Raw genomic sequence first — 1,153,433 nt, forward strand, 5'->3', positions numbered from 1 at the left:
CAATTATATCGGAGGAACCACACGTGGGCCTAAGACAACCCAGTCATTTCATCCACCACCTGATGGCCAATCACAGATGACCGGAGGATGGAAGAATTGCAAGATGCTTATCCAATAATTAAACAATACGTTGTATCTATGTAATCTTTTGACCTGCCCAGATGTTAAACTCTTAAAAGAGGCTACACGCCCAACATTAAAGTTAGAATTGAGGAAGCTATACATGCTGAACCTTGTGTCAGTGTGAAAACTTCTTATGCGCATTATCAATTCAGAGTTAATATGGAAGGGTGTAAACATTCCAAATTGAGTAAGCCGTGGTTCCACAAAGGAATTCCACGTCACTCCTCAGATGCAATTTTTCCAGAAAGCCACACGAGTACAACAAATCAAGGATGGGCATTTAAACATATGAAATCAGAGACACAGAAATTCCTCAATTATGCATTTGTGAGAGTGTTGCAAACATGATTGTACAAACCATGCAAAGAGAGGGAGGAGGAACTGAAATGTCTCCATTACCTACTGTCAACATTGTTACCTTTCATGGGATCCTGCCCTTAGATTATAATGGGATGACTGCTGACCCTGTTCTCAGCGGAAACAACACTCAAGAAAAATCATAAAAAACATCGCCAGATTTATTTATTTTATCTTTTTAAACATGCTTAATTTAAAAACCTGATTTAAACAATAGTTTATTGTCTGACAGTACATTCCTTTTAACAGAATCTAGAGTTGGAACAGATAATGAAATTGTTTCCCTTGACATCATTGATTTATTTGAAGGACTGCTGTTCTTATCTGAGCAACATTAGAAATAAAAAAGGAATAGTTGTAATTTAACACTTTCACAAAACAATCTGTAATAAGAATCCAAGAAAGGAAGAAATCCTCCAATGGAAGACCTGTGGTTTTAAACATCTACACAAATCGATATATAATATTGCCAGCTGATTACATATCTAGGAAGAAGTAGTTTTCAGGATGGGACTAGGATTGAGTTGATACAGTTTGCCTATGATGCTGTGCTTGTATTAACATTCATCCAAGAGTCGCTATCCCAGCTAGCAAAGATTGATGACCTCTTCTAAGGCCGGGCTCACACAGCCGTATGTGGAATCCGCTGCGGCTGCATGTTCTGCGCATGACCATGTACTCATGGAGGCGGTCATTCGTAGTACACTTTTTTTTGTTTATATTTCCTGTGCTGTCACTTAGGGATAACACAGATACCCGGAGCATAACCACAATATAACTTTGCATGGGCTGTGGGTATATTCACGACTGTAAAGAACAATGGGCTCTATGTTGCGGATATCTGTGGTAAAATAGAACATGCTGCATTCTGTTTTCTGTGAGCAGATTACGCAATTCCGATCTGCTAATTTGAGTGGAAATCTGTAATCCAATGCAATTGATTGATCTGCATATTACCACGGATCAAATGCTCGCAGAATCCGCAATTCCTATCTGGTTGTGTGAGGCTGGCCTAAGGAAGACCTAGAAAGCCCTGTTAAGAGAATGAGGGGAGGATATTACTCGTCCAAAAGAAACATATTACAGTGGCAAGGAAAAGTAAGCGAACCCTTTGAAATTACCCAAATTTCTACAATGAGTACTAACAATATGTGCTCTGATTATGATCGAAGTCACAGTCCTAGCAAATACAATCTAACTAAACTAATATCACATAAATGGTTGTACCTTTCCCGTATTTTAATGAGAACTGCTGCCGACACATTCCATTGTTCTTCTTGCGGCTAGTATAAACATACTGCGGGGAGAACATCCTGCAGTCTTTTGACAGATGAGCCAAATACATTCTAACGGAATGTACTTGCTCAGTCTTTCAGCAGCCGAACAATGGATTTTAAGTGAACTAAAATCCATAGTTGAAACAAAAAGTGCACGATGTCTGGGTTTACATGTAACGATTATCACTCATTTGCTGCGTTTTGTACAAATTTTGAGCGATAATCATTGTGTGTAAAAGGATCTTTAGTGAGTGAACTTCTGTGTTAATGACTTATGTATTAGTTAATTAGCAAAATGTGTTTTAATTAATTAGATTAGATTGGAAATGTGATCTCACAGTGGCTTTGTCCATCAAATAAAGACACATAAAGCCTGGTTTATGAGAAATCTATTCTTCTCAAGAAACATTGGTTAGTGTGATGCAAACAACTTTCAGAGGACCTCTGTTAAGTGATGTAACATGACAATGACCCAAAGGGGCTGTGTATGCAAGACATCCCAGAAATATTGATGGCATGAAACATATTTTCAGGGAAGAATGGTTCAAAATACCTCCTCAACATTGTGCAAATCTTATTTAGATAATCAATAATCAGATCACATTTTATTAGTAATCAATGTAGAAATCCAGTTAATTCTACAGGGTTTACTTGCTTTTTCTTGCAATTGTAAGTTAAATTAAATATGTGTTTATTAATAATGCTTAATAGCCATGCTGCAAGCATCTGTTGTAGTTGTCCTCTGAAATCCTTATTTGTCTTGTTATATGAATACATATTATAAGATGATTGTAATTTAGAAGAACATATCCAGCTTTCATGCTCACAAATAGCTGATTATTTATAGACAATCAGTTGCTAGTACTAACTGATTCACATTGATTTCTCTGTAGGCAAGCTCATTCTTTCAGCGTCTTGCTTTTCTTAGTGTTTCCTCCATGGACTTCTCTTAAGATGCCCATACACATTAAAATAAAGTTGATGAAAATGGACAATTTCAACAAAAGCGATCGTCCATCAGGGAAATTTTAACAGTGAACAATTGTGTTAGCTGACTGATAACAATCATACGAAAAGAAGTTGCCACGTTTGGAATTTTTGTCTGATTTTTCATTCAGGAATTATCTTTCCCACAAAGATTGCTCAGCCATCGAACGGATGATCAACTGTACTGGCCAATATGGACTGAAAGGTGTATGGATGTGTTAGCCACTAGGTGACTTAGCAATAATTGTTGATCAGCCATCCATCTAATTTAGTATAGCCAGCTTGAGTGGGCAGGTTTTAAGAGAATGTAAATAACTGTGTGTGCTCACAGTTTGCCACCTAACTGTATGAGGTGTGCTCAAAAAGTATCCAACCTTAATTTTTTGTGCATAAACAAATAAAGCTAGGGAGGTGTGGTTTGTTGCACATATTTAGGTGACCCATATGCGCATGCTTGGATTTTTTTATTGCCTGTACAAGCGGAGTGAGGAAGTGTAAGTGAGCGCCATCTGATTTTCTTTTTTGACAAGATGACAGAAAAATTTAAACAATGCTACTGCTTTAAATTTTGTGTAAAGCTTGGCGATTCCCAAGTGGAAACGATCCACAAGATTCAAAAGGCCTTCAGGGATGAAGCAATGGGCACAACACAGATAAAGGAGTGCTACAACCACTTCAAAGATGGGCGCACATCAGTGGAGGGTGAAGCACATGGTGGAAGGCCCTCAACATCCAGAAATGAGATCGTCATTGAGCAAGTGAGGACCCTGGTGATGCAGGAGCATCGAATCATGATCGGAGAACTTACAGATGAGGTGAGCATCAGCATTGGATCCGTTCATTCCATTTTAACTGAAGATTTGGGCTTCAGGAGAATCTCAGTGAAGTTCATGCTAAAGCTGCTAATGATCAAGCAGAAGCAATTCCATTTAGAGATTGCACAGGACATGCTGCAGACTGTGAACAATGATCCCAAATTCCTCAACACAGTGATCAGTGGCAATGAGTCCTGGGTTTATGGGTATGATCTAGAAACCAAGTTGCAGTCATCACAATGGAAGCATCCAACATCCCCGCGGCCAAAAAATCAAGATTGGATCAAAATCATGCTGACCGTCTTCTTTGACTCCAGTGACATGGTTCATCACGAGTATGCAACACAAAGCACAACCATAACCAAGGAATAATACCAAGAGGTTCTGCATCACCTTTGTAACACCGTGAGAAGCAAAAACAGCTGTACCTGTGGGCAGTGGGCAATTGGCATCTCCATCACGATAATACACCCACCCATTCTTCACATTTGATACGCAGTTCCTGGTCAAAACAAAACGTACCTGTGCTTTATCAGGCTCTCTACTGTCCGAACATGGTTCCATGTGAATTCTGGCTTTTCCCCAAGCTGGGACTGACAGTGGCAGAAGCGTTTTGAGAAGTGTGTGGCTGCCCAAGGGGACTGCTTTGAAAGAGATTAGTGTAAGATTTTTGTATATAAATACAAATATTTTTAATGAATAAAGGTTGGATATTTTTGAACACTTTGTATGTGTACAATCTCTTTAAAAAAATGTGAATTGTAACTAGACTTGCAGTGAAGGTATCTAATAAGACACACATAAGACTGTCGAAAACAAAAGAAATCAAGTTGGATTAATCAAAGCTTTTTATTCCAACATAGTAGGCATTACGGCATACAGACCAGGACTTCAAATAAAATAAAGAACTTATGTAAACCACTTCAGCTTGTCTGGAAACAAATGTTCATTTATTACCTCAGTTGTAATAGGGAATTAACAGCTAGAATGACATCTACGGAATCTAAAAGACTAGCATTAAAAAATCTAAACCCAATTTTATAGAATGGGACTTGGATGAGTTCAGAAACATTAAATGGGGCTGTCTATGACTTTTTTTTCTATTGATGACCCATTTTCATTATAGGTCATCAATATGTGATTACGAGGGGTCCGCCACTAGCGATCCTTGAAAATCAGTTGATTGCTGGCACTGCTGTCAGTATGGACAGTAGAAGATGCAGATTGTATCACCTGTACTGCAGTGGCCATGGTTGGTGGTGTAGGCACAGCTCCCCTTGAATTTAATAGGAGCTGCTCCTGCACTACTAGCTCAGGGCTGGTCTATACTGACATAGAATACAATAAATGCCCAAAGTCCTAGACAACCCCTTTAAATCAATATATACTTAAAGCATTTTAATTTAAGTTTTTAGTTATTGAACTGAAAAGGTAGAACCACTTATGGTATGTTCACATATATGCTGCATATTTTCTGCTGCAGATTTCTTTTTGGAAAAAATGCAGCTCATTACAGTACAAGATAAGTGGATAAGATTTAAAGAAACCTTTTCCACATGCTACAGTAAAAATAGTGTAATTCGACCTGCGGTGCAGATTTTAAATTGGGAGACTGAAATCCACAGCAAATCCTCACAAAAATCCACCCAAATGCACCTGTAAGGCTGGGTTCACACAGGGCGGATTCCCGTCGGAAATCTCGCGGTTTGGCCGCAGCAAAAACCGATTTCCGCCAGGAGAACCGCTGCGGTTTAAGCCGCGGCGGCTTTGAAGCGGCTCAGCCGCATGCTTTTCCGTTGCAGCCGGCGCTCCCATAGAGGAGAGCGCGGCCGCGACGTAAATAAACAAAAAAGGAAAGGTAAACAGACATGCTGCTTCTTTTGAAACCACGGCTGCGGATTTACCGCAGCGGATTGGCTGTCCCGTGTGGATGAGATTTCTGAGAAATCTCATCCACATGGCTGGCTAATCCCGAGATTAGCGGCCGTGGGCGGATTTGCTGCGGCAAAACCGCGGCAAATCCGCCCTGTGTGAACCCCCCCTAATGCTTGTGGATTTTGCTTCAGAGTTGTTGTGAATTATACACTGCAGATGAACGATACATTCTGTGTGGATACACCCTTAAAACTCCTTGTCCATGTTTTAAGATAACCTTGAATTAGAATTAAAGCGCATTTCTACCCATGCCTGCCTCAACAATATTTCTATTTCCTTAAAGAGGACCTGTCACCAATCTTCACATTTGTTTTTTTCAATGGTTTTATTTAATTTTACCCAATTTAAGCAGAGAATACAATGGTGTTTACAAAGTCCAGAAATGTTTCAAAATGAGTTAAAATACTAGGTCATAATAAAAATGAATAATAAATATTGATATCTCCTATAGTTTGCATTGTTCGGGGAGTAAATTATCAATACATTAAGTTGGATAACCAACGGGTCTTTTGTTCTGTCACAAAATTCGAAAAAATAATGTTCACTCACGGAAAAAGTCCAGTATTAGGAAAAGTTCGGCTGTAGTGTATCAGGTTTACCAGATTTTATTATAGGTCTGAACTAGACAATATCCTTCATAGCAGGATGTCCTAGTAAATATTCCCTTCACTTTTGGAGCTCTTTTCTCTTAATGCTGCATTGTGCCATTTCTCTTATACCCCTGAATATTTATGAATAAGTCGAATACTGGGCATTACCATTCCCTTTGTAAGGACGGTTTATCCATACATAGATTTATACTATCAGCACTGTTTGAACAATGGCAGACTATGTAGGGATGCCTCCCAACTGGTAACACACAGATGGTAATTTATTCATACATTTCTAGTTAGAATTACAGAAAAAAAAACAGTAAAGCACAGAGTTCTAAGAAAAAGGAAATCTGAAAATAAACTGAATGATGAGTGATGAGCTCATCAGTCACCGTTTATGCAGCATAAAAGATCAGCGAAGAGCTCATTGCCAATCGTTCAATTTAAACAGCGGACGTTCAGTAGTGAACGGCTGCTGTGTTATCTCAATAGAGAGGGGAGGGGGAGTGAGAGGAGAGAAATCTCCTGCACTGCCCCGCCCCCCTGCTGGCCACTCCATGAGCGAGACAGCTCTGCTAGCTCCTGTGCAGGACGAGTGTCACAGGGACGAGTGTCGGGCATCGTTTGCCCGACATTCGTCTCCAAGTAAATGGACCTTAACATTTATTTACTAAATCCTGTCAGGATAGCTACACAGTTTTTCACGTAGAACAGCTCCCTCTATAGTAAGTGTGTACACTAGTTGACCATTTTGCTGCCTTAGAGCTAAGTTGTCTGCTCACTGTTTTACTTATCTTCATACAAATTTAACAAAACAATTTTCTGCTTTCTCCTCTCTATTTATTTTTATGTCTGTTAATTTTATGTATTTCACTCCCATAATAATGCCCTGTGCCTATATAATCAGGGCTCAGTCACACGGGCGCGGATCCGCCTGTGTTCCTGCAAAATAAGACGTCCGCACCATGTGTGGACGACTCTCTGCATGACCGGCTCCATTGCCGGCCATGTGTTCTTTCTTCCGGTGGTGGGGAGAGTCGTCCGCACCTGCAGTGCAGCGGTCTTAATCATGCAGGAACACGGGCACATCGGCGCCCATGTGACTGAGCTCTCAGAAGGCACGCCTACACCGAGGTAGGAACATACAGCACATGCGAGAACTCACATGTACTCTGGAATTCAAGCTCCTTCTCTTAAGATTTCCATTAATTCCAATGGAAGGCACTGCAACAAACAACTCTTGGAAGTTTGGAAAAATGTAATGGAAAAACACATTAAATGTGTCACATTCCAACTATCTACCAAAAAATGACATCAAGCTGTCCGAACTAGTTATTTTTCGACAAGAAAACAGCTCTTCCAAGATGAAAGTATAGCCAAATCACTGAAGATAACAACAAAATTAATGGCATGCTTATGAAGAAAAGAAAATGCTTGACGAACCATCAGTGGGCATCCAGCTAATTAAAATTGAGGGATGGATAGGAATGAACACCATGACTCTGTTCACACAGGCTAAATTCTCAGTAGATTTTTCCGACATGTATTTAAATAAAAATCGGCATCAGAAATGCATGTAGTGGTTGTGGATTTTTCATTTATTTGATCTATGGATTTGTACGCAGGTTTAGCCTGGTCAATGGGTTTTTCTGACAGAGAATTAAGCAGTAACACGTCGTTTATTTTTATTATGCACGTGGATTTCAAGTCTGTTTGCAAGAAAAAGGTATGCCGCATAACCTACGGTATGGATTCCCATTAGAAACAATGGGACACTTCAGATGCAGTGGATTTGATGCGGAATTATCACAGAATCCATGTCAAATCCACAGCAAAAAACACTGTGTGAACATAGCCTTAAAAGTGAAAAAGTAACTTTTAAAGTACCACTCCAAAAATTCATCCTGTATACACTATGGTGTGGATTCTCATTAAAAGTAATGGAACACTTCAGATGCAGATTTTATACTGAATTTGATGTAGTATTACCATGGATTCCCCATCAAATCTGCTACAAAAAAACTTTCTAAGAACACACCCTTAAAAGTGAAAAAGTAATTCTTAATGGGCCACTGTCAGAGAAAACATTTTTCTATCCCTACTCCCTCAGGTAATTCCCTGTCACACAATGGATGTCTCCTATGCACATTGCATTCACCTCCATGCAGTGCAGCTTCCTGTCTGACACTCATCAGACACCATCTTGAGTTTTAGATTTCTCCCTGCTTTCCCTTTCTCTGTGCTGTGCTAGTAATCCCATGATGCATAAGCACAGTATCACATGACCAGCTAGAGCCTGTACCATCTCTGCCTGCTGGGAGGACACTGCTATTATCATTACCTTCTGTATTCGCCTAAATAAGCTGCAGACTTTAAGAATACAGTCAGAAGGCTGAACTATCATCTCCTTCATTGTAACTGCGTGACAGGAGCCTCTAGTCATCAACAGAAATCGTGATAGGAGTTTACATCCTCACCTGTGAAGAGCCTGTGTGGTACAGTCCATGCAATTTCATCATATAGGAGGTGACTGAAATACTGACTCATGGACAATAAATTGAGACACAATAAATCTCAGATGGTACAATGAGATCACATTACCCAAATGAAGAGAAGAAATCCAGGGATTTTCAGATAGAAAAAAAAATAACTAACCAAAGTCATACTAGGTGACATAATGAATGAAAAAAAAAACACCGAAGGGGCCCTTTAAAAATAAAGCAATGACAAATCCAATAATGCCAGGTCTTTAATCTTGCATGCAAATCTTCAGTGCAGCAACATGACCCAACTTCTAGCTCTTAAAGTCATTGCTAGACTTATCTAAGGCATCGTAGGAGAAATCAAGGAATGAAGCATTTTAGGTTTGTGCCTATATTTGTAGTTCTTACTTGTGCTGGTTAATGAGAGACTTGAAGGTGATCATTTTTTCTACTCATTCTATTTGTGTCTCTGAGAATGTTTCTATTGCTGTGTTTCTAAATGAGCAAATCATCAATTTAACTGGACTGATTGGGAGCAGTATTCAGGGACATTGGAATAACATCAGCATTAATATTGTTGGGATGTGACTTTTTAGCAAGGGTATTTACAGTTCATAAAAAATGAAACAATCTAAAACTGCATAGATGCCTGTGTAGGTCCGCTAGATCAGTGTTCCCCAACTCCAGTCCTCAGGGACCGCCAACAGGTCATGTTTTCAGGATTTCCTCAGTACTGCACAGGTGATGTAATTATTGTCGGTCCTCAGACATTGCTACAGGTGTTCTTACCATAGGATATCCTGAAAACATGACCTGTTGGTGGGCCCTGAGGACTGGAGTTGGGGACCTCTGCGTTAGATAGATCTAGCAAATGGGGAATTTCATGAACTGAATTGCAGCAAAGTTGGAATCTTATGGCAGTGTCAAGTTTAATTTCACCGAACCCTTCAGTATGACCCATAGTGCCACCAATATATGGAGATGCATGGCTGTGTGCTTCAATGCATATGTCTGTTTGCAATGGGTGTGGTAAAAGGACCTGAACGCAATAATTGGAAGGCTGTTCATATACTTTTGGCCATCCTTGAATTCTTGTTATGACCTATGAAGCATGCTGTATTGTATAACTACACATCTGAAATTTAAGTGGTGAGGCACAGTCATGCCAACCAGGTCTATTTGATTTCTCAGATTGCATAGCATCTGGCTATCTTGTCTCCCTTTATCCAAATGCAACTATGCATATTATGGCCTAATTTGTGCTGTGGACCTTACATCAATGAATTCTACCTGTATACTTATGCAGCACTTGCTTTCAGCAAAATGACATGAGGAAATTCCCCAGTCTCATGAGTATCTTGCATTGTAGTGATAATGAATACATTTTTTTTATATTGAGCTCCAAAGAATTGGTACAAGGGTAAAGTAAGTCAGTTTTGAAACAGTGAAATGTAGATCACTGTTTACTGGTACTCAAATAGCGAGCGTTCTACCTTAGTACTTCAGTATTCCACTTTTTGTGCTGTCAGTATTTGTCGGCTAGTAATAATGACAGCAACCATCCCATCATTATCCATCCTGGCCTTATGATCTTCAGAAAGCATGCTTTGAAATATATGATGTATAATATAACACATCAAGTTGCCTCCTACAAAGCTCCCTACACCTCAGTATAAAATAATACAGTCATAGGAAAGGGTTTTAAGTTTATCCTGCAAACCAAATATGGTCAAAAATAGTTTACCTGCTAAATTCACCATTCAAGTTGCCATTTGTTTGATTCATGAGACATGATATTAGACCATTCTTTGGCCAATCACAAGTACATCACAAACTTTGCATACCATTTGGAGAGGCAGAGTAGTTCACACAATCTACTCCAAGGATCCATCACAATGAGTGATTCATAGATCACGTGTTAATGCACTTGGTCCAAAGTATGTCTACAAAATGGTACCGACAGTAATAATAAGACCCTTTTAGATAAAATAGTGAGATAAATAACCGATAAATTATTGAAAATGCACTTTATCTTCTACAGGGATTTCTCAGTTTTCCGTCTGAAATCCCCGATCTCTGCCTTCATTATAATTCATCTTTCTTGAGTGCACTGGGTGCAGATGACTTGATGACCCAACTTTCAAATTCCAGTTCACATTGTCTCTGTAGTCAATAGCCTTCTGAATGTCACTAGAGGATGCACGAGCAGTAGATGGAGTCATAGCCACTAAACACCGACAAGGGCTGCTGGTACTTCTTGCACGGCTCAGAGGAGTAGCTGGAAAACGTCTGTGCACGAGACATCTTTGTTGTACTGAAACGGTTACCTAGAATGACCAGAGAGGAAAAACAGTTTATACAAGACTATATATCAGTAAGCAAATGAATACCATGTATGTGTGTTTATTATACAGTCCATTTCATTCTCTTTTGTTGTCAAAACTACCAAAAATGCAAAAGAGAAGTTAACAAGACTTTACAGACAAGGCTCATTACTATTGCATTTATAACCACACTAATGAATTTGTTTACAGATGTATACATCTGTTATGTCTTACTATTATATTAAGATCGATGTGTAAAATGCCAGTCTTAATACATTTACTCCACTGAATTGTTATCAATTGCTTCTACTAATCTTGCAAACATATAACATACTGAGCAATATTTTCAAGCTTGGATTGAGTCTTCAGGTCTTATAATTTTCATGTCCTATCCTCGGGGTAGGTCATCAATATCAGAACTAGTGCTGGACTGTCACTCAAGACCCACTGCCGAACTGCTGATATGAAGCAGCCGGGGCGTAACCTCAAAGCTTGTTCGTTGTACAGTGGCCCAGAAGGGTACTGCAGCTCTTTCCCATTAAATTGAATTAGAGAGTGAGAGATCTGCAGTAGGATTCCAGGCCATTGCCCAATGGACATGGTTTCGAATTTTATGGCCAGAAGTAGCTCCTTCAAGTCAGCTGATTTTTGATGGTCCCGGATGGCTGATCCTTGCCTTTCTGATATTGATGCCCTATCCTGAGGATAGGACTTCAATATTATAGGACTGGAAGAAAACTTTAATTGTAAAAAGTGATGTTTGCATTTTTCTGAGAGGTCAGACATATATTATATAATTTATTCGAACTGTTGCATTTTATACGCTTAGTACTATATGCTTATCCTGTGGATAGGTGATAAATATATATCATGAGCCAAGCATATTATGATGCATTGTCACCATCTTATGTAGTTCCATTCCATTTGCTTCAAAGTTTATCAGGACAGCACAAGTTCATCTTAACATGTAATGCCGAGTTAAAGTAAAGTAATGGGTGCATATCGGATTTACACCAAGAACTCAGCAACACCTTCACTACATGTTGATTACTTTACTTTATGGGGCTCAGCAGGTGTCAGAGTTCCTTTAAGGGTTAAATAACATGATGAATAACCTCATTCCATTCAGTTGCTGCTTCAGTAATTCTACACAAACCTTTAACTTTCAAGATGTTGGAAGTTTGAAAATTGTTTTTATATAGATTTAATAAAAATGGAAATTTCCTACCCAGTTAGACACTTTCTGCATTGTCTCACTGATTTCAAGTACTCTTCGGGACTTTAGAAGCACCTATACAGTATTATTGATTTAGATTACAACTGCAGTATGCTCATCGGAGGATGGCATTTTTACTGCATAGAATTATAATACCAAATTAATCTGCACGTAGAACTATTTCTCCATTTTAGAGCCTTGTAGTGCTGTCGGCTACAGTACATTTATGCACATACAATAATATAAATGTCATTTTACAAATATAATAGGCCTCATTCATCCAAACTGTCTAAAAGAGAAACTGCCTTTGTTGTTCATAGCAACCAATCAGAACTCAGCTTTTATTTTACTAGAGCAGTTTAAGAAATGAAAACTGAGCTCCAATTTGATACTATGGGCAGCAAAGACTGTTTACTGTTTTGATAACTTTGATACATGAAGTCCATTATGTTCTCCTCTAGATACGTATGTGGAAGCAACAAAGCAAAAAAGGCAGTAGCAAATAAAATAGATCCAATTAGGGTGCATTCACACAAGCCTGTGCATACATAGGTGCGCACAAAACTATGCATCTATTAAAACCATTGGTTCTCTATGGTGTGTTCACATGTCCGTGTTTTACAGGTGTGCAAATGCACATACCGGCAAAACATAGGACATGCGTGCATCCTAGGTCCGTGGTGTGTGTCAATATTCCCTGCAGCGAGTCCCCTCATCACTGAACACTGTGACATTACTGTCACAGTGTTCAGTGACAAGGGGACTCCCCACGGAGAGTAAAGAATCCCCTGTGACAGCTGTGACAGAGGATCACAAAGCTCTCCGATTGATTTCAATGGGGCTGCCGCTGCTGGCGGGCCCATTGAAAGCAATAGGATGGCGGCACCCCCACAGTGATTTTTGGAGAAGGGCTTTAAATATAAGCTCTTCCGTGAAAAATCATTCCTATCTGGTGTAAAAAAAATACATACCTCTCTGCAGCAGCCGGGGCTCAGGCGCTTGTGATTGGCTGAACGCTGTGACTAATCACAGGCAGCAGTCAGCTGTAATTCAATGAATGGCTGACCACTGCTTGTGATGGGCTGAGTGCTCAGCCAATCAGATGCAGCCCTTTAGGCAGGCGGGGATTTAAAATCCCCGCCTGCTGAAAGAACTTCATTACAGTGATGGGACTCAAGCTGCTAGATGTGCCTAAGCCCCGACAGTGGTGGAGAGGTGAGTATTCATATTTTTTTATTTTTTACACCACATAGAAATGATTTTCAGGAAAGGGCTTATATTTAAAGCCCTTCCCTGAAAATCACTGCAGGGGTTGCCGGCAGACTATTGCTTTCAATGGGGCTGCCAGCAGCAGCCACAGCCCCATTGAAAGCAATGCTACCTGGATCTGCATTCACGCGTGTTTGTGCACATACGTGGGTGCGCGCTTTTGTGTGCACCTATGTACGCACATGCTCGTGTGAATGCATCCTTATGGTTTTAGATTGATATTCAGATTAGGATTTAGAATTTTTAGTTTTAGAGTTTAATCTCCAAATGTATACACTAAATACCAGTACCAAGTATTTAACCTCAATTTTTCAATAAGTAATGAGTAATATACATATTAACATAACAGTATGTAAGGCTAGTTTCACATGTGCGTAGTACAGCATGCCCGTAATTGCATTTCATCAATATATGATGAGAATTTGCCTCCATATTAGCTGTCTGTTTTATTTTCTATTGGGCAAAAGCAGATCAAATACTGATGTGGATGCAATACAGATACATCCATATTTTAATCAGTTTTCATGGACTGTAATGGGCAGTGGATGTATTGTCCACCAAAAAAGAACAAAAGTAGCACATGTTGCCCTTTAAAAACATAGCTGTGAAAAATTCACCCATGTTATCAGATTTATAGTTTTTCATTAGCTCCGTATTATGGATCAAATACGGATTAAAAATGTACTCAACTGAAAGCGGCTTCATAATGTAAAAAGACATTTGCCCATGCAGTTCAGTCTATAACCCCCCGATGTTGACCCAGAGAAAGGCATCAAAAAACGATGAGGAGGTAAAAGACAATTTTCTTCACCTCAGGAGAAATAATTCCTTCCTGACTCCAATCTGGTAATCAAAATAATCCTTTCGAAGCAGTCAGTGACTATGACATATAATATTGTCATGCTCAAGAAAGGCTTCCAGCCCCTTTTAAACTCTTTTAGCGAGTTCGCCATGACCACATCCTCAGGCAGAGAGTTCCATAGTCTCACTGCTCTTACAGTAAAGAACCCCTTCTATATCGGTGTACAAACCTACTTTCCTCTAGATGTAGAGAGCGCACCCTTGTTACAGCCACAGTCCTGGGTATTAATAGATGATGAAAGAGATCTCTGTATTGTCCCTTGATATTTTTATACATAGTTATTTGGTCCCCCCTCAGCCTTCTTTTTTCTAAACTAAATAACCCCAATTTTGATAACTTCTCTGGGTATTGTAGTCCACCAGTTCCGTCTATTACTTTGGTTGTCTATCTTTGAACTTTCTTAAGTTCTGCTACTGGTGTGCACAGTATTCCATGTGTGGTCTGACCAGTGACTTGTAAAGAGGAAGAACAATGTTCTCATCATGTGCATCTATGAAGACAATCCTGATCATCACTCAGTCTCCAGTCAGTTTTCCAGCTGACAAAACATAGACAAATATTGTTTTATTGTGCACATAAAGTTAATCACCAGTTAGGTCATGTCCACATAGTGTAAGGACTACTTCTCGCATGACGGAATCACTGCGGGCAGTCCACAACGGAATACCCGCAGCAATTCTTAAAAAATGATGCTGATTTGGCCACATTTTCACTTGTGGGACAGCTATGGAATTTAACCCTTCTATTTCAAGGACTCAATTCCACAGCATAAATAGACATGAGAATCAGAATTCACAGCATTTTATAAAATCACTTCCACATGGCTTGTTCTGTAAATGCTGCGTAAATTCCGCTGCAGTTCCTGCGTGTGTGAAGAGAAACTAAATGATGCAAATTTTGCACAGTTTGTGTGCAGATAATCCCCAGTGATTCACAAACTATCTGCATACGATTTCAAGAAATCTCATCTACATGTTGATGAACAAATCTGCATCATTAACTGACCTGCGGTGCGGATTTTAAAACTATTGCGTCGTAATTTATGCTGCAGATTTTCAGTGTGGATTTCACTCGTTGCAATTCAAGTGGTGAAATCTGTGGCAAATCTGCACAAAAATCTGCAAGGCATTTCCTTACTTGTAGTTGTATGTAAAGTTATTTTTTTATATATTTTTTTATATATTCTTGTTATTCTGCTCTTCAACATTTGAAATTAATTGGAATGGAAAAAGCCAACAGAAAAAAGAACATCAGCACAGTGCAAACAGATATGAATAAGTTCCTTCAGGTTGGAACAGACTGTTCTGTGTCATTTATAGAACACACTAGAATTCATTCTCATCACAGCAGTACAAATATAAAGTATCCCAGAGATCCGAAGAAATCATGTTCTCGTAGACATAACAAGTATTGGGTTGTGCACCTGAAATTAGCAGCAGCAGGCTTTTTAAGCCTTACAAATAGGCATTGGGTCTTCAACAGCCTTGGCTAACACTAGAAACACTATATCAAATCATATAGGACCTTAAGGCCACATTCACACTCACCGCTTTTTATAGCGTTCAGCACAGCGTTTCAAACACTGCTGTACAACGCCTCCATTAATTTCAATGGGGCTTCTCAGATTAGCGTTCAAACATGGTAATCAAACTTCTTTGGGTTTTAAATGTACTGGCACCTCATGAGCACTGCAAACACAACAGGGCGTCTGAAAATGATTCCAGCAAAATCTGCATTCCAAAAGCCAAATAGCGCTCCTTTCCTTCTGAGTCCTGCCATGTGCAGGACTGCCAAGCAACAGTTTACATCCACATATGGGGCATTTCGACAACTGCAGGATCCGGGTAATAAATTCTGAGTTTTGTTTCTCTACTATTTCCTGCTGTGCTAGAGGGCTAATAAACATCCTAAATGCCATTTTTATTTATTTATTTATTTATTTTTTGTGGGGGGGGGGGGGTAATCAAGGGTGGTTTCTCATATATAGACTCTTAAAATCAATATCAGAACTGAATTGGTCCCTTAAAAATCAGTTTTTAAAAAATTATGGCTAAACTTATATACGTTGTGAAGTCCTAAAAACACTTAAGAATTATTATAAAGTAGGCCTATGCTAAATGTAAATTAATAACTAATTAGTAGTGTCTGACTATCTGTCTTAGAAACTGAAAAAATTAACATTTTGAAAATTGTAAATTTTTCCAAATTTTTAGTAATTTAAATTTTTTTTTTATTAATAAACACAAAGTTATTGATGAAAATTTACCACTAACCTAAACTACATGTCATGAAAAACCAAGCTCAAAATCATATTGATAAGTAAAAGCATTCAAAAATTATAACCACATTAGGTGGCAGATGTCACATTTGAAAAATAAGACTTGGTCCTTAAGGCCAAATAAGGCTATGTCCTTAGGGGGTTAACATACTTTTGAACCTTCCGGCCCTGACTAGTGAGGTCGGATATCCACAATGGTGGTTAGGGGCAGAAGTGTAAGAGAAAGGCATTGCTCCCATGCTCAGTGGGAGTGAAGCCAGCTATTACACTTCTGGCCTTGACCACCAATGTGTACGTCTGGTCCCACTGCGCTGGCAGTGGGTTGGATGATCATCTGATTGGTGAGGATCTCAAATGGCGGATCCCTGTCATTCCGCAATTGATGACCTATCCCAAGGATAGGTCATCAGTAGAAATAACTGCATTCTCATCCGAGCAGGCTTGGGGGGGGGCGACGGGGGGTAGTGGGGGGGGGAGAGAGAGTGGGATCTCTCTTACTCTCCCCCCTGCTCCAACCCGCTTCCCCCGCCGCCCCCCCCCCCCCCCGAGCCTGCTCGGACGAGGATGCAGTCTCTCGAGAAGAGCGATTCTCACTCGAGTAACCGCCTTATCTGAGCGTGCTTGCTCATCTCTAGTCATCAATAGTAAAAAGTAGCAAGAATCCTTTCAGGCAAAGTTTGCTATTTCTAGCAAAACCAAGGCACAAACTGTAGCAAAAGTCATGACAAAATTGCTGCATGTGAGCATACATGCCTGTAGACACCACAAGGAGCCCAGAAGATTTCTGCATCCTGTTTTATTGGTAAGTACATTGTACAAGTACTGTAGTATGCAGTAAGTTCCTAGGCTCACCCTGTTGGATGCAGAAAGTCACAGTACCAACTGCTAGAGGGATATATATGGAAATCAACTAGCACAGATGCATTAAGGGCTCATGTCCACGGGCAAAAGAAGAATTAAAATCCGCAGCAGATTTTAACTCTTCTCCTGCGCGCGGATCCGCACCCCATAGGGATGCATTGACCACCCGCGGGTAGATAAATACCCGCGGATGGTCAATAAAAGTGATTTTAAAAAAAATGGAGCATGAAAAAATCTGGACCATGCTCCATTTTCGTGCGGGTCTCCCGCGGGGACGGCTCCTGCGGGTTTCTATTGAAGCCTATGGAAGCTGTCCGGATCCGCGGGAGACCTAAAATAGGAATTTAAAAGAATTTACTCATCCGGAGCGGGCGGGGAAGGTCTTCTCTTCCTCACGGCCGGATCTTTCTTGCTTCGGCTCGGCGGATGTGCCCGGCGTATGCGCGCGGCACGTCGGTGACGTGCCGGCGACGTGCCGCCGGCGTGACGAGTTCATCCGCCGGCCGAAAAAGAAGATCCGGCCGTGAGGAAGAGAAGACTTTCCCCGCCCGCTCCGGATGAGTAAATTCTTTTAAATTCCTATTTTCAGCGCTCATGTCTGCGGGGCAGGAGGGACCCGCTGCAGATTCTACATGTAGAATCCGTAGCGGGCCTGATTTTCCCCGTGGACATGAGGCCTTAATATACAAAACTAAGCTAGAATTGTGTAGAAAAGGGGTCACTTTAAATAAAAGTTGTTCTGAATAGAATACAGTAGAGTCACAAGAGGAATGGGGTAAAATTGGTCACAAGAGCAAGTAATAAATTACATATGTTGCTGAACCAACTAAATGAGGATTACCCCTTTACCGAATAGGCAATGGAAATTATTTTTTGCCGTAAGAATGCCTGGCCATGTTAAACTGACACATTCTCCAATATTTTTTAATGTTTAAAGATCTGAAACAATTAATTGTGGCAAATAACTAGCAACATCTATAACAATCATGGCAGCGTAACATAAGTTTTATAGACAGACATGAGTTACGTTATGACAAACTGCCCATCACAATATAACACTTAGGAAGGAAGCAGTTAACATAATGCCTAGTACAAATCCCCGGGACTTGGCAAACTCTATTTTCACTTAACAGATTGCTTACTTGCTCTGGATGTTATTTCCCCCCTATCTCTCATCTGCTGTAGTAACATCTATGGGAAATGCAAATAGAACTCTCCAGGTCATCAATGAGATTTTCGTGCCAGCATAGTGGCTTACTGCAGACAGCAAAACAATTCTACAATATACAGCAGATTAATTTCTAGGGTGTCTCTTTTCATCTCTTAACAATTAACTCTGTAATCCTGTTAAACGACCCTCACTGAACAATTTCTATGTAACAAGTATAATCCAATTCATTCAGTGGTTTTTAGAGAGTTTTAATAAGTTAATAACTTTTATGAAACATCTATCTTTATAGAAAAATAAAATTGGCAGCATTTCTATGTTTTCCCAAGGTACCAGATTTGTTTGAATTTTTAATTACGCCCTACATTTACTAATACTCGGAGAAGAACGCTACGTAATTTTCCTATCAAAATTAACTGATTACTAGGTATGTTGGTAAATGCAAATGGAAAATGAATACAGATGGATATTATTGGCCTATCTGCATGATCATAATTTGGCTATACTAATAGACCCTGGGATGCTGGACAAAACAGAACTGCTTACTTCAGGCCAAATATCTAAATTCAGTCTAATGTTACTTATCCTAAGTGGTAGGATAATAGGGAATGGACAGAATATAAACATACAATTATGTGAAAACAACTGGATTGGTGAAACAAGCCACAAGAGCAGCCATATATCATAATGGTCAACCAGACTAATGTTTTTTTTAATACTTTCATAATGCATAGTGAAGCTGCGGGGATTTACATGATACTTATGATTCTAGCGGTCTATTTCTAGAGTCTGGCACATATGCAATGCTGGTAATATTGCTTTGATGAGTCACAGGACAGCGTTAAACTGTAACATAAATTGATAAACGCATAGAGTTATTGTAACCTCAACAGTTTTCCTAGTGTATTGGTAAACATGGTCATTAGACGCGTACAGTCCAAATCTCCCGCTTCTGATCATAATTAGAATCATTGCACAAATGCTGCATCATTAGAGTTAGTGTGCCTGGCGCAAGTGTGGAACTGCCCATAAGAATACCAGTGCAGCCTACTGGGATTGGTTGAATGTATTAAAATTAAATGCAATAAAGTTACAAGTGACTGCACTAACTTTTCTCCCCTGAAGATGGCACTGCGGCTATTTTGACACACAATGGATTAAATGCTTCATCTTACATGACAGTGTTACACAGAGTAATTTGCAAACCTTTGTGGAGAAGTTTAGCCCAAACCACTGTGTTATATCACCCACTAGACTAAAATGCTGTTGACTTTCTTGATTTAATAGTTGTTCTGGTACCTTTTGGTTCCAGATGGCTTCTAAATATAGCTGATACTTCCAAACAATTTTATTAGTTTGTGCTGATGGCTGGCACTAAAGTCGCATTAATTATGTTCGATGATTCAAAATGATCTAAACTCTGTGACAACCATATAAATAACTAAGCTAAGCTATTAGTATCTTGAACAGTCAGCCTTCATTTATTGGGTCAATCAAACAGTTGAAAGGAACCAATACTGATGTATGGATCATAAAGGTGATATTACTAGTGTCAGGCATCTGGTACATTAATTACTTACACAGGTATTAGATCATTTTACCATTAATGGGATAACTCATTGCTAGGGTTCAGACAAATACAGCTCTGAACTCCAGGACGAAGTGCTCAGTTAGATGGAACGTCAAGAACTGAACTCATCACCACACTATATTCTGACTATACTGATTGCTAGAATAACCCTAATATATACCATTGAAAAACCTTGTTGTTAATTCAGGGTGTGTACTTGGGTATGGTACAGGAGATAGTTAATTTGTGTGAATGCACAGCTGAACTTTTGTAAACTGTTGAACAGTATACAATGTAAAATGACTATGAAGAGCAGGGGCGTAACTATAGGGGGTGCAGAGGTAGCACTTACTAACGGGCCCAGGAGCCTTAGGCCTCATGTCCTTGGGGAAAATCAGGCCTGCCGCAGATTCTTCATGCAGAATCCCACAGCGGGTCCCTCCTTTCCCGCAGACATGAGGCCTAAAAATAACATTTACTTTCCAGTCCGGACGCTGCGGATCTTCCCTCCGTTGCGGCCGGATCTTCTTTCTTTGGCCCGGCAGATGTGCTCAGCACGCCGGCAGCGTGCGCCGCGCATGCGCCGCGCACTTCAATTTTTTTAAACTCCTGAGCTCCCATGCTCCCGCGCCGGAGAGCAGAAATTCAGGTGCGGGTGTGCAGTGGATCCGGACGGCTTCCATAGGCTTAATAGAAGCCTGCGGGAGCCATTCCCGCGGGAGACGCGAACTAAAATGGAGCATGCTGTGGGGGTTTTCCCGCACACGCAATCCACGCCTCAAGGGAGAATGACATCCGCAGGTATTTAATTACCTACGGGTGTCCAATGCATCTCTATGGGGCGCGGATCACACGTGCGGAACACCCGCTGCGGATCTGTCCCCGTGGGCATGAGGCCTTAGGGGTCGCAAAGACTCCCCTGTTACATACCAGTATTATAAATGGCACATGGCAGACAGGGGGCCCTGTTAGAGATTTTACATCGGGGCCCAAGGGCTCTTAGTTATGCCTCTGATGGAGAGTAATGTAGTTCTACAGTAACTCAATATCCAAATGGGTGTAGACAAGGCCAGATGGTTTATTTGACATCAAACCAAACCAAAATGGGAAAAAGATGGGATCTAAATAATTTGTTTGGCCAGCTGTATTTAAAAACTAAGTCTCTGAGACATAGAGGGGGGCCTTTGTGATGAAGAGCAGGGGACCATATACTGTTATTGCGCAGGAGCCCACTGTTGTTTGTGTCTACACTTGGATAAGCCGAAGAGCATTTCTGATGTACAATGCCTCAAACCTTGGGCTACAGCAGCAGAAAACCACACATGGTTCCGCTCCTAAAAACTAAGGCCGCACTTCTGTATTTGCATCCCCATTGGAGGCTCCATTTGGTTCCTGTGGTGCAAGTCTGGCATGAAATCCCAGATGAAATAAAGCAACACGGTGCACTATTTCATCAAGGAAAATTTCAAGTGGCATGGAGTAAAAGTGGTTTGGCGTTGTCCGGGTCTGGCATGTGCTGGAGCTGGCCCTTCCAGTTTATTCATACTTTGACTCCGATAACATAGCCAAACAATGGAAGTCATGCCAGAGTGTATAAAGGCTATGTGAATGTGGCCTAAGAATATTCAATATAGTAACACTGGACTATTGAAGGCTGGAAAAACATTGCCTATTCTGCTAAATCTATGCCGCATAATGCAGATGGTACTCTTGCTGCAGGATTCAACATAAATCACATTTATTTGTGGACCTATTCTGCAGTGTGTTATCAGGACTGGCTGCTGGTGATGTAATGGTGTTTGGATGGTTTCTTTGTGCACATTAGGCGCCTTAATGCCAAATAGGCATTGTTTAAAAGTCATAGCCCTCGGCTCAAATATGCAATATACAACAATTATACTTGTTTATAAATTGCGTAATTATCAGGGATTCTCAACATATAAATATATTTCCAAATACATGTACAGAGTTTCCAGCATCTTTATTTATCATCTAAGAAAAGGATTGAGAACATTTTCACAAACATTAAATTCTAAAAACCCATATCCCCTCCTTAAAAAAACAAATCAAACAGGTCCCTATAGTAAAAACTATTGGTCCCTATAGTAAAAATAATGGGTTGCATTTATGCAATATTCAGTTTAGGTTGTTTTGTGCTTCTTTAGTTGTGCCATCACCATATTTGGTATACGTTGTAATTACAAAGGATTATGATGTCATCTTTTTAATATTTTAGTAAATGTCTCAATGTTTTAAATGTCAGTCTACATTGATGGAGATCCTTGGTTTTCCCAAGCAATAGTTTACTAATATTTCACATAATGAAGATTAAGAGTATTTGATATCAACTCTTAAAGCTTTTAGCCTTTATGTGCTACTTTTAAGAAGGTTGCTTAGTGACACTTCTGGGCTTACAGCCAAACATGTAACCACAATTTATCATTGAGCGGGCAATTGACAAAGCATGACTGCTTACTTTGAGGTTTCGGGTCTAGGATATATTGTATAATTTCACTTTTTTAAAACCATGTATGAGTTAAATAACATTTTGTAGTAATATGGGTGGAAAAAGAGTGAGTTTAAAACACAAATGTTACAACTTGTAATAATTGTTGCTCTGATAAACTAGGAGTTTGACAAGTGAATTACATATTTTTATGTTTTGACGTACAATCTGTCTATTGTTTTGGAACCGTACTTAGGCCAACGAGTTTACAAAAGCATAAACATTTTAAAATCAAAATAATTTCTAGACAACATGTACAACGACAGTGTTAAATATCTAATTATAAAGAGGAAGGACCAATGTACCTATCAACAAGAGTATGACCTTGGAATGACGTTATTGGGTAATGCAATCGCGCCACAATCTTGAGTTACTAAAATCGCTGTTCCGTACAAATAAAAAGTAGTGTAGGTTTAGACTCCAGTACGTTATCACGTCATGTGGGGTGTTGTTTGATTTCTCTCAGTGAGTTCTACAAGTATACATTGAAAAAAAGCAAATAGGGGACATTTAAGAAAATTGTAATGCGAAGAAGTGTGAACATTTTTTTCTTACGTAAAATGTCGTGACATATGACTAATAAATGGCTTCAAATTGATAGAAAACACATTTGAAAGGATAGAGCACCTTGTGAAAATTACAAAAAGCCTAAAATCACTAATGCTAATGTCAGAAGGCTTATGGAGAGTGTCTCAAAGTTAAGTTATCCGACAGTCATGAGGTGGATTCCGAGCTACTGGAGCCACAACTGAGCACATCTAGTGCCCCAGGGATGTGTCTGGAGTTGGGAAATCATTTGGAATTCATGGATGTGGATACTAATCACCCTGGTGATGATGAAGAGGTTCCAGTGCAGTTATCATGAACATTCAAGAGAAGTGGTGATTATAGTAGGATATGGTGATCGACAACTACACATTTTAACACAATGTTCTACAATAATGAATTTGGATATACTAGCAACATTTTTGGTTTGAGAAGGATGTGAAGTAGGTCATGGGAAAAGTGATTCCACAGCTTTGCCAAGAATTTCCCAAATGCTATGTCAAATGTTTCCAATAATGATGGCTTACGGCTGCAGGACGGACGACTCACCACAGCGCCGGCAGAAAGAACACATGACCGGCTCCATTGTCAGAGAGACGCCCATCCTGCAGTGTGGCTGTCTTCTTAGTGCAGGAAGATGGGCGCATCGGCCGCACGGATGCTCCCGTGTGACTAAGCCCTTACTCTGAGACTACAAAGAAGTCTCGATACACAATTGCCCATCAAACTGGTTGTAGATTTCAATTGGACTTACGTGATTTAAGCTTCATGAAAACGCATTTTAATCTAGATTTTCTGCCTTCGAATTTTCCACAACTCCAGGTGGTAAAAATATAGATTTAACTTTTGCTTGTAACATTGACCTTGATCTCTTACCATATGAATGTTACTTCTCATATCACAGATCCATTGTACATCAACTTTGTAGAAAGATGTGTAAATTTGTTTAGAATGAAATGAAACTTCAAAAATATAATTTCAAAACCTATACTGCCTGGATAATTTATATCGACACTAATATGGAAAAATCTATATGAAGTTTTTGTGCTAGGCAGCCATTCACCCCTCCCCCTTTTAATATAGGTGTGTGAGTGGTTACTTGTCAGTGTTTTGCACTTTTGCAATGCTCCTCCATTTGGCGCTTTGCCTGTCTACATGTTCATTTTTATCAATATTTAACAGTATCTTCTGTAATGTGCAGTATGGTTTTGGGTGCTGGGAAAGCCTGGGGTGTCCTGGCACCCTTTGAATTATTATTGTTTTACGTATATGCAGGTGTGGCACAGAGTAGCCACTCCTCTCTTTGTAGGGAGGTCATCTTAGCAGTTGTTCATCAGTACTTTGCGTCTGTTATAAGGTCCTTCATTTACCATTTGGGCTGTCTGCATCTATTGGAAGGTGGTGTATTTGCCTTCCCATCTATGTCCTACTAGTACTTTGGTAAGTAGATATGCCTAGATTTTTTTCTGTGATTTTGGAATGATTAATTCAATTATACACTAATCACTCATAACATTAAAACCATCTCCATAATGTTGTGTAGAGCCTCCAAAACAACTCTGACCAGGAATGGACTCCACATGTCTATGGAGATGTCCTGTGATATAAAGCACCAAGATGGAAGCACCATAAAATAAGTAATAGTGCTTATAGGGCAGGTCCTGCGAAGTCCAGGGGCTTATTTTTTTTCTTACTGGTCTCCCTGTTCCCACACTGTCACCCGGGAGGTTGGTGCTCCATCCATCACTATGACTCTTTTCCTTCAGACCATGCGCACATACTTTACTGTTCTATATGGGAGTCTGTGTGTATGGACTGAATAAAAAGGGCCACATTGGCTGACAGCATGTCAACTTTCCAGGATGACAGAATGGGAACAAGGAGTCCAGTAAGTATAAAAATTATACCACTGGACTCCACAAAAACTGCCCTATAAGCAGCATAACTTAGTTTACGGTGCTAACAGGAGATTCCCTTTAAGGCATTGTTTACATCTGATTTTTAGCCTATGTTAGAAGTATACCCCAGGACGGTGCTGAACATATACCTCCAGAGTAATTCTGTTACGTATCCCACCATATAGGCACACAGTCCAGTAAGTCAACTACATGCCAACATCCCAACCAATCTTCTCACTTGCATATTGTCCTTGTCTCTCCATATCACTCCATTATTCCACTGTTCTCCTCCTCTATCCACTTAGATGTCTCATTTTGCTTTTCCTCCTGCTATCCAGTTTTAGTTGGATACATCAATGCAATACTGCAATCTTTCGTCTTGTGTTCACAAGTTACTTTGTAGCTTTTTTCTGTTATTAATGAATTAGCCACAGCCCTTGACTGACCAAAAACTCTTTCAGTACTTGCAAATTAGCATTTATGAGATAACCAAGACTCTACTGCAGAATTTTTGCCTTCCAGTTCAGTATATTACGCTATTTTGCCTGCTTTAAAGGGGTTTTAGTACTAGAAAATGTTATCTGCTTGTTCAAGATGCATCTTTTATATAACTGCCCAATAACTCACTACTTAAACCTCAATATGTTGCATAGTGTATTATAAATAGTATCAATACAATAGATTAAAATATCTAATAGATCTACTATAGTCATTTTATTCATTTTATAGAATGTTAGCATTGCATAAATACATATTTGATAAACAGAAACTACACAATATGTAACGACGATCATGATTTAAACTATAAATATGTAGTGCCTTGAAAACTATATAAATTCTGCTTTATCTTCTATAGTTGATGTGTTCCTTGCTCAGTAATGCTAAAGTGCTCTTCTTTCTATGTTTTTCCTTTTTTTATTACTCAAACTCATACGGCTGCACAGCCGAAGGGCCTATTCATTATTTTATTCTCTGAATCTCAATTGCTGCTCTTATATGAGTTTAAGTATTACACATCAAACATAATCATTGCAAAACAAGGAATAGATCTCTGAAAGTTTAAAGAGGTATTTGAAGACTTTTACTTTGGCCATATTGAGTTTTTACTTAATTTCCTTTGGGAAGTATGAGAGAAACTCTTATTGCAATGGTAAAGACAGGGTGAATAAATATATTGTTATTGCTGGAATGAACCAAGGTACTTTTATGATCTTCAGGGCATGACAAAAAACAATGAGTGGAAATGAGTTCTGAAAATATGTGGCTACACTATAGCTTGATACATTACCAATTGGGCTGTACATACATATATATCTATACACAGTATGTCACAATTGGTAATGTATTATGCTATAGTGTAGCCATATGCCACATATTTTCAGAACTCATTTCCACTCACTGTTTTTAGTCATACCCTGAAGCCTCAATTTCTGACCATTTGACTGGGAATGAAGACCAGATGATAAACTGAGAGAGCCAAGTGCCGTGCAAAAATTACGCCAGAATCCAGATGTAATTTAGACTTCCCAATCAGAAACAACTTCATCTGGTATCAGGGGTATAGCTAAAGGCTCATGGGCCCTAGTGCAGAAGTTCAATCCTAACCCCCTGCCACAGCTACTCTGCCAGGCTACTAGCCATGGTCCAATCCCAAAAAATATATATAAGTGTACTATATACATCAATAAATTAAAAAAAAAAAAAAAAAGATATATATATATATATATATATATATATATATATACACACACACACACACACACACGCATATATACAGTATATATGGTGTCTTCTCTGAGCTGGGTCATCCACTTTCTCTTTTCTTCTCCATCCAGACTGCCATTAAGATTTTTTTTAAAGCTATGAGGCATCTCTGTACACTTTTCCCATCCTGCCACTACCTCAAAGTCTGCCTGACTGCTCGGCTAGACAGAGGTTGCAGGGGCTGTGGGTTGGAGGCACCAGCCCAGCAATGTGTTTATTTTAGTTAGGGGGACCCTGTTAGCTTAAGGGCTTGCTTGCAATCAAAACTCTGTATGAACCCTATTGCTATACTACTGTCTGTTACTTCATGAAGACAAAAGAAATTAAGAATCATACAATCTATTCAGCAGAAACTGTCTTCTATATCTTATTTGGGGACATGAACTTGTGATGGTTTTATCGCTCCTGCAATATAATGTAATACCATAGTATTATACTATACTGTAATCTGACAGGCAATCTGCAATGACAGCCCTAGGGACTCAGAAGGCCCCCGGCCCCTTGGCAAGCAAACCACACCTTGCAATATCACTGGGACATTTAGATGCTGCTGTCAGATCTTTGCTTGACAAACTCTTTCTGACAACTCAGGAATCAATTACAGAGATTGACATCAACATTTAAAGGGTTAACAGTCACAATTAGCAGGAGTGCTGATCACAGCTGTTGCAGGCTAGTGTCAGCTGCAAGAAAAAGCCTGCACCCATATTCTGTGGAGTGGGATCTGCTCCCAATTACCCTCAGTACAAACCCTGAACCCCCATAACGTAACTGTACATCATTTGGGGTTAAAAGCAATATCAGAAATTTTGCAAAGGACAATTCGTCTCTGGAGGACTGAAAAGTTGAGAGAAATAGGACAAGGGCATGGTTCATATTGCACAATCTTAAGCATTCACTTCAGCAATAAAGGCACGTTCTAGGTCAGGATGAACCAGTATAGGGACTTTTGTGAAATTTTCTTTCATGCAAGAAAAAGCATACTGTGCCTGGGAAGACCAAACAATAGCTGTCCTTTTTGTTAATTATGTAATTGGTGCAATTATTCCTGAAAAGTTTTTAATGATATGTCTGTAAAAATTAGCAAATCCTACAATTCGTTGGACCTCTTTCACATTTTTTTGAGTTGGCCTATTTGTAACTGCTTGGATCTTGCTAGCACCTATACATAATCCTATGGAAGAAATTATATAACCCAGGAGCTGGATTTCTGTTTGATGAAATTCGTATTTCTCCAACTCGATATAGAATTGATATGCTTTTAGACACTCCAGTACAATTCTCACATGATTCTGCTGTTCTGCAGAATTGGAAAAGATTAATATGCTATCCAGGTAAATGACCACAAACAGATGTAACAAGTCTCTGAAAATGTCATTAGCAAAATGTTAGAAGGTTGCCGGGGCATTACAAAGTCCAAAGAACACGACTAAATATTTGTAGTGTCCTTTACGTGATCTGAATACTATTTTCTATCAGTCACCTGGTTTAATGCAAATCAAATTACTGTATATGCACCTCGGAGATCTAATTTCAGGAAGATCTTTGCTTCACAAACTCTTTCTGACAACTCAGGAATCAATTACAGAGGTTACTGCTTTTTTATTGTACTTTTGTTCAATTCTCTATAAATAATGCAAAGACTCAATGCTTTTTTTGGACAAAGAATATAGGTGTGCCTGCTGTGGATGATGATGAACAAATAAACCCTTTAGCTAAGTTTTCAGCTATATGTTCTTTAAGATCTGTCAGCTCAGGATCTGCCAATGGATATATGCCTCCAAGGGGTATAGGTGCTCCAGGTAACACTTCTCATTACGCCGATGTGGAAAAAGCTTGTCAACATTCTTTTTGTCACATACATCAGTAAATAATTCATATGCATGTGGTAATCTTGCTTATACCTCAAGGCCCTCCACAACGTTTTAAGGAGCCTGTTTTGATAAATTCTCAGGATCTCTGGTTGAAAAAATGCTTTCTTGGTTTCCTAGTCAGTTGTGGGGTTCTGAGTCTGCAGCCATGGCAATCCTAAAATGATAGGGAAGTGTGAAGGTGAAATTAACAAGAAGGACAAAACCTCATGGTGATTAGGCTCCATAAGGATCTCCAAAGGTTCAGTCTCTTGATCAACTGGCCTTGAGCTCAAAGGGGATCCATCTACAATTTTCATAATAGATGACAGGTTCTCTGGAAATTTCACCCCTTATTTATTTCAAAAGAAATGTTCCATGAATTTCCCATTTGCTCGATAGTCCACCATGGCAGGGATGGGTATTCACTGGGATTTAGTTTGAAACTTGATGGGAATAACACAATGAGAGTCTTTATTTTCCTTTTTAATGTTAAATGCAATGGAGGAGATGGGATGGATGACTAAATTCATTGGTGACATTTGTTCAGAAGCAACTGATTCTTTATCTAAAAAGTTAAAACCTGCTAATACCACCATCTTACACAGATGACTTGGACAATCTTGGTTACATGAACTTCTAAATTCTTTTTTCAGGCAGATTCAATGGATTTAGCTTAAACATCCTGCTATGACACTGGTTGGTCACGGCTGGAATCTATTTGCTCGAGAAAGTGAGCGGAGCACAATTTAGAATATCGATAATGGTCTTCAGAAAAACTGTTTGTGAGAAACACAATGTGGTAGGCGGGGGTGGACTAGTGTTTAAAAAAAGCCCTGGCACACAAGCCCCACCATTCCACATGTAATATGGTCCCTCAATATTGCAGAATAATAGCCGTGTACAATGCATGTTGGAAAAAAACCGTGCTTAAGGGTAGATTCAGACTAGCGTATCACCTGTAATATGGATGGGTTGTCCCAGGTCAAACACAAGTCTACGGACTCAAACTCACAGCATGATGGGGATCAGTAGACATGCAGTCCATACCATTAGCGCATAAATGTTTCTATAATATGCTCATCTGAATCTGGGTTTACTGTAGTAGGTGAATAGGAGTCCAGGAGTGAAGATGGTATTATCTGCTGTTATGTACTGGCTTAATCCAATAGATTGGGGCTTCTCAAATATTTTCTATGCAGGTCTCACCAACCAATCCTTGGTGATGACAGGACCTCACCAGAAAACAAATATTACCATGCAGTGCTAAATACCATCATGCAGCAGCCATATCACCCCCAGCAGAGCCAAACAAATGTCACCATGCAGGGCACATACTACTAGCCCTGAGCTATATTGAATACTACAGTGCAGCAGAAAATATCACCTCAGCAGTACCAAGCAACACAAAATAATGCCCTGATAGTGCCAAGCAACACAAAATAATGCCTTGGCAGTGCCAAACAAATATCACAGTGCAGAATAAAATATCATCCCGGAAAGGTCAGATGAATACTACAGTGCAGCATAAAATATCCTTTAGCAGCGCCAAACACCACAGTGTAGCTTAAATAGCAGCAGCATTTTAACCCCATCCCTCCCCCACTGGTGACAGCAACAGCATTTACTCGTCATTCCCATCCTTTCCCCACTAGTAGAAGAATTGTACTCCCCCTTCCCACCACTCTCCCACTAGTAGCAGCACTTTACTTCCTCTTCCTTCCCCTTCGCCACTACTAGCATTTTACGTCCTAACAATCCCTCCTTTTGACACTGACATTGTCATGGGACTGTGATGTCATCACTGGCCCTTCATTTAAGGCCCACTTACACGTAACGATTATGGCTCAAAATTCTTTCAAACTTCCAAAAATGAGCGATTATTGTTACATCTAAACATGGGCTTCGTGCACTTTTTGTTTTAATGATGATTTTAAGGTCAAATTAAAATCCATAGTTCAGGGTGCGTTCACACGAGCGTAGGCGTATTTACGTTCGCACGAGCGCAGCGTATAATCGCCGGAAAGAACGTTTTTTGCCGATCACGACCAGAGCTAGAAAGCGTATTTTCGTTTGTTCCTACTTTTCAAACGGTCTTTTCGGCCATCGAATATGAGATGGCGCGTATTTCGGGCGCATATGTTCCGGGTTTTATTTGGGTTGTCATTTTTACGCGCCGTAAAATTGCCCGTGCGCACGAATACATTGGAAACCAATGCCTCAGATGGTCACGTTTATACGATTGGGCGCAAAAACGCGCCGTTTATGCGCTCGTGTGAACGCACCCTCAGACATTGTGAGATAAAGTGTCTCTCAATAGATTGCATGCTGTTATCTCCACGGGAGATGGCAGATAACATTGTAATTTGCAGGCAACCACTAGAACAGAACAATGCAGCTGTTTGCACAGCTGGGCATGTGATTAATCAAACAGCAAACAGCTCCTGTAGGCCCCTTTACATGCAAATGAAGATGATAGAGTGTTAACGGCCATTAACACTCTATGCAAATAAATCGCTGAATCTTTCAATCTTTCAGTTGTTTGAAAAATTATCTTTGCGTGTAAATGGGCCTTTAGTCTAGTATTGGTAATTACACTGATAACACAGGACAGTAATATCAGTGCAGTTTGTATTGTGTTGTACACTGACATTGCTATTGTCTGAGTTAGAGCAAAATGCATTTGCAAGTGAACATCAAAATTGATTCCATGCCCATGGAATTCCATTTTGATAAAAATGCATCAGTTGTTATTTTGTGTGCCAAAGGACATTGTTTATAGTGGACAAGACAACTCTGCATGTGCAAAACTGTCTGCTTGTTTTTAAACATTGATGTCAATGGGGCAAGCAATGTGATTGAATTGACAGATATAAAACATGTACAATTTTACATTTCCATCTTCCCATTGACATAAATTTTAGAAACATCGTATTGAAAAACTGATGTCCCAAAACATAGCAGTGATGGATAAACTGGTGTTTTTCAATCTATTGCAGTAAATGTTGTGATGGAAATAAAAACTAATGCAACGCATTATGACTTTTTTTTTTTATTACTGGCCTCAGTTTTGCATTTGTTTGTCATTTGTTTCATAAAGTGTTTACAAACTCTTACATACCCTCACATAAAGGAAACAAATCAGTTTTTGATATATAGTTATATGCTTATGTTGAGAAAAGTCACATATTCATCCAATTTAACCTTTCTCAGATTATTTATATATCATCCAAATGAATTATAACCCTTAGGCCTTAGTCACACGGGCGTTTTTTCACGCGATTTGCGCATCGCATGACGGATGCGCATGCGCAAATCGCGTGACCGGCGCCGAAAAATCGGCCCAAAAATCGCCCGAAAATCTGCTCCTAGCCGCGTTTCATTAGAAACGGGCCGGAGCTGTCCAGCGCATTGCATTCAATGGAGCCGGCAATACAGCGGCTCCATTGAATGCAAGCGCTGCGGGCGAGTGTGGGATGAATTGTCGGGAAGGGGTTAAATATATAACCCCTTACCTGCAATGCATCCTTAAATGTGAAAAAATAAAAAAAAAGGATGTACTCACCTGCTCCCGGCAGCTGGAGATCCCGGCGGTCGGCCTGCAGTGGGTGTGAAGGAGGTGTGACTCAGGCTTGCCCCTGATTGGCTCAGCGCTGAGCCAATCAGAAGCAAGTCTCAGTCACACCCATTCATGAATTCATGAATGGGTGTGACTGAGATCAGCCTCTGATTGGCTCAGGCTGAGCCAATCAGGGGCAAGCCTGAGTCACACCTCCTTCACACCCACTGCAGGCCGACCGCCGGGATCTCCAGCTGCCGGGAGCAGGTGAGTACATCCTTTTTTTTTATTTTTTCACATTTAAGGATGCATTGCAGGTAAGGGGTTATATATTTAACCCCTTCCCGACAATTCATCCCGCGCACGCCGGCAGCCCATTGCTTTCAATGGAGTCGGCTGTATTGCCGCTCCATTGAATTTAATGGGCAAACATTGTTCTTCTCTGCCACAGCTGTTACAGCTGTGGCAGAGAAGAATGATTTGTCTTCTGTATGTTCTCAATGGGGTCGGCGCTGCTGCCGCCGGCCCCGTTGAGCGCATATAGAGAAGAGAACAGGAATCGCAGATCGCAGATAGGTGCGATCTGCGATTTCTGTTCTCTAATTTATCGGACGAGCGCATAAAAAGCGCTCATGTGTCCGATACCATTGCAAAGCAATGGTTTTAAAAAGTCGCCGGACGCATGCGCATGCGCAAATCGCGGCAATAAACGCCCGTGTGACTAAGCCCTTAGGGCTCATTCAGACAATCGCTGTTTTCACGCACTATAGCTGCGAGAAAAAAATTGTGGCTATAGTACTGTAAGGATCGCGTGAACAGGCTACTTCAAGCTATTTGAAGTAGCCCATTCACATGAACCAAGGTGCGTGCTGCATTCTTTCAAGGCTTCTATAGGAGCCTATGGAAAGCACGCAGCAAAGATAGGACATTGTTCTATCTTTGCGCGCACCTCGGAGCCGACATGCAAGTTTGCACTCACTTGACCTATCTTTTGTTAGGTGCGCTGATTCAGCACACCTAACATTCTCTCATGTGAAAGCTTCTATAGGAATCTATTGGCTCCTATTAGAAGCACGTTCTGTGCGCTGCTAACAGCGCAAAATCAGCGCTCGTCTGAATGAGCCCTCAATAGTATTTGTCAGCAGAAAGACATTTTTGAATGCTGTGTGTGTACTTGTCAATGTTACCACTTAGGGTATGGCATTCAATAGTTTGACTATGCTAAGTGTAAAAAACTTTTTAGCTCTTTTTATACACCCTACAATAGTACTTAGTTCCGCAGCTACTAATTGAAATTGAGTACTACTGGTTAGCTCACTTGTAAAGTATGTAAGTTCTCCTCCTGCCCTGCCATTCATGGATACATCCCATTTGAAGTGAATTTTCCCCCTCCATCCTTGGCAATCACTTCACTCCTCCATTCTTCTTGTGGCTGTATACAAAAGGAGGGCAAATGGGAGATGGATGGGAGATGCATTTCCATACATTAATCAACACTAATTTTATCTGCCATGTTATTATTAATTTTTACCCTTGCAAGAAGTAAAAAAAAACAAACAAAACAGAGGCATATCTCTATATATAAAATTGAATGTATGTCTGTGTGTGTGTGTGCATGTGTGTCTGTTTGTCCTTTATGCGCTACTACACCATTCATCCGATCGCCATGAAACTTTGGGAAGTTGTTGAGTACATTCCTGGGAAGATTATAGGCATAGTACATTTATGCTATGATAAATGGTGCGCGTGCTAGTGTCGTCGACAGTTACACCCCCCCCCCCACGTAGATCGTTCGATTTCCGTCATTGCCACTAATTCTCTCACTTCCCGATGTCGTAGAAACATGAAATTTGGCACGAGCATTGATTATGTCATAAATAGGAAAAGCTAATGGGTTCCAACTCGATTATTCAATTCTAAGCACAAAAGAATTAGCGTCCAAATTTTACGTACGGAATCTAATTCTCTCACTTCCCGATGTCATAGAAACTTGAAATTTGGCACGAGCATTGATTATGTCATAAATAGGAAAAGTTAATGGGTCCCAACTCGAATATTCAATTCTAAGCGCAAAAGAATTAGCGTCCAAATTTTACGTACGGAATCTAATTCTCTCACTTTCCAATATCATAGAAACTTGAAATTTGGCACGAGCATTGATTATGTCAGAAATAAGAAAAGTTAATAGGTCCCAACTCGATTATTCAATTCTAAGCACAAAAGAATTAGCATCCAAATTTTACGTACGGAATCTAATTCTCTCACTTCCCGATGTAATTTGGCATGAGCATTGATTATGTCATAAATAGGAAAAGTTAATGAGTCTCAACCCGATTATTCAATTCTAAGTGCAAAAGAATTAGCATCCAAATTTTACGTACGGAATCTAATTCTCTCACTTCCCAATGTAATAGAAACTTGAAATTTGACACGAGCATTGATTATGTCACAAATAGGAAAAGTTAATGGGTCCCAATTCGATTATTTAATTCTAAGCGCTAAAGAATTAGCGTCCACATTTTACGTAATACGGAATCTAATTCTCTCACTTCCCGATGTAATTTGGCATGAGCATTGATCATGTTATAAATAGGAAAAGTTAATGGGTCCCAACTCGATTATTCAATTCTAAGCGCAAAAGAATTAGCGTCCAAATTTTACGTACGGAATCTAAATCTCTCACTTCCTGTTGTCATCTATATATATATAAATGAATGTATGTCTGTCTGTCCTTTATGCATTACTACACCATTCATCCAATCGCCATGAAACTTTGGGAAGTTGTTGAGTACACTTCTGGGAAGATTACTAGCATAGTACAACTATCCTACGATAGGTGGCGCGCATGCGAGCATCGTCGACAGTTATGCCCCCCAGACAAAGATCGTTTGATTTCCATCTCAAGCACGAAAGCAAAAGGCATTATGAGCAACGGGATGAGTGTTCAACCAGAAAATGATGCATCCGCCGAACGTTTCACAAGACAATTGCTGGATATTGAGAATGCTAAGGTAAAATGAAAGCTGTGCTGTGATTGGTTGCTATTTCTTATACTGCTGAGGTAACATGAAAGCTGTGCTGTGATTGGTTGCTATATTTTATACTGCTGAGGCAACATGAAAGCTGTGCTGTGATTGGTTGTTATATATTATACTGCTGAGGTTACATGAAAGCTGCGCTGCGATTGGTTGTTATATATTATACCACTGAGGTAACAAGAAAGCTATGCTGTGATTGGTTGTTATATATTATAGCGCTGAGGTAACTTGAAAGCTGCGCTGTGATTGGTTGTTATCTAGATATATAAAAACGAATGTATGTATGTATGTATGTATGTCTGTCTTCGCAGCAACGCGCGACGGGTAAGCTAGTCTAATATAAATAAGCCTACATGCTTTTTCTTGCACCACACTTTGACCCCTTTGCTTTACCTTTGGTGTATGATGTTGGTGTCATTAGATGACACACATGCTCACCGGTGCTGTAAAATCATCAAATGTGAGTTCAATACATTCAGGGACCTGTCAGGTGGGGTGAAAGTTATAATGTTAAGTCTATGGGCGGCGCTGCTGTGCTTCAGGCATGCACTGAAATGAGTGAAGCATTGCTAAGCAACGCAGCATACACTGCTAAGCTGCACCATACACTGTCCAACCAAGAGTAGTAGAGAGTCAGAAAGAGAGAGAGAGACAGAGTGAGAGAGCAATAGAGACAGAGAGCAATAGACAGTGAGAGACAGAGGGAGAGACAGCGATAGAGAGACAGAGTGAGAGAGCAATAGACAGTGAGAGACAGAGAGAGAGACAGTAATAGAAATACAGACAGAGAAAGAGAGGAATAGAGAGACAGAGTGAGAGAGCGATAGAGAGACAGTGAGAGAGAGTGATAGAGAAACAGTGATAGAGAGAGACAACGATAGAGAGACAGACATTTAGAGAGAGCAATAGAGAGAGAGTGAGAGAGTGATAGAGAGAGAAATAGTGAGAGAAAGAGAAAAAGAAACACAGAGAGAAAGCAATAGAGAGACAGAGAGAAAGAGTGATAGACAGAAAAAGAGAGATAGATAGTGAGACAGACAGAGAGAGAGCAATAGAGAGACAAACAGAGAGAGAGCAATAGAGAGACAGACAGAAAGAGAGAACAATAGAGAGACAGAGAGAAATAGACAGAGAGAGAGAGAGTGTAGAGAGACAATAGAGAAAGATAGCAATAGAGAGACAGAGGGAAACAGAGAAAAAGCGTTAGAAAGAGAGCGATAGATAGACAGAACAAGAGCGATAGACAAACAGAATGAGAGCAATAGAAAGACAGAGAGAGCAATAGAAAGACAGAGAGAGATCGATAGAGAGACCCAGAGAAAGTGATACAGAGAGAGAGCAATAGAGACAGAAAGAGAGTGCTATGATCACTGAACCAGAGCACAAAGTGCACCAAAATGACATCAGTTGTGCCAGCTTCAGTGTGAAACTACTGGCCAGACACAACTGATATTTGGGACCCCAGCCTTCCAATATATGCATGGATTTTCACACATTATATGATATATTCATATAGTTTTACTAATTATAATAAATTGCCAGAAATGTATATAGCAAGTAGTTGCTTTGTGCAATGTTTGAGACAAATGTATGCCAAGCTGAGAAAATCAATGCTATTTTCCATGAGCTCAGGCAGTCTGAAGTGTGCCAAATTAATCACAGTAGCTTATGCTGGATGATACATTTTTCACATATTTAAACACTTTTGTCTATCGTTACACCTATTGATTGGCTCAATTTACATTAAAATTGTGTGCCAAAATTTTGACCTATTTGCCCTTGTCGAATCAGGCACAAAAAGTGTCTAAAGATTAAAAAAAAGTTGGTGTAAGGCATGTGCACCAGTTATTTTTGCACAAATTGAATTTGGGCAGATTTAGGCTAGTAGATCTTTCACATGATCTTATAAAATTGATAAAGACTAAAGCAAGGTGCCTTAAATATTGCAGATTGTGATCCAATATATATTACGTACTTGCATTTATTTATGTTTATTATATACAGTATTTTCTGAACTGTACTGGGCTTCTTCCTCATCACTTTAGTACAACTAGCCTTTTCCTTTTGGAATATTTTTTTTGCAACCTATGTTCCCACTATAGTTGGATATTGAAAGATTATCTAAGCTGAGCCATTCCTTCAGGCTATAAGACATCTGGAGCCCTGGAGGTTGTTTTCAGTAATGTAGTGGTTGTTACAAAGTTGCTGATTGTGTACTAATGGATGGGGAACAGCAGAATTTAAAACAAATCAGTATTAGGACATGAATGAATGAATTTGATGAACTGAAATTTCTGGTGAATCAGGTTTATTGTGTTCTAAACTATAAGAAAATGCCTGCAATCATTTAAAGTCTAAATGAGTATCTCGATGTATATTTAGATTTCCTCACATACTGTATTTTAATTCTATTATCATTTGTTACCACATTTTCTCATTTAAATACATTTCAGATGCCATGAAATACAATTAACATTCGGGTTCCATAACCTTGCTATCATTACTATGTGATTATGACTGTTCATTTAGTCCTAAAATAGAAACATAATTTTTGTTTTATTTGCCTTTGCCAGATTGCCTCACACATTATCTGAAGGTGTTTATTGATGATAAGACAATTAACTTAGATAAAACAATTGTGGTCAAGATCAACACCATGAATATTTTATGATACATTGTATATGCTAGTTAAGCTAAGAGTAATTGATGTAATGGAGGAGACACAAATGTTCATGTTTTTTTATTTATGAGTTTAGCATTGATCAGTTAAAGGGATTGTCAAACTTAAAAAAAAAAAGTTTAACTAGCTGCCCATGCAATAAAATAACAAAAGTAGCCAAACTCACCTCTCTTCTTACCCCAGGAAATGGTGCAGCAGTTTCTATGACAAACACGGTCTGCACTGACAGTGGAAGTCAGGTGACCACTGTAGTCAATCAAAGGCCACAGCATTACCGCATTATCTCCTGACATCAGCACTCACATCCTAGGTGCCATGTTGCCTGGGGTTCAGATTGGTGGCGCTGCAGCAGGACCTGCTACACCCTTTCCAGGTGAGAAGAGAAGTGATTATGGCTTCTTTTGTTATTTTATTATATGGGCAGCTGGTTCAAAAAAATTTTAAGTCAGACAATCCCTTTAATTAAATGAGCTTTCTGATTTATATAAGTAATGCGTAAAGGAGTTATACTGGCGTGTCACTACTAATGGCTGTTGTGCCAGCCCAAAGCACTATCGTGACACCACAAAGCACTATGGTAATTTTATTATTATTCTTTGTGGCTGGCAATTAATTGTGATTTGTTTTGGTCGGACGCCAGTGCCCTTGGGCACAATTTGTAATTGTGAGTGGTGAGGTGTGGAATAATACACGGAGCCAGATATTTTGCTCAATTTGTTGTAAAACGGTATTATTAAATAAAACAGTGAGCTCAGGCCATGTTCTTCATCACCTTCTTTTTTCCTGTCGGGTGCTTCTTTTACTGGCGCTTTCTCTTTGCCTCTGACGCATCTCACTCACTCCCTCACTGGCGCACTCAGGCGCACTCAGGCGCACTCAGGCTCACTCAGGCTCACTCTCTAACTCACTCTGGCTCCTGTGACCTTTTGTCCGTCTATTTATAATCTCTGTCACCTGACCAGTTTGTCTGCAGCCAATCACAGCCTATCTGGTTGCTAGGCTACATGCCTCATCTGAGTGCATTTTTTTCTATCTTGTACAGCTGGCTAATAAACGTCCTAACTGGTTGCTAGGTTACCTGCATCCCTTGTGTAAAATGACTCAGATTAAACCCCTAGGGTCGATAATTATATTACCGGTCCCCATAACTAAACAGCGCAATGTAGTGCCTTTTTCCAGGCCACTACAGTACCCAGATATAAAATTATCCCCTATCCAGTGGACAAATAACTTTATGATCAGTGGGAGTCCCAACGTCCATGCATGAACAGACCAGAGGAGATACATGTGTGCTTTTGTTCCATTCATTTTAATGGCAACACTGGACATTGCTGAGCACTATCATTGAAATGAATGGAGTGGCAGCGCAGTATGTCTGTCCTTCATTCCATTTGTGCAGAGACCTTCTGGGCCCCCATATTAGTTTCTTATCAGTGAATGAGAGCACGTTTGTTTACCTGCAAAGTTTGGAAATCCCATAGATAGTGCTACTCTCAGTTGAGAAGGGGGTAGATTTGTATCTATCCAGTCTAGACAGTGCTCTCTGTTGCAGAACATTGAAGCAAACAAGCAAATGGATTTATATAGCTGCTGCAGGTTTTTCTTAGCTCACAGAGCATTGCGTAGAATTGATACAATTTAATCTACTTATCATATGATGACAAAGCTACAAGAGCTATGTACTGGTTTTCAGCCTCTGTGTGTAAATGACTCCGTCACACACAGCAAACTAACAACATAGTGACATAGTATGTTAGGCTGAAAAATGACATATGTCCACATAGCTCAGCCTATATTTCCACCTCCCATGTTGATCCAGAGCAAGGCAAAATGAGTGAATGCACATCAACTTGACTAGAGATGAATGGGAGCATGTGCTCTGTCTTCTGAAAAGAGTCAAGCTGGCTGTGCAAATGCTGACTTTGTCAGGGGGCGCTGCAAGAATGGGGGACCAGGTGTGTATGAAAATAGCAGCCCCCTAGACTGTACAACACCTAAACTATAAGCACTATAACTTAGATTACCGTACTTATAGTCGGTGACAGGTTCCCTTTAAGATAAATTGAAATACTAACCAAGAAGTAGAAATTGTGTATCGAATTCCTATAACTGCAAATGAAGTTCATGACAAAAAGTTACAGTAAATGCTTATGTTTAATGAAATGAGATCTAATAAACCTTTAGCTCCTGTACAACAGAGATCAATAACATTTGTTAATACACTTTTCAGACCCCGGCCAAATTCAGTGCTCGTTGGGCCATGTTAATAGAAAGCCACCAGATTGTCCATGTGTTACATTTTAATTGCAGTAAGGAAAACATAATTACATTTAATTAAATTTCGTTAAAATTGATTATTTAAACTTTATAAATCCAACCTTTTCTCTTTGGGGGGTTCAATCCAAATCCCTAGTATATTTTTCCACCTTCTTTGTCACACTTTTGTACAAAGTGTCAAAGAAGGCCAAAAGTAAAGCAGCAGACATTGATCACAGTGAATTATGCAGAGAAACATTAACTACGCACATAAGGGAATGCTGAAAGACGAAAGAAGGGAGCAAAGGTCATGCAGAACCAAATCAAGATAATCCATTTCTTGAATTCACTTGCTAGTGTAGGTTAGGAGACTTAGGGACCTTTTCCAAATTTTGGAGCCCCTACATATATTAATTGATACTGCAAACAAAATAACTTGGCAAGAGTTCTGATGAGGAATGAAAGTTATAGGGTCCATCTCTGGGACATAAACACTGATAGTCCATCTTTAGCTGTCCTTAGCAGAAATGTTCGAGCTTTGAACAGTGGTAATCCAGCGTCTCAGACTTCTGTTGATCAGCAATTAAGGGGTCAGAGTAATAGGACAATAAAGGGGTCACAGCACTCCAGTGAGCGTAAATTGCTCATTATTGTTTACACAGGCCCAGCATTTCATTAATACAGATGGCTGTTTCAGATATTATAGTTCCACCCCCATTCTAACCCTTTCCAATTCCCTGTTTGATGTCTGAAGACATTCTAATTGAAGGCTGTATAGCTCCAATGTCGGAAGACGTCTAGCAGGGTATTCTTAACTGTATATTACTAGCCACTCTGTTGTCGGGGGTCTCTCCAGCATGTCACATACTGCATAGCCAGCAGATGGCCCCATTGTATAATGGCGGAAAGAGAAAGCCCCCTAGGAAACCCTGAATCCAAAATTGAATTGCAAAGGGTTAATTGCCTCTTTTCATACAAATTCCAATCTTTTCCAGCATTTTTCCTGGCATTTTATTTCCAGCATTTTTTCCCCCAAAATACTGCGGCAAACGCAATAGAAAATTACTGTTATAAACATACCACAAACCGCCTACCAAAGAACAGCTTTTAAAAAATGCATGAAATTTGTGATGTTTTAAATACATAAAACACTGGAATTAGCCATGAATTACTCTGAAAAATGTTTGGAATAAAAAAATCCTACTGTTCTGTGTTTTAACCCCCATGCAGATGTTGACCCTTTACTCTCCGTAGAAGTGGTAATAGATAGAAGAGAGTAGCATGTGACTATAGTATCAAACTAGACACAGTTTGTTTGTATTCTGTAACCATGGAGACACATAGGTCTGTATAGAAACGACACACACATCATGGTAGTATATTTTTGATGAAGACTATTTTGCAACATAATTTATATGCATTGAAGCACCTTATACGGAAGCTACATCTTTATTATTGGTCTCCTGCAGTATATAAACCAGAACAACTGTCTTGATACCCACAATTATCAATAATGGCCAGAAAAATGTTGCAAAAACAAGGAACAAACTCATTAGCTGTACCATTTCCTTCAGTTAGTGGTCAGAGAATGTGTTTCAGGGGGCTAACTCTATAGGATTTACAGTGTCTGCAAATGCGGGTGTCGGATCTTGCCTATTACTATTAAAGAAGTGATGTACAGCATGTATAAGGAATGTTGGTATATTTGGGGATGGAAAACATTAGAAACACATATAGGACACCTTCTGCTAACTCAGAATGTAGCTGCAGAATAAGCAAAGGGAATAGAGATGTACTGAGTTAAAGGGAATAATTTTGATAGTTCACAGCAGAAAGAAAATAACTACTTAGAGATATCTATTATACAGGGTCTTTATAGCGACAACAATCATTAAAATTTAGTTCATTCAGCAGAAATCTGTTCCCAAGCTGGCAGGACCACTTTATTTATTTGATGTAAAAGGTCTTTTATAACACAATCCATGAAAATACTTCCTGATTTACCACTTATTTTAAAGATATAATAATCCCGTCATGTGATGAAATTGAAATAACATTGAACCTTTGTCTGCAGTCATCTTGCTATACTTTAATTAGATTCAATAGCTTTAAAGTGACATGAAAGTAAATGCATAGATAACAGGATGTCTACTGCAATCTATGAAGCATTTTTAAAGAATGTCCAGATCTAATTGCTGGCACTGAAAAGTATAGGTAGATTTACAGAATCAAGGTGCCAATTTTATTAAAGAGCGATGAGAGTAATATTATTCAAAGGTTATGACCATGTCAACTACAGGGCTTCTCTGTTTATGAACTAGAAGTAAGGCAAGCAGTCAAAATTAATAAATGCTGTCTGCAATTTTTATGAAATTTGTAGTAAAGGATCAGCAAAACCAAACATAAAGGAAGATTTTGAGTTTAAGCACATGCACTTAGAAAAGTTTCAAGAACATGGTGCTACAATTTCATACTAGTGTTATCAGTTAGTCTAGTAACATTTTATATATGTGTGTGTGTATATATATATATATATATATATATATATATATATATATGCAGATTTAACAACTGTGTTTTAAAGTACTAGACTACCATAGAAATCCTGGTAGGCCTCCTGCAGATGGCCGGCTCAGATCCAGCTGCGAGAATTCTCGCAGCGGGATGGGAGCCGTTCCCTATAGTGACCCCCTCAGCTCACCTCCTCCGATTTGCTATGTGTCAGCTGCCGCCCAGCTGGCACATGCACAGAGCAGGGTCGGCGTGTCAGAGGTGACGTTTCCATGCAGGCCCCTGCGAGGCTCGCACTGAAATCGGACATGCCGTGATTTGTTTACTGTGCGAGTTTTCACATGGTCAAATCGCAGCTGTTTGCATAGGATTGCATTATCTAATGCAAACCTATGGCAGGGGGCAAGGGCGAAAAGTCTGCAGGAAATCCAGCTGCGCAATTTAGATGTGCGCATGTGCATTTACCCTTACTCTGATAGTTTTTCTAAACAACAGAAACTATATATATATAGTAAATGTTCTCCAAAGGCGTCACAGGACATATGTTACAAGGGAATATAAACAAACATAAGTTTTAAAGAGCCACTCCAGTGAAAACACATTTTTCTATGCCTGTTCCCCCTCATCAGAGTGTCTATAACACTCTGGACGTCTTCTCTATGTATTCTAGCAACTTTCCTCCACTGCAGCTCCCTGTCAGGCAACATCTTGATGGTGACATTTTTTACTTTCACTTTCAATCAATCCCATGATGCATCAGACCAACATTATTTAAGGCTATACCATTTTATCTGCAGTGAAAGGACAGTTTAATTATCATTAACTTTTGTATTCACCTAAATAAGCTACGCACTATAAGTATACAATCAGGAGGATGAGCTGTGATCTCTTCTATTATCTCGGGAAGATGGAACAATGCCTCTACAACAGGTGCTGGCTTATATTCCCAGTCATCACTGCATGTCTTCTTCAAAGGTCTGATATTCGGATACCGAAGTCCTGACCCTAGTTCCCCCTACTGTCTTTCATAGTTTTATTAGTTCTAATCTTGGTTTCACATTTCCCTCAAAAGGAGAGAAAGAAGAACTAAAAGAGAGCAACAGAAATACATGTTAGATTTCCTGTAAACAGTGTGGAAGTTAATTGGTAAATTGTTTTGTTTTTATTGTGAAATTTCTTTATTGCACCCCCTGAGAGGTACATTTTCTAGCTGATCAGCATGTAATAATTTGCAATTTTTTTATCAATAAAATCAGCTGACAGTAAAAAGTCTGATATTGACTTGCAGGAATACTGCCTTCCAATAGGTGACACTGTTGAGGCATTGTTTCATCTTCCCATTTACATACATTTCCCAGTAGAGCATGCATGGCCTTATAAGTCTCCTCACACCTTCTAGGTGCTCTGCCTATAGTGAAATGATATCCTTCCTGACCCACATCCATAGTCCTCTCACCTAGCCAAGCCAGAAACCTACTGCATGCTGAAAAATCTCTGAATAAGTTTGTCTGTGCATAGTTATCTTTTTATTCTAGAAAAGACTCTGGCTTTGATTCATATTCCCAGTCATTGTTACAAGTCTTGTTAAAAGGTCTAATATTGACTTGCAGAAATTTCGAACAATACCAACATGGAAGGCTGAGTTGGTCGTGGCTCAGAGCATGATAGGAGCAGTAGAGACATACCAGGAGAGCTCCCACCAGTTATGCTAGCTTGCTAGCCTTTTCTTTTCCTGAGGCAGTGTTTTTAATTCTGCTGTGCAGGCTGCCTTGCTGGTAACTGGGCCTTTGGTTGTGCTGTACCATCGTTTCTGTTGTGGGGGAACAGAAGTGTGGAGAAATGGAGGAGCAGTGATAGCTGAGGTTGGTTGTGAGGCCTGTCTATCATTTAACCGAGTTGCGATTATGACGAGGAAAGAAGCTGATGACGCACATGCGCTTCATTATGGTATTCACTGACTGGACAACAATAAAATATAACTTTTAATAATGCGATTAAAATCTATTAAATTAGACCAAACAAACATCTAGTAATGATATGTTCCTACAAGAATCAGGTAAGTGTCGGGGTGAACACACTTGTTATTTTATTTAATAAATGAACTGAACTAGTTTAAACTGTAGATATTGTGTCCCCGATGGTTTATGGGGAACATAAACCTGTCTCAACACCAACAATCCTTAGGGGAGGCAGGCAGCACTTAACACATCAGAGTGCTATCAATGTCTTCCTCAGAAACTAATGTATAGAGAAGGTGGACAATGTATCATCCCTACGTGTTTCACCCGAGGTAAGTTCTCCAGGGGTTAAGATAACCTCAGATGATCTAATGTACAAAGTGCAATGGCATCAGGTGATGGCTAGTATTATCACGTAAAAGTGTCAACCTCTCATGAGGACCAGAGGAAGATGCAAGACATACCCCAATCTAGTGTGTGTTCACAAGGAGGAGATAGCCAATTGACCAGTGCCGTCTCTACTCTAGTGGATTTATCATTCTCCAGTTAAAGGATGCAACTGAGGAGTGCTGTCCTGAATCTAACTCCTATATTCTAATGGTTAGACACTCAAGTAAAATTCTTTCTGTCTTTTCTCTCCTGGTCCTTCCTAATTTCTTTTCCCCTCTTTGGCAAGTTCTACCTATCTTTAGCCACCTAGATAGTAGTTGCTATTCTCGTTCAGTAGTTTGTCACCAAGGGAAAAATTGAGTCATACAGTAACACACCATTTTCCAAATTAGATCAAGATAAACCAAAAATAATAAAAAGATGGAGCCGACAGCCCAGATGGTGGGTTATCAGTGCAACCTTTTTTCAGATTAGTATTAGCTCTTCCTTAGTGTCTGTAGTGTGGGATGCTATGAAGACATTTACAGGGAGTCATTATATACAGAAGATTAGCTTACACAAGTCTAAATATATGGATGTCACTAGGGTTCTTCAGTGATGAGCTTTGTATATATTGAACAAATGTATATATATATTTTCTCACTCAGTCGAGTGGAAATTATTTGAAAGAAACGCAATCTCAACTTGTGGATCATCTGAGAGGTGTTACAAAAAATAAACATCTTTTATGAAGCAGACGATCTTTGAGGAAGGGAAAACAGAGGGTCATTTTTTGGCTTATATAATTGGAGCACATGAATCATCATATTGTGGCAGCATTGAGAAGGCATGATAATTCTTTGGCTATAAAGGAGGATGAAATTTTGGAGACATTTTTTTCTCTTTTTTTGGAGACATGTTTTCTCAATTTAAAAATCTGTATGCTTCTAATTTAAGGGCTTAGTTAGATGAGCTTTTTCTGCTGCGCATTTAGTTGCGTGAAACAAACGCAAAACGCATGCTTCAAAAATTTGTGTGACCGAAGCAAGCATCACGTTGTAAAATTCGCACTTGTGTGTGGTCACACGATGGCAAAATTCACATCTAGGGGTTTCACCTTGTGACAGCATCCAGGGGTTTCACATCCAAGGAATCCCCTGCTGCAGCTGTCACAGCCACAGCAGGGGATAGCAATGGCACCGCACTTTATGTACGAATTTTAGTTGCATTTTGCAATTTAATGTCCTATTTTTTAACGGTGCAAATTTTTTGCGCATGTAAAAATCATACTTGTGACCGCTACCATTGAAAAGCATTGGTTCTAATAGATGCGAATCACAAACGCAACAAACATGTGCAACGAAAATCTCCTGTCTGACTGAGCCTAAGTGTGGATTGTGAAGGTCTTTATGAATATTTGGCTTGAGCACAATTGTCAATTTGGTCTGATGATCAGACAGTGATGTCAGAAGCTTTTTTGATACTGAATGAGTTAAAGGATGTATTAGCAACACTTCCTAATGAAAAGTCGCCTGGGTCGGATGGCCTTTCAAATTGCATGAAAGCATACTTAAGCGATGCTAGGATTAACTTAACTCCTAAAGCAGGAAAAGATTTGTCTGTTCCTGATATCTATTGTCCAATATCTCTGTTGACCACTAATGGTAAAATCTTGGCAAAGGTACTTGCAAATAGACTACTTTTAGTAATGGCTCATTTAATGCATGATGTTATTCATTTAAGGAGGTTATGTCTGAATCTTCGGGCGGATCATTGGTAGAAGAGCTGTTTTTTCAGTGGACACTGCCAAAACTTCTGACATGGTCAAGTGGAATTATTTGTAGGCTGTTTTACATAGGATAGGTTTTGGTGAGAAATTTTTAACAAGGTATAAACTGCTTTAGGGCTTAGTCACACGGGCGCATCCGGGCGTCGATGCACCTATCTTCCTGCAAGAAGAAGACGGATGCACTGCTGGTGTGGATGACTTACTGCAGCACCAGAAGAAAGAACACATGACCTGCAATAAGACGGGTGCATCGGTGCCCGGATGCGTCCGTGTGACTAAGCCCTATTCAATGCCAATGGTAAGAGCAAAGGTAAATGGTCATATTTTAGGACATATGGTATTAGAGAGGGGAACAAGGCAGGGTTATGCCCCATCCCCTCTTCTCTTTGCCTTGGCAATCAAGCTGATTTGATAAGGCAATCACCTGATATAGTTGGATTGCAGCATGGAGAAATTGAGGAACATATCTCACTATATGCAGATGATTTGTTGTTGTATACAGGGGATGTGAGTAGATCAATGAGTCCTATTATGTCCATTCTTGATATATTTCGTAAGATATCGGGTCTAACTATCAACTGGTGGAAATCTGTATTTTTTCCTTTAGATCACTTCCCAGTGGACTATTCATTGAAACGTATGCAATTACAACTAGTGAAGGATTCCACAACTCCTTTACATATTTCAAAGCTCACTGGTTTGGATTGCACCACTATATTTTTTTAGACTCCATAGGATATTTAGGAGTTTATTATGGAATAATAAATCTGCTAGAATTAAATTGGAGACCCTCCAAAAGAATAAACAGTCTGTAGGGTTGGCAATTCCAAATATTTGGATACATTTTTGGTGTCAAAATTTCAACAGTTGAAGGGGTGGTAAGAAAGAAATGGGGTGAGGTTGAATGGCAGGTTGTAACCAGCTATAACGGTATGCGAGAGAGGAATGAAAAGAGGAAAACAAGGGACAATATCTGACAATTATTTTAATAATTAAATTATTGAATAAATGTAAACAGACTTTGCAATTGAAGATGGATTTACCTGCCCCTCTGTTTTTTTAGATTGGAGGGAATTTCACCTTGAGAGAAGTGAGGGGGAATCATTTTGGAACTGGTACATTCTGTTTTCTTTTTATAGTTTTGAACAATTCAAAGAACTTTATGATGTTCTCCATTGTTATATTTTCTAGTTCCTTCAGTTACGGCATTTGTTTGCTGCTCAGGCCAGGTCAGCATCTGTGCTTATGGTTCAACACTAGAGATGAGCGAGCACACTCGGAAAAGACAGTTACTAGAGCGAGCCTCGCTCTTCTCGAGTAACTGCATTCTTGTCGAAGCGTACTTGGGGGCGTGGGGGGATTAGCTGGGGGGTAGTGGTGGAGAGAGTGAGAGAGAGGCTCGCTCAAGCAACTGGCTTTTCCGAGCATGCTCTATTCAACACCCTTTGATGAATTTTCCTAGGCGTTCTGGAGCTACAAAGGTGTAATATCTTATTTGTGTAGACTGATGTTTTTTTTTACTATTTACAAAAATTCCTAAAAAAGGTTAAAAAAAGGGTAAAAACATTTAGTCCATGCTAGCGATGATGAATGGGCTATAGTGTTGTGTATGATTCCAATGATATCTCTATCTGAAAGTCAACGACTATCACAATTGTATTTAGTGCATAGAGTTTATCGTGCTGCATTAAAGATGCTTGATATTGGTATTAAATTAAATTCAGACTGTCTGAAATGTTATATGGATGGATGCAGATTTTAGGCATATGGTCTTGGATTGTGTAAAATTCCATTAATTTTGGAATAGGGTATTAGAGATAATTAAAAATATATTTCTGGTTAATATTGGTTCATACCGAATGCTAGTTACATTGAGGTATTGTAGTAAAGTTGATGGTATTTAAAGAGGGTGAGGGAGATAGATGAGAAGGTGGAAAGGAGTAAGTTTATGTTTTGTTCTGGGGAGATTATGATTTGTTAAAATATAGTTATGATTAATCATTGTTTGGGTGGGTAGTGATTAGAGATGAGCGAGCACCAAAATGCTCGGGTGCTCGTTACTCGGGACGAAATTTTCGCAATGCTCGAGGGTTCGTTTCGAATAACGAACCCCATTGAAGTCAATGGGCGACCCGAGCATTTTTGTATTTCGCCGATGCTCGCTAAGGTTTCCATGTGTGAAAATCTGGGCAATTCAAGAAAGTGATGGGAACGACACAGCAACGGATAGGGCAGGTGAGGGGCTACATGTTGGGCTGCATCTCAAGTTCACAGGTCCCACTATTAAGCCACAATACCGGCAAGAGTGGGCCCCCCCCCTCCCAACAACTTTTACTTCTGAAAAGCCCTCATTAGCATGGCATACCTTAGCTAAGCACCACACTACCTCCAACAAAGCACAATCACTGCCTGCATGACACTCTGCTGCCACTTCTCCTGGGTTACATGCTGCCCAACCCCCCTCCCCCCTGCACGACGCAGTGTCCACAGCGCACACCAAACTGTCCCTACGCAGCCTTCAGCTGCCCTCATGCCACACCACCCTCATGTCTATTTATAAGTGCGTCTGCCATGACGAGGAACTGCAGGCACACACTGCAGAGGGTTGGCACGGCTAGGCAGCGACCCTCTTTAAAAGTGGTGGGGCGATAGCCCACAATGCTGTACAGAAGCAATGAGAAATATAATCCTGTGCCACCGCCATCAGGAGCTGCACACGTGGGCATAGCAATGGGGAACCTATGTGCCACACACTATTCATTCTGTCAAGGTGTCTGCATGCCCCAGTCAGACTGGTAATATGTACCTCAACAGTAACCGCGTTGGTGGTAATGTGGTGGTGACTGCGGACCTAGTAGCGCGGTTGTATTTTGTTGGTTTTCGGAATGTGGCCAGTATTAAGTTGGCCGTGGCGGGGGATGTTTTTGAGACACTACGTGTCCTCTCCACGTGTCCGTGGTTATATGCACCTTAAAAGTAACCGCGTTGGTGGTAATGTGGTGGTGACTGCGGACCTAGTAGCGCGGTTTTATTTTGTTGGTTTTCGGAATGTGGCCAGGATTAAGTTGGCCGTGGCGGGGGATGTTTTTGAGGCACTATGTGTCCTCTCCACGTGTCCGTGGTTATATGCACCTTAACAGTAACCGCGTTGGTGGTAATGTGGTGGTGACTGCGGACCTAGTAGCGCGGTTTTATTTTGTTGGTTTTCGGAATGTGGCCAGGATTAAGTTGGCCGTGGCGGGGGATGTTTTTGAGGCACTACGTGTCCTCTCCACGTGTCCGTGGTTATATGCACCTTAACAGTAACCGTGTTGGTGGTAATGTGGTGGTGACTGCGGACCTAGTAGCGCGGTTTTATTTTGTTGGTTTTCGGAATGTGGCCAGGATTAAGTGGGCCGTGGCGGGGGGATGGTGGGGGGGCTCTCTTGTTGTGTCGGTAAAGGTGAAATTCTTGGACTGCCACCAGACGAACCAATGCAAAGGCATTTGCCAAGAATGTTTTCATTGTTGGAGGAGGAGGGGGATGTTTTTGAGGCACTACGTGTCCTCTCCACGTGTCCGTGGTTATATGCACCTTAACAGTAACCGCGTTGGTGGGAAATGGCCTCGCCGCCATCATGTCTTTGTTTCCACATCCCAGAGACATACCATTAGCAGCGGTATAGGCAGAGCCGATAATTCGTAACATTTCAGCCGTAGCATTAGGACAGTCCCCACTAACATATCACTAACAGCATTATAGGGGGAGCACAGTATTAGTTCCATTTCAGTAATAGTAGCACTCAAGACAGGCCCCAGTAACAATTCCGAAGCAGCAGTATAGTGGGAGCGCAGTCTTCGTTCCATTTCAGTAATAGTAGCACTCAAGACAGGCCCCAGTAACAATTCCGAAGCAGCAGTATAGGAGGAGCATAGTCTAAGTTCCATTTAAGTAATAGTAGCAGCCTACACAGGCCCCAGGAACAATTCCGAAGCAGCAGTATAGTGGGAGCGCAGTCTTAGTTCCATTTCAGTAGCTGCAGTATAGCCAAGGCCCAAGTTACATTTATGTAGCTAAAGTGTAGGCCAACCCCACACACCTTTCTGTACCATGAGTGCAGGCGAAGAACATAGAAATTGCTATGATTACACTGTAGGTGAGGGCCCAAAAAAATTGGTGTACCAACAGTACTAATGTACCTCAGTAAAAATTGTCCATGCCCAACCAAGATGGCAGGTGAAACCCATTAATCGCTTTGGTTAATGTGGCTTAAGTGGTAACTAGGCCTGGAGGCAGCCCAGTTTAACGAAAAATTGTTTCAAGTTAAAGTTCCAACGCTTTTAAGAGCATTGAAACGTATAAAAAAATTTTAGAAAAATTATATGAGTGAGCCTTGTGGCCCTAAGAAAAATTGCCCGTTCAGCGTGATTACGTGAGGTTTCAGGAGGAGGAGCAGGAGGAGGAGGAGGAATATTATACACAGATTGATGAAGCAGAAATGTCCCCGTTTTGGATGGTGAGAGAGAACGATGCTTCCATCCGCGGGTGCAGCCTACGTATTGCTTAGGTATCGCTGCTGTCCGCTGGTGGAGAAGAGAAGTCTGGGGAAATCCAGGCTTTGTTCATCTTGATGAGTGTTAGCCTGTCGGCACTGTCGGTTGACAGGCGGGTACGCTTATCTGTGATGATTCCCCCAGCCGCACTAAACACCCTCTCCGAAAAGACGCTAGCCGCAGGACAAGCAAGCACCTCCAGGGCATACAGCGCTAGTTCAGGCCACGTGTCCAGCTTCGACACCCAGTAGTTGTAGGTGGCAGAGGCGTCACGGAGGACGGTCGTGCGATCGGCTACGTACTCCCTCACCATCCTTTTACAGTGCTCCCGCCGACTCAGCCTTGACTGGGGAGCGGTGACACAGTCTTGCTGGGGAGCCATAAAGCTGTCCAGGCCCTTAAAGACTGTTGCACTGCCTGGGCTGTACATGCTGCTCGATCTCCGCACCTCCCCTGCTACCTGGCCCTCGGAACTGCGCCTTCTGCCACTAGCGCTGTCGTATGGGAATTTTACCATCAGCTTGTCCGCCAGGGTCCTGTGGTATAGCAACACTCTCGAACCCCTTTCCTCTTCGGGAATGAGAGTGGGAAGGTTCTCCTTATAGCGTGGGTCGAGCAGTCTGTACACCCAGTAATCCGTAGTGGCCAGAATGCGTGTAACGCGAGGGTCACGAGAAAGGCATCCTAACATGAAGTCAGCCATGTGTGCCAGGGTACCTGTACGCAACACATGGCTGTCCGCACTAGGAAGATCACTTTCAGGATCCTCCTCCTTCTCCTCCTCCTCCTCAGGCCATACACGCTGAAATGATGACAGGCAAGCAGCATGGGTACCGTCAGCAGTGGGCCAAGCTGTCTCTTCCCCCTCCTCCTCATCCTCCTCATGCTCCTCCTCCTCCTCCTGAACGCGCTCAGATATAGACAGGAGGGTGCTCTGACTATCCAGCGACATACTGTCTTCCCCCGGCTCTGTTTCCGAGCGCAAAGCGGCTGCCTTTATGGTTTGCAGGGAACTTCTCAAGATGCATAGCAGAGGAATGGTGACGCTAATGATTGCAGCATCGCCGCTCACCACCTGGGTAGACTGCTCAAAGTTTCGAAGGACCTGGCAGATGTCTGCCAACCAGGCCCACTCTTCTGAAAAGAATTGAGGAGGCTGACTCCCACTGCGCCGCCCATGTTGGAGTTGGTATTCCACTATAGCTCTACGCTGCTCATAGAGCCTGGCCAACATGCGGAGTGTAGAGTTCCACTGTGTGGGCACGTCGCACAGCAGTCGGTGCACTGGCAGATTAAGCCGATGTTGCAGTGTCCGCAGGGTGGCAGCGCCCGTGTGGGACTTGCGGAAATGTGCGCAGAGCCGGCGCACCTTTACGAGCAGGGCTGACAAGCATGGGTAGCTTTTCAGAAAGCGCTGAACCACCAAATTAAAGACGTGGGCCAGGCATGGCACGTGCGTGAGGCTGCCGAGCTGCAGAGCCGCCACCAGGTTACGGCCATTGTCATACACGACCATGCCCGGTTGGAGGCTCAGCGGCGCAAGCCAGCGGTCCGTCTGCTCTGTCAGACCCTGCAGCAGTTCGTGGGCCGTGTGCCTCTTATCTCCTAAGCTGAGTAGTTTCAGCACGGCCTGCTGATGCTTGCCCACCGCTGTGCTGCCACGCCGCGCGACACCGACTGCTGGCGACGTGCTGCTGCTGCTGACACATCTTGATTGCGAGACAGAGGTTGCGGAGGAGGAGGTGGAGGAGGGTGCTTTAGTGGAGGAAGCATACACCGCCGCAGATACCAGCACTGAGCTGGGGCCCGCAATTCTGGGGGTGGGTAGGACGTGAGCGGTCCCAGGCTCTGACTCTGTCCCAGTCTCCACTAAATTCACTCAATGTGCCGTCAGGGAGATGTAGTGGCCCTGGCCGCCTGTGCTTGTCCACGTGTCCGTTGTTAAGTGGACCTTGGCAGTAACCGCGTTGGTGAGGGCGCGTACAATGTTGCGGGAGACGTGGTCGTGCAGGGCTGGGACGGCACATCGGGAAAAGTAGTGGCGACTGGGAACTGAGTAGCGCGGGGCCGCCGCCTCCATCATACTTTTGAAGGACTCCGTTTCCACAACCCTATACGGCAGCATCTCAAGGCTGATAAATTTGGCTATGTGGATGGTTAACGCTTGAGCGTGCGGGTGCGTGGCGGCGTATTTGCGCTTGCGCTCAAACACTTGCGCTAGCGACGGCTGGACGGTGCGGTGCGAGACATTGGTGGATGGGGCCGAGGACAGCGGAGGTGAGGGTGTGGGTGCAGGCCAGGAGACGGTAGTGCCTGTGTCCTCAGAGCGGGGTTGGATCTCAGTGGCAGATTGGGGCACAGGGGGAGAGGCAGTGGTGCAAACCGGAGGCGGTGAACGGCCTTCGTCCCACCTTGTGGGGTGCTTGGCCATCATATGTCTGCGCATGCTGGTGGTGGTGAGGCTGTTGGTGGTGGCTCCCCGGCTGATCTTGGCGCGACAAAGGTTGCACACCACTGTTCGTCGGTCGTCAGGCGTCTCTGTGAAAAACTGCCAGACCTTAGAGCACCTCAGCCTCTGCAGGGTGGCATGGCGCGAGGGTGTGCTTTGGGAAACAGTTGGTGGATTATTTGGTCTGGCCCTGCCTCTACCCCTGGACACCGCACTGCCTCTTGCAACCTGCCCTGCTGCTGCCCGTGCCTCCCCCTCTGAAGACCTGTCCTGTGTAGGCGTTGCACACCAGGTGGGGTCAGTCACCTCATCGTCCTGCTGCTCTTCCTCCGAATCCTCTGTGCGCTGCTCCCTCGGACTTACTGCCCTTACTACTACCTCACTGCAAGACAACTGTGTCTCATCGTCATCGTCCTCCTCACCCACTGAAAGGTCTTGAGACAGTTGCCGGAAGTCCCCAGCCTCATCCCCCGGACCCCGGGAACTTTCCAATGGTTGGGCATCAGTGACGATAAACTCCTCTGGTGGGAGAGGAACCACTGCTGCCCAATCTGAGCAGGGGCCCGAGAACAGTTCCTGGGAGTCTTCCCGCTCCTGAGCATGTGTCATTGTAGTGGAGTGAGGAGGCTGGGAGGAAGGAGGAGTAGCAGCCAGAGGATTTGGATTTGCAGCACTGGACGCGCAGAACTGTGGGTGGATGATAGCTTGCTCGAAGCACTTTCTGCCATCCACGACAGGACCTGCTCACACTGCTCATTTTCTAATAAAGGTCTCCCCCGTGGACCCATTAATTGGGCGATGAATGTGGGGACGCCAGAAACGTGCCTCTCTCCTAATCGCGCAGCAGTCGGCTGCGATACACCTTGATCAGGAGCTCGCCCTGTGCCCACACCCTCACTTGGGCCTACGCGTCCTCGGCCACGTCCACGTCCTCTAGGCTTACCCCTACCCCTCAGCATGCTGTATTACCAGTGATTTCGCAGGCAGGAAATAAATTGGCGCAAGCCTGCAGGACAAATAGAATGTTTCCCTTTTTGGGAAACGGAGGGCCCACTGACTATATTCAATCAGATAAGATATGTGTTGCACAGAAATGCAGTTATATGAAGTGCAGCAGAGCGGTTACTTTTCACAGGCAGCAAATAAATTGGCGCAAGCCTGCAGGACAAATAGAATGTTTCCCTTTTGGGGAAACGGAGGGCCCACTGACTATATTCAATCAGATAAGATATGTGTTGCACAGAAATGCAGTTATATGAAGTGCAGCACAGCGGTTACTTTTCCCAGGCAGCAAATAAATTGGCGCAAGCCTGCAGGACAAATTGAATGTTTCCCTTTTTGGGAAACGGAGGGCCCACTGACTATATTCAATCAGATAAGATATGTGTTGCACAGAAATGCAGTTATATGAAGTGCAGCACAGCAGTTACTTTTCCCAGGCAGGAAATAAATTGGCGCAAGCCTGCAGGACAAATAGAATGTTTCCCTTTTTGGGAAATGGAGGGCCCACTGACTATATTTAATCAGATAAGATATGTGTTGCACAGAAATGCAGTTATATGAAGTGCAGCAGAGCAGTTACTTTTCCCAGGCAGGAAATAAATTGGCGCAAGCCTGCAGGACAAATAGAATGTTTCCCTTTTTGGGAAACGGAGGGCCCACTGACTATATTCAATCAGATAAGATATGTGTTGCACAGAAATGCAGTTATATGAAGTGCAGCAGAGCAGTTACTTTTCACAGGCAGCAAATAAATTGGCGCAAGCCTGCAGGACAAATAGAATGTTTCCCTTTTTGGGAAACGGAGGGCCCACTGACTATATTCAATCAGATAAGATATGTGTTGCACAGAAATGCAGTTATATGAAGTGCAGCACAGCGGTTACTTTTCCCAGGCAGGAAATAAATTGGCGCAAGACTGCAGGACAAATACAATTTTTCCCTTTTTTGGAAACGGAGGGCCCACTGCGTATATTCAATCAATAATATATGTCTTCTGGCCCTGCCTACACAATTCTCTCCCTGTAGTATTACTGCAAGGCGCAATGCTCTGCAGACAGCCGATTTTGAAAAGAAAAAAATATGCAACACTGCTAACAGCAGCCTGCACAGTACTGCACACGGATAGATGTGGCCCTAAGAAGGACCGTTGGGGTTCTTGAAGCCTACACTCACTCCTAACACTCTCCCTGCCTAACCACCACTTCTGTCCTTGGACTATTACTGCAAGGCGCAATGCTCTGCAGACTGCCGATTTTGAAAAAAAAAAAATTTGTGCAACACTGCTAACAGCACCCTCCACAGTACTGCACACGGATAGATGTGGCCCTGAGAAGGACCGTTGGGGTTCTTGAAGCCTACACTAACTCCTAACACTCTCCCTATAGCAGCTCCGGCACCAACAGCACTTTCCCTCAGCTAACTCACAAGGCATCTGAGGCGAGCCGCGGGAGGGGCCGACTTTTATACTCGGGTGACATCTGATCGCCCCAGCTACTCACAGCAGGGGGGTGGTATAGGGCTTGAACGTCACAGGGGGAAGTTGTAATGCCTTCCCTGTCTTTCAATTGGCCAGAAAAGCGCGCTAACGTCTCAGAGAGGAAACTGAAAGTAACCGGAACATCGCGTGGTGCTCGTTAAGAGTAACGAGCATCCCGAACACCCTAATATTCGCACGAATATCAAGCTCGGACGAGTACGTTCGCTCATCTCTAGTAGTGATATGTTTTATATATATTATGCTTATGTATATATAAAAATGTTGAAATTAAGGGGTAATTGTATTCAAAAATATTATTTCAATAAAAATAATTGAATTAAAAATAAAACAAAGATTTCTGAATAATAAAAGATGGCATCAACAAATATAACAATGCAGTTCCTAATGTATAGAACAATGAAAATAACAACATGGTAACAAAATATTGTCAAACAAGTTATTATCAAACATTTTTGTTGATTGAGCTTGCTTCTACATAGGACGATCTGTCGGGCACAGGTTATCCCAGTGAATTGCTCCCGTGGTTTTACACAGGAATGAGCATTGCTGACTGAATGGAAACTGAACAGGTTGGGGATCTTCCAGTCTACCTGCCTCCATTAATAAAAAAAACAGGCAGTCATGAATGACTGCCTGTTTATATGGAAAGATCCAACCTGTTTTCTGCATGCAGAAAGTTTAATAATATTTGAGGGGCCATCTGGCCCAGGTGATTGGATTTTAATGAACATATGGAGTTAATGATTTCAGTACTAGTAAATTCCCTGTAAAGAATTTATATGTCAAACTAGGGAGACAAATATGATTTTTTACAAATCATTAATTCCATTGATGTTTGGGTGTGGCTGATTAATATGATCTTTAAAAATAATAGAGAAAGATGTAGTAGGAGGCAAATTTCCTCTGATATTTTTTGAGGATTTAGGATTTTATTCCTGTTAGAACCTAATAAATGAGGAATTTTTGTTCTTGCCTCTCCAGATTTAATTTTATTTGTAGAGTTTTGATGATTTATTGTCCTTTGTGTAGTGGGATAGTTTCGATTTGTGTAAATGCAGTTCTGATTTGTTTTGCATTATGGAATTCAATTGGAATTGGGCTCTTTTAAGCTCAGAAAGAGTTTCACCTGAAAACATATTCTTATTTAGGTCTTCTGGGTATTTAGTTGTTTTTAGAAGGACCTTAATACGATTTTTTTCTGCGGCTGCTGCTCTTGAAAGCGGATCCCTCAAGAGAGTCATATTCAGTTAAATTGATCATATTTCTCTAATATGGTCTATAACTCAATAGAATGGTTAATATCATTAAGGGGAAAATTATTTAGTCTCCATGCGGAGGATGAAGAGGTAGTGAATTGTTCAACAATAGATATTGAAATTGGTGTGTCATCTGACCAATTCATTAAATCTATCTGAGAGGAGGAATCTTTCTGTAGGAGCCATCTGTCTATTAGAAAAATATCTATACGAGAGCATAGTTTATGTGGATTAGAGAGAAAAGAATAGTCCTTCTCATTGACATGTTGAATTCTCCAAACATCAAAAAGGCCCTCCTTAAAAATTAAATCCTGAATATCAGATGATCTAGGTCTGCAGACAGCATTGTTTCTGTCAATCAAAGAGTTAGGGGCTGTATTGAAATCTCCACATATAATTAAAACACCCTGCTTCATGGACATCTGCTCAAATAAATTTCTCAGGAAAGAAACTTGGTGTCTGTTAAGTGCATATTATGCAAGAATAGTATATGGAGAATCAAAAAAAGTAAAATTGCAAATCTTCCATCAGCATTTGAAATCAAATTATGACATTTGAAGGCAACTGGATTTCTCATTGCAATGAATGTACATGTGTGAAGATGTGAGGAAAACTAGAATTTTGAAGTCTAAGCAAATCAGCCTCATTTAGATGTGATTCTTGTAAGCAAAAGATGTCACATCTTTCTGATGAAGTATGTGTACATTAAAATAAAGAATCTGCCTCAAAATGGACACTAGATACAAAATGGAGCATTATAAGATGTGAATAGGCTTGGGTGTATTAGAACAATAATTCAAAGCAGAAATAAGCTTAAGGCAGGAAAATGCGGTGCAGTGTCTCGTGATCTGTTTCTGTTTTTCCGAGAACCATATCTGGATCCCTGGTCGTTTTGGGAATAAAGATTCTTTCTACTGAAGACACATGGATTGTGCTAGATTTATCATGTGATTTTTATAATATAACATCGCCTGGTGCTGCTCTCTTATATACTGCATATATGGATCCCTGATGTGTAGCTGTTCTCAGTAGAAGCTCACCCACGCCTCCAGAGAGATTTGGACAAGGAACTAACTGTACCAACAATAACGACTGTCTAAATCACAAGGGAGGAACCAGATCATGCCGGATAAACAGAGCCTTGAAGTACATTTCATAGACTCTCACGCTATGCGGTTGCCGAACAATGCATAATTCCTAATCTGTGCTTAATCCAATGAAATGTATGCTGTGACTAACAAGACATTCCTTTCCTGTATAGAAGGCTATAAAAGGAGAATAAACGCTCAGTACGTATCGCCTCCTTACAGAGAGAACTACTTGTTGCCTGCCGTGGTTCTTCTCTACGTATCTGAGGAAACTGATAACTGTCTCAGTGTTTAGTTCTTGGTTTCCGTGGTGCACCCTGATACGGGATTAATTTGGACCTCTTGACCTAAAAGGTTATGTGACTGGGACCGGTCCTCAACATTTCTAAATGAGAGCATTCCTGGATTGGCAGTATTGTCCTATATAAAATGTTAATTTTACCAAAACTTTTATATCATTTTCACACTTTAATTCTTCCCATTCCTTACTTAACTATTGACAAATTTCATAACAAATGTCAGATTTTATATGGAATAATAAAAAAAAACAAGTGTTGCATCTTCTTCCCTCTGGTCATCTTCGAAGGCTGCAGGAGGCTAAAGAAGAGTGTGTAGGTCCCTCCTCCCTGTAGCAAGTTACTTGAGCTGCTGTACTGCCTCACTCAAGAGCATTCAGCAATGCCCCCCTAACGATTTGTACATCTTATCCTTAATAAAACTCAAAAAAATATTAAAAAATATATTATACACTGCCCTATGTGTCATTAAAAAAACGGCGAAAAATTTATTTAATAGCCTCAGAAATAAAAAAAAACATGTTAGGCATGTTAAACCACTATGTTCACAAAATCATTAAAAGTGGTCATTTTAAAGCTGAAACACTGAACTATAAGGGCTTGAGAGAATTTTTCTGGCTCTTTTAAAAGTAAGAATTTATGTAGTCAGATCATAGAAAAAAATTTTCTACAACTTCAGGACATTATATTTTATTACATATTTTAGCTGCCGGGCTTCATGCTAATATTTCCGACAAGCACCTGGTATTAATAAATATCTACTTGCCCTAAAAGGCATCATAAATGTTGTTCACAGACGTGCTGGAGCTTCCTTCTATTAGTTACATTTTACGTTCTTCTGTGGTTTTGTGCTGAGCAGCTGGACCAGCAATTTATAAGAGAACCTGTCAACATGATTTATCATTCTTTGATTGGAGACTACATAAAAATTACCATCAAGTCTTGCTTCGATTAATTACATAAATGCTTGATTTTACTCGCTGCATCTATTTGCTTATTTCTATCACGCAACATCTCAACATATTTGTGTTACTGTGCCAAAGTATTCAACCGCCACCCCTCACAGCTCCCCAGAAAATACATTACAATTTAAGTTTAGCTGGAATGTTATTGTCATGTTTAGTGCACATATACATACCACTGTAAATACATTTTCAAATAACAAAAAAGTTTGCAAAATCACATAAAAAATTCTGATATCCCACATGCTTTTATTCTCATATGGTTCAAAATATGTTGTCATACTACAGAATGTAATATGTAAGCTTCACAGTGACAATTGTTATATTATTTGCAGATGGGCTGTTTTTGTGATGGATATTTTTTTTCACTTTTTAGTACTTATTTTATATAGTAGTTACATTTTTTGATGAAGTAATATAAAAATCTCCTGCTGCTTTCTGTAAACTAATCTGTTATTCTTCATAATTGTATTCATCTAATAATAATGATACACTCCGGTCAACAGACTACAGTATGGGCATGATTTGTTTGTTAAAAACAGTACAAAAGCTAAGAAACATGTGATATAAAAATGCTACCTACTAGAGATGAGCGAACGTACTCTGTTCGGGTGTTTTTGGACTCGAGCACCGCTTTTTCCGAGTAACTGACTACTCGGACGAAAAGATTCGGGGGCGCCGGGGGTGCGCGGGGGGTTGCAGAGGGGAGTGGGGGGGGGGGGGAGAGAGCTCCCCTCGTTCCCCACTGCTACCCCCCGTTCCACCACACCGCCCCCCAGGGAAAAAAGCGGTGTTCGAGTCCAAAAACACCCGAACTGAGTACGTTCGCTCATCTCTACTACCTACCTATAGAGCCAGTTGCCTTAAGTAGCTGTATGCTAGAACAGACTGTTCATGTTCATTTCTTATATTCAACAGTAATGTTTTTACAGGGATAAAGTTATTTTAATGAATGTTTAACTTTTACAGTTTTGAACTTGTATCTCTCCATCGCTTCTGTACATATTAGCTTTCCCTGCTTTTCGCTGATTGAATTTATTTGTAACACTTATTGAATTTGTTATGCTTTTTTAACAGAACACTGTGTTCTGAAACTTGTTTATCTTGTTTTTCTATCTAAGTTGCTAACGGCAACACATTTGCTTTCTCTGTAGGCTGAAGTGCAGTTGTATCCACTTTTAGCTTTCACAAATTAGGTTTACTTTGCCTTATATGAAGTTGTGTTTTTGCTTCTAAATTTCCTTATTTATTTGGTTTATCTTTTTCACGTTTTTTAAACTTTGTATTAACCTTACGTTTAAAAAAAAAATTAATCTGCTTATGATAAAAAATACGTACCTGTCTAACTAAACTGTATTAATGTATGTAGTAAGTGTATGTACAGTATTGAATAAAGCTTTGACTATACAATAACGTATTCATGTTCTCGCACATGAATCATAGTAAAATCAATGTTCTGTAGATTAAGTTGTGATTTCTTTCTTTTGTAGGAAATTATTTCCTTGGAGGAACGTATCATCTCCATTTTTTAACTAAAGCCTGATGCTGTAACCTCACCTGCTCTTATTTTCAAAATTTTCACTTTAATTAAAATTTTTTTTTACATGATTATGGGGATAGCCATGTTGCCTGAGCTGCTGCTCTAAGCTGTGAACAGCAGTTCAATGAATTGCCTTACAGCAGCCACATGGACATAAGGAACCTAGGTCAACAAATGACCCATTGAGTTATATGAGAGATCTCACTGCACAGGGAGGGGGTAGGGAATGAGATATCTCTATTACTAATTATTAATGTTGGATCTTGTTATTTGCCTCCAGCATTACAATAGAATAGTTACCTTTTATTGTGATGATAATGACATGACTGCTGAGAACTGATCTCTAAGGAACAGGATGTGTCAGTCTATTGTAAGGTCTAGTTGCCAGAGTGAAACTGCAATATGTTTGAAATTTTAATTAATATACTTAGTGACATAAAACAAAAATCCTACAATCAATTATTTTACAAAGTGTTAAACATAAAAACTTGAATTAAAAAATATGTCAGTTTCTGATGATACATTCCTTTCTTTCCACAGATTAAATTAGATTTCCAATGATACAAAGTACATTTGTTGATGGCAGCTACATGCCATCTTATGCCTCAGCAATTAATTTACCTAAGGGCTTATTTACATAACTATACTACAAATCCTTCACGTATATATTTGCAATCGCAATTATTCAACCCCACTGCAAATTAGGTTTATTTGCCAAATTTAGGAACTTTTAGCTGTTTGCAAAAAAACAATCAAACAAGAACAATTTAAATAACTCAACACAACTAATATAACAAGTGGTTTCTCCAAATTCAACACAAAATGCCACTTTTATTGACTACTGCAGCCTTAGAATTATTCAACCACCTGAACAGAATGCTTCATAACGGCACACTTTTGTAAATCAGATGTTGTCCCCAGCGCACGTTATGCAACTAATCAAAAGCTTCATTAGTTGCATCAGGTGTGCTTGAAATAAAACACATCAAATACCTGGACTGGTTAGGGCTTTGTTGACTGTAGCATTTGCTTGCATGTTAGAAATATTGCTTAGTCAAGAAAGGGGTACAAAAATTAGTAGAAGAGATCATGCACAAACAAGGGAAAGAGTACAAAAGAAAGCAAAGGCACTGAATGTTCCTAGAGATACAGTTGGAAGATTAGTTCACAAGTTTTAAGTTAAAGAACTTGGTTTCAGAAGAGGTGCTGGAAGATTCTAGAGTGGCCATCACTGTCACCTGACTGAAGCCCCATAGAAAATCTATGGTGGAATTTGAAGAAGACTGTTGCGGCACACAAATGTCAGAATATTATTGAACTGGAGGCCATTGCCCATGAGGAATGGGTCAAGATTAGAGATGAGCGAACGTACTCGGTAAGGCCGATTTCGCAATCGAGCACCGCGATTTTCGAGTACTTCACTACTCGGGTGAAAAGATTCGGGGGGCGCCGTGGGTGAGCGGGGGGTTGCAGAGGGGAGTGGGGGGAGAGGGAGAGAGAGAGAGCTCCCACCTTTTCCGCGCTGCTACCCCCCGCTCCACCACGCCCCGCCCCACCCCCGGCAACCCCCGAATCTTTTCACGTGAGTAGTGAAGTACTCGAAAATTGCGGTGCTCGATTGCGAAATCGGCCTTACCGAGTACATTCGCTCATCTCTAGTCAAGATCACTCAGAAAAGCTGTAAGAAGCTGTTCTCTGGCTATGCATCATGTTTACAGCAGGTAATAACAGCAAAAGGGGGCTCTAATAAGTTCTAAACACTCTTGTCATGTAGGGGGCAAATAATTCTGAGACTGTGACATGATTAAAAGTGTCATTTTATGATAAATTTGGACAAACCACTTGTTATATTAGTTGTGTTGAATTATTTAAATTGTTTGATTATTTTTTTGAAAAAACAGATGAAAGTTTGTAAATTTGGCAGATAACCCCAATTTGCAATCGGGGCTTGAATAATTTTGATTCCAACTGTAGACCCATGCTTAGCAGGGTTGGTGACCTGTGTTTATGATTTTTCTGGAGAGCTTTCACACAACAATCAAACATATACAATTCAACAAGCAAACTGGTAAATCAGAAATGAATCCTAAAGATAAGTCATATATGTATGTAGATCAGAATGCTAATATGAATTAAAATGGTAAAAATTACTATCAGAAAGATACGCACAAGTTCACTGACTTCCAAAGAATCATCAATGCCCACTGGCTGAAACTGCTTCCCTACTTTTATGAAATGTCTCCGTGATAAGAGACCGTAGCTGACAGTTATTCTACAAGCATTGCAATACAAAAAAGTGACCATTTCTGTTCTGCTGTCAAGGAAACAGTGGGATGGTGCCGACTAGAGATGAGCGAGCACGCTCGGATAAGTCAGTTACTCAAGCGAGCCTCACTCTTCTCGTGTAACTTCATTCTTGTCCGACCGTGCTCAGGGGGGGCGGCGGGGAATAGCGGGGGGTAGCAGGGGAGAGAGTGAGAGAGCTCTCTCTCCCTCCCGCTACCCCCCACCGCCCCCCTGAGCATGCTCTGACAAGAATGCAGTTACTGGAGAAGAGCGAGGCTCGCTCGAGTAACTGACTTATCCGAGCATGCTCGCTCATCTCTAGTGCTGACATAATAGTAAATGGCAGATATCAGGGCGATGCATTCATTTTCCAGCATGTATAGACCACCTCGCAGTCAAGCTCAGATGACTTTAAAAATACATTTTGAATCTGACCGTGGGTTATGCTGGCTCTAAAATATACAAGACAGATTATCCACTACTGAAATAAAGTAAAACTTGCTTTGTCATGCTTTTTATTACAGTTATAACAAGACCAAAATTCAATTTTACTAAACTTTTTTTGGATAATGTTGGCATGACAGCAAGCAAAGCAAGCAACTAAGATGAGATCTGTGTAATTCAATCACTGGGAAGCAAGCCATAATCTTAGTCAGCTTTCTTCACACTTTCTACAGCCAAATAATTGGTGTGACATTTCATTTCTCCTTATTGTGAATGATTCCCTGTGAGAAGCTACACTATTTATTAAAGTTTTTTGGATATAGATATTCTTTTAAATTCCAATACAATATTAATAAATTGTAAAATTGTCAGAGCAATCATGTTTTTATCAGTATGATTATAACATTTGTGTATATTGAACAATATTGTCCATATATTTATTTTATTAGAGCAAATATCACCAAAATGCTCTAATATCTTTAGTGCAATTATTATAGACTCATAAGATAAATATATGTTGCATCTTGTGACTGTAATTTTCTTCCAGTTACTTATCCTGCAGCTGTCCTGAATTTAATCTATGTATCGGAACAAAATTACAGTTCATGAATATATTTTCGAGGTTCTGCCCTTGTCCATCCTTCTTAGTATTTAGCAGCTGGTTGGAAAATATTGACATATTCAATATTTGACATATTCTGCTGAATCTAACTGATTAGAGTCCTCGCTTCACGTCCAGCCTTTAGACTCAAGCTGGTTCTTTAGACTTATTCAGTTCAAATTAAAAGTTTTTGAAAAACAGATGAAAGAGACACTTAGAATGTACCTGAATATTTACCAAGGGAATATGTCTTATGAAAATAATAATTACCCCTTTGAAAATTGGTTAAAAAAAAAAACTTTAAGGGCACTTGCCATGGGGCATTTAATGTTGGAATTCTCACTGAAAACAGCAAATTAGGGCCAGAGGCGTAACTATAGAGGATGCAGGGGATGCGGTTGCACCCAGGCCCAGGAGCCTTAGGGGGCCCATAAGGCCTCTCTTCTCCATATAGGGAGCCCAGTACTATGAGTAAAGCATTATAGTTGGGGGCCCTGTTAGAGATTTTGCATTGGGGCCCAGAAGCTTCAAGTTACTCCTCTGATTAGGGCTATGATAGTTCCATGTACACATGGCCACCAACAGGGAACAGAGCAAGAAATTGTTCACCTGTCAGAGTTGCTTAGTTTTTTAGCAAATACTTATGCATCGAACAATCGCCCTGTGTAAAGGGACCTTATGAAATTGAACTGGTTGCAAGATGAAACATGTAAATTCCTTGATTCCTAGAATCTTCTCTGATCAACAGAGGACACATCATGACGACTTAATTGTTTATAGGTACCTTTACCAAAGTGATTATCAGCTGAATAATCACTTGAAGCAGCGATTTTCAGTAACAGTCATCTTGTGTACAGACATTGACAGGGCACTGAGTAAGAAATTGCTCAGTAATCACTAGTTGCTTTGCTTTAGCTCACTAAAATGAAGCATCTAGTGAGCGACCTATCACTCAGTGCAAACAGGAGCTATTCAATCTTTGAACGACTGCCTGTTTGCTGTTTGCAGTAAGTGGAGGTGGGTAAGAGTTTTTCAGAACTTTCAGCCTCTATTCAATGAATGACTATCACTCCTGTGTGAAACCACAGGAGTAATAGTAGTTTGTATAACTATTGAGAGCTTATGCATCTACCAGTTGTCTCATGTAAAGGTACCTTATCTAAGCACAGAACCAAAACTATGGGTGAGGATGCCTCTATTACTAAAGTTCAGCCACATTCACTTTAATGGGTCTTTGCTCAGCTTGTCCCTCAGCCCATGTCATTTGTAATGTCACCTTTGCTACTTGTCATACAGTGCCATATTAGCCTTGCACTGCTTTTGACCACATGCTGTTTTAATATTCTCTTCCTCTATTTTCTGCTTAGAAGACCTTAAAAATGTAATTTTAGAATCCATCATGACATACAAAATTTATGGTTGTTCCACACTTTCTAATGGAGATATTTGCCATTGGGTATCAGTGAGCTCAACTGATAAATTCTGTACTCAAGATCGCTCTATAGCTTACTGTAAAGCTAATGTTTTGACTTGTATAGTACTTTGAGACCTAGAAAAGTGTGATATCTTTTTATTATGATTATAATCACAGTAACTTAAAGTTAACAGTTTCTGGTGTTTGATCAGAGTGAAAGGTTTGTAAAAATTCCACCTAAAGGAACACACTAAGGGACACTTTGCAAATGATGCATGAGACATGTCTCTTTGCATTTTAGGATCTAAGTAAAAAAGGAAGAATCTTCACGCAAGCATCATGAAAATTTAATGTGGACAAGCAAGTTCTAAATTAATTATTAACAGGGAAAAGTCCACTTTTATAAACATTCAATAAAAAATGCTAAGAACTGGTATCTTACTATTATGGATACAGTACATACTATACATATATTGGCTATAAATAGGGGCAGATTGGGAAATCAAAATGGCTCTGGAAAAAAATGACATAGTAGCTCCATGTTAGGTGAGCCAAAATTGGCAGGAAGATGATAGCAGGGTGATAGCAAGTAGTCAGGGGTCAGCAAATCACCTGACACAGCCATGGCAAGGTGGTAGGAGAGGAGCAGCCTTTGCAGCATGCATAGTTTGCAAAAACAAATTTATTATGAAGCACAGAACATATTAGGGCTGGAGGTGTATATTAGGGTGCCGCCTATTTTTAACCCGTTAAGCCTCCTTGACGGAAATGAACCTCATAGTGCCCCAGATAGTAGTAATGCTACTTGGGATAACTCAAACAGTAATATTATACCCTGTTTTGTACTACCTGTAGAACCTCCATGTTTAGTGTTGCTTTTTGTGTACCATACACAGTAAAACTGTCCCACTCAATAATAATGCTCCTCTTATGCCCCCTCTCAGTGATAATGCTCCATATTGGCCCCCAACTCCCTAATAATGCTCCATATAGCCCCACAACCAGTAATAATGCTCCTCTTATACTTCTACTTAGTAAGGCCTTACTCACACGGGCGTTTTTTCTCGCGATTTGCGGATCGCATCCGCAAATCGCGTGACCGATGCCCAAAAATCGCCCGAAAATTGGCTCCTAGCCGCGTTTCATTAGAAACGGGCCGGAGCTGTCCAGCGCATTGCATTCAATGGAGCCGGCAATACAGCCGGCTCCATTGAAAGCAATGTGCTGCGAGCGAGCGCGGGATGAATTGTCGGGAAGGGCTTAAATATATAAGCCCTTCCCTGCAATTCATCCAGAAATGTGTTAAAATAAAAAAAATATATATACTCACCTTGTCCCGGCAGCCGGAGTTCAGCGCAGTTTAGCACTGAGCCAATCAGAGGCAGGTCTCACTCACACCCATTCATGAATTCATGAATGGGTGTGAGTGAGTCCTGCCTCTGATTGGCTCAGGCTGAGCCAATCAGGGGCAGGTCTGAGTCACACCCCCTTCACACCCACTGCAGGTCGGCCGCGCTGAACTCCGTCTGCCGGGACAAGGTAAGTATATATATATTTTTTATTTTAACACATTTCTGGATGAATTGCAGGGAAGGGCTTATATATTTAAGCCCTTCCCGACAATTCATCCCGCGCTCGCTCGCAGCACATTGCTTTCAATGGAGCCGGCTGTATTGCCGGCTCCATTGAATTCAATGGGCAAACATCGTTCTTCTCTGCGGCAGAGAAGAATGATTTGTCTTCTATATGTTCTCAATGGGGTCGGCGCTGCTGTCGCCGGCCCCATTGAGCGCATATAGAGAAGAGAACAGGAATCGCAGATCGCAGATAGGTGCGATCAGCGATTTCTGTTTTATAATTTATCGGACGAGCGCATAAAAAGCGCTCATGTGTCCGATACCATTGCAAAGCAATGGTTTTAAAAAATCGCTGGACGCATACACATGCGCAAATCGCGCGAAAAATTGCCCGTCTGACTGAGGCCTTATAATGCCAATTTTAGACCCCACTCAGCAATAATCCCCTTAAAAGGCCTCCCTTCAGTAGCGATGGCCTCACAGGCTCCCACTCAGTTATAATGCTCCATATAGGCCCCATTCAGTAATAATGCTCAACATAGGCACCCACTCAGTAATAATACCCCATATAGGTTTCCACTCAGTAATAATGCCCCATATAGGCCACACTCACTACTAATAATAAATCCACTTAATAATAAATCCACATATAGGCCCCACTCATTAAAATGCCCTCACAACCCCCTCCTCCGTAATAATTCCCCATATTGGCCAATATTTGATAATAATGCCCCATATAGACCGCACACAGTAATAATTCCCCATCACAGCCCCCCCTTCAGTAGTCATGCCCCTCATAGGCCCCAGCCCCTACATTCAGCAACAATAGCCCTCATAGTCCATAGCCCCCCCCCCCTTCCCCGACCACACTCAGGACCAAAGCTAGAATTTTCTCAGTGGGTGGAATAGCCAATATGCCCCTAGTTATAAATATAAGTGGTATAGTAAATTATGTGGATAATTCCATACAGTAAAGATGTGATTTTGAAGTTGTATGCTTGTCAGAAATCCATTTTAAGCCTTAAGGATAGATGTAGTGGTCTCCAGAATGGTTAAAACCTTTTAGATTTGGTGATATAAATCAAGTATTTACCATAAGAGAGTTATGCAAACATATATTTCAACTTTTATTGTATGTTGCCTAGTTTGGATAGCTCCTTACCACCAAACAGGGCATGAAATAATGAGCTCCTGTCACTGGGAGAAGCAGCGAGAGGTTCAATCTTTACCCTGCAGTAATACTGGAGGAGAAATGAAGCATTGTATTGTGCCTATTAAAATCAGTGGTCCCTATCAGCAAGGTTCTTCAGAAGGAAATATACTTTTTTGACACAGCATCCCCTCTATTACATCCTAACATAGCATATGGGAAGAGGGTGTCAAAATCAGACAACCCCATTAAGTATTTTACAGCCTACAAATATTTGCAGCAATGTAATCATACAAGATAAGAACATTATTGAAATCAGATGTTGATTGTGGCAACTGCAATTGCAATTTTCTGTATATCAGATTAGTTAAGTCTTATTCTTGACAAATATAAAAGATTGTGTCTGTGATAATGTTCATCAAATCTCTCAGAGATAGGTCCAAAGTAAAAGCCCATTTAGACAAAACAATTATCACTCAAAATTCGCTCAAAAGCCGTCTTTTGAGCGATAATCGTTGTGTGTAACTGCACTGACATCGTGCAGTTTTTGTTAAGCAGTCCCCCTCCATCGAACACCCAAGATGTCGCCGCATTCCACCTGAAACCACGTGATGTTGGACGCCCATGACGACAGAAGCACACGCAGGACCAGATGTAAGAAGACCTTAAATGGTCCACCCAATCAAATGCTTTCACATATTGCTTACACAATTTCCGGCATGCCCATAATGGGCAGTTAACTCATAATGCTATAAAAGATGCTATTCACCTACTAATAAAACAGAGTCCACGAAGACTTTCTACACTGACAGTCTGCCTCTGTGTGATTTCTTCCATTGTGCGCACAATCTCTGAACGTAAATCAGGAAGGGTGCAAACATTCCTATTGATTGCGCCGTCGATCCCAAATAAATCCATGACAGCTGGCGCCCAACTAAAGCCATGGTCGATTTGGGTCCGGATGTGACCGGACCTTGGAAGGACACGGACACGAGGCAATCCTAGGACCTGGTGGGCCCAACCAACAATTTGAACATGGTAAGATAAATTAATTATCTATACCTGTGTGGCCAGTTCCAGGCTTGTCTGTGTGCCTCTGCCCGATCCGGTCAGTCCAGCTCCATCAGACTGGTACCTTAAGTCTCGACCACACAATACAGAACATGTCATATTTTAAAAGGAATGGTTTGCATGCCTGTTGTCTGAGAGTACTGGTTAATGGGCAGAGTCAACAGACTGTCCAGTGGGAGGGTAAAATTTATTGTATTTGTCTTGACAGACTATTCTCCAGGGAAGCAATAGTTGACTCTGGGGAGATAGAGGGTGCTGAGGGATGGTGTTACCGTTGAAATAGATCAACCTGGTTGCTCCTGGGAGGGCAGTGAGACAACCCCAATTGTACCAGTGCTCCGTCTATGTGTATGTATGTCCTGCTCAAACTGTAAGAAGGGATTGTTGATGGCAATAGGTACGCATTGGCTGGGTTATAGCCAAAATTAATGCACTGTACACAGCGGCTCATTGTTGGTTTGGACCACTGGTAGAGGACTGTCCTCAGATCAAAGTGTATAGGTTAAATGTGCAATATTGGATCCCTTCTAGTAAAGGCAGATTGCTAAACTGTGTTGCTTCTGAATTGTTTTAAAGTACAGGACATGATATATTGTGCCAGGCATCGGGAGAGTGTCAACTGAACGTTAATGTGATCGCCCTACAGGAGATAGGCTATACCTTGACGCCTCGGGGGTGAGAGACCCGCCCAGTTGCTCCTGAGAAATATGGGGAACAAGCATAGTGGAGAGAAAGGTTACAAGGCATGTGATTTGGTGGCAGAGAGAGAAAAGATCAATAATAAATATATATACACTGCAAGAGTGTGATTGTGTCACCTATAGATAAATAGGAAAAGGCGTATGATACTAGTTAGATAGATATGGATATATATGTGTATATATATCCTTGTCTCCTCAGGGTCTCATGAAATAAGAATGGAGAGAAGAATGCGAAACTAACCTTGGAGAGTAGCTTTGTTTGCTTTAATCGAATAGAAACTCATAATGAATCCTATGAATTATACTGTCTTAGAAGGCAGGAAAGATAGGAATTTTAAGGTACATTCTTGCTGGGGTCTGAGGTCATAAATGGATGTTCAGTGATGTACTAAATTATTAGAGCAGGTGGGGTATCAGTAAACAGGAGCATTAGACCCCAGCGGTAGCAGAGGAAGCAAGTTTATGGAGAATCTGTGGACAATTATGGGACAAATAACCACTACTGTTTGTCTTGTATGTCTTTTTTTGTTTTAAATAATTAATTTTTATTGATCTCATGGAAAATTACAAGTACAAAGCATATATATGTATCTTTCAGAGAATTTCAAGCCTTAACAGCAAATATGTAGCATTTCTTCAAAATGTGATTCATCTGAAAATTTACAAATACTACACAACATTTTTAGTTACTGAGCAAGAGGGTGTAGCGGAGGGGTGGGTAAGAGGGTAAGAGAATAAAGATATCAACCTTGAAACTTTAATAACAAAGTCTACCAGAATCTTTGTTTAGAAGGAAGAAAAATTCAACCACAAATTCCTTATTTTTTTTATACAGCAAGATGTCATTATTACAAAGGGCTATAATCTTCTTGTATATGCTGTGTTCGGCTACCAGTTGGATTAGATCTATTAAAGTAGGTAATGTATCAGATCTCCATTTTTTAGCAATCTAAGATTTAGCGCCTAATAAAATATGTCATATAATTTTTTTAAAGGGAGGGAAATTTTACCAGGGTCTAAAATGCAATAGAACTATTTCTGGAGTGAAAGGGAGATTTAGGCCTGAGACCTTATAAATGAGCCAATAGACATCCCTCCAAAAAGGGCGCAACTGTGGGCATGACCAGAAGATGTGTAACAGAGGGCCTAGATGTCCACAACCTCTCCAGCATTGGGTATCAGCGGTTATGCCTCTTCTAGCCAATAGGGAGGGAGTGTAGTACCAGCGCGTCAATAATTTTAAATGGGTCTCAATCAATTTAGCACCTTGTCCTGCCCACCTAAAAGCTTTAAGCCAGTGAGCAATGGTGATTTTTTGACCTAAGTCCTTTTCCCAGTTGATAAGGTGACATTTCCCCGTCGATCTCAGAGTTCCTGAGAAAGTATCATAGAATACTTGAGTAGAAAGCTTTATTTGGGAAGAGTTTAGAAAGGAATAGATTATATCTGGAACCCTGAGGTCATGGATATGGTAGGTCTGCATAAAAGATCTCACCTGTATATGTCTGTATGCTTCTGCATTTGATAGCTGGTATTTAAGCTTCAACAGCATGAAAGGAAGAGGGCTGCTTGTAGAGAAAAGATCAGATATATAACATAGGCCAGATTTGGTCCATGATTTAAGTTGTAGATTGGGAATGAAATATTCTAGAGTTTCAATAGGTATATTTGGAAGGGGCCGAAATATATTTTTGTCGGATTGTCGGATCAGGTCAAACCAGGCTTCCAGGGAGGCTCTCATCGAGGCAGGCATATTTAGAACACTCAGGCACTTCACAAGAGCGGGATGAGAGGCGCCAATAGATGCTGCATACAGTAGAAGTTTTGACGATTTTTTTTTTTTATGTTCCAATTCTATTGAGGGCCAGCTTAGCTTTTGGTTATGTCGAATCCAGGGTGACAGATGGCTCCACACAGTGGATTTGTAAAAGGATTCTAGATTAGGGAGACTTAAACCTCCTTGGTATCTGTTTAAAGATAGGCTTGATAATGTTATTCTGGGTCGTTTGTTTTGCCATATATAGTTAGAAAGTTGTCTTTGAAAAGAGATTAAAGTTTGCTTTGGGATTGGCACAGCAAGTGTACGGAAGTAATGAGAGAATTTTTGGTAGTATTATCATTTTATAAATAGAGACTCTGCCTAGCCAGGAGATAAGATAGGTTAAGAACGTGTCTAGTTCTATCTGAAAATCCGCAAAAAGTGGGGGAAATTTGACGATAATCAGATCTGAAGTGGGGAAACAAAATTTATCCCCAAATAGGTAATGCTCTTGGTTTGCCATTGAAATGGGAATTCTGTTTGTATGTTTTTTTGTAAATTGTCTCCAAGATGTACTCCCAAGATCTGTGATTTATTTATATTTAGTTTATAGTTGGATATTTCAGCAAATTTAGTCAAAGTTGTTTGGGTTTTCCACAGGGACATGAGAGGATTAGTTAGTATGAAATAAGGTTGGGACATCGACACAAAAATATCGACTATCGCTGAACAAACAATCGATTATTGTAAAATATCGGTGGAAAACTATCGATATTTCGATATATTGACTTTTTAAATGCTGTATAAAAATAAAACAGGTCTAGGGTTAATAAAGCAACCTAATCAGCAAAAAAAGATATAGTTTGTTGAATTTATTATTAACCTATAACTATTAATATCAATCACTGCGGCAGAGGGATCCACAAACCAAAAATAGTAATCACTGAAAAGATCCCCTTAACCCCTTGAGTGGCGGGTTTCCTACCACCCTGTCGTGCCCACCAGGGCAGGTTTTTTAAAATGGTCTAATCATTGAATTTCAACTAGTTTTGCAGTTGCGTCTCAAGAGCCATAACTTTTTCATTTTTCCATTGACACGGCCATATAAGGGCTTGTTTTTTGCGGGACAAGTTGTGATTTTTTTAAACGGGGGAGGAAAAAAAGAAATGGGGAAAAAAGAAAAAAAGGGCCATGTCATTAAGGGGTTAAATAATGTATTAACTTCCTTCTCTGGGTCATTACGACGCACATGGATACCACATGTGTGATTGTATTTTTGATTTTTTACAAAGTAAAGGGAGACAAGTGTTTTTTTTATTTTTTTAATTTTTTTACTTTTTTTTTTTTTAATTTTTTAAAATTTTTTTACTTTTTTTGGTCCCTTTAGGGGACTTCCACAGGCACCCATCAGGACCCCTGATCACATTCCAGGGGTCCGATGGTGACAGCCCTTTACATGCTGCAGTGACAGCCCTTTACATGCTGCAGTCACATAGACTGCAGCATGTAAAGGGTTAACACAGCAGAGATCGGAGGTTTTCTCTGATCTCTGCTGTAAGAGCAGGTACCTAGCTGTCCTCTGACAGCTAACAACCAGCTCTCCCTGCCACAGAGACCATCAGCTTGCTTCTGACAAGCCGATGGTCTCTATGGCAACCTGTAAACAAACCAGTGCAGGAGGTTGCCGACATGTCGGCAATATCTTCTGCTGGTTTTTCAAAGCCCTTGCTTTGTTCTCTGTGGGTCTGTGCAGGCAGAGCACACTGTCACAGCTTGTGGCATTGTGCTCTGCAGCTCCCATAGTGATACATAGCCCGGAAATCTTCCGGGCTATGTTGCTATGAGCAGTGGAGCTCGTCACGGAACTTTTCCGGGCGTGCCACTCAAGGGGTTAAAATATAACTTTTATTAAATATTTATTAAAAACGTGCCAAACTACCCTAACAAAAAAACACACATAACACGAAAAACGAAATCAATCACTAATGATATGGCTCCACTGAATCCTGGGGCCAATTAAGATTACTAGGTGGTGATGCACAAAGTGGGCCCTAGCAATCTTTGTGCATCACCACCTAGTAATCTTAATTGGCCCCAGGATTCAGTGGAGCCATATCATTAGTGATTGATTTCGTTTTTCGTGTTATGTGTTTTTTTGTTAGGGTAGTTTGGCACGTTTTTAATAAATATTTAATAAAAGTTATATTATAACTATTAATAACATCATGAAAATATATATTAAAGTTACAAATCAAAATAAAAAATTACAGATGAAACATATAATTAATATTAGGTATATGAAAAGAAGTTTTTCATCATTGGCCCCAATAATCGTTATCTAATGAGCCAACAAATACACTGAAACAAAGTCCTGGCAGCTACAAGGAAGCCAGAAGATGGACGCTGGACCTGACGTATGTGAGCATGATCTGTGTGTGTGTGTGCTTGCGGGGTTGCGTGCCCTGCATGTTTTTAAGTTGCCACTGAGGGACCAACGGTCTGCATGGCAACTTGTAAACAATGCAGAGCCTGGTAACGCAAACGCAGTGCCCCAAACGCAATTCTAATTGCGTTAGATGGGTCTCCTATCTTTTCTATGGGCACTGCGTTTGTGTTAGACATGTCGCATCTCCTTTTCTGGACACGACCTTCATGTGTTTAGCGCAACCCTCCATCTTTCATTTAGAAAGCATTGCCCACAGCCATCGCGTTAGACGCAAGCGTTCAGAGCCTGTGTCTAAAGCGATGAACAAATGCATGTGGAGAAGGGGCTTAAGACCCCACTTTTTCTGAGAGTCATTTTGACTGGAGCAAACCTTATTGGTGACAAAGAGTCACCTCACACTTTCCAAAAGTTTCTAGAACTTGTATAAGTTCATAAGTGCTGAGAGCAAAACTACATCCTGTACCAACACAAAGGAAAAGGCAGAATGTAAAGAAAGAAAATCTGGTCACTAGACCGCAAGACACGTTTCTTCTTTACAAAAATCGATATTATATTGCTTTAAACTATCGATGTTACTGATATATCGGACATAACAATATTGATGAACAATATCGCCAAAGCATTAGCGATATATCAATATTTTGATATATCGGTTTTTGATGTCCCAACCTTAGTATGAGAAGAACATCAACAAATAAACTGATTTTATGTTGTCTAAGTCCAGCAACAATTACCTGTATGTCCGAATTAGTTCTTATGGTTTCCGCGAGAGGTTCCATTATCAGAGTAAATAATAGGGGTGTTAGAGGACAGCCCTGCTGAGTGCCGTTGGATATGGAGAAGGAGTTGGAAAGTAAACCGTCAGCTAGAACTTTTGCTGAAGGAGAGGTATATAAAGCTCGAATAGCTTTAAGTATATCCCCTGAGAATTCAAATTTATTTAAGGTGGCAAATGTATATCCCCAATGTAATCTGTCAAATGCTTTTTCAGCATCAAGGGTAACCAAAACTGCTGGATGGCATGCATGTTCAAGTTTGTATAGGAGATTTAGAATTCTTCTAGTTCCATCAGAGGCCTGTCTTCCCTTTGTGAATCCTACTTGATCCGAGTGTATAATGCCAGGTAGGATACTTAAGAGCCTCTGGGCTATCACTTTAGCATAAATCTTAATATCGCAGTTTAAGGCCGCCTGCAGACGGCCAGGTCGAATCCGGCTTCGAGAATTCTCGCAGCGGGACCCGACCCGAGTGCCTGCAGAGAGCAGCCTGTACTTACCAGCTCCCGCAGCTCCGGCTCTTTCATGTGCCGGCTGCCGGGCAGCCGGTGCATGCGCACACCGGAGCCAGTGGCTGGGGAGTGACGTTCCTGTGCGGCGCTCTGCGAGCCCCGCACAGAATATGAGCATGCCGCGGTTTGTTTGCTGCACAGGATTTTGCGCAGACAAACCGCAGCCGCCTGCATAGGATTGCGTGTTGTAATGCAATCCTATGCAGGCATGTACAGGCGGAAACTCTGCGGGGAATCCCGCCGCGGAATTTCCGCCCGTCTGCAGGCGGCCTTAAAGAGAAATAGGTCTAAAATTGGAGAGTGAAGTAGAGTCTTTTCCTGGTTTAGGGATTGCTACGATTGTTGCTTCTAGATTTTCTTTAGGGAAAGAACCACATGTGATTCCTTGGTTAAAGGCATGTGACATATGTGGGACAAGTGTGGTAGAAAATAGCTTATAGTATTCATTAGAAAAATCATCAGGGCCTGGGGCTTTTTGAGGTTTTAAGGTTTTAATAGTATCTATTATTTCTTTGGGTAATATAGAGTCGTTAAGAATTTGTGGTTGGGAATTCGAGAGAGTTGGAAGTTTAATATCACTCAAACAAAATTTTAATCGCTTCACTAGAGGGTTGAGGAATTTTTTTGTTATCTTTTAAGTTGTAAAGTTTTTCATAGTACTGGCGAAAGGTTTCTATGATGTGAAAGGGATGGTATAGTTTCACTGTTTGGATTTGGGGGTGAATTATACATAGGATTTTAGATTTTTGTACCTTTTTTTTTTACAAGATTAGCCAATATGCGTGAAGGTTTGTTGCTGGACACGTAAAATGGCACCCGTTTAGCTTGCATTTCTTTGTCAAAGTTGTCCATCAGCATAGATCTAAGTGCCTGTCTCAAAGTAAATAATTCCCTATTTAGGGATCCAGAAGGAGCATTAGAAAGTTGGTCTTCAATAGTAGAAATTTGTGTTATTAGTATGTTAATCTGTTGAGTTTTTTCCCTCTTGTGTTGGGCGCTAATTTTAATAAGAACCCCTCCAATAACAGCCTTACGTTCATTCCAAATAGTGAGCGGAGATATTTCAGGGATAGAGTTATTTTTGAAGTAATCTTTCAGAGAGGACATTATAATAGAGTGATATTTCGGGAGTTTTATTAAAAACTCGTTGTTCCTCCAGGTTTTAGGTTGTTCACCGAATTCTTCCAAAGAAACAGAAATTGAGATAGGAGCAGGATCAGACCAAGCTGCTATCCCAACTTGTGCCGATGTAACAAGGGAGAGGGCAGCTCTATTCACCAGAATTAAATCTATTCTTGAGAAGGTTTTATGTCTTGGTGAATAGAAAGTAAATTCCCTAGAGGAGGGATCCAGGCATCTAAAAGTGTCAAATAGTGCTTCTTTATGAAGCCAGGGGGACAGGGAAGACGTCGTTCTCAAAGGTTCCCTAGTAGAATTAAACAACCGATCTGGTACAGTAGTAAAGTCATCACATATGATAAGGTCGTGTGTCCTTACTTTTTTGATAGTTTTATTTAAGAAATGTATTTGGGGCGTATAAATTGACCAATGTGAAAGGCTTATGGTTTAAGATCAAGTATCTGCCATTGACATCTATTTCATGTGACATGATATCAACCTGTAGGGAATCTTTAAAAGCGATCACAACTCCTGCTTGTTTTTTGGAGAAATATGCTAGATAATTTTTTGGAAATTTTTTGTGCAGAAATTTTGGGCATGTGGAGATTGCAAAGTGGGTTTTCTGTGCACATATGATACCAGCATCCATAGATAGGGCCTCTTTCCACAGTGAGGATCTCTTAAAAGGCAAATTCAGCCTATTAGGATTTTGAGATAATATTTTAACCAACATCTTGATGTTTCATAACACAAGCATAGGTATGTGGACATTTCAAAAAGACTGGTAGATCATATTTAAGAACGTAAACAAGAACAAAAAACAAAATATGCATTGCATTGCAGGTTAAACAACATGTGTTCCAGAACATATGTGGAAAAATTTAACAGGCTACTGGGCCCGATCAATGGAGGGGAGGGGGACAAAAAGTTCGCCTGTTAGGGAGCTTCCAGGATCACCTAGTATAGGTGCAGTTTGGGATCCAGCATAATAAGATGAGTAATTTTTGGATCCAATCTTGTGCTTGCTTTCTTGGAAATTTTGGTGCCGACTGAGGACGTTGTGAGCCAGGCAAATTAAGTTCCCAAGATTTGAGTAGTGGAATAGCATCCTGAGGCTTGAGAATAACATGGGTGGTGTCATCTTTGCGGATCAACATTTTAGTAGGAAAACCCCATCTATAGGGAATTTTAGCTTGTCGCAGGGCTAGAGTGAGTTCAGAAAATTTTTTTCTTGCAATCATAGTAGCTTGGGATAAATCTGCATATAGGCGAATGTCCGAGTAGGGAGATGGTAGATGATTTAATTTGCGAGCAGCTGACATTAGAGCATCTTCAGCGTGGTAAAAATGAATCTCTTGGAGTAGAGTCGGCAAGAAATTTAGGTCTAGTTAGCCTGTGAGCTCTATCTATGATTAGATCTTCTGGATTCGCGTCATGAAGTAGTGTGTGCATAAGTTGTTTTATATAGTTGGTTATTTCAGATGTTGTGATAGATTCAGAAATCCCTCGGAATTTGACATTGTTACATCTATTTCTATCCTCCAGATCTGCAAGTTTTCCATTAAGCTGGTTAACTTTGTCGACCAAATCATAATGTGCATTGATCAGGGCATTGTGTGACTGGGTGATTTCACCCATTTTGTTTTCCGTGTGGGCCACTTGTTCACCTATAGCGCTACGGTGATGTGTTGAGAGATTTAAAACTAATTGGAAGGAGTCACTCAAAGCCATCACCATATCTTTTATAAAAGACTCAGAAGCTGGCTGGGATGATGATGGCATAGATTTAATATAGTCCCTTAGAGAGGGGGATTGAAATGCAGAAAGGTCAGTGTCTTCCTGTCTGGGACGCTGTTTAAGTGGACTCGCAAAAGGAGAGGGACCTTGTGATCTGTGGGGTGAGGTTGATGCTGCCATTTTGGCTAATAAGTGAGAGTGCGAGCTTTGCCTTTTCCCCCCAAGGTGATCACGTACTGGGGAGATGCATAGATTACTCACCCCTCCTTCTTGTGTCTGCTTTAGCAAGGATCCTTCAGCGGAATCTGTAAGTGCCGCTTCATTCTCCTTCATGCCTGTCAGTGAAGCGGGAAGGGGAATCACATTGCGGAGCCTCCGGTGCTGTAAAGAAATCATCCAGCCACCACGTCTGTGAGCGGGAGGCTCTGCATCTCAACATCTCCACAGTGAGGGCTAGCAGGAGGTATTCTTTTGAAGGATAAGAGTCCCAGTATGTCACTATGGAGTAGCTGTTAGGTGGATTCTGGCACAGAGCTCTGAGACTACATCACCATGTTCTCTCTTGGCCAGGCCATGCCCCCTGACTCATATGTCTTGATGTTATGTAATATAATTTTTGTTGTGCATCGTGGTCTCCTTCATACAAGTGTAAGAAAGTTATACCCCACTCACATCCTGTAGGGGCTTTTAAGAATACAAGGGTTAAAAATGCTGAAAATGTTGCGTTGTCAGAAGCTCCTTGCATATGTTTTCTTTTCTTTACGAGTTTAACTGCAGGGAATAGTAAAACTAAAACAACTTGTTCAGTCTGTGTTTCATATTCACAGAGAGATAACAGAGTTTTTTTTGAAAAGGTGGGGGCTGTCATTCTCGGACTTCTCTCTTTGTTCAGGGTCACAGACAGAGAAGGTAACCAGCTGCATAGTCCACCATGCCCACCGGAAAATACATCTATGTTTGCCAAATCCCCAAATTCAATTGCAATCACATACAGTGTTAAGTAGTCACAACTGTCCATAAATTTACAACATAGTAGTTACATATTAGACGTTAGAAGCTCCCTGTCCTGTCAGGAATGTCAGTCAGAGGAAGGGGTGGGGGGCTGAAACATCACCAATACCCAGGAATTCCAAATACACCAGCATTTAATATAGCATATAACAGCTTCAGTAAATAAGGAAGATAGAATAATATCTCAGTCACTGAGCAAACTTTTTCACACAATTTGTCAAAAATAGCACTCATTCACAATCTCATCCCAATAGAATCATGTACTTTATAACACTCACCTCAATGCCTTTCAACTGATGTCTGTTGGCTTATCACACTCCTTTTCTGTGTTCTGCCTGTTACAGGCATATCTGTATGTCCTGCTGTGCATCTTACTACGTGAACTGCCCTTTTGCCTGCAACCAAGGGTCAGTTCCCCTTTCCCTGTCCTGTGTGTGGTGTTTGTGTGGGGGGGAGAGACAGACTTGACCGCATGGATGGATAAGAGTTAATGACCCATGTTCAGGCTGTGATGAATGTAAAATGTGTGATGCAGATATTGACTAGGGATTAAAGTTTTTCTCCTCCCTCTGCATAAGACTTTACTTGTTTGTGATGTGAATTTGAAGACTGCAAATTCCAAACTAAAGCATAAAGAAGTATGTGAACAGCACGGATCAAAGGGGTGGAGCTAGATATTGCAAAAGTACATAATGGGTCATCCCTCTCTTGTCCACAAAAGAGGGGGTGAGAATCTTGGGCGGCCATGAAAAGTTTTTGTCTCAGATTTGATGAGACATTGCAGGCAGGATCAGATTAATAATAAATTTGCTTAAAGGATATCACATTTAAATATGGATAGATGATTGTGGATTATTCTGTCCTGTTGTAACTCATGTCTCTAGCCTTATCTGCATCCATCAAATTCTCAGTAGATGGATCAGTATGGGTTGAGACCTCAGGTACCAGTTCAGAAGAGTTTTGTAAACTAACTGCTCTCTTGGTGGATCCGGCTCGTGTGTTTGTCCTGACAAATTGTTGGCCACCGCTAAGACAGACATAGGGAAATTAAATGTACCCCCTATGATGGTATATCTGAAACCAGGATACACACCCCGGGGTCAAACAGTATCCCTTTAGTTTCCCACAAGAAAATGTTTTTGGGGGACAAGTGGGAGACTTGGTTCCAATGGGGTTTTTACATGAGATACGTTCTCCGGCAAACACCTCTCTTTTTCAGTCAAAAAAAAAAAAAAAAGGTCGGACACCTACCACATGGTCCATGACCTTCGCGAGAGGAACGAGGTTACAGTTCTGGCCTACCCCCTAGTGGTCCTCACCCCTCATGACATCCAGAGCATATGCACACAAGTGCAACCCAAGCACTTATCTCTGCCCTGTCAGATCCGGCTATAATGGACCCTCTTCATGCCTCATAGCATCTCTTTCCAATATTGTACTTCTTTGAACCTGGCTACTCTTCTTCCAATTGAGTATCCTGGCTCAAAGGGGAAGGCATAGGTGATCTAAGTATTTCAGATCAGCTATTTTTAAATTTTTTTTTATTATCGGCATAATTGTCTAGCAGTGATGCAACAAGAAAATTCAGGTTTTAAAAACAGCTTCTGGAACTCCCTGTTGCCAATGCATATTTTGAGCTTTTTGTAGATGGTACCAGGGTGAGGATTGACAACTCCACACCGGATATGCAGTGGTCACACAACAAGATGTCCTAAAAGCAGAAGTTCTGTCTCCGCTTGTCACAGGTCATGCTTATGGCCCAATACGGAAGGCCAGACAGTTTCTTACCTCAACAGGACAACCAATTAAGAATGGTGCAGCGGTGCAGAGTCTCATGGAGACCCTACTTCTACCTGACAAAGTGGAGAGCTCACACCATTTCCTACACTGGAGAAGCAAGAGGCAACACCATCATAGAAAACAAAGCAAAGGCAGTGGCCCTCAATCGTGGAAGAAAAGAAGATACTGACAGCATAAGTCAGAGACAAAAACTTTGGACATTGACAAAACGTTGGACATTGATATGCTATGGACTTTACAGTTACAAGCCAGGAAGGAAGAAAAGGAAAAATGTACTAAAATGGGAGCAACAGAATAGGATGGCATATGGCGAACAGTCAACAGAACTTACCTACCACGGTCCCTGTGCTCCATGATGGCCTAGCTGATGCACAGAAAGACACACCTATTAAAAGCAGCAATGATGTTGGCGCTTGGATGATGACGGGTGACTCCTGGGTTCTCTGTAGCTGCTCCATCATTTGTCCAGTCTTGCATGATCTGTGCCATAGGCAACCCAGGGCAGAAGTAAAGGTGCCACAAAAACACTTGCCTAGACCACTCTACCCATTTCAGAGATTTCAAATTGACTACATTCAGCTCCCACCTGTTGGGAAGTATGAATATGTGCTTGTTTTTGTTGATGTTTTTTCAGGTTGAGGCCTACCCTGTTACAAAGATAAATGAGCAGGTAACCGCAAAGAAGCTCATGAATGAGGTAATCTGCAGATACGGGTTACCGGAAGTGATTGAGTCAAACAAAGGTACACACTTCACAGGTGAAATAATGCAACACATCATGTCTGTTCTGGGTATATCCCAGGCTTTTAACACACCCTACCATCCACAGAGTAGTGGGAAAGTAAAAAGGATGAACAGTACCCTGAAATTTAAAACACAAAAGGCAATGGAGGAAACGGGCAAACCTTGGACTGAGTGCCTTTCATTAGCCCTTTTTTCTTAGTTAGGTACATACCTAGCAGCAGAGAAAAAAAATCTATTTAGAGCACTGTCATAGGTTATCACTCAGACTTTGCTTCACTCTTACCTACAGTGCACCCTGCTCATGCCACTCAATGTGCCAGCCTTACAACGTCCCCAGTCTAGCTACCTTGCTGCCTCTGGAGAAAGGGGGGGAGTGGGAATAATCACCTGATAGTTTTTTTCTTTCAGATTGATAGACATGACTATGCACTAGCTAATGGCCCAGGAGACAGGGGATTCAGTCATGTTGATCAGTCATTAGATAACCCTGATTTTGCACTCTTTGGGGATGGATCGAGGTATGGTCAAAAAGGCAACTTCTATACAGGTTATATTATGCTCTCCTTACATGATGTAGTCAAAGCCGAACCTCTTCTAACTTAACGTCTACACAGACTCCCTATGGCATTGCTCATGACTACGGACCCATCTGGAGAGCAAGGTCATTCTTGAAAATAAAACAATTAAAAACAGAAAAGGTGATGGAAGCCCTCTTGCTGCCCGAGAGAGGGGCCTAAAAATGCAACAAAAGGGCACTCCATGGATAGCACCTGAGGCAACCGTAAATCACCTGGCTGATCAGGCTGTGAAGACAGCCACACAGAAGCCTAGGCTTGATCCTTCAGGGGTTGGGGTGGTACAAGTACCCCCTCAGACGTCACCCCCGGTGAATTATAACCTGTTGATTTAGTTACAAAAGCAGGCAACTAAAGGGGAAAAAGGAACAATGGGAACCAAGAAGAGAGGCAGAGAGACACCTGGAAATAAATGGATGGTATCTAAAAAGCCTTGTCTCCACAGGCCCCTATTCCATCATGGCCATCGCTTCGGCCTCCCATGGAAATACACACCTGTTACAAACAGCTGTGTTTGCTAGTCACTGGTCTGCCTGATTTGTGCACAGAACAACGTGGGTAAGTCTGTATAGGCTCCCATGCAGTGCACCCCTCGTCTTGACTACCCGTTCCAGTGTCTTCAAGTAGACTACCTCCAACTGCCAAGGGTGGGCAAGTACAAGGTTGGTCTGCCTAGAGTAGCTCTCAGGGTAGCCAGTCTGGCATACCCGCCTACAAATGCCACCAACAAAAACTGACCTGCTGGTACAGAGTACTGGAGACAACTAAGAGTGACCGAGGTACTCCCTCCATGGGAGAAGTGATGCAGAAAGTAATGAAAGTGTTAAGTATAGAGCTGGCTTTTTATGCTCCGTACCATCCACAAAGCACTGGTGGAGCAGAAAGTTTAAATGGTACCTTAGAAACCACTATCCAGAAGGCCATTGCAGAGCGCAATAGACCATGGACCGAGTGCCTCCCCCTGGTGCTCTTCTCCAGAAGGTACACACCTGACAGAATAGGCCTCAGCTCATATGAAGTACTTTTTGGGTCGGCCCCAAGGTTAGGATTGCATTTACCTTGATAACTCCAGATGCAGCATGGTAGCTTGACAAACTATGTTATTGCTCTCACAAAACACCCAACTAATGTATATTCTCGAGTGTTTACTTCCCTTCCAGATCCAGAGACTGACACGGAGAGCCATGACCTGCTCCTCGGAGATTGGGTCTATGTGAAGAAAATTGTTAGAAAACACTCCTTTGAGCCCAAATATGATGATCCTTACCGGGTGCTACCGACCACTGCCATGTCAGTGAAACTAGACGGTAGAATCTCCTGCATCTAGGCCTCCCATTGCAAGAAGGCTCTGCCTCCTAAGGACACAATGGCTATAGAGACAGGCTATTCTGACCGCAACATGTGGTTAAAATGGAGGAAGTACAACGCGGGCACACACAACCAGACTGGTTGTTGTGTCTGTGGCAGTGCTAGGCCCCATCTGGGAACTGTCCTTCTTGTGCTCCCAGAGGACCATGAGAATTGCTTTCTCAACCTCTATACCAACACCAACACCAATAGGACAGGTTGTGAAAGATGGAAAAAAGAGTACCCTATTATTAGTACAGTGCCCAGGGGAGGGGGTTGTGATATACCCAGGAAACTACACCTGCTTAGTCAATTATGGCAATGGTAGATTCCTAGGGAACTTCACAGATGGGTACTGTGCCGTCTGGAAGGATGGCACCCCAGCACGGAGACAGGTTCAGTCCCAAGGAGATGTCAATTGGGTGTGTGGCGACGGGAAGATATCCACCAGACTTGAAGGGGACTGGACGGGAGAATGTGCCCTTGTAAAACACTACCTGACAATGCCGCAGAGAACAAATCCCCACACCGAACAAAAAGAAAAGTCGAGACCCCAGTAGGTAGCTTTGACACCCACGTGTACATAGATGTCATAGGTGTGCCTAGAGGCGTACCAGATGAGTACAAAGCCAGGGATCAGATCAAAGCAGAATGGGAGTAATTAATTACCATTGTCACTGTTAATAAAAATGTAGATTGGATAAAATATATATATTATTACCAACAGAGATTTGTCAATTACACCAGAGATGCTCTACAGGGAATTGCTGACCAGCTAGGACCCATGGTAGCAGAGCCCAAGTAGGGATTGCTGTTTTATGTGTATTAATTATCTTTGTCATTGTAGCTTGCTGTATAATCCCCTGTGTCCAGAGGACCTGTGAAACTGCTGTTGTCAGTGCTGCCCCCACCATGAACCTGCTGAACGTGTCCTCAGAGAATGTGAACTAGCCTCACACCCCCTTGAAGCCTCTGACCCAAATTTACAACACACTCCACCCTTAGGGCCAGATCACCTTCCTTGGTATTTCTATTGTCAGTGGCTACGGGGGACCAAAGGGTTAGCTGTGGTCCAGTCGCAAGGGCTGTGAAGAACCCGTAGTTAGCTCGGAGAGCTTGCTGTGGTTGGCTCGAAGTGCCTGCCTAGATTTGGGTTGCCGAGGAGGATCCAGCGGTGAGGACTGTGGGAAAGTGTAAGGACAGTTAGTGAAACAGACATTTTCAAGGGGGGTTTGTGGAGGATATACATATACGGTAAAATGTCTATTTCACTGTCTGAGCCAGCAGAACAGAATGTTCTGGCCACATTCTGTTCTGCCAATCGTTATCAGAATATGCAGCTTCATAGAGATGCACGGACATAACCTCAGGGCACATTTTAGTTTGCTCGCATGTAACCTCAGGCATCATTTGACGACACGCTGCTCACCCTGCCCCTGCCCCCTCCATCAAACACCCAAGATGTCGCCGCATTCCACCTGAAACCACGTGCTGTTGGACGTCCATGATGACAGAAGCACACGCAGGACCTGATGTAAGAAAACCTTAAATGGCCCACCCAATCAAATGCTTTCACGTACTGCTTACACAATTTCCGGCATGCTCATAAAAGGCATTTAACTCATAATGCTATAAAAGATGCTATACGCCTACTAATAAAACAGAGTCCATGAAGACTTTCCACACTGACAGTCTGTCTCTGTGTGATTCCTTACATTGTGTGCACAATCTCTGAACGTAAATCAGGAAGGGTGCAAACATTCCTATTGTTTGCACCGTTGTTCTCAAATAAATCCATGACAATGTGACATGGTAACATAGCATGCAAAGCTAAAAAAAAGACAAATGTCCATGCAATTCAGCCAGTTCTCACTCCCCCCACCCACCATTGATCCAGAGGAAAGCAAAAAAAAAGTATGAGGCAGAAGCCAATTTATCCCATTTTTGGGGAAACAAATTCTTCCTGACTACATAGTGACAGTCAGAGTAATCCCTGGATCAACATTTGAAAGTTCCTGCCTAACTCTAAGCCACGGATCAGCAACCCCTCTGGATATTTAATGGCTATATCCTGTAATGTCATAGAACTCCAAAAAGATATCTAGTCTCCTCTTACACTCCGCCATTGATTTTGCCATCACCACGTCCTCATGGAGAGAGATCCACAGTCTCACTGCTCTTACATTAAAGAACCACCTTCTATGTTGGTGATGAAACCTTCTTTGCTCTAAACGTAGAGGATGCCCTCTTGCTACAGTCGCAGTCCTGTGTATAAACAGGTCATGAGAGAGATCCTTGTATTATCCCCTAATGAAGGCAACACACCGTTTGACAATCCCAGTCTTTGTGACAGATGGCCTGTCTGTCCCCCTAATAATTGAATCCCCCACCACTAGGACCTGTCTAGTCTGCCCTGCACTCCCCTTCTCCTTCTTACTGGAGCAATCATCCCTCTGGCAGTCTTAGGTTATGTCATGCTGCAGCAGCGCTAACCCTGTAATTTCCCTATGTTTCACTATTTGTTTTAAATTCCACTACAGAAATATAGGTGATATATTTCCTTTAACCCATTAATGACACAGGACATACAGTTACGTCCTGTATGTTTGGGGTTTGTATGGAGGGGGATTGAAAGCCCAAACCGTTCCATACAATGCAGGTGTTAGCTGTTTCTCACAGCTGACAACCACTGGAAACAGCCATGAGCAGCATTAACCCTGATCACGGCTGTTAACCCTGTAAATGCCTCTGTCAGTTCTGACACTGGCATTTCAATCCCCCGATCGGTTTTGCGGGATATGTTCTGTTGGTATTAGGTAGAAAAAATAAATTTTGCCATTTGCTTTTTGGATTTCATTTTTAAGGCGTTCAGTGTGCAAAATAAATAATGTCAGCATGATTCCAGCGCTGCCAAGGTTATACAGTTTTTTATGTTTTACTAGACCCTTAACATTTTTTTTTGTACATGGTGCTGTGTGAGTTTTTTTTGTGGGATGAATTGTATTTTTTAATGGTACCATTTGTTGATCCATGTGACATTTTAATAATTTTCTATTCTGTTTTTTGTAAGGTGAGGTAGACGAAATTTGCCTTTTTCGTGATTTTTTTGCATTTTTTTTAATGTCGTGCACTTTTTGGGTTAAATTATGTACTAACTTTTTTTCTGGGTCATCATTGCAGCGTGGGATTTTTTAAAATTTTGCTGTATTTATTTTTATTATTTTTTACTATTTTTAAAAATTATTTTCAAACTTTTTATTTTTGTTCCACCTGGGGACTTGAATATCACCATATTTCATCATTTTTCTAACGCATAGAATAAAGTTAGCATGTAATTGTTGCTGCAGAGTGTACACCGCAAAAACAAGATCCACCCAAAGATGGGGAATGTTCTTTTTTTTCATTCCATTCTATTTAGAAATGTTTAAAAGGCTTTCAGTACATTATATGGTACATTAAATGGTACCATTGAAAAATAAAAACTCACCACGCAAAAAGCCCTCAAACAGCAATGTTTATGGATAAATAAAAGTTAGAATTTTTTTGAAAGTGGGAAGGAAAAAACAAAAATGAAAATGTGAAAAGGGCAACATCTTTAAAGGGTTAAAAAGGTTAAAGCTAGTGAGTAAACAAAACAACATGAATGTAATATTAGGGAAGCTACAGTCTGATGTTCCATGCCATGTTCAAGCATATTAAAGCATTTTCTCTGTGGAAATGATTTAGAATAGAGCATCATTATTCTTGTCCCTTTATTACAATCTGCTAGTGTTGCACATGAAGATAATTGACTAAATTAAACTATTGCAGCCAATTTAAAAAGCACAACTAAATATAGATGCCCTTTATCTTTTACTTTCCATATTTTACATAGATTGTGTGCTCTATTGTTATAATGTCTACTCTTGTATTGTTCTAATTTGTTAATGCTATTCTAATCAACTATACAGACTTAGAGACAGTATCCCTTATTATGTGTCTCTCTTTATGATGAAATATAACAATGACAAATTCAAAACAGATGCAGACCATAGTGTCATACTGCAGTTCCCTACGACTTTACAGATTATAAACAAACCAACATCCCACTGTCATCATTCATACGATTATTCATTATAAGAGTAAATTGCGCAATCATTGGCAGCTCAATTACCAATGATGAATGTTGTATCCATTTTTAGGTATCTCATTTTGCTTCCAAGAAGTTGGCTCACCGAGCAAAATCTGCTGTTTTGACACTAATGTTAATGTTTTTCTAGGCAGATTGAGAAATGAGTCTGCTACCTTGCAGTGCACCAAGCCATCTATTGACATCCACATTATTGTGTTACTGTAATCTACTTTGTCAGTTACCTTAAAAACATAATAGCGTCTAGCATTGATGCTAAAGATGTGTGAATATTTATGATCATGAGTAACTAAGGGTATGTCCTAGACATCAACAATTCTTCTGGCTTTATGTATGCTTTAACATTGTTTTTGTTCATTTAGTAGTGCAGAATAAAGACACACTGAGACTTCTTTATCCATTTACAATTTACTTTAGTCTGCAACTTAGTAAGATTTTACATTGGTGCTAATACTGCAAGCACAGTATTTGGAATCTATTGGTACTGCCTCTGTTCATGTCTACTTTGGACATTGTTTTTATAATTGTATCTCTTAATTTTAAGTTAAGAACAGAAACATTGAATACTTAAAAATCTTGTAGGGTATAAGTATAAAGTGTCAGACTGGAGTGCCTAGGACCCACCAGAGGAATTGATTCTTGGGGGCCACTTTACTGCTACTTGAAAATCAAAATATCCATTCTGGGGAGAAATGGAATGTTAACTTGGCTTCATCCTGGATACAATTGTATCTATTTCCATAATATCCTTGTGGATATCAAGCTTTTTTTATGAAAACTACAACTAGCTCTACAAACTACTCCTACCTCACCCCCTTAAAAAAAAAAAGATGTATATAGGAGACAGCATAACTATGACACATCCTTTACAACATGGTGGGTCTAGAAACAGCAACCCAACTCTAGTAAACCTCTAAATTTTGCAGTTACTAAATAATTGTCAGATAGCAGCTCTGGTGCTTACACTGCAATTACTTCCACTGATCATAGTTGAGCTCTTGGTGTCATCCATTTTTGCTTTTTTCTCTCTCTCTGGGCACAAACCTCTCAAGCCATGACTCATCTCTGCACAACTCATCATCATGCTGCTACCCCTACTCCTCCCAGTGCCACTTTCACAGTATTAATGTTCCTGTTCTCTACACAGTACAACTGGTCCCTTATGTTCCCTACATATAACTGGTACCTCCATTTGTTGCCCACAAAGTGATAGTGTCCCCACACATTAATATTTTCTCCTCTGTGCCCACCTCAAAACAGAAACACTTTTTATGTCCCTTGTAATAATAATGCCCGTTTGTAACCCCCACAAGATAATAATAGCAACTTTGTGCACTTGAAAATTTAAAACACCCCCTGTGCCCGCACAAATCAAATTTGCCCCATCTATTCCACAACAAAGCAAATGTGGCCTCTCTGTGCCTCCAGTAAGCAGATGTGGCCCTTCTGAGCACCCCAGAACAGATGTGTCCCCTCTTTGCCCTTAAAAAGTAGATTTAGCTCGTCTGGAATCTCACAAAGTAGACATGCCCCTGAAAGTTTCGCTCCTTCACTCATTGTATTACTTGGTCTCATGCAGCTAGCTGCCTTCCATGAAACACTGTGTTGCATCTTACAGATGCTGGATTGGAGCCACTGGTGTAGTAGCCAAGCTGGTCACTGGAGAGTAGTCTGAATAGCCGAGAGTCGTTATAGGGAAGTTACAGTATGCAGTACAAATGGGATGAGATGGAAGCGTAGTCAAATGGAATCCAAAGGTCAGCAGCAGGAGGTAATGGTATGCTTGTAGAGGAGCAGGAGGAAAAGGAGCTTGATCAAGGTGGTTGAGCACAATAATTATGCAGTGAGGGAGTGGCAAAGCCAGGCTTTTCTAGGAGATACAATCAAGGCAAGAGGCTTGGTCAGGAACAGGAGGCAGGAGCTAGACAACTGGGATCAGAGAACAAGGCTGAGAGTTATGCAGGAAAAGTGTTCACAAGCTGGATAGCTCAATAAGAAGGGTCAGTTCTTGCAGTACAAGAGGTCCCGGTTCAAGTCCTGACACACTGTACCTAACTTGACTCCTTTCCTGTTCCTTCTATACAACATTTTACTGAACTTTGAGATCTGGACAAAAGGAATGGTGGAGGAGTCAGACTGTGTACTTCATGGAGGGAATGCAGCAGCATGAGTAAATGAAGAGCATGGAATTATGGGAATTTAGCAGTTGCACACTGCTCAGAACCCATCAATCAGTGTGTAATCATAAAAACAGTGAATGATGGACTGCAGCCCACTAGAGATTTCTCTGGTGGGCAAGTCCAATGTTGTACATACATCAAATAGGAAGGTCTTCAGCATTCAGTCTAAACAAGTGTAAAGGGGAAGCAATGTTCCGCTCTTCCCTCTACAATTAAGCTACTCATAACCACCATGGAAATCGGCCAAGCTAGGCTTTATCTCCCTGCCTGTGGATGTGGTTGGGCAGGAAAATAGACATTCTGAGGATCAGTGGGGTGCTCTTCCCCTCCCAGTGACGTCACAACTACAGGAACCGCTCACACTGTAGAGTGATAGCAGCAGGGGCAAGCCCCATCCCTGGAAAGTGCCTAAATGTTCCAGGCTCTATGTAAACTTCTGAGTTTCAAAAGGGATGCAGAGATTTCATAGTGGACAGCTGGGGACTGCATACATCTGCCAAGGGGCTACAACAGTAAAAGGAGAGTACACCAACCTTCGACATCAAAAGAGAGACAGGACGATGCTATGCCACTAGACCAATGGAACTAGTCACCCCAGAAGACAGCAATGATTGGAGCCACAATCTATTGTAAGTGAGGTCAGCCTCATTAAAAGCCAAACAGAATATACACTAATAGGGAGTTTTAGGGATTAGCAAGCATGATATTAGGGTAGTAAAATAACATTAGTTATTGGCCACATTTGTTAGAGAAGGAAGGCTTGAGTAATTAGTGACAAAATCTGGACTGAGACTTACAATTATATTTAACCTGACAATTTCTGACTAACAGTGTTTGAGCATCTGAAACTTGCCACAGGATTACACTGAGTGTGGGAAGTGTTTTGTTAGTTATGAACTGTGTGCACTAGGTTGCGATTGACTGTTCCATTACACTGTATAAGAGTTTGGGTTACCTTATTATTGCCATGCATTGCCAACACAGAAACTGTTTTATATGAAGCATACAAAGCAATATTGTTATTTTAAAGTACACAAGCAGCAACCATTATTATCCTAAGTTAGATGTAGTTGGGTTTATTTACAGTACTATGACAGTTTATTCTTGCCTGAACTATTTTCTTAAATTGCATGACCTTATTTCTTTTCAGTTCGTTGGTCTAAATAAAAGTTTCTATTTTTGTAACTCCATGGTCTGCATTGTGTTCCTGTAACTTGTGTCACAACCACGACCCGCAACACAGGTATACATGGTTGCCGAGGGACAAGTACGAGTGCATTAGAAGAGATTATTGTGATATCACTGTGACATCGTTCAATATCTCTATTTCTTTAGAGTTATGGAGGAAGCCTCAGTTTAACTTAAAATTACAAAGTTAGTTTTGTAGAAATGTTGGGTGAATTATGGCCTTGCATGTAAATGTGTATTATTTAAAAAGGGTATAATTTTAAAGTGTTACTTATCTATAAAGTAGAAATAGTTTCTGTACAATTTACTGTAGTAAATTAAAAGATACAGCAAAATACTACAAAAATTGCTTTTTATATAACTATTCCTTTAAACTTCAGAGGTTATGACAGTTTTATTTTATTTACAAAATCTAAGCAAAATTTTGTCAATGACAAATCTTTTAAAGAAAGCTACTAAACACACCTTCTTAAAGGGGTTTTCCAATTTTTGAAAATGCAGGATTATTTATCACTTATTATTATACTTTCAACTCTCTGTGAAGTTAAGGAGTAATTACTGTACTTCCTTAAGGCCCTTTTACACACAAAGATAATCTTTCAAAGGACTGAAATATTGAAAGGTTTAGTGATCTATTTGCATAAAGTGTTAATGTCCATTAACACTTTATCATCTTCATTTGCATGTTAAAGGACCTCCAGGAGCTTCAGAGGCCAGCGTGTTTAAACACACACCCAGCTGTGTAAACAGCTGCCAGCACATTCCTTTGCTCTCCTCCAGGCTGCCAGAAGATTGCATTGTTCTCTTCCAGGCCAGTCTAAACATGCTGCGGGGAGAACATTCTGCAGTCTTTTAAAAAAATAGCTAAACACATTCAAATGGCATGCAGTTGCTCAGCAGCTGAAGAATGGATTTTAAGTTGAACTAAAATCCATCATTCAAACGAAAAGTGCATGAGGCCCGCGTTTACATGTAATGATTATAGACCATTTTTGGCAGCTTGGACGAACTTTGAGCTATAATCGTTGCGTGTAAAAGGGCCTTTATACCTCGTGGTAAGGAGCCCACAGGCTGCTGAAAATAGAGGCAAAGTCTGTGATGGTGGGAGAAATCAAGAAATGCAGTCATTTGCATTCGTAATCGCACCCACAGTAAGCTTTGACTGTCTGAAGAACATAAAATTCCTTCCTATGGGCTCTATTTGACAGAATCTGTGAGCATTCAGACACATTTAAGTGCTTTTCTATATTTTCTATAAGCTCAGAAAACCCTTTGAATGTACACCAATACCTAAAGAAAAAAAAACATGCTCATGAATATTCTAGCTCTCTTAAACATCATCAGCATTATTAAAAGCGATAATTTGTGCTAATGAGCTGTTCTTGTAATTATAATAAGAAGTCAGCCATTATAGTTTAGTTTTTTAGTTACCCAATTACACAGTGTGCATTGAAGTAAATACAAACACTTTTTTACTCAGTCGTCCCTTCAACACCTATCCTCTTCTCCATTCCTAACAGTCTTCTGTACATTAACTGATCTTTCTATTTGAGAATGGCTCTATTACATCTTGAGATTATGTCACAGTTGCAATAGTGGCACTTGAGATAATATGCAGATAAAGAGAAAATGAATTGTAGTAAATATCAACAAATTCTAGAAGCTAGTGCCCCAGAAGCACTGAACAAACTGAACCTAAAATAGATTGTATATTATCATAAAACCACAATCAACATACTTCCCAAAAAAATACACTTCAAAATCAACCTGAAACTGCTACAAGAGACAAAAGATCAAGGTATTCAATGATCTTCACGGCTCCAATATTTGAATATTATGGGAAATCTTATGTTTCAAACATGAATGCAAGACACCAACAAATAATTCCGAACTACAAGCATTCTGTAGGGAAAAGTAGGAAAGAAACTTTAAAACAGTAACACAGTACAAATTCTGTAAGTGTGTTAGAAAAATATTTGGAGGCTGTGATTTCTTTCTAAAGGGATGTTACCCTGTATGGACCAAAAGCTTGTACCAAAACTGCATGTTTTGTATGATTTCATAGGCAAGTTGTAGAAATGTCACAGTAACATTTTTTCTATGCTGATATTGTGTTAACTTCTTTTCAATCCAATTAAATCAACAGAACATGTCATTCTTTAGGGGTGCCAAAACGGTTTTATGACTGCAACGGCAAAGCAATACTAAAAATATCAAACATTCTCTTCCAAGGACTGCGAATTATAAGCGCTTCACTTCAAGCAATGGTCCCATTCTTTACATAAGAATAAAACAATCCATTGTATACAGGTACCTGCATCCCTGGCTTGATGTCATCAGTCCTTGACCATGAAACCAAGAAATCTGAAGAATCTCCCATCAGACATCCTAATGGCAGCAAATAAAATTATTTTGTGAATCTCTCAGAAATTGCAGTTATGTATACATTATTAGTATTACTTAGTTGGATAAACATTGTTGTGTGCCTCTATGAAGTTAAACGATTTGTGGAAGTGAAAACACTTACTGTCAAAAAAATCAAGCACCTAGAAGGAGTTGGTGTTTTGCTTCAAAAGTCAGCATGCAGTTACATCTCAGGCAGATATGCAAATGATTAGAGTTGAGGCGTGATGAGATGAACGGTCTTGCCACCTGAAGCCCTAAAAGAAGTGGTTCCACCCTTAGCCTATAAAAAGGCTCTCAAAGACTATTTGTGTGTAGTGGGCCTCTATTTCTGCTTGTGTAGAGCTTGTTGACTGCTAGACGCCTCTACGACGCAATTTAAGAAATTTCCCTCAGTTAAAAGATTCGTGGAAGTGAAAACACTTACTGTCAAAAAAATCAAGCACCTAGAAGGAGTTGGTGTTTTGCTTCAAAAGTCAGCATGCAGTTACATCTCAGGCAGATATGCAAATGATTAGAGTTGAGGCGTGATGAGATGAACGGTCTTGCCACCTGAAGCCCTAAAAGAAGTGGTTCCACCCTTAGCCTATAAAAAGGCTCTCAAAGACTATTTGTGTGTAGTGGGCCTCTATTTCTGCTTGTGTAGAGCTTGTTGACTGCTAGACTCCTCTACGACGCAATTTAAGAAATTTCCCTCAGTTAAAAGAGTTTGAGAAGGGGGCACTTTATTGGAATGCGAGAAGCTGGATGGTCATATCTACAAATTGTCCACTACCTGGGCTGTTCTGAACAGACTGCTTGGAGGTGCTGGGACCAGTGCATGTTTGAGGGCATGCAAACACGCTGACCTGACTCAGGATGCCCTCAACAGACCACCAGTAGAGTGGATTGTTTGACTGTTCGACAAGTACTAGCAGCTGCAATTGTTTCATTGTCTCTCATCTAGAGACAAATGGCACTATCATTACAGGCCCCTGTATCTGTCAGAACCATTTTAAGGCACTTATCTGAAGGACGTTTGGTCTCATGGCGCCCATTAACTGTACTGCTTTTGACACCCACCATCAACTCAGTTTGCAGTGGTGTCATGAATGACAGAACTGGACTGCTATGGAGTGGAACCAGGTTATCTTTAGCAATGAATCCAGATTCAGTTTGGGCACTGATGACAGCCGTGTTTGTGTCTGGAGGCATAGGGGTGAGTGCCTCAATCCTGCCTTTGTTGTGGAGCTACACACTGCCCAAATTAATGATGTAATCATATGGGGGGGCATCATATGTGATCTCTTTTTCCACTTGTATAGAGCTTGTTGGTCACAAGACATGCCTCTATGACACAATTGAAAAGATTTCACCCCTAGTAGTGATACGAGGTACAATGAAAGCTCACTAACATGTGTTTCCTCTCATGGCAGGACTTCCAATAGGCACTTTCCAGCAGGATAATGCTCAGCCGCACACAGCAAGGGTGTTACAGTAATGTCTCCACAATATCACCACACTTCCGTGACCTGCCCAGTTGCCAGATTTATATTCTACAGAACATGTATAGGACCATCTAAGACACCAACTTTGGTAACCTATGAGTTTGCAAGATCTAGAGACTCAGTGACAGCAAATGTGGACTGATATGCCTCAGTTTACCATATGGAACCTGTATGTCTCCATTGCCACCCATATCACATCTTGCATGCAAGTTAGAGGTGGTACAACAGGGTACTAGAGCTTCACTTTTAGTGTTCAATTTTCCCAAATAAATGATCCTTTTGCTCTGATATTGTAATCATTTACTTATATCAACATTACAATCACACATATAACACGTCATTACATTCTGAAAATTTATTCTAGGTGCTTCATTTGTTTGGACAATGAGTGCAAATTAAATGCATTTATTTGACATTTGATAATAGTTGCTTTTTTTTTTAGCTTTCTTGTATAACTAGTAAGCAGTGGAAAGGATCACAGGAAATCCTTACTATCAAAGTTGCTGTTTATTTAAATGCACACATTTTAGTAAAGGTTTGGGAAAGACATCTGCCTTAATTCTTCCCATGGGACAACCACATATGTGCTATGGTTTTGTTTGCAATTGCAATGCGGATGCTAGGGACATCTGTATTTTGGCACTAAATGAGTGATTGTCTACTTGATATGGGTATGTGCTCCTTATTTTATATTTACAATGTATATTTTTATGTGGATTGTCTTCTGTAGACTTAATATAAGTTTCCTATTTTAAATGCAAATCACAGTGATGTCTGAGTATAGTTACTAAGATGATTAATTACTGATGATATATGCCTGCATTTTGACCCATGAACTGTGGGGGAATGGTATTTATATCTGCACTTTCCACTTTATGCCATGCTTAAAAGGGCAATTTTCTTTGCTGAAATGTCACATTTTACTATGGATGCATGAATATGATTAAAGAGCTACATTGATATCATTGATTTCCTGTGTTGCTTTGATCCTTTTTACTGCTTGCTTGGATTCTGGGGAAGCGGCACCTTGTGATCACCTGCAGACCAGGATTTTGCCTTGGTGCTGACATTTACTTTGACATCACAATTTGTAAACCAAGTTGAAACTAGTGGGAAAATGTATGAGCATTAGAGATGAGCGAACACGTTCGGCTCCGCCCCTTTTTCGCCCGAACACCGAACTTTGCGAACACTTCAGTGTTCGGGCGAAAAAGTTCGGGGGCCGCCGTGGCAGCGCGGGGGGGTGCGGCGGGGAGTGGGGGGGAGAGGGAGAGAGAGAGGGCTCCCCCCTGTTCCCCGCTACTGCCGCCCGCGCCGCCGCGCATCTCCCCGCCCCCCGGCGGCACCCGGACACTTACGCGCGAACACTGCAGTGTTCGGCAAAGCCGGTGTCCGGGTGCGGATGTGTCCGTAACGGACACGTTCGCTCATCCCTAATGAGCATGTTTTAATATTATGATTATTATTGTAATTACATCTTTATCAATGTTAATTGGAGTGCAATATATAAATATTTCTTAAGGTACCTTTACATGGGAAAATAATCACCCGAATTCCCGCTGGAAGCAGCTAATTAAGGCAATTATCATCCCATGTACATGCAGGTACTGATAAGGCAATGAGTGAGAAACTGCTCACATGTTGGAGTCACTTGTTTTTTAGCCTAATTAAAAAGTAAGAGACTGTCGGGCCGTGTAAACAGGAGCCGCTCATTGTTTGAGCAACTCTTGCTTGCTGTGAATGAAGGTGGGCAGGCTGGAATGATCGCCGGCTGCTCCACCACTATTCACTTGAATGACTATCACTCATGTGTAATTCAGTAGTCGGGCAGTACCCATGGAATGGCTGTTGGACACTTATACACCAACAATTGCCCAGTGTAAAGATACCTTTAGTCCATTGTATTTAATAGGAGTATCTCTATCTACAGTTGCAATCAGAATAATGAAGCCCCCATTAGATGGCCACTCCAGGGATTTTTTTTTATTCCTTACATAGCTATCTCCCAGTATATATCAGTGAGTTAGTGTTGCCTTGATAAGTTATTTCTTTTGGTCTGAAATTCCCAGCCTGTTTTTCCTCAGATTGTCATGTGATCTCAATTCTGACTAGCTCAAATTCACTCAGGGTTATGAATTCATTTTCTAATCAGATTCTCAGTTTGTGTGATGATGTTACATTGATCTAGTACTGAAACTGCCTGCAGAAAAACACTTGCACTCTTATCACAGTTACTGATGATGATCACACAGCTCCTGTCACACAGTTATAATAGAGGAGATCACAGCTCACCCTAATAACTATATACTTATAGTCTATATAGGTGAATACAGAAGGTAATGATAATTAAACTGTTCCCTAAGCAGGCAGAAAGGTATAAGCTTAGCTAATGCATCATGGGATAGATGTGAAACTGAAAGTAAAAAATCTCAGCCTCAAGATGGTGACTGACAAGCATCAGACAATTTGCATTGCATGGAAGCAATTGGAATACATAAAGGAGATCTCCAGAATGTGACAGGCAATCAGGTGAGGGGGGCAGGCATGGAAAAATGTGTGTCTGGAGGAGAAAGTGTGTCAGCAGTGCATCTGGAGGAAGAAGAATTAAGCATATAGGGAAGCATGATAGCAGCTTAGGGATGCTCTAGGGCTGCTTTGCTTTTTCTGGCATTGGAAACAAGCAATGCATGGCGGACGAGATGGATTCAATTAAGTATCAGGAAATCATAGGAGAAAATATAATGCCTTCTGTGAGGAAGCTGAAGATTGGGCATCATTGGACTTTCCAACAGAATAATGATCCGAAGTATACTTCAAAGTCCACCAACACTTGGTTTCGAGAAGATGTTGTGGAAAATTCTAATGTTTGCCATCACAGTTCCTTGACTTGAACTCCATATAAAATCTTTGGTGGGAACTCAAGAAAGCAGTTGCAGCATGCAAACCTATGAGTATTAGTGAACTGGATGCTACTTGCCATGAACAACAGGCTAATATTCTTTCAATATTTCACTGTCAGAAACTGACACGTTTGCAGCACGTGATAACAGAAAAATAATATTTTACTAAATACTAAAGACAAGAGATGAGCGAGCGTACTTGGAAAAGCACTACTCGCTCGAGTAATTTGCTTTATCCGAGTATCGCTGTGCTCGTCCCTGAAGAATCGGGTGCCGGCATGGAGCGGGGAGCTGCAGGGGAGAGCGGGGAAGAACGGAGGGGAGATCTTTCTCTCCCTCTCTCCCGCCCACTCTCCCCTGCTCCCCGCTGCGACTCACCTGTCAGCCGCAGCGGCACCCGAATCTTCAGGGACGAGAACAGCGATACTCGGATAAAGCAAATTACTCGAGCGAGTAGTGCTTTTCCGAGTACGCTCGCTCATCTCTACTAAAGACACTTCTCATGTTGAATAATAATAAGAAAGGGATTAACTCTGAGGCTGGGCTCTCAAAAGGGGCGGATGCAAATTTCAGAACCAGTGATCAGTGTCCACGCGAAGGATCCGCAGCAAAAGGTGGCCATTGAAAAGCATGTAAATTTGTTTTTTCGCTCATACGAATTGCGTATTCCATAGGAAAAACCACAGTATGCTCTATTTTGCTGCAAACTCCACTTGGACGGCCTTCATTGAAGCGATGGTGGGGAAAATTTAAATATTGAAAGAAAACAAACTGTACAGTGAGCCGCCGCAGTCATATGCATTACAGGAAAATAAGGTACGCAGGGTTGGCAGCTGGGCTCACAGCCGGAGTCCGCTGTGGGCCTCCCACATGCGGAATCCGGCCTGCCCGTGTGAGCAATGCCTTAAACTGCAGTTGGTAATTAAAGTAGCACTTTGTGTTGAATTTGAAAAAAAACACTTGTTATATTGTTATAAGTTGTGTTGAGCTATTTAAATTGTGTTTGATTGGGTCTTTTTTGCAAAGAGCTAAAAGTTTGTAAATTTAACAAATAAACTTTATGTGCAATGGGGAGGAGGTTAAATAATTTTGGTTGCAACTGTGATGTACACCTATATACAAATAAAATGAGCGCTGCATCTAAATATCAAAAATAGTTACATTTAAAGAAAAATGCGTTAACTTGAGATCTTGATACATTCTAGAGGGCCAAGGTTGGACATAGCATGTACAACCTGTGCAGCTACACAGGGGCCCAGTAGATAATGTGGACCATATGAAGCCAACAGTTCCCTAATGTTTCTTATACTGCAATGACAAATTCCACTGTTGCTAGTGGATTATTTGTGAGTTATAGGGCTCTTGCACACTTGCGCTTTTCTTGCGTGTTTTTTCACATGATGTTGCTGCATTTTTTTAAACGCAAGTGTCAATGGGACTTTCTGATGTTAAAAACGCATTGCATAAAAATTGCAAGTTTGTGTTTTGCGACTTTTGTATGATGCGTCTTTAATAGAGATGAACGAACGCACTCGTCCGAGCTTGATACTCGTTTGAGTATTAGCGTGTTCGAGATGCTCGTTACTAGAGGCGAGCACCACGCGATGTTCGAGTTACTTTCACTTTCATCTCTGAGATGTTAGCGCGCTTTTCTGGCCAATAGAAAGACAGGGAAGGCATTACAACTTCCCCCTGCGACGTTCAAGCCTTATACCACCCCCCTGCAGTGAGTGGCTGGAGAGATCAGGTGTCACCCGAGTATATAAATTGGCCCCCCCCGCGGCTCGCCACAGATGCATTCTGACAGAGATCAGAGAAAGGGCTGCTGATGCCGGAGCTGCTATAGGGAGAGCGTTAGGAGTGATTTTAGGCTTCAAGAACCCCAACGGTCCTTCTTAGGGCCACATCTGACCATGTGCAGTACTGTTGAGGCTGCTTTTTGCAGTGTTGCACATTTTTTAAAATTTTTTTATATATATCGGCCGTGCAGAGCATTGCGTCCTGCAGTAATTTTACATAGTCCATGGCCAGTAGTGGTGGTGAGACAGGGACAGTGAAAGACATATCCAGTCTATATACGCAGTGGGCTTTTCAAAAAAAATTTGGGAAAAAAAATCTATTTGGGCTGCCTGTGACCGTCCTGACTGTACTGCGTCTCTGCTGGGGGTAGTTGTCCTATTTCATACGCAGCCAGCTAAGTGTTACAGCAGGCTTGCGCAAAATTCTTTCCTGCCTCTGCTGTGCGTTCCGTAAGCGAAGTCAGCCTCCAACCACAGGCCAATAAGCGGCACATTTAATTACAGCGTTCTGTTTCTGCACTACTGGTAATACAGCATGCTGAGGGGTAGGGGTAGGCCTAGAGGACGTGGACACGGGCGAGGACGCGGAGGCCCAAGTCAGGGTGTGGGCACAGGCCGAGCTCCTGATCCAGGTGTATCGCAGCCGACTGCTGCAGGATTAGGAGAGAGGCACGTTTCTGGCGTCCCCACATTCATCTCACAATTAATGGGTCCACGCGGTAGACCTTTATTAGAAAATGAGCAGTGTCAGCAGGTCCTGTCGTGGATGGCAGAAAGTGCATCCAGCAATCTATCGACCACCCAGAATTCTGCGCCGTCCACTGCTGCAACTCTGAATCCTCTGGCTGCTGCTCCTCCTTCCTCCCAGCCTCCTCACTCCATTACAATGACACATTCTGAGGAGCAGGCAGACTCCCAGGAACTGTTCCCGGGCCCCTGCCCAGAATGGCCAGCAATGGTTCCTCTCCCACCGGAGGAGTTTGTCGTGACCGATGCCCAACCTTTGGAAAGTTCCCGGGGTCCGGGGGATGAGGCTGGGGACTTCCGGCAACAGTCTCAATAGCTTTCAGTGGGTAAGGAGGACGATGACGATGAGACACAGTAGTCTATCACTCAGGTAGTAGTAATTGGAGTAAGTTCGAGGGAGGAGCGCACAGAGGATTCGGAGGAAGAGCAGCAGGACAATGAGGTGACTGACCCTACCTGGTTTGCTACGCCAACTGAGGACAGGTCTTCAGAGGGGGAGGCAAGTGCAGCAGCAGGGCAGGTTGGAAGAGGCAGTGCCGTGGCCAGGGGTAGAGGCAGGGCCAGACCGAATAATCCACCAACTGTTTCCCAAAGCGCCCCCTCGCGCCATGCCACCCTGCAGAGGCCGAGGTGCTCAAAGGTCTGGCAGTTTTTCACTGAGAGTGCAGACGACCGACGAACAGTGGTGTGCAACCTTTGTCGCGCCAAGATCAGCCGGGGAGCCACCACCACCAGCCTCACCACCACCAGCATGCGCAGACATATGATGGCCAAGCACCCCACAAGGTGGGACGAAGGCCGTTCACCGCCTCCGGTTTGCACCGCTGCCTCTCCCCCTGTGCTCCAACCTGCCACTGAGATCCAACCCCCCTCTCAGGACACAGGCACTACCGTCTCCTTGCGTGCACCCACACCCTCACCTCCGCTGTCCTCGGCCCCATCCACCAATGTCTCTCAGTGCACCGTCCAGCGGTCGCTAGCGCAAGTGTTGGAGTGCAAGCGCAAGTACGCCGCCACGCACCCGCACGCTCAAGCGTTAAATGTGCACATAGCCAAATTTATCAGCCTGGAGATGCTGCCATATAGGGTTGTGGAAACGGAGGCTTTCAAAGGTATGATGGCGACGGCGGCCCCGCGCTACTCAGTTCCCAGTCGCCACTACTTTTCCCGATGTGCCGTCCCAGCCCTGCACGACCACGTCTCCCGCAACATTGTACGCGCCCTCACCAACGCGGTTACTGCCAAGGTCCACTTAACAACGGACACGTGGACAAGCACAGGCAGGCAGGGCCACTATATCTCCCTGACGGCACATTGGGTGAATTTAGTGGAGGCTGGGACAGAGTCAGAGCCTGGGACCGCTCACCTCCTACCCACCCCCAGAATTGCGGGCCCCAGCTCGGTGGTGGTATCTGCGGCGGTGTATGCTACCTCCACTAAACCACCCTCCTCCTCCTACGCAACCTCTGTCTCGCAATCAAGATGTGTCAGCAGCAGCACGTCGCCAGCAGTCGGTGTTGCGCGGCACGGCAGCACAGCGGTGGGCAAGCGTCAGCAGGCCGTGCTGAAACTACTCAGCTTAGGAGAGAAGAGGCACACGGCCCACGAACTGCTGCAGGGTCTGACAGAGCAGACCGACCGCTGGCTTCCGCCGCTGAGCCTCCAACTGGGCATGGTCGTGTGTGACAACGGCCATAACCTGGTGGCGGCTCTGCAGCTCGGCAGCCTCACGCATGTGCCATGCCTGGCCCACGTCCTTAATTTGGTGGTTCAGCGCTTTCTGAAAAGCTACCCACGCTTGTCAGACCTGCTCGGAAAGGTGCGCCGGCTCTGCGCACATTTCTTCTAGTCCCACACGGACGCTGCCACCCTGCGCACCCTGCAACATCGGTTTCATCTGCCAGTGCACTGACTGCTGTGCGACGTGCCCACACGGTGGAACTCTACGCTCCACATGTTGGCCAGGCTCTATGAGCAGCGTAGAGCTATAGTGGAATACCAACTCCAACATGGGCGGCGCAGTGGGAGTCAGCCTCCTCAATTCTTTACAGAAGAGTGGGCCTGGTTGGCAGAATTCTGCCAGGTCCTTGGAAACTTTGAGGAGTCTACCAAGATGGTGAGCGGCGATGCTGCAATCATTAGCGTCACCATTCCTTTGCTATGCCTCTTGAGAAGTTCCCTGCAAAGCATAAAGGCAGACGCTTTGCGCTCGGAAACAGAGGCGGGGGAAGACAGTATGTCGCTGGATAGTCAGAGCACCCTCCTGTCTATATCTCAGCGCGTTGAGGAGGAGGAGGGGGAGGAGGATGAGGAGGAGGGGGAAGAGACAGCTTGGCCCACTGCTGAGGGTACCCATGCTGCTTGCCTGTCATCCTTTCAGCGTGTATGGCCTGAGGAGGAGGAGGAGGATCCTGAAAGTGATCTTCCTAGTGAGGACAGCCATGTGTTGTGTACAGGTACCCTGGCACACATGGCTGACTTCATGTTAGGATGCCTTTCTTGTGACCCTCGCGTTACACGCATTCTGGCCACTACGGATTACTGGGTGTACACACTGCTCGACCCACGGTATAAGGAGAACCTTTCCACTCTCATACCCGAAGAGGAAAGGGGTTCGAGAGTGATGCTATACCACAGGACTCTGGCGGACAAACTGATGGTAAAATTCACATACGACAGCGCTAGTGGCCGAAGGCGCAGTTCCGAGGGCCAGGTAGCAGGGGAGGCATGGAGATCAGGCAGCATGTACAGCACAGGCAGGGGAACACTCTCTAAGGCCTTTGACAGCTTTCTGGCTCCCCAGCAAGACTGTGTCACCGCTCCCCAGTCAAGGCTGAGTCGGCGGGAGCAGTGTAAAAGGATGGTGAGGGAGTACGTAGCCGATCGTACGACCGTCCTCCGTGACGCCTCTGCCCCCTACAACTACTGGGTGTCGAAGCTGGACATGTGGCCTGAACTCGCGCTGTATGCCCTGGAGGTGGTTGCTTGTCCTGCGGCTAGTGTCTTGTCAGAGACGGTGTTTAGTGCGGCTGGGGGAATCATCACAGATAAGCGTACCCGCCTGTCAACCGACAGTGCCGACAGGCTTACACTCATCAAGATGAACAAAGCCTGGATTTCCCCAGACTTCTCTTCTCCACCAGCGGACAGCAGCGATACCTAAACAATACGTAGGCTGCACCCGCGGATGGAAGCATTGTTCTCTATCACCATCAAAAATGTGGACCTTTTAGCTTCATCAATCTGTGTATAATATTCATCCTCCTCCTCCTGCTCCTCCTCCTGAAATCTGACGTAATCACGCCGAACGGGCAATTTTCCTTAGGCCCACAAGGCTCAGTCATATAATTTTTGTAAACAATTTTTATACGTTTCAATGCTCATTAAAGCGTTGAAACTTGCACCTGAACCAATTTTTATTTTAACTGGGCTGCCTCCAGGCCTAGTTACAAATTAAGCCACATTAACCAAAGCGATTAATGGGTTTCACCTGCCCTCTAGGTTGGGCATGGGCAATTTTTCTGACGTACATTAGTACTGTTGGTACACCAATTTTTTTGGGCCCTCGCCTACAGTGTAATCCAATTAATTTTTTGCCCACCTGCATTAAAGCTGACGTTACCTCAGCTGTGCTGGGCACTGCAATGGGATATATTTATGTACCGTCGGTGGGTTTCTGGCACCCACCCATGCTGTCGGTCCACACGGAGTTGTAACTGCATGTGTCCACTTCTAAAAAACCCCAGTCTGACTGGGGCATGCAGTGTGGGCCGAAGCCCACCTGCATTAAACATGACATTACCTCAGCTGTGATGGGCACTGCAATGGGATATATTTATGTACCGTCAGGGGGTTCCAGGGAGCCACCCATGCTGTCGGTCCACACGGAGTTGTAACTGCATGTGTCCACTTCTAAAGAACCCCAGTCTGACTGGGGCATGCAGTGTGGGCCGAAGCCCACCTACATTAAACATGACATTACCTCAGCTGTGATGGGCAATGCAATGGGATATATTTATGTACCGCCGGTGGGTTCCTGGCATCCACCCATGCTGTCGGTCCACACGGAGTTGTAACTGCATGTGTCCACTTCTAAAGAACCCCAGTCTGACTGGGGCATGCAGTGTGGGCCGAAGCCCACCTACATTAAACATGACATTACCTCAGCTGTGATGGGCAATGCAATGGGATATATCTATGTACCGCCGGTGGGTTCCTGGCATCCACCCATGCTGTCGGTCCACACGGAGTTGTAACTGCATGTGTCCACTTCTAAAGAACCCCAGTCTGACTGGGGCATGCAGTGTGGGCCGAAGCCCACCTGCATTAAACATGACATTACCTCAGCTGTGATGGGCACTGCAATGGGATATATTTATGTACCGTCGGTGGGTTCCAGGGAGCCACCCATGCTGTCGGTCCACACGGAGTTGTAACTGCATGTGTCCACTTCTAAAGAACCATAGTCTGACTGGGGCATGCACTGTGGGCCGAAGCCCACCTGCATTAAACATGACATTACCTCAGCTGTGATGGGCACTGCAATGGGATATATTTATGTACCGCCGGTGGGTTTCAGGGAGCCACCTATGCTGTGGGTCCACAGGGACTTCACAATAGGGAGTTGTACCTGCCTGTGTCTATGAATTAAAAACCCTGGTCAGGTTGGGGCATGCAGTGTGGGCCGAAGCCCACCTGCATTTAATCTGACGTAAGCTCTGCTGTCCAGGGTACTGCAATTGGATATATTTATGTACAGCCGGTGGGTTCCAGGGAGCCACCCATGCTGTGGGTGCACACGGAATTCCCATTGCGGAGTTGTACCTGCCTGTGACTATTTAAAAAAAAACGCGTTCTGACTGGGGCATGCAGACACCTTGACAGAATGAATAGTGTGTGGCACATAGGTTCCCCATTGCTATGCCCACGTGTGCAGCTCCTGATGGCGGTGGCACAGGATTATATTTCCCATTGCCCCTTTTAAAGAGGGTCGCTGCCTAGCCATGCCAACCCTCTGTAGTGTGTGCCTGTGGTTCCTCCTCATGGCAGACGCACTTATAAATAGACATGAGAGTGGTGTGGCATGAGGGCAGCTGAAGGCTGCGCAGGGACACTTTGGTGTGCACTGTGGACACTGGGTCGTGAGGGGGGGGGCAGCATGTAACCCAGGAGAAGTGGCAGCGGAGTGTCATGCAGGCAGTGATTGTGCTTTGTTGGAGGTAGTGTGGTGCTTAGCTAAGGTATGCATTGCTAATGAGGGCTTTTCAGAAGTAAAAATTGTTGGGAGGGGGGGGCACTCTTGCCGCTATTGTGGCTTAATAGTGGGACCTGGGAACTTGAGATGCAGCCCAACATGTAGCCCCTCGCCTGCCCTATCCATTGCTGTGTCGTTCCCATCACTTTCTTGAATTGCCCAGATTTTCACAAATGGAAACCTTAGCGAGCATCGGCGATATACAAAAATGCTCTGGTTGCCCATTGACTTCAATGGGGTTCGTTACTCGAAACGAACCCTCGAGCATCGCGAAAATTTCGTCCCGAGTAATGAGCACCCGAGCATTTTGGTGCTCGCTCATCTCTAGTCTTTAACATTGGAAAGTCCCATTGACATTCGCGTTAAAAAAACGCAGTGATATCGCGTGAGAAAATCTTGCAAGAAAAACACAAGTGTGCAAGAGCCCTTACATGGGAACTCTACTGTCTGTGTCAATCTACTACATTGTTACTAAATCCTCATTTCTGTTTCACATTATAAGGCCTCAGTCACACGGGCACCCATACACCGGCGACAATGCGCCCATGTGACTGACACCAGCAGACGGCCGTACCTGAAGACGGCCGTCTCTCTGCAGTGCCGGAGGAAAGAACATGTGACCGGCTTCATTGCCGGTCATGTGTTCTTTCCTCCGGCGCTGCAGAGAGTCGTCCGTCTTTAGGTACGTCCGTCTCCTTCCTGCAGTCACACGGGTGCATCGGCGCCGGTGTACGGGTGCCGATGCGCCCGTGTGACTGAGGCCTAATTCATACTTTGAATGCCATCAAAGGTCTTTCCTTTCAACTTACAAAAACACGATTCATTGTCTTATGCCTAATGTAAGGCCTGAATAGGCAGTGCAATTCTTCTAACTTTACCAAAATGTTTGAGAATATATAGCTGTATAAAAATCCATTATTTTTTCAAAAAATCTCTGCTATCTTTGCTGTCCAATTATAAAGAAAATCTTTATACACACAACGATTATCACTTGAAATTTGTTCAAACAAATGAATTTGTGCGATAATCGTTACATGTAAATATGAAGCCTTCATGCATTATTCACTTGCTGAGTTTCAGCCTGCATAAAAATGGACATTAGTTTGTTTGCTTTTTGCTTCAATTAAATGGCATCCCTTCAAGGGGTTGTCTCGCGAAAGCAAGTGGGGTTAAGTACTTCTGTATGGCCATATTAATGCACTTTGTAATATACATCGTGCATTAAATATGAGCCATACAGAAGTTATCCAGCCTCCTGATTGGCTGGAATCGGCACATGTGATGGGGGCGAAGCTACGCGATGACGCGTACAAGGGGCGGAGCCAAAACGCCACTGCTGCCGAGCCGAGCCGAAGGGAGAAGACCCATCTGCGCAAGTGCGTCTAAAAAAGCAAGAAGACACCGAAATTAGACGGAGCCATGGAGACAGGGACGCCAGCAACGGAACAGGTAAGTGAATAAGTTCTGATAACTTCTGTATGGCTCATATTTAATGCACGATGTATATTACAAAGTGCATTAATATGGCCATACAGAAGTACTTAACCCCACTTGCTTTCGCAAGACAACCCCATTCAGTCTTTCAAAGACTGAACAACTTGTGTGGAGGGGTGATTGTTTGCCTTGGATAAACACAATGACTACTTGTTTGCTCATGCTGCAGAAGACAATGACATCTTCACACTAATTAAAAATCTGCAGGCCAGATATTCCTCATATAAACATACACCCTTCTAAGAAAACATATACACTGTGTACTTTAGCTAATGAAGAAAATGGAGAGGATTTCACATGATTATCTGTACATTAAAATGCTGTGCATTTCAATGAAAAAAAGTCATTAATTCGTTCAGTCTTTGGTTTGTTCAAACGATAATTGTGTGTAAATGGACCTTTGGACAGGTAGGTCTTTGTAGATTTTTTTTTGTCCCTTACCATTTATAACAAGATTTATGTCCCTTAGCTGTTCTCATCGCTATTTATTTCCATTTTGACAATAGGTACTGATATTATACCCTGGTATGTACAAGTAGATGTTGAAGCTGAACCTCCCACGTACGGTTCCCAGAGCTAACAAAGGGAGGAACCTCTTATCTCTAACTGCATACTTTCGGTCCAGATTGGAATATTAATAAAATCTATGCTACTTGGGTATATAGGAATTACATGTTTACCTAGCGACATACCTTTGGGGAGTAAACATATATTAATCATTAGCGTCATTACATACTAGGCCAATCATGATTTGTTATGATGTTGGGGGCGTGCATGTAATTGGTGCGTCATATTCAGTATATTTGTATTGCACTTCCTTTGAATAAAGCAGAAGAGTACTGGGGGCTGACGGATAACATCTGTGAGTTCAAATACATGTATTTAAGCATGAAGCTTCTCATTATAACCAATCTGGAGCAAACCAGTGAAATCTTCTGGAATATTTTTTATTCCCATAACAGTACCAAAACATATGGGAAGACTAATCAGTCACATTATTGAATGCATACATTTACAAATCAGCTAACATGGAGCAAAGTGCATCAAAATTGATCAAAATGGCACACGTGACATAATATATTTAGGTGCTAGACATGTTACACACATCTGTCTACCATGTCACATTATAGCTCGCATACAGTTCCACAAATATTTTACACAGAAGAATGAAACATTTCTTTCATAGCTTTAGCAACGACTTCTCTGTGCCAGCCTCATGTTCTCATCACTCTTGAAAATGATTGATGTAGGCATAAAAATTGATCAAAATATATAACAAATTTCGCCCATGCCATGTACTGGTACAGTTTGATAAAATTCAGACTCATTTAGCTTTGTAAGATTCTCCTACTGATTTCACCAGCAATGCAAAACGCATAGTCCTCTGCCACATAATATCATAGTTTCCATCTGATCCTTTGTAGCTTTCTAGGTTGTCTTGTTCATCTTATTCAATGACTGTGCACCATCTCTATCCTTTCCCTTCCTCTCCTGAAGTGTATCATGGACCAGTTCATTGTACTTTATTGAATAACTACATATGACCACAACTGTACCCCACTTAAAGCAGTCTCAAAACAGTTTATATAAACATATAATGCGAATGTCATTTATAGACATGGTGTATTCTTCTACATTCCATACTGTGCAAGAAACCTAAACTGTTTGCTTTTAATATACCTCATTAGATTGTTGTATGCCACTGGCTACTATATATTACAGCTCTCTGGTATAACCCAATAATTGACAGATACCTTTATTACCTCTTCTCATTCCCATATGTCTCATACAACTTTCCTAACCTCTCAAAAAATATTTCCTCCAGTCTAAAGAATATACGATGTTCTATTCTTTTCATAAAGATTCTAAAAATAAGCAGTTATGTTATATTGCCAGCATTTGCTATATTCTGGACTGTGAAATTGTTTTTTACCAGTTTAGGTGCAGACTTGTGTGATACTAGTACTAGTACTAGGTAGCACTTGACATTGATCGAGATCCAGCAACCCTGTATGCCTGAAATATTTTGCTGACTGCAAGTTTAGTTTAAAAGACTGTTTAATAAAAAGCATTAATTTCTAAAGACAACATCTAATATGTTTTAACTACATATGTATTACAGGCATGTCACAAGAAGAGCTCTCTTCCATCATTCGTATGTGCAAGCAATTGGTATCAGAAAATACTTTGATTCCCATTTCTTAACTCAACTCATTTAACAGTAATCAATTCAGATTATGGAGCTGACAGTGGGCATAATCAAGCCCCAGAACTGTGCAATAATAATGCCTGTTAGGGCATATATACAGTGCATCAATATTGTAATGACTACAGGACCTCATATAGTTATGTAGTTATAAAAGTAAAACCCAAAAAAACTATGGCTAAGAAAATGCAGGCAAAACCTAAAAAAAAACGTTAAAGTCCTTAAAGGGTTTTTCAAAAGAAAAAAAGGGTCTTTTTTTTTTTTTTAAACAGTGCCACATCTTTCCATAGATTTTGTCTGGGATTGCAGTTCAGTCTCATTCACTTGAATGGGGAAGATTGCAATGCCAACACAAATCATTGACAGATTTGCTGTTGTTTCTAGTAAAAAAGCAGTTTTTAGTCTAACCCTGGAAACCCACTTCAAAGCCCAAATTGGCTCAATCCTTAAGGAATTAATGTATATTTTCTTCCGGAAAGCATTTACCAAAATTTGCAAAATTATAGTTGCATTTTTATTTAGTATTGACAATCCAGGTTAAAAAAAACGCAATATTTTCATTTAAATATAACCACTTTAATAATCTAGATTTTTTAAAGTTAATAATGTAATTCATCATACAATTCAATGACAGGTCCCTTTAATCTAAAATATTTGACATAAAGGGAAAACGTTATTAATGCCATCTGTCACGAGTTGCACATTATAAAATATGTTGGACCTTTTTTCAGCTTGTTTTCTCCCCTGACATTGGCTGCCAGTCTGTACTACTTCTATTAATGAAGCTGCCAAGCTAACTTTTAGTCTACAAGAAACAAATTAAACTCGCCGGCAGCAAAGAACGAATGGAAAGGATTGATTATTAGATTTCATTTCACATTATACTTCTATTAAAAAGTAATGTATGTTTTATACGATTTAAGTAAAATGTGAAAACAACACATAAATAACCTGCATTATTTATTAGCTCTTTTCTTTAGCTGGCATGAATAAGTATTAAAAAACAAATGGCATTGGCTCTCATAGAAAAGAGGAGGCCCAATAGCAAAGAGCAAAAGGGGTATCCCATCATTGTCTTAGGTTTTGACATTAAATACATAAATGCCTTTGTTTGTTTTACCCTCAGCATCCTTTCTATTATCTTTGGACACATTTTTCTTCCAATTTTTCGCTAGTACTTCAGTTTCTTGCGAGACGCTAGTCCTGTAGTGGTTTTTGCCTGCATTTCTGTATTGATTACTAATAAAATGTGCTCTGATTGTTTTCTATAGTCACAATCAAAATTATTCAAATGCCATTGCAAATTAGACTTATTTGACAAATGTACAAATCTTCAGTGTTAAAAAAGAAGAATTTAAATAGCTCAACACAACTAATATTTGGTTTCTCCAAATTCAACAAAAAATGCCACTTTTAGTGACTACTGCAGTCGCAAAATTAGGGCTCGTTCACAGTAGTGTGGTTTTAGCGCAGTATAGGTGCGCAAAAAGATTTGTGCCTGTAAAGTGCTAAAAATCACATGAACGGGCAATATTTAATGCGCAGAAGACCTGATCTTCATGCGCATGAAAATCACCCGTTCACTGGAGCAGTGTGTTGCTTTAAAAAAGTGCAGCCACTCTAGGAGGAGAGAGAGATAAAGCCCAGCAGGGCTTCGGCATTTTTCCATAGCAGGGAGAGAGAGTGGGGCTATGGGGAATTAACAATGAGGGATATCCCCATAGTGCAGAGAGAGTGGCCTGGGCTAGGCAGAAGGGGTGGTGCTATAGGGTTTCTCACAAGAATTCCCTAAAGCAAAGAGAGAGGGGTAGGGGTTGAGGGCAGATCCCTTTAGCCCTGCCCTGTCCTCCCAAGCTCTCAGGGAAGCCCTGTTACCCCACACCCTCTCTCTACACGCTATAGGGAAATCCTTTGGGGAGAGAAGTGGAGGGAGTTCTCTACTGTCCCCCATTGCTGGAGAATTGCCCAGCAGCAGGTCTGGAGGAATACCCAGCTGCTTACAACAGGCATTGTCCTTTCTTTGTATCTTTGGAAGGCGCGAGTATTTTGTGTGTCTAAAATTTGCTTAATATTAACGTTTCCATAGGAAACCATTGGTTCTTTTAGAAGTGCTCTTTTCACATACCTATTCTGCTCTAAAAGCATGCTCATGTGAAAGAGGCCTTACTTTGTGTCCTCAATAAATTCCCTCATAAGAACATACATTTGCAAATCAGCTGTTGTCTCAAGCACACATGATGCAATTAATCAAGGACTCCATTAGTTGCATCAGCTGTCTTTGAGCTAAAGCACATTAAATACTTGGACTGACTAGGGCTTTGTTGACTGTGACTGTGATGTTTGATTGCATGTTAGAAATATGGCTAAGCCAAGAGAGTGAGCGAAAACATTAAGAGCAGAAATTATTGTCTTGCACAATCAAGGCAAAGGATACAGAAAGATAGCAAAGGCACTGAATGTTCCTTGAGATACAGTTGGAAGTGTAGTTCACAAATTCAAATTTAAAGGAACCATGGCTACACTATCCAGACTTGGCAGAGAGAGGAAGCCATCACCAGCTGCCACCAGATTTCTGAGGAAGCAGGTAGTCAAAAACCCTTGAGTAACTGCAAAAGACCTGCAGGAAGATTTGGCAGCAGCAGCCACTGAGGTTTCCATTTGCACAATGATGCCCATACTGAAATCTTTATGCCCAAACTCCAAGACGTACACCTCTAATAACCTAAATGGACAAGAAAAGTGGGCTCCAATATGCTGAAAACCATATAAATAAGCCACAGAAGTTTGGCGATTCTGTTCTGTGGAGTGAAGCAACAAAATAGTTACTTTTTGGTCTTATAGCTCAGCAGTGTATCTGCAATAGAAAGAATGGAAAGAATGGAGTGTACACTGAAAAGAACATCCTGTGTACAGTGAAGCATGGCGATTGCTCGAAGATACTCTAGCCTGTTTTGCTTCCTCTGGCAGTGGAAATCTGCAGTGCGTGGAGAACACAGGAAATCCTAGGAGAAAACATCATGCCTTCTGTAAGGAAGCTAAAGACTGGGCATCATTGGACCTTCTAACAGGACAGTGATCCCAAGCAAACCTCAAAGTCCACAAAGGCTTAGTTTCAGAAGAAGTCCTGGAAGATCCTGGGGTGACCCTCACAGTTTCCTGACTTGAACCTCATAGAAAATCTTTGGTCAGATTTGCAGAAGGCAAATGCAGCATGCAAACCAAAGAATATTAGACTGGAGGTCATTGCCCATGTGGAATAGTCAAAGATTCCTCAGCAATGCTATCATAACGTGGTGCCTAGCTATGCATCATGTTTGCAGCGGGTCATAACAGCAAAAAGGTGCTCTATTAAGTACTAAAGATGCTTATCATGAAGGATTGAATAATTCTGAGACCTTAGTAATCAATAAAGCGACATTTCACATTGAATTTTGAAAAAAAAAATTCTTGTTATATAGTTATGTTGAGCTATTTAAATTGTTTGGGTTTAATTGTTCTTTTGTAAATGGCTTGAAAGTTTGTAAATTAGGCAAATAAACGTAATGTGTATTAGGGGTTGAATACAGATGTAGCAGATGTTAATTTGGCTAAAGGCTTATTTACACAGGACAAGTGTTGGGCAAACGATGCCCGACACTCCTCCCTGTGTCTCTGCACAAAGCTGGCTCACACAGGGAGTGGCCAGCAGGGGGGCAGGGCAGTGCTGGAGATTTCTCTCCTTTCGCTCCCCTGCCCCCCTCCATTGAGATAACACAGCAGCTGTTCGCTGTTCACGGGGGAGCGAGAGGAGAGAAATCTTCTGCATTGCCCTGCTGCCCTGCTGGCTGCTCCGTGACCCAGCCAGCTCTGCTAGCTCCCGTGCATGAGCACGGTAGCACGGAGACACGGGGACGATTATCGGGCATCATTTGCCGAACACTCGTCCTGTGTAAATGGGCCTTAAGATATCTTGTTGCAGAAAATTATTTTAACTTAAGCCATTAAAAAACTATTGTTCTCTTAACTTAAATCATCAAAAGTCTTTGTAAAGTAAATGAACAATTGAAAAAGGTAAATAAACTGTGGCACATTTTCAATTTAAAACTTGTGAATGTTTTTTCATAAGTTTTCACAAGCACCATAGTGGCATATTTTTTCTAATAAAGAACAACTTCTAAAATGCTTTTCACTCCACTGTAGGACAAAGAATATTTGCATACTTGAAAGTCTGATCACTCGACTTCTACACTGAAGAATACCGTAAGTACTTTTTCAATTTTCCAGTTTTGTTTAAAAAAAAAAAAATCTAACCAGCAAAAAAATTAACCCATTAAACCATTTTTAAGCTAAGAAACCATGTTTAGGTAACACTTAATCTTTTCTTATTTTTTAGAAAGGCAAAAAACAGATTTTCATGTAATCTACCAAATCAACCATTCAATGATGAAACATTCTTTTGTCTAGGACAGTGTTTCTCAAATGGGGGATGGTGAGTATACCTGTGTGTTCTCTTATAGAGTCCTATGGATTATTAATAACAAAACATCCTCCTACTTCCTGCACAATGTCCTATTTCCCTGTGGCTGCTATGAAGCATATCTCTAAAGTCCTGTTCACATCTCAAAGTAAAAGCTGAGGCAAGATTGTGGCTTCCTTAAGTAATGTATTAAAAAGATGTTAAAAAATCTATAGTCCGAAAATTAAAAAGGGTTTGAAAAAAAAAAATGCTTTGGCACTGGATGTTAATTAGTAGAGATGAGCGAACACCAAAATGCTCGGGTGCTCGTTACTCGGCACGAAATTTTCACAATGCTCGAGGGTTCGTTTCGAGTAACGAACCCCATTGAAGTCAATGGGCGACCGGAGCATTTTTGTATTTCGCCGATGCTCGCTAAGGTTTTCATCTGTGAAAATCTGGGCAATTCTACAAAGTGATGGGAACGACACAGTGACGGATAGGGCAGGCGAGGGGCTACATGGTTGGCTGCATCTCAAGTTCACAGGTCCCACTATTAAGCCACAATAGCGGCAAGAGTGGGCCCCCCCCCCGCACTGTCAGCGTAAAGATCGTTCTCCTCTGGCACAGCTGTAACAGCTGTAGCAGAGAAGAACGATGTTTGCCCATTGAATTCAATGGAGCCAGCAATACAGCAGGTTCCACTGAAAGCAATGGGCTGCCGGCGTGCGCGGGATGAATGGTCGGGAAGGGGTTAAATATATAACCCCTTCCCTGCAATTCATCCAGAAATGTGTTATACTAAAAATATATACCGGCGTATAAGGCGACGGGGCGTATAAGACGACCCCCCAACTGTCACCTTATACGCCGGCAATACAGTGGAGCAAAGAATAAAAAGCATTACTTACTTCTTCAGACGATCTGCGCCGCTCCTGCAGACTGTCACTCCCTCCTGGTGTTTGCAGGCTCTTGCTCGCTCCTGGTCCACGGCAGACTAAAGCTTTCTCTACGAAAGGCTTGAAATCCCCGCCTCCAGAAACACAGCCAATCACAGCAATTCAATGACATCACTGTCATTGGCTGTGATTGGCTGAAGGCACGTGTGTTTCTGGAGACGTGGATTTAAAGCCTTTCGTAGAGAAAGCTATAGTCTGCCGTGGACCAGGAGGGAGCAAGAGCCTGCAAACACCAGGAAGGAGTGACAGTCTGCAGGAGCGCCGCAGATCGTCTGAAGAAGTGAGTAATGCTTTTTATTCTTTGCTCCACTGTATTGCCGGCGTATAAGGTGACAGTTGGAGGGTCGTCTTATACGCCCCGTCGCCTTATACGCCGGTATATATTTTTAGTGTAACACATTTCTGGATGAATTGCAGGGAAGGGGTTATATATTTAACCCCTTCCCGACCATTCATCCTGCGATCGCCGGCAGCCCATTGCATTCAGTGGAACCTGCTGTATTGCTGGTGCCATTGAATTCAATGGGCAAACATCGTTCTCCTCTGTCACAGCTGTTACAGCTGTGGCAGAAAAGAAGGATTTGTCTTCTATATGTTCTCAATGGGGTCGGCGCTGCTGCTGCCGGCCCCATTGAGCGCATATAGAGAAGATTTATGGCCTTTAGAAGGACCGTTGGGGTTCTTGAAGCCTACAATACACCTAACACTCTCCCTATAGCAGCTCCAACACGATAGCACTTTCCCTGAACTAATGTCAGAATGCATCTGAGGCGAGCCGCGGGAGGGGCAGATTACAATACTCGGTGACACCTAATCTCCCCAGCCACTCACAGCAGGGGGGTGGTATAGGGCTTGAACGTTGCAGGGGGAAGTTGTAATGCCTTCCCTGTCTTTCAATTGGCCAGAAAAGTGCGCTAACGTCTCACAGAGGAAAGTGAAAGTAACCCGAACACCGCGTGGTGCTCGTTAAGAGTAACGAGCATCCCGAACACCCTAATATTCGCCCGAGCATCAAGCTCGGACGAGTACGTTCGCTCATCTCTATTAATTAGTATAAAAAAGGGGGTTATATATATATCTGCTTAATGGTTTTGCAAAGTGAGAAGTCCCTTGCCATAAATGGATAAGATTTACAAAAGAATTGTACTTTACCTACAGTACTGTAACATTAAAGCACACCAATTGTTCTTCCCTTTGCAAATAGACTGCAGAGCTTAAAAACAGGAACATCAATAATCATAAACGAGTGTGACAAAGTCAACTGGTTTTCTTTACTGGTAAAATAGATTTCCAAGAATCAATAACACTGAAAACAAGTAGGAGATAATTATGCTTTTTTGATGGTTTTATGAGCATGCTTCCGTTGTCTATTGTAATCAGTCTACTGTATTTAGAACTTAACATCTGGAGAACATTTTCCACTGGTTAAATCAATAGTTTCTTCATTTGATTTTCCTAAAATTCTGGGAGAGATTTCCTGTGTTTCTAGTCAGACTTTTGAAGACATTTTGTAATACGCACATTTCGATTCTGGTTGTACTGGACAAAAATTACTCTGAATAGAAGAACCAAAAATGCCTATCTCCACCCATGTGAAAACTTACGTCTGTGTTCTTTTCTCCATGGTACTTCTCTTTTAAGTTAAAAATTCTCAATTTTAAGTCATAAAAAGAGCATTAGGCTACATTCACATGGGTAAGCGCCATATTGGGCCGAGAAACTAATCCTGATATCGCGATTACCAACTTGTGATTTTCAAAGTGACGCAAAGCTTTTTTGATTAAAAAATCACATTGCATCACTTTAGTGAAATTGCGATCCTCAAACACGTATTTCTTGTGCATGCTAGGATCGCAAGTTTTTCTCGTCAACTTCAATGGGAAACATTGCATCGCACTTGCATGCACGTTGCACAACATGCAAGTGCCATACAATGTCTTTACAGATCCAAATGAAAAAAATGAGGATGGTGTTCCAAGAGAACGCCCCAAAACATAAAATTCCTATGAATTAATCAATTTAAAGAAATGGATTTCATATTTGTGCGAGTTTTGTGCACACTGCATCGCACAAAACTCGCGCAAGAATATCACTTGTGTGAAAAAGCCCTTAGGCCTCTTTCACACAGGCTACAAAATTGCGAGATTTTGTAGCGATGCGACATCGCTACAAAATGCATGTATGTGGAGCCCATGGTTTCCAATAGGTTCTTTCACATGAGAGATGTTTTGTAGCCTGAAAGAACCCATTGGAAACCATAAGCTTTACATACATGTGTTTCGTAGCAATGTCACATCACTACAAAATCTTGTGATTTTGTACAGAACAATGCAGCTGTTTACACAGCTGGATCTGTGATTAATCACAGGCTGGGTGCTGCTTCCAGCAGCTCCTGGAGGCCCTTTTACATGCAAATGAAGATGATAAAGTGTTAATGGCCATTAACACTTTATGCAAATAGATCGCAAAATCTTATAATCTTTCAGTTCTTTGAAAGATTATCTTTAAGTGTAAATGGGGGTAACTATTGGTAGAATAATCAATTGAAAGCGTGAATTGAAACCATAGTTGTTCAGTGTAAACATGGCCACAGACAGGGTGATGAGTGATAACTTGCTAGTTGCTTCATTTCAGTTTACCAAAAAATTAAAGCCCATTTACGCACAACGATTATTGCTCAAAAGATGTCTTTTGAGCGACTTTTGAGGGAAAATTGTTGTGTCATTTACAGTGCAAGATGATCGTTCAAGATGAGCGATCACCTTGCTCTGTGAGCGGAGGATGCAGAAGACAAACGGAGTGTCCCCGCTTGTCTTCTGCATCAAGCTGGTTTCTGCATGGAGCGCCCGGCTGTTATACAGCCGAGCACTCCGTGCGTGGCATGGAGAACATAGCTGGACCGCTGTGTTCTTCATACCCAGCCTGTGATCAGGGAGCAGGATACAGCTGAAACAATATTATCAGCTGTATCCTGCTGTGAATCCCTGATAAGGCTCATAGTTGTCTTTCAGCACGCTGAAAGACAATGATGAGCGACGGCATAACGAAAACTGCACGATGTCAATGCAGTTACACACAATGATTATTGCTCAAAATATGGCTTTTGAGCGAATTTTGAGCGATAATTGTTGTGTGTAAATGGCCCTTTAGTTGGTGATTGATTAAAAGTCATCTTGTGTAAATTCATAGTCGTTTGCATTTGAATGACTTGCGAAAACATTTGTGTGGAAATCCTATCTATGAATAATATCTTAGCAAACAACTAATGAACAATCATCAGTCTGTGTAAAAGCAAATGAACATTTGTCATTTGTATGCTTTAATGACTTTCCTGAGCGACTATCTTAATTATAGTTGCAGTATGTAAAGGTACCTTAAATGTCATACCTGCCTTTCTCTTACCATCAAACAACCTACCTCAAGAACCCTCTTACCTACTAATTAGCTTTCTACCATTCTCATCCTTAATGTTACTGAAATTCAGAGATTGCCCTCACATCTGGTATTTTTTCTTCCTCTTTCAAACATGTCCTAATTATGTCAGTACTTAAAAATCCCACCCTTGATCACCTCTTCCGCTATTGACCTATATCTAACCTACCTTTTATTTCTTTCTCTAACTTACCTTTCCATAGCAGACTGACTAATTATCTCATTACTCACACACTTTTCTTGACTCTCTTGAGTCTGGTTTCCATTTATTGCACTCTATGGAAACTGCTCTCAAAGCTTCTGATGTAAAATACTTGAAAATACAGTTTTTTACTTCTGTTGCTGTTTTAGACATTATCTTTGGTCTAGGCTGCTATGTTCTCTTGGCAAAAAAGGGGTTTAGTAGTTTTGAAAACACATTTAATGTACTGCATCACAGAAGGGGAAATCAAGAATTAAAAACAATCACAGAAAATGGCCGTTACTTACTGACTGAGGAGTGCATATAGATGTATCCTCCTCTCACCATGCAGGTAGCTGACTACCAAATGGAGGAGCCAATAACACCTGTTAGGGCACCGATAAGACAACCACTCACACTGCCTCCTGATAATGAGGGGGGAGGATGCTTGGCGTACATCTTGTGCCATCTATGCAATCCTTGAACAGTCCTTCGAGGGTGCGTATAGCTGCCTGATATGTGTGCATGTTGCACGTATGGAAGTCCAGATCCACTGGCAACATGTAAAGGAGTTTGCTGCTCACTGAGTAGAAACTTGTTGAGGCAGATGTATTGGTGGAAGGTAGTATAGAAGTTCAGAATAATCAGGTGTCAGGGAGGCTAGTCTCTAACTGGCACACCTCAACAAGTTTGCAAAGTTAGCAGATGAGTGTAATGCCATGACAGGGCTAGCACTGCTGCAGCATGAGATGCTCTCTGACTGACAGGGGGATGTCTGCTCCAGTAAGAAAAGGAGTAAGGCCTCGGTCACACGGGCGTTTTTTCCTGCGATTTGCGGATCGCATGAAGGATGTGCATCCGCAAATCGCGTGACCGGGGCCAAAAAATCGCCCAAAAAATCTGCTCCTAGTCGAGTTTCATTAGAAACGGGCCGGAGCAGTGCAGCGCTGTCCAGCGCATTGAATTCAATGGAGCTGGCAATACAGCCGGCTCCATTGAAAGCAATGGGCTGCGGGCGATCTCACGATGAATTTTCGGGAAGGGCTTAAAAATATAAGCCCTTCCCTGAAATTCATCCAGAAATGTGTAAAAAGTAAAAAAAAAAATATACTCACCTTGTCCTGACAGACGGAGTTCAGCCACGGCTGGCCGGCAGTTCTCCTGAACTGCTATGAGTAGTATTCAGCAGCTGGGGATTTAAAATCCCCGCCTGCTGAATGAGCTGCCTCTGATTGGTCACAGCCCTCACCAATCAGAGGCAGCTCTCACTCACCCATCCATGAATTCATGAATGGGTGAGTGAGTGCTGCCTCTGATTGGCTCAGCGCAGGGACCAATTAGGGGCAGCTCTCAGCTGAATGACAGCTGAGAGCTGCCCCTGATTGGTCCCTGAATAACAGCTGAGAGCTGCCCCTGATTAGTCCCTGCGCTGAGCCAATCAGAGGCAGCACTCACTCACCCATTCATGAATTCATGAATGGGTGAGTGAGTGCTGCCTCTGATTGGTGAGGGCTGTGACCAATCAGAGGCAGCTCATTCAGCAGGTGGGGATTTTAAATCCCCAGCTGCTGAATACTACTCATAGCAGTTCAGGAGAACTGTCGGCCGGTCGCGGCTGAGCTCCGTCTGCCGGGACAAGGTGAGTATATATTTTTTTTTACTTTTTACACATTTATGGATGAATTTCAGGGAAGGGCTTATATTTTTAAGCCCTTCCCGAAAATTCATCGTGAGATCGCCCGCAGCCCATTGCTTTCAATGGAGTCGGCTGTATTGCCGGCTCCATTGAATTCAATGGGCAAATATCATTCTTCTCTGCCACAGCTGTTACAGCTGTGGCAGAGGAGAATGATTTGTCTAGTATATGTTCTCAATGGGGTCGGCGCTGCTGCCGCCGGCCCCATTGAGCGCATATAGAGAAGAGAACAGGAATCGCAGATCGCAGATAGGTGTGATCTGCGATTTCTGTTCTATAATTTATCGGACGAGCGCATAAAAAGCGCTCATGTGTCCGATACCATTGCAAAGCAATGGTTTTATAAAATCGCACATCGCATGCGCATCAGCAGATCGCACGGAAAATCGCCCGTGTGACCAAGGCCTAAGAGTGCAGGGAAAGCTAGACAGGTCCTGGTAGAGGGAGACTTAATTATTAGGGGGGAAGACAGGGCAATATGCCCCAAAGACCATGATCGTCGAACAGTATATTGTCTTCCTGGTACTCAAGTTTCATACATCACAGATTTTGATGACAAATTACTGGGAAGGTCTGGTGAGAACCCAGTTGTCATGGTGCACAAAGTTAGAGGTAGGTGGAAGATCCTTGAAAATTATTTCAGCAACCTAGGATGTAAGCTTAGAGCAAGGACCTCCAAAGTAGTATTTTCTGAAATACCAACTGTTACCATATGCCACACCAAAAAGGCAGTGGGAGATTAGGGAAGCAAATAAGTGGCTTAAGAGCTGCTGTAGAAAGGATGGATTTTGGTTCCTGGAGAACCAGGCTGAGTTTGCTTTTGGCTACAAGTTGTATATTAGGGATGGGCTGCATCTCAATGGGGAGGGTGTAGCTGTGCTTGGGGAAAAGATGGCTAGAAGGTTGGAGGAGTGTTTAAACTAGGCATAGAGGGGAGAGCAACCACAGAGATAGAGGGGAAGGTAGTGTAGACAGTGATCTGTAACTAAGTAATGAAAGTGGGGGTGGAATAATGGGAGGGGTTAGTACAATTAGCACTGGCAGAACGGCTGAAATGGACACACCTAGAAAACAACCAAAAACCTCTAAACTGCATGGTGACTAATAAGGTTTCTAAGAGATGCTATCCTGGAGTACCTCAAGGATAATAGCTCTATAACTCCATATTAACATGCATTTATGAGGGGTTGCTCCTGTTAAACCAACCTGATCAGCTTCTATGTGGAGGTAAATTCTAGACTTGACCAGGGAAAGTCATTGGATCTTGTACTGTATATCCTGATTTTTCCAAAGTGTTTGATACTATATAGCATAAAAGGGTGGTATATAAAATGAGCATTTTTGGTCTTGGTGAGAATGTGTATAAGTGGGTAAGTAACTGTCTCAATTATAGAAAGCAGAGGGTGATTGTTAATGGTACATACTCAGTTTTGGACACCGGTACTCAAGAAGGACATATTAGAGCTTGAGTGGGTTCAAAGATAGACAATGAAATTAATAAATACCCAGGTTATCAAAATTGGGGTTATTTAGTTTAGAAAACAACAACTAAAAGGGAACCTAATAACTATATATAAATATATCAGGAGTCAATACAGAGATCTCTTTCATTATCTATGTATTCCAAAGACTGCCTGAAACAAGGGGGCATCCTCTACATTTACAAGACTCCAAATCTAGCAGTGAGAATAAATCAATGAATCAATGATCCTTCTAAAATAAGCTAGTGACTATACCATGTAATATTGTTGCCCTCTAGAAAAACATAGAGACCCCTCTTGACCTCTTTTAGTGAGTTTGCCATCACCATATTCTCATGCAGAGATCTCCACAGTCTAATCACAAAAGAAATTCTAACTCATAAATTACCTTGATACCAAAAGAGCAAAGCATGGAAGTGTTTGCACGTAGACCAGTAGCACTAAGGGGAAAATCCAGCTCAACCAATGATACAACAAGAAATTTAAAAAGTACCTTTTATTACAAAAAATATTAAAAATATAAACATTAGAGCTTGCACCACAGTACATCAAAAAATGTCATTTTTGCTGATGTGTTTCCGGTGCGAGCCGTACCCTTAGTTGTAGCAAATAAGTTAAAACAATGGAACAAAGTTAAAACCAAAGTTACATCACAATTGACATAACTAACTTGAGATCACATGATTTCAAAACGTCATGCCTTAATGATAACATTCAAATACATGTCAGCATCTGATGTTTGACAACATGTGCATGCATATACGATATGCCTGCACAATATATGTGTTATGTGTACTGAAAGCACGCAATGCCATATCCACTGTAAATACATCACATCATGACTAGAGTTGAGCGAACGTACTCTGTCGAGCTTGATGCTCATTCGAGTATTAGCGTACTCGATGGTTCTCGTTACTTGAACGAGCATCAAGCCGTGTTCGACACCGCCCCAGTTTTTGCCTCCTCCCCGCTGTGACGTGCCTGTTTTGGCCCCTACCCGCCGCCACGCAGCGTGCGTCAATCGCAAATTTTTTGTCTGTCAAGAAGAGGAGAGAGAATGAACCAAGAAAAAAAAAAGCTCGGCACCCGGCGTCCCACATACAAAAATGCTCGGGTCTCCCATTGTAGTCAATGGGGTTCGTTACTTGAGTAGAGCTCTCGAATTTTACAAAAAGCTCGACTCGAATAACGCAGACCTGAGCATTTGGGTCCTCACTCATCTGTAATCATGAAGTGTTTAGTGACAAACACAATCAAGCTACGATGTAAAATAGTTACAGCTGTTTTTGTTTATTGCATTGTAAAGTGATAATATTAAGTCATAGCATATATTGAATTTTTTGTACTATTGACGTTTGCTGACATCAACATTAATAAATTTATAAGAAATCTGACAGCTAAACGTCATTTCTTTTCTTGAGATTACCCAATTTCTCCAAAATTGGATTCCACATTGGATTCTAGTTTTTCTTGGTCACTACATGTCTATTGGACTTACTAAATGGGTTTGAGGGCAGTTGGTCCAAGATTTCTTGTCCTTTTTTAATGAGTTTGTCCAAGGAAAAACTCATCCAGGTGGACATCATGTCCAAAATTGTCTTGTCCTTTCATAAGTTTGTCCAAGAAAAAGCTCATCCGGGCGGACAATTCAACCAATCTCAATTTGTCCTATATATCACTATGTCCAACCTAGATTTTATCTACTTAGTATTGGAAATGTCAGAGTGATTCTGAGCCACTTGTTGTAACCCCTCAGTGACCAGGCCTGTTTGCTTCTTATGACCAAGCCAAATTTTAGAAATCTGACATGTGTCAATTTAACATAGAATAACTCCGCAAATTCTGACACTGTTTTTTCACCACATATTGTACTTCATTTAGGTGGTATCATTTGTATGATGACTCCGCTGCAGAATTCCACTCCCCCCGCCCCCCGTATGAAAAATATGTTTTATGCAACCACATGACAACTTTACACTGGTTTGTGACAGGAACTCTGGTCCTGGGACACTACATTTGTTTATGAGATTTGAATACCACAGATGTACAGTACATCAGTTACTTAGTGAACTTTGTCATGGCTGGGCCCTTTGTTTTTGCTTACTTCTTCATTTGAAATTTCTGTCGATCTGTGTATAATTGATGTCATCACAGCTCCTTCAGCGCTTGCACTACAAGGCCTGTGATGATGTCACCGTCATGTGATCAGTTAAAAATTTTTGAAATTACAACTTTTTTAACTACAGTATTAGTTTCGTAAACCTTCAGCAAAAAACATGATATTCGGGGGCTAATAGCAACCATCCATATCACACTACAAAAGCTATACCAGTGGGTGAAATAATGAGATAAAGGAGCAACTGTTCCTGTGAGAGTGATTATATTTCAGAGCATAATGATATTTGTCAACGACATGTAAAGAGTGGTTATCTGCCTTGGATGTTACAACGTGCTATCAGTATTGTTGATGCCAGGACTCATGTTGCTTTGGTAGACAGGTCCTTGGATAGTAATGAGCATGGTCTAAATAAAAAATCTGATAAGCCAGTTCTAGTTTTTTACTGTTCTGTACATGCCAGGTGGTTCTTAATGATTATTATGTAAAAACATTAATAACATGCAGTGACATTACGATATATTGCGCCAAAGGACAGTGCGCTGTATCTGATTAGCTCAGCTCTGCTACATCATTAAATGATGATTAATAAATAAAAAATTATCTAAAAGTAAATAGTGATAATATATGATTTATGTATACTGAAAGTATGCTCTGTAGCCTCAGGTCAACGAAAACGCAAAATAGAAAGAGGAAGCTAATTTAAAAGTAGATCGTTGTAATTTTATTTATAAAGTGCCTGGCACACTTAATTTCTAGCTAGCTACACTGAGGACTAGTTATCAGTGATTAAGAATCTTGTGCATTCTCAGATCATCTTCTTTGGTCTTACTGGTTAACCAAGCAGTCATTATTAATACATTTAACGATCTTACAGACACTGCCTTAATATACTGAATGTAGATGCACAGTGTCTCTGAAGAATGTACAGCAATAAGAACAAAATGGCTAATATATATTTTAGGATTATTGCAAGTAAAAGTCTCTATACTGGAAAAGTAAAACAATCATTTAGGAAAAAGGTTGTTTTAGTTCACATACTACATTTTAAAGTGTGATTGGCCCTTTCAGCAATGTAAATTTGCTAATGAATAATTGTAAAGGTTTTTTTTTTTTAAAGCAAAATCTATAGTTTAAATTGAATAATTGATTTTTTTTTGCCAAGAGTGTAACTCTTGGCAAAAATATGGAACTTTATAAATGTTCAAATAGCTTTTTTTTAACACAAGTCACACATGTGACACAAAGCAGGAAGAAGAAGTTATGGAATCACTCAGTGTAGAGGAAGAAAATAATCATAATTTCTACCCATTTATACATGGTAAAGCATAATATACATAGAGCATAGCGTTACTCCATCCTAACAATAAAATCCTAACTATATTTAAACAAATCATTATCTCCACACCTCCCCCCAAAATATATATATATTTGAACACATACAAAGTGTAACTGTTCTCAACCTTCTCACCTCTCTCCCTCACCTCCTCTAAATCCCAATAGTTTTTCTACGATACCTCAATGCAACCCGCACTCGATGTGAACTATCAATTTTATACACGGGTATAGCTAGAAGTAGTGTAAAGGTAGCAGTTGCTACCATGCTCTGGACCTTTATGGGCTCAAAGGCCCCTCCATCACATAAGCAGACACTAGAATTATAAACAGCACATGGAAGTTAGGGGGCCCTGTTACAGATTTTGCATCAGGGCCCAAAAGCTTCTAGTTACACCTCTAATTATATATAATTAGACCATCTTCCCTAAATTTCCTCAAACATAATCAAACAGCCTCTTATTTGATATATCTCCTTTTCCAAAGGTATAACCTCTCTTGTATTTGTGATAAAATCTTCTGTGGGCGAAGGGGGCAGGCTGCATCCAATAGGCAGTAATCAGCATCCATGCCTGAGGGCTCAGTCACACGGGCGTTTTTTCGTTTGCAATCCACATCTATATAGACCCAATGCTTTGCAATGGGAGTGGTCACATGTGCGCATTTTTCATGCGCACAAACGCATGTGGTAAAAATTATAGGACACAACGATTTGCAGAACGCATGTAACTGCGTTCTGCGCAAATCGGTGTTCCTGCGTATGTGCGCTCAATGGGGCCGGTGGCAGCAGCACTGACCCCATTGAGAACATATACTAAAGATCATTCTCCTCTGCCACAGCTGTCACAGCTGTGGCAGAGGACGGCGATGTTCTCCTATTGAATTCAATGGGCTGCCGACAATACAGCCAGCTCCATTGAAAGCAATGGACTGCCGGCAAGAGCTGTATTAATTTTCGGGGAAGGGCTTCAAATATAAGTCCTTCCCTGAAAACCATCCTAAAAGAGTGCAAAAAATTAAAAAAAAATCAATACACACCTCTCTGCAGCTGCCGGGGCTCAGCTGCATCCAGCTGGCTCTTCTCCTGAATTGCTTTCAGTAGTATTCAGCAGGCGGAGATTTAAAATCCCTGCCTGCTAAATGGGTTGCCTCTGATTGGCTGAGCACTGTGGCCAATCAGAGGCAGCTCTCAGCTATTGAATGACAGCTGAGAGCTGCCTCTGATTGGTCACAGCGCTCAGCCAATCAGAGACAGCACCCATTCATGAATTCCTTTGGGTGGATAAACGCAGCGTTTTTTTCTGCCATGCCGCTGGCTTCGGTCACGTAATTTTTTTGAGCGCCCATGTGACTGAGCCCTGATACACTGTTTTCTGAATTCCCAAATGAGTTTACCCATCAACAATACACAAATTCTGTGATGAAGACCAATATTGACTATATATATATTTTTTAAATTTTTTAATTATCTCTAGATCCCCATTTCAATATCTCTGCAATTTTACACAATCCCAGACCAAATGCATTAAATTTGCACCATCCATATAAGATTTCAGACAGTCTGAGTTTGATCTAATACCCATGTTAAACAACTTTATTGGAGTGCGATAAACTCTATGCACTAAATAGAATTGTGATTTTATTGATTTTCAGATTGCTGTAATTAGTGAGAAACCATCTGTCTAGATAAATGTTATACCCTTCATCGTTCCAGAACACCCCCCAAAATTAGGAACCTCATAAAGCTCTTGAAATTTTTCAAAACTATAAAACATAATCTCATAGTGTATCTGTTCCAAAAACATTACCTCTCTCTTCTCTCGTGGTGAAAAATCCCTCCAACTTAAAAAACTCAATTTAGGGTTCCTCCAGAGTGGGGTATATATAGGAAATCCATCTAGTTTCAAATTCTGCTTACATTTATTCCAAAATGTAATTATTAGAATAATTGTTGGATATAGTCCCTTATTTCCTCCTTTCAACCCTCTCTCACAACCTGTCATTTTAGAAACTAATCTACTATTCAACACCACCCCATTTCTCTCTCTCCACCCCTTCCATGGGAGATGATTCCAGACCTTGACCCTATCCTTAAACTTCTGTAGCAATGGAAGCAAATTGGCAGAAATATAGTCTTGAGGCTTAGAAGACACCTCAACTCCCAAATATTTGAATTTCTTCACTGTTTGTAATTGTGTACGTTCCAATGAATAGTCCACCAACAAGGGATCTAAAGAAAGAATTACAGATTTCTTCCAGTTAATAGTGAGACCTGACATCTTACCAAATATATCAAAATGGATAGAACAGGACTCATTGATCTTTTCACATCCCTCATATACAACAACAGATCACCTGTATATAGTGAAATACGTTCTTCTTTTTCTCTATGTTGCAATCCAACTATATCAGGTGATTGTCCTATCAAACCAGACAGAGGTTCAATTGTCAAGGCAAAAAGAAGTGGGGAAAAGAGAAACCAGACAGAGGCTCAACTGCCAAGGCAAAGAGAAGAGGGGAAAGCGGATCCCCCTGCCTTGTTCCCCTCTCCAACACCATTTGTCTCTAAATATGACCATTTACCCTTACTCTTGCAGTAGGCAGAGTAGGCTCATTTTGTGTATCATTTTGTATATCCCACTAGCTTGTGCTGAAATAGCCCGTATAATAGTATTAACAAAGGCAGATGTAGCATATAAAACAGGGCCTCTTCTCAGCAGAGTGAGATAACGTATTAAAAGTCCAATCAGAGGAGGCAAGTACAATTATAGATGTTTCGTTAGCATTTTTTACCGGGGTTACAGGAGGAATTCAGTGAGAAAATTCCGCCAACCTGCTTGCCGCATTGTGGCATTTCTGAATAAAGCGATCAGAATGGTCAAAGCATTCTGTGCATTCTGCATGATCACCCTGCTCAATATTTGATATTACTTCTAATGTTACACAGGCAGCCTCCTGATACAAAGTATTTGCAGTAGTGTTAGCAGATGCCTACAAGTGATCGACATCATGAAGCACACATGCATCGCTGGCTTCTTTCCTTCTCGTTATCATAATTTGGTTAGCAATAGACGGGCCTTACAGCAGACTAACGTCTGATATCATTGATTCTCCGCTCCTCTATTTTCCCACAAGAGGAACTGTGATGTAGCAGAACCAAACCAAAGACCCAGGGTCCAGCAAGGTAGCCAGTACAGCAGAGTCAAAAAAACACCTCAGAAAGAAAACCAAGCTAGGAAGCTAGCAGCTGGAAGCTCTCCCGATATGTCGCCACTGCTCATATCACATACTATGCCACGCCCTTACATCATATCCACCATTCCATTTCTTGGCAATATAGATTTGTGATTCGTCAGTGAATATCCAATCCCCTCTCCATGATAGCTTCTCTTTAGACCACTGTAACATTGTTTTCTCTTGCTTAGGTGTCTGTGCTGGTTTTGATTTGGCTTTTCTATATGTAAATCCTATTTCATTCATTGATTTCTGGTTCTGCCTACTTGTTTTTCTTTGATTTTGTTGCGCGTTTTCTATGTTCATTGCAGATTGTTTTAAGTTTTTTTTATCTCAATGCTTGACATGTTCATTGTTATACATATAGGATTTAATTTTATAACCTTCACAGTATACATTTTGTTTATACTGTACCAAATTGTACACACAGATGAATGGGAACAATAGGGGGCCCTTTACACACAGAAATTCCTGTCTGCAACAAGCTTGCTTATACTTTCATTTCCAATGGTGAACTATTGGGGGAGGTTGAAATGAATGATCATTCATAGAATGCTCATTCCAACCTCCTCTCATACACCGGATGCATGGTCTAAAAGATTGCCTGTCAGTGTAATAATGACAGATCATAATGTTCTGGAATACTAAGTATTTCAAACCATTATGAATGCAATCAAATGAGAGCCGCTTCAAGCCCTCTAGTAGGACTTTAAAAAATGGGATAGTGTTTAATAAAGTTTAGTGAAAAAAGTCCTCTGCCAAAAATAAACCATTTTTTTCTATAAAATAAAAAACAATATAGATCACGGTTGCAAAAGTAACGATTAGTAGATTTAAAACATTGCTACAAAAACCAATATGGATTAAAAAATGTATGACTGTGTTGCCATAAAGATGGTTGACCAGACAATTGTTTGTTCACTCAATCACCAGTAAACGTCTATCTAATGCGTGTGGTCAACTTGCTTACAACAGGTTGTAGCAGACTGATTAAAATTAAATATTGGAATACATTATGCTGTCAGCTGTCCAAGGTCAACATTAACTTTTTAAAGTCTATTTTTATTCACTTTTACAAGTATATAACAACACAATATAGATAGCACAAATGTAATGCAATTAAAAGGCATATAATCCAATTGTCTTTTAATTTCAATAGGTGTCTCAAGCATTTTTTAATATGCTATATTTCCCTTGATGCTATATGTCAAAATAAAACAAAACTTGCTCACAGTAATAAAAAACACAATGAGAGAACAGTAAAAGAACAAGTTACCCCTCCCCCACCTTCCCATGGACAACAGATAATATATGTAACAGTTTTGGGATACCTATTCTCCCTGCTAAGTGATTTCTATTTTCCCCAAAGATCTTGAATTCTCCAGAGAAAGGTACAATTTAGTAGTTGGAAAGGTATTTCTAGTGTGTATAAGACTTCTTCTATAAATGTTCTCCATTTTTGTAAAAACTTAAGGACTCCTTATATTGTTCCACTTCCAGTTTCTCTATGTGTAACAAAAATGTAATTTGCATAATCCCTTCTTGTGCTGCTGGAGTGGTAGGCTGAAGCCAACAATCAGCAAACACTGTTTAGCTACTAATTAAATGACATGTATTATATGTGCTACCTTATGATTATTCAAAATATTATCAAATAAATCTAGTGTTCTGGTGGAAGGTTTGATTTTCAAGCTCTATCTAATAAGCTTTTTATTGTTCCCCAATATATTTGGGAGTAAGGGCATGTCCAAAAACTATGGAAAAGTGGTTGGTGACACTTTGGGAAGCCAAGTATTTAATTTTAGGATCATAAATGTTACAGATTATGGATGTGGACCCACCTGACTAACAAACCAGCCTGGCTTTTGGACTGGACTGGGTGACTGGCAGCTGACCCCAGCAGAAGTAGTACCTACAAATGGGTAACTGTCCTTAATGTAAGCAGAAAGAAGGAAGGGGCCCTGCCTACAAGCAGGGTAATCTCCCCGATAAGGGCGGCCCCGTGCTGGAACCTTGGTACTGACTAGCCGTGACAGAAAACAGGGATGAAGTGCAGAAACACAGAAATGAAGAAACTGCACAGCACTACTGTAACTTACTACAAAGATGAGAATGAAGCACAGACAGAAAGGAAATGGACACACATACAGATATAAGGCACTAGGCAAAGGAACAAACAGGATAAGCAGATAGAGGTCAAAATAGACTTGAACAGTCCAGAGACAAAAGACCTAGCAGTGGAGCAACACATAGGAAACCAATACTGAGGCAACAAGGAAGTGCATCAGCTCACCTTAAATAGGGAAGTGATTGCCCATTAATTTCACAGCTCAGCTGCGAACCAGAGGACTGGTTAACCCTCTCAGTGCTGGATGAAAACAGACAGATAGGGTCCATATGTACAGAAATAGCAGAATGATGCTTTCAGCTGCCCGAAAGCGCAAGAGGGCAGCAGACATGAGTAGCAGGCCATACAGTAAGCATCATGATTTCTCAGTGAAAACCATTAGATGTAGTAGCATCCTTTCTCAAGAGTTTGCCAACTGCATACTAATTTCAAACTTTTTTTAGTGTGGGAGGTAATTAATCAGGGGAGTTTCCTAAAGTTGATCATACATTTAAGATGCAGACACTACCACACATGAAAATGGGTGATCAGGAATTCACTTAATAAAATGACTCCCTGAGGCTAGAACAGTATGGCAAATGACTGGTTGGATGTGGCTAATCATGCCATAGACTTGCAAAAATTCTAACAGGATTGATCATATCTTTGGAGAGCATTCTCTTGTGTGTATGGCCACTTTTAGCACTGGAGGCATAGAGACATGCAGAGACAATACTCTGCTAACATGTAGCTGATTGACTGATATATGATTAAACTATGCCTAGGGAGGTGACTTGTTGAGTGCCTAGAACAGGAGCTGCTAAAAAAACAATACTGTAACTCTCAGAAGTATGTAAAATAAAATCCTGATTATTTTCCATAAATCTGGTCCTAATTTACTCACATATTATATGCATAAAAGGCCAGTTTTGTTTTCAATTACTTACTACAAATGTAAAAGGAAGTTTGGAGTCTAATTGCCTTACAATTATTTTCATTAAGTAATATAAGACTATGGTCCCTTTCCCATGAGCGTATATCAACTGGCCGTTTTTTTACGCTGTGCATTGGATTCCAATGCATCAGATCACATGCTCGTATTCCTGAGATGTAAAAACACCCGGCCAGACCAATATAGCGCTGGGCGTTTTTACGTCAGGCTCAAAAATAGTCCTGGAACTATCTTTTGGGCCAGAATATGTAAGCCACTGCATGGGCTCCTATGGGAGCCCATGACAGTGGCCAGAGGTAGGAGGGAATTTAGCAGCGTGGCTGCTACACTCCCTTCCTCTGCTCTCTTCCCTGCTTGCAGGCTCACCTCTGCTTTCCTCCCCGCTGGCTCTTTGCAAAGGGAGGGGGCAGGATGGGGGCAGACCTAGGCTCTCCCCCCCCCCCCTTGTCCACAGCCAGCATTGGGAGGAGGTGGGATGGGGCAACGCTTAGCTCCTCCCTGCCTCACCCCCTCCCATTGCAAAGAATGAGCTGGGAGGAGAGCAGAGGTGAGCCTGTGAGGGCGAGGGAGGGGAAAGGGGCGACAGCATGGTGACCTTGGCGTATATGCGCCAGGGCCCATGCCGTGTGAACGGGTGCACAAACGGTAGACTTGTGTGCCCGTTCATGAGCTTCAACGCCCCAGATAATAGCGTATATAGGCTGACTGTGAAAACGCCAGCTGATATACCCTCGTGGGAAAGAAACCTGTGTGGCTTCTCACGGTAGAGTAACACTTCTCATGGTAGAGTATCTGGTAGTAATACTAAAAAACACAGGCAATTTATGAATAAACTATTATTATAATAAACCAAAATATTAGACCCACGAATGTGAAATAAGCTTAAAGCCCAGGACCAAGTGCCGTATAGTTACAGCGCCTGGTCCTTATGTGGTTAATATACTTTTACCAGTGCAGCTGATTCTGATGAAAGTAATGCATATACAAAAGCTTGTTGATTAGAAACATATATGAGGATCAATATGTGAGGATTGTCTATAAAAAGAACTATATGAGGCAAACATATACTACGCAAAATTGTTCATATTAATTCTTATCTTCCATGCTCTTCATGCAGCCAGTATAAAGTAAGGCACATTTGAGTTCTTTGGGTAGATGAGATTGAGGATAAGGAATTTAATTAGACAGTTGCTATGCGGCTATAGAATAGAGAATATTTACTGTAAGAAAAAATACAGAATATTTACATGTTACTCTCTGGCCATTGGGAGCAAAGATCTTACAAAAAAGCATTCAATTACATTTGTCCACTTTATTCAAATCAGAATATCCTATTTAGTAACATCTAAAAATCTCATCAGGAGGCGCACTATAAAAGCATGGTATAAACAGATATTTTGATGATAGCAATTTGCATTGTAAAGTTCAAAAAGTCACCTGCAAATTGCCTGAGCTGAATACACAGTGATTTGCCATCACTTGCTAAAGTGATAACAAAAAATGACAATTTTAAGATTCAGAGTTCCCACAGAGGTTTATGACAGCTGATAAATAGAAAAGAAAGGGAGACAAGCAACCCAAAGAAAATGGCAATTGGAATGAGTCTTGCTCAGCATAAAATAAAAGGCACAATGTTTTATTTTTAAACTACTTGCCTTGTAAGCTGTAAATTTCCCCAACGCTATTTTGTCTGGTGATATGATGCCAGTATGCACTCCGAGGAAGGGATATGGACTTGGACAATGTCATTGGTTCAGTTAAACTAGTTTGCAGCTGAAAAGTAATAGAAAATAGAAATAATCCGTTACTTTTATATGAAATAATATACAACACTTTAGTGGTTAATGATAGTCATAAAAGCAAAAAAACAGGCAAACAGATATCAGCATAACATGTAAGCCAACAGATGTCATCGCAGCTCAGGCAGGTTAAATAATTGTTATACGCTTCACTTTTTGCTGTCTTAGGAGAGGCTGATTTCTCAAAACCCTGTGAACAGTCATTACTATTCCATATTTTAAATGCAAATGAATATAATCCCTCATTTCTCTGGAGTCACAAGTCTTTAAGTGACAAAATGCAGAGACATAAAGTGAACTTTGAGTATATCTGAGGGATAGCAGTGTTCTATTTGGATTAGCAGTTTAAAAGGTTTAAAGGAAGAATGCATAATTATCTGCTGACACTTCTTATATGGTGAAGTAACCCAGGAGTTAACAAGATGCAAGTAAAATGCAAAGCAAATAAACATATTATCCAGATATTTTGGGAGAAAGGGAATTCTCTTGTTATTTAACATAACATATATTCTAATACAATGATTCATATGTGAAATATCGGATTTTTGTGTCACTGTCAGGTCACCTAATTGCAGCACAGCTCTAAGACCACTTCATCCTTTCATCTACCTTATAGAAGGATGTAGAAAGTCTTATCCTCAAGGAGGAATTGTTTTCTTGCCTACTATTCAGGTGCAGTCTATGTACCTGTATAATACAGCATGGGTGGGAAATATGATTATAGTTAATTTAAGTTAGGAGAGGGAGATATGGTAGTTACACCTTTTATTCATACCTTCTTAAAACAATTTACAAATCAATTGGAAGTTAATTAGGATTAGGACTTCTCTTATAACTTTTCTATTCATGTTTTAGCAAAATCCACTGGATATACACATCAAGAAATAGTCTTTCGGTCTGAGTGTATTTTAAATTTATACTGACTGCAATAAGTGCAATTTGTAAGCTACTGTCCATGATGGTTTGTGGAAGAGATCCCAAATGAGGACCCATATCTATAATGTTCATATTCCCTAATAGAAATGTTTGCCCTAATAGACCTATGTAATAGATTCTATGCTTCTTTTAATACATCCCAGAATTGTGCTTTCCATTTTTGCTGCTCATCACACTGTTGACTCATGCTCAGTCTGTGATCTATTAGTATACTCGTCTTTTTTTACATGTGCTGCGATTTAGCTCAATTCGTCCCATGCTGTATGTGTTTTTTTATTTGTCTTGCCAAGATGTAGGAGTTTTCCTTTCTCCCTGTTAAATACGATTCTGTTAGTCGCTGACCACTGTTCAAGCTTGTCTAGATCTTTTTGCATCTTCCCTCTTTTTTTCTCTAGCTATACCTTTTAGCTTTGTGTTGTTGGCAAATTTGATCACTTTCCCCTCAATTCCCTCATCTTGATAATCTATAAAAATGTTGAACCTCACTGGGTCCAGGAAAGAGCCTTGTGGTACCCCACTTGAGACATTGTTCCACTGGATGTGCAGCCATTTAGGATCACTCAGCCAATTGTGAATGTTCCTAACAGTTGCCTTATCAATCCAATATTTGGTCATTTTTTAAAAATAAGAATGGTATGCTTCAGTAAAGTCAAGATATACTATATCCACTGTACTTCCCTGATCAACCCAGTCTGTGATTTTGTCATTAAAAGCAATTAGATTAGTCTGGCATGACTTGTTTGTTACAAACACATGCTGGGTTTGGTTAATTACTCCATTCCCCTCCAAGTACTTGCATACATGCTGTTTAATAACACAGGTCTGCAAAAAAAGAATTTTTAAGAGCTGTTTTGGTTATTCCACATAATCTTTATATTTTTTGGTATGCTGAATCCAAAAATGACCTCTGTTTTGTCATAGGACATCACGTTTCCTGACAATTCAGTTATCTATGTTAAATAAGGCAATACCTCAAAATAAATGAAAATAGACTTATAAAATCAATTTTTAATTACAAATTTTACATTAAAATCATTTTTGAACTGAAATGAGCTCACTAAAACACACTAAAATCGTTTCTTCTTCCCTGTGTGGCTCCTCTTGGTACATTTAAGCTTGTAAGTAGCATCTGGAATGTCTTCCTAAAGCAATCAACAGTAGTCTGCCATCATTGTAATGCTCCATTTTCCCGGGTATCTTCTTTCCATCTCTTTAATGTCCTGGTGGAATCATTCACTTTGTTCTTCACTCACATCTCCCAAATTTTCATGAAAGTAGTCAAGGTTGGAATGGAGGAAATGCACTTTCAAACTCATCGGGCAACCTAAAGCTTGAAATGCTTTCAGCATTCATCCGACGATCTTTTTGTAGTCAGGATCTTTCTTATTGCCTAAAAATTTCTCTACGATCTCTTTAAATGCAATCCACCCTTCTTTTTGAGAATCCTGGTATTGACAAACTCTTGATCAGCTATAAACCTTCTAATGTCTGGTCCCTTGAACACACCTTCCTTCAATTTTGCCTCCGAAAGGCCTGGAAACTTGGTGACCAAATATTTAAAGCATTCTCCATCTCTTGGAAGTGATTTCACGAATTGCTTCATCAATCCCAATTTTATATGGAGAGGTGGTGGAAGAACTTTATGTGGAGGTACAAAAGTTTCTTGCAGGACACTTTTTTGACCAACTGTGAGCACCCTTGGCTGCAAACTCTTCTTGGTCCAATAGAAACAAAATCAAGGGTATTTTTTATATACAGCTTTTTGCCCGAGCAGCATGCACAAGACCTTTAAATCCTCACACACCTGCTAGCTGTGGTCCTCATATTTAAGTTTATGAAGAACCAATTCCAAGTTCTAGTAGGTTTCCTTCAAGTGTACGGAATGACCTACAGGGATGAAAGCATAAAAACCACCGTTGTGGAGCAAAACTGCGATGAGACATCTTTTTGAAGAATCTATGAAAAGATGTCATTGCGTTGAATCATATTACATTTTGAATTGACCCATCAAACCTTCGACATCGATGCAATAAACCAATTTGCCTTACTGGGCAAAGTAAGGAACGAACTCGTTTTCACGATGTTTGAACCATGAAAAAGACACTCCTGGCAATAGTAAATTCCTGCTTTTGAGCCTTGAACTGAGTAACTCATCAGCATCTTCTGGGAAGATTCAAGTCTCTTACCAAATCATTGATCTCCTCCTGGGGAAAAAAAATTGGTCTTGTATCATCTTCAAAGTCAGAACTTGATTCGTCATCTGGTTCAAGTATGACTCCACCTTCATCGGAGCTAGGTATCTCTTCTTAGGTAGCAGGGGACTTGGATACTGGTACATCTGTGCCTTTGGGCATAGGATGAATTGCTGAGTGAAGATTGGAGTATGAAATGGAATGCTTCCATTTGGAATTATACCCTTTCACATCGCATGAACAAGAGTAACAGTAATCACTATGGTTCTTTTGCTCTCGCCATACTATAGGAATCCCATAACGGAAAGCTTTTTTCTTACCCTTAAACGAATTTCAGAGGTCTTCAACACAATGTTTGCACACTTTATGAGGCACCCAAAGTTTATCTTGATCTCTCAGTTTTAGTTTGAAGTATGCGAAGTATACAAGAGTAACAGTAATCACTATGGTTCTTTTGCTCTCGCCATACTATAGGAATCCCATAACGGAAAGCTTTTTTCTTACCCTTAAACGAATTTCAGAGGTCTTCAACACAATGTTTGCACACTTTATGAGGCACCCAAAGTTTATCTTGATCTCTCAGTTTTAGTTTGAAGTATGCGAAGTATACTTTTTTCACAAAGTCTGTAATATTCAACTGTTGCTTCAACACTGTAAATTCACCACAAATGAAACAGAAACTGTCAGGCAAATGAATACACTTTCGCTGAGCCATAACGCTAACTTGGGGAAACACGATTTAAGAATAACGAGCTGACACAAAGAGATTGTGGGAGTTACTTCCTCTCTTTGCGTTTGTCAGTGGCCACAGCAGCAGAGAGCTGGCGTCACTGGCAGCAGAGGCAGACGCTGAGTGGGGGAGTGAGCTGTCAGCGGCCACAGCAGCAGAGAGTCGGCATCTGGGACAGAGCTGAGAGGCTGAACAGTGGCACAGACATATCTACGGAGGGAGCTGTGAGGAAGCAGATGGCCGGGGGAGCACAAGGGCTTTGCCAGGGGAGATGGGAGGGCACAGCTTCACAGCAGGGGGATCCCTAGTGTGGCTGCAGTATCACGCTGCCTAATGTTTTGCCATGGGGAGAAGGAAGGGGGATGGCTGCTCCGAGGAGAGTGATTGCTGCGGCAGGCTAGGACCTTGCTCATGGCAGCCAATCAGCTCCTGGGTGCGTCACTGCCCTGTCAAGCGCCCTGTATCTTGTCTCCACCCATACTTCCAGTGGCGTTAAGATACAATAGTACTACAGATGAGAACCAAGAAAAAAAATTGAATCAAGCCCAGTTCTTTTATTTGAAAGTTATGTTTTTTGGCATTTTATATCTTAAATGCACTGATGTGAATTAATTAAAAGTAATTTTGACTTTAAATTTAGTTAAAAACCCTAAGATAAAAAATACCAAAAATTGAGAAAAATTTGCTAAATGTGAAGAGAATTTTGCATTTTGTGGTAAATCCTGATGTCTGAGATTTTTTTCAACTTTTTTTTTCGTTTCGGCACACCAAAATGCATGGAACTAAGTTGAAAATAATCAAACAGCTTTTTAGTTGCAGATCTGTGTAATTTGTTCAAAGATATTTCCTGGTATAAACGATTACTGGATCCATCTCATTCCCTTTTTCAAAGATTACTGCAAGTGGTCTAGCAATTACCTCTGCTGCTTCCTTCAGTACACTGAAATGTAATTCATCTGTACTTGGAGACTTCATTTAAGTTAGCACATTTATTAGGTTGCCCATCTGCCGTTTTTTTTAATATAAGCTCAATAACCCTAATTTTGATCGTCTCTCTGGGAACTTCAATATAGTCTCCATGATAAGATGGATTACAACGCTATCCCAAATAAACTAGGGTGCGACAGGGGATAGTATCTGTGTGTATAGTGTACCCAGCCCTTTAATTATAACTAGATGACTTTTCTCCAGTCTACAGAGTTGAGAGCACAGGAAATGCTGCAATGGAATATTTGTAAAACTTCAGATATTATATTATGGTTGATCACATGAAATAAAATAAACCACAAATTATTATAAATACTGGATGTTTATATTAAAAGGCTGTTTAAAACATGTAATTTTCTAATGATACATTCCCTAGAGTTGTACAAATTTGTTTAAAACTATTTAGTACTTGTGGGTTATCTGTTACAACTTTTTTAATTAATTTCACAAATTTTTCAGCAATACATATGCATAAAAAACACTATTTATTTCTTAAACTATTTTTATTTCTCCAAAGCATTGATGTTAATAATAATGATATAAAAGTGGGAATAGGCTGCTAGATAACGTCGAATGGGTCGACTCCATTTAGTGGTGACTAGAGATGAGCGAGCATACTCGACAAGGCAAACTACTCGAGCGAGTAGTGCCTTATTCGAGTACCTGCCCGCTCGTCTTTAAAGATTCGGGTGCCGGCAGGGGGGGAGGGGGGGAGCAGCTGGGGAGAGCGGGGAGGAACGGAGGGGAGATCTCTCTCTCCCTCTCTCCCTCCTGCTCCCCCCGCTCACCGCTGCAACTCACCTCTCACTCGCGCTGGCAGCCGAATCTTTAGAGACGAGCGGGCAGGTACTAGAATAAGTATGCTTATCGAGTATGATCGCTCATCTCTAGTGGTGACAGATAACACACAAGTACCAAACATTTTAATGCAGTACATTATGCTTGTATATATATTAAAAAAGTGAAAATGTAAATTAATTTAAATTAAATAATAAATCAGTGTCACTAATATTTTCAGGAACCTGAAAATGATAAGAAAACATAATAACACATTTTCATATACTTGCATAGCTTACTTAAAGAGCACCAACCACCATATTGTGCCTAGGGATTTCCAATCATTAATAGTCTCTCCCACCCAAAAAATATTTTGTAAATATGACCCTTTAAACATTTTTTAAAATAGTTCAATACTATCATGAAAATACCAGACTCTCTGCAGCAGTTTTCCAATCCTAGCCGATCTACACTTCTCCACAAGCCACCGTGGAACCAGACAGACTGAGAATGCAAAATATCATGTTTTTGCTAAAAGACCGCTACTGACTGCCTTAGGGCTTATTCAGATGGGCAGAAGTGCATTTTAGTTGCATAAATATGCTGCATATTTATGTGATCATATTTCGCCTGCTCCTGCAGGTTTTTGTGCGTGCAACTACAGTACCTATTTGTGCACGCAGAAAAATATGCAGAAGTGCCCATGTATATGGATTACTGCTTTATTAAGGGTTTCTACCCACTTGGGTTTTTTTAATTAAAATCGCAAAGCAAAAACTCAAGTGGGTAGGACCCCTAAGGCAGGAAAAACACTTGTCTTTCAGTCAAAAAAGCTTACTGTGTCTGGTGCTGTGTAGCTGGTGGGTATACATCATAAGATAGTAGGTTAGGCTGAATGAAGACAGTGTCCATCTAGTTTAGCCTGTTTCAACCCCCTTGTTGATTCAGAGGAAGGCAAAAAAAACCAAAGGGCAGAAGCCAATTAGCCCATTCGGGAGAAAAAATCCTTCCTGAATCCATCATGGCAGTTAGAATAATTCCTGGATCAACGTTTGATAGTTCCTACCTGAATGTAAGACCCGGATCAACAACCCACTGGTCACCTCATGTCTATAGTCTGTAATAACGCTCTAGAAAGACATCCAATCTTTTCTTAAACTCCTCAATGGATTTTGCCATCACCACGTCCTCAGGCAGAGAGTTCCACAGTCTCACTGCTCTTACAGTGAAGAGCTCTTTTCTGTGTTGGCGATGAAACCTACTTTCTTCTAGACGTAGAGGATGCCCTCTGGTTACCGTCACAGTCCTGGGTATAAACAGATCATGGGAGAGATCTTTGTATTCCTCCCTAATGTATTTATACATAGTTATTTGATCGCCCCTTAGCTGTTTTTTTTTCAGGGTGTTCTTATCCAACTCCTACAGGTAGTTTGGCATCTTTTTAGGGGTCATTTTTACAAAAATATTTATTTTTTGTGTAAAAATCCAAAGGCACAATGTGGTGATAGGGGCTTTTTGAGATTTTCCCTCAACCTTTAATAGATTCTTAGTACAATATAATTTTTAATCCAGCTCAGTATTTGGTATATCATAATCATTAATCGGTCTATATATAGCAATTCATTCTGAATTAAGGTTTATGTTGCATTTTATTGATTTGTTGGTCTCCATACTGCAGTTTTTCTTCCGTTGTGCTGCATCCTTTTCGACAACAATAACCTGCTTCTAAAAGTGGAGGAAACAACTCTTCAATGCAGGATAGAACTAATTTACATAAGCAAACACAAGTAATAAAATCATGGCACTTGCTACACAATGTGTTTTCTGATTTGAGGTTTTCATTTTTTATTTGCAGAAAGTTAGTTTTTATGGAATAGTCTTTACAATCTTTTATAGAAGGGAATAGAAGCATCTGGCATGCTGCATTAACAGAACAGAATGCATTTTAAACCCTATATTTGGCCTGAATTCACTCCATTTCTTTTTAGTGAGAAATGTTCCTGCTCATTTAATGTTTTTATATTTCTAACACAACTGGGATAGACTGTGCCTCACTGATTGTATAGACTAGTAAGAAGACAAAATGCAGAATCAATGGGTCATATTATTACTAAAGAAAGGCCATGGGTTTAGTTTTTTTGTGATGCACAACCCACACAATCTAAAAATAGAAAAGTAAGAGAAAATTGTAAACTTTCTTTGCACAAAACAACTAATACTGTTGTGCGTGAACATGCCTTAAAGGGGTATTTCCACCTTGGAAATCCTACTTCAGTGTGTTTAATATTGCAAAACAATGCACTTACCCATAAAATGTTTATTTCCAAAATGTTCCATTCTCCAGATGTTGCAGATATTGATTCCTCTGCCCTCTGGTTGTTTACTGCTCGTTGCCATGGAAACAGTCCACCTCTACTATGGAAAAAAATAGCAGAGCACAACAGTAGCTGGTGGCCAGGTAAAAGTCTAGTGTGCATACGCTCCTGAGATCTTGTCTATCAGATTTAGATGAAAGAAGTGTGCAAAGTTTGGCCTCCTTTGCTTATCTGCTATTCCTTGCAATAGAAGAGGTGGTCTGTTTCCTTAGCAACAAGCGGTAAACAACCAGAAGGCAGAGAAATCAATACCAGCAATATCTGGAGAACAGGAGCATATTGGAAATAAACATCTTATGGGTGAGTGAACTGTTTTATGAATTCGAACACATTAAAATAGGATTCCTGAGATGGGAATACCACTTTAAGGCTCACAAACATAGAAGTATTATGAATCCACTTTGTATGAAGCCATAATATTTCTTCTATAGAGATGCATCTACTGTACCTCTCTATGACTATGGTTTGGGGTAGAAAAAAATTGTACCATGCTCTATTCGACTCTGTATGTGCAGAAATATTATCCCCTAGAACCTCTGCTTCTAGGGGAAAATATCCCTACAAACATTGTCAACTGGAGCATGTATATCAGTGCACAGAGATACTATATGGATGAGCCCTAACAGGTAATACATCTGTAAAGAAGCCTGACCTTAAAGGGGTTGTCCCGCGGCAGCAAGTGGGTCTATACACTTCTGTATGGCCATATTAATGCACTTTGTAATGTACATTGTGCATTAATTATGAGCCATACAGAAGTTATAAAAAGTTTTTTACTTACCTGCTCCGTTGCTAGCGTCCTCGTTCCCATGGAGCCGACTAATTTTCGCCCTCCGATGGCCAAATTAGCCGCGCTTGCGCAGTCCGGGTCTTCTGCTCTCTTCAATGGAGCCGCTCGTGCAGAATGCCGGCTCCGTGTAGCTCCGCCCCGTCACGTGCCGATTCCAGCCAATCAGGAGGCTGGAATCGGCAATGGACCGCACAGAAGAGCTGCGGTCCACGGAGGAAGAGGATCCCGGCGGCCATCTTCACCGGTAAGTATAGAAGTCACCGGAGCGCGGGGATTAAGGTAAGCGCTCCGGTAAGCTTTCTTTAGGTCCCTGCATCGGGGTTGTCTCGCGCCAAACGGGGGGGGGGGGTTGAAAAAAAAAAAAACCCGTTTCGGCGCGGGACAACCCCTTTAAGGCATCAGCATTCCAAACATATGATTCATATCTAGGAAGCACATAGCATTCACTGATCGGCCAAGATGCAGCCCCAGTGCAGCTGAAAACCCATCTGTCAGCTGGTTTTACCACAAGTCAGCGCATTTTTTAATTGCTTATTAAAGCCTTGCAATCTTGGCAGGTAAAACTGCTGTTTATCTGCAAAAGCATTTGAAAACGGCAAAGATTAAAATGTATTGTAATGCCTTAGATGCAAGCTAATATTCCAGAATTTAGGCCACCTCACTACACAGTAAAGGTTAGCGTCATCGGTGCAGAATAATTCCACTTTTTTTCAAATGTGAACTGAACTTAAAATACAAGGACATGGTAATGAAAAGACTTAACATTTCTAAGCTCGAAGAACTGAGTTTATTACTTCTCTTCAGTTGTAGTATTACTGTTTGTCTTTGAGAGTTTCTTTAACGATTGCTGTCCAGTGTTTGATTTCATAGATCAATAGAATGCAGTTCTTCCTCCCGAGCACAAAGTATCTGCCATGTTGAGAACAAATGTCAACATTCATTTGATATGTCATGTTGAGCTCCGGCAACGTGTTCAGTTCCTGTTGGTTTGTGGAAGTAGGACTTGGACAGCAAGCTGTTATAACTATTCCAAATGCAGGCAGTAACACTGCACTAATTAGGTAAATATTTCAGCAATCAAGAAGTTCTCGGGAAACAAAAACACAGACTGAAACCAAGCATTAAATTGCTAATTATCTTATAAATTGCAGAGGACTGTTCTAATTCCCTTTTTTTAAACAGAATAACATATGGTATGTAAGATAAGTCATCCATAACAAATACTGAGATTATGCATTAACATTAATGTGTCCTTTCATGGGTATTCATACAAAAGATGATCAACTGATATTTATATTTAGATCCCTCAATTTGCAATACTATTTATTTTTTTTTCCTATGTAGAATATTAAAAAAGGAAATATGGTGAAGCCAGGCGATAATATCTATCAAATATTAAGCAATGTACTTTAAGATAATAACAGAACATTACAAATAGTAATTAAATACACTATAGTACAATATCACAGGCATAGGGCTCTTAAGAAGTATATAGAAACACACTACAAATGACTCTGTGCATTAATGTCAATTAATTGCTCCAGTTGTTCCTCCAGATAGGAGATATTTTGTTTTAAATTCAGTATTTCCTCATGTTATAAGAGTCCAGTAAGGGCAGTGGTAAAATGAACTTTTTATAAATTATGTTTCTTCATAGAAGACAATGCAGTCTGTAATATAAAGTAAGGATCTCTATTTGAGTGCATAGTAAATTATATGAAACTTTATGATATGCATCTTCAGTATTGATTGATTATAGATAAAATTGGTGGAATTAAGAGATTCAATTAATCCATTTCAACTTTATCTTAGGGTTTATTTAGACAAAGTGAGAAATCGTTCAAATGAACGAATGATGACAGAGTCGTTTGCTTTACAATGCATTCAGTTTACACACGTAGATAGTCATTTAACATTTTTTGTTAATTGCTCTTTCACTCAATCATTGGTCTTTCAGGGGACTGTGCTAGTGAATAGAAAAACTGAACAGTTGCGAAAGCAAATGGGGTTAAGTACTTCTGTATGGCCATATTAATGCACTTTGTAATATACATCGTGCATTAAATATGAGCCATACAGAAGTTATTCACTTACCTGTTCCGTTGCTGGCGTCCCCGTCTCCATGGCTCCATCTAATTTCAGCGTCTAATCGCCCGATTAGACGCGCTTGCGCAGAAGGGTCTTCTCCCTTCTGGTCGGTCCGGGCACGAGCGGCGTTCTGGCTCCACCCCCTTCTACGCATCATCGCGTAGCTCCGCCCCGTCACGTGTGCCGATTCCAGACAATCAGGGGGCTGGAATCGGCAATGGACCGCACAGAGCCCAGGGTGCACCATGGGAGAAGACCCGCGGTGCACCTTGGGAAAGGACCGGCGGCCATCTTTGGAAGAAGTTTTATAAGTTGATGAAACGCTAGAACGGTGAGTAGATACCATCTTTAAAAGCCATTTACACTTGTGCATAGTAATGTTTGCTTTAGAAGGGGGACTGTGCAAAAAAAAAATTCACTTTTGCCTAGGGACAACCCCTTTAAGGACCCGCAAACAACTGAACAATGATTTAGGTGTCTGCATAAAATCAACAACAAGCAATAAGTGAACACATTAGCATTCATTGTTCATTAGTTGGCTGCGTTTACACAGACCGATTATCATTCAGATTTGCACAATCCGACAAGTTTGTTGTTTAGTGTAGTACAAAATAATTTACTAAAAATTAGACACCGGTGCTTCTAACTTCAATGCAAAGGGCATCAGACAGCACATCCAAAGTGGAAGGAGTATATAAGGCCTCAGTCAGACGGGCGTTTTTTCGCGCGTTTTGCGCATCGCATGTCGGATGCGCATGCGCAAATCGCGTGACCTGAGGCGAAAAATCGCGGGAAAAATCTGCACCTACCCGCGTTTATCGTCGCTGCAAAACGCCCGTCTGACTGGAGAAAAATCGCCGTGCGCATCAAAATGCGCATGAAACTTCGTCTGACCGGCGAAAAAAATGATTTTGGTGCGCACATAAAATGGCGAACGCAGATAGGCGCGATTTGCGAATCGTCGTGTCCTATAATTTTTCGCAAAAGCGGACATGTGACCGATATCATAGCGAACTATTGGTTCTATATATGTGCAAAACGCATGCGCATGCGCAAAACGCGCGAAAAAACGCCCGTCTGACTGAGGCCTTAAGGTGTATAATACTATGCTACAAATTTAAGGCTGACACTAGACAAAGAGCTGTTTGCTATCACTTGTTACCAGAGAACCTCAGATGGAGAATGAAAAACACCACATGCCATTCTCCCCTAATGCTATTGTGATCCCTTCTTGAGTATACCGTCTACTTTGGTAACAAAATACATCTGCTACTTTTATCAACTGAGGATAACTTGTATCTCAGTGTTTTTAGTGCTACAGGTTTTGGGACAGGGGCTGGAGGGAAGCTCGGTACCAGATTATCTGTCATCCAAGAACCATTTCCAAAATCAGGAACTGGCACTTGGGGGTAAAGAGGGATAGAACCAGGTTGCTCAATTTCTCACATCTCATAGTAGAGCAGACAACTGCTTCTTTGACAGTCCACTGTTTATTATGTATCTTACACCATGATAATTGTTAACTTCTAATTGCTAATTGGTTTTAGTTGTGATGTGCAAATTTATTTGCCCATGGGATAAAAGGACACAACTATAACAAAATGCAGAAGTTTTGCTCAACCATGGAGCGCCGATGTTTACTAATTATTATGAAATAGTTTTTATTGCAATTTCCTGACAGACTATACAGGCTACTTTAAACTGTTGTTGGCAGTCTGTAGTTGGCAAGGGATAGGTAGCCATGGGAGTTTGTTAACTGCTACAGATGCCAGTTCATTAATAGCAGATAGTTCTGCTAATGAAACATAGCATATTGGATATTACAAGTATATTAGAAAATTTATAGAAATGCAAAGCCATACCTAAATAATACTTGTGTATATGATCCAGTCATGTAACTCAGTGCCCACATAACTAGTTATACATACACACTGCTGGTCAAAAGTTTGAGAACATCTCAATTTTTATTTATATTTGCACAGTTAAATGTCTCAAATATACTTTGAAATGAACACATAGAAAAAACAAACACGTTAAGATAAATGAAAATGATGGATTAACTTTGTTTCACCAAATTAAATCTAGGTTTTTGACTCTTCAAAATAGTGATGGCTAGCTCATATAACAGCTTTACAAAATTGAGGCATTCTTTATACAATTGCATTCAGATATTGTTCAGAAATTTCTTCCCCACATTGTTACATAGTGTGTAAGACTGAAAAAAAGACATATGCCCATCTAGGTCAGCCTTCAACCCCCAATGTTTATCCAGAGGAAGGCAAAAAAAAAACATGAGGTAGAAGATAATTTTTCTATATAATTGCAGAGGACTCTGTATGTCCTTCTTGAATACTGGTGCCCAAAACTGTACACAATATTCCATGTGTGGTCTGACCAGTGATTTGTAAAAAGGAAGAACAATGTTCTTGTCATGTGCCCTAGACATTTTTTGATGTACCTCATGATTCTATTTGCTTTGACAGCAGCTGCCTGACACTGGTTGTTTCAATCTTCTAACAGAGGCTGGACAAACATCTGTCTGGGATGACTTAGTGAATCCTACATTGAGCGGGGGGTTGGTTTAGATGACCCTGGATGCCTCTTCCAACATAAGTTAGGTTTACAGTTAATTAAACCCCCCAGGCCCTTTCCCATGTCCATTTTAATCAGTGTCTTCCTATAGTGTGTAATGGTGTGTTTTCCCTGTACATGTCTATAACTTTACATTTATCAGGGATAAACTTAATTTGCCACTTTTCTGCCCAAGCCCCCAATTTATCCAGATTCATTTGCAACCCTTTACTGTCCTCTCTTGTATTAATTACTTTACATAGCTTTTACATAATTTGCAAATGTTACTATTTTACTGCAGAATCCCTCTACAATGTCATAAATAAATATATTAAAAAGAATAGGGCCCAATATTGACTCCTGTGGTATGCCACTAGTAACAGTGACCCAATCAGAGTATGCTTTCTATCACTGACTAGTTACTTACCCACATACATGCATTCTCGCCTAGACCAAGCATTTTCATTTTATATACCAACCTTTTATGCAGCACAGTATCAAACACTTTGGAAAAATCAAGATATACAAGATCCAATGACTCTTCCTGGTCCAGTCTAGAACTTAACTTCTAGAAGCTGATCAGATGGGTTTGATAGGAGTGACCCCTGCTAAAACCATGCTGATATGAAGTAATACATCTAATTTCCATGAGGTACTCCAAAATAACATCTCTTAGAAACCCTTCCAAATGTTATTCACAATAAATGTAAGACTTACTGGTCTGAAGTTTCTAGGTTCACTTTTTGACCCCTTTTTGAATATCGGCACCAGATTTGCAATGCACCAATCCAGTGTAACAGACTTTATCACTGTAGAGTCCTTAAATATTAGAAATAGGGGTCTGTCTATCACATTACTTAATTACCTTAGAACCTGCGGGTGTATGTCATGAGGACCTGATGATTTGTTTTTATTTTAATCTTTGTAAGGCAGTTCTGCACTTCCTCCTGAATTAAACTGGTGACTTTTAATGGAGAGTTTACTTTATCCCTCTGCATTTCACCTGACATTTCCTTTTCCAGAATGAATACACTGGGAAAAAAACTAACAGATTTGCTTTCTCCTTATCACCATCTACTATTTTTCCCTCTGTACTTTTTAAAGGGCCAACACTTTCTATTTTAATCTTTTTGCTATTTATATAGTTGAACAGTTTAGGGTTAGTTTTACTCTCTTTGTCAATGAGTCTCTTTGTCTCTACTTTTGCTGCTTTTATTTGCTTTTGCATAAGTTATTTTTTTCCATAAAAGATTTTCAATGCGTCTTCACTGCCTTCTTTTTTGGAGTTGAAATGATTAAGTTTTGTTGTTTATTGGCCCCTTTAAATCTTTATTGAGCCATATTGGGAAAGCTAATTATCTTTAGCTATTGACAGAAACTTACTTCCTTTTTATTTTTTTCTCTTAGTATAGCTCTATGCTTATCCCAGGCATGCTTGAATTCATTTTTTGTTAATTTTCCAATCATGTCTGCTGGAGGTTTGTTCCAAGCATTTACTACTCTTTTAATAAAAAAAATATTTCCTGATGTTGCTTCTGATTTTTCCCACAACTAACCTCGGATTGTGCCCCCTTGTTCTACTACTTAGTGTTCTAATGAAAACACATCCCTCTTGAACCTTACTTATACCTTTAACATATTTCAAGGTTTCATTCATGTACAACCTTTTCTTTCTCTCCTCCACACTATGCAAATTAAGCCTTTTTCAGATATGTTTTGTTCTTGAGACCTCCCTCTATTTTTGTAGCCCGCTTTTGGACTTGCTCTATTTTGTTCTATTTTATCAATATCTTTCTGCCCGCCCTGAGATACATCACCTAGACACGGCCCACTACAGCATAAACAGCAATGAAGCCTCATATAAAAGTAAACCTCTACCCTTGCTTTGTTATGCTTGATTAAGGGGTCCTCTGCGTGCCAAAATATGTTGCCAGGCCACTCACTTTGTTAGTTTTATGTTTTTTGTATTTTCTTTATTTTATTATTTATATTATATGCTCTTCTTTTGTACTTATTCACCACTAATTTATCTGAATCAAATAGCTAAAAACAACCTATAATATCTCGCGGTAATCTCTTACTGGCAAACCTTGACTGGGGGGATCTGGTAGCATCCAAGTTCCCTCTGTGAAGTAAGTTCTACTTTTTTATTATTGCACTTTCAAGCACATTCAGTAGCGCAGGAAGATTTTATCTCCACTTTGTGATTTTCTACATTTCTGTAGGTGATGCCTCCAGAACTGAACACAGTATTCTAGATGTGCTTTAAGCAGAGCTCTAGGTGCAGCAGAATTACAATCTCCCTCTTTTCACTGATAATATCTCCAGCTATGGAGATGAGCATCCTACTAGCTTTCTTTGCTGCTTGACCACACTATGGACTCATTTTGAGGCTGTCAGAAATCAGAACCTCTAAATCTTTCTCTTCTAAAGTCCTGAATAAGATAGAACAGCTAATCGGATACTCATTAGCTTGCTCACGGAGTGGCCAGCAGGAAAGAGGGAAGGGTGCAGGAAATTTCACTTCTCGCACACCCCCGCCTTTCTCCATTGACTTAACATAGGGGCCGTTCAATACCGAATGGCTGCTATTTACACTGAATGAACATCGTTCAGCTTATCATTTATGCAGCATACTCGATCTCGTTCCTGCTGTGAGCCAGCGATACTAGCTCCCATATAGTAGCACGAGAGAGAGTGTGTGCGGGGACGAGTGTCAGGCATCATTTGCCTGACATTCGTCCTGTCTAAATGGGTGTTAAAGCAGCCTGATAAGTAGAGAAAAGGATATTTTTCTCTAACAAGAAATATCAAAGGTGTTCCTTACATTCCCTTGTACTATTGATTTACTGTATGAAAAGTGTCTTAAAAAGACAATGACTATTTACATGTGAAAGCTTATAATTCACAAATGTGCATCAACTATAAAATGGTATTATGTCAACATGAACCAGAATCCTCTAGCACCTTATTAAAGAGAATTTGCCATAACTCCTGACATCTGTTTTAGTAAGTAATTGTATCAACCATAATTTAACTGTTTAGAAGCATCTTTTCTTATAACTGCATTATACAGTTCCTCCATTATTCCTACTAGAAATGTATTAATAAATTGTCATCTGGGTGTTATCAGTTGGGGTAAGTCCCAATGCAGTCTGATATTGTCCAATCTCTGCTGACTGTGTCAGATTGTGCAAGGACTAGAGATGAGCGAACGTACTCGTCCGAGCTTGATACTCGTTCGAGTATTAGCGTGTTCGAGATGCTCGTTACTAGAGGCGAGCACCACGCGATGTTTGAGTTACTTTCACTTTCATCTCTGAGACGTTAGAGCGCTTTTCTGGCCAATAGAAAGACAGGGAAGGCATTACAACTTCCCCCTGCGACGTTCAAGCCCTATACCACCCCCCTGCAGTGAGTGGCTGGCGAGATCAGGTGTCACCCGAGTATATAAATCGGCCCCTCCCGCGGCTCGCCACAGATGCATTCTGACATAGCTCAGGGAAAGTGCTGCTGATGGTGGAGCTGCTATAGGGAGAGTGTTAGGAGTTATTTTAGGCTTCAAGAACCCCAACGGTCCTTCTTAGGGCCACATCTGACCGTGTGCAGTACTGTTGAGGCTGCTTTTAGCAGTGTTGCACATTTTTTTGTTTTTTTGTATATCGGCAGTGCAGAGCATTGCGTCCTCAGTCTGCAGTAATTTTACATAGTCCAGGGCCAGTAGTGCTGAGGCAGGGACAGTGAAAGAGATATACTGTCTATATAAGCAGTGGGCTTTTCCCAAAAAATTTGGGAAAAAACATTCTATTTGGGCTGCCTGTGACCGTCCTGAGTGTACTGCGTCTCTGCTGGGGGTAGTAGTCCTAATTAATACGCAGCCAGCTAAGTGTTACAGCAGGCTTGCGCAAAATTCTTTCCTGGCTCTGCGTTGCCCGTCACATCACCGCTGTCATCCTGTCCAAAGGGAAACAGTCTGCAGTAATTTTACATAGTCCAGGGCCAGTAGTGCTGAGGCAGGGACAGTGAAAGAGATATACTGTCTATATAGGCAGTGGGCTTTTCCAAAAATATTTGGGAAAAAACATTCTATTTGGGCTGCCTGTGACCGTCCTGAGTGTACTGCGTCTCTGCTGGGGGTAGTAGTCCTAATTAATACGCAGCCAGCTAAGTGTTACAGCAGGCTTGCGCAAAATTCTTTCCTGGCTCTGCTGTGCGTTCCGTAAGCGAAGTCAGCCTTCAACCAGAGGCCAATAAGCGGCACATTTAATTACAGCGTTCTGTTTCTGCTCTACTCGTAATACCACCAGCATGCGCAGGCATATGATGGCCAAGCACCCCACAAGGTGGGACGAAGGCCGTTCCCCGCCTCCGGTTTGCACCACTGCCTCTCCCCCTGTGCCCCAACCTGCCACTGAGATCCAACCCCCGGCCTCAGGACACAGGCACTACCGTCTCCTGGCCTGCACCCACACCCTCACCTCCGCTGTCCTCGGCCCCATCCACCAATGTCTCTCAGCGCACCGTCCAGCCGTCGCTAGCTCAAGCGCAAGTATGCCGCCACGCACCCGCATGCTCAAGCGTTAAACGTGCACATAGCCAAATTGATCAGCCTGGAGATGCTGCCGTATAGGCTTGTGGAAACGGAGGCTTTCAAAAGCATGATGACGGCGGCGGCCCCGTGCTACTCGGTTCCCAGTCGCCACTACTTTTCCCGATGTGCCGTACCAGCCCTGCACGACCACGTCTCCCGCAACATTGTACGCGCCCTCACCAACGCGGTTACTGCCAAGGTCCACTTAACAACGGACACGTGGACAAGCACAGGCGGGCAGGGCCACTATATCTCCCTGACGGCACATTGGGTGAATTTAGTGAAGGCTGGGACCGAGTCAGAGCCTGGGACCGCTCACGTCCTACCCACCCCCCGAATTGCGGGCCACAGCTCGGTGGTGGTATCTGCGGCGGCGTATGCTTCCTCCAATAAACCACCCTCCTCCTCCTCCAACGCAACCTCTGTCTCGCAATCGAGATGTGTCAGCAGCAGCACGTCGCCAGCAGTCGGTGTCGCGCGGTGTGGCAGCACAGCGGTGGGCAAGCGTCAGCAGGCCGTGCTGAAACTACTCAGCTTAGGAGAGAAGAGGCACACGGCCCACGAACTGCTGCAGGGTCTGACAGAGCAGACCGACTGCTGGCTTTCGCCGCTGAGCCTCCAACCGGGCATGGTCGTGTGTGACAACGGCCGTAACCTGGTGGCGGCTCTGCAGCTCGGCAGCCTCACACACGTGCCATGCCTGGCCCATGTCTTTAATTTGGTGGTTCAGCGCTTTCTGAAAAGCTACCCACACTTGTCAGACCTGCTCGGAAAGGTGCGCCGGGTCAGCGCACATTTCCACAAGTCCCACACGGACGCTGCCGCCCTGCGCACCCTGCAGCATCAGTTTAATCTGCCAGTGCACCGACTGCTGTGCGACGTGCCCACATGGTGGAACTGTACGCTCCACATGTTGGCCAGACTCTATGAGCAGCGTAGATCTATAGTGGAATACCAACTCAAACATGGGCGGCGTAGTGGGAGTCAGCCTCCTCAATTCTTTACAGAAGAGTGGGCCTGGTTGGCAGACATCTGCCAGGTCCTTGGAAACTTTGAGGAGTCTACCCAGATGGTGAGCGGCGATGCTGCAATCATTAGCGTCACCATTCCTCTGCTATGCCTCTTGAGAAGTTCCCTGCAAAGCAAAAAGGCAGATGCTTTGCGCTCGGAAACGGAGGCGGGTGAAGACAGTATGTCGCTGGATAGTCAGAGCACCCTCCTGTCTATATCTCAGCGCATTGAGGAGGAGGAGGAGGAGGAGGGGGAGGAGCATGAGGAGGAGGGGGAAGAGACAGCTTGGCCCACTGCTGAGGGTACCCATGCTGCTTGCCTGTCATCCTTTCAGCGTGTATGGCCTGAGGAGGCGGAGGAGGAGGAGGATCCTGAAAGTGATCTTCCTAGTGTGGACAGCCATGTGTTGCATACAGGTACCCTGGCACACATGGCTGACTTCATGTTAGGATGCCTTTCTCGTGACCCTCGCGTTACACGCATTCTGGCCACTACGGATTACTGGGTGTACTCACTGCTCGACCCACGGTATAAGGAGAACCTTTCCACTCTCATACCCAAAGAGGAAAGGGGTTCGAGAGTGATGCTATGCCACAGGACCCTGGCGGACTAACTGATGGTAAAATTCCCATCCGACAGCGCTAGTGGCAGAAGGCGCAGTTCCGAGGGCCAGGTAGCAGGGGAGGCGCGAAGATCAGGCAGCATGTACAGCGCAGGCAGGGGAACACTCTCCAAGGCCTTTGCCAGCTTTATGGCTCCCCAGCAAGACTGTGTCACCGCTCCCCAGTCAAGGCTGAGTCGGCGGGAGCACTATAAAAGGATGGTGAGGGAGTACGTAGCCGATCGCACGACCGTCCTCCGTGACGCCTCTGCCCCCTACAACTACTGAGTGTCGAAGCTGGACACGTGGCCTGAACTCGCGCTGTATGCCCTGGAGGTGCTTGCTTGTCCTGCGGCTAGCGTGTTGTCAGAGAGGGTGTTTAGTACGGCTGGGGGAATCATCACGGATAAGCGTACCCGCCTGTCAACCAACAGTGCCGACAGGCTTACACTCATCAAGATGAACAAAGCCTGGATTTCCCCAGACTTCTCTTCTCCACCAGCGGACAGCAGCGATACCTATATATATACCAATACGTAGGCTGCACCCGCGGATGGAAGCATCGTTCTCTATCACCATCAAAAACGGGGACCTTTTAGCTTCATCAATCTGTGTATTCTATTCATCCTCCTCCTCCTGCTCCTCCTCCTGAAACCTCACGTAATCACGCCGAACGGGCATTTTTTCTTAGGCCCACAAGGTTCAGTCATATAATTTTTGTAAACAATTTTTATACGTTTCAATGCTCATTAAAGCGTTGAAACTTGCACCTGAACCAATTTTTATTTTAACTGGGCTGCCTCCAGGCCTAGTTACAAATTAAGCCACATTAACCAAAGCGATTAATGGGTTTCACCTGCCCTCTTGGTTGGGCATGGGCAATTTTTCTGAGGTACATTAGTACTGTTGGTACACCAATTTTTTTGGGCCCTCGCCTACAGTGTAATCCAATTAATTTTTTGCCCACCTGCATTAAAGCTGACGTTACATCAGCTGTGCTCGGCACTGCAATGGGATATATTTATGTACCGCCAGTGGCTTCCTGGGACCCACCCATGCTGTCGGTCCACATGGACTTCCCATTAGGGAGATGTTCATGCCTGTGTATGCTTATAAAAAACTCGAGCCTGACTGGGGCATGCAGTTTGGGCCGAAGCCCACCTGTATTTAATCAGACGTTAGCTCTGCTGTCCAGGGCACTGCAATGGGATATATTTTTGTACCGCCAGTGGGTTCCAGGGAGCCACCCATGCTGTCGGTCCACACGGACCTCACATTAGGGAGTTGTACCTGCCTGTGTCTATGTATTAAAAACCCCGGTCTGACTGGGGCATGCAGTGTGGGCCGAAGCCCACCTGTATTTTATCTGACGTTACCTCAGCTGTGCAGGGCAATGCAATGGGATATATTTATGTACCGCCGGTGGGTTCCAGGGAACCACCCATGCTGTCGGTCCACACGGAGTTGTAACTGCATGTGTCCACTTCTAAAGAACCCCAGTCTGACTGGGGCATGCAGTGTGGGCCGAAGCCCACCTACATTAAACATGACATTACCTCAGCTGTGCTGGGCACTGCAATGGGATATATTTATGTACCGCCGGTGGCTTCCTGGCACCCACCCATGCTGTCGGTCTACACTGAGTTGTAACTGCATGTGTCCACTTCTAAAGAACCCCAGTCTGACTGGGGCATGCAGTGTGGGCCGAAGCCCACCTGCATTACACATGACATTACCTCAGCTGTGCTGAGCACTGCAATGGGATATATTTATGTACCGCTGGTGGCTTCCTGGCACTCACCCATGCTGTCGGTCCACACGGAGTTGTAACTGCATGTGTCCACTTCTAAAGAACCCCAGTCTGACTGGGGCATGCAGTGTGGGCCGAAGCCCACCTGCATTAAACATGACATTACCTTAGCTGTGATGGGCAATGCAATGGGATATATTTATGTACCACCGGTGGGTTCCAGGGAGCCACCCATGCTGTGGGTGCACACGGAATTCCCATTGCGGAGTTGTACCTGCCTGTGACTATTTATAAAAAACCGCGGTCTGACTGGGACATGCAGACGCCTTGACAGAATGAATAGTGTGTGGCACTTAGGTTCCCCATTGCTATGCCCACGTGTGCAGCTCCTGATGGAGGTGGCCCAGGATTATATTTCTCATTGCTTCTGTACAGCATTGTGGGCTATCGCCCCGCCCCTTTTAAAGAGGGTCGCTGCCTAGCCATGCCAACCCTCTGCAGTGTGTGCCTGCGGTTCCTCCTCACGGCAGACACACTTATAAATAGAGATGAGGGTGGTGTGGCATGAGTGCAGCTGAAGGCTGCGCAGGGACACTTTGGTGTGTGCTGTGGACACTGGGTCGTGCGGGCAGCATGTAACCCAGGAGAAGTGGCAGCGGAGTGTCATGCAGGCAGTGATTGTGCTTTGTTGGAGGTAGTGTGGTGCTTAGCTAAGGTATGCATTGCTAATGAGGGCTTTTCAGAAGTAAAAATTGTTGGGAGGGGGGGCCCACTCTTCCCGCTATTGTGGCTTAATAGTGGGACCTGGGAATTTGAGATGCAGCCCAACTTGTAGCCCCTCACCTGCCCTATCCGTTGCTGTGTCGTTCCCATCACTTTCTTGAATTGCCCAGATTTTCACAAATAGAAACCTTAGCGAGCATCGGCGATATACAAAAATGCTCGGGTCGCCCATTGACTTCAATGGGGTTCGTTATTCGAAACGAACCCTCGAGCATCGCGAAATTTTCGTCCCGAGTAACAAGCACCCGAGCATTTTGGTGCTCGCTCATCTCTAGCAAGGACACACCCTGATGACCAAGGCTATTCAAACATCCAGTTGTCAATTTATTTATACAGATATAGTATAAATAATGCAGGAATGCCATAACCCACAGTTGTAAGGAAAATATGCTCCAGTTTTATTGTTTCATTGGGAACATAAATATTTACTAAAAGAGAAGAGCTGACAGGTCCGCTTTAAAGGGGTTGTCCCGCGCCGAAACGGGTTTTTTTTTTTTTAACCCCCCCCCCCCCCGTTCGGCGCGAGACAACCCCGATGCAGGGGTTAAAAAAACAAACCGCTCAGCGCTTACCTGAATCCCGGCGGTCCGGCGTCTTCATACTTACCTGCTGAAGATGGCCGCCGGGGTCTGCTCCCTCCATGGACCGCAGCTCTTCTGTGCGGTCCATTGCCGATTCCAGCCTCCTGATTGGCTGGAATCGGCACGTGACGGGGCGGAGCTACACGGAGCCGGCATTCTGCACGAGCGGCTCCATTGAAGAGAGCAGAAGACCCGGACTGCGCAAGCGCGGCTAATTTGGCCATCGGAGGGCGAAAATTAGTCGGCTCCATGGGAACGAGGACGCCAGCAACGGAGCAGGTAAGTAAAAAACTTTTTATAACTTCTGTATGGCTCATAATTAATGCACAATGTACATTACAAAGTGCATTAATATGGCCATACAGAAGTGTATAGACCCACTTGCTGCCGCGGGACAACCCCTTTAAGTCAATATCACAATTAATTTAGGCTGTTGTGATGACAAGCAGAAAGCTCCTAGGTGAAGGCTATACTTAAGTACCCAATGTCGACACAGGATGACTTAAGTTGTAATAATTACATTTATGAAAACCTGTGTCACGGTTATTATCTTAGATCTAAAGGCCTATTATAGAAAGACATGCAGCAGTTCACATGACAGCTGAAAATATCACTGATGCAGTGGTGTATTACAGATTGAGTAAACCAATTTCTGATGTTTCAAACTCATAGATGAGAAGGGAGCATGACTCATTCAGCTAAAATAATAGTTGTTAAAATCTCATGTTTATGTTCACATTCAAAGAGAAAACTTTTGAATTGATATATTCAAAACGCACAATTTAAATAGGCTTCAAAGTATCTCATTTGATTAAACTGTAATATTTACAGTCATCTCAATGGAGCAGTTTACATAATCGAAAGAGCTAGTGCATGCTGTCAAAGCTCCAAATACAATTTCATGATTGTTAAAAGCACAGTGAGTTAAAGATTAAACATTTACTACATTGTAAATTGGTACATTAATTTAATTATCTTTAATTAATGTGGTCTGTGTTATGACTGTATAGTAGCAGTCATTGACCCTGGGCTTGCTAGCTCTTGACCAGTGACATATCTTGATTGGTAGATTATTCCAAGGACTATGCTGAAACTCTAACTTGGCCTTGGAAATGTCAACTGTTTCTTTCAACAACAAACATGAGCAGTTTTCTATTTTGACATATGTCTTCAATATAGTTGTTTTGTCTTAACATTTTCTTTATTTCTATTGTTTCATTGTTGCTTTTTTTACTTTGCACAGTTTTTTTTTCTTTTATGACATTTATCAATAATAACATTTTTCAATTGGTCCACACACATACAGAATAGCCCTCATATGTACAAAGTGTTCTAATAAACATTGTAACCAAACACATTCTGTTTATTAAACAACTGTTGGTCAGACATAATACAGCTAGATCCAGACATATGTGGACAGTGACACAATTTTCGTAATTTAACTTCTCTTTACCACCACAATGGATTTGAACCAAGCTATCAAGATGTGATTGAAGTGCAAGCTTTCAGCTTTAATGTAAATGATTTTAGAATATTTTATTAACTGCATCAATGATGTTTTATTGATCATGTGACCGCAAATAGATGAAGGAGGATAAAAATCTGAAATGTATGGCACTAGACATTCTGCTCGGATTCAATTAGATGCTGCAAAGCTATTAGGATGGTGCTTCGTAGTACAGATGGATAATGACATAAAACATACAGTGAATGCAACACGGGGACATTTTAAGGCAAAAAAAATGAAAATTTCTCATTGGCTGAATCAGTCATCTGACTTCAACCTCAAAATTGAAGACAGAAAAAACCACAAACAACAACAAGAACTAAAATAATCTGCAGTAAAGGCCTGGCAAAGCACCTCAAGGAAGGGAATTCAGTATGTGTTGATGTCCATATGTTTCAAATGTCAGTCATTGACTTCAAAGTACTTGCATACATATATTGTTATGGCTCAACGGCTGTGTAGTATCAGGATCAGGGTGACTTCCCAGTGTCAGCCCCAGTCCACATGATCTGCATGCTAACATATGCTTTGTGTCATTTCAGCAGTGGATACCAACATGAGCACTTCTCTGCTGGTGTGCGTGTGTCCCAGCAGGCCAATCCATGCTCGTCTATACACATTTATTCTGACTCCTCCTCACAGAGGACACCTGTTATACTTTTAGTTTGAAAGTGTTTCTGGTCAAGTCAGTGGTTTCTGTCCTGTTCCATAGTTCAAATAAGTTTGTTTGGCTTTGAGTGTAATACATGTATCATCATTGTTGGATGTCTCGCAAGTCCTGTTTTCAGATCACTTAGTTGTGGTGCTTGGAGTGGTGTCCAAATCCTTCTGGAGTTAGAAGTACATCTATCAGTTAAGTTACAGTTTGTTTTCCACACACTGGATTATTTATACTGTGGTTCAGTTTTCTACCATACCACCTATTAGGGTCAGGTAACAGGGCAAAAGGCGTTCAGTAGGTTTGCACTTTTCAGAGCAGTCTATCTGCTTTCAGGTTGTGAACAGGGTCAGTTTTCCCATTTGTCTAGTGTTGACACAGTCTTTCATCTGTTCTGGGCGTGGTGTGCATTGCACCTAGGACGAACTTGACATTTGCATTTACTGTTGCACAATCTTAGTAGACATTTCCCCTGTTTCCACCTATGTAGAGTCAGGGTTGCCTAAGGTTCTTGATGTTGGGTTGCTCTCATCAGGGTGAGGACACTGCTTTTAGGTAGGGTCTTCTTGCATTAGTAGTTTAGGGTTAGATTTCACCATTTCCTCACTTTTTATTATATATAATATATATCCCCTTAAGGACTAAGCATGGTAAATATGCAGAGCTTATTCCTGGACTTTAATTCTGGCCAATGGTAGAAGTACAGCGAGGGACTAAAGCCTCTGCTCCTACAATAAAGCAGGAACAGGTCTGGTTCTCAACTGTCAGACACAGCAGAGGACCTGAAGGAGAAGGTAGAAGCATTTTTTAACTGCTTCTGCCTTCTCCTTTTCCAACTACATAGTGCTCAATGAACACTATGCCTTAAAAAGTGGAAGTTTTTTTTCTAATGTGTGACCCAGCAATCACATAACCACCAGGTGCCCCTGTCACAGCAAAGCTGCAGAGTCCAAGCAGACCCTAATGAGCTCTGTTAGTGACTTATGTAACTACAGGAGGGTGTTTTCCCCTGTAACTGGGACTCCTGTGAATTCCCCAGCTACAGAGCGAAAATGTGATATAATAAAAAAAATACAATGTGAATGATGCTTAGATGTTTTATATGATGTCATGGGGTTAATAAATAGTTAAAAAAATGGTTTAAGTTTAAAAAATTACAGAATAAAATAAAATTATATACATAAAAAGAAAATAATGCACCGCCGACACCAACCAAAACCGTTGACACATGCGCCCTGTAATCCAAAACTATACATAATATATATAAAAAAGTCCGAAGCAAAATGAAGAATCCATTCCCATACATTATTTTAGTGTAAGTATACTAATTTAAAAAAAAGAAATGTAAATTTAAAAAAATATTTTTTTGGTCTTTTTACCCCCAATAAAACTAACAAACGGAAAAAAAGTCAGTGAAAAAAAATATAAAAAATAACCCTAAATGTCACAGGAAAAAAATGCAACAAAAATAATATTAGTAGCTGAAGGAAAGCGAATAGGGCAGTAAAGCCACCACATGGTAAAAGCCCTAACATGTTTTAGAAAAATTTTGCATTTAGGAATCACAATCAGGGCTTAGTCACACGGGCTCATCCAGGTACCTATGCGCCCGTCTTCCTGCAGGATAAGACGGCCGCACTGCAGTTGCGGACAATTCTCCGCACCACCGGCAGAAAGAAAACATGACCGGCTCCATTGGTGCGGTGTGGCCATCTTCTTCGCGCAGGAAGACGGGCGCATCAGCGCCCGGATGCGCATGTGTGACTAAGTCCTCTATTTTTTCAGTCTTAAAAGTAATTGGACATTTTAAATGCCTGTTACACCTCCTTCGGTTTGGACATAATACTTTGTCCTAAAGGACGAACTTACACACAATATATTATGCATGATCGGTCTGACATAACTTTACAACATTGACCTTAGTATAATAGTTAAAGGGGTTGTCCCGCGAAACAAAGTGGGTCTATACACTTCTGTATGGCCATATTAATGCACTTTGCAATGTACATTGTGCATTAATTATGAGCCATACAGAAGTTATCAAAAGTTATTCACTTACCTGTTCCGTTGCTGGCGTCCTCGTCTCCATGGTGCCCGTCTAATTTTCAGCGTCTAATGGCCAAATTAGATGCGCTTGCGCAGTCCGGGTCTTCTCCTTTTCTCAATGGGGCTCCGTGTAGCTCCGCCCCGTCACGTGCCGATTCCAGCCAATCAGGAGGCTGGAATCGGCAATGGACCGCACAGAAGCCCTGCGGTCCACCGAGGGAGAAGATCCCGGCGGCCATCTTCAGCAGGTAAGTAAGAAGTCACCGGAGCGCGGGGATTCAGGTAAGCGCTGTGCGGTGTTCTTTTTTAACCCCTGTATTGGGGTTGTCTCGCGCCGAATGGGGGGGGGGGGGGGGTTGAAAAAAAAAAACCCGTTTCGGCGCGGGACAACCCCTTTAACAAATCTTCACATTAAGACGTGGTCTTTAGTTAGTGCACTTGCACCTCCCAATTTAGAGGTATGACTTCAAACCCATACAATTCTATATATATTAATTTACAATATAAAGGCATGCTGACCTCATAGTTACTATTAAGATTGTTCTTAAAGTAACCCAGCTTGAGATAAACAGACTCATCATTAATATTTCAATTAGAATTTATACTAATGTAATCTTTGCTGGAGGATGATTATTAAGTAGTGAGTATTACTGATGATCCCAGTGAGAAAAAAGCATGGCCTGCAGACATTAGAAATGTTTCTTATTCATTAGTAATCTAAAGTTACTATCAACTGTATTACTTTGAGTCTTCAACATAAATCCTTACAGAATTCAGTCTTGCTTTATCTTATTGACATTGCATATACCGGTGAGTTCATACACTGAAAATATGTATTGCACGTATGAGAACTAGAAGTGATTTATTGCAGGTTTACTGCCTGAAACAGTGATAGATTGCTACATGCAAGTAATTGCATGAACACTCTCATTTTGTACCTATTAAAGTAAGAGAACATGTATTAAAAAAAATATGTTCTTGTTATTGCTAACATCATCTGAGGAAACATGGGTGAGCCAAGTCAACATTTAATCAGAAGAAAGAAACTTTGATGACTGAATAAGGTATTACAAAATTATGTTAATGTGAATAAGGTAAGGGTACCACCATATAATTTACTATATTATCTGCAAAGGTATTAAAATTAATCCCTCGAATAGAAACTTCATCTGTGTTGTGAAACAATTCTTAAAGGGAATGTCTAAAATATTTAAAAGTGTTGTCCAAGACATAAAAAAAAAAAACTGCATAAAAAAATACTCCTCTGTTCTTTGTTCAAAACATCCAGCGCTGACGCTCCAGCAGTCCTCCTGGTCTTTGTATGGGATGATGCACACTACAGTCATCCCAACAACTATCGCTCTTGTGCTTTTACATAGGAGTGATAGTCATTCTGTGAATGGAGGCAGAGTGGCTGAAGATCCCTTTAGGAGGTGAACGACTGCCTGTTTTTTAAAGGCTGACAGTCACTTGGTTTTTAGGTGAGCTGTACACCCAGCAAATCAGTGATTTGTCCCTCAGTGCTTTATCGGCAGCTGCACAGGGTGACTATTGCCCAAATTCACTGTTTCCAGTGATTATTCGTATGATAAATGCCCCATGTAAAGGTACTTTTACTAGAGATGAACGAGCACGCTTGGATACAGCAGTTGCTCGAGCGAGCATCGCTCTTCTCGAGTAACTGCTTACTGGTCCGAGTGTGCTCGGGGGGGCGGGGGGGGGGGGGGGGTGAGCGCGGCGGGCAGCGAGGGATAGCGGGGGAGAGAGAGAGATCTCTCTCTCCGACCACAGCAGCATGTTATAATTGGTTGGAAAGAGAGGGCTGATGGGAGAATTGTGTCCAAGAAAGAAAAAAATGTATTGATCGGTTTTAGTATAGGTAGAGTAGGTGTAGTTTCAGTGCAGTGTGAGCTGTCAGTATATTAATAAAGTGTGATCAGTCATTATATTAGTGTAGCTAGTAAAGTGTAATCAGTGTGTCAGTGTAGCGTTACTTTACTTAGTATATTTAGTGTAGTATCTGATTCTATCAGGGTTAAAAAAAAACCCACAAAAACAAAAAAAAAGTTCCTGCTGTGTTTCCATCCCCATCTCCCTGTCCCATAGTCACCCATCCCATGCTCAGTCAGTGTAGTGTAGTGTGGGGTTAGTTGATTAGAGACGAGTGAACACCAAAATGCTTGGGTGCTTGGTACTCGAGTCAAACTTTTCATAATGCTCGAGAGCTCGTTTCGAGTAACGAACCCCATTAAAGTTAACGGGGATTCAAGCATTTTTGTATGGGACCGATGCTCCGCATAGGTGATGACTTGTGAAACACCAGAAAACATCAGAAAGTCATGGAAGCACCACAGAAACGGATAGGGAAGGGCAGGGGCAGCATGCATGGCTGTATCTGAGGCTCCCAGGTCCCACTATTAAGCCAAAATGGGGTAAGAGTCTAGTGTCACCCCCCCTAACAATTTACTTTGGACAAACCCTTATTAGCAAGGCACATGTGCTGGCACATCTTAGCTAAGCACCACACTACCTACAACCAAGGACAATCACTCCCTGCGGGTGACACCGCTGCCTTTTTTCCTGGGTTACATGCTGGCATTGCTGTCCAACCCTCCGCACGACCCTGCGTCCACAGCGCACACAAAATTTTCCCTGCGCAGCGTTCAGCTGGCCTCATGCCACACGCTCATTTCATAGCCACACCACCCTCATGTCTATTTATAAGTGCGTACTGGATGAGGAGAAACCGGAGGCACACACTGCAGAATGTTGGCAAGGCCAGGCAGCAACCCTCTTTGAAAGCGTGGGCAATAGCCCACAATGCTGTTGATAATTGATGATAAATTGACGTATGATCATCATTCCAATCCCGTGCCACCTCTGACACAAAATTGTCAGGAGCCACAAACGTGGGCATAAAGTGGACTCAGGTGCCAGCACTTCTACACATCTCCACAATGCAGCAATACTCTGTGTGGGAAGCACGTGAGCGGACCCAGGATCACGCTCGGTCCCAGCCTCCACCTTGTGTGACCCAAGGTGCTGCGAGTTACATAGCAATGGGAAATCCATGTGTCCCCACACAATTCATTCGGTGTAAGTGTCAGATAGCTCAACACCACAGTGGGAAGTCTTTGAGTTCCTTGGGCTCGCCTGTGCTGTCGGTGCACAAAGATGGTATTACATAGGAAGAAATCAGAGTGCCCAAACATGTCAGAGTTTCACCCCACCGAAGACCTCGGCCTCGGCCCACAATTTTGCCCTAGTCAGTGTATTTTTGCCAGACAGGTAAGACACCGCAATGGGAAGTCTTTGTGCACCCACAGCATAGGCGAGGCCAAGGAACTAAAAGATGGTATTACACATGAGGAAAACAGAGTGCCCAAACATGGCAGAGTGTCACCCCGCCAAGGGCCTCGGCCCACATTTCTACCCTAGTCAGTCAGTGTATTTGTGCCAGACAGGTAAAACACCGCAATGGGAAGTCTTTGTGTACTCACAGCAAGGGAAAGCACAAGGAACTCAAACATGATATTACACATGAGGAAATCAGAGTGCACAAACATGGCAGAGTTTCACCCCGCCAAGGGCCTCGGACCACATTTCTGCCCTAGTCAGTCAGTTCATGTGCGCAAGACAAGTAAAACACCACAATGGGAAGCCTTTGTGCACTCACAGCATAGGCGAGCCCAAAGAACTCAAAGATGGTATTACACATGAGGAAATCAGAGTGCCCAAACATGGCAGAGTTTCACCCCGCCAAGGGCCTCGGCCTCGGACCACAGTTCTGCCGTAGTCAGTCAGTGTATTTGTGCCAGACAGGTAAAACAACGCAGTGGGAAGTCTTTGTGCACCCACAGCATAGGTGAGCCCCTGGAACCCAAGGAATGTATTACACATGAAGAAATCAGAGTGCCCAAACATGGCAGAGTTTCACCCCGCCAAGGGCCTCGGACCACATTTCTGCCCTAGTCAGTCAGTTCATGTGCGCAAGACAAGTAAAACACCACAATGGGAAGCCTTTGTGCACTCACAGCATAGGCGGGCCCAAAGAACTCAAAGATTGTATTACACATGAGGAAATCAGAGTGCCCAAACATGGAAGAGTTTCACCCCGCCAAGGGCCTCGGCCTCGGACCACAGTTCTGCCGTAGTCAGTCAGTGTATTTGTGCCAGACAGGTAAAACAACGCAGTGGGAAGTCTTTGTGCACCCACAGCATAGGCGAGCCCCTGGAACCCAAGGAATGTATTACACATGAAGAAATCAGAGTGCCCAAAAATGGCAGAGTTTCACCCCGCCAAGGACCTCCGCCTCGGCCCACATTTCTGGCCAATTCATTCTTTATATGTGTCAGTTAACTGAACAATGCAATGGGGAAGCCTTTTTGCCCCCCACAGTATAGGCGAGCCCATGAAACTCAAAGACAGTATTAAACATGAAGAAAAGAGAGTGCCCGAACATGGCGGAGTTTCACCCCGCCAAGGACCTCAGCCCACACTTCTGCCCTAGTCATTCAGTGTATGTGTCAGATAGCTGAACAATGCACTGGGAAGCCTTTGTGCACCCACAGCATAGGCGAGCCCATGGAACTCAAAGACAGTATTAAACATGTAGAAAAGAGAGTGCCCAAACATGGCAGCGTTTCACCCCACCCAGGATCTCGCCCCACACTTCTGCCCTAGTCATTCAGTGTATTTGTGCCAGATAGGTAAAACAACGAAATGGGAAGTCTTTGTGCACCCACAGCATAGGCGAGCCCATGAAACTCAAAAATGGCATTACACATAAAAAAACAGAGCGCCTAAGCAAGGCAGTTTTACCCCGCCAAGGACCTTGGCCTCGGCTTGCACTCTCAGTAATCGTGGGCATAAAGCAAACTCGGATGCTAGTACAGCTGTGAATGTCTCTTTAAATCAGTTACGGTTGCTTTCATCGCTCCAAAGATTGAATGAACCACAAAGAAGTTCCACAGGCCATACCTGGCGCAGTTGATTCTTGCCCCCAGGACCTTGGCCTCTGCCCACACCCTCAGTAATCGTGGGCCTCAAGCGGACTTAGATGCTAGTGAAGCTGTGAACGTCTCATTAATGCAGTAACGTTCCTTTTGTTTGGCCCGAACCACTGTCTCAGATAACTGTGGTTACACGCGAGAAAATACATGTTGCCCACTGCTGATCCTCAGACCCCAAGCGGAAGGAGGAGGTGGCATAATAAGGCCGAGAAACCATGACCGAGGTAGGACCCACAATACTCTGTGTGGGAAGTACTTGAGCGGGCTCAAGGTGGAGGCTCGTTCCCAACCTCCACCTTCTGTGACCCAAGGTGCCATGAGTTAAATAGCTATCGGAAATCCATGTGTCCCCACACACTTCATTCTGTGTATGTATCAGGCAGCTGAACACCGCAATGGGAAACCTTTGCGGACCCCAGTAACATTTCTGTAGCAAGAGTATAGGCGAACCCCTCAAACCTTTCACTAGCAAGTGTATAGGTGGACCCCAGTAACATTTCTGTAGCAAAAGTATAGGTGAACCCCTCAAACCTTTCAGTACCAAGTGTATAGGCGGACCCCAGTAACATTTATGTAGCAAGAGTATAGGTGGACCCCTGTAACATTTCTGTAGCAAGAGTATAGGCGGACCCCAATAACATTTCTGTACCAAGTGTATAGGCGGACCACTGTAACATTTCTGTAGCAAGAGTGTAGGTGAACCCTGAAACATTGGCGTACCAAGAGTATAGGCGAACACCTGAAAAAAATTGGTTACCAAGAGTGTAGGCAAAGGCCGAAAAAACTTAGTTAGATAACAGTATAGGCAAGGGCCTGGAAAATTGGTGTACCAAGAGTACAAGTGTACCACTGAAAAATTGCTCAACCGCGAAGGCAGGTGAAACCCATAAAAAATTTTTAAAGATACAGCTCGCTGTTGCTTAATTTGTAACAGAGCCTGGAGGCAGCCCTGTGAAAAAAAATGGTTTCTGTTAAAGTATAAATACTTTTGAAACATTGTAAAAAACTTAGATAGATCTAAGATCTTAGAACTTAAATAGAGCCTTTTGGGCCGCAGAAAAATTGGCAGTTCAGCATGATGACATGCTGTTTTAGTAGGAGTAGAAGGAGTAATAATATCCAAGAGTGATTGACAAAGCTAATTCCCCCTTTTTTGTGTTGATAGAGGATGCATTTTTTCTCCTGTTGCAGTGAAAAGAATCATTAGGTTCCGTTGCTTTCCACCGGTGGAGAAGAGAAGTCTGGGGAAATCTAGCCTTTGTTCATCTTTATGAGTGTAAGCATGTTGGCACTTGCAGTTGACAGGCGGGTACGCTTATCCGTGATGATTCCCCCAGCTGCACTAAACACCCTCTCTGACAAGACGCTAGCGGCAGGGCAGGCCAGCACCTCCAGGGTGTACAGCGCAAGTTTGTGCCACGTGTCCAGCTTTGACACCCAATAGTTGTATGGAGCAGAGGCATCACGGAGGACGGTGGTACGATCGGCTATGTACTCCCTCACCATCTTTTTAGAGCGCTCGTTCAGACTCAGCCTTGACTGGGGAGTAGTGACAGAGTCTTGCTGGGGAGCCATAAAGCTGGCAAAGGCCTTGGAGAGTGTTCCCCTGCCTGTGCTGGACATGCTGAAATATAAAGCGATTGCAGCATACACGGTGGTTTCAAGATGGTTTTTCCTTTTATTTCCTTCACAGATGGTAATACCGAAGGTGAAATATAAAGCGATGGCAGCATACACGGTGGTTTCAAGATGGTTTTTCCTTTTATTTCCTTCACAGATGGTAATACTGGACATGCTGCCTGATCCACGCGCCTCCCCTGCTACTTGGCCCTCGGAACTGCGTCTTCTGCCTCTAGCGCTGTCAGATGGGAACTTTAGCATCACTTTTTCCACCAGGGCCCTGTGATATTGCATCACTCTCGTACCCCTTTCCTCTTCAGGAATGAGAGTGAAAAGGTTCTCCTTATACTGAGGGTCAAGAAGGGTGTACATTCAGTAATCCGTATTGGCCAGAATGCGTCGAACGTGAGGGTCACAAGAAAGACAGCCTAACATGAAGTCAGCCATGTGTGTCAGGGTCCCAGTACGCAACACATCACTGTCCTCACTAGGAAGATGACTTTCATGATCCTCCTCCTTCTCCTCCTCCTCTTCAGCCCATATACGCTGAACAGATGAGAGGCAAGCAGCATGGGTACCCTCTGCGGTGTGGCCAGCTGTCTCTTTCCCCTCCTCCTCCTGCTCCTCCTCCTCCTCCAAAATGCGCTGAGATATAGACATGAGGGTGGTCTGGCTATCAAGCAACATACTGGCATCCCCCATCTCCTGTTCCAACCGCAAAGCGTTGGCCTTTATGTTTAGCAGGGAACTTCTCAGCAGGCAAAGCAGCGGGATGGTAATGCTAATGATGGCCACATCGCCACTCATCATCTGGGTAGACTCCTCAAAGTTTCCGAATACCTGGTAGGTATCTGCAATACAGGCCCACTCCTCAGTAAAGAATTGCGGAGGCTGACTATTACTCCGCCGCCCATGTTGCAGCTGGTATTCCACTATTGCTCTACGCTGCTCGTACAGCCTGGCCAACATGTTCAGCGTAGAATTCCAGCGTGTGGGCACGTCGCACATCAGTCGGTGCTCTGGCAGCTGAAACCGACGTTGCAGGGTCCTCAGGGTGGCAGTGTCCGTGGTGGACTTGCGGAAATGTGCGCAGATATGGCGCACCTTGCCGAGCAGGTCAGACAAGTGGGGGTAGTTTTTCAGAAACCACTGAACCACCAGGTTGAAGACGTGGGCCAGGCATGGCACATGTGTGAGGCTGCCGAGCTGCAGAGCCGCCACCAGGTTACGGCCGTTGTCACACACGACCATGCCCGGTTGGAGGCTCAGCGGCGAAAGCCAGAGGTCGGTCTGCTCTGTCAGACCCTGCAACAGTTCGGGGCCGTGTGTCTCTTGTCACCTAAGCTGAGTAGTTTCAGCACGGCCTGCTGACGCTTGCCCACCACTGTGCTGCCGCGCCGAGCCACACCGACTGCTGACGACGTGCTGCTCACACTTCTTAATTGAGAGGTAGAGGTTGTGTAGGAGAAGGAGGAGAGAAAGGGTTTAGAGGAGGTGGCATACACCGCCGCAGATACTAGCACCGAGGTAGGACCCGCTATTCTGGGTGTGGGTAGGACATGAGCTGTCCCAGGCTCTGACTCGGTCCCAGCCTCCACCAAGTTCACCCAATGTGCCATCAGGGAGATATAATGTCCCTGCCGGCCAGTACTTGTCCACGTGTCCATGGACCTTCCCAGTAACCACGTTGGTGAGGGCACGATTTGTGTTGCGGGAGATGTGCTGGTCTAGGGTGGGGACGGCACACTGGGAAAAATAGTGGCAACTGGGGACCGAGTAGCGCGGGACCACTATCATGTTTTTAAAAGCCTCCGTTTCCACAAGCCTGTACGGCAGCATCTCCAGGCAGATTAATTTGGCAATGTGCACGTTTAAAGCTTGTGCATGCGGGTGGGTGGCAGTGTATTTCTGCTTTCGCTCTAATGCTTGTGTTAGCGACAGCTGAACGCTGCGCTGAGAGACATTGCTGGATGGAGTGGAGGACGGTGGAGGTGAGGGTGTGGGTGCAGGCGGGGAAGCACCTGGGAGGGGAATTGGATCTGTGTGGCAGGTTGTGGCACAGGGGAAGAGGGAGTGATGTGACCTGGAGGCGGTGAATGGCCTTCGTCCCACCTTCTGGGGTGCTTGGCCATCCTATGCGTGCGCATGCTGGTGGTGGTGAGGCTGGTAGTGGTGGTTCCCCGGCTGATTTTGGTGCAACACAGGTTGCACACCACTGTTTGTCGGTCATCCGCGCTCTCACTAAAACTCATCCACACCTTTGAACACCTAGCCCTCTGCACGGAGGCTTGCTGCGAGGGAGTGCTTTGAGAAACAGTTGGGGGATTCTTCGCTCTGGCTCTGCCTCTACCCCTGGCCACTCCACTGCCTCTTCCAACCTGTCCTGCTGCTGCACTTGCCTCCCCCTTTGAAGCCCTGTCCTCAGTAGGCTTAGCAAACCATGTGGGGTCAGTCACCTCATTGTCCAGCAGCTTTTCCTCCGAATCCTCTGTGCGTTCCTCCCTTGGACTTACTGCCCTTACTACTACCTCACTGACAGACAACTGTGTCTCATCATCCTCATCCACAAAAAGCTCTTGAGACAGTTGCTGGAAGTCCCCAGCCTCATCACCCGGACTCCGGGAACTTTCCAAAGGTTGGGCATCGGTCACGACAAACTCCTCAGGTTTAGAGAGGAACCGTTTTTTCCCACTCAGGGCAGGGACCCGAGAACAGTTCCTGGGAGTCTGCCTGCTCATCAGAATATGTCATTTTCATGGAGTGAGGAGGCTGGGAGGAAAGAGGAGCAGCCAGAGGATTCAGAGTTGCAGTCTCTAGGCCGGGAGTAGTGGAGTGCGTAGAAGACTGGGTGGTTGAAACATTGCCGAATGCGTTTTATGCCATCCATGACAGGACCTGCTCGCAGTGCTCTGTTTGTAATAAAGGTCTACCACGCGGACCCGCAAATTGTGATATGAAGCTGGGGAGGCCAGAAACTTGCCTCTCTCCTAATCCCTCAGCAGCCGGCTGTGATTCATCATGCCCAGGAACTCGGCCTGTGCCCACATCCTCACTTGGACGCCTGCGTCCACGTCCTCGACCCTTACCACTAATCCTCATCATGGCAGATTAAGAATAGAGCAGGGCACAAATAAATTACCCCACTGTACAGCGCTGACAACTGTGGCTAATTCACTGCACACAGAGACTTGTAGATAGCGGAGGCTCTATGCTGTGACTTGAAAAAATTAACCCGCTGTCTTGCGCTGATACCTAGGAGTAATTTATCGCTCTTAGAATCTTGTAGATAAGAGAAGCTGTGTGGAGTGGGAGAAGACTCTAAAGCCAGTGGATAGTACTGGTAAATGCAGCTATCTCAACCCCCCTCAAGGAAAGGGTATTGTGAGATGCTCTGCACAGTGGCAGAGCTGAAATACTTTGCAGTGGCCAAGAAAATATTAGAGTACTGTTTCACGGTGAGAGCTCGTTGTAAGGCGCTGCAGGCTGAAAACTCTATAACTGAAAGGCTGGGAACAGGCCTAGATGCGTAATACAAAAGTTGGTGCACTACTGCTCCCAGCCAACCACAACTATAATGCACACAGTGAGATGTAGCCCTAAGAAGGACCGTTGGGGTTCTTGCAAAGAGGATCAGGACTGTAAAACTTTCTCTATATGCTGCTCTGTCCCTAAACTCTGCGTAATGCACTGCAGACTGAGAACGCTATAGCTGAAATGGCCTGCACAGCCCAAGATGCTTAAAAAAAAAATCGGTGCACTACTGTTTCAAGCCAGCCACAACTATAATGCACATGATATGAAGTAGCCCTAAGAAGGACCGTTGGAGCTCTAGATGAAAGGATCCTGCGCGAACACTATCCCTGTATAAGCAGCAGCACTTTCCCTAACCTCTGCCAGCATGCGTCTGTGGCGAGCCGCGGGCAACACCAGTTTAAGTACTCGGCAGTTACCTGATCGGCCCAGCCACTCACTGCTGTCGGCAGGCAGAGGGCTGGCACGTCACAGCAGGAAGTGGTAATGCCTTCCCCGTATGTTTATTGGCTAGAAAATTACGCTAAACATGCGGGGAAGGAAGTGCAATTGACTTGAGTACTGCGTGGTTTCGTCTCGAGTAACAAGCATCTCGAGTACCCTAATACTCGAACAAACATCAAGCTCGGACGAGTGTGCTCACTTATCTCTATAGTTCATGTAGTGTCAGCATATCTGTCAGTGTAAAAAAAAATAGCAAAAAGAATCCCTGAAATAGTCTCTGCTGTGTTCCCATTCCATAGTTATCTATCTTGCTTTTAGTCCGTGTAGTGTGTGGTTAGTCGGTGTATTGTCAGCAGATCCATCAGTGTAAAGAAAACAAATAAAAGTTCCGACTGTGTTCCTGACCCCATCCTCTGGTCACCTCATCCCAGTGATTAGCCAGTGCCCATTGGTTACTCACCCAATATTTTTTTTGTGCTTTTTTGGGTGCATAATAAATTTATATATCTGTAGTATGGCCCACAGAGGAGGCCTATGCAATAATTGTGCCTGAGTCAGACTCAGCTAGTGAGGATGACCCCACTTTTATGGCATTATCCTCTACATCTTTAGGCAAATCTGAACATCCCAGTAACCTTAAGAAGGCATCCAAGGATTGCCAGTTCAGAGGAACCCAACTCATCTGATGCTCAGTGGATTAACTCAGAAAATTTCAGACCCAAGATCCCTGATTGTACTGGGAGCTCAGGGATACAATTTAATACAGCAGGGCTCAGAGATGTGTATTTTTAAACTTTTTTTTCCAGATTATTTTATTGCCCACGTTGTTATCCAAACTAATTTATATGCCCTGAATTACATCCGAGAAAACTCCAACTCCAGTTTTGCAAACCCCACAAATGGACTCCTGTGGATGCATTAGAAGTAGCTACATTTTGGAGCATTGTATTATGTATGGGGCTAGTAAAGAAGCCCAAGCATTAGGTCCTACTGGAGCATGGATAATTTATGCTACACACCAATGTTCCACATGGCTATGTCAAAGACACGTTTTAAAGCGATCCTAAAATTCCTGCATTATAATGACATTATGCAGTGCCCACTCAGTGATAACCCCAATTATGAAACCTACTTATTACTGGAAAAATTTGAATTTTTAGTTTTCAAATCAAAACATAAGAAAAATTCACAAATCCCCTGTGGGGTCAAAACCCTCAATACACACCTCAATGAATTTCCTGAGGAGTCTAATTTTCCAAAATGGGGTCAGTTCTTGGGGGCTTCAAATGTACTGGTACTTCAAGAAGAACTGCAAACACAACATGGCATCTGAAAATTATTCCAACAAAATCTGCATTCCAAAAGCCAAATAGCGCTCCTTCCCTTCTGAGCCCTGCCTTGTGCCCAAACAGCAGTTTACATCCACATATGGGGCATTTATAAAACTGCAGTATCCGGGTAATAAATTCTGAGTTTTGTTTCTCTGTTATCTCTTGCTGTGTTTATAGAAAAAATAGTTTGAAATTGCAAATCTGCGCAAAAATTTAACGGTTCTAATTTCTGATGTATTTTTCTTTATTTTCTTAATAAAGTGTTAATAAACCTTTTTAAATGCCTTTCGAAATATTTTGAAGGGAAGCAGTTTTTAAAATGGAGTGATTCATGGGGCTTTACTGATAAATAGGCTCCTAAAATCCATAGCAGAACTAAATTGGTCCTTTAAAAAAATCAGCTTTTGAAATTTGTTAATGTGAAAAATTACTGCTAAACTTATATACTTTGTAAAGTCATAAAAAATTAAATAACACTTAAAAAGGATTAAAAAATAAAGTTGGCCAATGATAAATGTTAATTATTAACTACTTAGTGGTGCTTGACTATCTGTCAAACTCCGAGAAAATCTAGTTTGAAAAGAGTTTTTGAACAAAATGTTTAAAAATTGCTAATTTTTCCAAAATTTGCTGTAAATTTAGATTTTTTTGGTATTAAGAATGACAACATTTATTGATGAAAATTTGCCAACAACACTATGTCATGAAAAAAAAAATCTCAGAATTGCGTCTATAAGTAAAAGCATTCAAAAGTTATTACCACAAAAATGATAGATGTTTAGATTTGAAAAATAAGGCTTGGTACTTAAGGTCAAAATAAGCCACATCCTTAAGGGGTTAATTACGTATGCTGTATCTTGTTTGCTAATGCTACAGTGGCTATACGCACAGGCTTTCACTGCCCATTAAAATAAAGGATGCAGCTAACCTTGGTTGAGTTCTCCCTTCACAAAAGTCCTATAGTAGCTCCAAAGGTTTTCTCTACGGTGTGTACACCCTTGGCATGAAGCCTTTCTGTATGGCTTTTGTTTTCCGTTATAATAAATAACAATTGAGGCAGAAACACATAATGAAGCTAACGGGAAAGGTGAATTTTATGTTAATTGAGATAGTGATAATGATAGAACCTAGTCATCCAAAGCCTGTGCGATCCCAGAAGGCTGAGGTATACAGCAGTAAAAAGCATTATACAGAAAAAATAAGTATGTATTAGTAAAATCTATGTAATGTATTTATAAAAAAAAGATGTTTGGATACAAAATAAAGTCCTTCTTGTATATTTCCTGACTCTCCACATTGACTATTGAAAGTAGTGCAGGTGCTTTGAAATGAGAATCCTATAAAGCTTTGTGTGAGGTCTTAACTGGCAGACACACTGTCTTTGTGATTCAGTAAATTAACTTAGCTTTTACATTACTTAATAGAACATATTTGATATAATGGAACCAAAATGAAAACCTTTCGAAACAGGTTTTGTTTTGTTCCTTGTTGCCAAAAGGTGTGAGTTTACTGCGCTGGCTTAATACATTCACAGATGTTTTAAAAGCCTGGCAAAAAAGATAATGCTACAATCCCAATGCCAACAAGCACATACTGCTTTCATCAACATATTGAACATGTTTATCAAGACCCAAAACGGAAAATCTGTAAAGTGACAACTCAATTCACATTTGCTTGGGACAAATCCATTGCAGTAAAATACAAAAGCAAAGAATAAAAGGTTAGAACTATAACACAGATTGTTATTCCAGTGCAAAACACATCATATTGAATTGCAAAATGGGCCTTATCTGCAGGCAAAGATTATAAGGGAATATAGGATAAAAGGTCTAGGGTTCACCCTAGTTGAAGAGTAAATTAATCTGGAAATATGGACCACTGGAGAGCATTGTGATAATAGATGAGTGTGCCATAATTTGGCAAACCTTGTTTTGGACTATGAAAATGAAATTGGTCATTAAGAAATACACATTTTACATTAATTGAGACTGTGTATGTATGTGCCTGGGAATAACACTGCTATAAACAGCCTCAGTCTGTTCTGGCATCTAGACACATCTATCAGTGCGACTACCATGGTAGCCCAACTTCCTCTTATGGAGCCTACAACAACTAAGGGGGGCTCGTTTGATAAGGTGCATTTAGTGACAAGAAAGGATAATTGAAGGAGGGGTGGATAACTGAATGCAGACCAACTATAATGTTAACCATGCTGTGTGCTGTGTACTATATTACTTTCTGCATTATTTTTATGCTAAAATATCACTGCATTAGCCTTTTATTTTGACATCTTATGTAGCTTTCCAATACAATAATGTTAGTATACATCGTAACCTTTCTTATGTACATTATTCCTCTGTAATGTTATCATGGTGTGCATTATCCTTACTAGAAATGATTAGGAAATTATAGTACCAGTGTTTGGTGGCGCCATGCGCCACACAGCTCTGCTACATGCATGCTACACACACAACTCTACTACATAGCTTTCACATATGAGCTGCATGTGTTTTAAGAACTTCAGCTGGTGGCTAAGGTGAAATTGTGGTTTGTTGCTGTGTCATGTAAGCTACATTAGCTTAAAGGTGGCGTTGAACCCTCTGAGGTGGCATGTTTGCATGACAGCAATGGTTACTTCCAACACTGGACAACGGTTGACAATTAGATGAAAGCTGAACTGGTGTTGGCGGCATTAGCACTTGAGTTGATATGATATTAATTTATTAAGCAAGGTGAGGATTTTCTTGACAGAGTAGAAGAAAGTATTCAAAATGTTGAAGGAAAAGAAATGTCCAGTGGACCTGCAGAAGCGGAGGAATGGAAGCATGTCACTCAAAGAAGCAGGAGGATCAGGAGTCAGCCAGCATCCATACTGTTCGGGAACCAGTACCAGATTTTCAGGCATGGGGGCCTGGTACTGGTTCCTGAGCAGAGAAGAAAGAGGTACAGCAAGTAATGACTTTACCCACAAAGAACAGAGCAGAGGAGAAAGAAGTGCAGCAAGAAAAGACTCTACCCACAAAGAACAGAGTAGAGGAGAAAGAGGTACAGCAAGAAATGACTTTACCCACAAAGAACTGTGTAGTAAGCACACAGCGTCCTCTTGAATGGAAAAAAAAGTGCTACTGTAAAGAAGAAAAGGAGAGTGGTGGTTATGGGGAATTCCCTTATTGAGAGGAACAGAAGCTGCTGTCTGCAGACCTGACACCTCACGAGAGGTGTGCTGTCCTCCAGGTGCACAAATCAAAGATGTGTCTGATAGGCTCTCAAGAACTCTTTAGTCCTACAGAACACCACCCATTCCTACTAATACATGTAGGGACAAATGCACTGCAAAAAAGGACCTTGCAACTATCTGCAGAGACTTTGAAGACCTCAGAAAGAAGGTAAAGGAACTAAGAGCACAGGTAGTCTTCTCATCCATCCTCCCAATGGATGGCCATGGAATAAGAAGATGGAACAGGATTAGAGATGAGCGAGCACCAAAATGCTCGGGTGCTCGTTACTCGGGACAAAATTTTCACAATGCTCGAGGGTTTGTTTCGAGTAACGAACCCCATTGAAGTCAATGGGCGACCTGAGCATTTTTGTATATCGCCGATGCTCGCTAAGGTTTTCATTTGTGAAAACCGGGGCAATTCAAGAAAGTGATGGGAACGACACAGCAACGGATAGGGCAGGCGAGGGGCTACATGGTGGGCTGCATCTCAAGTTCCCAGGTCCCACTATTAAGCCACAATAGCGGCAAGAGTGCCCCCCCCCCACACTGTCAGCATAAAGATTGTTCTCCTCTGCCATAGCTGTAACAGCTGTGGCAGAGAAGAGCGATGTTTGCCCATTGAATTCAATGGAGCCAGCAATACAGCAGGTTCCACTGAAAGCAATGGGCTGCCGGCATGTGCGGGGATGAATTGTCGGGAATGGCTTAAATATATAAGCCGTTCCCTGCAATTCATCCAGAAATGTGTTACAATAAAAATATATACCGGCGTATAAGGTGACGGGGCGTATAAGACGACCCCCCAACTGTCACCTTATACGCCGGCAATACAGTGGAGCAAAGAATAAAAATCATTACTTACTTCTTCTGACGTTCTGTGGCGCTCCTGCAGGCTGTTGCTCCCTCCTGGTCCACGGCAGAGTATTGCTTTCTGGACGCAGGGCTTGAAATCCCCGCCTCCAGAAACACAGCCAATCACAGCCATTCAATGACATCATTGTCATTGGCTGTGATTGGCTGAAGGCACGTGTGTTTCTGGAGGCGGGGATTTAAAGCCCTTCGTAGAGAAATCAATGCTCTGCCGGGAACCAGGAGGGAGCAACAGCCTGCAGGAGCACCGCAGAACACCAGGAGGGAGCAACAGCCTGCAGGAGCGCTGCAGAACGTCAGAAGAAGTAAGTAATGATTTTTATTCTTTGCTCCACTGTATTGCCGGCGTATAAGGTGACAGTTGGGGGGTCGTCTTATACGCCCCGTCGCCTTATACGCCGGTATATATTTTTATTGTAACACATTTCTGGATGAATTGCAGGGAACGACTTATATATTTTACCCCTTCCCGACAATTCATCCCCGCACATGCCGGCAGCCCATTGCTTTCAGTGGAACCTGCTGTATTGCTGGCTCCATTGAATTCAATGGGCAAACATCGTTCTTCTCTGCCACAGCTGTTACAGCTGTGGCAGAGAAGAAGGATTTGTCTTCTATATGTTCTCAATGGGGTCGGCGCTGCTGCCGCCGGCCCCATTGAGCGCATATAGAGAAGATTTATGGCCTTAAGAAGGACCGTTGGGGTTCTTGAAACCTAAAATACTCCTAACACTCTCCCTATAGCAGCTCCAACACGATAGCACTTTCCCTGAACTAATGTCAGAATGCATCTGTGGCGAGCCGCGGGAGGGGCAGATTTCAATACTTGGGTGAACCTAATCTCGCCAGCCACTCACTGCAGGGGGGTGGTATAGGGCTTGAACGTTGCAGGGGGAAGTTGTAATGCCTTCCCTATCTTTCTATTGGCCAGAAAAGCGCGCAAATTTCTCAGGGAAGAAAGTGAAAGTAACTCGAACATCGCCTGGTACTCGTTACGAGTAACGAGCATCTCGAACACCCTAATACTCGAACGAGTATCAAGCTCGGACGAGTATGCTCGCTCATCTCTAAACAGGATTCTAGAGGTTAACAACTGGCTACATCGATGGTGCCATCAGCAAAGATTTGGATTTCTAGAGCATGGAGTGAATTACCCATATGATGGACTGCTTGCTAGAGATGGGTTGCACCTTACAAAAACAGGTAAGCATATATTTGGTGGGCACCTTGCTGCACTCATTAGGAGAACTTTAAACTAGAACAATATTGGAAGGGAAGTGAAAGGCCAGGTAAAAATATACAGCTAGTTAATACATTTGAGAATCTCACTATTAGAAGTGGAAGGAAAGAACAAAGACAAAAAATTCAGAAGGAAAGTAGAGTATCAAGAGACACCGATCACATGATACACATGATTGAAATACAAGGCTTGAAGTAAAAAATTTATTTATAAGAAACAGACCTAAAAGAAGGGGAGGAGGTGTTGCATTGTATGTTAGGAAGACATTCATCTCCACAGAGATTCAAGCTTCAGAGCATGGTAGTTCTGTAGAAACTGTTTGGGTAAGAATACAAGGAGAGAACAACAGAAAGGACACTATTGTAGGCATTTACTATAGGACACCTGGACACGCAGAAAATATTGCCGAACTCTTTCTACATCAGATGGCCAAGCTCCCAAAAAAGCATGACATCGTGATTATGGGAGATTTTAACTATACAGACATTTGTTGGGAATATCTCTCAGGTAAAAGTAATGGATCCAACAAATTCTTATCCGCTCTTGCTGACAACTTTATCTTCCAAAAGGTAGAAGAAAAAACAAAGGGATCTGCTATCTTGGACCTAATTCTTACCAACAGGGAGGAAATGGTTGAGGAAGTAATGGTTGATGGGACCTTAGGGGCAGTGATCATGCTATCCTTTAATTTTGGATAAAAAGGGGAGGGAAGACCTGAGAAAACTCAGACCTCAAGGTTGGATTTCAGAAAGGGAGATTTTAATGAACTCAGAAAGAGGGTAGGAAGAATCCAATGGCTGGATTTTCTTAAGGACAGAAGTGTCCAAGAAGTTTGGGAAATATTGCGAAATGACATTCCCAAAGCACAATCATTAACAATCCCTAAAAGATGGAAAAATGGAAAGCATTTAAAGAGATGGATGAATACAGAACTTGGACACATGTTAAAAACAAAGAAAAATATAATTATTAAATGGAAAGAGGGGGGAATATCTAAAGAAGAATATAATGCCATCTGCAGAAACTGTAGGGCAAGTATCAGAAAAGCTAAAGCTAATAATGAATTGAGGCTTGCAACAGAGGCCAAAAGCAACAAAAAAGGATTTGGGGGGGGGGGATGGCAAAGGCAAAAGGAAAGTTAAAGATGCTATTGGATGCTTACAAGATGAAAATGGTGAATTAGTTAAAAATGATGTTGAGAAGGCAGAACTTTTATATTCCTATTTTGTATCTGTTTTCTCTCAGAAGGAAGATGGAACATCAACTAATCTTCCTTGTGCTGTTGGGGGAATAAAAGAATGCAGGCTATCTTTTAGCATAGAGATTGTGAGAGAATACTTTACTAACTTAAATGAATTCAAGTCTCAAGATGCTGATGAATTACATCTTAGGATACTAAAGGAAGCAGACGAAGGTAATTGCTGAACCACTCGCTATAGTTTTTGAAAATTCCTGGAGAACAGGAGAAATCCCAGAAGATTGGTAAAGGGCAAATGTTGTCCCTTTCTTCAAAAATGGGAAGAAGGTTGATCCAGGAAACTACAGGACTGTGAGCCTGACTTCTATACCGGGAAAGATCTTTGAACAAATTATTAAACTGCATGTATGCAAGTTCTTGGATAAAAATGGAGTAATTAACCAGAGCCAGTATGGTTTTATAACAAACAAGTTATGCCAGATGAATCTAATTTCCTTCTAAGACAGAATCGCCAACTGGGTGGATCAGGGAAATGCGGTGGATATAGTATATCTTGACTTTAGTAAAGCTTTTTACAAAGCATCCCATACCACATTTATTGAAAAAATGACCAAATATGGGATTGACAAGGCAACTGTTAGTTGTATTCACAATTGGCTGAGTGATCATAAATGGCTGCACATCCAAGTGCACGAATGTATAAAGTGGGGTACTACAAAGCTCTGTCCTAGGCCTAGTGTTGTTCAACATTTTTATAAATGATCTAGAGGAGGGAATTGATGGGAAACTGATCAAAGTTTTATGACGACAAACAGCTAGGAGAGATAGCTAACACTAGGGAAGAGAGAGAGAATATTCAAACAGATCTAGAAACATTTGAACGGTGGGTGGCGACTAACAGAATGGTATTTAACAAGGAGAAATGCAAAGTTCTACATCTGAGCAAGAAAAATGAAGTAAGCACATACAGAATGGGAGGAATTGGGCTAAGCAGCACATGTAAAGAAGACTTGGGTATACTAATAGACCATAGACTGAACATGAGTCAACAATGTGATGCGGCAGCCAAAAAGGCAAACAATTCTGGGATGTATTAAGAGAAGCATAGAGTCTAGATCATGTAAGGTAATTATCCCCGTCTACTCTTTCTTAGTCAGACCTCATTTGGAATACTGTGTCCAGCTTTGGGCACTCCACTTTAAAAAAGACATAGACAAACTGGAGCAAGTTCAGAGAAGAGTTCCAAGATGGTGATCAGTCTGCAAGTCATGTCCTATGAGGAATGGTTAAAGGATCTGGGAATGTTTAGCTTGCAAAAAAGAAGGCTTAGAGGAGAGTTAATTGCTGTCTACAAATATCTAAAGGGCTGTCACAGTGCAGAGGGATCAGCCCTATTCACATCTGCATAAGGAAAAACTAGAAGCAATGGGCTATAGCTGAAAGGGAGGAGACACAAATTAAATATTAGAAAAAACTTTTGACAGTTAGGGTGATCAATGCATGGAACAGGTTACCACGCAAGGTGGTGAGTTCCCCTTTAATGGAAGTGTTTAAACAAAGGCTGGACAAATATCTGTCTGGGATGATTTAGTGAATCGTGCACTGGGCAGTGGGTTGGACCAGATGACCCTAGAGGTCCCTTCTAACTCTACCATTCTATGATTCTGTGCTATCAGGTTCAGAAGAAGTGAAGATAGTGGTGAAGGATCATACTTCAATGTTGTTGGTCAGTATGCACTGTCAGCTATGTATGTGTAAAAGACCTGTGGTGACGTCACCATTATATGATCAGGGGGTGGAGCTAAGAGTCGGCATGTGTAAATTTGTGAGGTGTCATTTATTGGAGCAGCAGTCTGACAACCAGTTACAAACTGGCAGACTGAGTAGGGCTGTATCCATAGCAACTGAGGCCGCAGGGGTTTGTGGGGGATGTAGTCTGCACATAATTTCTCATTCAGTGCAGAAGGAGGATAAAAGACCTGTGATGATGTCACCGTCATGTGATCAGGGGGCAGAGCTAAGATGGTAATAACTGACATCACAGGTATTGTCAGGCTCTGCATGTAACTCACACGTCACACACACAAATTGAGCGGACAAGTGGTCGTTAGTAGTTTGATACTGTACCATTACTGTTTGCATAATTCCTGTAGTGTAATTCCACCGAGTAAAATATCCCGGTATGGTGACATCACTGTATCACTGTGTACATTATCCCTGCGCTGTAACTTTACCGTACTTGCTATTCTATTTTTATGACATTGCTGTGTGCGTTATCACTATACAATAAAATCACTGTGTACATTATCCTTGTACAATGACATAACTATGTGCATTATCTTTCTGCATTAGGGCGATGAAAACAATCATAAACTTTTTATGGTCTGAACTTTTTGCTGATGGTGGTTTTGGTAGGGTGGGGCCCCATTACAGGTTTTAAAGAGAAAAAGGACATCTAAATAGTTTCTTGCTGTATTCTAGAAAACATTCTCAGTCTGTACATAGAGAGAGCTCCAAACAATTGCTGCATCCAACAGTACCAAATCTATTAGCTGTACAATGCATTGTATGTGTTGCGTCTAATGAACAGGATATTACTTTTAATACAGAATTATTAGAGACATTTGATAATAGCAAAACAGCTTCTGTAATTATGGCCAAAACAAAAAACAGCATAAAAGTTAAATCCCTTTAATTTTATTTTTTAAGTATAATCTACACCTACAAAATGCTTTGATTGAGACTGTGTCAAAATAGTGTCTTCTGATAGTGTCTTTGTTAATGAGTTCATAAACAATTGGGTTCAACTGTACACTCATTTTAAAAATAAAATCAAGCACCTAGAAGGAGTTGCCAGAATCAAACGAAACTTTATGTGATTGTTGATATAAGTAAGTGATTACAATATCAGAGCAAAATGATAATTTATTGCAGAAAACTGACCCCTTGTAATGAGACTCTAGTACCCTGTTGTACCACCCCTAGCTTGGATGCAAGATGTAATGCAGGTGGGCATGGAGACATACAGGTTACGTATGGTATCCTGCGACATATCGGCCATTTTTGCTGTAACAGCCTCTAGTTCGTATGAATTCAAAGACTGTTTAGGTTGTCATCCCAGATGGTCGCATACATTTTTTATTAGCAATAAATCTTGGGAACAAACAGGCCACAGAAGTCTGGAAATGTTGTGGAGGCATTCCTGTGACACCCTTGCTGTGTGCAGTAAAGCATTATACTGCTAGAAATTTCCATCTAGAAGCCCTGCCATGAGAGGCAACACATGTGGCTGCAAAATGTCCTGAGCATAGTGCTGAGCTGTCATTGTCCCTTAAACCACTATGGGGGAACCAACTGTCATATGTGATGCCCCCCTAGAACATCACACCAACAATGGGGGCAGTATGCCACGCCACAGCAAAGGCAGGATTGAGGCACTCACCCTTAAGCCTCCAGGCACACACACAGCCATTGTCAGTGCTTAAACTAAACCTGGATTTGTTGCTGAAGAGCACCCGGTATAACTATGAAGCATACTAGTTTTGCAGTTTACCATTGCAAACAGAGGGGACGGTGGGTGGGTGTCAAAGACAGTACATGTAATGGGTGCTGTGAGACTAAATGTTCTTCAGCCAAGCACCTGGAAACAGTTCTGACAGGCATAGGGGCCTGTAACAATGGAGCCAGCTGTCTTTTGATGGTGGACATTGGAGTGGAGTGTATATAAAAAAGTTTTTCTCTGCACTCCAATATCTAGGGGTATATTGTAAAACAGACCTGATCGTGCAAAATAATATTATATCTTTTATTGAAATTAAACTACATGTTTCGGCGTATACAGACACCTTTTTCAAGTATACGGTATTAAAACAAAAAATTCACATATTTAAGATATGAAGGAAAGCATTGGCAAGCTCAGCAACAGCAAAATGTCTGGAAGATATCGGAAGATAGTTTTTTTTTGGCAAACAAAAAAAAATCACAACATTTAACCAAGGCAAGAACACTCCTAAGAAAGTAGTCATATGACTATCACTGTAATGATATTGTAAATACAGAGGGTTTATCTCAAAATGCAAACCACTGGTAACACTCAAGGATAGAAAGGCCAGATAAAAATTGTTGGAAAACATATAAAAAGCAGCACAGTTCTCGAACATAATTATTTTGAGGAATAAAACCAAAACTTGTACTAGAAAGATAAGAAGAGAACGGGATGGAGACGGAAAGGTGAGATTTGTGATTTAAAAGTAGTGTTATAGCATGGGCATATATGCCTGCCAATGGAAATAGCTCTCTGGTGTTTATTGATGATGTAACATGCTTTTCACTAACTAATGACAAAATTGGTAGCATTCCAACATGCAAACAAGAAGAAACTAAAGGCCCACTGCACCAAGGCCCAGAAAAGCATCTCCAGGGACAACACTATATTTGATGTCCATGCATTCCAGACTTCAGGCAGTCATTGACTACAAAGTATTATTAAAAATAATCCTTATATTTAGAATTATGTCAGCCTTTATAATTACTTTTGAAAATGGAAGAACTATGAAAAATGTGTCTGTAATTTCTAAATGGTTCATACAAAACTTGTGCAGATATACAGAGGGTAGATTAGGGAAACTGCACCATTGTAAAAATATTTCTGGACCTAACTGTACATTGAAACTTTTCTATATTAGATATTACACTTAAAAGTGAGGATACTACTGTACATCTTTATGAGCGGAGTGTGAACAAGTCTTTCTTCACTACTTCCACAAGTAAATTGTAGATCCCCATTAGGATGAGCTCCATGTCTGGCAATGTCATCCAGTGTGCTACTTGTGCAATGTATGCGGTCCTTGATCAGCCGATCGAGGGTGCATATTGTTGCGCAAGATGCGTGCACGTCGCACATTTAGAAGCCCAAATTCTGGATCTAAATGGGCAACTGGCAACACTGAGAGCCATTGACATCATGGAAAGGAGTTTGGTGCTCACTGAGCAGACACTCGCTGGGGTAGAGGCGGGGGCAGATGGTGGTACGGAAGTGCAGGGGGAGCAGGCAGTCAGCTGGGTGTCAGATAGAAGGAGGCGTAGAGGGAATAGATTCAGGGAGGCTAGTCCTGAACTGGCACAACCCAACATGTCTGCAACGTTGGCAGATGAGGGGAATGCCATTACAGAGCCAGCACCGCTGCAGCACGACATGCCCTCTGAACGCCAGGGGGATAACTGCTCCAGTGAGACGGGGACGGGGAGAGCAGGGCAGGCTAGACAGGTTCTAGTGGTGGGGGACTCAATTATTAGGGGGACAGAGAGGGCAATCTGCCATAAAGACCGGGATCGTCGAACGGTGTGTTGTCTTCCTGGCGCTCGAATTCGACACATCGTGGATCGGATTGACAGATTACTGGGAGGGGCTGGTGAGGACCCAGCGGCCATGGTGCACGTTGGCACCAATGAACAAGTTAGAGGTCAATGGAGGGCCCTCAAAAATGATTTCAGGGACTTAGGGTCCAAGCTCAGGGCGAGGACCTCCAGGGTAGTTTTCTCGGAAATACTACCTGTACCTAAAGCCACACTAGAAAGGCAGCAGGATCTTAGGGAGGTAAACAAGTGGCTCCGGAGTTGGTGTAAGCAGGAGGGATTTGGGTTCCTGGAGAACTGGGCTGACTTTGCTGTCGGCTACAGGCTCTACCGTAGTGACGGGCTGCATCTTAATGGGGAGGGTGCAGCTGTGCTGGGGGATAAGATGGCTAGAAGGCTGGAGGAGTGTTTAAACTAGGGACTGGGGGGGAGGGTAAAATGAGAAATAGTGGGGTAGCCAGTGTAATTAGCGATCCGGGTCCAAGCAAAGGGAATGGGGGACGAGCAGGGGGTGGGGTTAGTACAGTTAGAACTGACAGATCAGCCATAAGTACGAATAGCAACAAAACAAATTTAAAAAACAAAAAAAATGATATAAATTGTATGACCACGAATGCAAGAAGTCTGATCGGTAAAGTGGGTGAGCTTGAAGCGAGAATGATTGATGAAAACTATGATATAGTCGGAATTACGGAAACATGGCTTGATGATAAGTGCGATTGGGCGGCGAATTTGCAGGGGTACAATCTCTTCAGAAGAGACCGAAGGAACCAGAAAGGGGGAGGGGTATGTCTGTACGTCAAATCAAACCTGAAGCCGAGGCTACGGGAGGATATAGGGGTAGTAGACGAACAGGTGGAATCTCTGTGGGTAGAAATACAGGGAGGAAAAAATAACAAAATCCTGATAGGGGTCTTCTATAGACCACCAAAAGCGACAGAAGAAACTGAGAACTTACTACTAAGGCAGATAGAAGAGGTGTCAAAGCGAAACAAAGTAATTATCATGGGGGACTTTAATTATCCAGATATAACATGGGAGAAGGAAACCTGCAAATCTCATAGGGGGGATAAATTCTTGAGAGTAATTAAAGATAATTACCTGAACCAACTTGTGCAGGAACCAACAAGAGGGAGGGCCATTCTGGACCTAGTGCTAACTAACAAACCGGACCGAATAAAGGGGGTACAGGTTGAGGGGCACTTGGGGAATAGTGACCACAATATAATCAACTTCCAGCTATCAATCAATAGGAAGCCTTATCAGGGAGTGACAAAGAAACTAAACTTTAGTAAGGCAAAATTTGATGAGCTTAGAACTACTATCGGTAACATTAATTGGGACAACATCCTCAAAAATAGCAGTACGGAGGACAAATGGGAAAAGTTCAAAAGGATCCTAATCACCTCATGTGAGCAGTTCATTCCCTTTAAAAATAAAAGGAACTCAAGTAAAAGGAAACCAATGTGGCTCGACAAGACGGTAAGAGGGGCAATAAACGAAAAAAAGAAAGCGTTCAAACTACTAAAGCAACAAGGCAGCGAAGAAGCGCTAAAATCATACAGGGAAAAAAACAAAATATGCAAAGATATGATCAAAACTGCCAAGGAGGAAGCAGAAAGACGGATCGCCAAAGAGAGCAAAAACAACCCGAAGCTATTTTTCGACTACATCAACAGCAAAAGGATTTGCAGGGAGAGCGCTGGCCCTTTAAAAAACAATGCAGGAGAAATCATTGATGATGACGAAGGGAAAGCAAATCTACTAAACAGTTTTTTTCTCAAGTGTATTCACAAAAGAAAAGGAAATGCCACACGAGATGCAGGGGAATAAAACGAACCCCTCACAAAATATCTCATACCTAACGCAGGAGGAAGTGCGGAAGCGTCTAAAGAAAACTAAAATTGATAAATCGCCGGGCCCAGATGGATTACACGCAAGGATACTAAGGGAACTAAGTGACGAGATAGCTAGGCCGCTATACCTAATATTTCTAGACACTATCAAGACCGGTGTAGTACCATTGGATTGGTGCATTGCCAACGTGGTTCCAATTTACAAAAAAGGGAGCAAAAGTGAGCCTGGAAACTACAGGCCAGTAAGTCTCACTTCAGTAACGGGAAAAATCATCGAGGGGATTCTGAGAGACGCCATCGATGAGTACCTCAAGGAAATTAAGGGAATAACTCCTCACCAGCATGGATTCATGAAGGGTCGCTCATGTCAGACAAATCTGATCAGTTTCTACGATGAAGTAAGCTCTAAGCTGGACCAGGGAGAATCTATTGATCTTGTATATCTGGACTTCTCTAAAGCCTTTGACACCGTGCCACATAATAGGCTAATATACAAAATGAGGCAGCTCGGACTGGGCGAAAACGTGTGTAAGTGGGTAAAAAATTGGCTCAATGATAGAAAGCAGAGGGTGGTAATAAATGGTGCGTACTCTGATTGGACCACAGTCGCTAGCGGGGTGCCACAGGGTTCAGTATTAGGCCCCACTCTGTTCAACATATTTATCAATGACCTGATAGAGGGGCTGCACAGCAAAATATCAATATTTGCAGATGACACAAAACTATACAATATAATTAATGCAACGAAGGACAATGTACAGCTACAAACGGACCTGGATAAGCTGGGGGCTTGGGCAGAAAAATGGCAAATGAAGTTCAATGTTGAAAAGTGTAAGACTATGCACATGGGCAGGAGAAACGGATGTCACCAATATTCATTTAATGGGGTACCGCTGGGGAAAAGTGATATGGAAAAGGATCTGGGGGTATTAGTGGATAATAGACTAAACTGGAGTAACCAATGCCAGTCAACTGCTGCAAAGGCAAATAAAGTTTTGGGATGCATTAAAAGAGGTATAGGGGCGAAGGACGAGAACATCATCCTTCCATTATATAAGGCACTTGTCAGGCCTCACATGGAATACTGCGTACAATTCTGGTCACCGGTGCTCAGTAAAGATGTCACAGTGCTTGAGGGGGTTCAAAGAAGGGCAACTAAACTAATACATGGAATGACGGGACTGGAATACCCAGAGAGGCTATCCAAATTGGGATTATTTACTCTAGAAAAAAGAAGGTTAAGAGGCGACCAAATAACCATGTATAAGTACATGAGGGGACAACACATGGATCTCTCCCGCGATCTGTTTACACCAAGGACCACGACGGTAACAAGAGGACACCCGCTACGATTGGAGGAAAGTAGGTTTCATCACCAACATAGAAGGGGATTCTTTACTGTAAGAGCAGTTAGACTGTGGAACTCTCTGCCTGAGGAAGTGGTGATGGCAAAATCCATAGAGGAGTTTAAAAGGGGACTTGATGTCTTTCTGGAGAAGAAGGATATTACAGGATATAAATATTAGGTTAAGTGTCAATCCTGGTATATAGGCAGGTAGGAACTATTAGGGGTTGATCCAGGGAACAGTCTGATTGCCATTAGGGAGTCGGGAAGGAATTTTTTCCCCAAAAGGGCTAATTGGTTTCTGGCCTTGGGGTTTTTGTGCCTTCCTCTGGATCAACACAGGAGGATAAACAGGCTGGACTAGATGGACATTGTCTTCATTCAGCCTTACATACTATGTTACTATGTTATGTTATTGTTTATTAAATTAGACTTGTTTAAAAATGTTCTATATGTGTACTTATTATTCAATATATATACCTAGAATCATAATTCTTAAGATTTATTTATTTACTTTTTTCATTTATGATATGCATTCATTTATGATACTCCTCTGTGCAAAGGAATAGATTTTCAATTATTTCAATAGTAGAAAACATGCTTAGTATTTAATTCCAGTAAGGATTAACTGTAATCCAATTGGATTGTGTTTAATAAATAATAGGGCACTCATGAATAATCAGCCGGAGAATCATGGATAAATCTTTCCAATTAATTAACATTATGATTCATGGTGAAAAAAATATTTCAAACACATTCACTAGATTTTCTTTTGTTTGCCTTCCGGAGGTTATTTTTAGAGAAAATGTTTACTTTTCTGCAGGTTAAGGGATTTCATTATATTGATAAATTAAATTACTTGTTAAAAACTCCTTGCTAATGTAATTATTAAGAAATATTGTTAATAACTTTTTGACCCTTTGCAATACAGATATTTCTCTTGTTGGCTTTAATTTATTTAAAAACAACAATAGGCAGAACTATTATTTGAATTGTGATTTTGCCATTAAATACATTCAAGTTTGGTGTTTTTTATGGATGAAAACTTTTGGATTCAGGGTTTCCTAGGGGGCTTTCTCTTTATGCCATTATACAATGGCACCATCTGCTGGCAAGAGCCAGTACTGTGGTATGGGACATGCTGGAGAGGCCCCTGAAAATAGAGCGGCCAGTAATCTAAAGTAAGAATACCCTGCCGGACGTCTTCTGACATCGGAGCTGTACAGCCCTCAATCAGAATGTCTTTAGACATCAGACAGTGGATTGGAAAGGGTTAACATTAAAGGCATATTCCCATTTGACACTTAGATGGCATATACACAGGGAAATTGAGGGCCCCCTTTTAATTCCCTTGATGTCATAGTTAGTATTGAGAAGTAGTAGTTGAAAGCAGCTGACACCAACTGTGTATGGAGTGGTCTTGACTCCTGAGCTCGCTCCGTAAACCCCTGTGACTGTATGACATGTAGTTATGTTATGTGATCTGAAAGGGCTTAATCTACTTTTGATCAGATTCTATTTCATACTGCAATTACAGATGTGCAAATTATATAGTGCATTCTACTATTTGGGCCATAGTAGAATACATTACATTTGTCCTTTTATAAACCTGTATCTAGTTAAAAGGCAACTAGCTGCAGAAGTATAATTCCCCCAAAGTTGAGTGTGTAGTAGGAGTTTAAGGACACTAAACTATCCACTTAAGCTAAAACACAGTCATCTGTCAGAATACAATGGAAAGGAACAGGAGGTGATTAAAATCTGTGTTTATGGATATAATTATCCTTATAGAGACAAAAGTAATTACTATTGAAGCCAACAACTAAGGGTGTGCATATCCACTCAAAGGTAAGGTAGGCTTTACATGGGATGACAGTCAAGCACAAGAGCGCTTGACGGTTGTCCGAATGACTATCACTCCTGTGCTTCCACACAAGGGCGAGAGATGTTTAATGAATGGAGGAGCATGCTGTAGATCTCTTATGGCTGCCTGCCTCCATTCACTGTTTCATTCAAAATCGCAAAATCTGTTAAATATTTTTTTCCAATCTGTTCACTAAGGAAAATGAAATGTATTCACTGAGGAAAATAAGGGTGATGAGAAGAAAGCAAATCTGTTAGTTTTTTTGCAAGTATATTCACTCAGGAATAGGAAATGTCAGGTGAAATGCAGAGTGATAAAGTAAGCTCTCCATTAAATCTCACCAGTGTAATCCAGAAAGAAGTGCAGAGCTACCTTATGGCATACACTCCCATATTCTAAGGGAATTATGTAATGTGATAGACAAACTATTGCTTCTTATATTTAAGAATTCTATAGTGATTGGGTCTATTTGACTGGACTGGCACATAGCAAATATGGTAGCAATATTCAAAAAAGGATCAAAAAGCAAATCTAGAAACTATAGGCCAATAAGTCTAATTTCTATTGTATGTAAAATGTTTGATGGGTTTCCAGATATTATGCTGGAGTATTTCAATGAAAATAGCTGTATAGCTCTATATTTGCATGAGTTTATGAGGGGTCGCTCCTGTCAAACCACCCGCTTCTGTCAGGGGTTAATTTTTAGACTGGACTTGGGAGAGTCATTGAATCTTGTATATCTTGATTTTTCTAAAACATTTGTAACTGTGCCACATAAAAGGTTGGTATATAAAATGACAATGCTTGATCTGAATGAGAATGTGTGTAAGTGGTATGGTAAGTAACTGTCTTAGTGATGAAAAGCAGAGGGTGGTTATTAATGGTACATACTCTGATTGGGTCAGCATTACTGGTGGGGTACCATTGCTCACTACTGGGCCAAATTCTTTTTAATACATTTTTAAACATGATGTAGGGGGACTGCACAGTAAAATATCAATATTTGCAGATAATGCAAAAACTATGTAAAATAATTAACACACGAGTAGAGATGAGCGAGCACCAAAATGCTCGGGTGCTCGTTACTCGGGACGAAATTTTCGCGATGCTCGAGGGTTCGTTTCGAATAACGAACCCCATTGAAGTCAATGGGCGACCCGAGCATTTTTGTATATCGCCGATGCTCGCTAAGGTTTCCATTTGTGAAAATCTGGGCAATTCAAGAAAGTGATGGGAACGACACAGAAACGGATAGGGCAGGCGAGGGGCTACATGTTGGGCTGCATCTCAAGTTCCCAGGTCCCACTATTAAGCTACAATAGCGGCAAGAGTGGGCCCCCCCCTCCAAACAATTTTTACTTCTGAAAAGCCCTCATTAGCAATGCATACCTTAGCTAAGCACCACACTACCTCCAACAAAGCACAATCACTGCCTGCATGACACTCCGCTGCCACTTCTCCTGGGTTACATGCTGCCCAACCCCCCCCCCCTGCACGACCCAGTGTCCACAGCGCACACCAAATTGTCCCGGCGCAGCCTTCAGCTGCCCTCATGCCACACCACCCTCATGTCTATTTATAAGTGCGTCTGCCATGAGGAGGAACCGCAGGCACACACTGCAGAGGGTTGGCACGGCTAGGCAGCGACCCTCTTTAAAAGGGGCGGGGCGACAGCCCACAATGCTGTACAGAAGCAATGAGAAATCCAATCCTGTGCCACCTCCATCTGGAGCTGCACACGTGGGCATAGCAATGGGGAACCTATGTGCCACACACTATTCATTCTGTCAAAGTGTCTGCATGCCCCAGTTAGACCGCGGTTTTTTATAAATAGTCACAGGCAGGTACAACTCCGCAATGGGAATTCCGTGTGCACCCACAGCATGGGTGGCTCCCTGGAACCCACCGGCTGTACATAAATGTATTGTAGTGCCCTGGACAGCAGAGCTAACGTAAGATTAAATGCAGGTGGGCTTCGGCCCACACTACATGCCCCAACCTGACCGGGGTTTTTAATTCATAGACACAGGCAAGTACAACTCCCTATTGTGAAGTCCCTGTGGACGCACAGCATGGGTGGCTCCCTGGAACCCACCAGCGGTACATAAATATATCCCATTGCAGTGCCCAGCACAGCTGAGGTAATGCCATGTTTAATGCAGGTGGGCTTCGGCCCACACTGCATGCCCCAGTCAGACTGGGGTTCTTTAGAAGTGGACACATGCAGTTACAACTCTGTGTGGACCGACAGCATGGGTGGCTCCCTGGAACGCACCGGCGGTACAAAAATATATCCCATTGCAGTGCCCAGCGCAGCTGAGGTAATGTCATGTTTAATGCAGGTGGGCTTCGGACCACACTGCATGCCCCAGTCAGACTGGGGTTCTTTAGAAGTGGACACATGCAGTTACAACTCCGTGTGGACCGACAGCATGGGTGGCTCCCTGGAACCCATCGGCGGTACATAAATATATCCCATTGCATTGCCCATCACAGCTGAGGTAATGTCATGTTAAATGCAGGTGGGCTTCAGCCCACACTGCATGCCCCAGTCAGACTGGGGTTCTTTAGAAGTGGACACATGCAGTTACAACTCCGTGTGGACCGACAGCATGGGTGGGTGCCAGGAAGCCACCGGCGGTACATAAATATATCCCATTGCAGTGCCCAGCACAGCTGAGGTAATGTCATGTTTAATGCAGGTGGGCTTCGGCCCACACTGCATGCCCCAGTCAGACTGGGGTTCTTTAGAAGTGGACACATGTAGTTACAACTCCGTGTGGACCGACAGCATGGGTGGGTGCCAGGAAGCCACCGGCGGTACATAAATATATCCCATTGCAGTGCCCAGCACAGCTGATGTAACGTCAGCTTTAATGCAGGTGGGCAAAAAATTAATTGGATTACACTGTAGGCAAGGGCCCCAAAAAATTGGTGTACCAACAGTACTAATGTACCTCAGAAAAATTGCCCATGCCCAACCAAGAGGGCAGGTGAAACCCATTAATCGCTTTGGTTAATGTGGCTTAATTTGTGACTAGGCCTGAAGGCAGCCCAGTTAAAATAAAAATTGGTTTAGGTGCAAGTTTCAACGCTTTAATGAGAATTGAAACGTATAAACATTGTTTACAAAAATTATATGACTGAAGGCCTTGTGGGCCTAAGAAAAATTGCCCGTTCGGCGTAATTACGTGAGGTTTCAGGAGGAGGAGCAGGAGGAGGAGGATGAATATAATACACAGATTGATGAAGCTAAAAGGTCCCCGTTTTTTATGGTGATAGAGAATGATGCTTCCATCCGCGGGTGCAGGCTACGTATTGTTTAGGTATCGCTGCTGTCCGCTGGTGGAGAAGAAAAGTCTGGGGAAATCCAGGCTTTGTTCATCTTGATGAGTGTAAGCCTGTCGGCACTGTCGGTTGACAGGCGGGTACGCTTATCCGTGATGATTCCCCCAGCCGCACTAAACACCCTCTCTGACACGACGCTAGCCGGAGGACAAGCAAGCACCTCCGGGGCATACAGCGCGAGTTCAGGTGAGTTCAGGTGAGCGGTGACACAGTCTTGCTGGGGAGCCAGAAAGCTGTCAAAGGCCTTAGAGAGTGTTCCCCTGCCTGTGCTGTACATGCTGCCTGATCTCCGCGCCTCCCCTGCTACCTGGCCCTCGGAACTGCGCCTTCTGCCACTAGCGCTGTCGGATGGGAATTTTACCATCAACTTGTCCGCCAGGGTCCTGTGGTATAGCATCCCTCTCGAACCTCTTTCCTCTTCGGGTATGAGAGTGGAAAGGTTCTCCTTATACCGTGGGTCGAGCAGTGTGTACACCCAGTAATCCGTAGTGGTCAGAATGCGTGTAACGCGAGGGTCACGAGAAAGGCATCCTAACATGAAGTCAGCCATGTGTGCCAGGGTACCTGTACGCAACACATGGCTGTCCTCACTAGGGAGATCACTTTCAGGATCCTCCTCCTCCTCCTCAGGCCATACACGCTGAAAGGATGACAGGCAAGCAGCATGGGTACCCTCAGCAGTGGGCCAAGCTGTCTCTTCCCCCTCCTCCTCATGCTTCTCCACCTCCTCCTCCTCCTCAACGCGCTGAGATATAGACAGGAGGGTGCTCTGACTAGCCAGCGACATACTGTCTTCCTCCACCTCCGCTTCCGAGCGCAAAGCGTCTGCCTTTATGCTTTGCAGGGAACTTCTCAAGAGGCATAGCAGAGGAATGGTGACGCTAATGATTGCAGCATCGCCGCTCACCATCTGGGTAGACTCTTCAAAGTTTCCAAGGACCTGGCAGATCTCTGCCAACCAGGCCCACTCTTCTGTAAAGAATTGAGGAGGCTAACTCCCACTGCGCCGCCCATGTTGGAGTTGGTATTCCACTATAGCTCTACGCTGCTCTTATAGCCTGGCCAACATGTGGAGCGTAGAGTTCCACCGTGTGGGCACGTCGCACAGCAGTTGGTGCACTGGCAGATGAAACCGATGTTGCAGGGTCCGCAGGGTGGCAGCGTCCGTGTGGGACTTGCGGAAATGTGCGCAGAGCCGGCGCACCTTTCCGAGCAGGTCTGACAAGCGTGGGTAGCTTTTCAGAAAGCGCTGAACCACCAAATTAAAGACGTGGGCCAGGCATGGCACGTGCGTGATGCTGCCGAGCTGCAGAGCCGCCACCAGGTTACGGCCGTTGTCACACACGACCATGCCCGGTTGGAGGATCAGCGGCGCAAGCCAGCGGTCGGTCTGCTCTGTCAGACCCTGCAGCAGTTCGTGGGCCGTGTGCCTCTTCTCTCCTAAGCTGAGTAGTTTCAGCATGGCCTGCTGACGCTTGCCCACCGCTGTGCTGCCACGCCGCGCGACACTGACTGCTGGCGATGTGCTGCTGCTGACACATCTTGATTGCGAGACAGAGGTTGCGTCGGAGGAGGAGGGTGGTTTAGTGGAGGAAGCATACACCGCCGCAGATACCACCACCGAGCTGGGGCCCGCATTTCTGGGGGTGGGGAGGACGTGAGCGGTCCCAGGCTCTGACTCTGTCCCAGCCTCCACTAAATTCACCCAATGTGCCGTCAGGGAGATATAGTGGCCCTGCCCGCCTGTGCTTGTCCACGTGTCCGTTGTTAAGTGGACCTTGGCAGTAACCGCGTTGGTGAGGGCACGTACAATGTTGCGGGAGACGTGGTCGTGCAGGGCTGGGACGGCACATCGGGAAAAGTAGTGGCGACTGGGAACCGAGTAGCGTGGGGCCGCCGCCGCCATCATGCTTTTGAAAGCCTCCGTTTCCACAAGCCTATACGGCAGCATCTCCAGGCTGATCAGTTTGGCTATGTGCACGTTTAACGCTTGAGCGGGCGGGTGCGTGGCGGCGTACTTGCGCTTGCGCTCAAACACTTGCGCTAGCGACTGCTGGACGGTGCGCTGAGAGACATTGGTGGATGGGGCCGAGGACAGCGGAGGTGAGGGTGTGGGTGCAGGCCAGGAGACGGTAGTGCCTGTGTCCTGAGAGGGGGGTTGGATCTCAGTGGCAGGTTGGGGCTCAGGAGGAGAGACAGTGGTGCAAACCGGAGGCGGTGAACGGCCTTCGTCCCACCTTGTGGGGTGCTTGTCCATCATATGTCTGCGCATGCTGGTGGTGGTGAGGCTGGTGGTGGTGGCTCCCCAACTCCCTTGCACACCACTGTTCATCGGTCATCTGCACTCTCAGTGAAAAACTGCCAGACCTTTGAGCACCTCGGCCTCTGCAGGGTGGCATGGCGCGAGGGGGCGCTTTGGGAAACAGTTGGTGGATTATTCGGTCTGGCCCTGCCTCTACCCCTGGCCACTCCACTGCCTCTTCCAACCTGCCCTGCTGCTGCACTTGCCTCCCCCTCTGAAGACCTGTCCTCAGTAGGCTTAGCAAACCAGGTGGGGTCAGTCACCTCATCGTCCTGCTGCTCTTCCTCCGAATCCTCTGTGCGCTCCTCCCTCGGACTTACTCCAATTACTACTACCTGACTGATAGACAACTGCGTCTCATCGTCATCGTCCTCCTCACCCACTGAAAGCTCTTGAGACAGTTGCCGGAAGTCCCCAGCCTCATCCCTCGGACCCCGGGAACTTTCCAAAGGTTGGGCATCGGTCACGACAAACTCCTCCGGTGGGAGAGGAACCATTGCTGCCCATTCTGGGCAGGGGCCCGAGAACAGTTCCTGGGAGTCTGCCTGCTCCTCAGAATGTGTCATTTTCATGGAGTGAGGAGGCTGGGAGGAAGGAGGAGCAGCAGCCAGAGGATTCAGAGTTGCAGCAGTGGACGGCGCAGAACTCTGGGTGGTCGATAGATTGCTGGATGCACTTTCTGCCATCCACGACAGGACCTGCTCACGCTGCTCATTTTCTAATAAAGGTCTACCGCGTGGACCCATTAATTGTGAGATGAATGTGGGGACGCCAGAAACGTGCCTTTCTCCTAATCCCGCAGCAGTCGGCTGCAATACACCAGGATCAGGAGCTCAGCCTGTGCCCACACCCTGACTTGGGCCTCCGCGTCCTTGCCTGCGTCCACGTCCTCTAGGCCTACCCCTACCCCTCAGCATGGTGTATTACCAGTAGTGCAGAAACAGAACGCTGTAATTAAATGTGCCGCTTATTGGCCTGTGGTTGGAGTCTGACTTCACTTACGGAACGCACAGCAAAGCCAGGAAAGAATTTTGCGCAAGCCTGCTGTAACACTTAGCTGGCTGCGTATTAATTAGGACTACTACACCCAGCAGAGACGCAGTACACTCAGGACGGTCACAGGCAGCCCAAATAGATTTTTTTGTCCCAAATTTTTTTGGAAAAGCCCACTGCCTATATAGACAGTATATGTCTTTCACCTTTTTCACTGTCCCTGCCTCAGCACTACTGGCCCTATACTATGTAAAATTACTGCAGACTGTTTCCCTTTGGACAGGATGACAGCGGTGATGTAACGGGCAACGCAGAGCCAGGAAATAATTTTGCGCAAGCCTGCTGTAACACTTAGCTGGCTGCGTATTAATTAGGACTACTACCCCCAGCAGAGACGCAGTACACTTAGGACGGTCACAGGCAGCCCAAATAGATTTTTTTGTCCCAAATTTTTTGGGAAAAGCCCACTGCCTATATAGACAGTATATGTCTTTCACCTTTTTCACTGTCCCTGCCTCAGCACTACTGGCCCTATACTATGTAAAATTACTGCAGACTGTTTCCCTCTGGACAGGATGACAGCGGTGATGTAACGGGCAACGCAGAGCCAGGAAAGAATTTTGCGCAAGCCTGCTGTAACACTTAGCTGGCTGCGTATTAATTAGGACTACTACCCCCAGCAGAGACGCAGTACACTCAGGACGGTCACAGGCAGCCCAAATAGATTTTTTTGTCCCAAATTTTTTTGGAAAAGCCCACTGCCTATATAGACAGTATATGTCTTTCACCTTTTTCACTGTCCCTGCCTCAGCACTACTGGCCCTATACTATGTAAAATTACTGCAGACTGAGGACGCAATGCTCTGTACGGCCGATATACAAAAAAAAAAAAGTGCAACACTGCAAAAAGCAGCCTCAACAGTACTGCACACGGTCAGATGTGGCCCTAAGAAGGACCGTTGGGGTTCTTGAAGCCTAAAATCACTCCTAACACTCTCCCTATAACAGCTCCAGCAAGACAGCACTTTCCCTGAGCTATGTCAGAATGCATCTGTGGCGAGCCGCGGGAGGGGCCGATTTATATACTCGGGTGACACCTGATCTCGCCAGCCACTCACTGCAGGGGGGTGGTATAGGGCTTGAATGTCGCAGGAGGAAGTTGTAATGCCTTCCCTGTCTTTCTATTGGCCATAAAAGCGCGCTAACGTCTCAGAGATGAAAGTGAAAGTAACTCGAACATCGCGTGGTGCTCGCCTCTAGTAACGAGCATCTCGAACACGCTAATACTCGAACGAGTATCAAGCTCGGACGAGTACGTTCGCTCATCTCTACACACGAGTGGTCTGAATACTGTTGCATATGTATCTGGATAAATTGGGGGCTTGGGTTGAAAAGGGGCAAATGAGTTTTAACACTGATAAATAAAAGGTTATGCACATGGGCAGGAAAAATGCATGTCAACACTACATACTAAATGGGAACACACTGGGTAAAACTGACATGGCAAAGAACTCGGAGAATTTAGCTAACTGTAAACTTAACTTTATCAACCAGTGTCAGGCAGCTACTGCCAAGACAAATATGATCATGAAGTACATCAAAAGAGGTCTAGGGGCACATGATGAGAACATTGTTCTTCCTCTTTATAAATCACTGGTCAGACCACACATGGAATATGGTGCATGGTTTGGGGCACCAGTATTCAAGAAAGATTTTTCAGAGCTTGAGCGGGTTAAAAGCCAGGCAAATTCATAAATGGAATTAAGTGGCTGTCACTATATGTCACCCATAAAGAATACAAAACTTATGGCACATACACATGGGAATATTATAGATTAGTTTAACTTCTGTTGCATTAAACCATAATGTGGCACCCATAGACCTCTATAGGACACTACAATAGCTTTCTGACTTAATTCAAAAGAAAAAATATTGTAGGATCTTCCATTAGATGGAATTACCCAGAGATAATTGTCTCCCATAGAAATATTGTTTCTAGGGGATGATAACCTGTAATTGGGCTTTTTATGGTACACTATTCAGAGTGCTATGCTGTGTGCATGTGACCTTTACCATGTACATACGACCTACATAACACAGAAATACTTTCATAGAATTTTAAAAGGCAGAAGAAAACAACTTGTACATTGCAGCTTTTTAGATGGTCTTTTCTTTAAACGTATCTGGGCCTGGTTTTTCGGAATGGATGTCAGGTTGGTAGTGGGGTCATCCATTCCACTTCCTCCACTCCAGGTTGTGGGCGAGGTCAATCAGCACAGGTGCTGAGGCTGAGCCAGGCTAGGGGTAGATATAAATGGCAGTGTGCACGGACACAGGGGGGGAATGAGATGGCTGCTGGACCCTGGCATACCTGCTAGAGCTGGAAACCCTGCTGTGTGGTGCACCTCCGGAGCGTGACCTGGTCAGGCAGGGACTGCCTGTTGTTATTGCTGGACGGTTATTTTTGTGCCTGAAGCTAAGGCTGCATTTGTGTTAACTATTCTGGACTGAAATAAACGCAGGTCACGCCTGCTCTTGGACTTTATCCACTGGTTTCCGCCTTTGACTGCCGCCCACCCGCACTCTACCGAGCTGTCCTCCCACATTATATAAAACCAAACTACACAAATTAAATATACCATCCTAAACATGCAATGCGTTGTTGAATGCTTAAAATATTTATGTCACGGTACAGAATTTGTATTCTAACACAACAAATATGTCAACTTTATTTTATTCTTTGTTTGTTATAAAACCCAATAAAAATTATTGAAAAGAAATATACCATCTTACATTCATAATAGCATCCAAAAAAGATTCCTGAAACATAGATATGGTAAAAAAAAATGTGTTAGCGTTTGCAAAAAAAGTTAAAATAATAATTCTACTGATCGAGTAATGCCTGAACAGGGATAAGTATGCCAAAAACCATACCAAATGCTCCTTAAACCCTACGAATTTCCTGCATGCTACCAGCGCTGGGTCGTGTAACCTTCTGGCTGACCTTATTGTGTGCTTCTATCAGCTATCTTCCTTGCTTTAGTATGCATGTACTGTATAGTCTCTTGAGAACCAATTTCTTGGCATAAGTGGTTGGTACTATTTTATATCACTCCTCATTTTAGCTCCAGAGGTAACCTATAGTTTAGTGAATAAGTGCCACCTCCAGGAACCAATGCAAATAACAGGCATCAAGAGATCTGGAATATTGTGGTACAAGAAAAACATGTCATTAATGTGCAACCTGGATTTTTTTTCCACTGCTTGAGTATCTATCTGTCTGAGAGTTTTCCCCAGTTTCTGATTAAATGTAGATTTCAACCCCTCAGAGCACAAAAAAAAGGAAAATGTTCTAGCAATCACTGAGTGACTACACATTACTTCAGAGCTTCAAATAGTGGTTACTGCTGTTTGTAGCTTGTAATGAATCAAAAGAGTGAAAATGATTACAAGAAGAATCACATACACGTCTCATATAGGTACAAAGTTGAATAATTAGTTATGCAAAATACTGTTTATCTCAATCCACAGAAATAACATGTATGTATTTGGTACTGCTGTGTATTAAAGACAGCATGATTCTGTCATCGCATTGTAAAGATCACCTACAGGAATCATGAAGCAGATAATATTGCATCTGCTAAAATATACCCTGAATTCCTTTTGTAAAAAAAATTGCTGTGTTATAATTATGACTCCTCCTGACTTAATTAGACAAGAAGCATCACATAGATATGGCTTGATATTGAAAGGAGTCACAACTGTGGCCACGTGGTTCTACGAACCAATCAGCCAAGAGGTAACTAGTTAGCACATAGCTCATGCTTTTTAATGCTACTTCAAATTCCTGTTTAGGGTTCCATTAACTTCACTATCAGTCACTGTATCAATATCAAAGAGATTCTTATTCTCTTTATTAAATGGGTCAGTCTGATGAGATAAATGCCTCATGCGCAAGGCAGTATTGGAGCTCCATACAAATTCTGGCTCCACAAGCCCATATGCTACTTTCATATGACTCCAATATCATATATAAGCATAATGAATATTGCTTCTTTAGATAAAGAAACTGTGCCAAGTATTATCAGATGCATAAATATGTAAATATGTTTCTCTAGAAGCATTGCTTCTAGTGGGTAATACCGAAAGAGTACATTACTGCCTAGAGGCATGATTCGAATGTACTTAGAGTACCTGGGGCTATGTAGTACAGAGCTATATGGACTCTATGCTAGGCATTTTGCACACAGCTCTGTCAGGTGAACAAAACTTTAAAAGTAATCTGTCACATTAGTGTCTCAACTGCAGGCAGCATATTACCGAGCAGAAGGAGCTAAGTAGATTGATATATAGTTAGTACAGTAGGCAGGTCTCGGGGGTGTTGCCTACAGCATGATGTGAGCAGTGGAGACACATCAGGAGAGCTTTGAACTGTAATGCTAGCTTACTAATTTGGTTCTTCTCCTGAGGCGATATTTTTGACTCTGCTGTGCTGGCTTCTTTGCTTGTTCTATATGGTTCAAAGTGTGGATTGTCAAGATGAATATTTGGTTTCGTGCAATTGCCAACTTTCTCTGATGATCAGAGAGTGATATTGGAGTCTTCCTTGACACTAAATGAGTTAAGGAATGCAATGTTAATACTTCCTAACGAAAAGACAGTCATGTAGGATAGTCTTCCAAATGCATTTTTTAAGTGTTATCAGGATATGATTCTGCCACAACTATTGACAGAGTTTAATGAATTGCATGAAGGTATACTTCCACTATAAATTAGAGATACTATGATTGCCTTAATTCCTAAACTGGGAAAGAATTTGTCTGTTCCTGATTCCTATGGTCCAATATCTTTGTTGACCACTGATGTTAAAATCTTGACGAAGGTACTTGCGAAAAGATTACTTTTAATAATGACTCATTTAATACATGTCCAGTTTCACACCAAACAAATTAATGGCCATTCATTTAAGGAAGTAATACCTAAATGTTCAGGTGGATCATCAAGTTTGTGGGAGCAGGGCTGTTTTTTCACTTGATGCTGCCAAAGCTTTTGACAATGTCAAGTGGAATTATTTGTGGGCTGTTCTTCACAGATTGGGTAGGCAGGGATGCCTCCCGTTCCTTTTGGTGTGGCAATTGAGCCACTAACTGGTTTGATAAGGTAAGCAATTGATATTGTTGGATTGCAGCATGAAGAAATTTAGGAATGTATCTCCTTATATGTAGATGATCTGCTGTTGTATATGGGGCATATCAGTAGATCAATAAGTATTAAGTTTATTTTTGATATATTTGGTAAGATGTAAGGCCTCACTATTATTTGGGGAAAATCTGTAATTCTTTCTTTTGATCCCTTTACGAAGAACTATTCGTTTGAACATAATGTAATTACAAATAGCGGAGGAATTCAAATATATGGGAGTTGTGGTATCTTATAAGCCTCAAGACTATATTTCTTCCAATTTTCTTCCATTCTCTTTTCGCATGTGTTAAGATATATATATTTTTTAGTTTTTGGGGGGGAGATTATTATTTGATTAGACATAGTTACGATTAATTGTATTGTTTGGGTGGGGTAATGTTATGTTCTATGTGTATTATGCTTATGCATGTATAAATGTATAGAAATTAGGGAGTAATTGTATTCAAAAATATAAGTTCAATGAAAAAGATCTGATTATAAAAAATAAAGGATTAATATATAGCTTATAAGGAAAAGATTCAGTATAAGTTCTATATTATGGATTTAACTCTGCTTTTTCCATGCTTACGATTTCAGTAGGTGGGCCTAATCTTCTCTGCTCCTTCTGCTCTGTACCATGCTTCCCACGGATCAGAGTGCATACTCATCTTCCCTTTAAACAAATCCATGTCTTATGTCACCCACCAATCACAATCCTGAATACTCACGTAAGGACAATTGTGGAAAATCTACTTACACTTTTTTTAACTCTTAATTTGTTTTGGATTTACCTGATTCATACATAGAGGTTGTAGCAGTGCATCAACTGAAAACCAGAATAGCTGCTAGAGTGACAAAGCTATGCCACTAAAGTGCCAGACAATGACATTACAGGTAAACAGTGAGGTCAGTTCAATAGAGAAGCAAATATCTCCTTATAGTAGTTAAGTATAAAACCTTCAAATAGGACATTTTGATGGGATTGATGAATAAAACTGCATGCTTCCACTTCACTCATCCATTCAGGAGTCTGAACAGTTGGAATGAAGCTCATTATGCTTTGCATGGCAGAGCTCTTTAAGAGAAGGTTGAGCCTCTCAAGAAGGGCTCCCAGTCTGAGTAAGAGGCTATTGCCAAAGGTCTGTGAGAGCCACTTAGATGGTATTTAGCCAAATGCGCTGTATGTGTAGTTCCTGGGGTGCTAGGCCTACTAGTGAATGACTGTGCTGGTAATGTATAGTTAGTGGCTAGATTGCCAGGGTTTTTTTTATGTACGGTGTTGCTGTGATATTGAAACGTGTTTTGCTGTGAAGGCAAGCAATAAAGCTGGTGAAAGCCAGACTGAAAAACAATTGAGTTCCTGTGTGTGTACCAACCATCTTGCCCAGGAGATGGCAATCTAGCTAACTGGCTAATCCCAACATGTGTTGCAAATTACATGCTATTAAACATTACATATGTGTAATCCAGTGATAATAGTCTAAACTATATAATAGTACTTCTGTAAAGTCCATAGGATTTTGTAACACTGCAACTCTTCTCAGTAATGTGTCTTTATTTAAAAAGAACATTTTGGAAGAGAATACTCACTGCTGGTTAAATAGCTTAGCTTGCACAAGTATCTCAAATTATTACTAAACACTAGTTTAGTATTGTTTTCTTTTATTTAAAGTAAGAACCTATTCAGCATCCGTTTCCCTATAACACGGGGCATGCAAACAAGGCAGTATACACGATCAAATGTAATACATTATGTAAATGTTATTATTTTAACCAGCTTTAGTTATTCAGAGAGCAACACATTTGAATAGATTAGATTTTATCTATAGGACCAAATACCTAATTATCTTCCAGGTACGATGAAGGTTTTTGTAAAAAGGCAAGTAAAAAATGTTAGCCGATGTGACAATTTTAGAAACCAGTGCATACTAAAACTAAACTTTAAATAATGGTATGACTTAGCTTTATGAATGAAGGTCTATGTAAGGGGCTGCCCACATCTGCTACAGACCCGTTTGTGGCTGATGCATCCAATTTCACTTTCCCTTTTGAACTCATGTTGATGACCACACCCTTGATAGTACTTGGCCTCCTTTGTATATTGGGAGCGAAAACCAGTTGCTTTGGAATTGTAGAGGGGGGCTTGAACTTTTTTTTTTAAAAAGCCACAATCAGTGCAGTGACAACTATAAACTCATTGAGAGAACTGCAGCTGCTGGAGGATGTGTGAAGTCTTCTTCAATGTTATAGCTGATGGATTTATATACAGATTTATTCATACCACTGCAGTGCAATGAAGAGCCGTACACATAATCAAAGGATCTTTATGTATATTGGCAGAGGGAAATATAATGTAATTTTGTATCTATGATATTAATCAGTTTGCTGAAGTAGGGAAATGGTATTAAAACCAAATCTATTCTAAGAAAATTGAATGGTTATCCTGAAAACCACTGAAGAAGTATTGTGCAAGTACTTCAAATGAAGGGTCAAGGTCTGATTAATCACTTCAACGGCTGAGTCACTGATAGCTTAACCACTTGAAATGTTGAGTCACTAATAGCTTAACTGCTTCTAGTGTGGAATCAATGAACATCTCTGTATATTGGCTTGCCAAAATATAATACATGTATGTATAATGTAAATCATTTTGTTGTCTATGGAAGTGTGCCTTTAAACCTACTATACAGAAGGACAACAGAGGCTTATGTGTTAATAATATCTTAAAAGCATTGCCAAGGTATACTTCATCACTTTAAATGGACTCAGTGAACTCTTCTATTTCATTATTGTTTTTCTGGTTATACATTTATAGTGACCATTATAGTCATAAACAAATTTAGATAATTCCTATAATACTTTTGCCCTTATTTAGTATTGTTTGTCAATCTACTAAGTATCATTTTCCACTAGTAACATTAAGTTTACAAAATTGAACATCATAGGTGCTGCCCGTTTTTTCATGTGTATGATTATTTTGTGTTTCTCTAGATGACACTTATTATGTTACATTTTAAACTCATGGATAAAAGTTATGCTTTATTGTTGAGGGATAGGTTACTATTAAGCTCCATTTTGTCTTAGTTTGTAGTAAATGGAGCTTGTCTTGTTAAAAATGCAGTTCCATATGCTGGCAGCATGTAATAGAGCAGAAGGAGCTGAGAACGTTGGGTGGTCCTACTCAGTGGTTCGCAACCTTGCTTGTATGTCTGTGGATAAAACAGATTGCTACCAATCGCTGAGTAGGACCACCCACTGGACTCCTAAGACCAGGATGAGGAGAGGTTTAAAAGAATAAATGACTAACTCTACTGAATATTTTCCCCAAAATATGTATATCAGCCCTATTTACAGCATACGGCACGCAGATACGACTTCATTTTCAATTTGACAGGTTCCTCTTAAATGAACTCATTCAACATCTGTTAAAGTTGATTGAAAATATTCTTATTCAGTTCAAACCTTTTGTTAATATAGTGAAATCTACTTTTTAAGATACACAAGAAAAAAATTATTTTGGATTGTGTAATATTTTCTAAAGATTGTGTGAACACAAAAATGATACCTTATCTAAGCAGAATATGGGAGGGCTGTGAATTATTTCAGGGTAGGTTCACACGGGCAGAAATGCTGCAGATTTTCTGCAGTAGAAAATTTCACAGCATTTCCACATCCAAAACGGAGTCAAAATCTGCACCCCCAATGTGGATTTTGACTTGAAATCCGCTGCATATCTTAAGCTGATTTTTGCAAATACAGCACACCCCCTCACCTCCCAATTCTTTGCGCTGTCAGTGCAGCCTTTCACCCGGTGGCATCTAGTGAGCGCAGCTCCGCTAGTCAGATCATATAGAAGCTACATCAGCTGACCTGTAGAGCTGTGCTCACTTAAGGTCACTGGGTACCGGGTGAAGGGGGTACACTGATAGCAAGAAAAATTGGGAGGTGAGAGTGGAGCTGTATCTGCCAAAATCAGTTGTGGATACACAGCTGTTTCTGAATCAGAATTTGCATTGATGGTTTGGATTTTGACCCTATATTGGATGTGAAAATGCTGTGGAATTTACCCCAGAATTTTCCCCATTTCTGCCCTGTGAATGTACCACCAAGCATCTGAGAATTCCAGTCATCCCAGAAGGTTACCAACAGAGATGGTACAAGGTCTGTTGGTGCTCAAAGCTGTGGTTTCAAAATGTGACCTCCTAAGTCCCTTCCATTCATGGACAATCAGTCATTTAATTGCTCCTTGTTCCACCTTTCCTTACCAATCCCTCTTATTTCGAAAAAAATTAAAGCAGAAAATTGATTTTTAGGCAACCATCTACTCTGTCTACCCTTTGTCGAAGCTTTGCCTGCCAGGCTCAAAGGGGCAAACATGACTAATTTTTTTTCACTTGTAGAGATGAGCGAGCATACTCGCTAAGGGCAATTATTCGATCGAGCATTGCCCTTAGCGAGTACCTGCCCGCTCGAGAGAAAAGGTTTGGCTGCCGGCGCAGGTGACAGGTGATTTGCGGCAGTGAGCAGGGGGGAGCGGGGGGAAGAGAGGGAGAGAGAGATCTCCCCTCTGTTCCTCCCTGCTCTCCCCCGCGGCTCCCTGCCCGCCGCCGGCAGCCGAACCTTTTCTCTCGAACGGGCAGGTACTCGCTAAGGGCAATGCTCGATCGAGTAATTGCCCTTAGCGAGTATGCTTGCTCATCTCTAGTCACCTGATTGCCATTTTAGTTGAAGCATATATAGTGACAATAAATAACAACGATAGACAGGCATACAGTACATGCAATTATGATGAAACAAACTGGATGACTGTAGTTGTAAAGCCTCAGATTTTATTTATAAATCAACATCCATTAGACACGTAAGATCACTGGATTTATATATCAATTAATGGTAGAAGACATGTAGATGGCTTTTTCAGTGTTCCAAAATTATGGAGAATTGAGATAGTCTGTCTCCATGCCAAGCTATTGGCTTTTACAGCCAAAAGGATTTGAGTCTGTAAATGAATTGCTGAGAGTGGGTGGACTCTAGTAATTCTTCACTGGTTTATTGCACTGTTCAGAATGTTAAAGAATACAACAAACAAAAAACTTTGGAGCATTGAAAAATGTAGTAAACATGTTTTTTTTTATCAGGAAACATGAAAGTTGAAAAGCAACAACAGCATTCAATTGGTATAAAATTCTAGTTTGAATTCACCTCCTCTGATAGTCCAAAGTAATCTGTTCCAAAAAGAACATAATGTGCAGTAAAATTTAAATAAGATGTCTGAGTTTTACGTTTTCCCTGAAATGCCTTTCTCATAGAGTAAAATGACTAACAGGCATATATTCACCTCCCCCACTCCTGTTGTGTCCCATGCCAATGTTTGGATCTCCATGTTTTTGTTTGTTTGCAGGCTGCAGTCCTGTCTGCTTTATGGGACGTCACAGGCACTGCAGCCAATAACAGAACTAAGCGATCGAGCGCTGAGCTAGCAGGAAACAAGTATTGTGCGTTTTGTTTTCTTCTACTTTTTATTTTAATGTATCACCTTTATTTGTGTTTGTACTTTATTTATTTTATAATTATTAGGCATTTTACCTTTGTATATTACAGCCTAAAATCTTAAAGGGGTTGTCTCGCGAAAGCAAGTGGGGTTAAGCACTTCTGTATGGCCATATTAATGCACTTTGTAATATACATCGTGCATTAAATATGAGCCATACAGAAGTTATTCACTTACCTTCCCTGCGCTGGCGTCCCCGTCTCCATGGCTCCGTCTAACTTCAGCGTCTAATCGCCCGATTAGACGCGCTTGGGCAGAAGGGTCTTCTGCCTTCGGGTCTGCCCGGCAGCAGCGGCGTTCTGGCTCCACCCCCTTCTACACGCCATCGCGTAGCTCTGCCCCATCATGTGTGCCGATCCCAGCCTCCTGATTGGCTGGAATCATTATTTTCTATTGGGCGAATACGGATCAGTATTTTTTCAGTAGAAAAAAAAATATACAGAAGCAAAAGCAGATCAAATACTGATAAAATACTGATGACATACAGTTGTAATGTCATCTGTAACATATCTGTATTACGGATTCTTATTATAGATGTGTCACAATACGCTCGTCTGAAACTAGCCTTAGTCAGTAGATTATTTGCATTATTAAACCTGAACTATTATATTACCATAGGACTACACTTGGAAGACTAACGACTTTGTCAGTTTAGTATGTGCTTCTGAGGTTATGTTTATCTTACTGAGACAGGAGAGTTGCCTGAAGGAATAACTAGCCTACAAAAGCAATGATATCCACTAGACTTTTTGAAAAATATTAAGATTATTTACTATAAAATCTTTGTATCTGTAATGTAGTTTTATAGAAATACATATTTCCTGTAACATATTTCAAACAATAACTAAGAATAGCATTTCAGAAAAAACTGGGACACATGGGAGGCCCCCTACTGTCATCTGTAGCAAATGGTACTACTACAGAGACATAGTTGTGGATACATTGTGTGAAAAACTCACGTGAATGCAGGTCCGTGCATTGTTTTCAATGGAGCCGCGGCATTCAGATCCTTTGTTCTCCAGCGGGAAACAATGCTGTCAGCACTACCCGTGGAGAACTGCTGATAAGGCTAAAGGACGTTTTTTAGGTTGGACTGAATTTAATGATCAGCTAGCAGTGCACGAAAAGTGCATGATGGGAGCACATTTAGATGCAACGATTATCGCTAAAACGATCGCGTTTTAGCAATTTTTTTTTAGCGATCATCACTCTGTGTAAATGGAACTTTATTCAATCTCAGTGATAATTGTATAACATAAATGCATAATTTGTAACTCAGCTCCAGTCTGGAGATCTTAAATAATCCTACAAAGATGCAATTTCACATTAAAAATCTCAATCTATTTACATATATTTATATTAATTGTGGTCTAGTATTATAATGCACTTACTCTTGCTTTTTTCTCCAGCTCTAACATAAGTCTTTCATGTTGTTCAGCTATCGCCAGTGTTGCAGAATGGACTTTCTGATAGATCATCTCTCCTTCTCTTGTTTGAAATGTGAATAGCCCTTCACCCGTGTCACACATTCTATGAATTAAAAAAATATATCAATCCATTGAAATTTAGCAAATTGTAACAAGACTTTCAATATTCATAATAAAATTAATAGTATAAAATAATTGCCGTTATGAAGAATATTATATCACTATCAATAAAACCTGTTTAAGAGTGGTATACTAGGTTTTTATGGGTCTTAGGGTGCGTTCCCACGAACGTATATCGGCTCGGTTTTCACGCCGAGCCGATATACGTGGTCCTCGTGTGCAGAGGGGGGAGGCTGGAAGAGCCCAGGAGCAGAAACTCTGCTCCCGCCCCCTCTCTGCCTCCTCTCCACCCCTCTGCACTATTTGCAATGGGGAGAGGCGGAACGGGGGCGGGGCTAATTCCCGGACCTTAGCTCCGCCCCCGTTCCACCTCCTCTCATTGCAAATAGTGCAGAGGGGCGGAGAGGAGGCAGAGAGGGGGCGGGAGCTCAGTTCCTGCTCTGAGGCTCTTCCAGGCTCTCCCCTCTGCACACGAGGACAACGTATATCGGCTCGGCGTGAAAACCGAGCCGATATACGTTCGTGGGAACGCACCCTTAGACAGTATTATACACCTGTGTTCTGGACTAATGATGAGCAAACCAATTTAGTAGAGCCCTGTTTTAGATAGAACTTTGCTAAAAGCTCGGTTTGGGTTTGCATCAAGACGAATTTTTAGCAAAGTTCAAACCAAAACAGGGTTTGCTTCATTCAACAGTACTTCAAAGCAAAGGTATAGCCGTATCTGATCTCCACTCCCATTCAGGTCAAAATACTTACAGTATTATCCACATGTGTCTGGAACACTGGAGAAAAGGAGATTGAGACAAAGTGAATGTCTCCAAGAAAGTACATACAGATTTTCTTTATGTGTTAACTTTTGAATTGCAGCTTGAAACCAAAAACAATCAGGGAGGAGAAGGATATCATTTATTCTTTTTACGTTTTAACTTTATTATCCCTTTCTGTGAAAGCCTCTGATTCAATCTACCAGAAAAAAGTATTATATTTGAATAGCCGGGCACCTTGAACTAACATTGAGCATACAATATCTACAAAATCATTTTATTTGGAGCTACAGCCAAGTTTACAGTATTCTACCTTTCTTTGCATGAAAATGAATACCAGACTTTAAAATTGAACTATGGATCATTTAAATCCTTAAAGTGAAATGATAGAAGTTATTAAAGGACACATAAAGAAAGATATTGTGTGAATGGGAAGTCTATTTCAAATTTATATAGTTACATCATTTTATGTTTGTCCAGCCATAAATTAAAGGAACTAAGAAATATTTTAAAGTGCTAATGATTGGGGTTAAAAGGCAACAGTAATAGAAGGTTTATCCAATGTTCTCAACAGCAGAGTTCAACTAACATTTCAAAATAAGGACACACTAAGTTGTGATGATATTAATGTAAGAAAAGTCAATGGATGCCTTAGCAGAAAGTTTCATCATTTCTCTTATTTAGGCCTTAGTCAGACGGGCGTTTTTTCATGCGATTTGCAGATCGCATGACAGATGCGCATCCGCAAATCGCGTGACGGGTGCCCAAAAATCTGCTCCTAGCCACGTTTCATTAGAAACGGGCCGGAGCTGTCCAGCGCATTGCATTCAATGGAACCGGCAATACAGCCGGCTCCGTTGAAAGCAATGCGCTGCAGGCGAGTGTGGGATGAATTGTCGGGAAGGGCTTAAATATATAAGCCCTTCCCTGCAATTCATCCAGAAAAGTGTTAAAATAAAAAATATATATATACTCACCTGCTCCCGGCAGCTGGAGTTCAGCGCGGCCGGCCTGCAGTGGGTGTGAAGGGGGTGTGAGTCAGACCTGCCCCCTGATTGGCTCAGCGCTGAGCCAATCAGAGGCAGGTCTCACTCACACCCATTCATGAATTCATTCATGAGAAGAGAACAGGAATCGCAGATCGCAGATAGGTGCGATCTGCGATTTCTGTTCTATAATTTATCGGACGAGCGCATAAAAAGCGCTCATGTGTCCGATACCATTGCAAAGCAATGGTTTTAAAAAATCGCCGGACGCATGCGCATGCGCAAATCGCGTGAAAAATCGCCCGTCTGACTAAGGCCTAACAGAGAACCCCTAGAGTGAAGGTAAATATTTTGTGCAGAAAATATTTCCTTTGGATAGAATTTTTGTTTGACTATGATTTTCAAGTAAATATGTGAAGGCACAATACATAGCTAAAAAGATAAAATCGTTCGAAACTCATATATGTATACCGGATGGTAGAGGGACTGGGAGATTTCCATTTGATATTTCTCTAATTAATATCTATTTTGCATTGGGAAATTATGTTGCTTATGCATATCTATATAGATATATATCTCCCAGTAACTCTACAATCAGGTATGACATGGATACCCTCTGCATGGGTCTAACATGTTCATGGGATAACACATCTGCATCACAGAAAATGTATGTAACCCAATCACCAAACATATTTTGTCTCACCTAATTTCTGTCCCAGTCAGTTGTTTAAACTGAATAGTATAGCACTGTGCACATTTTTGGTATAATTGCAGAGAAGCTTTAGAGAATTATCTATGGGAATACTATTTCTTGGTTGAGCCAATTAAATTTGAGGCATATTTTTTTCTCAGCCTGTTTTCCCCTAAATAATGCTTAAAATGGTTGTCTAGTTCAAATAACACCTTCCAGAATATGTCCACTATGGTGATCTTCGTGCTTAAGGTCCCTCTCCCAGTGTTCCAGAAAACATCTTATTTTGTTGAGGAAGCTCCAGCTAGCCAGACATTTCCCTTGCAGCCACTGCAGGGAAAATGTAATATTACATGGTGGCTATTCAGGTGGCCTGCCCATGTAATGCAAAGATAGCTCTAGTTTGTCACAATAGGAGCCACGTTTATTCAACAGTTCTTTGTTCTTGCTTAGAGAAGAGGGTCCTGGGTGGGGGACCACCTTCTGGATGTTCACATGCCATAATATGGCAAATTGACATGGTTTATCTTCATGTGTAAAATGATTTAAATAATTTAAATATCTCATTAAATTTGGTTTGATATGAAGACCTGTCCATCTATGTCCAAAACGGTACACAAATATCCATTAGACAATGGAATAAAAATATATTTCCTCTGTGTTATTCCAAGAAATCTATATATAGTGATTCTTAGTCAAGAAGTAGAAAATTATCCTAATTAGAGATGAGCGAGCACACTCGGATAAAGCAGTTACTCGAGCGAGCATCGCTCTTCTCGTGTAACTGCATTCTCTTCCAAGCAGGCTCGGGGGGGGCGGTGGCGGAGAACGGGGGGTGGGGGGGTTGAGAGAGAGAGGGAGAGATCTCTCTCACTCTTCCCCCCCCACTCACCCCCGAGCCTGCTAGGGCGATAATGACGTTATTCGAGAAGAGAAGAGCGATGCTCGCTTGAGTAACTGCCTTATCTGAGCCTGCTCGCTCATCTCTAATCCTAATGTATTACTCTAATATTTGTTTAACTGAGGGGTTAATCACTAATGGCATAGATAAAGTCACCAGTATTGACATATATTTTATTGGCCAAGGAGCTTTAAATTATGTCTCAGAAAATGATCAGTAGCATAAAGAATCGTACTGTTTACCTTCTGAGAAAACAGGTCATTGCAATAAGAAGTAGCTGAATATTTTTAAGTAAAAACGTTGGGTGTGAGCTCATCTGTCATTCAAAAGACTGAAATATTTGTTAGTTACACTGTTTTCTTTGCTTGGCTTCAATATTTCAGTATCATTTTGTTTTCTTTTAGAAAATGCCTTCAGGCTAAAACATACAGTATTTCTGCAGTAAACACAACATATTTTTGGACAGCTGTTCTAAACTATAAACCTTCAGTTCAGGCTGTGTTCTACCCAGTAATAACTATAATAGTTCTTATACCACAGAAATCCTTTCAGACTACATAAAGTAGTATATATAGCATATATTTAGAGAAGTACATAACTCACAGACATATCTTTAGTAGTATACATATTGCACAAATATTTCTACTGAAAAGTATACAAAGTTGTCAACCAGAAATGTTTTTATTTCTGGACAAATTATTCAAAAATCATAAGCAGCCAACATTCTTTACAGACAATTTGAAAAACCAAAATTAATGTTAAAGAACATAAATAATATATGTATATGGATTAAATGCAGACGTGAACTCATTACCAGCATTTTTTGTGAACTGTATAATAATCATAATTACTAATCATAATCACCTACTCAAGTAACACCATCCTGAAAAAAAAAAAATCACGGACAAATCCATTGTTTTTCATAGACAATGGAAAAAACTCCCTATTTTTATGGACTGTCCAAGAATTTCCGGATGGTTAGCAACCCTGGAAATATATTTCCCATATATTTAAAGTGGCACATAATTCCCCTACTTTAAATGTTGCATATATATTACACATACAGAAAATTTATTGATAGTGCATATATAATAAAAATAACACTGGAGAACCAGAAAAAAATTTTCATGATGCCTAAAAATTTCTGGGTATTTTTGTGCTGACGATTCTGAAAATGCCATTCATTTCATTCTAGTTTTTAAGATATTCCTGATCTCATTATTTTTGTTAGATTTACATTATTTTCCAGACAGCATTTGCTTACTATAAGTACATATGGTATATATTGCCACCACTGCACATCGAACTTGGTTTGATGAAACGATGTGTAGACATTGAAGAGAAATTGAACGTGTTTCGGCTACAAATGTCGAAAATTTCTTGTGATGAGCATGGAGAAGCTAAAAGCAGATAAATTTGATGGACCATAAATCCTGGAACTCATGAAAGACCAGCATTTTCAAGATTCAGTGGCCAATTTTGAGGCATGTGCATATTTGTTGTTTTGTATGATTGTAAAGCATTTCCTTGGGAACAATAAGGCCGCAAACTAGGGTGAACCTGTGGAGAGTATGCTCACTTCTGTTTTTGAACAATCGGTTGTAACATAAGCATCAAATTGCATGACCTGCACAGTCATTTAGGATCGTTTTCCAGTCTTGGTGATGTAAGTGATAAACAGGGTGAACGATTTCACCAGGAAATAAGGATCGTAGAAGAACAGTACTGTGGACGATGGGATATGCATATAATGGCTGACTACTGTTTAAACATTCAGCGGGAATGTCCCAGAATATCTCATCGCAGGAAATCAGAAAAATGTAGTTTCATCGATATGTCTCAATTAGAGATGAGCGAACGTGCTCGTTTAGAGCAATTACTCAATCGAGCATCGCTTTTTTCGAGTAACTGCCTAATCAGGTGAAAAGATTTGGAGGGGCGCCGGAGGTGAACGTGGGGTTGCGGGGGAGGGGAATGGGGGGAAAGAGAGAGAGAGAGAACTCCCCCCTGCTAAAATCGCATTGCACAAAAATCGTAAATGCACAAACTGGTGATTTTTGTGCATTTGCAATTTGAACATTAGAAAGTCCTATTGAAAAAACAATGCAGTGATATTGCAGCATTAAAAAGAACACTAGTGGGGGGGGCGTGGCTAGCCATGGAAGCGTGAGGTCGCAGGCTCCGGAGCTCTGCCGCCGCTAGCCTCCAAAACGGGGAAATAAACCAGACACCAAGACCCACGAAGGATGACCAGGGTGGGGAAGAGAAGGGTGAGCCAGCCGCAGTCCTGCGGATCACCCATCAGCAGGTTCCTTAACGGAGCAAGCGCCGGGCCACAGCGAAATCCCGCCGGCGCACACGTGGTGCCTGCCCCGCAGCCCCGCAGGGAAGCAGAAGTGCCCTTACCTGTAATAGCGGCAGACACGAGGAGGACGCCGTCGCCAGGTAACCAGGGGCAGCAGAAGCCGCGGAGAGAGGAGAAGGGCTCCCCGATGCTGAGCGCCGCGGGAACGCTGACAAATCCCACCATCATGGCGCCGGGTCCCCACAAAAAGCCCGCCAGCGAGGCTGAGGTGCCGGACCCGGCAGAAAATGGGACAGAGAACGGCGCAGACACCTTTATACCCCTGCACAGGGAAGTGGAACCTACCCCACAGTAAGACCGGGGAGCAGAGGCTCCACATGCAGATGCTGCGGACGGGAGAAGACCCCCCCCCCTCTCCCCTAAGCAACATGGCGCCGAGACACCACGAGGTGAAGGGACCCCGGTATGCAGCAAACACAGCAGCGATACTCCCAGGAGGGACAACTATGAAGGTCAGTAAGGGGAAGGGGGCAGCAGACCCGGGGACACCACAGGAGGACCACGTTAGCCCAATACACCGCACAGGGAGAAAGGGAGATGCTGCAACATCCAATCTGGGGCATGACAGTAAGGGACAGCCTCACTTCAGAGGCGCTCAGGCAGACCTCTCCACACGACCCACAAAAGAAAAGGCAGCCCCCACTACAGGAGAAGAAGAGGGCGCCCGACCCCCCCGCACTAGCCAGTCACCATCCAGCCCTTACCGCACACAGCCACCTGCAACGAAGACCCCTGACAACCAAATAACACCGCCTGCAGATGATTCTCAAACACTGCAAGCCCTGTGGGTCATGATTCGTGCATTACCCACCAAGACAGACCTCGAGATGCAACTGCGACGCATTGAAGAAAAACATGACAAAGCCATCGCGACAGTCAGTCACGCAGTACAGGCACTCACAGAGCGGGTGGCGGCCCTTGAGGAAAACCCAGAGGTCTCGACTACGGACTTTCAAAAACTCTCTCTAACAATAGAAAGACAGCAAAAACAGATTAGAGACCTGACCTTTCATCTCGATGACATCGAGAACAGGGGGCGCCGCAACAACTTAAAACTGCGAGGCCTACCAGAAGACGTACCCCCAGATGCGCTGCATGACTGTGTAATGGCCATCTTCAATAAATTAATGCAGTGGCCGGAGGACCGAATAATAGAATTGGACAGGGTCCACAGGACGCTAGGAGGCAGAACACGGAACGCCAATATGCCGAGGGATGTAATATGCCGGGTGCACTTCTATAGGCAGAAAGAAGAAATCCAAAGGCTGGCGTGGGAAAGAGGCCCAGTCAAATTCAAGGGAGCGGAGATCACCATCTTGCCCGACGTCTCTAGGCTGACTCTCAACAGCAGGAGATTGATCCGCCCCCTGCTCGAGGCAGCGCGCAGAGCAGATGCCACATATAAATGGGGTCACCCTTTCCATTTGATCCTACGGAAAAGAGGCCGCATCTTTACGGTCAGATCCCCGTCAGACCTAGAAGGAGCGTTTAGGTTCCTGGAGGTCCCAGCGGTGCCAATACCGGACTGGACCGAACCGATGGACTTCACAATCCCCTGAGCAAAAGAGTCTACCAAGATGAGGAAACCAACACCCCAGCCCTGGAATTTGAGTTACACACCATATATACAGAACATGGGACTCACTGGCTATGTTTCCATTCGTTTCCACCGTTGATAGTTCGACAGGAAGTACCCACAAGCGGAGACGGACACACAAAAAGTGGACAATAACAACAGCAGTCCCCGCAATTGTTCCCCAACACAGCAGATCCCTCAATGGCGGCGGCCTGGAGCTCCCAGGCAAGAGCGTAAAAGAAAGGAACCTACACAAGAAAAAGAAAGCGGTCATATTCCCTCCAGATTTGGTTAACAAACTTGAGAGCCCGGAGGCGGCCTTGCTGATTCGGTGCACTTCCACGCTTTCCCCCAGTAGGGTATCAGGGGACCTGGTCCGGCCTCACGGTTTCGGGGGCACCAGGCTCCCTGATTAAGTTGTAGCGGCCAAACACTAGGCTGGTTAGAGGTTAACCTTCTAGTCATTGTGTTTTCCCTATTGTGTCGTGTGTCCCCCCAACTGACCCCCACCCCCCTGCCACATCCTCCCCCACCTATTCCCTCTGCACACCACGTCCTCCCTCCCATCCCGGAGCTAATCTTCTAGTAACAACCCCAAAGATCAGAGGTGCCATGTCATCGGATCCGAATAACCTTTTGATAATTTCAATTAATGCGCAGGGCTTAAACGTACCAGAGAAGAGGTCCTCCATCCTCCATCTACTCTGGAAGAAGAGGGCGCAGGTGGCCTTCGTGCTGGAAACCCACTTCCGTACGAACGCCTGCCCGAGGTTCGCGGACACCAGATTCCCAAAGGCATACCGCAGTACGAATGCGGAGTCCAAGTCCAAAGGGGTCTCAATTCTCCTGGCCAACTCCGTTCCATGGGAGCACGGGGAGACGCGCTACGACCCGGGAGGCAGGTACCTGTTCATCAAAGGTAAGCTCGCCAGCACACCATTCACATTTGCCGCGGTTTATTCCCCCAACTCCGACCAGGTGGCCTTTCTCGAGAGGCTCCTGGAGGACTTGGACGAATTCAGAGAGGGCACCCTGGTGCTAGGAGGAGACTTCAATGTCCCCCTGGACCCACGGATAGACACATCTAAGGGATCTGACAGCCACTCCGTCTCCGTACACCGCAGGATCAAGCGTACACTACACAGTCACCAATTGGTAGACCCATGGAGAATACTGCATCCCACGACCAAAGATTACACATTCTTCTCACACCCACACAACACGTATTCCAGAATCGACTACTTCCTCCTCCAACATTCCACACTATCGTCCCTAGTATCAGCAACAATAGACAACATTACCTTTTCAGACAACGCCATGATCACACTAACAGTAAAATTACCATCCCTACATAACAGGACATGGCATTGGCGATTCAATGAGTCCTTCCTCCAAGACCCGGTAATCTCGGACGAAATCCATAAAACGATTACAGACTATTTCACTCTCAACACAACGCCGGACGTAGACCCACTAACGATCTGGGAGGCGCACAAATGCGTAATTCGTAGTCAGTGCGTTAATATAGGCTCCCGCATTAAAAAGGAAAGGTCCGCGCACCTTAAAAAACTACTGGACCGGGTCCAGGAGTTAGAGACTACCCATAAATCTACCCACGACAGCGCTAGCGGGGCAGAACTGTTCCAACTGAGGGAAAAGGTCCGCTCTTACTGTCTGGGGAGGGCCAAAGCAGGCATAGCGAAATGCAGGCGGCATTTCTATGAGTTTGGAGATAAACCCAGTCGTACACTGGCACGAGCACTGCGGTCCACTAGAGCCAGCACATACGTTCCGCACATCAATAACTCCAAAGGCCACGTACAACACTCACCGCAACAAATAGCCGGTGCCTTTCGGGAATACTACCACTCTCTTTACAACTTAGCTCCCCCACAGTCTACCCAGGCGAGAGAGCAAAAGAGAGCCTCAATTCGAGAATACCTGCAGCAGGCGAACCTTTGTAAACTCCCGCAGGAGGCAATAGACAGGATGGAAGCACCTATCTCGCCAAGCGAGCTGGCAGAAGCGCCCGCAGCCTCGCAGCCCGGAAAAGCCCCGGGACCCGACGGGATTACTTTAACGTACTATAAGAAATACGCGGAAACGCTGGCCCCCCATTTTATCCAGGCATTTAACTCCATAACCAACGGGAGCGAAATCCCCAGAGACACCCTAACTGCTAACATCTCGGTCATCCCTAAAGAGGGCAAAGATCCCTCACAGTGCCAAAGCTACCGCCCAATATCCCTGCTAAAAGCGGACCTGAACTATTCGCCAAAATACTTGCAAACAGGATCTCCCCCTACCTACAAGCCATAATCCACACAGACCAAGTGGGCTTCGTCCCTATGAGAGAGGCAAGGGATAATACAACTAAAGCCATTAACCTTATCCAGGCAGCGCGCAAACTCCCCCTGCCAACATGCCTACTGTCCACAGACGCAGATAAGGCTTTTGACAGGGTAGAGTGGGATTTCCTGTTTGCAACTTTGACGTATATGGGGATGGGACCAAACATGCTGCAATGGATCATGAGCCTATACTCCCACCCAACAGCATCAGTAAGAGTAAATGGTTAGCTCTCAGAACCATTCCCCATTGCGAACGGTACGAGGCAGGGGTGCCCTCTGTCTCCACTGATTTTCATCCTATGCCTTGAGCCATTGCTGACCAAAATCCGTGCCAACCCAAATATACACGGGATCACAGCAGGCGACACCGAACACAAGATAGCGGCCTATGCAGACGATCTTCTATTCTTTATCTCAGACCCACGAATTACTGTACCAAACCTTATGGCCGAGTTCAAACATTATTCAGCTTTATCCAATTTCAAAATCAACTACCATAAGTCAGCTGCGCTCAACGTTTCACTCACACAATCCCTAGTGGAGGAACTCAAGGACTTCTTCTCTTTCACATGGGCAAGGGACCACATTAAATATCTAGGAACAAACTTAACGCCGAGAAGTGAGGACTTATACGCGGCTAACTTCCCAGCGCTCCTAAACAGGGTCAGACAAAACCTCAGCCAGTGGACCAAAGGTACGTTCTCTTGGTTTGGCAGAGGAGCAATTATTAAAATGAATATCCTCCCCAGAGTCCTCTACCTAATCAAAGCCCTCCCCATACATGTCCCAAAGAGCTTCTTCCAACACCTCCTCTCTCTCACCACCACATTTATATGGGCAGGAAAGACATCCCGGATAGCACGTAATACGCTGACAAGACCAAAAAAAGAGGGCGGCCTAGGGCTTCCGGACTTCGTGAAATACCACCAAGCGGCTCACCTGGTACGCATCATAGACTGGCATCGGCACGCTGCACTCAAGCAGTGGATAGCCATCGAACAAACGGCGTCACATGCACCATTGGTGACCCTCCCCTGGTCGGACGGTCCCAGCCTAGGAGATGTGATGCGACACCCCACCATCGGCCCCACACTGTCAACTGCTGCCAAAATACTAGAGAGGATAGACATATCCCCCAGGCCATCCCCACTGTTCCCGATCCTGGGTAACCCGAACTTCCACCCAGGAGGAGAGAAGGGAGTATTCCGCACTTGGCTAACAGAAGGCAGATATAGGGCAGAACACTTCCTACAAAATGGCCAGTGGCTTTCGGTGGACACGTTGAGAGGGCCCACCGTTCCAACCCCTCTCCCACTCTGGCAGATACTACAGCTAAGACACTTTCTACAGTCCCTACCTCAGCCAAATAGGTTTTCCCGTCCGAAAACACAATTTGAAGCAATCTGCACTGGAGAAGGCCCCTCGAGACACACGCTATCTAGAATCTACAATATCCTTGTCTCACAGCCGGGAACCGCCCCCCAAGATACATTGAAAAATGGGAAGAGGAATTGGGAATCAACCTCACCGCCGAGGAAACAGACAAAATATACACTATCACACACTCTGCATCCATCTCCAGCAGAATACAAGAATCCGGCTTTAAGATCCTCTCCAGATGGTACAGGGTGCCCTGCCATCTGAATAAGATATTCCCGTCGGTCTCCCCTACGTGCTGGAGATGCGGATCGGAGCAGGGGACCATGCTGCACGTATTTTGGGAATGTCCGGTGCTGGCGGGCTACTGGTCAGAGGTCTGGCGGGTCACCTCTAAATTTACCCACTACACCCTCCCGAGGACGCCTGCATTCTTCCTCCTACATCATAGTGACATCCCATTGGCTTCCTATAAAAAATCGGTGGTCTGCTTTTTGGTGAACGCGGTGAGGTCGTGTATAGCCAGGCGGTGGAGACAGACAGCTCCGCCCTCGCTGGCATTATGGCTAAATACAGTCAACTGGATTAAGGAGATGGAGGACCTCTCTGCAGCACTAAAGGGTACGCAATAAAGGTTCCGGAAAACATGGTACCACTGGATAGACTTCCAAAACACGGAAGAATACCGCCAACTACTTAACCCCCAAACTAACTAAAATACCCTCCACCCCCACCCAACCACACACCCCCCTGCCATAACCCCATCAGCGACAAGCTCAGTCGCAACCCTGTACATACCCCTCATGTGTCTAGTCTGTTTCATTAGTTACCTTTGAGTATGTTATACAATGCATAAAGCCATAAAGTTCGGCATAGTGTATTGTGGAAAGTGCTGCAGACGGAGCCAGAAAGCTAGGCGAGACCTGATTTATTATTCCATTTGACATGTTTTATACGTTTACATGGAAATTTTCTCTACTTAACCTGCTTAATACTGAGACACACAGGCAATGTGAACGAGATTGAACCTCAAAGTTGTTACTCAGTTGTCATTGAATAACTACCTGAAATAAATAATTTATAAAAAAAAAAAAAAAAGAACACTAGTGGGTAAAAGGGTGTTTCAAATGGAATCTCTTGACATCCTGTCATCCTTTTAGCTAAGTCCCATATTCGAATAGCAAGTTTATGTACAGGTAAAAAGTGTTTAGAGTGTAATTTTTGGTTTTCCAATACTGCTCATGGGATAGTAGAGGTCATACGTTTATTAGAGGCACTGAAGTGCAATACTTTACCTATGTCTCTAGCATATATGTTAAAAAAAAATGTTAAGTGTAGACTCAAGACATGATATGATGATGATAATTTTCCGTTCAGTCTCATCCGGCATGTTTGTGGTGGCATTGATTGTATCTAGCCATCTTGCTCTTTGTCATCCTGATCTTCTCTTTCCACTGACATTGCCAAGCATCAATACTGTTTCCAGTGAGCTAGAATGCATCACAGGGCCAAAAAAAGAGAGTCACTGTTTGATGATTTTGCCCTCTAGTGATATTTTCGGTTTGACACGATCTAACACTACCTTGTTCATTGTCATGGCAGTCCAAGTTATCCATAGCATTCTCCTCCAGCACCATAATTCAAACACATCAATTTTCCTTTTGTCTGTTTTCCTGAGCGTCCAACTTTCGCAACCATACATCATTATGGGAAAGACGATTGCATTGACCAGTCTGTTTTTGTTGCAATGCTAATGTCCTTGCTTTTCCAGATCTTTTCCATTCTTTGCATTGCAATCCTACCAAGTGTAATCCACCTCTTGATCTCAGGTCCAGATTGCCCGTTGCAATCGATCTTGGATCCAAGGAAGATGAGATCTGGGACCAACTCTACTTCTTTGTTGTTAATTCTTATGTTCACTATACCGTTGCCTACCGCGGCCATGACTTTCATTTCCTTGCTGTTGAGGTAAGCGAAGCCTCAGTCTTGTAGTGGTTGTATGTAACATACTTTTGTAGTGCTACATATTTTCTGGAAATCTCTGACACAACATGCTGAGTAGAGTGAAATTGATGTGAAATGCTCCTTAGAATATTGTGTCAGAGACTTGAAGTGATGAAATTCTGAATACGGCTCTGAAAAGATTCATAAACGACATAGGTTTTCGCTATATGATGTCTCAATGGCATAGTAAAAGATCACATTTTTATGGAATTAGATTTTGTAAGAATGAAGTTTATTCTTTAGTGGAACATGTTGTGGACATAAAAAGGATCTGTCTGAATAGAAGACACTAGAAGACATTGAAAAACTGAAAACAGGCTAATTTATTAAATGCACCTTTCACGGTCAATGTTGCCACTTCTGAAATTTCATTGATTAACAGAAAATGAAATTAAATAAATGCTAAACTCATATATGAAGTGGGCATACAGATACAGCTTTGGGTAAGCAGAATCATACGGCATTTTTTTTAAATTGCATTTTGAGGTCAATAATTAAGAATAGATTTTATTGATATAAGATAGGATAGACATTACTTAACTGAATTCAGACTTCATTCTTAATTAATACAAACAGTTCACTGAACATTGAAAGCATACCTAACCTTTTAGACAACTTATGCGCATCTAATAGCCTGTGTGTCTCATTAATCTTGTAATATACTTTCATTAAACGCTTTTTTGTTTTATCACTGTAAATCAAGGTTGATGTGCAGCCCCCTCTAGAATCCACTGCTTGTAGTTAGGTATTCAGCTTCTCAAGCAACCAGGATGTTAGGACATCATCTAAGCTGTGTAGGAGCGGTTATCTTCACAGGCTTATTTATCCTGAACTCACACAGATCTCAGATTTGCAGTCAGTGTGTGCACAACCTCTGCCTCTTCTGATGTTATATAACCTGGTATTATCTTTATGTTCTGGGCATTATATGTCTCTCCAGTTTGCTGTGGCCAAAACAGCATAATATTTATTAGACTGTTCTTTATTAACTGCTTTACTAGCTCCTGTATTTGCATGGCCCCAATATATATATAGATCTCTATATATTCTCTATATATGATGTGACCATGCAAACACACAAGATCTGGCAGATGAATTCATGAATGGGTGTGAGTGAGACCTGCCTCTGATTGGCTCAGCGCTGAGCCAATCAGGGGCAGGTCTGACTCACACCCCCTTCACACCCACTGCAGGCCGGCCGTGCTGAACTCCGTCTGCTGGGACAAGGTAAGTATATATATTTTTTTTAGTTTAACAAATTTCTGGATGAATTGCAGGGAAGGGCTTATATATTTAAGCCCTTCCCGACAATTCATCCAGCGCTGTCCGGCAGCCCATTGCTTTCAATGGAGCCGGCTGTATTGCCGGCTCCATTGAATTCAATGGGCAAACATCGTTCTTCTCTGCCACAGCTGTTACAGCTGTGGCAGAGAAGAATGATTTGTCTTCTATATGTTCTCAATGGGGTTGGCGCTGCTGCCGCCGGCCCCATTGAGCGCATATAGAGAAGAGAACAGGAATCGCAGATCGCAGATAGGTGCGATCTGCGATTTCTGTTCTATAATTTATCGGACGAGCGCATAAAAAGCGCTCATGTGTCCGATACCATTGCAAAGCAATGGTTTTAAAAAAATCGACGGACGCATGCGCAAATCGGGCGAAAAAACGCCCGTCTGACTGAGGCCTAAGAGTACAAAACCTGAACTATGTTCCTACAATATATTTTTATAACAGTTTGTAACTTAGGAGTTGACCTCATGGTCAATAGTCAAGGTGTAGAGTTTGCTTATGTCTTGTTAATGGATGAAGTGAGAAGAGCATGACGTAGACTTTTTATCATGTCATTTGCATTGTGTTAAGGCTTCTGTTTTGTATGCATGAACAATTTTTTGATGGCTATATAATCCTTCTGATCTTCCTTCATGCCAGATGTTCCATTTAAATTTCGTATCATAACAACATCTGACAGTAAAATTTGAAACATTAGATGTTAGTTTTTATGGCAATGAACTGTCACTTAAAAATCCTTAAACTGCATTAAGCTTATGACTACTACTCATAAGCATAACAAAAACTGAGAGGCTATGAGAGTTAACATATTTGAAAATCAATATGCTTGTGCAATTTTTCTTTATTTCCATATCATACTTGTGTTCATTTAAAATTATTCCATATTTTACTAACTGTGTTAGCTAACAGAATAGAATGGGAAATTGCAGATGTATCTGCACTTATATGCAAATGAAGGCATGTGAGCCCTCTTCGTCCCTGATGTTTGAGATGGCTCATATGAGGATGCTTTATGCCTGCTAAGAACAAATGAAAATTTAAGTAAACGGAAAGCTCCCTCTTGGGCAGTATGTAAAGATTAGAGGGCTATTAGGCTCATATTTGCATATGATTGGGGGAATCATTCAATATAATGGGTGCAATTTCATATACTATATTGTCTTTAGGACAATTTTGTAACTGCTCCAATGCATCTAAATTGAAAACTTAAACAACTTTGTAAATAATCTTAATTAGAAATCTTTTATTTTCTGTTTATAGTTAGGTAGATGTATATATCTCCATGGCAACAAATTCTGAATAAATTAATTAACAGATTATGAATAAACCCACTATATTGTCATTCATCTGTCCCTCAACTTTTTGACAACCTACCCAATGTACATTGCTAAGCAAGCAAGCCCTGTACAGTTTGACCTCCGTCTTCTACCAGTGAGACATACAAGTATAGAGGCTTGATTTAAAAAAAAATGAAATATTTTAATTAGGGCAATTTAGAAAGTTTCTTCATTTTTCATTTTAGATGCAATTTAGCAATTCTTAAATTAAATATGATAAACCAAACTGTGAGGCACTTGTGCACGTCTGGTGCCATTGGTGTCTACTGTGCAACAGATGCACCACATATTTAATGGTAGCCACTAGAGATGAGCGAGCATACTCGGTAAGGCAATATACAAGAGAGAGCATTGCCTTTTTCGAGTACCTGCTGGCTCGTCCCTGAAGATTTGGGAGAGCTGCAGGGGTCGGGGGCGGCGCAGGGCAGTGAATGGGGAGCAGGGAGGAGAGCGAGAGAGATCCCTCTCTCTCCCTCCCGATCCCCTCTGCAACCCACCGCTCACCCCCGCTGCCCCCTGAATCTTCAGGGACGAGCCAGCAGGTACTCGAAAAAGGCGATGCTCTCTCGAGTATATCGCCTTACCGAGTATGCTCGCTCATCTCTACTAGTCACAATACAAATGCTAACACAACTTTAACCTTTGCTGGTTCAACACAGTTATAACACGCAAAATTCAATTTTCAAATGAAAACTGGTAACCCCCAAATTAAAACCATTTGGCCCATTATCTACTGTATATGTGTTTCTGCATTTATACAGTTTTCTCTCAAATATTTATATAAATGATACTGAGTATTCATATAATTTTTTTAATTCAATCTGACTACTTTAACAAAAGATCATTATTTTCAATTATTTCTCTATGAAGAATTCTTAATTTTTTGGTTAGCCAAGAAAGGTACCATTCCAAGAATCTTTTTTATGCAAAACTGTTTTACATCATATAAACTATGCAACAGAAAAGGTAAAATCTTACCACTAGAAGAAAGCAGATAATGTAATCATTCTTAAAAAGAACCTCTGACTAGGTTTATGGTGTCCGAACCACAGGCAGAATGAACCCGGTTCCAACACCAACATTGCAGCCATCTATATTTTATTATGAAATGCTATGGCATTTTAGAAAAAAATATACCGTATATACCGGCGTATAAGACGACTTTTGAACCCCAAAAAATCTGCTCTGAAGTCGGCAGTCGTCTTATACGCCGGTAATACAAAAAAAAGAAAGTGTAAAAAAAAAAAATCATTACTCACCTCCCCCGGCGTTCTGCGGCGCTGCTGAAAGCTATCGCTCCCTCCTGGTCCCCGGCAGAGCATTGCTTTCTGGACGCAGGGCTTGAAATCCCCACCTCCAGAAAGCTAATACTGTGATTGGCTAACACACGCTGTTAGCCAATCACAGCCATTCAATGACATCATTGAATGACTGTGATTGGCTGAAGGCACGTGTGTTTTAGCCAATCACAGCCATTCAATGATGTCATTGAATGGCTGTGATTGGCTGACGGTCCTGCGTCCAGAAAGCAATGCTCTGCCGGGGACCAGGAGGGAGCGAAAGCCTGCAGCAGCGCCGCAGAACGCCGGGGAAGGTGAGTAATGATTTTTTTTTTTGCTCCACTGTATTCCTGGTGTATAAGGTGACAGTTGGGGGGTCGTCTTATATGCCCCGTCGCCTTTTACGCCGGAATATATGGTACTTAGAGAAACTGCCTAGAATGGGACTTGGACATGAAGGGGTGGGTCCCCACTGACCCCTCCCAATCCATATCACCTAGATGGACAGATCTTTCTGTGTTTGCGTATAGGGAAAGACCTATTAGTCTAGGCAATTTTTTTGCAGGGAGAGGCCATTGGGACTATGCCTCTATGTCACTGAGCCCTATTCCCGGATTTCCAAAGTTTGTTTTTTTCTAAAATTCTACAGCATTACAGAATAAAATATACATGGCTGCAATGTGCTTGTGTGATTTGGACAGCATGAACCTGGTGACAGGTTTCTTTTAATTCAACAAATATATCTTCAAGTGTGCTGATGCATAAATCAGCTATGCATCAAAAACAAGCATACAGCTGATAAAAGCAATGTACAGTAGGTGCTTGCTGTAGGCATTTTATTCCTTGGTTCAATAGCGAGCGATATGCTTTAACAAGGCCCATTAAGCTCAATAGAACATAAAATAGATGGATTACTATATGACATGCAGTGCCATAAGAAACATGTTTGCGGCGATACAGAATGTCATGTTAAGAATTTTATGCTGGTGACATTCAAATGACTCATGCATTAGAAGGATGAACCAAAGGAAATAGTTTATTTCTCCCCTATATAGGTTAATTGACTGCGACATCTCTCACCACCACCAAGCTGGCCTGCAGAAGAATGGCAGACAAATGAAAGATATTTGTCAGATGTACTGCCTGCAGCAAAGGTTGCACTTTCAGCTTCAAATAACCCTGGCATCTGTGTATCTTCTATAGAGAAAATTAATATATCAACCTTGGGTCACATAAAAGGAAAGAATTTTCAAAGAACTGTGCCTCAGTATTTATTCCAAAGTCAGCAATCTTCATGGTTCAATAAACAGCACGGGTAATGCGTTCTCATCCATACAAAATGGATTCTAGGTAAAGAAAGTAGTTTACAATGACATGTTTAATTATAGTTTTCCAGAAGAAGAAAAGAAAAAGTAGGAAGGCTTTTTCTGATTATTTGTTTGCTATAATGGCCACTATGTCTCTGTGGAATGTATATACTTTGATATAATGTGCACAGCCTTCAAAGAGCACCATCTGTCAGTGCACAAAGTTGAAATGTGTGGAAGGAAATTGGCTCCATGACTAGCCTGCTAAAATAAATTCTCAATGGACATAAAATATTGTGTGTTCTGCCCGCATTTTCATACAGTACATACAAATGAAAACAGACAGCTGATATTTATTCATAGAAAAGTCGTCGTATGTGCTCCCCATCTCATGGACCCACCAGAGAATTTACCTAGATTTCCTGGCACCCACAGCATGGGTGGGTGCCAGGAAGCCACCGGCGGTACATAAAAATATCCCATTGCATTGCCCAACACAGCGGATGTAACGTCAGCTGTAATGCAGGTGGGCTAAAAATTCATTTGATTACACAGTAGGCGAGGGCCCACAAAAATTGCTGTATCAACAGTACTAATGTACATCAGAAAAATTGGCCATGGCCAACCAAGAGGGCAGGTGAAACCCATTAATCGCTTTGGTTAATGTGGCTTAAGTGGTAACTAGGCCTGGAGGCAGCCCAGTTTAACGAAAAATTGGTTAAAGTTAAAGTTTCAACGCTTTTAAGAGCATTGAAACATATAAAAATTGTTCAGAAAAATTATATGAGTGAGCCTTGTGGCCCTAAGAAAAATTGCCCGTTCGGCGTCATTATGTGAGGTTTCAGGAGGAGGAGCAGGAGGAGGAGGAGGAGGAATATTATACACAGATTGATGAAGCAGAAATGTCCCCGTTTTGGATGGTAAGAGAGAACGATGCTTCCATCCGCGGGTGCAGCCTACGTATTGCTTAGGTATCGCTGCTGTCCGCTGGTGGAGAAGAGAAGTCTGGGGAAATCCAGGCTTTGTTCATCTTGATGAGTGTAAGCCTGTCGGCACTGTCGGTTGACAGGCGGGTACGCTTATCTGTGATGATTCCCCCAGCCGCACTAAACACCCTCTCTGACAGGACGCTAGCCGCAGGACAAGCAAGCACCTCCAGGGCATACAGCGCGAGTTCAGGCCACGTGTCCAGCTTCGACACCCAGTAGTTGTAGGTGGCAGAGGCGTCAGGGAGGACGGTCGTGCGATCGGCTACGTACTCCCTCACCATCCTTTTACAGTGCTCCCGCCGACTCAGCCTTGACTGGGGAGCGGTGACACAGTCTTGCTGGGGAGCCATAAAGCTGTCCAGGGCCTTAAAGACTGTTGTATTGCCTGTGCTGTACATGCTGCTCGATCTCCGCACCTCCCCTGCTACCTGGCCCTCGGAAGTGCGCCTTCTGCCACTAGCGCTGTCGGATGGGAATTTTACCATCAGCTTGTCCGCCAGGGTCCTGTGGTATAGCAACACTCTCGAACCCCTTTCCTCTTCGGGAATGAGAGTGGAAAGGTTCTCCTTATACCGTGGGTCGAGCAGTGTGTACACCCAGTAATCCGTAGTGGCCAGAATGCGTGCAACGCGAGGGTCACGAGAAAGGCATCCTAACATGAAGTCAGCCATGTGTGCCAGGGTACCTGTACGCAACACATGGCTGTCTTCACTAGGAAGATCACTTTCAGGATCCTCCTCCTCCTCCTCCTCAGGCCATACACGCTGAAAGGACTGCAGGCAAGCAGCATGGGTACCGTCAGCAGTGGGCCAAGCTGTCTCTTCCCCCTCCTCCTCATCCTCCTCATGCTCCTCCTCCTCCTCCTGAACGCGCTGAGATATAGACAGGAGGGTGCTCTGACTATCCAGCGACATACTGTCTTCCCCCGGCTCTGTTTCCGAGCGCAAAGCGTCTGCCTTTATGCTTTGCAGGGAACTTCTCAAGATGCATAGCAGAGGAATGGTGACGCTAATGATTGCAGCATCGCCGCTCACCACCTGGGTAGACTGCTCAAAGTTTTGAAGGACCTGGCAGATGTCTGCCAACCAGGCCCACTCTTCTGAAAATAATTGAGGAGGCTGACTCCCACTGCGCCGCCCATGTTGGAGTTGGTATTCCACTATAGCTCTACGCTGCTCATAGAGCCTGGCCAACATGTGGAGCGTAGAGTTCCACCGTGTGGGCACGTCGCGCAGCAGTCGGTGCACTGGCAGATTAAACCGATGTTGCAGGGTCCGCAGGGTGGCAGCGTCCGTGTGGGACTTGCGGAAATGTGCGCAGAGCCGGCGCACCTTTCCGAGCAGGTCTGACCACCGTGGGTAGCTTTTCAGAAAGCGCTGAACCACCAAATTAAAGACGTGGGCCAGGCATGGCACGTGCGTGAGGCTGCCGAGCTGCAGAGCCGCCACCAGGTTACGGCCGTTGTCACACACGACCATGCCCGGTTGGAGGCTCAGCGGCGCAAGCCAGCGGTCGGTCTGCTCTGTCAGACCCTGCAGCAGTTCGTGGGCCGTGTGCCTCTTATCTCCTAAGCTGAGTAGTTTCAGCACGGCCTGCTGACGCTTGCCCACCGCTGTGCTGCCACAACGCGCGACACCGACTGCTGGCGACATGCTGCTGCTGACACATCTTGATTGCGAGACAGAGGTTGCGTTGGAGGAGGAGGAGGAGGAAGAGGGTGCTTTAGTGGAGGAAGCATACACCGCCGCAGATACCACCACCGAGCTGGGGCCCGCAATTCTGGGGGTGGGTAGGACGTGAGCGGTCCCAGGCTCTGACTCTGTCCCAGCCTCCACTAAATTCACCCAATGTGCCGTCAGGGAGATGTAGTGGCCCTGCCCGCCTGTGCTTGTCCACGTGTCCGTTGTTAAGTGGACCTTGGCAGTAACCGCGTTGGTGAGGGCGCGTACAATGTTGCGGGAGACGTGGTCATGCACGGCTGGGACGGCACACCGGGAAAAGTAGTGGCGACTGAGAACTGAGTAGCGCGGGGCCGCCGCCGCCATCATACTTTTGAAGGACTCCGTTTCCACAACCCTATACGGCAGCATCTCAAGGCTGATAAATTTGGCTATGTGGACGGTTAACGCTTGAGCGTGCGGGTGCGTGGTGGCGTACTTGCGCTTGCGCTCAAACACTTGCGCTAGCGACGGCTGGTCGGTGCGGTGCGAGACATTGCTGGATTGGGCCGAGGACAGCGGAGGTGAGGGTGTGGGTGCAGGCCAGGAGACGGTAGTGCCTGTGTCCTCAGAGCGGGGTTGGATCTCAGTGGCAGGTTGGGGCACAGGGGGAGAGGCAGCGGTGCAAACCGGAGGCGGTGAACGGCCTTCGTCCCACCTTGTGGGGTGCTTGGCCATCATATGTCTGCGCATGCTAGTGGTGGTGAGGCTGTTGTTGGTGGCTCCCCGGCTGATCTTGGCGCGACAAAGGTTGCACACCACTGTTCGTCGGTCGTCAGGCGTCTCTGTGAAAAACTGCCAGACCTTAGAGCACCTCGGCCTCTGCAGGGTGGCATGGCGCGAGGGTGTGCTTTGGGAAACACTTGGTGGATTATTCGGTCTGGCCCTGCCTCTACCCCTGGCCACCGCACTGCCTCTTGCAACCTGCCCTGCTGCTGCCCTTGCCTCCCCCTCTGAAGACCTGTCCTGAGTAGGCGTTGCAAACCAGGTGGGGTCAGTCACCTCATCGTCCTGCTGCTCTTCCTCCGAATCCTCTGTGCGCTCCTCCCTCGGACTTACTGCCCTTACTACTACCTCACCGATAGACAACTGTGTCTCATCGTCATCGTCCTCCTCACCCACTGAAAGGTCTTGAGACAGTTGCCGGAAGTCCCCAACCTTTATCCCCCGGACCCTGGGAACTTTCCAATGGTTGGGCATCAGTGACGATAAACTCCTCTGGTGGGAGAGGAACCACTGCTGCCCAATCTGAGCAGGGGCCCGAGAACAGTTCCTGGGAGTGTTCCCGCTCCTGAGCATGTGTCATTGTAGTGGAGTGAGGAGGCTGGGAGGAAGGAGGAGCAGCAGACAGAGGATTTGGATTTGCAGCAGTGGACGGCGCACGACTGTGGGTGGATGATAGGTTGCTCGAAGCACTTTCTGCCATCCACGACAGGACCTGCTCACACTGCTAATTTTCTTATAAAGGTCTCCCGCGTGGACCCATTAATTGTGCGATGAATGTGGGGACGCCAGAAACGTGCCTCTCTCGTAATCGCGCAGCAGTCAGCTGCGATACACCTGGATCAGGAGTTCGGCCTGTGCCCACACCCTCACTTGGCCCTCCGCGTCCTCGGCCGCGTCCACGTCCTCTAGGCCTACCCCTACCCCTCAGCATGCTGTATTACCAGTGATTTGATTTCCCAGGCAGGAAATAAATTGGCGCAAGCCTGCTGTTAAATGTAGCTGGCTGCGTATGATTTCTTTACGTTCTGCACCCACCACACACGTACCCAGAACGCTGAGGACTGTCAGAGGCAGGCCAAATAGAATGTTTCCCTTTTTTTGTTAAAGAAAAGGCCCACTGCGTATATTCAATCAATAATAAATATGTCTTCTGGCCCTGCCTAACCACCACTTCTGTCCCTGTAGTATTACTGCAGGGCGCAATGCTCTGCACAGCCGATTTAAAAAAAAAAATAAAAAAATGCAACACTGCTAACAGCAGCCTGCACAGTTCTGCACACGGTTAAATGTGGCCCTAAGAAGGACCGTTGGGGTTCTTGAAGCCTACACTCACTCCTAACACTCTCCCTGCCTAACCACCACTTCTGTCCCTGTAGTATTACTGCAGGGCGCAATGCTCTGCACAGCCGATTTAAAAAAAAAAAATGGGCAACACTGCTAACAGCAGCCTCCACACGGATAGATGTGGCCCTAAGAAGGACCGTTGGTGTTCTTGAAGCCTACACTCACTACTAACACTCTCCCTACAGCAGCTCCAACACTATAGCACTGTCCCTCAGCTAACTCACAAGGCATCTGAGGCGAGCCGCGGGAGGGGCTGACTTTTATACTCGGGTGACATCTGATCTCCCCAGCCACTCACAGCAGGGGGGTGGTATAGGGCTTGAACGTCACAGGGGGAAGTTGTAATGCCTTCCCTGTCTTTCAATTGGCCAGAAAAGCGCGCTAACGTCTCAGAGAGGAAACTGAAAGTAACCCGAACATCGCGTGGTACTCGTTAAGAGTAACGAGCATCCCGAACACGCTAATATTCGCCCGAGCATCAAGCTCGGACGAGTACGTTCGCTCATCTCTAGTGATAAGACATAACCCTAAATCACTACATCTAAGTCACCCCAGCTATATATGTGGAATAAGCAAAAATATCCACTCTTTACACCTGGAGATTCATGCAGCAATATTCTATATTAATCTAGCTGCGATTTGAAATCTCCCGTGGACGGCTGCATTCTGTCCCACACGAGCACGTACATGTGTGTATCTATCCGTTGTCTTGTCTTTTGTCTTTTCATCGGTTGATGGTTAAGCCCAACGTGTGTATGTTTTTTAGAATGTTCAAATAAAATATTAGTTTTTAAGGGATCTTCTGTGAATTGGGCTTTTACGTAAATCAGTTCCCTCTGCCTCTGTGAATTCTAATATACATAGGAGACATCAAGAGTGTGCCAGGTAATCAGATGAGGGGTGCAGTGATGGAAAAATGCGTTTTTGCTGAAGTGGAATTTTAATGATTTTCGGATATATACAGTAGTGCTGATTGTTTCATGTAAATGGAGCTGAACGAACACTGAATGACAGATCGGCATTTGTTCCCGGCAGGAAATCTGCCAGTGTAGAAACATCTCCAGCTAACTTTTACTATCATCACAAATAGGTAAATTATTGATACGTTGTTTTCTTTGAATGCTAGAGATGTTTGATGCACTTATCTACTAATTTAATTATTTAACCTGCAAACCAACTCCACTTGTATCCTCTGCATTCCTCAATTCAAAACCAGGTCTTTCCATCTTTTAAATTGAATAAAATATTCATTCTCACTTGTAATTTAGTGATTAAAGTGTTTGCCCATTCTGAGTCCAGTGGGTGGTCGAAGTCAATGGTTGACAGCTATTTTTATATTTACAAAATGTGATTGTTCTCAGTGAGAGAAACCAAGTAATCTTGTAAATATGATACCTTTTAATGGCTAACAAAAACACATGATCTTTGTGAAGGCTATGGGCCTAAACATATACATATATTTTTCATCCTGTCTCCTATGAACATCTCTGATATACGCTTATACATTCATATGTTGTTTGCACAGCAGGATTGCATTGTTACAGGAATAGAAATAGAGAATAGTACTCAGCAAAAGTATATATCACTTACATTCTTTCCTTATCTTCTGTTACACTGTTCAAAGGTCAGTGTGCAACAGTGTCCAGTAAAGACAATGCCTTAATGATTAACTGCTATCTATGTAAAAGCATATGACTGGCTGAAATGTACACATATTGACAATGGACCACTCTCCTTTAAAATACTATATAAAGGAAGATGTTTTGTAATAAAGGTAGATTGCTTTAAGACTAGGGTTAGGACATCGAAAACCGATGTATCGAAATATCGCTAATGCTTTGGCGATACTTTTCATCGCTATTGTTATGTCTGATATATCGGTAACATCGATAGTTTAAGGCGATATAATATTGTTTTTTGTAAAGAAGTAACGTGTCTGGTGGTCTATTGACCATATTTTCTTTCTTTAAATTCTGCCCTTTCCTTTGTGTTGGTACAGGATGTAGTTTTGCTCTAGGCACTAATGAACTTATAAACAAGTTCTAGAAACTTTTGGAAAGTGTGAGGTGACTCTTTGTCACCAATAAGGTTTGCTCCAGGCAAAACAACTCTCAGAAAAAGTGGGATCTTAGGCCCACTTTCCACATGTGTTTGTTGATCGCGCTAGACGCAGGCTCTGAACGCTTGCGTCTAACGTGATGGCTGTGGGCAATACTTTCTAAATGAAAGCATTTCCACATGCAGATGGAGGGCTGCGCTGAACGCACAAAGGTCTCGTCCAGAAAAGGGGACGCGACATGTCGGTGTCTAACGCGAATGCAGTGCCCATAAAAAAGTTAGGAGACCCATCTAACGCAATTACAATTACGTTCAAGTCACTGCATTCGCGTTACCAGGCCCTGCATTGTTTACAATTTGCCATGGAGACCATTGGTCCCTCAGCAGCAACTTGAAATGCTGAATTTTCTTTATGGAGCTCTCATCAGAAGGTTGTAGAGGAAACCTGGAACCTCGGAAAAAAAGGAAGAACGTTAGATGAAACAACACCAGAACTTTCTTTGTTCTTAAAAATGCCACTCCAGGTCGTTTAGGAGACAATCCTTTTAAAATATGGAGAGAAATATGCCAACCCTACTCCAATTTGTACCAACTTGGTAGAAAATATCTTTCTGTAGTTGCTACTTCGATTCCTGCAGAAAGAATGTTTTCAAAAGCTGGTGAAATTATGTCTGCTTGAAGGAGCATTGTGAAGGGAGAGCATGTGAGCAAATTAATATTTCTTGGCTCATTAGATAACGATTATTGGGGCCAATGATAAAATGCTTCTTTTTATATACCTAATTTTAATTATATGTTTCATCTGTAATTTTTTATTTTAATTTGTAACTTTAATATATTTTCATGATGTTATCAATAGCTATAAGTTAATAATAAATTCAACAGTTTAAAGTTTTAAAAGAAAACTATAATTTTTTTCGAAATATCAATAGTTTTCCACTGATATTTTGCAATAATCGATAGCTTGTTCAGCAATAGTCGATACTGTCGACTATCGATATTTTTGTGTTGATGTCCCAACCTTATTTTAGACACAATCATGATGTCAGTGTCCATTGCTTTCTCACGGCAGCCGCCATAACCACCTGTGATTTGGAGCCTCACTGCATATTGACGGAACAATTGAATTTCCCTAACATGTTATCGAGCTTTCGAACCTGCAAAGGGTTCTTCCTCAGGCATATGGTATGTATACACACTTACACAGTCCCAGTGGACATTAAGCTCAGAGGGAATATAGAGATACATGAATAAATTACAAGCCATACTGAATCATTTCTCACAAAACTATAAATCAATATGTTCAGCTCCTCCTGCTCTACGGAGTGTTGCTTACAGATAAAGTGAATCTCTCAAGCTCTAAAGTGACCGACAAAAGAGTTGAGCTTAAAAGTTTCACAATTTCACAATTCAATGCATGCTTAACTGTTTATCCTGGAGCAAAAAACTAATCATGTTGAAAACATAAATTTAGAGGGCTTAAATTATTACTCACCTGGTGGATTTCAATTCCATCATGAAAGTATTTTAGTAAACTTTTTCAAAGTGCAGAAAATAGTCAAATGACTTTCAGTTGTGTTACTTGCGTAGTCCATCAGGGCACGTAGTGTTTACCTTTCTCCACTGAATATCACTGACTAAATTTAAAAGGTCAATATTAAATTAAAACTCCTCCCTAAAGTATTTCTCTTCATCCATTCTACTAAAATGAAACTGTCATTGATACTGAAGCCCTATAATTAGAGATGTTTTACTGACAATCGCTCTACCATACAAATGAGCTTACTTGGCATTTCTCTTTAGTACATCAGGGTATATGGCATTATGTTTTGTGTTCTAGCTAATTGATAGATTGGAGTCCTATTAAGGTCCACAATTTAAGTAGTTGGTAGGTGTCAGGTATTCAAGAGACTGTGTGCCTTATTGCAAGAGCATCAATATACAACAAAAAACAACTCGGAAACAACTCTACTGATGCTGTCTAAGACCATGGAAGTTCTTGACACCATAAAAATGTTGTGGGTTGTTCTTTATCTTGGACAGGTAAAAGGGATGCAGGTGATATATGCTCCCTCAATTAATAATTAAGAATAAAAGAGGTTTCCTCTATAAGTACTAATAGGTTGACTACTAGAATTGAGCGAGCATACTTGTTAAGGACAATTGCTCGATCGAGCATTGTCCTTAGCGAATATCTCCCCGCTCGGCAGAGAAGGTTCGGGTGCCGGCGCGGGTGACAGGTGAGTTGCGGCAGTGAGCAGGAGGGAGCGGGGGGAGAGAGGGAGGGAGAGATCTCCCCTCCGTTTCTCCCCGCTCTCCCCTGCCACTCCCCGCCCACCGCCGGCAGCCGAATCTTTGCTCCCGAGCAGGCAGGTACTCGCTAAGGGCAATGCTCAATCGAGAATTGCCCTTAGCGAGTATGCTCGCTCATCTCTATTGTCTACCTTTTGGATTTAACCACATAGAATATAATCACTACAGATTTTCTGCATTGAAATTCTATGTGAAAATCAAGAGTGTTTACAGAGTAGTGAATACGTGGAGAAAGTCTATATGGAATCTTCAGAGAAATCTATCTGTAGTGATTTAGTAGTAGATTTTCACAGGGGAATTCATCCCTTTTAACAGGCAGAATTCTGTGGCAAATAAGCACCAAATTACCTTAGAAATGTGCATATAACACATTGTAGTTTTTGTGGCCGAACACTTAGGCACTGTTAACACAATGACGTTTGTGACAGATTTGATGCAGAACCCAGTGGAATTTATGACCATTCCACAGCAAATCTATATTGCTTAAGTGTCCCATTTATTTAAATGCAAACATGTTGCGTAGTCTATATGATATGAACTTCTTCCCTCACAGATTTGAAATCCTCATGTAGAAAAAAGCAAGTGACATCATTTCTTGATGTGAATTGAATAAGGACAACCCGTTCACAGATCTATAGCAGATTTCATTGTAAATCACAGGATTTCCCAATCTAACATTGCATTAAATCGGTTTTCCGCGATTCCTAAATATAGGTCATCAAGAGCCAAATGGTAGGGGTCATTCTTCTGGAACCGTCCATTAGCTGTTTTAAGAGACCATGGTGTTGGGGTGAGCTCTGTGGCCTCTTCTCAAGCCTTCGATGTTGCATTCACTCATCAAGTGGCCTGAGAGCAGCACAGTCCTATTCAAGTGAATGAAATGGTGCTGCTGTACCTTGAACTGCATGCTACAAAGTATATGGCACTGTACCTGGTATGCAGTGAAGAGGCTGTGGTAGCTTCTTCAAATATCTGATCGGCAGAGTTCCGAGTGGCAGACCTCACCGATTCTAAGGATAAGTCATCATTACTTGAGCCCCAGAAACATCTTCAAAGTACAGTAAGTTCTACAAAGAGTTCTACTCACTCGTGAATGATTATCATTTACATAAAATGTATGGCAAGTCTACCATTATTTATAAAACAAAGGTTAGTTATTTTATAAGACATCATTACTCTAAGGGGCAGAAATACAATTTATAATGTGCTGGGCCTCATGGATAAACAAACCAATTATTCAGATTACTGCTTTTATTTTCAAAACTGTTCTGGAAGAAAACTGGACCAGATAGTAACATGGGTTTCAATGCTAAACTTTCCATCACATCCATCTACAGAAGAGATACAACATGATACTGCAATGTAGCTTAGTTTCACTGTAATATTGTGTCAATGTCATAACAATAAAATCAATAAACTTGCAGCTCTGTTACTTAGTATTGCTTGTTGCAATACTTTTGTATCCATGTTGTTGTAGTGGCTTTGGGTAAGAAATCACTTCAAAATGCTATTCAATATTTCTACTGGTGCTTTCCCAGTATAGAAATGTTATCTAAGTTCTTATATCTTTTTACATCTATGTAAAAACTGTAAACTGCTGTTCAAAGATGAATGCACAGATGAAGCAATCATTAACATGACTGGTGGATCGTGATAACTCAATTTACAGCATTATAGTACATTGTAGCTGCGTTATCATAACACATTAAATGTCAAATTAGCATTAGTTACATCTGTACACTAAACCATGATAGCATTCCTTGACTCTCATGGTAGTTAGGTTACAAACCTCGTGCACTGTGACTGTTCATCATATTGAAGGCCACACTGCAAGGTCTCATGAGTCATATTTTCTATATATTTGTTACAGAATGATTAAGTGTGATTTCAAGACATGCAGTCTTTTCTTATAGATCTTCAAGGATGTTGATGCCATACTTTATAGACCAGACAACACTTGTGGGGGAATTCATGAACACATTTAGGCCAGAATTCTAATGTTAAAAAGTTGCAAATCTTTGTACAAGTCCGACTTCTGCAAACATTTGCAACTTTTCTTCTTTTTACACCATTCTTACTATTTTTGTAAAAAGTGGGCAGAACTTGGTGGGAGCAGGTGGGGTTGATCTCAGTTAGTCAAACTCACTATAATTTATGCCAGAAACTAATGTAAATAACAGCACAAAACAACAGCAAATTTTGTCTGCAGTAGACTTCAGAAAGTGGCACATGGCTGTCCCAAGAGGCACCAAATATAATAAGAGGCTTGCCCCTCTTATTACATTTGGCATATTTGGCAAATTGCTGTCACTATTTAGTTCAGATCAGTGCGTGGAACACAGGTATTATATAGATGTGCCTTTTAGTGTTTTTTTATCTTGAGGTTTTCATATTTATAAAACTCCACCATCAAATTACATTTTTATGTGCCATGGGTAATATCACAACTGTGATGTGTCATTTACTACTGCACCTCCAAAGACGGGAAATTGTATTTACTTTGTTAAGCTGCTGTGTGTGAAGGACCATTTACACGCAAAGATAATCTTTCAAACAATTAAAAGAGTGAAAGTTTTAGCAATCTTTTGCATAAAATGTTAATGGACACTAATGGGCCTCCAGGAGGCCCAGGCCCTGCTGTGCAAACAGCTACATTGTTCTCATTGGGGCTGCCAGCAAAATATAATGTAATCTCTCGACTCCCACGGAGAACATAGCATGCGGTCTGTTGAGAGATACTTTATCTCTGCAGCTGAACGATGGATTTTAAGTTCACCTTAAAATCCTCGTTCAGACGAAAAGTGCATGATGGCAGTATTTACATGTAATGCTTTTTACTCATTTTCGCTCGTTTGAACAAATTTTGAGCGATAATCGTTACGTGTAAATGGGTCTTGAGACTACATTGGTCAACACAATTTTTCTGGCACAAGGTTTTCACTGGATTTTAGCTAATTTTGGGGTGCTAAATCCATGTATGTCATCAGATTTAGTCCATCACATCAGGTTTTTGAGATATGACAGATTGCATTTTTGCTAGAAATTGTAATATTCTACTCTTAGTGGAAGAAGTAAAAATAGAGAGATACAAATCTTTTTTTTTTTTTTATTGCACTATGCCTGCATAAACTTCCTCTTCTCTAACATTCTGTGGTGCAAAGCATTTGGAACATCTCTCATCAAACTCCAGCAGTAATCTGCCATCATATTGGAGTCCCACCGACCTTGATAGTGTTCTTCCATTACTTTAATATCTTGATAAAAGCGTTCACATTCCTCTTTACTACCATCAGGGCTCAGTCACACGGGCACATCGGCACCCATACACAGGCGCCGATGCGCCCGTGTGACTGAGCCCTCACCCAGGTTCTCTGGAAATTCACCCAACTGACAATGTAAGTAGTGCACCTTGATTTTCATTTTACATCCAGGTGATTGAAAACTCAAAAGCGGCTCCTTCACAATCTTTTAGTAGTTGTCAGCTTTCCTGTTCCCAAGGAAACTCTGCAGCACATTAGAGAAAGCATTCCTAGCTCTAGCTTCTGCCGCATTCACTGTTGTAACAACTTGGCCATCCCTGAGGAATGTTCTTATCTGAGATCCATCAAATATTCCTGCATTTTTCCTCTTGTCACTCAGACTTGGAATGGTTAAACATATGTGGTGGAAACAGTCTCCACTGTGATCAAGGGCTTTGACAAATTGCTTCATCAAACCAAGCTTTATGTGAGGTGGGGAGAAGACATTTTTTTCCTAACAACCAGAGGATCATTAATGACATTTTTGTCACCAGGCGTCAAACTGATTCTTGGTGGTCATTCTTTTTTCACCCATTGGTCTGCTGTAGCCCTTCTGTCACAATATCACAAGAAACGTGTATTTTGTGCAACCTGCCTGCTGGCCCAGTAGTAAGTTCATCAAACATTGGTGGACACCTTCTTTAAATAAAAGGGTGGATATTGATGGTGTTCACCCTCTTAGGAGTCCCTCTGATCAACTTCAATAAAGAAATAATAATTCCAAAAAACCTATAATATGTTACGAAAGGCATTTATAGTAAAATACTCTCATTTAATTGTATTATCATCACCACATATTAAAGATGAACAGCCAGCGGGAATATATATAATATAGTGAATCATATGATATTAAGTATGACAGGAAACAATTAGCCTGCCTACCAATCAATAGGAAAGTGAAACAAACCAGTCATTTGTCATTCAGAAGTAAAATATGATTAAAATAGGCACTTTCAATTTATGCACACATTTTACAGAAAGAACACTTATCCTCTAATTCATGCCTCGTATTTTACCATGTAATCACATAGTGCTGCATATAGACCCTGTGCAATAGCCAGGGATTTTTAGTAATGACACGGAAACGCGTATTCATTGGTTCATTTGCATTTCATTATCCAGCATCCCTGTCTTTAGTGGAAGCAGTGGCCTAAATTAACGAAAGCTCACTGATTGCCTAAGCAGTACTCTGATGTGCCATCAGTTCTGAAAAATTATGTTTTGTATATAATTGATCATTTATAGCTAGACCTTAATGCAAAGATAATACTCTACTAATGCAAAAGCCATTATTTAATCTGCATTTTGAATGGTCAAGTAGAAAGATTTTTACCTAACATTAGTGTATTGTAATTGTTAAATGTGCCCAGAGAAATGTATCCAATATATATTTTTTATATATACTACAAATACTGCAACTCAGTACAATACTATATAGATATAAAGCTGCATAAACAGGGCGTAGAAAGAGTAAAAGGTGATCTCAGCAATAACCAAGTAGGATCCTCCATCTTAGTTTTCATTTGGACAGCTATATCCGCTTCATGTGAAGCTAGGAGAGGCAAATATCTGCTAAAGAGGTTGCTCAGTGGCTTTAAAGGGGCTTTGAGAAGAGGAACGAACAGCACCTTGGATTTGAAACAAAGAAGTTCCTAAAGGGAAACTCCTTAATGGGTTCTTCTTAACCTCTCATTAAATCCACAACGGTAGAGAACAGCACATACATAACAGAAAGAAACCCCCCAAACAAGTAGGGGTACAAAAGCAATTAGAACAAAATGTGTGTGCTCCAATGGGGTCAAGACCAGAAGTGTGTTGGGACTTACTTGGGGAGGAGGAGATCTCCCTTCATTAGAATAGGGTAAATATTCTCCCTGGGATCCCAAAGTGACAATTAAGGAAGAAATCCACATCCTCCCAAGATGGATGGTTTTCTCCGAAATTCTAATCCATACACATTGGTGAGGAATCACAGCATACAATCCATAATGGAACGTGCAATGTGTTTTGGAGCAGAAACAGGCTCCTTTCTCAAGCACAAATCTGTCCTACAGTCACCTCCCACAGTCTTTAAAGGGGGTTTACAATACTTTACTAGTGATGACCTATCCTCAGAATAGGTTCTCAACTGTTGTTTGGCTAGGGTCAGCCACTTGGGACTCCAATGGTCAGCTGATATTAGGCTAGCTGTCAGTGTAGATGGAGCAGGAAGCTGGTAACACTGTCCACATTGCAGAGGCCTGGATTGGTAATTGCAGGCACAGCTCAGATTGAATTCAAGGGGAGCTGTGTCTACAATATCAACCAGTGCCACTGCAAAGACAATGGAGATGTCAGCTTCTGGCACCATGCACACTAACAGCAGGTCTGATATTAGTTGATCACTGGAGGGTTCCAAGGGATGGACCTCTACCAATAAACTATTGATTACTTAAATCTTGAGGATATCTGTAAGATAAGACTTTTGTTCCTCCCGCTACTCCATTTGCTGTCCTTCTGGTCCATCTGATTTCTGCTTGCACCCAACAGTAGTGTTGAGCAAAATGAAACAGTTGAACCCTTTGCTTAAATTTCGGTTCTGCTCAAACCCCAACCTCGGGGAGTCTGACTTGGCTCAACCCACTGAAATAGTAATTCTTCCTCCACTTTCTTATTTTTCCTACTTCTCTTTTCTTCTTTTAAAAAGAAGAAGAAAAAGGAGAAGGAAAAAGAAGAATAAAGAAGGAAAATATGGAGAAAGAAGGAAAACATAAGAAAACAGATGAAGGGAAAAGAAGAATAAGGAAAAAGAGGGAAAAAGTAAAGAAAAAGGAGGGAAAAGGAAGAAAAAATATTAAGAAACAAAAATAATATTTTTTTTCTTCTTTCTTTGTCTGTTTTTTAGTCTTTTTCTTCTTTCGTTTTATCTTCTATTACACAGGGCTTCTATGGCTCTTAAACCATGTTAAACAACAGTTTTAGGGGCACTAGTGAAATTCAGGTTCAGACCCAACTGAACTTTTTGCCCAAGTTTAGTAAACCTGCCGAACTACACTTTTTGATAGTTTTCACATCAATTCCCAGCAGCCAACCACTTGCCGTCCAAGCATGTGACAACTGTGGCTAATACCTGGCCTTGGTACTGCTGTGGCTAGGGATTGGTTGCAGTGGTCATATACTTGGACAGCCCATGATCATGTTCCTAGAAGTAAGCAGAGACCATGTGGACCAGAGTGGCAGGAAATGGAGCAGTGAGAAGGGAAAATTTGAGTATAGTCCTATTTCTTATTTTATATAATTCCCCCACTTTATAATAAAAGTTAAAGCTACTGGACAACCCCTTTAATCTCTTTATTTCATGTAGGAGAGAAAGAGTTACATTTTGCCTGGTTTGCTAACATTGCCAGTTACACCACTTGAATGACCTTCCTAATCTGTTTTAGTATATGTCAATTTATGTGACATGGTAATTTAAAGAATCAAACTTCTGAAGCATTTGCTTTGGTAATAAACATAACAAGGCCATACCAGATATTAACAGTAACCTCCTCATGACCATCTCCAATGTAGATTATATTTTTCGATGACAATGTATATTGGTTTACTTCTTTAACCCCTTAACAACTTATAACAAATATATTCATGATGGATCACAAGAAGAGCTGTGGAATAGACTTTAGACCTGAGCTTGCTCCACATCCAGCAGGTAGTAGCCTTTTTTTTACAGCTGGCAGCCTCCGGCAATGACCAGCTAATTACTTACATGCTGGCCAATGCTGGTAATTAGTAATAGTAATTACTTAAATGGCCATTAAATTACTTAAATGCTGGAGTTGATGCAGACTAAAGGCCCATTTAGACACAACAATTATCGCTCAAAATTCACTCAAAAGCCATCTTTTCAGTAATAATCGTTGTGTCTAAATGTGCTCATCTTTCAGTTTTCTGCCGAACGACGGTCCTCAGTTCGACTTCAAAACCATCGCTCAGCAGAACAGCTGATAACACAGACTGCATGCTGTGCTCTGCCTGGGGACCTGTGATTACAGCTGATTTCATTGTCTCAGCTGTCAGTCCAGCAGGCAGAGCAAAAGGAATTTATTCAGAGAACAGCGGGCAGTCTTCTGAATAAATTCAGCTCCTGGTGGCTCACCCATTGCTAATTGGTACTAATAGGCATTAGTACAATTAGCAGATTATGCAAAATGATGGAATCAAAAGCCATCTTTTCAGCGATCATCTGTGTGTCTAACGGGCCTTAAGACATCTAAGCAGTTAGAAAAAGGGCCTTTTTTGCACTTTATTGCCCATTGGGTTACCATGTCATTTTCAGATTTTGTGAAGTCTCCCAACTATTCCAAAGATTTCAGCCTATGCCTGTGGCAGGCCATAAAAGGTTGCCAGTAAAAGTACTAAATACTGCAATATAGAACTATTGCAGTGTGATGTACAAGAGTTCAGGTGAATGCAAGTTCAAACACCCCTTGAAGACTAAAATAATACTAAAAATAAATTTAATAAAAAATTTTAAATAGTCCAATAGAAGAAAAAGAACTCTGCACTCATGTGGATGAGACTAACTATCAATGAGTCCTCGGGATGTCTGATAACATCAATCTATTTTATTATTACATAGAGCAACTCTCTCATTATTATGAGCATGAAAAAGGCATACCTGCCAAAACGCGCTGCTCTATGTATTAATAAAATAGTTTGATGTTATCAGACATCCCACGGACTCATTTTCTTCTATTGGACTAGTCTACATTAAAGCATCTGTGCATCAGATTGCTTGGAGTACCAGCGTCTCTCCAGACATTTGGATCGTGGATCATTGATTAACTTGATATGCCGACCAGGACAATAGGTGGCGGTGGGTTTCCCTTTCATACGGGCCTTTTTCATATGGGTGACAGCGATATTGCTGCTACAAAATTGCTGCAATATCGCTGCTCTACACACACGAGTTTGTAGCATCAGTGATGCTTTTTTCTTGGGAAAAATGTAGCATTTTATTGCTGCTATCCAAGATTTTCTCATGCAATAAAATAGCAAGATAGTTAATAGGAGTTTCTAAGGTTAAATTCGCATTGCACAAAAATTGCAAGTTTGTGCTATGCGATGCGATAAACAAGGAGGCTCCATAGGGAAACGTGGGCTACAAACCATAGCAAATCATGGCAGTATAGGGCCACAATGTAACAGGCTACAAAACATCTCTCATGTGAAAGAACCCATTGGAAACCATGTGCTTCACATACATGCATTTTGTAACAATATCGCATCGCTACCAAATCGTGCGGTTTTGTACGCCATGTGAAACCAACCTAATTGATATTGCTGAATCTGTAAAAGTACAGAATATCAACATACGCCCTTATTTATCTTGCACAGTGAATACCATAAGAAAAAAATATACACTGCCAGAATTGCAGTTTTTTTCATCACCCTGCCAGTCAAAAAAAATTGAAAAAAAATGATGAACAAGTCATATGTAACCCATATTGATACCAATACAAACTACAGTTCATCCTGCAAAAAACAAGCATCCACACAGTTTCATCAACATAAAAATAAAATTCCTGTAGGTCATTATGTGGCAACAAAAGGAATATTCTTTTTGAAAATGTTATGCTTTTTAAAGTAGTAAAACAAAATAAAAATTTACTTTTGCCATATTTGTACTGGCATGCAGAATGAAGTTAACATGTCATTTTTTTACTACACTATAATCACTGCCGTCCTGCAAAAAACAAGCCGTCATATGGTCCTGTTATAGCTTTTGAAATATGGGGATTAAAAAAATGGGAATCTGAATAGCTATTTCTGCAGATTAGCCAAAAAATGATAACAGGAATTTTACTAATCCTATAAAGAAAAGCCTCCCCTTGCCTAATAATTGGTGTCTACAAGCTCAAGAGAGGCTTCAAAGAACTGAGCAAAAAAATCCAGGCCCATTGGCCAGTTTGCAGTTCACCCCCATACAGTGTGTGGTGCATGAAAATGGTGATTTCTGCATGATGGCTGTAATTTCAAGTGTAAATTAGGTGCGATCCAACATGTCTTCTATAGACATTTCCTAACCCTAATACATATTTCCTAACTCTATCTCTAATACAAATTGTGTAACCTTGAAGAGTTGTCCAGTTGTAAACTATTGATAGACTATCCTCAAGATAGGTAATTAATATTAGATTGGTGGGGGTTTGTCTCCCAGAACCACTGCTGATCAGCTGTTCATTGGGCTGGAGCACTTTTATACTGAGCTGATTTCTGCAGGAAGCAGACAGCTCTGTTCTTACTGCAGTGGCCAGGCTTGGTATTGGAGGCAAATTTCCCACTGAAATGAATTAGAGTGACCACTGAGTTAAGAGCACAGCTGTCTGCTCATACAGAAATTAGTTCAATGCACCAGCACACTGGCTTAGGGAATAGCTGATTAGTAGGGGTCCTGGAGGACAGACCCCTGCTGATATACTATTTATGATTTGTCCTGGGGATAGGTCATCAACAGTTTACAACTGGACAACCTAATACACATTTCCTAATTCTAACCCTAATGAAAGATTAAAATGATACCAAGTTATCTTTCTGAAAACAGTTTGACCAGTTTGTTAATAAAATTTCCTCATTTATCAAAATGCCATTCATGTTGCAATGCATAAAATACTAAAATTTCAGATACATTACCAGTTGATTAATAAACTTTTCTTATGTCTATTGTCTATTATATTTTGTTTGGTTTTCATGGGTCTCAATTTGTTAATAAACGTATAGTACACTTTGGCAGAAAAATACTAGACATTCAGCAGAATGCCTGTATTTCACACTTTGCTTGTAGCACATATATATTAGCCAAGACATTAAAACCACTAAGGCTGTGTTCAGATCACGTTTAGCATGTACATTGGGAAGGCTCCCATGAGGCATGCTAAATGTGTCCATAGGACTGCACATTCAGATGAAAGCTGAAAGAATTCCTTTCAGCCTCTGTCTAGCTGGTATACATTGTTATACCACAAAAAAGGTAAGGAATAACATAGTAAAGCATGCTATTCCAGACTGTGGAGTCCAGTAAAAAATGTATATGTTAAATATATACTTTTTAAAACATGCTAGCCTATGGGTGACGAATTCCACTATATGACATCTGTCACAGGCATCCGTTAAACATATACAACAACAAAAAAAGTTTGGTTCCGTGTTAGCCAGTAGAGCAAAGTGTGATTGTTCTCAGTAAGAGAAACCAAGTAATCTTGTAGATATGATACCTTTTAATGGCTAACATCGTGTATTTTTGTTAGCCATTAAAAAGTATCATATCTACAAGATTACTTGGTTTCTTTTACTGAGAACAATCACACATATACAACATGCACTTTTCAATAATGTTTCCAAGTCAGAGCTGCTTGATGACTTGAGAGGGACCTACAAAATATTTTTGACAGCTAGTTTTAAAATTATAGATGTTCAGATAGCTTAACGGGATACCCCCAAATGAAGCATTCATGATATATCCAAAGGATACACGGTGAATGTCTGATAGATGTGTGTCGAACCTACAGGACACTATTTTATCTCTAGTCCCCACTCTGTCAGCACTAGGCATATCAAAACATGGTCACCAAGGTCTTCCATAGACCAAAACATGTCCTCTTCTGGTGACTCATGCTGTGACACTTCTTAACAAAGGCTCCATTTTTTTCACATTACCAATGACTAAACGTTTTCGGACATATTTTGCATATCAAAACATAATCAGTTTATATTCCCAGCAATCTAACAGAATATTGGCGAAAAATCTTGTATTCCTTCAGTACCAAAGTATCATTGCAATCTTAAATGGAATAGTATCATATAGACTAACTTAGCCTGGAAACACTTTTGGCAGAGATATGTACCTGCTCAGCTTCTTCATCACTGGTTTATGAATACAGGAATATTTCCACATCTTCTTATAGTCTGCTCAGAATGCACATAAAACCTGGTTAGGATTATTCATGAATAGTGCACACTATACTGGCAGCTGAGATACCTTTCAAATGCATCTGTACTAAATTAGACTATGTTCTAATATTCCACAGAGATTGGAATGATCATTTGGGGCTCCTAAAATTTGTTGCCAATATTCTGCTGGGACTATGAACTGGCGTTGGTTTGACATGCTTAGTGCTGACATAGAGCTTAACATGTAGCAATAGAGTCTCCACCCTACCCAGAGATTCACTTACTACCATCATTTGAACATCAGATACCAGCTGGCCAGTCTGGATACTAACCCACACAGACTCCAAACTAACAGTGTGAGTGCAGACACATTGCTGGGTACTGGATGCTCTTACATGAAGAAGAAGTGGTGAGTGCTGAAGAACAGCAAAAAGACTCAATTATTATATATGGATTGCATTTAACATAGATATTCGATTGACTGTAATATTCTTGAAGATTGGACGTATATAAATGTGAATATTCAAAAATCTCATATGTTGACTTTATAATGGATTTGTCATTACATTTTTAGATGCTTAAGCATATGTTGAATGCAGAGGGGTAACTTGAAGCTTCTGGGCCCCAATACAAAGCCTGTAACAGGGCCCCCAACTATAATGCTTTATTCATAGTGCTAGGCTCCTTACATGGAGAAAAGTGGCCTTATGGGCCCCCTATGGCTCCTGGGCCCAGCTGCAACTGCATCCCCTGCATCCCTTAGGCCTCATGTCCACGGGGAAAATCAGATCCGCTGCAGATTCTCCATGGAGAATCTGCAGCGGGTCCCTCCTGCCCCGCGGACATGAGCGCTGAAAATAAGAATTTAAAAGGATTAAATTACCCGCAGCGGGCGGGGAAAGCCTTCTCTTCCTCACGGCCGGATCTTCTTTTCCGGCCGGCGGATGAATTCGTCACGCCGGCGGCACGTCGCCGGCACGTCGGCGACGTGCCGCGCGCATGCGCCGGGCACATCCGCCGAGCCGAAGCAAGAAAGATCCGGCCGTGAGGAAGAGAAGGCTTTCCCCGCCCGCTCCGGTTGAGTAATTCTTTTAAATTCCTATTTTAGGTCTCCCGCGGATCCGGACGGCTTCTATAGGCTTCAATAGAAGCCCGCGGGAGCCGTCCCCACGGGAGACCCGCATGAAAATGGAGCATGGTCCGGATTTTTTCATGCTCCATTTTTTTTTAAATGCCTTTTATTGACCATCCGCGGGTATTTATCTACCCGCGGGTGGTCAATGCATCCCTATGGGGTGCGGATCCGCGGGCAGAAGAAGAGTTAAAATCCACTGCGGATTTTAATTCTTATTTTGCCCGTGGACATGAGGCCTTATACTTATGCTCTGGCTGAATGTGATTTGACATTTTTTTCCATAAGTTAAGTATCATGAGATTTGTAGCTACAGATACAGATACAGTAAGATACAGTACTGGCTGCAGAGTGATTTCTATAATCAAGTTTGTGGAGCTCTATAGAACACTATTAAAATGTAGGCTAGGGATGCTGGATATGATTTTATGTGTCTGCTAGAGTTTCCCTTTAAGCAGTTTGTAAATGTTTTATATAAAAATAATATATTTGATATTCATTCTAGCTGGAGAAAACAAACAAAGATCAGCACAATCCTAGACCTGCTGTTATTTGAAAGTTTATAATGCTTAGTATGAGAGCCTGACAGTCGTAGATGTGGTTTAGCCTAACTTTATTGATAAAGAACAATAATCAAGCAAATTATTCTGTATTCCAACAGACAGATGAGTTGAAATGACATTTCCAAATAACATACACTCATCGAGAAAGAATTTGTTCATTCAAATTGACCAATAGACCAAGTACTCATCAATAATGTGTGCAAATAAAGAAAAATCAAGATTTATCTAGCTAAAGCTTTAAATAAACTTTTGTTTTCTTTTTCTCTCTGTAGTGAAAAAACAGATACATTTCTAAATTTAATTAATACGAATTTTCATTACAGAAGTTAGACAAAATGAATAGCCCAAAACACACTGTTACAGATTCCCATTGAAACAAACAACACATTTGCTCACCTTCCTGACTCAAAGGTAAACCATGTGGAGTCCCTTCCATATCTTCTTAAAGAACTTAGAGGCCACATAACCAACTTCACTTTTGCATTGTGAATATCCCACAGGTAGATGTTTTCATGTGTGATCTGCATTGTGCATTCCCCATAGATGTCTAAATTTGGTGTTGGCATAAGATACACATTGAACCTCTCTATATAAATTTAGAGAAAAAAAGAGAAAGTAAGTAAAACTTTAATGAATTATTTCATTTCAATGATAACATATGTTAAAACATAAATAATGATATCTATGCAAATGTGTAGACATATTTGGCCCAATATAGGTAAAAAAATTTAGAACTGCTTAGAAAATTCACTGAAATTTCACAATTCCTTTATTGGTGGGTTAGAGTTTTCCTTTCTACACATATAACCACTTCAGTATGCAATTGGGTGTTTCTGAGGTCCAGAAAACGTATTTTACAGTATTAGAAATACCATCTATTGAAATTATATGCATTATTAAATAACACAAACTCCATTGTATTGGACTGTTTTGACCAAGATATTTATCAGGCATGTAAAATAAAACTATGCAAAAATTTCAAAAATACATTTTTAAACTTGTGCTCTTGGGGCCTCGTTCAGACCCAACAGCGGTGGAGAGGTGAGTATATATTTTTTTATTTTTACACAAGCTAGGCATGATTTTTATATTTCAAGCCCTTCCTCGAAAATCACTGCAGGAGTTGCCGGCAGCCAGTTGGTGACTGCAGCCCACTGCAGCAGCAGTGGCCCCATTGAAAGCTATGGCCGCAGAGCTTTGTTCACGCTTTTTTTTGCACATTCATGCCGCACTGCTTTTTGTGCAGCATGGATGCGTCCAAACCAACGCTCATATGAACAAGGCCTAAAGGGGATCTGTAGGACTTTATCATTGATGCCCTATCCACAGCATAGATCATCAAAAGTGGATTTGCAGGTGTGCACCACTCAGGATTCCTGACAATAAGCCCACTATCATTGCATACAGAGTCAGACTGCTGTGTCCACAATGCAGCTGTTAGGTTTGTGCTGCTGGGATACAGCTTCACAAGTGGGATACTTGAGCTGGCTGGGTGTGGAGTTTCTTCAGCCAGTCTACCCCCCTGGTCTGTTGCTGCACAGCATTGAATGACTGTGATTAGTTCATAGAGTGCTGCGGTGATTGGCTGAGCTGCGGCACTCAGGAACCAATCAGAGCCAGCGGTTCCTGAAGGCAGGGTTTTTGAAAGCCCAGGCCAGGAAGCACTGGCAGAAGACCAACAACAAGTACCAGAGCTGCAGAGGAGAAGTGCAGCAGAACGGACAGCACTCATTAGGTAATGTATTGTCTTCTGGGTTATTTTTAATGCAGATAGGGCTTATTTTCAGAGCAGGGATTATATTTCAAGCCCAGCTGAAAATCCAAGCAAAAGAGCGCTACAAAGTAGCGTGACTTTGTAGCCCCACAAAATCTTGACATCGCTGCGAGAAAAAGAAGCAATATCGCACAGAACATAGATGTGACATCACTGCGAATTTCTCGCGGTGATATCGCTGTCGCCTGTGTGAAAGAGACCTAAATGGAAGGAATTCTCAGTGGTATTTATGCTAGTTATAATGATGGTATTTATGCTAGTTATAAACCAGGGCTGAAAGACAATTAAACGAATAGTACACGACTGCCTGCATTTGCATGTAACAATTATCGCTCACTTTCGGCCATTTGAGTGAATTTTGAGCGATAATCATTGCATGTAAAAGGGCCTTAAATCAAATACAAATCACTTGCAAATCTATTGAAAGTTGCTTGTTAAAGTTTTTACTACTCTATGGAAAAATTCCTGCTAAGAAAAGAATGTGTGTAGCCTGAGTCTTAGGAAAGAGTTAGTGATGAACTATGATACATTATGGTCAATGAGAAACTATTTGCCTTGATGTGAGGCAAACTTAAATTCTCAAGAAAAAACTCGGGAACCATGGAGGATTTACATCTGACCAGCCAATTAATCAATTTCTTTTAGCAATCATGTAAATTTAGTGATGTGACTCGTATATCCCCTGATCCCCTCTATCTATGTCAACCTGCACTCTTCCTTTTTTTTTCTTATCTACTTCCGTTTCTACTCCCTTTGTGGACTCTTATCTTCATTACTGTCCTGGGCCCTTATAAGCCAGTTGGGTTTAGTTTTATTGATGTCGTCAACATCCCTTTTATGTACTATTGCATGCTTTAATTAGAAAAATGATGTGCTTTCTGTATTGACAAATAATAAATATCTATTATTCAAAAAACGAAAAGTGTCAGTGAATAATGTCAGCTAAGACCGGTCAGTGCCAAGCAATTAAGTTTAAATTTAGTAAAACAAGTAAAGCAGCAAATCTGAAGGATAATTTGGTAAACCAAGTTTAAGGCCCTTTTACATGCAACAATTATCCCTCAAAATTTGTCCAAATCGCCGAAAATGAGTGATAATCGTTACATGTAAGCGCAGGCATAGTGCACTTTTCCTTTGAATTATGGATTTTAACTCTGCATAAAATCCATCTTTCAGTCACTTAAAGACTGAGTAAATACATTCCATTTGAATGCATTTTCCTCATCTTTCAAAAGACTGCAGAATACACAGTGAACTTCTTGTGTTTTGCTTTGCATACATAATGAGTACTCTGCTTAGAAGAGAACAATGGAATTTGCAGGCAGATGTTTACACAGCTTGACATGTGTTTAAACACTGGCCCAGCTCAGCAAACAACTTCTGGAGAAAAAATAATGTCCCTTTACATGCAAATCACAATGATTAAAGTGTTAATGGCCATTAAAGCAATTAACACTTTTTGCGAATAAATCGCTAAATCTTACAATCTTTCTGCCTTTGAAAGATTATCTTTGCATTTAAAAGGACCTTAGGTCATTAGAAAACTTCATAAACATTAACTTTTCACACTCATCTACTATCAAGATCACTTCTTTGAGCAATAGTGTTGTAATAATAATACTGCGAAACTGTAGGGATATTAAATGCTAGTCTTTGCGCTTAAAGTATGCTAAGGAATGAAGACCTGTTTTAGAGCAATTCGTATTCTGAATATGGCGTATCAAATTATCTATCTATATATCTCCTATCTATCTATCTATACAACAACAACAAAAATCATTAGCATTTACAATATTTCTGTATATAATTTTATATTATGTATGATATGTTTTATTGTGTGTGTATATATGTATGTTATTTATTCAGTTATTTATTCATAAAAATTCAGGAGAAATAACAGAGGAACATCAAATTGCAGCATTCTAAGACGCTCCATAAAGAAATGTTATTTCAAATGGAATACAAGTATTTAGTAAAAGAGACACAGCTGATGTAGAGACATGTCCTCTTTAATACAGCAGAATGCATATAACAGTTGTCTAATTTGGGGAAATCAGAAATAACTAAAGTATAATAGTTGATATTCCATATCAGTATTGGTTATGATGAAGAATTATAGTGCTGTATACCCAAACATAGCAGATGAGTAATACTTCTTAAGTTAATGGTTAATTATGCTCCAAAAGCTATAATATAATGATAATGAAACAGACACCAAAGGAAATGGCTTATAAGAATTATTAGTGCAATCAATAAAAGCACATGAAATGTGACTGTTAAATTGCTTCAGGCTTGTCATTGGTTATATCTTTCATTCAGCTGACAAGTCTGTTCCAAGCGCAGCAAAACCTACAAACACTATTGTATTAAATATGCAACACGTTTGCATACAAGTCTACTGTGCATATAGATCTAAATCGACAATTTAAAAAAAAAAGGAAATTAATACAAAACCTCAAACATTTTTATAAGGAAAGCAGTATGCTAGAATAAAGAATGTCATCTAATGTTGCAAAATATAATGATAAATATGCGTTATGTTAAATATTCTTTTATTTAATAGTAATTTTATTTAAAATATAATCATGTAGAAAATAAAGATTAAAATGTACTAAAGAAAATGCATTGTAACGATTTAACCCTTTCCTGCCTTGTATGCACACATCACTAATGTACAAATGACACCCTATCAGGATAAGGGCTTATTCACATGAGCTTATAGCGGTTGGCGTTTTCATGGCCAGCCAATATACGCTACCATCTGATGCACAGGCTCGGCATATATGCCGTCAGGCGGGGGGACACGCCCGATGGCATATACTGCTGGTGGGGTCACTGTGTTCCCCTTCTCTCCCACTCACTGGCTCACCTTCTCTCTCTTCCTCTCCGGCTGTTTGTAATGGGAGGGGGCAGAGCTAGGCTCTCGCCCCGTGTCCACAGCCAGGAATAGGAGGGGCGGGGAAAAGCTTAGCTCCGCCACCGTACAGCCCTATTCCATTGCAAACAGCCGGAGAGGGGGAGAGAAGGGTAAGGGAGTTTAGCAGTAATGCTGCTGAACTCCCTTCCATCTTCCTTCTTTGGCAGCTGTCATTGGCTCCAATAGGAGTCTATGGCAGCAGCCGTGGTCCAGCCAGGAAGATAGTTCCAGGACTATTCTTGCCCGACGTAAAAGCGCCTGACTGGGTGCTTTTATGCCGCGGAAATTCGCCTGTGTGATCTCATGCATTGAAATCCAATGCATTCGATGGTAGTGTATATTGTCCAGCCATGAAAATTCCGGCCAATATACACTCGTGTGAATAAGCTCTTAAATTGTTGGCCACCTTCAAACTAAGTGTAATCACTGCAGACATTCCGCAATGGAAAACCCTTAAGCAAGAATAGTGCAATTGTGTTTTTTTTCCATTTCATTCCACTTAAAAATTTGTAAATGTTTTCCAATACATAAAATAGTACTTTGAATGGTAGCATTGCAAAATATAACTCATCTTGCAAAAAAAAAAAAAGCTCTCATATAGCAATGTTATTGGAAAAATAAAAGTTGTTTTTTTAAATGGGGATGAAAAAATTAAAATGAAAAAAAAGGGCTGCAGTGGCAAGGGGTTAAAAAATAAAACTTAGAAATTATTAAACCAATCAAGAAAATGAAAGCGGCGTATGTTTTGGGAAAAAAAGTAAAAATAGTTATGATATGCAAAGCAATTGTAAAGATTTATAGCAGTGCATACCAAAACTGCTAAATGTGACCGGGACAGAGGAGCGCAGAGATGAAAGGGTTTATTTACCCGACAACAGTGTAATATTTAATTTCTCCTGTGATGGTGCTGCAAGTAAACTGAGCAGTTGTTGCTGTGTTCCCGCATAAATTACAGCTGAGAGGTCCCAGTTATGGGCCACTTTATGATCAGATCATCGTTAGGGAAACATTTTAATTAGAAGAGGTTTTCCAAAGCAGACAACCTCATTAAGTGATTATCAAAAACAAGAAACATTTTAAACAAAGGAATGATTTCCATCTCAGATTGTGACATACATACCAATGTATTGAATTGTTTCTATAATAATGTGGTTAGCCTATCCTCAATAGGCATTTAATATACTTTGGTTGTGTATAATGTCTAAACTATTTAATAAAAAAGATAAAAATAATGAAAAAATGAGCAAAATTGTAACGATTTTGAAGAGTGGAGATAACTATTGATGCAAATAAAAGAAAATCGAGCCACCAATCCACCAAGGTTTTTTTTGCAACAGTTTACTTGTTTTAAAACATTGCATTTTATAGGTGTCCAGATGAGTTCTTTGTACTCTAGGTGAGCAATGGAGCATAATAAAACATGGCTCTTTCAACTTCTATGGGGTTTATTTCTATGTGAGAAAGATATTAAACAGTGTATTGCGCACAGTGGACAAAACACCAAGAAAGAGGGCAAAAAAAAAGCAAGCTTGAAAAAAATGGAAGCTCTGACAGTGTCAGTTATATGCTGTTTGCATGTTGTACATTGATGATTATTTCTAATTTGCTGCAGTGTGAACGGTCACAATCTGATGTAAAAATTAAACCTAGTTACTTAGCTCATTTATTTCTAATGCAGACCTCTCAATTTTCAGTCAAATATTATGTAATTCATTATAATCTGTAATGTCAAGTATCACTTTTGAAATTTTCCCCACCCTCCCAGCAGAAAGCTATATAGTTAATTGCCCAAGTATTACATAATTATATTATTCAATGCTTGATGAAAAAGCATGTATTCCTTTTGTTCATTCATGTCACATGACCCAATGGCGACTACTCATGCTTTAAGCCACTTTCAGATAGTCGAATTTTGGTCTGTATTAGGTCTGTGCTGAGGGAACCGTAATTCGAAGCTAATATAAATCTATTAGAGATGAGCGAGCGTACTCGTCTGAGCTTGATACTCGTTCGAGTATTAGGGTGTTTGAGATGCTCGTTACTCGAAACGAGTACCACGCGATGTTCGAGTTACTTTCACTTTCATCTCTGAGACGTTAACGCGCTTTTCTGGCCAATAGAAAGACAGGGAAGGCATTACAACTTCCCCCTGCAACGTTCAAGCCCTATACCACCCCCCTGCAGTGAGTGGCTGGCGAGATCAGGTGTCACCCGAGTATTAAAATCTGCCCGCCCGTGGCTCGCCACAGATGCATTCTGACATAGTTCAGGGAAAGTGCTGTTGATGCCGGAGCTGCTATAGGGAGAGTGTTAGGAGTGATTTTAGGCATCAAGAACCCCAACGGTCCTTCTTAGGCCATAGAAATCGCAGATCGCACCTATCTGCGATCTGCGATTCCTGTTCTCTTCTCTATATGCGCTCAATGGGGCCGGCGGCAGCAGCGCCGACCCCATTGAGAACATATAGAAGACAAATCATTCTTCTCTGCCACAGCTGTAACAGCTGTGGCAGAGAAGAACGATGTTTGCCCATTGAATTCAATGGAGCCGGCAATACAGCAGGTTCCACTGAAAGCAATGGGCTGCCGGTGTGCGCGGGATGAATTGTCGGGAAGGGCTTAAATATATAAGCCCTTCCCTGCAATTCATCCAGAAATGTGTTAAAATAAAAATATATATATATATATACTTACCTTGTTCCGGCAGACGGAGTTTAGCCGCGGCGGCCAGCAGTGGGTGTGAAGGGGGTGTGAGTCAGACTCAGCGCTGAGCCAATAAGGGGGCAGGTCTGACTCATACCCCCTTCACACCCACTGTAGGCCGGCCGCGCTGAACTCCGTCTGCCGGGACAAGGTAAGTATATACCGTATATACTGGCGTATAAGACGACTTTTGAACCACGAAAAATCTGCTCTGAAGTCGGGGGTCGTCTTATACGCCGGTAATACAAAAAAAAGAAAGTGTCAAAAAAAAAAAAATCATTACTCACCTCCCCCGGCGTTCTGCGGCGCTGCTGCAGGCTGTCGCTCCCTCCTGGTCCCTGGCAGAGCATTGCTTTCTGGACGCAGGGCTTGAAATCCCCGCCTCCAGAAAGCTACTATGATTAGCTAACACACGCCGTCAGCCAATCACAGCCATTAAATGACATCATTGTCATTGGCTGTGATTGGCTGAAGGCACGTGTGTTTTCTGGAGGCGGGGATTTCAAGCCCTGCGTCCAGAAAGCAATGCTCTGCCGGGGACCAGGAGGGAGCGACATCCTGCAGACGTGCCGCAGAACGCCGGGGGAAGTGAGTAATGATTTTTATTTTTTGCTCCGCTGTATTCCCGGCGTATAAGGTGACAGTTGGGGGGTCGTCTTATACGCCCCGTCGCCTTATACGCCGGTATATACGGTATATTTTTTTTATTTTTACACATTTCTGGATGAATTGCAGGGAAGGGCTTCTATATTTAAAGGGGTTGTCCCGCGGCAGCAAGTGGGGTTATACACTTCTGTATGGCCATATTAATGCACTTTGTAATGTACATTGTGCATTAATTATGAGCCATACAGAAGTTATAAAAAGTTTTATACTTACCTGCTCCGTTGCTGGCGTCCTCGTTCCCATGGAGCCGACTAATTTTCGCCCTCCGATGGCCAAATTAGCCGCGCTTGCGCAGTCCGGGTCTTCTCCTGTCTTCAATGGGGCCGCTCGTGCAGAATGCCGGCTCCCTGTAGCTCCGTCCCGTCACGTGCCAATTCCAGCCAATCAGGAGGCTGGAATCGGCAATGGACCGCACAGAAGAGCTGCGGTCCACGGAGGGAGCAGACCCCGGCGGCCATCTTCAGCAGGTGAGTATGAAGACGCCGGACCGCCGGGATTCAGGTAAGCGCTGAGCGGTTTGTTTTTTTAACCCCTGCATCGGGGTTGTCTCGCGCCGAACGGGGGGGGGGGGGGGGTTAAAAAAAAAAACAAAACCGTCTCGGCGCGGGACAACCCCTTTAAGCCCTTCCCGACAATTCATCCCGCGCACGCCGGCAGCCCATTGCTTTTAGTGGAACCTGCTGTATTGCCGGCTCCATTGAATTCAATGGGCTAACATCGTTCTTCTCTGCCACAGCTGTTACAGCTATGGCAGAGGAGAACGATCTTTATGCTGACAGTGAGGGGGGGGGCACTCTTGCCGCTATTGTGGCTTAATAGTGGGACCTGGGAACTTGAGATGCAGCCCAACATGTAGCCCCTCGCCTGCGCTATCCGTTGCTGTGTCGTTCCCATCACTTTCTTGAATTGCCCCGATTTTCACAAATGAAAACCTTAGCGAGCATCGGCGATATACAAAAATGCTCGGGTCGCCCATTGACTTCAGTGGGGTTTGTTACTCGAAACGAACCCTCGAGCATCGCGATAATTTCGTCCCGAGTAATGAGCACCCGAGCATTTTGGTGCTCGCTCATCTCTAAAATCTATAGCACTAATCATATGCATGTATTTTTACAGCCATTTTCTATTGCCAAATCATATGCTTCCATATTACAGCCGTGTTTTTAAATACTTGTCTACAAGCAGCCTTACTGTTGCTTTTGCTCTGTCAAGGTGTTCCTATGTAACAGAATAACCCACTTCCTGCTGACTACAATTTGCATGCTAGCGCAGGTCACCATTTCCTCCGACTGACTCCCATCAGCACTCCTCCACACACACCCCTATCCTGACATCACTGGGTTCCATCCTTGTACGAGAAGCAATAGTTCCATTTGTCTAGGAGTGGATCTTGGAAATTGTGGGCACAGAGGGGCAGCATGCAGAGGTATTTAGTATGCTGAACAATAAAATGCTTATATTTTAATCAAGATTTATGCTCGTGTATTTTGGGGTATATTTGTTCTGAACTTTTTTCCTTGCTAATAGCTTTTGGACCCTATATTCTTTTGAAGACATGTAGGAAGGGCAATCTTCAACCCATGGCCATCCTTCCTCATTTTTCCTGTGTGCCTGTATCTTCCAGTCTGCTCTTATGTGTGTATACAGGTTTGAAACTACTACTGTAGTAGCCATAGTGGTTGTTAGATAGCCATAGTCATGTTGGGCCTGGGCTGTTGGGCTCCCCTGAGAATTCATATATTAACTGGGGAAAAGGCTATAAATTAAAATCAGTATACTCCCCCGCTGCTCCACGCCCATCCTTCACTTCCTGGTATTGAGGTCATATGCTAATTGGCAAGTGACTGCTACCACCAATCCCTGATTTCAGATTGGTTCTAATTGTGTTTATTTTCTTTCAGTATGGTGCTATTTCTCAGTCACTATGTGATGGTAATAAGTGGTCATGATCTGGGGATATTTTTTGGCCTTCATATGGTATTATTGGTTATATTGATCTTTGTAGCTGTCTTGGTAGTATTAGTTATTATGTGGTGGTAACATGTGATCATGTTGTGGGGGTATTATTTGGCCCTTATATAGTATCATTATTTGAAATGCTGTCATGGTGTAGTGGGTTTTGTTCAGTGAAAGTATAGAGGTAGTAGGTATGGTGATAATATTTGCACCTTGTATATGCAGTGTGCGATACTCTCCTGGGGTCTGGAGAAACATATTAGTGCTCAGCTGCTTATTACATTATTCCTAAGCCTATAATGGTAAGGGCACACTTGGTAGCCTAGGTTTTTTTTTAGCATAACCTGATAGGAAAGTGTGTCTTTGCATGAACTTTTACACGGGGCTGGTAAATGTACACGGACGAAAGGGACTCCATTCAAAACTTTACTATGGTGTCCAGCCTTGGGCCATGTACCTTTGGCCATACAGAAATTAGGTCACACAAATTGGTTAACAGTAGCTTGAGTGGAGGTGCATAAGCTCCCAAACAATGGCAATGTCTATGCTGCTATGGCTACATTGCTCTTTAGTGACAAGAGCCATGGTAATGATGCATTAGAATGTTAAGTAGGGAGGACAGGCCGAGCTGGATGCAAGACAGAAAAAAGGCTAAGTGCATTGCTCCATTGAGCAATGATGCGTTGGATAGGCAGTGCCAGGATTTCACATATAGAGGCAGATGCAGTTGGCCATTAGAGTGGCAGGACCAATAAGAGAGTTCTTGGTCGTGCATGGGAAGTATACCAGGTCCTACAACCTGAACCTTTATGCCATGCAGGAAGCTTTTATTAAACACAGGAAATAGACATGGAGAAGGCAAGGAATTCTAGGTGAAGAACTACTGATCATCAGAGCTGCCCACCCTACCAGTGTGACCTCTGCCTTTTTTAGCCTGGCAAAGACAAGTGACTGTCCTGTTTCGACAGCAAGTTAGCCAAGTTAGTCTGCTAAAGATGAATATCTGCATTAGGGCTTGTTTCCAATGTGCTATGTCTCTAAATCATATTGACTAAAAGTTGTTAATAGACTGATCTTAATATATGTTTTACAAGGGAGTATTGTTTTACAAGTACAGTAAAGAATATTCTTCATTAACGCAGGCCAACAAGTTCTTGTCTGCTGCTGTTGCACTTCATTACAGGCAGATCACAACAGGGATTTGTTTTGCCATCACCGAATGAGGGTTACATAAAGGAATATGAAACTACATGAACAGAGCTGTCAGTGATAGTCAAATGCTGCAGAGAGAAGGCAAAATTTGCAATTCTGCCATCTCGATCTGTGTGTGCTAGCGCTGCATTTTCTCTCTCCTACAGTGATCACATGACTGACCATATGATCACTAGGAACCCAGTGTAATGAGATTAGACTGTTGCTGTGATTAATGTCACAATGCATAAAAGCTTTTGCCTGTACATGGATCTGCTAAATTATTGTATAGTTGCAAGAAAAAGTAAGGGAACACAATGGAATTACCTGGATTTCTGCATTGAATACTAATAAAATATGATATGTCTGCTATCTAAACTAAAAATATAGACAAATACAATCTAACTAAACTAATAATGCACAAACAACCTGCCTGAGTATTCCTATTTTAGATACTACCAGCTACGGGATGTAGTGAGGGCCTATCCTAACCATTGTCTCTGACATGGTTGGAAGGCTTGGCGCAGATGTGTAGCCTTGTTAAACCATTGTTAGTAACCGATTTCTGCATGGCCGCTGAGTGAAAAGGCCATGCAGAAATGGGTTACTGATATCCCTGATATGCTATTGGGGGAAGATGGAGACATACTAAAAGGTTCTGGTCCTCCTTTGATTAGCGCTAGGGACAGGCTTATCCAGGTCAAGTTTCTGCATTGCATTTACTATACCCTTTGCAGGCTGCACACTATGCATCTGCTCCCTTTGGCGATATGCCCACGATGCCTAGTTGCTGATGGGACCATCATGCATGTGTTTTGGGAGTGCACCATCCTGCAAGACTATTGGAGGGATATTCTCACATTCATGGAAACACATTTTGGGGCTGGTTGGAGACTTACCAGTGGCTGTGGCAACTTGCATGTTATATAAGTTTTTTTTTTAATGCCAACCAGGGATGCATGGGTCCAGGAGGTAAATTCTGCAATGCCAAGGTACAAGCTATCGTATATGGCCAGGGGATGCCCGTAGAAATTTGACAAGATCTGGGGTGGCTAGGGGAACTGCCCTGCAACAGAAATGGGAATGCCTGTTTAGGTGTTAAGGGGGGAAATAAGTTGGAGGACTAGCCGCTTGACCTGTATTTTAAGCTAAATCTCTTCTTTTGAGAGTGGCTGCACATGAGCGTGTTTTTGTGTGTGCATGCGCACGCACAAAAACACGCTTCTGATTGCAACAGTGCATTCCCTATGGTGTGTGCACATGTCCATGCTTTACAGGTGTGCACATGTCCATGCTTTACAGAAGACAGCGTCTTCTCCTGCTGTCCCCTGCACTGTGGTGCTGATCTATCAGCAGCCGGGGATTTAAAATCCCCGCCTGCTGAAAGAGCTGAATGTGATTAGCTGAGGTGCTCAGCCAATCACAGGCAGCTCTTGCCCGTCATTCATTCATCAGGCGGGGATTTTAAATCCTTGCCTGCTGATAGATCAGCGCCACAGTACAGGGGACAGCAGGAGAAGATGCGGCTGAGCCCCGGCAGCAGAAGCAAGGTGAGTATCTATTTTTTTTGGTTTTTAAACCACTTTTACCTAATTTTCAGGGAAGGGCTTATATTTAAAGCCCTTCCCCAAAATCAATTGCTGGCAGCAGAATCCTCTACTGCAGCTGACATGTGTGACAGCTGCGGTAGAGAATTGAAGAATTCCTCTGTTGCATCTGTCACAGATGTGGCAGATGTAGCAGCAGGGAATTCTTTTAACTAGCGGGGATGAAGAAAACATCTGCCGCATGCAGCAGATATGTTCTTCATCCCTGCAGGGGTCACGGCAGCGGCGGAGAGGTAAGTATATATATATATATTTTTTTTTTTTACACTAAAATCTTTCTTTTTTAGGGAAGGGCTTATATGTAAAGCCTTTCCCTGAAAAAGAATGCAGGGCTGCCAGCAGACCACTGTGTTCACCCTTTCTTTTTTTTTTCTTTTTCTCTTGTTGCACTTGGTCTCCGGACTTGAAGTCCCTCTTTTTTATGGTTTTTGATTAGCAACAGTTGACAAAGATAAAATAAAATTTTGTAGCCACATACAATGTGTCAGGAGGAATGTACACTCATACATAAGTAATGGCGGCTTTTCTGTTCCTGTATTTATGCAATGTGATGTACTACCAAGATGGGCACCTGCGGTACCAGCTACCTCTGTTTATTTGTTAATTATGCTGGCTAAATAAAAATTCATTAAAAAAATATATAAAATGAACAAACAGGTGCACCATTTATGTCAACCACAGTGCAGGGAGAAATAGTAAGTTAACCACTGTCTTTAATAACCCGTATAGCCAATTTTACCAGCAAGGTCCTTCCATCAAACATTTCCTCTAGGTGCAAATAAGATTTGCACAGCAATAAAGGGGGAATTTTGAACTATTACTCCTCCCTTACAGTTCATCAATATTTCTGGAATGTTCTGTATGCACTGCCTTATTCAGGCCATGCCACAACATTTTAATAAGGATAAGGTCAGGACTATCTTTGGATTATGTTTATCTATAATAAAACATTGGATTATGTTTATCGATAATTTTGACTTAGATAACCAGGTAAAGGTAAAATCCTCTGGTGCAAGCACCGAGTCATGACTGACTGCTTGGCAGATTGGCAGACTATTTTTGTGGGGTGGTTTGCCAATACCTTCCGCAGTCATTTTTAAAACCCCCAGCAAGTTGGGTACTTATTTCACCGACCTGGGAAGGATGGAAGGCTGAGTTAACCTTGAGCCAGCTACCTGAATCACGTGGGGATTGAACCCGCAACCTTCAGGTCATGATTGAGAGCTTAGGACTGCATATCTGCTTCCTTAACACTCTGTGCCACACAAGGTTCCCTTCCAGAAGGCCCCCGTCTGCCATGACAACTGCACGGCAACCCAAAATCTCATTATTGTCAGAATTGACAGTGATGGGTTAACAGCTCCGATGAGCGGAGTGGCTTGTCTGAGCTGTTGCAGGCAGATGTCGGATGTAAGAAACAGCTGGCACGCGCATTGTATGATGTGAGATCACCCCGCTATCCCCCTTCATACATACCCCGAAGCTGCAGGACGTAGCTGTACGTCCTATAGCGTAAAGGGGTTAAAAGAGTTGTCTGATTTAGGAAAAATATTTTCAAGTACTTTATTGACGAATTCTAAATAAATAGATATGGATCCTCAGAGCACCTTTAACTATTAGCCAGAGAGGACAATGGTGACAAAGAGCATCTCTTGCTCTGGGGGCCTGGCAAAAAGAGATTTCCAAGGTAAACAGTGCCTTTAACCCCTTGAGTGGCAGGTTTCCTACCACCCTGTCGTGCCCACCAGGGCAGGTTTTTTAAAATGGTCTAATCATTGAATTTCAACTAGTTTTGCAGTTGTGTCTCAAAAACCATAACTTTTTCATTTTTCCATTGACATGGCCATATGACGGCTTGTTTTTTGCGGGACAAGTTGTGATTTTTTAAACAGGGGGGAGGAAAAAAAGACATGGGGAAAAAAGAAAAAAAGGGCCATCTCATTAAGGGCGAGCACCCACTGGCGTTTTTTTACCTGCGTTTTGCGTTTTGCGTTTTGCGTTTTTCCTGCACAGGCATAGAGATAACATGTGTTCCTGTCCACTGGCGTTTTTTTTGCATTGCGTTTGCGTTTTTAACATAGGAACTGTCAGTTGCATATGTGTCCTTATTTTTCTCCATGGAAATTAATGGCAAAGCCGCGAAAACGCCGCGAAAACGCCGCGAAAAACGCCGCGGAAAACGCGCGGGAAAAACGCGGGACACGCGGCGAAAACGCTGCGTTTTTTTCCCGCGGGAAACGCAAACGCCAGTGGGTGCTCGCCCTAAGGGGTTAAATAATGTATTAACTTCCTTCTCTGGGTCATTACGACGCATGGATACCACACGTGTGATTGTATTTTTGATTTTTTACAAAGTAGAGGGAGACAAGTGTTTTTTTTATTTTTTTAGTAATTTTTTTACTTTTTTTTTTTTAATTTTTTAATTTTTTGTCCCTTTAGGGGACTTCCACAGGGACCCATCAGGACCCCTGATCACATTCCAGGGGTCCGATGATGACAGCCCTTTACATGCTGCAGTGACAGCCCTTTACATGCTGCAGTCACATAGACTGCAGCATGTAAAGGGTTAACACAGCAGAGATCGGAGGTTTTCTCTGATCTCTGCTGTAAGAGCAGGTACCTAGCTGTCCTCTGACAGCTAACAACCAGCTCTCCCTGCCACAGAGACCATCGGCTTGCTTCTGACAAGCCGATGGTCTCTATGGCAACCTGTAAACAAAGCAGGAGGTTGCCGACATGTCCGCAATATCTTCTGCTGGTTTTTCAAAGCCCTTGCACTGCTCTGTGTGGGTCTGTGCAGGCAGAGCACACTGTCACAGCTTGTGGCATTGTGCTCTGCAGCTCCCATAGTGATACATAGCCCGGAAATCTTCCGGGCTATGTTGCTATGAGCAGTGGAGCTCGTCCCGGAAATTTTCCGGGCGTGCCACTCAAGGGGTTAAGGGTTCTATTTGATTGAAAAATATAGAAGTTTCTAATGGAAAGAAATCTAATTCAATCTTATATTTTGCCCTCTGTAGGTCTAGTAATTCTATAAGAGTACAGACTGCAAATATTCAGATTTAAAATCCTATTATAAAAAAAAAATCCTCAAATTATTTGGGAAACCTACAAATAAAAACATAACAATTGAGTGGGTATCTCCAGGACTAGAAACAAAGGGTGTGCTGTTTTTTCATGGGCTGTATATCATATTTCATTCAGTGCCATTTAATTTGAATGGAAATGAGATGCAATAACAGACAAAGGTCATGGACAGACATGGCGCTCTATCTGGAAAAACAACAGCCCTATTTTCCACACCTATATAAACCCCTTTGAACCTGTACTTAGAAACAATAGCTAAACTTCTTCTTTTTATTAAAGCCAAAATACCTTCAGTATGAATTTCCATTGTACTGTATGTGATACTTTTCAAAAAACATACATTAGTAGGGCAACTTAATGTAATGTTATCAGTAGCCATTTCTCAGGCTGTAAGATATTCACCTTATGAATAGCTAGTTTTAGGCAAAGTAATAGTTCCTCTTATATCTGTAGAACCAAGCCTCTACATAGCTATATTGTAGAGATTAATTGGTGTGACACTAGAAGGTAAAACAGAAGTACATGGCCTGCATTTTATAATCTAGGATGATTTATTGCTCTGGGTCATAGAAGTACAAGTGGAAATTATTGAACTACTTTTAATTCCCAAAAGTCTTTGTACGGCAATGATGGATTTAGCCCATGATCATTTATTCAGTGGGCACCTTGAGTTCACACATGTCGAAAAGTGGAATCTGGAGATATGCTTTTCATGTGATCTGTCATAAGCAAATAAATATATTTTTGGCGCATTATAATACAACTGGTTTTACAGTATTATGTGTACAGAATTATTAAAAATATTCATCTAAATAGTAACAGCTCATAGTTACATAGCTGAGCATTTATTACTTTACTACCATGTACTCAGATTTACATGATAATCTCCTATGCATTTTGCATGGATCCAAGTGTTCATGCATATTGCCTGCTATGGTCTAAGGTAACTCAGTTTTTCCCAAACTGCAGTCCTCACTACCCCCAACAGGCTATGATTTGAGGATATCCTGTATAGAGTACACCTGTGACAATAATTATATCACGTGTGCAAACCTGACCTGTTGAGGGTCGTGAAGACAGGAGTTTGAGAAACACTGATCTAACTTTTACTAGGTAGGAACTAGATTAACATAATTCTCAATGATAGTACTAAACCAAGCCAATATCATAAGGAAGTTACAGGGGCAGACATATTATATGTGAAACCTGCATATGTATAGGGGCCTAGTAGATTTGGGGGGCTATTATCACCTTAAATACAGACAGCAGCTTTCTAGTATCTATTAGATTGCATGTAAGGAACTGAGCTAATGAATTTCTTGAATCACAAATACTGATGGACTGTTAAAGAAATGAAACCATGAAATACTACGCCTTCACGGACAAAGTTGATAACTTTATTTTTCAAAAGTAGTTGTACAAGAATTGCCAAGCATATTATCTAGAGATGAGCGAGTGTACCCGGTAAGGACAGATACTCGAGCGAATATCGTCCTTACCGAGTGCCTGCAAAGATTCGGGTGCCGGCAGGGGGTGGGGAGCGGCGGGGGAGAGCGGGGGGGAACGGGAGGGAGATCTCTCTCTCTCCCCCCTGTTCCCTCCTGCTCGATCCCGCAACACAGCACTCACCCCCGCCGGCACCCGAATCTTTGCGGGCGAGCAGGCAGGTACTTGGTAAGGACGATACTCGCTCGAGTATCTATCCTTACCGAGTACGTTCGCTCATCTCTAATATTGCTATAAGAAATTTTGTTGTAATAAAAAAATGAAATTAATAGCGTCTTGGTGGCAGCAGTTAGAAAGTTTTCACCCAGGGTTGTATTCCAAGATTAAGGGCGAGCACCCACTGGCGTTTTTTTACCTGTGTTTTGCGTTTTGCGTTTTGCGTTTTTCCTGCACAGGCATAGAGATAACATGTGTTCCTGTCCACTGGCGTTTTTTTTGCGTTGCGTTTGCGTTTTTAACATAGGAGCTGTCAGTTGCATATGTGTCCTTATTTTTCTCCATGGAAATTAATAGAAAAGCCGCGAAAACGCCGCGAAAACGCCGCGAAAAACGCAGCGGAAAACGGGCGGAAAAAACGCGGGAAACGCGGCGAAAACGCTGCGTTTTTTCCCCGCGGAAAACGCAAACGCCAGTGGGTGCTCGCCCTTTAAGACAGGTTCCTAAATGATGAGCTATTGAAGAGCAAGGAGTCCATATACTGTTCTTGCACTGCAGTACCTGCTTTCTGTGTCTACCCAATGGAAACTAGTAAATGTTTATTTTTACTCATGGCTTTTTTGGCAATGACTAATAAGCATAACACATCCTTTTTTTCTCTCTCAGGCCGCTTGCAGATGGCCGGGTTGGCTGGCTCACCTGCTCCCGGCATCTCGTCTCATCTGCTATGTGTCGGCTGCCTCCCGGCCAGCGCATGCGCAGTGCAGAGCCGGCCTGTCACTACTGACATTTCTGTGTGGGCCTCTGCGAGACCCGCACAGGAATGGAACATGCCGCGATTTGTTTTCCGTGCGTGTTTTCACGCAGGCAAATTGCGGCTGTGTGCATAGGATTGCATTATCTAATGCAATCCTATGCAAGCGGGTACAGGCGGAGATTCTGTGGAGAAATCCCGCAGCAGAATTTCTGCCTGTGTGCAGGGGGCCTTTAATGTATTATTTCTTTTGTGATCACGGGGTTGTACGGGACTTCACACTGAGAGAAAAATTTCACCTTCTGGAATAAATTCACAAGTGACAGTTTTTGGTATGGATCCGCACCAAAATCTGCAGCATATTGTGTGCTGCAGATTTTGACAAGGATCCACACCAAAATCTACATCAAGATCTGGACCATTTGGTCGTGTGTGACAATGGCTGTAACCTGGTGGCGGCTCGGCAGCCTCACACACGTGCCATGCCTGGCCTGCGTCTTCAATCTGGTGGTTCAGCGGTTTCTGAAAAACTACCTGCACTTATCTGACCTGCTCGGCAAGGTGTGCCGCGTCTGTGCACATTTCCACAAGTCCACCACGGATGCTGCCACCCTGAGGACCTTGCAACATCGGTTTAATCTGCCAGAGCACCAACTGCTGTGCGATGTGCCCACACGGTGGAATTCTACGCTGCACATGTTGGCCAGGCTCTATGAGCAGCGTAGAGCAATAGTGGAATACCAACTCCAACATGGGCGGCGTAGTGGGAGTCAGCCTCCCCAATCCTTTACCGAGGAGTGGGCCTGGATGGTAGATATCTGCCAGGTCCTTGGAAACTTTGAGGAGTCTACCCAGATGGTGAGCGGCAATGCTGCAATCATTAGCATCACCATTCCTCTGCTATGCCTGCTGAGAAGTTCGCTGCAAAGCATAAAGGCTGACGCTTTGCAGAACAGGAGACGGGGGAAGAGAGTATGTCGCTTGATAGTCAGAGCACCCTCATGTCGATATCTCAGCGCGTATTGGACAAGGAGGAGGAGGGGGAGGAGCAGGAGGAGGAGGGGGAAGAGACAGCTGGGCCCACTGCAGAGGGTACCCATGTTGCTTGCCTCTCATCTGTTCAGCGTGTATGGCCTGTGGAGGAGGAGGATCCTGAAAGTGATCTTCCTAGTGAGGGCAGCGATGTGTTGCATACTGGTACCCAGGCACACATGGCTGACTTCATCTTAGGCTGCCTTTCTCGTGACCCTCGTGTTAGACGCATTCTGGCCACTATGGATTACTGGGTGTACACCCTTCTCGACCCATGGTATAAGGAGAACCTTTCCACTCTCATTCCTGAAGAGGAAAGGGGTTCGAGAGTGATGTAATACCACAGGGCCCTGGTAGACAAACTGATGGTAAACTTCCCATCTGACAGCGCTAGTGGCAGAAGGCACAGTTCCAAGGGCCAAGTAGCAGGGGAGGTGTGGTGATCAGGTAGCATGTTCAGCTCAGGCAGGGGAACACTCTCCAAGGCCTTTGCCAGCTTTATGGCACCCCAGCAAGACTGCGTCACCACTCCCCAGTCAAGGCTGAATCAGAGGGAGCACTGTAAAAAGATGGTGAGGGAGTACGTAGCCGATCATACCACTGTCCTCCGTGATGCCCCTGCTCCATACCACTACTGGGTGTCAAAGCTGGACACGTGGCACGAACTTGCGCTGTATGCCCTGGAGGTGCTGGCTTGCCCTGCCGCTAGTGTCTTGTCAGAGAGGGTGTTTAGTGCAGCTGGGGGATTCATCACGGACAAGCGTACCCGCCTGTCAACTGCCAGTGCCGACATGCTTACACTCATAAAGATGAACAAAGCCTGCATTTCCTCAGACTTCTCTTCTCCACCGGCGGAGAGCAGTGGAACCTAAAGATTCTTTTCACTGCAACGGCAGATAAAAGCACTCTTCTCTATCACCGGAAAAAAGGCGCATTTAGCTTTGTCAATCTGTCTCTGACATTAGTCCTCCTCCTGCTACTCCTCCTCCAGAAACAAGATGTCATCGCGCTGAATGGTCGATTTTTCTGCGGCCCAAAAGGCTCATCTACCAATTTTTTTACAATTTTTCAAAGTTTCAAAAGTATGGATACTTTAACATGAACCAATTTTTTCAACAGGGCTGCCTACAGGCTCTGTTACAAATTAAGCAACAGTGAGTGAGTGTAATGTACATTTTGTTTCATAGAAATGTGTTGGTGCCTGAACACCTGACACTCATCCAAAATTTGTTTGTGTCAAGCAGAATTTCTAAAATTGTCCCTACTGCACAGGGCATCCTGTACATGGCACTCACTACATGCCGAAGCTTGCAGTGTAATAATAGGGTGGCATGTAGATTGATGGGCTTCTAGCACAGGTACCATGCTATTAGCCTCTTCATTTATGTTGGAAGTGGGTGGGGGTTAAACATGCCTGAAATGCTTTTAAAGAAATGTTGACATAGATCTAATAAATAGAAATGTGTATAATTAATACAAGTAAATGTTTAGTTGTAAAGAATTATTTTGATTGACTATATTATTTAATTTACTTTTAACTACTTAAATAAAAATAGAGAAATAAGTTTGTTCATGCAAAATTAGCCACAATTGGCAATGAGGGAAGGAAGATAGGAAAGTGAAGGAAAATGTCCTGCTAATAGATGGGAGTTCTTGGGGATCAGACTTGCGCCGATCATTATGATTTCTTAGAAAATAATTTTTCCATCGTCCTCTTGCAAAGCATCTAATAAAATTTTGTAGCTATATAAGAATATATGCTGACTAAAATAAAAGGTCTTCCAATGTCTTAGAGTATTTCAAGAGTGTTATGCCAATACACTATATTATGTATGAAATCAGTTACTCACCATTCTGCTCCCTTTGCACACCAGCTGCTAGTAGGTCTGGTTCACCAAGGCTTATATCATTAAGTCTTGTCCCTAAACACTCCATGCATAGAGACTTGCACCATTCCTCTGCTTCCAGTTCTAGAGAGAATGATAAATCAAAATGTGATAGAAGGTACTATATAATGTATAAAGCTGTTTACAAAGTACATCGTTTACAAGGGTATCCCTAGTATGTGCCTTTGTGCAGATTTTTACAAAAAAACACATGTGCATATAATTGTTTATTATGCATAACACCAGTGGCTGCAATTGGATAATTGCATTTGATTTAGCAATAGGGTTCATGTCAAAATTGTAATGCAGAAATAGATATGAATAAGAAAAAATACAGCAACCCTCTGAAAAGAGTGTAGATGTGATTCTAACTTATACACAATGTACAACAAAAAAAGCATGGCATCGTGTTAGCCAGAAAAATATATCTGATGCTAAATACTCTTGTACAAAAAGACAAAGGTATTATGCAGGTGAGATCTTTATTTGCTAACCAGAAAAATTATATTTGCAAGCTTTTTGAGCACAGAGGCCCCTTCATCAGGCAAGTTAACAAATAAAAGGTTGAGAGAAAATCACAACATTTAAATGTTACTTTATAAACATTATACATGGCATAATATAATATTAAAGGGGTTTTATCATTAAAAAAATTCTATTCTTACCTATTCCTCCCCAGGCAGACTTCTTACTATTTCTTCTCCTCGCTGATCTTCTCCAGTCCCCCAGGTCACCTCACCTCTAGCCGGCTGGTTCCTCTTCTCCCTGTTATGATACGTGCATTCCTCGCATTCTTCTTCCTGCAGGTCAGTGATGGTCACATCCCTGTGATGTATCGTTCACTGGCTAGGATGGAATCCTGATCTATTGCAGAGACAGCGGGTATGCACAGTCTCTGCAATAGCTTAGCACTCTCTGCAAGACTGAGCTAGTGAGGTAGCATACATTGCCGGGCAGGAAGAAGACTGTTTGTGAATATGTGCAGCATCACAGGAAGCAGAAAAATCAGCCAGCTGGAGGTGAGGTGACCCCCCCCCCTTCCTCACACCTGGGACTGCAGGAGACAGGAGAAGATCAGGGAGGAGAAGATGAGGTAAGTAGATTGCCTAGGAAGGAATAGGTGAGCATAGATTTTTTTTTTTAATGACAGAGTTCCTTTAGGCTAGGGTCACACAGGGCGGATTTGCCGCGGTTTTGCTGCAGCAGATCCGCCCGCGGCAAAACCGCCCGCGGCCGCTAATCCCGGGATTAGCCAGCCATGTGGATGAGATTTCTCAGAAATCTCGTCCACACGGGACGGCTAATCCGCTGCGGTAAATCCGGTTTCAAAAGAAGCAGCATGTCCATTCTTTTTTTCATTCCGCTGCGGCCGCGCTCTCCTCTATGGGAGCGCCGGCCGCAGCGAAAGAGCGAGCGGCCGGGCCGCTTCAAAGCCGCCGCGGCATTAACCGCGGCGGTTCTCCCGGCTGAAGTCTCGCGGTTTTTGCTGCGGCCAAACCGCGAGATTTCCGACGGAAATCCGCCCCATGTGAACCCAGCCGTAAGGTAAGGTGAAGCAATAAAACTTAGGGCCTATTCACACAGAACAACCACCATTCAGTTAATCGCTAGATTGTGTAAAACTAAAACTGAATGAAAATCTGCAGTGTAAACGCGCCAATGACTTAAGGATGAACAATAACTTGTTTGCTTATCATTTTTAGTTCAGTTTATGCATAGTCAGCACATTAAAACAGTGTGAGAGAATGCATCACAATTGATTTTGTGTGGCTGGCCATTTTGTCTACTAACATCCATTTTTTTATACTTCAGTCTGAATTATTGTTAATTATTGGTTTCACATGGGCGAGAAAATCACGCAATTTTCGCCTGATGCGATAGACAGTTAAAAAGCAGATTATAAAAAGAATGATTTTCAATGGGTAACTTCCCATCAGCAGTGTTTTCATCAATCAATAGCTATACGCTGGCTGTAATTGGTTAAGTGTTCAGCCAATCAGCACAACCCTTTCAGGAGGCGGGGATTTTTAAATCCCCACCTGCTAAAAGTGCTGGACAGCAGTGCAGGGGAGCCAGCCGGAGGACGTGTCTGAGCGGCGGAGAGGTGAGTAAAGTTTTTTTTAAACCAGCTAGGGATGATATTCAGTGAATGGATTATATTTCAAGCCCTTCCCCTTAAATCATGCTGCGGGGGTTGCCACAAAACCTCTGCTTTCAATGGGGCTGGCAGCAGCGCTAACTCCATTGAAAGCAATGGGAAAGCATGCAGGACTTCTCCCACAGCTGTCCCCGCGGGGATGAAGGAAACTCCTGTCACAGCTGTCACAGCAACATTCTCCCTGTGTTTTCAATGGGGTTAGCGCTGCTGGCCCCATTAAAAACACTGGTGATATCACAGCATTTTTCTTGCGCTGCGAGGCAAGTGTTTTCCCTCACTCTCACAGCGCAAGAGAAAAAAAAGGTCATTGGATGTGAGTAGAGATGAGCGAGCAGCAAAATGCTCGGGTGCTCGTTACTCGGGACGAAATTTTCGCGATGCTCAAGGGGTTCGTTTCGAGTAACGAACCCCATTGAAGTCAATGGGCGACCCGAGCATTTTTGTATATCGCCGATGCTCGCTAAGGTTTCCATTTGTGAAAATCTGGGCAATTCAAGAAAGTGATGGGAACGACACAGCAGTGGATAGGGCAGGCGAGGGGCTACATGTTGGGCTGCATCTCAAATTCCCAGGTCCCACTATTAAGCCACAATAGCGGCAAGAGTACCCCCTCCTCCCAACAATTTTTACTTCTGAAAAGCCCTCATTAGCAATGCATACCTTAGCTAAGCACCACACTACCTCCAACAAAGCACAATCACTGCCTGCATGACACTCTGCTGCCACTTCTCCTGGGTTACATGCTGCCCAACCCCCCGCATGACCCAGTGGCCACAGCGCACACCAAAGTGTCCCTGCACAGCCTTCAGCTGCCCTCATGCCACACCACCCTCATGTCTATTTATAAGTGTGTCTGCCATGAGGAGGAACCGCAGGCACACACTGCAGAGGGTTGGCACGGCTAGGCAGCGACCCTCTTTAAAATGGGCAGGGCGATAGCCCACAATGCTGTACAGAAGCAATGAGAAATATAATCCTGTGCCACCGCCATCAGGAGCTGCACACGTGGGCATAGCAATGGGGAACCTATGTGCCACACACTATTCATTCTGTCAAGGTGTCTGCATGCCCCAGTCAGACCGCGTTTTTTTATAAATAGTCACAGGCAGGTACAACTCCGCAATGGGAATTCTGTGTGCACCCACAGCATGGGTGGCTCCCTGGAACCCACCGGCTGTACATAAATGTATCCCATTGCAGTGCCCTGGACAGCAGAGCTAACATCAGATTAAATGCAGGTGGGCTTCGGCCCACACTGCATGCCCCAACCTGGGTTTTTAATTCATAGACACAGGCAGGTACAACTCCTTATTGTGAAGTCCCTGTGGACCGACAGCATGGGTGGGTGCCAGGAAGCCACCGGCGGTAGATAAATATATCCCATTGCATTGCCCATCACAGCTGAGGTAATGTCATGTTTAATGCAGGTGGGCTTCGGCCCACACTGCATGCCCCAGTCAGACTGGGGTTCTTTAGAAGTGGACACATGCAGTTACAACTCCGTGTGGACCGACAGCATGGGTGGCTCCCTGGAACCCACCGACGGTACATAAATATATCCCATTGCAGTGCCCATCACAGCTGAGGTAATGTCATGTTTAATGCAGGTGGGCTTCGGCCCACACTGCATGCCCCAGTCAGACTGGGGTTCTTTAGAAGTGGACACATGCAGTTACAACTCCGTGTGGACCGACAGCATGGGTGGGTGCCAGGAAGCCACCGGCGGTACATAAATATATCCCATTGCAGTGCCCAGCACAGCTGAGGTAACGTCAGCTTTAATGCAGGTGGGCAAAAAATTAATTGGATTACACTGTAGGCGAGGGCCCCAAAAAATTGGTGTACCAACAGTACTAATGTACCTCAGAAAAATTGCCCATGCCCAACCAAGAGGGCAGGTGAAACCCATTAATCGCTTTGGTTAATGTGGCTTAATTTGTAACTAGGCCTGGAGGCAGCCCAGTTAAAATAAAAATTGGTTCAGGTGCAAGTTTCAACGCTTTAATGAGCATTGAAACGTATAAAAATTGTTTACAAAAATTATATGATTGAGCCTTGTGGGCCTAAGAAAAATTGCCCATTTGGCGTGATTACGTCAGGTTTCAGGAGGAGGAGCAGGAGGATGAATATTATACACAGATTGATGAAGCTAAAAGGTCCACGTTTTTGATGGTGATAGAGAACAATGCTTCCATCCGCGGGTGCAGCCTACGTATTGTTTAGGTATCGCTGCTGTCCGCTGGTGGAGAACAGAAGTCTGGGGAAATCCAGGCTTTGTTCATCTTGATGAGTGTAAGCCTGTCGGCACTGTCGGTTGACAGGCGGGTACGCCTATCTGTGATGATTCCCCCAGCCGCACTAAACACCCTCTCTGATAAGACGCTAGCCGCAGGACAAGCAAGCACCTCCAGGGCATACAGCGCGAGTTCAGGCCACGTGTCCAGCTTCGACACCCAGTAGTTGTAGGGAGCAGGGGCGTCACGGAGGACGGTCGTGCGATTGGCTACGTACTCCCCCACCATCCTTTTACAGTGCTCCCGCCGACTCAGCCTTGACTGGGGAGCGGTGACACAGTCTTGCTGGGGAGCCAGAAAGCTGTCAAAGGCCTTAGAGAGTGTTCCCCTGCCTGTGCTGTACATGCTGCCTGATCTCTGCGCCTCCCCTGCTACCTGGCCCTCGGAACTGCGCCTTCGGCCACTAGCGCTGTCGGATGGGAATTTTACCATCAGTTTGTCCGCCAGGGTCCTGTGGTATAGCATCACTCTCGAACCCCTTTCCTCTTCGGGTATGAGAGTGGAAAGGTTCTCCTTATACCGTGGGTCGAGCAGTGTGTACACCCAGTAATCCGTAGTGGCCAGAATGCGTGTAACGCGAGGGTCACGAGAAAGGCATCCTAACATGAAGTCAGCCATGTGTGCCAGGGTACCTGTACGCAACACATGGCTGTCCGCACTAGGAAGATCACTTTCAGGATCCTCCTCCTCCTCCTCAAGCCATACACGCTGAAAGGATGACAGACAAGCAGCATGGGTACCCTCTGCATTGGGCCAAGCTGTCTCTTCCCCCTCCTCCTCATCCTCCTCATGCTCCTCCTCCTCCTCCTCAACGCGCTGAGATATAGACAGGAGGGTGCTCTGACTATCCAGCGACATACTGTCTTCCCCCGCCTCTGTTTCCGAGCGCAAAGCGTCTGCCTTTATGCTTTGCAGGGAACTTCTCAAGAGGCATAGCAGAGGAATGGTGACGCTAATGATTGCAGCATCGCCGCTCACCATCTGGGTAGACTCCTCAAAGTTTCCAAGGACCTGGCAGATGTCTGCCAACCAGGCCCACTCTTCTGTAAAGAATTGAGGAGGCTGACTCCCACTGTGCCGCCCATGTTGCAGTTGGTATTCCACTATAGCTCTACGTTGCTCATAGAGCCTGGCCAACATGTGGAGTGTAGAGTTCCACCGTGTGGGCACGTCGCACAGCAGTCGGTGCACTGGCAGATTAAACCGATGTTGTAGGGTGCGCAGGGTGGCAGCGTCCGTGTGGGACTTGCAGAAATGTGCGCAGAGCCGGCGCACCTTTCCGAGTAGGTCTGACAAGCGTGGGTAGCTTTTCAGAAAGCGCTGAACCACCAAATTAAAGACGTGGGCCAGGCATGGCACGTGCGTGAGGCTGCCGAGCTGCAGAGCCGCCACCAGGTTACGGCCGCCACCAGGTTACGGTTGGAGGCTCAGCGGCGCAAGCCAGCGGTCGGTCTGCTCTGTCAGACCCTGCAGCAGTTCATGCGCCGTGTGCCTCTTCTCTCCTAAGCTGAGTAGTTTCAGCACGGCCTGCTGACGCTTGCCCACCGCTGTGCTGCCACGCCGCGCAACACCGACTGCTGGCGACGTGCTGCTGACACATCTTGATTGCGAGACAGAGGTTGCGTAGGAGGAGGAGGGTAGTTTAGTGGAGGAAGCATACACCGCCGCAGATACCACCACCGAGCTGGGGCCCGCAATTCTGGGGGTGGGTAGGACGTGAGCGGTCCCAGGCTCTGACTCTGTCCCAGCCTCCACTACATTCACCCAATGTGCCGTCAGGGAGATATAGTGGCCCTGCCCGCCTGTGCTTGTCCACGTGTCCGTTGTTAAGTGGACCTTGGCAGTAACCGCGTTGGTGAGGGCGCGTACAATGTTGCGGGAGACGTGGTCGTGCAGGGCTGGGACGGCACATCGGGAAAAGTAGTGGCGACTGGGAACTGAGTAGCGCAGGGCCGCCGCCGCCATCATACCTTTGAAAGCCTCCATTTCCACAACCCTATACGGCAGCATCTCCAGGCTGATCAATTTGGCTATGTGCACGTTTAACGCTTGAGCGTGCGGGTGCGTGGTGGCGTACTTGCGCTTGCGCTCCAACACGTGCGCTAGCGACGGCTGGACGGTGCGCTGAGAGACATTGGTGGATGGGGCCGAGCACAGCGGAGGTGAGGGTGTGGGTGCAGGCCAGGAGACGGTAGTGCCTGTGTCCTGAGAGGGGGGTTGGATCTCAGTGGCAGGTTGGGGCACAGGGGGAGAGGCAGCGGTGCAAACCGGAGGCGGTGAACGGCCTTCGTCCCACCTTGTGGGGTGCTTGGCCATCATATGTCTGCGCATGCTGGTGGTGGTGGCTCCCCGGCTGATCTTGGTGCGACAAAGGTTGCACACCACTGTTCGTCGGTCGTCTGCACTCTCAGTGAAAAACTGCCAGACCTTTGAGCACCTCGGCCTCTGCAGGGTGGCATGGCGCGAGGGGGCGCTTTGGGAAACAGTTGGTGGATTATTCGGTCTGGCCCTGCCTCTACCCCTGGCCACCGCACTGCCTCTTGCAACCTGCCCTGCTGCTGCCCTTGCCTCCCTCTCTAAAGACCTGCCCTCAGTAGGCGTAGCAAACCAGGTGGGGTCAGTCACCTCATCGTCCTGCTGCTCTTCCTCCGAATCCTCTGTGCGCTCCTCCTTCGGACTTACTCCAATTACTACTACCTGAGTGATAGACAACTGTGTCTCATCGTCATCGTCCTCCTCACCCACTGAAAGCTCTTGAGACAGTTGCCGGAGGTCCCCAGCCTCATCCCCCGGACCCCGGGAACTTTCCAAAGGTTGGGCATCGGTCACGACAAACTCCTCCGGTGGGAGAGCAACCATTGCTGGCCATTCTGGGCAGGGGCCCGGGAACAGTTCCTGGGAATCTGCCTGCTCCTCAGAATGTGTCATTGTAATGGAGTGAGGAGGCTGGGAGGAAGGAGGAGCAGCAGCCAGAGGATTCAGAGTTGCAGCAGCGGACGGCGCAGAACTCTGGGTGGTCGATAGATTGCTGGATGCACTTTCTGCCATCCACGACAGGACCTGCTCACACTGCTCATTTTCTAATAAAGGTCTACCGCGTGGACCCATTAATTGTGAGATGAATGTGGGGACGCCAGAAACGTGCCTCTCTCCTAATCCTGCAGCAGTCGGCTGCGATACACCTGGATCAGGAGCTCGGCCTGTGCCCACAAACTGACTTGGGCCTCCGCGTCCTCGGCCGCGTCCACGTCCTCTAGGCCTACCCCTACCCCTCAGCATGGTGTATTACCAGTAGTGCAGAAACAGAACGCTGTAATTAAATGTGCCGCTCAATTGGCCTGTGGTTGGAGGCTGACTTCGCTTACGGAACGCACAGCAGAGGCAGGAAAGAATTTTGCGCAAGCCTGCTGTAACACTTAGCTGGCTGCGTATGAATTAGGACAACTACCCCCAGCAGAGACCCAGTACACTTGTGCACAGGAATACAGCGGTGATGTAAGAGGCAACACAGAGGCAGGAAAGAATTTTGCGCAAGCCTGCTGTAACACTTAGCTGGCTGCGTATGAATTAGGACAACTACCCCCAGCAGAGACCCAGTACACTTGTGGACAGGAATACAGCGGTGATGTAAGAGGCAACACAGAGGCAGGAAAGAATTTTGCGCAAGCCTGCTGTAACACTTAGCTGGCTGCGTATGAATTAGGACAACTACCCCCAGCAGAGACCCAGTACACTTGTGGACAGGAATACAGCGGTGATGTAAGAGGCAACACAGAGGCAGGAAAGAATTTTGCGCAAGCCTGCTGTAACACTTAGCTGGCTGCGTATAAATTAGGACAACTACCCCCAGCAGAGACCCAGTACACTGAGGACGGTCACAGGCAGCCCAAATAGATTTTTTTCCCAAATGTTTTTGGAAAGGCCCACTGCCTATATACACTAAATATGTCTTCTGTCCCTGCCTCACCACTACTGGCCCTGTACAATGTAAAATTACTGCAGGACGCAATGCTCTGCACGGCCGACATACAAAAAAAAAAAAATGTGCAACACTGCAAAAAGCAGCCTCCACACTACTGCACACGGTTAGATGTGGCCCTAAGAAGGACCGTTGGGGTTCTTGAAGCCTAAAATGACTCCTAACGCTCTCCGTATAGCAGCTCCGGCACCAACAGCACTGTCCCTGAACTATGTTAGAATGCATCTGTGGCGAGCCGCGGGAGGGGCCGATTTTTATACTCGGGTGACACCTGATCTCGCCAGCCACTCACTGCAGGGGGGTGGTATAGGGCTTGAACGTCGCAGTGGGAAGTTGTAATGCCTTCCCTGTCTTTCTATTGGCCAGAAAAGCGTGCTAACGTCTCAGAGATGAAAGTTAAAGTAACTCGAACATCGCGTGGTACTCGTCTCGAGTAACGAGCATCTCGAACACGCTAATACTCGAACGAGTATCAAGCTCGGACGAGTACGTTCGCTCATCTCTAGTAAATATGCGTTAACAGGCATAATTCGTCTATGAATGACTGCTTGTTTACTCTGTTATAAACACAGGCAACTGAAAAAGATTTCCGATGTCCTTCACCTCCATTCAGTGAGAGATTATTGCTCCTGTGTGAAAGCACAGAAGCAATTATTGTTGGGATAACTGTTGAGTGCTTAAGCACTTGACAGTTGTCCTGTGTAAAAGGACTCTTAGGTTGTGTATGTATAAAACGTTATAAGTTGATGACTTACGTTTTAATGCTCTTGGCTTATTTTAATGATGTATCACCCCATATACAATGCCTCACTGTAGTATTTAAATGTTGTGCTTTTCTTTCAGTCTTTCATTTATTAACATACCTCTGTGCTGCAAAAACTTGCGAAAATAATTTTTCTGGTTAGCCAATAAAGGTATCCCCTCTATAATACTTTTGTCTTTTTTTATACAAGAGTATGCAGCCTCATATTATATAAAGTGAGGTACTTTATTGAATTCATAATTTCACTTTATTTTTTGAGAGGTGTTTTTTGTATATTTGAATGTTGATTTGATTGGTGGCAAATCTTCTTGCTTATGACATTTTCAACCAAGTGATCAAAAACTCAAAATATAACATGTAAAATCCAAAGTAAACATTCTAGTAGAGTTTAGCGAACGTACTCTGCCAAGCTTGATGCTCGTTCGAGTATTAACATACTCGATGGTGCTCTACTCGAGCGAGCATCATGTCGTGTTCGACCCCGCCCCAGTTTTGCCCCTTCCCCGCTGCGATGCTGCGCATGTCAACTCTAGTTTGTGGCTGGCTTGGGGAGGAGAGAGAGAGAGGAGAAAAAAAAAAAGCTACCGGCGGGTCCCATACAAAAATGCTCGAGCCTCCCATTGACGTCAATGGGGTTTATTACTCGAATTTTATGAAAAGCTCGACTCGAATAATGAGGACCCAAGCATTTGGGTACTCGCTCATCTCTACATTCTAGAGTACTTTATTATGAACTCATGCAAAACATGATTTCAATGCATAGTGTTAAAAAAAAGCATAAAAATAAACAGAAATGTGTGAATGTCAAATGGCAAACACATTGCCATTTTCAAAGAAGAAGCCACTGACTACTCCTTTCATTTAGGGCCCCGTTGAGCATCGAGACATAAGATTAGGGCCACAATGGGTATGTTTCTGAACATGGGAGAAACAGGGGTATCTATTTTAGGGTGCAAGTCTTTATTCATATGTGTGCTGAAGAAGAAAAGCTGTTTTTAAAATGACAGAATTGCCGAAAAAACGAAAGTCACAATTTTTTCCTTCTGCTTTGCTTGAATTCATTCAAAAACTGTGGGGTCAAAATGATCAGTACACCCCTAGATAAATTGGTTAAGGGGTCTAGCTTTCAAAATGGGGTCATTTGTGGGGGTTCTTTATGGTTTTGGCCGCTCAAGAACTCTACAAGTGTGCTATGGGGCCTAAAAGGCCTTCAAGGAAAATTTCTGCTCTGAAAGCCATCGACTAGTCCTTTCATTTTGGGCCCCGTTGTGCATACAAACATAATATTAGGGCCAGAATGGGTATGTTTCTGAAAACAGGACAAACAGGGGTATCCATTTTGGGGTGTCACTCCTTATTCTCATGTGCACTATAGAAAAAAAATATGTCTTTAAAATGACATATTTTCAAAAATGTGAATTTTTATTTTTTCTCTTCTAAATTGCATTAACTCCTGAAAAAAAACCGTGGGGTCAAAATACTCATAACCCCCCTCAGTGAATACATTAAGGGGTTTAGTTTTTAAATTGGGGTCATTTCTAGGGGTATCTATCATTCTGACACCTATGAGCCTTTGCAATCTTGGCTTGGTGCAGGAAAACAAAGTGTTCCTCAAAATGCTGAAAAGCAATGTTAAATTTGTACGTCTCCTGAATGGTTAAAAATCACGAACGTTTTTCAAATGTGCATCCAGAATAAAGTAAACTGAATAAAGGAAATATATACCTGAGCAAAAATTTGTACAGTATGTTTGCACATATTTGCGTAATTACAGTTGAAAATGTGAAAAAATGAGAATTTTTTCAAAATTTTCCCAATATTGGCACTTTTAATAAATATTCATAAATTCTATCAGTCTATTTTTTCCACCTATATGAAGTACAATATGTGGCTAAAAAACAATGTCAGAATCACTTGGATATGTAAAGCCTTTACGGAGCTATGCTATGTTAAGTGACACATGTCAGATTTGCACTAAGGTGCAAACAGGCTTCGTCACTAAGGGGTTAAAAGTTAAGAAGATTTTGAGAAAATGCCATAAGGTACCTTTTTAATGCATTTCTTTACATATGTTAAAGGGGTTGTCCAAGTTATAATATCTTAGTACAACTTCTTCCCAATGCAGTAACATAGGAAATTGTGATATACTCACCTCTCCGTCTTCTGCTGAGTCTTGCAACGGTGCTCGGTCACCCACTTGGTCTGTGTTTACTGGCTGCAGTCTCACCCAGTTTGAGATCAATCACTGACCTCTATTATTGACTGTAGCCCATGTGATGTCCCATAAACTTGGTCTGACTGCAGACCAGAGCTGGAGATCCACCACTGGCGGTAGACACAGAGGGAAGGAGAGGTGAAAATATGACTATTCCTTCTGTTAGTGTAAGGAAAGGGTTGTTCTGAGATATTACAACTTGGACAACCCCTTTAAACATGTTTGAAATTTACATCTAAATGACCTTCGATTTTGATTAAAGAAATACAATTGAGCTCTGACAGAGTTACATTAGGTCCTACTGCACCTCCACATGCCTCTGTTTTTAAAAACATTTAACTGAAAAAAACACTAAATGCCATATGTACAGAGGTACATAATCAGATACCATATGTATGCGGCATTCTTGCCACATACATGCAGCACTCAGTGGACCTTGTACTGCAGAACACAGAGCTTGTGAAACTCCATATTCAAAACTTAATAAATTCTAAAAATAGTGATAGTCAACAGTAGAGATGAGTGAGCACCAAAATGTTCGGGTGCTCGTTGCTCGAGTCGAACTTTCCGCGATGCTCGAGGGTTCGTTTCGAGTAACGAACCCCATTGAAGTCAATGGGCGACTCGAGCATTTTTGTAAATCGCCGATGCTCTCTAAGGTTTTCATTGGTGAAAATCTGCAAAACCCAAGAAAGTGATGGAAACAGCACAGAAACAGATAGGGCAGGCGAGGGGCAACATGCTGGGCTGCATTTCAGGTTCCCAGGTCCCACTATTAAGCCACAATAGCGGCAAGAGTGGGCCCCCCCTAACAATTTTTACTTTGGACAAACCCTCATTAGTAAGCCACACCTTAGCTAAGCACCACACTACCTCCAACTAAGCACAAGCACTGCCTGCGGGACACACCGCTACCTCTTCTCCTGGGTTACATGCTGCCCAATCCCCCCGCACGACCGAGTGTCCACAGCGCACACCAAAGTGTCCCAGCGCAGACTTCAGCTGCCCTCATGCCACACGCTGGCCTCATAGCCACACTACCCTCATGTCTATTTATAAGTGCGTCTGCCATGAGGAGGAACCGGAGGCACACACTGCAGAGGGTTGGCAGGGCCAGGCAGCGACCCTCTTTAAAAGGGGCGGGGCGATAGCCCACAATGCTGTACAGAAGCAATGAGAAATCCAATCCTGTGCCACCTCCGTCAGGAGCTGCAAACGTGGGCATAGCAATGGGAAATCGATGTGCCACACAGCATTCATTCTGTCAAGGTGTCGCATAGCTCAATCGACACTGCAAGGGGAAAGCCGTCTGCGCTCTGTCCCCTACCCAAGTCAGTCAGTGTCTTTGTGCCAGACAGGTCAAACACCGCGATGGGAACTAAGTTTGCACCAACAGCATAGGTGGGTCCTAGGAAACCCAAAACATGAACAAAAAATTGATCTGAGCAGCCAAACATGGCAGACTTGCACCGCGCCCACGACATAGGCCTCGGCCCACAGCTTCAGCAATCCTAGGCAGGAAGCGGACTGTCACTGCACCCAGGACATAAGCCTCTGCACAAACCCTCAGCAATCGCGGGCCTACAGCGGACTCCAATGCTAGCGTAGCTGTGCACGTCTCATTAGCGCTGTATTGCTTCTGTAGTTTGTCCCAATGCAGTGCCCCGGATAGTAGAGCTAACGTCAGATTAAATACAGGTGGGCTTCGGCCCACACTGCATGCCCCAGTCTGACCGAGGTTTTTTATAAATAGTCACAGGCAGGTACAACTCCGCAATGGGAATTCCGTGTGCACCCACAGCATGGGTGGCTCCCTGGAACCCACCGGCGGTACATAAATATATCCCATTGCATTGCCCAGCACAGCTGAGGTAACGTCAGATTAAATGCAGGTGGGCTTCGGCCCACACTGCATGCCCCAACCTGACCGGGGTTTTTAATACATAGACACAGGCAGGTACAAATCCCCTATGTGAAGTCCCTGTGGACTGACAGTATGGGTGGCTCCCTGGAACCCACCGGCGGTACATAAATCTATCCCATTGCAGTGCCCTGGATAGCAGAGCTAACGACAGATTAAATACAGGTGGGCTTCAGCCCACACTGCATGCCCCAGTCAGACTAGAGTTTTTTATGAGTATACGCAGGCGGGTACATCTCCCTAATGTAAAGTCTGTGTGGACCGACAGCACGGGTGGGTCCCAGGAAGCCATCGGCGGTACATAAATATATCCCATTGCATTGCCCAGCACAGCTGAGGTAACCTCAGATTAAATGCAGGTGGGCTTCGGCCCACACTGCATGCCCCAGTCAGACCGGGGTTTTTATAAGTCAACATAGGCAGGTACAACTCCCTAATGTGCAGTCCGAGTGGACCAACAGCATGGGTGGCTCCCTGGAACCCACCGGCGGTACATAAATATATCCCATTGCAGTGCCCTGGACAGCAGAGCTAACGACAGATTAAATGCAGGTGGGCTTCGGCCCACACTGCATGCCCCAGTCAGACTAGAGTTTTTTATGAGTATACACAGGCAGGTACATCTCCTAATGTGAAGTCCGTGTGGACCGACAGCATGGGTGGGTCCCAGGAAGCCAACGGCGGTACATAAATAAATCCCATTGCATTGCCCAGCACTGCTGAGGTAACGTCAGATTAAATAAAGGTGGGCTTCGGCCCACACTGCATGCCCCAGTCTGACCGCGGTTTTTAATACATAGACACAGGCAGGTATATCTCCCTAATGTGAAGTCCGTGTGGACCGACAGCATGGGTGGCTCCCTGGAACCCACCGGCGGTACATAAATAGATCCCATTGCAGTGCCCTGGACAGCAGAGATAACGTCTGATTAAATACAGGTGGGCTTCGGCCAAGTATGTTTCCATTGTTGGAGGAGGAGGACGGGGAAGTTTTTGAGGCGCTACGTGTCCTGTCCCCTTGTCCGTGGTAATATGCACCGCGTCGCTGAAAAGTTGTCGAGCCTGTGGAACCTAGTAGCGCGGCCTCGCCACCATCATGTCTTTGGGAAGCCTCCGTTTCCACTACCCTGTAACATTGCAGTAGCAGCAGTATAGACAGAGCCGAGAATTAGTAACATTTCAGTGGTAAGAGTATGCACAAACCCCTGTAAAATTTAATTGGCAGCAGTGACGACAGACCCCACTAACATTTCATTTGCAGCAGTATATACAGACCCCAGTAACATTTCAGTGGTATCAGTATAGACAGACCCCAGTAACAGTTCAGTAGTATAAGTCTAGACATACCCCAGTAACATTTCAGTTCCAGCAGTATTGACAGATCCCAGTAACATATCAGTAGTATCAGTTGTGACATGCCCCAGTCACATTTCAGTTCCAGCAGTGCAGACAGACCCCAGTAACAGTAACATTGAAGCAGTATGGGCAAAGCAGCAGATTCACATTTCCCTGGCAGCAGTGTAGGGAGAGTACAGCATTTGTAACTTTTCAGTAGTAGCAGTATAGTCAGACCCCAGTAACACTTACTTAGAAGCAGTATAGGCAAAGCAGCAGATAAACATTCCCCTGGCAGCAGTGTAGGGAGAGCATTGTATTGGTAAGATTTCAGTAGTAGCAGTATAGACAGGCCCCAGTAAGATTTACGTCGAAGCAGTATGGGCAAAGCAGCAGATTCACATTTCCCTGGCAGCAGTGTAGGGAGAGCATTGTATTGGTAAGATTTCAGTAATAGCAGTATAGACAGGCCCCAGTAAGATTTACGTCGAAGCAGTATGGGCAAAGCAGCAGATTCACATTTCCCTGGCAGCAGTGTAGGGAGAGCACAGCATTTGTAACATTTCAGTTGTAGCAGTATAGTCAGACCCCAGTAACAGTAACGTTGAAGCAGTATGGGCAAAGCAGCAGATTCACATTTCCCTGGCAGCAGTGTAGGGAGAGCACAGCATTTGTAACATTTCAGTAGTAGCAGTATAGTCAGACCCCAGTAACAGTAACGTAGAAGCAGTATGGGCAAAGCAACAGATTCACATTTCCCTGGCAGCAGTGTAGGGAGAGCATAGTATCGATAAGATTTCAGTAGTAGCAGTATAGACAGGCCCCAGTAACATTAACGTACAAGCAGTATGGGCAGAGCCCACTATTAGTTACATTTCTGTTTTAGCAGTATAGACCTGCCCCAGTAACATTTCCGTTAAAGCATTATGGGCAGAGCCCAGTATTAGTAAAATTACAGTAGTAACAGTATACACCAACCAAGGTAACATTTCAGGAGCAGTAAGTATCGGCAGACCGAAGTAACATTTCTGTTGATGAAGTATAGTCAGACCGCTGTAGCATTACTGTGGCAGAAGTATAGGTAGGCAGAACAGAGTTACATTTCTGTAGCAAAAGTGTAGGCCAACCCCAGACACAGTGGTGTACCATGAGTGCAGGCGAAGCCCATAAAAATTACTTGGATTACATTGTAGGCGAGGGCCCGAAAAATTGGTGTACCGACAGTACAAATGTACCCCAGAAAAATTCCCCATGCCCAACCCAGAGGGCAGCTGAAACCCATTAATCGCTTAGCGTACTGTGGCTTACTTTTTAACTAGGCCTGGAGGCAGCCCAGTCTAAAAAACAATTGGTTCAGGTGGAAGTTTCAATGCTTTAATTAAAATTGAAACAGATAAATATTATTTAGAAAAGTTAAATGAGCCTTTTGGCCCACAGAAAAATTGCCCGTTCGCGGTGATTATGAGAGGTTTCAGGAGGGGAAGCCGGAGGAGGAGGACGAATATCATACACAGATTGACAAAGGTCTTTAGGTAGCGCTGCTGTCCGCTGGTGGAGAAGAGAAGTCTGGGGAAATCCAGGCTTTGTTCATCTTTATGAGTGTAAGCCTGTCGGCGCTGTCAGTTGACAGGCGGGTACGCTTGTCCATGATGATTCCTCCAGCTGCACTAAACACCCTCTCTGACAAGACTCTTGCCGCAGGGCACGCCAACACCTCCAGGGCATACAGCGCGAGTTCAAGCCACGTGTCCAGCTTTGACACCCAGTAGTTGTATGGAGCAGAGGCGTCACAGAGGACGCTGGTACGATCGGCTGCGTACTCCCTCACCATCTTCTTACAGTGCTCCCTCCAACTCAGCCTGGACTGGGGAGGTGTGAGACAGTCTTGCTGGGGAGCCATAAAGCTGGCTAAGGCCTTGGAGAGTGTTCCCCTGCCTGCGCTGAACATGCTGCCTGATCTCCGCGCCTCCCCTGCTACTTGGCCCTCGGAACAGCACCTTCTGCCACTAGCGCTGTCAGATGGGAAGTTTACCATCAGTTTGTCCACCAGGGCCCTGTGGTATTGCATCACTCTCAAACCCCTTTCCTCTTCGGGAATGAGAGTGGAAAGGTTCTCCTTATAGCGTGGGTCAAGCAGTGTGTACACCCAGTAATCCGTAGTGGCCAGAATGCGTCTAACACGAGGGTCACGAGAAAGGCATGCTAACATAAAGTCAGCCATGTGTGCCAGGGTACCTGTACGCAACATATGGCTGTCCTCACTAGGAAGATCACTTTGAGTATCCTCCTCCTCCTCCTCAGGCCATACACGCTGAATGGATGAGAGGCAAGCAGCATGGGTACCCTCTGCAGTCGGCCCAGCTGTCTCTTCCTCCTCAGGCTCCTCCCCCCTCCTCCTCCTCCACCACGCGCTGAGATATAGACATGAGGGTGCTCTGACTATCCAGCGACATACTGTCTTCCCCGGCCTCCGTTTCCGCCCGCAAAGCATCAGCCTTTATGCTTTGCAGGGAACTTCTCAACAGGCATAGCAGGGGAATGGTGACGCTAATGATTGCAGCATCACCGCACACCATCAGGGTGGACTCCTCAAAGTTTCCAAGGACCTGGCAGATATCTGCCATCCAGGCCCACTCCTCTGTAAAGAATTGAGGAGGCGGAATCCCACTTCGCTGCTCATAGAGTCTGGCCAACATGTGGAGCGTAGAGTTCCACCATGTGGGCACGTCGCAAAGCAGTCGGTGCACTGGCAGATTAAACCGATGTTGCAGGATGCGCAGGGTGGCAGCGTTCGTGTCGGACTTGCGGAAATGTGCGCTGACCCGGCGCACCTTTCCAAGGAGGTCTGACCACTGTGGGTAGCCTTTCAGAAACCGCTGAACCACCAAATTAAAGACGCAGGCCAGGCATGGCACGTGCGTGAGGCTGCCGAGCTGCAGAGCAGCCACCAGGTTACAGCCGTTGTCACACACGACCATGCCCGGTTGGAGGCTCAGTGGCGAAAGCGAGCGGTCAGTCTGCTCTGTCAGACGGTGCAACAGTTCGTAAGCCGTGTGCCTCTTCTCTCCTAAGCTGAGTAGTTTCAACACGGCCTGCTGACGCTTGCCCACTGCTGTGCTGTTGCGCCGCGCGACACCGACTGCTGGCGACGTGCTGCTGCTGACAAGTCTTGATTGCGAGGTAGAGGTTGCATTGGAGGAGGAGGAGGAGGAGGAGGAGGAAGGTTTAGTGGAGGTGGCATACACCGCCGCAGATACCAGCACCGAGCTGGGGCCCGCAATTCTGGGGGTGGATAGTACATGAGCGGTCCCAGGCTCTGACTCGGTCCCAGCCTCCACTAAATTCACCCAATGTGCCGTCAGGGAGATATAGTGGCCCTGCCCGCCTGTGCTTGTCCACGTGTCCGTTGTTAAGTGGACCTTGCCAGTAACCGAGTTGGTGAGGGCGTGTACGATGTTGCGTGAGACGTGGTCGTGCAGGGCTGGGACAGCACACCGTGAAAAATAGTGGCGACTGGGGACAGAGTAGCGCGGGGCTGCCGCCGCCATGATGTTTTTGAACGCCTCAGATTCCACCAGCCTGTAGGGGAGCATCTCTAGGCTGATCAATTTGGCTATGTGGACATTTAAAGCTTGAGCATGCGGGTGCGTGGCGGCATATTTGCGCTTTCGCACCAACGATTCTCTTAGCAACAGCTGGACGCTGCGCTGAGAGACATTGCTGGATGGGGCCGAGGACAGCTGAGGTGAGGGTGTGGGTCCAGGCCAGGAGACGGTCCTGCCTGTGTCGTGAGAGGTAGGTCGGATCTCAGTGGCAGGTTGGGGCCCAGGGGGAGAGGCAGTGGCGCAAGCTGAAGGCGGTGAACGGCCTTCGTCCCACCTTGTGAGGTGCTTGGCCATGATATGCCTGTGCATACTGGTGCTGGTGAGACTGGTGGTGGTGGCTCCCCGGCTGATCTTGGCACGACAAAGGTTGCACACCACTGTTCGTCGGTTGTCCGCCGTCTCAGTGAAAAACTGCCACACCTTAGAGCACCTTGGCCTCTGCACGGTGGCTTGGCGTGAGGGGGTGCTTTGGGAAACAGCTGGTGGATTATTCGCTCTTGCCCTGCCTCTACCCCGGGCCACCCACTGCCTCTTCCAACCTGTCCTGCGGCTGCACTTGCCTCCCCCTCTGAAGACCTGTCCTCAGTTGGCTTATCACACCAGGTGGGGTCAGTCACCTCATCGTCCAGCGGCCCTTCCTCTGAATCCTCTGTGCGCTCCTCCCTCGGACTTACTGCCCTCACTACTACCTCACTGATAGACAACTGTGTCTCATCGTCATCGTCCTCTTCACCCACTGAAAGCTCTTGAGATAGTTGCCGGAATTCCCCAGCCTCATCCCCCGGACCCCGGGAACTTTCCAAAGGTTGGGCATCGGTCACGACAAAGTCCTCCGGTGGGAGAGGAACCATTGTTGCCCAATCTGGGCAGGGGCCCGAGAACAGTTCCTGGGAGTCTGCCTGCTCCTCAGAATGTGTCATTTTCATGGAGTGAGGAGGCTGGGAGGAAGGAGGAGCAGCAGCCAGAGGATTCAGAGTTGCGGCAGTGGACGGCGTAGAAGACTGGGTGGTCGATAGATTGCTGGATGCACTTTCTGCCATCCACGACAGGACCTGCTCATACTGCTCATTTTTTAATAAAGGTCTACGACGTGGACCCAAAAATTGTGATATGAAGCTGGGGACCCCAGAAACTGTCCTCTCTCCTACTCCCGCAGCAGCCGGCTGCGATTCACCTGGACCAGGAACTCGTCTTATGCCCACACCCTCACTTGGGACTCCGCATCCTCGACTGCGACCGCGTCCACATCCTCTTTCCCTACCCCTCAGTATGCTGGATTAAGAATCGAGCAGAGACAGAGCGGTGTAAAAATGTTTGTTAATTATTGCCGCGCAGTTGGTGGCTGCCAGCGGTAATATAACGCTAAATGAAGCCAGAGATAAATTATAAGGAAGGCTGCATGCAGGCCTAGCTGTGAACTATGCAGTTTGGATGGACGTGAAGTCCCACAGGCCACGTAGGCAAATGCACTGGGTCACCGGTAGCCGTTAAAAAGGAATTTTTAAAAAAATTTCCTTATTTTACTATGCAATGCAGGCTGAGGCTATGCAGTGTGTATTGCACTTTCAATCTATGGGCGTCGGGCAGACCGTGAACTTCTGAGACAGCACACGTATAACACAGAGCGTTGTAGAAAATGTGTGGTTTCTTGGCGTACACTTAGAGGCAGACTGCAGTGAGGCAACGCAAAGTGTGGACAGAAATATGTTTAAATGAAGGCTGCACGCAGGCCTAGCTGTGAACTATGCAGTTTGGATGGACGTGAAGTCGTGAAGGTTTGGATGGACGTGAAGGTTCTTGTAGACAGGATTCTACACTACCACTGTCCCTGCCTGACCAATACTGCCCCTATACTCAAGTACAGTCTGCAGCCTGAGAACGCTACAGCCTGCACGCCCGATATACATAAAAAAAAAATTTGTGCAAAACTGCTCACAGCAGCCACAACAGTAATGCACTAGCTGAGCTGTGGCCCTAAGAAGGACTGTTGTGGTTCTTGAAGACGCTAACACTGTCCCTATAGCAGCAGCAGCATCAGCAGCACTGTCCCTGATCTCTCTTAGCGTGTGTCTGTGGCGAGCCGCGGGCGGGGCAGATTTAAATACTCGGGGGTCACTTGATCTCGCCAGCCACTCACTGCAGGGGGGTGGGATAGGGCTGGAACGTCACAGGAGGAAGTTGTAATGCCTTCCCTGTGTTTCTATTGGCCAGAAAAGGGCGCAAATTTCTCAGGGAAGGAAATGTAATGGAGTCGAGTGCCACGTGGTGCTCGTCTCGAGTAACGAGCATCTCGAACACCCTAATGCTCGAACGAGTATCAAGCTCGGACGAGTGCGCTCGCTCATCTCTAGTCAACAGTTATGTTACAGAAAAAAATCACAATAACACTTCTTTGAACAAGAAATAATTATAATATTTATAAATCAAGCACAAAACAACAAAAAAAAAACACTGATATAACAAAAATGTCTGAATTATTTTAACTTTGAAAATAATTACAAAAGAAAATTGGAATTGCCAACATTAAGGCCTCGGTCAGACGACCCTTTTTTGCCGCGATTTGCGGATCGCATGACGGATGCGCATCCGCAAATCGCGTGACCGGGGCCGATGATTCACCGAAAAGTCTGCAGCTAGCAGCGTTTTCGGTGAAACGGGCCAGACACGAGGAATCACAGATCGCGCCTATCTGCGATCTGCGATTCCTTGTGTTTTATATATGCGCTCAATGGGGCAGGCGGCAGCAGCGCCGACCCCATTGAGAACATATACTACAAAGATCATTCTCCTCTGCCACAACTGTAACAGCTGTGGCAGAGAAGAACGATGTTAGCCCATTGAATTCAATGGAGCCGGCAATACAGCCGGCTCCATTGAATTAATGGGCTGCCGGCGAGCGCGGGATGAATTTTCGGGAAGGGCTTAAAAATATAAGCCCTTCCCTGAAAATCATCCTAAAATGTGTAAAAATAAAAAATATATATATACTCACCTTGTCCCTGCAGCCGGAGTTCAGCCGCGGCTGGCCGGCAGTTCTCCTGAATTGCTCTGTGTAGTATTCAGCAGCCGGGGATTTAAAATCCCCGCCTGCTGAATGGGCTGCCTCTGATTGGTCACAGCCCTCACCAATCAGAGGCAGCTCTCACTCACTCATTCATGAATTCATGAATGGGTGAGTGAGTGCTGCCTCTGATTGGCTCAGCGCAGGGACCAATCAGGGGCAGCTCTCAGCTGTCATTCAATAGCTGAGAGCTGCCCTCTGATTGGCTAAGCACTGTGACCAATCACAGGCAGCATTCAGCTGTCATTCAATGAATTGCTGAGCACTGCCTGTGATTGCTCAACCAATCAGACCAGCACTTTCAAAAGGTGGGTATTTTTAAATTCCTGGCCAGAAGAAAAGTGCTTTAGATCACTGCCAGCATTCAAGAGAGAAGACGCACTAGAGCCCGGACAGCGCTGCTAGGTGAGTAATGTTTTGGGTTTTTTTCTACACCTAGGGATGATTTTCAGGGAAGTGCTTACAAATTAAGCCTTTCCCTAAAAATCACTGCAGGGGTTGCCTGCATCCCATTGCTTTCTATGGGGCGGCTGCAACGTGGGCCCATTGAAAGCAATAGCAGAATATCATGATCCTCTGCCACAGCTGTCACAGCTCTGGCAGGGGATTATTTCATCCCCGCGGGGAGTCCCATTATCTCTAAACACTGACAGTGCTGTCACAGTGTTCAGTGATGAAGGGACTCCCTGCAGAGATTTAATACACGCAGCATGGAACTTGCTGGTGCATGCATGTCCTATCCTTTGCAGGTGCAAAGATTTTGCACCTGTAAAAAATGGACATGTGAACACCTCGTAGGAAACCAATGGTTGTATTAGACGTGCTTTTCTCGCGCACATAGGTGCACGCAAAAAGATGCTTATGTGACTTTGCTCTTAAGCAGTAAACATTTGGGAATAAGGCACAACCTGAGAAATCTGAGTGGGAGGGGGAGAGATGGTCCTGGGTCAGACGCAGAAGAAGAGACAATTTGAAGGGAGATTATAATTAGATGATACTGATTAGTGGGTGAAATGATTCTTAGATGATTGTGAGGTGTAAGAGATCATCATTCAGTAGAATGGCAAGAAGTGAACAGAGGGAGAAAAGCATAACTGCAAGAACCGATTCTATAGGATTTGCTTATATTCTATTACCATGGAGACATATAGTTCTGTATAGGGGAAGTTTATAAAAAAATAGGAAAATTGGAAAACTATTTGCAAAGTTGCTTAAATTTCTGATTAAAATTATAGGTTGCTACAGTCGATATCAACTTTTATTTTTGTGGTCATGGCATGGTGCATAAATAATTCTGTACAGGATGTCACCCAACCAAAGGCTAGCCCTGACACCACTGACCTATAATGAGGGCTTGTCTGATTCCATCGAGGTATTTGTCATTTTGACAGATAGAAGTAAAAAATTTATGCAATCTGCACTATAAGCTCCGAGCAGGACTGAGCCTTAAACCAATATATGATCCTTAAAACCCTCTTTATGTTTAATATTGACCTAAAACTCCCTAAAACTTCTACATTTTCATTTGTTATCTGAAAGTACGTTTTAAAATGTATTTGAATAAGAAGAGTGCAAAATCCTGATAAGCCCACAGCTTTCAAAATGTGATTGATTTGTTAATGATACTAAATTACTCTTCCTTTGCATTGACTGTAAGCCAAAAAAACTGAGCACAACTGAAGCATAAAATACACAAACCCAAATTAAACATTTCACTAAATTAATGGACTGGTTCTGATTTGGCTTTGAGAATACAAGGCCCTCAGGTACAGGTTTGTGACAGCTTCTTTAATTGAAAGACTTGTTTGTGACTAGGAAGCATAACATTCTGTTCAATTTTTGAACAAAATAAAATTAATCTGTTCTTGTAAACAGATGTATTTTGAGACTGCAGCCATTTCCATTTTAATGTAAAGCCAGAGCTGTCTAATGTGATTAATTACATCATTTACAGATGCAAATACCGTATGAATGCCACTAAATACCTACAGCACAAAAACTTTGTTTTCCTAGTCTGAACTACAAGAAATTTACAGATTATAAACATGTATTTCTAGTGCTTATCATTTGCTAGTCCAGTGAATATAGGTGCAGTACAACAACATTTCAAAGATGGAGAACAGAATTAGTATACATTCTGGTACTAGGTGGGCTTCGGAACACTTATAACAACACAAATTCACAGGATTTTACAATTGGCCTTTTTGAAACACAAATGCTAGATATTTATTCCAAGCAGTGAGAAGAAAAAGTAATGGGACAAACACTGCCAAAAAAAGAAGGAAGGCTTTCAGACAAGTGTATTTTTATTCAATATTTGGTCCATATTTGGTGCACTGTAATACGCAGCTAATGTAAGTCCATGTATCTATTGACAGGCCCATATTTTTTCACGGCTGTGTTTTAAAAACACAGCAGGCACAGCAAACTTTTGTCTAATTTTGCTTCCGTATTTGCAATCATTGTTATTATTTTCCAATTGTCAAGTTTGGATGCATATTTCCCTAGTAGAAAATAAAATCAATGACAGTAAATTTGGAGGCAAGTACAGATCAAATACTGATGACATACAGTTGTAATGCCATCTGTAACATGTTTGTGAAACTGTTACATGTGATGTGTGAAACTGGCCTAAATCTGCACTGGAATAATTTTTCTGGATATTATAAAAAAGTAACAACAAATGTCTTCAATTTCTGTAAATCATGTAAAAATAATATTAGTTTTAAATTTATATTGATTGCATAGGTTAATGAGGATTTGTCAGCTCTCCTGACATGTCTATTTTCATAAATACTTGTATCCCCTTTCAAATGTCAATTTTGTATAAAGTTTACTCTTTAGAACTCTGCATTGTGCCATTCATCTGTTATCTCTCCTCGAAATGTGTGAATAAATTAACAACGGAGTGTTACCATTCCCCTTGGCTAAAGGGTGTAAGGGATTTGTCTCTCTAACGAGTCTGACATTGCCAGCATGGATTGGACAATGTCAGACTGAGTGGGGACATCCAATTTTAAATTTATTCATACATTTCTCAGAGGAATAACAGAGGAAAGACACAATACAGCGTTTTAAGAAAAGATGCTCTGAAATTCTAACATTATAGGGAATAATATTATTTACTAAGGCATGTCAGGAGAGTTGATAGGTGCTCTTTAACCCCTTCCTGCTAAAGCACTTTTTAAATTTTCCTCCCCACTTAAAAAAAAAATCATAACTTTTTTACTTTTACAGTGTCGTAGCCACATTAGGACTTCTGGTGTATTTTCAATATTACCATTCAACACAACATATGATATCTGTAAAAATAAATGCGATTTTGCCATTTTGAGGGAGTTGCTTTTATGGTGTTGATAATATAGCAAGGGATACTGTGCAGGATAAATAATGGGATAGTTTAATAAATTGAATTTTATGGATGTAACGATATAATTTTTTTTCTTTTCTTAATTTTTTGACATGATAATTACTAATAATTAAAGAAATTTAATTATCATGTTGGTATATTTTTTTGTCCCTACATGGGACCTGAACTGGCAATTGTCTGTTTGCAAGTACAATACACTGCAATCATTCAGTATTGCAGTGTATGATATATTTGCAGGCATTCTATTAAGTGCTGCCTGCAAGAAATGTAAGAAAAATTACCACAATACACATGCTGTATGTGAAGCGACCCTTGCTGCCAATGACCAGGAAATACTTTCTAGCATGAAACTGATCAGACTGTCAAATTTCCAACGCCTGCAATTTATCATTTTTACTAGTCTCATGTATAATTGTTCAGTAAGAGGAATACAACAGAGAAAAAAATGTTGTTAATAATGAATTACCTAACCATTAATTAATTAAAGCAACATTTAAAAAGAAACAAGATGAACTAGTGTTTGACCGTTTCAGTGGAACACTGCTTATTTCCTGCTTGTAAGATGAGAACATATTATACTGACTGAAAATCATTCTAGATTTTTGAATTATTAATATTTTGTAGAAAATCAATCCAAACTCATACATCACTAAATGTATGATTGTATTCTTCCTCCGAGGACAACAACAGAGTATAAATTTAATTTCTGCAGTATGATCTCTCCTTGTAAATTCAGTTTTGAGTAATACCTCATAATACAAATTAAACACAACAGCACAGCAGTGACTAACCATCATTTTACATAATTAAAAACATTTATCTTGCTATTCCTTTAATTATACATTTGTCTCTGCTGGAGTATAGCAGTGGTCTGTTTACACTAGAATACATTTGTACAGTGCTGTCTGGAAGCATATTAAGAAGGATTCATTAAAAGGCCATATTATCAAGCAGCTGATGTGCTGTACCACTAAAGTAATACCCAATTCAGCAATATGTTAATGGCCAGAGAAATGTATCATTCAGTTATGATTTAAGGAACTGAATTTCTACCTCACCACACTGTAGATTTTCTCTTTCATGTTTCTGCATCAACATATCCATGTCATGTATCTCTATTGATGCAGTAACATGCTAACCATTAACCTCTTATAGACCAGGATGCTTTGTTCCTAAAGGACTAGAAACTTTCTAGAGATTTTGCCCATGTCGTGGTTTTACTGCCTTATTTTTTTTTCTTCTTCTTATGTTTGCTACGTTTTTTTTTTCCTGTGACATGTAGGGCTTTTTTTTTATTTTAAACCTTTTTTCACTCAATTTTTTTCCCGCTTTTTAGTTTTATTGGGGGAAAAATGTTTTTTTAAAATGTATAGTTACCGGTATATATTTTTTAAATTGGTATATTTACGCTAAATAAAGTATGGAGAGGTTTTGATATATAATATGTATAGTTTGGATCCCATGGCTCATTTTGGTTGGCCTTGGGTCACTTTCTTATTCATATATATCTTTTCATTTTATTCTGTGATTTTTTTAAACTTATTTTTGTAACTATTTTTTTTAACATCTATGTCCCTAATGATGTCATATAAGACCTCTGGGGGCCAATTGCATCGCTTTTCTTTTAATTTTACACTTTTGTACTGTAGCTAGGGCATCCATAGGATCCTATTATAGAGGAAAACATCTCTGCTGTGACATATGGTACCCAACTGTCATGTGATCGCCAGGTCAAATAGCAGAAATAACAATTCCGCTTTTTGTCTTTAGTACATAATGCTCATTGAGCGCTATGTAGCCTGTAAAGTAGGAGGCAGAAGTGGTTAACCACTTCCCTGGCTCCATCTACAGTCATGTATTCGAGAGAAAAATTTTAAATTTGTCTCCGACGCATGCCATGCAACGTGCGAGAGAGCAGCTCGGGCCCCATTGAAATCAATGGGCGATGATTGTGATCTGCTGCCACTGCTGTAACAGCAGTGGCAGAGGATTCCTTCATCCCTGCTGCAGTCCCCTCAGTGCTGTCACAGTGTTCACTGAGGAGGGGACACTCCATGGTGATTTTTTTTTTTGGGGGGTGGGGGTGGGGGGGTCTTGAAATATAAGCCGTTTCCCGAAAATTATCCCAAACGAGTGTAAAAATAAAAAAATATATATACTCATTCATCTGCATTGGGGATTAGGCCCATGGTACAGAAACGGGTGAAAGTATAGTAGATTCTATATACGAACTTGACTTGGATCAACCTGTCTCTTGCACTAATCAAGGGCGGCCCTGAGCTGGCCAAGAGGCCATCCCAGTCATCTAAGTGTAGGTCCGGTATGTCCAAGCCCCACTTCTCAAGAGCCCCGTCCCTCAGCAAGGCAAGACCCCCTGTCAGTTGTCTATAAAAACAGGAGAGTGGCTTCAGAATTTTGGCCATCTGTGCCAGCTCATCTAGCCAGGTCAGTGCAAAGGATATGTTCAAGCCTTCAAATTGGGCTCCAAGTGCATGACGGAGTTGGAAATATCTAAAAAGGGAGTTATTAGGGAGGCCCAATCGCATCTGTAATTGTAAAAAGGTACTAAGAACACCATTCTCAACCACATCTGAGTGGGCAGTTATCGCATGACATCTACAGAAGATAATGTCTGGCATTTCTTGCAAGTTTGTGAGGTTAGGATTTCTCCACAAGGAAGTATCTGGGGACCATTTTGCTGCCTCATCCTGTATCAAGTGGAGGGCTATACTCTAAACCTTAAGGGTCACCCACATAGTTATAGGCAGGGTAGTTATGCACAAGGTAGGGCCCCTTAGCAATAATCCTCTTAAACTTTGTTCAGGACTTGCTATTCTGCACTCAAGCCCCACCACTGGGTTATAATCAGTAGAAGACAGCCACCACCATGCATATACCAGCTGACTAGCCAGGTTGTAGTAGTGAAAGTGGGGGAGGGCTAGTCTCCCTCCCTCCATAGGCAAACAGAGAGTTTCTAGTTTAATTCTTGGGGTGGATCCTCACCACAGTATAGATAGAAGTATCTTTCGGAGAGCCATACAAAGAACGTGTTAGGGATCAGAATATGTGTATTCTGGAATATATATAAAGATTTGGGCAATAGCTTCATTTTGATTAGGTTTATGCGACCTACTAGCATCAGTGGGAGTGAAGCCAATCGGATTGCCATAACTCCTATCCACTCCAACAGTGGGGCAAGGTTGTCTGCATAGAAATGCTCAGCAGACTTTCGCACCACTATCCCAAGGTGGGTAACTGTCAGTCCACCTCAGAGGAGCAGGGAGGGCCAAAGAGGACGAATGAGCAGCCCAGTTTTATCCCAATTGACCTTCACCCCAGAATATATTCCAAATATATCATAAATAGACAGTACTGCAGCCAAGGAGGATTCTGGGTCTTGCAAGAATAAGAGGGTATTGTCCACATAAAGTGCCCCCCATTTTTCATATGCTCTCCACGACTTCAGCTGATACCCTGATTTGGATCTCTAGTGGTTCGATTGCAATCGCAAATAGTACTGGGGACAGAGGGCACCTCTGACGCATTCCTCTAGCCAGGGAGAACTGTTTAGATATATAGGTGTTTGTGCGTATCTGAACCACCGGGAGATAGTATAGTGTTTGTACCCATTAATTGAAGCTTGCCCCAAAACCAAACCTTGTCATCATCTCCCACAGGTATCTCCATTCAATTGAATCAAAGGCCATAGCTTGGTCGATGAAGACCAGAGTACGCTTTCCCCGGCTGGAGTGCGATAGTGCAAGGTTAGTGAAAAGTCGCCTAACATTCATGGTAGCACTCTTGCCCGACATGAATCCCGATTGATCAGCGTGTATGATATGTTGAAGGACCTTATTAATACGTAACAACAGTACTTTTGCTAGGATTTTAATATCGTTGTTAAGGAGGGAGATGGGTTGGTATGAGCCAAAGTCCCCTGGGACTTTTCCGGATTGGGTATTAAAACTATTAAGGCCTCACTCATGGTTGCCGGCAAGATCCCTTCCTGAAGGATATTATTATATAACTTGAGAAGTTTCAGGGCAATGAATTTCATATTTCTTTTGTACCACTCTATAGGAAGTCTGTCCAGGCCCGGGTATTTTCTATTCGGGAAGGATTGGATAGCCTCTACTACCTGTTCTAGCTCAAAGTTCCCATCCAGCATAGTCACGCTACTCTGGGGCAATGTCGAGAATGCAATAGTGTTGAGGTAAGTGCTTAGGTCTTCCCCATGGCAATTGAGTTTAGACTTATACAGGATGGTGTAGAAGTTAGAAAAATGTATTATTGATAAGCTCAGGGTCAGTAACCGTGACTCCAGACATATCCCGAACCGCCACAATTGGGGGTACGATATTGTCTTCACTAGCAAGATATGCAAATAGTCGACCGTATTTATCCTCTTGGTCGAAACGTGGTGCTAGGAGTGCATAAGCTTTTTCTTGGTGTAATCAAGCAGTAGTAGTCTATATTGTCTCCGTAGATTATTAAGTGCAGAGTGGTTGGCTTCGGTGGGGCTCGTAGTATAGCAGTATAAGGAAATGACCATTAGAGTCAATATGTAATCTTTCAAAGGTAAATGGTATGGATTTAGCCACCAGGATTGTCACACCTCTAGCATAATTAAAGTATGCAGTGTGGTAGGATGAGCTGACAAATGCGCCTTAGAGCCCTGTAAGTGCATCTCTTGTAACAAGAGGATATGGGAGGAGTAATTTTTAAGAAAATTAAACACTAATGCTCTCTTTACTTTAGAAATAAGGCCTCTGATATTCCACGAGATCAGTTTAAGTTCATCAGCCATTGGGAATTAAGAGAAAATTAAGGAAGGTCACACCAGCACAACGCACCTGCGTAACCTCATATAGATTGTCATAACATAGGTCAAACCTGAAAATCAACTTGTACATAAACACCAACTTCCCTCCCCACCCTACCCATCCAACTTAGGACAGGTTTAAAGCCCTGAAACATTTTAATCAAGAAAAGGGGGCGTGGGCCCACCAAACAACCTTTAGGAAATAGGAAAGAAGAAAATCTGCGAAAAGAACAGAACAAGAGGGAAGAAGAGGGGGGAGCCCCCCCCCCAACCCGTCTACGTTCATATCAGTATGGCAGACATAGGTCCGTATGACGCCTAGGATCACATATTCTGCAGTCCGTCCGGTGGCCTATTGCAGGGAAAGGATCTGTTCGGCCATGGATGAAACATCCCCCCCAAAGCCAAGAGCCCCCAACAGAACCACAGCATATCTGACTTGCAGGCCTAAATTTGTATGTGGGATCAACCAGTCAAGAACCCAAGGAGAGAGAAAGAGAGGCGACTGAAAGTACATAGCAGCTACATCAATGCAATTATAGGACATACAGGAATCAGTAGTATAACATACAATTTATCACATATCCCCCCATCCCCACCAAAGGAGAGTCTATTTCAGCTGATCAGTCCCCTTAAAGTGTCATAGGGCACTCAGGATCTATTGGCGCTCCAACCAGGCGATCACATCCTCCGGTCTATCAAAGAAATGAGCTCGGTTGTCTCCGATCACCCTGAGTTTAGCTGGGAACAGCACAGCATAGTCCAGCTGTTCAGATTGTGATCCAGAGGAAAAAATACGTTACTGTTGCCTTAAGAAGAATGTTTTGTACTGATGAGAGATGTTATTAACCCTTTGCAATCCAATTTTCAATCCAGTGTTTCCTAGGGGGCTTTCTGTTTCTACCATTATACAATGGCGCCATCTGCTGGCTAGAGCCAGTACTGCACTATGTGACATGCTGGAGAGGCCCCAACAACAGAGTGGCCAGTAATATAGAGTAAAAATAGCCTGTCGAACGTCTTCCGACATCGGAAATGTACAGGCTTCAATCAGAATGGTGGAAGACGTCAGACAGTGGATTGGAAAGAGTTAATGTAACAGACAAGTACTTTCACCCTCCTATGGAGTGCTAGTGTAAATAATATTTGATTCAGTAAAAAAAATTGCAACAAACGGCCTCTATCTGTCTGTCAGCTGCTATGCCATACATACTATACACCTGTTACATGATAGTGACAGGGTCTATTCTACAGAACTGGCACATATACAATATGCAGCCAATATTCAAAAAGTTAAACTGTAAACTATAGACCTGTAAGTTTAACCTGTATTGTGGGTAAAATATTTGAAGGGTCTCTAAGAGATACTATCCTGGCATGTATCAATGAAAATAAACATATCATTCGATAACAGCATGGGTTTATAAAGGACTTGACCAGTTGGCTAATCAGAGCAGTGTGTAGTGTCTTATACTACCAATGCACTATTAATACACAGTGTGCATCAGATAGTGAGAAACACAGTCCGGTTATCTTGGTTTGTCCAGGTCCAGAGGGGAGCTTTAACTAATTTCATACTATGTTATTTCACTTTTATATTGTGTGTTCATGAATTGCTTCAAGTTTAACCATTCACTCAACAGACTAAACTTTAAAAAATCTATATTAAATGCAAATATGATGATCGAGTTATCTTTAATTGATCTTGACCATATATTTTATTTTATAACCAAAATTTTATTATTGACGTTCCAGTAAGATACCGTAATATCTTTATTTTCTGTTTAGATTTTATTGTAGTACTAAATATCTCTTCTATTAATGCCAAAGAACTTAATGGTCTTTTTGAAAGATCACTCCTCAGGAAGGAAGCTAAATCCCCTAATGATGATATCTTTTGATATCTTCCAGAGACTCATCTAACTATAGAGGACTCATTTAGTCTGAAACACAAGAGATTTTCTATAATACGCTATAAATCCAACACTGCCAAAACTAGTGCTCAAAGCCTTGCATGTGGTCTTTGATTCTGCAGTTAGACATGTTATTCTACTACTTACGTATCATTAAAACAACATTTACCCATACATCTTTATATTCCCCTATTAAGAAACAAACCAAATTCTTCACATTTGCTTTTTCTATGACAGAAAAAAAAGAACAAAGGTATATTGATGTTCAGCAATGACTGGAATATTTTGTCCCTAGACTGAATTTTCAAATGTTATAATTATTACAAATCATTAAATAATTAATAGATAGGAGAGGAATGATCTGCGCCACCCAACACGGAAAGAGGCCCTAAGGGAAAATTGGGCAACCCGCCTGCACCGGAGGCCCTGGTTCACCTGTAGCTGGTGCTTGAAATCTTCTAAGGTCCGGTGAGCAGCAGATAAAATGTGTACCCCAGAGGGAAAAAAATACCAAATGGGGGGTAAATCAAGACAAATGGAAATTTTTTCACGCTACTACCGGTTGCTCCAAAAAAGAATTTCCTCCAAGGAAGATAATTTTCCATAGTGCCCACACTATATTTATTGGTGAAAAGTCCCAAACTGACAATGCAAGGGAGTGATGAAATACTTGCATGAACAAAGAAATGCAACGCTTTTCGGCGTGTTATGACGCCTTTTTCAAGCATAAAAAAACAGTATTCACACACTGTATAAATAGTAAATACCAAGCTGCACTTACCGTGTGTCGCTGGTGATGAGGATGTCCTGCGCCCGGCGCTGGCCCAAGTGTCGGCGTCATCACGCTCGACACATGCCGACGTCGTCATGCTCAACATCGGCACGTGTCGAGCGTGATGACGCCGACACTTGGGCCAGCGCCGGGCGCAGGACATCCTCATCACCAGCGACACACGGTAAGTGCAGCTTGGTATTTACTATTTATACAGTGTGTGAATACTGTTTTTTTATGCTTGATAAAGGCGTCATGACACGCCGAAACGCGTTGCATTTCTTTGTTCATGCAAGTATTTCATCCCCCCCTTGCATTGTCAGTTTGGGACTTTTTATCAATAAATATAGTGTGGGCACTATTGAAAATTATCTTCCCTGGAGGAAATTCTTTTTTGGAGCAACCGGTAGTAGCGCGGAAACATTTCCATTTGCCTTGATTAAATAATTAATAATATAACTATTTATGAGGTTTTTGGCATACGCAGGTTCTAAAATCCATTTTAGAATCGCCATAAGGCTGGCACAATTGCCAAAGGGTAGGCACAATCGCCTTAGACCCCAATAAGATGCAGTTGTAATCCTGTATGGTGGGATGCACCCATCTAATGGCTGGCTTCTATGGTATCGTTCACATTGCAGACTAGGTCCGTCTGCAGTCGCTCCTCCCCAATCTGGGCTGGGTTGAGTGGGTGGCTGCATATTAGTCTGCACTGGACAATTAGCTCCTCCAGTCTATAGTCTGGCTTACTGAATCTGATTGGGGTCTACGGGGATTGTGCCTACCCTATGGCGATTGTTCCAGCCTTATGGCGATTGTGCCTGCGCTGCACCTTATCAGGTTCTGCATTGTTGGCTCTTTTCCAGTGAATTATGCTTGTGGTTTCCCTCTCACCTCTGTGATTTCCCTTTCAATAACACTTATTTTTTTACCATTGACTTAAACAGCGCAAATTCTCTACTTTGTCTATTACTTACTATAAAGAATCCAACAAATATTATGAATTCAAACTAAATGAGTGGTCAAGCAGATTGTTCTTCTAAAACAGATATGAACCTTTTACTATGTAATTAAATCATTATTTAAATGCTAGTTATTGATATATCACCATAAGATAAAAAATCTCCCGGCCTAAAACACTTCTTCATATTTGAACATTTAGTTTTTCGAAGAATAAGTATTAAATCTGTGTTTAACATCTGTCTGTATGAATTTTGTTGCAGATGATGTACTAGGCAGCAATCACAGATAATGTATACAACAATAAACATTAAAGATTCCAATTAAGCATTGAATTTCTTCTCTGTTTAGCCAAATACTTTGGTCCATATCTCTACTAATTGACAACAGATGTTTACTATTTAAAAACCTCTGCTGTTTATGTGCTTTCATGCATCTATAAATGCTTGTGTAAGTAAAAAAAAAAAGTATTGAAAAGTTGTGCAAACTTTTGGGGGCAAGTTGGTGCGGATGTGAAAGAGAAAGGACTAAAACCCTTAGGCCACCCTTACATGATTTTATTTGCAAGCAAAGGTTCATATTATTGATTTCACTGCATCATTTCCTTAGTAAATGCATCAATTTTATGGATCTGTTATACTGATGGACTTTCTTTTAAAAAAAAGAAGCTTGAATTACATAAGAAAGCCTCCTTTGAAGAGAGATTACATGCTGCACCAATGAAGTATGGATGACATACGAACAACATACGGATGTACTAAGTATGAATTTTGGTGGTCACAGTTTTTTATACATACATTTTATACTACCATGTGGATATTTTATATTGCCATGTAAGAGATGAAACTATCGGATGTAATACTGATAACAAAAAGGCTTGAATTATAGTAACAGCCTTACTATGCAGTATCCCAGTGATGAATCCACTGGGAAACAGTTGAAAAAGACCAACATACACATTGTTCCTTCTAATTAATAAAAAATACCAAGTAGTTGCCACACCTTTATCAGAATGCTACAAATTTCAGAGATAGCCAAACTCTTTAATCAGGGTGCAGGGAAAATATTTAGGCATTGATATCCTCTGTACAGCAATTTATCATACAGTATACAATGTTCTGATTCCTAACATTGGCTACATAAGTGTTTCTCAACTCCTGTCTTTAAGTCGAACCTCAAACAAACCATGTTTACTGAACTTCTCTTTTACTGACTACTCTCAATTACACCATCCCACACACAGAGTGGTCTTCATGCCCCTGTTAAAATGATTAACAAAGACTTCCACAAAGACTGCTCCCCATGCCCCCTTCTGTCACACAGTCTGGTCACCTATGCTCCCAATCTCAGACAGACTGCTCTCCATGTCTCTTATCTCACAAATGATATCTTTTCTCCTTAGGGAGAGCACCTAGACAGTGAGTTAGGAGACTCAAATGGCCGTATACGCTCCTCTGGGTAATATGCAAATAAGGGAGATGGAATAAAAAATCTACAGTGCCACTTATTGAAGGCAGCATTCCTTCAAGCCAAAGTCAGACTTTTTATACAAGCCTTGTAACCATGACAGGGAATTAAAAGCAAAGCCAGACTATGTACAGCGTTTCTGACCTCCGTCCCAGGCCTCTCACTAGCAAAGCCAGACTCCTACTATACACTGATGAAGGGCAAAAACCCTGAAACAGCTGTATGTACATGGAGTCTGGCAGAGGGTGGCTAAACCAAATATTGATTTAATTTAGATTTCTCTTTTGCTCATTCACTTTGCATTTGGTTAATTGACAAAAATAAACTATTAGCACTTCTATTTTTGAAAGCATTCTAACTTTACAGCATTTTTTACACACATGCCTAAAACATCTTCACAGCACTGTACATGATTCTGGAAGCTGCATGACTACATGTCTCGTAGAGGAAATGCCTTTTCTCCAGTTCCAGACAGCAGGTCTGCCTGTTGAGTATCCTGGGTCTAAACGATACCTCCTATACTTATTTTACAATGTGGTGACTGTGCAATTACATATAATTTAGATACTAGTACATATGGTTGTCAATACCTTTCTTTTGACCATATTAATATCTGATAAAGCAGAAACATTGCTTGAGATGTTCTAAATTTAAAGTATTCTAAATAGCAATATTATTGAGAAAATGTTCAAAAAAACTTAGAAACAAAAAATTCTCAAGAGTGATGAATCACCAAGGAAACATTAGTGAAACATTTCACCTCTTATTTTATTATGTGCTATTGTCTTGATATTTTACTGTGACATAACAAAAAATGACGTATTCAACAGTTTGAGATTTTGGTGTGAAAGTTATGAATATTTCCCTATTACAAATATAATTTTACTGCTTGGTGTCCTGAAGCGACAACAGTGGATTCTTAACTAATGTAACACTTTTAATATTTTCACTTCCAAGAAAAAGTAAGTGAATTGTAGTTACTTGGATTACTGCATTGTTTTATAATAAAATGTGTTCTGATTGTTTTCTAAGTCAGATAGTTATTAGTAAGCAATGCAGAACCTCAGGCAATTCCAAAGGGTTTACTTACTTTTTTTTTTACTGTATTTTTAGGCAATATGCACACACTTTAGCATTAAGAATATGTATCTTTTGTTAAGCAAAGCAGGAGAGCATCTCTTCAAATGAAATCAGGAAAATTATTTCAAAAGATTTTATTAGATTTGTCTAATGGGATTTTATAGCAATTTTGACAAAAATTATTTGATCCACCAAGACTGTTAATATGAATTCAGCCTTAATTAGAGATGAGCAAGCATACTCGCTAAGGACAATTGCTCGATCGAGCATTGTCCTTAGCGAGTATCTCCCCGCTCGGCATTGAAGGTTCGGGTGCCGGCGCGGGTGACAGGTGAGTTGCGGCAGTCAGCAGGAGGGAGCGAGGGGGAGAGAGGGAGAGAGAGATCTCCCCTCCGTTCCTCCCCGCTCTCCTCCGACCGCTCCCTGCCCGCCGCCGGCAGCCGAACCTTTTCTCTCGAGTGGGCAGGTACTTGCTAAGGGCAATGCTTGCTCGATCAATTGCCCTTAGCGAATATGCTCGCTCATCACTAGCCTTAATACATTACACATGCATAAACTTATTAATGTGAACTCATCTGATACTGTGTTAATAGTAAAAGACTGTCACTTCAGATCCCCTTTCCCCTAAACATTAGTAATCAGTGAATAGTTTAAAAGTTGCCAATTTCCAATCTGCAGTTTTTACCTTTATACTCTCTAACATTTCCCCTAAGCAATGGAAAACAGGCCACTACATCCTGATGCATAGAGTGGACTAGCCCTCTCTATTATGTTCGTGTGCTCAGTAGTCGTCTCTATGAATTGCATATTGATTGATGTTATCCCTATCAAATCCTAATAACTTTGAAGTAATTAAAAAGAAGGACAAATTCTGGATGTGTAAAAAGCAATCAATATTACTGAATAGACTTACTAAACTATCTGAAACGATCTTAAAGGGGTTGTCTCGCGGCAGCAAGTGGGGTTATACCCTTCTGTATGGCCATATTAATGCACTTTGTAATATACATCGTGCATTAAATATGAGCCATACAGAAGTTATTCACTTACCTACTCCGTTGCTGGCGTCCCCGTCTCCATGGCTCTGTCTAATTTTGATGTCTTCTGGTGTTTTTAGACGCGCTTGCGCAGTCCGTGCTTCTGCCTGGTGAATGGGGCCGCTCGTGCCGGAGAGCTGGTCACCGCGTCGTCATCGTAGCTCCGCCCCGTCACGTGTGCCGATTCCAGCCAATCAGGAGGCTGGAATCGGCAATGGAATGCAAGGAAGGAGAAGAAAATCCACGGTGCACCATGGGAGAAGACCCGCGGTGCACCGTGGGAGAAGACCAGCGGCGCCATCTTTAAAAGAAGAAAAGAAGAAGCTGCAAAACGCTGATGCAGGTAAGCGCAATGCTATTTTTAAAAACTAACCTATGCTTTCTTTTTAACAGGGCAGAATGCGGGGGTAAGTGAAAATTTTTTTTTTTCGCTTTCGCCGCGGGACAACCCCTTTAATGATAACTTTCTAGGATATGCTGATATAATTACATTTTGGTATAAACAGGTTTTAATATCTATAACTAAATATAGGTAATGATTTCAGACCATAGTTGAGTTCACTCTTATATACATCTTACGTACTTACAAATCTCTTCTGTCTCCATAGTGTTTGCATCAAAGAGCTCCATCATAATAGCTGTTCTTCTATACACGTACAGGGTTAGCTAAATTAAATTTCCCAAACTCAGAAGCCTCTGGGGACTGTTCTACTGCTTCAGATGTGATGGAATTCAGACAACAGCCATTTCAGATGATGCGCTTGCCATTTATGAAAATGTTTTTTTTAGTAATAAGCTTGCCAATAGGTGGCCATGCAAATCAGGTAACCAATGTTCAGTAAGTCCTCCTTGATTCTCAACAACGCTCTTAATTTGCAATACCATGTTTTTACTAGTTTAAAGTCAGTTTTAATCCCAACATGCCAACAAATGCTGTACTTTACATCTTTAGGCAAGACACTTTAGACAAGTCTGTCACAGTAGACCTGGTCCACTGCAGTGCTGCCTATTGGTGACTTTTTCATTATTTTTTTATAAATTGCAAGCACATTATCTGTAGTGACTCATTTAAAGCAACAGAACACCATCCAAAGGCCTCTCAGTTGGGGAAGTTTAATTTCGCTAACCCTGTGGATGGTGTCATGATGAGTCCAGTTGTTAAGGTGGTGCTTCTGGCATCCGTGGTTCTACAGTTTTCCTTGTGCACACTTTCACAGGTAGGGGTTAATTGAGATGGCTGGGTGTGGTGTTCTTCACCAGCCAATCCCCTCCTGTCTGCTGCATATAAATACCAGCAAAGTCTTGTGAGAGATTGCTGGTCATTTTAGTGCTTTATTGTTCTACTCTGTGTTTATCCCACTCAGAGCTGGGGTTATGCATACTAGTCTGTTGTGTGTCTCTCTCCTCCCCTGAAGATGGTCTTGACACCTGTAGTCCCTGTCTGTATCATATACAGAATCCCTCTTCCCTCCACTTTGACAGGTGCAGCCTCCAGATGTCTTATGTCTTGCGTGTGTGCCAGAAGGGTGATGCCTGACACTATTCCCTATGTCAGCATGGTGGCTGACTCTCTATTCCCCTGGTGTGAGTACAATTGGACTGGCTATGGTGTACCATCTGTATGAATGTGAGCTCTGGGTGGGGTTCTTGTTATATGTTGTATGCACAACTATGTGTGTGAACAGTGTCGTGTTTAGTGTCTATGCAGGTGGCTGGACACCTGGTGTGAACAGGCATGTTCAGTGTTAATGGTGTTTTGTGTTGCATGCTAGCTAGAGATGAGCGAACACCAAAATGTTCGGGTGTTCGTTATTCGTAACGAACTTCCCGTGATGCTCGAGGGTTCGTTTCGAACAACGAACCCCATTGAAGTCAATGGGCGACCAGAACATTTTTGTATTTCGCCGATGCTCGCTAAGGTTTTCATGTGTGAAAATCTGGGCAATTCAGGAAAGTGATGGGAATGACACAGTGACGGATAGGGCAGGCGAGGGGCTACATGTTGGGCTGCATCCTAAGTTCACAGGTCCCACTATTAAGCCACAATAGCGGCAAGAGTGGGCCCCCCCCCCTCCCAACAACTTTTACTTCTGAAAAGCGCTCATTAGCATGGCATACCTTTGCTAAGCACCACACTACCTCCAACAAAGCACAATCACTGCCTGCATGACACTCCACTGCCACTTCTCCTGAGTTACATGCTGCCCAACCGCACCCCCTCCCCCCCACAGCGCACACCAAAGTGTCCCTGCGCAGCCTTCAGCTGCCCTCATGCCACACCACGCTCATGTCTATTTAGAATTGCGTCTGCCATGACGAGGGACCGCAGGCATACACTGCAGAGGTTGGCACGGCTAGGCAGCGACCCTCTTTAAAAGTGGTGGAGCGATAGCCCACAATGCTGTACAGAAGCAATGAGAAATAGAATCCTGTGCCACCGCCATCAGGAGCTGCACACGTGGGCATAGCAATGGGGAACCTATGTGCCACACACTATTCATTCTGTCAAGGTGTCTGCATGCCCCAGTCAGACCGGGCTTTTTAATTCATAGACACAGGCAGGTACAACTCCCTATTGTGAAGTCCCTGTCGACCCACAGCATGGGTGGCTCCCTGGAACCCACCGGCGGTACACAGAAATATCCCATTGCATTGCCCAACACAGCTGAGGTAGTAATGTCGTGCTTAATGCAGGTGGGCTTCGGCCCACACTGCATGCCCCAGTCAGACTGGGGTTCTTTACAAGTGGACACATGTAGGTTTAACTCCCTGTGGACCCACTGCCTGGGTGGGTGCCAGGAAGCCACCGGCGGTACATAGAAATATCCCATTGCATTGCCCAACACAGCTGAGGTAGTAATGTCGTGCGTAATACAGGTGGGCTTCGGCCCACACTGCATGCCCCAGTCAGACGGGTTCTTTAGAAGTGTACAGATGTATTAAAAACTCAGTGTGCACCTACAGCATGGGTGGCTCCCTGGAACCCACCGGCGGTACACAAAAATATCCCATTGCATTGCCCAACACAGCTGAGGTAGTAATGTCGTGCGTAATACAGGTGGGCTTCGGCCCACACTGCATGCCCCAGTCAGACTGGGATTCTTTACAAGTGGACACATGTAGGTTTAACTCCCTGTGGACCCACTGCCTGGGTGGGTGCCAGGAAGCCACCGGCGGTACATAGAAATATCCCATTGCATTGCCCAACACAGCTGAGGTAGTAATGTCGTGCGTAATACAGGTGGGCTTCGGCCCACACTGCATGCCCCAGTCAGACTGGGATTCTTTACAAGTGGACACATGTAGGTTTAACTCCCTGTGGACCCACTGCCTGGGTGGGTGCCAGGAAGCCACCGGCGGTACATAGAAATATCCCATTGCATTGCCCAACACAGCTGAGGTAACGTCAGCTGTAATGCAGGTGGGCTAAAAATTAATTTGATTACACTGTAGGCGAGGGCCCACAAAAATTGCTGTATCAACAGTACTAATGTACATCCCAAAAATTGGCCATGGCCAGCCAAGAGGGCAGGTGAAACCCATTAATCGCTTTGGTTAATGTGGCTTAAGTGGTAACTAGGCCTGGAGGCAGCCCAGTGTAACGAAAAATTGGTTCAAGTTAAAGTTCCAATGCTTTTAAGCGCATTGAAACTTATAAAAATTGTTCTGAAAAATTATTTGAGTGAGCCTTGTGGCCCTAAGAAAAATTGCCCGTTCAGCGTGATTACGTGAGGTTTCAGGAGGTGGAGCAGGAGGAGGAGGAGGAGGAATATTAGACACAGATTGATGAAGCAGAAATGTCCCCGTTTTGGATGGTGAGAGAGAACGTAGCTTCCATCCGCGGGTGCAGCCTACGTATTGCTTACGTATCGCTGCTGTCCGCTGGTGGAGAACAGAAGTCTGGGGAAATCCAGCCTTTGTTCATCTTGATGAGTGTTAGCCTGTCGGCACTGTCGGTTGACAAGCGGCTACGCTTATCTGTGATGATTCCCCCAGCCGCACTAAACACCCTCTCCGACAACACGCTAGCCGCAGGACAAGCAAGCACCTCAAGGGCATACAGGGCTAGTTCAGGCCACGTGTCCAGCTTCGACACCCAGTAGTTGTAGGGGGCAGAGGCGTCACCAAGGATGGTCGTGCGATCCGCTACGTACTCCCTCACCATCCTTTTGCAGTGCTCCCGCCGACTCAGCCGTGACTGGGGAGCGGTGACACAGTCTTGGTGGGGAGCCATAAAGCTGGCCAGGCCCTTAAAGACTGTTGCACTGCCTGGGATGTACATGCTGCTCGATCTACGCACATCCCCTGCAACATGGCCCTCGGAACTGCGCCTTCTGCCACTAGCGCTGTCGGCTGGGAATTTTACCATCAGCTTGTCCGCAAGGGTCCTGTGGTATAGCAACACTCTCGAACCCCTTTCCTCTTCGGGAATCAGAGTGGGCAGGTTCTCCTTATACCGTGGATCGAGCAGTGTGTACACCCAGTAATCCGTAGTGGCCAGAATGCGTGCAACGCGAGGGTCACGAGAAAGGCATCCTAACATGAAGTCAGCCATGTGTGCCAGGGTACCTGTACGCAACACATGGCTGTCTTCACTAGGAAGATCACTATCAGGATCCTCCTCCTCCTCCTCCTCCTCCTCAGGCCATACACGCTGAAAGGATGACAGGCAATCAGCCGGTGTACCGTCAGCAGCGGGCCAAGCTGTCTCTTCCCCCTCCTCCTCATCCTCCTCATGCTCCTCCTCCTCCTCCTGTACGCGCTGAGAAATAGACAGGAGGGTGCCCTGACTATCCAGCGGCATACTGTCTTCCCCCGCCCCCGTTTCCGAGCGCAAAGCAGCTGCCTTTATGGTTTGCAGGGAATTTCTCAAGATGCATAGCAGAGGAATGGTGACGCTAATGATTGTAGCATCGCCGCTCACCACCTGGGTAGACTCCTCAAAATTACCAAGGACATGGCAGATGTCTGCCAACCAGGCCCACTCTTCTGAAAGGAATTGAGGAGGCTGACTCCCACTGCGCCGCCCATGTTGGAGTTGGTATTCGACTATAGCTCTACGCTGTTCATAGAGCCTGGCCAACATGTGGAGCGTAGAGTTCCACCGTGTGGGCACGTCGCACAGCAGTCGGTGCACTGGCAGCTTAAAGTGATGTTGCAGGGTGCGCAGGGTGGCAGCGTCCGTGTGGGACTTGCGGAAATGTGCGCAGAGCCGGCGCGCCTTTACGAGCAGGTCTGACAAGCGTGGGTAGCTTTTCAGAAACCGCTGAACCACCAAATTAAAGACGTGGGCCAGGCATGGCACGTGCGTGAGGCTGCCGAGCTGCAGAGCCGCCACCAGGTTACGGCCGTTGTCACACACGACCATGCCCGGTTGGAGGCTCAGCGGCGCAAGCCAGCGGTCGGTCTGCTGTGTCAGACCCTGCAGCAGTTCGTGGGCCGTGTGCCTCTTATCGCCTAAGCTGAGTAGTTTCAGCACGGCCTGCTGACGCTTGCCCACCGCTGTGCTGCCACACCGCGCGACACCGACTGCTGGCGACATGCTGCTGCTAACACATCTTGATTGTGAGACAGAGGAGGAGGAGGAGGAGGAGGGTGCTTTAGTGGAGGAAGCATACACCTCCGCAGATACCAGCACCGAGCTGGGGCCCGCAATTCTGGGGGTGGGTAGGACGTGAGCGGTCCCAGGCTCTGACTCTGTCCCAGCCTCCACTAAATTCACCCAATGTGCCGTCAGGGAGATGTAGTGGCCCTGCCCGCCTGTGCTTGTCCACGTGTCCGTAGTTAAGTGGACCGTGGCAGTAACCGCGTTGGTGAGGGCGCGCACAATGTTGCGGGAGACGTGGTCGTGCAGGGCTGGGACGGCACATCGGGAAAAGTAGTGGCGACTGGGAACTGAGTAGCGCGGGGCCGCCGCCTCCATGATACTTTTGAAGGACTCCGTTTCCACAACCCTATACGGCAGCATCTCAAGGCTGATGAATTTTGCGATGCGGACGGTTAACGTTTGAGCGTGCGGGTGCGTGGCGGCGTACTTGCGCTTGCGCTCGAACACTTGCGCAAGCGACGGCTGAACGGTGCGCTGAACTACACTGCTGGATGGGGCCGAGGACAGCGGAGATGAGGGTGTGGGTGCAGGCCATGAGGCGGTAGTGCCTGTGTCCTGAGAGGGGGGTTGCATCTCAGTGGCAGGTTGGGGCACAGGGGGAGAGGCAGGGGTGCAAACCGGAGGCGGTGAACGGCCTTCGTCCCACCTTGTGGGGTGCTTGGCCATCATATGTCTGCGCATGGTGGTGGTGGTGAGGCTGTTGGTGTTGGCTCCCCGGCTGAGCTTTGCGCAACAAAGGTTGCACACCACTGTTCGTCGGTCGTCAGGCGTCTCTGTGAAAAACTGCCAGACCTTAGAGCACCTCGGCCTCCGCAGGGTGGCATGGCGCGAGGGGGCGCTTTGGGAAACACTTGGTGGATTATTCGGTCTGGCCCTGCCTCTACCCCTGGCCACTGCACTGCCTCTTGCAACCTGCCCTGCTGATGCCCTTGACTCCCCCTCTGAAGACCTGTCCTCCTGAGTAAGCGTTGCACACCAGGTGGGGTCAGTCACCTCATCGTCCTGCTGCTCTTCCTCCGAATCCTCTGTGCGCTGCTCCCTGGGACTTACTGCCCTTACTACTACCTCACTGCAAGACAACTGTGTCTGATCGTCATCGTCCTCCTCACCCACAGAAAGTTGTTGAGACAGTTGGCGGAAGTCCCCAGCCTCTTCCCCCGGACCCCGGGAACTTTCGAATGGTTGGGCATCAGTGACGATAAACTCCTCTGGTGGGAGAGGAACCGCTGCTGCCCAATCTAAGCAGGGGCCCGAGAACAGTTCCTGGGAGTGTTCCCGCTCCTGAGCAGGTGTCATTGTAGTGGAGTGAGGAGGCTGGGAGGAAGGAGGAGCAGCAGACAGAGGATTCGGATTGGCAGCAGTGGACGGCGCAGAACTGCGGGTAGACGATAGGTTGCTCGAAGCACTTTCTGCCATCCAGGACAGGACCTGCTCACACTGCTCATTTTCTAATAACCGTCTCCCGCGTGGACCCATTAATTGGGCGATGAATGTGGGGACGCCAGAAACGTGCCTCTCTCCTAATCGCGCAGCAGTCGGTTGCGACACACCTGGATCAGGAGCTTGGCCTGTGCCCACACCCTGACTTGGCCCTCCGCGTCCTCGGCCGCGTCCACGTCCTCTAGGCCTACCCCTACCCCTCAGCATGCTGTATTACCAGTGATTTGATTTCACAGGCAGGAAAAAATTGGCGCAAGACTGCAGGCCAAATATAATTTTTTCCCTTTTTTGAAAACGAAAGGCCCCACTGCCTCTAGTGAATGAATTATCTAAGTTTAATAACTGTGCTGTGTCCCTGCTTATGTGTCACAGAACGTGAGGGTAGCAGAGTTATTATAACTCTTGGAGAGCAGGTATTTTTTTTCCCAATTAAGGAAAGCAAATGGCGAACCCAGCAGTAAAGCGTAGCTGGCTGCGTATGATTTAGCAATGTTTTTCACGCAGCTCACACGTCTCCACAGGCGTAAGGACGGACACAGGCTGGACAAATAGATTTGTTTTCAGTTTTTTCCCACCAACAGGCAGCACTGCGTATATTCTATGAATAATAACTGTGTTGTGGCCCTGCCTATACAATTCTTTCCCTGCAGTATCAATGGAGGGTGGAATGCTCTGCAGAGGCGATTTTGAGAAGCCCAAAAAAAATGCAGCACAGCCAACAGCAGCCTGGACAGTACTGCACACGGATAAATATGGCCCTAGAAAGGACCGTTGAGGTTCTTGAAGGCTACACTCACTCCTAACACTCTCCCTGCCTATGCAGCACTTCTGTCCCTAATGCCAGGTGCAACGGTCTGCAGAGGCGATTTTGAGAAAAAAAAAAATCCCACTGCTAACAGCAGCCAACACACAGCTATCAGTGGCCCTAATAAGGACCTTTGGGGGGTCTTGAAGCCTACACTAACTACCAATTCTTTCCCTACAGCAGCTCCGGTATAAACAGCACTGTCCCTCATCTAACTCACACCGCATCTGAGGCGAGCCGCGGGAGGGGCCGACTTTTATATTAGGCGAACACCTGATCTCGCCAGCCACTCACAGCAGGGGGGTGGTATAGGGCTTAAACGTTGCAGGGGGAAGTTGTAATGCCTTCCCTGTCTTTCAATTGGCCAGAAAAGCGCGCTAACGTCTCAGGGAAGGAAGTGAAAGTAACCAGAACACCGCATGGTGTTCGTCACGAATAACGAACATCCCGAACACCCTAATATTCGCACGAATATCAAGCTCGGACGAACGCGTTCGCTCATCTCTAATGCTAGCCCTAGTGTGTTGGTGTAAACTGTGTCCTGTCCTGCTGGATCATTTGTCATCTCTGGGCTAGTTAGGCCCTTAGGTTTCAGTGAGGGCCACCCTTATAATAATAATAATAATATAATAATCTTTATTTGTATAGCGCCAACTTATTCCGCAGCGCTTTCAGGCATGGATAAATGCAAAACAATACAACAATTACAATATAAGGTACATTGGGTTAGACACAAATAGGTTGAGGGTGGTACAGGAGGTGCAGGGGGTGGGGAACACAGGCAATAGGAAATTTTATGTACAGATCATTTATCAGAAGGCAAACAGGGTGGAGCACCATAGGGAGGGGCGAGGGACTAGGTCAGGAGATTTTGTATGCTTCCCTGAAGAGGTGCGTTTTTAAGGCACGTCTGAAATATCGTGCATCAGGAATTGTCCGGATGCCTTGGGGTAGAGCATTCCAGAGGATGGGTGCTGCTCTAGTGAAGTCCTGTAGGCGAGCATGAGAGGTTCGTATTACAGGGGCGTTTAGTCTGAGGGTGTTAGCCGATCGGAGTGAGCGCGCTGGGTGGTGTACTGACAGTAGGGAGGCGATATATGGTGGCGCAGCGCCATGCAGAGCTTTGTGAGTGAGTTAGAGGAGTTTAAATTTAGTTCTGCAGTGGATGGGCAGCCAATGCAGCGACTGGCATAATGCAGAGGCGTCTGAATAATGACTGGATAGAAAAATGAGTCTAGCTGCTGCATTTAGTATGGATTGGAGCGGAGCGAGTCTAGTGCGGGGGAGGCCAATGAGTAGCGAGTTGCAGTAGTCAAGCCGGGAGTGGGTGAGCGCAACCACGAGCGTCTTTAGCGTGTCCGTGGTTAGGAACGGACGTATTTTAGCAATATTTCTGAGGTGCATGTGGCATGTTTGGGCCAGAGATTGGATATGGGGGGCAAAGGAGAGGTCAGAGTCCAGTGTGACCCCAAGGCATCGGGCATGCCGTCGGGGGGTTATGATGGTGCCAGACACTGGAATGGAGATGTTGAGGGGAGGTCGGTTAGAAGGTGGAAAGACAAGGAGGTCAGTTTTAGAGAGGTTTAGTTTGAGAAAAAGGGAGGACATAGTGTTAGAGACAGCGGACAGACAGTCGGTGATATTTTGGAGGAATGGTCCAGAGATCTCACGAGAGGAGGTGTATAGTTGGGTGTCGTCAGCATAGAGATGGTATTGGAGGCCGAATCTGTGGATGGTTTGTCCAATTGGGGCAGTATAGATAGAGAAAAGAAGGGGACCAAGGACCGAGCCCTGGGGTACCCCGACAGCGAGAGGAAGTGGAGCAGAGATAGAACCAGCAAAGGAAACACTGAAAGAGCGGTCAGAGAGGTAGGAGGAGAACCAGGAGAGAGCAGTATCCTTTAGACCAATAGAGTGGAGCATAGTGAGAAGGAGATTATGGTCGACAGTGTCAAATGCAGCAGACAGGTCAAGGAGGATTAGTAGAGAGTAATCACCTCTCGACTTTGCAGTCATCAAGTCATTTGTTACTTTTGTAAGGGCAGTTTCGGTTGAGTGTAGAGAGCGGAAGCCAGACTGGAGGGGGTCGAGGAGTGAGTTGTCAGAGAGAAAGCGAGTAAGCCTGGAGTAGACCAGGCGTTCCAGTAATTTGGAGATAAAGGGGAGGTTTGAGACGGGTCGGTAGTTAGCAGCATTAGTCGGGTCCAGGGTTGGTTTTTTAAGCAGAGGGGATATAATGGAGTGTTTGAATGAGGAGGGAAAAGTGCCAAAGGTTAGGGATCCAGGCGATCACCCTGCTTGCAGGCAGGGTTCTGGTGGATCTTGTCTCACGGTCCCTAGAGTAGGGACCGTGAGACAACGAGGACCCTTGAACTTGGGCTCACGGCTTAAGTGACTTGGCCAATCCACAAACTAATTCCTCATACTTATTACAGCAATTCTATTTGATTATGTGTGCGGGGATGCTTGGTGAGTGTGCAGTTCTACGCTATGTCTGTACGTGAGTCCAGTATGCAGTTCACTGTCCCTTTGTTGTTCCAGCCAGCGTGTCCTATTTGAACGTGATACCACTCCTGTGTCCATGCTGCAGCGAGGTGCACCCAGCAGACATAACACTAGCCTGCTCGTCTTTGTTTGCAGTAGCGAATGCCTTAATAGAACTTCCTCTGTATACAGTACACATTCCATACATGGAATAATGTGACCTTGTTAGTACTTTACAGAAGACCATTAGAAAAACTTTTACGATACACAAAGACTGATATAAATTTAACAACTGGATGTTTTTTCTTTTGAAAGTTGTGCATACCAGTACAACTGCATCAGGTGAATATATGATTTACCACATTACCACAAATGTTCTCCCTTTTATAGCATGCATCATATTAAAAGCTCTTTTAGTTTTAAGCTTTTCAATTTTTCCACAGTGTTTTGGCACAAATATCTTATCCTTAAATGGGTGAATTCAAGTAAATTGCAACTTTTATTTTGTCCCATGATATCTCAATTCATGTACAATTGGTATAACTTAACAGACTAATGGTGCGTTCGCTTGAGCGTGTTTTTGTGCGTACTTAGGTGTGTACATACGTCCGCACCTAGGTACGAGCAAAAACACGCGTGAACACAGCTGCGTGCTTGTTGTCAATGGAGCCGCGGCTGCTGCCGGTGGCTCCATTGAAAACAATGCTCTGCCAGCCCCCTGCATTCTTTTTCAGGGAAGGGCTGAATGCAGCATATGCAGCAGAGGAATTATTTAATTCCCAACCGCAGCTATCACACATGACAGCTGCAGTAGAGAATCCTGCTGCCGGCATCCCCGTCAATGGCTTTTTCAGGGAAGGGCTTTATTAGCCCTCCCCTGAAAAGCCATTTAAAAAAGTGAATTAAAAAAAAATCAATACCCACCCCCTTTCAGCTGCCGGGGCTCAGCGGCGGCTTCTGCCGCTGTCCCTGGCTGTAAAGTTCTCAGATAGCAGCATGCGGGGATTTAAAATCCATGCCTGCTGGTAGCTCTGATTGTGATTGGCTGAAGTACTTCAGCCAATCACAATCAGAGCTACCAGCAGGCGGGGATTTAAATCCCCACATGCTGCTAGCTGAGAACTATAGAGCCGGGCACAGCGGCAGAAGTCGCCCAGCAGCCGTCAATGGCTTTTCAGGGAAGGGCTTCAGCCCTTCCCTGAAAAGCCTTTTAATATAGAGTGGAAAAAAATCTATACTTACCTGCCGGGGCTCAGCCGGGACTTCTGCCGCTGGCCCCGGCTGTGTAGTACTGAGCTATCAGCAGCCAGGGATTTAAAATACCCGCCTGTTGGAAGCTCTGATTGTGATTTGCTGAGCAGTTCAGCCAATCACAATTAGAACTACCAGTAGGCGGGGATCCTAAATCCCCAGCTGCTGATAGCTCAGCAGCACTACAAAGCCGGGGACAGCGGCAGACAGCTGAGCCCCGGCAGGTGAGTATTATTATTATTTTTTTTTGTACACTATTTTAAAAGGCTTGAAAAGGCATTGATAGCTGCCGGGGCCCAGCGGCAACTTCTGGCACTGTCCCCGGCTCTATAGTTCTCAGCTAGCAGCAAGCACTTCAGCCAATCACAATCAGAGCTACCAGCAGGCGGGGATTTTAAATCCCCGTCTGCTGATAGCTCAGAACTACAGAGCCGGGACAGCACCAGAAGTCGCGGCTGAGCCCGGCAGCTGAAGGGAGGTGAGTATTGTTTTTTTTTTTTTTTTATACACTTTTTTAAATGGCTTTTCAGGGAAGGGCTTATGAAGCCCTTCCTTGAAAAGCCATTGACGGAGATGCCGGCAGCAGGATTCTCTACCGCAGCTGTCATGTGTGATAGCTGCGGTTGAGAATTGAAGAATTCCTCTGCTGCATCTGCCACAGATGTGGCAGATGTATCAGCAGGGAATTCTTTTAACTAGCAGGGGTTCTTCATCCCCGCGGGGGTCACGGCAGTGGCGGAGAGGTAAGCTTTTGGGTGTTTTTTGCACTAAAATGTTTCTTTTTCAAGGAAGGGCTTATATGTAAAGCCCTTCCCTGAAAAAGAATGCAGGGAGCTGGCAGAGCATTGTTTTCAATGGAGCCGGTAGCAGCAGCTGCGGCTCTATTGAAAACAATGCGTGCATTCCCTGTGGTGTACGCATGCCCTATCTTTGCAGGCACGCACCTACAAAGTACGGACATGTGAACACACCATAGGGAATGCATTGTTGTAAGTGAACGCACCCTAATTCACATATTACTGTTGTTATATTGGAGGCTATATGGTATTATAAAAATTGTCAAAACCTTTCCTGGCTTCACAGTGTAAATAAAATACTTTATCATGTTTTAGACTATTGTTTTGAAACCAGCTGAGTTTTTTTGTAACACAAATATAGTAGTAATTGCTTACCTGACTCACAGGCAAATGTCTTTGAAGTCTCATCATGAAAGATAATTGCTACTGCATGTTTCTTGGTCTCTCGAGGCAGTCGTGTTATAGTTTTGATGTTGTGCAGTTCTGTTACCTTGAACAAGAAAGACTTATGTTTGTTTTCCGGAATGTATAAACTTTTCTATGCTAATGGTTTTTGGTAAATATAATATTCAAATAATATAACTTGGTACATTTGTTTGTTACATTATTGCATGCTGATTTTATGGCCAATTCCGAGCATTTCCTTTCTAATTACACCTTTTCTTGCAGCAGAAAGATCATTAAGTGTAACAATAAAAGCATATAGTTCCTGAAAGTGTAAAGAAAAAAAATTTGAGCTTTGTCAGATTTCTACACAAACTGCTAAATGTTCTTTTTTTAGTTCTGCTCCTAAAATAACATATGTTACTGACTGCTAACTTCTTGTTAATAATCTAATATTTTATATGCAATGTTTTGCATGTATCATATTTCTTACTTAACTCCTTAATGACTAGCCCATTTTAGGAACTAATTTAAAGGGGTTGTCCCGCGGCAGCAAGTGGGGTTATACACTTCTGTATGGCCATATTAATGCACTTTGTAATATACATCGTGCATTAAATATGAGCCATACAGAAGTTATTCACTTACCTTCCCTGCGCTGGCGTCCCCGTCTCCATGGCTCCGTCTAATTTCAGCATCTAATCTCCTGATTAGACGCGCTTGCGCAGAAGGGTCTTCTCCCATCTCTTCGCCCCGGCACGAGCGGCATTCTGGCTCCGCCCCCTTGTACGCGTCATCGCGTAGCTCCGCCCCTTCACATGTGCCGATTCCAGCCAATCAGGAGGCTGGAATCGGCACATGTGATGGGGCGGAGCTACGTGATGACGCGTACAAGGGGGCGGAGCCAGAACGCCACTGCTGCCGGAGCGAGATGGCAGAAGACCGATCTGCGCAAGCGCGTCTAATCCGGCGATTAGACGCTGAAACTAGACGGCACCATGGCGACGGGGACGCCAGCAACGGAGCAGGTAAGTGAATAACTTCTGTATGGCTCATATTTAATGCACGATGTATATTACAAAGTGCATTAATATGGCCATACAGAAGTGTATAACCCCACTTGCTGCCACGGGACAACCCCTTTAAGGAAAAGCTGTTGTTTTTTTTATTTAACTGTTGCATTCCTAGAACCATACATTTTTAACTTATGACTTAGACCTATGAGAGCATTTTTTGTTTAGGACAATTTGCATTTTATAACACCATCATTGTGGGGTAAATGTATTGTATAACTTTTTATATATTTTTTGAGGTGGGGATTGAAAAAAAAAAAAGAAACTCCACTACTGTTTTTTTATATTCAATTTGTATGGCAATCAGCATACAGAACTATTCTCTGGGTCAACATAATTGCAGCGATACCACATTTATACAGGTTTTTTTTAATGTTTTCCTATTTTGTAAACTAAAAACGCTTTTAAAAAATTTTCTTTTCTGTCATTGAATTCCAATAGCCATAACAATTTTATTTTTCCATCTATGGAGCTCTTTGGGAGTTAATTTTTTGAGAGGCGAACCCTATTCTTCATTGATCTCATTTTTCGGAACATTTTTGACCAGTGTTTAGTCCATTTTTTTTGGAGGCAAGATTAACACAATCTATAATTCCGTCATTTTTTTTAAATCTATTTTTTATAGTGTTCATCATGCAGTATAAATAATATATTAAATTACTTATACTGATCAGTACAATTATATTGATACCAAATTGATATAGCTTTTCATATGCATTGCTACCATTGCATCTTTTTTTCCCCTTATTACCGCACTGAAAGACCCCTAACATTTTTTTCATCATCGGTGCTGTTTAAGGTCTTTTAGTTATTCATATGGCTTTTTGATTACATTTTATTCCCTTTTTTTGTGAGATGAGATATACAAAATGTGTTATTTTGGCCATTGTTAGTGCAAATAAATCTATATTTGCTATATGGTATGATTTTGGAGTCCAAATTAGTTAGAAGTATATAAGTGAGCTCAGAAAATAACTTGTTATACTACAACACAACCTGATGCAATCAAAAGTTATCTGTTTATTAATTGACAGGCAGTAGTTTTTATAGAGGTACACGCCTCAATGACAATAATTATAATTTATTATAATTCATTTATCACCATTGGTTCATAAAACTAAACACAAATATGAATATGCATAAAAGGCTATTAACATTTAAAATGCCAAACAGAGTTCTCCCAGGTGCTGTGGCACCATGGTTCTCAAAACAAGGCTACAAAGGATGCTAAACAATAAAATGTTTAGGAACAAATTGAGAACAGGGCGTTATGACCTGGGCGATTGAGACTGCTTTCTCAATCTCTTCCTTGGAATGTTCTAGCCACTAAGGTCCTTTTTATTCTTTAGGACATTTCTGCAAATCTTCTTAAAGGAAAAGTACAAAAACATGACAAATACAGAAGCATACAAAATGGAAGGAGCATAATCAAAAATGGATAGAAAATGGAGTTATAGTCATTTCACTAACACCTTGTTTTTTATATTTTTATGGCATTAACCATACAAGTTAAAAACCTGCTAGCTTTTTATGTGGGTTATTACAAACATGGAAATACCAATTTTGTGATTTTTTTTTTTACATAGTAAGGGTAAGGTTCTCACTTTTTATATACAGTGATACCTTGGGTTAAGAGTGCCTCAGCTTAAAAGTTTTTTGACTTGAGAGCAGGCTCCTCCCAAATTTTTGCTCTGATTTAAGAGCAAAAACTTGGGTTAGGAGCTTTGCTCTCAATGGGGCCGCCGCTGCTGCCGGTGGCCCCATTGAAAGCAATGGCCTGTCGGCAACTCCTGCAGTGATTTTTGGGGAAGGGCTTTAAATATAAGCCGTTCCCTGAAAATCTTCCCTAGCTGTTATAAAAAAATATATACTCACCTGTCCACTGCTGCCGGGGCTCAGACATGTCTAGCCGCCACTTGTTCTCCCTGCATTTTTAATCCCTGCCTGCTGAAAAACTTCAGAGCAATGCAGGGAGAACAAGCGGTGGCTAGACACGCCTGAGTGCCGGCAGACAGGTGAATATTAGAGATGAGCAAGCACCCAAATGCTCGGGTCCTCGTTATTCGAGTCGAGCTTTTTGTAAAATTCGAGAGCTCTATTTGCGTAATGAACCCCATTGGCTACAATGGGAGACTCGAGCAGTTTTGTATGTGGGACGCCTGTGGGCCGAGCTTTTCTTTTTTTGTCTCGCTCTCTGTTTCTCTCTCCAGCCAGCCAGCCAAAAAATTTGACGTTGACACGTGCGCTGTGTCGCGGCAGGGAGGGACCAAAACAGGCACGTCACAGTGGGGAGGAGCCAAAAACTGGGGTGGGGTCGAACACAGCGTGATGCTCGTTCGAGTAACGAGCACCATCGAGTAGGCTAATACTCGAACGAGCATCAAGCTCGGCAGAGTATGTTCTCTCAACTCTATTGAGTATATATATTTTTTATTTTTTTACTACAGCTAGGGATGATTTCAGGGAAGGGCTTATATTTAAAGCCCTTCCCCCAAAATCACTGCAGGGGTGCTGGCATCCTATTGCTTTCAATGGGGCACTGCTATCCCCATTGAAATCAGTGGAAGAGCTACACGACCCAGAACAAATTAATGGCTTTTCCATTCATTTAATTGGGGAAAATTGATTTGACTTACGAGTGTTTTGGGTTAAGAGCTCCGTCATGGGACAAAATTAAACTCTTAACCCAAGGCACTACTGTATTTTTATATTTTTTACCATATTAACTAAACTTTTCTTCTATTGTTGTCTCAATAAGGAACTTGAATGTTATGTCTTATAATAAACCTTAGTAGTTTATTGTAGTATATTACATTAGTGTCATGCTCAACAGCCATGACACGGCCGTAGTATACTGGCTGTGTGGCGGAAATGGATTGCCGGTACATTGAGTTTGTACATTTGCTATCCCCTTGGGTTCCCCATTGTTGATAATGGGTTATTGAAGTCATATGTTGAAATTCCCCTGGGTGGTTTGTGTCTTTTTGAGAGCAGGTTTATGTACTTCAACCCCTGCTCTCACTAGTTGCTGATTATTTATCTCTCTTGCATAAGGTTGGTCTACTCCCTTTTCCAAGGTGCTGCCATCCAAATTAAGCTTAGTAGTTGGTGTATGGATTTTTAGTGTATTGATTTATTTCTATATTGGAGTTGTTCTTGCCATTGCTCCTGCTGATATTAGTTGTTAACACGTGCTTATTGACATTTTCTTTCTCTACATAGGATTATTATAGTTGGCCTAGGTCCGAGATATGGGGTCGTGCTTGATGGGACGATCACCTAACCTTAGGCAGGGGTATTTTCCCCTTCTGGTTGGTAGGGCTCAATTCCCCATCTTTTCCCTCTATTTGTGTTGGGTGGTGGTTTTAGTGTTTTACATGGGAATTTCTAGAGTTTATTTGTCCCATGTGATCCCTGTCTTGTGTCTGTGCTGGACATGGTGCATAATTGCTCAACACGGACATAGCAGAATAATCAGCCTGATTTTTTTTTCAGCAGGGTCTTTTGAGTTTAATGTCATTATGGATCCCATTGAGGTATTGGCTAATCAGCTTACAGCTCATTTCCATGAGGTGACTGATATTAAGCAAAAGATGGTTTGGTTGGTCCCTTGTAAAGAGCCTAATTCAGATTTGTCTGATTGTTTCTCTAGCAACAGGAAGGAGTTTGTTGTTTTTCACAGGTACAGAAAGCTGCATGTTAAGCTGTGTCCCTTGTCTTCACATTATGAGTCCCAAAGGGTGGGGATAATAATATCTTGGTTACATGGGCACCCTGAGGCTTGGTCTTTTTCTTTACTGCTATCCTCTTAAGGGCCCATTGTCTATGGACCATTTTTTTTTTCTGCATTAGGTTTACTTTACAATGATCCTAAAAGGGTCACCCTTGCTAAAAGTAAAATTGAAGAGTTGAGACAAGGTAGGTCAACTATAGAAGATTTTTGTGCAGAGTCCTGCTGGTGGGCTACAGAGGCCCAATGGAACAAGCCTGTGCTAAAATGTCACTTTTGTTTTGAGTTATCTAATAAAATTACGGATTAAATGATTCAGTATCCCATTCCTAAGACTCTTGATTAAGATATGACTTTGGCCATTCATAGCTTCTCTCTCACCCAACAATATTGTTGTTGGGTGGGAGAGAGGAATAGTGAGCATTTAGAGGTTACTTTTATGGGGACCTCTGATTCAGAAGAACCCATGCAATTGGGTGCACTGTCCAAGAAAAATAAATGGTAAGGGAAACGGTTATCCATGAACTGTTGCTTTTACTGTGGCAGAACAGGTCATTTTGTTCAGGTGTGACAGTTTAAAAGCTCTCAGCCGGAGAGGCCAGCTAAGGGGGAAACTCCTCTGGGTTCACAAATTGCTTGCATGTCATCTTCTAGGGTGATTCTCTCTTCTGAGATAATTCTGAATACAGACAATTCTCTAGTCACTGTATTTCTAGATTGTAGTGCTGGGATTAATTTTATTTGGTTTTTACAAACAACAAATATTTTATTCGTTTTTTACATAAACTATACAGTAAATGCAGTTGTAGTTACATCCATTATTCTAAATAGTTATCCAAAACTATGAGCGGGAGAGTTGATTCTTTGGTCTTACAAGAGATATGTTACTGCGGTGCAGTTGCCATGACCCCATCCAGCTCTACATGTTAACCTTGCTTGTGAACATCTTTAAGAAAGCATGTGGTCATCGATCAAAAGGTGTAAGCATACTAATCTATTTAAGTAATTCGGTATTCAGTTGGGATTTTTTAAACCTTTAGTTTATTCAATTCTTGTTTCAGCCATTGATTCTGCTCTGATATAGTGGGAATAACAGAGACCTGGTTGAATAGAAGCTATGATTGGGCAGTAAGCTTACAGGGGTACAATCTGTTCAGAAGGGATCATGAAAAACAGTAATGGGGAGGGGTTTGTGTCTATGTAAAATACTGTTTAAAGCCCACATTACAGGAAGCTATATGAGAGGGAGTTGAACATATACAGTCTCTATGGGTGGAAATACATGGAGGGAAAAATGACAATAAAATCCTCATAGGGGTTTTCTATAGACCAACAAATATAACAGAAGCTTCTGAAAATCTATTATTAAAACAAATAGATGAAGCAGCAAATCACATTGAGGCAATTATTATGGGGGGACTTCAACAATCTGGATATAAACTGGGAAGCCAAAACCTGCAGATCTCATAAAGGTAACAACTTCCTCTCAATTACTCAGAATAATTATCCTACCCAACTTGTACAGTACCCAACTAGGAAGACAGACATTTTGTAGTTAATATTAACCAACAGACCTGACAGAATAACAGGGGTGCAGATTGGGGGGCACCTAGGAAATAGCAACCATAACATAATAAATTTTAACTTGTCCATCAAGAGAAAGTTTCATGCTAAACTTTAGGAAAGCCAAGTTCGATCAACTTAGTGATGCCCTTAATCTTATTGACTGAAAAAATGTCCTAAAAAATAAGAGTACAAACAATTAATGGGAAACATTTAAAAGCATCCTAATAACTGAGGCCTCATTCAGATGAGCATGTTCATGTGCGTACATACATCTGCACAAAACCATGCATCTATTAGAACCATTGGTTCTCTATGGTGTGTTCACATGTTCATGTTTTACAGGTGTGCAAATGCACGTACTTGCAAAATGCAAGACATGCGTGCACCATAGGTCTGTGGTGCACGTCAATATTCCCTGCAGGGGGTCCCCTTGTCCCTGACCAGGGACAAGGGGACTTCCCACAGGGAGTAAAGAATCCACTGCCACAGCTGTCCTTGTTGGGATTTTCCCCTCTTTAGCTGGTAGGCCTTGATTCCCCATCTTCTCCCCTTGTTTTTGTAGGTTAATGGTTCTATTTTTCCTGTGTGAACACCGTCTTGTGTCTTTGCTGGGCATGGTGCATAAATGGTCAGCATGAACGTAACAATTGGCCTATTAAACTCTTCCTCTGTATAGATCTGGAGGCCATTATCAAGCCTCCAGGTGCCACAGCAACCAGCTCGCACTCTGTGATCACATCTATCAGTCTCTTACCTGGCAGGGATGCATTAACAATGGCATGTAAAGAGTTCAGTGGCTGTGGTCAGAGGTTTCTCTGCTCCTAGTCATTTGCGCTAGAGCCCAGCTATCAAACAGCCAAGCCCTCGCTCTTTTACAAATTGGTACACCCATGCTGGCCTTATTTCGATACATCATAAAAGGGCACATGCATCGGAATAGAGCCCATAAAAAGATGTATTGGCAGTAATTAAGGTGTTAAATCACAAAGCTTAGTTTTTAGTTAGTGATTAGAGATGAGCGAGCACCAAAATGCCCGAGTGCTCGTTACGCGAGTCGAACTTTCAGTGATGCTCGAGAGTTCGTTTCGAGTAACGAACCCCATTGAAGTCAATGGGCGACTCGAGCATTTTTGTATATGACTGGTGCTCCGCTAAGATTCTCATTTGTGAAAATCTTAGCAAATCACCAAAGTCATGTAAAACACAGAAATGGATAGGGCAGTCGAGGAGCAACATGCAGGGCTGCATTTCGGGCTCCGAGGTCTCACTATTAAGCCACAATAGTGGCAAGAGTGAGACCCCCCCCCCCGCCCCACTGTCAGCATAACGATCGTTCAGCAAGAACGATGTTAGCCCATTGAATTCAATGGAGCCGGCAATACAGCCGGCTCCATTGAAAGCAATGGGCTGCCGGCGAGCGCGGGATGAATTTTTGGAAAGGGCTTAAAAATATAAGCCCTGGGGGGCGTGGCCTAAGCATGGAGGAGTAAGGGAGCACGGTCCGGAGCTCCACCGCCGTTACCGTACAGCAAACCGAGAAGACAAACAAAAAACCAACTTACCGGCATGGTGAGAGGCAGAAGAAGAAGAGGAGAGCCGTCGCCAGTGAACAACACCCCGCTGAGCCGCTTCTTGACGAGCCAGAACACCGCCGGCACCACACGCCACCCGACCGGCATGGCGCCGGAACACCCTGCAGAGCGGGCACCCCTCCGTGCGGAGGAACAAGAAGTACCGCTCCAACGCCAGGACGGGGGACCAGAAAAGGGGAAAGAGCCGGGACGAGCAGCGCAGAAGAGCAGGCACCCGAATGTGCCGGAGACAGTCGGCTCCCCACACTGCTCACACCACGTGGCGCCGGACACCCCGCGCCGCTCACACAGCAGGGGACCAATTCATGAATGGGTGTGAGTGAGAGCTGCTTCTGATTGGCTCAGCACAGGGACCAATCAGGGGCAGCTCTCACTCACACCCATTCATGAATTCATGAATGGGTGTGAGTGAGAGCTGCCTCTGATTGGTGAGGCTGTGACCAATCAGAGGCAGCTCATTCAGCAGGTGGGGATTTTAAATCCCCACCTGCTGAATACTACAGAAAGCAGTTCAGGAGAACTGCCGGCCAGACGCGGCTGAACTCCGGCTGCAGCAGAAAGGTGAGTATACATTTTTTTTTTTTTTTTTACACATTTTAGGATGATTTTCAGGTAAGAGCTTATATTTTTAAGCCCTTCCCAAAAATTCATCCCGCCCTCACCGGCAGCCCATTGCTTTCAATGGACTAACATCGTTCTGCCAGGACAAGGTGAGTATATATTTTTTTTTACTTTTTACACATTTCTGGATGAATTTCAGGGAAGGGCTTATATTTTTAAGCCCTTCCCGAAAATTCATCGCGTTTGCCGGCAGCCCATTGCTTTCAATAGAGGCGGCTGTATTGCCGGCTCCATTGAATTCAATGGTTAGTGCTCGTTTAATCGAGACGAGTACCTCGTGGTGCTCGTCTTGAGTAACGAGCATCTCGAGCACCCTAATACTCGAACGAGCATCAAGCTCGGACGAGTATGCTCGCTCATCTCTATTAGTGATGGAACATTAAAATTATTCGTATCCTAATGTAATTATTGTGACATGCTGAAATATTTGCTTTATAAAAAATATTGTTTAACATTTTTAAAAATAGCTGACTATTCAGCTATTCAGACTTTTAACAGCTTGCTTTTCTGTTCTCTCGGACTGACGATTATCAGTATAATCAACACTTTGATCTTGAACCTTGAATATATGTAAATCTCATCTTAAATCTCTTAATTGCATATAATTTAATAATACAAAATGCATTAATGATTTCATGAATAACATTTTATGTTGATTTTCATGGTTTAACCTTTCCTTAAACATTGTGTTTTGTTGTATATTGAAATGTAAAAAGTTGAAATAGTGAAATAAATGTAATTGCAATATGCTATATAAGCACAGTTCTGTACATTACATTTTTGATCTTTTCATCTTTTGCTAGTTTGTTTGTGTTGTATAGCCCAGCTCATCTCATTTGTTATACTGCTAAGATAAAAAGAAAGCTGCGCTGTGATTGGTTGCTAGAACTCAGCTTTCATTTCTTACACAGCTGAGGTAAAATAAAAGCTGTGCTGTGATTGGTTGCTATTTGTTATACTGCTGAGGTAAAATAAAAGCTGTGCTGTGACTGGTTGCTACGGGCAACGCAGATTTTCTTTAAAATCTCAATCCATGTTAATGTATCTTTCGTTCAAATTTTAATCTGGGGCAATTCCAGGTATTCCTGCTAGCTTAATAAGTGCATATGTGCGGCAACGACATCTGTGCTCATGTGTCTTCCCATTTGTGTAGGCATAGCTTATGATCTGCACCCCCTTCCACCTGCCTCCAGAGCGGAGGTGCGCCTGTGCATCACCAAATAAATCTGTCATGTCGCGCTCCCTAGAGAAGGTTTTGGAATAAAACGTAGCATATATCCTTCCTCAAGATGCAAGCATTTTCCCTGCCAAATTTTATCAAAATCGCTTCAGCGGTTTAGCCATGAAAAGATAACAGACAGACAGACAGAGTTACTTTCACATTTATAATATCAGTATGGATTTTGTATTTCAAGAAAATAATCCAAATATATATTTTTTTAACTTTCTGTAAATACATTAACTATGACAACATCCTGTGACAGAGCTACATAGACTCATTAGTAAAATTAAAGGAAAGCCCTTTTATGCTAATGATGACACCTTCTTTTCTTGAGGCAAAGTAGATGCCACCTTTATTTCCCAACCTAATAACCCATCCTTAAGGCTCAGTCACACGGGTGTTTTAATGTGCGTATGTTACCTGCGTTTGCGATCCACATCTATATAGATCCAATGCTTTTCAATGGCAGCAGTTACATGCCCGATATTTATCTGTGCACAAAAATGCACAGCGGTAAATATAGGGCAGCGGATTTTAAAATGCAGGTAACTGCGGCATCCATCTTTTTTGGATGTGAAACCCCTAGATGCTGTCGCTGTCAATTGGGCCGGTGGCAGCAGCACTGACCCCATTGAGAACATACAGTGAAGATCATGATCCTCTGGCATGGCTGTGACAGCTGTGGCAGAGGAGCGCGATGTTCTCCTATTGAATTCAATAGCCAGCTCCATTAAAAGCAATGGGCTGCCAGCAAGCCCTGCAGTGATTTTCGGGGAAGGGCTTTAAATATAAGCCCTTCCCTGAAAAATCATCCTTAAAATGTGTAACAAATAAAAATACATATATACTCACCTCTCTGCCGCTGTCGGAGCTCAGGCGCATCTAGCCAGGGCTTCTCCTGAACTGCTATGAAGAGCTTTCAGCAGGCAGGGATTTAAAATCCCCGCCTGCTGAAAGGGCTGCCTCTGATTGGATGAGCACTGTGACTAATCAGAGGCAGCACTCAGCTATTGAATGACAGCTGAGAACTGCATTTGATTGGTCACAGTGCTCAGCCAATCAGAGGTAGCCCTTTTAGCAGGCAGGCATTTTAAAACCCCACCTGTTGAAAGCTTTTCATAGCAGTTCAGGAGAAAACCCGACCAGACATGCCTGAGCCCCGGCAGCCGCAGAGAGGTGAGTGTGTGTATATATATATATATATATATATATATATATATACACATACACATATATATATATATATATATATATATATATATATATATATATTTTTTTTTTTTTTTTTTTTTTACACATTTTAGGGATGATTTCCAGGGAAGGGTTTATATTTAAAGCCCTTCCACAAAAATCACTGCAGGGCTTGGGGCAGCCCATTGCTTTCAATGGCGCCAGCTGTAGCACCGGCTCCATTGAATTCAACGGGAGAAGATCGAGATCCTCTGCTACAGCTGTGGCATAGGATTTCTTCATCTCCGCGGGGAGTCCCATTGTCACTGGACGCTGCGACAATGCTGTCACAGTGTTTAGTGACAATGGGACTCCTCGCAGAGATGAAGAAATCTTCTGCCACAGCTGTCACAGCTGTAGCAGTGGCTCGCGATGTTCTCTGTATGTCAATGGGGCTGCAGCTGCTGCTGCTGACCCCATTGACCAAAGGTGAAACCCCTGGATGTGACAGCATCCAGGGGTTTCACATCCAAGGAATCCCCTGCTGCAGGGCAGTGCAATTTTTGTGCGGAAAAACGTGGCCAAGTGCATTTTTTCTGTGTGCCACCCACTTCGGTCATGCAAATTTTTGTGGGTTTGCGTTCTGCACACAAAAAATTTGCACGTTAAAAAAACACCCATGTAACTGAACCCTTTAAGAGCATCTGTCGCCTCTACCCAAATGTCTACTTCAGTAACCACTTCTATTCCCTATAAAATAACAACCTTGGATCATATTTTCTTATAGCTATGCATTGTGCCATTCCTGTGTTGTTTTTTTCTACGAATTAATGAGAAAATTGTTAAACAATTCATTCAAAAGGGATCAAATCCATGCAAAATTGCAAAAAAAAGGCTATAATTACTGATGCAAAGGTACAAGGGCAGGTACAATCACCAGCTTCCAGAAGCATGCAGAAAGGCATAATGCTATATAGGGGAGGTAGCACAGGCGCAAAATACTGATGAACAACCACTCTCACAGCTACAATGGATTGTGGGGATGGCTGATTAGCATTATACTTGCACATAGATAGGCTTGTATAGGATGCCAGTCACATAGATTTTTTTAGTGCACCATGTAGACTTATAGTCTATTAGTGATACCTGTACTATTAGATCACGTGGACTGTCTTACATATTCTAAATGAAAAAACAGAATTTACTGACACCCTGAGGGCTCCTCTAGCACCTCAGGGCCAGACTGCTTCTGCAAGTAAATATGAGGCATTAGTTGATATGTTGGGCAAAATATAGATGTATCATCCTTAAAACAAATATTTTATTGCCAGGTACATTTGTTTAGCATGTTCAGCAAACATTCATACACAATTTTCATAGTGCAGCTGCTGCTATTCAGTTTGAATGGCAGGCTACACTATGCAAATAGTGTAGTCATGCTGTGCTATCACCATAGTGCGCTAAGCTGAGATGTGTTATTGATATGTAACCCGTGTCAAGGGTTCTAAGAAAAGACGCTCCAGTACAACCCCAATTCCCAAAAACTTGGGACATTGTGTAAAATGTAAATAAATGTAATGAAAAAAAGAATGCAATCTTTTGGAAATCTCATATAACCATATATTATTCAAAATAGAACATAGCCCACATATCAAGGTGAAAGTTAGACATTTTCCCATTTCATTTTTTAAAAATTAACTCAATTAGAAATGCTGCCAGTTACCAATCCATCTCAAATCTCCCCTTCATCTCCAAACTATTAGAATGCCTGGTTTACTCCTTATAAGTTCACTCTCAGAAAACTTTCTTCTTGACTCCCTACAGTCCGGCTTCTGCCCTCTACACTCAATAGAAAACGGCCTTAATAAAGTATCAAACAACCTCCTGACAGCTGAGTCGAGGCATAACTACTCCCTACTGATCTTCTTTGACATCTCTGCACCATTTTATACTGTTGACCACAAACTCCGCCTCAATATGCTTTGCTCCATCGGCCTAAAGGACACTGCTCTTTCCTGGTTCTACTCCTACCTAGCTGACATCTCATTCAGCATATCCTTTGCAGGCTCTACCTCCTCACCTTTTCCCTTTGCTGTTGGGGTCCCCCAGGGCTCAGTCCTCAGCCCCCTCCTCTTCTTTATCTACATAGCCCCTATTGGACACACCATCAGGTTATTTGGCTTTCAGTATCACCTCTATGCTGAAGACACCTTTTCCATGACATCACAGCTCCATTCCTTTAGAATGCCACCAACTGTCTGGAGCAGGTCCCCTACCCCTACTGTTTCCATCAATTGATTACTTGATTTAACCGTGGTTTTGTTTTTTACTTCCCCTGTTTTTTTTTTTAAATTTGTCTTTATTAAACAGATTAAAACATACATTCAGTGTTATCATAGTTTTGCAGGATTCTTCTTTGTGTCTTGTATCAACCTGCATTTTTTTTGTATTTTTATAAAATATAAAATAAAACATTAAATCAAACAAATTATATATATTAAATCAAAACTTTGACCCATTTTGACCACAGGTTTTTATTTTTTTTTGGTCTACTGACCTGTTTGTTGAGGATCTGCAAAAATTTGTGGAGGCCCTGCACGGCTACGGCACGGTCTATGTTTCACCCTAAACAGGTATGTCTCCTATTGCCACCTGTTCCTGGAACCAGCAAGTATAGTGGAAGGAGCTTCTCAGTCTATCTTTTACCCTTTGTGGTAATAATTGAATGAAACTCCCCCAGGTTTCAAAGAAGGCTTGTACCTTTTTTTCTTTAAAAAGCGATGTTTCTGCCCAGTCCATTTGAAACAGAAACGCTAGCTTGTCCAGGAACAGTCTGAATGGTGGCCCTGTTGGTTGTATCCATGTCTGTAAAATGGCCTTTAGTCCTGCTGCTATGAAATGCAGTAATTTCCTGACACCCCTTGAGCAGTGGTAGATTTCAGGATCTAGATAGCCAAGTATTGCCCATGTTGGTTCTTGTGGGCAAAAATTCGTCAGGTGTGTTTTTGTGTAGTCGCCTATTCGTGTCCAAAATTCCTGTATTGAGGGGCATGTCCATAAACTGTGATATAGGTTTGCGTGTGGTGCTTGACATTTGAAGCAGTTAGATGTGTTGTAAATTCCTATGTGGTATCCTCTGCTTGGGGTTAGGTATGACCTATGAACGATTTGCAATCTCATCTCCAGGAACCTGGCCGATGGTAAATATCTATGTGCCGATGTTAGGGATTTCATTATCAGTGTCGGTGTGAAATCGGGGTTGTCCGTGGCCCATTTGCCCACCCCCGGATCAATATCCTCCTGCTCTCTCCTATTTCTTATTGCCCTGTACAACTTTGAGATCATGCCCCGCGGACCCGTCCTCCTGGTCATCCATGTATCGCCTGTTTGTACCCAATCAGTTTCTTGTAATCGTGGTATGAGTTCTGTGATGTAGTGTCTGGCTTGCAGGTATGAGAATAGTGGAATTCGGAGTTCGGGGTATTTTTGTTTCATTTCGTCGTGCGTTAAGACTCGTCGTTCTCTTATGTGTAATAGTTTGTCTATAGTGTGTATTCCTTGGGCCTCCCATTCCACAAATATATTGTGGGGATTACCGTCCTGGAAGTTGGGGTTGTTCATTAGTGACAAATACAGTGATGTTTGTGGCGATGTTTGGCTATCTTTGCGCAGTTTATTCCATGTTTTCCAGGCCGTCAGTATCAAGGGATTCTTTTTAGTTTTTTCTGGGAGTTCTGCATATGTGTGATGGAGGATGTTCTGGAGTCGTGTTGTGCCGACCATCTCCTGTTCAAGTGGTCTGTTTGTGAAATATGACTTATCGTGAATCCAGTCGTGGATGATTCGCGCCTGGGCTGCTAGATTGTAGTCTCTGAGATTAGGTAAGTTAGTTCCTCCGTTCTCTCTGTGTTTCTGTAGCGCTTTGAGCGCGATACGCGGTCTTCTTCCCCCCCATATGAAGTTCCTATATAGGTAGTTTATTCTTTTTATATCTTTTAGTTTTAAAAATATGGGTAGTGAGTGTAGAATATATAATAAGCGGGGAAATTCTATCATTTTTATTAGGCTTATCCTTCCCAAGAAGGAGATCGCAAAGTTTTTCCATGTGTTTAGGGTAATTTCTAGTTTTTTGATGTGGGGTTCTATATTTGTGTTATATAGTTTGAGTGGACTTCTTGTGATTTGTACTCCCAAGTATTGTATAGCGTGTTTTTCCCACTTAAATGGGTATTGTGTTGACCACGGGGGTTTGGCCGGTCCTCTGAGAAGCAAAGCCTCTGTTTTGTCTAGATTTAAAGTATAGCCCGAGAGTTTACCGATTTTCTTGACGTCTTGTAATATGGGGGTTAGTGTTTCCCTGGGGTTATTTATCACCAATAGGAGGTCGTCTGCAAATGCTTCAACTTTTATCTTGGTACCTCCGCAGGTCGCCCCTGTAAAGAGTGTCGTTTGTGTCAAATATCTCAATAGGGGGTCTATTGATAGATTAAATAACAGTGGTGAGAGAGGGCAGCCTTGTCTGGCTCCTCTAAATAGATCTATGTTGGGGGTGTTAAGGCCGTTGACTGTAAGGGTGGTAGTGGCGTTCATTTGCGTCGTGTCTATGTAATTCGCAAAGATCTGTCCAAAACCTCTTCTTTCCAATATTATGTTTAAGAATGGCCAGGCCATCTTATCGAAGGCTTTTTCTGCGTCCAGACTCAGTAGCATCGTAGTCTGGCCCTCGGGGTTTTGTGCTGCCACCGTCGCCGCTATGGCGGCTCTGATGTTCTTTAAAGCACTCCTCCCCTGTGTGAAGCCTTTCTGTGCTGGGTCTAGTATGGATGGGAGGATTAGCTGGAGTCTGTTGGCTAGTATTTTGGACAGAAACTTGTAATCACAGTTTAGTAGTGCTATTGGTCTGTAGGATCTTGGGTCTGTCAGGTCCTTGTTTGGTTTGGGGAGCAGTATTGTTCTCGATATTCCAAAGTCTTCTGTCTGTGTATTGTTTGTGTATATTGTGTTGTAGAGTTGAGTCAGGACTGGCACAATGTCCGCTATTAATATTTTATAATATTCTGCGGAGAATCCGTCGGGGCCCGGTGTTTTCCCCCCTTGTGCTGTTGTGATCGCCTCTCGTACCTCCTCCTCGTGTATGTCGGTGTCTAGTAGGGATTTTTGTTCTTCTGTTAGTTTTGGTAGATTCACGGATTCTAAGAAGTTGTTTATGTCTTGTACATTTGTTGGTTCTGCCCTATATAGATTTTCGAAATATTCGTGCAGTATTTGAGCCACCTCTTCTTGTTTTGTTGTAAGACTATCCCCATTGATATGTCTTAAGGTCAATATTGGCTTGTGTGGTTGTCTTTGTTTGGACAAATTGGCTAGCAAACGTCCCGTCTTATTACCCCACCTGTAAAATTTGTTTTTTGTTAATTGGTTTTGCCAATGTGCGTGGGTGTGTACAAACGTATTTAGTAGGTGTTTCGCCGTGAGAAGGGTTTGGTATGAGTTATCGTTGTGGGAGTTCGTGTGTTCTTTTTGTGCTTCTAGGAGGGAGTGGTGTAGTGCCTCGAATTCCGTTTGGAATTTTTTCCTCCTATGGGACAAGTAGCTTATGATGTGGCCCCTCATCACTGCTTTTGATGCCTGCCAGAATAGGTTTGTGTTGTCAATATGCGCACTATTGTCGTCCGCATAGTTGTTCCAATGAATTTTCAGGTATGCTCTAAAATCCTCTGATTCCCATAGGAATGAGGGAAAGCGCCATATTTTAGTTAGCCTTTGCGGGGTTCTCAGTTGTAGTTTCATTACTATCGGTGCGTGGTCGCTAAGGGATATTGGGTGAATTTCCGATTGGTGGTGGTACTCAAAAATGCTGTTTGATATTAAGAAGAAGTCTATGCGTGAGAATGAGTGGTAGGCGTTGGAGCAGCATGTATATTCTTTGCTAGTGGGGTTCAGGAGTCGCCATGGGTCACATATGCTGAGTTGTTCTTTAAGTGTTAGTAGTGCATGTGTGGTTGAGGTTGCTTGGGTAGATGGTCCCGTTCTGTCTAGTGTTTCGTCTTGTATGCTATTAAAATCGCCCCCCAAGATTATTCTGTCGCTTAGATATGGTTGTAATTTTTCTATTAATGTGACATAGAATGTTGATTGGTCAGTGTTGGGGGCATAGACGTTCACCAAGGCGTACGTCTGTTCTTCCATTTTGATTCTCACTATTAGGTATCTTCCCTCTGGGTCCGCTATGCTTTGCAGTATTGTGTGTGACATGTTTTTTTTTGGCAGGATAGCTACCCCTCGTGATGCTGATGTGTGTGAGGCCGTGTAACATGCTTCTATCCATGGTGCTTTCAGTTCTCCCTTCCCCTCCTTCTTCCAATGTGTTTCCTGTAGGAACACTATGTCTGGTTTATATCGTTTCAGGTGTGTCAGTACTTTTTTCCGTTTAATGGGTGTGTTAAGACCGTCTACGTTCCAAGATAGTATTTGTATTGTAGTGGGTGTTTGATATTCTGTTGTTTCTAAGTCTCTAGGCATGTTGGTAGGTGTGGTTTGGTTATAATTACCGTAGCTTTTGCCTCTTTTTTTTTGTCGCATCCCTCGGTCCCAGCGAGCCGCGGGTGCAACTGGATGTTGATCGTGCCGTGCCTGCAGGGCCTCCTGATCCCCCTAGTGGTCCGTTTTTTAAAGGTCAGATGGGTCAAAAAGAAAAAAGAAAACATAAAAAATATGAGAAACATAGTAGTAATGAACATGCAAACTTTAAACATCTATTTCGCCTTTTCTTTTTGCGTGGCGCGCGCCACATCCACTGTGTCTGGAAGAGGGTTGTAATAAAGAGCAACAGTACAGTTCTTTTTTCCATTCTTTCTCAGCCTTGTTCTCCATTCTCTTCCATCTGTAGGTGTCTTCTTGCTTCCTCCGGGGTATTGAATAATAAGGATTTGTTGCCATCTTGGATCTTTAGTTTTGCTGGGTAAAGCAGTTGGAAGCGTGTGTTTCGTTCGTGTAGAGCTTGGCAGATTGGGGTAAATAGTTTGCGTTTTTGTGATACTGCCACCGAGAAGTCTTGGAATAGCAGAATTTTCGTTCCTTGTATTGTTAGTCCTCCTTGTCGTCTATAGGCTTGTAAGACTGTTTCTTTTGTTGCCCAGTGCATGTACTTTGCTATCACTGGGCGAGGTCTATTTCTGTTGTTACGTCCGTCTCCTGGTGGGCCGATTCTGTGGGCTCTTTCTATTGTTAGGGGATCGTTGGGCATATCAAGTTGAAGTGCTTGCGGTAACTCGGTGGTTAGATAGGTTAGGAGCTGGCTGTTGGTTACTGTCTCGGGTATTCCCACAAAGCGAAGGTTATTGCGGCGATGTCTATTCTCTAAGTCATCGATTTTTTCCCGCAGCATTTCGGTTTCTGACTGGCTTCTTTGTATTGAGGCTTCTAATGTTGCTATGATTTGTTCCGTGTTCTGGGTTTTGGTTTCTAGTTCTGTCAATCTTTGGGTGTTGTCCGTAATTTGAGACAGTGCTGAATTTATAGATTTGTGTAGTGTTTCCAATCTGTTATCAAATAGGGGGAGAAGCAGTTTTGAGACCTCTTGTGCCACTAATGTCGCCTGTGCCATGTCCATGTTGTTGTTCTTTGTTTGCTCGTTCATTTGCGTGGAGGAGGCATCCATTTCCTCTTGATCGGAGTTTGGTGAGGCTGTAATGCGCAGTGGGGTGCTCTTCAGGGGGGATACGGGCTGGTGCGTGGTCTTGCTCTCTTTTTCTTTGGTGTTTTTGAGGGGTTTACCCTTTTGTTTCCCTCCTGTGGTTGTTTTGTCTGTATCTGGCTGACGTGTTGCTCGCGTTGAGGTGCCCGCGTTTCTTTCGTTTAAATATTTGTCCATGTTTTGACTTTTCAAAGTCAGATAGTTATGCGGGTTGTTTGTTTTAGAAGATTTTTCCCTGTTTCTCAGGTTGTTCTAGTTTTGTTGCGGTTTGTTTTTGGTGTGGATGTGGCTTTTCGTCTGGTATCTATGTTTTCATTTCTGTTTGTCTAGCGTTTTTTGTTCCGTTTGCGGTTTGTATTTTTGTTGTCTCGGTTTTCTTTTCCCCTCTTTCTCTTATGGTCTTAGTTTTTTGTTGCTTTTGTTATACTTGGGGGTGGAGCTTGTGAGGTAATGGTCTCTCACAGTTTTACGTTTGGGGCCTTTTGTGCAGGGCTTCTGGGCCTCTTGTGGCCCTGCTGTGCCCCTGTTGTGCCCTTGTGGTAGGGAGACTTCTCCACACTCTGTGGGTGTCTCTCTGCTCTTCCCCCTGTCTGTTGCGGTGGGTGATATTTGTTGTGGGCGGGGCTTGTCGTGGGCGGGGTTCGCCGCTGGTCTCTCGGCCGAAAATTTAGGCCGCGGCTTATAGCGCCGCTAGGCCGCAATGTCCCGGTCGGCTTTTGGGGGTTATCGCCGGTTCGGGGGGTCCCTCAGGTTGTCTGGGCGCCCCCAGGGATTTCTCACCTCCTGCTGCCCCAGATAGGGCCTGTCGCGGCTGGTGGGTTATGGCGCGACTTCCGCTGCCGTTCAACCTGGGTGCCCCGGCAGTCCTCCGGTGGGCTCGTCACGCTCGGGGGGCCTCCCGCGTCCCTCTGCGGTGCTCCCCGGTCTCCTCTCCCCTTACAGTCCCGGCCGGTGTCGGTCGCGGCCCCGCGACCGCAAGTTTGGGCCGCGGCTCCGTGCGCAGCTCGAGTCGCGGCGCCCTGGAGCCCTCCGTGCGTCCCAGGTGTGGGTCCGGTCCAGCCGGTCTTACCAGGATCTCCAGGGAAGGTAGGGTCCCGGCTGACTGTGGGGTTTGCTTCCCCTGTTGTGGCGCCTCCGCGTTCCGGTTCCCGCGGTCCGCGCCGGGGGGGTCTGCTGGGGGTCTTTCTGGCTCCTTTTCGGCGTGGGGGACTTCTGCCAAGCAAGCGGGGGAGATGTCCGTCCCCCGCAGCTGCTTTCTTTGTGTCTCCAGAGGGTCCCGCTGTCTTTGGGAGTGTGTCTTGCAGGAGCTCTGTAAGACACGTCCTGCTCCCTCTGTGTCTTGGGCGGAAGTCTACTTCCCCTGTTTAATGTGTACTAATATGTACATATATCTAATATTATAGTCATATGATTGTTCATTGGTTATCACTGTTGATTTAGAGCACTGTGGTCAACCGTTACAATCTAGAGATTTCTTCTAGGTATTCTGGTTTCCTCACATACTCAAAACATGTACTGATAACTTAATTGACTTCCTAGAAATTGGTCCTCATTTGTATGAACTAGGAAAATTAGTGTGTGTAAGTCCCATTGGGACAGATGCTAATGTGAGTGATTAAAATGTACCGCCAGTGGATCATGTAAATTTTTATATTTCCATCAGAATTTGAATTAAATGAAGAAATAAATATACATATTAGTATAAGTTGCATGCAATTACTTCTAGCATATTTTGGTGGATTTAGATGAATGATCAGTGTGAGGGGCTAAGTTTTATAGTTTAAAGAACTCAATAATATATAGCCAATGAAGGTCAAAACAGTAAGCATCCGTCTTTTCCAATCACATAATATATTTAGGTAAATTAATATTAATGGAATTTACATATACAACCAAGTTTAGATTTATGGAATCTGTAAATACACATTTTTTAAAGAATTTAAAATTTTCAGATTATGTGAATGTTATAGTAGGATGTATTACTGTGTGCAAGAAAAAGCTAAAATGTCAACACCGTAAATTGTTTTCCTTACCCTGTAACTGCTTCAAGTTTCTGTAATTGGAAATGTCAAAAAATGTTTGCAATGTAAGTCTACTTGTTTTTTAGACTTAGGAGAACCTTGAAATAAAACACCTTTGTCTTTCTAAATATCATGTTTATTGCATTGAGATTACAATACCCACGGTGAGCTCGTGGCAGCAAAATACAAGACTGAGTGTTTGCCTCACCCGGAGAAAGTTGGGGGAGATAGAAAAGTCCAGCAAAGTCCAGAAAAGTGATGATTTAAGGGTTGCTGAGAAGTGTCTCAGCCTCTGCCCAGTTTTGTGTCTGTGTGCTGCTGACAAAGAATTACCCAATCCTTTTTCCCCCTCTTATGTCAGCCTGAATGACTTGTGTGCTTTTGAGAAGGAAATGGTTTGTGAAAGGGGATGGAAGTAGAGATAGCCCACTTACACAGCCTAAATGCAGGCTACAGGTCACTGATGCATAAGTTAGACATGTGAAATAGAGAGGAAGGAGAATATATTTATTACCTTGGGGTGGAAATGCAAAGTGCATCTGACTGTAGATGGCCATACCATACTATCTGTTTCAGCCAATGGCCACATGAACTACTTGTAAAATCGTGTAGCCTTTGGCCGCAAAAGGTGGATCAGGTGTTTCCACCCTTATCATTTACAGCAAGAGGGATACCAAATACCACCAAGGAATGACCAGATAGAAAATGTCAGTGAAAGTTTATACCAGATTATTCCCTTCTTGCAAATGAATAGCTTATAGTGATATTCCATCACTTTCTAATTGGTGGGAGTCTGATGTCACACTCCAACCTATTTTAGTAATGAAGGGAATACAACACTGGTTTAGCACTGTGGCTTTTCTCAGTTTTTCATGCATGACAATGCCCTAGCTACTCAATATGCAGCCAGCCCAATTCACTTGCATGGAGCACAGTGGATCAGTTGAGGTCTTAGAGCTCAAATCCTACTGATCATAACTGGGATGACGTATCACTATATGCTATCACTTTTCAAGATGGGAGTAACCCTTTAAATTCTCACTTGCTGTAGGCAATATGCAGCTGTGTCCAGTGTTATATGTGTTTACAGAGTGTCTGTATGTGTGCATGGTTAAAGACTTGTGCACATCTTTGACAATCATGGTCAAAAAGGCAATATCCCTCTGTACAAAGTATCAGAGAGTGCATAAACAGCACTCACTCTCAGCTGTTTCTGTACTCCCAACCACTTCTGGCTGACATATATAGCTGGACTGGAGGGTCAGTTCTTGCGATAAGTGCAGGTCCTGGAAGTGGGATCTGCATCTTTCAGACTTTTACGCTATATCCTGTGGAAATGCCATAAAAGTATGAGATCGGAATACCTCTTTAAATGTGTCATTATGTTTGTGCAGAGTAAAGTATGTGTAAATAGTGTGTCTATGCTTGTAGAATGTGTTATGTGTGTGCAGTCTGTATTTGCAACTGAATTTCGTTAGTGGGTAATTATTCTAAATTCCACAACTCTTTTGCCATCACAATTTTAAAAGTTCTAACCTAATATTACTCAACTCTAGGGCTCGTTCAGATGAGCGCTTTTTTTAGCGCATGAATAAGTGCGCTAAGAAGCACCTCTCCTAGAACTAATGCTTTCAAGTGAAAGCGTTCACATGTCCGATTTCAACAAACGCTAAATAATCGCACCTGCAAAAGATAGGACAGCAATTTTAAAAAGCAGAGTATCGTATCACATTAAAAAAAACGCGGTTTTCGTGCGAGGCAATTTTGACAGTAGGAAATCCTACTGTCAAAGCTCTTAAATAAACCCTAGCTGCAGAAAAAAAATAATAATACATCACCTAGAAGCGCTGTCCAGCTCCGGCGTGTCTTCTTTCCAGGTCCCCAACACTGTTCTCCTTTTCTTTTGGCCAGGGATTAGAAAATCCCCGCCTCCTGGAAGCGCTGCCTCTGATTGGCTGAGTGTTGTGACCAATCACAGCCATTCAATGAACCGCTGTGATTGGTCATAGCTCTCAGCCAATCAGAAGCAGCACTTCCAGGAGATGGGGATTTTCCAATCCCCGGCCAGAAGAAATGAAGAAGAACAGGGGAGAAGATGCACTAGAGCTGGACAGCGCTTCTAGGTCATATATTCTTTTTTTTCTGCAGCTACAGCTTATTTTTGGGGTAGGGCTTATATTTCCACACCGCAGTGAGTACCCTTATCACTGAACACTGTGACAGTGCTGTCACAGTTGTTAGGTCTGGCAGACGTAGGTATCGTTTTTTGAATCTTTGATTACCTTTTTTCCAGCACATCCATGGTTAAATTGGTTCTGCCTCTTTGACCCAGCTGCAAATTGTTTGTCATCTCTTCATAAGTATATAGAGGCTTCAGACTTGACAGCCTCTGCTGCATTGTTGGTGTATGAGACCTCTCATGTAGGCACGTATTGCAGCTGCTCCTGTTACTCCTGTGTTTGCAGTTGGTGCTTGGTCTTTAGTTTGCTCAGTACTTCCAGCTTGGTCCTGAATTTGCTCACTCCTTGGCTCTGCAGATAGCATGGTGTTATCTAACTTTCTGGCTTCCTGGTGACCAGTCCTGACAGGGATAATCAGTGCCTAGGTTCCTGCTCAGGCCCACCTTTGGCCGGGGCGAATTCTCTGCTGTTGATAGGGAGCCCTCTCTCTTTCCCTCTCCCCCCCACTCCCCGCTGCAACCCCCACTCACCCACGGTGCTCCCCGAATTTTTTCGCCTGAGCACGGAAGTACTCGAAAATCGTGGCGCTCAGGCGAAAAAGAGGCGTGGCCGAGTAGGTTCGCTCATCTCTATTAAATACATATTACACTTTATGCTCCCATCATTCTATACATTCCTTATGTATAAAAGGAAAGCTGTATTGATGACGACTCACTTCTTAAAATCAAAATCTGCATCTAACAGATAGATTTTGATGAAAATTCTGTTGAGGATTTTGATGTAAAAAGGTGAAATCCGCACTGTAAAGCCATAGCCTAAATCAGTGTCAAAATCCACACCAAAATCTATGTCAAAATCCATGGGCTACATCTGCAGAAAATCAGCTGTGTAAGAGCGTAGCCCCAAACCAAAAAATATTAAACCATAAAAAAATTAAAACCATGGGGCAACACACAGAAGGGTGTAGACATCTCTTGCTTTGGGAAGATTATTATCCCACAAATGTTTTGCATTTTGCTTATAACTTTGTTGCCAGTGTTTTAATAAAAGGGCAAACTGTAGGACATGTAGGATTTATAAATTTAATTGCTGCATACTCCCATTTGCATAATGATGATACTACACCAATAATACACAATCTTGTACTCACTAAAGAAAATTATTGTCTCTGTCATGAAGTGGTAAAAAACAAGAGACAAGACTTTCTGTTATCTGTAAAATGTTAGACTGCTTTGAATCTTTTATATACGCATCGGTTAATTTAATAGCAAAACAAATGAAGGCAAAATATTGATATGATATAAATAGGAATGTCAAATATTCTGTAATCATGGAAATGTGATGGATATGTAATGGATATGTGAAAAATTTCTTTAAACTATTAATTCAGCAGCCAGTAAATATGCACACTGTACAGCCTCCTACAGTATTTTCACTTGCCCTTTGTGTTCATTATTGAGTAGTCAATTAATTCACAGAGGCAGAAAAGTCTGCGTATATTATTGAAGCCCTTTTACAGTGTAAACGATTTAAAATGAAAATTTTATTATCTCAATGATTAAAAACTCAGGGCACAAAGAAGAAGAACCGTACCCCTTACCAATCATAGAAGGGAACAGGGGCATGACACAAACGCACAATTTAGACTCACAACACTTACATAATACCTGTGGTGCAAGACCTATTAAAGTGGTTACCTAATACTGATACTATATGAAATACACATGCAGTTAGTAGATAATACTGCTCTGTGAGTTATAAGCCGATAAAATTTACGTAACAGGACTTATAATTCCAACAGAAGCTATCTACTTGGGCTATATGTGAAATCCTTAATTGATTTTAGTTTTCTTAGGGTGGGGTTCAATGCATTTTCCCTACAGTATGAAGTAGTTCATCAGGAACCACCCTAGCCCTAACAGGGAGAGGTGTCTCCTATCACGTTCTAGTCCCTCATAAATATAGAAATATATTGCTGATAGAGTGTCTAGTCTGATTATAGAGGCGAAGTGTCCAGGATCAAGTAAACTAAGAGACCATGCAGACTAGGTATCACTGCTGTATACAGATGGACGTGAGCAGTAGACCCATAGTTTTCCAATGTACAGATTTCTCTCATTTACAAACATTGCTCACAGATATTCTGTTGCATATTTCTTTGAAACAAAGAAGATGGTCTCTTTGTTTCTTCTTGTGCTGGCTAGTGTAGATCTAACTAAGCCAGCATTTTCCCCTTTTATTTTCTCTAGATCTCACTAAGCTAACTTCCCATCTCTCTGATGCTGAGATTTCCTTTTTTGGAAACCTTGATGGTAGGCTGCAGGCTATATATTTATTTTGTTTTATCTTTATTTTCCTTTATTTGTACTTTCTTTAGAAGCAACTTAGATTAGGTGTGACTAGCAACTATTTCCAAAAAAGTAAAACACTTGTATAGAGTTAAACAAGGCACGTAAGAGTCTTTGGCTTGCAATTTATAGTCATAAAGGTTTTTAGAAGCCATAGTCTTACAATATCAAGGTTTTTTAAACAGATAGTGCATGTATGAATAAGAGTCTTTCTGACTTAAAATTTCAGCTCTATCAAGGCTTTCAGCAGATAGTCCATTTTTAGCTCAAGGAACTCCTTCATGCGGGGATCTGCAGCAATAGTAGAAGGTATATTAATCTCTGCCAGAGCATCTATAAAAGTTGTCCATCCCAGAGACAGAAACTTTTTGGTATCACAGTGGATTTGTGCTGCATGGCAGATAAAGTCCAGTATGCTGGAGCTGGCGATGGTGCTCCTCTTGTAGATGAATTCATCTTTACTGTTTCATTTTCCTGTTTTGCAACAGCTTGTCCCTGAAGATTCGTGGGGGGTGGCGCGTGGCGGCGGGGTGGGGAGGTGGGGGAGAGAGTGAGAGAGATCTCTTTCTTTCTCCCTCCGAATCCCCTCCGCAAACCCCCGCTCACCCCCGCGGCCTCCCCAAATCCTCAGGGACGAGCCAGCAGTTACTCGAAAAAGGCGATGCTCTCTTGAATAAATCACCTTACCGAGTATGCTCGCTCATCTCTAGTCTGTAGCATTTACATAATCCATTGTTATCATGCAGGACTTCCCTTCTGTGGTTTATTTCCAGAACAGCGGGATTGATAGCATATACTATCATATTTACAGAGTTAGGTGTCGGTGCAGCGAATCTTATTTCTGTGCGCAGGTTCCGTGTTTTAATGAGAGGAAATGGCTACCTGGTTCTTGATCTGGTGAAATATCAAAAGAAAAAAATGTGTATCCATTTATGAACTCTTCACTATTGATTGATAAACTGCTATCCGATTTCTGTTTTCCGCATATATGCGCAAGAGCCATGTACTCTCTAATGGCTAATTCAGACTCAAAATTAGGTTGAAAAAGTCTTGCCGGGATCTGCCTACCGCCCAGATACAGAGTGGCGTGATTCATGTTGTAGTGGTGGAAACATAGCAAATTTTTCTGGTAGCTGCTGCTAAAGGCTTCATTGTCAACAAAGTCTAATATAACTGTTTTAGGAATCTGCCCGAGGAACAGATTTTCATGGTTAGTAATTCTCATTCCTGTAGGTATGCTGTATACTTTCAAGCACGCTCTATCAAAAGCGTATTTAGCCGAGGACAACAGAAGAGCTTGGCTGTGGCTTATTCTGACCGCAAAGAACACTTGTACTCTTTTTACAAAGAGAGATTCCTGCATGATCTGTATTTTAAATGGCTCCTGCTCAGCGGACATAAGACATACCACCCACACAAATGAGTGCGGAAAAATTGCTGTTTGTTGAATTTTAGTCTATAGTGGCTCTGACTAATAGTGCTCCACTTGAATTCTTCACATCTGGGTCTGGTGACTATCATTATGACTTGAATAACACCCTCTTGTATGTAAACTGTTTGTTGTAGTAATAATATAAATGTGTTTCTTAAATTAGCCTAGGCAAACATATATATATATATATATATATATATATATATATATATATATATATATATATATATATATATTGGATATATTCATATATCCACCTTTATAGGAAATAGCAGGTAACTGGTTAATGAGCTCAATATTATACCCTGGTGTATACAAGTACAATGTTGAAGCTAAACCTCCCATGTATGGTTCCCAGCGCTAGCTATCCAGGGGAGGAACTTCTTATCTATGAGAAGTTCCTGTGGTACAGATTGGAATATTAATAAAGTCTATGCTACTTGGGTATATAGGAATTACATGTTCACATAGCGACATACACCTGGGGTGTAAATATATGTTAATCTTTAGCATCATTACATACTAGGCCAATCATGAGTTGTTATGATGTTGGGGGAGGCGGGCATGTATGTAATTGGTGCGTCATATTCAACTATATTTGTATTGTATTTCCTTTGAATAAATAAGAAGAGTATTGGGGACTGATGGATAACATCAGTCAGTTCAAATACATATATTAATGCATGAAGCTTCTCATTATAACCAATCTGGAGCAGATCAGTGAAATCTTCTGGAATATGATTTATTCCCATAACAGGTTTATTAATTATCCTATAGCTGCACTTTTCAATCCAGTGGACATCACGCTGGGGAATTGGCGTATCTTACAATTGGATAACCTTTATAGCTATAGAGCATACATTAAGACTGTTTTAAATTACAGTTTGCAAATGCTGGTGTCGCAGTTTACAGCTGGTTTGTTCTACAAAGACACAGCCGGGCATCATCATAAAAGGAGCTTTGATAGGTGTAATTCAGGCTTCTGAAAAAGAGCCCCGTCCACGCTCTGTTCTAAATCTATGGAACTTTTGGGCCCTATTTATTGGGACATATTTAATCAGCCAAAGGTCAAATTGAATGGCTTGGATCTTAAGATCAAACTGATCAGAAATAAAGACGCCTTCTGTCTTATGTCAGCCAAGCAGAAGCCATTTAAAATACAGATCATGCACAAGTACAAGTGTTCCCTGCGGACATAATAGGCCACAGCCAAGCCCTTCTATCATCCCCAGCTAAATACGCTCTTGATAGAGCGTGCTTGAAAGTATACAGCAAACCTACAGGAATGAGAATTACCAAGCATAAAAATCTTTTCCTGGGGCAAATTCCTAAAACAGTTATATTAGGCTTTGTCGACAATGAAGCCTTTAGTGGCAGCTACGACAAGAATCCGCTATGTTTCCACCACTTCAATGTGAATCACATCGCTTTGTATCTGGCCATCAGCAGATCCCGGGTATTGGGTATTAATCATCTTGTGTGATGATGAGAAAGCCCTATTTTCTGAAAGCTATGGCTTACCCCCGACAAGTGAAATATTTTCAAAGGAATTTAAAGTTTTTAGTAAGGAACTGCCTTAGATATATATATTAAAACAAGCAACTACAAGATACTATTAGCACATACTGTGGGCAATAATGCTTTTTTTTACTTTAACAATTGTGAGGGGGGCTTATAAAAATGCTTTATGTTTCTTTAGTGGAGATTTTCTAAGAAACAATAGATTAGTGGCTGATTTTCTAAAACACAATATAGCGATAGTAAAATCCAGATGTAGACTGAGCTGCATCTACAGCCAGCAATGTTTCCCATTAGGAATTTGCTCCAACCTGAATACATAACACAGGATGAGCCCCTTTACCATGTGCACCTAATTAAGAGGCCATATAGCTCTACTATTGTCTGCCACATATTCTGGCTCTTTTTCAGGGTTGGAAATGGGAAGGCCTTAAAAAAATGGGAAAATTGGGGAAAAAATATGTTTTTATCTGGAAATTTTTTTTTAAAAAACAAAATGTGTAGAATGTGTTCTTTTCCAATGATAAATTATATATCCATGACATGGACATATAACATGAAGACCTTAGGGAAAGATTTCTGACACTTTTTGTAAAGTCTTAAATTATAGCAAGTTCTCTAAGCTGAAGACAAGCAAATCCTGGAATAGAATTCAAGTAACCCTGTACTTCTCAACGCAGTTTTCAAACAGGAGAAAAATGCAGTTGTGCCACAAGAGGCCACTGCAGGGAAAAGCTTCCAGTTTAGTTTACTCGTGTACCTCCTCGGACCTCCTACATTTGAGTAATTGTTGGTATACAGGAGATGATAGTTTCTGTCCTCCTCTCAGGCCGTAACTGACAGGTAAGAGGGTAAATTTGTCTGACAAATTAGTTTCTCTTTTGTAACCCTTAAATGATTCCTATTAATGTTCTCAACTATCACAGCATAATGCTTTCCTATAGTCAGGTCAGTAAATAGGTTTTTCTTTTCCTCCAACATCTAGAGTTTGGAAACATTTCCACTGTGCAATTTCTGCTGAGAGCAAATCTGCAATTTGCAAATATTGTGAGAAGAAATATTCTTTTCCAAATGCTACAAGGATGACAAAACACATTCTTGCATGCCGGAGGTGCCCTAAAGACATTAAAAAATAGTTTATGAAATTAAATGACGAGGACCAGAACGAAAGGGCAAGCAATTTTTCCTTCCAGAGTTCTAATTCCAGAAACACTATTTTTGCTGCTTCTGGATCATTACAAAGTGTTTCTTCACCAGCATCACTTCAAGTAAAGAAGTGTTACAAACCACTGCCTCCCAAATATACACAATACCTTCATTTATAGATAAAATGATACCTGAAAGTCAGGAGAAAATTGATCATGCCCTTGCAAGAGCAATAAATGCTTTTGGATCACTATTGTTAATAATTAAAAATGCATATTGGCAGAAAGCTTTTAAATTACAACCATCATATAATTTGGCAAGCAGACATTCCTTGAGCAAGCCTCTTTTGGAGAATTTGAGCATGTGATGAAATCTGGAAAAATCAGTAAAGCACTGTCTTGCAGTACTTAGAGATGGATGGACAAATGTTTGGGGAGAAGGAATCATCAACTTTGTGATAACAACACCTCAACCAGTCTTTTATAGACGCCTTGAAACAGGAGAGAACAGACATACTGCAGACAGAGTATATCAGCAGTGAAATATGTGCAGTTTTAGGGTTCAGTCAGATGGGCGTTTTTTCACGCGATTTGCGCATGCGCATGCATCCGGCGATTTTATAAAACCATTGCTTTGCAATGGTATCGGACACATGAGCGCTTTTTATGCGCTCGTCCGATAAATTATAGAACAGAAATCGCAGATCGCACCTATCTGCGATCTGCGATTCCTGTTCTCTTCTCTATATGCACTCAATGGGGCCGGAGGCAGCAGCGCCGACCCCATTGAGAACATATAATAGACAAATCATTCTCCTCTGCCACAGCTGTAACAGCTGTGGCAGAGAAGAATGATGTTTGCCCATTGAATTCAATGGAGCCAGCAATACAGCCCGCTCCATTGAAAGCAATGGGCTGCCGGCGATCGCACGATGAATTTTCGGGAAGGGCTTAAAAATATAAGCCCTTCCCGGCAATTCATCCAGAAATGTGTAAAAACAAAAAATATATATATACTCACCTGGTCCCGGCAGATGGAGTTCAGCGCGGCCGGCCGGCAGTTCTCCTGAACTGCTCTGAGTAGTATTCAGCAGCCGGGGATTTAAAATCCCCGCTTGCTGAATGAGCTGCCTCTGATTGGTCACAGCCTCACCAATCAGAGGCAGCTCTCACTTACCCATTCATGAATTAATGAATGGGTGAGTGAGTGCTGCCTCTGATTGGCTCAGCGCAGGGACCAATCAGGGGCAGCTCTCAGCTGTCATTCAGCTGAGAGCTGCCCCTGATTGGTCCCTGCTGTGACCAATCAGAGGCAGCTCATTCAGCAGGCGGAGATTTTAAATCCCCGGCTGCTGAATACTACTCAGAGCAGTTCAGGAGAACTGCCGGCCAGCCACGCTGAACTCTGTCTGCCGGGACCAGGTGAGTATATATTTTTTTTGTTTTTACACATTTCTGGATGAATTTCCGGGAAGGGCTTATATTTTTAAGCCCTTCCCGAAAATTCATCGTGAGATCGCCCGCAGCCCATTGCTTTCAATGGAGCCGGCTGTATTGCCGGCTCCGTTGAATTCAATGCGCTGGACAGCTCCGGCCCGTTTCTATTGAAACGCGGCTAGGAGCAGTCTTTTAGGGCGATTTTTCGGCCCCGGTCACGTGATTTCCGGATGCGCATCCGTCATGCGATCCGTAAATCGTGGGAAAAAACGCCCGTGTGACTAAGGGCTTAGGGTGCAGTCACACAAGCGATTTTTAAGTGCATGTATAGGCACATGAAAAAATAATCACACATTGAGAGTAAAAAAATAAATAAATAAAAAAATCGCCTGACCGGGTCCATTGCCACCCATATGTTCTATCTTTTGCAGGTGCAAATTGGTTCTATCTAGATGCGATTTTTAAACATGCGCTTAAAAATCGCTCATGTGACTTTACTCTTAGGGTGGCTTCACACGAGCGTGTTTTTGTGTGTGCATGCACACGCACAAAAACATGCTTGTGACCAATCAAAGGCAGGGCTCAGCCATTCATTGAACATATACATGCGCTAAATAATTGCTCGTGTGACTGCACCCTTAAGAGACAACTGAGAGTGGTAAAGTATTTGCTTTGCTGACTAACAATGCAAATAGTATGAAAGCCGCATGGGAAATCATAATGGAAAAGTATCCACATATTACTGCACTAGGATGTGCATCTCATGGACTAAACTTACTTCTTGGTGACTTCATGAAACTGGAAACCCTTCAAAGGATTTATAGAACAGCTAAAGAAGTTATCAAATATGTAAAAGCTGCTCATGTTGTCACCCCAGTCTTCAAAAAGAAGCAACAAGACAAAAATGCACAGAATAAAATGTAATTATTTGCACACCTATCTTCATTCCGAATTCAATTATATACACATCCACTCATTAGCATACGTGCCCCCTATGGGCGTCACATTTCATGGCACTCTCACACAAATTTCCAATTTTTATTCTGCTTCAGCACGTTGCTCAGTTCACTGCTTTATACAGCCATCTAAGCACTTCTGCAAAGATACAACCATAGTTTTACATGACTGTGGAATCCTTGCAGTATGTTGCCGCAACTCCAATGGCACCAGCTCTATTGAAGATATATAAAGTCCACCACAATGCTGATGTGGCTGCTGTTTTACAGCAATTTGGCACCAGGATTTAAGCACAGTGCAACTCTTTTGCTACTCTAACTGTTGCAGAACAGGAAAATTATAATGTGGAATGGTAAAGATGAATTCATCTACAAGGGGAGCACCATTGCCTGCTCCAGCATACTGGACTTGATCCACCATGCAACAAAAATCCACTGTGATGCCAAAAAGTTCCTGCCTCTCGGATGGACCACGTTTGTGTATGCTCTGGTGGAGATTAATATACCTTCTAATAATGCTGTGGACACCAGCATGAAAGAGGTCCTCAAGGAGCAAAAAATGGACTATCTGTTGAAAGCCTTCATGGAGCTGAAATTTTAAGTCAGAAAGACTCTTATTCATGCATGGACTATCTGTTTAAAAAGCCTTGATATTGTTGGATTGTGGCTTTTAAAAACCTTAATGACTGTAAATTGTAAGCCAAATACGCTTATGTGCCTTATTGAACTTTATAGATGTTTTACTTTATACATTGTATTTATTACTGCTATGTATTTATTACACCTGTAATTATATGTCCCAATATTTATGAAATAAAGCTATAAACCATATTTTATCGCTCGTCATTTATGTATTTACATGTAAGTTCAAAAAAGCTTTTTAAAACGTAATCATCAGGCTGCTGTGTGATTTCTATACTATGTTCTTATCAAAAGGGTGGGGAGCATGGTCATTATGCTAAAAAAGGGAATTGACATCTGTGACTTTGCTAGAAGGGGGCATTTGGTAAGATATGTTGATACTACACAACTTATAGAGCTAGAGAGGTATAGCTGTACATAGTAATGCCCATGTTGCCAGTTCAGTGAGTTGGGGAAGCTGTTTTCATCCCTTTGAAATGTAGTATTGGTTCTATATAGCTGGTGGACATTGCTTAAACCTTTCAAGACATTAAACTTGGGCTTAATATTGTTTATAAAAAATATTCCCTGACAATCAATCAATGGAACAGCCAACTGAATGTAAAGCTCATATGCTTGTAAAGTCACCAATAAACTAAAGATAACTTGAAATGAAAATTATGGTCAAGCATGCAAAACCATGTAACAACATATTTATGGGACAACTGCTTCCAATGGAAAACAGTTTGATAGTGTGATGAAGACCCTCAAAAATATTGTTGCATCTGCGTAGAGAGAAAGAGGGGTTAAAATAATCATAGACCTAATGTTATAAAAAAATTAATTCCTTTAGGAACAATAAAGGAGAAATATGACCTCCCAGGATTGAATTTCATGTATTATTTCCAGATTAAAAAGTACAATGAAAACCAATACCCACTATCACTCTCCCTGCCAGTGTATCTCCATAACATTTTATTCACACCCCCAAAATGGGAATGTGTTTCTTTAACAAAATTCTAGTAGGGAAGAGAGAATTGGAGGAGAAATACTTTAAACCTAGTATACCTATTGAACTGGGAAAGGGACATAGGCATAATGTTTTCTCCCCAGCAATGGACAAATGCCTTAAGCTGGGCCCATTAAAGCTCTCAGAGTTCCAGTCTGTTAGAATCCCACCATAAGGCTGTGACATGATGGTAGTATTCTCCTACCTGAATAAATAGAATAAACCCAGAGGTTTTCCCTTTGTTCTGGAGGAACTGTGGAGGGACAGGTTCCCTACTCCAAATTTTGTGTGAATGTCCTCTAGTACAAACACTCTGGAGCTCAGTCTTCTCCATGATCTCTAAGATAGCAGGATCGCGCTTGAAACCTTCACTTCAACTAGCTCTATTGTTGTTGGAAACCGATGAAGTTCCAGCAATTTATAGAAAACTTACTTCTCATATTCTCCTCTCATTAAAATTATCTCTAACCAAAAATTGCAGATCGCAAAACGTACCCACTCTCAGAACGGTCATAAAAATGGTGTCAGAAACTTTGGGAGATGGATATTTTCTAACATTTTCAGAACTAGCAAACAGACTCAACTTCCCCAATCAAACAAGCAAAAGTTGCCAACAGCACAGCTTGATGCTATGTATAACGTCGCGTCAGGGAGGGGCCAAAACAGGCACGTCACAGCAGGGAGGAGCCAAAAACTGGGGCGCAGTCGAAGACGGCTTGATGCTCGTTCGAATAACAAGCACCATCGAGTATGCTAATGCTCGGACGAGCATTAAGCTCGGCAGAGTATGTTCGTTCAACTTTAGTAATCAATCAAAGTAGAAAAAGCAATAAAAGTGAATCTATTAGTAAGTTATTATTGGAAACTGATTCAAAATATTGTCTTCCTTCTCATTTCAAACATACAATCTATATATGATGAATTATTTATTTGTGGGGAAAAAAATAATTAAAAAGTAAATAAACACACTTTTATAACAATGAAACTTACTTTATGAAATGTCCTAAAGTAAGCAGCTTTTTCATCTGGGAACTTTTCTAGCCTTCTTGGTCCTTTACTTGAGGCCTTCTTAAAAACTAACCAGCAGCGCCTAAAAATCTGAGAATAAAAGTATAAATCAATAAATGCTGATATAACATCAGCAAAAATATATTAATGTAAAACCAGTTTAGCAGAAAGACATCCTGAGGGTGTTTTCACATACAGTGTTTTTAGGAAAATCAATATATTTTCAGTCACATTTTTTCTGGTATTTTTGCATTAAAAAAGTGCTGCAGACAGATATTAGTTGGAATTCAATAGGGCAATAGTAAATGTGCCCCGGAGAGTGTTTTTTTTGTGACATTAGTTTTCATGCCTTTTTGTATCTGGGTTTTTTTTTCAATTGTAGCTGGCTGTCAGATTGGTGGTTTAGTCCTGGCATTCTGCACAGGCTTCTCTATAGTATATGAAAAACATCAGATAAAAAGACTTGTAAATAAAACAAAGGCCACCCAAAAACTGTATGTGCACTACCATTTATCATCATTTACCATTCAAGATTAGCTTGCCAAAATATCCTATAAATTTTATTACACTGTCATTCAAAAGGTAGATACTTATATTTTCTATATTTAGTACAAGTTGTTTGTCAGTGTTTTCTTAGTGTCACAATCACAAGTGCATGTAATGAGGCGTTGAGTGAGAGTTTTATTCTCTAATAGTGGCATCATGTTATTATTTTTGTGTTATACAGAATTTGTTCAGATTCAACCAGACATTTGGGTCCCTCAGCAAAATCTGCATGTCTACATGTACACTTAAAATTAATTACATTATGCTCACAAATCTGCTTTCATGAAATCAGAATTTACTTCTAGAGCACAAAATATTGTACAAGTAAACGAATGAACTATTAATTTTCTGTAGCCTATATAACAGTAACATATTCTGCACAGCTGCATACATTGACATCATTCCTTTTCCATGATGGGGCTCACAATCTAATTTTTCTATATTTAAAACACAAAGACTTATGCCCTCCCTCACACAGCGCCTTTTGCCATGATTAGCTCAGCGATTTCAACACTGTGCTAATCTCGGTACAACACTCCCATAGTTTTCAATAAGACTGCTCACACAGGTGCAGACAGCGGCTCGATATTTTTGAGTGGCGCATGTTCTGTCTGTGGGCGTTTCAGCATTTTTAAACGCTGTGCATCACCCATTGAAATCAATGGGCAGAGTTTTCAGCTCTGCTGAAAAAGCGGCACAAACTTGGTGTCGCGTTTTTACAGTGCTAAACACCCTAGCTACACTAACTAAAAAAAAAGTAATACTCACCTAGCAGCGCTCAATGAACCAATCATAGCCATTCAATCAATGGATGTGATTGGTGCATTGAGCACTAGCTCTAATTGGCTCAGCCAGCGCTCAAGAAGCAATCAGAGCAATATCTTGCTAGAGGTGGGGTTTTCAATTTCAGCTACCAGCAAGAGATGCTCTGTTGGTACTGAGGACTGCACGGAAGCCTGCTGAAGTGCCAGAGAGCAGCGGGAGGGATCCAGACAGCGCCTGCTAGGTGAGTATTGCTTTTTTTTTCATCTTCCTTGGCTGCATTTTTAGCTGTGCTGAAAATGCAGGTGAAAATCCAGCCCAAACACTGGCAAAATGCATGCCAACATTGCTGAAACCGCAGTAAACGCAGCATTGAAAAATGTTGCGTTTTTCCAAATGCCTTTGTGAGGGAGGCCTACGAAGACCAATTTACTTATTAGGTTTATAAGGTATGGGACGAAAAATTTGCACAACAACAGGGAGAAGATACAGATGTTGTCCTTTGTTGGATTTGAACCCAACCCCTCAGTACTACAATGCAAAATTGCTAACAACTGAGCTTATACACAAAATTACACTTTTATCTTGACTTTACAAGTTATGCATGCCAATATTGCATAATCAGAAACGCTATCTTTTCTCCTTAGGGAGAGCACCTGGACAGTGAGTAAGGAGATTTAAAAGGCCATTCATGGTCCTCTGGGTAATATACAAATAGGAGAGATGGAACAATACCTCCTCAGTGCCACATATTGGAAGGCAGCATCCCTTCCACTCAATCTCAGCCTCTTTATACAAGCCTTCTAACAATGACTGGGAATTGAAAGCAAAGCCAGACTCCATGCACAGACAGCTGTTTTTGGGTGCTTGCTCCTCATCAGTGTGCAGCAGGATTCTGGCTTTGTTAGAGAGAGGCCTGTGATATGGGTCAGAAATGCTATCTTTTCTCCTTAGGAAGAGCGCCTAGACAGTGAGTGAGTGAGGAGATTTTAAAGGCCATTCATGCTCATCTGGGTAATATGCAAATAAAGGAGATGGAACAATACCTCCCCAGTGCCACCTATTGGAAGGCAGCATTCCTTCAAGTCATTGTCATGTTGGTGTGGATTTTGCTACTGCCGATTTTCAGCATGTTTTCTGAAAGATTTACTGCTGCAAAAATCCTGCAGCAAATTTGGTATGTGCAAAAGGAGCTAAAGAATGAAAAAAAAGCAATGACTGAAGCTGAATTTCAAAGGTAGCTATTTTATATTGATATTTTCAGTGAGCTTCAGGAGTTTTCTAACAGCTCATTCACACAGGTGTATGCGAGTTTCATTTGCGTAAATATGTTGTATAAGCGAATAGATGGAAGAAACAACAGTTTTTCAAAACAAAACAATAAGCAAAAAAAGCCAAAGATGAATTTTATGTCTGCATATGGCCTGCCTGCAACCCCTGCAGTGATTTTCATGGAAGGGCTTTAAATATAAGCCCTTCCCTGAAAATCATCCCTAGCATGTGTAAAAAGAAATATATATATACTCACCTCTCCGCCGCTGTCGGGGCTTGGAGCGTCTAGCTGCTTGGTCCCTCTGCACTGCTCTGAAGCTCTTTCAGCAGGTGTGGATTTAAAAGTCCTGGCTGCTGAAAGGGCTGTGTCTGATTGGCTGAGTGCTCAGCCAATCACAGGCAGTGCTCAGCCATTCATTGAATGACAGCTGAGCGCTGCCTGTGATTGGTCACAGCGCTCAGCCAGTCACAGGCAGCGCTTAGCCATTCATAATTTAATGGATGGCTGAGAGCTGCCTGTGATTGGCTTAGCGCTGTGACCTATCACAGCCATTCACAGAATTCAATGAATGGCTGAGCGCTGCCTGTGATTATATGAGTGCTGTGACCAATCACACGCAGCGCTCAGCTGTCATTTAATGAATGGCTGAGCGCTTCCTGTGATTGGCTGAGTGCTCAGCCAATCAGACACAGCCCTTTCAGCAGGAGAGGATTATAAATCCCCACCTGCTGAAAGAGCTTCAGAGCAGTTCAGAAGGTCAAGCGGCTAGATGTGCCTGAGCCCCAGAAATGGTACGAATAAAAACTATAGTTCACTGCACGAAAAACATATGGCCATGTCAATGGAAAAATAAAAATGTTTTGGACTTTGAAAAGTGGAGATGAATATCCCTCAAAAATTGTGGCGTCCTCATGGCCAAAATAGGCCATGCCCATAAAGGGTTAAAGGAACAGAAAAACACATCTGTGATGTGGAATTCCATTTTAAAGTCAGGTTCTAAGTTTGAGATCCTTGGAATGAACACGGGGTAATATCCATGCAATTGAACGTCTTCTGGGTTTTCAGAAGTACATAATAGTAACTAATAATTAAGCAAACACCACATTTCAATACACTTTGCAAAAAATATTCTGCTTTTTGTAAAGATCTACAGATTGCCTTTCTATTTTTTCCATTTTTGTTGTCATGGAAAAGTGTCAAGTTGACTTAGAAATTCCAGGTGTGATTTAGCAAACATTTACCGACAGTACTGAGATGTGTTACAGAATCGGCTTTTTATTTACATCACAATGCAATGTAAAATTACTTGCATCTACCCAATGAAAGGGGCTGAGAAAGCAATACAGCTGCAAAACGCAACAGGAAACAATCTACTTAACAAAGGACACAGATGTTAAACACATGCCATTATCTAAGTGTCTACTTCTTTTACATAAACATTTTACATGTTTTTTTCTTCATTCTGTTTTTATGAGGATGCATTTACACGGGGCGTACTTTTATGGCACAAACCCACTGCAAAATATGCATGTCTTGCATCCACATTTGCCATGAAGTTCCTGCTTATATTACTCTTTGCAGCACTATGGGTGCCTTTCCATGGGGCATAATTTCACATTGCTAACAAATCCACCAAGAAAATTTTATATGTATTACATACAGATTTTGTAATATATTGTTCTTTTTTTTAATGCAGCTAGGGCTTATTTTTGAGGTAGGGCTTATATCTCAAGCCCCCCGAAAAATTTGGCAAAAGAGCACTACAAAATCATGCGACAAAATTGTAATATCACTGTGTGAAAATGCAGCAATATCTCACAGAAATTGCGGGAACACGGCTGTGATATCTCTGCAATTTTCTTGTGGTGATATCGCAGTCATCCGTGTAAAAGAGGCCTAAAGAACAAATACGGAAAGTCACAGCTAAGCAGTAAATGAAACTAATAAACTGCAAATTTTAGAAAGCTGATCAACTTATATAAACACAATAAAAAATATATTTTACCAAACATTTTGACAAAGTTTATTTAGCACTTGACTATGAATATAGAGAAGAAATTTGAGAAGGAAATTAGTAAAATAAATAGCGAGTTAAATAAAAGATAGTTTTATGGGGAAAAAAGGAGAATTTTAACATTGATGATTGCAAAACAATGGCTGAACTTTGCAAATTGACATTTCAGCCTGAGTATCGCAGAAAGATAAAATATAGACTGAAGGAGATTCTGGATTTTTAAGAGTATAGTCATTAAGTTATGAAGGTTACCATGAAGCCCTGATATATTAACGCCTTTTCAAGATATTCTGTTTTTTATCATTGAAAGAAGCATAACTTGAAGATCCTGGGCCCCAGTGTATGCAGGGTCCCTTAAGTACCACTACAATTTACTGTGTAAAACGTACATGGAATTGCTATGTTCGGAATGACCCAGAGCAAAAAGTTAGTACATTATTTAACCTGCAAAGTGCATATCATGGAAAAAATAACTAATTTTGGCTATCTCACCTAACAAAAAATGGAATAAAAAATGATCAAAATGTCGCTTGGATTAATAAATTAAGAAAAGTGTTAGGCCACTCTCACACAGCCCGCTTTTTACCGTGATTAGCATGGTGTTTGAAACACTGCGCTAATGGTGGTACAACGTCCCTATTGATTTCAACCTGGCTTCGTAGACTAGTACAATACATTCAAAATGCTACTTGAAATCACAGTAAAACATTGCGATTTCAAATGCAACGTTTGGGGAACGCATGTATGAGAGTGGACTTAGAGGTCTTTGAATGCAGCGCTAAAGAAAAAATACATTAAAAAAAAGTGTGAAAAGGTTGCAAAAAAACTTTATATATTTGATATCGATAGACTTGTACTGGCCTGAAGAATTATTTTAACATATAACTTATATTGAACAGTGAATGCTGCTAAAAAGAAAAAGAAAAACAATTCTAGAATTGCAGATTTTGTTAATCTTGCCCTAAGAAAAAAATGGAATAAAAAGCAATCAAAATGTTACATGTTTCCAAAAATTGGCTAAATTAAGACTAAAGTTTATCCTGCAAAAAACAAGCCTTCATAGAGCTCCATCGATGGAAAAATAAAAGTGCTATAAAATACGACACGAAAGTAAATCTTTTCTTTTAAAATGTTTTTTTTGTGTACAAAAAAAGCAAAACATAAAGAAACTGTATAAACTTGGTATCGCAGGAAAGATGCTGACCCAGAGAATCATATTATCACATTATTTATTTTCAATACCGAATGCTATAAAAATTGGAATCCAAAAAACAAATCGCAGAATTTCAGTTTTTTTTCCAAATCCCCCTAAAAAAATTAATAAACGTTATACAATACATTACATGTACCTAAAAATGATACCATCAAAAATACAACTCGCCCGCAAAAAAACAAGTCTTTATATGGCTATGTCAATGGAAACATTATAAAGTTATGGCTCCTGGAATGCAACAATAAAAAAAAACCTGAAAATTGGTTATAAAGGTGCAAACAGGCTTCATCACTAAAAGGTTAAGCAGAAACTTCCTCCCAATAGCACTAATTATTATGCATTATGTTAGATCCATGAAAGTGTTAATCCACCATGAAACAATAATTATACTTTAGTTTGCAATAATAGCATTTTCTTGCAATTCAGCCTTGCTAGCATGGGGTTGTGACACAACACTGCATACTTGTATTGTGCTTCCCTCAAGCATATGAATAATTATGCAAATTACATAAAAGTATGTACTGTAGCTATTTGAACATAATAATTCACAACTGTTCAGTTAGCATGCTAGAACAACATCTTTACAAGCAGCGCATAGTAATAACATATTTTTATGGCTTCATGTCAACAATGACCTCCTGAAATGATTACAATTACCATTTAAAATGAGAGGAAAGAGGCCCAGTTCAGAAACCTTTATAGGCATATTAGTCACATTATAAATCAAGTTTACATATCACAAAAAGTATGAATTAAAATAAGTCAAGAGTTCAAACAGCCAATCATACACTTGTAAATATCACACAAAATGGCCTCACAAAATATCTCATTATAACCTTTTCTTTAGGGAAGCTACAGAATATATTATGCTGAGATGTTTGCAAAATATACCTGCTACAGCTTCAATGCTCAGTATAGAGCTTCAGTTCACACATTTACTCTTTGATGCATTTGAAAAAATGTATTTACTTGTAGTGATAAGCAATTAGTGGAATATTCGGGTTCTGTCGAAATAGGGCCAATGTCACTAAAATCATCATAATTTAGGGCAGACGATTTGACTCCCATTAAGGTCTATGGAAGTTAAAATGGGGTTCACTAACTTGTCTTCCAGAAGGTTCCAATGCAGCCAAAATCCCCACATTAATCCCTTAGTGACCAAGCCTGTTTGCGCCTTAATGACCAAGGCAAATTTTGGAAATCTGACATGTGTCACTTTAACATAGAATAACTCCGTAAAGGTTTTGCATATCCAAGTGATTCTGACATTGTTTTTTCGCCACATATTGTACTTCATTTAGGTACTAAAATTAAACCGATAGAATTTGTGTATATTTATTAAAAGCGTCAAAATTGGGAAAGTTTTGAAAAAAATTCATTTTTTCACAATTTTTAAATGCAATGTCTCAAATATGTGCAAACATACTGTACACGTTGTTGATAAGATATATATTTCCATCTGGTTAATTTATTCTGGATGCACATTTGAAAAACTTTCTGAGACCGACATTGCATTTGCCCATGCACCCTCAAACTTATCTAAACCATATACATAAGGAAGAGGGGAGTTAATATATCAGCAACTATGCTACAAGTTTCAGCAAAGCATCCCATGTCTTAATGCTAGCAAGGTTAAGTAAAAGAAAAAAAAGGGGTGGATTGTGTCGGTAAAGAAAAATGCAGGTTTAAGGAATGCTATAGCTAGTGGAGATGCGACCTACCAGATAGCGCACCACCTGAGTGGGTGTGAGTGAACAGGAGGATGAGACTAAAAGAACTGGCGGTGATGGCCTAACACTCTTAGGCCCAATGTTCATGAGCGGATCTGATTTGCAGAATCTGTGCGGAGCACCTGCGTAGAAAATCCGCAAATCAAGCCGCCCATAGGAAAGCATAGGTGTCCGCACATGAGTCATGAGTTAAAGCATGAGGATGTGTTTTGCGGACCTTTCGGTTCGGATAACAAATCACAGCATGCTCCATTTCAGTGCGGTTCCTGCATGGACGGCTGCCATTGAAGTCAATAGAAAACTATCCAGTCCGCGGTCCATCCACAATTGTATGGCGTATGGGCTGCAGATTCCATGGCGAAAGCAGGAGTTTAAAAAAACCTCCACTTCACATGTGCGGCGGCACACCAACCAGCGCTTCTGCACAAAACTGCAGTGAAGTCCTGGACAGACACACAGAAGACTCGGACGGGTAAGCAGTGCCCTGGGCCACGGGCAGGGTCGGATTCCGCTGCAGGCTCCCGCATGCGGAATCAGATCCACCCGTGGACATTGGGCCTTAGGCCTTAGTCACACGGGCGTTTATTGCCGCGATTTGCGCATGCGCATGCGTCCGGCGACTTTTTAAAACCATTGCTTTGCAATGGTATCGGACACATGAGCGCTTTTTATGCGCTCGTCCGATAAATTAGAGAACAGAAATCGCAGATCGCACCTATCTGCGATCTGCGATTCCTGTTCTCTTCTCTATATGCGCTCAACGGGGCCGGCGGCAGCAGCGCCGACCCCATTGAGAACATATAGAAGACAAATCATTCTTCTCTGCCACAGCTGGAACAGCTGTGGCAGAGAAGAACGATGTTTGCCCATTGAATTCAATGGAGCGGCAATACAGCCGCTCCATTGAAAGCAATGGGCTGCCGGCGTGCGCGGGGTTAATTGTCGGGAAGGGGTTAAATATATAACCCCTTACCTGCAATGCATCCTTAAATGTGAAAAAATAAAAAAAAAGGATGTTCTCACCTGCTCCCGGCAGCTGGAGATCCCGGCGGTCGGCCTGCAGTGGGTGTGAAGGAGGTGTGACTCAGGCTTGCCCCTGATTGGCTCAGCCTGAGCCAATCAGAGGCTGAGCTCAGTCACACCCATTCATGAATTCATGAATGGGTGTGACTGAGACTTGCTTCTGATTGGCTCAGCGCTGAGCCAATCAGGGGCAAGCCTGAGTCACACCTCCTTCACACCCACTGCAGGCCGACCGCCGGGATCTCCAGCTGCCGGGAGCAGGTGAGAACATCCTTTTTTTTTATTTTTTCACATTTAAGGATGCATTGCTGGTAAGGGGTTATATATTTAACCCCTTCCCGACAATTAACCCCGCGCACGCCCGCAGCGCTTGCATTCAATGGAGCCGCTGTATTGCCGGCTCCATTGAATGCAATGCGCTGGACAGCTCCGGCCCGTTTCTAATGAAACGCGGCTAGGAGCAGATTTTCGGGCGATTTTTGGGCCGATTTTTCGGCGCCGGTCACGCGATTTGCGCATGCGCATCCGTCATGCGATGCGCAAATCGCGTGAAAAAACGCCCGTGTGACTAAGGCCTTAGCATGAAAGAATTATTTAAAACGATGTAGTTCAAAACTTTTCCTTTATTAAATATAGTGCTTAGCCAGCAGAAGAAAACGCATTTCAGGGAACAAACCCCTTCATCAGTTTAGCTGGTAAAAGTATACAGAGAATCGGATACCAAGATTTGTGGGGGTCCCAAAAAGTCAAAAGAAACCCTGTTAGCCTATGTGATGTGGGGTGACCAGGAAAGGAGAAGTAACTTGAAGTGTTGTGCCACATTGTTTTAAATAATTCCCTCACGCTAAGAGTTTTGCACCATCACCACCAGTTCTTTTAGTTTCACCCTCCTTAACCATGACAAGACTTTGAATCGGACTTAATATTAAAAATTTCAGTAGATCTTTATAAGAAATCTTGGCAATTGACATAAATGGAATTATCCTATTGCATGTATACATCTGTTATGAAGAAAGTTACTTATATTGTTAACTAATTAGTTTTAGATCTATGGGGATTTACATTGGTCTGCAGGATGCCCTTCTCTAGTGTGGAAATATTCTTTCTAAACCTTAAATTCAGCAAAAAAATAATAATAATTCTAATGATAAATATCAAAAGCATAAGAGCCATTAAGGAGGCAATTGCTTTATGACAATTGCTTACTGTTCCTTTATATATTGTAACACCCAACAGATACAATTCTACATAGAAACAATTTATGTAGACAAAATCTACAGTAAAAAGAAATATTATGGTTAAATATTTGACTAATATTATTAATAATATTATTTGAGAATAATTGTATCAGTGCTACAAACAACTTAAAATTACTCAGCTATTTTATGTATAAGTGGTTACATGTGAGTGCTCACTGTCTATTAAAATTGATGTGTAATCAGAAAATGACCTATTGTATAAACCAAGTTTACTGTTAAACATTTTTATGGAGCTTTTAGTCTTTCTTTTCTAAATTTTCAATATATATAAATTTTCTAAATTTATAGTTTTAAAAATCTTGCTGAATGCTAAGCCTAATAATAGTTTGATATTTCCTTTTCTTTAAAGTCATCTCATTATCATCACAGTATTACAATGAAAGGTGACAACAGAAAGGTTCAGTACACCACTGACTGTACCTAATTGCAGTCATCATTATCACTTTTCTGGCTGCAATGCTGAGATGATAGCAAGTAACCTTTGACCGCAGTCATTTCAGCACTGCAGCCAGAGAGATGATAATGATGACTGCAATTAGGTACAGTCTGCTATGCTGTCATTGCCAATGGTCTATGTAGTGCTCTGTGCGCATAGTGCCGCTAAAGTGAGATTGGGATTGTGTCAGTGAGGCCTCATTCCCATGGCTATAGGGATTTTTACGTGCGCCCGCTGGTGACATAAAAACACGCAAACGGGCACACAAATCTAACATTTGTGCACCCATTTAGACAGCACAGGCCCCGGCGCATGTACATCGAGGCCACAGTGCCATACCCTCCCCTTCCCTCCCCCTTGCTGTCTCACTTCCTCTCTCCTTCCCTCCAGCTGTTTGCAATGGGAGTGGGCAGGATGGGGCTGGGTGCTTAGCTCCTTGTCTGCAGCCAGCAATGGAAGGGGCGGGGCAGAGCTTAGCTGCGACCCAGCCTGCCCCCTGGCATTGCAAACAGCCAGAGGGAAGGAGATAAGAGGGCGGGAGTTTAGCAGCCACACTCCTAAACTCTCTCCCACCTCCCTTCTCCGGCAGCTGTCATTGGCTCCCATAGGAGCCCATGCAGCGGCTGACATATTCCAGCCAGAAAGATAGTTCCAGGACTATCTTTTTGGCCCGGCATGAAAGCGCCCAGTGCCACGAGAATACGGACGTGTGATCTGATGCATTGGAATCCAATGCATCAGATTGTAACTAGAGTTGAGCGAACATACTCTGCCGAGCTTAATGCTCGTTCGAGTATTAGCGTACTTGAGGGTGCTCGTTACTCGAACGAGCATCAAGCCGTGTCCGACCCTGCCCCAGTTTTTAGCTCCTCCCCGCAGTGATGTGCCTGTTTTGGCCCCTCCTTGCTGTGACACAACGCGCGTCAATGGCAAATTTTGAGAGAGAGAGAGAGAACACGAACCGAGAAAAAAAAAAAAAAGCTCGGGACCCGGCGTCCCACATACAAAAATCCTCGAGTCTCCCATTGTAGTCAATGGGGTTCGTTATTCGAGTAGAGCTCTCGAATTTTACGAAAAGCTCGACTCGAATAACGCGGACTCAAGCATTTGGGTGCTCGCTCATCTCTAATCGTAACATATATCGTCCGTCCATGAAAATGGCGGTCGATATATGCTCGTGTGAATAAAGCCTGAGGAGGTGAAATTTCAAGTTAACATTCGTTACATCTGTATATTCTAACAAACCTCATTGCAATGTGGTTTGGCATCCGGGGAACAGACATTGGATCACTCACTGCTGAGCACTGATACCTGTAAGAATGACACGTGACAGCTGAGAACAGTGATTGGCTGCAATTGTCATGTGGCATTATAGTGCAGACTGTATGTAAAGACCATGAGGCAGCTACCTGAGTATCTGGGTTAAATAGAAGGTGAACTAAAAAAAGTTTTTTTTCATAACATTAGGACATTTTTCTGCCTTTTCTTTGTGTTTTTATAAACCCCTGAACAAACCCTTTAAGGGAGACATACCTCAGGTTTCAGAGAAGCTAAAAGGATAGTGAAAGGGTTAATGGCCATATTCCTGATGGTTTTGGGCAATGAAGGACACATTCTTAGTGGTCTGCTGAAGAAAAGGTGTTAATAGACAGAACATGGTTTGCAGTGGTTTGGAAAAGAGAAAGTGCTAATAGGTACATCTATGCTAATTTAGGAAGATGAGTGGTTGATGGGGTATAACTTTGGTGGCCTAGGACAAGGACATGCTAGCTGAACCCAGCACACATGCCACAGATGCCCCCTTCCAGCTATTTCCCTTTATAAAGGAGTGAACTACAACTCCCAGGATTTCCAAGATGTTATGGGATGTCAGAAGAAGTCACTGGCAGGGACTATAAGATGGAGAAACAACAAGTCCCAGCATGTACTGACTGCTATTTTCTGATACAAGCGGAAGTTACAAGAAGGGGTATAAGAGATCTACAACTCCTAGCACATACAGGCTCTTATCACGGGGTGTTAGAGTAATATTGCATAGAGGGGGTTAATTGGGAAAGAACTACAATGCCCAGCATTTCTCAGGCTCTCACTCAATAGAAAGATTTAATCATTACTTACTTTCTTCTGATCAGTACAAAGCTCCATCCCCTCATGCTGCATGATGGTAACATATTAGGTTCTTAACCAGCACTGTCCTTCTACAGCACCCAGTTCTGTCCTCTCATGTCTGTGACATTATCACAGGTCCTTTACCACCACTTCTCCTTCATACTACTAAGCTCCATCCCTTAGCTGCTGAACATGTGCTGGTGAGAAAGCAGGCAGCCCACTGCAAACAGCAACCCATTTGAAACTTGCTAGAATTTCCAGATGGGCAGTCCAGCTGACCGCACGGGGCTTCACTAATACAGAAGAATATAACACTGCAGCAATAACCATTAAACTAAGTGCATTCTCTTTGAATTCTACGGTTTCATGTAATAAAAGATACATCTGTTTCTTAGGAGGTCTTAAAATTAGGTAAATTCAACCTCAGATGAGCAACAACACATGACTAGAGATGAGCGAGCATACTCGTCCGAGATTGATGCTTGTTCGAGTATTAGGGTGCTCGAGATGCTCGTTACTCGAGACGAGCACCACACGGTGCTCGTCTCGATTAAACGAGCACTGACCATTGAATTCAATGGAGCCGGCAATACAGCCGGCTCCATTGAAAGCAATGGGCTGCCGGCGATCTCAGGATGAAGTTTTGGGAAGGGCTTAAAAATATAAGCCCTTACCTGAAAATCATCCTAAAATGTGTAAAAATAAAAAAATGTCAGCATAAAGATCGTTCTCCTCTGCCATAGCTGTAACAGCTGTGGCAGAGAAGAACGATGTTAGCCCATTGAATTCAATGAATTTTCGGGAAGGGCTTAAAAATATAAGCCCTTACCTGAAAATCATCCTAAAATGTGTAAAAATAAAAAAATAAAAAATATCAGCATAAAGATCGTTCTCCTCTGCCATAGCTGTAACAGCTGTGGCAGAGAAGAACGATGTTAGCCCATCAAATTCAATGGAGCCAGCAATACAGCCGACTCCATTGAAAGCAATGGGCTGCCGGCAAGCGCGGGATGAATTTTCGGGAAGGGCTTAAAAATATAAGCCCTTACCTGAAAATCATCCAGAAATGTGTAAAAATAAAAATGCAGGCATTCTCTTCAATGGAGCCGCTGCTGCTGCCGGCGACTCCATTGAAGACAATGGTCTGCTGGCACACCTGAATTCTTTTTCAGGGAAGGGCTTTACATATAAGCCATTCCCTGAAAATGAATTAAAAGTGATTTAAAAAAACAAAAAAAAATAGATACTCACCTCCCTTCAGCTGCCGGGGCACAGCCGCGTCTTCTCCTGCTATCCCCTGCACTGTGGTGCTGAACTGCTGATCTATCACCAGCCGGGGAGCAACTCAGCCAATTACATTCAGCTCTTTCAGCAGGCGGGGATTTTAAATCCCCGGCTGGTGATAGATCAGCAGTTCAGCAACACAGTGCAGGTGACAGCAGGAGAAGACGCGGCTGTGCCCCGGCAGCTGAAGAGAGGTGAGTACCTATTTTTTTTAATTTTTTTTACCATTTTAAAAGGCTTTTCAGGCAAAGCCACTAACAGCTGCCGGGGCTCAGCGGGGACTTCTGCCGCTGTCCCCGGCTCTGTAGCGCTGCTGAGCTATCAGCAGCCGGGGATTTAAAATCCCCGGCTGCTGATAGCTCAGAACTACAGAGCCTGGGACAGCGCTAGAAGTCGCGGCTGAGCCCCGGCAACTGAAGGGAGGTGAGAATTGTTTTTTTTTTAATTTTTTGCACTAATTTAAATGGCTTTTCAGGGAAGGGCTTATGAAGCCCTTCCCTGAAAAGCCATTGACAGGATGCCGGCAGCAGGATTCTCTACCGCAGCTGTCATGTGTGACAGCTGCGGTTGAGAACTGAAGAATTCCTTTTGCTGCATCTGCCACAGATGTGGCAGATGTAGCAGCAGCGAATTCTTTTAACTAGTGGAGGTGAAGGATACATCTGCCGCATGCGGCAGATGTGTTCTTCATGCCCGCGGGGGTCACGGCAGCGGCGGAGAGCTAAGTTTGTTTTTAATTCTTTTTTTGTTTTGCACTAAAATGTTTCTTTTTCAGGGAAGGGCATATATTTTTAAGCCCTTCCCGAAAATTCATCCCGCGCTCGCCGGCAGCACATTGCTTTCAATGGAGCCCGCTGTATTGCCGGTTCCATTGAATTCAATGGGCTAATATCGTTCTTCTCTGCCACAGCTGTTACAGCTGTGGAAGAGGAGAACGATCTTAATGCTGACATTTTTTTATTTTTACACATTTTAGGATGATTTTCAGGTAAGAGCTTAGATTTTTAAGCCCTTCCCGAAAATTCATCCTGAGATCGCCGGCAGCCCATTGCTTTCAATGGAGCCGGCTGTATTGCCGGCTCCATTGAATTCAATGGGCTAACATCGTTCTGCTCTTCCACAGCTGTTACAGCTGTGGCAGAGGAGAACGATCGTTATGCTGACAGTGCGGGGGGGGGGGGGGGGATTGTCTCACTCTTGCCACTATTGTGGCTTAATAGTGAGACCTCGGAGCCCGAAATGCAGCCCTGCATGTTGCTCCTCACCTGCCCTATCCATTTCTGTGTTTTTTACATGACTTTGGTGATTTGCTAAGATTTTCACAAATGAAAACCTTAGCAGAGCACCAGTCATATACAAAAATGCTCGAGTCGCCCATTAACTTCAATGGGGTTCGTTACTCGAAACGAACTCTCGAGCATCACTGAAAGTTCGACTCGAGTAACGAGCACTCGAGCATTTTGGTGCTTGCTCATCTCTACACATGACATATTCAGCAAAAATTAGACCAAAATGCAGAAGCAGTGTGTAGAAACTTAAGTACACCACATGAATGAATACCTTGTAGAACTACCTTTAGGCCCCAGTCACACGGGCGCATCGGCGCCCATGTTACTGCAGGAAGGAGACGGACATACCTGAAGATGGCCGTCTCTCTGCCGCGCTGGAGGAAAGAACATGTGACCGGCTTTATTGCCGGTCATGTGTTCATTCAACAGCGCTGGAGAGAGACGGCCGTCTTCAGGTACGGCCGTCTTCTAACTGTCAGTCACACGGGCGCATCGGCGCCGGTGTACGGATGCCGATGCGCCCGTGTGACTGAGCCCTTAGCAGCAATAACTGAAGCAATTGTTTTCTGTGTCGCTTTATCAGTTTCTAATATTATTCGGGAGGAAATTTGTCCCACTCTTCTTTAGAGCATTGCTATGGTCCATTGAGGTTTGTGGGCATTTGTTCATTCACAAGTCTCTTAAGATCTTGCCACAGCATTTTAATTGCGTTGTAGTCTGGACTTTGACTAGGTCACTGCAATATCTTATTTTTTTTTCTTTTTTAGCCATTCTGATGTAGATTTGTTGGCGTGTTTGGGATCATCGTCCTTTTACATGACCAAGTTTTGGGAAAGCATTAGGTTTTAGATAGATGGCCTTGCATTTAACTCTAGAATACTCTCGTATACACAGCAGTTCAGAGTTGGCTCAATGACTGCAAATTGTCCAGGTCCCGTAGATTCAAAACAAGCCCAAACCATCACCCCTTCACCACTGTGCTTGACAGTTGGTATGAGGTGTTGGTGTTGATATGCTGTGCTTGGCTTTCGCCAAATGCGGTGCTAGTTATTAGGACCAAACATCTCCACTTTGCTCTCGTCTGTTCAAAGGACATTGTTCCAGATGTCTTGTGGTTTGTTCAAATACAGCTTTTTACATTTTTAGAAGGAAGCGGCTTCCAAGCAGGCCATACTTCAGTCTTTTAGTAATTGTACTGTCATGAACTTGAAGATTTAACATGCTGAGGTCTTTCCCTTTAGAGTCTGAGATGTAGCTCTTGGGTTTTCTGCAATAAGTGTTGTTCGACCTCAGGGTGAATTTGCTGGGATTTCCACTACTGGGAAGATTTTCAACTGTCTAGAATGTGAATAATCGTTCTCAATGTAGAATGATGAACTCCAAATTGTTTCAAAATGGCCTTATTACCCTCCCTGGATTGATGGACAGCATCAATTACTTCTGTAAGATCATTGCTGATGTCTTTCCTCCTTAGCATTGTGTTAACACATGCCTGATAGCTCCAGATTCGCAAACTGCCAACACTTTTGCTTTTATAGAGGTGATCCAACTTGCTGATGATCAATTAATCAAGGGCATTTGATTAGCAGCACAAGGCTGCTACTTACACTCCTAATTCATATGGAATAAGTAAGAGTACTTCATTTTTCACACACTGCTTCTGCATTTTGGCCAATTTTTTATTAAATAAGTAATGGCATGGTGCAATTTCTCATGTGTTGTTGTTCATCTTGGGTTATATTTACCTAATTTTACGACCTTCTAAGGACCAGATTATTTTTACTATGCCCTGATACATAAAACCATAGCTTTCAAAGAGGGTATACTTAGTTTTTCTCATGACTTTATATTAGTAAGTTTGTAAATAAGAATTCATATGCATTTTAATATTTCCTCTAAAATGGCCAAATTATTTAAGGGGAATCTGTCATCCAGTTTTACTGTAGTAAATCAAGGACAGCACTACAATTATCAACTGCATTTGTTTACAAAACTTATTTTCCCATGGCTCTTTATGAATCTATGAATTATTGTTTAAAAAGTTCCCACGCCACATGTAAATTATGCAGAGGAGTCTGGTGGGCGGGTTGAACCATCTTTTTTGTCTGCAGGATTTGTCCATATGTTTTCCTCTCTCTTCTTCTATGACAGTAGCCATTAACATAGTCCTGCAAGATCTCACATAACCATTGACCGGCGCATACATAGATCATCTGTCTCTTTTGTGGGCACAATTGTGGCACTCATTTGTGCTTCTTAGTGAACTTACATCAACGTACAATTTTGCAATGCTGCATGGATAACATCTAGTATGTCATCCACGTCTTAGGAGAAGAGAGGGGGAGGACTTATCAGAAAGCCTTGCAGATAAGAGACCTGGCCTACCTAACCACTCTCTCTAATTTACATGTGGTGCAGGAACCTTTTAGGCCTTAGTCACACGGGCGTAAATACGCGCGTAAAAAAAACACGTGACCATGTCCATTGCCACCAATATGTTCTATCTTTAGTAGGTGCATTTTTACGCGCGTATATACGCGCGTATTTACGCCCGTGTGACTAAGGCCTTAAGCAGTAATTCTTCAGGTAAAAATTTATAAAAAGCCATTTGAAAGACACTTTGTAAACAGATCTAGGTGATAATTCTAGCGCTGTGCTTGATTTACTCTGGTAAAAACTGATGACAGGTTCCCTTTAATGCTGGTTTGATCTTTACATTGTGTGGGTTTTATTATCTATCATTGACAAAAAGATCCGTGAATCAAAATAGTGAATTAAAAAAGAATTAGCTCTACATGTAATAAAGTTATAATATACAATTTCCATTACTTTTTACACCATAGGTTACAATTCCCTATAATTTAAAGGGGTTGTCAGTTTTTGTATTTTATTTATTGATTTCACACAATTTTCTAGTGTACATGTATTTAAAATTCTGTTCCCATACCGTTCTTATAATGTATGCTGTATTAGGCCCACAGATTATTCATAGCGGGAGACCAACCTATATGTTTCAAAACAGTGATCTGTTCATCAAGAGTGGCTCCTGTCCTGGCGGACCTTCTGCCACTCTATAATACTATATTTCCTCAGGAGCTGCTGCTGCAGGGGACATGTCAAACTGGATGAAGCTTTCCCACAAAATCAGCCGTTTGCTGGGGTTGCCGAGAGCAGGACTTGGGGCAAGCATTTTATCACCCCAACTACCACAATTTCAAACAATTTGTGCATCTTGGCACAGCCCTTTAACTGAATGGACTAATCACAGCATCAGTCATGTGACCTGCCACACGCGCAGAAAGAAGGTTTTTGTCAGCAGCACCAGGAATGTCCTAATCAGGGTAGGGCCATAGAATGCAACAGCCAGGTGAGAGTCCAAACCAATACTCCCACAAAAGTCCACATAATGGAGAAGAAGATTCTGGCAGCATGTAGGGGTGCTATACAAAACGTATCTTTTATTACCCCATCACAGGAACAGACAGCAACGTTTCAGCCATGAGGCCTTTCTTAAGCTTAACATCCATACACACTACATAGCAGTAGACACTTTGTGGAGAACAAGCATATGATCCACTAGTTCAGATATAGGGTGATTAATCATATCCCAGTGTTACCCAGAGGCGACGATCGGTGTTTGCAGTTAAAAAAATGTGAATTAAAAAAGATTTATGAACTGGATACCATGTACCCCAAGGGGTTGAACCTTGAATATGCATATATGCCATATATTTAATTTGTTTGACATACATATTGAAGTAAGTCAGGTTATTTTTATTATTGTTGTTATATTGCATGTGGGTCTTTTTTTGTGTGTATTTTAATATTTGTTTTTATACATATTGGTTTGACATGTGTTAAAGGAGATCGCGGGGTAATCTCCCTCCATACATCGTGGCTGCTATCTGTTTCTTATAGCCAACACCCGACGGCAGCAGCTCCAATAGGCTAATTATGCTGTTAGCCCTTTTAAATGCCGCTGTCAATTCTGAATGATGTTCAGGGATCCCATACAACCCCCAGCTATGGAGCCGTGCAGGTGTCATGGCAGAACCCATGGGGTGGCTTGATAGACTGCCCGTCTGATCACAGTATAATGTAATGCTGTGGCATTACATCATACTACAGGAGCAATCAAAGCATTGCAAGTTGTTGTCCCCTCTGGAGACAAAAAAAAGTAAGAAGATCAATAAATTATATCAATTATTAAATAAATAAATAACTAAATGAATAGTTTAAAAAAATAACTTTTGCCATATTTATAATAAAATAATCTAAAAAATAAAACAAAAAAACATTTTTTGTATCACTGCGTCTGTAAAAGTCCGATCTATTAAAGTTATGCATTATTTGCCCCGCGCGATGAACATCGTCAGAAAAATAAAAAGTGCAAATGCAATAAAAAGTGATCAAAAAGTCGTATGTATTCCAATATGACACCAACGCAACTACAGGATGTCCCACAATAAATGAGTCCTCACACAACTATGTCAACAGAAAAATAGAAAAGCAATAGTGTGCAGAAAATGGCGGCAGAATATAACTAAAAGAAATTAAATATCTATGAAAAAAATACAAGTAGTGCAGCAAAAAAACAACTCTATAAGTATCGTAGTAATTGTACTGACACATAGAATTAAGTTAACATGTCATTTTTGTTGCAGCTTGTGCGCCATAGAAACAAGACGCACCCATAGATGGTGGAATTTAATTTTTTCTTTTCATTTCTCTCCACTTAAATTTTTTTTAAAGTTTTTCAGTACATAACATGGTACATTAAATAGTACCATTGGAAAATACAACTTGTCCCACAAAACACAAGCCCTCATACAGCTACATTGATGGATAAATAAAGGACTTACAATTTTTTATAAGGGTGGAGGAAAAAAAAATCGAAAATGGAAAAATAAAGAAAAGCTTGGTCACTAAGGCGTTAAGTTCATACTGTCCAGGTATCTAACAGGTAAATAGTAGCTTATTCATGAATGTCATGTAATTCTATTGCAAACTGAATGCCAGGGGTCACATGACGTGTGTGTTGGGGAATTGGGAGTCACATAACTGACGTCTTGTTTAGTCTTATTCAATTATCCCTTGGATGCATTACACTAGGCTAATCTGTGCACTACACCCTTCTACTGTGCAGATATGCGCTACTAAATGGGTAGGTATGTGAGCAAAATTTTTAAGTACATGTACTGTATATTAGAAAATGGTATGATTTCCTATTCTGTAAACAAATAAATGAAAAATATGTATCGGACAACCTTTTTTAAACTTGAAAACTAATCAACACTATTCATACAATAAACAAATATACTGAGATAATAGGAAAAGGCCTAGAATGAAGACTACCTCTATTTGGCTGTTGAAATTAATTGACATGCAGAGATTTTGTGCATTCCCATTGTAATTGTAATAGTGTTCTCAGGCAGAATGATGAATGGGCAGTTACATAAGGCTTATTGAATAAATGCATTAGACCAAGAAATAAAAAGTGATTCATGGCTCATTTTTACAGTAATATGATCACATGCATCTATTTGGTGGATTTTAATTTTAACATTTCATTTCTTTGCTATATGTGTATTAACCTTAAAGCGTTATCACTTATATTCAAAAGGCAAAATGTTTAGCTCTTCTTTACATAGGCTAAGTGTTACTGCAGACTTTTCAGCCAGAAATATGCTGTACAACAAACAGACCAGGTTCCACAGCATTGAACCGCTGTAATGAGCTGAAGGCATGGCTCAGCAGTGAAGGAATATTCTACCGCTATAATGTCTTCCATTACTAGCTCAGAGAAAAACACATTATAACTTGATTATAAAACTTCACAACAGATGTATTACAGAAAGCACTGAAATAGCAAGATTCCTGAAGAATAGATTCACCTTTAAACCTTCTTAAAATGACTACCACAGAAGGAAACCATCTACTGAAAGTGAAAAATAAGGCTTGGCATTTGATATTACGTTTGCATTTACATCAAGTAAACACCAGAGAAGCACAAGCTACTTGCTTGATCAGCCACTGTTGAAAACAATCTTATGAGTTTTGTCAATCATGATGTGTTCAAGCACAGAAAGACAGGTTGCCGAAAGAATAAAAAGGAAGGGCAACTGTGGCTGAATATGCCAATAACACTATCTGTGCCTGCCTTCAAAATGCCACTGCTTACTGTTCTTTACTGCACAAATGCACTAATTATATTATAATGACTATAATTATAAACTTTATTTATATAGCACAATAGATTTTGCAACACTTTACATTGGGAAAAAAAACGAATTACAATGACAAGTAGAATCATAGAATGGTAGAGTTGGAAAGAACCTCCAGGGTCATCGGGTCCAACCCCCTGCTCAATACAGGATTGATCAAATCATCCCAGACAGATGTCTGTCCAGTCTTTGATTGCAAACTTCCATTGAAGAAGAACCCACCACCTCCCATGGCAATCTGTTCCACTCATTGATCACCCTCACTGTCAGAAAGTTTTTTCTAAAATCTAATTTGCGTCTCCTCCCTTTCAGTTTCATCCTATTGCTTCTAGTCTTTCCTTGTAATTAAAACAAATAAAAATATGATGCAAAAGAAAAAGATTTCCTTGACTATAAGAGCTTGCAATCAGAATAGAACAGGAAACCTGACACAATATATGCTGGTTGTGTCCGGAGGACCGGCACCATGCAAACACTAGTGGAATATACATAAGGCTGGGAGGGAGTTAAGCAGCGTGACTGCTAAAGTCCCCCTCTTCCCTCCACCCCTCTGGCTAATTGCAATGAGAGGGGGCAGGATGGGAGCGGAGCGAAGCATCGCCCTGTCCCACCTCCTCCCATTGCTGGCTGCTGACAAGGGGTGGGGCATGGGCGAAGCTAAGCTTAGCTCCACCCCATCCCGCTTAGCTCCACTCCCGTCCTGCCCCCTCCCATTGCAATCAGCTGGAGGGGAGGAGAGAGGAGGTGAGCCGGCAAGGGGGAATGGGCAATGGCATGGTGGCCATGACATATATGCGCCGGGGCGCATGCCGTCTGAACGGGTGCACAAACGTTTGATTTCTGCGCCCGTTCACAAGTTTTAACTCCTTAAGCTGTAGGAACCAGTCACCCAGCCAGTATCTAAGTCAACATACATATAAAGTGTACATTGATTCGACAATGATAGTACACTGAGGACACAGCAATGTGAAGTACAGATATATGTGACTAGATCAGGTTGTGTATGGGCCAAGCATACATACTGTATATATGTCAAATCATGTTGCTTCAATTGAATGGGCTATTAACCAGTGATGACAACTGATTACCATATGATATCAACATTTTATCCATTGCTATTGTGTATTCTAAAGGAATTAGATTTTAAACATTAAAGGTTAATCTGAAGAATGTATAATAATACCAACTGACTAGAAACAAAATACTTGGATTGCTGTTGTAGTTTTAAAGTCAGTTGAGAAACTTTATTCGGATATAGATCTCTTTGTACTTTAACCTGACCAAAAGCCATTATTTAACCTGGTAAGAAACAGACACCTGCATGGTAGATATAACGATATTATGACATATACTTGGCTAAAAACCTATTTTAAATAGTTGTCCAAACTGGATACGCACTTCTCAAATTCGAAACGGTTTGATAATACCTCATCAAGGTAGGTCTGGTTACTCTAAATTAATTAGAAGTGCACTATGTAAGATTACATTTGGCAGTGCAGGAGCGTTGTGTGACTATCTGCAGCTTCCCTTGTTGATAGCAGCTTTAAGGAAATTGTATTATGGGCGTCTATGCAATACATTGTTTCAGAGAGTCCGAAAAGCAGGAGTTTTTCATTGCTGGGGATCTTTGCTCTGGCTGATGGAGCAGGTCATGAGGCTTAGAGACAAGGGTTGTTCATCCTACTGGAACAATCTTCTTAAATAGTCACTGATTTTTCAACAAACCTATACTTGTCATGGCCAATGTGATACCTAGAAAAAGTGCAAATCACTTTATTTACCTAAATTGATGTTTTTGTGATGAAAAATCATTCTAAAGTGCTGGCCACTAAGGGGACTTCCATGTAACTTACTGCCCACTGTCTTGTTATCAAGTGAAATCCATCTATAGTAACAGAAACCGCAATATGAATAACAGGAAGTGGGATAAATGTTGTCTCATGCTGCCCATAGAGAAATTCACACACACACGCAAATGCTACTTCAGCTAATAGTAGGCCCTTGCTGTGTTACAGCTAATAAAACTACATCCACACTATTCAATATTGCTGTATAATGTTCTCTGCGATGTTATTATTTTTCTGTGTGCGCTACAGAGTTATGGACCAGAATCAGCTTTGTAGTCCATGTGCAGTCTGTAGAAGACATCACAGCAATTACTCTCCATCCAACAAGTTCATGCAAATCTGAGAATTAGAGATAGAGCCTGCAGAGGAAAAAACTGGTGAAAAATCCATATATAAGTCATGTAATAGGCCAGAAATTGTGCTATTATTCATGTTCACACACACACATGGCAGCTTATTCTGAAAAGGCACCTAAAAAGTAAGGTATGCTTTAAGATCGCTTTCACACGGGTGATGAAATCGTGTGATTTTGCTGCAATGCAATATCGCCAGGAAATGCATGTAAGTAAAGCCCATGCTTTCCAATAAGTTCCTTCACATTAATGCTGTTTTCTCTGATACTATCTGGCAAGGAAAAAAAAAATATATTGCCGCGATTTGCATTTTTTGTGTGGCCCATGTTTCCAAATGGAGCCTTCGGTTTTGCTGCAAAATCACGGTTTTCGTGCAATGCAACTTTATCATTAAAAAATAAACCCTACCCTGAAACTAAGCCCTTGCTGTACTCCAAAAAAAGAGAATACTTATCAAAAAAAGGAAATACTTAGCTAAAAGGCTCGGTTTGGGTCCTCCCGCTGCCTTCCGAAGCTTCACCGGGCGTATATATCTATATTCCACAACACTTCTGCTCGATTCACAACCTGATTGATTTTTTGGGTTGGCTGATTCACGATTGGTTGTTTGGGTTGGCTGATTCACAGTGATTGGTTTCTGGGTTGAATCGAGCAGAAGTGTTGTGGAATATAAATATATGCCCACCGGGCATCCTGCAGTCCTTGTTTGCCCACAGAAAATCACTTCCTGGTTGATTCATAATTTCCGTCTCCAGCAAGTGATGGCTCTGATTGGTTTATCTAGTGCTGCATAGCCAATCAATGCAGCCCTCGATGAACCTATGCGAATGCTGTGATTGGTTCATCCAGCGCTGCATTGATTGGCTGAGCAGCAGCTGAAAGACCAGCCAACAGCCAGCGAGTTGTGGAGGTGGAATTTTTGGGGTAGGGCTTAACCTTGGCATGTGATATTATTGCGGGCAAATGCAATGCGCAATTTTCCACAAGAAAACGCATCGCTGTCACTACAAAATCACGGGAAAAAAACTGCAATATTGCTGTGATTTTGAAGCAGCGATATCGCTGTTGCCGGCATGAAAGAGGCCATGGGCCTGATAAAACATGCAAGCTTTTGCACATCTCTTTATCCAGTACTTGTTCCCCAAACATTTACATAGAGTTCCTTCTCCAACTGTTTTGTATTGCTCAGGTGGAACTGAATTAATTTTTTCATCTCACAATTTTGCCTAGCAGAATTTGATCCGTGTACTGCATTATGTTCTTGCTAAATTACATTTTGGTTTTCGTTTGGTTGTTGTTTTATTCTTACTAAGTGGAAATATTGTGGCATCATATTACATACACTAATATGCATAAAAGTGCAGACAAAATGTATAAGTGTTTCTAAGATGATATTAAAATTTCCTTTTTATTAGTGTATATGCTCGGTAGAAGATGTAGCAGGCACTACAAGGGACTAATGGATGGACTATAGCAGACACTGAGACTGAAAAAATAACGGTACTAAAGCAGAGACTACTATATTAGCACTGTCTTCATAATGCGGTATATTCGCATCGACATGGCAGGCTCTATTACGTAAACAATGCTACATTTGGGCACCATGGCTAATACTTTTTGGGAACGTTTGCTGCTAGTTTTTTGGGACCCTACAACTTATATTTTGTGGACAATAACCCATTATTGTTGGGAATTGTACCATGGCGATATTTTGGGAAAGGAAAAGCAGAATTATTTGGGAAATGTCTGATACTACTATCTGGTCACTGTATGTCAATATTATTTGTCCATTGAAAAGCATTGCTCTTTTACAATTGTATGTTATTATAATGTTAGGACAGTTTGGGAATTATTTTTGGGAATTATATGGCTGTAATATTTGGACACATTTAATTTTGAAAGCTCTTAGAAAATATCTGAGGATTGGTTTAAACTGTCAAGGATAGCTTGGAGGTTCCTTCATATATTTGCATGCTTACTCAGCTGCTATAGAAAGGTGAATATTTTCTATTTAAATATTATTTATAGGCCAAATACTTCTATACACATGGCCCCTTGTAAGCTTTATATATAATTATAATTACTGTACAATTATCTATACACCTTTGAGATCATTTAACTACATTAGGCCTCATTTATCAAAACTGTCTAATACAAAAAGTATCCTTTGTTTCTATAGCAACCAATCAAAGTGCAGTTTTTATTTTTTTAGGACATTAAGAAATGAAATCAGCAATGAAATTTGTTGACATAGTCAACAAGGATGGAGATCTTTCCTTTGAGACAGTTTTGATTAATGAGGCCCAGTGTTTTGTGTATGTCATAGGTGTTACTTCATTTTATGAAATGTACAGAGTGGTCCAAAGGTACGGAGACACCTGAATAAATGGAAAATGGTGGTTGGGAACACCATCCTGTGTGTGGCATGTTACTAAGGGGAAGAAGTCAAATTTGAGAAGGGCGGTGTCCAACATGGCTGCCAATTTGAAAGCTGCTATCTTGGAACCAAGTCAATATTTTCAAATATTTTTATGGCTGCCAAAGTTATTATCAATTTCCTCTTCGTACAGACACAGATATGAGAGATTAACATGCAATGAGAAGAAATAAATTGTGCTGATCTCCAGGGGTTCCAATGGTCAGCACCCCAATAGATCACCCTTCTGTCATGGCACAATTGGCAAACTAAAATATCGACTTAGTTCCACGATGGTGGGTTTCAAAATGACTGTCGTGCTGGACACCGCCCCTCACAGATTTCACCCCTTCCTCTTAGCAACATGCCACACACATGATGGTGTTCCAAACCACTGTTTTTCATTAAGTAAACATGCATGGCTACAATTTAAGGGAAATTATTTAAAGAAAGCTGAAAATTGTAGACTATTGCTGTCTACACCACACCACAAGTCAGAATCCACCTCATTATAAATGAATGCACTGCAAAATAATACTTAAAATATGTAAAGAGGCTTATTAAAACCTTCAGAAAAAAATAAACTATTTTATTTTCTTCAATTGTAACTACATGCAGAATAAATGCTGAATGGATTTCAATATCTGCAGTTTTCTTAAATGTCATGGACATGATTAGATATTTTCTTTTTACTATATGATCATACATGACTCAAATGAAACTCCAGAGCAAACTGCTATACATAAAATGTTTGATGACGGGTCATGACAATTTTAGTACATTTAACCTTCTCAGTGTTAAACTGAGCATTTGCAGTGCATCATGGAACATTTTAGTCTCTGTGGTATAATCAAATTCCATAGATATTCTTAAATCACCTTGCCACTTACATTGTTTTTGTGTTGCTTAGCCAAAAGTTAAATCTTGAAACTGGGATAAAAAATATATCTTTGAAGAAAAAAAGATGTACTTGCTTGTGTCGAGTCCTGAGAGAGGTAATACCTAAGTTAATAATCTAATTACTGATACACATAAATAACTGATGCACATATTGCTACAGATAGCTCTTCCCCCACGACCCCCGGAATGATCAAGACTGCGTTAATTATATTTACTCATTAATGTAATGGGTAGAGATGAGCGAGTATACTCGCTAAGGCATTTTACTCGAGCGAGTAGTGCCTTAGCCGAGCATCTCCCCGCTCGTCTCTAAAGATTCGGGGGCCGGCGCGGGTGACAGGTGAGTTGCGGCAGGGAGCAGGGGGGAGCGCGGGGAAGAGAGAGATCTTCCCTCCGTTCCTCCCCGCTCTCCCCCGCCGCTCCCCACTCCCCCACCAGCCCCCGAATCTTTAGAGGCAAGTGGGGAGATACTCGGCTAAGACACTACTCACTCGAGTAAAGTGCCTTAGCGAGTATACTCGCTTATCTCTAGTAATGGGTTAATCAATATCAAAGCTGCTTCTTGATGGATGTTATAATAGCGGGAATTCCTCCTTTTAGGTTGCATTCACATAAGTGAGAAAATCGTACATGTTTTCTTCATTGCGAGATGCACAAAACTTTTAAGAAAATACAACCCATTATTTGCAATGGGTGCATTTACATGGGCGATTTTTCTCTTGCAGTTATGCTACGTAACGTAATTATCACAGCATATGCAAGTCACGTGTGAGACTAGAGCATGCAGTTGTGTGATCTCCCCAACATCTGTGATGTGTGTCATGCCTGAGAGTATTAGGCGCGACTTGCTCTCTCCCGTACAAATGTACCCTTAACCTCCAATCACAGTGTGGAGGCTAGATTCTCTCACTACCTCTTGACAAGCATCTCAGCGGCCTTGTATTCTTTATTTCTTTTTTCTGTCTTTGCTATACTTTTCTCTAAATAATAAACTTTCTTAAATCTTTCAACATGAAACTGGATTATTTGGATGCCGGAGTATAGGTTTTCCACAATGACAGATAGATAATGAAAACATATTATTGTTACTTTCTAAATGATTTATAACTGTAAACTTAGGATATGAGTGCCGTCTTGGAAACTAAAATGGAAAAACTGCAAAGGAGAGGATTGACCAGCATGAACTAGATTAATAATCAGGCATGAAAGATCTTTTTTACAATGAGGAATTTTAAAAATGGTCTTGTTTGGGAAAGAAAGAATATAAAAATGTTCAAGTAGATAGATATTGTTATCGGACCACACCGGTACCGATCTGATGACCTCGTTGCCAGGTGCCAAATTGGTAGATATGGAAGCCCGTGATGAGAAGATTTGCTAGCAATTCTATCTATCAATAACATGAAATCACTCAATGTTATGTCAAGACACTTCTCCATGAGAACTCAATGAATTCTACTTTATTATTATGAACATTACCAACTCTTATACAGAAAGAAGAGGGCGTATCCAAATGTTGCATGGTACAAAGATTAGTGTTACACTTAAAGGTTCATCTGAACTGTGTAACACATTAAGTGATGTAACTTGTGGTGAAAATGAATTTTGGGGAGGTCTTTACAATTGGAGGGCTCAGTCACACGGGCGCCCGTGTTACTGCACGAAGAAGACGGCCATACTGCAGGTGCGGACAACTCTCCGCACCGCCAGAAGAAAGAACACATGACTGGCAATGGAGCCAGTCATGTGTTCTTTCTTCTGGCGGTGCGGAGAGTCGTTTGCACCTGCAGTGCGGCCATCTTATCAGGCAGGAACACGGGCGCTGATGCGCCCGTCTGACTGAGCCCTAGGTGGCTAAACAATAAAATTGAAAAAGTAGAAGCATTTTAAAAAGGAAACAATTTATCTTATTAATAATGTTACCAACAGTCATAACTAATATGTAACCGATAAAATGAAATAAGCAGAATCATTCATAGTAAGAGTCAAGGCAGTAAGAAGCATTTATGGAAATTATCCAATTGTACTTGTGTCAGGAGGAATTTATTTTTCTCTTGTGAGGCAAAACTGGTGATAATTGCTACATGTACGATAAATTTTCAGAAAGATTAAATGTTTCACTTGATTGTATCTGGTTTTAGCTCCCTAGGAACAAAATTATCATTATTGCGTCTATGATGAGCAGAACCCTTACACACATATATCCATATTTGTCTATTGAGAAACCTGCTTATATTCACCATGAGACTGTAAAGGGTTGTCATCTTAACTAAATTTTGACCATATACTAAATACTTTCCTATTATCTATGTTATTCACAATTTCTCTCCCCGACATTCAGAATGAATCTGCTAAAGTTCTTTAATAGGCCTCCTATTTTACAGCTAATATATAATGACTGGAGCCAGTTCCTTTGAACTATGAATGCAATGCAAGTTAATGGGTATAGGAAGAGCTATCTTTTACTATTACATTATGTGTCATATTGCAGAGTGTTCAGGTGAATAGTGTGCAGAGTTATGCTAAGTAGTTTGTTAATCTGAACTGTGAAATGAAGCATCCGGTGATAGGAAGAGACACATTTTCCAGAAACTATTAAGTTTACATCTTATTGATGGAAAGAGTACAAAACAGTTTGAAAGTTTAAGTGTCTGAGTATCTGTATGAGAGGATTTTAAATATTTAGCGACTGCACATCAGAAATTTAATATCTAAACTGAAATCACTCAAAAGTGCCTAGACAAGTAAAAATAAAAGTATAAGAGGTCATGGGACCAGTGAGCGTTCAATAAACAAATAGATTGTTGAAAATGACATAATATACTTTTTATTATTCATTGGGGAAAAAGGAAAACCTAATAGCAAATCAATACAGCTTCGTGAAACTGTACACTTGCTTTCCAAAAATAGGTTTAAGCTTTGTTTGACACAGTATTATAAAAACTTTTGCTTGCAAAATCTTCACTTCTTCCAATTTCTGTGATCTCTTCCTGTTTTGAATGAAGAAAGAAGAATGAAAATGTAAATTCCTTTAAAGAAGGTTTACAGGCAAAAAATACTGATGATCTATCCAGTACTAGGGATGGATGGGGAAATGTAATAGCTAAATTAGCTGCCAATGATTTAAATGGGAGTGAAGTCGGTCAAAGCACTACTGCTCCGTCTGCTATGATGCACATCCGGCCCGTTGTACTGACAATGGGCTTGACGATCAGATGATCGCCAGGGATCCTATTTAGTGGGTTCCCCGTGATTAGCTATTGATGACCTGTCCTTAGGCTAGGTCGTTAATAGTTTTTATCCAGAAAATCCCTTTAAGGCTAGTATGTTCTGGCCATGAGGGATTCACATAGAATCATATTATGGCGCTGTACAACGTTAGAGTTGTCCAAAACCATAGTATGTTACCCATTAATGTGCGTAGTTTAAAAAAATTGTGACATTCATATAACATCATATTACAGAGAATCACGGTTCCCCGTGATTAACTATTGATGACCTATCCTTAGGCTAGGTCATTAATAGTTTTTATCCAGAAAATCCCTTTAAGGCTAGTATGTTCTGGCCATGAGGGTTTCACATAGAATCATATTATGGCGCTGTACAACGTTAGAGTTGTCCAAAACCATAGTATGTTACCCATTAATGTGCGTAGTTTAAAAAGATTGTGACATTCATATAACATCATATTACAGAGATGTAATGCTACAATTTTTTAAAGCTACACACATTAATGTGTAACATATTTTGGCTTTGGACAATTCAGATGCTGTAGAGATCCATAGAGGTTGCACAGGTACCATACAGCAGGAAATAGAGTGCCTACATTATGTCTCGATAGTATGGACCTGCATGTTTTTTGAGTACCTCTGTGCGGATTCCATGCACGTGGCTCTACCATGTACAGCATAACTTAGACAGTGACAAAAAATACAACTGAAAAGCATTATTGCATGAAATTTAACTTCTACCTAATTGTAGAGGTTAAGGGAAACGTCATATGATAGCTGCTCATAAACATTTACTATTACTTTAATATTACTTGAAAAATGAACACATTATTCATATACCAGGTTTTGCAGTGCCAACTTTGGCGCAAAAAGATTTTTAATATTGTTATTATTGTTAATCTGATAGAGAACTAGGCTCAGCATTCTTATTAGGTTATAAAAGAAATTGTCAGAAATAGAGTGCATAGTACATAACACATTTTATCCATGCTTAAGGAAAGTATAGCATAATGGAACTTTTTGCCAATTCTGACCTTCTACTCAACCACCTATTCCCATATAAAGCTTTTGACATGATTCATAGTAAGATCGTTAAATAGCTATTTATAGCTAATATACTATAGATAATACACAATAGTAAAAATAGCTAATATACTGATATAATTCAAACAACTCTTGAATACAAATTCTACTGGAAGACAGAAGTTTGTAGATTGACTTATTAGAAAAGATAATTAAGTAAAATAAATGCTATCAGTTCCACTTGAATTAGTTCACAAGTATCCTAGCTAAAGAATGTAGCTATGTATTTCATGTGTAAGTAATTATATTAATATAGTTGTTGCCTTATAATCTTATTGTACCATATGGGTGCATAATTGGTTACTTGGAATGTAAAACGTCAAGCTTCTTGCAGGATTTGAATTTGTTAAGTGCTAGATTAAATTTAGATGAAAATCGTTAGAGAGGTTGTGATTAGAGATGAGCGAGAACCAAAATGCTCGGGTGCTCGTTACTCGGGATGAAAATTTCGCGATGCTCGAGGATTCGTTTCGAATAACGAACCCCATTGAAGTCAATGGGCGACCCGAGCATTTTTGTATATCACCAATGCTCGCTAAGGTTTCCATTTGTGAAAATCTGGGCAATTCAAGAAAGTGATGGGAACGACACAGCAACGGATAGGGCAGGCGAGGGGCTACATGTTGGCCTGCATCTCAAGTTCCCAGGTCCCACTATTAAGCCACAATAGCGGCAAGAGTGGGCCCCCCCCTCCCAACATTTTTTACTTCTGAAAAGCCCTCATTAGCAATGCATACCTTAGCTAAGCACCACACTACCTCCAACAAAGCGCAATCACTGCCTGCATGACACTCCGCTGCCACTTCTCCTGGGTTACATGCTGCCCACCCCCCACCCCCGCACGACCCAGTGTCCACAGCACACACCAAAGTGTCCCTGCGGAGCCTTCAGCTGCCCTCATGCCACGCCACCCTCATGTCTATTTATAAGTGCGTCTGCCATGAGGAGGAACTGCAGGCACACACTGCAGAGGGTTGGCACGGCTAGGCAGCGACCCTCTTTAAAAGGGGCGGGGCGATAGCCCACAATGCTGTACAGAAGCAATGAGAAATCCAATCCTGTGCCACCGCCATCAGGAGATGCACACGTGGGCATAGTAATGGGGAACCTATGTGCCACACACTATTCATTCTGTCAAGGTGTCTGCATGCCCCAGTCAGACCGGGGTTTTTTATAAATAGTCACAGGCAGGTACAACTCCGCAATGGGAATTCCGTGTGCACCCACAGCATGGGTGGCTCCCTGGAACCCACCGGCTGTACATAAAAGTATCCCATTGCAGTGCCCTGGACAGCAGAGCTAACGTCAGATTAAATGCAGGTGGGCTTCGGCCCACACTGCATGCCCCAGTCAGACTGGGGTTTTTTATAAGTAGACACAGGCAGGTACAACTCCCTATTGTGAAGTCCGTGTGGACGAACAGCATGGGTGGCTCCCTGGAACCCACCGGCGGTACATAAATATATCCCATTGCATTGCCCATCACAGCTGAGGTAATGTCATGTTTAATGCAGGTGGGCTTGCGCCCACAGTGCATGCCCCAGTCAGACTGGGGTTCTTTAGAAGTGGACACATGCAGTTACAACTCCGTGTGGACCTACAGCATGGGTGGGTGCCAGGAAGCCACCGGCGGTACATAAATATATCCCATTGCAGTGCCCAGCACAGCTGAGGTAATGTCATGTTTAATGCAGGTGGTCTTCGGCCCACACTGCATGCCCCAGTCAGACTGGGGATCTTTAGAAGTGGACACATGCAGTTACAACTCCGTGTGGACCGACAGCATGGGTGGGTGCCAGGAAGCCATCGGCGGTACATAAATATATCCCATTGCATTGCCCATCACAGCTGAGGTAATGTCATGTTTAATGCAGGTGGGCTTGGGCCCACACTGCATGCCCCAGTCAGACTGGGGTTCTTTAGAAGTGGACACATGCAGTTACAACTCCGTGTGGACCGACAGCATGGGTGGGTTCCTGGAACCCACCGGCGGTACATAAATATATCCCATTGCATTGCCCATCACAGCTGAGGTAATGTCATGTTTAATGCAGGTGGGCTCGGGCCCACACTGCATGCCCCAGTCAGACTGGGGTTCTTTAGAAGTGGACACATGCAGTTACAACTCCGTGTGGACCGACAGCATGGGTGGCTCCCTGGAACCCACCGGCGGTACATAAATATATCCCATTGCATTGCCCAGCACAGCTGATGTAACGTCAGCTTTAATGCAGGTGGGCAAAAAATTAATTGGATTACACTGTAGGCGAGGGCCCAAAAAAATTGGTGTACCAACAGTACTAATATACCACAGAAAAATTGCCCATGCCCAACCAAGAGGGCAGGTGAAACCCATTAATCGCTTTGGTTAATGTGGCTTAATTTGTAACTAGGCCTGGAGGCAGCCCAGTTAAAATAAAAATTGGTTCAGGTGCAAGTTTCAACGCTTTAATGAGCATTGAAACGTATAAAAATTGTTTACAAAAATTATATGACTGAGCCTTGTGGGCCTAAGAAAAATTGCCCGTTCGGCATGATTACATTAGGTTTCAGGAGGAGGAGCAGGAGGAGAAAGATGAATAGAATACACAGATTGATGAAGCTAAAAGGTCCCCGTTTTTGATGGTGATAGAGAACGATGCTTCCATCCGCGGGTGCAGCCTACGTATTGCTTAGGTATCGCTGCTGTCCGCTGGTGGAGAAGAGAAGTCTGGGGAAATCCAGGCTTTGTTCATCTTGATGAGTGTAAGCCTGTCGGCACTGTCGGTTGACAGGCGGGTACGCTTATCCGTGATGATTCCCCCAGCCGCACTAAACACCCTCTCTGATAAGACGCTAGCCGCAGGACAAGCAAGCACCTCCAGGGCATACAGCGCGAGTTCAGGCCACGTGTCCAGCTTCGACACCCAGTAGTTGTAGGGGGCAGAGGCGTCACGGAGGACGGTCGTGCGATCGGCTACGTACTCCCTCACCATCCTTTTACAGTGCTCCCGCCGACTCAGCCTTGACTGGGGAGTGGTGACACAGTCTTGCTGGGGAGCCAGAAAGCTGTCAAAGGCCTTAGAGAGTGTTCCCCTGCCTGTGCGGTACATGCTGCCTGATCTCCGCGCCTCCCCTGCTACCTGGCCCTCGGAACTGCGCCTTCTGCCACTAGCGCTGTCGGATGGGAATTTTACCATCAGCTTGTCCGCCAGGGTCCTGTGGTATAGCATCACTTTCCTCTTCGGGTATGAGAGTGCAAAGGTTCTCCTTATACCATGGGTCGAGCAGTGTGTACACCCAGTAATCCATAGTGGCCAGAATGCGTGTAACGCGAGGGTCACGAGAAAGGCATCCTAACATGAAGTCAGCCATGTGTGCCAGGGTACCTGTACGCAACACATGGCTGTCCTCACTAGGAAGATCACTTTCAGGATCCTCCTCCTCCTCAGGCCATACACGCTGAAAGGATGACAGGCAAGCAGCATGTGTACCCTCAGCAGTGGGCCAAGCTGTCTCTTCCCCCTCCTCCTCATGCTCCTCCACCTCCTCCTCCTCCTCAATGCGCTGAGATATAGACAGGAGGGTGCTCTGACTATCCAGCGACATACTGTCTTCCTCCGCCTCAGTCTGCCTTTATGCTTTGCAGGGAACTTCTCAAGAGGCATAGCAGAGGAATGGTGACGCTAATGATTGCAGCATCCCCGCTCACCATCTGGGTAGACTCCTCAAAGTTTCCAAGGACCTGGCAGATGTCTGCCAACCAGGCCCACTCTTCTGTAAAGAATTGAGGAGGCTGACTCCCACTGCGCCGCCCATGTTGGAGTTGGTATTCCACTATAGCTCTACGCTGCTCATAGAGCCTGGCCAACATGTAGAGCGTAGAGTTCCACCGTGTGGGCACGTCGCACAGCAGTCGGTGCACTGGCAGATTAAACCGATGTTGCAGGGTGCGCAGGGTGGCAGCGTCCGTGTGGGACTTGCGGAAATGTGCGCAGAGCCGGCGCACCTTTCCGAGCAGGTCTGACAAGCGTGGGTAGCTTTTCAGAAAGCGCTGAACCACCAAATTAAAGACGTGGGCCAGGCATGGCACGTGCGTGAGGCTGCCGAGCTGCAGAGCCACCACCAGGTTACGGCCGTTTTCACACACGACCATGCCCGGTTGGAGGCTCAGCGGCGCAAGCCAGCAGTCGGTCTGCTCTGTCAGACCCTGCAGCAGTTCATGGGCCGTGTGCCTCTTCTCTTCTAAGCTGAGTAGTTTCAGCACGGCCTGCTGACGCTTGCCCACCGCTGTGCTGCCACGCCGCGCGACACCGACTGCTGGCGACATGCTGCTGCTTACACATCTTGATTGCGAGAGAGAGGTTGCGTAGGAGGAGGAGGAGGAGGAGGGTGGTTTAGTGGAGGAAGCATACACCGCCGCAGATACTACCACCGAGCTGGGGCCCGCAATTCTGGGGGTGGGTAGGACGTGAGCGGTCCCAGGCTCTGACTCTGTCCCAGCCTCCACTAAATTCACCCAATGTGCCGTCAGGGAGATATAGTGGCCCTGCCCGCCTGTGCTTGTCCACGTGTCCGTTGTTAAGTGGACCTTGGCAGTAACCGCGTTGGTGAGGGTGCGTATAATGTTGCGGGAGACGTGGTCGTGCAGGGCTGGGACGGCACATCGGGAAAAGTGGTGGCGACTGGGAACTGAGTAGCGCGGTGCCGCCGCCATCATACCTTTGAAAGCCTCTGTTTCCACAACCCTATACGGCAGCATCTCCAGGCTGATCAATTTGGCTATGTGCACGTTTAACGCTTGAGCGTGCGGGTGCGTGGCGGCGTACTTCCGCCTGCGCTCCAACACTTGCGCTAGCGACGGCTGGATGGTGCGCTGAGAGACATTGGTGGATGGGGCCGAGGACAGCGGAGGTGAGGGTGTGGGTGCAGGCCAGGAGACGGTAGTGCCTGTGTCCTGAGAGGGGGGTTGGATCTCAGTGGCAGGTTGGGGCACAGGGGGAGAGGCAGCGGTGCAAACCGGAGGTGGTGAACGGCCTTCGTCCCACCTTGTGGGGTGCTGGCCATCATATGTCTGCACATGCTGGTGGTGGTGGCTCCCCGGCTGATCTTGGCGCGACAAAGGTTGCACACCACTGTTCATCGGTCGTCTGCACTCTCAGTGAAAAACTGCCAGACCTTTGAGCACCTCGGCCTCTGCAGGGTGGCATGGTGCGAGGGGGTGCTTTGGGAAACAGTTGGTGGATTATTCGGTCTGGCCCTGCCTCTACCTCTGGCCACCGCACTGCCTCTTCCAACCTGCCCTGCTGCTGCACTTGTCTCCCCCTCTGAAGACCCGTCCTCAGTAGGCATAGCAAACCAGGTGGGGTCAGTCAGCTGCTGCTCTTCCTCCGAATCCTCTGTGCGCTCCTCCCTCGGACTTACTCCAATTACTACTACCTGAGTGATAGACAACTGTGTCTCATCGTCATCGTCCTCCTCACCCACTGAAAGCTCTTGAGACTGTTGCCGGAAATCCCCAGCCTCATCCCCCGGACCCTGGGAACTTTCCAAAGGTTGGGCATCGGTCACGACAAACTCCTCCAGTGGGAGAGGATTCGGAACCATTGCTGCCCATTCTGGGCAGGGGCCCGAGAACAGTTCCTGGGAGTCTGCCTGCTCCTCAGAATGTGTTATTGTAATGGAGTTAGGAGGCTGGGAGGAAGGAGGAGCAGCAGCCAGAGGATTCAGAGTTGCAGCAGTGGACGGCGCAGAATTCTGGGTGGTCGATAGATTGCTGGATGCACTTTCTGCCATCCACGACAGGATCTGCTCACACTGCTCATTTTCTAATAAAGGTCTACCGCGTGGACCCATTAATTGTGAGATGAATGTGGGGACGCCAGAAACATGCCTCTCTCCTAATCCCGCAGCAGTCGGCTGCGATACACCTGGATCAGGAGCTCGGCCTGTGCCCACACCCTGACTTGGGCCTCCGCGTCCTCGCCCGCGTCCACGTCCAAGTCCTCTAGGCCTACCCCTACCCCTCAGCATGGTGTATTACCAGTATTGCAGAAACAGAACGCTGTAATTAAATGTGCCGCTTATTGGCCTGTGGTTGGAGGCTGACTTCGCTTACGGAATGCACAGCAGAGCCAGGAAAGAATTTTGCGCAAGCCTGCTGTAACACTTAGCTGGCTGCGTATTAATTAGAACTACTACCCCCAGCAGAGACGCAGTACACTGAGGAGAGTGACAGGCAGCCCAAACAGATTTTTTTTCCCAAATTTTTTTGGAAAAGCCCACTGCCTATATACACAGTATATCTCTTTCACTGTCCCTGGCTCACCACTACTGGCCCTGGACTATGTAAAATTACTGCACACTGTTTCCCTCTGGACAGGATGACAGCGGTGATGTGTAACGCACAGCAGAGCCAGGAAAGAATTTTGCGCAAGCCTGCTGTAACACTTAGCTGGCTGCGTATTAATTAGGACTACTACCCCCAGCAGAGACGCAGTACACTCAGGACGGTCACAGGCAGCCCAAATAGAATGTTTTTTCCCAATTTTTTTTGGAAAAGCCCACTGCCTATATACACAGCATCTCTTTCACTGTCCCTGCCTCACCACTACTGGCCCTGGACTATGTAAAATTACTGCAGACTGTTTCCCTCTGTACAGGATGACAGCGGTGATGTGTAACGCACAGCAGAGCCAGGAAAGAATTTTGCGCAAGCCTGCTGTAACACTTAGCTGGCTGCGTATTAATTAGGACTACTACCCCCAGCAGAGATGCAGTACACTCAGGACGGTCACAGGCAGCCCAAATAGAATGTTTTTTCCCAATTTTTTTTGGAAAAGCCCACTGCCTATGTACACATTATATCTCTTTCACTGTCCCTGCCTCACCACTACTGGCCCTGGACTATGTAAAATTACTGCAGACTGTTTCCCTCTGGACAGGATGACAGCGGTGATGTGTAACGCACAGCAGAGCCAGGAAAGAATTTTGCGCAAGCCTGCTGTAACACTTAGCTGGCTGCGTATTAATTAGGACTACTACCCCCAGCAGAGATGCAGTACACTCAGGATGGTCACAGGCAGCCCAAATAGAATGTTTTTTCCCAATTTTTTTTGGAAAAGCCCACTGCCTATATACACAATATATCTCTTTCACTGTCCCTGGCTCACCACTACTGGCCCTGGACTATGTAAAATTACTGCAGACTGTTTCCCTCTGGACAGGATGACAGCGGTGATGTGTAACGCACAGCAGAGCCAGGAAAGAATTTTGCGCAAGCCTGCTGTAACACTTAGCTGGCTGCGTATTAATTAGGACTACTACCCCCAGCAGAGACGCAGTACACTCAGGACGGTCACAGGCAGCCCAAATAGAATGTTTTTTCCCAAATTTTTTTGGAAAAGCCCACTGCCTATATACACAGTATATCTGTTTCACTGTCCCTGCCTCACCACTACTGGCCCTGGACTATGTAAAATTACTGCAGACTGAGGACGCAATGCTCTGCACGGGCTATATACAAAAAAAAAAAATGTGCAAACACTGCAAAAAGCAGCCTCAACAGTACTGCACACAGTCAGATGTGGCCCTAAGAAGGACCATTGGGGTTCTTGAAGCCTAAAATCACTCCTAACACTCTCCGTATAGCAGCTCCACCATCAGCAGCACTTTCCCTGAGCTATGTCAGAATGCATCTGTGGCGAGCCGCGGGAGGGGCCGATTTATATACTCGGGTGACACCTGATCTTGCCAGCCACTCACTGCAGGGAGGTGGTATAGGGCTTGAACGTCGCAGGGGGAAGTTGTAATGCCTTCCCTGTCTTTCTATTGGCCAGAAAAGCGCGCTAACGTCTCAGAGATGAAAGTGAAAGTAACTCGAACATCGCATGGTGCTCGCCTCTAGTAACGAGCATCTCGAACACCCTAATACTCGAACGAGTATCAAGCTCGGACGAGTACGTTCGCTCATCTCTAGTTGTGATATATTGTAATACGTATTATTTTTTACTTTGCATTTAGATATATATTTCGCTAAACTGAAGAAACCAGCAAAGCGCACATGTGCATACATACACACAGGCACACACACATATCTGTTGTTCTTTCAATTCAATGGGAGTTTTAAATTACATCAACTGCATTACCTTCTTTTTTTTTAAGTGTGTAAAACAGATGACAATCTGACAAAAAGTGCAAAAACTAAACTAAAACTAATGTAAAACACGCACTAATTTTTCACTGATGGAAATTGCACTCACCTGTGTGAATATAGTCTCAGACTTTTCAGAGATATGAACTCTATTTTCACCTAATCAATATTTCCCCAAAAAGCATGTGATACTAAAGCATGTTTCATCAAATATTACAACACAGCATGAGTGATAGGTCCTATCATGAGTATAGGATGTGAATATATCCACATTAGTCCATCAATTGTACTACAGTAAAAACATAAACATATGCTTACGGTCAAATTAGCAGTAGCGTCAGTGTCCAGTGATTACCTCCCTAGAAATCAATTTAATGATCTTTCAAATTGTTTCTTGCCTATTTAAAAAAACACACATAAACTTGATAATTCCATATTCAGCTATTCTACTGCAGATTCCTTTCATTAGGAATAACCATTTTCTTGTAGTCCTTGCAAAACTGACATGGTTAGCACTCTGGGATAGCAGACTAGTAGCAGTTTTTTTTCTGTATCTCGTTTGTCTGGGACTATAAATATGTTTGGGGAATGACTCCCACTCTTTTTTGAGAAAGTGAACCTTGCACCAGGGCACCAGACATCAGGTTTACTATCATACATGCCCCTATTGTATTTTTTGGTTATTTGATATAATTTAATACTTTCTTTGGCTATTTGTGTTAAACTTTATAGAACACGTTGTTTTCTCTCTAAGTACAGTTGCACTTGCACTTTATTATTGTTATTAGTATGAGAGCTTTTTTAATTAATTCTTATGTGTCTTTGGATAGCCATGTAAATATTATTTGCACTATGTCAATGTATGCATACCTTAAGGCCTCATTCAGATGAGTATTTTCTGGCAACTATTAGCCACAAGAAAACGTTGCTTGAGAATCCCGACCACGTAAAGCATTGGATTCCAATGCATTCATTTACATGGGCGATTGCCAAATTGCTGGTGCTTTTCAGCAGGGATCTTTCCTCACAGCGTCAAAAGCTAGACCATGACTTATCTTTTGATGAAAATCACAGGGAGCTCCCATAGATTCCTATGGGAGCTGAAAAAAAGTGAGGGAGTTTACCTGCATCCGGCGCTTGTTGAAGAAGACAGCTGGCTCTATTTAGTCATTTTAGTTAAGTAGCGCCTTCTGCTGACCGCTACTGCAGCATTGCCGTAAATTGTTTAATGCAATGCAACCTGCATGAAAACGCATCGCTTGTGTGAAAGAGGCCTTAGTCTGTTTTTTATACCTTCCTGGTTTGGTAATAAAGCTTGTCTTGTTATTTTATAATGATTAGCTGTGCTGTCATTTTTTTTAGGTGTAGTAATTTCATATTCAGACCCAAGAATTTTGAGTCTCTATAAAGGGTACAATAACTAATAATTATAATTTAAATGAAACTTTATTTAAAAGAAGGTTAACTGTAAAATGAGTAGCCTCTTTAGGTATACTCATCAGCGGTTTAATACATTTATATATCCTTCCCTCTCCCTATTGGATAGTTTAAACATTTTTAATGAAATGTCCCGATTTCTTTTTTTAATATGAAAAGTCACCATGGCTATTTTTTCAGCTGTTCCTGCATATTACTGATTATGGAAAGGTCATGATTGACATTTCATATTATCTGTACATTAGGAAAGAGGTAGCATTACTAAACCATGTTTCATTCATTTATTTTCAATAGGAACTCATGCAGAGAATTGACTGCCAAAGAAGCTGTATGTTTGAAGGTCAGTGGGATGTAATGTCAATGTCTGATTTGAGAAACAAGTGAAGCCATCATTTGCAGAATGTCATGACCAAGTGACAAGTGGATATGTCAAAATGAAATAATAGATAAGGCAAAGCAAAAGATAAAGACGAATTTTGAAGAAGACATTGTAGGTATTTTCGCTATCATATATAAAGTCTTCAACCTAAAAAACTATCACTTGCACAGACCATTTCTATTCTACGCTCAGTGTAAAAAAGCTATTAAAATACAAGGATATTTTCAATACGCACCAGAGAAGACTTTGCCTAAAGCTGTTATACTTCTAGAATTTATCATTAGCAACATCTGTCAATCTTGCCCACTGGTATTTATGGGTATTTATATTTATTGCTATAGAAACGACAGTTATAACCTACTTGTATATTGAAAAAAATATAATATGAATAAAGAAACATAAGAATAGACATCCTAAATTGATAAGAACCTAATACATTGCAATATTAAATGTTTAGTGTATTGAGAATCGATGTACCAAACTGGTTAATATAACAAGCTATTCCAATATATGATATCCATGATCACTACATAAATAGAAAGCAATAGGAAACAAGTAAATAAAAAAGAAGAGTGTGGTCTACGGCAGACTGAGAAAATCAATACAAGAAAAAAATCAGCAAGAGCAGAAGCTATAGATTACAAGCAAGTTGGTGTGATTCTATGTCATTATCACTTATGTTAACACCCGTATAAACGCCTTTACTTCTGCTGTGTTTCATTCCATTTGCTGTTATACAGATATACTATGATATAGGTTGGGGTATAATTCTTGGCACTGGTAAGTAAAAGAAGAAAGTAAAGTAGAAAGCACTATCACTGCCACCAATCTAATACTAGTTAGAGGTAATGCATCAGTGGTGTACATTGAAGAGATGGGACTCCATAACAAAAACTTAAATGGCCCCTCATTATGGTTCTCATTTTTGCCACCCCACCCAGGATAGGAGGGCCTGGTGTTTGTTTCCCCTTTAAAATGAACCTTGTACCAATTCTCCCCCCCCCCCCCTTGTTTGCTAACAATGCTGTTCCTCTTTGGAGTTTGGTCCTGGACCTATATATGTCCTCACTATCCAGTAGCAAAAGGTATGATGCAATCAAAGCTGAGGCCCCATTTCTACATGGGCCCCATATCAGTCACATGGTCTGCCTCTATGATATGTACACCCTTATAATGCATATATCCATCACTGCAGAAAAAAATACCCCCATAAAAGTGGAGTGTTAAGGCAGCAGAAATGCAGTCCTAATCTCTCGCTCATGACCAGAAGGTTATGGGTTCAATCTCCGCTTGGTTCAGGTAGTCAGCTCAAGGTTGACTCAACCTTCCATTCTTCCGAGGTTGGTAAAATGAGTACCCAGCTTGCATAGGGGTAAAAGATGACTGGGGAAGGCAATGGCAAACCACCTAGCAAAAACAGTCTGCCAACAAAACATCCCAATGTCAAGCCACCCTAGGAGTCAGGGAAAATTATACAAGACGATCAATAGTGATTATATAAGGTAGCCCCCCAGGAGGTATTACTTACAATTAGGAGAAAGTAAATATAAATATGTATTTCTAATACAATAATGCAAACAAGATAAATTAAAGTCTTTGCAATTCTGTGTAACCTTAAAGTATTTTGATTTCATAATACTAAATATCATAATTATTTAATTACATTAAAAAAACATTCATATTATTATGATATTCTTTTATAGTATTTTAATATTTTTGCTCAAGAAACAAAGTTCTAGAGAAGGTATGTTACCTCTATTTTATAGTTAATGACCACTAGATAAAGTAGATTAAAGGGATCAATGAGCCCTTTTATAAAACACATTAGCCCTCTATTCAGTTCTTTTAGCAGAATAATGCTGTAATGGAGGATTACTGAACTGTTATAATCACCATCCTGTACTGTTCTTATGGTTGATTCACATGAGATAGTTTTGTACAATATGCACCTTTGAACCATAATTCTTTCTCCTTTTTTTCTGTTCCAAGTGGTTGCTATTTTGAAAAACCCATTTATGTGCCTTGTGATGTGGATTTGTTGCAGATTTTTGTGATTGTACTGTGTATTTTTTGCACATTTTTATTATAGAATCTGAGAACTCCAGGAACTCTGCAGCATCTTAACGTGACCTAATTATTCCTGCTCTTGGACAAACGCCAGTGATACAACCTTAGAAAGCAGTCTGTAAGTCAAATATAGGGCATCAAAGTAGAGTATTTCCCTCCACACTTGTTTTCTGCTAAATGTCAGCAAAATATAAAAAATGTAAAAAACAATTCACTTTTGACCACTTAGTGAAACAGTCTATTATGGATCTAAGGAAGTGACAATTTGGAGGGATTTTTATTTCCACTTTACAAAAGCCATAACTGTTTCCCTTTTCCATTGAAATAGCCATATGGGGCTTGTGCAGACTTAAACCTACAATCTCAAGGTCATTCAGATCATTTCCGGCAATAAATCAGCCCTCTGCCTCTACATGGCAGAGGGCCAATAACATCACAGAAGGAACACCCTTTCTCTGCTAACCTCCTGCATGCTGGGATCAACATTGATCCCAGGAGATAACAGCATGGATTTGTGTCCTCACCTATCCTTGCTGTAGCAGCAAGAGGCTGGCTGGCAGTCACAACCGCTGTAGATGATGCGGGGTCAGCTCCTGAATTCTTCTGAGGAAGGGGTTAAAGTTTTCTTGTGATACTAAGCTCATACAAATACTATGCTGTCAAATGAATGCTAATCAAATGCTATTAAAGTCTGAAACATTGCTTTAGATTTTATGTCTGTAGCTCTTAAAACCATTACCTTCTCCTGGCACTTCAGAATTGTTTCTACACAGGTTGCCCTGGATACATCCTATAAGGATTGCAGCGCTACAGGTCAAGCTTGCTCACTAAGAACGACCAAAGACTGTTTTTTTTTCCTATTCAGCTTCCAAGTCTGGATTACTGACAAGTAGAATGGCAGGGCCTAGTGGAGACATGCACAGGAAGCAGGAAATTGTGGTAAATGTTGTTTAAAGCTACATGTCAGCAGGGATATGGAGCCTATCTTGAAAAATAGCGATGTGGGGACACATTAGAAATGGAGGACAGGATAAGAAGGTGATAGTTGTCCAATTTATACCATAAACAGCTGTACATAAACATGGTCCAAACACCTTTCATATCTGGCATTTTTGAAAATTTGCTTCATAGCTAAAATACTTATTTCAATATAATTTTGTCAAAATTCAGTAAGAATCATAAACACATCCCAGCCTGCTACTAATTATGCCGCCTTCTAATAGGTGACGCTGCAGAGGTATTGTTCCATCCCCCTTTTTTTGCATATTACCCAGAGGAGCATGAATGGCCTTATAAGTCTCCTCACTCACTTACCTCCTAGGTGCTCTCCCTAAGGAGAAAAGATAGTGTTTCTCACCCACATCACAGGCCTCTCGTTAGCCAAACCAGAAATATACTGCACACTTATGACGGGGAAACACCCCAAAGAAACTGCCCGTGTATAGATTCTGGCGTGGCTTTCAATTCCCAGTCATTGTTACAAGGCTTGTATAAAGAATCTAACATTGACTTGCAAGAATGCTGCCTTCTATTAGGTGGCACTGCAGAGGTATTGTTCCATCTCCATCTTTTTAGGCTATTTCTAAAAACACTGACAAGTGCCAACCATGGAACAAGGCTAAACAAATTACAGTAAAGAGAGCAGGATCAATTGGTAAAACAGAACATGAACATATACCTCTTTAGTAATCTATCAGCATATTACTATGCTTGAGAAAGGCTTGGCATAAGCCGAAACGCGTCGCAGCATTGTCAATTCGTTTTAAACATATTAAATTTCATCTATAAGAACACATTTTTCTCAGCTGGGCTTTTCTGCTTCTCTGGATGTGAGGGATGCCAGGAGATCGGGCACCCCCTAACAAGTAAGATCCTGATGTACATCGATACAGATTAATGGAGCGCGAAAGATTTTTTCCTTATTTTGATCACATAGTAACCTATCAGGATATCCTTAAAGATTGTAAAGACACTGGAACTGCAGCTGTCTTGTACAATAAAGTCTTCAAACCAGGAACAATGCAATAAGTCTTTCTAAAAAATGTTGCAAAGGCACACATTTTGTGGCTGCAGCAGTGTACAGCCAGACCAGTAGGGATATGACTAGAGAAGAGCGAGCATACTCGCTAAGGCAAACTACTCAAGCGAATAGTGCCTTATTCGAGTACCTGCCCGCTTGTCTCTAAAGATTCAGCTGCCAGCGCGGATGAGCGGTTAGTTGCGGGAGTGAGCAGGGAGGAGCGGGGGGGAGAAAGTGAGAGAGAGATCTCCCCTCCGTTCCTCCCCGCTCTCCCCCGCCGCTGCTCACCCCCCGCCGGCAGCCGAATCTTTAGAGACAAGTGGGCAGGTACTCGAATAATGCACTACTCACTCGAGTACTTTGCCTCAGCGAGTATGCTCGCTCATCTCTAGTTATGACTTTTTAAATTTTTTTAAAATATTAATTTTCCTGATGTTGCATTTCATGAACTTTTGCCTATATGTTAGTTTTCTGGTGTTATTTTCTTTTGGTCATGTAAAAACCTCCGGCACCCAATATAATTTCATTTTTGCCATATATGGCAAATAACAACAAATAATAGGAGCTTATAAGTTGTAGAACATAATAAAGAAAAGAAGCCTATCACTAGGAAAGGGTTAATGCAAGCTTGAATACAAGAATTTCTGTCAGGAAGGTTACTAGGTCATGTGCAAAGTTTAAATAATGAGTCACAGAGGATGGATAACTGCTGGATAGTGATGCTCTAAATTCGGTTTACTATTTAAAATTAGTTTAAATATTGTTAGCATCGTCAATTCACAATCCTCATGTCTAATGGTATGTATTTTATTTTCAGATTTCATGCTTCAGGCTAAAACAACATCTCATTTATGTGCACAGGTTTTATTTACAATTTAACAAAATGAAAATCATTTTGGGGAGTTATATGCTAAAAGTCATTGTTTGCCACTACAGGCTTTCAAATTTGAAAAAATTTGAAAAAGTCATAACCCTACTGGCCAGGTTTTGGTACGACTCATAAATATACAGCAGTAAACACTTATAAACCTTTCTCCCATTTCTCAGAAAAACCTTCTATCCTGCCTACATTTGGCTTTATACTGAACATTTCCCTCACCAGTGGGAGTGGTGCACCAGCTTTCCTATGCAACATTCTCTTCCAAAAGTTTCTTCTATCTATTTTGCACAACTCTTTCAAGTGGATTTCTACTTACTTGCAACTCCTCATATACATTGTGACGGTGTGACTTTATGAAATACTCAGCTGTATATTTTTCCTAAATTTTCTATTAAAAATTTTAAAAATATATGTTTTATCAAAACGTTTAGTTCAAATTTCGGAATGAAACCTCATCACATTCACTATTGTCTATAGTTGTATTGTAATATATATGTTGATAGTAAACACATTTTTAGATGTACCCTCTAAAGTGTAATGTGCTGCAGAATATTTTAGTGCTATATAAGGATTCTTCTCCATCATCTTATTATTATTAATAATAAAAATAATAACAATGTGAATTATAATAGAAATAAGGCCGGACTCACACAAAGTGGTAGGATTCCGCATGTGGGAGGTTCACAGGGGATTCCGTCTATGAGCCTGGCCGGTGACCCTGCATACCTGATTAAACTGTATTGCAAATGACTGTTGTGGCTTGCAGTTGGTCATGCATAGTACAGTTTTTGTTCTTTGGTTGTATTTCCAGCGCCGTAGCTTAGCGATGATGCGGGTTCCCCGCAGCCCATACGAGGCCCATTTTTTTAAAAATTGCATATGGGCTGTGCAATGGACACCTCTACTGACTTCAGTGGAGGCCCTCATGATGAGTCAGTGGCAAAATAGAGCATGCTGTGCTTTTTCTTCCACTTGCAAAATATGCAATTCGTATCTGTGAATGTGAAGAAAAAATCAAAACTACATGCCTCTCATTTGCCATGCTTTGCCACAGAAAGTCTACACAGCTAGTGATAGTGATTTCACTGTACATTATCAAGAAAATTATTTTGCCGCATAATTAAGGAGCAAGTTTTCTTAAGTAGTCTCTATTAATTATGATTAATGCTAAATAAATTTTAAAAAACAGCTTGCCAATCATTTGATGAATAAAACACATCATAAAGGTATTGTAATGCAAAACATTATTGTTTTCCCTAATTGATTTTGTTTTGCACATACCTGTAGTTAATTTTTATGATACTCGAGCGAGTATTGTCCTTAGCGAGTACCTGCCCGCTCGGAAGAAAAGATTCGAGTGCTGGTGCGGGTGAGCGGTGAGATGAGGGAGTGAGCAGGGAGGAGCGGGGGGGAGAGAGGGAGAGAGAGATCTCCCCTCCGTTCCCCCCTGCTCTCCCCCGCCGCTCCCCGCCCCACGCCGGCACCCAAATCTTTTCTTCCGAGCGGGCAGGTACTCGCTAAGCACAATGCTCGCTCTAGTAATTGTCCTTAGCGAGTACGCTCGCTCATCTCTAGTTATTAACTATTCCAAAATTTGACAGTAGACAAATAGTGAACTTTTCTCTTTGAGTGTCGTCTGACAATTATGTTTTCTTTAAATGATCCCCATAGAAAATAAAGAACAGTGAACTGGAATACTCCACTATATAACTGCTTCATGGAAATGTGTTTAACTACACTAATCAAAAAGTAATTGAACATATAAGCATTCATTTTTGAAAATGCACTAATTCATAATAATTCTCATGTACTATTAAAATATTTTTAATACTTATTTCCCACATACAAAAAATTGTAAAAAGCATAATTTATAGGGGGAGATTTATAAAGCTGTCTAAAAAGAAAAACTTTCTTTGTTTTCCCTAGCAAACAATAACACTGCACCTTTCATTCTGCATTCTGCTCTGGTAAATGAAAGTTGTACTCTGGTTGCAAGGGGCAACTAAGAAAGATTTTCTTTTAGAAAGTTCCGTAAATCTACCCCATAGTTTCCTTTCTTTTGCCTGACCTACTCCTACCTCCAAAGCCCAGCCCTGATCTAGACTGGGAAAAGAAAGAAAAAAAGGTTTTATTACCCAAATGATCACCCCTCTTTTCTGAAAAATATTTTACTTTGTATCTGAAAGAGACAATATGATTATTACTAATAGCAGGAGTATAAGTAGTCAGAGTGCTGTTAGGGTCCTCTTACACATAACAAGTGTCGTTCCTTATGATGCTCGCTCTGCACAGGAGCAAGCATTGCTGGATCGCTGACAGTGGCCAGCAGGGAGGCGGAGTTCTCTCTCCCCCCGCCTCTCTCCATTCACTATAAGCAGAGACCGCTCAATACTGAACGGCTGCTGCCTACACCGAACGATGTGTTGTTTGAATTTTAAGCTGTTTAAAAGTGAACGACTGGACGACTCTCATCCAGTCGTTCAGTTTTCGGCATGCTCTTACACGGGACAATTATCGTTCAAAGCCCCACTGGAGAATGATAATTGTCTTGTGTAAAAGGGCCTTTAGTATTATTATAAGAGAGAGTTTTGCAGAAAGGAGTTACAGTATTGTGGTTAATGGTGTTTGTCTTAACATGTAATTGTAGCTTTGCCCATGATACAGTATTACTTTATGTGGCATGCACAGCACTTGAAGTAATCTGTTATTTACTGGTCCCTGGTTTGTTTTTGGCTGTAACCGTGAAGCATTGGGATAAAACATTTTCTTCTCTGCAAATGAGCAACAACTTGATGCCATTGATATTTGCTGATTTGCAAAGAAGCTGTTCCCATTCACTGCTAAACCTACTGGAACAAAGGTTTGAGCATCTCTTTACCACATTACAAGTCCTTGCCCATACCTGCTGCCACTTGGAATACATTTTTAATACCACATAATACAGTACATGATGGACCAGAACAAGAAACTTTCATTAATAGAAGGTGTAGGATTCCACTCAATGAGGGGCATATGCCCAAAGAGGCCATAAAAATGGTCGTCTTAATGAGACAACCTCTTTCATTTTAAAAACCAAAGTAGCTACTCGAAATGACAGTGAATGACATAAAACTTTCTACATGAGTATTTTCCAACCAGTAGCTCAGAAGCTACATGTGACTCTCAAACCCATTGCATCTGGTTCCCTATCTGTTGGCAGCCTCAAACCTTAGGGTAAATCACCCGCGGAGCTCTCATGACACGCTTTCCATAGGATAACTATGGAAAGCACAGCCCGTCGTCCATCATAGCGATTTTCTGCTCGCCTGATTAAAATCGCAGTATGATGCGATTTGCCACAATTCTCCACGGTGAGACTATCAATTAGATAGGCTCATTGCAGAGACCTTACAGTGCTCCACCCTCCTCCCCCGTGGTGGGATATCGCTAGCAATATTCCGTCGTGGCCGTGGACAGGCGGCCTTACACAAAGATGAGAACCTCTCCTTTACATGTTAATAGATACAATTACCATTACCTACGCTAAGAGTTTGGCAAATAATATATTCAAATGTTTCCTAACATACTGTATAGGCATATATAAAAAAAATTCAGTTCAAGAGCATAGCTGCTAGTTTCCATTAAAATATTGCTGTTGAGTCAAACTATGTAAGCCAATGCAATATACTTTCAGAAAACTGAAGTATTATATTGATAAGTCATATTTCATGCATTTTGCACTGCTATTCACAATTAAACACATTTTTCTTTTATTTATATATATATATATATATATATATATATATATATATATATATATATATATATATATATATATATATATATATATATATAGGGGGCCATGAATTGACATTTTCAGTTTTGTAACCTACTGATAGGATACTATCATAAAACATTGAACAATGGGGAATCAATGACTAGGACCCACACCGATCTCGAATGGTTTTAGTCCTGCCTGCAATGGGAAAGCAAGGTTCACAAATGCATTGGAAACAAAGCCTATTCTCTAATTGTATTTCTACCCAATCATCTAATTATTTTTATTTAGCATACACTTCATTAGCTTTTTAGTACAGTTCTTTATCTTTGACTAATTCAAAATGCAATAATTATCATTTAACTGCCATATATATATATATATATATATATATATATATATATATCATAAAAAATACTTATAAATTAAAATATAGAATTAATTTAACGCTTACTTATAGGACTAGCTTTACATACAGGCACAGATTTTGCTGCAATTGTATTACTATATCTGTATGTGTTATGGTTATAGATGAGCGAGCACCAAAATGCTCGGGTGCTCGTTACTCGGGACGAACTTTTCGCGATGCTCGAGGGTTCGTTCCGAGTAACGAACCCCATTGAAGTCAATGGGCGACCCGAGCATTTTTGTATATCGCCGATGCTCGCTAAGGTTTTCATTTGTGAAAATCTGGGCAATTCAAGAAAGTGATGGGAACGACACAGAAACGGATAGGGCAGGCGAGGGGCTACATGTTGGGCTGCATCTCAAGTTCCCAGGTCCCACTATTAAGTCACAATAGCGGCAAGAGTGCCCCCCCCCCCCCGCACTGTCAGCATAAAGATCGTTCTCCTCTGCCACAGCTGTAACAGCTGTGGCAGAGAAGAACAATGTTAGCCTATTGAATTCAATGGAGCCGGCAATACAGCAGGTTCCACTGAAAGCAATGGGCTGCCGGACAGCGCTGGATGAATTGTCGGGAAGGGCTTAAATATATAAGCCCTTCCCTGCAATTCATCCAGAAATGTGTAAAAATAAAAATATATACCGTATATACCGGCGTATAAGGCGACGGGGCATATAAGACGACCCCCCAACTGTCACCTTATACGCCGGGAATACAGCGGAGCAAAGAATAAAAATCATTACTCACTTCCCCCGGCGTTCTGCGGCGCTGCTGCAGGCTGTCGCTCCCTCCTGGTCCCCGGCAGAGCATTGCTTTCTGGACGCAGAGCTTGAAATCCCCGCCTCCAGAAAACACACATGCCTTCAGCCAATCACAGCCAATGACAATGATGTCATTGAATGGCTGTGATTGGCTGAAGGCACGTGTGTTTTCTGGAGGCGGGGATTTGAAGCCCTGCATCCAGAAAGCAATGCTCTGCCGGGGACCAGGAGGGAGCGACAGCCTGCAGCAGCGCCGCAGAACGCCGGGGGAAGTGAGTAATGATTTTTATTCTTTGCTCCGCTGTATTCCCGGCGTATAAGGTGACAGTTGGGGGGTCGTCTTATACGCCCCGTCGCCTTATACGCCGGTATATACGGTATATATTTTTATTGTAACACATTTCTGGATGAATTGCAGGGAAGGGCTTATATATTTAAGCCCTTCCCGACAATTCATCCCGCGATCGCCGGCAGCCCATTGCTTTTAGTGGAACCAGCTGTATTGCCGGCTCCATTGAATTCAATGGGCAAACATCGTTCTTCTCTCCCACAGCTGTTACAGCTGTGGCAGAGAAGAATGATTTGTCTTCTATATGTTCTCAATGGGGTCGGCGCTGCTTCCGCCGGCCCCATTGAGCGCATATAGAGAAGAGAACAGGAATCGCAGATCGCACATAGGTGCGATCTGCGATTTCTATGGCCTAAGAAGGACCGTTGGGGTTCTTGAAGCCTACAATAACTCCTAACGCTCTCCCTATAGCAGCTCCAACAAGATAGCACTGTCCCTGATCTCTGTCAGAATGCATCTGTGGCGAGCCGCGGGAGGGGCAGATTTTAATACTCGGGTGACACCTAATCTCGCCAGCCACTCACTGCAGGGGGGTGGTATAGGGCTTGAACGTCGCAGGGGGAAGTTGTAATGCCTTCCCTGTCTTTCTATTGGCCAGAAAAGCGCGCAAATTTCTCAGGGAAGAAAATGAAAGTGACTCGAACACCGCGTGGTACTCGTCACGAGTAACAAGCATCTCGAACACCCTAATACTCGAACGAGTATCAAGCTCGGACGAGTATGCTCGCTCATCTCTAGTTATGATGCATTGCAAAGGGTACAATTTACAGCAAAATTCAGCTGTGATTCAGCAATAAAATAGGCATGTTGTGCATTAGAAAGTCTTGAGTTTTGAAAATTCCATTCACATGTATTCTACTGTGTATTTCTTGTACATTTTTTTCATTGTGAAGTATTTTTTGCAGATGTTTATTATAGAATCTGAGAACTCCAAAAATTCTACAGCATCTTAAGATGGCCTAATTTTTCCTGCTCTTTGAAAAATGCTAGTGATTTAACCTTAGTAAGCAGTCTGCAAGTCAAATATAGGGTACCAAAGTATTTGCCTTTTTCTCCCCACTAATTTGCTGCTTAATGTCAGCATTACATAATGAGGATGAATGAAAATTTAAATCTCTACTTTTAACAGACAAGAGAGTCAGCTGGTCGCTATCACATTACATCTTAGAACAATCCATCGCTATGCTTCCCCCTTTGAATATTACCTTGGCCTGGAATATATTTATGGACATTTTTGTTTCAGATTTTTATGCATGGAATAAAGCCAATAGCTCATAGATTTTTTTTTAAATACCAGAATATCTGATTTGAATCCTTCATGGTTGGACATTATTTTTTTTAGTGTGAAATTGAATCTTGCCCTTGTCCCCATAAATAATTTTAGGCAGTGATTATTTCCATTTTATTCCATTTTAACTTTTTGGCTATTAATTCTCAATGAAAATTTACATGGTTGGAGGCAGAACAACATCATGATCAGAATGGCACCTCAAACGGTAACCAATCTTACCTCCTACTTGATTGACTTGATGCTTCTGCAGGTTCCTGAAATAGAGAAAATGGAGTATGATAAGAACCATAGGGCACTTAGAATTAGGCTATGGTTAGTGACTGCCCTATTTTAATCACTGTTAAGGTCCTAAATTAAATTTCATTGAACTGCCTATGTTGTAATTTTGTAGAAATTAATGGAGGATCACAACAAGTGCAGAATGGCTATTTTGTCAATGTATTCATTATATGAGACAAGAAAGCTCATATAAAATGCAACCTATAGCATTAGCCATTGTTGTGAGTCTTCTTGTTGCATACATTCACTTTATTAAGAAAGCTAAAACACTGGAGTTTAAATAATATATTTAAAACTAAATGATTAACAGTCAATAGTAGCCACTGAGAAGGTATAATTTTGTAACAGAGTACCAAAAGGTTCATGACACTTCAGTAAAAGCTTAGATTAACAGAAATGGTAATATACTGTACCAGGCAATGAGTAATATAATATAGAGTAATAGAGTAATATCTATTTTAAGATTAATGACCTGGTTACCTATTCTTGTATAGGTAATTCAGATACAGTTGCAAGGAAATTTAACTGAACCATTTGGAATTCCCTGTATGTTTGCATTGATGGCTAATAAAGCGTTGTCTGAGTTTTATCTAAGTCACCATTATAGACAAACACAATTTAAATAAACTTGTAATACACAAACAGTTGTAGTGTTCATGCCCTTTATTGAGCACATTAAATAAACATTCACAGTGAATAGAGATAAAGTAAGTGAACCTCTGCGTAAATGATTTTTCCAAGAGTTAGTTGGCAAAAGGTGTTTCTGTTAAATTGATAAGATTGGAAATGTGGACTTCAAAGGTGTTTTGCGCATTAAACAAAGGCACACAAAGCCTGGTTACTGATAAGTCTTTTCTTCTCAAGAAAGGTTGTGAACCATACCCCGATGCAAACAACTTTTAGAAAATGTGTTATAAACATGGCTAAAGGTGGAAAAGGCTACAAAGACATTGCTAGAGACCTAGGTGTACATAAATTCACAGTTAAACAAATTATCTACAAATAGAAAACATTCAGGACCCACTTTGGTGAGAAAAAATCAAAGGGTAACAGCAAAAGACCTACGGAAGCCTCTACAAACTGTAAAAACCTCTCTTCAAGAGTCCACTATAAGAAAAACACTCATCAGATATGGTGTTCATGGAAGGACACCACAAAGGAAGGTACTGCTATCCCCCTCTTTCCATACACACACAGAAAGAAAATTGCAGCTCTCTCTGGCTTCTTGAGATCACCTCAATGTTTCACAATAACTTTGGGGAAATGTTTTATGTACAGATGGGATACAAGTGGAACTTTTTATCATGACAGCACAGCACATTGTTTGGAGGAAAAAACACTGTACACCAACACCAAAACATCATTCCAACTGTGAAGCATGGAATGGGGGGCATTATAGTTTGAGATTGGTTTGCTGCCTCAGGGACTGGATGTCTTGGAAAAATTTAGGAGGATGTAAGGACAGAAGTCTATGGCTTCAAGCTGAAGAGGCATTGGGTGATGGAATAAGACAATGACCTAAAGCACACAAATTAGTTAACTAAAGAATGCTGGAAAAAATATGTGTTTTATAATAGCCAGCATACATAAGACATCCTAGAAATACTGATGAACATAAACACATTTGCAGAGAGGGATGGCTCAAAATTTCGCATTGTGTAAACCCTGTTTGCAGGTTATTAAATGTAAGTGTTCACTTACTTTTTATACCTGCACTGTGGATGCCTACTCAATATTTTTAATAAAAGACAAGAATGGTACAACTGTTTGTATGCTATTAATTTAGTTTTATTGCATTTGTCTATAATTGTGACTCAGATAACAATAAGACCACATTTTATTAGCAACCAATAAAGAAATCCAAGCAATTCCAAAGGAATGACTTACTTTTTCTTAAAACTGTAGAGAACTTTGAAATAATATTGTTTTCTAAACAGCGGATCTTATGCTAGCTTTGTTATGATCATTTGAGATAAGTTACTTAAGATACTAGTTGCTCTCTGTGCAAATACATACCTAAAATATTGCTTCATGTATATTGTTGAAAACTACCGATTAGTATTGCGCAGTTCTTCGGCTGGGCATTTCTGAAAACTAGTCATATCATAGTTTCTAACATCTCTTATATATGTAAATTATTTACCAGCAAAATAATGAATGGCTAGTTTTTGAGGGATAATTTATTATATGGTTAGCTCTATTTACACGATCTGGTTATAGTTTGGACGTGAAGATGTAATTATAACTATTAAGTCAAATAGGGCAATTTGCACATTAAATGGGTTGTCTAGTTTAGAAAACCTATTTCCATACACCCTATTAGAAAATTATTGGGTAATAGCGGAGGAGTGGCTATTGTTTGTGGTTCTTAGTCTTTTGGCCAGAATGGACAGTTGTTACAAAGAGCATCTCTTGATATATCGGATTTATTCTGTCCTACACTACACAGACAATCAATTAATTTTAACTACTTCAGGATAACTCACTGTAAATAAACATCCAAATGCGTGTGCCATTTTGAAGAACTGACGTATATTTGCATTCTTCTTCTACTGCTGATTCTGTCCCCCTCAGAAATCCTAACACCCAGATCCCACAGCTGGCTCCATTGAATTCAATGGGCTAACATCGTTCTTCTCTGCCACAGCTGTTACAGCTATGGCAGAGGAGAATGATCTTTATGCTGACAGTGCGGGGGGGGGGGGGGGGTCTCACTCTTGCCACTATTGTGGCTTAATAGTGGGACCTGGGAACTTGAGATGCAGCCCAACATGTAGCCCCTCACCTGCCCTATCCGTTTCTGTGTCGTTCCCATCACTTTCTTGAATTTCCCAGGTTTTCACAAATGAAAACCTTAGCAAGCATCGGCGATATACAAAGATGCTCGAGTCACCCATTGACTTCAATGGGGTTCGTTACTCGAAATGAACTCTCGAGCATCACTGAAAGTTTGGTGCTCGCTCATCTCTAGTACCAATCCTTTGATCACCATGGCAACCAATCTTGGAGTGTACAGGAAAGATACAGCATGTTGCAGCAATAAATCTATTGTGTTTTGTGCTGTAAAAAGTCCTTTCTTTCCTAATGTATCCCTAAAGAGTTAGATTAGAGAAGGCAGAAAAGCTTTTACACAGCATACACATACATTTGAGTGAAATCAATTAGCTTTTAATCTCTTCCTGCCTGTCTCACATACATTGATGGGCTAATGGTGCACTCCTCACTATTTTATGTACTCTGTTGGATAGCACTACTTGCTCCTGTGGACAATACCATCAGCTGATTTGTAAGTCATGACTGATCAACCTTGTACTGTGATAGTGAAGGAAAATATAATTTCCTTTTCTCCAAAGCTATTGGAGAAAGGACGCAATAGAAATTAAGATGTAGGCCTTGTACTTAAATATTTGACATTGCTTTGCACAGGAAACTTAGGGGATTCATTTTGGATTAAATGTTAGAGACCAAACCTATTATTTTAAAAAAGAATATAACAATAATGAGAAAAAGAACATTTTTCCTTCTTTCTGTCCATTTATCACTATATAAGATCTACCAAACAAGAAGATGCATACTCTAACTTATATAATTCAGAAAGCTGAATGTGTCCTACAGAAAACTCAACTCCCCCCCCCCCCCCCCACAAAAAAAAATATATATATTTTAATTTCAGCATTCCAGTATGCAAAATTTGCCTTAACTTTCAAGACCCAAATCATCCTGGTCATGAAATGTTTAAAGGGCACTCCGCAATTTTTACTTTTTCCCGTACAGGCATTGCAGAGATATGAAACACTACCAGGTTTGCCCAAAGATTGCAGCTGATAATTAGGAGCCCCAGCACAGAGACACTCATGAGCAGCTTAAGGTCAAGAGACGCTTCAAAATAGGGATTTCACAAAAAGGACAACTACCTCAAGTAAAATTTATTATGTTTGGCAACAGCTAGATTTATTAGAAGAGCCTTCTTTCATTTCTTTTGCTTTAAAATTGTGTTCCCTCATTTTATAGAAAAAACAAACATTAACATGTGTGCTGTATATCCATTACTGTATCATACCAATATTGCTAAGAGTTTTTCAGCTATATTCAATGGTTATTCCTTAATTATGTTATTTGAGTTTTTATGTGTTGGTCAACACAATGATCAATACCTGCACTTAAAAATTTCAATTCCCCAAGAACCCAAGGTCTACTGCTATAATGAATTCCCTCCTAGATAATTCTGCTTTGTCTTGGATCTTTCCTCTGTTAAATATATATGTATGCCGTTGCTCCTTTGATTTTAAATGAGACTGTACCATATACTGATAATCACATCTATTTCACACATTCTCGTAGCATCTCATATTGCTTTATCTTTCTTTCATAAATTACAGAAAAAAACCCATACTGAAATAAGAGTACAAGGGTAGGTCAAACACAAATTCCCAACAACATGCAGAAGGCAAAATTCTATATGGGGGAGGCTGTACTGATGCAAAATACTGATGAACAGCCGCTCGCATACTCATGATGCATTGGAGGGGTGGCTGCTCAATATTATTCTTGCCTACAGATTAGGCAGTAGAGCGCCAGTTACGAAGATATGTGTAATGCACCATACAGGCTTACAGCCTATTAGCGACACCCATACCATTAGATCAGGTAGGCTGCCCCACATTTCCAAGTGTACCACATAAAATTACTGACACTGCTGCCAACATCTCAAAACTCACTTGATGGGGTGCGCTTATTGTGGGTTGCAAGCTTGTATATTTTGTCCAAACCATATACCGATACCTCATATTTATTACTACATTTGTAGAGGCAGTGTATCCCTGAGTATGACCTTTTTCTGTGATTTTTAAATAGATTTTATTCCATTCTCTGTCATTTATTCTTCCATCATATTTTATCTTCTAAGGACTTTTCATGGTATTTTTTTCTTTTAAATAATGCTGGCCATGCCCATAAATTATTTTAATTATTGGCATACCCAGCATGATTTAAACATAAATTTACTCAAAAAATCCCTAGATGATAGTCTAGTCAAAATCGAACATTCTGCTTCTTGCCACACTTGTCCACAGCATTGATTCCCAAATGTTTACCTGAACAATGATCCTTGATTGTCTTCAAGTAGGCTGTGACTGAAACCTGGTCTAGCTCTGACTACATGACAATCGAGCATAACTGGTATGGCCCATTTGGCAGTCAGTACAGAAAATGCTACAACAGCCAACCAATTGTAGTTTCTATATTACCCTACAGGTGGATAATGCCATTGTTGTTCAGTTGCCATGGCAAGAATAGGTGTCAATCAGAAAACAGTAACTATTCTTTAAAATGGCACCAATCAATGTTTCTGAATACTTATAGTTTGTTAGTTATTTTCTGCCAGACTTCTATTGCTTTTTGATGACTAGTTAAAGTATAAAAAATTTTGATTCTTCATCCATTATCTAAAAAGCAGTATAAAACACAATATAAGTAACTGGAGGAAAATGGTTCATATTGCATACTCAGCTGTTTCTGTAGCTCTCAGAAATGGTTAGAGACAGCAGCAAAAGTGTACAGCCACCTCTTCTTTCAATTTTCTGTCTGACTGTAGCATTGTCAACAGATGAAACAAGGTCCAAGGAATTTCCATTCTTTACATATTTCATAGGTTCCATTGATCAAACATTTATGATGTGTGATGGGAATACTGCATTAAGCCATTGCTATCAGGCTAGATTTGACCTTTATGACAAAGCCTCATTTTCAAATCTGAAATGTGTCATTTTATGTTGTAATAACTTTAAAATGCTTTACCTATTAAAGTAATTCTCAGGTTGGTTTTTGGTAATGCATTGTAATTTATGGTAGTTAAAGATTTAGGTTTATATGTTTTGTGTTTATTTATTTAAAAAATCGAAAATTTACAGAAAATGTAGAAAATGTTCTACTTTTCAAAATTTTAGTTTTTCTGCTTGTAATACAGATAGTCATACCACATATAGTAGTTAACAAATAACATTCGCCGTGTGTCTACTTTATACTTTGAAAGCACTCTTTTACTTTGGATGTGAGTCTTACAAATTTAAAAGGCAATTTTCAGATTTTCTACCAGTAGTATACCAATATTTGTAAAAGGGAATACACAGGATAGGACTCACCTGGCATACATGGCACAACCTGGGAGGGTTGGCTGTTACACCTCGGGTCTGGGAGGCAAGAAAATTAGAGAGGCTGGTAATGAAAGGAACACCATGTCTTGGGGACATCCAAAGGAGAGCAATGCACAGAGAATCCTGGGATATTGAATATGTCGGGCAAGAAACAGAAAGTAGTGGTTAAAGAAAAAAGTTCTCCTGCAATCAGGTTTTCAAATTCACTAGTGTTATGATGTGTAAGTGTAATTCACACATCATAACACTGGTGAATTTGAAACCCTGAGTGTAGGAGAACTTTTTTCTTTAACCCCTACCTTCAGATTTTCAAAAACATTTCCTAATTCTACATATAGTTTAGGGAACAAGTCAAATCTGAAGCAGCTTTAAGGGCCTACAAATTAGAACCTCCCAAAAATCTAGGTGTTTCACAAAATTTAAAGTAATGTGGAGGTGAAACTTAATTTTTCTTACAGATGTAACATTTTAAACCATTTATTTTTGTAGCCCAGGAGGAGCTACCAGATAAACAAAAATCAACATGTATTATACCACCAATCTATAGTTTTTAGAAATATCCCACACGTGGCCATAGTGCGCCCTATGACTCAAACACAGTATTCAGAAATGAAAAAGCACCTTATTAGTTTTGAGGCCTCCCTTTTATTAAGATTTTCTTAAATCTCCATGTCACGTTTTTAGAGGACATGCAATGACAAACAAAAAGAACCCCTTTCCCCCCATAAAAAGACTCCATTTTAGAAACTATACCCCTCAAGGTTGTATTCTAGGGGAGATGTGACCATTTTGATCCCATCTCTGTTTTGAGGAATATGTTAACACTTCCCCCTGAAAACGAAACCTCAACAATGCAAAGATAAACATAATTGGTATTGCCATGTCCTTAAAAGCTCAAAATATCCATTTATCCCACATGGTGAATTGCATCAAAAAGAAAAAATACACAGTACTAGAAATTAGAGATGAGCGAGCGTACTCGGAAAAGCACTACTCGCTCGAGTAATTTGCTTTATCCGAGTATCGCTGTGCTCGTCCCTGAAGATTCGGGTGCCGGCACGGAGCGGGGAGCTGCAGGGGAGAGCGGGGAGGAACGGAGGGGAGATCTTTCTCTCCCTCTCTCCTGCCCGCTCTCCACTGCTCCCCGCTGCGACTCACCTGTCAGCCGCAGCGGCACCCGAATCTTCAGGGATGAGCACAGCGATACTCGGATAAAGCAAATTACTCGAGGAAGTAGTGCTTTTCCGAGTACGCTCGCTCATCTCTACTAGAAATCCATTTTTGGTCACCTAGACTCCTAAAAAATTAAACATTTATCAAAAAGTCATATAAACCTATAAACTGCAGCAATAAACACTACAGCTTACCCCCAAAAAACAAATCCTCATACAGCTCCATTTATGGAAAAATTAAAAAAATATAGAGTTCAGAATATTGTAACAAAATGCTTTTTTTCATTTCACCCCACTTAAAAATGTTTCAAACTTTTTAATTATATTGCATTGTACATTGAATAATGCAATTAAAGAATACAACTTGCCTCGCAAAAGCAAGCACTCATACGGCTATGTCAACAAAAAAAGGTTTGGCCCTTGAAAGGTGAATTTTAAAAATCTGAATCCAAAAATAGGCTTGTAGATAAAGGGTTAAAGAATTCTAAGTAACTGAGCAATCAAAACAATCACTGTTGAGGAGTTTTCTCTCCTGAGCAAGGAGTATTGCAATCACTCTCCTGAGAGCCATATGCCAGGCAGGCATATGTATTGTGAATCCAAATGTTGCTATGAGCAATATTTACATTTAGCACTACCGCCAACAGTGGCAATAATTTTTTTGGTGTACACAATCAATTATTTATATCAACTATAAGTGACTTTCATTATTATGTAGTTTATATTATTTGATTTATTTACACTGGGCATTTATTGCTATGATTGCTTAGAAATTAATTGTACAGATTTTACATCATTTTCTCATTTAATAATCATTTTCTGGTGATAGATAATAAATCTAATGAAATATGCTGTAAATAAATTGCATTCCAGAATTAAACTGAAAACTTCAATAGGGGAATATGTTTATAGGTAAATTATGTGTTCTTACAAGTTCACAACACACGAAAATCACGAATACTCAATAAATAAATCTGTATATAAACAAGTTAGAAATGTAAAACTTGTCAGCATCTTTTTGTTTTACTCTATTAGGGCTCAGTCAGACGGGCGTTTTTTCGCCCGATTTGCGCATGTGCATGTGTCCGGCGATTTTATAAAACCATTGCTTTGCAATGGTATCGGACACATGAGCGCTTTTTGTGCGCTCATCCGATAAATTATAGAACAGAAATCGCAGATCGCACCTATCTGCGATCTGCGATTCCTGTTCTCTTCTCTATATGCGCTCAATGGGGCCGGCGGCAGCAGCAGCGCCGACCCCATTGAGAACATATAGTAGACAAATCATTCTCCTCTGCCACAGCTGTAACAGCTGTGGCAGAGAAGAATGATGTTTGCCCATTGAATTCAATGGAGCCGGCAATACAGCCGGCTCCATTGAAAGCAATGGGCTGCCGGCGATCGCACGATGAATTTTTGGGAAGGGCTTAAAAATATAAGCCCTTCCTGGAAATTCATCCAGAAATGTGTAAAAACAAAAAAAATATATATACTCACCTGGTCCCGGCAGACGGAGTTCAGCGCAGCCGGCCGGCAGTTCTCCTGAATGGGTAAGTGAGTGCTGCCTCTGATTGGCTCAGCACGGGGACCAATCAGAGGCAGCACTCACTCACCCATTCATGAATTCATGAATGGGTGTGAGTGAGAGCTGCCTCTGATTGGTGAGGCTGTGACCAATCAGAGGCAGCTCATTCAGCAGGCGGGGATTTTAAATCCCCGGCTGCTGAATACTGGAGAGAGCAGTTCAGGAGAACTGCCGACCGGCCGCGCTGAACTCCGTCTGCCGGGACCAGGTGAGTATATATATATATATATTTTTTTTTTACACATTTCTGGATGAATTTCCGGGAAGGGCTTATATTTTTAAGCCCTTCCTGAAAATTCATCGTGAGATCGCCCGCAGCCCATTGCTTTCAATGGAGCCGGCTGTATTGCCGGCTCCATTGAATTCAATGCGCTGGACAGCTCCGGCCCGTTTCTAATGAAACGCGGCTAGGAGCAGTTTTTTCGGGCGATTTTTCGGCCCCGGTCACGCGATTTGTGGATGCGCATCCGTCATGCGATCCGCAAATCGCGGGAAAAAACGCCCGTGTGACTAAGGCCTTACTTACATTTTACCAGTGGTTTTTTTTTTGTGCCTATCGTAAATCACATATTTTATGCCAACATTTTGAATAATTAACATTGGCTAGGCTATTATGTACAGTATAAGCAGTAGTTGCTCTACTTAGTCTGTGCATTACTAATTGGTACAGATGGGAAAAGGAAGGGAAGGAAGTACTCTTTAAACAGTTCATTGTATAAAGTTATGTTCACATGGTGGAATCTGACACACATTTCTTCTGCATGCACTGTGTCTTTAAAACAAAGGAAGAAATCCAAGGCTGAACTGCGAATTTCTGCAGTGTACTTTGCCATGGATTCACATGTGGATTTAACCCTTAGTCCACAAGCAGAATTTTCAATGCGATTCCACGTTAAGTGACAAGTCACTTCTTAACAGAGATCCACACAGAATTCTGTGAGAATCCACAGTAAAATACCTAGCAGAAATTTGCTGCTTAGCCATGAATTTCTGCCTTGGTTTTTAGAGGTGGAATCCATGTAAAATAATTTGCATCGGATTCTGCTGTGTGAACACACCTTTAATATCCCACTGATTTTAAGTAGGATATGTTACTTTTAGTGACATTGTCAGCATTTCCCAGTCTGTAATAATAGGTTTTTAAACTTTATATTTCATAACTCTGTCTTGTAATTTCAAGGCAAACAATTCAGAACACCTTCACGTTTGGCAACATAGTAGGGCTCTTCTAAATTGTAGTTGAAAAAAACAGAAATCATTCAAACAACTTCATAGCTTGCTACATTTCAAATGGATTGACATATGGAATGCAGAAAAACATGTTTGCCAAGTATATATCAAGTTTTAAAAAATAATGAAAGTGCTAGTATACTGTTTATGCAGTTCAAGTGACTTAAATCTAAAACAGAGTGATGGGAGCTCATTAGAGCACTCTCACCATAGTTGCTTAGTAACTGAGTAGAAACTTGATGTCCAAAACACTGATTCAAGAAATAACATTTCTAAATTATCCACTTTTTCTTCATAAGACAAGAATTGCAAAATGCATTGAAGAAATGTCATTATGTCACACAATAGACCATTATGGTAGAAACACGAAAATGTCGCAAAAACGGAGGCAATTGAAGATTTCTAATGTCAGTTATATGCATGACAAATAATTACACCAAACAATGAAAAGCCAGGACAGAAAGTGAGCAGGCAACTTTACAATTGTTTTTCTGTGCTTGACAATTGCTTAACTGCATCAATTGTCATTGGTATTTCCTAACACAAAATCTATGGAAACAAGTATGAAATAGAAATAAAATTTCAAAAGGGAGTTGTTCAAATTCTGAGAAAACAAACTATGAACATAACATATCGCATTGATCAGAGCAAAGCCTAAGTTTTGTGTATTATTTCTACAAGGTTTTTTTTGCAAATCTATTTTTATTGAAAGCAAAACTAAACAAGCACAATGTACATACTGCTTCAAATGGATGACTATGTTGGACACGGTATTCCACAAAGGAAAAAACATCTAAAGTTGACATAGCAACAATCTTATCTCAAAAAGGCAAGACATATACTTGTAGATAACAATTTACAGTGTTCTCAAATCTGTACATTCAAAGAAAATCACCACCAGCTGCTCTATTTAGCAGGCCTAATAGGCTTGAGTGGAAAATAAGAGATAGACCAACATAGTAGAGCTAGTTTCAATATGTAGGAGGGTTAGTTAGAGAGCTAGAGCCCATGTTATTTGCATGCTGAAAAGTTTTCCAAGAGTTCCAAATACATACAAAATCAGAGTGTCATCTGGCCTCCTGGGCCATTAGTTCCTCCAATCTGGAAATTGTATCTATTTAGTTGATTAATAGTTTGAAAAAGGGGGTTCCTTGCTTCTCCAGACTATTGAAACAAGCATTTTGGAAGCCATGATTTTTTCAGTGGCTAGGTCTGGTTTTTAAGGTAGAACAATTTTAGAGGGGCCCAAAGGAGGATGAGAGATGAAATATTTACCTGTGACATTTTTAATAAGGTCCAAATGTCTCTTCAGAAGTCCTGGACCCCAAGGCATTTAAATCAGATATTTGAGATGGATCCAGAAAGATATTTGATCACCAATATTTGTCGAAGGGAGCTCAAGAGAACTCTTATAAAATTCTAACATGCTGGTACCATACGCTGGATTTTTTGCCCAAACAATATAAGCAAGCTAAATTTTCAATCTGGGCTGGGTTGAGCTGGGTATCATATTGCAATCTGGCTCTCTGCATGCTACCAGGTTCTATGGTGATCGAACCTGCCCTGCAATTTATCTGATGGTGCATTTTTGGCTCCCTTTTCTGTGAGTTATGAAGTTAGAAGTAAGTCCAAATTGCTTAAAGATTTTGAGAATATAAGGGAAAGCTTGTTTAGGATTTGTGATAATTAACAAAAGGTAATCCATGGTGTTAGTTTTTCCATATACTTGAAGGCCTATAATTTCCAGTATTTGGGTGATTTTCTAGATCAATGTCTTCATGGTTAAAATGAAAAAGGAAGGGGAGAGAGGACAGCCTGTCATGTTTGATATTTAGTATATCAAAAGTGAGCTACTAAGGAATGTATATAAAGAAAAAATGGCTGAAATAAAGGCCCAATGGAAAGCGAAATTTAGGTCAGGTTTTGGACATAAAGGACCAACTTATCCTATCAAAATGCCATTTCTGCATCAGTTCTTAGTAAGACCAAGGGGATTTCATGCAGGTGTATATGATGTAAGAGGGCAATAAGTCCAGCTGAGTTGTGTCTACCCTCTCTGTTTCAGACAGAATCAACTTGCTCAGGCCCAACCAGGTTAGGTAGGATGGGTTTAAGCCTGTTTGCTAGATGCTTGGTCCACAATTTAAAATCTGTGTTGAGGAGGGAAATATGGCAGTAACTTTCACAATATTTTTTGTCCTTCCCTTCCTTAGGGATGAGAGAAATGTGAGTTTCTAGGACTTCAGTAGGAAAGTGAGCAACCCCCAGCAGGCCATTACCGTCATCTAGAAACTCAGGGAGAAGTGATCAAAATTGTTTATAATATATAGGAAAGCCATCAGGTCATGCAGCCTTTCCTAAAGGTATAGAGGATAGAACCTTGACAAGCTGTGAGATCAGGAAAGGCACTAGGAACTATTCCTTTTCTTAATCTGATAGTGACAGGAGTTTTATTGATGAGAACTGAATGGTAAGATATCTAGCTTCTTGATAGTCGGTAAGACTGTACAGCAAGGTATAGTAAGACAGAAATTTCTTCAAAATGTCATCAATTTTGTTAACTGAGGAGTCATAGAGGGTTCTAATCTAATCAATAAAGGAATATTCATTACACTTTTTAAGCTGACCAGACATTATTTTAGAACCTCTGTCTCGTTTGCATAAAATTTAAAGGGACTTCTTTGATAGAGTTTGGTTGAGTAGACATTTAAAACGTTTTTCAACTCCCTTCTGAGTGCTGTTAATTCACCTTGCACTCTTACTAACCCAGTGAGCTTACTAATGTGTTCCATTGTGGAAATTTGGGATAACAATTACTTCAGTTTAGCAATGCATTCCTTTCTACATTTTGTGCTAAAAGCAATACATTTCCACACAATGTAGGCCTTGTCTGTTTTCGAGAATAAGATAGGAAAGATCCCTGGGGTTTTGTTGCTAAAAAAGAAGTAAATAAAAAACTCTTCTATAGAGGTTACATGAGCATGGGAGTACAGCAGGGTTTCCTTTAAGGTCCATATCCATACATTGGGTGAGAGGTTGAAAAATGCTAAGGAGCCTTACTAGCACCTGGCTAGAAAAATGTACCTTCCCAACTGCACTAACTCCCTTGCTATCTAAAGCTCCCCCAATATGTGTCTCTCTCACTAGGAGCTGCTACAGTCTCCTATCTGGAGATATGAGGTTGAATAAGAAGGTGCATCTCTTAAATTGGGAAAGAGACTTACAAGAAATTTTCCCTTCATCTCAGTGGTTAAAGTCCTTTGAGTGGGCAAACAAATCTACTTTGTGTGCAAATCTTCTGCAAACCCATTATAAGGTTTTACCTAGATGGTATTATACCCCCTCCATGTTGGCAAGATGTTTCACAAACACCAGTAATAAATGTTAGGGAGATTGTTATCAAGAGGGAACGTTATACCACATTTTCTGGACTGTCCCTGAATACACTCCTTTTGGGAAGAGGTTTTCCAGACATTCCAGGTAGTGATGGGAATTAAAATGCCAAGAGCCCCAAACTTGCCTTGCTGCTGTTAGAGGGCAACAACATACCCCTGCAGTACAGGAAATGGTCAGGTCATTATATTATATCAGCTAAACTTATTCTAACCAGAAAATCGAAGTCTAAACCCCATCCCGCTCCATGACGTACCGATACATCACGGAGCGGCGGGGTATGTATGAAGAGAGGTTGCGCGGAAACCTTTCTTCATACAGTGCGGGCGTCAGCTGTTTATAACAGCTGACACCCGCGGGCAATAGCCGCTATTGGCCATTCAGCCGATCGCGGCTATTAACCATTTAAATGCCGCTGTCAATTCTGACAGTGGCATTTAAATCCCGCACGCCCCACCCCCCCCCCCGTGGTGAGATCGGGGGAGCCGTGCAGGTGTTATGGCAGCCGGGGCCCTAATGAAAGGCCCCAGGGCTGCCTTACCAGACTGCCTATCAAGTCAGCCCCATGGGGTGGCTTGATAGAATGCCTTTTAAATTGCAGTATGACATAATACTATAGCATTACGTCATACTGCAGGAGCGATCAAAGCATCACATGTTAAAGTCCCCCAGGGGGACTTCAAAGTAAAGTAAAAAAAAATCAATAAAGTTTTTTTAATTCTAAGAAAAAAAAAGTTATAAAAGTTTAAATCACCCCCCTTTTGCCATATCTATTATTAAAAAATCTAAATTATAAAATAAAAATATGTATTTGGTATCGCCGTGTCCGTAAAAGTCTGATCTATCAAAGTAGTGCATTATTTTTTCCGCACGGTGAACATTATCTGGAAAAAAAAAACGACAGAAATGCACTTTTTTAGTTACCCTGTCTCCCAGAAAAAACGCAATAAACGCCATCAAAAAGTCATATGTACTCCAAATTGATACTATCGGAAACTACAGGACATCCTGCAAAAAATGAGCCCTTGCTCAACTACGTCGACCGAAAAATAAAAAAGTTATTGCGCGCACAAAATGACCACAGAAAATAATTGAAAAAAATTAAATGTCTTTGAAAAAAAAAGAGTAGTATAGTGAGAAAAAACCTATACAAGTTTGGTATCGTAGTAATCGTACCGACCCATAGAATAAAGTTATCATGTTGCTTTTGTTGCCGTTTGTGCGCCATAGAAACAAGACGCACTAAAAGATGGCGAAATGTCGTGTTTTTTTCATTTTATTCCACTTAGAATTTTTTTAAAGTTTTTCAGTACATTATATGGCACTTTAAATAGCACTATTGAAAAATAAAACTCGTCCCGCAAAAAACAAGCCCTCATACAGGTACGTCGATGGATAAATCAAGGAGTTACAATTTTTTTGAAGGGGGGAGGAAAAAACGAAAATGGAAAAAGAAAAAGGGGCCACGTCATTAAGGGGTTAAAGAGTTTCATGACTAGAGATGAGTGAACCTACTCGGCCACGCCCCTTTTCCACCCGAGCGCCGCGATTTTCGAGTACTTCCGTACTCGGGCGAAAAAATTCGGGGGGCGCCGTGGGTGAGTGGGGGTTGCAGTGGGGAGTGGGGGGGAGAGGGAGAGGGCTCCCCCCTGTTCCCCGCTGCTACCCCCCGCTCCGCCACGCCTCCCCCGCCCCCCGGCGCCCCCCGAATCTTTTCACCCGAGTACGGAAGTACTCGAAAATCGGGGTGCTCGATCGAGTAATTACTCGAAACGAGTAGGTTCGCTCATCTCTATTCATGACTTAATAGCAGATCATTGTGTATATGAAAAAATATTGGCAAGAATCAATGATTATTTGCTTAGAATCGAATCCATGTGGAATCCCTGACTTTGCTACAGGTTGACTTAAGTTTTTCGTTTCCCTGTTTCTTTTTCACTACAGTCGCTCCATTGTATTCATTGCTTACCCTTATATTTACCAGTTGTATATTTTATTCAAAATATATTATCGATATGAATCCTGCACTGAGCAGGGGGTTGGACCAGATGATCCGGGAGGTCCCTTCCAACTCTACCATTCTATGATCAAGACAGAAATACTCAGATTTCCATTTATACTTGCCAGGGTCGGTTGGAGCTAAGCCTATTTCCTTTCGTATTTCCTTGTCTTAACTCTATCTATATAAGATTGTATACTCCAAAAAGGACATTTTATGTAACAAGTTCATAAAACCCAATAAAGAATAATTGGATAAGGAATAAAAAAGTTAGTGCTTCAATCAAAGACAATCTTTTCTTTTCGTTGAAAATCTAATTATATGCAGAATCTTAAGCTGCCACTGTTTGAGAAACTGTGCCTATATCTTGTTCATATTCTAATAACTTTGAAATTTTTCTCTCTAATTGATTAATATTAAATGATTTATTGCTAAATTTGTGATTGTAATTTATAGTTTTAATGACCTGGCCACCTGACCTTACAACTGTTTGAGAATTAACTTGATTTGCATTATGAAAGTGTGTAATGAATCATTTTGTAAAACCTAATAAAAACAAATTGGATAAAAAGAAAATTCTAAAGAGGAGATTGCAAGAGCATGGTCTGAGTGAACGATACAGTCAAAATAAAGGTCTAATATCACTTATTAATGGATAAAAAGTCATGTCTATGATATGAGTTAAAGACTTGTTAGAATAAAGTAGTCTTTATCCATCGAGTGTGAATGTGCCAAACATTTATTAGGCTCAAGTCTGACAGAGACTGTTTCAGTTTTTTAAGGCCACTTTTGATTGAACATATGAAGGAATGGGTTGAGGGAGACATTTAAATCTTTGTCTAAAACTAATATACCTTCTACGAATATTTTGAAGCTTTAAAGGGTTTTAGTTATCCATAAGGCCTGCTTGGTATTTGGCGCATATAGGACAGCTATAGAAATTTACCTTGTTAGGGCAAAGTCAGACAAATGTTTTTTGCACACGCCTATGTGTGCAAAAAAAGCATGTCTGATAGAACCATTGGTTTTCTATGGTGTGATCACATGTCTGTCTTTTACAGGCACCTGCAAAAGATAGGACATCTGCGCACCAAAACGTCTGCGATGAGTGTAAATATTACTTGCAAGGAGTCCCCGCATCACTGAACACTGTGACAGCACTGTCACAATGTTCAGTGATGATGGCAATCCCCGTGGGTAGGAAAGAATCCCCTGCCACAGCTGTCATAGAAAGCAATGGCATGCAGGCAACCCCTGCAGTCATTTTCAGGGAAGGGCTTTAAATATATATATATATATATATATATATATATATATATATATATATATATATATATATATATATATGTCAAAGAAATATAGTTTGGTTATCTGGTTTGGTTCAAATAGCCAATGTCTTTAAGGAATCAGAGAAAGTTATATTGACCTCTCCATGGGCCTTGAGTTAACTATAATCATGCACTTTTCTCAGAATTGCAAAGACATATTGGTGTGCCAATTATTCTCAGAAAGGAACCACAGAAATTGTTAGAATTTAGGGATTCATCCTCTGTATTGTCCAGCTGTTATGAAATCTGGAAACCAGCATTCGCAGCTGGTGGGCTGTTTACGCCAAAACATTATTTTACACTGAGAAGATCATTTTGTAGCCAAGTATTAAGTTATATACCTTGATTTTATCATCCTTGTAAACCTTCCCCTTTTCTATATGATTGTTACACCTCCTTTTGTTTTTTTTTAATAAAAGGTGACAAGGGTGCAGTTCTCATTGGATCTGCTTTTCCCTTTGACGAAACTCAGCATGCTTCTCGTCTGGTTCATTTAAAGGATGTCATTGTATACGACTCTCCTTTTGACTTTACCTTATCTAAAGTATCATAATTTTTTCACAGTGGAGGCCCCAGCTTTTTGCTTAGGTTTGCGTCTTCTAAGGCCTTAGTCACACAGGCGTTTTTTCCCGCGATTTGCGGATCGTATGACGGATGCGCATCCGCAAATCGCGTGACCGGGGCCGAAAAATCGCCCAAAAATACTGCTCCTAGCCGCGTTTCAATAGAAATGGGCCGGAGCTGTCCAGCGCATTGAATTCAATGGAGACGGCAATACAGCCTGCTCCATTGAAAGCAATGCGCTGCGGGCGATCGCGGGATTAATTTTCGGGAAGGGCTTAAATATATAAGCCCTTCGCTGCAATTCATCCAGAAATGTGTAAAAACAAAACATATATATATATACTCACCTTGTCCCAGCAGACGGAGTTCAGCCGCGGCCGGCGGCAGTCCTTCTGAACTGCTCTCTGTAGTATTCAGCAGCCGGGGATTTAAAATTCCCGCCTGCTGAATGAGCTGCCTCTGATTGGTCACAGCCTGACCAATCAGAGGCAGCTCTCACTCACACCCATTCATGAATTCATTAATGGGTGTGAGTGAGAGCTGCCCCTGATTGGTCCCTGCGCTGAGCCAATCAGAGGCAGCTCTCACTCACACCCATTCATGAATTCATGAATGGGTGTGAGTGACAGCTGCCTCTGATTGGTCAGGCTGTGACCAATCAGAGGCAGCTCATTCAGCAGGTGGGGATTGTAAATCCCCGGCTGCTGAATACTACAGAGAGCAGTTCAGGATGACTGCCGCCGGCCGCGGCTGAACTCTGTCTGCTGGGACAAGTGAGTATATATATATTTTTTGTTTTTACACATTTCTGGATGAATTGCAGGGAAGGGCTTATATATTTAAGCCCTTCCCAAAAATTCAGCCCGAGCTCGCCGGCAGCCCATTGCTTTTAATGGAGCCGGCTGTATTGCCGGCTCCATTAAATTCAATGGGCAAGCATCGTTCTTCTCTGCCACAGCTGTTACAGCTGTGGCAGAGAAGAATGATTTGTCTAGTATATGTTCTCAATGGGGTCGGCGCTGCTGCCGCCGGCCCCATTGAGCGCATATAGAGAAGAGAACAGGAATCGCAGATCGCAGATAGGTGCGATCTGCGATTTCTGTTCTATAATTTATCGGACGAGCGCATAAAAAGCGCTCATGTGTCCGATACCATTGCAAAGCAATGGTTTTATAAAATCACCGGACGCATGCGCAAATCGCGCGAAAAAACGCCCGTCTGACTGAGCCCTTATACTGAATGTAGGTGTGAACTTTCACTCTACTGGAGGAGACTTCACCTGGGTAAAGAAGAAGTCTTTGCCTCCTAACTCCTCTGCTGAGAGAAGGGGTCTTAAGGTCAGTATAAGTTGGATTGCATAGCAGCAACTTGAATTTCATCAGGTAGAGTTACTTTGTGTTTGTTGTTGTTTGTCTTTGCACTGCTAACTACTATAATCTCTAAACCCCTCTTCCTCTTTAAATGTTTGGAATCTAAATGTTGCTATCTGCTATTTGCTTTTCCGCTGTCTATGTTCTGTATGTCTTTAACTAGACTCTGGATTTTGGACACCCAAAAGGGGGGCGAGAGAGTGAGACAAAGTTTTTCACTTCTCGCGAAATAAACTATTGCTTATGGCGGGTAAATTATCAGATCTTTATAAGAATCCCAGAGGGTTTTGTAGCAGTATACTCCATATAAGGGAAAGGTCTATTGCGACATGTAGTGGTCTGTAATTATTGTGTTTTATAGCTATGGACGCTCATATAATGTTTAAGATTAATGTATGTACATGTTTACGATGGAAGGTAAGCCTTTCCTCTAATCTCTGGGGTGCCTCATTCATGTGTCACTTCAGTGATTAGGAGGGGGGGGAAAGAGAATGCTATGTGACATTTCCATAAGAGTTTTGCTGTTAACACTAATAGGATATTAGTATGTTAAGAGTTACACTACTGAAGGTTAAATTGAAACCAGATGTTTTATCAACACGCAATGGAGTAAGTTATGCAAAAGAAAATGTAAGCACTGTCTTGAAAGAAGCATGCTCAGATAATTGGTATGAATCTGTTACTAGATCTGTTACTTCAGTGTATATGACTATGACATATGACATAGTAGTCAACGAAAAAGACTGAGTTAAATGTTATGGGTCCTGAATGCAAGTATTCCCCACTTGTACAAACTTTGATTGTTGCTAGTACCATCAAAGAGAGGCTATATATAAAGCAATTTAAGATGAGTGAAAATCCTACTGAGTTCAATCATAGGGGCTGCGATACATTCACAACCCATCCACAGCCAAACACAGCTATGTTATAGCTGTGGAGGGAGGGGTTCCATGAAGGGAAATTGCCAATCACATAGAAGCCAGACATAGGTGCAGATGTTTAGCTACAAAACTCCCTCCTTAGCTAATCCGATCGATAATACCTGGTCAGGGGGGGGGGGGGGGGGAGTGGGAATTGACAGATCTTGCTTGTTATAACAGACAAAACCTTTACAAAATCAATTAGTGGATACTGATGACGTTTGTATCCAGCTGTTGGTCTCTGAGAACTGTCCTATAAATCTGAGTGGTGCGGATGTGTTAAGTGCTATTAATGCAAGTACAACGAGGTATGCTCTGATCGCCCTTATTTTTACATTTGAGATTTAATAATCTGAATAATTAACTGGATTCAGAGGGGTTAAGCAGGATGATGTGGAGAGAGGGAGTGTACACTTGGTCCCTCCCCCGAAAAGGAGGGTGTAAGGAGAAAAAAACGTTGAGATGGCTAAACTGGCTAAGTATAAAAGTTACTAATTGTAAATGTACTAATGAGGCCTCGGTCAGACGGGCATTTTTTGCCGCAATTTGCGGATCGCATGACGGATGCGCATCCGCAAATCGCGTGACCGGGGCGAAAAATCGCCAGAAAAATCTGCTCCTAGCCGCGTTTCCTTTGAAACGGGCCCGATCACAGGAGCGCTGTCCAGCCCATTGAATTCAATGGAGCCGGCAATACAGCCGTCTCCATTGAAAGCAATGGGCTGCCGGCGAGCGCAGGATGCATTTTCGGGAAGGGCTTAAAAATATAAGCCCTTCCCTGAAAATCATCCAAAAATGTGTAAATATAAAAAATATATATACTCACCTTGTCCCTGCAGACAGAGTTCAGCCGCGGCTGGCCAGCAGTTCTCCTGAACTGCTCTGAGTAGTATTCAGAAGGCGGGGATTTAAAATCCCCGCCTGCTGAATGGGCTGCCTCTGATTGGTCACAGCCCTCACCAATCAGAGGCAGCTCTCACTCTCCCATTCATGAATTCATGCTGCCTGTGCTGAGCCAATCAGGGACAAGGTGAATATATATATATTTTTTATTTTTACACATTTTTGGATGATTTTCAGGGAAGGGCTTATATTTTTAAGCCCTTCCCGAAAATTCATCCCACACTCGCCGGCAGCCCATTGCTTTCAATGGAGCCGGCTGTATTGCCGGCTCCATTGAATTCAATGGGCAAACATTATTCTTCTCTGCCACTGATTTGTGTAGTATATGTTCTCAATGGGGTCGGCGCTGCTGCCGCCGGCCCCATTGAGCGCATATAAAGAACACAAGGAATCGTAGATCGCAGATAGGCGCGATCTGCAATTTCTTGTGTCCTATAATTTATCGGACAAGCGCATACAAAACGCCCATGTGTCCGATACCATTGCAAAGCAATGGTTCTATAAAATCGCAGATCGCATGCGCAAATCGTGTGAAAAATCGCCCGTGTGACCGAGGCCTGATAATGACAAATCTTAAGATTGTGCTGTAAACTTGATTAACTTGATTTGTAATGTTTGAATAATATCAAAGAATTATTATTGTTTGTTTCAACGACTAATTCATGGGTTGTATATATAAAGTATATAGAAGTCGTTCATGCCGTTATAGAGATAGATATATTAGGAATATTAGAATTATTTATTTGCTGCAGCAGAAAACTGATAGGGTCACTCTGGACAGAGATTGATAAAATTGACATATAGAATCTTGTTTCATCTCTTTTTATGGATGGGAGAAGAAAAGAACCACAAGACCCAGGACTGCAATTTTTTTTGTTTCAATTTGTTATGTACTGAGCTATTTCCGATTAAGTTTATTTTGGACTGAATAAATTCATGAACTCAGCTATTTTTGGCAGGATATTAGAACTTTACAAGTGTAATTTTAAATTTAATCTTCTCTAAGTGCAAGCTGTATCTCTCCATACACTGTGGCTATTCAACTGAGCCTGAAGAACTGACAAGTGTTTCTAGCAGTGCCCAAGTGCCAGCTGATGACAAATCAAAGTAGAGCTAAGCATCATTCATAGCTCCTCCCTAGAGACCTAAGGCAACAAATGGTGTACAAAGTGCATCCGAGGAAGTGAAATCTATAAAGAATGAAGGGTATATAGTCAGATGTGGATACCTGCACTTCTTACACCCATGGACATGGAGAATCGAGAAGATTGAAACCAATGTAATGGGGAGGACTGATTCCTCCTTATGGTCTGTTCTTTGGCTAAACAGGGAAAGTATTAAGGACAAAATAATCCCTCTGTTTCCCTGCATTAAAGATCCTGTATATTTGGGGTCTAAAGAAGATCAAGAGAAGGAGGACCCCAAGATAAAGAAACATTTGTTCTCAACATATTACTTTTTTTGTTCTCTTTGTTGTTTTTATATTTTTCATTTTTTCCTCAAGATTTTTGACAGGATTGGTTTTGTGTTGCTAGCAAATGAAATTCTAGGGAATGGTGTAATAAATGTGATATCAGATTCTCTAGTTGTTTATGTAATGTATCATTGTTATGAAAATTATGGAACATTTGAAAGAGCATTTAGAAGTTACTAATCATTCATTAATGGAACTATACAATGTCAAAAGGTATGGTCAACGTTTAATAGGATGGTGATTTTATGTATTTTAATCACATTATGGAATTGTTGTATAATCCTTTTCAGATATAATGGCTATAAATAGTCAAGGGTGGGGTCTAGGTTGTGTTTACCTAGAGTCCTTCATCCTGTGACCTGTACCATCTCACAAGGCCCTATATATCTGTCCAAGGAGGCAATGGTGAGTCTGGTAAAACAGCATTGGGTAGCACCAGGATTCCATCACATTTCTGCCAGGTTTGTGTTCAAGGTTGTGTCATCTGTGCATGTCATAACATTGAGAAAACTGTTAAAGTCCCACTTAAATTTTCTCTAAAGCCCATTTCAGTGACTACAGATGCTACATTTTGACTTGACCTTTTATGTAGAAAATATTGCAGCAGATTCATGAACGTGTTTTCAGTTCCACTTAGATCTATCATCATTGCAAAGTACTCATAATCCGCAGCCAGGGGATTGAAGGCCCTTACCAAGTTCAATTGACTACTCCTACTTCTGTAAAGGTGCAAGTATTATACTTTCCTCACTTTATTATTTGCAAAGATTTTAATTGTTTCTAGTGAGCATGCACTAGATAAAGAATGCAGTAAGTATCATGAGATCATGTCTAGAATGAGAAATGTGTTACAATGTAGGATATGCTCTCTTGCCCTTGTGTCAGCTAAAGCTTACTGTGCAGAACCTACCAATGGTAAAGATTATTCTTGGTGTTTGTTTCCTGATACTGTGTTATTAGCATATATTGTAAATGCTTTCATGCATAAGAAACAAAGCAAGCTTCCTGATGGGATCTATGCAGTGTGTGGTAACAAAGCATATTGGCAGATTCCATGGAGGAGGGGGGGGGGGGGCATGAGAAACATCATGTACCATAGCTGAGTCAAAGCTAGTGACGTAGCTACAGAAAACTTATGAATTTCCCTACCAACACATTCTTCTTTATATGTTATATAAATGTCATACGTAAGATAAGAAGGTACATTTTATTCCCACTCACTGGCCATGAAAAATAGGTGCAACTTTGAGTAGACTCATACCGGTAGGTATGATGTTCAATTCACTGAGAAATGCACATATGATAGAAGCACTAGGATATACCTTTTCATGATATCACGGATATACTATTTGATGTGCTTGAGGTTCAAAATGAATAGACTGTGGTGCTGGATTATCTTATTGCCTCATAAGGAGGGTTATGTCCAATAGTTGGCCCATCCTGTTAACATTACATTGAACATTGCAGATCACACACGGCATTGAACAAGCCAGAAAGATGAAGCAGCTATACCATAAAGCCTTATCTGATGAAGAAATGGACTGGCCAGAATGGTTATCATATTTAAACCCAGTTAATTGGTTCAAGGGGTTGGGTGGTATGGTATCTGGTATTGTGCATATGTTCCTACAGATCATGCTTCTAGCTTGATTTTGTCATCCTTGTAAACCTTTCTCTTTTCTATACGAGTGTTACACCTCCTTTTGGTTTCTTATAAAAGATGAGAAGGGCGCAGTTCTCATTGGATTTGCTTTCCCCTTAGACTAAACTGAGCATGCTTCTCGTCTGGTTCATTTAAGGAATCTGGTCATGTACGACTCTCCTTTTGACTCTATCTGATCTAAAGAATCATAATTTCTTTCACAAGCCCTTCCCTGAAAATCATCCCTAGGTGTAGAAAAAAAGCAAAAAAAAAATTACTCACCTAGCAGCTCTGTCTGGGCTCCAGCACACCTTCTCTCTGGCATCCCTGACACTATTCTGAAGCACTTTCCCTGGGCGGGGATTTAAAAATCCCCACCCAGGGAAAGCTCTGTGTCTGATTGGCTGAGCGCTCAGCCAATAACAGGCAGCTCTCAGCCATTAATTAAATGACAGCTGAGCGCTGCCTCTTATTGACTGAGCACTGTAACCAATCACAACCTATTTATAGGTTACATGTTTTATTACCAGCTTATACACTCTTATATCCCATGACAAAGCCTTAGTAGTCTTGGGACTACAACTATGAACGGGCTCACATGAGAACGCAGCATTTTACCTCTGTGTAAGCTGGACTATTTCCGCATATGGCAGCAATTTTAATTCACACATGCTATTATTTAGCACAGTCTTCCTTGTCTCTTTTTTCTTTTTAATTTCCCACACTATCGCCCATCAACGTTGTGTATAAACACCGCACATATGCAATAGGGAACTACAGGACTCTATCATGCATAATATGTGGAAAAATAGAACATACTGTGTTTTTTTTTATGCGCGTATTATACGCAATGTATATACGCAAGTGAGAATGGATCAATGAAAATCAATGTACTTTCATTGTCTCTATTCACCGTTTATTATACGTGCATACATTGCTGTGATACGTTTGAGACATGATTGATTGAGAGATTGTGTCAAAAGGTGTAGGTAGAAGGTAATCAATAACTACTTGCTGTATGCGTTTACCTATCTGTAAAAGCAGTCTACTATTTTAACTGGCTTGAAGTATTCTACAGAAGCTCTGGACATATATGGTCTAGTGAAAACCAGTTACAGTGACTCATAGTTACGGGATGTTGCACAGTAATATTGTCCAGATATGGATATCTTCATAGAGAAACTATGCAGTAGTGTATATATTGCCAAAACACGCGTAACGCTTTATTTACCTAAGAATGACGTGTTTTATCAAACTGCGCAGACGCAGATATGCCACGTAATGTAAGAATAGTATAAATAAGACTGATTTCCAGGGAGGAGTTTGGGACTCGTTGTGGCCGGTAGATGTATCGGCGTACTCCCGGATTCCTCCTACCAATCGTACCTGGAGATCCCCCGATTGCGGAGTGATGCTACAATATCCGGTGATGTATTGATGCTTATCTTTGTTACCCATGTGATCTCAATGCCTATATGTTAATTAACTGTTTCACTTACATTCATATACTAAAGAGTGAATAAACTCGTGTTTTATATTTGTTTTACCTCAGACTGTGCTTAGCTTGTATGTTAATGAGGTCGAAAAATTGCTAAAAAAATCTTGAGCAGGTAAGACATAAATTGGCGTAGTCGGCAGGATATATATATATTGTTGTCTTTGGTAAGGTTATATTACTGTATAATTTGGTATTGTGACAGTGCTTCTCAGTGCACGGGGGGCTGCTGTCACCATATTAGATTTTTGGCCCATTGCCAAGGGGTTCAAATGGTTATAACTTTGCTTTGATAAGTGATAGAGTAATAATAGTAAATACACATTGATAGTCGCAGTAAGTAGTCCTTGTTGAACCCATTGGCATACTGCCAAAATTTTATAAGTTCTGTAACTTTGAAGCAGGACTCGGGAAATCGGTGCCAGTTTGCAGAGTGGTGTCTCGCAGTAAGGGGGACCTCTGTGCAAAATTTCACCAATTGGCACGTTGCCAAAACTTTCGGAGTTCTGTAACTTTGAGACAGGACTTGGGAAATTGGTGCCAGTTTGCAGAGTGGTGTCTCGCAATAAGGGGGACCTCTGTGCAAAATTTCACCAATTGGCATTTTGCCAATAAGACAACAATATGTTTACAAAAAGAACAAAAAAGGTTAAATCTGAACAGAAAATAGACATCCCCGGCTGGTCCGAGGGTCCCTATGATATATTAGCTCAGGAGTTGATGCATAGTGGGCTTGCAGAATCATGGGATAGTAAGCTAAAAGATTCAGAGCCCCTCGATGTTGTTAAGGTACTCGAGGAGACCCCTGCCAAGGCAGGTGATGCATTTCAGTTGGGTAGGAGAAATTGGGTATTGGCCTCAGCCTATAGGAATATCCATAAAAAGAAGTCCCAACTAATAAGAAAACTTAATCAGGCGGAACAAAAGTTAGCAGAATCTGAAGTGAAAAAATTGATGTTGGAATGTAACCAAAGGCTGATAAAGGAAAAAATAGAACATTATCAGAATATTGCAGAAAAGGCTGTTGTAAAAGTTGCTCAGAATAAATATAAGGGACGTAAAGGTAAAGTTGATAAGCGAAAGGTATCGAAAGCTATAGCTTCTGCTTCTGTGAACTGGGACCCAGATAAGTGGGATGGAGACTTATGGGATTCCTCATCTTCTTCGGGGGAGGAGGACTGGCATAAGGGGGATTGGGAAGACCCACCCAATCCAATAATTGATCCACCCGCTTTAAAACGTGCCCAGCCTATTAGCAGAAGGAAGGAAACTACTGAATATGGACCCGATACCCAGCCTATCCTAGGTCATGATGGGCAAAGGTTGCCCAGGTATGACGATCAGGGAAACTATATGTACGGTGCCGATGGGAGACTGTTGGTGCAAGAAGAATTGGTGCCACATAGGCGCACCAGGCTTACCCTAGAGGATTTTTCTCAGTCAGAAGTTGATGATATACTGAGTAGATTTAGGCAAAAGCCTGGGGAATCTGACATACCATGGTTGGTCCGTCTATTCGAGCACGGGGCGACTGGGGTAATGTTGGATCCAAAAGATGCAATGAGATTTATTACTCTAACTAGAGATCCAGTAATCAGTAGAAATTTTAGAGAATACTTTCCTAATCATCAAGGAGAAAGTGCTATTTCCCTGTTTAATATAGTAACCAATGGGTTTCTTAATAAGTTCCCGACAGAGGTAGACATTCCAATCAATGACAAACCTTGGTACACTATCAGGGATGGCATTGAAAGGTTGAAAGAGGAAGCTATGAGGGTCTCATTAATTATCATCGAGCATATGGAAGATTATTTGGAGACTCGGCTGACAGCAGGAATTAGAAATCGTTTAATTAAGACTGCACCTCTGGCTTATAAAGCCGTAATGATGACCCTACTTCTATCCATGACCAATGAGCCAATGTCTGCGGTCGTGGCTAGAATGCGGGAATTGCAAGATATGGGAAACTGGGATAGAGAGGAAAAACGAACAGATCGTGATAGGTCTAGGAATCCTAGTTCCCAGGGGACTGGTGATTCAGGAGTGCCAAGGGTATCTCGTAGAGATATGTTTCAGGCTCTCCTGAAAGCTGGAGTCTCCAAGGACGCCATTGATGGAAAAGATACAGGTGATTTGTGGCGTCTTCATAAACAGAAGGTATTATCCAACAAAAAGGTGGATAAAAGGGAAGATTCAGTGGCCCCAAAAACTTCTAAAAAGAGAGAGAAGCAGGTCACTAATTCAGAACCTAAGAAATTAGAATGGGAGGACTTTCAAAAGATCTATCCATGGAAGGAGATGGCTGCAATGGTAGCTACCCAAGTGCAGGACCATTTGAAGCCATCTGCTCCGCTCCTGGAGGAATCAGATTCTGATTCCGCATAGGTAGCAAGCCAAGCCCCTGTCTGGGTTAGGCGGGATGACAGACCCTACGTCCCGCTAGCCATACATTGGAAAGGGGGTAATGTCCAAAGGGTCCCAGCTTTAGTAGATACAGGGGCGGAGGCTACTCTGATTTATGGAAATCCCAAAAAGTTTAAAGGTCCAAAAGTTAATATTTCAGGGTTGGGAGGAAAAGTTACCGAAGGAGTACAGACACAGGTAACTTTGAAACTGGGCAATTTGCCCTTACGTAAATACACGGTGTTAGTAGTACCTATTCCGGAATATATAATTGGCATAGATATTCTGAAAGGATTGACACTACACCTGGAAGATGGTAAGTTTGCCTTTGGCGTAAGGAAAATAGGGATAAAAGCTTGTTCAGTTACGGTAGGAAAGGTCAAAATGCCACCCGTACATATCCCTCCTGCAGGAAAACTGGTTGTTATGAAGCAATACAGAATTCCTGGAGGTCACAAGGAAATAGGAGAAACCATTAAGGATTTGGTCGATGCTGGGGTTGTGAGGCCTGCAACCACAGCATGGAACAATCCGGTATGGCCTGTGAAGAAGAGTGATGGGTCTTGGAGGATGACTGTCGATTACAGGGAGTTGAATAAACAAACACCTCCCTTGACGGCAGCTGTCCCAGACACCATTACAATTGTGGAGCAGATCCAAAGTCACAGTGGACAATGGTACGCTGTGATTGATATCGAACAAGCCTTCTTCACAATTCCAATAGAAGAAAAGGCACAAGATCAGTTTGCCTTTACGTGGCAAGGGCGTCAATATACGTTCACTCGATTGCCACAAGGTTGGATACATAGTCCAACCATCTGTCACCGGACGGTGGCAGAACATTTGGATGAGTTTGATTTACCATCAGAAATGCAGTTTTCGCATTATATCGATGATATAATGATTCAGGGACCGGATGAACAATCTGTAAAGAAACAATTGGACGGATTGTTACATCATCTGCGAGAAAAAGGATGGGAAATAAATGATAGCAAGGTGCAGGGCCCCTCTCAGACGGTGAAATTCTTAGGAATTCAATGGAATAAGGGCCATAGGGAGATTCTCCCTAAGGCAAGGCAGAAAATCTTAAATTTTCCCACTCCAAAAGACAAGAAGGAAACACAATCCTACATAGGATTGTTTGGATTCTGGAGACAACACATTCCGCATCTGGGGCAGCTTCTTGCTCCTCTTTACAAGGTGACTCGCAAGAAGTACGAGTTCACGTGGGGAGAGGAACAACAGGTTGCATTTGAGGCAGTAAAAGAAGCCATACAACAGGCCGTAGATTTATGGCCTTTACAAGATGGTGAGATAGAACTTCATGTATCAGTTCAGCATATGTATGCAAACTAGTCATTGTGGCAGAAGCAAGGGGGCAAAAGAGTGCCACTGGGCTTCTGGAATCGAAAATTACCAGATGCAGGAGAAAAATACACTCCACTGGAGCAACAGCTGTTGGCATGTTATTGGGCCCTGGTGGATACTGAACAATTGACAACAGGACACATAGTCCTTCTGAGGCCGCAAATACCCATCATGAGCTGGGTATTATCTAATCCAAAGTCCAATCGGATAGGACATGCCCAGGAGCAGAGTATCATTAAGTGGAAATGGTACATCTCAGAAAGAGCGAAAAAAGGTGAAGGGGGGATAGCTGCCCTGCATGAAAAGATAGCTGATATCCCTCCAGATGGTCAGGTTACACCAGTAGCACAAATGGAGGAATCCCCAGTAAAGTGGGGAATACCTTACTCTGAGTTGACAGACTCCCAAAAGGAGCATGCTTGGTTCACGGATGGTTCGGCCAAGTATATCAGTGGAAGGCGTAGATGGAAAAGTGTAGCCTTTAATCCAAAATTAGACAAGACGTTGGTCATGGAGGGAGAAGGTAAGAGTAGTCAATATGCAGAACTTTGTGCGGTATTCTTAGCTCTGAAGCAGGAACAAGGGCAAGAATGTCACTTGTATACGGACTCATGGTCAGTTGCCAATGGTTTGGCCACTTGGATCATGGGATGGAAGAAGAACGATTGGAACATTCATGGTAAGGAATTGTGGGGGAAGGAGCTTTGGCAAGATATAGAGGAATTCATTAGAAGTACCAAAAGTACTGTGTTTCATGTTGATGCTCATGTCCCTCTTGACTCATTGGAACGTTTATTTAATTCTCAAGCAGATGCGGCAGCATCGATCTCTGTTGCCGTACAAGAACCTGACAAGGAAAAGGAAGCATGGCTTCAAGGTACAGCTGTTTGGGCTCACCAAAAAAGTGGACACTTGGGAGAGAAGGCCACTTACAGGTGGGCACAAGAAAGAGGTATCCCATTGACAGTGGACATGATCAAACAAGTAATCGCGCAATGTCCAGTATGTCAACATGTTCAAAAACGAGAAGTGCCTCATACAGTAATGGGACACATAGGGAGAGGCCAGTTGCCAGCGCAGATTTTGCAGATGGATTTTGTAGGACCCCTTCCTGAGAGCAGAGGATGTAAGTATATTTGTACAGCAGTAGATACATTCTCAGGTCTGATGGTGGGATTCCCGTGTAAAACAGCAACCCAATGGAGTACTTTACGTACTCTGGAAATTATTACCCAGTATTATGGGACTCCCCTGCAGGTCCAGACAGACAATGGTTCACATTTTACCGGTAATCAGGTAAAAGAGTATGCCAGTAAAAACAACATAGAGTGGGTATATCATATGCCCTACTATCCACAGGCCGCGGGCCTGGTGGAACGAATGAATGGGTTATTAAAATCTACCCTAAAGAAGCTCACTGAGACTGACAAATATGGTCAATGGAGAGATAATCTCACTGGTGCTTTACAGATTATCAACAACAGGCCCATCACTGATTCTATGACACCCTTAATGCGCATGCTAACACCCAATCTCAGTATAGATGTAGCTAAGGTAGAGACAATCTTATACTGGAAAATAAATCCAGATGCGCAGGCACCTTATAGAGCCACTCCTGCCGCTGCAGGGTTGGATCTATACGCTCTTGATACGGTGGTGATAGCCCCGGGAAAGGTGAGTACTATTCCCACAGGGATAGGATGCAAGATCCCGGAGAATCACTTCGGGCAGATAGCTACTAGATCAAGTTTTGCTCTGAGAGGTGCAGTAGTCCTAGGGGGAGTCGTAGATGCAGATTATCAGGGGGAAATTAAAGTAATCATGATAAATTTAGGAACAGATCCTCTGATAATAGGAAAAAAGGAGCGCATGGCACAGCTGCTATTGATACCAGTGTATCTGACACAAGTGGAAGAAGGGGCGGCTCCCACTGAACTTACAGTAAGAGGAGATAAAGGCTTTGGCTCAACTAATGTTACTAATGTAGGGGCCAAAATATGGGTTCAGAATCACCAAGGACCGCCCTCCCCGGCAGAAGTTATTGCTGTGGGGAAAGATCGAACTTTGCTCATTATGCGACCTGGAGTAGAGAAATGGGAATATGTCCCACAAGAAAAGTGCTATTTGCGGGAATAATGCTTGTTTCCTTGCTTTCTCTAGAATCATATAATCGCTCTTGGAATCCTTGGCATCGTGTGTTCGGTGTTCGCAGTAGGTGATGCGTGGACGCCAGGGATCCGTGTTAATAACACTTTTGAGAATGAAGCAACTTGGGGTTGGAAGAATGCCACTCTTCAGCGACAACAGGACAATTATACCTGTGAGGCGAATCATGGCTGTCGTTTTCTTAACATTAGTTTTAATGGCACCTTCTGGAATGAGATTCCTGATAGTACGGGGTATCGACCCACTTACGCGCTGCACAATGAAACAGGACAAGTAATAATCAAGTCACAAGTAAATGTGTCATGTTGCAATCGACCAGAGGTCTTCCCGTATTTATCACGAACGGAGCAAATTAAATTCATCTTGAACTGCACCCATGCCGGTTACAGTCACACTGTAATCACTTGCACAAATGCATCCACGATAGACAGTCGGGCGGGTTGGGGACAGTTCCTTGTGTTTGTAAATTTGAATGCTTCCAAAATAGATCCTGGACATATAAAAAGGGTTCCATCCACCTGTCGCCAGGTGGGACGAGACGCTCAAAAGACTGTTATACAAGCCTCTGTACAGTTTCCACCCTCAAGGACTTGTTCTACCAAGCGTTCCCGTCGAGCTTGGTATGATACCTTACTCGGAGGCTACGGAGCGCTTTCTGGGACTATTAATGGTTTTGATATAGAGACTTTAGCTAATCGAATGCATAACGCGGGAAGTGGTATTAAAGATGTGCTCACATTGCAGGCTAACTGGATGCCCACTATATGGCAGCCTTTTAGTATGCAAGCGGATGTGGACACAATAATGCTTGATTTGCAAGATGCATCAAATAGGTTTTCATATGAAGTAAATTCTAACATATCTAATTATGTTAATTGGTCAATATGTACCTTGCAGACTATTTATCAGCAACAACAAAAGAGCACACTTCAAACTATGCTCATGACTGGCAATGAGCAGGTGTGGAGGACCGTATTCAATCAGACTATAACTGAGACTGATTGGATACAGTTGGAGGCGCAGAAAATGGTTTGCAATGATACATTATGTAAAGGGACCATATTCATATACAATGTTACTAAAAAGAGTGTGATGTGTAAGTTTGTAGTTCTCCCCTTACTTATAGGTGTTCCGGAAGATATGCATTTCTGGGTACCTAGATTTAACGGAATTTACATTGATGACCAAAATAGAACTCATGATTTATCATTGTGTGATGATACATTAGAAGGGACCATATGCAAGGTCCAATCGGCTGTTTATGAACCATGTCTATTACAAAATACAATCAATGTATGTGAATGGACTGTGCTGCCACTCACTTTTAAAATGATGGTTGAAATAGCCCCACAGGAGGTATGTTTGGCAACCAATCATCCTGTTGTACCTGGAATGGTTGTCCCGTTTTCAGGATGTTTGCGAAACATATCAGCACTTGTTTGGGAAAATGAGACCTTTGTGTTATTACCCAAACAAGAGAAGACAGTGGCTGTCAATTGGCAACCACTGCCTTTAAATGTGTCAAATTGGGATCTAAATTTGACTAAATTCAAAAAGTTGTTAGAAGACACAGAAGAAGTACAGCAACATATTAAATTGCTTAATAAATCTTTGGCAACGCATATTGTAAGTACTACTGTAATAGCTGGCAAAATTGTAAAGATGGGATCGGCTATTGCTGATGCCACGTCACACCATTGGTATGACATCTTTATGGGATATTCATCATCTGCACAAACCACTCTTAATTGGCTAATACATCCTGTTTTGGCATTGGCCATAGGTGTAATACTTTTATCGCTATGGAATTGTTTCATGGCATATAAGGTATTCTGTAGAAAACCCCAAATTTTAATGGTATCATACGGCAAATAGTGAATGATTAAGGACCGATTGTGATACGTTTGAGACATGATTGATTGAGAGATTGTGTCAAAAGGTGTAGGTAGAAGGTAATCAATAACTACTTGCTGTATGCGTTTACCTATCTGTAAAAGCAGTCTACTATTTTAACTGGCTTGAAGTATTCTACAGAAGCTCTGGACATATATGGTCTAGTGAAAACCAGTTACAGTGACTCATAGTTACGGGATGTTGCACAGTAATATTGTCCAGATATGGATATCTTCATAGAGAAACTATGCAGTAGTGTATATATTGCCAAAACACGCGTAACGCTTTATTTACCTAAGAATGACGTGTTTTATCAAACTGCGCAGACGCAGATATGCCACGTAATGTAAGAATAGTATAAATAAGACTGATTTCCAGGGAGGAGTTTGGGACTCGTTGTGGCCGGTAGACGTATCGGCGTACTCCCGGATTCCTCCTACCAATCGAACCTGGAGATCCCCCGATTGCGGAGTGATGCTACAATATCCGGTGATGTATTGATGCTTATCTTTGTTACCCATGTGATCTCAATGCCTATATGTTAATTAACTGTTTCACTTACATTCATATACTAAAGAGTGAATAAACTCGTGTTTTATATTTGTTTTACCTCAGACTGTGCTTAGCTTGTATGTTAATGAGGTCGAAAAATTGCTAAAAAAATCTTGAGCAGGTAAGACAATTGCACACTTGATACCCTATTAAATTTGCTTGTGTGATCCTGCCCTAACACATTACACTTCTAATTCAGAATCTTTGAAGGAGTACATATTAATGGTTCTTCATTTTCTTTAAAAACATAATTATTTCAGCTTTTTTGAGTTTTTTTTTCTTCTTGCAACTTCAAGTTTATCCAATGTCAGCAAGATTCTTGCCCTCATTGGCCAATATTTATTTAATGTGGTTGAAAGAGTGGTAATTTATAATGCATGTAATGCATATGTTGCCCAATTTGAGTACTAGGGACAATTTATTGACGATTAATAATTTGGAAAGGAACAACACAAGCTATATACCTTATTTTATCACATACATAAATAATAATTCAGATAATCTATTTTTTCATATCATATGGATACTATCAGCATTACCTAGCTAACTGTCAACTGAAGGACAGGACTTGTTGAATGTAGAGTCTATAGAGAACCTTTTACTGGAAATTCCATTTTACACACTTTGTGTTACCACCCACATCATGTTACCAACAATTTGCCATATAATTAATATGTTAGAGCTAGGAGGATTTGTACTGATGACATCAAATAAGATAAGGAGGCAAATCATTTTACCACCAAACAGAGGAGGAGCAGGAGCATTAGAGCTAAAAGCTGTATAAAGCAAGGAAAATCGAGTGTGTGAGCTTGAGTGTGTATGCTGTATTCTAAAGTAGGCTGTTTCTTAAGTGTGGGATTTGAGATTACTAACTTTAAATTCAGGGACTTTAGAAGGGTAACTTATATTTATTTACTGCCTATCTATTTTAATTTTCACTTGCATATATTACTTTTATCTAATCTGTATGATCCCTATTTAAAACGTGATTGACAATGCTGTCCAGTTTACATCTAGTGCCATGTATGCAGTCCTAGGAGAGCTGTTCAAGGGTACATATTGCTGTATGAGATGTGAGCATGTTGCATGTTAGATCCTGGATCTAAATGCACAGCTTGCAACACTGATATCCATTGATAACCTTGAGAGGCGTTTGCTGCTCACTGAACAAACACCCACTGGAGTCAATGTGGGAGTGGATGGCAGTATGGGAGTGCAGGATGATCAGGCAGCTAGCTCAGTGACAGGAGAGGGGGTAGAGGGAAGAGTGCCAGGAAAGCTAGTCCTGAACTAGCACACCCCAATACGTTTACAAAGGTGGCAGATGAGGGGAATGTCATTACAGGATTAACAGTGCTGCAGCATGACATGTCCTCTCACTGCTAGGGGATTGTTTACTTCAGGAATAGGAGTGGAATAGGAGTGGAATAGGAGTGCAGGATAGACTAGGCCAGTTTTGGTAGTGGAGGACTCAATTATTAGGGGAACAGACAGCGCAATCTGTCACAAAGCCGAGATCGTTGAACAGTGTGTTGCCTTTCTGGTGCTTGAGTTTGACAAATCGTGGATCAGGTTGTCAGATTATTGGGAGGGGTTGCTGAGGACCCAGCAGTTATGGTGCACATTGACAGTAAGTGGAAGGTCCTTAAAAAGGAATTTTAGGAAACTAGGCCATAAACTCAGGGCAAGGACCTCCAAAGTAGTATTTTCTGAAACACATGCCACAACAGAAAGGCAGAGGGAGATTAGGGAGGTAAATAAGTGGCTCAAATGTTGGCATTGGAAGGAGGGAGTTTAGGCTATCTTTGCTGTTAGCTACAGCTTCTACTATAGGGATGGGCCACATCTCATTGGGGAGGGTACAGCTGTGCTGGGGGAGAAGATGACTAGAAGGTTGGAGGAGTGTTTGAACTAGGGACTGTGGGGGGTGAACCAGAGAGATAGATGGGAAGATAATGTAGACAGTAATATGGGACTAGGTAATGTGAATGGGGTTGGAGCAGTGGGAGGGGTTAATACAGTTAGAACTGGCAGAACAGTTTATAAGCATACATTTAATATCAAAATAAGCAAAAACCTTTAAACTGTAAGGTGACTAATGCTAGGAGTCTGACCAATAAGGTTGACAAACTGGAAGTAATAATGTCTGAAGAAAACTTTGACATAGTGGGAATAACAGAAAGCTAGTTGGACAAAAGTTGTGACTGGGCAGTTAATTTACAGGGTTATAGTTTGTTCAGAAGGGGGAGGGGTTTATGTTCATGTAAAATCATGTATAAAAAACACACTATGGAAAGATATATGTGAGGGAGATTAACATGTGGAGTCTCTATGGGTAGAGATACATGGAGGGAAAAACAATAATACAATTCTCATAGTGGTTTTCTATAAGTCACCAAAAATAACAGAAGCCACCAAAACTCTATTACTAATGCAAATAGATATTTTAGGAAATCACAATGAGGTAATTATTATGGGGTATTTTATCTGGATAGAAACTGGAAAACTGAAACCTGTGGATATTATTAAGGAACCAAGGATAATTACTTTCCTCAAGTTGGGCTGGACCCAACTAGAGGGATTACCATTTTGGACTTAATATTAAACAACAGACCTGATAGAATAACAGGGGTGCAGGTTGGTGGTCACCTAAGAAATAGTGACCATGATATAACAAAATCTCCAACTCTCTTTCAATAGGAAGTTTTATGTGGGAGCTACAAAAATACTAAACATTAGGAAGGCAAAGTTCAATCAGCTTAGAGATCCCCTTAACCTTGTAGACTGGAACATTGTCCTCAGAAACAAGAGTCAGACAATACATTTTTATAACCATCATAAATATTCACTGTGAGAGCGTCATACCGTACAGAAATAAAAGGATTAAGAAAAGGAAAAAAAACAATGTGGCTCTATAAGGATGTAAAGGGGAAAATATACAGAAATAAAGAAACTGCAAAAAGAAGAAGGCAGCGAAGAAGCACTAAAAATTTAGAAAGAAAAAAAAATTATGTAAAAAGCAGATAAAAGCAGCAAAGGTGGAGACAGAAAGAGTCATTGCCTAACAGAGTAAAACTTACTCTGAACCATTCTTCAATTTTATAAATAATAAAAAGAATAATATTGAAAGGGTTGTCCCTTTGAAAAATAGTGTAGGAAAAAGAATAATGAGGAGAATGAAAATCTGGTAAATATTTTTTCAATAGTGTATTAACTCAAGAAAATGAAATGTCAGGTGAAATACAGAGATTTAAAGTAAACTCTCCATTAAATGTTACCAGTCTAACCCAGGAGAACATGCAGAGCCACCTTTAAATATATTTAAAAAAAAATTGCCAGGTTCCGATGGCATACACCCCCAAGTTCTAAGGAAATTAAGTAATGTGATAAAGAGACAATTGGTTTTTACATTTAAGAACTCTATAATGACGGGGTCTGTTCCACTGGATTGGCACATAGCAAATACTTCACTGGGGCAGGGGGAACTCAAAATACTAGAAAGCTCTTTCACAGAAAGGGTTCCCTAAAACAGGGTGGGATCTGATGATAATGACAAAGCCAATAGATGTCCTGTATTGGTTGTTGACATGGTGAGAAGCTTTGGAGCTGCCATGATGACGGGCCCTGATTGGAGGTTCCTCCATTTGGCGGTGGGCCTTCTGACGCCATGGAGGATCCACCTTTTGGGTTGGACTAAACAAGGTTTGGGCTATTTAAGGCTGGATTGACTCCAGCTCTGGTATATGGCAGCCACTCCACCATCAGGGCTGGCGGCCTGGCTGCTCACTTTTTCTATCTCATGTATAGTGTATCTTAGTAAGGGATTGTACCCCTACTGTTAGGAGTTTTCGACAAGATATCTGGGACAATTGCAGCTGTATGGTTCCTTTGTTTTGTAGTGATCCAGGAATATTGGTAGCGTTATTATTGTCTATTAGGGCATAATCTGCTAATTTTTTCTATCTCCTTTAGGCCTTAGTCAGACGGGCGTTTTTTTCGCACGATTTGCGCATGCGTCCGGAGATTTTTTAAAACCATTGCTTTGCAATGGTATCGGACACATGAGCGCTTTTTATGCGCTCATCCAATAAATTATAGAACAGAAATCGCAGATCGCACCTATCTGCGATCTGCGATTCCTGTTCTCTTCTCTATATGCGCTCAACGGGGCCGGCGGCAGCAGCACCGACCCCATTGAGAACATATAGAAGACAAATCATTCTTCTCTGCCACAGCTGTAACAGCTGTGGCAGAGAAGAACGATGTTTGCCCATTGAATTGAATGGAGCCGGCAATACAGCCGGCTCCATTGAAAGCAATGGGCTGCCGGCGATCGCGGGATGAATTGTCGGGAAGGGCTTAAATATACAGTATAAGCCCTTCCCTGCAATTCATCCAGAAAAGTGTAAAAATAAAAAAATATATATACTCACCTTGTCCCGGCAGACAGAGTTCAGCGCGGCCGGCCTGCAGTGGGTGTGAGTGGGTGTGAGGGAGAGCTGCCCCTGATTGGCTCAGCGCTGAGCCAATCAGAGGCAGCTCTCACTCACACCCACCCATTCATGAATTCATGAATGGGTGTGAGTGAGAGCTGCCTCTGATTGGCTCAGCCCTGAGCCAATCAGGGGCAGCTCTCACACCCACTCACACCCACTGCAGGCCGGCCGCGCTGAACTCCGTCTGCCGGGACAAGGTGTGTATATATATATTTTTTTATTTTTACACATTTATGGATGAATTGCAGGGAAGGGCTTATATATTTAAGCCCTTCCCGACAATTCATCCCGCGATCGCCCGCAGCGCATTGCTTTCAATGGAGCTGGCTGTATTGCCGGCTCCATTGAATTCAATGCGCTGGACAGCTCCGGCCCATTTCTATTGAAACACGGCTAGGAGCAGTTTTTTCGGGCGATTTTTCGGCCCCGGTCACGCGATTTGCGGATGCGCATCCGTCATGCGATCCGCAAATCGTGGCAAAAAACGCCTGTGTGACTAAGGCCTTATAGTGTACCTTAGTAAGGGAGTGTTTCCCTGCTGCTAAGTCTCTAGACTAGATATATGGGATTATTGCACCCGTAAGGGTTCCAGGAATAGTGGTAGCGTCATTATCGTCTATTAGGGCATAGCAATATCGGAGCATTTTTTCTTTTTCTTTAACCTAGGTGTAGCTATAGAATCTGACATAGAGTTACTATACTGCTTGTCAATGTAGCTAATCCTAGTGTGATCCATGGGGCATTATTCTGGGTCTGAGGACATGCATTATTAGTGGTGCCATATATACCAGGCTCTCTTCGCTAATGACATTAGAACTTAAGACATCAGACCTTATTGGTTCTTGATGAGTTGTAGGTCCAAGTGAAAAGCGTCGAACCACCTCATACTTCCTCATTCTAATCTGCATAATCGGATCCCCTTGGGGGAATATGGTAACCATGTTTTGAACTCTAACACACACTCTCAGAGTTCCTGACAATCAGTTATTTCTTCAGTCAATAGGTGAAAGGATCCAGCAGCACTCACTTCAATATCCCATGTATGGAGAGGAATGATGGAAACTGCACAGCCACAAACCAGGAGTCATGGACCTCCAACTCCCTCCACAGTCCAACAAGCACAAATAGTGGCAGCAGCAATGGTGTAATATAAAAGGCGAAACTTTATTGCTCCATATTAAAAAGTCAGGCAATGTTTCGAACCCTAAGGTCTTTCTTGAGAAAGACCTTATAGTCAAAACGTTGCCTGACTTTTTAATATGGAGCAATATAGTTTTGCCTTTTATATTACACCGTTGCTGCTGCCACTATTTGTGCTTGTTTAATCAGTTATTTCTTCTGACAATCAGTTATTTCCTGCTCTGACTGGAGAAATATGCTGTTTGGCCACACCAGCAGGGTAAATCCATCAAACAGGCAATATCAGTATTAGTCATAGTTCTAAGTCCTTCTGGACTTTGACAATATAATCTGATTATCCTCTACTCCACATTAGAGATTTGACTGAGGTGTGGGAATAGATGAGCGAGCAACCAGGGTCGCATTTTCAGGATCTCTGGCTGCTTAGGTTGTCATCATCTGTATTTATTGAGAGGTGTATGACTAACGCTTTCATCTTTCTGTATTCAATTACCTACTCTGGAAAGACTGCAGTGTAGCCATTGTTGATGCACTTTTGTGGCATCTTATTTGTCTGTTTGTTTGTCTTGTTAGTCCATAGTCCAGAATTTTTTTTATTATACTACCGTGTTTCCCCGAAAATAAGGCACCCCCTGAAATTTGCGGAAGTCCCAAATATAAGGCACCCCCGAAAGTAAGACATAGTAAAGTGTGCAGGCAAGTCAAGAGGCCTGTCCCCTGCTGCCATCCCCGTTGTCTCCTACCTCCAGATCTATAGGTAGATCTGCAGACAGTCTGCTGTTATCCTGTCCCTGCTGTGCTGTACGAGCGTGCTGTTGTGAGCTCCCCTTGCTGGCTGGAAAAGTCCATACTGTACGTTCTGTTCCTGCTGTACATGTCTGCTGTGATGAGCTCCCCCTGGTGGCCGGAAGCTGCAATACCATCCCTGCTTACAAGTGGTACAGGAACTTCTGTCTGCAGACTTGTACATTACTTTACAGCCCTTATTTTTTATGGCTCTGTGTGTGAGTCAGACAACCTGTGTGTGATTCTTAAGGCTGGGTTCTCACAGAGCCTATTGCCAGCGGAAATCTCGCGGTTTGGCCACAGCGATAAACAGCGAGATTTCCGCTGGGAAAGCGCTGCTTCAAAACCCACGGCACTCAGCCGCTTGTTTTGAAGCGACCTGGCTGCACGCTTTTCCGTTTCTGTGGCCGGTGAATCCGTACCACAACACCGGCTTCTCCCAGCTTTGCCGTGACAGATTTGCTGTCCCATGTGGACGAGATTTCTGAGAAATTTCGTCCACAAAGCTGGCCAATTGAGGGATTAGCAGCCACAGACGGATTTGCCGCGGCGAAATAAGACACCTCCTGAAAATAAGACGTAGCACATATTTGGGAGCAAAAATTAATATAAGACGCGTCTTATTTTCGGGGAAACAGGGTATAATAAAGATTTAGTTTTAGGGCACTTTTTCTGTGAAAGGGCACATAGCAAATACGGTGCCAAAATTTAAAAGTGGGTCAAAAAGCAAACCTAAAAACTATAAGCTGGTAAGTCTAACTTCTACTGTTGGCAAAATTTTGAAGAATTTCTAAAGGCTCATTTACACACAATGATTAGCATTCAAAATTTGCTCAAACACCATGGTTTGAGTGATATTTGTTGTGTGTAAATGCTCCCATCTTTAACTCTTCGGCTGAATGATGATGTTTAAGTGTGCATAAAATCCATTGTTGAGACGGAGAGAAAATAACACAAACCACATGCTGTGTTTGCCATCTATGGTGCTGTATTCTCCACGGGAGCACTGTCTACCTTGTATTCAGCTTGCAGCCACTTGCAGAACAAAGGAGCTGAATGCAGAGAACAGACCACCTGCTGTTCTCTGCATACAGGTCCTAGAGGCTCATTTACATACAAATAAAGGTGATAAGCTGCTAATGGACATTAGTGTCCATTAGCAGTTTATGCAAAACAATCAATCAAACCTATATTTTGAACAATTATCTTTGCATGTAAATGGGCCTTAAGAGATGCAATCTTGGGGTACCTCAATGAAAATAACTGTATAACTCTATACCAGTGTGGATTTATGAGGGGCTGCTCCTGTCAAACCAATCTGATTGGCATTTACGAGGAGAAAAGTTCTAAACTAGACCAGGGAGAGTCACTGGATTTTTTATATCTTGATTTTTCCAGAGCGTTCATTACTGTGCCACATAAAAGGTTGATATATAAAATGGGAACTGGGCGAGTGTGTGTAAAAGTCAGTAAGTAATTGGCTCAATGATAGAAAGCAGAAGGTGTTTATTACTGGTACATGCTCTGTCTGGGTCATGGTTACTAGTGGAATGCCACAGGGGTTAGTATTAGGCCCTATTATTTTTAAAATATGTATTAATTACTGTGTAGAAGGATTTTACACTAACATATTAATATCAGCAGATGACACAAAACTATATAAGGTATTTAACACAGGAGAGGACAGAATACAGTTGCAAATCGTTCTGGATGAATTGTGGATTTAGGCAAAAAAGTGGCAAATGAGGTTTAACACTGATAAATGTAAGGTTCTGAACATAGACAGGGGCTAGTGAGAGGCCTATGACATGAGTCGGGAGGGATATTGTCTCCTTGAGGAGAGCAAATTGCAGGATTTCTGCCATCCAATAGGTGGCGCTGCAAAGATATTTTTCGATCTTCCCTAAGTACATATTACCCAGAAGAGCATGCAGGGCCTTATAACTCACCTTCTAAGTGCTCTCCTCAAGGAGAGACAATACTTCTCCAAACTCGGTGGGAAAACACTGGGTAAAACTGACATGAAAAAGGACATGGGGACTTTAGCTAACTGTAAACTTAATTGGAACAAACAGTGAATGCGGTGAAAAATAAAAATCATACCAGAATTGCAGATTTTCTTAATCTTGTCTCTAGCAAAGAATGGAATGATATGCAATGAAAATGTTATACGTTTCCAGAAATTGGATAAATGAAGACTAGAGTTTATCCCATAAAAAACAAGCCCTTAAAGAACTCCATCAATGGAAAAATAAAAATGCTATGGCTCTTGGAATGCAGCAACACAAAAGCAAATCTTTAAAAAAAAACAAAACAGCAAAACAAAAAAACTGTAAACTTGATGTTGTCGGAGTACTGCTTATGTAGAGAATAATGGTATCACATTATTTAGTTTGCACACTGAGCGCTGTAAAAATGAAATCCAAAAAAACAAGTGGAAGAATTTCTTTTTTCCCCCAATTCCACTAAAAATATGTATAAAAGTTATACAATACATTATATGTACCCAAATATGATACCATTAAAAAATATAACTTGTCGCGCCAAATACAAGGCCTCATATGGCTATGTCAATAGAAAAATTTTAAAAAGCTATGGCTCTAGGTATGCGACAATGAAAAAAACTTGATCATTAAGGTGCAAACAAGCTTCGACACTAAGTGTTCAATGAAATTATAAGTTTGTATTTTTTTCTAGACGCGAATGAATTTATTCTGTGGAGATGGTACATATGAGCTGATTCCAGTTCGAAACGTGTCAGCAGTTTTTTTTTTAGGGGTGCACATGCATTTTCAATAATGTTTTGAATAAAAATATTCTTTTATACAAAGAGCAGAATGCCGGTATTGTGCTGAGCCTAATTACCCTAGCAGGCTTCTCCATTGCACCATGGGATTGTGGATGTGAGGAAAGAAACACGTCGTGAGCTGAATTCACATTTTTGTATCTTTATTTTTGAGAATGGGCATGCCTGTCTAAAATATTGTCTCCTATTTCCTTCCTAGATTTCAAAGTAAGATTGCTATATGATGCCTTGAAAAGCTCTTCATGACTTTTCAGTGCAAAACCCATAGTTCCTTCGTTATTGACAAGACAGCCATGTCATTGTTGTAAAAAGGGTTGATTGTAGACATTGTGTGGTAACTACTTTGTTTCAAAGGTACAGTCTGTTTTATAGTACAATACTATTTCAACAGGCTTGGTCATAATCAGTCAGATGTATCTTACTATTATTTCTTTATGCAATAACAATTCTAAACTGTTTTATGCTGTTCCTCAGCTTTTCTTTGTGTGACATTAAACTTTATTTAAAGATCAAAAAATAATCAGCAATGATAGAGGAAATCTTCACAGCACCATAAAAGCCTAGCCTTTTATCCTTCCTAAATTATAGTATAACATCAGCCATACACTAGACCTGGCTGAAATGGAATCAATTACAGACTTCCATTTCTTTAGCGTACATTATTATATATCAGCTAGGCCAGATGCTTTTATTAATTCTTTTTACCAAGCCTTGCCTGATAATGACAATATAAATTGAAATGGCAAATGAAAGAGTAACTCCAGAGAATTTTGAAAGAGATAGTTCACTGGCTGTCGGCCCTAAGCTCACATAAAGTTGGAATAAAAATTCATACTTCTATTATTATTGTTAAGGCATCATAATAATTCATGTGATATATAATATTAGGTAAAATCAAAGTTTAGCAATATTATGGACTATAAGAATTTATTTCCTGAAATATAGACTACTCCAAAGTGTAGTAACTAATATCACCCACTTCTCTTCCACAAGCAGTACAACTAGGTCGCAAGCTGTTGATTCTTGTCCATTCTCATTGTGAGAATAGACAATACAGTAATTGGATATATGTATACATATATATATATATATATATATATATATATATATATATATATATACAATTACTGTATAATTATGAAATTTGAAGAGAAGAGACTTGCACGCTTTATTTCTGCAAAGGTACAGTAGTTTAACAAATTGAACACTCATCCGTGATGAGGATGCTGCAGATGGGGAAATCTATAATGTTTACAAATCTTGGAAAAGTGTCTTTTTAGTGTTATATTTTGTTTGACTCTGATCTGAAATTTGTTTGAGCTCTCAAGAGATCTGTTATTTAAGGGGATGAAAAGCTTTAATTCTGGATTTGCTATTCTTAGCTTCAAGGTTTATACAATCCCTCATCAAAAGGATTAAGCAGAAAGTACCTAAACTAGAAATGCATATTGGGGGGAAAAATCCACATTAACACATTGCCAAGCTTGATGAAAATACAGAAAGAATGTATATCAAATGTTTCTAAACAAAATAATGCATCTGTTTTGGCCTCACTGGAGGGCTTGTTCATAATATAGAGCTGTAAATATGTTGCACCTATAATGTACAGTAAACATAATTTTATCAGACTGTCACAATATAATTAGCAAAAAGAAAGATGATTTGTATATCGATTGTGTTTTGCCTAAAACACCCATCAGTTAAAGATACCCTTATTTCCCACTTGAGCATGCATTAAAGAAAAACTTGAATCTGTATGTATGCTCGATCCATACAAAATAACTTGCATATTTATTGGTTAGTATGTGAACTGAACATTTGGCAAAGTATACTGGTAAACCCCATCTGGTCACAGCATTTCCCCACATCCCTCCCCACCATCACCGCCACATTCTGAGAGTCTTACTTTTTCCTTGATGTAGCAGTATAAGGGCTTATTATTTTGTAGGGAGATTTGCAATATTCATTCACATCATTTTGTGGGGGATTGCAAACGGACATTTTTCCATTGCTTTCACATTGTGCAATATAAATAATATGTAAATCTGCAGATCATATATGATCACACTGATATTAATTACAGGAAGAATTTTTGTTTTATTTTATAGTTCTTTTTTTTTTTACTTTGGCATTATAAAGCCCATTTTATAAAGTTTTCTTTCAAACTAAAAATGTGAAAAATAATATGTATTTTTAGAAATGGACAATCAGGACAGACATGAATTGTATCATCTGTTGCTCAGTTAAAGAAGTTGCCCTATAATTAGAGATGAGTGAGTATACTCGCTAAGGCACTACTCGCTCAAGTAATGTGCCTTAGCCGAGTATCTCCCTGCTCGTCCCTAAAGATTCGGGGGCTGCCGCAGCTGACAGGTGAGTTGCGGCGGGGAGCGGGGCAGAGCGGGCGGGAGAGAGGGAGAGAGAGATCTCCCCTCCGTTCCTCCCTACTCTCCCCCGCAGCTCCCCGCCCTGCGCCGGCCCCCAAATCTTTCGGGACGAGCGGGGAGATACTCGGCTAAGGCACATTACTCGAGCGAGTAGTGCCTTAGCGAGTATACTCGCTCATCCCTACCTATAATTCATTTTATCTCAGGCAGAAAAAATAACCCTGCACAGTTTTATAAAAAAAAGACACACCTTTATAAAAAAAAGACCACAAGGTGTCCTGTGAACTTTGTGCAGTGGTGGTTGTTGTGGGCTTTCTTGTGTCCACACTTGAAGATAGCTGTCAACCAACCGAGCAATGCATAAAAAATATGGAAGATGTCTGCAAAGCAGAGAGACACAGTGATGTTCTATATTCATGCTCATCCTGTACAGGAATCATTGGCAAACGGCATGATGCGCAGTTTTGCTACCCTGGGAGAGTCAGTGCATTACATGGTGAGACAGGCTGGTAGAACTGTGCATGCTCAATCGCCTTGTTAGAATTCCTAGAGGATGTCTCTAGTAGCCACATGGGAAAAACTCTGCCTGGGATTTAATTATTTAGGAAATATGTGCTCAGAAACTATGCCTATAATTTAATGCTGAATAATGCCTTTAATGCTTTTATAGTGTGTAGGCACACCATATTATTGAGATGTTGGCAATAACCAAGTAAGCTGTTCATAGACTTAAGGATTTTCATTAGCAATTTCAGGAATTGTATTAATAATTCTTATATTTATCATATGATAAACAATCACTACCCACCAATGGGAATCTTAATGGTAAATACCACATATATACAGTAGCATTGTGTTAACATTTTTCAGAAAAAAACTAAATGTGGGCAAAGGAAATGAACAATGAGTCACAGTGGCCTATAAGTCCTCATAGAATTCAAAGGTAAACTTTCACCGACAAGAACTTTACTAATACTAAAATCATAAATTTTATTAATATTTCTTAAAAAAGGAAAAAGGAAAGGGGGAGGGATCATATACAGACATACATAAATGAAAAGACTTTTTCTTGAAAATCTTGGTCCGTCTTTTGGATAACTAGACCAAATCTACACTCACTACTTCTGTTATCTTCTGAGTGTAGACGTTACTTCTTTTTCTTTTTTCACTACCCATATAACTTGCATGTGCTAAAGAGGATTAGCGCCTTTTGCACAATGTTATATTGGGAAGGATAATCATAAACATCAAAGGTGATGGAATAATTTGACTCTGTCACCAACGCATTATACTTATACGTCTTCTGTTAAAAAAAGTCAAGAGCGTTTGTTAATGTAATACCCCCTAGATCGTATCAGCAGAAAGGATCAGCACTTATGTTGTGCTTTCTATATCTGTACACACTATATAACATGGACAACCTCAGATTGAATAAGTTAGAGGGGTCGACGTTTTTTAGCACTTTATATTGTACTTTTTTATTAATACACACTGTCACATCAACGCGTTTCTGTGACACTATTTTCACGTGTCACTTCATCAGGACGGACTGGCTGTGTACATTTCGAGTCGTTTTATTTGCTTAATTAGGGTTAGTGCTTGTTAGCTATTCACTCTCTAAACCGCCAAAAGACTGTACTGATGACGTCGTGGTTTAATGCTACCTACTTCTCTTCAAACCACGTTGAAATACAGAGGAGTTGTGATATTTTCTTGCCACTGTATTTCAACGTGGTTTGAAGAGAAGTAGGTAGCATTAAACCACGACGTCATCAGTACAGTCTTTTGGCGGTTTAGAGAGTGAATAGCTAACAAGCACTAACCCTAATTAAGCAAATAAAACGACTCGAAATGTACACAGCCAGTCCGTCCTGATGAAGTGACACATGAAAATAGTGTCACAGAAACGCGTTGATGTGACAGTGTGTATTAGTAAAAAAGTACAATATAAAGTGCTAAAAAACGTCGACCCCTCTAACTTATTCAATCTGAGGTTGTCCATGTTATATAGTGTGTACAGATATAGAAAGCACAACATAAGTGCTGATCCTTTCTGCTGATACGATCTAGGGGGTATTACATTAACAAACGCTCTTGACTTTTTTTGACAGAAGACGTATAAGTATAATGCGTTGGTGACAGAGTCAAATTATTCCATCACCTTTGATGTTTATGATTATCCTTCCCAATATAACATTGTGCAAAAGGCGCTAATCCTCTTTAGCACATGCAAGTTATATGGGTAGTGAAAAAAGAAAAAGAAGTAACGTCTACACTCAGAAGATAACAGAAGTAGAGTGTAGATTTGGTCTAGTTATCCAAAAGACGGACCAAGATTTTCAAGAAAAAGTCTTTTCATTTATGTATGTCTGTATATGATCCCTCCCCCTTTCCTTTTTCCTTTTTTAAGAAATATTAATAAAATGTATGATTTTAGTATTAGTAAAGTTCTTGTCGGTGAAAGGAAATGAACAATAATTCATATGTCCAGTTCCTAGCAAATCTCCAGATATAAAAAAACATAAAGTTCATTGCACTTTAACCCTTTGCAATCCAATTTGATTGAATTCAGGGTTTCCTAGGGGGCTTTCTCTTTCTCCCATTATACAATGATGCCATCTGCTGTATGGGACATGCTGAAGAGGCCCCCGACAACAAATCAGCCAGTAATACACAGTAAGAATACCCCGCCGGATGTCCTCCGACATATGAGCTGTGCAGCCTTTAATCAGAATGTCTTCAGACGTCAGACAGTGGATTGGAAAGGGTTAAATCTCTAGCTAGCTTTAGAGGCAAGTTACCAATTGCAAAGTTTCTTATATTATATTTGACTGTACTATTGATTTATGCAAAGTTTGTTGAAGGTTCAGTGACAATTGTAAGTTTACGACATCACCATAGCAAATGCATCAAATCTGTCCTATAGATCTTACGTAGAGAAAATTTAATATTTTCCATTCTTTTTATCCTCAATAAGTATTTCCTTCTATAATATGATCTTCCAAATCAAAAACTGTGAACATCTTTAAGTGCAAAAGTGTTTACAAGATCAGGACATTTAATTTAACTTTACTTATTTTAACACAGAATTATTCTGCCTCAGTTTTGTCAATATCTGGGATTGACGCTTTATCCCAATGTGGAGTATATTTTGTAGCTGAAAACTCTTTCGTATTTCCCAAACCTTATGTAACACCCTTCACTTTAGAAATGCACAACCTCTTATTACCCTCATTACTGTGAATTAATGTATACTCAAGGAGTTTAGCAATGCTTTTGTAGCCTTTTCTAGCTTCATGCATCTCTATAACACATCTGTTGAGGTCTTCTGAAAGTTATTTGCATTAAGGCAAGGTTCACACGAACTAATCTTTCTTGAGAAGAACAGATTTTTTGTTAATATTACAAAGGTGATTCTTTTATTTCTTAACTAAACAGTGTATTAAAAAAACTTAAAACCAAATTAGAAACATTGAAAATGGATCATTCAACAATCAAACAAAATCAAATGTGTAATATTCATTTGTATTTAAAAGTGATGCCCCATTATTTATTACAGCATTATTGGATACCCTGGTCAACTGGTGACATCTAAGAAGTTCTGTCCGTAGAAAACTCACTCCACCCTAACCGGAACTAAACTTATTTCTTACATGGTCCTAAGCCATTTTGTACATACAAATTTTGAATATTTCTCTAGAAACGTCATTAGAGATGAGCGAGCATACTCGTCCGAGCTTGATGTATTAGGGTGCTCGAGATGCTCGTTACTCGAGACGAGCACCATGCGATGCTCGTCTCGATTAAACGAGCACTGACCATTGAATTCAATGGAGCCGGCAATACAGCCGGCTCCATTGAAAGCAATGGGCTGCCGGCTAGCGCGGGATGAATTTTCGGGAAGGGCTTAAAAATATAAGCCCTTACCTGAAAATCATCCTAAAATGTGTAAAAAGTAAAAAAAAAATATTCTCACATTGTCCCGGCAGAACGATGTTAGCCCATTGAATTCAATGGAGCCGGCAATACAGCCGGCTCCATTGAAAGCAATGGGCTGCCGGCGATCGCGGGATGAATTGTCAGGAAGGGGTTAAATATATAAGCCCTTCCCTGCAATTCATCCAGAAATGTGTAAAAAAAAAATATATATATATATATATATATATATATATATACTCACCTGGTCCCGGCAGCCGGAGTTCAGCTGCGGCCAGCTGGCAGTTCTCCTGAACTGCTCTGAACAGCTGTGAGTAGTATTCAGCAGCCGGGGATTTAAAATCCCCACCTGCTGAATGAGCTGCCTCTGATTGGTCACCGCCTGACCAATCAGAGGCAGATCTCACTCACACCCATTCATGAATTCATGAATGGGTGAGTGAGAGCTGCCTCTGATTGGCTCAGCGCAGCTCTCAGCTGAATGACAGCAGTTCAGCACCACAGTGCAGGGGACAGCAGGAGAAGACAGGGCTGTGCCCAGGCAGCTGAAGGGAGGTGAGTATCTATTTTTTTTGTTTTTTAAATCACTTTTAATTCATTTCCAGGGAATGGCTTATATGTAAAGCTCTTCCCTGAAAAAGAATTCAGGTGTGCCAGCGGACCATTGTCTTCAATGGAGTCGCCGGCAGCAGCAGCGGCTCCATTGAAGAGAATGCCTGCATTTTTATTCTTTTTTACACTAAAATCTTTCTTTTTCAGGTAAGGGCTAGAGATGAGCGAACGTACTCGTCCGAGCTTGATATTCGTGCGAATATTAGGGTGTTCAAGATGCTCGTTACTCGTAACGAGTACCACGCGGTGTTCCGGTTACTTTCAGTTTCCTCTCTGAGACGTTAGCGCGCTTTTCTGGCCAATTGAAAGACAGGGAAGGCATTACAACTTTCCCCTGTGACGTTCAAGCCCTATACCACCCCCCTGCTGTGAGTGGCTGGAAAGATCAGATGTCACCCGAGTATAAAAATCGGCCCCTCCCGCGGCTCGCCACACATGCCTTGTGACTTAGCTGAGGGAAAGTACTATCGTGCTGGAGCTGCTGTAGGGAGAGCGTTAGTAGTTAGTGTAGGCTTCAAGAACCCCAACGGTCCTTCTTAGGGCCACATCTACTAGTGTGCAGTACTGTGTTAGCACAGTATTTTTTTTTTTTTTCCAAAATTGGATCTGCAGAGCATTGCGCCCTGCAATAGGGACAGAAGTGGGGGTTAGGCAGGGAGAGTGTTAGGAGTTAGTGTAGGCTTCAAGAACCCCAACGGTCCTTTCTAGGGCCACATCTATCCGTGTGCAGTACTGTCCAGGCTGCTGTTAGCAGTGTTGCATTTTTTTTTTCTCAAAACCGGCTGTGCAGAGCATTGCACCCGGCATTAATACTACAGGGATAGAATTGTGTAGGCAGGGCCAGAAGACATACATTATTCATTGAATACACGCAGTGTGGGTGTTCCTTGTAAAAAGCAGGGAAAAAATTCTATTTGGCCTGCCTCTGACAGTACTCAGGGCTCTGTGTACGTGTGTACTGTGCGCTGAACGTTCAGAAAAAATCAGACGCAGTCAGCTACGTTTTACCGCAGGCGTGCGGCAATTTTTTTCCTGCATGGGAAATCCCTGATCTGCTGTAGGTAGCGAATTACTTTGCATCACTGCAGTTCTGGGACAAATTGGCAGGGCCACAACACAGTTATTAAACTTAGTATTCATTGAATACACGCAGTGTGGGTGTTCCTTGTAAAAGGCAGGGAAAAAATTCTATTTGGCCTGCCTCTGACAGTACTCAGGGCTCTGTGTACGTGTGTACTGTGCGCTGAACGTTCAGAAAAAATCAGACGCACTCAGCTACGTTTTACCGCAGGCGTGCGGCAATTTTTTTCCTGCATGGGAAATCCCTGATCTGCTGTAGGTAGCGAATTACTTTGCATCACTGCAGTTCTGGGACAAATTGGCAGGGCCACAACACAGTTATTAAACTTAGTATTCATTGAATACACGCAGTGTGGGTGTTCCTTGTAAAAAGCAGGGAAAAAATTCTATTTGGCCTGCAGGCTTGCGCCAATTTATTTCCTGGCTGTGAAATCACTGGTAATACAGCATGCTGAGGGGTAGGGGTAGGGGTAGGGCTAGAGGACGTGGACGCGGCCGAGGACGCGTAGGCCCAAGTGAGGGTGTGGGCACAGGCCAGGCTCCTGATCCAGGTGTGTCGCAGCCGACTGCTGCGCGATTAGGAGAGAGGCATGTTTCTGGCGTCCCCACATTCATCGCACAATTAATGGGTCCACGCGGAAGACCTTTATTAGAAAATGAGCAGTGTGAGCAGGTCCTATCCTGGATGGCAGAAAGTGCTTCCAGCAAGCTATCATCCACCCAGAGTTCTGCGCCGTCCAGTGCTGCAAATCCGAATCCTCTGTCTGCTGCTCCTCCTTCCTCCCAGCCTCCTCACTCCACTACAATGACACATGCTCAGGAGCGGGAAGACTCTCAGGAACTGTTCTCGGGCCCCTGCTCAGATTGGGCAGCAGTGGTTCCTCTCCCACCAGAGGAGTTTATCGTCACTGATGCCCAACCATTGGAAAGTTCCCGGGGTCCGGGGGATGAGGCTGGGGACTTCTGCCAACTGTCTCAAGACCTTTCAGTGGGTGAGGAGGACGATGACGATGAGACACAGTTGTCTTGCAGTGAGGTAGTAGTAAGGGCAGTAAGTGCGAGGGAGGAGCGCACAGAGGATTCGGAGGAAGAGCAGCTGGACGATGAGGTGACTGACCCCACCTGGTGTGCAACGCCTACTCAGGACAGGTCTTCAGAGGGGGAGGCAGCAGCAGGGCAGGTTGCAAGAGGCAGTGCGGTGTCCAGGGGTAGAGGCAGGGCCAGACTGAATAATCCACCAACAGTTTCCCAAAGCGCCCCCTCGCGCCATGCCACCCTGCAGAGGCCGAGGTGCTCAAAGGTCTGGCAGTTTTTCACAGAGACGCCTGAGGACCGACGAACAGTGGTGTGCAACCTTTGTCGCGCCAAGATCAGCCGGGGAGCCACCACCAACAGCCTCACCACCACCAGCATGCGCAGACATATGATGGCCAAGCACCCCACAAGGTGGGACGAAGGCCGTTCACCGCCTCCAGTTTGCACCGCTGCCTCTCCCCCTGTGCCCCAACCTGCCACTGAGATCCAACCCCCCTCTCAGGACACAAGCACAACCGTCTCATGGCCTGCACCCACACCCTCACCTCCGCTGTCCTCGGCCCCATCCACCAATGTCTCGCACCGCACAGTCCAGCCGTCGCTAGCGGAAGTGTTGGAGCGCAAGCGCAAGTACGCCGCCACGCACCCGCACGCTCAATCGTTAACCGTCCACATCGCCAAATTTATCAGCCTTGAGATGCTGCCGTATAGGGTTGTGGAAACGGAGGCTTTCAAAGCTATGATGGCGGCGGCCCCGCGCTACTCAGTTCCCAGTCGCCACTACTTTTCCCGATGTGCCGTCCCAGCCCTGCACGACCACGTCTCCCGCAACATTGTACGCGCCCTCACCAATGCGGTTAGTGGCAAGGTCCACTTAACTACGGACACGTGGACAAGCACAGGCGGGCAGGGCCACTACATCTCCCTGACGGCACATTGGGTGAATTTAGTGGAGGCTGGGACAGAGTCAGAGCCTGGGACCGCTCACGTCCTACCCACCCCCAGAATTGCGGGCCCCAGCTCGGTGGTGGTATGTTCGGCGGTGTATGCTTTGTCCACTAAAGCACCCTCCTCCTCCTCCTCCTCCTCAACCTCTGTCTCGCAATCTAGATGTGTCAGCAGCAGCAGGACGTCGCCAGCAGTCGGTGTCGCGCGGCGTGGCAGCACAGCGGTGGGCAAGCGTCAGCAGGCCGTGCTGAAACTACTCAGCTTAGGAGATAGGAGGCACACGGCCCACGAACTGCTGCAGGGTCTGACAGAGCAGACCGACCGTTAGCTTGCGCCGCTGAGCCTCCAACCGGGCATGGTCGTGTGTGACAACGGCCGTAACCTGGTGGCGGCTCTGCAGCTCGGCAGCCTCACGCACGTGCCATGCCTGGCCCACGTCTTTAATTTGGTGGTTCAGCGCTTTCTGAAAAGCTAACCACGCTTGTCAGACCTGCTCGTAAAGGTGCGCCGGCTCTGCGCACATTTCCGCAAGTCCCACACGGACGCTGCCACCCTGCGCACCCTGCAACATCGCTTTAATCTGCCAGTGCACCGACTGCTGTGCGACGTGCCCACACGGTGGAACTCTACGCTCCACATGTTGGCTAGGCTCTATGAGCAGCGTAGAGCTATAGTGGAATACCAACTCCAACATGGGCGGCGCAGTGGGAGTCAGCCTCCTCAATTCTTTTCAGAAGAGTGGGCCTGGTTGGCAGACATCTGCCAGGTCCTTCGAAACTTTGAGCAGTCTACCCAGGTGGTGAGCGGCGATGCTGCAATCATTAGCGTCACCATTCCTCTGCTATGCATCTTGAGAAGTTCCCTGCAAACCATAAAGGCAGCCGCTTTGCGCTCGGAAACCGAGCCGGGGGAAGACAGTATGTCGCTGGATAGTCAGAGCACCCTCCTGTCTATATCTCAGCGCATTGAGGAGGAGGAGGAGCATGAGGAGGATGAGGAGGAGGGGGAAGAGACAGCTTGGGCCACTGCTGACAGTACCCATGCTGCTTGCCTGTCATCATTTCAGCGTGTATGGCCTGAGGAGGAGGAGGAGGAGGATCCTGAAAGTGATCTTCCTAGTGCGGACAGCCATGTGTTGCGTACAGGTACCCTGGCACACATGGCTGACTTCATGTTAGGATGCCTTTCTCGTGACCCTCGCGTTACACGCATTCTGGCCACTACGGATTACTGGGTGTACACACTGCTCGACCCACGCTATAAGGAGAACCTTCCCACTCTCATTCCCGAAGAGGAAAGGGGTTCGAGAGTGTTGCTATACCACAGGACCCTGGCGGACAAGCTGATGGTAAAATTCCCATCCGACAGCGCTAGTGGCAGAAGGCGCAGTTCCGAGGGCCAGGTAGCAGGGGAGGTGCGGAGATCGAGCAGCATGTACAGCCCAGACAGTGCAACAGTCTTTAAGGGCCTGGACAGCTTTATGGCTCCCCACCAAGACTGTGTCACCGCTCCCCAGTCAAGGCTGAGTCGGCGGGAGCACTGTAAAAGGATGGTGAGGGAGTACGTAGCCGATCGCACGACCGTCCTCCGTGACGCCTCTGCCACCTACAACTACTGGGTGTCGAAGCTGGACACGTGGCCTGAACTAGCGCTGTATGCCCTGGAGGTGCTTGCTTGTCCTGCGGCTAGCGTCTTGTCGGAGAGGGTGTTTAGTGCGGCTGGGGGAATCATCACAGATAAGCGTACCCGCCTGTCAACCGACAGTGCCGACAGGCTAACACTCATCAAGATGAACAAAGCCTGGATTTCCCCAGACTTCTCTTCTCCACCAGCGGACAGCAGCGATACGTAAGCAATACGTAGGCTGCACCCGCGGATGGAAGCTACGTTCTCTCTCACCATCCAAAACGGGGACATTTCTGCTTCATCAATCTGTGTCTAATATTCCTCCTCCTCCTCCTCCTGCTCCTCCTCCTGAAACCTCACGTAATCACGCTGAATGGGCAATTTTTCTTAGGGCCACAAGGCTCACTCATCTAATTTTTCTAAACAATTTTTATATGTTTCAATGCTATTAAAAGCGTTGAAACTTTAACTTGAACCAATTTTTCGTTAAACTGGGCTGCCTCCAGGCCTAGTTACCACTTAAGCCACATTAACCAAAGCGATTAATGGGTTTCACCTGCCCTCTTGGTTGGCCAGGGCCAATTTTTCTGATGTACATTAGTACAGTTGATACAGCAATTTTTGTGGGCCCTCGCCTACAGTGTAATCAAATGAATTTTTAGCCCACCTGCATTACAGCTGACGTTACATCCGCTGTGTTGGGAAATGCAATGGGATATATTTATGTACCGCCGGTGGCTTCCTGGCACCCACCCATGCTGTGGGTCCACAGAGAATTATAAATGCATCTGTTTCCACATCTAAAGAACCCCAGTCAGACTGGGGCATGCAGTGTGGGCCGAAGCCCACCGGCATTAAGCATGACATTACTACCTCAGCTGTGTTGGGCAATGCAATGGGATATTTCTATGTACCGCCGGTGGGTTCCAGGGAGCCACCCATGCTGTGGGTCCACAGGGAATTATAAATGCATCTCTTTCCACTTGTAAAGAACCCCAGTCAGACTGGGGCATGCAGTGTGGGCCGAAGCCCACCTGCATTAAGCACGACATTACTACCTCAGCTGTGTTGGGCAATGCAATGGGATATTTCTATGTACCGCCGGTGGGTTCCAGGGAGCCACCCATGCTGTGGGTCCACAGGGAATTATAAATGCATCTGTTTCCACTTGTAAAGAACCCCAGTCTGACTGGGGCATGCAGTGTGGGCCGAAGCCCACCTGCATTAAGCACGACATTACTACCTCAGCTGTGTTGGGCAATGCAATGGGATATTTCTATGTACCGCCGGTGGGTTCCAGGGAGCCACCCATGCTGTAGGTCCACAGGGAATTATAAATGCATCAGTTTCCACTTGTAAAGAACCCCAGTCTGACTGGGGCATGCAGTGTGGGCCGAAGCCCACCTGCATTAAGCACGACATTACTACCTCAGCTGTGTTGGGCAATGCAATGGGATATTTCTATGTACCGCCGGTGGCTTCCTGGCACCCACCCATGCTGTGGGTCCACAGGGAATTATAAATGCATCTGTTTCCACTTGTAAAGAACCCCAGTCTGACTGGGGCATGCTGTGTGGGCCGAAGCCCACCTGCATTAAGCACGACATTACTACCTCAGCTGTGTTGGGCAATGCAATGGGATATTTTTGTGTATCGCCGGTGGGTTTCAGGGAGCCACCCATGCTGTCGGTCGACAGGGACTTCACAATAGGGAGTTGTACCTGCCTGTGTCTATGAATTAAAAAGCCCGGTCTGACTGGGGCATGCAGAGACACCTTGACAGAATGAATAGTGTGTGGCACATAGGTTCCCCATTGCTATGCCCACGTGTGCAGCTCCTGATGGCGTTGGCACAGGATTCTATTTCTCATTGCTTCTGTACAGCATTGTGGGCTATCGCCCCGCCCCTTTTAAAGAGGGTCGCTGCCTAGCCGTGCCAACCCTCTGCAGTGTGTGCCTGCGGTTCCTCCTCATGGCAGACGCACTTCTAAATAGACATGAGGGTGGGGTGGCATGAGGGCAGCTGAAGGCTGTGCAGGGACACTTTGGTGTGCACTGTGGGGGGGAGGGGGGGCGGTTGGGCAGCATGTAACCCAGGAGAAGTGGCAGTGGAGTGTCATGCAGGCAGTGATTGTGCTTTGTTGTAGGTAGTGTGGTGCTTAGCTAAGGTATGCCATGCTAATGAGGGCTTTTCAGAAGTAAAAGTTTTTGGGAGGGGGGGGGGCCCCACTCTTGCCGCTATTGTGGCTTAATAGTGGGACCTGTGAACTTGAGATGCAGCCCAACATGTAGCCCCTCGCCTGCCCTATCCGTTGCTGTGTCGTTCCCATCACTTTCTTGAATTGCCCAGATTTTCACACAAGGAAACCTTAGCGAGCATCGGCGAAATACAAAAATGCTCCGGTCGCCCATTGACTTCAATGGGGTTCGCTACTCGAAATGAACCCTCGAGCATCGCGAAAAGTTCGTCCCGAGTAACGAGCACCCGAGCATTTTGGTGCTCGCTCATCTCTAGTAAGGGCTTATATTTTTAAGCCCTTCCCGAAAATTCATCCGGCTGTATTGCCGGCTCCATTGAATTCAATGGGCTAACATCGTTTTTCTCTGCCACAGCTGTTACAGCTGTGGCAGAGGAAAACGATCTTAATGCTGACATTATTTTTTTTTTATTTTTACACATTTTAGGATGATTTTCAGGTAAGGGCTTATATTTTTAAGCCCTTCCCGAAAATTCATCCCGCGCTCACCGGCAGCCCATTGCTTTCAATTGAGCCGGCTGTATTGCCGGCTCCATTGAATTCAATGGGCTAACATCATTCTTCTCTGCCACAGTTGTTACAGCTGTGGCAGAGGAGAACGATCGTTATGCTGACAGTGGGGGGGGGGGTCTCACTCTTGCCACTATTGTGGCTTAATAGTGAGACCTCCGAGCTCGAAATGCAGCCCTGCATGTTGCTCCTCACCTGCCCTATCCATTTCTGTGTTTTTTACATGACTTTGGTGATTTGCTAAGATTTTCACAAATGAAAACCTTAGCGGAGCACCAGTCATATACGAAAATGCTCGAGTCGCCCATTGACTTCAATGGGGTTCGTTACTCGAAACGAACTCTCGAGCATCACTGAAAGTTCGACTCGAGTAACGAGCACTCGAGCATTTTGGTGCTTGCTCATCTCTAAACGTCATACACTTTATTATAAGAGGCCATTTAAAAGTTTGCTAATCTAACTAGGGAGTGTGACACATGTCCATTAGTTGCCTCTAACCATATCATACACCAACCATAGCTGCTTTGCTTTTGCATATATAATTCATATTAGGCAACATTTGTAGATCTGCAAATAATATGGATACAATCATCTCCCCAACTTTATTCTCATTAAGTCTAGAATTACTGAACATAGGACTGTGCTACATAGCTATGGCTATATTATTCTCCAAGAGGAAGCAGGATAACCTACTATATCACAAGTCAGTAGTATTGTGTCACATTCCTAGTTAGCCTTAAAATACATGATCGTAAGTTAATGCTGTTCTAATATCTGTATTTATGGATAGGACATGACAGATCAGTTCAGAACTTTCCTTGAAAAAGGACAATGACAAAATCAGCCATGCTTATCAAATAATGTTGTCCTCATCTGCTCATGATTATAGTGCAGTGGTGGGGAACCTATGGCATGTGTGCTAGAGGCGGCACACAGGGCCCTCCCTGCTGGCACGTGTTGCCATCGGCCGCTCACCCCTTGTGAATGTTGGCAGGGGCCGTGGCTCCCCTGCCACCATTCACTCAGCACCGCTGATAGCAGTGCCGATCCCAGTGCACACTGTGGCATTAGTGTGCAGCCGGGATCCTCCTCTTCCCTCCCCCGACATCTCCTACTACTTAGTTCCGCAAGAGTAGGGGGAGGAGGTGTCCGGCAGCACACTGACGTCACAGTGTTCACCGGGATCAGTACCAGCAGCAACGCCGTGCAGGGCAGGAGTGGGTAAGTATATGGGTCCTGGGGAAGAGGGGGGGGGGTTGCTGTCACACTAATGGGCTGCTGTGGAGGGGGGGTCGCTGTCACACTAATGGGCCGCTGTGGGGGAGGTCACTGTCACACTAATGGGTCGCTATGGGGGGGTCACTGTCACACTAATGGGCCGCTGTGGAGGGGGTCGCTGTCACACTAATGGGCCGCTGTGGGGGGGTCGCTGTCACACTAATGGGTCGCTGTGGGGGGAGTCGCTGTCACACTAATGGGCCGCTGTGGGGGGGGGGGGTCGCTGTCACACTAATGGGCCGCTGTGGGGGGGGGGTCGCTGTCACACTAATGGGTCGCTGTGGGGGGAGTCGCTGTCACACTAATGGGCCGCTGTGGGGGGGGGGGGTCGCTGTCACACTAATGGGCCGCTGTGGGGGGGGGGGGGGTCGCTGTCACGCTAATGGGCTGCTGTGGGGGGGTTGCTGTCACACTGTGGACTGCTTTTTTCAAAATTGACAGCATGCAGATTTTGACTGCTTTTTGGATGCAGTAATGCTGCAGAATTTTCCACAAAAACGTCTGCTGAGGACATCCTGCAGTATTTGCACATCCAAAAAGCAATCAAAATCTGCATGCTGTCTATTTTGAAGCAGCCCTGTCCTTTTTAGAATGACGGGGGTAAAATTATATGTCGTGATAAGCCCTGTCCCCTGAAATGTTGGTACTTTGCAGTAAATAAGTCGGTTTTGGGTTGCAGTTTGGGCACTCGGTCTCTAAAAGGTTCACCATCACTGTTATAGTGAGAAGTGGTCCTGCCACCTCAATGAGTCAGAAACAACCCTTATCTTTCATCAACTGGATAAATATTTAGCACCTGGTCATTGGGGGCACACCAATGGTGACTACATGGGAATAACCCTTTAAACTGATTAAGTTGCATAACATGTGGCATTTATTTTACCAAAGCATGAAAACTATAAGAATAGATTTGTCATTAACCAGGCTTTGTACACTTTTATTTTATGGGAAAATCACTTGTCAAATCCACACTTCCAATCTAATTTCTTTAATTGAAACACATTTTGCCAATTAACATTGAAGAAGTCATTAACACATAAGTTAATTTATTTGTTTTCTCCCTTCACTGTGGACATTTAGTCAATGTTCTCAATAAAATACATGAACTGTGCAACTGTTTGTGTGTTATACGTTTAGTTAGATTGTGTTTATCTACACTCCTAACTTAAATATTAATTAATCCAAATTTTATTAGTACTCAATGCTGAAAATAACTTAATTCAAAAAGGTTCACTTACTTGCTTTGCAACTGTACATAATATGACTAAAATAAGGGACTGTATTTCATCATAATATTCTTTTTCTCAAGATTCTTAGCTCAGTGTTAATGTATCCTATTGGGAAATAGTGGCATTAAGAAAATTAAAGATTTACGATAATATATGTTGATGCCTTATAAAGTGCTTGTTGTGAAATGTCACCATCCTCATGTGTAGCTTTACACATTCCTAATGGTATTGTATTTACTTGCAGAGATGGACATAATATCTCCTGCCTTCTAAGCTACTTCTTTTAAATGAGTCACTGCTACCTATTCAAAGACTAAATATATTCTGTATGTATAATTCATACAATACAGTATATCCTTGTCTAGCCATCAAAGCTGGTTTCACATCTGCACTGGAACCTCTGTATGGCACAAAACACCAGAAAAAAAAAACGCTGAATGCAGCACTTTTTCTTCTAATAAAATGGTGGGCAACTGAGCGGAAACCGAATGGATCCATTATAGTCAAAGGGGTCTGTTGAGCGCTTTTCAGTTCCATCCTAAGATGGACCCGTTCAGACAGGGAATTCCCCTCTCATGTACCTCGAATAGAGCAGGAAAATAAAACCCAACCACAGATGTGAAAGCAGCCAAACACATTTAATTTTCAGTAGAGAAGCAACAATTTTGTTTGAAAGTATTAACCACAAATCGACTCTGAGCTATGAACTGGAAATACAAATTGTCCAAGGGCATCGTCCACAGGTAGATGTCACATATGTTGGTTACTGCACTAGTTAGGCCACCTGCAGATGGCTATGTCGGATCCCACTGCGAGAATTCTTACAGTGGGATGCGGACCCATGCCCCTGCAGAGACCTGTGGCTCACCCGCTCCCGGCGTCTCCGAAGCTCTGTGATGTGCCGGCTGCCGCCGGGTCTTTACTGGCATTTTTGTGCGGGCCTCTGCGAGACCCGCACACAAATAGAGCATGCCGTGATTTGTTTTACGTGTGTATTTTCACGCTGACAAATCGCGTCTGTCTGCATAGGATTGTAATGCAATCCTACGCAGACAAGCACAGGTGGAAATTCTGTGGGAAATCCCCCTGGATACTGCTGTATGGTGCTACATGGTCTCCAGTATCCACCTCTTTGCAGCACCAGGCTCACAGAGGCTTCATTAAAGGTTGAGTTAGAGACTGTACTAGGGGCTGCTTCATATTCCTCATGGGGAGTTGTGACACAGTTTTCAAAAAGTATACAGCAAGTGTAGGTTGAAGCAGTAATGGCTACATGGAAATGGCTGGAATTTTAAGTGCCATCTAGCCTGAATTGAAGTAGGGTCTAGAAATGGCTCTGACTAAAACTATATATTCTGAGATCCTCTTGACTGCTTGACTAAGTTGAGAATGGCCTTGCTTTGGACTTTTGGTGATGAGGACAATCCTCTACCACAAGTGTTCCTAGATAACTGGGGTGATTATGGACCCCTACCTGGATAAAAACTGTACGGTGGACAAATCTAGCTCTGTTAAAATTGTCGTTGTTACCAGGTTGTTGGGCATAGACCTAGTGCACTATTTGAGTACCATTCAAGTAAGTTGACCTGTGAAAGTAAATGAGACTAATTACTATGCTTGCCCTTCCAGTAGTGCAAACTTCCTGAAGTTTATTGTTGGTGCATTGCATTGTTAGAGATTAGAGATGAGCGAGCACCCAAATTCTCGGGTCCGCGTTATTCAAGTCAAGCTTCTCATAAAATTCGAGAGCTCTACTCGAGTGATGAACCCCATTGACTACAATGGGAGACCTCGAGCATTTTTGTATGTGGGACGCCGGGTGCCGAGCATTTTTTTTTGGTCTCTCTCTCTCGCCTACCAGACAAATAAATTTGCCATTGACGCGCTACGTCGTGGCAGGGGGGGGGGGCAAAACGGGCACGTCACACCGGAGAGGAGCCAAAAACTGGATCGGGGTCGAACACGGCTTGATGCTCGTTCGAGTAATGAGCACCATCAAGAACGCTAATACTCAAACGAGCATCAAGCTCGGCAGAGTATGTTCGCTAAACTCTATTAGAGATAGGACAATATTTGATATACGGTAGAAGATGTTCTTCCTAGATACGTAGCATACATACAGTGCAATGAGGAGTATCATTTAAATAGGCATAACTGTTTAATCTTATATTTTGGTTTTAGTTGTTGCAACTGTGCTATTTACCCCATATAACTTTATATGCTATATGTATGAATATATCAAATTCTTACTTCATGTCTTATGACATTTAGTCCAGAAGATTGCAAGCAAAATGTTCATTTCCACTTTGTCTACATAAAATGTGGTGCACATATTTTCTGTAGGCAGAATCCTTTATTACTGTAACATAATGTAATTATTATTTGCTTGATAGGATTGGTGGAAACAAGTGAACCATTTTATAGGAATTCATATCAGGAAGCATGATAATCTAGTTTAGCTATATCATAATTGTTTCAGATACATTTAACTTAGCTTAGAGTACACGTGTATTGCTAAAGGCATGAAGCATGCTAAAAACCATTATTTTAAATATGGCCTATATGGTATCCCCGAGGAACTGCATTAGCAAATATTAAATGGTCAATCTCAGGTTAAAGCTAATAGAGAAGAAAATATGCGCAATATTCATTTCTACTACTTAGTTCTATCAAAATTGTAACTTCTTCCAAAATTATACTGTACAATCCTAAATACAATGAGAAATAAAAGAGGTGCATTTATGAATGCCCAAAACATACAATAATTGGAAAAGAGAAAACAGTTGGAACCCCCAAAAAATAATCAACCTCTAGTTTAAATTAGTAGCAAAACAAACTCTATTATGAGAATAACCAAGACTACACTCTTAAAAACGATTCAGAAACAGTCAAAATAACAGGTCTATCCCAATAAGAAAGACCATATCCAATGGCAAATCCCAATCATATTTGGATAAACGTATCATACAATCCTCCTTGTTTAATGTATAATAAAATGTATGCAAATACATACAAAATCAGACTGAGTGCCCCTTTAATTCGCACCTCTCATTCCCGCCTCCAAGATTTCTCCAGATCAGCACCTGTCCTCTGGAACGTGCTGCTTGACTAAGTTGAGAATGGTCTTGCTTTGGACTTTTGACTGCAACCCCTGCTAGCTGCCATCAACCGCCCCCTGCAGTCATACCGATTCAGCCACTGCATGGCTTAAGTTTGACCATTGTCTATGTGTATAGCACCCCTTACTCTCCACCTCACTATACCTTGTACATCCCCAGCCCCTTTACCTTCTATATCACCCCATTATCTGTAGAATGTAAGCTCATTGGAGCAGGACCCTCACCCCTACTGTTTCCATCAATGGATAACTACATGTAACCGTGGTTTTTGTATTTTTGTACTTTTGTCTTTCTGTATCTCCCTGTTTTTGTAAGAGCTGCGGAATATGTTGTGGCTATATTAAGATTATTATTATTACATATGTGTAATGAAAAAGCTTATCCATATACAATAAAGTTCATAGAGCCATACTGCAAAAACACACATACAAAAGCAAAGCTTAACATGAGAGCTGACCTCCCCAACCATAACCCCTTAAGGACACAGCCTCTTTTTAAATTAACTTTTTGTTTGTCCGCAAAAAAACCATGACTCTCATTTTTCTACAAACGTAGCTGTCTGCAACGTTTTTGCGACGATTTGTATTTTTCAATGGCTTTATTTCATGTACCATATAATGTACTAAAAGACTTTTCAAATTTTTCAAGTGGAGTTAAAGGAACACAATTTAGGGGGTTATTGTTTGTATTACATGCATACTGTGAAAAAAAAATTACATGCTAACTTTATTCTGTGGGCCGGAATCACAGTGATACTAAATTTGTTGTGTTTTTTTTTTTTTTTTTGCTGTACTGTTTTGAAGAAATAGAATATCTTAAAAAAAATATATATATATATATATATGTATATATATAGAAAGGCGACTCCTGGAAGTGCTCCAACTACCAAACAATAGCCCTCATTCTGCATGCAAGCAGGATCATTCTCAAACTCATACAGGAAAGACTGAGATCAGTAGTTGAAGCGGCACTCCCTGATGCGCAGGCAGGATTCCGTGGAGGACGTGACACCCGCAACCATATAGAAAACCTGCGATGGACCTTTGAAAAAGTTTGAGAATATCAAAAGAATATCTACATGTGCTTCATTGATTGCATCAAGCCCTTTGACTACGTCGACCATGATAAGGTATAGCATGCTCTACAAGAGCTGGACGTATCAACACATCTAGTGAAGCTGATAAAATCACTCTACACCAATCAAGAAGCCACTGTCAGAACACAGTATGGGGACACAAACTAGTTTTGGATTGGCAAAGGTGTCCAACAGGGCTGCATCCTCTCACCCTTGTTGTTTAACCTATATGCAGAAGTGATCATACAGAAAATGGATGCTGGGGTAAAATAGGTGGCCAAATCATCAACAATCTTTGTTACACGGATGACAGAAATCTGCATAAACAGAAGCTGGTCTGATGCAGTTGATATGTATTAGAACTGAAAGTGAAATATTGGGCCTTTACCTGAATTTAAGGAAGACAAAAATTATGATGACTGCAAAAAATGGCCAAATTCAAATAAAAATCAATTGCGAGGAAATAGAATGCAAGACGTCACCTTCCTTGGTTGAAAAATTGACTAGGATGGAAAATCTATGCCAGAGATAAATGTAGGATAGCATTGGGGCGAAGCGCAATGCTAAACATGGACAAAATCTGGAAAAGTAGGGCTATCCTCATAGCAACTAAATGCAGGATAGTGCAAAGCATCATTTTCCCCATAGCCATGGATATTAAAGCTGGACTGTGAAAAAACCTGATAGGAGGATTGGTGCGTTTGAGCTGTGGTGCTGGCGAAAGCTGCTGCGTATGCCCTGGATGGCGAGAGGAACAAACAGAGAAGTCCTGAATCATGTAAGACCCGATATATCACTGGAGGGCAAGATGACCAGGCTCAGGCTCATGTGGAACAACCAAAAAAACAAAAAAGATCCAGCGCTCCGTAGTAAAGGAAACCTATTAAACTAATGAATAATAGGCTCCTTGGTTAACAAAACAAACAAAGAACTTTTATTAAAACATATGTCAGACGCGTTTCGTCGCAATAACGTGACTTTTTCAAGTGACATCTATACAAACATTTCTTATCCTTATATACTATCATTCTCATTACCTTAACAACATGTTAATTACTGCATATTACCCATGCACTAACCCGGGACGCCATATCCTGACTTCCGGCGGGCGGGAGGGTAACATAGAACATTTCCGGTTTTTACACAGTAACTTTACATTAGTAATCCATAATAGAATACCGTGCATAAAAACAGTACACTGGCCCAAAGTACCATACCTGACTTCCGGCAGGCTCCTGAATTTGTAATCCATAACAAAATAACGTGCACATTGCCGGTACACTGGCCCACGGACCCGTACCTGACTTCCGGCGGGCAGGAAGATTACAAGAAGAACTTCCGGTTCTTACATGATACTTCCGGGTTAGCAGTCCCGGATAAGATGACGTATGATTACGCTGGTCATGTGACTGAACTGGTCACATGATTTCAGGTCCTCCTAACGTCAATACGCTCCGGAGAAAGGTCATAGCCTTTGTATGGAGGTTGCGTTACCATAGCAATGGAACGCTCTCCTCCAGCATAAGGCAGAACTTTTACCTATGGAAAAATAATAGGCTATTCACAAGGAAAAACAGTAACTATATCAATTAACCGGATTATAGTGTTTCTTATTGTCATGCACTAAGAATATTCATTATTTTTATGCAGAAGGGTATTAAACTTTATCCCAATAGCTCCACTCTTATATATACTATTATAAACCACAAACCTATGCATTTAATCCTATTAAAAACATATATATATATATATATATATATATATATATATATATATATATATATATATATATATATATATGTATATATATGGTATATAAAACCAATAAATAGTAAAATCTATAATACACCATATATCACATGGGGTCATAAAAAATCACAAATATGATAAAAATGGTTATTCCACACGTTATAACTCCATCTCCATGAAAATGAGTATACACCACCCAGATAATACCAGGATATATACATACCATAATAATGATACAAACTGATTTTTTGAAGAACAGCTGAATAAATAAAAGGTCCCAAAAGGAAAAAAGGAATATTAGAATATAGATCCATAAAATGCCTTTATTAAAATTTCTCTAATACCTCGTTGAGACCGTTGGGAGTCAGGGAGTTTAGCTTGTATATCCAAAACATCTCCTTGGTGCGTAAATTTCTAATGGACCGCAAGGAGATGCTTTCAAGCGGGGTGACTTTCAAACCGGATGGGTCACAATTGTGATGCATTTTAAAATGCCTAGAGATGCTGTGTTGCATGAAACCTTTCTTTATATTGCTCTTCTGTCTAGACACAAGCGCAATGCTAAACATGGACAAAATCTGGAAAAGTAGGGCTATCCTCATAGCAACTAAATGCAGGATAGTGCAAAGCATCATTTTCCCCATAGCCATGGATATTAAAGCTGGACTGTGAAAAAACCTGATAGGAGGATTGGTGCCTTTGAGCTGTGGTGCTGGCGAAAGCTGTTGCGTATACCCTGGATGGCGAGGGGAACAAACAGAGAAGTCCTGAATCATGTAAGACCCGATATATCACTGGAGGGCAAGATGACCAGGCTCAGGCTCATGGATTTTGGCAATGGAATGCAACTGCTGGAGGTTGTACATGACCCCCAAACGTTGGGTGCAGGCTGATTCTTACAGCCTGTACCTGCCGGCAACAGCTTCAATAAGCTAGGACGGTCATCTGAGCTGTTAACTCTTTAAATACCGCTGTCAACGGCGGTATTTAAAGAGTTAACAGCTCCAATGAGCATCACGGCTTATCAAAACTGTTGCAGGCGGATGCAGGCTGTAAGAATCAGCCTGCGCCTGACGTTGTATGGAGCGGGATCCACCTGCGATCCCCCTCCATACAAGCATTTGTTCGGAGATACGAACAAAATGTACTTACGAACAGCTTCCTGGAACTGAACATATTCGTAAGCAGGGGACATTCTGTATATTGCTATAGAGCACGTATATTTATATAAAGTTATGCCATTTTGATTAACGAGAAATAGATCACAGCATGCTCTATTTCTCTGCATAACACGCAGTGTCAGCCCTATACCTTTGTATAGACTGTGTATGAAATGCTGTTCATACACAAAACATTGCATATGGGCAGTGCTTTCATATGCATCCATGCTCTGAAACAGAGCCAGTAATTAACAAAAAAAAAGAGTTACACTATGCATGACCATATGCATATGATATACGGGCATGTGCAGTACACTCACCATCTCTGCCGACTCCCTGCCAACAGACCAGGTATTTACAAACACCCGTAAAATGTTGCACAGCATTTTACCGAAACGGCCGTGGATGTGAGACCTAAGATGAAGACTATGTGCAGTTTTGTACACCTTTTGGTTGAATGGATGTAATTTTATGTAAATATTGACTGAACTGGGTGACTAAAAGGGAGAAGAGCAGGGCTACAAGCAGCAATGGTGGAGAGAGATAACAAAACAAGACTGCTATCTTCCTGTATGGATCCAACTCACATCATTGACAGGAGAGTCGGGTCCCATTGGCTAGCACTTGTTATTACAAGCAGAGACAGCACTGGAACCTCTGAGATGCATAAAAGAATAAAAATCAGTTATATTATAATGAAAGGTTAAAGGGCAAAGTCAGACCCCGCCCCTCATCTGGTTGTATATTTTTGTTTGTGACATCTCCCCATCTCCTGCTGTAATTGGCCCCTGAATACCCCACAGCTGCAGAACCTGTCAGTCTGGCTGATGGATTTTGTGCCATATTGGGTTCTCCAGCTTACAATATACAGTATAAAGTACACTATAAGGGCTCAGTCAGACAACCATTTTTAAAGGCATGTTAGGTGCGTTTGTGATTCGCATCTATTAAGAACCAATGCTTTTCAATGAAAGCAGTCACATGTGTGTTTTTTACATGCCAATAAAATTTGCACCTGTAAAAAAACATAGCAGCAATTCGCAGAACGCACCTAACTGCGCACAGCGGTGCAACCACTGTCCCCTGCTGTAGCTGTGATAGTTACAGCAGGGGATTCCTTGGATGTGGAGCAGTCAGAGGTTTCACCTTGTGATCAATGGGGCCAGTGGCAGCATTACTGACCCCATTGAGAACATACAGAGAAGATCACAATCTTCTGCTACAGCTGTGAATTCAATGAACAGCTGAGCGCTGCCTGTGATTGGCTGAGTGCAGGGACCAATCACTGGCAGCGCTCAGCTGTTATTCAATGAATGGCTGAGCGCTGCCTGTGATTGGCTGAATGCTCATCCAATCAGACACAGCCCTTTCAGCAGGTGGGGGTTTTAAATCCCCGCCTGCTAAAAGAGCTTCAAAACAGTGCAGGGAGACAAGTGGCTAGATGTGTCTGAGCCCGGGCAGCGTCGGAGAGGTGAGTATATATATATATATTTTTTTTTTTATTTATTTATTTTTTTTACACCACCTAGAAATGATTTTCAGGGAAAATTTATATTTATATTTCAAGCCCTTCTCTGAAAATCCTTCCAGGGCTTGCCATTATTAAATTGCTTTCAATAAGGCTGCAGAAGCAGCGGACCCATTGAAAGCAATGGAAGAACATCGCGCTCCTGTGCCACAGCTGTGGCAGGGGAATTCTTCATCCCTGTGGGGAGTCCCCTTGTCACTGAACACTGTGACAGTGCTGTCACAGTGTTCAGTGTTGAGGGGCTTCCTCGCAGAGATGAAGAAATCCTCTGCCACAGCTGTCACAGCTGTAGCAGAGGATCGCAATCTTCTCTGTATGTTCTCAATGGGGCCAACGCTGCTGCTGCCGGCCCCATTGACCACAAGGTGAAACCCCTGGATGTTTCACATCCAAGGAATCTCCTGCTGTAGCTGTCACAGCCGCAGCAGGGGATAGCGATAGCACCGTGCTTCATGTGTGAATATAAATGCGAACAAGTGCGAAGTTTACAACTCGATGGCCACTTCGGTCAAATAATTGACACATGCGTTTTGCAGGTTTTTTTAACGTAGCTAAATGCGTTCAAAAAACGGTCATCTGACTGAGCCCTAGAGATAGGAAGAAAACTGTTGAAAATTTTTAATCCAATCTAATTACAAATTTTTGGGGCATATCAGGCAGCCAAAGGAAACAGCTGTCAGACGAACAATCATTGATGTGTATGGGCGGCTTAAGAACTAAATATATCCAATGCAGTCTATTTTTTATGATTGGATTGTTAATTTTTATTACAGTTTTACAGTTGCAAGAAAAAACTACATGAACCCTATAACACAATCAGCTGTACCTTTCATATATTTCATTGAGCAAATTCAGTAAGCATCTACAGTGCAGGGAGAAAAAATTAAGTGAACCCTTGACTTTAATAACCTTTAGTTTTTTTTGTCTGAAAGAAATGCAATAGCAGAGGAGAGGTATGTCCATTTGATTTTGTAGTACACTTGGAGTGCTATGAATGAATAGAACTATGTCATCATGCTATAGAATGCTTCATTGCACCCTATAGTATAGAAAAATGTGGATTTAATCAGCTGACCTGCAGCAGCTGTCTCAGGATGAAGTTATTCAAAAGAGAGCAAATAACATTGAGGCCTTAGTCACACGGGCGTTTTTTCCCGCGATTTGCGGATCGCATGACGGATGCGCATCCGCAAATCGCGTGACCGGGTTGAAAAATCGCCCGAAAAAACTGCTCCTAGCCGCGTTTCAATAGAAACGGGCCGGAGCTGTCCAGCACATTGAATTCAATGGAGTCGGCAATACAGCCGGCTCCATTGAAAGCAATGCGCTGCGGGCGATCTCACAATGAATTTTCGGGAAGGGCTTAAATATATAAGAATATATTTAAGCCCTTCCCGAAAATTCATTGTGCACTCACCGGCAGCCCATTGCTTTCAATGGAGCCGGCTGTATTGCCGGCTCCATTGAATTCAATGGGCAAACATCGTAACAGCTGTGGCAGAGAAGAATGATTTGTCTAGTATATGTTCTCAATGGGGTCGGCGCTGCTGCCGCCGGCCCCATTGAGCGCATATAGAGAAGAGAACAGGAATCGCAGATCGCAGATAGGTGCGATCTGCGATTTCTGTTCTATAATTTATCGGACGAGCGCATAAAAAGCGCTCATGTGTCCGATACCATTGCAAAGCAATGGTTTTATAAAATCGCCGGACGCATGCGCATGCGCAAATCGCGTGAAAAAACGCCAGTCTGACTAAGCCCTAAAGGAAATAAAAGCTTACTCAACCTGAAAATCTAGAATTCTCTCATTACATTGCTGGATTGCCTTTTTAAATTCTGATCATGACCTTTCCAAGCCTTGTATACCAGTTATAGGTTTTCAGGTATTTCGGTAACATATAATAAGAACACTAAAAGTAGAAGTACATGCTTTTTAGAGCAGGACAAAATTAAACAGAATTTGGTAAAGTTTATGAGTAGAGATGAGCGAGCATACTCGCTAAGGGCAATTACTCGAGCGAGCATTGTCCTTAGCGAGTACCTGCCCGCTCGGAAGAAAAGATTCGGGTGACGGCGCAGGTGAGCGGTGAGTTGCGGGAGTTATCCCCTCCATCCCCCCCCCCCCCCCGCTCTCCCCACCACTTCCCACCCCGCCAGCATCCGAATCTTTTCTTCCGAGCGGGCAGGTACTCGCTAAGGACAATGCTCGCTCGAGTAATTGCCCTTAGCGAGTATGCTCGCTCATCTCTATTTATGAGTGTACCGTAGTTTACTGGCTTAATGTAACCTAATAATACTTTCTTTTTTTTTATATGGCACTAAGTAATGCACCTACTGACAAAATACTGTAAAAAAGAATGAGTAAACTTTATTATAAGATATTATTAAAATGACATTGTTTTACTTATCTTGTACTCTTCCTCAGTTACAGCTTATATTAATATCCAGAGATTAATTGAATGGCTTGTGCCAAGAGCACAGTCCCTGTTTATATGCACTATTAGGGCTTATGATTGTCATTAAGTGAAGTCCACAGTTTGAGGGAACTTCTATAATCCAGAATGGAGAGCTGCACACTAAAAGTAGAACCCCCTCTGGTTGACTCTGCATCATCCTGCTATTAAAGGAAACCCATTTATGTGAATAGCCTCCATGTAATATTGCATTTCCCTTGTGGCAGCTGAAGAGGAAATGTATGGCTAGCCACTTTTGCCAATGGTGCCAAAACTGGAACGGTAGTTTTTTTTGCCATGGGCACCAAATTCTGCAGAGGGAGGAGTTGTGCAAGTTGGTATATTTCCATTAAATTCTGCAGAATGCTTCTGAGCTTACATTTTCTATGATTTTTAGATGATTCAATGTCTGGTGAAGAGTACTTCAGATAGTCTTTGTAATATTCTTTGTAACATAATTTGATGTAGTAGAAACTAACCTTCCCAATGAATTACAGAATCTTAGCTATGTATACTATGAAATCCAATAATGTTCATCCAATCATGGATGTCAATGCTGAAACAGTTGATTCACCTGTGGTGAACAGTTGGTTCATCCAGGGATCAGGGACACTTGATGGACCTCACAATGTGAGTGGGCCTATGGTTGTTGTGCCCTACTAGCTACAACTCTGCATTTAGAAGTCTCCCATGTAATTAGAAGAAAGATGGAACAGGTAGAAAAAAAGAATAGAAAGTCTGAGGTAGAAAAAAGGAAGGATGATTTAGAGAACCTCAGGGGGGGGGGGGGGCGTGACGGAGGATATGGGGTAGTGTAGAGGGTGAGAAGCCTAAGTTGCCACAATATGATGAGTGTTAACAAAGTAAAGTGGAGAACACCAGAGATTTCACAAAAATTTTCCAAATAATAGGACGAACAATCATGTTCCTCCACTCAGTTCTTCCATTCTCAAGACATTACTCAATTCTGTAACCCATTTACAGTATGGGAGTATCACACAAATCTCCAGTGTTGTGGGATCACCATCCTAGCTATGCACAAGAGGTGCCACAAAATGTTCTTTTTGACCTGGGCTAGAGAACTTAGATTGACAGTAAAGTAGTCTGAGGAGTGTTTCGAACTTATTTTCCTGAAAATGTTTGGTATTTATTTAAGATTCATTCCCAGAAAGATTTGATGCCCAAGCATCTCCACCAAATGTGTAAGGCAGCATTCACACCAGTGTTTGGGCTTAGTTCAGGGTTGTCATCTGTCTGCTCTGCTTTTGGAGGAAAGAAACTGAAATCAAACTGAACAAAGCTGATCCTTTTTTTTATTTCCCAATTGGTTTCAAAAAAATGTAAAGAAAACGGAAAGCCTCCATCCAATTTACAGTATTACAATAAAACTGATACATTTGATAAAGGTATCTTGACACAGTAGGAGAAATCAAAATCAGATAGAAAGTACGTACATGATCAACCCAAAAAAGTGTTATGAGTAAGATTGTAATTGTTCATGTTCTAACCAGAAAAAATTGGATCCAGGTCTCTGAGCTTTAAGGGAATCTAGTGTTAATAGTCTCCTGTTCATCACATTTTAGAAGATAGGAGATATTTGGAGGTAGATGCACATAATTACACATCATTTGTCTTAATATCTTGCAGATATCAATGTGACTCCCCCCAAAACAATCCCATTCAGATGCCTGGAATGGATTTCTCAATCACAGAAAATATGCAATGTGTGAATATAATTTTATGTATTTGATTTAAAACAAGAAAAAAACTAAAAAAAGACTCCAAAAAATATCTATAGGAGCCTTCATACTTCCATAATCCCTTTGGTAACACCCAACTATGCAGTATGTCAGTTATCTCTACTAGTGTTACAACATGTAACTTGTTTCCTTTTCGTAAATAAAAACGGCATTGCATTTCAAAAGCTTTATGATGCATAATTTCCTTTAAATAGAGGTCTATGCTCAGTAATTATTTCATATTCCACACAATTTGGTATTTTTTATTATGTAATTAACAATCTCTGCTCTATATTGATGTTTCTTGGGTTCAGAATTTTTTTCTTAATTAGTCCTGGTAATATTTATTTTATCTTACTTAGAGACTTACAGTTAATCATTTTACACTCTGTTGGAATGTAACATCTAGAAGGAAAAAGAACCTTGTCATACACATTAGCTTAATTGTAAATGATAACAAGGGATTTAGTCAATTACATCTACTTGTATTCACTACATCTATGATACATTTTTGCCTTTCAGTATATAGTCTTGTTGAAATTCCATACGTAAATGGCAGCTTTACGGCTAAACATGTACTAACAAATGTTTACATACTGTAATAACTTTCCCTGTAGCTGTAAAATTTCCATTTGCTGGGATTCTTTTAACCATTGCAGAAGAACATTACTGTTATGGTTATGGTATCTAGTGCTTTCTCTGACAACCTAGCTGCCTTTGGCAAAGTAATATAGATTGTGTGACTATTGCATTTGCATGCATTCATCAGATATGGGCAAGTGCTATCAAATATTAAGTAAGTCAATGTAATTACTTATGTAATTATTTATTATGCATTGGTATTTTAAGACTTTCAATATTCATATCTTAATTGGCTGCTTACAGAGCTGCAAGAATAAAAGGAGGACACCTAGGGAGGCAAAAGGGAAAGGCTGCAGAAAGTGCTGAATGATACTTGCCCAGTATTCCAGTGTAATTGCTTGAAAAGAAGGTTATTTAGCATGGACATAATATTTATGAAGTACTAAACCACTTTTTTCGAGATCTACTACATCTGTCTAGGACATACGAAAAAGGAGGTATGGATCTGAAATATTTTTATACTGTCATAGTACTCAATAGACATGTGACGCCTTGTGTAATATGGTGTGCGCAACACTGCAGCTGTATATTTGCATAACACATGAATATAGGTGTATGTAGCAAAATGCATTCCAACTACATATGGGGATTAGAGTGGAGTGTGAAAGCAATGTACGGGATTTTAAAGATGGGATGAAAGGATTGTAGCTGGGTAGGAAAAATATGAGGCTCATAACTTAAATGCATATACTGTAGACTAAGGAATCTCAGGCAAAACTGTAAAAGTCATACCTAACTTAAAATGTAGCGTTTGAGATAGGTGAATTCTAAGGAGGTGGACAATCTGTACCTAAAACAAAATTTTCATGGGTATTGGCTTCATTACATCAGATTAAGGCTTCTTTCCCACGAGTGTATATCGGCCGCTGTTTTCACGGTCAGCCAATATACGCTACCATCTGTGGCATTAAAGCTCCTGAACGGGCGCACAAACCTAATGTTTGTGCGCCCGCTCATACAGCATGGGCCTCGGCGCATATATGTCGAGGCTGCCATGCCGTCACCTCTTTCCCCTCCCTCCCCCTCACAGGCTCCTCCCATTGCTCGCTGAAGACAAGGGGAGGGGAGGGAGTGGGGCCTAGCCATGACAGCGGCCAGAGGTGGGAGGGAGTTTAGCAGCATGGCTATTAAACTCCCTCCCTCTGCTCTCCTCCATGCTCGCTCTTTGCAATGGAAGGGGGTGGGGCGAGGGTAGATATAAGCACTGCCCCGCCTCCTCCGATTGCTAGCTGTGGACAAGGGGTGGGATGGGGGTGGAGCATGTAACACTAGGCTCCACCCCTCCCCACCCCTCCGCCACAGCCAGCAATGGGAGGAGGCGGGACGCTGCTAAACTCCCTCCCACCTCCGTCCGTTGTCATGAGCTCCCATAGGAGCCCACGCAGCAGCCGACGTATTCTGACCCAAAGGATAGTTCCAGGACTATCTTTTGGGCTTGACATAAAAACACCCAGTGCTATATTGGCCGGCCAGGTGCTTTTACATCACGGGAATATGGCCATGTGATCTGATACATTGGAATCCAATGCATCAGATCACAGCGTATATCAACCCGCCGTGAAAACGGTGGGCCGATATATGCTCGTGGGAAAGAAGCCTAAAGCACACATATGAGAATGAATTGTGCAGTCCTCTTTAATTGCTGAGGAAACTTCCCTATTTCCTTGTTACTATGAAAGCTCTGTATCTAAGGAGACAGACAGTGGATTACAGAGACGTGAGTATATTTATATGTATTAGCATAACTGGAATAGACTATCATATTGATGTCCATACTTAAAGGGAGTAAGTAATAAGAAAATGACCTATTGTTTCAATCAAGTTTTTATGTTATAGTTTTTTCATTTTTTCTTTTAATTTCCAAGTTATGGGTACTAGATTTCTGGACATGCAATGTTAATCTAAGGATTTATTCTAACTGCCATATTTGGAATCAGGAAGGCATTTTTCTCCCCCACCCACTATGGGGCAGTTGGCATCCACCTCATGGGGGATTGCCTTGAGGTTGCTGTCTCCTGGATAAGAACAGTAGGATTATACAATACGGTAAGTTGGACTAAATAGCCCCGTGTCTTTATATCAACTTTATCAACTACAGTATATAAGAATGATTATAAATCACAGGTTCTTCCCAATTTTCAGTACAGAAAGAGAAATCTGCACATGATGGTTTAGTACTTTTGCAATTGGGAAATAGAAAAATGTAAGTGAACTCAGCCTCCCAAGGAAGCAGTAAGTAATTGAAATATCAAAATCAATTTTATTCTATTTTAACGTACATGGAAGTTAAAATAAAGATACTAAAATGAATAGATACATTGAAATCTCCATCTTGTGATCTATAAGATTGCCTCTTTCATAGCAAGATATAAGATGGAATGTGGGTGATGACCCATTCTGATGAGCCCTTTTCCATTTTGGATCCTGCATTTGCATTTTTTATTTTTCAGTTATAATTACTACACTATCTGGGTTGGGTTTCTGCTTCACTTTTGGTTATTCTGCTGAGATATTCCAATAAGCCTGTTTGTCAGGACTTGTAGCCAGATGTAAATATTGAGATTGAACAAATACCCTACTCTAGCGCTTGTTTCGGTAGATTAAAACACCAAACATAACTCTAATGAATAAGCTTAGACAACCATGCAGTTAGAAGTCACTTGTTTAATGGCTGTCTTATTGGTAATGTTGACCAAGATTTAGTATGAATAAAATGTAAACGATCTTGCATACTTTTAGTAAAATAATTAGCTGCTGATGGGGCAATGCAAGTGGTGCTTACAGCTATTATTAGTATTAACTGGTTACTTTCTCTCTCTTGTTATCTAATTGCTCCCTGTTCCCTGTGTATATAAATAGGGGCTCAACCGACGCTCCAGATTGATGGACAGTGCAAATTTAGATTTCCCCAATTTATCAATTTAACTTTTAAATGGAGAATTAGCCACAGGCTTATACATACAGATAAAGGACTTGTGTTGTAAGGATTCATAATACAGTATGTTACCACTAGTCTCAGTTACTTTTAACAACAGATTTGCATGACCCTGGAATGCTAGAAAATTGCAATTGCTACATGAATAATTCTTTGAAAAAAGGAATGCCATTATATGACAATAAGCATGAACAAGTTTGTATTCTGTGAGTTTTTCTGGGTTGAAAGGGGTGCCGTCTCTCCTTAAGGAGAGCATTCAGAAGGTGTGTGTAGACATCTAGTAGGTGAGTGGGCTGGGGGGCATCGTCTCTCGCCAAGGAGAGCACCCAGAAGGTGTGTTGAGATACCTGGGAGGTGAGTGAGGAGACTTACAGGGCTATGCATGCTCCTCTGGGTAATATATGCAAATAAGGAAGATGGAACAATACTTCTGCAGCACCACCTATGGGATGGCAGCATTCCTTCAAATCAATGTACAACTCTTTCAAACAATGATTACAAATAGTTGTTCTAGTATGCATGTGAGCATGTCATATTGTCAGTATAGCATACTTGCTTAATATAATTGTACACAAACTCATAGAAATTATTTTTAAAAAGACATTATGACAGCCTGGAGTCTAGGTTGGTGATAGAGCCCAATCCTTTCATAGTGCATATGATTTGGCAACTATATTAAATCTACACCATTTATTAACTAATTTCACTAATCCATTGGTTATTTATGGCTGCATACTGTAAAATACTTCTTGTACAAATATTTTACTTTTTACTATGCTTGGATGGGTGGCAAAAATAATACCAAAAAAACGACAACATGCATATAATACACAGACACATAATCTATAATGCTATATTAGCCATTCTTTAGACAGAACATCTGACAATCATATTTCATACAGGTCTAGCCAAAATGAAAAAAAATGTTGCTTGAGACATGGTGAATAACTGAAGTAGCACATTCCATAGCCAAATGTAATTTCAGAGACAGCTGATCAATTTCTGGCAGTATTAAAGCATACTCACATGGTGCTGTAATGACAAAATTGTATATACAAACATTTGCTGTTGAAGTTTCCCAGCAATTGCGGTATAGCTGTTACTATTGCTGTCCTGCATAAATATACCATTGGCAGCACAAACAAAATCCTAAAAATGACTTATATAGTTAAAGTTAGCCATATGTATTAACAGTTGGCTGAACTCTCCAATTCTGACAGACCAGTTGACTATCTAATATGTATGGGCAATTGTGCATTATAATAGGGGAGATAGGGGCAGCCGCCTGGTGCCCGACGTCCAAGGGAGCCCATAGCCACCCAAGCTACCTCTATTGATAATCTGGAGTATTAATACTGAGTGGGGGCTTATTTGAGGCATTATTACTGAATAAGGGCATAAGAAGAGCATTACTATTAAGAGGGGCACTTTAACTGTGTGTGGGACATGAAAAGAGGTACTTACTATGTGGGGCCAACAGAGAGCACAAAAAGGGGATACTATTACTGTGTGGGTCACCTTATGTGGCAACTCTACTATCTGGGGAGATTATGTGGAAGTTTTTAAAACAAAGCTAGATTCCTGGAAAATTGAGAAGTTAAAGATGCCTGTATGTCAAATTCTGCAGAATCAGGTTATGACTGGGAGAATTCATCATGATGGTCTGGGACAGATGAAGAAAAAGGGACAGTAAATAACTCCAGTCAGAGGAGATGTCCCGGATTTCTGCTGCATTTCTCCAGGCAAATTCAGCGTGGATAATTCTGCAGCAGAATCCACCATGTGAACATACTCTTAGGTACATTAACACATAAAAGATTTTGGTGTGGTTACATGCCAAAAACTGCATCAAAATCTGTATTGTTGGTACAGATTATGATGCAAATCCATAGCAGATTTCACTCTTTAAATGAAGGGATGAATTCTGCTGGAGATCCACATTAAAAAACAGCACCAAATTTGCTACATATGAACATACATTTAGGGGCAATCATGTTGGAGCTATTAGGGTATTTTCACACGCGCTGTGGATTTACTACGGACATGGGGGGGGGGCCAAGTTGTATCAACAGCCCTGTGCTTTTGGTCCCCTTGATCCACCCCTGTGTATTGGTATTTGTTCCAATGAGAGAAAAAACATTGTCAGAGGGGCCCAGTAGCAGATTATTTCCTTCTTCCCATTGAACATATATGAAATAGCCAAAAAGAATAGATATTACACAATATACAGACAATAACAAAATTAAAAAGTATGCATTATACAAATGATAATGGCCTTTAGGTAAGCAAGAATATGAACTGATGAACAAAGCCTTTTTCTTCATTTCTTTTAAACAAATGCTGCAATGGATTTATAAAGTTTCTATCTCACATAACAATACATTTCAGTCTCACATCTATGGTTATTGCAATACTGAAATCTATTTGAAATCAAGATGGATCTGAAAATATAAATACATGATTTAGCGTAAAACAAGTCTTCAAAGTCAAGGTATTATCACTTAGAATGAAACTAAGTTAGAAATGGAAAACAAGTTTTATTCAGTGTGTTCTTTTCACCTTGTATAGTTATAGCAGGCATGTTGCATAGTTAAAAAGATTGCGGCAAGACACTGGTGCTATAATAATCCTCCGGGGATAATGTGTTCACCAGCCAAACGTTGCCTCATTATACTCTTAATCACATTGGACTAATGCACAGGAAAATTCTAGCTTGAAACAAGGCCATTATCTTGAAAATCCCCACAGTCAAGATCTTTACTAAGTACATTACTTTAAGAATAACCTTAAACTGGGTGGCTATATTTGCATGTCCTTATAATTAACAGCATAATGGCATTACTTCTGAAAAGCAATATATAAAAACACACCATGAGATGTTTCGGAAGATACAGACAAAATGAGGAAAGTTAAATTGTTTTTAATTTATCTAAGATATATAATCAGTCTAATTCTGGTCTTTGTCAGCTATTGTTTCGTATTAATGGAGGTTGTAGCATTTATTTATTTAATGTAGTTCATTTTAGAAAATGGATTTCACCCAGATAATAAAAAGTACATGTTTTATAAGCATACACTTTCTCATTGTTTGTACAGTATCTCAGATCTGTTTTACCTACTGTCACTGGAGATGTTGCAGCTATACTCAGCCATTATAGGCACTGTGGAAAACGGTACTCAGTCACTTAGTTACCTGAGTAGTATGGAAAATGCTGTTGAGTCACTTAGGTAGTCATTGTAATGCTGATGGGAATCACTACCATACATATTAAAATAAGTGCAGCAAGACATGTCCCTGTAATGAACCAACACAACACAAAAACAAATCCCAAAAATTGTGTGTACCCAAAAATTAGAAAACTAATAAAGCAATTTTATTGATAATCATATTAAAAAGAAAACCCACACCAAAAAAAGTATTAATTATAATTACACTTAAAAATGTGGAGTTATGCCAGCAGAAAAAAGACTATTGGTTACACACAGGCAAATCACAAATACATGACATAAAATCCAAAAAGGACCTAATAAATTTACTAAACATGATCATAAAAGTACCCAATATGCTATTACTCCATACTAATTCTATTGCCCAAACTAAGGTGCATATGCATAGATAGAATATATGTAGGTAAATGTTCAAATAGCAAAAACCAGGAATAGGGTATTCGAAAGTCAGATTACCCAAAACAAGAGAATCAAGAGATGTGGTCCACAGGAATAAGTTAAAGCTCACGAATAAAAGGAAATGTGCAAATATAGGCTAAAATAGCAATAAATAGCTTGATGTAGAAGAAAAAATCCCAGCGTATTGCTGCCTATAATGTGGCTTCATTGGGGAAAGTCTGTGAAATGCTGGGTCATTTGACTATTTATAATATAAGTATATGAGTAAACACATCTGTATGAGGGTAACAAAGAAGAAAACATCCCCACTTGCAGCCCACCCATAGTCATCCAGCATTCGGAAGTACCTACTGTGCAGAATCAATTCCAAATCATCATATATGAGTCTATAGGATTAAATAATATGACACCTAATGTATACAACTGTAGCCACTGCACACAGTATCCATTAGTATGGCAATATCACAGTATACATTAGTATGGCATCAGACTAAATCAATATCAAGCACAGTGCATACCCATATCAATAAGAGCATACCATTATATGATAAATTTGAAGCCAAAACCTTATTTGCAAAGTGCTGTGTATATAGTAAATCAAAGGCAATATAGCTTTTAATGACATATGAACTCGCCTATCATCGGGTAAATATGGTGCATCTATAATCATCAGATATACGGTAGTACCTACTGTAGTTCTGAATCATGATGAATGTGCTCTATTTCCTTGAAAATAAGATCTACCCCAAAAATAAGGTCCAGCATTATTTTTCAGGATTTTTGTGGATGCTTGAAATATAAGCTCTACTCAAAAAATAAGTTCTAGTTACAGTTAATTAAAAAAAAGTCAATTCACATAGTGTCCAGGCAGCTTATACATGGGAAAAAGTAAAATATTTTGGAACAAAAATAAATATAACACCCTATCTTATTTTCGGTGAAACAGGGTATCTATAGAAAAAATAAATAGTTACCCAAGCAGCATATAAGTATACATAGACGAGTCCCTGTTTTTTTAGAATCTATGCTTATAGTCATGTTCTTGAAGTTTCAGTGTCTACCTTGACTATTACATAAGAGAAAAAGCTATTTTACTTCCTGCTCCTGTACGGGACATCCTGTCCTTGGTAGGAACTGCAGCAGTGGCATGGCTCCCTCATTAATTTCAATGGGAGTGAAGTCAGCGCCACACATCCTCCCCTGTCTGTTGATGACAACGTCCATCCCACTGCACTGGGCACCAAGCCGCATGATCAGCTGATGGATGGGGGGGTCGAGCGGTGATCCCTGTCCTTCAACTACCTATGACCTATCCAGAGGATAGGTCATCAATTGAAACGAGCTCAGACAACCCCTTTAAGTTTCTCAAGTGTCCTTCCTCTAATTCCAACACTTCAAATACATTACCTGACATGGCCTAAACTGTTTCTGAGGTTTTCTATACGCAATTCCTAATTGTGATGTACATTAAATTGTCTTTCCTTCTTTTTGTATGCAGCACACACAGTGAATCTCTGCTTGCGTATAGGCTGTGAGCTGTGGTTTGGGTAGCAAGAACCTGGTGACAGGTTCCCTTTAAATTAATTAGGCATACTATATTTATAATTTAGATGTAAACTCTTTTATTAAAAAAAAAGGTTATCAACAATAATGTTGGAGCAGCATTAATTGGAGGAAATGATTCTAAGTCTCTAACTTCCGTATAGACAGAATATGTGTACAGTATGTCCACTGTTACTTGCATCATGTAATTATCATTCCACATGCAGGACACATCATCAATAAGATCTAATAGGTTATTTATTTGTGAATCAACCCATAAGAAATAGACTAGTTGCAATTAATGGAGATCTGTGGTATCAGGTGTTCTTTATTATGTCCGAGTCTGTGCCCCATAATGAAAATTATGAAATGTGCGTTTTAATAGTTTGCTTTATATCATCAGATCTTGAGACCCAATCCCTACATTACCTCTTCTTCTGTGTCCCCCTGCCTCATTGATATCACTGGGGTCAAGATATGGATTAAAATCATCATACAGATTAATGTCGGCATCCTAACAAGCTTTAAAATGTTTTTTTTCCTGTCTATAAAGAGATGGTACATCAACAGGATATTCCATCACTTTATGGTTGTTTGGGCTTACCTCTGGGTCCCTCTTGGATCCTGGATATTAAGGGGCCACAGAGCAGGTTTTCATGGTGCCCCAGCCACCTACTATACAGGGAACTACAAGATGGCCCTATTCTATACTGAAGCTCCCTGCACAACCGGATGACCAGGAGCAGAGCAGTACATATCTGTAATGGGGCCCCCAAATATAATGCTTTATTCATAGTACTGGGATCCTTGTAAGGAGAAGAGGGGCCTTATGGGCCCCCCTAAGGCTCTTGGGCCCAGGTGCAAACACATCCCCTGCATCACCTATAGTTATGCCCCTGACCAGGAGCATTGTTGTTTGGAAAATGGTTATAAAGCTATGAAGCACAAAATTAACAATGTGGCCCCTCCATTATCAGGAGCATTAAGGGTCCCATAGATTAGACTTTCACCAATCACAAAATGATGACATCCTAGCAATATGCCACTATTTTATAAGATGGGAAAAGAGTATTCTGTGTGCATGTACATGGGGATTTATATGGATATCAGATCCTACTGCATGGAGTGTTGAAATGGTTCAGTCACCGGAACAGAGGAGACATCAGGTATGTGATTTTCAAGTTTAAAAATCTGGCAAAGTAGTAAACTATTAACGGGCATTTAAAAAAAATAGCACTTTTCCATATTATTTGAAACTATTCTGCTTAAAGCAATATAAAAGAACCTGTGCATAAATAAATATTATACATTTAGATATAGTGTACTTTAGGACTGCGGTATATGCAGGATATGTGCATTTATTAATGTAGCCCCATGTTGGTATTTAGAATCATATTCAGATAACTTACCAAACTTTAAGGCTAAGTAATAGCAGAAAAATCAGCTTACCTATATCTAGGAAATACTGTACTGATAAAATCTTATGAATCTCAGAAGGGTAGACTCTCCACGTCGTCTACATTTCTTACACCTTCTTATTTAACAAAGGGAACTATAAAAATTTTAAAAACCATTAAAGATTCTCGATTTTTCTCCATCTTGGAGAAACTAAAGCAACATCCACAACTGCATTTCTGCATTCTAAGGCCTTAGTCAGACGGGCGTTTTTTCGCTCGATTTGCGCATGCGCATGCGTCTGGCGATTTTTAAAAACCATTGCTTTGCAATAGTATCGGACACATGAGCGCTTTCTATGCGCTCGTCCGATAAATTATAGAACAGAAATCGCAGATCGCACCTATCTGCGATCTGCGATTCCTGTTCTCTTCTCTATATGCGCTCAATGGGGCCGGCGGCAGCAACGCCGACCCCATTAAGAACATATAGTAGACAAATCATTCTTCTCTGCCACAGCTGTAACAGCTGTGGCAGAGAAGAACGATGTTTGCCCATTGAATTCAATGGAGTCGGCAATACAGCCGGCTCCATTGAAAGCAATGGGCTGCCGGTGAGTGCAAGATGAATTTTCGGGAAGGGCTTAAATATATACTTATATATTTAAGCCCTTCCCGACAATTCATCATGAGATCACCCGCAGCGCATTGCTTTCAATGGAGGTGGGCTGTATTGCCGACTCCATTGAATTCAATGCGCTGGACAGCTCCGGACCGTTTCTAATGAAACGCGGCTAGGAGCAGATTTTTCAAGCGATTTTTTTTGGCCCCAGTCACGCGATTTGCGGATGCGCATCTGTCATGCGATCCGCAAATCGCACGAAAAAACGCCCGTGTGACTAAGGCCTCAACATGCACTTCTTGTTTGATAGATGTGTTTCTAGTATTAGTGATAAGAGCTAGAGTATCCATTACACTTTAAGGCCTTAGTCACACGGGCGTTTTTTCCCGCAATTTGCGGATCGCATGACGGATGCGCATCCGCAAATCGCGTGACCGGGGCCGAAAAATCGCCCGAAAAAACTGCTCCTAGCCGCGTTTCAATAGAAACGGGCAGGAGCTGTCCAGCGCATTGATAGCTGCCCCTGATTGGTCCCTGCGCTGAGCCAATCAGAGGCAGCACTCACTCACCCATTCATGAATTAATGAAGTGAGAGCTGCCTCTGATTGGTGAGGCTGTGACCAATCAGAGGCAGCTCATTCAGCAGGCGGGGATTTTAAATCCCCGGCTGCTGAATACTACTCAGAGCAGTTCAGGAGAACTGCCGGCCGGCCACGCTGAACTCCGTCTGCCGGGACAAGGTGAGTATATATATATTTTTTTGTTTTTACACATTTCTGGATGAATTTCCGGGAAGGGCTTATATTTTTAAGCCCTTCGCGAAAATTTATCCCGCGATTGCCGGCAGCCCATTGCTTTCAATGGAGCCGGCTGTATTGCCGGCTCCATTCAATTCAATGGGCAAACATCATTCTTCTCTGCCACAGCTGTTACAGCTGTGGCAGAGAAGAATGATTTGTCTACTATATGTTCTCAATGGGGTCGGCGCTGCTGCCGCCGGCCCCATTGAGCGCATATAGAGAAGAGAACAGGAATCGCAGATCGCAGATAGGTGCGATCTGCGATTTCTATTCTATAATTTATCGGACGAGCGCATAAAAAGCGCTCATGTGTCCAATACCATTGCAAAGCAATGGTTTTATAAAATCGCCGGACGCATGCGCATGCGTAAATCGAGCGAAAAAAATGCCCGTCTGACTGAGCCCTAATAAGGAAACAAATAATAGGCATCTCACAACTAAATCTGCAGCCTAGATTCAAAAATCACAGTGTTTCCAGAGAAAAAAATCCCAATACACCAAGATTTATCACAGAAACAAGTCGATTGTATTTGTATTTCTTGTCATTTACAAATTGCACGCAAAGTGAATATACAACATAGAATTACATGTTCAAAATTAATTGTGGGAGAAGCAAATATTATTTCACTGTCTCCATCTTACTGCTATTCTGCATGTTCTTGTGTTTTTTACAAGTTTAACTTTGTGTAGGCATCACAAAGTTAGGAATCCAAATCTCCTACCAGCCCCCACCAGATAAAAAGAAACAATTAAAGGCCCATTTATGTGGGACGAATGTCGGGCAAGCGATGCCCGACACTCGTCCAAGCAAGTACCTGCTCTCATACTTATACACAGGAGCGGGTATCCTTGCTTCACAGTGGGAGGGCTGCAGGAGATTTCTCTCCTTGCGCTCCCCCACCCCTCTCCATTGACTTAATATAGCGGCCGTTCAGTAGTGAACGGCTGCTGTTTACACTCATCATTCATCGTTCAGGATTTTTAGCTGCATAAAAACTTTCTCTTCTCTTTAAGAGTGCATAGCAGCTGATCCCCCTACTAAAGTTACATATATTTGTCTGTTTGGTAAACAGAAGATAATTAGTTATATTATTTATGTATACTTCTCTCTCTCTCTCTCTCTCTCTCTCTCTAGTCTGTAGATGAATGTTATATATATATAACATATATGAATTTATAACCTTCACATAAGCTTCAGTTGCTTGCCAAACACTACGAATTGCAGATAATCATAAATGTTAATCAAGGATTTTAGAGATAGTTAACATGAGAGGAAAGTTTACTTAGACCAACTAATGAGTTTGTAATTAATGTGAAACAGGAAGAAAAAACATATAGCGCTCCATTTCACTAACATTAATTAACCGACTTAGGATGAGGTTTAGGTATTAGGCACATAGCAGAACCATTTGCATTGGTCATGTATTGTGACATACATAGTTCCTGTGGTAGCATAGTACAGAGCCATAGGTCTTCGTACAGCAAGGTATCTTAGAGGTTATTCTCCTTTAGAAGCAAAACTATCTCTCTAATACGGCATCTGAAGGAACATGGCACATTTTTTTTCCATTGTATTCCATTTGAATCCAAGAGAAGAAACCTTCATATGCCTATTCAATATTAAAGTGATGGTACAGTATGGGTTGATAAGAGTTCTATGGATGTCATAATGGCTGCATACAACTCCACATGTAAGGAGCCCTAATATGGATGTGGCTTAAGACATGTTTTAAAGGTAGAGATTATTAACTTTTACATCGACGTCCAAATACTATAGTAACCAAAGAAAAAACTAATCTTCATTTTATTACATTTTAGAGTTTTTTTGAAATTCAAAAGTATTTGCTCTAATTTGCATATGCCAATAATACATGTCTTAAGACACATCTTTGTATAAGCCGGCTATTAGTGTCCAGCACCTCAAGATTCCCAGCTACTTTTACTAATTGCTTATTCCATGTAAAATCCGGCCCCATCTTGGGGGTGACCGGTACAAGCTGGTAAAGCAGCAGGACTCTAAGGCTCCAACAGATCTGATTGATGAGCTTGGATAAGCATTGAGCCTCAATTACACAACCAAGCAAGGTGAGTGCAGTATAGACATTCCGAATTGAATTACTCTTCCAACGTTTCATGCACAAGGTGTCTTATCATTTGTTACATATATTATCTTACACACGTTTGTAGAAAGGCAGAGATTCCTGCTGAAGCAGTATCAGAATTCCTCAGGAACAGAAGGAAACAAATATCTTTACACTGCATTATATTATAGAGGTTTTCGTGATTTTTAGTTTAATTAATTTTGTGCATCATACTGCAATGACTTAAAGGGAATGCATCGCCTATGTTCTTGTCAACAATTAAAACAAGATACTGACCCATTCTTTTTTCTAATCTGTTTTTATATTAGATGGTTGATTTTTTTTCATCTGTATTATGTAAATACAAGATGGCTTCCTAGTAATTATTAGGCAGCCATCTTGCTGTTAAGAGCTCTAAAAGATATGCTTTGCAATAGTCACATAAACAACTGGAATCTATAGTCTAGACATGCTTAGTGACTTCTATGGGAGAGTTTTCTAGGTATGATTTGTGACTTGTGCAGAAGTCATTGTGCAGGCAGGGGAGGAGGTAACCTGTGACTATCACCTATCTATATACATATAGGTATTACCTGCCATGTAATTCTGAATGTGATAATAATAAGATGATGGCTGAAATCCGTTTAGGATTTTCAGATAGTGATATGGGAAATTAAAGAACAATTACCAAAAATACATTTAACATGAGAACTTCATGTAAATAACAGCTCATTTTTTGAAGACACATTCTCTTTAATGAAAGAAACTTAGACTCACTAACATATCACTACTCCTGCCAATGAATAGCGCTAGCAGTATTACTAGTAAGTATGGTGTGTGACTGTTGTCACAAGTGTTTGGCGTCACAGTTTCAGCCAATATAATCAGAATCCAAATTAACCAGATCATGAACCAACAGTGCTGGAACATGAGATATTACAGATTGTGCATATGCAGTTCAAATTATAGTTTTTTTAATCAAGCCTTGAAAACGCATTTAAAGAGGTAATTTGATGAAAAAAAAAGGATTTGAAATGTTCTCCGCCCTGTGTCAGTTTAAAGAAATTCATATCCAACTCACCTGATCCTCCATAGCCCCTGTTTTGTGCCCCTCTGCACTCATTTTCCAGCTACAGGGAAGCGTTTCCATCACAGGGCCACAAGTCGGCACCTGTATACAACTAGGGATTAGCTGGTAATTCACTGCAGTGGTCACATGACCCTGTGACAGATGTCATTGCTGGATCCAGAATAAGAGTACAGCTGGGGATCGAGAACTGTCAGAACAGGAGCTACAGGTAATCAGTTAAAGTGAGTATGGCATATTATATGTTTTTACATGTGGCTGAGCAAATTTCACAAATTTTTTTTTTCACCACATTACCCCTTTAAGTCAAAAGTAGAGCAATACAAAATGTAGAAATAAATCACAAATCATGCCTAAGACTTCCAACAGCATGAAGCATTTGAAAGGAATAAATAAAGATTGCAATTACTACATACAAAATACTATGTTTAACTGTTCCTCATTCTCTTTATCTGAGTAGTTCATTCTTCTTGATTGCCAACACTACTGGTTAGTGCAATATGCTCAATTGCTGTGTTGTCAAGGCCACAATGGTGTTAATGTGTAAGAAAAAAAGTTTACTTGAATCAAACTATTGAAATCTTCTACCAACAAAATTGCACATTTTGAATATGTGGTGTAATAGGGTCTAACAGCAGAACTGCATAAATGAATATAACATGCCACATGCTGTATTTAATACATTTATACTAGTTATTAAAACTGAAAGAAATACAGGAACCTGGAAGAATAATGTTTCTCCTTGTGTAGGAATTCTTGTAGGGCAGGCAATGCTCTCTGGGAAAAAAGTTGGCAAAGTAGCTCTCCTGTACAAAGAAGGAAAAATGATGCTCTACTGCTACCTATTGCCATGGCTACTCTCGGGCTCAATGTCTGACCATTTAACAAGCCTTATAACAAAAAATAAGTCAAAACAGAATCTTCTCCATACAGAAAAGAGACCCGCACATAGAGATCTTTCTGATTAAAAATACTTCATTAATAGAGATGAGCGAGCCTACTCGGCCACGCCCCTTTTTCACCTGAATACCGCGATTTTCGAGTACTTCCATACTCGGGCGAAAAGATTCGGGGGGCCCCGTGGGTGAGTGGGGGGTTGCAGTGGGGAGTGGGGGGGAGAGGGAGAGAGAGAGGGCTCCCCCCTGTTCCCCGCTACAACCCCCCGCTCCGCCATGCCTCCCCCCGCCCCCCGGAGCCCCCCGAATCTTTTTACCCGAGTACTGAAGTACTGGAAAATCGCGGTGCTCGATCGAGTAAATACTCAAAACGAATAGATTCGCTCATCTCTATTCATTAAGAATCAGTTACAAGCATACAATGTACTGCAACACAGTTCAGGCTACGTAGCAACACATGATAAATAATAACATGCAGTGTACATAGCATGATAAGACAACATACAGCACAGGATCCTTACACTAGAAGTCAGGCTTGAGTCCCTACAGTTGGGGCTTCCTCAAAAACCATGCCACACCTTCACAGAACCAGGGAATGTGCCAGTTGTATAGGAAGAAGCTTTCCTATTTGTCCCAGCCAAGTCCCCACCATTTAGGTGGGAGTATGAAAATGAGACAGACTCTTAAGAATTTTGCATTTAGTCTGGCTTTATGGTGAACATGAATGGGGCAGAGGAAGACTGGTACCTCTAAAGCCTGGCCAATGTTTTACAGATCTGAACAAATTTAGTCACTGAATGCTGATCAGATGAGAAGATAATTATGTCGTTCATGTACATGAAGCACTTGACATCATAGTGTCCTAGTCCTGGTGTGATGGTCCCTCTAATCTCTCCATTTAGCCAGATAGACTCTGTAAAGAGCTCTATGACACACAAACAAAAAGGAGAGGTGAAAGAGGGTAGTCTTTTCTGATCCTACGGGTTCATGTCCACTGGCGTGTCAGATTCTGCATGCAGGAGCCCGCAGCGGAATCTGACCCTGTCTATGGCTGGCCACGCTGTGTACCTGTCAGGGTCTGTACTGCCGTCCGTCCCTCTGGCACAAATGCACAGAGCTTTTTTTTTTTTTTAAACTCCCACTTTCCTGCGGAATTGATATTGCGGACGGGCCATGAATCGGATGCTTCCATTGACCTTAATGGAAGCTGTCTGTGCAGGAACTGCATTAAAATGGAGCGTTCTGCGATTTGTTTTCCGCATGAGGAATCCGGAATGTCAAAACTCTAGTGTGGACGCCCCTGGTTCCCTATGGATGGCTTAAACTGTGGATCTTCCACGCGGATTCCGCAATTCAAATTCACCTGTGGACATTGGGCCTAAGTAGAACAGGAAACTGGTCCACCAGTCATTCTTCAGCATTGTGTTAGAAATGTAAAGGTGCATCAGGTTACTGTACTAAGAAACCATCTTGTTCAACCCCAGCTTGCACAATGTTTTGCCCATGAATTCATGAGACTTGATCAAAGGCCTTTTCTGTCAGGGTGCTGGGGTCTGGGTAACTGGAAGTCCCTGAAACTACCCGCAACCCCTGTTCCTACCTACTTGCCCCCCTAGGCTAGGCCCTAGGGTGACAACTGGTGACAGTCCTTAGGCTAGCTAGGGATGTGGGGCAGGAGTCAGACACACAGACAAATACAGGTAAACACATAAACACAAAGGCAGGTCTGGTAATCCTGGTCGGCAACAGGAGAGAACGAGGTACAAGGGGTCAGGCGAAGGCAAACTCAGGTCCGAAGCAGGTGGATCAAAATAGGAGTCAAATACAGGTAACACGGGTGTAGCTGGAGAGCAAAGATACACCGGCAAAGGTCAGGAGGAAACTGAGCAGTTTAAATGGTGTCAGAACTCCCGCCCCAGCAGCTGATTGGGGCGGGGAGCTTGACTGCAGGAGGACCCAATCACAGCACGCTGGGAGTGAGCAGCCCCCGGCGCCTGCTGAAAACAGGCAGTGACAGAAGGAACGCGCCTGGGTGTCATGGCAATGGGGACGCAGTGCGGGGCGGTAACCTGCCATGTCCCCGGCAACCTGGCTAACTAGGTGCACGCTCCCTGTGCACGGAAGTGTGCGCCCAGAGCCGGTGTACCGGATCACAGTGGCCATGGGAGGTCACCAAGACCTGGGCTCCTCTGCGCCGGATCCCCGCAGCCCGGGTAATAGGACCAGTAGTGCAGGCATGGAGACCCCCAGAGCTGCCGGACCTGACATTTTCCTTGTCAAGACTGAACAGGCTACATGTACATGACAGTCCTGGATGTAATGCATCTTTTCTTTTATGAGAGCAAGACTGCAAGTGATCCTACAGCCAGGAGAGCAGCTCCTCTGCCATCAAGGGGATATATTTTAGGCCACTTCACCTGCAGGATAAAGACCATCAGTGAGGCTAGGAACTTGTCAGTGGTTTTGGTGGTCTTTGGAGATTAGAGGTTGTGCAAGGAATCTTTGATGACATCCGTCACTTGTTTTTTTTCCTCTTTCCCTTTTTGAATGCTTCCAGTCTCATATCATAGTTTAGTCAGAGACATATAGCCTGCTTGAAGTTCTTAAATCTTCACACGCTTCCACAACATTCTTCTTGGAGGGGTCAGCTACTAGGCTTTCCCTCACTTTTCTTTTTCTCTGCAGACAAGAAAGGGAAAATTCTTTAGAAAGAATTACAGCAGTTCAGATAGAAGTGGTTAGTGCCACTGCATTTGGGGACAGAAGGGTCTGGGTTGGATGAGGACAATACTGGGGACATTACTGGATTCAGTTGGGGTGTTAGGTAGAGGAAGGGCTGGGGCAAGTGAGATGGAACAGGGCTAATCAGGATGGAGCTGGGGACCTGAGAATGGGCTGTTGTCCTTTTGCCTTTATTTTCCACTGGTTTCTCACCAGGTTTCTGTGCTGCTAAAGGTTGGCATGGATAAGACTCCTGCTGACTGGGGCTCTTGTTGCTATAGACACCAAAGTTCTTTCCCTCTTTTGGAAGTCCTTTTAACAGTGTACTACCAGCCCAAAAAGGTCGCAGACTGCCTTCTTAGGGCAGTGTTTGGTCTTCTGTTCTGCCACCTGAGAGTTCTTGCAGGCATCTTCCTTGCAGCCCTTAATCTAATGACCTTCTTGCTGGATTTCAGGCAAAGATGTGACATATATATGAAGCCAGTGGAGTTAGCGAATAAGAACAATTTTGGCAGTTGTAGAAGGTCATCTTTGGAGGTTGGATTTTGCTTAGTTAGAAAATGAACAAACATTTGCCACTCCAAAAGCCTCAACTGTACAGAAGCACATTACCATACAGAAGCACTTCAGGTATCTAGTGATGTCTTTTGGGGGGTAATGTGGGTTTTGCATTAAGACCATTAGCCAGCTCTCCTTCCTTTGTAGCAGAGTAGTTGCCTACAAAGTACGATAAGGGCATTTAGATTTAGTATATTTTGCAATTATTGATGGTTGTAAAAGTCACATAGAAAATCATGGTCACAAATGCTTGAATGTTGAATATTTCAGTCACGGAAAAAGCTTGGTCGATGAGAATCTTCTTGAAGAAAAAACTCATGGGATATATCTGGTTTTCTTCTATCTACCTCCTTCAGTTCCATAAGCACAGTCTGCTGCCTCCAAGGCTTCAAAGCTAGAGAGGACTGCTGGCCATCTGCTAGGGGGAGATGTCAAGGACTAATCATAGGTTCTGAATTCTTCTCTCCTGTTTTGGTAGGCTTAATGCAGCACTGCAGAGGTATTGTTCGATCTTCCTTATTTGCATATTACCCAGAGGAGCATGGATGGCCTTATAAATCTCCTCACTCACCTTCTTGGTGATCTCTCTAAGGAGAGATGTTACTCCTTCCGATCTTCATCAACTTAGCGTATCCATGGCCACACTGTGTGCCTTCAGAGAAATGTACGCCAGTTTTTGGTCAAATGCACCAGTTTTTGGTGCAAATTATACATAAATCTTCCGCTTTTCAAAAAAGAGGATGATCCGGTGGAGAAAGAAGAAAAATTGCAAATGTTTGTGCAAATACCTGTTTGCGCAAACATGTGTGACTTTTTGACACCAGAAACTGACATAAAACATTTTATCAATGTCCACAATTATTTCCTAAAACCATATCAAAGGTCTCTCTTCAAAGGTAACTCACAATTTAGACAACAGAATTAGCATGCAAATAGATTTGTACAAGTGGGTGCTGATAAGTATTGAACCTTACCAAGAAAAAAATTTAGCTAGGAAGCTGTAAATTGGAGGGTGTGCTTGTCTATTTATCTTTATTTAATGATGCAAAAATCAACTACCTATGATTTTTACTTAACTTTTTTTTCTGGTTAAAAGTTAACATGGCAGAATCTCCAAAGAGGTTCATTGTGGATGAGCATAGGACCATAATCACATTCCTGATTCTCCAAGGAAAAGGTGCAAAGCAGATCTATGATGAAATGTCATAATTAAACTTTGGATGAAAGTGGTTCTTTATATGCAACAGTTAAACATTGGGTTGTAGATTTTAAAACTGGCCATTTCAGTGTTGAAAGTGAGAGAACCAGTGGAAGGCCTGTCCCCGTCTTCTTGCCTGCAAATGTGAAAGCCATCCATGACATGATAATCGAGGACCGCCGAATATCAGCTAAAAGTATTGCCACATATCTGGGAATATCACATGAGAGAGTTGGTGCCATTATCCACAATGACTTTGGAATGAGAAAGCTTACAGCCAAGTGGATCCCGGAACTTTTGACAACCAAACAGAAGAGGAGACGTGTGGAGACATCGGTGGCTGTTTTGGAGCATTTTGCAAGAACTGGTAAGTGGTGATGAGACATGGATCTACAGTTATGATTCAGAGACAAAAGAACAGTCTAAGGAATGGAGGCACAGTGATTCTTCCAGGCCAAAGAAGTTTCGTGTGCAAAGGTCAATGCAGAAGCAAATGGCAAACATTTTTTGGGATAAGAAGGGAGTTCTGCTTGTGAACTACCTCCTAAAGAGTTCAACCATCAATGCAACATATTACTGTTCGTTATTGACAAAGCTGAGGCAAAATATTAAGGAAAATAGTTGAGGAAAGCACTCAAAAGGTGTCATCCTATTGCATGAAAATGTACCGCCACACACACTAGGTGCCAGTTTTTGGAAAATTATCTCCTTAGGCTTTCAACTGATGCCCCATCCACCCTATTCGCCTGACCTGGCTCCGTCTGACAACAATCTGTTCTCCAATCTCAAAAAACACCTAAAGGGACAACGACGTGTTTTGGGGGTAACTAATGCTGCAAATGAGTGATTTGACTCGGAAGTCGGAAGAATTCTATTTGCAGGGACTTAAAAAGCTGCAGCAGAGATGTCGCAAGTACATTGACATCCTGGGGGAATATGAAGAATAGTGGGGCAGTTTCAGCTTCCTAGCTCAATTTTTTCTGAGTAAGGCTCAGCACCCTCTTGTATATAAACCCCTATTCTTTGCTATATAACAAAAATATGGCATGAATATCCTCACAGACAATGCATAGCAAATAAAAAAATGTGTTTCTTACTAAACCAAAGAGTTAGTTTAATCTTCACTGATGGCAGAGTTTGCCTTAAAGCAAAATAGCAATTTTTTCCATAAATATAAAAAGGCATGAAACTTCCGTTACAGCTATGTGACACATAGAAATAAGAAAGATAAAGTCATTATATAATAAAGTTAGCTTGGATTCTACATTAAGAAAAATGAATATAAGGTACAATTGTAGTACGGACAAAAACAATTAAAAAAAAACATTCAGTAAATATTTTCACCCTACAGAGGTGTCCACACTTACATGTTCTTGAATTTACTTAAGGACTCTATTTTCTCACCAAACAACTTCAATACAGAATTTTGGTATACTAGCAAAACCAGTCAGTTATAAATATAGATCAACTGTGAGTGTAAATGTGGAAGCAAACGACATTGCCCTACAGCCCTGAAGGGATTCAATATTTTATAATCAATACAAATTGCCGCTCAGGCAACAAATACCCCAAGCGATGAATTGACCAAAATTAAATATATATATTTTTTTACTTAATAACTAAATAGAAAATCTGAGTATATGTACAGTGCAATAAAACGTGGTCATGAGAATACAGCCCTTGTATATACCTGGCTCGTAACAATTCACTGTTTCAACCACTATGAGTCTTTTTAAAATTGCTTACTCAAAACACTCCAATACCATACTATGTGTAGGAGGCTGCAGTCCAACCAGACATTCACATCTCCGTTTTTAGGCTTAATTCAGACATAGTCATTTTTCTGGAACTTTACAGGTAAAAAAAAAACACCAGAGACATTGCATTATTTGGATCATATCCGTGTTTTTTTATGTCATTTTTTATTCACACATGCTTTATCTTTAGATTTTTTTTTCCTATAAAGATGCTAATTGAAAACACCAGAAAAAAAACACCATACGCAGGCTGCAATTTGCAAAAACTGCCGTGGACCCCAAAATGCTGCAAATATAAGTAAAAACACCACTACAAACAAAAATGCCAGTTTGTGTGATGTTTTATATCCTGCTACTGATCTACAACAAATCAAGATGCAGTATTTTTTGGGTGGAAAAAAGCTATTTCAAAATTTAAAAAACATGGTGTCTTTGCAAAAAGAAGGCTATATGTGAAACCAACCTTACGGCTCAGTCAGACGAGCGAATGTTTCACGCATGTATAGGCAAGGGGAAAAAAATTTGCATGTACAAAAAAATTGCGATTCATTTGCACTCACATGTCCTATCTTTTGCAGGTGCAAATTTTAAGCGCTTCTAAAAAAAGGACATGTGACCGCTTTCATTGCTAAGCATTGGTTCTAATAGAGTGCGACTATACATGCGTGAGAAAAACACTCGTCTGCTGGGCCCTTAGAGGATGAAACATAGAGGTTACCACTTAAAACACATAAAACTAGCTTATCTAAATATAGAAGCAAATGTAATTTAAAGGGGTTGTCCCACGAAACAAAGTGGGGGTAAGCACTTCTGTATGGCCATATTAATGCACTTTGTAATGTACATCGTGCATTAATTATGAGCCATACAGAAGTTATTCACTTACCTGTTCCGTTGCTGGCGTCCTCTTCTCCATGGTGCCGTCTAATCTTCAGCATCTAATTGCCCGATTAGACGCGCTTGCGCAGTCCGGTCTTCTCCTTTGCTGAATGGGGCCGCTCGTGCCGGAGAGTGGCTCCTCGTAGCTCCGCCCCGTCACGTGTGCCGATTCCAGCCAATCAGGAGGCTGGAATCGGCAATGGACCGCACAGAAGCCCTGCGGTCCACCGAGGGTGAAGATCCCGGCGGCCATCTTCACAAGGTAAGTATGAAGACGCTGGACCGCGGGGATTCGGGTAAGTACTATCTGTTTTTTTTTTTTTTATCCCTGCATCGGGTTTGTCTCGCGCCGAACGGGGGGGGGCTATTGAAAAAAAAACAAAAAACGTTTCGGCGCGGGACAACCCCTTTAAAAGCTTGTATAAGGGACATTTCACAAGGTCTATCTGCAGGGTTTGATGTGGAATTGCAGGCAGGTTGAAAGCTCTTTTTAATTCTGCATCAAAAGCCGCAGGTAGCCTGCATCTTGCGGTCTATTCCGTCCCGCATGAAAGGCTCATAAGTTTTCAAGCATCAATGACTTCTATAGGTATTATAAAAATGCTAATGCAAAATTCCACAACCATATGGCTGCTTATATAACCGTATTGACTAGGAGTACCTTCACACAGGACGTCGGAGCTGCAGAAAATCTGTTGTGGAATTTATCTTGCGTTTCTGCAGATGGGCAAACTTAACAAGCTTTGTGAAATTGGCTGCATTTGTTGTGGAATTTGTATATTTATTTTGTTTTTGTGTGCACATTTTCCACTGCGGAAAGAATTGTGTTTTTATGATATGGTAGTGGTAGTTCTCGCTTCTGAGAGCACACTGAGGTCACACTGGCAAAGGTTAACAAACATCCACCAGCGCAGATTTTTAAGTGAATTTAGAGCGTTTTCGAAACTGAACAGCTGCAAAAAATGCAGCATTACTCTATTTATGGTTTTTATGTTACCCATTCATCTCAATGGTGAAAATCCACTGAAGATATGCACAATTCCAGCAACATAAATAGACATACTGCGGAATTCTAAACCGCAGCATTTTTCACATTTTCTGCATATTTGCTATGAGTAAATTCCACAACGTGTGATGGACATTTATAAAATCACATTCACTTGTCTTGTATTGTAAATGTTGTGGAATTTATACAGCAATTCCATCAGCAGAAATTCTGCAGTGTTTACTGGCCATGAGAAGGTGGCCTTACATTAGATTTGCAAGACCTTCTAAACAGTGAGTTAATACAGACATGAAGTATGAGCATGATTGAGACCTAAACGTTTTTTACAAATAGTGCTTGTATATAAGATTTCAGATAAGAAAATTGTACTACGAACTCAGTGAGCATCAACATTACGGTCAGCAGTATCATTATGCTTGTTCTTATGCAGTATCACAAGCATAATGGTTCTGCTCACCGTAATGTTGATGCTCACTGAGTTCGTAATCATACATTTTAACAAAATTATCTTGGGAAGGCACCTTGATCTTTGGCTACAGCTGTTGGTGAACTAATGTTTAAAAGCTATCAGTGGATCAGAAAATTATTTGCCAGGAGGTTGTCCAACGTTGAATTCTATTATTGCATATGTGTCAATGAAAACTAGCTAATAATGAAGGAAACGTAAGAAACTTGCATCAAAAATTTATCTAAATATTGATGTGTCTTACCAAAAGGTTATACATATTATAGAGGCAGCGCTTGAATCTACTCTATAGTCCATGGGAAGAAGAATTCAGCCTAGGCAATCCCTGCTTCCTTTCCTAAAACCTTTCCTTTCCCTCTCTGTATATATATATATATATATATATATATATATATATATATATATATATATATACACATACTCCCTCCATAGTTGCAGCAATGGATTGGAAGAACTACAAACTATCAGTTCATGTCAAATTTATCAATGTGCCTAATTTAAAGCACTTCTGTAAATTGGGGAGAGTTAGCGTCTAGAGATGAGCGAACGTACTCGGCCACGCCCCTTTTTCGCCCGAATACCGCGATTTTCGAGTACTTCCATACTCGGGTGAAAAAATTCGAAGGGTGCCGTGGGTGAGTGGGAGGTTGCAGTGAGGAGTGGGGGGGGGAGAGGGAGAGAGAGGGCTCCCCCCTGTTCCCCGCTGCTACCCCCCACGCCGCCACGCCTCCCCCCACCCCCCGACGCCCCCCGAATCTTTTCACCCGAGTACTGAAGTACTCGAAAATCGCGGTGCTCGATCGAGTAATTACTCGAAACGAGTACGCTCGCTCATCTCTATTAGCGTCCTATTAAACTGAACGAAATCGTTCAGATTCTCTCTAGATTACAGGAATCTGAACGATAATCGTTGAGAGTAAATGCCTGTATGATCTGAACTACAAACTATAATTTGTTTGTCCTTTGGGCTTAGCAGGCATAAAAATCAAACTATGATTGGCTTGTGCAATGCCTGCTCATTTACTTTGAGTGGAGCTGGGCAGCTGGAGCGATCCCTGGCCCGCTCCAGCTCCATTCACTGAGAGATGATTGCTCCTGTGTGAAAGCACAGGAGAGATTACCACTGGGAGGACTGCAAGGTGCATCTGTGTCCAGCAGTCATGCAGTGTAAAAGGGTCCTTAATTAAAAAACAGTGGGAAGGAGTGAAAAAAATTGAAAGTGATTTCGACTTTTGCTACTTCAGATGATGCATACAATAACTAAAACTACATTAACTGAAGACAGGAACTACGCTAAAAAATTTAAAAATCCCTGCAATTTCCTGTTCTATAGACAACTTTTTAGTATTCATTTCATGAGGATTACAATGACAGGTAACATCTATATGTAGATTTAGAGTTTCTTTAAAGAAATAGTTGCTCAACAACATTGGTAATATTGGTGCTGGATAACTTTGTATCTGAAATAAATGTAGTCAGAATTTTAAAAAGGTATGGCACGTTAACTCAGGTCCATTCTGTCTAATCTTACATTTTATTAAAAGATCAGAAGTCATTCTGGGTGACAAATACACAATGATTTTAAACGCTTTCTTAGAGCACTTGATAGTACAGTTTTTAAACCACTAGACAATTGTAAAGTTCATACTGTTCATTCCAGTTGTAATACATACAAGTGACCTGTATCTACTGCATTGGAATGAGAAGTTCATGAGAAAATGAGAGTTTTTCTTAGCAACAAGCAAATTTTGGATGTGAATAAAAAAATGCTTTAACAGTGAAATATTTAGGCCCCCATACAAACCCGCCCACCAATTTCAGTGTGATTGGTTGACTACTGCATATGTACGAGGGCTTCCTGACTTTTCCTCAACAGACTATATCTAGGAAAAGAAGATTGGAAAAGTAAAAATTCCATGCCTGATCCTTTTGCTTTCCCTAGAGATAGGCTGCTGTTAGAGCTGTCTGGCATCCACTTACTGCCCTCTGCCCATGTAAAACACATGAATGCTTGGCCAAAACAAGTGTTTATGTGTATGGGGGAGTTTGGGTAAAATAGCTGTTGGCTGAATTAACCTTCAACCAACAGCTATTGAAGGTGTATAGGTTTATGAGCACAAACAGATGAACTATCACTAGTTGCTGTAGAAGAGAGCAGGCAAAAATCACCTAGGTATAAGTTGATATCTAATTTAATTGTAAATTTACAGAAAAAGGCACTAGAGAACGTATTCTTTATTCATGTCTATGTAATATTATTAACTGAAATAACATAATATTAATTGTCCTGATTTATATAATTTCATAGAATCATAGAATGGTAGAGTTGGAAGGGACCTCTTGGATCATCTGGTCCAGCCCCCTGCTCAATGCAGGATTCACTAAATCTTCCCGGACAGATTGTACAGCTTTTGTTTAAAGACTTCGATTGATCACCCTCACTGTCAGAAGGTTTTCTCTAAAATCTAATCTGTGTCTCCTCCCTTTCAGTTTCATTCCATTGCTTCTAGTCTTTCTTTGTGCAAATAAGAATAGGGCTGATCCCTCTGCACTGTGACAGCCCTTCAGATATTTGTAGACAGCTATAAGGTCTCCTCTTAGCCTTCTTTTTTGCAAGCTAAACATTCCCAGATCCTTTAACTCTTCTCATAGGACATGATTTCCAGACCGCTCACCATCCTGGTAACTCTTCTCTGAACTTGCTCCAATTTGTCAATGTCTTTTTTTAAATTGGGGTGCCCAGAACTGGACACAGAATTCCAGATGAGGTCTGACCAAGGAAGAGTAAAGGGGAATAATTATGTCACATGATCTAGACTCTAAGCTTCTCTTAATACATCCCAGAATTGTGTTTCTTTTTTTTTTCTGCTGCATCACACTGTTGACTCATGTTCAGTCTGTGATCTATTAGTATACCCAAGTCTTTTTCACATGTGCTGTTGCTTAACTCAGTAATACTCACTGTGTATGTGTTCCTTTTTTTTTCTTGTCCAGATATAGGACTTTGCATTTCTCCCTGTTAAATACCATTCTGTTAGTTGCTGCCCACTGTTCAAGCTTGTTTAGAACTTTTTGAATCCTCTTTCTCTTCTTTAGTGTTAGCAATCCCTCCTAGCTTTGTGCCATCTGCAAATTTGATCACTATTCCATCAATTGCATCATCTGGATCATTTATAAAAATGTTAAACAACACTGGGCCCAGGACAGAGCCTTGTGGTCCCCCACTTGAGACATTTTTCCAGTTGAATGGGCAGCCATTTATGACCACTCTTTGAGTATGATCACTCAGACTGTTGTGAATTTATCTAACAGTTGTCTTGTCAATGCCATATTTGGTCATTTTTTTCAGTAAAGATGGTATGAAATACTTTGTCAAATGTTAAGATATACTATACGTACTGCATTAACCTGATCAAACCAGTAGGTGATTCTGTCATTATAAGAAATTAGATTTGTCTGGCATGACTTGTTTGTTACAAATCCATGCTGGCTCTGGATAATAAGTACATTCTCATCCAAGTACTTGCATACATGTAGTTTAATAATTTGTTCAATGATCTTTTCTGGTATAGAAGTTAGGCTCACAAGCCTGTAGATTCCTTGGTCCACCTTCTTCCTTTCTTTGAAGATAGGGACAACATTTGTCCTTCTCCAATCTTCTGGGACTTCTCCTGTTTGACAAGTAGCTCAGCAATTACCTATTTTGCTTTCTTCAGTATCCTAGGATGTAATTCTTCTGAACCTGAAGACTTGAATTCATTTAAGTTAGCTAAATATTCCCTGACTATCTCTCTGCTTATAGATAGACCTCATTCTTTTATTCCTGTAAGATTATGTTGCATTTACGTACTGAGAGAAAACAGATACAAAACTGGAATTTAAAAGTTCGGCTTTCTCAACAGAATTTTTAACCAATTCACCATTTTTATCCTGTAAACATTCTATAGCATCTTTGACTTTTGTTTTGCTTTTGGCATACTCTCAAAATCCCTTTTTTATTGTTTTTGGCCTCTCTTGCAAGTCTCAATTCGTTATTAATTTTAGCTTTTCTGACACTTGCCCTGAAGTTTCTGCAAACTGCATTATAGTCTTCTTTATATATGTCTCCTCTTTTCATTTGATAAAGATAATTTTCTTCCTTTTTGGCATGTATTTTTAAGTTCTGTGTTCATCCATCCTGGTCTATTTAAATACTTTGCATTCTTCCTTCTTTTAATGACTTGTTAATGATTGTGCTTTGAGAATCTCATGTTGCAATATTTTCCAATCGTCTAGGACATTTCTGTCCTTAAAAACATCCAGCCATTGGATTCTTCCTACCCTCTTTCTGAGTTCATTAAAATATTCCTTTATGAAATCCAGCCTTGAAATATGAGACCTCTTAGGTCTTCCTCCTCTTATTAGCCAAAATTCAATGATAGCAGGATTGCTGCGTCATACGGTCCCAGCCACTTTACCTTCCTTGACTATTTCCTCCGTGTTGGTAAGAATTAAGTCTAACATAGCAGATCTGTTTGTTTTCTCTTCTATCTTTTGGAAGATAACGTTGTCAGCAATAGCAGATAACAGTTTGTTGGACCCACTACTTTTACCTGAGAGATTCCCAACAAATGTCTGGATAGTTAAAATCTCCCATGATCACTTTGTCGTACTCTTTTTGCAAACTTGGCCATCTGATGTAGAAAGAGTTCATCCATATCTTCTGCTTGACCAGGCAGCCTATAGTAAATGTCTATAATGGCATTCTTTCTGTTTTTCTCTCCTTGTATTCTTACCAAAATAGCTTCTACAGAACTACCATTCTCTGAAACTTGAATCTCTGTGGGTATGTATGTATTTCCTAACATACAATGCAATATCCCCTCCCCTTTTAATAAGTCATTTTTTTATAAGTTGTATCCTTCAGGCCTTGCATTCCAATCATGTGTATCATCCCACCAAGTTTTTGTGATGCCTATGACATCATATTTATCTTCCTGTGTTGGGAGCTCTAATTCTCCTTGTTTGTTTCCTATGTCCTGTGTGTGTAGAAACATTTTAGTTTGTGATTGGTGGCTTTTGATCTTTTACTTTACTTCAGTTTTTTTTGTCTTTGTTCTTTTTTTCCACTTCTAATAGCAAGGTTCTCAATTGTATTCATTAGCTGTATATTTTTGTCTGGCCTTTCATTTCCCTTCCCATATTGTACTAGTTTAAAGCTCTCCTGATGAATGTTGTAAGGTGCCTGAAAAATATATACTTACCTGTCTTTGTAAGGTGCAACCCGTCCCTAACAGGATGATCATCATATAAGTATTTCACTCCATGGTCTAGAAATCTCAATTTTTTGCTGACGGCACCTTCAATGTAGCCATTATCAATAATGTAGGTATAGCTAAACACTATCCTACCAAAAGTAATTGGACCCAAAAGCAGGAATCAAGAGAAGTACTTCTTTACATATATTAATACTTAGTGGGGCTTTCTTTGGCCCTGACAACATCAGATACTCTCTGTGGCATACTTTCTACTAATGTCTGATACACTTCAGCTGGTATTTCACTCCATTCATCATGCAGATGTCTGACGAGTTCTCTCATAGAAAATGGACACTGTTCATATTTCCTGACCCGATATTCCAGTTTGTCCCAAAAATGTCCATTAGGGTTTAGGTCAGAACTCTGTACAGGTCAATCCAATCGTGGAACATCCACATCCTAAAACCGATATAAAACAGTGTTGGATTTGTGTCTTGTTGGAAGTATTGATGATCATTTCCAGAGTATTGCCACACTGTTGGCAGCACATTATTATCTAAAATATCAAGGTACACCTTCATGTTCATGGCTCTTGCCACTATAACCAACGGACCGAGACCATGCCGCATACAGTATCCATACAAACATAACAAAACCTCTGCTGTACTTAACTGTTGGCAGAACACACTCAGGCAAAAGGCATCCTCCATACCCAGGTACATGCATCTAATTTGAACATGGAATAGTCACTCCGTAAAATGTTTTACCACTCCATAAAATGTTCTTCCATTGCTCAACTGTCCAATGACCATGTTCCTTGCACTACTGTAGACAGACCAATGCATCTTCTTTGACATTAGTTACTAGATATTTGCAGGATGAATGGATGGAAGTATTAGCTAAATTATATCAGATGTCAGTAGAAAGTATGCCGCAGAGAGCATCCAATGTCATTAGGGCCAAAGGAGGCCTAATTAAATATTAACATATGTAAAGAAATACTACTTTTGATTCTTGCTCAGATGTCCAATTACTTTAAGCAGGATAGTGTATATTTTTACTAATTCAGAGGGGCCTCATCTTTGAAGTCATTTCTGAAGAGAGCGGGTAAGCCCGCAGAAACGCGTAGCAAAATAAAACATTTACAATTATTTATGGACATTGTGTCCTTCATCTCCGTTGGAACCCAGGAGCGCGGGGGAAATTTTTCTATTTTACAAGTTATAAAAACTGTTAAACTATTTAGTGAATCCCAGATCACTCCTTTAAACTCTAGATGGCAAACTGCTGGATTTACATTAAAAATGATCACAATGCTCATATTGCAACAGTGAAACAGCCTTGCAGTGATTAAAGGGGCTGTCTAAGACAGAAAACAGGGCTAGAGATGAGCGAGCACGCTCGGTAAGGTCAGTTACTCAAGCGAGCCTCGCTCATTTCGAGTAACTGCCTTCTCCTCCGAGCATGCTCGGGGGGTGGAGGGGGTGAGTGGCGGCTGCGGGGGGTAGCGGGAGGGAGAGAGATCTCTCTCACTCCCCCCCTCCCGCTCCCCTCCGCTCTCCCCCGCTGCCCACGACCCTGGCTGCCCCCCCAAGCCAAGTAGGCTCGGAGGAGAAGGCAGTTACTCGAGATGAGCGAGGCTCACCCAAGTAACTGACCTTACCGAGCGTGCTCGCTCATCTCTAAACAGGGCATGTCATAAAATATATCAAAACAAGTATGTCACCTGGAAAATCCTCTACTGCTCCAGTACCACCAATCTGGTGCTCTTGCTGGTCGGTGTCGTTGTGCTACAGTGATGATGTTGCAACTACCGACTTGTGACCTTTGCAGCCAATTAAAGGGGTTGTCCCGCGGCAGCAAGTGGGTCTATACACTTCTGTATGGCCATAATAATGCACTTTGTAATGTACATTGTGCATTAATTATGAGCCATACAGAAGTTATAAAAAGTTTTATACTTACCTGCTCCGTTGCTAGCGTCCTCGTTCCCATGGAGCCGACTAATTTTCGCCCTCCGATGGCCAAATTAGCCGCACTTGCGCAGTCCAGGTCTTCTCCTGTTCTCTACGGGGCTCCGTGTAGCTCCGTGTAGCTCCGCCCCGTCACGTGCCGATTCCAGCCAATCAGGAGGCTGGAATCGGCAATGGACCGCACAGAAGAGCTGCGGTCCACGGAGGAAGAGGTTCCCGGCGGCCATCTTCACCGGTAAGTATAGAAGTCACTGGAGCGCGGGGATTAAGGTAAGCGCTCCGGTAAGCTTTCTTTAGGTCCCTGCATCGGGGTTGTCTCGCGCCGAACAGGGGGGGGGGGGGGGTTGAAAAAAAAAAACCCGTTTCGGCGCGGGACAACCCCTTTAACAGACAGCTTTCTGACAGATTTTAATTGTCCAAGACAATGTTTTTAACCACAAAAGATGACAAATAAACTATTTTTTTGCTGCATGACCTGAATGTCTGCCACATAGTCTAGCTTAAGATGTGTTAAGACGAAAAGATTATCGTTCAAACAATTGTTCAAATTAGCGAAAGGGAAAGATAAGCGTTCATTCTAAATGCGTTCGTTATTCACTTTCTGCAGGACTAAAAATCATGATCGGCACGTTCACTTGTCGTTCACAGCACTCATTCAGTCTTTCACATAGGAATGTGAAACACTGAACGACAGGTGAATGATTCTCGTTGAACAAGTCAACAATGAATCCGCCTGTCTAAACAGGCTGTGCAAGCAAGAATGAGCTGGTGATGATGTCACCAGCTCGTTTGCTCATTCAAACACCACAATGAACATTCCTAAGAAAAGATGCTCCAAAATTGTAATTTTCACAGTGAATACAATTATTTACTAAAACAGCCTCAGCAAGAGAGCTCATTGGTCCTCTTTAATGCTCCAGAAAATGTTAAATCATGGAAAACAGAACAGAGCGTATCAATGTTTACACCTCACATTGCTTATAGCTTCTTTAGAAGGATGAGGATAAAACTGTGCCTATGTTGTTCAGTTCACCAGTTCCATGCACTGTTTAGTAAAGAGTTTATGTAAGCTAATATCTATTTAAGAGACATATAAAGCCCAATGAACGATTATCGCTCAAAATTCATTCAAACGACCGAAAATGAGCGATAATCATTACACATAAACGCAGGCATCGTGCACTATTCGTTTTAACGATGATTTTAAGGTGAATTTCAAATCCATTTTTCAGCTACTGAGAGATAAAGCAAACATCTCCCCGGTAGCCGGCATATAACATTGTCATCTGCTGTCAGCGACAAGCAGAACAAAGCAGCTGTTTGCACTGCTGGGCATGTGAATAATTACACGCTGGGCTCTGCAAACAGATCCTGGAGGCCCTTTTACATGCAAATGAAGATTAAAAAGTGTTAATGGCCATTCATGACAAATAGATCGCTAAATCTTTCGATCTTTCATCTGTTTGAAAGATTATCTTCGTGTGAAAAAGGGTCTTATGATATGGTGCTCCGGCAATCCAGCGGTATCCCCCTTCTGAAGTCAGGACTCAGCACAAAAATTTGACTCTTTTCAGAGTCCCGTGCATGCACTCTCCTATACAAGTCTGTGGGAGAGCTTGCACGAAGGACTCTGCAAAGAGTCAGATTTTAGTGCTGTGTGCTGACTTCAGAGGAGGGACACTTCTGGATTGCGGTAGCGGGTGAGCATACAAAATATATCACCTGTCTCCCTGTTGCATCCCCTAACAGCACCATACCTTAGTTTATGGTGCTATGGGACATGACAAGTTCCCTTTAAGACCATGGGAACATGACAGGCTCCCTTTAAGACCCTTTTTAAATTCTAAATGGACTCTTATGAAACTTTCCAATTTCCACTATTGTACCTTGCTTCAAATTAGTGTTGACTAAGGTAAGGTAAACTTTCTATAGCATTACTTCCTTAAGGCCCCCTGTCCACGGCAGTGATTTTGCCGGCGGTAAATCACCGGCGAATCACGCCGTCTGAAGCTTTCCATAGTGTTGGTATGTAAAGCAGCGGCCCGTGTCCACGAGCAGAGAATCATTGTGATTCTCCGCTCGCGGCCGGCAATTTGCAGCATGCTGCGAATTGCCGTGATTCTCCGCGGTCAGCCTATCTGTCAGATTAGGCTGACAGTGGAGATCCATCTGCGGTACCTGCTCCCCGGCTCCGCCGCAGAATACCGCAATGCCCGTGGACAGGGGGCCTAAAGAGGTTGTCGTGGTGGTGATCAGCTATTATAGGGGGAATATAGGATTACTTGGCAACTAGAAATGAGCGAGCATACTCGATAAGGCAAACTACTCGATCAAGTAGTGCCTTATTCGAGTACCTGCCCGCTCATCTCTAAAGATTCGGGTGCCGGCAGGGGGCAGGGAGGAACGGACAGGAGATCTCTCTCTCCCTCTCTCCACCCCCCCCCCCCCCCCCCCCGCTACCCCCTGCTCTCTCTCTCCCTCTCTCTCCCCCGCTCCCCCCTGCTCACCGCTGCAACTCACCTGTCACCCGCCGGCAGCGGAGTCTATAGAGACGAGCGGGCAGGTACTCGAATAAGGCACTACTCGCTCGAGTAGTTTGCCTTATCGAGTATGCTCGCTCATCTCTATTGGCAACCTTTCAGATGAATGGCTGTTCAAATATAGATTGCTCAATTCTGCCAAAAAGAAAGCTACTGCTTGTTAGTGGCTCTTTGCCCTGGTTCTCAGAAGATGGGGCCTTCTCAGTGGACCTCCTTCTATGACAGTCATATACCCTAATGTCCTGGTGGTGACTCCCTTTAACATTCAAAAAGATAGTTACATCAATTTGACTAAAAAATCAACCTAATAGTAATCATGTAATTTTTTTTTTACTCAGAATGGTAGATAGATGGGCAATCGGAAATGATGTACAATAGACAAAACAACTGCAAATGGTTACACAGAATGTATCATTAAGCCAACACATTTAGCACTGTAGAGTCCCAATGCTAAATCCATTTTTGGTAACCTGGGTGATCTTTTCTATTAAGGAAGACATAAAGAGAAAAGGATTCATCCATGTAATAATAAAGCCTGTGAGTCACTGATTTTCACAGCAGATGAAATAATGCACTTCATTCTGTCATCAGCTCATCCTTGAGTGTACTCTACAGTTGATTTTACAGCACTGAATACAGTAATGTAGTTTCAATCTAGCGTGTTACAATAGGTCAGTATCTCTCTAGCTTCCATTGCTCACAGGCACATAGTAAGAAAAAGCACATCTGTCTCAATGGAGGAATAGCTGTCTAGGGCTAATTAAAAGCCTTCAGCTTATAGGACTTTTTATTGCCCTGTTGACATTTAAAAAGTCATTAGCCACCTACAATCCTTGGTATGACATAGCATAAAATCTTTTGCCTAGATGAGCTTGTCTTAAAAATTAATCTCTTTTATAATAAAAATTAAAGACACATCATATTACCATGACAGTATTTGCATTAGTTAAGGAAAAAAATAGTTCTATTAGTATTTTACTTGCCTTCTTGGATGTTTAATTACATTTTGCCAGTTTTTCAAAGTGAGAAATAATTCTTTCTACAGTTGACATTCTTATTCTTAATATACTTGGAAAAATCAATTAGAACGCATCGACAAAATGTTCATATTTACAGAATAGTTTTCTGTGCTATAGCTGACAAATCCTATTCTCATACACAGAGTCCAGATAAACTAATCCATAGCGAACCAGAAGTTGAGTACCAATGTAAACCAAATGGAAAAACAATTAATCAAAGCCACTCGTTGGTTAGTTATTGCAGGTTAGGCCATTGTTGCTTCTACATCATACCAGTTTAAAATGTCATCAGATTTACAAATTAACATAATTTTATTACAGCTTTGCTTATTTTGTTCACTGATTATCGTTAATTAGACATATAATTTTTTCATTGAAGGGAATGGTGATTAGATACAGTATGTTATGACAAGCACACCATGATAAATCTCACCAAGTGGAACAAACTCTATTCATCCTGTATGTCTTACTAACTGCATTCCCTGTACATTTCCCTTCATTATGTAACACATTTAATATCAAGGTTGGCTTTTATTCGTCTTTTTCTTACAAAAACAGACAAAACAAAAGAATGGCATTTTGTAAAAATGTAAAATGCTAGCAGGCTCTTGTTCCAATTGTTAGAACAAATACCAAGTTGTAGACAGGTTACCTATCCAGTTATAGTATAGCTAAAGGTCAAAAACAGGGAATATTTTTTGCAGTTTATTCAACTATTTACTTGAAAGTATCGTAAAACAAAGCAAGATAACCGAAGATCAGTAAGTAAAATCAGCACTATATCAACCAGATACCGTATTACAGTACTTTACATGTCCAAAAGAGTAAAGAAAAGCATTGGTCGAGTCTATAGAAATGAGAAGGTCTCTGACCGTGAACATATTGACTTGCCTAACGATGACACATCTTATAAACTACCTGAAAACCCACCTTCATAATAAAACGTATCTGCCGTCAATCATTCTTTTTTATATTTATTTCAATTTATTCACACTACAGATTAATAATTTTTATTATAATACCTTATAGCCGCCACATCTAATTAATTATCATAACGATTATAGTATGTGGCCGCCATAAGGGTTTATAATATTTACTGTAAACCGTCAGTCCAGCACTAATCTTATAAATTAGTGTGTATACGGATAAATCGGTGAATATACACAACCTACAGAAAGCAGCTGACAAACCAAATCCAAATAACCGCAAACAAACATAGAGAGAGGCAATTTGTGCAATATGACAAGTCCCTATGTCATTGCTAAAATCATTCATTTTAGTGATAAGAGATCCCGTTAGGATCCAAGCTACTTGAGGAATTTTCATTTTCTGAGTGACTCTGGCTTATCTGACACTGTTTGGGGAAGTGGTTCATTATTTGACAGGAGTTCTCCAGATAACACAGGTGCTAGACTATGCCTCCAGCCTGCTGTTGCCTGTCTGTTGGCATCATACAGTCCAACTCTGATGTTTAATCATTCAGCCATGTGCCCAAGATAAGATAACCATCACAGCATTAGTGTCTACCTTTTCAGTTCCGCAAAACATATTCATCCCTCATCCATTGTTTATGTGCTTACTTGAAGTCAATGACTATAATAGAAACGGACAGGTTGAGCGCAATTCATGTTCATCATAATCATCATAATATTGAAAACCGAAGACACTGTTAAATGGAATACATATGGATATATTCTCTATTTCGATGTAATACGGATGTAGCAAACATTAACACATTGCAGTATGATAACTTAACTACAATGTGCTACAAAGTCATGTTAATGATTGCTACATCTGTATCATTTTACAAAGGGGGGTAGGGTGATGGCAAAGGTAGCATTGATATAAATCTTCAGTTCAATTTTAATACTCAGCAGCCTTTATACTTTTTACAGTTCTCATCCACTCTTTTCATCAGTTAATCCTTACAATGCAATGTAACAAATAACAGGCTGTTATCCACAGTACAAAACTCCCATGTGGGTCCATTCCTCAGACTATGCTTAATCCACTCAGGAGCTGATGTCCACAGCAACACAGTGCAAAGCTTAGAAGTGTCTGGCAAGGTTATTCCTCTGAATCCAAAGCAGATAATTAGTCTGTTGTGTTTGACATTAGGATGCAATATCAGATTTAGGGGTAATGTTACAGCGATCCACACAAGTGAAGCCAGATATCCATTCACAACAAGAACTGAAAGGGCTTCTCTTCTGCCCCCATGAATAGCCGAGCAATTGCTGTATAAATGCAGATGATCTCAATACTGCTGTACACAAATCATCCACTCCTTCTCATTCCTCCCCATGGAATATACATTGGAGGAGCTAAAGATAGTACAGTATCTATCTGTCACACAAAACTGTAAGCACAATCTAGTAAAACAAGCAAGATAAAAGAAGCAAGAAAGCATATAGTGTGGAATTGTGACTTACCCCAAGCTTTTTGCTTCTGATTTTTACATAGCCTTGCTTTACAATATCATTGAAGTTGGATGCCATAGTGAATAGTAAGCTTCCTCTAAGTACCCTGGTTTGTTCTGTCTTTTTTGCTGTATTACAGAATGTCTCATACACCCTCCCCAAGCTTCTGCAAGTGTTTGACAAGGCGGCAACAACAGCAACAGCAATAGATGACAGGATGGCTGTGTTAAAGAGTCCAGCCTTAGACTAGCTGAGCTCTCCCTATGTCTATGAGCCCAATAGCATCACTAGCTGACTGGCTGAGCTGTCTCTGTGTCTATGAGCCCAACAGCAGGAGCTCACTGCAAAAGCAGCCACTCAGTGTCAGTGCTCAGCCCCCTCCTTTCCCCCAAGCATGCTTTACTGAATATCTAAATTGCAAAAAACAAGGCAATGTAAAATAGGTGATTATCTAGAAAAGGCAAGAAAAGCCTGTTGTGTGCAATAGAAGGCATATTTCTTAATTGAATGTGAATAAGATATTCTCACACTAACTTCCATTATATATTCTTTGCTTTCATTGTTCCAGGGCTGGCAATTTTAAGCGAGTCAGAAATGATTTGCAATATAGAATAATCTGTTATATAGTAATGCAGCCTATATTATCCTGTGAATGTTTCCATAATTATACACATGCTGCTCATATCACTCACTGCATAGAGGAAAGCACAATAGGAAGCATGCAATGTGTTATTATTACTCAAATGTTTGGATACATTTGTATCACTCTTCATTACTCCTCTTGCTACATGTAACCCATTCTTTATTCCAGTGATGCAATCCAGGCTTCATGGGTGAAGGCTTCATTTGAACATTTTTCAACATATCCAGCAATATTTACAAAGTAGAGAAACTTTGTAATCTAATTACTATTGCAATTCTTCTTCTGTTTATTTCTGCTTTTCTCCTGCTTTTTATGTCCATTAGACCACAATGATGTTGTGCTTATTGTAACATGTCACATGACTGCACCCTCCAATGGATTTAGGATGCAGTGACAATGAGTCAATAGCAATGTGACATGTAACAACAGGCATTGGACTATGTGGTCATGTTATGTTATATCACTATGGATGCAATGTAACTGGAGAAATTTCATAGCAATTACACTGCAAAGGTTTTTTTTCTACATTTTAGAGGTTACTTGCCTGTTACTTGTCTGAATCCTTAAAATGTCGTTTTTCAATTGCTGGTATGGAAATTTCCAAGTTAGTGTTGAGTTAAAAGAGAGCATAACATACCTATAACATGATGTAAGCTGATTAATATTTTTCCTACCTTCTTTCTTTCATTCACTCCCTTTCCTGGTTGAATCTGATAAACATATTTTTTTAACTATAACTAAGCAGTTACCTAACATTCCTTAGGGCTGATGCATACATATACATATGTGCAAATTAGAGCTCATGAAGAAGGGCATTTTTTTTCCTGCGCATGTTTTTTTGCATTTGCAATTCAAATCTATTGGAACCAATGCTTTTCAATGGCAGCGGTCACATTTTCGATTTTTACGTGTGCAAAAAATTCCGCAATGCAAATTATAGGACCAACATATATTAAAATGCGACTATCTGCGTTTGCAAAGAATTTTCTCAAAAATGCAGGACTTGCCATTGCCTGCTATAGTGTTCTTTAGAACATGCCGCACTGTGCATTTTTTTAGCGTGGCGCACGCTTTGGTCAAATTTTTTTATGCATACAATTTGCGAAAAAAATTGCTCACAAAATAAAGGCCCATCTGACTGAGCCCTTAGGCAGATTGCTTTGCTGTGAAAGCATTCTGACTGAGTTATGCTCGTATTTCCATGTCTTTTCTGTCACCTTCCCAGAATTCAATTGAATTTAAGGAAAAATGGCAAAATATGTGTATTTTCAGTGGATATAAAAAGTTTACACACCCCTGTTAAAATGCAATGTTAAAAAAATCTTACAAAGATGAATTATTTCATATTTCTTTCCCCCTTCAATGTGACCCATTACCTGTACAGTTCCATTTGAAAACAAACTGAAATCTTTTTGGGTGGAAACATAAAAATAAAACTCAAATAATGTTGTTGCATAAGTGTGAACACCCTCCTATACTTGGGGATGTGGTTGGGTTCAGAATTAGCCAATCACATTTAACCTCATGCTAAACAGTAGTCAGTATACGCTTTTTAAACACTCGGGGGAGGTAACTCCTATTCCGCTCCTTCCAGCCCCCATGGGGGTTTGGCTTACATTGGAGCGTATGGGAACTAAAATCTATATTTCCTTCATAACTTCATGTGGGTGGGGCCCACAATTAAAATATGATGGCTAAGTTTGCTGTCATGATTTTACATATGATTTGAGCCCACACATGAATGTATTTGAGTACATATTTTCATAGATATGCGAGTCCAGGGTTTCTGAAAGTCTCACAAGGATGGGAGTACCTGTGTCTGGTTTGTGGTGCTGTGACCTTCTGCAAAATATCCTGGTCGATGGGCTGTGACATACAGATCAATCTTAATTGCCAAATTACATTTCCCTCTTTGTTTGAGAGACGTTACTTTGTTAAAATTGGCTCCAAAAAGATAGCAGGTCTGGCGGTGGCCAGATCCAAGGTGGAGAGGAGAAGTCACTGGGTTGTGAAGGGCTGTTCTTGTCTTTATCTCATATTGTAAATAGTTCCTGCTCTGGTTTAGCAAGGCTGTTGTACATTACAGGCCCCCTATGGAGTTGTAAAAGTCTTTTTGAAGTGTGCTTGTCCCACTGTTTCAAAGCCCCCCTCAGCACTCAGCCTTCCTAGATGCTGAAAAGCATTTAACCCTTCCACTTACAAACTACAGAGCAGTGTTGAAAAACCATGTGGGACCAAGGTAGCCATTCCATACCTCCCAGCAGTAAAGAGCTTACAACACATCAAAGGATCTGATTGTTGAAAGGTATCAGTCAGGAGACTGGTACCAAAAATCTTCCAAGGCATTATATATACCATGGCACACAGTGAAGATGGTCATCAAGAAGGGGATTACATTTGGCATAACAGAGACATTACCACGAACTGGATATCCCTCAAAAATTGATGAAAGGATCAGAAGAAAATTGATCTGGAAGGCTGCCAAGAGGCCCGCAGGAACATTAAAGGAGGTACACAAATTTCTGGCAAATACTGGTTGTGCAGTGCATGTGACAACTATCTCCTGTATTCTTTATATGTTTGGAGTGTGGGGTAGGGTGGCAATATGGAAGTCTTTTTTTAGCAAAGAAAATATCCAAGCCCGGCTATGTTCTACCAAAACCTACATAAAGTCTACAAAAGTGTGTGGGAGAACGTGTTATGGCTTGATGAGACCAAGGTTGAAGTTTTTGGCAATAATTTCAAAAGATATGTTTAGTGCAAAGTGAACATTGTGCATCACCAGAACACTATACCCACAGTAAAGCATGATGGAGGCAGCATTATGTTTTGGGTCCGTTTTTCTGCTGCTGGAACAGAAGCTTTAGTCAAGGTAGAGGGAATTATGAACAGTTCCAGATTACAGTCCATGCTGGTACAAAACCTTCAAGCTGTGCAAAAAAGCTGAAGATGAAGAGGCATTTCACCCTTTAGTACAACAATGACCAAAAGCATATCCCTAATCAACAAAAGAATAGCTTTACCAAAAGAAGACAAAAGTTTTGGAATAGCCCGGCCAGAGTCAAGAATCCCATTGAAAGTCTGTAGATTGACCTAAAGACAATGGTACACATGAGATGCCCACACAATCTGACAGATTTAAAGCACTTTTACAAGGAAGAAAGGGCAAAGATTGCCAAGGCAGAATGCTGTCATAAAGTCAAAGGGTATATAAACAAAGTATTAATTTTAGGGTGTGTATATTAATGCAACCACATTATTATTATTATTTTTTCCACTCTAAATTATTTCAGTTTGGTTTGCAATGAAATTATACAGCTAATGGGTTACGTTGAAAGTGAAAATAAATCTGAAATTATTCATTTTTGTTGAATTTTCTATCATGATAAAAACATCGCATTTTAACATGTGTGTATAAACTTTATATATCCACTGTATTTTATTTATTTTACTAATTTTATATAACACATACATATTCTGTAGCGCTGCACACAGATTGTCGACACTTGCATTGGACACCATTTGATTTCTGCACGAGGCACCATTTAATTTCTGCAACTACTGAAGAGTGCTGTGCATTTGTGCCTTAAGCAATTATATCTAGTCCATCCAATCCATAAACTGACCAAAGATTTAGAAACAGGGGACAGAGACAGGCTGAATGACATGTAGAATATAGGGGTTTTCTAGGTTGCTAGATGTCCAAGACAAGTCAACTGATGGTGGGTCTTTCTGTAATCTCCCCTGTATGAACCTGACAGTAAAGTGGAGCTCTCACCCCGAAAAAGGTAACCCAACGTCAGTTGATTCTTTATATGTCCCTATGTGTAATATGGAGGAGAGGAAAAATATGAGGGCAGAGCAGGACAAAATAGACAAAAAACAAGCCAAAGGCTGAGTTCTGCAGCAATAGTGTTACATTGTGCTGCTGAGACCTGTAGTACTCGGATTTCTAGAAGCACAGCCCACAGGTGGTGAATGATTGTGCTAGCTGGGTGTGGTGATCTCCTGCTAGCCAATCCCCGAATCTTTGCTCACAAATAAACCCTGCTCCTGTTCAGTGTCTGTCTGGTGTCCAGAGTGAGCAGTCATGTTACTTCTGTGTTGCAGCTTGCTGTGTGACTGGTGTCCAGTGTTTGCCAAGTGGCCAGACATTAGGTGTGGATAGCCCTGTATGGGGTATATGGTGTGAACAGTGTCAAGATATGTATGTCTGAGCAGGTGGCTAGATATGAGGAGTGAATTGTCTTATTCAATATGGTTGGGTGTCTGACATGCTAACCCTATAGTGTTATCCGGTGTGAACTGTGTCTGGTGCTGCTGGACTCCTGGTTAGTGTAGGGACTAGCGGTATAGCCAGGAGCCATGAAGCGGCCTGCTAGCTTCCACGATTTGATCAAAATGTCATCTAATACCAGGTATTTATATACAGCTTACTATCTGCTATTAGTGGTTGCATTTTGGCTGCTGTATGCTGTGTTTTCTGGCTCCGTGTTCTGTCCCGGTCATGTGGCATGTGTATGTATCATGTTCTGCTGTGTGGTTCCTAGGAGCAGCTAGGGCCCAGATCCGAAGACTGCTGGGCCGCCTTTTATTGCGGTGATGTCCCCGCTTAGGTAGAGCCATGTCATCCTCCTGGTAGCACGGAGTCAGTTGTCAGAAACCCGTGTGCGTGCATCTCTCTTTGGTCATGATCGTGTGGGCCCCGTGCTTAGTTTGCCCACACAATCATAACAAATAGAAGTCAGAACCAGAGAAGCAGACAGTCATAGTCCAAAGTCTAAAAAGGAAGGCACTGAAAGAAGCACTCAGAAGCACAAAAGCAACAATAACTTGAACACTGAGCAGGACCAAATGTATATGTACAAATGTATTACCAGCATTCTCTGCAAGAAGGAATCGGAATAAAAATAGGCCACTGAATGGCTGACTAAGATGATGATTCTCCATGTCACCCTTTGGAAACCCCCTTTAATAACTCTGCATTTGACCCTGCTTAACGACCAGCTGTAATACAATTTGCTCTGTTCCTTATGTCCTTTTTACACAGGCCAATAATCCGGTAAACCATTGCACGAGGACTGGCATCACCGCAAAGGTCTTTCGCGCTCACGCAGAGCATTTACACCAGCAGACTTCACCGCTGGATTGCTGGTTTCTCATTCAGCGCTTCTCCTTCTATGTGAAACACTGAGCTTGGAGAGTTTACACAGAATAACAAGCCTGCGATCCAGCAGTGGTTTTTATGCTATAATGAATAGTGAACAAATAGTAAACAATATCTTGGCATTTACACTGGACAATTATCACTCAATTTTGTTCATGTGAATGAATTTCGAGCAATAATCATCCCATGTAAATGACCCATTACAGTTTTTGCATCGTACTGCTCACATTGACTTATCAGTCATGAAGTTGTGTTTTCTTTTTCTATTGTTTCTTCTGGAAATGCAAATATAAAATCTTTAAAAAAAAAATGATAGATGAAACTGTGGATCCTTATTTATCTACATAAGTCTGTAGCAAGTACACTAAGCAATGAAACAAGTGTGGATGACTAAAGAGTAGAGATGAGCGAGCACCAAAATGCTCGGGTGCTCGTTACTCGAGTTGAACTTTCAGTGATGCTTGAGAGTTCGTTTCGAGTAACGAACCCCATTGAAGTCAATGGGCGACTCGAGCATTTTTGTATATCGCCGATACTCGCTAAGGTTTTCATTTGTGAAAACCTGGGAAATTCAAGAAAGTGATGGGAACGACACAGCAACGGATAGGGCAGGCGAGGGGCTACATGTTGGGCTGCATCTCAAGTTCCCAGGTCCCACTATTAAGCCACAATAGTGGCAAGAGTGAGACCCCCCCCCCCACTGTCAGCATAAAGATCGTTCTCCTCTGCCACAGCTGTAACAGCTGTGGCAGAGAAGAACGATGTTAGCCCATTGAATTCAATGGAGCCGGCAATACAGCCGGCTCCATTGAAAGAAATGGGCTGCCGGCGAGCGCGGGATGAATTGTCGGGAAGGGCTTAAATATATAAGCCCTTCCCTGCAATTCATCCAGAAATGTGTAAAAATAAAAAAAATCAGAGGCAGGTCTCACTCACACCCATTCATGCATTCATGAATTCATGAATGGGTGTGAGTGAGACCTGCCTCTGATTGGCTCAGCGCTGAGCCAATCAGGGGCAGGTCTGACTCACACCCCCTTCACACCCACTGCAGGCCGGCCGTGCCGAACTCTGTCTGCCGGGACAAGGTGAGTATATATATATTTTTTTTATTTTTACACATTTCTGGATGAATTGCAGGGAAGGGCTTATATATTTAAGCCCTTCTCGACAATTCATCCCGCGCTCGCCCGCAGCGCATTGCTTTCAATGGTCAGTGCTCGTTTAATCGAGACGAGTACCGCGTGGTGCTCGTCTCGAGTAACGAGCATCTCGAGCACCCTAATACTCGAACGAGCATCAAGCTCGGACGAGTATGCTCGCTCTTCTCTACTAAAGAGGCAAAATATGTAATAAAATTTAAAATTTCAAGCTTGATGAATGAATATTAATATAAAAGGAGTAAAATGAACTGAAGAGAGGTATGTGTTTTCTTAATATAATAATAGGAAGAATTATATTATATCTTTATCTGTTATGTTTGTTTTTTTTAAACTACATGTAAACCCATTGCATTATTATTGCACAAAATTACTAATACAGTTCTGCTACATTTATATATCTGCTTTTAAAGGTTCTTACTTGGCTTTTAAAGTACTGAATCATCAACAGAATTCAATTTAAGATAAACTGAGTTCTGGGATGCGATTTCAACTCCTCTTCATTATCCATGTTTCTAGATTCTGCTTCAACATTCTTTATCACTTAGATATAATTGAGAAAATACATTTATTTGAAAAGTCAAATATTGTGCAAATACAATCTAAAAAGCAATGCGAATAATAAGTTTGTGCCAAAAAATATCCAAATAAATGCTTGTTTATCTCTACACAAACAACCTAAAAATACGCAGCATGAATACACACTATACATACAGTAAAGCAAAGCACAAATGTTATAGTACTATATGGAAATCTTACTATAGAATTCCCTGCCAAGTCATGCTTGGAAATTGTAGGAATAAATATAAATGGAGCTTGGGTGACCTTTCAACCTTTCTTGCCTCTCCAAGGAGATCTTCATCCATAATCATCAAGTTCTGCTACCAGGTTTGCCAGATGTGCAATTTTAAAATGAATATCCACACTAGGATCTTTCACTAGCTGCAGGCTGTAATGATTTAGATATGTCCTACATAGTTTTCTTTATTCTTATATTTAAGTAATTTAATTTTTTTCTCCAAATTATTGGTTTGGGATAATAGGAAGTAGTGGCGGGAGGAGAGAGATTAAAGAGTGCTTATATCTAATTGATTTCCAAATACTCAGGAGATGAAAAGTGAATGGTGACAGGTTATGTATAGTGTGGGAACTATGTTTTTTTGTGCCAGAATAAAACTCTCCGGGCTACTAGAGACACCCGAGAGGCTTCAATCTACGCCCACAGGGGGTCTCTCGGGCCCACAAAAATGAGGGGTATCTGGGCCACCTGTGCTGCTAAAAATATTTTTGTAAGTTGGAAATGGAGAGACCACCAAACCTTCAGTGGAGAAACATTATTTTCAGCTTAATTCTGGGTCTTTTATTGTGCCAACTGAATTGTGTGATGGCCTGTTGCATAGCCCTCATGACAGTTGAGGGGATGTTAATTGGAAGGCACCTAAATAGATAGAGGAGTCATGGCAAAATATTAATTTTTAATTGAGTTTATACGTTCAACCCAGGAGAGTGAGTGTTGATTCCATTTTTTCATTTCTAGTTTGAGGGTGTTAAGCATGGGCGTGTAATTCCATTTGTAAGGAGAATTTATGGTGAGGGTCATTTTAATACCCAGTTATGTGATAAAGTGGGGTGGACAATTACAACCAAAATTGAGTTTGACTAATTTTTGCATTTTCGGGGGGATATTAATATTCATAGCTTCCATTTTGTCTATATTAACTAGTAAGCCAGAGACTGCCTCAAATTTATCTAGATAAATGCTACATGCTTCATCAGTCCACTGAGCTGAGGAATGTGACAGTTTTATTTTTTTAAATCATCTTTTATTGGAAATTTTGTATAGGAACACAATTAGCACTCATTGAATGTGACAGTTTTATAATGTGTTTTCTCTCCTTTATAAACTGCACATAGAAGGAGATGGAAACACTACCTCTGCAGCACCATCTATTGGATGGCAACATTCTTACAAATCAATTTCTGAATTTTTACGAAGTTTAAAGCAAACAAAAAAAAAACAATGATTGGGAAGAGGGAACCCCTCTTAACCTCTCTCAAGAATGGAAAGAACCTCAGCTGAGGATTCTTGCATAAGTGAAGAATATGAAAGGTATGAAGGAGGTCAAGAGGGGTGTCCTCTTCCTAATCATTGTTTTTGTTTTTTTTAAACTTCATACAAATTCAGAAATTGATTTGCAAGAATGTTGCCATCCAATAGGGGGTGCTGCAGAAGCAGTGTTTCCATCTCCTTCTGTTGCAGTTTTTAAAGGAGAGATAACATATATCACAAACCTGTCACATTTCTCAGCTCAGTGGATTGATTAAGTATTTATCTCTTTGCTCAGATTCATGAAAGATATGGGCTATTTTGTTTGGGTCGGAGGTGCATGCCCCAGTTCTTGTTCTAAGAGAGTGGACCGAATTGATCCTTTCACTTGTTCTGAGTTGGGCTGCTAATAGTTTGTCAGGCTTGTTTGCAAGTTTATATTATAGAGATTGGGTCTATTGTTAGGCCTTTTCAGTCGCTGCTGAATGTAACAAATTTAATTATAATTTTACGTCCCTTATATCTTTTGCTAGCGATCTACTGGGTCTCTATTGGTTAGCTGCTTCAAGAAGTACTAGCCACCCTTCCAGGGCAGTCAGAGCCTGATACTTCTCCATTTTATTCTTGGCTGCTATCTTTGTGATTTATCCTCTTGTGAAGGCCTTATGGGCCAGCCATATCCAAGTTGGTTACGCATCAGAAGTGATAATTGTGGCTAAGTACATTGCTAGTTGCTGGGATATTCGTGCGTAAATTATTGGGTCCTTCAAGAGGGTTTTGTTTGTTCTCCATGACCTTGGGTACTGCAGGGCTTTTTGAGTTAGAAAATGAGAAAAGACTATATCATGGTCTGACCAGGCACACAGTATGTGCCTGGCCAGTACTAGTGAGGGAACTTGATGGGTCTATATCAATGCCCAGTTTATACAGGAATATGATTTGTGTGGATGGGAGTAAAAAAGTATTGCCTCTTTGTATGCCGTGTGGCTCTCTCCAGGCATCCGCTAATGCCAGGTTCCTCATTGTTGCTGACAAAGTGGTTCTTTGAGTTGTGCTAAGCTTTCTAGCACTGGGGAGGACGAATCAAGGGTGGGTGTAAGTGTCATGCTGAAGTCCCCCATCCAGAATATATTGGAGTTATAGAAGGCTTTTAGTTTATTTGCCAAGTGCATGAAGAGTTTAAAGGGGCAATTGACTGGTGCATATGAGTTAACGATTATAATATTTTGGTCATACAGGGGGTAATCTGCAACTTTTTTATACCAGTGTATAACAGTTTATAAATATGCCCCATTGAGTGTAATGTTTCTGTAAGTTTTGAAAGTTCTGGGATTGGGACAATTTTACCAAAATGATTGTGAAACAGGATGGCCAATTCTGACTTACATTAAAGTCAATAGGAGCAAAAATCAGGATCACTAATGGAAATACAGCCACACGTGAGGAATACTGTGCTCCTCCCAAAAATTGGTAAAAATAGTGTGCCAGTGGTGTGTGAGAGCACTCGTCTCACAGGGGTGTCACTGAAAATAAAAGAAGGCTAACATAGGGTCTCCTGGATCAAAAATAGTGCCAAGGAAAACAGATGCGCTGCTTCTTTTAAAGGCAATATCATAAATTTTCCAAGGAAAAAATTCTACCATCTAAACAGAACACTCAGGCACAGACCTTCTCCAAGGAATAGCTGTAGAGCGATGAAAAACTATGCTAAGTTTTTGGACAGCATGTTGGCATTTATCATGTGCAGGGCTAAATGGAGGAGGTTTTTTTTGCATATGAATAGATGTGCAAATGTGGAGGGTGTTGAAAGGTGTTAAAAAGAGGTAGAGGAAGAGAAGGAGGAGGAGAGTGAGGAGGGTACAGACAAAACACCAAAATGCTTGAAACAAATGAAAACCTGCTGAAATGAGAGTCTTGAAGCCATCCAGGATTAATCTGAGCGCCTTTTTTTTTAAATGTTAGAACACTTGGACAGAAAGCCTTAATGAGTGCTCGAATGAAAGGTCAATGCAGCATGAGGGTATGTTCACATGTAAAATACATGGCAAAAAAAACAAAATCTGCTCCATTAGTGCCAATTTTGATGTGGATCCACATCAAACTATAACTCTTTAACTGAAAGGGTGAAATCTGCAGTGAATCAGCATCAAAATCTGGGGACCGATCCTAACAAAAAAAATTATTGATTGCTTCGGAGCTGCTCTCTTCCCACCTGGACGCCCTAGGCACTGGACCTCCTGTGCCTAATGATAAATATGGGCCTACCCATATGTCTAAAGGCCTATGTCCTCATTATGTGAAATATACTGCACTGGTTTATTATTCAGGCATTAGTTAATTTAATGTCATTATCACCTTAACTTTGTTACTAATTTAGCTTTCAAATGTCACATTAGTCATATTCACAACACCGTTTTCAATAGACACAGTATATTTCATGTTAATAAATCTAGTGATTCAAATAGATGCAAATACTTTACTTGATTTGTATAAATGTTTAATTTATCTGAAAAGCTTATTTTGTATACAAAATAGACTATCAAAGCCAAGCAAACATTTTGAAAAGAGTTTGGTCTCGCCAGTGAAGTGTGTGATTAAACATTCTATATATTCTGAATAAAGATATGCTTAGTGTTCAGTACCTAATGACTGTATTCACCATCTGTTTATTGGCTATATTTTCATGTTATTTGTATTTAGAGATCAAATAACACAGTTATTACACATTACATATTCTAATTTCTTCATGTCTTAGTAAATCTAACTTAGCTTTTTAACTACTTAAGGACCCAACCCCATACATTTATGGTGGATGGTCCTGGCACCTAAAGCCATGTAATTGCACATTTAGGGCATGGGTTTAAGCCAGTTGTTTGAATGGTTTGCAGCTTTATGTTGGGTGCCCAGCTGTTAGAATCTGTCAAACACCCAAGAGAGAAGACAGAAGCACTTGTCACCACTTCTGTTTTTTCTGATTTAATATAATAGGGTGGTTTGACACCTGCATCAGGATTCTCTGGCTAGAGGCTCTGTCGTAGACCCGGCTGAAAATTCCAGAACAAAAAGCGCTGCCTGGAGCACTTTTTCCTCAGTCAAAAAGCAGTGCAGCTGAGTAGAAAGTGGGTGGACTCTATTATAGTCAATGGGGTCCATCCAGCATGTGTTTGGTTCTGTCCAGAGATGGAACCATTCAGCCACAGGGATTCCCATTTCCTGCTCCTCGAACAGAGCAGGGAAGCGGAATCCCCAGCACAGATGTGAAAGCACCCTTAAATAACATAGAATTAAAATATAAAATTAATCTTAGTGCATGCTGTATGATTACTGATTACAAGATTTGTGGAATTTTTAAAAAAAAAATTCTTTACTTTTTATACAAACTATAAATCTAATATTTCAGGAAAAAAAACTATGCAGGCAATTTGTAAAGCCTGGCATCTATGATGTTGGGCATAGTTAATATGATTTCCCCCATCACTAGATGAACCTAATATATGAAGAGGCATACACTTCTTCATGCATAAGGCATCCTGGCACCTCCATTCGCCTCCTCGGAAATATACCCAGGTCCGACCTGATGTACATTTCTGACACAATTTACTCTAGTTTATGACATAAATTATACCTAAATCTGTTAGTCCAGGGCAGCCATGACCCCTTCCATAAAGCCCCACCAACTTTATTGGAAAGTGGCAAGGCTGGCGAAAAAAGCTAAAACATTGAAACACTTGTTATGCTAGAATTCTGGCATAAAAGCATTTGTAAATGACCCCTATGTATAAAAATAATGAAAGAGAAAGCCATATGGATCACAAAAAAGCCATAAAACCATATTGATAGTCTAAATAATAAAAAGCTACAGCAGTTATACTATAACAAGCGCTAATGGTTGAAATGTATCTAGGCTGTCAAAGCCACTGATCAAAGCTGCTCCTATGTAAGTGGGAGCACTGTCAGTGCTATCCCCTTACAGTAATATTCATCACAAATACTGACCTATGAATGAGCCCTTGCAATTTCCATTGGCCCTTTGAAGGCAACCATAATGCTGATTTGGCCCTTGGTGAAAATTAGTTTTGTACCCCTAGCGTAGACAAAAAATCCAGTGGTTATGAGGAAGAGTGGAAACATTCCAAACTAGATTAGTAAAGCCATCCCTGCTCTCTTTGACCTTTCTACTATAATTAACCTCTTTTTTTCAAAACCCACTTTTGCTTAAACCAGAATTCTTACATTTATATTGTATTGTATTGCAGATTTACTAATATTTCCGTAGCATTTCAGTGTGACCTTTCTTTTAGATAGTGTTTTGGCAAATGGTTAATCAGATTTCTTAAATAAGCACATAAAACAAGTTGCTTGCTGTCTAGATGATTTTGTGGTGAGTTGATGCAATAGATACATCAATGTCAACTTCTGTTCAAGAATTCTGCCTGGAAAATGAACTGCTATCACTGAATGTGTCCGACCTTAGAGATTACCTTTTATTATAACTATTAAAATATCACAGCAACTGTAGTCTGTGCACAGACCAAGAACACTAAGAATGTACAAATATAGACAAAGTGTATCACCAGTAGAAATTACTGGTAAATATAGGGAATAACCTCTGAAATATCGTAATGAATGAAGCAGGTAAATGGAAGTCAGAACAAGGATGAGAAATATGAGAGGCAAACGTAACTCACCCAAGAAGTTTCCAGTCACTATACCCTTGTTTAATTTACTGTTATCTATGGCTTCATTTAGTGCTGGATTTACCACCATTGTAAGGGGTAACAAGGTATTGTAAGAATAGGCTCCTACATAGGGTCATCCTTGCCGGGGTAAATATTCTGTTTGTTGTGACAGGGTATAATGACTAGGGGCTTCGGGGGTGAGGTAGGCTTTTAACTCTAGAATGTCTCTAGCATGTACCGCAGCAACTATGTGGTACATGCAAATATGTTGACCACTACTTTTACATCTGAGGTCACTGAGAGGTCTTATCCTAATGCAACATACATGAACTGTTATACCTCTTGCTGGTTTAACTTATAGGCTGTTCTATATGCCATGTTCAATACGTTGGATGTACCACCCATAAACTGAGAGCTAGGATAGCTGAACACGTATTGGGAGCTACACCCCATCAGATAACTGCCACATATAATCAAGCTGGTGCTTTATTTAATGTAGCTCAGCACCATTTAGGTAACATGACTCCATTGAATGTCATTGGGATAAAAAGGATTAATTCCCCTATTTGTGGTGGCAATTGGCAGAAAAAACCTATATCTTGTGAAGCCTATTGTAAATGGAATTATATACACATGCTCTTCCGGGCCTAAACTCTTAATATATTTCTATTGATTTGCTGACCTGTCACTCTGAACATACAATGTCTGGAGTGTAGCTTTTATTCACCATGTGTCTTTCATGCTGCCACAAGTATGTATAAAGCAGTTGCTTCCATGTATATGTAGTATGCTGTGGTTAAGAACTTATCTCAGCTCGAAATGGACTGGCTCTTGTTTTTACTGGGCAGTGCACTCCATGTTTTTAAGATGACTTAATAACTTTTACTGTTCAAGTCTGTTACCTGCGAGCCGGCCTGGTGTCTCTTCTCTTTTCTGTGCTTTGGGTGGATCCTTGTTCAGGCTACAGTGCCTTACACACTCGGCACTTACAAGCATAAGTTATTTTCTTAATTAAAATATATGTTCACCTATATGAACCAGAAAAAATGACATTCTCGACCATGAATATGCCAGTGCTGTTCTACTGAGTACAATATGGATAGAAAGCAGGTCATTTTTTATCATTGTGGACAAAGCCTTTAATAGATAACCTCTATGCACAATCTCTTATTTGCTAATGTTGTTATGATTCTAGAAAGGTGCCATAAATTTGGAGAATATAGCTTGGTGAACAATTTTTACTATGTGCCTTGGTCAAAAACTATCCTACTTCCACAACCAATATATTGTAAAAGTAACTACATCTTTATTATATTACTCACAAAATAGAGATCCTATGCTTTATAAGATCGTTTTAAAAATGATTGAAGGGACTGATGAGCATACAGTATAGCTAATGTTCCAGGACTGTTCAAAGATTGGACAGTGCAGTATATTCATTTTTTTAAGTACTATAATAAAGATATAGTTATATATATTTATTTATTTTTAGTTATAAAAGTAGGGTATTTTTTAGATAAGTGATATTTATTGTAGAACTTAGTGCAGGTTCACATAAACCATAGCAAAGGAAAATGAGGGTAACAATGGGCTCTGTACCCCCTTCTTCTCATTTGCCTCGCAGCAGATGTTCTAAAACTATGGAATATATTGGCTTGACTACAGTCTACTATTATAAAATGGGAATATATAGAACATACTTTATTATGAAAGCTGTTAAAATACATAAAAAATAGCACAGACACTCATATGGTTAATAATAAAACATGATCAGGTATGGTTAATAATAAAACATGATCAACAGGATACTATATCAGTAACTGAACAGTAAAGTGCAAGTGCAATAAAGATCCAGAAACCTGATACTGGAAAACGACCTCAAAAAAATGACATGTCATCTAATATAAATAAGCCTACGGGCTTTTTCCTGCACCATACTTTGACACCTTTGTCTGACCTGTAGTGGGCGATTTTGATGTCATTACATTAGTGACATCCTCACAGGAGCCGTAAAATCCTAAAATTGGAGATTGGTACAGCGGGTGACCTGTGAGGGCAGCCCAAACTTCCTATCTTAGGGTGCATGCCTGGGGACAGTGATCCATTGCTAAGCGAGCAGGCAGTACTGATGCAGTGCGGCCGATGTTGAATGACAGCAGCCAATGCTAATGGGGAGCGGCTGCTACTGAAGGGCAGCGGGTGCTGCTGAAGGTCGTTGGGGCAGTACAAATAGACAGCGGGGGTGGTGCAGAAGAGACAGCGGGGCGGCATAGAAGCGACAGCGGGCAGCACTGAAGGAGAGTGGGTGGCGCTGAAGGAGAGTGGGCAGTGCAGAAGGAGAGCAGGCGGTGCAGTAGGGACAGCGGACGAAGCTGAAAGAGAGCAGGTGGTGCAGAAGGGACAGTGGGCAGCACAGAAGGGACAGCGGGTGGTGCAGAAGGAGAGCAGGCGGTGCAGAAGGGACAGTAGGCAGCGCAGAAGGGACAGCAATCAACACTGAAGGAGAGCAGGCGGTGCAGAAGGGACAGCAGGTGGCACAGAAGGGACAGCAGGTGGTGCATAAGGAGAGCAGGCAGTGCAGAAGGGACAGCAGGCGGTGCAGAAGGGACAGTGGATGGCGCTGAAGGAGAGTGAGTGGTCATGAAGGGACAGCAGGGCGACGCTGAAGGAGAGGGACAGCAGAGCAGTGGTGAAGGAACAGCAGGTGGTGCTGCAGGGACAGCGGGTGATCCTGAAAGAGACGAGCGACACTGAAGGAGAGGGGCGATGCTGAAGGAGAGGGGCGGTGCTGAAGGGCCAATTCAAATCAAAAATCCCGCCTCCATGACGGCTGTGATTGGTTCATCCAGCACTGCTCAGCCAATCACAGCAGCGCTGGATGGACCAATCATAAAAAGAGTGTTGTGCAGGTGGCATTTATGAATTAGCTGAGCTGCGACTCATTGCCAGACTACCATGGTTCATCTGATTCATTAATCCTGCCTCCAATAAAACTCTATTTAAAACCCGCCCCCAGTGTGATGCTGCACCCTGTTATAAGCCCTCCTTGACAGCTGCTCCCCCCCACCCTACTGAACCTCCTTACCAATGACTGTCGCTAAATCCACTGGAAACTGTAGTGACAGTGGGGATGACATTCCTGCTGGACTACACAGCTTCATAAAGCACCCCCTTCAACAATGGCTGTCATTGGTTCATCCAGCACTGCTCAGCCAATCAATGTAGCATTGGGTGAACCAATCTCAGTGGTTGTGGAGGAAGTGATTTTGAAACTAAACCCCCTCTCCACGACAGCTGTCATTGGTTCATCCAGCACTGCTCAGCCAATCAATGTAGCATTGGATGAACCAATCTCAGTGGTTGTGGAGGAAGTGATTTTGAAATTAAACCCCTTCTCCACGACAGCTGTCATTGGTTCAACCAGCACTGCTCAGCCAATCAATCAGTCATGGAGGCGGGATTTATGAACCTCCTTAATAAGTAAGTGATTTTCAAAATACAAAAGCCCTCCTGTAGCTATGCAAAAGGAAATATTACAAATTTGAATGTAATATGTACCACATTTTGCCCTCTGTGCCTGACTTTTGGTCAATGCTTTGGGTGGCATTTCATTTGTCACATCTTCACCACCGCTGTACAACCATAAAATTGGACTTTGATACATTCAGTGACCTGTCAGGCCAAGTCAAAGTTCCTATGTTAAGCCAACAGTGCCACTAGAAAGTGTCAATAGTTCCTTGGTGATGTTCATATTAAATGCAGTGCTTAGCAGTTTGATTGTTGCCATGCCTCCAAAGCATGGAAGACCAAGCCCTGGATGGTGAACAGTTCAAGCCCAGTCCTCAGCTTGACTACATAGAGTTGATAATTGAAAGCGAATGCGTGTCTCCAGTAGGTCGACATCACCCCATACTGAAGTTCACACTCTGGGATCCATGGACAACAATTGCCAGCATTGTAAGGCCGTGCCGTGACCACTACGGGCTGTGTTGCCGGAATGGGAAGGTCATATTGGAAACATTCCCAATCCATCCTCAATTTCAAGAGTTAATAGCATCCAGTCCAAAATACTTAAAACACATCCGCCAACTAAACAGGTGCATGGCTCTGGCTCCATTTACGGCTGAGCAACGCCACTTCGGTTCAGGACCAAAATGTTTTACTGATCAGGTACAAGTCTACAGCCATCTTGGATCACTTCATCCTAATCCTGGTCCTGGACTTTGAAGAGGCAACAAATCAAAGGCAATTGATAACAGGAAATGAAAAGGTTTCAAAAGACATTTTGGATAAAATTCAACAAATGTTATTGGACTGTAATCCTTACATTCATCGATTCAAATCTGCTGCCAATTTTCACACTGATAACTGCAGAGGGTGTCAGGATGAGATCAACCTTAGATTAATAGATGTTAGCAGTGGAGCTGATAGAAGACGGAACCTTCCAACAGTTGACCAAGTGGCAGTCATTTTTCAATCAACCAATGAAGAGATAACTTCAGAACGGCATATTTCCTTAAGCTGGAAAGCTGGTGAAATGCAGATATTACCCGTTACCAGTTCACTCTGCGATCCATTAGTTTATTCACTTCTATTCCCTTATGGCACCCATGGGTAGGAAACTGGGATGCCATACAGTGGTCGGCAAGTTAATTTAAGCTCAACAGAACAGTATTACATGGCTTCAGTTCTACCAATATCACTTAGCGGTTCGTGAAGGCTTCAGCATCCTTCATGCAAGTGGTAAACTGTTCGAACAGTATGTTGTTTATGCGTTCTTAAAAGTTGAACAATATAGTTTAAACTGGATAAAGTTTAAGCAGTCAACGTTACGTGTTGAAACCTATGCTAGATTTGCTGATCAACTTGCTCACAGAGACCCAGACACAAGTGGGCAAGCAAATATTGGAAGGCGAGTGATTTTACCATCGAGTTTCACAGGCAGTTCTTGCAATTATCACCAAAATAAGCAAGACGCAGTGGCGATGGTTTGGATACATGGGAACCCCGATTTGTTCATTACTGTTACTTGCAATTCTGATCAGCCTGAAATACAGAATGAACTTTGAGGATCAACTGCACAGTCTAGACCTCATTTGATTGTTTGTGTGTTTAGGGAAAAGCTGAAAGCATTGATGCAAGACCTCACAACTAATAAGCTCTTTGGTTCTCACAAATCATTCATATATACCATTGAATTCCAGAAACACTGTCTACCTCATGCACACGCTTGACAGAGACAGTAAAATCCAAACATCTCATCAAATTGATTGCCTCATACTCGCAGAAATTCCAAACCCACATGATGAACCAAAATTATATGAAGTGGTCACGGAAATGATGATTCCTGGTCCATGTGGAGACAGAAACCCAACATGTGTTTGTATGCGAAATAGTGATTGTTCTAAGAAGTTCCTGAAAAAATTAAACAACGAAGCACAGCACAACCCTGATGGGAAAGTGGAGTACAAATGACAAAAGATGCACAAAAATCACACGCAATGGAAAAAATTGCAATTGACAATTGTGATGTTGTTCCATATTCACCGCAATTATTACTTCATTACAAAGTCCACATTAATGTCGAAGTTAAGTTTGTGGGTCAGTCAAAAGTATTAACCCTTTCCAATCCACTATCTGACGTCTTCCTACATTCTGATTGAAGCTTGTACAGCTCCGATGTCAGAAGATTTCCGACAGGGTATTCTTACCGTCTATTGCCAGCTACTCTGCTGTCAGAGCCTCTCTGGCGCAGACATACTGGCTTTAGCCAGCAGATGGCACCATTGTATAACAGCAAAAATGGAAAGCCTTTTAGGAAACCCTGAATCCAAAATTGGATTGGAAAGGGTTAAGTATCTCTACAAGTACATTTACAAGGGACACAATGCTGCTCTTCTTGAAGTTAAACATGGATTTGATGACGTTAAAGACTTTATGGATTGGCGCTTTGTAAGCTCAAATGAAGCAGTCTGGTGATTGTATGAGTTTCCTATGAGTGAAACTTCGCACACAATTATTTAACTTGATCTCTATTTACCTAATCAACAACCAGTTTATTTACCTAATCAACAACCAGTTTATTTTAAACCTGGTGATGAGGAATGTCGGTTGGAACAAGCAGCTGGGAAAGACAGTAAATTGTCTGCTTATTTTAAACTAACCCAGACCGATCAAACCATATTTCACAGAGTAGGCAGAGCAAAAAGTCTCCAAATTTAACTTGAGTAGCCCTTTCACAGTGGTGACTTGAATTAAAAAATATAATTTTTATTTTGAACTTTTTAAAAATGCACATATAGGGGCACAACACATAAAACAACAAAAACAAAAAAAGTAAGTAAGGGGCGTGGTAAATACCATCCAACCACACCGTCACTAAAGATGGGCATCCAATTGTGCTGTGTGTGTGGGTGTTTGTGTGATCTGGTCACCGGCGACCACGAAGTTTTTTTGTCCTGCTTAAAGCCGGTAATGTATGAGGCAGGGGTATTTTGGTACTTGGGGTTTGTGAGATTATCCCCAGTTGTTTTGGTCTTTTTTATTTATAAAGCCCACACACCGTAGATGGATGCAATTTTTAGTGATTTGAACGTTCGTTTCTTCACAATTCTTTTTTGCCCCCCCCTTTTTTTCAAAGGAGGGTAGAGATACCCCTGCCTCATACATTAAGCAGGACAAAAAAACTTCGTGGTCGCCGGTGACCAGATCACACAAACACCCACACACACAGCACAATTGGATGCCCATCTTTAGTGACGGTGTGGTTGGATGGTATTTACCACGCCCCTTACTTACTTTTTTTGTTTTTGTTGTTTTATGTGTTGTGCCCCTATATGTGCATTTTTAAAAAGTTCAAAATAAAAATTATATTTTTTAATTCAAGTCACCACTGTGAAAGACTGATCAAACCGCTCTACAATTCTTGTATTTTGGAGATTTCCCTTTACAACACTTGGCAATCTGGTCCAAGAAAATGGCAAGAGTGCCAATGGACATTTTCCCAGACTTTACACCGTATCACCAAGTAATGTTGAACTTTATCACGAGACTCCTTTTACTTAACGACAAAGGTGCAATCAGCTATAAACATTTGTAAACTGTCAATGGTGTGGTTTGTTCTCTTTATTTCATGAAGTAGCCAAACAAATGGGTTTATTGGATACAGATGGACAGCATCATGAAGCATTAATAGACATGAGCTTGACTCAAATGCCTCGCCAAATATGGGAAGCTTTCGCATACATGGTGTTGTTTGGAATCCATTCGCCTCTTGAACTGTGGAATAAGTTTAAAGATGTAATGTATGAGGATTACATTCACCTTGGAATGAGTGATTTCATGGCTACAAACCATGCATTGGCTGATATCAACAAAATTTTCAAGAGTCATGGAAGAACAACCAAGGACTTTGCAATGCCTTTTGTAAACATTGAGGAACGCATGCACTTAATCCAATCAAAAGGAGAGGAAATTGAAATGTATAACGACTTGTATGAAAAATTGAACTAAGGTCAGAAAGGAATCCTGGATGAAATAGTTGATGCAATTAATCCCTTCCCTACCCGTGACATAAGGGTATGTCATGGGAGGGGGGTACTTCCCGCAAAATTGCGTACCTTACGTCATAGGCATAGCACAAGATCATGACAGATCTCGGACTATCCCGCAGCGGGACCGGCTGCCAGTGATAGTCGGCCTCCTGCTGCAACAGCGGGGTGCATCGGAGAGAGCCCGGCTGGTTGCTATGGCAACAGGACCCCATCCTGTATTGCCAGAGCCTGTGATTCCTGTATAAGCGATAAGGCATGCCAGGACAGAAGCCCTGCCATGCCTTATCACACGGATCATCAGTGCTGTGCTTTAAGTCCCCCAGAGGGACAAATGGTGTAAAAAAAAAAAAAATGTACAAAAAAGAAAAATGTAAAAAAAAATGTTAAAAAACCCTTTTTAGGTGCTTTTTCTCATATTAGCATTAAAAAAAGGTTAAAAACAATTAAAATCCCACATATTTAGTATCGACGCATCCATAACAATGCGTACAATGAGTTGAACACACTTTTTATTCTATACGGCAAAAAGGGTAAAAAAAAATGCTAAAGAACAGAGGCAAAATGCTAACAATTAGCATTTTGCCTCCTTTTTTAGCCTTTTTTGCACGCTTTTTGCCGTACAGAAAACCCCAAAAATTGCAATAAAAGTGATCAAAAAGTCGTATTTTCCCTAAAATGGTACCAAGAAAAGCTACAGCTCCTCTCTCAAAAAATAAGCCCTCACAGAGCTCCGTACATAGAAAAAAAAAGTTATAGGACTTTGAATGCAGTGATTTAGAAAAAAAAGATGTACATAAAAAGGGTTTTTATAGCAAAAAAGTGGAAAAACCTAAAAAAATATAAATCGCTGTAATCATAGCAGCCCGCAGAAAAAATGGATTGTATCATTTATGCTGCATGATTAACGCTGTAAAAAAAATCTATGGCAGAATTGATATGTTTTCTCTCCCTGTTATCATAAAAAAAATAATAAAAGTTTTACAATATAGTCTATGTACCCAAAAATGGCACCATCAAAAACTACAGTTCACCACGCAAAAAACAAGCCCTTATACGGCCGCGTTGACAGAAAAGGAAATAAGTTATGGCTTTTGAAAAATGGAGATGAAAATTCGCCAAAAATCATTGCGTTCTTACGCCCAAAATAGGCCATGTGCTTAAGGCGTTAATGCTCCACAAAATATGAGGTCATTTTTCATTGACGCACCTGGTGGAACTGGAAAAATCTTTCTCCTAAAATGCCTTCATTAGAGATGAGCGAACGTACTCGTCCGAGCTTGATGCTCGGGCGAATATTAGGGTGTTCGGGATGTTCGTTATTCGTAACGAACACCACACGATGTTCGGATGTTCGGGTTACTTTAACTTTCTTCCCTGAGAAATCATTTCTATATGCGCTCAATGGGGCCGGCGGCAGCAGCGCCAACCCCATTGAGAACATATAGAAGACAAATCCTTCTTCTCTTCCACAGCTGTAACAGCTGTGACAGAGAAGAACGATGTTAGCCCATTGAATTAAATGGAGCCGTCAATACAGCCGACTCCACTGAATGCAATGGGCTGCCGGCGATCGCGGGATGAATAGTCGGAAAGGGGTTAAATATATAAGCCCTTTCCTGCAATTCATCCAGAAATGTGTAAAAATAAAAAATATATATATACTCACCTGGTGCCGACAGACGGAGTTCAGCGCGGCAGGCTGCAGTTCTCCTGAACTGCTCTGAACAGCTGTGAGTAGTATTCAGCAGCCGGGGATTTAAAATCCCCGCCTGCTGAATAAGATGCCTCTGAATGGTCACAGCCTGACCAATCAGAGGCCAGCCCTCACTCACACCCATTCATGAATTCTGTCGGCACCAGGTGAGTATATATATATTTTTTATTTTTACACATTTCTGGATGAATTGCAGGAAAGGGCTTATATATTTAACCCCTTTCCGACAATTCATCCCGCGATCGCCGGCAGCCCATTGCATTCAGTGGAGTCGGCTGTATTGACGGCTCCATTGAATTCAATGGGCTAACATCGTTCTTCTCTGCCACAGCTGTTACAGCTGTGGCAGAGGAGAACTTGCTGTGTCGTTCCCATCATTTTCTTGAATTGCCAAGATTTTCACACATGAAAACCTTAGCGAGCATCGGCGAAATACAAAAATGTTCCGGTCGCCCATTGACTTCAATGGGGTTCGTTATTCGAAACGAACACCCGAACATCGCGGGAAGTTCGTTTCGAATAACGCGAACCCGAACATTTTGGTGTTCGCTGATCTTTAGTCTTCATCACTCTCTGTGAGGGAACTCTATGTCTGCCATACCTACAGCCTAAACTGGAATCACAGCTCTTCTATTGGACGCTCTCAAATGCTTTGGTCTTCCAGTGCCTATTCATAAATTATCAGCATCCAGAATCATGTCGTCTTCAAAGGAGGGAAGGTTTTTGAGATCAGCCAAAGTCATTGTTTGGGATAAAGCACTGATGGCTTCAAACATGACAATTGATTGTGTCGATAGATTGCTTTAGGATATCAAAAATAATACAAAGCCATTCGGTGGAGAAATTATTGTTTTTAGTGGTGACTTTAGGCAAGTTCTCCCTGCTGTCAAACATGGAAACCGAACCATAATCATTGAACAGTCTTACACACATAGCAAATGTTGGACCCATGTTACAGTAAGACACTTGACAGAGGACATGCGAGTTGGTGCAGATGAAGTTCCCTACGCTGAGTGGCTTCTGAAACTTTGAAGCGGAATTCACTCACACCTTTAAGCCTTCCACCCCATAAGTTGGATTTATTGTGATGCTAATTAGAAACCTTAACTCAAATGCTGGCTTAGTGAATGGAACTCGGTTACTTGTGAAAGAGATTCGAAGTCATTGCCTGGTCTGTAGTGTTGTAACCAGTGAACAAGCAGGATTTGAAACTATTATCCCACAAATTAAACCAACATCTCCTGAAACCGAGTTACCCTTTGTATTTACAAGGAGACAATTTCCACTTCGACTTGCCTCTGCGATTACTATCAACAAATATCAGGGACAGACTTTCGACAATATTGGAATTTACCTTCAGTGCCCTGCATTCGTTCATGGAATGTTGCATGTAGCATTTTCGGGAGTCACCAAAAAACAGAACTTAAAAGTCAAAATATACCCCAATTCAGTTCAAGGGGTACACTCAGATGGAAGTTGGTACACTGACAAAGTAGTTTATCCTGAAGTCTTTACCAATGAAAATAAACAGTTCTTAAACATTTACAAGTATTTTTCCTATCATTTTATGTTCATGTAGCGAACATCAGGTCAGTCTAGTGACATAAAAGAGAATACAGACCTGGATTACAGCTGAGCCCTGATGTACGTTTCGCACTGGCTTTATCAAGATTTCTGATATAGCACCCTTTTGATCATGTTTTGTAATTAATTATACCTGTGATGTGCCTTCATGTGAGTTTCGTAATATTTATTAGAACATTTTTTCATAACAAATTAAGATGCAATACAAATGTTAATACACCAACACATATGATAATCCAAATACAATAAAAAGCATTCAGTAGCCATGTAATATGGGTCATAAGTTAAAGGGGTTGTCCCGCGAAAGCAAGTGGGGGTATACACTTCTGTATGGCCATATTAATGCACTTTGTAATGTACATCGTGCATTAAATATGAGCCATACGGAAGTTATTCACTTACCTGTTCCGTTGCTAGCGTCCCCGTCGCCATGGTGCCGTCTAATTTCAGCGTCTAATCGCCCGATTAGACGCGCTTGCGCAGTCCAGTCTTCTCCCTGGTGAATGGGGCCGCTCGTGCCGGAGAGCTGCTCCTCGTAGCTCCGCCCCATCACGTGTGCCGATTCCAGCCAATCAGGAGGCTGGAATCGGCAATGGAATGCACAGAGCCCACGGTGCACCATGGGAGAAGACCTGCGGTCCACCGTGGGTGAAGATCCCGGCGGCCATCTTAGCAAGGTAAGGAAGAAGTCGCCGCAGCGCGGGGATTCGGGTAAGTACTATCCGGTTTTTTTTTTTAACACATGCATCGGGTTTGTCTCGCGCCGAACGGGGGGCCTATTGAAAAAAAAAAAAAGCCTGTTTCGGCGCGGGACAACCCCTTTAAGTAGGTTATGGAATAAAGAAGAAAGAAAATAACATCTATTGGTTTAAACAATGACATAACAGAAGTAGATGGATAAATAACTAATGTCAGAGAAAGCAAAAGAAAATTACAAATATAGCTCCTGGGATTTAACAACTGACAAATTAAAGCAAAGGAGTCTACACAGTTAAAAAAAAATATAGCAATCATCCAGGTATGCACTAATCGCAAGACATCCAGGCTTTCCATATATATTGATACTTCAAGAACAAAGATGGATTGCATGCAAGCATTTTTTTCATATACATACATCTGGTTGATTAGGGTGACAGTTTCTACTATTTGGGGGATATCAATACCTTTTCAGTATTTAAGTATAGTGCCAGCACTTTACAGGCCAGAATTCAGGACTATGGCAGGATCACATAGGGACGAATATTTATTAATGCCAATGAAGGAGATTTCTGGACTGCGTATCCAATCAGAGAGGATGATAATGAAAACAGAGAGCCCCAATTTTGATGGAAAAGAGGGAAGTTCCATAATATATGTGGCAAAAATCCCCTGCCACCACAATTTCTTCAAAAATTAGCTGAGCAGTTGGGATATATTTGGGGTAGACAAACCACTTCAGTGTGATTTTCATTAATGTTTCTACATGTGTGGTACATTTTAGTGCTTTATGAGTAAGAGAGAATTTTCACAGAGGCAGTAGAATCTACTAGATAACTAAAGAAGGTTTCACTGTGAGGATTTTAATCGACTCTTAAAACATAACTTTTAATAGAAATAAATTAAAAATTAAAAAGACCTCCAGAAGACAGGTCTTGTATAAGACACACGAGAACACAAAAATTCTTTCAACAGATCCCTCGGACGTATTGAGGAAGATGGGAGACCGATGTGGAAGGTTTCCCCTTTGATAAATGAAGGGATAAAATGAAAGAATAACAGGCACTTATCTTGTTTTCCTAGCCTGAAAATCAATGTATAGTCGGCCTAGAAGTAGAACAGAAGTTCCTGTGTCCTCTATAAGCACGGGCAGATAAAATTATATCCGCTCTGTTAAGAGGTGAAAATATAAGATTTGGTCAAGCTCCAAGAACAAACTCCCATAAGGCAGTTGGGAGAGTGATGGAGGTTTGGTCAGATACAGGGCTGCAGATGTACCTGAGCAGTCAGGATCGCCCCTTTAATTGGGATAGTGGACAGTGATACCGTCCCAATTGTCTCAATCAAATGAGAAAAAAATTGTTTTGGAGAGTTTGTTCTTGGAGCTTGACCAAATCTTATATTTTCACCTCTTAACAGAGCAGATATAATTCTATCTGCCCGCGCTTATAGAGGTCACAGGAACTTCTGTTCTACTTCTAGGCTTATCAAAGGGGAAACCTTCCACATCGGTCTCCCATCTTCCTCAATACGTCCGAGGGATCTGTTGAAAGAATTTTTGTGTTCTCGTGTGTCTTATACAAGACCTGTCTTCTGGAGGTCTTTTTAATTTATTTCTATTAAAAGTTATGTTTTAAGAGTCGATTAGAATCCTCACAGTGAAACCTTCTTTAGTTATCTAGTAGATTCTACTGCCTCTGTGAAAATTGCCTAAGTATAAGCTAATGGCACGCTTCCTCTCTACGAACAGGTATACGAATACTTGGCTCGCCGATGCCAATTCGGTGTTCTCCGACAAAGAATTCAGTCCACAGCTCTCATATATCAATATTAGAACATGTTTCAAACACCTGAATACTGTATATAAAGAGTACACGTGCAACTGGTGGGAGGTTCAGGGGTTATCGAAATATTTAGAACACAAAATCGTACCCCGGGGTCTACGTTCTCCCCTCTTGCCTACTCCGAAATGCCGTACTGCCGAATTTATGGCAAAATAGGAAAGAGAAAGTACGGAATCCTCCCTCAGACTTATCAGACTCCTGCTTGAGGAAGAAAAGATAAGCCTGAAGAAAAATTCCAAAACCCTAAATGAGGCCATTGAAAAGGCCAAAACCTTTTCAACGGATCCCGAGTTCTCTTTAAAAGAAAAACAACTACAGGAAAACATCGACAAATATGTAGTCTATATCAAAGAGTAAAAACATTGATACTTCATACGAGACCTACAAGCTTTTAGGGACAATAAAGTGTATAGGAACCTAGACACTAAATCAGGGACCGAATTAAGTTCATCGGAGGCTGAAGTGTCGGAGGGTGAGGGTAGTTTCCAGAATACCTCTAGGAGCCATTTTTTAGGAGGAGGCAGGGGATGTCAGAGGGGACGGACCAGAGGCAGGGGCAGACAGGCAACACCAAGAAGCATGGGAATCCTGGGCCAACCGATAGGCCAGTATTTTATGCGGGAACGGAGGGACCCCAATGCGAATCCCGTACATTAGGGAGAGTGTTTACTGTCAGTCATCATCTGCCCTCGCCCATTACACAGACTACTATAACATCATTAACACCACAGGTTACGAGCGGTACCCCTGACATATCCAGAGACAAGATGAGGGTGATTAATTTATCATCACTACCCCTCACGGGAAGTCAGGTCTCCATACTAAAAAGGGGCCTGTCCTTTGTCCCGGCCTGCCGTTTTGACAGGTTTGCCTGGACGAAGGACATAGCTCTCTTTCTAAGAAAAATACGATGGAGAAAGTTCTACGTGGTTAAAAACAGAACCAAAGCCAATGAATTGGGCCTGGAGGTTGAGGATTTACCTGGGCTGGATACCCTGGAGGCCCTTGAGAATGAGACCAATTAGAAGTAAGGGGGTAGGTCCCTTTACTGAGCTCAAGAAAAAAAGTACTAAGAACCCACCTCCTGGTACATCCACACATGTGGACATCTTTGAAAAAATCATAATGAGTGAAATAAAGGAAATCCCGATTCCACAAACGGTCAAAAACAATCTAACCACTAACGAACTAAGAGCTTTGGAAACCCTTGAATAAAGTGAAGAGCTAGTGATTAAACCCTCTGATAAAGGGGGTAACACTGCTGTTATGGACAGAATAAAATACATCGACATGTGTGAATCTATCCTTAATGATAGAGAAACATATAGGAAGCTTACATCTGATCCCACCGATCTGTTTATGAATGGCCTAAGGACCATTCTACAACATGCAAAGTCCATGGGCTGTATAGACCCCACTGAGTTTGAATTTTTGTTACCAACCCACCCCAAAATAGCCACATTTTATAGCCTGCCCAAGGTGCATAAGGGCCTTGAACCATTAAAAGGCAGGCCTATAGTATCTGGGGTGGAGAACATGACGCAAAATGCGGGGATATATATAGACAAGATCTTACGCCCATTTGTCCAGGCCCTCCCCTCATACGTCCGAGATACGACCGACGTCCTCAGGCAAATAGACTGTGTGTATATGGAGTCTAATGCCCTACTCACGAGCCTTGATGTGGAAGGACTTTATAGCTCTATCCCTCACGAGATAGGGCTGATGGCAGTAGGGCACTTTCTCAAACAGAGAGGAAAAGAATATCGCAACCATAACCAATTCGTTATGGACTTGTTGTCCTTTGTCCTGACCAAAAACTATTTCACCTTTGATGGCCATCTCTTCCACCAGCTCAGGGGCACCGCAATGGGGAGTCCATGTGCCCCATCCTATGCAAACTTGTTCCTGGGCTGGTGGGAGGCACAGATGGTATTTACAGACACAAACACCCGGTGGACTGACAATATCCCATTATGGCTAAAATATATAGATGATATACTGATAGTATGATCAGGCTCAAAGGAATCCTTCATCAATTTTGTGAATTTCTTAAACAAGAACTCCATTAACTTGAAACTAACTATGGAGATACAAGAGGATTCCATTACCTTCCTCAACGTTCGCATTATAAAGACATCGGAAGGAAGATTGCAGACTACGCTTTTTAGAAAACCTACGGCCACAAACAGTCTTTTGTCCTGGGAGAGTGCGCACCCATACTCTCTATGAAATGGTATTCCAAAGGGCCAATTTTTGCGCCTGAGGCGAAATTGCTCTGAGCTAGAGGACTTTAAAGAAAAGAGTGCAGAACTTAAAAATCGATTCACCAATAGAGGATACCCCAACGAGTCAATTAAAAAAGCATATCAGTACTCATTGGAACAAGATAGATCAGGCTTACTTGTTCCGAGAGAGAAAGACCCTGATAAGCAATTGCGTATAATTACGACTTTTGACAATGGAGTCCCCTTTATGAGGGATCTTCTTACTAAGTACTGGGGGATCCTTGAGGAGGATCCTGACCTGAAGTCCATTCTACCAGCAAATCCACTCTTGACTTTCAGACGAGGCAGGAACATCAGAGACATACTGGTGAAAAGTCATTTAAGGACAAAACAGTCCTCGACATGGCTTAACAGTTATAAACCGAAAGAGACTTTCCCATGCACAGATTGTCTCGCATGTAAAAACATACTCAAAGGGGATGTCATTATGAGTGCATCTACAGGCATCTCCTATACGATTCGAGAGTTTATTAACTGTCGTTCATCACGCATTGTCTATATGGCCACGTGCCCGTGTAAAATGAACTATATTGGAAAAACCACTCAGGAATTCAGGCGCCGCATCCTCGCACATCTAGGAAATATAAGACAAGGGGATAAGACCCCTCTGGCCAACCACAGGAGGGAGTTCCACAATGGAAACCCGGACCTACTTAGATTCCAAGGGGTAGAGTCCATCTGGAGTTACGGACGATGGGGGGACCTGGACAAAAGACTTCTACAAAAAGAGGCCCAATGGACCTATAGAATGGACTGTGTCCAACCTAGGGGCCTCAATGAAATTATTTCATTTTCAAGCTTCCTATGATTTGATTGATATCATATATCGCCATGTTTAAGGACGCCATGCACCTGATTAATCAATGGCGCTAGTATACTATCCCTGTACTGGACCCCCATGCTTTCTATTACAAGGCCTGTCATGCTGTCCCCCCCCCCCCCCCTGCCCGTTCCCCCCATCCTCCTGTTTTGCCAATTTCTCATAAGTACTATCTATACCCCTGCAGGACACATTCATGTGTCTGTGCACTCCCATTACCAGTGGATACTTATCTTATTCCCCCTCTGTTGTCTCTTGAATTAGCTGAAATGTTATAGAATCTTTTATTGCAACTAGAACACCTCTCGATTTAGCAATAAAGTGAGACTAAAGATTGTAGGATACTTAGGATGCTTTATACATAAGGCATATTTTGATATATTATGTGTCTCTTGTGCACAAGAAATATCTAGCGACAGGTTTTTAACAATATCCCACATTAGAGGCCCATTTTTGTGAGCTGTTGAGCCCTTTAACATTTAATGATACTACTGTAATCACCATGATTAACAGTAAATAACATAAGCATATTTATGTAAAGTCCTTTGCAGTAAAAGCTGCACACAGTTGTCATCGTGGGTACAGTTTTTTTACGCAACGTCAGCCATATCTAGTATTCAATAAACAAAGAACCAAAAAAGAGACAGGAAAACACATCAGTAACAATAAACAGACCTTCACAAACATAGGGTGGCTTCACAAGAGTGGTGCGTGTGCGTACATAGGTGCGTACATATGTGCGCACTCCTGTACGTGCAAAAACTTGCGTGTATGCAGGTCCGTGTATTGTCTTCAATGGAGCTGCGCCTGCTGCCGGTGGCTCCATTGAAGACAATCCTCTGCCAACACCTGGTAATTGTTTTTCAGGGAAGAGCTTTAAATATAAGCTTTTCCCTGAAAAACTAACATTTTAGTGTAAATAAATAAATAAAAATATACTTACCTGTCCGCTGCTGCCGTGTCCCCCGCAGGGGTAAAGAACACATCTGCCACATGTGGCAGATGGTTTTTTTATCCCGGCGGTGAAAAAGAATTCCCTGCTGCACCTCCCACATCTATGACAGATGCGGCAAAGGAATTCTAAATCCCCACGGGGAATAAAGAATTCCTTGTCACAGATGGCAGCTGCAGTAGCGGATACAGCTTCCAGCACCCAGTAAATGTTTTTCAGGGAAGGGCTTTAAGTATAAGCCCTTCCCTGAAAAACAAGGCAAATTAGGGTAAAAAATAAAAAAAGAAACATACTCACCTTCCCTCAGTTGCCGGAGCTCAGCCGCGTCCTCTCTGCGCTGTCCCCGGCTCTTCGATGCAGTTCTTTGAGCAGGTGGGAATTTAAAATCCCTGCCTGCCTGCTGAAAGAGCTGCTTCTGATTGGCTGAGGCGCTCAGCCAATCACAGGCAGCTTTCACCTGTCATTCTCTCGCCTGTCATTCATTCACCTCTCGATTTAGCAATAAAGTGAGACTAAAGATTGCAGGATATCTAGGATGCCTTATTCATAAGGCATCTTTTGATATATTATATGTCTCTTGTGCACTAAAAATACCTAGCGACAGGTTTTTAACAATATCGCACATTAGAGGCCCATTTTTTGTAGGCTGTGGAGCCCTTTAACATTTAATGATACTACTTTAATTACCATGATGAGCAGTAAATAAAATAAGCATATTTATGTAGAGTCCATTGCAGTAAAAGGTGCACACGGTTGTCATCGTGGGTGCAGTTTTCTTATGCAATGTCAGCCATTGGTCATATCAGGTATTCAATAAACAAAGAAGACCAAAAAAGAGAAAACCAAAAAAGAGACAGGAAAACACAACAGTAACAACAAACAGACCATCACAAACTTAGGGTGGCTTCACAAGAGCGGTGCACGTGTGTACATAGGGCTTATGTTTAAAGCCCTTCCCTGAAAAACAATTACAGGATGCCGGCAGCTGGATCCTCTACCGCAGCTATCATCTGTGACAGCTGTAGTAGGGAATTTTTTATTCCTCGCAGGGATGAAGAATTCCTTTGCCACATCTATCACAGATGTGGCAGGTGCAGCAGGGAATTCTTTGTCCCCGCGTGGATGAAGAAAACATCTACTGCATGCGGAAGATGTGTTCTTCATCCCCGCGGGGGACACAGCAGCGGCGGACAGGTAAATAAATATATAAATTTTTTTTACACTAAAATGTTTGTTTTTCAGGGAAAAGCTTATATTTAAAGCTCTTCCCTGAAATACAATTATGGGGTGCCGGCAGACCATTGTCATCAATGGAGCCGCCGGTAGCGGCTGCTGCTTCATTGAGGACAATGCGTGCAATCCCTATTGTGCATGCATGTCCTATCTTTGCAGGCGCACACCTGTAAAACCAGACATGTGAACACACCATAGGAAATGCATTGCTTGTAATAGATGTGTGTATTTGTTTGCGCGTATGCATGCACAGAAACCACCCTTATTGATAAGAAGGGAAATGTAGAAGCTCTTCCAGAGCAGATTACCATGGGAGGGGGTAAAAGTTCTTTGGCATTTTCGAATTTTGAATGTTTCATAATATCATTACAGCACGGCAGGTTTTGAAGTCAGCAATGAACTTGTTTGCGAGGTTTCATGATGTGTCATTCCTCCAGTAGGCGTTGGGTTGTCTAGGATCTCTAGTAGGCAAGGAAATGTAAAGGTTCCATTGTTGCAAGACACCAATTCCTTCTTCCAATGATTTAACAGCTAAGGTACTGTCGCTGTGGGTTAGTAATTAGAGATGAGCAAACGTACTCGTCCGAGCTTGATACTCGTTCGAGTATTAGCGTGTTCGAGATGCTCGTTACTAGAGGTGAGCACCACACGATGTTCGAGTTACTTTCACTTTCATCTCTGAGACGTTAGTGCGCTTTTCTGGCCAATTGAAAGACAGGGAAGGCATTACAACTTCCCCCTGCGACGTTCAAGCCCTATACCACCCCCCTGCAGTGAGTGGCTGGCGAGATCAGGTGTCACCCGAGTATATAAATCGGCCCCTCCCGCGGCTCGCCACAGATGCATTCTGACAGAGATCAGGGAAAGTGCTGCTGATGCCGGAGCTGCTATAGGGAGAGCGTTAGGAGTGATTTTAGGCTTCAAGAACCCCAACGGTCCTTCTTAGGGCCACATCTGACCGTGTGCAGTACTGTTGAGGCTGCTGTGAGCAGTGTTGCACAATTTATTTTTTTTTGTATATCGGCCGTGCAGAGCATTGCGTCCTCAGTCTGCAGTCATTGTACAGAGTATAGGGCCAGTACTGGTGAGGCAGGGAAAGAGATATCCAGGCTATATAGGCAGTGGGCTTTTTCAAAAAAATTGGGGAAAAATACTATTTTTGGGCTGCCTGTGACCGTCTTCAGTTTACTGAGTGTCTGCTGGGGGTAGTAGTCCTAATTAATACGCAGCTAAGCGTTACAGCAGGCTTGCGCAAAATTGTTTCCTGGGTCTGCTGTCTCTGTTACATCACCGCCGTCATCCCGCCAGAGGGAAACAGTATACATAATATTATACGCTGCCTACAGTATCTGTCTTCTGGGGGTAGTAGTCCTAATTAATACGCAGCTAAGCGTTTCAGCAGGCTTGCGCAAAATTGTTTCCTAGGTCTGCTGTCTCTGTTACATCACCGCCGTCATCCCGCCAGAGGGAAACAGTATACATAATATTATACGCTGCCTACAGTATCTGTCTGCTGGGGGTAGTAGTCCTAATTAATACGCAGCTAAGCGTTACAGCAGGCTTGCGCAAAATTGTTTCCTGGGTCTGCTGTCTCTGTTACATCACCGCCATCATCCCGCCAGAGGGAAACAGTATACATAATATTATACGCTGCCTACAGTATCTGTCTGCTGGGGGTAGTAGTCCTAATTAATACGCAGCTAAGCGTTACAGCAGGCTTGCGTAAAACTGTTTCCTGGGTCTGCTGTCTCTGTTACATCACCGCCGTCATCCCGCCAGAGGGAAACAGTATACATAATATTATACGCTGCCTACAGTATCTGTCTGCTCGGGGTAGTAGTCCTAATTAATACGGAGCTAAGCGTTTCAGCAGGCTTGCGCAAAATTGTTTCCTGGGTCTGCTGTCTCTGTTACATCACCGCCGTCATCCCGCCAGAGGGAAACAGTAAACATAATATTATACGCTGCCTACAGTATCTGTCTGCTGTATCAGCTCAGCATTTAAAAAAAATAGAAGCAAAATACTTAAGGCCTGATACTGGCCTTTGGCCACTTGACTGCTTTTGCGCTGTGAATTCCACTAGCTCAGTCATACGCACCTATGTCTCACTACAGGCGTGCGCAAAATTGTTTCCTGGCTCTGCTGTGCGTTCCTTAAGGGAAGTCAGCCTCCAACCACAGGCCAATAAGCGGCACATTTAATTGCAGCGTACTGTTTCTGCACTACTGGTAATACAGCATGCTGAGGGGCAGGGGTAGGCCTAGAGGACGTGGACGCGGGCGAGGACGCGGAGGCCCAAGTCAGGGTGTGAGCACAGGCCGAGCTCCTGATCCAGGTGTATCGCAGCCGACTGCTGTGGGATTAGGAGAGAGGCACGTTTCTGGCGTCCCCACATTCATCTCACAATTAATGGGTCCACGTGGTAGATCTTTATTAGAAAATGAGCAGTGTGAGCAGGTCCTGTCGTGGATGGCAGAAAGTGCATCCAGCAATCTATCGACCACCCAGAATTCTGCGCCGTCCACTGCTGCAACTCTGAATCCTCTGGCTGCTGCTCCTCCTTCCTCCCAGCCTCCTCACTCCATTACAATGACACATTCTGAGGAGCAGGCAGACTCCCAGGAACTGTTCCCGGGCCCCTGCCCAGAATGGCCAGCAATGGTTCCTCTCCCACCGGAGGAGTTTGTCGTGACCGATGCCCAACCTTTGGAAAGTTCCCGGGGTCCGGGGGATGAGGCTGGGGACTTCCAGCAACTGTCTCAAGAGCTTTCAGTGGGTGAGGAGGACGATGACGATGAGACACAGTTGTCTATCACTCAGGTAGTAGTAATTGGAGTAAGTCCGAGGGAGGAGCGCACAGAGGATTCGGAGGAAGAGCAGCAGGACGATGAGGTGACTGACCCCACCTGGTTTGCTACGCCTACTGAGGACAGGTCTTCAGAGGGGGAGGCAAGTGCAGCAGCAGGGCAGGTTGGAAGAGGCAGTGCGGTGGCCAGGGGTAGAGGCAGGGCCAGACGGAATAATCCACCAACTGTTTCCCAAAGCGCCCCCTCGCGCCATGCCACCCTGCAGAGGCCGAGGTGCTCAAAGGTGTGGCAGTTTTTCACTGAGAGTGCAGACGACCGACGAACAGTGGTGTGCAACCTTTGTCGCGCCAAGATCAGCCGGGGAGCCACCACCACCAGCCTCACCACCACCAGCATGCGCAGACATATGATGGCCAAGCACCCCACAAGGTGGGACGACGGCCGTTCACCGCCTCCGGTTTGCACCGCTGCCTCTCCCCCTGTGCCCCAACCTGCCACTGAGATCCAACCCCCCTCTCAGGACACAGGCACTACCGTCTCCTGGCCTGCACCCACATCCTCAACTCCGCTGACCACGGCCCCATCCACCAATGTCTCTCAGCGCACCGTCCAGCCGTCGCTAGCGCAAGTGTTGGAGCGCAAGCGCAAGTACGCCGCCACGCACCCGCACGCTCCAGCGTTAAACGTGCACATAGCCAAATTTATCAGCCTGGAGATGCTGCCGTATAGGGTTGTGGAAACGGAGGCTTTCAAAGGTATGATGGCGGCCATGGCCCCGCGCTACTCAGTTCCCAGTCACCACTACTTTTCCCGATGTGCCGTCCCAGCCCTGCACGGCCACGTCTCCCGCAACATTGTACGTGCCCTCACCAACGCGGTTACTGCCAAGGTCCACTTAACAACGGACACGTGACACGTGGACAAGCACAGGCGGGCAGGGCCACTATATCTCCCTGACGGCACATTGGGTGAATTTAGTGGAGGCTGGGACAGAGTCAGAGCCTGGGACCGCTCACGTCCTACCCACCCCCAGAATTGCAGGCCCCAGCTCGGTGGTGGTATCTGCGGTGGTGTATGCTTCCTCCACTAAACCACCCTCCTCCTCCTCCTCCTACTACGCAACCTCTGTCTCGCAATGAAGATGTGTCAGCAGCAGCACGTCGCCAGCAGTCGGTGTCGCGCGGCACGGCAGCACAGCGGTGGGCAAGCATCAGCAGGCCGTGCTGAACATACTACTCAGCTTAGGAGAGAAGAGGCACACGGCCCACGAATTGCTGCAGGGTCTGACAGAGCAGACCGACCGCTGGCTTGTGCTGCTGAGCCTCCAACCGGGTATGGTCGTGTGTGACAACGGCCGTAACCTGGTGACGGCTCTGCAGTTCGGCAGCCTCACGCACATGCCATGCCTGGCCGACGTCTTTAATTTGGTGGTTCAGCGCTTTCTGAAAAGCTACCCACGCTTGTCAGACCTGCTCGGAAAGGTGCGCCGACTCTGCGCACATTTCCCAAGTCCCACACGGACGCTGCCACCCTGCGCACCCTGCAACATCGGTTTAATCTGCCAGTGCACCGACTGCTGTGCGACGTGCCCACACGGTGGAACTCTACGCTCCACATGTTTGCCAGGCTCTATGAGCAGCGTAGAGCTATAGTGGAATACCAACTCCAACATGGGCGGCGCAGTGGGAGTCAGCCTCCTCAATTCTTTACAGAAGAGTGGGCCTGGTTGGCAGACATCTGCCAGGTCCTTGGAAACTATGAGGAGTCTACCCAGATGGTGAGCGGGGATGCTGCAATCATTAGCGTCACCATTCCTCTGCTATGCCTCTTGAGAAGTTCCCTGCAAAGCATAAAGGCAGACGCTTTGCGCTCGGAAACAGAGGCGGGGGAAGACAGTATGTCGCTGGACAGTCAGAGCACCCTCCTGTCTATATCTCAGCGCGTTGAGGAGGAGGAGGGGGAGGAGGATGAGGAGGAGGGGGAAGAGACAGCTTGGCCCACTGCTGAGGGTACCCATGCTGCTTGCCTGTCATCCTTTCAGCGTGTATGGCCTGAGGAGGATGAGGAGGAGGAGGATCCTGAAAGTGATCTTCCTAGTGAGGACAGCCATGTGTTGCGTACAGGTACCCTGACACACATGGCTGACTTCATGTTAGGATGCCTTTCTCGTGACCCTCGCGTTACACGCATTCTGGCCACTACGGATTACTGGGTGTACACACTGCTCGACCCACGGTATAAGGAGAACTTTTTCACTCTCATACCCGAAGAGGAGAGGGGTTCGAGAGTGATGCTATACCACAGGACCCTGGCGGACAAGCTGATGGTAAAATTCCCATCCGAAAGCGCTAGTGGCAGAAGGCGCAGTTCCGAGGGCCACGTAGCAGGGGAGGCTCGGAGATCAGGCAGCATGTACAGCACAGGCAGGGGAACACTCTCTAAAGCCTTTGACAGCTTTCTGGCTCCCAGCAAGACTGTGTCACCGCTCCCCAGTCAAGGCTGAGTCGGCGGGAGCACTGTAAAAGGATGGTGAGGGAGTACGTAGCCGATCGCACGACCGTCCTCCGTGACGCCTCTGCCCCCTACAACTACTGGGTGTCGAAGCTGGACACGTGGCCTGAAATCGCGCTCTATGCCCTGGAGGTGCTTGCTTGTCCTGCGGCTAGCGTCTTGTCAGAGAGGGTGTTTAGTGCGGCTGGGGGAATCATCACGGATAAGCGTACCCGCCTGTCAACCGACAGTGCCTACAGGCTTACACTCATAAAGATGAACAAAGCCTGGATTTCCCCAGACTTTTCTTCTCCACCAGCGGACAGCAGCGATACCTAAACAATACGTAGGCTGCACCAGCGGACAGCAGCGGTACCTAAACAATACGTAGGCTGCACCCGCGGATGGAAGCATCATTCTCTATCACCATCAAAAACGGGGACCTTTTAGCTTCATCAATCTGTGTATTATATTCATCCTCCTCCTCCTGAAACCTCACGTAATCACGCCGAACGGGCAATTTTTCTTAGGCCCACAAGGCTCAGTCATATAATTTTTGTAAACAATTTTTATACGTTTCAATGCTCATTAAAGCGTTGAAACTTGCACCTGAACCAATTTTTATGACATTACCTCAGCTGTGCTGGGCACTGCAATGGGATATATTTATGTACCGCCGGTGGCTTCCTGGCACCCACCCATGCTGTGGATCCACAGGGACTTCACAATAGGGAGTTGTACCTGCCTGTGTCTATGAATTAAAAACCCCGGTCAGGTTGGGGCATGCAGTGTGGGCCGAAGCCCACCTGCATTTAATCTGACGTTAGCTCTGCTGTCCAGGGCACTGCAATGGGATACATTTATGTACAGCCGGTGGGTTCCAGGGAGCCACCCATGCTGTGGGTGCACACGGAATTCCCATTGCGGAATTGTACCTGCCTGTGACTATTTCTCAAAAACCACGGTCTGACTGGGGCATGCAGAAACCTTGACAGAATGAATAGTGTGTGGCACATAGGTTCCCCATTGCTATGCCCACGTGTGCAGCTCCTGATGGAGGTGGCACAGGATTGGATTTCTCATTGCTTCTGTACAGCATTGTGGGCTATCGCCCCGCCCCTTTTAAAGAGGGTCGCTGCCTAGCCGTGCCAACCCTCTGCAGTGTGTGCCTGCGGTTCCTCCTCATGGCAGACGCACTTATAAATAGACATGAGGGTGGTGTGGCATGAGGGCAGCTGAAGGCTGCGCAGGGACACTTTGGTGTGCGCTGTGGACACTGGGTCATGCGGGGGGGGGGGGCGGTTGGGCAGCATGTAACCCAGGAGAAGTGGCAGCGGAGTGTCATGCAGGCAGTGATTGTGCTTTGTTGGAGGTAGTGTGGTGCTTAGCTAAGGTATGCATTGCTAATGAGGGCTTTTCAGATGTAAAAATTGTTGGGAGGGGGGGGCCCACTCTTGCCGCTATTGTGGCTTAATAGTGGGACCTGGGAACTTAAGATACAGCCCAACATGTAGCCCCTTGCCTGCCCTATCCGTTGCTGTGTCGTTCCCATCACTTTCTTGAATTGCCCAGATTTTCACAAATGGAAACCTTAGCGAGCATCGGCGATATACAAAAATGCTCGGGTCGCCCATTGACTTCAATGGGGTTCGTTACTCGAAACGAACCCTCAAGCATCGTGAAAATTTCGTACCGAGTAACGAGCACCCGAGCATTTTGGTGCTCGCTCATCTCTATTAGTAATGGGTGCACAGGAAATCTAAGTAATTTGGTGATAGGCAGCAGTTGTCGCCTTTGCACCAAAGTTGCAGCAGATAAATTCGTAAGTAAGGACAATACTTGATAAGGCAAAGGTAATGAGACAGCTTTTCTTAAATATGGAAGAAATGAATGCTAGTCAAAACATCTCTTGGTACATAATCTGCTAAATGTTTAGGATGGGGAAGTCTGTGTGCCCTGCCAGGAACACTCTACAAGTAGTGATTTCATGAGATTCTGCAAGTAATGCATCAGCTTGAGGCCTCGGTCAGACGACCGTTTTTTGCCACAATTTACGGATGCACATGCGATCTGCGCATATATAGAACCATTGCTTCGCAATGGGATCGGTCACATGGCCGCTTTTTATGCGGATGTCCGATAAATTATAGGACACGAGGAATCGCAGATTGCACCTATCTGCGTTCTGCGATTCCTTGTGCTCTATATGTGCGCTCAATGGGGCCGGCGGCAGCAGAGCCGACCCCATTGAGAACATATACTATAAATGTTCGCCCATTGAAAGCAATGGGCTGCCGGTGAGCGTAGGATGAATTTTCGGGAAGGGCTTAAACATATAAGCCCTTCCCTGAAAACCATCCAAAAATGTGTAAAAATAAAACAATATATATACTCACCTTGTCCCGGCAGACAGAGTTCAGCCGCGGCCAGCCGGCAGTTCTCCCGAACTGCTCTGTGTAGTATTCAGCAGGCGGGGATTTAAAATCCCCGCCTGCTGAATGGGCTGCCTCTGATTGGTCACAGCCCTCACCAATCAGAGGCAGCTCTCACTCACCCATTCATGAATTCATGAATGGGTGAGTGAGTGCTGCCTCTGATTGGCTCAGCGCAAGGACCTGACCGAGGCCTGAAGGTGGAAACTATTTCTGGAATTCCTCCAAACTTGAAATTGTTGCAGAGTGATCTGTCCTACAAGTCCACCACTTTATTTTAGAGTCTTTCAAGTTCTGATTCCAAGTTGTAATGTAAGTCTATAAGGTAACATAGCATTTAGGCCGAAAAAAGACATATGTTAGCCTATTAACCTACTAACCCCCAATGTTGATCCATCTAGTAATTATGTGACGATGTTAATTCAGGCATTTTAGTCTCCAAATGGGTGATTCGTTTCTCAGCATCAGCGATAGCTGAGCTGGGAGGTTGAATAAGATGAGTAAAGTTTAACTGTAAGGAAATTTGTAGTGCTTTCAACATTGTTTTCTTAGAGCTATCTGTAACTGATTTATCATTACCAGGAATATTGTCAAAAATGTCCACAATAGCGGGTGATCTAGTTTTAGAAAAGGTATAGTCACTTACCCATGCATGATGTTGTCCCTCTGGAGGATTCATTTTCTGTTTTTGTTTTGCTGGACTGGCAAAGGGAGAGAAGGCCATGCTTGCCATGTGGCCGTAGAGATGATGATGTTTTGAGAATTCTTCCTTGGTTTTCAGAGAACGTTTCTTCGGGTTTACAAGCAAACTTGTGAAGTTTAGCAGGAAGTGCTCATTAATCAATGGCTTTGAACTGGATCTTCACCTCAACCCTTCATAATTTGTGCACTTAGGCAAGCGTTCTGTATATTCAGTTACAGGGCTTCCCTCTCTATGGCATCCTGTACTTCTGGCCAGCAGACGAGGTTGATTGTGCTGTGCTTTTAGTGCTTTGGAGTCACTTTGGAGCCCCGGTAGATCAGGAGGTCTGCCGTAAAGCAGCCATTCGCTTCAGCAGCCAAGCCACGCTCCATATGTGTTTCTATGCTACCTTTTATCTACTTTATGAGTTGTCATAATTATGTACATTTTTACTATTCTGTTGGAATGTATCTATTTGCAGCTCAATATATATATATATATATATATATAAAATAAATGTATTTATTTGTAGATGTTTAGTATTGTTTTTTTATGTACTCTAGTTGATAAATTTATTTGTACTCTAGTGTATTTATAGATTGCGTACTGTATATTTTAGAATGGCACAAAGAATGAAGGCTGCTAAAAATATGAAATACTCTACTGCCCTTCTATATTATTTTATCATTTCAACTTCTAAAGGTAGCTTTTCTGAAAACATTATTTAAGGATTGCTATTATTAAAGCATCTTCCTTATTCCAAATGTTTTTGTGGTTCAGCATTCTGTAAATACAATTTGCAGTATACACAGTATATTTTTCAATAAATCCAGTCTTAAGTATGGAGCATTCTCTCAGTTGGTTTATTTACTTATGCATCAGGATTTTTTTGTGGAAACAAATATTTTAAGATTAATACAATTTCAAGCATGCCCTGGAAACAAAGAAATATTTGGTACTGCATTGAGATCATAAATGCAGAAATATAAATACAGACGCAACAAGCACATCAAATAAAACAATTGAAATTGGAGACATTTATAAAACTAAAACACAGAAAACTGCATAAGAAAAATGTCAGTTGCAGAATGAATGGTTGCTATGGTTTATTTTGCCTTATTCGGTTCCCAAGTTTAATATATGTCGTATTATGCACAGTCCATAAATACATTTCTAAATGAGAATAATATCTACATCCAAAATCTGATAAAAATAGTGAGTGAATGTATTCACTGTAACAGTAGTTGCACAACAAATACAAAATAAAAAAGAAAATGTTGCACTATTATAAGTAGTACAAGTAAACAGACATCTTCTAAGGCCTTATGAAAGATCTCATAAGACCATTTTTATAGATACTCCTGTTCTGATAGTCCAGTATCTACATAACCCGAATTAACAGATTACTGAGCATCGATATATGGAAGTTTCAAAAATGCACAAGATCACTCTTCTTTCTATTAACTCATGTCCAATCCTTTGGGTCATGCCCTTCAAGCTAATGCCAAGCTAATTGCAGTGCTGGATCTGCTGTAAGACAAGTGAATTTTTCTATACCATTATATTTCTTTTCTGATTCAAAACTGTATCACAATTCATCAATTTAATGATACTACTGTATCCTTTACTATGGTTCCGATTTGCTGGAATAGTGCTTAGCACCAGTAGTCTTCAGAACCTGCACATTGTACAAAATTTTATGTCAAACACACACACACACTATATTTGCAGCTGTTCTGGGAAATTTCATTTTTGCTTTGAAGCATTAAAGAGATGCTGGCTCTCATTTATTATGCAATTTATGGCAGTTTGGGCTAAATTGGACAATTACTGTAGTTTAATGACTCACTGAACATGTAACATGGCTGTACAATTGTTTTCAACCTTCTTAAAGTATGGTCCTATATAGGGGTCATCTCATGGCAAATTTGCATATGGGTTGCGGTTCAACTGAGATACATAGTATGTTTATATTGTATTACCTGGACTATACTTATATCAAGGGGCTTTTCCAGGGAAATAATATTAATGATCTATCCTCAGAATAAGTCATCAATAGTTAATCAGTTAGGGTCCACCTCTAAGGACCCTAGCTAATCATCTGATTGGGCGCATGCTATCGGCACCACAATACACAGAGCACAAGCTACTACTCTGACCCCTGTGTAGTGGCCGGCACTGGTAATTGCAGGCATAGTTGAACTGATTTTAATGAGAGCTGCAATTGCAATTATGAGTGCCATCCAGTACTTAGAAGTCGGAGCTAATTGATCTTGCTCTGACCCTTGTATATTTTGGCACTGACAGAGGAGGACCTCAGCGGATCAACTATTAATGACCTATTCTGAGGATAGGTCAACAACAGTATTTGTATAAAAAAAAACTTTAAAAACTGTATATTAAAGCATGTAGGGTCTTCTTCCATTACACAGTCCGATTTTCAAAACTGCCACACGTCAAAATGGTAAGCATTGTTAGTGCAACAATCAGTAATTGCTATATGATATGCTTTTTGGGGTCCAAATTCTTAGTTAGAGGTAAGCTGAGCTCAGGAGATTAACTCTCTCCACAACAGCATTTAGCATGATCGAACTGATCTGTTTATTGATTGACAGGCAACTGTTTTTATAGGGGCAAATGCTGCAATTAGAATGATTCAAATCTATTATAATTCATTTATTCCCATTGGTCAAAAGAAAGAAACACAATATGAATATGCAAGATAAGGAATTTAACATTTAAAATGCCAGGCAAACGCAGCATAGGTGCAGAAATAATCATACAGGATTAACATTCTTGAACAGTAAATCTAAACAATAAGTTGTTTAGATAGAATGTTTAGGAACATATGTGAACAATTAGGAACATGTCAGTTTGACCTGCCGGCCAGTCTAAATGCCACATAGCCATCTTCTTTAAGCAAAAGCCTTAGTGATTCCATCAAGGTTTATTAAATAACCATTTAATATCCATAAATCCTACAGAAAGAGGACAAATGAATACAGTGAAAAGAGGGACAGAAGATGCCTATTTGCTTACAAAATGACCCCACATAGGATAGAACATAGAGTCATATTCATTTCACTAACAGTATCAACCAATGAGAATTAAGCTTTTTGGGGGGGGGTTTGTAAACTGTACTGGAAAACGTTTAGTTACCATGAGCTCCAAGTACACCTTTTTACTAAGACAGTTTTAGGCAGTTTTGACATGAATTTTAGTGTAGATCTCCATGTGGATTTCACCTCTTCAAATGAGCGAAATTCATGTCAAAACTTATGTCAAAATCCTGTGTTACGTGCAGATTTTCAGGCAGATTTTCTTAAGAAGTGAATTATTGCTAATATACTTCACCTTTTATATTTAAGGATTACTATAAATATGGTTTACTCAATAGAAAAGCAAGAACAATATGAAATAGTTGAAATAATAAAGTTACATTGCTCACACTTACTAAGATGTATGTATACTTTTATTATATCAATCTGGTATGTGTTTTTGAGCTTAAAGTTGAACACACAGACTGCAGTCACAAATATAATAACATCTATCATAATATTGCTCTTCATGGGGCACATGGTCATTTTGTTCCCATGGTGCATGATTTTTTTTATTCCCTGACTAAATGCTGAGATAGCTAATGTGATGCTTACACTGCAGCCTGGACAATCAGTTTTCCATAAATCTCAATTATATTGTTCATTGATTTGAAATGGTTCTTGATTTTGTATAAATAAAATTTCAATTTTAGCTCCTTTCATTGAAAGCAAATTGTGCTTGTTGAAGCTAGTTTACAACATATTTTTTGGGATAAATAGGTAAAGTGATAAACCACTTCTTATCTAAGTGTTGTAAGGTTAACCAAATTCAGTTTCTAATACTTGAACATGAAAATAAAACTTGTTTTATGACACTTCTAATATCTTTACATTTCATGTTTCTTTCTCTTTTTAAATACATATAAACTCTTGTTAAATACATTACAGTTTCAATACACTGCAAATAAAGTAGCTTTTAGATGAAACAGTTATCATTCAAAAAATCATTCAAATGACCAAAGTGAATGATAATGGTTCGGTCTAAATATGAGCCAACAACCGAACAATGAACTCTAGTCATTCACTTTTCATTTGTCCTTCATTTTATGCAGACATAAACATCATCGTTGGCTCGTTCACTTATTGTTCGGTTTAAATAACGCTTGTTCAGTCCCTCTCAGTCACTTATACAGGGAATGTGAGAGACTGAACGAATTTGAACAATTTCTGGTTTGAATGAGCCAATGATGTATCTGCCTGTCTAAACAGCCTGCACAAAAGTGAACGAGCTAGCGATGATGTAACTCGCCCGTTCAAATAATAATTGGCTTGTCTTAAATGACCCTGACATATGAAAAAATGTTTTCTACTCATACACATTGTTTACGAATGATTTGGCCCTTGATTTTTTGAAAATTTTCAAGCATCCACCCTTATTAGTGACTACAGTAATTATTTATTTGCCTAAATTCATATTCATTACAAACTAGCTTGCTTGGTTAATTTCTGAAAAATTGATGATTTTAGTGATATTTGAAAATTATTGAGCTATTCTGTATGTACAACTGAAATATAAAATAAATAAAAGGCACTTCAACTTGCGTTTTTTTCTTGTCCAATACTAGTGTAGAAGTACAGTACAATGTGCTTGAAAGGGGTCTACTAAAACCATCATGTATATAACTGTATTATGGCTCCATACCTGCTCTGAGTTGTAGAGAGTTGTAGTATGCCATCCATTGAAGTCTATGGGGCTTTACTATACTTCTCTATGCCTTTGATTTTATACTGACACAAAAGTACAACAAAGGTCATTGCGCCAATATTGAATATTGCACACAGAGCAAACAGTGTTCTGATCTGCCTCATGCACGAACTCCATTAGTTTCTAACAAAAAAGCTAGCAAACTAAGATCAGGGAACGAGAAAATGAAACTGTGCAGTTCTCGGGCCATTCTTAGACTCCACTTGTCCAACTTAGGTCCTCAGTGATGTTACCTTAAAGGTAAACAAAAAAAGCAAAACCTAAGTTTTTGCCCTATATTTACCCTAACTGAATCTCACAAATGAGAAGAGCATCCGCCCTGAAAAATATGACCCCATGGCAGAAACTTGCCTAGACCATTTCTATATGTAATAAGGAGAAAAGTGTAGGTATAAGGAAAGGGTGAGAGAGATAAGACTTATAAACATATTTAGAACAAAGTTCAAGAGAAACAAAGGTGGGTTCCTGACACAGACAGAAATATTCTGAAGTCCAAGAATGGAAGGCACAAAGAAATACACAAAAGCTCTAAAGACAAAGTAATACTAAGCTGCAGAGCAGGACCAGTACACCAGTGTATAGCAATAGTATAACTGATATCCTTTACACAGAAGAGCCAGAATAAGTACCCAAAATAAATATAGCTGGAATAATAGACAGCCCAGCCTGCCAATCAGTTAGGAAACAGAAGGAAGATGTTTCCCTCTTGACATCCAGATCCAAATGACATTGTGCTTGCACCAGCAGACACATCACATTGTATGGCATGGACGCTGTGACATCACACTGGAAGCGCGCATGTGCCTGGAGCTCATTGGTGCTGGTAGGCCATGGCATTTGCTAGCTTTTTGCTGGAGATTAATAGAGTTCTTGCATGAGGAAAATCCCTGCCTCCAGTAAGAGATTGCTCTGATTGGTTGAGTATCGCTGTGTTAGCTGGCTCTGCCAATCACAGCCAGCGCTGGATGCATGGCAGCCTGCACGGAGCTCTGGAGACTAGCTGGAGAGTCCCAGACAGTGTCAGCTAGTCTTTTGCTAGTGCAGCTAGATCTGGCAGTTAGCGCTGCCAAAAACGTGGTACCAAGTTGTGCCAAAGATAGAACATGCATTGCTGTCAAAGTGCAGCGTTGAAGATCCTGCGTTTTGATGCTTGCGCAAACAACCCCATTGAAATGAATGGGAGCGTTGTACAGCGTTCAGCCTCAGTAGGGCAACCTCTATGCTAATAGATGACCTTTTCATAAGGTAGGACAATGTTATGGTCACTTGATTTGATGCTGTGCTTCGGGATCACATGTCTAATTTCTGTACAGGGAATCTCCAACTGTGAAAGGACCAGTGTTTCTAAGAAAGTGGCTATTTATTGTATTGTAAATAGCAATAAAATGTGTACCTTAACTAATTTTTGCAATTTTTGCAAAATTTGACAACCCTCAGCTGTAGGTCTCAGCCTATTCGGTGATACCACATTATTAGGATAGAAAAAACTGTTATAAGGTAAGCATTTTGGAGGATTTCAATTATCAAAATTAATTACACTATCATATACAGTACTTCTGTTATTGTATATTATTCATACACAGGGTTTATAAAATATTACTTTTGTGCTGGTAACAGTAAAGGAATCAGACAGGCAGCGTTTGTGATAATTCATTTTGTAGTTATTTTTCATTTCTTCGTTTTTTTTCTTGGGAACAACTATTGCCTCCAGGACAGATGAGCACTAGTTTCCCCTGCAAGGCTTTCAGAGATTTTCAATTTTGTAGATTATGACCTTCATGCTGTGAAATGCAGATATTAGATAAAGGTAACTGCAGACACCAGGAAACATTAACTTCACACATTTTGATTACAAATGTACTTTTGACCAAACTGTATTCATATCTTATCATCAAAAAAGACATTTTTGCATTGATTGAAAAATGCTTGATAATATACAGTATACAATCAGAATAACCAGAAGTAGTTAAAATGTTCAAAGGGAACAAATCAAAAATATTTGATAAGTATCCACGCCTGATTTTTAATTTTAGCTCCTTTTTATTGGTTCTCAAAGGAATTGTGGCAGGCAGTATATGAGACCCAAAGCAAACAGGGCAAAATCATAGACCTTGCTTACATAAATGGAAAGCAATTAGGCGATCATAAATGTCAAACAAGTTATAAATCACTGTAACATTGGAACTTTCTTAGATATCCGGTTTAGTACATTTATTTTATGTCACTATTTATCATGTATAATTTTATCTATGAGTCACTCAGCCAAAAAACAGCTCTCAAAACAGCTGAATATTGAGATTCAATCGTGTGTGCATATTTCTTGTAGAATCCATTTAGTTGAAGTATTGTTTCAATCTTTATGAATGCAGGTTTTCAGTGGGGTGTGTGGGGGTGGGTTGGTTTCATCAAAAAGACAACTCTATTGCTGATTATTTCATATTTTCATATAGATGCTGGGCAAATTGTACCCTAAAGCCTATCTCCACTCAAAATGTAACAATTCAGGTTTACTTTTCTCACTTCCAGGCTGTGTTTACTGGCTATGTGTCAGTTGCATAGCAACAATTCTCCTACCGTATCATCATCTATTGCTCTCTAGTTTGTTGCTGAGGAAGTTGCTATGAAACTGACACACAGCTGATCCATTAGAATAGGTCAGATGATCTCCTTGCTGCAGCACAGGCTCATTAGGAAGAAAAGCGCCTATTGTCTAGCCTCTCTTTAAATATTTCTGGCTTTTGCAGTGTATTGCTGGTTAAAACGTATGATATGTGCATTTAAATAATTTAAATCCAGTATTTCTTGTTTGTTTCTAGTATTTTGTTTCTGGCCTAGTCAAGTAATATCCCATGTATGATTCTAGTGTTTTATTTCAAGCCTAGTTTGTTTCTTGTGAGTATAATTTGCTCCTGTGGTTTTCCAGGACAGCCCTTGCTTCTAACCTTGTAGCTTGTTTGCGTTCACTGTTTGCATCTGGCTTGTATTGCTTCTAGTTCAAATATACACAGTTTGTTTTTCTTGTCTGGGTGTCTTAGTGCTCTCTCATTGTTTGTTAGGGATAGTGCTTCAGATAGAGTTTCTATTAGGGTATATTATGGTTATTCAAGGACAGTGGCATCAAATATTAAGATTAGTATTAGGGACAAATTGGGAAAAGACTTAGAGAGAGCTAGTGTTAGGATCAGTTATTGTCAGTTTTTTATCTGTGTTTCCATCAACCATCTGTTCTTTTATACCATTATCAGCTGCTTGTATCATCATCTAATGTTCTTGTAATCTATTGGTGGTTTCCTAATTTGCATTACCTACTAGTGTTGATATGTGCATCATATATTTGTTAATTTGACTATCCAGTTGTTCTACAATTCAGCCCTACCGGAAGTCCTAATGGTATCTGAGTTCTGAGAGCCACCATTAGTACACAGAATGGCAATTGCTATAGGGAAAGCCCATTTCTTCTATCTTGTTTCCAGCTAGTGTTATTATAGAAACTGAAAAATGAGGAGTTGTTTGGTGGGGTCCTAACTTTGAGCATAAACTTTAACTGTCCTTGTGCCTGCATGGCAAACGGAAGGAGCACTGTGAGCATCATTCGTTTTCTTTCCTCTACTAACATAATGGTATTCAATAGTCAGGATTCAAACCCAGAAACTTTAATGTCCCAAGCAGTACTTCTTCTTAATGAGCTATTGGTGATGCTGGACAAGTCTTCTGCTGAACCTCCTGTCTAGTTTCTATTCTCTTGAGATTCCTTGCTGTGTTTGCCTAATTAGACCAACCCTTGGACTTGCTCCTTGCCATATTATTATTCTTCCTACCTTTAATCTAACTCATTGCTTTGGTACTGCCTTACACTAGGAACTATTGTTACTTACCTGTGTATCACACTTGGATTGCTTGTGATCATGTGTACTGAATCTGGACTGTTGCTTGACTACATTTGCTTCATATACCATTGATCCGTTTCCAGACCTGCTTCCAAACTCTGACAACACTATTTTATTAATAAGGGAAAGAAAATAACTAATAACAACACTGTTCCCTTTGTGTCATGGAGAGATAGCCAAAGCAACTATTTAGTGTCTAAAACCATGCAGACAAGTTCTTAAGATGTCAGCCTCATGGACTCTACAAAAATGACCCAATTGGGTTTTGGAAAATAAAGAATAACAATATTACAGAATGGGTTAACATTATTTAGTAAAAAGCTGTAATGTCTCCATGTTGGACATATTTCTACGAGTGGTCATGACCACATCTATGAAAAAAAAGAATGTGAAAAAAATTTGCATTCCTTCAGCAGAATGTAATGGCATTGAAAGGCTTGTAAAATTACAAGCAATGTTTGCATTTGTGGTAAAATGTTCGTAAATATAATCATTTTTGGAAATGTGTGCCACACCCCATAACTTTCCATTATCCACTTTTAAATGAGAGAAATGAAGATTAAATGCAATGGAATAAGCACAGAAAAGTCGTACTGAACACAGAACAAGATTCTGCACAAGCGTATCAATATTTGATAAAAATAAACAAGCTTATCTTTTGAGTATATAAGAGTTAGCTGCTGACAATTATAATGACGGTTTTACATTTGTAATATATTCAATTATGCATTTGTTGAACACAAAAGCTATTCAGGTACGCTGCTATTTCATATCCTCAGCATAAAAAGAACCAGGCTACATAGCATGGCTATTAGGCATAATATGCCAACGTTTGTTTCTTTTTACACATTGTTTATACAAAAGAATATATATTGTTCCTAGAATATATTTTTATTTAGGTTAGCAAAATCTACTCTACGGCAGAGAATAATGATATGATAGAAATCTTTGAACTGGACTCACGGGCAGACAAACACAATGACTGAAAAGTGGCCAAAACACCTACACTGCAAAGCTGCACACATAACCAGATGGAATTTCTATAGTATGTACAAGGTATTGGTTCATATTTTGGCCAAGATACTTAAGCGCACAAGCCCACGAAGAAAGGTCCTCATTGTCTCATGGGTCCCCACTCTAACAAGGCAACTTACCCCATGAATCCTGCCTGCAAGCAGGGTGATCGTCCTTATAGCGACGGCCCCACGCTGGACCCTAAGGAAATGCTACGCTCTTGATGGCAAATGATCCCAGCCGCACAGGACACAGTTCACACCTACACATTGTGGAATGCATCCAAAATGGAACAGGACTGTTTACACCACTTGTCTGGCACCCTGCGCAAACACTCCACACATCAATGTTCACAACTATAGAACAAAATGCATGAATGCGGACACCAGGGGGAATTATGAAACCAGCTCCCTCTAGCCACAGGGGCTGGTAGTTATATGTAACAGACCTGTGGTAATTCTCCTCAGCCATCCAGCACAAACATGCCACGCTTGTGGAATTGTGCTCCTGGAAACCCATAGCACAACAGGTCCCAGCAGCACATATCTTTGCAAATTATCTTTTAATATCTCCCGTGCTGTATGGTAATTCCTGCGGTCTGGTGAACAGGTCTCGACTGACTCTTCTGGCCAGAGTTTTTTGAATAGGCCCACCCACCCTAGCTGCGTAGTACCCACATCATCTTCTGAAAGGTGTGCCAGAACATTTCGGACTAGTGCATGCTCAGATGATGTGTCCTTTTTATGGGCATATTCACAGTTTTTTTCTGTGCATGTGCCTTTGGTAACATTGCTAAACTGAATCTCAGCCCTGACATTTGGAAGCATGCAGGCCCACTTGCTGTATGGTGGATGTGCACTTGTGAGTTATGGCTGATTGATATGTATCTCACAGTTACAGAATACGCTGCACTCAGCTAGCTGTAGCGAAAATCCGAGTGACACATTATGGAATTTGAATTTCCCTCCACAATAAATTTTCATTTTACTGGATGGCATACACGACCATATTTGTAATACAGACCGACATCTAGGAAAACAGGTACAGGGAGCAGTATGTACTTGGTTGGCTTTTGACTGATGTAATAGAGCACATGTGGTTCTCTATTGCAAATATGTCCCTGCAGAGGTATTGTTCCATCTTCCCTATTTGCTTGTGTTGCTATGAAATGAGAATTCTGGAGTATCTTTTCCTGGAACTGTGTATTGTGCCATTCCTCTATTACTCCTCCTGTAAATAAACGAATGAATTGACAACTGGGTGTTGCTATTCTCCTTGGCAAAGGGCCATGTCTGTAAACAGTCTGTCCAATCATTGTTAAAGTATGAGGCCACCTCCACACACAGCATAATTGCTGTGGGCATTCCGCAACGGAAAATCTGAAGCAATTATGCCGTAAATCTGCAGTGGCCAAATACGCACCTGGATTGCAGATCTTGTACTTCAAGAGTTGAGTTCCACAGCATAAATAGATATGCTGTAGACTTAGAATCCACAGTGTTTTTCAAAAATACTGCAAATTCATTGTTGAAAATTTTTGTACTTTGTGAAAAATATTTCTTCTCCACCTGGCTTGTACGTAAATGCCATGTGAAGGCAGCCTTGGACTTATTCAGACAAAAGGTATTTAGCCGTGTAAAAAATTGGCGAAAAGACACGACCATGACAAGCATCGGCGCCCGTGTTACTGCATGAAGAAGACGGCCGCACTTCAGGACAGACGTCTCTCTGCTGCAATGGAGCCGATCACATGTTCTTTCTTCCGGCGCTGCGGAGATTCGTCCGCATCTGCAGTGCGGCCGTCTTTTAGTGCAGGAACACTGGCGCCGATGCGCCCGTGTGACTAAGCCCTGATTCAGATGAAGGCTTTTTTGCCACGTAAAATAATCACCCCAGGAAAAATAGCACATACGCAATTTTTGGTTGCTGCTTTTATGCTCCACATGAAAAGATAGGTCTTGCCTTATCTTTGGCCAAAATATGCAGTAAGCTCCCACAGACTTCAATGGAACCTGGAAAAAGGGAGGGCGAGCAGTTACCCTGCGTACAATGCTGGGAAAAGAAGACAGCCGGCTGTAAGGCATTATTAGTCATTCTGAGGATTTCCGCTGATTGCTGCTTTTCAACGCTTCAGCGTATTTTTTGCCAATACGCAGTAGGGGCCCGTGTAAATGGAATGAAATATGCAAATATAGATCGGGACCCGATTGCGCCAACTCTTCATTTATGCGATTATACGGCATGTATGGACGAACGTAAAAATGCATACAGTCGTGTGAAGGAGACCTCAGGGCTTATTCAAATGGGCGTATATTGGTTGGGTTTTTACACCCGACCGATATACGCTGCCCTTCTCTGCAAGGGGAGGAGGCGGGCCGGGAGTTAGTGCACTGAACTCCCGGCCCCTCTCTACCTCTCGAGACTGTTTGCAATGGGAGGGGTGGGGCGGAGCTAAGTTTTTCCCCGTCCCGCCCCCTTCCATTGCAAACAGTAGCGAGGGGTAAAGAGAGGGGGGAGATGGGGCAGGAGCTCAGTGCACTAGCTCCCGGCCTAGCCCGCTTTCTCTCCTTGCAGAGAGGGGCAGCGTATATCATCCAGGCGTCAAGACCTGACTGATATACGCACGTCTGAATAAGCCCTTAGACTGTGTGGGGACACATCCTATTAACAAGGGAAATAGTAATACTCAGCTGTCAATTAGACTACAAGGACACTTTTTGTAGTGCTGCTGATTGTTTTTAACCATAGAGTGACTTCTGCAGTGCACAAGATTGTAAGTTAGGGCTTATTGACCAGTGTGTCTGATTTTGGTGCGTGAAAAACAGCTTTTAATATGTTTGTATAACAGTGTGATATTAGAGATGAGCGAACGCGTTCGTCCGAGCTTGATATTCGTGCGAATATTAGGGTGTTCGGGATGTTCGTTATTCGTAACGAACACCATGCGGTGTTCTGGTTACTTTCACTTCCTTCCCTGAGACGTTAGCGCGCTTTTCTGGCCAATTGAAAGACAGGGAAGGCATTACAACTTCCCCCTGCAACGTTTAAGCCCTATACCACCCCCCTGCTGTGAGTGGCTGGCGAGATCAGGTGTTCGCCTAATATAAAAGTCGGCCCCTCCCGCGGCTCGCCTCAGATGCGGTGTGAGTTAGATGAGGGACAGTGCTGTTTATACCGGAGCTGCTGTAGGGAAAGAATTGGTAGTTAGTGTAGGCTTCAAGACCCCCCAAAGGTCCTTATTAGGGCCACTGATAGCTGTGTGTTGGCTGCTGTTAGCAGTGGCATTTTTTTTTTTCTCAAAATCGCCTCTGCAGACCGTTGCACCTGGCATTAGGGACAGAAGTGCTGCATAGGCAGGGAGAGTGTTAGGAGTGAGTGTAGCCTTCAAGAACCTCAACGGTCCTTTCTAGGGCCATATTTATCCGTGTGCAGTACTGTCCAGGCTGCTGTTAGCTGTGCTGCATTTTTTTTGGGCTTCTCAAAATCGCCTCTGCAGAGCATTCCACCCTCCATTGATACTGCAGGGAAAGAATTGTATAGGCAGGGCCACAACACAGTTATTATTCATAGAATATACGCAGTGCTGCCTGTTGGTGGGAAAAAACTGAAAACAAATCTATTTGTCCAGCCTCTGTCCGTCCTAACGCCTGTGGACACGTGTGAGCTGCGTGAAAAACATTGCTAAATCATACGCACCCAGCTACGCTTTACTGCTGGCTTCGCCATTTGCTTTCCTTAATTGGGAAAAAAATACCTGCTCTGCCAGAGTTATAATAACTCTGCTACCCTCACGTTCTGTGACACATAAGCAGGGACACAGCACAGTTATTAAACTTCTCATGTTCATTGAATATACGCAGTGCTGCCTGTTGGTGGGAAAAAACTGAAAACAAATCTATTTGTCCAGCCTCTGTCCGTCCTTACGCCTGTGGAGACGTGTGAGCTGCGTGAAAAACATTGCTAAATCATACGCACCCAGCTACGCTTTACTGCTGGCTTCGCCATTTGCTTTCCTTAATTGGGAAAAAAATACCTGCTCTGCCAGAGTTATAATAACTCTGCTACCCTCACGTTCTGTGACACATAAGCAGGGACACAGCACAGTTATTAAACTTCTCATGTTCATTGAATATACGCAGTGCTGCCTGTTGGTGTGAAAAAACTGAAAACAAATCTATTTGTCCAGCCTCTGTCCGTCCTTACGCCTGTGGAGACGTGTGAGCTGCGTGAAAAACATTGCTAAATCATACGCACCCAGCTACGCTTTACTGCTGGCTTCGCCATTTGCTTTCCTTAATTGGGAAAAAAATACCTGCTCTGCCAGAGTTATAATAACTCTGCTACCCTCACGTTCTGTGACACATAAGCAGGGACACAGCACAGTTATTAAACTTCTCATGTTCATTGAATATACGCAGTGCTGCCTGTTGGTGGGAAAAAACTGAAAACAAATCTATTTGTCCAGCCTCTGTCCGTCCTTACGCCTGTGGAGACGTGTGAGCTGCGTGAAAAACATTGCTAAATCATACGCACCCAGCTACGCTTTACTGCTGGCTTCGCCATTTGCTTTCCTTAATTGGGAAAAAAATACCTGCTTTGCCAGAGTTATAATAACTCTGCTACCCTCACGTTCTGTGACACATAAGCAGGGACACAGCACAGTTATTAAACTTAGATAATTCATTCACTAGAGGCAGTGGGGCCTTTCGTTTTCCAAAAAGGGCAAAAATTATATTTGGCCTGCAGTCTTGCGCCAATTTATTTCCTGCCTGTGAAATCAAATCACTGGTAATACAGCATGCTGAGGGGTAGGGGTAGGCCTAGAGGACGTGGACGCGGCCGAGGACGCGGAGGGCCAAGTCAGGGTGTGGGCACAGGCCAAGCTCCTGATCCAGGTGTGTCGCAGCCGACTATTGCGCGATTAGGAGAGAGGCACGTTTCTGGCGTCCCCACATTCATCGCCCAATTAATGGGTCCACGCGGGAGACGGTTATTAGAAAATGAGCAGTGTGAGCAGGTCCTGTCCTGGATGGCAGAAAGTGCTTCGAGCAACCTATCGTCTACCCGCAGTTCTGCGCCGTCCACTGCTGCCAATCCGAATCCTCTGTCTGCTGCTCCTCCTTCCTCCCAGCCTCCTCACTCCACTACAATAACACCTGCTCAGGAGCGGGAGCACTCCCAGGAACTGTTCTCGGGCCCCTGCTTAGATTGGGCAGCAGCGGTTCCTCTCCCACCAGAGGAGTTTATCGTCACTGATGCCCAACCTTTCGAAAGTTCCCGGGGTCCGGGGGAAGAGGCTGGGGATTTCCGCCAACTGTCTCAACAACTTTCTGTGGGTCAGGAGGACGATGACGATCAGACACAGTTGTCTTGCAGTGAGGTAGTAGTAAGGGCAGTAAGTCCCAGGGAGCAGCGCACAGAGGATTCGGAGGAAGAGCAGCAGGACGATGAGGTGACTGACCCCACCTGGTGTGCAACGCTTACTCAGGAGGACAGGTCTTCAGAGGGGGAGTCAAGGGCATCAGCAGGGCAGGTTGCAAGAGGCAGTGCGGTGTCCAGGGCCAGGGGTAGAGGCAGGGCCAGACCGAATAATCCACCAAGTGTTTCCCAAAGCGCCCCCTCGCGCCATGCCACCCTGCGGAGGCCGAGGTGCTCTAAGGTCTGGCAGTTTTTCACAGAGACGCCTGACGACCGACGAACAGTGGTGTGCAACCTTTGTCGCGCAAAGCTCAGCCGGGGAGCCAACACCAACAGCCTCACCACCACCACCATGCGCAGACATATGATGGCCAAGCACCCCTCAAGGTGGGACAAAGGCCGTTCACCGCCTCCGGTTTGCACCCCTGCCTCTCCCCCTGTGCCCCAACCTGCCACTGAGATGCAACCCCCCTCTCAGGACACAGGCACTACCGCCTCATGGCCTGCACCCACACCCTCATCTCCGCTGTCCTCGGCCCCATCCAGCAGTGTAGTTCAGCGCACCGTTCAGCCGTCGCTTGCGCAAGTGTTCGAGCGCAAGCGCAAGTACGCCGCCACGCACCCGCACGCTCAAACGTTAACCGTCCGCATCGCAAAATTCATCAGCCTTGAGATGCTGCCGTATAGGGTTGTGGAAACGGAGTCCTTCAAAAGTATCATGGAGGCGGCGGCCCCGCGCTACTCAGTTCCCAGTCGCCACTACTTTTCCCGATGTGCCGTCCCAGCCCTGCACGACCACGTCTCCCGCAACATTGTGCGCGCCCTCACCAACGCGGTTACTGCCACGGTCCACTTAACTACGGACACGTGGACAAGCACAGGCGGGCAGGGCCACTACATCTCCCTGACGGCACATTGGGTGAATTTAGTGGAGGCTGGGACAGAGTCAGAGCCTGGGACCGCTCACGTCCTACCCACCCCCAGAATTGCGGGCCCCAGCTCGGTGCTGGTATCTGCGGAGGTGTATGCTTCCTCCACTAAAGCACCCTCCTCCTCCTCCTCCTCCTCTGTCTCACAATCAAGATGTGTTAGCAGCAGCATGTCGCCAGCAGTCGGTGTCGCGCGGTGTGGCAGCACAGCGGTGGGCAAGCGTCAGCAGGCCGTGCTGAAACTACTCAGCTTAGGCGATAAGAGGCACACGGCCCACGAACTGCTGCAGGGTCTGACACAGCAGACCGACCGCTGGCTTGCGCCGCTGAGCCTCCAACCGGGCATGGTCGTGTGTGACAACGGCCGTAACCTGGTGGCGGCTCTGCAGCTCGGCAGCCTCACGCACGTGCCATGCCTGGCCCACGTCTTTAATTTGGTGGTTCAGCGCTTTCTGAAAAGCTACCCACGCTTGTCAGACCTGCTCGTAAAGGTGCGCCGGCTCTGCGCACATTTCCGCAAGTCCCACACGGACGCTGCCACCCTGCGCACCCTGCAACATCACTTTAAGCTGCCAGTGCACCGACTGCTGTGCGACGTGCCCACACGGTGGAACTCTACGCTCCACATGTTGGCCAGGCTCTATGAACAGCGTAGAGCTATAGTTGAATACCAACTCCAACATGGGCGGCGCAGTGGGAGTCAGCCTCCTCAATTCCTTTCAGAAGAGTGGGCCTGGTTGGCAGACATCTGCCATGTCCTTGGTAATTTTGAGGAGTCTACCCAGGTGGTGAGCGGCGATGCTACAATCATTAGCGTCACCATTCCTCTGCTATGCATCTTGAGAAATTCCCTGCAAACCATAAAGGCAGCTGCTTTGCGCTCGGAAACGGGGGCGGGGGAAGACAGTATGCCGCTGGATAGTCAGGGCACCCTCCTGTCTATTTCTCAGCGCGTACAGGAGGAGGAGGAGGAGCATGAGGAGGATGAGGAGGAGGGGGAAGAGACAGCTTGGGCCGCTGCTGACGGTACACCGGCTGATTGCCTGTCATCCTTTCAGCGTGTATGGCCTGAGGAGGAGGAGGAGGAGGAGGAGGAGGATCCTGAAAGTGATCTTCCTAGTGAAGACAGCCATCTGTTGCGTACAGGTACCCTGGCACACATGGCTGACTTCATGTTAGGATGCCTTTCTCGTGACCCTCGCGTTGCACGCATTCTGGCCACTACGGATTACTGGGTGTACACACTGCTCGATCCACGGTATAAGGAGAACCTGCCCACTCTGATTCCCGAAGAGGAAAGGGGTTCGAGAGTGTTGCTATACCACAGGACCCTTGCGGACAAGCTGATGGTAAAATTCCCAGCCGACAGCGCTAGTGGCAGAAGGCGCAGTTCCGAGGGCCATGTTGCAGGGGATGTGCGTAGATCGAGCAGCATGTACATCCCAGGCAGTGCAACAGTCTTTAAGGGCCTGGCCAGCTTTATGGCTCCCCACCAAGACTGTGTCACCGCTCCCCAGTCACGGCTGAGTCGGCGGGAGCACTGCAAAAGGATGGTGAGGGAGTACGTAGTGGATCGCACGACCATCCTTGGTGACGCCTCTGCCCCCTACAACTACTGGGTGTCGAAGCTGGACACGTGGCCTGAACTAGCCCTGTATGCCCTTGAGGTGCTTGCTTGTCCTGCGGCTAGCGTGTTGTCGGAGAGGGTGTTTAGTGCGGCTGGGGGAATCATCACAGATAAGCGTAGCCGCTTGTCAACCGACAGTGCCGACAGGCTAACACTCATCAAGATGAACAAAGGCTGGATTTCCCCAGACTTCTGTTCTCCACCAGCGGACAGCAGCGATACGTAAGCAATACGTAGGCTGCACCCGCGGATGGAAGCTACGTTCTCTCTCACCATCCAAAACGGGGACATTTCTGCTTCATCAATCTGTGTCTAATATTCCTCCTCCTCCTCCTCCTGCTCCTCCTCCTGAAACCTCACGTAATCACGCTGAACGGGCAATTTTTCTTAGGGCCACAAGGCTCACTCAAATAATTTTTCAGAACAATTTTTATAAGTTTCAATGCGCTTAAAAGCATTGGAACTTTAACTTGAACCAATTTTTCGTTACACTGGGCTGCCTCCAGGCCTAGTTACCACTTAAGCCACATTAACCAAAGCGATTAATGGGTTTCACCTGCCCTCTTGGCTGGCCATGGCCAATTTTTGGGATGTACATTAGTACTGTTGATACAGCAATTTTTGTGGGCCCTCGCCTACAGTGTAATCAAATTAATTTTTAGCCCACCTGCATTACAGCTGACGTTACCTCAGCTGTGTTGGGCAATGCAATGGGATATTTCTATGTACCGCCGGTGGCTTCCTGGCACCCACCCAGGCAGTGGGTCCACAGGGAGTTAAACCTACATGTGTCCACTTGTAAAGAACCCCAGTCTGACTGGGGCATGCAGTGTGGGCCGAAGCCCACCTGTATTACGCACGACATTACTACCTCAGCTGTGTTGGGCAATGCAATGGGATATTTTTGTGTACCGCCGGTGGGTTCCAGGGAGCCACCCATGCTGTAGGTGCACACTGAGTTTTTAATACATCTGTACACTTCTAAAGAACCCGTCTGACTGGGGCATGCAGTGTGGGCCGAAGCCCACCTGTATTACGCACGACATTACTACCTCAGCTGTGTTGGGCAATGCAATGGGATATTTCTATGTACCGCCGGTGGCTTCCTGGCACCCACCCAGGCAGTGGGTCCACAGGGAGTTAAACCTACATGTGTCCACTTGTAAAGAACCCCAGTCTGACTGGGGCATGCAGTGTGGGCCGAAGCCCACCTGTATTACGCACGACATTACTACCTCAGCTGTGTTGGGCAATGCAATGGGATATTTTTGTGTACCGCCGGTGGGTTCCAGGGAGCCACCCATGCTGTAGGTGCACACTGAGTTTTTAATACATCTGTACACTTCTAAAGAACCCGTCTGACTGGGGCATGCAGTGTGGGCCGAAGCCCACCTGTATTACGCACGACATTACTACCTCAGCTGTGTTGGGCAATGCAATGGGATATTTCTATGTACCGCCGGTGGCTTCCTGGCACCCACCCAGGCAGTGGGTCCACAGGGAGTTAAACCTACATGTGTCCACTTGTAAAGAACCCCAGTCTGACTGGGGCATGCAGTGTGGGCCGAAGCCCACCTGTATTACGCACGACATTACTACCTCAGCTGTGTTGGGCAATGCAATGGGATATTTTTGTGTACCGCCGGTGGGTTCCAGGGAGCCACCCATGCTGTAGGTGCACACTGAGTTTTTAATACATCTGTACACTTCTAAAGAACCCGTCTGACTGGGGCATGCAGTGTGGGCCGAAGCCCACCTGTATTACGCACGACATTACTACCTCAGCTGTGTTGGGCAATGCAATGGGATATTTCTATGTACCGCCGGTGGCTTCCTGGCACCCACCCAGGCAGTGGGTCCACAGGGAGTTAAACCTACATGTGTCCACTTGTAAAGAACCCCAGTCTGACTGGGGCATGCAGTGTGGGCCGAAGCCCACCTGCATTAACCCTTTCCAGTCCACTGTGTGACCTGTGAAGACATTAGGGTTTAAGGCTGTACAGCTCCGTTGTTGGTAGACGTCCGTCGGGGTTCTCTTACTGTATATTGCCAGCCTCTCTGCTGTCGGAGCCTATCCTACGTGTCAGCTCATGCAGTACTGGCTTTAGCCAGCATATAGCGCCGTTGTATAACGGCAGAAAAAGAGTAAGCCCCCTAGGAAAACCATATACAAATTGGATTGGAAAGGGTTAAGCACAACATTACTACCTCAGCTGTGTTGGGCAATGCAATGGGATATTTCTATGTACCGCCGGTGGCTTCCTGGCACCCACCCATGCTGTAGGTGCACACGGAGTTTTTACTACATCTGTACACTTATAAAGAACCCCAGTCAGACTGGGGCATGCAGTGTGGGCCGAAGCCCACCTGCATTAAGCACGACATTACTACCTCAGCTGTGTTGGGCAATGCAATGGGATATTTCTGTGTACCGCCGGTGGGTTCCAGGGAGCCACCCATGCTGTGGGTCGACAGGGACTTCACAATAGGGAGTTGTACCTGCCTGTGTCTATGAATTAAAAAGCCCGGTCTGACTGGGGCATGCAGACACCTTGACAGAATGAATAGTGTGTGGCACATAGGTTCCCCATTGCTATGCCCACGTGTGCAGCTCCTGATGGCGGTGGCACAGGATTCTATTTCTCATTGCTTCTGTACAGCATTGTGGGCTATCGCCCCGCCCCTTTTAAAGAGGGTCGCTGCCTAGCCGTGCCAACCTCTGCAGTGTGTGCCTGCGGTCCCTCGTCATGGCAGACGCAATTCTAAATAGACATGAGCGTGGTGTGGCATGAGGGCAGCTGAAGGCTGCGCAGGGACACTTTGGTGTGCGCTGTGGGGGGGAGGGGGGGCGGTTGGGCAGCATGTAACCCAGGAGAAGTGTCAGTGGTGTGTCATGCAGGCAGTGATTGTGCTTTGTTGGAGGTAGTGTGGTGCTTAGCAAAGGTATGCCATGCTAATGAGGGCTTTTCAGAAGTAAAAGTTGTTGGGAGGGGGGGGGCCCACTCTTGCCGGTATTGTGGCTTAATAGTGGGACCTGGGAACTTGAGATGCAGCCCAACATGTAGCCCCTCGCCTGCCCTATCCGTCACTGTGTCATTCCCATCACTTTCCTGAATTGCCCAGATTTTCACACATGAAAACCTTAGCGAGCATCGGCGAAATACAAAAATGTTCTGGTCGCCCATTGACTTCAATGGGGTTCGTTGTTCGAAACGAACCCTCGAGCATCACGGGAAGTTCGTTACGAATAACGAACACCCGAACATTTTGGTGTTCGCTCATCTCTATGTGATATCCGTATGAATTGCATGTGTCCGGTTTTTACATCGGTGTGTGATCCGTGTGTTATCCGTCTTTTATATTGCACAAAAAAAAAATCTGGGGGCCCAATATTTTTCTAGAATTGCTTAGTAAAATTCAGTTAAACATGGAGTTCACATAGATGTCTCCCATGTGCAGTCAGTTTCTTGTTTTTTTGCAAATCCTTTGACTTGAATTGGTGACTATCGTCAGAGCAGTTGGACCAGAATAGGACAAGCTGCGATTTTTTTTACAGCCTCTTTAAAAAAAATGCATATCTCTATAACCTCATTGACTGTAAAGGGTCACTTTGCTGTCTGACTGCAGTGAGTTGCAAATTTACACAGGACATGGATGTGAAAATAGCTAGTGTGAATAAAACCTAACTGCATTGCTTTGTGCTACAGTTTCGCAGTTAAAATTAATTAGTCAATCATTAAGCTCTGTTATTGGCTGCAACGCACAGAGGACAAAGCACAGGTATAGGACACAGCAGCAGCTGGAAGAGGTGAATATATGCCTATTATTTTACTGCATGGGAAAGGCATTTTAGGGAACTCCTAGAACTCGGACAACCCAGGACACACCTGTAGCTAGTTTGTAATCAATACATATGAATTAAACAGTGTGATTCCTTGGCACACTGAACATTCATTCGGTGTCTTGCACTATTTGTGCTGTCCATTGCAGCCTATTGACTGCCACAAATAGCATAGTGTTACGTTCGTGTGGGCAAGTGAGTACCGGGCCCACACGCAAGTGACCCAGATTGATAGTGAACACCAAGTGAAACCATAGATTAACACATCTTCCTATCTTCTACTAGAGTAAGTGAAACTGATCTACCTGAGCAGGGACATCACCCCAATAAAGGGCGGCCCATCGGTCTTTGGATCTGGGCTTGGATCGGTCTTGCTGCCCCTAGGAACCCATGCACCCTGGACAGGACACATACACATGTCACCACTGACAGGGACAACTGGGCAGAATAAGAAGACAAACAGTGCTATAATCACACCATACGGCAGCCAATATACAAACACTTGTAGCAGATGTAAATGCCATTAATACCAACTATTAGTTGACATTTTGATCAAAATATGGAAGCTAATGAGCCACTTCACAGCTCCTGGCTATACCACTAGTCCCTACACTACCCAGGAGTCCAGCAACACAACCAAACAAAAATCAAAACACAAACCTTTCTTGCAGCCACCACACGTAGAACCTGCTCACACCACACAGAGAGAGAATGAGAACAGAGAAAACTGACCACACCCACACCTGGGAAGACAGTTTATATGTGTACTGACCTAGAGTGATTGGCTGACTGGCTGACACACACATGCCCAGCCAGTACAATCCCCCAGAGCACCTGTAGAACCACATGTCTCAGGAGACAGATGTGACAGTACCCCTCCTTTAAAAAAGGGCCTCTGGACCATTAAGGTATAAGAAAAAAATGAATGCAACTCCCCAAACCACACACGTGTACAGGATTTATCTAAAAAGGCCCTGACACCAAAGCAAAGATAGCAAATAGGAAGGAGTCACAAATTGTGCACCTCTAAACAGAACCTCTGTGCCTTACAGAACCTCTGTGCCTTACACAACCGGCCTCAGCCACAGAAGTCTGCAAAGAGTGCATAAGTCCAGAGGAAAAAAGATGGCAACCACTCCCACTGACACAACATTCCATAGGACTTATGCATGTGGGCATAGTACAGGATGTACAGCAGGAGAAGGCCTAAAACACAGGTACATACATAGGTAACGGAAGCAAACTGCAAACAGGACTTGCAGAAAGACTGAACAAACACAAGACACTCACCTGATTTAGAACTGAACAGACAAAACAAAGCCCTAACGTCCGCCTACCAATGGACAAAGGGGACAAGATTTGGATTGGGCTCCCCTCACCAACGGATGAGTAGACACACAGAACAAGAATCGGGCATCCAACAACTAGTGGATCAGAAATAGGATGGAATACAGACATAAACCATGATTTACAGTAACACAGATATGTCACTAACATAATGTATCACAGACATGTCACTAACATAACGCCCCTCTTTTGAAACTGGGAGGCATTATGTTATGTTCGTGTGGGCAGGTGAGAACCAGGCCCACATGATGTGAGCCAGATTCATAGGGAACACCAGGTGAAACTATAGTAGATTAACACCTCTCCCTATCTTCTACTAGGGTAAGTGACACTGACCTACCTGAGCAGAGAAATCGCCCCAATAAAGGATGGCCCAGAGGTCTTCATATCTGGGCCCTTGCTGCCTCCAGGAACCCACACACCCTGAATAGGACACATACACATGTCACCACCGACAGGGACAACTGGACAGAGTAAGTAGACACACAGAGCCATAATCACACCATACAGCAGCAAAGACTAGTAGCAGGTGTAAATGCTATAAATGCCAGGTATTAGTTGACATTTTGATCAAAATATGGAAGCTAGCAGGCCATGTCATGGCTCCTGACTCTACCGCTAGTCCCTACACTAACTAGGAGTCCAGTAACACCACCAAAGACAACCACAAGACTCAAACCTTTCTTGCAGCCACCACATGTAGAACCTGCTCACACCATACACAGAAAAAGAATGAGAACAGAGAAAGCTGACCACACCCACACCTGGCATGGCAGCTTTTATGTGTACTGACCTAGAGTGATTGGTTTACTGAAGGCACACACATGCCAAGCCAGCACAATCCCCACACCTGAGCAGGAGAACTCCAGAGCACCTGTAGAACAATGCACCTGCTCTAAAGGCGGGATTTTTTTTCTATGTCTCCTACCCATTGAATAGCTGCAGCAATTTAACTAAACTGGGAACACTATTTTTAGTGAGCCGACCTAGATTCTTCTCTAACTCTAGGACGTATACCACAAGATACAGGGATAGAAAATCCGATACCGTTGGTACAAATTACAGGTCGTCTAGGCGGTTTATACACTGTTTCCCCCTTCTAAAATGCAGGGGTGCAGTTTTTTTTTATAGTTTTTTGTTTGTGTGTGTCTAGAATTTAGGATCTTGAGATACAAAATCCTTTTTATTTTTTATTGATGATTAAAAGTTACGTTTTAGAGACACAATAGAACCCTTACTGTGACAATACTCTGAAAAAGAAAAGCATATATTAGTCGAGTAAGAACACCTACATATATAACATTGTTCACAGTCACTGGAATAGCTAAAAAATTACAGACACAAAGGCATTACTCTCATTCACCCTCATATATATATATATATATATATATATATATATATATATTCCTTTTTCACTAAAGAGTCTCTTTTCTACCATTGTAAGCCATGCTTTTGATAACATCTGTACCGCTGGGTGTTATTACATTGTCAATGGGGTCTTTACAAATTATTCACTGTTTCACCAGAGGTTATTTTTAATTCACTCTCAGTTTCTCAGGCAGGATCTTGTATATAAAAATCACTTTACTGAAACTCACAGTCAACAAATTGAAGTGAACTTGAGAAGAAATGTCTATCCACATATACCTGAATTCCCCAAGTGATAATTCACAGAATAACAGTGTTTACCAGTTGATGCTCTGCTGAACCATAATATGTCTTGTGCTGTCATGCTAGACACTGCGAGGTTTTTTTTACAGTAAAATAAGCTTTCCTATGCTTCTAATAGATGTGAGGCCAATACAAATTGATTATTGCACTACAAAGCATACATAAAATATTTATTGCACGAACTGTTTTGTAGCAAAAAGTAATGAAAATGACAATGGCAACGTAAAATATAGGAAATGACCAGATTTAAATACATAGCTATTGTTGAGGACAAAGTACAGCAAATACATGATCAGTAGCAAAATAAAGTGAAAGAAACTTAATTTCATACATTATATTGTGTAAAATACAAATATCTGTTTTTTTTGTTTTTAAATGAAAGTGTGTATTATATACGTCAACAACATAAGGTTACATTCTGTACAAAGTGGTTGGTTTGCAGTTTGTGAAAACAATGTGATGAAAATCATGCATAATGTTCCAGATATTCTGTCATTTATTAAACCAAGAAATATTATATATTTAGACTGACAATTTTTGTAACATAGTAATGATGAATACATTCAAAATGGGGAAAAAAAAGATTGTTAAAATCAAGACAAGCCCTTAAAAATACATGAGTGCGCCACTTATGTTGAAGCATATGTTTTTTTATAGCATAGAACAAAAATTGTATACTGCTGTGACCGGATGCAACTGAATACCTAAACAGTTCAGGTCTCGATTCTATTTTGTACAGGACAGAAAACATGTAGTCGGATGTGCTTTTCTATGCTGTCAAAATCCATATCCAGACATATTTTGCTGCTTGAGAATGGAAGTCATTGACAGCATAACCTAACAACTATATAGGCATCCACATGCTGATATAGCAGGGTCTGACTTTTTGCGGTAAACAGCAAAAATGTATGGCAGTAACAGAGGCAAAGGTAAGGATATTTTGAAGCAATTTTAAACTCTATTATTGTACAGATTTACACATAGAAACTGCATAGCCTATAAATAGTAGATCGGCAGGGATTTGCCACCCAGTAATCCTGCCAATCAGCTGTTCACCAGGCCGATGCGCTCGCGCACACAGCTGATGTGTGCAGGAAGGGAACAGCTTGATTCACACTGCAGTGGCCAGGCTTGGTATTACACCCAAAGATCCCATGGATGTGAGTGGGAACTTTGCCTGTAATACCAAACTGGGCCACTGCAGTGAGAACCAAGCTGTCTGCTTCCAAATTTTAAAGGAAAGAGATTTTCCGGGCATGCCACTAAAGGGGTTAAAGGTCCTCCTGCCAGTAGCGCCAAGAATCACTTTTACGAAAAATACCAACTATTAAGGCCATGAATATGCTTCCATCTTTAACTGGGTATTTTAGATGAGAGAAATTCTGTTAATGCTGTTATAGCATCACCAATCGGAATGACAAATTCTCCTTGCTGACAACTTAGAAGGAGTTTGATCCATCCTCAGGGCTCCTTAACAAGACCATGTTGGTACAGCGTATTACACTCGTGTGCAGCCGGCCTCAACTGTGGTTCAGATTACATGATAAACGTACTCGCATGCCCCTGTAGTTTAAATACGTGGGCCGAACCATGCAGCTTTTGTGAAAACACATTAATAAACATCAGTGGAATATTTCAAACAGCATTATAAGCTGCACAGTGTTTCTCAGCACTTTGCACTACCACACAGTTCTGATTATAAGATGTTAAGGGTTACTCCAATTAAACATATTTCACCTCATTTCCATAACAGGTTTCAGAAGTTAAGTTTCCTATTTCTAACTACCAAGCTTTCCAAGTATCTTCTTTAACTAATGGATCTCATTAGCTATAACACATAGAGGAGGAACATCTTTTTGTTATAAATTACTACTAAATTCATTACCAAATGATTTTCTTTTAAAGAAGGGAAAGTGGGCAAAAAAGGGTTTTCTTTTAATAATTTTTTTGCACTTTTCTTTTTTTTTTTTTTTACAAATTTTACTTTTATTTCCCTTTTTTATGTTCATATATATATATATATATATATATATATATATATATATATATATATATATATATATTCCTTGTTTACTTCTCTTTTATTGTATCTAAATTACGATTTTTATGGGAGTTTTTTAAATTCAATGTTGTTATTTTTGCTTTATTATTGTGTTTATCTTTTTAGTGAATTGTTGACCCATGCCTTTTAAATTATTTAAGATGCCTGTATGTATAGTGTTGTTATTGGCTGGAAAAAGGTGTCAATACAATTCTGAAATGCATTGCCCATTATGCCTGATATCTAATATCCTGCTCTCCTTTCTGGGTCAGTAGCACCATAGTCATCCTCCTCTTTTCTCCATTCTTTTCTATTACTTAACGAAGGTGCTTTGCAGCAGTCCAGTTAGAGGAAGCAGTAGCTGAAAGCCAATATAATGTGTTGCACTGCCAGCACAATCACTTGAGGTGAAAATCTCTTAATTTTTTAATTAACGTCAGATGGCCCTACACGTTTGTACTTTTTTGTAATTTTTTACATCTCCCTGTGTGTAACAGGCTTCTCCTCCCTTGATAGTAAAGCTATGTTTTCTCTGAGGTGTTACACACTAAAGCATAGCCATCTGAAGAAGCCTGTCCTGATGTCATGCTGCCTATGTTTGTCATGAGATAATGCCTTTAATGTTGAATTTAAATAATTATCCAAGCATTTATTTGATCACATCTTACATTAAAAGATCCCTGGACTATTTATATGCAGAATAGTCTAGTAATGATATAGTCAATGGATTGAAATAAGACATATGTGCATTTCTATAGTGCAAGTAGGCATAGACTGGTGAAGTAATCACGTGGTGCGTCATCACGTCAAGCATCACTACCATGGCAATTGAACTAACTCCTCGGGTAGCAATCTAGACGGGTAGACCGTTTGACGTGGGACTGTGGGTTGGTTCTTTCTCCCGTACAACTATAGTGTGCTACACATGAGCCTTGTATCAAACCATTCTTTTGTTATTGAACATTAAACCAACTCATTTAAGGGTGGTGTTGGTAATCACACACTTCGATTGGAGGTTCTACGTCCACACCTCTAATGGAATGTTCAGTTTAGAGGCTCATAAGGAGACACGGTAGTCAGGGAAGTCATACACTTCCAGTCTACCATCAAGACTGGAGGCTATAAGGCATTGCCTGCTGCTTTGTTATTTTGGTGTACCTCACCACAACTTTTTCCAATTGTTGCTACATAGTCAGACCTTCCTAACTAAACAGTAGTATAAGGATAGGGGTAGCAATACTTAACAGTTAGGGAATTGCTCCAAATTGTAGCATTTGGCTCTCCTGGTGTCTATACATTTATTTGGGCCAGTTTAGAGATTACCAAGTCTATTTATGGTGGCCTAGTCCTTCATCTTGGATAGACCATCTTGGCTATTTACTGTGGATACTTCCATCTGAATAGACATGTATACAATAGAAGTTGGCATTTTTCCCACTCTATATAGCCATAAATCCTGATCTAGGCAGTGGAGCTAATATTTAAGACTTCTTGACCTCCCTCTGTATTCACCCTGAGGATTCTAGTGAGTAGTCCTCCGTTATTTTCCAATTAGCACTACAAATTGGTATATAGGTTCACCTTTGGTTCCTGAAGAGTCGGTTACATGGCAGAAATGTGTCGAGCTAGTGAATCAATTTTTGCTGTCAGAGCAATGTATTGAAAGTTAGTGAAGCATCACTGTGAACTATCTAGTGCTGAGTAGAAGGTGGGGACACTGGTGTTGTGCCACACCTAATTTAATCTAATCCATTATCTGACTGGATGGAATCGATTCTATTGATGGCACATTTACTCTGTGGGGCCTATTTCATATTGGTACCCTTTTTGTGCCACTATTGAACAATCCCTTAGTCCGAACAACCACATCTGGGTTCTCTTCTGCCAAATCAGATAAATAAGTAGTGTTTGTTTTATGTAATTGTTTGTCCTTTTTGAGCCTTTCATTTTTAATTTATACCATTATTAAAAGCTATGTTTTAAAGGGATTTACGCAGTGAAGATACTTCTAGTCCTTATAATTCCTCTGCTGCATTTTAATGCAGACCTGTACCAAAATCTGCAGAAATTATGTCCCAAGTAATTGGATCCTATGTGTCAAGGCAATGTTCACATCTGCAACAGAGACTCCTGCAAAGTCCTGGACAAAATGACACAGAATGCTGGTCACTTGCTGGGCTTCTAGCGGTAGCTTCCATAGAATCACTGTCTAACTGCTGCAGTTTTGCTAGTCTATTCAATAATTAGCACATGCTATGTAGTCCTCAGTATTTATGAGCTGAAGCTACCCCTACACTCAGCTGATGGTTGACAGCTTTTAGCCTATTCATAGTATTAAAGGGGTTTTCTAGGCTTTTTTTTGTACTGATGACCTATCCTAAGGATCAAATCAGACATATATGTTAAAAGTTTTGATCAGTAGAGGTCCCAGAGCTGAGACAACAAGTACAGTTTTCTTGTTAGACAGTTGTCATAAATCTCTGTCAAAGTGAAATGGTGAGTGGAATAAGCATAAAGCTAACTTACTAGAAGTCTTCTTTTCAAAATGAGTGTGTCAGACAGGCAGGATGTTTATTCACCTTGCCACACTGGTTTGACTTAGGACTATCTAAGAAGGTAACACTTGTAAAACCATAGTTTTCACCCTTGACTCCCCAAGTAGGATTTGTTTTTTGCTGTGTTGTCCCCAAGCCATTGTTCTCAAAGACAATCCAGGTGGTGTGGCTGCTGACACTGCACTGGGCTGAGATGTAGTACCAATTGGTTTGAAGTACAGAAGTCAGAGGTATAAGGGCAAATGACCAGAACATTGTTCTTCCTCTTTACAAGTCACTGATCAGACTACACATGGAAAATAGTACACAGTTTTAAGTACTGGTACTCAAGAAGGACATATCAGAGCTTGAGTGGGTTCAAAGACGGGAATTATTCTGATTGCCAGATTGGCATCAGGAAGGTATTTTTTCCCTTACATAGGAAAAATTGGCTTCTACATCATTTGTTTTTTTTAACCTTCCTCTGAATCAACATGGGGGGGTGGGGATAGGCTGAAACGGATGGACATATGTCCTTTTTAGGCCTAACGTACTATGTTACCAAACGGGTAAACAGGCATGAAGTTACTGTAGAAACAAGGTGAACACTACATGGGCTGTCACAATGGCTAAAAAGACTGATTGCTTAGGTATCCTCCATGAGGGGGGATGTCTAATGTAGCTGGAGGTGGATGGTGATTGGAGGGGGTCCTAATAGGAGAGTGTGTGCTGGTGCTTTAAGGGAGGGGGTGGGCAAATGCACAAGCCCTATGGGCAGAGACCAGAGAGCCAGTAATAGGGTGAGGGCAGCATACAGTATGTGGAGGAGGATAGTGCCCAACTGTAGCCCCAGGAGCAGGTGAGTAAGGGGAGCGGTGGTAACGCACCATGACAGAGTTGATGCACACAGCTTCTCCTGACAATAACAGCTGATAGCCAGGGGTTAGCGCAGTCAAACCTACCTAAAGTTTCTCAATCTCCATGTAAGAATGAGATGATAGATGGTGCTGTTGTCAGAGCAAGAACTCTTACAAGTGGAGCTAAGTACATTGGTATTTTAATTTTTCATGAGCCAAAATAGAGAGTCTGAACAAGGACATGATCTGTATTACACAAATTAGATCATACATATTTAATACTTTGTGACTATTCCTTTATTCATACATATGAGAATTGAGCCATAATTACAAAATATGGTACAACAATAAATATGATAAATTGTACATTACCACAGTTAATTAGAGATAGAACTGTGATATATAAAATAGTTATTAGGATACAATAGTCACAGGGGCTAAAATGTAAACTTCTTAAAGAGTAGAAGACAATCCTGTAGCATCCAAATAAAACAACATAAAACACTCAACAGTTTTATCCTTTAGAACTGGAAACCAGAAGGAAATGTTGGGTCATGTATGGTGAAACCTGGGGCAATGTGTGTCTTGACTGGTTGAGATTATATTTTAATGGCCAGGGATAGTGGATTTCCAGATTCCTACAGAAGACCACAAAGGTAAAAAATGGTAGTCTTAAAAGAAAAATGGCCAAAATAGATGTATGGGGCAATGGATCATAACCCTTTTGTACCTGAGTGTTCATAAATCCAACTGGGATAACTGAACAAGTGGATTTGGTGAAAAGGCTTGGAGGTAAATCTATATGGGGGGTTTAAAGCAGAGGGTGAAAAGCTTGAGAATAAAGGTAAACAAGTGCTAATACCATTACGATATTCGATTCAAGCTGTACGGCATAAAAGTATATCATTTATAGTTCCAATTGCCTGACTTCTTGAGGGCTTCAAATCTTATAGGGCTTTCTAGAGAAATCATATTGATGGGAGTGAAAATTTGAATCACTATTAACACATTTGCTTTCAGAAAAAGCTGTGTAAAAAAAGAAAATGTTAATAGTCAACCTATGCTTGTTCAACCTACTATGCAGTGGTTGCATCATTCTACCCCTTCCTGTAATTTATTCTTGAAGTCTATTACATAAATAACAAACATTTTTAACCAGTTCTTCTTTTGTTAAGGCTCTATTTACATAGCATACTTTGTTGTGGTTTTGTTGCGGAATTCATGCCAATTCCGCACAAATTCTACATCCATAAAAATGTATCCTGTCATCTATGCTGTATGATTAACGTTGTAAAAAAACATTGGTATAATTGATGTGTTTTTTTCTCCCCGCCTCCAAAAAAATTAAACCTTTATTAAAAATTTAAATAAAATAAAAAAATTGTACCAATAAAACTACATTTTGCAATGCAAAAAACAAGCTCTCGTGGCCATGTTAATGGAAAAGTAAAAAAAAGTTATGGCTTTTGAAAAGTGGAGATGAAAAGCCCCCAAAAATCGTTGCGCCCTTATGGCAAAAATAGACGATGTACTTAAGGGGTTAAAGAACAACAAATTTGTACTCATTGTGATTATAACCCTTAATCTTTGTATCTCCTGCAGTGTAAATCATCCTGAAGTTTACATCTGGCTCTGCCATCAATTTCATTACCATCCTCGATTGTGGTCCTTCACACAGATCAGGAGCCACACCTAAGAACTGACTCTCTTACAACCCTGAACTAGGGAGTAGCATTTAGGCTAAAAAACCAAATGTTGACTATTTTAGAAAGTATTGGATTTCTCTATAGTAAGAACAAGAGATTGTGTATCGGCATGTTACTAGAAGGATTTAGGTGAGAGATTTAAGAAAACAATTTAATATTCTACAAGCCTGGAACGTTTTTGACAGTGTAGATATTTTTGAATATTAGCATACTTTTGCATTCTTTTTGTAGTAGAATAGTTAAAAACAAAAGCTCGGCAAATATTAATAAATCACAGAAAACAGTTCAAAAACCTAGAGAGATGACAAAAAGTGTTTTAGACAAGTGATCTGAGTAATTATTACGTTAATTGAATCTTAATTCTTTTGAGGCTTGTGCCCTTGAGCTTTCTCAACTTTAAAGACTTGAAGGATAGAGTATGTTGAAACGCTTTTTATCACTTAATTTTCTTCCATGACAACACTTAATTAATCAAAGATACAAGTTCACCAATACTGTTTTAGTTATCTGGTTTTGTGCAGTGAATTTCAAAATTATAGAGCATCGTATAGTGTATTTATTGCACTTTATTGCTATCACCCAGTATAGTAATGCGTTTTCATTACCTTCCTTATTCAGAAAATGTCAGAATGAATAATTTCCCCAGAAATGTTCTCAATATCCCTTTTTTTCTATTACAACATATGGAGAATGACAATACATTAGGGAAATGACTCTGACTGGGATGAAAATTCCCTTCTATCACACAGCTGAAAAATGTCATCTTGCTCTGTGTGGCTACATTCTTCTTGTAAGCTTATATAAGCTATATTTGTCAGAGCCCAGGATCTTGCATTTTGCTGAGATAATCTTTGTTACCCTAAGTCTTGTAATTTAAGCAATAAAAAAAATAAGTGACTTAATGTTAACATATGGAAATGGATAACCCTGTAAAGCATGAAAACATATAAAGCATTTATTTTTCATAGTGTTAGTAAATGTAAATTCATAATTTACCATGCTATGTGTGTGACATACCAATAACTTTGTATTAACCCTTTCCAATCCATTTTTTTTCCTCCATTTATTTGGAGCTGGGGAGAATGGCATTCTCCCTTCGGCCTCCTGATCACTGACGGAGATCAGGAGGGTGCCAGCAGTCACATGAGATCGCCAGGGGAATGCGGAAGTAATACTTCCGCTTCTCTGTTCACCATCCTGATCTCAGCTGTGATTGATAGCCAAGATCAGGAGGGTGTCGGCGGTCAGATGATCGCGGGGTGGAATGCAGAAGTAACACTTCCCCATTTTCTCTTCATCCTCCCGACCTAGGCTGTGAGTGACAACTGAGGTCAGGAGGCTCCTGACAGTCACATGATCGCCGGACGGAATGCGGAAGTGTTAAAAACCCTTTCTGCCTTCTCCTCGGGGGTCCTCAATGAGGACCAGTGCAGGAGTGCATCTGCACCTGATGTGTCTGACGAGCAGGTGCAGATGCACTCCTACACTGCAGTGGCGGGCCTGTTCCGACATCAGAGCTATAGAGGGATTTCATGATGTGAGAACAGGTAAGTCATTGGAGTGGAAAGGGTTAAGATATCTTAGTTATTATATTTGGTTTTGTTCTCAAAGGGGTTGTCCTAACATTTAAACTTATCTCCTATACGTAGGATAGGGCTTAAGTGTCTGATTAGCAGGGGTCCAACCACTAGAACCAATACCGATATGAGAACGAGACCGTCAAATGAAGGGAATAGTGGCCGAGCATGCACACTGCTGCTCGAATCATCTCTAATTTATCCCTATGGGATTGCTGGAAATAATCAAGTAGTGTACTCTGCTTCTCTTCTGCAGTCCAATGCAGATGAGTGTAGCAGCAGTGTAGATGCTTGGATACTGCTTTAGTCAATGGGGGGTGAGAACTCTGTTCTCGTGATCAGTGGGGTCCCCAATGGTCGAGCCCTTACCAATCACTTATCCACTAAGCTATGAATAAGGGATGCATTTAAATCTTGTGAAAACTCTTTTACCCTCCATACAGTTTAGGATGAGCTCTGTTCGATCTGCAGAAAAAGGACATTACAGTTTTGGATGAACAGAGATCATTCCACTTTAAATGGCTGTAGCTACTTTTCTATCAGGGCTGTTAACAAGATTATTGGCTTTAAAATGACAGCAAAGTCATGGCAGTAGCCACTTCAAGTGGAGTCAGGAATATTTAATTTACAGCTGTCACTTTTCAGTCAGTGTGCAAAGCAGGAGGAGGTGGGGGGGGGGGGGGGCAAGTAGGCAGCATAGATTTGTGATTCTTCTGTCTCTTCTCCTGTCCGACGGGATGGCTAACATGGCCTTTTTTCATGTTATTACCCCCTCCATTAATCAGAGAGCATATATGCAACTTCACCTATGTTATGGCTGCTAGCCGCGGCCTCAACTCTCCCTCCACTATTCATGGCTGTCAACTTCCTTCGTCCTCTTTTCACGAAAGACACCACTGTGTCTTGCTGGCGGTAAGTTCTGCCCACAGGGTATTCACTTAAGGGGGCATTGCACACTCAGCTCTCCCATTCCCAACCAATCTGGAGACTTCACATGTTATTTAAGTTAACCTCGCCAGTGGGAGGGTGTCTGAGCAATAAATTCTGTTACATTCTGCAAAGGTGCTATTGTTTCCTGCTTCATTCCTGGTTAGACCTATGCCTGTTCAACCTAGCTTTCCCGACTTATTCTAGCCTGACTTCATCTTGTTTCTTGACTATCTTTTGCCTGATTGCCTTCTGCTTTGACCCTCTGTCTGTCTCTCCATTGTGCAGGAACTCTGCCTGTCATAACCTTGGCTTCCGTAATCAATTATGTCTCTGCCTGTCCCTCAGGTACAGCACGATGGCGCCTCTGACCTGTCAGCTTCCACTGAACCAAAATTGATCTTGGAGTAACAGCCTAGGAGTTCCTGCAGCTAAGACCAGATGCCTCAAAAAGGGGTTGAAGGTTGAAAAGCAGGGGTTCCCTATGCACAGCCCTCGGGAATAGCTCAAAGTCAAATCAATCAGTGCCACTGGGGATTCACTCCCGCTGCGTAAAGACCTATAAGTAATTTTAATGTTATGGCTATATAAGCAAGCAGAAATGTTTTTTTTTTAACCTTCCACTGAATTATTTCCAACAAGCATGGCCTTCTCAGTGATATAGTTTCATTTATACTATTCACAAGGCAGTGAAGTATATTTTAGCCAAAATATCCAATACTAAAGCATACCAATTTCTAGCCATTTTGAAGTAAAATTTGTTTGTGTCAGTTTCTGGTACTAACCTGGTAGTATGGACCTAAACAATAAGCAGTGTAGAGGTGCACTACAGAGAATGGCCTGTAAGGGGCAATAGACAGGCATTCTGGTGCCTGAGAAAGGAGAAAACGCCCACAGGTGTGGTCAAGAAGTTGGATATAAGGGTGCATTCCTGCTACAGGGAGATGTTGGCTGAGAGAGACAGAGAGGACCTGTGCAGCAGAGAGGAGGTGCTGCAGGCTGGTGGCCTAGCAAAGGCCAGAGTCCGACAGGGATGACAACCCTGGACTCACACCCTAGTTGGGGTATTTATATGGACTTTGTTTTATTGAAGAGTGTTTATTTTGGACTCTGTTTCCGACTGTGTGCGGTGAGGACAAATAAAGGCTGGAAGGAGCCAAATAAAGAAACCCACAGCTCCTGAGCAGTTTCTGTGGGTGTGGTTGCCACTCCGGGTAGAAAGGTGGGCGATCCGCAGGCAAGTGTACCCCAACTTGCCACAGCAGATTAAAAAATTAGAAGGTACCCCTAATGAGATTAAAAAAAATGTAAACCAACAATGGAAATAAAAATTTAACTTTATATAAATAAATAAAAACATTCTGATATGTACCCACTAGAGATGAGCGAACGTACTCGGATAGGCACTACTCGTCCGAGTAATGTGCCTTATCCGAGTACCGCTGTGCTCGTGCTCAAAGATTCGGGACGCGCTGCGGAGCGGGGAGCTGCAGGGGAGAGCGGGGAGGAACGAAGGGGAGATCTTTCTCTCCTTCTCTCCCGGCCGCTCTGCCCCGCTCCCCGCTCCGACTCACCTGTCAGCAGCGGAGCGCCCCGAATCTTTGAGCACGAGTACAGCGGTACTCGGATAAGGCACATTACTCGGACGAGTAGTGCCTATCCGAGTACGTTCGCTCATCTCTAGTACCCACTAATGGAACATAAAAAATGGAAATTAACCCTAAAAGAAGACAAGGCCACATATAGCAATGTGAACATAAAAAGAAGGATGTTGGAATAGGGGTAGCAAAAAAAACTAAACAATTCAAAAATTGGCTTGATACTTAAGTGGTTGAGGATTGTGCAAAGAAAAATCTAATAATTTGTTTGAACAAAAAGAAATGGCCTCATATTCTAATTAATTATATCAGCTTCACGAGTAAACATGGGTTTATATCAAAGGTGCACAATTTTTTTTTTAACACAGGCGAAAAATTGTCCTTCTAAAAGTACAAAAAATTTCTACCTAACACATAAATTAGCAGTATACTAGTAAAGTCAGAATTTACATCAGTTGGCAACATTTGGTTAAAAAGACTATTGTAATTTATTTTTGTTGTTGTAATGGCTATATTTGCAAAAGTGCCAACGGGAAGTGCAACAATATTGGTTGCCACCTTTGAATTAGGTTCCTAGATACTGATGGTGAAACTGTCATTTTTTTATTGATTGAAAATGCTGATTGACAGCATATTATTGGTTTCTCTGGAGTCTAATTAAGGAAATAACAGCTATTAAAAACTAAAGATGTCTGTACTTCCTGTCACTTTTGCAATAGCTTGAAGCCAGGTGACTGGCAGCTTTAGAGGGGTATTACACATGGGGTTTTATGGTATTTCCATGAGACATGCCATAAAACTACAATAGATGCAGGTCCCCACACCCATTTCAAGTTGGGGCCCTTACCAACCCCGGCATGACTGTATGTGGAGGCGTGAGGGTAATTGGGATTTACACAAACAGCTGAGCAGATATCTTTACTTAGTTTCATAAAGTTTCATTTATTCACATGGGCGAGTGCACGCTTCCTCAGTAAAAACTGACTGTTTTCACTGAAAGCATATGCACATTTTACATCCGTTTTTGTTTTTAATGTGCGAGTGTCATCCAAGTGCAATCAGTTTTTCACATCCATGATAATAATGGAAGGCAGCCCAACTGATCGGTCATTTTAAATATACATTGAAGGCAAAAAACCCCATCCGGAACAAACTCTCATATTTTGCAGGTGCATTTTATTTATTTAAATACACCCATTGACTTCACACCAGAATAGGACATGCCATAGTTTTTATTTACACTAATAAAAGTCACACATGTGAATAAACACATTGACTTTAATGGGTCCAAGTCCCGTCACTTTCAAATTCGGACAGAACTCAGACGTTCACATCAGTGTGAATAAGCCTGAACTCCCAACGTCATTGACAGGAGTTACAGAAACAGCGTAGTACAGTGAACTATGCTGTTTCTGTATCTCCCGACTTAGGCTGGCTACACAAGATCGAGATCCCACAGTGGAATCCATCCCTGTGCCCGGCCAGCATCCGCACATACCTTTTATTACTTCTTATTTTCTGTACTGCGGATGGTCCGCACGACGAGCCGTCGGACATGCCCAGTACAGATTTTACCACACTGTCACTAGGCGATGACACCGAATTCGCAAACTGTCCGCAATGTTAATTGTGGATGGGCCGTGGGTTGGACAGCTTCCATTGACTTAAATGGAAGCAGTCCAAGCAGAGGATCTTGCACAAAAATAGAACATGCTGCGATTTTACCTCCATTAGCGGAAAAATCACAATTGATTTCTGCTCAAGTGCAGGAAAAAGCGTTTCTCCATAGCATGCTCTGGGCGGTATTTGAGGTATTCAGACATGTAGCAAATTTTGGAGCTGCGCACGGAGTTCGGCTGCACACTTCTGCCACTTTGTTGCAGAGATTGGTGGTTGTTTTAGCACCTGGATCCTCGCTGATCAAAATGTTTGCTCAGGAGTTTTCTAAAATAAGAAGGTACTTGTAAGGGGGAAAGGGACTTGTTATTTGTAGAGCGTCAACTTATACCTGCGCTTTCAGGTAATTTGTTTATTACCCCCCAGCAAGCTGGGTACTCATTTTACTGACCTCGGAAGCATGGAAGGCTGAGTTAACCTTGAGCTGGCTATCTGAACCATGCGGTGAGCCCACGGCCTTCAGGTCGTGAGTGAGAGCTTAGGACTGCATTCTGCTGCCTTAACAACCTGCGCCACACGAGGCCCATAGAATATTAAAATAAAATCATAAAATAAGATGTAGACTTTAACTTTGAATTATCTTCTTTGTACAGTAAGCAAAAGCAGTCAAAATTTTCAGATCACTTATGTGTAAGAAGTGTAATTTTATAGAGCATTCATAGAGCTGTGTGAATAATTGTAAGCATTAAGTGTACGTTAACTTTCTTTAAGCACTTAATAGTTCATGAGCACCACCTGCTGGATCATCTCGTAAAAGCAGAATGTGAACTATTTGGCCGACTGCACACAACTGTATTGTAATACTCTGTGTACAAATTGCTGCATTGTACATGCATATTGAATTCCGTATCGCTACGTATTGCCGCATATGCATACATCTTTGCACATGCATGCTGGCATATGTACAGCTGTTTTTGGTGCACAAAAATGAACACAAGCCGGCTAATTATGCTAGAAGTTGCCCAACTTCTTGGAAACACTCTTTGAGCGCTCACATGATCACACAGGCGCCATTTTCTTGTTTTGTGAGAGTTGTTATCTGTGCTCTGAGAGACATATCTTCACTAGAGGCTGATCCAATGCTGGAGGAAGAGCCCAGAAGAAAGAAACAGAGGTTCTGGGTTCACCCTCTGGTGTTGCAACGAAGCAGTAAAGGTGACTTCAACAGCCTTGACAGCGACTTGAGACAGCATCCAGAAAAGTTTTATGCCTTCTGCCGTTTGTCTATGACATCATTTTACAAACAGCTGAAAGAGGTGCATTGTGGATTGAGCTACACACATACTAACATGCGCCGGGGCATCTCCTCTGTAAAGCTTCTGCTGGTCATCCTGTGGTAAGAACAAGCAGGATTCCATGAGTCTTTTGTGTTTTATGTAAGCTGTATAGTGCAGAGTTCCATTTTCCCTAGCATGAGCTCCATAGTACTTTTTTTTGTAAGTCTTCACATCTGCGCTGGAACCTCAGGTCGCAGGTTTTGTCACAGACCCGGCACAAAATACCAGAAAAATATAGCTCTGTGTGCAGCAATTTCTCTTCCCAAGAAACACTGGGCAGCTGAGTGGAAACAAAAATGGACCCACTAATAGTCATTGGGGTTCGTTTGGCACTGCTCAGTTTCGTCATTCGGTCAGGGGATTCCACGCAGCAGATGTGAAAGCAGCCGAATCTCTCTCTTCAGATTCCTCACTACCAGGAACTCATTTACACCACTGCATTTTGAGTTTTTGTTGGACTAGTTAACCATCAGTGAAATCATCAGGAAGACCTGCGATGTAAACATTACCTTTTGGTAGTTATGTTGGCTCTCGCTGATAGTAACTATCAGTTTAGAATTGTTGATATCGGGTTCTATTGAAACACTGCAGATACTTGCATTTTCAGGGCTTCCAGAAGAGGTCAGCGGCTTCTTTCCAACCAGGTGGCCCTGCGAGACCCATGGATGCTTCCTGGTTATTCATGCCCACCAACCCCATTCATTATTGTGGCGGATGAGAGCTTGGTCTTACCACCCACGTTCTGAGTCACTTTCTGCACAAATGGTTGGACACCAAGAGATGAGTTTTCAATTACTATCTCACACTCATTGCTTTGTCAAATGTGCCTTTGGGATTCTTACCAGTAAGGGGCAAGTTTTCAAGGGCACTATTCAGATGGGGCCCAAGAATGTGTGTGCAATTCAAGCCGCTTTGGTTCTGCATAAATTTTGCTGGACCAATGATGCAGGTTGGACTGTGGTTGATGATCCAGTTGATTTACTGCAATAACCTGTGAGGTTGGTGCAGACCCCACAGTGTAGGCCTCCATCATCTGGGCTTCTAATCAAAGACATCTCTGTGGACTACTTTTTAATTCCTCAGGGAGAAGGTCTGTGGCAGATGAACTCTGTCCAAGAAGACTGATTTATCTGGTCTGTCTAAGCAGTGTTTTTGTTTGTTTTTAACCAGCTTCCTGTTTTTTTTTTTAAGCTATGGTTTGTTTTTTTGTTAAGTGGGGACTGGCAAGACAATGAGGACCCTTGACTTGGGTTGTGAGCTTATATCATTTGGTCTAGTTAGGCAAAGTTTTTCCTAAAGATGATGTTATTTAAAAGACCTTTTTTGCATAAATTGGCATATTATAAACTAATACTTCATTATCCTTTTCTTCGACACTTCAAAAATAAAGTATTTTAAAAAACAGTGTGTACTGTCTTTTTTATAACACAATACAAAACAAAGCTTGATCACAAACTTTTTTTTAAATAAATAGACAAAAAACGTCTGCAAAATACTTTTTAAACATTCCAAAAATAAATAACTAGATACAAAAAAAAAGTTTACGACGTTCCACAGACCTTACAAGTTTGTAAACCTTGCCCCTGACTCACTGGTCTGCGGAATAAAAAGCCACTACATTTACGGTTACTGCTGTCCACGAACTGGTTGGTTATAGTACCCTGTAGTGGGGTGTTCAGCCTACTCATATGTATACATGGGTCTGAACATAGTAGAGTTTTTGGGGGGTGGCGGGGCACTGTTTGCTACTGGCAATAATATTGCCACTGATCTATGACGACATACAAGACATGTGGTGTGGATGGTGGCACTGGGGCCTCCAGCAGACACATCATACATGTCTGATTGAATATTTGCATGTTCTCAGGAAAACGCCAGATGATTTATGCTATATTGCACCAAAATATACCTGCTAAGTCCTCTGACTGTCTCTGCTCCAACACTTCCATCACTCTTCTCTGGAGAAAAGTACTGGCTCATACCGCTTCCTGAGTGGCAGCAGACATCTGAGCAGCTGCTGCCCTGCCTCTTCTTCAGATGGTAGTTCGGCTGGGTCTACATGCAGAGCCCCTTTTGTGCTGACCTGACTCCAGCTCATGCCTTTTCTCAGCTCTGAGGTGTTGGTAGCCAGAGTTGAATTTGAGCTTTCAACTGTTGGCACTGCCTTGTCTCTCGCCTCCTGGAGACTCTCCATGTTGTCACAGTGGACTGCTGACATGTCATACAGACCTGACAGAATTTCTAAACAATAGTGGTACCACTGTTGGGAAACACACTGTTTACTAAAAGATGTAGGCAGCAGTGCGGACCCAAGCAATGTTCGCCTACCTACAACCATCTTTTAGCTGGTTGTCGGCTTATTTTTTTTCCACTGGCCCCACACTGTGAAAACATGTTCTTTGCCGTCATGCGCTGATGGAAGTATTGTATGAACCGAAGAGACAGGTGAGGCAGCCTCCTTATTGTATTGAAAGGAGTGTGTCTGAGGAGTGGGACCCCCACTGCTTTTGACATGTCACTATGGCAGGCATAAATTTGTATGAAACTGCAGGTACTCATTACAGGCACATTTGTTATGTTAAATCATACTTACGGATGCAGGTCCATGGCTGGCGCTAGATACATGAGCTGCTGGAGATACAAGTATGGACTTTTTCTTTTTTTTCCAGCTCCACTCCTCCCTTTATTAGCTGTGGACTCTCTCCGGAACTCGTTCCATTTACTTTGCCATTTTGTCTACATTTCTTCCACTGCAACATTAGGAACAAAATCAGACTTTTTTTATGTGCTTCTTTTTGTGTGCAAAATATCGTATGTAGGCTCTATTCACAGTAGTGTTACGGCCCATACCCTGTCTGCTTTGTTTTGATTGCAGAAAATCAAAAGTAAAATCTGCAGAAAAAATTAGTTTTAGGGTGACTACCCACTAGCGTTTTTTTTTCTGCTGCGAATTTACTGCTATTTTTTCTTCCAATTGTCAATGGTACTTCCTAATGTTAAAACCGCAACACGACGCAACGCAACTTTGCGTTTTTAACATTAGAAAGTCCCATTGACAACTGGAAGAAAAAATAGCAGCAAATTCGCAGCATAAAAAAAACGCTAGTGGGTAGTCACCCTTAGGCCGCCTGCAGATGAGCAGGTCGGATACAGTAGCGAGAATTCTCGCCGCGGGACCCGACCGCCTGCAGGGACGAGCGTGTACTCACCTGTGCATGCGCAGACCGGAGCCAGCGGCCAGGTGAGTGACGGGTCTGTGCGGGGCTCGCAGGACATTCCGCGGTTCGTTTGCCGCGCGAGATTTCACGCAGCCAAACCGCGGCCGTCTGCATAGGAGTGCATATTGTAATGCACTCCTATGCAGGCTTTCAGTGGCGGAAATCCTGCCGCGGGATTTCTGCCCGTGTGCAGGCGCCCTTAGGCAGAACAATGCTCCAACACATAAAAGCTTTCCGATTCCTTCCTTGTTCAACACAAACAATAGCGCAGGACAGTGCGACATTTGTTCTTGTAAAAAAAAAAGACAACAGAACAAAAGCGTATGTAAACTTTTCTGTTATTTCCAAACTATTACAATTTAAATAGTATAAAGAAAAAAAAAGTGTTTTTCACTTCTATTTCTGTTTCACTGCCCAACAAAACCTACCCCCCCCCCCCCCAAAAAAAAACCGCATAAAAATACTGTGAACACAGCCAGCATACAATGCTTATGCACAAAAAGAATCATCCTAAAAAAAATAAAAAGGAAAACAATACTCAAATCCTTTCTACTTGAGGGTGAAGGCAGACACACATTGGTCCTCCTACATCCGGGCTGCCAGCTTATCCAATGCCCAGTCTTTTACATTCCTCTCCTGATATTATGGGAAAATTTGTGATCCAAACCACAGAAAAGTCCTGCATTAGGGCAATGAGCTTTCCACTGTTGTATGTACACATGTTGGTACAGAAAGAGCTTGGATGGGTGTGATAGTCCCTCCCTACACAGCCCTGTATTCTGCCAACAACTTTGCTTTTTTTAACTTCCTTGGCATATCTACACTATTTCTATAATGTGTGAACATACTCTTCCTATTGATTTAGCATGGATGTTCTTAATGCCTGTCATTTCAGAATAAACAGTCATGAAGAGTAGCTCTATTTTTGGCCAGTACAGTATATGGCATTTATCACCAATTTCCCCCTATGCAAGGTCAATCTGAAATAATTAGCCTTCATAGAGCTTTCCATACACTACACACAGAGATGAGAAGATCCTGCTTCCTTATCACTATGTCTCATACAGACAAGCAGCAGTATGGACAGCATTATACAGCAATACTAATCAGTGTAGCTGTGAATCCAGCATTAGGGCGAGATAAGATTAACGAGAGCCAGCAGCAGTGTCTCTATATGTTTGTACCTCTCTCTTTTCCACATATCCTCTCCATGGAATTCTAGGGGCAGCATGTAACCTGACTTCTCAGGGCAGTGAACTGTTTTGAGACAGAGTTAATAAGCAAATAACCAGTGCAGAAAGCAGAAGTGACTCATAAGTGAAGAAATATGGATTTTTCCCTAAGAAGGTTTATTATAGTGCTATTGATTTATGCAAAGTTTATCGAAATGCCAGTCCTATTTAAGGCTTAGTTTATGTTAACAGAAAATTGTATTTTTTTTATGTACGGTGTGTTTCTCCAGTGAAAAAAGCATAATGTCCAGATCAAACATTTTGAAAACCACATGTTTTTTAGAGCTTGCTGAGCTGCGAATACCCGTGTGTTGTGGTTTATGTGTTATGTTTTCCCCATTGGCTTCTACATTTAATAAAAAGTTATTTTTGCATTCTTGAAGTTGAGAAGCGGAGTGAACTGCTCACTTCTGTGATACAGTTAGCTTTGTTAGATTTGATAGATGCAGCATAATCAAAGAGTAGGTTGCGATTTGTTGTGTTGCATTTCAAAATTCCTTCGGCTGCTCCTAAGTAAAACATTTACAAAATGCTCATCATTATAAAGAAAGTGACTGTTTTCAGTCTGTTTTTATCACCAAGGTTTGAGGGAGCAAACAATGGGGTTTGATTAGCACCAAAATTATTCTGCAGCAGGGCAAATGACCCCAAACATATGGCCAATGCTTCCAAATGTCAACTCCAGAGAAAACACATTTGTCCATCTCTGCCCCCCACCCCACTCTCAACCTAATTGTTTCACTCTGGAAGTCTGCTCTGTGTATTGCTGCCACTTCTACGCAGTGCAGACCTCTGTTTGATGCTTGTCAGGCACCATCTTGTTTATGAGATTTTTTTTTACTTTCTGTTTTTTAAATCAGTCCCATGATACATCAGCACAGCATTACCCAGATGCTATACTACTTCTGCCCATTGGGTAAGCAGTTTAATTATTACCTGCGCATTCACCTAAATAGGCTAGAGAATTAGCTGTGCTCTACTCTATTATAACTGTGACTGGAGCTGTGTGATCATCATTAGTAATTGTGAAAAAAGTGTCTGTGTGCCCCCCTAAGCAGTTTCTCATGATTTATTCATGTAACAGCATCACACAAACTGAGACATTGACTAGTTTCAGTGAACACAAGACCAAATAAATCTGAGCTCGTCAGAAATTAGATCACATGGTGATCTGATGAAAAAAAAAGGAGGCCAGGTTTTTCAGAAGTCTGCTCTGTGTAATTCGCTGTTCTTTCCTAACCAGAGACTTTCACATTTATCCTGGTTGATGTCAGACTCAGATGCCTCCAAGTAACGATCCACCTCTGACATCAGGTATTCCACTTCCCTCTCGAGGACACAAAGATGGTGACATCAGTGTACACCACCACACACAGAATGGCTTCCACCACTGCCCGATCCATCCAGATCCCTGCCATGGATTCACAATCAATCCTTTTAAGAAAATGATCAATGGCAAACACACACAGCAAGGAGGCTGAAAGGACAGCCCTGATGGTCACTAGACCCAACCAAAATCTCACCCACTGCATACAATGTCCTGAGCCAATTGACAAACCCTCCCGGCGGGTCACACCTCAGAAAGACATACCAGAGGTACTCATTGTTAACCTGATCAAACACTTTGGCCTGATCCAAAGACAGCACCCCTCTCAGTGACAAGCTTCACTCTTCTCTACCCCCTCTTGGACACTGAGAACAGCACTAAAGGTGCTGTAGCTTGGAACCGAGTAATGCTGGGTTCCGGAAAGGAGCTGGATTGCAAACTTTACCAGCCGATTAAACAGTACTTTTCCTATCTGTATTAAAAATGCTCAGATCTTTACCCTTTAACAGAATGATCAAGGCCAACCTCTTCATTGACTTCAGCAGAGTTACCAAGGACAGACACTCACTGAATACCTTAGTTATTACGAAGGTACTCAAAATGGCCTTAAAGGTCTTCGAATACTAAGATGTTAAGCCATCTAGTCCTGGTGACTTTTTGATCTGAAGCCCATCAATAGCCAGTCTAAATTCCTCTTTTTTGATCTCTTCCATCAAAACACTGAGAGATGTCATCCCATGGCTCAAGGACAGTTTCAGCTAGGAAAGCTAACATTGTATCCTGATCTAAATCCTTCTTTCTCAAAAGGTGCGATTGAAGGGCATCCAACGACCTCCAGAATCCCTGATCTTGACCTGTTCAGGGAACCCGTACTGTCAATCTGTCCTGTGATAATTTTACAATTTACTGACATCTTACAGTTCCTGTAGGGGTCGGGTGATGGCCACTTCCCGAAATTCCTGTCAAAAACCAAAGCTGCATGTCAATTATACTGGCACCTTTTAAGAAAAGATTTCACTCTAGAGATACCTTCATGACTACTTCCAGTCAAGATAAGATGTTTAAGTTTCCTCTTCAGGCCCTGATACAATTATTACATGCACAGACTCCTGAGGTTAGAGAGCTGGTGAAAGAATTTTGCTGCCCTAATCTTGAACTTCTCCCACTGCTCTTAGTACTACAAAGATCCAGTAATGGTACCTGGTTCTGCAGAAAATTCTCAAAGGACCACCTTACCTCTGCTTCCTCCAGGAGCAACAAATTCCTCCTCCATGGGCCTCTGCCCATCTGAGGGGTCTGAAACATTACGATAAAACAAAATCAGACGCTGGTCAGAGGATTTCACCTCAACAATGGAGACTGGTAAAGAGATGGCTTCCTTCTTCAAATAAAATCCATTTATCCTAGGCCTAAACATACCTTTATAATAGGTGAATCACACATGGCCTGGGGTGTGCCATATGTAGACATACACCAAGCGAGCTTCACTAGCTATGCTATTAAGTGCAACACTATTCTAAGCCAGCCTATCTTGGGAGCCTCTCCTGTCACGGGCCTTCATGGCAGTGTTAAAGTCACTCTCAAAGATTACCTGGCTGATAAAAGGGTACGGCTTGATCCTCATAAAGAGATCCTCCGATCCCGCTTGGTGGCATGGTCTCTTGCAAAAATAAAATGTTGATTTCAACATGGCCAAGAAAATCAAAGGCCTCGAATCCAGCAATCTGTGACTTAAAGCTGGCAATATTATTTGATGCCAGTGTCATCACAACTGTTGCCACCATCACTGGTGACTGAGTTAGATGACTTTCTTCTTCCTACTCCACTCCTCCTCGGGGTCCAATGATGACTTCTTGCCATGTTTTTTGGACACTGAAAGGTCCATGGCAAGCGGTACCTTGATCCTATCCTCCTCTTTTCCAGGCTCCAGGCCAGCCCTCTCCTTGGAGATCACTGCACCCCCTGAAGCGTTACCTGTGCTCGAAGAACCTCACTATCAAAAGCCTTCAGCATTTATCCACCCACCACATGAGCCTTCACCAGCCCCTGCTCTTTCTGCAATTCTCTAGGCACCTCAGCTTGGCAGCCCCAACATGTTTATCCTTCCTTGACTCTCGGAAATCACCATGGCTGTGTCTCTCTGTCCAGAGAGATAAGTCCACCACTCTACATTCTGCATTCATTAAGCTCTCCTCAAAGCCTCCATGAGGCGCTGTTGTAGAGTGCCATCCCTAAAGTCCAAAGACTAGGACAACACTTCCTACCTCCCTCCAGCAGCAACACTGGAATAACGTCTGCCAGATGTCACAGCTGGAGATGTGCCTGGAGCCTGGCCCACCCCCAGACTACTTCCGGAACCCATACCTGCTTGTACAGCAGATGTTATACCTTCTTTTGGGGGTGGTTGTGGTGGGAGGGTAAGAGACAGCTAAGCCACCAGAGGTGGGACCCAGTACTAAGTCACCCCCGACATACACACTGTGAGGCGATCAACAGTACTGGCAGCTTCTGATTGGCCATGACCCTCCATTATGGCCAAAACCTACCCCAACTCCTTAACTCCTTCATTCCCAATTCTTCCACAAGCAGGGATAGAGTTTTTGACTGCATTTACTTTGTCAGCGCCCAATGCCTACACCAGGCCCAACATAGAACCCAAACTAAGAGGCATAGCAAGGTAGCCAGGCCAAAATGCTTAGTAACATAAATATCTCTCTTCCGAATTAAGGCTCTCTTTTTAATTTTAACTTTTTAATTTTTTTCTGTTGTCCCTCAAGTAGAGACTCCATGATCCTCTTAGGGGACTCCCACAGCTGAGTTTGGAGCATGATGTACTGAGTTTGGTGCATTAAGCCCCTGATGTGCTAATGCTGCTGCTGTCATCATCAACTTCCACATCTTCAGAGTCTGACATTTCTGATGTGGGGGGCAGGCTGATCTGTTCAGCTTTAATGCAGGGATCTGCAGTCCCTCCTTGCAGTAAAGATTGCTACTTGTCAGAGCAAATGGCCTGCCCATCCCGTGCATCCTTAGACTCCTTCAAGCCACTGCTCGAGTCGTCTCTGACACCACCTCCATTGCTGGCTATGGACAAGGGGCAGGGAGGGGGACGGAGCTTAGCTCGGCCCTGCCCACTCCCATTGCAAACCGCTCAGAGGGGAGGAGAGAGGAATACAGCTGGTGAGGAGGAAGGAAAGGTGGGGGCTGCTCAGACGGAAGCATATATCAGCCGGGCATGAAAACCCGACCCGATATATGCCCATGTAAATAAGCCTTTGCAGCGATGCTGCGAGAATAAAAATCATAGCATATTTTATATTTTGGCGTTGCCTCGGAACGCCTTAATCATTGTTTTCAATAGGGCCTTAACCCACTAAGGACATGGCCCTTTTATTTTTTTATTTTTGTTTTTTCTTCCCCCCCTTTTAAAAAATTGTAACACTTTTATTTATCCATTGACGTAGATCTCTAAGGGGTTGTTTTTTGCGGAACGAGTTGCATTTTTCAATGGTACTATTTAATGTACCATTTAATATGCTGAAAAACTTTTAAAAAATTCTAAGTGAAGTAAAAGGGGAAACAAACAAAATTCCGCCATCTTTGGGTGCTTCTTGCCTCTACGTTGTACATACTGCAACAAAAATGACATGATAATTTTATTCTACTGGTTAGTATGATTACCATGATACCAAATTTATTTGTTTGTTTTTTTTGCTGTACTACTTTTTTTTCAAAGATGTTTAATTTTTTTCAAATTATTTTCTGTCGCCATCTTCTGAAAACTATAACTTTTTTTTTTATTTTTCCATCGACATAGTTATGCAAGGGCTCATTTTTTGCAGGATGCTCTGTAGTTTCTGTTGATACCATTTTGGAAAACATACTACTTTTTGATCGCTTTTTATTGCAGCAGCAAGGGAGCGTGTATGTGGGAGGGGGAGTGTTGGGCATCGTTTGCCTGACATTCGTCCCAGCTAAATGGGGCTTAAGAAAGGAATGGCTTAACCCTTTCCAATCCAATGTAGGGCCTGCCCTGACATCATCATTTTCCTCCACACTGCAGTGTAGGGGTGCATCTTCACCCGATCATCAGAGACATCGGGTGCAGATACACTCCTGCACTGGTCCTCATCAAGGACCCCCGAGGAGAAGGCAGAAAGGGTTTTTAACACCTTTCTGCCTTCTCCTTTACACATTACATAGCGCTCAATTAGCGCTATGTAATGCACAGAGATTCCGCTGGCGATCATGTGACCGCTGGTTGTCACCTGACCCCAGCTGTTACATGATCACCGGGCCAGGAGGCTGAAGGGAGAATGCAGAAGTATTACTTCCGCATTCCGCCCGGCGATCACGTGACTGCTGGGTGCTATCTGACCCCAGCTGTCACGTGACCGCCGAGCTGGGAGGCTGAAGGGAGAATGCAGAAGTAATACTTCCGCATTCCCCGGAAGGTGAGGTGACCGCCGACACCCTTCTGAACTCTTTCAGATCAGGAGGGTGAAGGAAGAATTTTCTTTTTCTCATCCATTCTCCCCAGCCCCAATTTATTTGGAGCTGGGGAGAATGAATGAGAAAAAATAAATGGATTGGAAGGGTTAAATTGTTTTCTGCTTTGTATTCATTTAATAGGGATACAACTGAATATTTTGTTTTCTACGGAACTGTGAGACAATCTCTGAGAGGTGTTAAAGGGCTTTTGGTGTTCTAAAGACTGCAACACTTTTAGTTGGAAATGTTGTGTTGGTTTCTACCATGCTGATTTTCTTAATGTTGTAATTACAAATCAGTAAGTAAGTGCAAGCAGTTTATTTAGTTTTTTTTAAAGGGATTTACAATATATATTCATTAGAAAGCCTTTCTAGGCAAACAAACTGAGGAAATGGACAGTGACATGAAAGTAGAGGCATGACCTGTAGCGACAAACAATGCATTATACTGAATGTTCATGTTCTTGTAATGTGTATGCAATATTCTATATGAGTAAAGTGTCTTCTCAAATCTTTCCACAAGAGGTCACTGTAGTTATAGTTTGAGTTGCTTACAGCTCCCATAAATGCCTCACATCTTCTTAATCATAATGATGGATGTCCAAAACAGATCTCACGGGATGCAGAAAACAAAGAATTTAATTTCTCAATTGAAAAATGAATACAAAAAGTTTGTTTTTAAAATGTTTTTAAGCAAAGCAAAAAATAAACTGTGCTATACCTAAGCCCTGCGGAATAAGTTGGTGCTATACAAATAAAGATTATTATTAATTATTACCTTGCAGCAGGGGCAAAACTATATCAGACTACATATTAACCCTTTCCAATCCAATTTCCCTGCCACCTGCACACTCCCCAGCTCTTATTTATTTTTTGGGGGAAAGCTCTTTGTAGATTCCTTACTCCACAGAAACACATAAACTGAATGATGACTTTGCAATGGGCAAAAAAACTTGCGCATTGCAAGACGCATAAAACGCACACAAATATGAACTCTACTCTTTTGAACGAACTTATTTACATAAGTAATTTTTTTCACCCAGGCTGCCTTTAAACTGACAGGGGCAATATGGGTCCATTCATGGTCCTATATCGCCGTGTGGGCCCCATATCGCCCTTGCCATCCATGTGAAAACCCTGTGGATGTGAAGCATTTTCATGTGAAGTCAGACTTGCATCACTGTGGGGATGAAGGGAATCCGCCGCCGTGGCTGTCACAGCCACAACAGAGGATCACGGAGTTAGTCCATTGCTCTCAATGGGTTGGAAAGGGTTAAAAGGTAGTTCAGTTTTATATAAAGTTTAACCCCCTAAGGGAATATTCCCATTTTGGTCCATCACGGCCACAGTGTGTATACTTATCTCTACTCCACAGCCAGGGTGGCTGGGAGTGCAGAAGCGGCTGAGGGGAATTATGGAAACAGAACAGCACAGTGCGTTACACTGTTTGCATAAACTGTGAAGTGGGAAATCAAGAGTTGTTTGCTGTTCTACACTGTCTGCATAACTCCTTTTTACCTTTGGCTACTTTCAAAGGTAGGACCAGCATCTGTTACACTTATTGTATATCCTGTGAATATGCCAAAAAGATTTGAGATAGGAAAAACCCTTTTAAGGATGCAGCCTATTTTGGATCACGATCAAGGGTTTAAAGGGGCACTAACCTTTCAGACTTATACTCATCTACTAGCCTGTGTTAGGCCACCTGCACATGACCAGGTCGGATTCCACATGCAGGATTCCGCAGCGGAATACGACTCTATGTCCGGCCGGTGACCCCGCGTACGTGTCCATATTAAATGGGTATAGTATTTCCTTGGAGAATGATGTGTGTATATATATGGAGGTGATGCTTTCTGCAAAAATGTTTTTATTTTTACTTATATTCATGTTTTTTATGCTGTTGTAGGATGGATATTGATGGGCGACAGTTAATCTCACGTACTTGTTCACATGGAAGGAATTACATTTATTGTTCGATTACACAGTTACACTAAATTATGGGAATGAGAATAATACTGGACTGGTGTATTATAATGGATGAATAATTTAATAAATATCAGACTTCAGAATAAACTGTGTGACTCTTATCTATAAGATAATGGATATATACTGTATGAGTTATGGGGTTAATTGGGATGCGTTAGTTCTATCAGTGCATAATGAGTAAATACGTTGTAAACATATGACCCCGGGTTATGCCCAATGGTGGACAATAGATATGATATAGATTATACAAGGAATCGACATGGGTAACAGTATCTTTACAGTTGATTGATCGGTGACTCGGTTCTCTATACATATGAGATAAGAGTTGATTGACAGAGAAATACAACGGGAACACCCCAGTTTGGGGTTATGTTATCTGGTGACAATATTTAATTGACTGTAAGACAATATTTGGATCTTGTGCCAATAGTAGAGGAGGATATGTGGTAAATATGTCCACAAGCAAACAAGGGGTTAATTAGATATGCTCATATTCCTTATATGGGAGAGGTGATCGGAACACTACGTAATAGATAGCGAGTTACGGTACTATAAATTAGATATGGGTTCACACATGCACGGGGTAGTCCTACAGTGCCGCCGTTATTACAGTGACTGGGACTTGCCTGCGCAGGTGTGTTGAATAGCGCTGGTGGGAGACGAGTAACAGTGATTCCAAATCTCGCGGCAGTAAATTGAACTTGCACACATGCGCAAGATGGGGGACTACACACCGCAGCTTAGGCTTTATTCCCACAAGCACATATCGGATTCCGTTTTCTGGTGAACGGGCGCACAAATCAATCGTGTGTGCGCCTGTTCAGATGGCCTGGTGAGCAAGGCGCAAATGCCTCACCAGGCCATCACCCATTTCCCCTCCCTCTCCATCGCAGGCTCATCTCTGTTCCCCCTGGTTGTTCTGTGCAATGGGAGGGTGTGGAGCTAAGCGCCAGTCCGCCCAGCCTCCTCCCATTGATGGCTATGGACAAGGGGCGGGAAGGACGGGCACTTAACTCTGCCCACGACCCACCCCTTGTGCATAGCCATCAATGTTAGGAGGTGGGGCGGATGGGTAGTTAGCCACGCCCCTGTCCCAACCCCTCCCATTGCACAGAACGAACGGGAAGGAACAAAGGTGAGCCTGCACAGGGGGGTGTAGGGGGAGAACAGAGGGAGGGAGTTTAGCAGCCACGCAGCTAAACTCCCTCCCACCTACGGCCACTGCCATGGGCTCCCATAGGTCCACATAGGCGGCAGTGTGTGAGCGGTTGCATATAGGCGGCAGCGTGTGAGCAGTTGCACATAGGTGGCAGCATGTGAGCGGTTGCACATAGGCGGCAGCATGTGAGCGGTTGCACATAGGCGGCAGCATGTGAGCGGTTGCGCATAGGCGGCAGCGTGTGAGCGGTTACGCATAGGTGGCAGCGTGTGAGCGGAGTGTGAGCAAGTCTATTTTCACAACTTCCGTAATTTAATTGTAGATCCCCATTAGGATGAGATCCATGCCTGGCAATGTCATCCAGTGTGCTACTTGTGCAATGTATGTGGTCCTTGATCAGCCGATCGAGGGTGCATACTGTTGCACAAAAGCCCAAATCCTGGATCTAAATGGGCAACTGGCAACACTGAGAGCCATTGACATCATGGAAAGGAGTTTGGTGCTCACTGAGCAGGCACTCGCTAAGGTAGAGGCGGGGGGTGGATGCTAGTACGGAAGAGCAGGGGGAGCAGGCAGTAAGCTGGGTGACAGATAGAAGGAGGGGTAGAGAGAAGAGAAACAGGGAGGCTAGTCCTGAACTGGCACAACCCAACAAGTTTGCAAAGTTGGCAGATGAAGGGAATGGCATTACAGAGCCAGCACCGCTGCAGCACGGCATGCCCTCTGAATGCCAGGGAGATGACTGCTCCAGTGAGATTGGGACGGGGAGAGCAGGGCAGGCTAGACTGGTTCTAGTGGTGGGGTACTCAATTATAAGGGGGACAGATAGGGCAATCTGCCGTAAAGACCTGGATCGTCAAACGGTGTGTTGTCTTCCTGGCGCTCGAGTTCGACACATCGCGGATCGGATTGACAGATTACTGGGAGGGGCTGGTGAGGATCCAGCGGTCATGGTGCACGTTGGCATGAATGAACAAATTAGAGGTCAATGGAGGGCCCTCAAAAATGATTTCAGGGACTTAGGGTCCAAGCTTAGGGCGAGGACCTCCAGGGTAGTTTTCTCGGAAATACTACCTGCACCACAAGCCCCACTAGAAAGGCAGCAGGATCTTAGGGAGGTAAACAAGTGGCTCAAGAGTTGGTGTAAGGGATTTGGGTTCCTGGAGAACTGGGCTGACTTTGCTGTCGGCTACAGGCTCTACCGTAGGGACGGGCTGCATCTCAATGGGGAGGATGCAGCTGTGTTGGGTGAGAAGATGGCTAAAAGGCTGGAGGAGTGTTTAAACTAGGAACTGGGGGAGGGAAAAAAGAGAAATAAGGGGCCAGGGGCCAGTCAGCGTAGCTAGGGACCTGGGTCTAAGCAATGGGAACGGGGGTCGAGCTGGAGGAGGGGTTAGTACAGTTAGAACTGTCAGATCAGCCAATAGTACTATTAGTAACAAAATGACTTTAAAGAACAAAAAAAACTGTATAAATTGTATGACCACGAATGCAAGAAGTCTTATCGGTAAAGTGGGTGAGGTTGAAGCGAGAATGACTGATGAAAACTATGATAAAGTCAGAATAACAGAAACATGGCTTGATGATAAGTGGGATTGGGCGGTGAATTTACAGGGTTACAACCTCTTCAGAAGAGACCGTGGAAAAGAGAAAGGGGGAGGAGTATGTCTGTATGTTAAATTGTACTTATTGCCGAGGCTACGGAAAAATATAGGTGCAGGAGATGAACACGTGGAATCTCTGTGGGTAGAAATACAGGGAGAAAAAAAATAACAAAATCCTAATAGGGGTCTTCTATAGACCACCAAAAGCAAAAGAAGAAACTGAAACCTTACTACTAAGACAGATAGAAGAGGTGTCAATACGCAACAAAGTAATTATCATGGGGGACTTTAATTATCCGGATATAACATGGGAAAACAAAACCTGCAATTCTCATAGGGGTGATAAATTCTTGAGAACAATTAAAGATAATTATCTTATTCAACTTGTGCAGGAGCCAACTAGAGCGAGGTCCACTCTGGACTTAGTACTTACTAACAAACCGGACTGAATAACGTGGGTACAGGTTGAGGGGCACTTGGGGAACAGTGACCACATTATAATGAACTTCCAGCGGTTATTCAATAAGAAGCCCTTTTAGGGAGCAACAAATAAACTAAACTTAGGTAAAGCAAAATTTGATCAGCTTAGAACTACTATCGGTAACATTAATTGGGACAACATCCTCAAAAATATCAGTACAAACGACAAATGGGAACAGTTGAAAAGGATCCTAAATAGAGATGAGCGAACGTACTCGTCCGAGCTTGATACTCGTTCGAGTGTTAGCGTGTTCGAGATGCTCGTTACTAGAGGCGAGCACCACGCGATGTTCGAGTTACTTTCACTTTCATCTCTGAGACGTTAGCGCGCTTTTCTGGCCAATAGAAAGACAGGGAAGGCATTACAACTTCCCCCTGCGACGTTCAAGCCCTATACCACCCCCCTGCAGTGAGTGGCTGGCGAGATCAGGTGTCACCCGAGTATATAAATCGGCCCCTCCCGCGGCTCGCCACAGATGCATTCTGACATAGTTCAGGGAAAGTGCTGTCTTGCTGGAGTTGCTATAGGGAGAGTGTTAGGAGTTATTGTAGGCTTCAAGAACCCCAATGGTCCTTCTTAGGGCCACATCTGATCGTGTGCAGTACTGTTAAGGCTGCTTTTTGCAGTGTTGCACTTTTTTTTTTTTGTATATCGGCCGTGCAGAGCATTGCGTCCTCAGTCTGCAGTAATTTTACATAGTCCAGGGCCAGTAGTGGTGAGGCAGGGACAGTGAAAGAGATATACTGTCTAAATAGGCAGTGGGCTTTTCCAAAAAAATTTGAGAAAAAACATTCTATGTGGGCTGCCTGTGACCGTCCTGAGTGTACTGCGTCTCTGCTGGGGGTAGTAGTCTTAATTAATATGCAGCCAGCTAAGTGTTACAGCAGGCTTGCGCAAAATTGTTTCCTGGCTCTGCGTTGCCCGTTACATCACCGCTGTCATCCTGTCCAGAGGGAAACAGTCTGCAGTAATTTTACATAGTATAGGGCCAGTAGTGCTGAGGCAGGGACAGTGAAAAAGATGAAAGATGTATACTGTCTATATAGGCAGTGGGCTTTTCCAAAAAAATTTGGGAAAAAACATTCTATTTGGGCTGCCTGTGACCGTCCTGAGTGTACTGCGTCTCTGCTGGGGGTAGTAGTCCTAATTAATACGCAGCCAGCTAAGTGTTACAGCAGGCTTGCGCAAAATTCTTTCCTGGCTCTGCGTTGGCCGTTACATCACCGCTGTCATCCTGTCCAGAGGGAAACAGTCTGCAGTAATTTTACATAGTCCAGGGCCAGTAGTGGTGAGGCAGCGACAGTGAAAGAGATATACTGTCTATATAGGCAGTGGGCTTTTCCAAAAAAATTTGGGAAAAAACTTTCTATTTGGGCTGCCTGTGACCGTCCTGAGTGTACTGCGTCTGTGCTGGGGGTAGTAGTCCTAATTAATACGCAGCCAGCTAAGTGTTACAGCAGGCTTGCGCAAAATTCTTTCCTGGCTCTGCTGTGTGTTCCGTAAGCGAAGTCAGCCTCCAACCACAGGCCAATAAGCGGCACATTTAATTACAGCGTTCTGTTCTGCACTACTGGTAATACACCATGCTGAGGGGTAGCGGTAGGCCTAGAGGACGTGGACGTGGACGCGGGTGTGGACGCGGAGGCCCAAGTCAGGGTGTGGGCACAGGCCGAGCTCCTGATCCAGGTGTATCGCAGCCGACTGCTGCGCGATTAGGAGAGAGGCACGTTTCTGGCGTCCCCACATTCATCTCACAATGAATGGGTCCACGCGGTAGACCTTTATTAGAAAATGAGCAGTGTGAGCAGGTCCTGTCGTAGATGGCAGAAAGTGCATCCAGCAATCTATCGACCACCCAGAGTTCTGCACCATCCACTGCTGCAACTCTGAATCCTCTGGCTGCTGCTCCTCCTTCCTCCCAGCCTCCTCACTCCATTACAATGACACATTCTGAGGAGCAGGCAGACTCCCAGGAACTGTTCTCGGGCCCCTGCCCAGAATAGGCAGCAATGGTTCCGAATCCTCTCCCACTGGAGGAGTTTGTCGTGACCGATGCCCAACCTTTGGAAAGTTCCCGGGGTCCGGGGGATGAGGCTGGGGACTTCCGGCAACTGTCTCAAGAGCTTTCAGTGGGTGAGGAGGACGATGACGATGAGACACAGGTGTCTATCACTCAGGTAGTAGTAATTGGAGTAAGTCCAAGGGAGGAGCGCACAGAGGATTCGGAGGAAGAGCAGCAGGACGATGAGGTGACTGACCCCACCTGGTTTGCTACGCCTACTGAGGACAGGTCTTCAGAGGGGGAGGCAAGTGCAGCAGCAGGGCAGGTTGGAAGAGGCAGTGCGGTGGCCCGGGGTAGAGGCAGGGCCAGACCGAATAATCCACCAACTGTTTCCCAAAGCGCCCCCTTGCGCCATGCCACCCTGCAGAGGCAGAGGTGCTCAAAGGTCTGGCAGTTTTTCACTGAGAGTGCAGACGACCGACGAACAGTGGTGTGCAACCTTTGTCGCGCCAAGATCAGCCGGGGAGCCACCACCACCAGCCTCACCACCACCAGCATGCGCAGACATATGATGGCCAAGCACCCCACAAGGTGGGACGAAGGCCGTTCACCGCCTCTGGTTTGCACCGCTGCCTCTCCCCCTGTGCCCCAACCTGCCACCGAGATCCAACCCCCCTCTCAGGACACAGGCACTACCGTCTCCTGGCCTGCACCCACACCCTCACCTCCACTGTCCTCGGCCCCATCCACCAATGTCTCTCAGCGCACCGTCCACCCGTCGCTAGCGCAAGTGTTGGAGCGCAAGCGCAAGTACACCGCCACGCACCCGCACGCTCAAGCGTTAAACGTGCACATAGCCAAATTTATCAGCCTGGGGATGCTGCCGTATAGGGTTGTGGAAACGGAGGCTTTCAAAGGTATGATGGCGGCGGCGGCCCCGCGCTACTCAGTTCCCAGTCGCCACTACTTTTCCCGATGTGCCGTCCCAGCCCTGCACGACCACGTCTCCCGCAACATTGTACGCGCCCTCACCAACGCGGTTACTGCCAAGGTCCACTTAACAACGGACACGTGGACAAGCACAGGCGGGCAGGGCCACTATATCTCCCTGACGGCACATTGGGTGAATTTAGTGGAGGCTGGGACAGAGTCAGAGCCTGGGACCGCTCACGTCCTACCCACCCCCAGAATTGCGGGCCCCAGCTCGGTGGTGGTATCTGCGGCGGTGTATGCTTCCTCCACTGAACCACCCTCCTCCTCCTACGCAACCTCTGTCTCACAATCAAGATGTGTCACGTCTTTAATTTGGTGGTTCAGCGCTTTCTGAAAAGCTACCCACTCTTGTCAGACCTGCTTGGAAAGGTGCACCGGCTCTGCGCACATTTCCACAAGTCCCACACGGACGCTGCCACCCTGCGCACCCTGCAGCATCGGTTTAATCTGCCAGTGCACCAACTGCTGTGCGACGTGCCCACACGGTGGAACTCTACGCTCCACATGTTGGCCAGGCTCTATGAGCAGCGTAGAGCTATAGTTGAATACCAACTCCAACATGGGCGGCGCAGTGGGAGTCAGCCTCCTCAATTCTTTACAGAAGAGTGGGCCTGGTTGGCAGACATCTGCCAGGTCCTTGGAAACTTTGAGGAGAATACCCAGATGGTGAGCGGCGATGCTGCAATCATTAGCATCACCATTCCTCTGCTATGCCTCTTGAGAAGTTCCCTGCAAAGCATAAAGGCAGACGCTTTGCGCTCGGAAACGGAGGCGGGGGAAGACAGTATGTCGCTGGATAGTCAGAGCACCCTCCTGTCTATATCTCAGCACGTTGAGGTGGAGGAGCATGAGGAGGATGAGGAGGAGGGGGAAGAGGCAGCTTGGCCCACTGCTGAGGGTACACATGCTGCTTGCCTGTCATCCTTTAGCGTGTATGGCCTGAGGAGGAGGATCCTTAAAGTGATCTTCCTAGTGAGGACAGCCATGTGTTGGGTACAGGTACCCTGGCACACATGGCTGACTTCATGTTAGGATGCCTTTCTCGTGACCCTCGCGTTACACGCATTCTGGCCACTATGGATTACTGGGTGTACACACTGCTCGACCCACGGTATAAGGAGAACCTTTCCACTCTCATACCCGAAGAGGAAAGGGGTTCGAGAGTGATCCTATACCACAGGACCCTGGCGGACAAACTGATGGTAAAATTCCCATCCGACAGCGCTAGTAGCCGAAGGCGCAGTTCCGAGGGCCAGGTAGCAGGGGAGGCGCGGAGATCAGGCAGCATGTACAGCACAGGCAGGGGAACACTCTCTAAGGCCTTTGACAGCTTTCTGGCTCCCCAGCAAGACTGTGTCACCGCTCCCCAGTCAAGGCTGAGTCGGTGGGAGCACTGTAAAAGGATGGTGAGGGAGTACGTAGCCGATCGCACGACCGTCCTCCGTGACGCCTCTGCCCCCTACAACTACTGGGTGTCGAAGCTGGACACGTGGCCTGAACTCGCGCTGTATGCCCTGGAGGTGCTTGCTTGTCCTGCGGCTAGCGTCTTGTCAGAGAGGGTGTTTAGTGCGGCTGGGGGAATCATCACGGATAAGCGTACCCGCCTGTCAACCGACAGTGCCGACAGGCTTACACTCATCAAGATGAACAAAGCCTGAATTTCCCCAGACTTCTGTTCTCCACCAGCGGACAGCAGCGATACCTAAACAATACGTAGGCTGCACCCGCGGATGGAAGCATCGTTCTCTATCACCATCAAAAACGGGGACCTTTTAGCTTCATCAATCTGTGTATTCTATTCTTCCTCCTCCTCCTGCTCCTCCTCCTGAAACCTGACGTAATCACGCCGAACGAGCAATTTTTCTTAGGCCCACAAGGCTCAGTCATATAATTTTTGTAAACAATTTTTATACGTTTCAATGCTCATTAAAGCGTTGAAACTTGCACCTGAACCAATTTTTATTTTAACTGGTTGCCTCCAGGCCTAGTTACAAATTAAGCCACATTAACCAAAGCGATTAATGGGTTTCACCTGCCCTCTTGGTTGGGCATGGACAATTTTTCTGAGGTACATTAGTACTGTTGGTACACCAATTTTTTGGGGCCCTCGCCTACAGTGTAATCCAATTAATTTTTTGCCCACCTGCATTAAAGCTGACGTTACATCAGCTGTGCTGGGCACTGCAATGGGATATATTTATGTACCGCCGGTGGCTTCCTGGGACCCACCCATGCTGTCGGTCCACATGGACTTCCCATTAGGGAGATGTACGTGCCTGTGTATACTTATAGAAAACTCGAGCCTGACTGGGGCATGCAGTTTGGGCCGAAGCCCACCTGTATTTAATCAGACGTTAGCTCTGCTGTCCAGGGCACTGCAATGGGATATATTTTTGTACCGCCAGTGGGTTCCAGGGAGCCACCCATGCTGTCGGTCCAGACGGACCTCACATTAGGGAGTTGTACCTGCCTGTGTCTATGTATTAAAAACCCCGGTCTGACTGGGGCATGCAGTGTGGGCCGAAGCACACCTGTATTTTATCTGACGTTACCTCAGCTGTGCAGGGCAATACAATGGGATATATTTATGTACCGCCGGTGGCTTCCTGGCACCCACCCATGCTGTCGGTCCACACGGAGTTGTAACTGCATGTGTTCACTTCTAAAGAACCCCAGTCTGACTGGGGCATGCATTGTGGGCCGAAGCCCACCTGCATTTAACATGACATTACCTCAGCTGTGATGGGCAATGCAATGGGATATATTTATGTACCGCCGGTGGCTTCCTGGCACCCACCCATGCTGTTGGTCCACACGGAGTTGTAACTGCATGTGTCCACTTCTAAAGAACCCCAGTCTGACTGGGGCATGCAGTGTGGGCCGAAGCCCACCTGCATTTAACATGACATTACCTCAGCTGTGCTGGGCAATGCAATGGGATATATTTATGTACCGCCGGTTGGTTCCAGGGAGCCACCCATGCTGTGGGTCCACAGGGAGTTGTAACTGCATGTGTCTACTTCTAAAGAACCCCAGTCTGACTGGGGCATGCAGTGTGGGCCGAAGCCCACCTGCATTTAACATGACATTACATCAGCTGTGCTGGGCACTGCAATGGGATATATTTATGTACCGCCGGTGGGTTCCAGGGAGCCACCCATGCTGTGGGTGCACACGGAATTCCCATTGCGGAGTTGTACCTGCCTGTGACTATTTTTAAAAAACTGCGGTCTGACTGGGGCATGCAGACACCTTGACAGAATGAATAGTGTGTGGCACATAGGTTCCCCATTGCTATGCCCACGTGTGCAGCTCCTGATGGAGGTGGCACAGGATTGGATTTCTCATTGCTTCTGTACAGCATTGTGGGCTATCGCCCCGCCCCTTTTAAAGAGGGTCGCTGCCTAGCCGTGCCAACCCTCTGCAGTGTGTGCCTGCGGTTCCTCCTCATGGCAGACACACTTAGAAATAGACATGAGGGTGGTGTGGCATGAGGGCAGCTGAAGGCTGCGCAGGGACACTTTGGTGTGTGCTGTGGACACTAGGTCGTGCGGGGGGGGGGGGGGGGGTTGGGCAGCATGTAACCCAGGAGAAGTGGCAGCGGAGTGTCATGCAGGCAGTGATTGTGCTTTGTTGGAGGTAGTGTGGTGCTTAGCTAAGGTATGCATTGCTAATGAGGGCTTTTCAGAAGTAATAATAATAATAATAAAATAATAAACTTTATTTGTATAGCGCCAACATATTCCGCAGCGCTTACATAGACAGGGGATACAGAAAGAGAAAAGTACAAACATTACAGAACCACGGTTACAAAGTAATCAATTGATGGAAACAATAGGGTTGCGGGTCCTGCTCCAACGAGCTTACATACTACAAGTAATGGGGTGATACAGAAGGTAAAGGGGCTGGAGATGTGCACTGTATGGCGAGGTGGAGAGTGAGGGGTGATATACACATAGACAATTGTCAGACATTTAGCCGTGTGACGGCAGAAACAGTATGACTGCAGGAGCGGTTTATGATGGCTAGCAGGGATTGCAGTCAGTAGGTCAGGGAGCATGTTATCAGGCGGAGTACAGAGGGGTTTGTTTAGGGAATGCGGTATGCCTCCCTGAAGAGGTGCGTTTTTAGAGCACTCCTGAAGTTCTGCGAGTCCTGGATTGCTCGGGTAGCCTTTGGTAGTGCGTTCCAGAGGACCGATGCTGCTCTGGAGAAGTCTTGGAGGTGGGAATGAGAAGTTCGAATTAAAGGGGCGCTCAATCTGGTTTCGTTAGCAGAGCGGAGAGCCCGGGCTGGTTGATGGATTGAGATGAGGGAGGCGATATAGGGGGGCGCTGCACTGTGGAGGGCTTTGTGGATGAAGGTGGTGAGTTGAAATTGAATTCTGTATTTAACGGGCAGCCAGTACAGTGACCGGCACAGGGCAGAGGCGTCCGAGTAGCGGCTGGACAGGAAGATGAGCCTGGTAAAAATTGTTGGGAGGAGGGGGGCCACTCTTGCCGCTATTGTGGCTTAATAGTGGGACCTGGGAACTTGAGATGCAGCCCAACATGTAGCCCCTCACCTGCCCTATCTGTTGCTGTGTCGTTCCCATCACTTTCTTGAATTGCCCAGATTTTCACAAATGGAAACCTTAGCGAGCATCAGCGATATACAAAAATGCTCGGGTCGCCCATTGACTTCAATGGGGTTCGTTATTCGAAACGAACCCTCGAGCATCGCGAAATTTTCGTCCCGAGTAACGAGCATCCGAGCATTTTGGTGCTCGCTCATCTCTAATCCTAAACACCTCATGTGAGCAGTTCATTCCTTTTAAAAATAAAAGAACTTCAAGTAAAAGGAAACAAATGTGGCTCGACAAGACGGTAAGAGCGGCAATAAAAGAAAAAAAGAAAGCGTTCAAACTACTAAAGCAAGAAGGCAGCAAAGAAGCACTAAAATCATACAGGGAAAAAAATAAAATATGCAAAGATTAGATCAAAACTGCTAAGGAAGAGGCTAAAAGTCTAATCGCCAAAGAGAGCACTGAGAGCACTGGCCCTTTAACAAATAATGCAGGAGAAATCATTGAAGATGATGGAGGGAAGGCAAACCTATTAAATAGTTTCTTTTCAAGTGTATTCACGAAAGAAAAGGAATTGCCACATGAGATGCAAAGGACCATAATGAACCCCTCACAAAATATCTCATACCTAACGCAAGAGGAAGTGCAGAACCGGTTAAAGAAGATTAAAATCGATAAATCGCCAGGCCCAGATGGAATACACCCAAGGGTACTAAAAGAACTAAGTGATGAGATAGCTAGGCCGCTATATCTAATATTTATGAATACTATCAAGACGGGGGTTGTACCACTGGATTGGCGCATTGCCAACATGGTTCCAATTTACCAAAAGGGGTCCAAAATTGAGCCTGGTAACTACAGGCTAGTAAGTCTCACTTTAGTAACTGGAAAAATATTGAAGGGGTTTCTGAGAGACGCCATCAAAAAATACCTCAAGAAGAACAACGGTATAACTCCTCACCAGCATGGATTCATGAATTCGATCGTGTCAGACCAATCTGATCAGCCTCTACGATGAAGTAAGCTCTTAACTTCTCTAAAGCATTTGACACCGTGCCGCATGATAGGCTGATATATAAAATGAGACAGCTCGGATTGGGTGAAAACATGTGTATATGAGTAAGGAATTGGCTCAGAGATAGAAAGCAGACGGTGGTAATAAATGGTTCGTACTCTGATTGGGCCACCGTCGCTAGCCGGGTGCCACAGGGCTCAGTATTAGGCCCCATTTGCAGATGACACAAAATTATACAATATAATCAATGCAAAGGAGGACAATGTATGGCTACAAACAGATCTAGAGAAGCTGGGGGCTTGGGCAAAAAAATGGCAAATGAAGTTCAATATTGATAAATGTAAGGTTATGCACATGGGCAGGGAAACGGATGTCACCAATATACACTTAATGGGATATTGCTAGGGAAAAGTGATATGGAAAAAGACCAGGGGGTACTAGTGGATTGTAGATTAAACTGGAGTAACCAATGCCAGACAGCTGCTGCAAAAGCTAATAAAGTCTTGGGATGCATTAAAAGAGGTATAGGGGTGAGGGACGAGAACATTATTCTACCGCTATATAAGGCACTTGTTAGGCCCCACATGGAATACTGTGTACAGTTCTGGTCACCGGTGCTCAGGAAAGATGCTACAGTGCTTGAGGGGGATCAAATAAGTGCAACTAAACAAATACATGGAATGAAGGGACTGGAATACCCAAAGAGGTTATCAAAATGAGGGGACGATACAAGGATCTCTCCCATGATCTCTTTGTACCCAGGACTGCGACTGTAACAAGAGGGCATCCGCTACATCTAGAAGGAAGCAGGTTTCATCGCCAACACAGAAAAGGGTTCTTTACTGTAAGAGCAGTGAGACTATTGAACTCTCTGCCTGAGGATGTGGTGATGGCAAAAATCATAGAGGAGTTTAAAAGGGGACTTGATGTCTTTCTAGAGCAGAAGGATATTAGAGGATATAAATTTTAGGTGACCAGCGGGTTGTTGATCTGGGTATACAGGCAGATCGGAACTATTAGGGGTTGATCCAGGGATTAGTCTGATTGCCATTAGGGAGTCGGGAAGGAATTTTCCCCCAAATGGGCCAATTAGCTTCTGCCTCTTGGAGTTTTTTTGCCTTCCTCTGGATCAAAAACACAGGAGGATAAACCGGCTGAACTAGATGGACATTGTCTTCATTCAGCCTTACAAACTATGTTACTATGTTAAAACATAGTTCCAGAACTATGTTTTGGGCCCGACATAAAAACGCTTGGCGCTATATTGGCTTGACCAATAGTGTGTGTGTGTTCGATTTTTTTTTCTTTATAGTATGTCACCAAAAGGTTTAAATGTTATATATAAAATGCAAAATTTGTTTGTTTGTGTCATATACAAATCCACAGTTCTGGTCCGATTTGAGTGAAATTTTTCATGAGCGTTCTTCAGCTAAAGGGGATGAATACTGGCATAATTAAAAATCGAAAACTCGCCAACTTCCCCTGTAATTTCTGTTGCCAATAGCAACCAATCACAGCTCAGCTTTAATTTCTAATACTGCTGAGGTACAATGAAAGCTGCGCTGTGATTAGTTGCTAGAACTCAGCTTTCATTTCTTACCCAGCTGAGGTAAAATAACAGCTGTGCTGTGATTGGCTGCTATTGCCCGCAGAGAGTTTGTTTTGGGCAGCTTCCATAACAGTGCGGTGCGGGGCTCATTTTTGTGGCTCACTTTGTATATTCCAGGACTGCCATTCATAAAATCGCTGTGCAATGCACGGGTATATTACCTAGTATGGAATATAATGTTCCGCCATATGTTGACCATGGATATTCTGGAAGACTTCCACTGATTGAGGGGCAGGATTTACATTCATGATTTGAATTATTAAAAGTCATTTGGCTGTGCATCTTTGGTGATGATATGTTACCCTTAGGCTGGAGTCACATGACCGTATTGATACAGCGTATTCCACATGCGGGCCTTGCCTGCGGAAAACGCTGTACCAATTTACCATAGGTGGCCATGTTGCCACCCACATGAACTGCGCGATATACGTACATGCGCAAGAAAAATAACAGCATGTTCTATCTTGGTGCGTATTACATGCACATACATGCTAAGATAGTATATGGCAATGGGCAGCCAATAGCAAATACGTAATGTTATGGCGTACTTGCTGCGTGTTTTGCGCATGTACCTCTGGCAGGCAGAACACTGCAATTTATGGTTGTGTGATCCTAGCCTTACTGTTATTCTTTGATCTGAATGTGGAATAGGTCAAATAGCAGGTGGAAGATTCTGGTATTGAACTGTTCCTGTTTTCCTTTATTGACAATCCTGCCTGTATAGGAGGAAACAAGCAGAAATAACAGTCATCTGTATGGTTTATAGGCTCCCGTCAAACCATAGGCGCAGCAAAAGCCATAGATCATTTTTTAGTTTTCAGCCATTCTCGTAGTTTAACTGAACAAGAGTTGCAACATATATGTGGAGCCCGTGACTTATCCTGGTCCCATAGCTTCATATCAAAATAATGATGATAGGCAGTCGTCACAAGAGGCGTCAGATTGCGTTTCTTTGATGAAAATGTTATTTCACCACAAATGTAACAAAAATGATTCACTAAATTTACACATTTTCGTGCATTTTGATATAGCAAATTTTACACTTCAAAAACACTCCAAAACCAAAAATTCTGAAAAAAAGAATAACAGAAACAATATGAAACTCAGTCATAGCAACATTTATTATGTTTATAACCTACAAACATATGGAGAATGTTGTGTTATGTCAGTTGAGAGGTGTGACAGCTCCCCCCCCCCAAAAAAAAAATAATTCCCACGAAATAAAAATGCTAACTCTAAAAAATGACATGTCACTGTATCTCCAAAGCAAGAGCCAATCGGTCAATTTTATGGTGATTTTTGAATTCAGCAGATGGAAATACATAAGAATACGCTAACTTTGAGCCCGAAACAAAATCATCGTTGGGCAGTGTTATTGGTGTCAATGAAGGGTGTAGGGGACTGTTATATGATATGTTTACGTCATGTATCCATATATCGCTGATATCAATATCTGATTTTCACTTAGAATGTTTCTTTTAGGAATTCCATCTATGCATTAATGTAGATGTTCCTTTGGACATCTTTTTAGTCCTTTTTTCTGGGGCGGTTCTATATAGGTAATAATACCTGCTTTGATTCAACTGTAATATATGTGATTTTTCTGCAATGGTATGTTCGGGTAGTCCCGTGATTATATGAATGCATATTTGGGTGGTTAATCACTTGATATGAGGACGTTCTTTCACAAAAGTGCGGTCGATTAATCTCATGCTAGTGATGGGATCGTATGGATGGATTCCCGACAGTTTTGAATTGGCAGGAGCCATATCCATATTTGTATGTCTATATCAGTGGATCTATTGTGATTTCTTTACAACATTCTTGTTGGTAATGTTGCGCATCAATCTGGGTGTGATGGTTTGATGTATGATTGTAACATCCCCCTTATGGCTTATGTGAATTGTATTTGCAAACTTACATATGTGAACGCTGAGTTTAGGTGCAATGGGTTGTTATATAAATGTTACGTTTTGACGAATGTAATCTCATGGGATTTGGGGATTGTATTCCTGCGGCTGCGCAGTTAAAGTGATGTGGATGGTGCCATGTTGGATTTGCACAACGTAGTAAAGGCTGATTAAAAATGATGCATGTTTTTTGATTTGCTATCTAGAGGGGCCCAAATGACTAATTCTTTTTTGGATAACTACTAGAGATGAGCGAACGTACTCGGATAAGCACTACTCGTCCGAGTAATGTCCTTTATCCGAGTATCGCTGTACTCGTCCTGAAAGATTCGGGACGCGCTGCGGAGCGGGGAGCTGCAGGGGAGAGCGGGGAGGAACGGAGGGGAGATCTTTCTCTCCTTCTCTCCCGCCCGCTCTGCCCCGCTCCCCGCTGCGACTCACCTGTCAGCAGCGGAGCGCCCCGAATCTTTCAGGACGAGTACAGCGGTACTCGGATAAGGCACATTACTCGGACGAGTAGTGTTTATCCGAGTACGTTCGCTCATCTCTAATAACTACCGTATTTTTCGCCTTATAAGACGCACCTGATCATTAGACGCACCTAGATTTTAACAGAGAAAAATAGGAAAAAGATTTTGAACCAAAAAGTGGGCTAAAATATTTAATAAAATAACAGAATAATATGTAAGCATGAACAGCAGTCAACAGCAGCATTAAGAACCATTACCAAAAAGGGGTTGTGGCTTATCAAGACATGATTTTACCTCCAATATTCTGGGCACGTGGCGGCCCCCTGTGAGCATATCACTGCTGACTGCTTCCACATCACATGACCAGTGGCGCTGTGCTCACTAGAGACCGGTGAAGGAGGCACTGAGAGCGCGAAGACTTCGCAGGTGAAAGGGAGCTTCGAAGTGGAACCCTGTGTAATGGCCAGCTCTCGTAATTGCAGCGTGGCTCTCTTCGAAATGAATGGGAGCTGTGCTTGTAATTGTAGGCTGGTGTCCCATTGATTTCAATGAGAGCTGCTGCTACCATTATAAGTGTCAGCCACTACACAGGGGTTGGAGTAGTGCTCCTGCTCTGACTCTGATGCATCCCGGCAGGCGCTGCCTGGAAATCCTATTTGATGTTGGCTGAGTGATTCTCAGCCTGTAAGCCATGGTACCCCGGTTAGGAATTACTGTGGTAATCAGTTGATTGCTTACCTCAGTGGTCCGCAACCTGCAGTTCGGGAGCCACATGTGGCTCGCAACCACCAGAAATGTGGCTTGCCACAGGAATTCTGAGTTATAACTACATAACAGAAAATAATACAGGTCCATGAAGTCCAACCTATAATTCTACCGTGTTAATCAAGAGAAGGACAAAAACCCCATATGAGGTGGATGCCAATTGCTCCATTTTGGGGATAAATTCCTTTCTGACTCCAAATGGCATATTGCTCCAATTGCCATCTCCAGAAATCTAGTTCCCATAACCAAGGCACCCAGGCGCTTCTTGAACTTGTTCAGTAAATCTATATCTTGTGGTAGTGAGTTATTAGTCTTACTCCACTTACAGTAAATCCCTGTCTGATGATCTAGACGTAGAGAATGTCCCCTTTTCTAGGCAGAGCCGGCTGTCAGTACCAGGCTACACCGGGGTCACAGCGGAAGCTGCTCCTCCACCCTTTGTGTAGTGGCTGGCACTCATAACTGAAGGTGCAGCTCCCATTGAAATCAACAGGAGCTGTGCACTTGTAATTGCAGGTGCAGCTCCCATTGATTTCAATGTGAGCTGCGCCTGCATTTACAAGTGCCAGCCACTACACAGGTATTGGAGCAGCAGCCTACACTCAGACCCTGGTGTGGCCCGGCACTGACAGCTAGCGCTGCCTGGACAGCCCCCTTAAACCCATGGCATGTCAGTACAGCACTTGCAAACTGTATTGTACCATTAATTTTAATAGTGTATTTACCCACTGCAGAAGCAAACAGGCTAGCAGGATGCTGGATGGGCACAGTAACTGCTGTGTAGGGTGTCTCATGTGTTTACATTATTTATTTGATTGTACAATCTTAGAGCTAATCCAAGATAATTATTGCAATCATGTAACAAAATGCACTGAAAGGAATCCTCCCTAGGGTGAAACCAGACAGGCAGGTTTCCATTATGTTTACCTGTGTGCTTTGCGAAAGTCACTATCTGTGTGAAGTGCATAGTGTTTAGATCAATGTCTACAGAACATTGGATACAGTTTTAACAAACTCTGAATTTTTGGTCTGTACTGGTTTTCAGCTGGGATGTGAATATTCTTTGACAACAAGCAGAGTCTTTGAATATTTAACAGGGAAACTGCAGGAAACAAATGGAAAACTTAAGCGTAACATTTGCTACAAATCAATGCTGTTCATGTACAGTAAGCCAGACATGAGGTGCCATACGTGAAATGCACTACCTGAAAATAAGCCATACCCTGATTTTTCGGGATTTTGGGGAGGCTTGAAATATAAGCCCTAGCTGCATTACATAAAAAAATACATTACCTAGCAGGCTTGGTCCGGTGCTCTCTGGAGCTCCAGCTCGCTTGCTGCAGTCCTCGGCCTCCACAGAAGATGGTTTTCTGGTTACGGGATTCATAAATCCCACCTCCAGGAAGTTAAGGCTGTGATTGGCTCATTGAGTGCTGCATTGATTGGCTGAGCCGCGTTTGAGAACGAAAGCGATGGCTGTGATTGGGTCATCCAGCGTTGCATTGATTGGCTGGGCAGCACTTGAGAACCAATCACAGCCATCGCATTGTGGAGGTGAGATTTATGAATTGGACAATCAATGCCACTGCTCAGCCAACTCATAAATCCCGCCCTAACAACACGATGGCTGTGATTCACTCACCGAGTGCTGCATTGATTGGCTGAGCAGCGTTCGAGAACCCATCACAGCCATCGCTTCCTGGAGGTGGGATTTATGAATCCCGTAACCAGGAAGCAACCTTCTATGGGCGGCAGAGGACTGCAGCAAGCGCGCTGGAGCTCCGAAGAGAAGCGGGAGGGACATAGACTGAGCCTGCTAGGTAATTATAATAAGCCGTCCCCTGAAAATAAGACCCAGTGCCTCTTTTGGGGCAAAAATTGATATACGACAGGGTCTTATTTTTTGGGAAACACGGGGTACTTTGATTTGACGTAATAATAAATACGAGCCTGTTGATAATTCTCCCAATTACAGAATTTTGCAATACACGAAGATTCAATTTTACATGAGACGTCCTTCATACTTTATTTGTGGCAGCTTTTTTGGGCTTGTAAAATCTGGCTCACACAATAGCAAATTTATTTATTTCGAGTTTGTAAGAGTTTAAGTGTTTTTTTGGTCAAATATTTTTTACATGTTTTTTTTCCTACTCTGTTTCCATAACACAGGAATAACGGAAACACCACACAAACCGTACACGCTGTTTCCGTAACTCCCACTTAAATCAGAGGGAGCTACGGAAAAAGCGTAAGGCCTCCCTCACACAGGGCGTTTTATACAGCGTTTAGCGCTGCCTTTTCAGCCCAGCGCTAAACGCTGTACAACACTCCCATTCATTTCAATGGGGCTGCTCACACAGGGCTGAAAACGCAGCGCCTTGCAACGCTGCGCTTTGACAGCGATGCAAGTTCTTTTTTGGGGCGTTTTCAGCCCTGCGTCGCCCATTGAAATGAATGGGCAGCGGTTTTAGCACTGCTGAAAACCCGGCAACACTTGGTGCCGCGTTTTTGGCAGCGTTAACTGCTCGCCAATTTTCGGGGTGAGGGCTTGCAATAGAAGCCCTACCCCGAAAATCTGCCCCAGCTAGGTAGACAGAAAAAAAGAAAGTTAATACTCACCTAGCCGCTGCAGTCCGGGTCGCGGCCGCTGGTCTCTGCCGCTGATTCGGGCTTCTCCAACACTCCCAAGTCTATTGCTGGAGGGCAGGTTTGAGAACCCCGCCTCCGGCAATAGAGTGCTGTGATTGGTTATCGGCACGCTCGATGTCCAATCACAGCCCTTCATTGATTGTCTCAGCCAATCAGCGCCGGCAAGCTCTGATTGGCTGAGACAGTCAATGAAGGGCTGTGATTGGGCATTGAGCAAGCACCGACAACCAATCACAGCACTCTATTGCCGGAGGCCGGGTTCTCAAACCTGGCCTCCGGCAATAGACTTGGGAGTGCCGAGGAAGCCCAGATCAGCGGCAGAGAGCAGCGGCCGCGACCCGGACTGCAGCGGCTAGGTGAGTATTACTTTTTTTTTTTCTTATCAGCATTCTTGGCTGCGTTTTCAGCCGAGCTGAAAACGCAGCCAAAACGCTGGCATAAAGTATGCCAGTGCTGCTGAAACGGGGTGGAATCTGCAGTAACGCAGCGTTGAAAAACGCTGCGTTTCTGCAAACGCCCTGTGTGAGGGAGGCCTGAGGCTGTCACCTTGGTTGTTTCTGTGATAGCTGCCTAAGTCGGGAAACTAGCGATAGGTTTCTCATCTCAGCCAAAACAGGCGGAGATTGGACAACCTCAGACAAGATTGCCGTCCCCATAGCCATGCATAAACAAAATCTACAATCAGAAAACGAGATTAGAAAATTTTTCCCTATTAGGATTTAATTAATGAATATATTTTTTAATAGATGCTGTGATGGCTCCATCATATGACAAACATCAACGATACCTTAAACAGATTCTGTCACCAGAAATATTGATGCCCGCCACACGTCACACACCCTGAACCTGTCTTCGTGAAAAGGAGATTTTTCATTACACAAAAAACTCACTTTTATATTCTGGGAGGCGGCTGAGCTGTGCAAAGGCCATGAAGAGGGCTCAGGCGGCCCGACTCCATGACTCAAGGCGGGTCGATTTGCATACTGTAAGGCAGAATATAAATTGAGTTTTTAGCGTAATGAAAAATCTTCAATCTTGCATTGCGAGATGCACAAAACTTACGAGAATATGAATTCCATTCTTTTCAATGGATTTGTATACATGGCGATGTTTTCCCGCACTGCGATGCTGCGAGGTAAAAAATATTGCTGCATGCCCTATATGTTTTTTTAGTTCTTCGGAACACATCCCCCATTTCTATGGAAGAGTCTAACACATAGCATGCCGTGCGATGTGTTGATTCCCGCCTGCATGCTGAGAGTATCTGCCAGGCAGAAGAAAGAACATCCGGCAGCAACGGAGGAGAGCCCCGCAGCATCTGGACAGGTGAGTATAATGTTGTTTTTGGCCTCATGGCTGCGGGCATGGGTGGAAACGGCCGCAAGATTCCACACTTGGAACCCGTGCGTGCCCGTGGACATGAGGCCTTATTCAGATGACAGCATTTACACAAGCATTTTAGCGATTAAAAAAAGAACGCCCATAAAATGCGACCATGCGAAGCATTGGATTTCAATGTGTTCCTTCAGACAAACTATTTTTTTCCACGTTTTTCAAAAATTGCGAAAAACAAATAAGACATATGCAAACGTTTCCGGTCACCTTTTTTATATCGCACGTGAAAAAATAGGTCTTGCTCTATCTTTAGACGCGATACGCAACGAGCTCCCATAGACGTCTATGGCAGCAGAAAAAAAATGAAGTTACCCTGCGCACAAGGCTGGGAAAAGAAGACCGCCATCTGTAATTAGGCATTAATTGTCATTCCGAGCATTTTATTTCAATCGTTGCTTGTCGTCGCTTCAGCGTGTTTTTTTTACATACACGCAGCAGCGCCCCGAGTGAATGGCTTTAAATACGCTAAAAAAAGATCGGGACTCGATCAAGTCAAAGATTCATTCATGCAAATATACGATGTGTACAGGCGAACGTAAAAACATATACGCTAGTGTAAAGGAGGCCTTGGGCAAGATTCACAGAAGTCTACGCGTACTTACGTGCGAATGAGCAGTGTTTTTGTGTAACGAACGTTATTTTGCACTGTGTTTTACTGTACCTTTTGTGTGCAAAAACCACGCACCGATGCCCCCGACCATAATTGGTCAAGAGTACAAGATCTGTTCTTTTTCCTGCACAATCATGCATTGTTTCACGCATCTCCTAGCGTATTTTACGTGCATTTGCGCATCCATCCTCTATGGGGACTTTTGAAAAATAGAGGATTTTGCAGGGGTGAGGGGGGGGGGGGGCGTAATTGAAATGCGCAAGAAAAAACGTGAATTTGATTGAGCCCATTGAAATCAACAGGTTCTATTCCCTGCGTACTGAACCCTAATTTTGCGTGTGTAAATATGTCCATGTGAAGCCAACCTTAGGGTGCATTCACACAAACGTATTTACGCAGCGTATTATGCACATATTTTTAATGTGTGGACTACACAGCGAATAGATCCAATTCATTTCAATGGGTTCATTACCAGCTGCGTATTCTTCATGTAACTCTTGGTTTTTATGCGTGTAATACACCTGCTAATAGGCTGAACCACAAAGTATCCGCGTATATCGGCCTGTGAATATGCTATGTATATGCACACTGAAGTGTTAATGCACCTTAGTGGGTCTGTTGGATGTCCATCATTGAGGCTACATTCACATGGGTGAGCACAATATTGCACTTGCCAACGTGCGATTTTTGATTAAAAATTGGATTGCTTCTGTGGAATTCCAATTTTTCACGCACGTAAAAGCATTGCAAGTGTTTCCCATAGACTTCAATGGGAAAAATGGCATTGCATCTGCCTGCACAGCGCCTGGCACGCGAGTCTATTTTGTGTATGGTCCCATTGGAAACAATGGTCAATTTCTCCCGCGGGAACATCCAAAAATAGGGCACGCTGCGATGTTTTTTGTTTTCTCCTTGCATCGCTTATGTGAATAAATCCATTCAAGAGAAAGGATTTCATATTTGTGCGCATCATACAAAACTCATGTAAGGTTCTCGTTCGTGTGAATAAGCCCTAAAGCGATGGAGCCTCCATAGTGCAGATGTAAGAGCGGCAGGTTTCTGGCCACCACAGAGGATGGCGGACGTTACTAGAACATTTCTCACCACAGAGATGCACCCAGTATGGATGTCCTCCAAAGCAGGCAACTATTTGGGCACTTTATGGTATTTCAGCAAATATTTACAAACGTAAATATTTTATTAAAAGCTGCCTAGAAAGGAGCCGGACAGTCGGCGGTGGGCGGCTATGAGCCACTCTGTGGTGATGGCTGTGAGCCCCTCCTACAGACACTCTGTGGTGATGGCTGTGAGCCCCTCCTACAGACGCTCTGGGGTGACTGTGAGCCCCTCATACACTGTGTTGTAATAGCTGTGAGCCCCTCATGCAGACACTGTGTGGTGACTGTGAGCCCCCTATGCAGACGCTCTGTGGTAATGGCTGTGAGCCCCTCATTAAGACACTGTGTGGTAATGACTGTGAGCCCCTCATACACTGTGTGGTAATGACTGTGAGCCCCTCATACACTGTGTGGCGATGGCTGTGAGCCCCTCATACACTGTGTGGCGATGGCTGTGAGCCCCTCATACACTGTGTGGCGATGGCTGTGAGCCCCTCATACACTGTGTGGCGATGGCTGTGAGCCCCTCATACACTGTGTGGCGATGGCTGTGAGCCCCTCATACAGACACACTGTGGTGACTGTGAGCCCCTCATACGGATACTCTGTGATGACTGTGAGCCCCCTATGCAGACGCTCTGTGGTAATGACTGTGAGCCCCTCATTACACTGTGTGATGACTATGTGCCCCTCATACTGACACTGTGAGCCCCCCATGCAGACACTCTGTGGTAATGGCTATGAGCCCCTCATACACTGTAAGGTGATGACTGTGAGCCCCTCATACACTGTGTGATGACTGTGAGCCCCTCATACACTGTGTGGTGATAACTGTGAGCCCCTCATACACTGTGTGGTGATGACTGTGAGCCCCTCATACACTGTGTGGTGATGACTGTGAGCCCCTCATACACTGTGTGGTGACTGTGAGCCCCTCATACACTGTGTGGTGACTGTGAGCCCCTCATACACTGTGTGGTAATGACTGTGAGCCCCTCATTACACTGTGTGATAATGACTGTGAGCCCCTCATTACACTGTGTGGTAATGACTGTGAGCCCCTCATTACACTGTGTGATGACTGTGAGCCCCTCATACACTGTGTGATGACTGTGAGCCCCTCATACACTGTGTGATGACTGTGAGCCCCTCATACACTGTGTGGTGACTGTGAGCCCCTCATACACTGTGTGATGACTGTGAGCCCCTCATAAACTGTGTGATGACTGTGAGCCCCTCATACACTGTGTGGTGACTGTGAGCCCCTCATTACACTGTGTGGTAATGACTGTGAGCCCCTCATACACTGTGTGGTGACTGTGAGCCCCTCATTACACTGTGTGGTAATGACTGTGAGCCCCTCATTACACTGTGTGGTAATGACTGTGAGCCCCTCATACACTGTGTGGTGACTGTGAGCCCCTCATACACTGTGTGGTAATGACTGTGAGCCCCTCATTACACTGTGTGGTAATGACTGTGAGCCCCTCATTACACTGTGTGGTAATGACTGTGAGCCCCTCATACACTGTGTGATGACTGTGAGCCCCTCATACACTGTGTGGTGACTGTGAGCCCCTCATACACTGTGTGGTGACTGTGAGCCCCTCATACACTGTGTGATGACTGTGAGCCCCTCATACACTGTGTGATGACTGTGAGCCCCTCAAACTGTGTGATGACTGTGAGCCCCTCATACACTGTGTGGTGACTGTGAGCCCCTAATTACACTGTGTGGTAATGACTGTGAGCCCCTCATTACACTGTGTGGTAATGACTGTGAGCCCCTCATTACACTGTGTGGTAATGACTGTGAGCCCCTCATACACTGTGTGGTGACTGTGAGCCCCTCATACACTGTGTGGTAATGACTGTGAGCCCCTCATACACTGTGTGGTGACTGTGAGCCCATCATACACTGTGTGGTGACTGTGAGCCCCTCATACACTGTGTGATGACTGTGAGCCCCTCATACAGACACTATGTGATCACTGTGAGCCCCCCATGCAGACACTCTGTGGTAATGGCTATGAGCCCCTCATACACTGTGAGGTGATGACTGTGAGCCCCTCATACACTGTGAGGTGATGACTGTGTGCCCCTCATACTGACACTATGTGCCCGCCATGCAGACACTCTGTGGTATTGGCTATGAGCCCCTCATACACCCTTCATACAGACACTCTGTGGTGGCCGTGCGCCCCGATCCAGCGTCCTCCGCCGGCACACCTCTCCATGTCGCGGAGGAGGAGGCTCCATCACGCGGCTCAGTTTCCTTCCGGTATCACATCCTCCCAACATGGCAGCTGCCGGGCTCTGCTCCCTCTTAGCAACAGGTAATGACAGAAGCGCTTTCTCTGTTGCTGCTTCTCCCCTCCGTGCCGGGCCGCAGGGTGCAGCCGGGGTGTCCCCGGGACACTGCAGTGGGCTTACAGGCGCGAGTGGCTCTATGTCCGCTGCTGATGCTGGGCTTGTTGTATCCATTATCACCTCCCCATTGTTATAGGAGCACAAGAGATCTAGATAATATATACAGCTGGGAGTGTATATGAGGTGCAGATACTGTATATACAGATGAGGAGTATACAGCTGAGGAGGTGCAGATATTGTATATACAGATGAGGAGTATACAGCTGAGGAGGTGCAGATATTATATATACAGATGAGGAGTATACAGCTAAGAGGGTGCATGAGGTGCTGATAATGTATACACGGATGGGGAGTATACAGCTGAGAGGGTGCAGATATTATATATACAGATGAGGAGTACATGGCTGAGAGGATGTATGAGGTGCTGATAATGTATACACGGATGGGGAGTATACAGCTGAGAGGGTGCATGAGGTGCTGATAATGTATACACGGATGGGGAGTATACAGCTGAGAGGGTGCATGAGGTGCAGATAATGTATACACGGATGGGGAGTATACAGCTGTGAGGGTGCATGAGGTGCTGATAATGTATACACGGATGAGGAGTATACAGCTGAGAGGGTGCATGAGGTGCAGATAATGTATATACGGATGGGGAGTATACAGCTGAGAGGGTGCATGAGGTGCAGATAATGTATATACGGATGGGGAGTATACAGCTGAGAGGGTGCATGAGGTGCAGATAATGTATATACGGATGGGGAGTATACAGCTGAGAGGGTGCATGAGGTGCAGATAATGTATATACGGATGGGGAGTATACAGCTGAGAGGGTGCATGAGGTGCTGATAATGTATACACGGATGGGGAGTATACAGCTGAGAGGGTGCAGATATTATATATACAGATGAGGAGTACATGGCTGAGAGGATGTATGAGGTGCTGATAATGTATACACGGATGGGGAGTATACAGCTGAGAGGGTGCATGAGGTGCAGATAATGTATACACGGATGGGGAGTATACAGCTGAGAGAGTGCATGAGGTGCTGATAATGTATACACGGATGAGGAGTATACAGCTGAGAGGGTGCATGAGGTGCAGATAATGTATACACTGATGGGGAGTATACAGCTGAGAAGGTGCATGAGGTGCAGATAATGTATACACTGATGGGGAGTATACAGCTGAGAGGGTGCATGAGGTGCTGATAATGTATACACGGATGAGGAGTATACGGCTGAGAGGGTGCATGAGGTGCAGATAATGTGTATATGGCTGAGAGGGTGCATGAGGTGCTGATAATGTATACACGGATGGGGAGTATACAGCTGAGAGGGTGCATGAGGCGCAGATAATGTATACACGGATGGGGAGTATACAGCTGAGAGGGTGCATGAGGTGCAGATAATGTATACACGGATGGGGAGTATACAGCTGAGAGGGTGCATGAGGTGCTGATAATGTATACACGGATGAGGAGTATACGGCTGAGAGGGTGCATGAGATGAAGATACTGTATATACGGATGAGGAGTATACAGCTGAGAGGGTGCATGAGGTGCAGATAATGTATATATGGACGGGGAGTATACGGCTGAGAGTGTGCATGAGGTGCAGATAATGTATATACTGATGGGGAGTATACAGCTGAGAGTGTGCATGAGGCGCAGATAATGTATATACCGATGGGGAGTATACAGCTGAGAGGGTGCATGAGGCGCAGATAATGTATATACCGATGGGGAGTATACAGCTGAGAGGGTGCATGAGGCGCAGATAATGTATATACCGATGGGGAGTATACAGCTGAGAGGGTGCATGACGTGCAGATAATGTATATACCGATGGGGAGTATACAGCTGAGAGGGTGCATGACGTGCAGATAATGTATATACAGATGGGGAGTATACAGCTGAGAGGGTGCATGACGTGCAGATAATGTATATACCGATGGGGAGTATACAGCTGAGAGGGTGCATGACGTGCAGATAATGTATATACCGATGGGGAGTATACAGCTGAGAGGGTGCATGAGGCGCAGATAATGTATATACCGATGGGGAGTATACAGCTGAGAGGGTGCATGAGGCGCAGATAATGTATATACCGATGGGGAGTATACAGCTGAGAGGGTGCATGAGGCGCAGATAATGTATATACCGATGGGGAGTATACAGCTGAGAGGGTGCATGAGGCGCAGATAATGTATATACCGATGGGGAGTATACAGCTGAGAGGGTGCATGAGGCGCAGATAATGTATATATCGATGGGGAGTATACAGCTGAGAGGGTGCATGAGGCGCAGATAATGTATATACCAGTGGGGAGTATACAGCTGAGAGGGTGCATGAGGCGCAGATAATGTATATACCGGTGGGGAGTATACAGCTGAGAGGGTGCATGAGGCGCAGATAATGTATATACCGGTGGGGAGTATACAGCTGAGAGGGTGCATGAGGCGTAGATAATGTATATACCGGTGGGGAGTATACAGCTGAGAGGGTGCATGAGGCGCAGATAATGTATATACCGGTGGGGAGTATACAGCTGAGAGGGTGCATGAGGCGCAGATAATGTATATACCGGTGGGGAGTATACAGCTGAGAGGGTGCATGAGGCGCAGATAATGTATATACCGGTGGGGAGTATACAGCTGAGAGGGTGCATGAGGCGCAGATAATGTATATACCGGTGGGGAGTATACAGCTGAGAGGGTGCATGAGGCGCAGATAATGTATATACCGGTGGGGAGTATACAGCTGAGAGGGTGCATGAGGCGCAGATAATTTATATACCGGTGGGGAGTATACAGCTGAGAGGGTGCATGAGGCGCAGATAATTTATATACCGGTGGGGAGTATACAGCTGAGAGGCTGCATGGGGCGCAGATAATGTATATACCGGTGGGGAGTATACAGCTGAGAGGGTGCATGAGGCGCAGATAAGGTATATACCGATGGGGAGTATACAGCTGAGAGGGTGCATGAGGTGCAGATAAGGTATATACCGATGGGGAGTATACAGCTGAGAGGGTGCATGAGGTGCAGATAAGATATATACGGATGGGGAGTATACAGCTGAGAGGGTGCATGAGGCGCAGATAATGTATATACCGATGGGGAGTATACAGCTGAGAGGGTGCATGAGGCGCAGATAATGTATATACCGATGGGGAGTATACAGCTGAGAGGTTGCATGAGGCGCAGATAATGTATATACCGATGGGGAGTATACAGCTGAGAGGGTGCATGAGGCGCAGATAAGGTATATACCGATGGGGAGTATACAGCTGAGAGGGTGCATGAGGTGCAGATAAGATATATACGGATGGGGAGTATAGAGCTGAGAGGGTGCATGAGGTGCAGATAACGTATTTACAGATGGGGAGTATATGGCTGATAGGATGTATGAGGCGCAGATACTGTATATACGGATGGGGAGTATACGCCTGAGAGTGTGCATGAGCTGTAGGTAATGTGTATATGGCTGAGAGTGTGCATGATGTGCAGATAACATACAGATGGGAGTATACAGCCGAGAGGGTGCATAAAAGGCAGATAATGTGTATATGTCTGAGAGTGTGTATGAGGTGCAGATAATTTGTATACAGATGGAGAGTATATGAGTGATAGTGTGCATGAGGTGCAGATAATATATATACGGATGGAGGGTATACGAGTGAGAGTGTGCATGAGATGCAGATAATATACGGATGGAGAGTATACAATTGAGAGTGCCTAGGTGCAGATAACATATATACGGATAGAGAGTATATGGCTGAGAGGATGTATGAGGTGCAGATAATATATACGGATGGAGAGTATACGAGGGAGAGTGTGCATGGGGTGCAGATAATATATATGCGGGTGGAGAGTGTATGGCTGAGAGGATGTATGAGGCGCAGATAATATATACGGAGAGAGAGTATATGAGTGAGAGTGTGCATGTGGTGCAGATACTGTAGATACGGATAGAGAGTAAACAGCTGAGAGGGTGCATGAGGTGCAGATAACGTATATACCGACGGGGAGTATATAGCTGATAGGATGTATGAGGCACAGATATTGTATATATGGATGGGGAGTATACGCCTGAGAGTGTGCATGAGCTGTAGGTAATGTGTATATGGCTGAGAGTGTGTATGATGTGCAGATAACATGCAGATGGGGAGTATACAGCAGAGAGGGTGCATGAGGTGCAGATAATGTGTATACGGCTGAGAGGGTTCATGAGGTGCAGATACTGTATATACGGATGGGTAGTATATGGCTGAGAGTTTGCATGAGGTGCAGATAATGTGTATATGGCTGAGAGGGTGCATGAGGCGCAGATAATGTATATACGGATAGGGAGTATACTGCTGAGAGTGTGCATGAGAGGCAGATAATGTATATACGGATGGGGAGTATACGGCTGAGAGGGTGCATGCGGTGCAGATAATGTATATACAGATTGGGAGTATATGGCTGAGAGTGTGCATGAGAGGTAGGTAATGTATAAATGGATGGGGAGTATACAGCTGAGTGTGCATGAGGCACAGATAATTTATACACGGATGGGGAGTATACGAGTGAGAGTGTGCATGTGGTGCAGATACTGTATATACGGATGGAGAGTAAACGGCTGAGAGGGTGCATGAGGTGCAGATAACGTATATATGGATGGGGAGTATACGCCTGAGAGTGTGCATGAGCTGTAGGTAATGTGTATATGGCTGAGAGTGTGCATGATGTGCAAATAACATGCAGATGGGGAGTATACAGCAGAGAGGGTGCATGAGGTGCAGATAATGTGTATACGGCTGAGAGGGTGCATGAGGTGCAGATAATGTATATACGGATGGGGAGTATACGGCTGAGAGTGTGCATGAGAGGCAGATAATGTATATACGGATGGGGAGTATACGGCTGAGAGGGTGCATGAGGTGCAGATAATGTATATACAGATTGGGAGTATATGGCTGAGAGTGTGCATGAGAGGCAGATAATGTATAAATGGATGGGGAGTATACAGCTGAGTGTGCATGAGGCACAGATAATTTATACACGGATGGGGAGTATACGAGTGAGAGTGTGCATGTGGTGCAGATACTGTATATACGGATGGAGAGTAAACGGCTGAGAGGGTGCATGAGGTGCAGATAACGTATATATGGATGGGGAGTATACGCCTGAGAGTGTGCATGAGCTGTAGGTAATGTGTATATGGCTGAGAGTGTGCATGATGTGCAAATAACATGCAGATGGGGAGTATACAGCAGAGAGGGTGCATGAGGTGCAGATAATGTGTATACGGCTGAGAGGGTGCATGAGGTGCAGATAATGTATATACGGATGGGGAGTATACGGCTGAGAGTGTGCATGAGAGGCAGATAATGTATATACGGATGGGGAGTATACGGCTGAGAGGGTGCATGAGGTGCAGATAATGTATATACAGATTGGGAGTATATGGCTGAGAGTGTGCATGAGAGGCAGATAATGTATAAATGGATGGGGAGTATACAGCTGAGTGTGCATGAGGCACAGATAATTTATACACGGATGGGGAGTATACGAGTGAGAGTGTGCATGTGGTGCAGATACTGTATATACGGATGGAGAGTAAACGGCTGAGAGTGTGCATGAGAGGCAGATAATGTATAAATGGATGGGGGAATATAAGCGTGTGAGTGCGGATGAGGTGCAGATAATGTATATATGGATGGGGAGTATACAGCTGAGTGTGCATGAGGCACAGATAATTTATACACAGATTGGGAGTATACGAGTGAGAAGGGTGTATGAGGTGCAGATACTGTATATATGGATGGGGAGTATACGCCTGAGAGTGTGCATGAGCTGTAGGTAATGTGTATATGGCTGAGAGTGTGCATGATGTGCAGATAACATGCAGATGGGGAGTATACAGCAGAGAGGGTGCATGAGGTGCAGATAATGTGTATACGGCTGAGAGGGTTCATGAGGTGCAGATACTGTATATACGGATGGGTAGTATACGGCTGAGAGTGTGCGTGACATGCAGATAATGTATATACGGATAGGGAGTATATGGCTGAGAGGGTGCATGAGGCGCAGATAATGTATATACGGATAGGGAGTATACGGCTGAGAGTGTGCATGAGGTGCAGATAATGTATATACGGATGGGGAGTATACGGCTGAGAGTGTGCATGAGAGGCAGATAATGTATATTCGGATGGGGAGTATACGGCTGAGAGGGTGCATGAGGTGCAGATAATGTATATACAGATTGGGAGTATATGGCTGAGAGTGTGCATGAGAGGCAGATAATGTATAAATGGATGGGGGAATATAAGCGTGTGAGTGCGGATGAGGTGCAGATAATGTATATATGGATGGGGAGTATACAGCCGAGTGTGCATGAGGCACAGATAATTTATACACAGATTGGGAGTATACGAGTGAGAAGGGTGTATGAGGGGCAGATACTGTATATATGGATGGGGAGTATACGGCTGAGAGGGGCAGATAATGTATATATGAATGTGGTGTATACGGCTGAGAGTGTGCACGAGGCGCAGATAATATGAATAAGACTTTCTTATTTCCCTGTGTTTTGTTGCAGTGTTATCCCTGTTGGCTTCCTCCTCCGCTCTAGTCGAGGACCTGGATGAGACGTAAGTATACTACATGTGCAGTGTGTAATACTCCGTGTATATCTGTGTGCGTCTACACTAAGAGGAGCAGAGAGATGTATGCCGGGAGGTGATTACACTGTACAGTAAGTCTTCGGGTGTCATGTGCAGGGTCCACTGTGTGGTGGATGTGCTGCAGGTAATGGGGTCGCGGGATCGCGGTTAAAGGGGTTGTCCCGCGCCGAAACCTAAAATTTTTTTTTAAACAGACCCCACATTGTGCACAGTAAAAACTAATCCATTTGTTATATAAAAAAAAAAAAATTCGTTTACCTGGATCCCCGTTCAGCAGCTTTGAAGATTCTTCTTTCAAAGATGGCGCCGCTGGTCTTCTCCCACGGTGCACCGCGGGTCTTCTCCCATGGTGCACCGTCGATGTTCTTCTCCAGTCTTGCATTCCACTGCCGATTACAGCCACCTCATTGGCTGATCGGCACCACGTGATGGAGGCGGAGCTACAATGACGCGGAGAAGAGGGAGGAGCCAGGACACAGCTCGTGAGCCCGGACACATCCAGCGGAGGATTTCACTCTGCGCAAGCGCGACTGTTCGTGCGACCAGAGAAGAGGCTTCATCGTCGCCATGGAGACGGGGACGCCAGCACCGGAGGGGGTAAGTGTATAACTTCTGTATGGCCAATATTTAATGCACGAAGTATATTACAAAGTGCATTAATATGGCCATACAGAAGTGCTTAACCCCACTTGCTGTCGTGGGACAACCCCTTTAAGTATTCAGTGGGGTTTCAATACCGAGAAAGAAGGGTCCCTAAGGTCTCCACTTCAAGGTCTCGCCTATCTCTTGCAGTCCCATTGAAATAAATGAAGTTTATTTGGGGACCTCCAAGATTCTTGTTTGCATGGTTAGTGGGGGTTCAAAAGGTTGGGCCCCTACCGATCAGATACTAATGCCTTGCTCTGTGCATGTGACAGAAGCTTTCCTGTGAGTAGGGCCGATGAGATGTAATCTTATATGTACATTATCTTGATTCCTCCCATATGATAGATGCTGACAGTACAGCACCTAGAAGCTTTGTCATTAGCCTTCCTGATAAAGATAAAGAAGATGGGGAGCTTCTAGGGCCGTGATGGCGAACCTATGACACGCGTAGCCATAGTCGCTGACACGCGGCCGCTCACCCCGTTATTCACTAAGCAGCGCTAATAGCAGCACTGATCCCGGGGCACATCGTGATGTCAGTGTGCAGCCAGGATCCTCCTCCCCACCTCCCCCGACTTCTCCTACCTGTTGGTTCCGCGAGAGCGTCTGGGGAAGGAGGCGTCTGGCAGCACACTGACGTCACAGTGTGTGCCGGAGATCATCACTGCTAGCGGGGCGCCGAGCAAAGGAGGGGCGGAGCTCCCAGGACGTAAGGGTAAGTATATGAATCTCGCTGTAGGGGGGCACTGTCACTGCTGGGGGCCGCTGGGGGGGGGGCACTATTATTGCCGGGGGGGGGGGGGGGGGCACTGTCACTGCTTGGTTGGGTTTTTTTTGTGCTGTATTACTAAGGATCTGTTCAGACTGCTTTTTACAATAAGTCTTGAGGTTCTCTTTGAATCTACAAAACAGGATTCAGACTGAACTGCATTAGTCAGACTAAGACCAATAAGGTCTCCATTTGAGCCGGTTTCTGTTCCTTTCCAGACTAGTATAGTTACTGTTATTCTGCCCGGCACACATGCTGGAAAGGAAGAGGAAGGGAAGCCTGCTGAAACAGAAACCTTATTGGTGTATATTTGATTAAATACCATGGTTCCATCCCAGCGCTGCGTGTGAATCTCGTTTTTGGGGGATTCAGATTTGAACCTAAAATGTAGTGTGAAAGTAGTCTGAACAGACGCCAGTTCTATATTTCTAGTCTATGACCCTTTTGTCATCAAAAGTTACATAATGTTTAGTTTTTTTTCTTCCTATTTTCACATAGTGTAGAGACCCCCCTCGTATTTCTTGCTTCCACTTCCCTTATTCACGAGGATTTCCTGTGAAGAGAATTTGCAAACTAAGAAGCAGAAATATTCTGGCTGTCCTTATCCTGTAAGACACGAGTGTACAACCTACAGTCATTGTCAAGACGACTAAACCAAGTGTGGGAGATATATCAAAGCTAGTGCAGAGGTAACCTGTGGAGCCTAGAACAACCAGTCATATTGCAGAAGGGCCTCTGAAATAGCATAGCTGAAATCTGATTGGTTGCTACATGTTTTTCTCTTGCACTATTTTTGATGAATCTACCCGAAACTTTAAGGCTGCAGTCAAATGGGCATAAATCCCGTGTAAATCTCGCGGAATGACCGCAGCGGGACTGCACGGAAATTCCGCAAGATTTCCACGGCAGGAGGGCAGCTTTAAAACCTGCACCATTCGGCATGAGTTTTGAAGCGGCTTCGCTGCCTGTACTTCGCTGTGGCCATCTCTCTCCATAGAGAGGAGAGAGCCCGCAGCGGAAACGGGGGTGCAATTGACATGTTGCAGCTTTGAATTCGGTGTCAGTTTCTTCGCGGCTTGGCCACAACAGCTTGTCCGCAGCATGTAGACAAGATTTTTGCAAATCACATCCACTTTGCAGCTTAGGATCAGGTTTAAGATTGCCGGTGGAATTTCTGTGCGGAAATTCCGCAACAATTCCACCCCGTTTGAACTCAACCTGAAGGGGTTGTCCGATAAAATTAACTTAACCTCTATACATAGGATAGGGAATAGTTGGGTATCTGATTGTGAGGTCTGACTGCTGGGAGTGTTTCTGAGGGTCCCCCAATGAATGGATATGTTGTCACTCATGCTGCTCACTACATGCTGTTTAATGGGAGTGCCGCAGATACCCGGCTGTCTCCTTGAAATGGATGGAATAGTAGTGTGCATGAATGACCATTGCTCCATTAGTTGAAGGACGCTACGGACCTCTATTCTTCTGATTGGTGGGGATCTCAGCAGTTAAGTGTCCGCTCTTGTGGGCTCATCTCCTATCCTGTGGATAGAGGATACGTTAATTTTGTGGAACAACTCCTTTAAAGTTTAAAAGGGCTTTCAATTGGGGAAACCTTTCTGGGAGAGAGGTTGATCAGCAGTTTCTCAGGCGTCTGATAAAACTCCCAGCGATCAGCCATTGGCAAGTCAACATTTCAAAATATAGGAGCAACAATATGATGTGTGTTAGTATGTTTCCGCTCCTCTCAGCCCTGTGTGATAGAAAGGAGATATTAGCTGAAGTTATCCGCAGTGATGTTTGTATGCCATGAATGGACAACCCTTTCAGTAATGCCCTGCAAGGTAAGCAAACTAAACTATATTTACACATATTGCTACAAACCTTTTCTTATCTGCTCAAAGGGTTGAGACGCAGCAGAAACCTTGGCTTGATATACCGGTAGTAGCGCCAGCTGAAGCAGGCTATACACATTAGATAAGAGTATTTCGACCCCTCCGATTTTGGCCAGATTGGTCGACAGTCTCATGTACATGAGGGCAACCCAATTGTCTTTTATGGCAAATGTCAGGGAAAAGTAGGATGAAGGTACAGTATATTTTTGTGTCCTTTCCGAACAGAGGATTCATTGGAGGAGTTACTGCTCCTGAGAGCTACTTAAAGCAAACAAAAAAGCGAGGGTGGGAGCTTGTGAGGGGTGGTTGTTTTGATTGTGTGGTTTTGTGACTTTAGATGTGGGGACTTTAGGAGGGAGTCCCTTATACATATTTACTGTTATTTTTCACTTGTATAAAGTACATTACATTTTTATCTGTACTAACCACATTTAGAATGTGCCCCACGACTGACAGTGCTATCCAGTGTACATCTTGTGCGTGTATGCAGTCCTTCAACAGCCTTCTAGGGTGCATACTGCTGTACGAAATGTGAGCTTGTTGCACATTTGGGAGCCCAGATCCTGGATCTAATTGAGCAGCTTGTAACACTGAGATCCATTGACAACATGGAAAGGAGTTTGCTGCTCACTGAGCTGGCACTCACTGGGGCAATTATGGGGGCTACTGTTGAATTTTGTCTCCACCAGAGTTATGGGTGGAGACATGGGCTGGCCTGGTGGAGCTACATGGAATGCCCACAGCTCCGGATTGGCTGCCGAATACACACCTGCACTGAGCTGAGCTGCCTTCCGCTCTGCTAACCTGCGGTAACTATGTTCGCAGCTCTACCATCATCGTTTCCCCTCCCAACTACTGTCACTGTTGCAGCCGCTGTCCCTTCTCCCCTCCCGGCTTCTGCGCTGACAGTCACCCCCACAGACTGTCATCGGCTCCAGGCTGCAGCAGCAGGGACGCCAGCGATCGCAGTACCATCAGGGTTGCCGGCGGCCACGCCAGCGTTCAAAAGCAGCACAGCTAGGACTCTTACAGCAGGGACAGCTGATCTGGTAGACGGGAGCGGAAAGTGACATAGTGGGACGGCCACAGGTAGGAGACTCACCGCAGGGCCGGCTGATGGGGGAGACTGGAGCGGTGCAGAGCAAGGAGACAGACCTTGGGGCCGGCTGATTGGGCAGACATAAGCGAACATGGCAGTTTGGCTGTTATATATGTAAGCTTGTCATGGGGACGGAAGTGCACATTCTAGTTTGGGCGGCTGTTGCCATGCGGCGGCTGCAGGTCCTCCTTGGGCGGCAGGGCGCTGGCTCCCTTTGTGAAGTTGCCGGGCTCTCGCGATATAATTGCAGAGAGCATGGCCTGTTGCCATGGCAACAGAACGCCAGACACTGGCGTCCTGTAGTACCATAGCCTATGATCGCTGTATAAGCGATAAGGCATGGCAGGGCAGTAGCCCTGCCATGCCTTATCACAGTGATCATCAGTGCTGTGCTGCAAGTCCCTCAGAGGGACTCACATTGTGTAAAAAAAAAAAAAAAAATTTAAAAAATGAATAAAAAAGAAAAATGTAAAAAAACCCCCTTTTTTATGCTTTTTCTCATATTAGCATAAAAAAGGTTTAAAAAAAATTAAAACCCCACATATTTGGTATTGTCGCGTCCGTAACAACGCGTACAATAAGTTGCACATGCTTTTGACTGTGCACGGAAAAAAGCATTTAAAAAATGCTAAAAAACTAATTTTTTGCCTTTTGCCTCCCTAAAAACGCAATAAAAGTGATTAAAGAAGCCGTATGTACCCCAAAATGGTACCAATAAAAACTACAGCTCGTCTCGCAAAAAATAAGCCCTCATTGAGCTCCGTACATAAAAAAATTAAAAGGTTACAGTACTTTGAATGCAGCGATTTAGAAAAAAAAAAAATTCCCATAAAAAGGGTTTTTAGTGCAGAAAAGTGGAAAAACCTAAAAAAAGTAAGAATTTTGGTATCGTAACCGTACCGACCCGCAGAAAAAACACTGTAAAAAAAAATTTATAATCTTTGGCAGAATTGATGCGGTTTCCCTCCATGCTATCATAAAAAAATAATAAAAGTTTTACAATATAGTCAATGTACCCAAAAGTGGCACCGAATAAAAACTACAGTTCGGCATGCAAAAAACAAGCCCTCATACAGCCACATCGACTGAAAAATAAAAAAGTTATGACTTTTGAAAAATGGAGAAGGAAATCCGCCAAACATCGTTGCGTCCTTAAGCCCAAAATAGGCCATGTCATTAAGGGGTTAAAGATAATTACCTTTCCTAACTTGTGCAGGCCCCAACTAGAGGGAAGGCTATTTTGGCCTTAAAGGGAATCTATCTCCAAACTGCAGGCATCATGTTATAGACCAGGGGGAGCTGAGCAGATTGCTGCATAGTTTTATGGAGAAAAATTCAGCATAACTTCTTTATTCATTTAAACTTCTACACATTCTGAGCTAAAAAGTCCAATGGGTGGTCCTATCAATGATTGACAGCCTTCCTGGTTTATATAGTCATACACAGATTGTTGTCAATCACTGATAGGACCGCCTATTGGACTGTTCAGCTCAGAATTCTCAGAAGTTTATATAAAAAAAGCAAGTTATACTGAATCTTTCCCAATAAACATATATATATATATCAATCTGCTCAGCTTCTCCCTTTCTACAACAAATTGCTTGCAGTTTTGACAGCATGTTAAATGCCTAATAAAAACGTAAAGGGGCAATAAACAACAAAAATAAAGCATTTAAACTACTAAAAACAAGAAAGCCGTAAAGAAACATTAGGCTGGGTTCACACAGGGCGGATTTGCCGTGGAAATTCCGCGCGGAATTTAACTGCAGCAAATCCAACTGCGGCCGCTAATCTCGGGATTAGCCAGCCATGTGGACGAGATTTCTCAGAAATCATGTTCACATGGGACGGCCAATCAGCTGCGGTAAGTCAGGCTGAGACTGCAGCTGCGGCGGCCGCAGCCGCGGTTTCAGAATATGCAGCATGTCTATTTTTGTTTTCTTTCCGCAGCGCTCTCCTCTATGGGAGCGCCGACCGCAGCGGAAGAGCGAGTGGCCGGGCTGCTTCAAAGCCGCCGCGGGTTTTTCCGCGGCGGTTCTCCCGGCGGAAATCTCATGGTTTTTGCTGCGCCCAAACTGCGGGATTTCCGGCGGGAATATGCCCGGTGTGAACCCAGCCTTAAAAAGCTATAAGGAAAAAAAAATATGCAAAAAGCAGCAAAAGAGGAGACAGAGAGACTCACTGCCAAAGAGAGTAAAACTTAACCTAAACTATTCTTCAACTATATAAATAAAAAAGGGTAAAACTGAAAAAAGTAATAAGGGAAAAATTGTAGAGGGCAATAAGAAAGCAAATCTGTTAACTATTTTTTTTTGCAAGTTTATTCACTCAGGAAAATAAAATGTCAGGTGAAGTGCAGAGTGATAAAGTAAACTCTATATAATCTCACTAGTTTAACGGCTCATTCACATGGGCGTATTTGCGCAGAGTATTGCGGGCATAATACACTGTACTGAATCCCCATTGATTTACTTTGTATTCAGACGAGTATATTTTTCATATGACTTTCAATTGCCTGAAAAAACACCACAGCATCTCTATTTTGGTGTGTATTACGCACCAAAATAGCCATTTAAAAACAATGGGGATCTTTAAATATGCACAAAACATTCATATTCACTGTGTGTTTGTGCAAGAAAGGAATTGGCGCATAGCAAATGTGGTGCAAACATTCAAAAAGGGGTCAAAAATGAACCTGATAGGCCGGTAAGTCTAACTTCTATAGTGCTGCAGCGTGCCGGATGGGGGTGGAGTTTGCAGATGATGTGAGCTGTAGTCTAGGCCAGATACGCTTTCGTGGCACTTCCCTGAAATGGTGGTGATTGCAGTTGGCAATAAAAACATTAGTAGTAGAGTAGGGATGATGATGTTGGTTGTGACGACAGTCCATGGCAAAGCCCGAGTGTGAGGTGGTTGGGTATAGATGCGCTCCCACCCTAGTCTCGCCACGAACAACGTTTATAGATATAGGGTTTGTTGGGGATTGCAGTCCCTACCCCTGGAGGGCAGTGTAGTAAGTGGTGCAGTGACGGTGGTCTTAGCTGAAAAGAAAAACCAGGAGTCAGGGTACGGGTGAAGCAATACAACTCGCTGTTTATTCCTAGGTTTCTTTTGGCAGTTAACATGTAGGTTCGCTTTTATATAGATATGCTTTGTGGAGTTTGAGGATTAGAGAATTTCTTCTTTTTTTCATAAATTCAATAGCTTTCTCCTCTATTAAAAACTCTTTATCTTTCTTCTGTAATCTTCTTTCTCTATCCTTCTTTATAAGTAGCTCTTTTCTTAGATCTTTCTTTTCTTAATACAGTCTTCCTTCTATATCTATCTTCTGTAATCTGTGTGCTATATCTTTCTGGCTATTATAATCATTTCTTATACTAAACTACACCTTTCCTTCTCACAGCACTATAAACTCCTTTATCTCTCCAATCACGGACCTCTTCTCACTGTTGCCCCGCTGTCTCCCAGTCAATCCCAAAGCTGTTGACATCTGGCAAAATGGCCAGTGGGGACCAGGACAGCTGACAGCCAATGGGGAAGCAAAGTGGTTGTCAGGCAGAATCTACTTTACCTTTTCTTCTCCAATCAACAAAAACCTAATATTATAAACATAAACATGCATACATATCTTAACCCTTTTCAGTCCACTGTCTGACGTCTAAAGACATTCTGATTGAAGGCTGTTCAGTTCCGATGTTGGAAGACGTCCGGCAGGGTATTTTTACGTCCGCTCTGTTGTTGGGGGCCTCTCCAACATGTCACATACCGCAGTACTGGCTCTGGCCAGCAGATGGTGTCATTGTATAATGGCAAAAAGAGAAACCCCCCCTAGGAAACCCTGAATCCAAAATTGGACTGCAAAGGGTTAAAACTAGCTAATATTCCTGGCTTCACCCAAGTTAATTTGGTAAAGGTGTTTCATTGTTGTTTGCAAAGAAAATTTTATGGAGCCATGGTTACTTCAGTGGAACTGAGGAATAAAATATATATACACATTGAGGAGCGTTAGGTTCTCCTCAGGCTGCATGTACCGAAGCCCCTCTACAGAATATGCCACCCCTCCCACTCTCCTCACTTTTTACCTTTAAAGTTAACACCCCTTTTTATGCTAATTTAACCCCAGACTGGAGGTTTCAGCCCCTTCTTAGCCTTAAAGGTATGCTCCAGCCCTGCAGTCCATGGCCGCTACCTTATATACTTTACATCCATTCAGTATATACACATAGAGGTGAGGTAGAGTCTCCTCAGTATATACACATAGAGGTGAGGTAGATTCTCCTCAGTATATACACATAGAGGTGCAGTAGATTCTCCTCGGTATATACACATAGAGGTGAGGTAGATTCTCCTCACTATATACACATAGAGGTGAGGTAGATTCTCCTCAGTATATACACATAGAGGTGCAGTAGATTCTCCTCAGTATACACACATAGAGGTGAGGTAGATTCTCCTCAGTATATACACATAGAGGTTCAGTAGATTCTCCTCACTATATACACATAGAGGTGAGGTAGATTCTCCTCAGTATATACACATAGAGGTGCAGTAGATTCTCCTCAGTATATACACATAGAGGTGCAGTAGATTCTCCTCAGTATATACACATAGAGGTGCAGTAGATTCTCCTCACTATATACACATAGAGGTGCAGTTGATTCTCCTCACTATATACACATAGAAGTGAGGTAGATTCTCCTTGGTATATACACATAGAGGTGCGGTAGATTCTCCTTGGTATATACACATAGAGGTGAGGTAGATTCTCCTTGGTATATACACATAGAGGTGAGGTAGATTCTCCTCGGTATGTACACATAGAGGTGCAGTAGATTCTCCTCAGTATATACACATAGCGGTGCAGTAGATTCTCCTCGGTATATACACATAGCGGTGCAGTAGATTCTCCTCAGTATATACACATAGAGGTGCAGTAGATTCTCCTCAGTATATACACATAGAGGTGCAGTAGATTCTCCTCAGTATATACACATAGAGGTGCAGTAGATTCTCCTCAGTATATACACATAGAGGTGAGGTAGATTCTCCTCACTATATACACATAGAGGTGAGGTAGATTCTCCTCACTATATACACATAGAGGTGAGGTAGATTCTCCTCACTATATACACATAGAGGTGAGGTAGATTCTCCTCACTATATACACATAGAGGTGAGGTAGATTCTCCTCACTATATACACATAGAGGTGAGGTAGATTCTCCTCACTATATACACAAAGAGGTGAGGTAGATTCTCCTCGGTATATACACATAGCGGTGAGGTAGATTCTCCTCGGTATATACACATAGCGGTGAGGTAGATTCTCCCCACTATATACACATAGATGTGAGGTAGATTCTCCTCACTACATACACATAGATGTGAGGTAGATTCTCCTCACTACATACACATAGATGTGAGGTAGATTCTCCTCAGTATATACACATAGATGTGAGGTAGATTCTCCTCACTATATACACATAGAGTTGAGGTAGATTCTCCTCAGTATATACACATAGAGTTGAGGTAGATTCTCCTCAGTATATACACATAGAGGTGAGGTAGAGTCTCCTCAGTATATACACATAGAGGTGAGGTAGAGTCTCCTCAGTATATACACATAGAGGTGTGGTAGATTCTCCTCAGAATATACACATAGAGGTGAGGTAGATTCTCCTCAGAATATACACATAGAGGTGAGGTAGATTCTCCTCAGTATATACACATAGAGGTGAGGTAGATTCTCCTCAGTATATACACATAGAGGTGCAGTAGATTCTCCTCAGTATATACACATAGAGGTGCAGTAGATTCTCCTCAGTATATACACATAGAGGTGCAGTAGATTCTCCTCAGTATATACACATAGAGGTGCAGTAGATTCTCCTCAGTATATACACATAGAGGTGAGGTAGATTCTCCTCAGTATATACACATAGAGGTGAGGTAGATTCTCCTCACTATATACACATAGAGGTGAGGTAGATTCTCCTCACTATATACACATAGAGGTGAGGTAGATTCTCCTCACTATATACACATAGAGGTGAGGTAGATTCTCCTCACTATATACACAAAGAGGTGAGGTAGATTCTCCTCGGTATATACACATAGCGGTGAGGTAGATTCTCCTCGGTATATACACATAGCGGTGAGGTAGATTCTCCTCGGTATATACACATAGCGGTGAGGTAGATTCTCCTCGGTATATACACATAGCGGTGAGGTAGATTCTCCCCACTATATACACATAGATGTGAGGTAGATTCTCCTCACTACATACACATAGATGTGAGGTAGATTCTCCTCAGTATATACACATAGATGTGAGGTAGATTCTCCTCACTATATACACATAGAGTTGAGGTAGATTCTCCTCACTATATACACATAGAGTTGAGGTAGATTCTCCACAGTATATACACATAGAGTTGAGGTAGATTCTCCACAGTATATACACATAGAGTTGAGGTAGATTCTCCACAGTATATACACATAGAGTTGAGGTAGAGTCTCCTCAGTATATACACATAGAGGTGAGGTAGAGTCTCCTCAGTATATACACATAGCGGTGAGGTAGATTCTCCTCAGTATTCACAAATAGAGGTGAGGTAGAGATTCCTCAGTATATACACATAGAGGTGAGGTAGAGTCTCCTCAGTATATACACATAGAGGTGAGGTAGATTCTCCTCAGTATATACACATAGAGGTGAGGTAGATTCTCCTCAGTATATACACATAGAGGTGCAGTAGATTCTCCTCAGTATATACACATAGAGGTGCAGTAGATTCTCCTCAGTATATACACATAGAGGTGAGGTAGATTCTCCTCAGTATATACACATAGATGTGAGGTAGATTCTCCTCACTATATACACATAGAGTTGAGGTAGATTCTCCTCACTATATACACATAGAGTTGAGGTAGATTCTCCTCACTATATACACATAGAGTTGAGGTAGATTCTCCACAGTATATACACATAGAGTTGAGGTAGATTCTCCTAAGTATATACACATAGCGGTGAGGTAGATTCTCCTCAGTATTTACACATAGAGGTGAGGTAGAGTCTCCTCAGTATATACACATAGAGGTGAGGTAGAGTCTCCTCAGTATATACACATAGAGGTGAGGTAGATTCTCCTCAGTATATACACATAGAGGTGAGGTAGATTCTCCTCAGTATATACACATAGAGGTGAGGTAGATTCTCCTCAGTATATACACATAGAGGTGCAGTAGATTCTCCTCAGTATATACACAGAGGTGAGGTAGATTCTCCTCAGTATATACACATAGAGGTGAGGTAGATTCTCCTCAGTATATACACATAGAGGTGCGGTAGATTCTCCTCAGTATATACACATAGAGGTGCAGTAGATTCTCCTCAGTATATACACAGAGGTGAGGTAGATTCTCCTCAGTATATACACATAGAGGTGAGGTAGATTCTCCTCAGTATATACACATAGAGGTGAGGTAGATTCTCCTCAGTATATACACATAGAGGTGCAGTAGAGTCTCCTCAGTATATACACATAGAGGTGAGGTGGATTCTCCTCAGTATATACACATAGAGGTGCAGTAGATTCTCCTCAGTATATACACAGAGGTGAGGTAGATTCTCCTCAGTATATACACACAGAGGTGAGGTAGATTCTCCTCAGTACTAATCATTTCCCTAGGGTTTATGGTTTCTGAGACAAGATCTATGTTAGGTATTGCAGATTTTCTGTTTTTCACGCTTAGAATTGAATATTGAAGTTGCAACCTCTTTGCTTTTCCTATTAGGATGTAAAGAATGGTCGTGGCTAATTTCACGTTTGGACGACACTGGGAAGTTACATAACATAGGGGTGCACTTACTTTTGCACTTGGCATTGAATAATCAAGTTGTGACCCCTCTACTTTTCCTATTTAAAACAAATAAAACCTTTTGTAGTGCCTATTCTGTGCCCACTACAGTCCTGAAGTGTCGGCCTCACTGGGCTCACCGCTGTGCCTAGTGGTGGGCTGCAGTGTTACACGTCGTGTTGACATGACATTGATAGAGGTAGTGGGAGACCAGGGACAGGCAAGGTGAGTGTTACTCCTGTTTTGTCATTTTGTGAGACTATTGTCTGTTTACAAAAATATCGTGATGGGAAGAAAAAATTCTTGTACAGATAGTAATGTCTTTTCTGTTCTGCGGTAATGTGCAGTATAACTGATTCCAGAGAATAGCAAGAGTGACATGGGGCTAAATCAGACTTAAAGGGGTTATCCAACACCACAAACGTTTCTCTCTGAATTGCTGATGGTTGGACTGTGCTGGAAATCTTTTCATGGTGGGATACATTAATGTGCGGCTCACTGAGTCGTCAGCAGATTCTGGGTGCTGTCAAGCGGATGGTGTATGCAGATAATGAGCAGCCACCAAACAATGGGAAAAGAAAACTGCACATTAAGTGTGCAGGATGTCCACTGCCTTTGTGCCAAAGGTGACGAAATTGTGTGTCATAATTAAAGCTCCGACGATCGGGCATGGCAGGAGCAGTTGAGGTAATGCTTGTGAAAGCCCCAGGGATGTGATGCTGCAATAATACTGCTGAGTTTCTAAGCAGTTTTTACAGCATTGCAGGACAGAAAAAACAAATATGCCGAAGCAGCTTTAATTAGTAATAATATTTTAGGCATTATCACGCAAACACGTATACGGGGCAAATAATTCTCATTCTCGATTTCCTGACAATCATAATAAAAAAAAGCATATTCTAGTTTCTTCTGCTATTGAAAATAATGTATGCAAAGCAATCTCTAAATCAGGGGTGACTCCCAAAGTTAGAATGAAAGTCTTCTGAAATGCTAATTAGAAATGTTTGTACATGTAGCAGTTCTGTATCTATTGCTGTTCTCTCTGTGTGGCAGATGAAGCCCATTGAAACTTGTGATTCACTTAAACGAGTCAATTCTGTGTACACTGCCACTATATGTTCATGCACACTTAGGACTCATTCTCACGGTCCTACACGTAGAATGTAGTGGATCACGCCGCGTTTTACCCTCGTGGGAGCCGGCGGTGAGGCTGCTTTTATTGCATACGGCAGTGATTGTGCACTGCGTAGGACCCCGCTGTGTCTTATAGGGGTATTTTATATGCAACGCTGCCCATACGCAATGTATTGCATATGGACAGCGTTGAATACGCAACCCATAGAGAACAATAGGGCTGTACGTGCATAATATGCTGTGAAATAGAACATGCTGTGTTCTTTTTCACGCGCAATGTATATACACTAATGTGAATTGTCTTAATGAAAATCAATGTACTTTCATTAACTCCATTCACCACATATTATGCGTGCGATATACGCAGCAAAATCACACTCGCGGGAATGAGCCCTTAGGCGGTGAGCCGGTTATTGCTACATACGGCAACGATTCTGCACTATGCATGACAGAGTATCTCACGCACGCTGTCATGCTGACCAGTTTCTTTCTTTTTTTCTATCTAGCAGCGTTGCGTATGCAACGTATTGCGTATGGACAGCATTGTATATGCTACCCATAGAAAACAATAGGGCTGACTGTGCGTGATATGCTGTGAAATAGAGCATGCTGCGATATTTTTCCCGTGTGTAACTACACGCAATGTATACACTCTGGTGTGAATGGATCAATGAAAATCAATGTACTTTAATTGACTCCATTTACCATGTATTGGGTGGGCGTGCATCCTTCACATAATATGTGGTGAAACCATGGCTGTGTGAATGAGCCCTCAGAATGACAAAAAGCAATATCACGATAATCAATAGAAAGTAATTGTGTTGACACCTTCTTATCAGGTATCCATTATGCTTTGACAGCCAGTGGGATCCATAAATCTGTAAGATCGTCTGTATGGACGTAAACGGAAGGATGCAGAGCAGTAAATGTCCTTATTTCTGAAGCTCTGTTCACAGCCTCTGTCGCAGACTGTCAGGCCCCCTGTCCACGGCCGAGGCGGAATATCGTCCCCCACTAGCAATATTTCGCTGCAGGGGACGAGGGGGGAGAGCTGTCAGGTCTCTGCGGTGAGCCTTTGTAACAGATAGGCTCACCACGGAGAATCGCGGCATGCCGCGATTTAAATCCCACGAGTGGAGAATCGCTATGATTCTCCGCTCGTGGACACCGGTGCTGCGCTTTCAATAGCAACGCTATGGAAAGCTTCAGACAGCGTGAATCATCATCCGTGGACAGGAGCCCTTAGAGGGGTCAGAGAAAAGGCTCTGCATGCTGCTTTTTGTTTTTTCTCCTAAATGATGGACACCATGACTGGCCCTATTAAGTCAACAGGGTCCATTTACCGCTTTTTGTGTCCATTGTGTGACTGCAGCACGCTATACTTTCCATATTACTTCTATGATGGAACAGAAAACCATAAATGTATAAGGTTCCGTTCACATCTGGGATTTACCTTCTGCCCCAAAAAAATGCAAGAACCAGAAGCTACTAGCTGTAGCGGGCCTGCTTATGTATTTTGCTTCACGTCAGCAGAAGTTGTATGCTGGAATGTGGGAGGACAGTGCTGGAAGGATTGGCGGCCGGGTGGGAGCTTGCTGTGACTAATAAGGGAAGCGGAGGAGGCAATGTTTTGACTGCGGGGTACCGTCTGTTTTTATTCCTAAGTGCGCTCTCTTTTTGGACCCAGTATGAATTTTTTTCTTTTTTTTTTTTTTAAACTCATTTTTTCTAAAACTTCACTCATGTGTATGACCTCATTCAAAAGAACGGGGTTCGTATTCGTGCGTCCCGCAACGCACAAATCTCACATAGTTTTCTCGCCAGTGTGAAGGCGGCTTAAGGATGATCCTGTTATGATGTCTCCGCAGCTCCTAGTCTAGTAGGCGAAAGAGTCATATTTCAGGGGTAAAATCTAGAGGAGTCGCCATCACCTCTGGCAAAGTTCCCACAACCTCGGACCAAAACTGCCTCAACACTACAATCCCAGATAAGAAGCCAAAAGTCGACATGAGAATTCTGACATCTGTAACAGTCTACACATTTTATATAATCGCATCTGCGTTTATTAACTCTAATGTATAATATGCATTTGAATCAATTTATTGTTAGCGGCAGTAAAAACATATCTCTCCATATCGCATCAGACAAGGACAGAATTAGATTTTGCCATTTAGCCTTAGCTGGCAATGACTACAGGGAAATCTTGGCTTTAACAACGTGTACAGTGCAGAGATTAGGCCAGATGAGTCCTGAAGCTTCTAATTAGGGGATATAGACACTAACTGTCCGGGGAATGGGAACTGAGTGGCCACTGCATACCTCAGTTGGAGGTACCTATAAAAACCAGTGCGAGGCATCTGCTCAAAGGAAAGAAATGCTTCACCCTCAAACAAGTGCAACGCGGTGGACACATGTGGCTCTCACAAAATTTGGAACCCAGTAGATGATGTAAGTGAACAAGCTATGACTATATTAGGAACCTTCCTATATTAGATAACCAAAGAGCAGTATCAGGTCTGCCAAACTTGGATTGCCAACCTATGACTGGGAATAAGACCACTAATGGGCTTATTACCCTCCAGAAAGGTCCTGTAATTCTGTAAGTTAACCCCTTAGTGACGAAACCTGTTTGCGTCTTAGTGACGGAGCCAAATTTTGGAAATCTGACATCTGTCACTTTAACTTAGAATAACTCCGTAAAGGTTTGCATATCCAAGTGATTCTGACATTGTTTTTTCGCCACATGTTGTACTTCATTTAGGTGGTAAAAACAGACCTATAGAATTTATGTATATTTATTAAAAGTGCCAAAATTGGGAAAATTTTGATAAAATATTAATTTTTCACATTTTCAACTGTAATATCTCAAATATATGCAAACATACCGTACAAATTTTTGATAGGATATATATTTCCATCCGTTTACTTTGTTCTGGGAGCACATTTCAAAAACTTTAGTGTTTATTTTTAACCATTTAGGAAACGTACAAATTTAACATTGATTTTTAACATTTTGAGGACTATTTTGTTTTCTTGCACCAAGCCAAGATTGCAAAGGCTCATAGGTGTCAGAATGATAGATACCCCCAGAACTAACCCCATTTTAAAAACTAAACCCCCTAAATATATTCACTGAGGGGGGTCAGGAGTATTTTGACCCCATAGATTTTTTTTTTTAAGAGTTAATGCAATTTAGAGGAGAAAAAATAAAATTTCATATTTTTGCAAGTATGTCATTTTAAAGCGCACATGAAAATGAAGACTTTCACCCCAAAATAGATACCCCTGTTTGTCATGTGTTCAGAAACATACCCACTGTGGCACTTATATTATATCCATATGCACAATGGGGCCCATACCCAAAGGCGCATTGAAATTCAACCGGTTTTAACTTTTACGTGACAGCCGTTATCCATTGGATAACGTTAATCACATGACCAGAGACCACTCACTGCAGCCCTCGGTCACTGCTCCAAGCTCTCGGCTACCTTTAGTAGAGATTTTAACTTTTCTGGGCCCTCCCCAGCTTCTGCACTTGCATCTGCCGTTTTTCCAATGGGCGAGGCAGAGAACCCGCCGGAGGCCTTGGATAAGTAATTTCTCCTCCCTTCATGGTTCAGATCCATGACTGGAGGTGAAATTTTCACTTTTTTCGTCTTACCAGGGACCGCGTACCACAACTCCCTGTGAAATCTTCAGGCTCTCGGCTACGTTTGGTAGCCAGGAGATTTTAAATTACCAGGGCAATCCACTGCTTTTGCACATGCGTCCGCCATTTTGGCAACAGACTCATGCAGAGAAGTCCGGCGTAAGGTTTGTGGATAAATCTGGGGGCCTTGGGTACGTAATTTCATCCTCCCTTATAGATATGATCCATGAGGGGAAATGAAACTTTTTTTTAACTTTACATGATCGTTGTTATCCATTGAATAACAGTGATCATGTGACCGGGAAGTGCATACAGCGGTCCCTGGTGATATCTCTCTGCTGTCGGCTACACTTGCTAGCCGGGAGCAAAGGGATTTTAAATATCCTGGGGTGCAAGACCCTCTGTGCTCAGAAGATGACGTAAGGTCATAGAAGGACCATATCACCGCTGGAGATTGTGGAGGATGGGGATGAGTATTTTCACCTTCCCTCATGGATTCGATCCGTATGGGGAGGTGAAACTTTAACTTTATTTAACTTTTTTGAACTTTTTCGTGATCACAGTAATCCAATGGATAGTGGTGCTCACGGGCCCGGGGACCGCTCACCCTATCCCCTGCTCCGCCCCCGTCACGTGCCGATTCCAGCCAATCAGGAGGCTGGAACCGGCACACGTCATGGGGCGGAGCTACGCGATGATGCGTACAAGGGGGCGGAGCCAAAACGCAGATGCTTCCAAGACCAGCCGAAGGGAGAAGATGCATCTGCGCAAGCGCGTCTAAAAAAGCAAGAAGACACCGAAGTTAGACGGAACCATGGCAACGGGGACGCTAGCAACGGAGCAGGTAAGTGAATAACTTCTGTATGGCTCATATTTAATGCACGATGTATATTACAAAGTGCATTAATATGGCCATACAGAAGTGTATAACCCCACTTGCTGCCGCGAGACAACCCCTTTAATTTAGTTGCCATCAATATGAATTTTTAGGATTCCCCTTTTGAATACAATCTTTTTTTTTTTTCATTTCACTAAATTTTATGTAAAGTGTTCCTTGGTCGCGCGAATTTGGGCCTGTGATGAAGACCGCTTTTTGTTAAATGGAAGCCAGTCCTGCGATTTATCTGGTCTCCGTGGGTTTGACTCCTAAAACCAGCCGCAACGGGATAAATTTACTAACACGACAGCCATTCATTTTTGGCCGATTGTGTGTATTAGAGCTCTTTGTGACTTTCTCTGGCTCAAAGAAATCATTTTTGAGCAAGGAAACCCTCCTCTATAATGTTCATGCGCTCTACTGTCATGTATGAAAAGGGCTTTAAATCCTATTGAAAAAGGGAAAGTATAGTGTGGAACATGGATCAGAATCATTGATTGTGATGAATTTTCTAGACCGTACCATGACACATATTTGGTGGAAAAGCCCGTGTTCTATAGCTACCAATGACAGACAGTGAATAATATTCAGTTTAATACTAGAGATGAGCGAGCACCAAAATGCTCGAGTGCTCGTTACTCGAGTCGAACTTTCAGTGATGCTCGAGAGTTCGTTTCGAGTAACGAACCCCATTGAAGTCAATGAGAGACTCGAGCATTTTTGTATATGACTGGTGCTCCGCTAAGGTTTTCATTTGTGAAAATCTTATCAAATCACCAAAGTCATGTAAAAAACACAGAAATGGATAGGGCAGGCGAGGAGCAACATGCAGGGCTGCATTTCGGGCTCTGAGGTCTCACTATTAAGCCACAATAGTGGCAAGAGTGAGGACCCCCCCTCCCCCCCGCACTGTCAGCATAACGATCGTTCTCCTCTGCCACAGCTGTAACAGCTGTGGCAGAGAAGAACAATGTTAGCCCATTGAATTCAATGGAGCCGGCAATACAGCCGACTCCATTGAAAGCAATGGGCTGCCAGCGAGCGCGGGATGAATTTTCGGGAAGGGCTTAAAAACATAAGCCCTTACCTGAAAAAGAAAGATTTTAGTGTAAAAAAGAATAAAAATGCAGGCATTCTCTTCAATGGAGCCGCTGCTGCTGAAGACAATGGTCCGCTGGCACACCTGAATTCTTTTTCGGGGAAGGACTTTACATATAAGCCATTCCCTGGAAATGAATTAAAAGTGATTTAAAAAACAAAAAAAAATAGATACCTCCCTTCAGCTGCCGGGGCACAGCCGCGTGTTCTCCTGCTGTCCCCTGCACTGTGGTGCTGAACTGCTGTCATTCAGCTGAGAGCTGCGCTGAGCCAATCAGAGGCAACACTCACTCACCCATTCATGAATTCATGAATGGGTGTGAGTGAGATTTGCCTCTGATTGGCTCAGCGCTGAGCCAATCAGGGGCATGTCTGACTCACACCCACTGCAGGCCAGCCGCGCTGAACTCCGTCTGCCGGGACAAGGTGAGTATATATATATTTTTTATTTTTGCAGGGAAGGGCTTATATATTTAAGCCCTTCCCGACAATTCATCCCGCGATCGCCGGCAGCCCATTGCTTTCAATGGAGCCGGCTGTATTGCCGGCTCCATTGAATTCAATGATCAGTGCTCGTTTAATCGAGACGAGTACCGCGTGGTGCTCTTCTCGAGTAACGAGCATCTCGAGCACCCTAATACTCGAACGAGCATCAAGCTCGGACGAGTATGCTCGCTCATCTCTATTTAAGGGGGTTGTCCCGCGCCGAAACGGGTTTTTTTTTTTTTCAACCCCCCCCCCCCGTTCGGCGCGAGACAACCCCGATGCAGGGAAGTAAAGAAAGTTTATCGGAGCGCTTACCTTAATCCCCGCGCTCCGGTGACTTCAATACTTACCGCTGAAGATGGCCGCCGGGATCCTCTGTCTTCGTGGACCGCAGCTCTTCTGTGCGGTCCACTGCCGATTCCAGCCTCCTGATTGGCTGGAATCGGCACGTGACGGGGCGGAGCTACACGGAGCCGCTCTCTGGCACGAGCGGCTCCATAGAAGACTGCTGAAGACCCGGACTGCGCAAGCGCGGCTAATTTGGCCATCGGAGGCCAAAAATTAGTCGGCACCATGGAGACGAGGACGCCAGCAACGGAGCAGGTAAGTAAAAAACTTTTTATAACTTCTGTATGGCTCATAATTAATGCACAATGTATATTACAAAGTGCATTATTATGGCCATACAGAAGTGTATAGACCCACTTGCTGCCTCGGGACAACCCCTTTAATACGTATTCCTTCAGAGGAGGGGAACTTTTTATCCGTAGAATCGAATAGAAGTGAAGTTTATATGTTCCAGCTCTTATGATTATTGTAAGGAACTGCCGTTTACTGTTTTTTTTTTGTTTCTTTTTGTAGTTTCAAAGAAACCAGACAAGACGATGTGTGGCTCGTCGATGTAAGTCGTCTTAACTTCAATTTATGTAAAATGTACATATTCTCATTTCATTTCTGTCTGTATGTACTCCAAAATGGTACCAATAGAAGGTGCAGGATGCTCCTCAAAAAAAGCCCTCACACCACTATGTGAATGAAAAAATGTAAGTTCTGGCGGTCAGAAGATAGTGACAAACTAATTTATTAATTTATTTGTTTCTTAAGATTTTATTTTTTAAAAGTAGTACAGCAGAAAAAAAACTAAATAAATTTAGTATTTCTTTAATTGTACTGGTTCACAGAACAAAGTTATCATGTTGTTTTTGCTGGAGTGTGTACACTGTAGAAGCACCCCCCCCCCCCCCCCGCCCCCTCAAGATGGCGAAATTGCGCTTTTTTTTCCCATTTTACCCTGCTTAGAATTAAAAAAAAATGTTTTTAGTATATTATATGGTACATTACATAGTACCGTTAAAAAATACAACTCCTCCCACAAAAAACAAGCTACATTGAGTTATGATAGTTGATAAAATTTGGAAGGAAAAAAAAGGGGCTGCGTCCTTGGGGAGTTAATTGTCGCAGTCAGTTCTGACAGCAGCTTTTAAATATCCCATTCGAGCGACAATCTCGCTCAATCGGGACATTTACATGTCTGGGTATCAATGATTATTTGCCTATTAAGACATATCACATCTTAATAGGACAGCTGTTAAAATACATTATTGCATTACACTGAATAAGCAATCAAATGATCGCAAGTTCAAGTCCCCTATTGAGACAAAAATAAAAGTAAAAATAAATTAAATAAGACTTTTTAATTGTTACAGAAAATTAAAAATATTAAGTTTAAAAAAAAAACAAAACAATTTTCCCAGGTGTCACATCAATTAATTAAAAAAGTAAACATTGGTAGCACTGCATCTATAAAGGTCTAGTTTATTAAAATATCACATTAATAACCCCATAAGGTGAACGCCGTTAAAAAAAAAAAAAAAAAAGGGCTCAATACCAGGATTGTGCTTTTTTATTTTTTGTCACCTCATTTCCAAGAAATACATTTCACAAAAAGCTATCAAAAAGTTGTATGTACACCAAAATGGTAGCAATAAAAACTACAGCCCCCTGTTGATGGAAAAATAAAATAAATGGGAGTGTGGTGGGGGTAGAAGATGACGACAGATAGCAACTGTTTTTTATTAAGAAAAGGTATTTTATTTTATAAAGAAATGCTACATAAAAACTATATAAATTTGGTATCACTGTGATTGTTCTGACCCACAGAATAAAGATAACATGTCATTTTTTTGCACAGTGAACATTGTAAAATTAAACCCCATCCTCAATTAGGTCTTTTCCCCTTTGCCCCACTTAGAAATTCTTTTTTTAATACACCATATGGTCTGTTAAATGTTACCATTAAAGAATACAACTTGTCATGCAAATAACAGGCCCTCATGTAGATATGTCACCAGAAAAACAAAAGTTACAAATGAAAGTGGGAATACCCGAACTGCAGGATATGACCCCGACACAAGAGCATCAATAACCCTTGGTCGTGAAGGTCTTAAAGGGGTTTTCCGTGGAGACTTTCCCCCACCCCCAAAACAGGCTGTGTACAGTAGTAATATAGGAGAAAGATATACTTATCTTCCCCACTTTTCCACCACTTTCATTTCACATGTGTCCAGTCCTCCCTTGTCTTCACTTCTGGATTATGTCATCGACACCAGGGCCGTGTGACCACTCCAGCTAATTACTGGCTCAGGTGTCCTGATGTCTTCACTCCCCACCCAGAAGTGAAGATGAGTGGGGAGCAGAATGTAATCAGCGAGGCAGGGAAGTATGTCCTCTTTTATGCACACTGAGCCAGTTTTTTGTGGAAAATACATGGACAAGCCATTGATTATATTTGGCACTTACAAGTGGAAAAAATTTAATTTCCCCTGTGGTGTTACCACAGAGCAATTCAACACTTGTTGCTTGAAATATTACTTCAGATCACTGGGGTATGGGGGAGGGGTACCAGGATCAGGTTACCTGGCAATCCTCTTATTTCTGAAGGGACCAAAAAAAGCATTCTTAAAAGCGGCCAACTTCTTGAAATCAACTTAAGGGCTTATTCACAGGAGCGTATATCGGCTGCCATTTTCACGGCCGGACGATTTACGCTACCATCTGAGCTGTCTTCCCCCTTTGGTCCCCCTCACCGACTCACTGCCTCTCTGCTCCTTTCCGGCTGTTTGCAGTGAGAGAGAGCCGATATACGCTCCTGTAAATAAGCCCTTAAATTCATGAATGCTAAATCTGTATGTCTTTACAATTCATTACCTTATTTGTGCTAAAAAGAAAAAAATCCAGTGATTTTAGAGCTTATTATATTAACGGATATTCCAGTAAAAAGTAGCTTAAAAATTTTTTAAAACCCCCTTCAGACTCTCAACAGTTATGTAGAGAAATTGTATTCATGAACTAAGTTTTCTTGCCCTAGTTCTATGCACCTTGGTGTGGCCACTGCAAGAAACTTGAGCCTGTTTGGAATGAGGTTGGCAGTGAGATGAGGTCAAGCGGTTCACCTGTGAGAGTCGGAAAGATGGATGCAACAGTTCATTCAAGTAAGTGTCTACATTTTGAATACATTTCTTAAAGGGCCACTTTGGTGATTCTTTTTTTCCTTTCATTATGTAATTTAGTCCCCCCGTATACATAAGTCAGCTAGTACGGTATTACCTCGGTTAGTTACTGCTTTCTGCTGGAAAATTCCTAGAGTGTTTCTCTTCAGTCGTGTTTTGAGCACTGTCAATAAGTCACTAATTTAGTCACCAGAACTTCTTGTATGATGAAAGTGCCTGGTCTGTACCACGCAGGCTCTTCACTGGGGGGGGGGGTCATAAACTCCTATCACAGTTACTGCTGGTGATTGGAGGCTCTTGTCCCACAATTAGAAACATGAAAATTAATCTTTCATTATAACTGTATAATTTATAGTCTTTAGTTTATTTAGGTGAATATAGAAAGTAAGAAGTGTCCTCCCAGTCGATAGAGATGATCTAGATCAGTGATGGCGAACCTTTTAGAGACCCGTCGTTGTAAAAAGGACAGGGCCACTTCAAAATAGACAGGGTGCAGATTTTGACTCCTTTTTGGATGCAAAATACTGCAGAAATGTCCTCTGCGGAAATTTCTGTGGAAAATTTCTGCAGCATTTCTGCATCCAAAAAGCAGTCAAAATCTGCACGCTGTCTATTTTGAAACAGCCCTGCCCATTTCCACCACATGCAATCATACCTCAGTGATAATAGCGACACCCCACAGCGGCCCCCAGCGTAATAGCGAACCCTACTGTAACAGCGACCCCTCCACAGCAGCCCCCAGCATAACAGCAACCCTCCACAGCAGCCCCCAGCGTAACAGCAACCCCCCCCCCCCCTACATCAGCCCCCAGCGTAATAGCGACCCCCCTCCCCCCAGCACCGGCCCACAGCATAACGGCCACACACACCCCCAGCGTAATAGTGACTTCCCATAGCGGCCTCCCCTCCCCCACTCACAGTTGTGGTGCGCTCTCCTCCTGCAGCTCAGACTCTGCTGCTGTCCTCTATCCCAGCTCTCCCTGCCTCGGCGCTGTCCTCTACGCCGGGGCTGCTGGCCAGGCCCTGCACTGCCTGTGCCGGCGCTCCCAGACTCGCCTCAGTCCTCCGCCCGCAGCCAATCAGTAAGGGGAGCGTGAATCAGGTGTATTATGTCGCCACCCCTTACTTCCGGTGGTGACATAATACACCAGTACCGAGGGCATATTAACGTTTTCCACAACACTTCTGCCCTATTCAGCAATTTCAGCAACCTGCTGCATAGAGCAGAAGTGTTATGGAAAAAGTTAATATGCGCACCGAGGAGACATCGAGGGAGGAGGACACATGCAAGCATACCACAGTGATAATAGTGACACCCCACAGCGGCCCCCAGTGAAATAGATACACCCCACAGCAGCCCCCAGCAATAATAGTGACCCCCAGCAATAAGAGCAACCCTCCCACAGCGGCACCCAGCGTAATAGCGACATACCCCCCCCCCCCCCACGGCCCCCAGCGCAATAGCAACCGCCCGCAGCGTACTAGCGACCCCCCCCCCCCCCCACAGCGGCCCCCAACGATATAACGGCCGCCCCCAGCATAATAGCGACCCCCCACAGCAGCCCCCAGCGTAACAGCGGCCTCCAGCATAACAGCGACATCCCACAGCCGCCCCCAGCGTAACAGCGACCCCCACAGCGGCCCCCAGTGTAATAGCCACCCTGGCCCCCAGTGTAATAGCGAACCCCAGCGTAACAGCGACATCCCACAGCGGCCCCCAGTGTAATTGCGACCCGCCCCTATCGTAATAGCGACCTCCCCCAGCGTAATTGTGACTTCCCATAGCGACCTCGCCTCCCCCACTCACAGTTTTGGTGCGCTCTCCTCCTGCGCCTCAGCCTCTGCCGCTGCTGTCCTCTGTCCCAGCACTCCTTGCCTCGGCGCTGTCCACTACACCGGGGCTGCTGGCCAGGCCCTGTGCTGCCTGTGCCGGCGCTCCCAGACTCGCCTCAGTCCTCCGCCCGCAGCCAATCAGTAAGGGGGGCGTGAATCAGGTGTATTATGGCGCCTTTACTTCCGGTGGTGACATGATACACCAGTACACCGGTAGCCCGCAGTGGAATCCAACCCTGTTCCAGGCCGGTGACCCCTGCATACCTGTCATTTAATCTTCTCTTCTGTACTGCGGATGGTCTACACGGCTCGCCGTCAGACATGCACAGTTCAGATTTTTTTTAAACGCATGCTTTTCCCGCGTCATCGCCTAATGAAGACGCTAGATCCGCGACCTTTCTGCAATGCCAATTGCGGAAGGGCTGCGGGATGGACAGCTTTCATTGACTTTAATGGAAGCCATCCACGCGGAATCCATGCAAAAATAGAGTATGCTGCGATTTTCCGCTCGCAAAAAAAACGCAGCATGCCCTATTTTTGTGCGGACATGCGGATGCTCTATTGGTTTGAATTGGTGCGGAATCTCATTGTGCCTGAGATTGTGCTAGTATTTACAAAGTTATTGCTTCTAAATAATCAAATAGTTTTCATTCTATATTGCAGAAATGGCATCATTTGTTGTCATTCAGTAGCCTTCTTGATTACAATGACAGCTGCACCTGCAGTTACAAGCAATGGCCACTACACTGGGGTCGGAGCCACTATACTGGGGTTGGAGCAGCAGCTTCTGCTCTGACTCCTATGTGTAGTGATGGTGACAGCAGGTGCTTGATCAGCTGAAGTCCGAAACGCCAGACCCTGTCCGGTCAACTATTGAGTCATTCCATTCCAAGTGGTCTAATGCTTCCCACCTTCATATTTCAGATTTTGTTCAAAATTTGTGTATTACATGCCCATGATATCAAAAGAAATGTCCCAAAGTTTTAGGTTCCTACAGCTAATGGTTCCTGAGTTAAACCCCCAAGCTTAATGGCATTGTTAGTTAGTTCTAGTGGTATCGCTGCGTTTGTAATGACCTAGAGAAAAAAATTAGTGCATTATTAAACCACGTCATTAATAAAAATACAAAATACAAAAAAAATGGCAACAATAGCTAATTTTGCCTATCGCAACTTAAAAAAAAACCGAATAGAAAGCGATCAAAACGTCGGATGGATCAAGAATTGGTACCATAAAAAAGTACAACTCGTCCCACAAAAAAAAGCCCTTGTATGGTTATGTGAACGGAAGAATTAAAAAGTTATGGCTCTAGGAATTAGACTATGAAAAAAGGTGCAAAATGGGCTTCGTCACCAAGGGAATTTTAAGCTTTGTGCGCGCATAAAACCCCCCATACTTTGACAGAGATTATAACCACACCATAGGTGGCATTGCAAAATGAAAACTTACTAATCTAATAGAGAAAAATATTCTTTCACATTGTATCAGTAAGAAAAAAATTAAGCTGACTCTTTTATAATTAAGCTTGAAAAGTGATAACTTTTATAATTTTTGTAAACAATGACATATTTGATGGATTGCTGTGAAATGCCTGTAGGTCCTTCAGGAGCTGAAAATCCAGCAGAATAGTGACTGCCACCAGTATAATACATGGTCCAAATATCAGGTTTGTATCATCTTTTGGGTAAATGCTACACTGGCCCAAACCCTGGCTCAAATTTCCTTCTGCATCCTTCGATCAAAGTTTTCAAGCTAGCTTTGGAACCAGAAAAGTTCACAATGTAACCATTAAATGTGGCATAAAACGTTGTGCAGGACCTCCAATTTTTAGCTTTTATGATCACGTAGTTCCAAATTTATTGATAGCTAAAAAATGCCATTTTATTCATTGTTGTTCGCGCTCTTTCAGAAGACCCCCCCTAAACCATTAGCTGTAGTAACCTAAAACTTTGGGAAATTGCTTTTGGACGTGTAATGCGCACATTTTGAACAAAATCTGAGATATGATGGTGGGGTCTTTTTCTTGTTTTAGTTCACTTGACATAGAATGACTCTATTGATAACGTATCCTGAAATTAGGTCCCCCATAGTATTTTGCCTGAGAAAACTCCTTTTAAGAATAATTTCTTAATCTAAGTTTGTGGTACTTGGAGCTCATTTTTTCTGATGCTGAATTTTTAAATCTATTATGTAGACATAGAACAGAAAAATACTGAGGTATAGTTATTACACAGTTTAAATCCGGTTTCTTTTTGCTATTTTATTGCAGCACTGCCACTTTAACAAAAAAAAAGTGGGTGGGGCCTAATGTTAGGTTGCATGGCAGCCTGTCAGATTTACAAGTTATGCCAGAAACTGGCCTAAATTATATCTGATATCTATTCCCGCCCGTGGTTGATGTTGCATATGTACATCCCAAAGATGTGGCAAATGTATGAATAGGTTTCCGCCTCTTAATACATTTGTTGCATTTCATGCCAGAGCAAACATTAATTAGACTCGCATATAAAATGCTGGTGTAAGTAAGTCTTCCGCAGTGTGCTGGCCTGCTGCCACTAGAGGCAGTGTGCTGTGCTTTTTAGAGTTGGGTGTATAATAGAATGCAGTATGCTCCCTCTAGTGGTAGTTGCTAGAACCAGCCTGTTAACTAGGCGTTTATATGAGTATGTATAGAAATAATGTCTATAATTTGCTTACGCAGTAAACATTCTACTAAAAAATGTCAAACTACCAGTCACAATAAGATGCCAATGACAACCTTGCAAAATGCACCTAAAGAGTGAAACAGATATCCAACAAGTTCAAGCAAATAAGCAGCAACATATATAGATGGACAGTTGTGTGTCCTGCCCATTATGTGAATAGCTGGTTGCTGCTGTAAAAGCATCTCTAGATGCTCAGAACAGATGACCGCCCCCACAGTAGAAGTAAAAAAAATATACAATCTGAAATTAAAATGGAAAATGTTTTACTATAGTTTTCTAATTAGTAAAAATTATAGGTCACATATATTCTCTATAAAGTGTTCTTACCTCCAAGACCCCCACTTACATAGAGAAGGGGGGATCCCCGAACTAACTGATGAAATGTCCTCCGCATCCTGGCGGGGTATGAACCTCTTAAGGACCAGAGTCTTTTGTTCGTAAGGGCCAAACACTTCTAGGATTTTACCCATGTTGTGGTTTTACTGCCCTATTTTTTTTTTTCTTTCAGGTACCAAAAGGATTTTATTTTTGTTGCATTTTGTTTATCGTCTTATTAGGGGTAAAAAACATATATAGTTTTTAAAATTAATATATTTATGCTAAAATAAAGTACAGGAATGGGCCCCTTATTTTTTTCCGACATTTTGATATATAATTTGTATAGTCCCGGATTACAGGGTGCATATGGCGGCAGTTTAGGCTGGTCTTTTTCTTGATTATGGCCATAAATGTCAATGATGGGGAATACCCCTTTAAGATTCCGATTATTATCTGATTGCACTAACTGCATTTTATGAAGTGTTGGTCCCTAATATGGCTGTCACTTATGTCCTCTGAACAATCAGTAGACCTGGTGCCCTTCTGCCCTGTAGTTCTGTGCTCCAGATGAAGGCCGATTGTACGTATGCACCAATATATTAGCAATAAAAGTGCTGCTTAAATACAAAGCTGCATCTTATGAAGCAAATTTCTAAAACAGGTGTCTAAAATAACATTAGCGCTTAATAATGTGTTGATGTTTTGGAATCTAAGGGAACCAATCTCTATCCGCATCTCCCATCTCTTTCAAAGCTGTACGCTTTCTAGAAATGTCACCATCTGCTTCTATTGTGTGAGCTAAATTTGCAGAGTGTAAACTGAGAATTATGGAATACGTAATTACAGTGTAAACTGCAGTTAACTCTTGCTGCATCACACGGCTTGTTTTATCTTGTAGAACAAGTAGACTTCAATTTTCGCCAACGTTTGCGAAGGTGTTGATTATAAGAGAACAAATGCAATTTTTATTATGTATGTACTACCAAAATGCTCTTTTGTTGTCTATATGTTTATGGTGGATTGTTTTTGAAAAAAAAAAAGGAAGTAAAGGAAAAAAAATAATATCCAAAGTAACTAATTAATCTAATAGAGAATGTAAATTCTGCTTGACCAGCTGTGACCTCATATACTACTCATCAAATGCGTGAGCTTCCAAACCGACAAATGAGAGCCGGTCTCTAGTACTTGGCTCATAGGTGTGAGAACTACTTTTTCAGTTAAAATGGATTCCCTTAGTTTTGATAACCGATCTGAAGTTCCTATAAGTCGTGGAAAACCCTCTTATGTGCATGATTTAGCTTAGTTTAATGTGTTTTCATACTTCCTTTAACTTCCTAACTGTCACATTGAAACCCTATCAAAAATGTCACTTTTTCATTGTCAATTTTGAATTTATGTCTCGTAGATAAATTTTGTGTAGAACTCAAATTGTCTTAAAGGGGTTTTCCTTCCAATTTTATTGATTTTATATGTGTTTGAGCCTCCCGTGACCAAAACTTTATAGAATAAATATAGAATTGTAGAGTTGGAAGGACCTTCAGAGTTATTCAGTCCAACCCCCTACTCAATAAAGGATTTCCTAAATTATCCCACACAGATGTTTGTCCAGCCTTTGTTTGAACACTTCCATTGAAAGAGAACTCACCACCTCCCGTGGTAACCTGTTCCACTCATTGATCACCCTCACTGTCAGAAAGTTTATTTCTAATATCTAATCTATTTCCTCCTTTTCAGTTTCATCACATTGCTTCTAGTCTTTCCTTGTGCAAATGAGAATAAGGCTAGGGAAGAAGATGGCTAAAAGGTTGAAGGAGTGTTTAGACTAGGGACTGGAGAGGAGGAAACCAAAAAGAGAGAGGGAGATGGTGTAGACAGTGACCTGGGACTAAGTAAGGAAATAGGAGTGGAGCAGTTGGTGGGGTTAGAACTGGGAGAATAGTTAATAATGATACACTTTTAAAATAAAAAATAACCAAAATCTTCTAAACTATATTGGGACTAATGCTAGAAGTGACTAATAAAGGTGACGAACTGTAAGTAATGTCTGAGGCAAATAGCTGAAGCAGCAAATCACAATGAGGTAAGTATTATGGGAGAGTTTATCTGGATATAAACTGGGAAGCCAAAATCTGTGGATCTCATAAAGGTTTCTGTCAATAGCTAAAGATCATTGCCTTACCCAATTTGTTCAAGAACCAACTAGTAGGATGGACATTTTGGACTTAATATTAACCAACAGACCTGATAGACAAACAGGGGTGCAAGTTGGGGGGCACCTGGCAAATGGTGACTATAATATAATTTCCACTTATCTTTCAAAAGATAGTTTTATCGGGAATCTACAAAAATACTAAACTTTAGGAAGGCAAAGTTTGATCAGCTCACAGATCAGCTTAACCCTTTCAAATCCACTGTCTGACCTCTGAAGACATGATTTAAGGCTGTACAGCTCCGATGTTGGAAGACGCCCGTCGGGGTTCTCTTACTGTATATTGCAGCCTCTCTGCTGTCAGAGCCTATCCAACGTGTCACCTCATGCAGTACTGGCTTTTGCCAGCATATAGCGCCGTTGTATAATGGCAGAAAAAGAGTAAGCCCCCTAGGAAAACCAGGATACAAATTGGATTGGAAAGGGTTAATATTATTGATTAGGATAATGTCCTCAAAAATAAGAATACAGACAGTAAATGCGAAATGCTAAAAAAAATCTTAAATGCCTACTGTGAGAAGTAAAAAAGGGTTAGGAATAGGAGAAAATCAATCTGGCACAACAAAGATGTAAAGAGGACAATAAATAGCAAAAAGAAAGTGTTTAAATTACTAAAACTAGAAGGCAGTAAAGAAGTACTAAAAACCTGTAAGAGAAGAAAAAATGAGGATAAAAGCAGGAAAGGTGGAGACAGAGAAACTTACTGCCAAGGAAAGTTAAACTAACCATAAACTGTTCTTAAGTTATATAACTAGTAAAAAGCTTTGTTGGCGCTTTAATAAATAATGTAGGAAAAAATTGTAGAAAGCTATGAGGAGAAAGCAAATCTAATAGATAGTTTTGTTCTTTTTCTCCAAAGTATTCACAGAAGAAAATAAAATGTTAGATGCGTTGGAGTGATAAAGTCAACTAAATCTCCACTAAATGTCACTAGTTTAACCTAGGAAGTGTAGAGCTGCCTTTAACCTGATACAATGCCTCCTGCTGCAACAGCGGGGGTGCATCAGGACAGCAACCCCCACTGTTAACTCCTTACACACTGTGATCTATGTAAATAGCAATATGTAGAGGGCTCATAGAGGGAGCGCGCACCCCCTGCGACGTCATCGGACCCCCACGATCTAATTGTGGAGGGCCGACAGGTCGCAATGGCAGCAGGACACCAGCTACAGGTGTCCTGCTTTGCCATTGCCTATGATCGCTATTACTAGTGATAAGGCATTGCAGGACAGGAGTCCTGCAATGCTTTATCATAGTGATCATAGGTGTTATGGTACAAGTCCCATACAGGGACATAAAAAGCTTAAAAAAAACATAAAAATAGTCAGAAAAAAAGAAAAATGTTTTAAAAAAAACATTTTTTACACCCTATTAGTGTAAAACAAATGAAATCCTACATATTTGGTACCGCCATTTCCATAACGACTCGAACAGCAAATTGAACACACTTTTTATCCTGCACGGCAAAAGTCATTTGAGAAAAAAACCTAAAAAACTGAGGCAAAATGCTTATTTTTTCATTTTGCATCCTAAAAACCACAAACAAATTGATCAAAAACGCAGTATGCACCCCAAAATGGTACCCATTAAAACTACAGCTGCAAGTCCTCACACAGCTACATTCACTGAAAAATAAAAAAAGTTATAGGACTTTGAATGCAGCCATTTAGAAAAAAATATAATTTCCGGGAAAAGGGTTTTTATTGCGGAAAAGTGAAAAAACCTAAGAATATATATATATTTTAGTATCATTGTAAGCATACTAACCTGCACAAAAGAAAAAAACAATGGCAGAATTGATGTGTTTTCTTTCCCTGCTATCATAAAAAAATGAATAACATTTTTACAAAATAGTCTATGTACCCAAAAAGGACACCAATACAAACTACAGTTCGCCATGCTACAAACAAGCCCTTATACGGCCGTATCGACGAAAACTAAAAAAGTTATGGCTTTTGAATTGTGGAGATGAAAATACCCCCAAAATCGTTGTGTCCTTATGCTCAAAATAGGCCATGTCCTTAAGGGGTTAAAGAGATTAAAATGGACAAATCGCCAGGTCCTAATGACATACAACCCCGGGTTCTAAGGGAAATGAGCGATGTAATAGAGACAGATCATTGTTTCTTATATTTAGGGACTCTATAGTGACAGGCGTCTGTTCCACTGGATTGGCGCATAAGCAATGTGGTGCCGTTATTCAAAAATAGGTCGAAAACTGAACCCGGAGTCTCGGTAAGTCTTACTTCTATCATGGGTAAAATATTTGGAGGGTTTCTAAGAGATGCTATCCTGGAGTACCTCAAGGATAATAGCTGTATAACTCAATATCAGCAGGGGCTTATGATGGGTAACTCCTGTCCAACCAATTTGATCAGCTTCTGTTTGGAGGTGCGTTCTAGACTGGATCATGGAAAGTCATTGGATCTTATGTATCTGGACTTTTCCGAAGCGTTTAATACTGTACCGCATATTAAATGAGAATGCTTGGTTTGGGCGAGAATGTATGTAAGTGGTAATTAACTGGCTTAATTATAGATAGCAGAGGGTGGTTATTAATGGTACATACTCTGATTAGGCTACCATTATTAGTGGCGTACCACAGGGGTCAGTATTCGACCCTATTCTTTTTAATATATTTATATTTGGTAGAAAGACTACACAGTAAAACCTCAATATTTGTAGATGATACAAAACGGTTAAGGCCGGGCTCTCACGGGTGGACTGGATTCCGCATGCGGGAGGCCCACAACAGATTCCAGCTGTGAGCCCAACCTGTATTGCAGATGATCGAGGTGGATCGCCAATGACACAGGTACCCACAGTACATTTTCAATGTTAATTGCGTATGGGCTGCGGGTTGGACTGCCTCCATTGAGTTCAATGGAGGCCATCCGCACAAAAATAGAGCATGCTGCGATTCTTTTTTTTTTCCCCTCCGCCCACAGAATACACAATTCATATCTGCGAGTGTGAGCAAAAATACTTGCTTTTCAATGCCTGCATTTGCTGTGAATGCCAAAAACGGATTAGACAATTTGAATCCGACCATGTGAGCCCGGCCTAAAGTAATTACCACAAAAGAGAACAGAATGTGGTTGCAAGTGGATCTGGATAAGTTAGGGGCTTGGGCAGAAAAATTGCAAATGAGGCTTAAGGCTACCTACACAGCCTTGAAGTCAATAAAAAACGTCTGTCCCGCGGCCATTCTGCATCTATAAGAGCCCCCCAGTTACAGGGAAAACATCCTCTTGTAGTAACAATGGTCACTAGCAGAGCTGATCGGGGTCTGCTAGAACCCTTTAGCTCTGCTGTGCCAGGGAATCCCAGCGATCACGTGACTGCCACGCCTGTAGTAGAAGAAACACTTCCACTTTCACTCTTTAGTACATAGCACTCACTGAGCGCTGTGTACTAAAAAAAGGAGGAGGCAGAATGGGGTTAAAAAACCACTTCTCCCTCCTCCTGCGGGTTCTCAGCTGTGACGAACAGCTGACAACCCGACCTGCTTCTGATTGATTGCAGGGGCTTTAATCCCCTGCCGTATTTTTACTATTGGTTGGGATTAAATCTCAGGACCAAGCGCCGTAAATTTACTGTGCTTGGTCATTAATGGCTTAAACATGTCACATGGGCTTTTAATGTGGAAGTCATCATAGGGTTTACAGAATGTCATCAGTGAAGGCCCTGTCAGGCCTTCTATTGGTGTCAACAGCCCATATTTCCGCTGCAACGCTTGTAAACCGAAGATTGGAGCACTGGAAGAGCATTGGCTAGGGAGCATCGTAGCAGGAAGTGAGTATACAATGTTTATTTTTTATGTACATACTCTCCCAATTCCCCCTACCCCTACTAAATTTATTTTACAGGTTATTTACCGTTATGACAACATCAAATTTTATAGACCTTTTATTATGTTTTATTACTTTTCTACAATGTAAAAACTTTTGTGTTTTGTTTTTTTTCTACAAAGCCTTTTTGTGTCACCACATTCCAAGACCCCAGCATTTTTATTTTTCCACTGACAGAACAGTATGAGGCTTTAGTTTTTTAGGATGACCTGTAGTTTTTATTGATAACTTTTTTTTATTACATGCGTTTTGTTTTTTTTTTATTTTGTTTTTTAAAAAAATGTTATTCTTGTTTAAGGGTGTCTTCACACCTGCGATCGTGAATTCGTTGCATTTTTTAATGGAAATGTCAATAGGAGTTTTCAATGTTAAAAATGCCTCACACAAAAATCACAAGTTTGTGATTTGCGATTTTTGTGCAATGCATTTTTAACATTAGAAAGTCTTATTGACATTTGCATTAAAAAAAGCAGCGATATCGCAAGTGTGAAGACACCCTTAAGGCTCCTTTCCACTGGCGAGGTAATCGCACGTTTTCAGCGCGATGCAAGAGTGCGAGCTCTCGCAGGAAAGTCCCACACATGTTGTTCTATGACAGCCTTTCCACTAGTGATGTTTAAGGGCAAGCTGCGATGCGAGGATTAAAAATCGCAGCAGGGGGATTGTTTCAGCGTTTTGCATTTTTCTATTGACCATACAGTGTAAGTGCAAAACAGATTCTCGCATCGCAATGCAAAAGCTTGCGAGTTTGCAGCGTTGCGATGCGATTTTAACAGTGCGATTTTCTCGCAGCTATATCGCTATCGCCAGTGGAAAGGAGCCCTTAGGGAAGTGGGATGAACAGATACTGCTATGTTGGCATTTTCTTTTTATTTATTTTTTTTTATACTGAATTTAGTGTGCAGGGTTAATGTAATATTTTATGGTACGGGATGTTGTGTACACAGATATGACCGCTACAAATTCAGTATTTTTGACCTTCCTGTAAGTGGCTGCAGCTCTGGTTTGTTGGTGCTATCCACATTCCTTTAGTGTCATTTTAAATCCAAGATTTGGTGGCTAGAAAATGACACAAAAAGTACGTTGGCAGCACTAAGACTGGGTTCACACTGGGCGGATTCGCCCAGAAATCTCGTCCACACGGGACGGCAAAGCCGGCAGAAGCCAGCGCTGCGCCACGGATTCGCTGGCTGCAGCATGTTGATTTTTTTTCTTCTTCCGCTGCAGCCGCGCTCCCCTCTATTGGAGCGCCGGCCAAAGCGTGCGTCGCTTCAAAACCCGCGGCTAAGTGCCACAGGTTTTTTAAGCAGCAGATTCCCGGCGGAAGTCTCAGTTTTTCGCTGCGGCCAAACTGCGAGATCTGTGCCCGGTATCCGCCCAGTGTGAACCCAGCCTTACTGTACTGGAGCTACAGCCATTTGAAGTAGAACAGGCTTAGTTTGTCCAAAGCTGTAATGTCCTTTTCCTGTAGGACAAGCTCTGTTCGTGATCAATTCTAGTGGGGTTAAAGAGGTCTGACATGGTGCCATGGCCACCCTTAAGGGGGTATTCTTCTCTCAGGCAGCCAACCTGACTTGTTTCACCATGCCCAGTCAGCCTATGAAATCAAGCTGTGAGTAGTGTCTTGGTTTACCTAAAAAGTGAAGAATAATGAGCTGCATTTTTTCTGAATTTCTAAAGTTATGGGAAATGCGCAGCTTGCCATGCTGCTCCTTTTATGCAATTCCATTCTATGGATGTTAAATGGGTTGTGCATCAGACTGATTGCATGTATGCACCAATATATATTCGAGATTAAAGTGCAGTTTAGGAAATACAAAACTGCAACTATTAAAGCAAATTTCTAAAACCAAGTGAATAAATTGACCACTACCCGTAAGTGATTTGGCCGGGGAAAGCCACCGTCAGCCAGGCATTTCCCCTGCAACAGTCATTGCAGGATGTCCATTCATACAATAATACAATGCTGTCATACAAGGAGACCTCCAAGTGTCCGCGAATGTGAGCCAGTCGTACAGAGGAAGAGGGTGGGAGGCTGAGTGGAAGACCATTGTGCTCTTGATACAACCTTTTTTTGGAAACCGCATGGCCAACCCTCACACTCTTTTTGCAGTAAGAAGGGTCAAGGTCATTCTTTTTGAAGTGAATTCTTCTAATATTGTAGGTTTTATGGGAAACTAATGCTGAAGTCTATCTTATTTTACCTTGCAGTTGACTTGAATATACTTGATTGCTGCCTAGAATGGCGGACTGTAATGTCGGATTACTGTCAGGAAGTCTTGAAAGCCGTTTTTGTGTCATGTCTGAGAACCCTTTAGAAACATACTGATATTTCTCGATCATAGTGGTGTCTGTTATTAGGAGGTTTAAGCTTTGTGCTATAGATTTAATGCCCTTTTAAGTATTTAAATCAACAGTGATTTATCCAGCTGATCCTAGGAAGAGACTTTCTTTAAATCCGGTGTACCCAGTGAACTGAAACGACTAAAGACCTGTGTGTTTTAATATCTTGCTTTAAACTTGTTAGATTTTCAGTACATATGCTGTACTTTGTATATAAAATGCACAAGTTAGGTATATTCTTTCCAATAGTGCTATTCTGTTGTATCGGGAAACTTGTTGGAATCTCTTCTATTTCTGTAGCCTTAGATTGTGATATTTATCCTGTACTATCCAAGGGTGACAGATGTTACATGAGGATAAATACTTCTTGCTTGGAGATTAGTCTATACTAATATGAGTATAAAAGAGATTATAATAGCTATAATGTGTTTGTTGCAAATCTCTTAGTGCCCAGCTGCTGTGAGGTCCTATCGTGCAGCCTTTACATAGACTTATAGCTAGATATACAACTAACTATACATCTATAGAGCGGACTGACAAAAGTTAGATTTCGTTGCTGGAGAAAAATACTGATGTCCTTCAACGAGTTTATAAGTTGAGTTAGCATGGGCAAATATTAGCCATATCACCTAGCTTATGTACAGTATTTTTGGTGTCTACAGAGGAAGAAAATAATCGTCCTGGACAAGACAACACGTTGATAGACTTGAGTTCATATGCAGTAACTTTAACCTTTTAAGAGGCTTTAATAGAGTTACTAGGGTGATTACTATGATGAATAAAGGGACTGCTGCCGGGAAAATGTAACTTTATGTGCTGGCCATTAAAATCAATGGCAGTTCATGTAATGTATGGACGTGCCCTTTTAGGGTGATTGGACATAAATTGTCCTTTTTTAGATAGAGATAGATATATATCATAATTAACAGGGTGGGAGTCTTACTTGCCTGCATCGAGCTACTCTGAGTTAGTGAACATCACCCTGGTAACTTTGAGAACTGACTGTTTTGACCAGTCCCTCAGTACTCGCATGATTTCTAGAAACTATCTTATAAAGTGTAGGGCTGTCCGAGTTGTTTATGGAGCAACACTTTTCGGTGCTTCCTCTTTCTCTTGACCTGATAAGCACTGTCTGGTCAGATATAAAGTTCAGATAATTGGTCAATACCAGTTGTTTAAGGCCTCGGTCACGGTCGTTTTTTCCCGCGATTTGCGGATCGCATGACGGATGCGTGACCGGGGCCGAAAAATCGCCCGCAAAAACTGCTCCTAGCCGCGTTTCATTAGAAATGGTCCGGAGCTGTCCAGCGCATTGAATTCAATGGAGCCGGCAATACAGTCGGCTCCATTGAAAGCAATGGGCTGCGGGCGATCTCACGATGAATTTTCGGGAAGGGCTTAAAAATATAAGCCCTTCCCTGAAATTCATCCAGAAATGTGTAAAAACAAAAAATATATATATACTCACCCGGTCCAGGCAGACGGAGTTCAGCCGCGGCCGGCGGCAGTTCTCCTGAACTGCTCTCTGTAGTATTCAGCAGCCGGGGATTTAAAATCCCCGCCTGCTGAATGAGCTGCCTCTGATTGGTCACAGCCTCACCAATCAGAGGCAGCTCTCACTTATCCATTCATGAATGGGTGAGTGAGTGCTGCCTCTGATTGGCTCAGCGCAGGGACCAATCAGGGGCAGCTCTAAGCTGTCATTCAGGGAAGGATGAATTTCAGGGAAGGGCTTATATTTTTAAGCCCTTCCTGAAAATTCATCGTGCGATTGCCGGCAGCCCATTGCTTTCAGTGGAGCCGGCTGTATTGCCGGCTCCATTGAATTCAATGGGCAAACATCATTCTGTAACAGCTGTGGCAGAGGAGAATGATTTGTCTACTATATGTTCTCAATGGGGTCGGCGCTGCTGCCGCCGGCCCCATTGAGCGCATATAGAGAAGAGAACAGGAATCGCAGATTGCAGATAGGTGCGATCTGCGATTTCTGTTCTATAATTCATCGGACGAGCGCATAAAAAGCGCTCATGTGTCCGATACCATTGCAAAGCAATGGTTCTCTAAGATCACAGATCGCATGCGCAGGTCGCACGGAAAATCGTCCGTGTGACCGAGGCCTAAGCCTGTAAAACTATGATGCTACGGTAGGAGTAATGATATTCTCTGAGCTCTTAAACTGGTTATCCAACCTGAAAAAAATGGAAACAGCTGTCATCGGTACACCACTTAAAAAAAAAAACTGTGTTCCCCTTTTTTTTCCCCCGGTTGATCTACCGCTAAAGCTTTGAACATCCCTCGACGGTCTCTATTTTGAAGTGGGCAGCAGTGACCTTTCGTTCTGCTCATAACCGCTGCAGCCAATTGGTGGCTGCGACTGTCACATTGTGTACTGATATCGGGACTCTCATTGTTGAACTGTAATGCCAGAACTACAGCACATTATTGCTGAGGCTAGTGATTTGCTTTCTGGTCACATGCTAGCCTCTTGTAAACAATCAGGAGTAGGTCAAAAGCTGGCTCTTCAGGGGAAAATAGGTGTAAGAACTGGTTCTCTTTAGTTTTATACCATGGCAGTTTTGTTTTTGTTTAAACTTTTTATCTTTTCCTACTTGAAGTATATTTTGTGTTTAGCGGACTAAGACATGGAGCCTCTTTAAATCTGGAATTCTTGTACTGCTTGTCTGTCCATATGAATGTATTCTACTCTGTAATCTTATACATTCTTTCCACATGCAGGCATTGCTTCGGAATTTGGGGTGCGTGGATTTCCAACTATAAAATTGTGAGTATTCCTTAATAGAGTTCCAAAGAATTCCAACATGGCAACCCTTACTATTATGCCCCCCCTCCTTTTTTTAATTTACTCCACTTTCAAAAAATCAAAACTCTTCTTGTTTTTCCATCGACATAGCTGACTGAGGAGTTGTTTTTTAGTCAATGGTATCATATAACGTAGCAAGAAAATTTAAAAAAACTTCCAAGTATAGTGGATTGGGAAAAAACACAGTTCTGCCATCTTTTTTTTTTTTTGGAGGGGGGGGGGTCTCTTGTATTTATGGAGTGTAGACTGTGGCAGAAATGATATAACTTTAATCTGTGGGTCGGTAGAATTACAAAGATACCAAATTTATTTTTTCCTTTTTTGCTGTACTGCATTTTAAAACCTACTTTTATTTCTTTCCAAAGATATTTTATTTTCTGCTGCCATCATCTGACGGCCATCATTTTATTTTTCTTTCAACATATTTGTGGCCTCTTTTTCAGTGGGATGTCCTGTCTGTAGTTTCTACTGAATGGTTTGGAGTTCATATGACCTTTTGATCGCTTTGATTACATTTTTTCTTGGAGACGAGATGAACAAAAAAGAGCAAGTTTGGCATTGTGTATTTTTCTTTTTCTGACGACATTTATCAAAGTAATGCACTATTTATTCTGCATGGTTAATCAGACTTTTACATATTCAGTAATACCCAATATATATTTTTTTACATGTATGAAAAGGTTTTTTTTTTACTTTTTATTTTTTCTCATAAGAAGTAAAACATGACCGCATTTAAAATGTGGCGAAAAACAAAATCGTGAACTTTTTTTTTTTTGCAGATTGACATTTCAGTTTGAAATGTGAAAGGCTGTTCTATCACTGAGTAATAACTGTTCTAAGTAATAGAATGGGTCGATAATATTTGAATATGAATGTCACATTGTATCTAGTGAATATGGCCAGAACTTACGGCCTTTATGGCAAGCCACAAAGCAAGAGGTCGAGAGCCACTTATTGGGGACCAATGCAATAGAAGAATTGTTCATTGGAGTATTTATTTTTTTAACTAGCTGAAAAGGTTATATATATTAATATCTAAAGTTTATTTTACATAGGTTGTACAGAATAAAATTAAATAACCTTTTACAATGTAAGCCAATTATAAATTATGTGCCTAGACAAGGAAGAAATGGCCTTTAAAAAAAAAACGTGTTTTCAATAAGTATTTGAAGTCTTGCACAGAATAATTATCTGTTTATACAACTCCAATTCCAAAAATAGTTCGGACATTGTATAAAATGCAAATAAATGTTAAGGAAATCATATCATAGAATCATAGAATGGTAGAGGTGGAAGGGACCTCCAGGGTCATCGGGTCCAAGGCTCAGTGCAGGATTTACTGAATCATCCCAGACAGTTAGTATTACAAAGACTTGGAAATCTCATGTAACCATATTTTATGTGCACATATAGAACACATATCAGAAAGTGTAACTTTTTTTTTTAATTAAAAAAAAAATTTTCATTTAGAGTTAATGTGTCTCAAAAAAAGTTGGGAGGGCCATGTCTACCATTGTGTAGCAACCTCTCTTCTCTTTACACCAATGTGTAAATGTCTGAGAGGTGAGGCAACCAATTGCTGGGGTTTAAGGCCGCCTGCAGACGAGCGGGTTGGATCCGGCGGCGAGAATTCTCGCCGCGGGACCCGACCCGAGCGCCTGCAGGGATGAGCGCATACTCATCCACGCCCGGCGGCCCCGGCTCTTTCATGTGCTGGCTGCCGGGTAGCCGGCGCATGCGCAGACCGGAGCCGTCGGCTGCGTGAGTGACGTTTCTGTGCGAGGCTCTGCGAGCCCCGCACAAAAATAGGACATGCCGCGGTTTGTTTGCCGCGCGAGATTTCGCGCGGCCAAACCGCGGCCGTCTGCATAGGATTGCGTTTGTTAACGCAATCCTATGCAGGCTTTGAGCGGCGGAGATCCCGCCGCGGGATTTCCGCTCGTCTGCAGGCGGCCTTAGGAGAGGAATGTTCTTACATTTTTGTCTGATGTAGGATTCTAGCTGCTCAACAGTCCTGGGTGGTCTTTGTGGATTTTCTGTTTCATAATACGCCAAATGGTGAAAGGTCTGGACTGTAGGTGGCCAGCTCAGCGCCCGGACTGCTCTTCTGTGAAGCCATGCTGTTGTGATGGATGCCATATGTGATTTCGCATTGTCTTGCTGAAATATGCTAGGCCTTCTCTGAAAGAGGTGTTGTCTGGATGGGAGCATATGTTCTAAAACCTCTATATACTGCTCAGCAGTGATGGTGCCTTTCAAGATGCGTAAGCTGCACTTGCCGTAGGCACTAATGCGACCCCATACCATTAGACATGCAGGCTTTTAAACTCTGTGTGACAACAAGCTAGATGGTTCCTCTCATCGTGAGTCCACATGCCACTTCATCTGTGTTTTTGAAAAAGAATTTCAAATTTCGATTCATCTGACCACAGAACAGTTTTCCATTTTTCCTCAGTCCATTTTAAATGAGCTTTGGGCCAAAGAAGATGCCGGTGTTTCTAGATTGTGTTGACGTATGGCGGCTTCTTTGCATGATACAGCTTTAAGCTGGATTTTTTCAACTACATGGCAAATTGTGTTCACAGACAATGATTTCTGGAAAGCTCATGCTGTTACATAATCATGCCTGTTTTTATGCAGTAATGCCCGAGGGCCCGTAGATCTTGGCCATCCAATATTGACTGTTGGCATTGTACATTGTAGACATGAATTTCTTCAGAGTCTCTGAATTTGTTGATATTCTGTACTGTAGATGGTGGAATTTTCAGTCTTAGAAAATTGTTCTTCAACGTAAAATTGCAGCCGTTGTTCCACCATGTTTAGACTCCGTTTTTCACGGGTTAGTGAACCTATGACCATCTTTCCTTCTGAGAGATTCTGCCTCTTTAACATGCTTTTTTTATACATAGTCATGTGGCTAGTTCAAGTTGAAAATTGAATCTCCAGCTGTTTTTCATTAGTACTAAAGATGAGCAAGAATACTCCCTATGGGCAATTGCTCGATCGAGCATTGTCCTTAGCGAGTACCTGCCCGCTCGGGAGCAAAGATTTGGCTGCCGGTGGCGGGCGGGGAGCTGCGGGGGAGAGTGCGGAGGAACGGAGGGGAGATCTCTCTCTCCCTCTCTCCCCCCTGCTCCCCCCTGCTCATGGCCGCAACTCACCTGTCACCTGCCCCGGCAGCCGAACCTTTTCTTCCGAGCGGGGAGATGCTCGCTAAGGACAATGCTCGATCGAGCAATTGTCCTTAGCGAGTATGCTCGCTCATCTCTAATTAGTACCACTTACTTTTCCAGTCTTTTGTTAACCTTCTCACAACTTTTTTAAACTGTATTGCTGCCACCATTAAGGTAATTTTTGTAAAAGAAATAGAAAAATGGCTGACTTTCAACTACTGATATGTGCTTTATTGTGAATAAAATATGGTTATACGAGATTTCCAAATCTTTGCAATATTTTTTTCACAACATTTATTTACATTTTACGCTGTGTCCCAACCTTTTTGGAATAGTTGTCCTGTATCTGTTATGCTTTCCTATATATTTAAGTCAGTGCCATGTTGTTTTGCATTCATTTCTGGGTTAAAGATTGAGCTCTTTGCTTTTTAAGAAATGTTTTAATTTTTATTTACTTTTTTAATGCACAGGTTAAAGGGTGATATGGCCTACAACTATCGTGGTCCTAGAACTAAGGAGGATATAATTGAATTTGCAAACAGAGTTGCTGGGTAAGCAAGTAATTTTTTGGGGGGTTAAGTTGTGTACCGTACTGTTTAACTTCTTGACCGCACAAGACATAAGTTTATGACCTGGCATGGTTTTTTTTTTTTAAACGCAAAAGGACTTGTGATTGATAGCCAGCCTCCCGCTGAAACAGTCAGGATCGATGAGAACACTGATCCCCCGCTCTTAACCTCTTAAATACTGCGATCAATGTACATGTAATCATGGGGGGCCAATGGGCTGCCATTGCAACCGGACATCATACACTGGTGTCCGGGCCTGCCTTGGCATGTGATCACTATTGTGAACAATAACATCATAGTGATCAGAGCTTTTATGGTTCAAATCCCCTACAGCGACATAAATGTAAGAAGGGGAAAAAAAATGGCTTGCACATAATCCCATTTGAAAATCCGACATATTTGGTACCATCACATTTGCAATAACCTGTATAATAAATTGAACACGCTATTTATCCTGCACAGCAAAAAAACATAACCCCCCTCCCCTTTTCCCAACAAAGAGGCAAAATGCTTATCTTCTTAATTTTGCCTCCCCCCCAAAAATAAGTGATCTAAAAAACTGTATGTACCCCAAAAAGGTACCAATAAAAACTACAGCTCATCACATAAAAAAACAAGCCCTCAGAGCTCCATCCATGGGAAAATAAAAAATTATGATACTTTGATACTTTGAATGTAGCAATGTAAAAAATATTGGTTCCGCCCCCTCTCATTGCAAACAGCGGCAAGGGGCAGGGAGGAGAAGAGAAGGTGGAGGGCGTTTAGCAGTCACACTGCTAAACTCCCTCCCTTCTCCGGCAGCTAGCATAGGCTCCCATAGGAGCTTCCAGTCGGCCGCTTTTACGCCGCAAAAATTCACCCCTGTGCACTGATGCATTGAAAGCCAATGCATCAGAGGGGCAGCGTATATCGGGCCGGCTGTGAAAACCCAACCGATATACACCCGTGTGAATAAGCCCTGAAAGCCTCTTTCACACAGGATAACTGGAGTACTTCAGTTAATAAAAGGTGTGTGCATCTTAAACTAGGCGTACTTCGCTCCAGGGTAGTTTTTTTTATTAGACTGGCAAATAAAACACCATTGTAAGTAACTTTCCCCTATATATTTCTAGATTTTGACTAGACTGTCACGTTTTGCTGGATAGTTCTTATATATATGTATATTCCTATTTCTTCTGTCATAGTTTGGTAGTGTAGAGGTACAGTTGTTTAGTGTAATATTTATTTTATATATATATTTTTTTTTCTTTATGTGTCTTTTTAAAGGCCATTGATACGACCACTCCCAAGCCAACAGATGTTTGAGCACGTACAAAAACGTCATCGTGTTCTCTTCGTGTATGTTGGTGTTGAATCAACCTTGAAGGTGAGGCATAGTATATTCCAGTATTGTAAGGCCGCCTACAGCCGGGCGGAAATTCTGCGGCGGAATTTCCACCACTGGAAGCTGCCATAGGATTGCGTTAACAAACACAATCCTAGGCAGACGGCCGCGATTTGGCCGTGCGAAATCTCGCGCGGCAAACAAATCACGGCATGCTCTATTTTTCCGCGAGCCCCGCACAGATACTTCACTCACCGGCCGCCGGCCCCGCTCTGCGCATGCGCCAGCTGCCCGGCAGCCGGCACATAAAAGAGCCGGGGCCGCGAGAGCAGACGCTCGGGTTGGGTCCCGCTGCGATAATTCTCGCAGCTGGATCCGACCCGGCCGTCGGCAGGCGGCCTAAGACAGCTAAAAGTGTTTGGGAAATCCATGTTAAGAAAAAAAACAAAATAAAAAAGCACAACTAATTGTGGAAACTGCACAGGTTCCAGAAATCATCCAAAGAAAAAAATTCTGACCTTTATTTTTTCCTTCAAATCTTTGATTCTTTATAACCCTGAAGAAGCCGCTCGTGTAGGGAAACATGTCCAGGGGGGCTGTACTTTCGGTTTTAATTTAGGAAGCAGTTGTAGGAAGCAATGTATAAGCAAGTTTAGATGGGAGCACAGTCTGCAGTGATGCCCACTGCCTAAACGTGTTCATTTTTGGCAATTTATCTATTACAATCAATGCAATGAAGAGGAATTGATTTATGAATTTAAAAATATTTATTTTTCTTGGTGTTTCATATCTGACAGTCTTTTTGGAGGTTAAAAATACTGCTGTTGTATTTTAATATGTCTCCATCTTTAGCAGATTGCATCATCCCACTAAAATCTCTTTAACCCCTTATTGAGCAATTTTTTTTTTTTGTTTTTCCATTTTCAAAATCACATAAGTTTATTCTATGGGTCAATACGATTACTACGATGCCAAACTTATATAGTTTTTTTTTTTTTTTTGCAGTACTACGTGTATTTTTTGCCACCATCTTCTGCGTGCAATAGCTTTTTTTTATTTTTCAGTCGACATAGTTGTGCTAAGGGCTAATTTTTTGTGGGACCTCCTGTAGTTTGCATTGGTACCAGCTTTGAATACATACGACTTTTTGATCGGTTTCTATTGCATTTTTTCTTGGAGACATGGTGACCAAAAAAGCACATTTTTGGCATTCTTTATTTTTATTCTTTTCTGACGGCGTTCATCGTACTCGGTAAATCATGTATCACTTTGATAGGTCTGACTTTTACGGATGCAGCGATACCAGATATGTATTTTGTTTTATTATTTAGATTCTTTTATTATAGATATGGCAAAAAGAAAAAGCGGAGGGGAATAAAAACTTGCGATGCTTTGATCGTTCCATAGCATTACATTATACGGCCATCGGGCAGGCAGTCTATCAAGCCACTCCACGGGTAGGGCTTGATAGGCATTCTGCCATGACAGCCTTGGGGCCTTTCAGAAAGCCCCCGGCTGCCATGACACCCACACGGCTCCCTGCGATCTCATCGCGGGAGGTTGTACAGGACCTCTGAACATCATTTGGGGGATTTAAATGCTGCTGTGAGAATTAACAGCGGCATTTAAAGGGTTAACAGCTCAGGTAAGCCGTGGGGCTTATCGGAGCTGTTGCCGGCAAGTGTCAGCTGTAAGAAACTGGTAGCCGCAATGTATGGCGAGAGATTACAGTGCAATCTCTCTTCATACATAGCCCGCCAATACAGGCCGTCAAAAGGCGTATCGGCAGTCACTAAAGGGTTAAGATAAATTTCACAAGACTTGCTGAGTCTACTGTTTAACCTTTTAACACAAAAGGATGTCCATGTACTACCATTCGCAGGATGTAGTTCCTACATGATACTGTATGTGTACATTATTGGTAATGGTGTGGGCACAACAGCTGTGCCTGCGTGATTGGGAAGAGGATTGTGGTTGTGATTGACAGCCAAACTCCTACATAAACACCTGAGATTTGAGAAAACTGTGATCTGATCTTTAACCCCCCAAAGTGCCATGATCAGTGCTGATTGCAGTGCAGAAAAAATGGTAATCATTTCCTTTGCTTTGTCCCTGTTGGTGACCTTACGAAGTAAAACAGCATACCTAAGATGTAATGTCATCGAGATATATGAAAGGCATTGTTTATAAAGTTAGTACAGAGGAGGAGCAGAAGTATTACATATAAGTGTTATGTAAAGCAAACCTAAATGAGAGTGCGAGGTGAGCGAGTGTGCGTACTGTATTCTTAACCCCTTGAGTGGTACGCCCGGAAATTTTCCGGGACGAGCTCCACTGCTCATAGCAACATAGCCCGGAAGATTTCCGGGCTATGTATCACTATGGGAGCTGCAGAGCACAATGCCACAAGCTGTGACAGTGTGCTCTGCCTGCACAGACCCACACAGAGCAGTGCAAGGGCTTTGATAAACCAGCAGAAGATATTGCCGACATTTCGGCAATGTCCTGCTTTGTTTACAAGTTGCCATAGAGACCATCGGCTTGTCAGAAGCAAGCCGATGGTCTCTGTGGCAGGGAGAGCTTGGTGCTTGGCTGTCAGAGGACAGCTAGGTACTAGCTCTTACAGCAGAGATCAGAGAAAACCTCCGATCTCTGCTGTGTTAACCCTTTACATGCTGCAGTCTATGTGACTGCAGCATGTAAAGGGTTGTCACTGCAGCATGTAAAGGGCTGTCAGCATCGGACCCCCGGAATGTGATCAGGGGTCCTGATGGGTCCCTGTGGAAGTCCCCTAAAGGGACAAAAAAAAAAAATTAAAAAAAAATTAAAAAAAAAAAAGTAAAAAAATTATTAGAAAAATAAAAAAAAGACTTGTCTCCCTTTACTTTGTAAAAAATCAAAAATACAAATCACACATGTGGTATCCGTGTGCGTCGTAATGACCCAGAGAAGGAAGTTAATACATTATTTAACCCCTTAATGACATGGCCCCTTTTTTTCTTTTTTCCCCATTTCTTTTTTTCCTCCCCCCTGTTTAAAAAATCACAACTTGTCCCGCAAAAAACAAGCCCTTATATGGCCATGTCAATGGAAAAATGAAAAAGTTATGGCTCTTGAGACGCAACTGCAAAATTAGTTGAAATTCAATGATTAGACCATTTTAAAAAACCTGCCCTGGTGGGCACGACAGGGTGGTAGGAAACCTGCCACTCAAGGGGTTAAGTGTGTGACTTGGGATTAGTGACTTTGTATTCAAGGACATTGGAAGAGTCCCTTGTATTTAATTACTATTCCCTTATAGAATTTGCTCCATGATTGACAATGCCATCTAATGTACATCTTATGCATATTGCTGTACGAAATGTGTACAGATTGGCTTGACAAAGGCTCCTGGCATAGGAGCTGAAACATTGCACCTTCTTCTGTTGTGTGTGGAGGAATAAAGGAATTCTGTTTTACATCACTTTTGCTGACTGACATCCATTTATACCCTGGCTGTACGAAATGTGAGCACGTTGTGCATTTAGAAGCATAAATCCAGGATCTAAATGCGCAGCTTGCAACACTGAGATCCATTGGCAACATGGAAAGGAGTTTGCTGCTCGCTGAGCAGACACTCATGGAGCAGATGTGGGGGTGGATGGTAGTTTGGGAGAGCAGGATGAGCTGGCAGCTAGCTGGGTGATACTCAGAAGCAGTGGTAGAGGGAAGAGATCCAGGGAGGCTGGTCCTGAACTGGCACAACCCAGGACTGGCAATCAGGATTGTCGAATGGTGTGTTGCCTTCCTGGCGCTCAAGGTCAACACATTGCAGATGAGGCTGACATGTTACTGGGAGGAGCTGGTGAGAACCCAGTGGTCATGGTACACATTGGTACCAATGACCAAGTTAGAGGTAGGTGGAAAGTCCTTAAAAACTATTTCAAGGAACTAGGATGTAAGCTTAGGGCAAGGACCTACAAAATAATATTTTCTAAAATATAACCTGCGCCACACCGGAAAGGAAGTGGGAGATTATGGAGGTAAATAATTGGCTCAAGAGTTGGTGTGGGAAGGAGTGGTTTGGGTTCCTGGAGAACTGGTCCGACTTTGCTGTTGGCTACAGGTTCTACCATATGGATGGGCTACATTTCCATGGTGAGGGTGCTATGCTGGGTGAGAAGATGGCTAGAAGGTTGGATAAATGTTTGAGAAGGTACTGGGGGGAGAGCAACCAGGGAGATAGAGGGGAGGACTGTGTAGATAGTGACCGGTGACTAAGTAATGGAAATGGGGTGGAGCGATGGGAAGGGTTAGTATAGTTACAATTGACAAAACAGTTAATAGCGGTACATTTAAAACAATACAGAAAACCAACCTTATAAACTGTATAGCGACTAATGATGAAGGTACAGTTTGGTTTCTTTATTTTATACACATTCTACTTGTGAATAGACTGATAAGAATGTTACATATATTACTGTTATGTACTGCATCTCTGTAACCTTGGTGAATACAACAAAATGAAAAAGTTCAGTTGTCTGAAAAATGTTTTTAATTTTCATATCAAGAATTTGGATAGTCTTTTCCTTGTTTAGCATCAATTGAAAATGTTTCTTTTCACAGGAAAAATTCATTGAAGTTGCGTCTGAACTTATTGTGTATACATACTTCTTTTCTGCTTCAGAAGAGGTCTTACCTGAGGTAACCGTTTACTTATGTGGTTTATCAAGAAAGAGCATTGACTAGTAATTCAAGAATGACAAAGTGGTGTTTAATGGGTTAGGGTGGCTTCACATAAGCGTGTTTTTGCGCTTACATAGGTGCGTACATAAGTGCGCACCCATGTACGTGCAAAAACACCCGTGAATGCAGGTCCGTGCATTGTTTTCAATGGAGCCCCGGCTGCTGCCGGCGGCTCCATTGAAAACAATGGTTTGCCGGCACTCCTGCATTGTTTTTCAGGGAAGGGCTTTACATATAAGACAGATGTGTTCTTCATCCCCGCGGGGGACACAGCAGCGGCAGACGGGTAAGTTTATTTTTTTACACTAAAATGTAAGGAAGGGCTTCCCTGAAAAACAATGCAGGGGTGCCGGCAGACCATTGTTTTCAATGGAGCCGCTGGCAGCAGCCACGGCTCCATTAAGAGCAATGCGTGCATTCACTATAGTGCACGCATGTCCTATTTTTGCAGGCACGCACCTGTAAAACACAGACATGTGCACACACGATAGGGAATGCATTGGGACTAATAGACGTGTGATTTTGTGTGTGCGTATGCACGCACAAAATACACGATCGTCTGAAGCCACCCTATTTCGGGATGTTTCTTTTTTCTATTGATAAGCCCCCACTTGGATTTCCACCAATCAGCTGATTCCTGGGCCCGCTGCCACTGCATTCCCTGCAGAAAACACTGACCATGGTGCAGCGACCTGTGTTGGTACTGCAGTGCAGCTCCCATTCAATTCAACCACAGGCTGCATGAATACAGGTCAACTGTGCCCATTTGGCTCACGTATATTTTACAGAAAAAAAACATTTTTAGCTTAGCACCGAGTCTTACGTCTAATATTCATGGGCCAAATTGGCATATCTGTCCTGGGTTCATGTTGCCTGTGGTTTGGGCAGCACAAACCTGGTGACAGGTTCACTTTTAAACCTGCTATATATTTGGATTGAAAAAATGGGCATAAACAGTCATAATGAGTCAAGTAGCCTACTGCTGCTTTAGCAGGACAAGGGTGGGGAGAAAGCAGCTCTTCGTTTTATTTGCATATTCCAATTAAGGTGTATCTGTCCAGCATACAGTATAAATTAATACAGTTTTGGGATCTCATTTGTTTGAAGTGAGTCAAAAATGAAACTTCTAGCACACTTTGATTGTACTTTTGTAAACCTTCACTCAGATGTTAAGGAGTTAAACTAAGCATTACTGTTTTGCGTGTCTCCTCTAAAGGAGATACTATAATACTTTAGGGAAATGATCCATATGCAGTTGCATAATAGAAGCTTATAAGGCTGTTAGTGCTGCTAAGTAATGTGTTGTCAGACAAGTTGTCTGCAGGGATATGTAACTAATCATTTAGATTAAAAGGGTTATCCAGGCAAGCAACAACTTTTGAAAGCAGGTCAGAGCTATTTTGAAAACCTAAAATAAACCATAGTCTCCTCTCCTGATTCCCCACTGCTCCCGTTCTGATGGTGCTCGGCCCCCTGCTGCAGTGAGCCAGTGATAATACTGAAATCTGAGTAGTTCAGCTTTTTAGACAGTACTGCATTAACCATATATTTCTGGTATAATTTCTTTTTAAGTATTTATTGTGGGATTTTTTGGGGCTATGATCCTAGATGTCACTGCATATTATTGATGCACTCTAAGGCTGGGTTCTCACAGGGCGGAATCCCAGGGGAAATCTCACGGTTTTGCCGCAGCGAAAAACCGCGAGATTTCCGCCGGGAAAGTGCAGCTCCAAAACCCGCGGTACTTAGCTGCAGGTTTTGGAGCGGCATGACTGCATGCTTTACTGTTGCTGCTGGCGCTCCCATAGGGAGGAGTGCGGCCGCAACAGGAAAGAAAATAGAAATGCTGCGGCCAGGGAATCCGCAGCGCCGGCTTTGCCTGACGGATTGGCCGTCCCGTGAGGACGAGATTTTTGACAAATCTCGTCCACGTGGCTGGCTAATCTCAGGATTAGCGGCCACAGGCGGATTTGCCACAGCGAAAATCCGCACGGAATTTCCGCCGCAAATCCGCCCTGTGTGAACCGAGCCTAAGACGCCAAGGACATGTGACTGCTGAAGCCAATCACTGGCTCACTTCAATCGGGGATTAGCTGCAGCGGTCACATATCTCTAGTGTCAGGACATCATCACTACTGTGGGGGGTAGAGAAGAGCTGTCAGGGGGGATTGGGCACCAGTGAAGCGAGAGCAGGAGAGATCGGAAAAAGGGAAAACGACGACTGCTATTGTGTTTTTCCAGCACTGTGACCTGCTTCAAAAAATGTGTTTGCTTGCATGGATAACCCTTTTTTAATGTCCTTGACTGTTTTAAAGTTAGTAGTGTTTACATATCGACTACTGAACCTTTTGTAGCTTGCAAGCCGCTTTGAATGATCACAAATGATGTTGAACAACACTGGATAGTGCTAGTGAAGAATCCTATTAAATATGTAACCTAATGATAGGACATTTACGCCACGTGCCACTATTGCACAGTTCTTTGTAGAGCTGCCATAGGGCCACATGCAGGGCACTCAAGAAGCCAAATGTGGCTTTTGGTTGGGTAACCCTGGGTTAGCCATTGTTTTGCAATCTGAGACGTTCAGCAGTTTGGACATGACTGCAAAAATCATATATTTCTTCCATAATGTAAACGGTGGTATTTGTATCCATATATATTTTAAGCTGTTGACTTTCAAACTCTTATGGAACAAAATTTCTGCACAAGTAAGAGGATATCCTGATGCTGGAGCTGCGACTGGATTACAAACTGTCATTATTTTATCTTTTTTTTCTTTTAGTACGTCACTCTGAATGAAGTCCCTGCTATCTTGGTGTTTAAAGACTCAACGTATTTTGTTTATGATGGTGAGATCTATATTTTGATATATTGTTTTTTGTTAGGCACTTAGCACTGCCTAAATATGCCTTTGTTAGGCATATTGAAGCATCGTCTTAAAGTGAGCCACCAAGTTTGTGCTTCTTGAACCCGGAACACAGTTGTCCATTCAGGCCATATATGCTTTATTCTGAAACACTACTAAATATTAGAAAAAGCTTACTTAGATAGTTGACTCTGAGCTTTGAAGCCAAAGAGGTGGGCTGCGTCAGGCTCTTTCCTTATATACAAGCATGGAGAGGAGTTGTCAGCCTTGATGACACGGGTAGAGAGCGCCCAACATGGCTTGCCCCTTCCACTCGAGAATTCAGAGTTAGAGATGAGCGAGCATACTCGGCCACGCCCCTTTTTCGCCCGAGCGCCGCGATTTTCGTGTACTTCCGTACTCGGGCGAAAAGATTCGGGGGGCGCCGTGGGTGAGTGGGGGTTGCAGCGGGGAGTGGGGGGGAGAGAGACAGGGCTCCCCGCTGCTACCCCCCGCTCCGCCACGCCTCCCCCCTGCCCCCCGGCGCCCCCCGAATCTTTTCACCCGTGTACGGAAGTACTCAAAAATCGCGGTGCTCGATCGAGTAATTACTCGAAACGAGTATATTCGCTCATCTCTATTCAGAGTCGAACTTCCAAGTATTTTTTCTGAAACACAGCAGTGTGCATGTGTGTCATGGGTTCATGCTGCCTGTGGTTCGGGCACCATGAACCTTACAGGATACCTTTTTAGATTCACATTTTATCAATTCGTTTTAGTTCATCTATTAAAATGCTTCTGGCATGTTATGTTCTGAGTGACAAGAGTAACTAAACTAACAAGCATTTCTTGTAGAAAACTATAGCTAGGGTTGGTAGAAGTACTGTTGGTTTTTAATGCTCATATCACAATGATTTTAGAGGGAACATGTCAGAACCTTTGAGCCCCATAAACGACGTTATGGGGTCCAAAGGTTAGGGAATGGGGATTTCGGTGAGCTGCTTTTTATACTCACTGGGTCCACTATTCCATTGGGCCCCTGAGAAATCGGCGTACACACAGCGCTGGAATGGTTGACCCGGTGAGTATAAAATGCAGTCCACATCCTCCCCATTCCCTCACCCATAGTTTATGGTGCTCTAAGGGGCTGACCTTTTCCCTTTAACAGTGTTTGCTATTTAGCAGTAAATGTTAGCTCGGGTCCTGGCATCTTTTAAATCTATGCAATCGCATTTTGTAAAGGGCTTTGCACTATATGCTTAACTTATTGACCGGCATTACCAGAGACTAAAAGGATTCTAGGAACAAGCCAGCAGGAATGCAATTATCAGCAACAGTGGTCTGTTCAGGCAATTTACATAAAGCTTTGGGGAGTTAGTTATTTTTAACCAAAAATGAGAAAGAATCCAAGAAGGGAGAAAGTGAAGAAACTTAAAAGAAAAATTATAAATAACTCTTTCGCTCCCAGGGTATTTTGCACCTCTGATAGCCAGGACACGTATAAATAAAACCTAAATTACAAAATAATGAAAATCATACTAAACCTTCTATACCCATATATTTTCTGAAAGTAGACGCCTAGCACATAGTCAGAATGCCATTCAGCACTTTATAGGTAACGAGCAGTACCTGGTTTCCTCCAGACATAACGCTTAAAGTTGAGGCCAGAAAGTTGCGACCAATGGTTTCTTGTTCACCTCTCTTATAAAGGCCTTTCTTCCCTAATTACTTAGTGTGGTGGTTCAGCTAGTTCTAGGTAGAGTCCTGGTTCTTCCAAACTTCTTCCTTTTAAGAATTATGGAGGCTACTGGGCTCTTGGGAACTTGCACTGCAGCAGAAATGTTATATAGTCGTCTCCAGAACTAGGCCTTCACACAATCCTTTCTCTGTGCTCTACAGGCATTTCTTTCCTCCTCATTACTTGATTTTGGCCCTGATATGCATTGTGAGCTTTGAAACCTTATATATGGACAGGAGTAAGCGTTTTAACCCCTTAACTCACATAGTATTTAACAGCATGTAAAGTAATGAGAGAGGTTCCGCAACGGGAGCTGGCGGTGACTGAGAGCCAGCTTCCCAAGCAGCAGCTGGGATCGGTAAGAACACTGATCCCTGCTGTTAACCTTTTACATGTGCGCTCTCTGTGACATCAGCCCTTCACTATATAATCGTGAAGGGTGGTGGGTTGCTATGGCAACTGGACGCCAGACAGGTGTGGCCAGACCTGCTCATGGCCTGTGATTGCTATTGTAAGTGATAATGCGTTTTTATAGCGATCATACCTTTTATGGTTCAAGCCCCCTGCGGGGACATAAAAAAATGAAGAAAAAAAAAGTTATGGGCCTTTGAATGCACTGATGCAAAAAAAATTAAGAAAAAAGAAAAACGTTTTTATTGTGCAAAAATGGAAAAAAAAACAAAACATAATTTTAGTATTGTCTAATTGTACCAGCCTGCAGAAAAAAAATTATCTTATCTATGCTGTATGATAAACGTCGTAAAAAGGTTGCAGAATTCATGTGGTTTTTTTTTCCTGCCCTCAAAAAAATCTAATTTTTTACAATACTTGATATATAGCCAAAAAATGCTACCAATAAAACTGCAGTTTGCCAAGCAAAAAAATAAGCCCTCATACGTCCATGTTGATGGAAAAATAAAAAAGTTATGGCTAGAGATGAGCGAGCATACTCGGTAAGGTGATATACTCGAGAGAGCATCGCCTTTTTAAAGTACCTGCTGGCTCGTCCCTGAAGATTCTGGGGGGGGCACGTGGGTCGGGGGCAGTGAGGGGGAGCGGGGAGGAGAGTGAGAGAGATCCCTCTCTCTCTCCCTCCCGATTCCTTCTGCAACCCTCAGCTCACCCCCGCGGCCCCCAGAATCTTCAGGGACGAGCCAGCAGGTACTCGAAAAAGGCGATGCTCTCTCGAGTATATCGCCTTATCAAGTATGCTCGCTCAACTCTAGTTATGGCTTTAAAAAGTGGAGATGAATAGCCTAAAAAAAATTGTCACGTCCTCGTGGCCAAAATAGGCCGTGTCCTTTTTAAGGGGTTAAAGTTACATCGAATCAAATATCTCAAATATGATCAACAGAAATGGGAGACCCCAGAGCTAAATTTCAGGTGTCATACCAAAAGTCTGAATAGTTTGTCAATGTAAAGTGTTAGTAATCTTTTGTGTTTCATTTAAAAAAATTAAAGTTTTCCGTTTGTCATTATGGGGTATTGCGTGCAGCATAATGGGGAAAAACGTATTTATTTATCTTACTTTACACAAGGCCACAACATGACAAAATGTAAAAAGAAAAATTGGCACTCCATCCATAGCAATACATTAAACCCTTTTTTTTTCATTCATTTTTTTAAATGGTTCAGTGTTTTTTATAATATATTTATATATTGTGGTCTTAAAAGTAACTTGTGCTTCCACAATTCCAGCCAGTATGATTATGTTAGTCACAATTACAGATAGTATACTCCCGGAACTCATCTTGCAGCTGTTCTTGGCTTTTGCAAAAATCCCTCTCTTCTTATTACTTCTTTGTAATGATTTTTGTAGGCCGAGTCTGTCTGTTCTGAAAATGAAACTTGTGCTCTGACTGAAACTCGTACATAATGACAGTTGCTGGGATTCATGTGTATGTAATGCCTTTCTCTAAAATACAATGAGGCATGGAATCCACGTCTTCCCTGTGTGCTTCTTTGATCAAAACATGCAGATGTTAGTCAGATAATCATGCGTAATTGTCAGCAGTTAACAGCGGCATCGTTATTTCAGCTGATGCCCATAGTTCCATACATAATCTCAATCCATGTGGAGAAGTAATAACTATGACTATTTTCTGGTTATGTATTTAATTTGGTGAAGGGATGCACTGCCCATGCTCGATAAAGGGGAAGGTGCCCCGGAATGTCACTGGCATGTGGTCATACTTCCTTCACTTCTGCCTCCTTTACGTATCCACATGGATGGAACTTGTGCATGAAACTATGGTCTTCAGCTAAAGTAAAGGCAGCATTGTTTTTTGCTGGGGATTGTACCGTTTTAAGGTTTTGATTTGAAGTAAAGTGAAAAAGAAAAAAGTGGATTATGTTCTAATTTGTGTTTTATGGAGTATTGAAGGAATGAGCGATGCTTGTTTGCATATGGATTTACCCTGACAATAACATATATTGCACATCTTTGCAGGGAGGCACATAAGTAGCCAAGGATGTATGAGATACGTCCTTGCTACTAACAGCTGTATCTCAGGCTGTACTGCAGATTGAACGTTGATCTTGGTCTTGATTTAAAGCTCCCATGCTGTGCTTTACTATTAAGTTAAAAAAATGTGGCCTCCATAAATTGACTGGAATACTATGGCTGTATTTAATGTATATGCTGTGAGCTTTTCCTGCAGTACATTTTACACGCAGGGCGCATGTACACAGAGTCTAAGATTCGAAAGTTGTGTTTTTAACTTTTTGATCGTAAAGTTCAATGATTGCCGCAACATCCTTGTGTTTAAATGCAACATTTTTGCTGAAACTTAGTGGAATCATCGAATCCTACACCAAGAGAAAGCGTGAAAGGTCAACTTCAGATCTCCCAAATTCTTTTTTTCTGTGGTGTAAACAGGCCCGCTATGGAAGATGTCACTAATTGGAGGGGATATAACTTCACCTTTATGTCGATTATCACTCTTAGTAAACTCGCATGTAGTCAGGGGTGAGTGCTGTGCATTTTCTTTGTGAGTTTGTGCACAGAAGATCCGTAGTGGATTTTAGTACCAGCCACGTGGGTGACATTTCAACAATTCTCATGCACTTCTCTTCATGGAAATGGACCTGCAGCGCAGATTTTTGAAATCCACAGCATGTTAGCGCCCGCTGCAAATTTTTAAGGCAGATTTTACTTCTTTTAATGTAGAGCGCTGACACATACGAATTGTGCTGTATATGCTCTGTGAATTTTTGCTGAAATCTGTAAGCACCTGCCCTAAATCAGGAGTCTCCAGGTGTTGGAAGATTACATTCCCAACATTATATGGAAACTGTGTGATTGTTCTCACTGAGAGAAACCAAGTAATAGTAGATATGATACTTTTAATGGCTAACAAAAATTCATGATGCTATAGCGAACCTTCTCATGGTTCTTCCTCAGGCATAATAGAATAGATCTGCTGCATTTAAGCCTGAGGAGGAACCCTGAGTAGGTTGGAAAGCTCACTATAACCTCATGTATTTTTATTAGCCATTAAAAGGTATCATATCTACAAGATTACTTGGTTTCTCTCAGTGAGAACAATCACACTTTTCTCTACTGGCTAACACCGTACTAAACTTTTTTTTTTTTTTTATGGAAACTGGCATGCTGGGATTTGTAGATTCACAACAGCTGAAGAGTCTATGGTCACAGACTACTAACAATCTATAAAGCATTAAAGTAACCCTTCGGTTTTGGGATGAAGTTCTGCCTCACGACAGGAGGGGGGGTATATTACTTGCAGTTGTTCTTCTCTGCTGCCACTCTGATTCATTGGTTTCAGGCCTTATTTTCAGCTGCCCAAGGTGGCTGCAGCAATTTAAGAATCCCTTATGTACACAGCACTGAGGATTGGCAAGTGCTGATCACATGAGGAGCTCCGGCCAATCTGAGAAGAGCTGTAGTGCATTAGTAGTGTAAATGTAGGGATTAGACAGTCTGAAGATTGTGTTGGACATCTTGGACTTCTGAGAACAAGACCCAGAACCGTTAGATCACAGTGGATGGCAAAGAGGAAAAACTACAGGTAATATACCCCCTGACTCCGGTCCCAGGACAGTTTTGATGTCAAAATCTGATGGCTGCTTTAGATGTTCCACGTTTATGGAAGGAAAGTGAAGCGTGCATATATCTAAGAAAGACATGACCAGATTGTAGTGAAATCAACAACCCAGAGATCGATTAGGATTAGAGATGAGCGAGCGTACTCGGAAAAGCACTACTCCCTCGAGTAATGTGCTTTATCCGAGTATCGCTGTGCTCGTCCCTGAAGATTCGGGTGCCGCTGCGGCTGACAGGTGAGTCGCAGCGGGGAGCAGGGGAGAGCGGGCGGGAGAGAGGGAGAGAAAGATCTTACCTCCGTTCCTCCCCGCTCTCCCCTGCAGCTCCCCGCTCCGTGACGGCACCCGAATCTTCAGACCCGAGCACAGCGATACTCGGATAAAGCAAATTACTCGAGCGAGTAGTGCTTTTCCGAGTACGCTCGCTCATCTCTACTTAGGATATATTTTCTTGATACATTATTTAGTGTTCACAAGTCTTGTTTGAAAACTGAAATGTCTTAATAGAAAATTGAAACCCTTTAAAACATTTCTAAAACATTATTGCATGTGAAATTGATATGCTGTTCATATGTTTATAGGAAAACCCCTTCAAGTTCTGAATGTGCGCACAACAAAACACCTGTTTTACTACATGGATTGCTTTAGTGGTGACCCAGCCATGTTGTTTTTTATCCTTGTGTTTCTGTTCAGAGTATGAAGATGGCGATTTATCAAGTTGGGTTAGTAAGGAGAGGTTTGAGGGATACCTTCATGTCGATGGATTTACATTGTATGAGCTGGGAGATACAGGTAATGAATCCAACTGTAATTGATATCAAAGCATTTCATAACTTGCTTTTGTGTTTTGTATTATTTGCCATACACTACTACTTGATGTTTTGTGGAAAATTTGGTATAAAATAAATGACTTGCCACGACTGTGAGCATCACACCCAATAATACAAACTGGATATGAGGATTGTGTGTCCAGGATGCTGCTGCCTTCACTAATTCCCATGTATCAGCACACTTTCATCCCTGGACTGCTTTTTCCTTTGTACATTCTCTCTTGTACTGAAAAGGCCTGATGCTGAGATGTGTGTCTTCAGTGGAAGCCACCCCTGCGAGATCCGCAGAAAAATGGAGCATGCTGCGATTTATTTATTTTTTTTTCCGGACCAAAAGGTCCGCAAATCAAATCTGCATGCTTTTAGTCCATTTACGGCCATCCTTGCGTCTCTATGGGATTCCTCAAATCAAAAAGTTGTACCCCAAAATGGTGCATATAAAATCGCAAAAAACAAGCTTATGTGTCTCAAAATATGGTGACATACACAAATTATTTTTAAATGTTCACAGTGGAAGTATCGCGAGAATCCGCGTCATACCCCAGTGTGTCATGCGTATGCTCGCCGGCCAACACTCTCGCGGTGGATCCGGACAGGTGAGTATACGGTCTCTGGGGTGCGCCTGGTCGGATTCTGCTGCGAGATTTCACAGGCGGAATCCGACCGGGTAGTGGGCAGGAGCCCTTTAACCCCTTAGGGACATGGCCTATTTTGGCGTTGAGGACCAAGCGATTTTTGGTATTTTTCCATCTCCATTTTTCAAAGGCCATAGCTTTAAATTTTTCTGTCGACGTGGCCGTATAAGGGCTTGTTTTTTGCGTGGTGAACTGTAGATTTTTTTGGTACCATTTTTGGGTACATAGACTACGTTGTAAAACTTTTATTATTTTTTTAATGATCGTAGGAAGAGAAAACGCATCAATTCTGCCATAGATTTTTTTCTTTTTTTTTTTTTTTTAAAGCGTTAATTATGCAGCATAAATGATACAACACATTTTTTTTCTGTGGGCCGGTACGGTTACAACGATACCAACATTTTTTTTTTTTTAGGTTTTTTTCACTTTTCCACAATAAAAACCCTTTTTTGGAAATTCTTATTTTTTTCTAAACTTGCTGCATTCGAAGTGCTATAACTTTTTTATTTTTCCATGTACGGAGCTCTGTGAGGGCTTGTTTTTTGCAAGACGAGCTGTATTTTTTTATTGGTACCATTTTGGGGTACATCTGTTTTTTTTTTTTAATCACTTTTATTGCGCTTTATGGGAGGCAAAATGCTAAAAATTAGCATTTTGCCTCAGTTTTTTAGCATTTTTTTTACGCTTTTTGTCGTGCAGGATAAAAAGCATGTTTAATGTATTGTACGCGTCATTACGTTGATACCAAATATGTGGGGTTTTTAATTTTTAACATTTTTTTTATGCTGATATGAGAAAAAGCATTAAAAAAAGTTTTTTTGACTTTTTTTTACATTTTTATTATTTGAACCTTATTTTTCTCTTTTTTTACAACACTTGTGTCCCTCTGAGGGACCTTTACTGTTAAACTTCAGATCGTTGCCATAGCAAGCAGCCGGGCTCTCGCGATAATATCGCGAGAGCCGGCCGGAGACACAGAGGGAGCGCTCTCCCTCTGTGAACCCTTTCCCTGCCGCGATCTTCTTAGATCGCGGCAGGAAAGGGGTTAACAGCGGGGGGGCGCATGTCTGATGCCCCCCCCCCCCCCCCCCTGCTGTTGCAGCGGGAAGCCGGCTGTGACTGACAGACGGCTCCCACTGCGGGATAGCGCGGGATCATATGTGATCCCGCGCTATCCCCAGGACGTACGTTTACGTCCTGTTGCGGGAAGTACCCTGCTGCCAGGACGTAAATTTACGTCCTGCAGCGGGAATGGGTTAAAGTTTGACTTGTTCAGCACTGTAGACAGAAGTCATAGGAGCCATATTTATGCTAAAAGTAAATTGGCAGGTTAACAATTATTGCCTTAAATATTTTCTTAAAGTGTACCTTAAATGATTATTCTCTTTCCTCAGGAAAACTTGTGGCTGTTGCAGTTATTGATGATAAGAACAATTCAGTTGAACATACCCGGTAAGAACCTTCAATTACCATTCGGCCCAGTTCACATGGTGTCATTTCACCATGGATTTGGGGTAGATCCTGCATTGAATCCCTGTTTAACTTTTCTAACGTTTTTCAGTCCATTTGTATTGCGAGTACTGAAAATCATCATGACTTGTCAGCTATTAAAGTTGTGCATATTAATTGAAAATATTTCCCGTGGGCCATAAATCAATGCTACTTACCAATGCAACAATTGCTTTGGATTTTCATCTCCACTTTTCGAAAGGTATTACTTTATTTTTCCACCCACAGAGCTATATGATGGCTTGCTCATTGTGTGCTGAGCTGTAATTTATATTGGTAACATTCTGAGGTAGATTTGCTTTGTTTGTTTTTACAGCGTTCACTATGCAATATATATTACATAGAATTTTTTTTGCATGTTGGTGCGATTAGAATGATACCAATTTTTTTTCTACTTTTGCACAATATCCCCCCCTCCCCCTTTCCTTTTTTTATATGTATATTTTTTTTTTTAGCATTGCTGTATTCAGAGACCCATAACTTTATTTTTCAATGGCCGAAGCTACTTAAGGGATTTTTATGTGTTTGTGTCAAGCTGTAGTTTTTATTGTGATTGTTATCAACAAGAGAAACCAAGTAATCTTGTAGATATGATACCTTTTAATAGCTAACAAAAATACATGATGTTTAGCGAGCTTTCAAACCTACTCGCGGTTCTTGCTTATTTTCAGTGTTTGCCATGTATGATAAAAAGCATGTTCAATTTATTGTACAGGTTGTTATGGATCCTGCAATACCAAACTTTTTTTTTTATTGTTTTTGGAAATCAAACAAAAGAAAAGTGCACAAGAAGGGGTTTTTTCTCTTTATTAAACGTGGGTTTCTTTTACTTTTTAATTGTTTCTCCTTATTTTGTGTCGCTGTCAACGACATGAAGCTGCGATCTTACAATCACTCAGATAATACACTGCAGTACTTCTAATCGGTAGTGTATTATCTCTATTCTATCACAATGCGAGCCAAGGCCGACCAAGAGGCCACCATGAAGCCTCCAATTGCATCATCCCTCTGATTTTTCATGGTTGAGGGCTGATGACATCACAGAGGGAGCTCCCTCAGTTAACTCCATACATGGCACAATCTACATTGATCATGGCATACAAGAGGTTAATAGTAGATACTGGTGTTCTTTCTGATCCCCCACCATTGCAGTGGGATCCCGGCTGTCAGTCACAGCCAGCTTCTGCTTCAGATAGTACAGGCTCCGCTTCTAAGCCTAAATCATCCACATGCCATAAATGTTCAGGATTTTGCGGGAACCCATTCCTTCCTAAAACATACATGTATGTTGTGTCACAGAGCTGAAAGGGGTTAAAATGAGTAGGATCAAAACAATTACTGTCGGGCTCGTTCACATGAGCGCTGTGGGCGTTCAGTATAGCCGCGTGCAAAGATTGCGACTATACTGCACTAAAGATCGCATGAAAGGCTTAATTCCAGCTACCTGAATTAGCCCATTCAATCGATCTGAGGTGCGGGTTATCCAGCTCCCATAGGAGTCTATGGAAAGCACGCACCAAAATGGGTCAGGTCCTATCTTTTTCCACAATGTCGCTTAGATGCGACCTTGCAGTCACATGTCCTATCTTTGTTTAGCGCATATAACATTCTTTCATGTGAACGCTTCTAAAGGAAACTATTGGTTTCTATAGAAGCGCTTTCTGTGTGCGCCTATACCGCGCACGGACAGTGCTCGTCTGAACGAGGTCTTAAAGTGACTTTTAAACACCGCGATAATGTGGGACAATGATCCCATTGATTTTAATGAGGCTTCGCAGAGCAGCGCTTGAGTGCTGTCTGCTCTATTTTTGTGCTTTTTAACGCACCTCCTCACCCATCACAATGGTGGGGTGTGTTTAAAAAACGCTGTAACATACGTTCGAAAACGCGGTAAAGCACAGCAGTTTCTGATGCTGCGTTTTGTGAAGGCATATGTGAGAGTGGCCGTATAATGTTCTCATCAGATTTGCTCTCTTTTCATCCGGATGTGATGAAGTAATACCCTACAAGACTGCATGAAATGTCATATTTCTAGTGCTTGCTCTTCTTGTGTCCTCAGCAAATTAAGAAGTGACATTTACTACAGCTTATATTTTGCTAGAATTCCGCAGGGATTCCACCTTTTTAGGGGGGTACTAGATTCTTCAGACAATTCCATCATGTATGCGAACCCATAATATGACTAAATATTTTTATAACACAGCACTGAACAGGAATAGAATTAGGGCTTTTGAACCAATAACCGTAGACTCCAATGTACGTATATTACTTGATTTTACCGGCTGCATCCCTTCTGGCCTTACTCAATTTTATTATCTGCTTACAGAAAAGGACTCTAAATATGTGGGGAATTTTATGAATGTAGTTAAGCATTTCTAGGCTTTGTTTATCTGGAAAGTGAGGAATTGCCTTTCAGAATGATTGCGCTGTAAACCACGGACTGCCTAAAACTGCTTTACCAATACTGATAGCGCTACAATATCATAGGATGGTTTCACAGTCATCTGGTAGTCGGACAGGTAAAAAACTTCAAGTGTAAATAAATAGAAAGACTCATTTGGATTGAGTTGGTCAAAGTCAGAGTATTGACCTACAGTAAATGAATTAGGGTTTAATCTTAACACTGTTTTTGTTTCTTACTCCTTCCTTTGATAGATTGAAGACTATTGTTCAAGAAGTAGCAAGAGACTACAGAGATCATTTTCACCGGTATGGCCTAATCTTGTATGTTTTCAGTTTTGTTGCTGTCATGTGATTTAATAGGAACAACTGTCCATGCAGTATGGCTGCAGTGCTTATATAGGTGGTCCTACAGAACAGCAGAGGAGTTTTCCATTTATCTCCCAAGTAATTTTTTTACTGTAGCATCAGTATAGTACATATTCAGTGTTACGGTACTAGGAAATGTTTTAATACATTTTTGTTTTGCTCAGTGATTTCCAGTTTGGACATATGGATGGCAACGACTACATTAATAGTCTGCTTATGGAGTAAGTACCACAACAAGCCTGCCTTGATACAAACATTTACATATTTCTACTATAGAACTATATTAATGGGCACATACGTTCTTTCAGTTACACATTTTAACACCATATCAGTTTAAAATGTCATAGACTAAGGTTATGTTCATACCTATTGGAACCTCCACCAACAGTTCCAACAGATGTGACAGCATGAAAAGTGTCAGATTTTGTAGAAAAATGACTACAACCATGACCGAACCCCGGTATAAATCAAGGGAGTTTGTCAGGCCCAATGTTATCCTACTTGGACAAGCTTTAGGTTTACTTTCCTCATTCTGCCATATCATCTGTTCAGTTAAGGAATTGATTAGGAAGATTTATCAGAACTGGGGCCAAGGGAAAGTGGAGTGGTTGGCTTACAAACAAATCAGATCATTCTAAATTAGCAAACTGGTTTCCATACATTACTGCTGCACGTGTCTAAAATACAGTAATATGCTTTTTTTGCAATAGTACATCTTCCCACTTTGTCTTATTAGGAATGTACATTTTCAACCTGGGGTTTTGTGAAATTGTCATTAAATCTTTGCTAAAAAGATTATCAAAAGAAAACTAATGATTGAGGGGAAGCATTTTAGAACTGGTAGGCGTATATGTGGCTAAAGGAAATCGATAAATTGTTAGAACGAGGAATATTGGTACTTGATGGAACTGGAAAGAAGGCACGATGGGAGGTATTTAGGGTAGCAACATTCCTACCAGACGGACTAACCACTGTAAATGCAGGCTAGAGAAGAATAACATGGGGATTCAGGTGTGCTTGGGCACAAGACAGTTGACCGAGGTTGAGGGGCAACGCGTTTTGGTGATGTACCAGCACCTTCATCTGGACTTTATTCAAAATTGCACAACACAAACCAATTTAAAAGAGTGTGAGCTGGGAGCGGGTGACATCACGTGATGACATGAATGTCACATAACCGACCCAGGCAATAAAAAGATGAATAGCTGAATAGTCACATGATAGCTGAACATTTCAAAAGACATGTGAGATCACGTGATGGCAAATAAATATTTATATATTTAAACAGCAGCCGTTCAGTAGTGAACGGCCGCTGTGTTATCTCAATGGAGAGGGGTGGGGGAGCGAGATGAGAGAAATCTCCTGTACTGCCCCGCCCCCCCTGCTGGCCGCTCCATGAGCGAGCCAGCACTAGTAGCTCACGTGCAACAGCATGGGAGCGAGCAAACACAGGGACGAGTGTCGGGCATCGTTTGCCCGACATTCGTCCCATGTAAAAGGACCTTAACATGAAAATGACCTTATATTTTTCTTGGATCTCTTTGCAGTGAAGTTCAGGTGCCAACTATTGTTGTACTTAATACATCCAATCAACAGTATTTTCTTTCAAACAAGAAAATTGAAAATACCGAAGACCTGATTCAGTTCATTAACAGCATTTTGGATGGAACAGCAGAGGTAAGCTAGTATACTTATTCCCCTCATATAAAGAGCATTTCATATTGATTATCAGTAACGCTAAGAGCTATAAGATACAGTATGATGCTGTAACATTCCTAAGGACATTTACAGAAGTCCAGCTTGTGCAAAAATTGTGCGACTTCCTTCTGTGCCAGCTCACCACGTGTTCAGGGGTGTAGCTGAAAATGTGCTGAATACATGAAGAAGCATGTGCTGCTTCATGTATTCAGTGCATTGTGCATCTGAGGAAATCCAACTAAGCCTGGTACAAGAAGTGTTTGAATGGACACATTCGGTTTAATAGGAGCTGACTGTTCACTGTCTATACTAGAACACCAAAGTTAATGACGGTAGCCCCTCCACTTTGTTAGACCCCCAGAGACATTTAAATTGGTATGAAATGTTTTTTCCTGTTGGTCTGTTGTGTGAACCTGGAGTGCTTTTTATAGTCAGGTATGTCTTATAGTCCGAAAAGTAAGGTGTTTATATACCAATTGACCATTGTATTAAAACCATGGCTAGTTGAAATGAGCAGCACAGATTCTCCTGACAAAAGCATCTCTCAAGATGTGAAATACATTAAGCAGCAAGTATACGATCGGTTCTTGATGTTGAGGTGTTGGAAGCAAGAAAAATGCACTTAAGGATCTGAAAAAGTATGACAAATTGTAAAGCCTTGACAACTGGGTCAGAGCATCTCCAACATCAAAGATCTTGTGGAGTATTCAGAGTATACAAAAAGTGCTCCTTGAAGTTACAACCAGTGATGGGGTTATGGGCACCCAAGACTCGTTGATGCGTATCTAGAGAGAAGGCTGGTCCATCTGGTCCTATTCTACAAAATAGTTACTATACCACAAATTAGTGAAAAAAAATAATGCTGGTTATGATAAAGTTGTCAAATCACACAGTACATTGTAGCTTGCTGCTTAGCCGCGGACTGGTACGTGTCTATGCAGGCCCCTGTCTGCAGTCGAAGTGCCAACAGTGAGCACATGAGCATTAGAACTGGACCATGGAATAATTGAGAAGATGGCCTGTTTTCATTTACATCTTGTGGTCAGCTGGGTGTATGAGCATCACTTAATACCCCTTCTAGATGAGCCGATTCTCGTTTAATCGTGAGAGTGATGTCACCGCTAACTCATTCGCTCTCATGCAGAATGTTTAGACAGGCAGATCATCGCTGGGAATTGTTCACTTCTGGTTCAGAGCTTCACATCCATATGTACAACAATGAGCAGGGAGGCTTTACACATAACGACAAGTGAACAAGCCAACAATGATTTTTATGCTGGCTGAAACTGAACGATAAGCAAGAAGGGAACAATTCTCTTTCGTTGTCCGTTGGTTGGTTTGCATTTTAACAAAACAATTATCATTCACTTTCGCTTGATTGAACTAGTTTTTGAAGGATAATCGTTACGACTAAATGCACCTTAACTAGGGCAGAGGTGGCTCCAGGATGTACGGTGGTGAAGGCAGCATGAATCTCTGGACAATAGGCTGCTGGGAAATCTTGGGTCCTGGTATTCACATGGATATTACTTTGACACTGCCCACATACTTGCCTAAACATTGTTGCAGACCAAAACGCCCTTTCATGGAAACTGTACTGCCAATGGCCGGATAATGCATCCTGATACACTGTAATCATAGTTCAGGAATGGTTAGTTCAGTCTGTGAAATGTGCTACAAATACAAGTCAAACCCATGAAGACTCCAACTTACAGGACTTGCAGAATCTGCTGCTAACATATTAGGACCCTTTTACATGGAATAATTATTGTTCAGTTAATCGTTGGATTGTGCAAAAATGAACGATAATCTTTCAGTGTAAACATTGCCAGTGACTGAGTGACGAACACTAATTTGTTTGCTTACGTCGTTCAATTTAGATAGGCATAAAAATTAAACTACGATTGGCCCGTGTAAACAGGCGATTCATCTACGAACAGCTGCCTGTTTACTCTGAGTGTAGACTAGTGACCGGAAGAGATCTCGGGCACGCTCCACCTCCATGATATCTCTCATGTATGAAAACACAGGAGCGACCATCATGGGGATGACTGTTGGGTGCTTAATCACCTGACAGTTGTCTCGTGTAAACGGACTCTTAGACACCACGGGACACCTTTAGAGGTCTTATGAAGTCCGTGCAGCGACCCATTCTTAGGTAACTGGTTTTAGGGTTGTGGCTGATTGGTATATAACTTTTTTCAGTTGTTCTTTGCTGACCTAATCATAAAAAAAGAAAAAATTTTTTTGTCTGCAAAAAAAAAAAAAAAATTAAGCTATTAGTTCCAGGATACTGAGATGAACAATAAAAAAAACAATGTTGTGGTCATTAAAAACTCAGCTTGGTGGTTTAAAGGTACCTTTTCTTTCATAGCACCAAGCTACGTGCAGATTCATGGAAACCCCATGATCCTGTACACTCCTGGCACCAACTCTCCAAACACAACCAATCCCGACCAAAGGGGCACGATACTCAACCTCTTACTCTTAATGACACCAATCAAAGAGAGTTTCTGCATTGTGACCAATCAAAACACTATGCTACTATATCTCAGTTTGTTTGTTTTTTAATGCTGAAGTTTTATAACTTGTGTACATATGCATTAAATAGGCGATTTTGTTTTTTTTTGTTTTTTTTTGTACGTAACTATCCCCTCAATATACATGACAGATAGCCTTGCCTTGTTTAGTTATTCCTTTCTATCTAAAATCCTGGAGTTCTTCTCAGGTGGTCATGTGATCTCAATTCTGACCATAATTAGTCATTTTTTAGGTCCGCATAATTCCTGTGTGATGAACCTTGCCACGCAAGCTCTTTAGAGGGAGCACACACACCATCACAATTACTGATGATGATCACACAGCTCCTTATTATTACACAGTTATAATAGAGGAGCTCACATCTCCTCCTTCTGCCTGTATACTTAGTCTGTAGCTTATTAGTTGAATATAGAACAGAGAAGGTGATGGCAGCGTCTTCCCTGCAGAGATAGCGCTGGCTCTCACTGTTTATGCGATACTGTGCTGATGCATCATGGGAGTGTGGTAGCATATTAGGGAGAAATCTCAGCACCAAGATGGTGCTTGCTAAGTATTAGACAGGAGGTTGTACTGCATGAAAGTGACTGCCTGCCACACTCTGGAGACCTCCTATGTGTATTGCAATTAAGTGAGGGCTACAAGAATGTAAAACTGTTCACGCTAGAGTGGCCCTTTTAAAGGTGAATATAGTCCCATGTATAGCATACAGTTGAACACACTGCAATGTTTTTGCAGACGATTCAGGAAAACGCCATCCTATGAAAAATTGGTGTTTTGTATAACGGGATAAAATAGCATTCATATTGATTATCTATATCACAAATATTCAGGATCCCAAATACACTTTTCTTGCATCCTAACGTGTAGATCTTCATGTAATTGCCATTTGACGTTTCAGGCTCAAGGTGGTGATGGAATTCTGCAGCGCATCAAGAGAGTTGCTTATGATGCCAGGTCTACTGTAGTAGTAAGTAAAATACTTTTTTTTTCCTTTTTTGTTTTAAATTTTGTCTGTGCTCAAAGGGGCTGTGCCAGAATTTCAAAGCATTCCCTATTCACAGCTATTAACTGCTAATCATTGGCTTCTCCCTGCTGAGAGCTACCCCAATCTCAAGAACGGGTGTCCCTCACCGTCTTTCCTTCGGACCAGCACTTTATTTACTTTTCATGGGACTACCGAGATACTTGAGCAGCACCTGCTTGGGTATTTCCATCAGCCCAAATCAAGTGAAGGAAGAGCTGACCACACATGTACAGCCAACACGCCATTCAGAGTTACGTTACTATGGGGGAAGGGCGAAGCGACCCCCACAGTAACAGGAGAGGGTTCTCGAGATCGGCGAGGGTCTCAATGTTTAACATGGCATGTAAAAGGCTTGCAGAGGGAGGGCTTTTCCTTTGTGACACCATTGGCCCCCCAACATATAATCACAGAGCCCGTGGGTTGCCATGGCAATCACATGCTAGTCAATGGCAGTCAGGTCTTCCACTGTATGTGATTGCTATGATAAACAGTATTATATTTTAGTACAAGAACTACATAAGTGTGTTATCCGGGTGATCATACATCGCAGGTTCAAGTCATTACAGGGACAATGAATTTTTTTTTTTATACATTTTTGCGCAAAGCTCTATCGAAAGAAAACTAATAGAGCTATGGGACTTTGAATACAACAATGCAAAAAAAACTGTCTAAAAAAGAAAATGGGGGGTGGAGTGTCAGTGCATCTTTTATATAGCAAGCATGCCAAAATTCAAGCTGACTGTCACTATTGCAGGATCACACGTCTTCATCACACAGCTGCCGGCCGAGTCCACTCCATAGCAGGGAAGGAGAGCAGTTCTCTTTCTCCACTGCAGTCTCTCCACCAATCAGCTTACTCCCTTCTTCCAGCCAGACCACGAGCTCCTCTGTTATACAGCTCCGCTGCTCCTGCTATGCAAGAGAGACAGAAAAGGAGTTATAGTGGCCCTCCATCGCCCTGCACTGTCGCCTAAAGTCACTAGGGGAAGTTCAAAATATTTTTTTCCTCCTCACAAACTTAGGTGCGTCTTCTAAAGCAAAAAATACGGTATATGATTTTGGTGTTGTCATAATTTTACCAACCAATGACCGTATCATGTCATTTATGCTGCATGATTAATGCTGCAAAAAGAAAGCAAAATTTGTTTTCTTTCTTCCTGCCCACCAAAAAAAAATGTCTAAACGTTATTCAATACATCATATGTACCCAAAAATGGTACCAATAAAAACTACAGCTCACCTTGCAAAATACAAGCCCTCATATGGCCATGTCAACAGAAAAATAAAAAATTGTCTTTTCAAAAGTAGAGATGAAAATAGGCTGTGTCACATAGGGGTTAAAAAGACATTCCAAGCCCTTAGCTGCCCTTAGGGTATTTGTTTATTACCGAGATTAAGGTTTTGTCCTGTGAATTTAGAAAAATGCAGAAAACGAAGAATAGGTCCATAGTGGCGTAAGAGGGGAAAGATTATATTTGGAGGTAACGTTCTGTCAGGTCAGCAGTCTCCCTTGCAAGATATATATATGTGTGTGTGTGTGTGTGTATGTATATATATATATATATATATATATATATATATATATATATATGTGTGTGTGTGTTTTCTTTTACATAGATGAGTATATAATACTACAAATGTTAATCATTACTGCCCAAGTACATACCACATCCTGTCATTTGTCTACATCTCGAAAAATATTGCACTTTGGTAAAATGTTCCTTTAAGACCGTAGAATACAAGGTTTGTTTCCCGTAGGAATATCCTTTTATATATTATTTACATGAGGAAGTGTAACTACAGAGATTTGCTTGGCTTGTCTGAGGCTATCAAACCCCCTATGAATATTATGTTTGCAGTATTTACTTTTCAAGTTTTAACACCAATTTAAAAATGTGTTGTGTGAAATGATTTTGACCGCTATCTGGCAACCATAAACCTCTGTTTCTTCAGTCTGTATTTAAGAGTTCACCTCTGCTTGGGTGCTTCCTCTTCGGTCTACCACTGGGTGTCATCAGCATAATGTGTTACGGAATCTGCACAGCCGATTCAGATGATGGCTCGGAGGAAATGACCAGAAAAGATGTCATTGATCCAAATGTCTCAGATGAGGGCAGCGACGAGGAACAGGACGAGGACAAAACTAGAGAGAACTCTTCAGAGGTGACGGATGAAGACCAAGAAGAAAAGGATATTATGGAAAAGAAGAAAGATTAATTTTTATGAAAGCTGGATTAACTAGGATTCCAAAAGAAACTTATTTATTAAAATTCAACCACTGGCACAGCTTTATTAAAAAATATAGAAAATAAAAAAAGACAGGACTGCTTCACTGATTCTTGGCATGCAACTTCATTTGTAATGCATCAAGACTATTTCCCATATTTCTCATACACTCTACAATTTAATAAAAAAAATGGTTTTAAAAATAGAAGGCAAGGAGCTTTTTTTTAATTAAAAAAAAATAGCACTGTCCACAAAATAGGTCATTTTTTAGATTTGAATTCCAGAGTGTGTATTCATGCATCTAGGAGATTTTACTCATGATATTGATTTTATTTGTTTGTTTTTTTTATTGTTTATAGGCTACTGAGGCATTATACATTTTTACATTGGTGAAAGTCCGAGATTATGTACTAAGTTTAAGAACAGGTTGAAGCAGTAATAAATAGTGCATATTTGATATAGATATATATCTGTTGCAACTTGTGGTACAACTCAGGTGTGTTGAACTGGTGACTCAAAAATGTACTCCACTATAGGCTTTCTCTTGATATGATACATTTATTGGAGGATGTTAAACCTACAGTTTCAACTGTATATATGTTTGTTTTAACGATGGCTATCTGCCTTATAGCAGTACCTACCCAACCACTCATCAGCGTAGAGAGGTAGGTGACACAAATGTTTCTCAAGCTTGTACAGGTGCTTATTTTTTTGATATCTAATGAGCCATGCTGGGGTGGGTTTGCATACTAGGATTATGTTTTCAATTCAATGGAGTTATTTGTTAAATAACTCTAAGTAGTTGTGTCCATGCGCCATCCTAATTTAAAGTGCACTTGTCATTTATACTTTTATTCAAATGAATACATATGTAATGTATCTAATTAAGGGGAATTGGCTTATTCCTCACTTTCCTGCATCCTACAGTTCCCCTTTTTCAATTTGTGTATTCTTTATAAACATTTAGAAACTACTTCTCTCACGAAATAAATTATCTACATTGTAAGACATAATACTAAACAGGGAGGATGGATGAGTTGTTGGCGTCTGCAGCATTTGCTGTCCACTGCCTGTTGTTATGTAAAGTCTGTCTCCTGTAACAAAGACATTGAGATGGAGAAGAGGGAAATGTGGGTGAGGGGAGGAATCATGCCTCCTAAAGAAGTCTATGGATAGGGAGGAAAGCAAGGCAGAGAAACTCAGACTTGCTATTTCGCCTAATAGTAAGTGTTTGCTGCTTCACAGCTATTGAAATCACATCTGTACTGTTCCATACTCTTTTTTTAATGTCCTTATACTACTGTTACTTATGAGAGAGTGTGACAGGAGAGAAAATGTCCTGCCCTGTTATATGTGCAGTGTATGGAGAAGCTCGTCACAACCCACCAGCTCAGAGAGACTGTAGAGGAGAAACCTAGTGAAAATGCCATATTACAAATCATGTAATGACCAGAAATAGTGTTATTCCTCATGTGGACACAAAATAGCTTATCAGATATGCTACGTAATCTGAACCAATCAGATGCCTCTCCCCCATTAAAGTGAACCTACATTTTTAGGATATCGCACCAGGAAGAGTTCACTCACTCTGCAAGCATGGCGAAAGACAATGAATAGTTATACTAGTGATGCATGACATCCAATACGCATCTACAGTTGCTTGTTTTGTAATGATAGATATTTTTAAAATATGGCATGTTATATAATTTAATGAGAATTATCAAAAGTGATGCAAAGAAAAGTAACGCAGTTGCCTAAAGCTACTAATCAGCTAACAGCTTCTTTTTTTTATCTAACGATGGCTGTATCATCACTCGTTGCTCGACACAACTGCTTCACTTTTCCTTTGCACCAAGTTTGACACTTCATTTCTATCAGCCTTTTGGTGCATAGTCAACTTTTTCAGTCACTGTACATTTTACAAGACGTACAATAATTTCCAGGAGCTTGGACTTTATAAAAGTAACTTTCATGCTTTATTAGATGACGTGCTCACATCATCATGGTTACTAGGTGCTTATGGAGTATGCGTTTCGATCTTGACTAAGATCTTGATCACCTCCTTCAGTAGAATGTACAGGCTTTCCGATTCGAACTCGGAACATTTTGGATATTAATACAGTACTATCCTAAATTTACACAGCATAAAAGTAGACTAAAGAGGCAGGAACTGCTCCAACTGTATCAGTGGTGCACGCTGTGAGACAAGTTTGGTTCACGACACTTTCTTTCACCACCTCTTGGCTGGCGTACTTTACACCAATATTTTCACCAGAATGACAAGCGATTAATCTGCATTTTATGACTTGGCCACGCCCCCTTTTTAGACCCTCTTCGAAACTATTTACTATGGCGTAAAAAGCTTCTAAAACCCATAATAAATTTGGCACCAGCATGTTTTTTTGACCTAATTTGAGCCAAACTTCTGATGTATTTTGCTTAGTAAATCTTCCCAATGCGTATTATGAAATCGATTGCATTCTAGTAAGAATTTGCATCCTGTAATAATTCACAGTGCAATCTGCCAGTCATATTACAATTTTCAGACCTTCAATCTGATTCTATGTCTTGATGTGTTTTCCCTATCCCTAAAGGGGTTGGACAGAACCCTTTTCAGAAGGCAGCGCCTGCGGTGTGATCAGCTGGTTGCTGGGTTTGCTGGAAATGGGGACCAGGACAAACGGCTTATTCTGCCATGAAAGCTGCAGCCAGCCAGGCCTTTCCACTGTATTTCTAGATTTTCTGATTGTATATATATATTCCAGTTATACTAAAGGGACAGTATTCCCCTTTCCGGAACATATTGCTGTTGCTTTGGTCAACAGTCACTTGATTTTTCACTATATGGATGTGTACATTTCCTTTCCTTTCAGATCATATTGTTATTATATAGGCTTACTGAAGGTATCGGCTATTATTTTGTTATACTCTATTAGGTCACGTTGCTGGGATTAAAGTGAATGTGTTTGCAGGAAATAAGAATGCCTATAATTAGCAGGAAAACAAATCCTAATTAACCTTATTTATTATTTCCATACTATCAAAATATCTGGAAGAATTAAGGATGGAATACCAAATGAGGGCAATTGATTATTTAGCTTGACTTAATTTCTTGTTTATTGTATCATTGTAAAAGCAGCAAGCTTGATATATTCCCTGCAACCCCCATTACGGATAGCTGATAGTGTGACACTGCAAAGTCTGCATACAGTCTCACGGGAAAAGTCAGAGTAAGCTTCGCAGATACCATGGTGATTGCCATAGTAACTAAATACACATTGTGTGCTTTTATTAAGTTTTTGTTTTTGAGCTATTGTTTTAGTCTAATCTTTTACCATTAGCATTCAGGATACAAATATGCAAACTGTTTTTATATGTAGACATTGTTTATGTTTCTGTTATAAAATATTATTTTGATGTTATCACCATCACATATGGAATTGCAAATCAGCTACACTTGGTAATCTCAAGAATATTTGGGAATCTGTTTACATCAGCCACTAAAAGTAACGAGCTAAATGCAAAATGTGATGCCAAATGTTATTCGAGTGCATAAAATGTGCATTGACTGGCACTCCAAAAAATTGTTTTAGTGTAGTGTTAAAACGATGTCCTCCTATCTGTGTGGGCGAGAGGAGGTAGCAGAGGCTTTATGCCCTTGTGTTTTACATCTCATCCATCAGACTACTGTGTACAGCGACCAACTTTTAATAAAGTCTATATGATTAATTGTAAGTATGTGTAATGGTTATTTTTGTCGTATTGGTATGTTTGTAATAAAACCCTTACATTATATTCACATGTACTGTTCAGGTTTTGTTCCCATGGCAAAACCTACAGCCTCTATGCGTGGGACGTATTTTCATTTAGATATTTAGGACATTTATTGTAGTGCCAATGTAGCATAAATGATTTGACAGGGGTTCCACTCCTGGTATTTCCACCTATTAACTAAATTCAGGTCTCTTCCTCGTCACTAAACAGAAGAGTAGAAAAAGGCGGTCGTACATTCACATGACTTTCTGTATTGCATTTTCTGGAAGTTATGGAAAAAAGAATTCCTGACATGGTCAGTACTACAGTTTTGCCAGGATTGTTCTTTTTAATGGCCTGGTCTTTGTTTTTTTTCTTTTTTCTTTTTTTCATCCTTGCATTTCAAAAGCTATGCATTTTTTTTCTCTTCCATCAAATATGGCTATTTGAGAGTTTGTTTTTCTTATTTTTTTTGTAGGATGAGTTCTATCTTTATATATATGATAAAATGGTGCCATTAAATGTATAACACACAGCTTTTTAAACATTGCCCCTCCCCTCCACCCTACCCCAAAAGAAAAGCTAAAAAAAAACACTATTTTTGAAAAATTATTTTTATGTTGCTATGTTCAAAGACCCATAACATTTTTACTTTTCAATCCAAGAAACTAGGTAAGAGCTTGCTTTTTTTGCTAGGTTGTTTCACATTGGTGTCGTTTTGGGATAGATGCAACTTTTTGATCAAATTTTTAGGAGATGGTTATGGGGTGATAGAGGAAGCTGCCCTTCTGTTAGCCAATTGCATACGGAGGTCAGCATTGAACAAGGCATCTAAGAGGTTAAATGGCCAGGATAATTTTTCCTCTTAACCTGGTCAATAATAGGGGTTGTCAGCTGTATAATACAGTTGTCACATGCAAATGATGGAGTGGGCACAACTCTTGAACCCATGCCATGACTTCCACGCAATAGCACCAGCTCGTACTAACTACATAGCAACTCCAACATACTATTACAGCGTGAAGTAGGTTATACTGCTAAAAATAGAAGTCATGTACTTCTACAGTGTCCCTCTGTAACAGTGCCAGCTTCGGGGCCCTGGAAGGCCGAATGTACGGGAAGAGGAAAGCCAAACGTATCCAGATGTCATTTTCTGAAGAGACTGTTATCATCATGGTCTGGGCTGGAGAAAAGAGGAAGTTAATAACTGCAGTCAGAGGAGATATCACCTGTGAACACTGAATATAATAGTACTGTAATCACTTATACAGTCTGCAGATCACCTGTGTAGAGTTGGTATCTACTGTACCACTATGTAGTCACTGTACGGCACGAATACTGATTTGGTCTTTAGGCCTCTTTTACATGTGTGACGCGATACTGCCACGAGCAAATGACAGCGATGTCACAACGGTAGTCTGTGCTATTTCACGCTCTTGTGTCGCTACAAAGTCACACAACTTTGTAGCGCTCTTTTACTGCAATATAAGCCCTCCTCTAAAAATAACCCCCAGCTGCATAAAAAAAATTTGAAAGAACAAATGCATCACCTAACAGCCGCTGTTCACTCCGCCGCTTCTTCTCTGCAGGTACCCGGAACACTTGCTTGTAGTTTTTTCCCAGCGCTTCCTGGTCAGGGGTTCAATAGATGGTTGTGATTGGTTTATTTAGTGCTGGCTCTGATTGGCTGAGCCGGCGCTTAATAACCAATCACAGCCAGCGCTTCCTGGAAGCAAGAATTTTTAACCCCTGACCAGGAAGCTCTAAGGGAAAACTACAAGCAAGTGCAGGAAACCTGCAGAGAAGACATGGTGGAGTGAATAGCGGCTGTTAGGTGAGGTATTTGTTTTTTTATGCAGCTGGGGCTTATTTTAGGGCTTTTACAGCAAGACTATAAATGAATCGTGCTTGGTGGCCATGAACAGAATCTGTGTCTGGGGGCCCAAGCTGAACATTTGCATCAATGCGCATAAGCCTTAGCTACAGCCCTACTCAGTGGGTCTATTATCACATTATTCTGCCAGGAATCTGACTGTGATCGCGCCTCTTCCAAAACTGTTTTCAGTTGAACGGAGTATTAGGCATATGTTGAAGATGTACATGTTCAAATACAATTGCATTATGACCATAAATTTGTATATAAAATCTGTCTTCTGGTCATGACATTTTGGGCAGCTAGTGCTCACATATGTCTGTTCAACGCCTCCGTAGATTTGGGCTGAACATATGCACATTCCCAGCTGGAAAATATCAGAACAATTACACAAAAATGTTGACAATTATGTTACAATATAACAAGCGCCATGAGAGAGGTAGCACATAAACTTCCCAGTGGAGCAGCATATTTCTTTGCTGTTCCTTCATAATATGTAAGTAACCAGATACATTTTGTCATCTGTGCACAGCTTTTGTACAAATTCATCTAACAAGGAATGTTAATGCATTTTGTAAATAATGGTCAGCTGAGCTTAAGTGCTTCTTCGTGTGACAAACCGTTTTTTTTCTCTTCTCTTAAAGAGGTAAATATGTTAGAGTAGCAATTAGAGTTTGGAGAGCGTATTATGACAAATGAACAGGCAGGCGTTCCTCTAGTAATTTTCACATAATATAGCTGCCTAAAAGCACTTAAAAACATTTAATTACTGAAACATAATAATGCTTCAAAGATGATGCTGTGTAGGTGAAAGTACTTAACAGCATTCTGCTCTGAATTGCGAGCAAATTAATTTTTGGCCAGACTTCCCTTTTTTATTATTTGGCACATTTTATTCTAGTTTCACCCATTTTAAAATGAAGCAGTTTCCACATAGTCTCGCACATTCTGGACTCATTTTTGAGTCGAAATGTAACACTTAAGGCTTATTACATTACTTGTTTTTCTTTAATTGTGGATAAAATATTTGAAGGGTTTCTAAGAGATGCTATCCTGGAGGACTTCAAGGAAAATAGATGTATAACTCTATCATGGTTTATGAGTAGAGATGAGCGAGCACCAAAATGTTCGAGTGCTCGTTACTCGAGTCGAACTTTCAGTGATGCTCAAGAGTTCGTTTCGAGTAACGAACCCCATTGAAGTCAATGGGCGGCTCGAGCATTTTTGTATATGACTGGTGCTCCGCTAAGGTTTTCATTTGTGAAAATCTTAGCAAATCACCAAAGTCATGTAAAAAACACAGAAATGGATAGGGCAGGCAAGGAGCAACATGCAGGGCTGCATTTCGGGCTCCGAGGTCTCACTATTAAGCCATAATAGTGGCAAGAGTGAGACCCCCCCCCCCCGCACTGTCAGCATAAAGATCGTTCTCCTCTGTAACAGCTGTGGCAGAGAAGAACGATGTTAGCCCATTGAATTCAATGGAGCTGGCAATACAGCCGGCTCCATTGAAAGCAATGGGCTGCCGGCGAGCGCGGGATGAATTTTCGGTAAGGGCTTAAAACTATAAACCCTTACCTGAAAATCATCCTAAAATGTGTAAAAATTAAAAAAAAAAAGTATACTCCTCTTTCCGCTGAAGCCGGAGTTCAGCCGCGTCTGGCCGGCAGTTTTCCTGGACTGCTCTGAGTAGTATTCAGCAGCCGGGGATTTAAAATCCCCGCCTGCTGAATGAGCTGCCTCTGATTGGTCACAGCCTCACCAATCAGAGGCATCTCTCACTCACCCATTCATGAATTCAGCTGAATGACAGCTGAGAGCTGCCCCTGATTGGTCCCTGCGCTGAGCCAATCAGAGGCAGCACTCACCCATTCATAAGTTCATATAATGCTCTATATAGGCACTGGAAGGCATCCCGAAGATTTTTGCAGAGCAAAGGTTTTCCGAGGTGCAACACCTTAAAAACGACGCTCACAGTCGCGATCATGGAAAAATGTTCATTCATGCAAATATACGATGTGGACGAGAAAACATAAAAAACGCATACGGCTGTGTGAAAGAGCCATTCGATCTAAGTTCATGAGTCCTACACATAGTCATAATAAAAATGAAGGAATCAAATGCGCAAATGCACACTCTTCAGCGCAACCTATTTGCGCTATGAACGAGGTTGATTTGCGAGTGTGCCTATGCAGTTTACTGTGCTATTTTTGTGCACGGAGAGCATGTTCATATGTCTGCAGAACATACACCCTGATCTCAATTGCTATTTAGCCTAATGAGGTCCAGATGTGTTCTTTTTTTCTCAAAATGGCGTGGTGTTTCACACCTTTTCACCTGTGTATTTTTGTGTGCATTTGCGCACCTCACGTAGGATTCAAATACGCATAAAAATAAAGCAGGTCCAATTTTTTTGCACACGGAAAAAAAAGGAAATGAGAACAAAGCTATTGAAATCAATGGGTTATATTCTCTGCATATTGGCCATGCAAATATGCCCATGTGATGCCACCCTTATTCAAATGCTATTATGCGTTCAATGTTTTATTAAGCAGATAAATTAATTTGGGCAAACACAGATGAATAGTTAATTATATTGCTACTGCCAATAATGTCCAGCGTTTTGGCCCCCAGAACCTTTCTCAATGATGAGACTGAAAGTACAGAGACAAAAAAAAGCCTCTGGAGGAGAAAAGAACTAAAAATGTAAAAGGTTAATTATGTACAAGTTATAAAATATATATAAGGGCGGCTTCAGATGAGCATATGCACAATCTCTTTGCTCAGTGAACGATGCTTGGTTGCACACGTGCCTGTGTACTTTATTGTACGTTTTTACACAGGCACAGTATGTTCACATTAGGGGGCCAACAACCCTCCCCCCTTTACACCCGAATTTAAATGGCTATAAAGCCTAATGAGGTGTCAGTGTGTTCTGTTGCCAGCAGGTTTGTGCAGCATCGCGTTGTGCATTTCCCACTCTCCTAATCTGTTTTGACAGTAGAAGTCAGGTGACTGCTGCCTGTTATCCTGGCATCAGCGCTTACATCTTGGGTTCCATGTTGCCAGGAGTTCAGAATGATGACACTGTGTCACATTTGTGCTCCTGGGACTTGTGGCTCTGTGGGTTTCCAGGAGCACACCGCTGCAGGTGTGGTTGATTTGGCTGGTTGATAGTGTTGAGTTCTCCAGCCAGACACTCGCCACCGGTCTGCTGCACATAAATACTAGCTCCTCTTATTAGAGACTGCTGGTCATTTATTCATCCTATCTTATTCCCACTCAAACCTTGGTGTTATGTATGAGGTTAGTTTGAAGTGTTTCTCCTACCTTCCCTGAGGAGGGTCTGGACACCTGTATTCCCTGTCTGCATGTTTTTCAGACACTTCCTTCCCCTTTTGACAGGTGCGGCCTCCAGACGTCCAATGTCATGGGTGGACCAGTATGTTACGGTCCTAAAAGACCAGACACTTTCTTAGGGATTTTACTCATGTTGTGGTTTTACTGTTTTATTTTTTTCCTTTTAGCTACCAAAATTATTGTTGCTGCATTTTTTTTCTTCTGTGACATACAGGGCTATTTTTTACATCTTTTTTTTCACTGACTTTTCCTTCCGTTTTTCAGTTTTATTGAGGGTAAAAAGCTAATGAAGATTTTTTTTTTAATTTATAGTTTATTTTTAAAATAAGTATATTTATGCTAAAATAAAATATGGAAATGCTTTCCTAATTTCATTTTGTTTTGGACATTTTCATATATTTTGTATAGTTTTGGATTACAGGGCGCATATGGCGACTGTTTTGGTTGGCGATTGGTCATTTTATTATATTTTTTTTTACTTAGTTTTGTAACTATTATTTTTCAACAACTATGTCCCCTTTGATGTCATATAACATCCCCCTGTAGTGACAATAGTCACTAACCGAGCTGAACAGGATCTGCTAGCACCCAGCGATCACGTGATTGCCAAGTCGCATAGCAGAACTAACACTTCTGCTTTCATTTTTTAGTACATAGCGATCATTGAGCGCTATGTAGCCTGGAAAGGAGAAGGCAGAGGCGGTTAAAAAACACTTCTATCTTCTCCTCTGGGTCCTTGGCTGTCACTAACAGCTGAGATCCTGATCTGCTCCTGCTTGATTGTAGGTGCTGAGGCTTTAATACTGCACCATATTTTTGCTTTTGGCCACGAATAAAAAACTGGATGAAGCGCCGTAAATTTTCGGTGCTTGGTCCTTAAGAGATTAATTAGATGGTTCGATGGCCTGAATTGTACAATAGGTCCAAATACTGTGTTTAGAGGTCATAAATAAGGTTGGTCCTAAGATAGCATTTATCCAACAGCTATCTTTTTTTGACTTTCCATAGACACGCACACTTGGCAGATCATGCATATGTTCCAAATGGGGAAAAATTAGTAAGCCGATGCCAGACACCACTAGATTATCTTTCCAAGGACTGAAGTATAGGTAAAGTTGAAATCCAATTGTACATACAGTAAGATCTTTGTAAAATGTAACTATTCACAAAAATGGATAAAGGCAAACGCCTCATTATTAATACTGAAAAAAAAAGGAAGAGAACAATAAATGTACTTGGCGAACATACAGTAATATGCCAAATTTGTATGGCAAGGAAAATTCTTGTGAGAGAACAAGTTACATAAAGTAATGCATAATTATTCAAACACAAGTAATGCATGACTCTCTAATGTGCTCTTGCCTGAGATCATATCTATTCGTACTGGCTGCTTATTTCTGTATTCTCTGGACTGCCTATCAGTTTATGTAATGTATAAAAGGAAACGGCAAGAAAAAAAAGACTAAGTGTCCTTCTATGTTTGTGGTTTTTGTGAAATAATTTACCATGCTATTGGTGACATACTGGACGCTTCCAATTTGGGCTTATAATTTTGGTTCAGTTAAATTTATTTGGTAAGGCCCATAAAGCTATTGATATTTTTAATTACAATGTAGACTGTAAAAAAAAAGATTAAGTGAGGAGGAGGATGGGAAGGTAAGTATTAAGAAGTTTATAGCACACACAAAGTAGGATAAAAGAAAGGGAATCAAGACTAGTACGCAGGATTTCAGCTGTGGTGAACTTTGAAAGGTAGTCCAGGGAGACAAAGAAGCTGAAAGGAAATATCTGCGCTATCTAGTTTGTCAATGACCATCAGATTTTCTACATCCATAATATTATTCAAGGTTTAAACCATTATGCCTTAAGGCCCATTCACACGCAAGGATTACCGCTTAAACTTTGTTAAAACAATGGCTCTTAAGCGCTAATCGTGTGTAAATGGTACCATCATGCACTTTTTGTCTGAACGAATATTTTTAGGGGAAATTAAAATCCATCGTTCAGGCTGTATTCTCCACGGGAGCATGAGATTATGCTGTATTCTCTCTGCAGCCCGTGAAAAAAAAACAGACCGTATTCTGTTATCTCCATGGGAGCTAGAGATTACATTGTATTCTCTTAGCAGTCCATGGCTGAACAATAGAGCTAATTGCAGACCTCAGAAAACCTGCAAATAAAGCTGATAAAGTACAAATGGGCATTATTGCTAGAGATGAGTGAGCACACTCGTCCGAGCTTGATGCTCGTTCGAGTATTAGTGTACTTGAGATGCTCGTTACTCGAGATGAACACCACGCGGTACTCGAGTCAATTGCATTTTCTTCCCCGCATGTTTAGCGCGTTTTTCTAGCCAATAGACATGCGGGGAAGGCATTACCGCTTCCTGGTGTGACGTGCCAGCCCTCTTACCCCCCTCCCCCCACCAGTAGTGAGTGGCTGGGCCGATCAGGTGACCGCAGAGTATTTAAAGTGGTCCCGCCCGCGGCCCGCCTCAGACAGAATATTTAAAGTGGGCCCGCCGGCAGAGGTTAGGGATAGTGCTGATATAGGGAAAGTGTTAGAGTAGGATCCTGTCTTCAAGAACCCCAACAGTCCTTCTTAGGGCTACTCTTCATAGTGTCCATTACTGTTGTGGCTGGCTGGGAGCAGTAGTGCACCAATTTTTCATTTTTTTTAAGCATTTCGGGCTGTGCAGGCCATTTCAACTATAGCGTTTTCAGTCTGCAGTGCATAACGCAGAGTTTAGGGATAGAGCTGCTTCTATAGGGAGAGTTAAACAGTCCTGAACCTCCGTGCAAGAACCCCAATGGTCCTTCTTAGGGCTACATCTGACCGTGTGCTTTACAGTTGTGGCTGGCTGGGAGCAGTAGTGCATCAATTTTTGTATTAGGCATCTAGGCCTGTTCCCAGTCTTTCACTAATAGTGTTCTCAGCCTGCAGTTCCGTACAACCATCTCTCACCGTGAAACTGCACTCTAACATTTCCTAGCCTACTGCGAACTACTTCAGTTATACCGTTCTGTGTCTGCAGTGCATTAGACAGAAGTCTCACCGCTAAACAGTACTGTAATTCCTGGGCCACTGCAAACTATTTCAGCTCTGTGCAGAGCACCTCGCAATACCCTTTCCTTGGTGGGGTTGAGATAGCCGCAGTTACCAGCCCTATCCACTGTCTTTAGAGTCTTCTCGCACTCCACACTGCCTCTCTTATCTACAAGTCTCTGCGAGCGGTAAATTACCCCTAGGTATCAGCGCAAGACAGCGGGTTAATTTTTTCAAGTCATAGCATAGAGCCTCTGCTATCTACAAGTCTCTGTGTGCGGTGAATTAAGCCACAGTTGTCAGTGCTGTACAGTGGGGTAATTTATTTGGGCCCTGCTCTATTCTTAACCCTTTCCAATCCACTGTCTGACGTCTAAAGACATTATGATTTAAGGCTGTGCAGCTCTGATGTTGGAAGACGTCCGTCGGAGTTCTTTTACTGTATATTGCCAGTCTCTCTGCTGTTGGAGCCTATCCAATGTGTCACCTCGTGCAGTACTGGCTTTAGCCAGCAGATAGCGCTGTTGTATAACAGCAGAAAAAGAGTAAGCCCCCTAGGAAAACCAGAATACAAATTGGATCGGAAAGGGTTAATCCACCATGATAAGGAGTAGGGGTAAGGGTCGAGGACGCGGGCGTACAAGGGAGGGTGTGGGCACAGGCTGAGTTCCTGGGCATGGTGAATCACAACCGGCTGCTGCAGGATTAGGAGAGAGAGGCAAGTTTCTGGGCTCCCCAGCTTCATATCACAATTTACAGGTGCGTGTGATAGACCTTTATTACAAACAGAGCAGTGCGAGCAGGTCCTGTCGTGGATGGCAGAAAACGCATCCAGCAATGTATCGACCACCCAGTCTTCTACGCAGTCCACTACTCCCAGCCTAGTGACTGCAACTCTGAATCTTCTGGCTGCTCCTCCTTCCTCCCAGCCTCCTCACTCAATGAAAATGACATATTCTGAGCAGGCAGACTCCCAGGAACTGTTCTCGGGTCCCTGCCATGAGTGGGAAAAAGCGGCTCCTCTCTCACCTGAGGAGTTTGTCATGACCGATGCTCAACTTTTGGAAAGTTCCCAGAGTCCGGGTGATGAGGCTGGGGACTTCCGGCAACTGTCTCAAGAGCTTTTTGTGGATGAGGATGATGAGACACAGTTGTCTGTCAGTGAGGTAGTAGTAAGGGCAGTAAGTCCGAGGGAGGAGCGCAGAGAGGATTCGGAGGAAGAGCAGCTGGACGATGAGGTGACTGACCCCACCTGGTCCGCTACTGCGGACAGGGCTTCAGAGGGGGAGGAAGGTGCAGCAGCAGGACAGCTTGGAAGAGGCAGTGGAGTGGCCAGGGGGTAGAGGCAGGGCCAGAGCGAAGAATGCCCCAACTGTTTTCCATAGCACCCCCTTGCTGCAAGCTTCCGTGCAGAGGGCTAGGTGTTCAAAGGTGTGGATGATTTTTGGTGAGAGCGCGGATGACCGACGAACAGTAGTGTGCAACCTGTGTCGCACCAAGATCAGCCGGGGAGCCACCACCACCAGCAGGCGCAGGCATATGATGGCCAAGCACCCCACAAGGTGGGACGAAGGCCATTCACCGCCTCCGGGTCACACCACTGCCTCTTCCCCTGTGCCACAACCTGGCACACAGATCCAATCCCCTTCCCAGGATGCAGGCACGAACACTTCCCGGCCTGCATCCACACCCTCACCTCCACGATCCTCCACTCCATCAAGCATTGTCTCTCAGCGCAGCATTCAGCTGTCGCTAACACAAGCGTTGGAGTGAAAGCAGAAATACGCCGCCACCCACCTGCATGAACAAGCTTTAAACGTGTACATTGCAAAATTAATCAGCCTGGAAATGCTGCCGTACAGGCTTGTGGCAACGTAGGCTTTCAAAAACATGATGGCTGCGGCGGTCCCGCGCTACTCAGTTCCCAGTCGCCACTATTTTTCCTGGTATGCCGTCCTCACGGTACACCAGCACATCTCCCGCAACATAAATCGTGCCCTCACCAACGCGGTTACTGGGAAGGTCCACTTAATCACGGACACGTGGACAAGTACTGGCAGGCAGGGCCACTTTATCTCCCTGACAGCACATTGGGTGAACTTGGTGGAGGCTGGGACCGAGTCAGAGCCTGGACCGCTCACGTCTTACCCACACCCAGAATAGCAGGTCCTACCTCGGTGCTGGTATCTGCGGCGCTTTATGCCACCTCCTCCAACCCCTCCTCCTCCGCCACGTCTACCTCTCAATTAAGAAGTGTGAGCACGTCGCCAGCAGTTGGTGGCGCAGTAGCACAGCGGTGGACAAGTGTTAGCAAGCCGTGCTGAAACTAATCAGCTTAGGTGACAGGAGGCACACGGCCCCCGAGCTGTTGCAGGGTCTGACAGAGCAGACCGACCTCTGGCTTTCGCCGCTGAGCCTCCAACTGGGCATGGTTATGTGTGACAATGGCTGTAACCTATTGGCGGCTCTGCAGCTTGGCAGCCTCACACACATGCCATGCCTGGCCCACGTCTTCAATCTGGTGGTTCAGCGGTTTCTGAAAAACTACCCCCACTTGTCTGACCTGCTCGGCAAGGTGCGCCGTGTCTGCGCACATTTCCGCAAGTCCACCACGGACGCTGCCACCCTGAGGACCCTGCAACGTCGGTTTCAGGGGCCAGAACACCAACTGCTGTGCGACGTGCCCACACGCTGGAATTCTATGCTGCGCATGTTGGCCAGTCTGTACGAGCAGCGTAGAGCAATAGTGGAATACCAGCTGCAACATGGGCGGCAGGGTGGTAGTCAGCCTCCGGAATTCTTTACTGAGGAGTGGGTATGGATGGCAGATATCTGCCAGGTCCTCGGAAACTTTGAGGAGTCTACCTAGATGGTGAGCGGCGATGCGGCAATCATTAGTGTTACCATCCCGCTGCTTTGCCTGCTGAGAAGTTCACTGCTAAGCATAAAGGCCGACGTTTTGCGGTTGGAACAGGAGACCGGGGGGGAGGGGGGGCAGTATGTCGCTTGATAGCCAGACCACCATCATGTCTATATCTCAGTGCGTTTTGGTGGAGGTGGAGGGGGAGGAGGGAGAAGAGACAGCTGGCCACACTGCAGAGGGTACCCATCTGCCTCTCATCTGTTCAGTGTGTATAGGCTGAAGAGAAGGAGGGGGAAGAGGATCCTTAAAGTCATCTTCCTAGTGAGGACAGCGATGTGTTGCGTACTGGGACCCTGGCACACATGGCTGACTTCATGTTAGGCTGCCTTTCCTGTGACCCTCGCGTTAGACGCATTCTGGTCAACATGGATTACTGGGTGTACACCCTTCTCGATCCATGGTATAAGGAGAACCTTTCCACTCTCATTCCCGAAGAGGAAATGGGTTCGAGAGTGATGCAATACCACAGGACCCTGGTGGAAAAAGTGATGCTAAAGTTCCCATCTGACAGCACTAGTGGCAGAAGACTCAGTTCAAAGGGCCAACTAGCAGGGGAGGTGCGGAGATCAGGCAGCATGTCCAGCGCAAGCAGGGGAACACTCTTCAAGGCCTTTGCCAGTTTTATGGCTCCCCAGCAAGACTGTGTCACCACTCCCCAGTCAAGGCTGAGTTGGAGGGAGCACTGTAAAAAGATGGTGAGGGAGTACATAGCCGATCGTACCACCGTCCTCCGTGATGCCTCTGCTCCGTGCAAGTATTGGGTGTCAAAGCTGTACACCCTGGAGGTGCTGGCCTGCCCTGCCGCTAGCGTCTTGTCAGAGAGGGTATTTAGTGCAGCTGGGGGAATCATCACAGATAAGCGTACCCGCCTGTCAACTGACAGCACCGACATGTTTACCCTCATAAAGATGAACAAAGCCTGGATTTCCCCAGACTTCTCTTCTCCACTGGTGGAAAGCAGCGGATCCTAAAGAATCTTTTCGCTGCAACAGGAGATAAAAGCATTCTTCTCTATCACCCCAAAAAAGGGGAGAATTAGCTTTGTGTATCCCTCTCGGATATTATTACTCCTCTTCCTCCTCCTAAAACAGCATTTCATCACGCTGAACTGCCAATTTCTATGCGGCTCAAAATACTCTGTTTAAAACTTTTAAAAGTTTTAGCAGTTTTTAAAGTTTTAAAAGTTAAACTTAAACCAGTTTTTGCGGAGGGCTGCCTCCAGGCTCTGTTAAAAATTAAGCAATAACGAGCTGTATCTTCAAAAAATGTTTGTGGGTTTCACCTGCACTCGTGGTTGAGCAATTTTTCAGGGGTACACTTGTACTCTTGGTAAACCAATTTTTCAGGCCATTGCCACTACTGTTAGCAAACTAATTTTTCAGGCTTCGCCTATACTCTTGGTAAACAAATTTTTACAGGTGTTCGCCTATACTCCTGGTACACCAATGTTACTGGGGTTAGCCTATACTATTGCTACAGAAATGTTACAGGGCTTTGCCTATACTTTTGCTACAGAAATGTTACTGGGGTCCGCCTATACTTTTGCTACAGAAATGTTACAGGGGTTCGCCTATACTTTTGCTACATAAATGTTACTGGGGTCTGGCTATACTTTTGTTACAGAAATGTTACTGGGGTCTGCCTATACCCTTTCTACTGAATGGTTTGAGGGGTTCGTCTATACTCTTGCTACAGAAATGTTACAGGGGTTTGCCTATACTTTTGCTACAAAAATGTTACATGGGTCCGCCTATACTCTTGCTACAGAAATGTTACAGGGGTCCGCCTATACTCTTGCTACAGAAATGTTACTGGGGTCTGCCTATACTTCTGCTACAGAAATGTTACAGGGGTCTGCCTATGCTGTGGGTGCACAAAGACTTCCAATTGCGGTGTTTTACCTATTTTGCACAAATACCCTGACTGACTAGGGCAGAAATGTGGGCCTAGGTCCTTGGTGGAGTGAAACTCTGCCATGTTTGGGCACTCTGATTTCTTCCTGTGTGATACCATCTTTGTGCACCGACAGCATAGGCGAGCCCAAGGAACTCAAAGACTTCCCATTGCAGTGTTGAGCTATCTGACACCTACACAGAATGATTTGTGTGGGGACACATGGATTTCCCATTGCGAAACAAGCTCTCGAGCATTACGAAAAGTTCGACTCGAGCAACGAGCTCCCAAGCATTTCGGTGCTCGCTCATCTCTAATTATTGCCCATTAGTGTTTTATGCAAAACAGTCGCTAATCTTTTAATAGTTTGAAAGATTATCTTTGCGTGTAAATGGGATCTTAGTAGATGACCTGGAAGTACTCTATAGACCAGGAATAATCAACCTTATCACCATTAGGAAGGGTCTAAAGGCCCATTTACACACAAAGATAATGGTTCAAAGATTGAGCGATTAAGGTTTTGAGCGATTGTTTTGCATAAACTGCTAATTGACACTAATGTCCAGTAGCAGCTTATCACCTTCATGTACTTGTAAATGAGCCACTGGGCCCTGTATGTAATACACACGGAAGGACCTGTGAGTCCATCAACCTGTTTGTTACCAGGACCAAATGTTTATAGGTTCCCGTTTAGATATATTTTATACAATAAAAAGAGATTTTTTTTAAAAAAAATTAAAAATAATGTAGCCTTACCCCACTCCTGAGTAGATAAGAATTTTTTTAATTTTCTTGCCCAGGTTGCAAAAAAATGGAATAGTACTCAGCTGCATTTCTTCTTCCAAGAATATTAGATGTACCTTTCTAGTACAAAGATGTTGAAAGGGTGTCAGATCTAGTTTAAAATGCAACAGCAGTGAGAGAGTTGTAGAAACTATGCAGTTGATTGCACGCAAACCAGGCCAACTGTCTAGATGAATGTTTCTCAACTCCAGTCCTCAGGGAACCCCAACAGGTCATGTTTTCAGGATTTCCTCAGTATTTCACTTGTGATGTAATTATCTTCAGTGCCTGAGACATTGCCACAGGTGTTCTTACTATAGGATATCCTGAAAACATGACCCGTTGGGGGTCCCTGAGGAGGACTGGAGTTGAGAAACCTCGGTAATAAGGGCTCTGACATGGATTATAGTCCCTTGGAATTTAAGACATGTCTGATTTGGTGTGTGAGTTATAATGTACGGAATTAGAAACCCAAAGTGATTAATGGTGGTGTGTTGAGAGAAAATTCTAAATCCACCCAGAGTTTAGAGGAGGAATTGAGAAGAATAGCTACAATTCCAGTTAGGACAAGAGCCTTGTGATAGAGAAAAAGTCTGGAAAACCCACTCTCTTTGGGGTGTGTCAACAGTGAATGAGTTAGGCCCAATGCATATGGGCATATTTGCATTGCAGAATTCGGATCGGGAATCTGCCTCCGGATTCCGCAGAAAATACTGCCCACAGACATGCTATGCAAAATTGCTTTTCCATATCCATGAGCAGAAATCAATTCTGATTTTCTGCTTGCAGAAGGAAAATTGCAGCATGTTCCATTTCAGCGCGGATTCCGCACGGACGGCTTCCATTGCAGTCAATGGAAGCTGTTCGATCGGCGGCCTGTCCGCAGCTATCACTGCGGGTGGGCCACAGGATCCGCATCATTGCCTAGTGACAGCACAGCGTCATCTGTACTGTGCATGTGCCGGCCGGCACATCCGCAAGACAGAACCGGACAGATGCGCAGAGATCACCGACCGGGCACCGGGTTGGGTTCTACTGCAGGATTCGGAATTCGACCGAGCCATGTGCATTCGGCCTTAGACTAGATCTTATGGCACCAACTAGAGATTCCGTGACTAAAATGGAAAGTTGAAGTGATAGGGGATAGAAAATGGCTTAGGCGTGAAGGAGTTAAGCTTAGGGTTGTTTCTGTTTCATCCCAATGCACCATTGAATGTATGTAGCAGTCCCATGTGGTTGAATAGTGTAAAGAGGAAAGAAAGCAGCAGAATACTAAAAACAATAGATAAAAGGGTAGAAAAAAGCAGCAATGATGATGAAAGATAAATCTTGGGAGTGTAAAGAGAGAGAGCGAGATAGTGAAGCCAAACCCTATTACATATGCCAAACTAATAATAGAACTGCTATGGTGTGAATCTTCTATTTTAGAGCTGTGTCTTATTAGCGTTAATTGAATATTTTGCAATTCATGCATTTTTTTTTCACATTTCGATTTATATTGCTTGTTTGAAAGCTCACAATAACGAGCCTTGCAGTGCTTGCTGCATAGTGTGCTATGAAATACTTCTTTCTGCAAATCAAGTCCATGTAAATGAATGTAAATTACTATAAAGGGTTGCTATGGTAACTTTCCTCATAAGCGATGACAAAGGCTATTTTCTGATGTGTTAATATGTTCATAAAACACTGTGAGTCATTATGAAAGCTAAATTCATAAAGGCGGCTTCCACTTACAGTTAAGTCTATTTTGCCATTGTATACCAGTAATCATATGGTAAGAGCAACTCATAATGAGCCCTAGTTATGCCAATTACAAAATTTAAAGCAATGCTCTCTAATGAGTAGACTCTTGCAATGCAAGAAAACTGTATGTTCAATGCATTGAAAGTAAACATTTCTTTGGTTTACTGGAGTCCAAATAAATTGATTATCCTTTGTAGCAATTACTAGCTTTGTCTTCTTGTGCAATAACATCTTCAATATTAACAGTAACTTCTCTCATGTACAATGGAGTTCCGTATTCTTCCGTATTCTGTGGCAGATGCAGCAGAGGAATTCTTTAATTCTCAACCGCAGCTGTCACACATAACAGCCCTTCCCTGAAAAACAAACATTTTAGTACAAAAAAACCCCAAAAAAACGTACATCTCCGCCGCTGCCGTGACCCCCGCGGGCATGAAGAATACATCTGTCGCATGTGGTAGATGTTTCCTTCACCCCCGCTAGTTAAAAGAATTCCCTGCTGCTACATCTACCACATCTGTGGCAGATGCAGCAGAGGAATTCTTTAATTCTCAACCGCAGCTGTCACACATAACAGCTGCGGTAGAGGATCCTGCTGCTGGCATCCCCGTCAATGGCTTTTCAGGGAAGGACTTCTTAAGCCCTTCCCTGAAAAGCCATTTTAAAAAGTGTATAAAAAAAAAATACTCACCTCCCTTCAGCTGCCCGGGCTCAGCCACGACTTCTGGCGCTGTCCCCGGCTCTGTAGTACTGAGCTATCAGCAGCCGGGGATTTGAAATCCCCGCCTGCTGGTAGCACTGATTGTGATTGGCTGAGCAATTCAGCCAATCACAATCAGAGCTACCAGCATGCAGGGATTTTTAATCCTCGCATGCTGCTAGCTGAGAACTATAGAGCTGGGGACAGCGTCGGAAGTTGCCGCTGAGCCCTGGCAGCTGTCAATGGCTTTTCAGGGAAGGGCTTCATAAGCTTATGAAGCCCTTCCCTGAAAAGCCATTGACACCTGCCGGGGCTCAGCGGCGACTTCTGATGCTGTCCCCGGCTCTGTAGTACTGAGCTATCAGCAGCCGGTGATTTTAAATCCCCGCCTGCTGGTAGCTCTGATTGTGATTGGCTGAAGCGCTTATATGTAAAAGAATGCAGGTAGCGGCTCCATTGAAAGCAATGTGTGCATTCTGTGTGGTGCATGCATCTCCTATCTTTCCAGGCACGCACCTGCAAAGTACGGACATATAAACACAACAGGGAATGCATTGTTGTAAATACAAGCGTGTTTTCGTGCATGCATAAGCACGCACAAAAACACGCTCATGTGAACGCACCCTTAAACATTGCAATATTGAAATGAAGGTGCTTAAAATTCTTTAGATGTTAAAAATGCACTTTGAAATACATTTTCTTTTTGACTTTTTTTTTTATTAGCAATGATAAAGCAGGCTGGCAAATGTACTAGAACCCTGATGATGGAAGTCTGACTGCTCCTGTCATAAATCAGTAGAATATGTTCAAAAACCAGATCCTGCATGGCTGTCTTGGCTTTGTCAGAAACAGAAGTGATGATGCCAACATGAACAGAGACTTGCAGTCTATAAAACTTTATATAAAAGTTATTTAGTTAGAATTCCTTTCTTGTAGAAAGTCTATTATTTTGTCTTATTCTACACAGGCTAATGAATTGGGGAACTGCATGATGTATTGGCGGATATTGGGGGTTCCCTATGAGTCTCGTGATTTTCTTGATTACATTTTTAGGGGGGTGAATTGAAGAAAAACAGCAATTTGACTCAATTTTTTGCTGTGTTTTTTTCATAATGTTTACTGTGTGGAATAAAAAGTGTATTCAATTTATTTCAGGTGTCATTGTGGATGCAGCAAAGCCAAATGTACTTCTTTTATCCTTTTTTTTTTTGGTGCTACTTTTGATGCAGAACCGCAAAATATACTATGGATTTTGGCATGAATTCACACCAAAATATGCTATGTGGGAACGCAGGCTTAAAAGGATTTTCTAAGTTAGGGCCCTTTTACACTCAAAAATAATCCTTCAAATGACTGAGAGATTTAGCAGTCAATTTGCATAAAGTGTTGATGAATGTGTAAACGTCTGCATTGTTCTGTCCAGTCTAGTGTAAACATGCGTCTCTGTGTGTTGTCTATTGAGAGATAAATGTGTTTGCTTTATCTCTCAGTAGCTCAACCATGGATTTTAAGTTAACCTTAAAATCATTGTTCAAATGAAAACAGCAGGTTGCCCGCATTTACATATAACAATTATTGCTCATTTTTGGCCATTTGAATGAATTTTCAGCAATAATCGTTGTGTTTAAAAGGGCCTATAGAAAGCATTTCTGGCGATGTGAGGATGAGTCATAAATTTAAAAAACAAAAGGGAGTTTTTCATCTGACATGCTGCTCCCCCACCATTGGCTCTGGACCTCCAGTATTCTGTTTATACCAACTACAGTGGTCACTTGGTTATTTACCTACGTAATCACTGCAGCAAGTATTAGGCCTAACAGGTATGTAATCAGTGATGTCCTCTAAACTGTCCTGGAACTTCTACATTAAGAGGTTTACGGGATGTCACCAGGATAAAAGACGTGATGACATCACCTATCAGGGGGTCCCAAAACTATACAAAATAATAAAGTCGGACAACCCCGTGAACTATTCTCTAGGTGTTAAATACTGTAATGGGATGAGTGTCAAAGTTGACAAACTTTGAAAAAAAAAATAGCATTTCTTTGTTGTGGGGTGGTTATCAGATGGGTTTCTGAATGAGAATGTATGGCATTTATTCAGTGAGAAATTTGAGTCTTTCATCAAATTCTCAAAACGGAAAGGCCGGCTTCACTCGAGCGATGAAATCGCGCCAGGTTTGTGCATTACGAAACACACAAATATGAACCACATTCTTTTGCAATGGTCTGCGGGAACCAAATCGAAGCTTGTTCTATCTTGCTGCTGTGGTTCTGACAGCCACGCCAGAGGATCTTTTAGATGAAAATGTCTCATATTTCTGGGGAATTCACATGGTGGGGAGCGCGATATGGGGTCTGGATTTACGGCTCCATATCGCGCTTACCCGTGTGAACTTAGACTAAGGGTTGATACATTTGTAAATCACTCCTAATGTGCCAGTGAAACAGATTGAGCGTGAGAAGGAGCACTGTAGGTGGAGACATATGACTGTTCACTTCCTGATATAAGGAACTGTTCTATGAGAAAAACCATGTGATCCACATTATAGGCACGCCTACATCAGATAGACCCCATTCACTGTAATAGGATCCATCCATCTTCCAGCATGCCCTTTCGTATTTTAATAGATAAAATAGTGTAACATGGTGTGCTAATTTGTCTGACATTTTGTGCTGGAGCTGCTGCAGAAGCTCCAAACCTTCAGTGCAGAAGTGAACGTAGCCTTAAAGGGGTTGTCTCGCGGCAGCAAGTGGGGTTATACACTTCTGTATGGCCATATTAATGCACTTTGTAATATACATTGTGCATTAAATATGAGCCATACAGAAGTTATTCACTTACCTGCTCCGTTGCTAGCGTCCCCGTCGCCATGGATCCGTCTAATTCTGATGTCTTCTTGCCATTTTAGACGCGCTTGCGCTGTGCGGACTTTTTCCTGGTGAATGGGGCCGCTCGTGCCAGAGAGCTGGTCCTCGTAGCTCCGCCCCGTCACATGTGCCGATTCCAGCCAATCAGGAGGCTGGAATCGGCAATGGACCGCACTGAGCCCACGGTGCACCATGGGAGAAGACCCGCTGTGCATCGTGGGTGAAGATCTCGGCGGCCATCTTGTTGAAGGAAAGAAGAAGGAAGACGTCGCAGAGCGGGGATTCGGGTAAGTAATAAATTTTTTTTTTAAACACATCCTTTGGGGTTGTCCTGCACCGAACGGGGGGCCTATGGAAAAAAAAAAAAAACGTTTCGGCGCGAGTCAACCCCTTTAAGGTCCTTTTAAACAGGCCAATTATTTTAGTGAGCATAAAAATACTTTATGATCAGTGGTACTTCTTCCCATGTGAACAGGGAGATGCATAGCTGATCTATGGGAATGAACAATCATAATTTTAATTATTAATCCCCATATGATGATTTTTAGGCTGTGAAAAAAATAAAACCAATGTCAATCCTCATTCACCTTTTTACATTGGGCCTATAATTCGGCTCATGTATAAGGCCATTTAGAGTCATATACAGAGTCAAGCCACATTATTATGACTACCAGCTAATATCCAGAGTAATCGCCATGTACCACGCCAACAGCAGCTAGATGGGCTGGAAGGTTGTTTCGGGTATCTGGAGCCATGCTGACTGCATTGTATTCCACAGTTGCTTGGGAGAGGATCCATAGAGCAAACATGACGATCGAGGTGGTCCCACAGATGCTCAATTGGGTTCAAGTCTGGGGAATTAAAAGGCTAGGAAAGTACTTGGGAGTCTTGGTCGTGCTCTTTCAATCCGTATCGAACATTTCTAGCCATGTGATATGTTGCATTGTCTTGCTGGAAGATCACAACTGTCTCAGGAAAGAAAACAACATCAGGGGCGTAACTATAGAGGGTGCAAAGGTAGCACTCGCTACCAGACCCAGGAGCCTTAGGGGGCCCAAAGACCCAACTCTTACATACCCATATATCAATATTATAAATGGTTGATAGGGGGTCTGCTACAGATTTTGCATTGGGGTCCAAGGGCTCCTAGTTACGCCTCTGGCATGTATAGGTGCATATGATCTACAAGCATAGATTCATAACCAAATCGGTTCAGAGTGCATACCACATGGATGAGTGGGCCCACAGAATGCAAAAAAAAATTCCCCAGACGATAAAACGTCTGCACCAGCTTGTGTTCTTTCAGTAATGGTTGCTGTGTATTTGTTCTCTGATGTTTCTTGCCTGACATGCCAACATCCATCCGCTCAATGAAGCAGAAAATGTGAATCATCATGGAAGGCAGTCCTTTGCCAAGCAACAGTGGTCCGATTCTGATACTACCATGCAAATTTGAAGCCTATTCTTCCAATGCAACTTTGTTAGCATAGGTGCAGTGATCATCCCTCTGGCTCAGCACTATACACAGTGGGGTCTGCTGAACTGTTGTTTTAGACACGTCTGGTAGCTCCTTGGTTCATTTTCAAGGTGATCTGCTCCACTGTAATGTATTTATTGACCCCTAATGCACCTTCATAGCTGACGTTCACCTCTTACATCAATGGGACATGGTGCTCTGAAGTTTCCATGTCTGTTATTTCCAATGGTGCCATTTGTCAAATCACTATACACTTTCACCACAGCAGCACGTGAATGGTTTACAAACTGCGATGTTGGAGAAACACTGCCACCCTTAGCCCAAAAACCAATAATTATCCTTTTTTGCAACTCTGAAAAATCCCCCCTTTTACCCATGACCACAATGAGTAATGTGTGAGCAGACAGCCTATCGCACACCTTATATAGTCGCCAAGCCAGCTCACTTCTTTCCCGGGCTATGTGCTGCCAACTTCGAAAGTAGGAGGTGCTCATAATAATGTGACTCGACTGTGTATAATTACAGTCAAGCTGAAATAAGTACTATAGAGTCTTGTATAACTGGGTAGAGCTAGACCTCATTTTAATATCTATGTAATAGCTGGAATTACATATCACACATCCTATTTATTGGTCCCAAATGCTCTGCTTTTGAAACAGGTCAGTACATTAGTCAACTACTCATTTGTACCAACATTTGCATGCTAAATAATGTGGGCAATAACTACAAACTACATGTAACTCCGCCTCAAAAGGTCATTAGAGCATTACAAAATAATGCCCTTACTGGCGGAATTAAAAGTAGCATGTACGGATAGGCTATTGACTTTTTATTAAATTGGTCATAATTAGAGATGAGCGAGCATACTCACTAAGGATAATTACTCGATCGAGCATTGTCCTTAGCGAGTACCTGCCTGCTCGGAAGAAAAGGTTCGGCTGCCGGCGCGGCTGAGAGGTGAGTTGCGGCAGTGAGCGGGGGGGGGGGGGGGGGGAGAGAGAGATCTCCCCTCCGTTCCTCCCCGCTCTTCCCCGCCGCCGGCAGCCGAATCTTTTCTTCCGAGTGGGCAGGTACTCGCTGAGGGCAATGTTCGATCGAGTAATTGCCCTTAGCGAGTATGCTCGCTCATCTCTAGTCATAGTGTCTATATACGTTATCCATTTTTCTAATATACTGGTGCAGAAGGTATATTGATCTGCACCAGTTTTCTGAAAATGTTCACACATGCCTGTTTTTCACAAATATTTGTGATGCCTTTTTTTCACAGTTCAATTAGTAAACATTTATGTATCCTAATCCATTCTGATAGATAGGCTGACTACGGAGAATCATGGCAATTCACAGCATGCCGCGAATTGCCCGCCGCGAACGGAGAATCGCAATGATTCACCACTCGTGGACAGTGTGCCGGCACTTTGAATAGCAGTGCTATGGAAAGCTTCAGAGGGCGTGATTCCGCCGGCGAAGCCGCCGGCGAAATCACGCCCGTGGACAGGCACCCTTAAGCTGACATCCACGAGCAACAGCCGAAATCAGTGTTAATGCTAACCTCGGCATTCAAATCCCCAGATCAAAGTGCCATTCAGTTGCCATGGCAGCCTGTGGCATTCCAAAGGTCCCCAGCGCTACCATGGCTGATTGCCTACCAATTGCCTAGAATGCCTGCTAAATCACGGTGTAATGTAATACTATATTATCGCAAGTTGAAGTCCCCTGTGAGGACTAACACGTTTTTTACTCATTTTTACGTTTTCTTTTTTAATAGAAAAAAATACAATTAAGTAAAAACTAAAAGAAAACCCTTTTCCCATATTTAGAATTAAAAAATGAAAACAATAAGAGACAAAAGTATATTTGGTATTACTGTATCCATAAAGGTCCCATCTATCAAAGTAATGCCCTATTTGTACCACATGGTGAACATTGTCAGAAAGAAAATACAAAACGCCAGAAATGCGCTTTTTTGGCCACTCTATCTCCAAGAAAAAAGTAATAGAATGCGATAAACAAGTTGCATTGTTTTTCAAAACGGTAGCAAAAGAAACCACAGGATATCCTGAAAAAACATGCCCTTACACAACTATTTTGATGAACAATAAATACTTATAGCAGTCAAGAGAGGGCGGCAAAAAATATTTTTAGATTTTTTTTTTCCAAAAGAAATTTGGGGCTTTTTGAAAGTAGAAGAGTAAAAAATATATATAAATTTGGTATTGTCCTAATTGTACGGACGCACAGAATAAAGTGATGTCATTTTTGCCACGGTATGTACACCGTGAGAACAAGACCCACCCAAACATGTCGGGATTGCATTTTCTTTCTATTTCACTCCACTTAGAACTTTTCATCCTCATGTTTCACCCCTATGTTTAATGGGACTCCTCAGGGGACCACGCATTAGCAACCTCTGACACAATTAGTGTAATCTTTTATCTAAAAACAATTATTTCTTAACAAGTCAGTGAAAAACCAACATGAATCAGTATAGGGAGATGTGCAGCAGAAGGCAGAACCGCTTTATGTTGTAACCAAGTCCCAGAAACCGTTTTACTGAACAGAAGACTTGGTGACTACAGGTGTCCTTGTTTTACTAGCTGCTATTTATTTGCTTTCTCTGACATCCCATTTGGATATCCTTGTAAATGTATTTCCTGCTGAAAACAGGAATCACTTTAACAATTATGCCTGGCTCTGATACACTCACCTATGGGTATTGCTTTCATAGTATGGGCGGGGTAGGCCACTTTGTCATGCAAAATAATATTGCCTGTGGTATAGATTATATGGATCCAATAAAAATGTGGGTATGGTCCGAAGATGTGCGAATCATTGGATCTTGTGTGTCTGGACTTTTCCAAAGTGTTTGATATTGTGCTGCCTAAAAGGTTGGTATATAAAATGGGAATGCTTGCTCTGGGTGAGAATGTGTTTAAGTGGCTACGTAACTAGCTCAGTGATAGAAATCAGAGCGTGGTTATAAATGGTACATACTCTGATTGGGTCAGCATTTCTAGTGGGGTGCCACGGGGGTCGGTTTTGGGCCATATTCTTTTTAATATAATTATTAATGACCTGGTAGAAGGATTGAACCACAGAGTTCAGTATCCACAGGGTTCAGTATTGGGCCCCATTCTGTTCAATATATTTATCAACGACCTGATAGAGGGACTGCACAGTAAAATATCAATATTTACAGATGACACAAGATAATCAATGCAACGAAGGACAATGTATGGCTACAAGAGGACGTCGCTAAGCTGGGAACTTGGGCAGAAAAATGACAAATGAAGTTCAATGTTGATAAATGTAAGGTTATGCACATGGGCAGGAGAAACGGATGTCACCAATATACACTAATTGGGGTACTGCTAGGGAAAAGTGATATGGAAAAAGACCTGGGGGTACTAGTGGATTGTAAATTAAACTGGAGTAACCAATGCCAGTCAGCTGCTGCAAAAGCTAATAAAGTCTCGGGGTGCATTAAAAGAGGCATAGGGGCGAAGGATGAGAACATTATTCTACCACTATATAAGGCACTTGTTTGGCCCCACATGGAAAACTGCGTACAGTTCTGGACACCGGTGTTCAGGAAAGATGTTGCAGTGCTTGAAGGGGTTCAAAAAAGGGCAACTAAACTAATACATGGAATGAAGGGTTGGAATACCCAGAGAGGCTATCCAAATTGGGATTATTTACCCTGGAAAAAAGACGGCTAAGGGTTGATCAAATATTTATGTATAAATACATGAGGGGACAATACAAGGATCTCTCCCATGATCTGTTCATACCCAGGACTGCGACGGTAACAAGAGGGCATCTGCTACATATAGAAGAAAGCAGGTTTCATCGCCAACACAGAAAAGGGTTCTTTACTGTAAGAGCAGTGAGACTGTGGAACTCTCTGCCTGAGGATGTGGTGATGGCAAAATCCATAGAGGAGTTTAAGAGGGGACTTGATGTCTTTCTAGAGTGGAAGGGTATTACAGGATATAAATTTTAGGTGACCAGCAGTTTGTTGATCCTGGTATACAGGCAGGTAGGAACTATTAGAGGTTGATCCCGGGATTAGTCTGACTGCCATTAGGGAGTCGAGAAGAATTTTCCCCCCAAAAGGGCTAATTGGCTTCTGCCTCTTGGGGTTTTTTGCCTTCCTTTGGATCAACAAGGAGGTTAAACAGGCTGAACTAGATGGACATTGTCTTTATTCGGTCTTACATACTATGTTACTATGATTGCGCAGTAAAATATCAATATTTGCAGATGACAAAACTATGTAAAGAAATGAACACTAGAGAGGATGCAATACAGTTCCAAGAGGATCTGGTTAAGTTGGGGTCTTGGGCAGAATAGTGGCAAATGAGGTTTAACACTGATAAATGTAAGTTTATGCACATGGGGAGAGGAAATACATGTCACTATTACACACTAAATGGGAAACCACTGGGAAAATAAATCTTGTAAATTTGTATAGCGCCAACTTATTCCAAAGCGCTCTCAGGTATTTATTACTCTCCACCAAGCTGCATTCTCATTTTACCAACCTCGAAAAGATGAGTCAACCTTGAGCCTCCTACCTGAAACATGCGAGGATTGAACTTGCAAACTTCATGTCGCGAGCGAGAGCTTAGGACTGCATTTATGCTGCCCTAACACACTGTGCCACACAAGGCTAAACACTGACATATGGAAAAGGACTTGGGAATTTTAGTTAACTGTAAGCTTAACTGGAGTTCTTCCTCTTTACAAGTCACTGGTCAGAGCACACATGGAATATTGTGCACAGTTTTGGACACGTACTCAAGGACATATCAGAGCTTACCCTTTCCAGTCCACTGTCTGACCTCTGAAGACATTATGATTTAAGGCTGTACAGCTCTGATGTTGGAAGACATCCATCAGGGTTTTCTTACTGTATATTGCCAGCCTCTCTGCTATCAGAGCGTATCCATGTCACCTCATGCAGTACTGGCTTTAGCCACCATATAGCGCCATTGTATAACAGCAGAAAAAGAGTAAGCCCCTAGGAAAACTAGGGACAAATTGGATTGGAAAGTGTTAAGCGAGTGCAAAGGTGGGCAACTAAAGTAATAAATGGAATGGGCAGACTTCAGTACCCAGAGAGGTTATCAAAATTGGGATTACTTAGTTTAGAAAAAAGATGGCTGAGGGGGGACCAAATAACTATGTATAAAAATATCAGGGGTCAATAAAAGGATTTCTCCCATCATCTATTTATACCCAGGACTGTAACGGTAACAAGGGGGCGTCCTCTATGTTTAGAGGAAAGAAGGTTTCTACAGCGACATAGAAGGGGGTTCTTTTTGCTGTAAGAGCAGTGAGACTATGGAACTCTCTGCCTGAAGACGTGGTCATGGCAAATTTAATAAAAGCGCCTGGATGTCTTTCTTGGGCGATACAATATTATATGTTATAATCGTTAATAACTTTAAAAGGGACGGTGATCCAAGGATTATTCTGATTTCCAGATTGGAGTCGGGAAGGAATTTTTTTCCCCTCAAATGAGGAAAATTGCCTTCTACCTCACTGCGTTTTTTTGCCTTACTCTGGATCAACATTGGGGGGTAATAGGCTGAACTGGATAGACATGTGTCTTTTCAACCTTACATACTATGTTACTATGTGGTAACTGCCTGTGGTCAAAATGCAGCCCACCTGCAGCAGCCTATGGTCATAGTCAACATCACCAAGATCATATGGTCACTTATGTGCGGACTATTAGCCACCTGTGGTTACTGCATTTTAGGATTGTGCCTTAACCCCCAATCACTTCACCCCAAAAACATCAGGGATATCAGTCTGTCCAGTTAGGAAGCATAAACAATTGTGAATCAATTTCACCTGTTTATGATTTAAATGAAAGGGACAGTAAGTGCACTGAACAGACAAGAGCAAAATAATCTCTAAAAAGGGAATGGTTTTGCAGTTCGTGGCCACAGACAAGTGCTGATTCCTTATCCTTCCTGGCTGATTCTTCTTTAGTTTTGTGTTTTGCTAGTTTTCATGTCACTACTCCTAGCATGTGGTGGTGCATGCAGCCCAGTCATGTTGCACAGGTAGTCCTGCTCCTATAAGATGGCACATCCATGCATGCTGTCACAAGAAGGTTTGTTCTGTCTCCCAGCGCAGTCTCAAGAGCATGGAGTAGATATCAGGACGTGGGATGTTACACAAGGAGAGCTGGACAGGACTTATAATGGCATCAACCCAGAATTAGGACTGGTATCTGCTTATTTGTGCAAGGAAGAACACAAGCAGCATTGCCAAAGCCCTACAAAATGACCTCCAGTGGGCTACTGGTCAGAATGTTTCTGAATAAATTGTCAGAAACAGACTCCATGAAGGCCTGACATCCTGCCTAACACCATGCAGCTCGAATGACATTTTCCAGAGAACATCAGAATTGGCAGATCTGCCATTAGCTCCCCTTTCTCCTCATGGATGAGGGCAGGCTCACACTAAGCACGTGACAGATGTGAAAGAATCTGGAGACACTGTGGTCAACATTATGCTGTCTGCTATATCATCCAGCATGACTGGTTTAGTGGTGGGTCAGTGATCGTCTTGGGAGGCATATCCTTGGAGGGTCACACAAACCTCAATGTTATAACCATCAGTACCCTGACTGCTGTTAGGTACTAGAATTAAATCCTTAGAGACATTGTTGGACCTTATGCTGGTGCAGTGGGCCCTAGGTTCCTCCTGGAGCAGAACTGTGCCCGGCCTTATGTGGCTAGAGTGTAGGCAGTTTTTGGATTACAAATAGAGATGAGCGAACGTGTTCTTCCGAGCTTGATATTCGTGCGAATATTAGGGTGTTCGGGATGTTCGTTATTCGTAACGAACACCATGCGGTGTTCTGGTTACTTTCACTTCCTTCCCTGAGACGTTAGCGCGCTTTTCTGGCCAATTGAAAGACAGGGAAGGCATTACAACTTCCCCCTGTGACATTCAAGCCCTATACCACCCCCTGCTGTGAGTGGCTGGGAAGATCAGGTGTCACCCGAACATAAAAGTCGGCCCCTCCCGCGGTTCGCCTCAGATGCCGTGTGAGTTAGATGAGGGACAGTGCTGTTTGTACCGGAGCTGCTGTAGGGAAAGAATTGGTAGTTAGTGTAGGCTTCAAGACCCCCCAAAGGTCCTTATTAGGGCCACTGATAGCTGTGTGTTGGCTGCTGTTAGCAGTGGCAATTTTTTTTTTCTCAAAATCGGCTCTGCAGAGCGTTGCACCTGGCATTAGGGACAGAAGTGCTGCATAGGCAAGGAGAGTGTTAGGAGTGAGTGTAGCCTTCAAGAACCTCAACGGTCCTTTCTAGGGCCATATTTAACCGTGTGCAGTACTGTCCAGGCTGCTGTTAGCTGTGCTGCATTTTTTTTTACTTCTCAAAATCGCCTCTGCAGAGCATTGCACCCTCCATTGATACTGCAGGGAAAGAATTGTATAGGCAGGGCCACAACACAGTTATTATTCATTGAATATACGCAGTGCTGCCTTTTGCTTGTAAAACAAGTGAAAATAATTCTATTTGTCCTGCCTCTGTCCGTCCTAAGGGCGGTGGACACGTGTCGACTGCGTGTGCAACCTGTAAAAATCAGACGCACCCAGCTACGTTTTACTCCTGGCTTCGCCATTTGCTTTCCTTAATTGGGAAAAAAAATACCTGCTCTGCCACAGTTAATAACTCTGCTACCCTCACGTTCTGTGACACATTAGCAGGAAAACAGCACAGTTATTAAACTTCTCATGTTCATAGAATATACGCAGTGCTGCCTTTTGGTGCAAAAAAACGGAAAATAATTCTATTTGTCCTGCCTCTGTCCGTCCTAAGGGCGGTGGACACGTGTCGGCTGCGTGTGCAACCTGTAAAAATCAGACGCACCCAGCTACGTTTTACTCCTGGCTTCGCCATTTGCTTTCCTTAATTGGGAAAAAAAATACCTGCTCTGCCACAGTTAATAACTCTGCTACCCTCACGTTCTGTGACACATTAGCAGGAAAACAGCACAGTTATTAAACTTAGATTATACATTCACTAGAGGCAGTGGGGCCTTTCGTTTTCAAAAAAGGGAAAAAATTATATTTGGCCTGCAGTCTTGCGCCAATTTATTAGCTGCCTGTGAAATCAAATCACTGGTAATACAGCATGCTGAGGGGTAGGGGTAGGCCTAGAGGACGTGGACGCGGCCGAGGACGCGGAGGGCCAAGTCAGGGTGTGGGCACAGGCCGAGCTCCTGATCCAGGTGTGTCGCAGCCGACTGCTGCGCGATTAGGAGAGAGGCACGTTTCTGGTGTCCCCACATTCATCGCCCAATTAATGGGTCCACGCGGGAGACGGTTATTAGAAAATGAGCAGTGTGAGCAGGTCCTGTCCTGGATGGCAGAAAGTGCTTCGAGCAACCTATCGTCTACCCGCAGTTCTGCGCCGTCCACTGCTGCAAATCCGAATCCTCTGTCTGCCGCTCCTCCTTCCTCCCAGCCTCCTCACTCCACTACAATGACACCTGCTCAGGAGCGGGAACACTCCCAGGAACTGTTCTCGGGCCCCTGCTTAGATTGGGCAGCAGCGGTTCCTCTCCCACCAGAGGAGTTTATCGTCACTGATGCCCAACCATTCGAAAGTTCCCGGGGTCCGGGGGAAGAGGCTGGGGACTTCCGCCAACTGTCTCAACAACTTTCTGTGGGTGAGGAGGACGATGACGATCAGACACAGTTGTCTTGCAGTGAGGTAGTAGTAAGGGCAGTAAGTCCGAGGGAGCAGCGCACAGAGGATTCGGAGGAAGAGCAGCAGGACGATGAGGTGACTGACCCCACCTGGTGTGCAATGCTTACTCAGGAGGACAGGTCTTCAGAGGGGGAGTCAAGGGCATCAGCAGGGCAGGTTGCAAGAGGCAGTGCGGTGGCCAGGGGTAGAGGCAGGGCCAGACCGAATAATCCACCAAGTGTTTCCCAAAGCGCCCCCTCGCGCCATGCCACCCTGCAGAGGCCGAGGTGCTCTAAGGTCTGGCAGTTTTTCACAGAGACGCCTGACGACCGACGAACAGTGGTGTGCAACCTTTGTCACGCAAAGCTCAGCCGGGGAGCCAACACCAACAGCCTCACCACCACCACCATGCGCAGACATATGATGGCCAAGCACCCCGCAAGGTGGGACGAAGGCCGTTCAGCGCCTCCGGTTTGCACCCCTGCCTCTCCCCCTGTGCCCCAACCTGCCACTGAGATGCAACCCCCCTCTCAGGACACAGGCACTACTGTCTACTGGCCTGCACCCACACCCTCACCTCCGCTGTCCTCGGCCCCATCCAGCAGTGTAGTTCAGCGCACGGTCCAGCCGTCGCTTGCGCAACTGTTGGAGCGCAAGCGCAAGTACGCCGCCACGCACCCGCACGCTCAAACGTTAACCGTCCGCATAGCAAAATTCATCAGCCTTGAGATGCTGCCGTATAGGGTTGTGGAAACGGAGTCCTTCAAAAGTATCATGGAGGCGGCGGCCCCGCGCTACTCAGTTCCCAGTCGCCACTACTTTTCCCGATGTGCCGTCCCAGCCCTGCACGACCACGTCTCCCGCCAACATTGTACGCGCCCTCACCAACGCGGTTACTGCCACGGTCCACTTAACTACGGACACGTGGACAAGCACAGGCGGGCAGGGCCACTACATCTCCCTGACGGCACATTGGGTGAATTTAGTGGAGGCTGGGACAGAGTCAGAGCCTGGGACCGCTCATGTCCTACCCACCCCCAGAATTGCGGGCCCCAGCTCGGTGGTGGTATCTGCGGAGGTGTATGCTTCCTCCACTAAAGCACCCTCCTCCTCCTCCTCCTCCTCTGTCTCGCAATCAAGATGTGTTAGCAGCAGCATGTCGCCAGCAGTCGGTGTCGCGCGGTGTGGCAGCACAGCGGTGGGCAAGCGTCAGCAGGCCGTGCTGAAACTACTCAGCTTAGGCGATAAGAGGCACACGGCCCACGAACTGCTGCAGGGTCTGACACAGCAGACCGACCGCTGGCTTGCGCCGCTGAGCCTCCAACCGGGCATGGTCGTGTGTGACAACGGCCGTAACCTGGTGGCGGCTCTGCAGCTCGGCAGCCTCACGCACGTGCCATGCCTGGCCCACGTCTTTAATTTGGTGGTTCAGCGCTTTCTGAAAAGCTACCCACGCTTGTCAGACCTGCTCGTAAAGGCGCGCCGGCTCTGCGCACATTTTCGCAAGTCCCACACGGACGCTGCCACCCTGCGCACCCTGCAACATCACTTTAAGCTGCCAGTGCACCGACTGCTGTGCGACGTGCCCACACGGTGGAACTCTACGCTCCACATGTTGGCCAGGCTCTATGAACAACGTAGAGCTATAGTCGAATACCAACTCCAACATGGGCGGCGCAGTGGGAGTCAGCCTCCTCAATTCCTTTCAGAAGAGTGGGCCTGGTTGGCAGACATCTGCCATGTCCTTGGTAATTTTGAGGAGTCTACCCAGGTGGTGAGCGGCGATGCTACAATCATTAGCGTCACCATTCCTCTGCTATGCATCTTGAGAAATTCCCTGCAAACCATAAAGGCAGCTGCTTTGCGCTCGGAAACGGGGGCGGGGGAAGACAGTATGCCGCTGGATAGTCAGGGCACCCTCCTGTCTATTTCTCAGCGCGTACAGGAGGAGGAGGAGGAGCATGAGGAGGATGAGGAGGAGGGGGAAGAGACAGCTTGGGCCGCTGCTGACGGTACACCGGCTGATTGCCTGTCATCCTTTCAGCGTGTATGGCCTGAGGAGGAGGAGGAGGAGGAGGAGGATCCTGAAAGTGATCTTCCTAGTGAAGACAGCCATGTGTTGCGTACAGGTACCCTGGCACACATGGCTGACTTCATGTTAGGATGCCTTTCTCGTGACCCTCGCGTTGCACGCATTCTGGCCACGACGGATTACTGGGTGTACACACTGCTCGATCCACGGTATAAGGATAACCTGCCCACTCTGATTCCCTAAGAGGAAAGGGGTTCGAGAGTGTTGCTATACCACAGGACCCTTGCGGACAAGCTGATGGTAAAATTCCCAGCCGACAGCGCTAGTGGCAGAAGGCGCAGTACCGAGGGCAAGGTAGCAGGGGATGTGCGTAGATCGAGCAGCATGTACATCCCAGGCAGTGCAACAGTCTTTAAGGGCCTGGCCAGCTTTATGGCTCCCCACCAAGACTGTGTCACCGCTCCCCAGTCACGGCTGAGTCGGCGGGAGCACTGTAAAAGGATGGTGAGGGAGTACGTAGCGGATCGCACGACCATCCTTGGTGACGCCTCCGCCCCCTACAACTACTGGGTGTCGAAGCTGGACACGTGGCCTGAACTAGCGCTGTATGCCCTGGAGGTGCTTGCTTGTCCTGCGGCTAGCGTCTTGTCGGAGAGGGTGTTTAGTGCGGCTGGGGGAATCATCACAGATAAGCGTAGCCGCTTGTCAACTGACAGTGCCGACAGGCTAACACTCATCAAGATGAACAAAGGCTGGATTTCACCAGACTTCTGTTCTCCACCAGCGGACAGCAGCGATACGTAAGCAATACGTAGGCTGCACCCGCGGATGGAAGCTACGTTCTCTCTCACCATCCAAAACGGGGACATTTCTGCTTCATCAATCTGTGTCTAATATTCCTCCTCCTCCTCCTGCTCCTCCTCCTGAAACCTCACGTAATCACGCTGAACGGGCAATTTTTCTTGGGGCCACAAGGCTCACTCAAATAATTTTTCTGAACAATTTTTATAAGTTTCAATGCGCTTAAAAGCGTTGGAACTTTAACTTGAACCAATTTTTCGTTACACTGGGCTGCCTCCAGGCCTAGTTACCACTTAAGCCACATTAACCAAAGCGATTAATGGGTTTCACCTGCCCTCTTGGCTGGCCATGGCCAATTTTTGGGATGTACATTAGTACTGTTGATACAGCAATTTTTGTGGGCCCTCGCCTACAGTGTAATCAAATTAATTTTTAGCCCACCTGCATTACAGCTGACGTTACCTCAGCTGTGTTGGGCAATGCAATGGGATATTTTTATGTACCGCCGGTGGGTTCCAGGGAGCCACCCATGCTGTAGGTGCACACAGAGTTTTTAATACATCTGTACACTTCTAAAGAACCCCAGTCTGACTGGGGCATGCAGTGTGGGCCGAAGCCCACCTGTATTACGCACGACATTACTACCTCAGCTGTGTTGGGCAATGCAATGGGATATTTCTATGTACCGCCGGTGGCTTCCTGGCACCCACCCAGGCAGTGGGTCCACAGGGAGTTTAACCTACATGTGTCCACTTCTAAAGAACCCCAGTCTGACTGGGGCATGCAGTGTGGGCCGAAGCCCACCTGCATTAAGCACGACATTACTACCTCAGCTGCGTTGGGCAATGCAATGGGATATTTTTATGTACCGCCGGTGGGTTCCAGGGAGCCACCCATGCTGTAGGTGCACACAGAGTTTTTAATACATCTGTACACTTCTAAAGAACCCCAGTCTGACTGGGGCATGCAGTGTGGGCCGAAGCCCACCTGTATTACGCACGACATTACTACCTCAGCTGTGTTGGGCAATGCAATGGGATATTTCTATGTACCGCCGGTGGCTTCCTGGCACCCACCCAGGCAGTGGGTCCACAGGGAGTTTAACCTACATGTGTCCACTTCTAAAGAACCCCAGTCTGACTGGGGCATGCAGTGTGGGCCGAAGCCCACCTGCATTAAGCACGACATTACTACCTCAGCTGTGTTGGGCAATGCAATGGGATATTTTTATGTACCGCCGGTGGGTTCCCGGGAGCCACCCATGCTGTAGGTGCACACGGAGTTTTTAATACATCTGTACACTTCTAAAGAACCCCAGTCTGACTGGGGCATGCAGTGTGGGCCGAAGCCCACCTGTATTACGCACGACATTACTACCTCAGCTGTGTTGGGCAATGCAATGGGATATTTCTATGTACCGCCGGTGGCTTCCTGGCACCCACCCAGGCAGTGGGTCCACAGGGAGTTTAACCTACATGTGTCCACTTCTAAAGAACCCCAGTCTGACTGGGGCATGCAGTGTGGGCCGAAGCCCACCTGCATTAAGCACGACATTACTACCTCAGCTGTGTTGGGCAATGCAATGGGATATTTTTATGTACCGCCGGTGGGTTCCAGGGAGCCACCCATGCTGTAGGTGCACACGGAGTGTAACCTACATGTGTCCACTTGTAAAGAACCCCGGTCAGACTGGGGCATGCAGTGTGGGCCGAAGCCCACCTGTATTACGCACGACATTACTACCTCAGCTGTGTTGGGCAATGCAATGGGATATTTCTATGTACCGCCGGTGGCTTCCTGGCACCCACCCATGCTGTGGGTCGAAAGGGACTTCACAATAGGGAGTTGTACCTGCCTGTGTCTATGAATTAAAAAGCCCGGTCTAACTGGGGCATGCAGACACCTTGACAGAATGAAAAGTGTGTGGCACATAGGTTCCCCATTGCTATGCCTACGTGTGCAGCTCCTGATGGTGGTGGCACAGGATTCTATTTCTCATTGCTTCTGTACAGCATTGTGGGCTATCGCCCCGCCCCTTTTAAAGAGGGCCGCTGCCTAGCCATGCCAACCCTCTGCAGTGTGTGCCTGCGGTTCCTCCTCATGGCAGACGCACTTCTAAATAGACATGAGTGTGGCGTGGCATGAGGGCAGCTGAAGGCTGCGCAGGGACACTTTGGTGTGCGCTGTGGGGGGGAGGGGGGCGGTTGGGCAGCATGTAACCCAGGAGAAGTGGCAGTGGAGTGTCATCCAGGCAGTGATTGTGCTTTGTTGTAGCTAGTGTGGTGCTTAGCAAAGGTATGCCATGCTAATGAGGGCTTTTCAGAAGTAAAAGTTGTTGGGAGGGGGGGGGGCCCACTCTTGCCGGTATTGTGGCTTAATAGTGGGACCTGTGAACTTGAGATGCAGCCCAACATGTAGCCCCTCGCCTGCCCTATCCGTTTCTGTGTCATTCCCATCACTTTCTTGAATTGCCCAGATTTTCACACATGAAAACCTTAGCGAGCATCGGCGAAATACAAAAATGCTCTGGTCGCCCATTGACTTCAATGGGGTTCGTTGTTCGAAACGAACCCTCGAACATCGCGGGAAGTTCGTTCCGAATAACGAACACCCGAACATTTTGGTGTTCGCTCATCTCTAATTACAAAGGTATTGATGCATTTGACTGGCCTTCACATTCTTCTGACCTGAATCTGAGAACCTCTGGCACACTCTGCATTACAGCAACCCCAAATAGTGGCGTCAATGTTTCAGGAGCTCAATGTTGCCCTGATCCAGGTCTGAGGAGCGATCCCACAGGACATCATCTGCCATCTAATGTTCAGAAATTGCTGTGAGTGTATACCGGCATGTGGAAACCATACATTTAACTGAGTGATATTATGAGTTGCCATGATAAAATTCACGCTAATTGATTTTCTGGATCATTTGGAATCCAGCCTTCAATTGATGTTTTTTTTTTCCATTGTTCAGTGTGACTTAAACATTCCCTTAATTTTTTCAGAGTAAATATCTTTACAATACGCCTCTTACATTTTTGCAAAAGTAATAATTTTAATGTGCATTCCTATGCAATACATACTTACATCTTACCAGAAGCAAGGACAACCATTAAGAATAAAATTTTTCTTGTGCATTATGAATTAAATTGCTGTGATGATTTTTTTTCTTTAATGCATTATTTACTGTAAGAAATATCACCCTGAGTGTTTAAGAAAAATGTTCACCCTTTTTACTGGAAATCCTTGAGAAATAAAATAGTATGTTTTACAGTACAGTAAATATTATCAGTAACAGGTGAAAAACACTTTGTGAATATTGATAAGCAGTTAGTTGAATAATCGCTTTGTGTTATCAGGCTGATTTCACGAAAATCATTGTGAATCAGGACAGTCGATTCCCACTCTCATTAAAGTCATGGGAGTAAAAATTAGGTTAATTAATTTGCCCACCAGAAGGTCCCCAATGCAACCAAAGCCCCACACATTGTATGGAAATACAGCCACACATCTGTAGAATATTGTGTTTCTAAAAAAAAATTGGTGAGAATAGTGTACAGTGGTGTGTGTGTGGGGGGAGGGGGGTCAATTGTAGCGCAAGGCTGTCACTGAAAACAAAATAAGGCCCACATACGGTCTGCTGGATCAAAAATTGCACCAAGGAAGACAGCAGGTGCCTGAAGTAACGTCTATTAATACTTTTAGCGTCCATTATACTTTCTCTTACATGTAAAAGGGCCTCCAATAGCTGTTTGCAGAGTCCAGTGTGTGACTAATCACACGCCCTAATGTGCAAACAGTTGCATTGTTCTCGTCGGGGCTGACGGCAGAATACAATGTAATCTCTGTCTCTCGGGGAGAACACAGCATGCAGTCAGTTGAGAGATTCTTTATCTCTTTGCAGCTAAACAATGGATTATAAATTCACCTTAAAATCCTCGTTCAGACAAAAAGTGCACAATGGCAGCATTTACATGAAATGATTTTCATCGTTTGCGGTCATTTCAACTAATTTTGGGTGATAATCGATGCATGTAAATGGACCTTTAATCCCTGAGGGTCGTTCTTGTCCATTCTTCTCATTTTTAGTCAGTCTTCTTGAGTCACTACTCTTGCTTTGATCAAGGTTGCTGAGACGAGGCTGAGTGCGTATTCTTTGTAATGATGAGGTTGTGGATCCACTGTGTTGTACTGCCGAGTGAAACCACCCTGAACAGCTGACTCTGAGGCGGAAACTGCGCAAAAGCTGGGACTCAGTAAATCAGACGAGAACGGACCTGACCCTGAACTGGGAAGGGTTAAATGTTCCTCACCTGGAGCTACCCCTGAAGTAATGGGAAATGAAAAATTATCATCTGGAATAACTCTCAAACTAAATTCAATGCAATATAAGAAACAATGGAATTTTTTTCCTATGCTAAAGGCCCTTTTACACACAACAATTATCGCTCAAAATTCGCTCAAAATCCATCTTTTGAATGATAATTATTGTGTGTAAATGTGCGCCCATTGTGCACTAACCATGTACTTTTCGTTCATCGCTGAGTTCTGGTTAGCATGAAATATATCATTGCTGATTAGACGGACAGCATGCTGGGTTTTTCGTGGGCAGCACTGATAACACCTGATAACATTCTTTAACAGCTGCTGTCCCACTGGAGAACAACAGAGGTTTATTTAGAGAACAGACCACCCGCTGTTCTCTAAAAACATGCAATGAAGTATTAAAGGGATGATTAGCCTATTAGTACCTATGCAAAATGATTGCTCAAAACCATCAGTTTCTGATGAATTTTGAGCGATCATCTGTGTGTATAAATGCACATTTAGTCTGATATTGAGTCTATTTCCATGTCCTCTCTTTCCCTTGTTTGTTTTATTTTTCTCCCTCTATCTTTGTTGTTTTCTCTCTTTGTTGTATTTTTGATATACAATGTTAGTAATAGAATATGCTAAACTGCATAGCAATTTATATTATTTTAGAATGATTCTAAGACTTAGGCCTCATGTCCACGGGGAAAATCAGGCCCGCTACGGATTCTCCATGGAGAATCTGCAGCGGGTCCCTCCTGCCCCGCGGACATGAGCGCTGAAAATAGGAATTTAAAAGAATTAACTCACCCGCAGCGGGCCGGGAAAGTCTTCTCTTCCTCACGGCCGGATCTTCTTTTTCGGCCAGCGGATGAACTCGTCACGCCGGCGGCACGTCGCCGGCACGTCGCCGACGTGCTGCGTGCATGCGCCGGGCACATCCGCCGAGCCGAAGCAAGAAAGATCCGGCCGTGAGGAAGAGAAGACCTTCCCGGTCCGCTCCAGGTGAGTTAATTCTTTTAAATTCCTATTTTAGGTCTCCCGCGGATCTGGACGGCTTCCATAGGCTTCAATAGAAGCCCACGGGAGCCGTCCCCGCAGGAGACCCGCACGAAAATGGAGCATGGTCCAGATTTTTTCATGCTCCATTTTTTTAAAATCATTTTTATTGACCATCCGCGGGTATTTATCTACCCGCGGGTGGTCAATGCATACCTATGGGATGCGGATCCGCGTGCGGGAGAAGAGTTATAATCCGCTGCGGATTTTAATTCTTCTTTTGCCCGTGGACATGAGGCCTAAAGGCCCTTATAGACACAATGATTAATTATCGCTTAAAATTCGCTCAAAAAATGTTTTTTAAGCGATAATCATTGTCTAAATGTGCCCATCTTTCAATGTTTGGCTGAACGACGGTTTTCAGTTCTGATTGAAAAGCGTCCTTCAGCAGAACAGCTGATCAGCAGGACTGCATGCTGTGCCTTGCCTGTGGAGACTTAATTACAGCTGATAAGATTGTTACAGCTGTTCTCAGGCAGAACAGCTGATAAGCACAACCGCACACTGTGTCTGCTGTCCATGGTGCTGAATCCTCCATGGGGAGCCTGTGGCTGAACAATGGAGCTAATTACAGGGCTCAGACCTCCTGCTGAGTTCTGTAACAGTGCCCAGAAGTTCATTTGCATGCAAATGAAGCTAATGAAGTACTAATAGTACTTCATGCAAAACAATCTCTGATCTTTCAATCTTTTAAAAGAGATCAGTGTGTGTAATTGGTCCTTTAATCATATACCTATTTTATCTAGATAGCATGTGAATACTTAATTCTTAAGACATGTTTATTACCTAATCCTTGGTTGTCTCTGTTGTAAACACTGAAAACCCTTTCATAAAAACTTGTGAAAGTAAAGATATAGGCGTTTGTCCACATAATAAAGTACTTTTGACAAATACCTACCTTCAAATCCAGAAGTTAACTGCACTTTGATATTAATCAATATAAAGAAAATGGTTGACCGTGTTTAAAAAAAATCATATTTTTTTAAACTTATCAATTTAAAACAAACAGTTAACTTGAAAGAGGTATTCCCATTTCAGCCTGTCATGGCAAGGTGAGGCTGTCTCTCTTCATGCCACTGCCTGTTGTTAGGAGTATCAAAACAGCTGTGGGAGCTATGCTATCCAGTTTCCATAACTTCCTGTCACGTCTAAGGAAACAACATAAGACAGCCCTCTTGGCTGATTCTGGAACTTCAGACAAACCCCATCCAACACATACAGCCAGGTAGGGGTGGTCATGCTTAGATCTTCAATACGTGCAGGTCCCAGAGTTGGGACCCACATGTATCAGACATTTATGGCAATTAGTCAGGATATGCCATATAAGACCCTAATGGAAGTACCCCTTTAAACTGAATCAAGGAAAATTAAGTCATTGCAGGATTGAGCTGGTGCTGAAGAATACTATCCTTTGTAGCTCCTGCTCCATTCATCTTTAACTGGACCGCTGCAGATAGCTGAGCACTTACTCAGCTATTTCCTTCAGTTCCATTAAAATAAATGCAGCAGCCCTGCACACGTGCAACTGCAGCTCTATTCAATCTGAGGTCACTGTGGGCGCATACAGTAAGCCTGCAGTGAAGAAAAATGGGGTACCCACCTTCTACTGCATTTACATTAAAAGCGGAAAATAATTTTTAAGATACTTTATTTTTAAAAAGTAGCACAGCAAAAAAAAAATTGGTATTTTCCTTATTACACTAACCCACGGGTTACTTCTATGTCATTTTTGCTACAGTGTTTTATATTGTAAAAACAAACCTCAATCCCCCCAAAATAGTGAAATTGCATTTTTTTCCCCATTTCACTCCATGTAGAAATATTTAAACGGTTTTCAGTATATTATATGATACATTAAACAGTACCATTGAAAAATATAACTCGTGTTGCAAAAAACAAGACTTCTGACAGCTACGTGGATTTGCTGTCGCCTGGATTACCCCAGCTGACTGAGTGCTTCCCTATGCATCATCCTGATTGCATCTAACATCTGGTTTACATCAAAAGTGAGTTGCGATACTGTATTTTCATATCTTTGAACTTTTCCCGTAAATGATCAAATGATCTGTATTCAAAGCACAGTATGTAATACAGGAATATTATATTTTGAATTGCAAATACAAAGAGATGTATGCTTTCTACTGGCTGTGTCTTGACAACTACTAATTGATCTTTGACCTCAAATATTGTCGAATTTGAGAATCACTCATTTGGGCCAGTTGTAACACTTTTGCAAGAAAAGATTTGTCTAATGAAGTGATTTAACCCTTTCCAATCCATTGTCTGACGTCTTAAGACATTATGATGGAAGGCTGTACAGCTCCTATGTTGCAAGACATCCGTCGGGGTTCTCTTACTGTATATTGCTAGCCTTTCTGCTGTCGGAGCCTATCCAATGTGTTACTCCATGCAGTACTGGCTTTAGCCAGTAGATAGTACCGTTATATAATGGCAGAAAAAGAGTAAGCCTCCTAGGAAAACCAGGATACAAATTGGATTGGAAAGCGTTAAAAGAACTGACTGAAGCGACTTGGCTTCTGCTTTCTTAAGAAAAAGATTCAAATTTGCCCCCTAAGACTCTTTACCAGACAATGTTCTAGTTAGGAAACTTCACACTTGTTGAAAATATTAAAAAAGTGGGAAACTTAAGGTTAAACACAATGAAAGAGTAAATTTCAAGGGTAAATGGACAATTAGCAATGGGGCCTTCTGAGGATGAAAACTGGTGAACAACGTGGAATACAAGTCATCAATTGCAGAGGTAAGGTGGTGGAGGAACACCTCCATGGAAATTCTGTTGATTTTGTGCAATGTACTATAGTTTGTTGTTCTGCCGCAATAACAGTATTTTAACATTGCAAGGTTTGGTGGCATCATATTGGGTAGTATCCTGTAGGAACGTGGGAAGGTGTCACCCAGTTGTCATGGTTGGTAAGGAAAGGGAACACCCGGATTCCAGGCAGTGTGAGTACAGAAGGAAGCAAGAGCATAACATGTCTCACATGCCACTGGGGGTCCTGTTTCCACCCTTGGTGTATGGGTGTAGTAGGGTGACAGACTATGGTGGTTGTTTGACATGCATAGCAGCACAATGCAATCAGCGGTATGAGGAGTGTCAGCACAGGGCAGCAACGGCTAAAGGATCTGGGAATGTTTAGCTTGGAAAAAAGAAGGCTAAGAGGAGACTTAATCGCTGTCTACAAATATCTGAAGGGATGTCACAGTGCAGAGGGATCAGCCCTATTCTCATTTGTACAAGGAAAGACTACAAGCAATGGGATGAAACTGAAAGGAGACACAGATTAGATATTAGAAAAAACTTTCTGACAGTGAAGGTGATCAATGAGTGGAACAGGTTACCACAGGAGGTGGTGAGTTCTCCTTCAATGGAAGTATTCAAACAAGGACTGGACAAATATCTGTCTGGGATGATTTAGTGATCCTGCATTGAGCAGGGGGTTGGACCGATGACACTGGAGGTCCCTTCCAACTCTACCATTCTATGATTCTAACAGCATAATATTCACAATGGACTTTCATGTGTTGTTGTGGAAGGCTGTAGAAAAACCATTAGTGTAAGGGAGTAGATGATCTTCCCCCAAGAAGGCTCACCTGAGAAGATGAGATCACTGCTGCTCTAACATAATAGACCCTCTTATCCCCCTGCCTCCATCCAGCTTATTTGGACTGATTGCACAATGTTCTTTTCTACAGCAGTGACATTGCTGTTACTTGCAGCAGACTCTAGAAAGTACTGCTGCACTCACAGTGCAAAACTTAAAAGAAGAAGTTGTTACTGCTCCCCTTGAGGTCAAGCAGTGAGGTGGCTTTCAGGTCACCCTTCATAGAGTGTGAGGTAGGAGCACCGTAGGGGTGCACAATGCTATTGCCATAGCTGCAGCATATACTGCATAAAATGCTTGCATATTCCTCATGGGGATACAACTCAGGCTACATATAGACTACACATGGCAAAGTAGGGGGACCTGGAAAGAGCCCGCCAGTAGCAGGGTAAGACTATCAAGTATACCCAGGGTGCTTGGATAGGGACTAGGAACAAGAGTAGAGGGAATTTCCTTCAAGCTAATGTGTTTTCAATGGGGCCTGACCAATATCCACAAGTGGGGACTAGGAGACAGCTGGCAGTACAGAGAATGAGGAATGAAAGGGAGTCTTCCTTCCACTTGATTAGAGTCAATGAGAAAAGTATAGTGCCTGTATGCAGGAGGAGAGGGGGTTTCCTTTCCCCCCAAACCAGAGATGATGACAAATACAGATGTGAAGGCTGCCTCAATGACTAGACAAAAATAGACGACATGATGAGAGGACATCAGAGGAAAGGGGGTCTGCCTCCCACCATACTACAAGGTTAGAGGTCTGGGATTTAAGAATAAGACACAGCATCCAGGTTAGTGCCACTGGGTCTATAGTAGTTCATCATTACAGAACTGTGGGAGGGATGATGCCCCGAGTGTGTGAACATAGCTGTTGTAACAGAGACCCCGAGCCAGGACACCACCTATGACATTGCCTCTGTATCAGGAAGGTGCTACTTGGGACAAGCACATATTAGACATTTGAGAATGTGTAAATATGTTACCTTTGTGGTCATGAGGTCTGTGACTATCAGAGGAGTAAAATTCGAAGTAATGTGTTCTCTCATGAAGTGTTATCATGCATATATTTACAGTAAAGGTGAGCTGCAAAAGAACTAAATTGCGCTTCTGCCTGCCATCATTTCCACACCATCCGGTGACCTGCTAACCGTCTTTTATATTACATAAATATTCTTTCTCCATACATCTGATTATCACCTCAGGCAGGATTAAAATGAAAGGTAACGCCTCTTTCATTAAAGGGAGTCTGAACCACAGGTAGCATGAACATGGGAAAGGTATATGTCAGGCAGATGGATGTGGATCCAACTTGCCATACACTGGTTTGGCTTCACGCTATCTTAGGTTGCAGCACCTGGGGAACCTCGGTTTTCATGCTTAACCCCTTCAAATGTGATACTAACTTTGCTGCAGGGTCCCCAACCTTTTACACACACAGAAATAGTCTCAGTTATGTGGCTGCAGCCGCTGCATTGAGCGGAGGAATGGTACCAATAGTTCTGAAGGGGTGCATAGTAAGGAAACATGCTGAAGTCAGGGCTGGCAGCACAGGTGTGTAAACGAGGTCCAAGCTGAAGATCAGGGCAAGCAGAATACAAAATACAGAGGCATGGTGAGGGAGCACGGAAGTTGGAATAATCAAAAAAGAATCAAAGGGTCAATGCCAGGAATACACACAAACTGAGGATTTGTTACAATGGCTAAGCAGACCAATTACTTAGGCATACACCCTTGGGTGTGCATGCCTAATATAGGCAAAGCAGGGACAAGATTGGAGGGGGGCAGGTTTGGATAATGTGTGCTGGTGCTGTACAAAAAGGGGTGGGAACAGGCGCAAGCCCTATAGACAGAGACCTGGGAGCGAGCAAAGGAGTGAGTATGGTATGCAGATCATGGATGACAGAGGCATCCAACTATAGCCCCAGAAGCAGTGGGATGGGCAGCAGCAGTGTGCTGTGACTGTATGCCTATTGCCCCCATGAAACGTTTTGTTCTGAAACGCTTTTCAGGAAAAAAAAAACATACTTTGATGCTTGATTCAAGAACAGAGCTCGGAGTCATGGAGGTGGACCGCACCGGCCTCTTCTCACCTGCAGCGCATAGACTGACAGTTGTCTTCCCTGGTGTGTATAGGGAGAGAGCTGTCACTCTTTATGATGGCAGGCCAGCGCAAGCCACCTCCATGACTCAGAGCTTCATTTCCAAGTCGAATTTCGAAATATGTTTTTTTTTTTAAATTCCACAGAGTTTCAGAATAAAAATACACGGAGATGATAGGCATACCTTTTGCAGGGTCATACTACTCATTGTTCAGGCAGCATGAACCTGATGACAGATTCTATTCAAGGTGGAGGCAGATAACACAGGATATACCATCGACAACAGATCGTAGACATACCTTATCATCATCCTCCCCTTTCTGCTCCCTGTCCTTTGCACATATCAAAGAGCATGCCAACAAAACTTTCCCACAGACGTAAAAAAGTCATCCACGGAAAGCACTTTCTGATGTCCATGTGGCTGAAAGAGCAGGGCAAAAGCTCAGGCAAGAAAACTGCCCCATAGAACCATAGAATGGTGGAGTTGAAAGGGGCCTCCAGTTTCATCAGGTCTAACACTATAATCATGTACAGAAAATAGAATATAAATCTACAATCAGAAAATAAAAACAGACAGAATACCAAAATGTGTCATTAAATAGTTTCATTAGTAGAAAATATCTAAATGTTTCATTTCCTTTAAGAAGAATATTTATGTCTGCCAAAAGCAGGATTTGGTATAGAAAGGATTGCTAAAATGTTGCTTTTTTATGTGGAAATTGTAATCGACTACTCAAAATTGAGTTTGAAAACAAGCAGAAAATATAAACAAAGCATTACATAATTATGTACAATGCTAAATAGACAACATTATACAATATCCAATTCCATGGAACAATGACATTAACAATTGATTTTTAATATCAAGAATAAAATGTAAATAATTTCTGAAATCACCTGTTTATGTTGTTCCCTTGGTAACCCTAATTGCTAAAAGCAGTCTGGCTTGCAATCTGAAGAAAACATATCACATGCAGCCAAGTATTCATTTATTTGTCAATGTGTGGTGAAAACACGTATCTATTTGTTCTGGCTTAATGACAGACATTACCATCACAGTGAGATGTACTCAATATACTATCAGCATGCAGATAGATTATAATGGAATAACAGCTTGAGAAAGCACTGCATGGCGATCAAGTGACGAGCTGCTATTAGCATTCCACTGACGAGTTCTGCATCAAGCCAGCAGTGCCAATTATATGCATTTTAATGCACTTAAGCAAGATACTTCAAAAATTATGCTTTTATTTCCCTGTCACTTCAAATAAGCACTGGACTAATATATATAAATGCAGTATCATTTACCTTGGGAATTTTTTCTTGTGGATCAGGATGTCAGGATATTATCATTTATTTTACCTTTAAACCTTACTTGAACATAACACAATTACGATATGTTTGATTATTTGCCAATAACTAAAGAAATATTCAGTTTAAAGAAATAGATTGTCTTTGGGCAAACCATACCTAACATGTTTAAAATCAAGGACACTCCATAGACATTATGTTATACAGTAGTCATGCAGTGACATAAGTTGTCCAAAGGCATAATGGAAAATAAAGTACACTATGTGATTTTCTTTTTTCAGGATATGGCATACGTCTCAAAAACGGGGCACTATAGATATGCTTGCTTGCTTTCCGGAGCATTCTCTAAAAGTACATTTCAAACACAGAGTAAATGCTTAAAGGGAATGTGTGATCAGAAAATGACCTAGTATACAGATCCCATTTTTGTGTTAAATATATTTGTTAAGAATTTTTGGTGAATATTTTTTAATTTTCAGTCACAATCTATATATTTTTTTAAAATCCTAAACTTCAGCATTTTTCCCACTGACCACAGCCTAATACTAGTCTGACACTTCCTGATCTGTAAAGAAAACTTCACATCAGTCATCTTACTAACATGGCAGGCAGGATTACACTGAAAGGTAAATACTAGAGATGAGCGAGCACCAAAATGCTCGGGTGCTCGTTACTCAAGCTGAGCTTTTTCTAATCCTCGAGAGCTCGTTTTGAGTAACGAACCCCATTGAAGTCAATGGGGACCCAAGCATTTTCCAATGGAGGCGCGGCTGGTACCGGGGGCTCCGTTGAAAACAATGGTCCGCTGGCACCCCTGCATTGTTTTTCATGCAAGGGCTTCCATGAAAAACAAGGATTTAAGTGTAAAAAAAAGACTTACCTATCAGCTGCTGCCGTGTCCCCTGTGGGGATGAAGAATACATCTGCCGCATGCAGCAGATGTTTTCTTAAGCCTCGCTAGTAGAAAGAATTCCCTGCTGCTAAATCTGCCACATCTGTAACAGATGCAGCAGAGGAATTCTTCAATGCCCTACCGCAGCTGTCACACATGACAGCTGCGGTAGAGGATCCTGCTGCCAGCACCCCGTCAATGGATTTCAGGGAAGGGCTTTAAATGTAAGCGCTTTCCTGAAAATCCAGTAAAAGTAGTGTAAAAAACAAAAAGAAAGATAGTCACCTCCCTTTAGCTTCCGGGGCTCAGCCGCGTCTTCTCTGCGCTGTACCTGGCTCTGTAGTGCTGTTTTATCAGCAGCCAGGGATTTAAAATCCCCGCCTGCTGAAAGAGCTGATTGTGATTGGTTGAGTCACTCAGCCAATCACAGGCAGCTCTTGCCTGTCATTCATTCTACACCATCTACACCCCGTCCCTGCAAATGGACCTTTGCAAAGATCACAGAACATGTTTAGAACAGTCTCCATACAAGTGCATCCAGCAATCTATCAACCACCCAGTCTTCTACGCTATCCACTGCTGCAACTCTGAATCCTCTGGCTGCTGCTCCTCCTTCCTCCCAGCCTCCTCACTCCATGAAAATGACACATTCTGAGGAGCAGGCAGACTCCCAGGAACTGTTCTCGGGCCCCTGCCCAGATTGGGCAGCAATGGTTCCTCTCCCACTGGAGGAGTTTATCGTGACCGATGCCCAACCTTTGGAAAGTTCCCGGGGTCCGGGTGATGAGGCTGGGTACTTCCGGCAACTGTCTCAAGAGCTTTCAGTGGGTGAGGAGGACGATGACAATGAGACACAGTTGTCTATCAGTGAGGTAGTTGTAAGGGCAGTAAGTCCGAGGGAGGAGCGCACAGAGAATTCAGAGGAAGAGCCGCTGGACGATGAGGTGACTGACCCCACCTGGTGTGATAAGCCAACTGAGGACAGGTCTTCAGAGGGGGAGGCAATTGCAGCCGCAGGACAGGTTGGAAGAAGCAGTGGGGTGGCCAGGGGTAGAGGCAGGGCAAGAGCGAATAATCCACCAGCTGTTTCCCAAAGCACCCCTCGCGCCAAGCCACCATGCAGAGGCCAAGGTGCTCTAAGGTGTGACAGTTTTTCACTGAGACGGCGGACGACTGACGAACAGTGGTGTGCAACCTTTGTCGCGCCAAGATCAGCCAGGGAGCCACCACCAGCAGCCTCACCACCACCAGTATGCGCAGGCATATGATGGCCAAGCACCCCACAAGGTGGGACGAAGGCCATTCACCGCCTCCAGTTTGCGCCACTGCCTCCCCGCCTGGGCCCCAACCTGCCACTGAGATCCAACCCACCTCTCACGACACAGGCACGACCATCTACTGGCCTGGACCCACACCCTCACCTCCGCTGTCCTCGACCCCATCCAGCAATGTCTCTCAGTGCAGCGTCCAGCTGTCGCTAAGAGAATCGTTGGAGCGAAAGCGCAAATACGCCGCCACGCACACGCTCAAGCTTTAAATGTCCACATAGCCAAATTGATCAGCCTGGAGATGCTCCCCTATAAGCTGGTGGAAACTGAGGCGTTCAAAAACATGATGGCGGCGGCAGCCCCGCTCTACTCTGTCCCCAGTCGCCACTATTTTTCACGATGTGCCGTCCCAGCCCTGCACGACCACGTCTCACGCAACATCGTACGTGCCCTCACCAACTCGGTTACTGGCAAGGTCCACTTAACAATGGACACGTGGACAAGCACAGGCGGGCAGGGCCACTATATCTCCCTGATGGCACATTGGGTGAATTTAGTGGAGGCTGGGACCGAGTCAGGGCCTGGGACCGCTCATGTACTACCCACCCCCAGAATTGCCCAGAACGGCCCACGAACTGTTGCACGGTCTGACAGAGCAGACCGACCGCTGGCTTTCGCCACTGAGCCTCCAACAGGGCATGGTCGTGTGTGACAACGGCCGTAACCTGGTGGCAGCTCTGCAGCTTGGCAGCCTCACGCACGTGCCATGCCTGGCCCACGTCTTTAATTTGGTTGTTTAGCGGTTTCTGAAAGGCTACCCACACTTGTCAGACCTCCTCGGCAAGGTGCGCCGGGTCAGCGCACATTTCCGCAAGTCCAACACGGACGCTCCCACCCTGCGCACCCTGCAACATTGGTTTAATCTGCCAGTGCACCGACTGCTTTGCGACGTGCCCACACGGTGGAACTCTACGCTTCACATGTTGTCCCGGCTGTATGAGCAGCGTAGAGCTATAGTGGAATACCAACTCCAACATGGGCGGCAAAGTGGGATTCAGCCTCCTCAATTCTTTATAGAGGAGGGGGCCTGGATGGCAGATATCTGCCAGGTCCTTGGAAACTTTGAGGAGTCCACCCTGATGGTGAGCGGCGATGCTGCAATCATTAGCGTCACCATTCCCCTGCTATGCCTGTTGAGAAGTTCCCTGCAAAAAGCATAAAGGCTGATGCTTTTCGGGCGGAAACGGAGGCGGGGGAAGACAGTATGTCGCTGGATAGTCAGAGCACCCTCATGTCTATATCTCAGCGCGTTGAGTAGGAGGAAGAGGAGGAGGGGGAGGAGCCTGAGGAGGAAGAGACAGCTCGGCCGACTGCAGAGGGTACCCATGCTGCTTGCCTCTCATCCATTCAGCATGTATGGCCTGAGGAGGAGGAGGATACTCAAAGTGATCTTCCTAGTGAGGACAGCCATATGTTGCGTACAGGTACCCTGGCACAAATGGCTGACTTTATGTTAGCATGCCTTTCTCGTGACCCTCGCGTTAGATGCATTCTGGCCACTACGGATTACTGGGTGTACACACTGCTTGACCCACGGTATAAGGATAACCTTTTCACTCTCATTCCCGAAGAGGAAAGGGGTTTGAGAGTGATGCAATACCACAGGGCCCTGGTGGACAAACTGATGGTAAACTTCCCATCTGACAGTGCTAGTGGCAGAAGGTGCAGTTCCGAGGGCCAAACAGAAGGGGAGGCAGGGAGATCAGGCAGCATGTTCAGCGCAGGCAGGGGAACACTCTCCAAGGCCTTTGCCAGCTTTATGGCTCCCCAGCAAGACTGTCTCACACCTCCCCAGTCCAGGCTGAGTCGGAGGTAGCACTGTAAGAAGATGGTGAGGGCGTCCGCAGCCGATCGTACCACCATCCTCCGTGACGCCTCTGCTCCTTACAACTACTGGGTGTCAAAGCTGGACACGTGGCCCGAACTCGCGCTGTATGACCTGGAGGTGTTGGCTTGCCCTGCGGCTAGCGTCTTGTCAGAGAGGGTGTTTAGTGCAGCTGGGGGAATCATCACGGACAAGCATACCCGCCTGTCAACTGACAGGGCCGACAGGCTTACACTCATAAAGATGAACAAAGCCTAGATTTAACCAGACTTCTCTTCTCCACCAGCGGACAGCAGCGCTACCTAAAGACCTTTGTCAATCTGTGTATGATATTCGTCCTCCTCCGGCTCCTCCTCCTGAAACCTCTCGTAATCACCGCGAATGGGCAATTTTTCTGTGGGCCAAAAGGCTCATATAACTTTTCTAAATAATATTTATCTGTTTCAATTCTCATTAAATCATTGAAACTTCCACCTGAACCAATTGTTTTTTAGACTGGGCTGCCTCCAGGCCTAGTTAAAAATTAAGCCACAGTGCGCTAAGCGATTAATGGGTTTCACCTGCCCTCTGGGTTGGGCATGGGCAATTTTTCTGGGGTACATTTGTACTGTCAGTACAACAATTTTTTGGGCCCTCGCCTACAATGTAATCCAAGTAATTTTTATGGGCTTCGCCTGCACTCATGGTACACCACTGTGTCTGGGGTTGGCCTACACTTTTGCTACAGAAATGTAACTCTGTTCTGCCTACCTATACTTCTGCCACAGTAATGCTACAGGGGTCTGACTATACTTCAGCAACAGAAATGTTACTTAGGTCTGCCGATACTTCTACTCCTGAAATGTTACCTTGGTTGGTGTATACTGTTACTACTGTAATTGTACTAATACTGGACTCTGCCCATAATGCTTCAACGGAAATGTTACTGGGGCAGGTCTATACTGCTATAACAGAAATATAACTAACAGTGGGCTCTGCCCATACTGCTTCTACGTTAATGTTACTGCTGTCTGACTATACTGCTACTACTGAAATGTTACAAATACTTTGCTCTCCCTACACTGCTGCCAGGGAAATGTTTATCTGCTGCTTTGTCCCTACTGCTTCAACGTTACTGTTACTGGAGTCTGTCTGCACTGCTGGAACTGAAATGTGACTGGGGCCTGTCTATACTGCTACTACTGAAATCTTATCGATACTATGCTCTCCCTACACTGCTACCAGGGAAATGTGAATCTGCTGCTTTGCCCATACTGCTTCTACGTTACTGTTACTGGGGTCTGACTATACTGCTACTACTGAAATGTTACAAATGCTGTGCTCTCCCTACACTGCTGCCAGGGAAATGTGAATCTGCTGCTTTGCCCATACTGCTTCAACGTTACTGTTACTGGAGTCTGTCTGCACTGCTGGAACTGAAATGTGACTGGGGCATGTCGCAACTGATACTACTGAAATGTTACTGGGGTCTGTAAATACTGCTGGAACTGAAATGTTACTGGGGTCTGTCTAGACTTATACTACTGAACTGTTACTGGGGTCTGTCTATACAGATACTACTGAAATGTTACTGGGGTCTGTGTATACTGCTGCAAATGAAATGTTAGTGGGGTCTGTCGTTACTGCTGCCAATGAAATGTTACAGGGGTTTGTGCATACTCTTACCGCTGAAATGTTACTAATTCTCGGCTCTGCCTATACTGTTGCTACTGCAATGTTACAGGGTAGTGGAAACGGAGGCTTCCCAAAGACATGATGGTGGCGAGGCCGCGCTACTAGGTTCCCCAGGCGCGACAACTTTTCAGCGACGCGGTCACTGGGAAGGTGCATATAACCACGGACACGGGGACAGGACACGTACTGCCTCAACAACTTCCCCGTCCTCCTCCTCGAACAATGAAAACATTCTTGGCAAATGCTTACGCAGTGGTCCGTCTGGCGGCAGTCCAAGAATTTCACCTTAAACGACACAATAAGGAAGCCCCCCACCACGGCCCACTTAATCCTGGCCACATTCCGAAAACCAACAGAATAAAACCACGCTAATAGGTCCACAGTCGCGACCACTATCCCACCAACGCGGTTACTGGGAAGGTGCATATAACCACGGACACGGGGACAGGACACATACTGCCTCAAACACATCCCCGTCCTCCTCCTCCAACAATGAAAACATTCTTGGCCGAAGCCCACCTGTATTTAATCTGACGTTAGCTCTGCTGTCCAGGGCACTGTAATGGGATATATTTATGTACCGTCGGTGGGTTCCAGGGAGCCACCCATGCTGTCGGACCGCACGGACTTCACATTATTGAGTTGTACCTGTCTGTGTCTATGTATTAAAAACCGTGGTCAGACTGGGGAATGCAGTGTGGGCCAAAGGCCACCTGCATTTAATCTGACGTTACCTCAGATATGCTGGGTAATGCAATGGGATTTATTTATGTACCGCCGGTGGCTTCCTAGGACCCACCCATGCTGTCGGTCCGCACGGAGTTGTAACTGCATGTGTCTACTTATAAAGAACCCCAGTCTGACTGGGGCATGCAGTGTGGGCCGAAGCCCACCTGCATTTAATCTGACATTACCTCAGCTGTGCTGGGCAATGCAATGGGATTTATTTATGTACCGCCGGTGGTTTCCTGGGACCCACCCATGCTGTGGGACCACACGGAGTTGTAACTGCATGTGTCTACTTATAAAGCACCCCAGTCTGACTGGGGCATGCAGTGTGGGCCGAAACCCACCTGCATTTAATCTGACGTTACCTCAGCTGTGCTGGGCAATGCAATGGGATTTATTTATGTACCACCGGTGGGTTCCAGGGAGCCACACATCCTGTCGGTCCACAGGGACTTCACATAGGGGATTTGTACCTGCCTGTGTCTATGTATTAAAAACCCTGGTCAGGCTGGGGCATGCAGTGTTGGCCGAAGCCCACCTGCATTTAATCTGACGTTACCTCAGCTGTGCTGGGCAATGCAATGGGATTTATTTATGAACTGCCAGTGCTTCCTGGGACCCACCCATGCTGTCGGTCCATACGGAGTTGTAACTGCATGTGTCTACTTATAAAGAACCCCAGTCTGACTGGGGCATACAGTGTGGACCAAAGCCCACCTGTATTTATTCTGACGTTAGCTCTGCTGTCCAGGGCTATGCAATTTGATATATTTATGTACCGCCGGTGGGTTCCAGGGAGCCACCCATGCTGTCGGTCCACAGGGACTTCACATAGGGGATTTGTACCTGCCTGTGTCTATGTATTAAAAACCCGGTCAGGCTGGGGGATGCAGTGTGGGCCGAAGCCCACCTGCATTTAATCTGACGTTACCTTAGCTGTGCTGGGCAATGCAATGGGATTTATTTATGTACCGCCGGTGGCTTCCTGGGACCCACCCATGCTGTCGGTCCACACGGAGTTGTAACTGCATGTGTCTACTTATAAAGAACCCCAGTCTGACTGGGGCATACAGTGTGGACAAAAGCAGACCTGTATGTAATCTGACGTTACCTCAGCTGTGCTGGGCAATGCAATGGGATTTATTTATGTACCGCCAGTGGGTTCCAGGGTTCCACCCATGCTGTGGGACCGCACGGACTTCACATTAGGGAGTTGTACCTGCCTGTGTCTACTTATAAAAAACCCCAGTCTGACTGGGGCATGCAGTGTGGGCCGAAGCCCACCTGTATTTAATCTGACATTAGCTCTACTATCCGGGGCACTGCATTGGGGCAAACTACAGGAGCAATACAGCGCTAATGAGACGTGCACAGCTACGCTAGCATTGGAGTCCACTGTAGGCCCGCGATTGCTGGGGGTTTGTGCAGAGGCCTATGTCCTTGGTGCAGTGAAAGTCCGCTTCCTGCCTAGGATTGCTGAAGCTGTGGGCCGAGGCCTATGCCGTGGGCGTGGTGCAAGTCTGCCATGTTTGGCCGCTCAGATCAATTTTTTGTTCATTTCTTGGGTTTCCTAGGACCCACCTATGCTGTTGGTGCAAACTTAGTTCCCATTGCGGTGTTTGACCTGTCTGGCACAAAGACACTGACTCACTTGGGTAGGGGGCAGAGCGCTGACGGCTTTCCCCTTGCAGTGTGGATTGAGCTACGCGACACCTTGACAGAATGAATACTGTGTGGCACATGGATTCCCCATTGCTATGCCCACGTTTGCAGCTCCTGACGGAGGTGGCACAGGATTGGATTTCTCATGGCTTCTGTACAGCATTGTGGGCTATCGCCCCGCCCCTTTTAAAGAGGGTCGCTGCCTGGCCCTGCCAACCCTCTGCAGTGTGTGCCTCCAGTTCCTCCTCATGGCAGACGCACTTATAAATAGACATGAGGGTGGTGTGGCTATGAGGCCAGCGTGTGGCATGAGGGCAGCTGAAGGCTGCGCAGGGACACTTTGGTGTGCGCTGTGGACACTGGGTCATGTGGGGGGGTTGGGCAGCATGTAACCCAGGAGAAGAGGCAGCGGTGTGTCCCGCAGGCAGTGATTGTGCTTAGTTGGAGGTAGTGTGGTGCTTAGCTAAGGTGTGGCTTACTAATGAGGGTTTGTCCGAAGTAAAAATTGTTGGGGGGGGCCACTCTTGCCGCTATTGTGTCTTAATAGTGGGACCTGGGAACCTGAAATGCAGCCCAGCATGTTGCCCCTTGCCTGCCCTATCCGTTTCTGTGTCGTTTCCATCACTTTCTTGGGTTTTGCAGTTTTTCACCAATGAAAACCTTAGAGAGCATCGGCGATATACAAAAATGCTCGAGTCGCCCATTGACTTCAATGGGGTTCGTTACTCGAAACGAACCCTCGAGCATCGCGGAAAGTTCGACTCGAGCACCCGAGCTTTTTGGTGCTCGCTCATTTCTCATGTACATCCTCATATATTTGGGGATGTGGTTGTGTTCAGAATTAGCCAATCGCATTTAAACTCATGTTAAGTAGTAGTCAGTACACAAAAGCCATTGTCCGTAAAGAGTTTACAACTCGTGATTGTTGAAAGGTATCAGTCAAGAGAAAGGGTCATTAAGAAGTGGATTAAATTTGGTAGAACAGTGACATTACCAAGAACTGAACGTACCTAAAAAAAGGAGCTTCAGGAGTTTCTGGTTGTGTAGTGCATGTGACAACCATCTCCCATATTCTTCATATGTCTGGGATGTGGGGTAGGGAGGCAATATGGAAACCTTTTCTAACAAAAAAAACATCCAAGCCCGGCTGTATTTTGCCTAAACCTACATCAAGTCTACCAAAAGTATGTGGGAGAACGTGTTATGTCTGATAAGGTCAAAGTTGAACTTTTTGGCAGTAATTCCAAAAGGTATGTTTGCCTCAAAGCCAACACTGCACATCATATAAATAACACCATACCCACAATGAAACATGGCAGAGGCAACATTATACTTTGGAGATATTTTTCTGTTTCTGAAACTGGAGCTTTAGTCAGAGAATTATGAACAGTTCCAAATATTAGTGCGTCTTGGCAGAAAACAGTCAGGTCTCTGCTAAAAAGCTGAAGATGAAGATGAATTTCATCTTTCAGCACGACAACAGCCCAAATCATAACTCCAAATCAGAAAAAGATTGGCTTCGCCAGAAGAAGATCAATGTTTTGAAATGGCCAAGCCAGAGCCTAGACCTGAATCCCATTGAAGATCTGTGGGTTGACCTGTAGAGGGCGCTACACATGAGATGCCCTGCAATCTGAAAAAATTGGTGCAAGGAAGAGTGGGCAAAGACTGGCAAGTCAAGATGTGCCATGCTGATAGACACCTACCCAAAAAGAGTGTATACTGTCATAAAGTCAAAGGGTACATCAACAGAGTATTAGTTTTAGGGTGTGCATATGTATGCAGCCACATTATTTTAGTTTTCTATTTATATTTTTCCGCCATAAAAGATTTCAGTTTTGAAATGGAATTATACAGATATGAGTCACGTTGAATGTGAAACTAAATATGAAAAGATTCATTATTTAAAGCCATTATTTTTTAACATGACAAAACTATTTTAACAGGGATGTTTAAACTTTTTGTATCCACTGTACCCCAAAATGGTAATTTACAGCAAAAAACAAGCCCTCACACAGCTCCATTAACAGAAAAATAAAAAAGTTACGGGGGTCAACGATGGTGACAAAGTAATTTATTTTCTTTAAAAGTAGTTTTTTTTTCATTCTACTTAAACTTTTTTCCAAATAAATGGTAACACTGGAGAACACAACGTGTTCAGCATAAAACAAGCTCTTGTGTGATTAGCTTGCCACAAAAATGAAAAAAAGTTATGATTTTTTTTAAAGGGAGTACGAAAAAAATAAAATGTAAAAAAAAAAAAAGGACTGGGATGGGAAGGGGTAAAACAACAAAGATTAGAATATATTATATATAGTAAACAAAAAATGTTACAATATCGTATAGTTTCTTAAACTTGCAGTGTATTTACTGAACACAATGTCACAATATCTTACAGTTAACATCGATACTTCACAAACTCAGATTTCTATATCTCTGGTCAGTCCCTATCTGATTCTCCCTAACTGGTGTCTCCCCCCCCCCCTTTTCTTTTCAAATGTTTTTTATTAAATTTTATGCATTGTGAAGTACATACAGTCTGTATAACAATTGCAAACATCATGTATATGCAGTATCATTTTTGCAATATGACAATGGTTCATTCAAAAATAATTTTTTACATTTTCTTTTTGTATACAAACTATAAAATTGTATTCTCATATAGCATTATTTGCATATAATATTCTAGAAATATAAACTAGTAAAACATTATTTGAACAAAAAGTGCAGGCAGGGACTCTACATTTAATTTGGTAACCATTTACACTTGTGATAAGTGTTTTATATGTGTAATTATCAGCAATCATCTCATATATATCTTTATAGCTGGGAGGGTGTTTTGATTTCCATTTTCTGGTAATAGATAATTTAGCTACAAGTAGACAGTGACATATCCATTTTCTATATCTTGATGGAATTAGATTACCGTCTAGCAATAGGTCCGTTTTGGCTTTTATTGACATCCTAAGGCCTGTTACTTCATAAATGAGTTGGAAGACCTCTTTCCAGAATGGCTGTATCAAATGACACTCCCAGAAAATATGAAAAATTGTTCCCACTTGTCCACATTCTCTCCAGCATTGATTGCTTACATTATTAAAACTTTTAGCCAGTTTAAATGGAGTATAGTACCATCTCGTTAGGACTTTAGAGTGGGTTTGCAATAGGTTCGCACTTAAAGTAGATCTATTCGCCCATTCAAAGGAAGATATCCACTGTGGTAATGCTACACATTCTCTCAAATCTTTCTCTCAATTGAGTAGATGAACTTTCTTAGTTTCTCCCATATCTACTGAAAAAATATTGTAGCATTTTCTTGTAAGAGATTTTTGGGTTGCGGGAGCTGTAGTAAAGAAAGGGATCAATATACTCGGAAATGTACATTCTAAAAATGTAGATTTGTTCAGGAAAGAAATAAATCTGGCACCATAAGTAGAAATCGTTTGAGGAGAGGTTGAATTTTTCTTTAAGATTTTGGAAGGGTGATCTTTGGTCCACTATTAAATCAGAAGTCGATTGGATACCTCTTCTGAACCAGTTTTTGAGAGATAAGTTAGGAATAAAATAGAAGAGTATCTCTGTAGGTAGTGCCACAGATTTTCTCTTGAGAGCATTTTTACATTTGTGGGCAAGAAGGTTCCAAGCCTGAAAGGGATGTAAACATGGGAGGGGACATAATATGTATGTCAAACAACATATGTAGATTTGGATATATAATACTGAGAATAGAGGCCTTAAGGAGGCATCCAAGGATTTATTCTCCGCTAACTGTTCCACCATATAACTCCATGGCGGCTTCTGGGGGCCTTCCAACCATAATGTTGCTTGATATATATTTATTGTTTGGTAGTAGGACCACAGATTGGGAACTCCTAGGCCTTCTTGTCTACGGTGGAGAAACAGGATATTTGCTGCAACTCTAGGTCTTTTCCCTCCCCACACAAAGTGTAACAATTGTTTTTGAAATTTATCTATGGCATTGCGTGGGATTGGGCAAACCAGGGTACAGAAGAGATATAGAATCTTAGGCAACATCAACATCTTGTACCAAGCTATTCTTCCAAACCATGATAGTTCCTGTTTTTCAAGAAGTTTCAATTCTGATTGTAATGAGAGAAGTAAGGGATTTAAGTTTAGGGAAATAATGTCTTTTAGTGGGAAACATAGTTTTATGCCTAGATAGGGGATCGAGGAAGACCATTGGAATGCAAACTCTCTCTGTATGTCTGTCTTTAGGGATAAGTTAGTGTTTATGCCCAGAATCTGGGAACTATTTATATTTAGATTGTAATATGAGGCTTTCCCCAATGATCTCAATACTTTCCACTGCCCTCAGGGAGCTCAGGGGGTTCGTCAAAGTCAAGAGCACATCATCAGCGAAAAGACGAATTTTGTGCTGCCTGTTTCCCATTGAATAACCCTGGATTTCTGGAGAGATTCTTATCAATTCTGCCAGGGGTTCCATAATTAATATAAATATCAATAGAGAGAGGGCAGCCTTGGCGAGTGCCATTGGTTATTTGGAAAGGTGATGGCAAGGCTCAATCAATCAAAACTCTAGCAGATGGAGTCATGTATAATGCTTGGATTGCTTTAAGGAAATCTCCTTTTCTACCATAATTTTTGGAGAGTGGCGAAGACAAACTCCCAATAGAGTCTATCAAACATCTTCTCTGCATCCAGGGCAAGGAGAAGAGAAGGCGTGCGACTCAACCCCATTTTTGTAATCAAATTCAATGCTCTTCTGGTGCCGTCTGTAGCTTGTCTTTCTCTGACAACCCCCACCTGGTCACTATGTATGATATTGGGTAGAATCTCTAAAAGCCTCTTTAAAAGAAAATGTAAAAAATAAGAGCAATAAAGTTTTACTAATTATTAAAAAAAAGTAATAAAAGTTAAAAAAAAAAAACCCTTTCACCATATTTACAATAGAAGAATCTAAATCATAAAACAAAAATACCTACTTGGTATCGTTGCATCTGTAAAAGTCAGATCTATCACAGTAATTATTTACCCCTTACGGTGAACGTTGTCCGGAAAAAAAAATAAAGAACCCCAGAAATGCACTTCTTTTGGTCACCCTGTCTCCAAGAAAAAATGTAATAAAAGCGATCAAAAATCCATATGTATTCATAAATAGTACCAATGGAAACAACAGGACGTACTGCACAAAATGAACCCTCACACAACTATGTCCATGGAAAAATGAAAAAGTTATTGTGCGCAGGGGGAGGAAAAAATGAAAATAGAAAAAAAAAAAAAAAGCTCCGTCACTAAGGGGTTAAAGAAACTTTGGATCATGAGATTGGGCTTACCCTCATACTACAGGGAAATTAAAAAGATGGTGCATCCTCCTTATCAAATTGGTTAAATCTTTCATGTCATCCTTCATTTATACACTGCTTCATATTGTTCACATTCATATTTAGTGTGGGTAAAAAATATCTGGTATACTCTAAATATCGTTTGACGTAAGAAACAATGTGCCGCTTTAGTATGCAAAATAGTTTACATTCTATTCAGATACGCACCCAAACCTAGAACGCTTCATTTTTACTTCATGTAATGAATAGAGATGAGCGAGCATACTCGTCCGAGCTTGATGCTCGTTCGAGTATTAGGGTGCTCGAGATGCTCGGTACTCGAGACGAGCATCACGTGGTACTCGTCTCGATTAAACGAGCACTGACCATTGAATTCAATGGAGCCGGCAATACAGCCAGCTCCATAGAAAGCAATGGGCTGCCGGCGAGCGCGGGATGAATTGTCGGGAAGGGCTTAAAAATATAAGCCCTTACCTGAAAATCATCCTAAAATGTGTAAAAATAAAAAAAAAATTTATACTCACCTTTCCGCTGCAGCCGGAGTTCAGCCGCGGCCGGACAGCAGTTCTCCTGAACTGCTTTCTGTAGTATTCAGCAGGTGGAGATTTAAAATCCCCGCCTGCTGAATGGGCTGCCTTTGATTGGTCACAGCCTCACCAATCAGAGGCAGCTCTCACTCACCCATTCAAGAATTCAGGAGAACTGCCGGCCAGACGCGGCTGAACTCCGGCTGCAGCGGAAAGGTAAGTATACATTTTTTTTTTATTTTTACACATTTTAGGATGATTTTCAGGTAAGGGCTTATATTTTTAAGCCCTTCCCGAAAATTCATCCCGCGCTCGCCGGCAGCCCATTGCTTTCAATGGAGCCGGCTGTATTGCTGGCTCCATTGAATTCAATGGGCTAACATCGTTCTTCTCTGCCACAGCTGTTACAGCTGTGGCAGAGGAGAACGATCTTTATGCTGACAGTGCGGGGGGGGGGGGGGGGGTCTCACTCTTGCCACTATTGTGGCTTAATAGTGAGACCTCGGAGCCCGAAATGCAGCCCTGCATGTTGCTCCTCACCTGCCCTATCCATTTCTGTGTTTTTTACATGACTTTGGTGATTCACTAAGATTTTCACAAATGAAAACCTTAGCGGAGCACCAGTCATATACAAAAATGCTCGAGTCGCCCATTGACTTCAATGGGGTTCGTTACTCGAAACGAACTCTCGAGCATCACTGAAAGTTCGACTCGAGTAACGAGCACTCGAGCATTTTGGTGCTCGCTCATCTCTAGTAATGAAGTCTAACAAATAAAACAGTATATATACAAATGTCCTTATGGCGTCTCTCACACGAGCATATTGTCATTGCTCGTTGCACGTGACGCCAAAACACATTGATTTTTATTTGGCCACATGTTTTTTTCACGTGCATATTATTCCGTCAAGAAAAATCGCAGCATGCTCTGTCTGGGCACGTATTGCGCACACATATATGCCAAGATAGTGTATGGGGATTGGTGGCATGTAGCAAGTAAGCATGTCATTGCATACTTGCTATGTACTCGAACACGTCTCTCGTGCACAGTGCATTGCAACTTATTGCCATCTGAGCCCGGCCTATTCCTCAGGCTAGTCTCACATGACCGGAATGTAATTGCGGAATCACGATCAACACCCGTGAGGATGATCCGCGGCATTCCACATTTATTCAGAAAAGAGAGCATTTGTATGTCTGCTCACATGAGCGGACAGCAATTGCAATTTACGCTTGTGTAAATTAAATCGTAGTACATTCAAGTTTTGTGCGGATTCCACATGGACGGCTTCCATTGAAGTCAATGGAACACGTCTGACCTGCGTCACCACTTAGCAATGGTACTGGAGAAATGGAGTTTTGAAAAAAAATCTGTACTGCACATGTCCGATATTCAAAGGTAAGCACAGTCTCCGGCCGGGGACAGAGCCGGAGTCCACTGCAGGCTCCCAAATATGCAGAAACCGACATGTCCATGTGAGACCGGCCTTACATTGGAAGGGATCTGACAACTAGTACCTCAGCCAGTCAACTATTGGCTGGAGCTGCAGTGCACCAGAAGCAGCACAAGACTGTCTACTGTGCAGTGGCGCAGAATAGTACTGTAGCTCATTCCCATTCACTTTAGTAGGAGAGAACTGCAGTAGCATTCTGGACCACAGCACAATGGATTTGACAGAGAAAAAGTTTACTAAAGTTCGGCCTCATGCCCACGGTCATGACGGACTCCACTAGCGGAATATCTCCACTAGTAGAGTCCATCATGGCGCCCCCCAAAGACCCCAAACTCACCTCTCCAGATGCGCTGTACACGTCCCGCTTGGCGGGCCAGTGCGCATGCGCAGCACATCACGTGAAGTGCCCACAGTGCAGGATGACATGGCCAGTGGTCGGCGGGGACGCTACAGCGGAAGTATAGCATAAAGGCCAAGTTCCATTGACTACAATGGAAGCTGACCACGTGTATTCCTGCGCCAATTAGCACATGCCACGGTTTCTTTCATGCTGCAGAATTTTGCGGAGGAAATCCGGCCGTGGACATTTGCCCTTAGGGGTATCCTTAGAATCCTCTTTTTTTGTCCTACCACCTCATCTCCTATTTTAGGTTACCCTCTCTTGAAATTTCACCTAACAGTCTTGTTAGGGTTTCAGCTTCCACATATTTCCAACCCAGTCTACAGGCTCTTAAATTTTACCAAAACTGGAAATAGCCAATGTTCTCTGAATTATTGGTTGTTAGTTATATAAGTAGATTCATTTTTTGGAAGATGGATGCCGTTAGTTCAGAGAGTATGATGAGTCGTGTTAAAAAAACTGGCAACGCCAGATTAATTTTGCTGCCTTCCTCAACCTACATTATTATATTATGCTTTGACATAATTTTATTGGCCCTTCTGATATTTTCTTTACTATTAATTGGAGATGCTTTTATCTGTTTTGACACACACTACTACTTCGAAATATTGCTAGGACAATGTTTTTACCTTATTTTCCTCCCCTTTTATTCCCTCATTACTAATATGTACAGCTCCCCCTATGTGGGTTCATGTTGAATTCATTGCTGTAGTTATGTATTACTCACCGCAATCAGCTATTGTTTTCCAGAATAAAAGAAAAAGCCTTGACGGTTTCATATTATAATGTTACATTGATGTCTTTTATTGTTTTCATGTTTATTCATATGCAGACAGGAGTAGAATAATGAGATACAAAAATCATGGCACAAGCCCTAGATTGAAAATGTTGACTAATAATGTGCCAAAATATTGTTAACAACATTTTCAAAGTCCGAGCAACATAATTGCTCACAAAATGATGCAAGCCTTTTTTATAAGGCACTTACAGTTTGAGAGCTTGTTTTATTGTCAATTTTTACATTTTACCAAAAGTTTCTTTCAGGTTTAACTGATGACTATCTAACATCTGTGTTAATGGATACTATAATAGGATGAAAAGAAATGAATGGGGATTTGTGCCAAAATGCATTTACATAAATGCGAATCTAGTGAAGAGGGAAAAATATTTGCTAGTACGGAAAAAGCTCTGAAGACAGAGATTGACATGATGCCAAAATAATGAAACAACTACTAGATTTTGGCTCACATACAAGAAGCGAATTGCTGTCTCAGCATCACTTGCAGTTCTCATAAACAATAAAAGTTTAAGTTCTAGAAAAGGTTGCTAGATGATTGCATTTCCCAAATACTATACCATAAAACAGGCAAAGTAAGCAAACAAAAATATTATTTTTTTATAAATATATTCCCCCCAAATAATGAAATGTGCTTATGATGGTTTTGTTCTAGTATGCACTGTGTTTCCATTATCATTGCTGTGGTTTGTTTCAGAGGTGTTCTTCCTAATAAAACATAGACCAGGAGGATGTTGCGTATATTATATTTACAGGCACCCATTTTAAAATTTGCTGTTCTCTCCTTTTATCTCAATTTCACTCCCTCTCTTTTTGTTTGTCAGCCCATGGTGATATCTTTGTACCTTCTGTGCATACTTGCATTAGCACACAGATGTAAGAAGAGTCGTGAATAGAGATGAGCGAGCGTACTCGTCCGAGCTTGATGCTCGTTCGAGTATTAGGGTACTCGAGATGCTCGTTACTCGAGACGAGCACCACGCGGTGTTCGAGTTACTTTCACTTTCATCTCTGAGAAATTTGCGCGCTTTTCTGGCCAATAGAAAGACAGGGAAGGCATTACAACTTCCTCCTGTGACGTTCCAGCCCTATACCACCTCCCTGCATTGAGTGGCTGGGGAGATCAGGTGTCACCAGAGTATTTAAATCTGCCCCGCCCGCGGCTCGCCACAGATGCATGCTGACATAGATCAGGGACAGTGCTGCTGATGCTGCTGCTATAGGGAGAGGGTTAGGTGTTATTTTAGTCTTCAAGAACCCCAACGGTCCTTCTTAGGGCCACATCTGACCGTGTGCAGTACTGTTGAGGCTGCTTTTAGCAATGTTGCACAATTTTATTTTTGTATATCGGGCGTGCAGAGCATTGCGTCCTCAGTCTGCAGTCATTTTACTCAGTATAGGGGCAGTACTGGTGAGGCAGGGAAAGAGGTATACTGGCTATATAGGCAGTGGGCTTTTTCCCAAAAACTTCCAAAAAATACAATATTAGGCCTGCCTGTCACTGCCTTCAGTTTACTGCGTCTCTGCTGGGGGTAGTAGTTGTTGAATTAATACCCAGCCTTGCGCATAATTGTTGCTTGCCTCTGCAGTGCGTTACGTATGCGAAGCCAGCCTCCAACAGGGAAATCGAAATACAGTGTATATCACAGGCAGAGGGCTTTTTCCCAAAAACTTCCAAAAAATACAATATTAGGCCTGCCTGTCACTGCCTTCAATTTACTGCGTCTCTGCTGGGGGTAGTAGTTGTTGAATTAATACCCAGCCTTGTGCATAATTGTGCGCGCTGTATGCCCTAGAGGTGCTTGCTTGTCCTGTGGCTAGCGTCTTGTCAGAGAGGGTGTTTAGTGCGGCTGGGGGAATCATCACGGATAAGCATACCCACCTGTCAACCGACAGTGCCGACAGGCTTACACTCATCAAGATGAACAAAGCCTGGATTTCCCCAGACTTCTCTTCTCCACCAGCGGACAGCAGCGATACCTAAGCATTACGTAGGCTGCACCCGCGGATGGAAGCATTGTTCTCTATCACGATAAAAAACGGGGACCTTTTAGCTTCATCAATCTGTGTATTATATTCATCCTCCTCCTCCTGCTCCTCCTCCTGAAACCTCACGTAATCACGACGAACGGGCAATTTTTCTTAGGCCAACAAGGCTCAGTCATATGACTTTTGTAAACAATGTTTATACGTTTCAATTCTCATTAAAGCGTTGAAACTTGCACCTGAACCAATTTTTATTTCAACGGGGCTGCCTCCAGGCCTATTTACAAATTAAGCCACATTAACCAAAGCGATTAATGGGTTTCACCTGCCCTCTTGGTTGGGCATGGGCAATTTTTCTGAGGTACATTAGTACTGTTGGTACACCAATTTTTGGGGGCCATCGCCTACAGTGTAATCCAATTAATTTTTATGGGCTTCGCCTGCACTCATGCTACAGCAAGGTGTGTGGGGTTGGCCTACACTTTTGCTACATAAATGTAACTGGGGCCTTGTCTATACTGCAAATACTGAAATATGAAAGAGACTGTTATCTCCCTAAACTGCTGCAACGGGAATGTTACTGTGGCCTGTCTTGACTGCTACTACTACTGAAATGGAACTAATACTGTGCTCCCCCTATAATGCTGCTAGTGATATGTTACTGGGGCCTGTCCCTAATGCTACCGCTGAAATGTTACTAATTCTGGCCTCTGCCTATACCGCTGCTAATGCTATGTCACTGGGGTGTGGAAACGGAGGCTTCCCAAAGACATGATGGTGGCCAGGCCATTTCCCACCAACGCGGTTACTGTTAAGGTGCATATAATCACGGACACGTGGCAAATACCTTTGCATTGGTCCATCTGGTGGCAGTCCAAGAATTTCACCTTTACCGACACAGCAAGAGAGCCCCCCCACCATCCCCCTGCCACGGCCCACTTAATTCTGGCCACATTCCGAAAACCAACTAAATAAAACCGCGCTACTAGATCCGCAGTCGCCACCACATTCCCACCAACGCGGTTACTGTTAAGGTACATATTACCAGTCTGACTGGGGCATGCACTGTGGGCTGAAGCACACCTGTATTGTATGTGACGTTAGCTCTGCTGAGCAGGGCACTGCAATGGGATACATTTATGCACCGCCGATGGGTTCCAGGGAGCCACCCATGCTGTGGGTCCACAGGGACTTCACATAGGGGATTTGTACCTGCCTGTGTCTATGTATTAAAAACCCGGTCAGACAGGGGCATGCAGTGTCGGCCGAAGCCCACCTGCATTTAATCGAACGTTACATCAGCTGTGCTGGGCAATGCAATGGGATATATTTATGTACCGCCGGTGGCTTCCTGGGACCCACCTATGCTGTCGGTCCACATAGAGTTGTAACTGCATGTGTCTACTTATAAAGAACCCCAGTCAGACTGGGGCATGCAGTGTGGGCTGAAGCCCATCTGCATTAAACCTGACGTTACCTCAGCTGTGCTGGGCACTGCACTGGGATATATTTATGTACCGCCGGTGGGTTCCAGGGAGCCACCCATGCTGTCGGTCCACAGGGACTTCACATTAGTGAGTTGTACCTGCCTGTGTCTATGTATTAAAAACCCCGGTCTGACTGGGGCATACAGTGTGGGCCGAAGCCCACCTGTATTTAATCTGACGTTAGCTCTAGTATCCGGGGCACTGCATTGGGACAAACTACAGGAGCAATACAGCGCTAATGCGACGTGCATAGCTACGCTAGCATAGGAGTCCGCTGTAGGCCCGCGATTGCTGAGGGTTTGTGCACAGGCCTATGTCCTTGGTGCAGTGAAAGTCCGCTTCCTGCCTAGGATTGCTGAAGCTGTGGGCCGAGGCCTATGTCGTGGGTGCGGTGCAAGTCTGCCATGTTTGGCCGCTCAGATCAGTTTTTTGTTCATGTCTTGGGCTTCCTAGGACCCCCCTATGCTGTTGGTGCAAACTTAGTTCCCATCACGGTGTTTGAACTGTCTGGCACAAAGGCACTGACTGACTTGGGTAGAGGGCAGAGCGCTGACGGCTTTCCCCTTGCAGTGTGGATTGAGCTATGCGACACCTTGACAGAATGAATACTGTGTGGCACATGGATTCCCCATTGCTATGCCCACGTTTGCAGCTCCTGATGGAGGTGGCACAGGATTGGAGTTCTCATTGCTTCTGTACAGCATTGTGGGCTATCGCCCGCCCCTTTTAAAGAGGGTCGCTGCCTGGCCCTGCCAACCCTCTGCAGTGTGTGCCTGCGGTTCCTCCTCATGGCAGACGCACTTATAAATAGACATGAGGGTGGTGTGGCTGTGAGGCCAGCGTGTGGCATGAGGGCAGCTGAAGGCTGCGCAGGGACACTTTGGTGTGCGCTGTGGACACTGGGTCGTGCGGGGGGGGGGGGGGGGCGGTTGGGCAGCATGTAACCCAGGAGAAGTGGCAGCGGAGTGTCATTCAGGCAGTGATTGTGCTTTGTTGGAGGTAGTGTGGTGCTTAGCTAAGGTGTGCCTTGCTAATGAGGGTTTTTCAGAAGTAAAAATTGTTGGGAGGGGCGGTGGGCCCACTCTTGCCGCAATTGTGGCTTAATAGTGGGACCTGGGAACTTGAGATGCAGCCCAACATGTTGCCCCTCGCCTGCCCTATCCGTTTCTGTGTCGTTCCCATCACTTTCTTGAATTTCCCATATTTTCACAAATGAAAACCTTAGCGAGCATCGGCGATATACAAAAATGTTCGAGTCGCCCATTGACTTCAATGGGGTTCGTTACTCGAAACGAACCCTCGAGCATCGCGAAAAGTTCGACTCGAGTAACGAGCACCCGAGCATTTTGGTGCTCGCTCATCTCTAGTCATGAAACATCTAATTAGCACTTTTGGAGCTATCAGTTGTCACCAGGGTCTTGTTGCTTGAACCACTGTAGCATGAACTCCACAACCACATTTCAGGCATTTATGTTTTTTTAAAAACTACAGCATTTCAGAAAGAAAGCATAGTTCAAAAATACACTATGGATGGGGCAGGGCCTTGAAAGTATTTCCCCAGCTGGATTGCCTAGACTGCCTGGTCTGTCTCTATATACAAACATGGAGAGACCTGTCAATCTGGGTAATATAGTAACACAGTATACTAGGATGAAAAAAGACAATGTCCATCCAGTTCAGCCTGTTTCCACCCACAACTTGTTGATTCACCCCCAACTTGTTGATCCAGAGGAAGGTAAAATAACCCAGTGAGGTAGAAGCCAATTTACTATCATTCTGGGGGGAAAATATCCTTTCTGATTGCAAAGTGGCAGTCAGAATAATTCCTTGATCAACATTTGAGATCAACAGCCCCTCTGGTTATTTAACATCTATATCCTGTAATGTTGTAATGCTCTAAAAAGACGTCCAGTCACCTTTTGAACTCCTCTATCAATTTTGCCATCACTGCGTCATCAGGCAGAGTTCCATATTGTCACTGCTCTTACAGTAAAGAACCCCCTTCTGTGTTGGTTAGGAAACCTTCTTTCCTCTAAACGTAGAGGATGTCTTCTTGTTATTGTCATAGTCCTGGGTATAAACCGATCATCCTTGTATTATCCCCTAATGTATTTATACATAGTTATTTGGTTGCTCCTTGATTGTCTTTTTTCTACGGTGAATATTCCCAATTTTGAATAATGTTCTTGTCCCTCGCCCCTATGCCTCTTTTAATGCACCCCAAGACTTTATTAGCTTTTGCAGCAGCTGACTGGCATTGGTTACTCCAGTTCAGTCTACAATCCACTAATACCCCCTGGTGTTTTTCTATCTCACTGTTCCCTAGCAGTACCCCATTTAGTGTATATTGGTGACATCCGTTTCTCCTGCCCATGTGCATAACCTTACATTTATCAATGCTGAACTTCATTTGCCATTTTTCTACCCAAGCTCCCAGTTTATCTGGGTCTATTTGCAGCCATACATTGTCCTCCGTTGTATTAATTATCTTGTATAATTTAATATCATCTGCCAATATTGATATTTTACTATGCAGCCCCTCTATCAGGTCATTGTTAATATATAGGTGGGTGGTGATCTGGGTGGAGAGGACTGCTAAGGCCCAACACTGTAACTCCGCATTAAAAAAGGGCTCAAAGTACATTTTCTTTTCTGGAATGCTACAACTTTCAGACTAAAATGTGCACATCTGCAATGTGGATACAGCGAAGAGTTCATGCTGCCCATGGTTTGGACAGTATGAACCTGGAGAACAGTTCCTTGAAGCCTTGAACTATCTAATGAATCTAATTAAAGGGGTTTCCCACAACTTAAAATTGCTCTGTCCTTCCTGGTTGCTGCTGACCAGAACTTGTTGCAGCCAATCACTGTCTACAGCAGCGACCTTCTATAGCTAGTGATTGGCTGCAGCAGTCAACGGCGCTGGTTAGCATCAGCCAGGAAGGACAAAGTGGTTGTGAAAAAATTTTAAGTGATGGGAAAACCCTTTAAGTATCAACTGTGAGGGCTCAATGAAATACCTGTGAGTCTCTCAGATAGGGCTCTTTCATATACTACGCAGATTTTTGACCCATGTTTATTTAACTTCTCTCATAAGGTGCATACTGTACTCCCAACACATTATAGCCCAAATAGGCATTCCAGCATTAAAATGATGAATTTTGATGCACAGATCATAGAATGTACCACAAGGATACATTCCCCTGTATCCTGAATGTTAACCTCCCTCATGCTATCTCTAATTTGGTCACAACATTTGCAAGAGCTGGAACGTCACTTATTTGAACCTTTATTACCCTCCTTATTCTCAATGTCCTCTGTAAACTTCTACATAATACATTTCTCCTATGGGGGAATAGTATAGAGTCTTCTTCAGCGTGTTTTCTTTTTGACATGGTTCCTACCTGTGGATTGGAGTAGCAGCTTATCTAGACCCCCTGTTTGGATTGTATTTGAACCTGGTTGAAGCCAAGTGCTCTTCTGGATTGTGACGGCACCATCCGGTGTCGCTAGCCTGGTGGGTACAACCCTGAATTTCTTTAATGTTATTTGATTGCTGGGGTGCTTACTGGGGACACTATGTGCTCCCAACCAGGGCAGAGATAAGCTCATGCCAAAGACCTGTGAGAACCACCTGAGTGGACGTGTGTCTGTCAAAAACAACTAAAGCAAAAACTATTCCGCATAGAATTTTAGGCCTATTTAGATTTAAGTGGTGCTTTAAGTGGTGATTTAAGTGGACATCCACCATCACATTCAACTTAGCAAATCCACAGACGCGTATACATCATTTCAACAACAGTATATTGCATAATTTAGTGCCTTTAGTACTGTGATTTTCATTTTCCATAAATATAACAGTCTAGCTATCCTGCCATATGGGATTCTGAGCTCCAAAATTGTTTTGCATATTTGGATCATTAAACTATAATTACCTTGGAATGTCACTACAAATGAGAAGATTTACCTTACATAATGACTTAGGCTATATCACAACACTCACATTTCGGGATTACAGAAATCATTTAATTTGCCCTTATTTTATCATTGGCTGTAGTATGAGAAAATGCTTCCATGTAAGCTATTTCAGCTTTTCCTGGTTTCATTATTGATGGTTGGGCTACCGATGTAAGAAACCACAATAATATACTTGTTAACCAATCATTTAATAGTGGTTAAGTGTAACATGAAAATAGATTATATAGTCAGGCACTTATGCAGGATTGGTTGCGATGGAGTGGTAGATGTCCCAAGATTCCTTTTCTATGAGAAGTATTATGGTAGAGGCGCTCCCTGTTAGGTAGTAAATAGAGATGAGCAAGCGTACTCGGTAAGGCCGATTTCGCAATCGAGCACCGCGATTTTCGAGTACTTCACTACTCGGGGGAAAAGTACTCGGGGGCGCTGTGGGGCGGGGCGTGGCGTGGTGGAGCGGAGGGTAGCAGCATGGAACAGGGGGGAGCCCTATCTCTCTTCCTCTCCCCCTCACTCCCCTCTGCAACCCCCCGCTCACCCACAGCGCCCCCGAGTACTTTTCACCCGAGAAGTGAAGTACTCGAAAATCGCGGTGCTCGATTGCGAAATCGGCCTTACCGAGTACGTTCGCTCATCTCTAGTAGTAAATCATCCTAGGAAGCAGATACATAAGGGGGGTTTCACATGCTCTGGTTGTATTTCTGTTTTTGAGGCAATCTTCACAGAATCACAAAATCAATTTAGCAAAACCCACAGCAAAAATGCAACATGAGGGCCTCATATAAAGAGGGTAGTTAGGTTTCTTTGCCTGCGTAGACAGAAAGCTTGTTTGTATCAGAGTTACTTATGACTAAAAGGATAGTGGAAGCTTTTGGAAGCTGGCAGGGTGATGTTCTCCAGCTGTTAGTGACGAATGTCTATTGTACTGTAAGTCTCGGAAAGGGAAGGATTCAAGTTCTTCTGCTACTTTAAACTTTACCACACTTCTGTATACACCTATTTTGGCTTTTGCTATGGTTTGAATGAAACAGACACATTGTTGTTGATTTGCTATTGAAAATTCAACAGTTTTATGGAGCAAATCATGGCAGAAAATTGTCAAATCTGCAGTGCACCATATTTACTATGTTTTATTGATACTTTTAGACATTTTTTCTTCGTGTCTCATTATTCCTTTGTAGAAAAGGGTATGTGGCCTAAATGCAGTAAGGTACACCAAAATTGCACCAGCACTTTCTGAAGGCGGAGACATTTTTTAATCCTCGGCCACCTAAATACAGACGACTATCGGGGATGGGGAGAAGAGCCGGACAGCACTTCTAGGTGAGGTAATGTTTTTTTTCTGCAGCTAGGGATGATTTTCAAGGAAGGGCTTATATTTCAAGCCTTCCTCGACAATCATTGCTGCAGGGGTTGCTTTTATCCCATTGCTTTCAATAGGGTGGCAGCAGCGCTGGCCCAATTGAAAGCAATGGGATGGCTCCTCTGTCACTGCTGTGGCAGGGGATTCTCTTGTTCCAGCTGCTGTCCCCTCATCACTGAACACTGTGACAGTGCTGTCACAGTATTCAGTGATGAGGGGACTCCCCGCAGGGATTAACAAAACCCTCTGGGAGTCCCCTCATCCCCGCAGGGACGAAGGAGTTAACAGCGGGACATTTAAAAGGTGTTTCTGACCAGGAGTCAATGGAAACTCCTACAAAATGTGCACCTATGACCTATCTTTTTTAGGTGCGTGCTGTTTTGCGTTTTAAATTCCACGCATTTGAATACTTCTATAGGAACCCAGCGTTTCTTTTAGAAGCGTGCATTATGCGCGCCAAAACACATGCTCGTCTGAATGAGGCCTTAAAGAAAAACTACAGAGCGCATTACTGCTGTATAATGTCCTCCATGATGTTGCTGTTCCTGAGAGTGGGCTGCAGAGAGATAAAGGAGCAGGATCTCCTCTTCTTTGTGTGCACTGTGTATAGGAGTGTAGTAATGTTGGTTCTCGGATCTGGAGTCCCGTAGGAGAGACAACAAGCACAGTTCTTTATAATAGTCAGTTGTAATGCAGAATATGTAGCACTTGAGGGAGTTACAGTATATTGCAAGGAAATGTATGTTTCAGGTTGGAGTGCAGTGGAAAGAAGTCAGCAGTGGTCAGAACGCTGAATGCTGCCTCTGATTAGTCACAGCGTTCAGCCAATCAGAGTTTTCTTTTGACAGGGATTTTTAAATACCCTGCCAGAAAAAAATGCTTTAGTACAGTGCCAGCTTCACAGAGAGAAGATGCGCCAGACTCCGGACAGTGCCGCTAGGTAATGTATTTTATTTTTTTTACTTTCACATAGGGCTTAATTCAGGGAAGGGCTTGTATTTCAAGCTCTTCACTGAAAATCACTGCGGGGGTTGCCAGAATCTCACTGTGTTCAATGGAGCTGGCTGTAGCCGACCAGTGCCATAGGGATCCAATGGTTCTAATAGATGCGCTTTTTTTTGCGCACATAGGTGCGCGCAAAAGAAATGCTTATCTGAATGAGCCCTCAATCAGTATAAAAATCATCGCTTGTTCATTCACTTCTCGCTGCGTTTAAATGCTCCCTGCTCAGTGTTTTACTTAGAATGTGAAGTGCTGAGCAAGAAGTCAGCGATATTTCAGCGGTGATCTACCTGCCTAAATGTTCTGCACGAGCGCTAACAACTTAGCGGTGACATCAGCGCTCATGCAGTCATTTAGCGGACAGTCGTCTTATGTAAAACTGAAGCATTAGTGTCCAGGTGTAAATGGAGAGGAGTATTTGAGCTATAATCCTCACTGGTTATCTAATCTTTGGGTACCATGTTGTTTTTCTTGCTATGGAATGGTTAGTTGGATTCAATGGTTTTCAGTTGTTCACTTTCTTTCCTGCTATTCTTGATGAACTAGATCTGTGCAGCTGCTCCCATTCATTTAACCCATTAAGTACCAATGCATTTTGATCCAAAAGGGCCAGGCACTTTTTAGGGATTTTAACCATGTGGTGGTTTTACTGCCCTATTTTTTTTTCTTCAGCTCTTCTTAAAATTATTTTTGCGGAATTTATTTTCCGGTGACATGTAGAGCTATTATATCTTTCTTCACTGATGATAGAGAAATTAGGTAGCCTTTAAGAATACTGAGGAATTTAAGACACCATGAGCTCTGGCCATGTGGACCTTTTCCTCTAGTTTGTGGTTAAGGGCTCCCACCCACTGGCGATATTTTCTGTCTTGCGCTGCGAGAGCACGAGAAAACCCGCGCATCGCAGCGCAAGAAAGAGGCCAGTATAGAACCGGCATATCGCAAATGCTTTCAATGGGGCCAGCGACAGCAGCGCTAGCCCCATTGAAAGCATAGGGAGAATGCCGCGGACTTCTGCCACAGCTGTGATAGCTGCGGCAGGAGTTTCCTTCATCCCCACAAAAGTGTTAAAAAAAATAAAATAAATCATACTCACCTCTCCTGCGCTCATCCGCGTCCTCCTGCTGGCTCCCCGGCACTACTATGAAGCTCTTTCAGCAGTCGGGAATTTAAAAATCCCCACCTCCTGAAAGGGCTGTGCAGATTGGCTGAGGGCTCAGCCAATAGCAGCTACTGCTTAGCTATTGGCTGACCGCTCAGCCAATCACACATAGCTCTTAGCTATTCATTCATGAATAGCTATATCTTAGTGAATGAATAGCTAAGAGCTATGTGTGATTGGCTGAGCGCTCAGCCAATAGCTAAGCAGTAGCTGCTATTGGCTGAGCCCTCAGCCAATCTGCACAGCCCTTTCAGGAGGCGGGGATTTTTAAATCCCCGACTGCTGAAAGAGCTTCATAGCAGTGTCGGGCAGCTAGCAGGAGGACGCGGCTGAGCGCAGGAGAGGTGAGTATGATTTATTTTATTTTTTTAACACTTTTGCCAGATTATCGGGGAAGGGCTTGTATTTCCAGCCCTTCCCCGATAATCATTCTACGGGGCTTGCCAAAGCAGTGCTTTCAATGGGATCAGCAGCTGTGCCGATTCCCATTGAAAGCAATGGGATAGAATGCCGGGGACTTCTGCCACAGCTGTGACAGCTGTGACAGCTGTGGCAAAGGATTCCCCGCGGGGATGATGGAAACTCCTGCCACAGCTGTTACAGCTGTCACAGCTGTGGCAGAAGTCCGCGGCATTCTCCATCTCTTTTCAATGGGGCTAGCGCTGCTGCCGCTGGCCCCATTGCAAAGACTGGTGATATGTCGGCGTGATGCTGATATCCCCGGCGTCATGACGATTTTTTTTCTCACACTGCGATGCGAGACTTTAACTTTAGTGGAGTGGAGTGGAGAAAATATCGCCAGTGGGTGGGAGCCCTAAGTGGTATGTGATCAATGTTAGGAATATTCATGGAAATACGAGGATTTTGTCTTTTGTTTATCATCTCCTAAGCAAATGGGAAATGGCAGGAGTAGGAGTATGTCCAAGCTAAAAGTCCAAACAATGCATAACATTTAGTAATGATGTTATGTAATGGCCTGCTTGAGAGGCCAAAAATAGTTGCAGTGCCCAGGCGTGGGATACTGCAGGGGATGATGACTGCTACCCACGCATACGGCTGGAGTTGGGAGGCATGGACCTGTCACGGTGACAATTACCACGTCCTGTTCCCGGAGGGAGTTACCACAGCAAAGGATAGGGCCAGTAGTCCTCAGGATGAGGGGGGTAGTAGGTCGTGATGCCACCGTTCCACACACCGGCATTCATACACGGTGTATCAATAAACACTGGGCAAATGTATCGTACCTCGGACCTCAGGAACTGTTGAGACCCGGTAAAACTTTACTTGAATAACGTTACGAAATGGGTAATCACAGGTGCATTCACAGCAGTAGTTACAGGCAGAAGCTCAGAGGTTGGGAGGCAAAAATTACACAGGAATAATACGGCCCTATAGTCCACATTATCTGTATGTCACCGGCCGTAGACACAATATATACTCCAGAAGAGGCAATAAAGCAAGGTCCTCTCCACATACTCTCTTATAAAATACAATTACTTAGCAGAAGACTTAGAATAAATGCACCCCACTAGAGATGAGCGAGCGTACTTGCTAAGGCAAATTACTCGAGCGAGTATTGCCATTTTCGAGTACATGCCCGCTCGTCTCAAAAGATTCGGCGGCCAGCGGGGATGAGCGGTGAGTTGCTGGAGTGAGCATGGGGGAGCGGGGGAAGGAGAGAGAGAGGGATATCCCCCCCCCCCCGTTCCTCCCCACTTTCCCCCGCTGCACCCCAGCGGCCCCCGAATCTTTTGGGATGAGCGGGCATGTACTCAAAAATGGCAATACTTGCTCGAGTAATTTGCCTTAGCAAGTACGCTCGCTCATCTCTACACCCCACACATTCTCCGCGTGGGTGTTGAAATCACATACTTCTGTGTGGTGATCCGTTGGAGGACAGCTACACAGGAAAGATTAACTGCCGTGATGTGAACGGGTATCTGGTTTAGTAGCAATTAGGATTTGGGTTGTTCTATCTCTCTCTAGATGATGTTCACTCCTATTACATCCACACCCCATGCGCTACGGGATGTCATTCCTCCTTTTCCATCTTCACAAACTTAGGAGTTGATGGTGCTTCCATGTGGCTCTGTGTTAGCTCCGAGCAGCAGGTGAGATGGAACCTTGCTCCAACACAGATAGAAGTAGACCCCTTTCCGCTCTCAGACACTCACATTTATAACATCACTTGTACCACATGACAGGATAACATAGATACATTTAGCATGCAGCAGAGCTGACAGGCAATGATTTCAAGAGAGTTAACCCTTCAGCCCCTGCAGCTGTGCAATAGACATACAGAAAATAGACATGACAGTTTTGCACAGTGCATCCACATAAGACAGACATGTATGACAATAATGGATGGGACCAGGATGATGTTCTGAGACACTACAGTTATATAAGGCCAAGCGTATCGCTTGGATTATGACATATATGATGTTTAAAATGACTTTTTGGGTATACAATACATTGAAAGAGGATGACGCCGCTCAAACTCTTGGTGAAAATAGAAAATGTTGTTCTCTGTTTTCTTTACAAAAAAAAGTACAGCTGAAGCCATTTTTGATCTACCTGGTTTGAAATCCCTTTAATGTGGAGCCCACCAGCGAGAAGTTCACTTATTTTTTCAGTACTGAACAGTGAGGATTTCTCTCTCTCTCTCTCTCTTTCTCTCACTCACTCACTCACTCACTCACTCACTCATACTCTCTTACTCACTCAACGCTTCACTCTCTCTCTGTCTGCAATGGTTGACTCTCCTAGTGGCACTGTTCGTTGAAGCACAACAGCGCTCTATACTTAACATAGGAACTTTAACCTTGCCTGACAGGTCACACACTATAGCAAACTCAAATTTAATGATTTTATTGTGGTGACTCTGCAGCTCTGGCTTGGCAGGGGCACCCAGCAGTCACGTGATAGCTGGGTCAAATAATGGAAATAGCACTTTTACTTTCTCTATTCACTACATAGCCTGTAAAGGAGAAATCAGAAGCAGTTAAAAGTTAGTCACAGCCAAGGACCCAACCTACTCTTGCTATATTGTGCCGTATTTTTACTATCAGCCGGGATTAAAGCCCAAGACCAAGCACCATAAATTGAATGTGCTTAGTCCTTAAGGGGTTAATAATGTTGCACTTTCCATTCAGCTATATTTTACCAGAATAGCGTTACTGTATATCCTAGCTGAAGTTATATTCTCGATTTGTGGTGGTGCTCTGCATTGCTACTGTAGTTGAAAACTGATAGCCCTGATGCAAGAGCACCCAGTAATCTGGGATTTGAACAGGGCTGACTATTAGGATAGGCATGGAAAAGGGTCTGGGATGAAATCGTGCAGCAAATGCATCCTGACAAATGGGGCAATCCTGAAAAAAAAGATCTATGTGAGTATCCAGTTGTTGTTGTTTCTATGCTGTTTTTTTATAATTAAATTGATGTAAAAAATGCTCTTTTATTTGTGTTTCTTTTTTTGGCAGTGGATGAGCTTAAAACTAAATAGCGCAGCGCCCGTGACCAGTTCAGGTGCGAATTTACTGCAAAGGGTAAGAGTGTCTCCAGAAAATAAAAAAAGGCCATATTTTTATCATAAGGAGCTTACGTTTCTGATGCTAACAATGGACCTACACCCGTACGTATTATCTATGTGGTTAAGCATTACTTGTGACTATTGCATGCCCAATTTAACATGCAATTGAATATGGGGAAGAGAAGGAAGGAGGTGAAGGAGACTGCAGCAAAAGATACAACCTCACCAGTAAGTGTCAACTGGTCTGTCAGAGGCGATAGATAAAGGCCAAGTCAGGACAAAGCACAAGTCAGGTCACAGCACAAGGCATTGCACAGATTAACTCTGCAACCCTGCCCTCCAGGAAAAAAGCAGGGCATCAGCTGCAGCAACTACTGCCCCTACAGAAGCAGCTGTAAGTGTTAGCATGCAGGTGCAGACCCAAGTGCTTAAAGGGGTTGTCCCGCGAAACAAAGTTGGGGTATACACTTCTGTATGGCCATATTAATGCACTTTGTAATGTACATTGTGCATTAATTATGAGCCATACAGAAGTTATTCACTTACCTGTTCCGTTGCTGGCGTCCTCGTCTCCATGGTGCCGTCTAATTTTCAGCGTCTAATCGCCCGATTAGACGCGCTTGCGCAGTCCGGTCTTCTCCCTTCTGAATGGGGCCGCTCGTGCCAGAGAGCTGCTCCTCGTAGCTCCGCCCCATCACATGTGCCGATTCCAGCCAATCAGGAGGCTGGAATCGGCAATGGACCGCACAGAAGACCTGCGGTCCACCGAGGGTGAAGATCCCGGCGGCCATCTTCGCAAGGTAAGTAAGAAGTCACCGGAGCACGGGGATTCGGGTAAGTACTATCCGGTTTTTTTTTAAACCCCTGCATCGGGTTTGTCTCGCGCCGAACGGGCGGGGGGGGCTATTGAAAAAAAACAAAAAATGTTTCGGCGCGGGACAACCCCTTTAAGTTACTCAAGGCAGTCTGAGGACTGGGTGGATGCTTTGCATGCTCTGTAGCCCATAATCTAAAGAAGGTGCCAGAGTAATTGTATATGGCTGTGTATGGTGGGAGAATTGTTGACGCTTGTGCCTTTAAGACTATAGCTCCTGTTTAAGTACAGGAACAAAAGTTGGGCGATAAAAATTTTGCCCAGTTAGGATAGTTTGAGAGAGCGCGCATTTTTGGAATGCAAGAAGGTGTTGGGACAAGTGACTTTGTGAGGGCATGCACACAAGGTAAGTGGACTCAGAGTCAGGACGCTTCCCTGAGGTAAGGGGAATTCCTGCAGATGAATGGTTTAATCTCTGAATGGAACCAAACAGCACTGGATGGACCCCATTGACTATAGAAGGGTCTGCTGCCTTTCCGCCCAGCTGCTGGACATAAGAAAAAGTGCTGCATGCAGGGTTTTTTTTCTGGTTATTTCAGCCAGATCTGCAATGGAACCTCTTTCACGTAGATGTTAAACCGGCATAAGGAAAATAGATGAAGCAAAAAATCACAATGAGGTAATTATTATGGAGGACTTTAACTATCTGGATATAAATTGGGAGACTGAAACTTGTAGATCCCATAAAAGAAAGAAATTTCTGTCAATAACTAAATATAATTACCTTTACCAAATTGTGCAGGACCCAACTAGAGGGATGGCCAATTTGGACTTAACCAGCAGACCTGAAAGATTAACAAAGGTGCAGGTTGGGGCGCACCTAGAAAATACTGACCACAATATAATACATTTCCACTGGTCTTTCAAAGGGGTGTTTTATCAGGTAGCTACAAAAATACTAAAGGTGAGAAAGGCAAAATTCAATCAGCTTAGGGATGCCCTTAACCTCACTGTGTCAAGGCCAGTGTCCTCAGAAATAAGAGTACGGACAATAAATGGGACATTTATAAAACCTCCTTAATTACTTGGTTCATACTGTACAAGAATAAAAGGATTAGGAATAGAAGAAAACCAATGGGGCTCAATAAAGATATAAAGGGGGCAATAAACAACCAAAAAGAATGCATTTAAACTACTAAAACAAAAAGGCAGCGAAGAAGTATTAAAAAGCTATATGGAAAAAATTATTTAAAAGCAAATAAAAGCAGCAAAAGTGGAGGTAGATGGACCCTTTGCCAAAAGACTAAAACTAACCCTTAGCTGTACTTCAGCTATATGAATAGAAAAAAGAGGAAAAATGAACTATTTTTTTCTCATTACCTTTTTTAAAAACTGATTTGCAGGAATGCTTGCATTTTTGACTGTAACAAGGGGAAATCCTTTACTTAAAGAAGAAAAAAGGTTTGTACATAAACATAAATGGGGGTTCTTTACTGTAAAGGCCCTTTTATACACAACAATTATTGCTCAAATTTTTTTAAAACAAGCGAAATGAGCGATAAAATAGTAAAGTGTAAAGCGAAAATATCACTCACTTGTCATTACTGGTTGTTTAAACTGACTTTTCAGTCAACTTAAAAAACCTTCCTGGATTCTCATCATGTGTGACAACTCCCCGCTCAGTGCTTCCCATAGGAAGTGCTGAGCAGGGAGCAAGAAGCCGACAGGGAGCCAGTGATCCGACGACAGGACTTTCAGTTTGAAAGCTGTACATGAGCGCTGATGACCTTAGCAGTGACGTCAGCACTCGTGCAGTCGCTTAACAGACTGTCGACCCATGTAAAAGGGCCTCAAGAGCACTCAGAGTATGAAACACTCTGCCCAAGGATGTGGTGATGGCGAACTCACTAAGAGTTTAAGAGGGGCCCACATGTTTTTTTGAGTGTAACAATATTATATGTTATAGTCACCGATTACTTCGGAAGCTTTGTTGATCCAGGGATTTACTCAGATTTCCAGATTGGATTTGGAAGGGAATTTTGTCACCAAATGAGTAATATTGGCTTTTATCTTATGTTTTTTTTAACTTCCTCATGATCAATATAAAGGGTAATAGACTGAAATAGGGCTTTTTTTCAGCTTTACACAATATGTTCTTATATTAAGCACCAGAAAGTACTGTATAAAATTGTAATATCAAGATCCTGAGTGCAGCAGCTTCTTTACATGGATGTTCCTGCTTTTTAGTGGCCCTATGCAGTTCAGAATTTGCGCTGCAGATTCAAAACCTACGGCAGTGTCGAGTCAGGCTTGCGTTAAGGGAGGAGGCACCACCAAGGGTTTCAGCTGCACCCAAATCACAAATCCCAGGTCTTTTAGATGACTCCAGAAATTGTACAGTTACCCAACAAGAACTCAAAGTACAATAAAGCAAATGAGTTCTCGGTGATGAGGAAATGTGAAAAAGCATAGTAAAATTTGCTGAAGGAGAAAAAAATGAATTGCACTGTTTCCCATGGTTTAGACTACTTGCCCTTGCATAACTGTACCCCTCTGCACACTAGAAGAGTATGGTGTGGAGAAACTCGAGTGACTTGCCCCATGTCCTGGCTTCAACCAATTGAACACCTTTGGGATGAACTGGAACCCTGATTCCAGGCCTGACCTCTTTTGCAACATCGCTGACCAACCTTAGAAATATTCTTTCAGCTTAATGAGCACAAATTCCCACAGACATACTCCAAAATCTTGGGGAAGGCCTTCTCAGAGGATTGCAGTGTGTTACAGCCACAAACAGGGGCAAAATCCATATTAACCTCCCAACAGCTTAGGACAAGCCTTTTTTGTTTAATAGGAAAAAGGACATTACAGTTTTACTTTAAACAGCTGTAGCTCCAATCTGTCAGTGCTACTGACATGCTTATTGAGTTATTTTAAAGCTAGCATTTTTGGATTTTCAGTTAGTGTTTTCAGTGGAGAGAGGGGGGAGAGGTAAGGAGCAGGCAACATAGAAGATTTATCTATTTCCTGTTTTTCTCCCTGTCCTACGGGAGGTGTGACACAAATTTTTGTCCATGTTATCAGCCCCATCAATCAGAGAACATATTTGCTCTCTGATTGACAGATCCTTTTTTTCCCCCAGAAAAGGAGCGATGAGGACTTGCTGATCTAATCTCTCCTCTGCAGCATTTAACCCCACAGATGCTGCAGTCATTGGCATCTAAACATTTTTACAGAAAACAAAATTAACAACTTTTTACCCTCTTACGTGAGGCTTTAAATATTGAAAAAACAAACAAAAAAACCCACACACAATAGTTATCACTGCAACGATAACAACCCGTACTATAACATTTTACATTATTTATCCAGCATGGTAAATTTCGTTTTAAAAAAAACAAAACAACAAAATATCTGTTTTCTATTCATTGTGCTTTCCTAAAACAAATAAAAAATAATTAAAAAGTCTAATATACCTTAAAATGGTACCAATAAAAACTACCAGCAATCCCACAAAAAAGAAGGCCTCGTACAGCTGTGTCGACTGAGAATTAAAAATGCTTTGCTCCTGGAATCTGGTGCCACACAATTTTTTTTTTTAAGTGTTTTCATTGTGCAAAAGTACTTAAACAGAATAAAGCTTCTATAAACTTAGTGTTGACATAATTGTAATGAATCACAGCATAAAATTAACATAAAAATAAATCCCAACAAACAATGGTAAAATTGCTTTATTCATTGCTCCCTAGCAAAAATATTAGTAAAAGTCATTCAATTCATTGTATGTACCCGAAATTGGTTCTTATATAAATGAGAACTAGTTCCCCAATATATAAGGTGTCATACAGCTACATTGATGAAAAAATGAAAAAGTTATGACTACTGGAACACAAGACTCTTAAGACTAAAATTAGTTATGTCATTAAAGGGGTTGTCCCGTGAAATCAAGTGGGGTTAAGCACTTCTGTATGGCCATATTAATGCACTTTGTAATATACATCGTGCATTAAATATGAGCCATACAGAAGTTATTCACTTACCCACTCCGTTGCTGGCGTCCCCGTCTCCATGGCTCCGACGAATTTCTGCATCTTCTGGCTTCTTTAGACACGCTTGCGCTGTCCGGTCTTCTGCTGTGAGCTCGCGCCGGAGAGCTGGTCTGTGCGTCGTCATCATAGCTCTGCCCCGTCACGTGGTGCCGATCAGCCAATTAGGTGGCTGTAATCGGCAGTGGAACGCAAGACATCCACGGTTCACCATGGGAGAAGACCCGCGGTGCACCATGGGAGAAAACCGCGGTGCATCACTGGAAAAGGACCGGCGGCCATCTTTAAAAGAAGAAAAGAAACTGCCCGAACGGGAATGCAGGTAAGCGATTTTTTTGTTTTAAAAATAACAAAGGGATTGTTTATAACGGGGCACAATGTGGGGGTAGGTAGAAAATTTTTTTTTTTGATTTCGCCACGGGACAACCCCTTTCCCCTTTAAGGGCTTAAAGGGCTTAAGGGCTGCACTTAAAGGGGTTGTCCCGCGAAACAAAGTTGGGGTATACACTTCTGTATGGCCATATTAATGCACTTTGTAATGTACATTGTGCATTAATTATGAGCCATACAGAAGTTATTCACTTACCTGTTCCGTTGCTAGCGTCCTCGTCTCCATGGTGCCGTCTAATTTTCAGCGTCTAATCGCCCGATTAGACGCGCTTGCGCAGTCCGGTCTTCTCCCTTCTGAATGGGGCCGCTCGTGCCAGAGAGCTGCTTCTTGTAGCTCCGCCCCGTCACGTGTGCCGATTCCAGCCAATCAGGAGGCTGGAATCGGCAATGGACCGCACAGAAGACCTGCGGTCCACCGAGGGTGAAGATCCCGGCGGCCATCTTCCCAAGGTAAGTAAGAAGTCACCGGAGCGCGGGGATTCGGGTAAGTACTATCCGCTGTTTTTTTTTAACCCCTGCATCGGGTTTGTCTCGCGCCGAACGGGGGGGCTATTGAAAAAAAAAAAACCCGTTTAGGCGCGGGACAACCCCTTTAAGATGACTGAATTCTGTGTCAAATATATTTACATGAGACATAAATTCTAAATCTGCAATTAAAAAAGTTACATTTTTTAGAGTTTGTTTTCCAATTTTAATGTGACTGTTAGGGAATGAATGTGCATAGTTTTAAAATGGTATATCAAACACGGTCATCTAAGTGAGATAATCAATTCTCATCATACTTTCAACCATACATTTTTTAATATATGTGTTTGTGAAAAAAAGTTAATCTAAACACAGAACCAATTCATGCAACATTCTCATAGATCCAATCCAATAAATGTTCTCCTGAATCTCATGTTTAGCAAATATAGAACTAATATATTAAATAAAGTAAAAATAAATGTACCAGGAGGGCCAATCAACATTAGGGTCAACAATACATGCAGTACAAATGGGAAGAAATAATGAAGATAATTGAAAACATCTGTAAGGCATAATCAAACGTCTTCAGAGAGCTGTCCTTTACCTCAAGTATAGTCAAAAATGACACTGCACAGGACGAATAGTGCACAAAGATACCTGAAGACTAGAGATGAGCGAGCATACTCACTAAGGGCAAATACTAGAGCGAGTATTGTCCTTAGCGAGTACCTGCCCACTCATGAGAAAAGATTCAGGTGCCAGCAGGGGTGAGCGGTGTGTTGCGGAAGTGAGCAGGAGGGCGCAGGGGAGAGAGAGAAAGATCCTCCCCCTGTTCACCCCCGCTCTCTCCTGACGCTCCCCGCCCCCCGCCAGCACCCGAATCTTTTCTCACGAGCGGGCAGGTACTCGCCAAGGACAATACTCGCTCAAGTATTTGCCCTTAGCGAGTATGCTCGCTCATCTCTACTGAAGACTCTTAATTGTATCATTATACTAGTCTCCCTGAGCATTTCAAGACGGACAGTTCATTTTAGTGTATAATAATTTTAAGTATTATTTTATTAAGGTTTTAAATAGAGATGAGCGAGCGTACTTGTCCGAGCTTGATGCTCGTTCGAGTATTAGGGTGTTCGAGATGCTCGTTACTCGAGACGAGCACCACGCGATGTTCGAGTTACTTTCACTTTCATCTCTTAGAAATTTGCGCGCTTTTCTGGCCAATAGAAAGACATGGAAGGCATTACAACTTCCTCCTGTGATGTTCCAGCCCTATACCACCCCCCTGCAGTGAGTGGCTGGGGAGATCAGGTGACACCAAAGTATTAAAATCTGCCCCGCCCGCGGCTCGCCACAGATGCATTCTGATAGAGATCAGGGGCAGTGCTGCTGATGCTGCTGCTGCTATAGGGAGAGCGTTAGGAGTTATATTAGGCTTCAAGAACCCCAACGGTCCTTCTTAGGGCCACATCTGACCGTGTGCAGTACTGTTGAGGCTGCTGTGAGCAGTGTTCCACATTTTTTTTTTTTTGTATATCGGGCGTGCAGAGCATTGCGTCCTCAGTCTGCAGTCATTGTACAGAGTACAGGGCCAGTGCTGGTGAGGCAGGGACAGTGGTACAGGGAAAGAGATGTACAGGCTATATAGGCAGTGGGGTTTTTCAAAAAAATTGGGGGAAAATAGTATATTTGGGCTGCCTGTGACCGTCTTCAGTGTACTGCGTGTCTGCTGGGGGTAGTAGTCCTAATTAATACGCAGCTAAGCGTTACAGCAGGCTTGACTGCTTCTGCACTGTGAATTCCACTAGCTGAGTCATACGCACCTATGTCACAGTGCAGGCGTGTGCAAAATTGTTACATCACCGCCGTCATCCCGCCAGAGGGAAACAGTATACATAATATACGCTGCCTACAGTATCTGTCTGCTGTACCAGCTCTGCATTTAAAAAAATAGAAGCAAAATACTTAGGGCCTACTAGTGGCCTTTGGCCACTTGACTGCTTCTGCGCTGTGAATTCCACTAGCTGGGTCATACGCACCTACGTCACAGTGCAGGCGTGGGCAAAATTGTTTGCTGGCTCTGCTGTGCGTTCCGTAAGCGAAGTCAGCCTCCAACCACAGGCCAATAAGCGGCACATTTAATTACAGCGTTCTGTTTCTGCACTACTCGTAATACACCATGCTGAGGGGTAAGGGTAGGCCTAGAGGACGTGGACGCGGGCGAGGACGCGGAGGCCCAAGTCAGGGTGTGGGCAAAGGCCGAGCTCCTGATCCAGGTGTATCGCAGCCGACTGCTGCGGGATTAGGAGAGAGGCAAATTTCAGGGGTCCCCAGATTCATCTCACAATTAATGGGTCCACGCGGTAGACCTTTATTAGAAAATGAGCAGTGTGAGCAGGTCCTGTTGTGGATGGCAGAAAGTGCATCCAGCAATCTATCGACCACACAGACTTCTACGCCGTCCACTGCTGCAACTCTGAATCCTCTGGCTGCTGCTCCTCCTTCCTCCCAGCCTCCTCACTCCATTACAATGACACATTCTGAGGAGCAGGCAGACTCCCAGGAACTTTTCTCGGCCCCTGCCCAGAATGGGCAGCAATAGTTCCTCTCCCACCGCAGGAGTTTGTCGTGACCGATGCCCAACCTTTGGAAAGTTCCTGGGGTCCGGGGGATGAGGCTGGGGACTTCCAGCAACTGTCTCAAGAGCTTTCAGTGGGTGAGGAGGACGATGACGATGAGACACAGTTGTCTATCAGTCAGGTAGTAGTAATTGGAGTAAGTCCGAGGGAGGAGCGCACAGAGGATTCGGAGGAAGAGCAGCTGGACGATGAGGTGACTGACCCCACCTGGTTTGCTAAGCCTACTGAGGATAGATCTTCAGAGGGGGAGGCAAGTGCAGCAGCAGGGCAGGTTGGAAGAGGCAGTGCGGTGGCCAGGGGTAGAGGCAGGGCCAGACCGAATAATCCACCAACTGTTTCCCAAAGCGCCCCTCGCGCCATGCCACCCTGCAGAGGCCGAGGTGCTCAAAGGTGTGGCAGTTTTTCACTGAGAGTGCAGACGACCGACGAACTGTGGTGTGCAAGGTTTGTCGCGCCAAGATCAAGCGGGGAGCCACCACCACCAGCATGTGCAGGCATATGATGGCCAAGCACCCCACAAGGTGGGACAAAGGCCGTTCACCGCCTCCGGTTTGCACCACTGCCTCTCCCCCTGTGCCCCAACCTGCCACTGAGATCCAACCCCCCTCTCAGGACACAGGCACTACCGTCTCCCGGCCTGCACCCACACCCTCACCTCCGCTGTCCTCTGCCCCATCCAGCAATGTCTCTCAGCGCACCGTCCAGCCGTTGCTAGCGCAACTGTTTGAGCGCAAGCGCAAATACGCCGCCACGCACCCACACGCTCAAGCGTTAAACGTGCACATAGCCAAATTGATCAGCCTGGAGATGCTGCCGTATAGGCTTGTGGAAACAGAGGCTTTCAAAAACATGATGGCGGCGGCGGCCCCGCGCTACTCGGTTCCCAGTCGCCACTACTTTTTCCGATGTGCCGTCCCAGCCCTGCGCGACCTCGTCTCCCGCAACATTGTACGCGCCCTCACGAACGCGGTTACTGCCAAGGTCCACTTAACAACGGACACGTGGACAAGCACAGGCGGGCAGGGCCACTATATCTCCCTGATGGCACATTGGGTGAATTTAGTGGAGGCTGGGACCGAGTCAGAGCCTGGGAACACTCACGTCCTACCCACCCACAGAATTGCGGTCCCCAGCTCGGTGCTGGTATCTGCGGCGGTGTATGCTTCCTCCACTAAACCACCCTCCTCCTCCTCCTACGCAACCTCTGTCTCGCAATCAAGATGTGTCAATAGCAGCACGTCGCCACCAGTCGGTGTCGCGCGGGGTGGCAGCACAGCGGTGGGAAAGCGCCAGCAGGCCGTGCTGAAACTACTCAGCTTAGAAGAGAAGAGGCACACGGCCCATGAACTGCTGCAGGGTCTGACAGAGCAGACCGGCCGCTGGCTTTCGCCGCTGAGCCTACAACCGGGCATGGTCGTGTGTGACAACAGCCGTAAGCTGGTGGCGGCTCTGCAGCTTGGCAGCCTCACGCACGTGCCATGCCTGGCCCACGTCTTTAATTTGGTGGTTCAGCGCTTTCTGAAAATCTACCCACGCTTGTCAGACCTGCTCGGAAAGGCGCGCCGGCTCAGCGCACATTTCCGCAAGTCCAAGATGGACGCTGCCACCCTGTGGACCCTGCAACATCGGTTTAATCTGCCAGTGCACCGACTTCTGTGCGACGTGCCCACTCGGTGGAACTCTACGCTCCACATGTTGGCCAGGCTCTATGAGCAGCGTAGAGCTATAGTGGAATACCAACTCCAACATGGGCGGCATAGTGGGAGTCAGCCTCCTCAATTCTTTACAGAAGAGTGGGCCTGGTTGGCAGACATCTGCCAGGTCCTTGGAAACTTTGAGGAGTCTACCCAGATGGTGAGCGGCGATGCTGCAATCATTAGCGTCACCATTCCTCTGCTATGCCTCTTGAGAAGTTCCCCGCAAAGCATAAAGGCAGGCGCTTTGCGCTCGGAAACGGAGGCGGGGGAAGACAGTATGTCGCTGGATAGTCAGAGCACCCTCATGTCTATATCTCAGCACATTGAGGAGGAGGAGGGGGAGGAGCATGAGGAGGAGGGGGAAGAGACAGCTTGGCCCACTGCTGAGGGTAACCCATGCTGCTGGCCTGTCATCCTTTCAGCGTGTATGGCCTGAGGAGGAGGAGGATCCTGAAAGTGATCTTCCTAGTGAGGACAGCCATGTGTTGCGTACAGGTACCCTGGCACACATGGCGGACTTCATGTTAAGATGCCTTTCTCGTGACCCTCGCGTTACACACATTCTGGCCACTACGGATTACTGGGTGTACACACTGCTCGACCCACGCTATAAGGAGAACCTTTCCACTCTCATACCCGAAGAGGAAAGGGGTTCGAGAGTGATGCTATACCACAGGACCCTGGTGGACAAACTGATGGTAAAATTACCATCCGACAGCGCTAGTGGCAGAAGGCGCAGTTCCGAGGGCCAGGTAGCAGGGGAGGCGCGGAGATCAGGCAGCATGTACAGCGCAGGCAGGGGAACACTCTCCAAGGCCTTTGCCAGCTTTATGGATCACCAGCAAAACTGTGTCACCGCTCCCCAGTCAAGGCTGATTCGGTCGGGAGCACTGTAAGAGGATGGTGAGGGAGTACGTAGCCGATCGCACGACCGTCCTCCGTGACGCCTCTGCCCCCTACAACTACTGGGTGTCGAAGCTAGACACGTGGCCTGAACTCGCGCTTAATGCCCTGGAGGTGCTTGCTTGTCCTGCGGCTAGCGTCTTGTCAGAGAGGGTGTTTAGTGCGGCTTGGGGAATCATCACGGATAAGCGTACCCGCCTGTCAACCGACAGTGCTGACAGACTTACACTCATAAAGATGAACAAAGCCTGGATTTCCCCAGACTTCTCTTCTCCACCAGCGGACAGCAGCAGTACCTAAACAATACGTAGGCTGCACCCGCGGATGGAAGCATCGTTCTCTATCATCATCAAAAACGGGGACCTTTTAGCTTCATCAACCTGTGTATTCTATTCATCCTCCTCCTCCTGCTCCTCCACCTGAAACCTCACGTAATCACGCCGAATGGGCAATTTTTCTTAGGCCCACAAGGCTCAGACATATGACTTTAGTAAACAATGTTTATACGTTTCAATTCTCATTAAAGCGTTGAAACTTGCACCTGAACCAATTTTTATTTCAACTGGGCTGCCTCCAGGCCTAGGTACAAATTAAGCCACATTAACCAAAGCGATTAATGGGTTTCACCTGCCCTCTTGGTTGGGCATGGGCAATTTTTCTGAGGTACATTAGTACTGTTGGTACACCAATTTTTTGGGGCCCTCGCCTACAGTGTAATCCTAGTAATTTTTATGGGCTTCGCCTGCACTCATGGTACAGCAAGGTGTGTGGGGTTGGCCTACACTTTTGCTGCATAAATATAACTGGGGCCTTGTCTATACTGCAACTACTGAAATGTGCAAGAGACTGTTATCTCCCTAAACTGCTGCAATGGGAATGTTACTGTGGCCTGTCTTGACTGCTACTACTACTGAAATGGAACTAATACTGTGCTCCCCCTATACTGCTGCTTCGGAATTGTTACTGGGGCCTGTCTTGACTGCTACTACTACTGAAATGGAACTAATACTGTGCTCCCCCTATACTGCTGCTAGTGATATGTTACTGGGGCCTGTCTAGACTGCTACTACTAGTGAAATGGAACTAATACTGTGCTCCCACTATACTGCTGCTTCGGAATTGTTACTGGGGCCTGTCTGGACTGCTACTACTACTGAAATGGAACTAATACTGTGCTCCCCCTATACTGCTGCTTCGGAATTGTTACTGGGGCCTGTCTGGACTGCTACTACTACTGAAATGGAACTAATACTGGGCTCCCCCTATACTGCTGCTAGTGATATATTACTGGGGCCTGTCCCTAATGCTACCGCTGAAATGTTACTAATTCTGGGCTCTACCTATACCGCTGCTAATGCTATGTCACTGAGCTGTGGAAACGGAGGCTTCCCAAAGACATGATGGTGGCGAGGCCATTTCCCAGCAACGCGGTTACTGTTAAGGTGCATATAACCACGGACACGTGGAGAGGACACGTAGTGCCTCAAAAACATCCCCCTCCTCCTCCAACAATGAAAACATTCTTGGCAAATACCTTTGCATAGGTCCATCTGGTGGCAGTCCAAGAATTTCACCTTTACCGACACAACAAGAGAGCCCCCCACCATTCCCCCGCCATGGCCCACTTAATCCTGGCCGCATTCTGAAAACCAACTAAATAAAACCGCGCTACTAGGTCCGCAGTCGCCACCACATTCCCACCAACGCGGTTACTGTTAAGGTACATATTACCACTCTGACTGCGGCATGCACTGTGGGCCGAAGCACACCTGTATTGTATGTGACGTTAGCTCTGCTGAGCAGGGCACTGCAATGGGATACATTAATGTACCGCCGAAGCCCACCTGCATTTAATCTGACGTTAGCTTTGCTGTCCAGGGCACTGCAATGGGATATATCTATGTACCGCCGGTGGCTTCCTGGGACCCACCCATGCTGTCGGTCCACACGGAGTTGTGACTGCTTGTGTCTACTTCTAAAGAACCCCAGTCTGACTGGGGCATGCAGTGTGGGCCGAAGCCTACCTGCATTAAACCTGACGTTACCTCAGCTGTGATGGGCAATGCAATGGGATATATTTATGTACCACCGGTGGGTTCCAGGGAGCCACCCATGCCGTGGGTCCACAGGGACTTCACATTAGGGAGTTGTACCTGCCAGTGTCTATGTATTAAAAACCCCGGTCAGACTGGGGCATGCAGTGTGGGCCGAAGACCACCTGGATTTAATCGGACGTTACCTCAGCTGTGATGGGCAATGCAATGGGATATATTTATTACCGCCGGTGGGTTCCAGGGAGCCACCCATGCCGTGGGTCCACAGGGACTTCACATTAGGGAGTTGTACCTGCCAGTGTCTATGTATTAAAAACCCCGGTCAGACTGGGGCATGCAGTGTGGGCCGAAGACCACCTGCATTAAACCTGACGTTACCTCAGTTGTGATGGGCAATGCAAGGGGATATATTTATGTACCGCCGGTGGGTTCCAGGGAGCCATCCATGCTGTGGGTGCACACGGAATTCCCAAATGACTATTTATAAAAAACTCCGGTCTGACTGGGGCATGCAGACACCTTGACAGAATGAATAGTGTGTGGCACATGGGTTCCCCATTGCTATGCCCACGTGTGCAGCTCCTGATGGAGGTGGCACAGGATTAGATTTCTCATTGCTTCTGTACAGCATTATGGGCTATCGCCCCGCCCCTTTTAAAGAGGGTCGCTGCCTGGCCGTGCCAACCCTCTGCAGTGTGTGCCTGCGGTTCCTCCTCATGGCAGACGCACTTATAAATAGACATGAGGGTGGTGTGGCTATGAGGCCAGCGTGTGGCATGAGGGCAGCTGAGGGCTGCGCAGGGACACTTTGGTGTGCGCTGTGGACACTGGGTCGTGCGGGGGGGTTGGGCAGCATGTAACCCAGGAGAAGTGGCAGTGGAGTGTCATGCAGGCAGTGATTGTGCTTTGTTGGAGGTAGTGTGGTGCTTAGCTAAGGTATGCATTGCTAATGAGGGCTTTTTAGAAGTAAAAATTGTTGGGAGGGAAGGGGCACTCTTGCCGCTATTGTGGCTTAATAGTGGGACCTGGGAACTTGAGATGCAGCCCAACATGTAGCCCCTCGCCTGCCCTATCCGTTTCTGTGTCATTCCCATCACTTTCTTGAATTTCCCAGATTTTCAGAAATGAAAACCTTAGCGAGCATCGGCGATATACAAAAATGCTCGAGTCGCCCATTGACTTCAATGGGGTTCGTTACTCGAAACGAACCCTCGAGCATCGCGAAAAGTTCGTCTCGAGTAACGAGAACACTGAGTGCTTCTCTGTAATTGCATTCAATGAGCAGGCTAACTAAAGCAATATTTTAATAGATCTGACTTTTACAGCCAATACTATTGCAATACCAATCTTTATTTTTTTTTATTGTGAAAAATTGGAAAAGTGTTTTAAAACTTAAATATTTTTTATTTAGTAATGTTTTTAAAAAAAACCTATAACTTATTTGTTCTTTTTTTTTTTTAGCTCCCAGAGGGATCAACTGATGGCGTGTATTTCAGTATTGCTGTACACTATATTGTGCATTTAACATCAGGTTAACATATATGTTGGGTGTCATGATGTTATTTATATGAAGAGAATTTGTTGTTAAATATAGCTGGTAATGTTTTTGGTAAAATACATATTTTTTAAGTTTTTCTTCCCAAGATCATCTCAATCATCAGAACCTGCTTATAGCTGGCATCGGTTCAATTTTCTGACTTTACGATAGTCCAGAATGGACAGAATCAAGTTTTAGAAGGTAAACCGGTGGATGTGGTGGATTCATTTTTTTTTAAACAGTTGAACAAATTCATAAATCTAAAGGACCAAATGCATGGCTATAAGAAAAAAAACCCATAAGTCACTATCAATAATCTTCTGTGAACTTCAGATGATAAAATCACTATACATATTGCTGTAATTTCAATACGTATGCATACAGGATCTCTGCACAATAAGAATTCAAAAGATTTATGCCTAGACACATGAAAAGGCAGTCAGATAAATAAGTAAATATATGATTTTATATTTCTGCCTAGAATGGCCAATACAATGTCTTTTTATACTAAAGTATTAATATATTCCTTTGTTAGTCATGGATGAGAGACTTACAAACCTGTCAACCTGCATGAAATGCAGTACAATTCAAACAAAAGGTCACATTTGACTTTCAAATGATAATTATTTTGCCTTCACTCCCGATAACTAAACTCAGAAACAATATATCCAAGAGCTGGAAGACTAAGAGGAAACCGAAATTGGTTAATTTATCATAAAGTGTAGTTTGAGGAAACTAGGTGAAATTTGACAATTTTTATTCCTCTCTTTCCTTTTCACAGGATTTCATCATTCCCACTCTATAGGGACTGGATGATTTAATAGTAATAACTGCATTCTCTCTGATATAATGGAGAGGCACTCCAGAAGATGCCATGCCAAAGTGGTATGTTTCAATTAAGTGCAAAAATCCTCATATCATCACAACGTGGAAAGACAGAAGGCATTGGAAATCGTGAAACAATGGGTCCCTTTTGCCATAATGCCTAGAAAAAAAACCACCTAAGGCCGCCTGCCGGATCCGACCCGCTCGTCTGCAGGCGGCCTAAGTTTCCTACAGAAACCAATTAAAGTTCAGCTTTCATGTCTCGGGATGTGTTCACACACAAATGATTTGCTGCAGGTCTTCAACAACTACAAAAAATCTGCACCACAATTTGCACTATTCAGTACGGATTTGAATGCAGATTTTGGTGCAGATCCACAGCAGATTTTCATCCTTCATTTAAAAGGGTAAAATCTGCTGTGCAGAAGCACACAAATCCACACCAAACATGTTTTGTGTCACATTTACTATATGTTTGAGACAATTTTGGAAACTTTTTATGCTTCACCTGACAAATGGGCTTTTCTTCATAGAAAAAAGAAGTATAGCCTGAAAGTGATATTGTGCACCTAAATTTTGGTTGCCAATAGAGATGAGCGAGCACCAAAATGCTCGGGTGCTCGTTACTCGGGACGAAATTTTCGCGATGCTCGAGGGTTCGTTTCGAGTAACGAACCCCATTGAAGTCAATGGGCGACCCGAGCATTTTTGTATTTCGCCGATGCTCGCTAAGGTTTCCTTGTGTGAAAATCTGGGCAATTCAAGAAAGTGATGGGAACGACACAGCAACGGATAGGGCAGGCGAGGGGCTACATGTTGGGCTGCATCTCAAGTTCACAGGTCCCACTATTAAGCCACAATAGCGGCAAGAGTGGGCCCCCCCCTCCCAAAAACTTTTACTTCTGAAAAGCCCTCATTAGCATGGCATACCTTAGCTAAGCACCACACTACCTCCAACAAAGCACAATCACTGCCTGCATGACACTCCACTGCCACTTCTCCTGGGTTACATGCTGCCCAACCGCCCCCCCCCCCTCCCCCCCACAGCGCACACCAAAGTGTCCCTGCGCAGCCTTCAGCTGCCCTAATGCCTCACCACCCTCATGTCTATTTAGAAGTGCGTATGCCATGAGGAGGAACCGCAGGCACACACTGCAGAGGTTGGCACGGCTAGGCAGCGACCCTCTTTAAAAGTGGCGGGGCGATAGCCCACAATGCTGTACAGAAGCAATGAGAAATATAATCCTGTGCCACCGCCATCAGGAGCTGCACACGTGGGCATAGCAATGGGGAACCTATGTGCCACACACTATTCATTCTGTCAAGGTGTCTGCATGCCCCAGTCAGACTGGTAATATGTACCTTAACAGTAACCGCGTTGGTGGTAATGTGGTGGTGACTGCGGACCTAGTAGCGCGGTTTTATTTTGTTGGTTTTCGGAATGTGGCCAGGATTAAGTGGGCCGTGGCGGGGGGATGGTGGGGGGTCTCTCTTGTAGTGTCGGTAAAGGTGAAATTCTTGGACTGCCACCAGACGAACCAATGCAAAGGCATTTGCCAAGAATGTTTGTTTTCCCTGTTGGAGGAGGAGGGGGATGTTTTTGAGGCACTACGTGTCCTCTACACGTGTCCGTGGTTATATGCACCTTAACAGTAACCGCGTTGGTGGTAATGTGGTGGTGACTGCGGACCTAGTAGCGCGGTTTTATTTTGTTGGTTTTCGGAATGTGGCCAGGATTAAGTGGGCCGTGGCGGGGGGGATGGTGGGGGGTCTCTCTTGTAGTGTCGGTAAAGGTGAAATTCTTGGACTGCCACCAGACGAACCAATGCAAAGGCATTTGCCAAGAATGTTTGTTTTCCCTGTTGGAGGAGGAGGGGGATGTTTTTGAGGCACTACGTGTCCTCTACACGTGTCCGTGGTTATATGCACCTTTACAGTAACCGCGTTGGTGGGAAATGGCCTCGCCGCCATCATGTCTTTGGGAAGCCTCTGTTTCCACACCCCAGAGACATACCATTAGCAGCGGTATAGGCAGAGCCCAGAATTCGTAACATTTCAGCCGTAGCATTTAGGACAGGCCCCACTAACATATCACTAGCAGCATTATAGCGGGAGCGCAGTCTTCGTTCCATGCCAGCAATAGTAGCACTCAAGACAGGCCCCACTAACATATCACTAGCAGCATTATAGCGGGAGCGCAGTCTTCGTTCCATGTCAGCAATAGAAGCACTCAAGACAGGCCCCAGTAACAATTCCGAAGCAGCATTATAGCGGGAGCGCAGTCTTCGTTCCATGTCAGCAATAGTAGCACTCAAGACAGGCCCCAGTAACAATTCCGAAGCAGCAGTATAGTGGGAGCGCAGTCTTCGTTCCATTTCAGTAGCTGCAGTATAGCCAAGGCCCAAGTTACATTTATGTAGCTAAAGTGTAGGCCAACCCCACACACACTTCTGTACCATGAGTGCAGGTGAAGAACATACAAATTGCTATGATTACACTGTAGGTGAGGGCCCCAAAAAATTGGTGTACCAACAGTACTAATGTACCTCAGTAAAAATTGGCCATGCCCAACCAAGATGGCAGGTGAAACCCATTAATCGCTTTGGTTAATGTGGCTTAAGTGGTAACTAGGCCTGGAGGCAGCCCAGTTTAACGAAAAATTGGTACAAGTTAAAGTTTCAACGCTTTTAAGAGCATTGAAACATATAAAAATTGTTTCGAAAAATTAGATGAGTGAGCCTTGTGGCCCTAAGAAAAATTGCCCGTTCAGCGTGATTACCTGAGGTTTCAGGAGGAGGAGGAGGAGGAGGAGGAATATTAGACACAGATTGATGAAGCAGAAATGTCCCCGTTTTGGATGGTGAGAGAGAACGTAGCTTCCATCCGCGGGTGCATAATACGTATTGCTTACGTATCGCTGCTGTCCGCTGGTGGAGAAGAGAAGTCTGGGGAAATCCAGGCTTTGTTCATCTTGATGAGTGTTAGCCTGTCGGCACTGTCGGTTGACAGGCGGGTACGCTTATCTGTGATGATTCCCCCAGCCGCACTAAACACCCTCTCCGACAAGACGCTAGCCGCAGGACAAGCAAGCACCTCCAGGGCATACAGCGCTAGTTCAGGCCACGTGTCCAGCTTTGACACCCAGTAGTTGTAGGGGGCAGAGGCGTCACCGAGGATGGTCGTGCGGTCGGCTACGTACTCCCTCACCATCCTTTTACAGTGCTCCCGCCGACTCAGCCTTGACTGGGGAGCGGTGACACAGTCTTGCTGGGGAGCCATAAAGCTGTCCAGGCCCTTAAAGACTGTTGCACTGTCTGGGCTGTACATGCTGCTCGATCTACGCACCTCCCCTGCTACCTGACCCTCGGAACTGCGCCTTCTGCCACTAGCGCTGTCGGATGGGAATTTTACCATCAGCTTGTCCGCCAGGGTCCTGTGGTATAGCAACACTCTCGAACCCCTTTCCTCTTCGGGAATGAGACTGGGAAGGTTCTCCTTATAGCGTGGGTCGAGCAGTGTGTACACCCAGTAATCCGTAGTGGCCAGAATGCGTTGAATGCGAGGGTCACGAGAAAGGCATCCTAACATGAAGTCAGCCATGTGTGCCAGGGTACCTGTACGCAACACATGGCTGTCCGCACTAGGAAGATCACTTTCAGGATCCTCCTCCTCCTCCTCCTCAGGCCATACACGCTGAAATGATGACAAGCAAGCAGCATGGGTACCGTCAGCAGTGGGCCAAGCTGTCTCTTCCCCCTCCTCCTCATCCTCCTCATCCTCCTCCTCCTCCTCCTGAACGCGCTGAGATATAGACAGGAGGGTGCTCTGACTATCCAGCGACATACTGTCTTTCCCCGGCTCTGTTTCCGAGCGCAAAGCGGCTGCCTTTATGGTTTGCAGGGAACTTCTCAAGATGCATAGCAGAGGAATGGTGACGCTAATGATTGCAGCATCGCCGCTCACCACCTGGGTAGACTGCTCAAAGTTTCGAAGGACCTGGCAGATATCTGCCAACCAGGCCCACTCTTCTGAAAAGAATTGAGGAGGCTGACTCCCACTGCGCCGCCCATGTTGGAGTTGGTATTCCACTATAACTCTACGCTGCTCATAGAGCCTAGCCAACATGTGGAGCGTAGAGTTCCACCGTGTGGGCACGTCGCACAGCAGTCGGTGCACTGGCAGATTAAACCGATGTTGCAGGGTGCGCAGGGTGGCAGCGTCCGTGTGGGACTTGCGGAAATGTGCGCAGAGCCGGCGCACCTTTACGAGCAGGTCTGACAAGCGTGGGTAGCTTTTCAGAAAGCGCTGAACCACCAAATTAAAGACGTGGGCCAGGCATGGCACGTGCGTGAGGCTGCCGAGCTGCAGAGCCGCCACCAGGTTACGGCCGTTGTCACACACGACCATGCCCGGTTGGAGGCTCAGCGGCGCAAGCCAACGGTCCGTCTGCTCTGTCAGACCCTGCAGCAATTCGTGGGCCATGTGCCTCCTATCTCCTAAGCTGAGTAGTTTCAGCACGGCCTGCTGACGCTTGCCCACCGCTGTGCTGCCACGCCGCGCGACACCGACTGCTGGCGACGTCCTGCTGCTGCTGACACATCTAGACTGCGAGACAGAGGTTGAGGAGGAGGAGGAGGAGGAGGGTGGTTTAGTGGAAGAAGCATACACCGCCGCAGATACCACCACCGAGCTGGGGCCCGCAAATCTGGGGGTGGGTAGGACGTGAGCGGTCCCAGGCTCTGACTCTGTCCCAGCCTCCACTAAATTCACCCAATGTGCCGTCAGGGAGATGTAGTGGCCCTGCCCGCCTGTGCTTGTCCACGTGTCCGTAGTTAAGTGGACCTTGCCACTAACCGCATTGGTGAGAGCGCGTACAATGTTGCGGGAGACGTGGTCGTGCAGGGCTGGGACGGCACATCTGGAAAAGTAGAGGCGACTGGGAACTGAGTAGCGCGGGGCCGCCGCCGCCATCATAGCTTTGAAGGACTCCGTTTCCACAACCCTATACGGCAGCATCTCAAGGCTGATAAATTTGGCTATGTGGACGGTTAACGATTGAGCGTGCGGGTGCGTGGTGGCGTACTTGCGCTTGCGCTCCAACACTTGCGCTAGCGACGGCTGGACTGTGCGGTGCGAGACATTGCTGGATGGGGCCGAGGACAGCGGAGGTGAGGGTGTGGGTGCAGGCCATGAGACGGTTGTGCCTGTGTCCTGAGAGGGAGGTTGGATCTCAGTGGCAGGTTGGGGCACAGGGGGAGAGGCAGCGGTGCAAACCGGAGGCGGTGAACGGCCTTCGTCCCACCTTGTGGGGTGCTTGGCCATCATATGTCTGCGCATGCTGGTGGTGGTGAGGCTGTTGGTGGTGGCTCCCCGGCTGATCTTGGCGCGACAAAGGTTGCACACCACTGTTCGTCGGTCGTCAGGCGTCTCTGTGAAAAACTGCCAGACCTTAGAGCACCTCGGCCTCTGCAGGGTGGCATGGCGCGAGGGTGTGCTTTGGGAAACACTTGGTGGATTATTCGGTCTGGCCCTGCCTCTACCCCTGGCCACCGCACTGCCTCTTGCAACCTGCCCTGCTGATGCCCTTGCCTCTCCCTCTGAAGACCTGTCCTGAGTAGGCGTTGCACACCAGGTGGGGTCAGTCACCTCATCGTCCTGCTGCTCTTCCTCCGAATCCTCTGTGCGCTGCTCCCTTGGACTTACTGCCCTTACTACTACCTCACTGCAAGACAACTGTGTCTCATCGTCATCGTCCTCCTCACCCACAGAAAGTTCTTGAGACAGTTGGCGGAAGTCCCCAGCCTCTTCCCCCGGACCCCGGGAACTTTCGAATGGTTGGGCATCAGTGACGATAAACTCCTCTGGTGGGAGAGGAACCACTGCTGCCCAATCTAAGCAGGGGCCCGAGAACAGTTCCTGGGAGTGTTTCCGCTCCTGAGCAGGTGTCATTGTAGTGGAGTGAGGAGGCTGGGAGGAAGGAGGAGCAGCAGACAGAGGATTCGGATTTGCAGCAGTGGACGGCGCAGAACTGTTGCTGGACGATAGGTTGCTCGAAGCACTTTCTGCCATCCAGGACAGGACCTGCTCACACTGCTCATTTTCTAATAAAGGTCTCCCGCGTGGACCCATTAATTGGGCGATGAATGTGGGGACGCCAGAAACGTGCCTCTCTCCTAATCGCGCAGCAGTCGGCTGCGACACACCTGGATCAGGAGCTCGGCCTGTGCCCACACCCTCACTTGGGCCTACGCGTCCTCGGCCACGTCCACGTGCACGTCCACGTCCTCTAGGCTTACCCCTACCCCTCAGCATGCTGTATTACCAGTGATTTGATTTCCCAGGCAGGAAATAAATTGGCGCAAGCCTGCAGGCCAAATATAATGTTTTCGCTTTTTTGCAAAGGGAAGGACCCACTGCGTATATTCAATGAACAATAACTTTTAGAACTGTAGTGTGGCCCTGAAAAAGTGACACACAACTTTAGTGTAGGAGAGTTATTAACTCTAGCAGAGCAGGTATTTGCCAGTCAGGAAAGACAATGGCGCAAGGCTGCACTCAACCGTAGCTGGTTGCGTCTGATTTTTGTACGTTGTCCACGCAGCACACACGTACACGGAGACCTTAGGACTGACACAGGCAGGCCAAATATAATTTCTTTTCCTTTTTTGCAAAGGGAAGCACCCACTGCGTATATTCAATGAACAAGAAGTTTAATATCTGTGGTGTGGCCCTCAAAAAGTGTCACACAACTATAGTGTAGCAGAGTTATTAACTCTAGCAGAGCAGGTATTTGCCAGTCAGGAAAGACAATGGCGCAAGCCTGCAGTAAACCGTAGCAGGTTGCGTCTGATTTTTGTACGTTGTCCACGCAGCACACACGTACACGGAGACCTTAGGACTGACACAGGCTGGCCAAATATAATTTTTTGTCCTTTTTAGCAAAGGGAAGGACCCACTGCGTATATTCAATGAACAATAATTGTGTTGTGGCCCTGCCTACACAATTCTGTCCCTGTAGTATCAATGGAGGGTGCAATGCTCTGCACAGACGATTTTTAGAAAAAAAAAAATATGCAACACTGCTAACAGCAGCCAGCACAGTACTGCACACGCTTAAATTTGGCCCTAGAAAGGACCGTTGAGGTTCTTGAAGGCTACACTCACTCCTAACACTCTCCCTGCCTATACACCACTTCTGTCCCTAATGCCGGGTGCAATGCTCTGCACTGCCGATTTTGAGAAAAAAAAAAAAAAAAACACTGCTAGCAGCAGCCTGCACACAGGTAGATGTGGCCCTGAGAAGGACCGTTGGGGTTCTTGAAGCCTACACTGACTCCTAACGCTCTCCCTACAGCAGCACCAGCACGATAGTACTTTCCCTCAGCTAACTCACACGGCATGTGTGGCGAGCCGCGGGAAGGGCCGACTTTTATACTCGGGTGACATCAGATCTCTCCAGCCACTCACAGCAGGGGGGTGGTATAGGGCTTGAACGTCACAGGGGGAAGTTGTAATGCCTTCCCTGTCTTTCAATTGGCCAGAAAAGTGCGCTAACGTCTCAGAGAGGAAACTGAAAGTAACCAGAACACCGCGTGGTGCTCGTTAAGAGTAACGAGCATCCCGAACACCCTAATATTCGCACGAATATCAAGCTCGGACGAGTACGTTCGCTCATCTCTAGTTGCCAACTAATAGATGGTATAAAGTTAGACTAGACAGTCTAAATATAAGACAGGTTTATCATTCAGCTGAACCGCTATGAGAAATTTGGCACATCTTAAGACTGTCAAGTCTAACTTTGCACTGTCTAACTATTAGACAATATTAGGAAATCTGTCTCGCTCTATGCTCCCAAAGGCCCTATTGTCTCAGACAATATCTAAGCTAAAGGAGATGTATTGTTGGGAAAATGGTCATATTGCATATAGCTAATTAAAAAAACATATTAATTGAAAGTTATATACTGAAATTAATTTACATGGACTATAAGGACGGCTGCACACGGACGAATTTGCATTGTGGAATCTGGAGCTGCATCTTCCTCCAGATTCTGCAGCAAATACCGCATATAGCATGCTTTGGCAAAGCGCCTTTTCCTCTACACGAGCAGAAATCAATTGTGTTTTTCCGCTCGTGGAGGAAAGATCACTGCATGCTCTATTTCTGTGTGAATTCCCCATAGACGGCTTCCATGGAAGCTTTCCGACCTGCGGCCCTTCCACAATGACATTGCAGAAAGGTCGCTGATACCCACATCATTGCCTAGCGATGACGCAGGAAAAGCCGGCATTTAAAAAGAAAACGTACTGCGCATGTCTGATGGCCTGCCATGTGGACCATTCGCAGTACAGCTGGCCAAAAAGAAAAGCAGGTATGTGCGGATGCTGGTTGGGCACAGGGTCGGATTCTGCTGCGAGCTCCTGCATGCGGAATCCGACTCGGTCATGTGCAGCTGGCCTAAGCATTGTCATTGTTGTTTGTACTATGCTTGTATTGTAGATTTATAATAGTTCAATAGCTCAATAGTTAAGCTGGTTGACACTTTATACAATTTGTGTGTAATGGAAAAGAATGCAATAGTTACTTTGTTGAAAGAATGCTATATTGTCCTGAACTTTTCTACAGAGAACAAAGTATTCCGTTTTTTGTCTACAGGCAGTAATCCAAAATCACAGCCCGCTTGCCCCTAGAGGACATTAAAGAGGTCTTCAAAACAGTTTATCTTCTACTTTCATGATGCAATCAATAAGAACTTTTATTTCTTCCTTACCAGTGCACAATTTCTCTATGTCTCTTCAGTTTGGCTGCTAGATGAATGAGAGATAAGCTGCTTTGCTGTAAAGCTGTAAACACAGCTGACAGTTTAAGAATCACATAAAGGTTGTAAGACTTTGCAGACATCCAATACATTAGAATTGTATAAACATCTGTTTCAACAGAGCCTTCTCTTTAAATAACCTGTCTGAAAACAAAGTAGTACACTTTTTTTAAACTTTTTTTAATAACTTATGGAACAGACATGGCTTCCACCTTTACAGATCCAACGATATTGTAAATTACTTATTTTTTAGAATGCCGGTCTAACAATTAAACTTCCCATTATAGTAGCTGAGATCTGATATTGCCTTACAAATTTTTAATGATATTGTGAATAGTAAAAAAAATAAATAAGACTTTGTACATGTGTCTATATATCTATCTATATAGATAGATATGTATATCTCTTTTATATATAACAGGTATCCAGATAGAGATATACATGCACAGACACACAAATACAATTGATTAGTTACAATAAACCTCCCACATTATCAATGTTTTGGACATGGACAAAGGAAACGAGTTTATGATGAATATGAAGGTTTTTGGCAGGAAAATAAATACTGTGAAATACTTTTATGAGGAAATCAAGGCACAATTTATTTGTAAACATTGTGTATGAGTACTAGAGATGAGCGAACGTACTCGGTAAGGGCAATTTCGCAATCGAGCACCGCGATTTTCGAGTACTTCACTACTCGGGTGAAAAGTACTCGGGTGCGCTGTGGGTGAGCGGGGGGTTGCAGCGGGGAGTGGGGAGAGGGAGAGAGAGAGGGCTCCCCCTGTTCCCCGCTGCTACCCCCCACTCCCCTCTGCAACCCCCCACCCCACAGCGCACCCGAGTACTTTTCACCCGAGTAGTGAAGTACTCGAAAATCGCGGTGCTCGATTGCAAAATCGCCCTTACCGAGTACGTTCGCTCATCTCTAGTACTCATACACAATCTCTAATGAGTACAAAGCCTGCTTATTCGCACTGTCTGTGGTGTATGGAAATGAATGAGCTGTGGTGTAGGTACAATACTGTTCAAAAGTTTTAAGCATCAAAAAAATGATTAAAAAATAGAAGTGTTAATAGTTTTTTGGTCAGTTAACAAAATGCAAAGTGAATGAACAAAACAGAAATCGAAATTAAATCCATATATAATGTGACCACCCTTTGATTTCAAAACAGCATCAATTCTTTTAGGTACACTTCCACAGAGACTTTTGAAGAGACTCAGCAGGGAGGTTGTTCCAAGTATCTTGTAGAACTAAGCACAGATCTTCCGTGGATGTAGGCTTGCTCATATCCTTCTGTCTCTTCACATCTTTTCCAGACTGACTCGGTGATGTCAAAGCTCTGTAGGGGCCATATAATCACTTCCAGGACTCCCTATTCTTCTTTACACAGTAGATAGTTCTGAATGACATTGGCTTTATGTTTGGGGTTAATGTCCTGCTGTAGAATAAGTTTGCAGCAAATCAGATGCCCTCCTGGTGGTTTTTCATGATGGATAAGTATCTGCCTGTAGTTCTCAGCATTGACGACACAATTAATCCTGACCAAATCTTTATTTACTGAAATGCAGCCCAAAACGTGCAAGGAACCCCAACCATGCTTCACTGTTGCCACCTGCAGACAATTCCGTATTGTATTGCTCTCCAGTATTTCAAATTTTGACTCATCAGTCTGACATTTTTTGCACCCCAGTTCCTATGTTTTTGTGCATAGTTGAGCGTCTTTGCTTTGTTTCTCTGTTGAAAAATAACTTTCTGTCCGGAATTCTTTAATGAAGACCACTTCTGACAAAACTTCTTCGAACCGCAGTTGGAAATTCCTTAGTGCCACTGGTTTCTGCCAGATCTGAAATAATGGCACCGCAGGACATCTTCCGATTTTGAAGGGAAGTAAGTATGATGCGTCTTTCGTGTGCTGCACTAAGATTCCTTGGCCGACCACTGCGTCTACAATCCTCAACGTTAACAGGTCCTTTGTGTTTCTTCACAGAGCTTGAAGAACACATCTTGAAACCCCAGCGTGCTTTGATATATTTGCCTGGGAGAGAGCCTACTGATGCAGTATATCTACCTTGTGTCTTGTTACTGTACTCAGTCTTGTCATGGTGTATGACCTGTGACATGAAACAGACTTCCACAACCTGATCGTTGTAGCAGAGTTTGGCTGTTCCTCCCCCAGTTTTAAGCCTTCTACACTGATGTTTCTGTTTCAATTGATGATTGTGTTTCAACCTACAAATGAAAATGATGATCATTATCACCTGCTTAGTATAATTGGTTAAACACACCAGATTCTAATGCTACAAAATCCCTAACTTTATGCAATTGTACTTAGAAAAATTGATGCTGCTTTGAGGGGAAATGATGGTCACATCAAATATTGAATTGATTTAAATTTCTTGTTTGTTCAGTCACTTAGCATTTTTTATTACTGCTATTTTCAAAGCATTCTTACTTTCAGCATTTTTTTCCACATCTGCCTAAAAATTTTAAACAGTACTGTATATAACTTCCCCCCAAAAATCACCAAGCAACTCTGTAATTCTGTTTGCAAATTTAATTAAATCCTCCTTAGTTCTAGGACCACAATGGTTGTTGACCATATCACCCTTTAACCTATGCATTTAAAAAAAAAGATTTAAAATATATATACAGTGGTGCCTTGACATACGAGTTTAATCCGTTCCGAGACGGAGCTCTTAAGCCAAAAAACTCGTATGTCAAAGCACTTTTCCCCATTGAAATGCATTAAAATGCCATTAATGTGTTTCAATTAGAGATGAGCGAACGTACTCGGTAAAGCACTACTCGTCCGAGTAATGTGCTTTATCCGAGTATCTCGCCGCTCGTCCTGAAAGATTCGGGGCGCTCCGCTGCTGACAGGTGAGTCGCAGCGGGGAGCGGGGCAGAGCGGGCGGGAGAGAAGGAGAGAAAGATCTCCCCTCCGTTCCTCCCCGCTCTCCCCTGCAGCTCCCCGCTCCGCAGTGCGTCCCGAATCTTTCAGGACGAGCAGAGAGGTACTCGGATAAAGCACATTACTCGGACGAGTAGTGCTTATCCGAGTACGTTCGCTCATCTCTAGTTTCAATACATTTTAATAGGGAAACTAACTACAAGTAAAAAAAAAAAATCAATACTTACCTACCGCCGCCGTTCCTCGAGGATCTGCGGCGCTGCTGCAGGCTGACGCTCCCTCCTCCATTCTGGAAGCGGAGCTTGAATGCCCCACCTCCAGCAAGCTATTGCTCTGACCGGTTAACTCAGCGCCGGGTCAGCCAACTGATTTTTTGCAATCTGTGTCAACTACACTATGTGGGGTGCAAGTCCAGGAAACTCAAAACTAGGATTGCGGAACATATTTCCTCCAAAACTAGTAATAGCCTGAATAGAGGGGCCTGGCCCCTATCAGGCACTGCCTAGAATTTTGCCATAGATCATGCTGGTGATATTACACACTTGCAGGTCATTGATATAGAAAGGATGTTCAAACCCGCAAGAGGAGGTAATTAGCAAAAAAAAACTTTTAGCAAGAGAAGCCTTTTGGATTCTCAAATCGAACACAGGGGGTTCCGAAGGGTTTGAATAATAGAAATGACTTACTCTACATTTATTGTGCATTTAGATGTTAGTTTTTTACAAAAAATTTTAATTTTTAATTTTTTTTGGCGTTGATTGCATGCTGGGGATTGCATTGGATATTGCTATAATAATGCTTTGCTTGATTATTATTATTATTTTTTTACTATTTTATTTTTTGGGGTTGGTTGTATGCTTGGGCTTACAAGGGACATTGCTATAATAATGCTTTTCTTGAATTTCCCTGTTTTTCTGTTCCATTTACAACTGATTTACAAGGGCTTATACTGAAACCCAATAGGAGTCATTTACATACATGATGTCATTTCCTGTGGTTATTTATAGACTTTTCACGGTCGGCCGATATACGCTACCATCTGATGCATTGGATTCCAATATATCAGATCACACAGGCGTATTCCTGCAGCGTAAAAGCGACCGGACGGCCAACATAGTGCCGGGCAACATAGATAGTCCTGGAACTATCTTTCTGCCCGAAATATGTTGGCCTTGGCATAGAGTCCTATGGGAGCCAATGACAGCCACCAAAAAAGGGAGATGGGAGGGAGTTTAGCAGCGTGACTGCTACACTCCCTCTTTTCTCTTCTTCTCTCCTCCGCTCTGGTTGTTTGCAATGGGAAGGGGAAGGGATGGGGGTGGAGCTAAGGAATGCCCCACTCCACTTCCTCCCATTGCTGCCTGCAGACAAGGAGCGGGGAAGGGCAGGAGCTTAGCTACACCCCTGCTCCTCCCATTGCAAACAGCCAGAGGGGAGAAGAGAGGAGGGGACCTGGCAAGGAGCGGGAGAGAAGGGGGAAACAGCTTAGCAGAGCTAAAGTGTGTCTCCTCACCTAATTGTATTGCGGCCTTGGCATATGCGCGCCAGGCCCTTGCCGTCTGAACGGGCGCACAAACATTAGATTTGTGAGCCCTTTCACACGTTTTTATGCAGCCGGCGGGTGCAAATAAAATGCCCACAGTGCAAAAGAGTCCTAAGGCAGACGTTCTGCCAAAATGAGTCAATCTTGAGGTACCTGTGTGCACGCAGGCTGAGGTTTTTAATATGAATGTTGAGTTTTATCTTATTCCTTGGATACTAGATACAATTTTTTCATTGCTACATGTGGAGTCCAGGCTTCAGGTTTCTCTGCGCATCCTGTTGAAATTTACCTGTCCATTTTCAAACATCTACATGAGGTGAGCTGAACCATTTCCTTTTTCGTGTTCTGAGTAATAAACATGTGCTTCAACACCTTTAAACACTTAGCATCTGCAAACAAATGCATAAAGTTTTTTTGTACTAGGTAAATATATCCATACACACATGTGTGTGTGTTTTATATACATTTCTCTAGCCATCTGGTGGCATTATTGGGCAACCTCTCGATCACCCCTCCCCACTACTCAAGTACTTTCCCTAGGTCTATATTGTGCTGGTGTCACTGCTTTATTTTAGCAGCATATGTGATCCCTAATTCTGTCCATTTTCTTTCAGTTGCTTTTCCAGTAATCTACCTTCTGGGTGAGTTTACCAGCGGTTCGGATCATTTGTGTTAAGCTCTGCCTCTGTCTCAAATATTATAATTTACTGCGGGCTATTATCCTCCTGGTTTCAGATATTATTGTCCCAACCATCAATTATAGACTACTCTATCAACCAAAATCCAGAGACACATTGCACTAAAGTGGGGGCTTTCCACCTTGTGGGGGCTAAGGCCGTCTTAAAGTGCCTTCACACATGGAATTAGTGCTGTGGAAATTTTACAGCGGATTTTTCTCCATAAATTGTGCCAAGATATCAAAAATCATTTCCACATGGAGCGGAAAACTTCCTCACAGAATTTGCAGCATATTTAAAATACAGTGTCAAGTCTAAATCTACCAGTAGCATGCCTACTTATGCTGCTGATTTTGGCTGGGGATCTTAAACATTGAAACAAAAGGGTCCAAACCTGTGGCAGATCTGAAACAAAGTCTACAACAAAATCCACAACATTGAGGTGCAAATTTGGTCACTGCAAATTTGTGGCATATTTGTTGCGGGTTCTTGACTGCAGAAAGCCCACAGCATATATGTGATTTGTGAGGGTGTGATTTTGATGGGTGGCTGATCATCTAACATATGGGGGCCTCCCAACTGGATTGGTAAAAGTAACCGTCAGATGAACATACTATCTACTGTGCATATCCACCTTTTAAACTGTGTGCTTTTATCTATGTCTTATGAATCAAACTGTGGAGCAAAAGATTCACAGCCAAGTCTGCTATAGGTATAAGTGTAAGGGGGGTGAGCGGTGCCCTGCTTCCCCCTTACAGATGCTGCAGTTTACAGCCACTATGGCATACGGCCGATGGCCGCAGCATTGAGCCCCGCTCACCCTGGTCTGGTATCTGGCTGGGAAGGAAAGTGGGGAGAGCAGAGATTGGCTGAGCGGCCAGCTCAGTGAATCAGTGAAAGTACCATATCTGCTGCCATACCTGCTAGCTAAGTATCACAGCAGGGTAGAGGGTAAAAGAGTCACCTTAGATGCGATGTTTGTAAAGCCCAGTGTGGAGGTGTTGGGAGGGGTTCTACCCCCTCTATTTCACAGTTGGTGATGTGTTCTATCACCCAGTAGAATACCAGAGGAATAGCCCATTGGCAGGGCTTGTGTGTGAGAGAAGGAGATTCCACCTCCCCCCTCTGGAGTGAGCAAGAAAGCTCAGAAACGTTCTAGGCACAGGGATGATTTAAGAGCATTTTGATTATTTTTCAATAGAATCTTTTTAATTCTTTAAACCAGAAGTCTTGTAATCCCTTAGGGCTTTTTCAGACTAGAGTAATTTTCTGTGCTGTTAGCAGCGAGCACAGCTAACAGCGCTGTGAGTATCGTGTGTACAGGTTGCTTCAAGCTCCCTGAAGCAGCTGTTCACAGGATCTGAAGTGTGGTCTGTGTGCTTTCAAAGCTCCCATAGGAGCCTATGGAAAGCATGCAGCAAAGATAGGACATGTCCTATCTTTACCCGCACCTCAGAGTTGACATGTGAGTTTGCGCTTGCATGTCCTATCTTTTAGTAAACAATAGTTAGCGCTCCAGAGGGTGGATATATTAGAGATTGGTAAATTTGTAGAAAAAGAAAGGACTCACCCAACGTTACCAGATAGCCCCTATGGGGTACCGGTAAGTCTAAAATCCAGGATGACGTATAGCCCTAGTCATTCCCCCGGTCACTCTGGATGATCAGGTTCCAGTACGCCGGTCAATTATGGCATCCCTTCAGGAGAGTGTCGTGGTGTAATTCCAGGTATATGCAATTGCCAGGGAATATAAATGAATGGTAACAGATAGTAAAAAAATACCAGCGCTGCGGTGTATGTATAGAGATAGAGGGTAAATAGGCAAAACTTACTTCACGGGGTGTCTTGTCCTCCGCACCCCTGAATCCCAGACAGCAAATAGTATCGCAGACGTGGCAAAGGAATAGATATAACAATTTATTTGTCCACATGCAACGCGTTTCGGCTTTAAAAGATGCTTGAGAAAGGCTTTCTTTTAAAGCTGAAACGCGTTGTATGTGGACAAATAAATTGTCATATCTATTCCTTTGCCACATCTGCGATACTATTTGCTGTCTGGGATTCAGAGGTGCCGAAGACAAGGCACCCCGTGAAGTAAGTTTTGCCTATTTACCCTCTATCTCTATACAAACAGCAGAGCGCTGGTATTTTTTTACTATCTGTTACCATGCCCTATCTTTTGTTAGGTGCACGGAGTTTCACACACCTAACAACTTCCAAGTGAACGCTTCTATAGGAAAGTATTGTTTTCTATGTAAAGCATGGTCTTTTTGCTGCTAGCAGCGCAGAATTTTACGTTCATGTAAACGAGCCCTTAGAAAGTTTTGAAACTGTTTTAGAAGTGGTTTTATACTATTCTAGTAATCATTTATTTATTTAGATGTCTTTCACTCACATACAGTAAGTTAACTGTCAATTGAGAAAAAGGCAATAAGCCAATGCATGGTCTTTATATTAAGGCTTAAAAGGCCACGTCGCATGCTGCTAAAACTATTTCAATAATTGCAGTCATCAGTTATCTTGCAGCTTGCTGAAAGACCGAAATCGAAAAAAAAATCATTCCTGCTAACCTTTTCCCTTAACCTTTTCACATATTTGATTGTCTTAATGTAAGGTGTTCTAACTCCAGTCCTTTCTGACAAACAGTACAGATAAATCAAATTAACTACATGTGTTATTTGTCTTTTTGCAGGATACAACAGACCATGTTAACATCTATTATAAATAGAGATGAGCGAACGTACTCGTCCGAGCTTGATATTCGTGCGAATATTAGGGTGTTCGGGATGCTTGTTACTCGTAACGAGTACCACGCGGTGTTCCGGTTACTTTCAGTTTCCTCTCTGAGATGTTAGCGCGCTTTTCTGGCCAATTGAAAGACAGGGAAGGCATTACAACTTCCCCCTGTGACGTTCAAGCCCTATACCACCCCCCTGCTGTGAGTGGCTGGGGCGATCAGATGTCACCCGAGTATAAAAGTCGGCCCCTCCCGCGGCTCGGCTCAGATGCCGTGTGAGATAGCTGAGGGACAGTGCTGTTCTATTGGAGTTGGTGTAGGGAGAGTGTTTGTAGTGAGTGTAGGCTTCAAGAACCCCAACGGTCCTTCTTAGGGCCACATCTACGTGTGTGCAGGCTGCTGTTAGCAGTGGAGAAATTTTTTTTTCTTCTCAAAATCGGCAGTGCAGAGCATTGCACCCGGCATTAGGGACAGAAGTGGTGCTTAGGCAGGGAGAGTGTTAAGAGTGAGTGTAGCCTTCAAGAACCTCAACGGTCCTTTCTAGGGCCACATTTAACTGTGTGGAGTACTGTGCAGGCTGCTGTTAGCTGTGCTGCTTTTTTTTTTCTTTCTCAAAATCGGCGGTGCAGAGCATTGCACCCTGCATTGATACTACAGGCACAGAATTGTGTAGGCAGGGCCACAACACAGTTATTAGTCATTGAATAGGCACAGTGGGCCTTTCCTTTTAAACAAAAGGGAAAAAATTATATTTGCCCTGCCTCTGTCAGTCCTAAGGGCTCTGGGTACGTGTGTGCTGCATGGAGAACGTAAAAAAATCAGACGCAACCAGCTACGGTTGAGTGCAGGCTTGCGCCAATTTCTTTCCTGCCTGGGAAATACCTGCTCTGCCACAGTTAATAACTCTGCAACAGTAACGTTCTGTGACACTTTTGCAGGGCCGCAACACAGTTATATTAGTCATTGAATAGGCACAGTGGGCCTTTCCTTTTAAACAAAAGGGAAAAAAGTATATTTGCCCTGCCTCTGTCAGTCCTAAGGGCTCTGGGTACATGTGTGCTGCGTGGAGAACGTAAAAAAATCAGACGCAACCAGCTACGGTTGAGTGCAGGCTTGCGCCAATTTCTTTCCTGCCTGGGAAATACCTGCTCTGCCACAGTTAATAACTCTGCAACAGTAAAGTTCTGTGACACTTTTGCAGGGCCGCAACACAGTTATATTAGTCATTGAATAGGCACAGTGGGCCTTTCCTTTTAAACAAAAGGGAAAAAAGTATATTTGCCCTGCCTCTGTCAGTCCTAAGGGCTCTGGGTACGTGTGTGCTGCGTGGAGAACGTAAAAAAATCAGACGCAACCAGCTGCGGTTGAGTGCAGGCTTGCGCCAATTTCTTTCCTGCCTGGGAAATACCTGCTCTGCCACAGTTAATAACTCTGCAACAGTAAAGTTCTGTGACACTTTTGCAGGGCCGCAACACAGTTATATTAGTCATTGAATAGGCACAGTGGGCCTTTCCTTTTAAGCAAAAGGGAAAAAATTATATTTGCCCTGCCTCTGTCAGTCCTAAGGGCTCTGGGTACGTGTGTGCTGCATGGAGAACGTAAAAAAATCAGACGCAACCAGCTACGGTTGAGTGCAGGCTTGCGCCAATTTCTTTCCTGCCTGGGAAATACCTGCTCTGCCACAGTTAATAACTCTGCAACAGTAACGTTCTGTGACACTTTTGCAGGGCCGCAACACAGTTATATTAGTCATTGAATAGGCACAGTGGGCCTTTCCTTTTAAACAAAAGGGAAAAAAGTATATTTGCCCTGCCTCTGTCAGTCCTAAGGGCTCTGGGTACGTGTGTGCTGCGTGGAGAACGTAAAAAAATCAGATGCAACCAGCTACGGTTGAGTGCAGGCTTGCGCCAATTTCTTTCCTGCCTGGGAAATACCTGCTCTGCCACAGTTAATAACTCTGCAACTGTAAAGTTCTGTGACACTTTTGCAGGGCCGCAACACAGTTATATTAGTCATTGAATAGGCACAGTGGGCCTTTCCTTTTAAACAAAAGGGAAAAAAGTATATTTGCCCTGCCTCTGTCAGTCCTAAGGGCTCTGGGTACGTGTGTGCTGCGTGGAGAACGTAAAAAAATCAGACGCAACCAGCTACGGTTGAGTGCAGGCTTGCGCCAATTTCTTTCCTGCCTGGGAAATACCTGCTCTGCCACAGTTAATAACTCTGCAACAGTAAAGTTCTGTGACACTTTTGCAGGGCCGCAACACAGTTATTAAACTTAGTAGTATTCATTGAATACACGCAGTGTGGCTTGTCCTTTGAAAAACAAGGGAAAAAATTGTATTTTGGCTGCAGGCTTGCGCCACTTTCTTTCCTGCCTGGGAAATCAAATCACTGGTAATACACCATGCTGAGGGGTAGGGGTAGGCCTATAGGACGTGGACGCGGGCGAGGACGCGGAGGCCCAAGTCAGGGTGTGGGCACAGGCCGAGCAGTGTGGTGGCCAGGGGTAGAGGCAGGGCCAGACCGAATAATCCACCAACTGTTTCCCAAAGCGCCCCCTCGCGCCATGCCACCCTGCGGAGGTCAAGGTGCTCTACGGTGTGGCAGTTTTTCACAGAGACGCCTGACGACCGACGAACAGTGGTGTGCAACCTTTGTCGCGCCAAGATCAGCTGGGGAGGCACCACCAACAGCATGCGCAGGCATATGATGGCCAAGCACCCCACAAGGTGGGACGATGCCCGTTCACCGCCTCCGGTTTGCACCACTGCCTCTCCCCCTGTGCCCCAACCTGCCACTGAGATCCAACCCCCCTCTGAGGACACAGGCACTACCGTCTCCTGGCCTGCACCCACACCCTCACCTCCGCTGTCCTCGGCCCCATCCAGCAATGTCTCTCAGCGTAGCGTCCAGACGTCGCTAGCGCCACAGTTTGAGCGCAAGCGCAAGTACGACGCCACGCACCCGCACGCTCAAGCGTTAAACGTGCACATTGCAAAATTGATCAGCCTAGAGATGCTGCCATATAGGCTTGTGGAAACGGAGGCTTTCAAAAGCATGATGGCAGCGGCGGCCCCGCGCTACTCAGTTCCCAGTCGCCACTACTTTTCTCGATGTGCCGTCCCAGGCCTGCACGACCACGTCTCCCGCAACATTGTACGCGCCCTGACCAACGCGGTTACTGCCAAGGTCCACTTCACAACAGACACGTGGACAAGCACAGGCGGGCAGGGCCACTATATCTCCCTGACGGCACATTGGGTGAATTTAGTGGAGGCTGGGACAGAGTCAGAGCCTGGGACCGCTCACGTCCTACCCACCCCCAGAATTGCGGGCCACAGCTCGGTGGTGGTATCTGCGGCGGTGTATGCTTCCTCCACTAAAGCACCTTCCTCCTCCTCCTCCAACGCAACCTCTGTCTCGCAATCAAGATGTGTCAGCAGCACGTCGCCAGCAGTCGGTGTAACGCGGCGTGGCAGCACAGCGGTGGGCAAGCGTCAGCAGGCCGTGCTGAAACTACTCAGCTTAGGAGAGAAGAGGCACACGGCCCACGAACTGCTGCAGGGTCTGACAGAGCAGACTGACCGCTGGCTTGCGCCGCTGAGCCTCCAACCGGGCATGGTCGTGTGTGACAACGGCCGTAAGCTGGTGGCGGCTCTGCAGCTCGGCAGCCTCACGCACGTGCCATGCCTGGCCCATGTGTTTAATTTGGTGGTTCAGCGCTTTCTGAAAAGCTACCCCCACTTGTCATACCTGCTCGGAAAGGTGCGCCAGCTCTGCGCACATTTCCACAAATCCCACACGCACGCTGCCACCCTGCGGACACTGCAACATCGGTTTAATCTGCCAGTGTACCGACTCATGTGCGACGTGCCCACTCGGTGGAACTCTACGCTCCACATGTTGGCCAGACTCTATGAGCAGCGTACAGCTATAGTGGAATACCAACTCCAACTTGCGCGGCGCAGTGTGAGTCAGCCTCCTCAATTATTTACAGAAGAGTGGCCCTGGTTGGCAGCCATCTGCCAGGTCCTTGGAAAATTTGACGAGTCTACCCAGGTGGTGAGCGGCGATGCTGCAATCATTATCGTCACCATTCCTCTGCTATGCATCTTGAGAAGTTCCCTGCAAAGCATAAAGGCAGATGCTTTGCGCTCGGAAACAGAGCCGGGGGAAGACAGTATGTCGCTGGATAGTCAGAGCACCCTCCTGTCTATATCTCAGCGCGTTCAGGAGGAGGGGGAGGAGCATGAGGAGGGTGAGGAGGAGGGGGAAGAGACAGCTTGGCCCACTGCTGACAGTACCCATGCTGCTTGCCTGTCATCATTTCAGCGTGTATGGCCTGAGGAGGAGGAGGAGGAAGAGAAGGAGGAGGATCCTGAAAGTGATCTTCCTAGTGAGGACAGCCATGTGTTGCGTACAGGTACCCTGGCACACATGGCTGACTTCATGTTAGGATGCCTTTCTCGTGACCCTCGCGTTACACGCATTCTGGCCACTACGGATTACTGGGTGTACACACTGCTCAACCCACGGTATAAGGAGAGCCTTTGCACTCTCATTCCCGAAGAGGAAAGGGGTTCGAGAATGATGCTATACCACAGGGCGCTGGTGGACAAACTGATGGTAAACTTCCCATCCGACAGCGCTAGTGGCAGAAGGCGCAGTTCCGAGGGCCAGGTAGCAGGGGAGGCGCAGAGATCAGGCAGCATGTACAGCGCAGGCAGGGGAACATTCTCCAAGGCCTTTGCCAGCTTTCTGGCTCCCCAGCAAGACTGTGTCACCGCTCCCCAGTCAAGGCTGAGTCGGCGGGAGCACTGCAAAAGGATGGTGAGGGAGTACGTAGCCGATCGCACGACCGTCCTCCGTGACGCCTCAGCCCCCTACAACTACTGGGTGTCGAAGCTGGACACGTGGCCTGAACTCGCGCTGTATGCCCTGGAGGTGCTTGCTTGTCCTGCGGCTAGCGTGTTGTCAGAGAGTGTGTTTAGTGTGGCTGGGGGAATCATCACGGATAAGCGTACCCACCTGCCAACCGACAGTGCCGACAGGCTTACACTCATCAAGTTGAACAAAGCCTGGATTTCCCCAGACTTCTCTTCTGCACCAGCGGACAGCAGCGATACCTAAGCAATACGTAGGCTGCACCCGCGGATGGAAGCATCGTTCTCTCTCACCATCCAAAACGGGGACATTTCTGCTTCATCAATCTGTGTATAATATTCCTCCTCCTCCTCCTCCTGCTCCTCCTCCTGAAACCTCACGTAATCACGCCGAACGGGCAATTTTTCTTAGGGCCACAAGGCTCACTCAAATAATTTTTCTAAACAATTTTTATACGTTTCAATGCTCTTAAAAGCGTTGAAACTTTAACTTGAACCAATTTTTCGTTAAACTGGGCTGCCTCCAGGCCTAGTTACCACTTAAGCCACATTAACCAAAGCGATTAATAGGTTTCACCTGCCCTCTTGGTTGGGCATGGGCAATTTTTCTGAGGTACATTAGTACTGTTGGTACACCAATTTTTGTGGGCCCTCGCCTACAGTGTAATCCAATTAATTTTTTGCCCACCTGCATTACAGCTGACGTTGCATCAGCTGTGTTGGGCACTGCAATGGGATATATTTATGTACCGCCAGTGGCTTCCTGGCACCCACCCATGCTGTGGGTCCACACGGAGTTGTAACTGCATGTGTCCACTTGTAAAGAACCCCAGTCTGACTGGGGCATGCAGTGTGGGCCGAAGCCCACCTGCATTAAGCACGACATTACTACCTCAGCTGTGTTGGGCAATGCAATGGGATATTTCTATGTACCGCCGGTGGCTTCCTGGCACCCACCCATGCTGTGGGTCCACAGGGAATTATAAATGCATCTGTTTCCACTTGTAAAGAACCCCAGTCTGACTGGGGCATGCAGTGTGGGCCGAAGCCCACCTGCATTAAGCACGACATTACTACCTCAGCTGTGTTGGGCAATGCAATGGGATATTTCTATGTACCGCCGGTGGCTTCCTGGCACCCACCCATGCTGTGGGTCCACAGGGAATTATAAATGCATCTGTTTCCACTTGTAAAGAACCCCAGTCTGACTGGGGCATGCAGTGTGGGCCGAAGCCCACCTGCATTAAGCACGACATTACTACGTCAGCTGTGTTGGGCAATGCAATGGGATATTTTTGTGTATCGCCGGTGGGTTCCAGGGAGCCACCCATGCTGTCGGTCGACAGGGACTTCACAATAGGGAGTTGTACCTGCCTGTGTCTATGAATTAAAAAGCCCGGTCTGACTGGGGCATGCAGAGACACCTTGACAGAATGAATAGTGTGTGGCACATAGGTTCCCCATTGCTATGCCCACGTGTGCAGCTCCTGATGGCGGTGGCACAGGATTCTATTTCTCATTGCTTCTGTACAGCATTGTGGGCTATCGCCCCGCCCCTTTTAAAGAGGGTCGCTGCCTAGCCGTGCCAACCCTCTGCAGTGTGTGCCTGCTTTTCCTCTGGCAGACGCACTTCTAAATAGACATGAGGGCGGTGTGGCATGAGGGCAGCTGAAGGCTGCGCAGGGACACTTTGGTGTGCGCTGTGGGGGGGAGGGGGGGCGGTTGGGCAGCATGTAAGCCAGGAGAAGTGGCAGTGGAGTGTCATGCAGGCAGTGATTGTGCTTTGTTGGAGGTAGTGTGGTGCTTAGCAAAGGTATGCCATGTTAATGAGGGCTTTTCAGAAGTAAAAGTTGTTGGGAGGGGGGGGGGGCCCACTCTTGCCGCTATTGTGGCTTAATAGTGGGACCTGTAAACTTGAGATGCAGCCCAACATGTAGCCCCTCGCCTGCCCTATCCGTTGCTGTGTCGTTCCCATCACTTTCTTGAATTGCTCAGATTTTCACACAAGGAAACCTTAGCGAGCATCGGCGAAATACAAAAATGCTCGGGTCGCCCATTGACTTCAATGGGGTTCGTTACTCGAAACGAACCCTCGAGCATCGCGAAAAGTTCGTCCCGAGTAACGAGCACCCGAGCATTTTGGTGCTCGCTCATCTCTAATTATAAAATAAAATCTACATTATGGTAAAATGTATTCACAATATAGTAAAGTACATAATCAGACATACCATAACACCAAGCATATCACATACGAACACTATGACTACTACTAATATAATAATGCAGTAAGACTGGTTAAAATATTTTACCTTTGATTTGTGCTACTGTGTAAAGCTAACTACCATGAAAGCCATATATGTCTATATTTCAGTAAGTTTTTATGTTATTTTTTACCTTTCATCTTCTTTTCACTTTTCTCAGTGGGTTAGCTATAGCAAAACTGTCATAGGGACTTGTTCTCTTACTAAGTAAAAACAACCCTTAATTTAATTCATCCCAGCAGCTCATGATAAATATCTCAATTGTAATAATAATCAAAAAGAAAAGGAAGAAAGCCGGTATCCAAAAAAGGCACCGAATCTCTAATTCCACAAAACAGTAGTTAGTTATAAAAAAAAGACAAAAAGACCATTTACAATTCTAGTTTCATCCCAATAAGAGCATCAACTAAGGCAGCACTCCAGAGACAGGAAGCATTCAAAGAAAGCTCTCTGGTGAACTATTCAAGATGTAGGTGAGAAATAATTATGTATTGACTCTCCCTGACGTACCCAGGCCCCCAACAAAGGAACCATGGCACGTCCACAGTCCTACACAGTCCTAGTGTGCAATATCCTTGGTTTGCAACCCTGGTCCTCAGGACATCCAACAATCGAGAGCATCAAAGGGGGTCTGAATATAGAGAAACCAATAAGAGAAACCTTATGCATTTGCAATTGATATTATAACAAGATAAATGTAGTACATAGTACTCCTCAAAAAACACAGCACAAGTATGTACAGAAACATACATCTACATGTGCAAAAAGAAAGTACCAGTTCAAAAATAACTGCATAATGCCATGATATCAGTACAGTTCCTATGATACCAAATATAATAATGAAGGGTAAGAAAGACAATTCATATCAATAACTAAACAATGGATGCTAAATGAGTGCATCCAATATATTAAAAAATCTACAAATAATAATGCATTTCACCCAATAAATACAAAATGTATGCGAAGTATATAGATACTATAATCTACAACTTATATGCACCCAATAAGTGCAAGAGAAAATGCGCAGGGTAAAGGTGGAGGAATACTAAACAACACATGTGCCAAAACAATTGAGCATTAAGGATGCCGGATTGGCATCGGAAACGTGTCAGCAGAAGTGATTTTGTCGCGGGTTGCTGTCAAAATGGATTTTTAGATATAATTAATATATAATTTTGATTAACTGGTAGTACTGGACCGTCCTCTTTTTCCTCAATAGAACTAAAAAATGCATGTAGAAACAGCTATACAACATTACACATAATAAAAAAGACACTAAAGATGCTGCAAAAAAATCATATGCACGAGTGATGTTGTTACATATGTTTTAAAACGTGAAAAATGAACATTGGGGCAGATTTAGTAATCCTTACATATAGAAAATGTAATCTTAGACCAAGCAATCTGAAGATATGTTCACACATAGCAGATTTTGGTGCAGATCCATGTTCTAAATTTGTCTCAAAATCTGCATATGTTAAGCAGATTTCACTTGCCGAGAAAATCGGGTGAGATTTATGAGTCACGAGATGCACAAATCATGTGCGAATATGAAGCCCATTCCTAAGCCGTTATTATCTTAAAAACAACTCAGCAGTTCTGACAGAAGACACCGACCTACCGCCACCACAGAGATCCGGAGGGCTGAAGGACCTGCGGTAATGTCACTGCTGTGAAAGGAGCCATTGTGCAGATTGGTAAAAGAGAACTGGTAGGCTGAATGACCTGCAATTATGCCATTGCTGTGAAAGGAGCTATTGTGCAGTTTGGTAAAAAGTACTGTATACTGGATAAGCTGGCAGCAGCCACCAGGACCTGTTGACATGACATCACCGTTATGTGATCATCTGCGTGACTGGAGTCAGGGATCACAAGACCAGGGGCTGAACATTATATCCAGGAGTCTGCTGAGCTGGTGATGTCTGAAAATCAGCATGGGTGTACCATGTAGTAGAGCTCTGTGTGTGATGTGTGTGAATCAGGATGCATGTAGTAGTGCTGTATGTGAGATGTGTGGGGATCATAATGGATGTACCATGTAGCACAGCTGTGTTGCGCATTGTGCTATCAGAAACACCGGTACTATAATTTACTAATAATTATTAGTCTAATTCTCTAACTTCACAGTGTCGTACATACTTGAAATTTGGCATGAACATTCTTTAGGGCATAGATAGGGAAAGTAAAAGAGTCACAACTTGATTATATAATTCTAAGTGCAAAGGTAAGTGCTCGGTATGTTATGTAACTTCTCGGTGTTGTACAAGCGTGAAATTTGACACAAGCATTGTTTAGGTCCCAAATAAGGAAAAGTAAAGGGGTCGCAACTTGATTATTCAATTCTAAGTACAAAAATAAGTGACCCCCTATGTAAAGTACCTCATTTAATTCTCTAACTAGCCAGTGTCATACAAACTTAAAATTTAGCCCAACCATTCTTTAGGTCCTAAATAGGAAATAGGAAAAGCAAAGGGGTCGCTTTGTGATTATACAATTCTAAGTGCAAAAGTAAGTGACCCCCTATGTTATGTAATTTTCATCTGTCGTACAAGCATGAAATTTAGCCCAATCATTCTTTACGTCCTAAATAGGATAAAGTAAACGGGTCACAACTTGATTATTCAATTCTAAGTGTGAAAGTAACTAATAACACACATCTGAACCACACAAACATGAAATTTGCCATGACCATTCTTTACGTCCTAATAGGAAAAATAAAGGGGTTGCAACTTTAATATTCAACTCTGAGCACGAAAAACTGTGAAAATCTGCGATACATGACATAGTTCTTTTCCCAGAAACCATACAGCCTAGGGAAATTATTTGCATATTGAGGAGAATCTACCTCATGTCTATGTGTGTATACTGAGGAGAATATAATGCTCCTCTATGTGCATATACTGAGGAGAATCTACCTCACCTCTATGCGTATATACTGAGGACAATCTAATACTCATTTATGTGTATATACTGAGGTGAATCTAACTGACCTCTATGTGTATATACTGAAAGGTTGTAAAGTATATAAGGTAGTGGCCATGGACTGCAGGGATGGGGTATTCCTTTAACACTAAGAAGGGGCTGCAACTTCCTGTCTGAATAAAAAGGGGCATTACCTTTAAGGGTAAAAAGTTCGGTGAGTGGGATGGGTGGCACATTCTGCAGAGGGACATCGGTACATGCAGTCTGAGGAGAATCAAACGCTCCTCTATGTGTATACATTTTATTCCTCAGTTCCTCTGAAGTAACCATGACTTAATAAAATTGTACATGCAAAAAACAGGTAAACACCTGTACCAAATTAACGTGGGTGAAGCCGGGTATTATCAGCTACTACAGTATGTTACCATGGCCATAAGAAAACAGATTGCTGAGTTATAACTGTTGATACACAGTTTTCCATTACTGTAGAATAAGCCCTGCTGTATCCCATGCTGTCCCAGACCGGGTGACTAATGAAAACTTAGCTACCAGAGATGAGCGAGCATACTCATCCGAGCTTGATGCTCGTTCGAGTATTAGGGTGCTCGAGATGCTCGTTACTCGAGACAAGCACCACGCGGTACTCGTCTCGATTAAACGAGCACTGACCATTGAATTCAATGGAGCCGGCAATACAGCCAGCTCCATTGAAAGCAATGTGCTGCCGGCGAGCGCAGGATGAATTGTCGGAAAGGGCTTAAATATATAAGCCCTTCCCTGCAATTCATCCAGAAATATGTAAAAAAAATATAAATTTACTCACCTTGTCCCGGCAGAACGATGTTAGCCCATTGAATTCAATGGAGCCGGCAATACAGCCGGCTCCATTGAAAGCAATGGGCTGCCGGCAAGCGCAGGATGAATTGTCGGGAAGGGCTTAAATATATAAGCCCTTCCCTGCAATTCATCCAGAAATGTGTAAAAATAAAAATATATATATATACTCACCTGGTCCCGGCAGACGGAGTTCAGTGCGGCCGGCGGTAGTCCTCCTGAACTGCTCTGAACAGCTGTGAGTAGTATTCATCAGCCGGGGATTTAAAATCCCCGCCTGCTGAATGAGCTGCCTCTAATTGGTCACAGCCTGACTAATCAGAGGCAGATCTCACTCACACACCCATTTATGAATTCATGAATGGGTGAGTGACTGCTGCCTCTCATTGGCTCAGCGCAGAACCAATCTGAGAGTCTACAAAAATGGCAGAAAATAGCACTAAAATGACATCGTAGTATAACTAGAAAAAGGCATCACTGACTCAAAAACTGTACAATTGAAAAACAAATGTGACAAAAAAAACCCTACAGCTATTTGTAATGTATCTAATACTTCCATATTGACTTCCAGATAACATCTGGCCACAGCATTTTTTGCTGAAAACCAATCAGGTAAAATGGGGCTAAAAATGTGGAATTTTTCCAAAATATCCTATGTGTAAAACCACCCTTTTACCTTTATGTATAAATATTTCAAAGCTATGTTAGAAGAAATGATGCAATAAGATAAAGCAGTAATCGCCTCTCATTCGCACCACCATCTGCCAGGCAGTTTTAGATGCAAGGCTATCTTATTTATTTGCACAGCAGGGTGATCAAAATGAATACTTAAATAAAACTACAGATTGATTGTCTATTGTAATAAAAACAATGTTAATGGTATTCTAATTTCCTAATTATATGTCTCGGTATATTTGACAGAAGAGCTTCACGCTATAGCAGATAATATAAAAAATGACATTATTTGCTTTTGTTTTCATTTTACAATGCCATACGATCAATCAGTACTTGAGCAGTCAGTAAAGGACACCATGTAACTGAATCTCATTCGTATGCTTTATTTGTAAAGCCTGAATATAGGGAATATGTGTTACTAGCAGAATGACTCAACTTCACACGGTTCTGTTTTGTGTGACTGTTTGATGTCTGTGTGTGCGGTTAAAACTTTGTTTGCTATTGACATGAAGCCGACATACTGAAAATAAAGTACGGTCCATTCACGGTGAGAAAAGAAAAATGGCTGGATTGTCATGCGCAGAAATTTAATGTCTTGCCAATAGCGCCCAGGAGAGATTTTATATATTTTCTTTTGTATTGCAATTTTTGGCAAATGTGTCAAGAAGTGTGGAAACAGGCTGAACTAGATGGACATTGTCTTCTTTCAGCCTAACATACTATGTAACTATGTAAGGGTGGGTCTTAGAGAGTTGAGGTATATTCTCCTTAGTATATACACATATGGTTGAGGTATATTCTCCTCAATATAAATAAATATATATATATATATATATATATATATATATATATATAGTGTATATATATACCAATCAGATATTTGACAAATTATATCTTCAGTATATACACATATCCGTGAGGTATATTTTCTCCAGTATATACACATATTAGAGAGGTATATGCTCCTCAATATAACTACATATATGTGTGAGCTTTATAGTTGTGTTGGCTTACTGCAGTACACAAAGCCACTGTGCCTGTCATGCTTTGGAGGACAGCAAGGACTGAGTAGTTACCGAGCAACCAGCAAAGTTCTTATTAGGCTGGTTTAATACTACAGTACACAGAAAGGGTCATCACTAGAGATGAGCGGAGGCGGGGATTTCAAGCCCTGCGTCCCGAAAGCAATGCTCTGCCGAGGACCAGGAGGGAGCGACAGCCTGCAGCAGCGCCGTAGAACGCCGGGGGAAGTGAGTAATGATTTTTATTCTTTGCTCCGCTGTATTCCCGGTGTATAAGGTGACAGTTGGGGGGTCGTCTTATACGCCGGTATATACGGTATATATTTTTATTTTTGCACATTTCTGGATGAATTGCAGGGAAGGGCTTATATATTTAAGCCCTTCCCGACAATTCATCCCTCGCATGCCGGCAGCCCATTGCTTTCAGTGGAACCTGCTGTATTGCCGGCTCCATTGAATTCAATGGGCTAACATCGTTCTTCTCTGCCACAGCTGTTACAGCTGTGGCAGAGGAGAACGATCTTTATGCTGACAGTGCGGAGGGGGGGGGGCACTCTTGCCGCTATTGTGGCACATGTGGAATAGTGTGTGGCACATGGGTTCCCCATTGCTATGCCCACGTTTGCAGCTCCTGATGGAGGTGGCACAGGATTGGATTTCTCATTGCTTCTGTACAGCATTATGGGCTATCGCCCCGCCCCTTTTAAAGAGGGTCGTTGCCTGGTCGTGCCAACCCTCTGCAGTGTGTGCCTGCGGTTCCTCCTCATGGCAGACGCACTTATAAATAGACATGAGGGTGGTGTGGCTATGAGGCCAGCTGAAGGCTGCGCAGGGACACTTTGGTGTGCGCTGTGGACACTGGGTCGTGCAGGGGGGTTGGGCAGCATGCAACCCAGGAGAAGTGGCAGCGGAGTGTCATGCAGGCAGTGATTATGCTTTGTTGCAGGTAGTGTGGTGCTTAGCTAAGGTATGCCTTGCTAATGAGGGTTTTTCAGAAGTAAAAATTTTTGGGAGGGGGGGGGGCCCACTCTTGCCGCTATTGTGGCTTAACAGTGGGACCTGGGAACTTGAGATGCAGCCCAACATGTAGCCCCTCGCCTGCCCTATCTGTTGCTGTGTCATTCCCATCACTTTCTTGAATTGCCCCGATTTTCACAAATGAAAACCTTAGCGAGCATCGGCGATACACAAAAATGCTCAAGTCGCCCATTGACTTCAATGGGGTTCGTTACTCGAAACGAACCCTCGAGCATCGCGAAAATTTCGTCTCGAGTAACGAGCACCCAAGCATTTTGGTGCTCGCTCATCGCTATTGTAAGGCCGCCTGCAGACGAGCGGGTCGGATTCGGCCACGAGAATTCTCGCCGCGGGTCCCGACCCGAGAGCCTGCAGTGACGAGCGCGTACTCACCCGTGCCTGGCGGCCCCCGGCTCTTTCATGTGCCGGCTGCCGCGCAGCCGGCGCATGCGCAGACCGGAGCCGGCGGCCGGGTGAGTGCGAGCCCCACACAAAAACAGGACATGCCGCGGTTTGTTTGCCGCGCGAGATTTCGCGCGGTCAAACCGCGGCCGTCTGCATAGGAGTGCGTATTGTAATGCACTCCTATGCAGACTTTCAGTTGCGGAAATCCCGCGGGAAATACCACCGCGGGATTTCCGCCCGTGTGCAGGCGGCCTTAATGTATGGAAATGTATTGTTTACAGTTAGATTTATTCCTTCACGTTTCAAAAGCCATAACCTTTTATCTTTCCATCAACATAACCATATGAGGCCTTTTGCTTGTAGAAAGATTCCATTTCAGGGTACATATAATGTATAACTTCTTCAAGTTTTTTGGTGGGGAATAGGGTGATAAAATACAGGAATTCCGCTATTGGTTTTATGGTGTTTATGTTTAGCATATGGTATAACTGACATGCTAACTTTTTTCTGTGGGCCTGCGGGACTATATGTATATATACCGTGTTTCCCCGAAAATAAGGCACCCCCGAAAATAAGACACATTAAGAAATTTGCATAAATCGCTAATATAAGGCACAACCCGATAATAAGGCATACTAAAGTGTGCAGGCAAGTCAAGAGGCCTGTCCCCTGCTGCCATCCCCGTTGTCTCCTACCTCCTCCTGTGCTGTACGAGTGTGCTGTTGTAAGCTCACCTTGCTGGCTGCAAAACCCCATAATGTCGTTCTCTTGCTGCTGCACACGTCTGCTGTGATGAGCTCCCCCTGGTGGCCGGAAGCTGCAATACCATCCCTGCTTACAAGTGGTACAGAAACTTCTGTCTGCAGGTACGTTACTTTTTTTTATGGCTCTGTGTGTGAGTCAGGCAACCATATGTGTGATTCTTAAGGCTGGGTTCTCACAGAGTGTATTTCCAGCCTTAGGGGGTGAGCATTACAGTCTCCAGACAGTGTGTGGGAGCCAGGTACTTTACAGCTCTTATTTTTTGTGGCCCTGTATGTGAGTCAGGTAAGCAGTGTGTCATATTGATTCAATAGTAGGTGTCTGCTTTTTTGCTGAAGAGTCTAAAGTACAAGAAATAAACAATGTTGCTACCGTATATTTTTACCCCTAGACATGAGCGCAAAAAGAAAGAGCTATTCCGTTGAGTACAAGAAAGGAATCGTGGAAGATTCTTGGGGCAAAAACCTTCCTGCTTTGGCCCGAAGATTTTACAAGAAATGGAGTGTCAAGAAATTCAGCAGGAGATTCCGGGTTCAGATGTTTATGATGATGTGCCAGAAAATGATGACATGACTGTCATTGAGTAATTTTTGCTTTGTTTTCACAGTTTGTCTAGCTATATTGGTTTGTCGTGACAACTATGGTACTGTGCAGTATATACGGTAATAAATGTTCATTTTTTTTGTTAAACAATAAATGTGAATTCTTCTTCATTGAAAAATAAGACACCCCCTGAAAATAAGACGTAGCGCATATTTGGGAGCAAAAATTAATATAAGACGCGTCTTTTTTCGGGGAAACAGGGTAGTATATATATTAGGGCTTTTTAAGATGAAGCTGAAGCAATTGACAAAGGTCGAAGCGCTGGGTGTTTGCATCATAGGTGGGTTTCAGCCTGCCATGACGTACCAGTGCGTCATGGAGCGGGAAGGGGTTAATGGTTTCATTTCAGGGTACATATAATGTATAACTTCTTCAAGTTTTTAGGTGGGGAATAGGGTGATAAAATACAGGAATTCTGCTATTGTTTTTATGGTGTTTACTAGCGTATGGTTTAACTGACATACTAACTTGTTTCTGTGGGCCTGCAGGACTATATGTATATATAGTATACATATTAGGGTTTTTTAAGATTAAGCTAAAGCAATTGACAAAGGTCGAAGCGCTGGTTGTTTGCTGGGTGTTAGGTTGGTTCCCTGTATACTTCTGACATGTTCACGGTTGACACTTAGGCCGCCTGCAGATGGCCGGGTCGGATCCGGCAGCGAGAATTCTCGCCGCGGGACCCGACCCGAGCGCCTGCAGAGAGCAGCGTGTACTCACCCGCGCCCCGCGGCCCCAGCTCTTTCATGTGCCGGCTGCCGGGCAGCCGCTGCAGACTGGAGCCGGCGGCGGGTGAGTGACGTTTCTGTGCGGGGCTCTGCGAGAGATTTCACGTGGCCAAACCGCGGCCGTCTGCATAGGATTGCGTTTGTTAATGCAATCCTATGCAGGCTTCCAGCGGCAGAAATCCCGCCACGGAATTTCCGCCCGTCTGCAGGCGGCCTTAATCATAATATACTTTTTAGGAGGTTTTTGAGAGAGAGGTTTACTGCCAAGATTTGCAATACTTTTTCATCATTTGTATATCTAGGAACTTACACTTTGCCAACAGACTGTATATAGCCTTTACCTCTTCTATCTATCCTACACCTAATATGATGAGTGTGATCCCACAGATGAATGACAGGTGTTTCTGCATCATGGGTGAGTCTCTTTTATGCCTTTGATATACCCATTGCTGGTATGCAACCATGTTATTACAAGTTTTTCAGGAGTCTATATAGAGGTTCATTGCTGTGTTTTATAGAATTTTCTTTTGCTATTTGTACATTTATACATCCATACTAAGTTTTTTTTTCATATATAATATATATATATATATATATATATATATATATATATATATATATATATATATATATATATAATGTAGCCTCTCTTGTCTCTGTATTGTGTTTTGTATAATAATTTAATAAACAATATATAGTATGTAGTTCTCACTCCATTCTTTTATACTGCAGTTTAATACATCACGGAGTGATACACAATGCTGATTTTTTGGCATTTCTACCAAATACTGGCCTTACTGTTATATAGATACCCTGTGTTATTCTTATACATCATGTAGCTAAAGAAGCGAGCTTGTACAAATCTTGTAAATCACAAATCTTGTAAATTTTAGCCAAAATCAGGTATGGAGGATGACTACTAGGTAGCGTCTACTATATAAATGGGTGTCTCCCAGAGGGTCAATTGGGATATGAAATGCTTCATTATTCCCAAATATTCTGTTTGCCCCACCCTTTCAGGTGTTGCCGCTTTTTATACTTTGGCAGAATAGAATGTATTGGCTCACACTAACTACATTCAAACCACCACATACCGAAGAGGCGTTAAAAATCTGTACAGAGCTAAAACTCACAGCTGAAAATTGCTACAATTACATGCAGCCTAGAGAAGACTGTATACCATAAATAGCATTCAGGATTGCTCAACGTATGCCAAAGGAGTATCCATTTGGCATATGTTCATGTGGTATGTATCAGAATATACGTCACCGCAGTTTTTACTGGGTATATTACATTTTAATGAGCCTGCCATACATATCTGTGCTTTTTATGTCCGCTTACCGATCAATATGCACTATTTTGTGGTTGCATAAAAATTACTTGTCTATTTAGTATAGCAGTAAAGCACTTACCAAAATTCCTCTGTGGTAGATGCAGTCTTTAATGGCCCATTCTACAAAGTAGCATAATGCATCTCTTAAACACTCTAATCCATAAACCTTCAAAATACTCTTCCTCTTTTGCAATGTAAAATACATAAATAAAGTAGGTCGGTATATATGTGAAGCATTCATAGAATTTTAAGGTTTGTTTAAAGTTAACAAGTCTTTTTAATTATTCAGCAACTGAACATGTTATTTTTTTTATAGCAAGTCATGAGTTTCTATAGTCAAAACAAAAGACTTAAAGAAAGGTTACATATGCAGTAACATTTCAGTAACAATATCTAAAGATAGGCAACCAAGGGGGGAATTATATTTAAGTAGGACCACAGAGGGGGAAACTAAATTTGAAGTGCCTTCCCTTCTGCCTTTCTCCGGGAAGGATCCTCAGGATATGACCTTTATCTCGATTTATCTGTATGATCTCGCTTTAAAATACTTATATTACATATATACGTTTTCTAAGTTTAATTACTATTTTTCAACATATGCTGGCCATGTGGAAAAACAATGCGCTAGTCTACGTTCACTTGTCTTGGTTCCCTACTGCTCCAGCTCTGCCTCTCTGCTCACCACACGGGGTCTGTTTACAAGCTGATAAGTTAGTTGATGAATGTAATGTTACAGGCTGCTGCAGCCAATCACAGTGGTCAACTGCTGAGATCAGTGATTGGCTGCAGCAGCCTCCGATGTACTGTCAACAGACTGACTGCAGGATGTAAACAGAGTACCAGTAGGGTAAACAGAGAAGCAGAGCTGGAGCTGAGAGGTTGGAATGGGTGAGTAGAAGGTTAGCATATTTAAAAAAAATAAATATATAACTCAGAGAACTACCTTAACAACTATAGCTTAGATATGAAAATGGTTCCTCACACTGGCTAATGGAATACAGAGTAGCAATAGAGATTAGAATCTTGTCTGTTGTGAAAGGTAAGAGAAGATATGTTGATATCTAGAGAATTGTACATGATCCTTATTGAATCAGAAATATTTGAGAAGTGAATAGTAAATCTTCTGATCTGTCTTAAAATGAAAAGGGTAAAATAAATCTCCTGTGCATCCCTACTTTTGTCAGAGAATACTGCAGAACAAAAAGTTCCCAAAGGATGCATTTAAAGTGGTTTCAATAGCTGAAATATTTTCAAATTGCTATTGTGCCTGATTGTTAGACATTATTAGTTGGAATGTTACGGGTTTACTGATAAGCAAACACAGTAAGGCCTCGTTCACATTTAAAACTTGCTGCCTAGAAGCACATCTTAAATATCACACTGTACACTCCTGTTAGTCCCTGCGGGGATTAAGGGAATCCCCGTGGAGATGAATGGAACCCTTGGGGCTACCTCTCATCCCTTTGGGGACTAACAGGAGTTTACGGCGGGACATTCAAAATGTGCTTCTGGGTTCAGCGGTGTATGAAGGTCCCTCGGTCGGCAGAAATCCTCCCAATGACTTTAAATGTCTAAACTGCAGACACCTGTCTTCTTTTCTGAGCGAGGTTCACAGCTAAACTTCCTCCCCCCCTTCCTTTTTGTCCTCCTCCCATAGGAGTCTATGGAAACTCCTGCGCATCACGCACCAAAGATAGGTCAGGTCATATCTTTTCACGCAGTACGGACCGTAGATGCTTTGGAAGGTATGATTTTTTTGTGTGTCTAAAACTCCTTCATCTGAACGTTTCTATAGGAAGCCATTGGTTCTATTAGACGCAATCTTTTCATGCATCTATTCTGCATTAAAATCACGTTCATGTGAACAAGGCTTATGAGAGACTAAACTAGTAACAGTAGTCCCCATTCAAAATATCATCAAAGTTATCCAAAAGATGGAAGCCGGGAATATTGTTAAAACAGATCTTTTATTAGAGCCCTTTTACATGGAACGATTATCGGTCAAAAAAAAATCATTGAATTGTGTGAATTTGAATGATAATCATCCAGTGTGAACTTGGCCAACGATTGAATGATGAACGTGAATTTGTTTGCTACTCAGTTGTTGCTCATTTTATGCAGGCATAAAAATGATCCTTTGCTTGATGTCGTTGAATGTAAATAGCGATCGTTTAGTCGTTCACATTCTCCGGTACAGTGAATGTGAACAGATGAATGATTTATGAGCGAACGATTTATCTGCCTATATAAACAGATTGCACAAGCGAACTCTGTAATCGTTCGCTCGTAGAACGCTAAATTCCTCCATGTGAAAGGAGCCTTAGGGCTTCGACAGATGAGTGTGTTTTAGCGTGATCACCCCGCGATCTCCCTTCATACATAGGCTGCCGATACAGGCAGTCAAAAGGTGTATCGTCAGTCACGAAGAAGTTAAGTTGTATAGACATATATAAGTATTGGCATATAAGTAGTGTTATATAGACCTTGGAATGTGAGGAAATATTTCTACTTCCCTACTGAACTCCTAAACAGCTAATACACCCTGAAGCACCTATCACAAGGCTGCTGTGTTGACAAGGGCGACCCTGTCCGGAGACTGACCCTTCAGGGGATTACAGGTCTTGTTTCGTTGTTTATGGCTATATTGCACAAGATCTGGATGACACTATTTATAAGCCAATGCGGACATGTCTATACAAGTAGATCTCAATGTGACATCTTCATGGTGTTATTTGCATCTTATCTATTCGGATCTGTGGCCTTACTCAGTTCTGATTACTCAGTATGATACACCTATTTTATGTATCATACTGAGTAATCAGAACTGTGAGACTTTCTCAGTCTCAAATAAGATATTTTCTAAGAAATAAAAAAAAATAGTAAAAACTACAGTAATTATTAATAAAAAAATGCTTTGACACAGTGAACGCAAAAAATTCTAATAACATATTATCATTATGTTATATTAATAAACCTTGTTATACAAGGCAAGATGTGCCTTACATTGTTATAAGTATAATAAAAAATTAACCCAGCAAAGAGACTGAGTGATGTTCTATTTTATTGCATGGGCTTGAGTCACTGCAATTTACTTGTTGCCATTGTGAGTGGCTTTCAATGAGTCCGCAACCTGAAATCTAAATATATATAAAAGGTACAATGAGATTACTTTTTTTAAAAAAAAGCCCTGTTTTTTCATTGGCAGCAATCAATGAGGGTTGACAGTACTGGTAATAGAAAATGGGGCTACCACATAATGTTTATTCATTCTAAAATAACATGCAATCAGACCAATATTTTGATGGTGGGTGTAGTGGTATTAGAATTTTGTTCTGATAGGACAATCCTGACTTATAGCTGAAGGCTCATATTGGCTGTTGTATGGCTTTTTTAGATTTTTTATGACTAAGTCCTCATGTCCAAGGCTGCATCGGTAAAACACTGTGGGTCTCCCTGCAGCGTTTTACCAGTGATTGTAGAGACCGCGTGTGGCTGCAAATGTACTCCTCATGCATATCACATGCTATGTTTCATAGCAGGATTGCGTATGAAATTGCCACCCATGCACAATGTATTACGTATGGATACAGTTTGCATACACCGCCTCTAAAAAAGTATAGGGCTCACCCTACACATTGACACACACAGCTCTTCTACACCCATCCTGACCCCACACATTACACACACAGCATATTACACACACAGCTCTACTACATCCATCCTGACCCCACATATCACACACATCTCTACTACATCCATCTTGACCCCACACATTACACACGCAGCACATTACATACACAGCTCTACTACATCCATCCTGATTCCCACACATGACACACACAGCTTCACTACACCCATCCTGACTCCACACATTACTCACACAGCACATCACACACACATCTTTATTACATCAATCCAAATTCCCACACATTACACACAGCACATTACAAACACAGCTCTACTACATGCATGCTGACCCCACACATTACACACACAGCTCTACTACATCCATCCTGATTCCCACACATTACACGCACACCACATTACACACACAGGTCTACTACATCCATCCTGACCCCACACATTGCACACACAGCTCTCCTACATCTATACTGATTCCCACACATTACACACACAGCACATTACACACAGCTCTACTGCATCCATTCTGACCCCACACATTACACACACAGCACATTACACATACAGTTCTACTACATGCATCCTAATTCACACATACACAGCTGAGGTACATCCATGCCGATTTCCAGACATCACCAGCTCAGCAAATACCTTGATACAGTAATTATCCCATGGTCATGTGATCCTTAACTCCACCCACACATGTGATCACATGATGATGACATCATCACAAGCCTTGGTAGCTGCTGTTGGCTTATCCAGTATACCGTACTTTTTACCAAACTGCAGAATGGCTTTTCCCACAGCAGTGATGTCACCGCAGGTCCTTCAGCTCACCGGATCTCTGTGGTGGCAGTAGATCAGTGTCTTCTGTCATGACCGCTGAATTGTGTCTGAGATAATAACGGCTTAGTTGTATTCTCATTTTGTTATTTTTGTCCTCCCCTTCCAAGAGCCCTAACTGTGTTGTTCTTCTGTTGGTCAGGCTCTGTGTTTTATATATGTTGTTGGACCTGCAATGATGTCACCAGGGGGGAAGCATGAGAAGCACACATACATATATATAACGGACAGGTGGTCATTATTAGTTTGACAGTGTCTGCACGCATATGTAAATGGATCAATGAAAGCCCATTGACTTTGATTGACTCCATTCACCATGTATCACACGATCATGCATCATGTGCGTAATACGCAGGGAATGAAAATAAGGAAAATGGAACAATACCTCTGCAGCGCCACCTACTGCATGGCAGCATTTCTTCAAATCAACTTTTTAACACATCTGTAAAGCAATGATTGGGAATAGGAAACCAAGCCAGAAAACCATTCACAGACAGCTGTTTCAGGGTGCTTACCCCTCAGCAGTGTGCAGTAGGTTTCTGGCTTGGCTGGTGAGAGGCTAAGATGTGGGTCAAGAGGGGTGTCGCAGGGTAAAACACACCTGTGGACATGAGCCCTAACTTATGGAAATAGATTTGTTGAGTCCTGAAGACTTGCTGGCTATCAAAGCCACCATGTCTATTGCTGTAAGAAATATATAAAATATGTATTTAATAAAGTAATTAGTAGTTTATTATTATTATTATTATTATTATTACCTGTATGTACCCAGTCCAAAAACTTCTTTTTCAGCCTATGATTTGATATTTTTGTTAAATTGATGTGATAGCATGTTTAATATTAACTATTCATGTGATGGGAAAAAGGAATATGATGACAGTGAACACCAATTTTAATAAAGTGTAGAAAATGTACAGAATTATAAATGTCTTGCTATGTGCTGTTTTCCTGTTTCCTTATTATGTATAGTGCTTATATATATATGTATAGATGATACTTTTTATCACTTAAACTAACAAAAGTAGTGCATAGCACTAAACAGGGATCTGATATGGCTTTAATAACCTACTGGCAGAAGAAGGACATTAAAAAAAAATGTAAGTATGTATTTAATAACACAAGTGAATAGCTAGAAGTAGCTAAATCATTATACAGTACACTCCAATTACATCATTCATAGTGAAAGGGAGTAACATAGTAACATAGTTCGTAAGGCTGAATGAAGACAATGTCCATCTAGTCCAGCCTGTTTAACCTCCTTTTCTGTTGATACAGAGGAAGGCAAAAAACCCCAAGAGCAGAAGCCAATTAACCCATTTGGGGAAAAACTTCCTTCCCGACTCCCTAATGGCAATCAGACTGTTCCCTGGATCAACCCCTAATAGTTCCTACCTGCCTGTATACCCGGATTGACAAATAACCTTAGATTTATAGCCTGTAATATCCTTCCTCTCCAGAAAGACATCAAGTCTCCTTTTAAACTCCTCTATGGATTTTGCCATCACCACTTCCTCAGGCAGAGAGTTCCACAGTCTAACTGCTCTAACAGTAAAGAACCCTTTTCTATGTTGGTGATGAAACCTGCATTCTTCTAATCGTAGCGTATGCCCTCTTGTTACCGTCGTAGCCCTGGGTATAAACAGATCCTGGGAGAGATCCTTGTATTGTCCCCTCATGTACTTATACATAGTTATTTGGTCGCCCCTTAGCTGTCTTTTTTCTAGAGTAAATAGTCCCAATTTGGATAGCCTCTCTGGGTATTCCAGTCCCGTCATTCCATGTATTAGCTTAGTTGCTCTTCTTTTAACCCCCTCCAATACCGTAACATCTTTCCTGAGCACCAGTGACCAGAACTGTACACAGTATTCCATGTGGGGCCTGACTAGTGCCTTGTATAATGAAAGGATAATGTTCTCGTCCTTCGCCCCTATACCTCTTTTAATGCATCCCAAAACTTTATTTGCCTTTGCAGCAGCTGATTGGCATTGGTTACTCCAGTTTAGTCTACAATCCACTAGTACCCCCAGGTCTTTTTCCATATCACTTTTCCCTAGCAGTGCTCCTTTAAGTGAATATTGGTAACATCCATTTTTGCTGCCCATGTGCATAACCTTACATTTATTAACTTTGAACTTCATTTGCCATTTTTCTAGCAACGGTGGCCCATTCAGAGTACAATCCATTTATTACCACCCTCTGCTTTCTATCATTGAACCAATTTTTTACCCAATTACACACGTTTTTACCCAATCCGAGTAGTGCAATGATTAAAATGTATGGAATTTTCATCATGGAGGCTGCAAATTGGCATTTTTTTTCTTATGCACGGTATAGGAAGAAAGCTGTTCATCATCGGCAAGGGCAGCTCATGATTATTCAGGCAGCACAGAAATATGTGTTTTATGAAAAGTACAGTACAGCACCTATCAAAGGATATGACCTCACACTGCAATCAGGGTCTTTGTGACTTGTTTATGCTACCCTCAGACAAGAAAGTAGACATTTGGTGATAGGTGCTACCAGAGAAAAACATTTCTATAGTTTTTTTAATAGAAGAGGCAGTAGAAGTAGTAATGAAGATCAATTAGTACGTAGAAATGTACTCTGAGAGCAGCCTCTCATTGTATCAGCCTCCACGAAAATGGATACAAAGTTATACTCAGTTTTCAGATGATAACTGAGTCCAAATCTACCAGACTATGAACATCAGCTATTGGAAATCTAAGCCTGCCTCGGGCACCTTTTTGTACATATAGTATGTTGGTAATGTAGTGGGAATGGGCAAGGATCCACTCCTTCTGGTAACACATTTTTGATTATATTAACCCCTGTCCGCTCCAGGATGTACATTTACGTCCTGGAGCGTTGGGTTATGTATGCAGAGAGGTCACGGGGCGACCTCTCTGCATACAGCGTGGGCGTCAGCTGTTTAGTACAGCTGATACCCGCGGATAATAGCCACGACCGGCCAATTGCTATTAACCCTTTAAATGGCACTGTCAGTTCTGACAGCAGCATTTAAAGCCCCTGAACGATGTTCGGGGGCCCCTTACGGCCCTCCCGCGGTGAGATCAGGGGAGCAATGCAGGTGTCATGGCTGCCGGGGGCCTTCTGAAAGGCCCCAGAGCTGCCTTGAGAGACTGCCTATCAAGCCATCCCCGTGGGGTGGCTTGATAGGCTGCCTGTCAGAATGCACTATGACGTAATGCTATAGCATTACGTCATACTGCAGGAGCGATCAAAGAATCGCATATTGTAGTCCCCCAGGGGACTTAAAAGTAAAGTTAAAAAAAGAGCAATAAAGTTTTTTTAATTGTAAAAAAAAGTAATAAAAGTTTAAATCACCCCCCTTCTGCTATATCTATAATTAAAAAGTCTAAATAATAAAATAAAAATACATATTTGGTATCGCTGCGTCCATAGAAGTCCGATCTATGAAAGTAGCACATTATTTTTCCTGCATGGTGAACATCGTTCAAAAAAAAAAAAAATAGAGAACACCAGAAATGCACATTTTCAGTTACCCTGTATCCCAGAAAAAACACAATAAAAAGCGATCAAAAAGTTGTATGTATTCCAAATCAGTACTAATGGAAACTATAGGACATTCCGCAAAAAATGAGCTATAGTTGAACTATGTTGATGGAAAAATAAAAAAGTTATTGCGCGTACAAGATGACAACAGAAAATAATTGAAAAAATTAAACGTTTTTGAAAAAAAAAGAGTAGTATAGTAAAAAAAAAAACTATACGAGTTTGGTATCTTAGTAATCATACCATAGAATAAAGTTATCATGTTGTTTTTGTTGCAGTTTGTGCGTCGTAGAAACAAGACGCACTGAAAGATGGCGGAATGTTGTTTTTTTTTCATTTTACTCCACTTAGAATTTTTTAAAAGTTTTTCAGTACATTATATGGTACATTAAATAGTACTATTAAAAAATACAACTCGTCTCGCAAAAAACAAGCCCTCATACAGCGATGTTGATGGATAAATAAAGTGGTTATGATTTTTTTTAAGGGGGGAGGAAAAAACGAAAATGGAAAAAAAAAGGTCCGCGTCATGTAGGGGTTAAAGGGGTTCTGTCATTAGAAAAAAAAAAGATTATATGCCTACCTATTCCTCCCCAAGTAGACTTCTTACCAGGAGGAAGTAAAATGCAGCAAATAGAAGCAATATCCCCGGAAGAAGAAGATTCATCCGGCTTGCGGTGGCGTGACCTAGGGGACTAGAGGAGCCAGGAGAAGATTTGATAAGACTGCCTGGGGAGGGATAGGTACTAAGTATGCTATGCAAAAGTCAGCTCAGGTCCTCCCCTTACTATACTTGAGTGCTATCTTTGGTCTGCTCTGAGCTGTCTGCAGCAACACTGGGTCTCTTAGGAGGCCCACCCATGCGACACTACTATTGTACACATGATCCTTTCCCCTTCAACCTTTTTTACCTTTAACTCTATTTTTTTCCTTTATATCTTGTTGATTAGATTTAGATACAGTTTCTAATCAGGTACTTTTGGAATTCTTCTGCTCCTCTCTTTCTACTGTTCTCTTCGCATTAGCTGTGTATGCACTCCACATAAAGCACATCATTTGTACCGGAGATTGTCTCTGTTACTTTCTCTCTGTTACTATTCTAAGACAATAAAAAGATAATAACATGAAAATTAAATATACTGTAATCACCAAGAAACTAATAATTGTAAGTGGATTTTTGCATCTGAGCGAATCATTATATCTCACACGCAAATGTTCTCCCTGGCCTTCCCAGGACTGTGAATGACGAATCCAAGACACGTAATGAGACATCCTTGATCCTGTATCATTGTAGAGTCCCGCAGATTATATATTTTGTAACAGTTAAGTGACAATCCACATCAAATCTGTAATTGCAGCCATTTTGGTGAAACACAGAAAATAACATTAAATAAATCTTTATCAATTACAGAACAACAGGCAGAGATAACAGCTTAATAAGGTGAGCGGAATACAGCAGCGTCCTGTTCCCTATCTGGTAACATGTGATACAGAAATAGTTGACATCTTCAGCGCTATAATATCGATTACACTGCAGTACATTTATGACGAATTCTTGCAAATTGGGGATGCTGCATTCATTTGGCACATGCACTAAATAGAACACTAATCTCCTTGTGTAAGTGGACAATTATGGATGAAGAAATTATTCTAGCAGCAGCTGTGCTAATGGAGATAAGGTAGTTAGTAAAAACTCCACAAAAACCCCTGCCAACATACCCAGCTTAGGTGACTAAGATCTTTGGTAAATTGTAATAAATATGGTACTGCAATGAAAGTTTGTTTAAAGCTTAAACCTCGTTGAGTTGTGCATGCACTGACACAGTTTTTAAGGTGCCCAAAGATTTCAAAGACTGTATGTTTTACATATACTGTAGATTAAAGTCCAAGCATAGGTTAATTCACTGGCGCAACTGTAGGGGATGTGGTTGCACCTGGGCCCAGAAGCCCTAGGGGGTCCATAAGGCCTCTTCTCTATATAGGGAGCCCAGTACTATGAATAAAGCATTATAGTTAGGGGCCCTGTTAGAGGTTTTTCATTGTGGCCCAGGAGCTTCAAATTACCCTCTTGGTTAATTGTCTCTTTAACTAAAACATCTGCATCAGTGGTCAAAGCTGCAAGTATAACAGAAAGCTTTACACTCATTGGAATCAATGGGAGCAGTGCCATTTACTACACTTCTGGCTTTGACCAAAATGGTAGCTGGAAGTGTAATAGAAGGCATCACTGACTTCAGTAAGAGTGAAGCCATCTACTGCACTTCCATATCTGACCACCAATACAGAGATCTGGCCCCTTTTACACTGACATGGGCTAGAAGATCAGTCAATCGGCAGGGATCCCAAAGGATGTACTCAAGCCAATGAACTATGACTAGAGATGAGCGAACGTACTCGGTAAGGGCAATTTCGCAATCGAGCACCGCGATTTTCGAGTACTTCACTACTCGGGTGAAAAGTGCTCGGGTGCGCTGTGGGTGAGCGGGGGGTTGCAGCGGGGAGTGGGGGGGGGGAGAGGGAGAGAGAGAGGGCTCCCCCCTGTTCCCCGCTGCTACCCCCCACTCCCCTCTGCAACCCCCCGCTCCACAGCGCACCCGAGTACTTTTCACCCGAGTAGTGAAGTACTCGAAAATCGCGGTGCTCGATTGCGAAATCGCCCTTACCGAGTACGTTCGCTCATCTCTAACTATGACCTATCCTGAGGATATGAGGATGAAAGATAGAGAAAAGGGAGGGGAGATATCCTAGTAGCCATTGGTAGGGTAGGAATGGGTTTAACTTTGTCCTAGTTAGATGTCTTGATGGTGGAATGGCAAGAGTGATTGATGTGCCACCACAAAGCACTATCGTGACCCCACAAAGCGCTATGGTTAGTGCTAATTTTAGAATTAATATTTGTGGTTGGCAATTAATTGTGATTTGTCTTGTTCGGACACAATTTGTAGTTGTGAGTGGTGAGGTGCGGAATAATACACAGAGCCAGACATTTAGCTTAAATTGTTGTAACCACGATGTTATTAAATAAGGCAGTGAGATGAGGTCGTTTTCTTCATCACATTCAGTGCATAATAACTGATACACAAATTGCAACAATGTAGACCCCTGTGTCCAACTCATCCATACACTGGGAGCTTACTCTGGATTTCTTCTCTCTATCCTTCTTTGTATTTATATCTCTTCATATTTACATCTCTTTTATTTTACTTTTTTTCTATTTACTGTGAAAGCTGTCTCTTCTTCTCAGTTACTCATGGTTTCTCAGATTTCTCTCCTGTTTCTCTCTTTCTCTGTCATATTTGATCTCTGTCTCTTTTCACTTCTCTCTCCTGCCTGGCACTTTCTTTTCTCCTGTCGGGCGCTTCCTTTTTCTGGCGCTCCTCTTCTTGGTGCTCCTCTGCCTGGCACCTCTCTTTTCTCACTACTCTTTACTCTCTGGCACTTGCTTTGCCTGATGCATCTCAATCTGGCTCCTGCAACCGTTGTCTGGCCATTTATCGTCTGTCACCTGACCAGTTTGTCTGCAGCCAATCACATCTGGTTGCTAGGCTACCTGCCTCATCCGAGTCTCTATACATTTTTTTTCTATCTTGGCAGCTGGATAAAAAACACCCTAACTGGTTGTTGGGTTACCTGCATCCCTTGTGTAAACTGACTCAGATTAACCCGTTCCAATCCACTGTCTGACGTCTGAAGACATTATGATTTAAGGCTGTACAGCTCCGATGTTGGAAGACATCCATTGGGGTTCTCTTACTGTAAATTGTCAGCCTCTCTGCTGTTGGAGCCTATCCAACGTGTCACCTCATGCAGTACTGGCTTTATCCAGTAGATGGCGCCGTTGGTAATGGTAGAAAAGAGTAAGCCCCCTAGGAAAACCAGGATACAAATTGGATTGGAAAGGGTTAAATCCTATGGCCGGTTATTATATTACCGGTCCCCAACTAAACAGTGCTATGTAGTGCCTATTTTACAGGCCACTACATGATGTACGCATGAAATGGCAGGTGCAGCCAAACCAAGAAATGTACACCACAGGTGGATTGCAGAAAGAGCTATATAGGCTGCATGGAAATCAGACACGTGATCCTGGAGTGAAGCATAAAATCATGTGAGCACATTTTCTGTAGAGCAGTTTCAGTATGAATCTATATGAGAATGGAAAAATTGAGTGATTTTGAGCAATTGTGAATGAGGCATGGTCGTCAGTGCTAGACTAGCCAGGGTCAGTATTTAAAAAACTGCCAACCTAGTGGGGTTTTCTCATGCTATAGTGTTGAGAGTATACCAAGAATGGTGTAATTGGGAAAAAAAATACAGTAAAAATGATATAAACCACTTGTAGATAACAGGTATCAAATGAGAAAAACAGCCAATGCTCACTCAGGCATATCATAGCCAAAAGCAATGCTTGTCTACTAGAGATGAGCGAACGTGTTCTTCCGAGCTTGATATTCGTGCGAATATTAGGGTGTTCGGGATGTTCGTTATTCGTAACGAACACCATGCGGTGTTCTGGTTACTTTCACTTCCTTCCCTGAGACGTTAGCGCGCTTTTTTTGGCCAATTGAAAGACAGGGAAGGCATTACAACTTCCCCCTGTGACGTTCAAGCCCTATACCACCCCCCTGCAGTGAGTGGCTGGGAAGATCAGGTGTCACCCGAACATAAAAGTCGGCCCCTCCCGCGGTTCGGCTCAGATGCCTGGTGAGTTAGCTGAGGGACAGTGCTGTTTGTACCGGAGCTGCTGTAGGGAAAGAATTGGTAGTTAGTGTAGGCTTCAAGACCCCCCAAAGGTCCTTATTAGGGCCACTGATAGCTGTGTGTTGGCTGCTGTTAGCAGTGCCATTTTTTTTTTCTCAAAATCGGCTCTGCAGAGCGTTGCACCTGGCATTAGGGACAGAAGTGCTGCATAGGCAGGGAGAGTGTTAGGAGTGAGTGTAGCCTTCAAGAACCTCAACGGTCCTTTCTAGGGCCATATTTATCCGTGTGCAGTACTGTCCAGGCTGCTGTTAGCTGTGCTGCATTTTTTTTTGCTTCTCAAAATCGCCTCTGCAGAGCATTCCACCCTCCATTGATACTGCAGGGAAAGAATTGTATAGGCAGGGCCACAACACAGTTATTATTCATAGAATATACGCAGTGCTGCCTTTTGCTTGTAAAACAAGTGAAAATAATTCTATTTGTCCGGCCTCTGTCCGTCCTTACGCCGGTGGACACGTGTCGGCTGCGTGTGCAACCTGTAAAAATCATACGCACCCAGCTACGTTTTACTCCTGGCTTCGCCATTTGCTTTCCTTAATTGGGAAAAAAAATACCTGCTCTGCCACAGTTAATAACTCTGCTACCCTCACGTTCTGTGACACATTAGCAGGAAAACAGCACAGTTATTAAACTTCTCATGTTCATAGAATATACGCAGTGCTGCCTTTTGGTGCAAAAAAACGGAAAATAATTCTATTTGTCCTGCCTCTGTCCGTCCTAAGGGCGGTGGACAGGTGTCGGCTGCGTGTGCAACCTGTAAAAATCATACGCACCCAGCTACGTTTTACTCCTGGCTTCGCCATTTGCTTTCCTTAATTGGGAAAAAAAATACCTGCTCTGCCACAGTTAATAACTCTGCTACCCTCACGTTCTGTGACACATTAGCAGGAAAACAGCACAGTTATTAAACTTCTCATGTTCATAGAATATACGCAGTGCTGCCTTTTGGTGCAAAAAAACGGAAAATAATTCTATTTGTCCTGCCTCTGTCCGTCCTAAGGGCGGTGGACACGTGTCGGCTGCGTGTGCAACCTGTAAAAATCATACGCACCCAGCTACGTTTTACTCCTGGCTTCGCCATTTGCTTTCCTTAATTGGGAAAAAAAATACCTGCTCTGCCACAGTTAATAACTCTGCTACCCTCACGTTCTGTGACACATTAGCAGGAAAACAGCACAGTTATTAAACTTCTCATGTTCATAGAATATACGCAGTGCTGCCTTTTGGTGCAAAAAAAGGAAAATAATTCTATTTGTCCTGCCTCTGTCCGTCCTAACGCCGGTGGACACGTGTCGGCTGCGTCTGCAACCTGTAAAAATCATACGCACCCAGCTACGTTTTACTCCTGGCTTCGCCATTTGCTTTCCTTAATTGGGAAAAAAAATACCTGCTCTGCCACAGTTAATAACTCTGCTACCCTCACGTTCTGTGACACATTAGCAGGAAAACAGCACAGTTATTAAACTTAGATTATTCATTCACTAGAGGCAGTGGGGCCTTTCGTTTTCAAAAAAGGGAAAAAATTATATTTGGCCTGCAGTCTTGCGCCAATTTATTTCCTGCCTGTGAAATCAAATCACTGGTAATACAGCATGCTGAGAGGTAGGGGTAGGCCTAGAGGACGTGGACGCGGCCGAGGACGCGGAGGGCCAAGTCAGGGTGTGGGCACAGGCCAAGCTCCTGATCCAGGTGTGTCGTAGCCGACTGCTGCGCGATTAGGAGAGAGGCACGTTTCTGGTGTCCCCACATTCATCGCCCAATTAATGGGTCCACGCGGGAGACGGTTATTAGAAAATGAGCAGTGTGAGCAGGTCCTGTCCTGGATGGCAGAAAGTGCTTCGAGCAACCTATCGTCTACCCGCAGTTCTGCGCCGTCCACTGCTGCCAATCCGAATCCTCTGTCTGCTGCTCCTCCTTCCTCACAGCCTCCTCACTCCACTACAATAACACCTGCTCAGGAGCGGGAACACTCCCAGGAACTGTTCTCGGGCCCCTGCTTAGATTGGGCAGCAGCGGTTCCTCTCCCACCAGAGGAGTTTATCGTCACTGATGCCCAACCATTCGAAAGTTCCCGGGGTCCGGGGGAAGAGGCTGGGGACTTCCGCCAACTGTCTCAACAACTTTCTGTGGGTGAGGAGGACGATGGCGATCAGACACAGTTGTCTTGCAGTGAGGTAGTAGTAAGGGCAGTAAGTCCGAGGGAGCAGCGCACAGAGGATTCGGAGGAAGAGCAGCAGGATGATGAGGTGACTGACCCCACCTGGTGTGCAACGCTTACTCAGGAGGACAGGTCTTCAGAGGGGGAGTCAAGGGCATCAGCAGGGCAGGTTGCAAGAGGCAGTGCGGTGGCCAGGGGTAGAGGCAGGGCCAGACCGAATAATCCACCAAGTGTTTCCCAAAGCGCCCCCTCGCGCCATGCCACCCTGCAGAGGCCGAGGTGCTCTAAGGTCTGGCAGTTTTTCACAGAGACGCCTGACGACCGACGAACAGTGGTGTGCAACCTTTGTCGCGCAAAGCTCAGCCGGGGAGCCAACACCAACAGCCTCACCACCACCACCATGCGCAGACATATGATGGCCAAGCACCCCGCAAGGTGGGACGAAGGCCGTTCAGCGCCTCCGGTTTGCACCCCTGCCTCTCCCCCTGTGCCCAAACCTGCCACTGAGATGCAACCCCCCTCTCAGGACACAGGCACTACCGTCTCCCGGCCTGCACCCACACCCTCACCTCCGCTGTCCTCGGCCCCATCCAGCAGTGTAGTTCAGCGCACCGTCCAGCCGTCGCTTGCGCAACTGTTGGAGCGCAAGTACGCCGCCACGCACCCGCACGCTCAAACGTTAACCGTCCGCATAGCAAAATTCATCAGCCTTGAGATGCTGCCGTATAGGGTTGTGGAAACGGAGTCCTTCAAAAGTATCATGGAGGCGGCGGCCCCGCGCTACTCAGTTCCCAGTCGCCACTACTTTTCCCGATGTGCCGTCCCAGCCCTGCACGACCACGTCTCCCGCAACATTGTACGCGCCCTCACCAACGCGGTTACTGCCACGGTCCACTTAACTACGGACACGTGGACAAGCACAGGCGGGCAGGGCCACTACATCTCCCTGACGGCACATTGGGTGAATTTAGTGGAGGCTGGGACAGAGTCAGAGCCTGGGACCGCTCACGTCCTACCCACCCCCAGAATTGCGGGCCCCAGCTCGGTGGTGGTATCTGCGGAGGTGTATGCTTCCTCCACTAAAGCACCCTCCTCCTCCTCCTCCTCCTCCTCTGTCTCGCAATCAAGATGTGTTAGCAGCAGCATGTCGCCAGCAGTCGGTGTCGCGCGGTGTGGCAGCACAGCGGTGGGCAAGCGTCAGCAGGCCGTGCTGAAACTACTCAGCTTAGGCGATAAGAGGCACACGGCCCACGAACTGCTGCAGGGTCTGACACAGCAGACCGACCGCTGGCTTGCGCCGCTGAGCCTCCAACCGGGCATGGTCGTGTGTGACAACGGCCGTAACCTGGTGGCGGCTCTGCAGCTCGGCAGCCTCACGCACGTGCCATGCCTGGCCCACGTCTTTAATTTGGTGGTTCAGCGCTTTCTGAAAAGCTACCCACGCTTGTCAGACCTGCTCGTAAAGGCGCGCCGGCTCTGTGCACATTTTCGCAAGTCCCACACGGACGCTGCCACCCTGCGCACCCTGCAACATCACTTTAAGCTGCCAGTGCACCGACTGCTGTGCGACGTGCCCACACGGTGGAACTCTACGCTCCACATGTTGGCCAGGCTCTATGAACAACGTAGAGCTATAGTCGAATACCAACTCCAACATGGGCGGCGCAGTGGGAGTCAGCCTCCTCAATTCCTTTCAGAAGAGTGGGCCTGGTTGGCAGACATCTGCCATGTCCTTGGTAATTTTGAGGAGTCTACCCAGGTGGTGAGCGGCGATGCTACAATCATTAGCGTCACCATTCCTCTGCTATGCATCTTGAGAAATTCCCTGCAAACCATAAAGGCAGCTGCTTTGCGCTCGGAAACGGGGGCGGGGGAAGACAGTATGCCGCTGGATAGTCAGGGCACCCTCCTGTCTATTTCTCAGCGCGTACAGGAGGAGGAGGAGGAGCATATTGTGGCTTAATAGTGGGACCTGTGAACTTGAGATGCAGCCCAACATGTAGCCCCTCGCCTGCCCTATCCGTTTCTGTGTCATTCCCATCACTTTCTTGAATTGCCCAGATTTTCACACATGAAAACCTTAGCGAGCATCGGCGAAATACAAAAATGCTCTGGTTGCCCATTGACTTCAATGGGGTTCGTTGTTCGAAACGAACCCTCGAGCATCGCGGGAAGTTCGTTCCGAATAACGAGCACCCGAACACTTTGGTGTTCGCTCATCTCTATTGTCTACCAAGTAATGTGTCCACACACATAACTCCTTGGTCCTTAGTACAAATTAGCTGTAACAGCAGATGACCAGTGAAAACACTGTCCTTGGTCATTTCAAACCCAGGCCTTAAGTACTACAAGCAGGGGCGTAACTATAGGGGATGCAGAGATTGTGGTTGTGTCCAGGCCCAGGAGATTTAGGGGTCAATAAGGCCACTTTCCTCCATATTGGGAGCCCAGTACTATAAATAAAACATTATATTTGGGGGCCTTGTTTACATGGGGGCCCAGCAGCTTCAAGTTACGCCTCTGACAAGCCACTAGTGCTAACCACTGAGCCACTATATAAGTAAATTCCATAGACGGGGAGGCACTGGTGTGACAAACTTCCTGCTTTATTGTTTAAAATATGTGCATATTCACAGATAAAGAAGGACGCGTTTCAACTCTATCAAGAGCCTTGTTCACCAGGGGTTGGGGTTCTTGAAGACAGGACCTACGCTAACACTATCCCTGAATGAGTAGCAGCACTTTCCCTAACCTCTGCCAGCATGCGTCTGAGGCGAGCCGCGGGCAGGACCACTTTAAGTACTCGGCGGTCATCTGATCTCACCAGCCACTCTCTGCAGGGGGGTGGGATAGGGCTGGAATGTCACAGCAGGAAGTGGTAATGCCTTCCCCGCATGTCTATTGGCTAGAAAATGGCGCTAAACATGCGGGGAAGGAAATGGAATTGACTCGAGTACCGCGTGGTGTTCGACTCGAGTAACGAGCATCTCGAGTACCCTAATGCTCGAACGAGCATCAAGCTCAGACGAGTGTGCTCGCTCATCTCTAATGCTGTGTATTTTTTTGTGTGAACCCATTTGAAATCGATAGGTTCCATTCACGGCATAGTGCGTATCCACATTTTTGGCACGCAAATATGCCCGTGTGAATCTGGCCTAAATGCTGCAGATTTTACACAGCAGATTTGGCTGTGGATATTCCACAGCATTTAAAGTACAAACCACATGGAGTAGATTTCTAAAGTCTCCTGCACATGGAGCGGAAACCATCCATAGCAAAACCGCAGTGTTTAAGAAAAATGCTGCAGATTCTAAGTCCATAGTATACCTATTTAGGGTTAATGCTCACGGATGGATTATCGCCACGGAATTTGCGGCCAGGGGCCCACCGCGAATTCCGCAGTAATCTCCATCCATAGGCATGCACTGGTAAAAGATTCTCCCTTGCCCACGAGTGGAAATCAACGGTGATTTTCTGCTTGCGAGGGAGAATCGCAGCATGTTCTAATTTGCGCGTAAAATCGCATGGGCGGCTTCCATCACAGTCGATGGAAGTCGTCTGTCCGACGATACTTCTGCTTTGACTACAGTGGAAGAATTGATGGAAATCACATCACCGCCCTGCGCCGACACGTCATGTGCGCCGGACAAGACACTTGATCCGGAGCTAGTGCTGAATATTAAAGTTAACAGCAAAATCAAGACTCCCCCAGATGTCAGCGAGCCCACAGTTGGAATCAAAAATTTTAACAAAAATTTTCGTACAAAATATGTAAAAAAATATGTTTTTTGTGAACCAATGGTTCTAATAGACGTGGTTCTAATCGCTCATGTGAACGAAGCCTTAATCCCTTTTCCAGTGCCTCTTTCACAACCCTTATGCGTTTACTGCGTTTTCTGCAGTGTTGGTATGCATTTTGATAGGATATTGGCTGCGTTCTCAGCTGCGCTTTCAGCACAGCTGAAAATATAGCCAAGGAAGCTGGAAATTCTTTTTTAGACTTGCTGGCATAGCAACCTGCGTTTGATGCTATAAAAATAGTACAAAGACATCCATGATTATTATTTAGCTACATAAATTTCTGAACCGCACCCTGGTGGAAGGTGGAGAAACACTTGGTTCATATAGAAAAACAGCTAGCCTTTCCTGTCTCAACCAAGGCCCTGCTTATCCTTCCCTTGTGGAATCTGCCCCTGTCTTCCCAACTTCCTCTATTGACTCACACCTTTAGGCTTCTTTTACACAGACGACAGCGATAGCACGGCTAGACAATTGCTGCAGGGACCAATCAGGGGCAGCTCTCAGCTATTGCCGGCTCCATTGAATTTAATGGGTGAACATCGTTCTTCTCTGCCACAGCTGTTACAGCTGTGGCAGAGGAGAATGATCTTTACAGTATATGTTCTCAATGGGGTCGGCGCTGCTGCTGCCGGCCCCATTGAGCGCATATATAGAACACAAGGAATCGCAGATAGGCGCGTTCTGCGAATCGTTGTGTCCTATAATTTATTGCATAAAAAGCGGACATGTGACCGATCCCATTGCAAAGCAATGGTTCTATATATGCGCAGATCACATGCGCAAATCGCGCGAAAAAACGCCCGTCTGACCAAGGCCGAACACTGCTACATATATTATTGGATTCTGACATATACATACAAAAAAATGCTAGCGTACAACACCTTCTCCTTTCTGAAATGTTGCACCATCTGGAAGACATGGACTTCTACCAACCACTTCCCAACAAATTGACTGTATAATTTTCTGCTCTCACTCAGGTTCTCGTCACACCCCAACGCATGGAAATAATAAGAGCCTTAACTGCTAAATTTTATTTACCTGGTACCTTCACGCTTAACTATATATATTTACTTGTCACTTTTCTACTTTACCTTTTGGTTTATGCATTATATTGCCTTCTTATTTTCTTATCTTGTTAATCATCTGTTATGACAAGTCAAGAACGGTATGAAATTTCCCAAACATTTCTTTTCTTAGCCCTGTATACTGGTATTATCTTTCCTTCTGGCTAATCTATTATTCAACATGTTGCATCTTGTTTTATAGATGAAAACTTTAAATAAAAACTATTGAAACAGAAAGTAGGAGGGAAAACTGAAAACACAAATAAAAACAAAGGGCTGCATCCTTAAGGCTGGGTTCACACGGGACAGAATGTCCGCACGCGGCTCCTAGTCGCAGGATTAGCCAGCAAAGTGGATGAGATTTTGCAAAAGTCTCGTCCACATGCTGTGGCCAAGCCGCACTGAAATTGACATGCCGCGCGGAAAACAAAGAGGCAGTTTTTTTTTTCATTTCCGCAGCGGCCTCTGTCCTCTCTATGGGAGAGATGGCTGCAGCAGAGATGCAGGCGACGAAGGCACTCCAAAACCAACGGCTGAAGGCCGCAGGTTTTGAAGCTGCGCTTATCTCGCAGAAATCTTGCGTGTTTTTGGTGCGGCCAGGCCGCGAGATATCCGCGGGATTTCTGTCCCGTGAGAACCCGGCCTAACATGTTAAAGGAATACTCCTATCTCATATTTTTATGCAATATTTACATAAAAGGGACATAAAAATGTGATCGATATGGGTCCCACTTCTAGAATCCACACCTATCTCAAAAACGTAGTTTCCCTACCCATTTGTACCCAGGAGTATAGAAACAGTTGAGCAAGCTATGCTATGCTGTCTCTGTAATTACAATAGAAGTGAATAGAGTTATGGAAACAGTGTATCACAGTGAATTACTCTGCTTGTGCAGCTCCTCAGTTATGGAAACAGCATAGCTTGTTATGCTATGCTGTTTTCATAACTCCTAAACACTTCTATGGGAGTTTCTGAAACAGCGTATGGATATAGGTGCAGTAGGGTGTGGCAGAGGGTAATATCCTGGAGATGGAGACCTAATACACATATAAGGTGAAGGTAATGAAATCATTAAAGCATAACTTTTTTACAGCTAGTTAAAACAGATGATCCACAAAATGTAATTGATAGTGATACTGCCAATGCAGTTACTGTCCACTAAGGACTAACTTTAAACAAACATCTGGTGTGTAGATAAGGTACATAAAAAAACATAACAGGTGAAAATATCCACATTAGCACACATTAGGTAAAAATGGTATGATCTTGCTACAAGAAACATGATTAGAGATGAGCGAACGTACTCGGATAGGCACTACTCGTCCGAGTAATGTGCCTTATCCGAGTACCGCTGTACTCGTGCTGTAAGATTCGGGACGCGCTGCGGAGCGGGGAGCTGCAGGGGAGAGCGGGGAGGAACGGAGGGGAGATCTTTCTCTCCTTCTCTCCCGGCCGCTCTGCCCCGCTCCCCGCTGCGACTCACCTGTCAGCAGCGGAGCGCCCGAATCTTTCAGCACGAACACAGCGGTACTCGGATAAGGCACATTACTCGGACGAGTAGTGCCTATCCGAGTACGTTCGCTCATCTCTAAACATGATCCCATGCAGAATAGTGATGTAGGTACTTGCATTCCATCATTCAAATCCAATGCGGCAACACAGTGGTTAAACAGCTTCCATAGTCCAATAAGCCAAGCCAAGTCAACTAGGTGAGCATATAAGGCAATACAAAATACATGCTATAGTTGCTCTATTACACCTTAGTTACTAATAGACCTTAAGGCCAAGATATACAGGGTAGTTGCCCTGAAAAGAGCGACCCTGTCTGAGGTCTGACCATAAATATCCCTGGGAAACTGCAGTAAGTGACAGCAAAATGTAAATCTATGCTCCAACTAAAGTGGTGTCATCCTAATTCCCTAATTCCCTGTTCAGCGTATTGGGCTCATCAGGGGAAAGTGCAGATCAACATACCAGTGGGTACATAAATCTAGGCAATCAATGCCCCAGAAGATGAGGTGAGTTCTCCTTCAATGGAAGTGTTCAAACAGAGGCTGGACAAATAACTGTCTGGTATGATCTAGTGAATCCTGCACTGAGCAGGGGGTTGGACAGGATGACCCCGGAGGTCCCTTCCAACTCTACCAGTCTAAGATTCTATGATATGATTCTACGTTCACCAGAGTTAATAAGCAGTGCAGAATTTGTATAAGTACTATTTTCCGCTGCAGAATGTGCTGCAGTTTGGTCATACAGGGTTGGTTTGTAATAAACTGAAGTGTTTAAAATTGTAAAAATAAGTACACCCCACCCATTTTGGAGAGCAGTTTATTTATTTCTGCCCACTGACCTTATAGTCGTCATTTTGCATTACAAGTGAAAGGCACATAGAGTTCTATACATTACATTCTTCTTTCCTGTAGTCAGGGATAGAAAATTCTGCCAATGTACTGGCGGCCTTTATGCCTACACAGTAGAGATGAGCGAGCACCAAAATGCTCGAGTGCTTGTTACTCGAGTCGAACTTCCCGCGGTGCTCGAGGGTTCGTTTCGAGTAACAAACCCCATTAAAGTCAATGGGCGACTTGAGCATTTTTGTATATCGCCGATGCTCGCTAAGGTTTTCATTTGTGAAAATCTGGGAAATTCACGAAAGTGATGGGAACGACACAGAAACGGATAGGGCAGGCGAGGGGCTACATGTTGGGCTGCATCTCAAGTTCCCAGGTCCCACTATTAAGCCACAATAGCGGCAAGAGTGCCCCCCCCCCACTGTCAGCATAAAGATCGTTCTCCTTTGCCACAGCTGTGACAGCTGTGGCAGAGAAGAACGATGTTAGCCCATTGAATTCAATGGAGTCGGCAATACAGCCGGCTCCATTGAAAGCAATGGGCTGCCGGCGAACGCGGGATGAATTTTCGGGAAGGGCTTAAAAATATAAGCCCTTACCTGAAAATCATCCTAAAATGTGTAAAAAAAAAAAAAATGTATGTCAGCATAAAGATCGTTCTCCTCTGCCATAGCTGTAACAGCTGTAGCAGAGAAGAACGATGTTAGCCCATTGAATTCAATGGAGCCGGCAATACAGCCGGCTCCATTGAAAGCAATGCGCTGCGGGCGATCGCGGGATGAATTTTCGGGAAGGGCTTAAATATATAAGCCCTTCCCTGCAATTCAACCAGAAATGTGTAAAAATAAAAAAATATATATATACTCACCCGGTCCCGGCAGATGGAGTTCAGCGGCGGCCGGCGGCAGTTCTCTGAACTGCTCTCTGTAGTATTCAGCAGCCGGGGATTTAAAATCCCCGCCTGCTGAATGAGCTGCCTCTGATTGGTCACAGCCTGACCAGTCAGAGGCAGCTCTCACTCACACCCATTCATGAATTCATGAATGGGTGTGAGTGAGTGCTGCCTCTGATTGGCTCAGCACAGGGACCAATCAGGGGCAGCTCTCACTCACACCCATTCATGAATTCATGAATGGGTGTGAGTGAGAGCTGCCTCTGATTGGTGAGGCTGTGACCAATCAGAGGCAGCTCATTCAGCAGGTGGGAATTTTAAATCCCCACCTGCTGAATACTACAGAGAGCAGTTCAGGAGAACTGCCCGCCAGACGCGGCTGAACTCCGGCGGCAGCGGAAAGGTGAGTATACATTTTATTTTTATTTTTACACATTTCTGGATGAATTGCAGGGAAGGGCTTATATATTTAAGCCCTTCCCGAAAATTCATCCCGCGATCACCCACAGCACATTGCTTTCAATGGGCTAACATCGTTCTTCTCTGCCACAGCTGTTACAGCTGTGGCAGAGGAGAACGATCTTTATGCTGACATATTTTTTATTTTTTTTATTTTTACACATTTTAGGATGATTTTCAGGTAAGGGCTTATATTTTTAAGCCCTTCCCGAAAATTCATCCTGAGATCACCGGCAGCCCATTGCTTTCAATGGAGCCGGCTGTATTGCTGGCTCCATTGAATTCAATGGTCAGTGCTCGTTTAATCGAGACGAGTACCGCGTGGTGCTCGTCTCAAGTAACGAGCATCTCGAGCACCCTAATACTCGAACGAGCATCAAGCTCGGACGAGTATGCTCGCTCATCTCTACTACACAGGCATCATTTGCAGATGATGTTGAATGGAACTTTGATGATTGTGAGACAACAACATCTGTAGCAGGTAAAAAAAAATCATAGTCTTTGGGCTCCCACACACTTGCGTTTTTTAAACGCAGCGTTAACTATGTTTTTTTTAATGCGAATGTCAATGGGACTTTCTAATGTGAAAAAAACGCATGACACAAAAATCGCACAGCACAAACTTGCGATGTGTTTTTAACATTAGTCACATTGACATTTACGTAAAAAAAACACAGCGTTAACACAGCGTTAAAAAAACACAAGTGTGTGGGAGCCCTCAGCCCTAATTTCCTTTTTTTTTTACATGGAATATTTTTATATATCTGTGTTAGGGTAGTTTCACAGGGGCGAGACAATTGTGAGATGTGAGAGTGAGTAAAAAAGCAGATTCATGAAACCAATGATTTTCAATTGTTTTCTTCCCATTAGCGATGTTTTCACTCATGCGATGTTGCGAGAACAAAAAATTGCAGCATGCTCTATCTTTCTGCGATGTGCGATTTGTTATCTCCCAAGCTTCCCCATGCAGCCTCCTTTTTATCGCATCGCAACTCACAAACTTGCATTGAGATGCAATTTTAACATTAGAAAGTCCTATTGGCTTTCGTAATAAAAAAACAGCTGCGAGCGATGAGAGATTATTCTAAAAAAAGCATCACTGACACTCAAAAATCACGAAAACAAGGATGTGATTTATTCACAGCAAATACGCGATCGCCTGTGTGGAAGTAGCCTTAGGCCGGGCTCATACGAGTGGGTCAGATTCCACATGCAGGAGGCCCGCAGCAGATTCCAGCTGTGAGCCCGGCCAGTGACCATGCGTACAGCACTTTACTGTATTGCGTATGACTGCAGAGGCTCACAGTCGGTCATGTGCATTACAGTTTTTTTTTTTAGTTTGTATTTCCGGCGCCGTTGCTTATGATGACGCCGGTAGATGCAGCCCATACATCAATGGAGGCCGTCTGTGTGGATTCCGCAGTAAAATAGAGCATGCTGCAATTTTTTTTTCCCGCTCAGATTACGCAATTCGTATCCACGATTATGAAGGAAAATTCTAAAACGCATGCCTTTCAATGACCGCAGATCGGCCCCTTGGACAGCAATAGCAGAATCCGCAATTCAAATCTGCTCGTGTGAGATTGGCCTTAAATAAATATTTCCCTATTACTTCAAAGAGTAGCGAATTAGAAGGAGGTCGTAGATAGATAACGGTCTTGGTGCGAGCAACTACCGACAGGGCAAAAATTATCTCAGTAGACGCTCACTAAGCAAAGGAACTACTGAGGGACTTCTTGCCCGGTATAAACGGGCATTTCATAGAATGGTAGAGTTGGAATGGACCTCCAGGGTCATCGGGTCTAACCCCCTGCTCAGTGCAGGATCACTAAATCATCCCAGACAGATGTTTGTCCAACCTCAGGTAGAAGACTTCCATTTGGTATCGGGTATTTTATGCATTATAATGTATTTTCACTATGACTATTTAGAGCAATATTTACTTTAAAAAAGCAAAATATTCATATGTTCACAAGGTGAAACACTTGGATGTGACAGTATCCAGGGGTTTCACATCCAAGGAATCCCCTGCTGCAGCTGTCACAGCCACAGCAGGAGATACCAATCGCACTATTTATGTGCGATTTTTAAATTTTTTTTTTACTTCGGTCCCACGCTTTTTTTTACACACGTGATGTGCGTTTTTCTATACATGCGCTAAAAAATTGCTCATGTGATTGAAGCCTTAAGAGTGGCCTTAAGTCAGTGAAAAAAGCAGATTATGAAACCAACGATTTTCGATGGTTTCCTTCCTATCAACAATGTTTTCACTATAACTTAGCTCCGCCCCATCCCGCCCCCTCCCATTGCAAAAAGGGCCAAGGGGCGGAGAGGGAGCGGGAGCTCAGAGCACTGCTTCTGGCCCAGCTCGCCTCCACCCCCTGCACAGAGGGACACCATATATCGGCCGGGCGTGAAAACCCGGCCGATATACGGGTGTCTGAATGCTGCCTAAGAGTGGTAATGTTATTGTTGTTTAATGTGAAAAGACATAAATCCACATGCATTTGGCCACTTTCACACAGGTGACAAAATCGCGCAATTTTCTTGCAATGCCAGAGCACTACAAATGGCATGTATGTGAAGCCCATGCTTTCCAACGGGTTCTTTCACATTAGCAATGTTTGTAGGCTGCTACATTGCAAGAATACAAAATCTTGGCATGCTCTATACAGCTGTGATTTGCAATGTTTTGTAGTTTATGTTTCCCTATGAGGCCTTCCTTTCTGTTGTATTGCTTCGCACGATAATGCGGTTTTCATGTGGTGCGACACAACTTTTACTGTAGGAATTCCTGTAGGCTGAAGACTATAGACAAGTGCCGAAGCTTTGAGAGAAGTGCGGCGGAGCAGACAGCGCCTGTTAGGTGATGTATTCTTTTTTTTTTTTTATGTAGCCAGGGCTTATTTTCGGGTAGAGTATATATTTCAAGCTTCCCCCGAAAATCCCGGCATAAGAGCGTTACAAAGTTGCAGCGACACAAAGTTTGTAGCAACACAAAATCGCCTCAAGAAAACGCAGCGATATCACACAGAACACAGCTGCGATATTGCTGCGATTGTTTTTCACAGCGATATCACTGTCGCCCGTGTGAAAGAGGCCTTATTATTCACCATTTCCTGCATGCACGTCATCACTCATTCACAGATATAGTGATATATTGCACCAACAATGCCTAATTTTATTCATAGGCCTTATGAAAAATAAACCTCTTATATAAACAGCATCATCTATTTGTTTACATTTTGAACACAAAAGTACACAATATTTAAAAAAAGTTTTTTAAGGTATTATTAAAACTAAATATATTATTTTGAATAAAATGTTTCATTTTCACATTTTACAATTAGAGATGAGCGAGTATACTCGCTAAGGGCAATTGCTCGAGCGAGCATTGCCTTTAGCGAGTATCTCCCCGCTTGAGACAGAAGGTTCGGGTGACGACGCGGGGGAGCGGTGAGTAGCGGCTGTCAGCAGGAGGGAGCGGGGGGGGGGGGGGGGGGGAGAGAGAGATCTCCCCTCCGTTCCGCCCCGCTCTCCCCCACAGCTCCGTGCCCACTGCCGGCACCCGAACCTTCAGTCTCGAGAGGGCAGGTACCCACTAAAGGCAATGCTCGCTCGAGCAATTGCCTTTAGCGAGTATACTCGCTCATCTCTATTTACAATCTACAGCGTTGAAATGGTTATCACTTAGCATGACATATTTCTATATTAGGAATCTGGTAGGAGGATAAACAAACACAGATGTAGAAGAGGTACTGAGAGTTGTGCTTGACTCTGGTATGATGGTTATTGAGAGTAACCAAAATTAGTATACTGCTGATTGGACCAGACAGACTTGGTGCATAATCATGTGATGTAGACACCACTGATGTAGTTGGGTTACCTGATGAATGCTGTTGTATGTAGGACTGATCTCATCACTTCAGGGAACTAGTGATCCCTTCGGCATGGCTCTTAACTGCGGCGTAGGATCGCGGAGTGTTTCCCATTGTTTTCATTGGGAAACCTCGCATTGCATTGTATTTATGTGCACCTCACACGCTTTAATTCCCCTCTGACTCTGGACCTGGCTTCATGCAAGTACTAGGGGCGTCTCTTTCAGGACGGGTGCTCTGCTTTGAGGCGGGTTCTGTCAGAGCCATTCAGAGTGTCCCGCTCAGACCGGTACCCCTCTGTTCAGTCTGCTCCTACATCTAAGCCACCTTTAGTAGTGAACAGTATGCCATTTCCTTAACATATTTAGAATAAAATGGTGCATTTTGTTAAAATGTTGCCACAATCCTGTGCATCGACCAGATGCAGACTTTGGACAGATCTCTATAGCATACCAAAAAAGCATCAATACTAAAGGTATGCCATAAGTATGAACGAACACAACTGCAGCAACTCTCATTGTATGAACTATACCATTTGCAATAAAGAACAAGGTTTCCTTTACCAAAGACCACGCACAGGCAAGAGCCTCTTGAGATTAGCGAGAAATCTAAAAAAAATCTAAACCAACATTCAATGTCTGCACCACTGAAGTCTAATCACATAGCCTATGAGAACTGATTGCAATTTTGCTGGTACAGCAAAGGGTTTTTCTGGGATTGGGTTTTTGTAAACATCATTACTGCAGCCAGGTAAGCAAAGCCCAGCAGGAAGGACCGGAGTGCAGTGCTGGAATGACGTGGAGATTTAACAAGCACTTGTTTTTCCATTATTTTATCCCCTTTGGCAAATTTGACCAATCCCGGAAAACTTCTTTAACATTGATTTCTACTAGAGAATAAATGTCATGTGTATCAGTCAAAATCAACTACAGTTTTGAGTTGCATACTGTTCTTTTACGAACACATATACACAATTCTTCATGAATTATCTGAAACCAAGACAAACATATTTATCATACAGGATATTCATCAACGAAACATCTTCAACAAAAGAAAAGTAGGGCAAACACGAACATGCAAGAAAAGCAAGTGGGATCATTTAAGGCAACAGAATATGAGACTTACCATACAGTAAATATTAAAAATTGGACAACTGCACACATGCTGAGATACTGTTGCAAAGTCTCGAAAATGAAATGAAGGTAGCAGATTTGACTTGATTTGAGTAAAACAATTTGACCTGAGTAAATTACTATAGAAACCACTATCCAGGGTTGATTTCCCCAAAGACGGCTCCCAATATTTTATAGACAATTGCTTAATTAAATGGCATGCTACCTTTCACGTCAGGAATTGTCCCATGTCACTAATACAGAAAATAACACAATGCAACTGAGAAATATAAATAAAACACAGTATAATATAAACCGTTGGAAGAAATCAATACACCACGGGAGCGCTGTTGACAATGTGTAAATGAATATCTTCAGGTTACTGTTCTGCCTGCTGTTGTCACCAGAATTAGACGCCTTAGAAACAGCGTAGAGAAAAATTATCAGGGCACAATGTGAAATGTCCAGAACTGAACTCAGACCTTTTTTTTTTTTTTTTTACATTTTTGAGTAATCACTTGAGGTATACCGAACTGGAGGCAAAACATAGAGAAAACTGTAAATATACATCTGACCATGTGCATTACTGTTGTGGCTGGCTGGGAGCAGTAGTGCACCATTTTTTTTTTTTTCATCTCGGGCCATTTCATCTATAGCGTTCTCAGTCTGCAGTGCTAATATAGGGAAAGTGTTAGAGTAGGATCCTGTCTTCAAGAACCTCAACGGTCCTTCATTGGGCTACATCTGACCGTGTGCATTATACTTGTGGCTGGCTGGGAGTTGTAGTGCTTCCATTTTTGTATTATGCATTTAGGCCTGTTCGCAGCCTTTCAGTAATAGTTTTTTCAGGCTGCAGTGCCGTACAACCAGCTCTCACCGTGAAACTGCACTCAAATATTTCCTAGCCTGCTGTGAACAACTTCAGTTATACCGTTCTGTGTCTGCAGTGCATAACACAGAGTGTTGGGACACAGCCACTTCTATAGGGAACGTTATATACACTATACAGTCCTCCTGATCTTTCGTGCAAGAACCCCAACGCTCCTTCGTTGGGCTACATCTGACCGTGTGCATTTTAGTTGTGGCCTGCTGGGAGTTGTAGTGCATCCATTTTTGTATTACGCATCTAGGCCTGTTCGCAGCCTTTCAGTAATAGTTTTTTCAGGCTGCAGTGCCGTACAATCCCGCTCTCACCGTGAAACTGCACTCAAATATTTCCTAGCCTGCTGCGAACAACTTCATTTATACCGTTCTGTGTCTGCAGTGCATAACAGAGTGTTGGGGCACAGCCACTTCTATAGGGAAAGTTATATACACTATACAGTCCTGATCCTCCGTGCAAAACCCCCAAAGCTCCTTCGTTGGGCTACATCTGATCGTGTGCATCATACTTGTGGCTGGCTGGGAGTTGTAGTGCTTCCATTTTTGTATTACGCATCAAGGCCAGTTCCCAGCCTTTCAGGAATAGTTTTTTTCAGGCTGCAGTGCCATACAATCCCGCTCTCACAGTGAAACTGCACTCAAATATTTCCTAGCCTACTTCGAACGACTTTGTTTATACCGTTTTGTGTCTGCAGTGCATTAGACAGAGGTCTCACCACTAAACAGTACTGTAATATTACCTGGGCTACTGCAAAGTATTTAAGCTCTGCCGCTGTGCAGAGCGTCTCACAATACCCTTTCCTTGAGGGGGGTTGAGTGGGCCGCAGTTACCAGCACTATCCACTGGCTTTAGAGTCTTCTCCCACTCCATACAGCTTCTCTTATCTACAAGTCTCTGTGAGCAGTAAATTACCCCTAGGTATCAGCACAAGACAGCGGGTTACTTTTTTCAAGTCACAGCATAGAGCCTCTGCTATCTACAAGTCTCTGTGTGCAGTGAATTAAGCCACAGTTGTCAGTGCTGTACAGTGGGGTAATTTATTTGGGCCCTGCTCTATCCTTAATCCGCCATGATGAGGAGTAGGGGTAAGGGTCAAAGGCGTGGACGTGGACGCGGACGTCCAAGCGAGGGTGTGGGCACAGGCCGAGTTCCTGGTCCAGGTGAATCACAGCCGGCTGCTGCGGGACTTCCGGCAACTGTCTCAAGAGCTTTTAGTGCGTGAGGAGGATGATGATGATGAGACACAGCTGTCTGTCAGTGAGGTAGTAGTAAGGGCAGTAAGTCCGAGGGAGGAGCGCACAGAGAATTCGGAGGAAGAGCAGTTGGACGATGAGGTGACTGACCCCACCTGGTTTGCTAAGCCTACTGAGGACAGGGCTTCAGAGGTGGGGGGGGGGGGGGCAAGTGCAGCAGCAGGACGGGTTGGAAGAGGCAGTGGGGTGGCCAGGGGGAGAGGCAGGGCCAGAGCAAAGAATCCCCCAACTGTTTCCCAAGCACCCCCTCGCGGCAAGCCTCCGTGCACAGGGCTAGGTGTTCAAAGGTGTGGATGTTTTCCAGTGAGAGCGCGGACGACCGATGAACAGTGGTGTGCAACCTGTGTCACACCAAGATCAGCCGGGGAGCCCCCACTACCAGCCTCACCACCACCAGCATGCGCAGGCATATGATGGCCAAGCACCCCACAAGGTGGGACGAAGGCCGTTCACCGCCACCGGGTCACACCACTGCCTCTTCCCCTGTGCCCCAACCTGCCACACAGATCCAATCCCCCTCCCAGGACACAGGCACGAGCACCTCCCGGCCTAAACCCACACCCTCACCTCCACCGTCCTCCACTTCATCCAGCAATGTCTCTCAGCGCAGCGTTCAGCTGTCGCTAACACAAGCGTTGGAGTGAAAGCGCAAATATGCCGCCACGCACCCGCACGCACAAGTTTAAAAGGGGACATTGCCAAATTAATCAGCCTGGAGATGCTGCCGTACAGGCTTGTGGAAACGGAGGCTTTCAAAAACATGATGGCGGCGGTGGTCCGGCGCTACTCGGTCCCCAGTCGCCACTATTTTTCCTGGTGTGCTGTCCCAGCCCTACACCAGCACGTCTCCCGCAACATAAATCGTGCCCTCACCAACGCGGTTAATGGGAAGGTCCACTTAACCACGGACACGTGGACAAGTACTGGTGGGCAGGGCCACTATATCTCCCTGATGGCACATTGGGTGAATTTGGTGGGACCGAGTCAGAGGCAGGAACCGCTCATGTCCTACCTCGGTGATGGTATCTGCGGCGTTTTATGCCACCTCCTCCAAACCCTCCCCCTCCTCTTCCTACGCCACCTCTACCTCTCAATTAAGAAGTGTGAGCAGGTCGCCAGCAGTCGGTATCGCGTGGCACGGCAGCACAGCAGTGGGCAAGCGTCAGCAGGCCGTGCTGAAACTAATCAGCTTAGGAGACAAGAGGCACATGGCCCCCGAGCTGTTGCAGGGTCTGACAGAGCAGACCGACCTCTGGCTTTTACCGCTGAGCCTCCAATCGGTCATGGTCATGTGTGACAACAGCCGTAACCTGGTGGTGGCTCTGCAGCTCGGCAGCCTCACACACGTGCCGTGCCTAGCCCACGTCTTCAATCTGGTGCTTCAGAGGTTTCTGAAAAACTACCCCCCCTTGTCTGACCTGCTCGGCAAGGTGCGCCGCATCTGCGCACATTTCCGCAGTCCACTATGGACGCTGCCACACTGAGGACCCTGCAACATCAGTTTCAGCTGCCAGAGCACTGACTGCTGTGCGACGTGCCCACACGCTGGAATTCTACGCTGCACATGTTGGCCAGGCTGTACGAGCAGCGTAGAGCAATAGTGGAATACCAGCTGCAACATGGGCGGCATAGTGGTAGTCAGCCTCCCCAATTTTTTTACTGAGGAGTGGGCATGAATGGTAGATATCTGCCAGGTTCTCAGAAACTTTGAGGAGTCTAACCAGATGGTGAGCCGCAATGCGGCAATCATTAGCGTTACCATCCCACTGCTTTGCCTGCTAAGAAGTTCGCTGCAAAGCATAAAGGCCGACGCTCTGCAGTTGAAACAGGAGACGGGGGATGACAGTATGTCGCTTGATAGCCAGACCACCCTCATGTCTATATCTCAGCGCGTATTGGAGGAGGAAGAGGAGGGGGAAGTGACAGCTGTTCACACTGCAGAGGGTACCCATGCTGCTTGCCTCTCCTCTGTTCAGCGTCTATGGGCTGTGGAGAAGTAGGAGGAGGAGGATCCTGAAAGTCATCTAGTGAGGACAGCAATGTGTTGCGTACTGGTACCCTGGCACACATGGCTGACTTCATGTTAGGCTGCCTTTCTTGTGACCGTCGCGTTAGATGCATTCTGGCCAACATGGATTACTGGGTGTACAACCTTCTTGACCCACGGTAAAAGGAGAACCTTTCCACTCTCATTCCCGAAGAGGAAAGGGGTACGAGAGTGATGCAATACCACAGGACCCTGGTGGAAAAAGTGATGCTAAACTTCCCACTGGACATGTGACACGAACTTGCGCTGTACGCCCAGGAGGTACTGGCCTGCCCTGCTGCTAGCGTCTTGTTAGAGAGGGTGTTTAGTGCAGCTGGGGGAATCATCACGGATAAGCGTACCCGCCTGTCAACTGCCAGTGCCGACATGCTTACGCTCATAAAGATGAACAAAGGCTGGATTTCCCCAGACTTCTCTTCTCCACCAGCGAAGAGCAGTGGAACCTAAAGATTCTTTTCGCTGCAACTGGAGAAAAAAGCATTCTCTATCACTGGAAAAAAAGGGTGAATTAGCTTTGTCAATCACTCTCGGATATTATTACTCCTCCTCCTACTACTCCTCCTCCTAAAACAGCATGTCATCACGCTGAACTGGCAATTTTTCTGCGGCCAAAAAGGCTCTGCTTATAATTTTTTTACAATTTTTCAAAGTTTCAAAAGTATCGATACTTTAACAGAAACCAATTTTTTTCACAGGGCTGCCTCCAGGCTCTGTTACAAATTAAGTAAAAGCGAGCTGAATCTTTAAAAAAATGTTTATGGGTTTCACCTTCCCTCGCAGTTGAGCAATTTTTCAGGGGTACACTTGTACTCTTGGTACACCAATTTTTCTGGCCCTCACCTATACTGTTATCTAACAAATTTTTCCGCCTATACTCTTGCTACGGAAATGTTACTGGGGTATGTCTATACTTTTACTACAGAAATGTTACTGGGGTCTGCCTATACTTTTACTACAGAAATGTTACTGGGGTCTGCCTATACTTCTGCTACAGAAATGTTACAGGGGTCTGCCTATACTTTTACTACAGAAATGTTACTGGGGTCTGCCTATACTTCTGCTACAGAAATGTTACAGGGGTCTGCCTATACTTTTACTACAGAAATGTAATTGGGGTCTGCCTATTCTTCTGCTACAGAAATGTTACTGGGGTATGCCTATACCTTTGCTACAGAAATGTTACTGGGGTCTGCCTATACCTTTGCTACAGAAATGTTACTGGGCTCCGCCTATACTTCTGCTGCAGAAATGTTACAGGGGTCTGCCTATACTTTTACTACAGAAATGTTACTGGGGTCTGCCTATACTTATGCTACAGAAATGTTACAGGGGACTGCCTATACTTTTACTACAGAAATGTAATTGGGGTCTGCCTATTCTTGTGCTACAGAAATGTTACTGGGGTATGCCTATACCTTTGCTACAGAAATGTTACTGGGGTCTGCCTATACCTTTGCTACAGAAATGTTACTGGGCTCCGCCTATACCTTTGCTACAGAAATGTTACTGGAGTCTGCCTATACCTTTGCTACAGGAATGTTACTGGGGTCTGCCTATACTATGGGTGCACAAAGACTTCCCATCTCGGTGTTTTACCTATCTGGCACAAATACACTGACTGACTAGGGCAGAAATGTAGGCCAAGGCCAAGGTCCTTGGCGGGGTGTTTGGGCACTCTGATTTCTTCCTGTGTAATACCATCTTTGTGCACTGACAGCATAGACATGCCCAAGGAACTCAAAGACTTCCCCTTGTGGTGTTGAGCTATCTGACACCTACACAGAATGAATTGTGTGGGGACACATGGATTTCCCATTGCTATGTAACTCAGGGCACCTTGGGTCACACAAGGTGGAGGCTGGGACCGAGCCTGACCCTGGGCCCGCTCACATACTTCCCACACAGACTATAGCGGGTCCTGGTCATGGTTTCTTGGCCTTGTAATGCCACCTCCTCCTCCTGCTTGGGGTCAGGGGATCAGCACTGGGCAACATGTATTTTCTCTTGTGTTACCACAGTTATCTGAGACACTGGTTTGGGCCAAACAAAAGGAGCGTTACTGCATTAATGAGACGTTCACTGCTGTACTAGCATCGGAGTCCGCTTTATGCCCACGATTGCTGAGGGTGTGTGCAGAGGCCGAGGTCCTGGGCGGAGTGAAAGTCTGTGATGTTTGGGCACTGTAATTGCTTCATGTTTAATAATTTCCTTGGTTTCCTTTGGCTCGTCTATGCTGCGGGTGCACAAAGACTTCCTATAGCGGTGTTTTAACTGTCTGGCACAAATACAGTGACTGACTTGGGTAGGGTGCAGAGTGCAGATGGTTTTCCCCTTGCGCTGTTGATTGAGCTATCCGACACCTACACAGAATGAATTGTGTGGGGACACATGGATTTCCCATTGCGATGTAACTCAGGGCACCTTGGGTCACACAAGGTGGAGGATGGGACCGAGCCTGACCCAGGGCCCGCTCACATACTTCCCACACAGACTATAGCGGGTCCTGGTCATGGTTTCTTGGCCTTGTAATGCCACCTCCTCCTCCTGCTTGGGGTCAGGGAATCAGCACGGGGCAACATGTATTTTCTCTTGTGTTACCACAGTTATCTGAGACACTGGTTTGGGCCAAACAAAAGGAGCGTTACTGCATTAATGAGACGTTCACTGCTGTACTAGCATCGGAGTCTGCTTTATGCCCACAATTGCTGAGGGTGTGGGCAGAACCCTATGTCCTGGGGGAAATGCAACTGCGCCAGGTTTGGCCCGTGGAACTTCTTCCTGGTTAATCCAGTCTTTGGAGTGGTGAAAGCAACCGTAACTGATTTAATGAGACCTTCACAGCTGTACTAGCATCAGATTCCGCTTTATGCCCACGATTGCTGAGGGTGTGTGCAGAGGATGAGGTCCTGGGCAGAGTGAAAGTCTGCCATGTTTGGGCACTGTAATTGCTTCATGTTTAAAGGGGTTGTCCCGAGGCAGCAAGTGGGTCTATACACTTCTGCATGGCCATAATAATGCACTTTGTAATGTACATTGTGTATTAATTATGAGCCATACAGAAGTTATAAAAAGTTTTATACTTACCTGCTCCGTTGCTGGCGTCCTCGTCTCCATGGTGCCGACTAATTTTCGCCCTCCGATGGCCAAATTAGCCGCGCTTGCGCAGTCCGGGTCTTCTCCTCTTCTCTATGGGGCTCCGTGTAGCTCCGTGTAGCTCCGCCCCGTCACGTGCCGATTCCAGCCAATCAGGAGGCTGGAATCGGCAATGGACCGCACAGAAGCCCTGCGGTCCATGAAGACAGAGGATCCCGGCGGCCATCTTCAGCAGGTGAGTATGAAGACGCCGGACCGCCGGGATTCAGGTAAGCGCTGTGCGGGTGGTTTTTTTAACCCCTGCATCGGGGTTGTCTCGCGCAGAACGGGGGGGGGGGTTTAAAAAAAAAAAAAAACCGTTTCGGCGCGGGACATCTCCTTTAATACTTTCCTTGGGTTTCATGGGCTCGCCTATTCTGTGGGTGCACAAAGATTTCCCTTTGTGGTGTTTTAGCTATCTGGCACAAATACACTGAATGACTTGGGTAGGGCACAGACGGCTTTCGTAGCACGTCGTTCAGCTATCTGACACCTACACAGAATGAATTGTGTGGGGACACATGGATTTCCCATTGCTATGTAACTCATGGCACCTTGGGTCACACAAGGTGGAGGCTGGTACGTCAATCTATCATCAATTCTCAACAGCATTGTGGGCTATCGCCCACACTTTCAAAGAGGGTCGCTGCCTGGCCCTGCCAACCCTCCGCAATGTGTGCCTCCGGTTCCTCCTCATCCAGCACACACTTATAAATAGACATGAGGGTGGCGTGGCTATGAAGCGAGCGTGTGGCATGAGGGCAGCTGAATGCTGCGCAGGGAAGCTTTTGTGTGTGCTGTGGACGCACGGTCGTGCCTGGGGTTGGACAGCAATGCCAGCATGTAACCCAAGAGAAGAGGCAGCGGGGTCACCCGCAAGCAGTGATTGTCCTTGGTTGCAGGTAGTGTGGTGCTTTGGCTAAGATGTGCCAGCGCGTGTGCCTTGCTAATGAGGGTTTGTCTGAAGTAAATTGTTACGGGAGTGATGCCAGACTCTTGCCCCCATTTTCGCTTAATAGTGGGACCTGGGTGCCTCAGATACAGCCATGAATGCTGCCCCTGCCCTTCCCTATCCATTTCTGTGGTGTTTCCATGACTTTCTGATGTTTTCTGGTATTTGAGAATTCATCAGCTATGCAGAGCATCGGTCCCATACAAAAATGCTCAAGTCGCCCATTGACTTCAATGGGGTTCGTTACTCGAAACGAGCTCTCGAGCATCACGGAATGTTCGACTCGAGTACCGAGCACCCGAGCATTTTGGTGCTCGCTCATCTCTACACAGCATGCTTTACTTTCATCTGCAGTTATGCACCAAGTCTTCCCATAGAAGTCAACGGAGATGCACAAATGTGCGTGCAGTATGCTAGGAGATGTGTGAAACATTGTGTAATTGAGCAGGAAAAAGAACACATCTCCAACTCATTAGACTATGTAGCTATTTCAATTGGTACATATTTTTTTGCAAATGCACATGTGTTGCACGTGGAAAAAGTACAGTAAAATACGCCATTTCACCCAAGAAAAGCATAGTTCGTGCTACAAATATGCAGTGCTTATGTTCGTGCAAATAAGCATTCGCTCATGTGAATCTGGTCTTACACTGTGTATGAAGGTGGCCTAAAGATCCAACAGGGTGAACTGGAGCAGCAATGTTGGATCCAGTAGATGAGCAATGCCCCTTTTAGACGGAGCGATTATCATTCACAAAATCATTAAAACGTACGAAACTGAAGGATAATCGTTGAGTTTATACGCTGGCAAACAACTGAACGAGTGAGAATTGTGCGCTTCTCGCTCGTCATTCAGTTACATCCGGCAAATAAAACATGCACTTGTAATAGGAATGTGAAACTGAATGACTATTGCACGAGAGCTGCACGATTTTTAATGAGAATGGGCTGCACGAGCGCGAAAGAGCTGGGGATGACGCCAGCAGCTCGGTTCTTCGAACAAACGAGAATCATGAGTTTCTTGGCCCGTCTACGAGGTCCATAAGGATTTTTTAAATTCAATTTCCCACCATTGTGGGACATTTAAAAAAAAAAAAAATTTTTTTAATATTTCCCCTTCTGTGATGCAATTTCCCACCATTCTTCTATCTTTCTTCTGAAATTGGAGATCATCTTTCATGTAAATTTTTTTTTTAATTCACCATAAGGACACCTTGAGTTGCAGACATTACAGGCATTGCTCTAATTGGTAGCATTTTTTTTTAAGACAGGCTAGAAAAATCTGTCATATAACGCTGAATTAATAATTAATTCACTGACACTAATTACTTCCAGCAAAGTCTGTGTATGCAGCTTATTCACCTGTAAAGTAATAACCTGCTTTTTCACGTCTGTCTACATCGCTAACTGTATTCTGCATGCACAAAACCTCTGGCTTGCTTTTTCCATTGCTATAAGGAGCAGCACTAGGATCCAGGGGACATCAGGCAGTAAGTGAGCTGTCTGCTGAGCTCCACCCACATCCCCATCACATTGAAGCTTTCACCCTTTGCTGCACTCCAGAATCAGCTATTTATTTCCCTTTTCTTGGATCTAGTCACCCAGTTATGTGTCTATATTCCCTGGTGAATGCTGATCGCCTGTGCTGACGTCTCATTGCTGGACCTGCTGCACAGGGATGGCAGGATTCTATTAGCTGTGCTGGGAAGGAATGCACAGTCTGCTGCAGCAGTCATACAAGAAAGCTTTTCTCTGCACACTGGAAATCTAATTCTTACTTCCTCTCCAGACTTTGGCTGCAGACTATTATTCCTGCATTGCTCACAGCTACTCCATTAACAATGCAACATGATGACAATACGGAGCTGAAGTTTCATTGCGGACTCTGATTTGCTAACAGAAGAAGAAATAAAGTAGCATATTCTATCCTAATGATAGTAGTGTCCATCACATCAGCAGCAAAGATACATTATTCCCCATGTAATGCCAGCCTTTACCCTGCCATGGTATGGTGAGTATATTCGTAATCTGCTACGACTTCTTCAGGTTGATCTCAAGAATTCTATTTGTGTGTGGCAAGAAAATAATGAAGGTTAGACACCATCTAGTGGATGATGGTTTTCATTCTATGTTGACTTTTATAGTGTTTGTTGTGTTTTCTTATTAAGAATGTGAGTAATCATTGGGCAATGTTGCTAAAAGTTTACCTTCATGAATAATATCAAAAGCAAAGAGGAAACAATGTATAAGGTAGACGTCTGTGTATGAATATAGCATTAGAGACAGATTTGGTGCTGAAAATTATGTTATTGTCACAATTCTCTGAATGGGGTTTGCAGAAATCTGGCAACTAAACAACCCCATTCAGATGAATGGGACAGATTTCAGTTACAGGAACTTGTGCAATGAGTCTGCAGCATGGGAACATAGTCCAGTAATATGTGAGACAGCAATGTGTGAGCCATAAAGTTCAATGTCTATTGGATTTCTCTGGCCACAAAATGTAAAAAGAAAACCCCAAAACTTTGGGGTTTGGGGTATACTCATATTTGTGATTCATGCCTACTGCTCTGCAATTCTTTTACTGGTTCTGCCTACAGCACTACATAATGACTTGTCATCTGTGTGGACCACATATCAAGTAACCCTGGCATCAGTGATAAGGCACCCATATTGACTTCACTGTGGTGATTCTTAATTTCAAGCATGTCATCAGTAATAAACTAAACAGTGCCCCAGTGAAGGGAGAAGATAAAGGAGTGTAAACTGTATATTTATTTAGATATTTGTGAGCTGGCGACAAACTGTGGACTTTGGGAGCCAGTATTTATATAATGGTAATATATTCCAAAGAGTTTTTTGGGACTCTAATATTGATGACATATCCTCAGGATGTTTCAGCAATTTTGAATCAGTAGGGCTCCGCTGCTTGAGACCCGTGTCGATCAGCTATTTGAAAAGGCAGCTCAGCCAAGTGTCATGGCCTCTTTACTGCATACCAGACACAGTGCTGTACATTTTGTAGTGGCAGTGCTTGGTATAGCAGCTCAGTCCCATTCCCTTGAATGGCACTGAGCTGCTTTCAGACTATGTGACAAATGAATGTGAAATAACTGGCTTTAGAAGACTCCATAGCACTCACCTGAGTATTACAGACCCATTGGAATGGTTTAGGACTAATACATCACAAAAATAGCTCACTTGCCCTATTAACAGGTAATGCTGGGGTTCAGAGTTGCAGCAGGACCCCAGCTATAAGTTACAGCTGGTTTGCATTGCAGATGGCACAGAATCTGTTCCGGAGCCCATGCCACCTACATGACATACATGTAGAGCATTTTTTGCTAACCACTTCCCTCCCATGACATACATGTATGTTATGGGGCAGGAACTGATTAATGTTGGCCTATAGGAGAGCCTAAAGAAGGCTCCACCTATGTGTTGGGGAATGCAGCCAGGATAGGGGACCAAAGCTTATTCCATGGAGTTCTTACAGCTAGGACCCACACATTTTGTCTGTGTATTTCGCATATATTTTTTACGTACATAATACACAGTACGCAGAAAATATTATGTAGCATACGTATTTACTGCATAATTTAAGCACCCATAGCCTATAATGGGTGTATTACGTGCCAAATAGGATATGCTGAGTTTTTTATTTTATTTAGGTGCATGAACAATGCATGTCTGAATGGCCCAATGTAAATCCATGGGCTGTTTGCACTGCGTACTGTGCTTGTAAAAAAATACATGCTTAATATGCAGACAAAATACGCCCATGTGAGTGAGCACTAAGGCCTAAAGGGATAGACCACCTGCACATGGGCTGATTTGCATAGCAGAATCCGGAGCGGGTATCTACCTTCAGATTCCACAGCAAATACTGCCCATAAACATGCTATAGCAAATCACGGTTTCATCTCCACGAGCGGAAATCCATTGCAATTTTTTGCTCGCAGAGAAGAAATCATAGCATGCTCAAATTCTGTGCAGGCTCAGCATGGACGGCTTCTATTAAAGTCAAAGGACGCTGTCAGATCCGCAGCCCTTCCGCAATGACATTGCGGAAAGGCCCGTGGATTCTGCGTCATCGCGAGAAAAGCAGTGATTTAAAAAAAAATAATCTGTACTGCCAATGTCTGACGGCTCGCCGTGCGGACAATCCGGAATACAGCAAAAGGACTTCTGTGTGGACGCCAGATGGGCAGAGGGTTGGATTTCACTAAGGGATTCTGAATGCAGAATAAGACCCGCCCGTGTGCACGCGGCCATATTCCCAGTTCAGACATTTTTGATAATTCTGTACAATATGTCATTTATGTGTGATCTGTAGGGGGAACTGCTATGCCCCATTAGAGTTAAAGGGCCACAATTTTTCTCCCGATGCTTTGCCACTTCTGTTTTGCCACTTTGCCAGTACTCTGTAGAAATACATCCCCAATTCTGTGCCTTGTCAGAAACAGTGCTGCGTCACATAAAGCTAAAATAGCCACACCAATTTAGACTGTATTCTAGTGATTCAACTGAACCCCCACCAATGAGTGACTTATGAGACATACAGATTTGTACTTCCTTCACTACTGGCCTGAGATATCTTGAGATGAGTGGTACAAGATGACATACTGTAGATGGAAGCCTCTGACAGGTGCCATCTGTTGCCCATAGGGTCCCATAATAAAGTATGTGCTTAGTATCTTGTATACAGTTATTACTGGATGTAATAAATGTATACCTGTGACAAATTCCTCCAGTAGATGCCATCTGTCGCCCAAAGAATCTCATACACTTATAGCAGCGGGCAGTATATGGGAAGTGTTTTTTTTCTTCACAAAAGGAAATGGTGGACACATCAGTATTTTTTGAAAGGTAAGCGGGTAAATATAAACAGTACCGTGCAAAAGTTTTAGGCAGGTGTGGAAAAAATGCTGTAAAGTACGAATGTTTTCAGAAATAGAAGTGTTAAGTTTGCCCAATAAAATGCAAAGTGAATGAATAAAAGAGACATGCGAATGAAATCAATATTTGGTGTGACCACCCTTTGCCTGCAGAACAGCTTCAGTTCCTTTAGTAAATACACTCATAAATCTGTCTGCCGTTGTGAAAGAACGCTTTGTGTTCGGAGAAAATATTCTCTAGCTACAAGATGTATAAACAAGAATAAGAAAATGTAAACACATCCAGCAAGATCATTCACTTCAGCATGTCTGGTATGGCTGCTCATTATGCAATTAGTTTCAAATCTAAAAATACATAACTGAAAAGCAATTTGTTACATTTTTCTGTATATATATTTAACCTCTTAGTGTCCGATTTATTTTGTGCATCAAGGACCAAGCGAATTGCAAGAGCCATAACTCGTTCACATAGCCATACGAGAGCTTTTATTTTTTAATGGCACCACTCTGGGAACATAGGATGTGTTGTATAACTTTTATTACATTTGTTTAGGGGGAGATGGAAAAAACACCCCAGAAATTCCCCCATTGTTTCTTGGGTTTTGTTTTCACGGCGTTCACAATTTGTAAAAATAACATGATGATTTTCTAATCTGGTTCAGCAAAATTGATGCAATGCCAAAACTTAAAGTTTTAATTTTTTTATTTTTTACTACTTTAGCATCGCCACATTTTAAGGGCTTATTTACATGAGCGTATATTGGCCGGCGTTTTCACGGCCGGCCGATATACGCTTCCATCTGAACAGTTCCCCCCTTCCCCTCAGCAGCTGTCTGCCTGTCTCCTCTAGTCCAGTGTTTGCAATGGGAGGGGCGGAGCTAAGTCCGCTCTGTCCCGCCCACTCCCACTGCTGGCTATGGACAAATGGTGGGAGCATAGCTCCATCCCACCCACTCCCATTACAACCCGCACAGAGGGGAGGAGAGAGGCAGAGAGCTGGTGAGTGGGAGGAAGGGCGGGAACTGCTTAGATGGAAGCGTATATCGGCCATCCAATATAAGCTCCTGTAAATAAGCCCTAAGACCCAGCAGAATGATAAGAGAGCTTGTCTTTTGTGGGAAGAGTTATAGTTTTTATTAATACCAGTTTGATGTACATATAACTTTTGGATTGCTTTTTATTGCGCCTTTTGGGAGATGTACAAAAAAAAATAGCAATTCTGGCATTACTTTTTTGAACTATTTTTATGGCGTTCACCAAGCAAGAGAAACAACAAACAATGTTCATTGTCTGGATTGTTATGAACATGGTAATGCCTATTATGTGCTGCTTTTTAAAACCTGTTTGGGTATTTTATCCATTTAAAAAGGGGTTTTCTGGGTAAAGGTGTGTATTTTCTTGTTAAACCAGATTTTTTTTTTTTAAATCAAACTTTATTAACCTTTTTTTGACACTATGTTTTGTCATCAAGAGCACTTGAAGATGCGATAGTTCGATCACTAGTATAACACGCTGCATTATTTTTGTAATGCATCCCACTAAGCCTATGATATCACCCTATTACACTCTGCTGTAGGTCGGACCTAATGGGCTGAATTACGATGCAGACACAGAGGCTTTTGTCATGCCTCCGGTTGCCCAGTGAGCCCACTGCTTACATGCTGTAGTTGCTATTGATTGGGGTTTGTAAGGGGTTAAACTGCCAGGATCTCAGGATTCTTCCTTTCTAGCAGTTAGAGTAGGAGCCTGGCTGTCAGTAGTTGGCCAAGTCACTGCCTTGAAGAGGTGAATGTGCAGATTTGAAACCCATTAGTGACCGCCATAACAAGGTGTATTGTGAGTCACGCTATGACTGTCTGTACATCCTCTTTCATATTTTCTAGTGTGTAACATCACCTAGCAGAGCCGCACTAAAACAAGCCTTATCAATGTCAGATTAAGGCTAATTTCACATGGATGAGCACAATATTGGGCCATAAAACACCGCCCAATATTGCACCTGCCAACATGTGTCAAAAATGCCTCCCATCATTTCAGAAGAATTGCGATTTCCCCACCCCCCTCCGGTAGATTATCAAGTGTTTCCCATTGTTTTCACGCCGTGCAATGTATTTTTCCATGCATCATTGAAAACAATGGGTGAGCTGTTCCGAGAGAATGCCGAAAGATAGGACAGGACGTGATGTTTGGTTTTTTTTCTCGCACCACGGTGCAGGAAAAAAATTGTTCATGTATATAAACCTATTCAAAAGAATGAGGTTCATATTCGAGTAAGATTTGTGTTCCTCGCAAAACACACAACTCTCGTGTGATTTTCTCGGCCGTGTGAAAACAGCCTAAGCCATGCTTGGAGCTTTGATACCATGCTACTAAGCATTACAGCTATGGCAGCACAGACCCTGCCACCACGAGTGTTGCTTCTGGCCTGTTCCTGCTGGACTCCATCCCTAACCAGCAGTTACAATAATGTTAAATTGTAACATTTTAGAAGAACAATATCAGACAATGCTGCAAAAAAGCGTTTTTAAAAAAAAACAATGCTTTTTTAGTACATTACCTAAAGGCCTCTACACACCTTAGACGTTAGCCGTCCAAACCTATGATTATTGCAGGTTCAGATGTGTGTCTGGGGGGTCTGTTCAACTTTTCCCATGACAGATGATATTGGGGGAAAAGAAGGATCCAGGATGTTGAATTACACTCAATTCTTTTGTTCCCTGGGAGATAAGCCAACACCAGAGCTGTCTACCTGTGGCTTACCTCCCTACGCACATGAAAGCGTGGCAATTTGAACATTTGTGTAAGGAGGAGCCAGTAGGAACAGCTGAACGGCCATTCATCCGATAGGTGTATGGGCAGCGTAACTAAGGTAAAAGTTCATTAGTATACAGTTTGCAGTCCCGTTCACTACTGTTCAATAGCATGCGCTAGAACAGCATGACTTTGCAGTTAGATATTGATCCATTTTCATTAATAACGTATCTTTTCTACTTTGCTTTCCAGCTTGTAAATGTCACCCCATTTATCAGCAATCAGTTTTTCTACAATAACTCCACTGAACCATGTAGCCAGAGCAGTAACACCTAATTGGTAGAATATTCTTTCTCTTATCCCATTTTAGTTTAAACATATATACATCAGCAACTTTATATATTGTTCTATAGCCTCTGCTTTTAGCATCAAATAGGACTTACCTGGAAAAACCAGAAAAAATCAGTAGCAACACCTACAATTTTATGCATAATTGATACAAAAATTCATAAAAAATTAAAAAGGATATGGACCAATGCTAAAAATACCACAGCACAAAGAAACGTGTCTAAAAAAATCTATATACTATATACAACAACAGGAATAAAAGTGCTGATGCGATCAATTCATTACATAGACACCAAGATATTACTTTATGCAATTAAAAATAACCCAATGTGGTACAGTTGTATGTATTAATATTTAGATGGCTATTATTACATCATGAGTATATTGTGTATACCTCTCATTTACAGTGGATTCCAATGTGCAGTACATTTTCGTTCATAAGGAGACCCCGCATACCAAATATGCTCAGAATCTTTAAGAGGTATTCCCATATTAGCCAAAGTTGGTTTAGATGTGAATACCAACAGCAACCATTGCCCTGGATTACGGAGACATCCGAACTGGCTTTTGCACACTTTTTCGATAACTCATTCACTTCTGTGGGATGTATGGAAAGAACAGCCAATTTTACCAGTGGACATGGCATAGTAACATAGTATGTAGGGCTGAAAAAAGGACATATGTCCACCCAGTTCAGCCTATTAACACCTCACATGGACCCCCTTTCCCATATTGATACAGAGGAAGGCAGAAAACACCCAATGAGGTGGAAGCCAACTTTCTCCATTGTAGGGTGGCTTCACACGAGCGTGTTTTTGTGCGTGCCTGCATCTATCAAAAATTAATTTTATATCCTGTGAATATGCCGTACATGTATAAGATGGGAATACTCCTTTTTAATATATACAATTGTACAACACATTTTCAAACTACACTAGCTCAATATGTTGGGATATTATAGAGGCATATATTAGACATTGTGCATTGCTGATTGTTATATGTATTAAGTGTTATATTTATATTCTATTTAAGATTTTTGATGTCTATGACTGGAGTTGATTGCCAAATGCTTGTACTCAGCTATCTCCAGCAGTCCAATGGAAGTTAATGAATTTATTCCCAGTCACTCTGGACCTATGTTCTTGTGATTAGTGGGATCACAGTGGTTGGACCTCCTGCAGTTAGACACTTCTGGGAGATAAGTTATCCCCTTGGCACAACCCCTATAATCACTTTTCTAGATAATCCCTAAATCTCATTGTCTACTGAATACGTGTTCATTTATTTAATAATTATACAATATGTCAAACAAGCTGATTTCCGGAATCCTTGGATCTATGCTGTGATTTTGGGTCAATCAATTTGAGTTACTTTACTCTCCCAAATACACACATTAGTAAACACTACAGTTGTTAATTTGATTTTCATTAACACACACTTAAAGGGACTATTTTTTTTAAAATTCATTTTTCCCATGCTCATAAATCTTAAAAGATGTATGCTCAGCTCTTCCGGATGCTGTCAACTCTAGGTCTGTTCTCCCTTCCGGGTCTGTGTTGATAGCCTGCAGTCCGCCTGTTCAAGGGATGGACAGGGTGCTGCAGTCAATCACAGACCTCAAAGCTCAAATGCTGAGTTCTGTAATAGGCTACAGCAGCCAATGATGTCCTGTATGCCGGCTGACTGCAGGCTGTAACACAGTGTTATACAAAAGACCGGAGGATGTGGCACTGGAGCTGCGAGGATCCAGGAAGGAGGTGAGTATAGGCCCTTTTATTATTTTTAGGTATGCAAAACAGGAATTTAAAAAACAATAACTTGGAGAACCCCTTTAATTGAAGTACACAATGGAATCCATTTTTCATCTATTCTATAAGTTAAATTCATCTGCTATGTGAATTTTGAAAGACTGCATGCATTACAGAATTATTCTACAGCTGTAATATTCCATATTTTCACAGAGCTAGAAAAGGAAAAAGGAAAGAAAACCTGTTCATTATAGACCAGATAACACATATTGTAAGCATCTGTATCTATGCGGAATATTTGGTATCATGTTAATAATGATAAATAATTATACCCATCTGCTTCTATTTAAAGCCACAAGTGAGGGGCTACATGTGCAGATTTCACATGTGGTCTTCACTATTCTAGTGCTTCTCAATTGCAATCAAAGGGACAAAGGCCACAACAATGGCTGAAGTATGTTTGAATGTATGTATACAACATAGAGCTGGGAGATGGGCCTGATAGCCCAAAATATTACTGCAATGCATAAAGTTCACTGTGAAGTCTGAGCCTTAAAAATGATTGAAGTATTTTTATATGTAGCTGACTAAAATGTTGTTCTCAGTAAGAGAAACGAAATAATCTTGTATATATGATACCTTTTAATGGCTGACAAAAAGAAATGATGTTGACAACAAGATTTCAATACCTATACTTACTTAGGTCTCTTCATCAGGCTAATATAACAAATTATCTGAAGAAATACACATGTTATTACAAAATGTTGTCAAAAATTGGCATTCAAAAAATAACTGAATAAAATGCCAATTTAATTGCCATTTAATTCTGCCATGTTTCTGCTATTTCTGATGTGTATGTTTTTACTGATATTTTGTTAAATACAGCTGATGAAGAAACCTAACTAGTCTCAAAAGCTTACTCTATTTCCTTTTGTTAGGCAGTAAAGGGTATTGTCACGACTGGAGTCCGGGCAGGTGGAAGTCCCTGGTCCTACCCGAAACCCCTGTCCCTACCTACTTGCCGCCCTAGGCTAGGCCCTAGGACGACAACTGGGCGACAGTTCCTAGGCTCACTAGGGATGCGGGGCAGGAGCCAGACTCACAGACAAATACAGGAAAACAAACAAACACAAAGGCAGGTCAGGCAATCCGGGTCGGTAACAGGAGAGAACGCAGTACAAGGGGTCAGGTAAAGTCGAAGTCAGGTCCAAAGCAAGTGAATCCAAACAGGGCATCAATCCAAGGTAACATGGGTGTAGCTGGAGACCAAACATACACTGGAAAAATCTGAAGGAAACTGAGCAGTTTAAATGCTGTCAGAAGGGGTCTTGCTGCTGTGGCGGGGAGCCTGACAGCAGCAAGACCCAATCACAAGATGCTGGAGAAACAGCCCCCCAGTGCCTGCTAAAGACAGGCAGAGACAGAGCAAGCATGCCCTGGGTGTCATGGTAATGGGGATGTGGCGCAGGCCGGCACCCACCACGTTCCCTGCAGGCCAGCTACCTAGGCGCCAGCTCCCGGAGTACAGGAGCGCGCGTCTGGAGCTGGTGTCTAGGATTACGGTGGCCAAAGGAGGTCACAAAGACCGGGGCTCCTCTGAGCTGCAGCCCGGGTGATAGGACCGGCAATGCTGGCACGGAGACCCTGAGAGCCGCCGGTCCTCACAGGTATAGCTATAAAATTGTGTTTGTTTCTCTGAGAACAATAACGTTTTGTTTTATTAGCTAATGCAGTATCCTTTTTTTAACAGTGTGACTGTTAAACAGCATTTGTTCTTAAAAATTCTTTTAGCAGGCTTGAGTGGTTTGGAAAGGTTACGTTTCTAAGGAATTCTAATTCTAAGGAATTTTTTCTCTGCAAATAAGCTCCGTATGTTAGGACTATTTTCTTTTGCCAGTGTTTTGCTCCTTTTTTTCCCCATGGGTGATATTCTCTTGTCTCTCCCTCTTTCTGGCTATAGTGTCTTGAAAATGAATATCTTCGACAATCCAGCTATTATGGTTTAAAGTAGCAGTATAGCACACACTTCAGGCTTTTTCATAAACAATCTATGACAAAAAATACCTGAATTCATGAATGGGTGTGAGTGAGACCTGCCTCTGATTGGCTCAGGCTGAGCCAATCAGGGGCAGCTTTGAGTCACACCCCCTTCACACCCACTGCAGGCCAGCCGGGCTGAACTCCGGCTGCCGGGACAAGGTGAGTATATATATATTTTTTATTTTAACACATTTCTGGATGAATTGCAGGGAAGGGCTTATATATTTAAGCCCTTCCCGACAATTCATCCCACACTCGCCGGCAGCCCATTGCTTTCAATGGAGCCGGCTATATTGCCGGCTCCATTGAATTCAATGGGCAAACATCGTTCTTCTCTGCCACAGCTGTTACAGCTGTGGCAGAGAAGAATGATTTGTCTTCTATATGATCTCAATGGGGTCGGCGCTGCTGCCGCCGGCCACATTGAGCGCATATAGAGAAGAGAACAGGAATCGCAGATCGCAGATAGGTGCGATCTGCGATTTCTGTTATATAATTTATCGGACGAGCGCATAAAAAGCTCTCATGTGTCCAATACCATTGCAAAGCAATGGTTTTAAAAAATTGCCGGAAGCATGCGCATGCGCAAATCGCGCGACAAATCGCCCGTCTGACTGAGGCCTAAATGTAATGTATTCAATTCTATTAAGTTAGTGACTATATAAACTACAGTAACGTTGTTTGTAAACACACATAATAACAAATACATATTTAAATTACTGTTTGAATTGAATTACTGCATCTGCCCTTTCATACTGATAAGTCGACAAGAGGGTCTTTCATGCATACAGTATAAGGCCTCAGTCGCACGGGTGCATCGGCACCCGTACACCGGCGCCGATGCGCCCGTGTGACTGCAGGAAGGAGACGGACGTACCTGCAGACGGCCGTCTCTCTGCAGTGCCGGAGGAAAGAACACATGACCAGCAATGAAGCCGGTCACATGTTCTTTCCTCCGGCGCTGCAGAGAGACGGCCGTCTTCAGATACATCCGTCTCCTGGTGTCAGTCACACGGGCGCCGGTGTACGGGTGCCGATGCGCCCGTGTGACTGAGGCCTTAGAAGAAGCCTCTTTTCGGGCTGCACTAGTCTTGAAATGCCTTTATTAAACACTTAGGACATTAACAAAACAAAACTTATTATACTTATCTTGTCACTAGACTGTTTTCAGTAAGCTGCGCTGCTTGTCATCCTATTCTTTTACTGTTTATGTATGTAGAAGAATAGGATGACAAGCAGCGCAACTTAGTAAAAAAGTCTTGTGACTCACAAGATAAGTATAATAAGTTTTGTTTTGTTAACATACTAAGTGTATGTTTATGTATGTAAAAGTCTCAGACTTTTGTGTTAAGCAGAAGAAATGCAGTCCTAAGCTCTTGCTCACGACCTGAAGGTTGTGGGTTCAATCCTTGTGTGGTTCAGGCAGCTGGCTTAAGGTTGACTCAGCCTTCCATCCCCTGGCAAAATGAGTACCCAGCTTGCTGGGGGTAAAAAATGACTGGGGAAGGCAATGGCAAACCAACTCGCAAAAACACAAGATGTGACGTCACCCTAGGAGTCAGTCATGACTTAGTGCTTGCACCAGGGGACTTTACCTTATGTATGTAGCTATACAGTCATACATTTGTATGTGTCGGGGTCTGCAGTTAGTCTGACAAGTGTTAGACTTGAAGACACTTTTTGCACTGCTCACCCTTGTCACTGGTTCTTATGAGAACACGATCCAGCAAAATATTCCTGACTACGATATTGCGATACAAATACACCTGTTTGTATCTCCTTTAATCACATTAATGGGATTTCAGGTTAACTGTTGGATGGATGGGTAAAATTTTAATGTGTACAGTACTTGTTTTTGCCAATATCTTTAGGATTCCTACTAAAATTAGGCTTTTGAAGAATGGAATGAAAATTTTGATTTTATTTCGATTAAACATATTTCTCCATAATACTTAGTTTTATTTTGATGTTTGAATCTTTAATCTTGTAATTTTGCTTACCTTTAAACGTTGTTCTTTTTTCTTTATAGAGCCAAATGAACTGTTAATGCATGGCTTTATACAGCAAACAACAGTCTAACAAATAATGGATTTGTTTAAGTCCATCATTTGGTAAAGTAATTGCTAGTACTCATAAAATATAGAAATGCTCTTGTACTTAAATCCCCAGAGTGTAATGACCTATCTTGCCAAGGCAGGTTTGGCAGAACATCTTATGGCTGTTTTATTTATAAAAGTCTTAGTAAAAAAATTTAGACTTTTGGCCTAATATGTGGATTTTAATAACCTTAACCTTGGATTGACACAAAGCGTATTTAGGAAACATGCAATGTTTTTTGCAGCATTTTTCCTGGCATTATTTAACTTTTTTTTTCTAAAATTGTTGCGGCCAGATACTAGCTGTAAGGTAATTGGGAAATAGGAAGTGCACTACAAACAGTGAATTTCTTAGTGTCATTTTTCTCGATTTTAGTTTTTTGGGTTTTTTTGTGGTCAATGGCTTTTATTTAAGTGCAATATACATTAACAACAATTCATGACAAAATGTCAGTATAAAAAAGCACTACCCAAAATATGCTTGTAAAAAGTGCATGCAGAGCACTACAATTTTTACAAGCCCCTTTCCCTGTGTGAAATGAGCAGGAAGGAAGTTTTACCTATGACCTCATTCAGATGGGTGCTGAACGAGCCCTATACATCAGCTAAGTTTTAGACTTAATAGGTTAGGCTGCCTGTCCACGGGTGTTTTTGAATTCGTTCCCCACGGCGATAGTCCGGCCGCGTGGAACGCAATGCACGCTTTCCATAGCGTTGCTATGGAAAGCGCTCCCCCCCTGTCCATGAGAGGAGAATCTTAGCAACTCTGAACTCGTGGCCAGCAATTCGCAGCATGCTGAGAATTGCCACAATTCTCCACGGTCAGCCTATCTGTCAGATAGGCTGACCGTGAAGATCCACCTGTCGGCTCCCGCTCCTGGGTGGCGGCTTCCGCGACGGAGATTCGCCATGGGATTTCGCAACGCCCGTGGACAAGACAAGAGGCCTTAGTAGGAATTTAAAAATTGACTCCTTGTATTTTAGTAAACAAGAGTATGAAATATACAGTATTGTAATATGCTAAATCATTTCTATTTTTGGATTCCGTAAATGTTCATTTTCTGACTGACACATTTTGTCTTGGAAATGCTTTCATCTTCGCTTTACTTGGAATACAAATGACGTTTTTGTTCAATTCTGTATAATTATATAAAAATGGTGAATTCAAATAGGAAATAGTTAATTTCACTTAAAATTAAATTGTATCTGGTTGTCAAAATTCAGACAGCAAATTTAACATGATCTAGCAAATTGACAGGTATAGGGAAAAACCATTTCTATACCAGCATATATAGAGTTTGAATATTAGAAATCCTTATGTTGCTTTAAATATTCAGAATGCTAACATTTTGCATTCTAGAAACTCAAAGATTTGTAGCTCAGCTAACTGGGCCAAACTAATCAAATATGGACTGTTAGAAGTTCATTGAAAGCTATATAAGGGTATGTTCACGTGAGACATCACAGCATTTGCAGTACAAGACATATTCATTCATGTAATGCAGAAACATCTGCGTCCATTGTTTGCTGTGAACTTCAGCTTAGACTTTCATGGCAAATCCGCACTGAAATGCACTTCAAAATATGTACCATCATCAGCGCATACGCGTAACGTGACCATACCCTGAATCCAATTTCAGTTTACACCCTCTAGTTACAGTTATGCAGTAAATTCCTTTTTAATGATTACTGTACTAAGACGAACCTGTCTATAAGATGCAATGCTGGTTTAGACAATAAAAAAATTGGAAAAAATATTTCACACTAATTTAAACTTTCCTTGTGTTTCTTTTTATTCTAGGGTGGGTGCAGGTGGGGGGTAACGGGCGACAGTCCACCCATGTAGCGGCATGTGCACACATAGCAGAATTTTTCCACATGTAAATACACACTTGGCTTCGTTTGGTGAACATTTTCACCACAGTTGTCACTTACTGCATTCTTGTGAATGAAATCCACTGTGAAAATGCATTGCTTTTCTGCAACCAAGCATGCTGCGGATTTGAAAATCGGCAGCATGATTGTTTTGCATTGGGCATTTTTTTTTCACTGTGAGTAAATGGTGTTTGTTAAAGCACCATTTAGTCATATTGTTATGGAATTTTGGCACATGATCTGCAGCTGAAATTACACAACAAGTTTGCTGTGCGAATTATGCTTGGTGTGTCATTATTTTTTGCATATGTGCACAGCTTTGTAGATTCCACAAAATAAGCTTTCTATGCCGTGGGTTTCATACTTCATTATAGAGTTTAACATGTAATCTGGCCACACACAATTTTTAAACTTTAGACCTCTTTCGCACGAGTGACAGCGATATTGTCGCAAGGAAATCACAGTGATATCCCATCTGTGTTCTGTGCTATATCGCTGCACTCTCTCGTGGCAATATCACGATTTTGTGTCGCTACAAATTTGAGTGACTTTGTAGCTCTTTTGCCAAGATTTTTTGGGCAGCTTTAAATATAAGCCCTACCCTTAAAATAAGCCCTGGCAGCATAAAAAAAAAATCACCTTACAGCCGCTGTCAAGTCTGCTGCACGTCTCCTCCTTAGCTCTGGCAGACTTGCTCATAGTTTTCAGCATGCGCTTCCTGGCTTGTAGTTTCAAAATCCCTGCCTCCAGGAAGTGTTATTTGTGATTGGTTCTCGAATACCGCAGCTTAGCCAATCGGAGCCAGCGCTCAATGAACCAATCACTGCCATTCAGTGCAGCTAGGGCTTATTCTATGGCTTTTACAGTAGGACTTTCTACTGTAAAAATTGCACCACAACGCATGAAAATCACATTTTTATGCAATGCAAAAGAAAGGATGGCTCTATAGTGAAACATGAGCTACAAAACCTCCCAAATCGTGGCAATGTTTAGCAACCGGCGTTTTTTTTAATCTCTCGCAATGTAGCAGGCTACAAAACATTGCTAATGTGAAGGAACCCATTGACATTCACATACATTTGATTTGCAGCACTGCCACATTGCAAGGCAATCGTACAATTTTGGCGCCCGTGTGAAACCAGCCTTAAGAAAAAAGAAAAACAGCAAATGATCCTGCAAAATGCTGTATATAAATGCAGCCTCTTAGTGGTTTGAGCTGTTTTTGTTGATCACCCAGGTTCAAATATATCTAGTTCCTAACAAATCGCTATATGTGACGGGGGAACTTGCCTGGTAGTTTATATTGACATCATATGTAAAGTATTTTTTATTTCAATGTTGGTTTTCTATTAAAGAATATTTTTTGTACACACATGCTATATCCACTACACATTCCAAAAAAATCTATATGAAAATGCATCACACTCAGGTATTGCCTATTGAGAAAAAAAATTAAATTACATTTTTAACTTCATGGCAATGTTGGACCCCAACATTTAAAATAATCATTATGCAAATAATCGGCACAAACTTTTTACCTGACAGCCATGATGTTCAAAGTTGGAGGTCTACTTTCACCAATCTGTGAAAACAAGTATGTCACCGAAGCAGAACTGACAACACTATTGCTACAGTATTCAGTAAATTAGTGAAGTGTATGAGTTCTCTGTGAAGTCGTTTTAGTGAATCATCATATCTATTAAACTAAAGGGAAATATTTCACTTTTAGAACATGTACAGTTGACAATGTTTTGGCATTCTGTCATGAGACTTTGTTTCTCTCCTTAGGAAACCCAAGCCTTACACAGCTGAAGACAGCAAATTGAAGCAGAAATAACTGAAAAGGCAGATGTCGAATTTCTGAGATTATCTCTACTTCAACCACGTAACTAAAAACAGCAAAGATAAACAATATTTGTCTAATACAACAACGCACATCCAGAAGAAAAAATGAAAGCTTTTCTTCAACGTGGCAAGCCTTTTAATTGCTGACAACAGGAAAATGAATTAATGGCACAAAATCCTTTTCACATATGCTTTTTGGCAGTCACTCAAGACTTGACTCATAAAATACAGAGCAAATGTAGCAGTTGTGCTCAACAGTTATATAAGTGAGCAAGTATGTATATACGTCACAAAGACCCAATGTTTAACTCTAGTTCTGTTCCCACTTACAGCAAAGTATCCATAGCAATCACAGACTTTAAAAAAATCTATAACTTGCACCATATATATGTCTTATTGTATACCATTATTGCAAACATAATCATTATGCTCAAAGACAAGCCATGAAATAGATACTGTAATTTGTAACCAACATATCCTGAATGCGCAAAGTCTCTTGATATGAATTTACCAATATATTTTAAAAGCAAGTCTGAAAATATACATCAAGTCGACAAGTTCCCTAAAAAAGCTAAAGAAAATAGAAAGACGTGTCATTGATTTATAACCAAATGGAACATGGCTTCAACTGTTTTAGGACACTCTGTTTTAGCAATGTTTTTTATTTTTCTGTTTTCTGTCGGTTGTAGCAATTATACTGAAGACTGGATGGCACTGAAAGCAGATATCACTCCGTATAACCAATTATTTAGTGTTAATACTAGTTTCAAGCAGAAAAACAATCCTTCACATCCAAGACTATATTTTGATAGTGCAGATGTTCAAGGGTTGAGGCTGAAGTCCCACACCACTCATTTACATTTATTTAGAGCAATTAGAACTGCAGTCAACAAGATGCTGGCTAATCCATCTTACTTCTTGCCCCCTCTAAAGCATGCTGACTTTGCAGCTAAATGGAATGAGATTTATGGAAATAATTTGCCACCATTGGCTTTGTATTGCCTGTTGTTTCCAGATGATAAAACAGCATTCACTTTTGCACTGGAATATATGGACAGAATGGTCAGTTACAAAAACTGGCTAGTTCAAAATGCACCTGGTGACGAGGTACCGCTTGCACACTCGTTGACAGGATTTGCCACAGCGTTTGACTTTTTATACCGTTTTCTTGACAGTGATAGAAGACAAAAGTATTTAGAAAAAATTCAAACCGTTAGTGATGAAATGTATGAATATTCCAAAGTTCGTGCTTGGGGGAAACAATTTCTCCACAACCACCAAACTACTAATATGCTAGCGCTGCTCATAGGAGCAATAGTTGTGGAAGAGCACAAAGCAAAGCAAGCTAATATATGGAAACAAACAGTTGTGGATGCAATGGAAAAAACAATGTTCCTTCTGAATCATGTTGTGGATGGATCTCTTGATGAAGGCGTTGCATATGGTAGCTATACAGCAAAATCAATTACACAATATGTTTTCTTAGCAAAACGCCATTTTGGTATGAATCATTTTGACAACAACTGGCTGAGAATGCACTTCTGGTTTTACTATTCTACTTTGTTGCCAGGTTATCAAAGAACAGTAGGAATAGCAGATTCTAATTACAATTGGTTTTATGGACCAGAAAGCCAGTTGGTATTTCTTGATACATTCATTTTGAAGAATGGAGCTGGAAATTGGTTGGCCAGCCAGATCAGACAACATAGACCAAAAGATGGACCTATGGTACAATCTACAGCACAAAGGTGGAGCACACTTCACACAGAATATTTGTGGTATAATCCTGAACTTACTTCTCATCCACCAGTTGATCATGGCACACCAAGAATGCACGTGTTTCCTAACTGGGGAGTCGTAACATATGGTGCTGGCTTGCCTAATATTCAAACTAATACATTTCTTTCATTTAAGTCTGGAAAGCTTGGTGGTCGAGCAGTCTATGATATTGTTCACTTTCAACCATATTCCTGGATAGATGGATGGAGAAGTTTCAATCCTGGTCATGAACATCCGGATCAAAATTCTTTCACGTTTGCTCCTAATGGACAAGTGTTTGTTTCAGAGGCTCTCTATGGACCAAAACTAAGTCATTTAAATAATATTTTAGTTTTTGCTCCTTCTCCTACAAGTCAGTGCAATAAACCCTGGGAAGGTCAACTTGGTGAATGTTCACAATGGCTAAAATGGACAACAAATCAATCTGGAGATGCAGCTGGTGAGGTGATCACAGCAAGTCAACAAGGGGAGACAATGTTTTTGAGTGGTGAAGCTGTCTCTGCCTACTCGTCTTCCATGAGATTAAAAAGTGTCTACCGTTGCTTGCTGCTTTTAAATCACCAGACACTGCTTGTAGTTGATCATATTGAAAAGCATGAAGATTCTCCACTGTCTCTAGTTAGTGCCTTTTTTCATAATCTAGATATTGATTTTAAGTATGTCCCATTTAAGTTTCTTAATAAATTTAATGGTGCTATGATGGATATATGGGATGCACATTACAAAATGATTTGGATAGACCAAAATGGTAATAGTCCAGTAGGTAGAATTCAGGAAGCTGAGCAAACAGCAGAATTCAAAAAGCGCTGGACACAATTTGTAAATGTTACCTTTCAGTTAAACCAAAAAATATCAAGGATTGCTTATGTATTTAATGGACCATATGTTAATGTGTCAAATCTGAAATTCCTAGACAATAGCAAGTATGGTGTTAAAATATCTCTTAAAGTTAATAATACAGAAAATATAGTGTATATAGTAACAGACTATAATGATCTTGAGGTCAGATTCAATTTTCTTGGCTTTGGGGGTTATGCAAAGTTAGAAGATCCGAATAGAATAATTCGATTTGGCTTGGGCACTGAACAAATTACCAAAACAAGCAAATTAATTGGTATGAATGTATTTCACTTTGGGCTAAAAATCAATTTGATGATTGGCTTAATATTGTGTGCCAGCTTGGGAATATTAGCATTTCATTGGAGATTCTATATTCCTTTTGGTAAGTTGATGCGTTGGATCCTAGTATTGATTATAGCACTGTGGGTTTTTGAATTAATAGATGTATGGACAGAATGTACTCAACCTATTTGTTCAAAGTGGAGTAGTGAGGGAATAGATACAGAGGGCATTAAGAAAAGTGAAGTTCATTCTGATCTGCCTACTGTAGTAATTACATCTCTACCAGGTTCTGGTGCTGACATTTTAAAGCAACTTTTTTTCAACAGTTCCGATTTTGTTTATATTAAGATTCCTACGGTCTACATTGACATTCCAGAAGCAGAATACAAAATTGATTCATTTGTGGATCCATGTGAATGGACCAGCTCTGATGTTGTGGATGGACACTTTCAACTTATTCAGGGTTGGCTTCAATCGCTGCTTCAGAACACAAAACTTCATTTACAGAATATTGATTTACATGAACCCTTAAAACCTAAGCTTTTTCACCACTTAGCAATTAGCAAGGATAAAAAAAGACGATATAAGAGAAGAGATCCATTTTCTGAGCAAAAAACTAGATACAAAGGATATTATGACAGAGATGCTGATTATGTTAGGCAGCTTCGCAAACATCTGACATTGTTCCCCAAAGCTCAGCCAGTACTTAGTTTAAGCAGTGGGAGCTGGACTTTAAGGCTTCCATTCATTGAAAAAATTATTGGATCTCCACTAAGGGCATTATTTATTGTACGAGACCCACGTTCTTGGATTTATTCAATGTTGTATAAAAGCAGTCCGAGCCTGTTCTCCTTAAGAAATGTTGACCAACGTTTATCAACAATGTTCAAAGATGAAGAAAAGCAGAAATGTAGATCAAATGCTGGTTATGCTCCTGAATATGACTCATTAAAAGAAGAGCTTACTAATCCTAAATCAAATGCTCTGACGAAACTTTCACATGTATGGCTTGCCAATACTGCAGCAGCTATTAGAATTAATAATGATTTACAATCAAAAAGTTACCTTTTGATTAAATTTGAGGACATTGTAAACTTCCCTGAAGAAACGACTCAAAAAATATATAGTTTTTTTGGCATTCCTCTTTCTCCTGCAAGTTTAAATCAAATAATGTTTGCAAGTTACACTAACTTATTTTATCTTCCTCATGAAGGAGAAATTTCATCTGCAAATATAAACACATGGAAGTTAAATATGCCTAGAGAAGATATTGCATTGATTGAGGAAATATGCTGGACCCAAATGGATAAACTTGGATATGCAAGATTTAGAGACTAATGAGACTAAGCCAAATATTATTATTATGAGTAATGATATTGTGAATACTAGCTCCTATATGCTGCAGGTCAGCAATCATTTGCACTAGATACTGTATCTCAATATTCCTTATGATCCACAATCAGAATAAAGAAATATATTGTTTATTCTTGAAAACTGTCTTAATAGAGTATGGGGGGGGCGGGGATATTTGCAGGTACTTTAAGTATTCTAAAATGGGATTTTAGAAATGATTTTTTTACTGTTTTGAACGTGTTACTTTCTTTTAATGCTTTCTCATTTTTATAGTAAACTGAATGGAGTAGTGGTTTAAAGAATTTATGTCCAGCAGGATGTCAAACACGTATTAGGATAAGTACATACTGAGTGGTAGTCACACATGAAAAAAAATGCTTGCTGTCGAGAACCACTTTTCAAAATGATTAACAGCCTCATGATTTTGCAGGTACTGTGGGCAATTGAAATGATTGTTAATGGCTTTGTGGGTTTTCAGGTCAAACTGATGTTTTCTTGCAATATTGTATGGCCACTTTAACAGTTGAAAACTTCTCTCAACCAGATCTTAGCACAGTTTTTTCCTGCATCCTGGTCACCGAATGCCATTCTGTTTGGCCTTATCCTTGTAATCATACTTGATTCTGGCCACCTACTTCCAAGCATAGCCAGAGAAATTGAGCTCCTTAGGAAACCCCCGTTTTGTTCTTTTTCTTCACATGTTAATGAAATATAGCAAGGACTGTGGCGCCGGATCTCTTTAAAATTTGCCTTCTAAGCACTAATTACCTCAAAACGTCTGGTTCCATCCTGACACCCAAAGATTTGATAGTGCTGTTATAGACGTTCCTTTCCTGTCTGTATAATGAGAATTTACCTCACATTATAGATACTAACAGCATTGCTATGAATTTGAACTTTTTTCACTATTTAAAGGGAACCTGTCGGGAGTTTATTGCTACCAGCATACAATCGGAGCAGGCACCTACATCATAGACCTCTGTGTTTTACTCTTAAATGCTAGACTGACAACTCTAACTCTTTATACAAATAGGAAGAGACTTATCAATCTAGCCAACTTGGGAGAGGAGGAAGTGGCTACGAGCTGCCCCGATGACTCTTCTGTGTACCGGGCTGCTTTCTAAAGTATGTTTTCAAAACATACCGTAGTTGTCTGCAATGTGGCTACCTGTTGGGTTTTTGCGCTTCCCATGCAGGATATAACTCCTGGGAGATTACCTTTAAAAACATACAAAATATGTACACTAAATTTTACAAAAGTACACAGGTCTGTGCATGTGTCTATAAGATTGCTGTGTATGCTTCTAATACAGTCATTACAGATTGTACTTTTTTACACATGGAAAAAATTGCATAAATGTATTTTCCTTTTCAGACCAATTTTAAAGCCAGTATACCTACTCTTCAGAAAATGGAGATGTTGCTGATCTTTGTTGTCGCAAATAGTTTAATCTGAATCTCATTTACATTTTTTAAAACTCTTGATGTCTTAGTCTTTGGGTTGCTTTGGAATGGAAAATGAGCAAGAATGAGTCTTTCTCTTCTGCACTATCCCAAGGAAAACAGGGGCTTTTGGTCCCCAATATGTTTTATAATTATATAACTCTGCAAATGAATATTTTTGTCAATGGGATTTAAAAAATAGTTAAATAGTTTTTATTACAATTAAGTAAGTTAGGGGTTAATCTCATTCTGTTCAAATCACTAGAAGGGGGACTGCTTTATGAGAACATGATTAGAAATGTACTTATAATATACTGCAAAAATTCTGGTTCACGATTAATAACTTGTTTTCTATTAAGAGATATTTCAGGTTAGCTTCTTTGTGGGGTGATTCATATTTTGAACACGTAACCCTTTCTAATCCAATTTTGGATTCAGGGTTTCCTAAAAGGCTTTCTCTTTTTGCTGTTATACAACAGTGCCATCCGCTGGCTAAAGCCAGTGTGTGTGCACCAGAGAGGCTCTGACAGCGGAGTGGCTGGCAATAGATGGTAAGAATACCTTGTCGGACATCTTCTGACATTGGAGCTGTACAAGCTTCAATCAGAATGTAGGAAGACATCAGACAGTGGATTGGAAAGGGTTAAATAAGGAACTTGGGATGAAATTTTGAATCATGCATGAAATCTACACACTCGATCAAGAGTGTGTAGATTAATTCAAGGGCTTGAAAATCATTTAAAGTGATTCTGTCACCAGGTTCATGAAGTTTGACTCTGAGCTGAGCTCCATCCAAGTCATGGAAGCAGGCTGTGCCAGCCTCTACACAAGAGGAGAGAGCTGTCAGTCTGCATGATGGGGGTGTGGAGAAGCTGGCACGGCCTACTTCCATGACTCAGAGCTCAGCTTGGAGTCAAACTTCATGAACCTGGTGACAGTATGCTTATAAGGTTTTAAACAGTGAGTTTGGTTTCTTTAGATGCTTTATATTTAGATATTTCCATATGAAGCATGATTCTCGCTGTACAAGCAAAGAGTATCCTGTATTAAGTTACAGAACTTTACTATTTTGGAATAATTGTGGATGCTCTATCAAAATGAAAGTTACTGTGAAACTTCATGCTATTTTAATTAATAAGTCATGTGAGGCTCACATATTTGTGACCTATAAGGGAAATCCCACTAGTTATTGTGATAGACGATTTCATAACACAGCTAATATCACTTATTTTTTTGAAATATTTCTAAATGGCTCAGAGTTTATAGACTGTATTATACTCCATGTTTTTAGGTAAGATTTTTAAGACTAAGGCTGCATTCACACGGGTGAGCACGATATCGGATCTAGAAAGCCAGCTCAAAATATTGCGCTCTTCAATGAGCATTTTACTCGCGGATGCAAGGTGTTTTTCATGCAAAATGCCTCGGATCACTTCTGTGAAATTGCGATCCTCCAGCACTTGTTTTATGCATGTCAGAGGATTAGCAAGTATTTCCTATTGATTTCACAGGATGCGATCTGTTTGACTGTCCCACTGAAAACAATGGGTGATGCGTTCCGATGAAACACAAAAAAACAGGATGCAGTATTTTTTTTTTTTTATCTCACAGCATCACTGTGAGGGAAAACACCACTCATGTGTATGACAAAAGAATGGAGTTCATTTTCACATGCGTTTTGTGTGTTTTACAGCACATAAATTGCATGAGAGTTGAGCTTGTGTGAATGTAGCCTAATTCAGATGTTTTTAGGTTTCCAAGCTTCAGCCAATCTAATAAATCTAAAAGCTTCCAAACTTCAGCCAATCACAGAGTACAGATCTGCGCCACCACACATAAATGCGAAGTATCAAAAATGGGGATTTGTATTACTCACCTGGTGCAGAGCGGGATCCCCACATAATGGGGAAGTAACCCGCTTGCACCGATGATCCCCGTTAGTCTGTAGGACTAAAGATGTTACTCAATGCAGGGTCCCCAAAAATCCTTGGTCCAAGGAGATGTAGCAGTAGGAAAACCCCCCAATGGGTATCAAACCAAACAGTGGGGAAATTACAATATAAGAAAGATAAAAAAACTCCTTCTGCACTCTTCTTAGGGGTCTTGCAATCCAAAATAAGGAAACTATCAAGTCTCCACCATAAGTGACAAGATATATTTAATTGTACAAATTGTACATAAAATCATATATGTTTGCAATGCATTTCGGCACTATTGAAAGCGCCTTTTTCAAAAAAAGGCGCTTTCAAAAGTGCCGAAATGCGTTGCAAACATATATGATTTTATGTACAATTAAATATATCTTGTCACTTATGGTGGAGACTTGATAGTTTCCTTATTTTGGATTGCAAGACCCCTAAGAAGAGCGCAGAAGGAGTTTTTTATCTTTCTTAAACTTCAGCCAATGGGATTTATGCTCTTTGGAGATGCCCAAAATTACACCTACATTAGAAGCATGTGATTTATAAGATTGAGATGTACCAGATTGAGATCCCTTCTTATCTCTTGCAATTTTTTGTTTTTGCAATTTGTTTTATGTAGTGAATGAACTCTATATAAAAACACTGAACAAATCAGGCATACCATAATTAGGATAATTTGTCTTGCAAAATTACTAGTACTAAGACTTTGGACTTTGAGTAAATTGCTTACTTATCTAATCTAGAAAAATATGCCAGATAACATGATTTTCAAAGGGGGCGGTATGTTTCATTACAGTAGGAATTTAGAAATGCACTTAGACTCTTGGAAGCCCTGGCAATACCTTGGAGGGCAATAATACAGTATGTTAATTCTTTTATTGATATTTGCATTTCTTGTCTTATCTTTCCTCCTTAATTTCATACAGAAGAGAGATAGGGAGGTAGGATGAAACAGAAAAGAAGGGACAAAAGGTGAACAGATTATTGCATTTTTTGTGCAATCTTATCTAATTATTATGGAATACGAGAACAACACTACTGGATATAAAATATAGACTCTGGGGAATCAAAAAGTATTGCATATATTTACTTCAATGACAGTCTGTAACTGCCTTCTTTCTATTTTCACTGTTTGATATGTTGATATATCTCTGGTTTATCTAATTGTCAAAATTTAAACAACTGAGCAAAATTTACTCCACTTTTAAAAGAAGGGAAAAATTAAACAGGGATTGTCAAAGAAAATGTAATTTTTCTAACTTCTGATTGTCATTTAGGCCTTTTGTGAGTGTTAAATAAGAATTGTAGTTGAAAAGAAAAATCAAGATCTGCTCTGCTTTTGTCAAAATGGTAAAATATATATTCTGCAGAAATGTCAATCTGAGAGACTAGCTGAAAAGGTCTTCCAGTATCATGTGTAAAAAGTAAGATAGCTTGATTGGTGAGGTTTTCAATGCTCATATTACAATAGTATATAGAATTAAATATCTGCCTTTGTTGGGACCACAAGAATCACTAGAATAAGGGTCCCGAGTCCCTCAAGCATGCCCGTTGGCACTCCATTGATATTTTATCAGAGTGACAGAAGTAGCTGAGTGCCAACGGAAATTGGGCAAATGACAAATCTGGAAATTTACCAGCTGCCAACTTAGTGTGACTTTATTGTATAACCACATTAAATATTAAATCGTAATGGATTTACTTTTTGTTAAAATTTATTACATGTTAACCCCTTGTTTTCCCATCAACATGGCAATATGGGGACTTGTTTTTTGCGTGGCATACTGTAGTTTCAATTGGTACCACTTTTGGGTACATATAAAATATATTGTTAGACTGTTTTTACTTTTACTGCATGCCGGTACGATTCTGACAATACCATTTTTTCACTTTTGCATAATAAAAACCCTTTTCTTGAAAATTATTATTTTTCTACATTGTTGCATTCAGAGTCCCATAACTTTTTAAATTTTTCTATGGACGGAGCTTTGTGAGGGCTTTTTTTTGTGTAACGAGCTGTAGTTTTCATGGTTACCATTTTAGGGTAGATATGGATTTTTTGATCACTTCTACTGCATCTTTTTGGGAGGCAAAATGAGCATTTTTTGTCTTTTTAAAAAAAAATAAAAAATTATTTTCTATTTACAGTATTTGCCATGCAGGGTAAATAGTGTGCTCCATTTATTGTATGGGTCGTTATGGACATGATAATACCAAATATGTGGGATTTTTTATTTATTTATTTTTTTTTTATACAAAAGTGTGCAAAAAAGGTTTGTTTTATTTTTTTTACACTATTTTCTTTTTTTCCCCATTGTATGCCATTGGGATCTGATGATTTGTCTATTTTAATCTTTTTAAGATGGCTCTGCACTTCTTTCTGGGTTAACCTGGTGACATTTAGTGGAGGGTTGACTTTATCATTCTGCATCTTATCTGACATTTCATTTTCCTCTGTGAATACAATGGAGAAAACTTTTCCTACATTATTTTTTAAAGGGTGAAAACTTTCAGTATTAATCTTTTTGTTATTTATATAATTGAAGAGCAGTTTAGGGTTAGTTTGGCTCTCCTTGGCAACGAGTCTCTCTTTATCCATCTTTGCTGCTTTCATCTGATTTTTACATAATTTATTTTTTTCCTTATAGGTTTTTAGTGCTTCTTTGCTGCCTTTTTGTTTTAATAGTTTAAGCACTTTTTTGCTGTTTATTGCCCCTCTTTATATTTTTTTTTAATCGTGCCACATTGGTTTTCTGCTGTTTCTAAGTCTTTTATTTCTGTAACGTATGAACTGCTCACAGTAAATATTTAGGATGTTTTTAAACATTTCCCATTTAATGTTCATATTCTTATTTTTGAGGACATTGTCCTAGTCAATATAGTAACATAGTATGTAGGGCTGAATGAAGAAAATGTCCATCTAGTTCAGCCTGTTTATCCTCCTATGTTGTTGATCCAGAGGAAGGCAAAAAAACCAAGAGGCAGGAGCCAATTAGCCCATTTGGGGGAAATTCCTTCCCAACTCCCTAATGGTTCCTATTTGCTTGTATACCCAGATTAACAATTGACCTAAGATTTATATCCTGTAATATCCTTCTGCTCTAGAAAGACATCAAGTCCCGTTTTAAACTCCTCTATGGATTTTGCCATCGCCACATCCTCAGGCAGAGAGTTCCACAGTCTTACTGCTCTTACGGTAAAGAACCCTTTTCTGTGTTGGCGATGAAACCTGCTTTGTTCTAGACATAGTGGATGCCCTCTTTTTACAGTCGCAGTCCTGGGTATGAACAGATCATGAGAGAGATCCTTGTATCATCCCCTCATGTATTTATACATATTTATTTGATCAGCTCTTAGCTGTCTTTTTTCCAGGGTAAATAATCCCAATTTTGATAACCTCTCTGGGTATTCTAGTCCCTTCATTCCATGTATTAGTTTAGTTGCCCTTCTTTGAACCCCCTCAAGCACTGTAACATCTTTCCTGAGCACCGGTGACCAGAACTGTACACAGTATTCCATGTGGGGCCTGACAAGTGTCTTATATAGAGGTAGATTAATGTTCTCATCCCTCGCCCCTATACCTCTTTTAATGCACCCCAAGACTTTATTAGCTTTTGCAGCAGCTGTCTGGCATTGGTTACTCCAGTTTAGTCTAAAATCCACTAGTACCCCCAGGTCCTTTTCCATCTCACTTTTGCCTAGCAGTACCCTATTTAGGGAATATTGATGACATCCGTTTTTGCTGCCCATGTGCATAATCTTACATTTATCAACATTGAACTTCATTTGCCATTTTTCTGCCCAAGCCCCCAGCTTATCTAGGTCTGTTTGTAGCCGTAAATTGTCCTCCTTTGCATTGATTATATTGTATAATTTTTTGTCATCTGCAAATATTAATATTTTACTATGCAGCCCCTCTATCAGGTCGTTGATAAATATATTGAACAGAATGGGGCCTAATACTGAACCCTGTGGCACCCCGGTAGCGACGGTGGCCCAATCAGAGTACAAACCATTTATTACCACCCTCTGCTTTCTATCTCTGAGCCAATTCTTTACCCAACTACACACGTTTTCACCCAATCTGAGCTGTCTCATTTTATATATCAGCCTTTTATGCGGCACAGTGTCAAATGCTTTAGAGAAGTCCAGATATACAAGATCAATAGACTCTTCCAGGTCCAGCCTAGAGCTTACTTCATCGTAGAAGCTGATCAGATTTATATGATATGGTTTAGGGCATCTCTGGGCTGGTCAAACTTTGCTTTCCTAAAGTTTAGTATTTTTGTAGCTTCCCTATAAAACGCTCTTTTGAAAGACAAGTTGATATGTATTATATTATGGTCACTATTTCCCAGATGCCTCCCAGTCTTTACCCCTGTTATTCTGTCAGGTCTGTTGGGTAATATTAGGTCCAAAATGGCCAGTCTTTTACCCCTGTTATTCTGTCAGGTCTGTTGGTTAATATTAAGTCCAAAATGGCCATATCTCTAGTCAGGTCCTGTACAATTTGGGTAAAGTAATTATCTTTAGTAATTGACAGAAACTTGTTACCTTTATGAGATCCGCAGGTTTTGGCTTCCCAGTTTATATTTGAGTAGTTAAAGTCTCCCATTATAATAATCTCATTACCGGTTTTACGATCCCTTCTGAACAGACTGTCAACCTGCAAGTTCACTGCCCAGTCACAGCTTACATCCATCTATCTCATTCCTACTATGTCATAGCTTTTGTCCGATATTATTACTTCCAGTTCGTCTACTTAATTGGTTAGACCTCTAGCATTAGTCACCATACATTTTAGAAGGTTTGGGATTTTTTTTTATTTTAAGTGTATCCCTATTAACTATTCTGCCAGTTCTAATTGTACTAACCCCTACCACCACTTAGTCCATTTCCATTCTCACCCCAGCACAGCTGCATCCTCCCTATTGAGATGCAGCCCTCTACCAACTCTTGAGCCACTTATTTACCTCACTAATCTCTTTCTGCCTTTCTTGTGTGGCATGTTGTACAGGTAGTGTTTCAGAAAATACTACTTTGGAGGTATTTGCCCTAAGCTTACATTTTAGTTCTCTGAAATCATCCTTATGGACCTTCCGCCTACCTCTAACTTTGTCATAGGTGCCAATGTGTACCATGACCGCTGGTTCCTCACCAGCCTCTCCAACTAAATTGTCAACCCAACCCGTGTCTAAATCGAGTGCCAGGAAGACAACGCATGGTTCGATGATCCCGGTCTTTGTGGCAGATTGTCCCTTATGTCCTAGTAGTAATCGAGTCTTACACTACCAGGACATTTCTAGCCTACCCTGTGCTCCTATTCCCCTTCTTACTGAAGCAGACATTCCCCTGGCTAGCCTCCCTGGATCTCTTCCCTTAACACTTCCTGTCACCTGCTCTCACATACTACCATCCAGACCTGCTCAGTGAGCAGCAAACTCCTTTCCATGGTGCCATCAGTATTGCAGGCTGCTCATTTAGATCCAGGATCTAGGCTTCCCAATGCGCAACACACTCACATGTTACACAGTAGTATGCACAATCAAATGTCTGTCCAAGGACTGCATACATGGCACAAGATGTACACTGGATGACATTGTCAGTCATGGAGCACATTCTAAATGGAGATCATCAACTAGAATAAATAAAAATATATATGCAAAAATAAGCAATAATTAAAATAAATTAGTCTTCCAAAGTCACTAATCCTAAGTGTCACACTTAATACACAATATAGTTTGACCACAGTACAGTTAGCAAACACCCACGCACACTCACTCAGCTCACACGCTCACTTAAGTTTTGAGTTATATAGCTCTTATCTGTAGCGCTTCTGTTCCTTCTCCTGTACTGCAATGCCTTATTCCTTACAATAGCATTCATAGGCGAAAGTAAGCTGGGACACTAGCATTGGGCATCTGGTTGCCGTGCAACCCATTGGACCTCTGAGATTACACCCCGGAGGTCTGTTGATAACACAGAGGGAGCACACTCATAGATTGTAGCATGTAGGTGGTTAACAGTGGGGAATGATGCTCTCATCAATCTTCAGTGTTCCAGTGGGAAACAGGCTATCTGTCATAGCCGGCTTTCACTGCTTGATGGTGCAGGCTCAGCTTCTGAGCCTGTGCCATTCACATGATGTAAGTTTACGTTCTGGTCTGTTAAGTACCCTGCAGCCAGAATGCAAACTTAAGTCATATAGCGTTAAGGGGTTAAACGGTCCAAAGGCTGTCAAGCTGCAGGTTTTTTTTATTTTTGATCATTCAGCAACAAATTCTCAGTTGGATAGAGGCTTGAAGTTGCTATCCATACCTAAAGTCTGAAATATAGGATTAGAATTGCATTAAATAATCCTTATGACATTTTGTTTTTTATGTTTGGATTTCTTATTTTCACCTCTCATGGCTTTATATTAAATGTCGTATCAAATGCCACAAGGCTGCTCTGCAGTCTACTGAAATGTCAGCAGTTAACAGTAGCTGGTATTCTATGCAAAAGAGAAGAGTAAAATGAAATCCTTAAAGTTAACCTAGCACCTTATGGATTTTATTCCAGCTGTGAGTAGATTCACATAGTCAAATCACAATTTGACCATGTGATCTTCCCCTACTTTATCTACGAGTGAAATAGGTTTAAAGGAAGGTAATGTGGGGAGCAATATCTGTCCACAATATCTGTCCTGAGTTACAATGTTTCTGATATGCTAGCATAACAATATTAACCCCTTCCCAATAGACTTGTGACTATATATGTCAACTCGTGCAGTTAGGATGTACAATACATTTGGAAAGTCTAACCCAGGAAAAAGTACAGAGTCATCTTAAAAAGATTAAAATAGACAAATCACTGGGTCCTAATTGCAGTACCCTGCAGCATCCAAGGAGCGGGGCATGGCCTAGGAGATGTTGGTGTAGAATTTGGGCTTTATCATGGTGGCTTTTCCGTCTCCCATCCGTAGGGTAACCACGGCATGTCCAAGGACCGGGGGCAGGTGGGTAAAGCGGTGAATCCAATGCTGGATTACCTTAGTTCGATTTGTCACTCGTGAGGCCACCATTTCTTCTACAGCAGAGGGATAATTCCGGGATGGTGGAGTAGACACTCTCTCGCGCAGCCTCCTTGGGGAAATTCCCAGTTGACATGGGTACTAGTTAAGACACAGCCTCCAGAAACGGACAGGCGACTGGTCATTTAACTGAATTTTCAACAAAGTACAACTAAGCAGCAGCTTTACCAAGTGGTGTGGCAGTGAGACTTCACGGGGATGCAGGAGAAACCACAGTCTAAGTTATCTGCAGGTCTAAGCACGTTCCACTATTCCTCAACACTCTTTTTCTAGCAGTTCACACTCATTGGTTATTTCACACTTCATTCTGCGGAAAACATCATCTGCTCTCACAGGCAATAGGCCTTCCTCTCGGCCTCCTCCATTCTGTGTCTTTGGGTTGATGGTACAGCCGCCTTAGCCATCTCTCACCCAAGGACTGACGAAAAACCAAAAAGCCCCTCGCAACTCCTCTCATACCAATGAATAATACACAGTCACATGACAGACAAAAGATACATTACCCAGACACCAGACACTTAACCTATTCAGTGCTGCAAAGTAGGCAATACACTTCACTCACACAGCACAAAAGACACTGACAATAAAATATTGAGCATACACACTTTTTAGGAGGGGACACTACACAATGGCATACACCCCTGGGTCTTAAGGGAATGAAGTAAAGTGATGGATGGATTTTTTTTCCCTATATTTAAGGACTCAGTAGTGACTGGGTCTGTTCCATTGGATTGGTGCATATTCAAAAAGTGGTCAGAAAGTAAACCTAGAAAGTATAGGACAGTGATTGTCTTACTTCCATAGAGGGTAACATTTTTGGAGGGTTAGTAAGAGATGCTAACCTGGAGTACCTCAAGGAAAATGGCTGTATAACTCCGTATCAGCATCGGTTTATGAGAGATCACTCCTGTCAAACCAATCTGATCAGCTTCTATGAAGAGGTAAGTTCTAGACAGGACCTGGGAGAGTCATTGGATCTTGTGTATCGGGACTTTTCCAAAACATTTGATACTGTGCTGCATAAAAAGTCAGTGATCATTTTTCATAAGAATACTAATAAGCATTATTGCTATTAGTACTTATCAGCTTCATTTGCATGCGAATGAGCTTCTTGGAGTTGTTACAGAACTCGGTAGGAGGTCTGAGCTCTGTAATTAGCTGTATTGTTCAGCCACGGGCTCCCCTTAGAGAATTCAGCACCACGGACAGCAGACCCAGCATGCAGTCCTGTTAGTCAGCTGTTCTGCTGGCGAAGGTGAGAACTAAGAACAGCTGTAACAATGTTAACTGAGGTTAAGGGCCCCTTCACAAGATCTTATGAGCAAAAATGCTTACATAAGCAGAATAAATTTGCTTTGTGAACAAAGTGCTTTATGTTACTGTACTTTTTGCATTGACAGGGCCAGTTCACATGTAAATTTAAAGCCTAATGAGTTCCAGATGTGTTCTCTTCCCTGCGAATTTGCATGTGTATTAGGTGCACATTTGCGCACCTCCCATAGAATACTATGATGACCTTTGATGCGCAAATGTACACAAAAATAAAACATGCTGTGTCCCTTTTTGTGCGCACGAAACGTGTGTGTAAAATTGGGTAATGAGAATGCACCCATTGAAATCAATGGGCTCTATTCTCTGCATATTGCACATGCAAATACACTTCTGTGAAGGTGCCCTAATAGCACAGAATATAATTGGTTCTTTTTTCATATCTTTTAAACGATTTTTATGGAATATAATGAATTTCATATTAACAGATAATAGCTTGAGACAAGCATTTTTCTTAAGCGAAAATAAAGTAAAATAGACAAAGAAAAAAAAGTTATTTTACTTTATTCTCACATTCATTTATATAGATAATGACTTAAAGATAACATTGTGTTTCTTATATTCTGCAAGCTTAGTATTAATAATAGCAAGATAATGACCCATTTGCGTCCAGTATTTCTTCTATATATTTTTTTCTTCCATCAGCGGCCTTGATTGTATGTCTATTCTCTGGTCCTAAATGGTGTGCAGCAGTTGTATGAAGATTAATGGTTGCCATGGAAACTCTGCTGATAGCATTTAGAAAATTCAGACAGTTCCCCTGGAACGTTTTGACTTTTATGCTCAGTTGCTGATCTGTGCTATGGTAACCTACAGCAATCTGATATTAAAATGTATAAAATATTAAATGGAATGGCCAGTGATGACCAGTTGATAATCAGTGTGAAAGAAACTTTTTACCAAACATTTTAAGTTATAGAAGAAGCAAGATTATAGGACTTTATCTTTTTTTGAGGAAATTATACACTTATGTAAAGCTTAATATCCCCTTAAAGGCCTGTGGTGGAAGCCTATTATGGCGCTTTGATTTGTGCCCGCATGATCAGGAGTTCAACAATGGTTGTACTGCACGGCCTCATAAAAGCACATAGACCTAAAATTAGAAGAGTTATGACTGCCAGAATGCTGAAAGTCAAAACTAAAAACATTAATTCGGTCCTTAACCCCTTAGTGATGAAGCCTGTTTGCGCCATAGTGACGGAGCCAATTTTTGGAAATCTGACATGTGTCACTTTAACATAGAATAACTCTGTAAAGGTTTTGCATATCCAAATGATTCTGACATTGTTTTTTTGCCATAAATTGTACTTCATTTAGATGGTAAAAATAGACAGATAAAATTTGTGTATATTTATTAAAAGTGCCAAAATTGGGAACATTTTGAAAACCTTTTTATTTTTTCACATTTTCAACTGTAATATCTCACATATGTGCAGACATACTGTAGATGTTTTTGATAAGATATATATAGATATATCTATCTGTTTACTTTATTCTGGATGCACATTTGAAAAACTTTGCAGTAGGAACTTCACTCTGGTCCTCATCTACAACAGCACTGGCTTTTCCCTTGACCTGCATCTCAACTGAAACCGCAACCTTCTCAGCTTCCATATCGGATACTTCACATTGTACATCCTTCATCTGTTCAACTGTTGCAGGTGCCATTTCTTCAGTCTGTACTTCAGAAGCGGCATGTGCACTTATTTCCACCTGTGTGCCCTCTATCACAGAGATACTTTTATTCGTTTGCACGACTTCCTTATCCAGGACAGGAGTACTTTCTGAGGCCTTTTCCCCAGTCTCTGCTACCTTAGTGACCTTCTCTGCTTCAGCAGTTTCACCTTCTGCCTTCTCTTTGGTCACTTGAACTTCAGAGGATTGCTCACCCTCCATCTGTAGCTCAGCTCTCACTTTCTCAATGACTTTTTTTCTGGTTTACAGAGGTGAATTCTTCCCTCCAGACTTTCCCAGTCTCTATAAACTGTTCACCTGTAGCGCCTAGGTCACCTTTGCGTAATTTGGCATGCTTCACTGCTTGTGTCTCATTTTCACTATTTTTCAGCAAGGATTTTGCTTTTCTTTCCCATCTGAACAGGGTCCTAGACCCCTCTAGTTGTTGAATCTCACTTCCAGCAACACAGCTATTTGACTCCCAGAACGTCACCATTGCATTTAACTTCTTAGCGAACTTTTGAACCACTGCTTTTTCTTTTGACCCCACCTTCAGGGTGCATGTCAAGGTTACTGCTTCAGTCTCTTTCTTAATATTCTCCAACAAGGTCTACATTCCTTCTATCGGTTGTTGGAAATCACCTTTTAGCTTTTCCCGTATCAAGGTTCTTTTTTCAGCGTCTATCTTGGTGCTAATCCAGTCTTGCATTTCAGTGCGCACCCACTTGTTAACTCGTTCTTTTGCATCTTTAGGAGACACTGATTTCTCCTCAGTAAGCTACTTTTCAGACATCTTCTGTTTCTTCTCCCAGTTGGACACCATCTGACATTGGTAACCAAAATCCACACTAATGTCTTCTACTTCCTGCTGAAGACTCACTGTAAACTTCAAGTTAATCATAGACATCAGTTTGAAGACAAAACAGCAGATTTATCGCTTCCACTCCTTCTAGGATTTCACTGTCTTGCTCTTCAGCCGTGACCCAGCATGCAGAGTACTCATCGAGTCTCTCTTCCAGAACTGACACCTGCGCCTGAAGTGTTGCACTCTGCTCTGACAGATTCCTCTTAGTTTCTACATCTTCCTCTAACTGCTTGAGGAACACACCTCTCTCATCTTACATTGTGTTCAGGTGTGCACTAAGCCCAAGCCTCTGCTGCGTCTCTCCTTGCACCAGCCTCTGAGACTCTTCAGTCTGAGCTTCCAGCTCCACCTGCAGTCTATTCACCTGCTCAGACAACTCTGTCTGCACTCTGCCACCTTCAGTGATCTTAACTTGTAGCTCTTGAAGCTGCATCTCTACTGCATTTTTCTTGCATTCAAATTCATGTTTGTCTTCCCACAACACCTTCACCTTTTGGGTCAGCTCAGTACACTCACTTTTCATAGCCTGTTTGACCTCTCCCAAGGTTTCTTTCACTTTTTCAGCTTGCTCTAACCATTGGGACAGTCCCCCCACAATGAGAGCATGACTCCGTTCAAGCTCCTGGATTTGAGCTTCATATTCTTCAGCTTTCTCATCCAAGCTCATCTGTAGCTGGGATGCCACTTGCTCATGAAGTGCTTCCTGGTTTTCCTTGTAACCCAGTATGTCTTTCAAGCTCTCTGCTTGCTTTTCTTCCTGACTGCAAGCAGCTTTCTCTATTTCCAGCTTTTCCTTAAGCCAACTTATCTGGAACTCCAATTCACCATTTTTCTTTGCTAAGTGTATATTCAACTCTGCAACTTGATTTTGCAAAGCTGTAGTTTGATTCCGTGCATCTGTAGACTCTCTTTCTAACTTGCAACACGTCATCTCCAACTCTTGGGTTTTCATTTGCAGTTTCCTACAGCCCTGTTCACACTGCACAGATTGTGCCTCCAGACATACTCTGCGATCAGCCTCATCTCTGAGGTCTTGCATCTCTTCATGGCTTTTGAAAGGCATCCCTCGTACTTATTTTTCTCACTTCTCATTTCTTCTAAGCTCTGTTCACACTGAACATTCTTTTGTTCCAGCAACACCCTGTGTTTAACTTCCTCCTTAGCCAATCTCCCAAGGTGCTCATTCTCCTTTAAGAGAGCTGCATTCTCTGCTTTCAGCTGCTCAGCTTCCTGGAGAATACTTTTCTTTTCTATGAGAATTTTTTCTGTCTGCTCCTCTGCTAACAGCCTTTGCTTCTTGATCTCTTCTCCAAGCAGACACAAGTTGGCCCTTTCTTTTTCAAACTGTGCATCATATCATTTCTTTTTCCAACTGTGCATCATATCTTTTATTAGCAGTTTGCCATGCTTCCTCAAGAAACGTTTTGTAAGCTTGCATTGGTGCAAATCCCTCCTGAATTTTAAACAAGCATTCTCTTGCTGTCTCACCCTGGACTCCAGGATCTGCACTGACAACCTCACTTGTCTCACTAGCAGCAGCCTTTTTCTTCTTTGCACCTTTAGCACTATCTATCCTCTCTCTAAAGGCATAGTTGTACTAATTCCCGCATGGGCATTGGCTGCACTCCCTACAGCAACCTGTTCACACCCTGACTTCATTTGGGGAACATTTCTACACATATCACACACAGAAACCATCCCACAATCCTCCACACACACATTTCAGGCTTAATGAAACGTTTCTGCAACACATTATCCACAATACGGTTTTTGGACTTCTTTTCATCCAATGCAGACACTATAGTTTTCCCAGTACCCTCCTGCAAGAAAAACATTCTGCTATGCAGCATTTTAACTATATTGGCATCAATTCTTTCACTCTTGAGTCCATATTGCAAAGAATCCACAGTATTTTTAATGGTCTCACCACTCCATGGATTCTTATCACAGTCCTTTGGTGGGGACACCTCCTGCTGTGCCCTCAAAGCTCTGCAGTCAGCCTCCAACACAGACCAGTGGGGTTTTACTGGCTACTTTGCCACTGGACATCTGTACATACACAAGTCCATTTGCAGACACCCCCAGCATGGCTCTTTTTGGTTGCCTCCCACACCATCTGCCATCTTGACTTCTCAGTTCAAAATGAACAAATACAGCAACAAGTTCACCAACTTGCCTCCTGCAGATGTCCTCAGTCTGGTCCTTCGTTGCCCTCCAAGGCAACCGCAGCTTCGGCCTCCTGGCCCTTTAAATGCTGCTTCAGCAGCAACTGCACACTCGGCCTCCTGGCCCTTTAAATGCTGTTCCCAGCAGACATCCACTTCACGCGTTGCTCTCTGTGCACTACTCCATTTTGTGCCAGCGCATCCTCCACTATATGTGACAAGTTGGGGTCTGCTTGCCACTGGATTGCCTACTTTTGATACCAGAATGGCCCCCTCACACAAAAACAGGCTCCAGCAGACTGAAGTTTTCTTTAAATCTGGCTCCTGCCAGCTTTTATTCACAGCATACAGGTAAATTATACACAGTCCACATAAGCATTAGGGTTCACAACCCACAGGGTCCTGTCACTAACGCCTCCGGGGCATCTGGAGGGCTTCTTCCTCCATCAGACCAGGTGACAGACCCAACTGGTCCATGCTGGACCTCAGCTTGCAGCCTGTCCTGCACTGCCAAGCTGTAATTTCCCCCTTTGCTTCTGGCAAGAACTGACTTATATGCAGCCAATGCTTGCCACACCCATCAGGTGTTAACCCTATCTTTTCCTTTCCAGGTATCAGAATTCCTGACTAGCAGCCTCTGTGGGTCATTCTGCGTCATGTAGTGTAATGCACCACTACAATATGAATGAAGACTTTCAGCCCAAAATGGATACCCTCATTTGGCTTGTGTTCAGAAACATACACATTGTGACCCTAATCTTATGTCCATATGCACAATGGTGTACAAACCGAAAGGAGCAGCTGTTGGCTTTCAGAACAGAAATTTTGCTTGAAAGTGATTTAGGCCTCATTGCACACGTGTAGAGCCTTTGAGCGGCCAAAACGACAGAGAACCCCCACTATTTTGAAAACTTGACCCCTTAACAAATTCATATAGGGATGTACTGCATATTTTGACCCCACAGTTTTTGAATAAATCTAAGCAAAGCAGAAGGAAAAAGTCACAATTTTAGTTTTTTTGGCAATTGCGTCATTTTAAAAACTGTTTTTTTTGTACAGCACACATATGAATGAAGACTTGCACCCCAAAATGGATACCCCTGTTTGTCCTGTGTTCAGAGACATACCCATTGTGGCCCTAATCTTCTGTCTCTATGCACAACAGGGCCCAAACCAAAAGGAGCATCAAACTTCAACTGTCTTTTAACTTTTACGTGATCACCATTATCCATTGGATAACAGTGATCACGTGACCGGAAACCGCTCACTGTAGCCCTCTGTCACTGCTCCAAGCTACCAAGCTCCAAGCTCTTGGCTACCTTTAGTAGCCAGGAGCAAGGAAATTTTAAATTTCCCGGGCCGTCCCCAGCTTCTGTGCTTATATCCACCATTTTGCCGATGGGCGCATACGCTGAAGTTGGGGAAAGGTCCGCGGATAAAGATCCCACCGGGGAACATTGCCATAGGCCTTTGGTAAGTAGTTTTACTTCCCCTCATGAATCGAATCTGTGACAGGAGGTGAAATTTTAACTCTTTTTTACTTGTACGTGATTACTGTTATCCATTGGATAGCGATGATCACATGACCAGGGACCACATACCGTGGCCCCCAGTGAAATCTCCAGGCTCTCAGCTACGTATGATAGCTAGGAGCAAGGAGATTTTAAAATCACCAGGACAATCCACACCTTTTGCATATGCATCCGTCACTTTGGCAATTGACGCATGTGCAGAAGTCATGGTAAGGTCCATGGATAAATCCGGGGGCCTTAGGTATGTAATTTTTTCCTCCCTCGCAGATATGATCCGTGAGGGGAGATGAAACATAAACTTTTTTTTCTTTTTTTTTTTTACACTTTTTTTGACAATTTTTTTGTCCATGCAACCTGGGAGTAGAAGGTTTTTAAAACTCCCACGGTACGAGCCCTTCTGTGCACGCGCTCAAGGTTTTTGTAAGGCAGGCATGCACAGAAGATGACATAAGGTCCTGGAAGGACCAGATCGCCATGGGATATTACAGAGGACTGGAGTGAGTATTTTTATTTCCCTCGATGAATCTGATCCATGAGAGAAGCTAAAACTTTAACTCTATTTTTCTTTTTTAAACTTTTCCATGATTGCTGCTATCCAACGGCTAGCAGCGATCACAGGCCCGGGGACAGGTCACCGCAGTCCCTTATTACATCTCCTGCCTTCTGGCTACCTTTAGTAGCTGGGAGCCAGGAGATTTCAAGTGTCCCGGGACGATCCGGTTTTCTGCGCATGCGTCACCATTTTTACTTTAGCGAGCATGTGCAGTAGATGGCCGAAGGTCCTTTTCAGACCAGATCATTGCGGAGGACGGGGGTGGGTAGTTTCAGCACCCCTTATGGATGCGATCCATGAGGGGAGCTGAAACTTTAACTGTTTTCACTTTGTTTACTTTCATGCGATCAGCGCTATCCATTGGATAATGCCGATCGCATGACCGGGGGTTGAATTTCCCAGCCCCCTTTGACAGCTCTAAGTTGTCGGCTACCTCCGGCAGCTATCAGTATGGAGCTGTCACATACTCAGCCCACGTGGCTTTAATCCTTAGAGGAAGCATGTTTTTACGTCCCTGAGGATTAACCCTTTGCAATCAAATTTTGGATTCAGTGTTTCCTAGGGGTTTTTCTCTTTCTGCCATTATACAATGGTGCCATCTGCTGGCTAGAGCCAGTACTGCGGTATGGGGCATACTGGAGAGGCCCCTGACAACAGAGTGACCAGTAATATACAGTAAGAATACCCTGCCGGACGTCTTCTGACATCGGATCTGTACAGCCTTCAATCAGAATGTCTGATAATGTCAGACAGTGGATTGGAAAGGGTTAAAGCCCACTTAGCTAGGACGTAAAAAGGCATTGGGGCTGTCACTAAGAGGTTAAGGAAAAAAGTGGTCTTCAGGTTAAACTTACTATTTCTGATATTTTTCTGAAATTGTTTACACAGTCGTAATTTTTTTCAGGATTATGTGATTGTATACCATTAGTACTACCAAAGGTATCATGAATTTTAATTTTGCTCCAAGAGCAAATCCTGCATTCCTAAAAGGCATGTGCCCATTCACTGGAGCAGCTGCACTTGGAGAAGTGCAGCTGCTCCAGGAGGAGAAAGTGAAGAAGCCCCGCAGAGCTTCAGGTTTCCTCCACAGCAAGGAAAGAGAGCAAAGCTATGGGGTTAATCCCCGATTGCTCCGCACTTTCTCCTTGTTATGGAAAAATCCATAGCCCAGCTCTCACTCTTCCTGCTATGGCAACCCCTGAGGGATATTCCCATAGTGCAGATAGAGTGGGTAGGGCTAGAGAGAGGGGGCAGGGCTATAGGGATTCTTCCAGAGATTCCCCATAGCAAACCGCAGAACGGGCGGGGCTAGGGGTGGATCCCTCTAGCCCCACCCCCTCCTCACATACTCTCGGGGACAGCCCTGTAACCCCGCCCCCTCTCTCTCCCCACTATATGGAAATTTCTTGGGGAGAGAGGGGGAGGGAGTCCCCTACTGTCTCTGCTGCTGGGGTATTGCCCAGCAGTGGGGCAGGAGGAATATCCTGCAGCTTACAGCAGGGCATTTAAAAGATGCCCAGATGCACATTTTAAATGTCCCATTGTAAATTCCTGTTAGTCCCCGTGAGCATTAACGGAACCCTCGAATAGACCCTTATCCCCACAAGGATTAGCAGGAGTTTACAGTGGGATATTTAGAATGTGATTCTGGGCAGCACCTTTTAAATGTCCTGCAGTAAGCAGCAGGGAATCTACTCCCTGCGCAGGATTTTCCATTAACTCCTGCTCCCAGAGGAGTCAATGAAAACTCCTGCACAGTGCACACCAAAGATAGCCAATGTTCTATCTTTGCTAGGTCGTGCCGTTTTGCGCTAGTACATTCTCTCATGTGAGCACTTCTATAAGAACCCATTGTGCACCCCAAAACAACGCTCATGAGCCCTTAGAGAGGAGTTATACACTCTTTATAAAAAAAATAAAATAAGCACCTGGACGGAGTTGCTGATTTGATGTAAAACTCAGCATGCAGTTATATCTCAGGCAGATATCCAATTGATTAGAGTTATTGATTAGATGAATGGTCTTGCCACCTGAGGCCATATAAGTGGCTCCACCCTTGGCCTCATAGGCTACTTTTGTGTAGTGAACCTTTTTTTTCCTCTTGTGTAGAACTTGTTGACCACTAGACATGCTTCTATGATGTAATCAACGAGATTTCACCCAGTTAACAGAGCTTAAGAGGGGCGCATTATTGGAATGCGAGAAGCTGGATGGTCGTGTAGATGAATTGCCCACCACCTGGTCCATTCTAACCAGACTAATAGGAGGTGTTTGGACCTGTGGATGCATGATGGCATGCACAAAAGACAACCAGGCTCAGGATGCCCTTGACAGACCATCAGTAGAGAAGATCGTCTGATCGTCTGACAAGCATGAGCAACTCCAACTGTTTCGTTGTCTGCCATCCAGAGATAAGTAGCACCATCATTTAAAGGCCTCTATGTCTGTGAAAACCATTTCCAGGCGCTTGGCTAAAGGATATTTGGTCTCACGTCACCCATTACGTGTACTGCCTTTGACATGCACCCAATGTCGCCTCCATTTGCAGGGGTGTCATGAACCATGAAACTGGACTGTTACAGAGTTGAACCAGGTTGTTTTCAATGATAAATCCAGGTTTAGTTTAAGGAGTGATGGCCATGTACGTGTCTGGAGACCTAGGAGTGAGCAATTCAAACCTGCCTTTGGAGTGAGCACTTCAAACCTGAAGGTAGACACACTACCTTTAATGCTAGTTTGATTGTCCTGAAAGTCATTGCATACGACAGTTGGCCACCCCTAGTAGATTTATGAGGGACAATGACAGCTCAGCAATATGTTTAGGATATCCTGCAGCTACATGTTTTGTCTTTCATGGCAGGGCTTCTGCTCAGCTGCACACAGCAAGAGTGTCACAGGAATGCCTCTACAATATTGCCATACTTCCGTTGCCTGCCCGTTCGCAAGACTTATCGCCAATAGAACATGCAGAGAACCATCTGGGATTCCAACTTTGCAGCCTACGAGTTTGCACAATCTAGAGTGTATTTGTCAAACTCAAAGCCCGCAGACAGAATTCAGCCCGCCATCTCATTTTTTGTGGCCTGCGATGAGTTCTAGACACAGAAGGATTGCCTCTACACTTTTTTGGAGGATGCAGCCATCGCTTGCAGAGGAGATGGTGCCAGCATAGGTAGTGGGTGCCATCTTGGATTCTGAGCCTCGGAGCGCACCTCCACACCGCTCTCCAGCAACTCATAGGTTGTGGTACAGCTCTGACAGCCATACCCAGGCACCCTAGTCACCTTCCAAGGTAGGAAACTTAGTGCTAAAAAGATAGAAGGGGAGAAATGCTATCATACTGCATAGCCATGGTAAGGAGTAGTTACATTAAGGGCTCATTCACATGGGTGTATGCAGTTTTGGTCTATGAAATATGCAGTATTTTTATTGATCAAAACTGTTATTCACTGCATATTTACGCAATCCCATTGACATTAGTGGGCAATTAATATGACGAAAATAGGACATGCTGTGATTTTTTTCTTACACATGTAAAACACTTGCCTGAATACCTGAGACAAGTCAATGGGGATTAAGCTGTCTGTAATATGCACGTAAGTACACCGGAGTGAATGAGCCCTTATAAATGTCCCTTTGAAAGACAACCATAATGATAATCTGATCCTCAGTGAAAATAAGTTTGACACCCCTGATCTAGAGGTTCAGTTACAGCAAATGTGGACTAATATGCCGCAGGATACGATACAAATATTGCATACCTCCATGCCCACCTGTATCACATCTCGCATTCAAGCTAGATGCGACCCAACAGGGTACTATCGCCTCTCTTCAAGTGTTCAGTTTTCTACAATAAAGTATCCTTTTGCTCTGATATTGTAATCACTTATATCAATGTTAAAATCACACATAGAAAGTTTCCTTTGATTCTGCCTCTCCTTCTAGGTGCTTGATTTTTTTGATAATGTGCGTACATATTAATAGCTGTTTATGCATGCTGAGGCATAAATTATATACTCTTTTAAGCATTCTTATTATTGCTGAGGCGTAAAGAACCAAAATTGTTACCTTACAGATATCCTGCAAGGTAGGGTGGACACTTGGAATCAGTAAAGCTAGTGTATATGCCAGTGATAACCAAATGGGGTGCTGTGGCTTTCAGGCTGGGAATCACTCAGCTTTTCAATCTATTACTGCTAAAAAAAAAAAAAAAAAAATCATTTAACGCCCTCCCCACTGCTTTTTCTAGCAAAACTAGCAGGGGGCCCCAGTGCACACACTGCCATCTATGCATTACGCAGCAGCGCTGTACTGATTATAGTAGCGGCGCTTAGAACTTCAAGGTACAGGATGGTCTGCTGTTATTGTTGCTATGAGCTTACTTCCTCTCCACCAGTAGTTTTGCTAGGAAGTCCAGGAGGAGGGGTTGAATCAAATGCAAAAAAAATATTTGGCTAAAGATATGGAAAAAAACATGGGCCATCATTACTTGAGGAGGGAGTTAGGCCAGGGATACAGAGAGACTACCATTAGGGTACATTTACACATAGAATATTTTCCAGGGACCCACACCAAATCGGCATAAATAATTTAAGGCTGGGTACACACGAGTGTCGCACCCCTGGTCAGGTGACGTGGAAGTGACCAGTGGCACGGCGCTCACTGGAAGCCAACAGGTGCCTTGTTGTTATAAGCCCCACCCCTTATCCCACCCTCTTTTTGGTAGAGGTGCCCTACGGTAAAATTTTTAATTGTACATATCTCAATATATATGTTCATTCATGCGTCTAATGCTTTTTTAATTGTTTGGTTATGACAAGTTCTATATTTGCTCTGGACAGGGTAAATATAATTTTCAGCACACTAGTTGATCTTTTCCCTTGGGCTGAGTTCTCTCTGTAGCTACCTGCTACAAGAAATCTGAAACACAGAAAAGGTTTCAGCTCACCTGATGTATATGTTTGAAAATAGACAGGTATAATCCAAGGGGATGCACGGAGAAACTTGAAGCCCTGGACTAGTATTGATGAAAAAATCATATCCAGCATCCAAACGTAAAATAAACTTCCAATTTATTGCATCATGTTAAAAAACCTCAGCCTGTGTACACACAGGTACCTCAAAACCTCAGATGTGTTTCGGCAGAACATCTGCCTTAGGCATAGCATACTGAACAAATGTACATCCATTGACATCCTAATTAGAGATGAGCGAGCACCAAAATGCTCGGGTGCTCGTTACTCGGGACGAAATTTTCGCGATGCTCGAGGGTTCGTTTCGAGTAACGAACCCCATTGAAGTCAATGGGCGACTCGAGCATTTTTGTATATCGCCGATGCTCGCTAAGGTTTCCATTTGTGAAAACCGGGGCAATTCAGGAAAGTGATGGGAACGACACAGCAACGGATAGGGCAGGCGAGGGGCTACATGTTGGGCTGCATCTCAAGTTCCCAGGTCCCACTATTAAGCCACAATAGCGGCAACAGTGGGCCCCCCTCCCCCCAACAACTTTTACTTCTGAAAAGCCCTCATTAGGAATGCATACCTTAGCTAAGCACCACACTACCTCCAACAAAGCACAATCACTGCCTGCATGACACTCCGCTGCCACTTCTCCTGGGTTACATGCTGCCCAACCCCCCCCCCCCCCCGCGCGCGCACGATGCAGTGTCCACAGCGCACACCAAGGTGTCCCTGCGCACTGCACTCATGCCACACCACCCTCATGTCTATTTATAAGTGCGTCTGCCATGAGGAGGAACCGCAGGCACACACTGCAGAGGGTTGGCACGGCTAGGCAGCGACCCTCTTTAAAAGGGGCGGGGCGATAGCCCACAATGCTGTACAGAAGCAATGAGAAATATAATCCTGTGCCACCGCCATCAGGAGCTGCACACGTGGGCATAGCAATGGGGAACCTATGTGCCACACACTATTCATTCTGTCAAGGTGTCTGCATGCCCCAGTCAGACCGCGGTTTTTTATAAATAGTCACAGGCAGGTACAACTGGGAATCCCCAACTCCGCCATGGGAATTCCGTGTGCACCCACAGCATGGGTGGCTCCCAGGAACCCACCCGCTGTACAAAAATGTATCCCATTGCAGTGCCCTGGAGAGCAGAGCTAACGTCAGATGAAATGCAGGTGGGCTTCGGCCCACACTGCATGCCCCAGTCCGACTGGGGTTCTTTAGAAGTGGACACAGATGCATTTACAACTCCCTGTGGACCCACAGCATGGTTGGGTGCCAGGAAGCCACCGGCGGTACATAAATATATCCCATTGCATTGCCCATCACAGCTGAGGTAATAACGTCATGTTTAATGCAGGTGGGCTTCGGCCCACACTGCATGCCCCAGTCAGACTGGGGTTCTTTAGAAGTGGACACGGATGCATTTACAACTCCCTGTGGACCCACAGCATGGGTGGCTCCCTGGAACCCACCGACGGTACATAAAAATATCCCATTGCATTGCCCATCACAGCTGAGGTAACGTCCGATTAAATGCAGGTGGGCTTCGGCCCACACTGCATGCCCCAGTCAGACTGGGGTTCTTTAGAAGTGGACACATGCAGTTACAACTCCGTGTGGACCGACAGCATGGGTGGCTCCCTGGAACCCACCGGCTGTACATAAATGTATCCCATTGCAGTGCCCATCACAGCTGAGGTAACGTCCGATTAAATGCAGGTGGGCTTCGGCCCACACTGCATGCCCCAGTCAGACTGGGGTTCTTTAGAAGTGGACACATGCAGTTACAACTCCGTGTGGACCGACAGCATGGGTGGCTCCCTGGAACCCACCGGCTGTACATAAATGTATCCAATTGCAGTGCCCATCACAGCTGAGGTAATGTCATGTTTAATGCAGGTGGGCTTCGGCCCACACTGCATGCCCCAGTCAGACTGGGGTTCCTTAGAAGTGGACACATGCAGTTACAACTCCCTGTGGACCCACAGCATGGGTGGCTCCCTGGAACCCACCGGCGGTACATAAATATATCCCATTGCAGTGCCCAGCACAGCTGATGTAACGTCAGCTTTAATGCAGGTGGGCAAAAAATTAATTGGATTACACTGTAGGCGAGGGCCCCAAAAAATTGGTGTACCAACAGTACTAATGTACGTCAGAAAAATTGCCCATGCCCAACCAAGACGGCAGGTGAAACCCATTAATCGCTTTGGTTAATGTGGCTTAATTTGTAACTAGGCCTGGAGGCAGCCCAGTTAAAATAAAAATTGGTTCAGGTGCAAGTTTCAACGCTTTAATGAGCATTGAAACGTATAAAAATTGTTTACAAAAATTATATGACTGAGCCTTGTGGGCCTAAGAAAAATTGCCCGTTTGGCGTGATTACGTCAGGTTTCAGGAGGAGGAGCAGGAGGAGGAGGATGAATATTATACACAGATTGATGAAGCTAAAAGGTCCACGTTTTTGATGGTGATAGAGAACAATGCTTCCATTCGCGGGTGCTGCCTATGTATTGTTTGCGCTAGCGACGGCTGGACGGTGCGCTGAGAGACATTGGTGGATGGGGCCGAGCACAGCGGAGGTGAGGGTGTGGGTGCAGGCCGGGAGACGGTAGTGCCTGTGTCCTGAGAGGGGGGTTGGATCTCAGTGGCAGGTTGGGGCACAGGGGGAGAGGCAGCGGTGCAAACCGGAGGCGGTGAACGGCCTTCGTCCCACCTTGTGGGGTGCTTGGCCATCATATGTCTGCGCATGCTGGTGGTGGTGAGGCTGGTGGTGGTGGCTCCCCGGCTGATCTTGGCGCGACAAAGGTTGCACACCACTGTTCGTCGGTCGTCTGCACTCTCAGTGAAAAACTGCCAGACCTTTGAGGACCTCGGCCTCTGCAGGATGGCGTGGCACAAGGGGGCGCTTTGGGAAACAGTTGGTGGATTATTCAGTCTGGCCCTGCCTCTACCCCTGGCCACCGCACTGCCTCTTCCAACCTGCCCTGCTGCTGCACTTGCCTCCCCCTCTGAAGACCTGTCCTCAGTAGGCGTAGCAAACCAGGTGGGGTTAGTCACCTCACCGTCCTGCTGCTCTTCCTTCGAATCCTCTGTGCGATCCTCCCTCGGACTTACTCCAATTACTACTACCTGAGTGATAGACAACTGTGTCTCATCGTCATCGTCCTCCTCACCCACTGAAAGCTCTTGAGACAGTTGCCGGAAGTCCCCAGCCTCATCCCCCGGACCCCGGGAACTTTCCAAAGGTTGGGCATTGGTCACGACAAACTCCTCCGGTGGGAGAGGATTCGGAACCATTGCTGCCCATTCTGGGTAGGGGCCCGAGAACAGTTCCTGGGAGTCTGCCTGCTCCTCAGAATGTGTCATTGTAATTCTGGGTGGTCGCAGAATTCTGGGTGGTCGATAGATTGCTGGATGCACTTTCTGCCATCCACGACAGGACCTGCTCACACTGCTCATTTTCTAATAAAGGTCTACCGCGTGGACCCATTAATTGTGAGATGAATGTGGGGACGCCAGAAACGTGCCTCTCTCCTAATCCCGCAGCAGTCGGCTGCGATACACCTGGATCAGGAGCTCGGCCTGTGCCCACACCCTGACTTGGGCCTCCGCATCCTCGCCCGCGTCCACGTCCTCTAGGCCTACCCCTACCCCTCAGCATGCTGTATTACCAGTAGTGCAGAAACAGAACGCTGTAATTAAATGTGCCGCTTATTGGCCTGTGGTTGGAGGCTGACTTCCCTTACGGAACGCACAGCAGAGCCAGGAAACAATTTTGCGCACGCCTGTAGTGAGACGTAGGTGCGTATGACTGAGCTAGTGGAATTCACAGCGCAGAAGCAGTCAAGTGGCCAAAGGCCAGTAGTAGGCCTTAAGTATTTTGCTTCTATTTTTTTAAAATGCTGAGCTGATACAGCAGACAGATACTGTAGGCAGCGTATAATATTATGTATACTGTTTCCCTCTGGCGGGATGACGGCGATCATGTAACAGAGACAGCAGATCCAGGAAACAATTTTGCGCAAGCCTGCTGTAACGCTTAGCTGCGTAATAATTAGGACTACTACCCCCAGCAAATAGATACTGTAGGCAGCGTATAATATTATGTATACTCTTTCCCTCTGGCGGGATGACAGCGCTGATGTAACAGAGACAGCAGATCCAGGAAAGAATTTTGCGCAAGCCTGCTGTAACGCTTAGCTGCGTATTAATTAGGACTACTACCCCCAGCAGATAGATACTGTAGGCAGCGTATAATATTATGTATACTCTTTCCCTCTGGCGGGATGACGGCGATCATGTAACAGAGACAGCAGATCCAGGAAAGAATTTTGCGCAAGCCTGCTGTAACGCTTAGCTGCGTATTAATTAGGACTACTACCCCCAGCAGACACGCGGTAAACTGAAGACGGTCACAGGCAGCCCAAATATAGTATTTTTCCCCAATTTTTTGGAAAAAGCCTACTGCCTATATAGCCTGAATATCTCTTTCCCTGCCTCACCAGTACTGGCCCTATACTCAATGCTCTGCACGCCCGATATACAAAAAAAAAATTGTGCAACACTGCTAAAAGCAGCCTCAACAGTACTGCACACGGTCAGATGTGGCCCTAAGAAGGACCGTTGGGGTTCTTGAAGCCTAAAATAACTCCTAACGCTCTCCCTATAGCAGCTCCGGCACCAGCAGCACTTTCCCTGATCTCTGTCAGAATGCATCTGTGGCGAGCCGCGGGAGGGGCCGATTTATATACTTGGGTGACACCTGATCTCGCCAGCCACTCACTGCAAGGGGGTGGTATAGGGCTTGACCGTCGCAGGGGGAAGTTGTAATGCCTTCCCTGTCTTTCTATTGGCCAGAAAAGCGCGCTAACGTCTCAGAGATGAAAGTGAAAGTAACTCGAACATCGCGTGGTACTCGTCTCGAGTAACGAGCATCTCGAACACGCTAATACTCGAACGAGTATCAAGCTCGGACGAGTACGTTCGCTCATCTCTAATCCTAATCCTTAAGACCCTAGGTTAGAGATTGCTACATGTTGTCAATAGAGGTTTGCATGTGATTCAAAGAAACATTTTTTTTCTTTTTGAGTTTTTTTTCATCCTATATTTGATAGAAGCCATTAATATATCATAACATTTCGACTATCCCTAGTTGAATATAAGGGCTTATATCACTATAGTATTTTGATATATATGTATATAAAATATATAATCTCAATTCTCTGTTAGATTCATGCATGATGCACAGGGGGGTTTATTTCATACCAGATGGGAGCCTCTGACATCCATGAAGGCACTTTTCTTGCCTTAAAGGGGTTGTCTCACGAAAGCAAGTGGGGTTAAGCACTTCTGTATGGCCATATTAATGCACTTTGTAATATACATCGTGCATTAAATATGAGCCATACAGAAGTTATTCACTTACCTTCCCTGCGCTGACGTCCCCGTCTCCATGGCTCCGTCTAACTTCAGCGTCTAATCGCTCGATTAGACGCGCTTGCGCAGAAGGGTCTTCTGCTTTCGGGTCTGTCCGGCAGCAGCGGCGTTCTGGCTCCGCCCCCTTGTATGCGTCATAGCGTAGCTCCGCCCCGTCACGTGTGCCGATTCCAGCCAATCAGGAGGCTGGAATCGGTACACGCAATGGGGCGGAGCTACGCGATGACGCGTACAAGGGGGCGGAGCCAGAACGCCGCTGCTGCCGGATAGACCCGAAAGCAGAAGACCCTTCTGAGCAAGCGCGTCTAATCGGGCGATTAGACGCTGAAGTTAGACGGAGCCATGGAGACGGGGACGCCAGCGCAGGGAAGGTAAGTGGGTAACTTCTATATGGCTCATATTTAATGCACGATGTATATTACAAAGTGCATTAATATGGCCATACAGAAGTGCTTAACCCCACTTGCTTTCGCGAAACAACCCCTTTAAGTTGAATACAAGTATGTCCAAGGGGTTATACCACAATAATGTCTTTCTTCACATATACTAATTGTCTGTTGACCCTATGCTTGATGCGTAGGGTGGGGGGTGGGGTTAAGCTCACCCCTGATGGGAGTCATTTGCATATATGATGTCATTTCCTGTGCTTATTTATATATATATGTCTATATATATTTATAGACATGATGTACATTTGTTCAGTATACAAGAAATCTGCCAACTAGAAATGTAGGCCTTCTCCTCTCCACTGTGCCTGTCCACACAGTATACATGTATTCACTTGAGTTTCCTATCATATATTTGCTCTGAGGCATAACTTAAACCTCCTGAGCCCCAATGCAAAACCTGTAACAGGGCCCCTAAATATAGTGCTTTATTCATAGTACTGGGCTCCTTATTTGGAGAAGAGAGGCCTTACGGACCCCTTAACCCCTTGAGTGGCACGCCCGGAAATTTTCGGGGACGAGCTCCACTGCTCATAGCAACATAGCCCGGAAGATTTCCGGGCTATGTATCACTATGGGAGCTGCAGAGCACAGTGCCACAAGCTGTGACAGTGTGCTCTGCCTGCACAGACCCACATAGAGCAGTGCAGGACTTTGAAAAACCAGCAGACGATATTGCCGATGTGCCGGCAATCTCCTGCTTTGCTTACAGGTTGCCATGGAGACCATCGGCTTGTCAGAAGAATGCCGATGGTCTCGCTTGCAGGGAGAGCTTGCTGCTTGGCTGTCAGAGGACAGCTAGGTACTAGCTCTTACAGCAGAGATCAGAGAAAACCTCCGATCTCTGCTGTGTTAACCCTTTACATGCTGCAGTCTATGTGACTGCAGCATGTAAAGGGCTGTCACTGCAGCATGTAAAGGTCTGTCACCATCGGACCCCCGGAATGTGATCAGGGGGTCCTGATGGGTCCCTGTGGAAGTCCCCTAAAGGGACAAAAAATTAAAATAAAAAAAAATAAAAAATTAAAAAATTAAAAAATTTAAAAAAAAATAATAAAAACACTTGTCTCCTTTACTTTGTAAAAAATCAAAAATACAATCACACATGTGGTATCCATGCATCGTAATGACCCAGAGAAGGAAGTTAATACATTATTTAACCCCTTAATGACATGGCCCCTTTTTTTTTCTTTTTTCCTCCATTTCTTTTTTTCCTCCCCCATTTAAAAAAAATCACAAGTTGTCCCGCAAAAAACAAGCCCTCATATGGCCATGTCAATGGAAAAATGAAAAAGTTATGGCTCTTGAGACACAACTGCAAAATTAGTTGAAATTCAATGATTAGACCATTTTAAAAAACCTGCCCTGGTGGGCACGACAGGGTGGTAGGAAACCCGCCACTCAAGGGGTTAAGGCTCTTGCGCCCGGGTGCAACCGCATCCCCTATAGTTACGCCCCTACTTGGATTATCAGATACATATTCCTACTTCTTAGTTCATCGTTAGCTTGGTTCGTGCGTCTCTGCTGAAGACTTTTTTTCTGTATTGGTACTTGTACAACACCAAGCAGTCAAAGCCTGGAGGCTCCTCGCAAGACCAAGGATGCAAGGTAAAATAAATATTCAATCTAAAAAGGCTCAGAGGTAAAATTTGTTTATTTAGCACATTGGCAAAGCTTTTAACATGGTGCCCCTATAAAAGAATGGGTTAAGCACGAGTCAAATCAAATAGATTTCCGCTGATGCCAATTACTGAGCATGCCTGACTATATCAACCTACGGTAGATAATCAATTTTCCCCTTGTCTGAGCAACAAAGTGTCAAGGTTTCTATTTAGTATGAAGGTATCTTTATTCATTTTATATATGTGAATTTGACTTGGACGTTTTTTTGATCATTTCATTTCAGTTGCCCTGGCTGCAATTAAAATATGTAAACATACTTAGAGGTTTGCTTTTTAGGTGGGGAGGAAATTCAAGTTCAAATAGAGTCTTGTTTTGAGACCATACCCCCCATGTGTTTTACCAAACCTGACACTAAATTATCACCACATCTAGTTAGATCACCAGTAGGTTCAGAGGCAAATTATTCAATAGTTGTAATACGTTTATGACATGATAAATCCACTTCACCGTACTGTACAATATCATACCGTATATCAACCCTTAAATGTCCATTACTGAAGAGGATGTAGGCTCTATAATTAGTGCTGTGATAATGGGCAGCCAAGCTAAATGCAGAGCATGAATTATTAATATTTATAATTTAGTATATTTTATCAGTTTTGCATATTTAATAGAGATGAGCGAGCACCAAAATGCTCGGGTGCTCGTTACTCGGGACGAACTTTTCGCGATGCTCGAGGGTTCGTTTCGAATAACGAACCCCATTGAAGTCAATGGGCGACCCGAGCATTTTTGTATTTCGCCGATGCTCGCTAAGGTTTTCATGTGTGAAAATCTGGGCAATTCAAGAAAGTGATGGGAACGACACAGCAACGGATAGGGCAGGCGAGGGGCTACGTGTTGGGCTGCATCTCAAGTTCACAGGTCCCACTATTAAGCCACAATAGCGGCAAGAGTGGCCCCCCCCCCCCTCCCAAAAACTTTTACTTCTGAAAAGCCCTCATTAGCATGGCATACCTTTGCTAAGCACCACACTAGCTACAACAAAGCACAATCACTGCCTGGATGACACTCCGCTGCCACTTCTCCTGGGTTACATGCTGCCAACCCCCCCCCCCCCCCCCGCCCGCACGACGCAGTGTCCACAGCGCACAACAAACTGTCCCTGCGCAGCCTTCAGCTGCCCTCATGCCACACCACCCTCATGTCTATTTATAAGTGCGTCTGCCATGAGGAGGAACCGCAGGCACACACTGCAGAGGGGTTGGCACGGCTAGGCAGCGACCCTCTTTAAAAGTGGTGGGGCGATAGCCCACAATGCTGTACAGAAGCAATGAGAAATATAATCCTGTGCCACCGCCATCAGGAGCTGCACACGTGGGCATAGCAATGGGGAACCTATGTGCCACACACTATTCATTCTGTCAAGGTGTCTGCATGCCCCAGTCAGACTGGTAATATGTACCTTAACAGTAACCGCGTTGGTGGTAATGTGGTGGTGACTGCGGACCTAGTAGCGCGGTTTTATTTTGTTGGTTTTCGGAATGTGGCCAGGATTAAGTGGGCCGTGGCGGGGGGATGTTTTTGAGGCACTACGTGTCCTCTCCACGTGTCCGTGGTTATATGCACCTTAACAGTAACCGCGTTGGTGGTAATGTGGTGGTGACTGCGGACCTAGTAGCGCGGTTTTATTTTGTTGGTTTTCGGAATGTGGCCAGGATTAAGTGGGCCGTGGCGGGGGGATGGTGGGGGGGCTCTCTTGTAGTGTCGGTAAAGGTGAAATTCTTGGACTGCCACCAGACGAACCAATGCAAAGGCATTTCCCGAGAATGTTTTCCCTGTTGGAGGAGGAGGGGGATGTTTTTGAGGCACTACGTGTCCTCTCCACGTGTCCGTGGTTATATGCACCTTAACAGTAACCGCGTTGGTGGGAAATGGCCTCGCCGCCATCATGTCTTTGGGAAGCCTCTGTTTCCACACCCCAGAGACACACCATTAGCAGCGGTATAGGCAGAGCCCAGAATTCGTAACATTTCAGCCGTAGCATTAGGACAGGCCCCACTAACATATCACTAGCAGCATTATAGGAGGAGCGCAGTCTTCGTTCAATGTCAGCAATAGTAGCACTCAAGACAGGCCCCAGTAACAATTCCGAAGCAGCAGTATAGCGGGAGCGCAGTCTTCGTTCCATGTCAGCAATAGTAGCACTCAAGACAGGCCCCAGTAACAATTCCGAAGCAGCAGTATAGTGGGAGCGCAGTCTTCGTTCCATGTCAGTAATAGTAGCACTCAAGACAGGCCCCAGTAACAATTCCGAAGCAGCAGTACAGCGGGAGCGCAGTCTTCGTTCCATGTCAGCAATAGTAGCACTCAAGACAGGCCCCAGTAACAATTCCGAAGCAGCAGTATAGCGGGAGCGCAGTCTTCGTTCCATGTCAGTAATAGTAGCACTCAAGACAGGCCCCAGTAACAATTCCGAAGCAGCAGTATAGTGGGAGCGCAGTCTTCGTTCCATGTCAGTAATAGTAGCACTCAAGACAGGCCCCAGTAACAATTCCGAAGCAGCAGTATAGTGGGAGCGCAGTCTTAGTTCCATTTCAGTAGCTGCAGTATAGCCAAGGCCCAAGTTACATTTATGTAGCTAAAGTGTAGGCCAACCCCACACACACTTCTGTACCATGAGTGCAGGCGAAGAACATACAAATTGCTATGATTACACTGTAGGTGAGGGCCCCAAAAAATTGGTGTACCAACAGTACTAATGTACCTCAGTAAAAATTGGCCATGCCCAACCAAGATGGCAGGTGAAACCCATTAATCGCTTTGGTTAATGTGGCTTAAGTGGTAACTAGGCCTGGAGGCAGCCCAGTTTAACGAAAAATTGGTTCAAGTTAAAGTTTCAACGCTTTTAAGAGCATTGAAACATATAAAAATTGTTTAGAAAAATTAGATGAGTGAGCCTTGTGGCCCTAAGAAAAATTGCCCGTTCAGCGTGATTACGTGAGGTTTCAGGAGGAGGAGCAGGAGGAGGAGGAGGAATATTAGACACAGATTGATGAAGCAGAAATGTCCCCATTTTGGATGGTGAGAGAGAACGTAGCTTCCATCCGCGGGTGCAGCCTACGTATTGCTTACGTATCGCTGCTGTCCGCTGGTGGAGAAGAGAAGTCTGGGGAAATCCAGGCTTTGTTCATCTTGATGAGTGTTAGCCTGTCGGCACTGTCGGTTGACAGGCGGGTACGCTTATCTGTGATGATTCCCCCAGCCGCACTAAACACCCTTTCCGACAAGACGCTAGCCACAGGACAAGCAAGCACCTCCAGGGCATACAGCGCTAGTTCAGGCCACGTGTCCAGCTTCGACACCCAGTAGTTGTAGGGGGCAGAGGCGTCACCGAGGACGGTCGTGCGATCGGCTACGTACTCCCTCACCATCCTTTTACAGTGCTCCCGCCGACTCAGCCTTGACTGGGGAGCGGTGACACAGTCTTGCTGGGGAGCCATAAAGCTGGCCAGGCCCTTAAAGACTGTTGCACTGCCTGGGCTGTACATGCTGCTCGATCTACGCACCTCCCCTGCTACCTGGCCCTCGGAACTGCGCCTTCTGCCACTACCGCTGTCGGATGGGAATTTTACCATCAGCTTGTCCGCCAGGGTCCTGTGGTATAGCAACACTCTCGAACCCCTTTCCTCTTCGGGAATGAGAGTGGGAAGGTTCTCCTTATAGCGTGGGTCGAGCAGTGTGTACACCCAGTAATCCGTAGTGGCCAGAATGCGTTGAATGCGAGGGTCACGAGAAAGGCATCCTAACATGAAGTCAGCCATGTGTGCCAGGGTACCTGTACGCAACACATGGCTGTCCGCACTAGGAAGATCACTTTCAGGATCCTCCTCCTCCTCCTCCTCCTCCTCCTCAGGCCATACACGCTGAAATGATGACAGGCAAGCAGCATGGGTACCGTCAGCAGTGGGCCAAGCTGTCTCTTCCCCCTCCTCCTCATTCTCCTCATGCTCCTCCTCCTCCTCCTGAACGCGCTGAGATATAGACAGGAGGGTGCTCTGACTATCCAGCGACATACTGTCTTCCCCCGGCTCGGTTTCCGAGCGCAAAGCGGCTGCCTTTATGGTTTGCAGGGAACTTCTCAAGATGCATAGCAGAGGAATGGTGACGCTAATGATTGCAGCATCGCCGCTCACCACCTGGGTAGACTGCTCAAAGTTTCGAAGGACCTGGCAGATGTCTGCCAACCAGGCCCACTCTTCTGAAAACAATTGAGGAGGCTGACTCCCACTGCGCCGCCCATGTTGGAGTTGGTATTCCACTATAGCTCTACGCTGCTCATAGAGCCTAGCCAACATGTGGAGCGTAGAGTTCCACCGTGTGGGCACGTCGCACAGCAGTCGGTGCACTGGCAGATTAAACCGATGTTGCAGGGTGCGCAGGGTGGCAGCGTCCGTGTGGGACTTGCGGAAATGTGCACAGAGCCGGCGCACCTTTACGAGCAGGTCTGACAAGCGTGGGTAGCTTTTCAGAAAGCGCTGAACCACCAAATTAAAGACGTGGGCCAGGCATGGCACGTGCGTGAGGCTGCCGAGCTGTAGAGCCGCCACCAGGTTACGGCCGTTGTCACACACGACCATGCCCGGTTGGAGGCTCAGCGGCGCAAGCCAACGGTCGGTCTGCTCTGTCAGACCCTGCAGCAGTTCGTGGGCCGTGTGCCTCCTATCTCCTAAGCTGAGTAGTTTCAGCACGGCCTGCTGACGCTTGCCCACCGCTGTGCTGCCACGCCGCGCGACACCGACTGCTGGCGACGTCCTGCTGCTGCTGACACATCTAGATTGCGAGACAGAGGTTGAGGAGGAGGAGGGTGCTTTAGTGGAAGAAGCATACACCGCCGAACATACCACCACCGAGCTGGGGCCCGCAATTCTGGGGGTGGGTAGGACGTGAGCGGTCCCAGGCTCTGACTCTGTCCCAGCCTCCACTAAATTCACCCAATGTGCTGTCAGGGAGATGTAGTGGCCCTGCCCGCCTGTGCTTGTCCACATGTCCGTAGTTAAGTGGACCTTGCCACTAACCGCATTGGTGAGGGCGCGTACAATGTTGCGGGAGACGTGGTCGTGCAGGGCTGGGACGGCACATCGGGAAAAGTAGTGGCGACTGGGAACTGAGTAGCGCGGGGCCGCCGCCGCCATCATAGCTTTGAAGGACTCCGTTTCCACAACCCTATACAGCAGCATCTCAAGGCTGATAAATTTGGCTATGTGGACGGTTAACGATTGAGCGTGCGGGTGCGTGGCGGCGTACTTGCGCTTGCGCTCCAACAATTGCGCTAGTGACGGCTGGACTGTGCGGTGCGAGACATTGGTGGATGGGGCCGAGGACAGCGGAGGTGAGGGTGTGGGTGCAGGCCATGAGATGGTCGTGCCTGTGTCCTGAGAGGGGGGTTGGATCTCAGTGGCAGGTTGGGGCACAGGGGGAGAGGCAGCGGTGCAACCCGGAGGCGGTGAACGGCCTTCGTCCCACCTTGTGGGGTGCTTGGCCATCATATGTCTGCGCATGCTGGTGGTGGTCAGGCTGTTGGTGGTGGCTCCCCGGCTGATCATGGCGCGACAAAGGTTGCACACCACTGTTCGTCGGTCGTCAGGCGTCTCGGTGAAAAACTGCCAGACCTTAGAGCACCTCGGCCTCTGCAGGGTGGCATGGCGCGAGGGTGCGCTTTGGGAAACACTTGGTGGATTATTCGGTCTGGCCCTGCCTCTACCCCTGGCCACCGCACTGCCTCTTGCAACCTGCCCTGCTGCTGCCCGTGCCTCCCCCTCTGAAGACCTGTCCTGTGTAGGCGTTGCACACCAGGTGGGGTCAGTCACCTCATCGTCCTGCTGCTCTTCCTCCGAATCCTCTGTGCGCTGCTCCCTCGGACTTACTGCCCTTACTACTACCTCACTGCAAGACAACTGTGTCTCATCGTCATCGTCCTCCTCACCCACTGAAAGGTCTTGAGACAGTTGGCGGAAGTCCCCAGCCTCATCCCCCGGACCCCGGGAACTTTCCAATGGTTGGGCATCAGTGACGATAAACTCCTCTGGTGGTAGAGGAACCACTGCTGCCCAATCTGAGCAGGGGCCCGAGAAAAGTTCCTGGGAGTGCTCCCGCTCCTGAGCATGTGTCATTGTAGTGGAGTGAGGAGGCTGGGAGGAAGGAGGAGCAGCAGACAGAGGATTCGGATTTGCAGCAGTGGACGGCGCAGAACTGTGGCTGGACGATAGGTTGCTCGAAGCACTTTCTGCCATCCAGGACAGGACCTGCTCACACTGCTCATTTTCTAATAAAGGTCTCCCGCGTGGACCCATTAATTGGGCGATGAATGTGGGGACGCCAGAAACGTGCCTCTCTCCTAATCACGCAGCAGTCGGCTGCGACACACCTGGATCAGGAGCTCGGCCTGTGCCCACACCCTCACTTGGCCCTCCGCGTCCTCGGCTGCGTCCACGTCCTCTAGGCCTACCCCTACCCCTCAGCATGCTGTATTACCAGTGATTTGATTTCCCAGGCAGGAAAGAAATTGGCGCAAGGCTGCACTGAACCGTAGCTGGTTGCGTCTGATTTTTTTGCGTTCTCCACGCAGCACACACGTACCCAGAGCCCTTAGGACTGACAGAGGCAGGGCAAATATACTTTCTTCCCTTTTGTTTAAAAGGATAGGCCCACTGCGTCTATTCACTGAATAATAAGTTTAATAACTGACACTGTGTTGCGGCCCTGCAAAAGTGTCACAGAACTTTACTGTTGCAGAGTTATTAACTGTGGCAGAGCAGGTATTTCCCAGGCAGGAAAGAAATTGGCGCAAGGCTGTACTCAACCGTAGCTGACTGCGTCTGATTTTTTCTGAACGTTCAGCGCACAGCACACACGTACACAGAGCCCTGAGTACTGTAAGAGGCAGGCCAAATAGAATTTTTTCCCTGCTTTTTACAAGGAACACCCACACTGCGTGTATTCAATGAATACTAAGTTTAATAACTGTGTTGTGGCCCTGCCAATTTGTCCCAGAACTGCAGTGATGCAAAGTAATTCGCTACCTACAGCAGATCAGGGATTTCCCATGCAGGAAAAAAATTGCCGCACGCCTGCGGTAAAACGTAGCTGACTGCGTCTGATTTTTTCTGAATGTTCAGCGCACAGCACACACGTACACAGAGCCCTGAGTACTGTAAGAGGCAGGCCAAATAGAATTTTTTCCCTGCTTTTTACAAGGAACACCCACACTGCGTGTATTCAATGAATACTAAGTTTAATAACTGTGTTGTGGCCCTGCCAATTTGTCCCAGAACTGCAGTGATGCAAAGTAATTCGCTACCTACAGCAGATCAGGGATTTCCCATGCAGGAAAAAAATTGCTGCACGCCTGCGGTAAAACGTAGCTGACTGCGTCTGATTTTTTCTGAACGTTCAGCGCACAGCACACACGTACACAGAGCCCTGAGTACTGTAAGAGGCAGGCCAAATAGAATTTTTTCCCTGCTTTTTACAAGGAACACCCACACTGCGTGTATTCAATGAATACTAAGTTTAATAACTGTGTTGTGGCCCTGCCAATTTGTCGCAGAACTGCAGTGATGCAAAGTAATTCGCTACCTACAGCAGATCAGGGATTTCCCATGCAGGAAAAAAATTGCCGCACGCCTGCGGTAAAACGTAGCTGACTGCGTCTGATTTTTTCTGAACGTTCAGCGCACAGCACACACGTACACAGAGCCCTGAGTACTGTAAGAGGCAGGCCAAATAGAATTTTTTCCCTGCTTTTTACAAGGAACACCCACACTGCGTGTATTCAATGAATAATGTATGTCTTCTGGCCCTGCCTACACAATTCTATCCCTGTAGTATTAATGCCGGGTGCAATGCTCTGCACAGCCGGTTTTGAGAAAAAAAAAAAAAATGCAACACTGCTAACAGCAGCCTGGACAGTACTGCACACGGATAGATGTGGCCCTAGAAAGGACCGTTGGGGTTCTTGAAGCCTACACTAACTCCTAACACTCTCCTTGCCTAACCCCCACTTCTGTCCCTATTGCAGGGCGCAATGCTCTGCAGATCCAATTTTGGAAAAAAAATAAATAAATACTGTGCTAACACAGTACTGCACACCAGTAGATGTGGCCCTAAGAAGGGCCGTTGGGGTTCTTGAAGCCTACACTAACTCCTAACGCTCTCCCTACAGCAGCTCCAGCACGATAGTACTTTCCCTCAGCTAAGTCACAAGGCATGTGTGGCGAGCCGCGGGAGGGGCCGATTTTTATACTCGGGTGACATCTGATCTTTCCAGCCACTCACAGCAGGGGGGTGGTATAGGGCTTGAACGTCACAGGGGGAAGTTGTAATGCCTTCCCTGTCTTTCAATTGGCCAGAAAAGCGCGCTAACGTCTCAGAGAGGAAACTGAAAGTAACCGGAACACCGCGTGGTACTCGTTACGAGTAACGAGCATCCTGAACACCCTAATATTCGCACGAATATCAAGCTCGGACGAGTACGTTCGCTCATCTCTAATATTTAATCATTATTATAGTGTTTTTATTCTTTTACCCAATGTGGTATATGCTTAGGTTTATATCTCAAAAGAGAAGTATACTTTGAAAAACGTGCATGTGTTTTGATCAGCCCGTCTGACAAGGTTTTTGATCAAGGGTTTTTGTTTCATGAGTTGTTATTGCGCCTGCTGACTTTCATTTCAAAAATGGTCATTGGCAATCAGCATCTGAGAGAAAATCTCATGAGCGGGCACATAGGCACTGCAAGGAACCAGCAAATTCTCATTCCTTTCCTATCACTAGTCTACCTTTACTTTTTCTACTTAAGTGTGCTGTGACTTTTTGTTTAACTGCTTCTTTTAATTCTAAATGTAATCATGGGCAAAAAAAGTCAAAATTTAATTGATATCTGTCTAATAATTGGAAATGCCTGCCTGTATAAAATTGGAATGGACATCCTCGTTGATCCTGATAGACATACTATACAGTATATATATTTTTAAAGGGATTTTCTCACCATAGACATCTCCTGTAATGATCCTTCATAACTGAAAATATTACTCTTTTTAACCCCTTAAGGAAATGGCCCTTGTTTTTTTCATTTTGTTTTTTCCTCCCCACTTTTAACCCTTTAGTGATGGCCCTATCGACTTTCTACGTCCTGCTGTTGCAGGACGTGTATGGAGGGAGATAGCGCCGGTATCTCCCTCCATACAGCGCGGGCGTCAGCTGTTTATTACAGCTGACACCCGCGGGCAATAGCCGCAATCGGCCGTTTCTGACGATCGTGGCTATTAACCCTTTAAATGCCGCTGTCAATTCTGACAGCGGCATTTAAATCCCCCGAACGATGTTTGGGGGTCCCGTACGGCCCCTCCACGATGAGATCGGGGGAGCCGTGCAGGTGTCATGGCAGCTGGGGGCCTTTAGAAAGGCCCCAGGGCTGCCTTAGCAGACTGCCCATCAAGCCATCCCCGTGGGGTGGCTTGATAGACTGCCTGTGAAAAAGCAGTATGACGTAATGCTACAGCATTACGTCATACTGCAGGGGCGATCAAAGCATCGCTGGTTGTGGTCCCCCCTGGGGAATGAAAGAAAGTGTAGAAAAAAAGAACAATAAAGTTTTAGTTATTATTAAAAAAAAAGAAAGTAATAAAAGTTAAAAAAAAAACCCTTTTGCCATATTTGCAATAAAAAAAATCTAAATATATAAACCAAAAATACATCTTTGGTATCGCTGCATCTGTAAAAGTCCGATCTATCAAAGTAATGTATTATTTACCCCGCACGGTGAACGTGGTAAAAAAAAAATAAAGAAAGCCTGAAATGCACTTTTTTGGTCACCCTATCTCTGAGAAAAAATGTAATAAAAGGCGATCAAAAAGTGAGCAGTATGCGAAAATGGTACCAATGGAAACATCAGGACATACCGCATAAAATGAGCCCTCACACAACTACATCGCCAAAAAAGTGAAAAAGTTACTGTGCGCAGAAAATGGACACAGAAAATAATTTAAAAAAATTAAATATCTTTAAAAAAAAAAATACAAATACTACAGCAAAAAAAATACCATATAAGTTTGGTATCGTAGTAATCATATTGACCCATAGAATTAGGTTATTAGTTCGTTTTTGTTGCAGTTTGTGCGCGGTAGAAACAGGACGCACCGAAAGATGGTGGAATGTCGTTTTTTTTCCATTTCTCTCAGCTTAGAATTTTTTAAAAGTTTTCCAGTAAATTATATGGTACAATAAATAGTGCCATTGAAAAATACAACTCGTCCCACAAAAAACAAGCCCTCATACAATGATGTCGATACATAAATAAAGGAACTACGATTTTTTTAAAAGGGAGTAGGAAAAAACAAAAATGGAAAAAAGCAAAAGAGCTCCGTCACTAAGGGGTTAAAAAAAATCATAACTCTTTAATTTATCCATCAACTTAGATGTCTGAGGGCTTAGTTTTTGCAAGCCGAGTTGTATTTTTCAATGGTACTATTTAATGTATCATATAATGTACTGAAAAACTGAAAAAAAAGTGGAATGAAATGTAATAAAAATGAAATTCTGCCATCTTTCGGAGGGTCTTATTTCCATAGTGTACACACTGCAGCAAAAATGACGTGATAACTACATTATATGGGTCAGTACGATTATTATGATACCAAATTTATGTTTTTTATTTTTTGCTGTACTGCTTTTAAAATATTAAATATCTCTGTGAAAAAATAAAATTATTTTCTTCCACCATCTTTTGACTGCCATAACTTTTTTAATTTTCTTGTCAACTTAGTTATGCGAGGGCTCATTACACCCTATCATTTCTAATAGTACAATTTTGGAGTACATGTGACTTTTTGCTCACTCTTTGTTACATTATTTTGGAGACAGGTGAACAAAACAGCGCAATTCTTGCATTTTTTACTGATGACATTCATTGTGTGGGGTAAATAATGCATTATGTTGATAGATCAGACTTTTATTTATTTTTTTATTTTTTTGAATAATTCATAAAACATTTTTAAACTGATTTTTACATTTTTTAGTCCCCATAAGGAACAAGAACATCTGATGGTTCGATCGCTCTTGTTCCTCTTACTCTCTACACTGTCTTCAAATAGCACCCCAGAGTATCCCAAGTCTAGCTGATTGCTGGATACCAAATACACTACCTAAAGTCTAATCTGGACTCAGAAGGAGTTAGAGATCAAGTTCCCTTCCTCAGAATCTTAGCTACTCAGGAAAAAGATAAATGAAAGAAAATAAATAAAGGAAAAATAAACGCTGCAATAAGTTCTGTGGCCTTGATGGTAGACAGTGTAGTGAGTGAGAGGAATTATCAGTTAAGCCTTTTTTTTATCTGAAAGACTTTCCTATCTTTTAATCCTAGGCTCTCTAAGTGGGTGCCCCCTCTCACTGACCTGAGTGGGTACCCCTTCTCATTAACCTGGGTACCTCCCTGGGTGTTTATACCAAGCACCCCCGGGACTTCCTCAGTGGTAACTAGTGGTCGGCAATTTGCTACAACATAGACCTCGCTACCTGAACTTGAATTACCTTTATGTTATATTTGTTTGATTAGGGTACCTACATTTACACTATCTTGCATAGTCCCTCAATGATACTGAACCAAACTCCTCATTGAGTTCCCTGCAAACTGTTTGTCTTTTGGTGTGTTTTTGTCAGCCCTAACCTTTTAAAGATTATCAATAAAATTTGTTTCTTCTATCTAAGTTGTCAATACTGTGAAATGCTTGATCAAACACTCATTTTTTGACTGATCGTTCATTTTTAGAGATGAGCGAGCACCAAAATGCTTGAGTGCTCGTTATTCGAGTCGAACTTTCAGTGATGCTCGAGAGTTCGTTTCGAGTAACGAACCCCGTTGAAGTCAATGGGCGACTCGAGCATTTTTGTATATGACTGGTGCTCCGCTAAGGTTTTCATTTGTGAAAATCTTAGCAAATCACCAAAGTCATGTAAATAACACAGAAATGGATAGGGCAGGCGAGGAGCAACATGCAGGGCTGCATTTCGGGCTCCGAGGTCTCACTATTAAGCCACAATAGTGGTAAGAGTGAGGCCCCCCCCCCCGCACTGTCAGCATAAAGATCGTTCTCCTCTGCCACAGCTGTAACAGCTGTGGCAGAGAAGAACGATGTTAGCCCATTGAATTCAATGGAGCCGGCAATACAGCCGGCTCCATTGAAAGCAATGGGCTGCCGGCGAGCGCGGGATAAATTTTCGGGAAGGGCTTAAAAATATAAGCCCTTACCTGAAAATCATCCTAAAATGTGTAAAAAAAAAAAGAATGTATACTCACCTTTCCGCTGCAGCCGGAGTTCAGCCGCATCTGGCCGGCAGTTCTCCTGAACTGCTTTCTGTAGTATTCAGCAGGTGGGGATTTAAAATCCCCGCCTGCTGAATGAGCTGCCTCTGATTGGTCACAGCCTCACCAATCAGAGGCAGTTCTCACTCACCCATTCATGAATTCATGAATGGGTGAGTGAGTGCTGCCTCTGATTGGCTCAGCGCAGGGACCAATCAGGGGCAGCTCTCAGGTGAATGACAGCTGAGAGCTGCCCCTGATTGGTCCCTACACTGAGCCAATCAGAGGCAGCACTCACTCACCCATTCATGAATTCATGAATGGGTGAGTGAGAGCTGCCTCTGATTGGTGAGGCTGTGACCAATCAGAGGCAGCTCATTCAGCAGGTGGGGATTTTAAATCCCCGGCTGCTGAATACTACTCACAGCAGTTCAGGAGAACTGCCGGCCGGCTGCGGCTCAACTCCGTCTGCCGGGACAAGGTGAGTATATACATTTTTTTTTTACTTTTTACACATTTCTGGATGAATTTCAGGGAAGGGCTTATATTTTTAAGCCCTTCCCGAAAATTCATCCCGCGCTCGCCAGCAGCCCATTGCTTTCAATGGAGCCGGCTGTATTGCCGGCTCCATTGAGTTCAATGGTCAGTGCTCGTTTAATCGAGACGAGTACCGCGTGGTGCTCGTCTCGAGTAACGAGCATCTCGAGCACCCTAATACTCGAACGAGCATCAAGCTCGGACGAGTATGCTCGCTCATCTCTATTCATTTTTAGTGTGCACAAAAATACTCACTGATCAATGGTACATCTCCCCATGAGAACAGGAAAATGTACAGCCAGCCTATGGGGACAAACTGTTGTAATAGCGATCGTTTATCCTCACAAGCTGATTCTTCATGTAAGGTGTAAATGTAAAGGTGAAAATGCAGTTTTGCATTATTATTTTAATTTTACTTCATAGATAGCTCAAAGTATCTTCAGGATCATATATGTATGTAAGAAAAGCTCCCGAGTAAGATAGAGATGTTGCAGATTAAAAAAATTATTGGAAATACATGGCATGACTCTACAGTGGGATTCTTAACCAGGGTTGGAGATCTCAGTCACTGCAGGAGATCCTTTAGGTCAAGTTGCAACAAAGTAACTGTAGGCTTCATAGCCTACTCTACCATGGTGATATGGGTCTCTGAGGGGTTACACTCTGACAAAACCTACACTGCCCATGCAACACTCAAGGGAAGGGGCACCAGTCTCTTTAGAGGGATATAAACCTATACCTCAGCATGTCCTCATAATGGCTATGCTACTACCTTTCATGAAATCCAACCTCCCATGGCCGCAAAAGTGCATTGTGCTCATTACATGATACATGATCTCTAAGCTAAACCAAAAAAAAAAACAGTCCAATGGTCCAACATTTTAGAATAGTTACATTTTAGGTTCAAGTCCACACAATTAACCCCTTGAGTGGCACGCCCGGAAATTTTCCGGGACGAGCTCCACTGCTCATAGCGACATAGCCCGGAAGATTTCCGGGCTATGTATCACTATGGGAGCTGCAGAGCACAATGCCACAAGCTGTGACATTGTGCTCTGCCTGCACAGTCCCACAGAGAACAAAGCAAGGGCTTTGAAAAACCAGCAGAAGATATTGCCGATATGCCGGCAATCTCCTGCTTTGTTTACAGGTTGCCATAGAGACCATCGGCTTGTCAGAAGCCAGCCGATGGTCTCTGTGGCAGGGAGAGCTTGGTGCTTGGCTGTCAGAGGACAGCTAGGTGCTAGCTCTTACAGCAGAGATCAGAGAAAACCTCCGATCTCTGCTGTGTTAACCCTTTACATGCTGCAGTTTATGTGACTGCAGCATGTAAAGGGCTGTCACTGCAGCATGTAAAGGGCTGTCACCATCGGACCCCCGGAATATGATCAGGGGTCCTGATGGGTCCCTGTGGAAGTCCCCTAAAGGGACAAAAAAAAAAAAAAAAGTAAAAAAATTATAAAAACACTTGTCTCCCTTTAGGGCGCCCACCCACTGGCGTTTTTTTACCTGCGTTTTGCGTTTTGCGTTTTTCCTGCACAGGCATAGAGATAACATGTGTTCCTGTCCACTGGCGTTTTTTTTGCGTTGCGTTTGCGTTTTTAACATAGGAACTGTCAGTTGCATATGTGTCCTTATTTTTCTCATGAATGTCAATGGAAATTAACGGAAAAGCCGCGAAAACGCCGCGAAAAACGCCGCGAAAAACGCGTGGAAAAATCGCGGAAAACGCAAACGCCAGTGGGTGGGCGCCCTAACTTTGTAAAAAATCTAAAATACAATCACACATGTGGTATCCATGCGTCGTAATGACCCAGAGAAGGAAGTTAATACATTATTTAACCCCTTAATGACATGGCCCCTTTTTTTCTTTTTTCCCCATTTCTTTTTTTCCTCCCCCGTTTAAAAAATCACAACTTGTCCCGCAAAAAACAAGCCCTTATATGGCCATGTCAATGGAAAAATGAAAAAGTTATGGCTCTTGAGACGCAACTGCAAAATTAGTTGAAATTCAATTATTAGACCATTTTAAAAAACCTGCCCTGGTGGGCACGACAGGGTGGTAGGAAACCCGCCACTCAAGGGGTTAAGGGAACTTTGTCTTTAAGGATCATACAGGCTTTCAGTTACTGTAAGCTTTAATGCAGTATGAATATCATAACAGTAATTTTTAGATGCAGAACACTTGCCAGGCTACACATAATAACTCCTCTATACAATATGGTTCTGAAAAGTCTAGAGGAGGAATGTTCAAGGGGTTTATCCCTGGATCTGACCAACGTATACACTTTAGGGTTCTCCACAAGAGGGAAGCCTTGCAGTCATTCCCCAGCACATAAGCTGGAATAGCAAGAATAATGTCTCACTCCAAGATGTTTTAGCCTCCTTATACCATACAGATCAAGCTTTTCTATTATCTTAGCCAGAGCTGTGCAGGCATAATTGGCAGGAATGTTATCTCCATGAAATTTGTCTAAGGCCTCAGTCACACGGGCGCATCGGCACCCGTACACCGGCGCCGATGCGCCCGTGTGACTGACACCAGCAGACAGACGTACCTGCAGACGGCCGTCTCTCTGCAGCGCTGGAGGAAAGAACATGTGACCGGCTTCATTGCCGGTCATGTGTTCTTTCCTCCGGTGCTGCAGAGAGACGGCCGTCTTTAGGTACGGCCGTCTCCTTCCTGCAGTCACACGGGCGCATCGGCGCTGGTGTACGGGTGCCGATGCGCCCGTGTGATTGAGGCCTAAAAATGGAGTCAAGTAGTTGTTAAAATCCCAAATTTTTAGTGCTGTAGTATCAGAGAATGCTGTCACAAAGGATAATATTTGTTTTATAACTTCCACTTAGGGGTGATATAAACAGCAATCACATTACATGTAGGACTGTGTAATGTACAAAATGTGATTGCTCCCAACAAGAGAAACCAAGTAATCTTCTATGTATGATACCTTTTAATGGCTAACAAAAATAAAAGATGTTATTGCGAGCTTTCGAAACTTTCAGGATCCTTCCTCAGGCAAATAATTATGAGACATCTATAGCACAAATAACACTGCTGGCCTGGTGTCCGTATATAATAAACAATGGATCCGCGCTCCGAGAACTAAAGCTTCTTTCTTCCTTTAAAATGGTTTATTTCTGCACACAACGCGTTTCGTCCTTCTGTGAGGACTTTTTCAAGTGCATACATTCAATCAATTACAGTCTATTTATAATAAAAATCCAAATACATTCACCCCATGCGATCAGCTCCGTCTCGTCCTCCTCCAGCGTCCTGCGGCGTCACGCCCCCCTGTGCGTGTCATGTGACCTGGTCACATGGAGCAGTGACGTCACATGATTGGGCGCTGCTCCTTCTGTGGGAGAGAGTCCGGACGGACAGGATCGCTGTCATTGGGATTAACAGAAAGAACATAAGTGTCACTGGCCTGCACCTAGGTCTCTCAATATTCTATGGTTTTGAACATTCATTCTGCAATCAGCAGCATTACTCTCCTCCATCCACAGTATACAACGAAGAAAAGTTTCCATGACTATTCAATAAATACTTAAAATTGTTTTCCCAAATTATTAAAAAACTTCTTAAAATATTATACATCCAATGCATTTTATGTGTATTTCATAAAAGACTCTCAAAGCCTATTGCTACTAATAAATATCCTATAAAAATATTGCATAAAAATGTTATACATTAATAATAAAAATGGCGCATGTCAAACTCTATAGTGAATCCCTATCTTTTCCTGATATACATTATAATTCTATAGTTTCTCTAAAATCTCGTTAAGACCTCTGGGTACTAGGGTGTTAAGGCGAAATATCCAGAACATTTCTCTTGTCCTCAATTTCTCTATTGACCTTTCCTGGATATTTTCAATGGGAGTGACCTTTAAAAATGAGGGATTTCGGTCATGATGTGTGTTAAAATGTCGTGAAATGCTATGTTTTTCAAATCCTTTCCTTATGTTGCTGCAATGTTTATTCAGCCTATCCCGCAATGTATTAATAGTCCTTCCTATATATTTGAGCCCACAGGGGCATTCTAGCATGTAGACTACTTTCTCCACTTTGCATGTCATTCTTTGTTGGATTACGAATTCTTCTCCGTCCGGTAGGTCTATCTTCTTGATACCATGATTAATGTTCGCGCAACACATGCATCTTCTTTCTCTGCATTTATATACTCTGCTTTCTTCTCTATCTGTATTCTGTCCCTGCTTTTTTTCTTTTTTTGGGTAAGATGGGGCTATGAGGTTCTTCAATGTTTTATTCTTTCGGAAAATGCACAACGGTCTTACTGCTCATTTTTTCTCCAGAAACGGATCTTCCTTGAGAATAGTCCAATTCTTTCTTAGTATATAATTAATTAGGCCTGAATGTGCACTGAATTTCATGGTGAAAGCTGTTTCATATCCTTCCTGTTTTTTTCCAGGTTTGTTGGTGGCATGTCCCGTCTCTTTTGTTGCACCTTCTCTATTCAATGCTTTGTTATAGGCCGCCTTTATTAATGTTTTAGGGTAACCCTTGTCTCTGAATCTTTTTTCCACAATTTTCGCTTGCTGTCGATAGTCTTCTTCACGGGTACAGTTCCTCCTTATCTGATGGAATTGTCCATAGGGGACATTCTTCTTCCAATTCCTGTGATGGCAACTTTTATAGTTCAAATAACTATTGGTGTCTACCTTCTTGAAGTGAGTCCGCGTTATGATTTTGTTATTTACACCTTCTAGTTCTAGGTCAAGATAAACTATCCTCTCTGCCGAAATCTCGTGTGTGAATCTAAAATTAAATTCATTCATGTTCTCCACAAATTTCATGAGGTCTTCTTTCGTTCCATCCCATATGACAAGGAGATCATCTATAAATCGTTTGTAAAGTTTTATCCGTTTGTCTATAAACCTTTCTTTTTCGAATGAACCCATGACCAAATTTGCGAAAGTGGGTGCACACTTTGTCCCCATGGCGGTGCCGGTGCACTGTCTGTAATATTTGTCGTTATACATAAAGACATTATTCCTTAAAATGAACAATATACTCTTTAAGATGAAATGCCTCTGATGTTCTGGCATGAGTATATCCTCTCTCAGAACCTTATCTATTGCTTCTACTCCAATTTCGTGTCCAATGTTGGAGTAAAGTGCTTCCACATCTATACTATACCATAGATAGGAGGGCTGCCATTCTGTGTCTTTAATAATTTCTAGGAGGTGTCCTGAATCCTTGATACAGGATGGTAAACTCACTACATATTTCTGTAACTGGCGGTCTATGTATTCTGATAGTCTGTGAGTAATGGACTCCATCCCTGCCACTATCGGTCTTCCTGGTGGGTGGTTTAAATTTTTATGCACCTTGGGTGCATGGTAAAAATATGGGACCCCTATTGGTGTCTCTTTCATAAAGATGTATTCTTTTTTACATATACTATTCCCTTCATAACCCTCCTGTAGATGTAAGTGGAACTCCATCGTTATCTTATTCGTTGGATCTTCTTTCAACTTCTCATAATATCCCTCGTCTCCTAGAATTCTTTCTGCCTCTTCATGGTATTGTTGGTAGTTCATGATTATTGTAGCGCCCCCTTTATCTGCTTGTCTTATGACAATAGATTTCTCTTCTTTTAGTTTTTTCAAGATATTTCTTTGTTTCTTGGTCAGATTATGATGTATTGGTCTGTTTTCCTTGCACATTTTTGTAAAATCCTTCATAGTTTTATTATAAAATAGATCTACATATTCTCCTTTTGCCTCAATGGGGAAGAATTTATTCTTCGGTTTCAGGTCTGTGATTATCGGGTCATTCAGAGCAAACTCATATTCTTCTATTTCTGGTTTCTTTATCGCTCCTGTGTTTTTCATTTCTTGGATCGAGAAGTACCTACTGAGGGTTATCTTTCTAATGAATGTATTTAAATCCACAAAGAGCTCAAATACTGCTGGCCTGGTAACCCCCTAACACTAATTCATGGACTATAAAACTTCCACATCTTTATCAGTTGACTATTTAACTATGTTTTCATTTCTTTACTCATCCTGTTGTAGTATCCTTTTAAGTGCCAATTTATCACATCCATATCTGTGCCTTGTCATAAGTATGTTTGTATATATATGCATGCATCTTCGGATCTATTTCATTATGCCTGAAGAAGAATCCTGAGCGATTTGAAAGTTCGCAATAACATCATATATTTTTGTTAGTCATTAAAAGGTATCATATTTATGTGTAATGTACATAATAGACAAATGCATCAAGCATTGGGGGGAAGAAAGGAGTTTAAGCACTGAAAAAGAATGGTCTTACCCACGAGCACAAAAATTTCTATAGCATATCTAAAGAATGTTGAGTAATATGCTTGCCCAATCCATGACTCTTTATGTGTGTATCAGAAAGGCAAATTATGGCTGGGTAGTATCTCTGCAGAGCATTAAAAACAACATAATGCTTTGAAGTATTTCCCAGCACTTTTGCACTACAGCATTAATTTTGGATGTCATTTTCCATAACAAACATGTACTCTTTAGAACATAACCATAGCTTCAGGGCTCAGTCACACGGGTGCTGATCCACCTGTGTTTCTGCATGATGAGTCGGACGCACTGTGTGTGGATGACTCTCTGCATGACCGGCTCCATTGCCGCCTATGTGTTCTTTCTTCCGGCCCAATGCGGAGAGTCGTCCGCACGTGCATTGCAGCGGTCTTATCATGCAGAAACACGGGCGGATTGGCGCCCTTGTGACTGAGCCCCAATACCGTACAATTGTGCTACAAAAAATACTGATGTAGAATGTGCATTAATTTATAGTTATATATGAAACCGCGTCTCTTCTCTTGCTTATAAGACTTCCTCTGATTAACAAAAACACAACACATTTTCTGTAAAAAGCGGAAATATGGTCCACCAATATATCCATAACCAAGCACAGAAAGAACACACCAAAAATGGTAATGAAGTGCATGATCATTTTTTTGTATTGCAAAAACAAGTGACATGTACATAGCCAACCTACCTAGGAATATAAAACACCATGGAATGTTGTTATAGCAATGTCACATCGCAATCATTGTCAGCAGTTAGCACTGTTGCCTTGCAGTGTTGAGGTCCCACTACTACTGGTTCTTCTGCTGCGGCTAACATCTTGTCAGCAATGTGGCTGTCTATGGGGCACTGTTGGTTCCACCCGCCATTGCCCACTAATCTGATGGCTGCTGAGGTGAGACTTTCTGTTGGTTTGGCAAACTTCTCCAAGCATGCCATGACCTCCACAGCTCTGTCGGGACAAGACTTTCTGGGAACAATTTTAGGCTCTTATCTCCTCCTCATATGCGCCATCCTTATTTTTGTGTCATTCTGTGGGAGCCTGGTGCAGGGGTTAGCCAATCATATGATCACAAACTTTTAGTGTGGTGTAGTAGGATGAACTGAATAGCTCAGGATTTAATGTAGGAGCGATGAGCTATGAGTCTACACACATCCTTGATTATGTCATGTGCTTTGGTTAGTTAGGTATTATCTTCAAAGTGCCTTCTTCATCCTATGTGGATATAGAAAGAGCATAAGGTGTCTATTCAAATGGTATGATCAAGGAGTCTAAGAAGGAGCTGCAAGTCTGACCATATCTAACCCTTCAACTATGTAACTATATGCTACTGTGTAAGGTTATTATAAATCAGAATATCATACATCCCCTATTGGTAATGTAGCATTCTTGCTTTTCTAGATGGTGCCATGTTCTTTTTTTTTAAACAATCTCTTTTATTTGTTTTTCACGATATAGAAAATACATTTTACATTTGTATTACAAACAATATTGATTGTTCCAAGTTAGAAATGAGCAAGAATTCAACAAGAATTGGCCACGCAGGGCCTTGCATAGCAAAAATTATGAAGCTTCATAACACAAAGAACATGCATATTGATATTAGTGCTTAGCAGGGTAGCAGATTGTTTGTAAACTTGGAATGGGTGAATGGTTGTGAACTTAAGTTGTAACGTTAACTTTTAAAGTATTACAGAAACTACGAGATGATCAATTTTGTGTTGAAAATTGAGAATTGTGTCGATGAGCCAGGGTGAGTTTCAGTGGTGGTAAGGGTTAAAGTGAGGAGTAAAGTGAAAGGTCAGATCTTATTGAGGTGCGGTGAAATAATGGGTCCAAGGGTTCCAGACTGAAAGGAAACTCTCTCTGCTTGCTGTTTCCCATGCTATTAGTTCTTCGAATCTGAAGATCTGGGAGACTTTGTCTCTCCAGAGGTCCAGAGTGGGGGTTGTTTTTTCCCTCCAGAGGAGTGGGATGATAAGTTTAGCTGCCGACAAGAGTATTGTCGGGAGGTGTTTTTTCGATGGCGTGAACTGTGGGGTGGGCTTCCATAAGAGGACCTCTTCTGGGGTGAAATTGTATGACGTTTTGCATATTTTATTTATTTGTTTGGTAATTTCCTCCCAGAAGGGTTTTATCGCGGGGCATTGCCACCAAATATGTAGAATAGAGCCCCTGCCGGCGTCACACCTCCAGCAGCTATTATTTGGCGAGAGGTTTGCTCTATATAGATAGTCAGGTGTTTTGTACCATCTGGTTAGGATTTTAAACGAGTTTTCCTGAATCCGGACGCATCTGAATCCATGTGAGTTGCTGAGGATTTTCTGGGTCTCTTTCTTGTTTAGGGAAATTTTTAGCTCGTTTTCCCATTCTCTAATATACCAGGGTTTTTCTGGGGCTTGGTTGAGGAGTAGGTTCTTATACAAGAGGGACATGTTTTTCTTTGGAAGTGGAATAAAGGATAGATAAGTCTCATACCAGAGTGGGTCTCTTGTTCTATTGCCAAAAATTGTTTGAAATCTTTTGATAGAGTTGTATAGGTCTAGGTTCTCTATGAAACTGACTGGCTTGTTTGGAATTAATTTTTGGATTTGAGATGGATTAGTAAGACGATAATTTTTTAATATCTCGGTTATAGTTGTTGAGTTGAGGTGTGTCCAGGCTCCGATCACCTCTTTCGGTTTGTTTGCTAGTATTGCCGGAATTAGGGAGGCTGGAGTCATTGGGGCTATTTTTGCTAGGGGGTCTTTATCGTGTCGTATGGAGCGGACTACTTTAATAGTACCTCTCGTGGTTGGGCTTAGATTTGAGATAGTATTCGTGAGAGGGCCAGGTGACCAAAGATAGTATTGGTCTTTGGGCTGCAAAGCGTCTTTTTCGAGCTTTGTGTCTGGTGGGTTTTTGTCCAGGTTGGCTAATGAAAGCCATCTGGCTAAGTGAATGGCCTTATAATAGAGTAGGACGTTGGGTAGGTTAAAGCCTCCTTGTGCTCTTTTCTGACTTAGGTAAGTAAGAGCTAGGCGGGGTTTGCGTTTATTCCAGATGAAATGACTAAAAGCTTGGTTTAGTTTGGTAAAGAAACTCATTGGTATTTCTATTGGTACTGTCTGTAGAGTGTAGAGGATATAGGGCAGGATGTAAGTGGAGATTAGGTTTTTCCTGCCTATCCATGAGAGGTGTGGAACTTTTAATTGCTGGAGTTGAGTGTGTACTTTCTTAAGAAGGGGGACATAATTGGCTTTAAAAAGAAAGGCAGGATTCGGGGTCAATATGATACCTAGATGTTTTAGACCTGAGGAGGGCCATATAATGGGGTGTTGTTTTTTGAGTGAATTTATTGTGGTGTTTGGGGCTGTGATGTTTAGGGCTTCAGATTTGCTATAGTTTACTTTAAAATTTGAAATTTTCCCAAAAAGTTCAAAGATTTCCAGACTTTTAGGGAGCGCTTTTTTGGGGTTGGACATTAGTATCAGAAGATCGTCTGCGAATGCAGCTGTCGTGTGGGTGTTGTTCCCTACTTTTAGTCCTCTAATGTCTGGGCTTTGTCTGATCTTCTGTAGAAGAGTTTCCATGACTAATATAAAGAGGGTTGGTGACAGTGGGCAACCCTGCCTAGTACCGTTATTAATAGGGAAGGAATTTGATAAAGAACCATTTACCCGGATTCTGGCTGAGGGTTTAGAGTATAAGGATAGTATCACCTTTATGAGTTGTGCTGGGAAGCCAAATTTAGTCAATGTGTGGGTCATGAAAGTCCAGCTCACTCGATCGAAAGCTTTTTCAGCGTCTGTACTAAGAAGGGTGAGCGGGATTCCGTTAGATTTGGCGTAGTGGATGGCGTTAATGATGCGAGTTGTATTAAATCTACCTTCCCGGCCTGGGACAAAACCCGTTTGGTCTGGATGGATGAGCTTGGGGATTACTGGTGCTATGCGTTGAGCCACGAGCTTTGCCCACCATTTAAGGTCATTATTTAATAGTGAGATAGGGCGATAGTTACTACAAATTTCTGGATCTTTGCCCTCTTTTGGGATCAAAGTGATAAAGGCTTCGAGAGCTTGCTTGGGCAGCGTCGCACCTTGGAGAAGCGCGTTACACAGGTTCGTGAAATGTGGCAATAGCGTTCTCGCGAATTTTTTATAGTAGAGCGTTGGGAGCCCGTCCGGGCCGGGGCTTTTCCCGGTAGGGATGGAAGAAAGTGTGTCAAACACCTCCGATTGGGTGAATGGGCGTATCAACTGGGCTCTCTCTTCTTCTTTTAACATGGGGAGGTCAAGTGTATTGAGGAAAGAGATTATTTCTGTTGGGTCTGTGTTCTGTTTATTGCTGGTTGTGGGGTCGTTTAGGTTGTACAAAGACGTGTAGTATTTTTCAAATTCTTTTGCTATCTCTGTTGTGGAGGTTGCTACGTTGCCTAGGGGGGATTTTATTTTGTTGATAAAGGCTTTTTCTTTTTGTTTCTTAATTAGGTTTGACATAAGCTTGGAGCCTTTGTCTCCGTGCGAGTATATTTTATATCTGGAGATGAGGTGAGCTTTTGCTGTCTTTATGTTTAGTATGTTTTTTAGTTTGATTCTGGTGTTTTTTAGTTCGCTCAGAACTTTGGGATCCTGTGAGTATTTATGTGACTTTTCTAGGTTGGAGATTTGGGACAATAGGTCATTGACCTCTTTTTCTCTTTGTTTCTTTAACTTTGTGCCAAGGGCTATTAGTTCGCCTCTAACAAAGGCCTTATGCGTTTCCCAAAGAATCGGTTGTGATGTTTCAGGGGTGTTGTTAAATTTAAAGAATTCTTCAAGTTTGCTTGTTAAAGTCTTTGTTTGTTCCTCATGGTCTATTAATGTGGGGTTTAGCTGCCACGTCCACTCTCTCACCGGCAGACTGTCGAGGGTAAGTTTTAGAGAGACTGGGGCGTGGTCTGATATTGAGATGGGCCCAATGTCCACTGCTTTAATAGCTTGGGTGTGGGTCCCTGATATTAGAAAGTAGTCCAGCCTGTGATATGTGGCATGCACTTGGGAGTAAAAGGTGAAGTCTCTTACTTCAGGGTTTAACATTCTCCAAGCATCATGAAGATTCAAATCTGAGAGGGTGCTTTTGAGCTTACGGAGTTGTTTATAGGGTATCAAGGGAGTATTGGCTGTAGTATCTATTTCTGGTTCTATTGCTAGATTCAGATCTCCTCCTATGATCGCTATACCCTCTGCAAATTCTGCAAAATCGTTCAAGATGCGGATTAACCATGGAATTTGGTTTTTGTTAGGGGCGTAAATATTTGCAAATGAAATTTTTTTGTGCGCTATGGTGCCTTTTAGAAACAGAAATCTGCCGTAAGGATCTGTTTTCGTGAGGGTTATATTGAAGGGAGTGTTAATTCCAATTGCTATGGAGACCCCTCTCGAGGCTGAGGTGTGGGTGCTATGATACCATTTATTGTATCTATAAGTGGGGAGTTTGGGAAGGTGATTGTGTCTGAGGTGTGTTTCTTGTAGGAACACTATTTCAGACTTCATTTTTTTAAGTATAGAGAAGATCTGGCTTCGTTTTTGGGGAGTGTTCATTCCTCTTACATTAAAGGAAATGCAGTTAAGTTCTGCCATTAACTTTTGTAAGAGAAAAGGGGGATGTTAAGTGAAACTCTAGGCATCATCTTGTTTGATTGGTAAGTCATCTCGTCAAAACAGAACTTGTAAACAGGGCTCACTATGTTTAGTAGTGAGCAAACAAATTGAAGTGTGCTCGGATGTGTGTGAGACCCAGGGGAAGTGTCGGTCTCCGTGCAACTGCCGCACAGTGTGTGAAGTCGGCGGATCCGTTGGGTCTTCCCAACACAGCCGTGCGTGTGGGGGTATAGAGCAAGCGTGTCTCACAGGGGTGGGGGTAATTGGGCGAGCCGCCCAGACCTCAGGGATCTTTGAGCAATAGTGGTCTGGTTATACCTTGTGTGTGTGTGGGGGGGGGGGGATGAGGGAGCCAAGGTTAAATCGCAGTGGTTCTCAGTGCGATTCGCCTCTAGCGCCACCCACCTCTCGCGCAATCTCCGGCTCGCCTAAGGGGAGCGGTTGGAGAGCAGCCCCAGTCTCGTCCCGCAAATCGACCCTAAAGTGTGACACATTTGGGTATAACAGCTTCTCTCTGACATCTACCATGTGTCCTTGTAAGCACTCGTGGTGAGTCTCCTAAAGTGTCTAATGTGTAACATGTGAGTTATAATTACTTTATTCAAACAGCAGAGGGCCTCCTGAATGTCATAAGGCCGTCTGCCGGAAGACGCGTCTATCTCCCCACCTGGTCCCCAGGGTTCGTCTCAAACAGGAGACAATATGGGTCGGTTGTGGGGGGGGGAGCAGAGGGGAGAGTGCAGTCTCTCAAGTGAAATAGAAGCCTGAACAATTTAACGACATTTAAATATAAGAATAACAGTGAAGGAGGTATCCACTCACGAGTCCTAGATAGGTGACTTCAGTCGAGTCCCGGCATGTTAGAGTCCACACAAAATTTTGTGTATTAACGGGCAGGAACAGGGTCCACCTGCGGGGGAAGACAAGGTAGTAGAAAGAAAGAGAGACCACCTTATGCATACGTCAGTTGTGGATCAGTCGTCGGTTTGTCTTTGCGTTTTTTTCCGCTTTGTAGTGAGCTTCCATCCCTCTGCCTTCGTCAACTGTGGTATCTGGTGTTGCAGCTGGACCGGAAGCCACGAGGGGATGTCGATCGGTGGAATCTCTAGTTTTTGCCAAGCTTCTTTAAGGTCTTCCGGCGATCTGATGGAGATCTGTTGTCCCTCTTTGAAGGTGGCCAGACCAAAGGGGAAGAGCCATTTTATTGGGAGCTTTTTTGCTCTCATGGCATCTGTTACGGGTTTTAGAATTCGTCTCTTTGCCAGTGTGCTTGGAGCAAGATCTTGGAAGAGGAGGATCTTGGAGTTTTCTAGGAGGACATTCTGGGCTTCCCGTGCTTTCTGTAGAATGGTTGAAGTGTCAACATAACTGAGGAGTCCACAAATTACATCCCTTGGTGGGTCTGTGGAGGAGGGTTTGGGGCGCAGCGCTCTGTGGATGCGTTCTATTTTTATGTCTTTTGCGCGTTCTTCTCCAAGAAGGGTCTGGAAAATTTGTATGGCTGTGGATTCGAGTTGTTCTCTGGCAATAGACTCGGGGATTCCTCTGAAGCGGATATTTCTGCGTCTGCTTCTATTTTCTTGGTCCTCGAGTAGTAGCATAGCCTGATTTAGCTGGTGTTGTTGTGCTGTTAGGTTGGCCTGTAGCGCAGTGCTGTGGAGGAGAATATCTTGTTGAGTGTTTTCTAATTCTTCGACCCTGCGCCCTATGTGTTTCACCTCAGTCTTGATATCAGCTAGTTCCTTTAGAACAGGTGAGATAGCTTGTGTTAGGAATTGTTTGAAGAAAGCTTTTGAAATTACTCCTTGATCTTGGTCTTCGTTGTGATCTGAGGTAATTGAAGCAGTGTCTGCATCAGAATCTTCTAATTCTAAGTCTGGCTGTGCGTTAATTGTAGTTTTACTTTTCTGTGCAGCTGGTGAGCTGTGTTTTTTCTTGAGATACTTATCCATCTTGTTTTGGCTCTTGTTTGGTCTTGGGGTACCCGTCTGGTCTCTACTCTTCTCCCTGTTGGTCCTGACCATTTTTATGTTTGGTATTTAATCTTGAAGATAAGAGGGGTCTGTGTTGAGGTCCTATGGAGGCTCGCCCTGCATTAGTTTAAGTTATGCATGTTGATATAGCATCATTTCCCCGTCGAGGGTGCTTGGTTCAGATTGTAATTTTCACCCCTTACTTTGTGGGGTGGTTTCTGATGTGTACCACTCGGCGGGGCTAGGGAGGAGGGGGCTCGACTGCTGTCGGATCTTGTGTCTAAAGCTGCAACTCCCAGCCCGTGAGGAGAGGGAGCCGAGCCCTCTAAGTAGTTGAGTGAGGCGCGCTTGTTCTTAGCGGTTTATTTTTCCCTCAGTTTTCCTTTCGTGGCCTCTTGGTGGTAGTAAAGCAGTTGTAGGGCAGTAGCAACTCAGGCTCCTCAGCCTAATGGCACTTTTCTTAATGGTTCTGGGCCGAATCTTTATGCCGCTGTGAGGGGAGGGTGTGCAGGCCTAGTGCGCCAGTCGAGAGTCCTTCAAGCTGCAGGGGGTTAATAGGTGGTCCTGCTGTAGCTGTTTATGGAGGTCTAATGCAGGCAGCTAGTCAAGAGTCCTTCAGGCTACAGGGGGTTAATAGGTGACCTTGCTGTAGCTGTTTATGGAGGACTAGTGCAGGCAGCTAGTCGAGAGTCCTTCAGATTGCAGGGGGTTAATAGGTAGCCCTGCTGTAGCTGTTTATGGAGGTCTAATGCAGGCAGTTAAACAGGAGCTCTTCAGACTGCAGGGGGTTAATAGGTGGCCCTGCTGTAGCTGTTTGTAGAGGTCTAATGCAGGCAGTTAAACAGGAGCTCTTCAGGCTGCAGGGGGTTAATAGGTGGCCCTGCTGTAGCTGTTTGTTGAGGTCTAATGCAGGCAGTTAAACAGGAGCTCTTCAGACTGCAGGGGGTTAATAGGTGGCCATGCTGTAGCTGTTTGTAGAGGTCTAATGCAGGCAGTTAAACAGGAGCTCTTCAGGCTGCAGGGGGTTAATAGATGGCTCTGCTGTAGCCATTTGTGGATGTCTACTGCAGGCAGATAATCAGGGGCTCTTCAGACTGCAGGGGGTTAATAGGTGGCCCCGCTGTGGCTGTTTGTGGGGGTCTACTGCTGGCAGTTAATCAGGCGCTCTTCAGACTGCAGGGGGTTAATAGATGGCTCTGCTGTAGCCGTTTGTGGATGTCTACTGCAGGCAGATAATCAGGGGCTCTTCAGACTGCAGGGGGTTAATAGGTGGCTCTGCTGTGGGAGCTTTCTCTCTGCAGAGAGCAGTTAATGTGGTGGCTGCTACTTTATTGCAGACTTCTATCGGCACTTAGAGGTGTTTGGAGCGACGACTGGGGGCTTCTGAGGGGTGTTATCAACTCACAGCATGGGGTATTATGTTGCTGCGCTGCCGCTGGTTCCCGAGCGCTGGCGGACCGGAAGTGAAGCTCCGTCTGGGTCGGCGCTTCGGAGGAGGCCGCAGCTCTCGGTGTCGAGCGCCTCTCACGTACCTCTGAGTCCTGGGCACTTCTGGTGGTCCGCAAGGCCGAGCGGTGCGTCCCCAGCCAGGTAAGAGGGCTGTATCGCGCTCCGCTGTTTCGCGCGCTACCGGTCGGCTCAGAAATCTAGTCCCCGGCTTTCCTCCGGCGCTAGGCCTCGGATGTTTTTTATCGCCCAGGCGCTCGTGGGGCTCTCCGATCGTTCCTGGTCCCGCAGAGGTGATGGCAGGGTGTAGGGAGAAGCGTCTGAAGCTTCAGGGAAGCTAGGGGAAGCTTCTAATTCTTTTTTAGCTGAGGAGTCCCGGAGCAACACATCTGCCTGGATTGCAGGTTAGGCCACGCCCCTCGTGCCATGTTCTTTTGATTAAAGAGCGATTCCAAAAGAATTTGGATGAGTTATGATAACGATCTTTTACATCAGCAGATATCAACTATGAAAATTTGGTTTTCAAATTCTGAAAGATTCTGCTAGTTCCACGTGTGACTCCATATAATATGCACATGGAAATGCACATGATTTTATGACTTTTACTTTTGGGAGAAGAATAAATATGTTCCACTCCAAAAATGGTATTATTTCGTGAGATAGAACTACTAGGAATATAAAAATGCTAGTTATGCAACCGTCAAGGTTAATAGTCTTTACAAGTTGACAGTGTCTAATAATAGTAAACAAGTCATACTACTCTGGAAGTGGATTAGAGCTGTGCTTTTCAAAATAGGGAGTTTTTACAAAACGATGACCTTGTTGCAATGCCAAATCGGATTACATAAAGAACACACATCATTAAAGGATTGTATACCTAAATCACAATGCCGCAAAGTAAGACATAAATGTAATTATTTGCCCATAAACATTAAAATGATTAAATGGTATGCAAATACATTAAAATGTAGCTTTAACATAAGTCATGTAATGTATATATTTCAACTATGTGGAAGAAAATTTTAAGTCATGTTCAATATTCAAATGTGATATTCAGATTCCTCAGAATAAGTACTATGAAAGATGTAGTTACGTAGTATAGTACTATGAATAGCTTTGTGAATTTATATATAATGGACAAGTATCCAAGATGAGTACATTGAATATTGTGTGATCCTGTATGACCAATGTAAGTTTTGCTTCCTTTTTGTCGCGTTAAATAGTTTTTGATGTTTTAGGCCTCATGCACATTAATGTGTGCATTTTGGCTTGTAATGTAGTGTGTAATGTAGAACCATATTGGACCGGGCTAATACACAGAATGCATTCACAGGGCTAATATTGCTTATCATTAAGATTATTTCGACAATTCTTATCTCTATGAATTTAGCAGTATAACATGGCTGTCTGTCTGTAGTTAAAGGGGTTGTCCCGCGGCAGCAAGTGGGTCTATACACTTCTGTATGGCCATATTAATGCACTTTGTAATGTACATTGTGCATTAATTATGAGCCATACAGAAGTTATCAAAAGTTTTTCACTTACCTGCTCCGTTGCTGGCGTCCTCGTTCCCATGGTGCCGACTAATTTTCGGCCTCCGATGGCCAAATTAGCCGCGCTTGCGCAGTCCGGGTCTTTTGCTGTCTTCTATGGGGCCGCTCGTGCAGAATGCCGGCTCCGTGTAGCTCCGCCCCGTCACGTGCCGATTCCAGCCAATCAGGAGGCTGGAATCGGCAATGGACCGCACAGAAGAGCTGCGGTCCACGGAGGAAGCAGACCCCGGCGGCCATCTTCAGCAGGTGAGTATGAAGACGCCGGACCACCGGGATTCAGGTAAGCGCTGTGCGGTTTGTTTTTTTAACCCCTGCATCGGGGTTGTCTCGCGCCGAACGGGGGGGGGGTTAAAAAAAAAAAACAAAACTGTTTCGGCGCGGGACAACCCCTTTAAGGTTGAGCACAATACAAGAGAAATTGACTGTCAAACCAATGAATTTATTTCACTTTCTTATACTGCGCTAACATATTCCATAGCACTGTATACATACAGTATTTTCCATCACTCACATCATTCCCTGTTCCTTATCCAACTTAAAATCTATATTCCTTATCTTAAACACATGCACTCTAGGGTCAATTTCATAACAAGTCAATTTAATCAGTATGTTTTTTTGACTGTGGAAGGAAACCCATGCTACCATAGAGAACATACAAATGTTGCCCCGGTTGGATTCCAAACCCAGGATCCTAGCATTGCAAGGTAAGAGTGCTAACCACCAAGCCACCATGCTGTGTCTTTGTTATTCACAAACTTGTATATGTTGAAGTTTATCAGCTGTCAAAATATGGCATTACGAATAAGCAAACAAAATGTGCTAATTGTCATGGGGCGCAATGCAGTATATGTTCCCCTTTAATGAACAGTGTGCTTAAACCTGCTCATATACTCTATTGCTCGGATCTCATGGATACTGACTAGAGTTGAGCGAACATACTTTGCCGAGCTTGATGCTCGTTCGAGTATTAGCGTACTCGATGGTGCTCGTTACTCGAACGAGCATCAAGCTGTGTTCGACCCTGCCCCAGTTTTTGGCCCCTCCCCTCTGTGACATGCCTGTTTTGGCCCCTCCCCGCCACGATGCAGTGCGCGTCATTGGCAAATTTTTTGTCAGGCAGGCAGGAAAGAGAGTGAGAGAGAGAAAAAAAAAAAAAGAAAAGAAAAAACTCAGCACCCGGCGTCCCACATACAAAAATGCTTGAGTCTCCCATTGTAGTCAATGGGGTTCGTTACTCGAGTAGAGCTCTCGAATTTTACGAAAAGCTGACTCAAATAACGTGGACTCGAGCTTTTGGGTGCTCGCTCATCTCTAATACTGACCAATGTACCTATGAAGTTGCAGTGAGATCGGTGCCTCAAGTCAAAAATCACAAACTGCCAATGGATTACCATCAGTGCTAAGGTATTTACAAAGATCCTCAAGTTTGTCATAATTAACTGCCCTTTAGGCTATACTAAAAGCACAGCTTAATACAGGCAATAATGCTTTGAAATATGAATAGTTCCAAAACATTGTCAACTAATTGCAGATTGCACTCCTTTAGTGGGAAAAAATAAAATAAAGTGTAAAAACTTTGCTGAAGAAATATCACTAGATATAGAGTATCACCACAATTTTACCAATCTATAACGTTTGCAGCAGAGAGTCAGAATACAGAGATGCCCTTCTCAGGGCAAACACTCCACTTCTAGGTAGGAGAAGCATAGGTTGATGAGAAGGCCAGTTGTTATGGGCATCTGTGTGTCCCCACTTCCCTCTTCTTTCAGTCATCCATCAGTGATGGACCTGGCATGAATACGAAAGAGGTCTTGTAAACAGGAAGAAGATTCACCTGTGTACTTGTTCTCCTAAGTATTTATTGGGATATTGCCCTACGTATGTTACATTTTTGATTTATGGCACGTCTTTTAATTCATACCTAATAAATTGTTGATTTTTTATAGAAATTTAATCATAGCGAATATACACATTCCACTAATACTCAATCTGATTGAGACCTGTGGAATTCAAAAACCAATTCAACTTCTTAAACTGTTTGTCATGTTCCTCAAACCAGTCCTGAACAATTTTTGCTATGTGCTAGGGTGCATTTGCTACTGAAAACATTAGGAAATACTAGTGGTGTACATGGTCTACAGCAATGTTCAAGTAGATGGTACATGTCAAAGTAACATCCACATAAATAGTGGGACCCAAGGTTTCTCAGCAGAACATTGCTCAGAGCATCACACTACTTCCACCAGCTTGTCTTCTTCCCTTAGTACATTCTGGTGCCTTCTTATTCCCCAGTTTAGTGATTCACACACTTAGGTACCTACATGAAATAAAAAGATACCTGATTGATCAGGGCAGGCCATCATCTTGGATTACTCCATGGTCCAGTACTAATGAACATGTGGCCACTGTAAGTGCTGTTGGTGGTGGAAATGGTTCACATGGGCACTCTGACTAATCTTTAATCTTGAGCTATGCAGGCCCATAGACCGCAACTGCAATATATCCAGAATCTTTGAAAACAGCCACAAGATACTTTGCTTAACTTTGTAACTGGTGTGAATATGTTTGGTGTCTTCTTCAGTAAATTAATATGCAAATGATATCAGACTGCACAAAACACACAGCATAAAAAATCAGAGATCCACAACAGATATGCTATTAACTCTTGAGCACCAAGGGTCATATATACTAGATTAAATGTCTTTAGTGATATATTACTTTCTCAAAGTATTTGACAGCTTTTGTTCCTCTGCTCTGCAGAGGCTGACAGCATTCATTTTCACTGCCTCAGTAAATTACACGCCAGCTATACTGTACTCTTAGTCTCTGACAGTTCCTTCACGTTATACTATGACTCACACTGCGTTATGAGTTATTAAAACAAGAAGTTCACTAACCTCATATGAACTAATGTCTCCTGAGATTAATCGTAGCTTGACCACTAGAAGTTATTTCCATGCGGTGTGTATATATATATATATTGCATGGAAATAAATGTTAATGGTCAAGCTGAGTTTTTATATAATATATGTATATATATATACTAGCTTACCCGTCGCGCGTTGCTGCAATCTCAGAAGAAAGGAAATTCAAGGAAATTCGTTAGGATAACATTGAATTTACTCTGTGTCATTTTTATTGAAACTTATTGATTTTCAAATGGAAAACATTTCAAAGTGTCGTTTTAATTCTATGTATTTATTCAAGTGCTTGTGGATACACAATATTTTTTGTTTTTCCATCTGGTGCGTACACGAATAAATCTGAAGTTTTGTCTGATGTGGAGCTGGCCACATACAGTTGTCCATGTGAGAAGCACGGATTCTCCAAATCTAGGCCACACACTTGCAGCGATTGTCCTTGTGCTTTGTTGATGGTTATTCCAAAAGCGAGTCACATCGGAAACTGTAAATGTTTGATTTCAAATGGCATATCTGTTGGGATAATTGGAATCCGTGGCAGCAGGACATCTTCCCCCTGGCATTTCCCATTCAAAAAATTGTAGCTTTGATTATATTGTTCATCATTAGAGATGAGCGAGCCTACTCGGCCACACCCTTTTTTCGCCCGAGTACCGCGATTTTCGAGTACTTCCGTACTCGGGCGAAAAGATTCGGGGGGGTGCCGTGGGTGAGTGGGGGGTTGCAGCAGGGAGTGGGGGGGGGGAGAAGGAGAGAGAGAGGGCTCCCCCCTGTTCCCCGCTGCTACCCCCAGCTCCGTCACGCCTCCCCCCGCCCCCCGGCGCCCCCCGAATCTTTGCACCCGAGTACTGAAGTACTTGAAAATCGTGGTGCTCGATCGAGTAATTACTCGAAACGAGTAGGTTCGCTCATCTCTATTCATCTTTTTTACCGAAAGTCTTGTACCATTGCAAAGTCATGGTGGATTGATGTTTCGGAGAAGAATGATAGGCACGCCAATTTTCAATGTTAAATTGTGCGGTGGCATACCTGGAAAATCGAGTGAATTCAAGGATTTAATTGTGTAATTGACAACCTCGTCTTGATTCATCACAGTATTGATGAACTTATACGTCGTCGCCTCGCCATCGTAGGATAGATGTACTATGCCAGAAACCTTTGCGGGATTGTACTCAACAACTTTCCAAAGTTTCATGGCGATCGGATGAATGGTGTAGTAATGCATAAAGGACAAACGGACAGACAGACATTCATTTATATATATATATATATATATATATATATATATATATATATATTTTATTTTTTTATAAAAGCAGAAAATCCATCAATGTACATGTAGTTTGATAGGTGTTCTTTCACCTAAAGGATGTGTCAGACATGTGAGTAGGGTAAAGTTTAGAGGATGGGAACTGCAAACAGAGAACAGAAAGTGAATGGTCCATTGTACTTTGTCTTCAAGCTGTGCATGAGAATAAATCTAATGGGAGTAGAGAAACAGAATCTAGATATATTAGAACATTTGAAAAAATACCAAATATCTGTGTCAAGTTAAACCATGCAAACCAGGATAAAAATTATCATTTTATCCAAGATGAAGCATAAGCACAGAGGATTATGATTTGCTAACATCTTTTATATTCTGTTTTAGCTAATGATCTCTTTGAAAGTTAGTACTAAGAATTCAAGTGTGACCTATTTGTGGTGTTTCTGGTTTAAGAATCCCCACTGCAGCATTGCATTGTTTTCCATAAAATCTTTCAGTATAGATTGGGCTTCTTTTAAAGGGATTGTGAATCATTTGTTGAACTATGAACACTTAAAAACTCTTTCCTCTACTAACCCCTTGTTCCAATGTGCATGGGGAAGGCAGTTTGTAGCACTGTGGACCTGGGATGTATACAGTATATATGTCCTCCACTTTAATGGCAATTCTCACTGTATTCCATTCTTCGCAAACATGTCAACGCAGAGGGTTCAACGCCGCCATGAAGCTAATGCAGCTTACATGACACGATGACAAGTCAGGATTTCACCTTAGTGAGCAGCTGAAGTTTGTAAAATACATGCAGCTCATATGCGACAGCTATGTAGCAAAACTGTGTGTGTGTGTGACGTGCATGTAGCAGAGCTGTGTGTGTGTGAGGTGCCTGTAGCAGAGCTGTGTGTGTGTGACGTGCATGTAGCAGTGCTGTGTGTGTGTGACGTGCATGTAGGAGAGCTGTGTTTGTGTGACGTGCGTGTATCAGAGAGACACTGGTACTATAATTCCCTAATAATTACTAGTAAAAATATATTTACCTTTGGAAAGTATTGGATTTGTTAAGATGACATTTTGATGAGGGCATTTAGGCACAAAAGGGCTTGGTCTCAAAGAGATTTATACATATGTTACTTAAAAAAATCATATATCAATAAGAATAAGAGAAAGGATAGCTTCATCTAAAAAATCAACTTGGATATCAGAAATGGTAACAGTTGTACTTCATGCTTCACTAATAAACTAATATAATGTAGGACTCATTATGTAGGTTTTCTTACATTGGAACATGTTGTAGCCAGGCAACACAGGATCCATGCGGCAAGCTTGGTATAAACAGTTAAAGGCTACATAATACTAGGCATTATGTCTACGTGGTTCCATATATGTGGTATGATAACATTGCTGTTTGGCTTTTATTGTTGTACAAAGGGTAAGCAACATGACAGCAAAGTTCCCATACTGAATACTAAATACTACCATTTTTGCTCTGACTATTATATATTCTCATAGAAGAAAAACTGAACTGCTGAATATTAAACAATGTGGCACATTCTAAGCTTAAATTGATATTCTGGATTTTAATGCTATCTACTCATTGTTTTAAATGCAAAGGACTTAAGAAAAAAAAACACTTTATTTTTTTAGCTGTGAAGACAGAATATAGTAGCATGAAAAAGGCACCAAATGACCATCTGCTTAGCACAGGAATGCAACTGATCACCAAACCAGGTTGGTCCACCCCAATCTTAAGATCGAATTAAAGGTTATATGATATCCGCCTTCTGTTATGGTTCTTTCATTGTTGCCTCAAATGTAGTACAAAAATCAGCAAGATTCAGGCTCTTATGAAACTTTCTCAACCCCCTTTTTTTAAGAAATTCATACAAGATCAGTGACCTCTGCTGTAAAGAATACAGTTTTGTAATGTTTTCTCCCCAGTTTGTGTATTCTACACTTTTCTTCTGGCCTTCGGGTCACATGACTAGCACTCTGACAATGCCCTGTGTCCTGCAGCTAATGTGGCAGATTTATGACAGTTTTTCTTTATTTGTTGCTCATAGCAACCAATCACAGTACAGTTTTCATTTTGTTTTCTGTTCTTGAAAATGAAATCTACACATTGATTGGTTGTTAGGCCAAAGAAGGACAGTTGTCATAAATTTCACCCAGTAACTGCAGGACAGAGCCTTGTCAGAGTCCTGGTCATGTGATCTGGAGGCCAGAATTAAAATTCAGAATATACAGTTTAAGGTACTAGTTTAGTTTACGAAGCTCATAAGAGTTGACAGTGTCCCTTTAATATGGGAAGTGCTTGGGGTTACATCCAGAGTAGAACTCGGGATCTCTGATAAGGATATTGTATTGTAAGGTGTAACTTTAATTAACAATAAGTAAAAAGAGAATATGGCAGAAAAACACATTTTCACTAGAGAATTGCATCTCAGCATATATTTAACCGAGGCAAAAATCACTCAGAAATCTACATTTTAGTTTCTGTGTATTTATTACCAAATGTTATTTATATCAACACTTTTAAAGAAGCCCATATGGCTAGTTCATGATGATCGAACACTGCAACTTAGAAGACAAAGATGTTTCCTTAATTGCAAACTCACAAAAATTCCTTCTTCTTTTAGACGTGGAGGTCAAAACCTAATGTTCTTTCTCTTAGATACTCCCCCACCCTTCCCCCGCCAGTTTAAATTGTTTCCCTGCTTATTTTAAATCTTTCACTGGATGAACAAGACATTTTATTCAGATAAAAATGAGCCATTAACTTTATTCAAATGTGTCTCTAAAAATTTTATAAAGTGAAAAATAATATAAAAAAATCAATACTAACAAAGTTATTTGAAACAGGGGGCGTGGCCTGGAGTGAGTCCGAGACGGCAGTGTTTCTGTAGGCTCCGCTCGGCAGCGATTCTCAGCGACTTCACAGCACGCAGTGGAAGGAGAAAACCTACCTTATTGCAGGTTAAAACCCTCAGGAACATGGCGGCAGCAAGAAGAAGGACCTCCAAGGCGATCCCGACCCGCCTGGAGGAGTTCTTTGTCCCGCGCGGCTCTCTCCCGGAAATGGCGGCTGAAGAGGAGACAGATGCAGCTGCGGGAACTCCGGTAAGAGACCCCCGCAAATCCCTTATCCCGATACCCACGGGCAGGGTAGAAGACGACAGCGGGCAGAGGGGGCCAAAGGGAGCAGGATGAGAGGAGAAGGCTCCCACAGGAGGGAATAGGATAAAATCCGGGGCCCCTATGAGCCGCAGCTCCAAAAGTAAAATGGCGCCGGCAGCTGCACGGAGTGTACACTCCGCTTCTAGCAGCCCAGCCAAACAAAAACAAAGAATGTTAGACGACACAGAGGGGGAGAACTCTGTCTTTACGGACATATCTGCATCCCTCCCTGAAAACAGTCGGGCAGAAGAAAATAAACTGTATCATAACATGTCCATAAGCGGCAGCCCCCAGAAAAAAATGGCGCCAATAACACCACAGGGCGTCGACTCTGCTTCGAATAGCCCAGCTAAACAAAGGCAAAGTTCACCAGATGACACAGTGGGAGAGTACTCTGATGTAGCTCCATCCCAATTTGCACATGATGGAGAAATCGTTAACCTGTCGGCCTCAGACAAACCGGCTTCAGAGTCATATATTAAAGAGGCGATATTAGCATTGAGAAATACACTACAAGTAGACTTGAAAAGCCTGTCACACCACGTAGACAAGACAATTTCTGAATTCAACACCAGACTAAAGAACACCGAGAGTAAAACAGAGGAGCTTGTGAAGTCGCACAATGAGCTTATTGACGCACATTATGTACTAGAAGGGACTGTTACTAAGCTTCAAAACAAATTAAATGATTTGGAGGATCGGAACAGACGCAATAACGTCAAAATTCGCGGTGTCTCCGAAAAAATTACCAACGACAAAATCCCTGAATATGTTATGCGTCTGATTCAGAAAATGCTCCCGAATCTTCCCGAATGTGACCTTAAGATTGACAGAGCCCATAGGCTCCCGCTACCGAGATTCCTGAAGGACAACAGCCCCAGAGACATCATAGTGAGAATTCATCATTTCAGCACAAAGGAGGCTCTTATGCAAGCAGCGAGAAAAATGAAAACCTTACCAAGCCCGTATGCCGACATTTGCCTATTTATTGATCTTTCTCAAGCAACCATGGAAGCTAGGCGAGACTTCGCCCCCATAACCTTAGCCTTGAGAGAGGCGAATATTCCTTATAGGTGGGGATTTCCCACGAAGATTATTACCAACAGAGAAAACACAGTACATGTGTTCCACGACTTCGCTTCAGCCAAAGCAACTCTAGCTTCATGGGGCCTGGGGATAGAGGAATCCCTCCCGGCTCGCATGGAGAACCCCGCGGGAAAATCCAGAGAAAGAAGACCATAACCGCCACCATCAACAGATTCCTGAGAACGGGAGTCTTGTCTACATTTCATCCACACTCATTTCCACTGCCATAGGGTCTGGCAGACTAGAGAATTATGCTGATCACTCAAGTGAACTGTTACCTACCCCCCAAACGAATCAGCAAGCGATAGCTTGCCATCTTTCTCTCATTCTTCTATGCTGTCTATTTTTCGCCTACAGCAAATTTTTGTCATACAACTTTATATCTTACAATTGTATGGCTTTCTGTGTAACAAACTGTTGTTTTTTATTCAGTTATGTTTTGTTAGGCATCACTTCCACTGTATGGTTCCTGTCTCTTAGCTCCAGAGTGCCTGGTCCAGTAATATGGCTATGAAAATCTTATCGTTGAATGCCAACGGGTTGAATCTCCCACAGAAAAGAAACTACGTGTGGAAGGAGGCCATTCGAAACAATATCAATATCGTATGTATACAGGAGACACATTTGATAGATTCAGACACATATCGCATGTCACATAAGAAATTCCCACACGCCACATTTGCATGTGCTCCAAAGAAACGTGCGGGTGTGATGGTGGCGTTTGGCGAATCTACCCCATTTAATCTCACGAGACAAATCTGCGACCCGGGAGGCCGCTATATAGTTTTGGTGGGAAAACTGAAAGATAACCCAATCACCCTAATCAATGTCTACGCCCCTAACAAAAAACAAATAAGTTTTTTAAATAAGCTTATGAAAGTGGTCCGTAGAGTGGCGGAAGGTACATTACTATTTTGCGGCGATTTTAATTCAACTCCAGAAAGCTCTATCGACTCCACCCACCTCTCTGGAAGAATGGGTACGGACCTAAATTGCTGGCTGCGTAAACACGCTCTTTATGACACTTTCCGCTGTCTTAATGCTGCGGCTAGGGAATACACGTACTTCTCCCCCCGCCATAGATCGTTTTCACGTATCGACCTATGCCTGGTCGACAAACTCCTCATAACAGCGGTAACGAAGGCAGAAATAGGCACGGCTACGTGGTCGGACCACGCCCCAATAGTGACTTCAATTGCCCTGGGCGGGTATAAACAACCAACTAGAACGTGGAGAAACAATGTGTATTTAATGAAATTGCCGGATTATAGATCCGAAATCCTAAAAAATATGAAGGAATTTTTTGCCTTAAATGATACCCCCGGCATGGACCCCTGCTCTCTGTGGAACGCCCATAAGGCATTTATGAGAGGGGTACTTATTAAATTAGGAGCCAGCTACAAAAAAAAAGAAACTAGAAAGGACAGAAGCCTTAGTATTGGAAATACAGCGACTAGAAGGCGAGATACGGGATAACCCCGCCTCGCAATCCCACAAAGATTTGTTCAAAGTAAGACTTGAATTACGCAAGATTCTACAAAATGACTTTGACAGAGAGGTCGCATCTCGTAGGGCTAACATATACTCGTCACTGAACAAACCATCTAAATGGATGGCCAATCTACTTAAAAGGAAGACGATTAGATCCTCCATTCCTTTCGTGTGGAATTCAAAACATAAGGAGTCTAAGGTCACCCATCCAAAGCAGATAGCGGACAAGTTCCGTTCATATTACAGTGAACTGTACAACCTAAAAGAGGACACAGCCTCTACCCAACCTAACAAATTAGCGATAGACAACTTTCTAAATAAGCTAAATCTCCCGAGCATCACCGATGCACAAGCGACAGAGTTAGATAAAGAAATGTCTGTATCCGAGGTGACTGAAACAATCACAATCATGAAAAATCAAAAGGCCCCTGGACCTGACGGATATTCGTCAGAATATTATAAACTATTCTCTGGTGTACTGTCCCCTTATCTAACTAAATACTTTAATACTGCGATGAGATGTGGAGCCTTCCCGGAAGAAGCCCTCCAGGCTACTATTGTAGTCTTGCCCAAGGCGGGCAAGCCCCCGGATGACCCATCAAATTTCCGTCCGATCTCTTTATTGAACTCGGACGTAAAAATTTACTCCAAGATCCTCGCAACAAGACTGCTCGGGATTCTCCCTGGAATTGTACATTCCGACCAGGTCGGTTTTGTGAAGGGGAGGCAGGCCCCGGATGGCACCCGCAAAATCCTCAACCTTCTACACTCCTTAAGAATCTCGCGCACCCCAGCGGTCATGCTAGCCCTTGACGCCGAAAAGGCTTTTGATCGTGTCCACTGGGACTATGCCTTTCAAACACTGGCCAAATTTGGCTTTGGAGAGGGGCTGCGGCGTGCTATCCGGGCCCTGTACTCTACCCCGTCAGCAAGAGTATTGGTAGACGGCATGCTCTCAGATACCTTTAAAATATCCAATGGCACGAGGCAGGGCTCTCCTCTTTCCCCCATTTTATATGTCCTTTCAATAGAACCCTTGGCCGAAGCTATCAGGCTATCCCCTGAGATAAGAGGTATCCCACTGAATCATCGTCAACACAAGATTGGTCTATTTGCGGATGACGTCATCCTCACTCTGACGCACCCACTCAGTTCCTTGAGAGCAGCCCAACAAGTTCTACAAGCCTTTAGTGACATCTCGCAATATAAACTTAATATAAATAAATCAATAATTCTGGGAGTTAACACTTCCAAGGAACTAAAAAATGCAATAAAAAGAGAATTTCCTTACGAATGGAAGGATGGAGGCCTGCCTTACCTAGGCATCTACCTGACTCCTAACATAGCTGATTTAGAAAAAATAAATTACCCCCCACTGATAGCCCAAATGCAGAAAGAGTTAGACTATATGACAAAACTCAATCTCACGTGGTATGGTAGAATTATGTCCTACAAAATGAAACGCCTTCCTAAAATTCTCTATTTCTTTAGAGTTTTGCCGATTACCCTATCCCAGGCTATTTTAACCAAACTACAAGGACAGTTGTCAAACTTTGTCTGGGGTGGTAAGAAACCTCGCCTGGCACTCTCTATCTTATCCATGCGGCGTGATAGAGGAGGTGCAGATATTCCGAACCTGAATAAATACTATAGAGCGTCACTTTTAAACCAAACCAGATACCTAATCGCGGGAGACGATAAGACAGGGTGGGTAGGAATGGAGAGCAGTTTCGCTAGACTCACATCGAGTAGCTCGTTGCTTCTTGCAGCATCGTTAGAAAGCATGTCAGCTGAACATCCAACAGAAGCAAAACTAAAAATAAACACTCAAATGTTATCCCCCATTACATCCACATCTCTTACTGTGTGGAGTGAACTGACAAAAAAGATGGCTGTAACCAGCACCTTGGAGACGCCTAGCATCCCTCTCGAGACTCTGGGCGCGTTTGTCCCAGAGTTAGATTTGAGAGACTGGAAAGAGAAGGGGTTACGCACGGTGTCCGACCTGCTATCAAAAAATGGTGTGAAGTCCTTTACAGTACTTAGCAATACATACGGCCTGGACAACCGGGACTTATTCAAATATTCCAGAGTCACTCATTTCCTTAATAGATCTTTAATACACACAGTAAAGATCCCACGAGATATTATTACCAGGCTTAATTCAACACCCAATCTGAAAAAATCAGAAACTAGGCCCTTCTACGACATATTGACAGGTAACAATGACATCTCAAAGAAATCCCATATGTTAAATTGGGAAAAAGAGTTAAAGCTGGACGTTCCATTAGAACTCTGGAAAAATGCTTTCAAGCTGGCTGGAAAATCTACTAAAGGGTTAGGCATACTGGAAGTCCAAATAAAAATTGCGATGAGGTGGTATTACTCCCCTGCGCTTTTACGCAATAGATTTAAGAGGGGCGATGGCCTATGCTGGAGGGGATGCGATCAGGTGGGCACTCTCTCACACATCTTCTGCTCATGCCCTAAATTATCCAACTACTGGCAAGATATATTAAACCTACTTGATAGAGTCTTGAAGATTCGCGTTCCGAGAGCGGCTAAACATATTTTGCTGCTCGTGGGTCTGGAAGATATCCCCACACCAGCCAGGTTTCTGGTAGGACACGCCCTTATGACCGCCAAAACTCTCATAGCACAACATTGGCGTGGCCCAGATCCACCAAATATCCACGAATTTAAAAACCGCATGACAGAGCAGAGGGTGTTTGAGAGATGGTTGGCATTCAGAGAAGACTCTTTGGTAAGGCACGAGGAGATGTGGAGCGGATGGAGGGAACCATTATAAACTTCCTTGAAGTATAAATCACTTAATGATGCCATTGTTCAGGTTATATGTCTTTTTTTTGGTTTAGCACTAACTGTTACCATATGGAGTGCAACACGAGCTCACATGGACGTTTACAAAGACATTGTTTCTAAAACAAGTTGACAACGAGTTGTCCTCTTTAAGGACACAAACCCTTATTACAAACGCAATATCCAAGAAAAAAGAAGTGAAAATGCCTACATTCTACAATTACCAAATAATGCTTCTCTACTTTTCATTCTTTGTATGTATACAATTTAAAACATGTTGTTTCCTATGTAACATTTATTCATGTATAAATAAAATAAAAAGAACCAATGATTAAAAAAAAAAAAAAAAAAAAAGTTATTTGAAACAAATGTCATACCCCACCACAGGGCAAATAATTCAAGCCAAATAAGTCTTCTAAGTGAAGTCCTACAGTTATCTCCTTGAAGTAGACACTGCAATACTGCACAACTAGATACAACACTGCAGAAACTAATATGTTAGTGCATCACCTGTATATGGATTCTCATTCCTCCATTATTTAACAGGTCTCCAATAGCGTAAGACCAAATAAATTTTACCTGGCTCTCCAAGGGAATATGGCAACATGCTACCTCACAGATTGTGGTCTCACTTCTTGTATAATGGCATTGATATGATCTATTTTGTGGTTTATGAAGATATGTTGCATATTGTATACATACACTGTGCCATACTGTACAGAGGGATTACTTCGGGTTACAGGACTCCTCGGCTTTCTCTTTTTATGTCACTAAAATCTATTTAACCTGTTTGGCATCAGGAAAGCAATTCAATAATTATAGCATTAAACTATGAAAAGTTAACTGAAAGTATGTACAGTACTTGTAGATTGGTGTTGCCTCTAGTTCTTTTATTATTCATGTTAATATTGCTTTAAGTGTGTGTTTCTTTAACTCTTTTTTCAATGCAACATTGCACCTTGCCTGGTGTTGATTTTCCTGTAGTGCTTTATTGAAGACGTCCGGCTCATTTTTGTTGCATCCAAAACGGACGTGTGGTGTACACTAACAAAAGAATAAGCACAACTGTGCATGACACAACCAATAAGCAGGACCATGCAAGCAAATTAAAAATCAAATTAAGAGAAAACCTTTCCTTGAAAACCCCTATCACAGGAGAGACCCCTGCCTAATCGGCAGGCCAACCGCTCTGATACGTGCGGGCCCACTCATATACCTTGGCCACTAACAAATCCCTGAGCACAATAATGAACAGTACAAGGTAACAAACTGGGGTACTTAGCTGGTGCAGTAGTCTGTAGCAAGGAAATTGATCTCCAGAGACAGGCAGTGCTCCCCACCAGCAATCCAGGAGCAAACTGAAATTGACCCAGGAAAGACAGAGATACTGCTAAAACCTCGTCCGGTCTAAAAGCAAGGCGAAGATCTCAGAACCGCTGCAACAATTCTTTTTTCTGTGTTTGTTTGCCCGCTCTGCTGTCGGAGCCTGTCCAATGCTTTTCCTCATGTAGTACTGACTTTAGCCAGCAGATAGCTCAGGTTGTTTCTCAGCAAGCCATGTGACCACATGTTATATTCTCATGGTTGGGCTTGCAGGAGAATGGCAGGGATGGCAGGGATGAAGCTTGTAAGTGATGAAGATATTGTAAGGTGGATTTTGGAGGACAGTGAGGGTGAAGTAAACTTTAGTGATGAAAGTGAGCTTGAAGAAACTGTTCCTGTATGCAGTGATAGTTCCAGTAAATCTGAATCTAATGATGAAGAGGAAAGTGATGATAATACGCAACCTGTAACAGATAGCTGAAATATTTATTGTGATGGTGATCTTATAAAGTTCCCATACTCTGTTACACAGAAACTCACTATTCCTCAAAGTGCTCAGCCAAAAACTGAACTTGAAAATTTCCAGCTCTTTTTCTCATATGATCTTTTTGGCGAAATTGTGATGGTGACATATATGCAGCAGAAAAAAAAACAGAGTACCTCCACTAACAAAATACACAATTTGGCACTCGTGGAAGGATGTTTTGTTAGAAGGAATGAAGGTCTTCTTTAGTGTAATACTGAACATGGCTCTGAATTTGAAGGCACAATTAGTTGACTATTTTACACCACATCCCATTCTTCAAGGATGTTTTCTCTCATTTCCGTTTTCTCCAAATATTTTGAATGCTTCATTTAGTTTCTCTTGTTGCCTCTCAAGGAAGACGATCAAGGTGAAGAATGTTAATAAGTATATTGACAATAAATGCAAAGAACTTGATGTACCGGGAAGAAATGTGGCTATAGATGAAAGCACATTAGGTTTCAAAGGAAGGATTCAATTCAAGTGCTACAATGAGAAGTAGCCTACAAGTGGGGCCTACAATTTTTTTGTCTGTTTGATTCAGAAAATCATTGTTTTCTCACATTCCTGTAATGGCGAGACAACAACAGAAAGTCTTATTCATCCTGACTTGCCATTTAGGTCACAAATAGTGATTCATTTTGGCACAAGTTTTGAAAGCAAATACAAGTGGTTCAGGCTATCATATCTACACTGACAAGTTCTACACAAGCCCACAACTTACACATGAATTGCATGAAATTAAAATACATATAACAGGAACAGCTATGACTTCTAGGAAGGGTTTTCCAAGTGATCTGAAAAAGAAGAAACTTCAGGAATATCAATTATGTCTCTATCAATGTGATATTAAAATGATGTATGTCACATTCCAAGTAAAACACAATTACAGAATAAAATAAAAATATATACATAAGAAAGAAAATAACCCAAAGCCGACGTCAACCAAAACAGTCGCTGTATGCGCCCTGTTATCCAAAACCATACAAATAATATATAAAAACATCCAAAACAAAATGTGGAATGCATTCCCATACTTTATTTTAGCGTAAATATACAAGTTAGAAAAAAATAATTATAAATGTTAAAATTTTTTAAATCTTTTTACCCCCAATAGAACTAAAAAACAGGGGGGAAAAGACAGTGAAAAAGATATTAAAAATTTAGCCCTATACAGTTAGGGCCAGAAATATTTGGACAGTAACACAATTTTCGCGAGTTGGGCTCTGCATGCCACCGCATTGGATTTGAAATGAAGCCTGTACAACAGAATTCAAGTGCAGATTGTAACGTTTAATTTAAAGGGTTGAACAAAAATATCTGATAGAAAATGTAGGAATTGTACACATTTCTTTACAAACACTCCACATTTTAGGAGCTCAAAAGTAATTGGACAAATAAACATAACCCAAACAAAATATTTTTTTTTCAATATTTTGTTGCGAATCCTTTGGAGGCAATCACTGCCTTAAGTCTGGAACCCATGGACATCACCAAACGCTGGGTTTCCTCCTTCTTAATGCTTTGCCAGGCCTTTACAGCCGCAGCCTTCAGGTCTTGCTTGTTTGTGGGTCTTTCCGTCTAAAGTCTGGATTTGAGCAAGTGAAATGCATGCTCAATTGGGTTAAGATCTGGTGATTGACTTGGCCATTGCAGAATTGTCCACTTTTTTGCACTCATAAACTCCTGGGTAGCTTTGGCTGTATGCTTGGGGTCATTGTCCATCTGTACTGTGAAGCGCCGTCCGATCAACTTTGCAGCATTTGGCTGAATCTGGGCTGAATGTATATCCCGGTACACTTCAGAATTCATCCGGCTACTCTTGTCTGCTGTTATGTCATCAATAAACACAAGTGACCCAGTGCCATTGAAAGCCATGCATGCCCATGCCATTACGTTGCCTCCACCATGTTTTACAGAGGATGTGGTGTGCCTTGGATCATGTGCCGTTCCCTTTCTTCTCCAAACTTTTTTCTTCCCATCATTCTGGCACAGGTTGATCTTTGTCTCATCTGTCCATAGAATACTTTTCCAGAACTGGGCTGGCTTCTTGAGGTGTTTTTCGGCAAATTTAACTCTGGCCTGTCTATTTTTGGAATTGATGAATGGTTTGCATCTAGATGTGAACCCTTTGTATTTACTTTCATGAAGTCTTCTCTTTACTGTTGACTTAGAGACAGATACACCTACTTCCCTGAGAGTGTTCTGGACTTCAGTTGATGTTGTGAACGGGTTCTTCTTCACCAAAGAAAGTATGCGGCGATCATCCACCACCGTTGTCTTCCGTGGACGCCCAGGCCTTTTTGAGTTCCCAAGCTCACCAGTGAATTCCTTTTTTCTCAGAATGTACCCGACTGTTGATTTTGCTACTCCAAGCATGTCTGCTATCTCTCTGATGGATTTTTTCTTTTTTTTCAGCCTCAGGATGTTCTGCTTCACCTCAATTGAGAGTTCCTTTGACCGCATGTTGTCTGGTCACAGCAACAGCTTCCAAATCCAAAACCACACACCTGGAATCAACCCCAGACCTTTTAACTACTTAATTGATTACAGGTTAACGAGGGAGACGCCTTCTGAGTTAATTGCAGGCCTTAGAATCCATTGTCCAATTACTTTTGGTCCCTTGAAAAAGAGGAGGCTATGCATTACAGAGCTATGATTCCTAAACCCTTTCTCCGATTTGGATGTGGAAACTCTCATATTGCAGCTGGGAGTGTGCACTTTCAGCCCATATTATATATATAATTGTATTTCTGAACATGTTTTTGTAAACAGCTAAAACAACAAAACTTGTGTCACTGTCCAAATATTTCTGGCCCTAACTGTATATCATGAAAAAAAAATGCAGCAAAAACAATTTTTGTAGTTGAAGGTAAAAAAAATGCGCAGTTGAACCACTACATGGGTAAAATCCCTAAAAAGTGTCCAATCCTTAAGGTACAAAACAGCCTTGTCCTTAAAGGGTTAAAATTCCAAGTTGTTTACCAACCTCTTTCCCACCCAAAATAAACAAGAGCTAATGAGTATGCGACTGGCAGAAAAATTGGATTGGAGAGTGACTCAGGTGACTGTGGGTGTCTTGGATGAACTGGAAATGAGAATAGGGGATACCATTATGTGTGAGAGCTAACAAGACAGATAGAAGACACATCTAAGTGAACTCTGATTCCCTCATGTCGAAAGCCACAGAGGACCTCAAGCTTTGTTACATGTTTTGGTTGAATACTGGAGTCCATAACTGCTGAATCTCTTGGAGAACTGGAGAATCTCAATGCTTCACTATGCGGAATCCCAATGAGCCATCTGCATGAACTAGCATCCACTGTGAGTTGTGCCAAACTTTTGCTTTTAATTAAGCCATTTTAACCACAGTTTGCAGCGTGGATCCAATTTTTATTCTTCCCCTAGAATCCTATAGCTTGCAGCTGACACTTCTTTGGGGCATATGGATGATCTGAATGAGAGTAGGCCCAGCATTGGGACACCTCAACACTTGCTTGGGGACAGATGACTCCTACAGCCAACCCCACGTGGCAGCTGCCCAGCTGTCCAAAAAAAGGCAAGGACCCAGCAAAAGCTCTCCAAAGGCCCATGCCTCTGCCTAACTAGTTGTCCCCCACAGCCTTACATGCTGTTCAATACTTAGCAGTTATTTGCCATTTTTTACTAACAAACATAGATGCATTAATCAAAAGTAGGTTATTGTGTATGGTTGATTCTGCAAAAGAATTATGAAATCACCATCATTCTCTGTCACAGAATCAAAAACACCATCACTCGCTAGAATGAGTGATTTTTATCAAGGGATATCAAAGTGAAGACCCAGCCAGCCATGGATGTAATTATGATCACACTATTGCTAGTTTTCTTTATAGATTATTTAGCACAGAAGTAATAGGAACACTGAAATGATGAATATAGCAAATATGAAACCGCTTTACAAGGGAGGAAATATTTCTCATTTGGTACTGAGCAGTAGATGGATGCAATGCTTTCCAAAACACAAGAAAAATGCACTATAAAAAATAAATAAATTGAAATACAGAGTTTTAAATTCTGAGTTTCTGCTGAATAACATGTCTGAATTCTTATCAAAATAGAACTTCCAGAAGATAACACACCATATTGATCTGCCATGTCTGTCAAATCACAGACAACAATGCTGTTATCTATGACATAGCTTGCAGGTCAAAAGCAAGAAATCACATAGACCATCACTCGCAGAATCCCAAGCATTCATTCTCAATCACACATATGTAAGTGGCTGTCATCTTTACAGCTGTTCCATTTTGTCTTTCCTACAGTTATATCTTTATGTATTGACATAGTATGTAGAGAGAACTGCTGTGAGAAAGACACTACTTCACTTGTATACCATTTACAAGATCCAAGGCCATATTTCTACCCAGCATTCTCTGCTAGGTAAGCAGATGCAGACTCCACTGGAAACTTCTAAAAGCACTCAGAATTGGGAAACAGCTGGAAAGATTCTAAAACCTTCATTGAGGTGTCTGTAGATGCAAACAGGTTTATTTGTGCACAGATGGCTATGTAATATGAAAAAGATGCAGACAATTTCAGAAGAAAAATAGGATACAATTGTGCACCAGTCATAAAGTGTTAACAAGTATGCTTTTGCTATTAACCCTTTCCAATCCAATTTGTATCCTGGTTTTCTTATAGGGCTTACTCTTTTTATGCTGTTCTACAACGGCGCTATATGCTGGCTAAAGCCAGTACTGCATGAGGTGACACGTTGGATAGGCTCCGACAGCAGAGAGGCTGGCAATATACAGCAAGAGAACCCCGACGGACGTCTTCCAACATCGGAGCCGTACAGCCTTAAATCATAATGTCTTCAGAGGTCAGACAGTGGATTGGAAAAGGTTAAGCAGTGGACGGAAGGCTGAGTTCACACAATGTAGTTTTGGTATATTGGATACAAAAATGTATAAATATTTCCCTTACACTTTTCATTTAAATGCTGACTTCATGTTTATGTGACTTTTAACTTTTTCATAGACTACTTGCATATAATAAAAAATCATATTTCCATGTTTTTATAAGGAAGGCTTTTATTAGTGCATAATGAATTGTGTTATAACATAATGCACATTCATACTATGTTAAGTAAAATTCATATCTTCTTTTTTTTAAATTTAATTTATTTGTCATTTTCATTTTTCAGACAATTACAAAATATCTTAATCCTAGATTAATTGCATACAACAATACAATAAAATTAATACCGTTTTCCTGACATTCAATTTTGAAAAGCACAAAAAAACAAACAACCAACACCACTAGTAAATCATTAACTAAATGATAAGCTAAAGGTCCTTTTAGCTGTGACGAATATTGGGCAAACAATGCCCGACACTCGTCCCCACCTACTAGCTCCCATGCACTTGCACAGGAGCTAGTATTGTTAGCTCTCAGCAGGGAGGCTGCAGGAGATTTCTCTTCTTTCGCTCCCCCACCCCTTTTCCATTGACATAACATAGTGGCCATTCAATACTGAAAGGCCACTATTTACACTGAACGATGAGTGATCAGCTCATGCAGCATAAATGATGGACAATGAGCTGATCTCTCATCATTCAGTGTAAATAGCGGCCGCTCAGTAGTGAATGGACGCTATGTTAAGTCAATGGAGAGGGACGGGGGGAGCGAGGGGATAGAAATGTCCTGCAGCCTCCCCGCCCCCCTGCTGGCCACTCAGTGAGCGAGCCAGCACTACTAGCTCCTGTGCAGGAGCATGGGAGTGAGGACACACAGGGACAAGTGTCAGGCATCGTTTGCCCTACATTCATCCTGTCTAAATGGACCCTAACCCCTGAGCTGTAGGATAACATACGATAAGAGCGGGCATAATCCATATAATTCTCCAAAAATCTGGACATCTGTGAAAGATGTCTGTAAACAGAGCAACCTAACACTGTGACAGGCTAAACTCAAGACTAAGGACAAGACACAAAGGTCGAACAACAAAATAAAAGAAAATAGCTCTATGACACCAATTGAGTGGAGTTATATAACGACCGATACTCTGCTGAGTTCTGAAACACAATTCAGTGATACCAAATCCTCGTAAACTTCTCCTGAGAACCCATCACTACCGTGGGTGGGGCAGTTTGTCGCCCGAGTCTGGGGATACAAGATCTCGCTGCAACGGACAAATGGCATACCACCGATTTTTTTATGTACCGATAATGGAATATCGCTGTGATGTAGGTGAAAGAAGGCCAGGGATTTAGGTAGGGGATATTGTGTAAACTTAGAAGTTATCCGCCAAACCTCTGTCCAGAAGCTCGCCAGCACAGGACAGTCCCCAAAACATGCAACAGAGTCCCCTGCTCAGACCCACATCTGCAACACAGAGGGGAGACTGATTGGAACATCTTATGTAAGTGGGAGGGAACCCTGTACCAGTGTGAGAGGACCTTGAATCCGGATTCCTGAACCTTACTAGATATGAAAGAGAAATGCGTGATAGTAAAATTTTTTTCCCTTTCCTTTGGAGTAAGTGTGATCTTAAGATCCTTCTCCCATTTCTGTACATAGCCTGGAGGCTGAGAGCCGGGTTGTGAGCTAAGTATATTCTAAACTCGTGATAGTGTGTGTCTGGAGGGTCCCTCCTCACTGCAGATAAACTCGAACTGAATTTTTAGGCGTGTGAAAGCACTTGAGCGAGGTAGGGACATAAGAAAGTGTCTCAGTTGTCTAGTCTGCCAAAGCGAAAGCTGAGTCGTGTCCATCATCCACGCTAACGAGTCCACCGACAACCATTGGCTATCATGCAGGAAATGATCTGCTCGGAATTTACCTCCCGAGAACTAGAGGCGAAAGGCTTTGCTCTCGTTGCCCGGCAGAAATACAGGGTTACCCAATACCGGGAACATAGGAGAGGGGGATATATCTGCCCTTGTAAAATCGATATCTTCTATATGTCTTTCACAATAAACATAATACGTCCAATAATTATATATAAGACTAGAATGAAACATTTGTTGGCAAACAATCTTCTACAATGTTGAAAAATAATTGAATGAAAAACAATATCACTGTAGCTTAGAAGATAAGTGTAAATAAGGAAAAATGACATTTTTTATATAAAGCAGTCCTGTATTCTGTCTTTCATCTCTCCAGGGACTGGTACACTGGTTTCTCTTTTGTTGTAGATGCTTTGTGCTTCTGATGGCTAGTGATTAGGCTCCCAAGGAGTTGAATATGTTTGTTGCTGGAATGTGGCTATGAAAGGTCAGTCCAGTTTAATAAATGATATCCTAGGAATTTGAACATTTCTGATGGGAACTAAACACATTTTTAAATTTAGTTTGAGGATAACATTTAGATTTTAATGCAGTTTATTCATCTTATGATAACCAAACAATTCCTACTAAAAATAAATTGCTATATTCATCAGTTTCTATGTGTTATTCTAGTATACTTTTGGAGTGATGCTTAAAGCACCTACTACTGCATCTAAGTGTATGTTTTTATGTAAAACTCCACCCCCACAATCACAAGATTACAAAGAAATCTTCCTCCAGCCCATCTTTTTAATGTACACTATTAGATCTCTATAACGGCTTGAAGATTCAGGGTCGCCATCCAAGGACTGCTTATACATACCAGGGGTGTTGCTAATAAAGCAGCACTGTTGAAAAGCTATTAATTTGGGACTCTGAAGGATTGTAAAATATTTTATAATGGAGAATTATTGTACTGCAGTTTTTTTTAACAAGTTTCTATTTAGGGTAATTTTGATATGCTGTACACATAGCATTCTAAGCTATTTTTCCATCTCTAACACTAGCAGAATGCACAGTAACATATACGAAGATGCGTCAATAATTATCCACAATACAACTATAAACGTTATTTCAATAAAACTTGTAATATAATTTTTCAAAATAGTTTCCTTGCTTTTCAAAACCCTTTTTACAATGTTGCACAAGCCTTTTTATGCCCTCAGCAAAAAAAAAAATGGCTGAGCAGCAAGCCATGCAGTGAATTGACAATCCCTTAACCCTCTCCAATCCACTGTCTGACGTCTAAAGACATTATGATTTAAGGCTGTACAGCTCCGATGTTGGAAGACGTCTGTCGGGGTTCTCTTACTGTATATTGCCAGACTCTCTGCTGTCAGAGCCTATCCAAAGTGTCACCTCATGCAGTACTGGCTTTAGCCAGCATATAGAGTCATTGTATAAGAGCAGAAAAAGAGTAAGCCCCCTAGGAAGGCCAGGATACTAATTGGATTGGAAAGGGTTAATGTTTCCTTGAGTGGACCAAACAAGTGATAGTATAGTTTTAGGGGGTGAGATTGGGACTACAAGGAGGGTGACCCCATACCTCAAACTTCAGTTTATATAGTGTTTCAACAGTATGGGCAGCAGATGGGCATTGTCATGCAACAACACAAATAACTTTTGGGTAAATGAATGTTAAGGCTTATTGGCACCTTAAGCCAGATGCCCTTAACCATATCTAGTATCAATAGTCAGAGGCTAGCTGAACTGTACCCTTATAACGGGGGACTCCAAAGAATGTAGTGAAAGTTATGTACTGCACATTGTTATCTCTGGTTATTTCAACCTTTTTGTTCAGGGATGTAAGCTGCAGCAAAATATTTACTCTCTTAATTAAAGGAATTTTCCAACCATAGACATTTATTATCTATCCACAGTATCTACCACTGGGACCTCAGTGACCACTAGGATGGGGGTCTCAAGCACTTTGTGAATTTAGGAGAACTTTGAAAGGGGTTGCAGTCAAGCATGTTTGGTTCTGCTCCATTCCAACTCTGTGGGATTGATGGAGACAATGGAGTACAGTACAGTACTCAGCTGTTTTCATCAGCCCCATAGACATAGAATGGAGCAGCAGTACATATGCTCAACTGACTTTTCTTGAACCTCTTCCTCAGTGTGTTTGTCCAGTGAGAAGCTCCAGTGGGGAGGGGGGGCTTAGGACTCCTATTTCTGGGACTGTGTGAAAACCAGTGACTGCGGCAAGAGAGAGAACAAGCTTATTATCACAGTTAGACAGTTCAAATGAACGAACGTTATAGTAATACAATCAGGATGGGGCGCGTTCCCATGTCATTTATATCCATGTACTTTATAGGAAGAAGAAATATACAGTACATACAGTACATTGCAAAAGTATTTAGACTTTTGTCATGCTACATTATACTAGAAAAAAAATCTTATATTGAAACTTACTTGCATGTATAACTATGTTGTTGCAATACCCTGACACAGCATAGTTATACGTATGATAATGTTTTATGCTACAAAGAAAAAACTACAGCGTTTGAATGCCCCAGTGGGCACAGCTGGTTCATTTATCAGGAAGCTACAGAAAGCATTGAGATGCTGCCTAAATTGTCACTCACAGCTCCCTCTGGAAATGAAGATCCTGTGAAAGAAACCACAAGCAATCAATCTGAAACACTTTAGGTTCATATTGAAGTAAATATATCCTAGCTAGAGATGAGCGAGCACCAAAATGCTCGGGTGCTCGTTACTCGGGACGAAATTATCGCGATGCTCGAGGGTTCGTTTCGAGTAACGAACCCCATTGAAGTCAATGGGCGACCCGAGCATTTTTGTATATCGCCGATGCTCGCTAAGGTTTCCATTTGTGAAAATCGGGGCAATTCAAGAAAGTGAGGGGAACGACATAGCAACGGATAGAGCAGGTGAGGGGCTACATGTTGGGCTGCATCTCAAGTTCCCAGGTCCCACTATTAAGCCACAATAGCGGCAAGAGTGGGCCCCCCCCCCCCAACAACTTTTACTTCTGAAAAGCCCTCATTAGCAATGCATACCTTAGCTAAGCACCACACTACCTCCAACAAAGCACAATCACTGCCTGCATGGCACTCCGCTGCCACTTCTCCTGGGTTACATGCTGCCCAACCCTCCCCCCCACCCGCACGACGCAGTGTCCACAGCGCACACCAAAGTGTCCCTGCGCAGCCTTCAGCTGCACTCATGCCACGCCACCCTCATGTCTATTTATAAGTGCATCTGCCATGAGGAGGAAAAGCAGGCACACACTGCAGAGGGTTGTCACGGCTAGGCAGCGACCCTCTTTAAAAGGGGCGGGGCGATAGCCCACAATGCTGTACAGAAGCAATGAGAAATATAATCCTGTGCCACCGCCATCAGGAGCTGCACACGTGGGCATAGCAATGGGGAACCTATGTGCCACACACTATTCATTCTGTCAAGGTGTCTGCATGCCCCAGTCAGACCGCGGTTTTTTATAAATAGTCACAGGCAGGTACAACTCCGCAATGGGAATTCCGTGTGCACCCACAGCATGGGTGGCTCCCTGGAACCCACCGGCTGTACATTAATGTATCCCATTGCAGTGCCCATCACAGCTGAGGTAACGTCCAATTAAATGCAGGTGGGCTTCGGCCCACACTGCATGCCCCAACCTGACCGGGCTTTTTAATTCATAGACACAGGCAGGTACAACTCCCTATTGTGAAGTCCCTGTGGACCGACAGCATGGGTGGGTGCCAGGAAGCCACCGGCGGTACATAAATATATCCCATAGCAATGCCCATCACAGCTGAGGTAATGTCATGTTAAATGCAGGTGGGCTTCGGCCCACACTGCATGCCCCAGTCAGACTGGGTTTCTTTAGAAACTTACACATGTAGTTACAACTCCGTGTGGACTGACAGCATGGGTGGCTCCCGGGAACCCACCGGCGGTACATAAATATATCCCATTGCAGTGCCCATCACAGCTGATGTAACGTCAGCTGTAATGCAGGTGGGCAAAAAATTAATTGGATTACACTGTAGGCGAGGGCCCCAAAAAATTGGTGAATTGGTTAATGTGGCTTAATTGGTAACTAGGCCTGGAGGCAGCCCAGTTAAAATAAAAATTGGTTCAGGTGCAAGTTTCAACGCTTTAATGAGCATTGAAACGTATAAAAATTGCTTACAAAAATTATGTGACTGAACCTTGTGGGCCTAAGAAAAATTGCCCGTTCGGCGTGATTACGTCAGGTTTCAGGAGGAGGAGCAGGAGGAGGAGGAGGAATATTATACACAGATTGATGAAGCAAAAATGTCCCCGTTTTTGATGGTGATAGAGAACAATGCTTCCATCCGCGGGTGCAGCCTACGTATTGCTTAGGTATCGCTGCTGTCCGCTGGTGAAGAAGAGAAGTCTGGGGAAATCCAGGCTTTGTTTATCTTGATGAGTGTAAGCCTGTCGGCACTGTCGGTTGACAGGCGGGTACGCTTATCCGTGATGATTCCCCCAGCCGCACTAAACACACTCTCTGACAAGACGCTAGCCGCAGGACAAGCAAGCACCTCCAGGGCATACAGCGCGAGTTCAGGCCACGTGTCCAGCTTCGACACCCAGTAGTTGTAGGGGGCAGAGGCGTCACCGAGGACGGTCGTGCGATCGGCTACGTACTCCCTCACCATCCTTTTACAGTGCTCCCGCCAACTCAGCCTTGACTGGGGAGCGGTGACACAGTGTTGCTGGGGAGCCATAAAGCTGGCAAAGGCCTTGGAGAATGTTCCCCTGCCTGCGCTGTACATGCTGCCTGATCTCTGCGCCTCCCCTGCTACCTGGCCCTCGGAACTGCGCCTTCTGCCACTAGCACTGTCGGATGGGAAGTTTACCATTAGTTTGTCCACCAGCGCCCTGTGCTATAGCATCATTCTCGAACCCCTTTCCTCTTCGGGAATGAGAGTGGAAAGGTTCTCCTTATACAGTGGGTCGAGCAGTGTGTACACCCAGTAATCCGTAGTGGCCAGAATGCGTGTAACGCGAGGGTCACGAGAAAGGCATCCTAACATGAAGTCAGCCATGTGTGCCAGGGTACCTGTACGCAACACATGGCTGTCCTCACTAGGAAGATCACTTTCAGGATCCTCCTCCTCCTCCGGCCATACACGGTGAAAGGATGACAGGCAAGCAGCATGGGTACCCTCAGCAGTGGGCAAAGCTGTCTCTTCCTCCTCCTCCTCATGCTCCTCCCCCTCCTCCTCAACGCGCTGAGATATAGACATGAGGGTGCTCTGACTATCCAGCGACATACTGTCTTCCCACGCCTCCGTTTCCGAGTGCAAAGCGTCTGCCTTTATGCTTTGTAGGGAACTTCTCAAGAGGCATAGCAGAGGAATGGTGACGCTAATGATTGCAGCATCCCCGCTCACCATCTGGGTAGACTCCTGAAAGTTTCCAAGGACCTGGCAGATGTCTGCCCACCAGGCCCACTCTTCTGTAAAGAATTGAGGAGGCTGACTCCCACTACGCCGCCCATGTTGGAGTTGGTATTCCACTATAGCTCTACGCTGCTCATAGAGCCTGGCCAACATGTGGAGCGTAGAGTTCCACCGTGTGGGCACGTCGCACAGCAGTCGATGCACTGGCAGATTAAACCGATGTTGCAGGGTCCGCAGGGTGGCAGCGTCCGTCTTGGAGTTGCAGAATTGTGCGCTGAACCGGCGCACCTTTCCGAGCAGGTATGACAAGTGTGGGTAGCTTTTCAGAAAGCGCTGAACCACCAAATTAAAGACATGGGCCAGGCATGGCACGTGCGTGAGGCTGCCGAGCTGCAGAGCAGCCACCAGGTTACGGCCGTTGTCACACACGACCATGCCCGGTTGGAGGCTCAGCGGCGCAACCCAGCGGTCGGTCTGCTCTGTCAGACCCTGCAGCAGTTCGTGGGCCGTGTGCCTCTTCTCTCCTAAGCTGAGTAGTTTCAGCACGGCCTGCTGACGCTTGCCCACTGCTGTGCTGCCACGCCGCGCGACACCGACTGCTGGCGACGTGCTGCTGCTGACACATCTTGATTGCGAGACAGAGGTTGCGTTGAAGGAGGAGGAGGGTGGTTTAGTGGAGGAAGCATACACCGCCGCAGATACCCGGCACCGAGCTGGGGCCCGCAATTCTGGGGGTGGGTAGGACGTGAGCGGTCCCAGGCTCTGACTCTGTCCCAGCCTCCACTAAATTCACCCAATGTGCCGTCAGGGAGATATAGTGGCCCTGCCCGCCTGTGCTTGTCCACGTGTCCGTTGTTAAGTGGACCTTGGCAGTAACCGCGTTGGTGAGGGCGCGTACAATGTTGCGGGAGACGTGGTCGTGCAGGGCTGGGATGGCACATCGGGAAAAGTAGTGGCAACTGGGAACCGAGTAGCGCGGGGCCGCCGCCGCCATCATGCTTTTGAAAGCCTCCGTTTCCACAAGCCTATACGGCAGCATCTCCAGGCTGATCAATTTGGCAATGTGCATGTTTAACGCTTGAGCGTGTGGGTGCATGGCGGCGTACTTGCGCTTGCGCTCAAACAGTGGCGCTAGCGACGTCTGGACGCTGCGCTGAGAGACATTGCTGGATGGGGCCGAGGACAGCGGAGGTGAGGGTGTGGGTGCAGGCCAGGAGACGGTAGTGCCTGTGTCCTCAGAGGGGGGTTGGATCTCAGTGGCAGGTTGGGGCACAGGGGGAGAGGCAGTGGTGCAAACCGGAGGCGGTGAACGGCCTTCGTCCCACCTTGTGGGGTGCTTGGCCATCATATGCCTGCGCATGCTGGTGGTGGTGGCTCCCCAGCTGATCTTGGCGCGACAAAGGTTGCACACCACTGTTCGTCGGTCGTCAGGCGTCTCTGTGAAAAACTGCCACACCGTAGAGCACCTTGACCTCTGCAGGGTGGCATGGCGCGAGGGGGTGCTTTGGGAAACAGTTGGTGGATTATTCGGTCTGGCCCTGCCTCTACCCCTGGCCACCGCACTGGCTCGGCCTGTGCCCACACCCTGACTTGGGCCTCCGCATCCTCGCCCGCGTCCACGTCCTCTAGGCCTACCCCTACCCCTCAGCATGCTGTATTACCAGTAGTGCAGAAACAGAACGCTGTAATTAAATGTGCCGCTTATTGGCCTGTGGTTGGAGACTCAGTTCGCTTACCGAACACACAGCAGAGCCAGGAAATAATTTTGCGCAAGCCTGCTGTAACACTTAGCTGGCTGCGTATGAATTAGGAGGACAACTACACCCAGCACAGACCCAGTACACTGAGGACAGTCACAGGCAGCCCAAATAGATTTTTTTCCCCAAATGTTTTTGGAAAGGCCCACTGCCTATATTCAATAAATATGCCTTCTGTCCCTGCCTCACCGCTACTGGCCCTGGAGTATGTAAAATAACTGCAGACTGTTGCACTGTGGACAGGAATACAGCGGTGATGTAATAGCCAACACAGAGCCAGGAAATAATTTTGCGCAAGCCTGCTGTAACACTTAGCTGGCTGCGTATGAATTAGGAGGACAACTACACCCAGCACAGACCCAGTACACTGAGGACAGTCACAGGCAGCCCAAATAGATTTTTTTTCCCAAATGCTTTTGGAAAGGCCCACTGCCTATATTCAATAAATATATGTCTTCTGTCCCTGCCTCACCACCACTACTGGCCCTGGACTATGTATAATTACTGCAGGGTGCAATGCTCTGCACGGCCGATATACAAAAAAGTGCAACACTGCAAAAAGCAGCCTCCACACTACTGCACACGGTTAGATGTGGCCCTAAGAAGGACCGTTGGGGTTCTTGAAGCCTAAAATACTCCTAACACTCTCCCTATAGCAGCTCCGGCACCAACAGCACTTTCCCTCCTCTATGTCAGAATGCATCTGTGGCGAGCCGCGGGAGGGGCTGATTTATATACTCGGGTGACACCTGATCTCGCCAGCCACAGTGACGCTGCGATCTGGTAATGCACGTCGCGTGGTGACGCGACGGTAGTGCTGTAGTATAGTGGACAAGGGGCGAGGTCACGTGAGAGCGTAACATCGCGTGATGACGCCACAGTAACGCTACAGACTTGTAATGCACTATAAGGGAAAGGTCACATGGGAGCGCAACGTCGCGTGATGACGCGGCGCGCTCCTGGGACTATCATGTGGAAACGTTATATTACATGATGATGCAATAGTCATGTGATAAAGTCACATGACTTAATGACGTGTATTTGTAGAGGGGAGGAACCATAAGCGTCATTGTAATGGTGCTATAGTAACGAAATGTATCAACCTAATGGTAAATAGTATGACATACATGAGAAACAATCATAAAGGAAATCGGATGTCTATATACTAGAGATGAGCGAACGTACTCGTCCGAGCTTGATACTCGTTCGAGTATTAGCGTGTTCGAGATGCTCGTTACTCGTGACGAGTACCACGCGATGTTCGAGTTACTTTCACTTTCATCTCTGAGACGTTAGCGCGCTTTTCTGGCCAATAGAAAGACAGGGAAGGCATTACAACTTCCCCCTGCGACGTTCAAGCCCTATAACACCCCCCTGCAGTGAGTGGCTGGCGAGATCAGGTGTCACCAGAGTATATAAATCGGCCCCTCCCGCGGCTCGCCACAGATGCGTTCTGACAGAGATCAGGGACAGAGCTGCTGGTGCCGGAGCTGCTATAGGGAGAGCGTTAGGAGTATTTTAGGCTTCAAGAACCCCAACAGTCCTTCTTAGGGCCACATCCAACCGTGTGCAGTAGTGTGGAGGCTGCATATTGCAGTGTTGCACATTTTTTTTTTGTATATCGGCCGTGCAGAGCATTGCGCCCTGCAGTAATTATACATAGTCCAGGGCCAGTAGTGGTGGTGAGGCAGGGACAGAAGACATATTTATTGAATATAGGCAGTGGGCCTTTCCAAAAACATTTGGGAAAAAAAATCTATTTGGGCTGCCTGTGACTGTCCTCAGTGTACTGGGTCTGTGCTGGGGGTAGTTGTCCTCCTAATTCATACGCAGCCAGCTAAGTGTTACAGCAGGCTTGCGCAAAATTATTTCCTGGCTCTGTGTTGGCTGTTACATCACCGCTGTATTCCAGTCCACAGTGCAACAGTCTGCAGTTATTTTACATACTCCAGGGCCAGTAGTGGTGAGGCAGGGACAGAAGACATATTTATTGAATATAGGCAGTGGGCCTTTCCAAAAACATTTGGGAAAAAAAATCTATTTTGGCTGCCTGTGACTGTCCTCAGTGTACTGGGTCTGTGCTGGGGGTAGTTGTCCTCCTAATTCATACGCAGCCAGCTAAGTGTTACAGCAGGCTTGCGCAAAATTATTTCCTGGCTCTGTGTTGGCTGTTACATCACCGCTGTATTCCAGTCCACAGTGCAACAGTCTGTAGTTATTTTACATACTCCAGGGCCAGTAGTGGTGAGGCAGGGACAGAAGACATATTTATTGAATATAGGCAGTGGGCCTTTCCAAAAACATTTGGGAAAAAAAATCTATTTGGGCTGCCTGTGACTGTCCTCAGTGTACTGGGTCTGTGCTGGGGGTAGTTGTCCTCCTAATTCATACGCAGCCAGCTACGTGTTACAGCAGGCTTGCGCAAAATTATTTCCTGGCTCTGCTGTGCGTTCCGTAAGCGAAGTCAGCCTCCAACCACAGGCCAATAAGTGGCACATTTAATTACAGCGTTCTGTTGCTGCACTACTGGTAATACAGCATGCTGAGGGGTAGGGGTAGGCCTAGAGGACGTGGACGCGGGCGAGGACGCGGAGGCCCAAGTCAGGGTGTGGGCACAGGCCGAGCCAGTGCGGTGGCCAGGGGTAGAGGCAGGGCCAGACCGAATAATCCACCATCTGTTTCCCAAAGCGCCCCCTCACGCCATGACACCCTGCAGAGGTCAAGGTGCTCTACGGTGTGGCAGTTTTTCTCAGAGACGCCTGACGACCGACGAACAGTGGTGTGCAACCTTTGTCGCGCCAAGATCAGCTGGGGAGCCACCACCACCAGCATGCGCAGGCATATGATGGCCAAGCACCCCACAAGGTGGGACGAAGGCCGTTCACCACCTCCGCATTGCACCACTGCCTCTCCCCCTGTGCCCCAACCTGCCACTGAGATCCAACCCCCCTCTGAGGACACAGACACTACCGTCTCCTGGCCTGCACCCACACCCTCACCTCCGCTGTCCTCGGCCCCATCCAGCAATGTCTCTCAGCGCAGCGTCCAGACGTCGCTAGCGCCACTGTTTGAGCGCAAGCGCAAGTACACCACCACGCACCCGCACGCTCAAGCGTTAAACGTGCACATTGTCAAATTGATCAGCCTGGAGATGCTGCCGTATAGGCTTGTGGAAACGAAGGCTTTCAAAATCATGATGGCGGCGGCGGCCCCGCGCTACTCGGTTCCCAGTTGCCACTACTTTTCCCGATGTGCCGTCCCAGCCCTGCACGACCACGTCTCCCGCAACATTGTATGCGCCCTCACCAACGCGGTTACTGCCAAGGTCCACTTAACAACGGACACGTGGACAAGCACAGGCAGGCAGGGCCACTATATCTCCCTGACAGCACATTGGGTGAATTTAGTGGAGGCTGGGACAGAGTCAGAGCCTGGGACCGCTCACGTCCTACCCACCCCCAGAATTGCGGGCCCCAGCTCAGTGCTGGTATCTGCGGCGGTGTATGCTTCCTCCACTAAACCACCCTCCTCCTCCTCCAATGCAACCTCTGTCTCGCAATCAAGATGTGTCAGCAGCAGCAGCACGTCACCAGCAGTCGGTGTCGCGCGGCGTGGCAGCACAGCGGTGGGCAAGCGTCAGCAGGCCGTGCTGAAACTACTCAGCTTAGGAGAGAAGAGGCACACGGCCCATGAACTGCTGCAGGGTCTGACAGAGCAGACCGACCGCTGGCTTGTGCCGCTGAGCCTCCAACCGGGCATGGTCGTGTGTGACAACGGCCGTAACCTGGTGGCGGCTCGGCAGCTCGGCAGCCTCACGCACGTGCCATGCCTGGCCCATGTCTTTAATTTGGTGGTTCAGCGCTTTCTGAAAAGCTACCCACACTTGTCATACCTGCTCGGAAAGGTGCGCCGGGTCAGCGCACATTTCCGCAACTCCAAGACGGACGCTGCCACCCTGCGGACCCTGCAACATCGGTTTAATCTGCCAGTGCACCGACTGCTGTGCGACGTGCCCACACGGTGGAACTCTACGCTCCACATGTTGGCCAGGCTCTATGAGCAGCGTAGAGCTATAGTGGAATACCAACTCCAACATGGGTGGCGTAGTGGGAGTCAGCCTCCTCAATTCTTTACAGAAGAGTGGGCCTGGTTGGCAGACATCTGCCAGGTCCTTGGAAACATTGAGGACCCTTGATCACTTAAGTGTCTTGGACAATTCACAAACTAATCCCTCGTATTTATTACAGGTATTCTGTCTGCTTTAGCATGTGGGGATGTTTGGTGAGTGTAATGGTCATTTTTCAGTTCTATGTTGTGTCTGTGTGTGAGTCCAGTCCGCAGTTTGCAATTATCTGTCCTGTTCGATGTTTCTGCCAGTATGTCCAGTCTCTGTTTGTTTTCAGTCCCTTGTTCCTAACCTGTGGTTTTTGGCTCACGTTTGTGTGGGCTCGGTGCCTATTTGCCCTCACGAACATAACATATGCACTTGTTAATGAAGTCTTAGAAAAACCATTCGCCTAGCAGAGGCCTCTGGCAGACATGCTGGAGCCGAAAAATTAAGATCATGGAAAATCTTTTAATAAGAATTAGTTGTGTGAGAGTCATAGCCCAATATGAAATATATTTTCAGAATCGGGCTGCCCAGCTGAATAAAACACACTCTCACACGTTTCAGTACAGGTTCTTGAACCCCCTCAAACTGTGTATCCCCATACCTGGTTATAATTTATGCGTCATGATTAATATCAATGAATAGATAAATCATGATTATAAATATGGCAGGCATATCTTCCCGATCAGAGGACCTCGTGTGGAGATATGACCAAAAGGGGGAATTATGGTTTTCCATACGCATTTACTTCTCTGAATAACCTAAGAGGGGACAGGGAGTGGTGTTTTCTGGGAAAATGTTAAAACTAAGGGTGTCGGAGAGACCCAGTGTCAGACCACGGAGATATGCTGTGGCATATGGCTTGTCCTGTTTTGTTTCTAGGAACTCTGCCAATCAGACCCTTTTGACCGCGTAGTCCAAGTCTGGTAACTTTCTTTTAATTTCTTCCTGTTTATTTTAAAATACTGTCCGGTTGTGTTTGAATAGTGAATTCCCTTATACTCCTGTGCAACACCTTTTTCTGCATACTTTTGTACATTTACATATTTTGCACTGATATTCTGTCTTTTTCTAGAATAAATCTGCAATTTATCAGTGAAGCTTTGTCCATTTTAAAACGAATCATCGCTCCGAAGATTGTGTTCAGAATTCATAAGTCCGGCTTCCAGCTTATTGGTGATATTGTAACGAGCTGGTGGTGGCAGCGTGTATTTGTGTGAATATTGCAAAATGCTGAGTTGTTAGAACAGGGCAGGGGGTGATCTTAACTTCCGGTCTGCATGTAGTCAGAAGCCTGGGAAAGCTGGGTACAGATCCACCTGTATTCTAATAACTTCATGCTTGCAATACAGCTAGAGTGATCGATCGAGGCTCTGCCATGACAATTGGTAGCGGCAAGTGCGCTCAGAATAGTTAATCCGTGTGTAATCAGGGATAGAGGCGGGATCGATAGATATCATCCCCTCTTCTCTCTCCTGCTGTACGTGACAGTGCCTCTCCACAACAAAGGTGTGATTGAGGAGATTACTCCTAGGTTTCTAGACACAAATATGGCAGTAATCAGTGCCCAGACTAAACCTGGTTTTATCACTGAAGACAATCCGGTATCAATCTATAGCAATCCGGTTTCATTGTTCATGAAACCACTGCAAACAGAAGTGAAGGTGGGTGGGTTTCTGTCAAGGGTATCCTTAGCCCGGCTGCCTTTTGTGTGTACTCTCATACATCCAATGGTCCCAACACCTGCTATTAGTCTGCTCAGAATTTCCCAAGTAGCAAAAAAATCATTGATATGACAATGCAGATTCTCACATTTCAATAATGCTATGCAAGTACTGAGAGCCTTTTTATAGGCCAAGGTTGGAACCATTTTTAGGGCCTCAAGCGGCAAGACTGTTCATTTAATCACACCACAACTCGAATTATCTGAATATCTGGCTGAGATGTAGCTGAATGCCGAGTTTTGCAGCAAAATGATGTATATATAATATATAGGGTGTCCCAGTTAATGTGGACAAAATGCCAAAAGAGCACAGCAAGTTTGGAGTAAGGCCGGCTTCACACTGGCAATAGCCTATCTTGCATTGCGAGAGTGACTAAAAGCGCATAAAAATGAAACCAATGATTTTCAATGGCTTCATTCTCATTTGTGATGTCTTCACTGCACACTCACAGCGCTAAGAAAAATCTGCGCTATCGCCCATTGTTTTCAATGGGGCCGGCGCCAGCAATGCTGGCCCCATTGAAAGCATAAGGAGTACATTACGCTTCCCTGACATAGCTGTGACAGCGGTGGCAGAGGTCCTCAGGCTATACCATTGCTTTCAATAGGGCCAGTGCTGTTGCCGCCCCATTGAAAGCAATGTGTTGCAGACATCCCCTGCAGCGAGGCTTTTGGGGGAAGGCTTGAAATATAAGCCCTTCCCAGAAAATCATCCCTAGTTGTAAAAAAAAGTACAAAAAAAAATGTATCTCACCTAGACGAACTGTCTGGCTCTTCTGTCCGTCCCCGGCAGTCATCTCCTGTCTTCTGGAGGCCAGGGAGTTTTCAATCCCTGCCTCCACAAAGTACTGCCTTTGATTGGCTGAGTGCTGTAACCAATCACAGCCAGCACTCAGCCATTCATTGATGAATTCAAAGGCAGCGCTTTCTGGAGACAGGGATTTTTCAATCCCCAGCCTCCAGAAGACAGGAGATGACCTTCGGGGATGGACAGAAGAGCCGACAGCTCGGCTAGGGGAGTTACATTTTTTTTTTTTTACTTTTCTTTACACCTAGGAATGATTTTCCGGTAAGGGCTTATATTTTAAGCCCTTCCCTAAAAATCATCACTGCGGCGGGATGCCTGCAACTCATTGCCTTCAATGGGGCGGCAGCAGCGCTGACCCCATTAAAAGCAATCGGTTAGCATCAAGGACCTCTGCCACAGCTGTCACAGCTTTGATAGCTGTGGCAGGGGATCGCGATGTACTCCCTATGCTTTCAATGGGGCCAGTGCTGCTTGCGCTTGCCCCATTGAAAACAATGGATGATAGCACAGATTTTTCTTAGTGCTGCGAGTGTACAGTGAAGGCATCGCAAATGAGAATAAAACCATTGAAAATCATTGGTTTCATTTTCATGCTCTGTCATTCACTCTCGCAATGCAAGATAGGCTATCGCCAGTGTGAAGCTGGCCTAAAGCACACAAATTGTCCAAGAATATTGTGAATGTCTATCAACCGACTTATCTGAAGAGTCAACCTAACAGGAGTTGTTCCGTACCATGCCGGAAACCTCCCACAATGAAGACTACACCTACAAGGCTGTGCAGTTGCAGAAGCAGTAGTATTGACTTTCTTCAAGTAAAATAGATATCCAGCACTCGGGTAACAGAACAATACAACAGTTTTCCGAAATTCAAAGTGCATTACATTCTGAAGAGGAACAATCTTTATCCATTTCATAAAATCCTGCAGCAGCAACTTTAACTTGGAGATGTGAAGCATCACATTATTTACTGTGACTGGCTGTTATGGAAGGCAAAACATTATCAAGATTTTACAACCTTCATTATATGGACTAATGAGTCCAAATTCAACTGAGATTGCATATTCACCATGCATAGTTAAAATGTTTGGACAAGACAGAACCCATAGATCAGAGGTGTAACTAGAAGCACCTGGGCCCCAGTGCAGAACCTGTAACAGTGCCCCCAACTATAATGCTTTATTCATAGTACTGGGCTCCCTATAGGGAGAAGAGAGGCCTTATTTCTCCCCTAAGGCTCCTGAGCCCAGGTGCAACCACATCCTCGGCTTCCCCTATAGTTATGCCAGTGCCATGTGCCATTAAGGCATCTCACAATCAGTAATAATTCATCATTGACATTGTGCTAGACATGTTAAGGCAACAGATAATCAGTCCTTTAAGAGGAAAACCTCAATGGAGAGCAATACCTGCAGCTCGTTCAGCAACACGTTGATGTCTTTATTGAAGGATAACCCCTTGCACATTTTTGTAGGACATACTTTCAGCACAACAGTGCACCAGCTGCAACCAATTCGAGACTGGCTAAATTGTGCTTTCATGGGTCTTGTCATGGCACAGCATGGAGGCACAACTGTGTGGGTCACTCGTTCACGAGATTATAAGCCTCTTGATTTTTATGTTGGAGCGAAGCTGAAGGAGATAGTTTATGCTAAACGTTTGGGTGCAGTTGAAAAATTGACACCAGATGAAATAATTGTTGTAAGAGCGCCAATGCATCCTTTGTGCAGAGCATTGCATTGCAACAGAAGGAAGGTATGTCAAGAGCTTCTTGATGTAAATTATTTACTCTTCCTGTGCTTAAATCATGCGATTACAAATAATAATGCATTTTACCCTTACATTTTCTTTTCTCTGCTTTCTATGGTTATAGTTTAATAGCATTAAGCATCAGCAATACAGTGAAGCCAACCTCACTACTTGACCTGTCACAACAGGGACATACAGTATATATATTTGACTTGCCCTGACTAGCAAATTTTAGAACACATTAATTTCTATATGCCCACAGAATTATCTCTTCTAGAAGGTTTTAGAAAGAAGGGTTTGGGAGGACAATATTTATTCAACTATAATGAATCTCAAAATCGTAAAGAATTGTTTAACTGTAATATTTTATATTAATTGCCTTTGCATTCAATATAATATATGTTATATACATTTATTATTCTTTGAAATTAACAATATAGAAAGAAAAGCTAAAGAATACAGTGGTTTCAATACCGCCTGGCAGTACTACAGATTATGACATGAATAACAATATAGCAGTAGTGCTCATTTTCCGAAGAGTAGGGAGGTTACAGGAAAATGGAAATTTTGTTTAAAAATAATAGAAAATTTTCAGTGGCAGTCAGGTACACCAATTCCCTAGCCATAAAGTAGGCATGAACTAAACATCTGTACAATAAAGAGAATAAAATGAGAAATAAAAAAGCAGGTCTGAAGAATAGCAACATGCTGTGTGCACACATACTCCCATTTACTCTCCTTTATAGCAGGAATATAGTTCAGAGCCAGGTAAATCCAAACAATCTTTTCATTATAGTCTCAGCAGGAGCTCTAATTTGATTATCAAACTGTTTTATAGCAAACTTCTATGTGTAGCACCTTTTTATTATTGGTCTTAAATACAAATGGCAATAATTAAAGTTAACTAGTCAACAGTGATTTTCTATCCAGTACAAATGAGAGAAAGGAATGGAATCTGGGCCTGGTGGGGGGTTGATTTTGGAGATAAATGAGACATACAACCATCACCTGATAAACTGCAGGGCAGGCTCAAGCACCATATACCCTAGTAGCATGCAGAAAGCCAGTTTACAATATGTGAGTTATGTCCTTGTACATTTTAATTTAATTAATAGTGAGATAGCATAGGTTCTGATGTACATGTGGTAGCCTTGCTGCAGCCCGTCAACTTATGTGTTTTGGCCAAAATGCAAACTAACACCCGCATGTATCAGTGTTTTTTTGCATGCAGTGTGCTATACGATAGATGCTGGGGGAGCCCAGGATGTCAGCCAGTGTGGCGCACTGTGGTGATACAGGACAATCCACTGCTTTGCCAGTAGGGGTTGTACCCCTGTATAGTGTGGCACACTTATCTATGGCTGACATCCTTGGTATTAGTTCATATGTGCAGACTCTGTTTGTCAGCAGTCTTACCTCCTCTAATCTGGGTTGAGATGAGTGGCTGCACGTTAGTCTGCACATGAACATTTAGCTCCTTCATATTGCAATCTGGCTTTCTGCATACTACTATGGTGTATGGTGATTGAGCCTGCCCTGCAAGTGGTGCGTATTTGCCTTATTTTTCTGTTAGTTATGTCTTTGTTCCTTTTTTTTTCCAATCTGTGTGATTTTAATTTAGTTATTAGTGAAATAGCATAGGTTCTGACGTACGCATGGTGGCCTTGCCGTGGCCTGTGAGCTTAAGTGTTTTGGCCAAAATGCAAACTAACACCTGCATTTATCAGTGTTTTTTGCATGCAGTGTACTATAGATGCTTGGGGAGCCCAGGATGTCAGCCAGTGTGGTGCACTGTGGTGACACAAGGCAATCCGCTGCTTTGCCAGTATGGGTTGCATTCTTTTATAGTGTAGCACACTTATCTATGGCCAACATCCTTGGTATTGGTTCATATGTGCAGACTATGTTTGTCAGCAGTCATCCCTCCTCTAATCTGGGTTGAGATGAGTAGCTGCACATTAGTCTGCACCTGAAGATTTAGCTCCTCCATATTACGATCTGGCTTTCTGCATGCTACTAGGGTATATGGTGATTGACCCTGTCCTCTAGTTTATCAGGTGGTGCATATTTGGCTTCTTTTTCAGTGAGTTAAGACATACAACCATCAGACTATTTTGGCATATCCTGTGGTTATGCCATAAAAGTCAAAGATGGGTATACCCTTTTTAGTTCTGTACATTCATCCACTAAAAATAGAAAGACAAGAGTAAATTTATATATGTATCATATGTTGTAACCTAAAATAAAGTTATCACTGTAGAAATGAAATTATTTTTCTAGTTGTCAATTTAGATGAAAACTGCTGTGATTATAAACCAATTATATTATGAAAGTCTACAAAAATTAACACATAATAAAAAGGCCATTAGTAAAATCTGGCTGACTATGGGAGGTCATATTTAACTAGATATATCACATATTAATGAGAAATAAAAATAAAATAAGGATTAGAAACCATGTGTGATTTCTACAAAAGAAGAGTGTCACACCTGCTCACAGGTTGTATCTGGTATTGCAACTTAAGTTACTTTTACGCAGGGCGACTATCAGCCAAATGATTGCTCAAAAGAGTGAATTCAAACAATGGTTCATCAGTGTAAATGTAGCCACTGACAGGGTGACAAGCCATAAGTCAGTAGTTATTTGATTTCAGCTAACTCAAAATGGGTTTGCTAGTTGATCAAAAGCCTTTATTGTAACGTTGAAGTCATTTGTATTTGAACAACTTCTGAATCAATTTACATGGAGATCCTCTCTATAATTGATATCTTGGCAAACAATTAATGATTAATCATGTCTCTATGTAAAACCAAACGAAGAACTGTCATTCGTATGCTTCAATGACTTTTCTGAGCGACTAGCTGAACGATAGTTGCTCCCTGTAAACATAACTTTAGCCACATTTACTTAAATGAAACTGAGTTGGGATACCAGACACAACGCGAGAGCAGGTGTTGTCCTCTTCCCAGAAGTCACATTTCATAATTGTTTAAATTCTTAGCAAACAGTAAGCCACACTCACTTTAATTCCATTTTTATAAATTCATGCATTTGTCATAAATGGTACAAAATTCTAGAGTAAAAAGATAATAAATGATGTCCTTGGAAGAAAATACACAATTTTGGAGTCAAAATATATTTGGGACACATTGCCCTTTTCAAGCAAAACTCAACAATGCATACATATTGTATATAGATCATATAATAATGACATTGTATAAATACTGCATACTCGGTAGCTATAAAGTTCTACATAGAAGTTCATGCACTAGTATAATCAATTTGTAGAAAGGTTTATTTTCCCTGTACTTGGAACCTATCCTCTTATAAATAGTCCTATTAGGAGTCTATTTAGTAGATACATATTATGGTCTTCTCTATTTATAAATGTAGGACGTGAACAGGTAGGCAACTAGGCATGGCGCATCTAAGTGTCACTAAATATACTACCCTGTTGAGCGTATATTACATTATCATGAAATAATCAATAGGAAAGGGGAATTGCGCACACCCCCTAGAGATCTGGACACAGCTAGCTTCCCAGGTAACCATATTTGTGTGTTGCTTCATATATTGATCAATTTTGTTGACTAGCAAAAGTTAGAACTGTCATATTGCATTCACACAAAGACATAGGAATCTTGCCTAGAAAGGGTTTATATGAGGCCATTACAAAAATACATCTTTCAAAAGTCTATTATAATTCGGTGAGGTGGTCAAGATCCCTGCTATGTAGTGTATGGTGAGGAAAATTGTTTTAAAGGGGTTGTCCCGAGGCAGCAAGTGGGTCTATACACTTCTGTATGGCCATAATAATGCACTTTGTAATATACATTGTGCATTAATTATGAGCCATACAGAAGTTATAAAAAGTTTTTTACTTACCTGCTCCGTTGCTAGCGTCCTCGTCTCCATGGTGCCGACTAATTTTTGGCCTCCGATGGCCAAATTAGCCGCGCTTGCGCAGTCCGGGTCTTCAGCAGTCTTCTATGGAGCCGCTCGTGCCAGAGAGCGGCTCCGTGTAGCTCCGCCCCGTCACGTGCCGATTCCAGCCAATCAGGAGGCTGGAATCGGCAGTGGACCGCACAGAAGAGCTGCGGTCCACGAAGACAGAGGATCCCGGCGGCCATCTTCAGCGGTAAGTATTGAAGTCACCGGAGCGCGGGGATTAAGGTAAGCGCTCCGGTAAGCTTCCTTTACTTCCCTGCATCGGGGTTGTCTCGCGCCGAACGGGGGGGGGGTTGAAAAAAAAAAAAACCCGTTTCGGCGCGGGACAACCCCTTTAAGAAAAGTTTGCACTTTAAAGGAATATTAAACATGCAGTAGAAAGTTCACTAATATATTATTGAGGTTTTTTTTAATTGACATCTACTCACGGCACAAAATCTTACAACTTTGGAATATATCTTCACAGCATCTTTTCCTGTTTTCGCTAATTTTTCACTTAATTTTTATTCTGAGCACATCTTGTTATAGCTTTATCCTCATTATAATTATGGCTTATGTATGTTAATACACCCTGCAGCTCAGCTTATTAATGCTTGAATATCCAAAATGTCTCATTAATCTTTGAATACTGTACTTGACTGACTACAGGAAGTATTAAGGTGTAAATGAGCAAATTAGTTCACAGCCTTTTCACAACAGTACATCAGCCTACACTGAAAAATGGAATGTATAGAGGAGCATTGAAAATTAAAAATATAGGCACAAAATAACTGCAGAACTGAAAGTCAAAATAAAGTTAACGAAAATGATTATTATTAATATATACGAGTATACACACTACTGGTCAAATGTTTCAGAATACCTCAATTTTTCCAGTTTTTATTGATATTTAATGTCTGAAATGTACTTTGAATTTTAAGCATAAAACAAATAAACAAGTTAAGATGAATAAAAATAATGTATTAACTTTGTTTTAACCAAGTTATATCTAGATTCTTGACTCTTCAAAGTAGCCACCTCTAGCTAATATAACAGCTTTACAAAATCAAGGCATTCTTTCTACAACTGTATTCAAATATTGTTAAAAAACAAAATTTCTCAACATTGCAGAAGTTCCCACAAATGTGCTGCACTTGTAGGTTGCCCTGCTTTCACCTCTCTCTCCAGTTCATCTCAAACAAGCTTAATGGGGTTTAAGTATGGAGATTGTGCAGGCCATTCCATTCTTTGAAGCTTACTGTCTTTTCTGTCTTTAGTCGATCTGATATAATCTAGAAGTATGTTTTGGATCATTACCTTGCTATAATATGAACCCCTGACCATCTAGGCTTACACCAGAGAGCATTAAGTAGCGCATCCAAATGCTGTGGTAGCTTTTTATTGTCCAGTGTGCGAGTCACCCTGTGCAAGTTGGCAATTCTAGATCTAGTAAAAGAGCCCAAAACCATCATGCTTTCTCCTCCATGTTTAACAGTTGGTGTCATACATTCAGGGACAATCCTTTCACCTACAAAAACCATGAATGATGTACCAAAGATGTCAATTTTGATTTTTCAGTCCATAAGATCTTTTTCCACTCTTTAGTGGTACACTGCTTGGCACAGGCAAGCCCTTTTATTATTTTGCAAACTTGGCTTTCTTACTGATACTCTACCTGTCAAACCTGCAGATGTTGTATTGGCCTTTGGTCTGCTCAGACCTCTTCCTGTCAAAGTTTCCTCCAGTTTCCAAGTGTCTTTAGATGGTCTAGGAAACTGTACTGATTGCCACCTAGACTTTTTCGGCAATTTCTCTGTAGGACAGGCCTGCACATCTAAGGGTTATAATTCTCTATCTGTCCTCTTTGATTAATTACCTTATTCTTGCCATTATAAGAGCAATGTGCTCTATCCTGAAAAGTAAAAATTGTCCAAATTCTTCCCTAGAAGATGTTACAATGCAGTCTGTTACAACATTGGTTTTATAGAATCAGAGGGTTTGAAAGTAATCTACAAAATTTGAGACACCTGTAGGAATAGTTTGCATCAAATCTCAAACCATAATTTGCAATCTGTGTTTGATGTTCTTGTTTTGTTCCCTGAAAAAGCCCTTTGGTTAGAATCATAAATTCTGACTATTGTGTTTCAAGTTAAATTTTTATAATATTTTTATGTTTTCCACTTACCTCTAAACCTTTGAACAAGTTCACATTATTTGTTGAACTTGAACTGTGTTCATATAAAAAATAACTGGAAAAATTGAAGTGTTCTAAAAGTTTTGACTGATAGCATGTGTATGTATATATGTGTATATGTGCATATATTCTGCCTGTAAAGCAAATAATAGTGAAAAAGGTAAAGCTTCAATTTAAAGAGATAGTTTCTCTTCTTAAATAAATAATGTACATAGGGCTCAAGAACTTTCTAAGAAAACCCATACTTGACTTGTTTAATGCATTTTTCTCTATATTGTACCTACTGTGTTTCCTTTCTCATTTGTTTTTGGAGAGGCAAGTTTTCTTTTATAGAAGTAAAGTGTTACATGCATATTGCATGCATACTAAAAACCTCACATTTAAATAATCACTGACTTTTTGAATAACTTATGCTAATTTGATAGCGCAAATGCAAATTACTTTTTTTTTACCTAAAATGTCGTTTTCATGCGGAAAAATCACAAACATCTGCTTGCCAATAGGGGCCTCTCTTCCGTTCTAATTTGCTGTCTGTTGTCAAGTGATACTCATATCTAATAACAGAGAAAACAAGATGTAGAACAGGGAGCAAAGGTAGTGCAGCATATACAGCATATGGAAATCTTTGGTGAGGAAAGAAGGAAGGAGGGAAAGAAGCAGAGTGACATACAGACATGCTGTTAGGCCTCATGTCCACTAGAAAAATGCAATCCACACAGAATCCGCCGCGGATTTCCGCAGCGGATTCCGCGCAGATTTGCTTTAAATGGTATTTTTTTTGCATGCAGATATCCACACATTGCTATCAATCTGATAGCAATGTTGCCGATCCGCTCGGAATCCACGGCAAAATGGAGCATGCCGCATTTTTTCTCTGGCGCGTGAAAAACGCAATTCTTTTAAAATGCCGTCCGCGGGTGCAAAAATCAATTTAATGGACCGCAGATGGCCAATGATTCCCAATGGGCAAAATCCGCTGCGGATTCCGCAATTCCATTTAGCTAGTGGACATGAGGCCTTAGACTTAATGGACAAGTTATTTACTGTTATTTATTCACATTGTGTCTACTGAATACTGCTGTATAATGTTCTCCCTAATTACATTATATATCTGTGTGTGTATTACAGACAGTTAGAGAGCAGAATCTGCTATTTTCTCCATATGTAGTCTCCTCCCACCAGCCCAGAGAAAACTGACAATTACAGACACAGTCTGCAAAGGGAAAAATGATGAAATAATGGTGATAATTCCAGGACACAAGTCATATAGTGGCCAGAAATAGTATTATTCTTCAAGTACACACAGGAGCTTATTCTGAAAAAATCAGAAAAGTCAGGTTTACTTTAAAATAAATATAACATAATACAATAATAAATCCTTCAATTCAATGTTAGCACATATCTTAGCCAATGTTGCTGAATCCTTGAGTTTGTTTGTTTTTGCATTGCAGTCAAAATAGATTTGTACCTGCAAATTTGTATCACTTGCTTAGGAAGTGTTGACCTTTTGTTGTTCAGTTTGAGGGAATCTAATTGATTCAGAAGTCACGTTAGTATGCACTTGGTACTCAGTTAAAGGAGTCATTAGAACAGAATCAGACTTTTTCTCTTAAAAGCCCAGTACTCTGCAAACGTATTAAAACAACCAATACACTTGCTATTTGAAGTTCTTCTATGCTTTCTAACTCCTGTTCCTATGATGCTCTTGTGGTCTGGACTGAGTAAAATGTCCAGTCCTTCAGCTCAGCCCTTGTGACTTTCCAATCTTTTTCTACATTCATACAGTATTATTCATATCATCTGTGAGGCAAGATGATCTCTTGCCTCAGGTGGCACCACCTATTTGGAAGCCAGGGAGATTGTGCAGCAGGTAGGAAAAATGGATAGAACCTGCAATGATGTGTAGATGATAATTGAATAAGGACCTCCAATGATGTCATGAGAGGGGGAAGCCCAGCAATGGAGATTAGGATGTGTGCTAAGCAGTGGGGTGAAATCCTGCAATGATGTCACAAGTAGCAGACTTTACCGGGGGAGACCTGTGATAATGGATTTTTAGATGAGCTCTTATAACAAGGAAGGTGCTGAAACTTGTAGTTCTCTCCTCCTATAGTATACCTTCTAATTTCCCATAATAACAGCCTGGATGTGCTGGGAGTTATTATACCCCTTTCCTGTATTGCTTTCCAATATCACTACATAGTGACAGCATAGGCATACCGTGGCTTGTAGTTTCCCCTCTTCTATTCTCCCCCTGCAATTTCATCTGATAACCTATAATGTCCTGGACATGCTGTGTGGATTTTAAATGTTCAGCATGTCACAATTTTTGCTGTGGATTTTCAGTACGGAGAGTACTACTTTAAGTGAGGGGGTGAAATCCACGTCAAAACCCATGCTGAAGTCTGCATGTCACATGTTAATTTTGGTGTGGCTTTTGACGTAGATCCATGTCAAAATCCGTCATGTAGCCCTGAGATTGCTCAGTAGTTTAAAAAAAAACAACCAAAAAACAGAGAATGTCCTAGTATAAAAGAACCCTAAATAAAACAGCACCCCCTCAGCCTCCCATCAATCACTAGGGATATTTAGATAGGTTTCCATCCCTTTCCCAGTTCACCCTCAAGATGAAACTCCTATGGAAGCCTAACTGGTTCCATACAAGATTGTTTTCAGCCATTTGGATAGGTCTACAGGAGTGGTGAGATCTAATTCCATCATTACTACTGAAGCCAGATTGCCAGAGATGAATTTGATATAGCTATTCATCTTTTATATACATGTGTTATGGCATTAAACCCTCATAATATCTATTTCTTGCATGCTGGAATTTTGATCATCATCACTTATTAAGGGAACAGATATTTTATCTTTTTTCTATAAAAAATTACATTTTAAATTTGACAATATTCACTCTCTCCCTTGTATGTGTGCAGTGTGTAGGAAACATCAATAGCAGGTAGCCTCTGCCAACCTGATCAGGAAAACTGGAGAATTAGAGATGTGGCACGCAAAGGGGAAAACTGCCATTCAGAAGAGTCACCTAGACGTTTAGATGTGGCTTTAAAAGTAATCAAGCACCTTGTTGACACAAACTATAATAAACTATACAGTAGCACAGTATCATGTTATTATTTGTTACCCATTTTTTGTTATATTTCCACAAGAATAGTATTTATGTTATTATTATTTGGGTGGAAAATTATACTTATTTCAAGAGCTAGTAAATGCTTTCTAAATGAGAAAAAAATCTATAGGGCTGACTGGTTCTGCACTGTATAACTTTGCCATTAAAAATGACCTCTCTGCACAGTGATGCCAGAAAACATGAATTATTTTCGCTAAAAGCACTGTCAGTGTCTGTGTCCATTATCATCTCTGCTTTGTTCAAGCCTCAAAGGAGCGTGACTCTTCTTTTGCTTTAATGGGATCAGTTCTGCTAGACTAAATTAGAAAATGTATTTGCAACTAAATTGAATGCAAATTACATATTTAGTAATGTCAACATAATACTTTATTAATTATTCCTTAATTGGTGTGTTTGAAAGAGGCCAAGCTTGGAAATGTGCAAATAAGTAGCCACAGGATGCCCTTCATACCTGCAATGAACATTTTTAATGTAATTAACTTTGTAGTTTTTAGCTTCAAGTAATGCGTGTGCCTCTGTATTAAGCATTATGTAAGTTTGTTTTTCTATACAGTATATACTATAATACTTTATATGTAGAAACAATTCTGTGATATATGAATTAACCGTATATCAGAGATCATAATATACACCTTATTTACAGACCTAAGTACCCTTGATTAACCCTTTGCAATCCAATTTTGCATTCAGGATTTCCTAGGGGTCTTTCTCCTTCTACCATTATACAATGGCCCCATCTGCTGGCTAGAGCCAGTACTGTGGTATGTGACATGCTGGAGAGGCCACCGACAACAGAACGGCCAGTAATCTACAGTAAGAATACCCTGCCGGACGTCTTTCGACATCGGAGCTGTACAGCCTTCAATCAGAATGTCTTTAGACGTCAGACAGTGGATTGGAAAGGGTTAACATTTGTTTTGGTATTAAGGATACAGTGCAGTATGTAACAAGCATTGATGAGGTATTCACATTTCAGCCAATTATAGCTAAGAGAGTAATAGTTGTTTGAATACGGTGGCTACCAGTGGTTGGTATTATAGAAACAGTATAGAAGTGAATGTAAGTTATGGAAACAATATAGCATAGTGAGCCACACTGTTTCTGTAAGTTTTGAGATGCAGAAACAACATAGCCATGGTGCTATGTTGTTTATGGAACTCTTAGTTAAGTTTATGGGAGTTATAGAAAGAATATAGTACCCAGCTTGGCCATTTCCATATTGCCAGTCACCTCAAGCAGCAGATGTTAACCAGGATAGGTAAAAAAGAGGCTAGTTTGTGGGGCATCTTGAGGAAGTTCTGGCTCTGGATTTACCAGCAAACCTGAAATATGTTTTTTAATCTCTTTGGCCAAATCTTTCTGCCCTGGACTTGATGTTAGATAGGGCTCATTGCATATCAAAGTCCAAATCAGATCCTGAGTTTTTGTTGCAGGATCTAACTGTAAGGGTCCACTTTCTCGATATAAATGGCTTATTCTCTTATGCTGAAAGGTAGGAAAAGTAACAATGCCTCTTCAGAGATGCAAGTGTATACCAATTACTCCAGCACTTTTGAACATCAGATCAAGTACAAATTGGGATTCCCAGTAAAATTCCTGATTTAGAGAAGAAATCTATGATAAGGGTTCACAGAGGGAGCGCGCTCTAATCATGGAGAGCCTGACTGGTTGCCATGGCAACAGGACGCCAGATACCAGCGTCCTGTATTGCCAGTACATTTGATCGCTGTAAGGGCGCCTACCCACTTGCGTTGACGATTTTCGCGCGTGAAAAATGCGGCGTTTTCGCGCGTTTTTTGCGTGTTTTCCGCGGCATTTTTTGCGCGTTTTTTGCAGCCCTCCATTGACAATCATGGGTGCATTAAGAGAAAATAAGGAGATATATGCAACTGACAGTTCCTATGTGAAAAACCCCACGAAACGGAAAAAAACCCCCAGATGGACAAGAACACATTCTATACTAATTGCTCTTGAGAAAAAACGCAAAACATCACAGGAAAAAAAATCGCAAGTGGGTAGGCACCCTAACAAGCAATAAGCATTGCAGGACTTCTGTCTTGCAATGCCTTATCATAGTGATCATCAGTGCTATGGTGAAAGTCTCCCACAGGGACACAAATGGTATAAAAAGGATAAAAATCATGTACTAAAAAGAAAAATGTAAAATAAAAATGTAAAAAAGACCTTTTTTAGGTGCTTTTTCCATTTTAGCATAAAAAAATGTAGAACAAAAATTAAAATCCCACATGTTTGGTATTGTCATGTCCGGTACGATGCGTTCAATAAGTTGCACATGCTTTTTATCTTGCATGGAGAAAAGCGTAAAACAAATGTTAAAAAACTGCGGCAAAATGCTAATTTTTAGCATTTTGCCTCCTAAAAAACGCAATAAAAGTGATAAAAAAAGCCGTATGTACCTCAAAATGATACCAGTACAAACTACAGATCGTCTCGCAAAAAATAAGCCATCACAGGGCTCCATCCATGGAAAAATAAAAAAGTTATAGGACTTTGAATGCACCGATAAAGAAAAAAAAAAGATTTCCAAAAAAATGATTTTTATTGGAGAAAAGTGGAAAAACCTAAAAACATATAAGAATTTTGGTATCGTTATTATTGTACCGGCCAGCAGAAAAAATTTATTGTGTCATTTATGCTGCATAATTAACGCTGTAAAAAAAAATCTATGGCAGAATTGATGCGTTTTCTCTCCCTGTTATCATAAAAAAAATAAACGTTTTACAATATAGTCTATGTACCCAAAAATGGCACCAATAAAACTACAGTACACCACGCAAAAACAAGCCCTCATATGGCCGCGTCGACAGAAAGGTAAAAAAGTTATGGCTTTTGAAAAATGGAGATGAAAATCTACCAAAAATTGTTGCGTCCTTAAGCCCAAAATAGGCCATGTCCTTAAGGGGTTAAAGAGGAGCACGAAACATCATATTTAGCTCAAGTCCTCTGTTTTTATTTAAGACCAGCATACATAAACGTGTTTCAGGGTTGTGGTGCCCCTTCCTTAGTACTTTACTGGGAAAACACTATACGTGAATGGGTGGTGCAGTATCGACTTGAGAGATAGAATGGGGGAGGGAGGGATTACAAATCAAATTAATTTATTAGTTGATAAAATTAAAAAATATTCTCATGGAAAAGAGGGGATGTATATTTAATAGAGATGAGCGAACACCAAAATGTTCGGGTGTTCGTTATTCGGAACGAACTTCCCGCGATGCTCGAGGGTTCGTTTCGAATAACGAACCCCATTGAAGTCAATGGGCGACCAGAGCATTTTTGTATTTCGCCGATGCTCGCTAAGGTTTTCATGTGTGAAAATCTGGGCAATTCAAGAAAGTGATGGGAACGACACAGCAACGGATAGGGCAGGCGAGGGGCTACATGTTGGGCTGCATCTCAAGTTCACAGGTCCCACTATTAAGCCACAATAGCGGCAAGAGTGGGCCCCCCCCCTCCCAACAACTTTTACTTCTGAAAAGCCCTCATTAGCATGGCATACCTTTGCTAAGCACCACACTACCTCCAACAAAGCACAATCACTGCCTGCATGACACTTCACTGACACTTCTCTTGGGTTACATGCTGTCCAACCGCAGCCCCTCCCCCCCACAGCGCACACCAAAGTGTCCCTGGGCAGCCTTCAGCTGCCCTCATGCCACACCACCCTCATGTCTATTTAGAAGTGCGTCTGCCATGACGAGGGACCGCAGGCACACACTGCAGAGGTTGGCACGGCTAGGCAGCGACCCTCTTTAAAAGTGGCGGGGCGATAGCCCACAATGCTGTACAGAAGAAATGAGAAATAGAATCCTGTGCCACCGCCATCAGGAGCTGCACACGTGGGCATAGCAATGGGGAACCTATGTGCCACACACTATTCATTCTGTCAAGGTGTCTGCATGCCCCAGTCAGACCGGGCTTTTTAATTCATAGACACAGGCAGGTACAACTCCCTATTGTGAAGTCCCTGTGGACCGACAGCATGGGTGGCTCCCTGGAACCCACCGGCGGTACACAAAAATATCCCATTGCATTGCCCAACACAGCTGAGGTAGTAATGTTGTGCGTAATACAGGTGGGCTTCGGCCCACACTGCATGCCCCAGTCAGACTGGGGTTCTTTACAAGTGGAAACACATGCATTTATAATTCCCTGTGGACCCACAGCATGGGTGGGTGCCAGGAAGCCACCGGCGGTACACAAAAATATCCCATTGCATTGCCCAACACAGCTGAGGTAACGTCAGCTGTAATGCAGGTGGGCTAAAAATTAATTTGATTACACTGTAGGCGAGGGCCCACAAAAATTGCTGTATCAACAGTACTAATGTACATCCAAAAAATTGGCCATGGCCAGCCAAGAGGGCAGGTGAAACCCATTAATCGCTTTGGTTAATGTGGCTTAAGTGGTAACTAGGCCTGGAGGCAGCCCAGTGTAACGAAAAATTGGTTCAAGTTAAAGTTCCAACGCTTTTAAGCGCATTGAAACTTTTAAAAATTGTTCAGAAAAATTATTTGAGTGAGCCTTGTGGCCCTAAGAAAAATTGCCCGTTCAGCGTGATTACGTGAGGTTTCAGGAGGAGGAGCAGGAGGAGGAGGAGGAATATTAGACACAGATTGATTAAGCAGAAATGTCCCCGTTTTGGATGGTGAGAGAGAACGTAGCTTCCATCCGAGGTTGCAGCCTACGTATTGCTTACGTATCGCTGCTGTCCGCTGGTGGAGAAGAGAAGTCTGGTGAAATCCAGGCTTTGTTCATCTTGATGAGTGTTAGCCTGTCGGCACTGTCGGTTGACAAGCGGGTACGCTTATCTGTGATGATTCCCCCAGCCGCACTAAACACCCTTTCCGACAAGACGCTAGCCGCAGGACAAGCAAGCACCTCCAGGGCATACAGCGCTAGTTCAGGCCACGTGTCCAGCTTCGACACCCAGTAGTTGTAGGTGGCAGAGGCGTCACGGAGGACGGTCGTGCGATCGGCTACGTACTCCCTCACCATCCTTTTACAGTGCTCCCGCCGACTCAGCCTTGACTGGGGAGCGGTGACACAGTCTTGGTGGGGAGCCATAAAGCTGTCCAGGCCCTTAAAGACTGTTGCACTGCCTGGGATGTACATGCTGCTCGATCTCCGCACCTCCCCTGCTACCTTGCCCTCGGTACTGCGCCTTCTGCCACTAGCGCTGTCGGCTGGGAATTTTACCATCAGCTTGTCCGCAAGGGTCCTGTGGTATAGCAACACTCTCGAACCCCTTCCCTCTTCGGGAATGAGAGTGGGCAGGTTCTCCTTATAGCGTGGGTCGAGCAGTGTGTACACCCAGTAATCCGTTGTAGCCAGAATGCGTGCAACGCGAGGGTCACGAGAAAGGCATCCTAACATGAAGTCAGCCATGTGTGCCAGGGTACCTGTACGCAACACATGGCTGTCTTCACTAGGAAGATCACTTTCAGGATCCTCCTCCTCCCCCTCCTCCTCCTCCTCAGGCCATACACGCTGAAAGGATGACAGGCAATCAGCCGGTGTACCGTCAGCAGCGGGCCAAGCTGTCTCTTCCCCCTCCTCCTCATCCTCCTCATGCTCCTCCTCCTCCTCCTGTACGCGCTGAGAAATAGACAGGAGGGTGCCCTGACTATCCAGCGGCATACTGTCTTCCACCGCCCCCGTTTCCGAGCGCAAAGCAGCTGCCTTTATGCTTTGCAGGGAATTTCTCAAGATGCATAGCAGAGGAATGGTGACGCTAATGATTGCAGCATCGCCGCTCACCACCTGGGTAGACTCCTCAAAATTACCAAGGACATGGCAGATGTCTGCCAACCAGGCCCACTCTTCTGAAAAGAATTGAGGAGGCTGACTCCCACTGCGCCGCCCATGTTGGAGTTGGAATTCGACTATAGCTCTTCACTGTTCATAGAGCCTGGCCAACATGTGGAGCGTAGAGTTCCACCGTGTGGGCACGTCGCACAGCAGTCGGTGCACTGGCAGCTTCAAGCGATGTTGCAGGGTGCGCAGGGTGGCAGCGTCCGTGTGGGACTTGCGGAAATGTGCGCAGAGCCGGCGCGCCTTTACGAGCAGGTCTGACAAGCGTGGGTAGCTTTTCAGAAAGCGCTGAACCACCAAATTAAAGACGTGGGCCAGGCATGGCACGTGCGTGAGGCTGCCGAGCTGCAGAGCCGCCACCAGGTTACGGCCGTTGTCACACACGACCATGCCCAGTTGGAGGCTCAGCGGCGCAAGCCAGCGGTCGGTCTGCTGTGTCAGACCCTGCAGCAGTTCGTGGGCCATGTGCCTCTTATCTCCTAAGCTGAGTAGTTTCAGCACGGCCTGCTGACGCTTGCCCACCGCTGTGCTGCCACACCGCGCGACACCGACTGCTGGCGACGTGCTGCTGCTAACACATCTTGATTGCGAGACAGAGGTTGCGGAGGAGGAGTGTGCTTTAGTGGAGGAAGCATACACCTCCGCAGATACCACCACCGAGCTGGGGCCCGCAATTCTGGGGGTGGGTAGGACTTGAGCGGTCCCAAGCTCTGACTCTGTCCCAGCCTCCACTAAATTCACCCAATGTGCCGTCAGGGAGATGTGGTGGCCCTGCCCGCCTGTGCTTGTCCACGTGTCCGTTGTTAAGTGGACCGTGGCAGTAACCGCGTTGGTGAGGGCGCGTACAATGTTGCGGGAGACGTGGTCATGCAGGGCTGGGACGGCACATCGGGAAAAGTAGTGGCGACTGGGAACTGAGTAACGCGGGGCCGCCGCCTCCATGATACTTTTGAAGGACTCCGTTTCCACAACCCTATACGGCAGCATCTCAAGGCTGATGAATTTTGCTATGCGGATGGTTAACGTTTGAGCGTGCGGGTGCGTGGCGGCGTACTTGCACTTGCGCTCCAACAGTTGCGCAAGCGACGGCTGGACGGTGCGCTGAACTACACTGGTGGATGGGGCCGAGGACAGCGGAGGTGAGGGTGTGGGTGCAGGCCATGAGGCGGTAGTGCCCGTGTCCTGAGAGGGGGGTTGCATCTCAGTGGCAGGTTGGGGCACAGGGGGAGAGGCAGGGGTGCAAACCGGAGGCGGTGAACGGCCTTCGTCCCACCTTGTGGGGTGCTTGGCCATCATATGTCTGCGCATGCTGGTGGTGGTGAGGCTGTTGGTGTTGGCTCCCCGGCTGAGCTTTGCGCGACAAAGGTTGCACACCACTGTTCGTCGGTCGTCAGGCGTCTCTGTGAAAAACTGCCAGACCTTAGAGCACCTCGGCCTCTGCAGGGTGGCATGGCGCGAGGGTGCGTTTTGGGAAACAGTTGGTGGATTATTCGGTCTGGCCCTGCCTCTACCCCTGGCCACCGCACTGCCTCTTGCAACCTGCCCTGCTGCTGCCCCTGCCTCCCCCTCTGAAGACCTGTCCTGAGTACGCGTTGCAAACCAGGTGGGGTCAGTCACCTCATCGTCCTGCTGCTCTTCCTCAGAATCCTCTGTGCGCTCCTCCCTCGCACTTACTGCCCTCACTACTACCTGACTGCAAGACAACTGTGTCTCATCGTCATCGTCCTCCTCACCCACAGAAAGTTGTTGAGACAGTTGGCGGAATTCCCCAGCCTCATCCCCCGGACCCCGGGAACTTTCCAATGGTTGGGCATCAGTGACGATAAACTCCTCTGGTGGGAGAGGAACCACTGCTGCCCAATCTGAGCAGGGGCCAGAGAACAGTTCCTGGGAGTCTTCACGCAGCTGAGCAGGTGTCATTGGAGTGGAGTGAGGAGGCTGGGAGGAAGGAGGAGCAGCAGACAGAGGATTCTGATTTGCAGCAGTGGACGGCGCAGAACTGCGGGTGGACGATAGGTTGCTCGAAGCACTTTCTGCCATCCAGGACAGGACCTGCTCACACTGCTCATTTTCTAATAACCGTCTCCCGCGTGTACCCATTAATTGGGCGATGAATGTGGGGACGCCAGAAACGTGCCTCTCTCCTAATCGCGCAGCAGTCGGCTGCGACACACCTGGATCAGGAGCTCGGCCTGTGCCCACACCCTGACTTGGCCCTCCGCGTCCTCGGCCACGTCCACGTCCTCTAGGCCTACCCCTACCCCTCAGCATGCTGTATTACCAGTGATTTGATTTCACAGGCAGGAAATAAATTGGCGCAAGACTGCAGGCCAAATATAATTTTTTCCCTTTTTTGAAAACGAAAGGCCCCACTGCCTCTAGTGAATGAATAATCTAAGTTTAATAACTGTGCTGTGTCCCTGCTAATGTGTCACAGAACTTGAGGGTAGCAGAGTTATTAACTCTGGCAGAGCAGGTATTTTTTTCTCAATTAAGGAAAGCAAATGGCGAAGCCAGCAGTAAAGCGTAGCTGGGTGCGTCTGATTTTTTAACGTTGTACACGCAGCTCACACGTGTCCACAGCCCTTAGGACGGACAGAGGCAGGACAAATAGATTTGTTTTCCCTTGTTTTTACACCAAAAGGACCCACTGCGTATATTCAATGAACATGAGAAGTTTAATAACTGTGCTGTGGCCCTGCTAATGTGTCACAGAACTTGAGGGTAGCAGAGTTATTAACTATGGCAGAGCAGGTATTTTTTTCCCAATTAAGGAAAGCAAATGGCGAAGCCAGCAGTAAAGCGTAGCTGGGTGCGTCTGATTTTTTAACGTTGTACACGCAGCTCACACGTGTCCACAGCCCTTAGGACGGACAGAGGCAGGACAAATAGATTTGTTTTCACTTGTTTTTACACCAAAAGGACCCACTGCGTATATTCAATGAATAATAACTGTGTTGTGGCCCTGCCTACACAATTCTTTCCCTGTAGTATCAATGGAGGGTGCAATGCTCTGCAGAGGCGATTTTGAGAAAAAAAAAATATGCAGCACAGCTAACAGCAGCCAGCACAGTACTGCACACGGTTAAATATGGCCCTAGAAAGGACCGTTGAGGTTCTTGAAGGCTACACTCACTCCTAACACTCTCCCTGCCTATCCAACACTTCTGTCCCTAATGCCGGGTGCAACGCTCTGCAGAGGCGATTTTGAGAAAAAAAAAAAAAAGGCACTGCTAACAGCAGCCAACACACAGGTATTACTGGCCCTAATAAGGACCTTTGGGGTTCTTGAAGCCTACACTAACTGCGATTTCTCTCCCTACAGCAGCTCCGGTACCAGCAGCACTGTCCCTCATCTAACTCACACGGCATCTGAGGCGAGCCGCGGGAGGGGCCGACTTTTATATTCGGGTGACATCTGATCTTCCCAGCCACTCACAGCAGGGGGGTGGTATAGGGCTTGAACGTCGCAGGGGGAAGTTGTAATGCCTTCCCTGTCTTTCAATTGGCCAGAAAAAAGCGCTAACGTCTCAGAGAGGAAAGTGAAAGTAACCAGAACACCGCATGGTGTTCGTTACAAATAACGAACATCCCGAACACCCTAATATTCGCACGAATATCAAGCTCGGACGAATACGTTCGCTCATCTCTAATATTTAATTAAAAACAAATTCTAATGTTTTTTTTTATTAATATGCAAGGTTAGGATCAAAGTATTGGAACTAGCAGAGGTTTCATCTGTAAAGGGCAGAAAGAGCTCTTGAAATAAGTACGAGTGTGGGGAACATATGGCACTTACCATTAAGTGTTGTGGTGCGTCCTAGGAAGGCATGGAGCAGCGAGCTCTCCCTCTTCAGTTATGGTATGTAAATTACTGAGCAAAGTACTGAGGAAGGCGTGCCACAGCCCTGAAACGTGTTTATGTATGCTGGTCTAAAATAAGAATGGTGACCTTAAGCTAAATATAACCCCTTGTACTGCTCTTTTAAAAAGTTGCACCTACACCCATTTTTTTACTTTTGTTTACTCTGCACACCAGTCCTTCGAAGGTGTGATGGCTTTTGGATTGGCTATACTTTTTTTTTTTTTTTTAAGTTTACACCACCAAAATTATCATTTTCATTCCTACAAAAAGGAAGAAAACATCTTATCAAGACTCTTGTTTATAGACTTTAGACTCCTGGGTATTGCTATATCCCCTCTTCTTATTATCATTTTTCACATCATTGTGAAGGAAGGTCTAGAAACCCTCAAGCATTGAAAAGTTCTCCCCTAAAACAAAATGTTAATTGCACGTTTACTTCTTCATATTGTGCCTAAATGATTCATTGCAAGGTCTCATGACTGCCTTTATAGCCCAACAAGTTGCTACACATTGTACTGCAACTATTTCCTTATTATCGCTTCCCATTTGATCTCAGACTTTAACTTTATACTTCCCCGATAACTACTACAATGCAAATTAGCACCATGGCTGTTTGTTGTTTTCTGGTCTATTGCCGAAAGTTATCGTATGAACCATACAAAACACCACCAGTGACTAGGCGCTACTCAAGAGACATTAGCACATGTAATGTCAGGCTTACTTAAGAAAGAGCAATCTTTATTCTTTAACATATGGTAACATAGGCAACACGTTTTGACTCCAATTTAGAGTCTTTTTTGGCACTCACTAATCATGTTTTGCATGATTCATGGTATTACCGTGGTGTGAATTCCATTGGAAGGATTTTCTTCAGTAGGACAAGAACAAGACTTGCTACCACTGGGTTTATATTACCAACCCAATGCACTCAAAAACAACAAGGAGATCACCATTAAGCCTGTGGATAAGGGTGGTGCTATAGTCCTCATGAACACATCAGACTACATGAATAAAGCAGAAAGACAGCTGATGGACACCAGATACTACACCAAACTGGATCAAGACCTGACTCAGAAATATATGAGGGAATTGAGAAGGGTCATCAGAAGCCTGTCTGCGGGCAGTATAAAACTTCTGGACCTAATACCGGAGAACTCCAGGGTTAGAGTATTCTACATGCTTCCCAAACTACACAAAGCTGGCAACCCAGGGAGGCCAATTATCTCCGGTGTGGGAACCCTCACTGAAGGAATCTCAGGATGGATAGAAGGTGTCCTCAAACCACTCATGAGGAATACAACCAGCTACTTGCAGGACACCACAGACCTACTGAACAAACTATCAACCATAGGTCCCCTCCTAAATGGCACAATCCTGGCCACCATGGATGTGCAGTGCTTATACTCCAACATCCCACACGAGGATGGACTGACTTCCTGCCAGGCGCACCTTAAAGCCAATGGGGTTGCCTCTGAATCTGTGTTACAACTCACTAGATTCATCCTCACACAAAACTATTTCTCCTTTGACAAAGAGATATTCCTGCAACTTACCGGGACCGCCATGGGCAGTAAAATGGCACCGCAATATGCCAACCTTTTCATGGCAAAACTGGAAAGTGACTTTTTGGCCTCCTGCCCCAACAAACTATTGGCCTACTTCTGCTACATTGATGACATCATAATTATCTGGAATAACACCGAACAAGAACTAATAAAATTCCATGCGAGATTCAATGCATTCCACCCCACTATAAACCTGACATTAAGCTACTTGTATACAGAAATCAACTTTTTTGACACCACCATAAAAATTTCCAACAACTCAATACAGACATCCCTAAACCGGAAACCGATTGATCAGCCCATACCTCAGATGGGACAGTTCACACCCTAAACACATCAAAATGTCCATCGTCTACAGCCAGGCCATCAGATACAACCAGATCTGCTCCAACTCAACAGACAGAGAGGAACATTTACACAATCTCAAAAATACATTTTTAAATTAGTCCTATCATCCCACCTTAATTGATGACTAAATCACCAGAGCCACCAGGATACCCAGAAATCAACTACTCCAATACAAGGGGAAAGAAAAAAATGGATGTGTACCCCGAAAGCTTGCTTGCTGTAACATCATGCATTTTTGTTAGCCATTAAAAGGTATCATATCTACAAGGTTACTTGGTTTCTCTCACTGAGAACAATCACACACAACCCCAATGTGATGTGGTGGTATTCATCATTAGCACAACCAGACAAGGTGAGAGTATTACATGTCTGCTGTTTCACCTTTGTTTTCCTGGATAATCTTGAATATACTACACCAGATAGCACCCCTTTGTCTTCCTTTCTGTCTCTTCCCTATGATTCATAATTATTCTATCATACAAGCTGCTCCTCCACTTTATTGTCTGGCTGACTGCATATCTCCAGGGCTTACGGCCATTGCGCCTGCCCTACGGCGATTGTGCCTGCCTTATGGCGATCGTGCCTATGGCGACCGTGTCTGCTTTGCAGACCTTCAGGTATTGTATTTTGGGCTTTTTCTGTGAATAATGTCTTTGTTTTTTCCCTCCCCTCTGTGATTTTATTTAATTATTCTATCATACTGTTGATTTTTATTATGTTTGTTTTAGATTTTTCTATAATACAGGTATAATTATGTGACTCTATGTTACTCGCTATGCAATCATTTGTGGCATTTTGGTAAGCTGACATTTTCATGCTCATACACAGCCTTATGCTTTTTTCACTACTATGACAATTACCTTTCCTTTCCTGATCATTAAGGCCTTGAATATTCCTCATAAACAAAGCTCACTATTGAGGAAGGCGAATCTACAGATCAATAAAGACAAGAACAGTTTAATAACTAGGGACTGTCTGGCAAACTTTAGCCTGGTGCTCAAGTGCCCCGCGCTGGCCCGTGAACAGCAGTCCATCTGTAACCCATTTACCTCTACCATCCATAACATAAATACAGCTTCAAAAATAACCTGTGGAAAAATCTGCACCACAATCTTCAGCATTTGATGTGGCTTTTGATGCAAATTTACAACAGGCTTCAAAATGGCTCAAATTTTAGCCGGCCACTTTGAAAGCAATGGGATGCAGTCAATCCCGGCAGTGATTTTCAGGGAAGGGCTTAAAATATAAGCCCTTCCCTGAAAAATCATCCCTAGCTTATGTAAAAAAAATTTAAAAATATATACTCACCTCTCCGCCGCTGTAAGGGCTCAGCATGTCTTGACCCTTGGCTCTCTGGCACAGTACTGAAGTTCTTTTAGCAGGCAGAAATTTAAATTCCCTGCCTCCTGAAAGGACTGTGTCTGATTGGCTGAGCCCTATGACCAATCACAGGCAGCGCTGAGCTATCATTCATTGAATTGCTGAGTGCTGCCTGTGATTGGCTGCACGCTCAGCCAATCAGACACAGCCCTTTCAGAAGGCGGTGACTTTAAATCCCTGCCCGCTGAAAGAACTTTAGTACAGTGCCAGGGAGCCAAGCTTTAAGATGTGCCAAGCCCTAACAATGCCGGAGAGGTGAGCAGCCCTACTTGAAACACCTAGCAGCCCCAGTCAGTCTCCATGGTTTTGGGCAGTCCACTCTTGCTAATAATGCTTGGTATGTACTATAATGTTTTTATGGGATATGGCATCCATTTATTAGAAAGTGATCAACCCTTTTAAGTTCAATGGTGGCATTTAAAATTCATGATGCACTAGCTGTGCCACTGCTGATGTCTAAGGAGGAGCCTCCTCTATAGTGCAGTTAGCTTAACATAGCACCCAATCCCCCTTTTCATGCCTTCTCACCCCGGCCATGTCACTGGGCCAGAGTTGGAGTATCTCATACAGTGCTATAAGCGCTCCAGAACCCGACACTGCTAAGTGCCTCCGTCCTCTCCCAACTCCCCTCACCCTGCCAGGTCCCTGTCAGGCGGCTGGGCTGGGAACAAGGGTTCCTACTAGAGATGAGCGAGCACCAAAATGCTCGGGTGCTTGTTGCTCGAGTCGAACTAACTCAACTCCCCTAACAATTTTTACTTCGGACAAACCCTCATTAGCAAGGCACACCTTAGCTAAGCACCACACTACCTGCAACCAAGGACAATCACTGCCTGCGGGTCACACCGCTGCCTTTTCTCCTGGGTTACATGCTGGCATTGCTGTCCAACCCCCCCCCTCCCGCACGATCCTGCGTCCACAGCACACACTAAAGTGTCCCTGCACAGCGTTTAGCTGCACTCATGCCACACGCTCGCTTCATAGCCACACCACCCTCATGTCTATTTATAAGCGCGTACTGGATGAGGAGGAACCGGAGGCACACACTGCAGAGGGTTGGCAGGGCCAGGCAGCAACCCTCTTTGAAAGTGTGGGCGATAGCCCACAATGCTGTTGAGAATTGATGATAAATTGACGTTCGATCATCATTCCAATCCCATGACACCTCCATCGCAAAATTGTCAGGAGCCGCAAACGTGGGCATAAAGGGGACTCAGGTGCCAGCACTTCTACACATCTCCACAATGCAGCAAAACTCTGTGTGGAAAGCACGTGAGCGGGCCCAGGGTTAGGCTCGGTCCCAGCCTCCATCTTGTGTGACTCAAGGTGCCGCGGGTTGCATTGCAATGGGAAATCCATGTGTCCCCACACAATTCATTCTGTGTAGGTGTTAGATAGCTCAACACAGCAATGAAAAGTCTTTGAGTTCCTTGGGCTTGCCTATGCTGTTGGTGCACAAAGATGGTATTACACAAGAAGAAATCAGAGCACCCAAACATGGCAGAGTTTCACCCCGCCAAGGACCTCGGCCCACATTTCTACCCTAGTCAGTCAGTGTATTTGTGTCAGACAGGTAAAACACCGCTATGGGAAGTCTTTGTGCACTCACAGCATAGGTGAGCCAAAGGAACCCAAGGAAAGTATTAAACATGAAGAAATTACAGTGCCCAAACATGGCAGACTTTCACCCTGCTAAGGGCCTCGGCCTACATTTCTGCCCTAGTCAGTCAGTGGGTTTGTGTCAGACAGGTAAAACACCGCAATGGGAAGTCTTTGTGCACCCACAGCATAGGCGAGCCCCAGGAACTTAAAGATGGTATTACGCATAAAGAAATCACAGCGCCTGAACATGGCAAAGTTTCACCCCGCCAAGGACCTCGGCCCACACCCTCAGCAATCGTGGGCATAAAGCAGACTTCGATGCTAGTACAGCTGTGAACGTCTCATTTAATTATTTGTGGTTGCTTTCACCGCTCCAAAGACTGGATTAACCAGGAACAAGTTCCACAGGCCCAACCTGGTGCAGTTGCATTTCCCCCAGGACATAGGCCTCTGCCCTCACCCTCAGCAATCGCGGGCATGAAGCGGACTCCGATGCTAGTACAGCTGTGAAGGTCTCATTAAATCAGTTACGTTTAGAGATGAGCGAGTATACTCGCTAAGGCTGACTACTCGAGCGAGTAGTGCTTTAGTCGAGTATCTGCCCGCTCATGTCTAAAGATTCGGCTGCCGGCGCGGGTGACAGGTGAGTTGCAGCAGTGAGCAGGGGGGAGCAGGGGGGGGGAGAGAGGGATCTCCCCTCCGTTCCTCCCCGCTCTCCCCTGCCGCTCCCCGCCCGCCGCCGGCACCCGAATCTTTAGACACGAGTGGGCAGATACTCGACTAAGGCACTACTCGCTCGAGTAGTTAGCCTTAGCGAGTATACTCGCTCATCTTTAGTTACGTTTGCTTTCACCCCTCCAAAGACTGCATTAACCAGGAACAAATTCCCCAGGCCGAACCTGGCACAGTTGCATTTCCCCCAGAACATAGGCCTCTGCCCACACCCTCGGCAATCGCGGACATAAAGCGGACTCCGATGCTAGTACAGCTGTGAAAGTCTCATGAATGGAGTAACGCTCCTCTTGTTTGGCCCAAACCAGCGTCTCAGATTACTGTCATAACACGGGAGAAAATACATGTTGCCCAGTGCTGATCCCATGACCCAAAACAAGAGGAGGAGGTGGCATTACAAGGCCAAGAAACAATGACCAGGACCTGCAATTGTCTGTGTGGGAAGTACGTGAGCGGGCCCAGGGTCAGGCTTGGTCCCAGCCTCCACCTTGTGTTATTCAAGGTCCCCTGAGTTACATAGCAATGGGAAATCCATGTGTTCCCACACAGATAGCTCAACACTGCAAGTGGAAGTCTTTGAGTTCCTTGGACTCGCCTATGCTGTCAGTGCACGAAGATGGTATTACACAGGAAGAAATCAGAGTGCCCAACCATGGGAGAGTTTCACCCTGCCAAGGACCTTGGCCTCGGCCCACAATTCATGCCCTAGTCAGTCAGTGTATTTGTGCCAGATAGGTAAAACACCGCGATAGCAAGACTTAGTGCACCCATAGTATAGGCAGACCCCTGTAACATTCCTGTAGCAAAGGTATAAACAGACCCCAGTAACATTCCTTTAGTAAAAGTATAGTCAGACTCCAGTAACATTTCTGTAGCAGAAGTATAGACAGACCCCTGTAACATTTCTGTAGTAGAAGTATAGGCAGACCCCAGTAACATTTCTGTAGCAAAGGTATAGGCAGACCCCTGCAACATTTCTGTAGTAAACGTATAGACAGACCTCAGTAACATTTCTGTAGTAAAAGTATAGACAGACCCCAGGAACATTTCTGCTCATACAGCCTGGCCAACATGTGCAGCATAGAATTCCACCGTGTGGGCACGTCACACAGCAGTCGGTGCTCTAGCAGATTAAACAGACGGCGCAGGGTCCCACGGTCAGCGCGCACTGCTCCGGCGTCCTGGAACTCTGACATCGGGGCTCTCCCGGCGACGTGGGACGGCTGGTGTGTGGCGGCGTGGGCGTGTCCGCCCGTAGGGTGCCGCCCGCATTCCTCCACCTCTCTTGTGCAGTAGTGGGGAGTTGGCTCCTCCAACTCTCTGCCTCCAAGGGGAGTCTTTCGTTTATAAGGCTGACAGTGACCTGAGCTCACTGCCAGTTATTGGTTCTGTTAACCGCTTGTCAGTTCTGTCTGCAGCCTGCTCAGTCAGTACTAGTTGCTAGTCAGTCTCCTTCTAGTTTGCCTTTAGCTCAGTCTGTTCCTGTTTGGCCATTCCATCTGCCTTTCCGGTCGGCACTCTGTCCCCCGTTAGTTAGTTGTATCCTTGTAGTCGCCAGGTCTCTAGCCAGAGTAGGGACCGCCGCCCAGTTGTCCGCCTGGGGTTAGCCAGGTTGAGACAAGTAGGCAGGGACAGTGGGGTGTGGTAAGTTCAGGGCACCCCATCTGGCGCTCAGGGGTCAGAGTGCCGTAACACCGCGTGCCTCTTGTCACCTAAGCTGATTAGTTTCAGCACGGCCTGCTGACGCTTGCCCACCGCTGTGCTGCCGCACCATACCGACTTCTGGCGACGTGCTGCTCACACTTCTTGATTGAGAGGTAGACGTGGCGGAGGAGGAGGGGGAGGGTTTAGAGGAGGTGGCATAGACCGCCACAGATACCAGCACCGAGGTAGGACCCGCTATTCGGGGGGTGGGTAGGACGTGAGCGGTCCCAGGCTCTGACTTGGTCCCAGCCTCCACCAAATTCACTCAATGTGCCGTCAGGGAGATATAGTGGCCCTGCCCGCCAGTACTTGTCCACGTGCCCGTGGTTAAGTGGACCTTCCCAGTAACCGCGTTGGTGAGGGCACGATTAATGTTGCGGGAGACGTGCTGGTGTAGGGCTGGGACGGCACAGTGGGAAAAATAGTGGCGACTGGGGACCGAGTAGCGCGGGACCGCTGCCGCCATCATGTTTTTGAAAGCCTCCGTTTCCACAAGCCTGTACAGCAGCATCTCCAGGCTGATTAATTTGTGGAGGCGAGGGTGTGGGTGCAGGCCGGGAGGTGCCCGTGCCTGTGTCCTAAAGAGAGGGATTGTATCTGTGTGGCAGGTTGGGTTACAGGGGAGGAGGCAGTGGTGTGACCCTGGGGCGGTGAACAGCCTTCGTCCCACCTAGTGGGGTGCTTGGCCATCATATGCCTGCGCATGCTGGTGGTGGTGAGGCTGGTAGTGGTGGCTCCCCGGCTGATCTTGGTGCGACACAGGTTGCACACCACTGTTCGTTGGTCGTCCGCACTCTCACTGAAAAACATCCACACCTTTGAACACATAGCCCTCTGCATGGAGGCTTGAAGCGAGTGGGTGCTTTGGGAAACAGTTGGGGGATTCTTCGCTGTGGCCCTGCCTCTACCCCTGGCCACTGCCTCTTCCAACCTGTCCTGCTGCTGCACTTGCCTCCCCCTCTGAAGCCATGTCCTCAGTAGGCTTAGCAAACCAGGTGGGGTCAGTCACCTCATCATCCAGCTGCTCTTCCTCCGAATCCTCTGTAGGCTCCTCCCTCGTACTTACTGCCCTTACTACTACCTCACTGACGGACAACTGTGTCTCATCATCATCCTCCTCACCCACTGAAAGCTCTTGAGACAGTTGCTGGAAGTCCCCAGCCTCATCACCCGGACCCCAGAAACTTTCCAAAGGTTGGGCATCGGTCATGACAAACTCCTCAGGTGAGAGAGGAACCATTTTTTCCCACTCATGGCAGAGACCCGAGAACAGCTCCTGGGAGTCTGCCTGCTCATCAGAATATGTGATTTTCATGGAGTGAGGAGGCTGGAAGGAAGGAAGAGCAGCAGCCAGAGGATTCAGAGTTGCAGTCCCTAAGCCGGAAATAGTGGAAGACTGGGTGGTCGATACATGGCTGGATGCAGTTTCTGCCATCCATGACAGGACCTGCTCACACTGCTCTGTTTGTAATAAAGGTCTACCACGCGGACCCATAACCCAAACTTGCCTCTCTCCTAATCCCGCAGCAGCCGACTGTGATTCACCTGGACCAGGAACTGGGCCTATGCCCACACCCTCGCTTGGACTTCCGCGTCCGCATCCATGTCCACGTCCTCGACCCTTACCCCTACTCCTCATCATGGCGGATTAAGAATAGAGCAGGGCCCAAATAAATTACCCCACTGTACAGCACTGACAACTGGGCCTTAATTCACCGCACACAGGGACTTGTAGATAGCGGAGGCTCTATGCTGTGACTTGAAAAAGGAACCCGCTGTCTTGCGCTGATACCTAGGGGTAATTTACTGCTCGCAGAGACTTGTAGATAATAGAGGCTGTCTGGAGTGGGAGAAGACTCTAAAGCCAGTGGATAGTGCTGGTAACTGCGGCTATCTCAACCCCACCAACGGAAATGGTATTGTGAGACGCTCTGCACAGTGGCAGAACTGAAATACTTTGCAGTGGCCCTGGTACTATTACAGTAATGTTTAGCGGTGAGACCGCTGTCTAATTCACTGCAGACACAAAACGGTATAAATGAGGTAGTTCGCAGCAGGCTAGGAATTATTTAACTGCACTTTCACAATGAAAGCATTATTGTACTGCACTGCAGCCAGAAAAAAGTCTAACTGAAAGGCTGCAAACAGGCCTAGCTGCGTAATACAAAAATGGAAGCACTACCACTCCCAGCAGGCCCCAAGTAAAATGCACACGGTCAGATGTTGGCCAACGAAGGAGCTTTGCGGTTTTTGCACGGAGGAGACGGACTGTATAGTGTATATATATAACTTTCCCTCTAGAAGTGGCTGCGGCCCCATCACTCCGTGTCTAATTCACTGCAGACAGAGAACGGTATAAAGGAGTAGTTCGCAGTAGGCTAGGAATTATTTGCGTGCACTTTCACGATGAGCATTTTATTGTATGGCACTGCAGCCTGAATAAAAAATTTACTGAAAGGCTGCAAACAGGCCAAGCTGCGTAATACAAAAATGGAAGCACTACAACTCCCAGCAGGCGCCAAGTAAAATGCACACCGTCAGATGTCGCCGAAAGAAGGAGCTTTGAGGTTTTTGCATGGAGGATACAGACTGTATAGTGTATATAACTTTCCCTCTAGAAGTGGCTGTGGCCCCAACACTCTGCGTCTTATTCACGGCAGACACAGAACAGTATAAACGGAGTAGATCACAGCAGGATAGGAAATATTTCAGTGCACTTTCACAGTGAGAGCGTTATTGTACGGCACTGCAGCCTGAATAAGAAATTTTACTGAAAGGCTGCAAACACTTCTAGCTGCGTAATACAAAAATGGAAGCACTACTACTCCCAGCAGGCATCAAGTAAAATGCACACGGTCAGATGTCGCCCAACGAAGGAGCTTTGCGATTTTTGTATGGAGGATACGAACTGTATAGTGTATATAACTTTCCCTCTAGAAGTGGCTGTGGCCCAAAACTCTGCGTCTAATTCAATGCAGATACAGAATGGTATAAATAAGTTTGTTCGCAGCAGGCTAGGAATTATTTGCGTGCACTTTCACGGTGAAAGCGGTATTGTGCTGCACTCCAGCCAGAAAAAAATATTACGAAAGGCTGCAAACAGGCCTAGCTGCGTAATACAAAAATGGAAGCACTACAACTCCCAGCAGGCACCAAATAAAATGCACACGGTGAGATGTAGCCCTAAGAATGACCGTTGGGGCTCTTGAAAACAGGATCCTACACTAACACTTTCCCTATCTCAGCAGCACTTTCCCTATACTCTGTATAATAGACTGCAGACTGAGAACGCTATAGCTGTAATGGCTTGCACAGCCAGAGATGAAAAAATAAATTTGTGCACTACTGCTCCCAGCCAGCCACAACAGTAATGCACACGGTCAGATGTAGCCCTAAGAAGGACTGTTGGGGTTCTTGAAGACATGATCCTACACTAACACTTTCCCTATATCAGCAGCAGCACTTTCCCTAATCGCTGCCAGCGTGTGTCTGAGGCGAGCCGCGGTCGGGACCACTTTAAGTACTCTGCAGTCACTTGATCTCACCAGCCACTCACTGCAGGGGGGTTCGATAGGGCTGGCACGTCACAGTAGGGAGTGGTAATGCCTTCCCTGCATGTCTATTGGCTTGAAAATGGCGCTAAACATGCGGGGAAGGAAATGGAATTGACTCGAGTACCGCGTGGTGGTCGACTCGAGTAACGAGCATCTCGAGTACCCTAATGCTCGAACGAGCATCAAGCTCGGACGAGTGTGCTCGCTCATCTCTAGTTCCTACCTATAATATGCTATTTATAATACTGATATACTTTGGATCTCTCCAGGGCGTAGCTGCTGCTGCTACCTTTGTACAATCTATAGTAATGCTGCTTGTTTTCCACATTCCAGAAACATATTGATACATTGAGTAAAAGACAAAAAATATTGTGAGTAAATTAGGAACAAAGAATTATGTAAGTGAAGAGACAATCTCCTTGTTCGCAATATAGAAAAAAATTATACACAAAGCTGAAAATTATATTTATTCTACACTAGTGCCATCTGCTGTTTGCATTTAGCATTTACAACAGAAATTTTAAGTAACCGTATGTTCAAATTAAAAATTCAGAGCTTAAATAGCAAAATATAGTTTATATTTTTTTTCCCATTTCTTATTAATCAGAAAGTTACTTAAATTTCATTTTAATATAATTTGAGAAAATAGGAATAGAGAAAAATGTTTGCATAAAATGTAATCACTCACTTTTATTGTAACACGTGGTATACAAATAGCACAGATTAATGCAACTAAATTTACAATCAGGGCTCAGTCAAATGAGCAAATTTTTACCTATTATAGGCGCGATTGAAAAAAAATCACACATCGCGTGTAGAAAAAAATTGCGTGACCAGGCACATTGGAACTCACTTGTCCTATATTTTGCAGGTGCAATTTTTTTCTGCTTCTAAAAAATGAACATGTGACTGCTTTAGAAATAATAATAATCTTTATTTGTATAGCACCAACTTATTTGGCAGCGCTTTCATTGGAAAGCATTGGTTCTAATTAGAGATGAGCGAACGTATTCGTCCGAGCTTGATGCTCGGGCGAATATTAGCGTGTTCGGGATGCTCGTTACTCGTAACGAGTACCACGCGATATTCGGGTTACTTTCAGTTTCCTGTCTGAGACATTAGCACGCTTTTCTGGCCAATTGAAAGACAGGGAAGGCATTACAACTTCCCCCTGTGATGTTCCAGCCCTATACCACCCCCCTGCTGTGAGTGGCTGGGGAGATCAGATGTCACCCGAGTATAAAAGTCGGCCCCTCCCGCGGCTCGCCTCAGATGCCTTGTGAGATAGCTGAGGGACAGTGCTGCTGGTGCCGGAGCTGCTGTAGGGAGAGCGTTAGGAGTTAGTGTAGGCGTCAAGAACCCCAACGGTCCTTCTTAGGGCCACATCTAACAGTGTGCAGTACTGTGGAGGCTGCCTTTTGCAGTGGTGCACATTTTTTTTTTTTTCTCCAAATCGGCCGTGCAGAGCATTGCGCCCTGCAGTAATACTACAGGAACAGAAGTGGTGGTTAGGCAGGGAGAGTGTTAGGAGTTAGTGTAGGCTTCAAGAACCCCAACGGTCCTTCTTAGGGCCACATCTAACAGTGTGCAGTAGTGTGGAGGCTGCAGTTAGCAGTGTTGCACATTTTTTTTTTTTTCAAATCGGCCGTGCAGAGCATTGCGCCCTGCAGTAATACTACAGGGACAGAAGACATATTTTATTGATTGAATATACGCAGTGGGCCTTTCCTTGAAAAAAAAGGGAAAAAATTCTATTTGGCCTGCCTCTGACAGTCCTCAGCGTTCTGGGTACGTGTGTGGTGGGTGGAGAACGTAAACAAAAATCATACGCAGCCAGCTAAGTTTAACAGCAGGCTTGCGCCAATTTATTTCCTGCCTGGGAAATCACTGCTCTGCTGTAGTTAATAACTCTGCAACACTGCAGTTCTGTGACACATTTGCAGGGCCAGAAGACATATTTATTATTGATTGAATATACGCAGTGGGCCTTTCCTTGAAAAAAAAGGGAAAACATTCTATTTGGCCTGCAGGCTTGCGCCAATTTATTTCCTGCCTGGGAAATCACCGCTCTGCTGTAGTTAATAACTCTGCAACCCTGCAGTTCTGTGACACATTTGCAGGGCCAGAAGACATATTTATTATTGATTGAATATACGCAGTGGGCCTTTCCTTGAAAAAAAAGGGAAAACATTCTATTTGGCCTGCAGGCTTGCGCCAATTTATTTCCTGCCTGGGAAATCACCGCTCTGCTGTAGTTAATAACTCTGCAACCCTGCAGTTCTGTGACACATTTGCAGGGCCAGAAGACATATTTATTATTGATTGAATATACGCAGTGGGCCTTTCCTTTAAAAAAAAGGGAAAACATTCTATTTGGCCGGCCTCTGACAGTCCTCAGCGTTCTGGGTACGTGTGTGGTGGGTGCAGAACGTAAACAAAAATCATACGCAGCCAGCTAAGTTTAACAGCAGGCTTGCGCCAATTTATTTCCTGCCTGGGAAATCACTGCTCTGCTGTAGTTAATAACTCTGCAACACTGCAGTTCTGTGACACATTTGCAGGGCCAGAAGACATATTTATTATTGATTGAATATACGCAGTGGGCCTTTCCTTGAAAAAAAAGGGAAAACATTCTATTTGGCCTGCAGGCTTGCGCCAATTTATTTCCTGCCTGGGAAATCACTGCTCTGCTGTAGTTAATAACTCTGCAACACTGCAGTTCTGTGACACATTTGCAGGGCCAGAAGACATATTTATTATTGATTGAATATACGCAGTGGGCCTTTCCTTGAAAAAAAAGGGAAAACATTCTATTTGGCCTGCAGGCTTGCGCCAATTTATTTCCTGCCTGGGAAATCACCGCTCTGCTGTAGTTAATAACTCTGCAACCCTGCAGTTCTGTGACACATTTGCAGGGCCAGAAGACATATTTATTATTGATTGAATATACGCAGTGGGCCTTTCCTTGAAAAAAAAGGGAAAACATTCTATTTGGCCTGCCTCTGACAGTCCTCAGCGTTCTGGGTACGTGTGTGGTGGGTGCAGAACGTAAACAAAAATCATACGCAGCCATCTAAGTTTAACAGCAGGCTTGCGCCAATTTATTTCCTGACTGGGAAATCACCGCTCTGCTGTAGGTAATAACTCTGCAACCCTGCAGTTCTGTGACACATTTGCAGGGCCAGAAGACATATTTATTATTGATTGAATATACGCAGTGGGCCTTTCCTTAAAAAAAAAGGGGAAACATTCTATTTGGCCTGCCTCTGACAGTCCTCAGCGTTCTGGGTACGTGTGTGGTGGGTGGAGAACTTAAACAAAAATCATACGCAGCCAGCTACGTTTAACAGCAGGCTTGCGCCAATTTATTTCCTGTCTGGGAAATCACCGCTCTGCTGTAGTTAATAACTCTGCAACCCTGCAGTTCTGTGACACATTTGCAGGGCCAGAAGACATATTTATTATTGATTGAATATACGCAGTGGGCCTTTCCTTGAAAAAAAAGGGAAAACATTCTATTTGGCCTGCAGGCTTGCGCCAATTTATTTCCTGCCTGGGAAATCACCGCTCTGCTGTAGTTAATAACTCTGCAACCCTGCAGTTCTGTGACACATTTGCAGGGCCAGAAGACATATTTATTATTGATTGAATATACGCAGTGGGCCTTTCCTTTAAAAAAAAGGGAAAACATTCTATTTGGCCTGCCTCTGACAGTCCTCAGCGTTCTGGGTACGTGTGTGCTGGGTGGAGAACGTAAAAAAAATTATACGCAGCCAGCTAAGTTTAACAGCAGGCTTGCACCAATTTATTTCCTGGCTGGGAAATCAAATCACTGGTAATACACCATGCTGAGGGGTAGGGGTAGGCCTATAGGACGTGGACGCGGGCGAGGACGCGGAGGCCCAAGTCAGGGTGTGGGCACAGGCCGAGCCAGTGCGGTGGCCAGGGGTAGAGGCAGGGCCAGACCGAATAATCCACCAACTGGTTCCCAAAGCGCCCCCTCGCGCCATGCCACCCTGCAGAGGTCAAGGTGCTCTACGGTGTGGCAGTTTTTCACAGAGACGCCTGACGACCGACGAACAGTGGTGTGCAACCTTTGTCACGCCAAGATCAGCTGGGGAGGCACCACCACCAGCATGCGCAGGCATATGATGGCCAAGCACCCCACAAGGTGGGACGATGCTGATTCACCGCCTCCGGTTTGCACCACTGCCTCTCCCCCTGTGCCCCAACCTGCCACTGAGATCCAACCCCCCTCTGAGGACACAGGCAGTACCGTCTCCTGGCCTGCACCCACACCTTCACCTCCGCTGTCCTCCAGCAATGTCTCTCAGCGTAGCGTCCAGACGTCGCTAGCGCCACAGTTTGAGCGCAAGCGCAAGTACGACGCCACGCACCCGCATGCTCAAGCATTAAACGTGCACATTGCAAAATTGATCAGCCTAGAGATGCTGCCGTATAGGCTTGTGGAAACGGAGGCTTTCAAAAGCATGATGGCGGCGGCGGCCCCGCGCAACTCGGTTCCCAGTCGCCACTACTTTTCCCGATGTGCCGTCCCAGGCCTGCACGACCACGTCTCCTGCAACATTGTACGCGCCCTCACCAACGCGGTTACTGCCAAGGTCCACTTAACAACAGACACGTGGACAAGCACAGGCGGGCAGGGCCACTATATCTCCCTGACGGCACATTGGGTGAATTTAGTGGAGGCTGGGACAGAGTCAGAGCCCGGAACCGCTCACGTCCTACCCACCCCCCAAATTGCGTACCCCAGCTCGGTGGTGGTATCTGCGGGGGTGTATGCTTCCTCCACTAAACCACCCTCCTCCTCCTCCTACGCAACCTCTGTCTCGCAATCAAGATGTGTCAGCAGCAGCAGCACGTCGCCAACAGTCGGTATTACGCGGCGTGGCAGCACAGCGGTGGGCAAGCGTCAGCAGGCCGTGCTGAAACTACTCAGCTTAGGAGATAAGAGGCACACGGCCCACGAACTGCTGCAGGGTCTGACAGAGCAGACCGACCGCTGGCTTGCGCCGCTGAGCCTCCAACCGGGCATGGTCATGTGTGACAACGGCCGTAACCTGGTGGTGGCTCTGCAGCTCAACAGCCTCACGCACGTGCCATGCCTGGCCCATGTCTTTAATTTGGTGGTTCAGCGCTTTCTGAAAAGCTACCCCCACTTGTCATACCTGCTCGGAAAGGTGCGCCAGCTCTGCGCACATTTCCGCAAATCCCACACGCACGCTGCCACCCTGCGGACCCTGCAACATCGGTTTAATCTACCAGTGCACCGACTGCTGTGCGACGTGCCCACACAGTGGAACTCTACGCTCCACATGTTGGCCAGACTCTATGAGCAGCGTAGAGCTATAGTGGAATATCAACTCCAACTTGCGCGGCGCAGTGGGAGTCAGCCTCCTCAATTATTTACAGAAGAGTGGGCCTGGTTGGCAGCCATCTGCCAGGTCCTTGGAAAATTTGAGGAGTCTACCCAGATGGTGAGCGGGGATGCTGCAATCATTAGCGTCACCATTCCTCTGCTATGCCTCTTGAGAAGTTCCCTGCAAAGCATAAAGGCAGACGCTTTGGAATCAGAATCGGAGGCGGGGGAAGACAGTATGTCGCTGGATAGTCAGAGCAACCTCATGTCTATATCTCAGCGCGTTGAGGAGGAAGGGGAGGAGCATGAGGAGGAGGGGGAAGAGACAGCTGGGCCCACTGCTGAGGGGACAGATGCTGCTTGCCTGTCATCCTTTCAGCGTGTATGGCCAGAGGAGGAGGAGGAGGAGGAGGAGGAGGATCCTGAAAGTGATCTTCCGAGTGAGGACAGCCATGTGTTGCGTACAGGTACCCTGGCACACATGGCTGACTTCATGTTAGGATGCCTTTCTCGTGACCCTCGCGTTACACGCATTCTGGCCACTACGGATTACTGGGTGTACACACTGCTCGATCCACGGTATAAGGAGAGCCTTTGCACTCTCATTCCCGAAGAGGAAAGGGGTTCGAGAATGATGCTATACCACAGGGCGCTGGTGGACAAACTGATGGTAAACTTCCCATCCGACAGCGCTAGTGGCAGAAGGCGCAGTTCCGAGGGCCAGGTAGCACGGGAGGCGCAGAGATCAGGCAGCATGTACAGCGCAGGCAGGGGAACATTCTCCAAGGCCTTTGCCAGCTTTATGGCTCCCCAGCAAGACTGTGTCACCGGTCCCCAGTCAAGGCTGAGTTGGCGGGAGCACTGTAAAAGGATGGTGAGGGAGTACGTAGCCGATTGCAGCACCGTCCTCGGTGACGCCTCTGCCCCCTACAACTACTGGGTGTTGAAGCTGGACACATGGCCTGAACTCGCGCTGTATGCCCTGGAGGTGCTTGCTTGTCCTGCGGCTAGCGTCTTGTCAGAGAGGGTGTTTAGTGCGGCTGGGGGAGTCATCACAGATAAGCGTACCCGCCTGTCAACCGACAGTGCCGACAGGCTTACACTCATCAAGATGAACAAAGCCTGGATTTCCCCAGACTTCTCTTCTCCACCAGCGGACAGCAGCGATACCTAAGCAATACGTAGGCTGCACCCGCGGATGGAAGCATCGTTCTCTCTCACCATCCAAAACGGGGACATTTCTGCTTAATCAATCTGTGTCTAATATTCCTCCTCCTCCTCCTGAAACCTCACGTAATCACGCCGAACGGGCAATTTTTCTTAGGGCCACAAGGCTCACTCATATAATTTTTATAAACAATTTTTATACGTTTCAATGCTCTTAAAAGCGTTGAAACTTTAACTTGAACCAATTTTTCGTTAAACTGGGCTGCCTCCAGGCCTAGTTACCACTTAAGCCACATTAACCAAAGCGATTAATGGGTTTCACCTGCCATCTTGGTTGGGCATGGCCAATTTTTTCTGAGGTACATTACTACTGTTGGTACACCAATTTTTTTGGGCCCTCACCTACAGTGTAATCATAGTAATTTCTATGTTCTTCGCCTGCACTCATGGTACAGAAAGGTGTGTGGGGTTGGCCTACACTTTAGCTACATAAATGTAACTGGGGCCTTGTCTATACTGCAGCTACTGAAATGTGAAAGAGACTGTTATCTCCCTAAACTGCTGCAATGGGAATGTTACTGGGGCCTGTCTTGAGTGCTACTATTACTGAAATGGAACTAAGACTGCGCTCCCCCTATACTGCTGCTAGTGATATGTTAGTGGGGCCTGTCCCTAATGCTACCGCTGAAATGTTAATAATTCTGGGCTCTGCCTATACCGCTGCTAATGGTATGTCACTGGGGTGTGGAAACAGAGTCTTCACAAAGACATGATGGCGGCGAGGCCATTTCCCACCAACGCTGTTACTGTTAAGGTGCATTTAACCACGGACACGTGTAGAGGACACATAGTGCCTCCAAAACATCCCCCTCCTCCAACAATGAAAACATTCTTGGCAAATACCTTTGCATTGGTCCGTTTGGTGGCAGTCCAAGAATTTCACCTTTAACGACACAACAAGAGAGCACCACCACCATCCCCCCGCCACGGCCCACTTAATCCTGGCCACATTCCGAAAACCAACTACATAAAACCGCGCTACCAGGTCCGCAGTCACCACCACATTACCACCAACGAGGTTACTGTTAAGGTACATATTACCAGTCAGACTGGGGCATGCAGTGTGGGCCGAAGCCCACCTGTATTAAGCACAACATTACTACCTCAGCTGTGTTGGGCAATGCAATGGGATATTTTTATGTACCGCCGGTGGCTTCCTGGCACCCACCCATGCTGTGGGTCCACAGGGAATTATAAATGCATCTGTTTCCACTTCTAAAGAGCCCCAGTCTGACTGGGGCATGCAGTGTGGGCCGAAGCCCACCTGTATTAAGCACGACATTACTACCTCAGCTGTGTTGGGCAATGCAATGGGATATTTTTATGTACCGCCGGTGGCTTCCTGGCACCCACCCATGCTGTGGGTCCACAGGGAATTATAAATGCATATGTTTCCACTTCTAAAGAACCCCAGTCTGACTGGGGCATGCAGTGTGGGCCGAAGCCCACCTGTATTAAGCACGACATTACTACCTCAGCTGTGTTGGGCAATGCAATGGGATATATTTATGTACCGCCGGTGGGTTCCAGGGAGCCACCCATGCTGTGGGTCCACAGGGAATTATAAATGCATGTGTTTCCACTTGTAAAGAACCCCAGTCTGACTGGGGCATGCAGTGTGGGCCGAAGCCCACCTGTATTAAGCACGACATTACTACCTCAGCTGTGTTGGGCAATGCAATGGGATATTTTTATGTACTGCCGGTGGGTTCCAGGGAGCCACCCATGCTGTCGGTCCACAGGGACTTCACAATAGGGAGTTGTACCTGCCTGTGTCTATGAATTAAAAACCGCGGTCTGACTGGGGCATGCAGATACCTTGACAGAATGAATAGTGTGTGGCACATAGGTTCCCCATTGCTATGCCCACGTGTGCAGCTCCTGATGGCGGTGGCACAGGATTATATTTCTCATTGCTTCTGTACAGCATAGTGGGCTATCGCCCCGCCCCTTTTAAAGAGGGTCGCTGCCTAGCCGTGCCAACCCTCTGCAGTGTGTGCCTGCGGTTCCTCCTCATGGCAGACGCACTTATAAATAGACATGAGGGTGGTGTGGCATGAGGGCAGCTGAAGGCTGCGCAGGGACACTTTGGTGTGCGCTGTGGGGGGGGGGGGTTGGGCAGCATGTAACCCAGGAGAAGTGGCAGTGGAGTGTCATGCAGGCAGTGATTGTGCTTTGTTGGAGGTAGTGTGGTGCTTAGCTACGGTATGCATTGCTAATGAGGGCTTTTCAGAAGTAAAAGTTGTTGGGAGGGGGGGGGGGCACTCTTGCCGCTATTGTGGCTTAATAGTGGGACCTGTGAACTTGAGATGCAGCCCAACATGTAGCCCCTCGCCTGCCCTATCCGTTGCTGTGTCGTTCCCATCACTTTCTTGAATTGCCCAGATTTTCACACATGAAAACCTTAGCGAGCATCGGCGAAATACAAAAATGCTCCGGTCGCCCATTGACTTCAATGGGGTTCGTTACTCGAAACGAACCCTCGAGCATCGCGATAATTTTGTCCCGAGTAACGAGCACCCGAGCATTTTGGTGCTCGCTCATCTCTAGTTCTAATACATGCGAACGCGCCTAACATGTATACACAAAAACGCTCGTTTGACTGAGCCCTTAGGGTTCGTTCACATGAGCGTGTTTTTGTGCGTACATACACACGCACAAAAACACGCTTCTATTTGCCACAATACATTCCCTATGGTGTGTGCACATGTCCGTACTTTGCAGGTGCGTGCCTGCAAAGATAGGACATGCGTGCACCATAGGGAATGCACGCATTGTTTTCAGTGGAGACGCGGCTGCTTCTGGCGGCTCCATTGAAGACAATGGTCTGCCGGCACCCCTGAATTGTTTTTCAGGGAAGAGCTTTACATATAAGCCCTTTCCTGAAAAATAAACATTTTAGTGTAAAAAAAAAATTACTTACCTATCCGCCGCTGCTGTGTCCCCCGCAGGAATGAAGAACACATCTGCCGCATGCGGCAGATGTTTCCTTCATCCCCACTAGTTAAAAGAATCTCCTGTTGCTACATCTTCCACATCTGTGGCAGATGCAGCAGAGAAATTCTTCAATTCTCTACCGCAGCTGTCACATGTCAGCTGCGGTAGAGGATTCTGCTGCCGGCAATTGATTTCAGGGAAGGGCTTTAAATATAAGCCCTTCCCTGAAAATCAAGTAAAAAAGGGTTAAAAAACCCAAAAAAAAATAGATACCTTGCTTCAGCTGCCGGGGCTCAGCCACGTCTTATCCTGCTTTCCCCTGCACTGTGGTGCTGATCTATCAGCAGGCGGGGATTTAAAATCCCCGGCTGCTGAAAGAGCTGAATGTGATTCACTTGATTTTTAGGGATATTCCCTGAAATCAGTTGCCGGCAGCAGAATCCTCTACCACAGCCGACATGTGTGACAGCTGCGGTAGAGAATTGAAGAATTCCTCTGCTGCATCTGTCACAGATGTGGCAGATGTAGCAGCAGGGAATTACTTTAACTAGCAGGGGTGAAGGAAATATCTGCCGCATGCGACAGATGTGTTCTTCATGCCTGCGGGGGTCACGGCAGCGGCGGAGAGGTAAGTTGTTTTTTTTTACACTAAAATGTTTTTTTTTCAGGGGGCCGGCAGAGCATTGTTTCCAATGGAGCCGCCGGCAGCAGCCACGGCTCCATTAACAACAAGCACGCAGCTGTGTTCAGACGTTTTTTTGCTCGTACCTAGGTGCAGACGTATGTACACACTTAAGTACGCACAAAAACACGCTTGTGTGAATGCACCCTTACAATACTGCTTGCTTTTCATCATTATATGAAAAAAGTATTAATTTAAAACTTTACATACTCTAGGAACAAAATAAATAACAAATTAAACAGTATCACTTAGGCCTCATGCTCACGGCCGTGACGGATTCCGCCAGCGGAATATCGCAGCGGAGTCCATCACAGCGCCCCCCCAAAGACCCCATACTCACCTCTCTGGATCCGCCGTTTATGTCCCAACTGGCGAGCCAGTGTGAATGCACAGTACAGAGCATGATGCGCCAGCAATGAGCGATGATGTGGCCGGTGATCCGTAATCAAGTGATAATTCAGCTCTTCTCACACCGGAAATATAGCATGACGGCTGGCTTTCTTTGACTACAATGGAAGCCGGCCACGCATTTTCCGGCGGCAATTAGAGCATGCCGCAATTTCTTTCATGCTGTGTAATTGCGCGGTAGAATTCTGCAGCGTGAACATTGAGCTATCAGGTTCAATAGAACCTAATAGCTGCGGCATAACACCGTGGATTTCCGCCACATTTCAAGCGGCAGAAATCCAGCCATGAGCATTAGCCTTAGTGAGATTTATATTTATAGCAACAAAATACGGTAGCTCTAAAAGTCACACTTTGGTAGTGTGTTAATAATTTTTTTTTATGTTTCACTACTTTAAAAATCTTTTTATTAAAAAAAATGCTTTTTGTTGTCCCATGCAGAGCTTCATAATTTTTTTGTTTTTTCGTTGCTAAGAGCTTGGTCAGACGATCGTTTTTTTTGTCGCCTATGGGCGCAAAAAGAATGCGCTCCATGGGTGTGCAAAATGCGCATGACCAAAGCTCCATGCTGTTTTTTACATGTGTGTAGAAATGCAGCTGCTCCATGAAGGTTCCCTCATCACTGAACACTGTGACATGCTGTCACAGTGTTCAGTGATGAGGGGACGTTCGTGGCGTGCTGTCACAGTGTTCAATGATGATGGGACTCCCTGCAGGCATGAAGGAATCCCCTACCACAGCTGTCACAGCTGTGACAGCTGTGGCACAGGACCGTGATGCTGCCCAATTGAAAGCCATGGGATGAAGGCAATCCCTGCAGCAATGATTTTTTTTTTTTTGGAGGCGGATGAGGGGGTTGAAATATAAGCCTTACCCCGAAAATCATCTTTAGCTGTTAAAAAAAAGAACATTAACTTACCTAGAAGTGCTGTCCCACTCTTCTCCCCATCCCCGTCAGTCTTCATCTGTATTCTGGTGGCCGGGGAATTAAAAATTCCTGCCTTCAGAAAGTGCTGCCTCTGATTGGCTGAGTGCTGTGACCAATCACAGGCAGAGCTCAGCTGTCATTTAATGAATAGCTGAGTGCTACCACTGATTGGTCACAGCCATCAGCCAATCAGAGGCAGCGTTTTCTGGAGGCAGGGACTTTTCAATCTCCAGCCACCAGAATACAGATGAAGACTGACAGGGACGGGGAGAAGAGCCAGACAGCGCTTCTTGGTGAGTAAATATTTTTTTTCATAGCTAGGGATGATTTTCGGAGTAGGGTTCATATTTCAAGCCACCCCCCGAAAATCATCACTGCAGGGGTTGCCTTCACCCCATTGCTTTCAATGGGGCAGCAGCAGCTGGGGGGACATTTGACTTTTTAATCACTTATTCATTTTTTATTAGAAGAAGGGGTGACCAAAGAAAAAAAGTAACAAGGAAACAATATGCTTTACTCACTGTGTGAAATAAATGATGTCATACTTAGATAGCTTTGCCTTTTTGGGATGTGGCAATACAAATTATGCTTGGTTTTATTATTTAGATTGCTTTGTGAGAAAAATTGGAAAAGGGTTTTTCATTTTTAATATTTTTTTTAAATTTCACTTAAATTTAATTTTTATTTTGGTTCTCTTAAGGGGCTTGAACTTGCAAGCATTTGATTCTTCTGCAATGATTCTATAATACTTCAGCATTTTTGGTGTTCAAATATAAAGCCCTGCTCTGTGACAACCTTTTTTATTGATATCTGCTCCAACTTTGAACAATAATTACAGTTCACATGGCTTATTTTCGGTGCACATGCTGAAATGGATTCTTTGCTGAAAGCCATGCCAAAATCCATGCCCTTTTAGCTTTAAATCTACTGCAGTGTAAATCTTTGCTATGGCATGGATTTTTCTGCATGTGGATTTTGAAATCCAGATATTGGAAGAGAAGAATTGACATAACAGTTCTTCACGGGATTCGCACATGCTCTCTGTGTGGTACCTGAATTTGCCAACTACACGTGGGTTTGTTCTACTGAATGTGGCCAAATCCATGTCTGGATCTTCATGGAAATCTGAGTCAGAATTCGAAGGTCCTGCTTCATATTACTGCTATGGATTAAATTTCAGATCCAATACAGATCTGATATAAAAGAAGTCATCTGAACATGCTCCAAGAAAGACCTGTGTCTTGTTAAAAGTTAAATCTTTATTGACCAGTGTATTTTGCATCTCAAGACCCAAGTTAATTTTTCATTTTACTTTGATGCATTCCAAGACCACAACATTTTTTTTCATCGACATAGTCATACGAGGGGTTGTCTTCTATGGGACAAGCTGTATTTTTGAATGGCACCATATTGAGCTACATATAATGAGTTGCTTAGTTTTATTTTCAGGGGATGGAAAAAAAATCTTTCTTATGGCATTCACTGTACAGTATACAGCCTTGTTCAGACAAGCGCTGTTTTAGCTCAGTGTACGTGCACAAAAAAAGCACACCTATACTGCTCTAAAAATCCAATGAATGAGCAGCTGCTCAGTGGAGTAACTGTGCTTGAAAAACTGTGGAGAGAGAGAGAAGGTGCCCCCCATAGCATTGAGATACAGTGAGGGGATTAACCCATAGTGCTGCTCTGTCTGTCCCTGCTATAGGTTAAACCCCCATAGCTCCGCTTTATCTTTCCCTGCTATGGATTAATTCCCCATAGCGCCACTCTCTCTCCTTGCTTGGAGAGATTAACCCATAATCCTGCTCTGTCTCTTTCTGATCCCCCATAGCACCGTTTTCTCTCCCTGCTATGGGGGATTAACCCATAGACCACACTCTGTCTGTCCTTGCTATGGGTTAATCACCTATAGTGCCACTCTCTCTGCCTGCTAAGGCGGATTAACTCATAGCCCTGCTCTGTCTCTCCCTGCTATTGGTTAATCGCCCCTAGCTCTGCTCTCTCTCTGCTATGGGGATTAACCCATAGCTTTGCTCTCTCTCTCTCCCTGCTCTGGAGATCCTTGAGGGATATCCCCATAGTGCAAAGAGAGTGGGTTGAGCTAGATAGAGGGGCAAGGCTATAGGGCTTCTCGCAGAGATTCCCCATAGCAAAGATAGAGAGGCAGGACTAGAGGGATGGGGCTAGAAGGTGTATCTCTCTAGCCCTGCCCCCTCCTCCCATGCTCTCGGGGGAAGCCCTGTAATGCGACCCCCTCTCTCTTCCCGCTATAGGAAAATCCCTTGGGAAGAGAGATGGAAGGAGTCCCCAACTACCCCCCCCCCCCCACTGCTGAGGAATTGCCCAGCAGCAGGGCAGAAGGAATATCCCACTGCTTACAGCAGGGCATTTAAAAGGTGCTGCCCAGAAGCACATTTTAAATGCCCTGCTGTAAATTCCTATTAGTCCCTGCGGGAAATAATGGAACCCTCGTGGAGTCCCCTCTTCCCTGCGGGGACTAACAGGAGTTTACAGTAGCACATTTAAAATGTGCTTCTGGGCTGCACCTTTTAAATGCCCTGCTATAAGCAGTGGGGAATCTATTTCCTGCACAGAAGTTTCCATCAACTCCTGCTCCCATAGGAGTCAATGGAAATTCCTGCACATTGTGCATCAAAGATAGGACAGGTTCTATCTTTTAACGCAGCACGGACATGTGATGCTGGCATTGCAGCCATGCATGTCCTATCTTTGTTGTATGTCCTAATTTAGCGCGTCTAACAATCGTTCATGTCAATGTCTCTACAGGAACCCATTATAGTCTAGCATAGTATGCTTTTGACATCTTATCTATTAAACCCTTCCAGCATACATAGCAGAGTTGGTAGCCTTGATCAGACCTCCAGCTACCATAGCAAGGCATCAGCACCCGCTTTTGCTCCACCTCCTCCTATAAACCACTTACATGCTACAATCACTAGTGACCATGACATGTAAGGGATTGAATGGTTAGACTAGAAGTTTTCTGAGCCCCACCTCTTCCCAACATGGGACCCCTATATCAATCTAAGACTCGGTCACTCTGATTTTACTGCAGCCTAACCTAATGCCACTTAGTAACTACTATAAAATCACGTCTGGTCACTAAGTAATTATCTAAATATCTAAATTTAAATTCACCTTTAGAAAGCAGCATTCCAAAAGGTTAAATTTTGCTCTAAGAACTAGGGCCCAAAATACCCTAGGTCATGAAAGAGTTAACATAATGGGTTATTATCAAAATAAAATGTATTTAGATTTGTAAATAATATTTGTCGGCATATACTTGACGATACATCCATATGGCAAAAAATTATTACAAAAGACCTGGGAATGTTCCTTCTGCTTGAAGAAGGAAGTTTCAATCTTTACAAGGCTTCATAACTCAGAGAGCTACAAAGCTGTGGAATAGTAACCAGTTGAACAGTTAATGACTTCAACCAAAGTTTTGATCATTTCTTGCCGCAAAATAATATTAATATTTACATACTGTGGTTCATGAAAGTTTGTAAATCCTTCAGAATTTTCCATTTGAACCTAAAACTGCATCAGATTTTCACACAACTCCTTGAAGTAGATAAAGAGAACCAAATCAAACAAATTAGTCAAAAATAGTAGATTTGGTCAATTATTTATTGAGAAAAGTGATCCAATATCACATGGTTGTGTGTGGCGAAAGTACGTGAACATTTACCCTTTCCAATCCAATTTTGGATTCAGGGTTTCCTAAAAGGCTTTCTCTTTTTGCTGTTATACAACGGTGCCATCTGCTCGCTAAAGCCAGTGTGTGTGCGCCAGAGAGGCTTCGACAGCGGAGTGGCTGGCAATAGACGGTAAGAATACCCTGTTGGACGTCTTCTGACACTGGAGCTGTACATGCTTCAATCAGAATTTAGGAAGACGTCAGACAGTGGATTGGAAAGGGTTAAGAATTAGGATAAGTTGAAAGCGAAATTAAAGTCACCTATTTTCAATCAATGGGATGACAATCATATGGGAGTGGACAACCTGTTTTATTTAAACACGTTTGTGAAGGTGTCTCACGGCACAAGCAATGAAGCTTTTTGAAGACTTGAAAAGAAGAGATGTTGTTGCTCATCAGGGTGGAAAAAGGTTACAAAACCACTTCTAAAGAATTTGACTTCCACCAATTCACAATCAGACAGATTATGTAGAGATGGAGGAAATTCAGGACAATTGTTACCCTCCCTAGTTGTGGTTGACCAACAAATGTCACACTAAGAGCAAAAAGTCTAATAATCTGTGAGGTCAAAAAAAATCCCAAGTGACCTCTAAGCAACTAAAGGCCTTTCTCACATTTTCTAATGTTAAGGTTCAGGAGAACATTTAACAGCAATGTTGTGCGTTGGCAGGATTGCAAGAAGAAAACTACTGCTCTCCAAAAAGAACATTGCAGCCCGTCTGCGGTTTGCTAAAGATCACCTGAACAAGGCAGAAGTATACTGGATAAATGTTTTGTGGACAAATGAGTCAAAATAGATCTTTTTGGCTTAAATAAAAAGTGTTATGTTTAGAGAAGGAAAAACACTACATTGCAGTATGAAAACCTCATACTTTCTGTGAACTATGTGATAGTAGTATCATGGTTTGGGCTTTTTTTGCTGCATGTGAACTAGGATGGCTTGCCATCATTGATAGAACCATGAATTCAGAATTATACCAGCACATTCTAAAAGAAATTGTTAAAACATCTATCCATGAGCTGAATCTCAAGAGAACATGGGTCATGCAGCAAGACAAAGAACCCAAAGCACACAAGTCATACTACAAATGAATCGTTGAAAACGAATCAAGTTTAAGTTTTGGAATGGCCAAGTCAAAGTCCTGACCTTAAACCTATAGAAATGTTGTGGAAGGACCTAAAGTGAGCAGTTCATGGGAGGAAACCACTAACATAACAGAGTTAAAGCTATTTTGCATAGAGGAATGGGTTAAAATCCGTTCAAGCTGATGTGTGGAACTAATCAACAATTACCATAAGCATTTTGATGCAGTTTTTGCTGCAAGAGTGGCTCAGACCAGATACTGAAATCAAAGCTTCACATGCTTTTGCCACACACAGACCTAATTTTCCTCCAAAAATAAATGATGAAGTCTAATATTTTGAGTCATTTGTCTGATTTGCTTCTGTTTACCTATTTTTAGGTCTTATGAAAATCTGATGTAGTTTTAGGTCAAATAAAAACAGAAGTATACACAATTCTGAAGGATTCATAAACTCTCAAGCACCATTATAAATGTATGGAGTCCTAGTTTGAATGCTGATCCAGTCTGATCAATACTTGGAGTTAGGTTGTTTTTTTTCCATTTAAGGACTGCTTGGTTTTTTTTTTTGCCTTCCTGTGAATCAATAAGGGGAATCAAACATCTAGGATTTAACCCTTTCCAATCCAATTTGTATCCTGGTTTTCCGAGGGGGCTTACTCTATTTCTGCGGTTATAAAATGGCGCTATATGCTGGCTAAAGCCAGTACTGCATGAGATGATACGTTGGATAGGCTCTGACAGTAGAGAGGCTGGCAATATACAGTAAGAGAACCCCGACAAATGTCTTCCAACATCGGAGCTGTACAGCCTTAAATCATAATGTCTTCAGAGGTCAGACAGTGGATTGGAAAGGGTTAACTCTCCCCTTTTATCCCCTTTCCTGTTTGAACTTGCATTGATATATGTAGAGGGTGACCTGAAGCCCCTGAGCCCGAACACAAAATCTGTAATACAAGCCCATACATACCATTTCCTATTTAGAATACGTTTGCCTTTCTATATGGCAGAGAACCATTAGGGCTACTTCTCTGGTTATTTCAAATGTCCTATGTAGTTATATATTCAATTTACAGTTTAATCAATAGCATAAAATATTTTAATCTTAATAAAAAGATTGAGTAACATTTCATTACATGAAAAGTTCTAAGGTTTAGTGTTCAAAAATCCTATAATCCTATACTTGCTACATTATAGTGTGACCTGTGGATGGTGTTTTTTTAAATTAAGGCATTTAATGCAAATGTGGTGATGTAATATATCCAATGTACAGCTTCAATCAACAGTAAACACAAATCAATCTGTTCTTTGCTGCTTTCCATCCTCCACATCTATTAAACCAAAAGAATATGTTAAGGGTTTCTCATTAGCAGCTAATTCAAACAGCAATTGTTGTAGATGTTGAAGCTAAAACATCCTTATGTATGCAAAAGCTTACAAAAAGCAATATTGAAACAATCTGTTACTGATACTGCTTTTCATTTTAGCAACCCAAACAGTCTTTGAAAGTTGAAAACAAAGAGAAATAAATGAAACGTCTGCATAGTTCAGCATTTTCTAAACTAATGATGAAAGTATCCTTCAAAGATCAATTATTTTTGGAATACAAATTTCACTCATTATTCACAAAATGTATGTTTCATGCTAAGCAGAAATAATAAATAATATTGTTACAAACATCCAGCTCATTATTTTATTATTTTGGATTTGATTATGACATCTTTTTTTTTTAGAAATATGTAAGTCACGTCTACCAAACTAATAGCATAACTGAATGCACAATTTATTCTCTGATTTCCAAAAGGATTACTGCCCAAACTATTAAGTGACTGAACATAAGATTTGGTAATGGCTGAAAGCATAGATAAGCTTAAGAAAGGGTTAGTCATCTTCTTTGAGATACTCAATATACAGGCTTAGGCCACTTTTACACTGCAGTACTCTGCTCTGTATTTTGCATCAGTATTTGTGTTATGTTGTGCAGCTGGGACTTGTGGTTGTACAGGTTTCCATGAGCACGCCTTCACAGATGAAGGTTAATTGAGCTAGCTGGGTGTGGTATTCGTCAGCCAATCTCCTGGTGTGCTGCACATAAATACCAGCTTCTCTTGCCAGAGAATGCTGGTCATTTTATCATGTTTATGAATTTTGTTGAAATCCCACTCTGAGCTTGGTTTTATGCATGTCTAGTCTGTGGTGTCTCTCTCACCTTTCCTAAGCACGGTCTGGACAGCTGCAGTCCCCATCTACATCATGTGCAGACCCCCTGTTCCTTCCTTTTTACAGGTGTGGTCTCCAGACATCTGATGTCCTATATGTGTTTCAGATGGGTGATGCCTGACACTTTTCCCTGTATGTCAGTGCAGTGTCTGACTCTTTCCCCTTGGTGTGAGGACACTTGCACTAGTAATGGTTTATCTGTATGCATGTGAGCTCTGAGTTGGGTTTCTTTATTGCGTTTATTTGTCACTCTAGGTTTTTGTGTTTATACATGATGTGCGGTGCGAGTCTGTGCAGGTGGCCGGACATGTGTGTGAACAGTAAGGTGTTCATTGGGTCTGCATAGGTGCCAGACAAGGTGTGTGAAGCGTCCTGTTCTATCTTGCGTGCAAATCCCTGGGGTGTTGGTGTGAACAGCGACATGTTCAGTGTCTGTGTAGGTTTCCAGACATCAGGTGTGAACAGTCTAGTTCTGTGAGCTGCGTCCTGTCCTGCTGTGGATTGTTTGCCATCCAGGGATAGGTAGGTCCCTAGGTTCCAGCACAGGGTCGTCCTTATCGGGATGATTGCTCTGCTTCTAGGCAGGTTTTCACGTGGTGGTTGTCCTGTTAAGAATATGTTATGCCTACCTGTGAGACCAGTTTGCAGTCCTACCAATGGTGTGCAGTACACATTTTGTGTGTGCTTATGGCGTTTATGCGAACACTGTGTTGTGTCCATGCTGAGCCTGGATGCCCTGGTGTTGAGCAGACGTAACAATTTGTAAGCCAAAACTAGGAATGGGTTAAGGACATGGAAGAGAAGCATGTCTTTCTGTTATAATTATTTCTCTAGATTTTATTTCTGATTTTGGTTTCCAAAAACTGATGAAAAATACTGACCAGGACATTGTTGTATGAGATTGCCCTTAATGGTACTAATGCAAATTGTTTATCCAGGATTCTGCTGGATTATCAGTAGAAAGTTGGAAGATGGTTTTCCATGCTATGTAAAATTGACTATCCCACTCAGTGTGGTTTTTGTCTTTCTTCTGAATGTGTACGAAAGATTGACTTTACAGACTTAGTTCAACCTGATCACTAGGTGTTATAAAATTATACACATTACTTATATATTATGTTATTGCATTTAAAAGAAGAGACTGTTTGTGCTTAAGCTTTCTTTTTAGTTCAGTCCTGTCCTTCACATTGAAGACTTCCCATTTTTCTTTTCTGTATAAACAGTACATTAGGCTGTATGTACTTTATGGCTGCTGCAGTGAATGGGGTGATAATGTTAATTGTCAGTGTAATGGTAATGCCAATAAGTGATTTTAGTGTCTTGGAAGTGATGCAGTATAGGCCAAAGGGGATAAGGGACATACAGAACCTTAATTATGTGTATAGTGTTTATAGCAGTATGCCTAAGTTGTCAACTGCCTTGTGCTGACTTAACGCCCATTTACACACACTGATGATCACTCAAAATTTGGGAGAAACTGACAGTTTTAAGCGATCATTGTGCATTGGCTATTAATTGGCTAATCAGCCCATTAGTAGCTAACTAGCTTCATTTGCATGTATTTAGAGAATAGCAGGTTGCCTCTTCTCTAAATACATTGCTATTGTTCTTCAGTGGGACAGCAGCTGAAAGAATGTTATGGAAAACTCAGTGTGCAGTCCCTCTTATCAGGGATGACAGATTTTTAGCTGAGCTGAACTCAGCGATGGACAAAAAGTGAACGGTAAAGGCCTATTTAGACGGGATGAATGTCAGGCAAATGATGCCCGACACTCGTCCCCGCACATATTCGCTCTTGTGCTGCTGCACGGGAGCTAGTATCGCTGGCTCACAGCGGGCAGCTGCAGGAGATTTCTCTCCTCATGCTCCCCCGCCCCTCTCCATTGACTTAACATAGCGGCCGTTCAGTACTGAACAGCTGCAATTTACACTGAAGATCATTATGCTGCATGAACGATGGAAAATGAGCTGAACGATGATCGTTCAGTGTAAATAGCAGCCGTTCAGTATTGAACACTATGTTAAGTCAATGGAGAGGGGCGGGGAGAGTGAGGAGTGAAATGTCCTGCAGCCTCCCCGCCCCCATGCTGAGCAAGCTAGCGATACTAGCTCCCGTGCAAAAGCACAGGAGCAAGTGTATGCGGGGACAAGTGTCAGGCATCATGTGCCCGACATTTGTCCCATCTAAATGGGCCTTAAGTGCACGATGGACACACAATTACAAGCAAAGATTATCACTCAAAAGATGGCTTTTGAGTGAATTTTGAGCAATAATTATTGCGTGTAAAAGGGCCTTTAGTGTTAGAATACACAACAAAACTAACAGGTGAGGTACAGAAAGATGTAAAAATTATCTTGTTGTACATGCTCTAGTAGCCAGTGTGAAAAAAGGAGAATCTCAAGATTTTTCTCATATGTAGTGTGGAAGATTAGCTCTGTAGTGGTAGACAGCAACACTGAATTATAGGTCAAAGCAGGGTTTGCCTGTCTTTATTTTTTGCACAAAACAAATGCATAGCTTTACATTTAAGGACATAAACATAAAATTAACCCCTGCTTGTCTGCTGACTAAAAAAAAGATAATCTAATAATACAGGTGGCATTCTACCGCTTCCCCAAAAACAAAAACTATTAACTCTTTCCAATCCAATTTTGGATTCAGGATTTCCTAAAAGGTTTTCTTTTTTTGCTGTTATACAATGGTGCCATCTGCTGGCTAAAGGCAGTGTGTGTGTGTGCCAGAGAGGCCCTGACAGCAGAGTGGCTGGCAATAGACGGTAAAAATACCTTGTTGGATGTCTTCTGACATTGGAGCTGTATAAGCTTCAATCAGAATGTAGGAAGACATCAGACAGTGGATTAGAACGGGTTAAAGTGGGATGTGTTATCTCACACAGACAGGAGACAACACCTGTACAAGACGGATCAAGAAGTACACAGTGGGAGTGAAATAAAATGGCTCAAGGCGTAATAACTCCAAAAAATGGTGATGATGGTAAGAAATAGAGATGAGCGAACGTACTCGCTACGAGTACATACGCACCCGAGCACCGCCATTTTCGAGTACAGCAGTACTCGCGCGTAAAGATTCGGGGGGCGCCGTGGCGGCACGGGGGGTAGCAGTGGGGAGTGGGGGGGAGAGGGAGAGAGAGAGGGCTCCCCCCTGTTCCCCGCTGCTACCCCCCGCACCGCCGCGGCTCTCCCCGCCCCCCGGCGCCCCCCGAATCTTTACGCCCGAGTACTGAAGTACTCGAAAATGGCGGTACTCGGGTGCGTAAGTACTCATTACGAGTACGTTCGCTCATCTCTAGTAAGAAATGAAGATTTTATTATATGAGGAGTAAAGATAGCAGAACAAATGCGTTTCAAGGAAAAACCTCTTCTTCAGTAGTTGCTGGGGCACAACATGCTGGATGACTACGATGAGTATTTAGGTTGCCATGCCAGCATGGCCAATAGGGAAACTGTAGGGAGAGAACCAGGCTGCAGGTGTGGCTCCGGTGTCTCAAGTGTAGATATCTACAACATTGCAGAATATGCCCCCTTGCAGAATATTCTGCACCAAAATCTGCACTGCTAACATTGTGGACTTTGATGTGGAATTGAAAATGTCAGAAATCTTCCAGCAATTCCTCATCACAATCTGCATTTAGCTGTGCAGATATTGTTGCAGAATTCTTGGATGGCATATTTCATAACATTGTTGCAGAATATTCCGTCCAGTCTGAAAGCACCCTTAAAGCTCAGTGATAAACTGAGCTACAACAGCTGTGCTGTCTGACAGTTGGAGAGCAGACCACTATAGAACAGGGAGGGCATGACAGGCCTGCCTATCATTGCATAGGCCTGAAAACATTACTTATCAAAAGCTTTTAGCAAACTACTCTTTGCTAGGCATATTCAAGCTTTCAGATCCTACCTATCTTATCCAGCTTTCTCAGAATTTTATATATATATATATATATATATATATATATATATATATATATTTCCTGGATCCTAATACACATATGACAGGTCTCTAGAGGAGAGATAGTGACGCACAACCACATTTCCTGCTACTGTCTCACAGTGGATAATCACATAAAAATAATAATCTCAATAGTAACAAACCTAATTTAACCACTTAATGACATGGCCTATTTTGGGCTTAAGGACGCAACGATTTTTGGCGGATTTTCATCTCCGTTTTTCAAAAGCCATAACTTTTTTACTTCTCTGTCGATGCGGCCGTATAAGGGCTTGTTTTTTGCGTGGCGAACTGTAGTTTTTGATGGTACCATTTTTGGATACATAGACTATATTGTAAAACTTTTATTATTTTTTTTATGATAACAGAGAGAGAAAACGCTTCAATTCTGCCATAGATTTTTTTTACAGCGTTAATCATGCAGCATAAATGATACAATAATTTTTTTCTGTGAACCGGTACGATACCAAAATTCTTTTCTGCAATAAAAACCCCTTTTTGGAAATCATTTTTTTTCTAAATCGCTGCATTCAAGGTCCTACATCTTTTTTATTTATCTATGTATGGAGCTCTATGAGGGCTTATTTTTTGCGAGACGAGCTGTAGTTTTTATTAGTATCATTTTGGGAAATATACGGCTTTTTTGATCACTTTTGTTGCATTTTTTTGGGAGGCAAAATGCTACAAATTTGCATTTTGCCTCTGTTTTTTCTAACACTTTTTGCCATGCAGAATAAAAAGCATGCTCAACTTATTGTATGAGTCGTTATGGATGCGTCGATACCAAATATGTGCGATTTATCTTTTTTTAACCTTTTTTCATGCTAATATGAGAAAAAGCACAAAAAAGGGTTTCTTTTAAATTTTTTTTTCCCTTTTCTTTTTTGGACATTTTTATTATTTTTTTTTACACCATCTATGTCCCTCTGGGGGACTTAAAGCACAGCAATGAAGATCACTGTGATAAGGCATGGCAGGACTTCTGTCCTGTCATGCCTTATTGCTTATACAGCGATCCCAGGCACTGGCAACACAGGACGTCGGTATCTGGCATCATGTTGCCATGGCAAGTTGCCGGGCTCTCTGCGATTATATCGCTATTATATCTCTGATGCTCCCGCTGCGGGATAGCGCGAGATCTGTCATGATCTCGAACTATCCCTATGACGTAAGGGTACGTCATTTTGTGGGAGGTACCCTGCTCCCATGACGTACCCTTACGTCATGGGGAGGGAAGGGGTTAAATAATACAGCTGTAGCAAATGTTAATTTGACATTTAATGCATTATGAATGTCACATTGTGTCATGGGAACAAATGTCTGTCCAGCAATAGTGCTTCCGCAGTCAGATTTTGCATTAGCTAATCTGGCTAGCAACACCTAAGGACTGCAGATTTTCGCCCTATAACCTATTTTTGAGGGATATGACCTTGACAGCAAGGTCCTAGGGTGCACCACCAAAGTAGGTGATGATTGGTAGAGTGAATAAGCAACAAAGTCAGACAGGACAGGGTCAACAGTGGCAGAATAAATCCTGTGGAGGCCACTAGGCAGTAAAATTATTGGGGCCCCCCCTCTTAAATTATTTCCTATTACGTTTTACATTTTACCAACCAACAATTTTAATAAACCGATTTTATTGCAAAAAAAAAAACCATTAACAGTTACATACAAAGAGGAGGCTGCCTCTCTAAGTGTTTTGATAAATTTGGAATTTATTAATAAATAAAGAGAATAAAATACAACCCTAATTCTAAAAAAAGTGCAACATGTAAATAAATGTTTAGAAAAAAAACAATGTAATGACTTGAAAATCTCATGTAACCATATTGCATTCCCAATAGAGCAGCAACACATCTCAAAAAAGTTGGGATAGGGTTAACAAAAGGCTGGAAAGTAAAAGGTATTAATGAAAAATAGCTGGAGGGTCAATTGTCTATTAAGTCACATGACTGAGTATAAAAAGAGCATGTTAAAGAGGCAGAGTCTCTAAGAAGCAAAGATGATCAGAGGTTCACCAATCTGTGAAAAACTATGTCTAAAAATTGTGAAACAATTTTAGAAAAATGTTTTTCAATGTAAAATTGTGAATACATAACATGTCAAAAGATTCAGAGAACTTTGAGATATTCATGTGCATAAAGGACAAGGCTGTCATTGCATTTAAAAACAGGAATAATTGTGTAATACACATCACTGCATGGGCTCAGGAATACTTCCAGGAATCATTGTCTGTGAACACAGTTCGCTGTGTAATCTACAAGTGGAAGTTGAAGCTATATCATACAAAGAAGAAGCCATATATCAACACAATCCAGAAGCGCCAATGTCTTCTCTGGGCAAAAGCTCATTAAAATGGACTGAAGCAAAATATAAAACCATTCTGTGGTCAAATGAATCAAAATGTTAAATTATTTTTGGAAACCACGGACACCGTGCCTTGTGGCCTCAAGAGGAGAGGAACCATGCAGGTTACTATCAGCATACAATTCAAAAGTCTGATGGTATGGAGTTGCATTGGTGCCTATGGCACAGGCAGCTAAATGTATCTTGAATACTGAGCAGTATATAGAAGTTTTAGAACAACATACACTCCCATCCAGACAATGGCTCTTTCATATTTCAGCAATACAATGCTAAACCTACAATGAAAAAAACTGCAAAATTAGTTGGTCATTAAGACGCAATAAGGTTCAGTAGTAAGGAGTTTATTTATTTTTTTAGGCAAATACAATTTTGTTCTTTCTGTTACACTTTTGCAAGCAAGCCATCTGGTGTATCTGTAAGGGACTCACCCCTAAGGAGCTTCCATAAAGAGTTAAGTTATTATGAATATGACAAACGTGGGCTTGTAGTGACCTCTGGTGAGCATTTTGAAAAACTGCACTGAAATATTGTCTCCTTTGTGCTGTGCTTTGATTGGCTGTCAGAAGGTCAAATGTAGGGAGGAACTTTCTAGTAGAATGATGTCAGCACTATAAAAGAACAATTTCCCACTGCATCACAAGAAAGATTTCAGATACTGTGTAGAGCCGAGGTTCTGCTGAAAGGGTGCAACAATCTGCACAGAGATTGCTGTGTGGAAAAGGCAGTGTGAGCCTGAACCCCTGTATGAGAGAGGGGCTATTTGGAGAAGGCAAAGAGCAAAGTGCAGGTCTTGCAGCTCCTAACCACACAGAGATAAATTCCTTTTTGTTTGTCAGTGGACAATGCATTCCTGATTATACAGTTCCGCAAATTTAGAGGTTGCCTGTAACATAGAAGTGACCTACAATTCACAGCTAGAGGTACTAAGGAAGACTGCAAAGAAACTCCATCATTCCCTACACAGGGATGACCGTCTGAAAACTATATTCTCGGATGCTCCCCTTCTGTGTTACAGGCAACCTCCAAATTTAAGGAACTGTATAAGCAGGAGGGCATTGCCCTCTCACACACAAAAAGGAACTTATCCCTGTAAGGTATGGAGCTGCAAGACCTGCTCACATATACTGGCTGCGGACAGGATACAAATCCCCAACACACAGCAGGACATTCACATGTTCCACATCAAATGTTGTGTACCTGATCCGGTGCAGTAAATGTCCTGTTGGGGAGCTTTATATCAGGGAAACTGAGAGCCTGGATGAGATCTCATCGCCACTCAATTACAGAGGGAAAGACTAAACTACCTGTGGCAAAACATTTTTTGTGGTCAGGGACACAGCATAGAGCAGATGAGAGTTATTATACTGAAGGGCAATTTCAAGTCTCAGCATCACAGAAGAATTTGGGAGTACAAATTTATGGTCATGTTTGATACCCTCAAGAATGAATTGAACCTCAGCCCAGGATTCTTGCATAAGTGGAAAATATGAAAGGTCTGAAGGAGGTTCAGATCGATGTCCTTCTCTGAATCATATATTTTTTTTGCCTTAAAACTTCATAAAAATTCAGAACTTGTAATGATGTTGCCATCCACTAGGTGGTGCTGCATCTCCTTCCATGTGCAGGTTGAAGGAGAGATAAGACACATTATAAAACTGTTCTGTGCTCAGTGGACTGATTAACAATGTATATCTCCCCTCTGTTTGTTTGTTTTTTTAAGTTTTGAGTGCAAAACAGTCTCAAATTTCTGTGTGTGAACATTTAGTTAGATCAAGTGGAATGTGTTCTCCTCCCCTCTTCATCTGTATGTTATAATTATGTGCCATCCTAACTAGTTTAATTCAATAGCCTGACGAAGGGGGCAAGATATCCCCGAAAGCTTGCTAGCTGTAACATCATGCATTTTTGTTAGGCATTAAAAGGTATCGTATCTACAAGATTACTTGGTTTCTCTCACAGAGAACAATCACACATAACATTAGAAAGTTCTATTGACATTTGCGTTAAAAAAAACTGCAGCAATACCATGATTGCAAGTGTGAAGGCCCCCTTACACATAGTGAATTTTCCACAGCAAACAAATCTGCATGTAACACACACATTTTGATGTGGATTTAAATGTGAATTGCTAAAATCTCACCCATGTGGCTTGTGTTGTAAAGGCTGCGAATTTTCCATGATTAAGTTCCCTAGCCTTTACATTACAGGCGAACGTAGCCTCAGTCTAAGAACATTTCACATTTGAAATTGAACATCTTGAAAATAATGAAATAATCAGATGCATAGGGAACAAAGGAGGTACTTAACTAGGTATCACAGATACTGTATATGACTGAAGCGTAAAAGGGTTGTCCAGCTTTAAATGATTGATTACCTTACTTTTGGATAGGTCATCAATAGCTGATGGGCAGGAGTCCATCACGCATTACCCCTGCTGATCAGTTGTTCGCTGCGCCACTGTGTCAATGTATGGAATCAGAAGCACAAAGCTTCGTACACACCGCTGCGGCCTAGAATGTTATTGCAGGCACAATTCACATTGAAATGAATGAGAACAGTGCCTGCAATACAATGCTTGGCCACTGCACTGTGTACAATGCTGTAAGCTTGTAGCACACATCAAAAGCACTTGCCCTAGTAAGCAGCTGATCGTCAGTGGTCTTGGGTGGTGAACATCTGCAGATCTACAACCCTTAAAAGATACTTTGACAGGTACCACCAATCTACCAATCACATATTGCATACTTTTATTATACAATTAATAGTTTTTTCTTTTTTTTAACTAATGACTGGAGGAAAATACATATAATACATGTATTTTCTCCCTTAATATCATACTTATATACTATAACAAAGAAGACATTGTAAAAATGAAAGGAGTGGACCTGACTTCCTGCTTGCTATTGTCAAAAAACCTTCATACAAGGTCATATGCGCTTTAATGTTCGTCCGTACATGCTGAAAAACTGCATGAATGAAGAATAATCGTAATGAAGTCCTGATCTTTAGCCTCGTATTTTCTGCTGTTCACATGGGCGGCTGCATTGTATCGACAAAAAAATACACTGTAGCACGGAAATCTCTCAATCGACAGAAATCCTCTGAATATCTGCTAATGCTAAAAAAGAGAGAGTTGTTTTCTTTTCCCAGTGCTGGACGCAGGTAAACTCCCTCCGCCTCCCTTTTTTCCAGTTCCCATAGGAGTCTATGGGAGCTTCCAGCATATCTCGGCTAAAGATACGGCAAGACCTATCTTTGGATGCAGTGTATACAATCAGCGAGCGAAAACGGCCACCGATGTTCTGCTTTTGCTGCTGCAATTTTTGTTTATGTGGTTAAAAAGGGTTCATCTGAATGAATACATTGGAATCCAACGCTTCAGATGGTCACGATTCGTGCCCGATTTTTGGACGCAGCTAAATAACTGAGTATATATGGTCATGTGAATAAGGCCTCAAACTGAGATACTTCACCATAAAACACTCCAAAAAGCTCCAAAGTTACAGTTGAGCATATAAAGCTTTTCAACTACTGGTTGCTGTGCATTGGCTATGGGTTCAACATTGGCTAAGCTCCATTTATTTGCTTAAGTCATTTTTGTGATCTATTTTTGCATGTTGTCATTCTCTATAACATAACAGTAAAACATAGATGAAGTGCGCACTAATTCTAAAAATAGGCTAATAAAACGCTCTTTGCATTTAAATTATGATCATTTTCATTAGACGACATTGACTTTGCTGTAGGCGAAGGTTAATATTATCTGTACTGTCTCGTTCATGTGATGGAAGTCTTAAAAAGTCTGCACATCATAAATCTGCTGAATTTTTTTTCACAGACTCTTGTCTTGAAGGGGAAATGAATACAGACAAGGTTATATGAAAAGCATCTTTGGTTCTGCATGTACTGTATATACAGTATACAAGGTACATTTCTTGTGGTTATAAACACCAGTTAAAATCATATCAATTTTATTGCCTTTGGCTTATTGAAATTAATATCCAATAATAAGACCAATCTGAAAATGTTGTTCAAGGCATTCTGTCACCACAAATTGAGCTGTCAGCTTAGGATATGTGTCACATAGCACAATAACTGAGCATGTGCTTGAAAAAAGGGAATCATTTATTGCAACAAAAACTTACTTTTATAATCTAGTGCCGTATATGCAAATAAGGCTGGAAAAGTCCAGAAGACTGGGTACTTATTTTACTGACCTCGGAAGGATGGAAGGTTGAGTCAACCTTGAGCTGGCTACCTGAACTTTGTGGGGATTGAACTCACAACCTTCAGGTCATGAGTAAGAGCCTAGGACTGCATTCCTGCTGCCTTAACACTCTGCACTACACAAGGCTCTACTGCACCACACAATATATTGAAAATGAAGAAAGTAAGAATGTTTAGGTGCTTCTTTCTGCAGCTTTACCTATGGACGCACTACTCCACCTGGTTCCAGGTAGTGATGCGGCTGATGTGTGATCTCTCCTCATTTTAAAAAAAGTGCCGTGTTGTGGGGTAGTTAGATGCCATTGTATTCATTCTACTTTTTTCTGTCTTTGCTGCATGAATTCTGATCGCAGCTGTTGCAGATGGGTGTCAGCTGTAAGAAACAGCTTGCACCCGCCGTGTCTGGAGTGGCAGCAGTTCCCAATTCCTCACCATACAAATCCCAAACCTCCATGATGCAACTGTATGTCATGCAGCATTAAGGGGTTAAATGACTTTAAGAAACATAGAAAATGAACAGAAAAAGGCCATAATTAGGGCTCAGTCACACGGGTGTTTTTATGGGTGTATAATACCTGCGTTTGCAATCCGCATCTATGTAGAACCAATGCTTTTCAATGGCAGCAGTAAGATGCCTGATATTTACTTGCGCACAAAATTGCGCAACAGTAAATCTAGGGCAGCAGATTTTAAAATGCAGGTAAAAGCCGGCATCTGTATTTTTTGGATGTGTAACCCCTGGATGCTGTTGCAACCAAGGGTCTCACCTTGTGCTCAATGGGGCCGGCGACAGCAGCGCCAACCCCATTGAGAACATACAGTGAAGATCGCGATCCTCTGGCACAGCTGGGTCTTAAAATCCCCACCTGCTGAAAGGGCTGCGTCTGATTGGCTGAGCACTGTGACCAATCAGAGGCAGCTCTCAGCTATTGAATGACAGCTTAGAGCTGCCTGTGATTGGTTCCTGCGCTCAGCCAATTAGGGGCAGCACTCACCGATTTATTGAATTCAGCCATTGATCACTGCAGGGCTCTCCGGCAGCCCATTGAATTCAATGGGAGAACATCGCGCTACTCTGCCACAGTTGTGGCAGAAGATTTCTTCATCTCCATGGGGAGCCCCAATGTCAGTGGACACTGTGAGAAAGCTGTCACAGTGTTCAGTGACAAAGGGACTCCCCGCGGAGATGAAGAAATCCTCTGCCACAGCTGTAGCAGAGGATCGCAATGTTCTCTGTATGTCAATGGGGCCGCCGCTGCTGCTGCCAGCCCCATTGACCAAAGGTGAAACCCCTGAATGTGACAGCACCCAGGAATTTCACATCCAAGGAATCCCACACTGCATCGGTCATAGCCGCAGCAGGAAATAGTGGGTAGTGCACTTTATGTGCAGAAAACGCGGCCACATGCATTCTTTTCTACGTGCCGCCCACTTTGATTATGTAATTTTTGGGCGTTTGCGTTCTGCGCACAAAAAATTTGCACGTTAAAACACCATCTGACTGAGCCTTTATGGTCCATCTAGTCTACCCTTATATTAATTCCTATTTAGTTCTCTTTTAGGATAAATATTTGCTCATCTCAGACACTTGAATTCATTTATTGTTGATTTTCCAACCACATCTGTTGGAAGTTTGCTCCAAGCATCTACTACTCTTTTAGTAAACCAATTTTTGCTGCAATATTTTTTTGACGTTACTTCTGACCTTCCTCAAATTAATCTAAAATTGTGACCATCTTCTAGTACTTTGTTAAACACTCCTCTTCTAAATGTATTTATACCTTTAACAGATTTAAGGGTTTTGATTATATCCCTCCTTACCTTTTACAGGTTGAACACATTAAGTTGTTTGAGTCTTTCTTAATAAATTTAGTACCTGAGACCATCCACCAATTTTGTAGTCCATTTTTGAATTTGTTCTATTTTATTAAGGTCTTTCTGTAGGTGAAGTCTCCAGAACTGACCACAGTATTCCATATGTGGTCTCACCAGAGTTCTATAGAGCAGGATCACAATCCCCCTCTTCCCACTGGTTATGCCTCTAGCTATGCATCCTTCTTGCTCTCCGTGCTGCCTCACTGCGCTGGCCACTTATTTTGTAGCTGTTAGAAATCAGAACCCCTTTTATTGAAATCCTGCCTAATACGAAACAGCTGAAACAATACTTACTCTGAAAATTCCTTCTCCCCAAATGCATTATTTTACATTTGAAAAACTTTAAACTGACTTAGTAAAGCTAAATCATTCTCCATTAGAGATGAGCGAGCACCAAAATGCTCGGGTGCTCGTGACTCGAGTCGAACTTTCAGTGATGCTCGAGAGTTCGTTTCGAGTAACGAACCCCATTGAAGTCAATGGGCGACTCGAGCATTTTTGTATATCGCCGATGCTCGCTAAGGTTTTCATTTGTGAAAACCTGGGAAATTCAAGAAAGTGATGGGAACGACACAGAAACGGATAGGGCAGGCGAGGGGCTACATGTTGGGCTGCATCTCAAGTTCCCAGGTCCCACTATTAAGCCACAATAGTGGCAAGAGTGAGACCCCCCCCCCCGCACTGTCAGCATAAAAATCGTTCTCCTCTGCCACAGCTGTAACAGCTGTGGCAGAGAAGAACGATGTTAGCCCATTGAATTCAATGGAGCCGGCAATACAGCCGGCTCCATTGAAAGCAATGGGCTGCCGGCGATCGCGGGATGAATTGTCTGGAAGGGCTTAAATATATAAGCCCTTCCCTGCAATTCATCCAGAAATGTGTAAAAATAAAAAAATATATATACTCACCTGGTCCCGGCAGACGGAGTTCAGCGCGGCCGGCGGTAGTCCTCCTGAACTGCTCTGAACAGCTGTGAGTAGTATTCAGCAGCCGGGGATTTAAAATCCCCGCCTGCTGAATGAGCTGCCTCTGATTGGTCACAGCCTGACCAATCAGAGGCAGGTCTCACTCACACACCCATTCATGAATTTATGAATGGGTGAGTGACTGCTGCCTCTCATTGGCTCAGCGGGACCAATCAGATTGGTCCCTGCGCTGAGCCAATGAGAGGCAGCAGTCACTCAACCATTCATGAATTCATGAATGGGTGTGTGAGTGAGATCTGCCTCTGATTGGTCAGGCTGTGACCAATTAGAGGCAGCTCATTCAGCAGGCGGGGATTTTAAATCCCCGGCTGCTGAATACTACTCACAGCTGTTCAGAGCAGTTCAGGAGGACTGCCGCTGTCCGCACTGAACTCCGTCTGCCGGGACAAGGTGAGTATATATATTTTTTTTTATTTTTACACATTTCTGGATGAATTGCAGGGAAGGGCTTATATATTTAAGCCCTTCCTGACAATTCATCCCGCGCTCCCCGGCAGCCCATTGCTTTCAATGGAGCCGGCTGTATTGCCGGCTCCATTGAATTCAATGGTCAGTGCTCGTTTAATCGAGAGGAGTACCGCGTGGTGCTCGTCTCGAGTAACGAGCATCTCGAGCACCCTAATACTCGAACGAGCATCAAGCTCGAACGAGTATGCTTGCTCATCTCTATTCTCCATGTTCAAGATACCACCAGGAATATCAATCATATTGCACAATTTTGTGTTATCAGCAAACAGAAAAAAAATACCTATTAAATCTACTTCTGTATCATTTACGAACATATTAAAAAGAATAGGACCCATAACAATCCTTTGTGGTCAAGACTTGAAACTCATCCCTGTTCAGAATACACTCTGTTAACAGAAACACTCTGATATCTATTTTTCTAACCAACTGAAAATCCACCGGACTATCGAAGAATTAAGTTCAATTTTCATTAACTTATCTATGATCTCTATATGTGGAACCGTATCAAAGGCTTTACTGAAATCTGGATTGGCGATATCCATAGCACAACCTTCATTCACCACTTTTGTGACATAATCAAAGAACTCATTGAAATTAGTTTGACATGATCTGATCTCAATAGAACCATGCTGTCTAGGGTCCATCAGGTTGTTAGTTTTAAAGTGGTCAAATATCCTCTTTTTCAGGCTAGTTTCCATCAATTTAACTGGCCTGTAGTACCAGGCTTCTTCTCTACTATCCTTCTTATGGATGAACATAACATTAGCCATTCTCTAATCATCAGCAACATCACCTGCTAGAAGGGACTGCTTAAACAAAGAGTTTGAGGTGCAGCAATAACAGATTGGAGTTCCTTAAGAACTCTGGGATGGATGCCATCTGGACTCATCGCTTTATTCAACTTTACACATACAAGTTCACTTACAGCATCAGCCTACATCTGAGTCCTTGCGGTAGAGGTATTACCAGGCCCTATTATCATTCTGGAAGCCAGCTTCTGAAAATACTAAACAAAAGTAGCTAATTAACTTGTCAGCGATGGCCTTATTTCCATTCAAATAGTTATTATCTCTATTTTTAATTCTTATAAGTCCACCATTTTTCTTCTTTATGTCACTAATATACCTGAAATATGTTTTATTCCACTCCGTAATAGATTTGGCCATTTCTTCCTCGTTTTATGCTTTAGCAGCGTTAATAATTTATTTTGTCTCTTTCTGTCTAATTTTATACAAATCTGTCAACTGCTTTTCAAATTTCTTTAAGCTTCTTATACGCAGACGTCTTTTCTTTTACTACACTGCTACCTTTTCTAGTGAACCATAGTGGTTTATTTCACTTTTGTGAGTTTGTTTGACATAAAGTTTAATTGCCTTTAACTTGACCATTTTTATGGTTCAAAAGTATTTAATTGAAGAATTTGCATGGTACAGAAAGGAATGAGTTACTTTCATTATATGCAACAACTAAGGGGTGATACAATTCCTTATTAGGTTCAGCCTATATTATTCTTCAGTTTTATTAAGCGTGAACAGTGTTAACAACAGAAATAGGTCTGTACTCATGGCCAGACCATAACTCTATAACATGACATAATAGGAAGTGGAAGGGAAGGAGGTGAAGTGTGTGTGTGTGTGTGGGGGGGGGGGGGGGGGGATCGCCCAAAAGCCTCTTATAGTAAAAAAAAAATAAGTAGTGTTTTGTTGAGCATTAAGTATTGAAAATGATATGTATGAAGTATGGAAAATACATTGATTTTGTGGTTATGGAGCGGCAACTCCCAATACCAACCAAGCACCTAGTCGAGGGGAGGTGTAGAATCTTATCCAAGCTGCCCAAGTGTTGTAGAGGCAGGCATGTTTATCGTCGCCATTTGTGCCGCGCTCCTCCACGTGCATTATTACATCTAATGTCTCTATCCATGATAACCGTGTGGGAGGTGAAGAAGATTTTCATAATTTGGGAATAAGCTGGTGCATGGCTAGGAGAAAAAAACATAGTGGGCTTTTTTTTAGTTTGCGTCATAGACCCTGGAAGCAATGAAAGAAGAGACAATTCAGGTGAAAAGGTCAGGGATGAATGGAAGACCTTGTTGTATAGGTTATTTATTTCATGCCACAGGGGCTTTATTAGGGGGCAGGTCCACCAGATGTGCAAGAAGAAGCCTGTACCTGAGGAGCATCTCCAGCAGGAATTTGAGGTCAGGGGTAACATTTTGGCTAGTTGCTTTGGGGTTCTATACCATTGGGTTAGCAGTAGAGATGAGCGAGCACCAAAATGCTCGGGTGCTCGTTACTCAAGTCGAACTTTCAGTGATGCTCGAGAGTTCGTTTCGAGTAACGAACCCCATTGAAGTCAATGGGTGACTCGAGCATTTTTGTATATCGCCGATGCTCGCTAAGGTTTTCATTTGTGAAAATCTGCAAAACACAAGAAAGTGATGGAAACGACACAGAAACGAATAGGGCAGGCGAGGAGCTACATTTTGGGCTGTATCTCAAGTTCCCAGGTCCCACTATTAAGCCACAATAGCGGCAAGAGTGAGACCCCCCCCCCCCCACTGTCAGCATAACGATCGTTCTCCTCTGCCACAGCTGTAACAGCTGTGGCAGAGAAGAACAATGTTAGCCCATTGAATTCAATGGAGCCGTCAATACAGCCGACTCCATTGAAAGCAATGGGCTGCGGGATGAATTGTCGGAAAGGGGTTAAATATATAAGCCCTTCCCTGCAATTCATCCAGAAATGTGTAAAAATAAAAAAAATATATATACTTACCTGGTCCCGGCAGAGCGATGTTAGCCCATTGAATTCAATGGAGCCGTCAATACAGCCGACTCCATTGAAAGCAATGGGCTGCCGGCGATCGCGGGATGAATTGTCGGAAAGGGGTTAAATATATAAGCCCTTCCCTGCAATTCATCCAGAAATGTGTAAAAATAAAAAATATATATATGAACTGCTTTGAACAGCTGTGAGTAGTATTCAGCAGCCGGGGATTTAAAATCCCCGCCTGCTGAATAAGATGCCTCTGATTGGTCACAGCCTGACCAATCAGAGGCCAGCCCTCACTCACACCCATTCATGAATACTACTTACAGCTGTTCAGAGCAGTTCAGGAGAACTGCAGCCTGCCGCGCTGAACTCCGTCTGCCGGCACCAGGTGAGTATATATATATTTTTTATTTTTACACATTTCTGGATGAATTGCAGGGAAGGGCTTATATATTTAACCCTTTCCCGACAATTCATCCCGCGATCGCCGGCAGCCCATTGCTTTCAATGGAGTCGGCTGTATTGCGGCTCCATTGAATTCAATGGGCTAACATCGTTCTGCCGGGACAAGGTAAGTATATATATATTTTTTATTTTTACACATTTCTAGATGAATTGCAGGGAAGGGCTTATATATTTAACCCTTTCCCGACAATTCATCCCGCGTACGCCGGCAGCCCATTGCTTTCAATGGAGTCGGCTGTATTGCCGGCTCCTTGAATTCAATGGTCAGTGCTCGTTTAATCGAGACGAGTATCGCGTGGTGCTCGTCTCGAGTAACGAGCATCTCGAGCACCCTAATACTCGAACGAGCATCAAGCTCGGACGAGTATGCTCGCTCATCTCTAGTTAGCAGCTTGTAATTGAGTTCCTGGCCTTTAGTGGACCTAGAAGCTTTATGTGTCAGGGTAAAGATTTTGGCCTATTGCTCTTCTGTGAAACAAGATGGCCATTTTTAATAGGGACTTCATCAATTACATAAGGATAAGTTGAACTTCAGCTGATTTGTAGCAAAATTTATGCAATTGAAAATCTATTACATACATTTAATCAGTGTTATTTCTGCGGGATGTCCAAGGATTTCAGCAAACCCCATTCAGATACATGGAACAATCCCAAAAACTTCTGAAACAAATCTGCCGCACCTGAACATAGCTAGCTTTATAATTCCTTTTCTAAACTAAAACATTTATATTTTATTGTGTTATAGCAAAAAATGTCAGTGTGCCACAGTGCAAAGGAGTTTCAATTATATGACATTCAAGATAGTATGAACATGATGTTGGATCTTGACCCACAGGCTCTACACCTCTGACATACCTTTACCAAAATGCACATATGAAACCATAATACCAACAAATTCCCCCCTAAATACAACGGGATCAATAACAACCCCAGGAAAGCACTACTTTCAACTGTTACAGCATACTCAGGTCATAGATACAGTTGAAAATAATAGCAGAGCAGAGAGAAATTCACCATTTTGTAAGCCACAGGCCTGTGCCTCCATGATGCCTGGACCACCCACAGGATGTCCGTATGTGCGCCAATGCAAGTGGCGCAATGACATCACTGTATCAAACAACCAGTACAGAGCTCCTGACAACACAAACCAGAAGAGGCCTCACCCGCTTCATGTGAGATTAAGGTTAGCTGAGTATAAGTTTTATTTTTGTATAAGCAAAAAGAGGGCACTATTATCTATTAGGGGCACAAAGGTGAACATTTTTACTGGTTGGGGGCAGAAAGGGGGAATGTATTACTGCGATTAGGCAGAAAGGGAAAGTATTGCTTTGTGATGGGGGTGTGATTACTTTCAATGAGGGACAAAAGGAGCATTATTACTTTGAAATGCATATGTGGTTGGCATTTTAACTGTGTGATGGGCACTAAGGGGATCATTATTACTGTACTTAGACACAATCATTATTACTTTGGTAGAGGCAAAAACATGGGCATTATTACTGTGTTTGGGGCATAAAGGAGGACATCATTACTCTTTGGAGGCACTGTTACTGCTTTGGGGCACTGAGAGGATCACTGCTACTGTGTGAGGTACAAAAAGGTAGCACTATTATTTATAATGGGATATAATCTCATTGTGTAGTGCACTATTACCATCTGGAGCGCCATCATTGATGTGGGCAGAATAAAGCACATTATATGATTGGCATTTTTATTTTTGATGCACTAACCGGTACTATTGTTTTCAGTGGTAATGGTCATGGTGTGATGGTATTATATAGTATAGTGGTATTATACAATAGATTGTATAGCGTCATTATTGGTAGTGTTGGTCTATGTACAGTGTGTTTTGCTCAGTAACTGTATGGAGGTAATAGTTAATCATTATATAGAGTTAATATTTGGTCCTGGTAGTAGTATTAAGTGATAACTATACACACCTATTTATCTATCTATCTATCTGCATCTATATATATATATATATATATATATATATATATATATATATATATATATATATATATATATATATATATATATATATATAAATAGATAGATAGATAGATAGATAGATAGATAGATAGATAGATAGATAGATACGTAGATATATATTTATATACAGATATATATCTATATATATATACTTTTTTAGGTGGACATATGCCTTGGGGTTTGGGCCCCTTATCTTTTAAGACCCATTCCTCTGCCTACATACAATGCTTCATTGGGAGAAAAGCTATGCAATATAGCACCCTTTGGAGCAGGGTATGATTGACATATGGAATTAGACCTCTGCAGACCCCCATAGAACATTTGCATCATGCAGTAACAATATAGTCCCGTAGTGGTATATAGACAATGCAGGTCAACTTTGTACAGCTTGGAGATTATGAAAAAAATGCTACATTTGTGTGCAATAGTCCTAAAATGCTATAAAATTAAATGATAAATGCATATTTTACATGTGTAAACGTATTAGTGTGGGAAGGGAGGTGTAATACTATCTCTGGTTAATATCGTATAATGCATCTCTTTTTCTGTTCAAAGGACATCTACGTCATCATTTACAATGTATTATACTTCTGGAGTACAAATGCTAGTATTATTCTTTACGTTTTTCTTTTGTAAGCAGAAATGTATACATCTCAAAAAAGCCTTGAAATTATATAGACTTTTTTCGTCAGAAATCTGAAATGCTGCACATTTGTAAAATGTAGAAACTGAAATGATAAATACAATTTCCTACCACAAGGTGTCTCTAAACATCAAGTTTTCCATTTAGAACATAATCACATTTTTTACTTACGAAAAGTAATTTGTACTCTACTACCACGGGCATGTAATATATTACCGCATGTTATTAATTGCGCTGATTCCTTAGTATGAGTTATAAAATGTTTTATCTCTGTAAATGCAAATACAAACTGGGAATTTGTACTTTAAACATCTGATAAAAATTCGTTCAGGAAATGGATTTCATTAAAATGTTATATATACACTAAATGTGTGATTCATTCATGGAGCCTGAAAATTACCATTCCTGAGAGAGAGAGGAACTAGAAATAGAATGTTGGAGGTTACAGCAGTTTTACGTTCCAATCTGTTAAAATAATGTGATCCATGAATTTCTATTATATATGCAGGACACTAGTACAGTATGTGGAAACCACATTTTCCTGTACTTACCAATATTTAAAGCAACTATATCAGCTCTTCTGGTAAGTAATTCCATAAGTCATATCCTGTACCTACACTGTAATGAGAACAGAATTACAAGCAGCATGATTGGAGTAGTAGCCTGGGGTCCACATTTGGTCTTCACATATCTAGGATGGAAGCATTTCTACTAGTACATGGAAGCTTGCACTAGAACTGTTAATAGCCATTCTAAGCTCAATATTTAATTTACAGATTAGATTGAGGACAATGTTATTCTGGCCCAATTTTATGACTTTTATGTATATAATATTTCTTTATTGGAAGTTCAAAAAGGTGTATAACAAGAAAACATGATATCACTCACTGCAGAGAGCAATAAACATACATAAGCAACATATTTAGACAAATCCATGTGTCCTAGATTTTGTACAAAGAAAACAGGGATATAGCGCAGCATCTAAACTTTATAAAAGCAATACAAAACTCCACTAAACTCGATATAAAACTCAATTGACATGCATATAGAAAAACAGAGGCCTAGGCTTCATTCTAAAAACACACACCAAAACATTTCTTTCCATCCCACTAATCAAAAGCAATTGTGGAGCGCTCTCTATCAATCCAAACATAGCTTCCAAAAAATATTGGTTAAAAGTAACATGAGTTAACTGGTAACTGTACTTAAGAAAAGAAGATGAAAAATGAAAAAAAAAAAGAAGAAAAAGGGGGGGGGGAGAAGTGAGGGAAGAAGAAGGGGGAGTGGGAATCCTCAGTCCACGAGGAGAGCCAAAACTAGGAGGGGTGCCTTACAAGATTAACTTTTCCATGTATCTGTAATCAGGCCGAGAAACTCGGGTGATTCCATAAAAGTCTGGCAAGAGTTCCACGTGACCAAGAAGGCATCCGAGCATTCGTGAACATCAGCAATCAACTGCTCCATTTTCATAATAAAAGGCAACTCTACAGCCCATTTACAGAGAGAAGGCACCACTGGAGACCCAGTGACATGGTCTTACTAATCTGGTGGCTGCTAGAAGGTGTCTCATGACTTTTAGAGCCCATTCACATGTATTTACTTTCAGGACATGTGCTGCCTGTGTATTCCACAAACAGCACATGGCCCCATAATAGCCTATGAGGCTATCTAGATGGTTGATTAATATATGGATGAATGGTCAGTATAGAAAAAACATTTCAGGAAGTCCTATTAAAAAATTAGCATTTCATCAGTGGGGTTCTGAACCTTAGGAACCCTGATCATCAGAATTGCTTACACAGGCACTGCAGCTCAACTCCATTCAACGTGTTGAAAGGTGAAGGTCCTGGGAGTCAGACCTAAGGACTCATTCAGACAAGTGTAGTTTACAAGCTGCTACAGCAGCATGTAAACCACGCTTCTACAGCAAACAATAGAAAGCAATCTGGAAGTGCTCACACAGTGCTTTTTTACCATCACAGAATTTGCGCTAGTGAAAAAGATAGGACAGTGAGTGCCAAATCGCCTGTCAGCTGCATGCTGCGGCGCTGTTCATGCTGCTGACCACCGGCTCCCATGGGAGCCGCGGCAGCACTCTGCACACAGCAGGGACATGTGAATGGGCTGCACCACAGAGCACAGTGCCCTCGTTCACCAAAGGATTTCTGCATATCAGCAGGGTGGTTTACACGCTGCTGTAGCAGCGTGTAAATCATGCTCATCTGAATGAGGCCAGAGGCAGTGCTTTAGCCCTGAAAAACCCCTTTAAAGTTTTCCTAATGTTACAAGCACGCAAACAAAATCACAATTGCTTTTTAGAAAGCTATGGCTGTATAGTAGATGTAGTGCATTTGTAAAATTAAGTTTTTTATCATTCCACATCTATTTAAAAAGTGCATATATTTCCCCTCCCTATGCCCTGTCGACAAACTTTTTCTTCTCTCCCCTCTCACAGCTGGCAGTCTCTGACTTGGAGATAGAGAAAGAGATAATCTGTAGCTGCGCCCCCGCCTCCATCCTTCATCTTCTCATCTATTTAGTATTTTACATTGGCTTGATTTTTTTGGGGATGGACTTAGGGTGTTTCAGAGCATTTATAGGTAACCCGTAGGTAGAAAATGGAAAAATTTAGGATGCTGTAAAGTGAAGAAAATGCCATGTCTGACTGATAAGATATATAAACTAGTCTCACATTTACTCAACACATGTACTATTTAAATAAAATAATACTGATTTTCATTGTCTAACTTAAGTATCGGGAGCGGTATTGTTTCTGCTTGTGGACAGTGCCAAGTGGGGGTGAAACAGTTCATGCAATGTTTCTCTGGAAAATTTAGAATCAAATGGAATCAAAATTTTCAATCAAATGGAAGATGGTACAATGCCTCTGCAGTGCCACCTATTGGAAGGTAGCTTCACTGTAGCCAATGTCTGACTTTTTATTAGAACTTGCATACTGCATTTCAACACAGTTTGTATTACAATGGCTTCTGTTTCACATTAGCTTTCTGCTTCAGAACATCTGAGCATTCACAATAGCTAAATGCATTGCCCGTAGAGCATTTAGCGGAGCAAGAACACTCAGAACATCTGAGCATTCACAATAGCTAAATGCATTGCCCATAGAGCATCTAGCGGAGCACGAACACTCAGAACATCTGAGCATGCACAGTATCTAAATACACTGCCAATAGAGCATCTTATCTCTGAGTTCTAAGTTATATCACCAGAATCTCCGAAGATATTGACATATTGTGGACCACCACCTCCTCTGCATCCGAATGTGGACCATTTGAGCCTCTGTCCCTGTGTAACGTTTACAAAGGGGATAGCGAAGAGACTAGAACCCAGACAATCGTACACCTTAAACCCCCCTGTGTTTATCTCTGGAGGTTCGGGGGCCATTAGTGGCCTTCACAAGAGGGTTTATACTTTACTTTTGTCCTGTCGTCTAGTGTTTGTAAGTGTTTGTATGTTAGCCCACATTTTTAAATATTTTCCTAATAAAATGTATTTCTTTTAATCTATATCTGTGAAGTAGCTTTCTGCTTCAAAACTAACAAAAAAAGGACCACCTTCAGTGCATTCTATATGTATTAGCCCCTCTCTCCTTCCCTAATCTTAAATTGCCTCAAGTCATCTGATTTCACTGTAAAATATAAAAGCTGCTGCTGCAAATTTTGTAACCATCTGCTCGCTCTATCTTTGTACTACCAGCTGCGGGAGACATTTCCCCTAACTCCGATCCACCTCCTATTTCCACTAGGTATGACTTCTTATCTGCCCCACTAAGAAAACCCACAAATCAGGTTAATATTTGCAGTATATCTTCTCCTGTCTCCCTTAAAGGGGTTGTCCCGCGCCGACACGGTTTTTTTTTTTTTTCAACAGCCCCCCCGTTCGGCGCGAGACAAACCCGATGCAGGGACCTAAAAAAAAATCCACACAGCGCTTACCTGAATCCCCGCGCTCCGGTGACTTCTTACTTACCGGTTGAAGATGGCCGCCGGGATCTTCTCCCTCGGTGGACCGCAGCTCTTCTGTGCGGTCCATTGCCGATTCCAGCCTCCTGATTGGCTGGAATCGGCACGTGACGGGGCGGAGCTACACGGAGCCGCTCTCCTGCACGAGCGGCCCCATTCAGAAAAGAAGAAGACCCGGACTGCGCAAGCGCGTCTAATCTGGAGATTAGACGCCTAAAATTAGACGGCACCATGGAGACGAGGACGCTAGCAACGGAACAGGTAAGTGAATAACTTTTTATAACTTCTGTATGGCTCATAATTAATGCACAATGTACATTACAAAGTGCATTAATATGGCCATACAGAAGTGTATAGACCCACTTGCTTTCGCGGGACAACCCCTTTAAATGTATGCTCTGGAACTGTCAGTCAGCCTCCAAAAAACTCTCCACTATTCATGACCACTTCATTACAAAATATCTTGACTTGCTGGCTCTCATCGAAACATGGATTCAACAGTCTGACACTAGTTGCCTTTCTGCTCTATCTTATGATGGCCTACAGTTCTTCAAAACCCCCAGACCTGGAAACCGGCATGGTGGAGGAGTAGGTGTTTTTCTCTCTCCCCAATGTATCTTCCAGGTCATTCCCCATATACCCTAACTCACATTTCTTTCTTTCGAGATCCACACCCTTAGACTCATCCATTCACTGTCCATGTAAGTGGAGGTCTTCTACTACCTCCTCGGCCCTCCCAGCCTGTTTTTGTATCTCTTTACCACCTGGCTCCCCTACTTCTTATCCTGTGAGATTCCAACTCTCGTGTGTTGGGTGACTTTAACATCCCCACTGACAACCCAATCACCCCATCTGCCTCTTGGTTTCTATCACTAAGTTCCTCCTTAGCCCTTTCACAGCTTACTGCCCCTCCCACACACAAAGACGGCAATATGCTTGATTTGGTCTTCTTTCATCTCTGTTCTGTTTCTGACTTTGTAAACGCCTCTCTCTTTCTCAATGATGACAACTTCCTATCCGTTATTATAAGGTACTTTCTAAAGACACTGATACAACTTTGCCTTTCATCATGCCAAACATGCCTACTTCATCTCTCTCATCTCCTTACTATCCAAAAACTCAAATTGACTCTTTGATGCTTTACACACCCTCCTCAGACCTAAAATACAGCCCCAATGACCGATCTCAGTGCTGCAGATTTGGATGCTTATCTCAAATAGAAATAGCATCCTGCAAAAAATAGCCTCCAAATCTTCAGTTAGCTTTTATTCCCTTCTCTCCTGCACCCCCTCTAGTTCACTCTCAGCATTTGACCCAATAACAGAGCAAGAAGTCTCCAGGCTCCATTCTTCTTCTTGCCCTACTACCTGTAATAGCAACCCTATTCTGTTAGATCTCCTCAAGTCTCTCTCCCTGGATATTGTTAGTCACCTCACAACAATATTTAATCTGTCTCTTTCTTCTGGTATATTTCCCTCATTTAAACATGCTTTTATAGCCCTATTGCTAAGGAAATTGTCTCTTGACTCCTTCTGTGCTGCCAACTACTGACCCATCTCTAATCTATCCTTTATTTCTATTTCCTAGAACAGCTTGTCTATTCTTGCCTAATAAGCTATTTCTCTGATAAATTTCTTATTGACCCCTTACAATCTGGTTTTCATTCTGTACACTCTACAGATACCGCTTTTACTAAAGTCTCAAATGATCTAACTGCTAAACTGAATGGTGACTATTCTTTAGTGATTCTTCTGGAACTCTCTGTGGCATTTGACTCTGTACATCATCAATTTCTACTCAGTATGCTCTCTTCTCTTGGCCTTAAGGATACTTTTCTCGTCTAGTTCTCTCCAACTTCTCTGACCACTTATTCAATGTATCATTTGCTGTCTCTACTTCTATTTCTCTTCCACTTGCTGTTGGGGTTCCTCAGGGCTTAGTCCTTGGTCCTCTCCTCTTTTCCATCTACACGGCCCCTATTGGACAAACTATCAGATTCGGCTAATGGTAGCATGTCTATGTTGATGACACCCAGATGTATACTTCTTCCCATGACATCACACCTTCACTACTGCACAAAACAGCATGTCTGCTAGTTTTATCATCAAGTTATCTCTGAAACTAAAACTGAAACTCTCAAAAACTGAACTTCTAGTGTTTCCTTCATCTGCTAACCAATCTAAATGTGATGTTTCTATCTCAGTCTGTGGTACCACCATGACTCCAGCATGCCCACTATCTTGGGGTCATATTTGACTGCGATCTTTACTTTCGCATATTCAATTTCTTGCTCGCTCATGTCACCAGATGCTTAAATACATTTCCTGAATCTGCTCTTTCCTCACTGTGGAGACATCAAAAACTCTTATTCTTGCCCTTATTCACTCTCAGTTTGATTACTACAGCTCGATACTGATCAGCCTTCCACTCACTAAACTCTCCCCTCTCCAATCCATTCTGAATTTAGCAGCCAGGTTTATCTTTTTGTCCAGCTGCTACTCTGATGCCTTGACTTATTTATACCAAATGAGAGTATAAATCTAACTTGTATAAATCCATTATTGTTATACTTATCTGGCAAATGGCTGGAAAAGGATTACAATCTCATAATGGAACAGTTGGGTTTTTTGTGTGATTATTATAAGTCACTGAAATTATGTAGGCACCTTTAAATGGGGTGCACCTTGTGCATTCAGCAGTTACATTCATACTTTCCAACCATCCTTGATCTGATGGGACTGTCCTACATTTTGGCAGCTGTCCCACAGTCCCAGGAGGCAGAAGGGATGTTCCCCTCACCCAACTAGGCTCTCAATCACCCAGTCCCAAACCTAATCAAATACAGTAAACCCTTGAGTAGCATTGCTCTTAAGTAAAGCTGTTTTCAACTAAGGTCGATGTGTAAGGGCAGCGGCGATCTCTCAAAAAAAGTTGCATTCCTCAGATAAGGGCGCCGACCGCTCCATGACCCCGGGGTGCCGCTTAGTGAGCCAGCGCGCATCTGATGCCAGTCACTTCCTGCTTCTCCTGCATCAGTGCGTGCCTACTCCTCCCCCTCCCCTATCCACAGTTCACAGTGCCGGCTGAACGTTGCTGTGTCTGCCTGCCTCCTGACACAGTACAGCAGCTGAATCCCCAAAGTGCCGGCTGAACGCTGCTTGCCTCCTAAATCCCCACTGTACTGCAAAATGTAAGTACCATTCAGATGAGTACAGTACAGTAAAGAAACATTTGCAAATAAATACTGCAGTCCTATGTCAAAGCACAGATAACACAGTGATACATACTGCTAATAATGTCCCTGCAGTCCTATGTCAAAGCACAGATAACACAGTGATACGTACTGCTATAATGATGTCCCTGCAGTCCTATGTCAAAGCACAGATAACACAGTGATACGTACTGCTATAATGATGTCCCTGCAATGTTAATTTATTCTTTACAGTTGTGTTTTATATTCATTCAGTATTGTTATTGTTTTTGGTATTAAAGACCAGAGTTAGTCTCTATTAAATGGGATTTGGTGTGTTTTTTGGAAGGCCTAGAACCAATTAATTGGATTTACATAAATTCCTATGGAAATAATGTCCTCAACTGACATTGATTTCTACTAAAGTCCATTGCTTCCGGACGGATTAATGACGTTAGTTGAGGTTCTACTGTAGTAGCCTGGCCACTGCAGTCCATCTTCTATCTTCATCCCACATATGGGTCTTGACAGCTCACACAGCAGTGCTCTGTACATAGACTCCTCCCCCAGGCTCCCGATACACTGTGCTCAGAGTAGAAGAAAGAGGGAGGAGCCTATGTGTAGAGCACTGCTATGTGAGCTGCCACATTCTGTGTTAGGGATGAAGATAAAAGATAAACTGCAGGTTGCTATTTAATTGAGGTTTGAGAGCAGGGGCCTAGCAAAGGGGCTACACCTGGGGCTGCAGAAGGGGGCACTTTTATTATGAGGAGATACTGGGAGGTTCATTGGAGGTTGTAGCAGTATGGGAAGAGTTTGCAGATGTGACTTGTGGCCAGTCATGGTAGTCTGGCTCCAGAGAGAGATTACAAGTGGTCACCACATAGAGAAGTCACGTCAGATCCCTGAATGTAACTGCACTGTAATACCTACCACTGTGCAGAGCTGATATCTGACTACTAGTTAGAGGTAAATTAGTACTGTGAGGGGATTACTGAGGGGTACTATTACAGCAAGGGAGTCACTAACGGCCACTATTACTGTGAGGTGATACAAAGGGTGCAGCTTAGCGTAAAAACAGTGTGGTCTGCCCAAAAAAATTTGCCACAGTGCACTACAAATGACGCAAAATTTGTCGCTATTCAGGAGTTGGGAGGTATGGCTAGATGAAACAAATATTTATTGTTTCTAGTGATCTAACTGATTAATAAATATTCTAAGAACATTTAGCGGTCAAGCACTGAGCTTGGGAAACATTGTGACAACCGACCACCCCCCTCCAGTGATTTGCTTAACACACATTACTTAATGCTGCACAAATACATTATATACACAATTTTTTATGTGCATTAATATGTGAAAAAAGAACCCATGTACATAAGAGAACATCAACATGTGTATACTTACACAGCACACACACAGATCAACACCATCATTAGAACTGGGCTTCTATGATACAGTCCCCAGATTCCTGTCCCATAGCATGAGTCTCCCATTACCAATCAGCACTTTTGTTGTTTGCACCCAAGTACCTAATGTGAATGTATAGCACTCTTATCACATACATGATAATAAGCATGTTTCATACAGGAGTGCAGCCTTTATAGCGCTATCATAGTTTAACAATCTAACAATGCAGTAATTTTCTAATCAAATCTGTTTCCCATCACAAAATTCTGCTTCAACGTTTAATTCAATTCTAACACATTTCATAGTTTTACTTTTATCTACAGGACTTCTTTTTTTTAACTTATATCTATAAGAATAACAATCATTTGGTAAGACACCAAATGTGGTCTTTTATTGTGAGAAGAGGTAGAATTTGCAATTTGAAAAGGCAAATCTATTAACATTGTAATCGTCTAATGAGAACTGCTGTGTTCTAGACAGACAACTAACGATGGCTAAAAATGGAACATTTGCATTAATTGTCAGTGTAATTCTATTATTAGTGGTGATAGTGTCTACCATGCTATGAATGGAGAAAGAATAACCCTTAAGAGGCTTTTTACTTGTGATAGGAGATCAGTTATTTATCATCTTAAGTGCTTGTGACGAATGTCATATATTGAGCAAGCATCTAGACCAATTAAGATTAGGATCAATAAAGACAGGTCAGCATTAAAAAAAAAAGAAAAGTTTTTTTGACACATTTTTGCACCTCTGTTGGCCAGGACAATTTTTACATTTTTGACATGCATAAATAAATCCTAAACTACAAAATAAATTAAAAAATCATGCTGACACCAAATGCAGATACACTCTCTGGAAGTAAACTCCTGGCACATTGTCAGAATGCCACTCAGCACTTTATTCACACACAAATAGCGTTGCTCGTTGTGATCCGCCGGGCGATAAAATCAAACTTATTTTTAGCAAAAATTTAAAGAAAATTGGTTAACAAAGAGAGTGAGTGATTGTGTCTCTTCTATGAATGTTGCTCAGCTGCTAGCACTCTTGTCTTTTAGTGTTGGGGGAGTCAGATACCATCAAAAATAACATCTGCATGGATTTACAAAACTCCATCCAGATGTTGGTCAGATTTGAACCTACAACTCCAGCAGTGTAAGGCAGCAATGCTGACACCTGAGCCTGCATACTTGGCTTTACTGATCCTGACAAGAAGAGCAACAACAAAAATAAACACAAAGAGAACATAAAAAAAACATCCAGATGTTGCCCTCCGTCAGATTTGAATCTAAAACTCCAGCACTGCAAGAGATCAGTGCTAACAACTCAGTCAACACACCTGTGCTTTCTGCAGGAGGAGAAGAACAGGAAGAATAAACTAAAACAGAACATAAAAACACCATTAAAATGTTGCTATTGTAAAGATTTGAACCTAGAACTCCAGCAGTCACCATGCTTGTTCTTCCTTCTTTTTGTTTTTTCTTCTCCTTTTTCATCCTCCTCCAGTGGAGAAGGGAAATAGGAAGAAAGTGGAAGAGAAGAAAAATAGGTAGAAGGAATAGAAGAAAAACAAGGAGTTTATTAAGGAGAAGAAGGAGTTGAATGAGGAAAAGGAGATGGAAGGAGAATATGAAGAATGAGATGAAGGAGAATAAGAAAATAATCTTTTTTTTTCTTTTCCTCTTCTGGGAAAAAAATTAAAAAGAGGAGGAAGAAAAAAGAATCTTGGTGGCTAAGTGGCTAGCACTATTGCCTAGTAGCACTGGTGTTCTAGGTTCACAGCTGATTGTGTACAACATCTGCAATGAGTTTGTATGCTCTATTTGCATTTATTATTCTTATCCTTCTCCATCTTTTCCTTCTCTGGAAAACAAAGGGAGACACACAATTTTTACTCCTATTGGTTTTAATAGGAGGCAGAATCAGCCATCCTGATTTACAATAGTTTTTTATGAAATTGGGTGGGTGCTCCCAACCCAAATATTTCATCAACCACTCAGCACTACAAAGGAACCTTTATGCAAAAGTTTAACTCAAACAGAAAATAATAGACACTGTAGTACACCTACTAAAATTAAAAGTTCAAGGTGTGCAGAGTTTAAAAATACCAAGAAGTGAACATGCACATATCTACATAAAATCATCAGAATGGTTTGGCCAGTTTCACACAATCTGTTACCTTTGTATATTTATATGATAATGACAGCTCAGTTCAGTAAGCCCTGAGCCGCGCTTAAGCTGAGACACATGTCTATATTATGATTGCAGACATGTCACTGTAATACTCTTGTGTGAAACTGGCTTTAGGCAAAAACACCACATTTTGTGACATTTTGGTGCTGTGGCCTCATTGAAAGCAATGGGATAGCATTGCAATCCTCTGCCATAGCTGTGACAGGGGATTCTTTCATCCCTGCTGCAGTCCCCTCATCACTGAACACCGTGACAGTGCTGTCACAGTGTTCAGTGATGAGTGGACTCAGTGTAACATCACACGATGTTACGTGCAGCACGGACCTTGCTGGTGCAAGCATGTCCTATAGAGATGAGCGAGCACCAAAATGCTCGGGTGCTCGTTACTCGGGACGAAATTATCGCGATGCTCGGGGGTTCGTTTCGAGTAACGAACCCCATTGAAGTCAATGGGCGACCCGAGCATTTTTGTATTTCGCCGATGCTCGCTAAGGTTTTCATGTGTGAAAATCTGGGCAATTCAAGAAAGTGATGGGAACGACACAGCAACGGATAGGGCAGGCGAGGGGCTACATGTTGGGCTGCATCTCAAGTTCACAGGTCCCACTATTAAGCCACAATACCGGCAAGAGTGGGCCCCCCCCTCTCCCAACAACTTTTACTTCTGAAAAGCCCTCATTAGCAATGCATACCTTAGCTAAGCACCACACTACCTCCAACAAAGCACAATCACTGCCTGCATGACACTCCGATACCACTTCTCCTGGGTTACATGCTGCCCAACCCCCCCCGCACGACCCAGTGTCCACAGCGCACACCAAAGTGTCCCTGCGCAGCCTTCAGCTGCCCTCATGCCACACCACCCTCATGTCTATTTATAAGTGCGTCTTCCATGAGGAGGAACCGCAGGCACACACTGCAGAGGGTTGGCACGGCTAGGCAGTGACCCTCTTTAAAAGGGGCGGGGCGATAGCCCACAATGCTGTACAGAAGCAATGAGAAATATAATCCTGTGCCACCGCCATCAGGAGCTGCACACGTGGGCATAGCAATGGGGAACCTATGTGCCACACACTATTCATTCTGTCAAGGTGTCTGCATGCCCCAGTCAGACCGGGCTTTTTAATTCATAGACACAGGCAGGTACAACTCCCTATTGTGAAGTCCCTGTGGACCGACAACATGGGTGGCTCCCTGGAACCCACCGGCGGTACATAAAAATATCCCATTGCAGTGCCCATCACAGCTCAGGTAGTAATGTCATGTTTAATGCAGGTGGGCTTCGGCCCACACTGCATGCCCCAGTCAGACTGGGGTTCCTTAGAAGTGGAAACCAGATGCATTTACAACTCCCTGTGGACCCACAGCATGGGTGGGTGCCAGGAAGCCACCGGCAGTACATAAATATATCCCATTGCATTGCCCAACACAGCTGAGGTAGTAATGTCGTGCTTAATGCAGGTGGGCTTCGGCCCACACTGCATGCCCCAGTCTGACTGGGGTTCTTTAGAAGTGGAAACAGATGCATTTATAATTCCCTGTGGACCCACAGCATGGGTGGCTCCCTGGAACCCACCGGCGGTACATAAAAATATCCCATTGCAGTGCCCATCACAGCTGAGGTAGTAATGTCATGTTTAATGCAGGTGGGCTTCGGCCCACACTGCATGCCCCAGTCAGACTGGGGTTCCTTAGAAGTGGAAACCAGATGCATTTACAACTCCCTGTGGACCCACAGCATGGGTGGGTGCCAGGAAGCCACCGGCGGTACATAAATATATCCCATTGCATTGCCCAACACAGCTGAGGTAGTAATGTCGTGCTTAATGCAGGTGGGCTTCGGCCCACACTGCATGCCCCAGTCTGACTGGGGTTCCTTAGAAGTGGAAACAGATGCATTTATAATTCCCTGTGGACCCACAGCATGGGTGGCTCCCTGGAACCCACCGGCGGTACATAAAAATATCCCATTGCAGTGCCCATCACAGCTGAGGTAGTAATATCATGTTTAATGCAGGTGGGCTTCGGCCCACACTGCATGCCCCAGTCAGACTGGGGTTCTTTAGAAGTGGAAACAGATGCATTTATAATTCCCTGTGGACCCACAGCATGGGTGGGTGCCAGGAAGCCACCGGCAGTACATAAATATATCCCATTGCATTGCCCAACACAGCTGAGGTAGTAATGTCGTGCTTAATGCAGGTGGGCTTCGGCCCACACTGCATGCCCCAGTCTGACTGGGGTTCTTTAGAAGTGGAAACAGATGCATTTATAATTCCCTGTGGACCCACAGCATGGGTGGCTCCCTGGAACCCACCGGCGGTACATAAAAATATCCCATTGCATTGCCCAACACAGCTGAGGTAGTAATGTAGTGCTTAATACAGGTGGGCTTCGGCCCACACTGCATGCCCCAGTCAGACTGGGGTTCTTTAGAAGTGGAAACAGATGCATTTATAATTCCCTGTGGACCCACAGCATGGGTGGGTGCCAGGAAGCCACCGGCAGTACATAAATATATCCCATTGCATTGCCCAACACAGCTGAGGTAGTAATGTCGTGCTTAATGCAGGTGGGCTTAGGCCCACACTGCATGCCCCAGTCTGACTGGGGTTCTTTAGAAGTGGAAATAGATGCATTTATAATTCCCTGTGGACCCACAGCATGGGTGGCTCCCTGGAACCCACCGGCGGTACATAAAAATATCCCATTGCATTGCCCAACACAGCTGAGGTAGTAATGTAGTGCTTAATACAGGTGGGCTTCGGCCCACACTGCATGCCCCAGTCTGACTGGGGTTCTTTACAAGTGGACAGATGTAGTAACAACTCCCTGTGGACCCACAGCATGGGTGGGTGCCAGGAAGCCACCAGCGGTACATAAAAATATCCCATTGCATCGCACATCACAGCTGAGGTAATGTCGTGCTTAATACAGGTGGGCTTCGGCCCACACTGCATGCCCCAGTCAGACTGGTAATATGTACCTTAACAGTAACCTCGTTGGTGGTAATGTGGTGGTGACTGCGGACCTGGTAGCGCGGTTTTATGTAGTTGTTTTTCGGAATGTGGCCAGGATTAAGTGGGCCGTGGCGGGGGGATGGTGGTGGTGCTCTCTTGTTGTGTCGTTAAAGGTGAAATTCTTGGACTGCCACCAGATGGACCAATGCAAAGGTATTTGCCAAGAATGTTTTCATTGTTGGAGGAGGAGGGGGATGTTTTGGAGGCACTATGTGTCCTCTACATGTGTCCGTGGTTATATGCACCTTAACAGTAACAGCGTTGGTGGGAAATGGCCTCGCCGCCATCATGTCTTTGTGAAGCCTCTGTTTCCACACCCCAGTGACATACCATTAGCAGCGGTATAGGCAGAGCCCAGAATTATTAACATTTCAGCGGTAGCATTAGGGACAGGCCCCACTAACATATCACTAGCAGCAGTATAGGGGGAGCGCAGTCTTAGTTCCATTTCAGTAATAGTAGCACTCAAGACAGGCCCCAGTAACATTCCCATTGCAGCAGTTTAGGGAGATAACAGTCTCTTTCACATTTCAGTAGCTGCAGTATAGACAAGGCCCCAGTTACATTTATGTAGCTAAAGTGTAGGCCAACCCCACACACCTTTCTGTACCATGAGTGCAGGCGAAGAACATAGAAATTACTATGATTACACTGTAGGTGAGGGCCCAAAAAAATTGGTGTACCAACAGTAGTAATGTACCTCAGAAAAAATTGGCCATGCCCAACCAAGATGGAAGGTGAAACCCATTAATCGCTTTGGTTAATGTGGCTTAAGTGGTAACTAGTCCTGGAGGCAGCCCAGTTGAACGAAAAATTGGTTCAAGTTAAAGTTTCAACGCTTTTAAGAGCATTGAAACGTATAAAAATTGTTTAGAAAAATTATATGAGTGAGCCTTGTGGCCCTAAGAAAAATTGCCCGTTCGGCGTGATTACGTGAGGTTTCAGGAGGAGGAGCAGGAGGAGGAGGAGGAATATTATACACAGATTGATGAAGCAGAAATGTCCCCGTTTTGGATGGTGAGAGAGAACGATGCTTCCATCCGCGGGTGCAGCCTACGTATTGCTTAGGTATCGCTGCTGTCCGCTGGTGGAGAAGAGAAGTCTGGGAAAATCCAGGCTTTCTTCATCTTGATGAGTGTTAGCCTGTCAGCACTGTCGGTTGACAGGCGGGTACGCTTATCTGTGATGATTCCCCCAGCCGCACTGAACACCCTCTCTGACAAGACGCTAGCCGCAGGACAAGCAAGCACCTCCAGGGCATACAGCGCGAGTTCAAGCCACGTGTCCAGCTTCGACACCCAGTAGTTGTAGGTGGCAGAGGCGTCACGGAGGACGGTCGTGCGATCGGCTACGTACTCCCTCACCATCCTTTTACAGTGCTCCCGCCGACTCAGCCTTGACTGGGGAGCGGTGACACAGTCTTGCTGGGGAGCCATAAAGCTGTCCAGGGCCTTAAAGACTGTTGCACTGCCTGTGCTGTACATGCTGCTCGATCTCCGCACCTCCCCTGCTACCTGGCCCTCGGAACTGCGCCTTCTGCCACTAGCGCTGTCGGATGGGAATTTTACCATCAGCTTGTCCGCCAGGGTCCTGTGGTATAGCAACACTCTCGAACCCCTTTCCTCTTCGGGAATGAGAGTGGAAAGGTTCTCCCTATACCGTGGGTCGAGCAGTGTGTACACCCAGTAATCCGTAGTGGCCAGAATGTGTGTAGCGCGAGGGTCACGAGAAAGGCATCCTAACATGAAGTTAGCCATGTGTGCCAGGGTACCTGTACGCAACACATGGCTGTCTTCACTAGGAAGATCACTTTCAGGATCCTCCTCCTCCTCCTCAGGCCATACACGCTGAAAGGATGACAGGCAAGCAGCATGGGTACCGTCAGCAGTGGGCCAAGCTGTCTCTTCCCCCTCCTCCTCATCCTCCTCATGCTCCTCCTCCCCCTCCTGAACGCGCTGAGATATAGACAGGAGGGTGCTCTGACTATCCAGCGACATACTGTCTTCCCACGCCTATGTTTCCGAGCGCAAAGCGTCTGCCTTTATGCTTTGCAGGGAACTTCTCAAGATGCATAGCAGAGGAATGGTGACGCTAATGATTGCAGCATCGCCGCTCACCACCTGGGTAGACTGCTCAAAGTTTCGAAGGACCTGGCAGATGTCTGCCAACCAGGCCCACTCTTCTGAAAATAATTGAGGAGGCTGACTCCCACTGCGCCGCCCATGTTGGAGTTGGTATTCCACTATAGCTCTACGCTGCTCATAGAGCTTGGCCAACATGTGGAGCGTAGAGTTCCACCGTGTGGGCACGTCGCACAGCAGTCGGTGCACTGGCAGATTAAACCGATGTTGCAGGGTCCGCAGGGTGGCAGCGTCCGTGTGGGACTTGCGGAAATGTGCGCAGAGCCGGCGCACCTTTTACGAGCAGGTCTGACAAGCGTGGGTAGCTTTTCAGAAAGCGCTGAACCACCAAATTAAAGACGTGGGCCAGGCATGGCACGTGCGTGAGGCTGCCGAGCTGCAGAGCCGCCACCAGCTTACGGCCGTTGTCACACACGACCATGTCTGGTTGGAGGCTCAGCGGCGCAAGCCAGCGGTCGGTCTGCTCTGTCAGACCCTGCAGCAGTTCGTGGGCCGTGTGCCTCTTATCTCCTAAGCTGAGTAGTTTCAGCACGGCCTGCTGACGCTTGCCCACCGCTGTGCTGCAACGCCGCGCGACACCGACTGCTGGCGACGTGCTGCTGCTGACACATCTTGATTGCGAGACAGAGGTTGCGTTGGAGGAGGAGGAGGAGGAGGGTGCTTTAGTGGAGGAAGCATACACCGCCGCAGATACCACCACCGAGCTGGGGCCCGCAATTCTGGGGGTGGGTAGGACGTGAGCGGTCCCAGGCTCTGACTCTGTCCCAGCCTCCACTAAATTCACCCAATGTGCCGTCAGGGAGATGTAGTGGCCCTGCCTGCCTGTGCTTGTTCACGTGTCCGTTGTTAAGTGGACCTTGGCAGTAACCGCGTTGGTGAGGGCGCGTACAATGTTGCGGGAGACGTGGTCGTGCAGGGCTGGGACGGCACATCGGGAAAAGTAGTGGCGACTGGGAACTGAGTAGCGCGGGGCCGCCGCCGCCATCATACTTTTGAAGGACTCCGTTTCCACAACCCTATACGGCAGCATCTCCAGGCTGATAAATTTGGCTATGTGCACGTTTAACGCTTGAGCGTGCGGGTGCGTGGCGGCGTACTTGCGCTTGCGCTCAAACACTTGCGCTAGCGACGGCTGGACGGTGCGGTGCGAGACATTGGTGGATTGGGCCGAGGACAGCGGAGGTGAGGGTGTGGGTGCAGGCCAGGAGACGGTAGTGCCTGTGTCCTCAGAGCGGGGTTGGATCTCAGTGGCAGGTTGGGGCACAGGGGGAGAGGCAGCGGTGCAAACCGGAGGCGGTGAACGGCCTTCGTCCCACCTTGTGGGGTGCTTGGCCATCATATGACTGCGCATGTTGGTGGTGGTGAGGCTGTTGGTGGTGGCTCCCCGGCTGATCTTGGCGCGACAAAGGTTGCACACCACTGTTCGTCGGTCGTCAGGCGTCTCTGTGAAAAACTGCCAGACCTTAGAGCACCTTGGCCTCTGCAGGGTGGCATGGCACGAGGGTGGGCTTTGGGAAACAGTTGGTGGATTATTCGGTCTGGCCCTGCCTCTACCCCTGGCCACCGCACTGCCTCTTGCAACCTGCCCTGCTGCTGCCCTTGCCTCCCCCTCTGAAGACCTGTCCTGTGTAGGCGTTGCAAATCAGGTGGGGTCAGTCACCTCATCGTCCTGCTGCTCTTCCTCAGAATCCTCTGTGCGCTCCTCCCTCGGACTTACTGCCCTTACTACTACCTCAGTGATAGACAACTGTGTCTCATCGTCATCGTCCTCCTCACCCACTGAAAGGTCTTGAGACAGTTGCCGGAAGTCCCCAGCCTCATCCCCCGGACCCCGGGAACTTTCCAATGGTTGGGCATCAGTGACGATAAACTCCTCTGGTGGGAGAGGAACCACTGCTGCCCAATCTGAGCAGGGGCCCGAGAACAGTTCCTGGGAGTCTTCCCGCTCCTGAGCATGTGTCATTGTAGTGGAGTGAGGAGGCTGGGAGGAAGGAGGAGCAGCAGACAGAGGATTCGGATTTGCAGCATTGGACGGCGCAGAACTGTGGGTGGACGATAGGTTGCTCGAAGCACTTTCTGCCATCCACGACAGGACCTGCTCATACTGCTCATTTTCTAATAAAGGTCTCCCGCGTGGATCCATTAATTGTGCAATGAATGTGGGGACGCCAGAAACGTGCCTCTCTCCTAATCGCGCAGCAGTCGGCTGCGATACACCTGGATCAGGAGTTCGGCCTGTGCCCACACCCTCACTTGGCCCTCCGCGTCCTCGGCCGCGTCCACGTCCTCTAGGCCTACCCCTACCCCTCAGCATGCTGTATTACCAGTGATTTGATTTCCCAGCCAGGAAATAAATTGGCGCAAGCCTGCTGTTAAACTTAGCTGGCTGCGTATGATTTTTGTTTACGTTCTCCACCCAGCACACACGTACCCAGAACGCTGAGGACTGTCAGAGGCAGGCCAAATAGAAATTTTCCCTTTTTTTTCAAGGAAAGGCCCACTGCGTATATTCAATCAATAATAAATGTGTTGTGGTGGCCCTGCAAATGTGTCACAGAACTGCAGTGTTGCAGAGTTATTAACTACAGCAGAGCGGTGATTTCCCAGGCAGAAAATAAATTGGCGCAAGCCTGCTGTTAAACTTAGCTGGCTGCGTATGATTTTTGTTTACGTTCTGCACCCAGCACACACGTACCCAGAACGCTGAGGACTGTCAGAGGCAGGCCAAATAGAAATTTTTCCCTTTTTTTTCAAGGAAAGGCCCACTGCGTATATTCAATCAATAAAATATGTCTTCTGGCCCTGCCTACACAATTCTGTCCCTGTAGTATTAGTGCAGGGCGCAATGCTCTGCACGGCCGATTTTGAAAAAAAAAAAAAAGTGCACCACTGCAAAAGGCAGCCTCCACAGTACTGCACATGGTTAGATGTGGCCCTAAGAAGGACCGTTGGGGTTCTTGAAGCCTACACTAACTCCTAACACTCTCCCTGCCTAACCACCACTTCTGTCCCTGTATAATTACTGCAGGGCGCAATGCTCTGCACGGCCGATATACAAAAAAAAAAAATGTGCACCACTGCAAAAGGCAGCCTCCACAGTACTGCACACTGTTAGATGTGGCCCTAAGAAGGACCGTTGGGGTTCTTGAAGCCTACACGAACTCCTAACGCTCTCCCTACAGCAGCTCCGGCACCAGCAGCACTGTCCCTCAGCTATCTCACAAGGCATCTGAGGCGAGCCGCGGGAGGGGCCGACTTTTATACTCTGGTGACATCTGATCTCCCCAGCCACTCACAGCAGGGGGGTGGTATAGGGCTGGAACATCACAGGGGGAAGTTGTAATGCCTTCCCTGTCTTTCAATTGGCCAGAAAAGCGCGCTAACGTCTCAGAGAGGAAACTGAAAGTAACCAGAACATCGCGTGGTACTCATTACGAGTAACGAGCATCCCAAACACGCTAATATTCGCCCGAGCATCAAGCTCGGACGAGTACGTTCGCTCATCTCTAATGTCCTATCTTTTGCAGGTGCGAGTATTTTGTGCCTGTGAAAAACGGCCATGTGAACACTACATAGGGAACCAATGGTTCTAATAGAGCCAATCTTTTTTGCTCACATAGGCGCGCACAAAAAAATGGCTCGTCCGACCTCGGCTTTATTATGTAAAAAAAAATTACACTTGTGGTATCGATGTATTCTCAATAAATCAGAGGAAAATGGTAGTATATTAGTTGATCTGCATAAAAACATGGAGAAAATAACTAATGTTGCCTTACAAAAAACAGAATAGAAAGTGATCAAAACTGTGTCATATGCATGAACAAATGGTGTTATTAAAAAGTACAACTCAACCCCAAAAACCTTTCACTTGATTTTTGGAGAAGGGCTTATATTTCAATGCCCACCCCCTGAAAATCATCGCTACGGCGGTTGCTTTCATCCCACTGCTTTCTGTGGGCGGCAGTGCTGTCACAGTGTTCAGTGATGAGAGGACTCCCTGCGGGGATTAAGCTGTGACAGCTGTGGCAGAGGAGAGCGATGCTATCCCATTGCTTTTATGGTGACTATTGGTTGAATTGCAGCTGATATTTTCCATATGCCGCATCTAAGAGTTTTAGAATTTACATTATAAAGGTGGTTAATGATTTCCAATGTACTGTAATGATATTTTATGTTACCAGACGTCATATTACTACTATCTCTGGAGCATGAAATATTATTAACATTGCAAGTCCATTATATTTTATAATTAGCAGATGTGCAAACATTATGTGTACTATCCTATATTCTCATTTTACCATATAAAAGGTACATTATATCCATATCTTACAATATGTGAGCATTGCCATTGTTGTACAAATTCAAATGTTGTAAAGCTGTACTGTAGAAACAATGCAGAACTCACATAGTAATGATTATGTACTATTATGCTCAAAGTACTGTATGATACAGATACATGATATACATGCAAAGTATCCAGAGAACAGGGATGTTACTCTGGAAGTTACATATTGCTCTTATTAGGCTGGGTTCACACGCGACGGATTTCTAGTGGAATTTTTTTTGCGGATTGGCCGCACTGAAAATACGCAAGAATTCTGCTGAAAAGCCCCCAGCTACGGGTTTTGGAGTGCCTTTGCCGCCTGTATTTCTGCTGTGGCCTTCTTCCCATAGAGAGGAGAGAGGCCGCTGTGAAAAAAAAAAAGAATTGCCATGCTGCGTCTTTAATTTCCACGCCGCATGACCGTTTCTGCCCGGTTTGGCGGCAGCGTGTGGACAGGATTTTTGCAAAATCTCGTCCACTTTGCTGGCTAATCTCGGGATTAAGAGCAAATCCATCGTGTGTGAACCTAGCCTTAGTCTTGCAAAACTTAAACATGCACATTGGCATGTAGCAACTGACATTGTCCATAATTGTGTGTGAAGGAGAAAACCTGGTGTTTAGGCGCTGCTCTCCAATAAATGTCAAGAGCAGTGGGATAAATTATCCAACTTCTCTTTTATTAAATCAATTTAAAACCAGCAGGTATGTGTTTCGGGTTTAGCCCCTTCATCAGTCAATCTGGGTAAAAAATTACTCTTTGAGCTGGAGATATGGACCAAAAAGCGCTAGCGGTACCAGAAGTCGTGATATGCCAGGTTTGGGAGCACCAGGAGAAGTGGTAGTGGTAGCACTACTGATTCCTGGTATTATATATACATATATATTAGGAATTCAGTACCAAATATGCTCACTAGGGTCTTTTTTTGGACATGTTCATGTGGAAATCTCCAGCAGGATTGGGGTTTCTATTAACCCTGATCCCCCTCAATACAAACCCCAAATGCGCACAATGTATATATATCCATGTTAAAAAATGTAAAAAGAGAAACATCCAACTTCACTATGCAGACACCAAAAAAAGCCTTCTGTGCCATGCTCTTATGGCTCTGTACATGTAAAAAGAGGGAAGAAAGTGCCTCATGTGCCGAGCCATACTTGGTAAAAGTGTGTACAGAAAGATAATGTGGTCAACTGTGGAGGATATGTCAAACAAAGTGTTGAATGAGCTGTTGTCATGTCTACTCAGGCCTGTCAGTACAACAGATGGCAAAAACTTGACAGACTTAATAATGAATATATTGGAAGACTTGATGTAGGAGACAAAACTGATGATGATAATGAATGCAATAAAAAGCTACTAAGTACTCCTTGAACTGCCCCAACTAAACCCACAATAAAGTGAAGCACCTACTCTCTAAAGGGCCACCCCACTGCTGCAGAAGCAAAATCAAAGTTAGAGCGAAACAAGGGACTGACTACTGATCACTAAACACGGAGGACTGAGAGCTGAACTCTCACAAAAAGTATAACCAGCATCCTTTGAAACAAGGAGCCATTTTGAATACTAAACACAGGTGCTGGCAGCCTGCCTGGGGTAATAGCCCAACCACTCTATCAGTGCTAGACTCTAGGAGAGATGTTGATTCCTCAGCATCCAGCACCGAATAACAATGTGCATGTACTAGCAGATGTATCACGTGGTCCAACTCTGATGCCATGACATCACACCAGACCCGCGCATGTGCCTCGGTACTGACCATGTTGTGACAGCTGGGTGTCTGTACTATCAGTAGTCTACTACAAAGGAAGCTGTCCATTTAGGTCTGTGTGTGATACAACTAGAATGGAACCACATTGATGATCAGCCCTTGCCACAGCACTAGACTCTAGTAAATATATATAACAATTTCTTTATTAGGTTTTTAGGAAACAGCAAATATTACATGTTTCAGGTCATGACATGCTCCTTCCTCAGGTGAAGAAACTTAATAATGAAATTATTACTTATACTTGATGGAGTCTAGATCTGTGGCTAGCACTGATCATCAAAGTGTTTGCACTCTACTTGTATCTTATGACTCTGTAGGATCATTTCCATCCAGGAATAGAATATGTAACATAAACGTATTATTTCACAGTTGCCCCACTTCCAGAATTTCTAGGCAGAATTATAAGTAAGTTTGTATTAGAAAATTCTACCAAAGACTTATTCTAGCTTCTAAAGTCCAAATTCCTAATAGTGAAAAGACTAGAGATGAGCGAGCACCAAAATGCTCGGGTGCTCGTTACTCGGGACAAACTTTTCGCGATGCTCGAGGGTTCGTTTCGAGTAACGAACCCCATTGAAGTCAATGGGCGACCCGAGCATTTTTGTATATCGCCGATGCTCGCTAAGGTTTTCATTTGTGAAAATCTGGGCAATTCAAGAAAGTGATGGGAACGACACAGAAACGGATAGGGCAGGCGAGGGGCTACATGTTGGGCTGCATCTCAAGTTCCCAGGTCCCACTATTAAGCCACAATAGCGGCAAGAGTGGGCCCCCCCCCAACAACTTTTACTTCTGAAAAGCCCTCATTAGCAATGCATACCTTAGCTAAGCACCACACTACCTCCAACAAAGCACAATCACTGCCCGCATGACACTCCGCTGCCACTTCTCCTGGGTTACATGCTGCCCAACCCCCCCCCCACGACCCAGTGTCGACAGCGCACACCAAACTGTCCCTGCCCAGCCTTCAGCTGCCTTCATGCCACGCCACCCTCATGTCTATTTATAAGTGTGTCTGCCATGAGGAGGAACCGCAGGCACACACTGCAGAGGGTTGGGACGGCTAGGCAGCGACCCTCTTTAAAAGGGGTGGGGCAATAGCCCACAATGCTGTACAGAAGCAATGAGAAATCCAATCCTGTGCCACCTCCATCAGGAGCTGCACACGTGGGCATAGCAATGGGGAACCTATGTGCCACACACTATTCATTCTGTCAAGGTGTCTGCATGCCCCAGTCAGACCGCGTTTTTTTTATAAATAGTCACAGGCAGGAACAACTCCGCAATAGGAACCCACCGGCTGTACATTAATGTATCCCATTGTAGTGCTCATCACAGCTGAGGTAACGTCCGATTAAATGCAGGTGGGCTTCGGCCCACACTGCATGCCCCAGTCAGACTGGGGTTCTTTAGAAGTGGACACATGCAGTTACAACTCCCTGTGGACCCACAGCATGGGTGGGTGCCAGGAAGCCACCGACGGTACATAAATATATCCCATTGCAGTGCCCAACACAGCTGATGTAACGTCAGCTGTAATGCAGGTGGGCTAAAAATTCATTTGATTACACTGTAGGCGAGGGCCCACAAAAATTGGTGTACCAACAGTACTAATGTACCTGAAAAAAATTGCCCATGCCCAAGAGGGCAGGTGAAATCCATTAATCGCTTTGTTTAATGTGGCTTAATTGGTAACTAGGCCTGGAGGCAGCTCAGTTAAAATAAAAATTGGTGGAGGTGAAAGTTTCAACGCTTTAATGAGCATTGAAACGTCTAAAAATTGTTTAGAAAAATTATATGACTGAGCCTTGTGGGCCTAAGAAAAATTGCCCGTTCGGCGTGATTATGTGAGGTTTCAGGATGAGGAGGAGGAATATTATACACAGATTGATGAAGCAAAAGGTCCCCGTTTTTGATGGTGATAGAGAACGATGCTTCCATCTGCGGGTGCAGCCTACATATTGCCTAGGTATCGCTGCTGTCCGCTGGTGCAGAAGAGAAGTCTGGGGAAATCCAGGCTTTGTTCATCTTGATGAGTGTAAGCCTGTCGGCACTGTCGGTTGACAGGTGGGTACGCTTATCCGTGATGATTCCCCCAGCCACACTAAACACACTCTCTGACAAGACGCTAGCCACAGGACAAGCAAGCACCTCCAGGGCATACAGCGCGAGTTCAGGCCACGTGTCCAGCTTCGACACCCAGTAGTTGTAGGGGGCAGAGGCGTCACCGAGGACGGTCGTGCAATCGGCTACGTACTCCCTCACCATCCTTTTACAGTGCTCCCGCCAACTCAGCCTCGACTGGGGAGCGGTGACACAGTCTTGCTGGGGAGCCAGAAAGCTGGCAAAGGCCTTGGAGAATGGTCCCCTGCCTGCGCTGTACATGCTGCCTGATCCCTGCGACTCACCTGCTACCTGGCCCGCGGAAATGCGCCTTCGGCCACTAGCGCTGTCGGATGGGAAGTTTACCATCAGTTTGTCCACCAGCACCCTGTGGTATAGCATGATTCTCGAACCCCTTTCCTCTTCGGGAATGAGAGTGGAAAGGTTCTCCTTATACCGTGGGTCGAGCAGTGTGTACACCCAGTAATCCGTAGTGGCCAGAATGCGTGTAACGAGAGGGTCACGAGAAAGGCATCCTAACATGAAGTCAGCCATGTGTGCCAGGGTACCTGTACGCAACACATGGCTGTCCTCACTCGGAAGATCACTTTCAGGATCCTCCTCCTCCTCCTCCTCCTCTGGCCATACACGCTGAAAGGATGACAGGTAAGCAGCATATGTACCCTCAGCAGTGGGCCAAGCTGTCTCTTCCCCCTCCTCCTCATGCTCCTCCCCCTCCTCCTCCTCCTCCTCTGGCCATACACGCTGAAAGGATGACAGGCAAGCAGCATGTGTACCCTCAGCAGTGGGCCAAGCTGTCTCTTCCCCCTCCTCCTCATCCCCCTCCTCCTCCTCCTCAACGCGCTGAGATATAGACATGAGGGTGCTCTGACTATCCAGTGACATACTGTCTTCCCCCGCCTCCGTTTCCGAGTGCAAAGCGTCTGCCTTTATGCTTTGCAGGGAACTTCTCAAGAGGCATAGCAGAGGAATGGTGACGCTAATGATTTCAGCATCCCCGCTCAGCATCTGGGTAGACTTCTCAAAGTTTCCAAGGACCTGGCAGATGGCTGCCAACCAGGCCCACTCTTCTGTAAAGAATTGAGGAGGCTGACTCCCACTACGCCGCCCATGTTGGAGTTGGTATTCCGCAATAGCTCTACGCTGCTCATAGAGCCTGGCCAACATGTGGAGCGTAGAGTTCCACTGTGTCGGCACGTCGCACAGCAATCGGTGCACTGGCAGATGAAACCGATGTTGCAGGGTCCGTGTGGGACTTGCAGAAATGTGCGCTGACCCGGCGCACCTTTCTGAGCAGGTATGACAAGTGTGGGTAGCTTTTCAGAAAGTGCTGAACCACCAAATTAAAGACATGGGCCAGGCATGGCACGTGCGTGAGGCTGCCGAGCTGCAGAGCCGCCACCAGGTTACGGCCGTTGTCACACACGACCATGCCCGATTGGAGGCTCAGCGGCGCAAGCCAGCGGTCGGTCTGCTCTGTCAGACCCTGCAGCAGTTCGTGGGCCGTCTGACTCTTCTCTCCTAAGCTGAGTAGTTTCAGCACGGCCTGCTGACGCTTGCCCACCGCTGTGCTGCCATGCCGCGCGACACCGACTGCTGGCGACGTGCTGCTGCTGACACATCTTGATTGCGAGACAGAGTTTGCGTAGGAGGAGGAGGGTGGTTTAGTGGAGGAAGCATACACCGCCACAGATACCAGCACCGAGCTGGGGCCCGCAATTCTGGGGGTGGGTAGGACGTGAGCGGTCCCAGGCTCTGACTCTGTCCCAGCCTCCACTAAATTCACCCAATGTGCCGTCAGGGAGATATAGTGGCCCTGCCCACCTGTGCTTGTCCACGTGTCCGTTTTTAAGTGGACTTTGGCAGTAACCGCGTTGGTGAGGGCGCATACAATGTTGCGGGAGATGGGGTCGTGCAGGACTGGGACGGCACATCGGGAAAAGTAGTGGCAACTGGGAACCGACTAGCGCGGGGTCGCCGCCGCCATCATGCTTTTGAAAGCCTCCGTTTCCACAAGCCTATATGGCAGCATCTCCAGGCTGATCAATTTGGCTATGTGAACGTTTAATGCTTGAGCGTGCGGGTGCGTGGCGGCGTACTTGCGCTTGCGCTCAAATAGTTGCGTGGATGGGGATTGGTGGATGGGGCCGAGGACAGCGGAGGTGAGGGTGTGGGTGCAGGCCAGGAGACGGTAGTGCCTGTGTCCTCAGAGGGGGGTTGGATCTCAGTGGCAGGTTGGGGCACAGGGGGAGAGGCAGTGGTGCAAACCGGAGGCGGTGAACGGCCTTCATCCCCCCTTGTGGGGTGCTTGGCCATCATATGCCTGCGCATGCTGGTGGTGGTGCCTCCCCAGCTGATCTTGGCGCGACAAAGGTTGCACACCACTGTTCGTCGGTCGTCAGGCGTCTCTGTGAAAAACTGCCACACCGTAGAGCACCTTGACCTCTGCAGGGTGGCATGGCGCGAGGGGGCGCTTTGGGAAACAGTTGCTGGATTATTCGGTCTGGCCCTGCCTCTACCCCGGGCCACTGCACTGGCTCGGCCTGTGCCCACACCCTGACTTGGGCCTCCGCGTCCTCGCCCGCGTCCACGTCCTCTAGGCCTACCCCTACCCCTCAGCATGGTGTATTACCAGTAGTGCAGAAACAGAACGCTGTAATTAAATGTGCCGCTTATTGGCCTGTGGTTGGAGGCTGACTTCGCTTACGGAACGCCAGGAAATAATTTTGCGCAAGCCTGCTGTAACACTTAGCTGGCTGCGTATGAATTAGGAGGACTACTACACCCAGCAGAGACCCAGAACACTGAGGACAGTCACAGGCAGCCCAAATAGATTTTTTTCCCCAAATGTTTTTGCAAAGGCCCACTGCCTATATTCAATCAATATGTCTTCTGTCCCTGCCTAAGCGCTTCTGTCCCTGGAGTATGTCAAAGAACTGCAGAGTGTTGCACTGTGGACTGCAATACAGTGGTGATTTAACAGCCCAGACAGAGCCAGGAAATAATTTTGCGCAAGCCTGCTGTAACACTTAGCTGGCTGCGTATGAATTTGGAGAACTACTACACCCAGCAGAGACCCAGAACACTGAGGACAGCCACAGGCAGCCCAAATAGATTTTTTCCCCCAAATGTTTTTGCAAAGGCCCACTGCCTATATTCAATCAATATGTCTTCTGTCCCTGCCTAAGCGCTTCTGTCCCTGGAGTATGTCAAAGAACTGCAGAGTGTTGCACTGTGGACTGCAATACAGTGGTGATTTAACAGCCCAGACAGAGCCAGGAAATAATTTTGCGCAAGCCTGCTGTAACACTTAGCTGGCTGCGTATGAATTTGGAGAACTACTACACCCAGCAGAGACCCAGAACACTGAGGACAGTCACAGGCAGCCCAAATAGATTTTTTTCCCCAAATGTTTTTGCAAAAGCCCACTGCCTATATTCAATCAATATGTCTTCTGTCCCTGCCTAAGCGCTTCTGGCCCTGGAGTATTACTGCAGGGCGCAATGCTCTGCACGGCCGATATACAAAAAAAAAAAAAGTGCAAAAAGCAGCCTCCACAGTACTGCACACGGTTAGATGTGGCCCTAAGAAGGACCGTTGGGGTTCTTGAAGCCTAAAATACTCCTAACACTCTCCCTATAGCAGCTCCACCAAGATAGCACTTTCCCTCCTCTATGTCAGAATGAATCTGAGGCGAGCCGCGGGAGGGGCCGATTTTTATACTCGGGTGACACCTGATCTCGCCAGCCACTCACTACAGGGGGGTGGTGTAGGGCTTGAACCTCGCAGGGGGAAGTTGTAATGCCTTCCCTGTCTCAGAGATGAAAGTGAAAGTAACCCGAACATCGCGTGGTACTCATTACGAGTAACGAGCATCTCGAACACGCTAATACTCGAACGAGTATCAAGCTCGGACGAGTACGTTCGCTCATCTCTAATAAAGACCCTTTAAATAAACAATGCTAACTATTTTAGCAATAAAGCTGACTGCACAATTACAGAAAATTATCCAAATCAAATTAACACCATTCTGTATGAATTACAATTTTCTTATTTTTTACATTTGCCAGCACACAGTATAAAATGTCCAAAAGCTACAGAGTTTCAATAGAAAAAAGATTCTTGATTTGAAATTGGAAAATATAATTTAATTCTTTCCAAAATAAGCAACATACTTGTTGTAGTAATACACATTTCAGACAACTCGAAAAATTTACCAGATCTTATTTTTCAAGAGTTTGACCCAGTAACAATATTTTAAAGGATTACTTTGAAGGTTGAACATAGACTAGCAGCTTCAATTTGTGCCTAAAGGCTTTTCAATGTGACAAATTTTCTATGGTGCATTAATTTGTGCAATCCTCTACTGAATTATAGCAGCCATTGCCTTAGTATACAATAGAGCCTCTATGCCATGTGCACATGTAATTTCCTTTGCAGTTCGAGGAGTAGCTTACACACAAATACATCACATGCATTTAGGACTTGTAATGCAGTTTTTCAGTCTTGTGGGAAATGTAAAATCTGAAAAATGAAAAGGTCACTGGATTCTGAGTCATATCATTTAGTAAAGTTGGATTTTTAACGTCTTTCAAACAAAGGTATATTGTTCTATTCATGCATGAAAAGTTAGATTCCAGGTCTTTTGTGAATTTCTTTTTATACAGTAATACCTTTCTTTTTTTGAGCCACAGGGATGCAGCACCAGTCTGCAAGGAAATTATCAAATTATCTAAATTACTCTATTTTCAATAGACTACTGAATTGACAGGATGAACCAATGAGGTGAATTTTTTGAATTGATCTTATTTTGTATATAATTGTATTAAATCACCAGACTTCGTCTTTTGAGAATTACTTATATTTGTATATTTACTAATTAGAACATAGCTATATATGATGCGATTAAAGTTATTTTAATTATGTACGTGTGTGTATGTTGGTTTTTTGGGTTTATTAGGCCGGCTTCACACGAGCGTGACGGGCTCCGCCGCAGAATATTCCGCGCCGAAGCCCATCACGGCGCCCCCCAGAGACCCCATACTTACCAGCGGAAGATAGCGTGAAGACGCTTCCCCGCCCACCGCCGCCGCGTCATGTGGCATGCCCACCGCGTCACATGACGCGGCCGGCCGTGTCACGTGACGCGGCAGTAGGCGGGAAAGCGTTTTCACGCTATCTTCCGCTGTGTTACAGCGGGAGATAGCGTGAACGGACGGCTTCCATTGACTGCAATGGAAGCCGTCAGTGCGTACACCCGCAGCAAATAGAGCATGCCACGGGTGAGGACGGGAGATTTCTCGGTACGGAATTCCGCGGTGGAATTCCGCACCGTGAGCATTGTGCTATTAGGTTCAATAGAACCTAATAGCAGCGGGCAACGCAGCGGATTTTTGCCGCGAATTACGCGGTGTAAATCCATTCGTGGGAAGGAGGCCTAAATTTGGGGGCTGTCAGCTTTTCGTTCTTCTAACCTTAAAGAGACACTTCTGTTTTTTTTCTCCATTCATTATATAAACAGCTCCCCAGTGTATATAAATAAACTAGTATTATGTTATTAGTTATTCTTTTTCTGTCTAAAATAATTCCCTACAGTTGATGACCCACTGGGACTTGCTTATATTTCTGTTTTCTCAAGGGTCACCAGAACCCAGTCACAAGACCTTCCTGTGTGATGACAGTACATGTATTGTACCACACATGCTGTTCTCAGGAAGGACAGTAACTCCTATCACATTACTGCTGGTGATCAGAGGCTCCTTTCACAAAGTAAGGCCCTATTCATGCGAGCGTTTTTACATGGCTATTTAACTGCATAGAAACATTGGATGAAAATTGCAACCATCTCAAGCATTGGATTCCAATGCATTCATTCAGATGGATGATGTTTAGCCTTGTAAAATTGGCCAGCCAAAAAAAATTGCAGATTCGCGGCCAAATTTGGCAGCTGATTTTACACGCAGCCAAGAAAGATAGTTCTTGCCCTATCTTTTGGCCACGATCAGTGGGGAGCTCCCATAGAAGCCTATGGGAGCTGCCGGCAAAGGTAGGGGTAGGGGGCTTAGCAGCGGCTACTGCTGCTAAAGTATGTCAGCTGGCTCTGTTGAGCCAGTAGAAGGATTTATACCACCCGCAGAAATTCCAGGCTGCGGCGCCTATATGCCACACCTAGCCATGTGAATGGGCGAGAAAATGTGAGATATAGCCGCAACTTGCTCGTGGCTTTCTCTCGTTTATGCATTGTTTGGCCGTGATGTGGCTGGCTGAAAAAAGCATCGCCCATGTGAAAGAGGCCTCTAATGAAGAAGATGAAGGGTTATACTCCATGACTTTATATTTGTTGTCTTAAGCTCATTCAGGAGAATATAGAGGTTAATGCTATTTCCACTGTCCTGCCAGCAGGCAAAGATGGTACAGTCTGTAGTTGCTCATGTAATGCAGTGTTGATGTAGCATGGGATTGATACTACAGAACGCAGTGAAAGCAACATTAAGATGGTGCCTGATAAGCATCAAATAGGAGGCTGCACTGGGTACTGGTGTAATATGTCGACACCGGAAGAAAGCCTTGGGCTGCCTGAGCTAAAGTTAAAGGAGATGTCCCGAGGCAGCAAGTGGGTCTATACACTTCTGTATGGCCATAATAATGCACTTTGTAATATACATCGTGCATTAATTATGAGCCATACAGAAGTTATAAAAAGTTTTATACTTACCTGCTCCGTTGCTAGCGTCCTCGTCTCCATGGTGCCGACTAATTTTCGCCCTCCGATGGCCAAATTAGCCGCGCTTGCGCAGTCCGGGTCTTCTGCTCTTCTCTATGGGGCTCCGTGTAGCTCCGTGTAGCTCCGCCCCGTCACGTGCCGATTCCAGCCAATCAGGAGGCTGGAATCGGCAATGGACCGCAGAGAAGCCCTGCGGTCCATGAAGACAGAGGATCCCGGCGGCCATCTTCAGCAGGTGAGTATGAAGACGCCGGACCGCCGGGATTCAGGTAAGCGCTGTGCGGGTGGGTTTTTTAACCCCTGCATCGGGGTTGTCTCGCGCCGAACGGGGGGGGGGTTTAAAAAAAAAAAAAACCCGTTTCGGCGCGGGACATCTCCTTTAATGCCCATTGCAGCCCGGCCAGCTGCAAGAAGCCGACATGTAAGACTTGAGAGCCTCTGACATCTCTCCTCTGGCTCCCTCAGCGTGGCACTCAGCCCCAGTAACCGGACCGCTGACATCTCAGCTGTGGCGCCTGCAGCATGTGTGACCAGGAGCCAGAATTTACCTCTGCTCACATCTCTGCTGTGCCGACTGCAGCCTGTGACTTAGTGCTGCCAGCAGGAGGCAGACCGCAGCTGTGATGGCCGCAGCCTCTGCTCCCGGGAGCCGGACTTCACCTCCACTGACATCTCTGCTGTGCCGACCGCAGCCTCTCAGTCAGCGCCAACACAGAGAGCCGGGTGTTGTAGAAGGGCGGCTGGTACATTATCTGTATGGGCAGCCTGCAGACTATGAGCACCTGGGGATTACTTCCACGACAGCCAATCCAAATATAGGGGTGTCACTGGGGCATTCCCTCTAACTCAGCCTGGCCAACCCATGACTCCACCTATTTTTCTGGTGGAGACATATTACACCAGTACCGCTGCACTGTATGGAAGAGACTGCAGTATACACAGAGATGTGCACAGTGTGACAGACTATCAGGTGAGTGGTGCTGGGTTGGAAAAATATATTTTCATAAGAGTTCTTCTTTAACAATTCTTTATATTTGTGGGTCCCCACTATTTCTCTGTTCTTATTGTGCATTGAATCCTCATTGAAGTGAGGATTAAAAACATTATGCAGCATTTATCAAAATGGAGTAAGAAATGATAACACATAAAAGATTCATCTATAAATCTCTGTCCTAAATATACATTTATTGCCCTAATAATTGGAACATTTTAAATTACAAAATTAACATATCAATGCAGCAGTGCTTTGTCACTGCACAATTACACCACTACCCAATGATCCTTGGCTCTCAGATTTTATACTACATTCATATGCTTTTATAGAGGTCACCCAGTTACAAAACATTTCTAATTCATCAAATTATGAATGCATAACATTTACTGGCCATGAGATTTTTCATACTTTCAGTTAAGTCAATTTACCACTAGGAAAGTAAAAAATGTTTTTGTGTAGCATATGTAGAATAATTGTCAGCGCACATCTTCATAAAAAATATTGCAACTGCCAGAACAAAACTCATTTGCAAACAAATATAATCACGAAACTCCACATTTTACATGTCATCTTGGTTGATTTTTCTCTCACCCTTCATTCAATTTATATTGTAATGGTGCTTTTATTGTTTCTATCAAAATAACAGCTGCAATGATAACAAAACAAAGCAGATGATTTGTGGTTTATAATTATGCACAGATATAAAGTTGAGCAGAAATTAAGATGTTGTGCTAACCTCTCTTTTTAAATATAAAATATATCTTCTGATATGACAAGTTTTAATCTTTAGTAACTTTCATATATGCATACAAAAGAGCACACCAATAAATTGTTATAGCTCGCTACTAAATAAATTGCCTTCTGCATTACGTTACTTTACTTCTAACCCTTAAAACAACCAGACACACCAACAACATAGATACTGTTCTATCCTTTAATTCCTCCGATTCCTAATGGGGACTATATTCTGATTGGGATTTGGCTAATAGGAGTTGGTTTACTTTTAGAGATGAGCGAACGCGTTCGTCCGAGCTTGATATTCGTGCGAATATTAGGGTGTTCGGGATGTTCGTTATTCGTAACGAACACCATGCGGTGTTCTGGTTACTTTCACTTCCTTCCCTGAGACGTTAGCGCGCTTTTCTGGCCAATTGAAAGACAGGGAAGGCATTACAACTTCCCCCTGCAACGTTTAAGCCCTATACCACCCCCCTGCTGTGAGTGGCTGGCGAGATCAGGTGTTCGCCTAATATAAAAGTCGGCCCCTCCCGCGGCTCGCCTCAGATGCGGTGTGAGTTAGATGAGGGACAGTGCTGTTTATACCGGAGCTGCTGTAGGGAAAGAATTGGTAGTTAGTGTAGGCTTCAAGACCCCCCAAAGGTCCTTATTAGGGCCACTGATAGCTGTGTGTTGGCTGCTGTTAGCAGTGGCATTTTTTTTTTCTCAAAATCGGCTCTGCAGAGCGTTGCACCTGGCATTAGGGACAGAAGTGCTGCATAGGCAGGGAGAGTGTTAGGAGTGAGTGTAGCCTTCAAGAACCTCAACGGTCCTTTCTAGGGCCATATTTATCCGTGTGCAGTACTGTTCAGGCTGCTGTTAGCTGTGCTGCATTTTTTTTGGGCTTCTCAAAATCGCCTCTGCAGAGCATTCCACCCTCCATTGATACTGCAGGGAAAGAATTGTATAGGCAGGGCCACAACACAGTTATTATTCATAGAATATACGCAGTGCTGCCTTTTGGTGGAAAAACAAGTGGAAACAAATCTATTTGTCCAGCCTGTGTCCGTCCTTACGGGCGGTGGACACGTGTGAGCTGCGTGAAAAACATTGCTAAATCATACGCACCCAGCTACGCTTTACTGCTGGCTTCGCCATTTGCTTTCCTTAATTGGGAAAAAAAATTCCTGCTCTGCCAGAGTTATAATAACTCTGCTACCCTCACGTTCTGTGACACATAAGCAGGGACACAGCACAGTTATTAAACTTCTCATGTTCATAGAATATACGCAGTGCTGCCTTTTGGTGGGAAAAAACTGAAAACAAATCTATTTGTCCAGCCTCTGTCCGTCCTAAGGGCGGTGGACACGTGTGAGCTGCGTGAAAAACATTGCTAAATCATACGCACCCAGCTACGCTTTACTGCTGGCTTCGCCATTTGCTTTCCTTAATTGGGAAAAAAAATTCCTGCTCTGCCAGAGTTATAATAACTCTGCTACCCTCACGTTCTGTGACACATAAGCAGGGACACAGCACAGTTATTAAACTTCTCATGTTCATAGAATATACGCAGTGCTGCCTTTTGGTGGGAAAAAACTGAAAACAAATCTATTTGTCCAGCCTCTGTCCGTCCTAACGCCTGTGGACACGTGTGAGCTGCGTGAAAAACATTGCTAAATCATACGCACCCAGCTACGCTTTACTGCTGGCTTCGCCATTTGCTTTCCTTAATTGGGAAAAAAAATTCCTGCTCTGCCAGAGTTATAATAACTCTGCTACCCTCACGTTCTGTGACACATAAGCAGGGACACAGCACAGTTATTAAACTTCTCATGTTCATAGAATATATGCAGTGCTGCCTTTTGGTGGGAAAAAACTGAAAACAAATCTATTTGTCCAGCCTCTGTCCGTCCTAAGGGCGGTGGACACGTGTGAGCTGCGTGAAAAACATTGCTAAATCATACGCACCCAGCTACGCTTTACTGCTGGCTTCGCCATTTGCTTTCCTTAATTGGGAAAAAAAATTCCTGCTCTGCCAGAGTTATAATAACTCTGCTACCCTCACGTTCTGTGACACATAAGCAGGGACACAGCACAGTTATTAAACTTCTCATGTTCATTGAATATACGCAGTGCTGCCTTTTGGTGGGAAAAAACTGAAAACAAATCTATTTGTCCAGCCTCTGTCCGTCCTAAGGGCGGTGGACACGTGTGAGCTGCGTGAAAAACATTGCTAAATCATACGCACCCAGCTACGCTTTACTGCTGGCTTCGCCATTTGCTTTCCTTAATTGGGAAAAAAAATTCCTGCTCTGCCAGAGTTATAATAACTCTGCTACCCTCACGTTCTGTGACACATAAGCAGGGACACAGCACAGTTATTAAACTTAGATTATTCATTCACTAGAGGCAGTGGGGCCTTTCGTTTTCCAAAAAGGGCAAAAATTATATTTGGCCTGCAGTCTTGCGCCAATTTATTTCCTGCCTGTGAAATCAAATCACTGGTAATACAGCATGCTGAGGGGTAGGGGTAGGCCTAGAGGACGTGGACGCGGCCGAGGACGCGGAGGGCCAAGTCAGGGTGTGGGCACAGGCCGAGCTCCTGATCCCGGTGTGTCGCAGCCGACTGCTGCGCGATTAGGAGAGAGGCACGTTTCTGGCGTCCCCACATTCATCGCCCAATTAATGGGTCCACGCGGGAGACGGTTATTAGAAAATGAGCAGTGTGAGCAGGTCCTGTCCTGGATGGCAGAAAGTGCTTCGAGCAACCTATCGTCAACACGCAGTTCTGCGCCGTCCACTGCTGCAAATCCGAATCCTCTGTCTGCTGCTCCTCCTTCCTCCCAGCCTCCTCACTCCACTACAATGACACCTGCTCAGGAGCGGGAACACTCCCAGGAACTGTTCTCGGGCCCCTGCTCAGATTGGGCAGCAGCGGTTCCTCTCCCACCAGAGGAGTTTATCGTGACTGATGCCCAACCATTCGAAAGTTCCCGGGGTCCGGGGGATGAGGCTGGGGACTTCCGCCAACTGTCTCAACAACTTTCTGTGGGTGAGGAGGACGATGACGATCATACACAGTTGTCTTGCAGTGAGGTAGTAGTAAGGGCAGTAAGTCCGAGGGAGCAGCGCACAGAGGATTCGGAGGAAGAGCAGCAGGACGATGAGGTGACTGACCCCACCTGGTGTGCAACGCTTACTCAGGAGGACAGGTCTTCAGAGGGGGAGTCAAGGGCATCAGCAGGGCAGGTTGCAAGAGGCAGTGCGGTGGCCAGGGGTAGAGGCAGGGGTAGAGGCAGGGCCAGACCGAATAATCCACCAAGTGTTTCCCAAAGCGCCCCCTCGCGCCATGCCACCCTGCAGAGGCCGAGGTGCTCTAAGGTCTGGCAGTTTTTCACAGAGACGCCTGACGACCGACGAACAGTGGTGTGCAACCTTTGTTGCGCAAAGCTCAGCCGGGGAGCCAACACCAACAGCCTCACCACCACCACCATGCGCAGACATATGATGGCCAAGCACCCCACAAGGTGGGACGAAGGCCGTTCAGCGCCTCCGGTTTGCACCCCTGCCTCTCCCCCTGTGCCCCAACCTGCCACTGAGATGCAACCCCCCTCTCAGGACACAGGCACTACCGCCTCATGGCCTGCACCCACACCCTCATCTCCGCTGTCCTCGGCCCCATCCAGCAGTGTAGTTCAGCGCACCGTCCAGCCGTCGCTTGCGCAAGTGTTCGAGCGCAAGCGCAAGTACGCCGCCACGCACCCGCACGCTCAAACGTTAACCGTCCGCATCGCAAAATTCATCAGCCTTGAGATGCTGCCGTATAGGGTTGTGGAAACGGAGTCCTTCAAAAGTATCATGGAGGCGGCGGCCCCGCGCTACTCAGTTCCCAGTCGCCACTACTTTTCCCGATGTGCCGTCCCAGCCCTGCACGACCACGTCTCCCGCAACATTGTACGCGCCCTCACCAACGCGGTTACTGCCACGGTCCACTTAACTACGGACACGTGGACAAGCACAGGCGGGCAGGGCCACTACATCTCCCTGACGGCACATTGGGTGAATTTAGTGGAGGCTGGGACAGAGTCAGAGCCTGGGACCGCTCACGTCCTACCCACCCCCAGAATTGCGGGCCCCAGCTCGGTGCTGGTATCTGCGGAGGTGTATGCTTCCTCCACTAAAGCACCCTCCTCCTCCTCTTCCTCCTCCTCTGTCTCGCAATCAAGATGTGTTAGCAGCAGCATGTCGCCAGCAGTCGGTGTCGCGCGGTGTGGCAGCACAGCGGTGGGCAAGCGTCAGCAGGCCGTGCTGAAACTACTCAGCTTAGGCGATAAGAGGCACACGGCCCACGAACTGCTGCAGGGTCTGACACAGCAGACCGACCGCTGGCTTGCGCCGCTGAGCCTCCAACCGGGCATGGTCGTGTGTGACAACGGCCGTAACCTGGTGGCGGCTCTGCAGCTCGGCAGCCTCACGCACGTGCCATGCCTGGCCCACGTCTTTAATTTGGTGGTTCAGCGCTTTCTGAAAAGCTACCCACGCTTGTCAGACCTGCTCGTAAAGGCGCGCCGGCTCTGCGCACATTTCCGCAAGTCCCACACGGACGCTGCCACCCTGCGCACCCTGCAACATCACTTTAAGCTGCCAGTGCACCGACTGCTGTGCGACGTGCCCACACGGTGGAACTCTACGCTCCACATGTTGGCCAGGCTCTATGAACAACGGAGAGCTATAGTCGAATACCAACTCCAACATGGGCGGCGCAGTGGGAGTCAGCCTCCTCAATTCCTTTCAGAAGAGTGGGCCTGGTTGGCAGACATCTGCCATGTCCTTGGTAATTTTGAGGAGTCTACCCAGGTGGTGAGCGGCGATGCTACAATCATTAGCGTCACCATTCCTCTGCTATGCATCTTGAGAAATTCCCTGCAAACCATAAAGGCAGCTGCTTTGCGCTCGGAAACGGGGGCGGGGGAAGACAGTATGCCGCTGGATACTCAGGGCACCCTCCTGTCTATTTCTCAGCGCGTACAGGAGGAGGAGGAGGAGCATGAGGAGGATGAGGAGGAGGGGGAAGAGACAGCTTGGGCCGCTGCTGACGGTACACCGGCTGATTGCCTGTCATCCTTTCAGCGTGTATGGCCTGAGGAGGAGGAGGAGGAGGAGGAGGAGGAGGATCCTGAAAGTGATCTTCCTAGTGAGGACAGCCATGTGTTGCGTACTGGTACCCTGGCACACATGGCTGACTTCATGTTAGGATGCCTTTCTCGTGACCCTCGCGTTGCACGCATTCTGGCCACGACGGATTACTGGGTGTACACACTGCTCGATCCACGGTATAAGGAGAACCTGCCCACTCTGATTCCCGAACAGGAAAGGGGTTCGAGAGTGTTGCTATACCACAGGACCCTTGCGGACAAGCTGATGGTAAAATTCCCAGCCGACAGCGCTAGTGGCAGAAGGCGCAGTACCGAGGGCAAGGTAGCAGGGGAGGTGCGGAGATCGAGCAGCATGTACATCCCAGGCAGTGCAACAGTCTTTAAGGGCCTGGCCAGCTTTATGGCTCCCCACCAAGACTATGTCACCGCTCCCCAGTCACGGCTGAGTCGGCGGGAGCACTGTAAAAGGATGGTGAGGGAGTACGTAGCGGATCGCACGACCATCCTTGGTGACGCCTCTGCCCCCTACAACTACTGGGTGTCGAAGCTGGACACGTGGCCTGAACTAGCGCTGTATGCCCTTGAGGTGCTTGCTTGTCCTGCGGCTAGTGTCTTGTCGGAAAGGGTGTTTAGTGCGGCTGGGGGAATCATCACAGATAAGCGTAGCCGCTTGTCAACCGACAGTGCCGACAGGCTAACACTCATCAAGATGAACAAAGGCTGGATTTCCCCAGACTTCTGTTCTCCACCAGCGGACAGCAGCGATACGTAAGCAATACGTAGGCTGCACCCGCGGATGGAAGCTACGTTCTCTCTCACCATCCAAAACGGGGACATTTCTGCTTCATCAATCTGTGTCTAATATTCCTCCTCCTCCTCCTGCTCCTCCTCCTGAAACCTCACGTAATCACGCTGAACGGGCAATTTTTCTTAGGGCCACAAGGCTCACTCAAATAATTTTTCTTAACAATTTTTATAAGTTTCAATGCGCTTAAAAGCGTTGGAACTTTAACTTGAACCAATTTTTCGTTACACTGGGCTGCCTACAGGCCTAGTTACCACTTAAGCCACATTAACCATTGCTTACATGGAACGAAGACTGCGCTCCCGCTATACTGCTGCTTCAGAATTGTTACTGGGGCCTGTCTTGAGTGCTACTATTGCTTACATGGAACGAAGACTGCGCTCCCGCTATACTGCTGCTTCAGAATTGTTACTGGGGCCTGTCTTGAGTGCTACTATTGCTTACATGGAACGAAGACTGCGCTCCCGCTATACTGCTGCTTCAGAATTGTTACTGGGGCCTGTCTTGAGTGCTACTATTGCTTACATGGAACGAAGACTGCGCTCCCGCTATACTGCTGCTTCAGAATTGTTACTGGGGCCTGTCTTGAGTGCTACTATTGCTTACATGGAACGAAGACTGCGCTCCCGCTATACTGCTGCTTCAGAATTGTTACTGGGGCCTGTCTTGAGTGCTACTATTGCTTACATGGAACGAAGACTGCGCTCCCGCTATACTGCTGCTTCAGAATTGTTACTGGGGCCTGTCTTGAGTGCTACTATTGCTTACATGGAACGAAGACTGCGCTCCCGCTATACTGCTGCTTCAGAATTGTTACTGGGGCCTGTCTTGAGTGCTACTATTGCTTACATGGAACGAAGACTGCGCTCCCGCTATACTGCTGCTTCAGAATTGTTACTGGGGCCTGTCTTGAGTGCTACTATTGCTTACATGGAACGAAGACTGCGCTCCCGCTATACTGCTGCTTCAGAATTGTTACTGGGGCCTGTCTTGAGTGCTACTATTGCTTACATGGAACGAAGACTGCGCTCCCGCTATACTGCTGCTTCAGAATTGTTACTGGGGCCTGTCTTGAGTGCTACTATTGCTTACATGGAACGAAGACTGCGCTCCCGCTATACTGCTGCTTCAGAATTGTTACTGGGGCCTGTCTTGAGTGCTACTATTGCTTACATGGAACGAAGACTGCGCTCCCGCTATACTGCTGCTTCAGAATTGTTACTGGGGCCTGTCTTGAGTGCTACTATTGCTTACATGGAACGAAGACTGCGCTCCCGCTATACTGCTGCTTCAGAATTGTTACTGGGGCCTGTCTTGAGTGCTACTATTGCTGACATGGAACGGACACGTGGAGAGGACACGTAGTGCCTCAAAAACATCCCCCTCCTCCTCCAACAGGGAAAACATTGTTGGCAAATGCCTTTGCATTGGTTCGTCTGGTGGCAGTCCAAGAATTTCACCTTTACCGACACTACAAGAGAGCCCCCCCACCATCCCCCCGCCACGGCCTACTTAATCCTGGCCACATTCCGAAAACCAACAAAATACAACCGTGCTACTAGGTCCGCAGTCACCACCACATTACCACCAACGCGGTTACTGTTAAGGTGCATATAACCACGGACACGTGGAGAGGACACGTAGTGCCTCAAAAACATCCCCCTCCTCCTCCAACAGGGAAAACATTGTTGGCAAATGCCTTTGCATTGGTTCGTCTGGTGGCAGTCCAAGAATTTCACCTTTACCGACACTACAAGAGAGCCCCCCCACCATCCCCCCGCCACGGCCTACTTAATCCTGGCCACATTCCGAAAACCAACAAAATACAACCGTGCTACTAGGTCCGCAGTCACCACCACATTACCACCAACGCGGTTACTGTTAAGGTGCATATAACCACGGACACGTGGAGAGGACACGTAGTGCCTCAAAAACATCCCCCTCCTCCTCCAACAGGGAAAACATTGTTGGCAAATGCCTTTGCATTGGTTCGTCTGGTGGCAGTCCAAGAATTTCACCTTTACCGACACTACAAGAGAGCCCCCCCACCATCCCCCCGCCACGGCCTACTTAATCCTGGCCACATTCCGAAAACCAACAAAATACAACCGTGCTACTAGGTCCGCAGTCACCACCACATTACCACCAACGCGGTTACTGTTAAGGTGCATATTACCAGTCTGACTGGGGCATGCAGACACCTTGACAGAATGAATAGTGTGTGGCACATAGGTTCCCCATTGCTATGCCCACGTGTGCAGCTCCTGATGGCGGTGGCACAGGATTCTATTTCTCATTGCTTCTGTACAGCATTGTGGGCTATCGCTCCCCAACTTTTAAAGAGGGTCGCTGCCTAGCCGTGCCAACCTCTGCAGTGTGTGCCTGCGGTCCCTCGTCATGGCAGACGCAATTCTAAATAGACATGAGCGTGGTGTGGCATGAGGGCAGCTGAAGGCTGCCCAGGGACACTTTGGTGTGCGCTGTGGGGGGGAGGGGGGGCGGTTGGGCAGCATGTAACCCAGGAGAAGTGTCAGTGGAGTGTCATGCAGGCAGTGATTGTGCTTTGTTGGAGGTAGTGTGGTGCTTAGCAAAGGTATGCCATGCTAATGAGCGCTTTTCAGAAGTAAAAGTTGTTGGGAGGGGGGGGGGGCCCACTCTTGCCGCTATTGTGGCTTAATAGTGGGACCTGTGAACTTAGGATGCAGCCCAACATGTAGCCCCTCGCCTGCCCTATCCGTCACTGTGTCATTCCCATCACTTTCCTGAATTGCCCAGATTTTCACACATGAAAACCTTAGCGAGCATCGGCGAAATACAAAAATGTTCTGGTCGCCCATTGACTTCAATGGGGTTCGTTGTTCGAAACGAACCCTCGAGCATCACGGGAAGTTCGTTACGAATAACGAACACCCGAACATTTTGGTGTTCGCTCATCTCTATTTACTTTGTCTGATCTCCACATAGACATCTCGGTAAAAAGAACAAAATGTAATTGTTCTTAGCAAGAGTAACCAAGTAATCCTGTAGATACTATACCTTGTAATGGCTAACAAAAATAGATGATGTTAGTGCGAGCTTTTGAACCTACGCACGGTTCTTCCACATGCGTATACAGTAGATCTGAAGAAATATGCATTTATACATACACGTGAACAGGCACAGATCTTGTATGATTAATTTGCACTTAACTCAATGCCATAACAGGATGAAAAAGCTCATACATGGAGTGATTAAGTTGCACTTGAAATAATACAAGTACAAGATGGGTAAAGTAAGTACATAAATAGTCCCCTGATAAGGGATGTGAATGTTTTATGGTCTCTATGTTTGTGTTAGGGGGTCACCAGCATGTTATATCTCTCTCTCTTTTTCATAGTCTCCACTGCTGTAGATAGCCCCCTCCGATATTCATTCCGTTCTGGTGAGTGTCAAAAGTAGTAATAGATTTGTACTTAGAAATTCTTCTGTGACATAGAAAATTGAAATTGCCTTTTAATATGGTAAGTTGCATATGTTCTATGTTGTGTCCGTGACTAGAGAAATATTCATCTACAGATAATTCTGTTTTTCTCTCTTTAATTATGTGGCAGTGACACCTCGTCCTCGCTTTCATTTTTTGTCCTATTTCTCCAACATAAAGGCCCCCAACAGGACATTTACTACACAGGATCAGGTACACAACATCAGACATGGAACATGTTAATGTCCCCGGGATCTTATAGACCGGCTGTGTGTTGGGGGTTTGTATGCTGTCCATGGTCAGTACATGTGAGCAGATCTTGCAGCTCTTTACATTGCAGGGATAATTTCCTTTTTGTGTGTCATAGAGCAATGCATTCCTGATTACAAAGTTTCTCAAATTTGGAGGTTGCCTGTAACATAGGAGGGGAGGGTCCGGGAATACGGTTTTCTGACGGTCATCCTTGTGTAGGGTATGGTGGAGTTTCTTTGCAGTTTTCCTTAGAACCTCTAGCTGTGAATTTTAGCTCACTACTAGAGGTGCACAACTGTTTTCTTCTTTCTCTGTGTATTGGGGTAGTTGATTTCTGGGTATCCTGGTGGCTCTGGTGATTTGGTCATCAATTGAGGTGGAATGGTACCCTTTTTTAAAAATATCCTTTTAAGATGGAGCAGGAGGCTGGAAAGTCACTCTTCAGTTTTGTCATGAAAAGTTTGGCATATCATGGTGCCATTTTACTGCCGCTACTGAGTTGCAGGAATATCTCTTTGCCAAAGGATAAGTAATTGTGTGTGAGGATGAATCTTGTTAGTTGTAACATGGATTCAGAGGCAACCCAATTTGCCTAAAGGTGTGCCTGGCAGCCAGTCAGTCCGTCTTCGTGTGGGATGTTGAAGTATAAGGATTCTACATACATGGTGGACAGGATGGTGCCATCAGGGAGGGGACTTACAGTTGACACGATGAGGTGACTGACCCCACCTGGTGTGCAACGCTTACTCAGGAGGACAGGTCTTCAGAGGGGGAGTCAAGGGCATCAGCAGGGCAGGTTGCAAGAGGCAGTGCGGTGGCCAGGGGTAGAGGCAGGGGTAGAGGCAGGGCCAGACCGAATAATCCACCAAGTGTTTCCCAAAGCGCCCCCTCGCGCCATGCCACCCTGCAGAGGCCGAGGTGCTCTAAGGTCTGGCAGTTTTTCACAGAGACGCCTGACGACCGACGAACAGTGGTGTGCAACCTTTGTTGCGCAAAGCTCAGCCGGGGAGCCAACACCAACAGCCTCACCACCACCACCATGCGCAGACATATGATGGCCAAGCACCCCACAAGGTGGGACGAAGGCCGTTCAGCGCCTCCGGTTTGCACCCCTGCCTCTCCCCCTGTGCCCCAACCTGCCACTGAGATGCAACCCCCCTCTCAGGACACAGGCACTACCGCCTCATGGCCTGCACCCACACCCTCATCTCCGCTGTCCTCGGCCCCATCCAGCAGTGTAGTTCAGCGCACCGTCCAGCCGTCGCTTGCGCAAGTGTTCGAGCGCAAGCGCAAGTACGCCGCCACGCACCCGCACGCTCAAACGTTAACCGTCCGCATCGCAAAATTCATCAGCCTTGAGATGCTGCCGTATAGGGTTGTGGAAACGGAGTCCTTCAAAAGTATCATGGAGGCGGCGGCCCCGCGCTACTCAGTTCCCAGTCGCCACTACTTTTCCCGATGTGCCGTCCCAGCCCTGCACGACCACGTCTCCCGCAACATTGTACGCGCCCTCACCAACGCGGTTACTGCCACGGTCCACTTAACTACGGACACGTGGACAAGCACAGGCGGGCAGGGCCACTACATCTCCCTGACGGCACATTGGGTGAATTTAGTGGAGGCTGGGACAGAGTCAGAGCCTGGGACCGCTCACGTCCTACCCACCCCCAGAATTGCGGGCCCCAGCTCGGTGCTGGTATCTGCGGAGGTGTATGCTTCCTCCACTAAAGCACCCTCCTCCTCCTCTTCCTCCTCCTCTGTCTCGCAATCAAGATGTGTTAGCAGCAGCATGTCGCCAGCAGTTGGTGTCGCGCGGTGTGGCAGCACAGCGGTGGGCAAGCGTCAGCAGGCCGTGCTGAAACTACTCAGCTTAGGCGATAAGAGGCACACGGCCCACGAACTGCTGCAGGGTCTGACACAGCAGACCGACCGCTGGCTTGCGCCGCTGAGCCTCCAACCGGGCATGGTCGTGTGTGACAACGGCCGTAACCTGGTGGCGGCTCTGCAGCTCGGCAGCCTCACGCACGTGCCATGCCTGGCCCACGTCTTTAATTTGGTGGTTCAGCGCTTTCTGAAAAGCTACCCACGCTTGTCAGACCTGCTCGTAAAGGCGCGCCGGCTCTGCGCACATTTCCGCAAGTCCCACACGGACGCTGCCACCCTGCGCACCCTGCAACATCACTTTAAGCTGCCAGTGCACCGACTGCTGTGCGACGTGCCCACACGGTGGAACTCTACGCTCCACATGTTGGCCAGGCTCTATGAACAACGGAGAGCTATAGTCGAATACCAACTCCAACATGGGCGGCGCAGTGGGAGTCAGCCTCCTCAATTCCTTTCAGAAGAGTGGGCCTGGTTGGCAGACATCTGCCATGTCCTTGGTAATTTTGAGGAGTCTACCCAGGTGGTGAGCGGCGATGCTACAATCATTAGCGTCACCATTCCTCTGCTATGCATCTTGAGAAATTCCCTGCAAACCATAAAGGCAGCTGCTTTGCGCTCGGAAACGGGGGCGGGGGAAGACAGTATGCCGCTGGATACTCAGGGCACCCTCCTGTCTATTTCTCAGCGCGTACAGGAGGAGGAGGAGGAGCATGAGGAGGATGAGGAGGAGGGGGAAGAGACAGCTTGGGCCGCTGCTGACGGTACACCGGCTGATTGCCTGTCATCCTTTCAGCGTGTATGGCCTGAGGAGGAGGAGGAGGAGGAGGAGGAGGAGGATCCTGAAAGTGATCTTCCTAGTGAGGACAGCCATGTGTTGCGTACTGGTACCCTGGCACACATGGCTGACTTCATGTTAGGATGCCTTTCTCGTGACCCTCGCGTTGCACGCATTCTGGCCACGACGGATTACTGGGTGTACACACTGCTCGATCCACGGTATAAGGAGAACCTGCCCACTCTGATTCCCGAAGAGGAAAGGGGTTCGAGAGTGTTGCTATACCACAGGACCCTTGCGGACAAGCTGATGGTAAAATTCCCAGCCGACAGCGCTAGTGGCAGAAGGCGCAGTACCGAGGGCAAGGTAGCAGGGGAGGTGCGGAGATCGAGCAGCATGTACATCCCAGGCAGTGCAACAGTCTTTAAGGGCCTGGCCAGCTTTATGGCTCCCCACCAAGACTATGTCACCGCTCCCCAGTCACGGCTGAGTCGGCGGGAGCACTGTAAAAGGATGGTGAGGGAGTACGTAGCGGATCGCACGACCATCCTTGGTGACGCCTCTGCCCCCTACAACTACTGGGTGTCGAAGCTGGACACGTGGCCTGAACTAGCGCTGTATGCCCTTGAGGTGCTTGCTTGTCCTGCGGCTAGTGTCTTGTCGGAAAGGGTGTTTAGTGCGGCTGGGGGAATCATCACAGATAAGCGTAGCCGCTTGTCAACCGACAGTGCCGACAGGCTAACACTCATCAAGATGAACAAAGGCTGGATTTCCCCAGACTTCTGTTCTCCACCAGCGGACAGCAGCGATACGTAAGCAATACGTAGGCTGCACCCGCGGATGGAAGCTACGTTCTCTCTCACCATCCAAAACGGGGACATTTCTGCTTCATCAATCTGTGTCTAATATTCCTCCTCCTCCTCCTGCTCCTCCTCCTGAAACCTCACGTAATCACGCTGAACGGGCAATTTTTCTTAGGGCCACAAGGCTCACTCAAATAATTTTTCTTAACAATTTTTATAAGTTTCAATGCGCTTAAAAGCGTTGGAACTTTAACTTGAACCAATTTTTCGTTACACTGGGCTGCCTACAGGCCTAGTTACCACTTAAGCCACATTAACCATTGCTTACATGGAACGAAGACTGCGCTCCCGCTATACTGCTGCTTCAGAATTGTTACTGGGGCCTGTCTTGAGTGCTACTATTGCTTACATGGAACGAAGACTGCGCTCCCGCTATACTGCTGCTTCAGAATTGTTACTGGGGCCTGTCTTGAGTGCTACTATTGCTTACATGGAACGAAGACTGCGCTCCCGCTATACTGCTGCTTCAGAATTGTTACTGGGGCCTGTCTTGAGTGCTACTATTGCTTACATGGAACGAAGACTGCGCTCCCGCTATACTGCTGCTTCAGAATTGTTACTGGGGCCTGTCTTGAGTGCTACTATTGCTTACATGGAACGAAGACTGCGCTCCCGCTATACTGCTGCTTCAGAATTGTTACTGGGGCCTGTCTTGAGTGCTACTATTGCTTACATGGAACGAAGACTGCGCTCCCGCTATACTGCTGCTTCAGAATTGTTACTGGGGCCTGTCTTGAGTGCTACTATTGCTTACATGGAACGAAGACTGCGCTCCCGCTATACTGCTGCTTCAGAATTGTTACTGGGGCCTGTCTTGAGTGCTACTATTGCTTACATGGAACGAAGACTGCGCTCCCGCTATACTGCTGCTTCAGAATTGTTACTGGGGCCTGTCTTGAGTGCTACTATTGCTTACATGGAACGAAGACTGCGCTCCCGCTATACTGCTGCTTCAGAATTGTTACTGGGGCCTGTCTTGAGTGCTACTATTGCTTACATGGAACGAAGACTGCGCTCCCGCTATACTGCTGCTTCAGAATTGTTACTGGGGCCTGTCTTGAGTGCTACTATTGCTTACATGGAACGAAGACTGCGCTCCCGCTATACTGCTGCTTCAGAATTGTTACTGGGGCCTGTCTTGAGTGCTACTATTGCTTACATGGAACGAAGACTGCGCTCCCGCTATACTGCTGCTTCAGAATTGTTACTGGGGCCTGTCTTGAGTGCTACTATTGCTTACATGGAACGAAGACTGCGCTCCCGCTATACTGCTGCTTCAGAATTGTTACTGGGGCCTGTCTTGAGTGCTACTATTGCTGACATGGAACGGACACGTGGAGAGGACACGTAGTGCCTCAAAAACATCCCCCTCCTCCTCCAACAGGGAAAACATTGTTGGCAAATGCCTTTGCATTGGTTCGTCTGGTGGCAGTCCAAGAATTTCACCTTTACCGACACTACAAGAGAGCCCCCCCACCATCCCCCCGCCACGGCCTACTTAATCCTGGCCACATTCCGAAAACCAACAAAATACAACCGTGCTACTAGGTCCGCAGTCACCACCACATTACCACCAACGCGGTTACTGTTAAGGTGCATATAACCACGGACACGTGGAGAGGACACGTAGTGCCTCAAAAACATCCCCCTCCTCCTCCAACAGGGAAAACATTGTTGGCAAATGCCTTTGCATTGGTTCGTCTGGTGGCAGTCCAAGAATTTCACCTTTACCGACACTACAAGAGAGCCCCCCCACCATCCCCCCGCCACGGCCTACTTAATCCTGGCCACATTCCGAAAACCAACAAAATACAACCGTGCTACTAGGTCCGCAGTCACCACCACATTACCACCAACGCGGTTACTGTTAAGGTGCATATAACCACGGACACGTGGAGAGGACACGTAGTGCCTCAAAAACATCCCCCTCCTCCTCCAACAGGGAAAACATTGTTGGCAAATGCCTTTGCATTGGTTCGTCTGGTGGCAGTCCAAGAATTTCACCTTTACCGACACTACAAGAGAGCCCCCCCACCATCCCCCCGCCACGGCCTACTTAATCCTGGCCACATTCCGAAAACCAACAAAATACAACCGTGCTACTAGGTCCGCAGTCACCACCACATTACCACCAACGCGGTTACTGTTAAGGTGCATATTACCAGTCTGACTGGGGCATGCAGACACCTTGACAGAATGAATAGTGTGTGGCACATAGGTTCCCCATTGCTATGCCCACGTGTGCAGCTCCTGATGGCGGTGGCACAGGATTCTATTTCTCATTGCTTCTGTACAGCATTGTGGGCTATCGCTCCCCAACTTTTAAAGAGGGTCGCTGCCTAGCCGTGCCAACCTCTGCAGTGTGTGCCTGCGGTCCCTCGTCATGGCAGACGCAATTCTAAATAGACATGAGCGTGGTGTGGCATGAGGGCAGCTGAAGGCTGCCCAGGGACACTTTGGTGTGCGCTGTGGGGGGGGGGGGGGCGGTTGGGCAGCATGTAACCCAGGAGAAGTGTCAGTGGAGTGTCATGCAGGCAGTGATTGTGCTTTGTTGGAGGTAGTGTGGTGCTTAGCAAAGGTATGCCATGCTAATGAGCGCTTTTCAGAAGTAAAAGTTGTTGGGAGGGGGGGGGGCCCACTCTTGCCGCTATTGTGGCTTAATAGTGGGACCTGTGAACTTAGGATGCAGCCCAACATGTAGCCCCTCGCCTGCCCTATCCGTCACTGTGTCATTCCCATCACTTTCCTGAATTGCCCAGATTTTCACACATGAAAACCTTAGCGAGCATCGGCGAAATACAAAAATGTTCTGGTCGCCCATTGACTTCAATGGGGTTCGTTGTTCGAAACGAACCCTCGAGCATCACGGGAAGTTCGTTACGAATAACGAACACCCGAACATTTTGGTGTTCGCTCATCTCTATTTACTTTGTCTGATCTCCACATAGACATCTCGGTAAAAAGAACAAAATGTAATTGTTCTTAGCAAGAGTAACCAAGTAATCCTGTAGATACTATACCTTGTAATGGCTAACAAAAATAGATGATGTTAGTGCGAGCTTTTGAACCTACGCACGGTTCTTCCACATGCGTATACAGTAGATCTGAAGAAATATGCATTTATACATACACGTGAACAGGCACAGATCTTGTATGATTAATTTGCACTTAACTCAATGCCATAACAGGATGAAAAAGCTCATACATGGAGTGATTAAGTTGCACTTGAAATAATACAAGTACAAGATGGGTAAAGTAAGTACATAAATAGTCCCCTGATAAGGGATGTGAATGTTTTATGGTCTCTATGTTTGTGTTAGGGGGTCACCAGCATGTTATATCTCTCTCTCTTTTTCATAGTCTCCACTGCTGTAGATAGCCCCCTCCGATATTCATTCCGTTCTGGTGAGTGTCAAAAGTAGTAATAGATTTGTACTTAGAAATTCTTCTGTGACATAGAAAATTGAAATTGCCTTTTAATATGGTAAGTTGCATATGTTCTATGTTGTGTCCGTGACTAGAGAAATATTCATCTACAGATAATTCTGTTTTTCTCTCTTTAATTATGTGGCAGTGACACCTCGTCCTCGCTTTCATTTTTTGTCCTATTTCTCCAACATAAAGGCCCCCAACAGGACATTTACTACACAGGATCAGGTACACAACATCAGACATGGAACATGTTAATGTCCCCGGGATCTTATAGACCGGCTGTGTGTTGGGGGTTTGTATGCTGTCCATGGTCAGTACATGTGAGCAGATCTTGCAGCTCTTTACATTGCAGGGATAATTTCCTTTTTGTGTGTCATAGAGCAATGCATTCCTGATTACAAAGTTTCTCAAATTTGGAGGTTGCCTGTAACATAGGAGGGGAGGGTCCGGGAATACGGTTTTCTGACGGTCATCCTTGTGTAGGGTATGGTGGAGTTTCTTTGCAGTTTTCCTTAGAACCTCTAGCTGTGAATTTTAGCTCACTACTAGAGGTGCACAACTGTTTTCTTCTTTCTCTGTGTATTGGGGTAGTTGATTTCTGGGTATCCTGGTGGCTCTGGTGATTTGGTCATCAATTGAGGTGGAATGGTACCCTTTTTTAAAAATATCCTTTTAAGATGGAGCAGGAGGCTGGAAAGTCACTCTTCAGTTTTGTCATGAAAAGTTTGGCATATCATGGTGCCATTTTACTGCCGCTACTGAGTTGCAGGAATATCTCTTTGCCAAAGGATAAGTAATTGTGTGTGAGGATGAATCTTGTTAGTTGTAACATGGATTCAGAGGCAACCCAATTTGCCTAAAGGTGTGCCTGGCAGCCAGTCAGTCCGTCTTCGTGTGGGATGTTGAAGTATAAGGATTCTACATACATGGTGGACAGGATGGTGCCATCAGGGAGGGGACTTACAGTTGACAGTTTGTTCAGTAGGTCTGTGGTGTCCTGCAAGTAGCTGGTTGTATTTCTCACCAGTGGTTTGAGGACATTTTCTATCCATCCTGAGATTTTTTTCAATGAAGGTTCCCACACCTGAGATAATTGGCCTCCCTGGGTTGCCAACTTTGTGTAATTCGGAAAGCATGTACTGTGGAATACACCAACCCTTGGGCTCTCTGGTATCAAGTCCAAAAGTTTTGTGGAGCCCACAGACAGACTTCTGATGACCCTTCCAATTCCCTCACATGTCAGGTCTTGATCCAGTTTACTGTAGTATCTGGTGTCTGTCAGCTGTCTGTCTGCTTCTTTCATGTAGTCTGATGCATTCATAAGAACTATAACACCACCTTTATCTGCGGGCTTAATGGTGATCTCCTTGTTGTTTTTGAGTGCATAGATGGCCCTTCTTTCCTGCATATTGATATTAAATGCTTCCTTTTTCTGCTTGTCCAATATAGTAGATTGAACCACATGTCTAAATGAGTCTATATATTGGTCCAAAGTGGGGTTGTGACCAGGAGGGGGTGTCCAATCACACATCTTCTTGGCCCCTCGTTTCTCTTGTGTTTGAGTGCTTGAAAGTCCAGTGTCCTCTTTATCATGAAAGAACTCTTTCAGAGGCAACGCTTAGCCATTGAATGACAGCTGCGTGCTGCCTGTGATTGGTCACAGTGCTCAGCCAATGACAGGTAGCGCTCAGCCATTCATCAATTCATCAATGAATTGCTGAGCGCTGCCTGTGATTGGCTGAGCGCTGTGAGCAATTACAGGCAGCACTCAGCTGTCACTCAATGATGGCTGGGCGCTGCCTCTGATAAATTACAGCGCTCAGCCAATCAGAGGCAGCATTTTCTGGAGGTGGGGATTTTTCAATCCCTGGCCTGCAGAAGACAGGAGATGACTGCCGGGGCCGGAGAGAAGTGCCGGACAGCTCTTCTAGGTGAGATAATTTTTTTTAAACCTTTCTTTGCAGCTAGCGATGATTCTCAGGTAAGGGCTTATATTTCAAGCCCTTCCTTGAAAATCATCGCTGGGGTGGTTGCCTGCAACTCAATGCTTTCAATAGGGCGGCAGCAGCGCTGGCACCATTGAAAGCAATGGGATAGCATGGCGGACCTCTGCCACAGCTGTGGCAGGGGAGCTCAATGTACTCCCTATGCTTTCAATAAAACAAAGGGCGATAGCACAGATTTTTCTTAGCGTTGCAAGTGTGAAGTGAAGGCATTGCAAATGAGAATGAAACCGTTGAAAATCACTGGTTTCATTTTCATACGTTTTCACTCACTCTTGCAATGCAAGATAGGCTATCGCCAGTGTGAAGCCGGCCTCAGGCTTATGGAGTAGATCTGAAGAAACATGCATTTATACATACTTGTGAACATGCACAGACCTGATGTGATTAATTTGCACTTAAATCAATGCCATAGCAGCATGAAAAAGCACATACAAAAAGAACAAATCTGTTGAAGTGATTAGCAAGGATGCCAAGTATTAAAAAAATGTCTACACCTTCTTTGACAGGAAAGTTTGTAGACCAAGACTCTATGTACCAAGCTTAACCAGAGTCTCGAAAAACAGTTGCACACAAGGGTTACATGTTTCAATTAGTGTTGGCTAAAATGTGACTGGAATATATACAAATGCTTCTGTTGACCCTCACACAGAATAGCAGAGTGCATCATATCCCACCACTAAATTCACACGCAGTCTGTTACTCAATGCATCCTACAAATGCCCATAAGGTAATGTACAGCTATGTTTTGCACTCTGTCTTGACCTAGCTCTAAGCTCAGTATGATATCATCTCCAAACTGTAGATATCCTTCTGCTATTATATCTCAGCACTGGCAAACAATCTATAACTCAGTGTGGATAGGAACTGCGTGTGTTGCTTTAGTGCAGTGATGCACAACCGTTTCTTGTCTGAGGGCCACATTGTCAAGCATTTCTGTGTCCAGATAGTTGGGAGTCACACAAAATAGTATAAGGCTTGTGCTCTGCAGGTTATGTACCCCTGCTTTAGAGAAATTGATGCACTCTAGCTGGAGGGAACATGGGTTCAATTAGTTATATATTAATGCACTGCACTTTGTGTTTGCCATGAAAGGTGTAAGGCAAAGTTGTCAAATGACTAAAAAGAGCAGCAAAGTTGAGAATTAGGAAGATGTACATGCAGAAAGGGTTGCTGAGAACAGTTATTGCTTTAACACTGTATACATGAGCTTTCTTTCTCTATGAGTAGTAAATGAGTACTATAAATTCCTAGTTTGTTGCTGCAGGGCAATGTCCTCAACCACTGTACTAACAGCAGCAGTAAAATCCCTATCTTTCCTCTCCCAGAGTATTTTAACAAAGTGGTCCCTCCAACCTTTGGGTACTGGTGCATTATGTCTCCACCAGAACTAAGGTTGGAGACATGGGTTGGGGCGGTCAGAGTGACAAGGAACACTCATGTAATGCCCCTGTAGCACCTTATATGTGATGAGCACCCGCTCCTACGCTGTAGTGGTGGGCTCTGGCAAGGACTGACAGCTGTCCCATAGCACCTTACATGTGCTCACCGCACTGTGGTGTTTCGCTCTGGTGAGGACTGACAGCTGCTGTTCAGCCGGAGTGCTGTTAACAATGTTGAGGCAAACTATCACAAGCGGGCGCTGGGTGAGTAGCGGAAGCGCTTGAATGAGCTTTCCGCCTACAAACAGCAGCACTGGCAAAAGAGGTCCAATTCCAGGAGTTTCCCACTGCTAACCTGCAGCATGGATCCAATGACACAACTTTGCCGCTCCACAGATACAGCTGCATCAGCGGTCTTGGCGGCATCAGCACGGTCAAGCAGCAGTAGCCGGCCAGCGAGCGTCCTGGGGGCGACGGCCTGCTGCTTCCATATAGGCAGCAAGCAGCCAGGGGGAGACAGCCTGCTGTTTCCATACAACCGATCCTGAATGTCTCACCCACCCTATCACAAGCTGTGGGCGTGCACTTTAACAAAGGCCACACAACTCAGCTCTCCACCCATTCTGCTGGTGAAGACATAATGCACCAGTACCCAACCTTTCTTTTGACTATACTATACATATGCACTTATCCCTTCTAAAACAAAATTTGAAAGGGAAAAGGCCCAGAAATTCATACTGCATGTTCTCCATAATTAACCCCTTAACACTACAGGACATATGTCTACTTGTATGCATGGAGGGGGATCGATATTCAGGGGTCCCACACTGCCCCCCAGGTGATAAGACAGCAGGCTGTTGTGCAGTTGCTATGGCAGCTAGGGGCCTTCTAAAAGACCCTAGGGATTCTATTGCAGATTGCCTAGCAAGCCATGTCATGCATAGCTTAATAGATTCCCTGTCAGATGAAGGTATAATGTAATGCGATGGCATTACATCATACTGCAGGAGTGATCAAACCATCACATGTTCTTGTCCTCTATGGGGACTAAAAAAATGCTAAAATTAGTTTTAAAAAGTTTTATTAATTATTAAAAAAATAAAAGGTAATAAGCGTTAAAAAACCTATTGCCATATTTATAACAAAATAATTAAATAATCTAAATATTAAAACAGATTTGGTATCGCTGCAGATGGCAGAATTATTTTCTTTTGCATTTCACTCCACTTAGAATTTTTAAAAAGTTTTCAGTACATTATATGGTACATTAAATAGAACCATTGAAAAAAAACTCATCCCGCAAAAAGCAAACACTCAGACATCTACGTCGATAAATAAATAAAAGAGTTATGATTTTTTTTAAATGTGAGGGAAAAGCTGAAAAGGGGGAATAAAAGGGCCACATCCTTAGGGCTCGGTCAGATGAGCAGAAAAAAATGCCCTCCACAGATGTGCAAAATGTGCATAACTGAAGCTCCGTGCTTTTTTAACATGTGCCCAAAATAGTGTGTGCAGGCCTTCAACTGGCAAAGTTTCAAATGCCTGTTCACTGGAGCACTTGTGCTTGTAGAAGCTCAGCTTCTTTACAAAGGACCTCTCATCACTGAACACTGTGACAGCACTGATGATGGGACTGCAGCGGGGATGAAAGAATCCCCTGCTACAGTTGTCACAGCTGTGGCAGAGGACCGCGATGCTATCCCATTGCTTTTAATGGGGCCAGCACTGCTGCCACCTCATTGAAAGCAGTGGGATGAAGGCAAGCGCTGCAGCAATGATTTACGGGGGGTGGCTGAAAATTACCCCTAGCTGTTAAAAAAAAAAATGAACTCACCTAGAAGCGTTGTCCGTCTCTTCTCCCCATCCCTGTCAGTCTTCATCTGTATTATGCTGGCTGGGGATTGAAAAATCCCTACTTCCAGAAAGCACTACCTCTGATTGGCTGGGCACTGTGACGAATCAGAGGCAGTGCCTTCTACCCAGTGCCTTCAAGGGGGCGGCAGCAGCGTCGGTCCCATTGAAAGCAAGTGGTAGGGGATTCGTTCGACCCTGCTGTAAACCCCTTATCACTGAACACTGTGACAGTGCTGTCACTATGTTCAGTGATGAGGGGACTCCCTGCGGGGATTAATGGAACCCTCCGGGAGTCCCCTCATTCCCTGTCACCTCTGTAACAGCACACAATGTCTTTATGCACAGCACAGACCTTACTGGCACACATTATAGGCATGCATGTCTTATCTTTTGCAGGTGCGAGTATTTTGTGCCTCTAAAAAAACGGACATGTGAACACTTCATAGGAAACCTATTGTGTTCTAATAGACAAAAATTTTTTTGCACATAGGAGCGCAAAAAACCCATTGTCTTACCGCAGCCTTAAGGGGTTAATAAACCACACCGAAAATAATTCTCTTATCTTTCTAAAGCCCAATGTCCACTTGCGAGTTTTTTATTTACGGAATCCGCATGGATTGCAGCCAATAGAAATGAATGGGGCTTCCATAAATTATTTTAGGTCTGCGGATTTGATTTTATTGTATTTATTTTGTGTTGGTGCAGATCTAAAATCTCAGCCTACTCTATTTCATCGTGGATTCCGCGTGGATTTGGCTCCATTTATCTCTATGGGAGCTTAGGATCCGCAGTGCATCCACCAATACATTTAAATGCATTTGCAGATTCCGCTGCAGATTTGAAGGTTTGAAGCAATTAGGGAGGTAGGAAAAAGGCTTGGAGGTGGGGTTGCGGATTTTTTCCACGCCGATGATCCACAGTGCACCTATGTACATCCGTGTGAAAAAAACCCACAATCCGCTATCACCCGCAAGCATTTAAAAAACATTTTTAAGCATTTTATAGATGATCCACAGTGCAACCACTGCGAATATCCGCAACTCATCTGCACTAAGCTCAATGTCCATTGGGAACATAGATTTATTAAATCTGTGCTGGTCTTCCACACGTTCGATCCGTACCCATAGTGAATCATTGGGCACCCGCAGGTAATTAAATACCTGCGGATATCATTTTCCCCCTGCGTGCGAATCGCACGCCTGGGAAAACAACCGGAGCATTCCATTGAAGCCAATGGAAGCCATCCAGTCTGCAGCACAGATGGACCGCGGAAAAGCAGGAGTTTAAAGAAAAAAGATGGCACGGCGCATGCCGCCACCATTCTGAGCACAACTACCGTGCAGAAGAAATAAGATCCGGCCTGCATGGAGCAGAGCCCCGCAGTGTCCGGACAGGTGAGTATACTGTATTTTCTGGCCTCATGTCTGCGGGCAGGTGGAATCCGCTGCAGGATTCTGTGCGGGTAAACCGTGCAGGCCCATGGACTTGAGGCCTTACGCCTAAGTCTACTTCTATAGCAGCTTAATTAGGAGAATTATTTTAAGCAATTATATACAATCTTCTATTCACGTAAATGGTAATTCACCTGGACAACTGACTATAAAAATCACATATTTATATATAAAATCTGATTATAAAAATGTGCGTGGGCATGTACACAACACACATACAAACAATTTAAGTGCCCCAAAAAAACTGGTATTATTTAAGTGTGATAATTTAATATTTAATAAAGCCAGAGAAATGTTGCTTCCAAGTAACCTACTTACATCTCAAATTATTAGTAAACTTCAGCTTTAGCGCTACTTGTATTTTTCAGATATTTGGTCTTGTCATACTGCACACTAGCCAGTTCTCTCTTTTATTAGGTTGGTCACTGCAAATACATTTCTAACACATAAAAGATCGGAAATGAGTGTTGTTTTTTATCTATGATATTCTCCAATTGATTTAAAAGCTAGGAAAATGATTATCCTAATAGGTTTTCAAAATTGCTGAGAATCAGTTACAATAGTTAATGGATTTTACCACAAATTACTCTATACAGTTATAATATTGTTATCCAGCATCAATGGAGCCTGATAAATTACCAGATAGTCATAGACACATATATAAAATGAACTTGTATGGTTGTAGAATCTTCAGGAAGTCAGTTCATGTTCTTCATGCACTGGAACAGTGAAAAAACAATTAGATGCAAAGGTGTAACTAATGAACTATCCTTTAAATACAGTTTGTCCCAAAAGTCATGGTGGGGTTTCAAATGATTATGTTGTTGGAATGAAACATGACAGAAACATGAAACGGGTGTCAAATAAAAGACAAATTCTCCAAACTTTCAATCGAAAGGTTAGAGCAAGTGCATATCCATGTAATGAAAGTACGGTGTATTGTGTTTTGTGGCTAGCAAAATTTGAATCTGTGACCCACGTGTAATGCCACTTTTAGACATGCTGATTCTCATTTGAATGGGTGAGTCACATCACTGCTAACTCATTCGCACTCCTTCAGCCTCCTTAGACAGGCAGATCGTCCTTTAGAATTGTTCACTTCCTGTTCACTTCTCATTCCTATGTGAAACACTGAGAGGGAAGTGTTTAAACACAACGATAATTGAATGAGCCAACCATGATTTTTAAGCCGGCTGAATCTGAATGATGAATGAAAAGTGAAGGATTTGGCTCGTGCTTAAACCAAACGATTATCGTTCACTTTCACCTGTTGAAACGCTTTTTTGATGTTCGTTACTAGAGATGAGCGAGCACCAAAATGCTCGGGTGCTCGTTACTCGGGACGAAAATTTCGCGATGCTCGAGGGTTCGTTTCGAATAACGAACCCCATTGAAGTCAATGGGCGACCCGAGCATTTTTGTATATCGCCGATGCACGCTAAGGTTTTCATTTGTGAAAATCTGGGCAATTCAAGAGAGTGATGGGAACGACAGAGAAACGGATAGGGCAGGCGAGGGGCTACATGTTGGGCTGCATCTCAAGTTCCCAGGTCCCACTATTAAGCCACAATAGCGGCAAGAGTGGGCCCCCCCCCTCCCAACAATTTTTACTTCTGAAAAGCCCTCATTAGCAATGCATACCTTAGCTAAGCACCACACTACCTCCAACAAAGCACAATCACTGCCTGCATGACACTCCGCTGCCACTTCTCCTGGGTTACATGCTGCCCAACCCCCCCCCCCTGCATGACCCAGTGTCCACAGCGCACACCAAATTGTCCCTGCGCAGCCTTCAGCTGCCCTCATGCCACGCCACACTCATGTCTATTTATAAGTGCGTCTGCCATGTGGAGGAACCGCAGGCACACACTGCAGAGGGTTGGCACGGCTAGGCAGTGACCATCTTTAAAAGGGGCGGGGCGATAGCCCACAATGCTGTACAGAAGCAATGAGAAATATAATCCTGTGCCACCGCCATCAGAAGCTGCACACGTGGGCATAGCAATGGGGAACCTATGTGCCACTCACTATTCATTCTGTCAAGGTGTCTGCATGCCCCAGTCAGACTGCGTTTTTTTATAAATAGTCACAGGCAGGTACAACTGGGAATCCCCAACTCCGCAATGGGAATTCCGTGTGCACCCACAGCATGGGTGGCTCCCTGGAACCCACCCGCTGTACATAAATGTATCCCATTGCAGTGCCCTGGACAGCAGAGCTAACGTCAGATTAAATGCAGGTGGGCTTCGGCCCACACTGCATGCCACAACCTGACCGGGCTTTTTAATTCATAGACACAGGCAGGTACAACTCCCTATTGTGAAGTCCCTGTGGACCGACAGCATGGGTGGGTGCCAGGAAGCCACCGGCGGCACATAAATATATCCCATAGCATTGCCCATCACAGCTGAGGTAATGTCATGTTTAATGCAGCTGGGCTTCGGCCCACACTGCATGCCCCAGTCAGACTGGGGTTCTTTAGAAGTGGACACATGTAGTTACAACTCCGTGTGGACCGACAGCATGGGTGGCTCCCTGGAACCCACCGGCGGTACATAAATATATCCCATTGCAGTGCCCAGCACAGCTGATGTAACGTCAGCTGTAATTCAGGTGGGCAAAAAATTAATTGGATTATACTGTAGGCGAGGGCCCCAAAAAATTGGTGTACCAACAGTACTAATGTACCTCAGAAAAATTGCCCATGCCCAACCAAGAGGGCAGGTGAAACCCATTAATCGCTTTGGTTAATGTGGCTTAATTGGTAACTAGGCCTGGAGGCAGCCCAGTTAAAATAAAAATTGGTTCAGGTGCAAGTTTCAACGCTTTAATGAGCATTGAAACGTATAAAAATTGTTTAGAAAAATTATATGACTGAGCCTTGTGGGCCTAAGAAAAATTGCCCGTTCGGCGTGATTACGTGAGGTTTCAGGAGGAGGAGCAGGAGGAGGAGGAGGAGGAATATTATACACAGATTGATGAAGCAAAAATGTCCCCGTTTTTGATGGTGATAGAGAACGATGCTTCCATCCGCGGGTGCAGCCTACGTATTGCTTAGGTATCGCTGCTGTCGGCTGGTGAAGAAGAGAAGTCTGGGGAAATCCAGGCTTTGTTCATCTTGATGAGTGTAAGCCTGTCGGCACTGTCGGTTGACAGGCGGGTACGCTTATCCGTGATGATTCCCCCAGCCGCACTAAACACCCTCTCTGACAAGACGCTAGCCGCAGGACAAGCAAGCACCTCCAGGGCATACAGCGCGAGTTCAGGCCACGTGTCCAGCTTCGACACCCAGTAGTTGTAGGGGGCAGAGGCGTCACCGAGGACGGTCGTGCGATCGGCTACATACTCCCTCACTATCCTTTTACAGTGCTCCCGCCAACTCAGCCTTGACTGGGGAGCGGTGACACAGTCTTGCTGGGGAGCCATAAAGCTGGCAAAGGCCTTGGCGAATGTTCTCCTGCCTGTGTTGTACATGCTGCCTGATCTCTGCGCCTCCCCTGCTACCTGGCCCTCGGAACTGCGCCTTCTGCCACTAGCGCTGTCGGATGGGAAGTTTACCATCAGTTTGTCCACCAGGGCCCTGTTGTATAGCATCATTCTCGAACCCCTTTCCTCTTCGGGAATGAGAGTGGAAAGGTTCTCCTTATACCGTGGGTCGAGCAGTGTGTACACCCAGTAATCCGTAGTGGCCAGAATGCGTGTAACGCGAGGGTCACGAGAAAGGCATCCTAACATGAAGTCAGCAATGTGTGCCAGGGTACCTGCACGCAACACATGGCTGTCCTCACTAGGAAGATCACTTTCAGGATCCTCCTCCTCCTTCTCCTCCTCCTCCGGCCATACACGCTGAAAGGATGACAGGCAAGCAGCATGGGTACCCTCGGCAGTGGGCCAAGCTGTCTCTTCCCCCTCCTCCTCATGCTCCTCCCCCTCCTCCTCCTCCTCAATGCGCTGAGATATAGACATGAGGGTGCTCTGACTATCCAGCGACATACTGTCTTCCCCCGCCTCCGTTTCCGAGTGCAAAGCGTCTGCCTTTATGCTTTGCAGGGAACTTCTCAAGAGGCATAGCAGAGGAATGGTGACGCTAATGATTGCAGCATCCCTGCACACCATCTGGGTAGACTCCTCAAAGTTTCCAAGGACCTGGCAGATGGCTGCCAACCAGGCCCACTCTTCTGTAAAGAATTGAGGAGGCTGACTCCCACTGCGCCGCCCATGTTGGAGTTGGTATTCCACTATAGCTGTACGCTGCTCATAGAGTCTGGCCAACATGTGGAGCGTAGAGTTCCACCGTGTGGGCACGTCGCACAGCAGTCGGTGCACTGGCAGATTAAACCGATGTTGCAGGGTCCGCAGGGTGGCAGTGTTCGTCTTGGAGTTGCGGAAATGTGCGCTAACACGGCGCACCTTTCCGAGCAGGTATGACAAGTGTGGGTAGCTTTTCAGAAAGCGCTGAACCACCAAATTAAAGACGTGGGCCAGGCATGGCACGTGCGTGAGGCTGCCGAGCTGCAGAGCTGCCACCAGGTTATGGCCGTTGTCACACACGACCATGCCCGGTTGGAGGCTCAGCGGCGAAAGCCAGCGGTCGGTCTGTTCTGTCAGACCCTGCAGCAGTTCGTGGGCCGTGTGCCTCTTCTCTCCTAAGCTGAGTAGTTTCAGCACGGCCTGCTGACGCTTGCCCACCGCTGTGCTGCCGCGCCGCGCGACAGCGACTACTTGCGACGTGCTGCTGCTGCTGACACATCTTGATTGCGAGACAGAGGTTGCGTTGGAGGAGGAGGAGGGTGGTTTAGTGGAGGAAGCATACACCGCCGCAGATACCAGCACCGAGCTGGGGCCCGCAATTCTGGGGGTGGGTAGGACGTGAGCGTTCCCAGGCTCTGACTCGGTCCCAGCCTCCACTAAATTCACCCAATGTGCCGTCAGGGAGATATAGTGGCCCTGCCCGCCTGTGCTTGTCCACGTGTCCATTGTTAAGTGGACCTTGGCAGTAACCGTGTTGGTGAAAGCGCGTACAATGTTGCGGAAGACGTGGTCGTGCAGGGCTGGGACGGCACATCGGGAAAAGTAGTGGCGACTGGGAACCGAGTAGCACGGGGCCGCCGCCGCCATCATGCTTTTGAAAGTCTTCGTTTCCACAAGCCTATACGGCAGCATCTCCAGGCTGATCAATTTGGCAATGTGCACGTTTAACGCTTCAGCGTGCGGGTGTGTGGCGGCGTACTTGCGCTCAAACAGTGGCGCTAGCGACGTCTGGATGCTGCGCTGAGAGACATTGCGGGATGGTGCCGAGGACAGCGGAGGTGAGGGTGTGGGTGCAGGCCAGGAGACGGTAGTGCCTGTGTCCTCAGAGGGGGGTTGGATCTCAGTGGCAGGTTGGGGCACAGGGGGAGAGGCAGTGGTGCAAACCGGAGGCGGTGAACGGCCTTCGTCCCACCTTGTGGGGTGCTTGGCCATCATATGCCTGCGCATGCTGGTGGTGGTGGCTCCCCAGCTGATCTTGGCGCGACAAAGGTTGCACACCACTGTTCGTCGGTCGTCAGGCGTCTCTGTGAAAAACTGCCACACCGTAGAGCACCTTGACCTCTGCAGGGTGGCATGGCGCGAGGGGGCGCTTTGGGAAACAGTTGGTGGATTATTCGGTCTGGCCCTGCCTCTACCCTTGGCCACCGCACTGGCTCGGCCTGTGCCCACACCCTGACTTGGGCCTCCGCGTCCTCGTCCGCGTCCACGTCCTCTAGGCCTACCCCTACCCCTCAGCATGCTGTATTACCAGTAGTGCAGAAGCAGAACGCTGTAATTAAATGTGCCACTTATTGGCCTGTGGTTGGAGGCTGACTTCGCTTACGGAACGCACAGCAGAGCCAGGAAATAATTTTGCGCAAGCCTGCTGTAACACTTAGCTGGCTGCGTATGAATTAGGACAACTACCCCCAGCACAGACCCAGTACACTGAGGACAGTCACAGGCAGCCCAAATAGATTTTTTTTCCCAAATGTTTTTGGAAAGGCCCACTGCCTATATACACTGTATATGTCTTCTCTCTCTGCGTCACCACTACTGGCCCTGGAGTATGTAAAATAACTGCAAACTGTTGCACTGTGGACTGGAATACAGCGGTGATGTAACAGCCAACACAGAGCCAGGAAATAATTTTGCGCAAGCCTGCTGTAACACTTAGCTGGCTGCGTATGAATTAGGACAACTACCCCCAGCACAGACCCAGTACACTGAGGACAGTCACAGGCAGCCCAAATAGATTTTTTTTCCAAATGTTTTTGGAAAGGCCCACTGCCTATATACACTGTATATGTCTTCTCTCTCTGCGTCACCACTACTGGCCCTGGAGTATGTAAAATAACTACATACTGTTGCACTGTGGACTGGAATACAGCGGTGATGTAACAGCCAACACAGAGCCAGGAAATAATTTTGCGCAAGCCTGCTGTAACACTTAGCTGGCTGCGTATGAATTAGGACAATAACCCCAGCACAGACCCAGTACACTGAGGACAGTCACAGGCAGCCCAAATAGATTTTTTTTCCCAAATGTTTTTGGAAAGGCCCACTGTCTATATTCAATAAATATGTCTTCTGTCCCTGCCTCACCACCACTACTGGCCCTGGACTATGTATATTTACTGCAGGGCGCAATGCTCTGCACGGCCGATATACAAAAAAAAAAAAAAGTGCAACACTGCAAAAAGCAGCCTCCACACTACTGCACACGGTTAGATGTGGCCCTAAGAAGGACCGTTGGGGTTCTTGAAGCCTAAAATACTCCTAACACTCTCCCTATAGCAACTCCAGCAAGACAGCACTTTCCCTGATCTCTGTCAGAACGCATCTGTGGCGAGCCGCGGGAGGGGCCGATTTATATACTCGGGTGACACCTGATCTCGCCATCCACTCACTGCAGGGGGGTGGTATAGGGCTTGAACGTCACAGGGGGAAGTTGTAATGCCTTCCCTGTCTTTCTATTGGCCAGAAAAGCGCGCTAACGTCTCAGAGATGAAAGTGAAAGTAACTCGAACATCGCGTGGTACTCATCTCGAGTAACGAGCATCTCGAACACGCTAATATTCGAACGAGTATCAAGCTCGGACGAGTACGTTCGCTCATCTCTATTCGTTACGTCTAAACCAGCATAAGGTGAGTACTGTTGTATGTTTTTAAAAAACACAGCAAAATAACTTTTGTTGTTAGGATAGACATTTGAAAGATACACTAGAGATAAAAAGTTAACACACCCCTGCCAGGTTTTGGTCATGTTAAAAAAATCTGACAAAGATGATCATGAAATGAAATGAATCATGTCAGATTTACTTCCACTTTCAATGTAACCCATTATCTATACAATTTCATTGAAAAACAAATTGAAATAATTTAGGGTGGAAAAATTAAAATAACAAAACTAAAATGATGTGGTTGCATAAGTGTGAGCACCCTCTTATATTTGGGGATGTGGTTGTGTTAAGAATTAGCCAATCACATTTAAACTTATGTTAAATAGTAGTCAGTACTCCGCTGCCATTATTTACCGGGGTTCTGATTTACCCCATATAAAGTTCAGCTCTTCTATTCAGATTCTCCTGCCATTTTTTAGCAAAGGCCATGGTCTGTAAAGAGCTTACAATACATCAAAGGGATCTGATTGTTGCGACACATTTGTCAGAGAAGGGAGTCAAAATATTTCCAAGGTATTACATATACTTCTCCTGCGCCTGCCCTGGCTGACCCGCACCCCCCAGGTAAACAGGATCTCATTATTAACCCTTTTGGGACCCACCAATTGCTTGTATGTTTTAAACACCAGCTGAACTGACGCGTTTTCATAAGCTGATCACGTACTTTATTAAATAAAAAAGGGGAAGTTTCCCAAACCTTTGGTCACTTCCTATTTGCTTTAACCTGGAGTGTTGCGCCTTCTCCACTGCCAGTTTTTTAGTTCTATTCTCTTACTCTATCATGCCCACCCAGGTGGTGCGTCATCTGGTCAGGCAGCACCTCCACTATTGAAGTTACACTCTCTTCACCACTTTTACAGTATCATTTTTCACAACAAACACAACTGTACGGGTTTTGCTCCACCCCTCTTTTTCCTCCTCGTCCACTTACATATACCATGGCACACAGTGAAGATGGTCATGAAGAAATGGATTATATTTGGCACGAGTACGACATTACCAAGAACTGGACATCCCTCAAAAATTATTGAAAACACCTGAATAAAGTTGGTCTGTTAGGCTGTCAAGAGGCCTACAGCAACATTAAAGGAGCTGCAGGAATTTCTGGCATGTACTGGTTGTGTAGTGCATGTGACATCCATCTCCCGTTTTCTGCATACGTCTGGGCTGTGAGGTAGGTTGGCAAGACGGAAGCCTTTTCTAACAAAAAAAATACATTAAAAGTCCCGCTATGTTTTGCTAAAAGCTATATGTGGGAGAACGTTTTATGGTCTGATGGGACCAAAGGGGAACTTTTTGGTGCAAAGCCAACACTGTACATCATATGCTATATGAATACTACTATATGAATGCACGGTACATCACAGGAAATAGAAGATTCATCCAGGTTCCAGTAACATGACCCAAGGGACTGGAGGAGCCAGGAGAAGATCGGAGAGGAAAAGATGTGGTTAGAAGACTGCCTTGGGAAGAATAGGAATCTTTTCTTACTAATTACAGAGCCACTTGAAGCAATTCACAATTTTTATCCTGTAAACATCCAATAGCAACTTTGACTTTTCTTTTGCTTTTGACATACCCCCAAAATCCCTTTTCATTAATTTTGACCTCTCTTTCAACCTCAACTCATTATTAGCTTTAGCTATTCTGACACTTGCCCTACAGTTTCTGCAGATTGCATTATATTCTTCTATAGATATCCCCCTCTCTTTCTGTTTGATAAACATTTTTTTCCTTTTTATCATGTGTTTAAGTTCTGTGTTCATCCATCGGAGTCTACTTAAATGCTTCTCATTCTTCCTTCTTTTAGGGATTGTTAACGATTGTGCTTTGATAATGTTATTTTGCAAAATTTCCCATTCTTCTTGGATATTTCTGTCCTTAAGAACATCCAGCCATTGGATTCTTCCTACTCTCTTTCTGAGTCCATTAAAATCTGCCTTTTTAAAATCCCCTTGTTATCCAAAATTCAAGGATAGCATGATCACTGCCTCCTAAGGTCCCAGACACCTTACTTCTTCAACCATTTCCTCCCTGTTTGCAAGAAGCAGGTCCAAAATAGCAGATTCCCTTGTTTTCTCTTCTACCTTTTGGAAGATAAAGGTGTGAGTAAGAGCGGATAAGAATATGTTGGACCCATTATTTTTGCCAGAGATTCCCAACAAATGTCTGGATAGTTATAATCTCCCGTAATCACTATGTCATGCTTTTTGAGAACTTGTCCATCGTAGCCATCAGATGTAGAAAGAGTTCATCCATCTCTTCTGCTTGACCAGGCAACCTATAGTAAATGCCTACAATGGTGTCCTTTCTAAAGAAGTTATATCCGCAGTCCAAGGAAATCAATGCATAAATGTAATTGACAGTTTGGTCTTCTCAAAGAAACTGTTTACAGAGTTCTGAGAACATTTCTGACCTTTATGATTTTACTGCAGATATTCTTAATGATATTGACAATTAGGAGGGAATGTTACATTGTGTATTGTTCAATGATGAGGCCACTTCATGTTTCAAGACATGTCTATCAGCCTAACCTAAGAATTTGGACTGACGGACGACCCCATGAATTTGTTGAATATGAGTGTAATAGTCCTAAAAACCATGCGTGGTTACTCCTGCTAGAGATTGTGTGATTGGTCCATTTTTTTTTGCAGAAGGCAGTGAGACATCACACAATTACCTTGACATGTTGGAACTATTTGCAGTACCCCAATTTGATGTCGATACAATCCTTCAGCAGCATGATGCTCCACCGCCCTATGTCAGAATTCAATCTTTTGAAACCCAACCATGAACTCTAGGATTCTTGGAGACTTTGTCTTTCATTTCACAACGTTTTATGTATGTGGTAAAAAAAAAAAAAAAACATAATAATTTGAACCCCCACCATGCCTTTTTGGGCACATTGTACATGTATTTGAATGTTTTAGTGATCGACCTGTTATCCATTTTTTCTAATATAAATTATTCCAACTCTGTAAGATGTTTTATTCTTTGACTCTCTCATTTCTTATGCAAGTTGATTAACATCTACAGATAGAGATTAACTCATATCAACAGAAATTCTTCATTTAGTAATTTTGTTTGGATAGGTGCTTATGTCAATGCTTGTGTCTGTTGGAGTGGTAACACAATGTCACTGACACCTGGGGGACACCTTCAGATTGAAGGACACAGCTGTAGTTTGTTTTTTGAGATTGAAAGAATTGAAGTGTTCAGGTGGCAGTAGAGTGGGCAAATTATATGGCAAAGGATTTGTTATTGTACTTAGTCTTAGAGGCTTTAATCTAATTTTCTGTACATGATATGTTTCTTAATTTTGTTTCCTGACTCAAAACCTTTAGCAGCTTGTATTTAATAGCCATTTTAAGTAGAAATGACATAAAAGCTGGTGGTTTCTTACTTTTGCATAGTTCTATCTATTTACCTTTTCAACACAAAATGCACATGTATTAGTACTAGTATAAGTTAATATGACTATTATCAAAACCTACAGTTATATAGTCACAGACAACACACTGTATTGTAATATATGTATAGCAAACACAATATTAAATATGTGGAATATGCAAGAAATATTTCTTCCTTTAAAAGTTGACCTACATTTGCTTGACAGTATAAATAGTCAGGATGAGTGTTGAGTAGAGATGAGCAAGCATACTTGTTAAGGCGATTCACTCGACTGCTTGCTCGTCAGGGGGGGTGGAGAGCTGAGGGGGACGGGGCGGAGCAGGGCGGCGGAGGGGAGCGGGGTGGAGAGTGCGAGAGATCTCTCTCCCTCCCCATTCCCTCCGCAACCCCCCACTCTCCCCCGCAGCCCCCCGAATCTTCAGGGATGAGCCAGCAGATACTCGAAAAAAGCGATGCTCTCTCGAGTAAATCTCATTAACGAGTATGCTCGCTCATCTCTAGCGTTGAGTGATTACTGAACTATTTGGGTCGTAAATGCTGACCCAATTTTCCAAAAATAATTGTAGATCAGGACAGTCAATTCCGACTCTAATTAAAATCAATGAGAATGAAAATGAGCTTCACTAGAGGTGCATGTGTGTGTATGAGTGTGTGCGTGCATATATGTGTGGGTGTTTTCTTGCATGAACGTGACTCAGTTGTTAGCACTGTTGCCTTCAGTGCTGAGGTCCTAGGTTCAAATCCTTTCAAGAATAATATCTGCATGAACTTTGAAAAACGCCATCCAGATGTTTAACGTACAACTCCGGTATTGCAAATTAGCAGTGCTAACAAATGATCTACCACACTTGTCTACTCTGCTCCGGAAAGAGGAGAAAAGGAAGACTAAACACAAATAGAACATAAAAACACCATCCTGATGTTGCCCTTGGATAGATTTGAACCTATAACTCCATTACTGCAAAGCAGTGGTGCTAACAACTGAGCCACCATGCTTGTCCGTACTGCTCTTGATGAGACGAACAGAATAAACACAAAGAGAACATAAAATCCTCATCAAGATGTTGCTCTTGGTCAGATTGGGACCCACTTAATGTTTGACACCAACATCTGTAGTGCAGACCTCCAGGTGTCTTTCGGCCATGCTACGCTAATGGCATGCTGTGGCTGCTGCCATTCATAGTGAATGGCAGTGGAGCTACACAATTAGCATAATAGACTAGCATGCTAATGCATGTGTTAGTTAGCGCTGCTGGAGCTGCACAACTCCACCACTGCAAATCAGTAGTGCTAATACCTGAGACACCACACACCACACCGGATGCAGTTTTTAAGTTAAAACTAGGAATGGATTCAAAAATTAGGTAGCATTTATCCTTTACACTTTGTCTTCTTTTATAATCCACACTGTATAAAAAACGTGAACAAAACCTACACATAGTAAAGCACCCTCAGGATCCTTGCCATGAAGCTTATTTCTTCTACTAGTGTATTTATAAATAATATAAATTAATCCATTAGTGATAGAGATGAGCAGACGTACTCGTCCGAGCTTGATGCTCGGGCGAATATTAGGGTGTTCGGGATGCTCGTTACTCTTAACGAGTACCACGCGGTGTTCGGGTTACTTTCACTTGTATCTCTGAGACGTTAGCGCACTTTTCTGGCCAATAGAAAGACAGGGAAGGCATTACAACTTCCCCCTGCAACGTTCAAGCCCTATACCACCCCCCTGCAGTGAGTGGCTGGCGAGATTAGGTGTCACCCGAGTATTGAAATCTGCCCCTCCCGCGGCTCACTACGGATGCATTCTGACATTAGTTCAGGGAAAGTGCTATCGTGTTGGAGCTGCTATAGGGAGAGTGTTAGGAGTTATTATAGGCTTCAAGAACCCCAACGGTCCTTCTAAAGGCCATAAATCTTCTGTATATGCGCTCAATGGGGCCGGCGGCAGCAGCGCCGACCCCATTGAGAACATATAGAAGACAAATCCTTCTTTTCTGCCACAGCTGTAACAGCTGTGACAGAGAAGAACGATGTTTGCCCATTGAATTCAATGGAGCGGCAATACAGCCGCTCCATTGAAAGCAATGGGCTGCCGGCGTGCACGGGGTGAATTGTCGGGAAGGGGTTAAATATATAACCCCTTCCCTGCAATTCATCCAGAAACGTGTAAAAATAAAAATATATACCGGCGTATAAGGCGACGGGGCGTATAAGACGACCCCCCAACTGTCACCTTATACGCCGGTAATATAGCGGAGCAAAGAATAAAAAGCATTACTTACTTCTTCTGACGTTCTGCGGCGCTGCTGCAGGATGTCGCTCCCTCCTGGTCCACGGCAGACTATTGCTTTCTCTACGAAAGGCTTTAAATCCCTGCCTCCAGAAACACATGTGCCTTCAGCCAATCACAGCCAATGACAATGATGTCCTTGAATGGCTGTGATTGGCTGTGGTTCTGGAGGCGGGGATTTCAAGCCTTTCGTAGAGAAAGCAATAGTCTGCCGGGAACCAGGAGGGAGCAAGAGCCTGCAAACACCAGGAGGGAGCGACAGCCTGCAGGAGCGCCGCAGATCGTCTGAAGAAGTAAGTAATGCTTTTTATTCTTTGCTCCACTGTATTGCCGGCATATAAGGTGACAGTTGGGGGGTCGTCTTATACGCCCCGTCGCCTTATACGCCGGTATATATTTTTATTTTTACACATTTCTGGATGAATTGCAGGGATGGGGTTATATATTTAACCCCTTCCCGACAATTCACCCCGCGCACGCCGGCAGCCCATTGCTTTCAGTGGAGCGGCTGTATTGCCGCTCCATTGAAGTCAATGGGCAAACATCGTTCTTCTCTGCTACAGCTGTTACAGCTGTGGCAGAGGAGAACGATCTTTACGCTGACAGTGCGGGGGGTGGGGGGGGACCCACTCTTGCCGCTATTGTGGCTTAATAGTGGGACCTGGGAACTTGAGATGCAGCCCACCATGTAGCCCCTCGCCTGCCCTATCCATCACTGTGTCGTCCCATCACTTTGTAGAATTGCCCAGACTTTCACACATGAAAACCTTAGTGAGCATCGGCGAAATACAAAAATGCTCCGGTCGCCCATTGACTTCAATGGGGTTCGTTACTCGAAACGAACCCTCGAGCATCGCGGGAATTTCGTTCCGAGTAACGAGCACCCGAGCATTTTGGTGCTCGCTCATCTCTAATTAGTGACCATGCGTAAACTTTTTTATGGCTTCCAGTCTTCTAGTGCAAGTGGACTGCTTTAGAAGTCTGACATGGGTATCCTGTGTTAAGAGGAACACAAGCTCGACTGTCTGAGGACAATTGGGCTTCAGTTTTAATGGCTGGGATCAGAGTTAACTGTGATTCTGGCCGTTTAAACAATTAGATGCCACAATCAATGTGACTGCGGCATCTTAGAGGCTGACAGAAGAAGGGTAACTCACCCTGCCACCCATCAGAAACTTACTATGTGATTGTGGGGTGCCGATGGGTTGCTATGGCCTCCAAAGGCCTAACAATGGTCTTCAGGTGAACTACCGATGGCAGCTTAGTAGGCCCTGCCAGAGGCAGAGCCTAATAGGCTTGTGGAATATATGGCATCACTAAAGTATTACTGGTATTCTATGAATGATTTAAGTAAAGGAAGTTCAAGTCCCTTAGTGGGACAAAAATAAAAAGTGTATTAATAAACATTTTAAAAAGTAAACATAAACTCAAAACACACTCTTTTTCACTATATCATGTAAAAAAAACTACAGTATTGCTATTTCCACATTAGTAGAGATGAGCAAATATACTCGTTTCGAGTAATTACTCGATCGAGCACCACGATTTTCGAGTACTTCTGTACTCGGGTGAAAAGATTCAGGGGGCGCCGGAGGCGGGGGGAGGCGTGGCGGAGCGGGGGGTAGCAGCGGGGAACAGGGGGGAGCCCTCTCTCCCTCTCCCCCCCACTCCCCGCTGCAACCCCCCACTCACCCATGGCGCCCCCCGAATCTTTTCGCCCGAGTACGGAAGAACTCGAAAATCGCGGCGCTCGGGTGAGAAAGGGGCGTGGCCGAGTAGGTTCGCTCATCTCTACACAATTAGTGAAAACCAAATTAAAAAAAGGTAGCACATTATTTAATCCACATAGTGAATCAATTGCACAAAACCATAGCCAAACAAAACATAGCCAAGATTGCAAAATTATGACAAACTATATAAATTTGTCATCACACTTAGCATACTCACCCGCAAAATTAAATCAACATGTCATTTGTACTATACGTTGAACACTGTAAAAAAAACATTAAAAAATGCCAGAATTCAAAATGTCTTAAGTTCCCAAAAATGGTTTTAATGAAAACTACACATCATTCCGCAAAAAGGAAAAAAAAAACACAAGCTCTCATAGAACGTCATCAATGTTAAAAATATCATGGCTTTTGGAATGCAAAGATGTAAAAGCAGTTTTGTTTCCTTAAAAAATATGCTTTTAGTGTGCAAAATTAGTAAAATATAATTTGCGCAACCCCTCATAGACGTTTATGGGAACTTTTGGTGCACAAATGTGCAGAAAAATAAAGCGTTATTATTTATTTTTTTGGATACACTAGAAATGCGCACGCAAAATAATGAAATGTTAATTAATAGATTAGTGTAAATCCTAACAGCAGTGTGAACAAACTCTAAGCTAAGAGATAAGCAAAAAGACTAAAAATTTCCATCATACTATGATTAGACTTTATTTATATCAGGGCTTATTCAGACGTCCGTATATCGGACGGGTTTTCACGCCTGGCCGATATACACTGTCCCGCCTCTGCAGAGTAGGAGGTGGGACGGGACGGGAGCAGTGCACTGAGCTCCCTCCCCCTCTCTGCCCCTTTGCCACTGTTTGCAATGGGAGGGGGCGGGATGGAGCTAAGTTTCACCCCCACCCCTCCCTCTTCCACTGCAAATAGTGGTGAGAGGCAGAGAGAGGGTGGAGAGGGGGTGGGAGCTCAGTACACTGCTCCCGTCCTGTTCCACCTCCTCTCTGTGGAGGGGGTGGGAGCTCAGTGCACTGGCCCGGCCCACTTGCTTGAGTGGAGGATAGTGTATATCCCGGCCGATATACGGACGTCTAAATAAGCCCTAAAACTGTAAAACTACATTTATTAGTCAAGGAACTGGGATTCAATAAGTTAATATATTTGTTTCTCCTTTGTAGTGGGAAAAGTTTGCAGATCTTGGGAACTGTATGTGAACACAGCAGACCCAACAAAGGAGAAACTGGGGTATGAAACAACACTAGAATAAAAAGGAACCAGTATAAAATGAATTATAGAAATGACAGCATATTATCCTTTGTAAAACTCCAAGTAAAATATGAAATACTAAATTAAAGTGAGATCCTTTGTCTCCTTAAACTTCCTTCTAATAATATATGATAGCTGGTCTGAATAGCATGTAACATTATGTAAAATGAGCAGTGATAGTCAGTCTCTCATTTGCATTCAATGATCTAAACCTAAAATGTCATTATAGTTTAATAAATTATATATTTATGCAATCTTTAAATTGCTAAAATGCGCTCAGGGGATTTTATAGATATGAAAAAAAGAATTGATGAGACTTATCACAAGCAGATTTTCCCTTTTATGATAAAGCAAAGGCACTTTGACATGAGGTATTTATAAATTACTAAAGTTAGAACTGCTACCGGCTACTATAAAATTAGATTAGGGGAAGGAAATTACACATATTTAATATTACCTGGTATGGAATGCATTAAAGTTCATGAAATGATCTCAGGTTACGGTGTCTTTCTTCTTATTACATTTCTGCCTTGTTTAATCTAATGAGTCAATTGAACAGATAGCTGAAGAATAGCAGAAGAGAAGGAAATGAATGAGAGAACAGTGGTTGTATAAGCCTTTTATGTCTGACTGAAGTATGCATCTCCAATAAATAACAGTACTTTGTATCTGTGCATTTATTTTTATGCAACTTTATACTTCTAGTGTATTGTTTAAGTATAGGCTAGGGCTACACAGCCACCTTAGTATCAGGTCACATGGACAAGGTCATCACAGTGTAGCCTTGCAATCTGTTATAATAGACATCAATGGGGATGTGTTGTGATTCAGAAGTTGCTTCCATCAAAACCCACAGATGGCATAAATCCAACCTTGCTGAATTGTTTGCACCCAGAGTGTCACAGTTGCACCAATTTACAAATCGCAATGCAACCCATATTGACTTGTATTACATTGGGAGGTTGTAGGGCTGCACTGCAATCTTTGGCTACACAACCTGTGCTGTGGTTAATTAACCATGTAGCTCTAGTCTTAATATTGTAATGCCATTATTAGCTATTAATATTTAAAAAGCTAAAATGGGTTTTCCAAAAAAAAAAAAAATGGTACAGGAAATAGGCTAAAATAAGAAGAAATAAGCACGACTCCGATTAAATGGCCCCACTGTTCACTACAGCTGCCCTGGTCTCTGCAAGTCCAGGCCCAGAAGCTCCTGCAGTGGTTACTTGATATTCATGGTTCACGTTACTGCTGCAGCTAATCATTGCCTTCAGCGGTAACGTGATGTGCAAGGTGGTACCGCAACTAAACCAAATGCTTGGCTGCATCAGTAACATGAAATATGAATGGCATGTGACCACTGCAGGTGTTTCTGGGACGGGAGCAGCAGGGGACCAAGGTAGCTGTCCAGGATCGGAGGGCCATTTAACAGATGAGTAGTATGCTACTACATACTCTATATATGAGATAATTGCATATAATTTTTTATGTTTAAAAGGGCTCTTTCACACGACCATATGCTATTTTACGTTCTCTCAGCTGAGCCGTAAAATCGCATGAACAGATAATTTGCCGTGATCAAGTCCTGAGTTAATTGGCGCTTTCTTGGCCATTCCCATGGCTGGGTGCATAAATCCTCAGAATGCCTTCAAATGCCTACATAGAGCCACCTGTAAGCTTTTCGCAGCATTGAACGCTGCAAAAATGCCTCCCCCTCCCTTTTTTTCCCCTGCTCCCATAGTAGTCTATGGGAGTTGCCACCATATCTCAGTCAAAAGATAGTTCCAGAACTATCTTTTTGCACACCATATAATCGCCAGTGCATGTTTATGCCGCGTATGTTCCATTTTTCATGGTGCAACGTTTTTATGCGCCGTATATTCACCCATTTGAACGAATGCATTGGAAACCAGTGCCTCAGATGATCGCGTATATTGGTCGGCCGTGAAATCGTGCCGTATATGCACTCCTGTGAATGAAGCCTAAGAATGACACCATTTTTATTATCTGTTGCACTAATGTGCACATAGAAAATCACGTCTTTAATTAAGCCTAAAATTATGTTGTTTCCAGGATTTAATTTAACACTTTACCATCTATAGCAAATTGAAAAAATATATATATCTGCAGATAAGCTTTATATATTTTTATCGATAATCATGCACAGACTCACAGACAGAAATATTATATGTGCAAGCCTATTTGGGAATTATATTTCAAAAACCTATTTGCCTTTATGTTCACTGCATGTATAAAGCATTAGATAACTTAACTTGTGAAACATATCAGAAGCGCAATGGAATATTCAGATAAAATATTACATTTAAAATGTATTAACTGGAAAATCAAGAGACTGTCAGTGTAGTGCATATACATGACATTGAGATAATGCAGAAAAATTATCCTCAAACAGTAACAGAGATGACTGATTGTTCATTGTTATGCCTCTAGCTGAATTTAAAAAGCAATTATCTGCACAGGCCTTTTGGGACTTGTAGGTAAAGGCCAGATAGCTAACATTTATTGGATAAAATGTAATTGGTAAAGTTTCTGTAACCAGTTTGTATAAGAGAAACATATTGTAATTAAGTGTATTCCCGAAAGAACTCAGACATACTTTTGTGTAAATTTGGGCAAAAAAATGAACACCTTTTTCCTTTAAAAAAAATATATATTTAAAAACAAAGCATAACCTACTATTGTCTTATCCACATTATATAATACATAGGATTTAAAACTCAATAGTTTTTTTATTTAAATGGTCACTGACTTTTCAACAAATTAATACCTTTGTGATAGCCAATGTGATAACAAGCAAAAGTGCATATCACTTTATTTTCTTAAAATGATGCTTTTGTAAAGAAAAATCACAAAAAAGGGTACATTCACACAAACACGTGCGTATGCCTACATTGGTGCGCACAAGACTGCGCACCAACGTGCATGCACAAACACACATTAATGCAGGTCCGTGCAGCATCACTTTTAATGGGTCCGCGGCTGCTGTGCAGGGAGAAGATAGGCTAGACGTGCCTGAGTCCCGGCAGCTGAGGAGAGGTGAGTATATATATTTTTTATTTTTAACACATTCTAGGGATGATTATCAGGAAAGGGCTTATATTTAAAGCCCTTCCCCGAAAATCCCTGTGGGGCTTGCCGGCAGCCCATGGCTTTCAATGGAACTGCAGAAGCGCCGGTCCCATTGAAAGCATCGTGCTCCTCTGCCACAGCTGTCACAACTGTGACAGCTGTGGCAGGGGAGTCTTTACTCCTCATGCGGAGTCCCCTTGTCTCTGAACACTGTGACAGTATTGTCACAGTGTTTAGATACAAGGCCACTCTCCGCTGGGGAATATTGACATGCACCACGGACCTATGGTGCACGCATGTCCTATGTTTTGCAGGTACATGCCTGTAAAACATGGACATGTGAACATACCATAGGGAACCAATGGTTCTCATAGACACATGGTTTTGTGCGCACAATTGTACGCACATAAACACGCTCGTCTGAATCCACCCTAAAGTACTGGCCACTAGGATTTTCTCTTTCTTTTAATTTGTTGTCTACTACCTGATGTCAAGTTAAGTATTTCTCTAGTAACAGAAAATAGGGGTGCGTTTGTCTCATTCTGCTCTTACAAGTCTGTGGAAAGGAGAAAGGAGAAGAGTAGGAAACTGTTGTAGAGTGAGAAAGAAGCAGATAGACTTACACAGATCCGTTGCTGCTGCTGCTAATAGTAAGTGTTTACTGTCTTAGACATAGTGAAATCACTTACACATTACTTAGTACTGCTGTGCACTGTCCTTCATGATGCTGTTATTTGTGAGAAAGAGAAAAAATTCTGTGTGCTGTGTATGGCAGATATAGTAGCAGCTAGTGTCCACCCACTACCTCAGGGAAAACTGAGAATTAGTTATTGAGCCTGCAGAGAGGGAAACTGGTGAAAAATACCATATACAAGTCTAGAAATAGATGGACATTTAAGAAGCTTTTTACATCAGTTTCTGGCATAAAATGTCACAACTTTTTGTGCAAGTGGGTATTAGCACACAAATTTGCAACTTTTCTTCTTTCTGCACCAGCCAATATAGATGTCTTTGCCTTCCTGCAGGTATTTCTCTTTCATATTGAAAGAGAAATAACTGCACTGGGTAGATGGTCACAGCCAGAAGTATGTCTGGTATCTTAAGCGGCTGACATAGGACATACTTCTGACTAAGAGCTGTCTCTCCAGAGTAGTGAGTATAATGATGGTTATCATTTCATTGTACTATTTTCTCTGGAGTTCTATTTATTATTTACAGTACAGATTTTTCCAGCAGTTTCTTACAATTCTATCGTAGTGCAGAGTTCTAAGAAATAGTGCTACAATATTCATTTGTGGGGAGTGCAAGCATCAACTTTGTCAGTTTTCCTCATTTTAACTTACTGATGCTCCTTTTACATGGATCGAATTCACAGCCCTGTGTAACAAGCGACAATTAACATGCATATCTATCAACACTTGTTATATTTTCTTCAAACACGGGCCAACAATCGGCTTATTAGTACAAACAATCTCTAATGCCATTGTTTGTCCCCATAAGCTGGCTGTACATCTCCCTTTTCACAAGAGGAGATATACCCCTGATCAGCGAGCATTTTTATGCTTGTATAAATGATCTGACCAGCAGACACATGAGTATTTGCTCGTTCATTGGCTGATCATTGGTCCATTTACGTGGCCTGATTGTTGGGTGAACAAGCGTTCGGAAGAATGTTTCCTCTGGGTACTATGGTTTTCTCTCTTTCTTCGTGAATGTAGCAATAGGTTTTTCTAAAATGTGAGTGCTAATAAGTCCAGGGCCCAATATCAAGTGAGAACACTCTGTGTATAGTGCTGCAGAATACATATGCACTATATAAAATGAGAAAAATGAATAAAAATAAAATTAACAAAGCAGCTCTGGTGCAAGGGGACAACAGGATCAGGCGTTGAAATTTGACATCCCTGGCATCATTTTCAGGGGAAAGTTGAGCCGCTCTCATACACATTAGAGAATTATCTGGTCCCAGCATTATTGGTCGGTTTGGACGACTAAACTGTAATTTGTATGGGGGCCTTAACCAAAGTGAATTTTCTGAGCACAATAATTTTTATCTACAGTTGTAGCATCACCATTTTTGCAGGATGGTGCACTACATCTGCATCGCAGACCGCCAATTGCCTGTAAGCCACTCTACACTAATTGCATAGCACGACCGCTGCCATTTAGTTTGAACTGTAGCCGTTCTACACAAACAGCATAGCCATATTGAGTTGCACTAAGCCGCAACTCATTAATATGGTAACCTGCTAACATGAGCTGCATTAGCAGTGTTAAATTTTCACATTTTACAACAGAATAAAACAAATTAGATAATCAACTTTTATCTATAGAATGATATAATCATAGCATGTCATATACCATTAAAAAGCCAATTGTAAAGTACTCAACAAATAGGTTTGACCATATTTAACTTAGAAGAAAGATTCCATGCATTTGTCATCGCCTAATTCTGGGGGTGGTGTTCATAGTACATCCACTACACAGTGGGTACTAGACGATCATGCTCTCCATATGTGATGAAATCCTAAAGGTATTACATGCAAGCATTTTCTTCATAAGTATATGTCTGATTTATCAAAGTTACAGTTTCTCCTATGATAGGGGTGTCCACACTTTTCAAGTGTCTCAATATAGTAAGGTTTAGAGATGAGCGAGCACCAAAATGCTCGGATGCTCGGTACTCGAGTCGAACTTTTTGTAATGCTCGAGAGCTCGTTTCGAGTAATGAACCCCATTGAATTCAATTGGGGACTCAAGCATTTTTGTATGGGACCGATGCTCCGCATGGGGGAGGTTTGTGTGAAACACCTGAAAACATCAGAAAGCCATGGAAACACCACAGAAAAGGATAGGGAATGGCAGGGGCAGCATGCATGGCTGCATCTGAGGCACTCCAGTCCCACTATTAAGCCAAATTGGGGGCAAGAGCCTGGCGGTCACCCGCCTAACAATTTACTTGGGATAGACCCTCATTAGCAAGGCACACGCACTGGCACATCTTAGCTAAGCACCACACTAACTGCAACCAAGGACAATCACCACCTGCTGGTGACACCGCTGCCGCTTCTCCTGGGGTACATGCTGTCATTGCTGTCCAACCCCCCGCACGACCCTGCGTCCACAGCGCACACAAAATTTTCTCTGCGCAGCGTTCAGCTGGCTTCATGCCACACATTGCTTCATAGTCACACCACCCTCATGTCTATTTATAAGTGCGTACTGGATGAGGAGGAACCGGAGGCACACACTGCAGAGGGTTGGCAGGGCCAGGCAGTGACCCTCTTTGAAAGTGTGGGCAATAGCCCACAATGCTGATCAGAATTGATGATAAATTGATGTATGATCATCATTCGAATCCCGTCCCACGTCCGTCACAAAATTGTCAGGAGCCGCAAACGTTGGCCTAAAGGGGACTCAGGTGCTAGCACTTCTACACATCTCCACAATGCAGCAGCACATACTAACACTAAAGATTGGTTTAAAGCCAGAGATGTCACAAAAGTAGCCACCAGAGGTGTACAGTGACCCTGTGAAAGTCTCATGAAATCTGTTTTGCTTCCTGTAAATGCTCCAATCCATTATCTCGAATAACTGTGGTAATTTGTAGCGCGAGAGATAATACATGTCGCCCAGCACTGATCCCCAGACCCCAAGCAGGAGGAGGAGGTTGCATAATAAGGCCGAGGACCCACAATACTCTGTGTGGGAAGCACGTGAACGGACCCAGGGTCAGGCTTGGTCCCAGCCTCCATCTTGTGTGACCCAAGGTGCCGTGAGTTACATAGCTATGGGAAATCTATGTGTCCCCACACACTTCATTTTGTGTATGTGTCAGATAGCTGAACACCGCGCTGGGAAAGCCGTCTGCACTCTGCACCCTACCCAAGTCATTCAGGGTATTTGTGCCAGATAGCTAAAACACCACAATGGGAAATCTTTGTGCAGACTTGGAATCCCTGCCAGTTATTGGTTTCCCTCAGTGTGCTAGCTAGTCTGCCTCTGTTGGTCTCCTGCTCCTGTCATGTTGTCTGCTATACCTTGCTATTATCCGCCAGGTTTTTCCATCTGCCTCAATTCTGCTTAGTATTGTTCATGTTGGTTATTTACATCTGCCTTTTCTGTCAGTATCCTACCCTTTCCATCCTGGTATGCCAGCATCCCTTTTTCGGTCCCTAGTGAGAGTAGGGACTGCCGCCCAGTTGCCCGCCTGGGGTTAGCCAGGAGTGGAGGCAAGCAGGCAGGGACAGGGGTTGTAGATGAGATCTAGGGCACCCGGGCTGGTGTATCAAGGGTAGCATATCGTAACACAGTGTATGTGCCAGAAAGGTAAAACATCGCAATGCAAAATCTTTGTGCACCCTACCCAAGTCAGTCAGTGTTTTTGTGCCAGACAGCTGAACAGCACTATGGGAAACCTTTGTGCACCCACAGTATAAACAGACCCCTGAAACATTTCTGTAGCAAGAGAATAGGTGAACCCCTCAAACCTTTTAGTAGCAAGTGTATAAGCGGACCCCTGAAACTTTTCTGTTGCAAGAGTATAGGCGAACCTCTGAAACATTACTGCAGCAAGAGAATAGGCGAACCCCTCAAACCTTTTAGTAGCAAGTGTATAGGCGAACCCCTGAAACTTTTCTGTAGCAAGAGTGTAGGCGAGCCTCTGAAACATTTCTGTAGCAAGCGTATAGGCAAACCCCTGAAACTTTTCTGTTGCAAGAGTATAGGTGAACCCCTGAAACCTTTTAGTAGCAAGTCAATAGGTGAACTCCAAAATTTTTCTGTTGCAAGAGTATAGACGAAACCCCGAAACATTTCTATAGCAAGAGTATAGGCGAACCCCTGAAAATGTTCTGTTGCAAGAGTATAGGAGAACCCCTGAAACCTTTCAGTAGCAAGTGTATAGGCGGACCCCTGAAACATTTCTGTAGCAAGAGAATAGGTGAACCCCTCAAACCTTTTAGTAGCAAGTGTGTAGGCAGACCCCTGAAACATTTCTGTAGCAAGAGTATAGGCGAATCCCTGAAACATTTCTGTTGCAAGAGTATAGGCGAACCCCTCAAACATTGGTGTACCAAGAGTATAGGCTAACACCTGAGAAAATTTGTTTGCCAAGAGTATAGGCGAAGGCCGGAAAAATTAGTTGCTTAAGAATATAGGCGAGGGCCTTAAAAATTGGTGTTCCAAGAGCACAAGTGTACCCCTGAAAAATTGCTTAACCCCGAGGGAAGGTGAAACCTTGCCTGTTCACTGGAGCAGCTGCTCGACGAAGGTCCCCTCATCACTGAACACTGTGACAGCACTGTCACGGTGTTCACTGATTAGGGGACTGGAGCTGGGCAGAAAGAAACCCCTGACATAGCTGTCACAGCTGTGGCAGAGGATCGCAAAGCTCTCCCATTGCTTTCAATGGGACTGGCACTGCTGCCATGCCATTGAAAGACGAACATGTGGCTACATCATAGTGAACCAATGGTTCTAATAGACGCACGGTTTTGTGCGCACATACACAAGCACAAATACACGCTCGTCTGAACAAGGCCTTAGAGAACATTTGGGCCAGGCGGACTGACGTATAATACTATCGCAATGTGATCTTAATTTGTGAACATGTGAACGACATTTAAGTGCTTTATGTGTTAGATGAAAGGCTTGTTTCCATTCTTTATCTCTGAGCACTTGTATTAGTTCCTTCTAGCATTCACTTAGTGAATATATCTTTTGGAAGTTTACTTGGTCGAGCAATAAGGTGTAAATGGGTTTCATCCCTTTGGTTCCTCTGGAAAATATCTTAAATATGCTTGATTACCCTGAAATAGAGAATGTTTGTAAATATTTATAGTGATCTCCAGGGATCAAGTTGTAATTGCACCATAGATGTAATACCCAATAAAATAGGGGACAGTATAGTGGAACTAAATATTCCTTTTGAAGGAGATCCTGTGGCATTGCATGGCTGTAAAACATTTTCCAAGATGTTAAAGAAATAAGGGTCAGCGTGGAGAGATATTTTGGTAAAGGTATGTTCCATAGAGGGATTATAAGTAGAGATTTGACAGAAACAGGAGATACTAAATAATTCTCTCTGTGGATCTAATGTTTCTTAGGAGACATGAGTAGCTAAGTAGTAATCGTGGATATCTAGGAGACCTAGTTCTCCTACCAATCTGTTTTTTTAAGCATTTTATTGGCCAGGTGAGGTTACGGCTGTGCCCAGATAAATTACGAAAAAAGCCAATTTATTGCCACAAAGAAGCATTTTGCCATGGTAATGGGAAGTGTCCAGAGCAAATATAGTATTTTTGGTAATTAAAGCATTTTAAAAGTATCTGTCCTCCCTCAAATTTAGTCTTTGAGATGCTTCTTGTAATAGTCTTAGCATGGGCTCAAAATTATGGTGATATAAGTTCTTGTGTAAGCCGTGATGGTTGTACCCAGATATTTAATACCCACAAAGGTGATATAGTGTATGTTCAGAAATATTTATTGACAGAAGCTGGGATTTTTGCATATTTTATTTTATAGTAAGAAATCTTGCTGAAATCTTTGATTACCTCTAGGGTTGTATACAGGGAGCATATAGGGTCTGTTAAAGTTAATAAAATATTGTCAGCATATAATGATATTGAGTACGGTCTCCAATTTGGACCACTGAGTGAAGAGAGTTTTCTCTAAGGGCTTAAGCCATTGGTTCTAGTGATAATATGAATATCAATGGGGAAAATGGGCAGCCTTAATATTAGATTTTGTTGACAGGGCCCTATTTGTAAAGAGTTGGGCTGAGGGATTAGAATACAATGCAGATATAACTTGAGAGAAAGACACCCCCAAAGGCCATTTTTCCCAAGGCCGCACATGTATATGACCAATATATGCGGTGAATTCCTTTTCAGTGTCTAAGGATAACAAGATTGCAGTGATTTTCCTAGATTTTATAAAATGAGTGCTATTTAGTTCTCTCCTTGTGTTATCCAGTGCTTGGCGACCTTTCACAAATCCTACTTGGTCCAATTAATATATAGGTGCCAATCTAGAGGCCAATATTTTTGGATAGATTTTAATATCCATGTAATGAGATAAGTCAGAAATTTTGCAGAAATCTGGAATTTTTCCTGGTTTAGGAAGAACTACTATTAGAGCTTATTGATTTTCCTTTGGAAATTAACCCTCTGTGACTGCTAACTGAAAAGCTTTACACATATGTGGAGACAAAATTGCTCACAAGGCTTTATAATAAGGATTTATAAGTCCATCTGGGCCAGGTGATTTCCCCATTGCTACTGTGTGTTACCATGCAGGGCAGAGCAGGGTTCCGCGGTCAGCGCGCTCCACCCCGGCGTCGGCTCCGGCGTCCTGGAGCCCTGACGTCGGGGCTCTCCCGGCGACGTGATCGGCTGGTGTGCGGCTGCGTAGGCATGTCTGCCCGTAGGGCGCCGCCCGCACTCCTCCACCTCTCTTGTGCAGTAGTGGGGGAGCTGGCTCCTCCTACTCTCCACCCCGGGGCGGAGTCTTTCATTTATAAGGCTGAAAGTGACCTGAGCTCACTGCCAGTTATTGGTTCTGTTAGCCACTAGTCAGTTCTGCCTGTGTCAGTCAGTCAGTACTAGTTGCTAGTCAGTCTCTTTCTAGTGTGCCTTTTACTCAGTCTGTTCTGGTTCTGTCTGCTACTAGCTAGTCTGTCTGCAGCTACTCTCAGCTAGCCTTAGTTTTCCAGTCAGTTTCCTCCAGCCTGCCTGTAGCCTTGTTTGTTCTGTTGGTATTTTCCATCTGCCTCTCTGTCGGCACTCTGTCCCCCCATCAGTTAGTTTCTCTTGTCAGTCGCCAGGTCCCTAGACAGTGCAGGGACCGCCGTCCAGTTGTCCGCCTGGGATTAGCCAGGGCCAAGGCAAATAGGCAAGGACAGTGGGGTGCGGGAAGTTCAGGGCACCCCACATGGCGCTCGGGGGTCAGAGTGCCATAACATAATAACTGGCCCTTTAAACTGTTTTTTTTTTCCATGGAGGCGTTCAGCTTCCTCGCGAACCAGCTGCAAGCCCTGGTGCCGGTGGTCCAGGATTTATCTGCTCGCATGGTGGCCCAGGAGCAGCGGGGGTTGTCGCAGGGGCCGGACGCCTCAACCAGTCCAGAACCCAAGTGCCCTCTTCCCGAGGTGTTCTCTGGGGAGAGGAAAAAGTTTTTTGTTTTCCAACAGGCGTGTCGCCTGTTTTTTCGGATGCGTCCCCGTTCTTCCGGGTCGGAGGCTCAAAGGGTCGGGCTGATAATGTCCCTGCTGCAGGGCTCTGCTCAGACCTGGGCTTTTTCCATCCCCGAAGGTTCCCCCTGCCTGCAGTCCGTGGACGCATTTTTTCTGGAACTCGGGGGTATCTTCGACGAACTGGACCGAGCAGGGTTGGCGGTTTCCCGGCTGTTGGTGTTGCATCAGGGGTCGTTTTGCGTGGAGGATTATTGCTGCAACTTCAGACGCTATGCGGGTGATACGGCATGGAACGATAGCGCTCTGAAAGACGTTTTTCTGCAGGGCCTCTTGGATGCGGTAAAAGACCTGTTGATTTCCCATCCCGTTCCCAGGTCCTTAAAGGAGGCTATGGAGCTAGCGGTGAAGGCAGATAGGAGGCTCAGGTCTAGGAAGCAGGATACACAGGCCCGTAGGGTCAGGGAGGTCGTTTGTCCTGTTCCCTCTTCTTCCGTACCTGTCTCTGTTCCCGAGCCAATGGAGGTGGACCCGCTAGACCCCAAAGAGCGACGCAGGATTTGTTTATTGCATCATCTCTGCCTCTACTGCGGGAAAGCTGGACATTGGGTGATAACCTGCCCTCTGAGGCCTCAGCGCCCACGGTCTGAATCGGCAGAAAGACTCCAAGTCCTAGGCGATTGCAGGGAGGATCGCCTAGGACTACAGGTATGTCCCAGACTTCTGGTACCTTGCCAGGTTAGATTCCGGAACTTCTCCCGCCCAGAGCAGGCGTTTATTGATTCCGGAGCAGCCGCTAACCTGATAAGCATGCGTTTCGTTGGGCCCCTGATGGCTGAATTTGTGGCGCTGAAGACGCCAATTCGTTTTGCTAGTATTGATGCTACCCCTCTTGCTTCGGGCTTGGTACGATGGAGGACCCCAGTGTTACAGCTCACGGTGGGGGGTCGCCACTCGGAAGATCTATCATTCCTGGTGATGGAGAAAATGTCGGTAGACATGGTACTAGGGATGCCGTGCCTGGCGTTGCACAACCCCCAATTCGATTGGGCCACTGGGGAGTTGACCCAGTGGGGACCATCCTGCCATAGCCATCTTGCTCCCCTTCCTCTCTGCTCAGTTGATACCGCGCTCAGTCCCCGTGGTCTGACTTCCCTTCCTACCCCGTCTGCCTGTCCTGCTGCTGATGTCGCCACCGATGTGCTGCAGGGGGGACGGAAGGAAGTGCAAAAGAATCTAGAAGTGGTGGGGTCTCGTATGCAGTTGCGTAGTGGGAAGAGTCTGTCTGTATCTGAGCCGTGCAGGGTGGGACAGAAGGTGTGCTGGTCCTCTGGAAATCTCAAAAGGAGGGTTCGCACGGTGTTCCATAAGTCTTTATCGAAACCTTTTGTCCCTTTTGTCCCTACTCTGTCCCCCCATCAGTTAGTTGCTCTTGTCAGTAGCCAGGTCCCTAGCCAGTGCAGGGACCGCCGTCCAGTTGTCCGCCTGGGATTAGCCAGGGCCGAGGCAAGTAGGCAGGGACAGTGGGGTGCGGGAAGTTCAGGGCACCCCACCTGGCGCTCGGGGGTCAGAGTGCCGTAACACTGTGATTGTAGAATCAAGAAATTCTCTCTTGCTCCAGAAAGGGTAGGTAAATTAATATTTTGTAAAAATGTTTAAATGTGATGGGGCGCAGTTTGAAATGTTAAAGGGTCGTCTTTTAGATCATATAAAGCTGAGTAGAAGTCTTTAAAACTATTTGTGATGTCTATTGGATTTGTTAATTTCCCTGGGATCTGAGATTTAAGATGTTGGGCCTTAAGACAATTGCTTCCCGGATTTTCTATTTTGTGAGTCGTATTAGGCCTTGATTGTTTTTAGTTTCTTCTCGTATTTCTTGAGCAGTAGACTTTGGAATATCTGTCTGCATTAAATTAGACTGTTTAGTGCACTAAATCAATTCCTAATTCCAACTGTGTACAAAGATGACATCTTTCCAACATCAAATTTTGGCATTCCAGGTGGCCTTTTGATACTGCAAAGTTTCAATCTAAACTTGATAGCTAGAAGTTGGTGGTCTAAGCCGCAGTTCATCCCTGGAAATGTTTTTGCTTCTTGTACAGAACTGGCCTATTTTTGACTGGAAAGGATGTAGTCAATTTGGTTTCAGTAAAGTTCATTGGGAAAAGTCCAGGTGAAGGGTGTTTAAAGATCCTCCTGCCTTATGCAAGGAGATAAGCATTATTAAAGGCCTTCAGATTTTGTGGGTCCTGCATCATATGAGGAGGCACATGCTCTGGATATACATCTAAAACTATAAGGGTCCTATTACAAATCTTAAAGCTATTCCAATGATAATGAGTGCTGAAACTGTGTTTGGTGGACTAAGGCTATATGCACGTAGTTGAGAAAAAATTGTGCTTGAGATTTTTGGGCACAACTCACATCAGACATCATGTGGGACACAATACATTTACATGTGCTATTCTCACCCCAAATCAGACAAGAATAGGAGATGCTGTATTATTATTTTTTTGAATAACAAAAAAATCCATGTGCAGACAACCATTTAAATGAATGGGTTCTCTTTCTGTCCAATTTTTGGGCCAATTTTTGAGTCTGAAAATTTAACGGAAATATTGTTCATTAACAAGTAGCTTGTACAAATTGTAAGCTTCTTAATGTATAAAATAACTATTCTATCTAGCAAAAATAGATAAAAAGTGACTATTCTAAACATAACATAAAGGGTTACTTAAAAAAATATATTACATTTTCAATTTTCTATAGAACCAAAAGAGTTAAATAGGTGAACACGCAATATGCATAATAACATGGAGTTTGTATGAAAGCTTTTGTGATTACAGCTTTCCGTGACTTCAGTATTACACGAGCACCTGCGGAGCAAGAAATTTTAGTACACTGGTTGTTTATGCAAAGGGAAAGGTTCTGAGAGGCACATGCAGCAGAGGAACACGTTGACTATGTTCGTAAAGAGACTCACACAAAGAACAATTGTAACTTGGTCATACAAACTCAACATAATTTCATCACATATTACGCACGCGAGGTATGCTCGCATAATAGAGTGAATGGAGTCAGTAAGGGCAAAAACACACTATGCTACGGAGCAAGGGGAATTTCTTTCCCTTATCCGGCTTTTCATACTCTGCAGCAGAGCGCAGGAGTTTGAAAATAACTGCGAGAAGATAGGTGCCGCCAGATCTTCCCTACATAATGTATTCACTACATGGGGGAAAGATAGGGCATGTCCTATCTTTTCTCGGTTGTAGTATTTAAGGCCGAGAAATCCCAATAGTGAAAACAAAACCACTGAAATCCTATTGAAATCAGTGGTTTCCTTTTGTCCCAGTATACGGCCGTATAAGTGGAGAAAAACGTGCTCCCTTTGTAAACCCTTTACATGTCATAATCTACATAGATCATGTAGATTATAGATCAGCACGGCATTTAGGAGGTTAACAGTGGAGATCAATATTCTCATTGATCTCTGGTGTTGCAGCAGGAGGCTGGCTATCTGCCACAGCTAGCTCCCGCTGCAGGTTGGCGCTGGCTCATTTCTGAGGTTGCACCATCCACATGTCAGGAGATGTCTTTCTGGAGAAGAAGGATATTACAGGATATAAATATTAGGTTAAGTGTCAATCCGGGTTTACAGGCAGGAAGGAACTATTAGGGGTTGATCCAGGGAACAGTCTGATTGCCATTAGGGAGTCGGGAAGGAATTTTTTCCCCAAAAGGGCTAATTGGCTTCTGGCCTTGGGGTTTTTTGCCTTCCTCTGGATCAACACAGGAGGATAGACAGGCTGGACTAGATGGACATTGTCTTCATTCAGCCTTACATACTATGTTACTATGTTACTATGTTACATGACATGGCGCATTAAGTACCACCCTGTCAGGAGTGGTCTAATTTTATATACATGTTTAGACTTTGCAATCCACCCATAATTCCTTGCCCACCATCTGTTTCTTTGGATTTGTTATCCACAACCTGATAAAATGAAGAATTTTAAAATGGCCATCTTCCTGCTAGCTTATTCAATGAACGTTCCTTCCCATGTGGCCATCAAATAGGGCTTCTGCACACTACATGACCAGAAGCACCATTGCGCAAGGAAAAACTGTGAAGGGGCTGCTGCACTAAATCAGTCCCTGTCCCTTCATCAGTCGGACCCCTACCAACCAGAATGTGATGGTACATCCAAGCAATATGTCGTTGCTATATAAGATAGGAGAACCCCTTTAAGAGATATTCAAGTGGTCACACAGTTGTACCATTCTTATTGTTTTGTTTATTCATTTAGCCTAACAATTCTTGTATTTTTATCGTACTTCTGTTTTGTTCTGCTTCTAGAGGTGTGCAGAAAGCCATCATTGTATCATGACAAAAGGCATAGAACAGGAGTAATGTAAAATATGTACAGTCTGTACAGTATTTTTGCTTACCATATGGGGCAACAAATTTATAGCCAGTACTACCACTTATTGATGAACATATTGCAGGATTAAATCCCATTATTGATACATGACCACTACTGGCTCTAAATTATGTATAGATAAAAGGATAATGAAAAATTTAAAAGTATAATGTAATATTTTCTTAAAGACTGTTTTTGCTATTTTATTTTGCATTTCGCCTTTTTTTTAAATTAATTTTGTTCCATACATCTCATTCAATCTGCAAGACGAAATGTCTTATATTTAAGATGAGCTAACAGCTTCATTTCATGTACAGTATAAATGAAACATCTCTGCTGGGGTTAGTCCTGCCACACAGACATATAATTATTCTACCGCATGTGACATCAGCTGTCTAGAATTCAATTATTTTCTTCTCTGATGTCAGGAAACATTAAATAATTGCTGACTGCTAGTACTTTGACATTAATAATAGTTAAAATGCATAGCGATGACTCACTAGAAGTCAGATGTCCAGGACTATTGGGAAACTCTAAAGTGCAGCATGAAATGTAATCATAAATAGTGTCAACGTTTAAGAATTTTGGTGATAAATAAGATATTCATATGCAAGTATACATATGAAAAATATAAAGTAGAACATGTAGGCTAAGATAGATATGAGATAGATAGATAGATAGATATGAGATAGATAGATATAGATAGATATGAGATAGATAGATAGATAGATATGAGATAGATAGATATGAGATAGATAGAGAGATAGATAGATAGATATGAGATAGATATATAGATATGAGATAGATAGATACCGAATGTCTGTTTAGCAGACATGTTTTATTGGTCCTCGGTTATTAGATTTTTACTTATAGATTTTTATGGATGGGATAATGCAGAGCCAGATTTATCTGCCGGCCCAGGGGAAGGGTGCCTGCTAAAGGGAAAATTTACATGCTTTCAATACGCCAAAAATGTTTAATTATATGCAAATAAATTATCATAGTGCTATGGAAACACCAGGGAAGATACCTAGGTAGAGACAAGCCTGTGGATGATGCTGGAAATTGAATAAAATCTTAATTTTATAAAAGCAGAAACTTGTTTAAAGCCATGCATTACTTAAAGTGTGGCCTGCTTGGTGTTTGGAGTCAATATAATTGTACTGTAATTTAACATAATTTTTATAGCCAATGCATGCCCTCTCCTGACCCTTTTAAATGTGTGCTCTGGAACTGCCAGTCAGCATGCAATAAAATCCCCACCATCCATGACTTTTTCACTGCTAAAGCCCTAAATCTGCTAGCTCTCACAGAAATGCGGATGCAACAGTCTGACACAGCCTCCCCTGCTGCACTGTCTTACAATGGCCTGCAGTTCTCCCATACCAAGAGACCAGATGACGGGCATGGTGGAGGAGTAGGTGCTCTT

General features: G+C 43.3%; 3 protein-coding genes across 4 annotated transcripts; 2 read left to right on the plus strand and 1 right to left on the minus strand.

Annotated features, from left to right (window-relative positions):
- Nucleotides 1-10,760: 10,760 nt before the first annotated feature.
- On the minus strand, nt 10,761-517,018 carry DOK6 (docking protein 6). Its single transcript, XM_066578847.1, has 8 exons — nt 516,953-517,018; nt 354,213-354,320; nt 319,877-319,991; nt 270,329-270,448; nt 249,527-249,716; nt 208,675-208,813; nt 133,907-134,024; nt 10,761-10,897 (listed from the first exon to the last, which is right to left on the minus strand). The coding sequence occupies exons 1-8, from the start codon at nt 517,016-517,018 to the stop codon at nt 10,761-10,763; spliced, it is 993 nt and encodes a 330-aa protein (XP_066434944.1).
- Nucleotides 517,019-633,340: 116,322 nt separating this feature from the next.
- Nucleotides 633,341-714,615, plus strand: TMX3 (thioredoxin related transmembrane protein 3). Its single transcript, XM_066579500.1, has 16 exons — nt 633,341-633,399; nt 640,028-640,079; nt 660,482-660,521; nt 662,988-663,111; nt 679,125-679,170; nt 682,853-682,933; nt 684,218-684,317; nt 688,881-688,958; nt 691,783-691,849; nt 698,342-698,440; nt 700,508-700,565; nt 703,278-703,331; nt 703,556-703,612; nt 704,939-705,068; nt 708,529-708,597; nt 710,608-714,615. The coding sequence occupies exons 1-16, from the start codon at nt 633,363-633,365 to the stop codon at nt 710,869-710,871; spliced, it is 1,356 nt and encodes a 451-aa protein (XP_066435597.1). The 5' UTR covers nt 633,341-633,362; the 3' UTR covers nt 710,872-714,615.
- Nucleotides 714,616-878,194: 163,579 nt separating this feature from the next.
- DSEL (dermatan sulfate epimerase like) lies at nt 878,195-898,584 on the plus strand. 2 transcript variants are annotated; one of them, XM_066579501.1, is made up of 2 exons: nt 878,195-878,642; nt 894,176-898,584. In XM_066579501.1, exon 2 carries the CDS (start codon nt 894,851-894,853, stop codon nt 898,469-898,471), a length of 3,621 nt encoding a protein of 1,206 aa, XP_066435598.1. In that variant the 5' UTR covers nt 878,195-878,642; nt 894,176-894,850; the 3' UTR covers nt 898,472-898,584. The 2 variants fall into 2 exon arrangements, with proteins under 2 accessions (XP_066435598.1, XP_066435599.1); XM_066579502.1 differs by lacking the exon at nt 878,195-878,642 and adding an exon at nt 887,917-888,043.
- The last annotated feature ends 254,849 nt before the right edge of the window (nt 898,585-1,153,433 follow it).

Source organism: Eleutherodactylus coqui, chromosome 9 (genome assembly GCF_035609145.1).
Source record: "Eleutherodactylus coqui strain aEleCoq1 chromosome 9, aEleCoq1.hap1, whole genome shotgun sequence".
NCBI classification, from domain to species: Eukaryota; Metazoa; Chordata; class Amphibia; order Anura; family Eleutherodactylidae; genus Eleutherodactylus; species Eleutherodactylus coqui.

What these genes read in the sequence shown, in the direction of transcription:
- DSEL (XM_066579501.1), top strand. Translation starts at nt 894,851, where the DNA reads ATGGCTTCAACTGTTTTAGGACACTCTGTTTTAGCAATGTTTTTTATT.
- DOK6 (XM_066578847.1), bottom strand. Translation starts at nt 517,018, where the DNA reads ATGGCATCCAACTTCAATGATATTGTAAAGCAAGGCTATGTAAAAATC. An exon ending in TCAGAAGCAAAAAGCTTGGG is followed by an intron (nt 354,321 to 516,952) that starts GTAAGTCACAAT and finishes TTTTATTCTCAG; the next exon opens with ATTTTTAGGCGCTGCTGGTT. An exon ending in TGTGCAAAGGGAGCAGAATG is followed by an intron (nt 249,717 to 270,328) that starts GTGAGTAACTGA and finishes AAATTTATATAG; the next exon opens with AGAGGTTCAATGTGTATCTT.
- TMX3 (XM_066579500.1), top strand. Translation starts at nt 633,363, where the DNA reads ATGGCAGCTGCCGGGCTCTGCTCCCTCTTAGCAACAG. An exon ending in CTGCTCCCTCTTAGCAACAG is followed by an intron (nt 633,400 to 640,027) that starts GTAATGACAGAA and finishes GTTTTGTTGCAG; the next exon opens with TGTTATCCCTGTTGGCTTCC. An exon ending in AATTCAGTTGAACATACCCG is followed by an intron (nt 700,566 to 703,277) that starts GTAAGAACCTTC and finishes TTCCTTTGATAG; the next exon opens with ATTGAAGACTATTGTTCAAG.